Source organism: Rhinolophus sinicus, linkage group LG02 (assembly GCF_036562045.2).
Source record: "Rhinolophus sinicus isolate RSC01 linkage group LG02, ASM3656204v1, whole genome shotgun sequence".
NCBI classification, from domain to species: Eukaryota; Metazoa; Chordata; class Mammalia; order Chiroptera; family Rhinolophidae; genus Rhinolophus; species Rhinolophus sinicus.
This window is the reverse complement of record NC_133752.1, coordinates 155,944,290-157,009,792: the sequence shown is the minus strand read 5'-3', so window position 1 is coordinate 157,009,792 and position 1,065,503 is coordinate 155,944,290. Positions and strand designations below refer to the sequence as shown.

The window sequence follows — 1,065,503 nt, the reverse complement described above, 5'->3', positions numbered from 1 at the left end:
AGAGCGCCACAAAAAGCTAGAACCTCAAGGTCTGCTGCCACCTGTAGGCTCCCTTAAGGTTCAGCCTCTGATAAAGCTTTGTGCGGAATGCAAGTTGGGTGAGGCAGAGTCTCAGGGAGTAAGTAGAGTGGGAAGTGTTGTGGTAACCATATTAATGTATTCTCGTTTGGTGCCAGTGCTGAGCCTGGAGCTACTCAACAAAAGTCTCAGCACACAGAGGCCAGTTGCTGCCTGCCTGGAGCTCGTGGGCTTGATAGTTTTTCAAGAAAACATGCAATGCAGGTGGGATGGCTGCTTGGTGAGAAAGTGCCTCCAGTGTTGGGGAAGTTGGGCTGGGCAGGGTCCCAGGGATTCAGCAGGGTGGAGCAGCGGAGTTTACCAGACCAATCAGATTCAAATTTGGCCTGTGGGGGAGGGCTCAACACAGGAAAGATGGCGTCCCCCTGCCAGCTGCATGGGAGGAGGACCTTCCACAAGGAAAATGGCGCCTGTCCTCCACACTCACCCAAAGCCACACACCTCAGTCTGCTCCCCATATGCCTCTGACGCTCCCTGAATCACCGTCCCTACTCTGGAGACCAGGGTGAGTGCTTGCAAGTGAATTTGTGCAGGGGGCCCGTTCAAAGGACATCTGGGTTTCCTGCAGCCTTCCATCCCACCAGGATGGTCAGTGTTCCCACTGTTTTTCACAGTCAGATGTTGTGGGAACTCCTCTTCCTGGCACCAATACGCCAGGCTGGGGAGCCCGGTGAGGGGCTGGTCTCTTGCTCCTCCAGGGTGAAATTCCTCAGCCCGTATATTCCTCCTGATTCTCAACTACCACAGAGGTTTGGGATCAGCCCTTTTTACCTCTCTGCCCCTTCTACCAGTCTCAATGTGGCTTCTTTTTAACCTTAGTTATAAAACTTCTGTTCAGCTAGACTTCAAGTAGTTCTCCAGGTTGATTGTTCTATAATTTAGTTGTAATTATAATGTGTTCATGCAAGGAAGCAGGCACAGTGCTTATCTACTCTGCCATCTAGGATCTCACAATTGTCCAGATATGTGTTGAGAAATGATCTCTGCCTTCATCATATTCATATCATTGCCTTCTCGTCTGGTTCCATTGCTTCTTACTGATCTATTCTTCTATCCTGCACGGATCTAAATTTCATGTCAGCCTCTAACAGGAAGGGGATTTCCTTGTGTGAAAGCAAAAGTAGTAGTTGCAAAGAGTTATCAGGATTTTTTTTTTTTTTTGATTTGCAATTACTGAAATAAACACATTAAGTGCAATTATATCCATAGGATTAACTATGGACATAATTAATTTGCCAACATGAAGATCAGTGCAATTGATAATAGTATGATTTTCTCTACTCCAGCGAATTGCCGGCAGCTGCTGATTTCCTGATGGCACGTTCTCCATCCTGAGCAGGGTAATGTTTTGTGCAGCAGAGGGGAGTGAGATTGCTCTGACTTTTTGTTGTCCTTGGGGTGGGGACAAGAGTGGGAGAAGAGAGCAGCATGGAGGTTGAAGATTATCCGATGAAAACTTTTGCTTTAGCACAGAATTATTTTTTTTTCATGTAACTTCCCTATATTATAATCAACTACTCTCTGCTCCCCTCCCTTCTTACAATTTGGGGTTTTGCTATATTTCTGTTTCATATCCACTATGTCTGAGCCACATTACTGACTAGCACAAAACCTGTAGCACATAATTATGCATGGGAAATTAATTTTGGCATTCAAGTCCTTGTATAAATTTCTGATAATTTCTAAACAGCCCTTTCTTCTTTCAGTAGGAAATTATAAAATAAATGAGATCATTTCAGTTTTATGACTAATGTGCTTAAATAGTGCTGGGACTGTCTTTGTTTAGCAAGAGGATTTTATTTCAAAGATAAATGTAAGTTTTGGCCACATACAATAGAATGTTTTCATTGATGCATATTTATTTCAAAAGTAAACACAAGAGGTAGCAATATGTAGTAATACCCTAAGGGAACTATTATGTTAAGTTTTTAAGTCAATCACATTTTCATTAAATGCTCTCAATTATTTTATATACTTTATGTTCCATGAAGATAATTAGTATGTATCAATTACAGAGAAATAAGTTGTCCATCCATTGACTACTGGCATTTTACTTTTTACCTCCTCCTTTTGAACTATTGACTTTATATTGAAGAAAACAGTTTTCTAAGTGTTGACTTATTTTCTAACATCATGATATAAATTAGTCTATAATTTTTTTGTTTCTTCAAATAATTTGTATACTTTCAAGGTAATGTAAATAGGAAGAAAGAAAATTGACATAATTTGAAACATTGAGGGATTTTTAAACCATAATTAATTGCACATTATGGGAAAAAAGAAGAAGTATTCAACTTTAATCACTAGTTGAAAGCCTGTCTCTCAAAAACTGTGGAAAAATCTTCCTTGTACGTCTATACAGACAAAAGAATCAATTATTTTTTCATTTTGTGTGTCAGAATCAAACAAACTGCAGAAATTCAGGGCATGGGCTCTGAGCTCATGGGCCTGCCCCCATCTCCTAGTTATAACAGCCATGTTCCTCAATCTCTGTGTCAACTGTCCTCATATGTAAAAAGGTGTAGAAATACTATCACAAACAGTTGTTATTAGGGCATATTCTTATCAGATCATCCTTACCCCAAAACTAAAATAACTTTTAGCTGCTTTATATTTGTTGATGATAGATAAATTTTGAAATTTTAAGCTGGTAGATGGAGCCAATATTCTACTTACTGTATTTTGCCACGTGTAATGCACTCCCATGTATAATGCACATCCACATTTTTGGCCCAAACTTTCAGGGAAAAATATCTTTCATTTTGATATTTTAATTCAAATTTGTATTTGTTTATATTTAGGTACTTGTTTTTTGTATTATAAAGGAATTTTAGCATTTATTTTTTAATATTATGGTACAAGAAATTTTGTGTGGCAAATAATTACAAAACACCAGAGCAGATACAAGGTACAAGAAATTTTGTGTACTGGTAACAAATTTATGGTATTTACGCATCATAGAAGGCCAAGAACTCTGCGTCGTTGCAATTTTGTTGTAAGTTGAACAAAACTGATTATCGTATTCCAGGGTATTATTTTGCATATGGATATTGTTATAGATTTCTAGAGTTACACTTTTAACTCATAAGCATAAATAAAATAATTGAAAGTATTTATATAGATATGGAATTAATACTACCCATGTAAAATGCGCATCCTTATTTTTCCCTCACAAATTTGGGCAAAAAAGGGTGCATTACATACAGCAAAATACAACATTTATTATGCTTAGTTGCTTGAATGATGAACTAAGGTCTCTGGGTTATATATCATGGTTGTCAGTGACTAAGAAAGCTAGTAACTTGGCATCTCATCAAACTATACTTTAAATATTTCTGTAGCATTTATTTAGCAGGAGCTGGGAGAAACTGACTCTGTGTGAATAAAGTAATATGATGACAGCAAATTGGCTTTGGTTTCATTTCTAGTAATATGGCAATGATTTGGAGAAGTCCATCGGCTAAAAACTAAAAAGGTTAAATAAAAAAAGGAAGGATCTGATAAGATGGTATGGAATATCAGGCCAAAACCAAAGTGATGGTGAGAGTACAAAGGTGTAAACGGAATATCAAAGCTCTTTTTTTTCCTGTGAATATTTGCTGAACCTAGTGAATTTGAGCAGCAGTTTCCTCAGCTTAGAAAGGACTGGAGGCCAGAGGACAAATCCCAATGCATTCCAAGGTCGGGAGCCAAATAGGCAGGTATTCCCATTCAGCTGGGGCAGCAAAGGGATACATCGCAGTGTAAGTGCAGCGTCAAAGTAGAACTATCTCACCGTGTGTCTCCTCTGGGGATAGCAAGGCCCTGAGAAGGCCCATAAGCTGTCCCTTCCAGAATTGCAATCCAAATTTACATATATATGTTATTTAAAAAGAGAAATCACTTGAGGTGCTAATTAAGAAAGAAAAAAAAAAAATCTTCCAAACTCTTGAATTAGCTAGGAAGAGGACAAAGATATTTAGGTTTTGATAAATAATATATGTATTATCATTTCTGGAGTAACCACTAAAAGGATAAGTACAGAGTACAGCTGACCCTTGAACAACACAGGGATTGGGGTGCCAACAGTTGTGTACTCGAGAATCCAAGCATAACTGAAAAAAATATATATAAATATTTAAGTTACTGTTGACATTCAATATTATTTTATATTAGTTTCAGGTGTACAGCATAGTGGTTAGACATTTATATAATTTTTGCAGTGATCCCCCCCATTAGTCTAGTACCCACCGGGCATTATACATAGTTGTTGCAACATTACTGATTATATTGTCTATGCTGTACTTTACATCCCTGTGACTATTCAAAACTACCAATTTGTATTTCTTAATCCCTTCACCATTTTCACCCAGCTCTCCAATCCCCCTCTCCTATGGCAACAGTTTGTTCTCTGTATCTATGAGTCTGTTTCTGTTTTGTTTGTTCATTTATTTTGTTAGTTTTCACATAAATGTAAGATCATATGGTATTTGTCTTTCTCAGTCTGACTTATTTCACTTAGCATAATCCCCTAGGTCTATCTGTGTTGTCACAAATGGTAAGATTTCATTCTTTTTTTATGGCTGGGCAATATTCCATTGCATATATCTACCACTTCTTGTGTATCCAATCACCTATTGACAGGCACTTGGTTGCTTCTATATCTTGGCTGTTGTCAATAGTGCTGCAATGAACATAGGGGTACACATATCTTTTCAAATTAGTGTTTGGGATTTCTTTGGATAAATATTCAGAAGTGGATTTCTGAGTCATAAGGTAGTTCTATTTTTAATTTTTTGAGAAACCTCCAAACCATTTTGCACAGTGGCTGCACAAATTTGCAATCACACCAATAGAGCACAGTGTTCCCTTTTCTTTGCATCCTCGCCAACACTTTTTGTTTGTTGATTTATTGATGATAGCCATTCTGACAGATGTGAGGTGATATCTCTTTATGGTTTCAATTTGTACTTCTCTGATGATTAGTGATGTTGAGCATCTTTTACATGTCTATTGGCCATGTGTATGTCCTTTTTGGAGAAATGTCTCTTTAGGTCCTCTGTCCATTTTCTAATTGGATTTTTTATTTTTTTTATTTTTTATTTTTTTTGGTGTTGAGCTGTATGAGTTCTTTATAAATTTTGGATCTTAAACCCTTATCCGATGTATCATTGGTCAATACCTTTTCCCATTCAGTAGGCTGTCTTTTTGTTGTGTTGGTGGTTTCTGTTCCTGTACAAATATTTAATTTAGTCTCATTTATTTAGTTTAATTTAGTCTCGTTTGTTTTTTCTTTCTTTTGTTTCTCTAAGCTGAGGAGGTAGATCAGAGAAAATATTACTAAGAGTGATGTCAGAGAGTCAGAGATTCACCAGGGTGGGATGAGTTGTTTCCACTAGGTTAGATTCTGATTTGGTGCCAGTGCTGAGTCTAGAGCTACTCAGCAAAAGTTTCAGAGCACAAGGAGGCCAGCTGCTGCCTGCCTGGAATCTACAGACCCCTGAGCATTGTTCAAGAAAGAGTGCAATGTGATTGGGGCTGGCTGCTCACTGAGTATGTATGAGTTGGGTAGAGTGGGTCCCAGGGTGTCACTAGAGTAGAGGGAATGTAGCTCACCAGGCCAATTCAGATTCAGAGTTGGATGTGTTGGGGGGAGGGTTCAACACAGAAAAAATGGTGCCTGCCTGTGGCTGCACGGGAGGATTTTACACTAAAAAAATTGCAACTGTCTCTCCAGTTCTTTTTTATGTCCTTAGTTATAGAACGTCTGTTCAGCTAGACTTCAGATGGTTCTCTTGGTTGACTGCTCTATAATTTAGTAGTAATTTTAATGTGGTCACTGGAGGAAGCAAGCACACTGTTTTTCTAATCCACCATTTTGGATCCTCTCCAAGTGTAACTTTTGACTCTATGGTTAGCGCTTCACATCCACAGATGTAAAACCTGCATACAAAGGGCTGACTGCATTTTGTGAAAAAAATGCTCTTGAAACCCATGTTGTTCAATGCTCAACTGAATATAATTTCCAAACTAGTTGAGGAGAAAAAAGAAATTATAAAATGTTTTTTAATCTAAAGGAAGGGAAGAAATGAGTGAAATAAAAACAGAAAAAATGGGACAGGTGAAAATATAATATAGTTTTCAAATTAATATATTAGTGCTTACATTAAGTATAAATGAAATAAATGATGTGATTAAGATATGATTTTCAGACAATAAAAAATTAAAAATCCATCTGTACACTATGAGATAGATCTAAATTTTAAGAATATATAAATGTTGAAAATAAAATAATAGAAATACACATACGCACACATACACCCACATGCATAAATAATAACTAAAATGAAGCCAAAGCAGCTATATTAATAAGAGACAAAATAGACTCTAAGGCAAACATCATTACCAGCAATTAAAAAAAAATCACTTTGTATAGGCCCAAGACAGGGCTCCCCCAAATATCCCACAATGTCATATTGATTATTTTTAATTAAAGTTACTTGACAATCGGCCATTGCCAGAAGGGAACCTTAACTCTCCCTTTTCGCCTTGAATGCAGGAAATAAATCTCCCATATGACAGGTGATATCCCTACACTTGGAAGATACCTCTTTTATTGCTAGAGTTAAACAACTCCGAGCTGAAAATTCTGTATAATCAAATCTTACTGCCTTTCATCTAATTTATTACTTTGTTTGAATTTTTCATTAATGCATACGCAAATCTTGCTTACATAACTTTCTAGTGAGCACTAACTTTTTTTGTGTCCTGTAAATTCTTCACACATTTATTGTTTGTCTAAAAAGTATAAAGGTGCCTGGTTCAATCATTTCTTTGAGCTTCATTTTATGACCTGAACATCATATTGTGATTTTCCTGTGTGCACATATTAAATTGTTTTTCTCCTGTTAATCTAGTCTTTATCAATTTTATTACTATATTACTAGTCCAGCAATAAGAACTAAAGATGGGTAGAGTTGGGGAATTCTAGCCCACCCTGAGAACTTCATGATGGCAAATATTTAACTCACCATGAAGATATAACTTTTAAATTTATATGTGCAATATACGTTTGAATTTATCAATATGAATAATCACATATTCTCAAATATATAAAACATAAATGAGCAAAACTACAAAGAATAGTCAGACATATCAGAGTGGGAGATTTTAGCATACTTGTCTTAGTAATTGATAGAGCTAGACAGAAGAACAAATCAGTGAGGACAAACATTTGAACAGCACAATGAACAACTTGGAAATGATAGACATGAAAAGAACACCACAACTAATATCTTTACCACATGTGGTTTTTTTCAACCACACAAGGAACATTTACAAAAACTGACCATGAACTGGCCTAGAGTCATTAATTTAATCATTTGATTTTAAAGTGCTGAAGTCATACAAGGATACAATTAAGATAAAAATTGATTGTAAAAAGGTGTCACCTGGCAAGCCATTGGGTTCCCTGGCAAGCCAACTCTGAGATACAAATTCTTCTGCAGGAGGTTTATCAGGAAGTACTCTCTGGATCCACACATATGAGGGGAAAGAAAGGAAGCAGAATGGGGCAGAGGGAGAAGTTGTGTGGTATCACAGATATAACAAGGCCTCCATTGACTTCATGGAGAACTTTGAAGCTGTTACATAGTCCTTCAGGATTATCCTAAATTGAGGTGAGGGTCCCTGGATTTTATACCTACATAGACCAGTCATTGGATGTGGGATGTCTGAAGAAATCAGAGTGACTTTGGTACGACAGTACTTTCAGCAGGGGTATCTCTAAGAGAGGGTTATAAGATACGCTGACAATCTTCCCAGCAACTGGGGAAATGTGTATTTCAGTTCTCAGTGGTATTGAACAGCACCTATGGAAGATAACTAAAATCCCAATATGTTTCTAAAGTAATAAATACATGTGTAAATAACCAATTGCTTTGAATACATTTGTTGATTCTGATGAAATTGGGATGAGATTTTGAAGAGCTTATGGGGTATGTGGAGCAGAAAACATAAATGAGGACCTACCCAATGTGTGGTGTCTAATTAAAGATTCATCCCTCAAATAAAGCTGTAACCCAAAAGATGTGTACTGTTAGAATAAAGGTAAACCAGAAATCATTCATGCCACACTTTTTAACTCCTCCCTCAAAGTAAAATTGTTGGTGCTGAGTGTAGCAAGGTGGTGATTAAAGAATCTGAGGCATTGTAACTCTGGAGTCATAATAGATTTAGAGACCAAATTTACATGTGTTTTAAAATAAAATCAGGAGATTTATTATTGAAAGTATTTCCACTGGTAGTGTTTAGATTCCTGGAAGAAGAAAACCTATATCTTTTCTGAAGCAATACACATTCATCCTATCTCTCAAATATAAATGAGTTTTTAAAGAAAAGCAGTTTACAGTGCTTCCATTCATATACTCGTAAAATTGAAAAGAAGAACTGGACTCTATTGTTTAAGGATGCATAGATAGGTAGTAAAACTATAAAGCAAGTAAGGAAATGATGATTACAAATGTCAGGACAGTGATTATAAAGAATGGAAAGAATTTTGATTGAGAAGCCGGCAGGTGGGGGATTCCAGAATGCTGGAAAATGTCTTATCTCTTGACCTACTTGGTAGTTAAATGGGTTTTTGTTATATAATAATTCCTTAAATTATGTATTTATGTTTTATATATTTATATATGTTATAGCTCCAATAAATGGAGATATAAAAATGGAACAGACTAATTTACTTCACTGAGCAAAGTAAAATAGTCCTGAAAACATTTCTAAAATTTCTGTAGTTCTTATTTCTTCAAGTTTAGTTTTGATTTTTTTCCTAGCCTGTTAAGTGCTAGTAAGGAATATGGTTTAGTAGGATATAAGCAGTTCATAGATAATGAAGTAAGTCATTTCTAGTTATTATCACTACACAATGCCTCATTCCATTTTAACATTACAATTAAGACTAAAGTTTAATTATTAGTATATAATTCAAGTTTAATTATAACCCTAAATAATTCTGAAGTTTTAAGATTAGATCATTGAATATTGAGACCTACTGGGAAGTAGAGATGAGTAACAGGTGTGGTGCAGATGATGCTTTAATTTTTGACATGTTTATTTAAGTTTCTTGTAAAACATCCAGATGGAAATGTTCAGTAGGCAGCTGTGGATGCTGATCCAAGACTCAGAAGACACTGTGGGGTCAGAGGTAGATTTGTAAGCCATCTGTTGAGAGGTTATCTGTATCAGTTTATTAAGGGCTGCTATAGCAGGGTACCAAAGATTGGGTGGCTTAAAAAACAGAGATCTATTTTCTCACAGTTCTGCAAGGTAGAAGTTTAAGATCAAAGTGTCCACAGGGTTAGTTCTTGCTGAGAGCTGGGAGGGAGGGAGCTGCTCTAAGCCGCTCTTCTTGGCTTGCAGATGACATCTTCTACCTGTGTCTTCATATCATCTTCCCTGTGTATGTGTCTGTGTTCAAATTCCCTCTTATAAAAACACCAGTCTTATTGAATTAGGGTCTTCCTTAATGATCTCATTTTAATTTAATTACTTCTTTAAAGACCCTTATTTCCAAATATGGTTATATTTCGAGGTATCGGGAGTTAGGAATTCAATATAAAAACACACAATTCAGTCTGTAACACCATCATTTTAAAATGAGGGAGAGTATGAGATGGCCAATGCAGGTGTATTGGAAAAAGAAGGCTCTGGAAAGCATCCATAGTCATAAGAGATGGAAGGGGACAGGCTGATGATAAGATAATTTAAAGAAGGAGGTCATCAATGGAATCAAAAGGGACAGACCATTCCATAAGGGACTGAATAAAGCAAATGAATGTGGTAATGAAGCTGTATGTGGTGACCATTTAGAGAACAGCATTCATAGAGTGAGAGGCTGACAGAAATGGGTTGAGGAGTATGTCTAACTAAGAAGGGGAGATGAGAATGGAGAGACAGCAATAAATGTAAAGAAATAGAAGAAGAAAGCTGGAAGAAAGGAATTGGTATAGTAATCGTGGTGGAACTGCGAAAGACAAATGATAGAGTGATTTTTAAAATTATGGCTTTACATTGAGCACGAAAAACCATTGCAATGATACAAATGCAGAGAAGACACCAACTTAAAGCTATTATCAAGAATATGGCTCACCACAGACTTCTTTATCAAGAGAAAGCCAGTGTTCATATTTATCTGAAAATTGTATCAATGCCACTACCATACCATGCTCAGAATCCTGGCAAAATTTCTTGTTTACTCTGTTACAAAATCACTCTCTTAAAATCTGTTCCAACATTAAAAGTTTCTTCTTCCTACTGAATACAATAAAAAAACATTTGGCAATTTAAATTGGAGGTGGTAATTTACTGAAGAAAATTATTTATTGTTTACATCAAATGCTAAGAATCACTTATGTTTAAATAATTATATCATTTTAAATAATATTTATTCAAAAATGTAATTGTATTTTTATTTCTCTTGATATGAAACTTTCCATATAACAAAAAGCTTTTAATTTTCAGGCACTCAACTTTCCAATATAATCTCACATCATAATGTACAAGAAAGTAGGGAACTTCTTGTTCCACAGTCCAAATAGATACTTGAACATTTTCTGTATTTCTTTCCAGTACAAACGTTATTTAAAAAACAAACTATCTTGTCCATACTGATGCCATTGTTCTTTCCACTGTTGACCTTTCCTCTAACAGCAAATCATTAAGTGTACAGACACTTAAGCCACATCCTTTTAAATCAAGAAGGAAATCTTTGGCTATTGTTCTTTTTGATGGATATGCTTTTAATGTATACAATAGCTATGCAGTATAATCTCAGTATTATTAGGTGGTTTTATCTAATTGATATACTATTATCAAAGAGTTAAAGTGCTTAATTAACTTGTAAAAACACACTACCTTATGAGAAGTTCCAGAAAAAAAAAGTCTACCTCCTAAAAAAATTATTTTCTTTTTAAGAGCCCTATTTAATATTTCCTGAGGTAATAGTTTTAATTCTTTTTAAAATACCTTTCCCTTATGATGATATCAATTGCAGATATTTTGAAACCTTAGAAGGTAAAAGAGAATAACCTGCAGTTAAGTCCTAGGAATGGTTTGAGAAGCGAAGAGGCACTAGCCTCAAACTAATGTAGTTTGTAGCTTTCCTACATAATCATTTCATTATCTGGTTCTCAATTAAAAAAATAAAAAACTCTCATAGACAGTCCACAAATGTAAATACAGTATAATGACATTTTATTGTCATCTTGACTTTTAGTGCCGCTGTAAAACAAATTTCATCTATGATTATAAACATTATAGTGAAAAAGTTCTAAAAAACATCATTAATAGTTTGTGACTAGTTTTCACTACTAAGCAATTCTGAGCTGGTGAAATCAAACATAACTGTTAACACTGCTAGTACAGCATTTCCCCTTACAATAACTGAGGATGAATCTGGACTAAGAGATTCAAATGATGGGAACCTTTGCTTAATCATCAGTATTTTCCCAATTTTAATATAGTGTGTATAACTCCATGCATGCTATTTTATAGTGTGTTAAATCTCTTAATATAAACAACTCAGTACTAAAACTAATTTATTATTGCTATTGTTATTATTAAAATAATCTTTATTTTTGAGTCCAACAAAATTATTCATTAAATAATTTATTTAATATTTATTGACCAGTTGGCATATTATGTCTCTATTCTAGATATTGAGACTCAGCAGTGACCAAAGTACATACAGATCCCTGTCCTAATTAAATTTACATTCTAGTACTAAAGACAGACAATAATTAATGCATTAAACAGATTAAATCAAATGTATGCATTAGTGGTGGTGAAAGCAATGGAGAAAGATAAAACAGAAAAGAGAATAGAGGAAAGGAGGTTTGTAATTGAAAGTTTTCAGGGAAGATGTCCACGTGAATATACTATTTGAGCAAAGACCTAAATGAAGTGAAGGAGTAGTATCTGGGGGAAGAATTAGCAATTGCATAAACATATAAACTAACTCAGAAGAAAGTTAAAAAGCTCTTAATTTATTTTGAAATTAAAATATTAATTTTAATTAATATTAATTTTAATAGTATAAAATATTAATAGTGTCGAAAATTATGTTACCTAATTATCCTTTAGGACATCTATTTAAAACATATGCAAATTATCCATATTTTAAATCTCTTACATGTAAGAGAGGCTTTTATTCATTAAGGCTAAAGTTTAATTATAATCCTAAAAAAGGTTATTTTGGAGGAAAAATAATTATTGCCTGTAGAAGTAGATACAAGCTATTTGCAAAATATGTTATTAAAACTCATGTTTTAATGAGGTGAGGGAGCCATTCTGTGGATATCTAAGGAGGGAGTATTCCAGGGAGCAGATCAGCAAATGCAAAATCTCTGAGGAGTTACTGTGCCTGGTGAGCTCCAGTGGCAGCAGGGAAGCCTCCCAGCCTGGAGCAGAGACAGTCAGAGCAAGCAGGTAGGGGCTGAGATCAGAGCTGGATCGAGTAGGACCTTGTAGGACATGTAAATGTGTTGGTTTTATTTGGGGTGAAATGGGGGCATGGGGTTGAATAGAAAATTCCGTGTTATGAGTCAGTTTGCACAGGACCACTCTGGCTGATGGTTTGAGATTAGACGACAGAGGAAAAGTTTACAAACGGGGAGACTAGCTTAGAAGTCCACTGTGGTAATTTAGGTGAGAGATGATGGTAGACTGAATGAGGAGAACCAGGGTGGTAATAGTAGAGGTGGTGAGGGTTTCACTCTATATTTATTTTAAAGTGAATCAACAGAATTGTTTGATAGAATGGTATGTGGAGGGAGGGGTGCTGAGAGAAAAAGAGAAGGCATAGATGGCTACAAATTTTGGGGTAAGGTAACCTGGACGGATTTGCAGTTAACGATGGAAAAGACATGGGAAAAGCACATCTGTGGAAGGGTGTATCTGGAGAGTTATTGTAGATAGATTAAGTTTGAGTCGCCTATTAGACATTCAAATGGATGTTGCGTATACGCCTGGAGGTCAGGGGAACAGTCCAGGATGGATATATAAACTTTGAAGTCATGAGTGTTTAAATGGTATGTGAATCCATAGAACTTGGGTATAATCACCAAGGGAGTGAAATTCTGGAAGAAGAGAAGAGATTAAAATTTGAGCCTCAAGGCCCTCATATTAAGAGGTCCTGGAGGTGAGCCAGAATCAGTACAGGAGAATAAGCGGGAGCAGCAAATGAAATGGGGAAAAAATTGAAATTGCGAAAGTCAAAGTGTACCAAGAAGGAAGAATTGATTGGCTGTGTAATAAATGATGTTGGCCAATAAAATGAGGGCTGAAAACTGACCATGGGATTCAGAAAAGGAGATCACCGGTGTCCTTGACAAGGGCACATTTTGTTTATAAATGGAATTGAAATTTAACGGGAGTTGAGTAAATTCACGAGAAAATGAGAAGTCAGGACCTGGAGTAAATGAGCATAAGTAACTTTTTTGTGTGTGAAATTTAACCATTAATAAGAGCAGATAAATGGGGGGAAAGCTGAAAGGGAAGTGAGTGCAACAGTTTTTTTAAAATAACAGCTTTATTGAAATATAATTCAGGTACCATGAAATTGTTTTGTTTTGTTATATTTATTTATTTTTAAAATAAGGACATAACAGCATGTCTTTATATTGTTGGGAATAATCCAAAAGTGTAGGGAAACCTTGATGATATGGGCAAGATGAACAAATTACTGGTATAATGTTGTTGGATGGAATCCCATACACAAATGGGAGGGTCAGCTTTAGATGGCAGCAGAGAGAGGTTTCATCGTATTAAGAAAGGAAGCAGAATACAGGGTACAAATACCAACAGATGAGAATCTGTGGAAATGGGAGCTTAAAGAATTTCTCTTTTGTTAGCTTTTATTTCCTCAATAAAATTGGAAGTAAGGTCATTAATCGAGAGGGAGGATGGGAGGAAGGCATTGCATACTGAAGAATAGAGAAAACATGAAATAGAGTGTGAAAGCAAATGGACAAGACAATGATTGCCTGACTATCTAAAGGACCCACTTGGGGTAAGGAATTTAAGAGAGAAAAGTTAGCATGACTGTGTATTTTCACCATGTCATGTTCATCAGCGTGGTATAAGTAGGGAGAAGGAAAATAGTTTAATTTAAGCCATGGCTGAGGTTTTGCCAAGCGAATTTAGAGGGGATGAAGGGAATTGAAGGTTCATGCAAGGAAACAATGATAATGATAAACCATAGCATTTAAGCCATGTGAAAAGGTACTTGAATTGTTGAGAGGAGTGAAGGTAAATGAAAGGTTACTAAGATCAATATATTGCAGATTCCAGGGGGAGCCAACAGAATTTTAGAAGCAGACTACTAAAACAAGTGATCTGGAAAGAGAGAAGTTGGTGTTGAGAATTTAGAATGCTTGAAATTGCATTTGACTTTGTTCATAGTGCATTTTCCACCTAGAATCCTCTGATTCTGCTTGTCCAAGTGCTATTCCTTTTCTTGGTTTAACCCTTAAACTAACCTCTCCATGAAAATCTCCCTGATTTTCCCAGACTGAAAGATATCCCGTCTTCCTTGGAGCTTCCGTAGCATTTCACCTGAACCTTGCTTGTTGAAATTTTCTAACTTGCATGTATCCTTAGTCCCCCCAACAATGTCTAAGTAGCTTTAGTAACTTTGTTTCATTCTCCTCTCCTACATGTCTAAACCCACTGTTGGCACAGAGCAGAATGATAATCTGAAAAATGGGCTCTCCAAGACCAAATCTCCTTCAAGATGAAGTCATATATGATAAAGAAAAGAATGCCATAAATGGTAGTGTTAATGTGAGTCATATGTTTCCTTCTTCACCATACTTTTTTTTCTGTGTTGAAGAAAAGTCCTCAATGTACAGTCCTTATTTGCAAATTATTGAAACAGTGAGAACTGGGTTTTGGAAGTACGATGACATCAGTGAAGTCAGTCTTCAGCGTCTACACCTTGTTTGTTACCTCCTTCTCTGATCTTGGAGTGAGCCCCCTCCTCCAACACTCCTGTATCCATTCTTTGCCTACTTTTCCAATCCCTGCCCCACAGGGAAAACTCAAATGCTTTTACTCATGTGCTCCCTACTCCCACCGAATCTCCTTAGTCTACTTACCGATTCCTTAAGTCACTTTGAAAGGGGACAGAATTCAACAGATTCAAACATCTAAAATGCATTTTCTCATTTAACACATTAGGCCATGCGTTTTTAAATCTGACATCAGTGAAAGTATCAGTACATATGAGCAAGGACCTCGGAGAAGGCAGGCATCATTTATTTCCGTTAGATTAGTCAAGAAATTAGTATATAAAGGGGAAGGAAAGGGTTGTTGGTCCATATACATATACATTTTTCTTTTTCCTGGGATTCTTCTGCTTTTCTGGGTGCTCAATTCTATTCCTGGAGAGAATAAGCTGAGGACTGTTTCAAAGTCTTTTCTTGGTAATGATTGGGGCCAGATATGAAGCAGGTAACATCATGAAAGCTAGGTTGTTGGCCCTTCTATTTTTCAGGCCCACCTGGCGGTACCAGGGATTCCTCTCATTGTCACTCCTCTTTCCCTTGTTTAGCACAGACTAGACCTTGTCCTCTTAGATCTTACCTTGAACTTGTTTCCTCCATATGTAATTCATACATGGTATTTTCTATTTAATTTTATTTTTGTCCTGAAACATTCTTTTCCTGATGTTCTCATTTTCATGTCTTCTCTACCTATTTAAATCTCCAGTTATAAAGTTCATGGTAAAAATGTGTCTCATTGGAGTATTATGTATCCTGTGAATAATAAAGCTGTTACCGTAACCATGATGCACTTATGTGTCTTCATATATCTATTCCTATACCTGTATCTATGTGATACTTATATATCTCTGTAGGGAAATATCTATTAACATATCAATAAATAAAGTGTTCTTTATTGCAAGGTAGCTTAATGTTTAAAATAAATTTATTGTTATGAGAGAGACAATTGCAATATTTTTCTTAATTGAAGTTTATTGGGGTGACAATTGTTAGTAAAGTTACATACGTTTCAGGTACACAATTCTGTAATACATCATCTGTATGTCAGCAGAAAAACAGATACACAAACCAATGGAATATAATTGAGCACCCAGAAATAAACTTACGTAAATATGGACAGATAATTTTAAACAAGGAAACCAAAAACATACAATGGAGAAAAGACAGCCTCTTCAATAAATGGTGTTGGGAGAATTGGAAAGCCACGTGCAAAAGAATGAAACTAGACTGCTATCTGTCACCATGTACCAAAATTAACTCAAAATGGATCAAGAACAATTGCAATATTTAATCACAATATTTGAGTTTCTTGAGGTATTAAGACTTTTGTAATGATGAATAGGGTACAGATAAATGTACATCATCAACATGTTTGGTTTTTAATCTTGAGGCTTTTAGTTCCTGCGTTTGCTGTTTGCACAGGGCGGCAGGAAGGCATGGTCTGGGTTTGGCATGAGCTGGATTTGGTCCAACATGGAATATGTCACATAAATAAAACATTAAATTGAAATGGATTTCATCTTTAGCATGCTATGATATTTATCTTTGTTCTGTCATCACTGTTTACCACACCCATCCCTTGATGACAGACAGTGGTATGACTGGGTATAAAAACTCCAGTTAGAGGGTTCTTTGCAGGTCTCTTTCTCCAGGATGACTTGTCTCCATTTCTAGGTTCCAGATCACTACCATGAAGTTGGTCTTTTTGTACTTGGTTGTGGCACTTTGTATCTTCTGCAAAGGTAAGGGACTAATTTAAAAAGAATCCTTTCAAAGTTGATAGACCCATGTATATATTTGCTTAAATGTTTAGTGTTTTCTACTTCAAACATTTTTCTCCTTGGGAAATCTTTCCTACACCTCAAAAGGAGATAATAATAATAATAATAATAATAATAATAATAATAATAATAAACCCGCTGGATTTTCATCTTATAGGGTGTTTTACAGCTTTAACCATCCTGTAATAAGAATATATATATATATATATATATATATATATATATATATATATATATATAAATATCAGTGAACAGGTTACTCAAGATGCATATAGTGTTATTATTTGTTTCATCATTTTATCACAGTTTATCCTTTGATGACTCTTATCTTGAACATGTAGTCACAATAAGATGAAAGATCCACACTGTTAGTAATTGCTGTTTTCACAAATCATGAAAATATCACCAATTAAAAGACTACTTCATTACCAGAAAAACATTTTGTAGGGAAAATGTTTGTTAAACTAACAACTTTCCTGGATATTTCAGAAAGTAATTTAACTGATTTCTGAAATTAATTGAAAAGACATCATTAATTAAATTTGTTAATTAAAATTGAGCAAAATGAAAAAAATCTTTAGAAACAAATGTATTTTTTTTGTCCGTTAGTTCTGCTTCTGAAAATGGCAGAAAAGCAAAACATTTAAACAAAGGGGAAAGTTCTGCAAAAGGGAGAATATTCATTCTATATCTAATCTTAAAAATCTGTTTTCTAAATTTGGGAGTAAGATACAATTTACTTTTCTATGAGAAGCCAGGATACAAAGGACTACAATTATTTGTTGTAATTAAGAGAAAACATTTCTATTCTTAATCCAACTACCTGGGAAATAATCTGATGGACCATTAAAAAATGATTACTTTAAATAATGGTAACTTTCATGACTTTATACAGCACATTGCTATGTTTTTTGCTTTTGCTTTGCATAAATATAAATATTATTTGTCTCTATTTACATAAATGTATTTCTTAAGTAACAGAGCAAAGAACACATTATTTTCATAGAATTTATTAAGTGATATATCACAATAAGATGTGCTTTAAAAGTAATTGCTAAAGTATGTTAAATTCACCAGGGAACTGGAGAATGTTTCTAAAATAAATTGCTAGAACCCAAAGTAGTTCTGAGAAAAGATTATGAGTATTTCAATAGGATTCCATAAATTGGTGATTTACTGACAAAAGTCAGAAGTTTTACATATTTATTTGTAAGTTTATGGTAGGAAATAAGAAATACACCTGGAAAACTGCTCTTTGCAGAAATTCTAAGTGCCTTAGCTGAAATAAATATTTATTGCTCTTTATCAATGAGGTTTATGTTTCAAACACAGACTCCCTTCATTTTCAGTAGGTGACAGGATACTAAATCTTGAGGACTGGAAATTGAAGAAGGCAGATATTTAGGAGGCAGCCATATTATTAATAGGAAGAAAAATTTGTATTATTTAACCAACTATAACTGTACAGAAGGAAAGAACAATTAAAAAATGTTTCCTGGTTAATGGAAAAAACTTCAGTGATGTAAGTGGTAGATCTGGCGTGAAATAGATATGTACATTCAATTCTTATTTCTTCCCAGGATATTCTATTCTCTCAGTAGAGTAAAAGCTATACACTGGATTTTCTTTTTTATCTACTTCACTGCTTATAAACACATTTAGCAGAAAAAGTTTAGGAAAAATAAAATCAGGTGAAATTTTGATCAAAAAATGTACTTCACATTGACAGCTGTAAAAGGTTTTGATAGTGTGAAAAAGACAAAGTACTGGCTGGTATTAATCTGTGGGGTTTCATTTATTTGGCCATGTGTATTTCCAACAATGAGTTGACATTGAAAACTTTCATTTAAGTATGTTGTGAGGTAAATGCATTACTTAGATCTATATAGATTAAATTTATTAAATAAGAGCTCCAAAGCAGTAACTTAATATTGAAATATCACAATTATTAGATATAAAAAGTAGATTGCTTATACTGAATTTGAAAGAAGAATGAAAACAAGAACATTATTCTCATTGTATTGAAAATATGCTGTAAAGAAGTATAAAATGATCTAATTGTTTTTACTTTTTTACATTTTTTTATAGATGGAGAAGCCCAATTTTATAGACTAAACTCAGGTCAGTATGTTTCAGAAATTAATCTTTACTTTGAGATACGTAATCTTTACTTTGAGAGCCTACTTTTGGAACACAGCTATACTGAGATATAACTGACAGACAATATAGCATAAGTTTAAGGCATACGATGTGATGGATGATTTGATACACATATATATTGAGAAATTATTACCACACTGAGATTAGTTAACACCTCCATCGCCTCACATAATAACTATGTTTTTGAGGTGAGAACAATTTAAAATCTTTTTAGTATATAATACAATATTGTTAATTACAGTCACCATGCTGTACATTAGATCCTCAAAACATATTTATCTTATAACTAAAAGTTTATACTTTTGATGTGTATCTCCTCATTTCCACCACCCCAAGTTCTTGGCAACCACTGTTCTACTCTCTATTTCTATGAATTAGATGTTTTTAGACTCCATATATAAGGGTGATTCTACAGTTTTCTTCCTTCTCTGTCTGACTTATTTCACTTACCACAATGCCCTCAAGGTCCATCTATGGTGTCACAAATGACAGGATATCCTTTTTTATGGTGAATAGTATTCCATTGCATATGTGTATGTGTAGTATAAATTACACTTTCGTTAGCTATTCATCTGTAGATGGGCACTTAGGTTGTTTCCATGTCTTGGTTATTATTTAGTTAATAACCATAAGACGGAGTAGATATTGTCTTATTCTCATTTATTTTGTAGTCCCCACTTAATAGATAAGAAAACTTTATTTCAGAAGTATTAAATAACTTCTCAAAGGACAGCCCAAAGATACAGTCAGTGGCAAGAATACAAATACAGGTCTACATAGTACATGTATAACAAAAATAACAAAAATTTAAGTAAAATGTGTTTTTTCTTCCACCTTGACAAAATATGTTCATGACAACCTGGAAGGCTATGTTCCAGTGCAGGATTTTTAGGTCATTGGAAATCAATGCAAGAACGGGATGGACAGTGTCGCTGCCAATATTCCTCTCCCCCTGTTTTTTCTATTCTTGTCTTTGTCCGACACTGAGTGGGATACTATAGCCTGTGTGTCTCAGCTCCATCTACTTCTGCAAACAGCCATGCTTTGGCCATCTTCCAGGCCTAGGGATTCTCATCCCTGCAATATGGACTAACTTTGGGGAGATGGTCTTGGGAACTAAGTCCATGCTGGCCCTCACAGTGGGCTTTGAGGTTCTGGGCCCTGGAGACTTAGAGTAGGGTGTGTAGTAGGGGAGGGAAGATGGCACAGGCTCTGGGTTGGCATGTTCCCTTGACCCTCTGCCTGCATTCTTTGCCCTCTGAGGAGGGCTATGACCCAAGGAAGGCAAGAGTGAGACTTGTGTGGTTCAGAGTAGGAAGCCCCCTTGCCGAATCAAGGAGAGAAAGAGTCAAAGATTCTGATTGCAAGTCGGGGAGTCCAAATGGGTTTGATTAAAAAAAAAAATCATAGTTTTCCCACTACTAAATACTACCTTATTTCTTTTTGCTTAGCTATCAAACTAAGATATGTCGATATTATGATGCAGGTCTAAAACTACATGACAGTGAAGAAAGACAATGAGAAAGAAAGAGGGTAAAGAAAAGGAAGAATATGTAGTAAAGTAAGGGAAGAAGAGACAAAGAGGAAAAATGCTGTATATGGAGAAGAGTTTATAAGTAACAGTGGTTTGAGGGTTACTTAATAATGTGATAATATAAATTGGCTATAGTTCATTTAAGTACCACTGTGTTTCCCCGAAAATAAGACCTAGCCAGACAATCAGCTCTAATGCGTCTTTTAGAACAAAAATTATTATAAGACCAAGTCTTATTTTACTATAATATAAGAACGGATCTTAATATAATATAATAATATAATATAATATAATATAATATAATACCGGGTCTTATATTAATTTTTGCTCCAAAACAAGCATTAGAGCTGATTGTCCATCTAGGTCTTATTTTCAGGGAAACATGGTATAGTCTTCTTAAAACAAACACTTATAAGTAAATATTATTTCAAAATGTCTTAAATATTGGGGGCCTTTCCCTCAAATTACATAATAGATTAATTCCTATTTTGACTATTTCCCAAATCATATTAATACCTTGTTTCTGTATACTGATTGATTTAGAAAAATATAAATACATTTGCTAGACACATAGACAATAAGAACTCCAAGAGTAGTTGTTGAGGAAATAGAATTAAAAACAAAATCTTCTGTTACATTATAAAACCTCTCCACAAAAGTAGAAGAGAAAGAAAACAGTTTTATTACTGAATAAGTATTAAACCGGGATGTAATATGCATCACAGATGATCTGCTAAGAGATTGCAAAGACAAAAAAATCCTACCCTCTTATATGGCCAAGTCAGATACAGCCCATTACATACATATTTTCAAGATGAACGATAATTAGTCCTCAAGTAAGAGGACTCGATAGCACCATTTGTGATACATAGTCCATCTTAAATTTGCTTGGGAGTTGGAGTAGCCAACTGTGTTTGCTAAAAATGGTCACGAATCCCTTGAGGAAACATTTCTGGGTTGCTTATAGAGCTTTAAAAAAATATTACTAACATTTCAAAGAGATAGTGAAAGAACTCACAAGTTTTCGAAAGTAAATGATCTAAAAAAAGAGGAGAGTCTTTTCTTATTTTCAACAGGGAGAATTAAATCTCGTAATTTTGTTTGTTTTTATTTTTGCATAGTTTTCAAATTTTACTTACAAATCATGCATTTCATTTTTTTTCTAATCGGTGAACAAAGTGCCTGTCTTCCACAACTTTACAGAAATAGTATAGTTATTAAGGCATTATTACTTCTATAGTATTTTAATTTTATTATAAAGATTTAAAAAATATGTAACAGAAGGCATAATATATCTCATGTAATACAGTACATATTACCTTAACAAGAGGTCTTTGTTGATGAATGCATTTGTTACATAAATATTAATTGAGTGTCCTCTGTGGTTCAGGCACTGTTCTAGACATCTGGGATACCTCAGTGAATAAAAGGCAAAAGAAACTTGAATTTTTGAAGCTTCAAATTTAAGCTTCAAAAAAAGTAGACAGTCAATAAACAATAAACATTATAGTAGTAACATGGTGTATTACAAGGTGATTAAATCTACGGAATAAATTAGAGTAATATAATGATAATTGGGAGTGTTGGAATGGCATTGCAATTTCAAATTGTCAGAGTATTCAACATTGAGATGACATTTAAACTAAGACATGTAGAGGTGAATGTTACAACTAATTTATGAGTAAATATTTTCATTTTTTTCTTTGCAGAAATAGAGGAAAATGATTCAGGTATGTTATCTTAACATTATCAGCTATTACTAAGCTGAAGACCATGTGAGTTCAACCCAGCAGAGTATTTTCATGGTGTAAGGTTGGGCACTTAAACTTGGGGCTTTGTAATGGAGAAGGAAGCAGACGGGTGGTTTCTGCCCTGTCCATGTGAAGAAGTTTCTAGCATGCATCAATTACATCTCCACAGCTCTATTCATCTTTCTTAAAGTCTTAGAACTAAGACCAAAAAATATGGGTATAGTGATTAAGTCTATCAGTGGGATATGTTGTTTCAAGTGCTGCCAGGATAACTGGGCTTATGCAAAATAAAATATGCCATTTCGTACTGTGACAATCAAATCACCTATATTGTGCTAGCAATATTGTTTTCAAATGAAATCTGTTACTCACATTAGATGACATACTGTTTGGAAGTTTACCCTTTGGTGACGCAAATGGAAGAAGGAAACCTCATGTTGCTTCACTCTTTGACGATCAAAATGGTTCTCCAGAAAAGGCTGAAGACAAGAGAGAACGCCGAGAGACTGATAGTTTAGAGTTAGATGACAACCCACCAGGTACTTTTGAAGGAAAATGCTTACCTAGGAAACAAATGCTTTTCTTCATTTGGGAGAATCTGATCATCTTTGTTTTATTTGCAGTACATGGCCTTAATAGTAGTAGCGAAGTAGCAATAATCTAAAGCCACTAATTCCAGTGCCAATCAGAAGGATGAATTCTGTCTTTAGAGAGTTTTGGCAAAGAGGTTTATAACAAATCAAATTTCTTCCTGAAAATTTTTATTTGCTCATGTTATCTTTCTACTGAGTAGTACTATTATTGTGATGATCAGTCATTTTTATAACATGTAAATTAATCATTTAAAATGGTTCCTGGACCCAAATTTAGTGCTCATGTTTCTGTCTCCAACCACAATTTGTTTTCTATAACAGGATTTTCTCTTTAAATTACATAGTCAATTTGATGAGTAATATTATAAAGCAGAGTTTCTAAACAGTTTGTGGCCAGCAATTTTGTTTTGTCAGGAAAAAGAAAATAATTTTTTTTAGGTGAGGCATGCTCTCTGGTTCAACACAGGACTCCTAAATGACCCATTCAAGCTTTTACTTTACTGGCCTGGTTACTGAAATCTCTGTATTTCATCTCTCTCTCTCTCCATATATATATGGAGAAAAATAGTGAGAAAAATAACTTCAGTGTTTTATATTAAAATTTAATATTTGAGTCCAGGTGGTAATAAATGAAAAGGAAAAAACAGCTTTGGGTGTAGGGGTACAGTTGAAATATTTTCAGGAAGACAAATTTTCTAATCTGTCTAGTCATCTGTTTCGGAATTGACAAACTCAGTATGACTAATAATTAACACAGATATATTTGCTCTTGTTTTCAACTCTGAGATGTTAATTGTTTGCTCATTTTATACAGAACACAGTGAAATTTTATCTTAAATGGAGATTTTTGTCTTAAATTCTTATGGAATGCTCTCAAACCTCACGGGAAATAGGTTGTCAGACACACCCCTGATTACATTGTGTGGAATTATGTATGTAAAAATATATGGAAGGGAGAAAAAAGATTCATTTGAAACTATAATGTAGGCCTAGTTCAAGAAATGTATATCAATTAATTTCTTGTATAATATGAAGGAACGCAACTTTTCTCTGATAATGATTGTATTTTTTTGCATGGTAGAGGAAACCAATTCAGAAAATGGTCTTGCCGACATTGTTTCTGATGGTACTGAATTTGGTGGCACAGCTTCAAATCAAAATGAAATTGATTGGGATCCAACTGGCCCAAGAGGATTTGATGTGAATGAAGAGCATGGAGTAGTTGGCTCTAACTATGCTGCCAGTAAAACAGGTATTCTAAGTTGTTTCATAGTTTTTGCTTTTGACAGAAAAATCAGTCAATTAGCAAAGCAGGAATTGGTGGTGTTGTTTTTGATCAAAACAGACTTAGTGTTAGAGAAAATCATGGGAAAGATTTTTAAAATGTGTTTGATTCTTAAAGAACCTGTGTTATCGTCAACAGAAAGGAGCAATGTAGACATTTTAATAAAAAGCCAAGTGGATTTAATGCTTTAATGAAGAAGCTTGGAACTGGAAAGAAGAGATCCAGTTTCTATCCCCAGACTTTTCCACTAACTTTCTGCAGACTTTGGAAAAGCCACTTAAAATCTCATGTTCCTAAGTTTTATCACAAGAACAGAAAAAAATTTAGTTGCATGTTTGTCTATGACTTTTGCAATGCTAACTTTATAAGTTGTATTACTCATATTTGAACTAGTTTCCCTGAAAAATAAATGCCAGAAAAGATAGATTTACAAAAGTGTAGATAAGTAACAATTTATATGAAAAATTAATGCCAGTGAAAGAAGTGAGGATCACTAACTTACAGTAAATCTAGGAACTTTTGTGTCAGAGCAATCTATCTTAGAATATGTGAAAATTGGTGGAAACAGTACAGCAAGGAATGTGTTAGTAAATCTGTGGGCTTTGGCTCTCGTGTAAGTGGCTCAGACTCTACTAAAAAATACAAATAATTTCCATCCTTTGTTTATTGCTCCTGATAACAGTTTAATTGTCCATTTGCCTTTTTATTTTGGACTTGGTGTTGAAAAGAAGGATGAATTTGAATTTCATCTTGATAATTCTGGCTCATGTGGAATTTGTATCAGTGGTGTTGGACAAAAAGGCTTTGGTAACAATGAAATAGGGGACCCTGGAAAATCAAATTCTAGCGTTCTAAGTATTACTCTTTAGGTTTGTGCATAAAAAGTAAAGAGTCATAAGTTGTATTTAAATATTCCATGGTGACAATCGTTTTTTATTTCAGCAAATAGTACCAACACTAGGGATGGGGCTGGATTTAGTATTTGTTCCTCTAGAAATTTGGGCTTTGGTTTGGGTCAAAACAGACTGGAAGTCAGTCGAACTGATTGGAGGGAAATGAGCAGCAGAGGATCTGCTGGGCATAAATCCAGAGGTTTCAGATCAGATGCCCATAGCTTAAGTGTTCCAACTAAAACTCATTCCAAAAAAATTTAAAATTGATCAAATTAACTAATTGGCTAACAATACTTTTCTTTAACATACAACAACAAAGTAATTAATTAACAAAGAATGATTTTAACAGCATTTTGATTTTTCCATCAGTTGGAACTGGGTCTTCTGGTTGGGAACTTGGAGCAGAGGAGAGCAATGATGCATTTATTTTGGAGTTTTTGGTTCAAGTTCATTTAGTGACAGTGGCATTAGTAGCAACACGGTTGATAGAAATTGAGTGGTAATTTTTGGAGGATGTACTTCCAATGACCTAGCTATTGATATTTCATGTTTGTGCATAAAAATTTCTGAATCCTAAAATATTTTCAATACACTCTGTGATAATCATTTGATATTCTGCAGGTGATACCAGTTTGAGAAGTTGGGACACATTTGTTGGTGATAGCTCTGGAAATGTGCAATCCGATTTAGGGGCTTCTGATCAACAGGAATTTGGGATTACTGAAACTGGAGAGGATAGAATGACTGACAGTGGATTTGTTGGGGCTGGATTCAAAGATGTTACATCTGATGCCAGTAGCTCAGGTATTCCATTCAGTCTATATTACTGAGAAATACAATTGGGTTTCAAATAGTTAGTATTTTTTTAAATAATATTTTTATTTTTTCTGTTAGTGGAAGGCCTGGGTCTTTTGATTTTGGATTTGAAGGAAAAACATTTGAAAAAAATTCTGAATCATAAAATTTATTAAATATGTTCTGGTGACAAATTTTTAATATTTTGGTAGACGTATGAGTGCAAGAAGTGGGGGTGAACATGCTGGTGATAATTTTAGAAATTCAGGATTTGGTGATTGGACATTTAGCAAAAAGGTATTTGGAGGCAGGGGATTGATGGAATGGGCAGCGATATACCTGTTGGGCCTCAATCCATGAATCTCAGGTCCAATACCCATAACTCAGGCATTCTACTAATTTGGACTCTCAGTGAAATTAAAACGGACTACAAACTTTCATTTTTTAAAGTAACATTTTAATTTTTCCATTAGCGGGAATGACCTGGTTTTCTGACTCTGGAAATGGAGAAACAAAGGGTGAAACTCAATTTAGTGTTGGAGATTCTGGTTCAAATCAATTTGGTGACAATGGTCATAGTGCTATAGACTTTGATGGAAATAGCATAGGTGGTTCTGGAGGCTCGAGTTCCAGTGTTCTAGGTATGGATTGTGCATACAACAATTCTGAATCATGGTATGCATTGAAAGTAATTCTCGTGACCATCATTTTGTATTCAGCATGTGGCTCACGTGCAAGAAATGGGTTTGAATATTTTGATGCTGTCTCTATAGATTCAAGATTCAATTTGGGGTCATCTGATCAACAGGGATTTGGAGTCATTGAAATTGGTGGGAATGGAAAGAGTAGCAGTGGATCCGCTGGATCTAAATACTTGAGTCCTGGATCTGATGTCAGGGGCTCAGGTATCCTAACCTTGACTCTGTTTATAAGAAATCCAAATGAATTTCTTCCTTCTTTATTTTTTTAGTCACATTTTGATTTTTCATTAGGAAAAGAAAAACAGATTTGGTCTTCTGGTTCTGAAAATAGTGGAGGAAGGAAGGGTGCAACTGGACTTGGTGCTGGTACTTTTGGACCAAACGAATTTGGTGAAATGGGCGTTAGTAGTACAGGTACTTGTGATGCTGGAAAGGGTCTTACTGGATCTGATACCCATAGCTTGAGAATTTGAGATTTTTTTCTGATGATGAGAAAGTCAGGATTCTAATATACATTTTGAAATAACAGTGAAAATCATGAACATTATTAATAATGATATAAAAAGCAAGCAAGAATCCTGCAATAATGAAATGTAATTAGATACAATCAGGCACAAGTCATTTGTTGGCAGAGGATGTGGGAACTAGTATATGGCTGTGAATACATTGATGTGGAATCGTTTTTGTTGCCTTTATGCAAAATTGTTTTGGAATTACATAAATTGAAGAGGTGGTTAGGGTAGCAGCTGATTTGTTGGCCTTGAGATTTAGCTTTGTATCCTGGATCAGGTCTTGGTCTTGGTGTCTTAAGGTGTTTTTTTTTTGGAAGGTCCACTTCCTGAGAAGAGTAAATAAGTTTCATTTCATTTTTTTTCTTTTTAAAAATTCTGATACAATTTAATGTTTCTGCTTAATAGAAACATTAGGTTGAATAGTCTTGGAATTTGTGGTACACATTGTTAAAACAATATTTATCATGAACTATTTTGATGCTGCTAGCAATGTTGAGAAGTCTTAGGAAACACTAGATAACCACAGAACTGTGGATAGTAGATCCATTTCTAATGACATGGGTGTTCTGAAAAATATTCAGGATTCATGTTAGTAACTCAGATTTAGAATACTTTTCTTTTAGTGAAGTCTAATTAGTAATACATATGGTGTAGTGTAGTAATGGTTGACCTCAGTCAGGATTGGCTATCAATCAATCTGTTCAAAAAAGGCTTGGTCATACAGAAATAATAATTTTATTTTGGGTTATTCTTAAGTTTTGGACATTAGTTTTGAGGTCAACATTTCAATGGAACTGACAAATTTGAAATCACTCATTACTTATTGTCACTAGTTTTGTTTAAATATTGTTGGCACAAATGGTTTAAGAGACAATGAATTTATGAACACCTGATCTGCTGCCATTAGCTCAGGTATTTAAATTTAGGTTTTGTTCCTGAGAAATGTGATAAGAAGTAATTGCTTCTTTTCTTTCTATTGTGGAGTGGTTACCAATTTGAGATTTTTCTGTTATTTAGATGTCAACACTTGACTGATTTCATTTTTCCAAATCAGATAGACTTTTATTAATTAGTGTTCTTTCTGGTAATGTATCTAATGGCAGTAAATCTAGTGGCTTTGAAATGGCCAGTTCTGGCTCTCTTGACATTAATGTGTCTTGACATTACACATCTTGAGATGAATATCTCCGTTCATCTAGATTAGTGGTTTTCATACTTCCAGTTTTTATGAATCCTTTGTTCTGTTGACATGTGAAATGATATCTAGATTTCCCAAAAGTAAAACAATTTAAAGTGGGTTGAAAATTGGATAAGAGACTTAAAACACTGTCTGTCTATGCAACTCTTATCTCTTTCCCTGAATAAGTTTTAAGGCAATTGATCTGAATAAATTAATTTTGTGTCAGCCCATTTAGTGGCAGGCATTTAGTTTTGTTATTCCAGCAGGTTGTAGACTTGACTATATATATATATATATATATATGGTCTCTTACAGCTTCACATGGTTCTAAAAAGTCTGTTAGCATTGCTGGATTTGGATCCATCAGATCTTAAAACTTTCCCCCCCCCATATTTTACCAAGTAAAATAACACAGAAACAGACTAATTTATTTTGTATTAAAATAGGTGTCACAAGCTCATCTGATTACACTACCTCTGGATCACTCAGCACTCCAGGTAGTTTTATTCATGACTTTCAGTGTTTAAAAAGTTTATATACACTCTGTGTGTGTGTGTGTGTGTGTGTGTGTGTGTGTGTGTGTGTAGCCTAGTAAATCAATAATATCTTATGTGTTTCTCATACTAATTGAACTTCTAAATGCATCTTTTCTTTGAGTACGGAAGTTTTGAGGACTAACCAGATATTTGAAACAATTTCATGAATGAGAGAGATTAAATTATACTTTAAGGCAACCTGAATAAAGCATAGTGTAACTTCTCTTTTATCATTTTAGATGTATTATCTTAAAAATGACTTTATAAATAGTTGAATCTATTTCCGCTCAACCTGAGTAAAGAAAACCTTTGTAAAGAGAAGTGGCCTCAAGATACAAAATAAATGGCATTGTGAAAACTATTTTCAAATTCTATAAGTGTATTCACTTTTGTTACTGTACTTGTTTTAGTTGGCTTGCTTTCAGACCCTGCTGTAAGATAACTTATAAATTTACTTGATTACATAAAAGGGTCAGTGCATTAGAAATAACAATTATGGGAAATTTAAAGTTTGCAGGTATGCAGATTTTTCCCTTTGATCAGGAAAATTAAATTTTCTTCATATGTAAATAACTGAATTATCAGTATTATCTATTATTATTATATATAACAGTAGACTGGTTTAATAAAATCTACATTGGACCTGTCGGGGTAATGGACAATAAAAATAGGCTAGCAAAATTCTATTTTTGAAGTTGAGAAAACAGTCTGTGAGAGATGCAGCATATATTTATAATTGTAAATGACTCCAAGTTAATAAGCTCTTGATGATTTCTGAACACACTATGGCTGATTGTTCCAAGAAAAAATATGAACATCAGAGATAATCAGGAATATGATCTTGGCAAATCACAGCTCTCACAAAATCAAATTATATATTCAGGATAAAGAAACCCATTGATAGCTTTCAATACTAACTTTTAAATTGCCATCCAAATATCTTGTATATTGAAAATCAGTATATGTCTTGAAATTTAAATAATCTATGCATTGTGTTGAATAGAAAAAGGATCCCATATTCCAGAAGCGACTCCAAAGTACTCAGAAACAAATGCAATTATTGGTAAGTAAAAATTATTCTGATTTTTTTCTATATTTTTGTTTCCAAGCTAGCCAGTACCTAATGGGATTTCAACATAACCATGATTCGAAACTAGTTTTAAAAATTTGCCCATGATCTATCTGTTTGATCATTGTATGTTTGAATGATACCACATTTGTACTATTTTTCTCAAAGATACACAAACACCACCTACACATAAATATATATATGTATATACATATGTACATATACGTAGATGTATAGAAAAAATAATATAATTCTTTACAATCATTTGATATAAATGGTAACCTACAAAAAGCAAAGCAATCAAGCAGACCACAACTTCCCTCCATATATCCCTCCCCATGATATGAAAAACTCATAGAAACAATATCTTCCCCAAGGGAAACAAGATGTTTTTATTTACATTTTGTTTAGCAAGACAGCTAACTTTGGGTATTCTCAAGGACTCAGGTACTACTTTTAATGTGTTTTTTTGCGGTATGTGAGCAAGGAAAGTATTGATTTAAAGTGGGGGCTGTGAGAATATAATCTTTCACTGATTTTTTTTTATATTGGTACGTAAACACTTTAAAAATCAGAATTAGACAGTACATTAATTGTTCTGAATAATTATGAATATTCTGCTCTAAATCTTGTAGGTGAAGCTTCTACTTGGGGCAAAGGAGCATATAAAGCTTTCAACAACCGTATCTTTTCCTTTGAGTCTTCATGCACGTACACTTTCTGCCGTCACTGCGTTGAATCTGGAGGAGATTTCAATATTGAGATCAAACGAAACAATGATAGTGAGATTGAAAAAATAATGGTTATAATTGACAGTAATTACATCTCTATTTCTGGTGATACCATTTTAGTTAATGGAGAAAGGTAAATGCTAACGTGTTTTGGATAAATGCTATAGAATTCTTTTAAGTAAATTGAGCCAAAAAAAGAAAAGAAAAAGGTTGAATGGGAAAGCGATGGTACTCTTTTCCTATTCTGATGTGTGTATTGATATTTTAAATAAATTCTTGGCCAGGAGTTTGGTGAATGTATAAAAATTTGATATATGTGGGATCATAAAATGTTATATTATATTTACTTCTACAACAAGGTGAAAAAAAGAGTGGTTCTATTGTTTGACTATTTTGAGTATCTAGATTCGGGGCAACATGTGTATTCAACAAAACTGTTAACAGAATATTTCAATTTTCATTTGTATGTTTAATACTAAATATAAATTTGAGGTTTTACAATGAATTGAAACTTTTATGTCAAGATTTTCAGAAGTAGCAATTAATATTTGGAAGGGATGGCATATCTGAATACTTTCCAGGATAAGAAAATGAGACTCAATACTTAACTTGTGAACATTTCAAATTATTTCATCATTTTTTCTTATACCAAACCGATGTGTGTTTTTTTTTGTTGTTGTTGTCCATTTCTCCAAAGACTCCAGATTTATTCACTGTTCCTTAAAAGTCTTTCCAATATTGAAAAAAAGCCATTGTATTTCTTCTTCTGAAATATGAAAAAGGAAACTTTAATATCTACTATCCAGTATATTTATGATACTAAATATAGAAACATGAATTATCAGAAAAACATGTTATAATAATACTATTGTTACATTTATATGTACTTGTATTTTATACTTTTCAGTGTACAGATACCATACAACAATAAGTTGATTCACATTAAAAAATATGGAGAACATAATGTCCTGAATAGCCGTAGAGGAATCTTGTCTTTAATGTGGGACAAAAATAACAAACTCTCAGTAAGTCCATCTATGATTTTCTTATAATCCTGTGCATTTTGTTCTGTGCTTTCAGTTATAAAAACAATATATTCTAAATATATTGAAAATAAGAGCTAAAGTTTACTGAGATAGCTCTATGTAGTAATTAACGTTCTAAGCCTTATCTTAATATTTCAAATACCTTGAATTACATACTATTATTAATCTTATTTTAAAGATGATGGAATTCAGAAGAGTCAGGCTAATAAAAGTTAAATATCCTGCCCAAAGACACATAGTAAGTTGTGGAATTAGAACCCATTCCAAATTTTAGAGCCAGGTCCTTTAAAAAGTGTCCCTGTAATACATCCCAAAGTAACCAGCTTAGGTAGAACTGAATATGAAGAGGCCCTATTCTTTGGTTTGGGTAAATTTTGTCTTGAGATATTTTCAATATTTTATAAATACATACATTTAAATTTCTTTTAAAGCTCACTCTTCACAAGCAATATCCAACGTGTGGTCTTTGCGGAAATTTCAACAGCACTCCAGGTAAGATTACTATGTATTATGTACAAGAAAGTTGCTTCCCAAACTAAAATTTTAAAGTAATTGCTTATATTTAGATAAATCTAACAACAAACAGTTTACATTTGTCTAAAGAACGAGAAATTATTAATATATATATACATATATATACGTACATATATATGTCATCAAGTCCATATTTAGCTTGAAAATGATGTGTATATGTAATGAATATTTTGAACCAAACATTGCTTTCTTTTTAAGGAGAAGATATCAATGAGCACATTGCCAATAGTAAAATTCCTGATGAATGTCCCAGGGCATTTAGTAAAAGCCATGAAAGTTGTCCAGATGGAGTACAGGTAAGAAATTTATATTTTATCTATCTAGTAGCAAATTTTAGCAATATTCCCCTTGATTTAAATTTAGATAGCCAACGTCTTTTTTAAGCATGCATACCTTCTTAGAATTCTGCAAATGCTTCCTCTCCAATTTCCCTGTGCTCTGTTTCTCAGCTTTAGTCTAGCTGTAGATGCTAAAACAAGTTTTCCTCCTAAAATGGTATGATATTTATTATATGTTACTGTGACAATTCCAATTTCCTTTGCATAGTATTTCAGTTTGTCTATAAACTGAACATGCTTCACCTCTCCATTATTATCTCTTGATGGATACTAACTTGACTCTTATAGTTTAGAAATTCATGTACTGTGAGCCCAACAACTACTTTTTGCTTTCACTCCCTTAACTTTTGACCCAGATAGTCTGTCTGAATTGTCCTCCCTCAGATCTTTTACCTTCTTTTTGAAAAAGTTGCACATAACCTTTTTGACTCCAACACTTAAAAATAGTCATTATTCACTCTGTGAATTTTCCACGCTGTTTAATTTTGTTATATTGAATTTGATAGATTAATTTGATGACTGAATGAATGTTCATATATTCCTATTTCAATCTAGAACAAAATTCTAAAGCTCAAGATATATATGGATAGAACAGACTTTTGTATTATTGACAATAGTTGTTACATTTATAACCACCTTGTCATCTTCTAGTAAAGCAAATTAAACCATGACAGTATATAAAAACACTTGCTATCTTCCTCGTGAAACCCTCCTTGACTTTTGCAGTTAGAATTACTTTCTCTTTACTGTGCTACTGTTTGCCACTCATTGGAACTTATGATAAGATACCATATGTAATAATTTCTCATGGTTTTTTTCATATGTCTTCTGTAAGATTATGAGTTCTGTGATGTTATATCCATTGTGGTAGTTGCTTGCTGAGTGTGAACTTACTTCTTTTTGCTTAAAAATGTTTATTAAATAAATATATAAATTTATGTTAACATCCATGCATACTTCATATGGGCCTACTATGTATAAGGTATTGTATTAAGACCAAATGATACAGAGTTGTATTTCTTATAATCAAGGAGCCTATAATTCAGCAAGAAAGATATACAAAGGATAATGGATGAAAAAACAATCTTTGAAGATTTTATTTTATTTCATTTTATAACTCACTTGAATATTAGCAGCAGTCTTAGATCTTAATTGGTGCAAATTGTGCATTTGTTTGACAACTGAAAATAAACATGTGTAAAATAGAAAACAGCTATGTGATAGTTAAAATACATTGAAATTTGAAGTTTTGGGGGTTCAATAATATGTCTTTACTTCCTTAACCAACATGAGAACAAATATGTTGTTTCCAGAGCAAACTCACATGGCCCCCATCAAGAAAGCACAGAGTCCCTGTGTTTTACTGTCATCTGTTTGCTCATCAAATATAGGCAGACTACCAGTTAAAAGGCCAGTATCTACCGTGTTTCCCCGAAAATAAGACCTAGCTGCTCTAATGTGTCTTTTGGAGCAAAAATTAATGTAAAACCCAGTATTATATTATGTTATACTATACTATACTATACTATACTATACTATACTATACTATACTATACTATACTATACTATACTATACTATATTATAGACCCGGTCTTATATTGTGGTAAAATAAGACTGAGTCTTATATTAATTTCTGCTTCAAAAGACACATTAGAGCTGATTGTCTAGCTATGTCTTAATTTTGGGGAAACTCAGTATTTATCGTGGTATCAATCATTTATCATCCAATCTCTGACATCAATGGATCTCTCCTTTTCTCACCCTTTCCACTTTCTTGAGTTCTAAACTTCATGTCAGCTTTAGAGAAATTTTGGATGAGTTGAGGTACAATTTTTGAAGTCGTTACATAGCAGTCCTAAATGCCAGAGGTAAAGTATTCTTGTAGGAGTAACTGTACCAACTATATATAATACTTCAAAACCCTCCAGTTCAACCAACACCCAACAACTCTCCCTATTAAAGTTGTAGAATACTATGCAAAACAAAACAAAACAACCCCCCCAAAACCTTCTGAATTTATCTTTTCCTAAATGTTCATTTGATTGTCATTTTTCTTATGTTTTAATAAAATCTCATGCTCTATTTTGTAGCACTGTAACAAAATTATTGAAACTTACTTTGAGAAATGTGGAAAGGTTACCACTTTATCCAATGACTACAAAATGATCTGCATTGATGAGTATTGCCAAAATAGAGGCAAAAATTCTACATGTGACACTTATTCCGAATTGTCACGCCTCTGTGCCTCAGATGGCCCCGGCACTTATGAATCCTGGAGAGATGATTCCGATGTGGCTTGTGGTAGGTGTTCCAATTTATTGTAGATTCCAAATCAGGAAGTTTATATACCACTTTAAAGTTGAACTATGTTTCGAAGTAATCTTCTCAGATGATTGTTAGCCCCTTAATAGATGATATAGTTTTCTCTCACATGTACTTTTGAGGACACTGAAGCACACATGGTAAAGAGACTTGCCACAGTTGCAGTGCTTTGTGTTAAGATCTTAATTAGGAACTTAATAGTCTTTACAATGAGTAAAATTCACTGGGAAAAATGAGTAATTTTGTAAAATTCTATAAAAACTCTGTAAAAAAAACTGGAAAGTTATCAAAAGTATATTGATTAGTACCTCTTTGCTTTCAAAAAGATTAATAAAACATAAATATGATCTTCATACAAATATAAATATACTTTCCACTTATGATTGGCTCAATCCGTATAAGTTAAAATACAAATAGAATATCAATTTCAAAGTATGATGAAATTATATTATGTATAATGTACAGTTTCTCCATATTAAATATTGTATCATACAATAATGCATGGTAAAATGGCATAATTTAGTTGTACTGAGGATCTTTAAATACTTATATCTTGAAAATGAGACTCAAAGAATATCATTTGAAAAGTTCTCCATTAGAATATTATGTATTTATCACATTTATTTCCTTCTAATTTCCATGCATACATATTTCTATATTTCTCCAGAAAAACCAAGATGCCCAGAAAAACATATCTACAAAGAATGTGGTCTCTCAAATCCTGCAACTTGTTCTAATGTGGCTCCTTTTCAAGACAGTGAATGTGTGAGTGGCTGCACCTGCCCAGAAGGTAATAATATTTACACAAAAACAACTCAAAATGAAGTGACTCAAGTTTAATGGAGCCTTGTCTGTAATGAGATGTTTAATAAATCCACCTATTCCTAATCCATCCTTCTGGCAAACTGCAGAGAAGGACCAGAGAGACCTTTAATGTTAACATGTTTTTCTATCTCTACAGTACCCAAGGGACGTGGTATTCTGCAGGTCATCCTGGAGTCCTATATTGGGCTCAGTAGGACTGCTCTGTGGCTCAGAACACTTGCCAGCTCTCAAACTTGGAGTAGCTAGTTAAATAGAAATTACCATTTTAAGTTCACGATTGAACTAAGAAGGACTAGTTCAAGAGTGATTTCATAATACACTGCTTGGGAATTTATTGATGTTTATATAGTTCTGAGATTGGTCTTATATAATGATTTTTAGGTTATCTATTGGATGATATTGGAGAGAAAGGGAGATGTGTATTAAAGGCTGAATGTCCATGTGAATCTAATGGAAAAGTCTATCAGTCAGGAGAAGTCCGAGAAGGTCCTTGTGGTTCTCAGTGGTATGTGTGCTTCTTGTTTACATTTTATTGATAGTGAAAAACTACTGATATTTTAATCTAATTGAAAATAATTCCTAAATCCACCCTTAAAATAAACTTTTCACAAATAAAAATCTGCCTCATTGGATTTCCTGTGTTGATATTTTGTCTTTTATTTTCGAGGAATGTTTAGTATGTTTATTATAAATAAGATGTGAGCTTTCTGTGTATCTTTCAAAGATAATGTTTTTCACTAACTGAAATAGTGTTTTGAATAGTAAACCAATTGGTTATTGCAAATACAGAGCAAAGAATAATACTAGAGTATGTTTATAATAATGAAGCAATAATTACGCTAATTACATATTTAATAAAATGAACAATCAGAAACAACCCAACACTTTCAAGTAATTTTTATATGAGGCTTCTTTGGTGATGATGTATTTAATCCAGAGTGGATTTGAATGTGCCAAAAGTTAGTATAGACTATTTCTCTTTTAATTGCATAGTTAGCTTGATTCCTCCTTTTAAGTCAGCAACAATATGCTGACCAGAGAGATTTATCTATTCCTCATTTTGTCTTTTCTCTGAAACTCCAAATTTCTATAAGATTCCACAGGACTTTTCTAGAAACATATGGTGTCCTTCTGGGAAAATAATCTGATCTATTATTTTTACTATAATATTTTCTCTATAAATAGGAAATGTTTTGTTAGTGTGATGATACTATATTAATAATTAAAAATAACAACAGCTATGATTTTTGAATGTTTATACTATTCTGTCCAAGAGAAATATAATGTGAGTCATAAATAGGACCCACATAAATAATTTCACATATTTTTAGTTGAAACATTTTTTAAAAGCAAAAAAAAAGCAGATAGAATTATTAATAGTTTTTATCTTATATTTTGTATATCCAAAATATTATCATGTCAACACAAAATTAGTATAAAGAGTTAAGGAGAGTTTTTACAATTTTTTTCATATTAAGTCTTCAAAGTCTGTATTTTATATTTACAGCCGATCTCAATCTGGACTAGCCACATTTCAAATAATCTATAGCTATATGACTGAACTGTATTGGACAGTGCAGGTCTACAATGTGATGTGTAGCAGGTGTTTTTATACTAACAGTGAAATGTGTTTCATTTAAACAAATTCATGAAATCCAGTTGACAAGTTTTTATGTTTGATGCAGGCAGAAGTTATTATTTTAGTCAATGGAATTCAAGTCTTCTGAAGTACCAAGATATCATTGTCAGTGAGACATTTTCACATAGCTGAGATAGTGGGTGGGGAATGAATAGGATCTAAAACTACTTAACTAAATGTCTTAGCTCAAGTTGTGATTTTTTTTAATGTTGTGATATTTATTCTTACTACTGAGATAACACAATTGATAACCTTTAACATAACCATTTTATTTTAACAGCACATGCCAAGAAGCAAAGTGGTCTTGCACTGAAGCATTATGCCCTGGAAGATGTAAGGTGGAAGGAAGTTCAATTACTACCTTTGATGGTGAAAAATATAACCATCCTGGAAACTGTTACTTTTTGGCCATCCATGTAAGTAATAGCCTAGAACACTTGTGAAAATGGATACAGGCACCACACTATATTTTAAACACTTTGAAACACAATCTTCACCTTCAATTACTATTTAAAACAATAAATAACAAACAGCCCTTCGATTAGTTGTTATATATTTCAGTATACCTTTTGTCACATATTGACAATCAATATTACTTATTCTCCTCACAAATGTGTACTTTAATAAGCAAACAAACAAAGCCCCTTTCATCATGAATAATTTTCTAAATACACTGGGTAATTATTTGTTCTTCTACTTTTCTTTGCATGTGTTCACTAGTGCCTCAAATGCAACTACCTTTCCTATTCCATGAAGTATCTTCATCATTATTCCTTTACATTTATTTTTATATGATACATTATATAATACTATATTATCAGTATGATATAGGTTGACCTTATATTTAAACTCTTTTCATTATTAACATTTTAAATCATTTAAATTTCAATAAAATTTTATTTTGTACCTTGTACCTTTAGCTAGCATGAGAATATATAACTTTATTTAATCTTCCTGGTAAGAAACAAAAATGAGCAAAATCTGTGACTCCTGAAATAAAGAGATATGGGTCAATGTCCAGTAATCAGAGAAATGTAGTTGCTGCTACTGAAAGTCAGTATGCCATCTCTTTTTTTCCCCCTTCTTTTTATGTTCTGCATGTAATCCGTGAGGACAGGAAATGGGCGAAGTGAGAGGGAAATATGCCAAAATACACGGAATATTTGCTTAGTTTAGAGATTCCTAGATCTTAAAATGAGAACTGGAAGTCAATGTTTGACATGACTTATATTACAGTTTCACAAATTAAATACCTCTCACATTGGATTTAAACAGACATGGATTATCCAGAGCATAAACAAGCTATATTGCCTCTAATTCCTATTAGTCTCTACAAAGTAGCACAAATCCCTTGAAGGAGAAGTAAAAAGTAAAGATAAAGAAAAAAATTGGTGTTTATGAAAACCCCCCGATCATAGACTACATAGATATAGCTGATGGAAGATCCTCAGACGATCTGTAAAGCTCTTGGCCAGGCCTAGACTATACCATAGACTTAACTAGGTTTCAATTTTCAGAGCAGACTGATTGTATGCAGGAATTGTGCATATTTAAAATGCAAACATGCATTGTGAATGAATCACATAGTAATAGCATATAATCAATAACATTTTAATAAACATTTAAATGAAATGCATTTTTTTTTTAACAGGATAAAGATTGGTCTGTGAGTGTTGAACTTCGTCCATGTCCAAGTGGTCAGTCAGGAACATGCTTAAATAGTGTTACACTCCTCTTGAATTCGGTAAGTCATCAGCTTCCTAAAGTTTATTCAGAGCACAATCAAATCAATTACTTCACAAATTCAGAGTTTTTGAGGTTGAAGAAGGCAGGCTTTACTGTAAATTAAAAGCACAGATAAGATTGTAGAGAAAATTGATAAAGTTTCTGGAAGAGCTGCATAGTTCCAAGGATCCTTAAATATATCAAAATTACCGTAGATATACAACTAATATGCTAATTACAGATCAATCTTATGTGCTTATAAAATTATTAAACTCTGAAAGCAATTATATTTGTTTAGAATTTTGTGTATTAGAAACCAACATTATAAATGGAAACAGACATAAATGAGTATAGAGAACAACTATCTTGGCCTTTGGCACTTACAAGCTGTGTGACCTTTGGAAATTCAAGTTACCTTCTAGGGTCTTAGTTTCCTCCTCTACAAATTGGGGATAAAGAGTTCTTTACAATCTTCCTTAAAGAGTTAGGATGAAAAACAATGATACGAAGTATGACAAATGCTTTAAAAATGTTCTACATTTTAGATACTTATAAGTTAATCCAATAAAATTAAACAAGTTGTTGTGGAACAGAATCTCAGGTTTATATGTTACACTAAAATGAATTAATTTTGTAAATTAAAATGAATTAACAATGTATCTTAAATTTTAGTCTGTTTCAGTTGACAAATATACTTTCAATAAAGATGGAACAGTCACAAATGACAATATTAGAAATCAAGGTCATTACTATTCAGGTAAGTGTAATAATACTTACATTTAATTTAAAAATAAATGTAAGCGATTCATTTATTCAATTTTTAAAGATGTTAAATATTACTGTTTTTAACAAGTATTAAAGACTAAAAGCATTTTAAGAAATTAAAAACTGTTTATGTTAATTATTGCTAATAATGTTAATAATTATTTTAACAGACAAAATACAGATATTCAAGGCATCTTCCTCATACTTTCAAGTAGAAACATACTTTCACGTAAAAATGCAAATACAAATTGTTCCTGTGATGCAATTATATGTTTCTATGCCACCTAACCAATTCACAGACACCGTAGGTAAGTCCTCCGCATATGCTTTTATTTCCCAGGCTCTAAGGTGACCATTATTTATTGTAATTTTCAATTGTCTCTAGATGACATTAAATCATAAAACATTTTACTTAACTTTATCTTCCATATGGCAGTAAAATAATTCCAGTTTGCTTCTTATAGTAAAGACAGCTTTATTAATTACAAAATCTATTCCCAAATGGTCCTTAAAAATTTAAACATTTTAAGGTTTTTAAATTAAGGCTTTTATGAAGTGAGACTTGATGATATATGTTATATATCACTTTGCTGATATGCATTACTAAGATTTTGATCTGGAGGAGAAAAAATAAAAATATTATAGACATAAATCCTCTGAAAATCATGTTTAAATACAAGTTACATTATAATTTGTCTTTTTACCAACAGATTATGTGGTCATATCTTTCACTGAGGTTTTTCCTATGATAGAAATCTGCTCTTACATGCTGTCATTGATGTTAAATAAAACAATTCTAGCCAAGGCCACAATTACTAATTTAAACCTTTTAAGCTTTTGCAATGTATCTATGCTTGAGAAGGTGACTTATTTACACATAGGTAAAGTATGTAACTCATGAGTCAGTAGGGTCCAGATAAGAAAGGCACATAGCCCTTAACATAATTCAAGTCTCCACACTGGACCTGTGAAAATGTGTAGTCATAAACCTCCTACTTGTAAGCGTACTTCCTGCTACCTTCTCAAAGAAGGTAAAGTTACAGCAACCGACAGGAAAAATACACTATTCATGGCAAATGGAATTTCAGTGTTCTTGGAATTTGACTAAAAGGGGGTATGAATCTGAAGTGTTATTAAATTTTATTTATATGCATAAAGACTAATCAAGGAATGCTTTCGGTAGCTTCTATAGTTTTCATTTGAAGAAAGAACTGAGACGAAGTAAGGACATGAATCCAAATGGTTGAGTAGGTAAGGAGATGTTAAACTTTGTTCTGTGCTCTTATACAGGACTCTGCGGTTCCTATAACAACAGAGCAGAGGATGATTTCATGTCAAGTCAGAATATATTGGAGAAGACGTCTCAGACGTTTGCTGATTCTTGGGAAATGATGTCCTGTCCTAAAGGAAAACCTACCTCATGCATCAGCATAGAACAAGGTAATGCTGATTGAATGCCAAACTCTGTAATTAAATACGTGTTGTTAGGAATTATGTACTTATTCTTGCAATAATATGAGACTATCACATAACCCTGATTTTAATGAGTATTTGCTGTACTGTCCCAATTTCAGAGGAAACAGCAGAGAAACAGTCTGGCTGACTGAGGGTATTCCTAGAAAACATACCTTTCACTGGGGGAGGGTGGATCATCTCAGTTGTCTTTTTCTATACCCACTCTTTCCTTCCTTAAACAGTTTCTCCATAGTTATAGAATAATAGAGTTAGAGGAGGCTTTACAGATTATTTGAGTTGTTATTCTTTCCTATTAATTTAGTCATGGAAGTAATCATTGATTAAAATAGACTGACTCAAAGTGCTGAGCCACTTGATAATAGAGCTATGGCTAGATCTAGGTCTCCCAACCACTGCTATGGTAAATATTAGTTACACCAAACCCCAAACCTAGATCTTAAGAAAATTGTATACTGGTGACAGGAGTGAAGTGGCAGTGGTGTGGTGGCTTCATTTACCCACTTCTCATAACTTAGACAGAAATGTGTATTTTAAATTAAATGGCACATAAATAAATGATCTGGTTCCTTTTTTCCATATATATATAATTTCAGAAAATAGTTAACTGATTTAATACAGAAGTCCAAAGCTAATAAAGACTTTGCCTTTTACTTTAAGGTGTTTCTGATTATATCATGTTATTTTTATATATACTGATAACAAATTCAATTTATTATAGCAAAACACTTCAAAAACATAATTGTTTTAATAAAGATAAAATTCTATTAAAAATTTACACTTTTTCTTTCAATTAAAAAATTATGACATTAATGATACAAATTTTGGTTGCATTAATTTTCTTCCAGAAAATTTTGCTGAAAGTCACTGTGGAATTCTTCTTGATGCAAATGGGCCTTTTGCTTCCTGTCATCCAGTTGTGAACCCTAAACCATATCTTGAGGTACATGAGAATCTAACATTAACAGCTTTTGGGGGAAATACTTTGATAATATCAAAAGAAATGTGTAGATACTAAGAATTTTCAAATAACGGCCATTGTCAGTAGATTAAGGTATGTTTAAATTTAACATTGAATTCCACTGTTTTCTTCAATTGTCAAATATACCAACTCTGATTTTTAAAATTGATATAAAAAAACCCCAAATGAAAAAAATCTTGAATAATTTTCTTTCTGTTTTTTTCTAAGTTACTTGAAAACCCAGTTAATAATTGATTTGCTATTTTGCATATTTTTGAAAACAAATATTTCCAAAAGTTTCAAAGACAATTTGTTTTCAGGGAAGAAGAGTGATTATGAACTCAAGTCATTTACCCAGTTTACCTGTTCTTCTGAATATTTTCATAATGTCATATGAATTTGTTTCTCATTTTAAAGGAATGCAAAAAATACACTTGTACTTGTGAAAACAGTCAAGATTGCCTGTGTACAATTTTAGGCAACTATGTGAAAGCATGTGCTGAGAAGGAAACATACGTAGTGGACTGGAGAGCTGGACGATGTGGTAAGCAGAATGGATGCTTTAGATAACTCTATTTCCTTCTCAATTTTACTATAGTTTGTGTGTGTGTGTGTGTGTGCATGCATGTAGGCACATGTATTTACAAATTTCTACTTGGTTCTTTCAAAGATAATTTTCTGCTTTTGATAGAGAACAGCTTGGTAATTGCCAGAGGTAGTGGGTGGGGATTGGGAGATATGGGTGAAGGGGGTCAAAAGGTTAAAAAAAAAAAGTATTTCCTAGACCTGGGAAAGGGAAAATGAGCTTCAAGCATCAGTATGGCGTTATGGAAGCCAGTAGAACATTAGGCAGCAAGAATTATAAAAATCTTCATCCTCCCTGGCACTGCATTTACACTTTTGAGGATTTATCTTAAGGAAAATAATAATTTAAAAAAATATTAATAATGGATATTTCTGTTCCCCAATTTTATTGATTGGTCAATATCCATGTCCTCTTCTTTTTGTAATAAAATTCTGATATTCCTTTGGGAATCTACCCCATCTTCATTGAAGTAAATCTTGTTGGAACCACCATTAAAGTACCCGTACTCCTGAAGGACTTGGGGTTAGCATGTGATTTGAATAAGACCACTCAGTGACCACCCCCACTCTACTGAATATGTATATTTGGGCAATCCTTGCATTTTTTACTTCTTGATTTATTTTTTATCTCAATTTAATATATTCATATGTAAACAAGAACAGAATATATATGTATTTATATATAAATATGTATCTGTTCAATTATTGTTTGCTGAAATTTAAGTAATGTTCTGACTCCTACTGTATTTTAAATGATAGTCAAATATTAATAACTTACTTTGTAACAAAATAAAAATAAATCAGTAAATTAGAGGATCAGCTATCATATTTCTTAAACTTTATTTTAAAGTATGTATTACACTATTGGAATGAGACTTTAGAAAGTACTTGATTTCCAAAAAGAAAAAAAGAAATACTTTGTAGGAACATATCCCTTGTAGATCATACTTAATACCCCATAGCTTATATCCAGTCAATCAATAAGGTCTGTCAAGTTTACCTCACAAATTTCTCTCAAATCCATTCACGTATCTCCATCTTTACTGCCATCAACCTAGTTTAAGAAATCATCGTTTTTCTTCTCCTGTGTGATTGCAATAGCCTCCTTCAGTATTGATTCCTGGTTCTCTCTACTCCATTTTCTACAGAGTAATCAGTGTAATCTTTAAAGTAAAACCAAATAAAACTAACCTGATCATGTGATACTCTAGTCTAAAACAAGTCAATGGCTTCTCATCACTCTAATGCTAAAGATCAAACTGCCTAAGTGGGCCCTGAAAGGCCTACTGCTAATTCTGTGTCTGGGCTTATAGCTTCTATTCTTTTATTTGCTTTTTGAAAGACCTTTCCTCTCTTTAACTTAGGTTGTTCCCCAGACTTAGAATTCTCTTTCTCTAGACTGCCTTCTTGTTGTCCATCTACTGCTTCCCTTCACTAAGTGCAGGTCCCCAGTTGTGCACACTTAGAATTCCCATCTTGCTCCTTCATAGCATGTAACACGATTGTCCTTCCCCCAGGAATATAAACCACTAGAGAGCAGTGTGTCACCAATCTTGTTTATGGGCTTTATCCCTAGCAGAACGTATGGTGACGTCTCAATATTGACTGAAAAAAAAATGAACAACTACTTTTTTCTTGATTATTTATTACCTCAATTATGAATAATTCACTATAATATCTATAAGCATCAAGTTGAAGTGAAATTGCTATATTTTCTGGATAGATAACATATTTACTATTTTTTGTCCCTATCCTACAGATCATTCTTGTCCAAGTGGCCTAGTTTTCAAGTACAATGTAAAAGCCTGCAATAGTTCTTGCCGCTCATTGTCAGAGAGAGATAGGAGCTGTGATGTAGAAGATGTTCCAGTTGATGGATGCACTTGCCCCGATGAGATGTACCAGGACAATGAAGGAAATTGTGTCCCCAAATCCCAGTGTGACTGCTATATAAATGATGAGGTCTTGAAACCAGGCAAACTCATCGAAATTGATGATAATAAATGGTATGGAGATTACATATATATATATATGTTATGACTTTGAAATCCAGGGACTGTCCCTTTCAGAGAAATAGTCTTTTGCTAGTATGAAGTCTTCTTTAGAGATGTCATATATATATATATATTTTTTTTTTTTAATTTTGTATTTCTTAGTAAGGTTAGATATCGTCCGCTTTAACCTGGAGTATTCACTGCATCATCATGGCTATACTTGATTTATCCTATTCTTATTTGGTTTTAATACCAGTAAAAAAAGTATTCTAGCAGCTCCTACGTGCAAACAATGCAAAGTAATTTCATATTCAGACAATATTTTCTAGTAGTCACTCAATATTCATTGTCAAACAAATGCGTATTAAATGAATGTCTACACTGTGCCAGACCTCGTGCTGAATGCTGAAGTTATGAAGATAGATGAATACTGTTTTGCACTCACAGAGTAAATAGGGTGCTGGTGGCGAGGATTTTGTATACTTGTATACTATAACATGGCACAGAAAAGGCCAGTGTCTACCTGTGGAGATAAGGAAAACTTCTCAGAGGAGACCAGCATTTGAGTTTTCCTAAGGATGAATCTTTTTCCAGAAAAAATTGGGGTGTGAAGAGTGATTTTCAGTAGAGTAAACAGAATGCACTAATGTAGGAAATGCTTGAAAATGTATTGCACAGGTAGGTCATTGTTGCATGGGATTGGGTTGAAAATGTAGGCAGTGGTCAGGCCATGCTCAAGAATTTGAACTTAGTTCCTGGGCAGTAAGGGTTAAAGAATTGTGACTTCATAATGGCTAAGGAGGTTGTGGTTTCTGGCAAAGTAATTTATGGGGCAAAGTCATTTATCCATATGTCTAATTACATAAATAGATATAGCAATTCTTAACAACATAACTGCAAAATGAAGTAGCCATTCCAAAACTCTCTGGATGCACCTTCTATGTTTTCTTTGGTTCCATTAAGCAATCATTTAGCAATGAATGATATTTCTTGGCCATTTAAAAGAAAAGCATAGTAGCAATCCTTTTCCTGCAAAGCACACACAACATTCAGTTAAGGTTTGATAATGATACTTTCTCTGCACATGTTGGAGAATCAGTAGATTACCTTTTAAATACAACAGGCTAGCACCTCCAAATGATGGTTCCCTTCAGCACAGCATTACCCTATTTCAGACCCCTGTGAGCTCTTACTGGCACTACTGTGATTGCTAATGTGGTTGTTCTTTGCCCTGTATCTCTCTGTCTCTGTCTCATGTTTCCTCACTTCCACTAGAGTATCTAACCTAAAGCACTATTCAATTTGTGCCACTTACGTGCTCAAAAACATTAATGATGACAGTTGCCTGAAGAACAAAATCAGACTTGCATGTCACTTAAGGCCATCTGAAATATTGCCCCAACTTACTTTTACCACTTCTCCCTATTACGCATTCTACCTTCAATCCAAACAAGTCATTGGAATATACATTGTTCTTTCCTGCATCACAGCTTTGCATTTTATCAGCAGTACCTATTGAGTCTAACTCATCCATCAATATCCAGGCATATTTTCCACGAAGTTTTCTTTGATGTCTACACAACCTTATTTGTACATTCCTATAATATGTACAAGTCTGTATCTTATGATTCAGTTCATTCTCATGTTCTGGGGCATTATGTCTCATTCATCTAACTACTTGCAATGAAACAGGTGGTTTATGAATGAGGGGTTCAGGTGGCTGTGATGATGTATTAAGATATTGTCACTGAAATGTGATGTTTAAATGTATCATTTTCTTTTATTTCCAGTGTCTGTCGAGATGGGATTCTTCTTTGCCAGACTCCCATTGATTTAACCCAACGTAAGTGTTGAAATCATGATGCAAGTTGAAGATATTCTGCTTTGGTTAAAATAAACAGATCAAGAAGGCCTTGATGAACAATGGCTTTCTTTATCTTACAGAGACTTGTTCTGGAGGGGCTGAATATGTGGACTGCAGTGATCCTAAGGCACAGAGAAGAGTTGACAGTTCATGTAGCACTCGGAACATGCCTAATTTTGATGTAAGTGACATGGCATTAGAGTTTAGCTCTGTAAAAGGGCAGAATAAAATTAAAATGTCAATGAAAAATAATTATAAGATCATATTATTTATTGTGTGTTATTCTGACTTGTTAAATATTAACGCTAAATGTATACTTGGTGTATTTATCTATTATAAATTAATGTTGATAATGTGATGTGTTTGGAGCCGTGCCTCATTGTGTATATTTTATACTTATCTCTGTAGGGAAACTTGCCTTGCAAACGTGGGTGCTACTGTCCAGTAGGAATGGTTCGCAATTCTAAAGGGAACTGTGTCTTTCCTGATGACTGCCCATGCTCTTTTGGTGGACGAGAGTATGAACAAGGAAGTGTCACCTCAGTGGGCTGCAACAAATGGTGCGTAGTAAAGGATTATTATTTATTTTGGATTTAAAAAGTGCACAATCTGCTCTTATTTTTATGAGAAAGAAGAAGTCATATTTTGGGATATTTCCAAAAATAATGGTCAAATGCAGTTAGAAAAAAAATGCTATTTCTTTAAATAGAAAGTTACATAGCATATTATATATGATGAACATCATGAAGTATAACGACGACAACTGCAAAATTTACATCAATAGAAAACATTGTTTTGTGCTTCTTTACAAAAGTAGTATGAGTATATAGATCTTGGAATAGTATAATTACCACACTCTGTCATTGCTTTATTTCAGCATTTGCTTAAAAGGATCTTGGAGCTGTACGCAAAATGAATGTCAAACTACCTGTCACATCTATGGGGAAGGTCATGTTCGAACTTTTGATAGGAAAAGTTACAGCTTTGATGGTCTCTGCCAGTATTCATTTGTTGAGGTAATTACAAGTGTGTTTTATCACAATTTTCCTAAATTTCTTACTTATTATTTATTGTGGATGAACTCTGGCTCTACCATTTTTCAGGTGTGTGACTTGGGCACGTTCCTTAACCTTTCTGTGTCTCAGTTTCCTTATCTATAAAATGGGGATGGCAATTGCCTCTACTCAAAACCAAATTAGGGGAAATATTGGAGCACATGCTAAGTGCTTAATAAAAGTTAGATATTACAATTATTTTAAGAACAGCACAATCAGCAACGATGACAGCATTTTATGAGAGCTTCTTTGCCAAGCAAATTTACATATTTTACTACATTTAATCATTATAATACTAAAAGGCTGATATTATTCCTATGATTCAGATAAAGAAATTGAGGTTTACAGAGGATAAACTACAAAAATTACTAAGTAGACAATACCTTATTCAAACCTGATCTGTCTGATTCCAGAGTTTATGCTTATTACATGCAATTAAGCTGCTTCCTCCATAAGAGGAAGATACATTTGGATTGTTTTGTATGTATGCATTAGTTTTGATTGAATATCAAATTTCCTATAAATCACTGAGGAAAAAAAATCCACTTTTAGCTATTTACAAGTCCTAGATATAACTCTATGAATACAAACATATAATTTAAACACTTACATATCCATGGTGTAATTCTAAACTTGTATAAAAGTAATGGGAAAAGGGCTGAGTCAAAGCAAGTTAACTACCTTGGCCTCAGCCAAATGCAATTAAACCATTATGTTTCAGAAATTTCCCTAATATAGTATATCGTAATTTACTGAGTTTAAGGTATCACTGACTGAGAAATATTTGATACAAATGTTATAACTAAGTTCCATGTCCCTGATATTAATAAACATATTATAACTTTATTTTTAAAGGATTATTGTGGTCGTGAAAATGGCACATTCCGTATTTTAACTGAAAGTGTCCCATGCTGTGAAGATGGGCTCACATGTTCAAGAAAAATAATAGTTACTTTACAGGTATAGTGCTATTTCCCTTTATTTACTGTCTTTTTCAGATTATGAGTGACCAAATAAAACTGATGTAAGCCTATCTTTTCATTTACAGGATCAGAATGTTATCTTGCAAGATGGTAAAGTAACAGCAATCAAAGCTCCAGAAAGTAAGGAATGTGAACTCAGTGGAAATGCATATTCTGTGCATACCGTTGGCCTGTACTTGATTCTGAAATTTTTAGCTGGAATAACCATAATTTGGGACAAAAACACAAGAATGTCTGTTATTTTGGATCCACGCTGGAATGTATGTATATTGCTAATAAGTAATTCAATTGGGAAACAAAATCATTTCTGTTACTGAGAGTTAGAGACATACTTATAGGTGGAAAGTGGGAGAATGGTAGTCTCTGTTGTACAATAAGCGCTCCATATCTATTTAACCTTTGCATGAAATATTAAATGTAATAAAGATGATAGAATCTGGTGAAAAATAAATGCAATAAACCTGAAGTATTCTAGTTTATCCATATTTGGCTGTTTGAGATTATTGCATAATTCAATTTTGAAGTAGTTGGAGTATATATAGAAATAAATGTATTGCTGGGAGCAAATGTTCTAAGAAACTGAGAGTATACTCATATATAATTTGAAGCTAGTGAATATAATTATTTTAATTCTTAAGGCATTTTCTTAGTTAATACTAGATCATCTTATGATATAGGATGTCTTGAATTAAACAGGATCAGAATCTTATCCACAGATTCTTGTTTCCTTCCAAAAATTGAAATTTAAAATAGACTCATGATATATAACTCTGATTATATATAATAATTATTATCTATCATCTACCTATCATCTGTCTCTATGTATATCCCTAGTGCAGCTCACTTTATAAATTTCCCTTTCTGATTCCAACTCTCTCTCTATATCTGCATGTCTACATATCTATATCCACAACTTACTTGTTAATTTCCCTTTCTGATCTGTATAGGGCAAAGTTTGTGGTCTTTGTGGAAATAGCAATGGTGATCTCAAGGATGATTTCACAACAAGATACTCGTCAGTCGCTGCTGGAGCACTGGAATTTGGAAATAGTTGGAAAACAAGTCAAGAATGTTCAAACACAGTAACTCAGACTTTCCCATGCGACTCAAACCCCTACTGTAAGGCCTGGGCTGTGCGGAAATGTGAGATCATCCGGGACAGCACCTTCAGAGACTGCCATAACAAGGTAGCACTACTCTGAAAGCATGGACCTCCACAGGGTTTGCTCCCAGAGACTCATGTGCTGTCCTCTACCTAGGTGGACCCCAGTGCTTACTATGATGCGTGTATCGAGGAAGCCTGCGCATGTGACATGGAAGGGAAGTACCTGGGCTTCTGCACATCTGTGGCTATGTACGCGGAGGCATGCAGCGCTGTTGGAGTCTGTGTCAAGTGGAGAAAACCCGACCTCTGTCGTAAGTGAAATCCATGTATTGTTGTTCGTTAACAACATAATTAGATATAATGACTTTGTTAGATAATCAACCTTCCTCTCATATTTTCTATAAAACACACATTCTTGATCCTCGAAATGTTTTAAAATGTGTTATATGATGGTGGAAAAAAGTATCTATTTAAAAAAATATAGCACCTGGCATAGAACATCAAATTCAATTTCAAAAGTTCTTATGTTCAGAGGGGAAAAAAAAATTGAAGACTGATGGAGAATACTCACTCAGATTCAGAGGAACAATGAACTATTTACCTGTCTTGTTATAGTCATATATCCTTAAACATTTACCTCATATATTACTTTTGATGGAAATCCTCACACATTATCTTGAAAACTTTTATAGAGCCCTATTCAAAATAAACTATACAATAAATGTAAACTGAATCTTGATGTATATAGAAAGTGGTAACTTCAATAGAAATCAGTTAACTCTTTCTTTTAAAGGAAGGTATTATGAAAGAAAATATGACAAATGAGAAACGTCGAGATTGAATCTGCATTGCATTCAGTTCATTATGCACAGCATTATATTATATTGAAACCTTCAGTTGCCTCATTTGGGAACTGTTGTTTACATATTAAAGAAGTCTAATTTTTCCAGAGACTTAGTTTTCTAATTTAAGCTTGAATCTAGGCTATGGCTCTAACTATCTCAAAATAGGAAAATTAATGTTACTTTTCCACCTCAAACCTAAATTAGTGTGAGATGTCAAAGTTAAGTACTGTCTTGATTCTATATGCTTCTCTCTTTTTTTCTGAGCTATTTTAGCTTATAAGGCAATTTGATCAAAGCCAAAGGAAGTTGATAAGATAGAATGATATATTTTTAGGTCTGTTTATTGTTACTATCATTCAAAATCCCTTTTAAAAATGCTTTCAGAAACGAAAGGTGAAAATTGTTATATAATTAATGGAAGTAATTTGATATAATTTAATTATAGCTGTCTACTGTGATTATTACAACGCACCTGGAGAATGCAGCTGGCATTATGAACCTTGTGGTACAGTGACTGCAAAGACATGCAAAGATCGAGTTATTGGCCAGAAATTTTCTGCACTTTTAGAAGGTAAGGCAAATTTTAATAATATCCAAAGGGTAGTGCAAATTATATTGATATTTAAAACTGGAAAATGTTGTCAGTTTCTGCCAATTTGGTGTCTTATATTTTGTAATTTAATGAATAGTTATCTTTATTGTGACATTAATATTTCTGCATCAGACACATTTTTTCTGGACATAAGTTATGTGTTTAATAGGAGATATATATATATAGAGAGAGAGGAAACACAATCCCATTGCTCATTGTCATTCTTAAGGATGTGATATCGTCTTGCTATTATCTACTTTAGTTAACGGAATCATATAAGTAACTTTATAAATATTCTATATAATATAATGCAGTATGATCAATTTCAGTAAATAGAGACAAACTGCAGGTCATTTTTACTCACAGGTTGTTATGCTAAGTGCCCAGACAATGCTCCTTATCTGGATGAGAACACCATGAAATGTGTCAGTTTGTCTGAGTGCAGCTGCTTCTACAATGATGTCATACCAGCAGGGGGAGTGATCCAAGATAACTGTGGAAGAACATGGTACATTCTCTACTACCTTTCCAATAAGCAATTCTGTTTCTTTCATTTTCATTTAAGATATATATATATATATATATATATATATATATATATATATACATATATATATATATATATATATATACACACACACACACACATATATATACACGCATATATATATAGTATACAATTATATACATACATACACATATGTATGTATATAATTTTAACACTGTTATTTTTAAATAAGGCCAGCTTTAGGTTTAGTTTCACATTAGTTAAGATGGTTATTTTGTGTTTTCAGTAAATTTACATATCAACAAATGGTTTGTTAAATCTTATACTTAATAATGCAAAAGACAGAACAGAATTTGTTACTGTAGTTTTAGGTAAAAAGAAAGCTTTAATTCTATAAATGAAAGGTCATGTTTATAGGCTTTCAGACAGTGACATGGAAGCAAAGAGGTGATGTCTATACTAGAGCAGCATGGACATCAGTAACATCATGTTTGAAACTGAAAATGTAAGAACTAACTTTACAGCTTGACTGAAAAGCATTCCTTTAGGTCCCAGGAACACCTCACTGAAATAGATTAGAAATAACAGTACATGAAAAAACAAGCAATTTCAATCAATGTCAGGCTCTTGGGGAAACAATTATTTATTGTTCTCTTATTTGGTTGTGTCTTAATTTTCACTGTTAGAAATTTGTTGTTTTAAATTTGGAAGATGTATGTCATTTGGAGTTAAAATTTTAACCACATTCTTTTTTTTTTTTTAACTTTAATTTTCAGCTATTGCATTGCGGGAGAGTTGGAGTGCAGTGGTGAGTCATTATATTTTACTCTAATTGATTTTGGAAAGGTGAGATAAAGGTTTGGGATCTTTCCTGACCATCAACAGCAGAAGAGTAGGTACTTCATGCTTTAGACTGCCCCTCAGTGAACTGAGCCGATTCCATTACAGTGTATTGTGTTGAATCACTTCAAAACCAAGGCATTTCAAATTGGCAGATGGGGCAGTTCTCCTGCTGCGTGCCTCCACCTATCTGTAGGTTCTGGGAATTAAGGGAATGAGACATCAGTCCAAATGGTTTAATAAAGAGATGGAGTGGAAGGTGAGGATTAATATAGATAGACTTAAATAATTGAAGAATTGCTCATAAGCAACACATATCTCAAAAATAAATCTCAATGGCTCCAAAAGAATATGTGAACTACTCCTTTTTGTATTAGAAATTGTAAAAAGTAAAATAAAAGTGACAGATAACTAATAGATAACTTGTGATTTAAAAGTTTTTGTGATTTTGCATGTTTGTTAATAATAGTATTTATGATTATTTCAGAAATTGCTTCTACGAATGCAACATTTACAGGTAAAATCATCATGTTTTAAATATGTATTATTTCTGATTTCTTTTTGTGAATAATTTTTTTGTAATTTCACATTAATCTGTGCCAGTAAAAGATACTCTGGTAAATCTGCTGATACAAATTTCAAATTAAAATTGACAAGTTAGTGGAAAATATGTCAAAATATTCTTTCATTATAGTTATGTGAATTAAGTTAGGAATATGATTAGAACATATAGTAGGCATTGTATGCTTATTAGGTAAATATCATAACCCAAAGTTAGACATTTTTAGATAATAATTGAAATAAGTGGCATGAAACAGAAGTAAATATAGTCTTCCATGAAGTAAACATTTTAAAATGATCGCACTGGGAGATAATTTGAAAACATAGAAATTAATTTGAAAACATAGAAATACAAAGTTAATCATTTTTCTTAACTCATGTTTTTGCTCTGAGCTCTAAGGGCATTTCAGTTATGTTCATTCCAGAGAGTGCTGGGCAAAATGCAGTTTACTTTAATTTGGGACCTTTAATTTACTGGCAATATAAGTACACTTAGAGTTGCCTTAGTATACTTACATATTTGTGTCTTGTGTGATTCAAGGAGAAGTTTTATTTCCTGTTGGTTAATATTTGGAGATGGTGTCAAATGAGAGATATTACAGTAAATTGGAAGCCTTCCGTTCTGATAATTAAGGTTATGTGATTATCTATAAAATGCTATTTAAATTTTAATTTTTACCAGTCACTTACATATCACATATCAGTGTTCAGAACCTTATTTCTTGGTCCATAAATAGACCTTACAAAGTTCCTATGAAATTTTGGTTAAGGGGTAATAACAGAAAATAATTAGTTATTTTTGGTGGACATGAAATAAATACATAATATTGTTTTGATTTCAATGAAAGATTGCTTTGTCACTTAATCTCTGCACACAATTTCAGAAATTCATATTTAGTTTATAGCAACTGGTTTCTTGAACTAAATTTCCCAGCAAAAATTATTCAAGTATTTTATTTTCATAAATATTGTCTTTCCTAAACAGTTACTACTACAACAGCTACTTCCATATTAAACACCGAAGCAGGTAAATCAATGCTTATTTGTTTTTTTAGCTTCTAAATTTGAAGCAAACTGAATTTGCAATTCAGGTATTTTGACCCTATTTTCAAATGTGTCATTCTCTACTTATTCATCTTCTAAATGCCCAATAGTAAGATCTAGAGCCAATTCTCACTTTGGTGAAGAATGTCTTCCCTATTCAGAGGTTATGTATCCTACAAAGAATATTCCACATGCTACTAATTTGGTGAAAGGGACTGCTGAAGAATATTTTATGTTAAATTCTTTGAAAATAATTTACAATTTCTCTTTTACTAACAACAAGGAATTTTAACATTAATTGAGTGGTTTGTAATTAAATCTGAGGCCAATATAGCACAAAAGTAGTGTATTGAAATGGGCAAACATCTGATAAATTTAACTGTTATATTTAATAATTTATTTGCATTCTAGAGATATCTAAAAATGTCTTTCAATACCATTTTAACATATATTTCCAAATGTTTGTCTCCTCCATTGTTTAGCAATTGCGCTGGTAACCAGCAGCTCAGGTACAGGTAAGCCTTAATCTCAACCACACCTTAATCAAGAGGGCATTAAAAAAAAAAAGAAAGAAAGAAATCCAAAACTTCCTTTTGTAGTACTTTAGCAGTGGCATTTTTAGGGGAAGTTTTATTGCTTGTTTGTTTTTCGCTTTTCTTTTTGTTCTTTTTAAAGAATGTTTTAGAGGAAGATGTTGGGGAAAATATTGTACAAAATAACACATTTTTTGACCTTTTACTTTGTGGTCTATGGATTTTAAAACTTCAATTTCACATTTTAACATCTATTCACTTGTATGATCAAATTTCTCTGAAACATTCATTTCAGTTTGATCCATTTTATATATGACCTTAGATATTCTCAGAAACATAATTTTACCTCTAAACAAAACTTATTTTTCCCATTGTTTTCTTTAATTCAGCAACTTTCATTCCAGAGATTGCAACATCGAGCAGTGAAACAATAGGTAGGTGAATTAAAAAGCCTATAAATTTACAAAGTTTTTAATATGTATTCAAATTGTTTTTTTTGAACTTACATGTATTAGATTTAACATACCCACTCACCTATATGTAGGACTTTTTCTTCCTCCAACTGAACACTATTTCTCTCCTCCTGTTATTTATTGCTTTCTTCTAGTCTTTATATGTGTATTTAAATCTATGATATTTTATGGAGACATAATTGGCATGTAACATTATACTAGTTTCAGGTGTACAACATAATGATTCAGTATTTGTATATATTGAGGAATGATCACCACAGTAAGTCTAGTTAACTTCCTTCAAGTCACAGACCATGGTTTGCCATTCTTGTATTCCCAATTGCACCTTGTCCCAAGCTACATTAGTTACTATTCAATCAATCTTTATAGAATAAAGGGATGACTCCTTTTTCTGTGTCCCAAATTCATACATCAGGTTTTTATTTTGGCACAGAATTTCTGGTGAAGGTTAGACTATTGGTTAGATATTATTTATACTGATAAATCTTACAATTTATACATTTCACTCATTAGAGCTAGTATTCCTCTCTAGAATACAAACTTTTAAATTATAATTTTATATCATGATGTAGAATTATGACTATAATTTTTACTACTTTGTTATTCTTAACATTGTCTGATTTATTTGGTAATTAATATATGCTTATATTCAAAGGGTAAATATATATGTTAAAATATCAGCCATCAGAGGGTGGAATATCATTAAAAATGCCCAAACTTATATGTTTAATTCTTATCAAACTCTTTCTTATGTTGAATATCATTAGCAATGCTAAGCACTACTGGCTCTTTCAATGTAAATCTTGGAAAGACTAACACATTTCAGAAATATTTTTCTCTTTCTATAATTGTAAATTCATTTTCTGAGCCTTAGTGACAATTTCATCCCAATAGTTCTCTTTGTTGTTTCATATGCACTGCAGAATAATTTTTTAGCCACATATTATCTCAGTCATAAGCAGTGGACTGAATTCCTGATTCTCAGCCTGGTTCTGTTTCTATTATGAATAATTTGGTTTAGTTATATAGCTCTCTTTTAGTTAAAATAAAATATTTCATCCAGCTATTAAAAGTTTTGAATCTTTTGATCACTTAAAGAAATAAAATTATTCTTGACTGTTTATTCTATGAATTGTATAGTTATGCATGACTCATAAGCAATTTGGATAAATATTTCAATATGATGATATCTGCATCCTCTATCTCAACAGGCACTCAGACAAAACTAAGAAAATTGGCTTGATTTTTTCCACCTTATACATATGTTTCCTGTTATTACTTTTTTTCCCACAAGCACTCAGTTTTGAACATAACATTCTAGTGATTTTATTTTGTCAACAGTTTGGATAGTAGCAAGCAAGTTTTCATAGATTACCTAAAGAGCTTTTGTGAGCAACTGATGAAGTTTTAGATGAAAATGTTTAATTCACTTTAAAACATTATAAAAATATCATCAATGATCTCCATCATAGTATTTAAAACATTATAAATCTAATGTAATTGAATTACAGGGAAGATTACTTAGGTGATTTTTTTCCTGAATTAATTAGGTATTATTTATGACTTAATGCTTAGCATTACTAATTCTTAATGCTTTATTTAATTTCACTGAAATTCCAGTAGTTATTTCATGCTCTATAAGTATAATGTTAATAATTTACTAAAATGTTATATTAGTACTGTACTGTAAGTTGTAGCTAATAATGACTTTTAATGAGGATTTAGTCATTATATCATTCTAGTCATTATATCAAGTAGTTTTCACTCAATATCTTATTAAATCTCAACAATGCCCTGATTAAGTACTATTTTCTCCATAATCTCCAATCCCTCATCATTTTATAGGAGAGGAGAAGCAAAGAGCTTTAATAATTTTTCCAGGATAACCAAAATCAGAAGAAAAGAAACTTTCTGGTATTATGTAGAGAGAAATTAGGGTTATTTTTATTTTCCTTATTGTCCACGAATGCCAGAAATTATAGCTAGAGATTATAATTATTAAGGCTGCCTCAATATTAGTCTAAAATCAGGAGGCAAAAGTAATTTTTAGAAGTCTTTTTATGTTAAAACTGTCCTATTGTACTATAAATTGTATGTGCGTGAAGTAAATGTCATCAAATAATCCGAATACACAGAAAACAGTAATTAATCAAATTATCAAATCAATGATACTTTCCAACATTTATTAACAGTGTACGTGTAGCTTATCTTATTGCTGGAATCAATTAATAAGTGCTTATTTCCCAGATGAACTGAGGCATACAAAATTTTGTTCATTAACTAAATTTCAATTTTAAAATAATGATTAATGGTAAGACTTGGTTTAATTCTTAGCTACTCATCCACTTTCCACTCCTTCTTTTCTGAGGCTATGCCCATTATCATACATAATAGGTGGAAATTAGCAATTATTCTAACAATAATTGATTTAGTTAACCCCAAAAATCTGTGACTTGGGGTGTTAGGTGTTGGATCATACCACTTGATCATCTATTCAATTAATTAGATAATCATAAATTATCTACTTGAACTTGTGCTATGGATTCCTGGACAGGTACAAAATATTCAGAATAAAATGAGACATTTCTGAATTTTAACAACCATGAGAGATAACATGCCCATTTACTTCTGACTGAGGAATTATAGTAGTTTACATAAAGTGAGAAGGGCAATCAGAAGAATCTCCTGAATTAATACCAATTTTATGGATTTTGATTTTTTTTCAGAAATAAGTTATTTTACAAAATCTATAAACTTTGCAGTACCAAATTTATTGCTTGTTAGAGAAAATGTTATGGATACTTCTTAAGCTTATCTTTTAGACATTTATATTACGTAAAATGGAATTCATTGAAGGAAAATGGCAAAATAATTTTTTATAAAAATTAAAATGCTTCTTAGAAGATCAGAAAACAGTGGTGGCTGGAAAATTAATTGCAAGATTTCATTTTAATTAAGTTTATCATGAGATGAAAAATAAATGAAGTTAAAATAATAAAATAAATTATTTTATTAAGTTTATCATGAGATAAAAATAAACTGACACTGTCACTTTGAAAATTTTAGGATAGATTACTATCTCTCAATGCACAGAGCTATCAATATTTTGGTAAAGGCAGCTCTTCCTGTTACCATTTATGTCTGGCAACAAGGCCGCTGATACATAGTAATTCACAATATCAAGTATGTTCGCATATATGTTCATTTTCAAGTAACGGGAACACCAATTGAAATTGTAATGGTTATGGATATCAAAACTAATGAGAACAATGATGCTTTATCTATTAGTTTTGGTAATTAAATCATGAAGAAAAGTTGATTCTCATATGTTTCTGTTAGTAATGGCTTATCCCAAATTTTATTGCTGTGTCAAGAATTTCAGACTTATGTCTTCTGAAGTTCATTTGTGCTAAAGGGAGCTATGATATAGTAGCCTGACTAGTATGTACTCAATCTATGGCAAGTTTAGATAACTCTCATGGCCCTCATAGAAGATAGGTCCTTGAACTCCATTTTGGAGCATGTTGCCACCTCAATTACAAGGAAAGTTCTATAAATGTGTTTTCTCATTCATGTGCTAAAAATATTTGCAATCTGTTCTCTCCCATCTATGGTGTGCTACTGTGTTTATCTTAACTCCATGTTGATCAGAGCACATTCAGATGTGGCAATTCTGGAGAAGATTTTATTCTACTTCATATGACAATGTTGCTTTTAATTAAATGTAGTTGTTTTCAAATTGAAAGAGCTCAAATGAGCTCTTTTGAGGAATCCCTTGGAGGTTAAATTTGTACTCGTAAGTGGAATGTGAACTAAAATCTTTCATAGTATCAGGGTCAATCCTGCTACATCATTACAATCTTGATAATCTTTGTGTACCATGACGTAACAGTCTTTCTATGCTATCCTTGCATCCAGATCAGCAAGAAATTTTAATTCAAATGTTCAATTATTGTGTTCATTAATGAAAAAAGATATCAAGATCTGAATTGCTGTTGCTGGAGTCTGCTTGATACTGATCTGAAAATTCTTCTCAACTAAAGCTTGGCATTAATTTTGAGAATTCTCCCATAAACCTCTCAAAGTACTTAACATTTTGTGAAGTAATTAGGGGAGACATGATATTTTATTATTTATTTGATATATTCTAGAATTTCTAGTCTAATTTATAATACTACCATTAATGTGGGAAGTGGGTGATAAAAAAATACTACAAAAGGTGGTGCATTATACATAGAGGCAGCATTACATGAAAAGCTTTGTGTCACTGTTCTACATAGTAGGTGATAAGTCACCAGCTTTGTTGCTGACCAGTGGTGATCTTGAACATATTACTCAACTTTTTCTGAGTCCAATTCTTCAGATGTACAATAGTTATAATGCTTTTATTCATTCATTCATTTGTTCTTTCGTTCATTCATTCATTCTATTGACAAATACTTATCAAGCATCTATTATGTGGTGGGCACTGTAATATCACTAGAGATATAAAGGTGAGTTAAAATAGACATGCTCCCTACATTCATAAAACTAGCCAGAAAGATGGATATCAATCAAGTAATTATAAAACAAACAAAAACTTGCATCAATGACAAGAGCTATGAAATACTTAAAATGGGGGTAGGACATGTGGAGAAAGAATTTGATTAAGTCAAGATGGTCAGGAAAGCCTGAAGAAAAGATGATTGAATTGAGAACTGACCAATGAAGGATTAACTAGACAAAGAGGCAAGAAACCAAGTATAGGGAACTGCAAATAGCAGGTATGAAAAACTAAACAAAGGCCAGTGTGGCTGGGTAGTAAATGAGGATTAAATAGAGAGATTAATGTGAAAGGCTTTTTTTCCTTCTTTTTCAAGTTACAAAATACAGTAAAATTGTAAAGTGACATTATCAGAAAAATAATAGATTTCCAAGAATTTTTAATCAAAATTGAGACTAAAATACAGAAAATAGCTGACTCTTCATTATTTATGAAATCTAGAAATTAATAAAGGCTTGTTTTTAAGTCCACAGACCCCCTCAACAAACATTTAATAAATTCCTACCACATTCCTGGAAATGGGGCAGACACTGGGAATGCAAAGATAAAAATGTGGCCTCTTTCTTCAGGAGTACACTGGTAACTTCAAATTTATCTCCATGAACCTGCTCTATCAAATCATGAAAGAAATCCTAAAAAGTATTTATCTTTCACCCCACCCCAAACCCTTATAAACTCAATGCTACTTTGTAGAAAATTATCGAGGACACAGATAACCAGAAATAGAGTGAAGTCGAAGAAATCACAAACTGCAATATCGGCCTCTGCTTAATGAAAAATTAACTATGTCATTGTTGATATATGTTTATTCCATTTATTCTTTATTTAGTAGAATTGAGCATATATGTGTGTATTTTGCACACACACACATACACACACACATACAAACACATATACCTTAGAAAGTATGTCATAATGTCACTATTTTTTAAATAAATTAAAAATGTATTATTACTGTCAACACCAAGTATATTGCAAACTACTATCTATTGAAAATTAACAAGTGAGCAATCTTTGTAGTTTTTTCCCATGAGGTCAGAAAAATTCACAACATTTCTCTTTTTCTTATCAGGAACAACTCTAAGTCTACCCAGTGAACTTTTTACTACAGGTGAGTATATTAATTCCTGGTTCTTATATGTTTAAAAATAGCTAACAGTATAAATTATTAATAATTTGTGGTTTTTAAGAAAATGTTATATGAGAATTTTACTTGTGGAAAAAAAAACCACACATTTCAAACAAGTTGTCTACTGGGCTTTTCCCACTGGTTTTAAACTTTTTTTAGAAAATTGAATTTAGTTTTTAGCCAGTTTATGTTGATTGGCTGTAATATGGTTTCCAGTTTTATTTTGTTCCTTATTATCAACTATCAGTGTCACATCTACAACAGTACTAAATGATATCAAGCTCAATTTTTTTAAAAAAAAGAATAAAGGATGAGAGAAAACGTTTATCTAGTGATATATTTTGCTTTTTATGTGTTTTTAGGTATAAAAGTAGCAATTAGCTATTTCATGATATTATTTCATCATTACTACTATCAACCCTGAGTGACCGTGTCATTAGGGCATAAGGTTCCATTTATTTGAAAGCAACTTTGTTGAGACAAAAGCACTAAAACTTAGTGTGACCCCACTGAAGCTGCAGAGAACATAATTTTGTTTTAAAAATAAAAATAGCAAGGGCTAAACCAAAATCTTGTAGGAAAGTATAACCAAACTAGCCAAAATAGAGTTCATGTCCACCTGTGTGCAGCAAGTGAATGAGAGCTAACACCAGCTCTTGCAGTGAAGAAAGAGAAGCTATTTTATTGAAATGGTGACACCCAGGAGAATGGGGACATAGTCCTCAGAATTTCAACTCCCTTGTGGCTTCCAGAAAAGGGTTTTATAGAGCAAAAATCATGAATAGTCATGGGTAAGGGGTTTGGGCTCATGGGTCTTGCTGATTGGTCCTTGATTAGTTAAGCAGATAATTTTCATCTTTCATTCAACTGCTTCCCTTTTGGCATCACCTTGCCTGGTTTTACCAAGATTGTAGTGGATGGTCATTCTGCTTTGTAGGCTGAAAAACATCTTAACAATGTGTGTCAATAGGTGAGCATGGTGTGCAAGGGTGGAAGGTATACATCTTGTGACTTACTCATTGCATGGTATTATTATTTCTGCTGTCTTGGTTACTTGTTTTTCCATCAATCTAACAGCTCCTGCCTGGGCTAAACAATTTCTCTCACAGTTAACAGGGTGCTATGTGACTTCCTTCTTGTGGCTGTTAGTTTAAACAATTAATAACTTACAAACCTATTTTGTATAAAGGTATTTTCTGAAGGTATTAATTCTCCAGCTTCAAAAGTAATTTTACAACAATGTTTTAGTAAAGTCTGGGCAGAAATCTCTGGATTCTTTATTTTCTCTGGTAGGAATTGATTGAGCAGTTAAGTCACCCATTGGGACTAAAGTCTAGTACTTGAGATGAGACGTTCCTTTTCTGTTTTTCTCAGGTGTTACAAGAACTCCGCTTGCCATCACCTCCACAGCTGCAAGTGCAGACACAACGGGAGTAATGGGCACCCTGTTCACCAGTCCTTGGCACATATCAGGTAAATTAATTTCAGAACCAAGCACACAGTACTACAGCTGAGCAACTGGTTTCAGGCAATGCTGCTCGGCCCAGTATTTTACAAAATAACGATATTTGATTTAGGTGTAATATCAGACTTAGGTGTTCTTTGTATGTAATGAAAATGTTGAGTCTTTTGTTTTTTCCAGAGGTTGCTTTCTTAAAGGATATCATGCAGTTACAATTCCATGCACCCATTACCGGGAGAGCTGTTGGTGGCCATGCACTTTTTCTTAGCAGGTGTTTGTTTTTATTTTACCCTCATCAGGGACAACGGGAGGATCAGTGAGTACAACTGCAAGTGGAATCACAGGTGACACAGGCCTCAAAAACGGTAAGACAAAGCAATGGGTCAAATGCTATTTCTTCCATAGCTGCTTTTCACGAGTAGTCCTCCATTTCAAGTCAGGAACAACTGAGGACAGCATTAGAAAACTGGGGTCCAGAGTCAGTGCTACGTCACTGGGATGACTTTGGAAAGTTTTTCAATAATTAATCTTTATATATTAATAAAATATTAGTGATACATTTCTATGGTACACTAACATTTCTGAATTTTGCTCCAATATATAACGCAATCTAATCCACATTGGCACTACAGTAGTTAGGTCTCTTTATTCCCTTAAGGAAGGAAGACAATAATCAAAAGTCTCAAAGCTGGCAGAACCAGGATTAGAACATAGACCATTAGCCTTCTGTGCACTAGCTCCACACTTCCCTGATCTGTGCATAAGAGCATACATCCAAACAAAAACAAAAACAAAAAACAGACGAGAATATGCTTGCCCTTGTGTATCACTGATTAAATTTCAACTACTGTTAGTTTCATAAATAAAACATTATTGATATATTTTAAGCATAGGTAATTTTAATTAAAACAAACAAGTCTTAGCTCGCCCCTACTCCTTGTGCAGTCAGTTAATAATTTTAAGTACCGCTTACATTTTCTCCTCTCTGCATCACATTTGTCTCTGCTTTTGCTCCGGTGTTAAACATTTTCCACCTGATCTCCGCAGTTATCCACCTAGCTCACCTTCCCTTACCACAGTGCTGTTCAAAGTGTAGTTCCCAAACCAAAGGCATCAATATCTCCTGAGAACTTTCTAGAATTGCAAATTTGGGGATCCACTCCCGAGAATCAGAAACTCTTAGAGTGGAAACCAGAAGAGTGTATTAGCAAGCCTTTTAGGCAACTGATGCTTATCAAAGTGGAAAACATTTCCACTCCTTCAACACTTCTCTCCAAAATTACACGTTAGTCAATATCGCTGGCCTGAATGGAGTTCCAAAATTCAACTGTCATCATGTCACCCCACTATTTAAAATCCTTCAATTGTCCTGATTGCTTTTAGGATGAATGAAAATTTCTTTATATAACATTAAAAACCATGTCTTTAGAATATGCATGGGACTTCTCTTTATGCCTTTATTAATTAATTCATGGTCTGATTTTGTTTTTTCTACATTTATTTTCCCTTAGCAAATTCCTTGATTTAAAATGTATGTCCTATATGCTTTTTGGAATAAGATATAGCTTACATAAAAACAATGTATTAGAAGATATAACCTATCGCAGCACAAATTAATAAACTGGTTAATTCCAAGTGCTGACTGTTTAGTTTATATTTTCTAAAATTTGAATCAGAATTATTTGGTTAATAATGACAAGTCAATCAATTATCTTTTCTGGTTATCAGGTAGTAAGTACAGTGGTGTTAAAGCTGCTGAAGGTTTGGCCCATAAATGAGTGTCATCCAGAACTGTTTGTTACTGGTCCATGACGTGATAAGAACTGAAACAGAGAACAAGCATGTAGAAACAGCAGTTTGACACAATGATTTTATAAATGTTGAATAAAAGCTTATGTTTTGGATGATTTTATTATTTTTAATTTTGTTTCTCTACTTTCATGCCATTGTCTCAAAACATCAATATAACGCAGATTAGAAGTTTTACAATATTGCTCTTTTACCACAGATTGTTTGAGAAGCAAAGATTAGAGTGTAAACTCTGGGGCTAGACTGCCTGGGTTTGGCTGCTGGATCTGCTGCCACCAATTGGGTGACCCAGGGAAAGTCACTTAACAACATCTGTTAAATGGGAATAATAATATTACCTGGAACAGAGGATTTTTATAAGATTAAATGAGTGGATTTATATCTAGGGTATTTTTATAAACTGCTATTTGTGTGTGTGTGTGTGTGTGTGTGTGTGTGTGTGTGTGTGTTGGTTTTTTTTTTTTTTCTTTAGCTGGAACGAATGCCCCTACTCAACTGCCAGTAGTAATTACAGAAGACAGCACACCCAGGGAACCAAGTACAGGACCAACAAGCCCAAGATCAGGTAAGTCAGAATGTATACATACCTTAGCACCTATTAAACAGCACTAAGCATATTACAGGTTGAACTAAAGATTATGATGGTGATATTAGACCATTTTGCTGCAGAAATCGTAGGGCTCATTGAAAGATTTCTTTTATATTGGAAACCTCAATTTTTGTCACATTAGAAAAGATGAGTGATATGTAGAATCCTACAACTCGAGAAGTAATACCCTTTCCTTGCTGTTATGTCAGGGACATCAGAAGTATCAGAGGTCTTTACAACAGCACCTGGGAGCAGGAGCAGCAGTGGAGACCCAACTGCCACAGGCACAACCTTGGGAGGCAGAGCAGGTATGGAAATTGGAATTCTGAAGCACCTTCTTATTGAACTTAGCTAAGTCACCAGGGTTTTCCACTATATTATTAGTTATTAGTAAATGCACATATTCAGGACTTCACAGTCTCTGCATTTATGGGCTTCAGGGCAGTGTTTCTCTAACATCAGCTCAGAGGTGATTTAGAGCAAAGTATGTGATGCTTCAGATTCCAAGACTCCTGCCTTAGAACTTCTGCTGTGAGTCTGGAGTGGGGCTCAGGTCATGGTTTGCAGTATTGTTTACAAATCAAAATTGGCTAGATAAACTTTTAAAATATTATTGATGAGCCCTTTACAGACTGATTGAATCGGAACTTCTGGAGAAAGGGTCCAGGTGTAGGGGGACCAAAATTGTGCACCCCTGAAGCCTTCTTTTGGGATATTGATTTTAAGCTGGTTATTAAGAAACAACTCAGAAAGAAACCTTTGAGCCTCCCCCCTTTCCTGCCCCAAAGATTCAGACAGAAAAACCTGCTCTAGGAAGGGAGCCTTGGCGTAATCACCTTAAGAATCTTCGCCCCAGCATTAGTCAGGAAGACCCAAGCCTGTTAGCTAGATACCCCGTGTGGCCCATCGTTTCTGAGGTGCCCAGCAGGAATTTTCCTGCCATGTCTCTTCTGCTTTTCCTCAGCTACCCATAAATTGCTTCTGAAATCTAATACCCCATCCTCCCCTTTTTTCCTTTGTCCAAAAATGTCTTATATACTCAATGTTGCCTCACTGTCTTTGGAATTTTCGTGCCTTTGCGAATTGCCCATATATGCATGTATTAAAATTTTGATTTTCTCCTGTTAATCTGTCTGTTAATTTGATTATTGGCCCAGCTAGAAGAACTTAGAAGCTGTGAGGAAAAGTATAAATATTTTTTAGCCCCCACAGTTAAAAAAAATAATACTTAAAAAATAATATTTTAATTAAAGGCTTACAGTTGGTTCCAATGGATAGCTTGGACTGAGAACCACTAGGCTAGTATATCTGTATATTTAGGAAGCAATCTAGGTGATTCTTATGATGAATTTTTGAGTGAACTGGAAATGGGTAAGTGTGAACATATATATGAAAAGTATTTTGAAAGCAGGAACAGCATACTCTGTTGTGCTTAACCAAAGATCATGATGTATATTTATTGTGTTTTAAAGGGACTACTGTATCATCAGCTGGTGAAACAACTAGAGCCCCAAACGATGAAGTGACACCATCTGAAGGCAAGTTAGGTGAGTAGAAGATGTCATTCAGAGGCCATGGCTTTGGTCAAAAAGTACAGTCTTTCATCAGAATCCTGGTGATTTTACTCCATAATAATTAATTAAATACTATCCAACAAACGATGTAGAATGGTATAACAATGATTCATATTTTCAAGAAGGTTTTTATTTTTCTGGTTTCTCCAAATCTTCCCCATCAAAAGTACCATAGTACTGGACTGTCGCAATAATTCATATGCTCCCTCAATACTATGTTTACCGGATATAACAGGAATGTCTGCTGAAACTACTGCTGGAACTGATGGTAGCAGCACAGCTAGACCACCTTTCTCTGCTTCCAGCCTAACAGAATTGAGCAAGCAAAGTGCGGGCTCACCTGGGCACTTTGGTGGTACTCCATCATGAGCTCAGCTGAGACCTCAATTTCTTATGAGGAGTTTAAGTGAATTTAGCAATGGCTATGGCTATACTTATAGGAAAAATAAATATGGATAGTGGGAGCATTTTCAACTCAACCATCTATGTAGACTTAGAATTGCCTGCTAAAATACAGAATGCCATTTTAATTGGAATTTCACACAAAGAAGGAATAATTTTTTAGTATAGGTATGGCCCATGCAATAACTGGAACATGGTTTTCGTTGTTTATCTGGAATTCAAATTTAACTGGGTGTTTGTGTTTTTATTTGCTAACTCTGGCAACCCCAATGGGGACTGAGCACCACTGTTCTTTTCAACTAGGAACAACTGGAGGGGAAAATGCAGCCACCACTGGAGCTGTTGGTGAAAATATTTCTGAAGTATCAGGTACTGAAAGAATATAACCAAAATAAATCTAGACAATAGAAATGTGATTTCTTTACTTAAAATTTTGTCAGAGACAAGTTTTCCTGGGGAATTTAATTTTTATGATTTGTGTAATTTCAAAACCAATGATCAGAAATAAATCAATATCTATATTAGTATGTGAATCACATCATGCTGGGTGCTCTGTAGAATACAGAAGCAGAGTAGCATAAGGTATTTCTCTTTGAATTTGATTTTTGAGCAATGGAAATGAATATTTATGTACATTCAAAGGCAAAAACCATGCAAGGCAGAAGAAGATAATCAAAGGCAAGGAAATTTTCAATGACAAGTGTTGAAGTGGGAACTCAAGAGAAAATTCTAGTAATGGAACTGATTAGTTGGTGTTAAAAACAACAGAATTATTCTATTTTGAGAAGAATATGATATAATCAGTGCACTATGACTATATCTGTATGCTTTAATTTGAGCAAAAACTCAAAACATAAGTAAGCTGAGTGAAATTTTAGGGATATATTCAATTTCAGAGGAATAAAGAACAGTCATATTTCAAGTGTTGAGGAAATAGAATTGAAAATCAAATCTTCTTCCACCCAGAGACCCTGTCCACAAAGAAAACACTTTTATTGAATAAGCATCAAACCAAAATGTAACACAAATCACAGACAATTTGCTAAATGATTGTAAAGACAGAAAGAAATCTCACCAAGCAGACACAAACCATTACATATATGTTCTCAAGAAAAATGTTAACTGAGCCCCAATAGGACTTGACAGCATTTAGTAGTTCATCCTAAATTCATCTGGTAATTGGGGTGACCATCTGGTTAGTTAGTTGGTTTCCTACAAAGAAAAAACAAGGTTCTCCTATCTGGATGACAGGAAGAAGTTTTGTAACCAGAGGGAGATAGGAGAAACATTTCCCTTGATATTTACATTTCAAAGAGGTAGCACCAAGGTCCCTGAAAAAGGAATTCTGGGGTCACAATGATGGCAAGAACTTTCAAAGACACAGAGAAAGAACTTAAAATTACTAATTTTCTAAAGTAAATGTTCTAAGAAAAGGAAGAGAGAAGCGTCTTTCCTTATTTTCAACAGAGAGAATTACACCAGTCATTTAAAGTTTTTATTTTTCCTTGTACAAACTATTCCCATAAGATAATCATTTTTATATTTTAATTAGCTAACTTTTTTGTTTCTATTATAAAATTAAGCCATGCTAAGGTATGGCACCACCCCTGGATCTGGAGGTGACAGCACCCCTGTGCAAACAAGCACTGGACCCACAAATCCTTGGAAACTAGACAAGTCTGGACCTGACTTTTCAGTTGTTCCTAACCATACATCTCTCAGCATGGTGTGATCTGGTCTAAGGACCTTAATTTTCATTGATGCTCTTAGATTTGAGTATAATTTAAGGTCAAGTAACCAATGGGGGGAAAAAAAGGAGTCAGAGAAATGGTGACTATATACATTTGAATCTACACATACCTCTTCCTACAAACCATATATATACACTCAGAGCCCACACCTAGTATGTTTAGGAGGGACAGAGAAGACTAAGACTCTAAAGACCATGAAAGTTGGCTCTGAGGCTTATAGTGGAATGAAATTTAGGTCAGGGAGTGCCAGAAGAGAGGGAAGTAGAGAGAGGTGCTTAATAGTGGTAGAACATAGCATCAACTAGGATTCACCCCCAGAAAGAAAGGGCCCCACCTGAAATATATTATACTGAAGAAATCTGAGACCTGGCAAGTCAGAGAACGTGGGGGTGGAGAGTTGCAAGAAAATGGATTGGAAAGTTCATGTAATGAGAACTGGCAGTCTTGGGAAGGCACTTACCCTGTTTCCCCCCAAATAAGACCAAGCTGGACAATCAGCGCTAATGCATCTTTTGGAGCAAAAATTAATATAAGACCCAATCTTATATTTTATTATATAAGACCCAGTCTTATATTATAGTATAATAAGATGGTGTTATATTATATTTTAGTATATAAGACCCAGTCTTATAGTATAATAATACCGGGTCTTATATTAACTTTTGCTCCAAAAGATGCATTAGAGCTGATGGTCCAGCTAGGTCTTATTTTCGAGGAAACACGGTAACTGCTTGTCAAGGAGAAGGAGGGATATTGGAAAATGGAGGAATCCTTGGAGCCTGAATGTCAGTGGAAAAAGAAAATAGTATTTAAAGCTAAGGGTCCCAAGCAAACAGGATCATAATTAAGAATTAGAAGACAAAGGAAAGGTGCCACTTATGAAAGAAACTTCCCTTCATCCTAACAATATAAGAGGAAGCTACTGATCTGCGAAATCTGGTGAGCCACAACGAAAGCCTCTCTCTGCCTCTCACTGCAAAAGATCTCCTGCTATTGCTGTTTCAGGAAAATCCAATGCCAAAACTCATGAAAAAGAAAATACCATTTATTTATACAAAGCTACTCCTTTTTATACATTTTGGAAGTTTCAGCAATAGCAAGCAAATTCTAGAAATGTAGTCATGAAGCAGTGTTATAGACCAGAAAATGTGCATCTACCCTATGCTAGCAGAGCCAAACTACTAAACACTGAGAATTGCAGTGGAGAAATATCGGCTATTTTATTGATGAATGGTGCCATCCAGAAGAACGGGAAGCTAATGCTCAAAAGCCAAAGTTCCTCTATGTCATGTAGGTTACAGATAATATAGGGAAAAATCCCAAGACACTGTGAGTTAGGCACTTGGGATCATGCTGGGAGCTGATTGGTTGGAGGTGAGGTAAGGGTAATGAATTATTTCTTCAGGATTTGAGGACAGTTCTGAGGTTGGTTCTGGTTTCCCTCTGTCAGATCTCATGGGAAAGTACCTGGGGGCCTTTCCACCTTAGGGCTCAGGAGCTGAAACATAACTAAGGTCAAGATGTTATCGTTAGCCTGCCAGAGGTCCAGACCCCTTGACCATTACTTAGGTTCTGGCTACTGTCTTCTGCTGCCTCTGGGGTTTCTGATTACTGGGGAAAAGGCTACATCTTTGAATGGTGTATATATAAAGAGAGAGAGATGGTTTCTAGGCCTAGCAATTAAAACTAAATTTAATCAAAGTCATAAGGACCCTTGGTTTCAGCAGAGGAATACTAAAATATAATAATAACATAAATTTTAAATAAAGAAGCTACTGCAGATATAGATATCAAAATTATAAATAAAAAAAACTCAGGGTAAAAATAGATAAACAATAGGAAGCTGTTAATTGGAAATGATGAAAACCCAAGAGAATGGTTGAAAAGATAAGAAAAATTATCTCAAAAGTAAAGACCAAGCAACAAGGTACCCATCAGAGAATAAATAAGACTGAACATATAGCAAGGGATACGAGGATAAAATAGAGAAGAACCTCACTCCTGCAAAAAATTGCAGACATTTTTTAAAAAGATAAAGTGGATCAGAGTAACAGACAAAAATATCTAACATATATAATATTGCAGTTTCTGGAGAAGAAAAAACAATGAAATATAACTAATATTTAACAATGTAAATCAGTACAAGTTTCTGGCAATTAAAAAAAAGACCTCAATCCATATATATGTTAAAAGATTCTACTGTATATTGGAAGAATTAATCTTGAACAGTTAATTCTATCACTTATTTTAGAAAAATGTTAGACTTGAAATATAAACAAAGAAATTCTCTGTGCTTCAAGGCAAAAAGACAAAGTTATTTAAAAGGGAAAATCAGGTTAGCATCAGATTTGCATTTATAATATAGTGTTTATAAGATACTCAAGGAAGGAAAATATGGAACAAGGGTTTTGTATCCTGCTAAGTGTAAATGAAGTATGAAGTCTACAGGAAAATAGTTTAAAACAGGAAAGAATTCAGGGAATTATGTAACCGTGAGCCCTTCATAATAAAATCACTAGGGGATGAGTGTGGATCAACAAACAAATACTTTAAAAATTAACAAAACGATCATTAACACTTTTTAAAAATGTATTGGGGTGACAATTGTTAGTAAAATTACATAGATTTCAGGTGTACAATTCTGTATTACATCATCTATAAATCCCATTGTGTGTTCACCACCCAGAGTCAGTTCTCCTTCCATCACCGTATATTTGATCCCCCTTACCCTCATTTCCCACCCCCACCCCCCTTACCCTCTGGTAACCACTAAACTATAGTCATTAACACTATTTTTAACTTAACTCTAAAACTAGAACAAATGTTGAAAGAAAGATAGGAAAAAATACATGAATGTTACATATTTGACCAAGTAAAAACATCACATCAATAAATAGGAATAAGAAGGAAGATGAGAAAAACTTATTAAGTAACAGGTAGTAGGCAAACAAAATAAAGCTCATGAAACAAATAACAGAAACTTAAGTTTATTAAAGAATAAACAAAAATAAACATTAAGAAACAAAGTGGTATTTACCTAAATTGAAAAATACAGAACAGGAAGAGGAGAATAAAATAAGAAATTATGCATTAAATGTATTGCTGTTTACAGGGGAGAATCAGTAGATAGATACTAGCTGAAAGAAAATTGGGAGGATGCTACTGGGCTAATATAAAAACATTATTATAAAAATATAACCTTTGAAACTATGAAAAGAGAAGTAAAAAAGCAAAAAACAAAAAGGGAGCAATTTAAGACTTTGCATAGCAAAAGACAAATGACTGAAACTAAAATCCAAAACCACATTAAAATAATTTTTAATAAAAATTTCTATTTTTTAATGAAATTTTGTTTCAAAATTATGAAATCCATTAATATAGTTCATCATACTAATAACTCTAGGAAAAAAAAAAACCCAAACAACTAGTTATCTACATAGAGACTAAAAAGGCATTTGATGAACATTCAGTAACTATTTCTGATGAGGAAAAAAAAAAGCAACCTGCCCAACGAGAGTCCATACTAGTATGTGAACATTGCTGCTAGAACCAATATGCAATTAAGTGAGCGAATCACTTAAATTTTTTAGCCTCAGTTTATCTGCAAATGTGGGCAATGTAATCTATTAAATGGGATTGTGATAAGGATCCAATGAAATAATAAATAAATGCTAAAGCACATTTTTTGAAATGTACAGAGTAATAATTATTATTGATATAGAAAAGTGGACATTTCTGTAATCTTTAGTTGGAAGTTAATTTAAGTCAGAATAGGTTATCTCATAGTTTAAGAAATCCTGTCCATGAGCCCTTTCCATTTTTTTCCTTTATAACAGGTACAACTGGAACATCAGGCAGTACAACTGGTAGAGGTGAAAGTACACCTGGGTCACCCAGCAGTGGGACTACAAGTTCTTCAAATAAGCCAGGTGAGATGAACTAAACACAAACAAATTACAGACTCTGAGTTGGTGTAGAAACTTGTTTATAAATGACTATAAAATAGAATATTTATTTAGTTGAAAGCCTTTCCATCTTGAAAATCAGAGCACTGCAATTCAAAAATGAATCAACTAGGAAGATTGCCATTAAATTATTTGTCTGTTATTCAGTATTTATACATTATTGGGGTGAATCATGATGTCCCAGATAATGATAGTGATCTGACAATTCAGATATTCTCCATTACTAAACAAGAGTAATGTTGCATTTTAAATCTGATATTCTTATATGGCCAATTTAGAAATCACTGGAATATTATTTGATACAACTATTGGGGAGTTAAGTGAAAAAACAACAATGACAATCTAACATTTCATCTTCTGTTTGGTCCTTAATGACGTTTTTGAGTTAGAACTTCTTTTGAGTTACAGACTTTACTCATCCAGTTAGTTACATTTCTTTATCTAAGGTCTGCATTGCTCTACACAAAATCACTTACACAACAAGCAAAAATAAATATAGGCTAAAAACGCTAAATAATTACAAGATACTATGTCAGCTATTTTGCATTTCATTGATTGATAATATTAGATTGGTATAAAAATAATTGCGGTTTAAAAGGTTAAAAACAATGGCAAAAACCACAATTACTTTTGCACTGAACTATTTTCCTGTAATAGACATATTTAAGAGTTCAAAAAATTTTTTTTCTTTCTTGATAATAGCCTCATAATTATTAAAAGGTCATCAGACATCAACAAGGATTTCAAATTTCAAGTTAGAAATTTTCTTTTTCATTGTTTTGCAAAAAAAAACTACCATCATTAGTATTAGAAATTTTTGTAGATTTTTAATATTAGAAATTCTCATGCTTTAAAATATTAACATATATTCTATAAGTAATTTATTGAACAGAAAAGTGATCTAGAACATTGATGAACAGATCTCCCCATTTCTGAGAATAATTTAATAAATAACATTGGCTTCTGAGTTGTCTAAAAATTTAGAAAAGAGTTTGTTTCCTAAAATTTCTACCCATTGGTTTATAAACTTCTTCTTTTCTAGAATTTGCAAGAAGGACATGACCATACCTAACTTATTTAAATCTTACCTGTCAGGGAAATACGTGAACTATGCAATGGGTGTTGCCACCCTCTACTAAACAATGTTTGTGCCTCATAATACTTAACTTCTTTCAAAGTACTAAAGGTATAGACTATAAATAAATAAATAAATAAATAAATAAATAAATAAGATTAGTAAATATTTCTCATGAAATAGGCAAAAATCACGTGCTTGAAAAATATAATTGGTAGAATAAAATAATACTTTTTTATAGCTTGGTTTTTATTGGATATGTTGAGTACAACTTAACTGATAATACAAAGATATGAAGCAGTCATTAACCATCATATGATATCATTTGTGAGTTATCTTAATCTATTTTAGCAAAAATAAAAATGATAATCTGAAAAAAGTGCACTAAGTTTAAAATGGACAAAATGTTTTCACATATATTTACTTGAATCACATAACCACTCTGCGCAAGTGACAGTATATTAGTAATTACTCAAATTGTATATATGAAAAATCAACATGTTTACTCTAGTCACAGGATGAGTATGTTATGGGGCCAGAACAGGGCCTAGATTATTGATTCTTCATCCAGTTATTCTCCATTACTAAACAGGCCATTGACCTGGTATATTGCTGTCAAAACTAAAATGTCTTGGTATCTTCCCTGTTTTAGTTTACAGGTATTTCCAGTGCCTAGCTCAGTGCCTGACTTGAAAAATATCTGGTGAATATTTGGTAAATAACTAAGTAAACGAATAGGAGCTTCTAGTCTGGTAAAGGATCAAGAGGCTTTATTTTATCAATGAGATAAAAATAACAGGACTTGTGAAAGACAACCTTTTTGGAAGGATTGGTGAAATAGGAAGTAGGCTGTTTGCTACTATACCCACATAGTGGAGCTTTGTTGGAAACATTTATGCATCTACACACACACTCACTGTGTAATTCCATGTCTCTACAAATCCAAGGTTTCCATCCTCATCTGGTCCCTTAGTGGAATTCTTGATATTAGGATCTCAGATCAAGAGCATTCCAGGTTATGCTAGATTGTAGCAGAATTAGTCTCACTATGTTAAGTCCAGAGGAGATAGAAGCATTTTATAAAACACGTAAGCATATAGAAGATATTTTTTAAATCATTGAAGTGGATTCCAGAAGACAGGATAGAATAATTGTGACAGAGAACAGGCTGTGGAAGACGTAGGAGCTAAGAATAAAAGGGAAAGCCCAGCATGGGCTTAGAATATCACAGATGATAGGCAAAACCAAAATTTATGCTTTACTCAGTGTCAAAGGATGACAGGATATGAAGTATGGTGGGATAATTGCTTTAAGATTTCAAACATAATACTAATTTAAACTTCTTGAGTAAAATAAAGTTGAGGTTTCAGAGGCAATCAGAACATTAGCTGGTAATTAGCAAACTAGTCTGTAGAAAAATGCAAGTATGACATGGCTGAGAAATTTCCTTAGGTTGAGTTCATGGAGACGTTTCTGGTAGTCAGAGACAAGACAAGCCTAGTGGGAGTAGTTGCATAACCTATAGGAAGTAAGTCAGGTATAGGAATCTTTTGAAGATAATGCAGACGTAAATTTTCACATGAGTATCTCCATTCTTGGCTTCTCTGAAACTCTAGATTCATACTCAGTTATTAACTTGACATTTCCAATTGTATGTCTATGTAACAGACTTAACATGACCTAAGCAGAATTCTTGATTTACTTTTATGCCCACATCTGTTCTCTAGTTTCCACCATATCAATAAATGGTACCATCACTGACTTAGTTTACTCAGGAAAAAATTTTAGAGCTATCCTTGATGCTTCTCTTCTTTTTATTTTGTGCTTCCCACTACAAATGAGGCCTCCTTATGCTATTTCTAAGAAATTTCCTGAACCTGTCCACTGTTCTCAATATCTTTTATCACTTCTCTAGCTGACTGTACTCATGAATTATCTGGATTCCTGAAATCACCTCTTACTTGTATTTCAACTTTGTTATGCACTCTTAACCATATATTTTATTTTCTGCAGAGTGGAAAGAGAGATTTTAATATATATTTAAAAATGTATACAAGTGGACACTTCGGTCAATGTTGCTCAAACACTAGTTGCCATAATCAGAAGTGTCTGGATGTTGATGGTAACCACTTTGAGCACCTCTTGTAATTGCAGAAATCAAATGTGACATGTACTCATCTTTTGTTATCAGTGTATATTGAGTATTACAATTTTGATAGTTTTTTCTTTTCTTAAAATGTGTATACACTTTTTGGCACTATATATATATATATATATATATCCCTTGCATAAAATTATATTCCATTGCATTTAGAAAAATGTCTAATTTCCTTCCCTCATTTTATAATAACTTGTCCAATCCAGTGTATATGTCTTTACCTTCTAATGTCCTTTCACTAACCTACCATGATACATAGGTATTCAACATCTAGTTCTGCTTCTCTAACATATGTAGCTCATTTCATCCTTATAGCTCTTGTAGTGGCTCTTCCCACTGCCAATAATGATATTCCCCAGAGTTTCACATAGCTGTCTACTTCTTGTTGTCAAATCTCAAAATAAATGGCATCCTTTCAGAGAGGATTTTGCTAGCCAGGCAGTCTAACATAAAATCAAGTTGCTCAATAGTACTTCACTTTAAGTTAGTGCTTTGATGCTTTTTTTTTTTTTTTTGGTGAATTGAGTTGGTTGGATAGTAATTTCAGTTATATGTCCACATGTCTCTTACATGTATTAGAATTTTCTATGGGGATAGAGAACTATCTGCCTAATAGCTATATCTTAGAAAAGCTCCTTAAACTTTGTATCCTCTAATTTCTCCTCAATAAAAAGGAACAATAATACTGTATATGTCAAAGTGTTTTGATGGTAAAACGTGGTAATACTTATAGGTAATTTGCTGAGAACTTACATGACATACAAGATATAAAATGATGTTGAATAAATAAGTAAGGAGTTACAATGTAGAAAAAAATGAAAGGTATGAAAAATGATTGTGGCTTCAGGGATGAAGATGTATAAAAGCTATAGTGGAAAAAGAAAGCAACATGAGCGTTTATATTAACCAAGGACCAAGACAGCTTTAAAATAACATTGTATTTTTACAATACATTTCGATAGGCACAAGTGGACAATCAACTGAAGATTCAGAGATGACAATAGTACCATCATCTGGAGTGGTGAGGACAACGGAATCATCAACTGAAAAATCAACAGCAACTGAACCATCTACTGGAGGATTAGGGACAACTGGGTCAGCATCTGGAAGATCACAGACAACAAGCACATCTGCTAGAGGATCAACAATGACTGGGCAATCGGTTGTTGGTGCAGGCACAACGAGGTCATCCTTTGAAAGAACAACACTTGGAGAGTCTGGAAGAACTGGGTCATCCAGTGAAGGGTCAGAAACAACAGTATCACCACCTGCAGGATCAGAGTCCACTGGATCAGCTACTAGACTGCCTGGGGCAACAGTATCACCACCTGAAGAAGCAGGAGCAACTGGACCGTCGACTGGAGAATTAGGGACAACTGGGTCAGCATCTGGAGGATCACAGTCCACAAGCACATCTGCTGGAGGATCAACAATGACTGGACAATCGGTTGTTGGTGCAGGCACAACGAGGTCATCCTTTGAAAGAACAACACTTGGAGAGTCTGGAAGAACTGGGCCATCCAGTGAAGGGTCAGAAGCAACAGTATCACCACCTGCAGGATCAGAGTCGACTGGACCAGCAACTAGACAGCCAGGGGCAACTGGATCATCAACTGAAGAATCAAAAGCAACTGGACCATCGACTGGAGGATTAGGGACAACTGGGTCAGCATCTGGAGGATCACAGTCCACAAGCACATCTGCTGGAGGATCAACAATGACTGGACAATCGGTTGTTGGTGCAGGCACAACGAGGTCATCCTTTGAAAAAACAACAATTGGAGAGTCTGGAAGAACTGGGTCATCCAGTGAAGGGTCAGAAACAACAGTATCACCACCTGTAGGATCAGAGTCCACTGTATCAGCTACTAGACTGCCAGGGGCCACAGTATCACCACCTGAAGAAGCAGGAGCAACTGGACTGTCGACTGGAGAATTAGGGACAACTGGGTCAGCATCTGGAGGATCACAGACCACAAGCACATCTGCTGGAGGATCAACAATGACTGGACAATCGGTTGTTGGTGCAGGCACAACGAGGTCATCCTTTGAAAGAACAACACTTGGAGAGTCTGGAAGAACTGGGCCATCCAGTGAAGGGTCAGAAACAACAGTATCACCACCTGTAGGATCAGAGTCCACTGGATCAGCTACTGGACTGCCAGGGGCCACAGTATCACCACCTGAAGAAGCAGGAGCAACTGGACCGTCGACTGGAGGACTAGGGACAACTGGGTCAGCATCTGGAGGATCACAGACCACAAGCACATCTGCTGGAGGATCAACAATGACTGGACAATCGGTTGTTGGTGCAGGCACAACGAGGTCATCCTTTGAAAGAACAACACTTGGAGAGTCTGGAAGAACTGGGCCATCCAGTGAAGGGTCAGAAGCAACAGTATCACCACCTGCAGGATCAGAGTCGACTGGACCAGCAACTAGACTGCCAGGGGCCACAGTATCACCACCTGAAGAAGCAGGAGCAACTGGACCATCGACTGGAGGATTAGGGACAACTGGGTCAGCATCTGGAGGATCACAGTCCACAAGCCCATCTGCTGGAGGATCAACAATGACTGGACAATCGGTTGTTGCTGCAGGCACAACGAGGTCATCCTTTGAAAGAACAACACTTGGAGAGTCTGGAAGAACTGGGCCATCCAGTGAAGGGTCAGAAACAACAGTATCACCACCTGCAGGATCAGAGTTGACTGGACCAGCAACTAGACTGCCAGGGGCAACTGGATCATCAACTGAAGAATCAAGAGCAACTGGACCATCGACTGGAGGATTAGGGACAACTGGGTCAGCATCCGGAGGATCACAGACCACAAGCACATCTGCTGGGGGATCAACAATGACTGGACAATCGGTTGTTGGTGCAGGCACAACGAGGTCATCCTTTGAAAGAACAACACTTGGAGAGTCTGGAAGAACTGGGCCATCCAGTGAAGGGTCAGAAGCAACAGTATCACCACATGCAGGATCAGAGTCGACTGGACCAGCAACTAGACTGCCAGGGGCCACAGTAACACCACCTGAAGAAGCAGGAACAGCTGGACCGTCGACTGGAGAATTAGGGACAACTGGGTCAGCATCTGGAGGATCACAGACCACAAGCACATCTGCTGGGGGATCAACAATGACTGGACAATCGGTTGTTGGTGCAGGCACAACGAGGTCATCCTTTGAAAGAACAACACTTGGAGAGTCTGGAAGAACTGGGCCATCCAGTGAAGGGTCAGAAGCAACAGTATCACCACCTGCAGGATCAGAGTCCACTGGACCAGCAACTAGACTGCCAGGGGCCACAGTATCACCACCTGAAGAAGCAGGAGCAACTGGACCATCGACTGGAGGATTAGGGACAACTGGGTCAGCATCTGGAGGATCACAGTCCACAAGCACATCTGCTGGAGGATCAACAATGACTGGACAATCGGTTGTTGCTGCAGGCACAACGAGGTCATCCTTTGAAAAAACAACAATTGGAGAGTCTGGAAGAACTGGGTCATCCAGTGAAGGGTCAGAAACAACAGTATCACCACCTGCAGGATCAGAATCGACTGGACCAGCAACTAGACTGCCAGGGGCAACTGGATCATCAACTGAAGAATCAAGAGCAACTGGACCATCGACTGGAGGAGTAGGGACAACTGGGTCAGCATCTGGAGCATCACAGACCACAAGCACATCTGCTGGGGGATCAACAATGACTGGACAATCGGTTGTTGGTGCAGGCACAACGAGGTCATCCTTTGAAAGAACAACACTTGGAGAGTCTGGAAGAACTGGGCCATCCAGTGAAGGGTCAGAAGCAACAGTATCACCACATGCAGGATCAGAGTCGACTGGACCAGCAACTAGACTGCCAGGGGCCACAGTAACACCACCTGAAGAAGCAGGAACAGCTGGACCGTCGACTGGAGAATTAGGGACAACTGGGTCAGCATCTGGAGGATCACAGACCACAAGCACATCTGCTGGAGGATCAACAATGACTGGACAATCGGTTGTTGGTGCAGGCACAACGAGGTCATCCTTTGAAAGAACAACACTTGGAGAGTCTGGAAGAACTGGGCCATCCAGTGAAGGGTCAGAAGCAACAGTATCACCACCTGCAGGATCAGAGTCAACTGGACCAGCAACTAGACTGCCAGGGGCCACAGTATCACCACCTGAAGAAGCAGGAGCAACTGGACCATCGACTGGAGGATTAGGGACAACTGGGTCAGCATCTGGAGCATCACAGACAACAAGCACATCTGCTGGAGGATCAACAATGACTGGACAATCGGTTGTTGGTGCAGGCACAACGAGGTCATCCTTTGAAAAAACAACAATTGGAGAGTCTAGAAGAACTGGGTCATCCAGTGAAGGGTCAGAAACAACAGTATCACCACCTGTAGGATCAGAGTCCACTGGATCAGCTACTAGACTGCCAGGGGCAACAGTATCACCACCTGAAGAAGCAGGAGCAACTGGACTGTCGACTGGAGAATTAGGGACAACTGGGTCAGCATCTGGAGGATCACAGACCACAAGCACATCTGCTGGAGGATCAACAATGACTGGACAATCGGTTGTTGGTGCAGGCACAACGAGGTCATCCTTTGAAAGAACAACACTTGGAGAGTCTGGAAGAACTGGGCCATCCAGTGAAGGGTCAGAAACAACAGTATCACCACCTGCAGGATCAGAGTCGACTGGACCATCAACCAGAATGCCAGGGGCAACTGGATCATCAACTGAAGAATCTAGAGCAACTGGACCATCGACTGGAGGATTAGGGACAACTGGGTCAGCATCCGGAGGATCACAGACCTTAAGCACTTCTGCTGGAGGATCAACAATGACTGGACAATCGGTTGTTGCTGCAGGCACAACGAGTTCATCCTTTGAAAGAACAACACTTGGAGAGTCTGGAAGAACTGGGCCATCCAGTGAAGGGTCAGAAGCAACTGTATCACCACCTGTAGGATCAGAGTTGACTGGACCAGCAACTAGACTGCCAGAGACCACTGGATCATCACCCAGAGCATCAGGAACAAAAGAATCTTTATCTGAAAGATTAGTGACAAGTAGTCCATCATCTGGGGGATCAGTGGAAAGTGGATTATCTACTGGAGGAACTTGGAGAAGTGAATCTTCAACTGCAATAATCCCTGAGGCAGGAAGCACAACTAAGGAGCAAGGAGTTGATATTACCACATCTGAAGGCAAGTCCAGTTACCTGTAAATGGACCTCTCAGTATAGAAAATATTAATTTTGGTCAGATGCCTAGTTTTGAATGGTATAAATTTTTCAGAGTTAGACTGGTTATAACTCACATTGTTGAGTAAAGATGGGTTCTTTGGAACATCATTGTTTTAAATTTATGTCTCATACTTAGTAATTTTGTTTTCATCTCTGCCACCTTTTTTTTGTTTTTTGTTTTTTGTTTTGACCAGGTGGTATTAAAGTGTCAGTAGGAGCAATCACAGAGGGAAGCAGGGGAACCACAAGTGGAACAGCAGCTTCTGGGGCCACCTCTGCTGGGTTCCAAACAGGTAAAACTCATTTGGGTGATCTAGCACAAGCATGACTGAGATCCAAATTATGATGGTGATTTAAGTTAAATTAACCAAGGACCAAATTTTTTGAGAAATGATTAAAATATGTTCTAAGTTCATTATTAACATTTACATTTTAAATTTACTTAAATGGAAGTAAGTTTATTATTTTACTAAAATAAATTATGTAAAAATAATAATCAATTATCCCTTTAACCAGGCACAACTGAAGAACTACATGGAGAAACCACTGAAGCAGGTGAAAGCAAAATCAGATTAACCACACCTGGAAAATCAGGAGAGTGGGAAGGGAAGCTATTAAAGTGGGAAAGGAACCTGTTGGCTCAGATTGTACATTATTGTTTAAGTTTTGGGACTGGTAATACTCACCATAGTGCTTGAGAAAGACATCATTTCTCAGTTTGGAGGTTATCCAATAGAACCTCAGTTTTAGTGACTAAATTGTCCATTATTTAAGGAATAGATTGCTTATAAGTTTTTTCTGGTAAATATTTATGCTACATTTATTCTAACTATTATTACAAACTCTGCTTATATAAATCCATTTTACAAACTAGCCATTAGAAAATAATTGATTTAATAATTTGATTCAGACTAAATTCATAATGATTCTTTATTAATTCAATCAATGGTTATATAAGTGTAAATGAATTCATGTGCTTCATGTTGTGTATTGAACACCATAATTAGTCTATAAATTAATGCTATAGCAACTAGTATATGTGACTATTGGGGCACAGTATGTATTATCTATTTTTTGGGGAAAAGGATTTCCCAAATTCTGGACTTTAGTCTTTAATTACATTGAACCAAACAAGAATTACATATGTGTAAATATTTTACTTGGAAAAAACGCTGTGGTTTTGTTTTCAATTTAATAATTTGTAACTCATAGATGATTCCTTAAAGAGCACTTAACAGTTTCTATCCCAAGAGATCTCTCATACTGACTTTAATTTCTAATATAAACCTCTATGGAAATATCATGCTTCTGTTTTTTAATTAAAAAAATTATATATCATGGCAGTTGAATCACTGAAGTAATTTTTTTAAAATGAAATTTATGAAGTATATTGTTTGATTTAAACATGAATTTAATCTTTCCATTACTAGGCCCTGTTGACATAATTCCACCAGCACTCATTGTAGGTGAGTTAAAATTTTAAAATGACAAAAATATGCTTCTGTATAATGTGGTTTGAAATAATTTCCAAGTTTTCAATTCAGAACTGAAAAATAACTAAAGGACAGTGATATTCTTCCCAAATTATAATATTTAACAATTGAGGTAAATAAAAATGTACATTGATACATACATAATATTTGTGTTTTTTATTTTTAGTGCCACCAACACAGTCTAAAATAACAGGTGAGAAAACATAAGATTATAAAATACACTTAAAAATTGTATAGAATAGCAGAAGTCATAATTTATCAGATTAATACAACATGAACTTCAAGTTAGATTTTGATAGCATAGAGCTTTTGCTTTATTTATTTTTGTGCCTTCTTAAAACAAAGATGTACTGAATCCTTTACAAACATAATGATTAAATTTTACATTGGTTGTATAGAAATGTACAAAATCAATCAAATAAATAAAAATAAATCTAGAAATAGCCCCATCATTTAAAAACAGCAGTACCACATTTCTCAGCATATTAGTGTTGTCACCTATTATTTTCATGAAAAAATTTAGCTTTTATTGCATCCTGATGTTCCTTTTTAAAACCTAAGTGTTTTAAAAATAAGCAAAAAAGTTTGTTCTTTGGAATATCTTACTTTTTCTTAATTGTCCCCTTCTGCATTCTTTTATCATATACATTCAAATATAAAGTCCATGAAGACAGGTACTTTTGTCGTATTTTGTACACTGAAATAAAACTCCTTTCTGGTCTTTCTGTGATGAGGTGTTTGACTTTGATACTTGTCCAACTCACCCATTAGATTCTACCTACTCAGTGTATCACACAGTGCTCTACCAGGGAGCTTAGGGACCTGTTAAAAAAGGCATTTCCAATACAGGTAGAGTTGAAATAATAAGAAAACTATTTATGTGGACACTCAGGAAATGAAGTATTTTATAGGGTTGCTGTGATAAAATAATACAAAATACCTCTGACAGTATTAAGAAAAACTGTTATTTCCTCTTCTATTTCCTTCCTCAGAGGCTACAACTCCCACAGAAGGTGCTGGCACCACTGGAGGTGAATTCAAAATAGGTGAGAAGGAGCAGATTCTGTCTTCTTATTACCAGTAATAGCAATGCTAACAGGATAGCCTAGAAAGAGAAAGAGTTTCTGAAGAGCAGTTATAATTACTTTACTACTAATAATATTTACTTTACTAATATTGCGTTGGTGACAAACAAACTGACAGTTTTGAAATTATGTCCTAAAAAGCTACTAATAACAAAATTCAGAATTGTAGCTGTGATCCAAAGATGGGATGATTTTAATAATTGTTTTGAGAAAATTTTCCATTGAAATACAAATATTATCAACTTTCCAACAAGAAAAGGTAAGAAAACTTCCTATTTCTGAGAAATGGAAGAGAGTTACATAAAACAGGGAAAAATGCCTGCCCTATATAGATTTATGCTTTTCACAAAAGTAATGAGGAAAGAAGTATTTTCCCAAAACACTAAGTTTTAAAAACACTTAAACTATAATTCGGTTTCCATTAAATAGGACACACATTTGTAGAATTAGAATATGAAGTTACAGGAAAGAAGAAAGTGAAGTCAGGAGAAATCACAACGAGTTTCCATGAGAAAGAATGATGCATACAGGTGGTCTACATTGCAGGATATTCTAAAGAAAACTACTACAGTAATAAATATTTGAGCATAAAAAAGTAGGGCACATTATCAAACAAAGGGAAAAAGAATCAGCAACTTGCATAAAAAGAAAATACACTAAGGATTTCTAGAAACCAGGACTATAGAAAACAAATATGCACTGCGATAACCAAAAAACTTTATGTATTTCAGGCACCCCCAGCGTAGCCCCCGGCACAACTGTTGCCCCTGGCAGTTCCAACACAGGTGAGGCCACAGGGTGACACACCATATTCCCCATGTCCCTCCACAAATTAGATGTCTCCTCTGGTATTGCTTTTTCTCTCTCTTTTTTCTCTCCTCCGGAGTATCCCCCTTTCTCTTCCAAGGTCCTTAGATAGTGTCCAATTACCTCTTTCTATCTGCCCTCTGTTTCGCAGGGGCCACCTCTCTCCCAGGAGCAGGTGAAACAACCGGATTTGGAGTCGGCACAGGTGAGCGCGGCTGAGCCCAAACCTGCACTCTGTGATGACTATCGGACACAGTCTCGGGAAGCTATAGGCGCACTATTCAATGTGCGTTGTCCAGAGCAGGTTCAGATGTAACACGGGTGAGCCTGTCCTGCCTTGCCGCCTGCTGCCTCAGCTTACAAGAGCCTTCACTCGACCATGCTGAGGTCAAACTAATGACCGACACCTAGAGATGGGGAGAGAAATTACCCTACTCCCCTCCAGAGAAAGAGACACGATAGCTGGGGGCTCAGTAAAGTGGTTGCAGAAAACAAATGAACAAATAAACTGACAGACAAATACACAAGCAAACAGAGAAGCAAGCCAACCAAGCCAGCAACCAGTGTTACGTGGGGCATGTTGGATGACTTGTTGGGACTAAGTGTCACAGGGTTATAGTTCGCTGGCACCTGACACGTACAGATCCCCATTTAACACACGTGGCGGACAAGCAATGGACCCAGGGGTCACCGCCCCTCTCCTGTTGCAGGTACTACGACCACAGTCCCGGAAAACCTCAGGAACCTGGAAGTTACAGCACAGGTAAGCCTGAAAACGCACGCGAAAACTGGATATTGGCACCTCAGATGATATAGTCTGACAATGGGACAGTGTGCGTTTCCCACAGCCCACTCTGTACTCCTTCCTTTCTTTTCCCTGTCAGAGGCCACGACGTCCACGGGTGGCAGTGGGCCCACCGAAGCTGAACTTCCAGGAGGCAAGCTTTTTCAGTTTGAAGCTTTGGTTTTTGTTTATTCGTTTATCGGTCTATTGATCTCTTGATCTATTGATCTATTGATTGTTTTATCTTACTGCATTTTCCTAACCCCATTAGTGTGGGTGTGTGGCTGTTGTGAACACATGTGCGGGAAGGTGGGCTGAGATCATGGGCCTGCATGTCCTGGAAGCCACCATGCCAGTCACAAACCTGGGTCATCCTGGGAATCAAACGGCCACAGATCCCCATCTGTATTTCCAGATGTCCGGGATCTCTGAGCCACTTGTGGGTCGGCAGGGGCTAGGCCCGACGGCCGGCCAGCCCCTGCCTACCGAGGCCCCCGCTCCTTACATTTTCCGAAGCCCTTTCTAACGCTGACCTATGGGTCATGGGTATCTTTCAGTGCTGGTTTCTAGCTAGCACGGAAGCCACATCAGGGCAGGGATCGCTGAATATCCCGCCGCTTGTACATCCAAAGGCCTAAAAGAATGTTGCACTTAGGAGTAGTTGAGTAATCATCCGTGGGATGAGGAAACGTGTGCTTCTTTTGCACCTGCGCCCACTCGCGTTCGTAAGGTTCCTCCGTCGTTTTACCTGGATCCAGCGGCGGTTCAGAGCCTTTCAAGGCAGGGGGGATCCCGTAGATCAGTTCACCATAGGAGAGGGTTAGAGTCCCACGGTTGTACTTTCAACATGGGGACATCCAAATAGCTCAAGTAATTGCAGAGGCCCGTTGGGAAGGACGAATCCATCATCTGTCCTTTTCCTGCCTTAGGCACCTCCGCCAGCTCCGGTAGTCCACTGCGAGGAAGTGAAACAGGTAAGGGCGCCAAAAGTTTGCCCTCCGCTCTCCGTGGCATCCGTGGAAAAGGGGGCTCCGGTGGCCACAGTGATCAGTAGGCGGGACAGGAAGGAACGTTTTGGAAACTGGGTGATATTTGATTTCCTCATAAGCAGAGACCCTAAGGAAATGTGTTTGGGTCATTTGGGGGACGTATCAAATCATTTGATTTCGAAGAGGGAGCTGAAGCTCTGTCGACGCATTTGTCTCTCTCGTTATTAGGTGCTCCGACTATGCCCCCCAGGACCACCATTCTCTCTGGTAGTTCACGCACAGGTAGGTGAACAAGAAGGCCTCTTCACATGGAACCTCTCACGGCGGTCGGTCGACCGACTGCGATAGAACGCCCACAGAATCCTTTCCATCATATCCCCAATCCTCAGGCCTCACCACTCGTCCCTTTCTTCTTTCAGAGGCCACAACTTCAACAGAAGGCGGAGGCACTCCTGGCACTGGACCCAGACCAGGTGAGAATGAGGACCTCGCCGGCTGGGGCTTAGCGTTAACTGTGACTCTTCCTGGGCTCGCCTGTTGGGGGGTTGGCTTTCCCGCAGAGTGGATCTCCTCGGCTGCCATTTTCCCCTCGATTAACATATATTAGGGGCAAGCTCTCACAAGTGGCTTCTAGCCTCACGGCAGTAACTCTCTAAAGAAGCTGGTGGTGAAGTCGGTACGAGGGCTCTCTCATGTGATGGCATGCGCGTCACTGAGGTCTCAGGGTGAGCTCAGGAAAAGTATACACGCGAGGCGAGACACAGAGACAGCAGTGTGCACTCTAGAGGAGGCCTAGCCTATAGAAAGGTTTTCCTGCTCAGAAGAGCCATAAGGATGTTCAAGGTGTCCCTTGGCGCATTCGCTTGTTTTCCTGGTTTTCCTCCCACCATAGGCACCACTGGACCACAAGGAGGCAGCTCAGCTGGGAGCGGGACAGGTGAGCCTCGGAGAAAGCCACCTGTTTCTCCATCACAGCATGAAGGGAATGTCTGGAGAGGGTGCCCCGTGCTGGGAATGTTACGATTCTTACCGCTTTCTCAAGGAGAGGGGACAAGGGATGGGCAGAGATTCTCACCTCATCGGGAGTAGTGACAGGGCCCTCCGCTCTAACGCAGATACACCTAGAGTGCGTCTTGGGGCAGGTGTTCGGGAGACAAACATTAGTCTCCATGCGGACCTCAGACCCTTTCTGTTTCAGGCACCACCGGCGTAGCCCCCGGCACAACTGTTGCCCCTGGCAGTTCCAACACAGGTGAGGCCACAGGGTGACACACCATATTCCCCATGTCCCTCCACAAATTAGATGTCTCCTCTGGTATTGCTTTTTCTCTCTCTTTTTTCTCTCCTCCGGAGTATCCCCCTTTCTCTTCCAAGGTCCTTAGATAGTGTCCAATTACCTCTTTCTATCTGCCCTCTGTTTCGCAGGGGCCACCTCTCTCCCAGGAGCAGGTGAAACAACCGGATTTGGAGTCGGCACAGGTGAGCGCGGCTGAGCCCAAACCTGCACTCTGTGATGACTATCGGACACAGTCTCGGGAAGCTATAGGCGCACTATTCAATGTGCGTTGTCCAGAGCAGGTTCAGATGTAACACGGTGAGCCTGTCCTTGCCTTGCCGCCTGCTGCCTCAGCTTACAAGAGCCTTCACTCGACCATGCTGAGGTCAAACTAATGACCGACACCTAGAGATGGGGAGAGAAATTACCCTACTCCCTCCAGAGAAAGAGACACGATAGCTGGGGGCTCAGTAAAGTGGTTGCAGAAAACAAATGAACAAATAAACTGACAGACAAATACACAAGCAAACAGAGAAGCAAGCCAACCAAGCCAGCAACCAGTGTTACGTGGGGCATGTTGGATGACTTGTTGGGACTAAGTGTCACAGGGTTATAGTTCGCTGGCACCTGACACGTACAGATCCCCATTTAACACACGTGGCGGACAAGCAATGGACCCAGGGGTCACCGCCCCTCTCCTGTTGCAGGTACTACGACCACAGTCCCCGGAAAACCTCAGGAACCTGGAAGTTACAGCACAGGTAAGCCTGAAAACGCACGCGAAAACTGGATATTGGCACCTCAGATGATATAGTCTGACAATGGGACAGTGTGCGTTTCCCACAGCCCACTCTGTACTCCTTCCTTTCTTTTCCCTGTCAGAGGCCACGACGTCCACGGGCGGCAGTGGGCCCACCGAAGCTGAACTTCCAGGAGGCAAGCTTTTTCAGTTTGAAGCTTTGGTTTTTGTTTATTCGTTTATCGGTCTATTGATCTCTTGATCTATTGATCTATTGATTGTTTTATCTTACTGCATTTTCCTAACCCCATTAGTGTGGGTGTGTGGCTGTTGTGAACACATGTGCGGGAAGGTGGGCTGAGATCATGGGCCTGCATGTCCTGCGGGAAGCCACCATGCCAGTCACAAACCTGGGTCATCCTGGGAATCAAACGGCGTCACAGATCCCCATCTGTATTTCCAGATGTCCGGGATCTCTGAGCCACTTGTGGGTCAGGGCTAGGCCCGACGGCCGGCCAGCCCCTGCCTACCGAGGCCCCCGCTCCTTACATTTTCCCGAAGCCCTTTCTAACGCTGACCTATGGGTCATGGGTATCTTTCAGTGCTGGTTTCTAGCAGCTAGCACGGAAGCCACATCAGGGCAGGGATCGCTGAATATCCCGCCGCTTGTACATCCAAAGGCCTAAAAGAATGTTGCACTTAGGAGTAGTTGAGTAATCATCCGTGGGATGAGGAAACGTGTGCTTCTTTTGCACCTGCGCTCCACTCGCGTCAGAAGGTTCCTCCGTCGTTTTACCTGGATCCAGCGGTTCAGAGCCTTTCAAGGCAGGGGGGATCCCGTAGATCAGTTCACCATAGGAGAGGGTTAGAGTCCCACGGTTGTACTTTCAACATGGGGACATCCAAATAGCTCAAGTAATTGCAGAGGCCCGTTGGGAAGGACGAATCCATCATCTGTCCTTTTCCTGCCTTAGGCACCTCCGCCAGCTCCGGTAGTCCACTGCGAGGAAGTGAAACAGGTAAGGGCGCCAAAAGTTTGCCCTCCGCTCTCCGTGGCATCCGTGGAAAAGGGGGCTCCGGTGGCCACAGTGATCAGTAGGCGGGACAGGAAGGAACGTTTTGGAAACTGGGTGATATTTGATTTCCTCATAAGCAGAGACCCTAAGGAAATGTGTTTGGGTCATTTGGGGGACGTATCAAATCATTTGATTTCGAAGAGGGAGCTGAAGCTCTGTCGACGCATTTGTCTCTCTCGTTATTAGGTGCTCCGACTATGCCCCCAGGACCACCATTCTCTCTGGTAGTTCACGCACAGGTAGGTGAACAAGAAGGCCTCTTCACATGGAACCTCTCACGGCGGTCGACTGCGATAGAACGCCCACAGAATCCTTTCCATCATATCCCCAATCCTCAGGCCTCACCACTCGTCCCTTTCTTCTTTCAGAGGCCACAACTTCAACAGAAGGCGGAGGCACTCCTGGCACTGGACCCAGACCAGGTGAGAATGAGGACCTCGCCGGCTGGGGCTTAGCGTTAACTGTGACTCTTCCTGGGCTCGCCTGTTGGGGGGTTGGCTTTCCCGCAGAGTGGATCTCCTCGGCTGCCATTTTCCCCTCGATTAACATATATTAGGGGCAAGCTCTCACAAGTGGCTTCTAGCCTCACGGCAGTAACTCTCTAAAGAAGCTGGTGGTGAAGTCGGTACGAGGGCTCTCTCATGTGATGGCATGCACGTCACTGAGGTCTCAGGGTGAGCTCAGGAAAAGTATACACGCGAGGCGAGACACAGAGACAGCAGTGTGCACTCTAGAGGAGGCCTAGCCTATAGAAAGGTTTTCCTGCTCAGAAGAGCCATAAGGATGTTCAAGGTGTCCCTTGGCGCATTCGCTTGTTTTCCTGGTTTTCCTCCCACCATAGGCACCACTGGACCACAAGGAGGCAGCTCAGCTGGGAGCGGGACAGGTGAGCCTCGGAGAAAGCCACCTGTTTCTCCATCACAGCATGAAGGGAATGTCTGGAGAGGGTGCCCGTGCTGGGAATGTTACGATTCTTACCGCTTTCTCAAGGAGAGGGACAAGGGATGGGCAGAGATTCTCACCTCATCGGGAGTAGTGACAGGGCCCTCCGCTCTAACGCAGATACACCTAGAGTGCGTCTTGGGGCAGGTGTTCGGGAGACAAACATTAGTCTCCATGCGGACCTCAGACCCTTTCTGTTTCAGGCACCACCGGCGTAGCCCCCGGCACAACTGTTGCCCCTGGCAGTTCCAACACAGGTGAGGCCACAGGGTGACACACCATATTCCCCATGTCCCTCCACAAATTAGATGTCTCCTCTGGTATTGCTTTTCTCTCTCTTTTCTCTCCTCCGAGTATCCCCTTTCTCTTCCAAGGTCCTTAGATAGTGTCCAATTACCTCTTTCTATCTGCCCTCTGTTTCGAGGGGCCACCTCTCTCCCAGGAGCAGGTGAAACAACCGGATTTGGAGTCGGCACAGGTGAGCGCGGCTGAGCCCAAACCTGCACTCTGTGATGACTATCGGACACAGTCTCGGGAAGCTATAGGCGCACTATTCAATGTGCGTTGTCCAGAGCAGGTTCAGATGTAACACGGGTGAGCCCGTCCTTGCCTTGCCGCCCGTTGCCTCAGCTTACAAGAGCCTTCACTCGACCATGCTGAGGTCAAACTAATGACACCTAGAGATGGGGAGAGAAATTACCCTACTCCCTCCAGAGAAAGAGACACGATAGCTGGGGGCTCAGTAAAGTGGTTGCAGAAAACAAATGAACAAATAAACTGACAGACAAATACACAAGCAAACAGAGAAGCAAGCCAACCAAGCCAGCAACCAGTGTTACGTGGGGCATGTTGGATGACTTGTTGGGACTAAGTGTCACAGGGTTATAGTTCGCTGGCACCTGACACGTACAGATCCCCATTTAACACACGTGGCGGACAAGCAATGGACCCAGGGGTCACCGCCTCTCCTGTTGCAGGTACTACGACCACAGTCCCGGAAAACCTCAGGAACCTGGAAGTTACAGCACAGGTAAGCCTGAAACGCACGAAAACTGGATATTGGCACCTCAGATGATATAGTCTGACAATGGGACAGTGTGCGTTTCCCACAGCCCACTCTGTACTCCTTCCTTTCTTTTCCCTGTCAGAGGCCACGACGTCCACGGGCGGCAGTGGGCCCACCGAAGCTGAACTTCCAGGAGGCAAGCTTTTTCAGTTTGAAGCTTTGGTTTTTGTTTATTCGTTTATCGGTCTATTGATCTCTTGATCTATTGATCTATTGATTGTTTTATCTTACTGCATTTTCCTAACCCCATTAGTGTGGGTGTGTGGCTGTTGTGAACACATGTGCGGGAAGGTGGGCTGAGATCATGGGCCTGCATGTCCTGCGGGAAGCCACCATGCCAGTCACAAACCTGGGTCATCCTGGGAATCAAACGGCGTCACAGATCCCCATCTGTATTTCCAGATGTCCGGGATCTCTGAGCCACTTGTGGGTCGGCAGGGGCTAGGCCCGGCGGCCGGCCAGCCCCTGCCTACCGAGGCCCCCCCCCCCGCTCCTTACATTTTCCCGAAGCCCTTTCTAACGCTGACCTATGGGTCATGGGTATCTTTCAGTGCTGGTTTCTAGCCGCTAGCACGGAAGCCACATCAGGGCAGGGATCGCTGAATATCCCGCTCGCTTGTACATCCAAAGGCCTAAAAGAATGTTGCACTTAGGAGTAGTTGAGTAATCATCCGTGGGATGAGGAAACGTGTGCTTCTTTTGCACCTGCGCTCCACTCGCGTTCGTAAGGTTCCTCCGTCGTTTTACCTGGATCCAGCGGCGGTTCAGAGCCTTTCAAGGCAGGGGGGATCCCGTAGATCAGTTCACCATAGGAGAGGGTTAGAGTCCCACGGTTGTACTTTCAACATGGGGACATCCAAATAGCTCAAGTAATTGCAGAGGCCCGTTGGGAAGGACGAATCCATCATCTGTCCTTTTCCTGCCTTAGGCACCTCCGCCAGCTCCGGTAGTCCACTGCGAGGAAGTGAAACAGGTAAGGGCGCCAAAAGTTTGCCCTCCGCTCTCCGTGGCATCCGTGGAAAAGGGGGCTCCGGTGGCCACAGTGATCAGTAGGCGGGACAGGAAGGAACGTTTTGGAAACTGGGTGATATTTGATTTCCTCATAAGCAGAGACCCTAAGGAAATGTGTTTGGGTCATTTGGGGGACGTATCAAATCATTTGATTTCGAAGAGGGAGCTGAAGCTCTGTCGACGCATTTGTCTCTCTCGTTATTAGGTGCTCCGACTATGCCCCCCAGGACCACCATTCTCTCTGGTAGTTCACGCACAGGTAGGTGAACAAGAAGGCCTCTTCACATGGAACCTCTCACGGCGGTCGGTCGACCGACTGCGATAGAACGCCCACAGAATCCTTTCCATCATATCCCCAATCCTCAGGCCTCACCACTCGTCCCTTTCTTCTTTCAGAGGCCACAACTTCAACAGAAGGCGGAGGCACTCCTGGCACTGGACCCAGACCAGGTGAGAATGAGGACCTCGCCGGCTGGGGCTTAGCGTTAACTGTGACTCTTCCTGGGCTCGCCTGTTGGGGGTTGGCTTTCCAAGAGTGGATCTCCTCGGCTGCCATTTTCCCTCGATTAACATATATTTGGGGCAAGCTCTCACAAGTGGCTTCTAGCCTCACGGCAGTAACTCTCTAAAGAAGCTGGTGGTGAAGTCGGCACGAGGGCTCTCTCATGTGATGGCATGCACGTCACTGAGGTCTCAGGGTGAGCTCAGGAAAAGTATACACGCGAGGCGAGACACAGAGACAGCAGTGTGCACTCTAGAGGAGGCCTAGCCTATAGAAAGGTTTTCCTGCTCAGAAGAGCCATAAGGATGTTCAAGGTGTCCCTTGGCGCATTCGCTTGTTTTCCTGGTTTTCCTCCCACCATAGGCACCACTGGACCACAAGGAGGCAGCTCAGCTGGGAGCGGGACAGGTGAGCCTCGGAGAAAGCCACCTGTTTCTCCATCACAGCATGAAGGGAATGTCTGGAGAGGGTGCCCCGTGCTGGGAATGTTACGATTCTTACCGCTTTCTCAAGGAGAGGGGACAAGGGATGGGCAGAGATTCTCACCTCATCGGGAGTAGTGACAGGGCCCTCCGCTCTAACGCAGATACACCTAGAGTGCGTCTTGGGGCAGGTGTTCGGGAGACAAACATTAGTCTCCATGCGGACCTCAGACCCTTTCTGTTTCAGGCACCACCGGCGTAGCCCCCGGCACAACTGTTGCCCCTGGCAGTTCCAACACAGGTGAGGCCACAGGGTGACACACCATATTCCCCATGTCCCTCCACAAATTAGATGTCTCCTCTGGTATTGCTTTTCTCTCTTTTTCTCTCCTCCGAGTATCCCCTTTCTCTTCCAAGGTCCTTAGATAGTGTCCAATTACCTCTTTCTATCTGCCCTCTGTTTCGCAGGGGCCACCTCTCTCCCAGGAGCAGGTGAAACAACCGGATTTGGAGTCGGCACAGGTGAGCGCGGCTGAGCCCAAACCTGCACTCTGTGATGACTATCGGACACAGTCTCGGGAAGCTATAGGCGCACTATTCAATGTGCGTTGTCCAGAGCAGGTTCAGATGTAACACGGGTGAGCCCGTCCTTGCCTTGCCGCCCCGTTGCCTCAGCTTACAAGAGCCTTCACTCGACCATGCTGAGGTCAAACTAATGACCGACACCTAGAGATGGGGAGAGAAATTACCCTACTCCCCTCCAGAGAAAGAGACACGATAGCTGGGGGCTCAGTAAAGTGGTTGCAGAAAACAAATGAACAAATAAACTGACAGACAAATACACAAGCAAACAGAGAAGCAAGCCAACCAAGCCAGCAACCAGTGTTACGTGGGGCATGTTGGATGACTTGTTGGGACTAAGTGTCACAGGGTTATAGTTCGCTGGCACCTGACACGTACAGATCCCCATTTAACACACGTGGCGGACAAGCAATGGACCCAGGGGTCACCGCCCCTCTCCTGTTGCAGGTACTACGACCACAGTCCCCGGAAAACCTCAGGAACCTGGAAGTTACAGCACAGGTAAGCCTGAAAACGCACGCGAAAACTGGATATTGGCACCTCAGATGATATAGTCTGACAATGGGACAGTGTGCGTTTCCCACAGCCCACTCTGTACTCCTTCCTTTCTTTTCCCTGTCAGAGGCCACGACGTCCACGGGCGGCAGTGGGCCCACCGAAGCTGAACTTCCAGGAGGCAAGCTTTTTCAGTTTGAAGCTTTGGTTTTTGTTTATTCGTTTATCGGTCTATTGATCTCTTGATCTATTGATCTATTGATTGTTTTATCTTACTGCATTTTCCTAACCCCATTAGTGTGGGTGTGTGGCTGTTGTGAACACATGTGCGGGAAGGTGGGCTGAGATCATGGGCCTGCATGTCCTGCGGGAAGCCACCATGCCAGTCACAAACCTGGGTCATCCTGGGAATCAAACGGCGTCACAGATCCCCATCTGTATTTCCAGATGTCCGGGATCTCTGAGCCACTTGTGGGTCGGCAGGGGCTAGGCCCGACGGCCGGCCAGCCCCTGCCTGCCGAGGCCCCCCGCTCCTTACATTTTCCCGAAGCCCTTTCTAACGCTGACCTATGGGTCATGGGTATCTTTCAGTGCTGGTTTCTAGCCGCTAGCACGGAAGCCACATCAGGGCAGGGATCGCTGAATATCCCGCTCGCTTGTACATCCAAAGGCCTAAAAGAATGTTGCACTTAGGAGTAGTTGAGTAATCATCCGTGGGATGAGGAAACGTGTGCTTCTTTTGCACCTGCGCTCCACTCGCGTTCGTAAGGTTCCTCCGTCGTTTTACCTGGATCCAGCGGCGGTTCAGAGCCTTTCAAGGCAGGGGGGATCCCGTAGATCAGTTCACCATAGGAGAGGGTTAGAGTCCCACGGTTGTACTTTCAACATGGGGACATCCAAATAGCTCAAGTAATTGCAGAGGCCCGTTGGGAAGGACGAATCCATCATCTGTCCTTTTCCTGCCTTAGGCACCTCCGCCAGCTCCGGTAGTCCACTGCGAGGAAGTGAAACAGGTAAGGGCGCCAAAAGTTTGCCCTCCGCTCTCCGTGGCATCCGTGGAAAAGGGGGCTCCCGTGGCCACAGTGATCAGTAGGCGGGACAGGAAGGAACGTTTTGGAAACTGGGTGATATTTGATTTCCTCATAAGCAGAGACCCTAAGGAAATGTGTTTGGGTCATTTGGGGGACGTATCAAATCATTTGATTTCGAAGAGGGAGCTGAAGCTCTGTCGACGCATTTGTCTCTCTCGTTATTAGGTGCTCCGACTATGCCCCCCAGGACCACCATTCTCTCTGGTAGTTCACGCACAGGTAGGTGAACAAGAAGGCCTCTTCACATGGAACCTCTCACGGCGGTCGGTCGACCGACTGCGATAGAACGCCCACAGAATCCTTTCCATCATATCCCCAATCCTCAGGCCTCACCACTCGTCCCTTTCTTCTTTCAGAGGCCACAACTTCAACAGAAGGCGGAGGCACTCCTGGCACTGGACCCAGACCAGGTGAGAATGAGGACCTCGCCGGCTGGGGCTTAGCGTTAACTGTGACTCTTCCTGGGCTCGCCTGTTGGGGGGTTGGCTTTCCCGCAGAGTGGATCTCCTCGGCTGCCATTTTCCCCTCGATTAACATATATTAGGGGCAAGCTCTCACAAGTGGCTTCTAGCCTCACGGCAGTAACTCTCTAAAGAAGCTGGTGGTGAAGTCGGCACGAGGGCTCTCTCATGTGATGGCATGCGCGTCACTGAGGTCTCAGGGTGAGCTCAGGAAAAGTATACACGCGAGGCGAGACACAGAGACAGCAGTGTGCACTCTAGAGGAGGCCTAGCCTATAGAAAGGTTTTCCTGCTCAGAAGAGCCATAAGGATGTTCAAGGTGTCCCTTGGCGCATTCGCTTGTTTTCCTGGTTTTCCTCCCACCATAGGCACCACTGGACCACAAGGAGGCAGCTCAGCTGGGAGCGGGACAGGTGAGCCTCGGAGAAAGCCACCTGTTTCTCCATCACAGCATGAAGGGAATGTCTGGAGAGGGTGCCCCGTGCTGGGAATGTTACGATTCTTACCGCTTTCTCAAGGAGAGGGGACAAGGGATGGGCAGAGATTCTCACCTCATCGGGAGTAGTGACAGGGCCCTCCGCTCTAACGCAGATACACCTAGAGTGCGTCTTGGGGCAGGTGTTCGGGAGACAAACATTAGTCTCCATGCGGACCTCAGACCCTTTCTGTTTCAGGCACCACCGGCGTAGCCCCCGGCACAACTGTTGCCCCTGGCAGTTCCAACACAGGTGAGGCCACAGGGTGACACACCATATTCCCCATGTCCCTCCACAAATTAGATGTCTCCTCTGGTATTGCTTTTTCTCTCTCTTTTTTCTCTCCTCCGGAGTATCCCCCTTTCTCTTCCAAGGTCCTTAGATAGTGTCCAATTACCTCTTTCTATCTGCCCTCTGTTTCGCAGGGGCCACCTCTCTCCCAGGAGCAGGTGAAACAACCGGATTTGGAGTCGGCACAGGTGAGCGCGGCTGAGCCCAAACCTGCACTCTGTGATGACTATCGGACACAGTCTCGGGAAGCTATAGGCGCACTATTCAATGTGCGTTGTCCAGAGCAGGTTCAGATGTAACACGGGTGAGCCCGTCCTTGCCTTGCCGCCCCGTTGCCTCAGCTTACAAGAGCCTTCACTCGACCATGCTGAGGTCAAACTAATGACCGACACCTAGAGATGGGGAGAGAAATTACCCTATTCCCCTCCAGAGAAAGAGACACGATAGCTGGGGGCTCAGTAAAGTGGTTGCAGAAAACAAATGAACAAATAAACTGACAGACAAATACACAAGCAAACAGAGAAGCAAGCCAACCAAGCCAGCAACCAGTGTTACGTGGGGCATGTTGGATGACTTGTTGGGACTAAGTGTCACAGGGTTATAGTTCGCTGGCACCTGACACGTACAGATCCCCATTTAACACACGTGGCGGACAAGCAATGGACCCAGGGGTCACCGCCCCTCTCCTGTTGCAGGTACTACGACCACAGTCCCCGGAAAACCTCAGGAACCTGGAAGTTACAGCACAGGTAAGCCTGAAAACGCACGCGAAAACTGGATATTGGCACCTCAGATGATATAGTCTGACAATGGGACAGTGTGCGTTTCCCACAGCCCACTCTGTACTCCTTCCTTTCTTTTCCCTGTCAGAGGCCACGACGTCCACGGGCGGCAGTGGGCCCACCAAGCTGAACTTCCAGGAGGCAAGCTTTTTCAGTTTGAAGCTTTGGTTTTTGTTTATTCGTTTATCGGTCTATTGATCTCTTGATCTATTGATCTATTGATTGTTTTATCTTACTGCATTTTCCTAACCCCATTAGTGTGGGTGTGTGGCTGTTGTGAACACATGTGCGGGAAGGTGGGCTGAGATCATGGGCCTGCATGTCCTGCGGGAAGCCACCATGCCAGTCACAAACCTGGGTCATCCTGGGAATCAAACGGCGTCACAGATCCCCATCTGTATTTCCAGATGTCCGGGATCTCTGAGCCACTTGTGGGTCGGCAGGGGCTAGGCCCGACGGCCGGCCAGCCCCTGCCTACCGAGGCCCCCCCGCTCCTTACATTTTCCCGAAGCCCTTTCTAACGCTGACCTATGGGTCATGGGTATCTTTCAGTGCTGGTTTCTAGCCGCTAGCACGGAAGCCACATCAGGGCAGGGATCGCTGAATATCCCGCTCGCTTGTACATCCAAAGGCCTAAAAGAATGTTGCACTTAGGAGTAGTTGAGTAATCATCCGTGGGATGAGGAAACGTGTGCTTCTTTTGCACCTGCGCTCCACTCGCGTTCGTAAGGTTCCTCCGTCGTTTTACCTGGATCCAGCGGCGGTTCAGAGCCTTTCAAGGCAGGGGGGATCCCGTAGATCAGTTCACCATAGGAGAGGGTTAGAGTCCCACGGTTGTACTTTCAACATGGGGACATCCAAATAGCTCAAGTAATTGCAGAGGCCCGTTGGGAAGGACGAATCCATCATCTGTCCTTTTCCTGCCTTAGGCACCTCCGCCAGCTCCGGTAGTCCACTGCGAGGAAGTGAAACAGGTAAGGGCGCCAAAAGTTTGCCCTCCGCTCTCCGTGGCATCCGTGGAAAAGGGGGCTCCGTGGCCACAGTGATCAGTAGGCGGGACAGGAAGGAACGTTTTGGAAACTGGGTGATATTTGATTTCCTCATAAGCAGAGACCCTAAGGAAATGTGTTTGGGTCATTTGGGGACGTATCAAATCATTTGATTTGAAGAGGGAGCTGAAGCTCTGTCGACGCATTTGTCTCTCTCGTTATTAGGTGCTCCGACTATGCCCCCAGGACCACCATTCTCTCTGGTAGTTCACGCACAGGTAGGTGAACAAGAAGGCCTCTTCACATGGAACCTCTCACGGCGGTCGGTCGACCGACTGCGATAGAACGCCCACAGAATCCTTTCCATCATATCCCCAATCCTCAGGCCTCACCACTCGTCCCTTTCTTCTTTCAGAGGCCACAACTTCAACAGAAGGCGGAGGCACTCCTGGCACTGGACCCAGACCAGGTGAGAATGAGGACCTCGCCGGCTGGGGCTTAGCGTTAACTGTGACTCTTCCTGGGCTCGCCTGTTGGGGGGTTGGCTTTCCCGCAGAGTGGATCTCCTCGGCTGCCATTTTCCCCTCGATTAACATATATTAGGGGCAAGCTCTCACAAGTGGCTTCTAGCCTCACGGCAGTAACTCTCTAAAGAAGCTGGTGGTGAAGTCGGTACGAGGGCTCTCTCATGTGATGGCATGCGCGTCACTGAGGTCTCAGGGTGAGCTCAGGAAAAGTATACACGCGAGGCGAGACACAGAGACAGCAGTGTGCACTCTAGAGGAGGCCTAGCCTATAGAAAGGTTTTCCTGCTCAGAAGAGCCATAAGGATGTTCAAGGTGTCCCTTGGCGCATTCGCTTGTTTTCCTGGTTTTCCTCCCACCATAGGCACCACTGGACCACAAGGAGGCAGCTCAGCTGGGAGCGGGACAGGTGAGCCTCGGAGAAAGCCACCTGTTTCTCCATCACAGCATGAAGGGAATGTCTGGAGAGGGTGCCCCGTGCTGGGAATGTTACGATTCTTACCGCTTTCTCAAGGAGAGGGGACAAGGGATGGGCAGAGATTCTCACCTCATCGGGAGTAGTGACAGGGCCCTCCGCTCTAACGCAGATACACCTAGAGTGCGTCTTGGGGCAGGTGTTCGGGAGACAAACATTAGTCTCCATGCGGACCTCAGACCCTTTCTGTTTCAGGCACCACCGGCGTAGCCCCCGGCACAACTGTTGCCCCTGGCAGTTCCAACACAGGTGAGGCCACAGGGTGACACACCATATTCCCCATGTCCCTCCACAAATTAGATGTCTCCTCTGGTATTGCTTTTTCTCTCTCTTTTTTCTCTCCTCCGGAGTATCCCCCTTTCTCTTCCAAGGTCCTTAGATAGTGTCCAATTACCTCTTTCTATCTGCCCTCTGTTTCGAGGGGCCACCTCTCTCAGGAGCAGGTGAAACAACCGGATTTGGAGTCGGCACAGGTGAGCGCGGCTGAGCCCAAACCTGCACTCTGTGATGACTATCGGACACAGTCTCGGGAAGCTATAGGCGCACTATTCAATGTGCGTTGTCCAGAGCAGGTTCAGATGTAACACGGGTGAGCCCGTCCTTGCCTTGCCGCCCCGTTGCCTCAGCTTACAAGAGCCTTCACTCGACCATGCTGAGGTCAAACTAATGACCGACACCTAGAGATGGGGAGAGAAATTACCCTACTCCCCTCCAGAGAAAGAGACACGATAGCTGGGGGCTCAGTAAAGTGGTTGCAGAAAACAAATGAACAAATAAACTGACAGACAAATACACAAGCAAACAGAGAAGCAAGCCAACCAAGCCAGCAACCAGTGTTACGTGGGGCATGTTGGATGACTTGTTGGGACTAAGTGTCACAGGGTTATAGTTCGCTGGCACCTGACACGTACAGATCCCCATTTAACACACGTGGCGGACAAGCAATGGACCCAGGGGTCACCGGCGGTCTCCTGTTGCAGGTACTACGACCACAGTCCCCGGAAAACCTCAGGAACCTGGAAGTTACAGCACAGGTAAGCCTGAAACGCACGCGAAAACTGGATATTGGCACCTCAGATGATATAGTCTGACAATGGGACAGTGTGCGTTTCCCACAGCCCACTCTGTACTCCTTCCTTTCTTTTCCTGTCAGAGGCCACGACGTCCACGGGCGGCAGTGGGCCCACCGAAGCTGAACTTCCAGGAGGCAAGCTTTTTCAGTTTGAAGCTTTGGTTTTTGTTTATTCGTTTATCGGTCTATTGATCTCTTGATCTATTGATCTATTGATTGTTTTATCTTACTGCATTTTCCTAACCCCATTAGTGTGGGTGTGTGGCTGTTGTGAACACATGTGCGGGAAGGTGGGCTGAGATCATGGGCCTGCATGTCCTGCGGGAAGCCACCATGCCAGTCACAAACCTGGGTCATCCTGGGAATCAAACGGCGTCACAGATCCCCATCTGTATTTCCAGATGTCCGGGATCTCTGAGCCACTTGTGGGTCGGCAGGGGCTAGGCCCGACGGCCGGCCAGCCCCTGCCTACCGAGGCCCCCCCGCTCCTTACATTTTCCCGAAGCCCTTTCTAACGCTGACCTATGGGTCATGGGTATCTTTCAGTGCTGGTTTCTAGCCGCTAGCACGGAAGCCACATCAGGGCAGGGATCGCTGAATATCCCGCTCGCTTGTACATCCAAAGGCCTAAAAGAATGTTGCACTTAGGAGTAGTTGAGTAATCATCCGTGGGATGAGGAAACGTGTGCTTCTTTTGCACCTGCGCTCCACTCGCGTTCGTAAGGTTCCTCCGTCGTTTTACCTGGATCCAGCGGCGGTTCAGAGCCTTTCAAGGCAGGGGGGATCCCGTAGATCAGTTCACCATAGGAGAGGGTTAGAGTCCCACGGTTGTACTTTCAACATGGGGACATCCAAATAGCTCAAGTAATTGCAGAGGCCCGTTGGGAAGGACGAATCCATCATCTGTCCTTTTCCTGCCTTAGGCACCTCCGCCAGCTCCGGTAGTCCACTGCGAGGAAGTGAAACAGGTAAGGGCGCCAAAAGTTTGCCCTCCGCTCCGTGGCATCCGTGGAAAAGGGGGCTCCGGTGGCCACAGTGATCAGTAGGCGGGACAGGAAGGAACGTTTTGGAAACTGGGTGATATTTGATTTCCTCATAAGCAGAGACCCTAAGGAAATGTGTTTGGGTCATTTGGGGGACGTATCAAATCATTTGATTTCGAAGAGGGAGCTGAAGCTCTGTCGACGCATTTGTCTCTCGTTATTAGGTGCTCCGACTATGCCCCCCAGGACCACCATTCTCTCTGGTAGTTCACGCACAGGTAGGTGAACAAGAAGGCCTCTTCACATGGAACCTCTCACGGCGGTCGGTCGACCGACTGCGATAGAACGCCCACAGAATCCTTTCCATCATATCCCCAATCCTCAGGCCTCACCACTCGTCCCTTTCTTCTTTCAGAGGCCACAACTTCAACAGAAGGCGGAGGCACTCCTGGCACTGGACCCAGACCAGGTGAGAATGAGGACCTCGCCGGCTGGGGCTTAGCGTTAACTGTGACTCTTCCTGGGCTCGCCTGTTGGGGGGTTGGCTTTCCCGCAGAGTGGATCTCCTCGGCTGCCATTTTCCCCTCGATTAACATATATTAGCGCAGAGCTCTCACAAGTGGCTTCTAGCCTCACGGCAGTAACTCTCTAAAGAAGCTGGTGGTGAAGTCGGCACGAGGGCTCTCTCATGTGATGGCATGCGCGTCACTGAGGTCTCAGGGTGAGCTCAGGAAAAGTATACACGAGGCGAGACACAGAGACAGCAGTGTGCACTCTAGAGGAGGCCTAGCCTATAGAAAGGTTTTCCTGCTCAGAAGAGCCATAAGGATGTTCAAGGTGTCCCTTGGCGCATTCGCTTGTTTTCCTGGTTTTCCTCCCACCATAGGCACCACTGGACCACAAGGAGGCAGCTCAGCTGGGAGCGGGACAGGTGAGCCTCGGAGAAAGCCACCTGTTTCTCCATCACAGCATGAAGGGAATGTCTGGAGAGGGTGCCCCGTGCTGGGAATGTTACGATTCTTACCGCTTTCTCAAGGAGAGGGGACAAGGGATGGGCAGAGATTCTCACCTCATCGGGAGTAGTGACAGGGCCCTCCGCTCTAACGCAGATACACCTAGAGTGCGTCTTGGGGCAGGTGTTCGGGAGACAAACATTAGTCTCCATGCGGACCTCAGACCCTTTCTGTTTCAGGCACCACCGGCGTAGCCCCCGGCACAACTGTTGCCCCTGGCAGTTCCAACACAGGTGAGGCCACAGGGTGACACACCATATTCCCCATGTCCCTCCACAAATTAGATGTCTCCTCTGGTATTGCTTTTTCTCTCTCTTTTTTCTCTCCTCCGGAGTATCCCCCTTTCTCTTCCAAGGTCCTTAGATAGTGTCCAATTACCTCTTTCTATCTGCCCTCTGTTTCGCAGGGGCCACCTCTCTCCCAGGAGCAGGTGAAACAACCGGATTTGGAGTCGGCACAGGTGAGCGCGGCTGAGCCCAAACCTGCACTCTGTGATGACTATCGGACACAGTCTCGGGAAGCTATAGGCGCACTATTCAATGTGCGTTGTCCAGAGCAGGTTCAGATGTAACACGGGTGAGCCCGTCCTTGCCTTGCCGCCCCGTTGCCTCAGCTTACAAGAGCCTTCACTCGACCATGCTGAGGTCAAACTAATGAGCGACAGCTAGAGATGGGGAGAGAAATTACCCTACTCCCCTCCAGAGAAAGAGACACGATAGCTGGGGGCTCAGTAAAGTGGTTGCAGAAAACAAATGAACAAATAAACTGACAGACAAATACACAAGCAAACAGAGAAGCAAGCCAACCAAGCCAGCAACCAGTGTTACGTGGGGCATGTTGGATGACTTGTTGGGACTAAGTGTCACAGGGTTATAGTTCGCTGGCACCTGACACGTACAGATCCCCATTTAACACACGTGGCGGACAAGCAATGGACCCAGGGGTCACCGCCCCTCTCCTGTTGCAGGTACTACGACCACAGTCCCCGGAAAACCTCAGGAACCTGGAAGTTACAGCACAGGTAAGCCTGAAAACGCACGCGAAAACTGGATATTGGCACCTCAGATGATATAGTCTGACAATGGGACAGTGTGCGTTTCCCACAGCCCACTCTGTACTCCTTCCTTTCTTTTCCCTGTCAGAGGCCACGACGTCCACGGGCGGCAGTGGGCCCACCTGAACTTCCAGGAGGCAAGCTTTTTCAGTTTGAAGCTTTGGTTTTTGTTTATTCGTTTATCGGTCTATTGATCTCTTGATCTATTGATCTATTGATTGTTTTATCTTACTGCATTTTCCTAACCCCATTAGTGTGGGTGTGTGGCTGTTGTGAACACATGTGCGGGAAGGTGGGCTGAGATCATGGGCCTGCATGTCCTGCGGGAAGCCACCATGCCAGTCACAAACCTGGGTCATCCTGGGAATCAAACGGCGTCACAGATCCCCATCTGTATTTCCAGATGTCCGGGATCTCTGAGCCACTTGTGGGTCGGCAGGGGCTAGGCCCGACGGCCGGCCAGCCCCTGCCTACCGAGGCCCCCCCGCTCCTTACATTTTCCCGAAGCCCTTTCTAACGCTGACCTATGGGTCATGGGTATCTTTCAGTGCTGGTTTCTAGCCGCTAGCACGGAAGCCACATCAGGGCAGGGATCGCTGAATATCCCGCTCGCTTGTACATCCAAAGGCCTAAAAGAATGTTGCACTTAGGAGTAGTTGAGTAATCATCCGTGGGATGAGGAAACGTGTGCTTCTTTTGCACCTGCGCTCCACTCGCGTTCGTAAGGTTCCTCCGTCGTTTTACCTGGATCCAGCGGCGGTTCAGAGCCTTTCAAGGCAGGGGGATCCCGTAGATCAGTTCACCATAGGAGAGGGTTAGAGTCCCACGGTTGTACTTTCAACATGGGGACATCCAAATAGCTCAAGTAATTGCAGAGGCCCGTTGGGAAGGACGAATCCATCATCTGTCCTTTTCCTGCCTTAGGCACCTCCGCCAGCTCCGGTAGTCCACTGCGAGGAAGTGAAACAGGTAAGGGCGCCAAAAGTTTGCCCTCCGCTCTCCGTGGCATCCGTGGAAAAGGGGGCTCCGGTGGCCACAGTGATCAGTAGGCGGGACAGGAAGGAACGTTTTGGAAACTGGGTGATATTTGATTTCCTCATAAGCAGAGACCCTAAGGAAATGTGTTTGGGTCATTTGGGGGACGTATCAAATCATTTGATTTCGAAGAGGGAGCTGAAGCTCTGTCGACGCATTTGTCTCTCTCGTTATTAGGTGCTCCGACTATGCCCCCCAGGACCACCATTCTCTCTGGTAGTTCACGCACAGGTAGGTGAACAAGAAGGCCTCTTCACATGGAACCTCTCACGGCGGTCGGTCGACCGACTGCGATAGAACGCCCACAGAATCCTTTCCATCATATCCCCAATCCTCAGGCCTCACCACTCGTCCCTTTCTTCTTTCAGAGGCCACAACTTCAACAGAAGGCGGAGGCACTCCTGGCACTGGACCCAGACCAGGTGAGAATGAGGACCTCGCCGGCTGGGGCTTAGCGTTAACTGTGACTCTTCCTGGGCTCGCCTGTTGGGGGTTGGCTTTCCCAGAGTGGATCTCCTCGGCTGCCATTTTCCCTCGATTAACATATATTAGGGCAAGCTCTCACAAGTGGCTTCTAGCCTCACGGCAGTAACTCTCTAAAGAAGCTGGTGGTGAAGTCGCACGAGGGCTCTCTCATGTGATGGCATGCACGTCACTGAGGTCTCAGGGTGAGCTCAGGAAAAGTATACACGAGGCGAGACACAGAGACAGCAGTGTGCACTCTAGAGGAGGCCTAGCCTATAGAAAGGTTTTCCTGCTCAGAAGAGCCATAAGGATGTTCAAGGTGTCCCTTGGCGCATTCGCTTGTTTTCCTGGTTTTCCTCCCACCATAGGCACCACTGGACCACAAGGAGGCAGCTCAGCTGGGAGCGGGACAGGTGAGCCTCGGAGAAAGCCACCTGTTTCTCCATCACAGCATGAAGGGAATGTCTGGAGAGGGTGCCCCGTGCTGGGAATGTTACGATTCTTACCGCTTTCTCAAGGAGAGGGGACAAGGGATGGGCAGAGATTCTCACCTCATCGGGAGTAGTGACAGGGCCCTCCGCTCTAACGCAGATACACCTAGAGTGCGTCTTGGGGCAGGTGTTCGGGAGACAAACATTAGTCTCCATGCGGACCTCAGACCCTTTCTGTTTCAGGCACCACCGGCGTAGCCCCCGGCACAACTGTTGCCCCTGGCAGTTCCAACACAGGTGAGGCCACAGGGTGACACACCATATTCCCCATGTCCCTCCACAAATTAGATGTCTCCTCTGGTATTGCTTTTTCTCTCTCTTTTTTCTCTCCTCCGGAGTATCCCCCTTTCTCTTCCAAGGTCCTTAGATAGTGTCCAATTACCTCTTTCTATCTGCCCTCTGTTTCGCAGGGGCCACCTCTCTCCCAGGAGCAGGTGAAACAACCGGATTTGGAGTCGGCACAGGTGAGCGCGGCTGAGCCCAAACCTGCACTCTGTGATGACTATCGGACACAGTCTCGGGAAGCTATAGGCGCACTATTCAATGTGCGTTGTCCAGAGCAGGTTCAGATGTAACACGGGTGAGCCCGTCCTTGCCTTGCCGCCCCGTTGCCTCAGCTTACAAGAGCCTTCACTCGACCATGCTGAGGTCAAACTAATGACCGACACCTAGAGATGGGGAGAGAAATTACCCTACTCCCCTCCAGAGAAAGAGACACGATAGCTGGGGGCTCAGTAAAGTGGTTGCAGAAAACAAATGAACAAATAAACTGACAGACAAATACACAAGCAAACAGAGAAGCAAGCCAACCAAGCCAGCAACCAGTGTTACGTGGGGCATGTTGGATGACTTGTTGGGACTAAGTGTCACAGGGTTATAGTTCGCTGGCACCTGACACGTACAGATCCCCATTTAACACACGTGGCGGACAAGCAATGGACCCAGGGGTCACCGCCCCTCTCCTGTTGCAGGTACTACGACCACAGTGCCCGGAAAACCTCAGGAACCTGGAAGTTACAGCACAGGTAAGCCTGAAACGCACGCGAAAACTGGATATTGGCACCTCAGATGATATAGTCTGACAATGGGACAGTGTGCGTTTCCCACAGCCCACTCTGTACTCCTTCCTTTCTTTTCCCTGTCAGAGGCCACGACGTCCACGGGCGGCAGTGGGCCCACCGAAGCTGAACTTCCAGGAGGCAAGCTTTTTCAGTTTGAAGCTTTGGTTTTTGTTTATTCGTTTATCGGTCTATTGATCTCTTGATCTATTGATCTATTGATTGTTTTATCTTACTGCATTTTCCTAACCCCATTAGTGTGGGTGTGTGGCTGTTGTGAACACATGTGCGGGAAGGTGGGCTGAGATCATGGGCCTGCATGTCCTGCGGGAAGCCACCATGCCAGTCACAAACCTGGGTCATCCTGTGAATCAAACGGCATCACAGATCCCCATCTGTATTTCCAGATGTCCGGGATCTCTGAGCCACTTGTGGGTCGGCAGGGGCTAGGCCCGACGGCCGGCCAGCCCCTGCCTACCGAGGCCCCCCCGCTCCTTACATTTTCCCGAAGCCCTTTCTAACGCTGACTTATGGGTCATGGGTATCTTTCAGTGCTGGTTTCTAGCCGCTAGCACGGAAGCCACATCAGGGCAGGGATCGCTGAATATCCCGCTCGCTTGTACATCCAAAGGCCTAAAAGAATGTTGCACTTAGGAGTAGTTGAGTAATCATCCGTGGGATGAGGAAACGTGTGCTTCTTTTGCACCTGCGCTCCACTCGCGTTCGTAAGGTTCCTCCGTCGTTTTACCTGGATCCAGCGGCGGTTCAGAGCCTTTCAAGGCAGGGGGGATCCCGTAGATCAGTTCACCATAGGAGAGGGTTAGAGTCCCACGGTTGTACTTTCAACATGGGGACATCCAAATAGCTCAAGTAATTGCAGAGGCCCGTTGGGAAGGACGAATCCATCATCTGTCCTTTTCCTGCCTTAGGCACCTCCACCAGCTCCGGTAGTCCACTGCGAGGAAGTGAAACAGGTAAGGGCGCCAAAAGTTTGCCCTCCGCTCTCCGTGGCATCCGTGGAAAAGGGGGCTCCGGTGGCCACAGTGATCAGTAGGCGGGACAGGAAGGAACGTTTTGGAAACTGGGTGATATTTGATTTCCTCATAAGCAGAGACCCTAAGGAAATGTGTTTGGGTCATTTGGGGGACGTATCAAATCATTTGATTTCGAAGAGGGAGCTGAAGCTCTGTCGACGCATTTGTCTCTCTCGTTATTAGGTGCTCCGACTATGCCCCCCAGGACCACCATTCTCTCTGGTAGTTCACGCACAGGTAGGTGAACAAGAAGGCCTCTTCACATGGAACCTCTCACGGCGGTCGGTCGACCGACTGCGATAGAACGCCCACAGAATCCTTTCCATCATATCCCCAATCCTCAGGCCTCACCACTCGTCCCTTTCTTCTTTCAGAGGCCACAACTTCAACAGAAGGCGGAGGCACTCCTGGCACTGGACCCAGACCAGGTGAGAATGAGGATCTAAACCTATGGGGATTGGTAGTAGTTTTAGTTTCATGTAGTCCCCTGTTGGAAGTGTGATTTGTATGTTTGTTTGTTTATGTTATTCACTTTTTTAATATTTAAATTTTAGCCATGGGGTTTAGATACCAGTGTGAAGACTTACAATATTACTTTGTTAGAAAGTTTTGATCGTTTTTCTGGTATGATTGTTTTCCTTTGAAGGCATATGCATTACTAAAATATCATGTTGAAATTAAATCTTCTTATATATGGGAGGATTAAGCAATGTGAATTCTGAAAAATGCCTATTCTATTCGTAGATTTCCTTTGTCAACATTATGAGACTATAGTCTGTATTTTTCTTGGCACATCTAAAATTTCTTCTAGTTATATTCTCACTTGATACTCCACTTCATTTCTAGTAGGCCAAGCTACTACGATTGTGACTTTTGAAACTGTGTGTAACCCACCTTTTTTTTTCTGTTTTATATGAATGTAATGTCTTTAGATGATTCCTTACATTGGTCATTACTGTTATTACTTTCCTAATGATGTGGGTCATAGACAATCCATGTTATTGTTACTCAACAGAAATTATTGAAAATGTCCTTTGATGTAACAAATATATGCTTGGAGTCCTTCTAGTAGCATGTCTTCAAGAGACATATATTTGTCACCCTTAAGATCTTAGACTGTTTTGTTTTTCAGGTAACTGAGGCATCTCCTTTCATCAGTTTTGCTCCTGGACATTTTAAACCAAGGCAGTCAAGAAGGAGTCTTAAGGAGAAGTGCAATACCTTTTCTATGGTCCTTGAATATTTTCTCATCATCTCTATCCTATTGTTCTTTGTACTAGGAGCCACAACGCTTATGGAAGAACGTGGAACAACAAGAGTTGGAATAATCACAGGTGAGCTCTGTTAAGGCACTAATTGTACTTTCTAATAACGTCCCAATAAAAATTAAGTATATAAAAACTCTTTGAATTTTTCATATTTAGATTATTTGGCAAAACTTTAGCAGATGTGCAATATTTGACTTCAATAAATTTAAGTCAGAGAATTCAACTTTTCCTTCTTCTGCTGTGCTCTCAGGAGCCTTTCTCAAGGCATCATGGGTCCCAATCTCTGATAGTTCTGGGTAATCGGTGTGCTAATCTATTTCCCTTAAGTAAATCCTAAAAAAGTGACTCAATAGTGGTAGACTTTCTTTCAAATTTGCTGAGGATATAAGGTGTTTTATGGGATATCTATGGATGGATTCTTGAGATTTGGAAGTCGAGAAAAATAAATTTACTTCATGAGACACTTTGTTTGTTTGTTTAAAAGAGTTCATGCTCATTTCTTGATGGGCAAAAAGTGGACCAGTCATTCTTATTTCAGGCACAAATGAAGACATCTCTGGCAAAACACTGGAACCTGGAAGTGCCAACACAGGTATGGAATTCTGTTTGTGTCCCCTCAAGAGTTATAGCCCATGGGAGCCTTCCTTTGTACCCTCCAGACCCCCAGTCTTTACTCCTTTTGTTTTTCTTCCCTCAGAAGCCATGACTTCTACAGGAGGTAGTGGGACAACCCAAGAAGGACTGCCACAAGGTGAGCGTTTTTTGTCTGAAGCCTAGGGCTCTCTTCATTTGTCTATTTGGTTTGCTGCAGTGAACAAATGACTGGGCAGTAGTTTGAGGAGGGACTTGCATTTTCTCTGTGGCCATATTGTATGATATCAACCTGATCATTATTCTGGTTGGGAATTACAAGACCTCAGATGTCTCAGCCAGGTTGTCTTCAGTATTCTCGCTTACAGAGGTATTCTTTTTTTGGGTAATGCTTTACGCAAAATAATAATAGTAATAATTGTTATTATAACAGTAATTATTAACAATAATTATTAATATATTAATTATTATTATTACTGTAACAATAACAATAATAATAACATGTATGTATACTGTGTACATCTAAGCCCCCATAACATCCAATCCTTCTTACCCCACTTAGTTCACCTAATAGCTTACCACTTTCTGTCATCTTTCTCATTTACTTATATGTAATGTTTATTTTTTTATCTCCTCTCTCTAGAAAGCTTCATGAAGGCAACTAATTATGAAAATGCTCTAAGTTATATCAAAGGGCATTATAAAGATTAAAACTATGCTTTATTCTCTCCTTTAGGTACCTCTGGCACACCAGGTGGATCTGTCCCTGGAACTGAAGCAGGTAAGGGATATTTAACACGTTGCGTACGGCGGGGTTTAAATCCCTCGTGAAGATTCTCGTGATCCGTACACAACGTGTTAAAGCCTTGATTTCCTCTGACTACATAGTGAAAGGGAAACCCAGTAGCAATACATCCATTCCAGGTTGACCTGGGAAATGAAATGCTATGAAATTGTACATTTTCCATTTTCTTCAGAGGTAGAGTATCTTCAGGAAAGGGCTTCCTGTGATTTAGGGCCACACTGATGCTTCCAAGATGAACTGGGGAGGAAATGCTCTGTTGCACCATTTACTCTGAAGTATCCAGGTAGTATTCTCAGCAGGAATGAGAAGTGAAATGAGAGCACAGAAGAGAGGACTGCACTAATGACAGGGATTTGTCAGTCATTCATACTGAAGCTGAATAATATTGATTGTCAACTATAATTTTATATACATATATATATATATATATATATATATATATATATATATATATATATATTTACAGGATGTGAAGTACAGCATGGGGAATAGAGTCAATGGAATTGTAATAGTTATATACGATGTCAGAGGGGTAGTAGATTAGGGGAGGGGAGTTATCACTTTTGAGGGGTATAAATGTCTAACTATTACATTGTTTTGTACTCCTAAAACTAATAAAATAAAAAGTCATTCACTTACAAATGAGATTTGAAACTGTGGATGCTGGTGAGTACATTTAGAGTGAACACATAGAATGAGAAGAGAGGACAAAGTAATTAAAACATGAATCCTTAGGCTTTAAAGGGTAAAGAAACCTCAAAAGAGAAAGAGTTTGGGCTCAATGATTGCCAGTATGGATTAAGTCAAATACATAAGACAGAGTGTTAGAGTAATGGCATGTAGCTCAGGAGATGGGACTGGTTCTAAATTTGGGGATTCAGAATCTCAAATTAAATAGAACCAATCAGAATTCTCAGGGGACATTTTTCAGAGGGCCTAGCCTTATAGTTATAAAATTTTAAAATTGTAAATACTGTCTTGATATAATTAATTATAATTTTCAGATTCGTAATCCTTTTCATTTTTTTTAAACTTCAGGAGTCACCAATATCATTCCAGGGAGCCAATATACTGGAAGTAAAACAGGTAAGCATGGGGAAATTAAAAAAAAAAAAAAAGTGAGGATAGGGAAAGCACCTATCTCCATCCTGCTAATTCTGGAAAAGAAGGATCCCAGAAGACCGGAGTTTACCACAGGGAATAAAATAGACCAAGAAAAAAATATGTTTATATTTCACCTTCTGGGGCAAGGAATTTTATAGAAGGAATACATTTCTTCGTAGAAACACATGAGTTTTTCCTAAATCATGATCTCCATCCAATACAAAAGACATTGCTGCACATAACACTTTCTTTCTTCTCTCTCCCATCCCTGGTATGACTGGGACAGTCTCTGGTACTACATCGTTACCTGAAGGTTTCAAAACAGTTGAGTCAAATAGCGAAAGGAATTCTTTAAGAATCTCTAGGGACAAGATTGTATGCTGCCAATCTTTTGTAAATAGTTTCATGTTTACACACTGTAAGCTTCACCATTTTTCCTCAATTGCTACTACAGAAAGCACATTTTTTGAAAAAGGTGTTGAAACCACTGAAGCAGGAATTTTACCCGGTGAGTTTTGCCGGATTTTGTATTGTCAGTGAGTTTTCCATTTGAGTTTGCAGATTGTGAATAAAAATGAGGATGGCTGGAAAGTGGTTGCTTTTAATTTAATAACAGATCATAAGGCCAACCTACATTAGCATCCTGGTTTTTCCTGACGAATATACCATACATGTAATTATCTAGATACAGTTTTTTTCTTGAAACTTTACTCTGTTTTTTTTTTTGGTCTGGCAATACCACAGTATTAGAAAGAGTCACCAGTAGTAAAGAAAGTAACTGGAGATCACTACAATAGATGAAAGAAAAATTGTTGACTAAGGCTTTTATAAAGATTCCTAATCCTTGATCACAAGTTTAGATGCAGTTTTTTTGTTTGTTTGTTTGTTTTCTGGTTTCCTTCTGTTGTTCCATTAGAGAACCAGAGATACAAGTCACTTGAAGAAAATCATGTGAATATAAGTTAAACATTGTCTAATTTAGTAATCGGATTCTAGATTGTTCTAGATTTAGAGAAATAAGATCTATGAGGCAATTGTGATTTCCTCCCACCATGTTTTCTTTGAACATGCAGTCATTAGAAAGTGCATTGAAAAATATGCCAGGTTTAACATTTGGTGCAAGAAAAATTGTTAAACTGTTTTGTATTGCTTCCAAGAAACAGGAACACATGCCAATACTACACTCTTCTTAGGGTGAGAAAGGCTTTGTGAGGCTCATCCTTACCTCTTATTACAGGTATCACTGGAATAGCCTCTGGCACAACCGTTATTCCTGCGAATGCCAACACAGGCAAGTAAATACTTAATAATTGGCTCTAAGTAATTAAGCCTAGGAAAATAAGAGCCCTTCTCTGAAACTGACTGTCTATTGTAGCATCAACACAGCAGTCTTGACCTCATTCTTGTTTGCCTTTCTTAGGGGCCACCACTGGAGTTGGAATGCAAACAAGTAAGTACCAGTGGTTCAAATATGTTGCGTTCTCATTAATGAGAGCCTCAATGTAGGGGACTGTTGAAGGTAAAGATGAAGGCCCAGGAACAAGGGTAGAATGTCATTAGGAATGTACATTTCCAGCCACCTAAGGTTGACTTCTTGCTCTGAGTTTCTGTGTAAGTTCATAAAGGTGAACAAGAGCACCCAGGAAACATTTCTCCTATAAGACGTAAATCCATGAAACCTCATCTGTTCAAGGAGGTGATTTTTGTAATTCACAAAGGTGCTTTACGGGCTAGCTGCAGCATGGCCCAGACTTTCATCAGATTTACTTTCTCCTCTTGCTGTTGATCTTTGAAAATAGTGATAGGAGATGTGTCTGATATGAAATATTCTTCATTTGCTTTTGTAGGTACCTCTGTAATATCAAGTGGAATTACTGGTTTCCCAGAAAGTTCCAGCCCAGGTAATGGAAATTACTGGCTCAGATGAAGTTTACATGCTAAATATTCTTCTCCTCTTTAACACTCAAGAATTTCAGATAACCAATATTTATCTCTATGAATGACTATCCAACTTGAACTGTAAAAGAAAAGTTGCACCAGATGAACTTAAAGAGTCAAGGAAGAATTTATTTAAGAATATTACAATAGTGGTCAAGACTCTTGCACCAGGGCTGAGATTTTGAACTCAACACTGCTGAAACAAAAGACAGGAGGGTGTTTAAGTATTGGGGTGAACTAGTGGAAAAATACTGGAGTGTGTTAGGGGAGAGGTTGGTTTCTGTGATTAGGCCATCTATGTTTGCTAATTGGTGCATAGAGAATGAAGTTAGGCTCCTACCTCACAGAGACAGGGAGATAGGGGTGCTGTTATTCTTGATGATTATATTTCAAAGGGGTGACTCCCAGGTCTCTGAGAAAGACATTGCTGACTTGTGAAACTGGCCAGATGCTGGGGAAAGGTTTACATCTCAAAGAGGCAGAGAAAGAATTTACAATTACAAATTTTATAAAGTAAAGACTCTAAGAAAAGGAGTATAGGGATCTATAATCAGGAAGAAACATGTTTAAATTTTAATCAGGCTGAGGGGAACATTAAGCCCATCTTGATCAACACAGATATTTTCTCATTTTCTCTCACTCTGTCCCCCCACAACTAATACAGGAGAATAAAAAAACCTCAAGTTATAGGACGTAAAAGAGTTAATTGGGAAAAAAGTTATTGTCATTTAGAGAAGTGGAGCCGTAAGTAAGAAATTTACTAGGGTCATAGGAAAATATTTAATTTACTTCTGGGAGCAAGTTGCTGCTAAGATAGGGACCTCTTATATTTCAATGACAGGAGCATGAACTAGCCTTAGTAGATGCATTAGTACACTCCAGGTGCTTTGAATACACTCCACTTTCCATGAGGAGATGTCTTAGGGCATGCTCTTTTGTGACCAGAAGAAGTTCATTGCTCTTCCCCTCCTCATTTTAGGTACCTTCAAGGAAGCATCTGAAACCACCATTGCTCCTGGAATTTCTACCATGGGTAAGTCAAATAATAATAAATGAACTTTGCTTGATGGCATCTCAGAAGACAGGATAGTTTATCAGAAATTAAACTCTAGCTTCTCCAGTCCCCTGTGCTCACCACTTTTAATCCTCCCTTGGTCACAGCTTTCACATGAGTCAAGGAAACCTCTGGAACTGGAATGCAAACATATGAATGCTGGCAACACAAACTCTTTGATGATCAGTGTACCTGTGATTATATACAAGGAGTTTAGTTTGGGGGAGAGAGAGATTGGGAAAGAAACAAGAGAGAGAAGCAAGGAAGATTAAGCTTAATTTCCTTTTGGAACACAAATTTGAATTTCAACTAGGGATATTCTTTTTTCCTAGGGTGTTTTTTTTGGGGTTAAGCTTTCACCAAACTCCTCTTCTGAAGACTTAGTTACAAACCTCTTAGTTTGAAATCTCTGAGTATGAGGTTATGAAATTACGAAATTTGCTATTCCTGAAATTTTTTTATATTTCCTTTTTGCCTCAGTGTCAAATGGAATAAAAACAAGCCCGATAGTGTCCTTCTCAGGTAAAATAAATGACCCAAATGTACTGGAATGAATTGTCTTTTCCGCACAAAGTTATCCCTGAGCATGAATTTGTGTGATCATTTTGCCCTCATAACACAGAGACTTGATATGCATACATGTTATTCTAATAAAATGACAATACCATCCTTTTATTTCCCCTCAGCAATTACTGTAGTAACAACAGGAGATCAAGAAATTGAAAATAAAACAGGTCAGTATGGGAAAAGTCCTAATTTCTTTGTTACTTATTCAATACAATAAGGTATTTCTTTAATACCTTATATGTGTTATACTCTGTAGCAGACACTAATAGCAAAAAAAATCAATGAAATATTGCCCTTGCCATTTTATTACTTTGTACGTGTGTGTGTGTGTGTGTGTGTGAGTTGGGGGAGATTATTATGGGCACAGATACTATTAGGTTGGAGCAAAAGTAATTGCGGTTTAAAGGTTGAAAATAACTGCAAAAACCTCAATTGCTTTTGCACCAACCTAATATCTTTACAATGTGTTTAAAGTTAACCCATAAACACGTACAACAATTATGGTCCCAGAAGTGCAGTGACAGGAGTGTTAAATTCTACCTATTAATTGCTGGTATTGAGTGATGGCATCAGAAAGGATAAAGTTTAACATTGGCTGGGGTGAGAAGGAAATTCTACCAAAGAGCTCTTGAAAGACAGAAACATGAGACAGCATGAGTGGACTCAGAAATCAACTAGATATTGGTAATGATTGTACGAGTTTCAGGGAAGAAATGAGATTGGAAAGGCAAGTAGATAAGAGTTCATAAAGAACCTTATTTACAAACTTAGGAATTTATCCTTATACTAAATAGGATCCCCTTAAGGATTTTATTAAGAAAGTGATATGATCATATAGGTGTTTCAGGGAAATTATTTTGATAGCTATGTGGAGATTAGGATATTTTTCTTTATGGCTCCTCTTACAAATATCTTCAGTGAACTCTTGGAATTCTGGTCAGGGAATTCTGCCTAATAGATCATTTCTCTTTCCTATCACTACTTTCTGCTCATCTGCTAAACATTCATGATTGGGGATTAGCCTCACATCCCTCTGTAAAGAGAGACATTTTATCCCCAAAAACTCCCACTTTTTTTTTAACGATAATCTTTTTTCTTTTTTAATTTTATTGGGGAATATTGGGGAACAGTGTGTTTCTCCAGGGCCCATCAGCTCCAAGTTGTTGTCCTTCAATCTAGTTGTGGAGGGTGCAGCTCAGCTCCAAGTCCAGTCGCCGTTTTCAATATTTAGTTGCAGGGGTGCAACCTACCATCCCATGCGGGAATTGAACCAGCAACCTTGTTGAGAGCTCGCACTCTAACCAACTGAGCCATCGGCGGCCCCAAACTCCCACTTTTTAAATTTATTTTTCTGTACCTATTATTTGTCAGTGTCCCTTTCCCTAAACATGCAGAAATTTTAAGTTCCTCTCAAATATTCTGTTGCTTCTAGGCCAGCTGTTTGCTTGGTAGATAGAATAAAAATATTAATTTGATTTTTAGCAGTTTGAAAATATAGTTTAAAATTTATTGGTAAATTATTGGGTTGACCAAAATATGTGATGTATGAAGTCTCCAAAAAGCATTTGGTGGGGGTGGAGATAGAGCAAGATTGAAATATTTCAAGAAGATAAAAAGGGGATAAAAGTTTTTAAAGGATTAAAACTAGGTAACTAAAACTACTTATATTTTTCTTAGATCTGAATTATCGTCTTCCTTCTTTGATTATGTATTTTGTTGCCCTATTCATCAGAATTGTCTTTCAAATTTTTTTTTTTTAGTAAGAGAAGTTTACCTTAATATTTCCTCATTTCTCTTTAGATTCTTGTATTCCCCTCCCATTAAAATTCAAGATCCGATTGGAACACTCTCTAACGGTGGAATTTCAAATGCCATAAGAAACAGAGAGGGAAAATAGATGGGAATATGTCTGTTTGTAAGACTAGCAATGTAGCCAATTATTTTCAGTAATTAGGTAACTATATTTACCTCCAAACTCTTCCAATAACTTTAGAGGCTAATCTGAGCTGTCTGTTTTTATACAGGATGTCCAGCGTCTCTTCCACCACCTCCAGGTAAGAATATCTGCACTTGAAAATCAATCATTCTGCGTTAATGGCTCTTGTAAGTCAAACTTCAGAGGTCATGCCAATAAAAGTCCCTAGCTATGAATATATTATATAATAGGAAAACTTAAAGTGGATACATTTAGCTTTTATTCACCAAATAAATAGAGAAGGGTAGTCTGTTTTCTCCCACAAAAAGTAATAAAGCCAAATCAAACAAATACATGTTGTTAGTCAAATTAGAGTTTACCTACAAAATAAAGTGTTTTATGTAATTATATGATATCTTGATCATAATATTGTCACTTGATAGTATTTTTTTTGAACTGGATAATTTCAGCTTTCTTGAAGACTGAATTGTAGTAAGAAAAATAAAGTTAACTAACATTCAGTAATTTTAGAATTCCTATTATTCTCAAGCCAATGTGATGTACTTTGTAAAAAGTGGCAAAGGTTAAAAAAAACATTCTCTGATCTTAGGATATAGGGGAAGAAGGAATATTATTTAAAAATATAGGCAATTTTCATATAAGGCTGAAAATAAATTTCACAGTAAAAAATGCGCAACATGTGTTACATAGAGTGCATGTTATGTGTCACATATATTTACATACAGTGTGTACTTTGGAGGAATCCTCATGTATTTTACAACAGAATTGGAATTTGAGAATAATATGTAGAGTAGTCCAAGGTATATAAATGAGAAAAGTGAGACAAATTTGGGAATATAGATTGGATACACATTATGGCAGACCTCAGAAGCTAATGCCAAAATAAGGTATTTATTTTACAAGGCCGAAAGGGGACATCTACAGTTTTCAATCAAAGTAATGATGAGAAAAAAATTAGGCTTTGGGAAAATTATTCTAACTGCACAATAGAAATTTGATTGAATCAGGAAGAGGTCTGAGCGTAACCCCTGCAAAAGCCAGACTATGCTATATCAAGGATAATAAATTTCTGGGGTAGTATTGTACCAAGGTGAACCAGGAAAGGAAGGGATTAATGTGAAGATGAAAATAGTGGATTTTGCAGATTATATGCCAAGTGATGGAAAGGAAAGAATCACAATGATTTCTAAGTTTTAAGCTTTAATCATTGAAAGAATAGTTTGGTCCTTAATAGGAGGCAGCCAGTTTAGATAGGAAACTGGTTTTAGGGGCAAGATGATAGCAATCTGCTTTGTGCACACTGAGTTTCAGGTTCATATAGATCTGCTGCTCTGCTATTTATTAAGCTGAGGGTGACCTGGGTCCATAGCTCACATGAGATGTTTGGACTGGGACTAGAAGTTTGAGAGTCATCTACTTGATATACAGTGGACACTGTGGAGATAAGAGGAAAGTAGCAGGGGAAAGACTAGAGACAAAACGAGAGGAAGAACAAGAGCTAATAACAAAGAGAGACACTAAGAGTGTTGAATCTGAAGGAAGGAGAACAATCTCAGGAAGATCAGAGTTACAAATGTCAGCTATTGTAGGGAACCTGAAAAACTGAGAAGGCCCTTGAGACTGGTAATTATCAAGTCTTGGTGACTTGTAGGATTATAGAGACAGAAGTCAGACTGTAAATCAGAAAGTAAAACAACACTCATAAGATTTATTGACCACTGGCAGGAGATATTAAGAATTCTCCTCTGCTGGGTCTTGTAAAAATAGAATACATACATACATACATATATGTATTCTATTATATATATGCTTGTTAGGGACAGTTTGCTCAAAGTAGGAGTATACATTTTATTTTTCCTGTAAGACACCATATGATCCTCCTTAATTCTGTGTCTCTGAAATCCTAGTGCCAATTACAATATTGGCTACTCAGTGGTTGTCTACAAATAACAGAAGGTTATAGTTTATGAAATTTAATTAGCATTTATCATTTCATGTTAACAGTTTGCCATGGTCCACTGGGAGAAGAGAAATCTGTAAGTATATGTTTTTTCCTTTACTTTAATCCAAATTTTCTGTCATACCTGTATTTGAATAGAATTCTAACTTGGTTTATATCTGTAGCCTGGAGACATATGGACCGCCAATTGCCACAGATGTACCTGTACTGATGCAAATGCTGTAGACTGTAAACTCAAAGAGTGCCCTTCTCTACCCACATGCAAAGCTGGAGAGAAGCTTATAAAGTTCAAAGCTAATGATACGTGCTGTGAAATTGGATACTGTGGTGTGTATTCATAGTTCATTATTTGCATTGAATAGAAAAATTGTTTCCTTATTCGTATAGTCAAGAGATATTTATTGAGTTGCTAATATGCGTCAAAGACTATGCTAGATAGATGTGATAAATAAAACAGAATCGGCACTTGCTCTCTTAAACTTTATTATCTTTGGAGTGAGAGAAACCCAGAATTAACAGTTATGAATATAATCAGTAAATTAAAGGGAGATGATGGTATTATGGGAAGCTCATTATAATTGACTGTTAAATAGAATCCCATTTATAATTTCTGTTTTGTAAATGAAAAAAGAATTATATTTATTTTAGGGTAAAATAATGTATGTATTTTTCAGAGCCAAGAACATGTTTATTTAACAACACCAACTATGAGGTAAGGTTTTCTCTACTTTACAATATTATTATTAATGTAATTATGAATAAATGCAAGCTTTTTCAGCTTTTAATATGAAAAAAATCTTAAGTTCTGGTAGAGCAGAATCTGTTCATTTTTTCCTATATTCATTTCAAAAGGAATGTCAAATATAACACTCAGCATAACTTGCTCCAAAGGGAGAAAATATACTTGGTTGCTAACCAGTTAGCAATGGAGTTTCTGAATAATATTTCCCATGGGTCTCACCAGATGGAGAAGACACACTTTGTAACATTCAAATCAATGATCAGAGTTAAACTGTAATTATGCCCAGAAAGATTAGACGACCAAACTGTCAGAGATCAAATAAGAAAACCCAAAAGACTAGAACCACATTATGTGACTATATCAACAGAATATATTCAGGGGTGGATTTTGACAACTGATTTGGCATTTTGGAATAAGCATCAGGAATTAAAAAAAACAACAAAAACGATCATTCTCAAATTGATATTAATACATTTGAACTGGTGATACTAAATATTAAATAAACTAAAATAAAATATATGTGGTGTGTTAGGAAATATATAGAAGCAAATCCTGTGAGAGGTTTAATTTTATAATTCATTTATCACACTCAAATTTCTATCTGGGCATCTTAACTTTTAGTTTCCAAAAGTGACCTGGCTTGAGAATCTATGACAGTTTTTAAACATCAAATATGTTTAAAGAACAAAGGAAAAGTTTTATCTCTAATCATTTATATGCAAAATAGTTGAAATAATAAAATCTCAGTTTAGTGGAAAGTTCATTTTGTAATTTGAGGCCCTGAAATAAATACAATTTCCCAAACTAATGTTTGAATTTTGAACATAAATTAATTATCAAGCCATCCAGAGGGCTTTAAAGTATAGAAACCCAAACAAAAATAGAAGTAAGATGTCTTATCGGACTTGTCATTTGCAACAAACTTATTTTGTGCCTTTTTTTTTCATTTATATTTATTGTTTGTTTTCCCTCATACTTAGAGTGTAACAAATTGGTGAATTGACTACTCACCATAAAATAACCTGCCTTGAAAATACTTGAAAACTATAATAGAGTAACTATAGGTGAATCTTACTTTGAGAATCTTGACACATTCTGTGTTCTCAATGAGGAACTTTGATTTATTCATGGAAGTAAAAGGCTTTCAATCCACCTTTTTAAAAATATTAACCTAAAGACTGACAGTGCCTCCAGAAATTCACTAAACATCATGAATTTGAAAAATTTGTACACGTTTTACTGTCAACCTCAAAAAGAAATTAAGGTGAATAACTATTTTGTTCCCTCCCCTTTCCTACCTCCCAGATTGGTGCTTCATTTAGTGATTCCAATAATCCATGCATCTCCTACTCCTGCCAAAACACTGGTTTCGTTGCAGTAGTCCAAGATTGCCCAAAGCAGACCTGGTGCTCAGAAGTAAGTCATCTTCTTAAGCAATAAACAAGATTAACTTCTCATGTTCAGTACAAACACAACCTGTCTTCTTTCACGTTTGAAAAAGTTTATATCTGGCCAATAGACATAAATTTCTTGTAGATTTCATTCCAGGTATCTTATCTACCTTTTATTGTCAAGTATATTTTTTTATATCAAAGAGATATTTGCAGGCTCTATAAAACTTAATCTATTGCTATTATAGAAGAAATAAGTTACTCTAGAAAGCGTTTTGCTATTTTCAAACAAATGAAAAATCCTACTTGTTTTTTTTAAGGCTCGTGGACTCACAATTAATAATTTTCTATAAAAATAGAAAATTTTCATATAATCACACATGTTTTTATATTCAGGTCTTTTTTTGTGACATAGTCTTTATTTTTATCCCTCCCAAATATGGGGAGAGTTTTGTATTCAAGAATGCTTAAGTTTAAATTATTTAAGGAAGGTTTAAGGTTAACTAATTTTTCTTTCTGAAAGTATAATTGATAATATGGTTTAATGCTTTATTTTAGAACTCCAATATTGGATAACAACATTTATTGAGTTTTTATTGAGTTTTTGAGACATTATATGTTTAAGATTGCAATAATGTACAAGGTAAACATTCCTGCCTGTGAAAAACAATGTCTAGTAGTAACATCATTATTAAAATATTTTTCAATTAAAATAAGTAAGGAGTAATTTTTTTTATTCCTTTGCATTTTATTTTAAAGAAAAAATTAGTTTAAATATTGTTTTTCCCTTTTGACCCACTGTTGAAAAAGTTAATGTTAAATACTCAGTCTCATTTTTATTACTACTCTCTCCCATCCGTGCTTATTGATCTGAGATCAGCATACTCATCTGTTCCATTTCCCCCCTTTGTGATGCTAAGTAATGTTTTACTAATTATAGAAATTACAGAAGATTTTCAGTCTTTTTTTCTTCTTTTCTCACCCATATAGAAAGACAGAGTCTACGATTCAAACAAATGTTGCTATACATGTAAGTAAAATCAAGCTCCACATGTATAGGAAATACCAAGTGTTAAAAAAAATTTAGTGTTTCTTTAAACCAAATGGCAGATCACTAACAAAAAGTCTCCTGTGTCTTTGACACAACAGATATTATAACCTATATGCATAAACTAATAATTGTTATTTGTATAGAATGTATTACATAATTACTTGTTCATGTTGGTTGTAACATTCTTCCTGGTAAAAACCAGTGGTGCTTACAAGGGAGAAAATTTGATTTTCATGAAAGAAAATTTAGCTTGCTCTCCTAACATCAGCAGGTTATGTTGTAAATTAGTATATTAAATCGTAAGGATGATCAACAATGAGAAAATAGATATCAAAGACAACCATGACACTCCATCTTCCCTTCCCTCCCCACTTTTCTTTACTACTTCTTTCTCCCTTGTTCCCTTCCCCCTTTCCTTCTTTCCCCTTCTCCTTCTTCTAAGATAGTGATACAGCAATGAAAATAAGATAACATTTATTGAGTATTAAACAGGTACCTTGTGCTGGGTGCTGAGATAGTTAATCCCTTCAATAACATCATCAAGTAGTTATTATTGTTCTCTATTTTATGGTTAAGAAAACAGACTTAGCAGTTGTTAACGTTAAACTACTTTTCTGACTCTCTTATCCATTCTGTTTTAGGTAATACTAATTGCAGATCTTCACTTGTGAATGTGACTGTAAAGTACAATGGTTGCAAGAAAAAAGTTGAGATGGCAAGATGCATAGGGGAATGCAAAAAGACCATCAAGTGAGTTGTTCTTTGAATGTGTGCTGTGAGTTAATTTTGGAACATTGTAGAGGAATTTAAGCTTCTAGAACATTACATGGAAAGTTGTTACATGATATTTAGTGATATCTAAAATAAACATTTTTCAAAAATAATGAATTATTTTGAAGTAGTTTTCTAGATATATCAAACATAACACATTTATGGCAAATGTGTTTATTTTCATAGTGATTACAGAGAGAACTTAAGCAAATACTCTTGCTTAAAAGTATGTTTTTAGACTACCACTTGCATTTTAGATATAACATGTATTACATGTTTTCCTTTATATATACTTTCATATATAGACTAATATATGAAAAATAATAACAGTATTAAGTTGTACATTTAAGTCTGTTTTATTTTTGTACCATAATTAATATGCAATTATAAATCTCCATTTTGAATTTCTTTTCTTCTGTTTTGTTTTGTGGTCTTACATATCACTTATCACTGGTCCACATCACAAATTTATAGTAAGGGAGAAATGGAATGCAAGTTGTAGGGAAATAATGAATTGGTTGGGAGGCTTTCTAAATCACCTAGATGATTAGAAGTTGAGCATTGATGTCACTTTATTTCAAAAAATATTTACTACTGATTTTTTTTTTTTTTAGGTACAATTATGATATCTTTCAACTGGAAAATTCATGCCTTTGCTGCCAAGATGAAAAGTACGAATTCAGAGAAATTGTTCTTGACTGTCCTGATGGTAGTACACTACTTTACAGATACAGGCACATCACAGTGTGTTCTTGCTTAGACAAGTGCCAGCACTCTATGAGCGCAAATGAGGCGTAATGTTAACATTACCTTACCAACAGGCAGATATTTATTTTATAAGTGAACAAAAATAAAATCACTAAATTGCAAGAGTAACTAAACATTTGTATCTCACTCAACAGTGAGTTTTCATTATGAGGCATTTTGTTCTTTTGTTGACTGGCTCTGAAAAATAAATACAATTTTGCAAGCAATTAGTGAGCACGTGTTTATTTTATAGCAATAAGAATTCTGCAAGTCAAGGAGAAACTGAGTCATATCATGGCTCTCCCGTATACTTTTATTGTACTCTTCATCTCATGAGGTCATTATCCTGTTCCCTTCCCTTCACTGTTAAAGTTATTGAAAATATAGTCTTTGTTCTCTTTCCATACGTCTCCATGCCCGTTGCCTTGCTCCTTTCATTCTACTACAACTCCCTCTGCTTAGAACACCAGCAGCCCCCTTATACATTTTCTGTAGGGTCTGATATCATTTCTACTCTTCCTTTCTTGACAATTTTTCTTGGTGTTTCTGTGGCATCATTCTTAATTATTATAACAGTCCTATGTTTTGTGAACATCTTCACTTTTGCAAGTCCTTTAAATCTTAGTTCTCCAAAGTTGCACACTGTCCCTCTTCTCATTTTATTCAGGCTCCTTAGATTATTTCATCAACACAGGTAGATGTTTTTATGCACTGAGAATTTCCAATCTATATCTCCAGTCCCAACCTCTTCTCTGAATTACAGACACATTGATACAACCCTGAATTTACTTTTCTAACTTAATGTTCTATAGGTATACCACAAACTCAGCAAGACCAAAACTAAACTAAATGTCATCTGCCTAACCCACTCCTCTACTTGTATTTTGTATACCTATTGAGGTATTACTAGTTAGCTAAAAGGATAAGTTGAGGTTCATTAACATCGTGACTGTCACCTTCTACAACTGTGCAGTCTACCACTTTACTACCTCACACACATATCCTTCTTCCTATATATGTATTTTCAAATGTGCCTTGTACAACCCTATTTATATTTGTAAACCACGTACAGTTATTACCACTCTTATTGCCTTCCCAAACCCAATTTATCATAACTCATTAATGTACTACTCACCTTTCTATGTTACTTGAACTATTGGCAAATTTAACCACTTGAAACACTGTATGTCCAATGATGGAGGAAGAAAATTGATATGTCAGTGTATTGGTAACTGTCAACAAAAGGTGAATAATAACTGAATACAGATGGATATTACAGGTTTGACTTCTACAGTTGGTCCCAAGGCCTTTGACTTTCTTCCATATTGGTCACTGTTTCCAAGTTTTTCTTTTTAGTCCATATCAAAGTTTTTTTTTAGTTGGAAAAATTTTGAGGGGTTTGAGCCCTTGAAAATCCAAATGGATGAGGTTGTAGGAGTTTTTCATTATATTTTACCTTAGGGAATGATAAAACACAGAGTTAAAAATGTACCTACTTCTCAATTTTATTGTGTGGCAGTAACTCTATTTTCCTTTGATAGTCAGAATTGATCAACCTAGACAATATAATGGCGGCATTTTCTGCTTAGAAAGCCTGCTGTAGAATCACAAAAGACACAAAATGGCTAGCATGGACCTTTAGCAAATGGGGAAGAATATAAATGTTGACTTCTGGTTCAGCTAGTACGTCACATGCTGTAATCATCACACCAACCTCACAAGTACGATCCTTCAGCTGGTGTCAGAGTAGAGTTCTCAGTAAGCCAGTCTTTAAGGTCTATCATCTATGAATAATAAGGCAAGATAAAAGACATTGATGCTGTATGTACCTATTGCCTTTCTTTTTTAATTTTGAAACAAATTTCTTGGTTGGAAGATGTGCTGTGCAACATTTCATGGTAGTGAATAAAATATCCAATAAACTCATGCATAGCAGTACTTTCTGAGGCATATTAGACACAAAATGAAATCAATAATTGGTTATATCAAGGAAAACAAGGGCTGTTTTCTCCACATCAGAAAAGGATCAAAGTTGTCCACTTGTCATCAAATAGCTGACTGGCACTCCACAATGATGCCAAAAAGATGATCAGTTTATTGTTGGCATTATGGAATTCATATGGGTTTCATTGTAGGAAATTTAGGTTTTTGATTCCATGTATGACTTCCATCCCTGACATAATTGCTACCTTGTTCATTGGTGGAAGAGATCATAGAAGAAGATGTGTCTGTCAGTTGACCCATAAGCTTGACCCAGGGAATTAGAGGTTCCTTACCCTTCCCCTATTTTTGGAATGTGTATTCTGCTTGCCTACGCAGAACTAAATACTAGTCTAAGGACACAGACTTGAGATTGTAAGGTGTTGAGACCATCTGAATGGGATACATGACAACCCACTTAAGAACTCTATATAAACTTTTAAGATTCTGGTGGGTGGGTGAGAAAATCTACTCATCTTGTGGCTGCCCAAAAAAGCCTTGTAAGTAAATTGCTTATTAAAATCTGCCACTTACCAGACTGGAGTGGTTTGCCACTTTCATTGGTCTCTCCTTACCCTCTGTGTATAGGGGCCAATTTACAAACCGATAGTCATTTAGCAACTACTGGACAGTATTAGAAGATGACTTACTGACAACCACAAACTACAACAATCACTGTTAGCACATACTGTTTATTACCTGATTCTCCCATGAAAACTCCTGGTGAGGAAACTCTGGTAAGCAACCTCTTAGTTACATTCAGACCTGGATCTATCCTGGGTGACCCAAATGATTTCTTTAAACCTTCTTTGTGTCATCCTCCAATTTTGCTCCCTTTGAGTTCTTTGGGCTAGGCCGATTGGCAAGTTTCATCTCCTATGCAGGAGTACTCTGTTAAGATTTTAAAATGAGGTTATTTTATTTAATGTGCAGAAACCAACACAGAGAGTCAAGGAAAATGAAGAAACAGACATATGTTTCAAACAAAAGAACAAGATAAAGCTCCAGAAAAATATCTTAATGAAATGGAGATACGTGATTTACCAGATAAAACGTTTAAAATACCAGTCATAAGGATGCTTACTGAGGTCAGGACAGCAATGCATGAACAAAGTGAGAATTTCAACAAAGAGACAGAAAATGTAAGAAAGGATCAAACAGAAATAATAGAGCTGAAGAATATAATAACTGAACTAAAAAATTCAAAAGGTGTTCAGCATCAGAGTAGATCAAGCAGAAGAAAAACATCAGCAAACTTGAAGATAGGAGAGTAGAATTCATCCAATCAGAGAAGCAAAAAGAAAAAAAAGAATGAAAAAGAGTAACGATAGCTTAAGGGACTTACAGAGCAACATCTAAAAGACCAATGTACACATTATAGGGGTACCAGAAGGAGAAGAGAGAGGGAAAGGGGCAGAAAGTATATTCAAAGAAATAATGACTGAAATCTTCCCTAATGTGAGGAAAGAAACAGACATCAAGATCCAGGAAGCCCAGGGATTTCCAAACAAGAGGAATTCAAAGAGACTTCTACCAAGACACATTATAATTAAATTGTCAAAATTTAAGACAAGAGAATCTTAAAAGCAGCAAGGGAAAAGCAACTTATTTTTCTCTCTCCCCGTCTTGGTCTTAGATTCTGCTATTTGCTAACAAATTTCTCCTCTTCTATCCATTGTCTGCTTTGATTTCCAAACACATTTGGGCTCAGTTAGGTATTTTTTGTTAAACTAGTATGTAGCTTGGGCAACACTGCCCCCAAGAATATTTCTAAGAATGTTCTAAGCAAGAGCTCTCCTGTTAGAGAATGTTCAGGAATTTCTTTGCTGTTATATATTATTTATAGACATTGAAAGAGTTGTTCACCCATCTTCCTTGATTTGCGTGGGCCCAGGAGTCTTATGACAAAGAACATGAACCTGCCATGAGGGCTTCAGTTATGAACAGACCTAACTTTCCATGTAGGTTAAAATGATGTTCAATTATATTAGAGATTGAGCTTTTAATGATGCCAGAATCCTCACAAAGCATCAGACACTATTTATTATGAGGCTTATAAGAGAGCTACATGCTTTAGGAACAATGAGAATGGAATATGAGCTGCCTTTATCTGCCTTTATACTTTTATCCAGGATTGTCCTGGTGGTATGTGTGAAATAGCCCTTTCTCTTTGGATGGGAATAGAGGTCAGGTAAGGAGACAATGTTCTCATGTCTCCAAATTTGTATTCTTTTGAGTGAATTCAGTGGACTTAATACCAATTCTGTGGTCAATTAGGATATGACTGTTCAGGAAAGAAAAAAGTAAATGGAAATACTGCTGGTATATTTATGTAGCTGTTCCCCAAAGTTTTACATTGTGCCTGTATATCCACCTGATTCTAATAATAAAATGAGTATTTATTTAGATTCTAATAATAAAATGAGTATTTCACACATTTCTATAATTGAAAAGTACCAAAAGATATCATTAAATTGCCATTAATATCTCACAATACATTTTGCTGAGAGTTCACCTGTTGCATTTTGCTTCTCAAATCATGTCCAGTTGTATAATCCAATATGGTATACCAGCAAGTGCTGTGTAATAAACATCATATTGATACAATCAGTAACTATTTACTGAACAGCTGCTATTCTAGGCCCTGGAAATACAAAAATTTATAAGCATATAAGATTTCTTATATAGAGTTTACATTCTAGTTGAGTGAGAGTATAACAGGAAATAAATATTATCAGGAGCTATGAGGAAAACGAAATAGATTGTTAGGACAGAGAATGAGAGCATGGTGAAGAAGCTACTTAACACTGTGTTCTTTGTGTATCAATTAGGATAGGATAGGATATGCTGTAATAACAAATTAACTCCAAAACTGTGGTGCCTTATAACAACAGAAGTTTCTTTCTAACTTATGCAAAGTCCACTATGGGTTTGTAAATCCTCCAAGACAGCAATCTTTCATGTAGTGACTCAGCAATTTAAGACACTTTAACCTTGTGGTTTACCTTCTCAACATGAGACTCTCCAGTTGTGATGGAAAGGGAAGAAAGGAGATCAGAATACTGAGCAGGGCTTTCTACTGACTCAACCTAGAAATGACATATTTTACTTTTGTTTATGGTCCACTAACCAGAACTTGTCAAATGTTCTTACCATGGTGCAATAGACTTTGGAAGTATAAACTTCCATGAGTCCAGCAAAGAGAGGTGTGCACTAGTGATATTTACCCCACACAGGAAATTCTCTCTGAGACTTGAATAACAAGAAAAAGCCAACTATTTGAAGATATGTGGGAGAAACATTTCAGGCAGAATAAATAGGTAGAGCTAAGGTCCTAAAGTAGGGACAGATAGACCAGTGCACTGAGGGAGGAGTGGTATGAGATTATGTCAAAGAGGAAGTCAAGGGCTGATCATATAGGGCACAAAGAGCAAGTATTTGGTTTTATTATTAAAAAGATAAGAAATCTTTGAAGGTGTTTAGAAAAAGGAATGACATATTTTGGTTTATACTTTTAAAGCTATTGACTGATCTATAGACAATTGCTTGCATGAAGACAGAAGTGGAAGCATGGAAATATTGCAAGTATTCACATGAGAAATAGTAGTGATTTAGCTTTGAGTGGTGTGGTAGATTGCAAAATGGCCACACATTTCTAGTACCATCCCTTTACGCACAATCTTTGCCTTTCTTCTCATCAAAAAGTGGATTCTATTTCTCCAGCCCTTGAATCTGGGTTTGGCCTGGTATTTACTTCTGGTACCCCTATGATACAAAGGTTAGTTTGCTTGCTGTTGTCCCAAAGGACCCTTAAACTCACATTTTTTGGATTCTTTTTCTGTTCTAATTGGGAGTTTTCTTCTACCCTATCTTCTAAAGCATTGATTCAGTCTTCTGCTTCATCTAATCTACTGTTGATTCCGTCTGATGTGTTCCTCATTTCAGTTATTGTATTCTTTATTTCTGACTGGTTCTTTTTATGTTTTCTATCTCCATTTTTATGTTTCCTATCTCTTTTTTAAAGTTCTCCCTGAGATCATTGAAAATCCTTATAACGAGTGTTTGGAACTCTGTGCCTGGTTGATTGCTTGTCTCCATTCAGTTTAGTTCCTTATCTGGAGCATTGCTCTGTTCTTTTATTTGGGAAATGTTTCTTTGTTTCCTCATTTTGGCTGCCTCTCTGTGTTTTGTTTTGTTTTTTTGTTTTTTTCTATGTAGAACTGCTGTGTCTCCCAGTCTTAGAGAGTGGCCTTATGTAGTAGGTGACCTGTGGGACCCAGTGGGGCAGTTTTCCTGATCACGAGAGCTGGGTGCTCCAGGTGTGTCCCTTGTGTGAGTTGTGTGTGCCCTCCTGTTGTAGTTGAGACTTATTGCTGTTTGCACATCAATGAGACGGATTGACCCTCAGGCTGATTGGTTGTGAGGAGTGCCTGTGATTACAGTGAAAAAGCTGTTGTGTAGGGGCTGACCCTATAGAGCAGTGTTCACTGTAGCAGGGCTCTGGTGCCTCCCCAGTCTGCCTTTTGGGTGTGTCATCCTTGGAGGTGGCCAGGTGATGAAGCTGGCCACTTGGTCTGCCAGCCCGGGGCCTTCTGGGAGGTGACCTGCTGCAAGCCAAGTTCAGCTGCAGTCTATGCCTTGCCCAGGGGCAGCTGGCATAAGCTACAAAGCAATCCAGAAATGGCTGCCACCTGCACTGTGTTTGGAGATGCCTTGAGAGGACAAGCTGCAAGCCTAAGTCAGCTGTCGCTAGTGCTGGGCTTAGGGCTACTCCACCAGAGGTATGGGATGTGCTGAAGCCAGATGCTGCTCATTTAGGTTTTAGGAACCTTTGAGAGATTTTAGGAAGGTCTGCAGCATGAGCCAAGGCAGGCCGTTTATAACGGGAAAGCCACTGGAAGCAGCGTGGGTGTGCCCAAAAGTTGGGTGGGGCGTGGTCTCAGGGAATCAGGGTGGGGCAGATGAAAGGTGATAGCCAGTTTGATGGAGACTCAGATTGGCTTCTGCTTGCTTCTGCACGCAGGGAGGGGGAGGGCTCAACAAAGAAACAATGGCTTCCACCAGCGTCTTCATTAAGAAGAAAGCTGCTTCTCCAGTTCTCACCCTGAAGCTAGACAATCCAGTTCCTCCCCATGTGTCCCTGAGGCCTTCTGAGCTGCTGCCCCAGTGCTGGAGCTCAGAGGGAGTGAATCCATCAGCAAGTAAGTCTGTGCATGGGCCTTTTAAGAGTTGCGCCTGGGAGTCCAGCCACCCTCCTTCTCACTCAGCTACAATCTTCACTGGTTTCCACAGTCAGAAATTATGGGGACTTCTCTCCCCAGCACTGAAACCCTGGGCTGGGGAGGGGCTGGGACCCCTCACTCCTTGGGAGGGGGGACCTCCACAGCTGAGATATTCCTCCCGAGTTTTAATGGTCATACACAGATGTGGGACCAGCCCGTTCTGTGACTCTGCCTCTCCTACCAGTCTTGAGGTGGCTACTTCTGTATGTCCGTAGTTACAGGGCTTCAGTTCAGCTAAACTTCAGGCAATTCTCAATAATCAAAAGTAACTGTTAATTAATAGTGATGTAGTTGTCATTTTATTTTATTTATTTATTTATTTATTTATTTATTTATTTATTTATTTATTTTGGTCTTAAGTCCCTCTAAGATTCCTTGCAATACTTGTTTGGTGGTGATGAACTCCCTTAGCTTTTTCTTGTCTGGGAAGCTCTTTATCTGTCTTTTGAATCTAAATGATAGATTTGCTGACTAATCTTGGTTGTAGATCCTTGCTTTTCATCACTTTGAATATTTTCTACCAATCCTTTCTGGGTCACATTATTGTACCTGTTTTGGTAGATATTCTCAATATTAGAAATATTTATATCTCGTCAATTCCTCCTTCACCAAAAAGTTGAAGAGAAATGAGCCTTGTGACATTATCTAAGCTCAAACAATTCCTTTGTAATAGCCAGTAGTCTATTTCTTCTAACATTCATAATACTTTGGAAATTAATGTCCTATTACAGAACCAGATAATCATGTAAATAGCATAGGGAAGGGGCATAGAGCTATTTTTATAAAAGAAAGAACTAGGGGGTTGGATTTCAAGCCTGCTACCTACGTGCTACCAGACACAGACATTAATCAATCACACAGAACAGACCATCTAAAGCTGGGGTGTCCAAACATTTTTCAACGTTTTTTACCAAGGACCATATGTGGTAAAATACACAAACAGCCGGGCCACTCACTCCAGGTGAAGTAGTATTGCCTCACCTGGTTTATTTAAGTAAACTAAATATATTTTTGGAATTTGCTGCAGGCCAATTAACAATGGATTGTGGACCGCAGTTGGCCCGAGGGCAGCAGTTTTGACACCCCTGATCTAAAGCCTACTGAGCAAAGAGATTCCACTGTAATGGCTATTCCTGTAATTAAACCTATTACAAACTAGCCACAGGCTGTACCTTACAAAAGTAAAAGATAAACCTGTCCTATTCTTCTTGTACCTTGTAGAAGTTCTTCGTTCCTTCTTTTCCCCATACTAAGAAATTTCCCATGGAAATAAGAAATACTTATACTAAACCCTACCTGGATGAGTGACAAGGGTCTCTCTTCCAGTAATGATTAGAGACCACTGCTCTATCTGTGGGGTGGCCTTTTCTTACTCTCTACTGAACAAACTGACTTTCATTTTAAACTCTATATTGGCTCATGGCTCACGTTTGAATTCTTTCCTATGAGAAGCCAAGAACTTTCTTGGCCCAGGACTTGATTCCCTACTATGGGGGATTTGCCTCACCTGCATCATAAGAAAGTGGTTAAGTCTTTGATTTAGTCATACTAAATTACTAGTTTTGTCGGTCAATATGGTCAAATAATTATAATTCAATATAGTTCCAGATGATATTGAAACCTATACCTGTATATTGGAGATACTTCTTGCTCTGTTACTTTAGACATTTTTTTGGAGAGAAGCCTAAATTACTGTTGTGTACATGAAGGCTTTAGTAAATAATTCTTTAATTTTATTTCCATCGTCTTTCAATAAAATTACTTACAAGAACTTGTAAGAAAATGATAAACAACATGTTGGTGTTCGGATAGGTTCCTGATAGATGTGGGAGAAGGAGAGGAAGGGATAGAGCCAAATTTCGATTCCAGGAGTATTCAACTATAAGTCAGGGAGTACTATGGGATATACTGAGAATCTGACAGTGAGAGAATCCAGTTAGGAGCCAGTTGCAATTCAGAAAGCCAAGATCACTGCTCCACTCATCCATAATCTTTAAAAAGGCATAATCAGGCTCTGGTGTCATATTGTGATTTACAATAAGAAATGTACATTTGGTTTTGGACTCCTTTCCTGGCACGGAGCTCTGAAAACCCTTGGAATTTCTTAAGTGCTGAGGACAAAAAAAGGTGTCTTTTATTATGTTAATGAGGTAAGTTGGAAAACATGGAAGGATGGGGGCTGGTTACTAAGAGAACCAATCTTGTGATTAGTGGGTTGGAACTTTCAGTCTCGTCACCACCCCACCCCCCAACCTCCAGGGAGGAGAAGGGATTAGAGATTGAGTTCAGTTACAAATGGTCAATTATTTACTTAATCCTGACTATGTAATGAAGCCTCCATAAAAATTTAAAAGGACAGAGTTCAGAGAGCTTCTGGATTGGTGAACATGTCGATGTGGAGATTTGGGAAGAGTGGCAGGCTTAAAAGAGCATGAAAGCTTCATGACCCTTCCCTCTTACCTTGTCCTATGCATCTCTTCCATCTGGCTGTTCCTGAATTATATCCTTTTATAATAAACTGGTGATCTAATAAGTAAAATGTTTTTCTGAGTTCTGTGAGTTGCTGTAGCAAATTAATTGAACTCGAGAAGGTGGTGGGAACCTCCAATCTATAGCTGGTAGGTCAGAATCACAGGTGATAACCTGGAGTTGCGATTGGCAGGAGGGTAGGGGGGTAGTCTTGTGGGACTGAGCCATTAACCTGTCAGATCTGAGCCTATCTTTAGGCAGGAAGCTTGAGAACTGAGTTAAATTGTTGGACACCCAACAGGTGTCTGAGAATCGCTTGGTGGTATGGGGAAAAATCCTCCACATATTGTAATTGCTGACTAGAACCTTAGGTGTAGAGACAACTCTGGAACCAAATAACCAAAATAAAAAGAGAAAAAAGGACAGAAGGGAAGCAGAGAAAAAATATGCCAGAGCTCATATTTGAGCTACTCAGCTATTTCACCAAAAGGAAAGAATAAAATTTATGGCTCTGATCATCTTACATAAAGTTATATAGGACTAGGTCTGGACTATGAGAAGATTTTTTCACCAGATTATTAGAGTTCTTTTTAATTGTTTAAAAAATAAATTCATGTGAAAAATGTAAATATTATGAAAGAAATTATGGACAAAAACTGTGCTTGTTTAAATAAGTTATTTTGATGTTTAATAGGAATATTTGCATCTCAGGAAAGGAGATGAATATGTGTTCTATTCATGCCTTATCACAATTACTATTTATTCTTTTATTCGTTTATTCAGTAAATTTTATCTGAGTATCTACTACATGCCTTGCCCTGTAAATATCCCATGAACATATTGTTGCATTCATGGATGGTTACAAGATGTAATTGTAAAAGAAATAAAAAGTAAAACTTACTTTCTATAGTAAGGAACAGGAAGCCTCTCAGAGCAGATCAGGTTAGAGATGAGACCTGAAATATGAGAAAATGCTAAGAATGGCAAGAAGAGCATTATGGGCAGAAGAAACAACATAAGAGAAGCTTGGCACCCTAAAAGAAAAAAAGAAAAAAAAGAAAATAGCTTGTGTTGCATAATTTATTGAGGCAGAGTGTCTTGGGTTGAGACCAGAGAGTAGGCAGGTGCCAAATGTGTATGGCCTTACAGATCAAGGTATGGCTTTTGTAGTGTATTCTAATTATAATTTTATTTATTTGAACTTGGATCATGTGGAACATTTATTTCAATCTTCAAATAGAGAATTGGATAAAAAAGGGCAACATCTAAAGGCTAAACCTAGAATTTATATAGTATGTGTCCATAAGGAAAAAAATCATGGCCGATACAGCCTTTGGTTTACAGACACGTGTTTTTCATATTGTTAATAAAGTGTTCGTTAATTGAGATTGCAACTGAATTATGGTTACTATAGATAAATATGCAAATTGCAAATTTATCCAAATACATTTACGTCTTCTCTAAACTCCCAATTTGCATTCATTCATCTTGAAGTCAGTAATGCATCTGATGAGTTGGTCATAATTCAACCAGGCACGATTAATATGGACTCATCATGATCTCGGCCATGGAGAAATGTGGAATAAGGGCAGTGGGACATAAAGCCTGCCATCTTCTCCCTGAGGAAAGTTATTATATGTTGTATTTGTATGAGTTATTTTATTTTGTGACTTGGGCCAATTACGATACAAATACACTGACAAGATTGTTAATTTCTTATGCTGAAGATGGGACTAAGAATTCATTTTCTATGTTAGGGATTAATTTGGCAGGGAGAAAATATTTGCATAATAAAAAAGCATTAAAATAATCAAAGCTCAGAAACATTATGCTAAGGAGGCTGGATTTCAAGGGCTAAGTGAACATAATAATAACCTAGTCTCGTTCACAAGTACATATCAAAATTAACCAGTGTTAATTGTAAAAACCATGCCAAAGACTTTGTATTTCCTTTGTTATACTTTTTTAACCTTAAAAAAATAACAACCTAGACTCTACTGTAAAGTAGTATCCAAGTCCATCCAGATCTAAACCATGAGTGATTAGTAATCAAATTCAATGATGTGGACAATCAAAACATGACAGAAGGAATTCATTCATTTGTAGGAATAATACAACCGTTATTACTCCCAGTGCTTTTATTTAAACTTATGTAGCTTCAATCTCCAGATAGAGACATTTAAAAGAATTAAGACCAAGCCTAGGCAAATGGGTCCTTCCATTACGACATTCAGTTTAATAAAAGGACAGAAGACTAGCAAATGTGCATTGGAAGGACTTTAGAATCTATTTTATCTATTGCCTAGACAAGCTAAAGAATTCTCTAGAGCTAGAGTGTTGCATGTTAATTTATTTCACACATTGACCCAGCAACTAATATATGCAGTATTACTGAAACCTTTGTCTATTGCCATAGCAGGGTTAAGAGGAATTCCCCTGTGGTTTGCACCTTGAGAACTCTTTCAACATTCTCTGAAATATTTGATGTGTATTTCTGCAGAGGTCTTCTCTCTTGTTACTAGAAACTTATTTTGTTTAATTAAAAACTAACAAAACAGAGACACTCATAGCAAATTAGCAATCACCAGTGGTAATTTATAATACAGGGTCAAACTTAGCTACAATGGTCGTATAGAAAGAAAATACTTTTCTGAACACGTTTGGCATTTTAATGAGTGGAATTAGTAGGTAATTCTCATAAACCACAAGCAAATAATTGAAGAATCAGTGTAAGGTATGCAAATAACTTCCCTCTCTATGTTATCTTTCACACATTCTATTTTTCTTTTTAGTGCTAATTCATTTATTGACCTACTTCTTTTGGTACATAGCCTTCATGAAGAGTTACTTGATGCTAAATATTCTTCTATAGTCACAGTATGTGAAGGGTTAGACCAACATTTTCTTCTTTAGGCTTTGTCTACCTATTTTCTAGTTACCCTAAATATTTAACCATTCTTTGTTCTAAATAATTGTAGCAAAATGCTTACGTTTTCTTAAACATACTCTTTTATGTTATCTGCTGTATCATTGTTTATTTTTTTCTTTCCTACTTTGTGTGTGAAATACCAACTCACCTACCATTTGCCTGCCTGTTCACAAGCCCTTCTCATGAGAATGCACAACTTCTGGAAATGAAAAGTCCTGTATCCTTAAAGACCGTGCTCCATCTGGGTATAGATGACTGCACCAGGATTGGTTACTGATACAAACCTAGGGCCAATCAGATTCTCTGTCCCAGGAATTTAGATTTGGAATATTGAAGGGCTGTGCAAAACAACCACAGGCTGTGCAAAAACAAATATAAAGAAGGACAAAACAGTGGTGGTCATGGGAATGGAAAATAATATAAAAGTGAGTATAATTGGCACGGACAAGCAGGTCACATGAGAACTGAAATAATGGCAAAGCAGAAACTAAGAGTCTGAAGAAAAGTAAAAAGATTGGAAAGAAGTGTAATTGAGAAACCTATTACTCTAGACAAAGAGTAAGAGAGAACAAATATATAAATGTTCCATTCTTAAGAGGCCAAGCTGTTTTTTTCTGCAGAGAGAGAGATTGATTCTCTTCCATATTTTTTTACTGAATTCCTTTTCAACTTGAGCTAGCTGGACTAGGTTTCTGTCCAGTTTCTTAACCAAAAATTGTTTTCTTTTTTTTAAAATTATTTTTTTGTGTGGTAAGAACACACACTTCTACATTTCTAACACATTTTTAAGTGTACAATACAGTATTTTTGACTATAGACACAATATTGTACAGCTGATATCTACAACTTATTCACCTTGCTTAATTAAAACTTTATGCCCATTGGTTAGTTTTGATGAGAACACAATCTGTCTACATTTACCTCAATTCTACTATTCTGGCTCCACACCATCTCTCTCCGCAAATGCCTGTCTTTTCCTTTCCTTCCCCAGTTGAATGGCCCCTCTAGGCTAAGATGCCTCATATCTTTCTTTGACATGCTTCATACATGCTTCTTTCACACCTAGAAAACTTTGCTGGATGTCTGTCTTCCCCATGTTAGATGGCAAGCTTCTTAAGAGTTGGATTCTAAATTTTTGAGATTATATTCCAGGCACCTAGTACTGTGTCGAGTAAGTAATTGGATGCTTAATAAATGTTTATGGGATAAATTAGTAAAAAAGTGAATGGTTGAGTAAAAAAAAAAAAATAATAATAATGATAAAATAAAATAAATCTTGATTGCATATTTTCTTAGAGCTATCTTATCATCATTCTCTTTTTTCCTTCTTGATGTTCTAGACTCTACCAGTGGTATCGAAATTCTAATCCACAAATAGGTACTTGCTTGGTTGCCTAATAATAAGACTGGCAAAAATTCAAAATTTTAGTGGGACTGATGTAGGGGCTGCCCATTTGTATTTTTAAGCACGACTGAGAACTCATGGTTTCAGATAATATGCCCTCAGACTTATTCTATAAGAAAACTACTTTTTCCAAAATTAGTGAACGTCAAATGGCCAAATCCCACAAATACTTTCTAGTTCTTACTCTGCCAGTGCTACTTTGAGCAATTGCCTTTGTTCCCTCTGTCCATTTAAGGCTGGCCTCGTTCCAGTGGGTTTAGAGGCAGCTCTCCTTTCAAACTCATCCTAACTTTCTGAATATGTCTTAGTCTTGATCTTTGCCTTTTCTTCTTAATTTTCAAATAGATGTGACTCAAAGTCTAAATACCAGTGCAACAAAGCAAAGGGAAATGGGAAAAAAAAGACACCACAAAATACCTTGAGAGATACCATGTTTCAGTTTCAGGTTGTAGAAGGGGAGACTACATGGTGGTATGGCAGCGAGACTGGTGTCATGTTGACCTTGTAGAGCCTTCTGTTTCATTGTTTCTCATAGACTCAAAATTTGGATGTATCTCCTGTAGTAATCTACTCCAACCTTCTAGTTTAAAAATAAGGAAACTCAGCCCTGAGAGGACAGATGACTTGTCCAAAGTTATATAGTTAGTTGGCAGCAGATCCAGTCCTATAACGTAAGTCATTGGTACTACAATCAAGTGCTCTTCCCAGGAAACAGATACAACTTCTTTCCTCATTTTATATTTTTCTTGTTTTTTTTCCTGATTATACAAATAACATATGAATATGATAATTTTGGAAAGCTGCTTGGCAGTAACTAAAGCTGAACATCTGCAACCCCAAGACCCAGATTTTCCACTTCTAGGTATATACCCAACACAAATGTGCATATATGTAGAACAAAAATGTTCATAATAGCACTCATTTTAATAGCCCCCAAATGGAAACTACTCAAATGTAGTTTAATGTATAAACATTAAAATGAATAAATAAACAATATATAGTCACAAACTGGAATACTGCATAAAGCAAAGAGAATGAAAAACAAAACAAAACATCTTGCAGCTACATACAGTAATATAGACAAGTTATACACAAAATAATATTAAGATAAATCAGCCAGACACAAAAGAGTATATACTTAATAATCCTTTTTTTGTTCTCTCTCTCTGTGTGGATGTTGTACCAGGGTTAATTTTATGTAGACAAATACAGGACTGTAACATGTCCTACTTATAAACCCGGTTAAATAAAATATACTTTATTTCTTTAAAAATTATTTATTTATTTCAGTTACAGTTGACATTCAATATTATTTTATATTAGTTTTAAGTGTACAGCATGGTGGTCAAACATTTATATAATTTACAAGGTCAGACAATTAATTTAATGAAGTCATCCTGGAAAAAGTGCCACATACCTCATTGCTGAATATCACTATGGTCACCTTTGAAGTACTACCCTTGGGAAGCTATGCACAGACACCAGCGCCTAGTCCACCCTTCAGAGCAGTTTTGGAACTCTTTCACTGGAATGGCCATCAGAGCTGTCATTGTATTACCCTTGATGTCCTGAATGTCATCAAAATGTCTTCCTTTCAATAAAGGAAATCTTTACCTTCAGGTAAAGAAAGAAGTCATTGGGGGCCAGATCAAATGAGTAGGGAAGGTGTTCCATCCAATACAGTTATTTTTTACTGGCTAAAAACTCCCTTACAGACAGTGCCATGCCAGCTGATGCATTGTCATGATGCCAGAGCCATGAATTGTTGGCGAAAAGTTCAGGTCGTCTAACTTTTTCACGCAGACTTTTCAGCACTTCCAAATAGTAAATTTGGTTTAACTGTTTGTCCAATTGGTACAAATTCATAATGAATAATCCCTCTGATATAAAAAAGGTTAGCAACATTGTTGCAACAAGTTCATGAACTAATTGTCAGACTTCCTGGGCAGTGATCCATCCCGATTAGTCTAGTACCCACCTGGCACTATACATAGTTGTTGCAACATTACTGACTATGTACTCTATGCTGTACTTTTCATCCCCATGACTATTTTGTAAATACCCATTTTTATTTCTTAATCACCTCATCTTTTCAACTCAGTCCCCGACTGCCCTCCCCACTGGCAACCATTGGTTTGTTTAAGGTATTTATGAGTCTCTTTCTGTTTTGTTTGTTCGTTTATATTGTTCTTTAGATTCCACATGTAAGTGAGATCATATGGTATTTGACTTCCTGTTTGACTTATTTCACTTAGCATAATATCCTCTAGGTCCATCCACATTATCACAAATGGTGAGATTTCATTCTTTTTTATGGCTGAGTAATACTCCATTGTGTATATGTGCCATTTCTTCTTTATCCAATCGTCTATTGATGGACACTTGGGTTGCTTCCATTATCTTGGCTTTGTGAATAGTGTTGCAGTGAACATAGGGGTGCATATATCTTTTCGAATTAGTGTTTTGAATTTCTTCAGATAAATATGTGTGGAATTGCTGGGTCATAAAATAGTTCTATTTAAAAAATTTTAAGGAACCTCCATACCATTTTCCATAGTCACTGCACCAATTTGCAATCATAGCAACAGTGCACAAGGGTTCCCTTTTCTCCACATCCTCGCCAGCACTTGTTTGTTAACTTATTGATGATGGCCATTCTGGGAGGTGTGAGGTGAAATCTCTTTGTGGTTTTAATTTGCATTTCTCTGATGATTAGTGATGTTAAGTGTCTTTTCATATGTCTGTTGGCCATGTGTATGTCCTCTTTGGAGAAATGTCTATTCCGGTCCTCTGACCATTTTTTAATTGGATTGCTTAGGGATATTGCTATTAAGTTGTATGAGTTCTTTATAAATTTTGGATCTTAACCCAGTATCAGATGTATCATTGGCGAATATCTTCTAACATTTAGTAGGCTGTCTTTTTGTTTTATTGGTGGTTTCCTTTGCTATGTAGAAACGTTTTTAGTTTAATATAGTATCATTTCTTTATTTTTCCTTTTGTGTCCCTTGCCCAAGGAGACAGATCATAAAAAAATATTACTAAGAGTAATGTCAGAGGATTTACTGCCTATGTTTTATTCTAGGGGTTTTATGGTTTCGGGTCTTACATTTAAATCTTTAATCCATCTTGAGTTTATTCTTGTATGCTGTGTAAGAAGCATCACTTCTGGTATGGAAATTTCTGTCAAATGAAAACATTACAGTGTGTCCCCATCCACTTTATTCCCTGGATCTGGCACCATGTGACTCCTGGCTCTTCTCCAAAGTCAGAATGATTCAGGAAATCGAGGCAGCCATGGCAGCGCAACTAAAGACACTCAGAAAGAGGACTTCTAGAACTGCTTCAGAAAGCGGCAAGAACTATGGGATAAGTGTGTTCCAAAAAAGGGGGAGTATTTTGAGGGTGATTAATGATAATGTGTCTTACTGTAAAAATTTTTTATTTAAACATTCACCGTATATTTTGATCACACATTGTATATTAGTTTCAGATGTACACAATAGTTATTCAACATTTATAAACCTAAAGAATTGATTCTTTGACTTTTTATCAGAATTTTATAGTTATCTTCACAGAAATTTTGTATATACATTTTGTTAGATTTATATAAATATTTCATTTGAAGGGGTCTAATATAAATGACATTGTGTTTTTAATTTCAAATTCCAGTTGTTCGTTGCTGCTATGTAAGCAAGCTACTGACGTTTGCATATTAACCATGTATCCTGCAGCCTCACTATAATTGTTTATTAGTTTCAGGAGGGTTTTTATAGTTGTTGATTCTGTTGGGTTTTCTACATAGAAAATCATGTCATTTGCACACAAACACAGTTTTATTTCTCCCTTCCCAATCTTTATATTTTTACTGCCATGTGTATATATATATATATATATATATATATATATATATATATATATATATATTTTTTTTTTTTTTTTTTTGTCTTATTGCATTAGGTAGAACTTCCAGTATGATGTTGAAAAGGAGTGGTGAGAGGGGACATCTTGCCTTTGTTTTTTTGTCCATCTTAATGGGAGAGCTTTGAGTTTCTCATCATTAAGTATGATGTTAGCTGTAGATGTTTTTGTAGATTTTTAAAATTCAATTAAAGAGAAAAATGTATTATTAAAACTGTCAACTATTAGATTATATTAAAAGTAGTTTAAAAAATATCACTCACTTAAAATATTCAAAAGATGATCAGATTTAAGCTATGATTTCTTAATACAAAAATTTTGGTTTCAAAATTCTATGAATTAAGAAATTTTATCTTTAGCAAGAGGTAAAAGAATCCACTTTAGTGCTCTGAACTGTTTCCTTACTATTATTGGGTAAGGTATGCAGTATCCCACAAGGGAAATCTGCACATTCTCTCTTAGGATCCAAGAAATAGTTCCAGGTTCTGCCTCTAGCCTCTGTGAATGTTATTGCTTGGATTTTCAGGTTTTCCTAATTGCTCTGTACCCTCTACATAACCACTTCAGATTCAGGCCAAGGATGCAATTTTAATTTTACTCTTACAATTCCTGTGTAAGACCATCCTTAGTTTCACCTTCTGTGGCCCGTGTCTCCACCTCTGACAATCACCCCAGCATAGGTCCTCAGAACTCCAGTAATAGTCCAGAAATTTAGGTTACAGCTTATTGATGATAAGAGATGCAGGATGGGAATATTTTGGATTATTAATACTAAATAAATGTTTTATTTATGGATCTGTCCTTTCTCAGAAATCTTTTTCATATCTTAGTAATGGAAGCATGAATCATACATCAGGGGCAATGCTGTGATCATTTACATATATTGGACCTATCAAAGCCTTTTCAAGACTTTACTCAGCTGAGTTCTTAACGCGATAGATTCTAAATATACAGTATGATTTTTGGCTAATGGAATAGAAATAATCAACTGTTGAGCAACTTATTCTCATTAATCAAATTTCATGAGAGTAGCAGTCTCAACATAAACAATCTTCATAAGAAACCATAATACAACCACTGTTTGGAGAGGATAGTATCAAAAAAAAGTATCTTGAAACAGTATTTTCTACCATAAAGTACCCCTGCCAGTGCAACTGTGAAACTTGCAACATTTAGGCAAGTTTTTGTCTCTGAAAAGTACCTGCTTTCTCTACTTACCAATTTCTGCCTCTTATTCCTTTCCTATATGCTATGTGATCTGTTTTCTGTTGCCAGCCCCTCCCTGTGGATATATCAATACTGTTATATACGCTGAAGTCAGGCTTTAAATACATGTCTTCATTGGGACTTGGTTGCTCAGGAAACTTATTAACTATGCATGTTCCTGAGATCTCATAGGTAAGGTTGTTTTGGATAGTTTGTTATGTGCTGATGTTATTAGATTTTAGAAGTTTGTGCTCTGAGGAACCTCACTGATTCTATCAACAAATACCGACTGAGTGCCCACTGCATTGGAGATATTGTTCTGAGTGTTGGTGAAATAGCATTCAATTAAAAAAAAAAAAGTCGGTGGCCTCAGGGAACTTATATTGGAGGAAGGTACTTTAATTAAGCAAGCAAATATTATAATTTAATATTAAGTTGTGATACCTTATTTTCCCAAAAATAAGACATAGCCAGACAATCAGCTCAATGCGTCTTTTGGAGCAAAAATTAATATAAGACCTGGTCTTATGTTATATTATATAAGACCCGGTCTTATATTATAGTAAAATAAGACTGGGTCTTATATTAATTCTTGCTCCAAAAGACACATTAGAGCTGATTGTCCAGCTAGGTCTTATTTTCGGGGAAACACGGTATGAGCAATAATGAAAAAGCATGAGATCGATAGAGTTGGGAAGGGGTGAGGAAGGGCTTTTTTAAATTGGGCTTTCAAGAAAGGTTCTCATAGAAACTGATTATTGAACCTAGACATGAAAAGAATAAGAAAACACGCTTTATCTCAGGAAAAAGTATCCAAGCAATGAAAACCTGAGTTCAAAGACAATGAGTTGAGAATATAGTTGATGTTTTCCAAAGTGGTGAGAGTAGCTAGATGAGTGAGTGAGAGGTAAATAGAAGCTAATTAGAACATATAGGTCTTTGACAGCTATGGGGAGATTGGATTTTTTTTCTAGGTGTGATAAAAAAATAAAACTCCTGGTTGAGAGCAGGAGACTGACATGACTAAATTTAAATTTTAAAAGGATTACTAGTAATCCTTATAGTGTGGATTATAGTGTGAGGACTACAATAGAGAAAGTAAGGTGGTCTTCCATTTGAACTTTGCAGTGAATCAGGTAAAAGGTGGTGTTAGCTGGGGCTGTGGCAGTGCCAGTGGAAGTGAGAAGGTGAGATGTGGCAAGGATGGGACAGAAAAGACATAATGAAGGTTTGGTCCTAAATTATTGGGTGATACCCATTTTCTGAGATGGGAAAATACTGGGAGAGGAAGAGTTTGGGGAGAAGAGTTTTGCATATACTAACTTTAAGATGCCTATTTAACAACGAAGTGAAGATGCCATAAAAAGAGTTGGGTATCTGAGCCTGAAGTTCAGGGGATGGTTTCTATATGAAATGCACATTAGGGAGTCATTTGTGAACTATAGATAATTTTGGACCATGGCACTGGACAAAATCACCTATGGACTGAGTCTAGCTTGAGACATTTTGAGGTTGGACTCCTGGGACACTCCAAAGCAGAGAAAAACAACGCAGAAGTGGCTTGTGAAGGAGGAGGAAACCCTGAGTCTCTACCATGTGTCTTTACACCTGGCACCTTGAATGTCTCTGCTAATCTAATCACTGTAATGAGACTTGATCAGTATTTCTCTAAATATCACTGCATTAGGAACCAATATTTATGCCAATATTTAATCCAATATTGGTAATGCAAAAAAAAAATATTTGAGATACCAATTTGCCCATCTCACTGTTCAAGAATTACTTAAATCTAAATTCCAAAAAAAAAAAATAAAAAAGGAAAAATTACTGAAAAAAACCTCTTGTTATATATTAAATATGCACAACCCTCACTCAGTTGGGAGTAAACATAACAAATTACAGCTATTCCAAATAAGACTTATGAATTTATGAATGATGAGGGGTTCACTCACGGACACACAGTAACGGGCATTTAGCATAAATACATATGTGCCTGCCACAGCTGATATTGTATAATTGAGTACTGTATACTGATAATCTAGGAGCAACTTAAACAGAATGATGAGAAAGTCTAAAGCTGACTCAGATTATTCAAAAAGTGCATAGCTCAATTGTGGATAACCGTAATTTTATTTGACTTTTTGTTTTCTCTTTAAAATTCTTTTACCTTTGTTTAGTCTCTGGAATTTCCAACAGTTAACAGGTTTGGTTTATGGAGTTATGATTATAAGAAAACATTTAGAATACAGCAAAAGCTGAAAGAAACTTTAAAAGATTAAATATGCACTAAATATTGAAGCTAATTATTTCTTAAAATGTATAATTTGGTCTAATCCCCTTGAAGAGATCAAAAAATAACTTTAATTCAGTCCATTAGAGAAAACTGATTTTTTTATAGAAGGAAGGTTTTGAGAAAGGAATTAATTAGTCATAAGGGTCATTAAATCTCATAAAATGAACAAAGGATTCTATAGGAAATTATATAAATATTCATAAAAATATTACTTTTACTGACAACATGTCATTTGCTTTATTAAAATCACCTAATTTGAGGAAAGTATCCCCAGAGAAATATGAGAACACAGGGTAGTAGGAATATTAAATATGATAAAAATTTTAATACCTTCATCCTCTTTTATTTTCCTTGTTTTTCTTTTGGTAGCAATTACGTTTAATGAGTTTCTTTAAAACTTGGAAATTATTGTAATGTGTCCTATCATAGTCTTTGGTGTGATGGCTTATTGGTAATCACCAATTATTACACTTCTCGCTGATGGAAGAAGGGTATGCTGTCTAGAAAATAGCTTGCAGAGTATAGGATGGCACATTAAGATCCATGAATTCTACTTGCAAGACATTCAAAAAATTGTAAAGCAAACTATATAAAACTAGGTTTGGTCAGTTCACTCTGGATGGTTTTAGATGGGTATTTTGGTTTTTAGTCATGTAACCTCAAACTAAGTTCAGTCATGTAACTTCAAACTAGGTGTAGAAATTATGTATAACAGAGTTGGACAGGTAATACAACTCTTTCTGAATTAAACAATAGATCGTTTAAAAATCACCGCAGCTATGTGAACATATATTTTTCCATTATGAATCTGTTTCTCCAGAAAAATTTTCAGGTTCAACATATTCTAGAAATCAGCATTAAGGATGTAACAAAGTTTTTAAAATTGCATGAAGAAAGAAAAAAAAAACAACTTTCTTCTGAAAACTTTAACTCGCACTCTAATTTCTATTATCCTAGATTGAACTCTCTGCCATTATATTATTTCTTCTTTTGGAAACAAAATTTCAGACATTAGAATATCATTAGAATTAATCTTCTTTGTTAAAAGATGTATTACTGTAGAGGACCAAAAATCTGGTTTACACATATGGCTCCAAAGCAGGAATATCTATCCTTAATATGTTGGCAATTTTCATCAGGCTCAAATTGTGCTAACCTTTTGAGTTACAGCCAATTAATTTTTCACCTTATTTTTTTTCAAATTTCATATTATTTCCAGTGGTCTCTGTCTTAGTCAGTTAGGAGCACTATAATACAATATCGTGGACTGGGTGGCTTAAACAACAGGCATATATTTCTCATAGTTCACAACCATATCATACAATCACTCCTGAGGACAAGAAGTCTGATATCAAGATGCCAACAGATTTCTTGTCTAGTGAAGATACTTCCTGATTTGTAGACAGCTACCTAGTTGCCATATCTTCATATGGTGGAGAGACAGAGACCGCTAGGGATTTTCCCTGCTTATAAAGGTATTAATCTCATCATGGAGGCTCCATCCTCATGATGTCATCTAAACCTAATGATTTCCCACAGGCCCCACCTCCAAATATCATCACATTGGCAGAGCTTCAATATATGAACTTTGGGGAGACATTCAGTTCATAGCAGTCTCTTTTTAAGCACTCAAACCAATTATAATGCCAATAATAACAACTTTCATTTGTGTAACACTTGCTCTGAACCAAGCACTGTTCTCAGGATATTATACATATTAGCTCACATAATCCTCACAACTCTGTGCAGTGAGTACTATTATTGCCTCTATTTCACAGATGGGAAAACTGAAATAAAGTGATATTAATTAGGTTCCTTAATGTCAGTCAGCTGAGAAGTGGCAGAATTGAGATTTAAAATGTCTGATTTCAGAGCCTACTCTCTTTACCAGCGTGCTACATAAATTATGATTTCTTTACTTTTTTTTAGCTTATTGGCAACTTAAAAAAAATAGTGTAGTACATAAAAGTAAGCAAAGACATTTGTAGTTCTTGCTTAATAACTAATCATTTGTTCTAGTGACTCTCAAACCTATAACTCCTTCAACAACCAGGAGTCTCCTGCAACCATCAGTGGATGTGTTTCAAGGTCCTACACAGTTGCCAATTTGATTAGTGCTGAGCTGTGATAACATGCTGGTGTCTGTAAAGCGTACCCAAGGACTTGCATTTAAGAAACATGCTTATTGTAGAAAATCGGAGAATTAAGAAAGCTTGGGTATCAGTTTAGGGGCAGACTGGGTAGGCCAAATTTTTATAAATTTGGGGGTATTTTTTAATAGTAGCAATATGTGACTTAATTCAGCAATTTTTTCAAATCAAAGTTTATTGGGGTGACAATGGTTAGTAAAATTACAGAGGTTTCAGGTACACAATTCTGTAATACATCATCTATATATCACATTGTTTGTTCACCACCCAGCAATTTTTTAACTTTGAAATTCAATTAGGGACTTTTTATTATGAATTAAGTATAGTTTTATATAATTATGAGTTTCTCTAGATAATCTGACAGTATATTAGTAGAAACAATTCTATTCAAATTGCTTATATCAAAACATGAAATAAAGCATGTATTTATATCTCTTTTATGTCCTGTTTTTATTTCAAAACCATTTTGATTATTCAGCTATGGGTATATTAGAGAAATCCCTAAGAAGATGTTTTATACTATTAATTTTCAACTGCCTCTAATAGTGTTCTTTGCTGGTCTTCAAAGAGCTATTCAACAGAATGTTATTACATTAAAGCAAGTGGCAGGCATCAACAACCATATCATACAGATAATCACTCCTGAGGCATAGACATGTAATGGTCTGCCTGAAATTACCAAGCAAATTAGTTTCAGAGCTAGACTGCTGATCTAATCTGTTATCAGTGTCATAATCTTATTTTAAAAAGTTTAAGTTCTTTTGAAATAATAATAACATCATAAAAATCTGTGACGGCATGCGAATCGAGTACATATAACCTGGTGTTTATGAAATTCTTAGGCTGAAAGGGACCTTAGGGAAAAATCTTGTCAAATTTTCTAGTAATTTACAGGTAAGGATAGATCAAGTGATTTACCCAAAGCAACACAATTTTCCCATGATAGAAAAAGTACTACAATTTCCTTTTGTTTTCATTCTACAGTTATTGAAATGATACTATATGCCAATTTTCTCCTGTATGGCAGGTATTCAAAGATGAATAGTGTACTAGGATTGATAGTAGGGGTGAAGATGGATGTAAAAGCATAATTGTAATATGGCATGATTACTTCTATGAGAGTAGAGACTCTACTGCCATCCCTGATACTGCCTTGTCCCCATACCACTGCCTCTTCAAATTCCAAGTCAGGGAAACAAATGTACTTGTTTTTAAAGCACTTAATTTTTGCTTAGAAATTATACTCATAATTATACTTCCAAATTAAAATCTGGAAAAGTCACAGTTGTAATTGGCAAAGTGCTTTGTCAAATTTGTCACATGTTATCTTTCTAGAAAGATTATTCATTAATTATATATATATGCATTAAATGTTATTAAAGTTTATTAAAGTTAAATTGTGGCATATTTATTCCTTTTGAGTATTTATGTCTGAGTTTTGTGTCCTTAGAAAATAATCACAAACATGACCCTATTTCCCCTGAAGCTTACAATTTGTTATCACTAAACTATAGATGTGCATACCAGCCAGAAAAGGAAACACTGAATAGATGAGAAAGTCCAATAATTAATTTAAATGATTCATTTTAATATGAAGCTTTGGGAATGCTTATGTATTTCGTAGTTGGGGAAGATCAGCAGGAAAATTATGAAATGGAAAAATCATCAAATTCATCTCTAGGATGCCTGGTTGAATTTTGTCAGCAGTGAGAATTGGTGTAATCAAAACACTCTTTTAATCCAAAAAAAGGTATACAAATTTGATCAAGTGCCTTAAATAGTACAAACATCCCGTCTACAAATTACATTTCCCTGAATTGTCTGATACTAAAGATTTTTATATCTGCATATTCCCTTAGTATACACTATCCTTTTAAAATTCAAACTAAATTCATACTTCTAAGGGCAAAATAACAGCTTAGAATCTCTTATAATCCCACACTATTTAACACAATTGTTTCCTTTTGAGTGGATTATTACCATTTCTTAATATCTGATCATCTGCCCCATCATAAGCATACCAAAAATAATTTCTTTTCCACAAATATCAAAGTTATAAAATTAGTTTTGTCAAAAAAATCTCTAATATGAATGGAATAGTTCTCAGAGATGACTACCTACCATTGGTTTTCTGAATAGCCTTAGGCATGTCACTAAGCCTCTCCGTGGTTAAGGCTTTTCTCTCTTTTTGAACACATCTATTAGGTATGATAAGATATAAGGGCTAAAAAAAAAAGAAGTCATTTCTAAGAGAGAAAGGCGTTACCTTGAGGAGAATTTTCTTAACATCAAGATGTGACTAAGGAAGTATGATAGAATTTAGAATAAGAAGAAAACTAGTGGAGAAAGTGGAGCCAGAGTGATGAAAGGAAATCAGCAAGCCACGCAGGATGCAAGTTTTTGACTGTTGTTTGTTATTATAATTCCTCTTTGTCAATATTGTCTCGACCTTAACATTTCCAGGTGGCCATATGTGCCTAAACTCCCTTTTTATACCAACAGATGGTATTATACACAAAATGATGTTAAACTCTCAAAAGGCAAGTCTAAAAAGCAAATGTTTTGATTAAGAGGATCGATGTGATTAAAAAAAAAAAAAAAAATTCCAAGCAGTTTTTTTCATAGAAAGGACTATTTACTGTTATCAGGATTTATATTTAATATTTAATTTGTTAAGGTTAAAAATAAAATAGTCTAATATACCTTTTGCCTTGAAATTCTGCTTACAAATCCCTTAATGTGAATATTTTCCTTCAATTTTTCCTGGATTAGTGTTTGATTAACTTAAATTGAACAAAATAAATTCCCTTAAGCAAGCAGTCTTATTTACTAATTTAATTTTGTTAAATTTCCTGGAGGATTTGACACTGCTTTTATAAATACCAACACATTTGAACTACAACACATTGCTGAAAGAAACTAGCAAGCATTGCTGAAAAATATTAAAGAATATCTAAATAAATGAAGATATAGTTCATATTCATGAATCAGAAGACAATATTATAAAGATAGCGATTCTCCTCACATTGATTTATAAACATAGTGTAATGCCTATTAAATTCCAACTGACTCTTTTTGCTAAAATTTACAAGCCCATCCTAAAATTTGTATGGAATAGCAAAAAATTCCTGAAATGGAGCAAAAATGGAGCAAATTAGCTTCCAAAGTCTCAACCTCCTAATACCATCACAATGAATGTTAGGATTTCAACATATGAATTTTAGGAAACACAAACTTTCAGATCATAGGAAATATATTAAGTGAAAAAAGCAGTAACTTAGAAGTATATATACTTTGCATTTATACTTTTATAAAATTATTTTAAGAGTGTATACATGTTTATACAAAACACTAACAGATTATACATCAAGAGACTACCAATGGTTATGTGTATCAATTGAACTGTAGTTGTACTTATTTTTAGTTTTCCATTCTCTAGCTTCTGTAACTAGTATGCATTGTTTTCATAATGCAAATATAAAATAAAAGGTATCATTTTAAAGGGGAAAGTTTAGCTTTCCCCAAAACCTAAAAAAATACACTTCCATTTATATAATCTTGGTCTGAATGGGATTACCTAGTCACTCCTAACTGCCAAGGATCATGGGAATGTAGTTATATCTGCCCTAAATAAAGCAGGGGTTTAGATAGTAAATAAGGAGCTTGGGGAGAGTGTACATTGGGTAGTCAAATGGCAGTGTCCACTATAGATGCAATGTATTCTGAACTTTCTACTTAAAAAGTTAAATATGTCTCAGCTGTTGCTGCTTTAAAGACTGATTTGTAAATAGGTGTATATACCTAATGACTATACATTAGTTTGTGCATAAATAAAGACAGAGTCATGATGTAGCCCTAGGTTCTAATCTCATTTCTATACATCTCATTTACTATTCTGAAAATGTGGAAATAATACCTTTTTTTTTTGTGATGCTTAAAAGGAATAGGCTATGACGTGTGACCTATATAAAGAGAGACAAATCAAGGCTTGGTCTTACTAACAAGGGCTTATGGTTTAGCCATTGATAGGGAACTTATTCTAATTCCCTCTATATTGTATTTGAGTTCCCGAGGTGGTAAACTCACACCTTTTAAGGAAATGATTCTATTTCTAGAGATATCTGACTATTGGAATGTTCTTTCCTTTACTGATTGAAATCTGCCTTCTATTTTATAGCCAAGGCCATAAAGGCTACAAAGGTAGATGATTTCCTGGAATTTAAATACACTGTATGCTAAATAGATACTTTTCTATTCATAGAGTTAGATGTGGGGTTGTTATTATTTCAACATAATTTATGTTTGTTTCAAAAGAAAAACATTTCCTGATACGTTTTCCATTGCTGTAATATTTCTCTTTAATGTTTGTTACTGGTATGGCTCCAGCAAATAGCTGCCTTCATAAATTAACTTTGATATAACATAACTAATGAATATGAATGTGTCCAGTTTTTCCATTTCCTTTCAGGGCAAGTACATCTGGTACTCAGAAGCACTTCTGCAATCTCACACAAAGAGGGTTAGTTGATAAAGCTTCTTGAATATCCCAAGTGCCAATGAAAGCAACTTGGCTTCCTCTGAATACTCTATTTCATGCCCCAAATACTGTGTGAGTGTCTAAAACTGCACATGTCTTTCTGATATTGTTTTGCTTCCCTGATATCCAGGCCAATATCAAAGGCATTCCTCTATCTTCTTGGTGCATTAGCTGGATCCCAGGGTATCTTCCAAACTTGTTGTTTTCATGAGACTGAAAGTCAATAGGCCCATCTGCCCCACCGGAAGTGGCTTTGCCATCTGGCTTTTGGAAGTTAGGTCACGTCTTACTGGTTCAAAGTGAGTTGGTAGTAAATCTTATATTGCAGTACAAAACACAATCATGAAAAGACTGCCTTTGAAAGGTAGGAAGACACATTTTTGGAGTAATCTTCAGCTCATTTTACCAACATACGCCAACCAGGAAATCATCAGTCTATTACCATTTATGGAAAACCTATTACATACCAGATGTTTTATATTCATTATCTTTAATACTCACAAGAACCACATGTAAGTTTTATTTCTCCACTTAACAGATGTGTTCCTAGAATTAGAGAGATCAATTGAGATGCCTACATATGTGCAGCCCAGCAGAAGTGCATCTTAGATCCAAACCTGCATTGGTAGCATAGCTTCCACACACATTTGCTTTTCATGACCTAACATCACCTTGCTGTGTTATTCTTTCCATTTCTATGCCATTCACTTATACCATGGTTAAAGGAAATTAATAGGGTATTTTGTTATTTTTATTTATTATTTTTAAGGCTTTTCCCACAGAAATAATAAACAAGCTTTGAATTCGATCAAAGCAAAACAAAACAGTATTTTCAATCTAATATGTTCCAAAGCCAGAAAGGAACAGAGAGGCCTTGAAAGATTTCTCAAGTTTTCTTTTAGTACATGTTAGTCATTTTGACTTTCAACTCTTTCACAATTGCAAAGATTTGTTCACTTACTTGAAAACACATGTTTTAAGCCAACTCATCAGTACTCATTCCAGCAAAATGGAAACTTAAATAGCATGCAAATGTGATGTAAAAGGAAAAATTATTATCTGGTTAAAATTGTTTGATCATTTTAAAAGATAAGACTCGGTCAGAAAAGAAAGAAGTTTAAGAATTAAGACTGATGTGCCTTTATCACCGCTAGGGAATGAAGAGTTCCAGAAGGTAACTGTTCTTTGGTTTAAAATCATAATCTATACATTTTTGTAGACAGCAAACTCAATGTACATTTAAATTTGACTCTCTCATCTTTATTGTTGATTGAACCAGACCTCCTTGGAGGACAGTAGCAAGATAATTTTCTTTTAATTTCCAGTATCAATTATCCAGTTGAAAATGCCAAGTGAATGTTTTAAAACTCTTAAAATATTAATTTCAGAAGTTATTTTCTGTGGCAAATAGTGTACACACAAAAAATATTGTTGTCTATGTGGACTCTAGAACAAAAAACTTTCTATTCCCTTTCAAGTCATTCTAGTGTTAAGATATAGAAATTGCATTTGCTTTCAGAGTAATTGAGATATTAATTTTCATAGAAGATATATAAATATATCTAATATAATAAAATGGCATGAATTGAAGCAATAAAAATAAACTTCAGAAATCATGAATTTCATGCAGTTATTTTCTTTTTCCTGGAACATTCTTACTTGTCAAAATGAACAGACTTCTAAGAATGGAATCTGAAAATTTTCACTTTTCATAAAACTTTTTCAAAATGACATCCTTTCTTTATGGAAGTTCCTAGGTCACCCAATCTATGGGAACAGACTTAAGTTCTATTGGTCCCTGTCAGTCCAGAGTGGACAATTGCTCAGATTTAAGATTCTTGATGCAAAAATAATCAGAAACCAGCATCTACTGATGGAAAAATCCAACTCACTTGACTACTGATACTCGTAGATTCTTAGAAAAAAGCAGGTTGGAGGTCAAACCTGGAAGATAGGATAGATATTACAGTTTGGTATAGAGCTGGGGACTTCAGAAGGAAAGTAAATATGATACTAGAAGCTCCCAATTAGTGGGTTGAGAGAGAGAAACCAAGTGTTAAAGCCACAGGATATGATTCCAATAGACATGTTTCGTCTTGTTTTATTTTTTTATCTATCCTCCCTAGATGATATTCTCAATTATTATGGACTAAAATAACAGTTACCCTAGTCACTCCTGAATTTATATTTGAAGTTCCGATCTTCCTTCTGAGCAGCAATCTCACAAACTGCCCACATGGTTATCTCCACAAGAATGTCTCAAATTTATATTCTCCAAAACAGAAGTCTTGCATTTCCCCTCAACTTACTTTTCTCCTCTGTTCTTTTTCATTTCCATCCTTGGCAACATCCCTTTCCTGCCAATTGCTTATGTCTAAATATCTTCCCTTTTCTTCACTCACCTGGTTGAATCCTATTGATTTTATTTCCAAAAGATTTCTTAAATATACTCATTTCCCTGAAAGCCCACTGCCATCACAAAGGAGACGATATTATCACCTATGATCTGAATCACAGTATTAAGCTTCTTTCTCATTTTCTTACTTTCATTCCTGTCCTCTTATAATACATTGCTAGCCAGCAGTGCGTAAACTTGAAATACAAATTACATCATGTTATTCTCTTACTTAAAGTTTCCCAGTGTTTTTTCATTGAGTTCAGAATGAAATACAAAGCCCTTTCAGAGCCGTAAAGACCCTATCTAGGCTTACCTTCATTTTTCACTACTCTTCCCACCCTCCCATGCACATCTAAAATTCTCTATGTACTCAATGTTCCAAGCTCTGTACTATCTCATGCTTTTACACAGGCCATCCCCTATGTCTAGAATGTACTTTTCCCAAATTTCTACATGACCAACTCATTCTCTTTCTTCAATTTCAGTGCTACATCCTCAGGAGGTTTTCCCTGACCACCTTTCATAATGTAGGTTCTCATCTGATAGTCCACTGGACCTTTACTTCCTTCAAAACTATTATTACAATTTGCAACATTTAATTTGTCTGTTTTCTTTTTTCTCCCCTGTCACCCTGACTATAATGTAAGCTCCAGATCTTCCTTGTCTACCAAAGTATCTCAACAATTTATTAAATGAAGTAATTGATCCATGGTCAAAAAGCCTAGTTTGTTTGTACAATTGAGCCATTTGAGAAGATGCACCAAGAGAGGCTTCTCTGGTTAAGGAAAGCTTTCAAGGAGTTCTAAGTTGACAACATTCAGGAACAAAAGTTCTTTCAGGATTCCTTGTCGCTTTGCCTTGCCTCAAAGGAGTCTGTTGCATTTTTTTATATTAATTAATCTTACTGTGATTTCACCTGCTAGTTGTTTAAAAAAAGGAGTTAAACCATTGAACATTGAAGAACTATAGAGGTCAGAGAAACCTTATGCTAGATGGAGCAAATTCTCTTGGATCCTCATTAGAGGGTTTCTTGGTTAAGCTGGCCTATTATCTTCAAGGGGGCTTGGAATTGGGACCAAAGAGAAGAACTGGTGGCAAAATAGGCTGCCTTCAGATGGCAGCAGAGTTGTTTCTTCTTTCATGGCTACCTATTAACTTTGCCCCCATTTAAAAATATTAAAATATGTTTGTTTTCCAGATATATTTAAAGCATTAATGGATTCTCCCACTTGACATTTATGTTTGTTTATTTCAAGCACTGCCAATTTGTAGAATCAATGGGAAAATTGCACTGCATAAAGGGATATCTTCAGAAAAGAAAAAACTCAAAGTTGCAAATTTATTGAATTATTAATAGAAATTATAGGCTTTCCTTTTCTAGAAAATTACTTTTTCTCTAAGAATCTTATGATAAACATAGAATATATATAAGATGAATATTATGATATAGACATTTTATATTTGAGGATGAATTAATTCACTTAACAATTTAACTAAAAAAAATAAAGAAAGTTAGGTGTTGTTGCATCGAAGAGATCAAGGGGTGCTCTCTCATTAGTAATGCACTAATACTTGAGTACTTTTATAAATCATTGTGATCGTTTTGCCCCCCTGTTAGAACTGAACGACTTAGGGTGATGTTGAAGCCTTTAACATCCTGAACTGAATTAACTTTACCAACAGTAGCTACAATAATTTTCCTCTTCATTATCTACTCTAGTCACAGAAAACTCACCATTGCCCAAGCACTTTGTTCATGTCAGTGCTTTTGCTCATTCTAGTCCCAGTTCTGAGAATAATTCATCAGCTCTTTCTACCTGACAAGTCCAACTTACTTTTCAAGATCGAACTCAAATGTAACTCCTTTGGAAAGCTTTTCTTCCTTTACTCTCCTTCAGGCAAAAAGACACATATATATTAAATGAAATGAGAATTCATTTAATCATTCATCTAGTAAATAATTATTATTCAGTTAGCCATTCACTATACTGAGTGCCATGAAATATAATGGTTGTGTCACTGCTTGCTGTCAGAGATTCTAGCAGAGTAGGGAGACGTTATATAAACGATTAATAGTATGGTGAAAGCTATGAAGACATATAGGAAAATATGTCTTTTACATTAACAGAGGCTTTCCTGGGGAATGAATCTAACAATAAGCAGAAGTTAGCTAGACAAATAGATAAGCATTCCAGGAACAGGAAAGAGCATGTGCAAAACCCCTCAGTTAGATGATATACATTACTTTAAGCAACCACTAGAAGTCCAGTGTGTTAGAGCAGCGAGATTGAGGGGAAGAACAACATTCAGGTGAGGTAAATAAGCAAAGTGTGGGTTTTGAAGGTTCCTTAAAGCCTTATTAGGAATACTGGACTTCCCCTCACAGTGAGGAGAAATCATCAAAAGCTTTTAAGAATAATAATAAAATAATCAGATGTATTTTTGATCTAACATTCTAATTGCAAAATGGAGAATGGATGGAGGAAAACACAATGTGTTTGGGAAAGTGTAGGCAGGTTATTGTAATAGTCAAGGCAAGAGATTTTGGTAGATTCGACTAGGGCTGCAACTGTGGGGAAGGAGAGAAGTAGAGTGATTTGAGTATTATGTAAGAGGTAAAATGGACAGGACTTGGTAATTGAATGTGAGGAGTGGTAGAGAAGAAGAGATCAAGGGGGCTTTAACGTTACTAGATAGAGTAGCTGGATAGACGGTAGTGCTATTACAGGGGTGAATAGATTTTTATATTACCAATAATTAGACTTACATCGAAATGCGATTTTTTAATGTTGTCAAGAAATATACAAGAGTGAATGTAATGATACTTTAAATCTAGAACATGGAATTTCTAAAATTCATATTAAAAGAATTTCTGGGATTCCAAAGAAATGAGTTGTAAAATGTTTTTCTTATGACAACGAATGGCCATATTGGACTGGGACATCTGCACTAAAAATGCTTCCAGCCGCTATCAAACTCTGAAAGGAAGTATTTGTGGTTCCCTTTATTTTCCTGTTCCTAGTAAGGTTTACACCCTTCTGCACTTTGCATGCATAATACCATAAAAATTAAAAATAGAATCACCAATTAGAGATTCTAATTGAACATTTTTGTAACATTTTCCTTTGCCTTAATCAACTTTCTAAAGTGTGAGCTATTTTTAGCACCAGTTAAACTTGTACCTTTGGATCCAATTGTAATTCTCTTCACATCGCAGACGATCTTTCTGCAGTGTTCTTTTAGAAATCAATCAATGCTTTCAGGAGAGAAAGTGATGCTGTGGAGGATGAGAACTAGGTCATGGCAAGCCTTCTTTCTCACATAATGCTGAATTCTCTTACTTCCAGGTGCAGAGACAGGGTTAGATTATTGCCATTTATTTAGAGAACACAAGAGGATCCATTTGAGCTGACAAAAAAAAAAAAGCTTACCTCGATAAGGTTATTTCAGACTGACTGCATTATTGTTTTTATTTCCAGAATTTTAACTTCCTCACCAACCAAATTAACTCTCAGTAAAATGGCTGTATAAAAAATTCCTAGTATTAAAAATGGTAAGAAGTTTCTAACGTAGCCTCCTCGCACTCACACTTCCTACTTAGAATCCTCAGAAAACTCAAATAAGACTAGCACTCAATCTACTGCCTAACAGTTCATCTACTTCCGGGAACTTTAGAAATTTCCTTTAATTTTAATTTTGATGAGATTTGGATTGAGGAAAATATAGTGGTTTGTCATTTTTAAGGCAAAGAAAGCAAAATCTTTCATCCTCCCCCAACTGTCTAGTATCTTTTCATTAGTGGTTCAGGTTCAGTATCAGCTAGGAAAAAAAAATCATTAATTTGCTATGTTCATCTTGATTTTCAAGTGGCCAGAGGGCTGTTCATTCAACCTTTTCTCCCTACCCCCATCATTCAAGTAAAGTGGGGTAAGTTAGATTACAATAGATAGGAGTCCTAAGGAATCCAGGAGGATATTTTAATTGTGTATATTACATTCACTCCTGTTAGAAAACCAGGCACGGATGCAGAAGAATATATCCACCTCATAAAAAAGCATGAGAAAGAAATATTTGGGGATTGTTATAAAATTTAGAGCTATTTCTCCTATTTTTTCACACAGTTGTAATTTCCTATTCATTCCCTTACTACCCACCTATGCACTAAAATGAATGGTCATTATTGCCTTATATGCTTTTCAAGTGCCTCTGAAGGGCACTAAAAATTACAGCAAAAAAAAAAATTAATTATTGAATGAATTCTTAAGAAACAACATACCGGGGGGGGGGGGGGGGAATGGTCTCAAAATTTAAGAAAAAGAAAAATGATTTGATTTTTTCCAAAGCAAATAAATGTAAAAATAGAAGATTTGACTATCCTGAGATAAAGAAGAAAATGTAATGTTGGATTGGAATGTGAGTAGATAAGTAGTCAATTTCTGATTCTGTGCACTATACACGTCTTCCTTTTTCAAGGCACAGAAGATAGATAATAAAAGTACTTTATGGTCTACAGGAAAGAAGTTGAAATTTGGGAAAGGAGAGTAAGAACGTACCCATGTGGACATCTGGGAAAGTTATCTTGCCTTTGCCCCTCTCAAGGCCAAGGTCTGAGTTGATCTTGGTAGAAACCCTTAAGTAGGTTTGAGAATTAGAGAGCAAGGGTGTCCGGTGCCCTACATTTTGTCTGGATCATTAGGAGAGGGAAGTTAATGCAGAGCACTCCAGTCATAATGAAATAAAAATGGACAAAAGGAAGTTCTAGGAACAGAGAGATTATTACCCTTTTCATCTTGCTCTTTGTGGGCCCAGGGCCATGTGCATGGACATCTGAATGACTTCCATGTTCACTGAAAATAATACAGAGAAAGGCTGGGAAAGTATAGGCTACACTGAATATGCCTTGGAGCTGGAATGAGGAATAGATGAACTGAGCTATCTTGTCCTGGCAATTGGGGAGCATGGCAGTACCATGGAAATCAGCAGTAGATAGATGGCAGAGGGGAAGACTGTTGGTCATTAATGGCCAATATGAATAATATATCCTGGTGAAGCATAACTAGGTAGGAGAATGGCCATGAATAGATGTCAGCTTTTCTTTGAAGGTTTAATCATATGTAGATACTTTCTCCAATGAGGAGTAGGGAAAAGAAAGAGGAGCAAATATTCTTGAATTAACAGAATTAAAATTTTGTTTAAGTGCAATACAGACTGAGTTTAATGAGAACTGGCAAGATGAAGATTTCCGTCTTCAGTAGAAACAGAATGGAGGCTTGGAGGCTAAGTTTAGTTCAGTTAACGAAAAATCAAAAGAAAGTTCAATTTCTGCACATCTAAGCTTTGTGATTCTGAAAATTCCCTAGATGCAATAGACATATGACATTGGACATGCAGCTTACCTTTTGAGAAAGTGTTATTAAAATACTCCAAGGGATGATGTTTTAATCCAAAAATGATCCATATATTCTGTTTCTGGCACCCAGTGGGTCTCTGCAGCTTTGGCCTCATTTTTTCTTGAAAAGTGCAATAGAAAAAGACCCTCAATATGGGATTTCTGAGAAAATGATGCAGCACTCAGAAAACAAGCATTACTCTGAACAGCAATGAAAAAACAGACTCTGGGAAATTATTATAAGACAAAATGTGGCATCCTGCATACTATAAAGGAACACACACTCACAATGAAATAAGTTGACTCCAGGAGATGAAATAATGCATACAAAAATGAAGAGCGACTGCAAAACAAACAAAAACAAAACCTGAAAAACAAACTATCATCAATGAATTAAAATATATTTTGCAAGGAGCTAAGGTACCAAATTGACCCTTGGGAGAAGGGAAGGACAGCTGCTGAGGATCAACTTGAATAGCACTCATTGAATACAAAGGAAAGAACAGGAACTGAAATACCAAGCTAGCAAGGAGGTGATAGACTTAGAGGGTGGAGACCAGAAAACCAATTAAAGAATCAAGGTTATTCTTAAGGAAAATATCAACATATCTGCAATAGAAGTGGTCGCTAACAGCAAAATTGAAGATACAAATTCTGATATCCGTTCTTCGCATTTCCTTCCCATCCAACAAAAGAGATCAAATGATTTTATAAGTACCTAATTCCCTTTAGGTATTTGATTCCTTTATGCTTATGATACTAGAGTGTAGAGTGGTGCTTGTTTCCTGAAACATTATCCTGAAAATAGCACATGCAACACCATTTGAAGGAAGTGATTACAGTCAATGGATTATCATGGATGGAAATCTGAGACTGGATATCTGATCAAGTTTGGGATTAAAGATGGTGAGGAAACAGTTACCATTGGATAGTGGGGACACTGGTAGGTAACACATGGTCTGTAGAGATAAAGCTGTTCCTGAAATGATCACTTTTGTTCTGGGTTGAAGTGTTTTGCTAAAAGCAAGGCTTGGTGAATAAAGTGACTTGAATAGACATAATAAGTATACTAAAAGATCATGAATTTTAAACTTTAAAGAGTAAATTTTATGTTATATAAATTATATCTTAATAAAGTTATTAAGAAATAAAAATTCGTGCAAAATTTGAAACAGGAAATATAATTTTTATATTATTAACAAAATCCATTTAATAGATGTCATGGTGTATCTTTAGGAAATAATTGTAGAGTTTGGAAAGTTATTAAGTGATACAGTTATAAAATATGAAAAAAATAGCTTTTTATGGAATTTGTTTTTTGGGGGGGAGGCTTTACTCAAGATGCATGCATTTCATTGGACAGTGACAACCTAGAACAGATAAAGAATTTATTGCTAATGATATGCAGCAAAAACAACAGAAGTAGAGTAAAAAATGAAATGAATGGTTTTGTGAAGTGGATAATAAGGCCTCTGTGAAAGGTCATCCTAGACCATGGTGACAATGATGGAGAATATTGATTAGTTTTTGTGACATTTGATCTTCTTGCATCTGTTTCCTATTGGCTATAATTCCTTCAACACATAGCATGACTTTTTTCCCTCTCAGTTCCTCCAAATGCTACAAAAGAAAAAAAAAGTGTTTGTTTTTAACCTCTTGACAATTAGGTATTAATGTAATGAAAGAAACTGGGATCTTGCTGCCAGAAAATTAAAATTACTAAGAGTTTTCAGTAAATCACAGTGAGAGAAATTCTAATAAGTTGTGATAATTGCTATTTATTACAGAGTAGCAGAGTCACCAAACTGGAAACAAATTCTATGTATCAACAAATTGTGTAGCATTTATCAGTACCACTCAGAAGCATAGCCTTAACCATACCTTCTGAACTATTTTATAATTTGCTGAGGAAAAAACAAATAAAAGTTTGCGATAGGGCATGTGGTGTGTGCTGAGTATTAAATATGGTTGATTTAAAGTACTGGGTTTGAAATTTTAAAAGAAATTGTGAAGTAGACTGTTAATTTCAGAGCGAAGATGTTAGGGTTGAAAAGTCCACATGTTTTAGACTTAAAAATTAAATGACCCAAGCTCTCCAACTTTAAGCCCAAGAATGGAGCATTACAACCTGTGAAATAGTTTGAGAGCTACACTATAATAAACAGTGTAGTTTATATTTACTAGAATATTCTTACTGAAGCAGCTCGTTAGCTGGTAGGGAGATTTTTTTTTTTTTCCCTGTTTCATTAGCCTGATTCCAATATCTGAGAAACAGAATCTCCATTGTCTCCTAAGATCAGGCATTTGGCATTTCTTTTCCTTTACAAAGCAAGATCAGCAACTGCACTATTTGACTACAGATTGGTAAATTGCTATTATTATACTTGTGACATCTGTAATGTTCTGTAAAGCAACTGATTTAATGAAATCACAAATGTGAGAACTTAAAAAAAAATAGCATGAATAAGACATATGCATGTCTGCATCAGCTTCTCTCCCCAGACAGTGCAGTGCTTACTCAAGAGGCTCAGGAACAAAATGTTCATGGTGGTGAGGGTGACATTTATGTACAGGCTTCCCCTCCCCAAAGCTAATCGGGCTCATAGTACTGTTAGATGTCCCACTTGCCAAAACAGAGACTAACGCTGCACATGATGTTATGGTACATACACCCCAGTGGTACCAGGAAACCTCTGAGGCGGGTTGATTACTTTGAACCACATAATAGTGATCTGTTCTCCCTGGAACAGACACTTACTCATGGACTTACTGAATATCTCATTCACAATTTCAGGATTTCTCAGAAAGTTGTTTCTCACCAATGAACTTGTTTTCTAGGGGGAAAAGTGGGACAATGTACTGAAGCCTGAAGAATTTCCTTGTTGTTCTATGTCTCTTGTTACCCCAGAAAAGATATCCTTACAGAATAATGAAATAGCATATTGAAGACTCAGTTACAGCACTTTCAGAAAGACAGTACCTTGGGAGGTTAAGAGGCTATCTTGGAGAATGCATTATAAGATTTTAAGGAGTGATTCATACCTTAATTGACCTTAATTGTAAGGAGCACCATTATTTTAAGTACTATTAAGAAGGAAATAAAAAAATATCAAGTGAACTATGACACTACAATCATTGTAGGAAGCAGACTAATGTCAGAGACACAAAAAAAACAAAATAAAAAATTAATGGAAGAAATATAATAAATGATACTTTTTTTTTTCTATAGCTATAATGTAGAAGTGGAGAAACTTTTATGGAAATGAAAGAGATGCTCTAACCTACAATATCAATGTCACCTTCAAAAAAATCCCTGCCATTAAAAAAAACCAAAAACTATTCTGACAATTTATTTATGTGCACTTGTCAAAATTTTATTTCAAGGTTGTTCAAGCAAAGGGAATTAGGCAGACCAATTCAAGAGTTTATCTCTTGCTAGTGACATTTATAGAAAAAAGAGTGGTAAATAATCAAGAAAAGGCTTTCTGATTAGTGATCACTAGATTTCTGACTGACAGGCAGCTGACAGTTTAATGTTGGTGGGTGACTGGTTTTCCAGGATAGATCTTTGGTGTATTCAAGTTCATTAGGCAAGTATGCAATGTTGCCTAAGCAACTTTACCAGAAATTACCTTTTTTTTTTTTTCCTCCCAGTAGGAGGCTGTATTTCCTGCCAGAAATACATGCCAGGCCAGGTTTGGGGCAATATTTCCTTCTAGTTATTGAAGGGAGAATTGCTACCACAAGGGACATAGCATTAGTTGAAATTAGGGTCTTCTTTCAACAAGCAAAACAAAACAAAACAAAATAAAGCAACATTAAATGGGGTGGGAGTAGAATAACTGTGTTTTCCAGTGATTTGTCTAATTACTAAAAGGAAATAGAGCTAGTGTTTCATAATTTTAACAAAAAAGAATGTCTGGAGTCAAGCGATCTTTTGAATTGCCTCCTATCCTGGCCTATCTGGTGGTAAAAGTTCATAGGAAATTATATTGATCAAATGATGATTCAGGCAAGACTATGAATGGGCCAGACACCTCAGAATAAAGACTTGGATTAAACTACTGACCAAACAAATGAACTATCAAACAAAACAAACAGATAAAACTAACCAAGTTAAAAGCATGAGGATGTGACATTGGTCTCATGACAACTTGTAGAAATGACTACTTAGAGAAAAAAATAATTTATTTCTGTCTATTTTATGTATATATCTATATCTTAATTAATGTTTTCCTTTTCTTTTACTTTCATGTATAGGATGCATCATTGATATTCAATTTCTAATTGAATTTATAGTTTTATACATATGAGAACAATGTAAGCTGCTTTAGTAAGAGAGTTCAAAATAGAATGTTTTAAGATAAAAGTTTTATTTCTCTTTTATATATTAGCCTGGGTTGGGGTCTAGGACTAGACTGTATTTTGAGCCATTGCCAAGGATCACAGCTCCTTTCATTGTCTACTCTCCCTTTCCTAAAATGCTGTCCCTGTCCGCCATGCCCCAAATAGCTCAACCATGCATCCATTCTTCAGCCTGGAGGAAAGAGAAATTTAAAAAAAAAGGGGTGGGGGGTCAAGATGTTTAAGATGGAATTTTGGCTGACCAGACAAGGAATGAGTATCACCCAAAGATGAATGTGGTGATTGATGAGACTTTGATTCTCTCCTCTTGAGGGGAGGGTGAACGCATTTATATTTGTATGGCAATGGGAATTTTGGGTTGCCATTGTTGTTGTTGGAAGTTTAAATATAGGGAAAAATGTGTGTTTAAATATTGCTTATAAAAAAGATTGGATTTGATGGGTATAGTAAAATGGTACTCACATTCATTCCAACATCCTCCTAAGGTGGCTTCCTATACCGCAGATGTTGGAAAGTACAAAGTCTATTTTTAAAACTCCTTTGAAGCTGAGGCCAAGGATGAGAATTTTGTTCTAGTAGATAGAACTGCCTGTGATATGGCAGTCAGAAGTCTCTCTGTTTGTTTGGGTGTTCTTTTGGGCTGGCACTATTGTATACTTATTGTTGTTTTCTCAACCACCATTCCAACCACAGCCTTTTAGAATAGAGGTTGATGTTACTTTCTCAGTAAAGAGAGAATAGATGTTACATTTCATGGAATAAGAGGTCACATACAACTCTGTCAAAACTACTCAGCTCTGCTGTTGTAGTGAGAACAGCCTTAGAGAAAATGTAAACACGGGAGTCTGGCTGTGTTTGCTGACTGGAGTTGGCCTGGGGAACACAGTTTGCCCAGCTCTTTCCTAGAGTGTGGTGTAGAGAGTCAGATGCAAGTACAACTGGTGGTCCAACAGAGCATTGTATTCTGTAGTCATTGACTTCATGGGTGTCAGGAGGTTGTTGTGGCGATGCTGGCTTCTTATTTTTTGGATCACAGCTGTTCTTTGGGTCACAGTTTCAGAGATGACCTCCCTGTCTCTCCATTTTCCTAATTGTGGTAAAGACTGTAGCTCCATGGTGGGTTGACTGACTGGTATTAATCTGGAAGTCAGCCCTGAAGCCCAGGCTACAGTCTGATTTTCTACTCCTTCAGTGATTTTTGTTAAGAACCCAATTTCGTACATTTTATTTTATTTTATTTTATTTTTTTAAAAAGAGTTTGCTAATTGTGTTATTCAAAGTGAGTTGTCATTCATATTTCATGTAACGTTTTACTAAGAAAAAAATTTATTATACTAGAAGAGGAAAATTATAGCAAGATTATATCATTGATCCAGAAATGTAATGTCAGGTAGTTCAAGGGAACATAGTATATACCACCTGTATATTTGGAAAAGCAGACCAAAGAGGAACAAGTACACAGTAAACAGAAAAGTAACATACTGTCAAATTAGCTGTGACTTGTGAGAATGACTATAAAAGTTTAGGAGGGGTTATGCAGTAAACAAAGGAAGAAGTCATAAGGAAATTGTCTTTGTAGGATTGTACATAAAAGCAGTTGTACTTAAACGGTATATTTAGACATTTGTTAAGTACTATCGGCCTAATTGGCCAATATGTCCATGTTCCCTTTCTTGTCCTGTATCATCTTCACTGCTATAGGTAGAAGGCAACTGGTTAGATAGTCAACTATCTGTCCTATCAAATGCTTTTTGCTTTTCATTTCTATTTTGTCTAATATTAATTTTACTATACTTGTTTTACTTAGTACAGCTTTTGATTCTTTATCTTTTCATATTGTTTTATTGTAAATATAACTTGTATAGATAACATATAGCTAGATTTTGTCAATGTTTCTTTATCTAATCTCAGAATTCTTTTGGGTAATTCAACTCATTCACATTTATCATAATTATTGATGTGTTTGGACTTACTCTTACTGTATGTTTTCTAGTTAGCATAATTATTGTTTGTTTCTTTTTTCCTCAGTTACTTTTTCTTTTGACTTTCTGCCTCTTTTTTGGACATATCAAGTTTTCTTTGCTTTTGTTCTTCTAGCTAGCTCTTCCTTAAAAATTTTACATTGCATATGTAGATTTATATTTTACTACCAATGATTATGGGCATACCTCAGAGATATTGCAGGTTCAGTTCTAGACCACTGCAATACAGCAAGTATTACAATAAAGTGTGTCATATAAATATTTTGGTTTCCTAGTGCATATAAAAATTATATTTGTACTATACTACAGTCTATTAATTGTGCGATAGTATTATGTCTAGAAAATGTATGTAACTTAATTAAAAATTACTTTATGGCTAGAAATGCTAACCGTTATCTGAGCCTTTAACTAGTTATAATCTTTTTGCTAGTGGAGGGTCTTACCTTCAGTTTGTAAAAAAATGCAACATCTGTAAAGCGCAATAAAACGAGGTATGCCTGTATAGAAAATGAACATTTTAAAACTTCCCTATATGAGACCAAGACTTTATCACATTTTCACTCCCCTCTTTCCTCTTATTCTCTCCCATGTCCACATTATCTGGGATTTTAGTTCCAGATTGTTAATTTTAAAATATTTTATTGTGCATTAAAAATTATAGACTTAACCTAAAATTTTTTCACTGATTTCTTTGCTTCCTTTCTGCTTTTCAGAATCTCTGTCTTCCTTTTCCTTAGATGCATAATGTTTCTTCTGGATACACTCTGAAGGAATTTTCTGAGTCTTTGTAAGCCTGAAATATATTTCGCCCCTCTTGTTTGAATGAGTTTGACTAAATTGTTCTTCAGTCCTTTCTTTGTGATAAAGGAGAAAATAAAAAGGAATAAACATTGCTAAAGGAGTCATTTACAATAGAGGCAGGAGACTTAAGGAAATGGGGCCCCTACACATCTTATGCCTCAGTTCTTAGAGCTGCTATTAAGTTGCTAACTCTGTTGTTAAACGCTGCTCAAGGCCTAGCCATAAACATCCTGATGCTATAAATATCCTGGAACCCAATTTCCTACATTTTAAACCATTGTCTTCTTAAAATATAACTAGAGTGTGTTCTTTCTTCTGCAACTGACAACAGTCTGATCCCAGCTTATCTCTATATATCATTCAGAAACCATAACTCCCAATAGACCACATGCCAGGAAAGAAGACCGAACGCTCAATGCATTCTGGGATTTTTGGTTGCCTAAAGAAGTGCTTTTTTTCTTTTTTCTTTTCCTGAGTAGAAAGCAGGAATAATGCTGTGAACTGTGCATGTTGGTAATTAGTCTGAAACCTTGGCCAAGAAAATTATGAGATCTGACCTTGGACTCAAAAAAACCACAGTAGATTATGATTTTAGGTATCACAGATTGAGCCCAGGAAGCTTTCTTTCCATTTGAACAGAAAAGCTGCCAGCAACCAAGTGGACAATTAATGGTACAAGAGGTATTCTCCTTTGTCTTTCCTCAAATGCTAGGCCTAGATTGGTGGTTGTCTGTTCCTAATTAGTAAAAAGAAAATAATTCAAAGATATGTTAAAAGTGCTGATCATTAAGAGGTAGGTATAGTTGTGAACATTTCTTTCCATTAGAAATGAAACATTAGAAATTGTTAGAAGTCATAGAATGAAGCGGATATTAAATAATAGAAACCTAGAAGTGAGAAGTAAAGGGAAGATGCAAAAGGAGATGGCAGAAGTAAAAACAGTCTGGATAGAAATAGTAGGAGAAATCACAAAACAAAACTCACTATTGAAGAAGAAGAGAACATAATAAATTTTTAAAATATCAAATCAGTGATATGGTGGAAGAACTTCAGTATTTCTTCATAATGCAGAGTAAGCACAGTTAAACATTAAGGAAAAAATTACCTCTAGGGAGGAGAGGAAAAAAAGGAGAGCTAAGCTAAGAAATATATGCATTCTAAAAAAACTGGATATAATAAGAAATTACTTCACTGAAACTTTTTCTGAGCTAGAGAAGAATCTGCATTTGTTGGGCTGAGTGTGCTCACCAAATTCCAGGCAACAGTAATGGGGGAAAAAAAAAAAAGGTCCATTAAAATTTACATCTTAAAAGCAAAAAATAAATAGGAAAGCAGCCTTAACCACTGTGTCACAGAAAAGAACCAACATGATGGAAGCTGGTATAGGTCTGGTTATGGCCTAACTAGTAAGCAGTGGCTGAATAGGTGATATCAGAACTGTATATATTTTCATCTTGGTGTGAATTCAGCGAAAGACATTTTGACATTTTTAAGTTTTCAAGGTCTCAGAACATACATTGCTAAGCGTATACTCTTACCAAGAAAACTACTTGATAAAGTGTTCCCAACAAACGAGGGATAAATTAAAATCAAGATTTAGTGGTGTAATCGAAATTAAATATAGAGATTTAAGTATAACTACTTCTTTATATAAAATTATAAAATTAAATGCAAAACCAAAAGCTATTATTTTCTTTTACTTAGGTTGAATTTATGTACAATGAAGTGCACACATTACAAACTTACAGCTTGATGTAAATATGTATACATCTGTGAAACCACCAATCAAATCAAGGTATAGAATACTATCAGCACTCCCAGCAGCTCTCTCATGCGCCCACACATTCAGTAGTGACCCTGCAAAGTGTCCAAATATCTCACATTTATCTTTAGTTTTGCTGTTTTTGATCTTTGTGTCAATATTGTATTTGGAATACTAATTCATGATGTTGGAAAAAGTAGTAATTTGTTCTTTTAAATTTCTGTATAATATGCCATTAAATGAATATATCACAAGTTAATTAGTTTGATACTATTGATAGGCATCTGAGATGTTTCTAGGTTTTGGTTACTAAATTTTGGCTGATAAAGTTGTTTTGGACATTCTTATGTATGCTTCTTGGTAGATATAAGTATTTATTTTTGTTGGCTATATACTAGCAAATGGAATTGCTACATCATAGGGTAGCAATCAACTTTTGTAGGTATTGTCAAACTGTTTTCTAAGTGGTTGACTCCTCTTTGATGGTTTGTTTCATGTGTCAACTTGGCTAAGCTATCATATCCAGTTTTCAATCAAATACCAATTTAGGTGTTGCTGTGAATATATTTTGTGGATGTGGTTTACATCTATATCAGTTTACGTTAAGTAAAGGAGATTACTCTCCACAATCTGGGCGGGCCTCATCCATTTAGCTGAAAGGCCTTACAAGCAAAACTGAAGAAGCTTACTAGAGTAAGAAGAAAGTCTGCCTGTCCACTGCAGCCTCAGCTCCTCCCTGAATGTTTGTGGCTATGTGTAATGCAAATAGCTTCTTCCAACATGTCACTTCACTGTTCACTCTCTTATAGTAGTTTTTAATGACAGAAGTTTTTATTTTAATGAAAAAAATTACTCATATTTTCTCTTTTGGTTGATGTTTTATGTTCTATTTACAAATCTTTGTGTACTTCAGGTCATGGAATTATTTACCTATGTTTTCTTCTAAATTTTATTTGTGTGTGTTTCACAATGAAGTCTATGAATTAATTATTGTGTATGATATAACACTGAAGTAAATACTTGCTTTTTCATATGGATATCCACTTGATCCAGTACCATTTACTAAAAAAAAAAAAATCTTTTCCCTAATGAATGTCAGTGACATTTTTGTCATAATTAGATTGTGTATGTATATGTCTACTTTCTGTCCTTGTGCAACACCAGATTGTCCTAATTACTATAACTTTATAATGAGTCATGAGATCCAGAATTATAAGTCCTCTACCCATATTCTTCAAAATTGTCTTCTGTATTTTTAAGCTTCTTTTGTATTTTATATCAAATTCAGAATCAATTTGTCAACTTCCACATAGACACCTACAGAAACCTGCTGAGAATTCAATTGCAATAGCACTAGATCTAGAACTCAATTTAGGAAGACTTGACATTATCTATACAATTACAAATACAACAACAACGGTGATTCTCTTGATAGACTTATAACTGAAATGGTTACAATGGCTTATAGAAAATAAGGACTAATTTTAGTGTATCTTTGGAAGTCACTGAGTTTTGTTAGTTTAGAAAGATATCTTGGGCTCTTGAAAATGAAAAACAGTAAATTCTATCATAGAGAACATATTAAATATGGCAGTGAAAATGTTGCTTGTTATACTTTTTTATTTTTTTCTTCAAAAGAATCTGGGATTAGTAGCATTCTAGATAATTGTACTGATTTATGGGCTGGTAATACTAGCAAATGCTTACATAAAGCTTTCTGCTCTAACTCTAGTTTCATATGTCTAAATTTCTGCTATAGTTGCTGAACTTCCCACAGTGATATTTATGGAAGTTAAGTACAATTTACAACAAAATAAATAATGTCAAATTTCCTCTTTACTGAGAAGATAAGAAGATATTAAAATATCATGTATAATGACACAAACAAGGTTTGTAAGCAAATATCTTAGCCACTGGCAATGATGATTAGTGGAAGAAGCAATATGCTTTATTAGAAAAATAATTACACTTTCATTAACTCCCTGATCAAAATAAAATAATATTACAGATTATTTATCTCAACCTGACTCCAACTCCCATTCTGCATTGGAAAGATCGCTGATGGAGATTTGGAAAATATTACTTTCAAGTTGGAGAATATTACTTTCTAACTTTTCATGTCCATATACATCTAATTTGACTACCTATCATCTACCTATTGGTCATTTCCAATTGCACGGTGATACTTACAATCTTGCACACGGCATGTAAACAGAACCAGCTTCTAAGATTGCTGTTGAGTAGGCAGAGATTTATCTTCACACCCTCCTTTGTTACCTTTTCCTCCTTCCCCGCTTCATTACCACCTCCCATACCTTCAGAGGCTTGCATACTTCTGCTGTCAGTCTACTTGTCACTGCTTCTTAGATATTGCTAGTAGTTTCTAATATCCATGTTTGTCTCTGCTTCCCGCTGACACTGCTACATTACATTTCCCAGCCCTTTTCACAGGGGCAGCAATGAGACTGGGTTTGACAATGTGAAACATGTACAAGCCTAGCCCCTAAATCTCCTTCAAGATCTCCCTTCTCTTGCACTTCCCTTCTCTGTTAGCCAGATACAAAGCATTCAGCAGAAGCCTCGGAGGCCCTAGGTGACAGATACATTTAATAAAAGGAGCCTGGGTTCCTGAAGAACTATGTGGGACAAGACAATCCCCTTTCCCCTGGTTCCACCCACCCAACATCCACATTGAACCTGGATGGGAGTCAAAAGGAATTAATTATTGTGTTAATTCATGGTATTTGGGATTTGTTTGTAATAGATGTTAGAGTATTTTGACAAACGTAATTCCCTCATTCTGGATCATTTATCCCATCTCCGTCCTTTTAGGACAGGAGTCGGGAAACTACAGACTGTTCATTGGTCAAACCCAGACATGGCCTGTGTTTGTACAGCCTGCAGTCTAAAAATGTATTTAAAATTTTTTTAAAGGGTTTACTTTAAAAGAAAAAAGAGGAAGGGAAGAAGGGAGAGGAGGAAGAAGAAGAGGAGGAGGAGGCTAGAAAGAGGAGACACAATATGACAGAGATAGCATGTGGCATGAAAACCAAAAACATTTACCATCTGCTCTTTGACAGAAAAAGTTTGCCAACCTCTGCTCCAGAATATTGACAGTCCCAAATCCTTTGTTAAAGCCTCAGTGTGGCAGGACTGTCTATCATAACAGCACCAATACCGTGTGGATGCCAAGAATGCTGGCTCTCCATGCTGCCACAGCTTTCGGCATCCACGTATCCAAACAGTGCAGTGCTCTCTGGGGCGATGCAAGCTCGGCATGGGGGTGGACACCCTAACGCCACTCCGAACCTCACTTCTCCACCTAGGCCCCCAGCGCAGCTCTCTTTGTGCTCAGAGTCTCACAGCTGCCCTTTAAGTGGGCGACAAGCTTTGGTCGTAACTCTCCATGGGCAGAAAACCAATCTAAAATACCTGTGAAAGGAAAAATCCTCACTATCCCTCTCATAATTTTCATGTTCTAATTTATATCCCAAACTTCTTTTCTCTGTCAGAGTAACCCTTGTCCCACATAATCTCTCATGGACATAAAGGCAAGGATGTAAACTAAGTGATATCTGTTATATATGTAGGCAGTGTGTATCTGAGTGTGTGTGGGGGGGGGTGGGGGATGTATGTAAGGTATTGTCTATACTAGCAAGCAGCTGGTTAAAAATATCCTTTTATACTTGCATTTATATAAGGTTGACCATGTAATAAAAATACTTAATATTTCAAGTGGCCAGGTATTGCATTTTAGAAGTATGAGTTTCCTGCCCCTGAAATTATAAAAACTTGGTCATTACTTAGTCAAATATGTTTAAGAACATTTTGAAAAGTAAAAACTAAGGACAGGGAGCAAATACCATGGTTCTCTTGGCTGAAAAGAATCATGTGCACCTCATTAGATGGTGGGAGGCATAGTCTTAGTATCTAAAGTATAGGGATAAATTTTATAATGGCAATATCTAACCTAACCTATCCTACCAAACAGTAATAAATCTGGCAACTGAACTATCATATAACATAAAAGACTATTTACCATCAATAAAGAACTTTAAAATCTCTTGGAATTCAAACTAATGTTGGACTAAATCATAGTGTCATTAAAATAAATTTAAAGGTAAAAAAATATATACATTGCACAAAGAAATGGCTGATTGCCCAAGCCATTCCAGACTTCATGACACCTGCTGACCATGCATTTATTTGGTCTTTGTAATGCGTTTTTGAAAAACAAAGCTTCTCCCAGATATGCAATCATATCTAAGCAATCATTGGACTTTCAATGAGGTTATGTTGGGAAAGTTTCCAAGAAGAATTAAGTTTTAATCCTGGATTTCAGAGAACATGCAAAACAGACCAAGTGTTATTATGATCTACAGATATTTTAAGATCACATACCAGGACTAGAATAAATCATCTATTTCTCCAAAGTAAATGGACCACCAAATGCGATGATCAACTCTCTCTTCCATGTCTGAGAGAACTATGGCAGAGCCAAGGAGACTTTGCGCATGGAAGAACACATGGATAAAAGAAATCTTCTTGCCAAGCTCCCTCCACTGACTTCCAGGGAATTAGCAATGACAGGTTTCCTGATATCAGTCCATCTCCCCCACCAGCCTTCTTATCCATTTTAATTCCCTGATGGATTGACTGGACAAACAAATCCACACTATGTTGGAATAAAGAAAACAAGTATTTTATGTGCCTTTAACAAATTTAATAACATTGGCTTTTTGGCAAAGTTTGCCTTCTCAGGGAATAGTATGTCAAAACCTTTTGTAAAGCCCTACAACAATTCTTATTAGCTCAAAGACATTTTAAAAAGAATGTTTAAAGAGAAAATTTGGCATAAACTGTCAGGTTTTAATGTTGATTTAAACTGGAAGCAGCATGGCATACAAGGTTTCTCTCTGTTTCTGGGGATAGTCGTGATGTTTCTTAGCAGGTATGAGTCAGGACTTACAGGAGGCATTTTTTTATTTGCTCTCATAGGAAAAACTATGTTTTGGGTAGAAAACATATTTTAACCTACTTAAACATATTTTAATCATTTCAAGAGTGACTGGCCAATTTAAACTTTAGAGAAGTAAGGATGAACTTCTAAAAAGATTGGTATCAAAGACTACACCCTGGACAGGGCTAATGTTCTAAAGTCGCACAGTCAAGATCTAAAGTCAGCCATATGGCTTCTATAGGAGGGCAGTTTGCCTGAATGAGCAGGTCTGTACTCTTGGAAGGACACACCATGAGTAGTTTACAGACCATTCCCATCTTTGTCTGTCACAGAGAAAAAAAAAAAAAGAAAAAGAAAAGGGAGAAATTTTCTTCTGGCATTTTTACCCCTGGTTTTCCCAATCACTTTTTTTTTTCTTCCCTTCAACAACAGAGTGCCTTGAAAAGAGATCTCTCTAGGAAGACTATAGTGTGTTCTCCCACTCAAGACCTTCCTTTATCTTGAAGTTCTGTAGCTTTGGGTCTCATATAATTCTGATTTGATCTTAAAACAATATTCCCTAAAATAAAGGTTAACTTCTTTTTTCTCCATAATAGGTTATATTACCTATACATTTTTAGAACTATGTTATAAAAGCTCATTTATCATTATTTGATGTTGCATTTTATTTTCCCCTGTATTAATTCATAATTTATTTGAATAACTGATGGTTTCTCACAAAACTAAGTATAGAACTTTGACCTTGTAATGTCTATTTCTTTCCTCGATAAAAAATTTGTATAAAAATTGCACATATTTAGTTCACATTTTGATGAGTTTTGACTTATGCATGATACCATCACCACAACAAACGTATCCATCAACTCCCAAAATTTTCTTGTATTCGTGTGTGTGTGTGTGTGTGTGTGTGTGTGTGTGTGTGTGTAGGTGGGGGGTGATTTGTGTATAGTAAGAACAGTTAACATGATATTTATCCTCAACATATTTAAAGTACACAATACTATACTGTTAATTATAGGCACTATGCTTCACAGCAGACAGATTTCTAAAACTTATTCATCTTTCATAAGTGAAATATTATACCCATTGAGCAACAACTGCCCATTTCTCCCTCCCCTTGTCTATTTTCTTATATTCTCAATACTACCATACCTTGGCAATATGGCTGCAAAAAACGACGCAGTAGAAAAGTCATTTAAAAACAATAAACTTGATAAAATGTTAATTAAATGCAATTTTATATGTTTACATACAATTTATTTTTGTATTTTACTGTAAAAGAGCAATGCATCATTTTTTAGGAAGGTCTGTGAAAATACAAAGCTGTATTTTACTTATGCCTGAAAGAAGACACAAAAAACCTAGAATATTATGTTTCACATTTTTAAATAAAAATAACTTAAACTGCCTGCACTACAGATAAGAATATTATAGAATGCTCCATGAAGTCTGAGATACTTCATAATCTTTGAATGAAATTATTTGAATCAAGCTAAGTATGGACTATTGGATGATTTTTCAACAAAGAGAATTTGACAATTAAGACCGGAATCAACAACAAAGGCCATTAATCATCCTGCTTGCTAGAGGTAATTTCACAACCTTGTGATGTTTCTGAGATGATGGAAGGCCAGGCAGATCAGAAAGCTGATGTGGCTGTTAAAAGTTCAAGAATGTTTTTGTCCAAGCAAAAATAACATGTATCATGTAGACAGGAAGAGGAGACTAAATTTACTTTCCCAGTAGTTGCTTGAAGGTAGCTATTTTTTCCCCCAGACTTCAGATATTTTGAGATACCTAAGATCTTACGTTTATAAAGCAATATACAAAAATGTAATAACCATACCTACCAAAAAAACTTCTGTTACCTTAAAAGAAAGTGCCTGATATGTTGTAGGAAATGCATTCTCACTCTACCCACTTCAAAATAACATTCATAAAAACAGGGTCAATGAGAAACTTCCTGGGAGGTCATACTAAATTTCAGGGGCAGAAATACCATGAAATAAATATAATTAAGAAATTTCAAATGCAAGTCAGAATTAAAACAATGGGGCTCTGTGACAAATAGCACACTTATGTTTCCTGTAAGTACATGAAATTAGACCTTTATCGTACTTTCTACTGATAGATGGGGAGAAAGGAAAAAATATATTTAAATAAAATGTTCCCAGTAAACCTCTCTTAGAAAAGAGATTTTGCCTGAAAAAGGAAAAAAGGGGCGGGGGGGGCGGGGGGGGGAAGAAAGGGACTGTTTGAGAATGAATGAATAAAAAGAAAAGGAAAGAGGAAAACAAAGAAAATAAATCATTTTCTGAGGAGTTACTATCTATGTTTTAGGTGCTGTGATAGGTGTTTTTACATGTCACCTGATCTAATCTTTCAAGTAATTTTCTAGATAAATTTAATCACCCCATTTATATAGATAAAGAAACTGAGACCCATGAAAAATTAACTAAAGTAAACTAAAGCCAGGATTCAAATCATTTGGACAGTTAAGCTCATTCATTTTCTACACTCTCATGAGTCATCCTTTGAAAGTCATAAAAATGTATCTTCTCACACTTAAATGACTAATCCTTACTCAGTGAAGTGGATCTAAGTCCTAGAGATGCTCATTCTCTATTCAAAGGTTGAATCTCCAAAGGGGCTCTGGTGTTTTGGCTCCAGACCATGTATAGGGTGTTTTAACTGGAATCTGCAATGTGGAAATCAGGGGAGGCAATCCAAGGAGCCTTCCATGTTCCTCAAATAGATTGTCCTCATGGAAAAGTCAGGGATAGCTGCTGTTTTCTGACTTAAGGGTAATAATGAATAATGATCTTCCTTTAAGATACGGAACAGTGTAGCTTCTTAGAGGGAAGAGTATCATTGTGGAGAAATACTCTCCTTTATAATTAACCTCTGGATTCCTGGACCAGATATAACTGGCTTTGCACCCCAGGATTTCAATCATGTTCTCTCTCTCTCTCTCTCTCTCTCTCTCTCTCTCTCTCTCTCTCTCTCTCTCTCTCTCCCTCTCTCTCTCTCTCTCGTTGATTTTGTTCCCTATGCCACTTGTACTGCCTCATAAACTCCACTCCTAGTCTTTAACCAGACTTTCTTCTTGTTTCATGTTCTTTTATCTGAGGTCCTATTGATTCCTGCTATATCTTTTGTCTCCCATCATCCATTCCACCTTATGCCCTGTTGTGTCTTCTGGTTTGGGTTACACTGCCCACCTCCAAAAATTACTTTTAAGTGAGAGTTCAGGATCCTATGTGATTCCTTCTTTCTTTCTGCATTTGTGCTAAATCTCTGGGGGTCTCTCAAGTTAGGACAATGCAGACAGTATGAACCTCATTCCTGTGCTGGAATATATTGACTTAACCATTCTCTTCCATACTCTTATCCCCTCTCCTGCCACTATTGTGAGTTCATTCTCAAGTGGGCCTTCAATGTCACCCAGCATCTCCACCATGTTTTCTTAGAACGTACATTTACTTTTCCACTGTCATAGATGACTATTATATATGTTCATCTGTCTCCTCCCACCACCAGTACCTCCTTTTCCTTTTGAATCTAAACTGCTGGTCTTTCTTCCTTCACACAAAATAGAAGAAACTTGATGGGGTAAATTCTACATGCTCATAACATCATCCCTACAAACCTACTGGTAAATTTTCCTTTCCCCCATCACTATGGATGAAATATGAACCATCCTATCTAAGGTCAATTCCTCCATTTGGGTACGGGGTCACAACTTTCCATGCCAATTTAAATACATCAATTCAGCCACTATCGCCTCTTTATGGCATCATCATTTCCCCTTTTTATTGGATCTTTCCCAACATTATATCTATATGCTATAATATCTCTAACCTATGCCTCTCTTGCTGTTGTTCCATTTCCTGATCCTGTTTCCAGTAAAATATTTTTGAAAATGTTGTCTGTATTTGCTGTCTCTGTGCCTCTCTTTTAATCTTTTTCTGAACCCATGCCAATCAAGCTTCTAATTCACGGAAATTGCTTTAGTCAGAGTCTCCAATGACCAGTTCATTGCCAAGTACAATGGTCAATTCTCTGTTCTCATCTAATATTTAATAGAGTTGAGCATTTCGTCATTCTAACTTTCTTTACTTGACTTTTGGAATCTCTCTTTCTCTCTCTCTCTCTCTGTCTCTCTCTCTCTTTCTCTCCCCACCCCCATCCCCACCCACACCTTCTCTCTCAGTACCCTTCTTCTTATTAGCTACTCTCTCACAATCTCCTTTGCTGGTTCCTACTCATCTCTCCTAACTCAGTACTCATTATTCAGACATCTTTTATCACTCCCTAGGTGATCTCAACCAGACTCTTGGCTTTCAACATGTTGTCAGTTTCAAATTTATACCTCCAATCCACGTGTCCCTGCTGAACTTCAGACTCATTTACCCAATTGTCTACTTGACATTTCTGCTTGAATGTCTAATACATCTCAAGCTTAATATATCCAAACCAAATACCAAATTCCCACACCCCTGCCTCAACACACCCCTCCTGCAGGCCACCCATCTCAGTAAATGGCAATTTTATTACTCCCTTGCTCAGTGCAAAACATTACCATTTCCTTTCTCTTCCACCATATTCAATATTTTAACTAATCGTACTTGATCTATGTTCAAAATATATCTAGAATCTCACTACTTCTCATCAACTCTACCATTATCACCACTGTCTAAGCTACTGTGATGTTGTTTGCATTACAGCAACTACTCTTTCTACATCCTCACTTGTTTCAGAATTTAGTTTATTTATTATACAGTGGCTAGAACAACTTTTTCAAAATGTAAGGTCGGGTCTTATTACATTCCTGACCAATACCATCTAATGACTGCCCAACTCCCTCAGAGTAACAGCCAATGAACTTGTAATGGCTATGAAGCCCTCCTTTCTCTTCCCAGCCTTTCAACCTTATCTACTTCCACATCTCCATCACTGTTTATTCTTCTTCAGCCATACCCCCTTTTGTTGCTATTCTGAGACAAAGTAGTTTCAGGAGTTTTTCTCATGGAGTTTCTTCCACTTGGAATGCTCTTCTCCTGACAGTCTCATGGCTCCCTTTCTCACTTTTGTCATTTTATTGCACTCATGTCACTTCCATCAGAATAGCCTTCCTGAACCAGTGTTAAGAAGCATCCATACCTCACAAGTGTCCCCACCACTCCCTGCTTTATCATATTATTGTTTCTTCATTTGTTTTGTTTATTTTTCATTATTAGCTGTCTCCTCTCCCTGGACTGTAAACTCCACGAGGGCAAGAAGTTTATCTTGTTCTTTGATATGTCTCTTGTACCTAGAATAATATTTGTCTTCAAGTAAACTTCAATAAATATTGTTGAAAAATTAATGGGCATCATAACAACATTCACTAATCTAACGTGTTTGGTGAGGATGTATTTTCTTAGAATGAACAATAGGCTATAAATATTAAGGATTTCAAGCAAAAGAAAAACAATCTGAGAAGTCCAGTTAATTTGCTCAGGTTGTGATGAAATAAAACCTTGTTTATTTACCTAGGAATCAAAAGAAATTTAGTGAATTTTACACTCGTTATTCTGTTCTGTGAGGAATACTGTTGTCTCTTTAGACATAGCTGGAGTTGTCTGTGGTCTACTATTATCTACTGTGGGCTAGGCCTAGGCTCTGGAGACAGACTAGCCCATTAAATAGAGCAGCTATCAGGTATAGGTCCAACAAAGAGAACATCACATGGGACAAAAGTCAATAGGTAGATAGTCTAGGCAAGCAAGTCTTGTAGGGATAGAAGTATTAAAATAAAGTATTAGGCTATCTTGATACATGGATGGGGCATAGACTGTGCAATTCAGGGATCCATTTATTAATCAGGAGTCCTTTCAGTATAAATGACAGAAAACCCAACTCAAAGTATCCATCTCACAAAAGAGAATATATTCTTAGGTTGGTTGAAAAGTAATTGTGGTTTAAAAGGTTAAGAAAAATTCATGTACTAAGAAGTCTGAAAGCACTGACATTTTCGTCACAGCTAGTCTCAGGGGCTTAAATCAGGATATTAGTACGCTGTCTTGCTCTCATCTCTTGAATAGGCTCACTCTCCATGGTAGGTCAGATGGCTTGCAACAGCCCCACTTTATATCCCACCAGCCTATCACAACCCCAACAAGGAAGGTTTTTTTTTCTTTTTTTTTTTCTTTCTGGCAGCTCCAGAAAAAATGTTCCAGGGAAAATTCTTCTTGGCCTGGTGTGAGTCTTGTACTTATTCCTGAACCAGTCACGACATCCAGGAAGATGATGGAACTTCAGCCAGGCCTGGGTCATATTCCCTTCTCTGTGCTTCATAGGGAGTGATCAGAGTCACATGACCACATAGAATGGGTTTCCTAAAGGAAAGAGAAATTCTATTACAGAATAAGAGGGAGGGAAAGAAGCATAAGTAGAAATAATACATGTCTACTGCATAGGCAATAAAAATTAAGAAAGTCATGTGTTTGACCTGAAGGGACCTTTTCAATGTGTGAAAAAAAAAATGAATTCTTTATGTGTGCCAAGATTGCCCAGAGATGGTAAAGATACCAGTGGAGAAATGACAAGATGCCATTTCAATACTGATTTCTCCTGAGCATCTATATCAGTAAAAAGCAATGATTGAATAACATCAAATTAAAAGATGAAAGTATCTATCACCTTATTTTCTACTTCTACAGGAGTGGCAGGTGAAAATGTGCTTCCTCAAAATGGAATATTAATTTAAAACTAGTTAACCTTAAGATTTAACAGAAATGTCACAGTTATGATTCCTCAGTAAAGTTACTCCAAATATAAACTATTAAATTGCTTAAAAATGAAAATAAAGCACAAATACTTTTTATTATTAAAAATTTCTATTTACCTATGGCCTAATTTTAAAGTTATAATTATAGAATTATCTGCATATATTTCGTATATATATGAATATAATTCATTATAGTTACATTATCTTTGACTTTTTATTTTTGACTTTTTGTATTTGACTATTTCTTTTATATTATGATTAGTTTTGGATGTACAAAACAAAGTAATAGACATTTATACACCTCACAAAGTGATAACCCCTCTCTCCCAATCTACTACCCCTCTGACATCTTATATAGCTGTTACAGTTCCACTGACTCTATTCCTTATGCTGTACTTCACATCTTGTGACTATATATATATATATATATATATATATATATATATATATATTTGACATTCATTATTATTCAGCTTCAGCTTCAGGTGTAGAGTACAGTGATCAGGCATCCACATCATCCCTGAAGTGGTCTCCCGAATAAGACAAGTGTCCATCAAATACCCTACAAAATCTTTACAATATTATTGATTATATTTCCCAAACTGTCTTTGTATCCCCATGGCAATTTTGTGGTTATTGATTGTGCTTTCTAATCCCCTCACCTTCTCCCTCATCCCCACCCCCCTCCCATCTAACAACCCTCAGTTTTTTCTCTATATTTCTTAGATTGTTTCTGAGTAGTTTCTTCATTTATTCTATTATTTAGATTTCACATATAAGTGAGATCATATGGTATTTGTCTTTCTCCGTCTGACTTATTTCACTTAGCATAATGTTCTCTAGGTCCATCCATATCATTGCAAATGGTACGATTTCATTCTTCTCTATGGCCGAGTAATATTCCATTGTAAAAATATATGACAGTTTCTTAATCCAGTCATCTACTGTTGGGCATTTTGGTTGTTTCCATCTGTTAGCTATTGTGAATAGCACTGCAATAAACATAGGGGTGCATAAATTTTTTCAAATTAGTATTTTGAATTTCACTGGATAGATACTTAGAGTGGAATTGCTGGGTCATACGTAGTTCCATTTTCAGTTTTTTGAGATACCTCCATACTTAGTTCCATAGTAGCTGCACCAGTTTCAATCCCACCAGCAGTGCACGAGGGATCCTTTTTCTCCACATCCTCGCCAGCACTTGTTTGTTGATTTATTGATGATAGCCATTCTGACTGGGGTGAGGTGGTATCACTGTGGTTTTTATTTGCATTTCTCTAATGATTAGTGAGGTTGAGCATTTTTTCATATGTCTGTTTGCCATCTGTAGGTCTTTAGAAAAATGTTTCTTCATGTCCTCTGCCCATTTTTCAATTGGGTTTGTTTTTTGGGTGTAGAGTTGAATGAGTTTTTTTTTAATAAATTTTGGATATTAACCCCTTATTAGATGTATCGTTGACAAATATCTTCTCCCATTCAGAGGGATGCCTTTTTGTTTTATTGATGGTTTCCTTTGCTGTGTAAAAACGTTTTAGTTTGATGTAATCCCGTATGTTTTCCTCTTACTTCCCTTGCCTGAGGAGATATATCAGTAAAAATATTACTAAGGGTAATGTCTGCAAATTTTCTTCTAGGAGTTTTATGATTTCAGATCTTACATTTAAGTCTTTAATCCATTTTGAATTTATTCTTGTATATGGTGTAAGGAGGTGGTCCAGCTTCATTCTTTTTGCATGTGTCTGTCCAGGTTTCCCAGCACCATTTATTGAATAGACTGTCTTTAACCCAATGTAAATTCTTGCTTCCATTGTCATAGATTAAATGAACACATAGGCATGTATTTATATCTGGGCTCTCTATTCTGTTGCATTGATCTATGTGTCTGTTTTTATGCCAGAACAAAGCTGTTTTGATGACTATAGCCTTGTACTATGAGTTGATGTCAGGTATTGTGATACTTCCTATTTGACTATTTCTACTTCTATTTTTGCATATTGCCTTTTACAGTTAATTAAGAGATGTTTCTCTTTCAGTGTAGGAAGTAAATACATCTTTAGAGACAATATTTAAACATCAGATTTGGAGTTATTGGCTGATCATGTATGCTTTCCATTGAATTACAGCTTCTACCTAACAGAAGTAAAAACAAACAAACAAACAAACAAACAAACAAAAACTATACTGGGCACAGCATTAATTATCTATGGTTTGGTCCTGGAAGCGAAAGTGAATTTCTCTGAGTAATGAGGAACTTCTGACAAGAAACATTAATAAAAAAGTATTACTGACCATGAATTCTTATACTTTGTGAATCATTTTGCTAATGTCTGACTCTTTCAAGAACTTAATATCCCTAAATTCTGCAGCTTTCCGTGTCACTCTTCTCTTTAAAACCGAAATAACCGTAGTTTATATTTCCCTCTCTTGCTTGATTTATGGGAGGTAGTGTCTTTTAACAAGTTTCTCTCTCCAAATATTTCTTGGTAACTTTCAGAAACATTTTCTTGTTCCATGAATGCTTCCTGTATGTCACTTGGTGTCTTCAGTTCAAGCTGCTTCTCTGGGCTTCGATATGGATCACTGCTTGCCAGGTCAATATTTCTCCTCTAGGATATTGGAGCTCTCTTAAGTGTGAGACCTAGTCCATCCAATAATTCCTTACAGTTTAGTGTTAAAATTTTACTCAGAGGCCAGAAGACAGAAAAAGTTACAATGTAGACTGGGGAAGAAGGGCATGGAAATCCCACCAGCCTCCCCTTTTACTGGATAGTACACATAACAGTTTCTAGAATCCACATGCAGTGAGGAATCTGCCATCATTCTCCTAATCCCCAGAGTTGCCACTCAGTTGCAGGGACAGATTTCCCTTCCGTGATCCCCTTCCTTTCAATTAGGATCTCCTTACTCAGCGTCCAGACATAAAAAATGCAAGAGATACTATGCAGAGTGTTTTGTGCTTCAACATACAGAAATTCTCCTTTCCAGAATAGGATTGACTTTACATTTGCATATATAAAAGGTCCCTTTAAATAATTTCCCAGTCCAAACTCAATCACACTTAAACATATATGACCCACACACAATCTTCCTGAAAAGATCAATTCTACTTCCATCTCAAAAGCAACATGCAAAGTAGAAGATTGTCCCGACAGCACTAAGCAGAGAAGTCAGCAAATATATTTTCAGGTAATTAATCATATTTTCGAAATAAAAGTACAAATCTTAGTCACTCTGGGGATTCAAGAAAGTGGAATGTACTGTCTTATTTTCGTGAATACACCTTTGTTAGTCTCTAAGAATGAACTTGACTTTCAAATATGCAAATATATGCAAATATATCAAGTATGCAAATGTGAATTTAGGGAGTAAATGACTGTCCAATTGAATCCCCAATCCATTCTGTGAGCCATTTCCAAAATCGCCACTGTTTCGAAGTTTCTGGAGCAGAAAGTGAATAACCAGAGTCTGTGTTGTCAAACTGTCAGTATAGTTTGTAATAGCTCCACATTGATATAATTGTGAAAAATGTGAAAATGGTAAGAGTTTGAATATCCACGTTAAGTTGGAAGAACAGTGCAGGCAAAACGTAATGTCAGAAGATGGCGCTATTCTCCAAGAGAGAAGGTATTCTTTTGTCAATCAGGTTTCTGCAATCTGACTAGTAGGTAACAGGCAACAGGTAGAAAGACAGCTGATGTTTGGATGATAACTGTGAGATTGAAAAATCTTCATGTCTAATCAGAATGGTGGTTTTATTAGGAAATATAGTAATATACTCTTTTATTCAATGCACATTTATTGAGTACTTACTATTTGTAATGTTCTGAACTGTGGAGGATATAAAGAAACCATGCCTGCAAAAAACTAACAGTTTATCAATATTACATACACTCATGCATGCACACAGGACTGTTAAATAAGCCAACATGAAATAATACAAAAACAAAAAAGGTAGAAAATGAGTAGGCAGTTCAGAGGACAGCCATTCTAGGCAGAGAATAAAGATTGAATTGGGAATAGCAATAGGAATAATTTGTCTAGAAAAATAGGGTGCATGTAAATGAAAGTTGGAATATAAGATTGGGAAGTTAGTTAACTGAACTTTGGAGGCGTTTGTGTACCACAGAAATATGCTTTAAATTGTTTCATAATAATGAAGTTCTACTCAAAGCTTTTAAGGCAGGCAGTGATATGATCAGAGTTTTGGAAGTCAGTCTATCTGGTGATGTGGAGAAGGTCAAGTTAGGCTAGAGGAAGAAAATGAAAAGTCTGGAAAAAAGTTGACATACAGCCATCTGATTCTTGAAATTTGCCAAACAGATATTATTAATGTATTTCACATAAGGAAAATAGTTTGACCTTTAAGAGTCTACATTTAGTGTTGATCCAGGCTTATGAAAGTTATTAAGGTAAAATTATTCCAGTTGTTTCTCAATGTTTACTAAACTAAAGTGTCTTCCTGGGATTTCTTGTATTTGCAAATAGATTCACAATACTGTAATGAATGCTTAGAAATGGGAGAAAGAGAAGTCTTCCTTTTACCCCTCGTGTCATACACATGTTTAGTAACTGTGTAGAACAGAGTCTCTGTAACATTACCCTAAAAGCAGAGCAGCTGAAGTTGGGCTGCTGAAGAGAATGGAAGACGTGTTCACAAAGGGTTCTTGGGAACATATTTGCTATTATTTCTTTTCTTTCTAAACCTTTTTCACGTTGAACATTTTAACTGATCTAGCCTTTAGAGAGTTAAGAGAGTGTCAGGAAGATGGAATTGAAAGATTCCTTGGGATAATTCTTGCAAGAAAAAAAAATGTTGGGGCTGAAGGAGGATTTTTATTACACTGTATCTGGTAAAATATGTTGTTAGAATTCATGCTAACAATAGTTGAAGATAACGTTCATCCTGATCCCACAATGAATCTGCTTCATTCATCGCCTCATTTATCTACTCAAGGTTTATGAGTAGCAAACACACAATAGTACCATACTAAAGTATGGGGAAACTGTCAAGGACTCCCGTTGGGGGCGCAATTAGCTGTACAACAGCTAAAGGAGCATGAAATAGCACGGTGTTCTCGGGAGTAGGAAATGTGAGGGGATGAAACTGATTAGGAGGCAGAGACCCGACAGATCACAAGGCCTTGCATAAATCGTTAAAACATTTAGAATTTACCCTGTAGCAAGTGTGATTCTTTCAGACGGCCATTTAATATACTCAAAACCTGAAATATATAAACAACACATTTACAAATGAAATCCGTTCTGGTAGGCATTCCTTTTGATCCTTTTCTGAATTTTTATGACTCACTCAATATTGACTCCACAAAGAAACATAGTTGCTAGATCTAGAGCTATCTGCTCTGCCAGATTAGGGGTAGCCCATTTGAGCCCTAAATGTAAAGCTGGGCAAATTGAAGGACTTGGTAGTAGAGCACATTTTGTGGTCAAAGCAGCAACATCTGGGAGTGAAATTTAGGTAGTAAAACATGCAATGGGAGAAGAGATAAGAATGCTTTACTTAATTTGCTTAAACGAACGAGTTAATTCATGTTAAGTGCTTAGAACAGAATTTGGCACATAGCACTCAACAAATGTAAGCTATTAACATTAATATTATTTACTTTTTAAAAAGATAATTAGAGTAGAAAGAAATAAGGAAAATTATAAACCTGGAATAGCGTTATTCACTTTTTAACTCTGCGTGAAGATATCTCAGCTGAGACATTCAACAAACACTTATCAGCACATCCTCTGTGCCAGGAATTAATGTCAGCTCTGGGGACACAGCAGGGATCAAAGGAGACAAAAAGCCTTGCTTTATGGAGGTTACACTCTGGGAGTTTGGCGTAGGCTTCAGAGTCTGGAGCCAGGGTCATATAATCAACCTCCAAATCTGTGAGTACTGCAATGGCTCTTCCCACCACTTCCTGCAAAGCCTGCCGAGAGGGTTCTGGTGAGGGACAAGATGATGGTCAGAGGGATGGCACCAACCCAATGGCTATCACCTGTGTGCAGGACTCACTAGTCTTCTGGCTGTTGTTTCTGTCTCTCCTGGCCCAGAGCTGACCCCAACTGCCTCACACCACTTTTCCCTGTGTGGAGAGGTGGGCTGTTCAGGGTATTTCTTTTGTGTAAGTGTAGGTGATTCCTTTTGTGTAGGCATGCTTGTTCCTGCTGCATGGTGGGTACCAGTGTAGCGTAATGCAATTTTGTACTGAATACTAACCAATTTTGAGATCAATTATAACTTAGAAGCTTTTGAAGCATATTTTTCAAAGCAGCCTAACCTAATGTATCATTGCCAATCTGATACTTCCCAGGAAAGAAAAAAAAAATCTCCCTTTTCTTTTGTTTAAACTATACACTAAATACGGGATTAGATGATGCCAATAGACTGAAGAGTTTCCTACGCTAAAAATATCTTTATTATTGTTTTACAGAGGGTGCCAACACAGAGGGTGTACACACATTTTAAGCAAGGAAAAAACTGTATTAAAATTGTAATGCAATGAATGATGCCAGCATTCATTTGATTAACGCCATCTCTTGAGTGAACATCATACTACACATTGCTACGGTAATTCAATTAAACTTCGAAAAGTAACACATAGGGAACATCTCTTAAATGTGTACGCTTTTTTGGCACCCCCGGTATTTTTTTTCTCTGTAAAAATAAAACCTTTGAAAACTTCGAACAATTTCACACAAACATCTGTGAAAATTGTTAAACTGATTCTACTTAGCAATGATTCTTTTAATTGTTCTATATGATGTCAAAAACGTACTCAACACTGTTTGCTGTATAGAGCCATTCAGTGCGTACTTCATCAGTCCAAGCACCTAAAATAATTATTTTTGGTGTCCTTTTATTTCTTCACCCACAGAAGTATGGGTTCAATTATATTATTGATTCTGAAGCAGTTCTTCAACCAGGAGGTATACTCAGGCTTTTAGGACTGAAGCATGGTGTTTGAAATGGTGTGAATCATTTCAAACAATGTCTTTTACACACACACACACACACACACACACACACACACACACACACACGACTGTCTTCTTCTAATAATGGAATTAGGCTGGATTAAGACATCCAGTAAATGAATAGAAAATTCAGGACATTGGTTTGTGAGAATTTTGAATGAAAAGTGTTATTTACTTAGAAAATGGATTTTCTAAGTGTAAATTAACCTACATTATGCTCTTTTTAGGGGATTAGAATATATAGATGCTAAATCAGGAGAATTAGTTGTGTGTGTGTATCCCTTTCATCAAAATTTTTAATAAAATATCTAAAGATATTGTTAAGAAATATCCCCAGATCAATGTATATTGAATGACAATACAGATAGGAGAATTTTAAAAACATTTTCTAGTAAGATACTTAAGGGACCTTCTATTTAACACTGTATCAAACACATAGGGCCACAGCTATCTTGCCAAAGCTACTAATCAAATAAAACTGGAAGAAAATGGTAATATAATTAATTATACAATCAAGATTCCACAGAAGTGTTCAATAGCTCAATAGTCCAAAACACTGAAAATAATGTTATATTTAGGTAGATTAAAGTTTTGCATTTGAATAAAAACAAACAATATTTTATTAAAAAATAAAGTATAGGGTAGGAGGTATCTGGCTTTATAGAAGTTAATATTAAGTAAAAAGGGAGTTTTAACTGACTAGAGATTCATATAAATATCTCATGACTATTAAAGTATTGTATAGAGTGAAAAAGGCAAAATAATTTTAAGTTTCAGTGGTCAGGATACATCTGGGGTATTATGTTTAGTATGTGATATAATATTTTAATAGAAGCATCTGCAAACAATGATATCTCCAAAGGAATTAAAGTGATATAGTAAAGGTATGGAAACCATCTCCTGTGAGAAAGCATTGAAGGACCTAGAAATGTTCTAGATTGTTGAAGAATATGCAAGAGAAATGTCAGTTGTACTTAAATATATAGAACAACATTAGGTAGAAGAGAAATTGGATTTATTCTATATCAGTCAAGAAGACAAGTCTAGAATCATTAAGTGAAAATTATTAATCGGTATTTGACTCAATATAAAAATTTGTATTCATTAGAATTGTAATGGAAGAAATCTTAAGATGAAAAAGTCCCTTCTCACTAGAAATTTCCAACTAGAAATTAGATGACCACGTTCAAAACAGTTAAAGGAAGTATTCATATACTGTGTAGAAATTGAAGTCTTGTACTAGTTGGACTTTTATGGACTTTCCAAATGCAGTTAAATTTTCTAAAATAGTTCAACTGAAATTTTAGTTTTTGTGTTTTGATATATGGTTCTCTGGATAGTCTCCTTTATTTTTTAAATGTTTTTATTTATTTATAATTGAGTTTTATTAAAAACCAAGCCCAAAGACACTATAAATGCAAAGTGGACACCAGTATACTTTGCAAATCTTTCAAAGAAAGCAAAGTGAATTTTTTTTTTTTCTTTTAGCTTGGCATAACCAAACAAGCTTACATTGAAATTATATAAAGATAAGTCATTTCCAAATAAAACAACCAGTTTTTCTTTAACTAACACACACAACATGCTTTATTTCCAGTTATACATATGTAAAAGATTTTTATCTTTGCTTGGAAACTTTCCCTTTCTTTTTTTCTTTTACTTTTTGAACCTATATGTGCCCACCCCCTTTTCTCCCTTATTCTTAGAGGAAAAAAAAAAATCAAAATTACAACCCTAATTTCGTGCATAGATCTGTTTCCTGGGGCCATTTTATGGCCTACCCCCTATGTCTGATCCTGTACATCTCTTCTTGGATTCACTTAGAGATATGCTGGGGTCAGATAACTCAGGGTCTTTCAGGCTATGGGGAAAACTTTGTTCTTTCTTTCTGAGAGTTGGAAAGTTATTAGGAATCTTTTGAGCCTAGGGATGACATGATCTATTTACATAGTAAAATTATCATTCTTTCTCCTGTTGAGTGGCAAAATGAAAACAGAGGGCCAAGAAGTGGTAGGAAGCTGGGGTAGTTATCAAGCCAGAACTACTGTAGCTTGGGCTAGAGTGGTAGTTAAGAAGGGTTGGTACGAAACACTAAGGTTTAGGGTATACTGTATTCTAAAATACAAAGGGTGCCAAAAGAATGTAAACACATTTTAAGAAAGGATAAAGTTGTATTAAAATGGTAATATATACCGATATACTTAATGGACTCAATACATAACTCAATAATATTCAATATATAACAAAAGATGAATACAAGTCAATTTTGAGTTGGGGCTCAAAATGGTTACCATCAGTATAATTTTAATACAGTTTTTTCCTTTCTTAAAATGTGTATGCATTTTTTTTTTGCCACCCTCGGTATACTTCTCATAAAGCTTATAACTGGTATGAGAGCATCTTTTGCTACCTAAAGACTGGGATTTGGTGTCTGAAATTATTATGGCCTTTCTCATTTGGTGATTAGTAACACAAAGGAAAAGTTTAAAGGGCACAGTATTGTACTAGAGAGCCTTTTGCAACAGGGCTGAGAACAGTTGTTAGTCATCAGGTTAGCTTTGCTTTGCCTCTTTTTCTTAAGAAAAGAGAAAAATGCGCTCTTTAGCACTAAGAAAGTTACAGAAGTGTATAAAGTTATAAAGTTATAAAGTGTATAAAGTTATAAAGGTTTTTATGTGTGTTAATGCAGTCATTTTTGTCTTCATTTTCCCTAGTGCATACACACAAAGAATCATCTGCATTTGTCCCACTGTTGGGTAAGTAGACGTCTGACTTGGGAGATGCATGCATTTTCTGAAAATGTAAGCACTTTAGCACATAAATGTAAAAGCATTAATAAAACAGGACTACCTTAGATGTTACATATAACTAGTTGGCAGCAAGTTAATACACCTTTACTCTTAGGTTGTGGTAAATTTTGAGGTTTGGAATTCTCCAACCTAATAAGTAAGTGTATGGTATACAATTTTTTGGTCTAAAGTCCTCAGTAGAGTTGAGAATTAATGTTCTTCAAGCACCTGTTTTGTCCAAATATCCTAATCTCCTATTTAGGATGGTTAGTTGGATGGATGACAAGGAGAATGGGTGAGTCTATTAAATCAGCATTGTTCTTCTGTCCCATCATAACCAATGGCTACATGGAAACTTGGAGTTTGCCTAGAGTAACCCATTCATACCGACAATTAGACAGTTTTGTGTTTTGTTTTGTTTTTCACCTTTGGAGAGGTTAATGGATATTTATCTTGTGTTCTTATAGTTTGGGAAACAGTGAAAAATTTACGTAACTGGGATTTTTAGAATAAAATGAAAAATTATTTGGCTACTATTGGGAATAGTTATAAATAATAGAAAAGTTTGTGAGTGTGCTTACTTACTAGATTGAATGCTCTTTTTTTTCTTTTTGTTTAAGCAGCAAAATTTCACTTGGCGTTGCTCCTAGAATGTAAGGGAAATTTAGAAGCAGTTACAGTTGCCCTCCTTTTCACTTTTGTTGAGATTGAGGCCTGAGGCTTGATAGAATATACATTTGTACTAATCTATCTTGTAAGTGGGGACATCCTGTTTATAAGCATAATGTACATGTTATGTTGATTTGATTCTTTACATAAACGATGACAGCACAACAAACGAGGTAAGTCAGCACAACAAACAAGGAAAGAAAAAGCAATTGTTGACTTGCTGAACTTGAGTAAGCTGTAGGGAAGCACTGAAAAGTAATTAAGAGAATGGTGGAATTGGAGTCCAAATATCTGGAGTTGAACCAAAAACCTGACACTCATTAGATTTATGACCCTGGGCAAGCTATTTGCTTTCTCTGAGTTTCAGTCTCCTCATTTGTGAAAAAATGAGGAAAGCAATGCCCATCTTAAAGATTTGTGATGAAATCCTGCCTCAAAAGGAATCTGGCATGTAGAGGCTGCTCCAAAAAAAACCAGTTGAATCTGAGAACTCATTGTTACTTTATGCCAAGTTGCTTGGCTTCTCCTATATTTTATTATGTTTGAAAGGTCTGTCTTAACTATTTAACAATAATGCCTGAAAGTAATTCCAAGACAAGGTTAAAAGGAAAAATAATGAATGAGCTATCGATTTATTTTTTTCTATCTTCTTTTCCTGGAAGGCTCTTCTAAAGATTTGTATGATATATATCTTGTTTTACTCTTTTGGAGGTTGCCTACACATTTAAAATTGTCTTTCAACCACTTTTAGTTAACTTTCAATGTTTAAAGCTCCTGACTTCCGCTACTTTTGTTGGTCTTATTTGACGCTTCTGATCCAGGTAGCTTCTGTTGCTTACCTTTTATAACAGTTTTTTTCCCCAGCTTTAAAAAATGTAGTACCCAGATATATTTTTGAGGCGCATAGAATATTTAATTGATTTTTCAAAATAAGTGGAATACTATGATTAAAAACAAATAAAATAATAAAATTGATGATGCCTTTTAAAATTATAGTTATATTTTTTTTTCACCTTTTTTTTTTTAAATTAGTTTCAGGTGCACAAGACAAAGCAAAACTTAGACGTTTATCATTTATATCCCTCACACTGTGTGAACCCCCCTCCCCCCATCCACTATCCCTCTGTACGTTCCCAAAACCTCTCACCTTCCCCTTATCCCCACCCCCCCGCCCCTCTAGCAACCCTCTGTTTTTCCTCCATGTTTCCAAAACTGTTTCTGATTAGTTCATTCACTTATTCTTTTCTTTAGATTCCGCATATAAGTGAGATCATATGGTATTTGTCTTTCTCTTTCTGACTTATTTCACTTAACATAATGTTCTCTAGGTCCATCCATGTTGTTGCAAATGGTAAGATTTCTTTCTTCTTTATGGCTGCGTAATACTCCATTGTATGCTGGTGCACTGTTGGTGGGAATGCAGATTGGTGCAGCCACTATGGAAAACAGTTTGGAGATATCTCAAAAATCTGAAAATGGAACTACCTTATGATCCAGCAATCCCACTCCTAGGTATCTATCCGGAGAAATCCAAAACTCCAATTCAAAAATCTTTATGCACTCCTATGTTTATAGTTATATTTTGATACTTACAATTTGTAGAGTTTCTAGCATTCTACCTCTAAGGTGATGTTGGAAGAGGTCACCAGAAAGACATGACAGCCAATTGACCCTGGAGTTGGACCCAGACAATTGGACGTGTCTCACCCCTGCCTTTGTCCTGGAAGGTACTGTCAGCCCACTGTGCCCACAGTAAGAGTCAGTTTTAAGAACACATCCTTGAGAGAGTAATGTGTTGAGACCATCGGGACTCAATACATGGCTGAACCCAGTTAAGGCCTTTATATAAACTGAAGCTAATGGCAAGTACAGATGAGATTTACTCATCCTGTGGCAGCCCAAGACAAGCCTTGCGTGCACATTCCCTTGCTTATTAAAACTGCCACCTATCATTCTGGAGTGATCTGCATCTTTCTTCGGTCTCTCCTTGCTGTCCTTGTATGGGGGGAGGCAGTTATAGATTTCACCCAGGAAACTGTCTTAAGTTTCCTCCTGCACTCTTCCTCTTTTCTGGTAAAACCATTTATCCAATTTTTTTACAAAGTGGAAGCTTGTTGTAAAGTAGCAGGTGATGTGAGGTTGCAGACCAACAGCTGATGTACCCAATCCCTCTACCTCTCCCCTCCTGCCTGGAAATCTCTGTTTTAATCTTGATTTCCCTTTTCTTGATTTCTTTCTATTAATGTATTTTTTGACTACCAGATGTGCATCTTTGTAATTCACCCTCCCCCCTTAGAATGATACATAAGAGGTATACTTTAGGAGAACTGCATTTCTAAAATTATATTTCTCTTGTCCTTGCAAATAAACAGAAAAGTGAGCGTGACTTCCGGAAAACAACAACAACAAGATATGGATCTGTGATAGCTCAGTGTCAAGATGAGGTGCTTTTATTTGCATTCTAGTTAAGATCAAGACTAACAATTTTAAGTCTTAAGACTTATAAAGTATTTCTTATGCTATGACTTTTTATACCTGCTACCTTATAGTTATTAGCACTAAGTATCTTCAGCAAATCTCCAGTGTTGTGTGTTCACTTAGCAAAGAAAAGAAGTGAGAGGACAAAGTTATAAATATACTTCTTGATCCACGGTGATTAAGTCATAGCAAAAGAAATGAGTGGGCTGGCAGACAAAAACATGGGGCATAATAAAGGACAAAAGAATGACCTAGAGTCATCCCAGGAAAGTATTTCTGGAATGAGACCACTAGATTATTCTGTGCGTGTCTCTAACCTAGCTCCTCAATATTTCACCACTTCAGGAACAATGTCCTAATGGGATTATAATCTTTTAAACATTCATTAATGTTACAAAATATAAGCAAAAGTCCTCTGTTGGACCCCTCTTCACTCCCAATAACTGGTTTTCCTGAGGAAAACACTTTTAACTCTACTGATTACTTTTTCCTGCATCTATCCCCACAACCATAAGTTGTATGTTTATTCTACAAATTACCTATTGTCTACATGTGATTTTCAAAACATCTAAAGATGAAGATTAAACTCTCCTAAGTTTCCTCTGGCATGCTTCCCTTCTTCTTATAAAACCATTTATCCAAAATTTTTACAAAGTGAATGCTTGTATTCTGTGATGCCATTTTCTTAACTGAATAACTTTTTTTTTTCTCCTGGAATGAATATTTGTTACACATTTATATGATCCATTATAGTTATAGTGTATATCTTTATGTTGTATTTACATGACACCTTTTTTGGAAGGGCGTTCCTTCTGGGACCCTCAGTTGCCTCACTGCAAGCAGGACTTAATACTACCTTAGCTTTCTGCACAGCTAGCTTCATTATCCATCTTTTGTACTGAACCTAGAAATTCTCTATATTTCTCTCCAGTGTTTGATTCCTTGTTTCCTGTATGCCACATCTTATCCTAGATCGCCACAGGGATGTCACTACTTCTAGGATCAACAGACGGAAATCTCAAATTTACAATGCCATTTCTAATTTGAATGCCATGCCACAGGTTATTCTTTGCCTTGTCCCCATTCCATAGTTGTGTGTCCTTCTTTCACACTACTAGCCCTAACTCCCAACAATATTACCTAATGTTTGCATTTTCTCAGTCCTACAATACCTGTAGTATAAAGTCAGACTTGATACAGTTATGAAACATATACTTACTAAAACATCTTTAAAACTTGATTTCTTTTTTTTCTTTCTAGATTGTGGATATGTAAAGTATTCTTTTTCAAAACTACTTGGGAATGGTCACTAGTTAAGAGGGGACTTGGGGAGATGGGTAAAAAACATGAAAGAGATTAAGAAGTATAAATTGCCAGTTATAAAAATAGTCATAGGGATCTAAAGTACAGCACAGGGAATATAGTCAATAATATTTTAATAACTATATATAGTACCACATAGGTACCAGACTTATTGGGGTGATCACTTCATAAATATATAAATGCCTAATCACTATGTCGTATATTTGAAACTTATATAATATTGTATGTCAATTGTAATTGAAAAATACAATTATTTAAAAAGAAAGGGAGTTCTGAACCATGCTACAATCTAGATGAAACTTGAAGACATTATGCTTAGGGAAATGAGCCAAATAGTATATGATTCTACTTACATAAGGTGCCTAGATTAGTCAAACTCATAGAGACAGAAAAAGTGGTGGTTGCCAGGAGCTGGGGGGAGGAGAGGAATGGGGAGTTTCTGTTTAATGGATATAAAGTTTCTGTTTTGTAAAATGAAAAGATTTCTGGAAATGGATGGTGGTGATGGTCGCACAAGAATGTGAATATTATTTACTACCACTGAACTGTGTACTTAAAAAAAAAAAGGTTATTGTGCTACTTTCGGCAGCACATAAAAAAATGTTTAAGACGTTAAATTTTATGTTGTGTGTATTTTACCAAAATAAATAATTTTTAAAAAGAGAGAAATTGAAACTGTTTTAGAAAATACATGGCAAAGCCTCCATATGCACTGTCCTAGCAAGACAAATCTCAGTCTGCAGATTTACATTCTGAAAATATACATTTCTTTGTAGCAAAGCAATATTGTTTTATTTTCATAGAAAACCATCTTTCTCTGAATAAGTTAGTATGTTTCAAGACATTGTTTCCATGAATATATAAGAGAAATACATTAGAGTTAATATCTCTGGACTCAATCTTGTGATCCTGCTGCTTAATCTGGTCATTTTATGGTTTAATTGAGTATCTTTTCAGCTCTTTCCTTCCCAAAAGTAAAGCTTATGCTCACTATAAGTTAGGGAAATTTAGTGTATGTAGGGGAGTGAAAGTTTGATCACAGACGCAAAAATTATGTGGACATTTCAATTATTTGAAGTAATTAGTAAATCACCATTCCTAGTAAATAAAACATCAGGGTGTTTAATATAAAAGTGTCAGAAAGCCTTTCTTACATGGACTGTCTGCATCAGTGGAGTGCTAACCAAATCTCTTGAGCCCACCAGCAGCCCAAGGAGCAAAACTCAGCAGCCTGCTCTGGAGAGTCCAGATGGACAGCTCTACAGGACAGTACATCCAGAGGGAGCTGTCAGTCTGTGACTGTGTGAGTGCTCACCCACAGTGTTCATTGATTATGTTACTGCCTGTCATGGATATTAAGGAAAAAACAGTAGACAAAGTAGACACGTGTCATAATTGTTGTTGATTTATTCTAAAATATTTGCAGAGCACGAACCATGTGTCGTGCACTGTTCTAGCCCAGGAGAGACAGCAGTGAATAAGGCAGACCAGGTCCTTCCTCATGTAGCATGCATTCTATAGGAAGAGAAATAAGATATACAAGTGAACAATGGAATGCCAAATATTATTTACTACAGTAAAGTGCTATGAAGGGAAAACCATGGCGTGATATGATCGAGAATCTGAGTTAGGGGATGTACCTTCAGAGTGTTGTCGCAGAAGTCGTCCCTGAGAGATGACATTGGAGATTAGACTTGGGAACTCACTCATAGAAAGCCAATTATATGAAGAACCAGGACAAGAAAGAGCCTTTCAGGAAAAAAGAAACAGTGACTGAGTTTGGCACATTTGAGGAACAGAGTCAATGCCAGTGTGGTTGGAACATTTTAAGCAAAGAACTGAGTGGTTTGAGATGAAGTCAAAGAGATAGGGAGGGGAGCCAGGTCATTTGTAATGGAAAAAAGAGTTGGACTTTCAAACTGTAAAAAGTGTTAGAAAGTATTTAATGGGAAAGTGATCTAAACTGATTCCTACTTCTAAATGATCACTCTGGATGATTTAGCAAATAGGATGAAATGGAAGGAGGGAGACGCATTAGAAGGTTATTGCATAAGGCTTAGAAAAAGATCATGGTAACTCTGATCAGAGTGGTGGCACTGTGGTACATTAGAATATAATCTGGATAATGCTTAATAGGCATTATTATGGGTTAGATAGGTGAGGGAGAAGAAAGAAAGAATGGCAGACAACTTGCAGATTTGGGGCTTGAACGTCTAATCGAACATTAGGAAAATAATCCAAACTAATTGGCATTTCATGTTGCAGAAATAGTTGCTGATGCACTTTAGTGTGATCTCAAAAGGAAAAAGGAGGCATGAAAAAGAGTTAAAACGATACTTCTAGGAAGTTTCCATTTTCTTTTGTTGCACTTGGTCAAAATTTATGGTTTAATTTTACAGTGTTGTCATAGTCAGCAGGGATTCAGTTGATGGCCTCAGAGCAGTTGCTCCTGCTGCCACATGCGGCAGCCTGTGTACCTCTGCCCAGTCTTATCATGAAGTCTTCTCTGAGAAGTGACATTTAAGATGAGGCTTGAAAAATCATAGCAATTCAATCATATGAAGAGCCAGGAGAAGAGCCTTTACAAAAAAGGAACAGCAACTGACTTTGGCACATTTGAGGTACAGAATCAAGGCCTGGGGGGCTGCAACATACTAAGTAAAGAGCTGAGTGGACTGAGAGGAGGTCAGAGAGGTAGGGAGAGCCAGATTGTTGTAATGAAAATGAGTTGGAAGTTCAAACTGCAATGTGGGGTGTTAGAGAATTTAAAATAGGGCAGGACTTAAATGGGAGGGGACTCTCAGAGTGGTAGAATCCTAGCTCCAACAACCCCACATTTCCCACCAATTCTGTTTACTTCTACCAAACATTCTTTACAAGAAATTGTGAAACACATGAAAAACTCCAGCCTCTCAAAACGTTTTCAAGCCTACAGTCCAAATGAACTACCGCAGTCCCTTTTTCTTTTTCTAACTGGCCTGACCTATATGTCCTAGTTCTTTGAGTTCATACTAGAAATCTGTTAGTCAACAAAGGGATTCTTGGCATCATAAGAACTACCTACTTAACCAAGAGTGACTAATAAGATTGTAAACAGCAACAGCAACAGCAATATAGAAAAAAAATTCAGACGTTCGGGTGAACTGGGAAAGTAGGGTAAGCAGCTTCTCTCTCTCTCTCTCTCTCTCTCTCTCTCTCTCTCTATATATATATATATATATATATATATATATATATATATATATATATATATATGTTTTAGACATATGTTTTATATATATATATTAACTCCCCCACCCCCAGCCCCAATCCCCAGGTAGAAAACAAGTTGGAGAAGAGTCCAGGCTTGAGCCAGTTTTATCTCAATATCAATGGTACAAATTTTGGGGGGAAAAAGAATTATATTCAGATGAAGATTAAAGGAAATTTCCTTTTAAGTAGAGTTTCTCATTTGATCATCGGATGGTGGCTAAATGCTCATATTTAGTATCAGTAGGTAATGCTTTCCTCTTAAGCTTTGCTTAGTACTTTGCGTATGTGTTGAGATTCTTGTGCTATGTGTTCCTCATATCATTAATGAATACTCAAAGGAAGGGCACCAGAGCTGATGAAATGGCATTCATGACCTCATTTTCTTCAGTAACAAGCAATAGTTTAAAGCACAAATTTAAATTTTACATATTCTATACTTGTCTAGATGGATTTATAATTTTCTGTAATTTTATCACCAAATTGCCATATTTCTCACAATTAACCTTCAAGTTAAGAGCTCATTAAGATAAAAGTGATAGAGATATTCTTTCTATAGTGAGCATCCGTTAATGTGATCCTAAAAAAATATGTGCTTTCCATTTAAAATATAAGCAAACTAAACATTGCATTTCTTAACTATAAAACTATGTCTCTGCTATTCCTTACCCCTTATCTAGTTGATTTCTGTCCGTGTTTAAAGCTCAGATTCATGTCACCTGTTCTGAAGATTTCTCAGATAATATGTAACAGTGCTAGAGGGAAGTAACTTATTTTTGGTTCTTACCAGGATTTCCAATCAACCAAATAAAGCACTAGCCCTCAAAGTAGTTTTTATTTACAATGAAGAAATATACCAGCAAATGTTTATAATAAAATATTAAAGTATCATACCAATTTTACCTGTAAAGGCCCTACAATTGGACCATGCCTCATTTATTTGAGGAATAGTGAAGGAGCCAATGCTGTTCTGATCTATTTTTTATTCTCTTTATGCTTAAGTTTTAATCCAAATCAAATTATCTCAATTCTTGAGCATGCCTTGCTATTTTACTTTATGTATCGTTCCCATTTTTTTTCCAACTAGGAATGTTATCTTAAATTCTTGATACTGACAATTCTTCCTTTGAGTCCACCTAAACATCATTTTGATTTCCTTTTCCTCTCCCAGATATATAAAGAATCTGTATTCATAACGTTTCTTTGTAACTTGTGCCAAGGTAATTATTGCAGTTTGGGACATTTTGAGTTTGATGTGATTTTGAATTATCCAAGTAGAAAAATTTACTAGAGAAATGGATTTATGTGTCTGCAGTGCATAATAGAGCCAAGGTTGGAGATAGAAAAGCTATCTTAGAAGAGAAAGTTGGAACCAGAAGAATGTATAAAATTACACGAGAAAAGTTAAAGTGATAAGAGAGTCAAGAACCAGATATACAATTCTTCATAGAATTAAGGGGGGGGGGAGAGAGAGAATTTGGGGAAGGACATGTGAGGGCCACAGTGGTAAATTTTTAATTCTCAGGGTCTTGTACTGTGATTAGAAGAAAATGCAGGGTCAGAGACATAAACCATAATAACTGAAAAGAAGAGAGGAGAAGAGTGCAGAAGAAAATAATATTTTTGTTTGTAATTGAAATTAGTTAACCTTCGAATGGACTATCCAAGAAAGTTCAAGGAAAATTTGTAGTTACAAAAGCGTAATAAACTAATAATATCAAACAATAATTTGCCAATTTCTAGGTGGATTTCTTTCCAACTGTTATGTCTCCTAAATTTTCATACTTTCTATAATGAGCATGTATGATTTATTACATTGTGTTGGGTTACCCAGGAAACAGATTCTGGGATGAAAGTTTGTGTTAGAAAATTTATTAGGGAAAATATCCATTATTAGACAAATTTTCCTTGTTGCTCTTGAGCATAGTTATAATAGCAATTTAAAACAAAACAAAACAAAAACAAAACCTTGTCTGCTAATTCTAATATCTGCCTTTACTCTTAAACATTAGTAACATTTACCTGTATTTTTTGTTTGTTTGTTTTTGTATTTTTGGTTTATTTTTTAGGAAGGTAGCAGGAGGAGTAATTTTAGATTATATCCTGTCTAGTAATTTTAGATTATATCCTGGACAATTGTGATGGTACATTGTAAAGATTTTGGATTCTATTTTGTTTTTTGAAGAGTATTAATGTGTTTCATTTGTTTGTTTAGAAGGCAGTTAAGTTGGCTGCTCTCAAGCTCAAACTCTGTTTTCCCTTTGGTAATCAATAGTTAAAAATCTATGCTAAGTTATTGTACTAGTTTCCTATGGCTGCGGTAATAAATTATCGCAACAAAACAAACAAAAATTGTCTTCTCACATAAGTCAGCAATGTTTTAAAACAATAAAAATGTATTCTCTCACACTTCTGGAGTCCACAAGGTTCAAATCAGTATTATTGGGTCAAATCAAGGTGTCAGCATTACTGCCCTACCTCCAGAGTCTCTAGGTAGAACCCAGTGTTCCTTGCTTCTTCCAGATTCTGGTGTCTGTGGGGACTCCTTGACATGTTGCCACATTACTTCAGTTTTGAAGGCCAGCATCCTCAAACCTCTCTCTGCTCTGTGTTCATATCACCTTCTACTCTGTGTATAGTAAAATCTCACTCCGGCTCCCTCTTATAAGAATACATAGAATTGCATGTGGGACCCAGATAAATAATCCTGGATAATCTTTCCATTTTAAGATTCGTAATCACATCTGCAAAGACTTTGCCATATAAGGTAACATTCACCCGTTCCAGAGGGTAAGCGTACTCAGCCTACCACAGTTCTTTTAGCCTTATCTAGTCTGCTTAGAATGTATGCTGTGTATATGTTGCTCAGGAGTCAATTTAAGACTTGAATAGAGTTTATGTTCTAAATTTCTGGATCTCTCCTTTCCAGGATTTCTCTGTCTCCTTTTCTTTCTTCTGTCATTGTCCAGTACTCTGTACTCTGGTTATTAAAGCCAGAAATACACACACACACACACACACACACACACACACACACACACACACACTTAGATTTATCCATCCTGTTGGGAACTTACTGAGACCTTTCTTTAAGATCAAAGCTGTGTAAAATGGGTAACTCATACACTGTCATTTCCTTTTTCCATGCATAAACACTTCTTCTCCAGTGCTCTTAAGTAGTTTTCTTCACCTTGCCAAAGCTTATAGTTTGTATCTATAAGGTGATTGGTTGGACAGTAGCTATTTCTATATTACCAGAAGCTAAACTTGCATCTTCTTTTAGTACGTGGAACATTACCAAAAATGCAATTTTATATTATAAACAAAGCCTCAATGAAAGGTTGAAATCCTTTTAGAGTAGTTTTCTGAGAACAAAAATATTAAACTAAAAATTTCGAACAAACAGATAAATAGAAAAACCTGAAGTGACTAGAAATTAAACAATTTACTTAAAAATTATATTTGGATCAAAAAAGAAAAAAAGACACTAGAATATATATGAACTGAATGACAATGAAGATAAGATATATCAAAACTTGTCAAATACACTAAAGCACTACTTTGAGAAAATACTATCACCTTAAAAAAGGAGAAAAGCTTGGGGGTGGCCAGTTAGCTCAGCTGGATTAGAGCACGGTGCTAATAACAGCAAGGTTGCTGGTTTGGTCCCCGCATGGGCCACTGGGAGCTGCGCCCTCCTTAAAGAGAGAGAGAGAGAGAGAGAGAGAGAGAGAGAGAGAGAGAGAGAGAGAAAGGCTGAAAAATCAATGACATATACTTTCATCTCAAGAATAGAGGAAAAGAACACCAAATCAAAACTAAGTAAAGTAAGAGGAAGGAAACAATAGAGATAAGAGCAGAAATCAATAAAATACAAAACAAAGATACATTAGAGAAAAATAATAAAGCCAAAATTGATATTTTAAATGACTAATACAATTTCTAAATACTGGAAAACTGACAAGGGAAAAAGCTCACAATTTATCAATATTGGGAATGGAAATTGGATTGTAAATACAGATCTAATAAATATTAAACACATAAGAAGGGGATAATGTGTTTAGGCCAATAAATTTAGAGGAAATGGAGAAAGTCTTCTGTTCCTCTCCCTTTGCTTCTTTCAGTTGCTTTGGGGTTAGGACATATATTGAGGTAGATGGACTTGTATAAATACACTGATGCTGTATTCTTGGCAACTAATTGTATATTGTATAACTCTGTCCCTCATTTTATAGTATAGGAAACTAATGCTTAAAGTCCTGTTCCTATCCTCTCAGCTAGTTACTTGTCTAGAGTAGAACAAAGGTCTAATGTCTCGTCCTATGTCTACTTCCGATGCTGAAGGTATCCATCATTTCAAAGACATACTGAGGAAAATGGAATTTTCTGTATCTATAATGGAAGTTAGAAAAGAGAAAGGACATCTTAATTAAGGTTGACAGTGACAGTTCATAATAATATCTGACTGCCGACTCTCCATGAAAAACAGAGACAGAAGCTACAATTTTACAACTGAATTAAGTATCAGCCCCTCCCTCTGAGTTCCATGATTTGAAAGAATTTGGAGGACATATTGACTATAAACTAAGGAGTAGTAACATACCTTTTGTTATATTTCGTATGAATTCCTATTATGCAAATTGGGCGATATTAAAGAGAAATAGTGGACTCTATTGTGAGACAATGGAATCTGTGTGAAGATATACTTGCAATATTAGCATGTAGTTTTCTGTGAATCTGCCCTTTTGTGCACAACAGTCACTAACAAAACTAAAGGCATTCTAATGCTATTTTAATCTCCAAGAAGATTGCAGTGGCTCTGGGTTAGTAGCAAGCTGCTGCTGTTTACCGTATTTCCAGAATTTAGTATTTGAAAACTTTTCTTTCTGCCTTGTGGTACTGGTGTGTGTGTGTGTGTGTGTGTGTGTGTGTGTGTGCACATGCACATTGTCTGTGTTCCCAATTGGCCATGTAAAAGCCAGGTCAGTGGGTTGATTTGCTCTCTGAGATGCTGCAGGCTGAGTTTACCATGACTTCCTTCAAACTGGTGGGCAGAGCCTCCGATGTCTTTCTGCTGTGTTGAATTTAGCTTGAAATTTCAATTGGAAAAATCCCCTTTTTCCTTACTTTCCCCCTTTGCTCTATCAGGCTATGTTAGCAACTGTTCTCTTGAGAAGCTTTGAAGTGAAGAAATTGTGGGTGGAGCAGAAGAGAAAGAAAGAAATACACGCTGTGGAAAGCTATACTGTTACAGTAGTTTCCTTTCCTCTCACAGAAATATAATCACTGATTGGAGGAAATTTGAATGTCTCAAGAATGAGGGCCAATGCAGGCTGAAATAGGCCCAAGGGAAGCTTAGCAATGTAATGCCTAATAAATTGTGCTCGAGCCTCTTTGAATGATTAGGGAATCAGAGCCACTCTGGACACAAGGCAAACTTTTCCTACTGTTTCATTTGAAGTTTTGCAAATAAGTTCTACATCAGGCTGTCAGATAAGGGGGACTCAGACGAATGTTTCTACAGTTCTCTTCTTCTGCACGTTAGGGACAATATGTACCAGAGGCAATCTGCCTGGCTGGCTACACATTTCTATCAGCTTTCTTCATACCTCAACACTAGCCCAAATTACTCTGATCCCAATCTGATGAGGCAGATCCCAAACTTACAAGCAAACTGTGTCTCAGCTACTGATTGTGCCCTGCTTCATTGCTAGTTAAAATGGCATGCTTTCATTTATTTTTATAGATGCTGGACTATGAGTACACCATTGGGCATTCCTGAAAACTTCAAAAGACTGGGTGGTTTAGGGAAGCGAAAGAGCAAGAACTCTGCTCAAAGAGATATCAGAAAAAGTTATTGTTCATTGTGGTGGAAAAAAATAATGAATGAGTAGTCCTAAGATCTGGGTTCTAGACTGAGCTTGGCCCCTAACTAGATACATGACCTTGGGCATATTATAATGTCTGATTCTCTCCTTCTTCGTATAATGGGTAGAACTCAATGATTTCTAAAGTTCTTCAAACCCTCACATTTTATAAGCCATATATTCACAATAAGTATGTATTGGATGCCTTGTATATACCAAGCATCACATACACAATTATGCTTTCAAAGAAGTGCATTTCCTTTGCCAGTTCAATTTCCTCAATTGTGAAATGGGGCTAATAATGACTCTGTTCCTTAAGTAAGAACAAATGGGATTGTAGCCTAAAGAGATTTGGAAAATGTAAAATGCAGCAGATGCTTTTGATACATTCATATATGAGGTTTGACACTTAAGTTCGCGAACTTGTTGCAATGATGTTGCAAAGCCTTTTTTGATATCATAGGGATTATTCATTATGAATTTGTACCAATTGGACGATACAGTTAACCAAATTTACTATTGGGAAGTGCTGTGCTGAAAAGGCTCCTGAAAAAGTTAGATGACCTGAACTTTTCGCCAACAATTCCTGGCTCTTGTATCACAACAATGCACCAGCTCACAGGGCACTGTCTATGAAGGAGTTTTTAGCCAGTAAACAAATAACTGCATGGGAACACCTTCTCTACTCACCTGATCTGGCCCCCAATGACTTCTTTCTTTACCTGGAAATAAATGAAATATTGAAATGAAGACATTTTGATGACATTTAGGACATCAAGAATAATATGATGACATCTCTGATGGCCATTCCAGAAAAAAGAGTTCCACAATTGCTTTGAAGTGTGGACTAAGCACTGGCATTTGTGCATAGCTTCCCAAGGGTCGTACTTCAAAGGTGACCGTAGTGATATTCAGCAATGAGGTAGCACTTTTTCTAGGATGAGTTCATGAACTTAATTGTCAGACCTCATATGTATATTCCAGGAACAGATATGCAGGTTTTTCTCTCTGAGATAATAACTAGCAACCTGGAGCAAACTGTTTTATCTGAGGTGGCTGACGACCAGATAGAAATTATCCTAACACTATTTCCAAGTTGTGTGTGTGTGTGTGTGTGTGTGTGTGTGTGTGTATATGTGCTCAGACATACAGAGCTATAATTATATCAATAAATACACAAAGTAACATTGAAGAATAAAGAATATGCTCCATGAGAGCTTGTCTATCTCATTCATCTCTATATTTACAACAGTAATATTTGTTGACTGGATGAATGGATGAATGAATAAAGGAATGAAAGAATGAGGATAGCAGATATTTCTTTAGTATTCTTTTCACTTTATTTCAACTCCTGTGCTAACCTCAATGTTCGTTTTCTTTCTGTGATACTCCACCTTCTCTGCACTGCTTAAATCTAGAAGAGGGTCTACTGGAGTTCATTGTGACTCAAAACAGTATGCTTAGGAATAAAAAAATGTTAATGCTGATAATACACATTCCGTATTACAATATTTTACTATCTTAATTGCTGCCTGAGTCCCTCTTTAACAAGTTCAGTGTATGATTCTTGTTTAGTTCCCTAGAATCCAACACAGGGTGTGGCACAGAATAAGTCTCAGTAAATGCACTAGATAACGGATGATTTGTCCAATTCGATGGAACAATTGGTGTGGGTGCCTGTTGTGGGTGCCTTGAGGTGAAAGACTAGGAGGCATATTGTGTAGAAACATGACTGACGGGGCTTAGAAACTTCCATTACATTTTTTTGATTATTCCCATTTAGTGTAAAGAGGGTTCCCAGCATCAGAATCATCTATTAATCATTGTTAATCACCCCTCGGGCTTCTTTCCCACTTTCAAATACATTAATTTGTTTTCTAAAGTTTTATGAAGAGAACATTTTACGAAGAGTCTGGCCTAATAGTAATAATAATCATAAGCACTAAGTTGAAGGCCTACAATGATTTAGCATTAATATCAATGTCATCTCCTCTAATAGCTGTCTAGTGACCCAAGTCTATCATAAGCTCTTTGAGTATGGGAATTGTGTCTTACGCTCAGAGTTAGTTAAGATGACTCCTTAATTTAGGTGGATGAAGACATTGGCTGGGGGCTGGCCCGGTGGCTCAGGCGGTTAGAGCTCCGTGCTCCTAACTCCAAAGGCTGCCAGTTCAATTCCCACATGGGCCAGTGGGCTCTCAACCACAAGGTTGCCAGTTCAATTCCTCGAGTCCCTCAAGGGATGGTGGGCTGTGCCCCCTGCAACTAGCAACGACAACTGGACCTGGAGCTGAGTTGCGCCCTCCACAACTAAGACTGGAAGGACAACTTGAAGCTGAACAGAACCTCCTCCACAACTAAGGTTGAAAGGACAACAACTTGACTTGGAAAAAAGTCCTGGAAGCAATAAATAAATAAAAGTCCTGGAAGTTCCCCCAATAAAGTCCTGTTCCCCTTCCCCAATAAAAATTAAGACATTGGCTGTTTTTCAGGTGGGAAGCAGCCTGTGAGGTAGAAGATTATTTTCTTATGTGGCACTAAATCAACACATCTCCCTATCCTTAACTTTACTTGTGATCTTTCTATCATTTCCTCCCATTTAAGAAGTCCGTTGAATTCCATAGCTTCCTAATTCCACCGGGACAAATGTCAGAGATGGAAAAGGGGCACAAAGTTGTTTTGCCCTCCTCCTCTTGCACCTAAAAGACAGGCTTCGGATCACCTAGGTTTGGGTTAGCTTATACGTGCATGCTCTGCAGCCTAGGGGTTTGACTGTAAAAGGAATAATGGACGAATATTAGTAGAAAGGGAAATGGCTGATTATTAGTCAGTCTGGTGGTGAGTATTTTAAGAGTTTTGCCACCAAACTGCCCAAGGAAAGTCCTCTGTGCAGTTTGGTCTTAGTTTCCTTCTTTTACTCTTTCTTGAGCGGTTATTATGCAGCGCTTCCCCATTTGAAACTGTTCCTACTCTGGAATAATTGGGAGTCACTTTGCACTATAGAACAAGCAGTTTAACCTTTTCTCCATACGAAAAACTTCCATGTTACATTTAGGCAAAAATGGATATTCGAAACAAAGAAAACCCTCACGTCTTTCTTTTTCCTTGTTATTTTTTTCATATAAGTATATATATTTTTCTATTTTGCTCCATTCTTAACCAAAGTTCGTGCTTCTCCATTGAGGCACTGCCCGTGATATTTTTGCCTGTCAAATCTCAGAACAGATGGTCCCTTTTGGGAAGCTCTGGAAAGTGTTCTGTGTCTGGTTATGCCTGACCCCTCCTCCCCTCTTGGGGGGTCTCAGATGACAAGTGATCAAACCAGTTTCCCTCCTCTTAGGGGTCCTTGATCCAGTAGCAGCAGGTTTTGGTTCCAGGCATTGCAGAGACCCTTTGCAGCTAGGTTTAGCAGCTACCCCAGTCCGCAGCCAGCCCTGGTCCTGGGGTGAGAGTGACATCTGGCCTGTCCAATCAGAGACGCAGAATTTTCTCCGGTGCCCGCCTCACTTTTTCCCCGGCGCCAATAATCGCTCTAAAAGGCCCGGCTTCTGCTGTCAAGTAGCTCCGGTGGGCTCGGCCGAGGCAAGGAGGGGCGCTGGCTGGGGAGATGCGCTCCCAGGTGTTTGTAGCGGAAGTGGGAAACCTGTAGGTGATGGTCCAGCTGTGCCACGCCGGGGAGAGCAGGAGCAGGGAACAGGTAGGAGGCAGGACTTTTCCTTATGTGCAGATAGGATAAAGAATGCGTATTTTCACGCTGTTGCCTCCCTTCCCCTTCCCCCAGCCCTGCCCCGCCCTCATCACCCCCAAATCTCATGTGGTGGCCTCAGCTCTAGTCATGAAGTACGGCAGGAAGGATTGGGTGCAGGGCGTCTAGCTGCTGGGAAGGAGTGCGAGATGCGGGAGCCCGGGGTCACGGGCGAGGCAGGGCAGCAGTGGAGAGGGGACCGAGCCCCCATCTGTGCCTCGTCAACTTTCCTCTCAGGCTTCGTCTGCCTCCGCCGTCTGCCACCGCCGGTGTCGCGTCCGAGGGGTGCCATGTCGACCCGGCAGGGAAGGGTCTGGGGGAGCAGACGTGTCAGCAGCCGGGAACCCGAGGGTCTTCCTAGATGGAGAAGAGCTTGTCCTCTTCCCCACGCCCGTCCGCACCTACTCACTCGTTCTCCCTCTCCTACCTTGGGTCTGGACTCTAGCACAACCCGGGGGGGGGGGGGGGGGACACAAACTGGGAATAATTGCACTGCGGGGAAGAAGGGACTTGCTTGTTCCCTGGCCTCTGGGTTAAGAGCTTGTTCCCTTCGGGAGTGGGGGGTGGGGAAAAATCCTGCAACTCTAGGGGTATGTTCGGATTAATTACGTCTCTATTGAGAACACATGGGCCCTTCTCTCCTCTGCGGCAGATTGAGAAGGGGAGTCAGCGAAGGCTTTGCCTCTTCTCTCCTAGCCTGGTGTTGTCTCCTGGGAACCACCTTCTCTCCTAGTTTCTAAAATGTGGGTTTATTCTCGAGGATTCCCAGAGTCAAGTAATTGCCTGGATTGCCCGGATGGGCTCGCCCGGCTGCGAGGTAGCCTTCGTGGTTGACCGCATCTGGGAAGTAGTTGTTGGCCCAGTGCCGGTTCTTGCCGGAGTCAGATTGTTGGAAGCAGTAGGCAGAAGAACTGCAGAGAAATTAGACGCTGCATCACTCTCCCGGACTGATGACACCCTGCTTTGAAAATTACTGAAAAATTGGGGTGATGCGAAAGAGGGAGGGTGGAGAGCTGCAACCGTTTCTCATTTATTCATGCCAAATTCAGCATGGACATTTGTATGTGTGCTTGTGTGTGCACATCTCCAAGGTGGAGCTATATATAGCTCTTGCACACCCAAGCCCTGTTTGCCTGCAGCTGAGCAGGCTGCCTTGGCCTTCTGAAGCAATCTGGAAGCACTGAGTGGGAGGGACAAAAGGGAATCAAATTCTCCATTGGGTGAAAAGCCAGAGAAATGCGCTCAGATTGAGGAAACCCTGCATGAAATAATGTTTCTGTAATGCACATCAAGATCAATATTCCCAAATATTATTTTGAATACATTCTTAGTGCAATTTGCTATTCATCTATTTTCCCGCATTTTACAGCTTCACAGTGTACACGTGAACCTTACCAGACTGAAATGTAACACACATATCAAATAAATATATATCACATCTGGGAGAGTTTACTAAACTCATCCGAGCATATGGTTTACTTATGCCTGTATTTTGATTATATGGTAGTAAATTTGTTTGGGTGGTAACTTATTACTAGCAGCATTTGGAGACCTGGGGGGAAAGGATCCACCCACTTTACAGGATGTATTAATAGAACTAATGGACCTTTACAATCTTTGAGAGTAGTTTTGATATATTTCTTTGTACAAATTTTACTTGTGGACCTGATACTTAAACTTGTGCTGATGTTTCTGATTATATCTATTTGTGATACCTGGGCCCTCTTTTACACATGTATGTGCATTTATTTTTCCCATTGCCTGTAATTATTTCATCCTGATGATAACCTTTCTATTTTCTTAGATTTAGAAGACACCAAGTAATTTGCTTAAAGTCTTCCAAAAATCCACTATTTCAAACATAATCTTCTAACAACCTACTGTAAATTATATTGCATAGCACGTTCACCTCAAATAGAATAGTTTAGCTTCCCACATTTTTTGGTCCAATTAACAAAATTTGGTCAGTATTGCTATCAGTTATAATATAGGCCAATATGTCCCATGTTTGTATTTTTTTTTTTTTTTTGGTATACTGTTCATTTTTTCTTCCCTTCTGATCTGCCATTTTCTATATTGTCCCTCTCCTCTTTGAAATTAGTATTTATTGATACCACAATGATCTGATGTCATAATTTTTCTCTTTCTCTAACCCTCTTTTCTTTGTGTCTCTCTTATCTCTTCTTCCTGCTTTTAAGTTTCCAATAAATGCCCCAAATTGATGACAATTTATTTTTTTGGAAATAAAATTCTCCTTCTGCATTTCCATTCTTAATCTCTTCTCCATTAGCCGTTCCAAAATACTGTCCTAGTGGCTAAAAGCACAGGTTTTGGAAGGAAGCCTACATGTATAAATATTTATATACATTATGCAGATAAGTGAATGTCAATAAGTCAACTGGGGATTATAATAGCACTTACCTCAGTTTTTTTTAGGATTAAAATTTTTTAGTATTAAATGAGATAATGCATATAACACATTTAAAGTAGGGCTTAGCCCATAGTCATTACTCATAAATAATAGCTATTAGTACTAGAAGTACTGTTTACAGTAATGATAATGTACATAGTGAAATAGTGAAATCTACTTTTTGCTTTCCCACTATCAATCATCACCACCCTTAAACTGGCTTTTAGCATAAGATACCATAGTTTTTCTAGCTTTCTGGTTTGTGATTAGTTTTTTTGTTTTGTTTTTAGACTTCCTTTCCCCTGCCTCCAAGTATCCACCATCTATTCAGTAACTGATTTATTCATTTTTATTCTCAACTCTAATTTATGTCTTTCTGTTTTCCCCAATATCAGTTTCATTTGTCATTGCATGCCTGGATTAGTGCAGTAGGCAATTTACCAAAATTTTCAGTGTATAAGTCTCTCTGCTTGAATCTAAGATGCAACATATTATTGGTATTACGTATTTTTAATTTTCATTATTGGTTCTACTCTGCTTTGAAACTTTTACTGTGCCCAGTATTTTAAAGTGCACAAATGTTGGAACAAGAACAGGTGGGCTCAAATCCTGAGATTAGAAAATGTAACAGGAGGAGGATGGAACATTGTTTCCCTATGGTTATATGAATGATCTAGTGTGTAAAATTTCATTCAAAAGTATATTCATTTAATAGTACCTTTAAAGTAACATTTTTGTGATTGTAAGGAAATACAAAATCATTCAGGAAAAACTGGAAATAAAAGAAAACTCTATGAAGCAAGATCCATTTATAACCTCCCAGTTGTATTATTATAAATATATATTGGTATTTTAAATTTACAAATTTACAATTAGAGTGAATATTCATTTTTTTATTTAGCCCTTTTCCCGACTTAACATCATAACATAAACATTCACTTATTTTATTTAGTATTCCTACTAACCGTTTTTTATGGCTACCAAATATTCTTTTATAGAGTCTTTAGATTATTTTTCACACTTAAGAAAATGAATGTAAGTATACATTAATTTTCCATTTCTGACTGTTTCCTTACAATAACTTCTTGATCAGACATTACCTGATCAAACATATAAATATTTCTAGACTCCTATTGCTTACCAAATTGCCCTAGAAAAAAAGTTTATACAGAATTGGTACTTAGTATAAACCAATATGGCAATATTCTTATTAACATTTAGTATTGTGTTTACAAAATTGTGACTATTTTGATAGTAGAAGTTGAGTATACCATTATTCTTTTAAGTTGTGTTCTATAATTTTTGGATGAGTTGAGAAATGTTTTCACGTTTATTGGCTCTTTGTATTTCTTAGTTTTGTATTTTACTTGATTATTTCTTTTTTGGGGTATTCCTGTTTTCTTTGTTTAACAAAAAATCTATGGTATACTGTGAAAATTTTCCTCACCGTGTTTTTTGCCTTTTATATTTTGGGACATACAGATATTTGTAACTTCATTGTAGTTTAACCTGTGTATCTGTTTGCAGCAGTAGCTCTTTGCTACCTGATAAATAATTGAATATAAGAACACACATTTGAGGGTACTATTGCTGAACTTCTTGCCTTCTTTGAAGTGGGATTTGGCTTATGTATATCATGTATATATCCCTGTGAAATGGCTCCTGGGGACATATGAAATGCACTCTCAGTCTATTAAGATACTATTATTATTTATGTGGCTCTCCCATGAAATGAATAGTACCTTAATTCTTTCTGAGCTACTACTGTCCATTTCAAAAGTGCCATGGGGCAGAACATACTATGAGGATATTAATGACCAGGTTACTCAGCCAGAGCAGGGCACATTGTTTGCACAATTATCTGAATGACTCAGGCACTAAATCTGCTTTTGCCAGGATTATCCAGATGGTCCTTAATTCACTGAATAATTGCTCACCTCTGTACTTGATTTTGATGATGTAGACTTGACCATATCATTGCTTTCCCTGCACTGTTTTATTTGTTACTATTCTCTAAATGGTTAGGGTTTATCGCATTATAGTTTTTTTTTGTGAGAGGCAGTTTCCCTGGTCCTTAAGAGCACACACGTTAGGGTTATACACAGCTTTGCATGAAACCCAGCTTGGTCAGTTACAGTCTCTGTGATTTTGTGCAAGTTGCTTAATCATTATAAGTCTTTGTTTTCTGTGTAGGAAATGAGGGTATTCGGAGTTCAGAGTCCCTCTTTTCTTGTAGTCTTTTTCTTTTTGTTTTTTAAACTTATTTTCGATAAATAACCAAAGTTATCTTTCTAAAACCAATCTCAGGTATCTCCTCTGCTGAAAATCTTTTGATTTTTTTTTTCTATAATAAGATGGTTGAAGTCTTTTGCATTGCACCTAAAGTCCTTTATTAAATGGTCCCTATTTACTTCGTTAAATCTCTTTTCTTATTATTCCAGTCTGTTCCATCTCCTGTCTTCCACAGTGCCAATTGCACTGAACTGTTTGCATTTCCCCTAATGCACCATGGTTTTTCTCAAACTCTACTCTTTCCCCAGATTCTGTTTTCTGCTAGAAATAACCTGTATCCTTGTTTGCCCTGTAATTGATCTGCTAACCTCTTCAAAGATCTGGTCAGCTGCTACTTTCTCTAGGAGATGTCTCTAAACTTCTAGGCTGAGTTTTGAGCTCTTATTCAGTGCTTCCATTAACAATCTGTAGACACCTCAGCGAGCACTTACTATATTATAGTGTAACTGATTCTTTACTTGTGTGTTATCCTTATTATAAGCCCTTGAGGACATATCCTACTGGCCATGCCTTATTCATCTTTGTGTCTAGAGTTTCCCCCGAAATAAAACCTAACGGGAAAATAAGCCCTAGCTGATTTTTCAGGATGACATTCCCTGAACATAAGCCCTAATGCGTTTGGAGCAAACCTTAATATAAGACCCAGTCTTATTTTCGGGGAAACATGGTAGTTAATACTCAATAAGTATTTTATGAAGATATTCATACAAGGGTCAAAGCTGAACTCATTTAAATATTTCAACAAATTAAGCATTCTATCTATACTTTGTAAATCAATAAATACAAACTAGAAGCTATGTCAATCTTCACAGTTTTTCATGAATTGACTTCTTGGTTTTGTTGATTTATACAACAAAAATAGATGAAAGAAAGTCCTTTAATAAGCAATTTTGTAATGAAAAGCCATACTTAGGACTTTGGCTACGTGGTCTGAAAATTAAGTTCACGAACTTATTGCAACAGTATTGCTACCTTTTTTGATATCAGAGGTATTAATTCATTATGAATTTGTACCAATTGGGCAAACAATTTACTATTTGGAAGTGCTGAAAAGGCTGCCTGAAAAAGTTAGACGATCTGAACTTTTTGCCAACAATTTAAGGCTTTTGCATCACGACAATGCAACAGCTCACAAGGCACTGTCTGTGAGGGAATTTTTAGCCAGTAAACAAATAACTGTATTGGAACATCCTCCCTACTCACCTGATCTGGCCCCCAATGACTTATTTCTTTACCTGAAGATAAAGGGAATATTCAAAGGAAGACATTTTGATGACATTCAGGACATCAAGGATAATCTGACGACTGCTCTGATGGCCATTCCAGAAAAAGAGTTCCAAAATTGCATTGAAAGGTGGACTAGATGCTGGTGTCCATGCATAGCTTCTCAAGGGGAGTACTTCAAAGGTGACCATAGTGATATTCAGCAATGAGGCATGTAGCACTTTTTCTAGGATGAGTTCGCAAACTTAATTGTCAGACGTTGTATGTTACTGCATCTCTTGTTAAGATGTACTTAAGTTTAAAACTGCTTGTTCTTTTGTTGTTTTCGGTTTTATATACCACATATCAGTGAAATTATATGGTTCTCGACTTTTTCTGTCTGACTTATTTTGCCTAGCATAGTAATCTCAAGATCCATCTATATTGTCTCAAATGGCACTATTTCATCTTTTCTTTGGCAGAATAGTATTCCATTATGTATATACTACATTTTCTTTATCCAGTCATCTATGGAAAGACACTTTGGTTTCCATGTCAAACAAATAAACAAAAACTCATAGACACAATAGTTTAGTGGTTACCAGAGGGTAAGGGGAGATGGGGGTAGTAGATGAGGGTAAAAGGGATCAAATATATGGTTATGGAAATAAAAAAAAAAAGATTAAAATTGCTGAGTCATAGGTTCTTGTTTAGTTGAAATTGCTAGTTTCTCCAAAGTGGTTGAGCTAATTTCCAGTTCAGCCTGCAGTGTATGAGGTTTCAACTTGCTCCATAGCTTTATCAACACTTGGTGTTAATAGTCTTTTTAATTTAAAGCATTCTAGTGAGTGGGAATGTGTAGAGGTGGATATCTAGTTATGATTTTAATATGCATTTCCTTCATTAATAAGAAATTGAAGTTTTTTATGTAAGTGTTTTGGCCATTCGAATGGATGTTCTGAAGTATCTGTTCAAAAGTTTTATCCATTTTACTAGTGAGTTATATGTCTTATTGATGCATAGGATGTTCCTTATATTTTGAATTTGAGCCCTTAGAAAATATTTGCAAATATCTTCTCCCACTCTTTGATTTGCCTTAACACTCCTTAATGTTATCTTTTATCATCAAATGTTATCAATTTTAAGTATTCCATAGTTAGATTTTTGTATCTTATTTAATTCAACAATCATTTATTATAAGGCAAGGCGCTGTTTTTCTATATTGTGTTCTAGGCATTATATTGTTTTATGTTTCACTTGAAATTGATTTTTATGTGAGGTTTGAGTCATGTTTTCTTATTTATATGAATATAAACTTTATCTAGAGCCATTTATTAAAAAGACTATCCTTTCCCCATGGTTTGGCAATGCTGCCTTTGTCAAAAATCAGGTATTCATGTATGGGTAGATCTGTTTTTGGACTTTATGCTGTTTAACAGGTTTATTTGTCTATCATTGAGACCATGCACACAGTCTTAATTACTGACATATTAAAATAGGTCTTAATGTTTACTACAGTATGCCCTCTGACTTGATTACCCTTTAAGTTTGTCTTGACTATTATTGGCTCTTTGCCTTTCAATATAAATTTTAAAGACAGCTCATTAATTTCTATGAAATTCTTGTTGGAATTTGATTAAGAAGGAATTGAATTGGCAAATCAATTTGAGATAATTGACATGTTTAAAAAATTGAGTCTATTTATGATCGCCTATATATCACTTTCTTTAGGTCTTTAAAAATTTCTCTAAATGATGTTTAAAACTTTTAGTGTGAAATCCTTGCACATCTTTTGTTAGATTTACTCTTAGGTGTCTGATTTTTTTTTATATATACTATTGTAAGTACTGTAATTGTAAATTTTCAGTTTCTAACTCTGTTGATAGTAAATAATTGATTTTTGTATGTCGTTTATTTATAATCTTGTAAAACTCACCAATATTATCAATATTAATAATTTATCTGTTGATTCTTTTTAACTTTATAGATATTCAGTTGTATCATTTGAGAATAATGTTTATTTCTTCTTATCTACTTCTTATAACTGTTTGAAATCTTGTCTTATTGCACTGACTGGGCTCTCTAGGCCAATGTTGCATAGAAGTTATAATAATTGACATCTTTGTCTCATTCCTCACCTTATAAGAAAATTTCTCAAAATTTCACCGTTAACTGTTTTATTTTTATAGATACTCTATACCAGGTTAAGAAAGTTTCCTCCTATTTTTGTTTAAGATTTTTAAATTTACAATAATTTTAAATTTATTGAGATGAACATATGATTTTTCTCTTATATGAAGTTAATGCAAAGAATTATATTGATTGATTTTCAATATTAAACCAGAACTCCTGGAATAAATTAACAAGTTCATGATGTATATGTTACCTATTATGTATATTACTGGATTAGGTTTGATAATGTTTTATTTAGGATTTGTTTGCTCTTTTTAAAAAATGTTTTATGTCAGGTTTTGGTGTCAAATTTACATTGGATGAACTCATGAGAGTCAGAATATATTCCCTCTTTTTATTCTAGTAAGAGTCTGTGTATGATCTATATGACTTCTTTCTTAAATATATTGTAAGATCTACTAGAGAAGCTATTTGGCCCTAGAACTTATTTTTTCTGTGACAAAATTTTAAATTAGAGATTTAATTACTTTTATTCATATTTTGTAATTATTATTTCATTTATTTTTGATAAGTTGCATTTTTGTAGGAATTTGTCCATCTAAATTGTTAGATATATTTGACACTGTTTTTCAAAATAATCTCATATTATTTTATTAATAGCGGCTATATCTTTAATGACTCTTTTCATTCATTTAAATCAATCCACAGAACTGACTACTGTTGACATCATGTATATATATTCAAATAGTTTTCTGCATAGAAATAGTTTTCAATATATCATTATTACTATCATTAAAATTTTATCATACTACATGTAATGTTTTGTCACTTTTATGTTATTTTTTGTTTTTATCTTTGGCAATTCTTATTTCCACACGTTATAGTGCTAACACATTATTTTTTTAGCATTTGCATAATATTGCTTTGCATGGAACATAATTTATATCCCATGATTGTATCTTTGGGTTATTTCCATGTTTTTAAAAAAAGAATGCCATAAGGACATTATTCTACATGTACTTTTGTACATTCCTAGGAATATTTCTCTAAAGTGTATTTCTAGAGTGAAATTGCTAGCAAAAAGGTACATCTTTTACAGATTATCAGTATTTCCAAATTGTCCTTCAAAGAGACTGCAATAATTTATAATTCTAGTAACATAAGGATGTTTGATTTTTGCATATTATTCTCAGTACTGAGTATTATCACTGGTTCAAACGTGTTTAGATGATTTTATCTTTCCAAATCAAACTATTAGTAAATAAAATAAATGAAGCATAGTTGCATACTGATGACATAATAAAATTTAAAATTAGTTATTTCTCTATAGACTGTTTTGTTGTTTAATATATAAAATTGAATTTTTATTGGGATTGTAAAACATTTCAGTTAAAATGGAATCTAAGTTTTTTATAAAATTCAAGTGATAAAAAATTGCCCCCTTTCATTGTTATTGTAGTGCCATAGACTTTCAATATAATATATGGTTATATTTTCTCATGTAGGAAAGAGTATAATACTAGATGTTAATACACATATATTTAAATATGTATTTTGTCACTTAGTAGACGTGTATTCTTGGGGGAAATTTACTCAACTTCTATTACTCTGAGTGGCTTCATTTTCAAACGTGGGGAAAATTGTTGTAATGGTATGTTTGCTGTATTGTCTGGCATGTGATTATTTTCCAGGTTTGATTTAGTTGATTAGGCTAGTCAGGCACGTACCTCTTCTCTCTCACTTACCTACTTACTGTAGTGTAATATAATACCGCGTCTTATATTAATATAGTATAATACTGGGTCTTATATTAATTTTTGCTACAAAAGACGCATTAGAGCTGATTGTCTGCCTAGGTCTTATTTTCGGGGAAATGGTATGAATACTACATATAATAAATAAAGGAAAGAAAGAAGTGTTATTTGCATTATTTCAATTTCTGGCCAGAGTCTACTTTGTAGATTATGCACGGGAGACAGGTTCTTGTTTGTATCTGGAAACTGGAGAAGTGGTAGCTCTAAGTGAGTCATACTGTGCTTTCCCGAAAATAAGACCTAGCCCAACAATCAGCTCTAATGTGTTTTTTGGAGCAAAAATTAATATAAGACCCGATCTTATTTTACTGTAAGACCAGATTAATATATAATATAATATAATATAATATAATATAATATAATATAATATAATATAATATAATATAATATAATATAATATAATATAACATAATATATACACAATACAATATAATACAAATTAATATACCAGGTTTTATATTAATTTTTGCTCCAAAAGATGCATTAGAGCTGATTATCCGGCTAGGTCTTATTTTCGGGGAAACACAGTAGGTGGGGAGAAAGGGAGAAAGACTGAGAGACAAGGAGGAGAGAAAGAGGGATGTTATATACAGAACCACAGATCTGTTGTGTGGTAGGCATTGTGTTGGGCCTGGAGAGATAGTAATGAATAAGCCAGACTCTTATCTGCCTTCAGGAGATAAGTGGGAAAAATAGAGAAAAAGAACACAAAACTGTAATGAATGCTGTAACGCAAGGAGAGTCAACGTGTTAGGTGAATGTTCTATACCAACGACGTTTAGGAGAGTATGATTGGTTCAAATTACTGAAAGAAATCTAAAATATGATAGAATATAAGTTATGAAGTAGCAAGACATGTGGCTGAGGAGGAACAAATAGTAGATCAAGAAAGATCTTTTAAAGTGTTAAAGACTTTGTGTTTTACTCTGGGAAAAAAGGTTCCAAGTAAGGCAGTGATTTGATAAGATATCCTAAAATAGTATTTGAGGATTTAATGAAATAAAATTTCAAAAATGTTAAGAAAATTAACTCTAAAATAGAAACAACATATCTAGATAATTCTTGATAAGAAGTCTCGCTACAAAATTGGCAAGCATCTACTCTCCAAAATAGCACTTTTAGTAAGGTCTAGTAGTATTTCACATTTGGCTTCATATTACTATTAGTATGTTATGAAAACTTCCTTTGAGTAATTAAGCAGAGAAAATTTAAAAAATGTACTGAGTCATACATTTTCATCTTAATCTTTCCCACAGCTTCTTTGAGAACTAGATTTCTGCTAAGACATGCATCTTTTTAAAAGCCATAGAAGTTTGCAGATGTCCTGGATTTTGGATTTCATCCTTAGCCATGTCTGAGAACGCCACTATGCTTATTTTTATATACACATATGGTTTCCTGTTTGCATACAATCATATTTGTTATAGGAGTATATAAAGCAGTCATTTAAAATATGACTAAATCACTCAAAAAAGAAGTCCAGTAGTGCTGTGATATTAGAGATAATTGAAATAGAAGATTTTCATAAAATATTCTTCCTTGAAACTTCCTATGTTTGATCACCAGACTGAGAATTTTTTCTTATTCATTTTTACTGTGGTCAAGTTACTAGTTATGAAGAGGAAAAAATTGTCATTATCACTAACCTAACTGATTTTATTAGTCATAGTAAAATGTGCTCAAAGAATCACTTCTTGGCATGTGAGAAGCTTATACTTGCAATAAAAATTCCTATATTTTTGGTACTCTGCTGAAATTATATATTGGAAACTTTCAGTGAGTAACTGATATGTAACGAGTGGCATAATTTGTTTCCTCACTTTTGGTCTCTTTTTAGTACCATCATTTTTTAGGGAAATATCACACTGAGCTATATTGACAATAGCGGTCATTTTTAGAATGTCCAAAATCATTTGAACTTTTCAAAGCTAATTGCTTTTTGTTTGATTCATTAGAGAATTAAAATTTGTCAGACTTTCCCCAAGAATGATTCCCCAAGAGGATTTTGTTTCATCCAGGGTGTATTTTCCTTCACGATTGCTTGCAATGTCCTTTGACTTGATACTGCTATATGAATCTTGATTCATTATTTCTGCTTCATTGTTTTCATGGAACTTTTGCTCAGCTTACTTATGTTTATCTTTTCATCTGTCCTACACCTGTGCTTGTTTGAAATGGGCAAGTGCTGTGGATGATGGATACTAATGGGAAATTACTTCATCTGCACCAGGTCATAGTTTGATTCCGTATTTCTTTAATAGTGGACTTTAGACAGAATTCTGAGCAAAAATAACATCTGGTTTTGTAAAAGTCTGATGCTTTAATAAGACAAAGTTGTTTTACTTGTGTTTGCATTGTGTATCTGGCAAGCATTTCTCAAGGTTACTCCATGACACCTCATTTAAGAAGCTACTAGCCTGACTTTTCCCTCTCTTGTTTATGTCCCTTACAATCTTCTACCATAGCCCCTTCATTAGCCGTACTTACATCTATGTCTGCCTTTCTTTACTGTTGTGTCATTTTTAAAATCTTCAGTGCCTAAAAAAGTGCCTCACACTTAGGTATACTCAACACTCCATATAAATTTTTCAATAAACACAATGTTTTGGAAATATTCTTTTGTACTAATACTCCATATTCTGAGGATGCCAGAAGGAAATCATCAGCTTATTAGCACATATACATATTACTTTCTTCATATTGGTAGGTACAATTATATCAATACAGTTCTATAACGGATACACTGTAGGGCATTGGTTCTCTGACCTTATAATTCAAAGGGATTACCTGAAATTGTTAAAAATGAGAATTTCTGACCTCCATCACTACAGATTCTGGGTCAGTAGATCTGGAAGATGATTCAGGAATCTGCATTTCTAGCAGCATTTCTGGAGCTTCTCAGACTACATTTGAGAAAGAAAAAATTTAGTCAACTTGGCTGAAACACAGGCTTATATTCCCATAATATATACATATGAACACACACACACACACACACACACACACACACACACACACACCTGCTCAGACTGAGACTGAAGGATTGCTTTTCAATACATCAAGAATCATCATGATGCCAGTCATAATATCTATTTATCACTCTGTTTACTGCTTTCCTCCCCTTCCTCTTTCATTTCTATTATCTTTTTTGTTTGCTATCATAAAACAACTTTATAAACATCAGTAGACAATTAGGACATCCCTTTCTTTCATGTTAAATACTAACCTATTTCAGTACATAAAATGATCTAATCTTTGGTTATTCTGTTTTACTTGGCCATACATATATTGTGATGACTAATCCTGGGAGACTAATTTGTCTCCAAATACAGGTGTTTTATTGATGGAGGAGGAGGGAAATGTGAAGAGGGAACAGTATTTTGGAGTCTTCAGTTTCCTGGGTGACCTTTAGAGAGATGGTTTCTGGGTTGCTAAGAACATTAAAATATAGTTTATGTAGCCTCTCAAATTCTCAAGGTCATTGGGAAAAGTGAATAATTTATTTACAAATTCAGAGCAAAGATCATTTGCTCTAATTCTTATATAAATATTAACAAGATGGATACATTGTTTTATATTAACTACTCCAGTGCCGTTTTATTCCTGGGCTCTTTTCACCAAGGTAAATTGTATTATGTACTAGAATTTTGAGTCTAATTTGAAGTTACATTTTTCTTCTATTTTTTTGTTTTTATATTTGAGTAATTATGGTATATTATTCATGGCTATGCTTGTATTTTTTGGAAGTCTAAATTGTATCATTAAGATTTTCTATTAACATCACATCAACTGTTATCTGACAATGTACTGAAATTTTCCCACTGAATATTTTCTGATCTGTGGTGGTAGATATGAGTGGATATGAGCAAAACGACTGCTAGTCAATTAAAATATTTCTGAGAATCAACTGAGAAACAATGTTATGGATGTTACCACAGATAGTGTTTATTCATATTGCCTTCTATTTTTACAAGTACTGTAAAATGAAGGACTTTCTTTTGGGTTCTTGCTCATATGTAGGTATTGAGACAATCTTGCTGGGCACAGCAGTTACTTTATCTTTTTAGATTTCTTAATGTAATTCATACGTGGCCTAGTTATTTTTGTTTTTGAATTTTAAATTCATCCTTCCTGCATAACTTTTCTGTAATATATTCTGGAAGATGACACTAATATTTATGTTACTAAAAATATCATTGTAAAGTGCAATGCCTTCATTAAATTTGACTTCACTTCACCTTGTCTTTATCTCTACTACTATCCTTTAAACCTATCAGAGAGAAGGATCTCGTCTCTTTCCTTATTCCAGTTCCACTACTTGGATTCCAGATCTCAGTTTTCAACAGCATGAAATAAAATTTGCTCTTACACACATATGCTTCCTCCCCATAAAGTCCAATCTTATCTTCTCAACTCCCAATTTTGCCCTACCTTCAAACTTTTAAGTTACGTGTGGTTTTTTTTTTTTTTTTTTTTACAACATTTCTAGCTACTTTTTAAATTTTACTTCTTTTCTCTTTCTTTTTCCAGAATTACTAGCCTGTAGTTTCAAAATTATGTCATAAGCTATAGCAACATTCTCCCATCTTTCCAATTTATCATAATGGAAGAGGAAAGACCAAGTTTTCTTTCTCTTCTTGGGTTCAGAATCGCATCCTCCCACCTTTATGGGCCCTCACTATATCCATTATCACCTTTCTTGGATCTTCAAACTTGATCATTCTACTGGCTTCCTGATATCAGCATTTAAACATGCTTAGTTATTTTTCCTCTTAAAAACAATGCAGAGAAAATTAAACAAAAATTTTCCTCTAACTCTTGCCCCCTACAAACTACTGCAGTCATTTCTCCCTTTTCTCTTTCATAGCCAAAGTTTTTTGAACGCTTATCTAGGTTTAATCGACCATTCTTTACCTTCAATTCACTCTAAACCTCTAAAACCTGGTTTTTATACCAGACATTTCAGTAAAATTGTACTTTACATAGTCACCAAAATACCCCTTAAGTTCCTAAGTCCGATGGGTACCTTTCAAATATTTCCTTACTTGACATTTCAACAGAAATTAACTCTATTGAATTTTCCTTTTTGGAAAGGTCTTTTGATAGTTTTGATTTATTGTTAAGCAAATATTCATTTCTCTTCCATTCCCACTGTTGACAGAGCGTAGTGCCATACCAATTGATGTTATGCTTGGTCATATGACTTGCTTTGCCCAACATAATAGTAGAGGATGTGGACTAAGCAGAGATTTCACATCTGCAGTTTGGCTTCGTTCTTATGCACTGTCATCTGCCATGAGAAGCACATATTTTGGGATCAATGTAAAGCTTAGAGCCAAGCTTAGAGCCAATGTAAAGCTTAGAGCCAAACCCAATCAATCCTGCAGCCTAAAGCAGGATTGTAAAGTGCAATGCCATCATTAAATTTGACTTCACCTCACCTTGTGGTGGACCCACTGGGGGGGGGGAAAGAAAAAAAAAAGGTTACTATAATTCTGGGATATTTGTTTTACAATATCATTAGGCAATAGCTGATTGATGTAACTCAAGTCCCTGGGATTTCATGAAATCACCTTCTGGTTTTTCTTTTAAGTCTCAGAAACTTTCGTAATTTTTTCTTTTACCTTTCTTTTAAGCATCAAAGTTCCTGAGGCTTCTGCAATAAACCCATAACCTCAATTTAAATACACTTACTGTCATATCTTTTTCCCAGTTATAGTTTTGATTTATATATATATATACATACATACACATGCACACACACACTGATACCTTCTAAGTGGTTAATTTCAATTTCACCTATAGATCAGATCCATTTTATTAAAGATGCACTGGACATCTCCACTTGGTGGTTTCACAAGCACACTAAACTCCATTTTCTGAACACAGTGCTTCTGTTCTACAATCCATTTTATTCTCAACCACAAGGGGAAACTGAATCTAAGATAGTTCTGTACTAATAACATCATCACAGATATTAGTATAAAGATTATAATTTATCACATTTTTGCTTTATGCCTGTACAAGCATTATCTGACTTAATTGTCACTACAACTCAGTCGGTTATATGTTATTACTACTCTGCAGATGAGGGACATGAATCCAAGTGAAGTTAAATAACCTAAGATCAACAGATAGTAAGGGACTGAACCAGATCACATTCAAATCTGTCTGACCCCAATGGCCACAACTATGGACCTACTTTTAAAATTTTATGGTCTACTTATTTAAAATCTAAATTTAAGGACCAAACTCTTCAATTATCTTTTCAAGAGGTCATGCTTCATATACATGTTATCCATCCAGCAATAACTATCACTACTCCCTAAAAAGGAACTGCCTCGCTATCTTCCAAACCACTGCATTATTGCATTAGTGCCTTTGTTCATACTACTTATTGTGACTAATGGTGACCTGTCTCCACATTTATCCAGCTTCTCCCTTCTTTGATGCACTTCATTTAAAGCTTAAGGCTTCTATAATAGATTCTCAGATTAGTTCCAATCATACTGGTTAATTTCTTAAACTCATAATATATTTTTTTCCTATTCAGATCAACTAAAATTCATTGCAAATTACCTGCAAGGCACTGATCTTAATTGTATGGAAACTTTCACACTATATATGAATAAAATCTACTCTATAAGAATTTTCAATTTAGTTGGATTATGCAAGTAAACTATTACTAAAATGTAATTCTTCTATATTATTTCATGGTTTCGTATTCCAATTTTTTAAGTCGTCTCTTGACCACAAACACTGTGTTGTCAGCCTAATTTGTGTTCATTTCAACACCAAGTACATTTCATTGAAGAGCTGTTAAATAAACTGAGTCTTTTATTTTTAACCCCATATCACTGTTTTTTCTTTTACCACTCTCTCAAAAATAACACTATTGTGATAGGAGGAGAACTGACTCTGAATGATGAGCACAGAATGTGATATATAGATGATGTGTTATAGAAATGCACACTTGAAACCTATGTAATTTTACTAACAATTGTCACCCTGATAAATTTAGTTTAAAAATATCACATATGGTAAGGGTGGTGGGGAGTGGGAGATGAGGGTAAGGGGGATCAAATATATGGTGATAGAAGGAGAACTGACTCTGGGTGGTGAACACACAATGGGATTTATAGATGATGTAATACAGAATTGTACACCTGAAATCTATGTAATTTTACTAACAATTGTCACCCCAATAAATTTAAAAAATAAATTAAAAAAAATATCACTATGGAGACATATCACCCAGAGAAATATTTCTCTCCCTCAATTCATGGACTCATATAATACATGGAAGTAATTGATTTATTATTGAGCAGAAATTTAAATGAACTTGAAGTTAAAGAAAAAATCGACGCTGCAGTCTCAAGGAGCTTATTTATAAAAGGCTTTATCATATTTATATGATACCAAATTAAAGTATGTAAAAAGAAAGGTAGACTAGACTTACTCATTGATTTCTCTTTATGCTAATAATCTCTTGACTATTTGACATATTTTATGGGTGTATTTTTCTGTTTATGAAATGACATAACACATGTAAATTGTTACATGTAGTTTCTCACAGAGGAAGCAGTTGATAATAGAAATGATGGGAAGTCATGCTGCAGATATTATGTTTTTAAGGTCCTGTTATGTTTTTAAAAAGTGTCATGAGGCATAGGAGAAGAAAGTCAGTATTCATAGAGAATACTGAAAATCTCTCTATGTACGTAATAAATGAAAAAGTAAATAAAATCTCCAACCAAAAACACTTGTACTTTGTTACCCTGAGAACCATTGGAAAGTAAACTTGTTTTTTCCACATATAGTGCTTTGGTTTAATTTATTATTAAATGGCAGAGTCATACTGTTTTTTTCCCTGGTATTTTCAAATTATACTCTGCTCTATTTCTCACTGCTAAGAGAAACAAGATGAGGTTAAGTGACCTCCCCGGGTAGTAATTGAGATTCTTGTGATCATTCCAAAGATCTCTTTCTCCTTGACTACCTAAGTGGTAAGAGATTGGAATGATTAATTTTACACTCATTCTACTGTTAGCATTGGGGTGCTAGCTAAAACAATTTCAGGCTTGACCACATGTGAATACAAATATGTAAGGTCAATATAAAAGTTTTAAAATTATCAGTTGTTTTTCTTTTTTGATTAACCATATGATAGGTCTTCTTTAATCACAATGATAATTGGGAGTTGACTTAAACATCTTTTCTGTTTGAAAATTCTCCACAGATAGACATACTAAAGATCTTTAGAATTTCAAGAACCAGATGTTCATTTTAAGCATTGGTGAACCCAGGACGTTCATGAAATTTAGGCAATTCATGAAAAAATGGGACAGAATTTCTGGAGTCATACTATGGAGTATTTCTGGAATTAATGGGTTGGAGTGTAACAAATGTAAATTCTTAAACAGAGGATCACATATTACGGAATTATAGCACTCCTCTCCATTTCAGACATGACTAAAATGTTTATCATTAATAAACTTATGTTATTCATCTTTATTAGAAAGTGAAAAGACACAATAGCATCTAATTGCTAATCCTTTATCATTGGAATGCTCTTATCTCTTGTATCATCTCCAAAATAGATGTTGTGGACAATATTATATATTGTTTTAAGAAATGACACCTTGAATTAGCTTTTCTGCAGACTATCATTTATTCAACTCTGAACTGTTTATATTGTAAGATGTAAGAGTTGTCAAGAATTCTATTTAGTATGACTTCTTTTATAAATAGGCATATTTAAGCATTCATCGTAAAGTAACCAAAGTTTAAGATTTTATTTCAGTGAACTAAAAGTGAGTGTATTATGTTAACATTTTGCTGCTTGTGCAACTTTTGGATTTTATACTACACAGCTCCTGGGGGATTCTGATTTTTTTTCAGGATCTACTGAAAAAGAATGTGACTTTGATATTAAACTCTGTGTTGTGTATGCGATCCACTCACTTAAAATGGACTGCAAGTGTTTCATTTCTTACAAAAAGGTAAATATTAATCCTTTCAGATCAGAACCTCATCAAGTCCTCATGGTTAATTTGCAGCTGATTGAAAAAAAAATTCCTCTGCTTGAAAATTATTTTGTAAGCATTTTTATGAAAAAAGGAAAAATGGATGCAGAAAGAAATCAGATGAGACTATGTAACACTATGTATTACAAACCAAATTTTATTTGCTTTAGATATCCTCTAAGCCTGTGATTCTAAAGCATGAATATGCATTAAGTAGCACTGGAATAGCTCGGCAAAATGATGCTCTCAAAGATTCTGATTCAGTATCTGGAGGGAGTCCTCATAATTTTCATCTTAACAAGCTCCCAGGAGATGATGCTGCTGCCTTTTCGAGAACCACCCTTTGGGTATTACTGCCCTAAGTAACTTTGGTACCAGTTCTTCTTTAACTGGTAATAATTACCTTCAGAAAATAATAACCACAACAAAAGTATTAACTAATGGAAGAAAACTGAACAGCTTAGTTATTGTGTAAGGTGATGCTGAATTAGCAGGATTCTTTGCCTTGATTTAACATTACTGACAGATTTTTCCTTACTACCGAAAATGACACAAGGAAGCTTCCAGGGCCTAATTTGATTACCCTCGTGTTAGAGAAAACAGTGACAGTCCTGTTGCTTTTAAGAATTTAATCTGGTCAGGTTTCAAGTTTTTATTACAGCAAAATCTGCGTGGAGCAAGTGGCACAGCCCTGATGCTTTCTCATTAATGGGATTTCGAGTCGTCTGTAGTCTAGCAGTTAGAAGATGTGTTTGTGAATGTCTTATAAATTGCCGTGACAAATAACTAGTAAATGTACCCTTGAGATTAAGAATTAAATTCCACAAATATTTCTAATATTTTTAAAATCAGGATGATAGAGTACCTCACAACCTTAGCTACATATTAAAACTATTTGGGTAACTTTAGCAGTACTACTGTCTGGGTCCCCAAATTCAGATTTAATTGGACCCAGTCTTGACATCGGGAAACACGGAGAGGAGAATGATTGAGAAGGGAAGTGTAGACAGGCAGCCAACTACTATTTCTTCTTAGCTACTTTCCCTATGTTGGACACTACATGAGATTGTTTATAAATATTGTTCCTAAACCTTAAATTAACTCACAAGGTAACTATTAATTTAAATGCTGTTTTCTTTTTTTTAATCTAAAGGAAGAGACTTGAATAAAGGGATAAAATATATCACACATCAGAAGGCTTTTTAGTATATGGGGGACTGATCATTAGAACCCAGGTCAGGTGATTCCAATGTCCAGCCTTCCCTATTTCCTTGCAGATACTAGATGTTTTCTTTCTTTTTATCCCTTGCTCTCCTCCTCCCTCTTCTCCCTCCTCCTCCTCCTCTTCCTCTTCTTCCTCGTCCTCCTTCTCCCTCTTCTGTTCTCTCTCTCTGTCTTTTCTTTTATCCTCCAAATCTAAATACCTTGGAATAAGAGATAAGCTCTAGCAAATGTTGAAAGACTGCTGCACCATATGAGGGGCAATATATCTATTAATATTCTATAGAATACAAGCTCAATACACATAGTGAGTAAAAGCAATGCTTATAGTGTCTTGCTGTTGCATATAAGCAAATACAAATGTCTGGAGATAAAAACACCACCTGCATTTCCCAAGAATGTCTGGAACTCATAGACTTAACTCTGTAGTGAAAAGGGCACTGGAAGATTGGTAGATGGTCTAAATTCAGAATTAGGCAACTCTTATTGCTGTAATTATAATTGAAAATTGTGCTCTCTCCTCCTGGTTATAGGGACAATAAAATCAATAAATGATATTCATGGGACTAAAATAAATAATAGATTTATTTAATAAACTAATCTAAAATAGATATGGAACTACTTTTCATATAAAGAACAATGTAGAACAATATCTGTCGTATAGTATGGTTATTATATTTTTTGTATACATTTGCTTTCCAACTTAAAAAAGTATATTTTTTAAGTTCTGGAGCGAACTCTTACTTTAACTTCAGCTAGTCATGTAAATTAACATTTAAAATGAGAGAATTCCTGCTTATCAAGTTGGGGTCAGCATTAGCAAACATAAAATCATCTATAAATGTACTTTACTTCTGTATCAAGTCAATTCTGTTGTTTTCTTTAAGGAGCAGTATCACTTCATGAAGAAAATAGTTTCACAGCTCTATATAAAAATATGGTTTTGTTTTTCTTGCATTGATTTAAATTGAAATTTTAGCATCACAGACACCATTGGATAAAATCACTCCTAGCACGATGTACCCAGTAAATTGTAGTAATCTCTTTTAATATTATTCAAGCAAAATAGGGGTCTCTTGCAAAGTAACCATGCCTATAATTTCTTGTAGAATTAGGTTTGTTATATTCAGGTCTATATTATTCGTTTTTTAATCAGCTTTAAAGCTACTCAGTAAAATAGTATTTCCTTGTTAATGCATTCTATATTTTATCTTTCAAGAAGAAATAGGCTACATTTTTAATTAACTGACATAAATGTAGTAGATTAAGTTTTAATATTTTCTGAGTATTTTATTTATGCTTTCTTGTTGGGCTTGCATAATGTGTTTCTTTTATCTCATATGATGGATATCTTTTTCTTAGAGCAATATGTGTTCTCATTCGAAACTAATAACATGCTAACTAGTTTTAAGTATACTCGTGAGAGTTATGAAAGTTTTATAATGCCTTGAGGTAGAAAGCTTCCAGTCAATGCTGAGTTGGCTTCAGTAAATTCAGTCATGTCTGTAGAGCTCATTGGTTTGTTTTTGTCCCAGTGGGCAAAAAAACAGGCCTGTAAAGACAATGGCGGGAGCAGTGTAAATACTCATGTGGCATTGTAAGGCCAATATTATTATTTCCTGTTTACAGATGAAGAAATTGAGGACAAGTGAGGTTACATATTTATAGTCATAAATTGTAGGCTGGGATTTGAACTCAGATCTGACAGAGTTGGCACCTATTCTTCAAAGTTTTCCCTGGTTCTACTGTTACCTTTATTTGCACAGACTGCTTTGTGCATTTCTGTGCCCTGGTTTTCCATCTGATGAAAATTTGGGATTCTTTCCATCAAAGCATGTTTTCCAACAGTTGATAGATAGCCTCACTGAATTTTATTTCCCTTCACCTAAGATGGTGTGAGGTATTCAGTCTTTTAAGAGAGGCTATTTGAGATCAACACTGTCTGATTGCCTGCATATTATTACAGTGCAACACTTTTCAAACACTAAACAATTAAAGTTAATTGTATAGTTATTTGTTCCTTGAGGATAGAAGTGTTGCTCATTCAGTTTGAAATAATGTGCTCATGATGGAAAAGTTCACAGTTGCTGATTCATCACATGGAATAATGCATATTTATGGATATTCTTTTATAACACTGGAGCATGCTAAATAAATCAGTAATATGTAAACACAATGAAAATATAAAATAATAGTCACTTTGCTTTAAATTAAAGGATAGTTATATTTTCAGAGTACAGTATTTAGGGAAACTTTATGTATAGGCCTAATCATCTAGTCACCATAAAATTCTTTTAGCCCTAGAATTTGCTATATAATTTTTAAGCTTTTATATAAGCAACTTCTACCATGTTTCCCTGAAAATAAGACTTAGCCAGACCATCAGCTCGAGTGCCTTTTAGAGCAAAAATTAATGTAAGACCGGGTCTTATACGCACTAGAGCGTAAAAGACGCACTAGAGCTGATGGTCAGGCTAGGTCTTATTTTTGGAGAAACACAGTAAATAGCAGTTCTTCTTAACCTGGTCATCAGGCATATAAAATGCAGTTAATAAATACAGCAGCTGAAAGAAAGGAAGCAATAGCTTTTATTGAAAAGAGCATTCATTCAACTTTGTGTCGGGACCAGACCTTGACTATATATTTCATGTAAAATTGTGGAACTTGCCTTATCTCATAGTATTTTGAGATCAGTAAAATAAATGCTTCTCATGTGCTAAATGTACTATTGCATGGTTCAGAGGAAGTACATAATACACTTGCTACATAACTGCAGGAGCTATTAGACAACAGAACAAATATTTATTAAGTACTTATCATGTGTCAATATGATGCTCAAGTTAAAAGAGTAGAATATTCTTAAAAGGTGTTTTGCTGGTCTTAACACTTTGACATTCAACAATGGGGTTTTCTTCTTAGACAAGTTTACTCACAGATCTACTATATTTATATATATATTTACATATATATTTTTTTTCTTTTTTTTTTTTTTTACTCAGATTTATTTCTAACGTATGTTAGAGTCAAAAAGGTAAGTTTAGAAGAGCATATGTATTAGCAGTAATTTGGTCTCTTAAGTTCTAGCTTTTTCGATGACTTTCAAAGATTTAGTTCTGAGTATGCTCGTTGAATTGCAAAATACTATGGATGGATCTCAGTTAAAGTAATAGTTACCCATCTTAAAGTTGTGTGTTTGTGTGTGTGTGTGTGTGTGTGCATGTGCTCACACAAGAGTAGAGCAGTATAAAAACATGATAGGACATACATTCAAATGGTATTTAGTTGGCGTGACTATTTGTTTTGTGTTTTTGAAAACTAAATTTCATTTGCAATGCAAAGCAATATTATTGCCAGACAATTGAGTCCTGTTAGAAATCCCTTTGAAAAATTAACTGTAACCCAGTTTTTGTATAGCTCAACATTTTTTGAAAATAATCTTTTGAGATTATTGAAGCTGAAGTCCAGCTATGATTGTGTAAAATATAAAGCAAAGACAATATATTTTTGCTCTTTGAAAGATAGTTAACTTTATTTTTTGATAGTCTCTCTCTTTCCAAACCGACGTCTCATAGTTAATCTAGATATCTTCATTTATCAGAGTTATGTTTCAGTCAGTGATGCTCATATAAAAGGCACAATACTCTGTATCTCAGTTCTCCTTCACAACAATATTGAATGCTCAGCTTTTTACCTTTCTTAGCACATTCCCTGCGTCAAAACGTCAATAAAATAAGCTACATGGATGACACCCTTAAAAACACTCAGTACCATCTCCTATTTTCTCTATTATGTTTGATCTTCCAAGTTGTAACATGATTTATTTTATATAAAGAACTCTAAAAAATCATATTATTGTTTATTGCTAAAGAAAAATGCCAGTTTGACTTTGATACTCAAAAAATTTAATTTTGTATGTTATTGTCAAGAGATGCTGTTTGCTGAATTGGGGCATATTGAATGAATCTGAGCTGTGGGGAACAACAGACTTCTCCATTAACTAACAAGCACTTCATGGTGGAGCTACACAGGGTACAAAGAAGTACAGTTCAACATTTCTTCTCTTCTAAATCTGGAATTCAACAGAGCTCTAAATATGCAGTTTTTGTGACTCATTTGGCAACAAAACCTGATCTTGAACTGAATTGATTTAGTAGCAAAACCTTTTCTGAACTGATTTGAGGCTACTTATACTTTATTTGTTCTATCTGGTGTGAATAATCACTATTTTTGCTGAAAAAATACTGATGTCTTTGATGACATGTTGCTACTCCAGACAGGTATGTACCCTTCCAAAACTTAAAAAAAAAGAAAAAAATGTATATATCTAATCCAAAGCATATTTTGCTCCTTGGGCTTTGGGAAAGGGATTGTAGGCCTCTATTAGGTGTTGTCCTTGCCCTCAAGTAACTAGGAGTTTATTGAGGTGGGTGATAGGAATGCTGCCCTCAAACAGGTAGTCAACAAATAGTTACTTAAAGTTTGCCGGTTGCAAGATACTCATATACACACATACATACATATATTTATAGCTAAGAATTAATTATGTAGAATTCTCTCCATGTATAATTCTATGTATAGTATAATACATAATATAAATTCTATATACAATATAAAACTATGTTTTATGTATAATGTATATAATGTTAAATTTGGAGTACTGTGTAGAAAAAAAGTAGTATTAGAATATTAAGTATAGTAACAGGAAAGTTTTCAGAGAGTATTAGAACTCTTAAGCAACTTTGAATTTATTTCTTAATAAAATAAAGCAAAACTGCAGTTAATAAGGAAACTTCTGTATGTACACTGAAAAGCAAATAAGGTCGTAAAATTTTGAACTTTCTAGCTAGTGTGTGTGTGTGTGTGTGTGTGTGTGTGTGTGTGTATTTTCTCCATGTAATAGAAATTTGTTCTGAGGGGATATCAGTGTAACAAGTTTAGAGCACAGAGCCAGATAGAATTTAGTTGGCTTTCACTTCTGCTTTCACTAAGTAAGACTTGGGGTAAGTCACTTAAAACCTCTAAGCCTGATTTATTATCTGTAAAATATTAATAAGAAAAGCAGCTACCATATATAGAGTTGTTAGAGAATTATATTAGGTAATGTGTTGGAGGAGGCCTGGCACATAGGAAACACACAGTAAATGCTACTTATTAGAAAGCTGTTCTCATCTAGACCCAGTGGATAAAGATATTCTTAAGGTATAGAATTCTACATAATTGATCCTTAGCTATTCAAGAGAGTTATTTTCATTGCACATTAGATTTCCTTTTGTTAGGATAAACTGTTCCATCATCCTTTAATTTAGATTTCGTATCTAATAACTAAAGCAGCTATCTGGTGAAAAAGCCTACTATCGTGTTTCCCCGAAAAATAAGACCTAGCCAGACAATCAGCTCTAATGCGTCTTTTGGAGCAAAAATTAATATAAGATCCGGTCTTATTTTACTATAAGACTGGCTCTTTATAATATGATATGATATGATGTGATATGATATGATATGATGTAATACCGGGTCTTATATTAATTTTTGCTCCAAAAGACGTATTAGAGCTGATTGTCCAGCTAGGTCTTATTTTCGGGGAAACACGGTGTAGGCCTTTACGTTTATTACTGGAAGTCTCTTGGCTTACATAAGACTTCTAGATTTAACTTCTAGAATTTTTTTCCAGGAAGCAGAGGAAATTGGAACTGCTAAAGGTTTTTATCTTATGAAATGCTTGATGTATTATTTATGGAATTACTCCTGGGGACTCCAAGTTTAATAGCTACGTCATTCACTATACTCATATGGTGATCATAACCTTTTGCCTTATAAGAATCTCACTAAAATATACAACAGGTGTCAAACCTGGGGAGAAATATGGCAATGGGTGATATTCACAACTAGCATCTCTGGCATATTTCTGCTAGATACAGAGATGGATGATAAAATAATGGATGTACTACTAATGTAGCCAAGAATTTCCAAGTGTGTTAAAACTCAGCTGAAAAGGAAGTGGAAGAGATGCCAGTAGTGTCTCATTATGACTTTCATGGACCCTCACTCGCCACTTGCAACTTTGAAAAATAATTATAAACTATATTTGATGACTGTCTTCGTGTAATGATGAATACGATTCAGGCTGAATATAATCCAGAAAGGACATACCCCACAGAATGGAATGGTGGGTAGACTTTTTTTTTTTTAAGCTAAAAGCTAGAGAATGAAATTATTAAAATCATCTTCTGTTCTACTTTAATTTTCATCAGCTTTCTGCTAGTTTACTTTAAGAAGTAACGTTTGGTTGAATTCAGGCCTGCTTTTGTTTACAAAATGAACCAGAGCCAGGAAATCCTGGCCTGGCTCATTTGCACATCCACTGCCTTGGTCTCCTTCCCTTAAAATAAAAATTCAGAGTTTGTGATTTATTGTTGATTTACTTTGTTCAAATGATTTCGATAGCTAAAATTTATCTTCCACTTCTTCCTTGAGGTTTTCACCAAAAGTATCCAATCGTTGTCTACTATACAAGGCAGGAATAACCTTCCCCCGACAAATGCAAAACAGGTTCCTTAACTCCCCAGGAGGTTTCAGATGCCAACAAAAGAAATTAAGAATAAAAATCCACAGATGGGAGAAAAGAAAGGCAGGATCTACAAATCAATAACTTTTGAAACCAAACTTGCCATTTAGAATATTATGACAGCAAAGCAAGGTGGTCAGCAAAGCAAGGTGTTAATGACAGGACTCTTTGAGTCTTTATAAGCCATCCTTCTTTGCCAATCAGGTAAACCAATAGTTCTCAAATCTGGCAGAGCATCAGAATTATCTTGGAAGCCCCATTCCCAAATCTCCTCCTATAGAAATTCTGATTTGAAAAGTTTAGTGTGAAATCTGTATGTTCACAAAATACCCCCAAATGGTTCTGGAGGCCTACCAGGCTTTGAAGCATTGGTATAGCCTATATGTTTGTTTATTGTCACCCTTCCCAGACAATCTCATCTCTTCCTTTGTTTGAATTCCCTACTCCAAAACTGAAAAGTCTCTTCTTATTCTGGGTTGTGACTGGTGTGTTGCTCACCAGTGTGGCTGGGCTTTTGTATTGCCTTATGGCTAAATTGTTGACTGTGGGCCGTGCCTTGGGTGAGGCTGCCTTTCTCAGTCCAGGATAGTTTTCCACAGAAGAGTAAAGCTATAACCTCACCACAGCTGGGGAGCATGTGCATTGACCAGTAAAGTAGATCTGGGTGGGGGTACTGACAACATGTACTACAGCCATGCTTTCAGTTAAGATTAATTTTGGCTGCAAGAAAGAGAAAGCATGCTGAAAGTTGTATAAACAAAGTAAAGGCTTTATCTTTTCCATGAATCATGAAGTCCAGAGACAGGCAGTTTAGACCTGTGCACCAACTTCAGGCTATCCTTAATTACTTTTGCTCATTCTCCCTTCCTGCCTTAGCATCCTAAGTGTGTGGTTTCATTCTCATATTCAAAATGGCTGTAAAACTTTTGGGCATATGACCACATTCCAGGCAAGAATAAGGGGAGGAGCAGAAGACCAAAGGGACAAGCCAACCAGAACAGTCAGCCCTGTAAGACCTGTTAGAGAGCTTCCTGGTAGTAGCCCAGCTACTTCTATGAATATCTCATCAGTTAGACCTAGAACACACATTCACCCCTAGCTGTAAGGACTTGTTAGGAATTTCAGCTTTCTACCTTCTATAGGAAAGGGGGTCATTTGAGAAGGGGGATTTGGGATGATTCTAAACACCCATAGTGTTTGCCAAACCAAACAATTTTACAATTGAGGTAAATGTCTCTTAATTAACTCTTAGGAAATTTAGAGATTTACTTCTAGAATTATGGCATGCTTAGAAAATAACAGAGAAAAAAGTACATATAAAATTATGCAATAGACCTAAGTTGTACTCAGAAGAAAATTATTTTACAGAGAAATGACTGAAAGTGACTGAATTGAAGTAAGCAAAAATTAGACAAAGTGTAACAAAATATACTATAGAATATAAAAAAGAAAAAAATCACCAAAAGCAAAAGATGACTTTTAAAAATTAAAAAAAAATGTCATTGTTAATGTAATATTTGTTTTTTGACAAGGTCAATAAAATAGACCAACCCTTGGTAAGACTTACAGGAAAACAAGGGAGAAAGGCACGATATTATGTTAGGCGCGATGGAAGGGATAAGACAATATATCTTGGGTGTTTCTGCCCCTTAAGAAAAAAAAAATACTACGTATGACAATTCTATGGTAAGAATAGGCAAAAATGTGGATGAAGTGCAAGTTTTTAGCAAAAACAAACAACTAAAATTGATTCAATAGATAATAGAAAACCATAGGGAAAGTGGGTAAAACAGTAATTTAGTTTCAAAACAACATCAGTCAAATGGGAACGCAACTGACAATTAAACCAAATATCCTCAACACAATTTGAAAACAAATTTTAAAATAAAAAAATGTGTATCCTCTAGATTAGATATTTTGCTGGAAGAGATTTTTTTCCTGGGGGCAGAATGAGAGATTATATAAAGACTTATATGACTGCATATGTAATGTAGCACTATTTATTAGCACTGCTTATTATAGAGAATTATGGAAAATTATTTTAAAATGTTCAACTATAGAGGATTATGGTTTATGCACCCAGTAAAATATATTAGACTGAACTGTATGACAGTGTTGCTATTGTCCATTTCTAATCTACAAAAACAGTGATTTCATATGCTCCAAACTAATAAATATACATAAATACCTATTGTATTTACATACCCCAATATTTTAACTGTGATTATCTCTGAGTGAGGGGATTATTAGTGATTTTGTCTAGTTAATTCTAATAAGTGGTCAAAATGAGCTCATAGCATGATTTTTAATATTCCACTAAACAAATGTACTCTTGGGGAACAGGCATTTAGTTTTGGTAATCTTTATATTTTTGATGCAGAGGGAGCATGGCAAATATTTGTTGAATCAATGATTGAAAAAGTATTTACACTATAAAACAGAAAATTTTAAATTGCAAATGAGGAGAGCTAGGGAAATTGCTCATTGAATTATTTGCCTCATGACGTGGAAGGGTTAAAGCAATTTTAAGCCTATCATGCTTAATTTAGGCAATTTTTCCTCAATGTATTAAGTATATGTAGTATCTGATAAGATGCTATCATGAGATGTTATGTCATCTTTATTTATCTTTGAAAATATCTATTTACATTTCATAAATATAACGTGATATAGTAAATAATGAAAACAGCAATGATAAATGAAGATATACAATCTCAAGAGAAAAATATCTGCCCAGAGTTCAGAATAGAAGGGTAACATATAAATATTACGGTACCATATAACATCAAATCCATCATAGTGTTATATAAGATTGCATCAGATACATTTTACTGCTTCATTATCCAAATTCTCAAATTTTGAAAATAGAGTCCTGGAAGATGTCACATAGTTTTGTAGACCAGGCTCACAGTATGCCTGGAAAACTGCATTTCAGCTTTTAGTTATTTTCTTCTCTAGTGTAAAGAGGGGCACAAGAAAACACTGACTGTGATAGTCTTTAATGCAAAAAAAGATTGCAATCCAAGTTTGCTTAGAAATCCTATCAGAGTCTCTATTCAGGAAATGGCAAAGAAAATCACTGACGTGTTAACGATTTGCCTATAAGTTTTTTTTGTCCAAATGTTTGAATACACTACAAGTTAATTCCATAAAAAATCCTTTGTTTCCAGTGATTTCACTGATGTAAGGCTCATAATCTAGTTGCATTCTTTGGTAGTCCTCTTCAATATCAAAATGCTAATTTTTGCCTACATAATATTAATAAAGGAAGCAGGCAGTTTGTATCATTCTTTGCCCTTGCTCATAGAGTTGGTATATATTTTAATTTAATTTGATACAAAAATTAAAACTGCTTTGTCATTTTTACTAGCAAATGTATTCTTCTAATCATGGATATGGCAACCTGTAGAGAGAGTAGAAGCCATAGCCTACATTCTGTTTATAAAAGAGATGTAGTGCCTGGGTATGAATTTGGGCTTTGAGTAGAGACAAGTAGATCAGGAGAGGGTGTTTATCAATATTGTAAGCAGATGCATTTGGTCATAATATTTTGTGGCTGATGTCATACTTGATTTGCACTTTTGAGAAACAAAATAAAGTGTTATTGAAATACAATGTTGCCTGATAACCAAACAAAGAGCTTATAAACCCAAATGGGGCTATTTATTTTGTGGTGTTTTTTTGTTTTGTTTTGTTTTGTTTTTTTTTTGTCGTAAGAAAATACCTCAAAAATGAAGGCTGAAATATACATTCAAAACTTGGATTCCTTATATACTATAAAAATTAGATTGCTTTTTCCACTAGTAATTGAAATACACTTAGTGACAAAATTTGGCAGCAAAACATAAGGCTTGTATTTTCCTATTATGCTATCATTTTCAAAAGTGTTCAGGTAAGGAAATCTTTTTGCTAAGAGGAAAAAGTCCAAGAGATTTTTAAATTTTTTTTCTCACCATGAGACAAAAAAACCCCAAAAAGCATCATGAGGGAGTTAGATTGACTGTAAGAAAGTCTCAGTAGTATTTTTCAACATTGAATTAGGAAGAGATTCTATATTTTCAATTTAATAAAAACTAAATAACATTTAAATGTTTTATATTTAATAAGAATACATTTTATTTTCATTTGCAACAACCAGGATGGACCTCGAAGGTATTATATTAAATGAAATAAGCCAGATTGAGAAAGACAAATACCATATGATCTCATTTATATGTGGAATCTAAAGAACAGAATAAATGAACAAACAAAACAGAAATAGACTCGTAGATAGAGAACAAACTGGTGGTTGCTAGGTGGAACAGGGGTTGGGGGGGTGGGTGAGAAAGGTGAAGAAATTAGGAAGTACAAATTGGTAGTTACAAAATACTCACAGGGATTTGAAATACATTATGGAGAATATAGTCAATAATATTGAAAAAACTATGTAGTGTCAGATGGGTACTAGACTTATCGGGGGATCACTTCATAAATTATATAAATGCCTAACCACTAAGCTATACACCTGAAACTAATATAAAATAATATTGAATGTCAACAATAATTAAAAAATACAGTCCCGGGATGTAAAGTACAGCACAGGGAATATCATCAATGGTATTGTAATAGCTATGTACGGTGTCTGATGGGTAGTAGATTGGGGGTTATCACTTTGTGAGGGGTGTAAATGTCTAATCACTATGTTGTTTTGTACACCTGAAACTTAAAAAAAAAGAAAGAAATTAAGTCTCTGTCACAGAAAAGGAACATCAGGCTAATTAAAAACTATTAAATGTTTTATATATATATATATATATATATATATGCACATATACACATATATATATGCACACACATATGTATGTATGTATATATACATACATATACAGATATACAGAGAGTGGCAAAAAATGTATACACATTACAAGAAAGGATAAAACTATTAAAATTGTAATACTCAATATATACTGATAACAAAAGATGAATACAAATCACATTTGAATTCTGCAATTGCAAGAGTTGCTCAGGGTGGTTATCGTCAGCCACCAGACCCTTCTGTTTATGGCGAACTACTGCTTAAGCATAGATAACATCTCTTAAAATGTGTATACATTTTTTTTGGCACCCCTCGTATATATACAACATTTTCTTCTTTGTCCTGCCTTTTTGCATTTACCCTTAGTGCCATACCACTCCATTTAATTTGGGAACTTGGTACCTGAAAGACAGAATACAGTCTCTCGATTGATCTCTGTGTTTGTCAAGAACACCGATGACTGATTTGATCGCAGCTCCAGCAGTTAAAGGGGTATTCATTTCCTTATCAAGTAGCCTGAAAACACTTCTTTAAAATGAATGCTTCTTTTATATTTGGTGATTGTTTCAGTGCACACCAGGGTCCCTGTTGCCTGGGCTTTCCCTACAACCCTCATTTTGACATTTCCATTAATCTGTAAAAAATTAGTGTTGACTGATTAACATCTCACTTTAAGAGCTCTGCTAAAAGCCATGTTCATGAATCAAAGTCAGTGTGTACCACTGGTAATTAACTTGACAAAATTCAGCTTTCCTGGCTAATCATCTTTTGGCTGCTTTATGCAATGGCTGTCAATTCAGGTCTACAAAACAATTGGAGTCCACTAAAAGGGAGGAAGAGGCATAAGAACTAGTGATTAAGCCACATTCCCTAGCTGGGAACCAATGCTAATTAAAATTCTGAAGTATCATGAGGAAACAGAAACATTAAAAGATGTTGACTTGGGAGTCACATTTATAATTATATGAAAGCAACCTAAATAAAATCAGTATGATGGTAGGGGTTAAATGGTGCGATTCAATGTAATAAATACCCTAGTAGCTGATAAGTGTGAAAGTTTTTGAGTAAGACGCTGAAAAGGCAGTAGCTCATCTGTGGCACCACAGGACATTGTAGTTAAAAATGCTGCCTCTGCGGTGACTCATGTTCACATACTGGCATTATGCTAATTGTGTGATTTTGGAAGAACTCAACTTTATTCTGCCCATATTTTCTCATTAGGAAAATAGAAAAGAAATAATTTTATATACCTTATATATTTATTTTAAGGGATAAAGTAAATGACCTTAACCAATTACATGGCATTTATTACATGCTAAGTAACTTTAACATATTATAATTCCGATTATTGATATTGCAATTTATCACTAAGGGAAAAGTCAAGTACACAATTGTTATAATCTAGTAATGTAACAAGCATGCTAAGAAATATATAAATGAACTGGTCTTAGGATTTAGAAATGGAAAACCAACACCTAGGTTGGGATACCTTGAAGGAGGAGACGTTGATTTTGAAGATGTTCTTTAAGTAGGTAGGTGTAATTTATCGACGAAGGTGAAGATATCTATTTTAGTTAAAGATTATGAGCAAAATTATGCAGCAGGGAAAGCATGATGTGTAATTGAGGAACAATAAAGCAATCATCTTCCTAAAGCATAAAATTTTGTAATAGAGTAAAAAATTATACGACAAAGAAAGGTTGGATAAATATTGTGGATTGACTATATTTAAGTCATCTATAGACTGTTGGAAGTTTCAAAGGATATTTTTTTTCACTTTTTGCTGGTAAAAATACAACTTCAGAGAGTCCAAAAGAACCCAAACAGATTCGACCTTCCTACAAAAATTTCAGTTAATCTCTAATATTTAAAACCATATGTAAGCTTTTTAGAGATTAAAACTGGTAGCTTTTATGGAAGTCTGTTTAGTGCTAATTTTTAGAAATAACAAGGTTCTTAAAACTGTATAACAAGATGCTTAAAAAATGTACATTTTATCCATACAGAGAAAGGAAAGTTTAGAATCTTTCTAGTATTATTTAAAACCTCTTTTTGGCTAAGGCAATGAGTCTCAATCCCACAGAAGAATCACCTATGGAGTTAGTCAATTTACCAGTTTCGGACTAACCCTAGAAGGTTCTGATTCCATTTGCTTAGAATGCAGCTGAACACATCAATAATTTTCAAAGGCTCAAGGGAATTTTTGTAGTGAGAAGAAAGAGCAGCCACTTCTTTCCCTTTCTCTACTCTGAAATCATTGAAACAGGAATAACAAAAAACATAAACCATGTTTTTGACAAAACTAGGAATATCTGTACTGTTGAATCACAATTTAATGAGTCATTGTTAAATGCATTAAATATCAATCCAGGGTTCAGGAAAATACTGACAGAGGACATATTCAGTTACATGTCTCAGACACAGCCAGCTAAACACAATCATTGTTCAAACCATTGGAGTATGCTAAGGCAGTGGAAAAGTGTTTGAACCATTTATATAAGTTTTGAAAACATGCAAAACAATGCTATAAAGTTTTTGAGATGACATAATGTGCAGCAGTACAGTTGAAATGTTTAATAATGATAAAAAAATAAATTCAGGATATTTCTATACATTGGGGTAAGGTTGTCAGATTTAGCAAATAAAAATACATTCAAATTGTGTATCACATGAGATATATTAAAAATTGAGTCATTCTTTATCTGAAATTCAAATTTAAGAAAGGAGTCCTGAATTATATATGGCATCCCCACTCTGGAGGCGGTCTAGAGAAGTAAACACAGTCTCCAATCATATCTTCAATGTTTGATTTCCTTAAGAAATAATCTGAAGCAAATATATTCAAATGCTAGAATTTGACAGACTTTGCTGTTTAGTACAGTGATATCCATTTTATAACCATTTTTACTATTATAAAAATAATTAAAATAAATATCATGAATGAACAGACCTTGTTGGTAGTAACAACACAAAAAGAGAAGCTATCTTGACATAAACCCATCAATACATGTCCAAGATCCAGATAAAGAAAACATATTGCACTATTGAGGGTTAGAAAAGAAGTTATGCATAGATAGAAAGGCATGCTATATTTTGTTCTTGGATGGGAAGACTTATAATGTAAAGAAATCTGTACTTCCTATGTTAATCAATATAAGTAATGAATTCCCTGAAAAAAGAAAAAAACTCAATGTAAATTTTTGTGAAGTAGACAACATAATGGATTCTAAACTTCATAAGGATAAACTAATTTGTAAGAACTGCCAGATAAATCTGAGAATGGTGAATAATAAAGGGGACACACCAAACTTATGATAAAATATATAATATTATAAATCTATGGTTATTAAAATACGTGTTATGTAAAAATTTCACAATTACATTTGAGCTAAAGTTGTGTCCTGTTGAACACCCTGGATACCCATAGAAGTAAAACTGTGGCAATCATTGTATAATGTGGATTTACCCATAATATACTATTGTGTCTTTGCTATCTTTCAAATCTTTCTTATTTGCCCCAGTTCAGTACTCCATCACCATTCATGTGAAAATTCTAATAGCGCTCTAACTGCTCTTGATACTTGCAGTATTTTCTTCAAGTCTTGCCTCCCACCTTGGTCAAAATGATCTGTCACAAACACACATAATTAACTTAGTTAACTTCCTTGTATAAATTAATTCTTTGCCTCCTTATTGCCCTGCCTTCCTCTTCAGTCCTGTGTAGTATTTAAATAACCGAAAGCTCCCCATTCCCTTCTACACCACAGACCAGTCCAGTTCCCATTGCCTAGAATTTTCTTTCAACTTACTTCACCTGGCCAGTTTTTATTAATCCTAAAAAATTAACTTAGCTAACACGTCTGCTCCCATCCAGTGGGATGGGCTAAATGTACCCACTCTGGGCATCTCCCTATAAGTGTCTGCTTCACAGCTATGAGTGAATCTTGCAATTTTAAAATTATATACCCATCTTTCACTATGCAGTGCGTTCTTCGAGACAAAATTTCACTTATCTTTAGCACTTATTTCCCAGCATATTGTATCTATAATGAGTAGTTAATAAACATTGAAGTGACTTGTTGAATGTCAATTGAATTCCTTTCAGTAAAATATAACACACATGCCTAGATAATTGATATCTTTCAAGTTAGATAGACAAACAGATAAACAAACTCACTAAAATTCTTGGAATAGGAAGGAGGATGGCAGTATTTCTAGTTTTGTTGGCTATATCCACTCATCTATTTGTTTACTTTAAATCAGCTTCAGTAATTATGATTTTTTTTTACTTCAACTAAACTTATAAATAAATAAAATAAATCATAATCTGTATTTCCTCATTTTTCCAAATGTGGTTCCAAGAAACCCCTAAGAAAAAGTTCTCACATTTTTATAGTGTACCTGCTTTTCTTCCTATATATATTCTCTATAAGTATCACATAGTTTACCACAAAACGATGTGAGAATGATGAACTGAAACAATGGATTTAATTAGAATTAATCTGATCTTTTAGCTTTAATTAAAGGTTCTTGAGCAATCCCCTTAATCAGAGACTGAATTCAGTCCCTTTAGTGTATTAAAATTTTATTTTAAATGATATCTATTGATCACCTAATTGTACTAGATATTATAAATATCAACTGAATACTTGAAACAATATACACATTGCATATAATTTTTATTTCACAGATGAGGAAATGTGACACTGAGTGATGAAGTGAATTGTTCAATATAGAAAATTGTAAATGCCAAATCTCAGAGAAACAAAGAATAGACAAATTCATTTTACTTCAGACTCATTTTCCTTGATTCCAAGTATGATTCTGTTTTCACTTATGTTTGTGGTAGATGCTTATAAATAACTATTGGATGATTTAATTTTAATGAAAAAATGTTTGAAAATTCTAGAAATGAATTTGTAATACTGTTATTACTAATTAAATAAATTGAATTTCTGTTTTTTTAATATGCTTTGAGAAGCATACTTTGTTTTCATTTTTCCCTATTTATTCTAGAGGAAAAATAATCTAGGTTTCTAACCTGTCCCAGAGTTTTATGTATACTCTCAAGAAATGAAACAAAACTGCTTCTGCTTATAACAGGGCTTTCTCTCAAGTTAGACAAACTGGCCCAGTAATATCACATTACAGTGGGAGTTTGGCCTAAAATGTTAAGCTGTAACCCGTGTAACCTAGCCACAACTGGAGGGAGCCAATAATGTTCCCCTACTGTTTGATGACAAAAAAGCACTCAGGGAAGTTTCATTTATCCTGTTTTTCACTGTGCAGCAAGGTGACTGCCAAGTTAAGTTTTACAATAGCTTAAATGGGCTAAAACTAAAAACATTTAATAAAGTGGTCTTTTTACCTTAGTAGCTCTATCAGTCAATAGCTGGATGCAGAGTTTGCACAAAGAATGAAAGAGGGAAATGCTTTGTCTTTGTTGCATAAACTTCTATTAAAATTAACTTGCATTTGATTACTTAATATTTCAGAAATGACAAAATTTTCAAGAGAGTGAAATTTGTCTTTGCTGCTTTTCAACTCTTCTGTCATTTCTGTGTCTCATCCTCTTTCATGTCCTTTGCCTTCTATCCCTAGAGATCTTGCAGGCTTTGCTACTAGTTTTCTTATAAGGCTCCCTGACCTTGAAGAATGTCTGATAAGATTTATGCTTTCCTAAAAAAAAGAAGAATTATGCTTTCCTTGAATATTTACTTTTTAATATAGTGCTCTGATAATTTTCTTCATCAACTATTTACTGAATGTTTACTACTATGTGCTGGGGACTGGGTTAAGCATTAGCATTAAGTAGAGGATATGCAGCTAATATTGTTGCATGAGAAAATGACACAATAATTAATAAGTCCCAATCCCTACTCTAGAACAGATTATCATTTAGTAAGGAAGATAGATTAGCCAATAATTCACTTCTGTTACCATATAGTAGATTATGGGTCAAATACCTGAATATGATGTTATGGAAATGTGGAGAGCAGAACAAGTTACTCTGCATACTGAGGGCAGGAAGAGGGGAGGTTTCATTGAAGAAGACATATTTGAGCATTGTTGTAAAGTATATTTTTGTAGGGAGTGAATGGCACAGACAGTTGAGGCATGTGCGCACAAAGTGATGGGGCTGAAAAGGGACCCAACATGTCCTGAGTCATTCTGTTCACTTGGCAGGAACACAGGGCTTGGGCTGAGTGTCAAGAGGTAAGCTTGGACAATGACACTTGCTCTAGATTTTCAAGAGCTTTCTTTGAGACACTAATGAGTTTGAATTGTTATCTTGTGGCCAATGGGGACAAAACAATATCTAAAAAAAGTAATTGGAAGGAGTGACAGAGAGACAGGGAAATTGGGATAGTTAAGGATATCAGCTCTGCCTCTTACTAGCTATGTTATCGAATTACCCTTTTTGTGCATCGGTTTTGTCTATAAAATGGTTTTAATGCATTTGATTGGTATAAAGATTGAATGGGGTGATAGAAACTTAGTATTTAGAATACATGTTTGGAAAAAAAAATAAAAGAACACGACAGATGGATGCATGAATGGAGTGAGAGTGGACAATATACATCAAATTCAGGAGGTTTCTGGGGTGGAATAGCCTGTGTCTCATAACTGGTTATTTTTGATGAGAAAAGTAGAGAAAGAAGTGAAGTTGGCTCTTCAGGTTTCTGGCTTGGGAAATGGGTATGGTAACACGAACCCCATCAAGAGGCCTGAGGTGAATTCCTGTTAAATTTTTGTACAAAATCTTTTGAAGAAAACTCTAGTATATTCCATTTCTGTTAGAATACATAGTACTGGAATTAGGAATAGAGGTACCGGTTGGGAGACATAGACTTGGGAGTCAAAGGAGTAAAAGACGTTTCTTAAAGACACTCAGGATGAATGTGTGGAGCAAGAGGTGGAAAGAATCCCTGGGGTACCCCAGCTTTAAAGGGTGGACAGAGGACGAATTTCTGATAGATTCACAGATACATGGGAAGGGAGATAATTTGGGTGCAAGGCCTCTTTCATGGAGGCATGTGACACGTATGCAATGTTGTATATTTGAAAATAAAATCACATTTTTAGAGAACAATTGAGGGGATATCATCTTCCAATTACAACCATGGCTATGATTTTTTGTGTTTATTTTTAGCAGTTTGTTTCCTAAGTAAATTTTTCTTTACATATTTGTGATTGGATAATAATTAATAACCTGCTTCACTCACTTAACATTTAGTATGATCCGTATTGTCACCTAATCTTCATAATCACCATGTTTAGCAGTTGTAAGCTAGTCCACAGAATTGTAACATATTTTTTTAACTATTTCTCTTTTGGGAGATATAATACAATTTTATTTATTTCTTTATTTTGTTCTGGAAAATATCTCCAGACCTTACACTGCTTTCTGAATATCTCATTTTTTTCTTAGGTAGTCCTACTTATGAGACTGGACACTGATCACAAAACATCTATTCAACAGGATTGTTATTAATATTTACTTTTATAATCAACTAACGTATTTAACTTTCTGATAATTATTATTCATAGAACTTAATTAACCTTAGCATCTTCAATCCCTTCATTATTACAATCATTTTCAATCCACATATGGGTAATGGAAACAAATGCTTTTTAAAAATGGACAAATGTTAGCCAGTCTTACTATTACCATTGACACTTTATTGTTAAAATATTTTAAAGTATTAAAAATGTTACAAATAATCTCGGATAGTCCAACATTTATTAAAGAGTTTAGTTCTTTATTCATTATTAATTGAAGAATTAACTATATTAGTCATTAATGTACATGAATATAGACCAAATATGTTATACATAATTGAGGAAATTAATTTGATAACAGGTTAATATAGAAATCCACTCTGTCTCTATCATTTATGTTTCAGTTGAAATAAATCCCATTTCCTTTTGTCTCACTAGGTGCATTTTTTATTTTTACAAATGAATTGTCACTCACTACATTTGTACCTCAGTTTTTCAAATCTGTTGAATTTTGTACATGTTATAATAATATTTTGGGAGATATAATACAATTTTCGTCAGGCTCCTTACTGAAGGTCTTTTAAATTGTTTTATTTACTCATCTAAAAATAATCATAGAATGATAACCATGTGCCAGGCATTTTGCTCACTTAAACTTGTCTGCTTTTTAAAACCTTTTCACTGTCAACTTTAGTATTGAGGTTGAGTAGGAGGTAGAAAGAAAGAAAGCTCAACAAAATGCTTTGCTGTTGGAAGACTTTGAAAATATTTTCATGTGAATTATTTTGGTTGCTTCTGTAGTTTTAAGATAATTGGTGTTTTTACTGATTTTTGTAACCCATCTATATTATCATAGTGAGAAATTTAGTGACAGTAAGAAAAAATGTTAAAATCCATTGTTTTGGTTTTAGAAATATGTACCCGACAATATGTCCCCTTGCAGGCTTTGTAGGACTTGGAATTGATAAATTAAATTCATTTAATATTTGAAAGTTTTGTGGGTTAGTTTGATTTCAGTAGAGCTGAAATTCTGTACAAAATAATTCTGTACATGACTTTTCAATAAAACCTATACATAAAACAGTAGATTCCCATGGCACATGAATGAGAAACTAGCTATTTTATAAAATGTGTTAGAGAGATGTTTTTATTTATGTTCCATTTTCTGTTTCACTTTGAAAATTCTATTTGTTTTCAGGTAGTTATTACCATTCATTTTTCTTTAATCTGTGATTTTACTTGATAAACAAAAGAACAGAAACAATACAGTGAAGTACCTGCCACAGTCAGGCACGCTACTGAATTCAAGAACTTTTTAAAGCATTCAGAAAAACCACTTTCCTTAGGAATTTATATTCTGGTTAAGGAAAGAGACCATATTTTTTTTTCACAGAAGGAATAATTTACTAATTCAACAAATGTTTACTGAGCATTTTCAACAACTGAGTTAGGGATACAGCTATAAAGAAGACTATCTCTACTCCACAGATTTAACATTTCATTTGAGGAGTTGGGAGTGTGGTAGCATCAAACATTAAGTTCAGACAATGATGAATTGTAATATAAAGCAGAGAAGGGATAGAGAGTGATTGTGTGTGTGCGTGTGAGTGTGTGTGTGTGTGTTTTGGTAATTATTTTCGAAAATGTGATCAGAGAAGGTCTTGTTGCAGAATTAAGCCACAAAAAGATGTGGGGGGAGAATTAAGTGGAGAAAGAAAAATAAAAGTGCAAGTTTCCAGGAGGCTGGTGAGCAAGGGCATAGCGATAAATCCCAGGCAGAAATGAAGATGCAGGGTGGGGATGTGCAGAGTCATACACAATGCTTTTTTTTTTTTTCTTCTAAGTATGGGAATGTTAAACTCATTATTTGGGTTTTAAGCAATGCTGTGACCTGTTATGATTTGCATTTTTAAATTTTAGTTTGGCTGCTGTATGAATAATGGATTGCAGAGGGCAAAAGAAGACGTAGAGCCCAGTGAGGAGGTTATTGCTATAAAATAATAGTGTGCATAACAATACAAAGGAGTTGTAAGAAAAATAAGTCATACTTAATTGGACTTGATTACAGAAATGTTCCTTAATGGGAAGCTAAGGAACAAAGAAGGGCAAAATCATTACAGGCAATGGAAAACTGTTAGAATTTGCATTACCTTTTTCTAGGCAATGAGTATTCCAAGTTGAGTGAAATAGAGTATTCATGAAGGAGAATATTAAACAATAAAGCTGAGTAAACAAGAGACCCAGATTATAAAAAGCATAAAATATAAATCGAGGGGTTTGTAATCTGTCCTGTAGGCAATGGCAGTTAACTGCAGATATTTGAAGAGAATTACGGAATATACAATTTGGTGTTTTAGACCTGTTGACCTGAAGTGGTTTGAGGCACATAGACTGGGCTCAAAAGGACCTCCTGGGAAGTAAAGTAAAAGGTGGGATATGAGATGAGCATCTGGGCAGAGGCCATGTTTAGTGTTAATGGTTAGGTGAGAGATACTGGAAAAGAAAGACTTTGTGTGATCAGTTGAAAGAGAAGAAAGAATCAATGCTTTTACAATAAACAATAGTTTAAAAATTATAGGTATAATATGTATTTTTAATCTATATTTTCTTGGCAAATCAAAATGTATTAGATCTGAAAACAGATAGCACCACTTGGGTTTTTATAAATGATCTTACATCAGAGCATACTTTGACATTAATAAATTATATCTGTTTAATTCTTTCAGTTATAGGAATGATTAACTTGGTGTTCTGATGTAGTTCTGCCATCTAAAGAGTACCATAACTTTATTTTCTCTTTAGAATTACATTCCTTTTGTAGAACAGGTCGGGGACTGAGTTATATCACAGATATACAGAGCTGTCCCTTTTTCAAGATTTAAGGTACATCATCATAAATTTATATTCATTGACTTCACACAGTGGACCAGGTATTTTAGCAAAGTAGATATAAAGTATATTTAAAGTAGACAACATATATCTCCTTGTCCACTTTTCAGTTTAACCCACCGCAACTCAGTGATATTTTTGACTGAAAAATATGTTTATTTTGACGATCATGCTTAGTCCTCTACATGTTTTTACAGATATTGTGAAGTATGTTAATTCTACTTGAGAGTTCTTTCAAATGAAGGAAATAAGGCTTCTTTGGGAAGCTAGGAGCCAGAATGTAAGTTCAGTTTAGTAAGTTTTTTTATTTATTAATAACGCGGTAGGTATGAGGTCCTGAGTGGATCTGAGCTCCTGATGAAAATGGATAACTATGTAAGAGCACTAGTAATAGTTATACACAGCAGTTTATTAAATTCTCCCAACAATCCTGGGAACAAGGTTTTAATAATGATCATCCCATTTTTCATGGATAATAAAAATGAGGTTCTGAGAGGTTAACTAACATGACCAAAGTCATGGGATGGCAGAACCACAGTTATAATGCAGGTATTTATGACCTCAAGTGCCATAAAGTGCTCCTAAGTATTATATTTTAATAGCAATTAAAAGATATACTGGCTAATGCAAATGATCATTAAAAAGGATTTTTCCTGAACTTTGATCAAGTCATGCAAAATGTTTATTGTTCCTTCTTAGCATGCTACCACCGTTGTAGATTTGCTGTAGAATTTAATTCATGCTTTAGAATGATAGTAGCATAGAATGTCGATTTAAAGGAAAAAAATTGAGACAGAAATGTTTATTTGATTGTTACATGATATAGGTCATGGTCTGAAATAAGTTCATCAATTAGTATAGTAGTATAAAGAGTGAAAAGAAATAGTATAAATAATATTTAGCAAGTGCCTAATATGGGCCAAGAGACTGGGGTATAATCACTCCATGAGAGTGATTGCCCTCATGGAGTTTACATTTCCCAAAACATAGGCATATGTCAGGTGGTAATGGGTGCTGTGAAGAGCATCAGTAAAGCTGGCTTAGGGGGAGAGGGAGTCAAGTGAAGGAGGGGCATTGGGTTCTGGGACGTTGGGACAGGATTTTCACTATTTTATATATGTGGTTAGGCAAGTCTTGAATCTGTCTCAAGAGGGAAGGAGTGATACTATATTTTGTCAAACGCTCCTACTGGTTCCTATAAAATGAGAACTGTGGATTGACCATGAATTTGGTGGTGTGGAAGTCACTGGGGACTTGGCTAGAGCTACGGCATGCATTGGTAAGAATCTGAGGCTGACTGACCTGGGTTCAAGAGAATGGGAGAAAAGGCAGTGGACACAGTGTTAACAGTTCTTTTGAGTTTTGCTGTAAAGGAAAACAGAAAAATGGGACAGTAGTTGGATGGAGATGTGGATCAAGGGAGGTTTGTTGTCATTTTTAAGATGGAATTTTTTGAAAAATCAGGTTTGCATGATGAAAAGGATCATCCAATAGGAAAAAATCAAGGAGGCGGGAGAGAGGGGAAGAAATATGCTGGAATATTGCCTTTAAGTAGCTAAAAAGGTGTGGATGGGTTCTAAATGTATAATGAGAGATTAGCTCTAGGTAGAAATAGGGCAGCTCATGCATATAAATAGAAGGAAAGATATAACATATGGATACAGATGAAATTAAGTTGGCAGATGTGGTACTGGCAATATTTAGACGTTCTCTTTTGCTTGCATCTGTTTATCTGTCTGTTTGTTTTTTTCCCTAAAGAAATAGAGCACATAGACATTAGATGAGAATCAGGAAAAGAGAAAAGCTAGTGAGGGAATGGAAATGTGAGAACTCAAGAGAAGACAGCTTGGTGAAAGAGGATTACAAAGAAAAAAATGTTTATCGGTGGATGTGTTTGAGGTCCTGTGAGTCACTCAAGAAGAGAGGATATACAATCCTTAGCTCAGTCAGGAGATGAAGGCTAGAAACAGATATGGGTTCTACTGGAAAAGACACAGTAATTTAAATAATGATGCAAAAAATATGGCAAAGAAGTAGCAAAGTGAGGAGAGTATGCCAACGTCATAATAAAAAACAACAACATTATTTGTTTAGGTAAGAAAAGAAATATCAGCAAAGGAGAAAGAAAACAATAGGATAAAGAAAAGTAGGATAAAATAGCAAAGAAAACTAATATAAAATAGCAATAGCGGTAACTAGGTGAACATTTACACGAGTGTTCAGTTGTTAAGTGAGTTGTAATAGGATGAAGACTAAAAAAAGACCATTACATTTTGAAAACTAGGAGGTTATTAATTATCTAAGGGGGAATTGTTTCTGAAGAATGGTTGGTCTGACGGTACAATACAGTTGGCTGAAATTTCAAGATATTTGGCCATGATGGTGAAGGGAAACATCATGCGAAGTTAGTAGCTTTAAAGTGAGCTGGAGTTAAGGGAAGTTTTATATTTTAATAAAAGTTTGCTAAGTACACTCTGTGCCAGATACTATTCTAGGTGGCCTTGAACAAAATGGACGTTGTGAACAAAACAGACAAAAATCTCAGTCCTCAAATATGTTTGTTGCGTTCTAGTTTAGGTTGTTTCTTTTAACCTGGGAAGCCTTGAGAAGTTTTAAATTTTCAAAAGAGTCAAAGTTGAGAGAGAAATACAAGGGATGGCACTCAGGTATGGCAGCGCTAAGGGAAATTCACAACGTGCATTAAGGTCATTTGATATCACAAGAGGAAGCCATGATAAAATGCAAAGCAGGCAATCTTGATTTGCAGTTCTTGGCATTTACATGAACAAGAGTTTTGTATAGAAATGCTATGGTTCAGCCAAAACAACAATATAATAGTTTTCAGAAGACTGTTATATTGCTCATTTAACTAGCTATGTGAACAAAAGAAAGAGCCGTGTCAAACCACAGCTTCTTCATGTGTAAATCAGTGCTATCTGTTTAATTGCAAAGCATTGCTATGTTGGTCAAATGAGATTATATGTTCTCTAAAGAGCCTAATAAATCAAAGCTTTTATTGACAGTGCGCATGTGTGAAGTCTCGTGACCCATATTTTGCGGTTCTTAAATTAACATCCAATTTTTTAAATAATCATTATTTATTATTATTTATCTGAGTCTGATTGAAGTGAAGCCTCATTTTTTTGATATTTTAATACTTGATATTTGTAAAATATTGTATTTATAAAATTCTCGAGTACATTTATATAAGCAAGCTAATAAAATAAATTTAGAATACATAATGCCTTTTGACAACTGTGCACTAACACAAGAAAAACATTATTATGCCCTGTGTGATCACATGTTTATAATAGATGAGCCTGGGCTTACAATGACTGCTTTGTTTGATGTTTATTAGCCCATGCCTTGGTGCAATTGAACTTGTCCTAAATTCACTGTTTCAGAGCTACAGTGTGTGTATCACATTCATTGTCCTATGACTAATACTCTTGCTTGAGTCAAGGGGCTATAACCTTCGGATTTCTAAGGTTCTTTCCTTATAGGGTCTAGAAACTCTTTTTAAAATATTGAAATATGTAATGACATTAACATGTTTCAAATCGTGGAAACTTTATCCTTACCTGATACAATTTTGAAAAATGTCTGTTATCTGTATAGGGTTGGACGTGTCCCACATTCTCCCCCTGGGGGCTAGTATTAATGAATGTGATCCAAGTGTGGATTTTAATTTGTGATTATTTTACTTAGTTCCAAATAAGGCAATCCCGTGGTACATTAAATTGTTTATAATTCTAATTTCTATTACTGGATGTGTCCTGTAATTTTGAAGATTATTACTTAATGTTTTAAATGATGTCACAAAAGTTAAAGACAAACATTTAAAGTGTAATATTTTAAGCTCTAGAATACTTTAGAGTCTTTATTTACATATATAACACCTGATTTATAAAAACAATAATGCGGTGTTTCCCCTTATTCTCTTCTATATTACTAAATAAAACCAATCAGTAATTAAGGTACTAAGGTAAAAAAGGATATCTTATTCAATCCATTTATTTTTATAATTAAAACTGAACTTCAGAAATATTCGATGACTGCCCAAGCTCTATGCTTGGAATGTAGAGCCTAGAATCTCTACACCACTACTCTACATGTTATTGCCCTATTGGTTTTCATAATTTAATATCCCCAAATGGGGGTGGTAGTTATGGTCAAGATAGAGTGGGATTTTCCCAACCCTGCAAAAGCTGTTTTTTCCCTTGCAGGGGGCCACAAACCATGTGACTACCCCGAAGCGCTAATGATTCTGACCAGTTCCTGTTAAAGAGAGTGTAGAGAAGAAAACCTTACTCTCCCTCCAAACTTAGCTCCTTCCTTTTCATCATTTTTACCTTCAACATTGGTTGCTTTCTTAACTTTCTGAATATACTGCTATAAAAAAGGTGGAAAGTACTAAAGAAAATTATAATTACCCTTATCACCATAACTCAAAATAACCTCTCTAAATACTCTGCTGTCTATTCTATCATTTTTGTTATTTATAATGAATATTTTAGAAAAATGAGACCATATATTTTATATTGTTTTGTAACCTGCTTTGTATAAACTTGACAGTATACTTGGAGCAACATTACACATTCTTCAAGATTTTGATTTCTAACTGCACTATCATATTCTAACACAAGGATGCATTATAACTTATTTAATTCATCTCATCTCCTACTATTATAAATGTATATTGTTTTTGGTTTTTGTTATTATAAAATAACCATATTGCCAAATTACCTTCAGGAAGTATCAGTTGATATCCCAACTAGTATGAGAATCCTCTTTCTTGTATGTTTCAAAGTACTAGATACTATATATCTATATATCTATATACATATATAGATATATATAGTATGTTATATATATAATGTGTATATATACAATATATATAATGTGTATTTTATACACATTTATCATATATGTGTATATCTATGCATATACACATATATGACAAATTATACAAACTTAAATATATTAAATGTATCGTATAAGAAATAATGGTGTCTCATTTTTGTTTTGATTTACATAATTATATATTTGTAAAAAATATTTTCATAGATCACTGGCTGTCTATATACTTTTGAATATGCATTGCCCATTTTTTCCTTTGAGCAATACTTTGTAACAGTTGTTTGTGTTTTAATGATATTTTCTCTTTGTCTATCATTTATGTTGCAGTTTTTTTCCAGGTTGTCAATATGTTTATAGTTTTTTCTTAATCTACATTTTTATATTGTTTTTATTTTGAAATGGTATAATTATCACATGTGATGTTCAATTTGTTTCTGTACTTCTCGTCTATTAAGAAGAACTCTATATCTATTTTAGTACCATTTTTTAATATTGTTGCTTTGTAATATGTTCTCATACTTGTAATACAACATTTTTATAAATTCTGTAAGTTTTTTAAATTGCTTGGTTATTGTTATTATTTATTTATTCTTCCAGGAAAAAAATATTTTCTTGTTTCTTATTTATTTGTTCTTCTAATAATATCTAACTGGGGAAAGAGAAGTAACAGCAGTCTGTATGTTGATGGGAATGAACAATGGGTGCTGAAAAAAATTGTTGATAGGAGAAGAAAAGGAGAGACTTCTCAGTGATGTAATTAGGCTAGACAGATGGGATCTTATGTACAAGTGGAAGTTTTGGATTTGTAGAATAATAACACTTACATGGTGCATGCTCAGTAAGGATGGAGATGGGGGACGTCATGTTCACAGTTTAAGGAGAGAAAGTATGAAATAGTAATCTAGGAGAGTGAGAGCTGAATGTTCTAGTTTAATAGCCCTTTTCAAGGTACTGTTCATGAATATAACGTGAAAGAAACCATTCTGTCTCATTGTATGGTACGATCTATTTTTCCAGCCACATTTAGATAGACAGGTGCAGGTACAGAATAGGTAAAATTGATTTTAACTAGGATTGGGTTTGGTAAAGAACAGAATGAAGCAAAAAAGGTGCAAGAGAGTTGGAGTTTTACATGGTGGAGTGATTTTAGTGATGTATCATGAAATTTATGACAAGTAAGGAAAGTAGTGAGGACATGAGTTAGGGATGAGAGATAGAAAACAGCTGGTAATCCATGGATCGTAGGTCCTTGTTAGGTAGGAGAGTTGTTGGAGTCGAGGTACTGAGAGGCAGTGATCTGGGATGAATAGAGAGGGTAATCAGGAAGTGTGATGCTGGAAATTGAAATTATGGAGGGGTTGTCCTTACTGATTTGACCAGAGGAGCTGAGGTTACGTAGCTGACAAGATCACTGAATGAGAGGAAGTCAAGGAACCCGGAGGCCAGTGTGTTGAAGGGGTCATGTGTATTGATATCGAAACCACCAAAAACTGAGATGAGATTAGTGTTGGAAATTGTGACAGTGGGCAAATATGAGAAATGAACAGATGACTGTACCGGGAAGAGTTACAGACTAGTGCAATCTAATATAATGAGATGCAAAGCTGAGGATTATTGAGGAGGGCCTTTGCAACTAGATTTTCCCTATGCCTAGAATGCCTTTCATACAGACCTCCCAATAGTTTGTTCCTTTTCATTGCTAGGTCTTTGTTTAAATATCACCACCTTCAAGAGACTTTGCCCTTTCATTCAACCAAAAGTAGTCCCTCAAGTCATACTCTATTTTGTATTTTACTTGTTTTATATTTTAATAGCATTTATAACTAACTGAAACTGTCTTGATTATTTACTTGATTTTATACACTGGTTCTCAAAATATAAATATTTTGAAAACAGTAATTTTGCTTTTCTATTTTTGTGGCTGATTTCCCAGACTTATGATTACTGGTACACAGTAGACAGCCAATAAACAACCAACAATTAGTATTGTTGAATAAATGAATGAATGTTGATACAGTTAAATATTCTTTCCCACTTTGCTGTTATGCCTTCCAGAATCCAAATATACTTTTTAAAGCAATCTTTCAACTCAGAGCATTCATTCTTCTTACAAGAATTCCTATTTACAACCCTCTCCTCAAGAAAGGTGAATTAGAAACAGAAGTAGGGTAAAGTTATAAAGGTAAGGTTCTGTTTGCCTTGTGATAGGTAAATTATTAAAGTTATGGCTCAAAGATATTGTCACTTCTTATTTCAAGAAATTCTCATGAATGGAATAATGAACTTGAAGTATAGTTATCTCCTGATTTATTGGTTTCAACTGTCACTATTATACACACTGTTATACCTAGCCAATAGTCAGTTATTAGCACAGATTAGCACCCTACAACTATAAACTTGGTGTTCCCCTCAGTATGATTGTACCCTTTGCTCACTTTTTTGGAACAGACTCAAAATGAATTGAAAATTTTATTAGTCAGGAAAAAAAAAAGAAAAGAAAACAATTCATCTATCTTTGTTTTTTTCTTTATATAACAAAATCAAATATCTTTATATTCTTGTTCTAAATACAAATTTTTAGAGATAAATTTATGATCTTATGTTTTGGGAATAGGTAGCAATCTTAGGTAATTAATTAGCATGCTGTGTGTGTGTGTGTGTGTGTGTGTGTGTGTATACATATATACCCACACATACAGCATGGTATAGTAGAATGAGCCCTTGGTAGCGTCAATGATTAATTAAGGTAACAAATGTAAATTTGTTTAACAATCTTCTTCCTTTAACAGACCAGATATGTGTTATTCATCTTCTTACACAGAATAAAATTATCCACCTTAATGGGATTCCTAAGGCAAGAACTTTTTTCCACATTGTAAAAGGTTATTATGTAGCATGATTCTAATTGTTGTTGCCCTATTTTTATAAAGTGTCATTCTGTAATCACATTAGTGATTTAATGTTTATAATCATTTCCATTTTGAAACCTCTGGTATTATGAATATTTTACACAGTAGTTGATTTAGTTTATAGAATCAGAATATTTCATATTCAAAACAGAGTGTTCTTTTGGTGTTTTAAGAATTTTATAGGCAACTTAAAGACAAATCTGCTACCATATTAATTTCTGCTTCTATTTATTGAGCACCTACCAGGTGAAAGGTCCTTATTAGTGATCTTGTGCTGCCATAACAAAATGTCATAAACTGGGTAGCTTAAACAGCAGACATTTATTTTGTTACAATTCTGGAGGCTGGAAGTCCAAGATCAAGTTTGGGATCTGGTGAGGGCTCTTTTCCTACCTTGCAAATCACCACTTTCTCACTGTGTCCTCACGTGGTTGAGAGGGAAGAGAGCAAGCTCGCAGGTATCTCTTCTCATAAGGGCACTAATCCAGTCATGAGGGCCTCACCCTCATAACCTCACCGAAACCAAGCTACCTCCCAAAGGCCTCATCTCCAAATGTCATCAAGTTGGGGATTAGAGCTTCAACATCTGAATTTGGGGGAGACACAATTAAGTCCATAGCGGGCCCTGAGCTAAGAAATACACACAACTTTTTGAGACAAAAATCAGACTATAATTGCAAGAGGTTACCATCATTTAGATTTCCTGTCAGAAAGTAGCCCTTTATAATTACTTCAAAATTGTGGTTTATATAGATTATGAAACATATATAGACACTACTTTGTAAGATTTTGCATCCAAACTATGAGATCTGGTTCTTTTTTGTTTTATAAAAAAATTATTATATGTACAAAACTAGACAGAGAAGTATAATGAGCCCCTATGCATGCACAACCCAGTTTCAATAGTTATCAACTCAAGGCAAATCTGTTTTTTTCTATACCCCACCCATTCGTGCATGCCTTGCATCAGATCTGCTATCAACCATTTCCTCTAAGGTCTGTGATTCCTTTAGTATTTCAATTTCAAGACTTCAATTTTTGTGTTAGGGGATCTTATTGCTACTGGGTTGATTGTTGTTTTTTGGTTTGTTGTTTCAGTTCACAGAATAGGAAAACTATGTTTTGTTTGGATTTTGAACATCAAATACATTGTAAGTTCTTACTACTTTTACAATTGAAATTCAAGAACTCAGAATTTTTAGTTAATGTCTTCTATCTTATATCTGTATCTCCATTCTCTCCTGCCAAGAACTCCTGTGTCAGAAAAATCAGGGGTGATAAAATTATATTATCATAAAAATTACGTATTTATTTCATCCAACATTATACACACAGCAGTCTACAAAAGCAGCACTACCACCAACATTATTATTACTGATGGCAGGTAATTTATTTTCTTTGTAGTTCTGTTTGCTCATAGAATAGCCCACTAAGAATCTTCAGTTAAATGGCTGTGTATTGTGTATTTAAAAACACTTTAAAAAAATTATGGTAAGAACATGAGATCTACCTTTCTAACAACTTTTATGTGCATAATACGGTATTGTTAACTCTAGGGACAATGCCATACAGCAGATCTCTAGAACTTACTCATCTTGAATAATTGAGACAATATGCCTGTTGACTAGTAACTCCTCATTTGGAGTAGGCCCACTCATTGTGGTTATGCACCTTTGAGTTCACTCGTTTCATTTTATCTTTAAGTTTTGAATCTCCTTGCTTAATTACTTTTTATAATTACCTGAAATGTTTATATGGTTCAATGTCAAAAATAACAAAAAAAACTGTGTTTTAAAAAATCTAGTTTGTAGTTCAATGCCCTGCACTCTATTTTTTAATCCCCTTATTTATTGAAGGAAAAAAGTTTATACTTGTATTACTTGTTTTTAAAGATATGTGTACATATATCTTTTAGGTGATGAATTAAATTGTAGCATATTTGACTACATATGTGAAGAGGAGCTGTTTAAATGATTTCCTCTCTCTCACAGGTGACTTGGTCACTGTATATGGATGTCCTCCACCCCCAATTTTTTTTTTCTTTAAAGTCTGATAAATTTTAGGATATATTTTAATGTGGGGTGGGTTATTTTCTGAGATATGCAGTGTGACCTTCAAGATATAGTTTCAAATCTTTTTTCCTTTTTCAGGAGACATTTTTGAATTGTAGTTTTGATATTGATTGTATTTTTTTTAATAAAGATATAAATGAGTTACAGTTAAATATTCAATTAACAATCATTAACATAGGGTTTACCACATCGACTCAGTTCTTGGCAATACAAGCAGAATCTTACTAGTTCAAATAAGAGATATTATACACAGTATTTCCTCTTTGATCTCGATCAGTCAAATTAAACAGGTTTGTGAGAAATGCGCATTATAAACTTCAGAGAAGATTGCATGTAGCATTCTTCTTCAGAGAAGAATATATGTAGCATTTCACAAATGTATTTGACAAGTAACCTTTTTTTGCAAATAAACACAGTAACATCTTAAGTGAAATACAATTTGGATGATATTGACTTAGTTTGTTTATTATGGACCTGTCAACAGATAAATCTAAACATGGTTAATTTGTAATATTTCCTATATGTACCAATTCTTAGAAAAGTATACTCTATAAATTAGTGTCATAACACTTTTATTTATGCAACACTTAATTTTCTCATAAAATACTAGAAGGTATCTTTTAAAAGTATCTTTGAGTCAGGAAATTGTGATAATACAAGATTTGTTCTTTTCTCGATACTCACTGGAGTACTTCTATTCTTCAATTTGCAGTTTTCCTTTTGTCCCCCCTGCAAAGTTTTAGTAAACTATTTCTAAAATATATGATTCAGTCAATTTTGATTACTGGCTCTCCACTTGGCATTGAACATGTGGCATTAGAACATATTTTGTGCTTTATGCTATTTCTTGTATGGATGAGCTTAAAATACTCTGAACATTAGGCATTTTTAAAAAAACAACTCCTATAGCGGTTGTTTATATGAGTATTCATTTTGTACTCATTTTATTATTATTGTTTTAAATGTAACATTTCTTTCCTTAGCTGGAATGTATTTTTTTTTCTTTTTTCCTTTTTTCTGTTCATTTAGACTTGGGGAACTCGTTGGGTTTTTTTTAGTGAATAATCATTGAAGTGCTAGAATTCCAGAGAAATAAGCATGTTGTTTGGAATAGGTTAAATTTCTAACTTAATCAAACTTTCAAATTAACACTAGTATTCTGATTTAAGCTGAACAGCAATTCACAACAACTGATTGCTTTGTGTTTTTTGTTAACATCAGTGTCAATACATATTGACCAACACAGACATGATAAGGTCTTCCTACTCCAGACTGTATGCTTCCCCCCCCCCCCCCTTAACTCACAATCAAGCTCAAATGTATTAACCTTTGGGTTACTGCAACTAAGCATTTATTTAATTTAAAATAGACTTTATTTTCTTTGAGATTTGCAATGCTGAGTACATACATCATAAATTTCACTTCTGTAAATACAAAAAGGTCACTTCTCACTTAGCCATTTATAACTTGCAAAGAAAAGGAAATTGGCTTAAACTACCACAAGAGAGACTTAGGGCAAAACCTTGACATTTTATGAAATGCATGCATCAGTGATGGACTTCTAAGTATACGCTAACTTTGTTGGTAATAATCAAGATAAGAGAACAAAGAATTGGTCCATGGGCCACAGTAGAGGGCATCACCTTAGAGGACAGATTAGAATTTAAAATGATCTTGAAAATTTAGAGAAATGATTAGAAATGATCCAAAAAAATGTCTACTTAAGTAGGAAAATTATCTGCGAAATTTGAGATAGTAATCTATATAATCACAAAAACTGAGCATGAATTTAAAATAAAACAAAATAAAGCAAAAAACGTAAGCCTTATATAATCTACAAGGGTAAATATTCCAGTGCATATAATAGTGAGATGAGGAATGTACTTATGTATACCGTGTTTCCCCGAAAATGAGGCCTAGCTGGACAATCAGCTCTAATGTGTCTTTTGGAGCAAAAATTAATATAAGACCAAGTCTTATTTTACTACAAGACCCGGTCTTATATAAGGAAGGGAAGGGAAGGAAGGAAGGAAGGAAGGAAGGAAGGAAGGAAGGAAGGAAGGAAGGAAGGGAAGGAAGGGAAGGAAGGAAGGGAAGGAAGGAAGGAAGGGAAGGAAGGAAGGAAGGAAGGGAAGGGAAGGGAAGGGAAGGGAAGGGAAGGGAAGGGAAGGGAAGGGAAGGGAAGACCGGGTCTTATATTAATTTTTGCTCCAAAATACTCATTAGAGCTGATTGTCCAGCTAGGTCTTATTTTCGGGGAAATAGGGTAGGAGCTGAGTCTGAATCCTCGCTTTGGCAAAGCCTTCCCTGTCAGAGGAATTTAAATAGAGATCTTAAGGTTTAGTAGAATTTAAGTAAATTTGATGCAGGGGAGAGGGTGCTGCAGCTGAGGATATTCTAAGATGGCTAGGCTCTTGAGAAAGACTTTCTTGGCTCTTAGAAGATTTACATGTCAAAGGGGTAGAGAAAGAAGTTACAATTGCAAGTTTTCTAAGTAAATGCTCTAAGAAAAGAGATGTCAGGGGCCTAGGGTCAGGAAGATACCTGTCTAAAGTTTAATCAAGCTGAGGGGAACTTGAAGGCTGTCTTGGTCAGAAGGAAGAACAAGCATACAGGTAGAAGCATCTCAGAAGTGTTCCTTATATTCTCTTTCTTCATGAAATGATGCACTCCAGGCATTGTTTAATTTCTTTCTTTTTTTTTTTTTTTTTGAACCATGGGTTATTTAGCAGCATATTGCTTAATTTCCCAACATTTAAGGATTTTATAGTTATCTTTTTGTTAATTTCCATTGAGATTAGTTAAACTCTATTTGATTTGTATGTCTTGCTTAAGAACACTATTTACAAATGTTTTTTAAGCATTTGAATCAAATGTGTATTTGCAATAATTGCGTATAGTGCTTCCTATTACCTATTTTAGGTCATTATATAATATAACACACATATAACAAAGGTATTCTATTAATATATATGATAATATATATTACATATATTAGGATTTGAAGTCAATTGATCCTGCTGACAAGACTTGATAATGGATTGGATATGGGGGAGATTACAATAAATAAAAGAATCAAGAATACCTCTAGATTATTGTTTTACGGCTTGAGTTACAGTGTGAATGGCGATGATATTTTCTGAGGAGAAGATTCCGAAAGAAATTGTGTGGAAGAATATGTCAATTTGGCATGCCAAGTTTAGATGCTTATTTAATATCTAACTGGTGACGTCAATTTGGTAGTAGGCTACAAGAGTCTGGAGCTCAGGGGATATGGATATATAGACTAGAGAGTCATATAAATGGTACTTAGAAGCATGGATTTAATTACCCGGAAGGTTTAAATAGTGTTTATACGAAGAGTCCTAAAGCATCCCAACTTCATAGATAGAACAGAGGGGTAAGAATCAGCAAAGGAGAGAAAGCAGTGGTTAGCAAAGTGACAGAAAAACTGTAAGTATTTGGCTAATAGTTATGGAAAAAATGGTCTCAAGATGGAATTAAGTGGTTAACTTTGTTAAATGGTTCTAAGAGGGTAAATTACATGAGAAAAGAAAAGTGACTATCGATTTTGATAACTGGGGATCCTTAGTAACTTTCACAAGAACAGTTAAGGAAATCCTATGTAAATTTTATCATATTTTTTTGCCAATAGAAGGTTTTAAAACTTCTATTGATCATGAAACAATGAAGGAGTCCACACATTTATCAATCTCCTACTATATATGAGTCACTAGGGATCTAATGATGAAAATCTATGGTTTATGCCTTGATGAAGCTCATAGACTTGAAGGGAGTCAATCATGCAAAAACAAATTAAAATACAATTTTACAAACCCTGTGCAAAAGACATATCCAGTGCTATGGAAGATGGAGATGAACATTGTCAGTTTAGCTAGGGGAAGCTTTCAGAGAAGAAACATTCCTACAGGCTGAGACTTGAGAACTGCCTGGCAGTTTTCTGGGGAGCCACGGGATGGAACAACATTCCAAAGGCACTGAAGAGCAGGGTAAAAGGCTCAAAGGCAGGACATTTAATGAGATATTTCGAGACCTGTAACATTACCCTGGGAGATATTTACAAATGTGTGTGATGGGGGAGGTGGGGTGTGTCAATGATTGTAGAGTACTGCTAGCATTTAGTAGGAGGGGCAGGGATACTAAATTCCTTTAATCTTTGAGTGGATTCCCCTGCTGAGCTTATTCAGTACACCCCAATAGAGTGTTTCTAAACAGAGAAACACTGTGGTAGAGTAGGATATGTGGGGCAGAATATGAGGAGTTGGAGAGTAGGGATGAAATTCAATGTGACAAATCTTTTGGAAGTGGAATCTAATTTGGTTACTGATCAGATGGGTCTGAGGTCAGGCAAGGTGGGACTGCCACATTTTAGACATGAGTCACTGGTTGGGTAGTAATACAGAGATATAGGGACAGAAGCAGAAGTCAGCAGATGAGAAATGCTGAGCTTCTTTTGGAACAGGCTAAGGGGTGTATGGGAAATACTCAAGTATGATGTTCAGTAGATAATTGAATATAGGAATGTGGATTTCAGAAGAGAGATTGAAAATGGAAATAGAACTGAGAATCATATGTTAATAGTAATGAAAACCCAGAGTATATAACATTTCTCAGGGAAAGTTAGCCAAACAAAAAGAAAAAAAGAAGTTGATCAAGATTAAAAATTTAAGAATTATATATTCTTTATTCAAATTATTTTGACACACAAAACATGTCCATGTTTTATACAGTTGTTTTAAGGAAAGCAAGATTAACAATTCAGAAACTATACATTTTTAATATACTCAGTAAGATTATTTGGAAATTTGCAATTTATTTTATATAATATCTACTCTGCTAATTACTAGGGGTCAAATAATACTATGGTATACAATATTTATTCTTCAATTATTCCTTAATAATAAAATTATCTTGTTTTTAGTGTCCATTCTACTTATGTTACTTAAATACTCCTTGGAAAGTTATGAAACTGAGATAATTTTTCATCCCTTTTCTAATTTTGTTCCCTTTTTTTGTAAGTAAAAATAACTTTTAAACTGTGTTTCTTTTTTTTAATTAAAGTTTATTGGAGTGACAATTGTTAGTAAAGTTACATAGATTTCAAGTGTACAATTCTGTAATACGTTATGCATATATCACACTATGTGTTCACCACCCAGAGTCAGTTCTCTTTCCATCACCATATATTTGATCCCCTTTACCCTCATCTATCACGCCCCACACACACCCTCTAGTAACCACTGAAGTATTGCTGTGTCTATGCGTTTTTGTTTCTTCTAAAATGTTTTTCTTAATGAATTGAATTTCCTAACCCAATAAAGTATAAGGATCATTAATATTTCTTTCATTTTTGTATTCATGTTCCTAAGAAGGAAAAAATCTTAATGTAAGAAATAATTTCTTTATAATATCTTAATTCATCGGCTTATACTTCTATGAACTGTTCACAATAATTTTAAAATAAATTTTCTTTCCAGTACAAATGGAGATTGGCTTTACAAACTTAACTTCACATTATCATATTTTGTTATCTTTTAAACCCCTTTGTGACACTTGTGTAACAGTTCGTAATTTAAAACTCATTTATAGTTGCCATGTTATTTAATTCTTATCACAACTCTGTGACAGGGTATTAGTAATGCAGTTTTATGGAAAAGAACATTTCAAATTAGGAGTCAATGTCACTTAGCTAGTAAGGACAGAAGGTCCTCAGGTCACCTCCTCCTCCACCTCTATGTCCAGAATTCTTTAACCATACCTGAGCTATTTCGAAATGATATATATTTGTTAAAACATTTCCTTGTAGTGCTCTTACAAATTCCTTGTGAGCACATACTAAGTTACAAAATCATATCCTTTATAGAAAATGGCTAGGGCATGACTGATTCCATTCCCTGCCCCCATTTTTTTTTTTTTTTTTTTTTTTAACTGGCACAAGGGTCTCCTATGAGATTGAAACAAGTACTACATTTTGGGGGGTTATAACAAAGAAAGGTTATTTTCATCTCTAACAGTTCCTGGCTGATCACAGTGTTCCATGGCACAGAAAGGCCTGAATAATTTCTTTAAAGAAAGCACTGAAGCCCAGAATTAGCATTCTTTCTGGCTGAACTGCAATTGCACACAGGTTGACCTCTCATTTTTGCAGCAGTATTTTCGTTAGGTCCGTTGAAAGGCTGCTCCCTTCATTCCAATGCACAATGAGAAACGTAGACAAGGAAGTGGAATTTCAGCAAGAAATTATGTCTCTAGTACCTGTTGTCTACATTTTTTTACATTTGAAGTAATTGAAACCTTCAGTTTTGTGCAGTCAAGGACTATTTATTTTGATGTTATGATACAGAAACATCTGGTATTTGCACATAACTATTCAAGCTCTGGTAGTGTTCCCCACGCACTGTGCTGCGATGGTCAGTGTGAGCCACTCTTTCAAAAGTAGGATCAGCGAAAGGTGAGAGGGTATAGGTGTCCTCTAGTTTCATTATTGTAAATTATAAAGTCACATGTACTGTAGTGCATCTGCATGGAAGTATGAATAGTTTATTATTGTTATTTTCATTTGTGGATTCACAATGCTTTCTAAAAAAACAAACCTTAAAATTAAAATAAGTGGAATAATTCAATTCCATCAAGATGAAATTAAGTAGTTATAAAGAATATCTTTATTCTAAAGCACATGAACAATTTGATTATTATGAATAAGGGGTGAAAATTAGTATTATTTAAATTGAACCTCCTAGTAAATATGATTTTAATACTGACTGTCACAATCAATTGCAATTCTTTCGGCAACAGCAGCAGAATATAAAGTGCATCTCACATTTGCCCATAGCCAACAAGTAAGATTCCACTTATAAAGGAGGAAAAGCCATAAAATTGTAGATTTAGAGTTTAATGATATTTATCTTATGAAGTGAACTGTAGTTATTCTACAATTAATCAATTTAAGATGAAACAAGTAGCAACTGTGAGGGCTTGTTTAAGTAGATATAGTATAGAAAATGCTTTCTTTATTTAAATTTTAATAATTTGTTTATAATGATTTTTTGCATAAATTTGATGTTTGGAATATTACATTAAAACATTACTTATCTTGATCATTGATTTTTAGAGGGCTCCCTTTAAATTTTATACCTGAGGTAAGTGCCTTATTGTTTTCACCATGGTCCTGGACGGTGTTTAGATATTTTTAAGGCAATAATAAATTGTAATAATTGTACATATACCTCTAAGTTTCATCCTTTCACCGATTATCTTAACTAGTTGTCTGTAAGTATCTCTTTGACACAGTATTACAGGGCAGGGGCGGCGGGGGGGGCAGGAAGAGGCAGAACTGCACGTAGGGGAGAAGACTCCAGGCTTCAGAACTATACTGCAGTGAAATGAAGAGAGTTCTGCTAGATTGTTTTGCATTCTGGTACTTTTTAGAGATCATGAAACTGAATCTATAATCCTATCAAGTTTGGAGAAACCCTGTAGCTTTAGTTATGCCAAGCTTTGTGTTTCAACAGATATTGCGAAATCCTTCTTCTTTATAAAGCAATCAAATTACTTTATCACCTCAAAGGATGCCACTGTTACCTGGAGAGGGGATCTCTTGTGGATTAAATCGGCGATCTTTATAACCCCAGTTATTTTGGAGAGGCAGATTCACCAAGTCAGACATCAGAAAAGTGAATCTCAGGCCCAGTGTTTCATTCAGAAAATTGTCAGAGGAAGTAATTAAGATTCCTTTGAACCTTTTCTAAAGAGCCATTTAGGTGTGACATTATCTGGAACTAGAAATAAAGTAGTGATAGAAGAATTAAGTTTGTACTAAAACATATATAAAAATAAAATCAGAAATTTTCTATCTCAAAATTTTGCTTAATTACTGCCATTAGATGTTATTAACTATCGTGGTTCCCCGAAAATAAGACTGGGTCTTATATTAATTTTTGTTCCAAAAGACACATTAGGGCTTATGTTCAGGGGATGTCATCCTGAAAAATCATGCTAGGGCTTATTTTCTACTTAGGTCTTATTTTTGGGGAAACATTGTGTATGAGTGTGAGAGTGTGTGTGTGTGTGTGTGTGTGTGTGTGTGTGTGTATGTGTGTATTCATAACTTTGGATACTGAAGACATGAAAATAATTTTTAAAGGGTGTATTTATAGCATCTACCAATTTGTATATCAAGGTTCAAAGTGGAATTTTGAGAATAGATACCACCATAAGGAGTACAAAAAGCTTAAGAGATTGCATATAATCAACAAAAATATAATTACGAGAATTTCTAAAATGTATGTATAAAAGAGGATGATCGGAGACTGTGTAAGAGGTTGAGACTGGCCTGAGCTGATTAATAGTTTTTCTGTTACCTGAGATATATTGTATAATCTAAAGCACATGATGTATAGAAAAATGAAATATGAAGCAGTTAAATTCCAGTGACAGTGAAATAAGCAGAAGCTGATGGATTATGAAACTAATGATGTGGAAACTTCCTTATTGGAGTTTCAATTTTAATTAATTGTTTTCCAATCCCGTGAGTTGAATCTTGCTTTACTTATCAAGTCAGAAGCCTCAGTGCATTTTCATTTGTTCATAAACTATTTGGTGCACATACTAACGATGCCTTCTCTAAGGGAAAACCGAAAAAGAAATCCAATAGAGTCTCACGAAACTCTTAGACAGGTGTGCTATTCCAGTACGAAATAACATTAGAAATAAATCTCATTGTCCTATAGCTTTTTAAAAAATCAAGGCCTGTGAAAGCTTGTTGACTTACTCAGGAACACAGATAGAACATAGAAAGATTTGGGCTAACACCGCTTCTTATAGATTATAAATCAGATTTTTTCCCTCTTTACCAGACTGTCTCTCTATAGTCTTTTCTTGAATGGTCAATATGCACATTTTTTTAACATGGGCTTTAGAATAATTTGCTAAAGAGCTTAAATTTCAACTAACCTAAAGTCAGTGTGTAGTGTTACTTATTTTATAATTTTATTCTTATAAATATTCTGCTAGATGTGGAAAATCAATATATTTAAAAGGCAGTTCAGAAATAGGAAATCTAAGATGTGGGAAATTCAATGTATTTAAGAGACAGTTCAGAAATAGGAAATCTAAGAATATTTAATCTATGTTGCCTAGAAAGCCCTTAATTCAGGTTTAATTAATGATAATGTTAAAAAGTGAGAAAGATTTGTATCACTGTTTTTGTGAGTAACTGAGCTGCAGAGTTAACAAGCAGGATGGGCAACTACTGACTATGTTGCTTGTATGGTACTTTCTAGGAGAATTGCCAATTGTAAAATAAAACTTGGCTTAGAGTGGGTGGTGTACTTTTAACATAGGTAACTAAAAAATAAAATAATCTATTATTATGTAATACCACCAATTATTTAATCATACCAATTTTATTAAGATTTTATTGTTGCAAAAACCATTTAAATGTTTCTTATTCCCTCCCTCTGCCCCAACTGTTATGCCAAAGAAAGGTGTGAGTGTACAGGTGGTCATGGAGGGTGTTTGTTGTTTTTTTCCCTTTGGGAGGGAAAAACAGTGCCAACAAAGCTTTCTGTAGCAATGGGAGAGAAAACAATACAATTCTTTTGGAAAATAAATAAATGTTTCCTTTTTCATCTGAGATCCTTTTCCTTTATTTAGACTATGATGTATGCACTTCATTTATCATCTGAATATGTGATAATGTACACATGGGAACTGGGATAGAATCACATGACAAATGTCAAAGAAGGAGTACAACCCAAGTCTCAAGGGCTCCTGACTCTAGCTTTCTGAGGAAGTCATGCTTATACTTTTATATGTTAAAGTAAGTTTGCCTGAGGAGAAACCTGGATAGCCAGAAGCTGGAATATTAATTTTGGCTTCCCTCTAACTTTTCACATAAACTTATTTCTTATACTTATGTTTTATCTGCAAAATAGTATAATGTAGATGTTATGTAGAACTGTGAATTATTTGACTGATTCTGAATAGAGCTGTTTCTAAACTGCATTCAAGTATCCTAGTCTTAAAGATAAATTTATTTTATGATTATTGTATAAGCAAAAAGTATTGAGAATATGTTTTTTCCTTGATTGAAATAATCACATTATTTTGTCTCCATTACATATACTCCATTGCATTCACTTTATGATAGATGAATTTCATGGTTAAATGCCTGAAATGGGAATTTTATTGTAATGTGAGGAGTGTGAAGTGAGAGAATAGATAAGTAAAATCTATTCTGGAATTAAACTTAGGGAAATAACAAATAGAAGGGAGGTGTGCAATATTTGTTGAAATGTTATATATTTTGAAGATTTACTTCATACCTGTAGTGATTTTATCACGTTTTCTATCACCTAATAATCCAGTAGTCTGAGTTACATAGTTAGGCTCACCAAAAGGGATGTGAGTATCATTCTGTGCCTTCATAAGCTCAACAGTAATATTGTTGGGAAACCATTTAATGTATCTGAACAGGCCAATCAGATGTTAAAAGGTATGACATAGGATTATGTATGTGGAATCAGTGTGCAAGAGAAAGTGGAGCGAGGAGTTAGAAAGTTGGAAGAAAGTTATTGTGATTAAGCTATAAAAAGAGGAGTTTCATTAGAATGGGGCAGTGAGACTAAAAAGGGTGTAGACACCATTGAAACTGCCATTTTACATGAATTTACTTTCCTAGAGAAGTGGAAATGAAGTACACTAATGTTTCAAGCTTAGATGTGTAGGGAAGAAGGCCCTAGTAGCCACCATATGCCGTTTTCACATATTGTCTCATCTAATTGTAACAGAAAAACAGTCTGCAGAATAGGAAGAAATTGTGAATGATATTAAAGAAGAGAGACACAATGAGTTTTATACACAGAAGACCTCTAGCAGCATTTGTAAATTCAAGAACTGAGTATCAGTAATTCTTTAACTAAAGAGAAAGATCTGGAAATGATCACTGAAACTTTTAAAGTATGTGAAAGAACCCATTCAGAGAGAAAGGTAAGAAAATCATGGTCAGAACTTGGGTAATGACTGCTTCTCTTATTGGATGACAGGAAAAACGCAAGTCAGTGAAAAGGACAAAAAAGCCAACAGACAGCTAGCAGAATGTCCAAAGTACAAGTGCTGTATCATACAAGCCAGAGAAAGAGAGCCGCAAAAAGAAAAAAGAAAAAAAGGACAATACCAATATATGCTGTAAATAGAATGAGGCGAAAGATTAAAAATAAACTTTTATTTTTGAAATTAGAAAATAATTAGTGATACAAACATTTCAGAAAGCAGGAACAAATCTATAAGATTTTGAGAAAATCTTACTTTGTGAAGAAAGTCAACAATTCAGAGACCAAGCCAGGATACAGAAGATCTAACCCCAAACAATGATTTTGGGAGGAGGGTCTTAGTGAAAATGAAATTTGGGGAACTTCTGGGAGCTCCACTCTAGAAAACCGCTAAGCTGAGTCATTCAAACTGTTCTTCTATTTAGAGAATATCGATTTAGTAGATTTAGAAAAAAAAATTAGTCTAGGTTTACTCTGGAAGAGATTGAGAGGTAAAACAGAAACAAAGCAGAAAAACAGATATTAGTAACCTTTATGGGATGAGAAATTTTGGGTAATATCACTCACTAAGATTCAAAAAAGGCAAATGAACCATTATGATCAGTGAGAAAGAGAGTTCTGACACGATATATGAGGGTTGTGGGTTTAATAGATAAAATGATGTCTTGCTGCAGGAAAGAAACAGTGTCTTGTTGGTCATTGTAGCCCTGACACTCAGCAAAGTGCCTAGCATAATATACATTCTGTACATAAACCAGGAGTTTAGTGACAGATTGAAAGTATGGAGAATCATTAAAGAATTTTGAACAGGGGAGTGAAATGACTAGGGTAACATTTTTGAAAGGTCAGTGGCTGCAATAAGGGTAAAAGATTTGATCTGGGAATGAGTGTAAACAGCCAGGCTATTGCAGAAACATAGATGAAAGCTGTGGAAGACATGATTGTGAATGTTTAAATGAAGATAAAGAGAAGTGGATAGATTTGAACTGAAGAATCAGTAGAACTTGGTTATTGGAAATGTGAGGTGAGAGTGAGGCAGGGCCGAATAGTGCTCCGAATTCTGGCTTGAGCAGTAGTATGAAAGATGTTGCCAAGAACTGAGCCAGGAATCCTAAAAAGAGGCTGAATTTGGGGACAGGCAATGGTATGATAATGAGTTCAGTTTTAGGTTTGTTACATTTGATATCTCTATGGACTATCCTAGCAGAGAAGATCAGTGAGCTGTTGGATTTATGCCTGGATCTCAGAGAAGAGTCTAGATTTGGTTATTAAAACCATGGAAGTAAATAAAATTGCCCATCGAAAATATACAAGAGAGGACATAAAATCCAAGCTAGATCTCTGAGGAATGTCTACACTAAAGGATGGGTAAAGGAGCTCCTGAAGTAAACCGAGAGTGTGGTGTTGCTGAGTGCAGAATGCTTTTCCAAATAGAAGGGATGATAAACCTGCATGAAGGTCAGGTAAGATCAGAACTAAAAGTATATGTGTCTTTTGAATTACTTGTAAGTAGGCGATTGACCTTGGTGGGAGAACTTTCAGGTCAGGGAAGGAGGAATGGGCTGGACATGAGCTCTTAGCGTCAGTAAATGTGGTAGGAAAGGAGACAAGGTTGAGGGAGAGTGATCTAAGACTGAAACAGAAAGCAAGAGTTCAAGCTGCTCTTTTCAGTAGGGTACTGGATGATAAAACAGGCCTAGAATTTTCTATGTGTTTTCCTATATTGTATCCCCCAGCCTTTCTCCCGAAGTGATTCCTGTTATGTGGAGTGACTTAAAAGTAGGTAAGGGGCAGGGTCCAAAACACTAACTGTGTTTTTTCGGTTTACTCTGTTATTCAAAGTTGTGGATAAGAAAGAGAAGTATTGCTGTGAGTCACTTACTGTTCTTTCAGTTTTCTAAACGTAGACAAATCTGTTTTGGCATGGTCTTTCATTCATTCCATTGTTTCCTCACTTTCCTTATCTTATTGTTATTCAAAACAGGCCAGAATATTTTATCTTTGCTCCATGTAAGATATACTTTTAATGTTCTAAAAGTACTCCTGTTATGGAATTTTGAATTATACAGTTTTACCCAAATTAATTATGTAGTTTATGACAACTTAAAAGTGCCAAAATGTATTATACTGTTATGCTTTAAATGATTTATCTTCCTTAAGAGTTATGTGTATTTATAATCCAAGAGTGATATTAAACATATCTAACAACAAACAAGTCCTATATCTGTATCTTTATCTTTAATTTAGCTTTATTTATGTCTGTCTATCCATCAATGTGTATGTATTTGCACAAGCTTTCAGTAATTGATCTTGTATAGGCAAGTGCACATAAACACATTACCTCAGTTGATATATGGTCCTTCTAAAGACTAATACAATGTGGCTACCATATCTCTTGACTCTGATATTAATGCTTGTATAAAATAACACCTTCAATAAATTTTAACTCCATGAAAATCAATACCTGGATTAAAGAAAACTAAATTCTAGACTTGTTGTATGAAACAAACTGCTGATGATACATTCTGTGTAATCCTATAGCCAATTCCCTTTCTCCTTGACTGGTTTGTCATTTTCCATTTGAGAAAATTACAGTATGGTTAAGTGCATTTAATTTTTATTTTTATGTTCATCCTCTGCAACAGTGAGAATTCAGACATTTTTCTATCTTTTCAAATACTCAAAAGCTACATTTATCTTTTAAAATATAAAGATATATAAACCTACCGTGTTTCCCCCAAAATAAGACCTAGCCAGACAATCAGCTCTAATGCGTCTTTTGGAGCAAAAATTAATATAAGACCTGGTATTTATATTATATTATATTACATTACATTATATTGCATTATATTATTATATCATATTATATAAGACCTGATCTTATATTATAGTAAAATAAGACCAGGTCTTATATTAATTTTTGCTCCAAAAGACGCATTAGAGCTGATTGTCTGGCTAGGTCTGGTATTTTTGGGGAAACACGGAAGGAAGTGATTTTATTATAGAATAATATTGGTATAGCATAATGTTGGTATAACATAATATTGACTTTTGTATGTTAACATTGTGCTGTTGTGAACAGTAAGAAACTACAGAGATTTTAAAGACCAAAAGCAAAATGAAAATAGAGCCAAAAAGGTGTTAGCTTTACGATAATCCTCAGCATTCTTCACTTAAAATAAAAAACAGTTTTTCTGACCCCTGCTTTGTGCATGTTGCTGTTCTAAGTACATTGTGGCAAATGTTAGACATGATCCCTGTTCTTAAGCAAATTGCTCACAAAAGATAGAACACAATTCCAAACCAATGTACCAGAAAACATTAGCTTATGTGATTTAAATTTTATACATAAATGTAAGAAGCATATATTTATTTAGTATAGAACACAGGACTTCAGATACGGTCTGATCAAATATAGTCTTCATTACACTAATTTTTATCAGCATACTTAGCATCTCTCTTCTCTAAAATTCCTAATTATGTGGTTACTGATGAAATTTTACTATACAGTCCCTTTTTACCTCTTTCATTACAGTATTGACGCACACCAACATTATTAATTCAGACTTCTAGATTTTTGTTTTTTTCCTTGCTTGCTGTTAAAGTTGTGATTTTTCAATTTTATATGAATGTAATTTGAAACCAGTAGTTGATACTGGTTTGCTGAAAGAAGGGAGATTCTAATAAGCAAAAATATGGAATTACAAACCAAGAAAATTGTAAAGAAAGATAATCACTTGACGGAAATGGGTGGGATGAATTGATCAGTAAGAGAGATGAGGCCAAAACAAATTAGACAGGAGAATTTCTTTAAAAATTAGGATAAAAAAGTGAGAATTGTTGATGGAAGGAGCCTCTTCACATTTGAAAGCGTTGTTTGGAAGTTTCCCAAATAATATGACTATGTGGATGGAATGGCACTAATGATTACAGTGTCAGGAGAACTTCGAAGAATAGAATTCATTTTTGGACAATTAAAGAAAGAAGTGGGTCTGTCAGTAGTTCTTCTCATGGATGAAGAACATTTGCAGTTTCACAAGACAACATGTAGCTCGGTAATGATTATGAAAATGAATTTGAGCTGATAATAATCTCCTCCCATGGAGAAGAAAACTAACGGTGATTGTCAACTTTTGTCCAAATTTTAAAAAACAAATTCAAGGTGATAAAGTCTGTACTTCAAAAAGGTACTTCATCCCTTCCACCGAGTCTAATTCCATGAACTCTTATAGAAATCAATTTACTTTTCTTTTTTTATTTTATTGGGGTGACAATTGTTAGTAAAATTACATAGATTTCAGGTATACAATTCTGTATTACATCATCTATAAATCCCATTGTGTGTTCACCACCCAGAGTCAATTCTCCTTCCATCACCATATATTTGATCCCCCTTACCCTCTGGTAACCACTAAACTATTGTCTGTGTCTATGAGTTTCTGTTTCTCATTTGTTTGTCTTGTTCTTTTGTTGTTTTTGGTTTATATACCACATATCAGTGAAATCATATTGTTCTCTGCTTTTTCTGTCTGACTTATTTTGCTTAGCATTATACCTTTAAGATCCATCCAAGTTGTCACAAATGTTACTGTATCATCTTTTCTTAACACCAAATAGTATTCCATTGTGTATATATACCACAACTTCTTTATCCATTCATCAATCGAGGGACATTTTGGTTGTTTCCACGTCTTGGCCACTGTAAACAAAGCTGCAATGAACATTGGAGCACATGTGTCTTTATGTACAAAAGTTTTCAGATTTTTTGGGTAGATCCCCAGGAGAGGGATTGCTGGGTCATATGGTAATTCTGTTCGTAATTTTTTGAGGAACCTCCACACTGCCTTCCATAAAGGCTGCACCAGTCTGCATTCCCACCAACAGTGTATGAGTGCTCCTTTTTCTCCACAGCCTCTCCAACACTTGTTACTATTTGTCTTGTTGATGATAGCCATTCTGACTGGGGTGAGGTGATATCTCATTGTGGTTTTTATTTGCATTTCTCTGATAATAGAAATCAATTTACTTTTATTATGGTAAAATAATTTAAATCATATTTATATTTTCCTACTTTTAACTTTTTAAACCTTTCTTTTAGTTTTTTTGAATCAAAGGTTTACTAAAATTTTTGAGAAAGAAATTAAAATAAGTCTTACAAAGTATTTATTTCTAATGTTTAGTGAAGAATCTTTATTTTTCTTTATTTACTGTAAGGAGAAAAGATTTGTTTTTATAACTTTACATGCTGTATTTGAAGAAGAGCTAACTTACGTTCAAATTAAAATTCAATGAAATGGATTTTTAAAAATATAATGAATGTTTCTTTAGATAAGTTTCCTTTTGAGGATCTGAATTTGGGGGATATTTTAGATATGAAGTATAACTAACTGGAAGTTTGGATAATTTATCCTTAGCTGTATAATTCTTTTCTCCATAAGATTTTTCAATTCAAAATAAGATCTTTGCTTACATTTCTCTAAGAGTGATATCCTATTAATGGGTAACATATATAATTATATTATGGATAGGCCATGGTTCATTTTTATTTTTGTACTGTATAGCACTATTTATTTTTATACTTCTACGTTTTTATTTTGTACTGTTTACTATTTTTGTACTATTTATTTCATTTGAAGAGTCTTTTCTCCCAATTCCAGGTAAAACATGAACATGATATAAGTCTAGATATCATCATTCAGAAACTTAAGAGTGAAAATGCTTAAACCCATGAATTTTATGAAAGACTACAGAAAGAGTTACATAATATTTTGTTAGTTGTAGGCACCAGCAAGTTTTTACAACCTAAGGTTGAGGTTAAACACGAAGAACTAACACAATGGCTACTTGAAATGGTACAAAATTGTCCTGGGAAGTATGGCCAAATACAAACAAGCAAACAAACAAAAACAAACTTTAGAGGTCAATATGAGGCAAAAGTGTACTGTGAGTAGTATGTTACTGCATCGTTACTTTATGAGTCACTTACATATCTAGACAGATTCTTAATGTTATAAAACAAAAGTTTATTTGATTCGTTCTGTGTAACTTATTAATTATCTATTGTAAAAGCTACAAAAGCAACTATTTAGGGCATTTGCCTCATTCCACATCATGAGATGTAATGTTATTGCAGTCCCTCGCACTGGTATTTCTCCATTATTCTTTTGTTTTATATTTCTATTTGATTGAGTTTGGAGTTTTAAATGTTCTAAGACAGACCAAGAGTTCTTCTGGTTATGTCAATTATTGGATACATAAGATAAAATAAATATAGTAAAATTCATTTAATTAGACACTTAAAATGCGTCTGTTTTATGGTTTGCAAATTATAGCTCAGTAAAGATGCTTAAATAAACAAACAAACAAACAAACAAATAACTAACTAGGACAGGCTTTCACCTGTAGCCACTACTGATTTGTGACTTGGGATTCTTGGGTTTTCTGTGAAATACAGTGGTGTCAACTATTCATACCCCATTTTTATATCTTAAATTGCTCTTTTCCTATTGGACACTTTATCAACTTTGAAATGTCCAATGAGCTTCCATTCTTAAAAACAAACATGAAACAAAACAAAATAAATCTTCATTTGTTCTTCCTTCCTCCTCTTCTGCCTTCTCTTAGGTTTTAGATTTTAAAACGTATTCTGCACACTCTGTTTCCACATCTTTATCCCTCACCCTATCCTGGCCCCCATCCTTCTCTATTGTATTGAGACTGACTTTGCAGAGTTCACTAGTTACTCTTGAAAAGTCAGCTGACGTGATTTCTGCATAGTTCTCATCTTCTGTAATTCTCTGAAGTAGGGTACATTCTGGAGAACTTCTTTTCGTTAACATATTTTTGTGTGTTTCTGGTTTCAGTAGCTGTCATATCCCTTCTCTGATCATGCTTTTACAGTGTCATTTCTCTTTTGGCTCATCTTGTAGGTCCCACCTCTCCTACTCCTGGATTATTATCACTTATGTCCTCTCCTTTTCTTGGCATTAACTCTCACACCTCTATGAAAATGACACCCAAATCCCTAATTCTAGCCTTGACCATGATGTTAAATATATTTCAACATTTTTATTTTTTTATTTTTCTGTCATCTCTTACTGAACCTTAAGAAAAAGGCATCCTCCCTCTTTTTCAGATTCTATCTCCCAATCTTAATTCATATATCCATATCTATACATCTAGTTAATCATGCCAGAATGTTCAGAGTATCTTTAATTTCTATCTCTTTTTTCATTCTCTAGATCCAGTCAGTTACCAAGTCCTGACAATTCTATCTTGCAATTCCTCTCATATATATATATATATATATATATATATATATATATAATATTTCTCTGTTTTCATAGTAAGAAACTCTTTCCATGACTGAAAAGCAGGGAAGGGGCTAATGATACATACATAATCTAGGAACAGAGAATTTTCTCCAGATCTTACTCTTTGTAAAACGCCAGGTGCCCTCCTGGCACAGAGTTGAGCATAATGTAAAAGAACAAGGTCTTTAGAGTCAGGCCAGGACTGGAACTATCACATATAGATGTTGTTCTAAATTATAAAAAGTTTCCTTCTAAAACATACATCCTTTAATTAAAAAAAAAAGTCACAATACTGATTTTGTAAAAAAAAAAAAAGTACTGCCATTTGTGGGAAAGTTTCTGTATAACACAAATCTACACCATCTATACTGTTATATGTAATGTCCAACTGACTCAATAGCATAAATCATTATAAGAAGCCAGATTGTAAAAATTTTTATTCTGATATAAAAATACAATTTGTTTTAACAGCTCACTATAAATATTAAAAATGTTATCTTTGAAAATATTTCATTTGAGGAAATTCTAAAAGAACCAGAGGTAAAGTTGTCCTATTTTCCCAGTGCCTAAGATATAGTCCAGAACCTAATGTTTATACTTGAATGTAGTTGCTATGCTATTTGGACAAAACTATGAGAAGCCTTTTAACAGACTGAAAGAAACTATAATAGCTTCACCATTTCCATGTTATAATCATATTTTATTGGTCTCTTATTTCAGAGTCAGCAAACTACAGGCCATGGGCCATACCCAGCCCATGTACTTTTTCTGTAAATAGTATTTTATAGGACCATAGTAAAAAACATTTATTTATGTATTGTCTAGGCTGCATTCCCACTACAGTGGTAGAGTTGAATAATTGTCACAGAGACCTTATTGTCCAGCAAACACAAAATATTTACTCTCTGGGCCTTTCCAAAAAAGTTTGCTGACCTCTGGCCTTCGTAATCCCTTTTAAAATATTAATTTATTTGAACATCTACTTTGCTCAATTCCACATGTAGAAACAAAAAACAAAGACATTACTAACTGGAGTAAGTGAGTCACAGTTTTCCTTCTAAAATGTTTTTTATGGATGAACAATGAAAACTTAGTTGCAGTATGCTGCCTTAAACATTCATAGTTTTTTAGGCTTCATTAAATACAAAACAAAATAAAGAAAACAAACCAACAAAAAAATCCTTAAGGCAGAACAACCTGCTTTTTTTTTTAACCAGATTTTAATTGGTACTACCTAGAAAATGTTTCCTGTAATAAATAAACTTTTCAACAACTAATCTTTTTCTTTTATTTTTTTGACATTAAAAAGTTATAGTGGGGAAAAAGTCCATTTAATAGTCAGAAGAACCATGTATTTAATAGAATAATGACTGAGTTCTCTGTTAGAAACTATATTTGATTGAAACTCAGGGATTTCTATGAACACCTATTTTGCTCATTAAAGCAAGTAGTTGAAGCCATACCTTTCACATGGGAAAATAATTATGTTTTGCAAGGCTTTTTTTCTTATAATAATGTATGTTAAAAAACTTTGTAAATAATTGTTTCTCAATTAGTATTATCTATTATTTTTATTGTAAAGCTTAAGTTCATTAAGTAAAATATGTCCAATTCACTGTATCCTTCAAAAAGTCTGTGTAACACTCAATTCCCCATCTGTTTGTTTTGAATTATTCAATGATTCCTTCTGTGTTCCTTCTCATTATTTAAAACAAATAAGAATTTAAAATTACTCACCTTTTTCACCTGCTATTTAGAAGAATTCTACCAAGGAGACTTATAATTTTATAGCTAATTATCTGTTGTCATTTGGATGTGTAGCTATATCTAAAGGCATAATTAGTTATGCAGCAAGAAAATACACAGCAAGCTGTAAAATGAATTTCGTTTTTATTGCGATTTCCAGTGTCTATTATGTCAGTGGCCAGAGATTGGACTTTAATTGTAAGTATATCCTCCAAGAAGTTTGCATTTATTTAAGATATTCTTTGTAATGTGTTTTAGAGTCAAGTCATGAAAGTTAAGTTTTCCCATTATTAATTGTGAATCAGTAAAGAAAAACTCTGGGATCCAATATACTTAAAGTTAAATGAAAATGGGAGAAGAAGGGAAATCTCTCTTTAAAGAAAGAAACTGATTATAAAATGTATCATTTCCACTGACAATCACAGTACATGTACCATCAAAGTACGTTTTGGCTAGATTATAGAAGATTTATATAGACAAGCATAGTTCAAAGCAATTCAGTTCTAGTGTCTATGCCTGCCATTATTATGAGGACTCATTTTAGGCTGGAAAATTAGTCTCTGCAGAGTAGGTGTACTTCTGGAACAATCTAAGGAGGTTACAATTTAGTCTGAATTCTTAAGATATTGTGGACCATGTATCTCTTTACTGAAAAGGCCTCAGAGCAAAGTGTGTTCTATACAGTATTTTATATCTTATTCTAGGTCCTACAAAGCTTAAAAGTTACCTACTTGGGAACTACAACTTATCAATACAGGAATATGGAAGAGATGCTCTGCACCACCCACCAAAACAAACTACATTCAAATATACTAGAATTGGAAGTAATTGGAAACCAATTTGGAGTATTTATGCATAATGAGTGCAGCCAAAGACCAAACGAAACAAAAAAACAACATAGTTTGGGGATAATTACAAGAGGGTATCAGGGCTGCAGAAGATGATCACAAGAAGCCACCAATCTCAGAGTTTGTGTAAGATGGTCGTAGGAAAGATGTCACACAGACTTATTGCAAGAACATTTTAACTGGGAAACAAAATAAATAATCTGAATGATTCTGCTTTAAAGTTTAAGGCCATTAGAGATTTGGAATATTTGAGATGAAAGATTTGAAATACCAGCCACAAAATTGTGTAGTTATCAATACTGCGGGAAACTATGATATGGTTTTAAGATATCCAGCATATAAAATAAAATTTGAAAATGTTTTTCATACTTCTTTTTGTCTCATATTTTATAGTGTCTTTTTTTTTTTTTTTTTAGAAAAAAACCCAACAAAACCACAATGTAAATTTCATCTTAAAATTGCATGAATCAAAAGAAGGATTTTAAGGAAAGGTCAAAGCTCTCAATTCAAGTCTCTTGTTTTTGTTTAGAGGTTCGGGGATCACTGAGTAGGAAAGTGTGATATTTCTTGGAATAACTGATCTCACAAAAAGGTGGACTTTTCTTTTTTGAAGAATTTTATGCGAGGATGACAAAAATATTTTCTGTATCAAGATGGTATTACTCATTACTAAATCAGGCTTTGTCTTATACTAGAAAGCAATCACATGCTCATTAGTAAGGATTCCTCTGTTAGCAAGAGCTGTCTCATCCATAAGTGGCAAAAAGTGGGCACCAAACACATGAAAACAAATTAGATGTGAAACGTATTCAAGATCCTTGAAATGTAAGTGAGTAGCAAAAAAAAATAGTAATCTTGGCATATAAGCAATGGCTGTTTTAGACCTCCTAAATCATCTTTGCACAGATAGGTAAAGTACTAGGAACAGGTGACCGACAACAATATCTGGGACAAAAGACCTGAGGTGGGACAAAGGCGTGAAGTCAGACATGGAGAGATGTCATGCAAGCCCTCAGAAGACCCACTAACACTGCACTCTCCCTCTTGTGTGTCTGTCCTGTTGGGCATCTGTGTTGATCATTCGAAATACAAAATTTAAATATTTCTTTAGGCTGGACCATTAAACATGACCCGATCATATGTTGAGTATGTGTCAGAAATCCCGGGGTAGACTTTCCTCTCCTTTTCCTAATGGGTTAATTGGAGACAAGTATTTCTCCCCCATTCTTAGGACCAACTTAAATGTAGTATGAATTTTGTTATTTTGATATCTTATATAGAATAAGAGGAAGGTTGGTCATTGTTATTTTTGCCTTTCATAAATAAGTCATTAAAGTGAAGTACTGGAACAAGAGAATCTAAAAGCCACATTATTAGGTGAATATAGCAGCATAAAAGACTCTAAATTTAATTATCTGCATACACTGTGTTTTCTCAGTTGTACTATATTCTAGTGAAAATGGATCCTTATTGATTTATTTAATGACTAATTACATTTTGGTTTCTACATATGATTTGTGTTCTTTTTCTTTTTTAGAGAAAATAATGCCTATCCCTTAGAGTGGCAATGTGACTGATCAATGTAACTGAGACTTGGAAGTTGAGTACTCTCTTTTCTGTTCTCTCCCTTCTATTATTTTTCATTAGTCATCTTGTAAGATTAAATACTCTTTAAAATATTACTTGGATATAATTTTGCCACACATAAAATGATTTATCCTTGAACTTCAATTTTGTGACAAAACATTTCAACTGATTTATTTTTCAAGTCTGCTGTAATTGACAAAGTATGTCTAATTTTTGAGGAAAAGATCTATAATTCTCCTGCATGAAAATATTAACTAATAAAAACATATCTGGAAAATAATTCTTGTCCCATTCCGTCACATAGTTTTTCTTTTCCTTTATTATATTAAAAAAGGGGGTTCTAAAATGCCAAATCCACCTTTTTAATGGACCCGAGGAAAGCCAATCTTAGCCTCTATCTTATTGAACCAAATGAGCATTCTTTAGTCTTTATCTGATTTGCTCTGGGCAATTTTCCATTCTCTTGCTCACTCAGGGTCCCTCCCACAGATTCTTCTTGTTGGCTTCTGTCATGCCACACTCTCTTGGGTTTCTCTCTCTCTCTCTCTCTCTCTCTCTCTCTCTCTCTCTCTCTTTCTTTCTTTCCCCTTTGCTAGTTCATTTTTCCTCTACTTATTCTTTAAGGGTCTGCATTCTTCAGGGCTCTGTAGATCGCTTCTCTTCTCACTTTCCCAACCTTATACAGTTTAGTCTTTAGCAGTACAGGTTATATAAACTGACTACCTACGTTTAATCATGTACATTAGTTTTTTATCACAGTGTAACAAATTATCATAAACTTTTTTTGCTTAAACAATACTCATTTAGTATCAGACAGTTCTGTAGGTTAGAAGTCTGGGTGCAGTCCAGCTGTGTCCTCTGCTCAGGATCTTAACAGACTGAAATCACAGTGTTTGCTAGGGCTGAGGGCTCATTTGAGGCTAGACACCTTCTTCCAAGCTTACTGGTGTTGGCAGAATTCAATTTCTTGTGGCCATAGGATTGAAGTCCCCATTTTCTTGATGGCTTTTGGCCAGGGGCTATTCTCAGTTCTTAGAGCCTGCCTGTGATTCTCTGCTATGTGGAGAGATCCCCTACATGAGATCTCTCTCACTTCATCAGGAAAGGCCTAATTCCTTTTATAGAGATTAACTGATTAGGTGAGGCTGACAAGGGTCTCTCTTTTAGTTTTGATTAACTCAAAGTCAACTGATTAATAATTAAACCTTGGGAATTATATTCCATCACACTTATAGGTTCTACCCCACACAGGAAGGAAAACTGTACAAAGTGTTTACACCAGAGGTTGGGGATGCTGGAGGCCATCTTAGAATTCTGCCTGTCAAATCCTAGTTCTGCCATTGATTAACTGTGTGAATTTGGGCAAGTTACATAATTTCTCTGTGCTTTGGTTTTCTCAGTTTTAAAGTGGGATAATAAATAGGATAGTCTTTATGGGATTATTGTGAGGAATAATTGGATCGGTACATGTAAAACTTTAGAATAGTGCTTGATACATAGTATGAGCCTGAAAACATTCAGTTGTCATTATTAACCTATTTTTCCCCATAGATACTGCATTCACTCCATGACTTCAGTGTTACTGATATTCCTATAACTTTCAAATTTGTATCTCCAGTAAAGGTCTCTTTTCTGAGCTTCAGACAATTGAAACTTCCTATTTCACATCTCTAGCTGGATATCTAATAATCAACCCAGGTGCAATTTGTCTAAACTTAGACTCATGATTTCATTTGCAAACCTGATTCTCTCTGGTGATTCTTATCACAGTAAGCAGTACCTTCTCTTGAAGTTCCTTACACTTTTTAATTTCCTCTTCCATTCCTATCATTCATTAAAAAAAAAAAAAAATGGGGAAAGGTGTATCTACTATGTATGAAACATTGTCACAGAAGATTTCATAGTCAGTGAAACAGATACGGTCTCTGTCTTCATAGTTAGCAATCAGATGAGAGAGACATATTTTACTTTATCCCCCCCAAACTTATTAAAACAAAACTTGTCTCCATCTCATTTACAAATACTTTGGTCAAAGCCACTGCCTCTCTTTCCGGAAGTAGAGCAATAACCCTTTACTGGGTTGCTACATTTACTCTTCCTCCACTTTCTCTTTCCTTCACCTGAGTTGCATCTTTATGGAGATCTTATTTCCTTACTCCTCTGCATAAATCCTTTCAATGGCCTCTGTAGTGTATGAGATAAAACAAACCTTCTTCATAGCATGCCATGGCCCTGTCTAACTGCTCTAGCTTTCTCAATCCCTGCGTATCCCTTCATTTCTGGGTTTTAGCCTTACGGCCATCTTTTTTCCCCTCAATACTGCCATGTTCCTTTATGCCTCAGTAATTTGCACCTGCCAGTCCTTCTAAAATGGGCACTCTTTCCTTTTCCTACTCTGTCTTTGCTTGATAACACTCAGCTCAAATTTTATTCCTCATGGAAGTCTCTCCCGATCCCTCCAGACTAAATTAGGATCCCCATTCTACTCTAGACTCTTCTTCCTGAAATTTAATATGGTGTATAGTTATATACTGATTTGTGTCATTATTTGATTAACATCTGCCATTATTCTAGGGGAGGGATGTTTGAGACAAAAATCTAAAGGATGGGCTTCAGCTATTTGGAAAGCTAGATTTTACAACTCCTTTGTTCTTGAGGGAATGTGACATAATTTGTATTTTAAATGTAAATGCTTTTCTCAGAATGTGCACTTGTTGGAACAAGCTTCCTAGGTAACTAACTACCCATGTGTCAGTTCAGACCAATCTTACCCTAATAGTATTTGGGAGTGAACACATTTATGATCATGAGGGTTACTGAAGACCTGAACCAAGAATGTGAAAAAGTGTTTTATAAATTATGAAACTCAACACAGAATTTCTGTTGTTGTTATTTTACTTAACATCACTGAAATATAAGTTTATGCAAACACTTGAATTTGATCCATTCGATTGCACCCAAATACTTGATTTCCTCTACTAAATGTTTTAGATCTACCTGTTTTTTTTCCTTAAATTTATGTATGTGTGTGTGTGTATTATGCTCTGTATATATCATATACATATATCATGTACACATATATGGGCTAGACAGACACATATACATAGGATGTATGTATGCTATTTATGGTATATACTTATGATCCTCTAAAATAAATTCCAGTTTAGTGTTCAGCATCATAAAATAGGGCAAGTTCAACAGTGTTGTTATTATAATTTCATTTAAAATGTTAATTTTAAATACAATTCAGTAATGTTGCATAAAATGATATTTGGGATAGAAACCATCAATAGGGCTTTGTAAGCCATAAAAATAAAAGTCAAATCGCTTTAGCTAAAAGTATTTGTTGATTTTATTAATATATATATAAATATGCCAAAACTTTGCTGTGATGGTAAAAGCAACAAATAAAAACTTCTAGTGGATTAAAATGAAACTAATTTATTGTAGAAAAATTTAAAATCATTGCTAAAAGGAAAACGTCTTTATCTTCAAGCTAACTGACTGTAATTTCATAATTATTGACTTGTAGATATCCACTTTGGATCATTTCTGAAGCTGAATTCAGAACAATCTTAAGGTAAACTCTCTACTTGTTGTGTGAGTTTGTATGTGTGTGTGTTTTATAGTTTTAAGGAATAAAAATATGTGGCAATACTGTGTGCAGTAGAATATTCAAGCATATTTCCAGCTACTGTTTTCTGGTCCATGATGAGCTCTCAATGATATTGATTCCATTTTATCTTTAACAATATTTCTCAATTTAAAAAATATTAAAACATTTGATAACCTGGTGACTACTACTTAATATCCTGTCTGAAAATACACATACAAGTAACTCACTGTGCAAAGATACAAAGCAATTAGAGCAAACTTAATATTGAATACTGTAGTACTCAATATGCTGAGTTAACAGAGGCTGGAAAGAGTTATCAAATGTGGGCTGCTGTGACAGGGACATGATGTGGAATTCATAATAATAGCAATAACGATACTATTTACTTCATGTTATGTAATTTGGTTCTCGAACACTTTAGTATATATATGCTTTATGTAGCACAGTCCTTACAATGTTATGAAGCAAAAGTAATTTTATTGTTATTATTATTAATCTCATTTTACACTGAGAAACCTGAGGCTTGTCTAAAGTTATGTAGCTGGTAAGTGGCATAGTTACCAGCTAAAGTCTAACTAAGAAAATGAGAAGGGAGTATTTGGAGATATGAAGACCACTAATAAAAGCATGAAAGATAAAATAGATCTGCACTGTCCTAGAGACAAATTGAAATGCAAAGCATTTGAGGAAATATAATAAAAATTGTATAGCCAGACCAGACCGAGGTTGTAGACATATTTTGGTGGATAACATTAAGTGATTGTTCTAGTTCATCTCCAGTGTCCTGTACCTGCAACCCCCTAAGTTGTCTTTTTACTGTTGTAGTTGAGTACACGAACCCATAATTTGGTCAGCATTATTAGTTTTAAAAAATTAACAATAAAATACTAGAATCAGGAGGGATCATTGAAAGTTTTCTAGTCCAGTCAAGACATGAAATGATGACCTAATGCTGGGAGAAGCAGTGGAAATAGGGAGGTATGCTGTTGCAGAAGACATGAAAGCAAGCAAATGTGACAGTTCTTTATGACAGATTAGGGTAAAGGAATAAAGGAAAAAGAAGAACAGAGATGGCTTTAAATTTACTGCTATAGAAAAAAGGAAAAATTTCAAAAACTTTTGTCAGCGAACAGAATTAATTTGGTTTCTCTATTTTGCATTGGAAATATTGAGGGGGTCCCACATTTGTATATCTTATAGGACATAAAAAGTTAAATGGAAAAAAAAAACGTGGTGAAAATTGGATCCTAATTCCATTAATGCTTTCTATTAAAGACTTTAGAGTGGGTAGTTTACTATGAAATAATTAGTATAAAAATTGAAGCATATGGGGGCTAATATTTTAAACATGATTTTCAGCTGAACATTTTTAAAATAAGATATAGCGGTGTAAGCTTGAATATATGTGAGATGATGTAACCTGTACAATAGTATTGCCTTCAATGCCTAACTAAATTATCAAAGATTTTGTATGTTTGGGATTTGTCTACATATTCCTTTGATTAACAATATAATGTTAAGTTTTCTTAAGTAAATTAAATCAAATTATTTTAAACTCAACTCTGGAAAACATTTATTTTAAATGCTGACAATATCACTTCCCTTATTTTAAGCACTTAAGCATTTTCTTTCATTGGATATTATCATTATCCTGTTAACACTGCTTCAGGTAAAATACATTTAAAAATTAGTTTTATTTCAGAATCAAAATAATCATTCGTTCACAGTGTAATAAACATGTGAATTAAATGATAAACAGGGAGAGAAAGAAAAAAGGGAAGTTCTGCTTAGGCTATGTGGTACTTCATTTGGAGTGATGTCTCTTGGTAATGCTGGCCTACAATACTATATAATATTTTTATAATAGTATAACTGTTTTTCCTCATATTAGAAAAAATGCAGTATGAAAGTAAGTATACCACAGAATTATAAACTGTTTACTTTTTACTAAGTATTTTCACTCAATAAATTCAGTAGCTACATCTAGTGCTAAATTCTGGGCCTACCACAATACTTTTAGATGTGGCTTTTCTTTTCAAGATACTCACAGTCTAGTAAAGAGAAAACAACAACAAAACTTCAAATACATAAACAAATGATTACAGTATAGTATAATCCCTTGATGTGGAAGCAGAAAGAATGGGATTACTTCTTCTGATTGAGTGGCTTGGTTGCTCATAAATATCATCAAGGAAATATAGTGCTTTAGTGTATGAAACTAAAAGAAGATATACTTTCTAAATTTAGATTTGAGTTTAATTATATTATTGAAAATACGGAGGCAGTACAAAGACTGTGATGGTAGGCTTTGGATTCTTAGAATTTGATCCTCAGAGGCAATGATTATTTCTGCATTTGGAGTCTAGAGGAGAATCTTCATATAGTGCTATAAATATACATTCAGTAAGTGGGATTTAAAATGTGAAACATCTTACCTGTGGTCTGCTACTTATTTTTCTTGACATTGGTCCCATCCAGAATGGTACTTATTAAATGCATTAAGAAGCTGAGTGGAAACGCTATCACTTTGGTAACAGTTTTACTTAAAGTCTGAAATTCTTGTATAGGCAATTAAATGTATTGTTTCAGTTTCTTAAAATAGATTTGGGTAGGTTTAAAAAAATATATGGAGAGTTTCTTTTCTGGCAGCAGTTAAATGAAAAACTCTAGAAACATACAGTTCTTTTTAAATGCTTTTCTGCAATGGTAAGAAAGTAAAGAATCCAAAGAAGACAAAAACAAAGTGAAAACAGCAACGCTGAGAGTGAGCAAAGGTAAAACTGGGTAGGGAAGATAAAGCCTGGGGCTAGCCCAACTTGGAAGTCTCTCAGAGAACCAGGATCCTTCAAGACAGTGCTCTGAGAGGAAGGGTCTACAAGAAATAAAGCTACTATCCGGAAGGTACGTGCCTATTTAGACTTTGCCACTGAATGGAGGAACACAGATTTACTCTTAGAAATCAGAACTATTGGACAGCCTCCACTGGGGTTTGGTTAACAGAATTTAAATGTGTGATCCAACAAACTTCATTCAGTAATTAAAGTGGTCCCAGATTCACAGTCACTGAATAAAAGCAAAATAAATTGTTTTCAGGATGAAACCAAATTCGATGTTTCTATGATCAATTTCTAAAGAAATTAGTAAACAATTTAAAAATCACCAAGCATAAAGAATAAAATAGATTTAAGAGAAGGCTGAAAAAAAATGACAGAAGATATAATCTTACAAAGATATATTATATTGGAATGATCAGATTCAGAAAAAAAAATCAGTATGGTTACTACCGTGTTTCCCCGAAAATAAGGCCTAGCCTGACAATCAGCTCTAATGTGTCTTTTGGAGCAAAAATTAATATAAGACCCAGTCTATTAAATTAAATTAAATTAAATTATATTATATTATATTATATATTATATAAGACCCAGTATTATATTATATTATATTATATTATACCCAGTCTTAATAGTAAAATAAGACCGGATCTTATATTAATTTTTGCTCCAAAAGATGCATTAGAGCTGATGGTCTGGCTAGGGTCTTATTTTCAGGGAAACATGGTATTATATTAATTTTCTATTGCTGCCATAACAAATTACCACGTAGTGTCATAAATCACTACAGATTTATCATCTTACAGTTCTACAGGTCAGAAGTCCAGTACAAATGTTACCAGCTTAAAATCAAAGTGGAGGCAGGATGCCTAATTCTGGAGGCTCTGGGGGAAAATTGAATCACTTTCTTGTTCATTTGGGTTGTTGGCAGAATTCATTTCCTTGTGGTTGTAGGACTGAGCTCCTTGTTTTGCTGCTGGCTCTAAATTGAGGGTTTCTCTCAGCTTCCAGATGCTGTCACATGCCTTGGCATTGAGCTTTTTTTTCATTTGTAAAGCCAGAAATGGCAGGTTGAGACCATCGCCCATCGTATTTTGTGACTCCTTCAGTCTAAGTTGGCAGTGTCTCTGTATGCATAAAATTCTCAAGAGCTCTGTGGGTCTTCCATGGTTGTCACAAGGATTCACTCCATTAGACAAGATTTTTAACAATTCCATGGACTTTGCTATATGCTACAGTTTACTCAGGACTTGGCAGCTATCATCAATCAAAAGTAATTTGTTTAGCACTAAATATGAGCTCACTATTCTGCTTGGCACTTTCAGGAACACTGGGAAAAGTGTTATAGCCCTATTACATTTTCAGTGTTGTTAAAGGCTATTTATTATAGCAAATTTTGGCAGGCTCTCCTTGTTGTTACTTCCTTTGCACAATTGCATTCTTTTGAATGTTTAATAACTTGAGTTCCTCATCAATTATATTAGAATGAATTATAGATAGATATTAAAAGCTGTTGCTTTGTTTTTCAAGCATGACTAATGTAAGAAAATCTCATGACTCTTGCATTTCATCAAAACAAGAATTCCTTATTCAATCAAAGGAAACCTAAGAAGGCACAAGGGATTTAGTGTCTTAGATTCAATGAAGAATAAAATAAAATGACTGTGAACTTTTAATAAAGCAAACATAAGCTTTATTTTTCCCCAGAATTGCACAATGGCATTCGTCTGAAGTTTAAGAAAACATTTTACTAATTATTAGTGAATAGTAACTTACTAAGTTTTACTAGATGTGTAATTTTATCTGAAAAATACATAAAGTCTTGTGACATCTTTTTTGTAGAGGATAGAATATTAGTGTCAAACGCAATTGGTTTGAATTACTCTCTGTGACTTTTTAGGCCAGGTATATATAGTATTTTCTCTGAGCCTTCATCTCACCATAAAAAACAAAACAAAACAAAACAAAACACTGGAATTCAAATGCAGTCATATCTCTTTTACTTTTTTTTTTTTCCCATGAAACTTGACATGCCATATTAGCAGGAAGTTCGATGCCTCTCTCTTAAGGTCCTCTGCAACCCCACTCCCCTTGCCCAAGTTTCTCAAAGGATTACTCCACCTAATGTAATCTGCCCTGCATCCAAATCCCAACACAGCGGAAACTGGAAAGCCCATCCGTTGCTTTGTGTCACTACATATGGAGCTGCTGTGGAAAACTGGCTCCCCATCACATTCCAGCTGGTGATTTTGCATACTTGTGGGCTTCATGGTCTCATCTGTCATCTGGAAGCAGCTCAGCCACTGTTTCTATGATGTCCACCATCACATAATGGCCATGACAGAAAAGGCCGCAGGTCTCAGGCTTTCCTTAGGAACCTCCAAACCGTGGTTCTGAGCGTGAGTTAATCCCCATGTTCTCCCTTACCTCACGGTGACCCTTTTTGAGACTACTGATATCTTTTCCTGCCAACAGCCTCAAACAGGAACAGAAATTCTTCAAGGAGGTTCCACTATCATGAAATCACAAAAGGATCCTTCTCAAACCCCAAGTAACCTCTTGGAAAATTTACTCAATGACCTGCTCTTTGGGGGACTGAGCCATAACTTAGCAAGTTATAAAAGATCCGATTATTGCCTTTCCCCAGGGAAATAGGTACCTAAAAGCTTACTATAGACAAATAAAATAACTCTTTAAAAGTTCTTTCTAGTTGACTTATTAAAGTTCACTAGCGAAGCTGCTTCCTTTTATGTTCTGCTTCATCAGATATGTCACACATCCTGTTGTGAGAATTAATGAGATGACATATGTTAAGCTCCTTTCAGCGCCTACTACATAGTAGACAATATATTTTAATTTCCTCTTTTGTCCTATATTGATTTTTAGTTTAAACCTTTATTGTTACTTTCCTTTTTTACATATATCTCCCAAGTGAGATTATAAAACCTGTCAGGGAAGAAAGTTATGTCTTGTACATCTTTCAAGCTACCACAGATTATTCAGCATAATACCTTATAGATAAATATTAATTGCTATGTAATTATTGATTACATAATACTTTGAGATTGATTTTCACATATGTAGATAATATAAGTTACTTTTAAAATCGTGAATGACTTTTTCCCATCATACTAATGTTACTACTCTTGAGTAGAAGCTTGGCAAGGAAAGGAGATAAAATTGTAATTTATATATTCACATTTTGATTACTGATCATCTATCAGTCAATAACATATAAATAGCTTAGAAATGTTCATGAACACTTGAAATGATAGGTTTCTTTCTCAAAAATGGTGAGACAAGAATACATTTGTATATGTTAGTGAAAAGAACCTAAAGAAACTAAAATTTGAATTCTATTATCGATCTCCAGTGACATCTGTAAGATTACTATAAGCAAACTATTTAATGCTCCTTGTGTGGCAAAAACAGGTAATGGTGAAAAGATCATTGTAACAAATAACGAAAATACGTGTTGATGTGCTGTATAATAGGGGCCCTTTAATTTTTAAAAAATGCACACATTTTGAAAACTGGGAAATAAAACAAATAACATAATTTCACATCTCACAGACCAGCTTTTGTTAACATCTTAAAATATCTTAAAGCCATTATATATGTATAATACATAAATTTTAATATCCTATTTTTCACTTCCTCTTATATTGTGTTTAATTTTGAAACATTCCATGTCACATATTTTTTTTAAAACGTTATTTAATGTTTTATCTTATACATGAGTAATTTGGCCATTTCTCAGGGTTACATAAGTTTTTTGTCTAAAATTCTACTTAAAGATTATTGTATTGGTAACATGTTTGTGATATTAATATTTCCATATTTATGTATATTTCTCTAGAAAATGTACTTTGCACGTTCATGAGATTCTTACTTTGTAATTTTACACTGTTGAAATCTGTTGAAATTTGCTTCTTTAATATTCCTCGATCCATCTAATCTTGAAATATCACCAGAGGCCTATGACTTGTGTAAATCTGTTACTTTGCTGAAGTTCACACTTGAGTGTCACCCACAGCCATTGTTAATAGCATGTACTTCATTAGTCCAGTGAGTTTAGTGTCTGCATGCCCCTCAGTACTCAGTTTGTGTGTCCTCTCCTCTCTGTGGTCCACGTGAAATCTCCCTTTACCGGAGTGTTATAATAAATCCATAGATTTCTTAACATCAAACTATCCTTGCCCCCAAAAGAGTATTCTTTTAATCCACGTGGAACTTGATTTGTTAAAGTTTATTATTTCTCACCTATGACCACATCTATAGTTTTTCTTGTTTGTGCTTTGTTTGTTAGGTTTGGTATCAGAGAGGTAGTTCTAGGTTTATACAATGAAAGTAGTAGCCTAAATCTTATTCCACAGAGTGCAATGCAAACATGGAAAAATTAAAGTTAAATATAACAGTAAGTTGTCATTATATGACCCAGTAGCTAACATTTTCAATGACAGAATCAGTATTCAAACTTATTGCTACAATTATAACAATGAGCTCACACCAACAAGAGAAAATATTTCAGATATAAATACAAAATTCTTCTTTTACACTTGAAAATATAGTTATATAAATATGAGGTGGTAGGGATCTGACTTGACACCAATTCATATGACTTAAATAATTGTAGTTAGGAATACATGTGTTATATTCACCCCAGAGTGTACCAGCTGCTGATGAAGCTAGTATTAGATTATATGGTGCTCATAAAACAAAAAGGGTGGCACTTTTCTCACCATGTCTGAAGTTCTTTCTCAGCTACAAATTCTAGTGTGTGAAAGACTTTTACAGTATGTATGACTCCTGCTGTTAAGGCACACATCCAGTTGGTCTTTGACATTTGTCACATCCAACTAATGCCCTTGGCGGCATCTAAAGGGTAACAGATGAACTTCAGGAGCCAGTGAGTCTTCTCCACAGCTCCCTGAGGTGGGCAACCTTATGGATAGGAAGCCACATTTCCCTCTTATTCTGTGAGCTGTTACCACCTCTATGATACTATCACTTCCTCCTAGCAGGATACCTCTTACAAGACTTTGTCCCTAAGTTAGAGCTTCCAACTATGATCTATGGACTCCCTAAACTAATAAGACACTCACAATTCTCTCTGTACATCACTAAGTCCTGTAGGAAACGAGAGTGGACTCTGCCCTCTTCTCCCTGTCTGTACTTCTTGGCCATCTCACAGCTGTTCAGTTCCCAGGCACTGGTAGCACTGGAAATATCTGGGATTCTGCTGCTTATTAATTTCCAAGCAGAAAAGGGGAGCCAGCAGTTCACATGCTAAATCACTTGCAAATCTCAAGGGAGGGCTTTCTGCCCATCCCTACTCCTACCCCTACCACCACCCAACAGAGGAGGGGAGCAGGGTGAATCTCTTATTTCTCCATAAATTCTTCTCTCTCTGAAGCTTCTTTTAAATTTTCTTCTGTTAAAAGATCCCAGAAAACCAGTTCTGCCTTTTTCCCAACAATGATATAAACTCAAATTTAAGGAAAGCTACTTTGCAGCAATTCAGGGCTGGATTTTTCTTCGTAGCCAGCCTAGAATTGGCTCCACAGAATCCCTGCCTTTCCTTTTAGACACATCTTATAACAGAGGCTTCTCACTGGTCTATGGATGAGGTTAGGAAGAAGCATTTCCCTCACATTTTTTATTTTATATCGTTAAAATAATTTTTATTACTTACTGTAGTTAGAACTAATAACTGTATACCCTTTTAAGTGCTATATTTGACAAATTTAGAATCATTTACACACAACTGATACATGTGATATATATGTAGTTTTATCAACTGGTTCATGTGAAAAGATGATCATTAAAATTTTTTTTGAGGTATAATTGACATACAAAAGATGATCATTTAAAAAAATTGCATCAGTTATCTTTGATTTTGCTTAACCCATGAAATAGTTGTATTACTTCCAGCAATAGTTAATCACCTTGTTGTAGCTATAAATATAGGCAGAATTATTGCTCACCTCAATTATCCTTCATTACATCACAAATAGTCTATTATGGTGTGAAATTTGTACTGTTCAGTTTACTAATGCTCTTTGTGACCAAAGTAAGAATGTTTTCCATAGTAGGCCAATTCAAATACATATAGGGACTTTTTCTTTTGAAACAGGGACGTTGATTCAATTATCATATTAGCTCAGGGATAAATCGGTAGGAACTATGAAATACAAGTCGATTAGTTCTTTAAATATAATCATATAACTATGCTTTGTTAATCTAAAGTCTGTAACAATCATTAACATACATAATCATTTTTAACCTCCACAAAATGACTGTGAAGTAGGTAGCTTTTGCAGAGTATTAGCAGTAGAATGACAAGTTAATACAGATACTACTTTGTTAAGATACATACCCAAGTGGACAATTAAATTTGCAAACTTTCCACTGTGCACTTACATGGTAGAAAGTTCGCAAACTTAATTATCTGACCTCATGTGAGAATTGACTGGAAATAGACTGCGTATGAGAAAATAACCTTCCCACATCTTTCCACTGAGCACTGGTGATGGTTGATGATACATCACTGGGGGGAGAGGGTTATACTGAAGTGACATAGGGATAAAACTCCTGAAGATGGAGCCTGATTGATTCACAAATATTTCAAAGTACTTACTATGTAATCAGCAGTGTTTAGAGTTTTATGGGTGATGCAAAAGAATGTAAAATGTGGTTCTGTCTATCAAAGACCTTATAATCTACATGAGGAGGTGGAATTAACCTGAATAATTACTAGAAAAAAGCTGGTGTTAGGGTGCTGATCATAGGAATTAAGAAAAAGGGGAGGACAGTAGAGATTGGTGTCCTGAGAAAATGATTCCTAGAGAAAATAACATGTGGGCTGAGCTTTGGGGAGAAAGGAGATAGAGCTGGACTCAGCTTTCAGCTCCTCCACTCACTGTTTATATTTTTTGGGCAATATTATTTACCCTCTTTGAATCAGACATGGCTCTTGTGGTAAAACAAGGGGGCAATGCCTACCATACTTCAAAAGTTATTGTGAGTATTAAATATGATGTTTTATATGAAATACTTAGAATGCTTGGCAAAAAAGACATTTGATCACTGTCACTTCTCATTCTCTTTGAGATAGGTAAAATCTGGATATGTGAAAGATAGAAATTAAAAAACATAAGAAGGCAAGGAAAGGAAAATATTGTAAACAAAGCAGTAAAGGAGTAAACAGACTGGGTTTAGAGAACAATGAGGACACAGGCTTATCTGCAGAGTAGTACAAACAATATATTCTTAATTTTTGAAGATTTTCTCTACATTAATTTCTGTCTTGATTTATAATTAATTGTCATATTTCTTATTTAACTACAAGATCTTGACTGTTTTTGTTAGGATTTTTTTTTTTTTTTTTCATTCTCCATAAACCTTGGTAAAGTTCCTTGCACATAGAAACTTAGGAAAGGTTATTCATTTGTGTATTCATTAAGCAAATATTTATTTACCACCTACTGGGTGAATAAATTCAGGTTGGATAGAAAACATGAAACCATATCATGAAGCATATTGGACTCAGATGTGAAATTTTGAAATTCATGGGATAGAAAATAATGTCTTGTCTTTCTCTTCCACTCTACCTGTAGCCTCATTCTCTACCATTCTTTAAATAGAATAAGCCAAGCTGTGTCATTCCTGAGTGCTTTTTTTATGTGGCTTCCTCTTCCTGAAATAAGTCCCCTGTCCCCCATGTTATCCATCTGGAAAATATCTACTTTTGTTCTAACTCTCAATTGAATGAAACTTTTCCTGACCTTTTTCTCCATATCCTCAGGGAGATTATACTAGTCGATGCTTTCTGCTTCCTCTGAATCAGGTGCTTATTTTTGTCATTGCACCTATAATGCATTATTGCTTCTGTTTGTTCACATCTCTCCCTATTAGATTAGAAATGTAGATAGTAGATGGGGGCGGAATAAGGAACATTCTCGTGGATAAATTTAGATCATTTCTCTTATATACATCTAGTGTTCCACATGTTAGGATTTTACCTAGATGTATGTAAAATGCGAAAACATTCAAGATCTTGACAAAATAAGGAATTTAGTTTAACAGTTCTATCATTGCACAATGAGAAAACCAACTGAGATAAATATGCTCTTTAAGCAACACTTTTCATGAATATTTTTTAGCTATGCCTGTAAGAGACAGCAACATTATTTTTGAGTTGCTCAAGTGCTGTGAGAGTAATGCCCCAGTGACAGCATAAACAAAATACAAAGGCCAGTTTGTTTTTATATCTAAATAGGGGATTGTTGGTGAAGAGTTGTGCCAGCCAGTACAGAGTGGAATAGTGTTTTATTCCTCTCAAGATAGATGGATTGCTGAATGGCCTGAGTTCCTGCTGTTTTATGGCCTGCTCCTTGAATTGAAAATGAATAACTGTTCTTTTTTCCATGAATGGATGGTGAGAAAATATATCATTTAAATAACACTGAACTCATAATGTTGTCATTAAAAATGTGTCCACCTAGTATTTTACTCACATGGTATAGTGCCAAAAATATTATATGTCTTACTTATTAAATATTAATTTTTTTAGTAACTCATATCATTATTAAAGCAGGGAATGGACAAAAATATGTTACACTTTTAAAATGTTTTTCCTTCAAACAAAGTGAATTAAGTTTTACATCATTAATAAAGCTATTATTCAAAGCTTTTTGCTGGTAGATAATTTAATAAATTCAACAAATGTCTCCTTAGTGCCATGGTGAAAAGTTTCTATAAGAGATAGAAATAAAAAGAAAGCACAGTCCCAGCAATCAAGGAGCTCTTGCCAAATACAGAAAAATTATAACATGTATAGAGGGTTATAACACAGGAGAAATGCAGGCCAGTTATAGTGATTACAAGAACAGCTAAGGGAAAGTACTTCCTGTGAAGATCGATGATTGGAGAAGGCTTCACAAAATGATGGAACTTGCAAAATAAGTCTCCCTATTGAGGAGAGAAGAATTAGAAGAGAGGAATTGAGTTGAATCATGGAGATCCTTCAATGCCAAGAGAGAATTTGATTTTTGTTCTGTAGATATAAAGCAGTTGTGGTGGTTAATTTTATGTGTCAAATTGGTTAGGCTATGGCACCCAGTTATTTCATCAACCACTAATCTAGATGTTACTCTAAAGGTATTTTGTAGATGTGGTTAGAATCTACAATCAGTTCACTTTAATGCAGATTATTCTCGGTAATGTAAGAGGGCCCCATCCATCACTTGGATGGATGGAAGAGAAAACACAGAAGTTTCACAGAGAAAAAGAAATTGTGCCTTAAATCCACAGTGTCAATTTCTGCTGAACTTCCAGAATTCTGCCCTAGGGATGTCTTACTTGCCAGCCCCACACCGACATGCATATAAGCCAGTTCCTTAAAATAAATCTCTTTAAATACACACACACACACACACACACACACACGCACACAAGGTGACAAAAAATGTAAACACATTTTAAGAAAAGAAAACTACTAAAATTGCAATACTCAATATATACTGATAACAAAAGATGAGTACAAGTCACGTTTGACTTCTGCAATTACAAGAGGTGCTCAAAGTGGTTAAGCAGCATCCAGACACTTCTGATTATGGTGAACTACTGCTTGAGCAACGTTGACCAGTGTCCACTTGTATACATTTTTTTTTGGCACCCCCAGTATGTATATGCATGTGTGTGTGTGTGTATAAATATGTATATTCTATATATTACACATATTTTGTTAGCTATATATTACATATATTTTTGTTATATATTAACATTGTACATATGCATGCTATATATTATACATATAGTTTCTATATAATATATATACACACACGCTTATCATTGATATACATTCTGTTGGTTCTATAGTTTTTTTCTAGAGCTCCCTATCAAAATCAAGACACATTAAAATTTTTAAACAGTACTACATTATTATTTTTCTGGCAGATATTTTCTGGCAGTCATAATTTTAAGCTTTTATTGATCACCAATTTGTGCCAGGTTTATGCTACATGATATGGAGTAAACCGGCGCATAAAACACAGTGCCAGTTTTAGTGATTTTTCCGCAATAATAGCTAACAGTTTTTATCACTCCTGAGTGGCAGGCAACATACTAAGGTTTTCCAAATTCTTTTACTTAACCAATCAATGCAATATTGTTATGAGATATATATTATTAAGGTTGATATTTTTTCTTTCTAATTTGACAGATGAGTAAACTGAATTTGTAGCTAATAAATAAATGTCTGCTTTAAGAACAAACCCCAGGCTACAGTATATGAAATGTTATGTATTTAAGTACAAAAATGCACATCTTCTCATAATGTAAAACAATTTGACTGTGACCAATGACCAGTTAGGAGAATAAAGCCATACTTTTAATTATCTATTGAAGAAAGAATAAATAGCCATGTTTGTTATAGAAAAGAGTTTCTAAGCAGAAAAGATTTCATGGGTTGTAGAAGGAAGCTGATGGTTTAAAATAGTAAAAAAATAGAGAAGGAGCTTAGATTCTGATTACCACATCTAAGAAAAATTAAAACAGTCATGGTATTTTCAAAACCTCAGTCAGTCAACTTCCACCAGATCTTAAAAAAATTTCTCAAACTCTTAAAATAGTGCTATTCAAATTATACTTCTAAGACTCTCAGTATCAGCCTGACTCAGGAGCTTGTTCGAAATTCAGTTTGGAACCTTCACCCCAAGTCTTACATATCAGAATATTTTGGAGTAGGGCCCAGGAATACATGTTTTAAAGTCAATTTCCAATTGCTTCATGTCATGTAGAGTTTGAAGAGCACTGCATTAGAGCATTAGGGTCTAGCAAAGAAGAGTCTCGTGATGCTGAGGTGTACTTGTCCCGGAATGCAGAATGAAGAAACCAAGCTGGAATTAACTAGAGTTAATAATGCTTGATGGATGTTCTATCATAGGCTGAGATGTAAGGTGGGGATTTGGGACAAAAATAAGTTCCGGAGGGACATTATTTAAGTGGGGTTATGGCAAAGATAAAATTTTCTCACTTAAGTGAAGAGCAGTTTGAACACAAAGGCAGAACAGGTTACACAATGTAAGTGAAAGAGGCCAGGGGATATGTGTCAAAGTTCAAAGCAGAATTAAAGAGATTAGAGCAGGTATGGTAAACCAAGGTGGCAAAAATCCTGGGACAAAAGAAAAGCCACTTTAGAGAGAAACTAAAGATGTAAGAATCCATAGCCAAAGGTTTGAAGTTGAGTATAAACTAAAGTTGAGTGTAAACTACTTATTTGGAAGCAGGCAACCCAGGTCTATCAGGCCCACCCTGTCACAATTGCCCATTCTCCATTCTAAAGAATCAGGGGCTGGTAATTGCTAATACTATCACAGATTGTGCCACTGATTCTTTCATCTATAAATTCAAAAATATTTTTGCATCCCCTATGTGCCAAATACAGTGATAAGTAACAGAGATGCAAAAGTAAGTGAGGCAAATGTAATCTCTGCTATCAGGAGAGTCTGACATTATACAAGTATTTAATTACTATTACCATACTTTTCTACTCAGAAAAAGTACAGGTATTGTGAGAATGAATCACTAGATACTTAACCTACCCTGCGAGGAAGAAGGGTAGGAAGATAATTAGGGACTTTTCCCAGAGAAAGTAAATTTTAAGCTGTAGCCTCAAGGATGAGATGAAGTTAAGAAAAGAGCTGGGGGAAAGGCGTTCTAGGTCACGGGAGCAACCTGTGTAGTGTGTTTACATTAGGAGAGAACAGGAGGGTGGCCAGGCTGCTTGGAATGTAGTGAATGAGGACAGAATAGCACAAGATGGTACAGACCTGCTATACTCTGTGGAAGACAAAGAATAACATCTTAATTGCAGTAGGAAAACACTGGACAATTTCAAGCCAGTAAAATAATGATATCTGTATTAAGAATAATATATCCTTGTAGGTGTTATGATAGGGTATTTTGTATGGATTACAAAGGAAAAATTTTCGGAGGCATTAGAATAGTTTAAGCAAGGGATGCTGATGACCTGGATTAGGTTAATTGAGGAAAGAAAGAAGTGGGCAGATTCAATAGATATTTACCAAGTATTAACAAATGGGCTAGTGGCCACAGAGGAAGAAGAAGATATAAAATATGACATCTGGGTTTCTGGTATGAGCAGATGAGTAGAGACTGATACCATTAACTAGAATAGGGAAGATAAAAGGAACAACATTTTGGGAGAAAAGTCAAATGTTGAATGGGGACTGCCTGAGTTGGAGATGTTTATGTTGACCCTGAGCAAGAAGATACCTACTAAGAAGGGCTCTTGGTGGCCTACTGGGCTCAAATTTACAAACAGAGCCTAGCAGCCTTTGCTAAATAAGCAGTCCCTCACACAAGCTGTGCTTCAGGGAAAAGCCTGCACTGATCTGCCTGCTGCCCACACTGAACTGCCTGCATGCATTGTGTTTCTGCTGTTTGAGCCAACCCTTGTAAAGGAATTCCTGGAATTCTATTTCAACCAGTAGGACTGAGACTTTCCCTGTTCAACCAGAGCTGAGCAGCTAAATCTCCATTAGCATCTTCATTCACCAATCAGAGCAGCTCCACTCCAACCAATCAGGGCTGCATTTTTTGGACCAAACAAACTATGAAGATTTGGAGTCGTCATTTGCTTGAGGACAGAATGATCAGAGACCAGGGGCAGGGACTTCTCTGTATATAAGCCAGTACCATTCTATTTCAGAGAGTGCACTCTCCCTTTCTGCTGAAGACTGAAGATTGTGCTTCCTGAGCTGGAACTGAAACACTGACGATACCTGGCTGGAGCAGTGCAGAGCTGTCTAATGAGAGGGGCTTTGCCCAAGGGCTGCCTCACCCAAGGGCTGCCTCACAGACATGCTGTTCCATAGCCGTGCTATCTTATAATTGAGCTGTTCCATAGCTATGGTGTTCCACAGTCATTCTGTATCACAGCTGAGCTATTTGCTCTGAATAACATTTCCTTCTTTGCTGCACCCCAAATTGGAGATTTCTGATGGTGTTAAATTGGCACCAATGACCATCAGTTGACACCTGTTAATTATCCAAGTGTAAATATAATGCATATGAGGGGATTGATGGGTCTGGAGCTCAGAAAAGACATTTTGTTTGAAGACGTAAGTTTGGATTTATTATACATGATAGGTCAAGTTATTATAGTGGATAAAAATACCTAAGAAGAGAGAATGAAAAGAGATTTCATATTGTTCAATCTACAAAGGATGATAATGAAAATGTTTCACTGGTAAATGGGACTAAAAAGAATGGATGGAGGAAGAAAGGGCAAAGGAAATGAGTTTGTGTACAAGAAACCAGTTGGAGAGATGTCCAGCTAAGGAGTCAGTAAATGTGCGACAGGGAGCCAAGGGGTTAAAGAAATGAGGTGAATGGGACGTAAGGATTCACTTCCTCAGTCAGTCAATTATTTGTGTCCACATCCACTGACTTTTTTTTCAAGCCATACACTTCGGTGTCATTTTTAATATCTCTCTAAACCACCAAATAAAACTTGCATCTTTAAATGATAGCATCTTTAAAGTACTGGTAGAAAAAGAAAAAAAAAATCTATCAATCTAGAATTCTATACATAATGAAAATTTCTCTGAAAAACAATGACAAAATTTCTCTCAAAAACAACAACAACTAAATTACAAAAAATACATTGTTTTCTTCAGTTAAACAAAAGGTAAACAAATTCATTGCCATAGATCTGCTCTATAAGCAAAGGAAGTTCTTCAGGAAGAGGGAAAATAATACCAGGTGGTATTCCCTGAACTATGGAATTCCCTGGTACTATGGAATATGGAGGCCCAGGGAATTAAAGCCCATATTCCATCCATACTACTTTTGAGTCAGAAGCTGAAAACAATATAAGCATAAACCCAAGTGTCACTCTAACTTATTTTCTAACTTTTTATATGTTTATAAATGAATTACAGTAATTAAATTAATGTATAAGCCTCTTCGGTTATTGGAGCATTACTGAAAGAAAACAGGGCATTGGGAGATTGGGTGTTAGAATGATTAGATTTGATAAGTCATATAAAGTACTTAGGAAAATGCCTGGCACAAATAAATCTCAATTTAGTAAGCCATAATTATTCGATTATATATATATATATATATATATATATATATATATATATGACTTATAATTAAATATATTATTTTATGTTTTTTGTCCAATGGATGTTTGTAGGCACAATGAAATGTATTATTGAGTAGTTAATAACGTACACATAATAAAATATATTACTTTTTAGAATTTTCACTGATGTTACCAACCTGTTTCACCATGCCAGAGTTTGAAAGAGGTCATATTATGTTTAATACTTACATTAAATTACTGCAATTCCCTAATAAGAAGTGTTCTTTTTTCTGTTTAGCATTCAGGAGTTAGTGAAAAATTTAAATAAAAATCAGTAAACATGTTAATAATATGTTTTATCATTTTTGGGCAGATAGTAACAAATGGCATTCCTAGTGGGAGATAGTATTTTCTAAGTCATTAAGACCTGACAAAACAAAAGGACTCTGGACATCTGGTTCAATTTATAAATCAATTAATCAATAAGAATTTACTATAAACTTTATGTAAGTTCTGTGCTAGATGCATATGATCCAGCAGCATAAAGCATGGTGTTAGCTTGCAGGAAGTTGATGCTGTAATAGTAACTAACAACTTTTAACACCTGCTATATTGAGGCGCTATTCCAGATAACTTCTTTTTATGTTTTTTCATTTAATCAATCCTCACAGTGTTTCTACAATATAAGCATGATTATTGTTATCGATATTTTCGTTGACAAGTAAGGATATTGAGATTTGAGGAGCTAACGTAACTTGGCTATGCACAAGTAGAGAGTAAGTGCAAAACCAACACTACACCCCAAGGTATAAGAAATGAACACCTAGCTTCAACCATTAAATACACTGCCTGTCTCTCTTTACAACTCAGTGGGAAGGCAAGGAAGATATATTTGAAAAAGTGAACAACACAAGTTAGGAGAAAAAAATACTCTTTAGTTTTTGTTTGTTTGTTTGTTTCAATAATATTCTCTACTGTTAAGCAATATTTGTGAAATTATTAAATTATAAAAAATAGTAATCCTCTTCAGCAACTAAGCAATCCTCTTCAGTTCTGATGATGGAAAGTAACGGCTTAATCACTAAGAGTACAGAAATAGAGCACATCCTGGAAACCAGAAGTTAGAAAGGTTAAAGGCCATCAAAGAGTTTTCAACATCTTGGCAGTTACCTCCACATCAGATTTGTGCACATCAGCCTTGAACTACCAGAAATTTAGGAACAAGCTAAGAAAATTCTCAAAGGGCTGAAGAAAATCTCTCTGGACAAAGCAAAGTGAAAACAACAAGCTGGAATTATTAGAGTTAATAACAGTTAACTAGTGTTCTGTCTTAGGCTGAACCTAAGTGAGAATCTAAGACAACAGAGAATTCAAGTAGGTCAGGGCACAGGTAGGGTTGTGGAGATAATAAAGTGTCCCCACTTAAGAGTAAATGAGTTTGGACACAAAGTCAGAGCAGATTGTCTAGCTGGGTCATAGGTCAAAATCTACTGAGCTGTACACATTTGACAATGTAAGGAGGCCAAATCCTGGGACACACAGGTAGTGTGGATTTTTAGAAAGAAACTTAATATGCAAGTATCCTTAGCCCAAAGATCTAAAGTTGAAAATGAACTATTTATTCAAAGGCAGGCAGCTCAGTTTTATGTGATCAGCTCTCACAGTGAGTGATAATTCAAACATAAAGAGTCAGATCCTACAAGATCATACAATCACACACTGTACCATTGATTAATTCATCTATGCATTCCGCAAATATTTGATACCCACTATGTGGCAATCACAGTGATCTACACCAGACCTATAATAAATGAAAGGCAATTAAAACAAATGTGGTCTTTGCTGTAGGGAAAATTACATTATAGGGAAAGAGTCAGGCAGTAAATAAATAATTACAAAAGTGTGTTTTTAATTACAGTTTTAATCAGCTATAAAGGAAAGGTGCTGAGTATTGTGAGAATGAATTACGGAAGGAACTACTACCCTGGTTTGCAAAGTGGAAGAGACAGCCTGAAAGATGAGTAAGTTAGCCATGTAAAATTTGGAGAAAAAAAATCATTCCTGACAGAGGGAGAATAATGTTTTAAAATTAGCAAGAAACAGGAAGGTAGCCAGAGTGTCTGGAATGTAGTGAAGGAGGGAGACCGAGAACACGATGAAGCTGGAAGATTGGTGAGGAGCCACGAAGACATTACATGCTGTGTTGAAGATTTTGAATATCATCTTAATTGTAGTGGCAGAACATGGAGCATTTTTATGCCAGTAAATAATATGATGACATCTAAATTTTTATAAGATCACTCTTTGGTGATCTCATGGAGTATTTGGTACAGATTAACCAGCAGCAGAGTGGATATGGGGAGCACACCTATAAGGCTATTTCAATAGTCTAAGCAAGAGATGATAAATTGAACTTGGTTATTGACAATGAAAATAGAAAAAAAGTACATCAATTCAGTATATAATTATGATAGGCTTTAGGTATGAGCGAATGATGTAGGGTGGTATCATTTACCAGACTAGGAATCACTGTAGAAACCAGATTTGGGAAAAACATTGAGAATTCAGTTATCTCAAAGTGAGGTATAACCAAGTGGAGATATAAAGTTGATGTGTCTGGACTTCAGAAAAGATAACTTGCCTAGAGACAAAGTCTGAGTTCATCAGCATGTGCGTGATCTTTCAAATGTAAAAGTTAATATCTCAGTTTCTGAAATGAGCAAAAGAGTGGTAGTGGTGCCATTTCTTAGCAATAAAGTAGAAAAGGGAAAAACAAATTTGGAGAAAGGAAGTTGACTTCGGTGAGCTGCCTGAGTTTAAGATGCTTATGAGATATGTAAGTATAAACATCAAGTATAAGAGTGGACTGATGGGTCTGGAGTCCAGAAAAGAAATTTTGGCTGGAGATTTAAGTTTGAAATAATTATCTTTCAAGTTACATGAGTGAATGAGATAAAATTTATATCACTTAATTATTAATAATGACTATTTAACAACAGTCTTGCAAAATTCCTGAAAATTAAAATAGTCTCTAACAAGCTGGTATGGGATGGCTTCAACAGACCAATGATTCTGAGACTTTGTGGACAAAGGTTGTTAAATTTGCAGCTCCAAGAGTGATTTTCACTAATAGCTCATGTCAATGAATGTTTGTAAAAGACTCAAGTCAATGTCAGTTGGATTGGAAGAAAGACAGGTATTCTTTGCATTCAGACCTGCACGCCCCAAGCCATTTTTTCTTTCCTGACTCCATTCCATAAAACTGTTTTTCTTTGTATCATTCATTCAGATTATTTTTCAAACATAATTATTACTCGGTCATATACTATGTTTCCCCAAAAATAAGACCTAGCCAGACAATCAGCTCTAATGTGTCTTTTGGAGCAAAAATTAATATAAGATCCGGTATTATATTATATTACATTATATTATATTATATTTAATACATAAGACCTGGTCTTATATTACAGTAAAATAAGACTGGGTCTTATGTTAATTTTTGCTCCAAAAGATGCATTAGAGCTGATTGTCCGGCTAGGTCTTATTTTCTGGGAAACACAGTACAAGCCAAGAGTTTTGTGTCTTACAATTTTGTACCAAAAAGAGAGTCTAGACCATGTTATCCTTATAAATTAGAACTTTTAATCTCTACTTTAAATCAATTATCAATTTTAAATTTAAATCCTTATGTAGTTCAGTAAAATATCACTTTGTTCAGTAAGCTCCACACAGCTATTGTGTACAACTAAACTATTCTATTTTCAAGATACTTTTTTCCCCTTCTTCCGCCTCCCCCCATCCCCACTCTGGTTCAAGCCAGTGTTTCTCAGTCTAGTTGTGCAGGACACAGCTCCCTGGCCCGTGCTGGTATTATAAGCCTTGTGCTCATCTCTTCCAGGAAATTACAGTTGCTGGTTCAAAGATAAAACATCTTATGAAGAAGCATAGTTGATTGTTGTATGCAATAGCTCCAGAAAAACAAAAATTTTACAAAAGAACTTACTGGTGAATTAATATCCTGCTATGGAACCTCATTTTTTTGACATAAAAATAAAATGTGTTTCAAAGTATTCATATCAAAAAGAATTTATACAAAATTGCCTTATTAAATTGAAACAAAACAGTTACATTTTATATCTTAAACTTAGGGTTAAATAAAAATGGGAAAAGTGTGAATACAAAACTTTTGTCAAAACTTGCTTTTGAAATGGTTCTGTATCTAGAGAATTCTATGGTTTTAAATGGTTGTGTTAAAAATCAGGTGAAATTAATCTAGGACGTTAGCAGTCAGGACAGTGGCTATGTCTGGGCGACGTAGAGTATGGAAGGGAGAACACAGGGCCTCTAGCTAGCAGTAATGTATTGTTTGTTGATCTGAGTGAGGGTGACAGAGCTGTGTCAGTTTGTACAAATTCAACAAGTTGTACACTTATATGTTCACTAATGTGAAATATAGTGGACTTCCATAAAAGTTTGAAAATGTTTTATACATATGTTCGCTCATCCACATATATGCACACAATATATACTTGTGCACTGTAATCATGATGTGGTTATTTTAAAAATATATATATTTAGAAGTTTTTACTTAAGTAGCTATTTAGTGATAATGAGACTAAAATCTATATGAAGTCCATAAAAGAAGTCCGTATATTTAATGTGTTAAATATTAATCAATGTGTTAGATATTAATCAAATATTACAGTAGCATTTATTTTGTTGTTGGCATTTATTTATTCATTCATGAATTAATACAATAAATCCTTTTTTTCACCCCAATAAACCTTTTTAAAGGAGTTATTTATGGGTTAAGTCATTCTTTGCAAAAGCTCAAAAATTCTAAAAGACCTGAGTGTACACAGACTTGTTTAATAGAAAAAAATGAGACTAATGAGGTAGGTCTAATTATCTTGAGCTAGAAATAAATTTAAACCAAACTACTCTTCAATACTTAAGTTTTGTACTAGAGGAGAGAAGCAGCATATAATTGTTAAAGCTCTTTCCTAATGTGTATCTAGAGAGGAAGATTGGTGTGTACCCAGAGCTGTTTCGGTGAATTTCATGGGGTAAAACTGAACTGGTTGGTAATGTCTCTTGACTTAAAGTTTAATACGCCTTCCTCCAAGAGCATTTAGTCACGTAAAAAGAAAAACTGCCTTTCTTAGAATAACTAAAAGTAAATATGGGATTTAAATCCCTCAGAAATAGGGATTATTATAATTATTTGGGAGTTGTTTTACTTTCATGGACTTAAAAGACTTTAAATTATTTTCTTCAATTATGCCTGTAACTGTGGCAGGATTCTTAGTAGCTTTCTTTTACATGGAGATTAAACTACAATTGGGTCATTTTAATGAAAACTGAGAAATCATTTGGGTATGCTGATATCTGTAAGTTAACTGAAATACTAAGAAAATGTTAGGTATTTTAATGGAACTAGGAACACTTGAGTGTTACACGGACAATGTCCAATTCCTCAAACTTTTGAAACATGTTAGGATACCTATTCCCTATAGTTATTTTCTTCTTTTTCTTTAACTGAATTTGTTTTTTAATGACTGATGAGATCTTTTAAGTGGAATTGGATGTTATTAGAAATATATATATTTTTTCTGGTTTTCATCATGGAAAATGAAATAGAAACTGTAGAAGAAAGAATCCACCTATAAAACCCTGTGAGCGCTCTTTGTTATATATTTTTGTTTGTTTGTTTGTTTGTTTGTTTGTTTGTTTTTTTAAATATTCCTAGCTTTCAAAATATATTATTAATACTTCAAATATTTAGATAGTATAAGAAGCAGAAAAAGATGTGTGCCCACCACCAGCTTAATTAATAAAAGTATATACAAATAAAGTCCCCTATGTACGCCACTCCATTTCTACCTTCCTTCCTGTCCCCAGAAGTAATTACAATCCAGAATTTGGTGTTTATATGCTTCTCAGAACTTATTTTCATTTATCTGTATATATTTCTAGACATACAATATTATCATACTGTTTTCCTGGTTTTAAAATGTGATATAATTGAAATTTGTGATATATGGCTTCTGCATTTTAATTTATTCATTTCTTAGCGAGTTTTAAAAATATTGTTAAAGTATGATATAGTGTAATAAACATGGTATTTTGTCATTTGAAACTTAAATTCTGTCTTATTCTTTATATCTATGTGCCCTTGAGAAGGTTACTTAAACTATTTCTGCCTATTTTCTTTCCTACAGAATGGAATAATATCTTCTTTATAAATTAGTTCAGACATAATACTATATTGTGCCTTTGGAGATGCATAATATATAAACTTTATATGTTTGAAACAATAATGAATTTTTCCACATTCTAATATATTTTTCTCTAATTTTTAAAACTAGTAAATGATTACCAGCTGTACTTTTAATACAAAACTGATAATTTGTTGGTCTTCTTGGGACATAAAAAAGCAAAGAGATGAAGATAAAATATTTCATTATGACTGTGGTTTTGTGAGCTGGGTCAGCATCTTGATGTCCTGAAAGGGGTCTGAAATGCGAGCTCAGAAAATCTGGATTTGACTGTTCATTGGTCTTTTATGACTTGGCCAAATTGCTTAACTTTAAGTGGGACTTTTCGTTGATAGATGGAAACAAGTGCTCCTTACCTCACAAGGGCTTTGTGATGAGCAAATGAAATCAGCTTATTAAAATACTAAGCATTGTTCCAGCCTTATAGTATATGTTTAATACATATTAGCAATTAGCATACTTCCCTTTTGTAATCAATTTATTAACGATGTCAAGATGTTAAGTTGACATGAGGCTTTTATGTATATTTTCTTATATACATCTCAGGGTTTCATCCTCCACATTCTTTTCATTGCACACTTTTAACCTCGAGTTATTTCTTTGACTTCCACAGCTTAAACAATTCCGGTCACTCCCCAACCCATTTAGTGAACTATAGCCTCATTATCCAGGTGTCTACTAGAAATTCTGTAAGTGTCCAATTCTTTAACTCTTCATTTTGCTTCTTAGGTTACCCCTCCTTGACTATGTTTAACATTATAATCTCATTATATCACTATCTTCTCATATCAGAAGTTATTTATGTATTTATTTATTTATGTATTTATTTATTTTATTTATTTATTTATTTATTAGATAGGAGTGAGGGGGGAGGAGGACACTGATTTACCCAGGTCACAACCATAAAAGTCTTTCATGATTCTCCCTAATCTCATAATCCTACTTAGTCCTACCAATTAGGATGTTTAAATAGCTCTAGAATATTTTTCTTATCTCCATACTCCTATGTCTGCCTTGTTTAGGCCCTTATCACTTCTGGTAGACTACAAATGGTATTCTGTTAAAAGTATTCTTTACCTCTGGTAACTGCATATAATCTGTCTTCCCGCCACAAAAATCTAATCATGTTATTCTCTTGGTGAAAGCTTTAAATATCTTTTTTTCTCTGCAGAATAGCTTCAAACTCCTTAACAGTGTTGAAAATGTTCTATATAATCAGGATTTTAACAGAGTTTAAGAAAAAGGAGCCCTGTATAAATCATATTTTATATAATTTTGCCTTATCATTTGACAAAACGTCTGTTGTATCCAAAATTCTCGTGATATAGCTACTTCAGTTTCTTAAGCATATCGTGCGATGTCCTGCCTCCCTACAAATGCACATGTTGTTCTCTTCACTGGAAATGACATTCCCTTCATGCCTTTTCTTCCAAGACTAGGCTTTGTGAGGAAAGCAATTAATGTTTCTAAAGTCCTTTTTCAGAAACTGTTAAGTGACATAAATATATTGCAATATTTGAATTCCTTAATAACTCTATGATATGGATAAAAATCCCCATTTTAAAGATGAGGAAATTGAGGTAGGATTTAAACTCATCTGGTTGACTACGTAGACTGCATTTTTAACTATTGTGCTCTAAGTTATTTATTTAATTCTCACAGAAATCTAAAAAGGTAGATATTTAACTTGATTTCTATATAATAAAACTGATGCTTATGGAGTATGAGTGTCATGTTCAAAGTCCTGTAAATTCATCAAATCCTGAATTTAATCTCAAATTTGTCAAACATTAAAGACTTTGTTAGTTCCACCCAGCTTCTTTAAATATCATCCCCTCCATGAATCATTTCCTAATGCCCTGTGGACATTTGGTAATGCCAATATTTCTTCTGCTGCTATGCCTCATATAGTGGAATAAATATAAGAAGAATTAACACTTACCTAAAAGTTAATTAGCATACAGACACAGTTCTGTGTGCTTTGGTGATTATCTCATTTATATATCTAACGCGTATCATAGTGATTATATTAATCACTCTACGTCTATGTGTTTTTGCCTGTTTTCCTCACTAAAGAATGAACACCTTATAATTAGCCACTGACCTGTAACTATTTATTTTTATAGCATGTGGAATAATTCCTTTTATATAGAAGGTTCATAATGAATATTTTAAAATTACATGAATGTGTTATGATTAGGGGAAGATTATGATATTGATAGAACAGAGTGAAAAAAAGTAGAAAGACTGTCTTAAATCTCAGAGAACAAATGCAGTCTGCTTCCACATCCCTTGGACTCAGGAATGTGGAAACTTTGGTAGGCTGAATTATTTTCCTAACTCTAAATGGCACCATATCTTCTTGTACTGGATATAAATTATGCATTATTCCGAATGACAGTAGTCAAGCAGGGTAGTTATACATCTTATTAAATATCACAAATTTTGCAGACTAAATATGCTTTGATGTATTCACAAATTTTGATTCATTTTATTGACTTTATTGTACATTAGAGTTCACTTCATATTTTATGTATATTGTAAATTCAAAATATTAGGAAACCTTTCTCTGCAAAGAGATCAAATTTATCTAAAATAGCCATGTCTGTTTTCCATCCATTTGAAAAGATCAAGATCTTTTAAGTGTGTTTCTGAGGCATAGCCAGACTTCTGAAAAGTGGAAATTGTTCTTTATTACAGCTGTGGGCTTTGTTTTATCTGTGAGTACAATTGACTGCTTTCCCCCACTTTTTCATTTCAGGTTTTTTGCTGCACCCCACCTCACTCCCCTTCTGATTTCTTTGGCATTTACCATCTCCATAGCTTTTCTCCTGCTATACCCTTTTCTTCTTTGCTGGCTTCTAATATTGTTCCATTCTAGGTTGATGAGGTGTTTGTGTGTTTCTCATATCTCTCCCCACCTTTGAGACAATTGAATCTGAAAATTCACCAAGTAGATGCAAACTTGCTATCTTCATTTTCAACATAGGTCTTGGATGTTTGTATGCTAGAAAAGATACTGACCTTCTTTTCACTCACTGCAGGAGAATTGGACTAAGCCAATGACCTTCCTCTACAGTGGTGATGCACCATTGAATTGTGTCACTTCTATAACTGTTAGATGGGAAACTTCAGTTATACCCACAGTTATTCCCTACTCTAACCCAAGCCATGAACTTGAAGTTTTCACTCAGGTCTTAACAAATGGTCTTATCATAGAAATATGATACTTGTGTGCTTGCATTTTATTATACCTGTGTGTATATAAAGAGAGGCTTTGAAAAGACATGGCTTAAATTTCCAACGCTTACACTTATAATTATTTGAGGTTATGTCAGCAGTTTAGATCTTCTAAAAGATTGTAGTCTGTATCCTCATATCTAATAACTTAAATACCAAAGTTTTCAATTTTCTACTATTTTTAAATGAGATGTTATCTTCACACAAAATTGCTTTTGTAGATGATTAAATTGATAAAACTCTTGGCAGGATATTAATCCCTAGCTATAACTGTAATTTTCTGTAATTTTTAAAATGTTTTGAGGTCTTCCAATCTTTGGTTTAAAGAATAAATAATATTACTGAGATAAATATCATAAAATAAGGTCTACTATGTAGATTACTTGAAGTTTATTAGGTTAGAGGCAATATAGATATACAAATGTACAAATAGAATCTTCCTGGGGCAGAACAAAATATTGTGGAATATGGAATATACTAGTTGTTGGACGGTTAACTTCTCATACTGTTATTTAGAATATTTTAGCATAATCTTTATCAGTTAGATGCTATTATCTTCTCTATGGCCTAACAAGGGTTATGCTCTTACAAATACACTTGGAAGAAAGATGTATCTCCCTGAACATCCCTGGATTCCATCTCTATTGCTATCAGCACCCCTTCTATGCTTGCAGGCTGATACCAATTGTTATTGATTTACTGATTGAAAATCACTGTGATCATGCTTCCATGAAGGGTGAATTGCTCCCCACACTGTAACTGTTAGATGGGAAACTTCAGTTATACCCACAGTTATTCCCTACTCTAGCCCAAGCCATGAACTTGAAGGTTTCACTCAGGTTTTAACAAATGGTCTTATCATAGAAATATGATAATTGTGTGCTTGCATGTTATTATACCTGTGTGTATATAAAGAGAGGCTTTGGAAAGACATGGCATAAGCTTCTAAATGATCTTAATAACATCATAATCTGTCCTCTTTCGGTAGAAAACTAAAGCTGAATTAGTTTTTACATTGAAGATAATTTGGGAAATAGAAAAATATTTCTTGTCTATATACGCATTTGCTATTTTATACGGGTCTCCCACTACCGTATTTTTGCAAATGCTATTATAACATTTAAAAATGCTACCTGCATTTTCCCATGATGAATATTACCATAATGAAATGCACTTTTTTTTTTTTTTAAAGACTGCTTTTCTGAGGCAGTGAAAAAAGACTAATAGAAACCATGGTGTGTTCTTAGAAACTTCGATTCTAAAAGAAAGGCTTCTCAGAACTACTGATACACCTAGAGTAAGATGCTTACAGTCCAAAATAGGTAATGGTGATGAACACATGTACCCATAGTGATTTTTAAGAAAGAAACCTCTTCCATGTTAATTGAAATGAAAAAAAAAATGATTTTTAAATTAAAGTTTTCTAGGGAGTATTATTCAAACAAGCCCAGGTAAACAGCTATGATTTATAGCCATACATCACTTTTTCTGTTGTTTTTTTTCTTCTTAATTTTCTGTTTAGTCTTATTAATTTTCCAGAACTGGTAGGAAAAAATTAACTCTGTAGCTCTCACTTATAATGTAAAATATTCAGCCTAAACCTGCAGAAAGTATGTCTTTTTGGGAAAAAACAAACAAACAAACAAACAAAAAACAGATCCTATAGCATTTCTGCAGAAAAGAATCCAGTTTAAACATTCTGCAGCATGCAAATGTCATCTCGTCTATGTGAGTGTTTTACTGGAGTGGATGTTGCAGGCCGGGAGGCTTCTGCCTGTGATTTTGGTTGTAATTTTATTTGTGGAAATAAACCAATCACGGAGCTCCAATTGTCTTAGCAATGAGGTGATCAATAGCCCATTACTGGATAAAACAGCGACTACAGGAAGTGCATTGAAGATTTTAATGCATGAATTATGCATGCAGTGCTCATTCTTTAGTCTCCGAACAGAATGACAGGGTTTGTGAAGTCGCCTCAGATAGTTTTTTGCATTAAGTGACTGCAGTGAAATGCTTAATATTTTCAGGCATAGAAGCAGCATTGACTCGGTCCTGCCAAATTTGGAAGATGTAAATCCCCCAGCTCGTAGCACAGAATGCTTTATTTGCAAGTACTGCTATGTAGACAGCCAGTTTTACTGTCATCTAACCTGCTCTCCTCAGAAGGTTGGCTGAAGGATGGGAGCGGCTGTGCCTGCCTCTGAGGTCACAGCTTGAAGTCCTTTTAACTTGCTTTCTGCTGCAGCAGAGAGGCGTATTGTGGTATAACTGTGGCGGCATTTATTCAGATGGACAATTTGTAATAAATATTATACCCAGAACGACAGATAAGTCAGCACATGAGGTAAGTCTGAGGTTTTTCTCCAGGTTAGATGATTGTAAACAATAATCTGCTGAGATAGGATAACGGTGATGCAGTGTTAGTAGGGTTGACTCAGACCTCAGCATTTCAATGCAGTGTCAGTGTTCGCAATTGTTATGTTAATGGAAGCTGACTTTATTTTATATTTTTGACAGTATTGTGCCATGAGGTATTTTATTTTGCATGCAAAAGCTTTTCAAGAATGTACCAGAGCTCTGATGTGTGTGTGTCTTGGATAGATAGAATCTAGCAAATTTGGGAGGAGCAGCACTGGGAGTGAGCTGAATCAATACAAAAATTACCTCCTTGTGGAGAAGTTTTAGCAGAGCTGTGGTATATCTTTGGCTCAGATTATTTCCTATTGTCAACATTTTCAAAACATGGTAAAGGATGCTGGTAAATACCAAAAATGCTCAATCCTCCCAGAAGTAGACGAAAGCGCTGAGGTACTCAAGCTCAAATACTGTGTTGCATGCAAATTGAACAGATGGAATTAAAATAATTTAGACTAGCATGTCCTTGAAAGAAGACCTTTTTGTCAGAAACAAAACAGTTTAACTTCTACCTGTAGTTTTTTGTTTTTTTCCCCCATCTAGAATGCCTTGCTCCAAAAAGAATGGATAGTTGGCATATTTTGAAATTTACCAAAAAAGAAAGTTTTATTTCTTTTGTAGTGGTTTAAAAAATTAGACTTATACAATTATACAACCTACTATATAAAAGCCAAATAAAATTTACAAAAACTGCAAAACTGGAAAATATAGTTTTTTACTATCGCCAGTTCTTGTGAATTAAACCTGCTTGCTTAACTATCATGGCAAATGATTAATAAATATGCAAATAGTGTGTAGTATGATATGAATTCCTTAACATCACTTTATGGTGAGAAAATAGCATAAACAAATGTTAAGGAACTCTAGATATAGTTAAATTCTTTAAGAATGTTTTTCAACAGTGTATTTACACTATTAGTGTGTGTGTGTGTATATATATATATATATATAAAAGCACATAGTAATATATATATCCATAGGTATATGTATATATATACATTATAATTTATCATTTATAAAACATATGTAGTATCATGTGTATGTATATCTACTTCCTCAGGTATGTTAATGATATTATTTTTAAAAATATGTTTGCTAAATAATCTATCAAGACCCAGTAACAGATAAGGCCAAGTACGCTTTGTAAAACAGGCATCATTTATTTTTTAAAAAAGAAAGAAAAATAGAGGAATAAAAATAAGAAGACAGGAAAGCTATGTTTCAAGCATTTTACAGTGCATTTCAATTCTGCTATGCTGTTACTCTGTTACTTGGGTTTCCTGTCAACTGCCTGGTGGTGTAGTGGCACAAAACTCACAGCATTGTACAATGTGTTTAAAATCTTCCAAGCGGATCTTATTTAGGTAAAGGCAGAAACTCACACGTGGAGTGTTTCCTTAGGGAGGGGAGTAAAGGCAGGAGGAGTAAATGCCTATCCGTCTTGGAGGTCTCCTGATGCTGAGTCATATTGTTCAGTTCAGCTCAAACGCCTCGTGGCCGAGGTGGCCCATGAAGAGCTAGTAAAATGAAATCTAAAGGAAAACAAGAAAGAATGGAAGGGGCAGAAACTTAAAGATATTTATTACCTAATGACACATACTGAATTCTGAGTGATGAGTATAATGACAGTGCTACTTGTTGGACCTGGCAGAGGTGACAGTAGGAGGAGAAAAGCCCCTATGCTGGGTGACAAGCTCATAGCTGTGAAATTGATGAGTTAACATAGGAAGATTGTGTAAACAAAGGGGTCCATGTAACACTGCACATGTACTTATCTAAATCTCTCTGTCATTGTCTAGTCTCAATGGAAGCCATTAATCTCATTGAAAATACTTTATGGTCAGATAAAGAATACTTCCTGGAATATGTGAAGGAAATCTGAAATGAAATGTGCTCCATTCCCAACTCCCAAAGCAGTTATAATTAATCTTTATAGGTATCAGTTCAGAGAAACTACCAAGAAATTAATGAGACTATTTGAATATCAACCACAATATATGAGGTGAAACATGAAAATGAGTTTAGATTGTGAGTATGGCAAAGTATAATCATATTAGATGCAGTTATAAAGGAGACTACAGATGTAAAAAAAGATATAATAAAAGGAAAGAGGAGATATGGAACAAGAAGTAGTGAATCATCAAATATAAGCACATTTGAAGGAAAAATATACTTAAATCTTAGTTGATGTGTGTTACTAATACCTCTTAAAATCAATTTATAAGAATCCTGAAATATTCAGTAATATAAGGTTTTTTAATTTACTTAAAATGAATTTTAAGCATTATATAGAGTGAGAAATAAGTTGAGAAGAATATTTTAAAATGGTAAACTATCAATTTTCTTATGTGGAATAAATACTTATACTAATAAGGGATGTTTGCACACATATCATAATAAACCTACATAGGAAACTATAGCTATATATATCTCTGTATGATCTATATTCAACATTAACTATAAGCTAGAATTGTGCGTAAGTTATGAATCACTTATATAAGATTAAGAGAGTGACAGAATTTTAAAAGAGATAGTATGCCCATTTCCAAACTTGAAACAAATACAAATTGATTAAGTATGAACTCATATTTATATAACAAGTAAATCCCCGTAGGATTTTTTAGTACAGAGCCCTGATGAGTTATAAACTTTGTCAAGTTCCCAGTAATCTTCAAGTATGAATTTATAACAAAGAGTGATACCAAGAGATTTCATCTTCTTTTCTCTGCCATTAGAGAAAATGATAAAACTAGTGCTTCCTTAAAATATTTCCTCTAAGAAATTAGTTTATGAATAATTTTCTTTTTATATATTGTCTTAGGAGTTGACTCCAAGGGATGTTCACTTTAATATAGCTTCATGCATATTTCAGCAATTTATTTCTTCTGATTATAAATATACATTTCACCCCATTTTTTTTTGTTTGTTTCCCAGTCAGTTTCCTTTCATAAGACAACTCAGTGTAATGAGGAACATTTATTAGAGATCATTTTGTGTGCTTTTGCTAGGTACTCCATCTCTGTAGATTCAAAAAAAGATGAAGGGCTGTGTTTTCAATAGAACAAATAATTCAGATACAGGAAAAAATATTACAGTGTACTGTCAGCTAAAATATTTGCTCAAAAGTTTTAGTGTCATAGGGAAAATGAAGAACCATACTCAAAATTTTAAAATGGAGCCCAGGAAAAGAATATGTATAAGGGGATGGAGGTAAAAGTTAGTAATACATATTTTAATGTCAGGACTGAAATAGAGGGAATGGATAGATAGCATTAAGAATAAACAAGGTGGAAACAGGTTATTAAGACATTGACTACCAGAATAACATGTTTATACTTGATTTTATAGTTATTGGGCCCTCATAGACATTATTTAATCTCTCTATAGGCATTTAATGTTAAAGGACTTTCTGACCCTAGAATCATGAATCCTCAACATTTATTTTTAATGGTTGTTAATCCTAAATTAAATATTGTATTAACTATGTCTGTTATTTTCTGTATTCTAGAGAGAGGGAGTGCCCCTCTTAGGGTTAGCTAATTACTGGATTTAATAAACAACTCGCCCTTCAATGCATTTTTCAAATACAAAGTGACCAGTCAGAGCCCTCATCTTCCACCACCATCTTTATAACTTTGGGCCACTTTCCTCTTGCTCTGTTGACCCCAGGGACAAGTACCAGAGAACCAGAGAAGGACCCCATGTGCCAGAGATCCCTGAAATTAAACTAGCCAACTCTAAATCTTCTTTTACTTTGCCTCCTTCCTACAAAAACCACAATAAAGGCTCTTGCTTACAGTTCCCTTCCCCCGGGCCTCCTGACCAACCTTCATGATTCCATGTAACTCCACCCCCACCTCCAACCTTCATGGCATGGCATGCTCCTTCCTCTTGGGAATCTGTATTATAAGCTATCTTTTCAAGGGCAGTCATCTGCAGATCTATTGGCTTTACCTTAACTAAATAGTAATAAAACCTACTTTAAGACAAAATGAGAAAACTTATTTAACAACAATTAACACTAATAGAAATATTACCACTACTTAAAATAAATCAGTCAGATCTCTTTTATTTTTTTAAAAATCATTACCCTTGTATTAAACGGCTATATTATTTTGAATTTATGGGTAATTCTGAGTGAACAGCCTATGAACGTAGCTTCACTCTGTTCTAAGTTGTGGTTGATAGAGTGTGGGTGTATCCTCTAGAAATATGAATGGACAATTAGAAGTTTTTAATCTTATATCAAGCTACATAGGTCTATCGAAAGTTTCAAATATTTTCCTGAAACTGCTTTAATTTATAGTGTGTCATATATGCTACCTGAAACCAAACATCTACCTTGTCAAGCAACTAAATCAATGTCGAGGAAAAATGCTACCTTTATGTTACTTAAATATCAAATTCCAAAAATGTAATTACCAAATGCTACTGTTGTTTACCTAATGTCTTTGATACTCTGTAGGCAGCTAGAACACGCTTTCTAATTAAAAAATATTTCTGCCACATTAAGCCTAAAAAATTTAATGGAACTGTCTTGAGAATGTGGTGTCCAAGAAAAGATTGCTGCTAATCAGTGAGTGCAAAACTTTAGAACAATGAACCAAACACAGTTAACCAGAAGATTAACAAGAATTCGGCCACACGGAAGTAGTGGTCCAAAGAATATATACGAAAATACATGAGTGGTAGCTTTCAGTGGTGTACTCTGTTACTTCAAAACACCATCACTGAAAGAAGTTGAGAAGTATAAATGACTTTCAGAAGTAGGATAATTCAAATATTAAATGCATGTTTAAGGTGTATAACTATTAACTTCCCTTTCTAACTCCAAGGTTAGATCATTATAAGTTATTATTACAATCACAATAGCCCTTTAAGAGGTAAGCTTTGATAAAAAAAATCCAAATTGAAAATTGGAGATGATTTAGATTGGGAATAGGTTAGAAATAATACTAGTCATGCTAGCAGATGGAAGGACAGCGAGGTAGGTGGCTGGGAGGGAGTCTGGAGGCAGAGCTGTGCCAGAAAGAACATAGGAATTTAAACAGATGGAAGATAATATATTAGTTGGCAAGAAGAGAAGCTTGGTGACAAACAGGAGAATCTATTGAGGAACTAGGTGAGTAGGAAGGCAAGAGGTGAATTAAATGGACTGATGATGAACCAAATAGGTCAGTATGAGGGTACCCAAGTTCAAGAACAATTAGGCGAAAATAATAGTACATAACTACAATTTTTTCCTTTACTTGAACCGGGAAAATGACTTTTATCATAATTTTTTAAAAAGTGCTTTGAAATACAGATAAGCAGCATTTTTTTACAGAGGGAAATTTTAGGAGAAAATTGAGAGATGCTTACCAATGAGGAAATGTATTCTGTAAAATTATTATAACTATAAATTTGATTTTGTTTTCTAGTCTTGTTTCATCTAATTTGAGCTCTGGCCCTGGTTTGGTTAATATATGAGTAATTGGCTGGAAAATAACACTGAGAAGTAATAAAAGTAGAAAGTAAGAACTTTAACCCCTACTAAACAGAAAGTTTGTCAGACTATGGAAAATCTGAATATAACCTTATCTTTAGAAAAAATTCTTGTGTTGTCTTTGTTAAAAGTGTAGTAGCAATGTCTCAACGATTACAAGTCATTTGGTTGCTCTTTTGTCTTCAGACTTACCTACCATTAAATCACTATAGTCTTCAACAATTGGTCGTGCTTACAAACAATAATATTATGTAATGTATTAAGCAGTTTTTAAGTGACAGTTATCATTATAGATTAATATAAAAGTGCCATGCACAGTAATATTTGTTGGAGAGGCTTGATTTAATATGGCTAATCTGATTGACCTTCAGAGAGATACATGTGTTCTAAGTGGAACAGACACTTCCATTATCCACTTACTGTGTTTCCCCGAAAATAAGACCTAGCCGGACCATCAGCTCTAATGCATCTTTTGGAGCAAAGATTAATATATATCCGGTCTTATTTTAATATAGTGTAAGACTTAGTATAATATAATATAATATAATATAATGTAATGTAATATAATATAATAATGGGTCTTACATAATATAACATAATATAAAATAATGTAATATGATATAATATAATTAATATAATATAATACCAGGTCTTAAATTAAGTTTTGCTCCAAAAGATGCATTAGAGCTGATGATCTGGTTAGGTCTTATTTTCAGGAAATACGGTATAAAAATTTACAATTAACACCACTCCTTCTTTTTGTTCTCCCATATAACCTATAAGCTTATTTTTCTGATACTGTCAACTATATTTCTCAAGCAAATCTATTGCTATCTATTTTACTAGCCAGGCCCTAATGCCAACATGCCTGAAACTTGGATGTTTTTAGCAAATACGATCATTTCTGAAATATCTGACTTCCAATTAATCTCACACACAGAAGCAAAGATCATTTATCAAGGGTTGCCTGGGCTATATGACTATTCTTTTCAAGTGATGCTCTTAGTTGCCACTATAATCCCTAGAATTAAACTGTTGAACACAAGGCTAGTAGCAGTATCTTCCCAAATTCTAAGTGTCCATTTTTAAAATGCATTTGCAGGAGTAATTCTCTTGAGCTGAGAAACCATATTTTAAAAAATCCTACACGCATGTCAGCGATTACACCAGACTTTGGGGATATAAGGATAAATAAAACATGAACCTTTCCATCAGAGTTTGTATTCTAGTGGAATAAGCAGATTATTTTATACATATATATATATATATATATATATATATATATATATATATATATCAGATACTATGGTACAATTTAACACATGAAATGTAATGTATACATGTAACAGATATGTATGTCACCCTCCGTATCTCGATGTCAGGGAACACACTAATTTATTAAATCAGCAAATGTTTATTAAGCTCCTTCTATGTACAATGACTATGCAAAGAGAAGGATATTCTGTGTTTCCATAGAAAAAATGGTCTAATGAAGAAGAGAGAGGAACAAACATAAAGTTCAGTGGATAATGTTAGCTTTTGTAAAGGTGTAAACCAGATACACTAATGCGTGTAAATTGGGCTCTAGCCAAAATTAGGGGAAGCCATCAAAGGTAACTTCCAAGATGAGTCAATCAAAGGATACATAGAGCAGTTTAAAAATATCTGTATAGTGCTTAAATGCATTATCTCATTTAATTCTCTTTAGAAGACTATGAGATCCACACTTTAAAGATGGGAGAAATCATCAGGAGGTTACACTATTACTGAAACTCTAGGGTCAAGGTTAGGAGATTAATGTTTCTGTATCCCCATAATTTCGCTAAATTTTCTTGGCACTTTACAGGAACGTTCAAATGTCAACGCATGTATATATTCAGTGATATTTTGGATCCCTATATTCATAGGCTTGTTCATTTATTTTTTAATCTTAACTAAAATGGACATAATAAAGCCAGTACAAAGTTGCAAATAAATTTTGATGAGATATTTTTAATTGGAAGAAAGTCAGATATACATTGGGGAAAATCTAGTAAACATAATCTAAGTTTAAAAAAGGTCACTTTGCTCAAGCATGGGAAATTTGACTGATGGATAAGGAACAAAATGCATTTGAGAAAATACATACATTTTACAAGATGTCCAATACATGTACCCAGCTTAACTATTACTGAGTACATTGATGAATAACAGGTTTTCAATACATTAATATTAATTAGTTATTATTGGTGTCTCTGAAATATGAATTATTGATAAAAATATTCTTAAAATTCTTTTCACTAGGGAGATGTTTTAAGACAACCTCCCGCCCCGTTTTTTCTTTTTGACTCTTTCAGGAGAAAGAGTGATACTAACCAGAGAAGTCTATATATGACTGAAGAATAGAAAGGACATCACATCTGTTTTGTTCATCACTGCATTCCTTGATACAGTGCCATGAATATAACAGATGTTCAATAAATATGTTTAATGAATGATATCACAGATCAATGTTATCAAATTTTATTAATTCTAAGACACTATTTTTGTCACACCATCAGACAGTGTTTGGGGAGAAAGTTAATTATATTAAATGTATATAACAAGTGTAGTATGAATCCTGTAATAGTAGGGTTGGTTTTGTTTGTTTGTTTGTTTGTTTGTTTTCCAATGGCAAAAAACTCTCATGCTAACATAAGCAGAGGGAGGATTTATTGGAAGGATATACTGGTAGTATCATGTAACTTGAAGACTGCACAAGCAAATGTTGGAAAGGATGAGGATGGATTGTAGCTGGACCTAAAATACACCTATAATGGAAGATGTGAATGTCATGTCAACAATTTCAGTTTCTCCATGAGTGTGGGCTTGAATCTCAATGAAGACCAACTGGCTTAGGGAACATGATTTAGATACCTTTTGTCTCAAAGCACCCTCTATCTTACCTCCGCCAGTGAGTACATTTTGTGATAGTTTTTACAAAGAGTATGTTGTAAATGGCAAGTTCAAGTGGTTGGAATGAGCATACAGTTTTTGTTGATACATTGATTAGAAAATGCATGTAAAAACTTTTGGTGATTTAAAAATTGAACACATATCCTGCCCAGAAAAAGTACTGTGGATATTTTAATGAAAGAAAGATTATGTCTAATGTAGAATTTAAGTTATATAAGTAATGAAAATAATTAAAATATTTTAAATTATTTTAAGTAACATTCAACATGTTTTTAGACTTAATGGGAGCAATTATTGTTCTGCTAATGCCCAAATCCCCAGCATTTTGCACATTGCCTGATATATTGTAAATAGTTGGAAAATATTTGTCATTAATGTAACCATAATAGGGTCTTTCTTACTCATGTAACATTTATAATCCATAATAGTTTTAGTCAAATGACTACAATGAATCAATAGGAATGTTAAGAAAGTATTAAAAAGCAGTGAATATGTTACATACTGTGACCTACTCATAGCTAAAGGACAAATTATATAAAACAAAGTGCTAGAAATAAATGACCTGCAAGATAAACAGAGATCTGGGTTAAAAAATGTGTTTGATTGAGTTTGTGTCATGTTGTTAAAGATGGCTTGAAATAGTAGAATGTTTCTTTGGAAGTTATTGAAGATGTTAAATACTTGAGGAATTCTGGAAAGGAGTAGGATTAAGCAGAAATAATAAAGATATTGAGAAAAGTGGTTATTTATGCCAGAATACTTAGCTAGAAGAAAAAGAACATGGCCAAATTTTTATATAGATATATTTGGATGAGATCTTTGCAAGAAAACATGGATATTGTTTTTTTTTAATAAATTACATATTTTAATCATTTTTATAGGAAGAAAATTCTTTGGCACAGTGATTGTTTTGAAGTTATTAAATGCAAGAAGACTCACAAATGTTGTTTTCTATGTTTTTTCCTCCAGTCAAGTGTAGCCGTTACCTATGGAAATAATGCCTTTTGGTGAAGATTTCCTTTCACCAAATAGATGCTTCATGCAATAATGAAGAAAATATTTTTGGTAATCCAAGAGTGAGATTATTTAGAATTTGTCTCTCAAGTCCCTCATCAATAATAAAATGAAATCTTAGAGTTGGAGGGGGTCATATAAAATTTTTTAAATTTTTACATGTGAAAACTGAGTTTATGATGAATGACACTATCTAAGGATTTAAATACCTATCTACATATAGAAAAAAAAGTTTCAAAACATAAATGGTTAAGAATTCAATAATAACGTAAAAATTGCAGTATTTTTTTCTTAATTGTAGAATTCTTGATTCAGCTTTAATGTTCTTTTAGTAATTAACTTTTTATTTATGGGAAAATATTCTTTAGTGAATTGCTTTCACATCTCTAAATTATCTTTTTTGAGAAACATTCTTAAGAAAACAGAGAAATCTGCAATGAAAGAAAATCATTCCTCTGTGATTCAAAACATGTAGCATTCTTATTATAGTTCTTAACTTCAGAAATATAATGTTGGAAGAAATCATTCATGAACATTGATTAGGAAATGAGCAGCTGTAAAGACATGCTCGGCATCAATATAAACTTACTTTTTTAGCTAGTCATGGGTCAATTGATGTGCTGAAAATAAATGCTTTGGTTACATTATTAAAAACAAATTTTAGTGGCTTATAATTTAGGAAGAAATAAGAGTAAATGTGTTAAAGTTGAAATGGAGATTGTATGAATATCCATTTTTCATACAGAAGATTTATTAAGGTTAAATTAGTCCAGCAAAGCATAGCTATGAAATAGATATTAAATGCAGAAAAACTATAACATTCATATTGCCTACCAATTGGAGAAAATAAGAATGAAGAACACAAATTTAATTTAATTCCTTGTAAATGTTATAATGTGTTTCACAGCAACACATTTTTATTGATAGAATAGAGCAATATTTAAGGGGAGAAATGGATACACCAATGTTTATTCATTTTTTACTTTGTGCTAAGCAGTGTGTTTGTATATTTATTTAAATGCCATCACTGGAGTAACAAAAATATTTAAAAATGAGTTAATAAAACACAATATTTTAGTTTTGTTTAGAAAATGATTTTTTGTCTTACATGTGATTAGATAGTTACAAATAATTTAGTATTTAATCTTTATAAACCATTATATAATTGCATATGAGACAAATTACAAAGAAATATAGCTCCCTATTTATTTATTATTTTGTTAAGACTGGAATGATTATGTTTAGGCTATCAACAAATATCAAAAATATATAAGTAGGATGGAAATTAAGTATTTTACATAAGCAATAAAAGTGATTATACACAGATTGAGTTAATTGAGGAAACTGAATGATGTAATGACTTTTAAACCTGATCTAAAATTAATTCAACAAACAAATTTATGGAAAATGTTCAGTTTACAGTGATAGAAGAAACTGCCTTAGTAATGGCACTGCAGTGGTAGTTAGGGAAACAGTAAACTCATATGGACAATTGATATGAAAAGGACAGAACAAATCTACCTGTTTAAAAGAAAAAAATGGTGGCAGGAATGGGGGGTGAGGGTATTTGAAAATTCAAAGGCTTCCATGAAGTCTCCTGCAGACTTAAGTTCACATTTTCTTCTTCCTATTCATTATCAATCCATAAAGCACTTTTTTTTTTCATTTTTAATATCTGTAGCAAAGTAATTCAAATTAGCGAAAGCTTTTTCTTTTTCTCTCTCTTTTTTTTTTTAACTGATTTTTCTAAGGAAAAAGAAAACTAAATTCATTAGTGGTTACTCCTTTCAAATTGTGTAACTTTCAAACATGGTGTGACCTATTTATGCCAATTAAACATGTGGACTGCAAATTTTTTGAATTTTATTAGTTTTAAAGATCTTTAGGGGAAAGTTTAAAAACAGTGAGTTTATAATGTTGATAGCAATTAGAATTATATCTTACTTGTAACACCACAGGCATATTCCTCAACAGGGAGCTGTAGAGTTACAGCATTAGGGAGTGTGCATTGTTCCCCTAGAGTTTCTGAACTCTACACATATTTTGTCATAGGAACAATAAGCTTTGCACTTAGATAGAATGGATTCTTGGGACTGTAATTTGGCATGAGAATTAATATAATAATTTGTATATGAAAATGCATCTGATATTCTTTAACAATTTTATTTTAAATTATTTGTTCCCGAATGATATTTCTGTAAAGTCAAAATTCCTCTTAGTGTTCAATTGGGAAAAAATAATTTTATTAAAATTATCACTTTTATACTTTTATTAGATATGAACTATAAGTTGTCTTTCCTCCTCCTCCCCCCCACCCCCCGCACTGCATTGGCAGCTAGGAAAATTATAGCTACTTTTTTGTTCAAGTAGTAGTTTGTATATTAGGCTAGATTACTTGAGTCCCTTCATGCTGGGATCTCATTTTTTTATTATTATTATTACTGTTAAAACTTTACTGACTACGTAAGCTCTCACAAATTCTTTTGGAAGCATTAATGCATATATAATGAGCAATTAAATACATGAATAACTTATGAGTTAGCATTACCTTCACCTGTTTTGATTCAGTCAAGAGATTTACATAGTATTTTGGAATTTCTGAGAAACACTAATCTGACTATATCCAGTTTTCTCTTACAGAGATACAGATGTAATAAACTGAAGAAAGGATATTTCAAAGGTGCTTTCTGATTAAGTTATTATTATTATTTCCAAGGCCTTTCAGGGATGTGTATCATATGTCTGGAGCTGGAAAGGGTACTTAATCTTAGGTCTTTCAAAGATGAAACTCCTACTGAAATTGTGCTGTATTGAATTATATATCATGGCTTTGTAGTACAAAGAGAATCTAGAGCATTAGCTCTTTTACTGAAAAAAAAAGGTAGTAGGGATGGGGTAAAAAGGAGGAAAATCATTTATTTCTCCATGAGTTGCCTTTTCAGACAAAATAATCAAATATAAGTCTGTACTGTGATATAATTTGTGATACATACATATTACTAAGCAAGAAGTAATGAAATATCAAAACAAAATATCCCTGTACAGTTAGAATGATCAGCAAATATTAGTGTGGTAATATACCATCAAGCTACTAGACTAAGAACCAGTAAATCTGAATTTATTTTCTTGATATTTTAGACAAATGGCTTTATCCTTCTAAGATTCAGGTTGCTCATTTTTAAAATTAATAATATCTGGCCTCACCAATTCTCAAACTGCTTGTGAAGTACAAATAAAATGTTCATGTAACAGTTAATAACTTTCACACCTCTAAAAGGAAAAGTATAAAGACCAAAAGAGTAAACTTACCATTAACACCAACATTAAAAGCTGTACTCTTGATTAAGGATTATTTTATGCCATTAATATATATGTAAGGTAAATTATTCAGGGAAAGTAAAACATGAACAAATACAAAAATTACATTAATGATTGACCCCAAAATAAACATTATAGAGTGGAAATCATAATCAATCTTTGAACCATTTCCTACAAAACTGACGCACAATTACGTCTCAGTCCATTCTGTTAATCTACCCTCGGGTTCTGCAAGTACCAGTAATAATGTTTGGTTGGGATTTACCAGAATTAACTAGTGTTGGACATTATGCTAGGCTCTCTGATTTATTTTATCTGAAGAATTTCGATTAGGGAGACTGGGTGTCCATGAAGTATGGAATGCTAACAACACTTTCTTAGATACCTTTGTATAATGGCTAATACCTGAAAGTGATCTGTAATATTGAAATAAAGGTTTTCAAACAATTTCTTAGCCATGCCATATAAACCAAAGCAAGTTAAACTCTGATTGGTAAGCACTTATCTACTTTATTTCCTGTAAGATACAGAGTAATAACCTAGGGGAAATATATATGAATCCAGTAAAGAGTCAGTCAATCTACCAATCAACTTATTAGAGAATAACATTAAAGTACTAAATTTGTTAATCTTACATCTTTAGCAATGAAAGGGATGCTGTTAATTTCTGTTTAAATTATAATACGTTGTGTTTTATACAAAAGTATCCAATAACTTGCTCATTTTCTTCTGAACTCCATTACAATGGACATGCGTTGCAAAACTATCTATATTGTTCCTTACGAAATCTACTCATAATAAATCTAACTTTGTTCATTTTTTTATTTTTCTAAAGAATATCAGTTTGAAGTCGTTTAGCTTGAAGTTTCTAAGGACTTGGCCAGAATTATCTTTTGTTTCTCTTGATTTTTAAGACTGAATCGATTTGATAGTTTTCAACTGTTACATGAGGTGCATCTTGCAGGGCTACGAAGAAGGAATATGGTAAAAGGAGTAGTCACTGAAAACTCTGCTCCTTTACGTGTCATAAAACAAAATGGAATTGTTAAAGCCTCCAATATATTCCTTGATCTTTTTTTTACATTTAAGAGAAAGCTTTCAGAAGATACAGACACAGTCTGAATCCATTATTGTTTCTATTTTAGGACCTAATCAAAATTATCCAAAGTGATGATATTAAAATAATATGAGGTAGTCTTGAGTAAGTTGCATGTCTAGATGAATAAGTGTAGATAGCCTTAGTATTCTTCAACTGTCTGAGATTATAGTTTGTGCAGATATACACCAATTGATTTGAGAGTATTTGAGAGTATTTTTTAATTATTAATGAGATGTGGATGAGGCTGTTTACTCATTTTTGCATTACTACTGCACTGAAGTTAAACCAGTTCTAAATCATCCAGTCTCCATTTTATTCCTTACCATTCTGAGGTTTAAAATGCCCCTTTGTTTGGTTTAAGGATGATAAAATGAACTCAGTTAATAGTTTTGTTCATCAAATTGTCTTTAGCAAGGACATCTCAATCATTCATTTAGACATCAGTCATCCAGATCACTTTCAGACTTCAGGACATAAAATGGAAATATCCCTGCTGAGATTCTGGTTGGGATTGCATTTACCAGGCAGTGAATCCTCAATTAGCTACATAAAATCTTTTCCAGAACCTTTGAGGAGACTTGGAATAGTGGTGGAAATGGGGACTCCTTAGATCAAGCTCTTAGTCAAAGACATTGACAGAGTTCCCTGTGCCTGTAATATCAAAAAATACTTTAGTAAATATACACCTTAGAAGTAGGGATGACTTTATGTCTTTATTTGCATATATTCTTTACATTTTTCTCTTTCCTTATAATTCTCCTTGCTTTGTCCACTGCTTTGAGAATAAAAGCTTTAGCTCAAATTATATATATATATATATATATATATATATATATATATATATATATATATATATATGTATGTGTGTTATATATAATATATGTGTGTGTTTATGTATACATATATTTAGGTATACGTAATTACATAAAAGTGTATATGAATGCATCTGAATGTATGTATGATTCAGCACGGATATATATGTGCTTTAAATCATATTTCACAAAGGAGTAGATACTTCCCGTGAAATATAAAGTCAAAAAGGAAGTTACATAAACAGTTTGGGAGCCCACTAGGACATTTAACTTTCAACCATTTACTTCTTAGGCTCTCGAGTTAGTCCTGCTACAGAACTACAAACTCATTTTTGTTAAATCAAACTTTAATTTGCACAATCATTATACATCTTATTCTCTCATAATAATTCCTCATCTATTTATAAGTTTGGTATGAAAAGTATTGTTATTACCATTTTATATAATCAAATTCAGGCTTATTTATTTATTTATTTAAGGAGGGCGCAGCTCACAGTGGCCCATGTGGGAAATTGAAATGGAAACCTTGGTGTTATCAGCACCACGCTCTAACCAAATGAGCTAACCGGCCACCCCTTATTACCATTTTATAGATGAGGTAACACATTCAGAGAAGTTTGCTTCATAAATGTCAGGGTAGGCAGAATTACTTATTTTTAATCTAGGTCAGCTCTTTCTAGGACCATTGCTCTTTCTGGTATATGATGTAATTGTGGCTTGGTTTTTAAGCTTTTTACTAAGTTTCTTAGATTTCATTTTCTTTATGCAAAAATATTTGTTAATATTTTATAAATCACGTGTCTTTTTTGGCATCATATATTTTCAATTCTACATGGCACATTCCCCCCATTTTAATGTTATTGGAATTAAGATACCAGAATAATTAATGTCACAGTGACATTTTTATAAAATCTGAAATTAAATGGATAACACAAATGGTGTAATAGAACTGACAGGGCACTTTTTTGTTCATTCATTCCCTATGCTTAGGAAACTTATATTTTTATATCTTTGAATTCCAACCTGAAAAAAATTTCTCTGCTTTTATAAAGAACTTTATATAAAGATTCAAATACTATTTCATTATTTCCATACTTACAATTCCCCCAAACCACTGGCAAATCTTCCTTTATTAATTTTCATAACCTTCTATTAGGTTGGTGCAAAAGTTACTATGGTTTAAAAGGTTAAAAATAATTGCAAAAACTGCAGTTACTTTTTCACCAACCTCATAAATTGATTTTTTTTGAAGTCACTCAGTTTCCTCTTGAGAAGATAATCCTCATTGTACAGTTTCCTTTTCTGAGAAAATTTGTTCTAATATCTATTAGTTTTACAATGCTCTCACTAGTTGCTGAAGTTTCTTAATAACAGCTTGATTTATTATAGTATCTTTTCTCCATCGTGTTAATATAAACATTACCCTATCTTCAAACTAACCTGTAATTCATGATATCTCCCCAGTACTTTTAAACTTAAGGTGGAAGAACATGTGTAAAACAACTGTGTTTTAGAATTTCTTGCTGAACTTTACTGTCTTTACCTTAACTTGTTCAGGTGTTGTTACCAGGAGTGGCAGGACTTGAGCAAAGTGAAAATAGAGGTTGAAAAAGCTTAAACTAGGTACAGCCGTGTGCCTCTTAACAATGGGGATATTTTTTGATAATGTGTCCTTAAGTGATTTTGTTGCTGTGAGAATATTATAGAGTGTACTTACAAAAACTGAGATGGTATAGCTACCTTACTGCTCTAAACTGTATGTGCTGCACTTTTGTACGACTCATAGAGCACAGTAGGTTTGTTTACACCAGTATCACCACAAAAACATGAGTGATGACGTTACAACAGCTACAGCTTCACTAGATAATAGGAATTTTTCTGCTCCATTATAATCTTATGGAACCACCATGGTGTATGTGGTCCATATACACCACTGAAGCGTCATTACACAGCACATGATTGTAAATAGCATTCCAATGATTAAGTTGATTGAAACTCAAATAATGACTTTATTTGGGTTGGGAAATTAAAGTGTAGAACAAGGAACTGAGGCTGAATCCTTGTTTAAAGGACCTGAACTCATGGTAAAGGTTAGTGAAAAACTCAGTGGAGGGCTCAGTGCAAGGCACTTTGTAATAGACCTATGACACTATGACATCAAAACTGTTTTCAATAAATAATGAAATAGAAGCCACATATTTTATTGCCTTGGTCTGGTTTCATTTATTCATTCAGCATTTATTTATTGAATGTCCACTATATGAGATAATATGCTAGACATTGGAGCCTCAATGATAAACAGTAGTATATAGTCTTTTTGCTATAGAGCTTGTCAGCTTGTTACAAATTCTAAGAGGGAATTTGCAGAAGTATAGAATTTTCTGATGGAGTAAGAGTGTGACAGCTAATTTGATAAAAATAGAGACGCTTGCTGGAAATGTGATTTATTTGTGAATCTGAAGGGTAAAGATTTATCTAAACCAGAGCATGAGGGAATAGTTAGGAGTTATCCTCAGCCCATTTACTCATATTTCTAGATTTAAAAATTTGGTCTTATTTTTTGAAGAAATGAATTGCCATAAGAATACATGTCAATAGACCTGAATCAGATATTAGCAGGATAAATAATGAAACAAAATACTACCATGCAAACCTCTAACCGTTTAAAACATGAGGATTTGAGGAGCCAAAGCACAATGAGCAAGTTTTTGGCTTCCATTATAATTTATGTTTCTGCATCTTAAGTCATGTGCTATGACAACACATTAAGAGGATTTCTAACTCATAATTGAGGGCCAGGTAATATTTTCTAAAACAACTGATTTCAGAATTAAGAACTGAGTGATGATTAAGAACTAATTAGAAGGGCAGATGGTGGAAGGAGGAGAAGTAGAGGGAAGGAGGGAGGTAAGATTAGTCATTAAGGAGGAACTTGAGAGTCCAGAAACAGGAGGCTGGGGAGTCTTGCAGTTCAATTTCCATGGAGTGGTAGGTAGAAATGCGCGGCCGTTGCAACAGGTCACTGGAAAGGTACACAGGAAAAGACAATGAGAAGCCATTGTATTGTGTTAAGTAGAGAAGTGACTTGATTGGATTTTTGCATTTAAGAACGATCACTCTGACTGCAGTTTTGAAAACATTTTTTGAGTGAGGCATGGCTGAGAAGCAGGATGAATACTAGCAGGTATTATAGTAAACTTGATGAGAGACAGTAATGGCCTAGACTAGTGATTTTTAAACCTTTTTCCTTAAACACCTCCAATAGAGTTTTATAAACTTATATATCCTTTCATATACTTATGAATTGACATACAGAGTCATCATAAGTTAAATAGTTGCAAAAGATGTAATTTTCAGCATATGATAAATTTTGACATTTTAAAATAAATCTGTTGTGTCACTCTTAAATATATCTCTTAGATTATGAATAATATTGAGATTCCATGCTCATCATTATCAATTTAATTTGAAATAGTTGATGGAGAACTTTAAAAAAAAGTGATGTGGTTCTCTTTTTGTTCTGAATTAATATTTCCATTACCATGGACATCCATCCTGTTATTACATGTTTTATGCTTGAAAGTATTTAATTACCCTATTATATTTTAGTTATAAAATATATTTAATAATAAATTAAATATAATTTAATTTTTTAAATTTCTTATAACTGTAAGGCTTAGGGTTAGTTTTTTTTATAGAATGAGTTGTTAATATATATATATTTTATATGTACAATTCACCAAAACGATGTAGCTGTATTTCAAATTGTGAAAAGTGGTTAGTGATTAAATGTACAACTTTATTGGTAATTCATTGCTGAACGTGACAGATGGTCTTCTTTGTTTTAATTCCCCTATCTTTGGAACAATGTTACGTATTGCCAAAAAGAGACTGGATTTAGTATTAATTCTGTTTTGACTTTTGTCTTTTATAGATGTGAACTAAGAGATGAATAGTTGAGTTATAACAATGTCATTCAATTACTTGAACTCCTTCTGATCGATCATATGTAAAAAAAAATCTCATGGCAATCTATTATTAAACTTATTTTTAATAATCTATTAATTTTGTGGAAAGCAAAGAATCAGAAATTACCTTATTTACAAAATAATTTTTTGCCGTTCACTTTCTCAACAGTAGCATCAGTAGTTGTCAACATTTATATCAATTGTCTTTTTCGTTGATTCCTCCAGAAAGTTCACAGGTTGGGTCAATGCACATAAAATTCTGGATGGATAAGACATATGTTTTTATTTTGTAAATAAGAGGAAGTTAAATAGGAAAGGGATGGTTGGGAAGTAGAATCTGCACCTCTGTCATAGATGTATCTTCAGTTGTTTCCTAACTAAATTTCTTTCTGGGTACACCTTTGAGAGAATTTTTGCACTCTCAGGAGTATGTATACACCACTTGGTGAAGACCATTAAGCTAGAGTAAGGCATAATAATGATCATGGAAAAAAAAAATAGAAATACATTAGAAATAAATAGAGATATAAGGTGAAACATTCAATAAATTTTGGTAGTTTATTAGATTGGGAATGTGTATAAAAGTTTTAGAATTAGAGAAGAGTGGAGTGCATTTTAAATATTTCTTTAAAGAGTGGGAAAGAGTTGACTAGATAAACATGGAACAATTTAGCTGATAATTGGAGATAATAAGTTTACAGGGCACTGACCTGCAACACTGTGCAATTTTCTCTGCAGTCATCAGCTACCAGAGGGAAAGTGCAGAGAAGACATGAGAGTGAGAATTTTATATGCTCTTTTCAGGAAGTTAGTTTTGAGGGATATGGGGTGAATGTGAATTATTAAAAATGGAGGTGGCAAGTTCTTTTCTTTTAATACTGTGGAGATTTATGCCACCAGGAGTACCCCACAGAAAAGAGAACAGGAGGTCATCCCCTGACAGAGAAGAGGAGAGTGAGGCCCCAGGTGCGTCCTGCCATATGGGAACAGGATTGTGCATAAAAATCACAATAATCGTTTTATTTACTGAGTGAAGCTTTTAACCTCACAAGAGGCACTTTTCCTCCATTCGCTCCTTTCTTCTTTACAAAATAGGCATTTGGTGCTATGAGATATTCTTTTCTTGTGTTTACAGACTACATAACTGAGACTCAGAGAACTGAACTAACTTGCTGAGAAATGGTCAAGTCCAAATTAGAAGCCAAGTTTGTGCTCCTTACATTACAGCAATAACTTATCAAAGGATCTGATCATTTTTGATGATTCTGCATTCATTCACTTAATGATTTACTGAGCACCACTGAGCACTAGGCCTAGACATTGGGGAAACAGTGGGAACAAGACACAATGCCTGGTCATGGACTTTTCTTTCAGGAAAAGGAAGCAGACAATAGACAGATAGGAAGAGTAGATAGATGCAAAGAAGGAAATGAACAGGGCGCTGAAGTAAGAGAATAAATGGATGTGAGGAAGGTCTCTCAGGAACAGGAAATGCAAATGTTAAGGTGGAAATAAGGTAAATATGTTGAAGCAGCGGCAAGAAGGACATTGTAGCTGGAGCAGCGTGGGTAGGAGGAGGGTGATAAAAGCTGAGGTAGAGCTGGGCAGTGCCTGTATCATATATGGTCTTAGACATCATGATAAGGATTTTGGATGTTATTGATTTTTCTTAAGCCATTGGAAGGTTTTAAACTAAAGGGTGATGTGTTCAATTTTGTTTTAAAAGATTGCTGTACAGAGAACGAAATGTGGACAAGCAATGTGAGTGGAACCATGAAGAGCTATTAGAAGGCTATGGGGATTATCCAGAATAGAGATTATTATGATACTTGAAATACAGAGGTGGTAGTAAGGATGGAGGGAGTGGCTGGATTTCAATGTGTTTTGGAGGTAGTGTGGACAGGACTTCGTGAAAGATTAGGTGTGGAAGGTGAGGATAAGAAACAAATCAAGGATAAATTCTTGGTGTCCAGCTTCAGCAACATGTTAACAAACATCCCTGAAACCTGAGTAGGTTAGTGCCATAAAGGTTTATTTCTTACTCACTTTGCAGTCTAATACACGTGTATCCCACCTTTTATTCCATCTACAGCACATGACCTCTAGGTACCCCCTGTAGAACAAGAAAAGGCTAGAGGATTGGATGAGATTTCTTTTTTCTTTTTCTTTATCCTTTATTTATTGAAATATTAGGTTGGTGCAAAAGTAATTGTGGTTTAAAAGGTTAAAAATAATTGCAAAAACCGCAGTTACATTTGCACCAACCTAATAAATTCACATACCATACAATTCACTCATTTAAAGTGTATAATTTACTGATTTTTAGTATTTTCACAGAGCAGTGCAATCTTCACTACAACATAATTTTTAGAACATTTTCATTGCCTTAAATAGAATTCTGTGTTTATTAGCTTCATTCTGCTTCCATCCCCTACCCTTCTCCTTAAGCAATAATCTACTCTCTATCTCCATGAATTTGATTATTCTGGACATTTCCTATTAATTAAATCATACAATATGTGATATTTTGTTACTCATATCTTTCACTTAACATAATGTTTTAAAAGTTCACTCATGTTGTTACCATGTATCATTACTTCATTCCTTTTTGTTGTTGTTGAATATTTTCCACTGTGTTAATATACCAAATATCTATATCCATTCATTGGTTCATGGGTGTTTGACTTATTTCCGCTTTTTGGCTATTATGAATAATGGCACTATAAATATTTGTGTACAACTATTTGTGTTCATGTATGTTTTCATTTCTGTTGTGTTAGTTGGGATTGGAATTTTTTATTTATATAGTAACCCTATTCTTAATATTTGAGCTACTGCCAAACTGTTTTCCAAAGTAACGGCACCATTTTACATTCCCTCGAGCAATGTATGAAAGTTTCAATTTCTCCACATCCCCCACAAAACTTGTTCTTGCCTGTCTTTTTTATTAGAGCCATCACACAATGCATGTGAAATGATAGCACGTTGTGATTTTGATTTGTATTTCAAAAATGATTAATGATTTGAGTGTCTTTCCATGGGATTACTGTCCATTTGTTTATTTTCTTTGGAGAAACAGCACTTTAAATCTTTTGCCTATTTATTTAATGAGCTAATTGTTTTTTTTAAGTTTTGAGTTCTAAGAGTTCTTTGTAGATTCTGGGTACAAGTTCCTTTTTAGAAATGTGTCTTACAAATACTTTCTGCTAAGTACATCAAAGAATGGTGTACTTTGATGTACAAAAGTTTTTAATTCTGATAAAGCCCAATTATTCTATTTTTTTTTTTTTTTGGTGTAGTATCTTAAGAGACCATTGCCTAATTCAAGGTCACAAGATTTACTCCTATATTTTCTTCCAAGAATTTTTTTTGTTTTAGCTCTTACATTTAGTTTTATGATTCATTTTGAGTACGTTTTTTTTTGTGTGGTGTGAGATAGGAATCCAAATTTATTCTTTTGTATTTGAATATCTAGTTGATAATCCAATACCATTTACCAATTGAATTGTCTTCATACTCTTTTCAAAATCAAGTGACCATGAAGTTAAGGGTTTATTTTTGTATTCTGAATTTTATTCTGTTGATCTATATGTCAATCATTATACCTGTATACCAGTACTAACTAGTCTTAATTATTGTTACTTTAAAGTAAATTTGAAATTTGGAACTGTGAATACTCCAACTTTCAGCTTCTTTTTACTATTCTTTTGACTGTTGCTGGTCTGTTGGATTTTCACTTAATTTTAAGATTGGTTTGTAGGAGTCTGCACAGAAAAATCCAGGTGGGATTTTGAAAGGCACTCTAATATTTTTGGACTTTTTGGAAAGATATTGAGTCTTCTGATCCATCCATAAACACAGATGGCTTTCCATTAATTTAGGTCTTCTTTGGTTTCTTAAATGTTTTATAGTTTTTAATGTAAAATTCTTGCACTTTTATTAAATTTATTGCTAAGTATGTTATTCTTGATACTATTTTAAATGTAATTGTTTTCTTAATTCATTTTTAATTATGTATCATAACTGTATAGAAATATGATTTTTGTATGTTGATCTTGTGTCCTGCAATCATGCTGAACTCATATTAGTTCTAATGTTTTTTTCTTTTTTAGTGGATTCCTTATATATTTACTATATATAAGATCATGTCATTGGCAAGTAGATACAGTTTTACTTTTTTCTTTGTCTAGATCCTTAAGTAAAATGTTCAGTATAAGAGGTGACAGTGAAGTTCCTTGTTTTGTTCCTGATCCTAGAGAAAAAACAGTCTTTCATCATTAACATGATGTTAGTGAATTATTCATAGATATCCTTTGTCAAGTTAAAACATTTTTTTATCCATAGTTTACTGGGCATTTTTATTGTAAAAGGAGTTAGATTTTATCATATGTTTTTTCTGTGTTTATCAGATATTTATCTGAGATGATAATATGGTTTGTTCTTTATTCTATTAATATGCTATATTAAATTCATTTTTGGTTTTTAAACCAACCTTGCAGTTCTGGGAAATATCCCACTTGGTTATGATATTTTTATGTATTGCTAGTGTTTTGTTGATAAAAACATCTATGAGTCACATTTATCTTTCTCTCTCTGTGTCTCATAATTTTTTCCTTTGGTAACCGGACATTTTAGATTCTGGATACTGATCTTTTGCCACCTGAAGGTTGTTGTCTTTGGTGTTTTCGGTCATTTGTGTATTTTTTAGTGACTTGACTGAAATAATTCTGTTAAATTTATTTCTGTGCAGAATGTGCTTTAAGGCCCAAGTCTAGTGGTTGTTTACATCACATCTGACCCAATCTCAAATGCCAAAATTTGGACACATGACCCAAACCTAGCTGCAGAAAAGGCTGAGCATTATAGAGAAGAACAGTGTTAGTTGGTGCAAACTGGCCAATTTTTTCCTGAGCAAATCTCTTTCTGGCACTACTTAGCCAAACACAATCAATAATAATCAACGTTCACTACAAGACTTTTTAACTTCTTCCCATATTGATGCTGGGTCAGTAAGCAAGTGATCTTCTTTTCAGGATTCTGTAAGAAGCACCTTTATCAAACATTGCCACTGCTTAACATGAATCAAGGTCTTTCTAGAATCCAGTGTTAGGTTCCTTAGTGCCCATACTGACTGTTGTACTCTCGGCTTCTATTTTGGATTTGTTTTGAAGTTGCAGTAGTGTTCCTCTTTGGGATATTAATTTCTTTATTAATCAGGTATGCTAAGGTATGCTCTGTTTATAAATAACCCAAATATGTGTTTCAACCTAAAAGGCTTATTTCATCGTATCACATCTGTGGCTTTGCCGTTTGGAATGTGTGGTCTCCAAGGACACTGTATTAGGGAAAGTGATGGCTGGAGAATTTAAGGGCCAGGCTTAGAAAAATGGGTTATGCCATTTCTGTCCACATTTCTTTGGCTAGAACTAATCATAAGGTCCCAACCTTACAAATGCAGAAGAGAAGAGCACACGCATAATGCTTGCAGTCTCTGCCACTTATTAAAATAGTTTATGATCTTAAAACTAATATGAACCAACTATTTACCAAAGCCTCCCTTTAATGCCTTGGCATGGTCAAACACATTACTGGCTTTCTAATCCATTCATTAATTAATGCTTTTATTCAACAAATATTTTATTTAGCCCATATGATATGTTTAGAACAGTAGAAGCCCTTAGAAAGCAAAGATAAATACATGTTGGAGATAGACATATAAATAATCAGAAGGTACGGTAATATGTATATTATTATTCAAAATGATAGTGGGATACAGGAGAGACAGTGTTTAACTCTGCCTTGGTCAGAGAAGTTCCAATTTTAGTTCTCAGAGTCAAAGGAAGTGACACAGGAATGTTGTCTCAAATAAGAAATATGTCTTTGCTAGACAGAGAAAGGACAATGGCCTTTCAGATTGAAAATAATTATGGCCTAGTCAGATTTTAAAACAATAAATCAAGTTAAATTTTAGTTATTCCTGAATGGATCTTGGCTGTTTAGCTATAAAGTACTTATTAGCAACTTCATTTATTTAATTATAACTACCCTATAAACTTCAATGAATTTCCCCAGTCACCTTGATTAGAGCATATAAAAATCTATGTGTTTACAAAAGATAGTAGAGACTCAGTATTTAAAATCAGCATACTTAGAACTTTTCTTCTAATTTATGTTTCTTATTCTTTGCTTTGTTGCCTATTTAATAATATAAAATGGACTGATGAAGCTTTGTTTCTGTACAGAGAGAAAAAATTGAGCTTTCTGAATTGGGCTTTCTGAATTTATTTATTATTTATTTACTTGATATAATTTATGTTTTGGCATTTTATGTTTGCTTTCTTATGGATGGAAACACCATTGAGTGACATCTGAGCTTTGGACACTGCTTATGGGACTTGCTATAATTGGTGGCTTTGCCTTTTTAAAAACTACTGGAAACATTATTTCCTTTGGGAATTTGAAAACTTCAGTAACCAAAAGTCACACCTTTTATTTTGTGCAACTGGTTTATTATTCCACCCCTGCATTGCTTATTCTTTCTTAGTTATTATAACATTATAATAAATCATGGACCTGCTGAACTAAAGGCCCCACCTAGTCCTTTTTCTAAATTATCTTGACTACTCTTGGTCATTTGCTGGTCAACATAAGTTTTAAAATCATATTACTACATTTCCTACAGAACACTATTGGTGTTTTGACTGGAATTATATTGAATTTATAGGTTAATTTGGGGAAAATTGAAATCTTTAATATATTGAGTTTTCCGATCCATGGGCATTTAGCAATATCTCTTCATTTTTTTAGCTCTTCTTCAAAATCTGTTAATAAAGTTTTGCAATTTTCTCCAGAAAGGTTATATACCACTTTTGTGAAAATTTTCCTAAATGTTTCATAGTTTTGTTGCTAATATAAATATTATTTTAACAGCAGTTTAACTATTTGCTACTTGTTTATGGGAGAGCAAGTGATTTTTTATAATAGATCCTATATGAGAGAATTGTTGTACCATTAGTTATAATTTGTAGTATGTGTTTTTAACATTTTCTATGTATAGTCATATTGCCTGTACATAGTGACAATTTTCTTTCCTCCTTTCTAGTCCTATTCTCTTTCATTTATTTTTCTGATCTTAGACACAAGACTCAAGTATAATGTTGCATAGAAGAAGTAGAAGCAGACATCCTAACTTATTCTTGATTTTTAAAAAAATTATGTTAACTTGCACACATCTCTCTCTTTGATCACACTTGAAGGTAAAAGTCATTGTCTATCTCAAGGTAAAATTATTTTGTTTTTACTCTACTGATGGTTTTTATCACAAATATTTTATTTTTAATTTTGAATATGAATGTTATTCTAAGACCTTGGAAAACATGAAATAGCCACGTGTTAAATATTGCTAACATTAATTAGTAAAAAAGCAGAACTTATTGCTTAAGGCTTTCCAAATTACAATGCATACTGTAAATTTCCTAGGAAATAAATATCAGTATGCATCAATTTTACTAGCTTGTTTTTCTAGATATAACGTGTGAGAGAAAAACAAAATAAAAGAAGCATATTTTTCTAGTGATATGTTCACTGACTTGAAATTAAATGTTTTAAAGAAAAGTTTTGAAGAAAAAAATGCCCAATACTTTTGAAAATAAACCAGAAAGGAAGTTACATTTTTTTTTATTAGTTTCAGGTGTACAAAACAATGTAATAGTTAGACATTTGCACCGCTCACAAAGTGATAACCCCCGTCTCCCAATCTACAACTCCTTAGGCAAGGGAAGTAAAATAAAAAATAAAAATATGGGATTACATCAAACTAAAAAGTTTATTACAGCAAAGAAAACTATCAATAAAACAAAAAGGCATCCTAATGAGTGGGAGAAGATATTTGTCAAGGATACATCTGATAAGGGGTTAATATCCAAAATTTATAAAGAACTCATTCAACTCAACACCAAAAAAAAACCAAACAACCCAATTAAAAAACGGGCAGAGGATATGAAGCGATATTTTTCTAAAGAGGACATACAGATGGCCAACAGACGTATAAAAAAATGCTCAGCCTTACTAATCCTTAGAGAAATGCAAACAAAGTTACATTTAAACTTTATAGAATCTCATGGAAAAATTAATCAACTAGCACTGAATGATATCTACTTCGTAGAAGCATGTATCTTCTTTACTAGAAATGTATCTAAACTATTAATATGGCCACCTTTATCTTCAATGATTTTTTAGGATGTTATTGGCAAGAATACAATATAATGCTCTAGTAAGGGTAATGTAATTAAATTATCACAGAAATAAGAATTTCCAATTAGAGTTATTAAAATATTTTAATAAGTCAGTTTCTATACTAAAACATTTTCATATGTGTGTGTGTTTGTGTGTGTGTGTGTGTGTGTGTGTATTTCAGTTATTACCTTTTCTTTTTCTCACCTAGAACAACAATCAGAGATTTTTCTACTTCTTCAAGACCGAAGCATACTTATATGTCTGTAGGACACTTAAAAGAACTCTGATAGAAGAGCTTTATGATGGTATTATTTTAATGAGTTTAACACATTTTATAATGCAACTGACAAATCCAGTATGTTTGCTTCTGTGCATTATTTTTCTCTAAAATTTAGCCTAGATAAACTTGAACTAGTTGTCTATATAAAATGTTTTAAAATCTAAACATTCAAGTGTGACTTTGTTTTCTATTGCAATTAATCACTTGGTTTTTATTTGCTCTAAGAACTGAATTTCACCAAAATAATTGTGAATGTGAACTTTCTATTTTTGTAAACTTATCAGAACTACTTGGCATATTTCCCCTTCAATAGCCCTCAGTGTCTGCCAGTGTGCCACTATAGGTAGCCTAACATTTAAGTTTAATTCTCCTACGTTGTGCTCAGTGAAGGTCAGGGATATTTAGTCAGTATTTTTCACATAAATGTTTAAAGTTAATACCTTGAATTTCCTTGCAATAGTTACTGTACATTTAGTAACTTTAAATTAACACACAAAATGGTATGTTCAGTTAGACTAATGAATAATTAACAAATTCACCCATATCATCTTATACTAATTTTTAAAAATTTATTAATTTTAATAGATCATTTGTTTTCAGTCTCATATTTCTTTTTGTGAAAGAGTCAAATTTAGAAATGTAAACATATAAAAAATGCACCTTTTCAAAGGAAGAGATTATCTTAGTCTCTATAAGGTTGACATGCTTAATGCACTATCTGTTAATGAGTTTTTTGTTCACACTATTTAGATTCCTATGAGATGTTTTAGATTATTTTTTTCTCTATCTAAAATTAATAATATTATGAAAATGAAATCAACATGACTGGGAATCTGAAGGGCAGTGAGGTCAGATCTCTCAGCCTTGCTTTATTCAGAGATTGATTAATATCTAAGCTGTGCCTTGGAGTTGGCTTTTGTGCAGGAACTAAATCAATGTCATGGTTTTTCAAGTTCAAATTTTGAAGCATTATGATGACCTTAATTACATATATTAAACCTTTTATTAAATATTATACACAGCATATTTTGCCCTTTCCTTATAGAACATTAATCAGTATCTTTTTTGGAAGAGCTATCAGCTAAGTAGTATTTTATTTACTATTTCTCCAAAAGATTTTCGTATATTCCTCCTACAATAGAGAAAAAAATTTCATTTCTCTGGTATATGTTTCCTAGAATCCTTTAACTTAATCAAAAATTCTGAGAAAGTAACAAAGATTTTTTTCTGCTACTCAAAGAGATACACACACAAAGAAATAAATTTAACAATTTTATGGGGCATCGAGAGTGGTGTTTTTCTCCTCCCTCCATTCTCTCTGTGTTATGGAAAAAGAGTCAAATGGCATAGATTAGAAACAGGAGGAAGAAAGTCAGGAAAGAAGCAAGAAGTTTAGAAGTGAGAAAAGGACTAGTGCTAGCCCCACAAAATAGTCAGACATATGTGTCAGAAAGCAAGGAGGGAAATTGAGACACTAACTGAAGAATAGAAAAAGAAAATCCTTTCAGCCTTGTTCTTGATTTCCTATGAATGGCAGAAAAATGCAGTCTTCTGTAATGAGCAAGGATAGGAGGATCATAGAGAGAACATACATGTTTCATTACAATCAATCCTACATATATTGTGACTTTTACCTTGAGTGCAACTTTACTTTGTAGTTTGGTCACCTGTTGGGCATTTATAGGTTTGTAACAAAAAAGAAAATATATAATTAACTTTTTAGAAGCAAGAAATTCTTAGTGTTAATTGTATGCTATATGAAAATCAATAACATGAAATAAGCTGTAATAATACTTGTGTTCCAGGGAGTTTGCTGTTGATTTCCCTAAGAAATACAGATAGTGTAATACAGTAGTGTCCTTAGGAGCAAATTTACTTGAGGTAATAAATATTCATGAATAAAGTACACATGAAATAAAAAGATAAGACAGGACAGCAATAAAGAAAAGGCAAATAATTTAGCTGATATGAATACATACTAAGAGTGTATTCATTCATTCAACAAGTATTAGTTGAGTAGCAATAAATCTAGAATCAACTAGATTTTAAATGTCAAAAGGTCATTGTAAGTTCTATGATTTAGAAGTCTTTTATGAAGAGGCTTCCCTTTTGCTGAGTTTTTATGGTTAGGTAGGTGTAAAGAGGAAGTAGGAGAGCATTCTTTTCTGAGTAAGTGGATGTGAACACATTTACTGAGTAATGCAAAGTCATTGAGTTTTCAAGGCACAGTGGTAGTAAATTGCTTTGGCTAGAATGCAGGGTGCAAGTAAATTTTTGTTTAAATGATGTAAAAGTGAAAGTTCTGAAATAGATTGTAATCACTTGCCAAGATATTTGCAATTGATGCTATGGGCAAAAAAGGCTTTACTCTATAGCAAGTAAATAACATAGTGAAAGACTGTGCAGCATTTAAGACAGAGAACCCAACTACAGCTGACTGAAGAAGGAAGGGGTTTGTCTGGTGTATATTATTAAAATTTTCAGAGGTAAATACAGCTCTAGGAATATCCTGAGGGCACAGGTGGTTTATCCTTCTCTGTTTTCATTCTCTGTCTCCATATGGTAATTTCCTTCAGTTTTAGGGTCACTTTGTCCTAAGTCCAGTAGAAAAGAGAGAGGAATTTGTTAACTCCTGAATAAAGTTATTGTATTTTATGCTTGAAACTTATTCAGTCAACAAACTCATTTATGAGCCAATCATTGTGGCTAAAAGGATGGAATTATACTGATTTACTGGGGGTGGGTGGATCTCAAGTCTACTCTTAAACCATGCCTGCTATAAATTAAGTAATTCAATAAATCAATATTATGAGTGATTGGGAATAGAACCTATGCACCACCCTCCACATTCACATAAATGAGAACTGAGGAAGAGTTGTTTGCCAGAGTAAATTTTTTGTATGACAGAAGGAGAAAGAGAGAGAGAGAGAATGCAATGTGGATTAGTTTTGGTGCCAAAATCAACCCAAAGTTTATTCCATAGTGTTGTATGATAGTGGTGTGTAGAATGGACTGCAAGAAAAAAAAAAAAAAACAGGAACCAGAAAGAGCAAATGCTGTTGCTGTAAATTCTGTGAATTCAAGCTGTATAAATTAGACTGGAAAGAGTGATAGCAGTGAGCAAAATTTTCAAGGGTGACTTGGTAGAACTTGGTGATTGATTAGCTGTTGGTGATTGTGATGGTGGTAGTGGTGGTGGTGGTGATGATGATGATGATGATGAGCTTTGTGATTTATTAGCTACTCCAATAGTTTGTATTTTCATAGTTATATAAGTCTTAGAGTTACACTATGGCCCAGAGATTTCCAAACTTTTTCAAATCACTGCACCTTTAAATCTCAGTCATTTTTGCCTGGCACTGCTATGCCAAAATACCTAAGGGATCAATTCATAATAATAAGTATTTACATCTGAGAAATAATGTGGTTGAGTATCACTCCAAAAAATTAAAACAGCCCATGGGACTTCTATTTTATGACCCATGGCTATAGTCATTGGCACTTCTTAATAGTAGTCAGGAAATCAAAAATAGGTAACATAGGTGTTTCACAGCTACAAGTTCAATAACATTGTGTATAAAAGACCACGGTATTCACTCATGCAGCTCTTGAATAAGTAATTAGTATATGCCATTTTGTCCAAATATTTCCTAGCTTGAGTTCTGGTTAATGTAGTGTGATTAAAAAGTAAAATTTGATATAACTAATTTTACATATCAGGCATTTGTTGTTGGAGAATAAATTGACTTACTTTCTGTATATCCAGTCTAGACCATTTTCTAAACCCCTTTGCAAAGTGTGATTTGTTTTTAGATATATGAAGTGATTCTTTATGTAACTTATAAGTAACTGTAAATGTTCAGAGAAGAGAGTTTTTTGGGGAAAGGGAGAAATAAAGGATAGGAGGATGAAGCCTCATAAGAATGGGCAGCAGGTGGTGAAGAAAAGGGGCACAGGGGACAGGAAAGATACATAGAAGTGGAGCAAGAATAACCTACAATAAACTTGGGTCACTTCTCAGTTTTTCAAGAGTTAATCTTGATTATAACTGGGTCAGGCAACAAAGGGACCAAATAAGTATCAAGAAAATTGGCACATAGAATGATGTATACAGGACAAGTGTAACTAACAAGCATTTTGAAATACATTAAAATCTGTTAGTGATTCATTCTGATTATTTAGACACGTGAGTTAAGTAAGCCTCATCAGTATATTTGTACCTTTTCTTATTTTGATTCAAAGACTGTTACATACAAGAAGAAACATGTCATTAACAACAATAAAAGTAGACAATTCTTAAGCTGTGAAGAGTGAAAATAAATGGTACAATATCCAGCTGATTTTTGATTTCTGATTCACTGTCCCAGAGGGTTCTCTACAGACTGTCTGGAATGTGCAACACAGAAAACTGAGTGATATAAACATTCTTATAGATCTTCTCCTCTCTGTAGGAACTAGTTGTTTCTGTAGAAACTAGTCTTTTCAAAGGAAACAGTGGGAACTAGTCTCCTTAAAGGAAGCAATCTTGTCTGAATCTCTTTCTCCTATTGCTCACACTTTAGGGTCTGTGTCACCTTTAATTGTATGTTATAGCTCAAAATAGTATTCATCTTCAATAAGCCCATGTGGTATAGACAGCTTTCTAAAGGTAATATAAATATCAACATACATGTACACATAATCTCCTTTGAAATACTTTGAATTTAATATATTCCATGTTTAATATAAGTAAAATAGTTTACAGTAAAATAAACACATTTAAAAACTATTTCTTCATTTCTTACTTGTTTTTAACATATGAAGCATTGATTTTTCAATTTAGGTGCTTTATAGTTGTATTATTTGTACTTTACCTTTGACTCATTATAGTAACTCTATGTATAAATTTGTATATTTAAGATACGCCTGAGGATTACCTTTCCATTCATTCCAGAGAATGACTGATCTAATGAGGACAATTTTTTTTTTAAGTTAAATATATTTTTAGAATCAGTTGCTATTCCTGTCTTGAAAAAATAACAATGATATAGTTGTAGTGTTGGTTCTTTATCACTTTAAATTCTTGACAAATAAAAGTGTTCCTGAAATCATATAACTGTGACTGAAAAAATGCATATATATTCTTCCAAACATCAACTATAATTTCATATATATATATACACATGGTCACTGGATGTGGAGTACAGCAAGGGGAATAGAGTCAATGGAATTGTAACAGCTATATGTGGTGTCAGAGGGGTAGTAGATTGGGAGAAGGGTTATTACTTTTTGAGGAGTGTAAATCTCTATTACATTGTTTTGTACACCTGAAACAAACAAACAAATATATTAATAAATAAAAATAAAAGGACATATGATAAAAAAGAAAAAAAGCATAGGCGTCATTGTACTCCAAATTGATCGAGAGAATTCTAGTGATTATAGAGTTGATATTCCTTTTCTCACTTTGTAGCTGCCTTTTAGCCTGATTCACATTGTTTATTCACAAGATGAACAAGATGTTTTGAAGCATTCACCACAGATGCAAGTGATTGATATAAAATAGACACTCTGGCTTTAAGGGTGTTGTTAAGAAATATAGTTTGAAGATGAAATCCCCTACAGAGCTGTCTTCCATCCCATAAAATAAAATAAAAAAGTATAGTGGTAGCATGTTTTGATTCAAAAAATAGAAAAATAATCTGTTAAAGCTGTATCCAGGGGGAATTTGTTATAGGTTCACTTAAATAGCTTCATTTTGAAAATAATTTTGATTTATTTATGTTGCACCAGAATTTCCAGGAATCATGTTTTTGATTTATTTTATTTATTTTATTTTTTATTTGTGTAAGGATAAAATTGTAAGCATATAATGATTTTTTGTCAAAATAATCACTTTTAATAGAAATATACATAAACAAAAATAAAGCCATCTTGATTTTTGCTTTAGTAATAATTTTCTGACTGTTAAAGTGAAATTTTCATCAAAGAAAAATTTGGATGTACAGAAAATATAAAGATAGAGATCATTCACAATGCCACCACACAAAATTAACCATATTTTGGTGTTAGTCCTCCATATTGTATTTCTTTGAAATACTTAGTCCATGTTAGCAGCTAGGGGTTTTTGAAGGCTTTTGTTTTGTTTTGTTTTGTTTTTTCCTCCCCGAAGTTCTCTGCCTTTTAGCATATGATTAGTATAATTCCTTTATAGTGTTGTAATTTCTTATGTCACTTGATGTATTTCGAAAATCTTTTTTTTCACTGCCTATACTTTCTCTTTTTTCTCCTTTATTGTCTTCTGTTTGACTGAGTCTTTTTTTATGCCATGTATTTTTGAGCTCTTACTCTACAATATTTAGTCCTGTTTTTTCACATAATATTATAGTATAAGCTTTCCCTGACTCTGATTCTTATTCTGATCCATATGAAGCATTTGGACACAAAATTTTAAAATCTTCCTAATATTTCATCATTGCTCTTATAATACAAATTGAAGTAACTCAAATTATTTTATTACACTAGATTTCTCTGTGGGGAATCATTGTATCAAAATATCTGAACTCTTTTAAAACCCTTAGTACATATTACTAAATTATTTTTTTCAAAAGATTGTCCTAGTTACTATTTCTTGTAGCAATATAGGAAAATCCAATCATTGTATCCATACCAACATTGAGTATTATTAATTTTAACACTGTGCAAATTTGGTCAAATAAAATAGACTATTTTTAAAATTTGGCATTTTGAATTCATTTATTAGTCATTAATATTGTTTTTTTTAGGTAAGTATCTAATCATGTCCTTCATCAATTTATCTACTGTGATCCTAATATTTTTTTACATCTATTGCTGTGCCCCTATAGCTGTGTCTGTCATCTTTTTGGCTTTTAAGTTTCATAAACTTTTTGTGTTCATAAATTTTTAATGTTCATAAATTTTAGTATATGCAATTCAAAAATTATTTTTGTTTTTTTCTATTCAGGGATTGGTATATTTTCTTTTTCTATAAGTTTTTGTTCTTTAAGTGGGTTTTATTTTTATATTTCAACCTTTAATTTATCTGAGTTAATGTTGATGTATGAAGTGAAATTAGAATACTTACTGACTGTTCCAACTAGCTATCTAGTTGCCTCAGTGTAATTTATTCAATCATATTTCATGTTTTTATTTATCTATTGGCACTTTCACAACTGGAGAGTGTAAGCAGTATAAATGTAAGCTAGGATTCAAATCTCAGTTCCACTAGCACCACCATCTTGGGCAAATTGCTTAATCTAAGTGTCTCAGTTTTGTCATCTCTAAAATGAACGCAAAAGAAGAACCTAAATCACAGGGTTATTGTGAGAGGTAAATGACATAATATAATCAAAGGTGTTCAGGAAATGTTACCTATTAATGAATTTGTTTGTTCTCAGAAGAGCATCACACTGTATTTATGGAGTTTTATATTATGATTTTCTATCTGCTGGGATTTTTTTCTTTATTAGCCTTGGGTAACAATTTGGCACAATATTTAAACACATGGACTCTAGAGCTGGACTGCCTTTGTGTGAATCCCAACATCCAAATTAATTAACTGTGTGACCTTAGGTAAATTACTTTACATCTTTGTCTTTTAATTTATCTATCTGTAAAATTCAGATATTTATAGCTTTTACCTCAGAGATTTACTGTGACAATTAAATGAGAATTAAATATGTTTAAAGTGGTTAGTGGTATGATGGCAGTGTTAGCTATTATTTGTTTCAAAATGTTCTTAATGTCCTTTCGTCTTCTTTTAGTCTCTAAAATTGAGACTTAGTCTGTCAAGTTCAAAGAGATCCCCTTTGTTTTTGATTGAAAGTACATTATTTTGGAAAATATTAATAATGGAGTGTTCTTATCAGGGAAATACTATATTTCCTCAAATTTTTAATGCTTTTTTAGATATATTAATAAATATTTATAGTTTTTTTTATTTTTTACACTTTTAGAAGTATTACTTGGTAATTAAATGTTTATTAATATTATAAATTGGGGGTTATTTTTCTTATTCTAAGTTATGAGTACACAAGAAGACCACTGTTTGTTTTATATTTACCTTCTGCTTAACCACTTTCTTGAATTCTCTTAATTCTAGTATTTCATTTAAATTTATTTTCTTTGTTATTCTGGTGTATGATCACACTATGAAAATAATAGTTTTGCTTCCTTTTACCTAATTGAAATCTGATTTTTACTTCACATTGAACTATATTTGCTTAAGCTTTCAGAATAGAGCTAAATTCATTGAACAAATATTCAATGGATATTTTCCACATTTCAAATATTGTGGAAAGCACCTGGCATAAACCAGCAAACAGCACAGCCATGGGCCCTGTCTTAACAGAATTTTAAATCTAATCCCATGATCTTAACATGCTATCAGTCTGTCAAGTGCTGTGTGTGGGTTTACATTATTTAGGGAAGATGTTATATAGTTTCTGCTAGATAATCAAAAGAGTGTATGACCATAAAAAGCTAAGACCATTAATCCTAATCCATAGCAATAAATTGTATCTTTATTTATATCCTGATTAACTTTACTTTGTGATAATTTAAATATTCTTGTTTTCTATTATAACCATATTAAATGTTAAAGCAACTGTGATAATGCTAATTTTCCTTATATGTATATATTTTTAAAATTATCCACATTTTAAATATCAGTTACTAATTTGACATAGTAATATGGTAAAGTAACCTGCACACTTAAAAAAGATTCTTTACACATACATTCATTTAAATGAACAAAATATATACTTTTGAGTGTTAAAAGGCAATATTGAAGATATAATTCAAGTGTGTAATCATGGATTTGTCCCCTAAGTTTCCTAAGAAACATAGGAATAAATTGGGATATAATTGGGATATGTCAAATGTGCAATTGTAATTTGTGGTTGTAGACTCTAAATTAGGATTTAAAATAATGCCATTAACAAATGAAAAGCAAACAAATAGACTAGTGTATGTTTTCTTTTGCCAGCAATTATTCTGTTCCGGTTTCTGTTGTTGAAATGAGGAAAAGAGAGAAAGTATTTCCTCAAACAAAAATTGGCTGATGGGCATGGAGACAGCAGGACTTTCTCCGAGTTTGGGAGAGAAACAACAGGGGGACTTTATCAGTTCGGTTAAGAGAGTAATCTAGCAACTCCAAGGGTTGCTTCTCCAAATACAAAACAAGATTCAGCAATGTGAGAGATGCAGCCAAGGGAAGACATCACCACATTCCTTGATTTAGCATCCAGGGATACACACAGGAGGGGCACTCGGGTGGGCAAAGAACCAACCTCACTTCCTCAACTGCCTTAGTTCACTCCACAACATCATGCCAGTCATGATATCATGGGGCCAGTCATTCCCTTGACACTATTTTGATTGGAGTTGTAAAAAATTAAAGCATTGACAAATTCCTTCTCCACTTATTATCTGTAAGGATTCAACCTGTTATCTTGGGAAATTCACTCCTATCTGTCCACTTAGTGTATTTATAGTAGGAGGAAGATTCTTTAAAGGGTTGGTGAGAAGTAGCTAGGCCTGTAATTAGAAATCACTGCCTCTCATTAACTGGATTTTAGACCATACTGTGAAGAGGAAAAGACAAAGATACTGCATGTTATGAATGGTTTAAGACAAAATGAAATTACTAGGATAGTTAAACATGTGGTACAGTTAGAATGTCACTGAAGAAAAGGAAAAAGGCAATTTGTAAGTCATTACTTGTCTTTGCAGTCTCTTCAGTTTATCCCTTCAGGTGTTGTGCAAATATTAGGTAATTATGTTTTCTTTTTTTTCTTTTTTAGGTCAATGAAATAATTTTAACTCTCAAGGCATTTTGTTAATTTATACATTCAAGGATTTTTAAAAAGGTTGATTAAGCATTTCCTGTATAATAGGCATTATAGTAGCTTTCCCTTTTGAAGCATATGGACCAATGGAGACGTTAGGCACCGATAATTTATAATCATAAAGTACAATACTTGTCATGGAGGAACGGTTACCACGAAAGTGCAACAGGCAAACCTAATTTCAGTTGGGGCCCATATAAAGCCTGTCTATAGAAAGTATATTTAGGTTGTAACTTGAGAAATGGGTAAGTTAGATAGATGAACCATATGTGATAGGCAAGCAGGAACTAGATTAGGCAGAAACCTATGGCCCATGTTGATGAATTTATTGTTATTATTGTTATTTTTTTAATTTAGTGGGCCGTAACCAAAAGAGGAGGACCATGGTCATATTTCCAATATTAAAAACACTCTAGTTTCAGTTTGGGAATAAAAACATGTTCTGGAGATGGATAGTGGTGAGGTTTACACAACAGTGTTAATGTAGTTAATGCCACTTAACTGTACACTTAAAAATGGTTAAGATGGTAAATATTATGTTGTGTATGTTTTGCCACAATAAAAACAATCAAACTTCTGAGTGTATTTCCTCACGTGGAAAATGGAGATAATCATATTATCTACCTCAGTGTGTCACAGTATTTACAGAGATAATTCGCATAAAAGTTTTGACAGACATCCTGGCAGAGTTGAACTAAAAAAAAAAAAAAAAAAGAAGGAAAGAAAGAAAGAAAATGAGCCCTATGCTGTGGATGAAGATGTTAGGAGCCAGGTACTGTCATTTATTATCACCAGCAAATTGTTTCACTGCTCTCAACCTCATTTTCTTAATTTGTTAATTGGGTTAATACAAGTTACTTAAAGATTATTGTGAAAATGAAAGATACATGTAAAATACCTGCCCATTATTTGAAACTTAGTAGGTGTTCAACAAATTAGTAATTTCTTCTACTGGACTGTTACCCATGGAATATTAATTACTAAAACTATACATAAATTATCAATAAAATCAAATATAAATATATTAGTGGTAAATTTTGATAATAAAAAAGATACTGGACTACTTTTAAGGTTATATATGAGCCAAGTATGAATATTAGCTTCTCCTGCAACCTTCTATTTCACTTTATTTCTCCCTATCCCTTTATCCTTATTATTTTTTAATATACTTTGTTGTTTAGAACAGTTTTAGGTTTACAGCAAAACTGAGCAGAAAGTACAGAGGATTCCCTGCCTTAATACATTTATAGCCTCTCCCCAAAATAACACCCCCCACCAGAATGGTACATTTGTTACAATAAATGAACCTACAGTGACACATCATTATCACCTACAGTCCATGGTTTACATTAGGTTTCCTCTTGGTGGTGTACATTCTATGGATTTGGGCAATGACATGCATTGGCTATTATAGTATCATACAGAATAGTTTTACTTTCCTAAAAATTCTCTGTGCTCTGTCTATTCATCCCTCCACCCTCAACCCTTGGAAACCACTGATATTTGTAGCATCTCCACAGTTTTGTTTTATCCAGGATGTAATATAGTTGGAAACATACAGTCTATAGCCTTTTAGATTGGCTTCTTTCATCTAGTAATATACATTTAAGTTTTTCCTCATCTTTTTTTTTTTTTTCACTACTTCATTTTTTTTAGAACAGTATTAAGTTTACAACAAAATTGAGAGGGAAGTAGAAAGATTCCCCATGTAAGGTCTGCCTCCACACATGAATAGCCTCCTTCATTATAAATACCACTCATTAGAATGGTACATTTTTTTTAAAACCAAAGATGACCTACATTGACACATCATAATTCCCCAAAATCCATAGTTTACCTTTGGTTTACTCTTGGTGTTGTATATTCTATCGGTTTCGATAAATATAAATAACTACAAATTCTCCTTCCCAGAAATTCAAGACCCATTAATCAACACAAATGGAACTCAAAAATAAAAAGGAGGATGAATAAACAACAACACAATGGAATTGAAAGCATAATATATCTATTGATAGAAAAAAATTAGTTATTGAGATGCTAAAAATATTAAGCAGGAATATTCTGGTTATTATTGTTCAATATTTCAGGTACAGTTCAAATATAAATAATGAATGGTCATTTAGATAATTCAAGTAAAATATTGCTTTTTGCCTAAAATTTTCTGGTTAATTGCAAAACCTTCCTTTTTAACTTCAGTAAAGAGATAATTATATTATTCTGCATATTCATGTAAGGAGTTTAAATTTCAAGCTAAATAAAAATTACTTAAAATGTCAATAATAATTTAAGCCTTGGGGGCAGAAATATAGACATATTGAATAAGACTAAAAGTTTTTTTAATAGCTGTAATAAACCTTAGGAGAGAATAAATGTTAAGAAAGTACAAATGTTTACATTCTAAAGAGTGTGAGCTTCTAAGATCTTTATTCTAAGAAACCGAAATTGCAGTAGTGATATTTCTAAAAATCTTTGAAACACCAAGAAGCAATTAAAAAAAAACACAAAAAACTGTTTCACTTCAGTAAGAACTTTTGAACAAAAGCCAAAAGTATTTCTTCTAAACTCATAAAGAATGTAAATAATTCTGGCAAGAGAACAAAGAGTCAGAACTCCTGCCAGTAGATTCATCTGTTACTGCTTTCTTCCCTTATTGTACTGTTCAGTTATCGAGAGGGCCATAATGAGGAAAGAAATATTTCAGGTTTATATTCTGCTCTTTCTTTTGTCTTCCTTTCATTTCTCTATTGCATAAAACAAATTGACTAAGTGGTCCTGCCTGTTACTGGGCTCCAAATACTACCTCTATGTAGATTACTTTCAAACACCTCTTCCCAACTCCTATCTTGCCTCCAAATATTGCTCTCATTTATTCAAATGTCTACTTGGTATCTCCTCTTGGATGTCTAATGGGAAACTAAAATCTTAACATATTCAAAATTAAGTTCTTGGTCAACTCACTTTCTTACCAAAACCCTACCTCCCCTTTGCCGAATGGCAGCATCTTCCATTACAGTTTGCAAACCAAGAGGTAAGAGCACATCACTGAACTCCTTCCTTTCCTTCATCTCCTACCCTGTTTCCCCAAAAATAAGACCTAAAGCCGGACAATCAGCTTTAATGCATCTTCTGCAGCAAAAATTAATGTAAGACTGGGTCTTACATAACACCCGGTGTTATAGTAAAATAAGACCTAGTATATTATATTTTATTATATCATATATCATATATCATATCATATCATATCACATCATATCATACCCGGTCTTATACTAAAATAAGACCGGGTCTTATATTAATTTTTGCTCCAAAAGACGCATTAGAGCTGATTGTTTGGCTAGGTTTTATTTTCAGGAAAACACTGTATTTCCAACCAGTGTGTATTTCTCACAGGTGCATATCTCCCTACCTTGAAGCTGAGGACCATATGTCTTGGGTCTCTTGAATCTCTAGTACGTAGCACAGTATACCTGATAGATACTATGATCTATTCTGGAAATGAAGCATTGAAAAGGAGCCTGAATAACAGTGTTCATCAACCAAAGCACTTAGGATTAAATATTATGATATTTTCTTACAGAACAATTCAGCAATGGAAACTCACTCACTGCCTGTAGAAGAAACCAAAAGTACAATGCATGGCAATTAATGTCCCATAACTTGACTACACTTTTCTCTCCACTTATCTTTCTCAAGTGCTCCCATGAGTGCATACCCAGGCCATATTAAACTCTTAGGGTTCTCTGCATTGACCTTTACTCTCCTACTTTATGCTTTCCCTCTTACCATTTCTTCTCGCATACGTGGATCTGCTTATAAAATGTGGACTAGTGATTTGCTTTTAGCAATTGCTCAATAAATTTATTTAACAAATGTTAATTGAGTATCTTTACTATGTAAGGCATGATGTTAGGCAATATGGGATATAGAAAAAGGAATGAGACAATATGCTGTTCAGGAGCTTATAATCTAGAAAGTCCCTCACTGAATATATATTTTTGATTTACCAATACTGATGGCTGCTGCTACAAAATGTCTTGACTTGGTACATACTTCATAAATATGTATGGCATAATGAATAAATAATTAAAAATTACCATCCGTCTTTATATGATTATTTTATTTGATACTCTTCAAAGAAAATGAAACATTTTTTCGTCTTTGAAAAGCATGCAATAAAACCCTATGTCAGGTTAAATTGAACAAACATTCAGTGATATCCTGTTATACGTGTTTCAAAAATAAATAACTTGGATTCTTTTAATTGAATTTTATTAAAGTGCATCTAAAAATTTCATTTTTTTTTTTTGCTGTTTCCAGCAACAAGGGCCTAAATTATTTGAATAGAAATCACTCATTAGTTTAAATACTGATACAATGGTTTATAGTCATTGTATTGATATTATAGGTCATTGTAGCAGTACAATGATTCAGTCTTCCCTGCTGTTTAGAAAATAGAATGTCAGGGGTTACATCCTGCTCTCTATCAGGAGCAATGTACCTTTTGTATGATGTCTCTTTTAAACTGAACAGCAGCTAATAGAAGTTACAAGATCATGAGCCGCCTCCTACCCTCCTAGGTGGGTCTCCTATCAGGAGACAGTGAGAAATTCTATGTACCTTTAGATTTTAGATTGGCAAGGTAGAATAAATACCTGCTCTTTTACATGTAGGACATAGAGATACTGTGCAGGGAGGAGCAGCTGCTAACATCCTGGGCCATTAGGGAGAATGGCTTACATAGAGCCTCAGAAAGCAAATTGGCGGTAGCAGTGATGCCTTTTTATTAGACATGGCCACCTCCAGAGAGGAATAAAGTCACACCAAGGGGAGATTATGGCCCGGAAGTCTTTAAAACTCCCAGTGTAAATTGTTGAGAGTTTCAGTGTGGTACTGTTTCTTCCCAGGTTTTGCCCTTTTGTGTGTGGTGGGGAGGGGAAAAAAGGAGTGGAGGGAAAGAAGTTTGAAAGCTCTGTCTTGCTGGCATGGAAATTTTTTTCTGTTGTCAAAGACTTACTATCCTGCTTTGGATTTTTAGGTATGATTCACAGGGAAGGTATCACAGAGCACATTTCTTTGTAGTAGTCCAGCTATCTCAGATCACCTTGAACTCAGTTGGGCAACAAGAGAAGTTAAAAGCCTATTCAGTCATGTCATTATAGTCCAACAAGAGCGTCTCATTGAAAAGTAGGAAACTTTCCAGATATTATTTAAAACAATATATCAAAATGCCTTGTTCATTATGATTTGGTAAAGTAAATCAGATGTAGACATAGATTATATTTGATTCTCATTTTGACCAAATGCCACAACAAAGTACAGTGCAGACATAATTTTAAGAGGTAGGTTATTAAATGTTGCATGTCTTCTGATTTTGTGAGTGCAGTGGCTAAAGATGTGGCCTATTTAATTCAGAACACATTTTTGCATGTTTTCTGTGAGTGGTGGAAATTTCCCAACCTTTACTTAACACACTTACCATAATGTTTCTTGAACTTTAGTATTTCTACAAATTACCTGGAAAGCTTGATTAAAATGTAGACACTTGTGTTAATCCGCCAGAGACTCTAATTATTCTTGCGAGATGCTTGGAAATCTCTTAACAAGCACAACCAAATACTCTTAATGTAGGTGGCCCCTAGACTATATGTTGGGAATTGATTTAACATTTTGAAAAGTATGTTAATAATTGAATACACAAAATACATTTTCTTGTGATCTAGAGCAAGATCAGATTGTAAGTACTACATATCATTTTTTTAATTAAACAATAAAAATATAGTATTTATTCTGTCTGGAATAGAAGGATTCAAACCCTGGCTCTGTTAGTAGCTGTGTGTCTTTGGGCAATCCATATGAACCTTATAACTCAGTTTATCTGTTTATAAAAGTCTCACAGAGATTTGGCAAGATCAGATGATATAACATATAGATTAGTAATAAAAAAAAGCACATTTGCATGTTATTGCCTCTTTATTATTCCCATGTATCTGAAGTTGCCTGGTTACCCTCAGTCCTCCCACTCATCACCTGGTTTCATTCTTTTCCTTTCATCCTTATCCTCCATGTAAATCATTGCTATCAGGTATTATCAGTTTTACTCCCCATTAACCTTCCCCAACTCCTACTACAACTTACCTGCACTTTTCATTGAATAGTCCTCTAGTATGTTGAGCAGAAATTCTTTGCCAAATCTAACAGTAGATTCTGGTCATGTAAAGTGGTTTAAAATATGACTTTACCCTTGGATAATAAACTTGTTCTTATTAATATTCTGATGGGAAAGAAGTTGAGTAGAAGCCTACAAATAGATGTTTGCTTTTAAATATTACATGATAAAACAGCCCCTCCCTTGTTCAATGAGTAGATCAGTAATCTTTGGAATTGCAAATAATCGAGAAATTATATTGCCTGATTTGCTAATTATTGCTATCTCCATTTTCCATTAACATCTTAGTTTTGTAATTTCAAGCAAAGAGTTGTGTAGGATTGGCATCTTGTCAGTTCCATGGGGGAAGTAGTTTGGAATCAGCAGGGCTTTTCTGCATTTTCTTAACTTTCAAGAGGTATTTAACTAAATATATGCACATTCCTAAATTATGAGACAAAATATACGTAGGACTTTCTATTTCATCTATGACCTAAAAGTGATGGTTTCCTAAAACTATCCCAACGAATAAACATGACCACATCAATTATAGTCTTGTGTGACATCATGTGTTTTAATTAGCCTGTGAAAAACAAGTGCTATAAATATCACAAATAGGGTTCCATTATTTTTAAGTTCCTCTGCATGCATTACACATTTTAAAAATAAATGAGTAATTTAATCATAAATCCAATTATCTAAAACTGTGAGCAGTCAGTTCTGTGAAATGCGGGCTGTGCTCTCAGCACTCAATTAATATCCACATCTTCAAAAGCATGCAGATTTTTTTTTCCCAAGAGCAGCCTCCATGTCATATTTCACATTCTGATGTTATATTTACTGAAGTGTTTTGAAGCTCTTTTTATGTATACTTTACACACAATCAAGTGGCAGTTTCTTTGGGGAGCAAAGGTAGTTGCATCTGAAGACCGTTATGCTCTACTTGCTAGTTGGGCGGTGTATGACTATTCTGGAAAAGAAAGACACTGCTTCTAATCATAGAAAAGATGTATTTTCCTTGGGTGTGTACTATTAATTATTCTTTGGCTTAGAACAGCACATTCTTCAATAATTTTTACTGAATATATTTGATTATAGCAGTAAGCTATTAAAACATTGTTATTGAGTGCAGAAAAACTGTTAAGCTGAGACAATAATAATTTGATTATAGAGATTAAATAAATCAGTATGAAGCTAGGGAATAAGACCATCTAGAGTATCCATTTATTCACCTAGAAGGAGTTGCGTCACCTATATTTAAATTATGTTTAATCTGAAAATTAACTGCAAAGATAATTATTGTTATGGAAGTATTTAATGCATAGTACATATTGTACACCCTTTCTAAAGGGTTAGTGTTTTTTTTTAAATTCAAACCAATTTTATTTCTGGAAAATTTTATTTATTCCACCTTAATGTTTTGACATTTATTTATGTACATGTATCAAAGGACTTTTACTTACACACATACAGATGCATGTACCCATACATATGCATGATGCAGGCTTCACAGAAATTGTCTGAAGAAGGAACTTGGATTTCCATGTACAGACTGGGTGACTGACACCTCAGGAAGATTAAGTGACTTGTGCAGCAGAGGCAGATTTCAGAGTGAGTCTGAGGATAAAATGTCCCCTGGCTTTATAAGGCAGCGTAGGAGACATTGGTGTCTTTTCACCTAGACTAATCTGTGCTCAACTCCAACAAGCTTCCTCTATTTCCTAGAAATAGAGCTATATAGCAAATGTCCTTCAGAACCAGAGCAGAGTGATGAGCACCATAAGTACATTGTAGGTTAAATTTTCATTTTAACTGGGCTTTTCGTGAGCTATGTTGAGAATAGATCAGGATAGATTCCTGATGTGCTCCAAAATCATTTTTTCCTTCTAAAACAGAAATGTGGCCATTGGCTAATATATAAATATAAATATAAATATAAATATAAATATAAATATAAATATAAATATAAATGCACGAGAGAGAGAGAGAGAGAGAGAAAGAGAGCCAAAAAATGTGTACACATTTTCAGAAAGGAAGAAAAACTATTATAATTGTAATACTCAATATATACCTATAACAAAAGACGAATACAAGTCATGTTTGACTTCTGCACTTACAAGAGGTGCTCAAAGTGGTTACCGTCAGCATAATTTTAATACAGTTTTTTCCTTTCTTAAAATGTGTATATATTTTTTACAGCCTTTTTTTTGTGTGTGTGTATATACATATGTATGCATATACTACTAGTATATATTACATATGTATATCATGTATAATCAGTATTTCTAGGATCTTATTCTTTATCAATGTAAATGATTGTATAACCTTCAGTTCAATGAAATAATGAAACATTAGTTTTGTTAGTCTTGATGGAACACCCTGTCATTCTATAGCAGTGCAAAATACTTTATGAATAATTGTTAGTGGCTAAATGCTTGCTAAAATATTCTTGAAGTTATTTTGAATATCTGGACTGTCCTATGGCAGAACAGAAAGGAAGAGCTAGAGAATGTCTTTCCAGTGGAAAGAAAAAAAAAAAAAGCAAAGATAGATATGGATCTAATTTCTCAAAGGAGAACCCTAATATTGTCCACAATCAAGAGAGAGAGGCACGAGAAAAGAAAAGCATGGAAAGAAGGAGAACGAAGGAAGAGGTTGCATCACACAATGTTGTCTTATTATACTTTTGTTGTTCTTGTTATTTTAATGCACGAGTATGAGATTCAATAAAGGATAGTGAAGAAACACAGTTGAATTCTCTTGGAAATAAATGTAGTGCCATTGCACACTAGGGACACACCAGTCACTAGGCACCTAGAGAGCTGTGGTGAGTTGGGGATGCAGTGTCTGCAGTTGCTGGTGTAAGCCCGAGGCTGAGAGAGTGAGAAGCCACAGACAGGGCTCTGAAGGCTAGTGAGTTCAGGGAGCTGGCAGCACAGCAGTCTCGGGAATGGGTATGTATCCCTGGGTCCTGTGTCTGTTCATTCTGTTATTTTGGTTTTTGAGAAGAAAAATGTCTGTTCCTATTATCGACATTGTTTGTTTTCTTCCTCTGCCACTTCATTTGGTCCAGCGCTTTCAGGCCCATGGGAGCTGGGGAGCTAGCTGTGAATTACTGAATGGTATGTTCTCAAGGAAGAAATGGGAAGAGCAGTTTCTTCTGCATTAGCAGGAATGGGCTCAGCCTTGCTGCCTCTCTTTTCTATTGCACTGCTGAGGGGATACGATCTGGGAGTCACAAGTGATGGGATCACTAGTGACACAATAGAACAAATCACTAGCAGAAAACAAATGTGTACAAGATGTGAAAGATGCTTTTATACTCGAACAGCAAGAAACCCATTACATGAAATAAATTACATGTTGCCAGGGTGATGACTCACTGTCCTAATGAAATAGGCAATATTTTGGAGTGAAGGAAAGGTTGTGTGATATGACACAGACAGGCTCAAAAGAAAGAAAAACATTTTCTTCTTACTAGAGTATGCATATTCATATCGAAATACAGGGGCTGCAAAGACCACTCAACCAAGTACATATTAAAAATGCTTTAAAATATTGCTACTTAGAATAACCTCTTCTAGAATGTTTATAAGCAGCAATAATCTCTAACAAAGACCAAAGTCCAAGAGGCATTTCTTATTACTTATTGTCACCATTCTATGCTTATTATAAGGAATTAGGGTTAAATTTCAATTTGTTTATGGCAAGTGATTGGGAATACAGTTATGCAATGGTTCTTCACTAATACAGTTATGGAATGGTCTTTCGTTCCTTCATTTATTCAATAAATATACATCCAGTGATTTCTATGTGCCAAGTTTAGACAACGATGAATAAGAGATATGCCCCTGGTCTGATGGGCCTATGTCCTAGTAGAATAATATGTTACTATTTATTGAATAGTAAACATTTCACTTGTACAATTATGCAACTCTGACAATAGTCTTATGAAATAGGCATTCTTTCCCTATTTTGTACATGAGGAAAATTAGAGTCAGTGATTGAGTAACTTGCCCAAAGTTGCAAGCTAAAGAACAGTTGAGCCAAAGTTCGGACAAGATCTGAATGATTTCCCCTGATCTCTTCTTTTTTTCTTTTTTTGAAATTTATTGGGAGACACTGGTTAATATAATTATATAGGTTTTTAAGCATACAATTCTATAATACATCATCTATATATTTCATTGTGTGTTCACCACCCAAAGTCAAATCTCCTTCTGTCACCATATAATTGGCCTCCTTTACCCTCTTGTACCTTCCTGTCTTCCCCCTTACCTTCTGGTAACTACAAAACTGTTGTCTGAGTTTTTGGTTGGTTGTTTGTCTTGTTTGTTTGTTACTTTCAATTTTATATCCCACATATGAGTGAACTCATACGGTCTTGACTTTTCTGTGTGACTTATTTCACTTAGCATGATAATCTCAAGATCCATCCATGTTGTCACAAATAGCAGTATTTCACCTTTACTTATGGATGATCTCTTTTGACTATGCCTTGACACTCATTTCCATATACTGTTATTTGTAAAGGAAATGATAAATACCATCCTTTACCTAGGAAATTCTTCTGTATTTTATTTTTAATTTCCTGAAATCACTTGCTCTTTGTGGATGCAGCTAATCTTCCTTTAGACCTGCCCTCCTTCTTTCCCAGACAGCCTGTGAAGATATTATGATAAAAAAGCCAAAAGCTCACTCATATAACTCATCAAAATTAAAAATCTGAAGGATACTCTTACAGTAATTATTCTTTATTTTTACCTGATTCTTTTTGTCTCTGGTCAATGATGCTTCCTCTATACTCAATACCAAAGCTATAGCGACATCCCTTGCTTATAAAGTTGAATGTATTTATTATTTAGAATTATTTAGAGTTCTCAAAGTATAACAATTTATTAATTGGTAAATTAGAGCTATTTAAAATCTAATAATTACTGCCACTTTAAATTTCACATCCTTTATAATCTGCAAAATGTTTGCAAATATATTATCTCAGTTAATGTTTACAAAAATATATTTTTTAACACAACAGTTTTGGAATAGTTTGTATATTTTTTTCTATCTTCTTCCTCATTAAAGGAACACAACACATTCTAATTTATGTGCATAACTCAATGAAAGGAATCAGGAAATAACAGTTCAAAAAAATGCTCAAATATACATTTTTGAAAGAAACTTTAGAATATATAAGCTAGTGTACATGTTTCAATAATTTTCATTTAGGTCTATGTTTAGATACTAATGAAACTACATCATCAAAATAAAAAGTTGAAATCCTTCCATATATCATTTGATTTCCTTGCCTCCTGAATTTTTTTTTATTCTTCACTTTTATTTACCTGTTTATCTCTGATAAGTCCCATTTAATAAAAGAAATTAAATTAAAATTTAAAAGTACAGACTTAATGCAATTTATAGATGTATAGTACTCACCTTCTCACAAGGACCAAGAGAAAGAAGTTGGTCATAAATTAATCCTGGCATTTAAAAATTATCCGTTGAATATTTTTCCTCTTGCAAAGATATTTTAAATATATACTGTTGCTAATTTGACCCATTTCCACTCCATTTTCTCTAAGACTCCAACTCAACTTTCCCCCAAAATAAATGATTGTTCACTGCCAAATGATCTATACACTAAAAGGGAAAAATATGTTTATTCTGGCCCATGTACCACTAAATATATTTACCAGTCTCTGCAAATGCTAGGAGTCTGGCAAATTGGGATAGGGAGTGAAGTGTGGGGGTAAATATGGTCTTAAAATCCATCACAATTAAATAAGTAGGATCCCACATTTTTCTTTAACATGTCACTACAGTACCAGCAATCAGTACCATTTTATTTTTGCATTATATATCATGTTTAAATATATATTGAACATTATAGCATTAGGTATTTTCCTTTCAAATTGCTTTCAGGCTCTATCTTAATTTTTATCTTATATCCAACTCTGTTATGAGATTTCCCTATTATATATTTTTTGAAAACATGAATTAATGTATTTTCAAATTGACACCCCCATTATGTCTTAATTGACGAAATCTCTTTCTAAGGCCCATGTTTCCCTCAATGAGTTCTAGTAAGCAGAAGTTGGATTCTGAAGCCACCAAATAACTTAAGTCTAGGTGTGCAATACCTCCACTATAATGCCCTGCCTACCATAGTCAGATCCATTCTCATCATGATGTATTTCACAATGTTTTTAATTAAAATGATTAGCGCATTTTCAAATTTAATAGTATGTAAATCCAAACAGCTATCTCATTGAACTAACTTGCGTTTACTTGTGTTCCTACTGATCTGTGAACTTCTTAAGAATAACAAAACTATGTTTTTGCTCCTTTCTTTATATGTGTGTTCAGAGAGATGGGTTTACCATGCAAATGATGGTGCTTAAGTTGAGGGGCCCCAGGGTTACTTGAGGCTATTCCAAGACCCTGGGTGAAACCTCACAATGTAATGTGGTCACAAATATTTGCGAAATCCATAAAAGCAAGCTATTCTAATTATTTCTACATAGTTTTGTAGATTAGTTTGTATGAGTAATTTTGTCTTCATATCTTTAAAGATGATTCTCCAACTTTCAGTGACTTGGTCCCATGAATCCTAGATTTGCCCTTAGTGACATAGAAGGAGCAATTATTTACTTTTTGTTGGATGAATAAATGAAAAAAGTAAAGAGGAATGACTATTACTAATCAATATATATTAACACTTAAAAATTAAAATTTCTAGAAAAGTTTTCCCCAGGCCACAAACAGGTACCGCTAATATATCATAAGGTCTGAGTTTACAAAGCTCTTATACAAATATATATCTAATTAAATTGACTAGCCCTTCAGATAAATTTAATTTTCTATTGAAATGATTGATATTGAAATGTTTACAACTGTGTTATTTGTAGAAAAGATATTAATATTAATATACTTAATTGGTAAAGAGTTAAAAACTGAAAATACAAATTGATTGACTTTCTCATGGTCATACAGTGTCAATACTAGGAGGTAGATGAAGTCTTGATACCGAATTATACAACATGGGGTTTACAAATATTTTAAATAAACCAAAACATTCTACAAGCAAGGAATATAATGTAAAATAGAATTGATAACATTGTTGACCCCAAGTGATGAACATATTTTCTTCCTTCCCTTCCCTTCCCTTCCCTTCCCTTCCCTTCCCTTCCCTTCCCTTCCCTTCCCTTCCCTTCCCTTCCTCTTTTCCTTCCCTCCCTTTCTCCTCCCCTCCCTTCCCTTTCCTTTCTTTCCCTTTGTTTTTTTTCTTTGCTTAATGCAGGTGTTTAATATTATCCACTGCCATAAAACTAAAGCTTCTCTTGAAAATTGAACCTAACCTCTGCTGAATACAAGATGAAAATGTGGCTGCTGGTTAGTCACCTTGTTATAATATCTTTTACAACCTGTCTGTCAGGTAAGAAATATCCTTTGTATAATCTCCATAAATTATGTCAATAAAATGAATATGTGTGTTCACATCATTAAATCTGCTGTAGAAAGTTAGAATTAATATTTTCTTTTGACACAGTGTCAGACAAGCAAATTAATATATACTAAGGTTGACCCATTTTTTTTTTTTTCACTTTCAGTTAAAATTTCACAATATTTAGTTAATCTTATAGTGGTATGCTGGTAAATGTTTAAAATTTGGATCTTTGGGAGGGAAAAAAAATCCTTGCCTTGTACCATCTGTCAATTCCTGTGGAGTATGTATTCCTATCATGGCCTATTTCAACTTGAAATCATTTGATGTGGTTTGGAAAAGATATTTAACAGCTCACCATTATATAGTATTTTCACTATGTAGATATAATAGATTTAAATAACCTCATTAGCATAAATAAAAGTAAAGTGTAGTAAAATGATGCAAAAATACTTGGTTTTAAGCTTTTATCATCTTTGTTATTTATTTATGTATTAATTTATGTATTTGTAATTAATATAATTTAATTTTTATTAGTGACTGGTCAGTTTTATAAAAACAATTATAACATAATCTACAATATTTGCAGGCTTGTTAAGAATAACAAAGCAGTTTTAAGTATGTTATAGTTTTAGGATATACAAATACTATATTTCTATTTTTCAAAGACAAGTATGAAAGATTCATCAATATTTCCTACAAGGAGAGGTACATCATATTTTTATCTGAGGCAGCATGCTTTCTAACAATCAATTTTTCTAGTATCTTTATCTGAATTTCTTCAACTCAGTGAGTACTTGTTGAGTTGCTATGAATTCAAGACGTGGATGGATTTCATCCTATCATTTATCAGTCACCACTGATTAATTTAATGATGAACCTGATGGACATCACATTATATTTCATGTTGATTATTAAAGAAATTTTTAAAATGTTATTTTTAGGGAGTAATTTTCATTATAATGACTTAAGAATCTAGAAGACATATTAATTTCATCAGTACTTAAGAATTTTAATGACATTGATATAATCACAGAAATTACACATACACATATAATTGTTCATACGTATGTTATGCATATATATGCATGTATTATACAAATATAATAAAAGAAATTTTTGTGGTAGGGTTTTGTGGCTGTCTTATTTTTATGAATAAAGTAAAAGAGAAATAATCTTATTAGTGCTGATAATGCATATTAATTCTGTTGACCATAAATTTTAGTTCTACAAATATAAAATGCAAAGACAAGAAGTATCTGCAAAGATATGATGATACATTAACCTTAATAGTTAAGGCCAGTAATCACATTTCATTAACTAGTATCTCATTATTAGAGTAATGTTTGAAATTACAACTCAAAGAGCTGCTTTGGGAGTAAATTTTTTCTTTTCTTTCATTTTTAGAGTTTACATGGCACAGAAGGTATGGTCATGGAGGTAAGTTGATGAAAAGGTACATTTTTCAAACAACTTTCCTCAAATGAATCATGTGTCATCTCTGCTTTAAGCTACTAACTCCATAAACTTAAAGGCAAATAGTTAATGTTAGATCACTTGGAGATATTGTAAGATGGTTTATCTGGATGGTGACATGTTTATTGTCAAAATGAATGAATGGATATACCACAAACAAATATCCTATTAGAGGTTTATTTGTAGCAGATGGGAGATACTCAGTGTGACCTGTACTTTTTCTGCATGCTTTGTGACAATCCTATGCCTCTAAATTTTGAAACAATATTTTGAATATTGTTAAAACATAACTTATTTTTAAAGGCGTCCTGCTTTACTGCCAGAGAGAACTAAAGGTAATGACCTTCGAATCTCAAGGTTCAGTTTAACTAGAAATCCAAAGATGTTGCAAAATGTATTGTTTATTATTACTGACTATAATTAGCAATCCTGCTAGTTTAGACTCTTCTTCAACCACTGAACAGTTCTTGCCAGAAATGGAAGCATTATGGTATAGTGGATTTGCATATTCAACCTGGTATTCACGAGCTGTGTAATCGTGTGCAAATTATTCAACTTTTATGAACCTCAACTTTCCAATATGTAAAAATCACAGGACTGTTGCGAGGACTTAAAACTGAAAAAAGAGTGTGACAATAACTTTTAGCACAGTGACTACATAATAGGCACTCAATGAATATGGTAAAACTGGTAACTTATGAAAGCCACTGCTTAGTGGTAGGAAAATGGATACTCAGGAAGAATCACTGAGCAACCAGTGCTACAACTTGCATGATGAAGCAATAATATTGATACCAGAATGGGTCAGTAGAACTTCCATTTGTAGGTGGCTATGAGAATTAAGTGAAAGGAAAGTCTTAGCCTGAATTCCACCAAAGTTATTTTTGTTTCCACCTTGTGAGTTAGGAATCACTACATGGATGCTATATAAAGATCAGTGAGATATCTTCCCTGACTTCAAGAACCTTACCATATAATAGGGAATAAGTTAAGCAAGCAGGTAACAAATTTATAAGAAAAATAAACACGTACTTTAAAAGAATACCTTTGGGGAATTAAGGGCTATTCAATGATGGAGGTAGTAGGTAAGGGAATTTTGTGAGTATTTCAAATGTTAAAAATGGAGCTAATTCTTAGAGGAAGTGGCACAAATAAAAGTACATAGGTGGGGAAATATGGACTGTGTTAGGTCAGTATTTCAAAGAGCACTGCAGTATTTAGCAAGAATTACATTAAAAGGGACTTCACTGTCAAATAAATTTGGGGAAGATTAGTTCGTTAAAGTTTAACACTTTATTATTAATTTTGGATAATAAGTATTTATACTACTTATATAATAAGTATGATACATGTATTAGTTTTCTAGGATTGCTGTAATTATAATAAAGTACCACAAACCAAGTGGCTTAGAGCAACAGAAAATTGTCTCAAGCATTGGAGGCCATAAGTCTGAAACCAAGGTGTTACCAAGGCCATGTTCCCGCCAAAGCCTGAGTGGAAGGCTCCTTTTTTGCCTTTTCCAGCTTCTGCTTCCCCCAGACATTCTTTGGCTTGTGGCAGCATCAATAGGCAGATTGGATAGGCGTGGGGAGAGACCCAGACAATTATGCAAAACACGGTGTCTAGAGGCTTCAGGAGTGGCCCATGGGTTAAGGAAATGGTTACTGTCAAGAAACGTGATAGGCTCTTCTTGGGCAGGTAAAGCCATGCAAAGGAAAATTTAGTGGACTTAACCTTTCTGCTAACCTGACCCTAATCTTTGTTCTAATAATTGATTGCTGCATATTCTTGAGACCAACTCTTTACATTTTAGTTGTGGTAAATGACTGCAATTTACCTATTACCCCTGATCCTAAAGGACTAGGGCACTGGAATATTCAAAGCCCAAGCCCTAACTGTCCTTGTTGGATTATCAGTGGGGAAGAGTTGGCTAACTGTCTGGAAGAAGTGTGCTTTGAAACAATTCAAATATTGTCTCATTTAGAGAGTTTGTTGTATTTCAAGAGAGCCTGTAACACACTCTCTACCCTGTAACCACTGTAGCATTGTAAATTTTGTAAACATTTCAATATTAAACTATTTGGGTTTTGCTTTTTTCTAATAGATTTTTTTTCCTGAGACTCTTCTTACAATAAATACACTTATGTGAAATTAGGTTTGATAACAAATTGAGATGGCATATTACAGAAAGAGAAATAAAACTTGTTTCAAAATGGACAGAAAATGAATAAAAAATAACTCTTAAGCACAAATCATAATTATCCTTCCAATTTCCAGAAATAACATAGAATAGCAAGCTGACAGTGGACCATCTCTACATAGTGAGAGATGAAGTGATCCCATTTTAGATCATACAAATAAATGAATTTGCATTAAAAGCACATCAAAAGAAAGAGTGGTTTTAGGTGTTGTCTTCAATTAGCTTGAGCAGTCACGTGTAATTTTCTTCTCCTTTTTAGAAGAATCTATCCAACTAAGAAAATGAGCATATATTTTAAAAATAACCTTTTTTTAAACATAATACCTATATGTTTTCTGTTTTTATTTCTTGTGTCCTTTAACCCGTAATAACCCTAAAGCATCATAATTTGTCATCTAATTTTCCCATGATTCTAGAAAAAAAGAAATAGATGACTTAAGTTTTTGTTGGTGGAGAGTATAATCCTTGCATTAATGGATCCTTTGCTGAGCCTTGTGTTATATTCTCCCCGGAAGTGATTTTCCCTTGAGCTAACAGAGTGATGACCCCAGATACTGTTCAAGGGGGTTATAAAGTTTACATTAAGAGGTTCACGCTGAGTATGCCAATGCAATGCAAAAGATTGTTTTGAGTAATTCATCTTTCAAGGGCCCAAACGTGTTCTCTAAGTTAAATGTATAGAGTAATTGCTAAACCACCTAATAGAATACGTTATTTTTTTCAGGCTTGAGCATTTTTAGAAAAACAAAGGACATATATTTAAAAATAATACTCACAAGAAACACTAATGTGACGTGAACTAAGTGTCTTTTTCTGCTTTTTGATCTTGAAAATGGGCAAAGGGAAATATCTTAAATGTAATATTTTTCTCAACGTGAAAAATAAATTCAATATTATGTTGGAAATTAGGTTAATATTTATATCACCTATATGTTTCATTGTCTGTTCCTATAAAGGGCAGATGGAAGTGGAGTATTAGGAAATATATATATATATATATATATATATATATATATATATATATTATGAAAAGCACTTGTCATTAAGAAGAACAATAGCATTAATTACTGACTATAAACTAGGTACACTACTGTCTTATATACATTGTCTCAACATAATGATCATAATACTCTAATGAGGTAGATTTTATTATTATCCCCATTTAATTAAGGGTGATTTTGAGGTTTGGAGAGATTAAATACGTTTTCCAAAGGTACTGCTAAACACTCTAAGGCAGATTTAAATGACATAATGAAACTGCTTGTTAAGGGAAGCTGGAACAAAGCTCTTATCCTCAAGGTTGATGTTAGAGAAGACAAAATGCCTGTGTGACATTTGCCTTAAATTCTCTCTTAAAATTCAGTGAGAGAAGTGACCCATAGCTTTGGTCTAGCAGAGACATTACAATGTTCCCATGTACGAATATGTCTTCTTTCTAGTCTTACACATAGGCATTAATTCTTTTGGGGCGTATGGCTCTTAGCTGTGTTCTGTAAACACTGCTACGCTGATGACGTGGAATAATTCTCTTCTCCTGATGTGAGGTGTCACTCTTCCCATCCAAAGAGAATACACCTGTCAGGAACAAGCACTTCTCAACTTGCTATTTTTGTGATAGATTTTAAACCAATTGGCCAGTTTCCATATTCATGTAACTAGTTTATTGATTATTCTAGTTGTTTTTATGTACCAGTACTGGTCACATGGTTAGAACACAACAAAACAAGAAAAACAAGAACTGACCCAGGAAAGGGACTAATTTCCCCAGAGCATTTAGAAATTCATTCATTCTGTTTTTCAAAAATTGTTAAGCACCTATTTTGTTCTAGATTGCTAGATAGCTGGCTAGGAGAGTGGTATACATGCATTATGGACATAGCCACCTGTCTCCAAGCATTTGCAATCAAGTGGAAGGAAAATTATATAAAAAATCACAGCAAGTATGTTAAGTGCCATAATCTAGATAGGGAGTTATGAGAACACAAATGAGAACCAACTGAAGCTAGAAGGGGTGAGAAGTGGCTACCTGAAGGAACTAACTCTATGGCTAAGTCATAAACTATGTGCAAATTTTGATAAGAGAAAAGTGAGGTGGTAGTAATTCTAGAAAGAGAAAAAGCATATGTAAAAGCTCAGAGACATGAAAAGCTCAGAGACTTGTTTGAGGAGCTAAGTAGTTAAGCATGGCAATACAGGGTACTTTTGGAGAAATGATGAGAGATGGGCAGAAAATAATTTTGAATAAAGAACCTAAATGTTTTCCTTAGGATTATAGAGGCAGAAATCTTTTGTTTGAATGAAAATGGAGATTCTGACTTTTTTTCCCCTAAAAACCTGTTTTAATGTATTCAATTTTTTGACTTGTGAAACAGCACAATATAAAATATATGTATGTGTTTTATAGTTTCTGAGGAAGATAAAGGATTTGGACCAATTTTTGAAGAGCAACCAATTAATACCATTTATCCAGAGGAATCACCGGAAGGAAAAGTTTCATTGAACTGCAGGGCACGAGCCAGCCCTTTCCCAGTTTACAAGTAATGTACCTCACTTTTCATTTCAGAATGGAGTGTTGACCTCAAGATTACAGATCAGCCTCTATGACCCTGTACCCATAGAGAAAGCTAAAATATAACGCTTTCTACAAAATCCAGAAACATTAACAAAAATATTGGCTTCTAAGTTATTCTTTAAAAAGTGTTTAATGTCTAAATAGATAGAAATTTTCTTAAATATATGTAAATAATCTACTTACCATTTCCTGCACAGATAATACCAGTGCCATTTGGCATCATCCATTTAAAAATTGTCTAACGGAGACCATGCTAGTAACCATTTATGAAATCCATGTGTATTTGAGGATAAAATGTTCTTGTATGTATTAGCGTGGGTAACTCACACCTACAGATGATGGATAATATTTTTATATTAACTACATTTAAAGAGCTTGCATAGATAATTCCAAGAAGCACTAGTTTTTTCAGTAGTCTCAAATCTATATTCTAGACAACACAGAAAATTTCTTAAATGTCTCTACCTATTGGAAAATCTATATAAACATATCTGTTTCTGTTTTTCTGGGGCACCTATTTATGCTATCAAATATAGCCTTCTAAAAAGCTACAATGGATTTTCCTGCTTCAAATTGTTCAGAAAAGTATGCCAATAGTTTCTAGTATGATGCAAAGAACAAAATTCCAAAATTAACTAAATACCAATGGATTTGATTTCACTTGTGAAATGGTTCCATGAAGACAAAACAAGTGATTGATGGGGAAATTGGGACTCTAGTGTATTAATGTCACCTGACTTAATTGAACCTTATCATTCAACATGGTTGGTTTTAATAGTAGACTTTTTTCCTGAATAGAAAAATAGCTTTCTATTGTTATAAAAAGTTGTTATTAAAGAGAATCCCCCCATTTAATTCTAATTAAACTCATTTTTCTCTTGCCTCTGGCTATAATTATATAATTATTCTTAAAATAAAATATGAATTTAGATATAAAATTACTATTCCTTTGAAATTATTTTTATTGTTTCAATTTCATGCATGGAAATGCAATATAAGTAGATATTTTATAAATTATAAATAACACATTTGTTCTGAATATGTTTTATGGGGCTAGACTTATTTCTACCCTTAAGCCATACATAATGGGAGTTTATGTACATAGTCATGGACATGGAATAGTATAACTAATAGGGACTGCAGAGGAGGTTGTAATCCAAGCACATAGTTTTACAGGAGAGGAAGTTAAATCCTGAATAATAACTTCCTCCAGAGCTAGTAAATCAGAGATTTAGGACTTATACATAGGTTTTATGACTCTCAAAGAAACATAATTTTTTCAGTATGTCTCTATCTAGATAGGTTGATAGCATCGCAAAAGCTATTTCGGTGATCTTACTCCGTGACACTCTGTCTTTGACATTCATACACGGACCCTTAGCACATCAGTCTCCCTGCTGGACTGGAGGTGACGAAACAGAAGAGGTCACAGACCTTATTCTAGAAACATATGCTGTCCTTGCCACAACCTACTACTACCACCCCACAGGAGAGTAAGAAGCAAAGCTTTATATAACTGAAATTTTATACAGATTGATTAGCAAGTCCTTAAGTGTTCTTACCAAAATTAAAAAGAAAAGAAAAGAAAAGAAAAGAAGTAGCAAAGCTTTGCTTGGCAAATACATTGCCAGCTCCCTCCCACAGGTTTCACCAGTACTGAAGTCCCCACGACAAGTGTGGCCTGACTTTCCACATATTAATATAGATAATTGGAGGAAAGAAGTAGATGTTTAATTCTGTTATGAAGGCTGTCTGCAACTCACCACAAAAGAAGGAAAAAGATAGCTTACGATGCAGTTTGTCTGATGGAACAGAACACTTGAAGTTTTAAAATTTTATTTAATATTCAGAGCAAGCCATACTAACCTTGGTAATCATTCAACTGTCATTCACATAGTAGTTTTATTTATTTTATTATATTGCATGTTCTGTGATAATCTGTTATTCATGACAACAACCTGAAAGTTACGTTAGGGAACTTGACCTTCCCCGTGTCAGCGTGGAGGCTTCCATTACCTTGCCTTGTCTCCCCAGATAACAAGGACCCCAATAAAAATTACATTTAAATCTGTGTGAAAGGGACCGTGTTTCCCCGAAAATAAGACCTAGCCAGACCATCAGCTCTAATGCGTCTCTTGGAGCAAACATTAATGTAAGACCCAGTCTTATTTTAATATAAGGCCGGGTATAATATAATATAATATAATATAATATAATATAATATAATATAATATAATGACGGATCTTATATTAATGTTTGCTCCAAAAGACACATTAGAGCTGATGGTCCAGCTAGGTCTTATTTTCGGGGAAACAAGGAATTACAACAATGGTGGATGTTCCTGAAAATAAAATAGACCAGAGACCTTACCCAAACACAGCAACACTTAGTCATTATATTACATCAAAGGCAAAATCATATCCACAGGGAGGAAGTTAAGCCAATAAACAAAAATTTGGAGTCAGCATTATGGGCATAAATTAATTACTATAACAATTGGAACTTCCCAAGAAGGAAACCCATTCATTGCCTTGGCAAGTGCTAAACAACTAACTTGCCATTGGATGATTCAGGCAGGGACAATATTACCATCCACTGTGGGGATGCGAGGATTTCACTGTGTTGAAATTTGGTAGCTTTTCAAGATGCAAGACACAGTTTTCCTTGTTTGCTTTAAAGTACCATGTTTCTCCAAAAATAAGACCAAACCAGAAAATAAGCCCTAAGGTGGCATGATTTTTCAGAATGATATCCACTGAACATAAGCCCTAATGAGTCTTTTGGGGCAAACCTTAATATGAAACCCGGTCTTATTTTCGGGGAAACACGGTACCTCCTACATTGTAAAAAGTAAAACTGAAAATGTTTCAGTAATTTGATTTATTAAAAGATATTCTAGGGGCGGCCGGATAGCTCAATTGATTAGAGCATGATTTCTGAATAACAGGGTTGCCAGTTCAATTCCCACATGGGCCAGGGAGCTGCACCCTCCACAACTAGATTGAAGACAACAAGCTGCTGCTGAGCCTCCAGAGGGATGGCTGGATGGTTCAGTTGGTTAGAGTGCGAGCTCTTAACAACAAGGTTACTGGTTCAATTCCTGCATGGGATGGTGGGCTGTGCCCTCTGCAACTAAAATTGAAAACAGCATCTGGACTTGGAGCTGAGCTGCGACCTCCACAACTAGATTGAAGGACAACGAAAAAAAATATTCTAAAATCATCAGACCTTTATGGCAAAATTTTGACCCTAATCAGAAATGTGCCAGCCTGTAAGCAATGCAACCACGGCCCACTATTTGGCCATGGCTCTTACCTTTTAACATTGTGGAAGACATGGAACCTTAAGGATAAACCCTGATACAGAATGATTATAAAAGTATGCAGGCGGTCAGCTTAATTGAAAAGTGTTTTCCACATGCATTCTTCTCATCATCTCACCCAGAAAGTTGGGTTCCTGTTTCTAGTCAATTTATTTATAACACAATCCCCATAATTATATCTGCAATATTTGTGGCTTGGAAACCAAGACCCAGTTGACTTTTATCATTTTCCAATTGTGTGATCGACCTCTAGTGGTCAAAATGTGACATTTACTTGAGTAAACTGATTCCAATTAGTTTTATTGAAAAATTACTTTGATATTAAAATCAAATATTGGTACAGTAGTTTATATTTTATTTCTGTTAGAGCAATGCTTTTAATATTTTATGTACCGTATCTGTGTATCCGTGCATCTAACTAGCGCTTAGATATTATTTATAATCCATGCATATTTGCTCAGAAACCAATTTATGTAGAAAATTCAGTAAAACATTTGTCCTTGTGGATGCTTCATGAAAAAAGAAGGAATATTTCATGCACTTGAGCATTTACCTTTCTGTGCCTGAGTTAAATTGTAAATCGTGAGCCCAGAGATACAGAATTATAGGGTGTGAAGAAATACCACACTGAGTCATCTATTTAATCGTCTGAATTCACAAGGAGCTGTTCCCATATTATTTTAGAATGATGTTAGCCCAGTACACTGTTTACAGGCTTTGTGACCTTTGATATGACATTTATTTCTGTTTCTCATAGATGGAGAATGAATAATGGGGATATTGATCTGACAAGTGATCGGTACAGTATGGTAGGAGGAAACCTTGTTATCAACAACCCTGACAAACAGAAAGATGCTGGAGTATACTACTGTTTAGCATCAAATAATTATGGGATGGTCAGAAGCACTGAAGCAACCCTCAGCTTTGGATGTAAGTGATGGTAACGTTAAAAAGCACAAGTGTATTTAGGTGAAGTAAAGCTTACATGTTATCCTGAGAGTTCAGCAAAAAGAGAAATGAAGAAAAGAAAGTGAGAGAAAGTGGGTGTTATATTAGTGAGACTGAATTGAGTGGAGAAGAAGAAATTTCAGGAGAGTAAAGCGTCATGAGGGGTATTATAAATTCACTTGAAATAGTGAAAGATAGCATTGGAAGATCAATTAAGGCCATTTTGTGAGAGATCTTGAATAAGTTTCTAAAAATTAGCATCAGTGGACATGCATTCTCAGTGGGGGTGATGTCACCCCCAAAGGAGTGAAAAATTGGTTCTGGGTTGGGGCAGAAACCATCTTAGATATTACAACATAATGGTTTGTAGCTCTCCAAAACTCTGTCCTACCTGATAAAATCTCATTCCTTTGTATGTATAGTCTCTTGTTAGGAATAAATTATATTATAATTTAATTAAAGTATTTCTATTAAGTATATTCATAAATAAAATATTCTCCTTTTGAGGGCAATAATGAAACATATTTTGAGAAACACTGTGCTAAACTAAAAATCAGAGGTTGTTCCAAAAAAAATTGTGCGTTGGAAGAGGGGTTGGACTAGATATTCTCTAGTATGTGATTTTATGTCAGCATTTAAATCTTTTGCAAAAGGGATTATAGGTTGAAAATGATGTTTTAAGAGGACCCACGTGGTAGTGATTACTAGGAGGTAGAGATATAGTCAGGTAGAGCAGTGAAATTAAATTGGTGTGATGACAGTGGGACTGTAAATAATAAACAATCCTTGAAGAAATAATTGACAAATTAAATTGAACTGAAAAAAAAGAAGACCTTAACTAAATATATTTTTTAAGAAAAGTTTAGTCTAAGGCCAGAAACATTCTGCTCTCTTTAAAAATGGGATGGAGCAAGTAAAATTCAATTTCAAGGTTGGGAGGAAGCATTTAAATGGTTGCTTCACATGCAGAAACTATGATAACATTAAGTTATACATGCTGAAATGTCAACAAAGTATTAGAGGATAGGGATGGTATTCAAGTCAGGCATCAAGACTAGAAATGTAGATTTGAAGGAGTCTCGGGAAAACGGTAATCATTAAGGTGATGATTTTTCAGAGAAATAAAAGTTAGATTTTATAATTTGAGTACTGATGACAGATAAGGATAAGAGATGACACAGGACTGAAACAGAATGAACACCAGTAAAACAAAGGAAAAATCAAATAGTAGAGTGTCAAGAAACCACACAAAATGTGAGTTCCACATACATGGAAAAGAGTAAAGGAAATCTGAATTGAGGAAAACCCAGAATTTGAAAAGGACCAAGAGATTGGTGCCTTTCTTGTTCCTCAACTTGGAACCTGCCTTTCATCCTTATTCCTTCTGCACATTGGAATTCTCCCTTGGGAAGGGAAATATACCTTTCAAATGAGTTCATTTCTCTAAGTTATTCCTCTTTATTTACTTTCTTTGGTAGCTCCCTGGTACGTCTGTGCCCCTTGTATTTCCAGATACCCTTACTGAAATTCTTCCTAAATTTGAAGCAAACGTTCAGGGTATCTGTAATCTTCAGCATTGTCAGAACAGTGATGTAGATAGCTACCCATATCTATAGGTTTAGGTTCCCCACAGAGCTCCTCTGTAGTGAATGTAAATCAAGCCTGTAACAATGGGGAATTGACTTTGATAGGTTTCTCCAAACCAACTGAGAAGTGTCATATCAAAAAGTGAATTAGTAGCTGAAGGGTAAACTTCAATGACTGTGTCTTTCTATTGACCAGACAATGAATGTTTCCTTCTTGCTTTCATAATTAGATCTTGATCCTTTCCCACCTGAGGAACGTCCTGAGGTCAGAGTGAAAGAAGGAAAAGGAATGGTACTTCTCTGTGATCCTCCATACCATTTTCCAGGTAACTTCAGTTCCTCTGTGACTGTAAGCATCTATGCAATGAAATGGGCAAGTTTTTATTTTCTGAACAATAATGGTACATTTATAATTAAATTAGTCTCTATATTTGCATAACCTTGTATCACTTACTAGTGGTTATAGATGCTGTCTTCTTTGGCTCTTTCTTCACTTGGCCCTAATTCCAAAGATCTATGATTAATTCATTTTATAAACAGTATACATGTAGGATTATATCCCCATTAAAATTCCTGTTTTACTAGAAAAAATATGATAGATTTTCTACAAATTATTCCTGAAATAGAATGATACTGAGAAGTGATATATAATCCATCATTTTATTAACAATTTAACATCTGTAATATACTGTGAACTGTAATTAAACACAAGAAAGGGATGAAGACATAATAAATATTAATTTCTTTTGGAACACTTATCTGCAAGAATAATCATCCAATTTAGAAAGGGGCTAATATTAAGTGTCATCTATTACACGATTCAACTTTGAATACGTTTTCAGTAATTTGATAAGGCTAAAATAAAAAACTGCCAAAAGGCTTTGTAAAAGATGAACACTTCATATATTTTCACCAATTTTCACTTGTTTTATTTATCAGATATCTCTTGAAATAATATATAAATACTACTTTTCACTTCTTGTATTTCTAATATTATGCCATAAGTTTGACTTTAAATATTCCCATAGAGAATTAATCATAACAGACTGTTATAAATAATTTTGTGTAGGCTATCTTAATTTGGCATATATTTTTATTACAATAATATATAAATTCTGATTGTTTATATATCAAATATTGGTAACTGTCTTTATAATAACAATAATAAAGACTATTAATTGATAAATATAGAAGGAACATATGGGTTCAAAATGTTGCAATAATAATTCAATGAGAGAATAGTCCTTATCTTTGAAAAACTGCCAAAACTGTGGGAAGAAAAGAATCCCCTCATCTCCATAGTATTTTCCACAAAGTAAATCATCATAAATAGCCAATGACGGCATTTGGCCATATTCGTCACTGGATGGGATTCAATCACTCAACAAATCTCTTGTGAGCATTTGCTATGCATCAGGCACTGTTTATGCCACAGGAATACCTCAGTGGGCAAAATAAGAAAAGCTACCTGCTTTCAGAGACTTTCTACTGGGAGAGAAAGACATAGACAAGATAAATTGTGAAAGGATATAATGTGCCAGATATTGATAGATAAGCTCTAGGGAAAAAAAGGTGCGGAGGATGGGGAGAGGAACTGTGAGGCGATGGTTGAATTTTTAATAAAGGATATCACTGAGAAAGTAACTGCGAATAAAGGTCTGAAGGAAATGAAGAAGCTAACAATGCATACATAAGAAGGAAGCATATGCCAGGCATATGTCCAGCAAGAAAAGCCTGAAGCAGGCCTGTGGAGGAAGGCCAAGTAAACCAGGGTCGCTGAAATAGAGTGGATACAGTAGAAAGTAGGAAGAAGTGAAATCAGGGACACACTACCCTTTTGCTTTAGGCAGCTCAAGATGATTGGTATAGCTGCCAAAAGGAGAGTGAAAGAGAACTGACTGTGGGGTGGCCGGTTAGCTCAGTTGGTTAGAGTGTGTTGTTACTAACACCAAGGTTGCCGGTTCCATCCCCACCTGGACCACTGTGAGCTGTGCCCTCTTTAAAAAAAGCAAACAAAACAAAACAACAACAACAACAACAACAACAAAAGGAGAAAGGAGAACTGACTGTGAAAATCTAAAAGAATTGCTTGGAAATAATAATCCCGGGTAATCCACTGAGTCCCTGTGAGAAGTGGATCAGACTTTAGCTCTTGCTTGCCAAAATAAAAGCCTATTCTTCAGTTGGAGAGGCAGGGCAGCTGCCACACCAATCTGCACCAATCTTGGAGAAGTTTTTGTCGTGGTGGGGTGAAGGGAGAGGTGAGAAAGTCATTTCTGCCTCCCTATTGCTTCATGTCCTTGGATAAGTCAATTAACCTACTAGCTGAACCTCAGTGTTCTTGTTTCAAAATGGCAATAGCAATTCCAACCTTTGTTTTAATGAGAAATGATAGCTTCTAACATATTGCAATTATTATTTTGTCTGAGTGAATGACTTATTAGTAGGCTAAATTTTGTTAGATACATTTACATTTATTAAGGGCAAAGACCACATCTGGCTCGTTTAGCAGCACATAGAAGGTACTTGATTACTTGATCTATATTAAATAAGTAAACTGGAGAATCCTCATTGGGCATTAAATCAGCCAGACCAATTGCTGTAGAGTGCAAGGCTGATGTTCATACAAACATCAGCACAATAATTTCTCTGACCTAACTTTTGTCCCTTAAAAGTTCAAATATTAAAACATCTCATTCCTCTTCCCACGTCTCTTATGAGTAGGACATAAAAAGTCTTACATTTTAGAGAAATTGAGTAATAGAGTGATTAAAAGCCTCACCAAAGTCATTGTTAGCCTAGAATTAAAAATGCAGGTCTCCATATTCACATACCTATGGAGTACCCAGACTGTTCTGAATGCATTTTGTATGTGGTATCTTGAAACATTGTATGGTTAAGAAAAAAATTCTCTATAAGGAAATCTACACTTTCCTTGACTTTTTTGGAATTTAATTGTAACGAAAAATCAAGGCAAAAATATTGAGTTTCTTATCAAATGAGAATAGAAAAAAATAAAAAAATTCACAATCAGCCAAATTTATAGCATGTTTAAAATTTACTATAAATATCATTTTGGATCAAAGATTATATGGCATTATTTCTTACCCAATTCCAAGAACCCAATTTAGCAATTTAAGCAGCCCCCTAAGTTTCTTTCTATCTTGATTCTTCTGTGGTTTTACGTGATCCTAAATCAGCATAAGGATAACAATTAAACAAATAGAATTCTTCAGATAAATGTCTAGAAAGATATATGTTAACAATGATAACTCTAAGTTGAAGAATTATGGTGGTTTAATATTATTTCTCTTAGCTTTATTTGTATCTTCTAATTTTTGACAATAAAAATATACTGTTTGCATAATAAAAAGTTAATATTAAATATCTAAATAATATAATTTTCATTTACTTTCCTGGTATTGTATATTTCTGGAGAAAATTACATATCTAACCTAAATGGATTCCTCTGGATTATTATTTCCAAGCAATTTTTTTAGATTTTCATAGTTCTCTTTCATGCTCCCTTTGGCAGTTTTACCAGTCACCTTGAGCTCCCTAAAGCAAAAGGGTAGCGTGTCGTAATTTTCACTTTTAAAAGATCTTGACCTTCTGCCATCTTATATCCTATCTAACTTGATGAAAGAGATCTCCTCTTCTGATCTTCCTAGAGGCAGTTGTCTTCACATGGTCATGATGTTTTAAACGGAATCAACGTTTTGTGACTGAGAAACACGCACCGTGCTTGGTTCCATCTTGTGCATTACTGTTGTGATGACTATTGGGGAGTCATTCCTCAAAGCAGAAAGGGGAGATATGAATAGAAAATTATGAAAAGCAACAAATTAATGAGGAAATTTGACTTTGGACACATCATCCAGTGTAGTCAGCCAAAGGAATTTCCTGTAGTTAAGAGTTACCATATGATATAGTTCCTAATATTTAAAAAAAGCAGTAACATGCATTTCTCTGTTTCTGTGGTTTTTCTCTTTTTAACGTGGCCAGAACAGGTTATATAAACTCCTTCCTAAATCTATAATTTAATATAGGAGTACAAAAACGAAAAAGATATAAAGCCACTGTGTGGTTAGTTATGTTGATTTTATTTTTTTTAAATGCAGCAGGGAAAATGGGTCATGAGCTTTGAATGATCAGACCTGGATTCAAACCCCCCAGTTCTACTTAACAGTCATGAAATTCTAAGCAAGTCATTTAACCTGAATTTTATTTAGTCCATCAGAGGAATATTAGTAGTCCATAAAATAATTGAGAGAGAGATAGATATAATTGCTTAGCACTCAAAATATGCTTATATTCACTCAAAATATAATAGCTTTTAGAAAATTTGCACTGTTTGCCTTGGCCTACTTCCAACATTTACTCTATAAAAGTCTAGATTAGATTATGTGTTAGCTTATTACTTACTTGCATTTTGAGAAGAGCTTAATATTTAGTAGACAATATTTTCTTCTAGATGATCTTAGTTACCGCTGGCTTTTAAATGAATTTCCTGTATTTATCACAATGGATAAACGAAGATTTGTGTCTCAGACAAACGGCAATCTCTACATTGCGAATGTTGAGTCATCGGACAAAGGCAATTATTCCTGCTTTGTATCTAGTCCTTCCATTACAAAGAGTGTATTCAGCAAATTTATCCCTCTCATTCCACTACCTGAGCGTAAGTATTTTATTTTTTACAAAATGATCTGGCAAGGTCATCTGCTTATGGCATATTTATGATAATAAAAAGAAATAGCCTGTGGTGAGACTAGCTGGTTGCTCAGTCAGGGCAAAAAGAGGATACACATTTTGAAAATATTGGTCCTTCCTTAACCTTTACAATTGACATCGTAAGAATGCCCTAAGAGATGGTATAGTTCCTGTTGCTGGCCATTAGTTCAGAGAATGCAAAGGGAACTGATTCATTAGCCAAATACCACTATATTAATTACAAGAGGAATCTCTGGTGTTTGCTTATTTTCATGGCCATGGCCAGGTCTTAGTACATGAAGGAGAGCAAAAGATTAGATGAAAAATTATATTATTACAGAATTAAGGGGAAAAAAAGACAGTTGGGTTGTTTTGACATTTTAAGGGATTATTTACATAAAGCACACCAGAATTAGCTTTCTACTATAAGTAATTAACATAAGTATTACTACTGTGGCACCTATGCAATGACGATGACATACTTGACTGTCCTTTTCCCAGGTTCTAATTCCCTTTTTTAATGTACCACCTCCTGAGAAAATCAGATCACAGTATATTTGCTTACTTCACATTATTTTTAATGCAGACATGCTGCTACACTCATATCACTGAGTTCAAGCTTCTGAAAAAACACTGGTTTCACTGTTGACAGATTTAGGTTTGTTTCCTAGCTCTACTCTTAAGTAGGGTATGATAATGGGGAAAAAGCCATCATATCACTATGAGCCATGTTTATTACTCTTTTCAAGATAGCAGTCACATGGTTGGTACCGTGTTTCCCCCAAAATAAGACCTAACCGGAAAATAAGCCCTCGCATGATTTTTCAGGATGACATCCCCTGAACATAAGCCCTAATGCGTCTTTTGCAGCAACCCTTAATATAAGACCCGGTCTTATTTTTGGGGAAACACACTACTTAGTTGATTTCTTTAGACTTTTTGGCTCTTTTCTCTCTTCCCAATCTTGATAGTGTCAATGTAAGAAATGTCCAAACCTGTAGAGAATTTTTATCAGTTTATTTGTGCCAAACTGATGACATATGTTAGGGAATAAAATGTCAAATTATCCAGAGGGTAACAGTTTTGCAGTTTCATTTTATGTATTTGAAATTAAGAAGGGAACATAAGGAAGATTACATGAAGGTGGGAGAAAGCAAGGCGAGGATTGGATTATAGGATCATTCAAGAAATATATGTGCTTTCTTAAGGGTGGTTATTACCTCTCACAACTCAAAGGTATGTTAACCTATTTTCACAAGGACAATGGACTAGGCTTGCTTAAAAACCTCTCACTAAAGAAGTTATAGGCAAGATGTGACTACCCACCATGACCTGCCCAGTTAGGAATTTATGATCAGATCAGATCACCTGTGAGGTTCCTTTCCGTAGAACCCCTTTCTTTACTTCCATGGTAGATGCTCTCACCCACTCCTTCACAGAGTTAAAAGAAGCCACGATGTAAATACGTCCTTAGTGTTCTTTCTTACTTTTTCCCAGAAATTCAGCACTTCTATTTATTTCTTACTTTCTAATTTGTTGGAAGAAGTGTTTCTCTTCCTGTTTAAGGTAATTCCTCCAGTGTTCTGGTCCATATTCCATGGGATTCATTTAGGAACTTCAGTATATCACTTACTTCTTTTCTTTTCTGAATTTTCAAACTCCTCCATTCTTTTCCCTCTGTGTATTCTGTTGTAGTCAATGCAAACAACTTTGAGTTTTCAAAACAACTTCCTGTTTGCTAAATCCAAAGGAAGCTTCTTAGTCCTGATTCTGTATGAACTTTGATACTGTTTAGCTCGTCTGCCTCTCCTGAACTCTCCCTTCTTTGCCTGTTTTACTTGACTCCTCCCTCTTTCTCTTCATCTCACAGATGCTTCTATGACAAATTCTATGCACTATCCTTCACCAGATCTTTTTCTTTCTTATATTTCTCTCTAATGTTTTTTTTTCCCTATATTTCTCACCTATTTATGCCTTTTCAACAGCAGCCATATGCAGATGGCTTCGAATTCACATTTCCCAAACTCACTGTGTTTATTCTTTAATTCTAAATACCTCCTGGATTATTCACACAGAAGGTTCTCAGGATATTAAACTCAAAATGTTCCAAACACACCTGTGATCTTCCCTCTAACCCTCTTTTGGTGTTATTCATCTCCTTTAACAGTACTGTCCAGGTAGCATTTTAAATCGACTCCTTTCCTCCCCTCATCTTCAGGACAGTTCTCAATTACCGTGTTTCCCCGAAAATAAGACCTAGCCGGACAATCAGCTCTAATGCGTCTTTTGGAGCAAAAATTAATATAAGACCCGGTCTTATTTACTATAATATAAGACTGGGTATAATATAATATAATATAATATAATATAATATAATATAATATAATATAATATAATATAATATAATATAATACCGGGTCTTATATTCATTTTTGCTCCAAAAGACGCATTAGAGCTGATTGTCTGGGTAGGTCTTATTTTTGGGGAAACATGGTAGTATGTAAGCACTTGGAAAGATTAAGGAAAATGTGGAGCCTAGAGATACTGATTCAGCAGGCCAGCAATATACAGGTTCAATGAGCACCTCAGGTGATTCTGAAGAATTGGAACTTTGGTCTACACCTTGAGAAAACATTGATCCAAGGGGCAGTTTTGCTGATTCTGCCTGTAAAACACAACGTGGATCTGTTCTTTCCTTCTGTTCTCACTGTGGCTGTACCCTAATTCAGGCCCCCTTCTGTTTCTTTTTAATTTAAGAAACAACCTCCCTTAGATTTAAGACTCTCTTCTATATATCTCTTCTCCATGCTCCATCCTTTAAAACTACCAACAAGTTCTTCCACCTAAACCAAGGGTAAGATTCACATTGCTTCTCTTACCAAAACCCATTGGTAGTAACCCACTGAGGAAATTAGTTTCAAAATATTTAGTATCACAATTTCAAACCTTCTAGATTGTAGGTTCAAGCTCATCTTCAACAGCATATACTTCAACATCATTTGAATTTATCAACTTACATTTATTGGGGTGACAATGGTTAGTAAAATTACATAGGTTTCAAGTGTACAATTCTGTAATACATCATCTGTATATCACATTGTGTGCTCACCACCTGGAGTCAGGTCTCCTTCCATCACCATATATTTGATCCCCTTTACTCTTTCCTAACAAGCCCTTATCCGTTTACCCTCTGGGAACTACTAAATTATTGTCTGTGTCTATGAGTTTTTGTTTCTTTCTTTGTTTTGTTCCTTTCTTGCTTTCAGTTTCATATCCCACATATGAGTGAGGTCATATGGTTCTTGACTTTTTCTGTCTGACTTATTTCACTTAGCATAATAATATTAAGATCCATCCATGTTGTTGCAAATGGCAGTATTTCATCTAATGGTAGAGTAGTATTCCATTGTGTATATATACCACATCCTTGTCCAATCATTTATCAAAGGACACTGGTTTTTTCCATGTCTTAGCCACCATAGCTAATGATGCAATGAACATTGGACTACTTTCAAATTTTATTTCCTGCACACTCCTGAAAGTTTGTCATAATATGCTATTTCTTCACTGGACTAGGTCTAGTTTAAATCCCACCTTGCATGAAATTTCTACAGCCCCTACATACTTCCAGTAATCGTTCTTGGCTGCTAACTTTTTAGATCATTTGTTCTTATTTTGGTTTGTATTTCAGGTTGTTGTGTATCTCTTTGTCTCTTTAGCATTATATGGTGTAAAGTACACACTCCTGTGTGATGCTAAACAATGTATTTTCCTTTCTGAGCCTCTTTCTTTCCCGATAAGGGAATAATACGTCTTTCAGGACTGATATGTTAAATAATGAAATAAAGTACCTATATTGATGAACAGCGATGTCTGAATAGACATTTTTCTTTTTTACCTCTTTTTAACTTATTTCCCTTTTACCTTCATCACCATGGACACTTCTTTCTCCTGTTCTCTTTTTTTTCTTGCCTGATTCATTCTTTTCTCCCCTCTTCCTTCTTCCCTTTTCCCTCATTTAGTTTCTTCTTTCCCTTTCTTCCTAAGCCCCATGTAGCACCTGGTGCAATATTTTACACATATATTTGATGCTCCCTAAAGATTTCTTGATTTTTTTTCTTTTTAGTGAATTGAATTAGATTGATTTACAGAGCTGACAGAATGAGCCAATATGATTGAAAATGCTTGATAAAATTTGTACTATATACATACTATGCATAAACAAATAAATCTATGCATTGTGACATAATCAGGTATTTTTCAAGACCTGTACAGAGAGAAGCCATCTATACTGAATCAATTCTAATCCTATATATAAAAAAACAAATCACAATGTCAAAAAAAAAGACACTATTCTGCTTATTAATTCATTGATGTTTTTGTTTTTCTTAATATTAGGAACTACAAAACCATATCCTGCTGATATTGTAGTTCAGTTCAAGGACATATATGCATTGATGGGCCAAAATGTGACTTTAGAGTGTTTTGCACTTGGCAAGTAAGTAGAAGTATATTTTTCATTAACATATATAGAAATACATTAATTTTTGTGTACTGAAATACATTTATTTTGTGTACGGAAATAAACGATGTAAATGTTTAGCTATAAACATAAACATAAAATTGCCTTGTAAGCATTGTAGACACTTAGCTCTTACATCTCCTGTTTAAAGTCCTGTTCCTGATATCCGGTGGCGGAAAGTCCTGGAACCAATGCCAAGCACTGCCGAGATCAGCACCTCTGGAGCTGTCCTCAAGATCTTCAATATTCAGCTAGAAGATGAAGGCACATATGAATGTGAGGCTGAGAACATTAGAGGAAAGGATAAACACCAGGCAAGAATTTATGTTCAAGGTAGATACATTTTTTAACACTTTCTATAAATATCTTATTTACAGCCATTTCCATACTTGAAAAACTAGTAGATAGTGACTAATAGTTTAACAACAGTGATATATATTATGTTATGCAAAAAGATGAACTATTTGTCTCATGTCTAATTAAGTCATACATATGAGTTATAGATGTTATGAACTCATACCATCAGTTATAGTAACAACACCAATGGATTGATTGTAATGTTCTTCATAATTATCAGCAAATACAGTTAATGTAGTTTGTTGACGCCCTTCGTCATTCTCTTTTTGCAGTACCTTTTTATTTGTAGAAGAATCTATGTGTTATGACTTGGTCTAAACCACTGGTTTGCATTAGTCTGCCTCAGAATCACCTGGAGGGCTTGTTCAAACAAGATTGCAGATTCCTGCCTTCAGAGTTTGTGAGTTAAAACGTCTCAAGCACTGGGGCTCAAGCATTTGTTCCTAGGAGATGCTACTCGTCCAGAAACCACACTTTGAGAACTACTGGTCTAAGGAAACATTTTTCTTGGCACAAGTGTTTGATTCTCACACACGGAGATGAGCTTATATTTGGGCGGATAGAATGTTTTTCAGGCAACACTTGGAATTTTGCAGGCTGAAATCATCTCTGTAATATTCCACAATGTGAAACATGCAGGTCATAGCTGAATTAATGTCTAAGGCTTCAATAAGGTCATTCATTTAAAGGACAAGCTTATAGAGAGTATCTACTCAGAGGCAGACACTGTTAGGAGCAAGGATAGGTAGATAAAGGAAATAGTCTATCACCTTGAGGAATTCATACTATATTTATAAATCCCCCAAATGTATACAATTACACACAAATAGCCACATGCCTAACACACATAATTATAAAGAAAATTGTGAGGATGCAATCTGGAAATTTACATAAGATATCAATAAAGCTATGGTGAGGGTTACCTTAGCCACACCAAGAAGACGGGTGATAGGAAAAACTAGAGTTGATGTCTAAGCAAAATTGGAATACCGGAATGGGGAAGGGCACTGTGGCAGAGTGGAGACCGGACCCCAGGCCTCTGTCTATATAAGGATGAAGTACTAAGTGCCTCCAATGACCCAGCACATGCAGCCTCACCACCACCATCCCAAGGAGTCCAGCACCATTAGACTCATCTAACCTTTACCCTGTTTATTTAATCTGCCTGGAGAAGCCTTGGACCCCAAGGGCACCTCTTGGCCTGCACTTTGATACCCACACAACTCTGTACATGTCCTATTCAATATCCAACCCCAACTTCTGAAATCCTGTGCTTTCTACAATACATAGTCCACTGTCATCAGAATCCCCTATATTCCCAACTTCTACTCAACTTCTATTCTGAACATTCCATTATCCTCTGACTCTAACTGAAATGTGGCTTTCCCTTAAAGACACTGCTTCGCCTGTAGCCCTCTCAAGCAGTAGCTTTTCTATACTATCTTCCTTTTCTTTTCCTTTGCCTGAACTCAGGAACTTAAATATGACTTGAGATAAACACTACTATGTGAGTTAATCCGTTTAAAATTATTTATCACTAAATTTAAGTGAACCATTAGTGTTACCTGGCAATTACACTACATTTCTCCAGGTCAACTTACTCTCCCACTCTCAGATGGCCATTTCATGCCTTCACAATTCCCTTCAAACCTATAACACCTCCCCCACCAACTTAACTCTCAGGTGAGAACTTGCCTTTCTATTTTACAGAGAAAATGGAAGTAATTGAATTAGAACTTCCCCAATCTCCCTTCCTACATCTACCTAATACCTGGATCTCTACCCATATCTCTTATTACTATACATGCAGTTTCTATCTGAGGCCAATAACTGCACTTGTGTACTAGATTCTACTCCTCTTACTCATTTAAGGATATTGTCCCAGCAGTCCGCCTCCCTGCAACGTAAGCGTTTTTTTTTCTTCACTGGATCTTTCCTATCTGTGTATAGTGGTTCTTATTTCTTCCTTCTTTAAAATCTGCTTTTGAACTCTGCCTACTGCTCCATTTCTCTTCTTCTTGTCTCTTAAAAAAAGTAATAAAAATCTTGACAGATTTGTCTATACTCTAAAAATGTCTTCACTTTTTTTCTCTCTTAAATGCACTCCAATTTAATTGTCATCCCCACTTCTGCACTGAAATCTTTGTTGTCATGATCACCGATGACTTCCATGTTGCTAAAGCTGATGGTCAATTCTCAGTTGTCTCTTACCTGATCTAACAGCAGCAGTGGCCACAGTTGATTGCTCCCTCTTTCATGGTTCACTTTCTGTATTTGGTACCTGGAACTCACCTTTTGTTAATGTCCTCATACACCACTCTCATGATACTCCTAACTACATACTGTTCTAATATTGGAGCAATCAGGGTTTGGGCTCTGAACCTCTTTTCTATTTCAGACACTTCCTTTATTATATCCTTCATGATTATGACTTTAAATACGCTCCACACCCTGAAAATTCTAACCCAGACATTTCCCCTACACTCCAGACTTGTATATCTAATACCCCAACAAAATCAAGTATACATAGGTGGCCTCCTGAGGGGAGAAAAATTCTGGTTGGATCTCTTACATTTTTTAAATAAAGCTGCCATTCTCTATCTGGTTTCTAGAGCTTACATATTAGTTGTTTTTTTTTCAACACATTAAGAAAACTATTCTCCAGGTTCTCAGAAGAGTTCTGAACTGTCTAATATCTAATTCCTCAAAAGAAACAAGCTGACACAACACATATTTATAGGACGTAATTTAAGGGAACTGTTATTTCTTTTTTATTAATGAGGCTTGCTAAGTTTATCGTTTGGTCTAATTAAACAGCCAGAGTGTTACATAATTAAATCATGTGCAGACTGTGTCAAGCTGATTCAATTATTTATTTTTCTTATTGTATTTTTTTTAACGTGACATCTCTGTGTCACCTGTGTGAGGCGAAGGCAGGAGTGGTGCTGATGTTCCTGTTTTATGTATTGTCAAGGTTGTACACAAAATAAAATCTCTATCAATTAACATAGCATAGTTATCAATATTTATTTTAAAAATTATCACTATATGTTACAGACACAATGTAATAAGTTAAAATAATATATTGAATTATATGTTTTATAAAAATACATATGTATACATACATGTAATGTGGATGGGATTCGGTGACATCATAACAATGTTTTATGCTCATTGTTATTTATCTACATTAAACTCTTTCTATAAGATATGTTTGTTAATTTGATCATAAAATACATATAATTAAAGTTACTTTCAAAGAAAATTACATATTACCATCTACTTAGGATTCTCTCCTACCTCCTTCATTATATATTTATTTATTTACCTATATCTATTTGGACTACTTAACTTAAATAATCAAAAAAAGATTACCAAATTGTTTATTTGCTTACTATCTAGAAATATTATTTTCTTTTCGGAAATCACTAACATTTTTTTTAAGCTCTCAGTAGATAAGATCAACTGACGAAGCTGAGAACAATTTCACTCAAGCATAGATTTCACCAATCATAGCTACTGTACATAGTTTCTAATATATCAAGTGTATTTAAGTGACCAAGTCATTTTTCTAGTCCTGTAACAGATGTTACAGTGGCTACTAGCCAAAGTTACATCAAAAGAAAGATAGTGTAATAGTATATACCTGAAAGAGTGGAAAAAAATTAAATCTTTATACCAAAAGGGAAGAGATAGTATAATCAGTTAAGACATAATTCTTTGAAATCTTGTCAATTTGAAAGATTTATGTTACAAGAAAAATATAAATTATTTTACTGTTATTGCACGTTAGCTTTTTAACATACCATGGTTCACAAATAAACAAATAATTATGAATTAAATTATAATTACCTCATACTATAATAATGTAGAATAATATTAACCTGCAGACCTATGGAAATACAGTTGCAATGGCTCTAACATTGATTTTATGGTACACACAAGAGCTGATGTAAAGAAGGTCAACTGAATATAATATCCGTACTCAAGATTATGATGAACATTGAGAATATCATTTGACATTTACAATGTTCTTTTCTTTTTAGCATTTCCTGAATGGGTAGAACATATCAATGACACAGAGGTGGATATAGGTAGTGATCTCTATTGGCCTTGTATTGCCACAGGGAAGCCCATTCCTACGATCCGGTGGCTGAAAAATGGATATTCGGTATGTACGTTCATGTGCTTTGCAGTTCTTGAGTCCATGTTCAGGCAACATTTCTGAGTGATCCTAGGATGAATTTAGCAGGAGATTCTATAGAGTAAGCGTACCTGGGCCCTGAAATTAAAAAAAAAAAAAGTTTCCTAAAAAAAGCAAACAGAAAAGTGAACATAAAATGTCTTCTTTCAGCTTAAACAACTTTCTGCAATCTTATATCTACCTTCTCTCTCTCTCACTCTCTCTCTCCTTATTTTTTCCTTTGTTCTACTTTTTGACCCTCTTGTTACTCTTCCATCTCCAATACCTGATATTGTCCTTTTTTTTTTGCCACTGTTTTCCTGACCCCACAGAAACAGAGGTAAGAGCCAAGGTCCTACCTTTAGCCCTGGGGACAAGTAGCAGCAGTGGGGTCTTTCTCTACCTTCCCACTGTAATCTCCTAGCTGGGCCAAGAGGGAAAATGGTGGACTCTCAGCTCTAGGATGAATAGAACAAGAGCCACTGGGCTCGGTAAGTGGGTTTTACTTCCCCATGCCATGAAATTCCCACTCTATTTGGCTTAGTTAACAGTGGGGGTAATATAATGTATCTAAATGGAATGACAACCAAGCTCATACATAAATGAAACGATATCTGTTAAAGTTTATTGAGGAAATGTGTTTTCCTTTGTGTTCTTTTCAGTATCATAAAGGGGAATTGAGACTATATGACGTGACTTTTGAAAATGCTGGCATGTACCAGTGCATAGCTGAAAACACATATGGAGCCATTTATGCAAACGCAGAATTGAAGATCTTGGGTCAGTATCATTTCTGGTTTCTGTTATCATGCAGCAAGAAAGCAACACATTAATAAATGATCATAGGGTATCTACAGATCATATTTGATTTCACATTATTTTCTGGAATTGCTAAAATTAAAAACTTTTAAAATGTGGTTTGGAATAGAATATCATTGTATTTTTTTCCTTTCATTAAGGAACAGTAAACAAATTTGAGGCAGCATTGTGGATAATAGTTTATTTTATTTTTAAATGGAAAAGCAAACTTTACACATGCCATTTTTTATAAATCTTGTCCCCTTCGACAGCTGGTAAACTAAACATTGCCCCAAATCACGTAGTGACAGTTGATGCTTTCACAATGCTCATGACTCACCTAAGAGGAGAAGTTTTTAGTCCCTAGATTTCATGCTCTACAATTGCTGTGTAAAACCTTCAGGGCATTTCTTAAATATCTTACCCGACCCTGACTTCTACTTTTATATTGACTTCTTCTCCATGAAAATCAAAACTGTTTGAAATACAATATTTCAACTTCCCACCCCTCACTGGAAACTACTTAAATCTTTACTATACTTGCTCTTTCATCTCTTTATCCAGAGGAAGAAGTATATCTTTTCCTGTCCAAAAGTCATCCCTTTACCTCTGCCCTATATTCATTCCTTTTTATTTACCCTGATATTCTATTCTTGCTACTCCAAAAGGAAATGCTTTAAAACATTGCTATCACTACAAATGTAGTGACACTAAAATAATATGAAAGGAAAGTAGATAAATTGTGAGAAAGTATTAACGAAAACTATCTTTAAAAAAATTGAGGCCTTGTTAACTTTAATTTTCCCTGCCTCTTATAATGTTGGAAATCATATCCCATTTCTTTTCTCTTAAAATCAAAATTCCTTGGTATATATTTAATGTAGTTTATTTGGATATCAAGCAAATGTCCAGGCTTAAGCTTCATACCATAATACTTGCTATAAAGGGCAAGATAGTCATTTTGACTGTTAGAGAAAATATAAGGTGTGTTCAAAATTTTTTCCAAATTCAAACTTTCTATTTTCTGTTCAAATTCCTTGTTTATCATCAGACATTCCAAAATGCGTGATGCTGAAAATTCAGCAGCTCAGACTGAAAAGTCTCTATGTTCAAACTTAAAATCATTCAATCATTTAATGGCAATTAATGTAGAAATTAAGCAAACCATTTTGGCATTTTCAGCCTGAAAGTAGTGTTCCTGATCATCTTTATATTAATCTCAATCTATTTTTGTGTATTACCTTTAGAAACAGTGCTTCTCGCTCTCCTTTTCTTAGTTGTCTAGTTAATTCATTTATTCATCCACCAAACATTTATTGAGTACTTACTATACACCAGATACTGTTCTTTTGATAAGCCCAGTAAAGAACAAAAAGGACAGAAAAATGCATGTCCTCTTCTTAGTTGGCATGAAAAATGTCCCCTATTCCTTCCTACTTCTAAAATATATAGGAACATAGCCTAGATTCTCTATCACTAGAAATTCAAATATTAGATGAGTATGAAGTCATGTAAATGAACTTACCAAAACAACTATTTCATTAAAAATGAAGAAAAAAGTCTCATTTTATAGATGAATTTTGACTTTTTAAATATAATCCTGTTAAATTTTATATTTTACAAACAATACATCACCCACAGTATTTACTGAGACTGTTGTACAAAATAGGAGACACTGAGTTTGGTGTACAACACAGGTTGGTTATTTATTTATTGTCAGTTATCAAAACTCAGAGTAAAGGAACAATGAAATAAACTAAATCTTTGCTGTAAACAGATGTTCCTCAGAGCAAAAACAGTAGCTACACTTGGGAGCTTGTTAGAAGTGCCTTGTCTCAGAGGCACTCCAGACCTACTAAATCAACATTTTTATCAAGGTCTTCAAATAATTTTAACACCCAGACAAAAATTGAGAATCTTCGGACCAGATGATGACAAGACCTGGATAAAGACATGCTTAAACCTAAAAAAAGACTCCAGAAAGGACACAGTTAGAGATGAATATGTGGAAATAAAGGAATGGAATCCCTATAGAGTTTGTTAATAGACAAGGAGCTTGAGAAATGAGCTAGATGTGGAGACCCCAAAGAGAGTTAAGGCATGCCATCAGTGGAGTAACATTTTATGAGACTCTATATCCTGTTTTCATAGTTGTTTTTTTTCTGTACTTTAGGTAAGAATAAGCTACAGGTAGATCATGCACTCCTCAATTAATTGGATCCATCATTACCATAGCTGTTTGTAGGTAGGCCCAGAAGGCAGGATTCTGTTTATTTTGGCATCTCATAGTGTCTGCACACAGTTGGTGCTCAATAAATGTTTGTATAATGAAGAAGAAATCATATTGTTTAATGAAAAAGCTTGCAAATCACAAGGAACTAGATTTAAATGTGAATCCCATCTGATATTTAACACTGCCTGTGACACCTTCGGCAAATTATATAAACTTAATAGATATCAACTCTTTCATTTGTAAACTAGGGACAGTTCATTGAAAGTGTGGTTGAGAGTACTGGTTATGACCATATGTCAGTATTAATAATGATGCTCAATTTCCTCTAGCCTTTTACTTCCTTTGTGCAATTTAGTCAAAACAATTGAATTAGATGTTACCTTCAAGATAAATATGTATATAGCATTTGATTGTAACCGAAACTTAAAATAATTAATCCAGTTATTACCAAGAATTGTACATTTAAAATTGGTGGATTTTATGGTAAGTAAAATATACCTCAATAAAGTTATTAAATAAAATAAAAAGGTATTCATATTAGATTTGGAATGTCTGTTGGTCATAGCTGATAATACTTGGCAAAATTAAACTTTTATGTTGATTGGTAATCAAAAGGGAATAAAATATGTATAGAATATATATATATTTTTTCTTTTTTAGCAAAAGAGAAAAATAATATTTCATTTCCTTTTAGCTTTGGCTCCAACTTTTGAAATGAATCCTATGAAGAAGAAGATCCTGGCTGCTAAAGGAGGCAGGGTTATAATTGAATGCAAACCTAAAGCTGCACCTAAACCAAAGTTTTCATGGAGTAAAGGGACAGAGTGGCTGGTCAATGGCAGCAGGTCAGTTCAGAAACAGGAAATCCAATTGGAATTCACTGTTTGGGAAACTTTATTTTATAGAGTTGTTTTCTTACTAATAATGTACATGTTGTTCATTCCAAATTTTCTCCACAGAAGATACTATATAGTTTCAAGATGAACAGAAATACTTACCCATCACTCTCAGTATCTATCATAATAAGTATTTAATTTTTAGGTTTCTATAATTTATAAGTAATTTAGAAAATTAAAGCTCAGAGAATTTTGGTAAATTGCCCAAAGCCACAGGAATCATGAATACTGAGAAATAAAATAGGATCGTTCTCTTTAACTTATTTTTCCCCTAACAAGGTCATCTATATCTAGTGACATTTAACTTAATTTTATGCAATTAGCCTATTAAATATTTTAGTAAGAAAATGAAAAGATGACTTCAAAGTACAAATTACCTCTTCCCATCTTCTAGAGTGAACAGGAACTTCTCACGTTCCTATAGGTCATCTACCGATGACCTATACACTAAAACATCTACTGATGTTTTCTTGGCTTTGAGGCAGAGCAAAAAGCATGTGGCTTGCATAGATTGTTTATATAAAAGCCACACTGAATGCTTTCTGTATATTTCTTAGAAGTTTTGGTTATATTGAGTACTAAAGTGTGGACAGGAAGTGAGGATGGGAAGTAGGAGGAATGGGATGTGAAGGTGGGGAAGCAGGAAATATTCCAGGCTGTGAGAACAGCATGTACAAAGGACCCTAGGCAGAGGATAGGATTCCTAAGGAATGCAGGAACTGAAATCAATGTTTGTATTTCTTTGTAGCCGTGGAAATGACAGTCTATCGTCACTTCAAAGTCTCAGTTGAAGTCTTGAGGTCACATTTCTGCGAGACCGGGGCTCAGTTCTTTCAAGACTGTGACTGGTTCAAGCTGACTGTCACATAAACTTTAAAGTCATTTTATGATGGCATATGGAAGACCACGTGGTCCAGTTAAACTTAATGTCACTCAATCATTCAAAAAATGGTTGATTGAATACTTACTCAGTGACAGTATCTCACTACTTAATGAGTTCCTGGCACACAGAGATTTTTTTTTTTCCTAATAAATGAAATGAATGAGTTAACGGATATATTTCCAGTTGGAGACATGGCCCCATAAAAGCAGATACAAATTCCTGACATAAGGATGTTATCAGCTAATGGAGCAATAGATAAACTAGTAAAACTGAAGTATGTCAGATGATATAGGTTATTAGGAATAAGAACCAGGGAAGAAGGATAGGATGGGGAACACCAAGACAGTGGTGTGTGTGAGTGCACGTGAGCATGCATGCATGCAATACTAACTGGATTATCAGTCAAAACGTTACTGAACGTGCCACTGTGCAAAAACCTGAAGGATGTGAGGAACAAATTGTGAAATTGTTCCGGCCCTAAAGAGTAATCAAAGGACTATGGTTTTTACTATGCGTGAGATGGAAAGTCACTGGAGGGGTTAGAGCTGTGGAGTGACATCACTGAGCAGAAGTGTGACATGATATGACTTATGTCACTTACATCTTCATGTCTGGTTGGCATGAGGAAAAGAGACTATGAGAAGGCAAGGGTAAAAGCATTAGGCTGGTTAGAAATTACTGCAATAGTCCAAGAAAAAGGTGGCTTTCTAAAACTTGTAAATGCTGAGGAAACTTAGTATAAACAAAGGCTACAATGCTTTGTCTTAAAAAATCTTACTGTCAACTAATTTGTGTAAAAGGTACTATTCAAAAGATATTAATGTTGTTAACTGAGACAAAGAATAATAAAGTATTTTATTAAGTTAATTTTATGAATTTTTTTTTCATTTCAATAGAACACTGATTTGGGAAGATGGCAGCTTGGAAATCAATAACATTACAAGGAATGATGGTGGTATCTATACATGCTTTGCAGAAAATAATAGAGGGAAGGCTAATAGCACTGGGACTCTTGTTATCACAGGTAAAAAAGCATTTGATTAAATTTGTTTTGTTTTTTAGTTTGACATTGTTGAATTTCTATTGTACTATAAGAAATGTGATTCTGTGCTAAGTTTCTAAGGCAGTGCACATATTGATGTTTCCATTTCAAAAGTCTTCTGGGCACATCTCTTGATTAAATATTTCCTGGAATTTGAATTTGAAAACATCTTATTACACTGCACAGAGAAATCAACATATATTGATTTTTATTCTTTTTATGTACCAGGTAATATGGTATCTCATGTTCTTGAATTGTGCTTTACTCCTTTATTTAAAAATGTACAGATCCCACGCGAATTATATTGGCCCCAATTAATGCTGATATTACTGTCGGAGAAAATGCCACCATGCAATGTGCTGCTTCCTTTGATCCTGCCCTGGATCTCACATTTGTTTGGTCATTCAATGGCTATGTGATCGATTTTAACAAAGAGAACATACATTACCAGCGGAATTTTATGGTATGTGTTTAAAGTTTCATCTTACTAACATCCCCAGTGACCCCTACGCGTCTGCACTGCAACTTCTGTTAGTATAATCATATACATGAGACCGAAAGACAAAAAGTGCTTTTCATGAGTCTCTTTATATTAATTATAGTACTCCTGAACCTTTCTAAAAAATGGCCAGCCCTAAGGATTTGGGTAGAGATATTAATAAATAAATATTTTTTGTGCTTTAGTTCCATTTTCCCCTTAATTAGAATATAATTTTTATATTGACATACTATACCCCAGTATATCTGTACTCTTCAGTTCTAGTGCCTTCACATTAACTTTAAATGAAGTAAGAGCGTAGAACTTCCCCTTCATTAGAATGATTAAGACATTTGTTTTATCCTTTGAGGGTAATAAATAGAAAACACACACACACATGCACATGCGCGCGCATGCACAGAGGGTGCCAAAAAATGTATACACATTTTAAGAAAGGAAAAAACTGTATTAAAATTGTAATACTCAATATATACCGACAACAAAAGATGAAATCAAGTCACAATTGATTTCTGCAGTTGCAAGAGGTGCTCAAAGTGGTTACCATCAGAGTAGTTTTAGTACAGTTTTTTTTCTTTCTTAAAATGTGTATACCTTTTTTGGCACCCTCTGTATATGTATATTATATATATGGAGGTTTGGAAAACAAGTCCATGTGATTTGAAAAGGGTTAAATGACTGTGTTTTATTTTAAGAATAGAATATTCTTAACAAGTCTTATAATTAACCATAGTGATGTGTTTGTGTAGAAATAAAGAAAATAGAGGAAAAGACTAGGAAGTAATGCAAGAATAGCAACTTGCCTAGAAACACCGTGGTGCATTAATAGGGCTGTCTAGTTTACAGTGTATTTAAAAGGCAAATTGAGTACTGCTCATTACAGTTTTCTTTACAAGTATGACTGTTTAGGAACATAAAGCCCTACATAGAATATATGCTTAGTTAAGAAAACTTTAATTTTAGAACTCAATTATGAATATGGCAGTAAAAGTTTGAATTTGAGTTAATTCTGAGTGATATATTTAAAGTTTTTAAAGTCCTATGAAATCTAGAGATTGGTATGTACACATTATAATAATATCCTGTTTTCAAATAGTCTAACTCTTTCAAAAAAATCCTTCTAGAATTTCCACTTTAAAAATCCAAAACAAGCTTTTAAGTCAGATTGTGTAAGACTGATTTTAACTAGATGGAGACATTTCTTCTTAAATTTTTATTAGATGATTCATAGAATAACTATTGTTGCAGCATCAACGTTTATGCCTTCCATATGTTAAGTGTAATTCCATTTGCTTTCTTTTTAATCTAACAGATTTAGCTATAACTGTCAATTTATAGTAAACCCACCGATTATCTTTCAGTTTCTGAACTAAACTTACTTTAAAAAATAACAACTGGGAATTGGCAGGAAACTATTTTAACATTAATCCACATGATATTTTTTTCCTTGTGTATCTGAAACTATTTTGATATGCTTAATCATAACTATGCCCAACACTAGTAAAATTGATACTATGTTTAATAATTTCTTCACATTGTGTTTTGTTTTGCAAGAAAAGCAAATAGCACTCAGTTTTTACTTATTTTAAGAAAAGATGAAGTGAGACAGTAATCTTATTTTTAAAAATAAACTTCAATTTGCTCAGTTCCTTGGTGTTACAAATGGAATTCCAAAAATATGACAACCGTAGTTTATATAAGTAGTTAATAGCTGCAGTGAAGTTTAAGTAAATAGATTTTGGGGTATAAATTGCCCTAAATGAAGCTGAAACTTCGTATGTGAAGCTTCTTTATGTTCTTTAAAATAATAGTTATGTTGTGTTGGTTGATGTAAATAAACATTTCAAAAAAAGAAATTAAGAAAGAAAGGGAGAGAGGGAGAAAGAGAAAAGAGAATGCTAGGATACTAGAATTACTAGAATACTAATTAATTAAGATACAAATAGTAAATTAGATCATAAAAATGTAAAATATTTTGACCATCACTTACTGTACTTTCTCCCTTTGGACAGATAGACACAGATGTTCATGTATTTGCCCTTCAGCTAATTCAGAGCAGATTCCTAACTTCAGGCCCATTGTCTGGACTTACCAACTTAGGTTTCAGCTCAGTTCACCAAATAATGATCTATGAGTGGTAGAAAATATACTCATTGGCTAAACATGAAACTTAATTGACCAAAAATATCAATTGCACATCTTTGGCACCTTGTAGATGGACAGATGGATTCAATTCTCTAAACACCAAAAGAGAAAAAGAAGATAAGAATATTTATTTTAAAATAGGTTATTAAACTTAATTCCATCTTTTGAACCTAAGAAACCTATAAAGCTTTCCCTCGAGTCTTCCTTCTCTTTTAAGGCAGACTTCAAAGTCAGACTTCAGTGCTAAACGTATGACACAGAATTTGAGTAAAATCACCGTATGTGTTTGATCCACCTTTTGGAGGATAGTCCTAATAGTAATTGCTTCTGGGCTCTTGCTACCTAAAGCTTAGTGAGTGAAAACATAATGTGGATAGCAGGTATTGAGGACAGCAAATTCAAAGGAAGGAACATTGCTGGCTGCATGTTCCTTATCTGTTATTCAAGTTGCATAGGAAAATATGTCAGTATATACTTTTTTGGATTACGTAAATAATATTTGATATTTAATTCTGGCAACATTTCAAGAATCGAATATCATTTGTTCATTTAAAAATATTGTACTGAGCACATACCACAAGTCAGGAAAGGTTATAGACATTAGGGTGGATAAAGCACTGGATAAGACAAACACAGGCACTGATCCAAAATAAATCAGAGGCGCTCCATGAGTTTAAAGTTTCAGATATAAATGTTTTGGTAGCTATCACAATGATAAAACTGATGTCATTATCACCATTATAATTTAATAATTTTAATTGCTAAAATTAATATCAGATGCTCTAATAAATGAGAGAATATAGAATTTAAAATGTAAACTTTTTATTTCAAGAGCCTGTTTTTATTTCCCAATTTAGTTTTAATAAGAAATTTTATTCAGTAATCAGGTATGCTTCAATTTTAGCTTGCTATTCTTGAGTTTGACCACCCTGTGGCAACCTTGCATAAGGTTTTAAATTTCACAATGTGGAATATGGTTTATGAAATTAAACAAACACATTTTCTTATATACTTATGTCTAAGATTGTGATTATAAGTGATTTTAAATTTTTTATAAATTCTTAAAAGAAATGCACATCTTCAAAAATGTATCGTTACTGTTTACCTGATAATTATATAAATATAATTGGGAACCATATAAAGAATAGCCACCTAACTTTTGACATCTCTTTGAGTCATTTTCTGTCTGTTTTGAATTCACAAATACCATATGAAATGTTTGGAGGCTGTGCTACAACCAGACCTGGACTCTAGGCTCCATTTTTTTCACTTCTTATTCATTCCATGACTCTGAGTCTGTTATTAAATTTCTCTAAGCCTCAAATTTCCCCTTCTGAACAAAATGAATAATAATTCACTTACTTCATTCAGGTTACTTCATTGGGTTTGGGAAACTATTACTTCATAGCATTTTTGTGAGGATTCAATAAGAGCATGCCTAGAAGTTCTTGGCACAAGATCTGGCAGATTATAAGTGATTATTATTAATATTCGTTATAATAGAGTAATTATTCCCCACTGAAAGTTCCAAAAGCTTTTGCCAGATAGTGGTTTTGTTTTTTTTTACAGATCTCATTTTTCATAATTTAATTTTTGCACTGCCTGCTGTACTGGATACTGCTCTGAAATTAAAAGTCTCTGTATTTACTTGCTAAGGGCAATGGAGAGGTTATAAACAGTCAACAGTTATTGAGTCCTTACTGTTTGACCAGCATTGGTTTAACTGTTTTTTCATGTATTTCTCAGTTTATCTTCATAGTACTCCTCTAGGGAACACATATTATTGTTATGTTTCTCTATTTTTGAAGTGAGGAAAATAAGGATTAGAAAGGTTTAGTAACTTGCCCAAAGGTACTTGCAACTTGCTCATTGCAGAGGGAAGAGTTGAAAGCAGGTGGTCTGACTGCCGCTTCCCCCGTGCTCTTTAGCACTTCCATTTGTAATCTGTTGGTTAATGTGCATGTCTGTATCTATTTCGGTAACTCCCTCCCATTTTTTGAACCATTACAAGACGGTACTGTTCAGCTCAGAATTTCTCCTAGAATCTTGTTTAATGAGCCTTTTATGTTCACTCCAAGTTACTTTATTTTTCCTATAGTATTAGCTACCTTTGCAATACATTGTAAATCAAGTCTATAGAGTCTCAGGCAGTCTAACTACAAAGCTCTAGGCGATTATTAATGATCCCCTTTAGCTAGGTAGGTATATGTGTGTGTTTGCAAGTATGTGGACATGCATTTGTTCTGACTCTATTGACACCATTCATAACAAAAGAAGACAGATTTCTTACCCTAAGGATAGTTTTCTTTTTTAAAAGAAAATATTAATTATACTGAACATGTCACAAAAATATGTTAACTATGAGGCACATGTATTCCATACTACAGCCTGTTATGAACTTGAACGGAAATTTTGTTTATGCAAGACATGCAAAGAGAGATAGAGAAATAATAATAAAACAGAAGTCATTTTGTTTTCAATCTCACTGTTTGTCTGCTCACTGTTGAATGAGAAGGTGAAGATTGTCCAGAGTTATTGAGGCAACTTTTTGGAGGAGGAAAGGTGGGTTGGTTAATAATCCTGACCAAGGCAAAGGTCAAATTAGAGCTGAAGAAAGCAGAACAGGGGACCAGCAGGCACAGTGATGATAGAAGCCCTAGAGTAGTGGTTTTAAATAGCGATCCATTTTTCTTCCTAGGAAACGTGTGAGGAGACGTTTTTGTTTGTCACAACTGCAGGGTGGTTGGAGGAGGGCTGTGTATTATGGGCATCAGTTTAGCACAGGTGCTGCTAAACATCCTCTAATGCTCAGGATATTGCCCCACAAGAGAGAATTATCTGGTCCAAATTGTCAAAAGTGCCAAGATTGAGAAACACTCCTCTCGAGGCAGATAAAAAAGAGATTTAGGAATAAATGGACTGACCAGTGAATGGTTTTAAGCATGATGTGTTAGAAACAAAGAGAAGTTATATTATTCTGAGCAGATGAAAGTGCTGAAGACTAAACAAACAAACAAACAAAGGATTAAACATTTTCCAAAATAGTATGCGTAGAGGATAGGTTTCATGTGTTTTGTGAATTTCAGTGTCGTAGATTTTGATGAGCAGTGGAAGAAACAGAGAAATATGTAAAATATACCTATTCCCCTGGCATAATACTGGGACTCACACAAAACTCCCACAGGCATTCTACTTCTGGCTAAATTTTTTCTCTGCCCTTATCAGTAATTAATTGGAAAAGAGGTAGAGAATTCTGTCATACCTCTCTGTTTGCATGTCTATTTGAACATATGACTTTTTCGGCCTCCCTTTCACTGCCCTAATAACCTTTAGTTATACTTAACTATTGTTTTTTATTTGCTCTTTACATCAATAAACAAGGAGGTAGGTGTCGATATTTACTTGATGTGTCTATACTTGGGTTAGCTTCTGTAGATCATCACACTTCTCGTGTAAAGACCATGTGAGCAGAAGTTACTCTCTAGTACAGCGTCCCATAGTCTAGTTCTTAGTAAGCATTTGTTCATGAAAATGCTAAGTAAATGTCACTAAGACATAGCAGAAAGTTGTTCTTCAGAGATGTATTAGCTTGGAGGAATCTCTAAAGTGCTTCAAAAATTAAAGACCCATTTGTTTTACATAGAACTTGCATTCTCCTTGCCTAGCAGTAATTATTCTGGCTCCTTATGCTTGCAAAATGCAGTAAGTAGTTAAAAAAAGAGGGGAAATTAGCATGTAAACTTTGGTGTCTTAAGAATTTTAATGTTTTACATTGTGGACTTTCATGTTTTATTTCTGAAATAACACTAACAATGTACTTACTATTTCATCATTATCTGTGCTATTCCCCCCCCCAAAAAAAAAAAAAAAAAACTACCTAATTTTTTCAGTTTGGTTTTAAGAACAGAACACTATCTAAAGATCTGGATTTTTGTTCTGGTTTGAAAAGTTATGTGAGTTTGGGCAAAACAGTTACTCTGTCTGAGCCTCAGGCTTCTTATCTGTTACATGAGGAAGTTGGGCTACATCAGAAGTTTTGAAAAACAACAACAAAAAGTTGTTAGCAGCAGACTCCTTCTTGCCAAGAAAATTTAAATCAGACTCCCAAAAATAAAAACAACAAAGGTCAGGTTGTCTTGATTGAAGAAATTGAGTGCGTATGCATGTGCATGTGTAGGAGGCTATAATACATCGCCAAAAGCCCTAACCACACAGCCTCTCACAAAACAAAAAGCAAACAAACAAGAAAATACCTGATCCTTTCCTTTTATCAAGTGGTCCATGAAGATCTTTAGAACCCTGAGGCTAATGGGGACCAATCTGAGAACCATATGAATTAAATGATATTCAAGTTTTCTTTCAACTCTAAAAACATATGTTCTAAATCCAAAGCTTTGATGTTTTTGTCCATGATTCAAAATGCTTACCAAAGACCTCAAGAAAATTTTCTTCTTTTTGAGTTTTAATTTAAAGTGAGTCAGTTTATCAAAATTGGACCCTTGAACCATCAAAACAGTCAAATTTAGGGATGTTCAACATTTCCATTGGTTCTATAAATACTGGATGTGGTCTTAATAATTATTCTCGACCACTTCCCTAATTTATTTAAGTTTTTATATTTCCAATAACATTTCATTTTCATAAGTTTTTAAGTCATATATATATTTAATTTTTTACATTACATCCTAATGCTGATGCGTTACTTAAAATAACACTAACTTGGATATTAGATAATATTAGGAAGTTAGTGTCAATTATGTGTGAATATGGTTATGTGATTATGTAAGAGAATGACCTTACTTACAGATTCAGTATTATGTTTTGGGGAATGGAGTATGATGACATCAGTGATTTTTATTAAAAGATTCAACAATAGACAGATAAGGAAAAGGAAAGAAAGAACTAGCTATCTAGATAATTAGATAAAGCAAATATGGCAGGAAGTTTCCAGTTATTGAATCTAATTGGTTGGTATCCAGGTGGTCATTGTAATATTATTTCTATATTCTTATGTTTGAACATTTAAATAGGTTAAACATTAAAAAATTAAATAAAAATAATACCATACAGTATTCTTCCTGCTATGAGAAAGTAACCACTTTTACCTACCAAACTATGAACTTAAATCCTATTGTTTGATCTGTAAAGCATTACTTTGGAAATAGCTTGACCTTGTAAAACCAGGACTGCATATTAACTATTAAGCATTCTACCACTAGCTTAACTCAAAATCTCAAATTCCTTCTCTCCAAAATGGAAATATTAATAGCATCTCCCTAAGTATTATGAAAATCAAATAAGAAAATGTATGTAAAGTAGCTAGCACATTGACAGATATCTAAAAGGCATTTAATTAGATCAGGTATTAACAGAAGTTTCATAGTAGTGACAACCATGGCAGTTGCAATAGTAGAAGTAGTAGCAGTTTTAGCAGTATTTGTAGCAGCTTGAACATCCAACATTTCTGGCTCCACATAAGGTAGAACCCTTTGATGCCTCCCCTGAGTGTCAGTCATTTTACTTCATGGGAAATTAGGACAGTAGTCCTCGAATTGCTCTTTGGCAACTCCCTTCTTGAAAACTGGGATGGGCATTGGATGTTTCCAATCTGTAGGCAATTGTTTCGTTTTCCATGTTTGTTGACATATTCATGGTAGGATTTTAACAAATTAAGTGTGTGTGTCTTGAAATCATTCTACTGGTATCCCATCTATCTCTGGTAAGTTATTTATTTCAATAATTTTGGGTAGGGTTCTTTGGAAAACACAATAATGCCGGGAAAAAAATAGAAGGAGGCAGGAAAAGAGGAAAACCAAATATGGGATGGATTGACTCCAGAAAAGAAGCCCATAGGCTTGAGCCTATAGGAACTGAGCAGATTGTTGAGGACAGGACAGTGTGAACACCACCCATTCATAGAGTCACCGGGGATCAGAGCTGACTCAATGACACATAACACACTGACATTAGTAGCAGCAGTAGTAGTAGCCTATTAATCGCAACAGTACTGGTAGTAGTGTTATAGTTTTAGTGTATTGCTCCCTCATCTGTAAAATACAGTTAAAAATAGTTAAAAACATTGCACAAGGCTGTTGGTAAGAGCAAGTGAGTTTATACATGTAAAGTATTTATAACTGTTCCTGGCACCTAAAAACACTTCACTAAATATTTGCTGTTAGTTGTGTTAGTGATGGTGATGTTAAAGTTTGCTATTGCATATAATGCATTTACTACACTTATTTCTTCTTTAACCTAATAAACCAAAAGTAAAAAAGAAAATAAAAATTCGTTTTTGTGGATATAACATGTCATACATATATAATAATTTTTTGCTTATAAGTTTCTAGAGTATTCTCTTTAAAGGATATACTTTCCTCCAACCTCCTGTATCTGTGTCTTCATTCTGAACTTCAACAGAACAAGAGATGTTTCTGCTGATATATTGCTATCATGAGCTCTATGCTTTATCTAGACCTTGTATGTACCATATTTGTACTGTATTGCTTTGTTCATTATGATTATTTCAATTTGTTACTACAACTTAGTTATTCAGAGTCATTTATACTGCAGGAATGATTTTTCAGAGTTAGTTCATGGTGGAGGGGGAAGGAAGAAATGGGTATTTATATTTGGGAAGTCTTTTGATTTAAACTTGGGAAATTTCTAAGTGGTAAACCACATATACACTTTGGAACATCCCTGAGCTGTGCTATCACAATTTCCAGTATGTGATTCAACTCTCCTCATCTGAAGGGAAGTATTTTGTAATTCAGCCAAGCTGTGGTTTTTAGTGAAAATATAGAGAGCATTCGTATCTAATTTGTGGCCAGAATGTGCTGAGGTCCATGATCTTTACTTGCTTTGTAAGCTTTCTGTCGACCACGGAGAACCTCAGCTTCTCCTGAGGTATAAAAAGTGCTGGTACCATTTATAAAAACTTCAGGAAAGCTTTTATACATATAAAACTATATTGGAAGTGATATAGTATATTTTTCCTTTGCTTTCCTTCTGAAGCATTTCAATGCCACACCTTCACCAAATATAGAGCAAATGAGAATAAATGTTCAAGTCACTTATTATTGCTTCATACAAGTAGGCCTATCATTATCCACCTAAGTCCTCATGTTTAAAAAGAAGCTGACTTTTAAAATGAGTTTAGCATTAAACTTTTGAAATAGTTTAAGAGTTTTGAGAGAGTTCACTCTGAAGATTAAGTATAAATTCAATAAAATATTTTGACATAAAATAGTTTGTGTTTTTCATTACATGTGAAAAATGTAAAAAGAATGACCCATTATTACTCTCAGAATAAAACAAGTAAACAGCAATATGTCTCAAACTGAGAGTTTTGGGGGAAAAAGGATAGTGATTTCATTAACAAAAAGAGAATTTTAGGACTATAGCATACAAAAAAGAAATGTGCAAAGGGCAATTACAATGTCACAACTTGTTTATTTTTATATTATTTTTATTCCCTCAATTTTTTAATTTTAATATTGCATAAAAACATTTTAAATTTCTGAAGTGTTTTTTTATTCCAATCTGATCACATAGCTCATTGAAACAGTAGGAGTTTAGCAATAGGATTATCTTTCATTTAGACACATGAAGCAACCAACATAGTGAGTTCACATAATGAAAGCACATAATATAACTAAGTGCTTTTTATGTTTATGCAAACATAATTCTTTCACAGATATAGCTATTATAATAATTTGAAAATATTTTACTTAATATCTTTCCAATAATGAGTATCTAATATCAAAGTGCAGTGCTGTTAAGGATGTCAAAGTACATTAAAGCAATCTGTTTTACAAATATATATAGTGTTTAAATTATTTGATTTTACCGTAATTATTTTATATTTTTTCCACCAGAGAATTACTCAGCAATACGTGCCAATTCGCCTTGATGATAGCTCAAGAAAAATTCTTTTATTATTACCTTTCCTATAATACAATTTTACTCTCTTTTCTTCAACTATTTTTGTAAAAAAGAGTTATAACTAATAAAATAACGTTTCTTTACCTCCTCTCTTAGAATGCTGTTTAGCATGGTATGAGGAGTTAGGCCAAGTACAAAGTTGGGCACAGTCCCCATGATCATCTTCACTTCTGAAACCAACTACACGTTCCAGGGGTTGCCAAAACCACCCTCAGTTTTGATTTGCTGGAAGGCACTCACAGAACTCCCTGAAAGCTATTATACTCATGGTTATATATATATATATATATTTTTGTAGGAAAAGCATACAAATTAAAATCAGTCTAGGGAAGAAGTGCGTAGGGCAGAGTCCAGGAGAAGTAGCAAACACAGAGCTTCCATTGTTCTCTCCCCGTGGAGTCAAGATGCATTACAGCTTTGGTGTGTAGCGATACTCACAGAGTATTGCCAACCAGGGAAGCTCACCTGAGCTTTGGTGTTCAGAAATATTGTTGGGGCTTACTTACATAGGCGTAATTATTGATTACCCAAATGGTTAATCTCAGTCTCGAGGTTGACTAATACCACATGACTCAAAGCCCCTACCTTGAGTCCCAGTGTTGGTCTTTCTGCCTTGGCCAGACCCTGCTGTAAAACCATACAGGTATGGCTAACTCCTACCTGAAATCACATTATTAGATTGACCATTATGTCGCAAGATATCCAGGCAAAAGAAAAACATATGGATTACCTTTCAGAAGCTGAAGACAAAGAGCAGGCTTCTCTTGGGGCAAGGCCAAATTCTTTACAAAATATATGGGTTAAAAAAACGGGTTTCCATTTTCTTATATGTTAACTGCATTCTTCTCTCTATAAATTTGCACACTATTCCTAAAACATTTATATTTCCTCATGAAATTAGTGTATAAATAATTTGGAATATATTATTAATGGATAGTTGATATCAATTCAGCTCTTTTAACATATAACATTGTCATGATCTTACCTGAAAAAAATCATATGACATTGCTTTAGGTAATGGGTATTTATTAATTCATTTATGCAATATTTATTTGTTGACTTCCTCCTGTATGTCAGATATTACAATAAATTATTTGTGTGTAATAAGTAAGAGTTAGTCCCTCCATCAAGATATTACAGTTTAGTAGAAGAAAAACACCACTAAACAATATTAGTAGAAATAGTTATAATGAAAATGTATAAAGGGCAACCCCTAACTCAGACTTTGGATTCCAGAGAAGAAAGGGGCATCTAAACTGTGACTTGAAGTTAGCCGAGTGATAGAAGTGGGAGACGTAGGAATCCGGACAATGCAAGAAGTATGTACAAAGGTGTGCAGGAAAGAGAACAGATGATAAAATGTAAGTTGTTCACTGTGGCTAGTGCAAAGGAGATAGGTGAGAGGTTAATCAGAGAAGGCAGCAAGAGTACATACTTTATCCTAACACCAAAATAAGTCATTATGTGCTTATGAAATGCTGTGATTGTCATGGGCTATGTGAACTCACTAACATAATTCTGCTTGTAGCTGTAAATAAGTTAACATAAACTATGTTAAGAGCAAATGCAAGAATTCTTGATAAGCAAGTTGAGTAGTTTATTCAAACAATATATCTTTAGTGTTATGCTAAGGGCACTGTGCTGGTTCCTGGGTATCCAGCACATACAACTGTACACATATATACCACAGGGATACAGGCTGAATGAAACAGGCATATTTCCTTCTCCATTAAACTTACAGCCCTCCTGGGAGACAGACTTCACACATATAATTGTACAGATATTTCATTGCAATTTAGATATGTAACACTGTATTTCCCCGAAAATAGGACCTAACTAGAAAATAAGCACTAGTATGATTTTTTAGGATGATATCCCCTGAACATAAGCCCCAATGCATCTTTTGTAGCAAAAATTGATAGAAGATCCAGTCTTATTTTCGGGGAAACATGGTATGACATAAGATAAAAGGTGCTAGGACAAAATATAACAACAGAAAATGGAAAGACTTCCTCGAGGAAATGACTTGAACTGGTATTGGGGGGGAGAGGGTAAGTGTTTAGGTGACTGTGTTAAAGGAGTGGGGTCTAGGGGGGATCACATTTCAGGAGAGGAAACACCATGGAGAACCAGAGATCAGAGAGAACAAGATGCATTTAAGGTTCTAAAAATGGAATGTAGTTTTGGAGAGCAGAATGTAGGTGAAATGGTGGCACTAGGTGAGCTGGAATATTGGATAGAATCTGCAGAATAGGGTGAGGTGGGCCTTTATAACACTTGTGGCTTTTATTCCAGGAAGGATAAAGTTTTGAAGCATTTAGTTTGTTTTTACAGAGAGGTGTGGTTTGATCATATTTGCGTTTTTAAATGGTCACTCTGTTTGCCAAGTAGAGAAAAGAATAGAGTGGGACAAGGGTGGAGGTCGTGACCAAATAAGAGAGAGTAGTTCAATGAGAGATGTTGGTAGCTTGGACAATGGCAGAGGCAGTAGTGATGAAAAGGAATGGATAAATTCAGTATTTGTGATTGAATTATAAGGAAGTTGAAGAGAATGGGTAGAGAATGTCCTCAAAGTGTCTGGAAAGTGTATTGTCCTAAATGACTAGAAAGCTTGAGTGTTTTGGAAAGGTCAAAGGTAAACTAGAAGTCAAGTAAAATGAGCCGAAGAAAAAGGAACCAGATTAAAATGGATTGAAGGGTAAGAGGTAAAGAAATGGAAAAAATTGAAAGCAGAAAGTAAGGTTTTGGAAATAGGAATTGTCAGCATCCAAGCAACCATCAGAGAATTAAGCAGCTTAATATAAGGAGAGAAGAATAATGGTTTCCAGGGGATAGAAGAGAACAGAGAAAAGTCAGAGATGGGAGTGGAAGTGGGTACCGGCAAGAAGGCAGGACACTGGGAAAGGTGAACATCACTGAGAAATGCAATCAATAGGACTTTATAGAATAGTACTGTGTCATGGATGATAATTTTTAGTCTTGATTTGCCCTACCTCGTGGGATACAACCAGTTCCATCACCTTCAATTCTTCAGCAAACCCACTTTAATAGGGTTTACATTGTGTTAGTAGGTTTTATGGCAAAATAGAGAAAATGCTGCATTTGTAGCCTGGGGCTCCTTGGGTTGGCAAATAAATCAGTGACCTAGAGAACAGAAGGAAAGAACTGCCCTATCCCAGAAATTTTCAAGAAGCTTGGAAACAGGGTTATTAGCTAATCTAGATCTTAAGGGACAAGAAGACCCCACTGACAATAAATTCCATAACTTCAAGCTGTGTTTCTACTAAGATTGGCTAATATTAAGGAACAGGGTGTGCAGCCACTGACCTTTTCTTTATATAGAGATAGTAGTATTCTATTATAACCAACTGAATTACTCTTCTCAAGATTATAACTAGCTGTTATTCTTAGCCTTATGAATCAAACAAAGATTTAAACCCAAACACTTTCCAAGATCAACAGGAAATTTAATATGTGAAGGGGCCACTAGCAGAACCTATGGTAAAGCAAAGCATTCATTCCACATAGTCATTAAAAGAACAAAATTAAAAAATTTACAGATCTATCATATCACATAAACAATACCCTCTTCTATTAAGTAAAATATTAACCTAACCATTAATTATTCATTATTTAATATATCTGGATATGTATGATTGTAATAGTAAATCAGTATTTTTGGTACTCAGGGAAATATTTTGTAGCTAATGAGCTTGGACTTGGGCATGCTCCCATTACCAAGCAAGCTGAGTGACCTTAGTTAAATTACTTGGCTAATCTAAATTTCACTTTCATCTTTAATAAAATGGACATAATAGGAACTATCTCATAGGACTGTTGTCAGAAGAAAATTGAATGAGATAATCTATATACATGCATAGCCCAGGTCCTGTTATAGACTAGCCATTAAATAAATACTAGCTACTTTTAGAAATTACAATGAGATGGTGCGTTGTTATTCACAAGCAGAATTCCCTCAAGTCTCCTTCAAAAATATATGTATTGAACATTCTCTGACCACGGGGAATAGAGCAGCGGACAAAACAAAAATCCTGGCCCACGTGGAGCTTATATTTTGGCAAAAAAAAGAATACGTAAGTAGAATTATCCCTTTTGACGGTTTCTGCAAACTTTTAGTGTCTTTGTAAACTGAACTGTGACACATCTTGAAATTAATCAATTAGACTGGCTTTGCCACACCAAATTAATAATTCTTCCTAGTCATATAGGAGGAATGATCCTCCCTGGCATTCAGCACTGAGATGTTCAGACCTTAACATTTCTCTTTAAAAGATACCAAGGAGATAGTTTTATCCATTGGTTGCTCTCAGTATGGCCCTCTGATAATAGGAATAATAAAATGTTAAGATATTCGGACTAAAAAGGATCTTAAGTAATTCACTCATTTTAGTTTCCGCTTGAGATACCGAAACCCAGAGTTTAAGTAACCTGAACAAAAACATATGGTTAGCATATCTACAACAGATGCCTTCACAGTGTTCTTTTTTTGTTTTAGGGGGAAAATGTACCTCTTGTATCCTAAGTGCCATATAGTTGGTGAAAAATGTACTGATATGAATGACTGCTGTTTTTGCTCACAGCTGGATGCCAATGGGGAGCTGCTCATCCGAAATGCCCAGCTGAAGCATGCTGGCAGATACACGTGCACTGCTCAGACAATTGTGGACAATTCCTCAGCTTCAGCCGACCTTGTTGTACGAGGTAAGAGTTTTAACATGCTAATATTACAAAGATTAACATACTGGACTTGCATCAATATCTATAATCTTCTGGTAATTCTGGCACAAATATGGAATCCCCATGTCACTTTGGGAAAATGCTGAAAAGCCTTTTATATCTTATATCGTTAGTGTCTTGATCCTTGGAACAGCTTCTCACCCAGGCCTAAGAATGATTTATGCCAGACAAGTAGTAAACAACACTGATTTTGTTTGTTTTAGTAACTACATGTCTTCTAGAAACTTATACCACACACCTCCTACTAAATGTCTATGATTGTAAACTTAGTACTTACCAGAAGTTTTCAGTTCCTGCTCATGCTTTTTGTTCGTTGAGTACAGTGTCGTTTTCCTTTTAATTTTTATGGAAAAAAAAATACGGTGCTCAAGTGTTATATATTTATTTCTATCATCTTAGAACCAAAAGTTAATTTATACTGTTTCATGTTTCTGTTTGTTCGTGGTTTTCAGACAAGTGTTTTTGTTTTTATAAGTAATTGAGCGCGTGCTGGGATACACACTTATTGAAAATACAGCCCCTTTGCTACTGTCCTCTACTGTATAGATGTGAGGCCAACTCAGAACTTGCCATGCCTTTTTAAAAATTATTCATTGACTCTTCACTCACTCCATACAGAATGAAGACCATCCCTTTTAGCTAAGCACCCAAGAAGCTCCATGGGTTGACCTCAGCCTTTAGCTCTAATTCTCACCATTCCGTGTCACCAACTAGTCCACAGAAATCTCTAGCATTTCTATCTCTGTTCCTTTGTTCACTGCATTCCTTCCAAATCATGTTCTGATCTTTTGTTGCTCAAATCTTATCTATCCTTCAGAGTTTGATACAAGTATTGCCAAATTCATGAGTCCTTTCCTGATGCCCCAAATATGAGCGCCTGTCTTCTAAACTTGCAAAACAAGTACTACTGTCTCCGCTGTTTTTATACCAATCTGTGTACATGAGTTATCTTCTCTATTAAGTTGTGTGATTCACATATGTATTTAATTAATATGAAGTGAGCTCCAGAATTCCATTGCATAATTTCATAGAGCTCTTTTTTCTCTCTGTGTCTCAATGTCAGGTTAAAACTTCTATTTTTTCATGTCTCACCTACTAGAAATCTTTATTGATCATTATTTCATAGCACATTTCAGTCAATTTTTGCACACTCAAATAAGACAATATCTGTGGTTTGTTTGTCATAATAGCCCTTCCAGATCCAGATCAATATAATTTCACTTGTCTCATGCACCTCCTGCATTTCCCTCTAGAGCAATAGTAATATGGAATCCCCATGTCACTTTGGGAAAATGCTGAAAAGCCTTTTATTTCTGTTGAATATATTCTTCAATAGAGTGATACGTCTAGCTGAAGTTTCCTTATCCAAATGAACTTAGGCATTCATTCCACACACCACTTATTGAATATTAATAAAACTCCAAGGCTAAAATATGCTAAATCAAAGAGAGTTCACTTAGGTTTAGTATTCCCATTAAGAATATTTTGTTATCTGGGACATCTATTTTCTTTGTGAGTTATCAGGGAGAGAGACCAGTTTACTATTTTTTCTACTCAGAACACTTAGCTGTTAGTTATTTCCCACAATAGTCTAGGTATATATTTAATTCCAATTGTTTGCATAACAAATAAATTAGCATTAATGTTACAATAGGGTTATGTTGGAATGTGTATGCATCAGTGTCTTCATATAGTAATTATATTATAGTAAACTCCCAGTATTCAGAAGGAAACCGAAGTTTTACAGGTATAATGGAAGAGTAATAGTGATATTATCAGCACATACATAGATAATTAATAATCACCCTAATGTATATTTTACACATCCTAATATGTATCATTTATTCAATAAAATAAAGCTATGGCAAATATTATGTGAAAATCTAAAGTTGTGGTGTTTTTTTTCTTTCTCTAAAGCATTTAGTCCCAAGAAAAATACCTTAAAGCAATGAAACTTGGCAAGTGCACTCAGTGGAAATGTGATACAGGATTTTAAGTCCCTGTATTATGGCAGCATGTAATAAAACTATACAGGTAGATGACAAGTATTGCTTAGCATTTTTAAAGTCAGCAGAATCATAAATCATTTTGCAAACTTTATTTCCAATAATATAAAAGGTATTTATTTTATATCAGAGACACTGCAATTAAAATAGTCAAATAGATTTCTGCATAATTTGTGTCAACAGTATACATAAAGTAGACCTTAAAATATGTTTTATATATTTAAATCATGGGGTCTAAAATTAAATAGTTTATTTCTTATAATAATTTCTTAAAATAATATAAGACATACCATGCCTTAAGGGATATTATTATTGGTCAATTTATCCACTTAATTATGTATTTTTTTTATCTAGTCCAGGAAATTATAACCTGGAGTCCATGGACAGCTTCAAGACGTCCATGGACCTTTTGAAATTGCATAGAAAATTCCATGTGTATGTGCATTTTCCTAGGAAGAGTAGTTGTAATTTTCATCAGATTTTCCTAGCTAGCAATGGCCCAGAAGGCCACAATCATCTTGTAACATCAATTTAAAATAATATTGTATCAGTGAAAGATGTCATTTCAGAATCAACCTTTTAAAATAGATGTATGGATAATATAGCCAAAGGAATTTAAAATTCAAGCAACTATGAATTGCTTACTATTTAAAAGATTGTTATTGTTTAAAACTATTCTTAGTTAAAAAAAAAAAAAGGAAAAGAACCAGCTATGAGACTTCAAATGTTTTTATACTTCTTATGTAAAAATCCAAATTGAGAGGATGATACATATTTCTTTTTTTGTTGTTGTTATTGTAATGAATGTGTTTTACTTCTTAGGTCCCATAAAAGTGTATTTCAGGGTGCTATGCTACATCAAGTAAATTTTAATGCACGTGAACGGCCCTGTGTGAATGTTCTTTAGCAACAGATATTTCTGGAGGGCTTAAAGATCTTCAGCTGAAAATAAGAGTCATTTAGAGAGAAAGGTTTTTCAGTATTTATTCAGCAGTACTTGTGGGAACATTTGTGCAACTTGCCAAATCTAAATTCTCTTTCATGAGTGCACTTTTGGACAACATTCAAAAATGGATCATAAAATTAGGCCACAAAAGCAAGAAATTAGGCTTTGACCTTCAGATTTAACTTCTTCCCATGGCATTTCTGCTAGAAGATAAATATCCTGGCAGTGCTGCAGGGTGTTAGGGAGACCTTCCTGACACCTGGCTGAACATGGTTGCCACTAAAATTACCAAAATAGAAATTACAATCATAACTATATTTTTCAGATCCTCTTATGTTTTACATCTTATATGTTATAGTAAATAAAATTTCGTGATTCAAGACTGAAATTTAATAACAACAGCAACAAAAAATAATTTATCTTAAACATTTCCTTCAGTCTGATCTTCAACCCTAATATATGCTACATAAACTTTGAAAAACAGCATAACTGAAGTTAAAGAGGATGGCATAAAATTTGTTTAAATTATTCTATCCTCAATAAAATTTGTACTTTTTTGTTGTTATTTTAGAAGCTTATACTGTTTTATGTGGAGTTGTATTAAATGTGAACTGTGTATGTGTGTGTGTGTTAATCTTTCCACTTTATTTCTAACGCCAAAATACAGTTGTAGAATGAAAATGGATATAAGTTAGATGTCATCTATTTTTTTATGTAATTCACTGAAGTTTTTATTCCTTGGCCTGCAAATGACATGGTTGCCACATTCTTTTTAAGGAGATCATTTTGGTTGGTGACTAACCCACTGTTAAATCCTGTACTAGATAAATTAAGGTAACATAGCTAAATAAGTAACCTGATGGATGTTGTCAATATACTTTTTAGTCTGAATAATACTGCTATATTTTAAACCATCATCATAATGGTTGGCTAACTGTCTTTTCTACAGAAAATGCTCCTAGGTATTTATTACTACCAGCTATTCTGTATTAGCAGAGTTAATATCCAGAGTTTACCTCTCGTCACTGTCTAGACAAAAATATTTTTGAATCATTTACTTGGAGATGTTGTTCCAAATTAATTAGTACTCTTTCTTTAAAAAATAAGAAATAGATAAACATTTTCTTTGTCTAAGAAAAGAAGGTTCCAATGATCCTGTTATTGGCAAATCATGCTTTAATTTCATCTTTTATTCCTTCCAACTTCCTCACTGTAGCTATAGAAAAAAAAATCGCTGCATTTATGTTCACATTTGAATATGCAATTTAAAATCTAGAATTAATCTTAGAAGTCCCCGAACGAATTTTCACCCCTTTAATTTACAAAATTTGGACTCTGAGAGGAACAGATTTGCCCTTTAATACGCATCTACTTCATGACAATTATCTTGGAACCCAATCCAGTTTTCTTATTATACTAGGGTTCTGTAAGACAGTATGAATAAATAAAGTCTATATTTAATTTCTAAAACTTCTATAACTAATACTTTAAAACTTTAATACTCTAAAACTTTCTACAGTTAATTTGGGATAGTCTAGAAAGATTACTAAATCTGTTTTAGAATTGCTGCCACAAAGTAGCAAAAGTTACTGATTATAGCTTCTGCTCTTTTCCCTGTTCCTTCCCATTATCTGGCATATACTAATAAATGATACTTAAATTTTAAAACATTATAAGAAAAAGAAAGCTAAATGCATTCATTTTAAAAGGTTAAATTATTAACTCTTACGTTATTTACAGCTGTATTTGTGTGGCTAGCTCAAGGACCTTGGATATTAGTGAAAACAAAAATGTAGAGTCTGTCATCATATTAAAAGTTTGTGAAACGCTTGGTGCTAAATCAGGATTTAGATTTCTGTGGTTATCTGGCATAAATATTCACATTGTGTTTAACCATTCCTGCATGTATTGAAGTTATTATTAATTAGGCAAGTGTAGATTTATATTCAAAATTATTTTAAGGCATGGCATGTCTGAATTAATTCAAAAAGAGTTTTAAATTAATCAGTTTAATCACTATAAAATTAGGAAGAACAAGCAAACGGGTTTCGTGTAGTATACACATTAAATTAGATAGGCATACAAGTACACATACCTAACCAAGCCCCCAACTCTCTCTCTCTCTCTCTCTCTGAGATCCAGAAAACAGATACATGTATAGGCAGAAATATGTGTCCGGATCACCCTAGTCAAATCAAAGAGAATTGTTGAGGTAGTTTTTCAAGTATTTGGGTCAGAAAAATACACATTTACCTCAGATACTTGGATAATTGCCTCTTCTTTCCACTTGCTTTGGCCAAGAAAGTTTGCCACAGAGACAGACTGCAGATTCCATCTCACCAGCCTTGCAAGACTGAGGCAGGAAAATGGCCCTTGCTGCCCACACTGGCTAGAACAATGACTGGCTGGGCACCATTCTGAGGCATCCTGACCCTACAAAACCACAGCAATACATCGATTGATAGTGAAGCCTGCCCAGAAATTTAGCGTTCTCCTTTCCACTGAGAATCAATAAATTCAATAACTGCTAGAGGCCAGTTCTCCATAACTGTTACATGGTAAAGCTGAAATATATATCTGTTTATAATAAATCCAGAGGTTAGAAAGTAACTTGATTGTTTCAAAGTTAAAATTTATTAGTGGTTTTATTTTTAAAAAACTTTACTAAAAATAACAGATTTCATAATTTGTACTGAAGTTATAAAGTACATCAGTGATTTTTTTTTTCTCAATGGAAAAAAGAAAGTCTTTTATTTTATTATTTTTTAAATTATTTTTTCAGTTACAGTTGACGTTCAAATTATTTTATATTAGTTTCAGGTGTACAGCATAGCAGTTTGACATTTATATAGTAATGCAGTTATCCCCCTAAATAATCTATACATAGTTGTTGCAACATTATTGACTATATTCTCCATGCTGTACTTTACATCCCCATGACTATTTTGTAACTATCAATTTGTATTTCTTAATCCCTTCACCTTTTTCACCCACAGCCCCAACCCCCTTCCCCTCTGACAACCATTACTTTGTTCTCTGTATCTGAGTCTGTTTCTGTTTTGTTTGTTCATTTATTTTGTGCTTTAGATTCCACATATAAGTGAGATCATATGGTATTCGTCTTTCCCAGTCTGACTTATCTCACTTAGCATAATACCCTCTAGATCCGTCCATGTTATCGTAAATGGTAAGATATCATCCTTTTTATGGCCGAGTAATATTCCACTGTATATATGTACTACATTTTCTTTATTCAGTCATCTATTGATGGGCATTTGGGTTACTTCCATATCTTGGCTTTTGTAAATAATGTCACAATGAACATAAGGGTACATATATCTTTTCGAATTAGTGTTTTGAATTCTTTGTGTAAATACCATGTTTCCCCCGAAAATAAGACCTCGCCGGACCATCAGCTCTAATGTGTCTTTTGGAGCAAAAACTAATATAAGACCTGGTATTATGCTATATCATATCATATCATATCATATCATATCATATCATATCATATCATATCATATCATATATCATATCATATCATATATCATATAAAGATACGGTCTTATATTGCATTAAAATAAAACCAGGTCTTATATTAATTTTTGTTCTAAAAGGCGCATTAGAGTTGATGGCCTGGCTAGGTCTTATTTTCGGGGAAACACGTACTCAGAAGTGGAATTGCTGGGTCATAAGGTAGTTCTATTTTTAATGTTTTGAGGCACCTCCAAACCATTTTCCACAGTGGCTGCACCAATTTGCAGTCCTACCAATAGTAGTGCACCAGTAATTTGTAGCTGTATTTCTCAATGTAAGTTCAATGCAAATTGATGTAAATTCAACGGAATTTTCAATATACAACAAACTATGTAATTCATTTGTAATGAGTCACACTATCATAATCTTTAAGATGAGTCTTGAAAATGATCTAGGTTAACACTTCATTTTATAAATTCAAAAATTAAAACAGCGCTTTGATGGTTATGAACTGGTAGATGACACTATGAAATGATCTAGGTTAATACTTCATTTTATAAATTCAAAAATTAAAAGAATGCTTTAATGGTTATGAACTGGTAGACGACACTATAAACCATGCACCGATATAAATTTAGATCACTTTTCTTTTTCCTCACCGGAGTACAGGGAGAGAAGTTCCCTTAGAGCATTTCTTGTTCTCTTCTTCAATTAATTGTTCCTGACTCTCTTTGTCTTATAGTGAAATGGATCAGCTTTTGGCAAACTGGAATTTATTTGTTGCCACATAGTTGGTCTGTATCAATGGCTCCATTGAAAAATAATCAGCCAACTTGCTGCTCTTCATTCTGATTCCAGAAGATAAAATAGGAAAGCTTTACAGCACTCAATAAGCACACCATACTTTTACATATTCCATTTCAGTGCTCTACTACAGACTGTATATACATCAGTGTATGTTTACCAGACAGTGATAGCAAATTAAGCTAACAATTATGCCAATTATGTCAAATTACAAGAGCAGTACAGATATTCAGTGATATCCAAAAGCCTTTATAAGTATGAAAAAATGGCAATTAGTTCATATTTTTAAAATAATTTCTATTTATGTTGGCAAAATATTATGTTTGCAAGTCTAGTTTTTATACTATGAAATGCCATATAAATATAAAATAAAAAATAACTGTATTTACTGTATAACATATGTAAAATATTATAATTATATAGTCTATAGTATAATGAAATACATATTATATAGTATGTATTTATTATATTATGTAGGATATTTAATATTTATTTAAGGCTTATTATTTACCAGGCACTATTTTAAGAGACAGATACCATTATTATCCCCATTTTACACATGAGGAAATTGAGTCGCAAAGAGGCTAAGGTCATACGACTACTAAAGAGCAGAGCGAGACTTGAATCCAAGCAGTCTGACTTCAGATATAGCACCCAGTTTATTGCTATAATCTAATATAGCCAAAGACTAATTCAGATAAATTTAATCAGATAAAATAATCAATATGTAAAAATTAAAATGTAGGCTTTTTTAGAATAAAGGTTTATTCTATAGAAATTACTGCTGCAGATTTTTCAATTTTATTTTTGCCCATGATATATGTATGGCTAGCCTAATACCGTGTTTCCCAGAAAATAAGACCGGGTCTTATATTAATTTTTGCTGCAAAAGGTGCATTAAGGCTTATGTTCAGGGAATGTCATCCTGAAAAGTCATGCTAGGGCTTATTTTCCGGTTAGGTCTTATTTTTGGGGAAACATAGTAACAAAGGGAAACTATGATAATTTAAAATATATTGTTTACAGCTAGTCAGTGTCGTGCAATTATAACTAAAGTAGCAAAAACAGTAAATAAATTATGGTAGATGGTTTTAAAGCTTGGTTTTATAGTGTATTCTTTGGCCTTAAAAATGATTCACTAAAAAAAATGTATAAATGTGTTAGATTATAATATATATGTCTATAGGACTTTCAAATATATTTGATCATGTTGCTCTAACAAAATTTCTGTGAGATTATAGTACAAGGAATGGTAATTACATTTTGTAGGCAAAGGTAGTTTAAAAAAGAAAAATAAAATGATTAAAAAAAAGAAACAAGTATTTCTCAGTTCTCACATTATAAAGTCAGAACGTGGCCAAATAACAGTGCTCCAAATTCACTTCATAACTTACTTTTCTTCACTACTCCTTAATGTTCAACTTCCACAAATACAAAAATTAGATCATGGAATTTTTATTGTACAACTCTTTCATTGTTTGTGTTTGGTTTATTTTATCCAATTAATTAGATTGTCCACTCAAAACACTCTGAAGCATTGATAATTCAAAGTCAAGTTAGAGATAAGAGTAGAATTTTAAGTTATTTACAATTAGAATCTCTTATTCTATTTATTTTTTTAAAAAAGCAAAAATACCTTCGCTTCATTACTGAAATAATAACGAACAAAAGACTTAATGTTATAAAATCTCTTTTAAGCACAACAATTTTCTTATGTATGTTTTTTGTGGAGTCTACCATTTAAAGTCTCAGGAATGTTCAATATTTTCCTCATGGTACCTTTTGCAGACTGGCTTCCTGCCACCACATCTCCCTGCCACCCGCCCAGCCCCTGGGAATTTGATTAGGTCATATTTTTTTGTTTTTTTATTTTAATCCTAAGCAAATGAGAATGAAGGAAACTCAGAAAAAGCTTTTATTCTCTAAATCTATGGCTAATTTAAGAAGTTTCAAAGAGGAGGTCTTAGTCCTTTTGAATTTCTATCACATAGCTCCGCAAACTATCATTACTGGGATTCATTAAATATATCAAAGAGAAAGGAAGAAATGTTAAAAGAAGTTTTACAACTGACTAGAAATCTTGCTTGGTATCCTACGTATCCAGCAGTTTCAGTTTGTATTCTCCCAACTTCCTCCTTGAAGGTGGCTATAGGATCCTGTGTGACAGCACACCCCATGCGTTATCTAAATTTGTCTTAGGGCATCTCATTCCATCAGCTCAGCAAGGAGTTCTCAATCTTTTCTCTGCCACAGCATTTTTTTCATTATAATGTTTAACTGCAAAATATATTCATAAGTGAATGCAGATTCTCACATTTTTTGAAAAAGTAAAACTATCTTAATTCCTAATTGCCCGTTGCTAACCATCAGTAATGGTCACTCTGTGAACACCAGACAAGGAGAGGAAGTTGGCTGTGGTTCATGTACATTTCCCAGGGCACTGCTGGAGCACCAACCCCATTATTTGAAAGTACACTGGGGGGCAAGTGATTGAGAGTTAGCATATTGCAAGGGAACCTTGAATCCACTTCATTTTTATAAAAGAAAAATGTATAAATTTATGATCTTTCATTATTAGTAGCAAATAACTTGTGACACACTGGAGTGTAGTGATACCTTGTGTGTCACTGAGTAGTCTGGGGTCTGTCATACTGAAGAACACGTTTCTGACCATCACCTCCTGTCGGACTTCGTGGCTCTCAACAACTAGCCGCTGGAACCCCTCTGCACATTCCTGAGAATTTCTCCAGGAGCAAGGGACTGTTACTGACAGGAATACGTCAGATTGCCTGATGTCTGTGGTGATCTGACAATAGCAGTCCTAAAAACAACTTGGAGGACCACTATCTGATATGTTCCTACATAGACTGATCGATACTATAATTCAAAAAATGGCCTCCACTGTGGAGCAGTTTAGGGAGGCTCCTTGTGTGACTGTTCATAGCCCCCTCACCAGATTTAAACCCTCAAGTTGCAGATCATCGAACTCTGATAATATAGTAAAAACTACCAAAACTTCATTTAACGGGTGGGGGGAGGGACAGGGAAGGAGCTGAAAGAATATATCTAAATTAGTAATTTTGTGACCATTTATCATAAGGACTAAATTTTAAACAAGCTGTTCACAAAGATAAGTTACTATTTCTCCTATTTCAATGACTATCACCAGGGAGACACTAGTGGTTATAAAGTGGTCTAATTCTAATCTTCAAACTATCTTTAGTAATGGGTAGGTAAAGAGGTGGACAATTGTCTTATTAATTGCACGATTTTCTGTAATAATATAGTTATACTAATATATGCATACAGTCATTAAAAGGCCTGCATGGTGCAATGGAAAAGGTATGGCTTTTGGGATCAGACAAACATTGATTAGAAACTCACTTTGCCTATGGAATAACTGGTGGTCTTAGGCTCGTCAGTTAATCACTATAAGCCTCAGATTCCATACTTGTGAAAGAGAATAATAATAGTTGCAGTTCACACATTGCCAATGGTGACTTTTTATAAATATGTTTCTTTACTTCCTTTCCCTTTGCTATTAATATATAGACATAAGAAAATAAATACAGTGTTACTGAAGACATAGCTCCTAAGGACATCTAGCCCCAACCACTGATTATGTTTTTACAATCATTGTTTAAATTCATCCTCAGTATTTTTTTTTCTTAGTTAGAAGCCTTCAAGGTATAAGCATATGTTTTAGTAGGTAGACTTGTACTATGTGAAGTGAAGTTACAAAAGGTCTAGGAAGTTTGGTTATTTGGGGGGGTGGGGAGAGGCTCCAGTACACCTCTTGTTCTTTAGAAAGTCAGTCACTGGGTCCTAGGTAGAGAGGTTTGGACCAAAGCTTGTCATTTCAGCCTTTTCTCTTTTAGACTCTGTTCTTCATGGTCTAGGAGATGTTTTTTTCTTTGTTTGTTATTTCAATTTATCCATCAAGGAAACATGGCAAATCCCCAAAGTACATGGCTTCCTGCCCCTATCCGGGCATCTGCACTCTCCCTTCAGCCTTGATCTTTCCTCTTGCAGGTAAAAACAGAAAAGATGGAGAGAAAAACATGGTGGATCCTTTTCTCCCCGTCTGTGCAAGCCTGCCTCCAACCTGGTGATCGTTGACACTCACCATTTGTGTGAAAGCTTTTTTTTTTTTTTTTAACATATCATACTAGATTTTACAAATTAACTCAGTCTTGTAGCTTTTGCAGTATTTTTCCCCAATCTAGATTTTAGAGGATTCATTCCCTTTTGAACTTCTAAATATACTTTGAACAGAAAGATAGTTAAAAATATAATTATAGAGCTTCACTAATATCTGAACTAACCCCCTGAATCATATAATGGCCAAGTAGAATTTTCCATGTCCTGTTTTTCTTTGAAATTATGTATCTCAGAAATTAGCTCCTTATTTGAAAAAAAAAAAATTACGAAGAACTGGTGAATTATAATACAGGAATATTGCCATTGAATGGACTGTTTGATTTACCCAAGCAGGTAATGAATAATGTTGTCAAATTCACTAATGAGGTGTCTTAATTAGGATATAAGCTAAGGAGCATTACTCCAGTGGCCTTTTGTATTCTGGTGCCATATATATTATTTGGCAGGAAGCGATGAAAAGCAGCAGTAAACAACTGAAGACTGTCCATAGCTCTGTAGGCTTTTTGGAACAATTCCTGAGATTGGGAAGTGAAAATGGACAGCATGTGGAGAAAATTGTCATTTCAATAGCAAGATTTAAGTGAAGATGACTAAACTATTAATAGCATGCACGCATATTTAATTTTATTAACTTCTATCGTGAGCCTTCTTACATGTTTTCTTTTTGAAGAAGGTTGATAACTTTTATCAGAAAGATTTGGCAGAAGTAAAGGCTTAACATTAAGCACATTTAATTCTTTCTGGAATTGATTAAATTTCATTGTTTGAAAATGCTTTCATTTTTTCCCCCTTTGGTCAAAGAGACATGCCCCAAATTCTTATTTCTTCACAAGAAATAATTTTGTTCTTCTTAAATGGGTTTATGTGTAGATGTGGGATATTATATGGATTTCTCATTTAGTAGCTATAGCAACCTCATCTGTGGTTGGAAGAACTCTTAGGAAAGTTAAGGGCTGTAGATATGACATATATTCCATATGATAGGAATAGTTTTCTTTTTAAAATAATTTATTAGTTACCTTAAAAGAATAAATAAATATCTCTGGCTCAAGATGTTACTTATTTTCAACTTTTTAACGTTTTTCTAGTCTCAATTATGGTCACAGAAGGAATTATTTTAAAATTTAGACTAGAATTCCAGATCAATTGTCATTTTAATATGTTATTTAAAATTAATTTGAGAATCTTGTGTATTTGTAAACATTACCATGGAGACATGTGCATGAATCATCATTGTGGGCATCTTCTTACATAGTGCATAATTAGAAGTATACCACCAACGACCAGATAGATACATAGCTTTGGAAAGAAAGAATAAAAATTAGAAAGTGAACCACGTGATGAGCCTGACTGGTGACAAGGAAGGGAGAATATCCTATCTTAGATAAACTGCATTGATAGCAACTAAAATTATACAGATTCATTTGCCAACCTTTAGCCTCATTTTCACTTCTGCTTGGAATCAAAGTTTACTTTAATCAGTGTTAGAGATTAAAAAACTACCATACTCCTATTAAATGGTAGAGTAGAGATATTTAATATTCAGCTTCATCTTAGTGCAGCCTTAAACATCAACAAGACCACCTAACTTTGATTTGTGTTTTATAACCTTATAATTCAGCCATTGTCTTAATCATTTCCAGAGCAAGAAGGGGCCTGTAGTAATAAAGGGACTTTATTTGACATGTTTTGGAAAAGAAGAAGCCATTTTCCCTAATATACTAATATTCTTTCAGCATTGTTATTTTAAGATTATTTTATTTTAAAATAGGGAGGATAATTTGTTCTGAAAAGATTTTTGTTTTCTTAACATTCAAACGTTTCATTAAATTTTGTTATTTTAGTAAAAATAAACAATGAACCACAGTATATTTGTATGTGGTGCTTTTCTTTTAATTATGTGTGGACTGCGAAATTGCATGTGGAAAGAGAATGACAACACCAGGATGTCCTTCAGGCTTAACATCAGGGTTTATACTAATGTCTGTGCTATGTGGGGTGAAGTCCTAATAGGACTAGTAGATTTTTGTGTTCAATTCCAACTCTAGTTTTTTTTTTGTTTGTCTGTTTGTTTGTTTTTTCAGAAATCTAGTTGGTGTCTAAGAGGGAGAAAGTACATTAGGGCTATACTGCCTATGGATTGGTACCAACTCCAGTGATACCTGGGGGCTAGTCACAGCTACTATACATCCTCTTTAATTCTGGAGGACCCACCCAAGTTCAAATCTTCTATCCCATTTGGTTTATCAGAAAAATGAGTCTTTATTTTTGATTGACATAATATGGTCAGCGAATTTATATTGTGTGCATAATCATTTTTAATTTCTTTTTTCTGGCTACTTTTGTTCAAATATCTAAATTCTCCTCTATTGAATGTTATTACATTCCTGAAAGAGGAAATGAAAGAATTAATAAATAATTGTATTTCTGCTCATTTTCCTTCTAATTACATTTGAATGAGAAGTGAGTGGAAATCACATCTGTATTTGTTCATACATACATGTTGTTTACTTTTTTTCTAAAAATATTAGTAAAATTAAAGAAAGATAAAGAAATAACTTATGGTGATAAAGAAAGACGATATGAATTTCAATATGACTGGAAATTCATATTGAATATTAATTTTTAAATAGATGATGTTATCTCAGCTGTTCTTAAATTACTTTTTTTTTTTGCTATAGTTATTGAAAAGTTGATCTCCTGGCAAATTGATTGGGTTCAAATCCTCACTTCACCATTTACTTCTGGGTGAACAGTCATTTGATCTATCCATATGTCTGTTTCCTCATCTGTAAAATAGGGAAAATAATAGTGCCTACATCATGGGGTTACTGGTAAGAAATATAAAATATTTAGCAGTGAGTCTGATATAATGAAGACTAAGTAAAACGTATTATTTATATTAAAATACACAATGTAAATTTCCTTTTTGATTCACTAATATTTTATATCATGGAAATTTTGTGTTGTTATGAATTCACATTTTAAAAAATACAGTTTAAAAAATACAGACAAATACAAGGGTACAAACAATGTAAACTTCTCAGTGTTCAGGTGGTTCTTCGGAGTCATTGGTAGGCAGACACATTTGGACTGTGCAATCTGAATTTCAAATGGGCTTTTCCTCATTTTGGGTGGGTTGTGCCAGGAAACCCATTCTCTTCTCCTGACTCTGCACACTGCCACAGACTAGCTGTATGATTCTGGCAATAACCCTTCTGGACTTCAGCATCCGATGTGATATATATAGATATTGGGTTAAGTGAACTCTAAAATGTGTGTAAGCTATGTTGCGTATTGAAATGTTTTCATTATTGGTGTGTAGTCAATGATTTAATACTGAAAGCATTGAGAATGTAGAGAAATTTAGGGAAACAGAATATAGATGTGGCAAGTGAGATTCTCCATTGAACCACAGATGATAGAGGACCATTCTGGCTATTTCCACAATCCTTCATTAGGTAAAAACATGACTGAAATTAGCTTCAGTAATTATAGATTCCTTTTGTTTGACTTTGAAGAACCTTCAATGAAGAAACTAACAAAAACAAGGACCTTGATAGACCACTAAGTATTTCTCTTAGGTGAGATTTTATGGAGCATTCACAATCGGTAACCTCTGAGAGAACTGAAAGCCGGAGGGAAAGAATACAATGGGTGAAAAACAAGAATGGTGAGAGAGAGGGAAATGCAAATAGAAAAGGAGAACAGTCCATAGTGGCCGCTTCTACCTGAAGAAGGACGGAAAGGTTAGCTCCAAGAAAGGCAGCGATCAAACACTGATTTTGAGTCGGAAGAGAAGATGCAAAGAATCAGCACTGAAGTTTATACCATTAATTTAATAACAGAGGAATTTGGTCAGTGGGATAGGCCTAACCATTTTAGTGATGTTTACTCATCTGTCAGCATTTGGAAGAGTCAGGAAAGGAAAATACCAGCACTCTGTTATGGCTGCGATGTATGAGCTTAATAAAATGCATTTCAGAAACTCCAGAGGTTATGGTGACAACAAATGGTATAGATAAACCTGTGTTCATAAAAACTAAAAGCAAAGAGCCTGCATTAAATAACTCTTTATCCCTGCCCCACATCTCTTTTTCTCCTCTATTTCTTTCTTTCCAATTCCCTAAATATTTAATGGTAGTGAGAAGAACTGATAAAAAGCCTTTGCCAGGACTAATCAGAAAAATTAAAGTTTCTTTCTTTCCACCACCATTATGGATCTTTAATAATAAAATCTAAAGAAAGAAAAAAAATAATAAAATGAAAGATGAAACAACTTTATCATATGATGTATTTAGGCATTTAAAATTTAAGTCAAATTCCAAAGGTTTTTCCCATCTGAATATATTTCTCTTTAATTTAAATTTGGCATAAACTGTATTCTTAGGAATCATAAGCTATCTGACTGAGGACCACCTAAGAACCTGGAAAGAGATATCAGTAGGGTAATAATGAAATAAACTGTGTGTATCAGTCCATTTGCTTGCATGTTTCCTGACTTCAATTCTCTCCTTAAAGATTTCTTGAGAGTGTTGTTGGCACAGTGATGAGAAGAGGGACGGGGGGGGGGGGGGGAGACAGCGAGAGAGAGGGAGAGAAGGAGAGAAAGAGAGGGGGAGAGGGGGAGAAGGGGAGAGGAAGAGGAAGAGGAAGAGGAAGAGGAAGAGGAAGAAGAAGAAGAAGAAGAAGAAGAAGAAGAAGAAGAAGAAGAAGAAGAAGAAAGAAAGGAGTTCTTAGAGTCAGAAGTATGTATTGCTTTTATTTCATTGAAAGAATCAGATAGGTAGGTAGTTCCTAAACACCTTCCTTTGAGCTGAGGAACAAGTACCTGCATCATTTTATATTTACCACAACACTTTTCTCTTTATTCTGACCAGAAAAACTGAACAAGTGATGTAAAAACCTTTCTTCTGGGAGACAGTGCAGAGATGGTCTTGGGTTGAACTTACAGGCTATCCAAGTTTGTCTCTATAGCACCACTCCTATTATTGCTAACAGATAAAGTTTAGTGAGGACATTCTATGGACTAGGTCTTGCACTACATTCTTTATGTTAAATGTGCTATTTCAATTCTAACAACAATTCTATATGGACAAGTTTTATTACTCCTATTTTGCAGATGAGAAGATGAATGCTTAGTAAATATAAGAAACTTGCCCAAGATAAATCAGGACACAGAATTTAACGTCAAACCTATTTTAATATAAAATCTTTGCTTTTTAATAATACATTTTCTCTCAGACATTTTCTGGGAGCTATTGATGGTCAATTACTAGATGGATAAGACTACTTCACATGAGGAGAATCAAGTAATATTGCCACACCACGCTTTTGAGGATATAAACCAACCCCTTTGTATTTGTTCTCTCAAAACCTCCTTATGATACAGTATTTCAAGGGAAGTGGGAGATTGGACATTGGATTATGGATGTCCGTTATGCTTATAGAACTGTCTGACGATCAGCTGTGACAAAATCGTTTATATATTCACCAAATATTTAGTAAGGCCAGATTTACATTAGAGAAAAAAATGGACAAATGTAATTACAATGTTGGTATTTAATGAATGAATAACTGAATAAACATTCATATAATATCCCAACAAATACACTAATAATGTGCAACTTTAATATGACCTATAAAAGTATTATTAATTCGCCACTGCAAGAACTTCATCAAATAGCAGGGAAATAATTTAAACTTTAATTGTTGTCTACTAACCTGTAGTAATTTTGTCTTAAATTCCTTTTAACATTTTCTGTATGCCATATGCTCTGAAAAAGTGTTTGAATGCTCTGAGAAACAGTTTGAATGCATGACTTTATCTTCTTTTTAAATATTTCTGTTTTTCATCTATAATTTTTAATTTTAATACTCTAAAATAGTCTACTCAGTTATTGACTTGAGATGATGCTTCATGTGAAATAATGAGTTGCTTGATTCTGATCCAGAATATTCACTGTATTTCAGTGTGGTTTCTACACATGAAAAATGCAACATGTTCTTTCTGAATATGAAATGTCTTTATGATTTGTGTGTCTTTTAATTTATTTTGGATGGTGTATTGTTACTTTTCATAATTATCAAGAAGTATAAATTTACTATTTACAGATTATACATTTACAACAGTTTACCTTTATTATATTTATATGTTATATATTTTCAAATAATAAAATTTACTACTATCAATAGGATGTGTCTTGTATTATTTTATGTTATTACTAATGCATTTGTGTTGATCTACATACACGTTTTCATCCTTGAGACCAACCACTAGGAAATTGGTGAAGGTTTGCGGTGTTGTCTAGACATTTGCCAAAACTGAAGCCCATATGGAGAAAAAACTCCATGTAGGCTAAGCATCTGATCTGATATATAAATAGGAAGATATTTATTTTTGCTAAAAGGTAAAATCATATGTCTTATTTAGTACTCTAGTCAATATGAAAATATAAAGGTTCCACTTTACCAAAGTTCTTGATTATTATATTCAATATTCTTAATTCTGTTGGGGATGGTCTCGTTTCCTGTGCAAAGAAAACAAATGCCATTTTCTGAAATGTGTATTTCAGGACTCTCATAACAGGCAGCTTCCTTTAGCATTTTAAGTAATGGATTCCACTGTACCACTTAAAGGACATTTTTCTCATTTTAAAAAACAAATTGTGAGGGAAAGAATAAGCACATTATATACCATTATCATGGCATTTACTACTTTATAGTATAGCTGTTTGTTTGCTGGTTCATTTCACCCTTTTCAAGACAAATTGCTACTCAAAACTCAAAAGTTACGTCTCACTTATCTTTTCATCTCTACCACCAGCACAGCGCTCTCATTTAGGAGGATAAATGAATAATGTTTGTACTATGTTATGCATCATCTATAAAAATCTATGTTTAACATTGTTTTATGTTCTGCAGTAATAATTCTTCTGTCCTAAGATACTTCGTTATGTAAACTGATGATTTCAGAGCAATCCTGGTATATCTCTGAATTTATAATTGTTTTCTACATTTTATAAAACAGGAAATATTTCTTTTAATATTATTTATTCCTGTTACTATAGCTAACATGAAATATACTACCCAAAATTATACCTAACATCATTCTCAGAAATGTCTACTCCAAGTAAAATATAACATTAGGGTTATACAAAAAGTGTTTGTTCCATTTTGGGGATGCAGACTGAAATATTGAACTGTTCTCATTTCTGGACTGAATTGTGCCATTGTCTCTGATTCATGCATGGAGCAAACACTCATTAAATATCACTATACTACAATCTGTATTAGGTTCCATTGGTGGTGCCAAGTGCATTTAAGAGTCAAACAGTATAATATGTATACTGAATAATAATGCCTTGTTTTAAATGACAATATTTATCTCCTTTCTTAAAAAGAGACATGATATTCTTTATTGAAAATCATAAATACAATTATCACTTCTTATAGGTTATATTTAAAAGGAATGTGGCAACACTGTTTATATTGTTTAAATGTCCTTTAGATTAATTTCAACAAAGACATGTTTGTATTTAAATGTGAGCTTAATTCACTAATTGGGATTCATTACCCAATTTTTTGTTCCAGGTCCTCCGGGCCCTCCAGGTGGTCTGCGAATAGAAGACATCAGAGCCACATCTGTGTCACTTACTTGGAGCCGTGGTTCAGACAATCATAGTCCTATATCTAAATACACTATCCAGACCAAGACTATTCTTTCAGATGACTGGAAAGATGCGAAGACTGGTGAGTTTTATTTATCTGAGTAATCTGTACATATTTTTAAGTTAATTATTTTATCAAACACAAAATCCTGGATGTTTTAGGAATTTTATCATCTACACGGAAATGCTTTTTTATTAAACAGAAATTTTTTTTGTAAGTATCCCAGTGCTTTGGAAGTGAAGAAAACCACAAGGAACTTAAACATTTTAAAGTTAGTAGGAAAGAAGAAGCAGTTGTATTGGGAAGTCTCTCTCTCTCTCTCTCTCTCTCTCTCTCTTGCAAATGGCATCTATAGCTTATTATTTATGACCCATTTTTTAACTATATAGATGCTGTATAGTTCTGCATTTTTAAAAAGCCATATTGATCATAAATATTAACTTAAGCATCCAAATTTTATTACTATAATCCTTTACTTTTTGAGGATGATCTTGCCTGGTTCTAATTTCTTCAAAACATATTTCTAAAGAAGTTTTGGATATCAACTTTAGTTTCTTATATTAAGATTTCCTAAAAATTGATCATGAAAAAATAAATGATACTAAGTGGGTACTTACCCTTGTCTGTAACTATTACCATTGCCATTTCTCATGTCTAGCCTAAAATATCACACATCAGTTTATTTTGTCCTGCAACATCAAAGAAGATAGAAGATCCTTTTGAGAAAACAATATATTTATGTTTGTCATTTTTGACAATATTTTAAAACAAACTTGTTGTCAGAATTTCTTTCAGATACATTAAAAAAAAAAAGAAAGAAAACTGTAGAAATATGGACTCAATTTTGCCAGAGGGAAGAAAAAGACAAAAGTGGTGAAAAAAATGTCTCTCCCTTTCAAAAATTGAAGAAATGGAATTAGTACCAATGCATTCCAAACCTGCTCTCATTTTACCTTTATCTTAATGTAGTGGAATTTATTTGTATTGCTCACTAAGAGGTTTGAATATAGATGTACTTTTCTTTAATGATTTCTTCACATCATGGGAAACGAACCAAATATAAACTTGAAATCTGTTACATGGGTTTAGGATATATTTTTGTATTAAGTGATCCTCCACATAAGAGTAGAACGTACAAATGAATTAGAAATGGAACACTTTTATTACATTATGCTAGTGAGTATAAGTATTATCTATAAATATATAGTCATGCACCATATAACAATGGTTTGATCAATAATGGACCACATATAGAACAGTGGACAGGAGTACCATTTTATATAGAGTGTTTGTGATATTAGTATAGCTACCCCAACTTTCTCATGGTTCCTGTTTGCATGTTATATCTTTTCTAACTGTCAACCTATTTGTATCTTGGAGTCTTCAGTATGTTTTCTGTTATAGTTGGATCTTGTTTTTATCCAGTTAGACAATCGCTGCCTTCTGATTGGATTCTTTAATCCATTAACATTTAATGTTGTTATTGATATATTTGGATTTATATATGTTTTCTAAATGTTTCACTTCTTTGTATTCTTCTAATCCTTCTTTACTGCTTTGTTTTGCATTAACTGAGTTTTTATAGTGTAAAATTTTAATTTTAATGATATTGACTATACATGATAGATGATAGATAGATAGATAGATAGATAGATAGATAGATAGATAGATAGATCGATAGATAGATTTACTTACTCTAGGGCTTACCAGCTACAACTGAACCTATCAGAATAGACTTCATAGTTTTACTAACTTAATTTTAGTGAGATATAGAAATGTTACTCCTACATAGCTCTATTCCATTTTATCCTCTTTATGTGCTATATATTATTTATATATATCACATCTACATATGTTACAAACCCGATGATCTTCTGATAAAACTATAGCATTGTATAATTTTAATGTCTTTCAAAGCAGCAAAGAAAAGAAAGGAAAGCAAGTATGTATGTATAGAATTTGTTATATTAACCTTTTTATTTAAAAATTCTGGTCCTTCTCATTTGTTCCTGTGGGTTTGAGTTACTATCTGATATTTCCTTATTCTAACATAGCTTTGCTTCTTGCCCCTTTAAGTTATTGTCAAATATATTACATTTCTGTATACTATAGTATCAACAACACAATTTTATTGATTTTCACACAATTAATTTTATTTTAGCACAATAAACACATATAGGTGTTTTTATATATATATATGAGTATATAGGTATATATTTATAAATATGTCTATATCGATAGGTAGATAGATACATAGATAGATATCTATAGTTTCCTACAATGGCTTTAAAATCAGATAAGAGAAGAAATACAGATTTATACTGCCTTTTATAATCACATAGTTACATTTAGCAGTGCTCCTTATTTGGAGAGTGTTTTTCCAGATTACTCTCTGGGGTCAACTGCTTTCAGCTGAAGAACTTCCTTTAGTATTTCTTATAAGGTAGGTCTGCCAGCAACCAGTTCTCTCAGTTTTTGCTTATCTGGGAATGTCTTTATTTCCCCTTCAGGTTTAAAAGAGAGTTTTATTGGATACAATTTCTTCATTGACAGTTTTTTTTTCTTTCCTTCAGCACTTTAAATATGTCATCTTAGATGCCCTTTATCGGGTTGAGGAAGTTCTTTTTTATTCTCAGTTCACTGAAAGTTGTTTCTAAGTCCCTTTATATTTACCAATACATGTACTATTTCTGGGTTCTCCATTCATTTCTATAGAACTGAATTTCTATCTAGTATACTTTCCCTGAGCAAAGAACTTCTTTTAACATCTCTGATTATTAAAGTTGCTGAAGTCAAAGACTCAGCCTTTGCAAATTAAAAAAAAAATGTCTTTCCTTTCATATTGAAGTCATATTTTTTGGATATAAATTCTAAGTTACTTTTTATTGTGATCACTTTAAAAACATTGTGCCTTTGTCTTTTTGCCTGCATTGTGTCTGATGAGAAGGCAACTGTTGTTTTTACTTCATATCCCTGTATTGAGTGTTGCCATTTCCTCTATCTACTTTCAAGATTTCTCTTAATATTCACTTTTCAACTGGATGGGAATGTATTTATCATGATAGGAATCTTGGATCTTTGAGTTGATATCTTCCTTCAACTTTGGAAATTCTCAGTCGTTTTTCCAGATATTTCCTCTCTCTCTCTCTCTCTCTCTGTCTCTCTCCCCCTTCCTCCTTCCACCCGTCCCCTCTTGATCTCTATTGACATGTATGTTAGATTGTTTGATGTGTTCCATAGATTGTGGGTGTATGTTTGTGGGATAATGTCTAATGAATTTTCTTCATTTTCATAGATCCTTTCCTCTGCTATGTTCAGTCAGCTGAAAATCTCATTAAAATAATTTTGATCATATATATATATATATATATATATATATTTATTTATAGGATTTTTTTTTCTAGCATTTGGCTCCTTTTAATATTGTTCACATAATGTTCCAAGGAAAGTTTTTATTTGTTTGTACATGTTGTGCATCTTTCCAACTCGATATTTTATGTATATAGAACAACTATTAAGTTGTTCTAAAGTCCCTGCCTGATCATTCAATATCTGTGTCACCTTTAAATCAACCGCTATAGATTTTTTCCTTTTTCTTGATAATGGATCACATTTCTTTGTTTTCTCATGTGACTGATAATTTTTTATTGATTTTCAAACATTATGTGTAATAGAACAGTAGAGGCTGAAGTATATATTATTTATGCCCAGGAAAATATGTGTCATTCTTTCAGGTGCTGAGTCAACCTAATCTTTGAGATAATCTGATCTTTGCTGTTAAATTCAGATAAATGCAGGATTTAAGCGATTTGAGTATAGGATCAGAACTTACGCTCATATCTGAGTGTCTGATGGTTTTCCAGTCTTGCCATCAGACTTCAACTGGCTCTTCTAGCTTGGACCTCAGGGAGGGTTCTTTTAGATCCCCTGCTTCTGTCTAGACAGCTGTTTTGTGATAATCAGTCTAAAGCCCACAGTGCCTGAGGGTTTTCTCAGTTCTCGATCCTCCCCTCAGGCCTCAGCAGACCCAAAGTACCTGCACCTCATAGAGGAGGCAGATTTGTCTCAGCTCTCCTGCCACTTAACCAGCCAGTGATGGCCACTTACTCATATTCAGTGTAAGGCCCAGGATGCATGTGGAGTCTTAGTTTTCATGTTCTGCTTTTAAACTTAAGCAGATATGAGGTGTCTCAACCTTAGAGGGATGTCTCTCTTGGCTTTCTTGTCTTGCCCCCAAATTTTCCTGAATATACTTGGTGAAGGCCTACAAAAAACAATTGGTGGATGAGTACAGACTCTTCTCCTTGATTTGTGGGCTCCCAGGGACTCAAAACAGCCATGCCAGCCTGCACTTTGTCTTTAAATATCTGTAAATAGTTAAACGGTTTTCTCTTATGAACACCTATGACTACTTCCTCCTCTCCGCATTACTCTACCAATGATGACTTTAGTTCATTAGATTTCTTCACAAACTCAGCTCTCTGATGGGATCTGGAAATTGATTTTTTTTTGTGTGTGTGTAGATTTTCTTGTGTGTTCTTTTTGTTAGTTGTATAAGGAAAGTTCTTTTATGACAATATCCTAAGTGGATGTGAAAAATACTTTTTACAACAAATGCATAAATAAAAGTCATATGTTTTTTGTTTATAGTGGTGTCCACTAAAAAGGAAAGTACAAGATTAAACTCAGTTTTATGTAGGTAATTATTTAAGGTGTTCAATAAATATTTTTCAAAGATATTAATTTACAGCAGTTCAAGGGTGGAATTTAGATCAATGAGATGAAAGAACAGACCGTATACCTTTAAAACAATCTACAGTGAGTATTACTTCTGTCAGACTTTTTAAGTGATAGACCTCTGAAATCTGATGCCATTTCCAAGGTACTACAAGAAGTTCAGGTCAAATTTAGAATGCTGTGTTTGATTCTATACTGCTGCTTTAAGAGAAAAAAAGAATATTGTTGGTGATTTTGTGTGTGTGTGTGTGTGTGCGTGTAAGCAGGATGTTGGCCAGAATATAAAGAATCCTGGAAACCATGCTATGGGGAACAATTGAGAGAACTTGGAATATGTTTTCTATAAAAGAGAAGAAAAATGTCTTTATATTTAAAGTCCTGCATATAGAAGACTAGAATTGACTGTTACAAATCTGCAGTTAGCATCTTTACAATTAATGTTTTTCTGATCTTTAGATTATTTCTTTAGAATAGGCATTTGTAAATTAAATTATTGAATGTAAATAGGCTTAAACCCATAACTATATTACCAAATTACTCTGTAGAAAGTTAGAATGGGTTTTTATTCCCACCACCAGTATATGAGTATCTATTCTACCATATCTTTACTCAGAATTTAGTACTTTCTCTTTAAATCTTTGACAAATTCATCTGTTTAAAAAAAAACACAAAACTAACAAACAAAAAAACACTGGGGTCATTGTGGGAGATTTATTCTTTAGAATTTACTATTTTTTGCCTTTTTGTTGCTTAATTTTTTTGTTGTTGTTATTTCAAATATGAATTTATCGGTTTTTAAGAATCTACATTCAAATTTTCCTTCGAGAAGGATCAATGAATCATACCATCTGGGATGCCAGAGCACAATTTGCTTCTCTTTTGCTGCAAGGTTCTTTGTCACATCTATGGCTTCCTCCTGAGTCCTGCCAGGCAATTTGATCTATGGGTTGGGTCTAGAGCCTCTAACATAACACTGAGTAGTTGTGTCAGCACCAGTGAGAAGCCTTTAAATGCCCATTTCCATTCTCAAACACAGACCTGCTTTTCTCGTTAGAAACTCTGAGAGGGTAATTCTTTCTGGGTAGTTTCAAATGTTTGGGTTTTGAATTGGATCCTAAAGGTTCCGATTGTATTGATACCCTAAGGAAATGCCAGGACTCACTTTGGCAACTTCCAAGAACCTAGAACAGGTGGGATTACATTGCCTGGATTTATTCTTGAGACAATCTGTTTTTCAGTCCTGAGGTCATTCTGGCTGTTTTTGAAGCTCCTCAATTAACTCGTTCGTGTGGCCTGGGCACCACAGCATGGTTGCCAGGCAACCAAAACGCTGTGAATTATTGGCCTTAAGATACCCTTGAAGCTTGTTTCTCTTTTCTTCTAAAGAATAGCCAGCAACTTTTTATACTGAGCCTTATGGACTCAAGGTGTTTGCAAATAGATCTGTGGATTACTGTGCATGCCTAGTTACTAAAATAAAACATTTTTAAGGAAGTCTTTTGATCTGAGAATTAAAGTAAGGATTTGCTTAAAATTTACATTCAGAAGTAGAACCAAAACTTAAATAACCTACCAGGTTAATGCACACCATTTTAGTTTTCATAGAGAGAAACCTCTGATACGCATTATCCAGTTAAGATCTGATGTTTTAATACTGAGATTATCTGTAAAAAGTGGTCTGACTCCAAACTAACCCAGTAAAAAAACACGAATTTGAGAGCCCATTCCTGATTCCCAGTGTTGCTTCTGTGGTCCAAGTTACTCTCCTCTCTTTCTGACTCCAGGAATAGCAAACAGGTTGCTACCACACTTTTTCCTTTGGACTCCCCCAACTCCTAAAAATCACAAACTCTCAAATAGTCCCATTAGCGTCTGCCTGGAAACCTCTGTATTATTTTCCCAGGGCTACCATAACAAATTCCCGCAAACTTGGTGGCTAAAAACAACAGAAAGGTACTCTCTAACAGTTCTGGAGGGCAGAAGTCCAATATGAAGGTGTGGACAGGGCTGCGCCTTCTCCAAGGGCCCTAGGGAAGACCCCATTTCTGGCTTCTTCCAGTGGCTCCAAATGCTCCTTGGCTTGTGGGTACATCACTTTAGTTTCTTCCTGTGGTCTCATTGTATCCTCCTCGGCTATGTGTGTCTGTCCTCTGTATTTCTCTTATAAGGACACTTGTGATTAGATTCGGGCCCACGTATATTATCCAGGATGATCCAAGATTCTTAACTTAATTCCAGTCTTAAGAGCGTCCACAAGACCCTTTTTTTCACATAAGGTCACAGCCACAGGTTCTGGTGATTTGAACACAGACATTGAAAAGTATCTGGAAAGGAAGAAAGGCTACCACACTACCCAATGTAATAATAGCCAGTTCTATTTTCCCTTTTTCTCCTTGAAGAGCGCTTCACAGGCCAAAAATTCACCTTCCCTCTTCCAATTACCTAAAAGAAGTCCCTATGTATGTGAACTAAGACAAAGAAATTCTGATTTGGTGTGAGGGAGTGTGGAGGAGAAAGAAGAAAAAAAGCAGAATCAAAACAGAGGGAAAGGTAAAGGCAAACTTTTAATCAGAAAGTAAGAAATATATGTCAAATATATAGAACAAGTCCATAACAAAATTAGAGAATAGGTGGCAAAATTAATGTCCAGGAAAGTTAAAATCATAGCAGGGTCAGGCATGGGATAGTCTGAGCCATCCAGAAATTTATCCAAAAGCAGAAACTGGACACTAGGATCCTTAGCATTTGCTAGGGAGATGGGTACAACATCATAAAAAGCTACATGTTCATGGCATGCATTGCCAGATTAAAATACCCTACCTCATAAGGTAATGAGTCATAGAGAAGCCTAAAGGAACACATTTTCCATATAAGTGGTATATAGGTATTTACATGTATATATGTAGGTTAATTATTAAAATCACAAGTGGAAATATTTTAAGAGAGTGTAAAATAATGTATAGTCCTTCCCTGGTTGTATGTTTTATCATATCTCACTTAAATAAGCAATTTCAGATCATACCCTCCCATAATTTATAATCTTCCCATTAGTATCTAGTATCTAGCAGCATGAATTCTGAGAAGTACTTAATAAATCTTAATGAATTATAACATTTATTATCACTGCCCCAAACGATTTGGGTATAAATCTACAAAATCAGTTAAAAAGGGGTATAAACTTATAAGTGCCCTACTAATAAATCATGCACTCCCCATACACTACATCAGTGGCATTCCATAAAATTTTTAACTGCCACAGTTATATCCTTGCCTCAGGAAATCTTTTTGAATTGCACCTTGAGAATACAGCTCCTTGCTCTTTAAGGTGTAGTCCATGGATGAGCAGTACAGACATGACCTGGGAGCTCGTCAGTCTCCCCACCCTAGACTTATGACATAGATGGTTCAGATGTATATCACTCTCTCTAGTGTCTTATATATTAATGACCTCTCCTCTTACTCCCTGGAACTTAACATTGTGTCATTCTTCATCTTTGTTTTTATTTCAACTCAGTGGTATCTGTGCCATTTTCTCAAAATAGTAAAATGAAAGTGGGATATTAGAAAAGTGATGTGACTTAAGTAATGTTGTCTATTCAATGTTCATTTTATTTAGATCCCCCAATTATTGAAGGAAACATGGAGGCGGCCAAAGCAGTGGATTTAATCCCATGGATGGAATATGAGTTTCGTGTGGTAGCAACCAATACATTGGGTATAGGAGAGCCCAGTATACCATCAAACAAAATTAAAACAGATGGTGCCGGTACGTGGAAGAAACTTTTTAAATTTTAGAAGGCTTATAAATACAGTGGCAATTTAATATGTAGTTGAATGTATTTGGAAATAAATAATGGTCTAAGGTAAGTGATTCATCTGAGCACTGTGTATATATGTATTTCACACAGGTGTGTGTATTTTATGTCAAGACAGTCAAAAATCAAAAAAGGTAAAATGAAGTTGAAGAATATTTTTACATAGTTAATGTAGGGGGAAAAGTAAATAGAAACCACTGCATAATCCAGTAGAGACCGCTTAAATGAAGTTGATATTTAGAATATAAACTTTAATGTAAATTGTGAATCTAACCAGATAGACTCTTGATTAAGCAGGTTCTATGATTTAGAAGGTTCACAATTTTGCGTGTCTCTTAAAGGTATTTATAACCGAAAGGCCAGGTGGATGGAAGGTATGGGCTGGGAGGGGAGGGTGAGCAAGGGGTGGAGAGACTATGATGAGGGCTTCTCAGATCTATACTACTTGAGGAATCATAGCATCTCTGAGAAATAGCTGTAATGTGTCCTTTTAATATTCGGTATCACTCTAAATATGCTCTTTTATCACAGCTCAACGTTGGCTGTTCTTCCAATTTAGGTTCACTTTTTTTAAAATGCTAAATACCAGCTCCATTTAAATAGCCTTCAGTACAAGAAGTACTCCACTCTATTTTCTTTCCCCCTGCATTACTAGGTATAAATATTGTTCTAATTCTAATAATAGCTCTGTTTTATTATTCCCTGTCTATGAAAAAGAAAATATTTTGTAGGCTTTCTGAGTTCATTTATTTTTACTATGCCTTGCCAAACTTCAGTGCTTTATTTGGTGAGAAGATTTTAAATGGATGATAGACTGCCATTAAAATTCTTCTGTGATATCTTAATATCCCTTATCCACGTTTCTGGCTACCTCGATTCTTTGGCCTAACTTCTAAATATAATTATGAATGCTAATGTATTTTTTAGAGCCAAGTTATTCACATGACTGCCATCAATAATCTATGTCTTAAACTTTCATGTAATTTACCAGATAGAAATGATGATTCTGTAATAAAGGGGGAAAAAATACTAAAATGCTGATTGGCACGGAGACACATTTCAGTTAATTTTCATAATATTTTGAAGTAGTTATTACTATCCAGTGTCCGTCAATGGGCAGGAATCAGAGACACTAGTTTACCTAAATTAATATAACTACTTGCTAGATTCAGAATTCATATGCTGATCTGTCTGACACTTCTACTCAATCATTGAGCTTCTCTCTTAAAGGAGGTTCCTCAGGCAGGAGTCATAAAAACACAACTTTTTGCACGTGCCAATACTAGTGGTATAGCAAAAAAGTTTAGAGTTCATCCTTAACTATTAAATTAGATGACTTAGATACGATTTTTTTTGTTTTAGTACACCCACCTGTGAAATAAACACAATTGTTCCTTTTTCTCTACCTCACAGAAACCTCATTAAGATATGGAGGTAACATAAATTGATGTTTTGTAGGATATATGTACTACATAGCCAGGATTCTTGTATTTGGTTTTTATTGTTATTCGCTAGTGCCTCCCATGTTTGCAATAGAGGCTTCTCTGTGGTAGACAAAACACAGTTGCCCATTCTGGAAAAACGAAAATGAAAAGGAACTGGGGCCTGATCAGATTGGAGGTTTAAAATCACAATTTCATGCCGAGAGATCGTGCACTTGATTTAACGAGTATTCATTTTCATAATAAAATTACCAAAAAAAATTAAATAATGAAGTTGGTTTGTGTAAACTTATTTTATTAGGTTGGTACAAAAGTAATTGCTGCTTTTGCAATTAGTTTTAACCTTTTAAACCTCACTACTTTTGCACCAACCTAATAGTTAAACTTTGTAACATACTTATCTCAAATATAGACCTTTTTTTAATCTCACTGAGCTTGATTAATTTTTCATGTTCTCTTGATTAATAAAATATGAACTAAGTCTTACCTGAACACATGTTTGAAGTACAAAACTATTCACGGGAAAGGAGGATACTTTCTCTGGCATTGATAATAGATGTAGACCTTCCCCTCTCCTCCTTAGGAATTTTGTGGCAAACAATATCTTTATTACGTATCTCAGGAAACGATTGCTTTAATATGCATAAGCTGATCATCTGGACAGAATTATCTTAGATTTTGTTTTATCTCAAAGTAGAAGTAATTAAATCAAATATGTTTTTAAGAACAGCAACACAAATATCTCAGAGAGAGATTCAATTTGATTCTTTTGTATCTCAATTTATGAATATAATTTTATATTTAATATCATATTTAGAAAACAAGGATACTTTGATGTACCAGTAGTTTGTATGTTGGTATGTAATTGAAGATTTTTCAACCTCAGTGACTTCTTATTCTTAGAAAGACTGGGAAAAACTTGTTTCGTAGTGATATCAAACCTAAAATTTTGGCAAGGTTGCTACTTAGAACCAACCAGTTTGGGGTATTACCTTCTTTAAGCATCACCTCTTACATTAGGTTTGCTCAAATGCTATTTTTTAAGGAATTAATTCTCTCTCTAGTGGGCTTGGAAAATAACTTCCTTTAAAAGTCTTCAGAGCCAAACAAACAAATAAACCTATGAAGTGATGACAATCGTAGTCATCTTCGATTGTCAATGCAAGATACAGCTCTCTAGTGACCTAATGACACGATTTATTCCTCTCAATTGTGAAAAAATAAACCCTATAACTTGTAACACATTTGTTAATCTTTCATAAGAAAATATTTTAGAACCTTTTATGGCTACCATCATTTATGCACTTGTTAAATATTATCAGATACAGTGCTGAGCTCTCTACTTTAATGGCTCCACTTAATTCCCACAATAACTTTATCAAATTGGTATTATTATTCCTAATATTACAGACAAGTAAGTTAAGACTACACACAGCGAGTGTGAATCAGGGCTGGCACTCAAATCCAGGGCTTTCTAATTCTTAAAGCATTGCTCCTAAACCACTTTCTGGGAGGGCGGTGTCCACTATTGAAGCATCAGGACACTCATCCTTCAGTAGAATCCTGGTGCCATCATTTAATAGGTACATTAGTAGCTATTAGGGGTACTTTACTTAACTCTCTCATCCCTAAATGGATATTATCTTATGAGATTATTTTTTATGCTTAAAAACAAGCAATAATAGTAGTAGTGTCTAGTACATAATATTTGCTGACTAAAATGTATTTATTATGCGATTAGTGCTCATTTTAAACTGTAATAGGCTTATAAGAAATTATTGTCTACTCTGTAATTAATCACCTCATTTGACAATCAATTTCTATTTTTTTATAAGCATAATAGAGGATCATATAATTTCATATCATTTTAAGGGAATAATTTGTAGTATATCTAATATACTATTTTCAACTGTTTCTCTTTAGTTGATTGTCCTCCATCCTGGTATTAAAAAATTGAATATGCATAAAATTGGACATTTACATGTTTCATCCTTATAAGAAAATAAAAATACTTTCTAAAACAGAGGTATGTTTGTCTTGTCATGTGCCCTTATAGCGGCTCTCTAAGAGATGCCAACATATGCCATGTAGGATAAAGGCTGGTTCCCATTTGATGGAAAGGTTGCTCCTGCCTCATTATACTGATTGAAAGACATTACATTATCTAGTGAAGCACATGCCCTTATCTGTCCAATTACTTAATGTTAATATCTCAGCGCACAGTTGGGTATAGTCTTCGGATTCAGACAAGTGCATTATAAAATGGATGGTCCCAAATGAAGAATTAGAAGATATATTTGTAATTTATTATAACGCATTTAATTTTGACTGTAAGAAAGAGATAACAAAAGCTTCCTTCAAAGTAATGTGTCATTGTAAGACATATCCCCATAGCTAATAGAGCTGCAGCGGCAGTTGGTGAGTTGATATTCTAAAATGGTGCAGTGAGGTTTGTTTTGATGATTTTGGCATTTATTTACCGGATTAACCTAAGCAGGAAAATAGAAAAAATAACAACACCAGAATCAATACTTTCATACTATTAGGTTGGTACAAAAGTAATTGCAGTTTTTGCAATGATTTTTAACCTTTTAAACCTCAGTAACTTTTGCACCAACCTAATATGCATACAGCTTTAATTTCATGTCTAATGAAGCTATTCTGCTGTTTCACTTATTTTTATATTTAATGTTTTAAATATGTTTGATAAAGGATGGGAATGGTGATAAAAACATATTTTGTAGCTAGTAAGATATTATATTAAAGTTAGTTACTGTCATTAGTAATAAAATAGAATAAAGAAGTAGACTATACATTTTTAAGCCATCAGGAGGCCTGAGTTACAGCTGCAGCTTCTCTATGTGATCAGTGTGACCTGATAATTTCTTTTGGGACTCATTTGCCTTTCCGGTAAAAAGACAATAACGCTACTTCCCCACATAAAATTGACCCTTGAACAACATGGGAGTAAAAGGCAGTGGCCCCTGCAGTCAAAAATCTGCGTGTAATTTTTGACTTCCCTAAAACGTCACTACTACTGTTAACTGGAAATCTTAGTGATAACATAAACAATTGATTAATACATATTTTGCATGTAATATGTATTATATATTATACTCTTAAATAAAGTAAGTTAGAAAGAAGAAAACGTTATTAAGAAAATAAGGTAGAGAAAACACATGTACAGTCCTGTATTGTATTTATTGATACCATAAATTTATATTGTCTGTTTACAAAATGAAAAAATTATGCGTATAAATATACCTGCACAGTTCAAACCCATGTAGTTCAAGGGTCAACTGTACTTATTTCAAACTGCTGATTTGAGTATCCAATTAGGTATGGTATATAAAAATCATTTCTAAGTTCTAGATTAGTCTTTTATTAAGCTGGGCTTCATTCATTCGTTCAGCAAACTTTAACAAATTGGGTATATTTAACATTGAATTTCTATTAGTTGCATATATTTAATTTCTGCAAATTACAGACAGCACCTTCAGGACTGGAATCTGATTTTATGCATAGTATTATCTTTAATGCTTAACACAGCACAGTATTTATAACTGGTGCTCAAAATTACTTGTAGAAGGCAAAAGGATGAACAAAAGGGTAAGATGATGATACTGGCAATTAGAAATTAATAGAAGACCATGGCAAGAGAAGCAGTGATCAAAAAGACAATGGTGTTTGCATGTCATGATTTAGAAGAATTCATTCCAAAATATAATTTGTTTTGTTTGAAAACAAGGTTAACACATGCGTTAGATGCTTTTGCTTTTAGTACACCAAGAGAGATAAAGTAGGAAATGTTAATTCTACTTATTTTAAGCAATCTATAATTGATTTGAGTTCTTCATAATAATTTTACTGTGCATTATGATTATTTCAGTATGTAGCATTCTTTTCCATCCATGTAAACATTTCCCCAGATGACTTGTTTTTAGATTATCATTCCATTAAGCAGTTAACAAATCTACTATGCTCCACCCATTTAAATTTCCTGTTTGACAACAAAGCATAGATAAATAAACCTACAATATCAGCCTGATGAGATCCTGAGACATTAAGATTATTGTGAACTATGTTGGACTCTATCTTTTTTACCTACTATGGAAAGAACTGACTGATGTTAACATGGTAGATGAATTTGGAGTGTTAGCAGTCTGCTCCACCATTAGACCAGGAGATCATAAGAGTTAAAAAGAACTACTCTCATTTGAATATACAATATTATATAGTTCATTTGATTTTTATTAACAGCTCTTCAGAAAGGATGTATATATACTTAAAGAGAGAATAAAAGCAGATGAAAGACTTTAATCCCTTTGGTTTTCTAGACTCTAGAGCATTATTATATAACAACTTTGAATCTTTTACTATTGTTTTAAAAAAACAATGAAATTTTGATGCAAATTAAAGTGAAAAGTTGCATTCATGGTAACTATTTCTTTAAAAATCAATATGCAAGTTAAAGCAATAATTAACAAGAACTAAGTAGTGAATATATTTTGAATCAATGCCTATCTTTATTGATTCACAGAGGGTGCCAAAAAATGTATATATACACATTTTAAGAAAGGAAAAACTGTATTAAAATTATAATCATATATGCCAATAACAAAAGATAAATACAAGTCATGTGTATACATTTTTTGGCACCCCAGGCACACCCCACAATTTTCATAATTTAGGATTTGTCATAAGCTAATCTATATACATTGTTAAATAAAACAGCAAAGCCCAAAGAGATACAGTAGCCCCCTTCTCTGTGATGAATAAATTCCAAGACCCACCATAAGGTGACTGAAACCACAAATAGCACCAATCCCTACTTATACTTGTTTTTGTTTTTTCCTGTGCGTACATGCCTATGATAAATTTTAACTTATAAATTAGGCACAGTAACAGATGGACAACAATAACTAATAATAAAATGGGATAATTATAACAATATGGTGTAATAAAAGTTGTGAATATAGTCTCTCTCTCTCAATATATCTTATTGTCCTGTCCTCACCGTTCTTGTGATAATGTGAGATGAGAAAATGCCTGCATGATGAGATGAAGTGAGGTGAATGACGTAGGCATTGTGTCATAGCTTTCGGCTACCACTGACCTTCCGAGGATGCTAACAAGCACTGTGGCTTCTCTGTGGCCTATCTGAATTGTCAGCATTACTGCTCTGGCACTTTGGGGTCCTTTTAAGTCAAATAAGCGTTACTTGAACACAAATTCTGCCATCCCCCCACAGTCAGTCTGATAACTGAGAAAGCTACTAAGTGACTAACAGGTGGGTAGTGTATATGCATACATCCGCTGGACAAAAAGGATGATTCACAGCTAAGCAGGACAGCATGAGATTTTATCATGCTACTCAGAACAGAGTAAAATTTAAAATGTATAAATTGTTTGTTTCTGAAATTTTTCATGTCATATTTTCTCACTGACTGTGGGTAAACCTAACTGAAATTGAGTGAAGTGAATGGATAATGGGGAGCTGTTGTACTTTAATGCAAATTATGTAAGCATTCAAATCTAAAAGTAAAACTGGTAGTATTAGTTTCTTTGTATAGAAAAGCAAAACAGTCATGGCACTGGATTGATTTTTTTCAAAATATTTTTTAGATCTATGACTGAAATACAGAAGCAATCTTATACATATTAGGTTGGTGCAAAAGTAATTGCGGTTTTTGCACTTATTTTTAACCTTTTAAACCACAATTACTTTTGCAACAACCCAATCACATTAGGAAATCACTATTAGACTGAAATCATGGCCAATGGACAAGTTAAAACCCCCTCACTATTTTTAACCTTCCACAGTAAAATGGTAAACAATGTTTATTCATGATTAATTCCATAATTCTGTATTTATCCCAAATATCCGTTTAAATTCTTTTAGTGATTTATTGTTAAAAGAAAGTCTAGTTTGTTCACTGTTCAATGCCCTGGAGCCTAAAGTTAAACAAGCCTCTTTGTGCTTGGGGTGATTTACTTGCCTGAAAGGAATCAGTCTTTGGCCAAGACCTCCTGTTCCTGCAGGGCTAAAAGCAAATACAGAGCTCTTCGCTGCTCTCTTCTCAGATTCATGTCTGATACATAGGTTATGTGTCAGTTCTACCTGTGAAAAAAATGTCCCTTAGCTGCTAAGACTACAACTGAGCATTCAAAGCTAAATGGAGGAAATTAAGTCAATAATTAATCCAAGAAAGACATAAAAACGCTCTATTGAGCGATACAGTTACCTTTATGTCTGTGCTTTAGCTTGTCTTACTTAAAGCATCATGAGCTCAATGAGTAATTTCTGAAGAGAAAATCCATCTTGAATTAGTTATTTGAAGCATGCTAAAAAGAGCTTAAAATAAACATTATAAAATGGAAAAATATTCATTCGAATGTAAATACACTCCATTGTTTAGCGCTGTTCTAAATAAAAAGGTTAATTTTAGTTATAATGAAAAAGATCACAGGGAAATGATTTGGAAAATAATACTTGTCCTGGTGAAGGCACTATTTTGTTCAACAAATTTCAGTATAATAAATTATTCTAGTTATTTTTTAAAATTTTTGCCTGTGACCACTGTAGTTACATGTAGAGTTAAACACAAAATTTGATTTAGTCATTGGCTATAAGACAGTATACTCCTTGTTTCTCTATAGCCTGGAGAGTTTTTAACTTCAGAATATGAGTTATGGGATACAAAGAGTTTCCAGGAATTATTTTACTATCCCAGTCTCCAATATGTATTTATCCAAAGTGCTACAAGTAAATTATCTTTTAACATCCTTGTGAACAAATTTCATTTCTAATACTCATATAGTGACAGTTAAAATAGTAAAAGAAAATCTCTCCAACTTCAGATTAATTTCATTAGAAAAGGAAATCATCATATAATTTTATAGATGTAAAGAAAAGCATGAATTGTGTTTGTTTCTGTGCAATTAATGTATATACTTCACCAAAGAATTTACATGGCTAATATTAGAAGAAGTTTTGAGGTATCTATCTTCAAGTCAAAATTATTTGTAAGCAATTCACTAAATGGACACCTCGCTTTGAGAGCCCTGAGGAAGCTGTGACTATTTCCTATTTATAAGTAATTTGGAGACTCAAGGGAGAACTGCTGTTTCATCTTTTCTTTAAAATGTTAACAGATCTGGGAATGCTATCTCAGACTGGAGCCACAGCATTTGTGTGGGAAAATGTATGTCCTCTGTAAAAACGCAGACTTCATCCATGTAGATGTGTAGCTGGTCTCCAAGTACCTCAAGTGCAGGGCAAACTATGTTTATTATCTGTACAACTCCTGTTAGATGGAAATCTAGTAAAATACAGTGTACAATAAGATACAGTATGCAAATCCAGTAAGAGACAGCACCTACCATGAAGGACTTTCAAGAAGAAAGAATAACTTGGAAGAAAAATACAGAAGAAGCCATTAGACTTGGCAGTTAGAAGCAATTTTGTGATTTTTTTAGAGAGTAATTTCAGTAATAAGAAAAAGTTAAAACATATTATGGGTTGTTAAAAAGTGACTAAAAAGCGAAGTACAAAACGCAGTCACGTATCAGTTCTTTGCAGTTCAGTGACAGGAAAGAGTGTGATGGCTTGGAGATGAAGAGGAAAACAGTATCACAGGATGACTTTTAAGGATGGAGAGACTGCAAAATGCAGGGTCTCTATAGTAAACAGACTGAAAACTGAAGGATAGATATAAGCGATGGGATTAGGGGAGAGTTGGAGTCACTGATGGGGCCAGAAAAGATTTAAGAACTGGAAGTGGGAACGCAAGGGACAATAATAGATTTCCAATATTTCCAGATTTGGGGGGGAAACATTGTTAATGCACATGCACCATTTCTTAGCAGTCATTTGTAGATTGAAGCATAAAACTAAGAGAACAGTTAGTTGCAATAGAAGGGCATAGGGTTCAAAAGTAAGAGCTGTGATATATTTCCAAAAAAGTATATCTAATCTTTCAAAATCATATTAAATGAAAGGATATAGGGGAAAAAAAAGATGGGGGAGGCAAATTTGCTTTGCTACCCTTTGCTGAAGAAAACTGGCACATTTCCTATGGCACTGAATCAATTGTTATCTTGGCAGTAAAACAGATTATTGCAGCTACTGTGAGCCATTGTTATAATTGAGTGGCTTTCATGTGCAGTTTGTCTTTTGCAGTGAAAGAAAAAAAAATATGTGGTTTCTGTAGTGAATTAGAACTTTAATGCCAGAAGAAATTATATAGCCTCTATATTTTGTTTTATTTATTTATTTGTTTGCTTGTTTATTTCAGCACCTAATGTGGCTCCTTCAGATGTGGGAGGTGGGGGAGGAAGCAACAGAGAGCTGACCATAACATGGGCGGTGAGTCTTAACAAATTACATATGTTATAGGCTGCTATATCTATACTTAATCTCAAACCTATGTTGTTTTTTGAACTAAAATAAAATAAAAAAAGACAATGCCCAAAGCACAGCAAGAATAAATTACTGAAATAATTTTTGTTCTTAAATGCATGTCAGATTTTACCTGGCTTACTACGACTTAACACGCAAAAATTGATCCTTGATGCCAAGGGATCTGTTGGCCTAAAAAATTAAACAAATATTCAATTGTCTGATTCCAGAGATATGTTGAACTCATGGTGGGCTGGTAATCCAAATGTAATTTATTACTTTTTTTCTGATATTCAAAACTCCAAAGATTCGGTTAAAAAGCTTTTATATTAACACCTGTTTTTTAATTGGAGCTTGTTTCTCAGTTGAGACTTGCTTTGATCACTAAGTGTTCATGATAAGTCAGTCTTAGAAGTCACCCAAGAAAGTGGTTGCTGATATATACAAAGCAGTTTATTAAAATTGTATGACCCAAACGGGAGTTCCACATCAGAGACTATAATGTCTGGAAAACAATGCATCTTAGCTGGATTTTTTGAAGTGAGAGATACTGGTGTTGGAGAAGGCTGTGATAGTACAAACTTGTCTGAATTAAACATCTGATGTTTATCTAGGTAACATGTCTTATATAGAGCCATGTATTTATATGATATTTTTAGTATTTAATAACTACAGATAGTCAAAGAATACAACTTAGGCACTAAAGAATTTTGAGGGCTGCAGGAAAGATGACAGGTTTTATTCCTTACATAAATCAAATTGATTTATATAAAAGTTGATATTTAGCAAAAATCAATTTTTTGTTGTGTGGTCATATTTTATACTAGGCATTTAAATCACATTTTTAAGTAAGTTTTTTTTAAAAAATGCTTTTTCATAGGCTTGATTTTCTTAAACTCTGTGGAAATCAACTTTGGGATAAGATAGGAGATTGTCAGAAAATTCTGAATGGGAAATCCAGTTCTAAAAATGTGAAATAAAGTCTCTGGGACTGGGGCTGGAGAATCATTAATTTTTGAAAGCTCCATAGCCAATTCTGATACACTTTGAATTGCGAAAACCAAGTAGAGAATTAGCAATAAGAAAAAATGTTTATTGTGGAAACGTTAGTCTATATCCTCTAATCCGAAATAACATTTTGTACATCCTGTGATCGTGCGTCAGGATATCTATAGTTAATCCCTGAACAACATGGGTTTGAACTGCCCAGGTCCACTTATACATTCATTTTTTCCAATAAATACAGCAAATGTATTTTCTCTTATTATTTTCTTAATAACATTTTCTCTTCCATAGCTTACTTTATTGTAAGAATACAGTATATAATACATATAAGATACAAAATGTGTTAATTGACAGTTTATGTTTTTGCTAAGGCTTCAGTCATTAGCAGTCTATTCGGAGTTAAGTTTTGGGGGAGGCAAAAGTTATATACAGATTTTAGACTGTGCAAAGGGGTTGGTACCTCTTACCCCCAAGTTGTTTGAGAGTCAATTGTATACTCTACAACCAAGTATAACTGCTTTATCTTGTGCACTTTATACATTTTTATATATTCCTATTTAACATAAGTATATTCAAGCAACTGTGTTATATTCACTTCAAGATTTTCCTCAAGACACTTGAACTTGCAATTTCTGGTGAAAAAATAAATATACAATTTGCACATTTACCTTATTGGCTAAATATGACTAAATGATTAGTATTTACTACAAAGAGCTTTAAGTCAGTGTTTATAGATAATGACTTGTGAGGGCTAATGCAGACATCTTTATTGGACAATTGACATATGTAATAATAAGAAACTCAGAAAAAATAATGTGAAACAGAACACTTGCTTCAATATTAGAGTCAGACTAGATCCCAAAGCCAGCTTCCTACAGGCGAGAGCAACGTTAGCCCTTTTTCTTTTTCTTTCTCTCTTTTTTCCTCTGACCAGTTTCTATTGTTTGATTATGATACAGATATCTTAGAGTCTTGTACAACTCTCTTATCGTGCCTCTCAACTCTAAAATTCATGTATTCATTCACTGAATAAATATTACTTGTGGCCTTGTTCTAGGTACAAAAGCTAAAGAAGTAATCAAAACTAACAAACACTTCGTCCTCGTGAAACTTATGTGCTAGTAGTTGAGAGAGACAATAAATTAGATAAGTAAGTTATATAGGGTATATCATGACAGTGTTACAGAGAAAAAATAAAGCCGGGAGATGGGATATGGAATATTATGGAGAGAGTCTGGAAATGGCCAATCTGGGGCCAGGGAAAACATCAAGTAGGTGATTTTCTTTTTTCCTCAAGAAAGTGAGGGAGAGAGCCTTCTCACATATGAGAGAGCATCTAGTTAGAAGGTAGAAGGGACTGAAAGTACAAAGGCCCAGAGCAAGAGCCCCAAAGGGATGTTCCAGGAATAGCTAACTTGGTAAGTGAAGTCATCCCATGTTTGAGCATGTTTTGCCCTGGAATTTTCAGTCAGCACTAACTTACAAACTAAGAGTATATTTTTACAAAGAATGTGCTCCTGTGTATATCATTATCATTAGTATTATTTGCATTGAATTTTGCCTGCTGTTAAATGTGTTGCTTAAACCTATTTAATATTTGGATTTCTATTTAGCCTTTGTCAAGAGAATACCACTACGGCAACAATTTTGGTTACATAGTGGCATTTAAGCCATTTGATGGGGAAGAATGGAAAAAAGTTACAGTTACTAATCCAGATATTGGTCGATATGTCCATAAAGATGAGTCCATGCGCCCTTCCACTGCATTTCAAGTGAAAGTTAAGGCCTTCAACAACAAAGGAGATGGACCTTACAGCCTCGTAGCAGTCATTAATTCAGCACAAGACGGTGGGTAAAAAAAAAGGGGGAGGAAAAACCCAGTTCTCTCTCTGGTAGGCATTTCATTTACTGTCTTTCAGGACTTACTTTATAAGATCTTTTTATAATACGACGCATTTAGTAAATGAGTATTATTTTGAGCCAAATTAAAATGTCAGTATCTCCATCTAAATGATAAGAATGTTGCCCAAAACTTTTTCATCCTTTAGTTCATGTCCATGGTAGTTAGGATAGCTCCTCTAAAATAATTGGTTTGGACCCCTGTTCCTGGTCCCTTGGTTACAATTTTGCAGTCAGAAATTCTTCATACTTGATTGACACTTCAGTCTGTCTGTGCATTCATAAAATTTACTACTTAGAAATTCCTTAGCATAGTTTTTTAATTCCCCTTTTTAAAAAACCCTAACTTGTGTAATTGTAGCATTTATGTAACTTTTTGTCATTATGATAGAGTGCTGGAATTTTATTAAAAGGAATCTAGGCATAATTTTATGAAAAAGGATTTAGAAAGCCAGTTGAAATTTTTTTTCTTGGAAAGGGAAAATTTTCGAAGGAGATGTAGGTGAAAAAAAATACAGATACTGGCTCTAATTGTTTTTCTAGAAACTTTAACTGAACTGAGCATGCCCCTAGAAGGCTTTATACATCTATGCTAAATAATATATAGTTTTAAACTAAACATATTGGCATTGATTTTTATGATTTCCTACTTACGCAACTATGCTTTTTATTTATTTTCCTATTAAAAGCATAAGACCTTCTTATATTTCTGTACTTATTTACACTATTTGTATAATTAATGGCTAGAAACAGAGGTTTCCTTGCCTTCTGACAACACATTTGTCCTTGGCCAAGATTCTCTTTGCACATGTGTGAGAAGCACAAATGGTAGAGTTCGAAAACTTAAAACTATGTGAGATATTCTGATATCTTAGAGGAAAAGGACTCTATTAATTTACTCAATTAGCATTATGTTTACTCCAAAATAAACATTTAGCTATCCCTTAAAACTCACATGCACTCTTCAATCATAGAGTTATTAGCTTGTTCTGATTCAACAGAAATATAATGGCTTAATGTTAATAGTTTGAACAACATGAGTGCATCTCACAGAGAAAATAAAAGTATGAAGTATTTTACAAGTTATTTTCTCACCCAATATCATTTTTTTAACTGCTTTATTTGAGGCTGAAGTAATCAGGCAGATAGCCATGCTTGTCATCTCTTTAGTCATGGCTATCTGAATTAAATTACATTTCTGTCCTAAATGTTTCACAAATCTCATAAAACCTGCATGTGCCAAAACTTGTATAAGTGTTCATCTTTTTTTTTGAATGCTAAAAAATTATTCATAGTGCTACATGTTTACCTTGATTTGAACCATGTTCATGTGTAGGGCATTTTTGATGTAAAAGAGGATTATAGTTTCTTAATAAAACACAATAAAAATTGATCACTCTTACTTAAAGATTTCCTTAGTTTCTTTGTGTAGTTTTCATAAGGGATGTAAATTACTTTTTTTCCCACTGAACACAGGCCATTTTGATACATATTTGACTTGATGCCCAGTTAAAAGATTAGACTTATATAAAAGCTTTCTTGAGCCCAAGAAGCCGTAGATGTCACAACTTGTTTCAAGGGATCTTAAAAAAAATCTTAGCTTAAACATAAAGAAAGCAGGCCCGATTGCTATGTGTCTTTAGCTCATATCAACAGAAAGTATGAGAAAATGGAAAATTCATTTAATGAATAATGTTCTATTATAAACATCAAATTTCCTATTTTTGATAATGTAGAGTTGATAAGCTAAATGTAATGAATTTTAATCTGTAGCCACAGGTTTTCTTAGGCTGATTATTTGAGAGAAATTTAAAAAAAAAAAGTGTTGTTTTGTCCATAAAGCTTTCCATGTTTTATAAAAGTATGTGTGCACATACATATGTATGTGGGTCTATATTAACATTCATGTATATGAATATACGTGTACATTTATCATCAATGACCAATAAAAGCAAGTAATATTACAAAAGTAGAGGAAGATGTAATTCAGTGATTGAACTTATTTTATTTTGGAAATATTAAAACTATTTGAAAATATTAAAACATAATTTTAATTCATTCATACACAAATGGTGCTATTTGAATTTTATATTATAGTCATTTTATGTATGAATTTAATGTTTTAATCACATTTCAGCTCCCAGTGAAGCCCCAACAGAAGTAGGTGTAAAAGTCTTATCATCATCTGAGGTATCTGTTCATTGGAAGCATGTTGTAGAAAAAATAGTGGAAAGCTATCAGGTGAGTTCAATTTTTATCAAACTGAATACATTTATTGATAAATATATCAGTAGTAGTTTTCAAATATATTACATCTTTCAGTGTTCTATGTTCCTTTGATTTATGTGGCAGCTAACACTCTATTCTCTGTGTTGGGCCTTTATAAGCTATTTCTTAAGAGTAAAGCAGAGGTTCCTAACTGGCTTATGTGGCCAACATGTAGAGTCTTATGTGTTGACAAATAAATTGGTCAAAGTAAAAACTAAGGTAATAGCATCTTTGGTTAAGCAATATCTTTTGAGACAAATGTGCTCATAGAGGTGAATTTTTTAAGTTTTTTGGAAAGCAGTTTGGCAATTTATAAGAGGATCCTTAAAATGTTCACACATAATGCAAAATACAGATGATGTATTATAGAATTGTATTATCGTTTTGTTGACCATTGTCACCCCAATAAATTTGAAATAAATACATAGATAAAGTTCATCCTCTTTGGCTCAGTAGTTCTACTTCTAAAAGTCCCTACAAAAGAAACAATTATAAATATACAAATATGTGTCTCATGACATTACCTATGAAGACATAAAATTGGCAACACTCAAAATGTCCCAAGGAAAACTTCCCTTGAGTTAAGTCTTAAAAGACCAGTAAGAATTAGTTATAAGGAAAGGGGACGACTTGTCTCAGTTAAAGGGAGTACTACTTGGAAAATTGAAGCTAGAATGATAATTGAAGTTTTTAATATAATGCTAACAAAATTTAGATTTGACTGTGTAGGAAAAATGAAGTCATGCATATTTTTAATCACAAAGAGTGAAAATTAAGAGAAATTGACATCAACCCACCTTTGCAGATGAGCGAATGGATACCAAAGAAAGTAAATGACTTGCTTCATTTAGCACTAATGAAAAGTATCAGATCAGTGTCTAAAACTCAGATTATCTGATTCAAAGTTCAAGGCTTTATGGCAAACCACAGATTATTATTGCTTTTTTTCATTTTACTCAGTGAGTACTATTCTGAAACTATGGGCAGTGAGCTGCCCACCCAGTCAGCTTGCCCTCTCAAGTCTTGTGCTCCTCTTCTTCTTCTGTCCATGGAATATTTGTCCCATGAAGGCAAGATTTTGTCTGCTTTGCTCTTAGTGACAAAACAGTATTGGGTACGTAGACTAAAAAGATATTTGCTGGGTGCTGATAGAGATACTGAAGTATGATAAAATAAAGTGTTATAATCTGTCTTTCTCAAAGGCACGTTTCTGAGATGTAACTACAAAGCCAACCGATGTTTCTAAGTTTTAAATATGAAACCTGACAGGAAAAATGTTATTTGGTACTATTGATTGTGATTTGGGTAGATCTCTAAGTATGTTTATACAATCTTTGCAAGGGTTCAGCTGAAGTTTAGGCATCGACTAAGAAGACCCAATATTCATAATTTATTAAACCAACAATTACATTTACAGCTATTACAAAAGAAATGGGAAAGAGGGAGAAATTCACTAGATGTTACAAACCCTCATAATAAAAAAGTCCAAAGGTATCTTGGGAGAAAATATTTGGAGCTTAAAAGCCATATTTTGGACCATAGGACTTTTTTTTCTTTTATATGATTATTCATTCCTAAGTAAGAAAAAATAGAAAAAAAAATATTATTTAATGTGTAACCCACTCATTGAATCAAAGTGATAACTGTGTATTTTACTTTGTTAAAAACATGCTAGATAATTATATATTGTCTTTGCCTAAGAATTATACATTGACTATTTTATAACTTTCAAGAGGCAGAGTACAAAGGAAATATGAGGTGGGAAGCCATGCATTGGCATCAATGAATTCAGACAATTCTCAGAATATGAGTTTTTTGACTGGGAAGTAAACATCAATTAGGATTCTCAATTAAATTGTTAGCAAAAAATAATCTTTAGTAGTTAAGATTTTCACAAATGAGAATTTCAAAGGAAAAGTGTGTGTCATCGAGGAATTTATTTTCACAGGTTTCTGACTTTTTGCAACTTCACATTAAGTAGAAAATTATGAGCATTGTGGCTGAGAAGACATAGTTTGATACCTTACCTCTATTACTGAGAAATTTGGTAGAAATTTTATTTGAACTTTCTGAACCTTAGTTTCCTCACTTGTAAAGCTGGTAGAGTAATCACTGACTCATAGGACTACTGTGTTGAAGAAATGAAATAAAAGTGATTGATGCTTTTCCCTGTTCGGTGTCGTTGGACATTTGAAGACAATGATGATGATAATAGTGATGATGAAGAAGATTATGATGGTATCAATGATGATGAAAATGATAACATTTGTTGAGCCCTTACTATGCTAAACACTTGATTAAGCTCATTGTATTGAATCCACACAATATTAGGGTATCCGTGTTTTAAAGATGAAGAACTTGAGGTTTAGAACCATTTGAGTAATATAATAATTGTCATAACCAGATTTGAACTTAGATCTTGCCTCTCCAGAGAATAGTTGATTCAAATCCTGAAAGTAAATCACCAAATTATTGTTTCCATTATTTTTTTTCTTAAAAATGTTTGTTTTTCAACAGAAACTTGAATACCAAAGAAACAAACATTAAAGTTTAAAAGAGATAATTTATAACATTTTTATTCTCCTGTAAGAAAATTCCCCTATATGGGACAAAAACTTGTCTGACTATAATGTGGTTATTTTTTTTCTATTTTAAAATGTGATAGAAAAAGCCAATGGTTTAACAAGACAGATGATGGAGAAAATGAATACCCCACTGCACTTCCTATGAAAATTTATTATGGGTTTAAGTTATAAAGAAACAGAGAAAAAAAGCAGCACATTAAAAATAATAATAATAGTAATAAATAAATAAAAGCTGGAGAAGCCCAAATCCTTTGTGATTGACACCACCTCAACATTAATTTCCTGACATTTCAAGTGAGAACTTAGACAATTGGATTTAAAAAACAAAAACCTTCTCACGATGCAATATAAGAATGATGTATTATAGCATTGTACACTTGAAATCTAAATAATTTTTAATCAATGCCACTTGAATAAATTTTATAAAAATTTAAAAAATCAAATAGGCAGTGCAACTGAAAAAATTAAAAAAAAGAATCTTCCCTGTGGTTTTAAAGTATATCTCAGTAGAATTTTTAAGTTTTACTAATTATTTTCTCTCATACCTAGTTAAAGAGCTCCACACTTCTAATCTTAATACTCAGTAAGTTTTCCTGCAGCGTAGCTGAACTAGAAGAATGTAAGAAGTCCTTTCTATCATAGACATGTTAGAACTTTGGGCTCCTGCCCAGGAATCCATAAAAGACTTAGTTTGCTTACCCATCAAGTAAAACATTCACTTGATTTAATGAAAACCAGCAAAATATGCTATTAGGAATAACAAATACAAAATCTCAGCAGCTGAATCAAAGATCAGTTCAGATGATCGATTTCACAATCGTCTTAAAGTATTACCAATCATAAGAAGTCTACTCAAATGTTTTTAAAGGTATATTATCATGGTGAGCATAAACTAATATTTAGAAAGTGATTCATTTTCTTATTTTGGAGAAGACATCTACTGTGTTTCCCCAAAAATAAGACTTAGCCGGACATTTAGCTCTAATGCGTGTTTTGGAGCAAAAATTAATGTAAGACCCGGTCTTATTTTACTATAAGACCGGGTTTTATAATATAACATAACATAACATGACATGACATGACATGACATGACATGACATGACATGACATAATATAATATAATATAATATAATATAATATAATATAATATAATATAATATAATACCGGGTCTTATACAATATAAAAGACCAAGTCTTATATGAATTTTTACTCCAAAAGATGCATTAGAGCTGATTGTCCAGCTAGATCTTATTTTCGGGTAAACGGTGTCTTTGTTTGGATCTCCCCAAAGCATACAGGTGTGAGAAAATACAGTTTTGTTCCTATTGCTGTTGTTTGTTCAGTTTAGTTTAAATATGATCCCAGGGAACAGATATAAGGAAAAATCAGAGTGAACAGGAAAGGCAGAAACTCCCAAAGAAGATGTTTTATCTTGTTCGAAACCACTGTGGGCAACTGGTACTTTATCCCTTGGGATCTTTGAGGAGCTTTAGAAGTGTGGTTCAGAATTGCCCTGCCTGGGATGAAAGGGTAAGCTTTCATCCACTCCTGTTCCCCATTGGTTATGGGTGTCCCCATGGGCATCACCTTCTCCTCCCACTTCCATGGGCATCACCTTCCCCTCCCACTTCCATGGGCATCACCTTCCCCTCCCACTTCCATGAGCAACATCAAGTATGACCCAACACAGGGAGACATTAGCAACCCTAGCTGCTGTGAAATGCTAACTGGTACTACTTATGGGAAGCTAGTTGAAGACTGCATAGAATTGATTGGTTCCTGCACCGGTAGCTGGAATAAAAGGGAACTTTGAATAGCCCAAGAGGTGTAAGAATACAGATTTTAAATAATTTATATTACCTATTGCTATTCCTAGCCTATATAATGTACTGATACTTGAATTAGTCTGGGATCTGGATAATATAAAATTATTGTATAATATCTTTTTAGCATTTGAGGTTTTTTTTGTGTTAGCCTTATTTTTTTTTTCATTTAAATAATCATAGTTAGATATTTACCTAAAGACTGTATTAAATCCTTAACAACAGAATATTCACTTGTCACAAGATATGTTTTTCAGAAAATTCAGAATTGAAAGGAGAGTACTTTGAAATCTAATACAAAAGTTTACTGAAATAAAAATAATAAAATGGAGCAAGCCTAATTTTCAAAAGTGCTAAACATCTCCAAACACTTCCATAGTTGTAACATCTATTTTTCTTTTCTTTTCTTTTTTTTTATTTATTTAACTCTAAACTTCTTTGGACAAAGTGAGATTAAAGTGCTGTTTTTCTTACAGAGTTCTTATATTTCCCTGGGAAGGGATATAGCTATTATGTTTGTATAAAAGTGGCATTATTGTGGTCCATAAGTTTATGGAAAGTATAGTTATTCTTAATTAAAAATATGGGTTAACGCTTTTTCTGAAGCTTTTCCTTTTGGCTTCTGAATACTTTTATAAGAACCAAATTTTCTTGAAACAAAATTACACACTTTGATCTCCCTGTCAAAGATATTAGTAATTTTATGTTAACCTAAGCATTTTGATTTTTTCCTTTATTTTTTGAGTAAGATCTATGAAGGCAAATAACATGTTTGCTTGGTTCTTGTCTGCATTCTGAGCATGTAACATACTAACTGGTACAAAGTGGATACCCGATAATTATTTGTTCAATGAATGAATACCATACATCAAATGCATCTTATATGCACAGTGTTTAAAAATACACAATGAACACCTGTCCTCAGAGTTTATAATCTACTATTAGCAGAGAAAGACAAGTAATGAGGCTATTCCATAATTGTTTAATAAGCACTGTGAGAAATTAACACTAGACAGAGGATGCTGTGGAGATTTTAGAAATATGTAAGGAAAGAGTTAAAATTATAAAATGCCACAGCAATAACTAGAAATAAATACATTATATTTTGTTGCTCTAGTATATAAAAACGAATTTATGGTCTACTATCCATAAAGTGAGACCTTCTTTTTTTATTTATTTTCTTTTCCTTTTTTTTCTCTGGTAGCGATAATCTATTTCCACTAATTCCTGGAGGTTCTCTTTTGATCTCCATAGTGATTAATCAAAAGCAGTACATTTATTCTGCTCCATGACTGCAGGTTGCACCCTTCACTTCATGCAGTTTTCTCAGTTTTCTCAAGCAATTAATGTTGGTGCTTCACCACAGTGGGAAATTCAATGAGAGGATCAAGGTGCAATAGCTCAAACTTATCATCTGTCTGGAAATTAACTCTAAGTACATGGCCAGTGGCTAGTTCAGATAAAAAGGACCATGCCATATTTTGCATATATCATCCACTATTTATTTTAGGATTCTTTGGAAACATTAAGTCATATGTAAACATGTTTTAAGTTAAGGAGAGACTGATTATTCAACAAAATCATTTTGTATAAGATGTTTTCATTTGTAAATGTTTAATGTACTATGAAAATGTCACACAACTCTCATTTTCTAAAATAAGGAAACCCAGGACTAGTTGGCATACTCAATAAACTGCTCCCTAGTTACTTGGTGAAGCATAGATAAGTCACTGCTTTAATTTCTTGTGAATTTAAATGGAGACTCTGTGACAAAGTCAGATGAATAAAGTCATTGGTCATTTAGGACATAGGTGCAAAGTAAATTAATGAGAACGTGTTCTTTCCTTTTGTATTGTCAAAATGCATCGTGGAATTGTGAGTGAGATGGTAGAAACATTTTATCACTATAATTCCCCATTTTAGTGCATAGTGTTTTTTAGAAATGGCTTTTATTAAATTAATCTAGTTTAGAAGCTTCTCCTCTTAAACTGGATAGAAAAGTTTTTATAATAGAATGAAAATTTTAAAATGTGGTATACATTCAGTCAACAACTATGCATTTAAAAATGCATGCACCCTATGGATTTCAGTTTTGATCACTAGAAAACAGAATGAATACAACCATTCTAGTTTTGTTGAGAAGATAATGTATTTGGATGATCCTAATAAAGTGTCTGGCATTTTATCAGACTTTAAATGTTTATTTTATTTCTCTTTAATCAACTAGTACAAAAGGCCTTACATATCACCTAGTTCGAATGTCTGTTAAAGTGTAGGCCATCTCCGCCTCAGGTGAATTAGTGTCTGCCTGAGCACTTCCAGCACCAGGAAACTCATGCTTTCTCTAGGAGGGCCCCATCCTTAGAAAGTCTTTTCTCTGCTAACTGAGTTCTGCCTTTGGAGCCACCTGGTGCAATTCTATTTCCTTGGCTCTGAGACCATCCTTCTGGTTAGATGACGAAATGGCAAAGAGATTCTATCAAAACCATGAGGATATATCATTATCAGAAAAAATGAGCACTAATAAACAAAATAAAAATATTGTGAAGAAAACCAAAAAGCAATTAATAACTAGTCTTTGTTCTGAAATGTGCTCATTCTACACATAAACCTTACTTTGTTACCAAGTGAATTTGAGCCATCCAGTTCCATTTTATCATGGTTTCATATGTGTCTTATGAAAAGTTCATAAAACTTTTCAAAAGTAAATAAAAAGTTCAGGATTATATAAATGTTAGACGCTATTTGTAAGGCACTTTGGTTAATTATGAAATTAAATCCATTTTTATTTTATGGAGAGGACATTTAAAAATCTATAAAATGCCAGTATACTTATAAACAATTATTTCCTTTTACTTCCACCTTAGATATAATTAGATGTTTGACCAATGAAACAGCCTTACTTGAAGAATAAAAATTACAATTCCTAGATTTTACTTTAAGAGACAAGGAAGTCTGTCATTGCTAAAAGTAGTCATTTATAATCACTATATGGATAGAATTTTTTATTTATTTTAAAGATAAATAATTTCTACAACTAATCAAGTTATTAAGTATAATATTTCCTTGATATCTAGCCTTGATATAGTTTCTAAGTAAATAATATACACATGTTTCTGAAGTGAGATAGCAGAAAGTTATCACACTGTATGTTCCTAGGCCACATGATGAAGAATTTTGCCAAGCAAGATTGTACGTACTCCTGTCAAACTGCTTTATCAATGGCTCATAACAAATTTGAAATAATGTAAATAGCAATAAAGCAGGAAAACGATACAAATTGTGGCAAATACTTCAAGACAGCAGTTCTATATTTCGAAGGTAAATCTTATGAAAGGGTTTTTGGTTTTCCTTTCTCTTTGTCAGTGTTAAGACTATTTCAGGCAATCGTGCAGGCCTTTGATTTGCCTTTGACAGCTTTAATCATATCTGCATTGTACACTTTGTGATAGTCTAAGACTGATAGAAGTATAAGTAACATTAAGACATATTTGAGAATATAATGCTCAGTCAATATCATTGGTGACAAAGTCAGTTAAAAAGAACTTTTCACAACTGAAATGTCTGAGTCATAACAAAATATTACCCAACTTGAATGTTTGCAGATTCGGTACTGGTCCGTCCATGACAAAGAAGCTGCTGCACACAGAGTTCAGGTCAACAGCCAAGAGTACTCGGCCAAGCTCGAGAACCTTCTGCCGGACACCCAGTACTTTGTGGAAGTCAGGGCCTGCAATAGCGCAGGCTGTGGACCTCCCAGTGAGATGACTGAGACCTTCACCAAGAAAGCACGTGAGTCTCAACATTTGCATTTTAAACACTGTCAAAAACTACCAATAGATTCTATCATGATGAAGGTACATTTGAGAAAAATTTACTACCTAGCGGTCTTAGCACATTTGGTTTTCAGTTCTTTCCAACACAATCACACAATTAAAAAAAAAAAAGAAAAACATTGTTAGTTAATGTAGATGATGAAAAAATGTGGAATGCCTTTCTACATTTAATGTTCTCTTTTAGCAATGAAAGTACAGAATCTCCTTTTGTAAAGACTCCCCTCAAAATTTTGCACCATTACATAATTAATCTGTATTCATTTTGTTATTATTTTACTTTCTTTTCATAGAAATGCATTGACAGCATGATAGAATTAAAATTATGCTTACTTTTTTATGCTTTGATTTACAAACTTTCATCACTGCACAACGCAAATGCAAGTTAACTGCTGTAGCACTACGTTTACCCTCTATCACCACATGTTCTTTGTTCATATAATAAGACCACCCACCCTGCTCAGATTTATGGTCATCCTCATCTATCTGCCTTTACTTTGAGATCTCTTTCTTGAATCAAGTTGAATATATAAAAAAGGAAAATTTATATACAGGACTCGAGGGAGTTTTACAATAGTTTGAAGACATGATTACCATTAGGGCTTAAAGATGTATGTAAATTCATTTGGAGAAAAAGAAACTTCTAACAGAACATGGTGGTAAGAGGCAGACTTTGGTATCCTACATGGGGTCAGATCCGTTTCTGCCACTTATGAAATGTGTGACAACAGACAAATTACCTCACATCTTTAAATCTCAGTTTTCTAATTTGTGAAAGGCTTCATTCCTTTGTTATTTCTTCCATTTATTCATTCATTGAAAGTATGCTAAGTGCCCAGCATTGCTCCAGGTGTTGAGGATACAGAAGGTCAGACCCACATCCTCTTCTCACAAGGTTTACAAACTAATGGAAGGAGAGAGAAAATAAATAAAATAAAAACAAATAAATATGATATTATCAGATGATAGGGCAATAAAGTGAATAAACAGATGCTAAAATGGAAAGTGACTTGGTCAAGAGCCAAATTCCAATTGAGTGGTCAAGAATGGCCTCTTTGAGAAGATGCCATTTGAGCTAGGATATGAGTAATAAGAAGGACCCACTATCAGATGACTGGGGCTGGAGGTGGAGAAAGATTGTTGCAGGCAAAGAAAATAACTAGTGAAAAGCTTTTAGGTGGCAAGAGTTTGATATGCTTTAAGTATAGAAAATCCATTGGGGCCAGAACATAGGTTCTGAGGTGAGGAGGTGAAGTGTGCTGGCATCAGAGTATGAAGGCCCTTATAAATCATAGTTTGAGTTCTTCCTAAGTATGATAAGAAGCCATCAGAAGATTTTAGGGAAGAGAGATTTATCTAATTTATGTTTTGAAAAAAATCACTCTGGCTTCTAGATGGACAATGGATAATGATGGGTAAGAGTGTAAGCAGAATAGCCAATTAGGAAGCTATTTTAGTAGTTGGGGAAAGAAATGGCAGTGGTTAGAATTCAGTCATAATAGAAGTGAAAAATTCTTTGCAAGCAGAATTGTGAACTTGCTGATATTCGGATGTTGGCAATGAATGGGATGAAAAACAATGCTAGTTATTTTTGTGTTTTTTGGGTTTTTTTTGAGAAATTGGGTGTTTGGTTGTGAAAGACTCACAGACAAGCATATTTGGGGGTACATAGCAAATGTCCCATCAACATTTTATTATATTGGAAAAGCCTTTCAGAGATTCAAGTAGAGATAGGCAGTCGCACACATGTGTCTAGAGGTTAAGAGAAAGACTAGACCTTGAGATAGAGTTGTGAATACTTAAAGCTATAGGCCCAGATTTAAGATTTAGGTCAGATTCACTGAGGATAGAAGGGGGCTCAGGATTAGATCTTAAGTTGTTCCAACATGTAAAAATTGAGCAGAGAACATGGAGCCAGTAAAGCATGGCAATGAGAGATAGCAGCCAGAGAGGTTAGAAGGCAGACCCAGATGTTAAAAGATCATGAATTTAAGAAAAGAATGAGCTTCAAGAAGGAATTAGGAGGCCAATTCTGTGAAGGACTGAAAAGATGTTAAATTTGAAAAAATTTTAAAAAGTGACATTAGATTTGACCTTGATAGCAGCAATTTCAAAAGACGTGCAAAAAGAAACCCAAGTGAGAAGATAATACAAGTTAGTTACATTACCTACCTCACAAGGCCGTGGATATATGTACCCATGGATATAAAGTGTTTAGCATAGTGTCTGGCATATAGTAAAGCACTCATCAAAATTAGCTGTTGTTGTCACATTATTACCATCCCGGATGCAATGCAGCTTGCGGAACTGAAGTTAGATATGATGATTGTCAATCCTGTACTATTACTTTTCACAGCTCCGAGCCAGCCACCAAGGATCATCAGCTCCATAAGGTCTGGTTCACGTTACATAATTACCTGGGATCACGTGGTCGCACTATCAAATGAATCTACTGTGACAGGATATAAGGTAGATAAACGGTTACTAGATTACTCCTTACCCAAGTCTCACTCTTATAAAGAGTAATTGATGTTTGGACTCCGCTGTTTTGAAAAACCCATTCAGCTTTCTTATTCTAACTGTGTAGCAGACTCAGGTGACACAGTGCCATGATACATTTTTAACTGAGAAATGATCTTCAGTGAAGTCTAGGAAAATGCTACATCAAGTAAGCAAGATAGAATAGCTTCTTTAAAGTATAGAGGTGTTAGAATAACCAGCACCTAAAGAACAGAGACAGAATCCATTGTTGTTTGACAGTGATTAAAATAGTGTCACCCAGCACACAGTGAACTTTTTCATGTATTGAGTTGCTTTCTATAAATGAACAAAAATGAAAAAAAAATCATTTCTGTATGTTCTCTATATCACACCCTATCATATTTTTCATCGTATACTGAATTTTAGGAATAATATAAAAAAATCAAGTTGTGAGGCAAGTTTTTAGACTACACCAATATATTGAAAGAGCCCTCATTTTGTACTATTTATTAAAGTAAAACAAAACATTTTTCCCTGTTTTAGTTCATCTCAAATAAATAAAATTCAGATGCATAAGGCACATCCTCTTGGATCACCCTAAAATAATAGGTGAAATTGATTTCTGTGTATTAAAAATAATATTAATTTTACAGCAAGTATTACACATAGCTATCTAGGATTTATTTTATTAATAAAAATGAGAATATTCTTGTTTTAGTTTTAGGACATTGGCTCATTATTACCAATTTATTAAGTATACGTATTTTGGGACTTTTTAAGGTACTCTATAGACCTGATGGCCAGCATGATGGCAAACTGTATTCAACCCATAAGCACTCCATAGAAGTTCCAATCCCCAGGGATGGACAGTATGTTGTAGAGGTTCGTGCACACAGTGAGGGAGGAGATGGAGTGGTGTCTCAAGTCAAAATTTCAGGTAAGCCAGTCATTTATGACACATTTCAATTAAGTACTTGTAAGTTCTAGACCATATGGAATATCAGTAAAGGTAGAACTGATATTCATACCAATATCAGTGTTTTGCTAAATAGATTTGAAATGTCAAGGATGCCCTGAAACTTAATATTTCTTCCCTTATGAGTCACAAAAGTAAATTTGCAACAAACCACATACTTATTGATTATTATCTGGATGTCAAAGCATAATGAAAATACCATAATGCATTAAAATGGCACATAATACTAGACCATTAGGTAATATTATCCAAACTTCTTGTATATCAAAAGGAAATTCAATTGATATTCTTCTAGCCCCCTTTTCCTTGTAATTCACATATTAATATAGTAATAAAATAGAAAGATAGTAAATGATGTCTCCTTTACCATCACCGTTTCTTTATCTCAGCAGCTCTGTTCTTTCTCTGAAAACTCTGTTTCTCACAGCATTGGTTAATTCAAAACAAATATTTGAGGCAGTGATTTCTTCCCTGTTTTGAATTTGTTGAACTATATCATTGATTTAAGTTTTCTTTTTTCTCACCCTGTATGCATGAAATAGTTAAATTATAAAGAATTAAATTTTATGTTAATTTGAAAATTTTATGAGAGACTTCTGAATATTAGAAGATGCTAAATCAACAATGGGAATAACTGATTTGGGAAATAAAAAATGGTGAGTTACACCTAATTCATGAATATTTCTAAATGTTAAACTAATAAAATATCATTAAAACAATGCCGTGGTTTTTAGTCTGACCATAACTGCATAAAGAAACTATAGAATTAAAATTAGGAAATGTTAGATATTTGGTGAATAGTACCATTATACATTTTTTAAATTTAATACATTATACATTTTTTAAATTTAAAAAATGTATATTATACATTTTTTAAATTTAAATGTGAATAGTACATTATACATTTTTTAAATTTAAATGTGGATTTATTTGCAAATTGTTTAAATTATTTATAGTGAGGAAAGCATATAAATACAAATGGAAATTTTAGGCTGTCTCATAAATTTAAATTATTCACATTGAAACCTTTTTAGGTTAGATATTATTATGTTGTTTTAGAAATTTGGAAAATACAAAAGTCTAGAAGAAAAAAATAATCAGTTATATTCCAAATAGTTAAATTAACTACTATTAATGTTCAGTAGAATTTACTTCTAGTACTCTATATGCATATATAATTTCATGTTTTAGTTTCTATTAAATATATCATGTTATATCGTATTTTTATCAATTATGTTACATGAAAATTCCCCAATCATGTCATTAAAACTTTTTAAGTTTCATTTAAAATTATACATAATATTCTCTCAAACAAATGTACAAAGTTTATCTACCCATTTCATTTTTTCTTATCATAATACTATTTTGAATACATTTCTATAAATTAATCTTTCTGCAAGTTAAATTCAAATGAGATGAAGTGTTTTACTTTTATGTTGCCAAATGTCTTTTAAAATATTTATCAATTTATGTTCCTATCATCATTTTATATGAGTGTGTTTCCCACAGCACCACTGTAATATTAGTCTCTTTTTTACTCATTACTAATTTGAAAGGAGAAAATGGCATCTGTTTAGAGTTGAAGCATTTTCTAAATTCTGTACTTTGATAACACGCCATCAACATTTTCATACTTAGCAGAGCTGTTTTACAAAAGGAAATCAGAAGGAAATATGGACCCAAAAGACCTGGGTAAATTATTTTTGAACTCTGATCTTTCCTGTCTAGAAGCCAGCCATAGCAGACTGTTGTCCTCTTCATTTCCTTACCCCTTAGTTATTCCTAATGTGAAGGAGAATCTAGTTTATGGGATTTAAATGACAGAAGTTTACAGCTAGAGATGCTTTAGCAATTACAATATCATCGTTATAGTTATAACTAGTGGTGTGCTGATAAATGTTAAGCAACTGACTCCCCATGGATGGGAGGAATCCCTGGATTGTAGTGTTTGCAAATTTCTGTGGTGTGAATATTTTCATCATGTTAGATTTCAAGTTTCCACATGATGTCCCTAAATGTGGAACTGGGAAGAGATACTTGTATTCAGTAGTATACATTATGTAGTATCATCACCATACAGATGCAATAGGAGGAACCTCAAAAGCATTGATGACATTAAATGTGGTAAAATAATTAAGTGATGAGTCTGAGTATTTACTATCTTTATTGGAAACTTTTTAATTTAACTAATAAGTTTATATATATATATATATAAATTTTAATAACAGTGTTTTAAACAAGTCACTCATAAATGTTTTAAAAAATTAACAATTGTCTCTCGGGAGGTGGTATGGACCAGCTACAGCACGCCATGGTTATTAACTGACATCTTGTTGTAGAGCCCATGTGTAGAAGACACAGAGTATGCTTCTTTAAAAAACCTCAAACATACTCAGAATAGTTTCTTCTTTTCTTTTTTTTTTTTTTTTTGCCAACTGAAGGACAATATTCTTATTAATGCAGAATGTGTTATTTATCTCTTAGTCTGACCATACTGTAGAAAGAAACTGAAGAATTAACATTAGGAAGTGTCAGATGTTTGGTAAATAGTACCATAAAAATCAGAATTTTATGATTTAAGTTGGGATTTATTTGCAAATTATTTAAATTATGTGTAATGAGGAAAGCATGTAAATGCATAATGGAAATTTTAGGCTTTCTGAGATATTTAAAAGACCTCAAATATTTTCCTTTGTTTCAGTTTTCATATCTAAAATATGTAGCCAGGAATCTAAGACATTGCTATGGTAACGTTTATATGCATTATGCCATCCATCCATTCATTCATTCATTCGTTCAACAAATATCCATTAATTGCCTACAATACATTAGGCACAGTTCGCATACTTATAATGTGTTGCCATTTATATATTTTCACATCTCTCCAAGCCCACATCACAACCATCCCCTCTGGCCCTATTGCAATTCTAAAATTTTTCTGGGGCTTGCAATTTTGGCTTCCTATACTCCATTCTCTATGCAGCAGCCAGAGGGATCTTTTGAAACATAATTCAAGTCATATTAACTTTCCTCTTAGTTATCCTGTAGAATAAAATCTAAATTCTTTACCATGGCCTATATAATCTGGTCCTGTCAAAGTCGCTCACCTCAAGTAAGTGATTTCTCCCTTGCTCCATTAACCTTCTTTCTGTTGAACATACCAACATTATCCCTTCCTTGAAGCATCTGTACTTGTTCTTGCTGCTGCCTGGAAGTCTCTGTACCTTGGCATGGCAGGTTCATTCTTGTTTTTTTGTTTCTGCTCAGATGTCACCTCCTCAGGGAAGATTTATATGGCAATCAATGTAAGATAGCCCCCTATTCTGATTTTTTATTATATCATATCACTGGTTTTTTTCTTCATGATGTTTATGACTATTTAAAACTATCTTATTTATTAATTTATACTGTTGATTGTCCATCTTCATTGTTACTTGAATGTAAGTTCCATGGCAGCAAACTCTTTTCTGCCTTGTTCAGCCTTTGAATCACCAGCACCTAGGGTACATGCCCGCCACAGAAAAAGGTTTTAACAAATAATTGTTTAATAAAGTCATGATTCCTGTATAGAATAATGTTTAGTTAAGAGAATAATTTGGGCCACTTAAACTATAGTTTAGATGTCTCGAATGTTGATACACTTCCCTTTCGGCACAGGATTTGAATTATGCCATGGGCTAATGACAAGGTTGATTCTTACAAAGATTAAAACTTTGTGTTAGAGGTATTCTAAAAAATTTTTTAGACATAGTCACCTGTAACTCCACTTCTCTCTGACCTGAACACTGTTATCTGCTGTCTTAATAAATTATCCCACATTTGTAGTTTTTAGTTCACATCATGGCAAATGTAACACTGCAAATGTTTCATTACAAGCATACTATCTCTAATAAGTTTAAGATTGTTTTTTTAAGACTCTTTTGTTCTTATTTATATTTGTGAGCTAAATTAAGAATAATATGAAGGTAGTCACAATATTTTGAATAAAAAATTAATAAGCTAACTTGACTTATTATATATTATGCATTTTAGAATATAGATTAACAAGTAATCTTGGTCATAAATAAATATTCATAGAGAAATATATATTTCATTATGTATGTTCGAATATACATATCTTGAGCTTTTATTTTTCTTTTTAGTTTAAACAGATTACAGATATCTCAGTCAAATTAAGGAAGATTTTTAAGGACATTTTAGAGTCTGGATTTCTTAAGAGCAAAAAATAGTCATTTGAAACCTTTAAGGTAGCAGTAATGTAATCAGATATTTGCTCTTGAAAAATCATGTTGGTGATTGTGGAAAATATATATGTAGGGGAGTAAGATGTAAGGAGATGAATTACAAGGTTATTATCATAGACTGATTAAAGATGATGATGGTCTGGCCTGGAAAGAGGGCAGTGGTGAAATCTCGGGTAGGTCTACAAGAATAAGGCATCTTTTCCATTTGATTTAAAGTTGTTATATATTCATTTTGTTGACTTTATGCCTTCTAATAAATCTGTAATTTATCCTGATGTTACCACAGATGATGCAATCTAAACATTTAACCTACTATTTTTGGGAACTCAAGCTATTAAGTTAAACTATATACCCAAAGCCACTGACTTAAACACTGATGAAAAACACATTTTTTTTTACACTGTCCTGTTCTGTCAAGTGGCAGAAGAGGAAGGCCTAGGAAACCATGTTTTAGGTGAAGCCTTCAGATATTTAGCTCCATTACTCATGTGTTCCCCTCTCCAGTGCCTAAGAAGTACAGTATAAAAGAAACAAGAGGATAGTTGGGATGTTTAGATTTAATTCATACATTATTAGAATAAAATGTGATATTAACATAATCAATTTTGCAAATAGATCCTCTGTAAGAATTTTTACAAACCAATATTGGTTTTTGGAGCTTCTAATCTTGTATAATAGCCTATGTATATACGGAGAGGATAATAATATACATATCACTCTTAGGTTTACTTTATCCCGCCTTCTTTAGTGACAGGATGCTATATAATTCAGTGATTCCCATATCTGCAACTTTGTAAGTATCATTTATCATTTGGGAAAAAGACATTGCCATGAATAAATTAAATACTAACCTGAATATTTGAAATGGTGTATTATATGACAGTTGAATGCCATTCTCATAAGAACATCATCATAATTTTTAAAATTCATCTTGTGACAATGGCACAAAAATTATCACTAAGGAAAGGCTAGCTCTCCAACCATTTTGAAATAAACAGACATTTTGTTTTCCTTTACTATATGTTGTGTGAAATTGATTTGAGAGTTTAAGTGGATGAATCCATCCTATATATTTCTAGGCTGAAAAATAGCTTACATTTAAAATTACCTCTAACATATCTATTCCTTTCATTAACCTTGAATCATGACTATCCACTCAAATCATTTTCCAATATATGGCTGTACTTAATACTCTTAGTTTTGTAATAAGCATGAAAACAGAGAAGAAATATCTAATAAAAGTAATATTTTGTACATCTCTAAATTTGACTCACTGCCCTGATCATTGTTAATGTAATTCTATGAATGACCCATGTTTACTCCAGGAGTTGAGCTTACAGGGAATTCCCAGTCTTATTTATCTTTTAGAAGCTTTGAGCGCTAGTTCTAGAAGCAGATTTTACCACTTCAGGCCATAGATAACATCTTTGCATCTAAACTAACCGGGGTTTTCCTAACTCTTCCTCAAGGTTTCCTTTCAGCTACAAGTAAGTTCATACAACTGTCCCAACATATTATTTTGTGTTCATTTATTTAGACTCAGACATAATTTGGTTGGAAAATTCCTCAGTGGAATACATTATTATAAGAATAGAAAGGGAAATTAAAGATAATCTTCCCAGATTCACTTACTACCAAAATAGTTTCGGTTTATGAAATATAGTCAGTCTCTGGAGCTATACTTTAGTATTATAATGTGCAAATAGTTTTTATCCTCTGTTAGCTAAAACTTACTCTTTAAAAAATTACATATTTTCATAATACTTTTGCTCTCCATAAAATTGATTCTTTCAATAAACATCTACTAAACACCTACAAAACGGCAGGCTTTCTGCTAGTTTATCGGTTACGATAATTGGCAAGCACTTCTGAAGCTTGGATTCTAGTGGATATCAGGAGAATATAGAACTAGCACCAAATAATAAAAATGAATTTATATGCAGGTTTATTAAGGCTTATAAGAAAAAAAAGATCAGTGGCTAACAGAGAGAATAAAAACAGTAGAACTTACTTGAATAGGGTGATCAGGTCAACCTCTCTACTTAGGTGATGCTTAGCCTGAAATCTAAAGGAAAGGAACTAGCCATATCACAAGAGGGGTAAGAGTCCTAGGTACAGGGGGAATGGCAGAAAAGAACTTGTCCTGCTCAAGAAGCTGAAAGGAGGCCAGTGCGCTTGGTGTGCAGTGGTGTGATATGAGTTGAAGAGATGAAAAGAGCAAAAGCCATGAGCGGCCTGGCCTGGATTATATCTCAGACTCATATCATTCTGCTCTCATTCTAACGCTCTCCCTCACCCCATCTTTAAAGGCTTTTGTGAGAAGTTTGTACTCTATTCTGCGTTCAATTGCAAAACACAGATGTGCTTTCAAGAGATGAGTGATGCAATCTGATTTAAGATCATGTTTTCTGTAGTGTAGAAAATACATTGAAATGGAACAAAAAGGGGAGTCAGTAGAGCTGGTGAGAAGTGAGCAGGTCTGAAACCCAATCAGAACAGGCAGATTTCTCTTTCAGAAAGAATCAATTTATAGGATAATTTAAGTTTCTTATTTCTCTGAGCCACAAAACAAATTACAAGATCTCTTCCAGGATAAATTATTAAAGGATGTATATGGAGACATTATATACATCCCAGATGGGAAAATGAACATTTTAGAATGTTTCTTATAAAACTTTTTAGGTAGAAAAACATAAGAGTTAGTAATAAAAATATGGGGAAAACAGATTCATAAACTTCCTGGAGGAAAATGTCTCCATCGTCATATTTGGCTCCTTCCCAAGCATTGGAACCCCCTGTAGGAAATTTATGGCTTGTGTTCTCTGAACCACAGTTCAAACACTGTCTGTAATGGGGAGGAATTCACCATTGTGCAAGAGCCCTTAGACTTATTAATACCTTTCCTTAAGATCACAGATCTCTGGTCAATTCTATAATGATTGAACTAGTTTTCAATTAACTCAAGCTCACAGGATCAACCCATAGATTGCTATAAAGTGTCTTCTCTCTTCTATCAGTGAAAGATGATGTGTCTTTTAGGAAAGATGAAACATCTCTAGATATTTTAATCAAGTATTGAATTAAATTCTTAAAAGAAAACCTTTTTATAAGAGCTATGAGAGTGAACGATTTCTGCTTTTGAGAAAAGCAAAAAAGATGTCATTGAAAGGAACCACGACTGGTGGTCCATCTCCCTACAGCATTAAAGTGGGGGACCCTAGGAGAACCCTCAAGGGCCGTGGCACCGCCTTACCTTTGACACCCACTGAGGCCCATGGTCCTGCCCACCACTGCCAGACCAGTGGTGGCTTCTGCTTTTCTGTGACCTTCCAGTTCTCCCACTAGTTCCTCTCAGTGACAAGAGAGTCTAGGAAATGCAGTTTTCACAGTTTTACCCCAGAGATAGAAAGGAGAGAATAGAAAGCGAGAGGAATGATGCTGAAATTCCAAAAGAAAATACAGCACATTTTCTCCAAAAATAAGTAGGTTTACATGATAACCATCAAAACTAACAAGAACCCAGCTAAACATGGATATTTTAGGAGATGTTAAATGAAATGAAAGAAAGAAAATAAATGGCTTTAACCTCTAAATTTATTTCATGATATAGAAATTCACATTATTAGAAACACCATTAAAATTATAGGACAAGACACCTGTAGGTATTGAAACTGTATTATGAAAAAATGAAAATACTAAAACAGAGATTTACCCAACATATAGAAAATAATAATATCACTTGATCACCAACACTCACATATAACAATGTGGCTACAGTTTTTAGTTCCTCCCCATATTTTCTTTTTCAATATTATGATAACATCATAACAGACATCATTGTATGTAGATCTTTTTCCTGAATTTCCAATTTTATTTTTCTTAGAAAAGATTCCTAGAAGTGGAAATACTAGGCAGGACCTTTCAAAGATTTCACAAATACTTGACAATTGCCAAGTTGCTATCCAAACAGCAATACCCACATTTTATCATTGAACAGTTTTTTTAAATAGCATTTTGCTATTCAAAAATAAATAAACGAATAAATGAATAAATGAATAAATAAAATAAACTTTGTTAATTAAAGCGCAGCAGGAAAAGCCTGCTCTGATAAATAACTGGAAAAGAGAATCAATGAAATGAGGGAACCATCTATGCAGTCATCTGAAAGGAAAAGTATTCCTATTAGAACCCTATGAAAGCCTTGCACTAGAAGTATGTTTAGATGTTCAAGAAACAGCCAGGAGATGAGTGTGACAAGGGCAGAGCAAGCCCTGGGGAGAGTGGACACAATGAGGCTGGAGAGGTAGATGGCATATGAATTATGACAAGGTTTACAGATCCTCCTGTTTAAAGACTTTGGATTTCACTCTAAATGTGATGAGAGGCCATTGAAGCATTTTAAGAAAAGAAGTGACATGATCAGGTTTATATTTTACAAGTCTCTTTCTAGCTATTCTTTGGAAGGAAGTAGAAATTTCATGAATGGTACAAAAAAATCTGTGAATCTCTGGGAATGGGAGCACAGTAGGAAGCCAGAAGGTAATAGTGCAAGCAAGGCATGAAGTCTATGTTGCCTAGTGTGGTCACAGTGGAAGTAAGTAGTTTTAGTCAGAATTTTTTTGGAAGAAGATTCGACAGTGTTTTGTAATGATTTGATAAGGAGTATGAAAGATGATTTGGCATAACTCTAAGAATTTAGATTGACCAACAGAATCATCTAGTTAAATAGTCAACATAAATACTTACTTTTAACAGAATCATCTACTTAAAATAGGTGATTGGAGAAAATAAGTTGGGAGTTTAAATTCTGACATGCTCAGCTATGCTATGTCCATCCAGGTGACAGCCAAGTGGAGATGGATTTTTAAAAAGAAGAAAAAGAAAAGAGTCATCTAGTAAAGTGAGAAACCAGCTGAGGTCAGATAAGAAACTTGTCAGAGAACCAGTTAGCATAATTATATAACTATCTGCAACCCATGCCAGCCAGGATACAGAAATGGAGACAGCAGATGGTTGTTGGTGTTGCCTAAAGCTGGCAAATTACATGGTTAATATAATAGGAGATCAAGGGAAACAAGGGTTCATTACGTCTAATTAAAGAACAATTTAAATAGCTGACCAGAGAATTTGTGTCTATTAGAATATTTTCTGCTGTCAGTAACAAATCCTCAACTCAAAATTGTTTCAGAGATAGGTGGCCTTTAGGACTTAGTGAAATCAGTGTCTCAAAAATTCAATCAAGGACCACTTTTTACCCCCTTTGTGTACTTGAGAGTCCTCAGAACTGGCTTTATTCTTAGGCTTATCATCTCCATGCGGACCCGATACTAAGGAAGAAGGGTGTCAGTGTCTTTTGAAGTTCTATTTTAAAATGAAGGACCTTTCCCAGAAGCCCCTCAAGAAATCTTTCCCATACTGTCCAGAACTGTGCCACAAATCTACCCCTAAACTAGTTAAATGGCATTTCCATGGTTGCTCACAGTGATCAAGATTTACTGCTGATCTATGGATGGGAAAATCTTCGTTGAGAAGTGAACATCTGAAAAAAAAAAAAAAAAAGATAGAGAGTGTGTTTGCAAGGAAGCAGAGAGAAAAATATTTCTGCTTAGTATTCAAAGTTAAATAATGAGGTAAATAAACATGAATATAGGAAAAGGAAAAAGAAGAAACTAGGTCAAAGTGCAACTTCATAAATATGCAGAAAAAGAGGCAGGAAAAGTTACAGGAAGGATACAAAGTCAGCTTCAAAAGCCGAAAATGTAGGCAGGATTTTTTTTTTTTCCAGTAACAAGAGATAGTCATCAATATGGATCCTGATATCAAAACAAGGATTTATGACATTGAACAAGTTATCAGGGGTTATATCAGTAACCCTGATCCAAAGTCAATAAATACAGGTTTATCCCTAAAATGAATATATTTGGTACTATCACTGTTAAATATTTAAGTAGGAAATAGGAATATTTAAGGAACAGTTTAAGTTATTACTGCCACAAGAAAATTACGAAAGTTTTGCTTTGTTTTATATTTTAGATTAGATATTCCACAGTACTCAAATCTATGAGACAATCCCTTCCCCTCAAAACCTGCATTTGGTAGTCTTTACTAAACTGAGAAAGTTATAGTAGGAGGGTAGCATATAGAAAGAATATTGCTGATGGAACTAAAATTAGAACCTAACATGAGAAAGGACTCTCATATTTAGTAAGTGCTTTGGAAAAGGGGGTTGTAAATAAAGAAATTTATCATTTTTGAAGAATGTAATTATATTGAAAAAGTTTCAGAAAATGAACAGATGGTCCTAAGAGAAATACCTTGATTCAAAGATGGGCTTTATTTTTCTGAATTCTAGCTATCAGTAAAATTCCAGTTTTACTGTATAGTAATCTGTTATTTTCACCTTGATTACATAGTACCAAGCTTTGTAGAATATCGTTATACAGTTTCAACAAATTTTGTAATGGGTCATAATATTTTGCATCAATAAATTGATCATGAGAAAATGAATAATATTGTGCAATGTCATATATTATATGTATAATTTTAATTATTCAGCAAGCTCAATTTTGCATTTTTATGAATGTTGGTATATTAGTGGCATAAAAATTACATTAATATTTCTGTTTTGTACACTCAAATGGATTTTAAATATTCTTTGATCCTAGGAAGGACTATTAGAATAGGTGAACCTCCCCTCAAAGCATAAGATATTACCTTATATTCTCTCCTGAAATAAGAACAACAAATAAGTGAATTAAAATAATTATATTATCTTTAATTGATATGTACATCAACCATAAAAGCACCATTTCAAAATTAATTTTCCTTGGAAACATTATAGGCTACATTGAAATTTATAACCCTCTCAGGAAAATATAAAGACAATTAATTGTCTGTGCTGAGAGAGTTGGGTTTTACATTTTCTCCCCTGAGGTTTGACACTTACTCACTATAACATAAATTTGAAACCCTTTAGAAAAGAAAATGATTTTGTAATTGTTCAAAGTAAAACCATGGTAATTCCTCACAAATAGATCTGGAAACCTTTAATGCTATAATAAGAGGGAATATAAAACACTTAAACTGGAAAGTGATATATCAACATATTAAAATGGTCCATTTGATACTACATTAGGGACCAGCATTAGTGATTTATGAAAGAATGTTTAGGTCTCAAAATACTTCCCATAGTTGGGTAAGGCTAGAAGCCAGGCCCCTTGGTAGATTATTCACAGTATGAGAGCAATGCAGTGAAGCAAACGACATTCCAGAGGCACTTTTTATAGACACCGTCTGCAAAACGAGCCAGACCAAGAGAAAATTAATCATTTAGGACATATTCCAAGAGCGTGAATTTCTCCAGCCAGTTGTCTTTCTTCTATAACCTACCATTCCTGGCCCTATATAATTTACTTTCATCTCTAAAGCAAATCACCAGCCTTGGTCATATGGCCATAGGAAGCAGGGAAAGAGAAGGGAGGTAGGTTGCAGAGAATTTAGGAAGAGTCAAGGGTAATGTAGATTACAGAGGGCTAGCCCAACAAGACCCTTAGCCCACAGGAGATGCCTCCAAGTCCAGATATTCCTGGAAGTTGTTAATTATTATGTTTGGATATCAGCTTCTAGGTAGATGACCCTACCAATGCCCTGGCCTCTTAATTCCTTTTTCCTGATGATCTTTTCCTCTGCCCTGCCTCAGCCACCCACCCATGATCACAATCTAGATAGAGGTTCACAGACTTGAATGTGAATTAGAACTTTAGGGATCCCTGAAACTTAAATGAGGGAAAAAAATTACATTTTAATTTTTACTACTTTCTAACTGAATAGATTACTCCTTCAAATATAAATGTAAGCAACAAATCACCATCACCAATTATAATCACAGATGTTCTCATATACTATTTCAGCATTGTAATATTGCTTCTTCAAAAATATGTTTATTGGAACTGATCTTAGTTCTTATTATTTAATGTGCTGATAAGCTCACAATTTTAGTGTGTTAGTTAATATATATCTGCTTAATTGATATTGTTACAAATGTTTTTCAGTATAGTTGGTTTCTTTTAATTCTATATATTGTATTTATGCAAAAGCATTATTTTCAGTGTTCTTGAAGATTCACTGACTGCCAAGGCATCTGTGACACACAAAGAGATTAAGAATCGTTTCAAATATTGATATTACTAATAACTGAAAAAAATTTAAAAATTTGTTTTAAGCATTCTATTTTCTTACTAGTAATTCTTACTAGTGATTCTTATCAACTTATTTCTTCAAATATCCTCCCAGCTCCAATAGTTCTTACACCCCCTCCCCACCCAGTCCTACTATTGATCCTGTCTTACTGGTTTTCCGTTATCCTTCGAAATTTCCACATGTGTCTTTATTTTTATTTATATGCCTTGGTTACTTAGCATAAGTATAGTTTGTTATTTACGTGTAAAATGGGAATAACAGTATTTACCATTTTAGTGAGTAATGAATGATGAATAAGTTATTACCTCCTATTATTGTGAGTAGTAAATTATGGATAAGTTCTTACTATTATTGTAATTAATGAATAAATTAAAACCTATTTCCATGTACCTTAAACCTTTGCCACCCAATTCCAAATGATTGTGAGATGACAATATTCTTAACCTTTTTTCTATTGTTTCCTTAAGCGTTTTTATACACTTTTTTTCCTAGCAGCAGCTGCCACTCATGAAATTTTAATAGCACAGATATAGTACATATCTGTTTATGTTCTGTAGCCCTTTAGAAATACAAAAACCATTGTAGTATCTCAAATTTTTTCACCCCATAAGAGCCAATTTTCACTCCATGGGGACCATATAGCCCCTGTGGAGAATGCATGCTCGATGGATATACCCCTTCCATCCATTCCCAGGAGATAAAATAAGTTTTATGAGTTGATCAATACAAAAACTTCAGTGAGCTGTGTTTTGAGAAGACATTGTTTTGCACCTTCATAAGATTATTTTTTATTAAGTTATATTTTGGTGCTTTGTTATTATTGGCTTATACTAAGGAACATTATAAAAAAAAGGAACTAAACCAAAAAACAACTACACAAAATCTATTATCAAATTATTCCATGATTGCTGAGGATATGTTTTGCTGTACTACACAGTATCCTCCTTTTAAGGAACTATGATTGAAAATTCTCTTAGATAACGAAGGCTGAACCTAGAGAAGTGAACACCATAGGCCACGATAATAAATAAATAAATAGTTAAATAAAATAATTTAACATTTAATATTAAATAATATTCTTGAAATTCCTGTACACTACTGAATGGAGAGGATGAGATATTATTAGAGAAAGGACATGAAGGAAGACCACTCTATCTAAATTCTAGAAAAAGTCATCTCTTCACACTACCATACTGATACACACACACATACTCAAAAAAGGAAAATAAATACAGTTAAATAAATCCATTTTCCTCTGTAGGCAGCTTAGATATTACGTAGTGGAGCATATTTAATAGGAACCTCACTTACCCTCATACATACTCCAGCAGGTTATCATTATCTTCTTTCAATATAGTACTCTCCTTTAAAAGAACTCAGGGTGGTGGTAAGAAGAAAAACAACCCCTCTAATAAATATGTTTTTCTAATTTTTGAATTTCTAGTATTGTGTTAGTATTCATTATGGATTGTTATTTCAGGTACCTGACTACCTGAACTATACCTTAACCTGCATCCATTCTCTGGTCTCAGGACCAGAAGTACAAGGTGTGGTCAAACAATAAGGTAAATGTTTAAATTAGAAAATATATATATATTACAGTAAAAGACACATTGCCATTACTCCACTTCAAAATACTCCTCCTCACTTCAAACGCTTATCCCGTCATTCTTGCCACTTTCAGAAGCAGTTCTGGAAGTCCTCTTTTTTGAGTGTCTTTAGTTGCGCTGTGGTGGCTGCCTCAATGTCCTGAATCATTTTCACTTTGGGAAAGAGCCAGAGTCGCATGGTGCCAGATCTGGTGAATAAAGTGGATGAGGACACACCGTAATGTTTTTATTTGACAGAAATTGCCATACCAGAAGTCATGTGTGACATGGGGCATTGCATGATGGAGGATGATTTACAGCACACTTTAAACACACCTTCTCTCAACCGTAGCTCACACCCAACTGACTGCACCGAACAAGTTGAAATTTGTCACACACTGTTACCAAGGTTCCATGCACCACTTCCCGTATTGAAGATTGCTGTCTTTCCACTGGATGACACTCGGCATTAGCATTCACCATATTTTGTGATCACAACACACACATCACTTCTGATACGGCAATTTCTGACAAATAAAAACATTACAGTGTGTCCTCATCCACCTTATTCATTGGATATGGCACCATGCAACTTCTGGCTCTTCCCCAAAGTCAAAATGACCATGAAAGGTAAACATTTTAAATTGATTCAGGACATCAAAGCAGCCACGATAGCATAACTAAAGACACTCACAAAAGAGGACTTCAGAACTGCTTCAGAAAGTGGCAAGAACAATGGAATAAGCGTGTTCAAAGTGAGGCGGGGGGGGATTTTGAGGGGAATTAATGGCAATGTGTCTTTTACTATTATATATGTATGTGTATATATACATATTTTTTTAATTTAAACATTCATTGCATTTTTTCATCACACCTTGTAGATGTGATTTTCTTAAGCATGTTACTTGTTTTTATCTTTTGGATAACGAAATTAATGATTGATCTATTTCTCTATCTGTATTGCCTAGCCAAAGCTCAGAACCATATTTCCAAAGTATATAGAGCATTGTATATTTTAATTAAAAATATGTAAATATAGGGAAAGTGCTTTTTAAATGTCCCTGAATAACATAGACACTTACCAAATATTAGTAATACTAGTACTAGCATTAGTTGATGTTGATTTTGCTATTTTGGTATCATTATCTCTTAGCTTTGTCTCAATTTTCCTATGCTTATTTTCCTTCCTCTCAATTTCTTATTTTTTTCCTTTCTCATAATTTATGTATCTTTGTAAACTATTTCAAAGTCTTTTTAGAATGAGATAGCATATAACTCTTTACTTATATAAGTAAATATTTCTATTTTATTCTCTAGAGTATTTGATATATGTAATCAAATACTTTGCTAGAGAGAGAGAGAAAGAGAGAGAGAGAGAGGGAGAGAGAGAGAGAGAGAGATCATCTATTGACCCTCAAGAAATATAAGACACCCGGATCAGATTTCTAATATATGCTTTATGATTAAAATATGAGCTAAAAAGAATTCCTAAAATATATAAAGTCATAAAGAATGTTTTCTAAAATATGAGAGCCAATAAAATCTGAAGAGAAAGTGTTAAAAATAAATAAAAACTTGACACAATTAAAAATTGCTTATATATTTACTATAATAATTTTCATGGCAAATGGAGAGCTGTCATATGTGATTCTAAGGTTACAAAGAGATTGTAATCCAAGGAGAAACCTAAAACATAAAGCAAACCAATTTAATAGAGAAAGATTGGAAGTAGAAAATACTGGATGCTTTTTATTATTGTGCAATTATTTGAAATTATATCATATTTTAAGTCTCTTTACTATTCTTTCTGGAAGAAGATTTATTTTACTAAAATTTAAAATTAATACATTGAATAATAAATTGTGCTAGGAATTACAGCAATAATACTGGGAGAAAAATAAAACATATGTCACAAACAATAGTAAATTCATTATTATAAGTATTTCACAGGGCACATTTGATTGTAGCATTTCTCTATAAATTAAGTAGTAGTTTCTGTCAGTGCCTACTATTCTACATTATGTATTTTCCTGTAACGTGGGATGGTGAGGCAAACTTAGCTAGACAAAAGTTGGAAAATCACAGTGAGAATATGACGAGAGGCAGTTTATAAAAGGAAAATTCATCTGATTCAAAATTGAAATATTTAAAGCACCAATTATATAGTTAAACTAGTATCTGAATATGTTCTTTTAAAGGAATAGCCTTATATATCTTGTCCAAGATTGTATTCTGAACATAATCTTGGTTTAAAATAGGACACAATCACAAAAGGAAGCAAGAAAGATGGTAAATCTCACAGCTTCATTAGCAGAACTCTCATAAAGAAAATAAATAGTGAAGGTTTAGTATGCCGCTAATTACTTTTGGTGCATTCTATTTTTTTTCTCTGTGTTATAAAATCAACCTATGGCTAATAAACAAAGTCATTCTCAGAATACAGAATATTAGTGGAAGACCTTGTTTGTTCACATTTATGAATTGAGCACTTTAGTGAATACTGGTTATATGGAATTATTGCTTAATATTGAGCCTACGGAAACGTGGAAAATTTATAGGGAAATTAATTCCTTATACTACTTTTCCTCAGGAATGGTATTTTGGGGACATGCATAGAGAAAGAGAGATCATGGGTAGATCTACGACGGAAGGGAAAAATCCACATCAGGACCTGGTAATGCAATAAAAAAGGGTTTTAACCATTATTTCAACTTAGTCAATAAACATGTACCGAGCACCAAACATGTGTTAGGTAAGTCTCGGACCCTAAAAGTTTGAAGATAAACAAAAACATGGTCTCTATTCTTAAGCAGCCCTAAACTCACTGGAGAGTAAGACAAGTGAAATAAAATTTGCAGTAAATGTATTAAGTGTTGTAGCAGCAAGCATTGAGGAGGAAGCAATTAAATCCATTCATAATTGTTTCAGAGGATTATACTTTTGATGAATCTTGTAAGATCGACAAGAATTTTCTAGGCATAAAAGGGGGTAGAAGGGCATTCCTGTATGAGGAAACGAACATTAACTCTGAGAATATATACAAATGACATCTCATTCAGTGACTCTGGAATGCAGAATTCAAAAAGGAGGATAAGGAAGATATAGTTGAGTAGGTTATATACAGACTGTAAAAAGGTGGCAGATTGAATTTGTGTGTGTTTTATTTTTTTGCTTTATTTTTACTTTTTCTTGTGTTTAAATAAGAAGTGATGAGGTCCTGAATTACCAAAGCACAGGCAGTAGAAAAAGGGGAACAGAGTGATCCTAGAGTCGTATTCAAGATCAAATCAATTATACTTGGTGAGCAAGTTGGTATATTGCAGATGAGGGAGAAAAAGCATTTTGAAAATTACTCCATATTTTCTGTTATAAATAATTAAGTGCAAAGCAACATCATTAACTTAGTAATTCAGGAGCATGGCACATTTTATAAGACTAATGATAGGACCAGGAGTGTAGAGGAAAAGAGAAGTGGTTGTGTGACAAACTACAACCTAGAAAAACCAGGTAAGGTAAACAAGAGGTAGGACAGTCCAGGTAAGGCATACTATGTCAAAAATGAATCACTGGTCTCAAACTTCTTTGTGGATTTTATAATATTTCTCTCAACATCTATGTTATTACAAACACATTAGTATATCATCAATCAGTATCTAAATTCTCTCTGGATAAAATACACTATCAAGGGACACAAAGACATAAGACACAAGTCTTGAGGAGAGAAAAGGAAATGAGTCCACAAATTTTATAATGAAATGACTGGAAGACTGGCGCTACTGGTAGAAAAACAAATATTGAAAGAAGAATTTCAATTTCCATTCACTGTTTGGAAATTTGATTTGTTCAATATAAACAAAATGGTTTCTTAAAAATTTCTCAGAATTCCTGGTAGTTAGCAAGGAATAACTACTCTGTTGATTTTTTTAAATAAACTCCTTGCCAACGTGATGAAAGCCAATCTTATTCCAGTTTTTTGAACCCAAAAAGAATTTGAAAATAACTTAAAATATCAGGAGTTAGCACCATGAAAATATGACTAAGAATGAGCTCTCTGGAAAAAAAAGACATTCTGAAAGATATATAAACAGAACCAAGGAAATTCTGTGCAGATACTATCTAAAGTGATTGGAATTATTTTATGTCTTCTGAATGAGAGGCTGAACAAGCAAAAACTCTAGAAATCCTTTGGAAAAATCAGTGTTGAATTCCAGTCAGTAACTCCTTACTCACTTCAGACTGTTGTTAAAACAGCTGAGAAATAGTTTCTCCTGTGGAAGTACAAAGATAAGACATTTAGTTGGTTATGATCCTCTTAAAAGTTGTAGAGATTCAATTAATTCAGATAGTTTCTTATAAGAACTTCATGTGCATGTGGAAACACAGAGAGGCACCGATTAATCTTTGTTGATAGATGGATGACACTGAATCCTGCAGTAAGCCCTGAGGTCTGACAAACAAATGAGTTCGAGATCGTAGTAGGAAGGAAAATCTTAACTACCAAAATATTAACTACCTCAAACAGGTGAGTCACTCATTTGTTATAGCCCCAAAGCAAAGATGAATCAAAAAAGATCAAATGGGACTTTTGCCCTGGTTGGTTTTACCCTGGGAAAGCTTCCAAGGAAGTTGGGGTTCTGAGTCACCACGTGAAAACAGTGGGGGGCTAGGATCCTTGGCTGCTGTGGCTATGGAAGTGTTTAGATACCTGTTATAATTTCCAACTCTCGACTAATTACATTAAGGAAGGTTGAATCACTGTTTTCTGTAGTCATAGTAAGAGATATTTATGAAGCATCTGTGGATTGGAGAAAATACCACTGAGCTTAAAATCAAGTTTGAGTTTAATACCCAATTCTGCCTTGTACTTCGGTGAGAAAATCTGAGCCTTAGGCCCCTCATTTGTAAATGAGGATACATACTTCAACTGTGTAAGAATTAAGCAAAATATGTTGTCAAGTTCCCTGGACAGAGTAGGCACTTAATAAATGATAAAAATAAAAACAATTAATTAAACAGGTATTTGTTGATGACATGGTATGGGCCAGACTGCCCAGAAAGCTTATGAGTAAATAAAGTAATTTTAAAGAAATCTTTTTAGTATTCTCATACCATCACTATATGTACGAGGTCTGACAGTTAAGTTCATGAACTCATCCTAGAAAAAGTGCTACATACTTCATTGTTGAAAATCACTATGGTCACATTCAAAGTACTCCCCCTGGGAAGCTATGCACTGATGCCGGTGGCTAGTTCACCCTTCAAAACAATTTTGGGACTCTTTTTCTGGAATGGCCATCAGAGCTGTTATCTTATTACCCTTGATGTCCTGAATGTCATCAAAATGTCTTCCTTTCAATATTTTCTTTATCTTTGGGTAAAGAAAGAAGTCTTTGGGGGCCCAGATCAGGTGAGAAGGGAGGGTGTTCCAATACAGTTATTTGTTTACTGGCTAAAAACTCCCTCACAGACAGTGCTGTGTGAGCTGGTGTATTATCATGATGCAAGAGCCACGAATTGTTGGCGAAAAGTTCAGGTCGTCTAACTTTTTCATGCAGCCTTTTCATCACTTGCAAATAGTAAACTTGGTTAACTGTTTGTCCAGTTGGTACAAATTTATAATGAATAATCCCTCTGATATTTAAAAAAAAGGTTAGCAACATTGTTGCAACAAAAGTTTGCAAACATAATTGTCAGACCTCGTATATTTAAATTTTGGTGTTTCCTCATAGTTAGGTGAAGATTTCATTTATAAAAAGAAGCAGAGGTGAAGTTTAAATTGAAGTTAGTCTGCATCTACACTTTGCTGAAACCAGGCGTGAAATGAAAATCACCCCTAGGTAGGCCAGCCACTTGAATGACTCCTGCTACTTAGAGTCCCACAAGGGGCCACGTGAACTGGATCCACCTTCCACTTAGAGGCTCACAACACGAATTGACAGAGGCTTTTCTGTGTCATCCCCATAGCTCTCATCTTTTTGAAAGGCCTGCTGTTCTAAGGATATTTAAAAGGCGATAGACCTGTCCTTTCTGATAACTGGGAAATCATTTCTCCCACAAAGATTGGTACTAGAGATAGGCATTCAAATATTTGTCTCCTAAAAATGTGTGACTTTTCCTATCATTTTAGGGATGCCTATACAAAATAGGGCCTCTATGAATGGTCATAATGTTCAGCCACATGATAGGGTAGGCCTTTTAGGTTCCATTGTCTCACCTAGAAACAAACATTGTACCCCACCATGAGCTTAAGTATTAAAATCAGAAAAAAAGAGCATTTACTCAAATGTACGTAAAAGAATAACTGAGAACTCAGTGGGCTTTGTGGGAAGACGTATCTGCTTGCTTCCCTTAGTTTGAATTTCTTTTGATTAGATATAATTAGTTTAAGGAAAACTGACTGTTACGACCACTTGGTTTTACTCTTTACCGTCAGTACTCCCAAACACCAGCTGGTTTCCCCAAAGCATAAAGAGGCAAAACTATAAAATAAGCCAGTGTGTTAGTGTAGGAGGCAGGGGAAGTGCAGAGAACAGTTCTTCCTTTCTAAGGAAACCTAATCGGCCGTGTACCTGTACCTCCTGAAAAATGTCTAGAAAATTTTGTCACAGACTAGCTCAACTGGTCCCTCAATCCAAACACTAAAGAGGAGCCATTTGCCTTAGCATGAGACACACACAAACTCTGGCTCTACTTCCTGTCCTTTTGCCTCAAAATCTGATTGGGGAAGGCAAAGTATGGGCAATGGAGGGAACAATTTAATACTTGTTTGCATGAATATGGCAAAATAGAATGGGCATCTGAAGTCCCCAGTTTCTGTAACTTTAATCTACATTGAGAGAAACTGATCCAGGTGGTAGTTTGATGTATTCCACACAGCTGAGGCTACACATGTCAAGAATGTTCTGTCAAACTTCTATTTCCAAAGCCAAATGCAAAAATGATCTAATAAGCTGGTTCTGGTTGTTTGTGAATTAATAACAAATAAAGAACTGGATGTTTATTTGTTAAAGATTTTGTATAAGCTGAGGAAAAAAATAAACCCATTAAATCCATTTTTTGTAGTTGTACATTTTATAGAATAGGACCCATATACTGAGGTCTGGGTCTCTATCTTTTCCCAGATCCAGCGTATTCTCACTAAATAGTCACTAATGTTTTTTAATGAACATACTAAATTTCATATTTCAAACTCACAATTATTGGATGGCGTTTACTATGCATTTAAGACATTTTTTTTTTTACTTAATTCTCATGAAAATCCTGCTATGTAAGTATTACGCTGCCCATTTTACAGATAAGGAAATGGAGGCTCTGAGAGGTGAATACCTTGTGAGAGGTCACCACTCAACTGAGGGCAACAGAATTCAAACAGAATTCTTTCTAACCTCAAATCTCATGTTCTTGTGAAATAACACCTTGCATTTCTAAAGAAGTAAGTAAGCCAGTTTCAAAAGTCCTCATAATTATAGTCTCATCTTGCCCTTAAATAATGTCAAATTTAGGTTATTTGAGCATAGGCAGTTAAAAGTTACTTTTACATCCCCAAGCAAATAATTTTTCTTTACTCTATTGGAAATGCTTGCTCCTTTCTCAAAGAGGAATGCATCCTGGCAAGCTAGCATTTCCTAACAGAGAAAAGGCCAGAGTCAACAGTAAGGAACAAATACAACTGCTAGGATAAGCTGCCAGCAAACCACATACTACTGCCAGAAAAAATTTTTTTTTGCCTGTCATATGGGTTTATAATTGCCAAACAAGTAGGAGCTGCAAGATTAGTGGGTTTCACCAGATTGAAAAACCCATCAAAGCCACTATCATTTATATGATCAAACTTTTAATATATATTTATAAAGTAATATCAAATGTGATTATCATAAAAAGGGGAACTATAACAAATATGTTTGCAAATTTTATGGCTCAACACTTGATATTCTTAAATACATTATGGTTTGCTTAGAATTACATAGACTCATGGTCATAGTAGAAACCTAAGGACTTATAACATTGAACCCTATCATTTTACAGAAGGAAAATCCACATCCGTGACTAGTAAAATAGCCAAACATCACACCAGCCTCAGAGCCACATCTTGAGTCCAAATATTCTCTTTTGCCCAAAGTTATACAACTAGTTATTGACAGAACTGGAAGTAGGTCTTAAGCTGTCTTATTTCTTCTCCACATAGCTTACCATTTTGCTACCTCAAAGAGGCATAGGAGATAAAATAAAAATAAAATACACAAGTTGGTACACGTAGACACTATAATAAAAGAGATGTCCAAATGCAAAAAAATATCAAATGTAGAAGTCTGCTCTACCTCAAGGATCAAATCTATTGCATTTTCTGATTTCTCTCTGATTTTTTTCCCCAGAAACTCTTAAAACCAACTGGGGTAAACATCCATTATTTCACTTTGTCAAAGGAAGGTAGTAAATGCTTATAATAATTGATTTAAAATTGATTTAGTAATTGTCTCAGCATTTTTCCCAAGAGACATATTTGAAGCAAAACCAACTAACTTTCTAAAAAGAAAAATACCTCTTTTATTTTTTAATAAGCATTAGACAATTTATAAAAGTAGCAGTTTTGATGTGTGGCCTAAAGGAAATTTTAACATTAGCCTCACTGAATTACAGGACTTTTATTACAAATTCTATACCAGTTTCCAGGAAAGTAAAACTCTTCTAATTTACAAGTTTGTATGTTTTGTACCTTGACTCTACTCTGTGCTTTCAGTGTTGATAACATGTAGACAGGATGAAAAATGAGGTAGGAATCTGGGAAGAAAATCATACAGGAGAAAATGTACAAGGAAGAAGAGACAAAGACAGTATAGAAATTCCAGAAGTGAATTAACCAATAAAAATTCTAAGATTGTTTTGTCTCAGACATTTTGTAAAATCCCAGTATCTAAGATAAATGTTTATATATATATTGCCTCTCAATGACTTCACATTTTTTCAGTGTTAAGCCCTGCACCAAAATTGGAGTGCATGATTTTTTTCAAAATTATCATTGTCATAAAATTCATTCATTCATTGTGTTTCAGTGTCTCAAAGAAAGAAACAGAATTCCCAACTAGTTAGGCTAACTCCAAAAACAAAGCTCTTAACCACTACTTTACCATTTTTTCAGACTAAATTCTTGATTATTGAATTCATAAAATGACAAACACCCAATAGTCCTTCCTCTATAAATAAATAAGATCAGAAAGACTGACCTTATATAGACCCAGCTATAGTAGTTTACTAAATTTTTTAGCTTGTTTTTTTTATGTAATCATCATCACTGCTGAAGTTCCAGATCTTAGAGTAAATATAAACATACATATTTGGGTACTCCAACAAGAAAAGTTAGTTTCTAGTCTTACAAATTCTAAAGCTGCACCTATCATGAGTAGCTCTCAATGATTACTCATAAAAATGGCTCTTGTACTCAGACTAATTTGCAGGAATATTCTTCAAGTCTCCAGGAGCTAAATAGATCAGTTGCTTTTCTTATCTTGATTAACCTCAAGCAATTGAGGAAAATAGGTAAAAGTTGAGGAAAGCAAGTTAGAGAGGCTGTGAATAATTGAGATGAGTAATTGCACAAAACACTTTCCTAATTGCAACAAAATTACCACAAAGCACAATACTGTGGACAGAACAGTATTCTCGTGTGAAGTGCTCCTTGAGAAAAAGTTTACTATGGTCAACACATTTGGAAGATAAGGATTCTTCCATGTTGCTTTTGGTGACTCTCAATGTTCATCTGCACTTTTTAGTTAAATGTACTCTCGGTTTTCTCAGAATCCCTCTTTTGCTTCTGGATCCACACAGCCCTTTCATTGTGGAAAGTACTAGTAGAAAGTACCTGAGGACAGAATGAAAGCTGACATGTTCTTAAGTGCCCTGTGCCTCCTTGGCCACAGAAATTAGTTTAGGAATTTCTGTTCCAAGCTAGTTCATTCATAGAAATCCATTAATTCAGCCATAGTAATTGTTCTGGGGGTGGGTTGTGACCCCAACTTTGCAAATCAGAATCTTTCCTTGAAAGTTTTGTCACTGGAGTTGGGGAAAAAGAAGGTATCATTTCTTTGATACTGAGAATATATGGTAGTGAGCTTGATGCTGTTGTCTATTTGGAGAGGTCAGTCTGATAATGTGAACCAATATACAAAGGAAGAAGAGATGAAAGTCAGAAACAGAGAAGACACGGGTGTTCATTACCTGACTCTAGTTATCCCAAAGCCACACAACATTGGCACTTTCTTCAGTTAGTTTTCTGTTACTTACAAGCAAAGATCCCAACTACCATACCACAGAGGAGATAACACGAGCTAGACTACTACAGAAACATTCAGTATGCACAGTGTTGGTAGGTGAAAGGACATTCCAAGAATGTTTGTGATCTAAAAAGACATAATGTGTGATTGGGGAACAGAAAGTAGATGTGTATATCTCAAATGTAAGTTGTGTACGGGGGACACCTGCTTTATGTATTGTTTTGCTTGGCTGTTTATCCAACTACATTTAAAATACTACATTTCAAAGAATACAAGAGATAGTATGAATTGCTATCAAAAGTAGTGTGAATTGCTACATTTACAGTAGTTTCTACTAGTAATACATTTACTGACGTGATCTACCAAAAGCACCTGTTTCCAAACTGTGATAAGCAGAGTCTCACAAGTTGCATGCAATGACGGGCTTAGGGGAGTAGTGGTGCTAGCATGAACAGAGAAGAGGCACAAATCTGGTTGGTGGTCTCCTGCCCCAGACCCATCTTTGAATAAAGCATCCCCTCTCCCTCCTCATTCAGCAATGGGCTTCCACATATGATTGTTTCTGAAGAAAGATTGTGCTACTAATATATACATAAGAACCATAGGTGGACATCTCAATTCTCACAATAAAGCGATGAGATATATGATTATCTTTGTCTCATCGTTGAAGGAACTAAGCCATAAAAAGGTTAAAGAACGTGATCCAGATTACCTGCGAATAAAAGGCGGAGGCAGGATTTGGACTTTACCCTCTTTGCCTGGCCCCAAGCCCCATGATGCTATTCCCAGTACGTCTTTCCACTCTTGCTAATAGGACAGTGGCCTACTTACTGACCCTTATATTTGCCTATTATTCTTAAAGCCTAAATAATCAAAGACCAAACACACACCTATAGTCTGACAGATAGCAATACTTCCTGTAATTGACTGGATGCAGCAAAGGAAACATACTCCAGAGCAGTTGTGGAGCATCACTCAAGTGGGAAGGAAAAGCATCTCATGTAAGGTTTGAGTTCCTGCTGATGAATTCAGAGGAGGGTCTAAGGCAAGAAGCAATCCATTCTGTTTCTGACATGGGGATAGGAGAAGCAGGGATAAACTAGTCTTGGGGCCCATCGGGAAGGGAGAGTATAAAATGTAAAAATCATATTAAAGATTCCACGGCAGGTCACAGTGGTTTCCTTTGTCTTCTTCCATAAGCCCTCTTGTCCCACCCTTTTGCTTTCTCTCCCACCTTGAGCTCTATAATCAGAAAAGGCTCAGTGCTTATAGATGGAAGAATTATTCATATGATAGCATCCTAAGTCAAGTACTCACTATATGCTGGGTTTCGTATTAGTCAACACAGCTGAAAATATGATTTGGATATATTCCCTGTCCTGAAGTTATTCACAATCTGGAGATATTGTTTTGAACACAAAAAGTGACACGATGAGGAGAAAATTCTAAATATTATGGTACCATCGGTAATAGCCAAGAAGTAGGAATCTGGATTGGACCATGGTGTCCAAATTAAAGCATCAGAAAAGAGATTTGCATTAAATACTGACTAGAGCAGTTCTCTACTTATCATAAAACATGCAGAGATTGGGAAGCACTGCTTAACTTTTAAATGAAATTTCTCTTCTCAATATGTAACTCCCTAGAGCTGGAATCCTTCCTGAAGGAAGTAAGTGTGGGAAGCTTAGTATAAAAAAAATTCAAGAAAATCCAGTGGAAGAGATACAGTACTCTAAATTGGCCTTATATTCTGACAGGGAAAAATGATTCCCCAGATTGATGATTATGTTTGACATTCAGTAGATAAGTAAAGACATTCAGTGAAAAGTAAAATATAGGTTTACTACATACCATATAAGTACTGAAATTATGTTTGATAGCAGGATGATGATATACATTTTGTTAGATATAAAACCTAGATATATTGAAAATCCCTCAAGAATATAGGGATACCACATTTAAAATGACTTTAAATAGGAATTCAGTCAGGTCTCTAATTTGTGCTTGGAAGGTGGAAGAGAATAGAAGATGAAGACCACAATTACATAAGCTTGAGCCATTAGAGAAATTAAATATAACACACATGAACATGAAGAGTTTATTTAAAATAAATCAAATATCCTGATGTTGAAGCCACAAATTATAAAATTGTCTTTGGTTTTCATACTAACACCAAAACTTCAAAATGGCATCCACATTGACTAAACTTTCCACAGCCACAGTTTGCACTGAGCCAACCCACATATTCAGACAAGTATATGAACATGTACCCATTGCTGATGCAATTTGTGGTCAAGGGACAGAGCCCCATGGAGACCCTGCAGTCATTCTCAGGACAAAGGGCTTCAAAACAGATCAATTAAATCAGGTAAACACTGAAAACGAATGTGTTTATGTAATTGAGGTTTATTATTGGTCATCTTATTGGACTAAAGTAACGAATGGGCTGTGGCATATTTTTAAAATATCTATGTGAAAAAAATAGAAAGAAAAATACTACAACAATGCAAAGACTGGCATAGCTTGGATGCTGCACTTCCCCATAGGTCATTTATTTTCCTTCTGTGTCTTTGCCTTGACACTTTAAGTGCAGGGTGCAGTGTCCTTATGCATTTCTACAACTGGTCCCTTTCCAAAGCTGTCTGCACAAAGTGGCAAGAGGTACAGAGAGTGTGGTCTTTGGAGCCAGACCAATCTAAGATCTTGTCCTGGCTTGGTCCTCACCTCTGGCCTTGAACAAGTCATTTCACCTGAGTTACATAATATAAAATCAGGGTAATAAGACCTACCATCATAGGTCATTGTATTTGTGTCAAAACAGATATTAAGGGCCAGTGTCATGTCTGTCATGGCGGTAAGCCAGTAAATAGGAGTTATCTAGTCATTATTGGCATTATCATTGTATTGATAATGTTTTTATGGCATCTGCATTAATGAGGCTATAAGCAGCAACTTGAGGACAGTGGGTATTGTCCTTTCTGTTCTGCCCTCACTTTTTGATCCTTGCTGTCCTGCTTATTCCTAAAAAAAACACTTTATCTGTATATGACAATGCTTTCTAGCTTGTTTTCCCTGCAGGACTGAATGCTGCTAATAAGGCAGTAGTGAAACACAAGCATACAGACAGACACAATCATCTTCTACCTGTAGGAATGTGCTTTTAATGACCAGAGATTCAGGAGAAAGGCCCCAAATCTTCCTGAATATAAGAGGAGTGTTCCAATGAAAGGGGTGTTTGAGGCCACTGTTAACATGGTATTAAATAGATAATAATGATTTCATGTTTTCAATAAACTTCCAAAACTTGACACTGATCTGTTATATTTGCAAGCTGTTAACTATATTTTTTAACCTGTCACTCATTCCAGCAGTGTGTTCATTGAAGACAAGCCGGTGAGGTGTGGAGAGTGGCAAGGAAGAAGATGCCTTCTTTGTCCTTCTTTTCAGCACTTTCTTAAGAATTTCAGTGTGGGCAGGACCTTCACCCGTAACTTGCTTGGCCACTGGAAGAGCCCTAAGAGCCAATAATTATTAGCCCAAGATATATCCGTCCATAGCATAGTGTTTGGTTTTTAATTCATAGCATATATCAGGGCAATTGTTCAAACTTTGATAAAAATTTGAATAGATGACTTACTGTTAAAAAGTATATTCATCAAATCATTGTGTATAAGCACCTACATGTCTTAAAACCATTGGGATCTGAAATTATGCAAAATCTATCCAGTTATACCTATGATATCATTATCCCAGATAGCATTATTAGTGTTTTTACTGTATCTCTTTATCTTATTTAATAGCTTACATACACACACACACACACACACACACACACACACACGAGTGTCTGTGTATATGTATAATATTACATATATAATATATATTTTTTATATCTATTTCTTGACTTAACACCTTCTAGTAGGAATTTGAGACTGATGGATCATAGGGAAACCATAAATATTTTTGATTTTATAATCTTAAATGATTTATATGAACATGTAAACAGGCCATATGCTCTCACACAAAATCCTCCATCAGAAATTTCTGTTTTTCTTCAATGACCTAAGAACAGAGAAAATGTTTTTCGTTTGTTTGTTTTTTTTCTTTAAAGAACCACTTGATTTTCAGGCCTACATAATCTCTGGCTTTCCCCCAAATAGGGTAAATGAGAAATAGTGACTGTTATCAGTGAAATATGCACAATTTTGGTTTACTTTGTAGGTACATCTACCCTATTACCAAGTCTTCTCGGCTTACTGCTGCCTGCCTGTGGCATCCTTGTCTACTTGGAATTCTGAATGTGGTGTGACCGCTGCTGTTCCCGACCCGGCTCAAAGGACACCCTTCATCCCTGTGATGACTACAATCCTTCCAATTCCTGCGGCTCCATCCTAAGCCAAATAAATTATACTTTAACAAACTATCCAACTGATTTACAACACATGTATGACTGAGGCATTCAGGAACCCCGCCATCCAAAAGAATAAACTTTTAAATGGATATAAAATGATTTTTAACTCGTTCCAATATGCCTTATAAACCACTTAACCTGATTCTGTGACAGTTGCATGATTTAATCCAATGGGACAAGTTACAGTGTTCAATTCTTTAGGCTGTAGAGTGAAAGTAAAATCACCATACACAGGTGCTTTAAATTTAATAACAAGTTGTAAAATATAATAGAGGTTGAAATGTTGATCGTATGTGGTAAATGTAAGAGTACTATCCTCTTGTACTATCCTCTCTGTTCTGGGTCCTGCATATTTTTGAACGGCCCCTATCATTCATGACATTTTGAGTTTTCTTAAGAAAAAATAGAGTATAACTGAAACATTCTGACACAAATTTCATTACCAAATCATTTTATTGAATAACTTGAAAAATCTTGAATATTAAAAACCAAATTCTAGAACTTATTATCAGTATTCTTATTTTGGAAGTTATTAAGTTTCTAAATATTTGATTTTCAAAATCAGTAATACTTTTAATTTTTTAATAGTAAAGTTAACATACCATATGAAGTTTTGTTTTTTTTTTTACTTTTGTATTCTACTCTGAAATTATTTTATCCTTTTCTTATCATCAGTTTCAAACCTCAGAAGTCACAGCTCTTATCTAGAGTATTATCACATTGCTGTATTTATTCAAACGTTGAATGACGAATTTTGAAAAGTAGAGTGCTTCCATTTTTTAATCAAGATGTGATAGTCTTTATACACCTAGGAATCAATGACAGTTAAATGAAAATCTGAATTACCTAATATCTAGTATCTTGTTTTTTGTGCTTCATTTCTAAGTAAGACCTTTCTTTATTGAAGAAAGGTTTCAGAGATCACCTGTAGGTTGGGAAAAAAACTACAGTGTTCCTTGTTTTTTAATATTGAGTTTTAAACTCATTTCCCACTTCAATGCAATACCGAAAACCGGCTAAAAATACCAAATCAATAGGTTGCTAATGGTACTTTGGAGAGTATGCAAAACTGGAAAGCCAGGAGGAGACAAATAACGTATCCATCCATTGATGTCTCCCAAGTGTTGGCGGTTTAGGTTTTTATAAGTTGTGAAAAGGAAGATGCACATGTCTTCATTCTCCATGGTGTGCATGGAAATGTATTTGAGTGTGGATGTGAAAGAAATCGAGTAATGAGGATTAGCTGGCTCATGAAATAGTGCAATGTCTGATGCATCAAGAGGTATAATCCTATTTTATTAGCACAACCTTGCGAGCTAATTAGAGATAGAGTTTATCTTTTTAGAAAGGATACCTTATAGGTTCATAAAAAAAATATTTACAGGCAAAACAGATCTATTACTACTTTATCCCCCTTTCTTTAATTTGTATAATTTTTGTACTATATATCTATGTGTAAATGTTTAGAGCTTTCATTATGAAAATATCAATAAATATTTCATTAGTTAACATTTAACTCTTTGTTATAAAGTGAAACTTTTTAAAAATAAGTGAAATGGATGAAATCCCAGTAGAAATATGTCAGCAGTCTTAAGAGCATTACCAAATTTCATAAAATGTTTAATTATTTGAAAAACAAAATCTCTTCATAGATTATGGAAATGAATACTCTGTAAGCCTTCTGTACAAATCTTTGTTTTCATTATAACACTTTGGGGTTTTCCTTTTGCAATGTGACCCATGTTGGGCATTTTTATATAATCGACAACACCTAAATCTTTTGCCAAATGCATGCTTGCCTTTTATTTTCTAATGTATGGTAATAAAAAGCAAAGCTGATTAGATTTTGCATGAAATGGTTCTGAAAGGTAAGAAGAAAACAGACTTTGGTGGTTATTTGTTTAATTTTCAATTTGTGACAGGAATTAGGTAGATTAAAATCTCTCATACATACACCGATAACTCAAGCTTTTCATTTCCTCATACAACTGTACAAATTTGACTGGGACCATCAGTTTTAAACTGTTGTCAATCTAACTAATGTATCATCTGCTTTAAGACGCAAGATTCTTAATTAAACTTTATATAGATATAGACACATCTGTTGTTTCTTTGTATTTCAGGAAAGGTGATAGTAGTTTTATTTGATACTGATAAATATTGAATTGATATTTTTAGTTATTTTTTATCATTTTTTCAATGGAGTAGTATAGGACTGTGCTTTGTCCTTTTTATGAATGAAAACAAATTATAAAGAAATAAATGTCTTACTGTTATCCAAGAAATAACAACTGTCCTTTCAATTTACCTAAAGTTGAAAATTGATTTTTAGAAGGTTTTCATTGTAAGTTAAATAGCACAGAATAAATATTACTTGTTAAACAATAGTTTAATGGTTGAAGGATTCTACACAAAGTATACACACAGACAAAAAGACACACACGTGAGCTTGCAAGCACACATATTCACAGGCATTATTACATTGAAATAAGACCTGGTAGGTAACTTCGATTCATGGAGATGTCAGTGAATATCACTCAGTCTAATGCTAGACACTAGAGCAAGCTACTAGCTGCTGAATAAATGGACTGACCCTGAATGAGCTGATACTGTAATAAAAGAATTTCCATAAAAACATGACTCTACACAGGAGTGTGATACAATTAAAGCCTTCTTTGAATCTTGAGCCAGACTAAACCCCAAATTCTGAATTGCAGGGCTTCCTGTGTTTTGCCTTGCAATCTTCTTTCTCCTGAATTCTCATTGTGATTCCACATTGGCATTCTGACCTCTCTTCCTGTTTCATGAAGTTTGCTTTCCACCCTGGACTCTGATTTTCCCTTTTGGACCTTGCCTCCATTTCTTGACCCTAAGTATTAGATTACTTCTATTCTAATATTTTGCTTTTGGTATTTGACCTTGGATTGACCCCAGCTCTAATTCCCCAGGCTTTGGGAGATCAAAGCTTCTTTCTGTGAGAGATTTTTCCATGTAAGGGGTACTCAAACCTAGCTGCCCATCACAATAACCTGGATAATTTGAAAAGTAAAATAGATTCCCTGGACTCCACTCCAAACTTACCAAATCAGAATCTGGAAAATGAGGCACAGGAATCTGTATCTTTTTAGGTTGTACAGGAGTGTCTGACAGGGAGCCAGATTTGAGAAACACAGATTTTCATGATTACTCCAAGTTAGATTAACTGATATTTTTAACTGAATCAACAATATCAACATCATGTATACATAATTTAAATCTCTCAAGAAAAACAAAGCCATTCTCTTAGCTTGTCTAAACTGTTAATTTTCTCATAACTAATTTGCTCATGCTTTCTTATATTTTGGTCCTATATCTTAATTATCAAAATGCTATACACTTTTTGTCTATTAAAAATATCCTCTAAAGTGTTTGTATCTAAAATCCAAGCAGCAGACTGAAATGTACTTCAGAAGATTTCTTCTCTAAAGGAATGTGGATTTCCTTTATTTTTTAATTTTTTCTTCATGTGACTTGGAAAGTTAATTAAATTTTAATACTTAATTTCCTGAGTCTGTAATCTTCTGGAGGTTGCTAATAAAAAGATTGATGAAAGGTGCCCCTCCCAACTTCAACATTTTTTTTTTCCAGAATGGAAACATGGTGGTTTTGAATGGACTGACTTTAAAATTAGTTGATGGGAGGCCAAGATTAGATTTCTCCATTGTTTATCATATTTTAAAAACAGGTTTCACTTTTTAGATACTAGTAATAAGTCTGACACTTGGAATAACATATTCCAGTACCTATGATGCCATTACTATCTTGCTCTAGGATTCAGTCCGTCTCATCCTAAGGTAAAACTGGAGGAACATGGCTTTATCTATCATATCCTCTCAGTCAGGCTTCTTTGCTCTGAGGCTAGCAGCTTGAAAGCAAGGCCCCAATACCTACCTTCTTGTGTTAGTTTCCTAGTGCTGCCACAACTAATGACCAGGAACTGAGTGCCTTCAAACAACAGAAATATCTCTCTCGCGCGCGCAGTTCTGGAAGTTGGAAGTCTAAAATCAAGGTGTCGGCAAGGTAAGTTCCTGGTAGAGACGCAGAGACAATGTTCTGTGCCTCTCTCCCACTCCCGTGGTTGAAGGCAGACCTTGGCCATCCTTGGCTTGCAACTGCATCTCTCCAGTCTCTGTTTCTTTTGTCATGTGGCCTTCACCCTGTGCTTCTTTGTGTTCAAATTTCTCTTTTTAGAAGGACAGCCAGTGTGACCTCATCTTAACCTGATTACGTCTGCAAAGACCCTATTCCCAAGTAAGGTCACATTTACAGATTCCAGGTGGATATAAGTCTTGGGAGAATACTGTATAGTTCTCTTTTCCTCTTTTTAAAACCTGTATATGCTCCAATCATACTAATGAGGATATGATTGAAATGGTTCTCTAAGCATGCTTTCAGAAAGCATTTATGTTGATAACATGAAATAATATGGGTGAATCGCAAATGCATTTTGCTAAATGAAAAGAAGCCAGATTTAAAAGGCTGTGTTATTCTAGTTATATCACATTCTGGAAAAAGCAAAACTCTAGAGAAAGAGAACAAGTCAATAGTTGCCAAACAATAAGAGTAGTGTGAAGATTTGACTACAAAGGACAACATGAAGGAACTCTTGGGGGTGGTGGAACTGGTGACAATGACTCAAATCTACACATTTGTCAAAACTCGTAAAACGGTACAACAAAAGATGAGTTTTACTATATGTACATTTTTCTAACTTTTTACAAATACAGTTATGCAAAGATCATGGATCTTGGACAGACCTGTGATCATATTCTAACTTTATCTGTTATAACCTGTGAGACATTGGACAAGTAATGTGATGTTTGGAAGATTAAGGTTTCCATAAAATGAGAATAACATTACTCATTCAGAATTTTTTTGCACGTGACTCAAATAAGCTTAAGAAAAGAAAGAAGAAATTTATTGGGTGAAATAATGGGTTCTACAAGGTAGACTAGATACTTAAGTAATGTTCTCAGGGAACTGTCTCATCATGTGTTGATCCCGCTTCTCTCTGTGCACATGTTTCATTGTCAAGCTGGTTTCTTGTGGTAGGGATCATGAATGCTAACAGTTCAAAGCCTACATCCTACTGGACAGTGGTCAAAAAATAATAGAGATCCTTTCTGACCTGGTACATATACCAAATCTCATTGAAGACCCAGATTATCTCCAGACATTTGCATTTTATTTAGCCATCTTGGGTATCCTGGCTACTCTTCTGGATAATTGGGAGGTGGCAAATGCACTGTGATAGAAATTTCCACCAGGACCACATGGAGTGGAGAAAGGATGATTCCCCTAAAAGAAGTATAAGGTGTTATTAACAGAAAAAGGGTGTTGGACTGGCAAAAACATTCCTCACTCTACTTGTTCTTAAAATTCTGAGAATTGAAAAAAGATGATTGAATTAAAATGCCTGACTTGCAGTATACTCTCAACCAATCTTAAACTTTCCCTCCCACCATTACTTTTCAATGGACATATGCAATATAACATTTACTTCTAAAACTCTTAGATCAGGCGCTTGCATAGCTATCTGTTTATACCTCGCTCAGCTTAGCATGCAGAGTCAACTCAAAGTTAGTTCTTCCTCAATCAGGTAGAGCTGATTTACTAGTTGAACTGAATGTAATATCAGAATGTAAACGAATCAGAAAAAAGGCCTATTGGCACTGAAACATTTCTTTTACTACATTTTAAATGTATACCATTTCTGATATGAGGGCTGAGAAATCATTGAGACAATGAGAAATCATTGTCAAGCACTTCTGTCTATACTTTTTTCATCATTTCTGAGGAAGAATGATGTGCACATCTAGATAGAGTACAAATTTCTAAGTGACTTCACAACTTCAAAACTTGCAAAACCTGCTCCACATAAACAATCATTCTAATTAATCAATGGGAAAGGCATGTCATATCGAAGTGTTGAAAACACCATCTTAAGCGAACTGTATTAGTTACTTATTGCCACAATAATGTCGCAGAAACACAACCGCAAAACCTCAGTGGCATAGAACAATAAACATTAATTGCTGACACATCTGGGTCAGCAGTGGATCAGATACGTGGCTTTACTAATAGGAACTGGGCTTTCTCACATGCCTGAGAGCAGCTAAATATCAGTTGTTAGAGTTCACTTTTAGTTGGGGCTTTTAGAGCAACTTGTTTCTGCTCCACTTTTCTCTCATCTTTCAGCAGGCTAGTTCTGGCATGTTCTCATGACAATGGCACAGGTGCAAGGAAACAAGTGGAAACATGCATGTACTTTTTCAAGACTTTGCTTGCCTCAGATCTGCTAATATCCTATTGACACCAAGTCACATCTAGACCCAGAACTAAGGGGCAGGGCAGGTCGCCCACATGTGTGGGTGGGCATGTTAAAGTCACAAGCAAATTTTGATCTAAAAGAGTGTTGAAAAATTGGAGCCAAATGATGTAATCTACGACAGATTCTTACTAAATTTTATTACATCGAAGAGGTCATCAATTTTGCCATTAAGAAAGAAAAAAAGTACTCCAAATTAAACTACAACACAGCATTTGCTTGTCATGAAGAACTTTTATATTTATTGAAATAGCCATTTATTTGTACAAATATTTTTATGACTTGATGTGCATAGACAAAAAAGAAACTACCAGAAAGTAAATTGTGTAATATAGTCCTAAAAATTCTTCACATTCGGAGTATGACTCTTCTAAATTATGTTTAAACTATGAACCGTTGATATTTGTATTTTACCACAAAATATCATCCTTTGGTGGTATTGGTATATGCACCACTTTTTAAAATAATGCTCCACTAATTATTCCAAGTACTTTCTCAATCTTATCAGACATTAACAGATTAACAGAAAGTTATGTCCACTTAAAAAATACGTCTGCAAATTCTTTTATAGTCCTCCCTTCAAGAAGTGCAAGCTATTTCTCTTCCCCTTGTGGTTGTGCTGAATTTAGCGACTCACTTCTAGTGACTAGAATAAAGCAGAAGTGACTGTGCAGGACTTTGGAAACTAGGTCATAAAAAGCAAATGTGGTTTCCATCTTGGTTTTTATCTCTCTCTCTCTTTCTCTCTCTCTCTCTCTGTTTCCCTCTCTCAATCTCTCTGTCTCTCTCTCTTGGATGAATTGCTCTGAGAGAAGCCAAATGCCATGTTTGAAAGCATTCAAGCAGCCCTGTGGCGATATCCCCATGGTAAGGAACTGAGGCCCCTTGCCAAAAGCCATGTGAGTAAGCCCTTTTGCAAGCATATCCCCCAGGCCCAGTCAAGCCCTCAGATCACCACTGCAGGCTTCGCTAACAGCTTAACTGTAGTCTTATGAAAGACCTTGAGACAGAAACACCCAACTGAAATGCTTCCAGATTCATGACCTTCAGAAACTGTTTGATAACAAATATTTGTTGTTTTAAGCCACTAAGTTTTGCTCGTAATTTGTTACACAATAATAGATAACTACAATAGTACCCCATTATCCATGGTTTTGCATTCTACAGTTTTAGTTACCTGTGGTCAGCTGTGGTCAACAATTATTAAATGGAAAATTCTAGAAATAAATAATTCATAAGTTTTAAATTGTGTGCTGTTCTGAGTACGGTGATGAAATTTTGTGCTGACTTGTTCCACTCCACCCAGGACGTGACTCATACCTTTGTCCAGCGTATCCATGCTATAGACGTTACCTGCTCTTTAGTCACTTAGTAGCCATCTTGATTATAAGATCAACTGCTGTGGTATCACAATGTTTGTGTTCAAGTAAGTAACCCTTATTTTAATTAATAATCACCCCAGAGCATAAGAGTAGTGATGCTGGCAATTCAGATATGCCAGAGAAGCTGCAAAGCGCTTCCTTTAAAAGGTGAGTAACGTACAATAGGATATTTTGAGAGAGACCACATTCACATAATTTTTATGACAGTTTATTATTATATTTGTTCTATTTTATTATTAGTTATTGTTGTTAATCTTTTACTATGCCTAATTTATAAATTAAATTTTATTATAGATCTATAGCTATAGGAAAAAAAAAACATATATAGGGTTTGGTACTATCCAAGTTTCAAGCATCCACTGGGGATCTTGGAATGTATCACCTGCAGATCAGGGGGAATTAGTGTATACAGTTAGTATAAAGCAAAGGCTCTTAAATGACTTCCTGACAAGAATTCTAAGAAAATGAAGTTGTCCCATCTGGTCAACAGGAATAACAAATGTATCCTTATATGTCCAGATGCTCTGTTTCCATGAATTTCTGTATATAATACATTTTTGGTCTCAATATTGAATCATAAGACATTTAAAAAAAACAATTAAATGTGACATGTGTTATCCTCAAAATACTTCCAACGTAACTGAAATAATGACAATATAAATAACTGTGGCCAAGGTCACATATGTGCAGGCAATGATAACTGAGTCATAGTTATTTCCTGACTGAGAGCAATTGAAAGATTACATTGATTGTAAGATGCATCCCATTTTCAAAGATGTTAACATGTAAAAAAATTGGTTTTACCAGAAATTATAAAATATGGCATTTAATACCTCTCATGGGCACTTAAAGTTTCCAGACCAAATTTGGGTTAAAGATGGTGAGAGTTATGTTTAGGTTAGGATGTTAAATGGTATTTGTTTAGTTCACTGAGGAAGCAAGACTCCAGCTTAGCTGGCTAGAATCCCAATGGTGAGCTCATATGAGCATGGCTGCCAAAGGAAATAGTTTCTACCTTTATATTTATCATAAAGATAACAGTTGAAAGTGTTCCATGAGGCTGAACTCTGTGTCTTTTCATGCTCCTAGTGTGGCACAAGGCTTTGTATGTAATAAGGATTCAGTACATACATATTGAATGGATTATTGAATGAAAAATAAGTTTTTGGTATTTTAGCACATTTTTCTGTAACTACTTTTTGTACTGTTTGATTGAGAAATGTGCTTATTCTACATATTTTAATATGATGAATGATCTCTAGTAAGAGAGAACAATAAGCTTTTGACAGTGTTGTGTTTACCAGTCTAAGTTTGTGAAAACATCTGGGTGGGGAATAGATTCAATGAAGGGTTGTCACTGAAGAGGAAGAAATTTATCTACACTTGTGCTCTCAGGAAATAGCCAGGACATCCTTCTCTGAGTATTGTTTCTGTAACACTTTTTTTCTAAATGTTTGCACCTTAGGAGCATAGGATCAGATTGATCTGATCAATAATACTCTACAATTTGTGGCACACACTAACTCACTGCCTAGGTACAATGTCTCTTACTATTATCATTGATTCATTTATGTATTTATTTATACATTTGATTATGTTTCTCTCCGTTGAACTAAAATTCCACATTCTGCCGTGCCTTCGTTGTCATATATGCAATATTTGTCCTTCAGTTCTTTGTTTTATTTACCCTTATGTTATTCTATGAAGAATAAGTAGTATCATTATATTTGGTTTGTATTTAGATAAATTATTCTTTGATGCATATTTTATTTGATTTCCCAGCTCTTTCAATGAATGTTATTTTTTTCGTTTTTTGTTTTTCTCATCTATCTGTGTTGCTCTATGCAGGTCTAGTGTATTCCCTGTCTACTTTTGTTACATTTCATTTCTTCACTCTCATTCTGTTTTGAAATTTCCATACTACACACAATTTTATAGCAAACATCCTTTTACATGCTTCTTTATGAACTTTTGTGAGAATATTCCTGGGGCATATATATTCAGTAATGAAAGTTTACTAAGTGATAGTATGTATGCATAACATGTTTTACTCATACATGTTTAATCAACAAGGTATTCTTCTTGGAATTGGGCTACAACAATGGGCAAAACAAAGTCACCCAAACTTGAAAAGGTCACTCCAATTTTCACTTCCAGCACCTGAGGGCTTCCGTTTCCTTCTATGAAAGTGATGTTATGTGGACACAATGTTTAATCAATCTGGTTATGTATGAAGTGTTTTAATTTACATTTCACTGATTACAAAATGTACATCTCTTTGAATGATTACTGTTTGTATTTTCCTCTTTTATGAATTTCTTGTTTATATCAAAACATTTTAATATTCTATAGAAACCTTGAAGATATGCATACCCTGTGGGCAAGCAATTTCACTCCTGGTTATATAGGATAGAAAATTGTGGGTACCAAGTATCAGAGTGTTTATGTTAGCATTGTTTCCATAGATCAAATTTGAAATTAATGTAAATGCTCATCAATAGTATCTTAGACAAATATACTGTTTTTTTTAAATAATGGAATATTATAGAGTCATTAATATGAACATCCTACTGCTACACAAAACAAGAATGAATCTCACAAGCATATGTTGAATGAAAAAACTAGGCATAAAAGAGTACATGCTATAAGGTTCTTTTTTTAAAGTTCAATGTTCAAAAGTTCAAAATTAATCTATTTCATTAGAATCAGGCTATTGGTTACCTTTAGGAAGATGGGTGAAGTTAGTGACTATAAAAACACTTCAAGGGTGATAGTTTTTCCTGATCTGGGTGGTAATTGGTCTGTGTGAAATTTCATTAAGCTGTACATTTTTCAACATGCTTCAATAAATAGATTAGAAAATTCAATAAACTATTAGTGCATAAGTCTGCATTTCTAATTATTTCTTAAAGTACATTTTTTACGCTAGGAAGTGTGACCATTTGTCATGCATGTCTCCCACAAAGGACTTATAAAACTTATTATTATTGATCAATGAGAAAGACCAATGATTGAAAAAGAAATTATAATCAAATATCATAAATCCTATGATACATAGGGAGAATTCAAGATGCTATCAGACATCTATACCCGAATAAGACAAGTGTCTATTGGATATCCTACAAAATCTTTACAACATTATTGATTATATTCCCCAAATTGTTTTTCATATCCCCACGACAATCTTGTGGTTACCAGTTTATGCTTTCTAATCCCCTCACATTTTTCTTCAACCCCACCCCTCCCTCCCAACTAACAACAATCAGTTTTTCCTCTATATCTCTGAGACTATTTCTGCTCAGTTTGCTCTGACCAGTGCAGTGTACACCTGAAGCTAAAGGTGAATAATAATGAATGTCAACTATAATATATGTATAGTCACAGGATATGCAGTACAGCATAGGGAATATAGTTAATGGAATTGTAATAGCTGTATACGATGTCAGAGGAGTAGTAGATTGGGGGAGGGAGGTTATCACTTTGTAAGGGGTATAAATGTCTAACTATCACATTGTTTTGTACACCTGAAACTTAAAAAAAAAATTGCTATTGGAGTAGAGTGGGCTTGGCAGTAGCAGTCCAGGAATAAAGGAAAGCTTCTTAGATGGAATATACCTGGGGGGAAAAAAACAACAGACTGAATATGACATAGAGAACAATAAGAAAATGTATCTGGGAAAGAGAAAGGCACTGTGAAGGGATCAAGTTGAGAGAGTCTGGGTGAGATTTACAAGTTGAAAGGACAGTGTGGCTGGAGTTCAGAACCAGGGCTGTGTAGAGGCTCCTCAAAAAACTAAGAGTAGAATTACCATATGACATAACAATCCCTCTCCTGAGTATCTACCAAAAAAATCCGAAAACATTTATCTGTAAGGATATATGTACTCTGATGTTCATTGAAGCTTTATTTATGGTGACTAAGACATGGTAAAAACCAAAGTGTGCTTCGATAGATGATTGGATAAAGAAGAGGTCACACACACACACACACACACACACACACACACAATAGAATACTATTCTGCCATAAGAATAGATGAAATAGTACCATTTGTGACAACGTGGATGGATCTTGAGATTATTATGCTAAGTGAAATCAGTCAGACAGAAAAAGTAGAGAACCATATGATTTCACTGATATGAGGGATATAAAACTGAAAACAGCAAAAGAACAAGAGAATCAAGGCTGAAGTGAAAACGTGGATCATGAGGGCCTTGTGACCCTGTTAACAAAACTCTGCTGTATCTTATCTACTGTAGGGCAAATAAATGGTGAAATAATAAGGTTTGCCTTTCAGGCCTCATTCAGACTCCAACATAGAGAGTAGCTTGGAAATGAGCAGTATTAGAGTGAGGGAAACCAATCAAAGAGGGGACAGTAGCAATAATTCAGGTGAGAAAGGATGGTGGCCTGAAATCTTCTTGTGGTAGAGTAAAATAAAGTGGACAGACTTTAGAAATACCTAAAAGGCCAAAATAACTCATGATTTGATGGACATGATAAGTAGAAGAAATGAGAAAAGTTGAGTATCTTTTATTGATTTCAGGTTTAGTGGTTTTTTTTGTTTGTTTGTTTGTTTGTTTTTCCTTAGAAATTAACCAACACTTTCAAATGCTTTCAGGAATGGTTTTGAGTGCTTTTAACTATTTACACTAAGTTTTTATAATTACAGCATGTATACTGTGCTTATACTGTTCACAGCCATGACTACAAAAAAAAATAATGGAATATCTTGAGGAGGACAGCTTAATGTATTATACTCTCTTGAAATAAAGTAAAAGTCTGAAATATCTTCATGAGACTAAAAAGATTTAGGTAAGCAGAAATAAATCAGATTGTTCCAAAGTTTCTGTAAATTTTTTGTAGTTTATAAATGATGAAATTTCAGATCCCTTCTGAAAACACGGTAATACAGATAATTTAAAATAGATAAATTAACACACACCCCCCTCACTTAATCTGCTGTGCTCAGAAACATTGACTGATTGACTGACTACTCATATTTGCCATTTCTACAGCCAAATATTGGGAAGATAACTGCTGGTACTGTGTGATTTGAGAATTGCCAAAAGGACCATCTGGCTGACGGATTATAGGTTTCTAAATTATTACCTCTTTTGGCTTTATGTTTCTTAAACTTGAGGAAAGCACAGCTGTAACCAAACAAATCAACCAAACTATGGTAAGCTATTGATGTTGACTAAAATTATTTATTATTAAAATGTTACTTAAATATATATAACATAAAATTAGTAATAAACTTATAACTCATACCAAAGCAAATTTAAAAATTAGACAAAGCTATAAGGTTAATACTGAAATTAATAGTTGATATAATATGATCATTGATGGTGTTTTGCCAAAATTAATTTGCTGCTCACAACCTGTACCAGATGACTGAATTATCCCACTATTTCTCAATTCTAATCAGTATAAAACCTTTGGCAAGCAGTGCTGACATTTGGACATCATTTAGTGCAAACTCATCATTTACCATTAAATGTATGTCTGCTTATTTCTTGTTAGCCTGAGGCAATAAAATAGGGCTATTAGCCACCAATAAAAAAGTAAACACAAACTCCAAGAGTTACAACTGTAAGAAATATTAAGCTATCCAGCGGTCATTCAGAGGATCCAAAACATACTTATACATTATTTTTTTTAAGATATCATCCAAAGATAATCATCAAATGATTAAAATTTTGAAATTCTCCTTGAGAGCTCTCAGAATTTGTGAGAAGCCATTTCTTTGACCAGAACCAACTTGTGTAAAAGTGGATTAAGACTTGATAGGCAAGAGTTAAAATGCACATATTATCTGTGAAAAGTGGCACCCCGTATCTTTTTGTACCCTAACTCAAAGTAATTTGATAGGACAAGGGAGTGCCTTGAAGACAAGGGAAGACAATCCTCTTTGATTGGAGTTAAAGGGTTAGGAAATGAAGCATTTGTACATAAAGCGTTTCTAGTGATGATACAAAACTTTTGTAAGATACTAGAACGCACTAGCTAACAGATTCCAGTGTCTGTCATACAGGAAAAATAAGGTAATTAAAAATGGTCTGAGGAAGAATGTACAGCTTAATTTGAATACTTAAAAATGTTTTGTTTCTGACATTAGTAAATATATAGATGCAGTTATATTATTCTATTTAATTCAGCCATGCCTGTGTAGCATTATAATACTCAGGAAAGTAAATAGGCAGATTTCCAAAATAAACAGTTTCAACCCCCAGAGAGATTATTTACACTGCTAACTGAGGCAAACAAGCTTTCAGAAAAGATTTATGGTTGGCAATTTGGGCATAGGAAATACTATGGATTGTGTATATTTATGACTTTTCTCTGATTTGAGTAGAAACACCTGTTTTAAAAATAATTCTATATGGACAGACAGATTGTATACTTTAGAAATGGTTAACCTGGTATGAAATGGAATAGTCTAAGAAGCAATCCAGTTGGGAGAAGATTTTACCATTTGAAAAATCTTGGAAAATGCAGCACCTCTTTGAAAAAAAAAATTTTACTAGGCGTCTTAAACCACAGATCTGAGTCTCAGACCTAGCAATACTGAGCTAGCTACATAGTTCCTATGGGTTTAAGTTTTGTTCACTATAATAGGAAGGAGTTTGCTCAAATAATCACTGAATAAACCTCTTTATATCATTAAATTCTGTTGCTAAAGACATTTCCTCCAATCTGTACGCTTGACCTCTGCAATATTAATATTAAACAAAAAGAGAAATAGGTGATCGCTCCCTTTAGTTATCTAATTGGATCTCACATATGTCACATAAAGAGTATTTCCAATAGTGCACTATTGGTTAGACTGCAAATCGGTGCAGTCCCTATGGAAACACATGGAAGTTCCTCAAAACTTTAAAATTTAAGAACTACCTATGATCTAGCAATTTTACTTGTGGGTATTTATCTGAAAAAAAATATTGAAAACACTAATTCAAAAAAAATATGCATCCTTATGTACACTGCAGCATTATTTACAATAGCCAAGATATGGAAGCAACTGAAGTGTCCATCAACAATTAGATAAAGAACATGTGGTACATATATGCAATGGAATATTACTCAGCCATAAAAAGAATGAAATCTTGCCATCTACAACATGAGTGGACTTAGAGGGTCTTATGCTAAATAAAATACAGACAGAGAAACACAAATACCACATGATTTCACTTGTATGTGGAATCTAAAAAACAAAATAAACGAACAAGCAAAACAGAAACAGACTCATCGATACCGAGAACAAACTGATGGTTGCCAGATGGGAAGTAGGCTAGGGGCTCGGTGAAGAGAGTAAGAAGTAGAAATTGGTAGTTGCAAATAGTCTCATGGGGATGTAAAGTACAGCATAGGGAATATAGTTAGTAATATTATAATAACTATGTATGGTGCCAGGTAGTTTACTAGACTTACAAGGGGAATCAATTTGTAAGTTATATAAACGTCTAACTACTATGTTGTACACCTGAAACTAATATAATATCGAGTGTCAACTGTAATAGAAACCGTTTTTAAAAAAGGAGTATTTCCATATCGTCCTAAATATGAGCTTGGTCCTAAAAGTCTGGGTAGTAAATCTTAACTGACAAACTACGTCTGTACTTCAGTTGCAAAAAGAAAGAAAAACAAACCATATTTTTATAATAATGTTCTCATTATCTCAAACTTTGGGGGGAAAAAAAATCATTCCCGTCTTTCCTATGGCCACCCTCAGGAAAAGAACCTATCCTTAGGACTTTACAGTAAATTTATTTATTTTTTGTTTATTTAGTATAATCAAGCACTTTTTAGCCGGAGAAATGGTGCCTCAAGACTACTACAGAATTATACAAAATCTTGGTCCATTAATGATCAAATAAAGAATGTAGTCTTTCTGAGTTCCTAAAATATTTTCATACTAAGAATCTGTTTTGCTTTTTTTGTTTGTTTGTTTTATTTTTCTTCTTTCTTCCTCCCCGTTTACTATTTTTGTTTTGCTTTGTTTTGTTTTTTACTTCTAATTAATATAACAATGTTTTTCCTAGTGATGACTCTTCAAGGCAAGCAAAACCAAGTTGGTTAGATCTTTTCTTTCCATGACATATTATGTTGTCTGGCATTCAGAAAAGCTCAATTTGGGTGGCCATTCTAGAGAGGTATAATATGCTATGTGGGTGGGCCAAAATCAAAGAGTTGCCTCAGACTTCTGTCCCCAGAATAGCCACAGGAAGTTCTTTGATCTCTGGATTGTCCCATCAGCCTCTATCTACTGCAATAGGCTTTTCTTTGGGTTGGGGTCCTTAACAGCTGATCCTTTTCTGCTCTGTTTTTTAGAATCTACTACAGAAAATGCCATATTTTCAATCATTCCTTAGGTTGCTTTTATTTACCTGAGTCTTCTAATAACACTTCTAAAGAACCCAGGGTTCTAGAAAGTTTCTATGGGGTTTTTATAATTCCAAATATGTTATTTAAATATGCAGCCACTAAAAAAAAAGAAGAAAGAAAGAAAGAAAAATAAACTTAAGCCACAGAAAATCTGGCAATTGCTATTTAGAAAAGAAAATGTAAAAGATGGAAGGTTGTACTATTCTGGCTTTGAAAAAGTTGACCCATAAAATCAGGGGAAGTTGGGAAGGTGAGTAATGGAAAGTATCTGATTTTCATGAGCTGAAGAGCACCCTACGACACACTTGAATGTTATAATTCAGACCCTTTTAAAGCTATCAAAATATTTTTTCATTAATCATTTAAAAAGTATACCATATTTGGCTTGATTTGATTAGATTTTTAATTATTATCTATGGGAAGTTGATTCAAAAGGTTATAATAGATGTGAAGATAAATATAGACTTATTTGAACTTTCAAAGTGAGTTTCTGAATGAATATAAAATTCAATGTAAACACTGGTTTAAATAATACATAATGTATTCCCTCTCCTGTGAAAGTCTAGAGGTTGACAGATGAGGGCTGGCTTGGTAATTTTTGTTCTACAGTCTTCAGGAACTTGAACCTCTTCTGGTTCATTAGTCTACTATTCTTAAGGTGTGGCCCTTGACTTCAAGGTCCAGGAGCATTCCAAGCAGTAGAATGGATCATAAGGTAAAGAAGAAGAAGCCACGGGCATGTTCCCGCTGTTTTTAATGAAAATTCCTGAAACCTACCAGACAATGAAATTTCATCTTTTTCCTAGCGAAGCTGGTAAATGTAGTCTTTTCTCCTTAGAGATCCATGTACCCTAAAATGAAGTTCCAAGGCAAGAGAGTGTCTTCTTGTTTTTTTTTATCATATCTTTTAATGTTACCTTACCTAAGCTCAAAGTTGGCCTGTATATAATCTTTGTTGGGCCTTCATTGTTTAACATTTTTAACAAATCATCTATTGAATTCATGTAAAATATTGGATGTATGGCTTTTTTTTTGAAAATATGAAAGATTTGTCAACCATGGAACACATGTCTACATAGAAACTATCAATGGAAGAAATGTCCAAACCTGTAGAGAATTTTAATGAGTTTATTTGAACCATACTGATAATTGCCAAGAAGCAAAATCTCAATGAATTAAGCAAATGCTCTGGAGAATGGCAGTTTTGCAGTTGATTTTATTACACATTAGAACCAAAGAAGGAAACCTAAGGAGGATGGCATAAAATTCACTGGTTGTAGATTAAGGGGGTGGGAGAAAGCAAAGCAGGGAAATCTCTGGGATTGGATAAAAAGTAAAATGGAGAGACATATACTTCTTTTACATTGGTGGGTACAGGACAGTTCATAATTAACATTTACAGCACACAGTGGTTGTATTTGGGGAACAAGATAAAAATGAGGGGTTCTGCAGTCTGTGCTCTGGTAAAGTGAGTTGTGCCCTGAGGGATCCAGAAAAAGGGATTCCTCTGACTTTCCAAGGGTATGTTATCTTAGACGCAAAAAAGGCTCACTTAAGGTAAAGACTGACCTTTGTCAAGGAAACCACAGTCCAAAGATGTGACTATCCTCCATGACCCGCTTTTAGTTAGGGATTTTTAAGTTCAGACCATCTTACGTGGTTAATTTTGGTCTCTGAGTTTGTAGAGTCCACCATGCTGGCCTTGTTAGGTTTAGTATGTGACCCTCTTTTCATCCACAAGACAATTAGCTGAAGTTGAAATCAGCTTTCCTTTCTAAAGATCAGCATTCTGTAAGTCGTGAGCTTGCCATAGTCTCAACTATTACCCCGATTGCTGGCCCTTAGAGGCATTGGTTGATACTCATTCTGTTTTACACACTTTCCCCAGAGCAATGACAATCATTAATTTATACTTACACTTAAGGAAGGCCACTAGGTGAGGTTCTTGACTTACTATCAGCAACTTTAAACACTGAAGCTGGTGAAAATTTAGTTTTTTAACATAACAAAAAAGGCTTAATCTTAACTTTTACTATGAGATACTTAGATTGCTTTCAAAAATGTATTACATATAATCTTCTATGTGCATATATATATATATATATATATTCTTTATATATACTGTCATCACACACACACACACACAGTATTTACCTCATATGGTGTGTCATTAAATCCAATTAGATAACCCACCTAAAGCATGGAGAAGAGTGTCTAAAACACATAGTAAATGCTATATGAAGGTAAATCTGAATGATCAGGTCTCAGAAATTATAAAAACTATGACATCGCTAGATATCTATGAAAAAAATAGTCATTTAATAATTTCCTAACTGTGTATTTTTTCATAATTTAACATCTCTGAAATGGAGTCTCACAATCACAGTTGGACAAACACATTTTTAAAATAGATGACCTGTCTGAGCATATGAGAACTTGGTCATGATATCACTGTTGTCTTCACTACAGTAATGAGTGTAGTTGGCACCACATATATTTGATTTAACTACATTTAAAATATCTTGATTATACTATGAATTGATATTTATTTTAAAATTATTGTGTATGCAAAAAGACATGAAATCAGCAACAGTGCACAAATGTTATTTTAATGAAATTAATATTCATCATTGAAGAAATGATTGCAAGCACCAACATTTGCTGAATGGGTATCAGCTGGTTAGAAGAAAATATATGAGACTAAAAAGTGCTCCATCAATTACGCTCTTTATAGTCCAGAGATTCAAGAACAATGAAAACTCTGAGTCAAAAGGGATTCACAAAATGAAGAGGATTTAAGAATAGCTTAGTCAATTTGCATCACTTAAATAAATTTTTTTGTGCAAGAGTGAAATATGACAGAGATATTTATAGGTACATCTAGAGGAGCTCATTTACTAAATATAAAAAATTCTAAGTGAAAAGAAAACATCAGTGTAATTAAGTGGGTATCAACAGAGTAACATTAATATAAATGCTTTTCCCCAGTTATGGAGAGAACTGTTTATTCTTAAGCAGAAGAAATTAAATTAACTAAACTCTAATATCTAGGGCCTTGACATTTTGCATAGTAAGCAAGAGATATTTTAAACTAATCCATGAGATTGGTTGGTGGAATGCCATTATTAGCCCAGGTCCTGGGTTGCTGAAGGGAAAAGTTTGTCCTAAGAAAATGTTGTTCCCCATGGTACCCTAAATTTAGTTGATGTAGGTACCATTTTAATTCCCCAAAATAGAAGAGTTAAGTCAATACATCTGAAAATGAATTTCCAATATATCCAATGCATATTTTTGGAAGCTTTACAAAATGCCTCATGAATAAATTTAAAGGAAGTGTTTTTGCATTTACTCTGAATTGTAACTTACATGATTCTTTGTCATTTGATTGACCCTATACATTAAATCTATGGCTGATACTTCAAAGACTAAAATTTGAAAATTATTCCAGACCCTTGTTAATCCTGAGACCAGAGAACTGTCTACTCTGACAGCAATCACTTGAAAGTCAACTTTAACTTCTACTCAAAATAAGTAACCTTTTTTATTCCAAATTCTTAAACTAGTTTAAATCACTGGATAATACATAACATATCTTGCTTTTTTTTTTTTTTGAAATGGCAATTTTCAAAAAGTGACCTAGAGAAATAAAGAGAGAGAACACATTTTAGAGAAGCATCTCTAAAAAAAAAAAAAAACTTTCTTCAGGGACAAATTAGTTCTAGACCAGTACTATATTTTAGAGCATTTTGACATGATGGAAATGTTGTATATATGCTCTGTCCAGAATGGTACCCATTAGCTTCTGAAATGTGGCCATTGCAAGGAGAAATTGAATTTAAGTTCTATTTCACTTTAATAAATTTAAATTTAAATAGCCTCATATGACTGACTAGTGGCTACTATGTTAAACATCACAACTCTAGGCTATAGACTAGACCTGTTTCAGTAGCCAAACAGCCACTAATTATTTGGTAATCATAAGAAAGGGAAAACAATGAAACTAATGGAAGCCACTCAGCTCCTCTGGAATGAGTAAAGAAGCTGACTAAGTGATCCCAAAATGGACAAACCAGTTGGGCTTATATGTCTTGCCTCTGGATATTTTTGGTGTCAAACATTCTGCTAATGAATAACCCAGTCTCACTATTTAATGTGATAAACTACTGGTCCCCAAAGTGATTATATTCACTTCTCACTTTCTCAAGCAAGATAATATGCTAATCACCATAGACAGAGGTGTTTGTTTATAAGGTTACCACCACTGACATGGTAAACAGACATGCCTAGTCAGGAGTCTGGCTTGGAGATGGGTTTCCCAGAGTTACTCTCAGATATTTGCTTACTATCATGCAATTTTTGTTAACATAAAATAGAAAACACTTTTATAATTTGTACTTTATTATCCATAAATATAGCAACTTATGTATATTTATTTGATTATACAATTTGCATGTTTAAAAAATATCCAAGTCATTTAGCATAAAAAATAGTTTAAAAAAAAAACAAACTATTCCCCACCTAGAAAATAATCTCTGTTAAATTAAAGTGACCTCAATTCCAGACATTTCTGTATATATATATATATATATATATATATATATATATATATGAGAGAGACAAAAACATTAAAATGGAACTCTACTTGCTTTATTATTTTTGAAATTCATACATGCCATTTTTATTTAAAAGAAAAAAGCTGAACTGAAACTAAATGAATTGTCAAAGTTTTGGTAATTGTTTCTCTATCAAAAAAGATAACATGACCTGAAATATCTTTCTAAACTAAATTCTGAAGGGTCATGACATCTTAAAGGTCTTACATCATTTTTTAAACTAAATATCTAAGTTGCAGGCAGTAGTAACTGACTACCTAATATAAAGATGTGGGAGTGAACATTCAAATATATCTTCCTACAACCTACCTCGTATGTGTCCACATAGATAAACATTTGTTATTTATGGTTTTTGTTTGTTTGGCATTGTGTTTTTGCCCTTTATTACAGTATAAAGGTTTATATATTTACACTGTCTTCTGTGACTATTTTGATTCCTAGTAAGTCTCTCAAACTTTATATGGCCAACACCCAGCTCTCCAGGAACTGAAAACGTGCTCCCCCTACAGTCTTGTCCATCTTCGTTATGGATAATTCTAGTCTCCAGTTGCTCAGTCCATGAAACTCTCTTACCCCACACCTGGACCATAAAAATCCTGCGGCCTTTATGTTCTAAACATATGCAGAACATGCCCATCTTCTATCACCTCCACTACCACCGCTCTGGTGCAAGTCATCATCCATCTCACCTGAATCTTTGCCACAGCCTCCAAACTGGTTTTGCCTTGCGTTGCCCTTGTACCCCTCAGTCACTTCTCAACACAGCAGTTAGAATGATTCTTGTATAAAAACAGTGCAGCTATGCCAACCCTTTGAGGGAAAGCCTTCAAAGTCTTAACGATGGCCTACGAGGCCCAGCACAATCTTGTCCTATTATTCGTTTCACCCCGTCTTCTACTACTTCACTCCAGCCACGCTGGCCTTCTCCCATATGCTGGGCATGCTCCTGCCTCATGGCTTTTATGCTTGAAGTTTCTTCGGAATCACTGTTCTTCAAGGTCTCTGCATGGTTTACTTCCTCACATCAAGCGGGCGTTACTTAGATGCCTTCTTCTCAGGTTGTCCTTTCCTGACTACCCTATTAAATTACAACCCTCCCTCCAATCTTTTTTCCCTGGTTTATTTTTCTCTATAGCACTTAACACCGTCTAACATATTATGCACTATACTCCTTTATTTTGTTCATTGTCTGCTTTCCCCTCCCCCATTGGAGTGTAAACCTGAAAAAAAAAAATGAGTGAATCATTTCTAATGATTTCTCTGTTTTTGTCTGCGGTTATTTTATATCATTTCTGTTTATATAAATTCACTGATAAACCCTATAATCATAGCTTCTATGTTCCTGAGCTCTTTATTGTGAATTGTTTTTTTTTTCTCTGATTAGATTTTGTATTTGTGTTCTATTGCTGTGTAACAAATTACCTAAAACTTAGTTTCTGAACACACACCCATTTATTAATTCAGAGTTCTGTGGGTCAGAAGCCTGAGTGGGTTCTGTGCTCAGGGTATATCTCAGGCTGAAATAAAGGTGTTGGACAGGCTGAATTCTCATCTGGAGGCTATGAGAAAAAAAATCTGTTTCCAAGCCATTCTAACTGTTGACAGAATTCATACGTACATAAGACTTAGGCCCGTTTGCCCGCTGACTGTCAGCCGAGGGCTGCTTGTATAAAGTACAGGTTGCTTGCCTTCTTTGCCACATTGCCCCTCCATCTTTAAATCAGCAATGGTGCACCCAATTCTTCTCACGATACAAATCTCTTTGTATCCTGTGACCAGTTTGAGAAAATCCTGCTTTTAAAGGTTCCTGTGATTAGATCTGGCCCACCTGGATAATCTCTCTATGTTAAGATCAATTGATTTGGAACATTCATTATGTCTGCAAAAGCTCTTCACAGCAGTACCTACATTGGCATTTATTTGAATAACTGGGAACAGGTGAGTATATAGATGAGGCTGGGAATCTTAGGGAGCCATCTTAGAATTTGTCCTACCATAGGTTTCTATAAATAAGATTCTTTTCTTCTCTTGAGAAGAGGTTGGGAGATCTGTGTTCCTGAATTGCTGCAAGCTTGGAAAACTTGTCTCCTAACTGGGTAAACAATTATTGATTTACATTTTTTCTACCGGAAACTTGTAGAGCTTGCCCTTCTATTTCCTGCTTTTAGGTATTGTACTGCTCTTTTTCCTACCCGTTTCCTAATCATCTTCTGATTTGCTGGATTGAATCTTTCAGTCATTGGGTTTTCTTTCAAGAATGGGTAATGGGGACCATATTTCCTAAGTTTTTAACATGTTTGAAAAACACTCGCTTGTAAAATGGAAAAATGGCCGTACATAATATTCTTTCCTTCAAGACTTGGTAAGCATGATCTGTTATATTCCAATACTGACTACTGCTGGAGGATGTTAGAGACCATTCTGGTCTCTCCTTTATGTTGTTCACCAACTTTTTCCACTTTCATGCATGAAAAAAATCTTTATCTTTGAGGTTCAATGATTTAGACATAACCCATCTTGGTATTTTCATTTTTATATGAATTTTTAAGAAATAATTGAGCTCTTTAATCAAAAAAATTTTTTCTACCATATCTTTAATTACATTTTATTTTAGAGTTTTCTACTTCAAAAGAAGCAATTGTGCTTCAGGAATATAGTTGTCTTTTCTTCTTTTCAGGGCCTCAAGCTTTTTCTTAGGTCACTAATTGGATTTTTCCTTTCTGTATTTTCTTTCTTTCCTCATATTCAGAATAATGCCCTAGACTAGAGACTAGTGAGCCCTAGTGATAGTTTGGTGTCTCTGCTGGTATGCAGCAATGGTAAGCATGGACTTCTGGACTTAGTGTTTTTCATTAGTTTTCCTTCAGCCTGCGCACTTGCACTCTCAGTCCACTTCTCTTCAAGTTGTAAAGTATAAGGTAAACTTCTCAGAATTTTCCAGTTTTCTGATACCACATTTGGAAGTGGCAGTGGGTCTATGTTTAGGAACTGTACTAAGACATAGGAGAACATTTTGTTTCTTTTCTTTCTAATACATGTTGAAAAATGATATCAGACTGTACCCTTTTCTTGTTTGGCTTCTGCTGGTGAGATTTTTTTTTCAAGTTTTTATGTTTAGTTTGCTTTTTATTATATTTTTATCTTTTTATTGTGTATAAAGCATGAAGAACAATCAAAATATAATTAATTATACAACTCATTGAGTTATTACAATGTGAATAATTTTTCCAAGGAAGAGATGATTTTTAGTAACCAGAAGTACTCCTCCTTGTTGTAAGTGCTATCCTTTGCTTCTTCCTAAGAATAGCCAGTGTCCTGACTCATAGCACAACAATTGACCCTTGCCTGCTTTTAAACATTGTATGAGTAAAATAATAGGATATGTAAATGTCTCTGCTTTTTTCAGACAACATAACAGTTGTGAAATTTATCTGTTTGCTGCATATAGGTATAGTTTATTTATTTTACTCTATCTAGTAATCTGTATTTTGAGTATTCCACAATTTAGCCATTTTTCTTCTATTTATGCACAATGAGATTGTTTCAGCTTCTGCCTACCATAAATAAAACAGCTGTGGACATTATTGGATGTGGCCCTCAGCATACTATTTCACAAAATTTTGTTTGTGGAAACTCATTTTAATTAGGAATGGAATGAGTCATATGATGTGTATATGCTCAACTTCATAGACAATGCCAAATGGTTTTCCAATGTGGTTTTACCAATTTACACTTCTATCCACAATGTATGACAATTGCTATAGCTCTACATACTTGCCGATACTTAGAATTGTCAGTCTTTATTTCTAGCCAACTAGTGGATATGTAGTGAACCCATTTTCAAGTTTACGTTTTATTTTCCTGATTACCAATGAGGTTGGACATCGTTATAATTTATCTGTTGTCAACTTGGCATCACGACCAAGATATTTTCTGCATCACCGAGGAGAAAGCAGAGATTACATTTCCAAGAACTTTCTGTTTGTTTGAAGTCTGATGGTGAGAAGCAATTCTAAGGGAAGGACATGAAAGGTCATATTCTCCAGAGGACAAGGTAGCCACAAAAACAGGAAGATGAGATTCTCAGCAGCATCTTTTTGGGCTTTTGAGCACCACTTGCTTTACTAACATAGACTGAGAGATGGTGGGAACTTCTCTGAGCTTTACTCCTCTGCTCTTTAAATGTTTGTAGAATCTTCTAAATCACTGGACCAAAATGCCTCACATCTGAAATACATGATGTTGCTTCTATTTTCCTATTCAGAGCCTTGATGGTATCGATGCCCTTTCACATATGTATTGGCCCTTGAGATTCTTTTGGGAAGTACTTGTTGAAGTCTCTTGCCTTTTTTCCCATGCTGGGTTGTCTTTTTCTTACTGATTGATAGGACTCTTTTACATCATTCGGGGGTTCAGTTATATATGATGTAAATGCTTCTTCCACTTTGTGACTGTTTTTTCACTCTCTCAAATGGTGTTTTTGTTTTTTTGTTTTGTTTTAATAAAAACTACTTAATTTTGAAGTGGTAAGTTTAACAAATTATAATTAATGTATTTATGTTTTGTTTTAAAAAAAATTATTTCCTTACCAATAGTCTTGAAATACTCTGTTATCTTTTTTTTCACATTTATGTCTAAAATCTATCTAGAAATATATATATATATATATATATATATATATATATATATATATATATATATTTGTATGTATATATTATTTTTTTCAACAAGGCATGGGGAAGAGGTCATTTTGTCCCCATATAGCTGTCTGATTCACTCAATTCTTTTTATCAAATAGACCATTCTTCTCTTTCTCTGAAGTACTAACTTTTCACAAATCAATTTTCTATATCTATGTGGGTCTCTTTCTGGGTTGTTCTGTTGTTTTGGTCTATATGTCTATTTTTCAGGCAACTCCATATTCACTTTATTATTTACCTTTATAATAAGCCTTAATTTCCATTAAAGTAAGCCTTCCTACCTTTCTCCTTCTCCTTCTCCTCCTCCTTCTTCTTCTTTAAGATTGTCTTAACTATTCTTGGTCTTTTTCATATCCATATACATTTTAGAATAAGATTGTCAACTTCCATTTTGAAAAATCATGTTTCTATTTGTTTTATTTGTTCTGTTTTAGTTTGATTTAGTTTCTTTTGGGGAGGGTATGGTGTTAAATTTGTACTCACTGCCACCAGAGCTCTCTAATGCACAAATATAACCCCACCCTTCCAATATTAATTCCTAAAGTCATCCTCGAGATAAAAACAAAAAATATTTAGACTGTTAGGCTATTATACAAGACCCTGCATTAACTTGTTATTGCCACAATATTGGCCACACTCACCCAACATATGACATTTTGAACACTTATTATAGGCCACGAACAGAGCTTGAGAACTACAAATCGAACTCATCTATTTCCTTTAGATAATCTGATTACCACGCTTTTTCCAGAAGTCTTTCTTGAGCCCCTCAAACAGGGCTAAGGACTCTCTTTTCTGAGCAATAAGCAGTTGTACAAAACTCTATACATACTACCTGTATAATAATCTGGAGCCTTAAAATTATTTAGGCATTATTCCCATCTCTTTATTAAGAGGACAGAGATAGAATTTAATCATCTTAAATAACTAGCACTTAGGACAAATGCCTCAAATTTAGAAATTATATATAACATATGTATGTACATATTGAGAGAGAGAGAGAGAGAGATTTGGCATTTCAGTCTGATCTGAATTAGATATTGGTTTTTGGGTTTGTAACTATCAAAAAGGTAACATATTTAAGTAGTCGTGATCATCACATAACTGATCAAAAAAGTCCACATAAACCAAATAAACAGAGCAAATCACCAACGTTAGTCGTCTGCGTATGTCATCTTCTGTATTGATCTCTCGTGAAGCTAAGAATGAGTTAAAAAAACAAAAACAAAAACATAATGGTCATGCAAAATTATTTCAGAACAAATAAAAAGGACCAGTATCCTAAAGATTCATTAGAATAGTACTGTTTACTAAACCAAATGAAAATTTTAGGAAATTGACATCTTACTCTAAAAAATAAGATCCTTACCCAGGAGCAGAAATCATTCTGAAAGCAAGTATAAAAGCAAAGGTCACAGATTAGAGAGTATAGACATGATAGATGTAAATGGGGTGGAGGAAAATTTTAAAACAAAACAAATTTACTAAAACACTAAATAACAATAAAAGTCAGTAGCTGGAAGACAGAGCTGAGAAATTCCCCCAGGTGGCAGAAGAAATATACAGATGAAAGTAGTAAGCTATAACATTAGCAAGAGATAATGGTGAGTGAACTCATATTTATTATAGTTATTCTTGAAGAACCTGCCAGAGCTATTAGAAAAGAATCCAAAATATCTCCTGCAAAATTTCTAAAAACAGTCTTTCTTCAAGAAGGAATAATATAATTTGTCCAAAGGAAAAACAAACCAAGAAACAAACAAAAAAACAATTATCTTGAGACACATGTTTGAAAGTAAAAAAAATGTGTGGCAATTAAGCTTTACCATAAAAAATTGCAACCAGTATTTTTATTAAAGCATTAGAATAGAGAAGAATAGACTCATGTAGCATACACCAGAGGTCCATGGAGAAAAATAGGAGACTGTGGACCTAACTAAATTCAGATAACAGGATCCTGAACTGGGGCAATTTACTAATATGTGTGTAACCTGTTTCCCCGAAAATAAGACCTAGCAGGACAATCAGCTCTAATGTGTCTTTTGGAGCAAAATTAATATAAGACCTAGTATTATATTATATTGTATTATATTGCATTACATTACATTACATTACATTATATTATAAAGACCCAGTCTTACATTATAGTAAAATAAGACCAGGTCTTATATTAACTTCTGCTCCAAAAGACGCATTAGAGCTGATTGTCTGGCTAGGTCTTATTTTCGGGGAAACACGGTATCAAACATAGCTTTTCAAAACTCTGCTCTACTTTTGATCTTATACCTATAAAACTTTATATGCTCCATTACTTATAAAAAAGCCATTTTCTGAACATGTTTAAAAAAGTATTTTAAATACCCCAGATATGGTTTGGCAGAATTAAGGAAATGGAAGCATCCCAATATAAGCAAAATAAAGAATAAGAATAGAAAATGGAAAATCATTTTAGAAGTTACAGAAATGTTATAGAATGTTTGTGTGTATCTTTAACAAAATATAATTTTAAACTGTATTCTGATAATTGCAAAGGAGATTTGCTAAGAATTAGCTTCATAATTTCTTTAAGAAATTAATTATTGGCAGTTGGTATAAGAGTTTAAGTAAATATGTTGTAGAAAATAATTAAAGGGTAAAGTAGCTGTTCTGCAAGTAGCATAGAGCCCAACACAAACAGAACAGAAGGTTGTATCTAGCTTTATCCACCAGATTACAGTAATATGTCCCTTTTAATCTATTGAATGACATAAGTACACTTTATTATGTTTTAAAGGTAAGTCACATCAGTTCACAAGCCATATATCTTTAGAAATTTATCTTGGACCAAAAAAAAAAAAAAAAAGGAAGATGGATATTGTAAGAGAACAACATGATCTTACCACCCAACAGAACAATTACAAAAGGGGGTGGGGGGTGGGAGATGAGGGTAAGGGGGATCAAATACATGGTGATGGAAGGAGAACTGACTCTGAGTGGTGAACACACAATGGGATTTATAGATTATGTAATACAGAATTGTACACCTGAAATCTATGTAATTTTACTAACAATTGTCACCCCAATAAATTAAAAAAAAAAAGAACAATTACAATCATTTTGTTATAATCCCATCCAAAATTTTTCATATAGTATTCCACTGGCTTCTAATCATTGTGGGACTCTTTACAATCAATACTGAGTACTCTTGCATACAACAACATAGTCTTTATAATTATTTTAAAAGTTACATGATATTTCATTGAATAAATGTGTCATAATTTTCTCATCCATTTTTCTTCATTTTAATTTTTTTTTTTATTAAATTTATTGGGGTGACAATAAATTTACCCTCTGGCAACCACCAATCCATTGTCTGTGTCTATGAGTTTCTGTTTCTCATTTGTTTGTCTTGTTCTTTTGTTGCTTTTGGTTTATATACCACGTATCAGTGAAATCACATGGTTCTCTGCTTTTTCTGTCTGACTTATTTTGCTCAGCATTACACTCTCAAGATCCATCCATGTTGTCACAAATGTTCCTATATCATCTTTTCTTACCGCCGAATAGTATTCCATTGTGTATATATACCACAACTTCTTCATCCATTCATCTATTGAAGGACATTTTGGTTTTTTCCATGTCTTGGCCACCGTAAACAAAGCTGCAATGAACATATGACCCAGCAATCCTTCATTTTAATTTTTAAGCTGCTTTTTATTTTTGGTAACGGTAGAAAACAAACTATATACATCATTTTTATTTCATTTATTATTTCTTAAAATGGTTTTCATGAATATTACTACACTATCAAAATGTATTGTTTATGAGTCTTGATCTATACTGCCCAACTATACTAAAGTGTGGTTTTGCCAATATGCGTGTGTGAGAGTACCAGCTTTGTTCCACATTTATTATCACTTACTAAATTTTAAGTTTTTTTCTAATTTAAAATATAATGTTTCATTATTTTAAAAGTATCTTTGAAAACTAACAAAATTGAAAATTTTTCAAATGTTTATTGGTTATATTAACTACCCAAATTTGGAAGCGAGGAGTAGAATGCAACAAATAACACAACCTAAAATGTAGCATTGACTTAGTGAAGGCGGAGGCGACCTAGATATGGGAGTTTGGAAATCTGGTAACTCTGGTTAAGAAACAGCAAAGCCTTTGTTCAGAATATTGCCTCTGTACTTTGGAAGGCAGATCGTGTGCCAGCCAAGACTGTAGCCTTAGGCAAATAAGTGGGAAAAAGCAGAATGTTGTGTGCTGGCAGCTTATTGATACTTCCAGTAAATAATTCTATCAAAAAAATCCCTGCAGTAAATTCATGTTAAAGTGAACTAGCTTTCAAGCAGAGACAAAAGGTAATACAGTTTGTTAACTAAGATATACTGACTGTGGTCGACAGTGTAAATTAACAGAATCCAGGAATATGAAATCTTGTTACATAAAAAAGTTAACTACACCTGTGTGCAAATGGAAGCTATTAGACACTGGTACCCTACCCTACACACTTTGTGAGATTGCAGATAAAACCCATATTAGGGTGGTTGTCTTACTACTATCATCCATGATTTCAGAATTGGTGGGGTATGGGAGAGAGAGGAGAAGACAGAAACTAAAATACCATGCTCTATGTCTAAATCAGAGGTTCAGCAGTGGTTACTCCTATCTTAATCAGTTCAGGCTCCTATAACAAAATATTGTAGACTGGGAAGATTATGAAAAACAGAGATGTGTTTCTCACAGTTCTGGAGGATGAAAGTCCATGACCAGTGTGCCAGCATGGTCAAGTTCTGGCGAGAGCCCTTTTTCTGTTTACAGATTGCCAACTTCTCATTGTATATTTACATGACAAGAGCCAAGAAAGGAAGAGAGCGATCTCTCATGACTCTTAAGTGCACTAATACTACTCATAAGGGCACTAATACCCTCATGACCTAATTTCATCCTAATTTTTTCTCAAAAGCCCCATGCCTAACACCATCACATCGAACAGTAGGGTTTCAACATATGAGCTTTGGGGGAACACAAACATTTAGTGTATAACATGTCCCCCAAAATGCTTGCCCCTCCCTCCTAATTCATGTCCTTCTCTCATGTAGATACAGTCATTCCATCCCAACAACTCCAAAGTCTTAACTCATTCCAATATCAACGCTAAAGTTTAAGTCCAAAGTCTCATTTTAATTTCCTCTAAATCAGGTATGGGTGAGACTGAAGGTGCTATTCATCCTGAGGCAAAATTCCTCTCCAGCTGTGGCCCCGTGAAACTAAATGTTATGTTCTTCCAAATTCCAATGGTGAAACAGGCATAGAGTAGATATTCTCATTCCAAAAAGGAGAAACAGGAAAGAAGAAAAGGGTGACAGGTCCCAAGCAAGTGCAAAACATAGCGGAGCAAACCACATTAGACCCTAAGGCTCAAGAGTGGTCCTCTTTGGCTTGATGTTCTGCCTTCTGGGTCCATGAGGTGGTGGTTCTGCCCCAGCATATCTGTACCCCCAGGGCTATGCCACATGGTCCCACACTCAAGGCTTTCAGCAGAGGCCATCTGACTTTTTGAAAGCAAGGTGATTTCCACATTTGAGACCAAGGAAGTGGCCTTAATGGTCTCAGAATCGCCTTCAGGGTCATTCTTTCCTTGTTTTACAGATAATACAAGTTCAGAGCCAAATAACAATATGACCCTGCTCTATAAAATACAACAAGTCCAACATCCTTACTTCATGCCTTCCTCTTCAGTTCAAACTGTCAGTTTCCTGCTGAGGTGGTTGATTGAGTTCCTGATTCACATATATACTAATCTTTTCCAAGCGATGTTTGGCCTTTCCAATTCTCTTCTGAACAGGATTTCCTACTTTTTGCAATAGGGATAGGCTGAGAATTTTCCAAATCTTTCCATTCTACTTTCTTTTCGCTTAACAATCTCATCTTCAAGTCCTTTCTCTCTTCTTCTGTTTTACTATAAGCAGTCAGAAGTCAAGCTGCACATTCAACACTTTGCTTAGAAATTTTCTCAGCTAAATATCCAATTTCATCACTCACAAGTGCTACCTTCCACACAAGACTAGAACACAAACACAATTGGCCAAGTCCTTTGCCACTTTATAACAAGGATCGCCTTTCCTTTAGTTTCCAATAGCATGCCCCTCGTTTCCATCTGCAGTCTCATTAAAATTGCCTTTACCGTCCATATTTCTGCCAACATTCTGTTCGGGATTACTTAGGAATTCTCTAAGATGGAGACTCTCTCTGCAGCTCTCCTCTTATCTTTCTGAACTCTCACCAGAATTGCTTTTGAAGGTTGCCATGCAGGTTTCTTCTAGCACACACTTCAAAACTCTTCCAGGCTCTCCTCATTACCCAGGTCCAAAGCTGCTTCCACATATTTAAGTATTTGTTACAGCAGCATCCCCACTTTTTGGTACCAATTTCTGTGCCTTTCATGACTTAAACAAAGGCACAAATCACTCTTGTGAGGGTTTCAACCTCACGGCCTCATCTAATCTTAACTACCTCCCACAGACTCCACCTCCTAAAACCATCACATTGTGGGGTAGGGTTTCAACAAATAAATCTGAGAGGGACACAAACATTCAATTCATCACACCCCCACATGGCACTGGCCAGAATGAATTCTAAATTCTTTTGAATAACATACAATATGCTACCTTGTCTTTGCCTACCTTGTCAGTTTCATCCATCGGTGCCATCTCTGCATTTCCCACTATTCTACAGAAGCACAAGACACCCTTTATTCCCCAGTGTGTCTCACTTTAATGAAAGTCCATTTATTTTTAGGGGTAGCTCACTGTGACTGTCACTCCCTTTCTTCTTTTGCCCTGATTAAACTTCTACTCATCTTGGCATCCATCGTAGTATCTCTCACGGTGCCATAAATAGACAAAACAAATTTTGTAAGATTTAATTGAAACAAATCATCAGAGAAATGTACAATCTTCTAGTGATTCATAATAGCAAAGGGAGTATCTTTGCCCAAGTGAAACGGCTTCACAATCTTTTTCCTATTAAGTTAGGACTAAATATACATTTTTATTTTGGTAATTTCTATCCAGCCATGGAAAGAATAAGGAGAATAAGGGAAAATTCTCTCTCTCTCTCTCTCTCTCTCTCTCTCTCTCTCTCTCTCTCACACACACACACACACACACACTCACACACACAAATAATACTTTATATTCATTATTATATGAAACATGTTAACTGAACATAAACAACATGCCCCAAATTCCACTACCAACAAATGATTTAAAAATCACTTGAAATAAAATCTGATACATAACTGGCGTAGTGTTCCTTGCCCATGCATCCTTTTTTTATTATTTTCCCGTATTTTTGTTATTTTAAGGTATTTTCAGGAGAGCATGTGAGAACTTCAGAAAGGTTCTTTTCCTCAGGGTAGGCAGGAAATGTTCTTGTAAGCAAATAAATGGCACAGCATAAAAGGCTCAGAATTACAGATTTTACCCCACTGCTGATACACATCTATGCCCTGTCTTTAAGTGGCATTGTCCCTCTTACAGAATAGCAGCCAAATGTGATCATATTTACAAAAGCAGCAGGCTGAAGAGCATGTGGAATGTTAAACAAATAATAAACAAAAATGTAAATGAAACTGGGCACTCTGCCTACAAAACAGAATCTGTGTGCAAACAACACATATGCATGCCAAATTTTAGACCCATTGAAAGGCCATTCAACTGTGTTTCTCTCTAAGCATACAGCTGGAGAAAATAAGTGAATTTTCCATCAATATATGGTGGGAAGGTGCAAGGTTCAAAGATCGTGAATCTACTCTAGAAAAGCCTGAACAAAAGGATGAAAAGTCAACCAAGCCTCATTCCTAATTTGACAGGCTGACATTTCAACATAGGAATAGCTACTACCATCACCCACAGCAAGTCCAGGAATCATATCATAGCTGAGCTCCATATTTTATAGTTTTTTTTGGTTCATCAAAGACTGTGTGTGTGTGTGTGTGTGTGTGTGTGTGTGTGTGTGTGTGTGTCATTATGAGAGACCGCAAAGGCTAGAAATGGTATTAAATGACATGTATCTTATTTCTGATTATGTGATTAGACAAAACACTTTCTTCTGGTCCCATTTTTAAAATAAAGTTAATCATTTCACAAAGTCATAAATAATACACTCTAAATATCAGGTGCTATTATAGTTAGAGTTAACAAGGAAGAGGAAGTACATTCCAGACAGAATAATGCTCACTAAGATTGCAATTCCTAAATGTGGCTCTACGAAAAATAGCCAGGCCACAAGTAGTACACCTCTGTGGCTGGTTAGCAAACTGCAAATCTTACCAATGCTTCCTGCAACTATTCAAAATAGCCATCTCATCCTTTGATTTTGATGGCTTCTCCAACTTATTTCTTCACAGGTACCTAATGCCTGGCTATAACTTATATCTGAAAATTAGGAAATACAATTGTCAAACTGATCTGAGGTCCCATGACCTCAGTGTCTCTCCATTCTAATCCATCATGTCAAAATTTCTCACATACAGTTTTCACGTACCTGCTGAAAATTCTACAACAATTTACTATCAGAAGCTCACTAGTCTAGGTCCATTCACTACCAGAATTTCAAAATCTTTTATTATCTACCTCCACTCAAATAAATCTAAATTTATTTTCCATTAAATTCTCATCAGGGTCATTCTTTCCATTGCTGGAGAACATTCTCAATCACACCCACTTGTCGAAGGCTCAGTCTCTTTCTCCTGAAATTCCTTTCTTCTCTTCCCGAGTCTTCACTCTTTGCCCACTCATCAAGGACAAGTGGTCTTGAAGTCTCTACCAACTTCTGCAGCCTGTTTACTCTTATGAGTTCATTTAACCCTTCCAATTGCATTATACCACTTAACATTTGATTATATCTTGTCACATATGTTTTACATTTTAAGATGGCCCAATTAGATTGAAATTGGGCACAGGGAATTTTGCTTTTTCCATACATAGCAGATGCCTTAAAATGCAACCTGACTGATGTATTAACTGACTGGGAGTGAATCTGAAAACTGATTCAGAGGTCTGAAAATACAACAAAGTCACTCCTGTGTCACATTCACCTTCACAGACTTGCCCATTATCTCCCTTGATAAAAGCCTATTCAATTTACCTCACAAATTACAGTGAATATCAATGAAGATAAAGACACTTTTCTTGAATCAAATTTGTAGTCTTAAGCCACCACTTATAAAGGAAAGATTGCTTCTTTAGCATAAAAAGTTATCTCTTTTGAGTTTCATGACAGGATGTGTAATAAGTTTCCTCCGGGGGTTAAGATATGATTTATACATAGGAGTGATCCATAGAGGTTGGTCTAACATCAGAAATGTGACTTTCAGAAATCAAAACAATCCATCTGTTTCAGTATAAACAATGTGGTATGTGCATGGTAAACATTACTTGTATTTAGTATTTAGATTTTGCAAGGACTGAAAAAAAGTTATACCAAACTTAGAAAGGGTGTGAACATAGAATGTAACACTCATGGAAAGGTCTGTATCTTGACAATATTTCTGATCAAAATCTGTTTCTGTAGATGTAATACTATTCCCCTTATTGTGCACATTGTGATAAGCTGCTGCATTTTAAAATATTACTTAGTTACTGAAATATGAAACATGCAAATTCCAATGATTATTTAAAATTTATATTGAATATGTATTTAAAAATAAAGCAGTCACATCTATGCTTTTCAGTTAATGAAAAATATATGTTGCTTCAAAATTTCATGTCATTTAGACTTTTGGAAGTAGATATGGCTAGATCAGTTCTTAGAGAAATGAGCATGATTGAAGGGACTATGTTTATTATTAATATTTGAGTGTGCTATTAATATATTAAGTAAAATAACACTGTGCTTCATAAAAATGAATCCATTCTGTGAATAAGCAGAATACTATTTACTGACAATATTCACCTCCTTTTTCAAAAACAACGTTAGGCCTGGTTTGTATGGGGATATTTAGGGGGGAGATGAAGCATAGAGGCCTCAGACACTGAAAGGAGTGTTATACTGTTCCTTCTAGCAGTTTCCAGTTTTACGGCTCTAATTTGATCTATTTTAAAAGGCTGGGGCATAGTGTCAGACTAAAAAGATTTATTATATAACTGAAATATTGCATGCCTTTATGCCTTTAAACTTGGGGAATTCCTTTCTGAGATAAAATAATCTGAGCAGACCTTTGGAAGAGTACAACAGCTATGATGAGAGCACATGACATGGGAAGGATTTAGAAGCGAAGCTGAAAGTGTTGGGTGAGGGACAGGACCGGGTGGAAGGATGGAGGGAGGAGGAGCCCAGAAGTTGCTTTCTCCCAGCAGCAACCCATTTCCTGGCAAAAAGCTACACTGGGGAAGGAAGAAACTTAATCAAGTCCTGGAATAAATAGAACAGTGAGCAGGCTACTGGATTAGAGTTTCCTCAGTTATTGCCTTCTACAAAGAACTTTTGTTACCATTAGAGAAACTAAAGCACGTTTGTATCCATCAACTTCCATTACTGAAACTTCCCTGCATTATATCTATTGACTATATATTTACAGATTAAATATGATGGGGGAAAATATCAGTAAGTGGTTGCAAAGTTTAAATAACAGCAGCAGTGTGATATAAGGTAACACTAATTTGATCTGATCCACCTGTCCATGCCAAGAAGCCCAAAGTAATTACCATTTTACAATCACTGCACCTGGATTCTGTATTAAATTTCAGCTGAACTTTTATATAAATTTCACTTTAATACCAAAACCATGAAATGAAGTCACCCTGAATGCACTATGTGGACTTGGACAAGTTAGATGCTTTGATATGATAGTTACAGTTATATATTATCAAAAGAAGTTTAGAGAGATTATATTTCCATGTTTATTCTCCTGCTAGTCATATAAAATTTGAATGTTCACATAATTTTCCCAAAGGAAACTTCAATTTCTCTGCATGGCATGATGATAGTCATGACATCACTTTAAAAATAATGGTAGTTGTACCTGAGATTTATGCATTTGGGTGAGCCATATGATATATGTGACATTAATTGAGCTGGATGAAATCCAAAAGCAGTCAAATACTCATCTTTCCATCGCTGCACAAAAGTTTTGAATTCTGACCTGCCAGAAACATTATTTATTAGGACATAAGATGCTTCACGCTCTGAAATGCTCAAAAGTCTTGTCAGCACTTTCTGCTTAAATCTTTCAATGTTCCTTTCAACTTTTCCTCTTTCCCTTTACCTTGTTTCTCTGTGTGCCTCTCTTTCTCTTACACACACACACACACACACACATCTTATTATACGTCTTGTCTTGGTTTGCAATGCATTTGCTTTTATAAATTTGAATGTTCATGGAATTTGGGGACTTTTGATTATGTTTATATTTTATTGATTTGTTTTTTAAAAAGTTTGAATAAATAAGCTTCCCATCAATACTTTGTCTTTTCACAGGGCCTAGTTTTCATCTCTCAATTTCTTTTAACTCTAAGGGTAAAAGAAAATACAATATAGCCAGTCCCTATTACGAGACAGCCACTGTCTTAGGTACTTTTATATACTTATTTCATATAATCCCATGACTACTCCATATGATTAATTTATTTTATCCCTATCTCTGTTCAAACACCACCCTGTTCAGGAAAGCCTTCAGTTATCAACCTATCCAAATAGCAACTACTCCTATAATTTCAGTCCCCTTTTCCTAAGTTATTTTTCATCTTAGCACTTACCACCTGACCCAGTATATAAATTTTCTTTAATTATTTTGTTTCCCCTGCTATAGCATAAGCATCCTGAGAGTAACCATTTTTTCTGTTTTTATTTCTAGCTGTGTGACACATCATAGATACAAATAAATATCTGTAGAATGAATGATTAGATAAGTGATTGACCTGAGGGTAAGGAGCAGACTGTTGTCATAACATCCGGGCTCAGCTCCTCAGAGAGACAATATAAGGTAGATGTTAGGCATATAGCTTTGGAGTCAGATTGCTTGGGTTGGAATCCCAGCTTTACCATTCATTACCGAAGTGACCTTGGACAAGTTACCTAACTGCTGTGAATTACAGGTTCCTCATCTGAAAGATGGTGATAATAATAGCAACCACCTCATAGGATTGTGTTAGGGTTGAATTAATGAATACCATGTGCTTAGAAAAGTGCCTGGCATTCCATGTTAAATGCTGTCATTAACCTCTCAGCTCACAGATGAACTGAGGTTGAAGGAAGTTATACAACACATTAGGTGGGGAAAATAGGGTTTCAAACAGAGCTTCTTCTGATGCCACAGATTATTTTCTTAATACATGATTTATTTCTCAAAACTGTATTTTTCTCCTCCTCTTCTTCTTTCTTTATAATCTTAATAACACTATTATTAAAAATAATAATGGGATGTTGAGGTATTATATGCATGTGAACATTGTAGGTTATAAATAAAATGCACATTTCTCTTTAAAGAAATCATCTAGGGAAAGATAAATAGGGTATAGAAAAATATACTTAGATATTTAAAAGGACTAACAACTCAATCTCATTTTCCTCTAAAATCTTTTGAATACTGAATTTTTTACCTACAGAGATAGCTTTGCATTGCTTATTTAAAAACCACTTCACTATGAAATGTCATGTTGTAAGAGTACCACAGACCTGGATCCTTTTAATGTGTTAATAAGGCCCGTTAGCTGATTTTTCTCATTTTGTCTTTGTTCTTTCATATGATGAAGGAGTTTTATCTTTGTAGCATCTCCCTTTTATTCTATCATAATAGTCATTTCTCTGATATCCTATAGTAGTTGTTGACACATATTTGTCCTCTTTTGTTCAGAGAATCCTTTCTTCATAAAGAAATTACTGGTCAAGTCCAGTATAGAAAATATCTAAGTGGAGTCACTCTGACTGAAATAAGATTGCAGAGTATTATTTTAGTTTGCAGGGTATTGCAGTCTGGCTTACTCAGGCCTTCTTTCCCTCCTCTCAGGAGTCCTCTAAAACACATAGAAGACTGCAGGGTAAGATTTCCACTTCAAAAGAAATAGTATGAAGACTGGTTCCTCTTATTATAGAATAAATTCTACTTAGAGGAGATTTAAAAATGAAAAATAGCATTTAAACTGACAGTTTTAGAAGTGTCAGAGAAGCTCAAATCAGAATTAATTTTCCTTTGTTTCCCCTTCTCACTCTAAGCTTGATTTATTATTGCCCTTTTGCCTTTTTAAAAACCACTCAGTGATTTCTAATGTATTCTAATTATTAAAGCCTTATCTCAAAACTCATCACTGTCTTCTCAGTTACCGTTCATATGTAACCGGAAATATGGCTGACTTATCAACCTGGCTTGATTCTCTCTATATATTCATCTCTTTCCCTCCACCCCACCCCAGCCTAAGTTTCAAGCACAAGCCTGGAGCCAGGCTGTGAAAGAATCTTTGCCCTGAGGAGATATGCAAGCTGAAGGCAAGATTTGTTCTGGTCTTAAGACATCAAAGAAGTTAGTAGAGGGGTTCTGCCACCCATGGCCTAGCGTGCGCCCGTGCACAGGTACACACACAAGAAACAGTTGGACAGCTACTTCCCTGGACAAAAAAAGGGGAGGACATATAGGTGGAGTGAACCCCAGTGCCCGGGCCTCACTCTGGCCTTTGAGAAACTAAGCTGGACTCTGTAATACTCAACTGGCCTTTGAAAAAGTGAACCCCAGGCCAGGATTGTCCACCCATGCCCCACACTAGGTACTGCATGACACAGCTTCCTCAGATCAGGAGCAGTTTGCAGCTTACAAAATATATACATGCGAGATTGCAGTTAGGAACACTTCCCCTGATGAGGAGGGCATGAAAACCTCTTAGAGGTTGCTTCAAATAATGACTAAACATCCACATTTTTTTTTTCTTTCAGTTTGAGAGGTTGGGAGTTATTTAAAACAAGTGAAAATATTACTATGATTATTATTGCACACAGTCTGAGGTCTAAAATGCATCTGCTATAATTTAAAAGTATTGCTTTTAATTTAGAATTTTTTTCTGATAACTTCTCACTGTACAAAAAGTATGTTATGTCTTTGGGTATATAATTGTGTTTTTGTTTTTTTTTTAAATCCCAAGTTGGGATATTATCTTGATGTGTTTGCCTAATAGTATTTCCAAGGAGAACAGAGAGTCATCAAAGACTGATACTAAGTAAATGGTGATGGGATTGATTTGGCCCTGACAGTACATCATATATAAGTGACTTTTTAAATTGCCTTTAGTAAACAGAGTCTCTTAAATATTTCCAATTTCCAACCTGACATTTGGTTTATAGTATTAATTTGTTAGCAAATACCTTTTTAAAGAGCAAAATGCTAAAGCTTATATAAAACAGTACAGCTACAATCATACGATGAATCATTACAAGTTATATTTAAGTTTTGTTGTTTTTACAAAGCTGAGATTCAAACAACACAGAATACACTGTTCAGCATTGATAGCAACAAGTTTAATTTTGTAAAATAGAAATGAAAGAAGACAAACACAATGGAATATCTGCATATCTTTTCAGAGGTATTTAATTTTCTTTCTAAGCATATCTCATGCTCTAATAAAGGGCATAATCTTCTACATAGCCCCTTTAGATAGAGACTTAATAACATATTTATTGATGAGGGGTTGGGGGACAATTAATAATGGGGATAATTCAACTTAATAAATATTATGTATAGTTTGTGTTAAAAATAATTAAACTAGCTGCGATCACTAGTTTAGTGGGCATTTGTAACTACAAAGCTCATTAAGTGACTGGTAACTACAGTGCAGTCTCACACAGATCACCCTTTGATTTCCATTAGAGCTGATTAATATCTCTTTTTTTTACAAATCCAGCTCCATTTGCTGCTTGGCTTCTCTTCAGGTCCTTCTGCTGCCACCTCATCCATCATAAGTCCTGGGTTGTCAGCTGTGACAGGCATTTCCCAAAGGGTTGTAATATGGCACACCACATGCAATTTCCTTCTCTAGGTTTTTGAGGGATGTCTGTTTCATCCCTCTTTAGAGTTGCTATATACTAACTCTACTTTATTAGCTATTATCTCAATAACATATATTATTATTAAAATAAAATGGTGCCTAACATATTTTGAATACTCAATATGCTAGGCAACATGTTAATCATCTTAGGATCCCTAGTATATCCCTATTATATAGATGTTGAAACTGAGAAAGATAAGGAAATTTTCCCATGGCTAATATTAGCTAATCAGTGTCAAAGGTGGGATTCAAATCTAGATCTAATTCTAAAGCTAGTCTTTTACATATTGACAATAGGTTGCCTCTATTTAATCAACCTGCATTATTGTGTTAGTTCATGATTTGTTTAACAAACATTGAGTACCTATAGTAAGTTGTTCAACTATAACAATGTATGGAACAGAGTGTTGGCCTCTTGGGTCTTTCCACATGGTGAAAGAGAGAAAGGTAAAACAAATTAGTTAATTAATTGTTAAATGAGTAGGAAGGAAAACAACAATGCAATTATTCTTGGGAAACCTAAGGAAACTTATCAAATGAGGGTGATATTGGAATTGATTTTCGAAGCATGAATAGATTTGGGGATATAAAAAAGCATGTTGACTTTTGAGAATAATGTCAAGACCAGAGCAGAAAAGTGGAAAAGCTTGAGCGATAGACAAAATCATATTTTGTTTAGCATTCTAATAAGAATGAATTTTATTCTAAATGTAAATATAGTATAAATATGGGAGTATTATAATGCAGATAATTTTCAAAAGGTTTAACTTTTATAAAGATTACTATAGATAAAGTAGGACAGATAGTATTAAGCCTTCTCAAAGACTAGCTGAATTCCGGATCCCAATTTTAGTAATCCTCTTTTCTTCTAGAAAAGAAATACCAGTTATTTTTGGAATAGTTATAATTTGAAAACTGGTATTTGTTTTTTCTCTGATCACATTTCTTTCTTTAGAGTTTGGTAGAAAGTTTAAAGAAATTGAAGAAGCAATGAACTTCTGAATTGAAAAGTAATATTCACAAGCAAATTCTAAGTACTGGGGTTGTAATTAGAAACACTGGCTTTGAATTTAGCTTCCACTAATTTGGACTTTTTTATTCTTCTAAAAATGGGAATATTTTTTTCTACCTGTCTCAGGAATAATTTGAACTTCAAATTATGATATCTGCAAAAGTGCTTTGCGAATTATACAAATATCATAGAAGGTGTGAGTTAGAGCTTACAGTGTGTGTAGATGTTTGAGATGGCCTTATCTTTGTTTGCCTCTGTTGGACAACTTTAAAGATTTACTGTGGTATCCTGCGTGGTACTTGTGACACCTTAACACTGATCAGAATAAATCTACTCTTGTGAGTGTCATGAACTAGAAAATATCTCCCTTAGTAATGGCAGAATCATTTCCTGAAATAAGAAAGATAAGTAGAGTTTGGCAAAAGAAGTTCTGACAGCTTTTTACCCCCACATGTATAGCTGTAAGTCTCAATAGTCAGAAAAGACCCTAAGTTGATATTGGGACCTCAATTTGATACAAAAGATTTTCCAATATAAAGCTTTGCCTTCAGAATTCTCTTCTTTTTTAAACATGTCAGAGCAGAGTATAGCCACATGAATTTATAATGGATAGGGAAATTACTATAGCATTTCAATTTATTTGAAGCTATTAGTTGCATCCTCTGTATTAATGAGTAGTTTGTGCTCCCCCCAATCATATATTAAAATCCTAACACCCTATGTGACTATATTTGGAGAAAGTGTCTTTAAAAAGGTAATTAAGGTTAAATTAGGTCATAGGGATGGGACCCTAATCTGGTAGGACTGGTATCATTATAATAAGAGAAAGAGACACCTGAGTTGCAGAGGAGCTTCTCTCTCTCTCCTTCTCTCCCTCTCTCCCTCTCTCCCTCTCTCCCTCCGCCCCTCCACCCCGCACCCCTTCTCTCCATGTGCCAGGAGGAAAGACCATGTGAGGACACAGCAAGAAGCCGGCTGTTTTTGTACCCAGAAATTCATATCCCAATCTTCCCACACAAAAAACTATTTTCTCCCCAGTTGCATACCAATTTACTTGTTACTGCAAAGGAATAACACTCTTCTTTGCTTTCACCTGCTATTCCTAGAATATCTTTACTAACATATTTATTCAGCCAAATACAAATCATCCTTTAAAACTTAGCGCATATGTCTGTGCCTTCAGTAAACTTCTCTTCATCTGTCTGTCTGGCTTGACTATACACGGTGCTTCCAATATACTTAAAGTATACCTCTATCAAAGACGGATTATGTTTTGCTGTAAATTTGAATTGTCTTCTCTTCTCTGTGACTATTGGGTAAGCTCTCTAAGGATTCACATCTCAGCATTCAGCACTGTTCTAGTCTTTGAGTAGGTGTTCAGGAAATGATTTTTTTGATCCACTTAGTGGGTTACAAGAAAAAACTATAGGAATTAAAGTCAAAAGGAAATTAAGAAAACAAACCATGAAAGGGAAAAAGGGGCAGGTAGCTTCAGTTAGAATAGCTTAAGCACAAAAGCACTAATTGTTGAAAATTAGAAGAAACAATGGAAATTTGAATATGTAAATGTGATACAGTACCATGCAGAAAATAGGTAATCGTACATAAAACTCTATATGGATGCAAAATATATAAAAGTTTGTGCCACCAGTCACATGGTAAAAGGTGAATATGTATTGCCTTAAAAAATGAATGGTGAATGCATATTTATCAGGTAACTGGAGGAAAATGGAAGGAAAGAACAGTAAAGAAGTTAGAAAATACTGAGGATAAATTGAGGAGTGAATGGGTAGAGCAATAATGATAAAATGTTGCTGATACTTCATCTGATGAATTTCCAAATGATGACTCCCAATGTTAGATTCCTTAGACGTTATAAGCCTGGTATCCAGCTCCTCTGAGTAATTACCTGTTTTATTCATCTTTAATAATAATGATGACTTGCACAGTTGAATGGATTTCTATTTTGTAAAGGGTTTTCATACCATAACCTCATTTAATTGTACAATATTATGTGAAACTTTCCAGGTAGTCATTGCATCCATTTTATAAAGGAGGGAGCAGAGGATAGACTAAACCACTTGCGAATGGTACTTTCCAGTTCATGTTGGAGCCAGAGTGGATCCTTAGATTATGGCAGCCAGCCACTTACTTGGCAGATAAAGAAGAACCGCAAGTATATGCCTGAACTTGCTCCAAGTTAAAGAGGTGGTAGCCAGGTCTACCCATCTCATATCTTCCAATCAAGTGCATTTCAAATTCATCCAAATTGTTTTTATCATTGTCTATATCATATGCTTTTAAAATGTCAGAATGTTTAATTTATCCTTTTGCTGCATTTTTAGATTGATAATATACCTGTATTAAAATACTGCACCTCATAACCTGTCTCAGGGCAGTTTTACCTGCACAAACCCTGACTAATACGGTTTTGTGAAGATTGCCCATCAAAGAGAGGTGATCCTTTTATTTTTTGATTCCTTAGCTGAGCCAAGATGATGGCAAATAATTTATATATAAAATATGTAATTTGTCATTCTTACTGATATAAGCTCAATTTTGAGGCCCTTCTCTGTGGCTGGCAGTATCTGCCTTATTAAGAAGGAGGTATAAAGGAAGAAATCAACATGCTTATTGGGTTTTATACATATTCATACCCCAACCAACACCAACCCCATCCAACCACTCACAAAAATCTATGACTAGAATTCCTTCTGCTTATTAGTTATCACTATTTTCTTTTTAAATACCCGAAGAAATCCCTTGCTGACTATTTAAAGTACCCAGAACATACACCTACATCTATCAGAAAAGATAATTCCACATCTAACACCGTATTTTATTAAAAGACTTATTTTAGGAGTATCACATTCAGAAATATCTACAAACAATGGAAACAATGCACTTCAAATTTGAGAGGAAATGTAGATTTCATTGAAAATGGGAAAACAAGAAAAAATATCTTAAACCTACCTTAAAGGGCTTTTGTGAAGGTTAATGAACTAATGTTTATAAAACATGATGAGCATCTGTTTTGTTTAGTACATAGCAAGCAAAATATTTTAATAATAGCATCACATATTCTCATATTACAAAGATGTAAAATTATAGGTTTTAGTTTGCAATGAAAATGCGCTGCTCAATTTGAAGAGTTCTCAATTATTCCTCCTCCACTTAGGGTCACCCTTCCAGGCGCCCAGCTCAATTCACACAGCATGCTGTTAGAACTAGAAGGAATAGAGCAGAAGTCTCTGCTTCTGCTTTGCTTGCTTTTGTCTTAGACCCAATAATCTCTAAACATTTTAAAGGAAACAAATCATTTTAATGTTTCGCCACTTTCCTGTAGCATTAAAGCAAGAATGTTTGCAAATGTTAACACTATGACTCCTGTGAAAATGAATTATATGTATTAAACTTGACTTGTTTGGCTTCTACAAATAAATTTCTGTTTGCACAGTATGAAGATGTGACTGTACCACAGAAATTTATCACATCACATAACTAGAATCACCATAAAGTTTCAGCCAGGATTTCACTAATCAAAGCCTTGCCACAGTGAGATGCAGAATTAAAATGATTTCTAAGTAAAATATAGTTTGACTCAAATAATCTAAGAGAAAATTGTAGAGAGCAGATAGAAGAAAAGAAAGAAGAGAGAAGGAAGAGGGGGCTAAAGAAAGAATGGTAATATTCACTGCCTTCTTGATATACATCCTCCCTTATAAGACCTTTTTTTCTCATAAATAAGGCAACTTATGAAGTGTAAAGACCATATTTTAACCTAGTCTTATCCCTTCCTTCAAGGAACCACCTTTTCTTTCTCCATATATTCCTGGTGGGACTGTCAATTATGAGGCTCCACCCATTCCTAGAGATACAGGTAAGATTTTTTGGCCAGCAGTCTGTATCAGGATACAGTGATTAGTAAAGAAGCGGGCATGCGATCTAGGCTAATCAGAGTCTTTCTAAAAAATAATAGAGAGGATCTCAGCTCCCTTTGGACTATAAGATATATGAGTACAAATTGGAGGCCAGTATCCGTCTTTTAGTCCGCACTGAAAGAGTCTGCATGAGATTTAAGCCCACTAACAAATCAGGTAATATTGTTCACATCCCTGCTTATAATTCTGCTTGGACTTTTCAGTTACATGAGTCAGTATCTTTTCTTCTCTATTCTTTTTTTTTCTTCTTTTTTTTTTTTTTTAGGTTGAGTTTCTTATAACCCAAAAGATTTGATCAATACATTCTTTTCATGAATTTTTCTCAATCCCTCAAAAATCTAATTTTACAGATGAGAGACTTAAAAGGCTAACTAAATTATCCAAGTTTACATCTAGAAAGTGTCACAGCTAGATTCAAATTCACATAACCCATTTGGGATTTCCTTGAACATAATGTTAATGCCATTAAAAGGCTGGACTTTGTGGGCCTGGCATTCATGAGAATCACACTTTTTCTCCTTTTTCTTTGATTTTCATTTTATTTTATTCTATTATTTATTTTAATTAACATTTTAATATTTTTTATTCTAGTGTACATTTCATATAAGTTCATGTAGTTCAGTTTGTCCCCTGTCAGTTGGATAAACTCACTTCAGCAAATGAGAACAATGTTGCATATATAATTTGATAATTTAGAATTATTTGCACTGATGAAGAAAGTAAAACAATGACTAATGATTCTCAAATTATATTACTGAAATCATGCAATTTTTGTATACCAAACACATTTCTGCAATTTTTTTCTAAGATGTTTTGGGGATGTGTTGAAGGAGAATTGCTAGGCAGCAAAAGATTTTCATGAGCTCATGTGCTCCTTCCTTCTGTCACGAAATCCAGCTTATTCATTCTCCACTCTACCCATGAAGGCTCTATTCCAATGTCACGGTTACTAAATCTTTGCATACATAAATCACAAACTTCCTCTTTTCTAGCTCTCTCTTTTTCTTCTTTCTTGGTCCTACTGTTTCTATTCACTGCTACCAAACTTATATGGAATTTAATCTTCTGCCTGCCTACTAGCCCTGCCATATGTGAAAACATTTTACTAATTAGAGCCTTCTACTCTGCTCAACCATGGGTGTGAAAATATTATGACATGATCCATAGCCTTAAAAAGCAATATGCTGGGAAGAAAGACATGTTAGTAAATTCTACAGAGATGCCATTAGTCTTGTGGCATGGCTATATAAAACTTACAAAGGGAGCCCAGTGATAGGAGTAAATAACACAAGTAAATCCAAGTGAGAATGTTAGATCTCAGTCATCCAGGACAGACAAGGGCTGTAGGAATACAACTGGAGAGGCAGTAGTTGTGTCAAACAGGATGTCAGACAGATGAAACAACAGGGACAGAGACATGAGGCATGAAGGAAGTTAGCTTGGGTCACGAAGTCATTTTTGGAATGCTTACCCTGATTATAATAAATCCTTTATCAGAATCTCCATCCTTTGAAACTTCTCATCTATGTGTCTATAACTACGCACTCTTGATTATGGTCCATTAGACCAGAGTGCTTCCTTATTCATGTTGAATGAATAAGCATCCCTTGTATGAGAACTTAGAATTTGGCTTAAAGAGAAAGAAGAAGATATAAAGAGAGATGTCAAGCTATTGGATCCATACTTTGTGAGTTTTTATAATGTGCCTGCTAGGTGAAAGAAAGAAGCAATGAAAGCCAATAAAGCCAAGAAGAGAACACTGGATCAGACTGGAACAGAGAGTCCAGACCCATTCATTCATACATCAAAATTTATTACAGAATTATAATGTGAGAAGCATGTGAAGATTCAGAGAGCAAAAACATAAGAAAATAAAAAATACAGGTCCTGCTCTCCTGAAACTAACAGCCTAATGCTAATGATAGACAATAACAAACAAAACATCAGATAGTGATTAAGACTACTGCGCAATAAATCAAGGGGATGTGGTAAAGCATATCTTGGGAACTAATATGGATTGGGGATTCAGAGACCATCTCTAAAGAACGTAACATTTAAACTAAGATCTTAGTGACAGGAAAAGCTAGTGAAGATAGGGGGAGGAATTTTCCAAGCTGAGAGTATAGGAGGGAGTAAATTTAGTGTGTTAATTTACAGAAAGAAGGTCAGTGATTGCAGCTTAGTGAAGTCAAGAATAGTAAGAGGTGAGGTGGAAAACAAACAGGGACCAGATAAAGTGAGAGAACTTTATGCCAGATAAAGGATTTGGAATTTAATTTTAAATTCAATCATAAGCCATTAAAGTATAGTATGTAGACCAGTGATAGTCTGATTTGTGTTGAGAAATAACTTTAACTTGCACAGTGGATTTTTACAAGTAAAGAGGGAAGCAAGGGAACCAGGTCACAGATAGCATGAAATAGCTCAAGTTAAAGGACATGAAAGCTCTTACCACCAGGCTGGTAATAATGTAGATGTAAGAAATAGGATATTTGGAGGTAGAGAAAAGGATTGCTAATAGATTAGACATAGAAGGTGATGTAAAAAGAGAAGCAAGAATGATTCCTAAGTTTTTTGGTTTAAGCACCAAAGTGGATGAAGATGCTGTTTTCTGAGATGGGTATGACTATGAGAAAAACAAGTTCAGGGTTGAGTGGGATGAATTACGAGTTCTGTTTTGAGTATCCTGAACTTAAGATGCCTCTTGGACATCCAGGTACATATGTTAAGTGTGCAGTTAGATATTTCAGTCTGCAGTCCAGGAAAGCAGTCTGGGGTAAAGATATAAATTCGGTAGTAACAATCAAGTAGATAGCATTTAAAGTCTGAGCTGGAGGATACTACGTAGCCAAAAGCATAGAAGAAAAAGATCTGCCAGTTAGAGAGTAGGACAAGGAGAAAAGTAAAAAAAAAAACAACAACAACAACAACAACAAAAAACACCTGAGAAAGAGTGCCAGTGGTAGAAGAAAAATGCTAGAGTGTGATATTTCAGAAGCCAAAAGAAAACATAGTATCAAGAAAGAGGGAGTATTTACTTATGTTGAATAGTTTGGGAAGTTGAGTAAGATGAGGACACAAGTATAATCCTGGGTTTGGAATTGTAGAAGACTTTGTTACATCGACAGTATCAGTATCAGGATAGTGACAGAGATAGAAACCCTACTGAATGAAGTTACAGAGAGACTAGAAAACGATTTAGTGGAGGAATAAATTGGCACAACTCTTTCAAAATTCTATTGTTAAGAAGGCTGGAAATAGGCTGGAGGAGCTGAAGGAGTAGATTCCTACAATATGACTGTGCACTGATGAGAATGAACCAGCTGATGATGCAGGAGCCAGAGCAAACCATTGTAGGACTGAGGTCCTTGAGACAGTGTTAGGCGATGAGACCAGGCACTGAGTGAACGAGTGCCATTTCATTGAGTGAGATTACAGCAGAAGAAGTATGGGGTGCTGGTTTCAATAACAGAAAAGTGGTAGATTTAGGGAAATAAAGGTGTGGGAGTTCCTGCCTAATGCGATTTTTCCCCTTGAGGGCATTAGCTATGAGTAAGAAAGAAAGGTGGAGTGTTGAAGCTTGAAGAAAGAAAGGCAGTTTGAAATACTTGTTGTAGAGAATAGATCAGAAAATATTCTAGAATAGTATGTAGGATTCCTGACCAAAGTTAAGTCCTCACTTGAGATTTGTGATCATGAATGTAAGGTGAGACCAGTTGGTTCCATTGTGTTTTTGTCCAGCAATATTTATTTGCTCAAGCAGTGATAGGGGAAGAGCTGAGATTTATCAGAGTTGGAGCAGGAATTGAAGAAAGGAGAGCAATGTATAATAGTTTAGTAATTTTTCAAGATAGTAATTTTAGCTATTGGCCATACACTCTAAGCTGTATAACTATAGCAATGAGAATTAGAGGATTACGGTTGATATAGAAAAAATAGCAATAAAGTTAAGAATTAAAAGTCTCAACGAGGGCAAACAATACTGGAGTAGAACTAGAATAAGTAAGCTAAATGTGTAGGAGGTGGTGATTAGAGTCTGAAGATTGAAAAAGAAATTCTCACAGTGTTTGAGTTTTTGTTGGTTATAAATGTCAAAGATAAGACCATGGGTGTTGGTGAGTGAGGAGAAAGAAAGAAAGAAAGAAAGAAAGAAAGAAAGAAAGAAAGGAAGGAAGGAAGGAAGGAAGGAAGGAAGGAAGGAAGGAAGGAAGGAAGGAAGGAAGGAAGGAAGGAAGGAAGGAAGGAAGGAAGGAAGGAAGGAAGGAAGGAAGGAAGGAAGGAAGGAAAAGAAAAAGTGAGCCTAAAGCGTTAAGAAGCCAAAGTTTAGCTAAATCATGTCAGCAGACATTGAGTCACAAGAAATGTCCCTGAGTAAATGTAGTAAACAAAGAGAGCAACTATTAAAGTCATCATGAATGAAAGGGGCGTGGCCTAGAGGTTGGCAGATTAAACTCAGAAGGAGGGGTGGCAGTTAAATTCTGTTGGCATAAACTTCAAAGAACCTAGTGTATTTGAATGAGAAGGATAGAGACGGTTTAGAAGCAGCATAGGCGAACAAGAGAGACACACACCTTTCCGTTTTCTGAGCCCAGAGGTATGGGAAAGGAAAACAAACACAGAAAAGCTCTCCACTCCAGAGCTTTGCCGGAAGTGCAGCGTCAATGGGAGATGGCAAGATTTCATTTAGGACAAGAAAGGAGGAGGGATATTCAGAAGTTACTGAAAAGGGCGATGGGGAATCTTCTACACATTCCAAAGGGCACAGTGAAAGAGATTCGAAGGGCAGAGATTGGTGACAGATGGGTTACATTACCTTCTGCAGCATTAGATTGCAATCCACTTAAGGAAAAATAAATAAATAAATAAATAAATAAATATATACATTAAAGATCCAGCCCACCTACATAGCATACACATATGTAGCTGAAAGCAGTTTCACAAAACACTTCCTTACTTAGTATGTGTGATGCACTCTGAGTAGTAATCGTCATTGATGTACAAAGAAAATGCTATTTTGAACCTATTATATCACTTTTATCAGTGATTAAACACTTGTAAGCTACTCAAAGTTTGAAAAAATTGGATTGATGCCTGCTTTTATCTCATGTGTCAGAGGTTTCCCGGTTGTTTTCTCAAGTGGCCTATTCAGTTAGTCTGTATCTCCTTTCTTTTTCAATTTGCTTTGTTATGCATATAACCTGTAATTAGCCTGGTTATCTGTCTAGTTATCATTGCTCACCTCTTGCCTAAAATGGGGCCAGGAGCTCATCTGTCTTGTCTGTCTTTGTCTTTTCACCACTAGCAGGGTACCTAGTGCTTAACACACTCTAAACAGTGAATGAATAAATTCTTGAGAATACCACTTTTCCATGTTCCAGATTAGAAAATACCTAAATTGTCTCTAGCACTAGGTTTTAGACTTCAGCTATGCTCACTAAATAAATATCCTCTAGAGGGTGCCTAAGAAGTTTTTGTGTTTTTGTGTTTGTTTTTATCCTTTTGTTTAATGTATATGTCAAACAGTAAAAGAACAAAACCCTGCTAGGTATTCTAGATTTGTCTCTCCAGATTCACTCTCTTCCTCTCTTTGCCCTGTTCTGTGACCCTTTGTTGATTGCCTCTTCCTCCAGCTTCCAATGGGTCTGGCCAACAGGAGATCCAGAGAAGGCAAGAGGCCTGGCTCTAGGGAACAAGGGTTGCATTGGCTGTGCTCCTCCCTGGAAAACTTCTTCAGGTCTCTGTGACTGCTCTTTCCCTCTGCTCCTGAAGGCCTAGAGGTGTTAACAGTCCTTTCTCGCCATCTCCCCATCCCCTGCCAGGGTCCCTTCTTTCATTCATTTAACTCTACCCACATCTTCCTAAATAGTTGCTTCATTAAACTTCCCCCAGTCAACTCATTTAAATGGACCATGTGATTCCTGCCTGGATCTTTATTAAAACAAATGTATACATATATATATATATATATATATATATATATATATATATATATATATGTATGTATGTATGTATATGTATATGTATATGTATATGTATATGTATATGTATATATATATATATATATATATATATATGGCCAAAAATGTATACACATTTTTAAGAAAGGAAAAAACTATTACAATTTTAATACTCAATATATGTGATAACAAAAGATGAATACAAGTCACGTTTGACTTCTGCAATTACAAGAGGTGCTCAAAGTGGTTACCATTAGCATCCAGACACTTCTGATTACAGCGAACTACTGCTTGACCAAAGTTGACCAAAGTGTCCACTTATATACATTTTTGGCACCCCTAGTACACACACACACACACACACACACACACACACACTAGGTCTGACAGTTAAGTTCGAGAACTCATCCTAGAAAAGTGCTTCATACCTCAGTGCTGAATATCACTATGGTCACTTTTGAAGTACTCCCCTTGGAAAGCTGTGCACTGATGCCAGCGCCTAGTCCACCCTTCAAAGCAATTTTGGAACTCTTTTTCTGGAATGACCCGTCAGAGTTGTCGTCAGATTACCCTTGATGTCCGGAATGTCATCAATATGTCTTCCTTTCAATAGTTCCTTTATCCTCAGGTAAAGAAAGAAGTCATTGGGGGCCAGAGCAGGTGAGTAGGGAGGGTGTTGCAATACAGTTATTTGTTTACTGGCTAAAAACTGCCTCACAGACAGTGCTGTGTGAGCTGGTGCATTGTCGTGATGCAAGAGTCATGAATTGTTGGCGAAAAGTTCAGGTTGTTTTTATCTTTTTCACACAGGCTTTTCAGCACTTTGGTTACCTGTTGGTCCAGTTGGTACAAATTCATAATTAATAATCCTCTGATATCAAAAAAAAGGTAGCAACGTCGTTGCAACAAGTTCGCGAACTTACTTCTCAGATCTTTGTGTCTGTGTGTGTATAATTTATATTTATAGCATGATGTATTAAAAGTATAAGAAGCACTTTCTAGAGTCAGTCTGGTTCAATTTCTCCAAATAACAAATCTCCACTTTCCCCCTATTATTATCTCAACATCATACACTGCTTTCTGCAACCTCCAATTTTGGAGCCTTTCGAGGGTTATGTGGTGTTCATCAATTTGCTTTTCATTGGCATTTGTATCAATTTTCTCCTCTCTGGCAACAATTCCATCCTCTTTTAAATTCTAAAAATGTGTTGACATCTGTATATCACCATTTCACCACACCATTCTCCCAGTACCATACGTTTTTACATTTTTATTATTTTATCCTAACTTCAGTAAAGTCTTTTATGGGAAAAGAAAAGAGATAAAAATATATATTGATTATGTGATCCTCGACTGGATTCCCAAGGTCTATGTTTTAGTGTCTATACTTTACATACAAAAATATCATAGCACTTGAGATCATTGTTAGGAATCACAGGTTCTTTGGCATTCCCCCTTCTCTTGATGGATGACTGTAGGAAAGCTGCTTTATGTTTTAAATCTCTGTTTCCTCGTGTGTAAATAGTCATTCTCATCTCTTAAGGATGTCATGACAATTAAACTGTATAATGTATGTAACATACTTAGCATAGTGCTTGATAGAATAATAGGTACTTAATATGTGCAGGCATGCTAGTGGCTTTGCACAGCTTCGTACTGTATCTTTTACCAAATTAATTGCTATTTACTTTATGTTATTTCAATTACTGTATATTAAAATATTTAGTTTTCTGGTTAATGCAGCTGACAATTTAAAATACAAACCTAACTTTGATCAAAATCTCAAGTAGCATATAGAACTTTGATCAAAATCTCAAGTGGCATATAGAATTAATTTTTGTTGAGCAAAATGCTTCTTTCTTTCCAGTTTGTAGGCCAAAAAGAGAAAATATAGAAAGATAATATAAGAGTATATGAAAAATACTATGAGCAGATGATTTGAGATCACACATGAGAGAGTATACCAAATAATCTATCAGTGGTTCTCAAATTTTAATACGCAATTGTTCAATTTACAGTATGCTTAAAAAATAATATATTTTCCTGGAATCAATTCCAATAGATTATGATTCAGTAGGTCTGTTTTGGGACTCAGGGATGCATATATTTAATTGACACCCAATTTGGGCAGCAGGTGGCTGGTACACTATATTCTGAGACACACCAAGCTTCCAAGGGCAAGACATAAAAATTGAACACAAAACTCTGCTAGCTTTTTATTCTATGAAGATACACAACATGTGCTTCCAGTTGTGAATGAGAAAACACAGTCCCATCATATAAATAAAGATATATGAAAGGTATCTGTAAAATAAAGATATGTGAAACAAACACATAGCAGCCCAAAATAAACTGACCACAACTGTTTATAACAACTCTCAGAAATAACATCACAACGTCATAAAATCATTTGGCAAATTTGAATCATTAAAAAGAAACAACTGATAAGTATGGCAAACAGTTCCAACTTCCATTTTGTGCCAGTAACTGATCTAAAACCTTACATGAGTTAATCTTCACAATGACTCTGAATGGTAGGTGCTTCTCATAGTCGAAAGATGAGAAAACTGAGGCATAGTAGTTATATAATTAGCTTGAGGACACACAACTCGTTAAGTGGCAAATGTAAGCAATCTATTTCCATAGACATGGTCTCAATTTTTAGAAGTAGCTTACTGAAAGGTATAAGCTAAATGGACTCTAACTTTAGTATTTATTTTTGGTCATTATATAATTTCAAGTATTTTGCTAAAACTAAGGCTTCCTTTAAGTTTCTTGTTTTCAGCTTTTTTCCCCCCTAACTTTTCAAATTAGCCTGTTGGAGTTAGTGATGAATACCAAAACACAAGATGAATACAGATTAGCCGTGGGGATGAGTAATGTTTGGCTGCTTACATAAATATTATAGCAAATCAAACCCATGATATCCTAAGCACTTTTTAAGATGAATGAGCTGCTCTGTTCTGACAAATTAGACTAGTCTTCCATGATGCTACTTCATGGTAGGGAAAAACACCATCAGAATCTGTATTGTTAGGCTATATAATGCTAAACAGTCAGTTGACTGTATTCTGTTTAGCACTCAACTTTACTTTTAAGTAGGAGGAAACATAATTCTTATTTTCTGAAGATGTTTTTCTCTACTATGATGTACCAAAATAGTCACCAAAGCAATATTTGCACTGGTCATTTTTGGTTTTGAAAGAACATAATTGCTATCTGAGTGTTTCCAGAATGTATAGATAACATGAATTTTTTTTTTCCCCACTACCCAACTTTCCCAAAGATTGTTGTTGCTTTTCAATTAAACAAATCTATTCATTCTGGCCTTTGTTTCATTTCCTCATAAGGTATCAATGACTTGACTGCTTTCCTAGCTCACTTAAAATGTGTTGATATTGTTAACTTCTCACTTAGTATTCTTAATGCTAAACATGAATTATTTCCTTGCAACTCTCAAAGTCGATCACTGTATTTTATACATGGCCCCATACTTGGTTCTTTGTTTCTGCCTCTAGATCCAGTGGCTCCAGTTTGTATATGTTCATAATGTCAATTGCCATTTAAGTACCAATGGCTACAAAATAATGACTACCTATATAATTTTTCATTGTGTTACACTTTTGCATCCTAAATAATTGGTGGGACACACAGTTGCTTTTTTATGCAATCATTTAGCTATTTTTTCCCCTTTTTTTTATTAGTTTCAGTTATACAAAACAATGTACTAGACATTGACACCCCTCAGAGTGATAACCCCCTTCCCCCAATCTATTACCCCTATGACATTGTATACAGCTGTTACAATGCCATTGACACTATTCCCTATGCTGCACTTCACATCATATATATATATATATATATATATATATATATATATATATATATATACACATACACACACACATATATATATATATATATATATATATATATATATATATATATATATATATATATAATTATAGTTGACATTCAATATTATTCAGATGCAGCTTCAAGGGTATAGCACAGTCGTCAGGCATCTGTCTATGAAGTGGTCTCCCTAATAACACAAGTGCCCGTCTGACACCCTACAAAATCCTTACATTATTGATTATATTCCCCAAACTGTCTTTCATATCCCCATGGCAATACTGTGGCTACTAATTTGTACATTTTTTTATTGTGATGTTTGCTTTATCGCAGTGGTATGAAACTGCATCTGCACTATTTCATTTTTTTTAAATATAAGTTTATTGGGGCGACAATTGTTAGTCAAGTTGCATAGATTTCAGGTGTACAATTCTGTAATACATTATCTATATCTCACATTGTGTGTTCATCACCCAGAATCTGTTCTCTTTCCATCACCATATATTAGACCCCGTTTACCTTCTTCTAGAGCCCCCATCCCCGTTACCCTATGGTAACCCCTGAACTATTGTCTATGTCTATGAGTTTTTGTTCCTTCATTTGTTTGTCTTATATTTTTGTTGTTTTCAGTTTTATATACAAAACATCAGTGAAATCATATGGTTCTCTACTTTTTCTGTCTGACTTATTTCTCTTAGCATTATAATTTCAAGATCCATCCATGTTATCATAAATGGTACTATTTCATCTTTTCTTACCACTGAATACTATTCAATTGTGTATATATATCACAACTTCTTTATCCATTCATCTATCGAAAGACATTTCGGTTGTTTCCATTTCTTGGCCACCATAAATAAAGCTGCAATGAACATTGGAGCACACTCATCTTTATGGATAAATGTTTTCAGATTTTTTGGGTAGATACCCAGGAGAGCGATTGCTGGGTCATATGGTAATTCTATTCGTAATTTTTTGAGGAACCTTTGCACTGCCTTCCACAGTGGCTGCACCAATCTGCATTCCTACTAATAGTGTATGAGGGTTCCTTTTTCTCCACAGCCTCTCCAACACTTGTTACTATTTGTCTTGTTGTTGATAGCCATTCTTCCTGGGGTGAGGTTATATATCATTATGGTTTTTATTTGCATTTCTCTGATGGTTAGTGATGTTGAGCATTTTTTCATATGTCTATGTGCCATTTGTATGTCCTCTTTGTAGAAATGTCTCTTCAGGTCCCCCGCCCATTTTTCAATTGGGTTGTTTGTTTTTTTGTTGTTGAGTTGTATTAGTTCCTTGTATATTTTGGATATTAGCCACTTATCAGAGGCACTGATTCCAAAAATCTTCTCCCATTCAGTTGATTGCCTCTTTATTTTGTTGATGGTTTCTTTTGCTGTGCAGACGCTTTTAAGTTTGGTATAGTCCCATTCATTTATTTTAGCTTTTACTTCCCTTGCCTTTGGAGTCAAATTCATAAAATGCTCTTTGAACCCAAGGTCTATAAGTTTAGTACCTATGTTCTCTTCTATGCAGTTTATTGTTTGAGGTCTTATGCTTAGGTCTTTGATCCATTTTGAATTAATTTTGGTACATAGTGAGAGATAGCAGTCCAGTTTCATTCTTTTGCACATGGCTTTCCAATTCTGCCAGCACCATTTATTGAAGAGGCTGTCTTTTCTCCACTGCATGTTTTTGCCTTCTTTGTCAAAAATTTTCTGTCCATACTTATGTGGGTTTATTTCTGGATTCTCAATTCTATTCCATTTGTTTGTGTGTCTGTTTTTCTGCCAATACCATGCTGTTTTGATTATTGTTGCCCTGTAGTACAAGCTAAAGTCAGGGAGTGTGATACCTCAAGCACTGTTCTTTTTTCTTAGGATTGCTTTGGCTATTTGGGGTCTTTTCTGGTTCCATACAAATCTGATGATTTTTGTTCTATTTCTTTTAAAAAATGCCATTGGGATTTTGATGGGGATTGCATTAAATCTGTATATTGCTTTAGGTAGTACAGCCATTTTAACTATGTTGATTCTTCCAATCCATGAGCACGGAATATCATTCCATTTCTTTGTGTCTTCTTCAATTTCTCTTTAAAATGTCTTATAGCTTTCAGCATACAGGTCTTTCACATCCTTGGTTAAGTTTATCCCTAGGTATTTTATTCTTTATGTTGCAATTGCAGAAGGAATTTATTATTTTTTTTTATTTCTTTTTCTGAGATTTCATTGTTAGTACATAGGAATGCAATGGACTTTTGTACGTTAATTTAGTAGCCTGCAACTTTACTGTGTTCGTTTATTGTTTCTAATAGCTTTTTGGTGGAGTCTTTAGGGTTTTCTATATATAGCATCATGTCATCCGCAAAGAGCGACAGTTTGCCTTTTATTTCTTTCTCTTGCCTGATTGCTCTGGTGAGGACTTCCAACATTGTGTTGAAAAGCACAGGTGATAGGGGACAGCTCTGTCGTGTTCCTGAACGTAAAGCAAAGGGCTCCAGTTTTTCGCCATTAATTGTGATACTAGCTGAGGGCTTGTCATATATGGCCTTTATTATGTTAAGGTATTTTCCTTCTATACCTATTTTACTAAGTGTTTTAATCATAAATGGATGTTGTATCTTGTCAAATGCTTTTTCTGCATCAATTGATATAATCATATGATTTTTGTCCATTATTTTGTTTATGTGATGTGTCACATTGATGGATTTGTGTGTGTTGAACCATCCTTGTGCCCCTGGGATGAATCCCACTTGGTCGTGATGAATAATCTTTTTAATGCATTGTTGCATTTGATTTGCTAGAATTTTGTTTAGGATTTTTGCATCTGTATGCATCAGACATATTGGTGTGTAGTTTTCTTTTTTGTGTTATCTTTACCAGGTTTTGCTATCAGGGTAATGTTGGCATCATAAAATGAGTTAAAGAGTATTGTCTCTTCTTCAATTTTTTTGGAAGAGTTTGCGCAGGATCGGTATTAGATCCTCTTTGAAGGTTTGGTAGAATTCACTAGTGAAGCCATCTGATCCTGGACTTTTGCTTTTGGGAAGGTTTGGGATAACTGATTCAATTTCCTTACTAGTGTAGGTCTATTTAGATTTTCCAATTCTTTGTGATTCAGCCTAGGAAGGCTATATGTTTCTAAGAACTTGTCCATTTTTTCTAGGTTATTGAATTTGGTGACATGTAGTCCTTCATAATATTCTTGGATGATCCTTTGTATTTCTGTGGTGTCCGTCATAACTTCCCCTCTTTCATTTCTGATTTTGTTTATTAGTGTCTTCTCTCTTTTTATCTTAGTGAGTCTAGCCAAGGGTTTGTCAATTTTATTAATCTTTTCAAGGAACCAGCTCTTTGTCAAAATAATTTTTTCTATTGTCTTTTTGTCCTCCATTTCATTTAGTTCTGCTCTATTTTTATTCTTTCCTTTCTTCTGCTGATCTTGGGTTTCATTTGTTCTTTTTCTAGTTCTTTAAGGTGTAACGTGAGGTTATTTATCTGGAATTTTTCTTGTTTCTTGAGATAGGCCTGTAATGATATAAATTTCCCTCTTAAAACTGCTTTGACTGCATCCTCCAAATTTTGGGAGGTTTGTTTTAATTCTCATTTGATTCTATGTATCTTTTGATCTCTCCTCTTATTTCTTCTTTGACCCAGTCGCTCCTTAAAAGTATGCTATTTAATCTCCACATATTTGTGATTTTTCCTTCTTTCTTTTTGCAGTTGATATCCAATTTTAAAACCTTGGGATCAGAGAATATGCTTGGTATGATTTCAATCTTCTTAAATTTGCTGAGGCTAGTTTTCTGGTCTATCCTTGAGAATATATGGTCTATCCTTGAGAATGTTCCATGTACATTAGAAAAAAAAATGTATAGTCTGATGTTCTAGGATGAAGTGCTCTGTAAATATCAATCATGTCCATTTTATCCAATGCGTCATTTAGGGCTGCTATTTCTTTATTTTCTGTTTGGATGATCTATCCATAGCTGTTAATGATGTATCTAGGTCCCCTGGTATAATTATGTTTTGGTCAATTTCTCCCTTTAGTTCTGTTGGTAGTTGCTTGGTATATTTCTGTGCTCCCTGACTGGGGGCATAAATATTGATGACTATTATGTCTTCTTGTTGTATAGTCCCTTTATCATTATGAAATGTTCATCTTTGTCTCTTGTTGTCTTTTTTATCCTGTAGTCTGTTTCATCTGATATCAGTATAGATACACCTGATTTTCTCTGGATAACATTTGCTTGGTGTGTCAATTTCCACTCCTTTTCTTTGAGACTATGTTTGTCCTTGTAGCTGAGATGTGTCTCTTGGAGACAGCATATGGTTGGGTTTAGTTTTTTGATCCAATTTGCTACTCTGTGCCTTTTTATTGATGAGTTTACAGTCCATTTACATTTAGGGTGATTATTGATATGTGAGGATTTCCTGTCATTCTATCTTTAGTTTTCTGGTAAGGCTGTATCTCCATTGTTTGTTTGACTTTTTGTTGTTGTCTATTATTTATGTGTGTGGTATTCTATGATTTTTCCCTTTGTTTCTTTTTTTATTATGTTTTATATTTCAGTTCTGGATTTTTTTTGCGAGGTTACCATTAAGTTTATGTAAAAGAAAGTTTGATATTTAGAGTATTCCATTTTCTTCAGCATGCTTACTTTCTCCATTCCCATATTCTAGTTCAGGCCTTTACTCTCCCCCCTTTTATGTTTTGGTTGTCACAAATTATCCCTATTTATGGTGGTCAAATAGCCTCCTTCAGTGTTTCTTGCAGTGCAGGTCTTGTGTTAGAAAATTCCCTCAGCTTCTGTATGTCTGTAAAGGTCTTTATTCGTCTTTCATATGTAAAGGATATCTTTTCTAGATATGTTATTCTTGGCTCATAATTTTTCTCTTTCAATAGTTTGAATATTTGATTCCAGTCCCTCCTGGCTTGTAGAGTTTCTGCTGAAAAATCTGCTGATATTCTAATGGGCTTTCCTTTGTAGGTTACCATCTTCTTTTCCCTGGCTGCCTTGAGGATTCTTTCTTTGTTGTCAATTTTAGACAGCTTCAATACAATGTGCTTTGGAGAAGGCCTGTTGGGGTTGAGGTAATTAGGTGTTCTCTTTGCTTCTTGGATTTGAGAATCCAGTTCTTTCCACAAGTTTGGGAAGTTCTCGTTGACTACTTGTTTGAATATGCTCTCTGTTCCCTTCTCTCTTTCTTCTCTTTCTGTTATGCCCTTTATTCTTATATTGCTCTTTCTGATGGAGTCAGAAAGTCCTTGTAGAGTTCTCTCATTTCTTTGAAGTCTCAAGTCTCTTTCTGCTTCCATCTGTGTCATTTCCAGATTTCTGTCTTTGATGTCACTGATTCTTTCCTCCAGCTGGTCAATTTTACTACCTAAGCTGGCTATTTCATTCTTCATTTCTTTTACTGAGTTCTTAATCTCCAGAAATTCTATTTGGTTCTTTTTTAAAATTGCAATCTCTTTGGTAAAATGTTCATTTTGTTCTTTGATTGTGTTTCTGAGTTCATTAAACTGCCTGCGTTTTCTTGCATCTCATTGAGTTTTTTAAGAACTGCAATTCTCTTTCATTTATGTCACATATTTCCATGTCTTTAAATTCGTTTTCTGGAGACTTTTCTTTTTTTTTTTCTGAGCTGTCTTGTTACCTTGGTTATTCATAGATATTAATGATTTATTATTTCTCTTCCTAGACATCTACAGTAGTGGGTTCTGCAACAGGTTGATAGGAAGAGGTCTTTCTTTTATTTTCCCGTAGGTATTGGTAAAATGCTTTATTTTCTCTCCAACTGCAGCCTTTTATTCTCACTCACACTGTAGTGTTATATTTTCTCTGCACTATTCTGGCTTCTCACACAATGAGGGTATTCCCTGGAAGGCGGGCTTCTCCTCTGTGAAAAGTTCACCAGGGTCATAGAGCGCCACCTCCATGAGGGGATATGGAGAGCTTCTGCAGTTCCAAAAATCTTCCTGCACCAGATTCAGAGCCCATGCATTTCAGCAGGTCTGTTTACTCCTGCTGAGATCCACCTAGATAGGTGGGGACACGGGGCAGGGTGGGTTGTGAGAGGTGGCCCAGAGCAATGGTGGCGATCACCACCACAGCCAATCCTTCTTCCACAGTTCCTTCCCCTTCACTGGAACTAGTTGGGCTGTGAGTCCATGTCTGCAGACCGCAGTTCTCAGAACTGCAAATATTCTATTGTTTTATCTGACACTGCTACTGTTCTGCTTCTAGCACTGGGTAGGTGGGGGCAGGGCGAGCTCTGGGAGGGTAGGGAGAGGGCAGCCACACTCAGTGCCTAAGGCTTCTGTTCTCTGCTGGGCAGTGAGGGCTTAACCACCATTTTCAGCCTTCTTCCCTTAGTCTTTGCTCTGAGGTCTCTGCCATGATCATTGGGTTCAGCCATGTTATATGCTGTCCCCTCAGCTCTGTGGGCCATAAGTGGAGCCCTAGTAGTTGGAGTTCTCTCTCCCACAGATGCGGTAGTTCTGGAATGCAGTGAGCTCAGAGCACCAAGCTAGTCTGTGTCCTGCGCCCGCACGACCCCATCTCCACGCTTCTCCCTTCCCTCTTCTCCTGCTCACGCAGTTTGGCCACCTTTGGATGATTTCACTAGTGTGCCTCTTAGTCTTGCCTGTCTGATGCACAGAGAGTCCTTTGTGGAGTTATAGTTGTTCAATCTGTTGTAAATTTCAGGGGAGATTTCAAGAGGCTCAACTCACGCTGCCATTTTTATGACTAATTTGTACTTTCTAATCCCTTTACCTTCTTCCCCATCCTGACCTCCCTCCTATTTAGCAATCGTCCATGTTTTCTCTATAACTCTGAGACTATTTCTGTTTACCTTGCTCATTTACAAGGTCTGAAAACTAAGTTTGTGAACTTGCCACCTTGTGCTTACATTGGCAGCACTGTACACACAGCTCAGTAAGGTTTCATAACTTTGGTATATCAGTCTCTCATAGCTGTGTTTGTGTCGACATGTGGTGGTGTCTTGCTGAGTGGCATTCATTATTGTTGTGTGTTTTTGTGAGCTGTCAGAAGAATGTCTGAGCTTGAATTAGAGCAACAAACAAACATTAAATTTCTTGTTAAACTTGACAAGGGTGGAAGTGAAATCAGGGACTTGTCAGTCCAACTTTATGCAGATAATGCCATGAAGAAAACAGCAGTGTACAAATGGATTAAATGTTTTTCTGAGGGGAGAGAACACTTCACTGATAAAGAAGAAAGGTTAGGGCGACCAGTAATGAGCAGAACTGATGAAATATTGCAAAAATTTGTTGAATTGTGCATCAAAATCATTGACTAACTATGAGAAACATAACAACCAAGTAAACATCAATAGAGAAACAGTTAGGAAAATCTTAACTGAAATCTTGGCATGAGAAAGGTGTGTGCAAAAATGGTCCTGAAGGAGCTCACCGATGAACAAAAGCAAAGGAGAGTTGAAGTTTGCCAAGACCTTTTGGAGAGGCAAGATGATGTTTTGGACCATCTTATCCCTGGTGATGAAACAATGGAAGTCAGTCAATTCTCTAAGACCAAAAAAGTTCTGTCAATCCAAATCAAGAGTCAAAACGATGTTGCTAACCTTTTTTGATATCAGAGTGATTATTCATTATGAATTTGCACTAATTGGACAAACAGTTAACCACATTTATTATTTGGAAGTGCTGAAAAGCCTATGTGGTAAAGGTGAAAACCACCTGGACTTTTCACCAAAAATTTATGTCTCTTGCATCACGACAATGAACCAGCTCACATGGCATTGTCTGTGAGGGAGTTTTTAGACAGTGAACAAATGACTGTATTGGAATACCCTCCCTACTCACCTGATCTGGCCCCCAATGACTTCTTTCTTTACCTTAAGATAAAGGAAATCTTGAAAGGAAAACATTTTGATGACATTCAGTACATCAAGAGTAGTACAACGACAGCTCTGATGGTCATTCCAGAAAAAGAGTTCCAAATTGTTTTGAAGGGTGGACTAGGCACTTCCATCAGTGCATAGTTTCCCAAGGGGAGTACTTCAAAGGTGACTGTAGGGATATTCAGCAATGAGATATGTAGCACTTTTTCTAGGATGAGTTCTCAGACCTCACATTCTGTTCTTTAGCTAAGTTTTTTACAGGCTCATATAGGATGTCAGCTTGTAGGGACAAGAAGGACAACTGACGTGCCTTCCACTCATACATCCTCTTGAAGTTTCCCTTCTATGCCATGTTATTTTCTGATAATTTCAACTCATATAGTTCTCTTTATCCTTAGATCTCCTATAGTATTTCATTTTTAGCCATTGTGCTTTTGCTATTTGTTTGAAATCTGATCATTGTCCTTACCCAATTATATTGTAAATACATGGGGAGCAGAGATTATATCCTCTACCATTATATCCCCTCAAGTGCCCTTCACTGGGCACTGGGTAGGTACTCATTAAATACTCATTGAAAGCTTTTAAATCATATTGGTGGGATTTCCCCCATACTTTGAATTTAACTCAAACATCACTTAATACATATTTTTTCTTAGTAAAAAAATTACAAACTAAGACTTTTTAATCTGGTTACTGGCCTTTAATTATACTAACTGCCACTATTAAGTTGCATTACTGATCCAAAGAAAATACTGACTGTTAGTTATTTTCTGACTCGTGATTGATGAAATGGTATTGAGTAACATTAGGTCATATTCTTTGTCAGAATGTGACTTGGTATTTGGCAGCTACACCATCAATTAACAATACTGCTGATAACTTCTATTTTATATAGCAAGTAATTTGCTTTTCCATATGAGCTGGGAGAAGGAGAGAAGGAAATGATGGTTGCTTATTGCCACATATCATCTGTAGTAAGAACAATAGATTTTTAAAAATATTCTTTAAAACTTAAAAAAAAATCTCTTATAATCTTTATGAGGTTAAGTATACATGTAAGCACACACACATGGCCATCTTGTTAGCATTTCTGATCTACCATTAAGTGCTAATTTACTTTTATTGCCCACTTTTAATCTAGATGTTTGATCCTTCATTTCTGACCTAAATGTTTGGATTAGAGTCAAATAATCCATGTGTCCCTACCAAGGTCCTAGAAGCATTCACCTTGCCAAACCCAATAGTTGCCAACTTAGCTTATTTCCCCCCTTTCATGAAATGCATACCATGGAAGCAATTTCTCACTTCAGTGCTTTCACACCACGTTCTAAAACATAAGGAAAATTATTGATTTAATGTCTTATGTGTCAAACAATGTGGTTGGCATTTCTCATGAATTTATAAATGAGAAAAAATAATCCCTGAATAATTTAGACCAAAATAATACATAGTTCATCAGGTGCCAATCAGGTTTTTAATCTTCAATTATTTTTGCTCCCAAGTCCAGTTTCCAACTATTGCTCTACTACTCACACACATACAATCTTTGTTCTATATAATTCTGGAATAATAATTGATATTGATATTCTAGGTCACACATTAAATAATATATTTTATGAGTATGCACTAGTACAAGGGCATACTCTGAAATGTTGACTGACTAATATTACTTTGGTGTAGAAGTAACTTAAAAAGTCTAAGATGGAAAAACTATTTTTAATGTTCTAAGTAATTTATAATTCACATGCAATCATTAAGAAGAATCATCTAGTTCAGAATCAGATTATCAAAATCATCAGCATTAGTGGCATAAGCTCAGGTTCCCTTTTCCTTTTAATAAGAATTTTAGACATTTTCCATTTATCCAACCTCTCTTTCATATTTACCAAGAATATCAGTTGGTGTGGGAAAATATAAATTTAATACAGATTTCTAAAGTATAGAAAGAATGCATCCCAAGCTCCACAAACAACAAACATATGTATTGAAGTAGGCAGAAAGACCAAAGAGCTTTTTTGATGAAAACTGAAGCACTTTGGGTAAGTAGTAAACTCCAATAGTTTTTATCTAAGGAGTCACTATGTTAAAAATGTCTAAACTAACTGATAATAAAATAAAGAATTAATGGCTCAAAGTCAGATTTACAGATTCTAAGATGCTATAATTGATTTAATGCTTTCTATATACAATGTAACATATTTAAGTGATAAAATTAGGAATTATTCCCATTAACCTTCACTTCTTAGTGCACAGTAGCCAGTTAATAAATATTGACCAACCATTCTAAAACCCACCCCTATGAGCATCCCCCCCACCATACCTATAGACTCATGTGCATTTTTATTGATAATCCAGGCATATATCCAAAGCATGGTGAGGTATATTCAGGTATACATGAATTTACAGTCTTATAAGTATAGTCCTTAAAGAGTAACGAATATAAAGTGCAATGGAAACAAAGACATACCATGTGATTTTAGGGGGGCGAAGGGCATTTTTTTTTCTGAATTACATCTGTGTTCAAATTCTAAATTAAAGTTGTTCTAAACAGTTAGTTGTGAATGAGTGACAGTGGAAAAAATCACACCCAAACAATAAATTTAAGAATGATGTGGATACTTTTTCTGCATTTATTTCTAAGTAAGCCCTTCATACAAGTATAGCTATCTGTTGCTTAATAACTTTTATTTCTTTCTAAAAATTCTCCTGCTAGGTGAAAAAAATATTATATGAAAGAAAAATTTCCATTAATTCTAGTGTGTAAAATAATTAACCATTCCATCCCATCCAAGATACAAACAGTTTTTATAGATAGAATAATATATCAAATAAATGAAAACAAGTTTATGTAAGTTGTAAAAAATTAAAAGTAAATATGTTCATTTTGTACATAAAAAGTAAGGTAATAAAGGTTTATTGTATTCACACACACAGAAAAAAAGAAACCTTGATAGTGGGTTAAAGTTGGTGAAATTAGTGGAAGAAGGGTACAAAGGAGTCATTCTTTTAAAGATGGCGGAAATGAATGCAAGTGATTGACTTCTGGGCAGTTCTTCAATATGAGAGTCACATGTGCTTGATGATAACCATACGCTAAACATGAATGCCTTTTGAAGCACATGGAAATAGCATGCAGTTAAACAGACTGAAAAGTTTAGAGGATGCTATCTCTTCATCTCCCTTACTGGTGTGCATTTGCAAAGCAAAGCATTTTAGGTTCGTCCAAATATGACATACAATCTAAATTTGTTCCAAATGACTGTTTTTGACCAGAAACTTTGTTTCACGTTAAATGGTGAACATAACATATTATAACATATTTAGTGTGTTCGATTAAAAAAGTATATATAAAATAATTATCTGAAAAGCACTATAATTTTTCCTGATTTTGCATGATTAGGCAAAAAAAGGGGGGGGGGAGAAACTGAACAGCCTTTATGTGGAAGAAGTCCACATAATTACACTAAATAAAAGGAAACATACAACGATCAAGATGAGAGATGATAGGTCTTCAGTCAGGCTGGCAACTACGGTAATGTTGGGAAATGGCCTATTAAGAATATATTTTTATGTTGTTCTCAGCAGGATTTCTGGAGAAATTGAAATGGGGTATGAGAGAGCAAAATAATAATAATAATAACAACAACAACAATAATAATAATAACTATACCATTCTTAGCCTGAGCAACTGGAAGGATGAAATTGAAGATTGGAAGTAGAGCAGTTTTAGGTGAGAAAACAAGGAACTCATTTCTGATAGGAGTTTGAAATATCCATTAGATAGATATCCAGCTGGAGATGTTGGAGATTGAGGGGGAGGTTTAGCCCGGGGTATAAATTTGCTAGTCTGTAGCATGTAGATGATATTTAAGGTTATGAGTTCGAGGCCTGGGGCACTCTAACAATGAAGTCAGGGAGAAGAGAAGGAACCAACAGAAGAGATTGAGAAGAAATGACTAGCATGGTAGAAAGAACCTGTGGTTAATGCATGGTGCTGGGAGGAGAGACAGAGAGAGAGAGAGAGAGAGAGAGAGAGAGAGAGAGAGAGAAAGTAATCTCTGTCAAATGCTTATAAATCAAGAAAGGTGATGAAGGAGTATTGATCTTTGGATTTATCAACATGAAAGTCACTGATAACCTATATAGAACAATTCCTATGGAGAAGAATAATGTCTTCTTAATTTTTATTTGTGGTAGGTTCAAATTATTATTCTGGAGTATAATGAGTTAAGCTAATTTATTTAAATTGAATAGGAAATATCTTTATTTAAAATACCTGAGATGCCAATTTTTACTGCTTTAATACTAATATTCAAATATTAATCATTTTCCCTATTTCAATTAATCATCTTTCATCTCCTGTATACCTTGTTAACTTTTTAACAAACAAAATTAAATGAGGTATATCATATCTTATCCTTAAAAGCTTTATAAAAGAATGAGATATTTCATGATGATAAACAGTATAGCATGAGACAGGGCTTGGTTCAAATTCTAACCTCAACCTTTTATAAGATTTCATATTATGCATTCAATAGAAGAGTGTAAATACTATTAATTAATGTGATCTGATGGTAAATTTCTTCATCTGGAATAAGTGAGAAAGACCTATCTTAAAATATTTAGCACAGTGTTGGTATCTAATAATTGGAAGATGTTAATATTATAACTTCCCTAAAGCTCTTTAGTCTAACACCTCATTCCAATATACAATAATTTTAAAAATAATAAAACTCCACTAAAAATATAATTCAAATTTTTCACAAATTCACATTAGCATGCTGAAAACAACCTAGTTATAGAAGCATTTAAATATGTTAGATCATGAATTTACTAAAATGGTTTACCTAGCTCTTTGTCATAATTAATGCTTTACAAATTTAAAGTTATTTGTATTTAATTTTACTTCAAAAATTATAAAAGGTTATTTGGTAAAAAAAAAACAAAAATGAAAACTCCTATTTATAGGGCTAGCCTTCTCATTACATAATTTCTCTAATTAGATCCAAACACACATTCGTCTGCAATTTTTTGTGTTCTAGTATTCTATATCGAAGAGACACTTGAAATTCTGTTTTCTGCTGTGTGATATATCATGGACATTGTTGATTTGTTTTAAGAAACACTATTACCTCCTTTTTAAAAATATTTTTGCAATTATTTTAATTTTGTAATTATTTTTCTAAGCTGTGTGGCTGACAAAAATATAATCAAATTAATTTGTTAAATGTCAGTGGGTTATATAAAGATTTGAATATAGAAATCTTCTAATAGGAACAGTGAGGAAAGTGGCAGTCCTGATATAATTATATAATGCTTTAGAACATTTTCCGTAAAAGGCCTATAGATAGTAAAAATTTTAGGCCTTGGAGGCCAGACAGTCTCTGTTGCCATTGGAGTGTGAAATTAGCCATAGAAGATACATGAACAAATGAACTTTTTTCTAATAAAATTATATTTATAAAATTGGTGGCAGGTCAGATTTGCCCTTAGGCCAGTACTTGCCAACCCTTCTCTAGAGAACAAGATTTTCAGCTTTGCTATGACATTCACATTTGATTGTACTATTTTAGTGACACACACTCTTTTAACACTAATAGGTTCAGAACTGGAAGAAGAACACAGAAGTTTATTCAAACTTATCCTCAAAGTGCATGCTGTAGCATACCTCATGAGTATGAAAGTATCTTATTAAAAGTTATTTTGAATTCTTCAGAAACCAAACTAATTTGGATAAGATTCAAGAAATATTTGCATATAAAGAATTCCGTAGAGAGAGATATTTAAATCTTCACTTCACTATGAACAAGATAAGTGTAGATTTAAATCCTTATAAATTATATCTTTTATTTTAAATGTTAATAAAAAATACCTATGAGATTTTTCAATTCAAGAGTTGTGTAGGGAGGAAAGGTGACATGCAGAATTTTGAAATTGCTGAGTTATGACTTCTTTAGGGATGTTTATGAGGTTGATTAAAACCATAATTTTAAAATGGATAAAATTAATCACTATCTGTTAAAAATAAATTATCCTACCAAAATTTAAGAATTAATGACTCCCTTTAAAAAGTAAAGGGAATGAGATGACCCAAATCCTGCCTACATATCCCTGTTATTTGAAAGTGTATGGGAAACCAATTTCTCTTCTAAACCTTTGCTTATAAATTTCCTTCCTTCATTCAACAAATATTTGTAGAGCTTCTACTACATGCCAGATATGGTTTTAGATATCAGAGTTACAACAATGAACAAAACTAGTCAGAAAGGTCTATCTTCATGGAGGCTGTTATAGAATGAGTTAAATTAGAAAATGTATGTCTTACGAAAAAAACACACTGTATTTTAAAGGTTAAGAGTCTCACGGGCCAGAAAAAAATTGCTGTTAAATAGAAAACTATGTGTCTTATTTACTTCCTAACTGAAGTAGCATTTCTACCGAAAGAGTCTAAGAATTGCTGGTAGGAAAATTGCAGGAAACTCATTTCTGAATTAAGCCCAACGATCCAGCTTCTTGTTCTGGCTGAAATTTTCTATTCTATTGAGTTGACTTAATTTTTCTACATAACACTAACATTAGAGAGAGACCTGGATGCTTCTGGTCTTTCAAGCCTAAGGAAGAGTTTTCAAAAATATTTTAGTGAGGGGGAAAAAAGGTTTTAATAGTCTAGTTGTCGTTTATGTAAAATAGGCTTCATGAAAAAATAGGGTTCATGGATATTATAAAGTGTAATTAAAAATATAGGTTTTATAGTATCATCTCAACTTTGAGAAAATATTTAAGAAACAAAAAGGCAATAATTCTGGTGCCATGCTTTTCAAAACTAAAGAGAAGAAAAACTAGTTTAAATGTAGAAAAAAAAGCGTTAATCCTAAAATTAGTTGACCAAGATTCAAATTCTAGCTTGTGACTTTGGACAATTCATTTTAAGATCTGAGACTCTGTTTTTTAATCTGTGTACAATAGTGATAATAATACCTGTCCTTCCTTGTGGAATTGATGTGAGAGATCAAAGACGTAATGAATGTGAATGTGTTTTGTAAACACTAAAGTCCTATTTAAATTAGAAGAATCATTGTTCTTAATCTATAAAATAGTGTTGTGATGAAAGCAGTTTTATTCATTTTAAGAGTCATATATTAAATGTATTTGTTCCTTAAGCTTTTTTCACTTGCTTATTTCTTATTTCTAATGTGACTCCTGTCTAGACAGAGAAAAAAATAATAGTAAAATGACGTCAAATTAATGTTTGTCTTTCAGACATATTTATTGATATTTAATTCCCTTTTCTATTTTGCTTTTAAGAAGACATGTGGGACACTTTCCCCTGACTTTTAGGAAGATATTTTGAGCCTATGTCAAGATCCTTTATGATGCTTGGCTTAGCTTGAAGGTGAGCAATTGCATTCTCGTGGAATGATATTTAAGCTTCATTTCAAAATCCTAATTCCAAGAATTAAAGTTAACACTCTGGGAATCCTCCACTATGCTATTTTTTTCTCCTCATTTTTCCTTTATTGTGTTTATAGCTCACTTCCTCTTTATACTTCACACTTCGCTTTTCTATCCTGTTAATAATGTTAGATCAACACAAAGAGATTTTTTTAATTCTTAATAATGTAATTGTTCAAAATTAATTAATTAAACAGATTTCCTAGATCATATGAGAATCAATCATTTATGACAGAAAGCCACTAAACAAAAATCCCAGTGTAGCTAAAAAGTTTCCTGTGGACACTTGAGGAGTCTTTGACAAACTACAATTTAAGCAAATTGGCCATTGACCTGAAATTTCACTTAAATGAAATTTACTTTAGTGGCTAATAACAATGGTAGTTTCAATATTCAATTGCTCAAAACTTTGTTTTTGTTAACAATTTAATGTCTTGTAAAAATATAAGATTGGTAAATTAGCTGAGGAAAGCCATTAAATTTTTATTGTCTATTTTCTGTGTCTTAAAAAAAAAAAAATCACAGGTCTTTATTTTTCTGGAATGTGTTGTTAACTCAACAAAATTGCAAGGTAGAAAAAGTTAATCTTCAGAGAAGCCCTAACTCTCCTATTGAACCTCAGCCCCTACTGTGGTGTCTGTTCCTTTTTGTTCAGAAAATCCAACTTGGTAGGCCAACCTGAGTTTGAATCCTGGCTCTACAGCAACCCACTGAGTAATTTTGTCCATCTGTAAAATGGGATTACTAATAAAGCTTACCTCTTACATTTGCCATAAGGATTAAGTGATTTAGTAAATGTAAACACGTAGGAAAAGTCTGACACAAGGCAAATGTTATTGTCACAGTAAGTGCTAATATTTTGCGCCTTCAAATTCATGCAACCCGAACTTGTTCTTCATGACTTTCTAGCTGGCCTGCCCTCCCCAGAAGCAGCCATTCTCTACTCTCCTGACTTCCCTGCCCTCAGTTTTATTCTGCCAGAGTTTTGATAGATAATAGCTAACATGATAAAGTGGATGATAATGATGGAAGACAATAGCTAACATGATAACATGGATGATAATGATGGGAGAAAGCCAATTTGGAAAGAAGGGGGCTGTGGAGCTCAAGAAAGGTGGGTTCAAATCCCAGAGTGCCACTTAATAAGCTGTAGGATTTGATGTCAACTACTTAACTGCTTTCCGCTACAGCGTCTTCATCTGAAAAATTAAGATAGTAATAGAGTGGTTATCACCTATTAAGAATCCTATGGACCTGTCACAGAAGTTGAACTACTCTGAGGGACATAACACATTTATTATAAGAATCAGAACTTGTATGACTGTGGGACCTGGCTAAGCAGTCTAAATGTGTTGCTCCCGTATGTAAAGCTGTGCCTGAAGTCAGCAAGGGCCAACAGCGAGGAAGGGGAGGTGAACACAAATTGAGGGGAGCAAGAACAAACTGTGAAGATAAGCTGGAGTTTATGGGGACACATTGGGTCCTGCTTCTTTCTGTCACTGGCACTTGTGTCCACATCTCACTGCCTATAAGCATCCAGTTGTAAAGATATTGGTGACATGTGGAAAAGCTGACACTGCCATGGAAATTGGCCCAGAATTAGAAGAGGCTGCAGGAGAATCCAGTGGGAGCTGCAGGAGCTGTTGATTCATGCCAACAAGGTAAGCTAGAAGATCCAGGACACCAGGCGTGAGCCATAGCAGCATCTGACCCTACACCAAACTTCCCAGCAGAAATACAGCTGCTGCATCACTTCTGCCTTCCAAATCTTGCACAAATTATACTCATGGCCTATCCTAACCCAGAAGCATGCAGGAAAGGGAATTCTCAAAACATCAATCCAGCTTAGCTAAATTGACCCACAGCAAACACCACACAGATGGAATGATGCCAAAACCTTATACCTTCTGTTTTAGATGTGCATAAAATATATCTTCTTTATGTTCTGTAACAGATGTCTTCCTGCTTCTGAGCCTGAGTCCTATAGTGCTGAAAGGAGAAAAGACATAAACTTATCAATGAAAAGGATCTTCCTTTGACTTAAACTGTCTTTTTTGGATAAAGACAATCTCTTTCAGGTAAATGCTTAGTGTTTAAGAGTTTCTTCACCAACCCATCCCTACCCAGGACTTGTTCTCTCTACCCCTCCTTCTAGCTAAGATGGCATCTCTATATGGAATTGAGTTAAAAGATCATGGTAAGATAGAGTGTAGGCCTCACATCCATCTATACCCATGGTATCTGTTGGTACCTGCCATGGAAGTCTGTGGAACTGAGGCCTAATTTTAGCATAGTTACGTCCTGACAGGATGACCAACTCATTCTGGTTTTCCTGGGGCTGTCCCAGTTTTAAAAATGAAAGTGCCATGTTCTGGGGCCACCTCAGTCTCATGCATACCCAACTGGTTTGTCACCCTGGGGTTTGATGTTCCTCACCCTTCTGACTCTGTTCTTGCTACGCTTAAATATGCAAAACTGAGATCATATGGATTATCAGGTGGGCCTTTTAGGCTGTTGGCAGGAATGAATTCCTGTGGGACTGCTAGACTGCGGTCAGTTTCTTGCCGGCTATTGGACAGAATCCACCCTCAGATCCTTGACCTGTGAGTCTCCCCAATATGGCAGCTTGCTTTATCAAAGCCAGAGACGGTCTGCTAGAAAAGCAGAAATCACAGTCTTATGTAACCTAATCATATAAGTGACAACACGTCACCTTTGCCACATTCTGTTGCTTAAAAACAATTTGCCAGACCAGCCAACAATCAAGAGAAGAGCATGAATACACACTCCTCCAATGCCTTCTTTCTCCTACATCATCACATTCTCCATCTCTAATGGATCACAATAATCAACATGCAAACGTGCTTTAGATTATCTAATGTTGAAGCAAACCTATGGATCCACATATCCTTCTAGTTACCACCTGATTTATCGTTTTAAATGTTACGGTTAGCACTTTTCACATTTTAAGAAATCTTAGCCTATTCTAATACAATACATTCTTCTTTGCTTTTTATTCTAAGATCTTTGCTGTTTTATTTTTTATATGTAGCATAGCTATGTTTTATTTTTACAGTACTTTCACACTTAGAACATTATATATTGCATGAGATAGAGATCATGATATTTTTCTATATTGCTGTCAAATTGACCCAGAAATATATAATAAAAAAGACAACCCTTTCACACTGTACAGTAGTGAAACCTTGTCATAAATCATGTGGCCATACACAGAAGGTGCCAAAAAATGTATACACATTTTAAGAAAGGAAAACTGTATTAAAATTGTAATACTTGATATATATCGATAACAAAAGATGAATACAAGTCACATTTGACTTCTGCAATTATAAGAGGTGCTCAAAGTGGTTCCCATCAGCGTCCAGACACTTCTGATTACAGTGAACTACTGCTTGAGCAACATTGACCAAAATTTGCACTTGTGTAAATTTTTTTGACACCCCCAGTATGTGTAGGTTGATTAGATTCATTTTTTATTGTGAAGTCTAAATAAAACTATGGATAAAAATTAAACTTATAAAGGATTCTTGTATCATCAAAGAGGTTATACTTCTCCACAGCAAGGAATGTAAAATCCAGTAAGTCTCACTAATCAATACGTTGACACATGATAGACAGAGCTTCATACGTACAAACACACACAGATATCTAGACATCTATATTCTCTTAATCATAAGTTAACCTTTGCTATTTTGTTAGACAAATAGTGTTCTCTTGTTGCTTCTGTATTTAACACGTCTTTAACTTAATGAAATTAACCTTTTGTTTGTTTGTTTTTTACTTCTTAGTCATTTGCATTTCTTTCCTATAAATTCTCCCTGCTCATTTCTCTGTTAACATTTTAATATTTTTTCTTAGAGCTATCACCTGTATGTTTATTACTCATTTTTGCTTCTATTTTATTGTTAATATCCAGAAGTTTTAAATGGAACATAGCCAAATCTACTGATATTTTCATCTATTTTCTTCAGATTAATTTCCAGAAATTAGAATTTAATTATTTCATGCATGTGGAACATATCTGTGCAAATGAAGATTGGTCAAAATTGAAATATTTTGTTTCCAAATATGTGGGTGATTTTCCTAATATCATTTACTGAATCATCCACTTCTTTCCCAATTTTTGTGCTCAATACTGAGACTAGGTAACTTAAGAAGTCTTGGGTCAGGGTTAATGCCTGTAGTGTGTGTGAAAGCCTATTCTCTACCCGGCCAATCCCCTCCTTTTCACTCTCCCCCCAAAAGCCTCCAGGTTCTGCCCTGGGTTTTGGAAGCTTGGGGTATCTCCATAGCCTAGAGGGGTATTTTGTGTGTCTGTGTTCTGTCTTTCCCTTTCAGCTTCTCTTAATGTTTTACATATGTCTTTAATTTAGCTATACTACCCCATGGTAGAAAAAATTAACCGAAAAATATAATTTATATAATCTTTGAGCACGGATACAAGTATGCATACACAAACATGTTCTACCCTTTGCTATTTAGGAGCTCTCTCTGGCTATGAAAATAGAACTAACAAATATCTACAAAAACAATCCTGTTACTGCAAATGTTCAGCAGTCTTAGTAGAAGAGAAAGCCAGGTAGAGGGGTGATTTGCTTTTCCTGCTTTTAATTAAAGTATGGATTAAATCAATCAATTTAATATATAAATATCTCTGTAGTCATTATGTGAACCTACTAAAAGTAAGCAAAATTAATGAACTCATCTTCAGGAAATTTGCTTTGGTGTTATATGCAGGTATGCAAACTGAATTAGAACTACTATGAAAAAATTAAAAGTGAAGTTGTTAAATGAATATGCATAAAGTAAGACCTGACTATAGTTTTTCCTTCCCTTTCCATTTTGTATCTCTCTCTGTCTCTCTCTGTCTCTGTCTCTGTCTCTCTCTCTCTGTCTTTCTCTCTCTCATTTTTTTAGGCCTTATAAACAGAATTGAATAAATCATAATCCTCAGTTCATGATACACCATCATCATTAATCTGTGCAATTCATTTTCTTGATCTTTTTTTTTTCCTTTTATTCCCACTCCTCACTACCATTTCCTTCCTTTCATAGTTACTTACTCTAATACATTTAATATGTGTCCTTGGATATGTATGTATCCTTAAAAAATGTGCATTATTGTTTTATGAATATAACTGCTTTTAATTTATGAAAACAGTATTCTGCTACAAACATGCTTGTGGTTATTTTTAACTCAATATTGTGGCTTTGAGCTCAGCTGTGTGCTATATGTGTATGTAGATCATTGTTTTTGACTACTACATAGTCCGTAGGCTATTTCAACCACACTTTTTCATCTCTTCTCCTATAGATGAACTCCTAGGCTTCCCATAATTCCCTGGTCCCCAGACAAAACTGTGGCAAAGTTCCAGAATCAACCTGTGGAAGAGGCTCCCAGGAGAGGGTTGCTGGGTCATAGGGTCGCACATTCTTGACGTCACTAAGTGCTGCCAGATTGTTCTCCAGATTTGTTGGCTTCTATTTCTTAAGTATTTTGACAAGATTCACATTAATGTTGGTATTGCACCAACATTTAGGGGCTGGTTGAATTATATAACTATGTGCAAAGTCAAAAAGAAATCTAATGTTTCAGATACTTCTACATGCAACTCTCTTTTAGATTATTTAACTGAAAAAATAACAGCATTTTTGAGAAATGGTACATGCACTATTTGGTTTTATCCATATTTATAAATGTGGGTCAGATTTTAGGAAAACATTTTGAATAAAATTATATTTCAATTGAAAAGGGATGATGGTTGTATAATATAACTTATAGGATAACCAAAAATTTTATAACCATTATATACATTTTACACTTACAAATACCTTAACATAAATTAGGCCTGCCCAGAGAAAATAACAAGAGCAGCTATTTGTTAAATATGGCCTATGTGTTAGAGAAATAAACACTATTTTATTATTCTTATGTATTTATTATTCTATACAGCACAATCACTGTATAGTATTCATTATTTTGCTCATTTTACAGGTAAAGAAATTAATATTGAGAAAGTTTAATTATTTCCCACAAGATTGCACAGCCATTATATAAAGGAGTGAGGATTCAATTCAAGGACTAAATTAACTCCAAGTCTTAATCTTCACTATGTACTTCAGAAAAAGATGGTAGAATGGACAGCATAAGGACAGTTTGGCTTGGTGCTGAAGAGCAGAGTCTTTGAAGCTAGATGTCCAAGTATGAATCCCAGTGTTGCCACTGACATACTCTGAAACCTTGAGCAAGTCACTCAACCTCTCTATTCCTTAGTTTCCTTCCCTGGAAACCAAAGATGATGACAATAATAATAATGCCTGCCTCCTAGAGTTGTTTGGACCTGTAAAGGATAAAATGCACTTAAAGTTTAGGGCAGTTTCTGGAGCATAGTAAGTAGTCAGGTAATTACTATCTTTTCTTTTTCGAAAGAAGACTGCATTTTTGTTTGGATATTCATTTTTTTTTCTGTCAGAATCCTGTTTACCAAGGGGAAGCTGATCTCATCCACAGGTCTAGGTGCCGGTCCTGGTCAATCTGAATCAATCAGCATAACTCCGTGACTCTTGCTAGTGACTGATTCTAGAATGCTCTAATGTGCAACTGTGGCCAGTGAGACTCAAGTAGATTTGTCTGTGTGTGTGTTGGGTGGGTGGTTGGTTCTGGGTCTTTGCTTGCTTTTCTGGGAAAAACTACTGCATGACCTCTTGACATGTATGAGGAAGTACAGAAACACTGAAAGTTAGTGGCACCCCACCTCCACCCCGACCCCGCCTTCAGCCACGAGGGGAACAAGACTTAGAAACAGCAACGGCCATAAAGGGACAGAACCTGAGTCACTCAGCACATTCTGGAGCCACTAGAGAACCAAAGCCTACTCTAGCTCTAGACTCCAAACTATTGTTTAAGCCAGCATGAGTTGAATTTTTGGTGCAGCGGGTTACTAAGTGAAAGTTGTAATCATGTGTCTATAAACAGACCATGAATAAATACGGTCAATTTTCCTACCGCTGAGATTTTAGTGATTAGGAAAATGAATTACTTTATTCTTTAATAGTTTCTTGAGGAAGAATTCAGATAACAGAGGAAAACTAGGTTAAGTTGGTATGGTAAATACTAAAAAAACTTTCCTAGGAAAATTTGAATATATGAGAAAAATTCTTGGAAATAGAATTACACAGGAAGGCTTTGTGAAAGAAGTTGAAAAGAAGATGTAAAAGATATGCAAATATGGTAAAAAAAAAAAAAAAGAAGAAGAAAGAAAGGAACTGAATCAGAAAGAGTTGGGGGAAGACAGTTAACCCAAAGGGCTTATAATTTGGATGGTGATTATGGATCTGACTGAAGTTAGTAACATGGAGCTAGGAGGTGGGCAAGAAGTGTATGAATAAAATTAATCAGCCTCCCTATTACAATCAGAAATTTGGTGTGCAGTTGTGGGATAGCTCTGCAAATGAATACTGTAATCATAACCTTAACTATAAACCAAAATTGCACATAATTTAAACTATCATGTTTATTTAACATTTACCAAACATTTACCAAACACTGCATTGTGCATACAAAGTTTCATAAAAAAACACACACACAAAAAAAACAGTTCTTCATAAAATGGTGCAATTTTAGCATAGCATATATCAAATAAAGGTAAATGATATCACAAAGCTGGTGAACAAGATTTGCAACATAGATGACAGATTGTTCTGGTGGTTTCAATAATCTGGATGGAAGAATCCAGAAGGAGGAAAGTGATTTCCCTGGTTCATGTTCAAAGTTGCATTAAATGGCACACTCTTTTCTCTAAGCATGTAACAAGGCATACATATCTATTTAATGGATGAGGTGGGACACACACAAAAAGCAATGACTTTTATTTCTTCTCTTCTCAAAACAATACAGTGATGACTGATAGTCTCTGTTTTAAGGTCCTTTTACAAAGAATAATGTATGCTCTTCTTTCCTCAACTTTCAAAGATAGAAGATCACAAACAGAATTTAACAATGTTATATAGGCTGTTAAAATTAATGTTCTTAATATATAAAGGACCCATATATCAATTACAAAACAACAAATATTATTATAGACAAATGTAAAGGATAAATTCTGTGAAGAAATATGTATGGTCAATAATCATTAAAAATATTCAATTGCACTGGTTAAAAAAAAGTGCAAATTAAAATAACTTTTTTTTTTCTTTCATCTTTTGGATGGATGGTATTCAGTGTTGTGAGACATATATACTCAAACACTGCTCTCTATGTGTAATTTGATAAAATATTTCTGGAGTGCTATATTGAGGGCCAATACTTACATAATACAAACTATGCTTCAAAGTTCTATATTACATTTATTAACTTGATCTCACAACAACCCAATGAGTTAGGTGTAATTCTGATTTTCATTTTACAGATGATAAGAAACTAAGTCAGGAAAAACTTAACTACATTGGTCAGAATGACACAACCAGTTGGTGGCAACAATGAGATTTGCTTTACCTTAATAAAGATAGGATACCTTGAATTTGGGAGCTTAGATATTAAATTTGTCACATATTATACTTTAGTATATGATCACTTTGTCTAGAATTATAAGTGGTTATTAAAGCGTTCCAAACATACTATAGATATTTTATTCTTTAAAGATTTCTGGGAGGTAGGAGGATAAAGATGTCAATTATTTCATTTTGCAGGTGAGATTATACTAAGATTAAATAACTCATGCCCAAACCCATGGTGTGGTAGAATAAATAATGGCAGAAACATCTCTTTGCTTCTTAGACCTTGTAGTAGTCAACACAGTTTTCATGTGGAATTTCTAATACCTCTTATTTTTAAAATATATATTATCATGCAATATATTAGTAATGAATATTAACTGTTTATGGATTTCCTTTGAGTTGTGCAAAATGGGCAAACAAGTGGCTTCAGAAACCCAAAAGAGAATTATTGATGGTAAATCTGATTAGTGATTTTTTTTCTAGTTTCTCACCCCATTATAATAAGTAGTAAAAATAAAACAAAGAAACAAAAAGTATTGACAAAGTAATTTGTTGATTTTCATTAAGCAACATGCTTATTTAATGAATTTATCATATGTCAACATTTTGTGGAAATCTCTCGAATTTTGGAGAAACATCTAGAATATATTAAATCACAGAAAATCTTTATTGAATGACTAACCACGAAATAAGGTTTCAACCAAAATATATAGTGATTGAATTATTAAACCAGGATTTAAGGAATTAAGACAATTGGTTTATTATATAGAAAGCTCCCAGCTATTTGAGACCAGTTATGTGGGACAAAATGATCTAAAAATGTAACTGCATTAGTATTACACAGACCAATTAATAAAATCAATATTCTCATTCACATAAATTTCTCAAAGACCTCTAATAAATATGGCCCTAGAATTTTTCTCCTTAGAGAAAGGAAAACAAAACATGGTAGCCTTTAAGCAGTGGAATTCTGATAGACACAATTATAGCTTCCAATCACATATCAGGTTTGATAGTGCATTTTACCTAAAATAACACCATAGTAGATATGAAAAGAAAAAAAATTACTAAAGCGATTACAGTGTAATGTAGAATGAGAGGTTTTGTTTGTTTGTTTGTTTTTGTTTTTAATTAAAGTTTATTGGGGTGACAATGGTTAGTAAAGTTACATAGGTTTCAGGTGTACAATTCTGTAAAACATCATCTAAATATCACATTGTGTGTTCACCACCCAGAGTCAGTTCTCCTTCCATCCCCATATATTTGATCCCTTTTACCTTCATCTACTTCCCCTTTTCCCCCTTACCCTCTCTGGTAACCACTAAATTATTGTCTGTCTATGAGTTTTTGTTTATTTGTTTGTCTTGTTCCTTTGTTGCTTTCGGTTTTATATCCCATATATCAGTGAAATCATATGGTTCTCGACTTTTTCTGTGTGACTTATTTTGCTTAGCATAATAATTTCAAGTTCCATCCATGTTGTCTCCAATGGCACTGTTTCGTCTTTTCTTATGGCATAATACCATGTTTCCCCCAAAATAACACTGGGTCTTATGTTAATTTTTGCTCGAAAAGACGCATTAGGGCATATTTTCAGGGATGTTTTATTTTTCCATGTACAACAATCATGTACAACATTTATTCAAATACAGTCATGTCATCTTCTTCTGGAACATTGTCATCATGTACTAAATGCATCCATCTGGCTGACGATCTTAACCGGGGCTTATTTTGGGGGTAGATCTTATTTTCAGGGAAACACGGTAGTATTCCATTGTGTTCTTTGATGAGGCAGACCTGGGTTTAGTCCCAGATTTTGCCACTTTCTTTTTGTATACACTTGGGCCAATTGTGGGAATAATAATAGTATATACCCCAAATAGGCATTGGGAAAACAGAATAAGATTGTGCATGTAGCGTGTACTGTGGGTCTTGCCACAGAATAAATACTTATTAAATATTAGCTCTTATAATTGTTTCTGATATCCTCTCTCTTTGTCATGGTCTATGACCCACAAAGATATAGTACAAAATCAAGATTAATTAAAGACAAGATTTAATATATTTCCCTGTAAAAACCATATCTCACAACAGTCTTCTCTTAAGTAGGATAATAACGTTACCATAAGTAATGTCTCAGTAACTTTAGAAATCAGTCCATAATTGAATTGAAAGTTGCCACAATTTTTAATTTAAGATCTCATTTTAATTTAGCTTTCTTCCAATTCTTCATTCTGCTCTATCTGATAATTCATTCTCAAAGAGACTGCACAATTATTATAAATCACTTACTGTGTTTTGGTATACATAATAATTGTGTTCATATCATTTTGTTAATCTTAAAAATGGCATTCTGTACTGTCATGATGCCCCTTCTAACTCTTACTTTTGCCAGATAGCTGTAAAGCAAGATAATAGCAAGTAACTTCTAATGGATTACATGTTAATAGACAGGAATCATAACAACTGATATTGCTCTATGTTCTCTGGGTTTGATCAATTCTGTATTTTCCAAAGAGCAAAATGCCTATCCAAAAGTGTCTCTTCTCTAGCATAATATGTTATCAACCTATCTTGTAAAAATAGCTTCCTTGTTCTTTATGAGCTTTCAAATAACAACTTTTATTATTTTTATCAAGTTTGGAATTTTAAAATAGTGTCAAGTTCACCTTGGTATCTCATATTTTCTGAACACATTTATTTATTCTACTAAGTGCATTTCTGATCCTAGATTAGGATGCAAAAAATATAAAGAGAAGAACAAAAATGAATGTTAACCTCAATAATACAAATAAATGTATTCAACTGTGTTTTGACCTGAAGTCACTGGGTATTTCTACCCAGTAATCTTACAGAGTTACAGCTCAAATTCAGGGTACCTTGGGGAATTGCATATGATTATAGACCATAATAGCAATTCATGATAAATGACCAGAAAATCAGGGAAAAGAAAATATAAATAACGAAATTTCAAGTTCTTATAATAGAAGATTTAAAAACCATGGTTTTGTTAAAAGTACCAAATTATGCTATATAAACATATATGAATTAAAGAAGTGATTTAAGTGTTTTTTTAAAAAATTTCGCCCAATATTACAATTTCCCTAATATATAGAATAATCTTTTATAATATGGGAAGGAAAATCATACTATTTAGCTCAATTGATGTCAGAGACTTATTACTCCGCAATGTCTTTATATGGGAAGAGTCCATGAAGTTCACTTAGGTGAGCCCATTTTCCTCAGTGTTCAACTCTTATAATGTTTTTCTCCTGATACTTAACTCTTTCGGAAGTGTTCAAGTTCGCATTTTCTCATGTAAAAGATTTTGTGGTTTTATGATTTATGACCTTATGATTCTCAATCAAGTGCATGAGACGACAAAAAAATCACAAGTGAGTTGGTTTGAAGTATTATCTATGCATAGAGTGGGGAAAAAATTATTTCTCTCTTCTTTGTCACCTCTCCATTCATCACTTCTTAGTCTTGGAATATAGTATTTCAGTATTAGGTCTTTTAGCATTTGATTAACAATCAGTAACTCTTAGGTTCTCTATTCTTTGTTGGAAGTAGGGATGACTCAGAGCTGGGTTGGAACCCTGCCTCTTCTCACTGGAAACACTCATTGGCATATCTCAGTTTCACTACTGCTCTAGGAATTGACCCAAAGACTATAGCAAGTTAATTCTTTATCTGTGTTCATGAATATATGATTCCTGGCAGTGGATTGAAGCAAAACCAAGTTTCTAAGATGAAAACCCCTAACCAAACACTGATTACTTTAAAATATTTTGAGTTCAGCCACGGTCCTTGACTTGGGGATAAATTAAGTATATTTATTGTCTTTCCATTGTCTCTCAGTTGGCAAAGCATATTTTCATGTCCAGTCTGAAAGAAAGGGTGTTAGAAAGGTGACAGGCATGGTCTTGGCCACAACCAGCAGGACAGCTAGAGATTGGCTTCGTCCAGCAAGAAGGAAGACAGTGGCTTGCCTTTCAGCTCTTCCCCCAATGTTGCTATCAAGCCTACAACTTTCACTGACCAGGAATTCTTAATAGATAATTATGATCAGTGAATACACAAGGATATGCCCAAACTAATGATGCAAGGTGCTAATTTTTCTCATTTACCAAAAGATATTTGAGTGTAACTGGATCTGTTTTGCTGAACTATTTGTGCATATTTTAAACTTATTCCAAGTGCTTTCTTTGCTTACCTAATTACTTCAACCTAATTAGGCTCTATGTTACTACCTCATCTAAGCTTTCCCGAGATATTACAATTTTCCTAATGCATAAAATAATATTTTATAGTATGGGAAGTGAAATCATACTATTTAGCATATTATTTAGCTCAATTGATGTCACAGGTTTATTATGCTGCAATGTCTTTATATGGGAAGAGTCCGTGAGGTTCACTTAGGTATGTCCACTTTCCTTAGTGTTCAACTCTTACAATGTTTTTCTCCTGGAACTTAACTCTATTGGAAGTGCTCAAGCTTGCATTTTCTCATGTAAAAGATTTTCGTAAGCTCCCTTTTGGCCTACTTCATTACTTGGCTTCACTTTACATGTTCTCATTTTTGAACTTGTTATTCTCTGTGGACAAGGTTTTTGACATCCATCTTCTCTTTAACAGTAAAAAATGTTATACATCCTGGAATTACTCATACCATAATCTACTCACGTTCCTTCCTTTTGCTACAGGAATTGCATGGGTAAACCAAAGACATTATATAACCATTGTTGTAATTTTTTTTCTTTTCAAGTAACTGCAAGTCTCATTTTCCTAATATCTCAATGGAACATATTTAGATTTCATCTCTTCTCTCTCTTTTTTAAAACTTTCTCACTGCCTTCGTGTTTATTGTGAAATAAATGTCAAGCCCTAGCTATAAAGTCACAGCTATAAGTCATAGTTTTTTTTCTATAAAAAAAAAAAGATGGAATAGATCTCTCCAGCCCAGATTATTTGAATACATTCTGTAACATTCTCTTTTTTAAGGTCTATGAAATTCACTAGAATATGTTCATGCTGTTAATGTTAAATGATTTCTTATTTATTCGGGGATTTATTATTTGTTTATTTACTTGGTAAAAGGCCATAAGGAAGGTGGAAATTTAGAGCATTGTGGCAAATGTGACTTTATCATCTATGTACACATTATGTATAAAAATATGGAATATAGCATCTTATTTTGAAACAAGTTTAAAAGCATATCAAATATCTGGTAAGCCACTCCAGGATCCCTACTGCTGTTGAACTACTCTAGTAAAATACCATCTTTCAAACAGAAAGAAGGCTCAGACGGTTCTTATTAGCCTCTATTATTAGCCTTTGCTAATTCTTCCCTTAGCTCCAAGGATTTAAAGGGCAAAGTCTGGAGCCTTTTCCATGTGTTTCAACTGATAGGTTTTGGTACTATACAAAAGCACACAGCTTTCTGGGAACAACACTCAGCTGACAGTGAGGAATTATCAATGATTAATTTAGGAAGTCCATCCTAAGCATGTGGAAGTAGCTGTCGGATAATGGCAGGAAGTGCTGTGCATCCAGGTGATGGGTTTGCTTTGCATACCTAAGTTTCAGAAGATGGTGATGGAAGCTGGGGAAGGAGGGCTTGAAGGCATCTCTTACAGCATATTTTCAGTAAGGCCAGACATGCTACACACTTTGAAGAGTCAGACTGGGGGAGGAAGCAGTTTGGAACAAAAGTGTATATTCAGGGTAAGTAGAGGAAAGCAGCTATTAAGATTTTGTTTCTGTTATTTCACTGCTTTCTTTCATAATTCTTCCCTTTAACTCTCCTTTCCAGGTGCCCAAATGATCACATCCCCCTCCCCAGCGGTCAATTCCTGTGGAAGTAGAGATGGATGATGTGGCGATTGGACCTGGTGTCAGAATCCCAGAATCACACCATAGGAGGCCTTGTATGGCGGTTCAAGTTCTCCCTGAGAGAGGTTTCATAAGTCGAGCTCCTCCTGGGTTTCCCCCCAATTTGCTGCCACTCATCATCCCGCCTCCCTACACTCACCTGATTTCTGGATCGTGATTTGAGAAGCCTGGTTCTGTAGATACCTCAGTGATTTTCCTAAGGCCGTAGACACTGAGCTGGTGATTTTGTAATTGGCTGATTCAAAAGAACAGAAGTACGTCTATTTCAAATACATTTATTGAAGATAGATGTATTCGCGGGGCGATGAGGATTCAACGGAAAACCTCATGGACACAAATCCTGCTCTCCTGGAGCTTGTATTTAGGTGGTTTTAAAAGTTATTTCTCTATATCCGTGCTGAACCCGTTATCAGCTCGGCTGGAAGACGGCTTGAAGTCCACTGTGCAGGCAAAGTGGAGCACAGTTTTCCTAAGAGCTACTGTAAGCTGGCGTCAGCTCTCGGCGGATAAAATTGAAAGAATATAAGTTGCAGGGCAGCGAAGGAGTTGGGGTGGGGGTGGGGGCGAGTTATCACTTGAGGTGGCGTCTATTAGCGTCAATACGGTGGAGTCAGGGGACCTAGCTGTAGCCTGAAAACTTCAAGCCAAGCAAACTCTGAGATTACAAACCCTCACCCTCCTCCTCCTCCCCGCGGAGCAGCCAGGGCCTCAACGGGAGCGCTGTCCTAGGGGTACGTGGGGGAGACAAGGGGCTCGACTCCGCCTTCCATCCCCTTCCCCTCATCCAGGCCATGGGCTTTGCCCTGGAGCGCTTCGCCGAAGCCGTAGACCCGGATTTCGAGTGCAAGCTGTGCGGCCAGGTGCTGGAGGAGCCCCTGTGCACGCCGTGCGGGCACGTCTTCTGCGCCAGCTGCCTGCTGCCCTGGGCGGCGCGGCGGCGCCGGTGCCCGCTGCAGTGCCAGCCCCTGGAGCCCAGCGAGCTGTACCGAGTGCTTCCTCTGCGCAGCCTCATCCGCAAACTGCGCGTCCAGTGTGACTACCGCGCCCGCGGCTGTGGCCTCTCGGTCCGGCTGCACAAGCTGCAGGCGCACGTCGAGCGTTGCGACTTCGATCCTGCTCGCTGCTGCCTCCGGGGCTGCATCTCCCAGCTGGGCGGCCGCGGTGGCCGAGACGTGCCCGCGCGGGGGGGCTGCGGAACGGCGCCCGGGGCCGTCCCGGGCGGGGGCGCGCGCGGGGGGCTGCCGGGCAGCTGCTGCGGGAGCGGGTGTGGACCCGGGCCTCGAGTCCTCTCCTGGAGGCGGCGCGAGAAGGCGCTGCGGGCGCAGCTCTGGGCGCTGCAAGGCGAGGTGCAGCTCACGGCCCGCAGGTACCAGGAGAAGTTCACGCAGTACATGGCTCACGTCCGAAACTTCGCCAGGGACCTGGGCGGCGGCCACGGCCTGGTAAGCGCAGAGGGATAGGGCACCAGGGAATGAACGATTGGGGTGGAAAGAGGAACGGTTCTTTCTGGTACTTGACGATTCCTGTGGAAGGTGATACTCTTCCTTATTATGCAGTAGGAAGCATTCACCCTTCTTTATCATATTTTACTATTATCTTTCCAATGTATTAGTATTGCAATTAACAAGGGTTGTCCCCTCTCCAGTTGTATTAGGACTGGAAAGAGTTAAGCAATTTCAATTCCAACTTTTTCGTAAAGAAGGAGGAATTAGGAAAACTCATTTTCCCACTCAGACCCTTGCTCCCTGTCTTTCAGTCTCCTCTCCTCTCCTTTCTGCCTGCTTTTTGCACCTTTGGCTTGTTCCTGAAGCCAAAGAAAGCAAGCCAGGGAGCAGGGACCTCTCGGATCCTGCTTCCCCTCTCCCGCTGCACCAGCATCCCCTTGGCCTTGTCAACCCCACACCTTTGGCTCTGACTGACTTAGTTTCCCTGCCAAACTCCCCATGTCATCCACCTTGTACTCAGTACAGGAGTTATCAGGGATATGAGGAACTAGGATAATCTCGAGTTGAGAGACTAAGAGATGGGATTTCACAGGCCTGCAGAGTTCTTTTCCTCACCCTGACTTTCCCTAAAGAATCCTTCCCTGCCTTTGGGTTTCATTATCGGTGGTGGTGGTGGTGGTGGTGGTGGGTGTGAGATAGAGGGAGAGATAGAGGGAGAGATAGAGGGAGAGAGAGAGATATTTGGGGAACCCAGTCTGAGAGTACCCACATCCATCTGCGGTCAGAGGAGCCCCTGGGCAGCGGCTGTTTCCCTTCTTTGTCAAAGCTGCTGGCCCAGAGCTGAGCTCGTGGACTGCCCGCTTTCAGACCGAATAAACAAGCCTCTTTGCAGCACCCCGTGTGAAGAGGCTTGTTTATAAAGCTGTTACTTCTCTTCTGGAGGACTTCTGCACAGTGTTTGACATTGTTGGTCGCTGCCATGGTGAACAGCGATTTAGCAGAACTTGCACTCCATTCAAGGAGCTGTTTTCATTCTTCAGCCTCCTGGGGAGGAGCAACCAGGATGATTCCCATTTGGAACTGCCTCCAACTCAGGCATGGAGCTGAGAAGCTTCTGTCCTTGAACCTTAATAATAATAATAATAATAATAATAATAATAATTGAAATGTAAGGGACTACAATGTTTCTGATAAACGGAAGCACATTGTTTATTAAAAGACTGGATGGTATCTGTGATTGTTTTTCTATCCTATTTATATCCAGTTAAATTTACAAAATGAGAAGAGCCCGAGAGAAGCACAGAAATATACTCCGTGTTACCAATTCAGGTTTCAGGTCTTAGGGAAGCATTGGTTGATGGAAGCACCAACAGCTAGAATTATATGACAGAGAAGTCCATACAACAAGTCAAGCTATGGTTCTAGGCAGTGAGGAAAAACTGCCCATAATTTGCAGACTTAATTATTAGAAGGCTTCCCCGTGCTCCTGAGAAATGTTTTCCCACTACCAGTAGGGGCTGCTGTGTGCACTGCCTGGGAAAAAAAACTCCTAGGAAAAGGTGGTGATGATGGTAGTAGTGGTAATGATGCTTATGGAATTTTACCATTCAGAAGTAATTACCAAATATATAATTTCCTAGGATAGTTGATAATATCCATAGCCATATATAAAACTTGTCTAGTCTGGCACTCTTTCATATTATTTTAAAATTGGTCTTTACTAATGAGCAGGTTGTAGTTATGATTCTGATTTAACTCTTATTTGGCCATCAGGAGAGAAACACAACTTTACTTAGCACAAATCCTCTGTTTTGTAAACTCTTCAGGAGTTATGCAAAACCAAATAAGGACACTGTTTAAAATTAGGATTGCTATAATCTGTCAGCTCCTGCATTACAATAGCCATTTAAGTATTATGGTTGAAAGAAATGTATAAATAGCTCATTAAGACTTTCCAAAGTGAAATTGTATATAAAATAATCCACAGATCCTTTAGCAATTCATTTTACTCCTCTGTAATACAGGGAAAGAATAAGGATACCTGTAGGATTAAACCAGAAATCTGTTTTAAATTATAGTGAAGTCAGAATTAGATGATAATTGCATTGGGATAAAAGCTGCATGTGTAAAAATGCAAAGCCATTTAGTTGAAAATGTTTATTTTTCTCACACTATTGTTTCCTTCAAATACATACTTTGAAAATAAATTTAGAAAGAAATTAACCTTCTCTCAAATTCAACTGTCCTTAATTTTAAGGTTTTCCTCTTTTCAAATGTTAATTTATTTACAGTAAAAGGAAGCTTTATTGTACTATTTTTTTCTTTTATATTTTTTGTCTAGTTACTTATTTTATTCCTTTTCTTCTAGGATGGAGAATATAAGCCATTCACCATAGTGTTAGAAAGAGAAAATGACACTTTGGGATTCAATATTATAGGAGGTCGACCAAATCAGGTAACCTACCTTATTAATGCAGAACTCACTCTTTGCTTATAAAATAATAGAAAACTTAGCTTTCATATGTGGATTCTGAGTAAGGAAACAAGTAGTTTAATCTTTAAAATCATGATTGTGATCAAATATCAGATTCCTTAATGCAATATTCCTTAATCCAGTAAATACCTATATATATATTCTTTTGAGAAAAACAAAACAACAACTAACAATCTTGTTTCTCTTTGCTTTCAAATAAAGAGAGTACATTTTTATCTACATTGTATAGCCCCGTTGGCAAATTTCTTAAGTAAGCCTATTTCACAATAATATGTATAGGCAATTTCTACTTGATAATGTTAGGTAATTATATTGCCTGCTGGTACCTCCTATTTATTATGTTAAATTGGTCAGTTTTCAAATGCTTACACAGACCAGAAAGTATATAATGTATGTTGAATGAATGAATGAATGAATGAACAGTTAAAATAAGTTTAAATATAGGATATTGTTTTCACAATTACATGGGACATGCCATATTACAAGATGATACCTAGTTGATTTTGGTTTCATTATATCCCCAAATCAAATCCTTTGTTAACTGAATGAATAACATTTTCTACATTGATGACAATTGTTTCCAAAACACATGGGTTATAAACTTATACCATACATTGTAGTTGCAAAGTTCTTTTACATCCTTTAAATACTACATTAGTTGAATTTTCACTATAACTAAAAAAAGGTGGTAGCTTTTTAAAAAATCATGTTCTTTAATTTTTCCCAATAAACCGTCATGACATTTTTTGCATCCTGTATTGCAGATGTTGCCCAAGGAAACTGTCTTAGAGTTGTTGGCCATATGCTCTGGTTAGGTCGGGATGGCAGTGACATATTTCCTCTTTGTGCTTAGTATTTCCAAAACCTAGCAACTAATGACTGCTGTATTTCTGTTTCTAGAACAGTCCCCTTTATTATGAAAAGATAGACATATTTTCATCATATCATTTTTGTTTCTTTTTTCCCCTAAGGAATATCATTATAAATGCTAGTTAGGTATCTGACATTTAGATGACTTTGGCTGTTTTTAAGAGCCTCTTAAAGTTCATGTTAAGGAAAGCTAATTAAGAAGAAATAATTTTATTATATGACATTGAAAATTATATGCTGTATTATTATAGGAGGATGGGCATTTTCCCTAAATAAGTTTTGCAAGATAATGGGTTTCCTTGAACTGGTTAAAATGTCCTATTTGTACCATATCGTCTCTATGTTTGAGGTTTAATCATTAGGCTCATTGCACCTGGAAATGTGTAACGATTAGCCTTGAATGGGTTCTGTTACAGTTTAGAGTTGGATCTTTTGGGATTTCACACTTGAGCAAGCTCCCAGTCTTCCTTGTGAATAGCAACAGTCAGAGCTATATTTCAAAATCTGTCAAATCATGAGGTTAAATTATATTTTCAAAACTATGACCCCATCTCAGACCAATTATATAGTGAGGCTGGATATGCTTTTTGTTTTCTTTCATTTATAACCCATTTTAATTGCAGCATCTCTTTAGAAGCGAGATGTTTTATAAATCATACTTAGGAGCCAGTTGTTATCACCTTGTACGTGCACTCTCCCCATAGCTTCTTATGTATACTCAAAAATGTGAGGTAAATAGATAATCTTGTCAAAAATGCTGAACTCATTCATTAAAGCTGCCATCTTGATTAATGACTGCTTGGTGTCAAGTGACTTAAAATTCAGTGTCAAATCCCCAGCTAAGAAAGAAAGTTGCACGTTTAGAGAGGATTGGCAGGCAATGTTATATTTACTAGATTGTCCTTTATCAAGCTTAAAATTTTGTTTTCATCTTCTTACTGTTAATTGTTATATTTTTAATTGGATAATCAGGAAGAAACATCGACAGAAGGAATTTATGTCTCAAAAATTTTGGAAAATGGACCTGCTGACAAAGCACATGGCCTGGAAATTCATGACAAAATCATTGAGGTAAGACAATAATAAAACACAAACATGATCCATGGAAGAAATATTTGGATATCTTAAATTTCCAAACTTACCGCTTTACCGTGGTGTGGTACTTATTAGAGTGTATATCTAACTAGGGAATATAGTATATATCTCACCTACATCAATTATTAGATATTGGGATGAAATAACAAATCACCTGAAGTTTCCAAGTGTGGTAATGAATTATCTCTGTTTTAATAAATTGTCTCTCTCCATAAACTATGAAGGTACTTATGCGATAATTAAGAGATTAAATTTTTTATAACATTTCAAAAATATGATAAATCTCTGTTGAAGGACACCATTGATGAGGAACTACCATCTTTAAACTTGTGATTAGTGTGCTACATGTAGAGATTGAAATAATTTATACAATGTCTTTTACCATTTCTTAGTTTAATATGGTTATCTAGTTCATGTCTTTTTTTAGGTGAAAAAAAGGAAGCAGCATTTTTTTTTTTTTCCTATTGCAAAAACGTGGTGGGAACTCTTCATTTTTTCTAGTGTACATTGTAGCTATATTGTTGTAATTGGGGTGGGCAAAGGAAATACAAGTTAGTGAAATTTGGGCTATGATAATGGAATTTTGTGTCACTGCCATTCATCAACTCAGTGCTTTTGAATTTTTAACTTGTTATGGTAGTGTTATTTAGTGTTCTAAAATGATTAGGTTACTTTTGTCAATGACATCATTTCCAATGTATTAGTAAAGGCATAAATAGAAATTTGGAAGGTGAATTTGATTCCACTATTCTTTTTGAAAAATTCTGTTTATTCTAGATTATATAATCACTAGTGATATCTTTCTACATGTTTATATAAACTATCTTGATGCAGACTGGTTTTCTTTTTTTTAAATTAAAGTTTATTGGGGTAACAATTATTAGCAAAATTACATAGGTAAATGAGGGTAAAGGAGATCAGACTCGTTTTCTTTATTAAACTTTAAATAACATTTTAGATCTTCATTCATTACTCGTATATTTAAAAAGTTAAATTTTGAATAATTTCACCTAGGATAGGGGTAAACAATATAGAAGAGCTGATAGTTTTCTGTTTTGTAAAAAGAACTCTTAACATTTAGAAAGTCATTGACTAGGTACTTTGGGAAAGAGAGAAGAATTGCCTTTGCCTTTTTGGCTGAAAAACTGTGGTTTATATTTAAAGAGGTCTCTTGTGTCAAGATTTCTCCTTCCATTTGTATACCCAAGAAAGTACAGATCTACTTTCACTGATACTATCCAGTTGGTCGTGACACTTTGCCTAGTGGAAATATTTTTATGCTGCAGTTTCTAAAGTTTGAATTTTTCTATTTCTACTCATGTTTGTGCAGTGTGATTTAAAGGGCAACATATTTTTTTTTAAATATTACTTTCTGCTTTATCTCTAAAGCATTTTGGTTTTTCCAGTTAAATGGAAAACGGATGCCTACATTTGATACTGTTATAAGGGCTGATAGAACTGAATACATATATTCAATTAGCGCAAATACATGTACACACAATAGAAATACATACTGGGGATTTAAAATTTAATTTATTCTAGCTGGGTACAATATTATGTATACTTCATTGATGTTGCATTAAAAAGAGGAAGAATAATATTTATATTGTAATATAGCACTTTTATTAAAAATTTATTGGTTTTGATAATGTAAAGAAGTAATTTTATAAAAACTGGTGGATAAATCAAGTGCATCTAGACATCTATCTAATACTGTTACTAATATATGTCAAAATAACCTTATTTAAGTCATGTGAGATAGAGATCAAAGAGATGAACCATGGAAATGTAAATCATAATTTATAACTAGCTGCAGTATTATTAGTTCACTCTGACGTGCATATACAAGTATTAGCAGTTAATGAAAAGAGCTTGAAATTTGCCTCAATGATAGAAATTTATCAATGTATCTTTTATGCCAGGGTATACTGGTAATATGCATATTTTTCTTATAGTTCTGTAATAGAGTCATGTGACCACATTTGCAGTTAAGAAATGAGTTAGATGACTTGCATGTTTCTGGAATGTTACCTGTTAAATAGCAAGAAATATTTTGTAAGGAAGATTATTAGAAATAAATCTCTCGTGTTTAGCTGTTCAGTGATGTCATCAGCTCTTTAAAGCAAATAAATATTTGTGTGATTTTACTTAATATATATATTCAAACAAGTGGCATGCTTATTCTTGTGCATGTATATGTGTGAAAGAGCCCTGTGTACCAATTAAGGTTAGCAATATTTGATGCTTGTCAGTTATTTTTGTTCATCTGCCATTATGGTACCATACAACTTTACACATTTTATAATAATGGGAAACTGATAAGAAACATAGTGATTAATTTAAAATGTACAGAGACAGAAAAACAGATTTTAAAATAAGGTAACTTCTTTTCCATTTTTTGTGCTCAATGATTTGTTTACTGAATGAATTTGATGGATTTTTTTTCCGTTTTTGAATTTCAAATGGCCATTCTGATTTAAACCTGGTGCAACAAATAAATTTGTTAGCAGTATAAAGTGCTCCAATAGTTCATATATTATGAAACTACCCATATGACCTACTGACACATTACTAAGCGCTTGAAATTCAAGTGATATGTCACTGAAATAAGAAATAGAAACTGTTAGACAATTTATTTTTATTGTAGTCAAGACATGCTAAAAATATTTTGACAAATTAATTGCTTAAAACACACATTACAACAGGTTTATGTATTGTTCTTGTAAAATAAAAAACAAAAACATTTCTTAAATCATTCAGTTGAAGGAGAAAGTAGGTTAAAGGTTTGGTTTTATTAATCAAAGAGATTTTACTAATTCTAATAATAACATTAGATATGACAAATTTGCTAAAGTTTAACAAAAGCTAACAGCTTCCAATATTTTTTTTTAAATATTCTGCATTCCACTCAAGCTGATAATGTAAATTCAAGGAGCATAAAAGAAAAAAGTCACAGTCATGAGGTAAATCTATGTCATATTTTTCACATAATACAAAGCAGATTCATTTTTGGAGTCAGTTTCCATGAGCAACCACACTTACCAGTTTCTAGCTGTTTACCCATGTACATTTATTAAAATATTTATGTGTGTAGATTCAGAAAAGAAATCAGCTGTGATATTTGAGTTACATCAGGTGTCACCGGAGATTGAAAAGGCAGAGGATATTGTCAAAGGCATTTTGAAACATCACAGAAGTTCATAGACCAAAAGTTCACCAGAGTGTACATCCAAATAAAAGCATCCTTTGCATGCTGTTTTTCACCTTTCAAGACTCAAAGGAACTACAGAAGATCCTTGATGCTATCCGAGGCTAGGCACAGTTCCTAAGAGGACAATACCATTACTGTGGTTATCCCATTAGGATGCCTGGTCAGTATGTGGGAGGGAGTTGAGAATCAAAGTTCACTGCTGCTGTCAGGCACTGTTCTTCTATTATTATTTCTGTGCTGTTGATAGCAGGTCATAAACTCATAACCCTAGAGTGGAAAAGTGAATAGAGGGTGGATAGTTATTCATACTTTGTTCACAGTTTCTTCTCCCCACCCCTCCCCCCAGCTCCTAGCCAGTGCTGTGTGACAGGAAAGTCAACCCTTCTCTCAGCTTCTGGACACTGGGGAGTGGGGGTGGAGGTCTGTGAAGTCTATGAGAAGAACAATTTGGAGCAGAAAGCAGACTTTTCATTAGTGTGCATATTAAAATCTGTTTATTTACTTTGAAATTATGCTACATGATGAAATGTAGCATACAAGACATTTTCATTTACTTTAGAAACAGTGCCCACGTTGAACAATGTTAGTGTAGCACTTTCTAGAAAGTGCTGAGTTTAGTACTAGTAAAAAGAACTTTACAAATGCAATGTCGCAACAAGAACTCCGCTATTGCAGACTGCCAACTACATTTTCTTTTTTTCTGTAATGTTAGACCTTCTGTATTTTCTGTCACTGCTCTCTGCACTGCTAAAGTAAAAATCGTTGGTGGTTATAATCTCTATTTGCCTAAGGCTCTGCACAATTTGGTTACAGCTGTTAACGCAGGAAATTTAAATGCAGGTCGGAGCTGAACATTTAGGAATGCTGTCGAAGCAGATCTACAATGTGCTATCTCTGTATGTGCCGGATGGCACAGTGTACCTTACTGCTTCATCAGCCATGCTAATTCATGTAAGCATAAGAAGCATTTGCATGTTTTGTAGGTCAACTTGTAATTCGGGTGGACAATTCGTTTTGGATTTTTTTGACAAAGTGCTGTTTAATTCGATCATATCACTCAACTCTTCAATAAAATATCATCGTCCGTCCACATTTTTGAAGTGTGTTTTAACTGTTCAAATAACATTGATTGATTGTCTGAAAGAATTAAGAAAGAACTAAAAGCATTCGTGTTAGTGCAAGTAAAGAATTACATTGTAATGAGATTTGCAATCATGATTCAATGTTACGAAAATTGAATGTAATTTTAACATTATGATATAGCTATCATTTAGTAATTGTATATTTTTATGTATCCTAAAAAGTACTGTGGTGCAGTGGGAAGAGCATGCGTACTGAAATCAAGGACATTTGGCTAGAATTCCTGTCCCTACTCTTAAAACTTGTGTGGCCTTGAGCAAGCCAGCTGTGCCTCAGTTTCTGTGCCATTCATAATTACTGTGTACACAAAGTGTGGGGCACAGGGCAGGTTCTTGGAACCCCTCGGGATGTGTCTCAGTCAGTTTATGCAAGTAGTTTGTTCTCCAGAGCACAGAGACAATAGCAGGGTGGGTATTTTCCTTTGCTTTCGGTGATTCCCACTTCCATAAACACCACAGTTTGGATGAGTAAATGTAGGAAGTTTTAACTTGCACAGATTCATATATTCATATGGGCACTCGTGCAAAAAAAGGGCTGTGGGGAAAAAACGTTGTAATTATACACTCATTATTTAATTCAGTTATTCAACAAGTATTTACTAGTGGACTATATGTGCCAGATGGCGGACTCTGTGTTATGGAAATAGAGATCAAATAAGATCCATTCTCTGCCCTCAAGTAGCTCATAGCATAGAGGTCTGTTTCCTGCCTATACAAGGCAAAGCAGGCTTTTGTGTAAAGCTGTTTCTTTAATTGTTCCAAACATAAAAGGGCATCACCATTTGTCTGGTGGAATGATACTATAAGTTTGATCCAGTTTCCCTGTTCTACCAGGAGTAGTTCAATTAATTCTGAGAAATCATGGCAAGGGTTGGTAAAATAGTAGAACCTGTGTACGTAAGATAGCGCCATGGTTTTGGGAAGGAGCACATGCTTTGAAATTGGGTCTTGGCCTTGCATCTGTACTGGGTTATTTTGGAAAGATTTCTTATTTTCAATTTCTTCCCTGTAACTATGAGGGCAAGAATAGCTAGTTCCTCGATCTTCTATCTAAGATGATCAGAGTGTTTGCCACTCCACTGGGTTTCCATTATTAATAAATATAATTTTATTTTAGCTTACCAAAGAGGCTGAAAAGTTCTTTACACCATTTACCTTGAGTGTGTTAACCACTGTTTTATCTTTTTTAAATTTGTGAAGATATGATCTTGAACTTGAGTTTGATCTTTTTTTTTTTTTTGAATGCTAATCTTCTGAGAAAGGAAACAGAGTTACCACATCTGATTTTGCAGTTTACACACTGTGTAATTGCATGTACTGTCTGCATGTAGTCTTCCTGTCAGAAGATTCAGCTGGGGTTCCTATTCTCCTCATTATTCTGTGCTGCAAAATCTCATCAGAGAGCCTATAAATTTATTATTTTTTTCAATTTATGTGACTTTTTCTATTAAGGCATAATTGGCACGCAACATTATATTAGTTTCAGGTGTGTACCACATAATGATTTGATATTTGTATATATTGTGGAATGATCACTACAAAAAGTCTAGTTGACATTGTCATCATACATCATTACAGAATTTTTGGTCTTGTGATGAGAACTTTAAGATCTATTCTCTTAGCAACTTTCAAATACAAAATAGAGTAGTATTAACTGGAGTCGCCATGTTGTACATTATATCCCCTGACTTATTTTATATTGGACGTTTGTACCTTTTGACTTCCTTCGCCCATTTGGCCCAGTCCCCACTACCCCGCCTCTGGCAACCACCAATCTTTTCTCTGTATGTAGGAGTTGGTTTTTATTTGTTTTCTAGATTCTACACGCAAGTGGATAATAATGTATTTTCTTTTTTGTCAGGCTTATTTCACTTAACATAATGCCCTCAGGGTCCATCCATGCTATTGCAAATGGCAAGATTTCATTCATTTTTTATGGCTGAGTAATATTCCCCTGTGTATATATACACCATATTTTCTTTATTCATCTGACAGTGGACATTTAGGTTGTTTCCATATCTTGACTATTATAAATAATGTGCCATGGGAGTTTATATATCTTTTCGAGTTAGGGTTTTCATTTTCTTCAGATAAATACGCAGAGGTGGAATTGCTGGATCATATGGAAGTTTTATTTTTAATTTTTTGAGGAGCCACCCTACTGATCTCCTTAGTGACTGCATCAATTTATATTCCCACCAACAGTGCACAAGGCTTTCCTTTTATCCACACCCTCTCCAATATTTGTAATCTCTTGTCTTTTTTAATAATAGCCTTTCTAACACGTGTGAAGTGATATCTCATTGTGGTTTCAATATTCATTTATCTGGTAATTAGTGATTTTGAGCTTCTTTACATATACCTGTTACAGGCCATCTGTATGGCTTCTTTGGCAAAATGTCTATGCAGATCCTCTGCCCATTTTTTAATAGGATTGGGAGTTTGTTTTTGCTATTGAGTTGTATGAATTATTTACATATTTTGAGTATTAGCCCCTTATCAGGTAACCGGTTTGAAAATATTTTTTTTAATTTTAGTTTTTGTTTTATTAATGATTTGGTTTGCTGGGCAGAAGCTTTTAGTTTAATGCAGTACCACTTGTTTGTTTTTGCTTTTGTCGCCTTTGCTTTTCGTGTCAAATTCAAAAAATCTTTGCCAAGACCTATGTCAGGGAGCTTACAGCCTATGTTTTCTTCTAGGAGTTTTACTAGTTCTTTATTAGTTTCTTCTAGGTCTTACATTCAGGTCTTTAGTCCATTTTGAGTTGATTTTTGTGAGTGGTGTATGATAGGGGTCCAGTTTCATTCTTCTGCGTGTGGCTGTCCAATTTTCCCACCACCATTTATTGAAGAGACTGTCTTTTCCACATTGTGTATTCTTGGTTTCTTTGTTGTAAATTAACTGACCATATATTCATGAGTGGGTTGATTTGTGGGCTTTCTATTGTGTTTCATTGATCAATGTGTCTGTTTTTATGCCAATACCAAACTGTTTTGATTACTATGACTTTGTAATATAGTTTGAAATAAGGGATTGTGGTGTTTCCAGCTTTGTTCCTCTTTCTCAACATTGCTTTGGCTAGTTGGGGTCTTTTGTGTTTCCATTCAAATTGTATGAATATTTTTTTCTATTTCTGCAAACAATGTCACTGGAACTTCTATAGAGATTGCATTGAATTTGTAGATTGATTTGGGTAGTTTGAACCTTTTAACAATATTAACTCTTTTGATCCATGAGCATGAAACATCTTACTATTTATCTGTGTCTTCTTCGATTTATTTTATCAATGTCCTTTAGTTTTTAGTCTACAGGTCTTTCACCTGTTTTGTTTTGTTTTGATGCATTTATATATGGAATTGTTTTCTTATTCTAACAGTTCTTTTGGTGGAGCCTTTAGAGATCATATATATATATATGATCATGTTATCTGTAGATAGTGACAGTTTTTACATGTACTTCTTTCCCAATTTTGATGTCTTTTACTTCTTTTTCTTGCCCAATTGCTCTGGCTGGGGCTTTCAATACTATGTTGAATAAAAGTGGCGACAGTGGGCGTCTTATGCTTTTTCCTGATCTTAGAGGAAAAGCTTTAAGATTTTAACTATTGAATATGATTTCAGCTGTGGGTTTGCATGTGTGGCCTTTATTATGTTGAGGTACATTCTCTCTATACCCACTTTGTTGAAAGTTTTTAGCATAAATGGATGTTGAATTTTGTCAAATGCTTTTTCTGCAACTATTGAAATGATCATATGATTTTGTCCTTCACTTTGTTAATTGATTGATTTGTCAGTGTTGAACCATTGTTGTACCCCTGGAATAAATACCAGTTGGCTATGGTTCACGATCCTTTTAATGTATTTTTGAATTCAATTTGCTAATATTTTGTTGAGGATTTTTACATCTGTGTTTATAAGGGGTATCAGCCTGTTATTTTCTTTTCTTCTGGTGTCTTTGTCTGGTTTTAGTATCAGGGTAATGCTGACCTCATAAAATGAATTTGGAAATGTTTCCTCATCTTCTGTTTTCTGGAATAATTTGAGTAGGATCGATATTAATTCTTTGAATATTTGGTAGAATTCATCAGTGAAGCCATCTGGTATTGGACTTTTTCTTTGCTGAGAATCTCCTTATTCATAATTGATCTGTTCAGACTTTCTGTTTCTCCATGTTTAAGTCTTGGAATGTTGTATGTTTCTAGGCATTTATTCATTTCTTTTAGGTCATCCAATTTAATTTATTGGCGTATACTGTTTGTAGTTGTCACTTGTAATCCTTTGTATTTCTGTGCTAGCCGCTGTAATGTCTTCCTTTCATTTCTGTTTATTTGAACTCTCTCTCTCTCTCTCTCTCTCTCTCTCTCTCTCTCAAGCTAGCTAAGGGTTTGTCAATTTTGTTTGTATGTTCATAGAAACAGCTCTTGGTTTCATTGGTCTTTTCCATTGTTTTTGGTCTATATTTCATTAATATGTGCTCTGATCTTTATTAAAAATTTCCTTCCTTGCACTAACTTTGGGCTTCATTTTTTCTTCTTTTTCTAGTTTCTTGAAGTGCAAAGGTAGATTGTTTAAGATTTTTCTTGTTTCTTGAGAAAGGCATCTATCACAATGAATGGAAACTTTAGAACTTTTGCTGCATCTCGTATGTTTTAGTAGGTTGTATTTCCGTTTTCATTTGTCTCAAGATATTTTTTTTATTTCTCTTTTGATTTCTTCATTAACCCATTGGTTGTTGAGTAGCATGTAGTTTAACTCTACATATGTGTGAATTTCCATGTTATTTATTTGGTTTTTTAATTGATTTCTAGCTTCCATACCACTGTGGTCTGAAATGATGCTTGATATGACCTTAATCTTCTTGAATCTGTTAGGACTGGTTTTTGGCCTAACATAAGTTGTATCCTAGAGAATGTTCCATGTGCACTTGAGAAGAATGTGGACTCTGTTTCTTTTGGATGCAGTGTTCTGCATTTATATATACCTGTTAAGTCCATCTAGTCTAATATGTTGTTTAAGGTTCTGTACTGATTTTCTGTCTGAATGATTTATCCATGGTTGTAAGTCGAGTATTATGTCACCTACTATTATTGTATTGCTGTCTATTTTCTCTCTTAAATCTGGTTAATATTTGCTTTATATATTTAGATACTAAGTTTATTTCATCTGATATAAGTATAGCTACTCCATCTTTCTTTTGGTTTCAATTTCCATGGAATATCTTTTTCCATCCCTTCACTTTCAGTGTTTGTGGCCTTATGTCTGAAGTGAGTCTTTTGTAGGCAGTATATAGATTAGTCTCTGTGTGTGTGTGTGTGTGTGTGTGTGTTTAAATCTGTTTAGCCTTTTGAGTAGAGAATTTAGTCCTTTTAAATTTAAAGTAATTATTTATAGGTATGCGCTTATTTGCAATTTATTAATTGTTTCTGTCTGTTTTGTAGCTTATCTGTTCCTTTTTCTTTTGCTCTCTTCTGCTGTGGTTTGATGACTTTCTTCAGTGGTATCTTAGATTCCCTTCACATTATCTTTTGTGTATCTACTATAGGTTTTGCTTTGTGGTTACCATGAGGCTTACATATAACACCTTATGTTTATAACAATCTATTTTAATTTTATAACAACTTAAATTTGAACACATTCTAAAGCTCTACATTTTTACTCTCACCACCCTACGTTTTGTTTTTGATGTCACGTTTTACATCTTATCCTTTTTATCTTGTAACTAATTGTACTTTCAGTTTTTACTACATTTGTCTTTTAACATTCACACTAGCTTTTTAAGTGATTAATCTACCTTTACTATATGTTTACCTTATCAGTGAGATTTATATTGCTGTATGTTTTCTTGTTACTAATTGGCACCCTTTCTTTTCAGCTTAAAAAAGTCCCTTTAACATTTCTTGTATCCCTGGGTTAGTGGTGATGAACTCTTTTAGCTTTTGCTTATCTGGAAAAGTCTATCTCTCCTTCAAGCCTGAATGACAACTTTGCCATGTAGAATATTCTTGGTTGAAAGTTCTTTTTTCCCAAGCTCTTTGAGTATATCATGCTATTCCCTTCTGTACTGTAGTTTCTGGTGAAAAATCTGCCTGTGGTTTTATCGGGGTTCCCTTATATTTAACAAGTCGTTTCCTGTCTCTGCTTTTAAGATTCTCTCCTTGTCTTTAATTGTTGCCTTTGCAATTAGAATGTGTCTTAGTGTAGGTCTCTTTAGGATCATCTATTTTTGAACTTTGTGGGCTTCCTAGATCTGGATGACTATTCTTTCTCCAGGTTAGGGAAGTTTTCAACTGTTATTTCTTCAGGTAAACATTCTGCCTCTTCTTCTTTCTCTTCTCCCTTTGCGACTCCTATAATGCAAGTGTTATTCCAGTTGATGTTGTCCCATCAGTCTTGTAAGCTAGCTTCACTTTTTTTTTTTTTTCCTTTTGCTACTCTGATTTGGTGAGTTCTTCTGATCTCTTCAAGTTCATTGATTCTTTCTTATGCTTCATCTAATATGATGTTGAACCCCACTATTGTATTTTTTTCAGATTTTTCAGTTCAGTTATTGTATTCCTCAGTTTGTTATCTTATATTTTCTGTCTTTGTTGAAGTTTTTACCATGTTCACACATTCTTCTTCTGAGTTTGGTAAGCATCTTTATGACCATTCGTTAGAACTCTTTATCAGGTAAATTACTTATCTCTGTTTCATTACTTTTTTTTCATGAGGTTTTTACTTGTTTCTTTATTTGTAACATAGTCTTTTATTTCTTTAGTTTTCCTGACCCTCTGTGTTGGTTTCTATTCATTAGATGAAAAGCCACTTTTCCCAGTTATGATGGGTTGGCTTAGTATAGGAGATGAACCTTATCATTCAACCCTGCCCTAGCTCCTAGTTGTATCTCAAACACTTGTGACTGTCCAAATAGCCTATTTTATATTTAATAACTCCCAGTATTTGAAGGTGTGTCAAAACCTGTCTGTATCCCAAGGTGGGGGGAGAGATATTTTAATCAGAACCTAGATTCAGGCATATTGGAAGCCAGATCATCATGTAGCAGCTTTGAGAGTTTGCAAATATGCTGTCCTGTGGGACAGCAAGTGTAATCACTGCTGAGCACCAGAGCAACGAGATCTAGAGGTCTTCCCTGGGTGACAATTGTGAAAATCAGTGTATGTGTTTCTTTCTGGGAGATACTGGCAAGCTATCGTATGGCCGAGGGACAGCACAAAGATGGTACTCCCCTGTCCTAAGAGCTCTTCCATAGCCTCTGGATGTGTTTCAAACCTGAAGTCTGCCCCTAGGGCCAAAGCCCTAGGACAAGGAAACAGGCTTCTTTCACAGAAAGGCTGGAGATGTGTTTCAGTCTGCTCTCTGTGCAGTGCCCTTGTGTGTGAGGAGAGGCAGGGGAGTAGCTTGCCAAGAACTATCTCTTGGATTATTACAGTCCCATGGGACCCAGGAGCAGAAGCCCACCTGGCCTCCAGAACCAAGTGATCAAGGGACATACGCTGCATAGCAGTTACAGAAACCAAGTCACGAGATGTAAAATCAGGGCACCAGATGTGTGTAAAAACTCCCCTCCAGGAGATACTGGCACTTTGGAGTGTGGAAGAGGACGAGTGAGAAGATGACACCCACTGTCTGGAGTGAAGCAGAGGAGGGGTGCAAAGATGGCAACCTCTAGAAGAAAAAAAGGGGGGGAAATGTGTATGTATATATACACATATATATGTGTATATGTGTATGTATATATGTGTATGTATATATGTACACATTTATATGTATGTATATATATACATATATGTGTGTATATATATGTATGTGTATACACACACACACACACACACACACACACACATACATATATACTGTGTTTCCCTGAAAATAAGACCTAGCCAGATAATCAGCTCTAATGCGTCTTTTGGAGCAAAAATTAATATAAGACCCAGTATTATATTATATTATATTATATTATATTATATTATATTATATTATATTTTATATTACATTGCATTATGTTATAAAGACCCTTATATTTTACTTATAGTAAAATAAGACCGGGTCTTATATTAATTTTTGCTCCAAAAGACACGTTAGAGCTGATTGTCCAGCTAGGTCTTATTTTCAGGGAAACACAGTGTTTGTGTGTGTGTGTGTGTGTGTGTGTGTGTGTGTGTGTCTGTGTCTGTGTGTCTGTGTGTATAGAAAAGAAAGAAAACAGATAAAAATAAAAAAAGAAAGAGAGAAATACGGTGCCCACTGGCTTCAGTAAGGCAGAGGAAGAGCAGAGAAAATCATACTTGCCTGCTGGAACATAAAGATAGCACTGCGAACGGGAAGAAAAAAAAAGATGGTGCCTGCCAGCTTTAGCGAAGCAGAGCAGGAAGATGGCACCCATCCACCTTCCTCCCTAGCCCTTTCCTCCCTGGTCCCTCCCCCTCAGACTAATACTTTAAAATTAGCAAATATGTCTCTTTCACATAAAGTCTAGGCACTATTCAAAGGGCTGCTTCTGTGCTAGGCTGTGGGGTGTGCGAGTCTGCACACCAGCCCTTTAAGAGACATTTCTCAGTTTGCCACAGTCCTACAGGTGTCAGGAGGGTGAGCTACTTCAGTCTTCAAAGCCAAAAATTTTGGGTCTAGTCTCTCAGTTGCCCAAGCAGGAGTACAAATCCTTTGCTGCTCTGGGAGAAGCTCCGGGTTTTGATTTCTCTCCCAATGATGGCTCACCTCACCAGGGTGGGATTTCTGGCAAGAATGTGTTTCAGCTTTTCCTACCCACTTCGATGTGCTTCCCCTTTCATTTGCCTGATGTGAAAGGGTTTTTATTTATTTGTTTGTTTTGTTTTTTAAGAGGAAATCATTCCATATGTAGCTATAGATTTGCTGTGTCTGTAGGAAAAGGTGAAGTTAAGATCTTCCTACATTGACATCTTGAAGTGGAACCTTCCTGTAACAGAATTGAGATTTACTTTAAAATGAAACTCAGAGTTGATTTTAGGTAAAATTTCAAAGTAAGCAGTATCTTTTACTCTCCTTTTTACCGTCAATCATCATAGCCATCTGGCATCTTCTTTCTCACATTTTTTATTTTTTTTATTTTTCGGCAGCATTTGTCTTTAGGAAAAAATATCTTTAAAGTCACTTATACCAATAGATATTTGAATAATAAAAGTTTGTCTCAACCTGGGAATCTGAACTTTAACTGGGGATGATGCCTTAATGATTCTCAAGCTTTTATCATTTTCACCATGACTAACACAGTACTGTCTTGAGTAAACTTTTCTTTTGCCCAGTTTCTCACATTTGCAACTCGACTTGCCTACCCTCTGTCAATGTTGTCATTTTTTTTTTCTTCTTCTTTGGTTAAGGTCCTCCATTAGCATTCCACTGTCAGTAGAGGAAATTTATTAGTGAAGCAAAAATGGACCTTCAAAACCTTTATTCTCTCTCTCTTTTCTTTTTTCTAGTTTCCCCATCAGACCCTCTACTACAGTAATGGAAAACTCCCCTTTTCTTATCTTCATTCTTCTCTACCTTTGCTTTTTACCTGGTATTCTTGCCCTACCCCCACCCACACATCTGTTCTCTAACTGGCAGGTTCCCGAGTAGCTTCAAAAATCCTCCACTCCCTGAGAGCCCTTCAAACCCACCAAGGGGGGGATTATTCTCTTCTGTATTCCCAGTTGATCTTTGTACTGCTCACTTTCATAGCACTTTTCCTATGCTATGCTGTGTATTTGTTCTTTGGTGTTCTCCTACAAATGTATAGGTTTCTTAAAGGGGTTTAGAATTTTATTGAACTTAATAAGCCCTCCTCACCCTTCCTGCTCTTAGCATGGTGCTAGGCAAACTGCAAGCATTCTGTTAATTTTCTTTGACTGATGGAATAAGTGAATGGATAGATCTTGAGCTCAAAATTTTAGGCATTATGATCTAGATACAAGGGTTTTTCAGGTGCCAGGTGGGCAGTCACTGAAGGCTATCCCTATTACGTCCTGTTCCTATTCTTTGCATCATTATCACAAGGTCATTAAGAAGTTGAAAGACTTAACTATTTAAGTTTCAAAATCTCTAAGATCTAGCAATAATAGATTGAAGCAATTGCATTTCTCTGGAGTGTTTCTTCTAACCTGTAAATAAGAAAGAACCCAAGTCTACAGCACAATGTTTCCAATACTGTTTATGCAAATTCTTGAATTGGATCTGAAGACATGTGTGTTCCCCTTCATCCTGATGCATATTTTTCATTATTGAACTTGAACACTGGTAAAGCAGACTGAATTCATATGCTTGCCTGCAAAGCAGATTTGTAGAAAATGTCACTGGATGGAACATGGAATTGAACAAAACATGATTAACCACAGAGGAACTGAAAAGATGAAAAATGTTTTCAATGTTTCCAGTTTCCAAGCCTTGTAAATGGTTTGGTGAAAAGACAGAGTTAGAACCTTCCTAGAGCACTGAGGAGTGGCCATGGAGACTCTTTGAAGTTCTCATCATGAGGATTGCTTGGAATAATTAACAGTAGCCCCAGCTGTGAGGCCTTCTGAGGAAATTTAAGGAATAACTCACTAAACTTTTTGCTTGGAACTTTTTAAGGCAAGTTTAAGAAGTTCATGTTTTCGTGGGATACATGCTGTTGTATATCTAGTAGATTCTAGTGTTTCTAAAGAGATGAAGAAAAAATTCTCCAACATTTTTTAAAATGTTCTTCCCACTCCCTTGAGAAAGCATCACAAAGTGGAAAAGGGCAGCCGAAAAGTGGGTGGATTTGGTGTCTGATATTCTTCATTCTATGAATTATTGTAACCGTATCACAGTTCAGTGGCTCTATGGACAATACCTTTAATCAGTTTCCCTCCTCTTTTAAAAAGAGTTAATAGTGTTCTTAAGAAGAAGCTTATCACTCCTTTTATAATCAGCATCTTGGATAATTCATTATTATCTCCAAATTAAAAATAATGCCCCAAAGAATAGACATTATTCATTATATGTTTTAAAATATTTTAAACAGTTCTATATTACTGTGTTTCCCCAAAAATAAGACCAGGTCTTATATGAACTTTTGCTCCAAAAGACACATTAGGGCTTATGTTCAGGGGATGTCATCCTGAAAAATCACGCTAGGGCTTATTTTCCGGTTATGTCTTATTTTCAGGGAAACACGGTACCGTAAAAGGTATGAGAATAAACCTTCAACTCATAAGGTTAGATGAGCAATTGACTGTGCTGTTTACTTTATGGGGAAATAATTATTTTTTATAATATAGATTAGGAAAAATTTAGCACTGAATAGCTAGAAAAATATATAGTATTAAAATAAACTTTAAGGTATTTTTTATGTAAAGCAATTTGATATTTTACCCATATAATGTATCACAGTGAAGTAACAGGAAGCAATACATTTACCTTATAAATTCATAGTTAGAAAAGAAATCATTAGTTGATAATGTTAATCATATAAAAGATAATCTGTTTTCTGAGTTTGGCGTTTTGTTGTTGTTGTTCCACAAGTAAGTGATACCACACAGTATTTATCTTTGTTTGGCTTATTTTGTGTAGCATAATGCTCTCACAGTTTCATCCATGTTGTCTCACATGGCAGGATTTCTTTCTTTCTCACAGCTGAATAATATTCCTGTGTGTGTGTGTGTGTGTGTGTGTGTGTGTGTGTATGTGTGTGTGTATATCTTTATATCTATGTCTTTATCTATATCTAGCTATCTAGATAGATATAGATATATAGATAGATACAGATATATCACATTTTCTTTATCCATTCATTCATTGATGGACACTTATATTGTTTCCATATCTTGGCTATTGTGAATAGTGTGGAAATGAGCATGGGAGTACACATATCTCTTTGATATCCTGTTTGCATTTCCATTGGGTATATACCCAGAAGTAGGATTATTGGATCATATGGTAATTTTATTTTTAGTTTTTTTGAGGAACTTCCATATTATTTTTTGTAGTGGCTGCACCAATTTACACTCCTTCCAAAAGTATACAAGGATTTCTTTATCTCCACTTCCTCACCTACATTTGTTACTTCTGTTTGATAATAGCCATTCTAACAGGTGTGAAGTGATATTTCATTGTGGTTTTGATTTACATTTCCCTGATGATTAATAATATTGTGTACTTTTTCATGTACCTGTTGGCTATTTGAATGTCTTCTTTGGAAAAAAAAAAATGTCTCTTTAGTTCCTCTGCCCATTTCTTAATCATATTGTTTGCTTTTTATTTGTCATTGAGTTGTATAAGTTCTTTGTATATTTTGGTGTTAACCTCTTTTCATATATATCATTTGTAAATACGTTCTCTAATTCCATAGGTTGTCTTTTCATTTTTTGATGGTTTCCTTTGCCAAGCAGAAGCTCTTTAGTTTGATGTAGTCCCACCTGCTTATTTTTGGTTTTGTTGCCTTTGCATTTGCTGTAAAGTCCAAAAAATCATTGCCAAGAATAATGTCAAGGAGCATACCTCCTATTTTTTTTAAACTTGGAATTTTGTGGATTTAGGTCTTACATTCAAATATTTAACCATGTTTGAACTGATTTTTGTGAGTGGTATGTGATAGGGAACCAGTTTCATTCTTTTGCATGTGACGCTCCTGTTTTCCCAGCACCATATATTGAAGAGAGCATCTTTGCCCCATTGTATATTCTTGGTTCCTTTGTCATAAATTCATAGACCACATATGCATGTGTGGGTTTATTTCTGAGCTCTTCATTCTGTTCCATTGATTTATTTATCTGTTTTTATTCCTATACCATACTGTTTTGATTACTATAGCTTTATAATATCATTTGAAATCAAAGTGTGATGCCTCTAGCTTAGCTCTTCTTTCTCAACATTGCTTTGGCTATTGAAAGGTCTTTGCTGGTTACATGCAAATTTTAGGATTGATTTTTCTATTTCTGTCAAAAATGCCATTGGAATTTTGAGAGGAAATGAATCAAATCTCTAGATAGTTTTATGTAGTATGGACATTTTAACAATATAAATTCTTCCAAGTCATAATCTCAGAATATCCTTTCATTTATTTGTGTCTTCATCCATTTCTTTTATCAGTGTACATACATTTCACCTCCTTCATTAAATTTATTCCTAGGTATTTTATTCTTTTTGATGCAATTGTAAATAGGATTGTTTTCTTAATTTCTCTTTGTGATAGTTTTTGTATAGAAATGCAACTGATATTGTATAGTGATTTGGGGTTGAGGGAGATGTTGATAGAAAGATACAAAGTTTCATCTACAAATTGAATAAAGTCTGAGGATCTAAAGTGAACCATAATGACTATAGTTGATAACACTGCATTAGATCATTGAAATTTGCTAAGACAGTAGAACTTAAATTTCCCCACCAGTTAAATAAATAAATAAGTTGATGGATGTGTTAATTAAGTAGATTGTGAGAATCTTTTCACAATGTGTACATGTATCGAATCACCACAGTGTACACTTTAAGTATCTTACTATTTTATTGGTCAGTTATACTTCCAAAAAGCTGAAAAAAACATGATTACTCTTCACAGTGAAATTTACTGCGCACAGGACTTAGTAAGTAAATAAACATACATTTAAATGACAATAAGCTTTTGTTGCTGGAGCTAGAAAGACCTGTTAGTGGTTGCACATATATCAAGTCTTTTAGAATCAAGATAGGAAGATAGGTGTACAATAAAAACCTAAAATGAAAGAACACATGATGGAAGACTGGCACAGAGATACTCCCAAAAAGACTTCCCTGGTATTATGGTGGCCTGGAGCTTGAAGAATAAAATGGTACTTGAAAGGGCCTTTCAAGGAGATATGAGAAATGGATTAGGAGGGAAGAGAGGATGGAGGAAGGGCTTTCCATATTTAGGACGAATGCCATGAGCCAAGTGAAAAGGCAGGACTGACTGTCTTGCTTGGCAGCAGTTTTGGCTGATTATCATAATGAAAAAATAATAGCAAATATATATTGATTACAAAAGCCAAACACTCTTTAGGTGCTCTGTAGGTATTAACTTATTTTATCTCCATGAAAACTATCAGGTTGGTATTATAGCTACCAGTAGTATCCCCAATTCACAGATGAGAAAACTGAGACAGAGTGAAAGTCAATTTGCCAAGGTCACAGAGTAAGAGTTCATAGGTCTGTGCCCTTAACTATCATCTGATACTGTCTTTTATTAAGAGTTATATATAGGTGATTCAAGGTAGATAATGTAGGAGAAGTCAGTTGAAGTCAAATACTGATTAAATTAATGGAGGACATCTTAGGTTTGGCTAAGGAGTTAGGTTTTTATAGTATAGGCAGTGAGGAGTCAGTGATCATTTTTGAACAGGGGAATGATATAGATAAAGCAATGATTAAAAGATTAACTTAAAAAATAACCTTCACTGGGATATATAAATGGATTGAAAAGTGAGGGCACTGGAGACAGGCAGACTAGTTGGGTGAGTACCACAGCTGTCCAAGTATGTGGTAATGAGGACCTGTAGCAAATACAGTAGAAAACTGCCAGAATGCAGTGACACACCTGCTACCTTATTTATCATACTTATCTTGATTATTTCCCCTTGTCTTCACTTTCATACAATATGCTAATCTTAAACCCAAAATGGTGCTTTATGCTTATGTTTTTTACAGAAGTCACAAATCATAAGCATCTAGTGCAATGAATGGTCATAAAGTGAAGTCACCCACGTAGCCAGCATCTAGATCAAGAGACAGATCATTACAAGCACCCAGGAGTCTCCTGCTTCCCCCTATTCCATCATTACCTTCCTCCGAGTTTTGCCTATTTTTAAATTTTGTATAAATAGACTCACACAATAAGTATTCTTTAGAATATGGCTTCTTTCGAACATTATACTGGTGAAATTCACGGATGTTGTATCTAACTGTAGTTTGTTCATTTTCATAACTGTGTGACTATACCATAATGTAGTTATCAATTTTACCATCAGTGGCATTACTAATTCTAGATTAATACAATAACAGTGTGTTGAACATTCTTGTTTGCATCTTTTAGTGAATATATGCATGCATTTCTCTCTCTCTCTTACACACACACACACACACACTCCTAGGAGTACATTTGTAAATTGCAGAATCATAGGATATGTACATGTTCAGCTTTAGCGATAACTGCCAAACAGATTAACTAAAATAGTTGTAGCAGTTTACATTCTTACCAGTAGTGTCAGAGTTCCAATTACTCCACATACTTTCAAAGACCTAGTACTGTGTATCTTTTAAAATTTAAGCCATCTAGTAAATGGTGTACACACAATTCCTTGATGTCTAATGAAGTCAAACAAGTTTATATGTTGATTGGCTATTTCAATATCCTTTTTTGTAAAGTACCTGTTCACCCTGCGGTGAATGCAGAAATTCTACCTTTTTCTGCACCTCCAATACCTAGCACACTGCCTGGCACACAGTGGCATCCAGTTGTTTTATGAATGAATTAACACATGCAAGATTATAAGGATACAGCAAAGTTAGCATTGCTATTAAAAGTCCACACTTGACATATGTGAGGTGTGCAATAATAATATACTAGTGAATGAAAAAAGCTTTCCTAAGTTTCTTTTAAATATATAGCTATCACAAAGCAATTATACCCTTCCTATCTTACCCAGTTTTTTCTAGAAGAAGAAGTAATTTTATGTGTCTTTTGATATTATCACAGTTGATCATCTTGGCATGCAATTTCTAATGTTACTGTTTTTGTAGGGCCAGTCTTATGTTGTATATATCCCTTCACAATTCTTTGTTACATTGTCAAAAAGATTAATGTGATCTCTAAACAAATACATTTGGCTTAGATACACTGTGTTACAAATCCTTTAACCTTACTCAATGTGTGGGTGTTATTTTTTCAGAAGCATAATTCTTTCCAACAGATAAGAATGATCAAAGAAAAATTCTTTGTTGTTTTTTTTTTCTTACCTGAGCTTTCACTTAGAGGAGATTTCTTTTTATAACCCAGAACTTTGTAATGCATATCTCCTGTTTGAAAGGTATAATTTTTCTTTGGTCCACATTAGAGCTCCAGTCATGTCAGGCCTTACTGGTTCAGACTTACATCATTGAGGCACATTTAGTCAGCCCTAAGTTAAAAGGAGTTTCCCAGGCATACACTTGGTTAGAGCTGAAAGAACTGATTGGCTAAAAATTGTTATGTAAGTAAACAATTGAAAAATTATTTTTATATAAAATTAAAAAGAAATGCTGAACACTCTAGCAATATTTTATATAACTAAAGATTTTATAATGTGGATTCATGAATCATCAAATAAATCATTGGACTGTATTTCATACATACACGTCTGATACAGTGAGAACTCACAACATATACCTCAATATGTAATATAAATTATGTGCCAAATGTCTGTTTACTTTCATCAGAATAATGACAATGATGATTTTAAAGGCTAATAATAGCTCTAACTTTTATGGAATCCTTATTGTGTATAAACACTATGCCAAAAACGACATGTAACAAATATATCGGTACAATTAAAGGATATTGGTGAATAACAACTTAAACTTGAGAAGGTTCAATTTTATCATAATCAACATTTTTTATGCCCAAGAAGAAAATAGGGGTCGGTTTATTTGGAGGAGGAATAACCATAAACTGACATGTAATGGAGACCTGTGGAGTTGATGGTTCCAACAACACTTGAAGCCAGGAAGTGAAGTTCAAGTTGATCATATTATAGTATGAACCAAGTTTACTGCTCCTGAAAAATCAAGGAAATACAGTGATTATTGTCATTTCTTATAGTATTTAGAGTTTCTAATAACTTTCATTATTAAAAGATTCTAAGGCCCTTAGGGTAGGTTATAGTTAGTTTCATTCTTCGCTCTGACTGTTCTGTTTTTTGCAAGTTTTAAGCTTTATCTACATTAATCTGGCATCCACTCTTTCCTCTATCCCCAGGACCTGACTGTTAAATCCCAGGATTCATAACAGACTAGAAATGTCTGAACTGTTAAAATAGAGGTCTTTAAATGTAAGCTTTACAATAAAGACTTGACTATTTGGTTGAAGGGAAATTTTTAAATCCAATTCCAGGAATAACTTAAAGAGGATAGTTTCTGCTTTGAGAGTATGATTCCCAAAGTTTAATATTTCTGACATCTTTCCATATGAACTTTTAAACTAAAGAAATCTCCATCTTTATCTATGTAGTCTCATCACTCTTTTTCTAAGAGATTTGTATTGTACATGTCAGCAATATTTGTTTGCATCATTTTACAGGTTTAGTTTCTGATCTTTGTCATTTTTTAAATCAGTAGCAGCTGATGAAATGTTACCTTTTAGAATGATCACAACCTAATATGTTTGTTTATCATCTTTTGCCAAATTCAGGTTAATTCTTGACATGGAGGTGGCTTTGTAATCTAAAAAACTAAGAAGGATATATGAATTTTTTAAATAAAAGCCTGAACCTCAGATCTGTAGGAAACCTGCTCTTTAGTCTTTTTTCTCCCTTTGAAATGAATTCATTAGTAAGATGCTTATTGTTTATAATTTCAGTAAGAGGTCATATTAAGAAAAGAAAATGAGGGTGGTTATTTTTACAAATATTTTTTGTTGTTTTTTGTGGGTTTTGTTGTTAGAAAAATATTTTCCAGAATGTTTATATGCACAAGATGAATTCTTGACCTTCATTTTTTCATACTCTAGGGGCTTAAAAATGTGTAGGTTAAGTTCCATGAGGTTAAGAAACTGTGTAAACTTTGCGAACTTCTATAAATATACATATTTGTGCATGCATGCATGCATGTGTATGTATGTGTGTATGTGTGTTTCTTCTCTCTTTGCCAAGTCAGAAAGTAATGCGTCAGCACTTTGATTTATTATAAGGATAATTTTTTATTCTTATTTTGGAAAGAGTTCCTGGGATACAAATGTGTGGCTGTTAATGACCCAAGAGAAGTGGTTTATTTTAAGCGAAAATGAGCTAAAAAAAAAAAAAAAATCAAGTTACTTCATTAGGTATCTAAGAGGTCAGTTGGATGCAGATAAAGACATCTTAAAATCAGACGTTGCTTTTTTTTTTATCACCAAGCACAATATTAGTGGCAAATTTTCTATTGAAAGTGTTCAGGAAACAATATAAGCATTAATTGTTGCACATTATTTATTATTGGTATCTTTTGGAATGGAAGGGTTAAAATAAATATACTTAAAATCTTACATTTTTTTAAAATGCAACAAAAGTATCACATTTTGTGTCTTACAACATTGTTTAAAATGCAACAAAACTATAATATTTTGTGTCAGAAATTCATGGAGATTTTTAAAATGTGAAAATATAAGAAATGTTTTAAATTATTTTATTGTGTACAGTTGAAAAATGAAACCATCGTGTCAAAAAGTCAGTTAAAACTGCTTTTTCTTTTGGGGGACTGTTCTTGGAAATTCTGAAAGCCAAGTATAAATGAACTTAACACAGTGCTCAAAATATAAGCTCTGGCTCACCATGTTCTTTGTGTAGTTCCTGGGATCAATTCGTACATATGGATTTTGCAGAAGGTTTAAACTCTCAGAATTACTCAAACCATTTCTAAGATGTTCTTTTTGTGTGTGTTTTCCAAAAGATGCTAAAGTCCAAAAATAGTTAACTTATTTCCAATTCTTAAATATTGAAATATATTTCTGCTAATTATAGCATTTTTCTCTGCCAAGCTGTTACTCAAGTACAATCTGTAAAATACTTTTAGTTTCATGGATAACACAATGCCAGAGGATACAGATAATCCTTAAAATTTTAAAAATCAAAATCCCATATTTTCTTGCTTTAGCAAACACAGCTGACCCTTGAACAACATGGGTTTGAACTGTGTGGGTCCACTTATACGCGGATTTTTTTTCCCAATAAGTTTTGTAAATATATTTTCCTTATTAGTTTCTTAATGATGTTTTCTCTAGCTTACTTTATCATAAGCATACAGTATGTGATATATATAACATATATATAACACATATATATATAATATGTGTTAACTGTTTTTATTATGTGCAAGGCTTCCATTCAACAGTGAGCTATTAGTAGTTAAATTTGGGGGAGTATGGATTTTCTGAGATCAGCACCCCTAACCCCAGCATTGTTCAAGGGTCAAATGTATATAATTGGATATAAGTTATGTTGTTGTCAATAGTCCCAACTGCCAGACTTGTCACACCAGGGTACTTTACAAATAGTCACCTTATTGAAATAATTGTTAGTGTCCATTTATTTCTTGAAGTGAAAAAAAAAAAATCATAGGGTGTGGAAAGATTCCTCGATTGCAGATTGCGAGTTTAATTTCAGGAGCCAACTGCATCCTGGGATTGTTCTTAGAAGACAGATTCAGATTGTATTGCTTTGGTTTCTTTTAGGAGAAAATCTGTGGTACAATATAAAAGAGGGTTCTTATCTCTTTTGTATTTGCCTAATTTTTTTTTTCTGATGGTACTTATAGAAAACTGTTTGGATAGGTCTGTTTTCCCTAGTCATTCCTATATTGTTGAAGAAGCGCTTCTCTGATGTGCATATGTAATATGATTTGCATGCGAAGTGCTAATCACTGACACAGATATATAATCTTCACCAGAAAACTGTTATCCTAAAACTGCAACCCTAACAAACTCAAAAGAAATACAGGAAAAAGGCCACCTGTAGATGCTTTCCCCTGATTTAATAATTGGATGGTTTAGGCAGCGGGCACAGAAGCCTGGATGTGTGAAAATGCAATTGAATTTGATGAGCAGTTTGAAGATCAATTTAGGCAGAGTAAAAGCCACTTACTTCAGCCAAAATTGAAATGAAAACATAGTTTCAGGATTATAGTTTTTAATGAGACCAGAAGCCCATAACAGTGACATTAATTATTCATTCACCTGTAGATGTTTTTCTGTCAGGATCTCTCTTTTTATTAGTCCTTTTATAAACCAGTTTCCTTTGTATATGACTAAAATAGGTATATATGCCTTACATCTACCTTAAAGGAAACTTCATTTGCATTTTTTTCTATTTTTTAGCACATTACTGTACCCTAAAATAGAATAATCCTTCAACTGGGCACTGTGCCAGTCAGCCTAATTTGACATTAATTTGATCTTTCCTTATACTAGTGTATGTTCCAAAATCTCTCTGGGCTACAACAAAATTACATAGTTATTATGGGAACATAAACTCCCATATAGATATTTAAGCATTTGTTTTGCCTAGCCCAAAATATTGCTACCATGTAGACTTATTATGACATTGATGCAATGATATTTTGTTTGTCCTGTTTTTAGAGTTTTTCTTTGTTTTGTTGTTCCATTAACTAGTAGTTGTCCAAGAAGGTTGTTGTTTAGGTAGGTGGATTTTTTTTCATACTATTCTTATTTATTTTATATCATCCCAACCAGAGCACCTATGTCCTTTAACTATGGAAAAATTGACACCTCAGTGTCATTTTTGTTGTGTTTTATATAAGAATAGTTGTCTGAAATCAATACTTTTTCTGTGACAGAGTGTTTATTCTCTAATCCTCTTTTTAAAAAAATATTCATTTTCTCATTCATTAAATAAATATTTACCGAGCTTCTCCTATAAGCAGCTACTGTGGTAGGTACTAGTTTCACTGCACCTAAGGAACTGTAATTATGGTAAAATGGTAGAAACAGAAATTAAACAAATAGATAACTAAACATTATAGCAAACGTGTGAAAGAAACTTTTTTGATGTTGTATGAAAAAATAATGGGACTGAGGTGAAGATGGTTTTTAATTTGGTGGATTACGGAAGTCTTAGTTGAGGAGTGATATTTAAGCACAACTTGAAATATGAATAGGTGTTAGGCAAAGATTTGAGGACAGAGTTTTTTAAACATACAGATGAGTATGGCAAAAGCCTTGAGGTGGGAAAAATCTCAGTGTATTGTAGGAATTGAAAGAAAGCTGGGTAGAAGAATGGCTCTCAGCGAGGGGTAGAGCATTTTGAAGAGGCTAATTCAGGTACTGTCTCACCAGCAGGGTAACCATGCATCTGGTTTGCCCTGGGCAGCCTTGTTGATCTGGCAAAATGATTGAAAATGTCCCACTATCAAAAGTGCTCCCATTTGTGTTAAATTATATGGATACCCTAATTATAAATCGGTTTTTTTTAATCCTAAGAAAAATAGAAACCCATTAAAATACTTAAGCAGTGAAATGACAACATCAAATTAGCATTTTTAAGAAAGCTATTCTGGCTGCAAAATTGTGTGTAGTCTTGAGGAATCTAGATGGAGATGGGGAAACCAGTTAGTCAGCCAGTAGTTCGGATGCCAGATGGCAGTGGTTTGGGTTAGGGGTTTGGCGGTGGAGACAAAGACATTTTATGGACTCCACATATATTTCAAGGGCAAACTCAGGACAGTTGTAAACAACAGGCGTCTCCATTGGTCTAGCCATAATAACACTACCTTTCTTCATTTCAGTAAACATTCACAAAGACATACAATACTCATATTAAAATTACATTTTAAGTGACTTCTTAATAACAGATAAGGGTATGTATTTTGTCAGCATCCTGTCCCCTGATTAACCTGTAGCAAGTTTTTGGAAAGCACTCTTGTCAATAGTTAATCTAGGAAAATATAGAGTATTGGTTTGGAGCCCAGACTCTGGAGTCAAGGGGCCTGGATTGAAATTTAAGCATTACAACCTGGTGATTATATCACGGGAGAGTCACTACCTTCTCTGGACCCTCATCTCTGAAATGAGCATAAAAACAGTCCTTACCTCATAAAATCCTTATTAAGATTAAATGAGTTAATATTTGTAACAAGTTTGACAAAGTTCCTGGCACATAGTAATCCCTGTATAAATTTTGTTAAATAATTAAAAATGAGTTACTGTGTGATTTACAGTGCAGTTTGATCAGAGGGTTAGTGGGATAATTCTTGATCAAATTATCTTATATAACCTTGGTTATATATATTATCTATTTGTAATTAAGTTCCTTAAACTTAAATAATAAATGATCATCTCATCTTGAACTTGACTAGACTTCTGGCTGGAATAAATAGGGAAAACATTAAAGAAATGGTTACATTTTTAAGAGTGTTTATAGGCTTAATGTTTATAGGTTTAATTTATTCAGGCTATTTAGAGTATGGTTTTCTAGCTCAGCCTAAAATTAGATCTATATTTATAGAATGTCAGAATTGAAAGTCATTATAGATAACGTTGTTAAAAAAACATCCTTTTGTGATAGAAATGTAGAAATCAGGGCTTAGAAAAATTAAGTGGCTTGCCTGTTTGAGAGAAAAAGGTGTGTACAAAGCTTTATATGTTCAAGGAAGAGTTTTATAGTTAGTAATCTAACAGTCTCACTTTCTAGATAGTTCTCAGTACTTTAAAAAGCTATGAGTTGTGTTTGTGAAATTAAGAGATTCGTAGGATATGTACGTGTTTTTCTAGGATGAAAAAACAGCCATCAACCACAGCTAGTTGGAAATATAGTAGACTGGATATGGAGACTGATGGCCTGCTTCCCTGACCAAAATATTTCCTTTAACACCTATTACTTGGCTTGAATTTCCACCATTATGATGTATTTTGAGCCTTGAGGATTTCTTAGTGTTAAGGAATCCCTTAGTAAAATGAAAATTGTGTATTGGCAGTCTCAATCTAAGACTGTTTTATCTAAGGACTTGTAGGATGAGTTTCTAAAATTATCGTATAGAAATCACTATGTAAGATTCTTGAGGAAGTTGTTAAAAATGCGGATTCCAGAGCCCAACCCAGACCTACTCCTGAAATAATCTCCAAGCTATAGATTCCTCAGATCTTTTACTATCCTTTATATAGCTGTCTTGAGAAGCCCTAGATCTGCAACATAAGCTCCTCAAATTAGACTTCTGTATGCTGAAGCTTGAGAACCACTCATGACAGTGATTAATTCATGAAAATTAGTAGAAGGGTACCTATAAAGGTGTAAGGGACTAACATTGGCTGCTTGATGGTACTGTTGGAACACTTTTTGAATATCATATTTATTATCACCAGGGGTATGTAGAAAGTTTGTAATAAGCAAAACCTATACAGTGTACAATCTATTTCCACTCTTAAAATAGTAAAGCAAGTTACATCAGTTAAGTTTTTTTTTGCATTCTGGCTGATAGTTCAAAGGCTATCTGGCTGATTGTCTTTGGAGACTCAACAGATTGTCTGCCATGCTGATATTAATAATAGGAATACTAGTATATTAAGGAATTTTTATTACAGATACTTAATATATTCATTTGAAGTATAACTTGCAAATTTTCCACCTTAAGCAAAGACTATTTAGAATTCTCATTGTCTTTGAGCCTAATTTTATTTTTTTCCAGCATTCTTCCCGTGGTTGTCTAATACAATGCTTTGAGTTTACAGCTTCTTTAAATAAGTCTCATAAACATTCTAAGACTCTATTTTTTTCCCCTCTCTCATTGAATTTAACAGCATGCTCTCCTAAATTTCATGTTGTTGTGAGGATTTAAGTAGATAATTTACATGAAAGCATTTTGTAATTGTAAAATACTGTACAAATGTGAACTACTATTACTGGTTAAAGACTGGAGAATTCCTATTACTCCTTCAATCTTTTCTCTTTCTCAGGACTGTGGTCTCAATTATACTGGTTAACAAAAGTATCAGGGTAATGCTGGCCTCACAAAATGAGTTTGGAACTGTTCCCTCCTCTTCTGTTTTTTGGAAGAGTTTGAAAAGGATTGGTATTAATTCTTCTTTGAATGTTTGGTAGAATTCATCAGTGAAACCATCTGGTGCTGGACTTTTGTTTGTTGAGAGGGTTTTGATTACTGATTCAGTCTCCTTGCTAGTAATCAGTCTGTTCAGATTTTCTGTGTCTTCATGACTCATTCTGGGTAAGTTGTATGTTTCTGGGAATTTATCCATTTCTTCTAGGTTGTCAGATTTGTTGGTGTGACAAATTCAATTCTTTTAAATAAAATTCATCTCTGGTATTCATTGTTAAGATCTATTCCCATGGACCAAATCCAGCTTAATTAGGTACAACTAATAATTATTAAGCATCTAGTATATGCAAAGTATTATTCTGGATATTATAGGAGAATTATGAGAAGTTAAAATGTAGTTCTTGATACCATTGTAGACATTTTCTAAAAGAGGAAATAAGAAATACAAACAACCATAATGCAAAATACTATATAATCAGTGCCAGTAATGAGATAAAAAGAGCTGGGGGGTGGGTGGAGTTTTTACAGGAAAAAGTAAAAAATGCTGTTTAAAGGACTCACGGATGATTCCATATGGACCTTGAAAGATGAGTAGGATTTCAGAAGCTTGTATCAGAGAGAGTATGACTTAAATATAGGGTAGAGATCATTTCTTGAGTACATTTCACCTGCAAAATTTTGAGATTTGAAAACAGGAAAAGCTTAGAGTATGTTTTTCATTTATAATTTTTAATTGTAGAAAACATCCTTTTGTGATAGAAATGTAGAAATCAGGGCTTAGAAAAATTAAGTGGCTTGCCTGTTTGAGAGAAAAAGGTGTGTACAAAGCTTTATATGTTCAAGGAAGAGTTTTATAGTTAGTAATCTAACAGTCTCACTTTCTAGATAGTTCTCAGTACTTTAAAAAGCTATGAGTTGTGTTTGTGAAATTAAGAGATTCGTGGGATATGTACGTGTTTTTCTAGGATGAAAAAACAGCCATCAACCACAGCTAGTTGGAAATATAGTAGACTGGATATGGAGACTGATGGCCTGCTTCCCTGACCAAAATATTTCCTTTAACACCTATTACTTGGCTTGAATTTCCACCATTATGATGTATTTTGAGCCTTGAGGATTTCTTAGTGTTAAGGAATCCCTTAGTAAAATGAAAATTGTGTATTGGCAGTCTCAATCTAAGACTGTTTTATCTAAGGACTTGTAGGATGAGTTTCTAAAATTATCGTATAGAAATCACTATGTAAGATTCTTGAGGAAGTTGTTAAAAATGCGGATTCCAGAGCCCAACCCAGACCTACTCCTGAAATAATCTCCAAGCTATAGATTCCTCAGATCTTTTACTATCCTTTATATAGCTGTCTTGAGAAGCCCTAGATCTGCAACATAAGCTCCTCAAATTAGACTTCTGTATGCTGAAGCTTGAGAACCACTCATGACAGTGATTAATTCATGAAAATTAGTAGAAGGGTACCTATAAAGGTGTAAGGGACTAACATTGGCTGCTGATGGTACTGTTGGAACACTTTTTGAATATCATATTTATTATCACCAGGGGTATGTAGAAAGTTTGTAATAAGCAAAACCTATACAGTGTACAATCTATTTCCACTCTTAAAATAGTAAAGCAAGTTACATCAGTTAAGTTTTTTTTTGCATTCTGGCTGATAGTTCAAAGGCTATCTGGCTGATTGTCTTTGGAGACTCAACAGATTGTCTGCCATGCTGATATTAATAATAGGAATACTAGTATATTAAGGAATTTTTATTACAGATACTTAATATATTCATTTGAAGTATAACTTGCAAATTTTCCACCTTAAGCAAAGACTATTTAGAATTCTCATTGTCTTTGAGCCTAATTTTATTTTTTTCCACCATTCTTCCCGTGGTTGTCTAATACAATGCTTTGAGTTTACAGCTTCTTTAAATAAGTCTCATAAACATTCTAAGACTCTATTTTTTTCCCCTCTCTCATTGAATTTAACAGCATGCTCTCCTAAATTTCATGTTGTTGTGAGGATTTAAGTAGATAATTTACATGAAAGCATTTTGTAATTGTAAAATACTGTACAAATGTGAACTACTATTACTGGTTAAAGACTGGAGAATTCCTATTACTCCTTCAATCTTTTCTCTTTCTCAGGACTGTGGTCTCAATTATACTGGTTAACAAAAGTATCAGGGTAATGCTGGCCTCACAAAATGAGTTTGGAACTGTTCCCTCCTCTTCTGTTTTTTGGAAGAGTTTGAAAAGGATTGGTATTAATTCTTCTTTGAATGTTTGGTAGAATTCATCAGTGAAACCATCTGGTGCTGGACTTTTGTTTGTTGAGAGGGTTTTGATTACTGATTCAGTCTCCTTGCTAGTAATCAGTCTGTTCAGATTTTCTGTGTCTTCATGACTCATTCTGGGTAAGTTGTATGTTTCTGGGAATTTATCCATTTCTTCTAGGTTGTCAGATTTGTTGGTGTTACAAATTCAATTCTTTTAAATAAAATTCATCTCTGGTATTCATTGTTAAGATCTATTCCCATGGACCAAATCCAGCTTAATTAGGTACAACTAATAATTATTAAGCATCTAGTATATGCAAAGTATTATTCTGGATATTATAGGAGAATTATGAGAAGTTAAAATGTAGTTCTTGATACCATTGTAGACATTTTCTAAAAGAGGAAATAAGAAATACAAACAACCATAATGCAAAATACTATATAATCAGTGCCAATAATGAGATAAAAAGAGCTGGGGGGTGGGTGGAGTTTTTACAGGAAAAAGTAAAAAATGCTGTTTAAAGGACTCACGGATGATTCCATATGGACCTTGAAAGATGAGTAGGATTTCAGAAGCTTGTATCAGAGAGAGTATGACTTAAATATAGGGTAGAGATCATTTCTTGAGTACATTTCACCTGCAAAATTTTGAGATTTGAAAACAGGAAAAGCTTAGAGTATGTTTTTCATTTATAATTTTTAATTGTAGAAAACATACATTTCACTAGATCTGAAAGCATCCTTGTTCAAAACATTACATTTATGTTCTACCTTCCATTGAATTTTTCTATAGAAGGCAATAATTGAGTAATTATTCTGGGACAGTTGATCTCATCTGTTCTATTTATAATTCATCTCAGGGAACAGAAACAGATATTTGTCATCTGTTCTTTTCTTCAGGAAATAGGGGATCATCAAGCATTTTTTTTAAGTCACTGAGTCAACGTGTTAAGTTTAAATTAATGTCCTTTTATTATTCTTAACAAGAAGTCACTTGCCTTATTACTATTTAGTAAATACCTTGCATAGAATTGCCCTACTCATCTAGAAATCCTTATTTATCTCTTGAGGAAATCAACTCCCCAACATCATAACCTTCCCCAAACAAATAGACTAATTTCAGTATCTTCCCTTTGTGACCAATGATCCTTTCATTTTCCTTTCTCATATACCTGAGCAACACCTATAGTTGTGGAGCTAGTTTAAGTCGTAGGTGAAGCAAAAGTGTTACTCAAAGCTGGCATGGTGTTCCAACTTTCAGTTCAGGCTCCTGACATAGAGGTCTTTGATCTAAATCAGAGCAATTCAGCTCATCATTTTCTCTCTTTAAGTCAATACAGAGGCCAAACAGCCTGTCAGGCAGGGCTGGCTTCATGGACTTGCACTTGTGCAGTCACACTTAGAAATGCCCTGTGTCATGCGGGAGACCCTGTGGGGTCTCTGGTCCCGCTCCCCCCATAAGAACGCAGGATATGGTGAGGCCAAAAAGGAACACCCATGGAGCCATAAGTAGGGGAGTCATACCACTATATTCTCTCTGGTGGCACTATACTCTCACTGGAGGCTGGATCCACACTGTTCACAAACTGCCATCCTAATTGCAATTCGCGCTTGCCAGCCCAACCGCCATCTTGCTAGCCCCCATTTTTTCTCTCTTCTCTGCTAGCATAGCCACAGCAGTTATATTAGTGGCCAATGGCTCACTGGTTACAGCTGACGGCCAACTAGCCACAGCTGATGGCCATCCAATCACATTGATGGCCATTTACTACCTGAGCCAGCACCTGTCTATGTGAGGCCGAGAGCCTGGAAACTACTTTCTGGGGCTCTGCCCCCACACCCTGTCCTTGTTTTAATGCTCAGTAGTCACCATCTCGAGATTCTTAGTAATTTTTGAACAAGGAGCCCCCCACTATCTTGCTGTACTGGATCTTGCTCTAAGACTTTTATCCTTTGCTATAGAGGCCTCTCAAAACAGGATCAAAGTACCAAACAAGTGCTGTCATTTTTTTTTAAACACGAAAAGATTAGCAGAGTTTTGGAGAGCCAATCAGTCGGAGTGCCACATTTTCACTAGCACATTCTACTGAAAAGAAAACTGGTTACATTTCAAATAGTCAAGGAAGATACAGGGATGTTTGATTGAGTGCTTGATTTTAAATCAGTTCAGCAAGTACTTCTGACAGCCTGAAGGAACTATGCTCTGTGTAACACCATGGCCATTTTCTCAGCCCTCCCTCAGTGTCCCTCTTGTTTTTGTTTGTTTGTTTGTTTGTTTCTCTTCAATGATGCACGCCCACACCATCCATCTGCTAGGCATTCTTAGTGTGGGCTGCCAATAAGATAGACAATGCTGCATATTGAGCCTGTTTTCCCAGACCTGTTCCTCGTGTCCCCAAGACACTTCTAAATCCCATCCGTAACTTCAGTGAAGAAATAATGAAGGGAGACACCACATTATTCACACAAACTTCCCACAGAGCACAGCCTTTCCAGTCCAGGTGGAAGAGGACTTGGGCAAGTCAGAGAACAAACAGCTGACACACTGTGAAAATGAATTCATTCCCCAAACTGAAATTTTGGTAGGGGCGATTTTTAAAAAGCAACTGCCCTATCTTCCCGCAATTCAGTTTGCATCTCAGGCATAATGAACTATTGAACGGACTACATCAATTTAAAACATCTGACTTTTGTCTGAATTGTAGGGATAATTAAAGTAAAAGCCTATTTTCCTTTTGTGTGTTGCATGAATCCGTAAAACTCTCCTTGCTCATTGCTTCATTTGATTTCCTTTTGAATGGACACCTTTCCCCTTAGACAGGGGAGGATAGGAGAAAGCAGATAGGGCACATAAAGGAAAGTACATATTAAGAGAATTTAAAAATGTCAAAGGCTGAAAATCAGGAATACTATTTTAGAGCAGGCCTAATTACTGATTTTGAAAATGTTACAGGTGAAAAAGTTCATTCCGTAGTATAAATCGATAGTTATAGGTATGACGCTCACTTCTGATGTGTGTCTTCTATTCAGGTGCATTTGTTTAAGAATATTTTCCAAGTGCTAGAAAACCATACAATCATAGGCTTGGAAGAACTGACACACCCTCTCTATGGAGTATTATATTATTCCAGTAGTATTAATTGGAAGCAGACTGTGACTCCTAAAGGAGGACTCTCAAATAATTCAGTGTTACCTGCTAAAATGAAATAACATAAAATAAATTTACTTTTGTTATTAACTGCAGCTCATTTCCAACAAATATGTATCAGTTATAAAGGTTGAAATATGTTCAAATAGTTTCCATCCACTGCTCCTACATATTTTAATTTAATTCTGCCCCTTTATGGAAAGTTCAAATATTTGGCTAAAAGTGAATAAACCTTAAATTAACTGCAGAAAATATTTCTCAAATCTTAAGCAGGTATCTAAGAATAACAATATTATTTTGATGGATGAAATAAATGCTGCTTCACTCAGCATACATTTACAGAGACTTGTTTGTATGCAAGGATACAGTCATTCTCTTGCAGGAGTCGAGGCCATCAGAGTGTTGTTATAGCGCTGTGTTCTAAATGCTAAGATGGAAGCTGAGAGAGGATATAAACATGTTCTAGCTGGAGATGGTGGCAATAAACCAAGAGGAGAGATATGAAAATTCCTGGAAGCTCTGACCTCTGACTCGCATTTCAGTAATTAAGTACATGTTCAATCAAGGTTAGAGGTGGGGAGTGGCGAGGAGAAGAAAACTGGGTAGTCTCAAACCTCAGATCATATTTATTTTAAATATTGTCTTTTTGTAGATATTTTGCTATTAAGATAGAGATCAAGCAAAAGGAATAATCTAATGATATGCACTAGAAACTTGGCATTCTTTGCAGTGGGAGTAAGCATAACTTGTTTGCTAATCAGTTGTAGCCTTGGCAATGTCCTTGATAATCTAAATTTCAAATGGCATAAATGCTTAAAAGAAATTGGATTATATGTTAGGTGAGGTGTGAAAGCTGCTAACTGGCAAACCTGAACTTGCCTTGAGGAGAGGCAAAGTTTACTGCTAGACAAGACACTGAGTACTGCTTCACAACTGTAGTAGTCAAGAAGTGACCTTGGCATGACATTAAGCAATTAGCTGGAGGTTTTTGCTGTTTTTGCAGAAAATGGAATCTTTTTCTTGAAATGAATATTTTATAGCTGTATCATGCTTTCCAAAAATTTTATTGAGAATTCTATATATTTCAGCACATTTTTGGATAGTGCAACTTGCTACTAATATAACCTACAATATTGATTTGGAAAATGAGATTCTTCTGTGTCAATTTGACCTAGAGGCCTTGTCTAACTCTGCTGTCAAAGGGAGGATAAACCAGTGTGAGTGCTTTCCATAAAGGCTGCAAGTGTAAAGGATCCTAGGGGACAGGACTTGTTGGGAGGGGTGTGCTGAGTGGAGGAGTATAATAAAGGAGAGCCTAGAAGCCAAGTTGCAAGAGTGCACAAGGATTTCTATCTGATTTTTTTTTTTCCCTATGTGAAATCTATGTTAGTCTCCTAGAGCTGCCATAATAAAGTACTGCAGACTGGGTGGCTTATTTATACAACAGAAATTTATTTTCTCACAGTTCTGGAGGCTAGAAGTCCACTATGAAGATGTTGGTAGGGTTGGTTTTTTCTGAGGGTCTCCTCTTGACTTGTAAATGACCATCATTACTTTCTGTCTTCACATGGTCTTCTGTGTGTGTTTGTGCCCTGGTTGCCTCTTCTTAGGACACTCCCTCAAACTGAATAAGGGCCCACCCTAATGAACTCATGTAACCTCATTTATCTCTTTAAAGACCCTATCTCCAAATATATTCACATTCTGAGACTCAAGCCTTCAGCATATGAATTTGAAGGGAACACAGTGCATCCCATAGCAGAATCTTTAATGCTTAGAGGAAGTATCTGACATACAGTAGCACTAAATAAATTTTTCTGAATAAATGTTTCAAAGAATCAGAGAGAAGCTGATGTCCAATGCTGATTTGAATTGTGTGTGCAAATAGACTATGGCAGGAAATACATGGTATCTTGGTCAGTTCTGTAGTCCTTAAAGGTAAGAAAATGGAATGAGGAGGAGGGCATGGAAGAATAGCCTAGGAAGTTAAAAAAAAAAAAATGTCGAGCAGAAGTCCAGAAGGTCGATTCATAATAGTGATGTCTCAGTCTTGACACTAGTTAAATTTGAGTGTTTTTGGTCATTGCAACCATATTTGGAAGGGAAATAAAATACAGAGAAAATATCTGTTTACCCACAGGGTCTATCTTTCTACATACTAGGCCTGGAACCGAGTTATGGCTAAGACAATGTTGAATATTTCCACACTTTTTTTTTCCTTGTGGGTACACTAGAAGACTACATCCCCCCATTTCCCTGTCATATAGGTGGACTACATGACTGAGTTCTAGCCAAAGAAATACAAAGGAAGTAATACTACTTCTAGACCTGGTCATGCAATTGTTTTCTCTCTCTCTCTCTCTCTCTCTCTCTCTCTCTCTCTCTCTCTCTCTCTCTCTCTCTCTCTCTCTCTCTCTCTCTCTCTCTCTTTCTCTCTCTCTCTCTCTCTCTCTCTCTCTCTCTCTCTCTCTCTCTCTCTCTCTCTCATTCAACCAATCACACAGGAGAAACAAAGATGAATAACATACACCACTTCCTCTCTAGAATTTAACCCTGTAGTCATAATATATAGTACATTAATGGTGCTCTATTTGTTTCTAAAAAAGTATAATTATTTTGTATTCCACATAGCAAATTTCAAATCAAAGTTTTTTTTTTTACAGTGAAAGTAAATATTAACTATAGAATATACTGATTCTGGGAGTTGTTGAACAAGTAAGTATAGTAGTGGTCAGTTTGGTCAGTGAGCCAAAGTACCAATGAAGCCTTTATTCATTTACTGCAACGAGGCAAATAAGAGATACCCGTGCCCTACAGTCCCATTTTTTCCCCATGGAATGGCACTGGGTAAGGGTCAAATGGGTACAGTGAAGATTGTGGGATTGCCTCATTGCGGAGGAGCCCAAATAAGACTCTCACCTCTTTATAGAAGGGTGGGTCCAGGGCACAGAGTGGGGGAAGGGCTAGGAGTGAAAAGGTACTGAGTCAAAGTAAAGTGCCTTAGCCAAGGCCCTCCAGTAAGGAGGCCTCTGATAGAGGTATCTGAGCTAAAAATACAGATTTTCACATGGCTGGCCCGGGAGGTGATGAGAGGGGGACTGAGTCCTTCAGTGAAGCTCTCTCCAGAAAACTGTTCTAATTCTGATGTGGTGAAGACAGTTTCCCCAATATGAGGCAAAGCTTTGCAACTGCCTGTGGTTGGACCTGAAAGAGCACACATAGGATTTGGGCTTAGAGCTGGGCTTTTTAGGAGCTTGCTATGGGCAAGACATTGTGGCGTTCAATTGCCTTCAAAGCACATGAGTTTGGGCTATTATTGACCCCACATTACAGGTAGGTAAACTGATGTTCAGAAAGATTAAGGTACTTGCCCAGTATTATGCCACTGAATCTGTCAGTCAAAGTGTTTCAGGTTATAGTTCATCTATTGACATGTTCATAACATTATATTTTGATACAGTCTTTAAAGTATATTGCATTAAATATTAATGCCAAGATTATTGGGTCAGCTATTCGCTGGGGTGTAGTCATGAGTGGAACTCTTCCTATGCATGGACACTTGATTAAATTACAGGTCCAGATGGTTTTAATGAGGAGGTGATGAAGAAATAGTACTTGTAGTGGGGCAAAGAACAAAGAAAAGAACAATCAAAAGAATTTCTGTTCCTGGAAGCACAGAATTGTAGATCTCTTATGGTCATAGAGATCATCCCAATTTTAATACTACAGGTGAAGAGAATTTGTTTCATAGAGCCATATATTTAATAGTAGAGATGGGACAAGAAATCAGAATTTCTGAGTTTTAGTACAATTCTTGTTTTACTGTATAACAGCAGCTGCAATAGCAGGGGCTATTATTTTTCCAATTTCACAGGTGAAAAAGCTAAAACTTTGAGACTAGAAACTCAACCAGAGTTTAAACCCAAGCAGACCAATTCCAGCTCTCACGGTTTTAACCACTACACAATATGTCAGTATTGCCCCTGTATTATTGGAATAATGGAGACCATGTTTTCTTGAGTATAAATCAGGATACCTGGTCTGAAGAATGACAATTTAATACATAGAAAAATAGGGACAAGTTTTACTTTTTCATGTGATCCTTGTAATTATACAGTCCTCCCTTTCCTAGTGTGTAAAAAGTTGTGCTATTATTTTGAGGAAAAATAATATACATTGCATGTATTTATTTTTTATCAAAGAATAGTACATTAATTACTCTTTGAACTTATACTGTCAGTCTGATGAATTTTTATTACCACAATTCTCAGAAGTATTTACCATTTAAAATTTTAAAGCTAAATAAAAATTGCCGTGATTTCAGTCTATAAATAGGAAAAACATCTTAATGCTTTAAGTCAGGGGTGTTCAAACTTTTTTTAACATTTACCAAGGGCCATATGTGGTAAAATACACAAACAGCCGAGCCACTCACTCTAGGTGAAGTACATATTGCCTCACCTGGTTTATTTAAGTAAACTAAATATATTTTTGGAATTTGCTGCGGGCCAATATAAAAATGGATTGTGGCCGCAGTTTGGACACCCCTGCTTTAAGCTGTGGGTAGTTGCATTTAATGTAATAAATTGAGAGGAAGAAAGCTAAAAACAAAGCTTAAAAACAGTGACATAAAGTATTTTGGGGTTCAGATTTGGGGCTATAATTCATTTTATATCAAATTGTGATTATTTTTCTGACACTATACATTACCTTTAAATAAAACTTTTAATTGTGGAAAATTATTATAAGAACTACTTGATGTTCAAATGCTTTTGTAATACTTTTGCAAATTAGCTAAAAGAACAGCAAATGATACAACACACACAAACACACACACACACACACACACACAAACTTGTTGTAATGTCTCTGTCTCTTCTTTCTGGATCAACATGGATAACTCCTTGTTGTAGGTTATTATGAGACAACTGAGTATAGGTGGGGGGACTAGAAATGTCCCCTTTACATCCCAGTCAGCAATCAGTGCAAACCCTCGCCATTCCTGTTATCGATTTTACTGTATCCATTGTGTCAGCTTGTTTGCCTGTTAAATGTAACAACTATTAAGGGGGCTTAGGATCTGACATCTCAGAATTGCATTTGTGTCATGCCTTCTCCTACCTTACAGGGCTATCGCCGAGCCAGGTACCTATGGGGCAGGTGACCCTTGTCAACAGCATACTCCTGCTTCCACTCTGGACCCTCTTTGTCTGGTCCTTTGACGTCTCCAGGCATTCTTGCTGGTCCTCAGCTCACCTGCTCTGGGTCTGTTTCTCTGAGGACCTGGTTGCACACTGCCTTAAAATGCTTGAGCTGATCATTTGGTGTTATGGTCCTTAACATTGAAGACCTTGAAATTTTCTTAAAAACTCTGTGTGTTGTATGCTGTTATAGGTGCATTATAAAATGAAGACTTCCCTGTGGCCCACTCACTCCCTCACTTGCTTCATGGCTTTTCTCAGATATTCTGATCTTGGTGAGCACTGGCCTGATCACCTCTTTGATTGTATCTCTCTATCCCTGGCACTTCCTGCCTCGCTAATCTACTGTTTCTCCCCATAGGAACAGCACCTTCTGTTGTGCTGCGTAATGTACTTAGCTGTTTATTTGTTTATTTTTTGTCTGTTCCCAGCAGATCAAAAGTTCCTTGAGGGCATGTTGTTTTGTTTCAATGTTTTTGTCCACTGTTAATAATTCTAGAGCCCAGATCAGGAATTCATACCTAGTAACTGTTAAATAAATTTTGTTGAAGTTACATTATGGGAGACACATGATTTTCATTATATTACAAAAAGGACCCATGACCTTAAACAAAATAAAGTTTAACTCTGGCTTAAGGTGTTCAATCATGAAGTAAAGCATAAAATCCTGATTTTAAATGTTGCCTCAATGTATAAAATAGTACAGATCATAAAAAATTTGTCTGGGGCTCAAATATTGGTCACAAGATTCCAGTTTGCAACCTATAGTGTAAGGTATATTACTCAACCCAGACATACTGGTATTTTTGTGTTGAGGTTGGAAAAGTTCTTAAGAGCCAAAGAAAATACCAAATCATTAGTGGCCGAATACTATAGTATGCATTGTGACTACTGAAGGAAGCTCTTTGCCCTCCCTCACCCCATCCTCTCAGCCCCTCACTCCTTTGTGGTGAAATCATCTGCCTTTCAAATCATACCATTTAAGCTCTAAAGGCCTATCTATTGCATTCTTTCTTGTGTCAAACAAACCAACCTTTTCTTTACCATTTTCTATTTGCTTTTCTGTACACAAGTAGTTTGTCTGCTTGTATCATGCAGGTGTAAAGTATCTCAAATCATAGAAAGACATATGCATCTTGAGTAGATAACTTTTCTCTGTCCAAATTTGTACATTCAAAACCTGTCAACAATCCACATGTTTAGAATGATAATTATTATTTATACTAATGTCAGAATGTCTTTCACAGAGGGTAAATAAAATAAGCAGAATGGTGGATTAAAAAGAGACTTGTGAGAAGTCTAGAGTATAAGAACTTTGTTCAGTCAAGTGGTGATTATAAGTAACTCTGATTTAGCCTGAGGTTTGTGCAATGGTTCTCAGATCAAAGAGCTAGAATTCCTAGTGATTTTGAAAAACCCCATTGCATCTCCTTGTTTTGTTAGGACCAATATGGAATTTGCAAATGGCCTATCCAGCTGTAAATTGGGATATCAAAGGTATTAGTGTCTATAGTATAAACATGTATATGAGATATATGCTGTGTGGTGTTTAACAAACTATATCCTAAGTCTCTTCTATGCAAAATATGGTAATGAGAAACAAAATGACCAGGAGTAGAGATGGAAGGGAATAACAAAAATCACATCTTAAACAAACAAACCAAACAATAATTGTCTTAAGCAAGCAAACAAAAATTTACACACACACACACACACACACGTAACAGATGTATATCACATCACATATACATCACAAGAGTTGATTCTGTGTGTCATCATACATTAAAAATATAATAGCTTTTAAAGATATTTACTAGTACTATTCAGATGACTGATTAAACTATTAAAGAAAAGGTCTTTGATATTGTTGATGATATAAATAAAATGATACAAGGAAAAACAGTTATCTAGATAGAATACGGAGCCAGAAAAACTGAACTCTATATCTACTTGTTACCAAAAGTTATGATCAACCCTCTTTAGAATCTGCCAGAGCCCAGCGAAGATGTTTTCAAATGTTTCTCCAATCAGAGGAACAGTGGTAGCTATTCATCAGTATATCACCATTTATGTCATCATAATTATCTTAAAGCATAGAAAGGAAATTCACAAGGGTTTCTTTAGGTTGAAGGTTAATTTTAATTAAGTTTTGGGGCAGAAGTCAGACTTACTGACTACAGAATAATTTTTGTACTACTCTGAGAATTTGTGACTATTCAAGAAAGTTCATAACAGCATTAGTATCATATGAATAGTCTGGTTAACTTGGATATAATAGGTAAAACAGAAAAAAAAAAAACCCTGAGTCTAGTCTTAGATTTTGAAAGGCCTTTTGCCAGGAAAGGAGAATGTGCAGGGGGTTAGCTTGTTAATTAGAGGGGGGAATCCCAAGATAATTTTATCTTCCTAAATAAAAAGGCTACTTTTGTTCAGAATGTGTCACACTCAAGGGGCTGTGATGCTCTTATATTCATGAATTAGACAATATCATTGACAAATAATATCATTGAGAAGTAAAAGCATGAGTTTTCTTAATCTGTGAAAGTCAATATATAAAATGAAGCATGGTGATTTTCTTAACATCTTTGCGTTTATATGTAAAGCAGATGAATTCTTTCCAGGGAGATAATTTCATAGAGTTTAAAAATTAGACAGAAGTGCATTATGCTGGAGTATCAGTCTGGATGGGTTTTAACACTCTAATTTTTAAAGAGGTCTGAACAATTCAGTATGACATTCTTCTCCTTTCCAATAAAATAAGACCCCACCTCCCTGAATTAGAAGTAAACCCATTACCTCAGTCAAATCCTGCATTATGCAGTACTTTATAATTCCCCCCACATTAACTCATCTAATGTTTATCTTGATAAACTGAGACACGTAATGTGTATTACAGGGTTTCCCCTAAAATAAGACCTAGCCGGACCATCAGCTCTAATGCGTCTTTTGGAGCAAAAATTAATATAAGACACAGCCTTATTTTAATATAATATAAGACAGGGTATAATATAATATAATATAATATAATATAATATAATATAATATAATATAATATAATGTAATACCCGGTCTTATTTTAATATAAGACTTGGTCTAATATATAATATAATATAATGTAATATAATACCGGGTCTTACATTAATTTTTGCTCCAAAAGATGCATTAGAGCTGATGGTCCGGCTAGGTCTTATTTTCAGGGAAACACGGTATTGTGCCTCTTGAACTCATTGGAAAACCATCCAAAGTGGGAACTTGAAGATTACCACAAATTTGTTCGATGAAAGAATGACAAGTTCACTATTACAAATGAAGCATGGAGTACCAAACAGGGTTCCTCCAAGTTTCATAACCAAAAAAATGTCAGATTCAAGATCAGGACCAGAATTTCTGGTGCTTTGTTATTTCTGTTATTTCTATTTTCTTATTTCAGAGGAGATATTCTTTTCAAGTTAGTGGAGGAGCCTGTTAAGAATGTCCACTACATTATATCGCTAGAACTAGGCTCCCTCTGTCAGACTGTGTGGCCTTTTCCTTGTCTTATTCCCCATCTGCTATATCAAAGCTCAGGAATAGATGCAGTTCTGGTTTCTACTTTCATCTAGTTTCACATTGTTCTTTAAAAGAACTCCATGACCACTAACACCACTGCTCTATTGGAATTTTCATTTGTAACCCTTCTTATGCAGACTTCAGAAGACTTAGAAGCCAGAGCTGGAGGCCTGAGCGATTTCCCATTTTATGAATAACCTTTTTTTCCTCAGGGTCCTAAGTGAGGTTAATGACATTCTCTGCATTTCTCACTAGGAAGATACATCTTTTCTTAGGCTGGAAGCTCAGGCATGATTGAACTTGACATTTTTAAAAGGTATAACAATTTTGGTTCTGCGTAAAGTTGGGGACTTGGTGATTTTCACCAAGTTTCTACAAATGGTTTTTGGTAGAAATAGTTTGTTTTTGTTGTTATGTCGGGGTCCCCCATAACTCAACAGTAGTTGATTTTCAAGACCTCTCTATCTATCATTCCTGGAGGCCAGAAGTCACAAACCTGATAATATTTTTTTAACAGAGTGAGCAATGCTCCTGGGAATTGCACTGTGTCAGCTTAAAGTGAGAACCCCCTGTGTGAAGTTGACCAGGTAGAGTACATATGCTCTTCCAGTCTGGGTAAGGGATAGTATGTCCTGTGTACAAGTATGGTATTTTGTGTCATGTTGTAAGGAGACACTTATATGCCTATGATTTTATCAATTACAGATTTTTACCCCTGCCTGCCTTCTCAAATCCTCTCTCATAACTGCACTGTAGCCAGGCTGTAGAACTATAGTTAATATTAATTAGTCTGAAGGAAGCATAATTAGGAGGGTACATCTTCTGCTAAAATATAAAATTGAAATCTTACAGTACATTCCAAAGGAATTATTTGTGATTTGTGGGTTACCACTTTGACTTCTGTTTCCCTCCCTTGGCATGTAGCCAAAAAAAAGTATCATTAGTGATAAATGTAGGCTGTTATGAATAAGGATGGCATGTTATAATAATAGAGTGGAATAAATAATGTCCTATTCTGCTGTTTTTGGAAATGGTAGATTCCAAGTAAAGTATTTGATCTATATCAGTGGACTTGTAAACTCCTCATTTTTTTTCAAAGTGATTGGTTATTTACATGGTGTTTTTGATAATTTTAGACATGTTCAGAAAAGTAGATTTCTGTCTTTCATTTTTAACTCTTGTACCTGGTTTTATTTGTAATAATCACATACATGGTAGTTCTTTATTTTTACCCACAACTGAAATGTTTGCTTTGATTTTAGCCACCCTAAAAAAATAACAATATAGTCTTTTTTTTTTTTTTTTGCATGAGCTGTCTAATTCTTCCAGGGTCAGATTAATTTAATTTCTGTCACCTCTCCATTGTTTAATGGAGTGTGTAGGTGCATGTGTATGTGTGTGTGTGTTTTAATAAAGAGATTTCAAGGAGATATAAAACAGAAATCCATTCATGATATAGAACAGAATCCATTAGTTGCACAGTTATCTTAAATGAAAAACACCGATTAGGGCTGAGCAGATACGAAGAGTTAGGAGTCAATTTGGACTTGATAAGCCCTTGAGCAACTATACTGCTTCATTATCATTAATGGATTTTGTAAATTTCTCAATTGCTTTTTTCAGGGTTATTATTAGGGAAAAATATATGGATGCTGAAATTACATTTGTGTCATCAGCTTTAAAAACCCATTTGTTGGCATTTACATTGCCTCATTTCCCACTGATATTATTTGTTGCAGAAAGAGTTAGACTTGCTCTATTCTGACCTAAATATAATAGGAAAAAAAACCCTGCAAGATAAGGTGACTAACGTGCCAATTTATTTAATTTGGTACCCCTGATGTCAGAGTGATGGTGGCATACAAATAGGATCCCTAGAGGTATGATTTTTCCAGAGTGATGGTGTTTCCCAATCATATGCTGTAAGGTATGGAATATTTTGTTAGACTTTGTAAGAATTTACTTTGCTGTTTAAAAATGTTATTAAATTAAATTTTTACTTGCTGGTATATGACAGACAAGCCTGAAGCTATGATTAGTATAGTGGTCCCACCGCAAGCTTTGCTACATGAAAATGAGCAATTCTATTTGTCAGTTATGGTCGCTAGACTCGATCTTGAATTACGGTCAGTTCTAGTACCAAACATTTATGATTCCATGAAAGCAAACTGAAAAGTCTTAGCATTGAAGTTATTCTGAAACAGGCAGCATAACTATAGAAATGTTTTCAAAATACTGTGGTACCATTTATAACTGAGTTAAAGAAGTTTATTAAACGTAAAAAACTGAAATTATAATTGTTTTAGTAAGTGAATTATTTAAAGACGTATTTATATTATTTATTTATTAACCTAGACATGGACATTTTGATTGTTTCTAAAAGTCTATTTTTAGGAAATTCAAAGGTTATGGAATGCCATCTGTGGCAGCAAGCCCACTTAGATCACAAATCTATTAAGGAACTGCATATTAAGAAGCATGTGTTCAATTGCAAATTTCTAGGTTTTGATGAAGTGCTGTCTTCATATACTATTGCTGAATATTTACTTTTCATAACAAGGCATATATAAATCAATGCCCAAGTAGCCTAACCTGCCCCTTCTGCATAGGATGATAGAGTACATTATTGCACACTCCTTGACACTATGCCCTGAATGTATAGTGTGAAAAAGACCCCTATACTAAATTCCTATATATCATTCCTGAATATATAAGGGGGTGTGCAACATTTGTGCTATCAAGGCCTAGAATTTAACAGCATATTGTACAGTTTACTTAGCTTCTAGATAAAGGCACTCGTCTCCTATCCTTACATGATTGGCACATGAGGCAATGAATAGCAAAGAAATATATTTTCAGATCTAGCAGAGAACCTCTCTCTGATTGGATTGCATTATAAAGCAATGTCGACTCTATTAGGAGTATCCATTTTAGTAAATTTACTAGTACTTCTTCATTAGTAGAATCCTCATGTAGCCAAATAAGGGGCACTGTAGGAAAGCATTTACTTGATCATGTATCTTTACGTTTTCCTTTTAAAACTCCAAAATTACAGAGCTGTCTATAATTTTATAAAAAAAAATTAAACAAATATTTTAATATTATTTGTTTAATTATATTAATATATGATATAATATGATCATATTAGTATCACACTTTTATAATTAGGATGACTAATACCGTCACTGTATTTCACAAAATTATTTTGGCAAATAGTGAGACCTATAATTTTCTTTACATTCAAATAATGTATAAAGACAGTAACCTCTCGAAATTCATACAGTTGGGAGTCTCATATAAAATTATAAATATGAGCACCAGGATGAAGACAGAAACTCAAAATCTTTGGTCAGAAAAACCATCATAGAAAAGTTCAAGGATACGTTTCAGAGCTTCCTAACAGAAAATTCCAAGTCCTAGGGAATGGGTGGATACCTTTTATGGAGAGAGACTTTTGCAATGGCACTGTGGAAGAAGTCCTGTGAAAAATATTACATTTCATTTCATATGGCAAATGAAGGCATGAAGGCATCTTATAAGAAAGAGAGTTTGTTTAATGGTGGTGTCTGGATCTCTGGGATGAGGAGTCAGAGTCACATGTAAGTACCTAGGGAGCCTTTGTGGTTCACCTTTACATGCATTTGTGTCACGTATGAGATGGAATAATGCCATTCACAAAAACCCAAATGGACAATATTTTCTTTTCTAGGTTGCTCTTTAGTTGTTATATAAACGTGTCCTTTAAAAGTTGATTGAATCAAAACTGTATTTTCTAGCTCATTGAATCTCCTGAAATTGGAGATGGTTATTTAACCCTATGACAGATGGAGACAGCCTGTCTCAGCCTTCAAAGATGAAATGTGAAAGAGCACAAGAGAGTAAATATGAGACTAATTGAAGTGGACCGACTGAGAGACTGAGGAAGGATGCATTCCTGGCACTCCCCAGACCCCAGCTTTGAAGCCAGCCATCAGTCTGTGTAAATGACCCCACTAACCTATACTGGAAGCGGTTAGAAGGTTACCTAAACACACCATCCTTTATAAGTCTATTAGAAACACCTTTCAGGGTATTAGTATCCCTAAATATGTCTGGCCTGTCTTCTCAATTATAAAGTAAGAACTAAGGCATACTGGATTTAAAATGATCACTATCATTTTATGTTGTTCAGATACAAATTTTTAGTGTAGTAAAATCAAATATTAACTCTTTGACTTGATAACAAAGTTGATATTTCAAGCTACCTTCTCACCTGACAAATTAAGGTGCCATTTTGTTCCATTTGTAACAATATTCATCTCCTGGGAAAATAAGAAAAAGGCCAAATAATGAAGTAAAGTTGAGAACAATGTGGTTTCAAAGTCCAGCTTTATAAATTACAGCTTTTCATAAAATATTAATGAAGAAGAAAAACAATTATGTTAATCAAGGCCACAAATTCAAAATGTATACAAGGGTCAGGAAAATTCCACACAGGGAATAAGTATTTGTGCACTGTGCATATGAATGGTGAGGATTGTGGAAAATTAAACACACATGTTACTTTACAAGCATGTGGGCCCAGAAGTGCTATCAAGAAAGGTAGATATCTAAATTTGCATGCAAAATACATCAATTTTTAAATATTGGTTCAAAAAGTTTTAAACTTTCTGTGGGCCAAACCACTTATACATTGGTTTCAAGGGCCATTTGGCCCAAAGGTCACCAGTTTGCAACCTCTGATGAAATGTATAAATATGCACAAAATCAAAGCTTTGGGTACAGTAAACACTGCACAAATATTTGCTTAATCAAATAGAACATAGGCATCAGAGTTACAGAATTTCATTTCCAATTGTATAACATTCATTTTCTCATTTTTCAATTTTCAAGTCAAATTAAACCTATATTAGATATATTCAGCTATGTAAGTTAATAACTTAGCCATTTCAGGAATCAGCATTTATCCTAGAGAAAATAAACTCGAAATTAATTTGAAATGTTTTTTTCACAATCCAGTTAACTCACATTTATTGAGTATCCAGATTGAAAGACATTGAAAGAGGTCATTAAAATACAATTCCTAACCAAAATAGTTTGCAACCCAGGGGATGAGAAAGACTAGCTTTAATATAGTGCAGATAAAAGCAAATGTACAAATGTCACGAGAGAGAGAAAATATGATCTCCTTTGTGCCTCCATAGTACAAAGGAAGGAAAGATTGATTCTTTGCAGAGATCAAAGATCAAGGAACGCATCCTGAAGGAAGTGGCATTTCAGATGTGTCTGAGAGAGTGAGACATTGCAGAATCAGGGAGGAGGACGGGAGTATCCAAATTCTTGGGTTGAGCAATGGTAAATGGTCTGGCATGGCTAAAGCACAGCGGGACCAGAGTGGAGGTGAGATAGGTGGCTAACTCGGGACAGGTTTACAGAGAGCTCTGAGTAACATAATGTCATGGTTAAGGATTTTATTCTGCAGAAAGAAGAGATTTATCTAAGGATTTTTAATAGGGACAGTCTCTGTTTTAGAAGCTAATGCTAGTGAATTGTAAAACATGGATTAGAGATACAGGAAAAGAGACTGAAAACAGATCAGTTAGGAAGCTATTTCAATAGTGTAGGCGACAGATAATGGGGACTTGAGCTGGTGTGGGGGCAGTAGGACTTCAGAGACGATGGATTTGAGTGTCATACTATATTACAGTCCAGGGATTGTGTTTTTTTTCTTGCCAACACAGTGAGTGAAATAATTTGACCTAGATCTTAGTTTTGTTCTTGTCATTCTGTTTGCTCACTACTCTCCTTGAAATTCAGCATAACAAACAGACTAAGAAAGAAATGATAAAACAATGGGTATTTGGATTTTTGTACACAATCAAAAACAGTTTCTATTTTCAGCTTCTGGGTGTATTTTCTTTTATAAATGAGATTTGTTGAGGAGAGGGGGACAAAAGATGGAAAATGTCTTCTTCTGTTTTTATTATATACACTAAAGGTGAAGGACTAACATTTCAAATGTATACACAAGTAAAAATTAAACTAAATGATAACAGAGACTACAGAAAACAAAGACAGAAAGGATTAGAACTCCCCAAACTAACTTGCATCATTGGAAAAATGAAGCATGAAAATGAAAACACAATTGGTAATATCATTTAATCATCACACCTTCTTGGACATGGTGACCCCTTGTAGACGCTTCTTAGAAAAAATAGAAATCAATAGCTTTTCATTTGAACAAGGTGTACAATCCAGAGATAACTGATGAAATGAAAGAATTATTCATACTTCAAAAAGAAATCTATTCCTTGTTTTTGTTTTCCTTCTGAAATGAAAGTATAAAACATCTGGTAAAATTAAGATCACGAAAGATAGATATGTTTAGAGCAAATATCTTTATGGATCATATTCTCATTTGGCCATGTTAATTGCTACAGGTGTTCAAGTAAATGTCTCAACTAAATTGTTTCAGACTTTTATTACTATTACTAGCATGTGTTGCTTTGTAATGTGTGGTAAAATAATTTCATTTAATGCTTCAGGGCACAAAACTGTCACCTGTTCTGTTTCCCAATTTTGAAATAGTGTTAATGACATAGGGAAATTAGATGCTTTCCTTATCTACTATGTTCAAATCATGCATCAGAACTTAACCAAGCACCCTGTAGATAAATGGCGCCACGTGTGCTATTTGGGTTATAAAGGTGACAGGAACATTGAGTAAGCCATTTTCAAGAATTTTGATTTTTCATGTGTTTGTTTGTTTGAAGCTTTGGAAAGTCAAGTTAGCCTCTCTTATAGCTTTATGTTTTCTGCTGATTCACTGGGAAGCAGGTGTACTGGAGAAATTATTAGGTTGGTGCAAAAGTAATTGAGGTTTTTGCAATTATTTTGAACCTTTTAAACCACCATTACTTTTGCACCAACCTAATAAAAGAGTGAAAAGAAAAAGTTATGTAACTTAGGATTTCGAAGACTATAAAGACATTTGTAGAAAAGACAAATATTAAAAACAAAGAACAACCATGAAGAGTGTCGTGCAGGAGACCCTGCTCGCTGCGCCATTTGTTGTGGGGGGCGTCCGGCCGGGTCTCTGCTCCTGCTCCTCACATAAGAACGCAGGACATGGTGAGGCCAAAAAGGAACACCCATGGAGCCATAAGTAGGGGAGTCATATCACTATATTCTCGCTGGCGGCATCTGCCTCTCTGCAATCCGTTCTTGCTAGCTCAGCCACCAACTTCTTGCTAGCCCCCATTTTTTGCTAGCGTAGCCACAGCAGTTATATTAGTGGCCAATGGCTCACTGGTTACAGCTGATGGCCAACTAGCCACAGCTGAATGGCCATGCAATCACAGTTGATGGCCATTTACTACCTGAGCCAGCTCCTTTCTATGTGAGGCCAAGAGCCTGGAAACTGCTCTTTGGGGCTCTGTCCCCACAAAGAGAATGGAGCTTACAAGTTTTCATAGCAAAAGGTATTTTATAGTGTTTTAAACCTCAACATACCCATTATGGAAATCATTTTTTTCCTTTTAAAGAATTCTAATGTGTATATTTGGGAAAAGACACATACTTCACACTTGAGCATTGTCATGCAGGGTGTCGTGCGGGGTCTCAGCTCCCGCTCCCCACATAGGAATGCAGGATATGGCGAGGGCAAAAAGGAACACCCACGGAGCCATAGATAGGGGAGTCATACCACTATATGCTTGCTGGCAGCTGGGTTGGAGACACAGGAAGCAGAAGCCACACTATCCGCAATCTGCCATCTGCTTCTTTCTGCCAACCAACCTCACTTGCTAACTGCAATCTGCCTCTCTACAATCTGCAAACCACAGTCTGCTGCTTGCTAGCTCAGCCACCATCTTCTTGGTAGCCCCCATTTTGCTGCTAGCGTAGCCATGGCAGTTGTATTACTGGCCAATGGCTCACTGGTTACAGCTGATGGCAAACTAGCCACAGCTGATGGCCATCCAATCACAGTTGATGGCCATCCAATCATAGCTGATGGCCATTTACTACCTGAGCCAGCACCTTTCCACGTGAGGTTGAGAGCCTAGAAACTGCTCTCCTGGCTCTGTCCCCACAAGCATGATGGACAGATCACTGAAGCCAGCAGCAGTTTATATTGTTGAAGATGTGGCAAATTTTATTACTCATTTCACATTCTCTCCTGCTCACTGCTTTGCATATTTGTGGTTGTAAGTATTGCCATTATAATTGAATTTCAATTAATTGTACGCATCTGACACATTTCTAGCTGATGGTTGCCAGAAGTATTTTTGTGGATGATCATTCCTAAATATTTGTTTCTTGTTATTCCCATCAACAACATAATTGAGATGAGATTCTCACATGTGTGTCCAAGGACCACAGGAGGCCCTGTCTCAGAATATAAGGGATCGAATAACTGTAGTTTGTCAGCACCATGCTAAAAAGTAAAAGCTAAACCCTAAATTTTGGAGGTGCATTAACTGGAAGTAGTTGAAGAGCCAACTACTTCACATGTTGCTTGTAGCTGCTTTAGGCTGCCAGGTGGATGTAATTATAATGAAGCGCGTGAAAACATCAACAAAAGGACAAACTGGCTGTCGGCTATTTATTTGCTGATTTAATTCTGTATAGATGACGCAGTCTTAGAAATGGACGATATTCGATGTCTGTGCCCTACTCTTCCTCCCCAGTGCTTTTAACTTTTCCCTGGATATTACACAGAGAGATGCTATCAAGGGTAGAGATCTATAGCTGACATCTGCTCTGGTTGGTTGTGATGACCTGTTTTTCTTCATAACACTTCTGACACCAGTGTGTATGTGTGTGTTTGCCTCACACCAACCACTTGTCCAACTCTCTGAACACCAACTAGGTGCTGCACAATTCAAATCAGTTCTGACCCTCACTGCCACTTGGAGTTAATGCAGACCTCCCAGGTTAAAGGCTCAGTCCCACAAGACTGCCCCCATTTCAGATGCCAGTGGCAAGTCCAGGCCACCCGTACTTCTGAGTGACCAACTATAAAGTCTTGGGGGAATTCCCACAATCCCCTCCTCGGATTCAATAATTCACTAGAATGGCTCACAGAACTCGGGAAAGTGCTTTATTTACTATTACTGGTTTATAGTATAGGACATAATTCAGGAACAGCCAAATGGAAGAGATGGATTTGGCAAGGTATGGGGCTGCAGGGCAGGAGCAGAGCTTCCATGCCTTCTTTGGACATGTCATCCTCTCAGCACCCCGATATGTTCACCAACCTGGAAGTTCCCTGAAGCCCATGGAGGTTTAATTGCATAGATATGATTGACCATGTCCACCATCAGACACAAAGGCCTATATAAATTGGTTAACCAGTGCACACAATTGCCTAAGGTCTAATCTCTATAGCATACTCCAAATTCCTTATTATTCCCATTACTTATGCTTTTTGCTCATACTCTGATTGATACACTTATCAAATATAAAAACTTCATTTTGCAATATAAATACATGTATTTGTATTCTAAACTCTTTGCCAAAAGTCTTTTTGGGGAGGAAGTAGGTAATAATCAACATAAACTAAATACAAAAGGACACACACACGCACACACACGCATGCACACGCACACACACCAATAGAGAGAGAGAGAGAGAGAGAGAGAGAGAGAGAGAGACGTTTCCCCTCCAGAACTGATATTCAGCATGATCAGCTATACCTGAGGACATCTTAGAATCAAGGGAATATGTATGCGAGCACATGACTCTCCCAACAGTGGGTGAATCAGGACAGCTGTTTGAAGCTCTTTGGCTTGGGGAAACTGAGCATCTGGGCAACTGGGAATGTTTTCCCAGATGCAAGGGATCAACAGTCAGTTATTTTGCAGCTCTTGTTATAAACAGAAATGAAGTTTACATAGATTATAAATTACTTCTTTGACAAAATGCTCTATAATATTATAACCTAAAGGAATTATCCAGTTTCCCAAAGTCAGATTGCTAGTGCATGCTCTGAGGTGGGAATGTAGGTATTAGCAGGTCACTGTAGATGCTGTTCAGTATTGTAATGGGCTCAAAAAGGAGGGGCTTATCAGTTTATATAAAGCATATCTTTAATCAAATCAATTTTGGTCGTGTGTGTGTATGTGTCCATAAAAACAAGCACAAAAGGGTCCCTTATCTTAAGAGTTCTTATTAATTTTGTGCTACAGTTTAGAAAACAAGAGTACTTTGTGCTGGTCCTGAATAGTTTCAGAGCTACTCTGTCAAACGTTTCCATCAGAAATCATATAAATTATGTAGACAGTTGTGCAATTAATGACACATTCTTAGCATCACATCCAGTATTTAACATTGAGAGATATACACATTAACCTAAGTTGTTGAAATTCATTTTGTAGATGTTCAAATCATGACATGATTAATTATATAACCCTTTCTGTGTGTTAGCATTCGCATTTGAAATTCCTTCCCGCCCCCAAGAAGTTTCCTTTAGTTTTAGCCTATCAGTCAACTGTTTTGGAAAATGACCTAGAAATCCATATGACATCTTCTTTTCAACTGGGTTCAAGGCATTCTTAAGATTTTTATTATTTAAATTTTTTTTCATATGATATCTTACATTCAATGGGGTTCTCAAATCTTTAAAATTATTATTATTTTTGAAAAATTCTTTGCTGCATCTCTAATATGGCTCGTACTTTTTGTTTTCTTACTTCATCTAAAAAGTCTGTTAGATAAAACCTCTGCTGCAAAACAGTAATTTCCACAAAATATCCTTGAGGATGGAGAACAGTTGTCACCTGCTGTTGGTCTTTCTGCTATGGGATAAATGTACTCGGCAAATTTGCTGTGCTGTGCTCATCGCCCTCAGTGTAGCCCTTGTCTGGGGTAAATAGGATTGGCAGAAGCATCTCCTTCTTAATAGATTCCTGACTCCTAATTTCCACATAATTGCAATATGTGTTCTAAATGTTTTTGTCTTATCAGATTCTAAATAAGATTCCTTTCACTATTTATTTATTTATTTACTTATTTTTTGCTGTTCATTCTTTTTCTTTTGTTACTTTACTTCTGCCTCATCTATTTTGAGTCAAAAACGTTTTGAGTGTAGAGGGAAGAAGAGTTTCCCCCTCTATCCTTCCATCTCTTTACCTCACCAACAGAATGTTCTCGCTACCTCCAGCAGATTGCATAGAATAAAAAGCATAGAAAAATATAGAGATGTAGTCAAAGTCAGATTTTTATAAGTAATATTTTCAAATTTAACCATTTGAACAGATATTACTCCTTAGATTTCTTTTAAATTTTAACATCTGGATCAGCTTCATTTATTGTTCTGGTACTACACTGAATAATTACAGATTTAAAAATTAACAAGTGCAGTTTTTGGTAAAACAAGGAAAAATATAGATCTTCAAATGTTTGGAGTTTATGATCACGTCTCATGAGTTGTGTCAGAACAATGATAAAGTCACCATTTTAAAAGTAAAAAATATCATTCAAACAAGTTATCCGGCAACATATGAGTATGAGCAAATTAAAAAATGGTTTGATTTAATTCACATTTAAAGCTAAATAGATTTATTGAAGTCAATTTGTATTTACAGCTGTGATCAAAGTAAAGTTATCAGAAAATAACTTCTATTTTAGGGATGGTTTTTCTTACTGTATTTTGCAGAGTTAGTACTTTTTTGTTTCTATAGGGGATAGTGTTGCCTCCTATTTAATTCACAACATAGACTATATCCCTATTTATAATACATTAGATACTCATATAATACAGGATTTCCCATTTACTAAATATATCTCTATTATAACAAAAAAGAAAGTACCTAATGTTTCTGTTTTGTAACCTTAGCTAAAATATTCACTCAAACATCACCATTCCCTTCTCATATTCTCTATATAACCTTTTAACATTTCTCTATCTAGTTTTAGATGATCTCAGCCAAACCCAAGGCTGGAGGAGCTTTAATGGCTCTTAATATTTTATGTGGGATCTGACCTCTAACCTGAACTCCGCTTGCTTTCCCAGCATTTCCATTTGGACATCTAATAGGCCTCAACCAAATCTCAAAGCAAACTTTTGATTTCCAACTCCTGACCCCTAAGCCATCTCAGTAAATGCCAATTCTGTTCTAGTTGTTGAGGTCAAACGCTTGGAGTCACCTTTGTCTCCTTTTCCCACACTCTACGTGACATTCTGTCTCACCATCCACACTAAGCCTTGGTATCGCTCTCCTAGACTATCGCATTAGCGTTCTAACTAGTCTCCCTCCTTTCTTTTCTGTCTCACTGCATTGTACTCTCCATACTGTAGCCAGTGATCGACACTCTTGATGTTGGAGGATTATGATACTCCTCTGCTTAAAGTCCTTCATGGAGTCCCATTTCACTCAGTAAAAACCAAAGTTCTGTCCATGGCTATAGCCCTACATGACCCCCCCACTTTTGCCTCTCTGACTTCATCTTCTACTCTTGTCACCTTTGCTTGTTCTGTCCTTACCAAACCAACAGTCTTCCTGTTCCTTCAGCAGGTCAGATCCACTCCCATCTCTGAGCTCTGCTGGTCCCTCCCCTGGGAGGCCTTTCCCCTAGACATGCCCTTGACTTGACCCTCACTTCATATTGGTCTAGGATCAAATGTCACCTTATCAGAGAAGTCTTCCTGGGTCATCCCAGATAAAACAGCATCGCTATTTCTCACCTCAGGCACTTTCTATCTCACGGGGTATATTATTACATTTCAAAGCATCCTCACCATCTTACATATTTATCAGTTTATGACACCTCCCCACGTTAAACAAGATGGTTTCTGAGCACAGGAACTTTGCCTGTTTTGTTCATTGCTGTCTCCAGGACCCAAAAGAGTGCTGCCCCCCATTAAGTGTTTAACAAAAATGTGTTTAATTAATGAATGACCAAATTCATTATTTTGTCAACAAACCCATATTGACTATTGCCTGGCACTATTTCAATTGCTAGGGAATCAAATAGGAATAAAATATGGGCTCTGCCTTCAAGTGGGAGAGCTAGACATGCAAAAATTATTTATAATGTGATGTGACTACTACTAATTAGAAACTTATAAAAAATTCTGTACACACTGAAATATTTATGAATGACATGATAGGATATCTAGGATTAGTTTCAAAATGTTATGGAGGGCAGGGTGTGATTTATATGGAACAATGGAACAATGTGTTCACAATTGTTAAAGCTGGGTAATGGGTACATAGGGATTCATTACACTATTCTCTCTACTTTTAAAAATATTTGACATTTTCCATAACAAAAAATTTTGTTTTTAAGTACTAGAGCAATATAGTGGATAAAACAGTAATTTGTCCTATGGGGACAGGGAGTCTTTATAGGAAAATGGTATTTAGTCTGCCTCTTACAGGAGATGAGGCAAGAACTCATTAAAATGGTGAGTTGAGAGGGAGCTGCCACCCCCTGCCCTCATCTGCACTGCAAAAGGAAAGAAGAATGCAAGGACTTGATATTTTAAGTGTGGTTTAAATCACACAAGATAATGGAGTGATTTAGAGGGGTCGCGTGGAGGAGGGAAATTATCAAGGACCTTGTTTGCAACATGAAGAGATATGGAATTATTCTATAGGGAGTCAAAGCTGAAATTTTAATACTTCTAATTTTAGAGCAGCGACTCTGATAGCATGCACATTGAACAGTGATTGGTAGCCAGGGGGCATTTTACTAACTGCACAAAGATTTATCTACTAGAATATCTTCTTGACAAACGCTTTGTGGGTGTCGTTTGCCTGCTTCATTTCAATACTTGATACGAGCTCTGTCTGCAGAGGAATTTTTTTAAATAACTGTTTTGTCATATGTACATGCCAAAACGTTTAAAGAATTGTACAATTGACAGTTCATTTCAAAATTCACTATCTAGATTGAAAAGTTGTGATTGCATGGTACTTAAGTTTTTGCAAAGAAATTATGCTGTGTGGATACATGTACATATCTACATCTGATCCTCTGGAGGAAATTCTTTCTATTTTTCATGGTATTGGGTTCTTTTATTTTCAAAGGAAGTTTTCCTTCAAAATGTTCGGAGCATGTCGTATTGCTACACTTTATGATGTTATGACTAGATCTAAGCTTCTCAGTTTGTTTGTGTGTGGTTGGCTGGAGGGGCAGATCAGGAAACCAGATGCGGCATTCTGATGAGGTCAGCCTCAAGGACTTAGAATCACAAGCAACTTCATGATGACACTTGTTTCTATTCTCATTTCCTTTACCCTGTGTAAACCTTCTCATTCAGTGGGAGTTGAACAGCAGCAAGTTTCATTTCAACCCTTTTATTCTTCATGCCTTAGGAAGGAAGCAGTGCTATGATACCATCACATTTGAAATACAGTGAAGATAATGACCTCTAAATTGCTTAAGAACCTAAAAAGAATTTGCTTTGCATAGAGAGCCTACATATTTTCCCCTCTTTTCTCTGTAACATAAGTAGATAATTCTATACTGAGTCTTCAGCTAGGATATTTTTGTTCACTTTGTTTTTAGTCCTTCAGGAATTAATATGACCTTTATCCCTTTCTTCCCATTTTTTTTTATTTTTTATTTAACAAACATATCAAAATCTAATATATGCCATGTTCTGTGCAAAGTTCTATGAGTAATAGAATGCTGGTGAAGTCCTAGCCTCAAAGAATTTAAAATTTAGTAAAAGGATGAATAGGTCCCCAAATAATTATGGTCCAAGGTAGATTATGATTAAGTAAGAATATTTTGGAGTACATAGGAATGATATATCACATCTGGTCGAGAGTTTTAGAAAGATGATGCTAATCATGCTGTGTGGGACCTTAGCTTCTAAGTGTGGTATGCGAGCATTCTGTGAGAACTTTGCGAGATATGCAAATTTTCGGGCCCGAGCTAGACTCACTGGATCAATCACAATCTTTGGAAGTGCTGCTTTGCTATCTGTGTTTTAACAAGTTGATTTTTGTGCATGTTAGTACATGCCACTGACCATTGCAGCTACTTGATAGAAGTAGATTGTTGATGTTATTTTTGATGGGGGTTGAGGATTGTTTTTAAATATTTCGCATAATGAGCAAAAGTCCTCCTGTGTGGTGGAGTACACAGAGCACTGCCATTTGTCTCACTTTTGCCTTGAGTTTGGCTTTCTTTATGACCAACTTGGAAAATATAGGATCAATCTGTAACATACTGATTGTTACATGTGTCTTGGCATATAGTAGGTTTGGATAGGAGGAAGTAAATGGACATAACATTTTTTTTTTAAAAAAAGCATCCACTCATCATCTATGCTTTTTAAAAAATATATAGTTAAAAAAATATTTTCTAAAGATTTTTAAAAGGCAAACACAATAGCCTTTGTTCTTAATATCACCAATTTAAAATACTGGTACTTAAACTTGTTTTTAAAAGATCTAGGCTCACACTAAAATTTGAGAATATTCAGGTTTATATTAAGATGATAGGACATTTGTACAGGCATTTCAGCTACAGAAATCACTGACATTAGGCCATGTGCCCGGAGAGTTTATAGATGTGAAATTTACTCGAGTGTTGTTTTAGGCAGTCAGGGTGAAACAGGAAATGACCTGCACGCAGCAGGCTGCAATGAATGGAAATGATGCTAGTTCTTGCAGGTTTACTTCACCAATTTGTGATGCTATTTAAAGTGATGTTGGCCAAAGGGTTTGCAACTGTATTGGTTTTGGGTTTTTTGTCTTGCTTTAGCAAAGAATTTGTGAAAATTAGGAGTCATTTTAGTGAATACTTTTAGAGTTAGGTGAGTCAAAACCCAAAGTGCTGGATACAATTTGTAGGTCGTGCATTATCAAGGTTTTCTGTAAGGGAATCAAAACCTTTTTGGCTGAGATTTCATCATTTTGCATATGCACTATAGGTTTTACAATTTGCACATGATATGCTAAAAATAGGGACATAATGCAAATGATAAGAAAAGTAACATTTAAATTGCTTGAACAGAGAAAATTTACTTAACACTCAATAGCTAAATCCAGTAAGTTAGTGTACAATAGACAGTAATAGCTGAGATTTTTATCCTCCTGCTCAGGAAATGCAGTGTGAAATTGTGATTTTAGAATGGCAGTAATTAATCATTATGGTAGACTGTCAAAAAAGAGTTCAGGTCACTTATGTTAATGATTGCAGTATGCAGTTTTTGACATCACTGTGAGCCCCAACGTATTTCATATATAACAATTAACTAACAATGCGAACATCTGGAAAGCATTCTGCCTGAATTATTGAAAAAAGTGGTATACATGCATATATATTATAAAATACTAAAAATTATAAAATATATATTTTAATAACGTGTTTTATAAAATATGTATGCCATTGGAAGATACCTTCGTGTAAATAATTGCATTATAAAACAGCCTTTTATCTGAAACACAGGTAATTTACTTAGCATAAGATAATTTTCCCCCCAACAATTTATATTATGTCACCAGTAAACACAGCCTGATTACATAGCAGTATTTGCTTGGTAATAACCAGAAAGCATTTAGTTGCCATGGTTATGTGAACCATGCATGCATTATACTTAGGCAGATTAGTGGACATTTCCAGTTCTCCAATATTTGTTTTAAATTGCTTTGAAGTAAAAACGTCTTGGTTATTACCAAACAAAAATGACCGTGTAATCTAGGTTATACACACTCGCATGCATATGCACACACACACTCACACACACACATGCAGAATCAATTCTGAAAAAGAATAATTCTGAAGAATGATAATTATTTTATAAGTTTCAATGCCTGAACATGCCGATAGGTGCTGCAAAATGTGTTCGACTACAAAAAGTACAATTACATTGTTAGTATGGTGGATACTAGACGTATTTCATGAGGAAGTACTTTGTCACCGATTAGGAAACATTTCTGTGTTGAGTTGGACTTATAAAGATTGTATATAACATGTCAAAATAAGTTGTTTGGCGAAAAATAAATGTGTACATGGGAACTGTCACACCCGTTGATCGCCCCTGGTAGTATGGGAGAATACTACTCTAAACCCTGTGGTCCGGCCTTATTCCTGAATTGAGGGGATTCGAGTGAAGAAGGGACCTGAGCTTTGAGGCTGGAGGGAAGTCAGTAGTAGGGTGACAGGAACATAATCATCTTTCTCTGACCACACCATCCCCTTGGTAATTCAGGCTGCTTTCAGCCTTAATTATTTAAGAAGCATAGCAATGGATCACCACTATCCACGAGTGCTGTGCAGATGACTTGCCTAAAATAGTAACCAGCCGTCCTTTCCTCTTAAGACTTCTCACTTTTTGACATGTACTGTTGATTTATTCTGCACAGAGCTAAGAATAGCACAAGATGATAGGGAAGTACAGAGGAAGCAGAGATCACTCAGAGACGGTGTCTGGATTTGGTAACTGAAGCCTGTCTTTATTGATAGGAAAGCTGTGTGTGTTTGTGTGTGTGTGTTTAAACTACCCCCATAAAGTTTTATGGGAAATCAATCAAATTTCTCCACAATTTATCCCAGCAAGCATAGTTGTGAGACACAAATCTCATTTAAGGATAATTTTATTTAGACTGATCCTTTATAAAATTCCTATATACGATATATATGATGATGGAGACAATGGGTAAGATGACTTGTGTACTTTACTTATTTGCTCTTTACTCCGGTGTTCAGACAGATTATTATAGATATATTATAAAATAGCCTTTTAGCCATCCCAGACCCACAAAGCATTTTTTGTAATGGTTTTTACTAGTTCATTCCATATTCCAGCAAAGATGAGCAATTGCTTTTCACTGACACAGTTGCATGGATAGGAAAGAGAGTTGTTACTAGTGTATACTCGGCCATTTGCTTTCCTCCAAAAAAAAATTTTTTTTAGGAATACTGGAAGTCTCTGTTTGAAATCCTGTACTTAGAAAACACTAAGAAATTTCTTGATTATTCCACCATCATCTTGTTTTCTTTTCGTATAAATGCTCTGTGATAAATCACGCAGGATCCCATCTTCCCTTACCTGAGCTATTTGTACATTTCTTATGTGGTCAAATTACAGTATAGATCAATAGCTCCTTAAACAAATTGTAAAATTTAGGAATCAAAGTACTCATAAATATGTTACATTTAAAATAAGCATTGCAGTACAACTATTTTGGGAATTGTGCAATATCTTATAAAGTTATCCATACTGTGTGGCCAGTAATTCCATTCCTAGATATTTACTAGAAAGAAATGAAAACATAAATATATGTATATGCTCTTTTCATAATATCAGAAATCTTAAAGTAACTCAAATGCCCACCAGCAAGTGAATGAATAAACAAATTTTGGTATGTCAAAACAATGAAATGCTACTCAACAATAAAATAGAATGAGCCACTAGTACAGGCAAATCATAAGCACTATCCAGAGTGAAAGAAGGTAGACACAGAAGTTTCGTTTATATGGAACACTGAAGCAAAACAAATCTTTAATAACAGAAAGAGATCAGTGATTGCCTGGGCTGGGAAAAAGGTAGGAAGGATTTACTACAAAGGAACATGAAAGAACTTTTTGGGGTGCTGGAAGTGTTTCAGATCTTGATTTTGGGGGTTGTTACAGGTGTGTATATTTTTAACAGACTCATCAAACTACGTATATACTTAATATGGGTGTATTGTTCTCGTATGTAAATTTTACTTCAACAAAGTTAGTTTTGAAAGAAAAAAGGAACGAATGTGTAAGAGCAAATGAATATATCACGAAAGTCATATTTCAATATAAAATTGCAGGAAATAACACCCCTAAAAGAACGAGATTTGAATTTCTTTTGAATTAAAATCATATTGAGTTGAGATAAAACTTGAATTAAAGAAGTCAGCGTTTTCTTCTACACTGCCAGAAAGATCAGAAGCAGCAAAAGTTTATTATTTAGCATAGTGCAGACATTCTTCTAAGTACTTTATAAGCCTGTTATTATTTAATCCTCCCCAAAATTCCATGAGGTACGTGGTAAAAAATAAACATTATGGAGACTGAGTAAAGTATTCAAAGTCACATGGCTAATAAGTGGCAGAGCTAGGATTTGAATCAGATTGACTCAAAACTATAAATGCTTTACAGTTATACTCAACGAAATCATGTTGAATCAGCTTCTTATTATGGAAATACCAATATTTAGGATTGTTCAAATAAAATAAATGTAAAAACATGTTGCAAACTAGAGAGTAAACCATTGTACCCATGAACATTTATTCAATACATATTTGACTACCTGCTATGTTCCAGAAATTGTGCTGTGTCCTGGGAATCTGAGAGAATCCCTGCCCTTATGAATTTAAAGATGTAGGTAGTAAAACAAAGAAATTGAAATAATATGCAAAGAAGGAGGCACAGTGCTATAAGACCATCTTGCATAGGCAACCATCTCCTTGCAAGTGGTGATATCTAAGTGAGAGCTGATGTATTAATAAGAGTTTGCTCCCTGGGTGTGGGAAGTGGGATGGAGTAATCGTCCCAGAAGAGATTTATGACAAGGTCTAGAGGAGAGAGAGTTCATGAAACAGGTTTAGTGGAGCTAGAGTGTAGAGTGCAAAGTTAGGGAGAAGGTTGAAATGACCAGGAGGGGCCAAATCATTCAGATCCTTCAGGTAGAGCATCCATGATTCGTCATCCAAACCAGAATACTTGAGAGAGAAAGGGACTCTATTAACAATTATGCCAAGACAACGTATCTAAATTGGGGCTGTTTGTGACCAGCGGTTTACTCTACAAGCCTTAACAGGAAGTTTGGGTTTTTTAAGAGTAGTAAGAGTAATTGGAGAGTTTTACGTAGGGAAATAAAATGATTAAATTCTACTTTGTGTCATGTCTATAAATATGCGTTAGGGAGGGAGTTGAAGGGACTCCTGTAGTACATTTTAACTTCCAGAAGTATATGTATGATGCCTTTTAAATTATAGTTACTCAAGAAATAGGTAAGAAAAAACAAAACAAAACACTGATTTATTTTAATGCATTGACAGAAAGAAGTGTAAAGATAATTTTGAAAATAAAATTATTTTATTGTATTATTTTCCTAGTCGTGTAAAAAATGGTTTTAGGCAAATATTTTAAATAAAATAAAATAGTCTGAAAAATAATAGAGAAAAGAATTTTGCAAAATGACATTTTAAAATAGATAAAGATTTATTTCTTTAGCCCTTTCTAAGGTCTGCTACCCCAGAGTCAAATTTTGATAACGCTGCGTAATATGAAGGAAAATATTTAAGATTACTTCTTTTTTTCCTGATATTTATTTATTTATTTATTTATTCATTATTTTTTCTATTACAGTTGACATTCAATATTATATTAGTTTCAGGTGTGCAGCATAGTGGTTAGACATTTATATACTTTATAGATCAATCCCCCTGATAAGTCTAGTATCCACCTGGCACTATACATGCTTATTACAATGTTATTGACTTGTGAACTGGTTTGTTCAGAATATCTGAGAATAACCTTTGAAATTGTTTTTATATTTGAGTGATGAAAAAGAGTCAAATGTATTTTCTATGAAAAATACTGAAAGCAATTAAATTTGCATTTACAAGTGAGATCTTCCAGGCAGCCATTTTTCCCCCCTTTGGCCAATGCTTTGGATAATATTTTTAGAAAGATTTACTTGTCAAGTTTTGTTTTGAGTTATATTAGAGTAGGAACAGTGGTATTCCATACACTCTACTTTCTTGCAGAAGGCTGGTATAATTTCCAGAATCACAGCAGTTATGCATGTGTCTGTCCATTTTGGTATAATTTATATCAAAAATTTAGTCTTGATTCCCTTTTAAACAAAGGCTATAAGAAGTGCCACATTCTGGGTGGTCTCTGATTAAATAAACTAATGCTATTTAATAGCTAGTGTTAGTGAATGGAAGTGTCATAGTATATTTTATTCTGAAAATAAGATAAACTCAAGCCTTAAAGAAATCCAACTTGTAGCAGATCCAACTTACCACTCCATCTGTACATGAGTTCACGTAAAATTGTTTCCTTGTTATATAATACAATTATGTAGCCAGTGTTATCTTATGTATTCTTAGTACAGATTTTTTTTTTATATTAAAAATTACTATCTACTACATTATCAACAAATAGGAAGGGGAATTCAAGTATATTAGTTCCATCAAAATTTAATTGAGGGTCTGTTATATACTATAAGACTATTATATTAAAAAAGAAATACAAAGAATCTTACATAAACTTGTGTACAGTTGAAGTCAGAACTTGGAGCTTCTACAGTCTGCACTGCCTTTGTTTCACTTAGAGAGAAACTTTAGTATTTTCCACTTGAAATACTTGTAATGACAGAAAATAAGGCACAACTAACCCTAGAGTTCTGCTGATTTACTATAAAGTAACCCCTTGCAGTCAAGATAATTTTTTAATTTTTCTAAACTCCAAAATAGAGTTATTTTTAATTATAAAAGCAACAGTTTTCCATTAATTCAGTAAAACTGATGACCCAGAAAGATTCACTACCTTTATTTTGTTGCTTCATGAATTCCACCTCATATCCTAATTTGAAAAGGTAAAGAATTCTCTATCCTGTAGATTCAACAAGGATGTACAAAATGTCTACAGGGTCCGAAATTCCCTAACATTCCTCATGCTAATTTGTATAGATTTTAATCACAAACTAACTTTAGTTAGATTTTTAAAAAATAATGTGTATAGTATACTTGTGAAGAATGTAAATTGCAGTGCTTAGAGAGAAAGGGGTGCAGCTTTCTTTAGAAAACACCTAAGGGCAAATGGGCAAATCCCATTCTATGTGAGTGTTCCGTGAAAATCTAGTAACTTCTGATGAATGAATTATGCTACATCAGAAGTCACGGGCTTCATCAAGATTTAGGAATTCAAGGAATCAGATCCTATTCTACAACAGCAGTCAAAGTAGTTTCATTTTCTTTTTATTGTTTTGGAATCTTCTAAATTTGAGCAAAGTTAACAGTTTATAACGAAGTGTAATGTGAGAAAGAGAAACACTCTGTACTAGCAGAGTCTTTGGCTCCTCATTGAAATCTGGACACTTAACCTGTGATTGCAGAATCTTCTCCCATCTTCATCTTCTCATTGTCTCATCCCATGATTCCATTAGCCCTCCTTCCAACCTCCTAGATGCTTGGTCCAGTTCCCTAAAGACTGTCTTCTCCAACATCAGGACTTCTGGAACTCTTTTTTCTACTTTCCAATGGCACTGATGTAACAACTGCTACATCTCTGCCTGCTGAAGGATTATCCCCACACTCCTTCCTATGGCAGAGCCTTGAGCTAAGCAATTGCCTGTTGTGTACATAAAACCAACTTACAGGTCCTTGTTTGATGTGCTAGTTAGTATACATTTGGTTTTTGTGAGAAGACTCTGTTGAGTGTCTTTTTGAAATGTAATGCCTTTGGACATTGGTGTACAAAATAAGTAAGACAAGGTTTGTGATCTTTAGGAATTTTTAAGTGAGTTAGAGAGATGGATAAAAACAAACAAGAAGCAAACGATTCCAACATATTGTAACATGTACAATTCTTATAAAAATATGTATGTAATAGCATTACCATGGTCTAAAAAGTGCTAGCTAGAACTCATTGAAATAGAAAGTAGAATGGTGGTTGCCAAGTGCTGGAGAGATGGGGAGATGATGGCCAAAGGGTGCAAACTCCCAGCTATAAAATGAATAAGTTTTGGGGATATAATGCACAGCGTGATGACTGTAATTAATAATACTATATTTTATATACTTGAAAGTTGTTAAAAGAATAGATCTTGAATGTTATCAACACACACTCACACACACACACACACACACAATTTTAATTATGTGAGAGGATGGAGGTATTCACTAACCTAATGTGGTAGTCATTTTGCTATATATACATGTATCAAATCATTACATTGTACACCTAAACTTACATATGTTATATGTCAATAATACCTCAATAAATGTGGAAAACAAATAAGAAATGCTGGCTAGAAGACACTAGAGATACAACTTTCCTTGAGGAAGTGGCATTTGAGATGGTTCTTGAAGATTGCTTTCGATTCTGAAAGGATGAAATTGCTGCCGGTTAATAACCAGCACAGAGTAAGACCACAGGAGTAAACACTGGCAGAAGAAACACAAGGGGAAACTGGTTCTTAGACTGGATACTATTTGTTTAGATGACCTAAAGCAAAGTGAATTTGGGGAAAAATGAGCACTAAGAGCAGAGATTAACTTGCATGCCAACTCCATCAGTTGTCGTAACTGTCCAAAGCATTGTGCTGAAGGTCTTCCAACTTCTTACAGACCCCGTGAAAGGGAGGGTCCCAATAATTATCCATATCTGTCCTGGGTTTGAGACTTGGGAAGAATGGCATTTATTCTACGGATGTTTAATCCCCGTTTTAGAGTGAAGTTACCACCCTTAGACAAACCATTCCTGACATGTGCTAGATAATTCAGTAATTATATCTCATTTTAGATTGATTCTATGTGAAACTGGTACCAGAAAAATGTAGATCATTAATTAAGACATCTGCAATTTTAGAATTAAATTGAAGGGAAATCCTAAAGATTAGTAAATAAACTGAGTTGCTATTTTAGCCTGATGTTTGCATCAGGAATAAAAAGCACAATATACATATTAACATTCTAAGCCACATAGTGTATACTATTTAGTTAAAACATGCACAGTATTAGAAGATAATCTCGTGTTTCCAATTATAAACCACAAGGGACGGTGGTCATTTGTGTCAACTGGATAAAGGAAATCATGAAAGGGGCTTATTTATTCACTTTAATTATTCCTCAAAATTATTACTTAATCTTATAGTGACTCCCAAAGGCAAGATGTGTGTATGTCTGTGTGTATGTTTACACACATATGTATATCAATAAGACATATAAAGTGAATTATTCAGCCATACTAATTTTAAGTGTGTTTTGGGGGGAATATACTAATATAGCCACCTTTATTTAATTATATCTAATATTCATTTAAAGAAAATGAAAATAGAGCCCATCAACCATGTAAATGCAAAATGCTGATGGGGATGAAAAATTAGCAATCATGTTAATATTTGTGCCTATATTAGATTTTGAAAAGGCTTACTAGTTTAAATGATATAATAAAAATATTTACCATATCTAATCCCATATCTTAAAATGCAGGAAGGAGATTCCTCCCTTCTCCCTGTGTTGGTAATATATGTATTAGTAATTAATATCTGTATTAGTAATTATCAGTCCATACATGTGCTTTTACATGTGTGATCAAGGACTACCCCTGATGGCAAGTCAAACTATAGCCAAAGAAATGAACTGCCAGTATAACCCACACCTTTGACCTAGCATCCTAATCCTTTGAATTCTTAGAACTATTTGAAAATACAGAACTATAGTTAAGAATATGTACATACTCACAAGTATCCTAATTTAGGGAAAGGGAAAAATTTTAAATTCTATCATTTCCCTGCTATGTAATTATTCAAGGCTGTAAGTATACTGAATACATTGTTTTTATATGATAATAAAACAATGAAAGGAATTTATTGTTAGGACTAATAATATCTAATTGCAAAGATCCAGTGACTGTGGCTTTATGCAAGTAAACCTCAAATGGAGGTTTCAGAGATGACTGTGTTAATTGGTTTTAAGATTGGATTAAGTATCATAGCAATAGGAATTATAACCAAACTTTTATTAGTGATAGCTCTTGAAAATGTGCTTATTGCCACTAAAATATATTCTTTTCACAATTTTCTTAGTATCTACATAGTGGTTTGTAGTGGTTCAAAAAATCCATTAGAGGGCAATATAATATTGTTCTGAAGCTGACAAAAGGTACTTGTGAAGGGACACGGAATTACCCTGCCTCTTTGGGAATTTTGAATATGGGCTTCCTAATAAGAAAATAAATTATTTAGTCTTGGTCTTCCTTTATTAGTGTTTTATTTTTTGTGAAACAAAAACCCTCAGTTGAATTCTAAAGCTTTTTTTAAAAAAAAAAAAATTACAATTTTAAAGAAATTATTCTAAGTTTAGATTTCTATCTTACATTTGTGTTTTTAATTTTGTAGATACAAATAGCACAGGTAAGTGTCCTCAAGTTTCATTTTAAATATCTTTTTTTCCCCCACAATGTAATGTAAAAATTCCTTTCAAATAGATAAATAACATTTCTCAAATTAAAAAATAAAATAGAGAATTTGTATGAAGAAAACCTGGGCTTCTTTTACAGTTGATTAATTACATTAAGGACATATGTTTTACATATATATTTAATAAATAAAGGAAAGGCAAAATTTGTACTCAATCATCAACCCAAATTGTATTTCAAAATTGAGAATAAGTCTTAATTCCTGTGATCAAGTAGTTCATACAATTTAATATATCCTTATGCTATACTTTATTTAAATATAATTTACAGTGAATATGTCAATAATATGGTTTTACTTTAACAAATGGTTATATGTGACTTGACAGAGCAGCAGGAACCTACCTCAAATCCTGTCTTAAATCCTGTGGATTAAAGTATGTTGCACCAAAATAAATTGAACATTTAAAGAAAAAAACTAAGCACTAAAGAACTATATTAGGACTTCTGTTTTCTTCAAAAACTATAATGGGTAATTCTGGATTCTTCTTAGCATAGGGTTAGCTGCTCCCTGGGCCAAAGATGAGCATCTGAATGACACAGGCAACTCCTTCTTATAAAGGCAGATGACGGTCTGAACTCAAGAGAAAGGGGATGGTAATTAACTAATCAATTAAACTTACATTTTTGGGAACTAGACTAATTCCCCTCAGACTTTCAGCCATATCCATGTACCTCTTGTACTATTGTTTACTTCATTGGTCCAGCTTTTAAAATTTAAATCATTGTGTTGTAAAGGGTACCATGACCATAAATTGAAATCCAAAGTGATGTGCCATAAATACCAGGGAACAATAAAAAAAATAGAAAGAAAATATTTTAAATAAAAAATGAAATTAAACAATAAAAAATAAACTGTGATGGATCTACTATCTACATAAAAATGCGTAGAAAATAAATTATTCAGTGCAAAACTTTGTTATTATCAGTTCATAGTAAGGGCATTTGTTTTGGTCCAATGTTGCTTAGTTTATGATATAAGATGAGATTTTTAAATCAGTTAAAATAATTCTTTCTTTTTTTTCCTTTGTGTTGATGTTAACTGGAGCTTAGAATTTCATTTCACATTGTACCTAGTTGAATATTATGAGCCAGATCACAACTAACATTTTTAATTATGGTCCTTTGAGCAGTGGAAAGCAGGTATGAAGCAGAATGCTGGACCTCAGGCTACTATTTGACTCAGGTCATGTACTCACCTCAGGAAAAAAATGTTAAGAGACTTTGAAACTATACAATCTTCCACTCTATCCATGTTCCTGCACTCTTTGCAAACACTAGTTCTGTGCCCAAAGTGTTCTTGAGAAGCCCCTGAATGGGAAGGGGCTGTGGCTGACCATGCACTCCTTTGTGCTCTGCGTCATCCATAGCCCAGTAAGTCATAAAAATCTTCATGTCACCATCATCTTGCCATGTGTGTATTAGCCACAATGAAGGCTACTAGCCTGAGATCCGAGGAGAGAAAAGTTCCCTCCAGCCACTTCAGAAATCTCACAGAAGGACAGATATTCATCCTTGTACAATAAAAAATTATTTTGTTAGCATAGGTGTTCCACATTTGGGAAACACTGAAACAGTGAATGTGGAGACTAGAAAGTTATAAGTCAGAAAAGAATGGCACGAAGACCAATGCTAAGGAGAATGGAATTCTAGATAGTATCTTTCTAGATCCAGTCCACTCATCACCTTAGACTGATCTGATCTTTTTTATCAGGGTTACCTGGGTAAATATGCAGAAATGTGCATGTTTATTTGGAAAAGAAAAGCTTCTTGTTTAAAAATAATGCAATGTTTCCTGGGAATGCATCCGTATCTTGTATCATTCATAAATGATGCTATCTTTTAATAGAACTACATCAGTTAGTAGTTTAAGGTAGTTTTTAATATGATACCATAAAGCCGAGTGCTCTTTCCAATGTATTCATAAATTTTGAATTACCTATTATTAATGCCAGAATTCCATTAGTTTGTCTCTCCATCTGTCCATTCATAGAGTTAGACAAGTAGCCTACCATTTCAGTGAATCAAATCATTGTTTGCTGATGTAACTTCAGCTCATTTGCCAAATAAGCTGTTACTTTAAAATAATTCAGTGCTGGTCTATGAACTCTTTGAAACAAGCCTGTCCAGCATATGGCTGTCATCTTATCTGGATAATGTAAAAGCTACTTATGACTTTCAGCATATAATGAAGCAGAAATATAGCCTTGGTGGGATTTGGGTAGGGATGGCAAATACTTGGCACATATAATTCATTTGCACCCTCTGGTACGTATGGCAGGCATTGCTAATTGATCATTTCCCAATGAGCCTGATCAGAACCCATCACTAGACAGCCATTAACAACCAATTGGATCAGGCATGATGCTTGACACCTTGATGCCATTCTTGTATTTGGAGAAAGAAAAAGGCAAAGATAAGGATATAGGACACAAGAAAGACGAAGAAATATTAGGGTTTCCTTGTGGATCAGAAATTAGAAATGTCTTTTCTATGTGCTGCTGATAAAAATTGGAGTTGAAGTAAAGGGAAGGAAAAGAAATGGATGAGAAAGTTATTGTAGTGCTGTCACCATAGGAAAAAATCCTTCACAAAGTAACCAGTTACCACGACTGCCATTGTTACCATGGTGACCTGCAGGAAAGTAAAGACCCCTACTCTTGACTACTTTGGCTTCATGAAATCAAATTCAGCAAATATTTGTTAAGTGATATTATGCATACTATGCAATAGTAGGTTCCTACTATTCTATGTTCTATGGTAGGTGCAAAAGAAGAATTCTTTCAAATTGAACCCCTATTATGTGCTAGATACCATGCCAAGTCATTAACATATGTTATTTTCATAAAATCCCCAAAGTAATCCCACGTAATGTGCTAACTTTAGAGATGAGTTGATTCTGGGGCAGTTAAGCCAGTTGCCAAAAGTCAAACAGTTACTGAGCAAGGCCAGATCTTGCACAAAAATTCGTAATCTGTTCACATTATGTTGCCTCACATGGCCAACAAGATGATTGCACTTGTCTTTATATATATACTGAAAGAGCAAAAGAGCAGAGATGTTCTTGACTCCTGATCATATACGCTATTTCCTTTGGACAAACCATACAGGCACCAAAGAATAAAAGTAACAGAGATATAGATCGAGATATATATCGAGGACTATATCTATATATATAATCAGTTACCAATTCTTGACTACCTATTCTGGTCTCATTACTTATACTAGTAAATTATTTCCATTATGAAAAACTTTGCCTTTTTTCCCCCTCAAAAGCAGTTGCCTATTAAACTTTATTGCAAATATAGTTTTAGGAACTTAAAGATAGCCAACAAATAAGATTGTAATTTCCATGTAAACATATCATTCTTTTCCAACATAGTGTAAAGAATTTTGGAGTCAGACAAATGAAATCTCCATGTTTTTTAGCAATGTTAATATTATTCAAATGGAGCCACCCTTCTTTTTAAAAGACTGGGATTTAAAAAAAAAAAAAATCAAACTAAATTGATGGAATGAGTGTAAGAGGAACATGATAAATGAATCACTGAAGGGTAAAAAGATGGAAAACTGCATGATTGAAACTAAGGCATCCCTCTTGTACCTTGCCTTATAAGTTATCAACTGGATAATACAGTTCTGTATAGTAAACCTTAGTCATTAATTTTTCACTCAAAAGGAATCATTTGCTTCACCTAGCTGCTTGCCTTGAGCTTGGAGACTGCAAACAAGGATATTGGGGTTTAGCCTAGAGCAACGTAAAAAGAAATGGAATAAAATCTTCTCCAGGTCTCTGTGTAGCTAGTGGCCTACAGCAGAGTTGGAGTTATAACGGTTCTAAAGCTAAGACCAGTATTGCTCATGTCCATGAAAATGGAAAGCAACTATAAAAATGATTGACACGTTCTATAAAGTAGACTTTCACTGTCAGTCATCTAAATATGATTCATTAATCATACTATCAGCATTTGACAGCTGACTGACAGTAACAAATTCTCCCCAGAGAGAGCTGCGTAGAAACTTAAGAGCAGCTTATTAATGTTCATACTATTTAAGCCGGATGTTATGCATCGTACAGGAAGCAGAGAGCTTCTTGCAGCCCAACATAATTGATTCCAGCACAACTTTTATTACCAGAGTGTGCATTACACAGCTTCTGATGCATCCCCAATTACAGAGGACTAATTGGTTTTATGAAAATCTTTATTACAAGAGAAGGAAAAAAAGATGGAAAACACCGCTGATCTAAATTAAACAAATGATTCAAATCGACTCTCTAAAAAATGTGTTTTCAATTTAGTTCAGCACTTTGAGAGCTTTAATATTAAGGCATAAACATTATGTCAGACCAGTGGCAGTTTCTCTATGTTGCATCACTATGTGCCAGAGTTCAGAGCCTCATGTGCTCAGGAACCAGTTGGTCTTTGGGTCACATTCTTGTTTCCGAAGGATTCCAAAGAAAGATGCAAAATCAAACTTAAAGTACAAAATAGGAAGGTTAAGGGTGTAATAATAAAGAGTTGTTTTGCATAGGTCCACTGGTTGTCCTTGGGAAAGACACCAGTCAATATTAGCTTTTGAAGTATGATAAGCGTTCTGCTACACACACACACACACACACACACACACACACACACACACACACACAAAACATTGCTCTAAAATATCTAGAAAGTTAATTAAATACCCCACAAAGGATGAGAAACCCCTTTCGCCTCCTTCCTGCCCTCCTCTCCTTCTGGAGTTTTTGAGTAACTTCTAATGGAACACTGTGTAGAGTGGGAAGAGTCAGGTATCACACACACCTGAATTTGAATTCAGGTTTCAAGTTTTGCTCATTTCAAAGCTATGGGCGAGTCCGTTATTCATCTTTAAAGTAGTTTAAAATAGTGATAATTATTATACTCCCCCATCCCCAAGATTCTTATAAATCAAATAAGCTCATAGATAACAAGAGTGCCTACTGCTCAGTTAGCATTGCTATTATCCAGGTTAATTTTTGGAACAAATGTTTGTGTGCACATTTGTGTTTTTAGAATTAGATTTTCAGTGCATATAACTTGGCCATAATTTAAGCAATTTATAGAAATTTAGACTCGATAAATTTTGTCATTGGAAGGTATGGTAGGAGATAATCTAAACCTCTAATTTAATTGTAAGGAGAACTAACACCAAAACACTTAAATGGCTTGCCTAATAAACGGTTTATTTCTTCAATTTTTTAAAGGAATTGTGTCCTAGAGTTTTTGACTTTCTCAAAATTGCTGCTTGTTTTCAATGAAGATACAAGGTTAGAATCTTTTCATTTGCTTTCATCTTGCCATCATTACAATTTAAGAAGTCATTGTTCTATACTAATTAACCTCATAATAAATCTACTCACTCTTGTAGTAATTATTTCTTGATATTTTATATCCTAATGGGATAAAATAGAGATACATGTAATTGAAAGAAATTATGCAGATTTCATGCAAAACTCATTCATTCCTTTATTCGTTTGTTCAGTGAGTCAGAAATCTTAAAATATTTGTATGTGTATCGTAATGACAGTATAAAAACTCAATATATGCAGTGGGGAAGTAATATTTTGAACTAGAAGCACTCTATCCTAAACTGTATTTCATATCAATCTTTAGATTTAGTGACAATTTTGTATTTGAAAATGAGACAATATAGATGATATAGTAAAATTGATCATTAAAACAATTGATCTTGTTCATTGTTACAGGTTGAAATTATTATTATTTTAGAAATCTTAAATATAAAGTCTTTATAGCATGTAGTTTTCCAGGACTAAAATAATTCTATTTTGCTTTTAGAATTTGCTTTTGTATAATTTTTTCTCTTGTATTTTATATTATTTATACCTCATGGTAAAAGGTATGTTCTCATCTCATCAGATTAAAATAATATAGCTATTTGTTCATGAATGATTATACTTAGAGGTTTTTTTAAACTGATTTAATAAACCTCTTCCCCCATCAAGCAATAAGTAGAGGCAGGATACATTAAATATCTTCCAAATTTATTATTTTATGAATATCTAATTTCATTATACTTAGCTACTTTCCTTCAGGTATAAAAATATGGGTCAAGCCCTATTTTCATGGCCTCATTAAATCACAACTGCAGGTAGCTTGTTTAAATATCCATGGTATTGTTTTAAATGTATCTTTCACATAAATGTGTTTTATTTAAAAATCACTCTTTCTTGTGTGTTTGCATAATTGTTTTTTCAAAAACTCAGTTTTGTTTTTTTTGTTGTTGTTGTTTTTATTTTTAGCATATTCTATTCTACACATTTTGCGTCTTACCAATTAAAATGCTAGCCTTTTGGCCCTAACTTCCTTTTCCTTGTTCCCAGCAAGCGTCTGTTTTTCCACATTCTTGTGTAGTTTAACTCAAAATGCCAATCAGTGATGATTGATCACATTTTCAGACAACAGCCTGGACCCCGATTCTGCACTCCACATGCATTTGCCATTTTGATTAATGAACATAAATCAGGGGTGACAATTCGCATTTGCAAGTGGATGGAAAGAATTATTAGAAATGCAGCATGTTGGTAAGCTAAAGCTTTCCTTCTTTCTATTACAATTGCACTGAAAACAAATACATGCCCCTCAGAGAACCTTGTGGTTATCATTAGGGAATATCTGAAATATGGAAATAAAACACATGCTGCCCAGGCCTGTTTTCATTATTTTGATCTCAGAAAAGATCTTTATATTTCAATATGGTATAAGCACCAAGTGATCTGGAAACATCATTTTTACATCTACATGAACCTCTATTATGTTTTAGTCTCAAAAAGACAACTTCTTTAGCTACCAAATAATGAGCTCATGATTTTTTGGTATGAAAAAAAGTGGCAAGTAGACACTTAAATGTGTTTTCTCAATTTACATAAACAATCAAAATCAAGGATGTTTAAAGGTCCACTCAATGAATTGTTTGCTTCTTTTTTCCCCCTGTACCAGTATTAACTTTAGGAACACAAAATTCATAATGAGTAACCTCTTTTAAAGCCAAAGTGCTAATATTTATGGTGAATAAGCCTAAAATTATCTGTTAAATATACTTTGTTTCTCCGACTATGAAATTTTCTGACCTAATTGGAATTTGCAGATGTGGATCTTCACATAAAATATTCCTAAGTGGCATCCATATAAAATGTAATTCATAGACCATATGTATTGATTCCAAGAGTGACCTGCTTGACATATTAATTTTAAAGCATCGTAACTATAATGGCCCATTCATTGTATTAAATGAGTATTAAATCTTTACAACTACTTAAAACTGTTTTAAAAGGTCATGGATCTAATTGCCCCAGAAATATATACCTACACTAGCAGTTATTCCCATATTCACAAAAGCAAAAGCACTACAATGTTCAATAAGTTTTGTAACCCACTCTTCTGGTTTAAAAAAAAAAAAAAAATGAATGTGGTTTTAAAGCACATGTACCAGTACAACCAGAAAAAATATTGCAAACTTCATCACCATTTGGAAAGTTGTAAAAGTATCGGCCAGACATGGATTAATTTTCTATATTTTTATCATAACATATTTACTTAGAAAATACTGTCTTTCTCCTTTGTGGCAATCAAATTGTCCCTTGAAGGTATCTGGAGTGGACATAGGAAGAGTTGGGTCCATTGTTACTCATGTGAAAGAACAGCAATATAGGTGCTGTTGAGTGTTAATCTGAATTTTCAGAAGTTACATTAAAGTCCTACTAATGAAATCACATAGAAGGAAATTAACTTCTGCAACCAATGAGCATTGTATAATGTTGAGAGTTCCCAAACACCCATTTTCTTGGTATCTTGCTTAAATTTGCCTGGGCCTCATTTAGTAGTCTTTTCATGTTAAATTAAGCACTAACAGGCATGGGAAATAAACAAAGTGCTGAGTGTCCATTTGAATTAATTTTATTCATGCAAAAATATATATTTTAATGAGACAATGTTTAAAATACTGCAGATAGAAATAACAAAGGGATTCAGTTTCTGCTTTCAAAGCCTTCTTACTCTACAGAGGGAAATATTCATATAAGGAAAATAGGTTGTAATCCAGTTTGATAGGTATAATAATGGAAATATGCAGAAGACAGAGTTTAACAAGTGGAAGAATGATCACACTTGATTGGGGGATGGGCGGTGTCATGAAAGACATTATAACTAAACCCTGAAAATGCAGTTCCCCTGACATATAAAGAAGGAAGGGGTATTTGAAAAGAAGAAAGTTAATTCAGAACAGAGAAGAATGAAATAGTGTGGCATAGTAATAAACTACAGGTAGTTTAAATGCAAATTAAACATAGGGCATAAAGCAGAGATGGGAGAAATGAAAAAGGATGGAGTGAGTAAGGATCTTCAGATTAGATATTATTCTGAAAGTGATACAAGAATGAATACATGAGGTATTTCACTGAAGAAAAAGTACATTTAACCAGAAGTAGTCATTTTAGGAATTTTTGAAATACCTAAAAATAAAGACTGAATATAAAGTCATACTTTTAATTGATAAAATATTTTGTCAGTTCCATCAGCAAAAACTATGATTGATTTAAAGATATGTCTTATTGTAGTAGAAACCCACCAAATGCATGCAATTTATCATTAAATTTACATTCACTGCAGCAGATGCCAAAGAACTAGTTCAGCAATTATGCCTTAATGTCATCCCATTATCATTTATCATTTTTCTCAATGCATCAAGACCTAAAGTGTAAATCCATGAAGGCAAGCTTGGTCAGCAACCATAGAAATATGGGGTTCATATTCCTTTTCCTTTCCTTTGTTATAAAATGGGTCTTGCCTTCTTATACGTAGGGCATGACATTTAAAGTTATGTTCATATAACCTTTTAAGTGAGTACATTTTTTTTTTTTCATTTTGAACTGGGATAACTACATCACCAGTAAGTGGTAGAATAAATTGTAACCATATGTCAAAAAGTAGGTTATCCTAATGAGTATGGGTAAAGCTGATATTTTCCTTTAGGAAATATTGGTTTTGTTTTATCATAGAACAGTAATATATATTTTTAATAACTGGTCTGTATATTGTGTAGTTAAAATTATTGACTTTTTAAGGCCTTTAATGTCAAACATTATTTAAAATAATCAATCTTTTAAAAATTAAATCGACAGGCTATCAAGGTGCAATTTGAATTGAAATATGTAGACTTGATATCACTAAATGGAAAACATTTGAAGTGCTGAGCTTGTTTCTGTGTTAGCTAAGACCTTTTAATTGAAACTAGAAAGAAAGAAAGATTGCCGTGTGTCAGTAAAAGGTCTGAAGTAGAATAAATACTTTGAAGCAAATATTGTACCATAGGTTTTCAGGGACACTGAAGGTCTTTCGGGGACACTGAAGGGTCACTGGAGGTGATCCTTCAACCACCACCTGAAGTCCATCTGATATCCACAGCATCTCTGCCTGTTGGCTCCCTAGACCTCATTGAAGCACGTGACTCAATGGTGGAGCACAGACCCCTCAAGGCAGTCTGCTGCTTCTTTAGAAGGCTCCATGAGAAAATGCTCCCTTCTTTATACCCAGTCTGTCTCCCTGTAACCAGAATTTCCTGGCCTGAATCCTGTCTACTGGGGCCATACAACATGAGTCCTTTAAATATCTGAAGACAGCTAATGATGATTTCCTTCCCTTTTGACTAGATTGCTCGACTGATTAGCCACCAGAGAAGGGTGGTAGACAAAAATATTCTGAATTCAGCCAAATATTTGCAAAGTCGCTCAATGAATTCTTATAGACAGAAAATGCTGGCTGGCAGTACAATTAAGTTAGAACCAGAGGCTAATTAATGGGTCACTGTCAACTTGGAGAGCTGAAGTATCCATGTAGCTTGGATGCCATGTGGATCTGTGCTTTAGACTAAGGTGCTCTACGTTTGAATTCATGACCAATCGGAGGATCTTGATTGGCATAGGATCAAATTGACATTAGAGGCAACTCTGAGAGAGAAGGGGTACAAGTGCTTGATGACTGACAATTGTACTAGAGAATTGTGTGGCTCATTTCATTTTATTCAATTCTCTGATAAAAGTTCACGTTTCGGATAGGCCTTTTCTGATCACCTCAAACGAATTAGCATTCTCCTTGTATAAATCTCTACCTGCTTTATTTTCTTCATAGTACTTATCATCACTTGGTTTGTTGTATATTTATCAGTTTACTGGAAACATCATGCTCCACTGGAATGTAAGACCCGACATTGTTTTCTTAGTTTTCATTGCCAAAAGTTCAAACATTCAGTTCTTTCCCATTTTAAATGGTCTAATGGCGAAGTTAGGGGCATGAGCTTTACAGTAAATTGAACAATAAACTTAGAAACAGTAAGCTCATGGAGTGACATGGTAGGGAGGCAGGAAATAGACTCACTCTGATACACATTCTTACCCACTACGTGCTAGGGTCTGTGCTAGGTGTTTCATGTTATTTTTTTTTATCTTATCTAAAATTTCATGAGTGTGTGTTGTAGACATTAAAAAGAAAACAGAATCTGAGGGATTATTGTATTACATAGAAGGCTAGAGATATATAGTAAGTGAAGGAGATAGGATTTAAAATCAGATATGGTTGACCACAAGAGTAGCAGAGAGTTTTTTATCATCTGACCATAAGGGTCATCATGATATGTGTAAAGGGGGTTTTGCTGAAAGAAAAATGAAGCATAATTGAACCTAAGGAAATCATCTAGAGAAAAAGTAAGGCTGGATGTGAAGAATGAAGGTGATTCAGAGGGATGAAATTCAGAGTTAGGTAAAGGTTACAGGCACGGGAAGCTCCAGATTTATATATTTCTGTCTTGGTGGATATGGTTGACTAGCAACAATTTAACAGCTATTAAGAGGAAGGGTGAATGGTGTGATAAGCCTGGAGTATTTTCAGTGGGGATGATTATCAACCCCAAAGGGGTGAAATTGGTTCTTGAAGGGCAAAAAAAGATCTTGCATTGGCTTGTGGCCCTCCAAAGGACTATGGTATACAAACAGATATAACAGTATATCTGTGGTATTAAGATTTCATGGGGAAGGGGGAGGATGATAATGAAAAGAGAGAGAGAGAGGAGAGAGAGAGAGAGAAACACAGACCTAATACAACAGAGTAAAAGAGTAAAAACCATAAGAAAAAAATAATTTATACAAAGGAAAATTCAAGGACACTGTTCTATGGTGTTTTAAGAACTCTTTTTAATATATTGTAGTTGCTGAAGGAGGACACTCTGTCCTCAGATAGACCCGCAGTTTGTTTTATGTTTAATACATGCCATAGACTCTTCTAAATGTTTCCCATGTATTCAATGACTAAAGCCTTCAATAAATTTATGAGAGGTTATTTGAATAAAATTTGCTTAAAGTCACACAGCCCTTAATGTTAAGGCCAGCATCACTACGCATGAGCTTTATTTTCCTTTTGGAAAATTGGGCTAACACAAGAATAACACCTGTTTTGTAGGTCGCTGTGAGAATTACATGGGATAATGCATATAATTATCATGCATGTAAAGCAGGTAGCACGGTGCCAGGCAGGAATGTTAGTTACTCTTACCACCCACCTGTGGTTGGTACCCTACATTTGTCTGGATAACAAGAGTCAGCAGCATTTGCTATTCTGAAGGATCCATTTCCGCTTTCGTTAATAATAATGCATCAATATTGTTAATGTGATACGTGTACCACATTCATGTAAGATGATAATTGTGGAAACTGGGTGTGAGTATATGGGGTCTCCCTGTACTTTATTCACAACTTGTCTCTAGACCTAAATCTATTCTTATTTTTGAAAAGATTCATTTCTAGCAGTGAGTTGAGTATTTTCTTTTAACTTGCAATTAACTGGATTTCATAAATCCAGCTGAACAATGACAATGTCAGAAAATCCCAATAATGAGAGCGCACAGAAATTTTAAACATTCCATAGATAAGCCAGCAGATGGCAGAGTACCCAAGCATCTGAACTGGGGCGTAAAACCCTGCTTCCCTTAAAATGAAGCCTTTTCTTTTTCATGGAGTTTTGGTTAATTAATGATACCAAAAACATAAAGTCCCGTTGCCTCTAAATACAGGGTTATCACTGAAAATAAAACGAGCATGAGTGTGGAGTGGATACTTTAGCTCAGAGGCACTGTAGTGGTGAATTCCCACTGAGGGAAGAGGCAGCTTTGATTCTGAGCTTTGTGGATTCAGGTGCTTATTCACTGTCCACATATAGGGTCCACAAAGAGATGGTGAGTCTTCTTGTCCCAGTTGCTTCTTCACCTTATGCTCACTGTGGTGATTTCTCACCTGGTTCAGGTGGGTGGCTAGTCAACTCAGTAGACAAGAATAGTTGGACCCATCAGTGATCGCTGGCTATGACTACACTAATCTAGACTTACTGCTGGAACTGAAGTGTGACATCCAGCTGAAATAAGGTTGGGCAATGCCTCTTGTTACAACAGCTGAGGATACTCTGCTGCCCTTTGGTATGTAGGAAAAGCCATGTTTGATAGAGGAAATCAATTTTTCTTTGGTAGATTAGTGACCACGGACAGACTTCACACACAGAGTTTCCATATGGATAAAGATGATTTTTTTTTTCTTATGTCTGGGAGAGAAGAAGATAATTTATGTGAGCAAGTGAAAGGTAATGTAGAATAAAAGGGATATTAGTTAGACATTTTAGTCCTCAGCAAAGAATTTAAGGCTAATGGCCTCCATCTGATCCAAAAGCCAATTATGCTAATGGTACTCTTAGATGTAAAAGCTGGGCCCATAAGTCAGCACAGACCTTTGGCACTTAATATGTTTGCCTGGACACTTGCGTGATTCTTTTCTCCCATTCCCTGGCTGTATTCAAAGTTAAAATCATTTTTACCCTTTGATATACGCATTCCCTGTAAGGTAATAGGACCGAATGGGGTGGAGGCTCTTTATAAGGCCACAATTGGATATGTCCTCCAAGCTGCGTCTTATCGTATATTCAAAAGTTATGGAAGAAAAAAATAGACACGAGATGCAGTGAAAAGAAGAGTAACCATCTTTCTATCCAGGATATTGTTTTTCACCAAATGCAGAAGACTTTTCAATTTCTTTTGCACAGAAGCTTAATCGTTGAGATGGGTTAATGTACAGGCATTGGTTAATCGTAGCAGTCTGTTAAACGGAGAGGTTTATTGACTTTACAAAAGCTTAGTTTGTGTAACGATTACATTGAAAAAGCACAACTCAATAGAGTGCAATAGAAAGCAGTATTTTTCCTTCTACTCTCCCTAAAACTCTGCTAGTCAGGCCAGTTATTTCCATGAAATGTCAAAGCAGTCCCATAGCTTCAGTCACTTCTAATTTCAAAAATGGTCTCTTAATAATCAAAACTACCTACTTCACTCAAAGTTAAACCTCCTCCAGTAGTTCCTTTAAAACTTTTACTTAGCTAGAAATGAGGGAGCAGTGGGAAAATGCTGCAGCACACCAGCTCTCACCTAAGAAATTCTATCCCAAACCATCCCATTTCTTAGCTCTAATTTCTAAATATCTTCAAAGTACAGATTGAATTAAATGTTTCACTATTTGTTTTCGGACCTCATTTTTTCAAGCCCGGCCCGGTGATGTAGTAGTCATTCAGATTGTGGGGACCTCAACCTTTGTGTCTTTAGCCAAAAATATAAAGAGAAGAGGTCCTATTTAAATACCATCTCATATTGGCAGCTCTGGAGGATTTAAGGGATATTAAAAATAAGGCAGTATAGTGTGAAAATAGCAAGGTGCTAGGAATCTTGTTGAGGGAATCTCAAAGTGCTGTGGGAATTCAGAGCCACATGTGAGTCTTTGGTTTGCAGTGGTTTTCAAGTGTTTGATCTGATAAAGTTTGAGATCCACTTCTCTTGTCACGCCTTAAGCAAATCAAACGTTCTTGACATACGTCATCTTATTTATAAAATAAGAATGTTGAACTAGAGGGACTTGTAAGGTTCCTTTCAACTCAAAGTGATTTAAGAATGACAGATCAAACAATAATAAAGGAAATAAAATTTTCAGAATATCTTAGCTTTGATTGTATGCATACAAGGCAGGCAATTATTAAAACCTAAAAAGCTAAAACACCTTGGAACAATTTATGAACCTAAACGAGAAGCAGCCTATCTTCATTGTATAAAAAATGATGGCTGTGGTAGTAAACGATAAGGGCTAATTCCCAGTAATAGGTAGGGACAACAATCATTGAATTCATTAGTTTCCATTTGGGTTTCTCTAAAGAACACTGTGTGTGTGTGTGTGTGTGTGTGTGTGTGTGTGTGTGTGTGTGTGCATTTTTTACTTAAGTTTCTATGTCCTCAGTTGAAAATATTAACATAACCTGGGTTTAGTCTGTGGGAAATGTGAATTTTTAAAACTGAAAATGTGGAAATCAAATGTATTACCATTTACATGTGCACACGGATGCTTTTGATGGAGGAAAAAGAGATTTGTTGAATCAAAGTAATAGAGTTTAGGATAATTATAATAGTATTGAGAGACTATAATGATTAATTAAAAGGGCACCGGCAAACACATACAAAGATTTTTTTTTTTAATTTGAAGACTTTTTTCTCTATCATTCTGAAGGACTATCCTATTTAGCAGAAAATAGCAACGTAACATCTGACAGGTTCGAAGGAGTTGAAAGCTCAGAAGATCTCCTTTCTCCTTTATTGGTAATTTTTGTGTGTAATGAGAGCTCACAGCAAACTTCAGCAGCCATGGGAGAACTGCCCTCCCCCGCCCAACCTCTGAGAGGCTCTCTCTTTTTCTTTCAAAAAGTGTCCCCACCTAATCCCTGACTGGGTCTGCATGATAAACAGGGCACACATTCTAAGGTCTGTGAGGTAGTTAATGCACAATGGTGGTTCTACAATCCCATTTCGTTAGATAAAGGCAGGCCCTGTTTAAATAACATTGCTGGTCCTCTCATTGCTCTTACAGGCACAGGCAGCTTCTGACCCGTACATGCATGTGCCAACACCAACCAGGCACATTCAATGTTTGGCCATTCACTAGAAGTCTTCGTATTGGGCAGTTGTTCCCAGAGACCCTCGGGGCAGTGAGAGAGCACTATGAGAGCACTTTTTCCTAGCAGTAGTTTAGGATTTCACCGTGTAAATGAGTTTGATAATGATGAGACACCCCATACACACAAAATAATGAGCATTTACATTTTAAATATATGACATAGTGTTCCATATTGGTCATTTACTACTTTTACCTTCTTTTAGTAGTCTTTATGTTATCTAGGTTTGGAAATAATGTGGGTTTTGTTTTTTTGATCAATTTTCCTTATTTAGATATAAAACCATATCCAATGTAGCTTCTCAGTCTAGGTAGCTTCTAGAGGACCCCAGGCAGCAGCATATGTAAAAGTTGTGATATGCAGAAATAGATCATTGTATTCAAACATTATTTGAATCATCTAATAATAATATATTATTAAATATGTATGTATATATGTGTATATATGTATGTGTTTATATATGTATGTATGTATGTATGTATATTTGCATGTTATGCTAGAGGCATAACCCAAAGCAGATGCCTTTGTTTATGAGGTCAGATTCCTAATTTGTAAAATGAAGTAGTTAAACTGATGAGCTCTAAGCTTTTTCTCAGCTCAACGTTGTATCAATTCTTGATGTCTAAAAGAAACTTGCCCTTATTATAAGTATCATTACCCCAAATTAACTTTTAGTCATTACATTGAAACTATTCCTTCCTACATGGAATAAAGAAAGGAAATTAAATGTATTTGCAAAGATCCAAATGCCATTTGTCTATGCGGTCTAATGCAAAAATAACTTGAAAAACTGAAAACTGCAAAGGAAGTCTGAGTTAAAGGGAATCTCATCTTCTTTAAGGACCTTCTTCTCAGAATGTGTTTTAGAATGAGGCACTTCACCATCTGACGCAAGAAAAGAAAGAGAAAGAAACCAAATAATATCATAGCAAACTCTAACAGGACCTCTCCTTTATAAATTAACTTCCTGTTCTTTGGACTTCCTTTTCCAACAGAAGCCTTCCTGGTTAGCATACAAGACCCCCAGTGGATCTGGGTAGAAAATTACAAATATCTCTGAGAGCTTTGGGTAAAGTTTATCCCTTATGTAGCACTGACATTTCTACAAATCCCCTCTAAATATTATGAGAGAACGAAGTGGCTTTTTATTTGGAATGCTAGTTGTGACTTAGGACTATTGGTGAAGCCCCTTTGTTTGGGCTTTATTGAAGCATGTCAACAGCTGTCAACAAAAATACTTGTTCTGCCTGCTGCGACGTGATGTATTGATATGTATACAACAATATGTTATAAATTGAAATAAAATATGCATTTTTTCATAATTTATCAGCATTATGATGGCACAAAAAAGGGAGTCTTATGAATAATACAGAGCTCTTCAGCGGGCATTATGTACCGTAGATAATAAACACAGCCTCTCCCCTGGACTGCCAGGAGAGTTGTAAAGCAGAATGCATTAGTTCAGCTCTGTGATAATAAATCATTTTAGTATGTCAGTAGGCTCTGGCTAACTTTTACTCCTGAGGTCTGAAAGAATAGTGTGCCATACGGCCCTGGATGGTTTCTGAAGTGTTTAGACTGGCTCTGATTCTCCTGGGTAATGTTTTGAGTGAGCGATATGGTTAGATAACAAGTGGCAGTATTTCTCAGGTATCGATATTGTGATGCCTCCTGTTGTTTTATTGCCTGGAGTGGCTGATTTTATCCTAATTGGAACTGTGGTTCTTCTTTGTGTCTCTATTTGCAAGATGGTGCAGTCTTTCTTTAAAAAATAAAACTTGTTCCATAATACAGTGCAACTGTTCTAAGTGATATCACCCTGCCTCTCAGTTATCTTTGCATGGATAAGAAATCGATAAGTCCTTACTGTTCTTATTTATCCTCTTAAAAAATATAGATACCCTTATAGGAACTCATTTTCTTAGATCTTTAATAACCATTAGTTCATCATTACTACCTGTGTTTTGAAAGATGACAACCCAGCTTAGGTGGTAGCAAATCTCTACTGATTGTATGTGATTTAAAGAATCATGTTTACATAAACTTGATTTGCATCTCTGAGACTTCTGTATGTATTAATTTCTGCTAGAATAACAACAGCAAGGGTGATGTTTGACATATATGTAGAAAAAGACCCAATTCAAAATCATTCTTTTGGCTGTGAATATACATCTATTAAAAAAGAAGAAAAAGAAAAGCGTATTACAGTTTTCTCTTATGATACCAAAGATCTGAAAAATTTTATAAGAAACACCAGATGGAAATTAACAGCTGTTCTGAAGGAGGTGAGACGAGACATATTATTTCAATATATCATTATTTTCTTATGTTACAACTATATAAACTAATTCTGAAAAGTACTTTAGCTCTTTTTAAAGCATAAGATTGCTTACCAAGGTTCTGTTGTCTTGATCTAAGTATCCACACATTAAGTTCATGCTGATCTCCGAACAGTTAAGAAAACTGTGATTTGATGCATCCACACAGTACCACTTACTGCAGTGTAATAGTACGGTTGATAACGGAAGCCACATTTCAAACATTCAAATTAATTAGAGTCATAAAATTATAATAATAGTGTGTTCTAATCCACTGGTATCTAAACCAGTGTGGGAGGGACTGAGCTTTTCATACAAAAGATCCTGAACTAGTCCTGAAGTATGTTTGAATTGAAACAGGTGGAAAATAGCAGTTTAGGCCCACTTCTCCTTCATGTCCCTGAAATGCATAAATGCAGGGACTATTAGCAGTGGCACACCAGCTGAGCTGCATAAAGATGGCCAATTTCTAAGGAAACCAGAATTTATGTAATACAGGGCCTTTTAGAACACATCAACTCGACTTCATTTGGAAGCCAATATGTAACTGGTACAGCTCGCAAGGCACGGCATGGCTCTCTCGCATTTCAAATGGCTTGTGTGGCCTCTGTTCTGCTCCAGCAGGCCCTCAAAGCTGGCTCACACAGAAGAGACTGCTGCAGTCCAATATGGGGATTAGAAAGGCATGGGACACTAGGGTGACAGCAATTTTGAAGACAGATGACTTCTATCGGTCTCCAGATTGGAGATAGTGAAGAAAATACCTGTGCAAAGTCTTTTCTATCCACTTCCGTCTTCCTTGTGTTTTGTGAGTGTACCCTAGAAAAGAAAGCAGAATTCTGACTGCATAATGGAAGCTGGATTTCCACTGATTGTTATGATAGAGCTGGAAATTTTGACACCAAATAAGGGCTACTTATTTGTGAAAAGCTACTGTGCTGCATAGGAAATGCTGATGATGGCCTTTCCTTTGGGTTCATGTGTAGCTGGAGATTTATTTGATGTTTGAGATCCATTGTGCTTTGGAATAGAATCCTCTTAGCATCCCTACCATAAGCTCAGATGAAAGATGATTTAAGTGCTGTTGGTGGCTAACATGCATAGCTTTTACTTATGGGAGATATTTTTTTTTAAATAAAAATATTTCAAAGCAAAATATCAAATATGCTTTAATAGGGAATTTTGTATATCACTGAAGTAAGGCTTTTCTTAAAATGCTTTTATTCAAAGACATCTTTTGTTTGAAATTCTGAACTGGTTGCTCTGTGTCATCACACTTTAAAAATAAAAGTAAATAGGTCACTGATTTTTACATTTTCTATAAAATTGTTTTTGTCATTTTATTTAGGAAAGTGTAAAAGAAGCAGAAAGTATATATATATATATATATATATATATATATATATATATATATATATATATTTTAAATCACCCTTAGGGGAAAAAAAAGCAAAACATGCATATTTACACATATTTGCTTCTATGGCACATGCACAATTGACATATATACAAGCACTTTAACTTGGGGGAAAGGTCTAGAAAATATAAAATCCAGTATTGATATTACTTAATGAACTTTCATAAAATAAAATTCTGAAATAGATCATAATTAAATCTATGAGGGGTAATTTCATATAGTCACTGTAATAATTTTACATGTTTACCCAGGAAAATAGAGATTGAAAATCTTTCAAAGAAAAAATAATCTGTCATTCTTCACAGTTTTATCAGGAATTCATTACTTCTCTTGGGTCTAGTCAGGATACCTCTTCTCTTACTTTCAGATTTTTTCACCTTTATTTCTAAACACTTATAATTTTCTAATTCTAAATAATTTGATTCACTTCTTTAAGTATGTTTTGAATTCTGTGTTTATCTCTCTCTACATTGGACAAAGCATAAATTTCAATGAGAGAATAAAAGACTTTTTTTTTGCAATGGGATATATTTTGCATTAAACTTTATTTTACTTGATTATTAGGGTCATTATGGACATTAAACATATTAACTAATTTCTGAGATATTGGTGATCAGCAACAATGTGGTTTGTTCTAATAGAAAATGCTTCTAAAGTGTAAGGTTTAAGTGAAAGAAACCCAGGAAATCATACCCTTCCCTCACCTTTGCTTAGGTGAAGGGCTTGTGAACATTGCAGAATTTCTTGGATGCAGGTGGAACTAAGCCTAACCCTCAATTTTCTCATTCACTTGCTGTGTAAATTTGGAGATATTATTTAAGCTCTCTGAATCTCAGTTTCATCTTCTGTAAATTGAGAATAATGGTTCTCAGAGTTTCTGTAAGATTTGAAAGTGCTCAATAAATATTATTTTCTTTATTTGTTCTATAGTGTAAAATATAATATAATTCATCCTGATTCTGCCAAAGCCAAAAGTAAGGCCTAACTACATAAGCAGATGCCCAATACACTGTAATCATGTAATGTATGTAGTTATCGAGTGAGATCAGAACTATCTGAATCTTGGTTTGTATGAACAAGGGCTTTTGCTATTACTTTGAATAGAATTAGTGCTTCAAACCCAAATGGCCCAGAATTTCACCTTTTAAGTATACACGATAGCAAGAAGGAGATATACAACTCTGTGTACACCATGAGGAAGGTCTTTCGCAGAGTAGGCAGATACTGCAATTACTGCTTCTCCATGGGAAAACTCTCCACCCCATGATATCAAACCTGATACATTGGGTGCAACCTCTGCAAGAGTCTTCATCACAAAAACTTTGAGCACCAAACATGGGAGGAAGCCAGAATCGGGGCAGTTAAAAGTCTGCATTGCATTGGAGAAACAGGCCAAAGAAGCTCTATATCCTCCTAAGTGGTGTTTCGCAATATTTAGCATGCATGAAGTAATTAGCCAGCGGGCAGACAAGAAAAAATTAAAGCATAAGTGTTGAGGGTTACAGAAAAACGTAGGTCAGGTATAATGATTCTTAGACAAGGAAGAGATGCGAGTTGTGATAACAAAGGGACAAGAGAAAAATGGGCAGATCAACAGATTTAAGGAACCAGCTACAGAGAGTAGTTAATTCCCACTACAATGCTCAAAAAAAAAAATTAAAAAAAATATATTACCAAAGGGGCAAAAAACTTGCTCCAGAGCTTGGCCTTGCTAGGGATCATATATGCAAACCACTAGTCCCATGTTTCAGTTCCACATGAGTTCAGGAAGTGCAGCCTGCGAATAGCAAATGCACAGAGGTCAGGGAAGGAAGCGGTAATATCCTTCCTATCATATATCCCTATCATTGGGATATTTTTCTTTATTTGTTTGTTACATCTCAGGATGCCTTATGATTGTGTTTCTTTCTTTTTGCTATTACTTTGAATATAATTAGTGCTTCAAACCCAAATGGCCCAGAATTTCACCTTTTAATTATACATGATAGCACCTTGGACATCACTGGAAGCATGAGACTTCTTTTCAGTTGTTAAAACGACTTTCTAAGTATGATGCCAACCTGTTACCTTTATCCTTAAGGAATCTGGAGGAGAATATGGCACATCATGTATATTTTAATAGGGTTCAGCAACTACTGGAAGTATGTCCCAAAGAGTTCTACATCAGGCCAGTATGAGCAGTTTTATTTAGGCTCTGTATTTCACAAGATCAGGTAAGGGTTATAATAAACAACCTCCAAATCTCTGTGACTTCCCCCAGTAAATGTTTATTTCTTGCTCATGAAAAGTCCCACGTGAATGTTCCTGGGCAGGCAGCTTTCCTGGGTAGTCCTTTTCTGAGATAGGCTCAGAACTCTGGGTCCTTGCATTTTGTGGCTTCACTGCCATCCTGGAGTCCCTTGCTTCCAGCTGCTCAATCCATGTGGAGTAGAGGTGAGTGGGAGGTGGGAGTGGCGGTGGAAAATGGAAGTTCCCTCTGACTGTTTTATGGCCAGGCCTGAAAAAAGCATTCATGACTTTCATCCACATTCCGTTAGCCAGAAGTTAGTCATGGGGTCTCACCTAGATACAAACTGCAGTCTTCCTGGCGCTGTATCAGAAAATACACTAGTTGGGGCACCAGTATTTTGTACGTGCCATAGCCTCTGTAAAGTTTAACCACCTCCACTCATGCAACTGGGCTGTTGTTCTTTCCCCATTCCCATCTCCTACATTTTCTACAAAAGGGAACCCTTGTGTACAGACAGCCTTCTGTCTGTGCTTCTCCTCTAAAGTCAAGAGCTATGACCTGGCAAGTCTGTGAAGCCAGTGGCTGCTCCCCACTCTCTGTGCTACTATTTACAATAAATGTCATGGCAAGGTGTCAGCATTTGGGGGGATTTCCTTACAATCTTTAACTGTTCCACTCCTCTTTTGAGAAAGTAAACTCACCATTAATGCATGTCCCGAGTATGTTGTACTCCAAGTAGTGGCAGAAATAACTCATTCTGGCAAAAGGAAATCACCCTGGAAATTACCAGAGGATGTGACATGGATTATTTACTGTAATGGCTGAAGGTGTTTTCAGTAAAATGCAGTGTGTGCTGTGTTCCCTGATCCCATTTGTCCTCTTAAAATTAATTTCTGTAGTGTTTCACAGTTACCTGTTTAATTATTCATTCTGGATGTCATGGAGAATGATACAGTACTGCAAAATAAAGCCAATAAAACAAGTTTCTAATGCTAAATATCGAAGCTGGAAAATATGACCATTACAAATAAGCAAGGATCTGTCTTCCTTTTTCATAAGTATTCTACAAAAGACATGCCATACAATAAATAATAGTGTTGGTTGGATTAATTTGAAGATGTTTGCATAAATATGCTTACAGTTTTATATTTTTTTCCACTATAGTTTTTTTGTATCAAAGAATGTGTGTTTTCTGGGCAAAACAGTTACCTTAGTCTTTCATGTCATTGAAACTTCCACTTCTCCTTTCGGTGTAGGGTTATGGAGAGGAATGAGCTTTTAGAATCAGATCTGAGTATAAGTCCTGACTTTTATACACTTGGTATGCAAGTTACTTACCATCGCTCAGCCGTTTCCCATTTATAAATTATATTTCACAAAGTTATTGTGTGTATTTACTAAATGATGTTAAACATACCTGAATTTAGCATACGGAATTGCCTCTTAAAAAAGGATTAATTTCTACTAATAATTTTATATGAATTATAAATAGCAAAATTTATTTCAAAGGGTAAAAATATAAATAAGAATAGGGTGAGAATTGTTATGACTTTATGAAGATTATTAAATGACATAAATAAATTAATTCATTTTCATTTTAAATATTTAACATTTAAAATTATTATATTGGAAATATTATGATATCAAATAGGGTTACTTTGAAATTAACTTTCTTTATTAAATTAAAGATCAAAATTTGATTAACTTAAATATTATCTCCTTTCAAACCTGAGCTCAAGGAATCACACTTCTCTAGGGGCAATACTCTGAAGTGAAGGCAGAGCTCTTGTATATTAAAAACAGGATGACAAAAACAATTTTTTAAAAATCTAGAAACCTCACTAATCATTAGAGAAATACAAATAAAAACCACAATGAGATACCACCTCACACCTGTCAGAATGGCTATCATCAATAAATCAACAAACAACAAGAGCTGGGGAGGATGTGGAGAAAAGGGAACCCTTGTGTACTATTGGTGGGATTGCAGATTGGTGCAGCCACTTTGGAAATCAGTATGGAGGTGTCTCAAAGAACTGGAAATGCAACTACCTTATGACCCAGCAATTCCACTCTTAGGTATCTATCCAGAGAAATCCAAAACGTTAATTCAAAAAAATGTATGCACCCCTACCATGTTACCCAGAAAATAAGACCTAGCCGGACCATCAGCTCTAATGCGTCTTTTGGAGCAAAAATTAATATAAGACCTGGTCTTATTTTGCTATAATATAAGACCCGGTCTTATCTAACATAATATATTATAAGACCGGGTCTTATATTAACTTTTGCTCCAAAAGACACATTAGAGCTGATGGTCCGGCCAGGTCTTATTTTCGGGGAAACACGGTATGTTTATTGCAGCACTATTTATAATAGCCGAGACATGGAAACAACCAAAATGCCCATCGGTAGATGACTGAATTAAGAAATCATGGTAAATTTGTACAATGGAGTATTACTTGGCCATAAAGAAAAATGAAATCTTACCATTTGCAACGATGTGGATGGACCTAGAGAACATTATGCTAAGTGAAATAGGTCAGAGAAAGGCAAATACCATATGATCTCACTTATATGTGGAATATAAAGAATAGAATAAACAAACTAATCAGAAACAGTTTCAGAGATATAGAGAAAAAAACTGAGGGTTGCTAGATGGCAGGGGGCTGGGGATGAGGGAGAAGGTGAGGGGATTAGAAAGCACAAATTAGTAACCACAAGATTGCCACTGGGATATGAAAGACAGTTTGGGGAAAATAATCAATAATGTTGTAAAGATTTTGTATGGTATCCGATGGACACATGTCTTGTTAAGGAGACCACTTCATGGATGGTGTAGATGCCTGACCACTGCAGTGTACACCTGAAGGTGAAGCTGAATAATAATGAATGTCAATTATAATTATATATATATAGTTATAGCATGTGGAATACAGCATAGGGAATAGAGTCAGTGGAATTGTAACAGCTATATATGATGTCAGAGGGGTAGTAGATTGGGAGAGGGGGTTATCACTTTGTGAGGGATATAAATGTCTAACTAGTATATTGTTTTGTACACCTGAAATTAATAAAAGAAAAATAAAATCTATTACATGACCTGGAAGATAAACTTAAAGAGGTCTCTTAGAGCAAAAAGAGAAATAGACCAGCTCAGGAGGTGAAATATCTTTAACATAAATTTTAAAAGGAAATAAATGAGAAAATGGAAGGGAGGGGATGATCAAAGAAATCATAGAAGAAATTTTCTACAGCAGTATAGAGACATTAATTTTTTCAAAGAGCCTAAAGTCTTCTAGAAAGGAAATAGTATTTATCAAAAAGGTGTAAAAATCATAGTGGCATCTGATTTCTCATTTGTAACACTGCAAAGACAATCAAGGAATTCTTTCAAATTTTGAGGGGGTAATAATTTTCAGAGTAGAATTCCATACCCAATCAAACTTCTTAAACTGTGAGGTCAAAATAAAGACAATTGCAGAAATGCAGGGACTCCAAAAGTTTACTTTCCACTCACCATTTTGAGGAAGTTACTTCAAAGTGTACTCTAGCCAGTCATGAAAACCAAGAAGGACGAAAACTTAAGATATAAGAAACATTGGAATCAATCCAACAAAAAAAATCCCCATATTGTCATCCATAAATCAAAAATAGTCCCCAAGTCAAACAGAAAGCATGAAGCAGAGGGTGACAGTTAAAATTGATTCAATTCAAAGATAAAATGACTAAGAAGCTATTGACTGTAGAGACTTTTTTTGTTGTTTGTTTTTTTAACTTAACTAAAGAATGGCACTTAAGAAAGCCAGAAAAAGCAAAATAAAAAGTAAACAGAAATGTACGACCCTTACACACTTCAAAATCAAAACCTAAAACTCTAAAAGAAAGGCATGGCCCACAATAAGTAAAAAACAAAAATATACCATGGTTTTGAACAGGGATAGAATCTAAGAAAAAATTTTTTTTTATCATAATGTTTGAATGTTTGAATTTTAAATAGCATAGAGGTAAGAATATTGGACAAAAATAAAAATAAAAATGAGAAGGAAAAAATAAAATCTTAAACCCAGGATGTATCATCCCAGTGGCTCTGGCCTTACACTCCACTCCAGCTTCACTGTTGTGAAGTCCATAATAATGCTTTTGATTATTGTGCCATTTGGCCAGCTAATGTACAAACTAAAGCCTGTTCTGTGAAACTTATGTTTTCATACCCTTAAAATTTGGGGCCGACAATAAACTAGTTATGGCTGGCCTAAAAGGTGCTAGGGCATTGGAAAAAAAAAATGGTTTGTTAAAATATAGGCTATTTCCCACCAAGTGGGAATACCTAGTATCCTTGGTGGGACACAGAAAATACTCCTTTTCAGTTGGGAGGAGAGAATCCTTTCTTCCCCCCACTTTTTTTTCTCAAGCTACCCGCAGTGGAAAACTGTGTGTAACTTGTGCCCTAAGCCACGTTCATAGGATACCCAAATAGTCATTTAGTTGGAGTAAAATAATACAAAATGTTGACCAAACTGTTAGGTTAAAAAGGAAAATGTGATATTAAATTATAGTCAATCTTTAGGAGATGTAGGAATCCAGAATGGGACAACTTCTAAGCAAACTGCAGAATTGCCCCCTTTAGATTTAATGCTTGAGATGGTGACATCTTTGCAGCCCCCTAAAGTAGGTTAGTTATTGTTTTTCACCATCCCTTTCAGAGTCCATTGCTAGTCTGAACTTCTAAAGAAACCAATACATATTTTCCAGTTCCAATGTATTTTTAAACTTTAATTATATTTATATTATAGAAATAAGGAAGGAAATTAAAATTCTCAAAAATCCCACCCCAGAGAAAAATACTATTAACAGTTATAAGTATTCAAGTATAATTTTAAGAATTGAATTTCAACGTTGTTCCCTGTGACAATTCAGAGCTTGAAAATTTTTTTGTTGAATTCATAAACTCTACTATTTGCATCTTATATAGTCTTTTCTTGTTTTCTTTGCTAAGAATGTGCTATTCTGGTTGGGTACTCCTGAGCTAATAAATATGAAGATTTAACAATGTCGTAGCTGCATTGCCACTCAAGTTGCCTTTATGTTTTAATTTTGTATTTGCATATACTTCGTATCCCATGATACTACTGTATACATTTTTAAGCTTAGTTGTATTTGTTGCCTTATGATTTTTTAAATGAAGATACGTTTTTTGTTGTAGATTTCTTTACAAATTACCTGATAAAAATTGAATGAGAAATGGTATGTAATGGAGCTAAAGTATAAATTAGAATAAGGTTAAAAGGCATTAAAATGAGCCAAACCTGTGGAAGAGACTAGTACTTGCGTTGTCTCCCAGAAAGGAACATAGCTTGTCAGAGTACAATTAAGATTTGAATTTCTGTTATGTATCAGTTAAAACGATAGAATTTGGGAGAACATATTTCTTTTTCTTTGAGAAGGCAATCTATCCTCCTCTGTCCTTTGAATGGTTTAGTGGAACTCTTAAGAGTTATCCCTCATTCCTGTTAGAGCTCTGCCGGTGTGCTGTGAGATCCTGCATCACCCCCCACCCCCACCTCACCCCACCCTTTGACCTTGTTTTCTCATTCCTGTTGTTCTGCCACACTTTTTTCTGACAATGTCTAAATAGCACCTTCTCTGAGGCTCGTGCCAGACATTCCATGCATCCTTCAATAAAAGCAATAAACAGGAGTGACCCTGGGTTCTTGCAGGAATTCTTCATTCTATATAACATTTTAAGGCAAATGACTTTTAAAAATAGATAAGCAGAGCTAGCCGTCTTCTCTAGCTGCTTTAACCGCTAAATATAATTAATCAAAAACTTTTTGTGAAATGACATTGTACTTGGTTTTACAGAAAGTTAAAAAAAAAGAGCGAGAGAGATTGAAATTTTCTGCAATTAAATAGCCTTCATCTGAACACATTTCTCAAGCCCCCTCTTGGGCGTCAGATTTTTCTCCTCTTCTGTAATCTGTTAAATCATCAAGATTTGTTGAATCTCAGAATGTTCCTGTTGGACACATATTTAATTTGTGAGGTTATTTTAATTATTGGTTTTGATCTTCAGATCCAAATTGATTCCCGATATTTTCTTTCCCAGAATTCATTTATTTTATAATCCTCAGGTTTTTGAGGCTTAGATGGTATCCTTATAATCTTTCTTAATAGCAAATTATGCTTCGTTATTCAGTGGCAGAATTGCTGTATCCTTTTATTAATTGGTTCTTAAAGAGCATAACTTTCAAAGTACATTTTCAGGTAATAAAATTATTTAATCTTATAAGAAACAACTGTAAATAATCCTACTGTGCTTTTACATTTTCAAGCTGAGTTCATTTTTAAAGCATATTTCACAGTATATTTGTGTTTCATGATAACAGACTCAGCAAATTCAGCCACTAAAAGCCATTTAAGTATATTTATATATTGAGATCTTGTATAATTTATAGTTTTCATCTCCATAAAGCAAGAATATTTTATAGATAATACTATTTTATGATGCTTTCATGAGCAAAAGTATCTTTTAAAAAAGGGTGCATGTCACCATACCCTATTAAAAATGAACTTAATGCATGTATTTTATTTAATCTTTGTATCTATCTTGACCTCTGAATAACCTCTACCAGTATTATTCCAAGATAAAGTATATTTATTAATTTATATATTTATTTGCATCATATTTTATATATTATATATTATTATATCACCTTTATTACATTTCTAATAAATATATTCTGAAAAGGAAAATACCGTGTGACAGTAGCAATGCTGCATTGCTTTTGCATAGCTCTTTTAACTACTGTTTTAATATATATTTTTCTTTTCTTAAAAACTTTTGAATTATGTAGCTTTATAACCTTTACATTCATTTTAAGAAACTGAGATACTATAGCAATAAATGGAATGCTGACATCACGAAGCCTAACAAATTCGGTACCAGTATTAACATACAGTTTTCTTGAATCATAGTTTTATAATGTTTCAAGTACAGATGGTCAATAGTGAACATTCAAATAACTTTAACAATCTCATTTGAAGCGTGTGTGTGTGTGTGTGTGTGTGTGTGTGTGTGTGTATTTTTATGTGAAAAAGTTCAATAAGCTTCCTGGCACACCCAGAAATGCCCCCAATTAAAATCGAACATGTATTAGAAATATTTCATAATATGTAGGTTTTATTTTTTCCCTTGTGATCATTAGCTCTTCTTTGAGAAATGGCCTCTACTAAAGATATTCATTTGGCCCCAGGATATGTGTACATTAAGGAAATAAAAACCTCAAGAGCTATCCCTTCCCTATTATATCTGTAAGGTATTTGTCAAATATCCCCAGGGCCTTTCACATACTGGTCAGCTGTACACAGAGATTATTATGAAAACTTCATATAGTTTTGCAGTATAACTTTGTGATCCGTCAGAGCTATTATATCTTCTAAGACTTCCTTGTGCTTTATTGAAAGCTTCAGGGAAAATAAATATGTCTTTCTAGACCCAGAACCTGAAATGACAGTGGACTCAAGAGATCAAGGTTATCAAAACAAGAGTTCTGTGTTATGGCTTCTGTTTATCTGCAAGAAAGCTGCCAAGGTGAAAGAGGTTGTTGTTATTTTTAAAGTATTGAATTATCTAGAAGAGGAATTTCTTATCAATATAGATTATTTTTGTTTCCAATTCTAAATGTTGACCTTATTTTTGATATCATCTCTGTCCTTTGACAGTTATTAGCTTACAGATGATTGCTAGAAAAATAACGCCCAAATTTGTACACACAGGAGGTTATTGGGGATGTTTGGCTGTTTGTTTTCAAAGGGATTTTTTTTAAAAAAAAAGAGGTTCAAAAGATGAGAAAGGAAACATGGACAGGCATCATACCCAACAGAGATTATACTGTCTTGCCTTCCAGGTACCCACTTTCAGGATTTCTAGTGTTTCGTATCTGACATATTAATTTTTCTCACATCTTCAGTATTTGAGGAGTTCCCTTTGTCTTCTGCATTACAGAGCAATAACTGTATCTGTGCCATGATGACGACTGGTGTGTCTATTTTAGATATGATAAAAGGGAAATCTGACCATATACAGACTTCATGATTTTTCATTTCATTCTTATAGAAAAGTGAAATCATGTTACTGGGGCTCTATGCCTACACGATTCAGAAGCTTAAATATATCACTAATTCAAAACCTTTTTACAGTTACTCATCCTATATATCATAACCCAAATAAAAGATAATGCTAAATATGAGTATAATAGCTGTGTTATAAGTGATGATTAGCAAAATTCTTTTTTTTTTTCACTACAGCAAAGCAAGAGACACAAGGTAAAATAGCGGTTAGCAGAATTTAGGTATTAGGACTCCCAAATTTAGAAGTCCCAAAATGTGGGTGGAAAGAACTCAGGATTTGTTTTGGAGCCTCACAATCCTAGGTTTCAAATCAAGCCTTGATAATTATTAGCCATGTCATCTCAGGGAAGTTATTTAACCTCCTCCAAACTCACATGGCTCATCTAGTATCCTACTACTAATTTTCAAATTCGTTGGCATCATATTTGAGATAATGTATTTAAAATGTCCAGCACAAGATAATAGCATGAAGGAAGCATGAAGTAATAAGGTATCTGCTCAATAATTTTAGTGTTTTTTCTTTCTCCTCTCTTTTTGATTATAAAACTTATAGTTTCACATGATGTATGTGTTTGTATATGTGTATCTGTGTATGCATAAATATGTGGTCATGTATGTGTATATGCATATACTTGTGTGTATATATTTGTGTATGCTTTTATGTGACTGTTTTCATGTGTACATATGGATATTCATGTATATAATGTATCTTATTCAGAATATTTTGACTGACCTGAAGCATATTTCTTTGAGGTTTCTTGTTTAATCTTAAAAATCCGTGTACATTTTGTATTTCTTATATATTTTAATACTAAAATAATATCTTCACACTCACCATGTTTTAAAGTAAAATGATTTACTGCAAAAGATACTCAATATTGATTTTGTGGTTTCTTGTGCCTTTTGTTCACCAGTGTATATCCAAGGGAAGTGAAACATACCGTAGTTTTCAAAGCACAACATTAAATGACATTTTAACATTTTGAGGATGATTTGTGTGTACAGGTTTTTGGTTTGTTTGTTTGTTTGTTTTTTATTTTGTTTTGTTTTGTTTTTTAGATGTAAGAATACTATTGAGAGCTATGTGATCTCTACATACCTCTTATAGTCAATTAAATTTTCCGGTAGGTAGTAAGTTTTTATAGGATCAGGTTCATAATCCCAAAAGGAATTAAATCTGTTTCATTCCTGACAACTTTTGCACAAAGTGTTTGGGAAAAGTTCCTTTACAAAGTTAAAAGTTTTCTATATATTCGGTGAGATATCACAGCCTTGCAGAAATAGTTTCTGTCTACAATTTTTTATAACCCTAGTTTATCAATTGTTCCTTTTGCCCTCGTACCCCCACCCATAATGTATGGCATCGGGTGTAGCGAATTCGAGTGAACCATCGTGTGGAAAGTCACATGTTTAGAATTTTAGTCCTGGCCTAATTTAATTATGGGGCCTGGCTTATTTATGTGGATCAGTACATTATGTATATAATTTTGTGAATTGAAAATTTAAAAGCTACAAGTATTTATTTCACAACACTGGCCTTGGTACTTGTAGTCAAAAAACCATGAATCACATGATTTGAGGAATTATCCACTGGGAGCACAGGAACTCAGGGCACTATAAAGCCAGTCTTTAGGGAGACTTCCATGACAGTTACAATTATTGCTCTAAGTCTTCTATTTTCATAATGTTATTGATGCTGGCCAGTAAATCAGTAAAACCACCAGTCAGATCATGCCCTTGGCAAAATATGATGTGGCATAATTACAAAGGAGATTTTTGGAAAGAACTCCCCCAATTCCTTTGTGCTAAGTGCCTAAGGGGGTTTTCCTGCTGGCCTGTGATTTGATTCCACTCATGCATGGATCTCATGCCTCTGGGCTTCCTAGAAGTTCTCTTTATCCATGAACTATATTCTGAAATGTTTACATTTTTACATAAGACAAAGGCTACATCCATCCAGTTATAAAAATGCTACTTACAAATAAATATAGTGAAGAACCCTTCTATTTCTCTGGAAACCTCATATTCCATTAGGGCTCAACAAGATTTGATCTAGTTAATCACTCAAGATGTTATTTTTTTATTTAAATATTAGAGTAACCATGTCTAATTTGTCATTATCCTGCTTCTTGAAAACAATGCTAATACTGATACTATTTCACCATTTGATTCAGAAGATTATTGCAGAACTGTGACACGCATCTAGGGTACCTCATTTTAACCAAAGGCAGGTTTCATTAAAGGATGTGCCTTTGCTTTTCCAGATCAGCTCTTAGCAAACTGGGAGTTCTGAATAAATTAGGTGGCAACTTCTTCATTGTCCCTCAATGGAGCAGTGACTGGAGGACTGAGAAGGCTATATTGTCCCAGACATGCAAGTGCCTGGCTTCGAATTTACTCATCAGCTTTTAAAATTAATTTGGTTCTCCTTTTGGTAGGACACAAACTCTGCACTCAAAATTCTTAGGCTCCAAGCAAGGACATATAAAGACATTATTAGAGTTATATACAGTAGAGCAGTTTTCCCTTAAAAGATCAAAACACATTTCACTAAAATGTCTATCTTAAGAAGTTTTTGAGTAGAGAAGATGAGGAAAGGCATTTAAGTGGCATAGTCCTGAAGCCTAAAAGAGTACGTTATGTACATATGTTTGAGTTTACAGTGTTTCCAAATATGTGATATGCTTTAATCTTCCACCAGTCTTACATGATAAATATTACATCAACAGAAATTAAATGACTTACATAAAGTCACCCAGATAATAAGTGCCAGTACTAGAGTTTGAATTCATTCATTCTTTCATTTACTCAAAAATATTTGCTGAATATTAAAAAATAATACAAATAAACCTTGATTTGTTCCCTGTGTCAATGAGTCTGTTTCTGTTTTGTATGATCGTTTATTTTGTTCTTCAGATTCCACATATGAGTATAAGTGAGATCACAATTGGCAGTTAAAAAATAGTCATGGGGATGTAAAGTACAGCATAGAGGATGTAATCAGTAATGTCGCAACAACTATGTATAGTGGCAGGTGGGTACTAGACTAGGCGGGGATCACTGCATAATTGTATAACTATCTAGCCACTATGTGGTACACCTGAAAGTAAAATAATATGGAATGTCAATTGTAACTGGAAAAAAACAAACAAATAATTTTTTAAAAAGAAAAATAAACCTTGACTAAGTGCTTACCTGAAAACAGTGTTTATCACACTTTTTTTAATATAATCACTCCATCTAACAATACTTTGTAGACTTTTTTTTAACCTAATTGCTCTCTCCCTAGGAAATTTTAATATACCTCAGATATACTATATTATCTGTTTAATACCGTGGCTCTTTAGAGGTCCACAAACCATTGTACTCATAATAGCTATGATTTTTTTTTTTACTCCCTTCCCGAGAATCATGTTTTGCCCCCTTGAAAGTACATCCACCCCATTGAAAATTAATGCTTTAGAGACATTCTGCTAAATGCTAATGGTATAAAAATAAATAAGATATGGTCTTTTCCCTTAGTCATTTTGATGACTAATTAATGGATGAGAAGTACAAGCAAACTAATTTCAGTACAGAGTAGTGAGTTCAACAATATGAGAATGTACAAGGTATACGAATAGCACAGAGGAGGATGTTTTCAACTTTGGCCTGGAGCACTTAGAAGAGACTTGATGAACTCCCTTCATGGTAAAGGCTTGCAGTATAAGGATGTGACTACCAGGTAGAAAAAAGGAAAACATTGCACAGGCAAGACCCACATATTCAAAGGCAAAGAGGGGAAACAACATGGCCAGTTTTGGGTTCTGCAAAGAAACTTGAGGAGAGAAGAGTGCTGGAGATGTGTCAGAACCATGTCATAAACTGGAAGCCTAAATTTTGTTGTGAAAACAGTGGAGAGAAAGCATGATCAGTTTTGTGTCTTACAAAGATCACTCCGGTATTTCACTTTCTGTTCAAGGTGGATAAGGAAAGCCAGCAAGTTTCTCCCTTCTCTCTCCTGCTAAAATCATAAAGAAATCACATAGACCACATCATTGTAAATCTGGAAGAATGCCACCAGTAAACCAGAAAGGGTGAGAAAATTTGGGAAGACTTGGGAAGATAAATGAACTAAAGCACTTGGACAGTGCCTGATATACAAGGTGTGATCACAAAATACCATGCATGTTTAAATTAAAAACAAACAAACAAACAAACCAAAAAAACACACAACTTGTTACAGTAAAAGATGCATGGACATTAATCCCCCTCAAAGTACTCCCCCTTGCTTCAAACATACTTATTCCATCGTTCTTGCCACTTTCTGAAGCAGTTCTGGAAGTCCTCTTTTCTGCATGTCTTTAGTTGGGCTGTTGTGACTGCGTCGATGTCCTGAATTATTTTGACTTTGGTGAAAAGCCAGAAGTTACACGGTGCCAGATCCAGTAAATAAGGTGGATGAGGACACACATAATGTTTTTATTTGACAGAAATTGCCAAATACCAGAAGTGATGTGTGACACAGAGCATTGTCATGATGGAGAGTGATTGTCATGATGGAGGGCACACTTTAAAACACATCTTCTCTCAACCATAGCTCACACCCAACTGACTGCACTGAACAAGTTGAAACTTATCACATGCTATTACTAACATTTGACGTGCCACTTCCCATATTGAAGATCCCTCCCTTTCCATTGCATGGCCCTGGGCAGCAGCATTCACCGTATCTTGAGATCACAATGGAAAGGCTCCGTGTCACACACATCTCCTGAAATAAAACATTATGGTGTGTCCTCATCCACCTTATTCACCAGATCTGCCACCGTGCAACTCTGGCTCTTCCCCAAAGTCAAAATGATTCAGGACATTGAGGCAGCCATGACAGTGCAACTAAAGACACTCAGAAAGAGGACTTCCAGAACTGCTTCAGAAAGTGGCAAGAATGATGGAATAACTATGTTTGAAGCAAGGGGGAGTATTTTGAGAGGGATTAATGGCACTGTGTCTTTTACTGTAATATTTTTTTAATTTAAACGTTCACCGTATTGTTTGATCACAGCTCATACAATAAGCACTATTATTATTAGCTATTATTTAGTGGGTACAGCTAAGAGGCTAATAGCTAAACCTGATGAAATTCTTAACCTGAGGCAGGGATGTTGTACGCGGGTGGAGGGATTTTTAAAATAATGTTTCTTTGTATTGTACTACACATTCCATAAACTCATATATATTGTCCGTCATAGCACAGTCCTTCCACAACAGCCTTTGCATAATTTCTTAGAAATTCACTCTTGGTTACATATGAAAATATCTTTGGTTATTTTGTAAGCACAAGCTATCGACAGGTTATGGTGTGTCAAGCATTGGGATAATTGTTTTATAGACAATTATCCATACAGCATTTCTATGAGCTTATTGCTGTTGTTATGCCCACTTCATAGATGGGAGAGAAAAAAAACTAAGGCAGGTTAAGTAGTTTTCTCACGTACCTAAAGTTAATTGGTTAAATTTGACATCATGACTCCACACCCCATCTCTTAAACATCTGCACTTTTCCTTTGTATATCATTATTTTCAGATAGCATTATTTTCTTAGTCCTGTTTTGGCTGCGATAACAAAATACCATAGATTGGGTGGCTTATAAACAACAGACATTTATTTCTCACAGCTCTGGAGAGTAGGCTGTCCAAGATGAAGGCACCAGGAGATTTGATGTCTGGTGAGAGATTGCCTCCCTAGATGGCCATCTTTTGTTGTAACCTCATATGACAGAAGGGGCACAGGAGCTCTCTCTCAGGCCCCTTTTATAAAGGCACTAATCCCATTCATGAGAACTCTGCCATCATGAGCTAATCACCACTGAAAGGACCCAGCTCCTAATACCATCACCTGGGGAGTTAGGATTCCAACATGTGAATATTGAGGGGACACCATCAGACTGTAGCAATCCTTCTGAATTGTTTAAAAAATTTTTCTATTTTACATTGATAGTATTTTAATTCTTTATTAAGATTATTATTTCAGTTTATCTATCCTTAAGCTAAAATTAGACTATTCCTGGCCCATGTGTAATGTATATATTTTCAAGGAATGGAAAATGTAAGGCATTAATATTTACTGTCTGACTACTGTGTACCAGACCCTGTGTTGCACCCCTTCTTTCTGTCTCTCATTTCAGTCTTGCCTTGATTTATGATGTAGAATTAGAATACTCAAATATCAGATGAGAAACCTGAGATTTGAAGATTGTAGTCCTCTCTTTTTGTATGCCACAGTATTTTATGCACAAAAGAAAAATGCTTACCTTTAACACTCACAGTTCAAAAGAATGAATCATTTGTGAATTAGATTATGTCAGACGCAGGAAATCTCAGGAAGCAATAGCAAAGATGAAATCCTGAGGCAATCTTAAAGTCCAAACTAAGAACTAGAAATGAATCCCATGTTGTCAACTCGATTATCTTTATAAATGGGAGAAAGAGGTATATACAATGTCCAATAGCAATTTATCTGAAAATGTATTCATATGTGATTTTAAAGCTTTTGTGTGGGTGTTTATGGTCTCAAAAGAGCATGTACTTTTATTTGAATATTTAAGTTACAGATATTCTAGAAATTATTTTCAAAGAAGAGAGTTTACTCAGTGAAATTAGATTCATTTTCTCTTCCTTTTTTATACTTCGCACAAGATTCTAGGGATAAAGAACACTATTCATTATTTTCTTCCTAAAAATGCTGTTATACTGACTCTGATTTATCACACTCATGAGTATGTTTATAATGAAGTATTTCAACATATTTTATGTTTACATTTCAATTTAGAAAAAAAGTTTATATTCCTTTTAAAAACTATACCAAAAAATAAATTCTGGATGGATTAAAGATCTACATTAAAATGCAATATTCCTCTTAAATACAATACTACTATAAAAGTACTGGAAGAAAATATAGGATATGATGTTTTATATACTTTGAGTAGGGAAGGCATCCTTAAGTACCATAAGAAACACAATTTAACACTTGAAATGAGAAAAAGGTACTATAAGCAAAACTAAAGTTAAAAATATGACTGAAAAAATTATTTGCATCATAAGCAACAGATAAGTTAATGATCTTAATATGCAAAGAGCTGATATAAATAAACAAGTGGAAGTTAAACAATCCCATAGAAACATGATCCAAGTCTAGGGTCAAGTAATAGTGAATAACAGTGAATATATTTGTTAAAAAAAATATGTCTCATATTAATGATCCAATAAATGCAAATTATCAGTTATCAAAATGACAAGAATGACAATGTCCTACAAAAGTAAGACAGAAAATGTAAGCTCTACCTTTTTACTGTCTGAGAGACTATGAGGGACTGTGTGTGTGTGTGTGTGTGTGTGTGTGTGTTTGAAGTCTTATTAAAATTTGAATATCATAAATGAATTACCTATGGATTAAAAATAATACAGTGATGGGCTTTACATGTTAACAATATCTAGAATTTTTTAAAGTTCATGTCACACTCTTAACCTCATCCTCCTTTTCCTCACCTTGTGACTTGCGGTATTAAAGAGTTCTATTCAGTTGCTCTTAACCCTTCCAGACTTGCAAAGAGGATTTAGCCTGGATCATAGCTACATTTGCAATCGCCATCCTCAGGACCTAAGTACATTATAACTGCATTGATGGTTCCATTATCACAGCTTGACCATGCCAGGCTTTATATGGTTGCTAAGTAATCAGTGTCAATTGTTGCTCTTGAGGGTGAAGGACAAAATATTTCTTAACATAAAAGGAAAGCTTTATGAAAAAGCAAAGTCTACCTTTCCCCACAGTATCCTATTTCTAAAACACTACCATGTTTTAATATTTTATTCATGAGACAAATTCTTTCAAATATTCTGTCACTTTTTTTAGTAACTTTACCTTGGAAACCATTTACATTTAGGGCAAGTGGTTATAACAAACATGAAAGCATTTTTTGCATGTTCACAAAGTTCATATAGGATTATGGGGAATATACAGATCTAATGTTGAATCTCATGAGCATATGCCTATTCTACTCATTTCCTGTCATCTGGAATGTAAATTAGGCTTTCTGCTAATAATGTATTTCCTTCAGCTCACATAACAACGATTAAAATATCTTTTTCATACATCTGCAAAATTTCTTACTGCACTGAATCATCAAAAATAGATAAAAGCATTGAACAGTTTGAATATCCTTGTCCACAGTTAAGGATGCTATATGATTTTGCTCCAAAACTAACACTCCAGTACCACATCATTGTATAGCTTAATTTGGTTTCAGTAAATCTTTTAAAAATCATATCAGTCAACAGATATGTATGCTGAGTCAGAAGTACGATGCTACAGGCAGGAAGAGATTTAAAAATAAAAGGCAAAACTCTTAGATATGGGGAAATTATACCCTTGCCTATGAAAAGTAATAAGCAGCACACAAGACATTATAGTTATTCAGAATGGGAGACAGGGAAGTGTGGAAGTGTGTGCTAGAATTTTCGGGATATATGAATACCTCTTTGGCGTCAGTAAGTTCAGATGGGCCTGAATATCTGTAATTTTAAAGGTCCACAAGGTGATTTTGATAAGCATCTTGGGTTGAAAACTGCTTCATTCAAGCACATGAAGACTGAAATATTAGGTAACATTATGAAGGAACTGGAAAAACACATTAAACCTTTAGTACTCAGTGAGTTGACTTCCTAATTTACTGCCTAGTTTTATAAAATACAAGATATCTAATAAAAATGTCAAAATCCAGTGATCCTCAGGAAGAGTATGCAACCAATATTCAGATTTCAGAATATGGGTGAATCATCTCCTGATTTGTTTTACTTGTTATATGGGATATTAATGACCTCTAAAAACAGAAATAAGTTTATATCAGGTATAAAAGTATTCTCAAAAGGTATAGAGTGAATTTTAAAATATATTAGAAAAATGATTATTTTCAAGGAATAGTTAGCTTTCTAAAAACTTGTTACAATTTATTTTAAACATGGTACATATACAAATATTTTATTTGCAAGAAAAAAAAACTGGCAGTTTTATGTTTAAGGAAGACATTCACTGCCATTGATTTGGCCTCGTGCTTTTTATAGCTATCAGCCACCTGAGTGAGAAGAAATCTAGGGTTGTACCTGATACGAAATCAGATTTCCCTCAATCACAATTAGGTTTTTTCTACCATGTCAAAATGCTAAAACCTTAAATACTATTACTTTAAATACATTTGTACTGTGTGTTCAGTTTTGTTCACTGTCTTTGTGAGCATGATATTTCATTTTTTGTTTTTAACTTTTTCTGAGTATTTTTGTATCTATGGGCAGTCTTCCTTCTAGGCCAAATGCTTTTGTGGAAACACACACACACACACACACACACATTTTACATTTCTCTGTAGCAAAAAAGAACTTCCAGAATCATTCTACTGAGCTTAGAGTTTGGCAAAGTTTGGGTTTATTAACAAATCCAGGTCTTGTAGCATCTTCCTCTGCATGCCTATAAGCACTTCACCTGCAGGTACATACTCTGCTCCTGAGGCCAGGCAAGTGGCCTCCTCTTCTTCTTCCTCTAAATTCTGGTCCTGGGCACTTTTATTCACTCCTATAGCCCTTAGAGACTCGTGACGCTAATGTCCATCATTGCCAAATCAAACGTGTTTTCTTAGTGTTAGACCCCAAAATTCTGGCTGTCCACCAGGCATCTCCAGCTGGATGACCTATCGGCAAAATAAACACAGGGTACTAAAAATGAAACTTACTGCTTTATTTCAGTACCTTTTCTTCCTCCACAGTTATCCGTCCAGTTGAACCAGACCACCATTCACACTCACCTCCAAATCGGAAATATAAAAACCATCCTATTGATTAAGGATCCCAGTCCTTAAATGCCTGTTGTATACCCTACCTACATGTTCAGTACTAACTCCTAAACTTGTCTGAAATCTGTCTTTTCCTCATCATTCCCACTGTGATACTACCTTAGTTCACCCCATCAGAAGCCTCTTTATTACAAAAGACTCAAAATTCTCCTTCCCATCTCCAGTTTTCCACCCGTCTGATCTGTTCTTGCCAGAATGATCATTATGAAATGCAAATATGCTTGTGTGATTCCCTTGCTTGTGTTAAACGGTCCTTGTTGCATTAGGTAATGTTCAAACGAGTGAATTGGTCTTGTTCACAGGCCCTTCTTATCTCTAGCAGTCTCACTTTTGGCAAAGCCGTGTGAGTTCTTGACTCTGCCTGTACTATTGCTCATTCTGTTCCCATGCTGAAAAGGATGCTTCTTTATGACTCTCCATTTTTATCCTTATTTATTAGGAAAAAATTCCTTTGAGGCTACTCACTGCTTCTTGTCCCAGAAATCACCATCTATTCTTCATAGTTGAAGATCTCAGGATCAGGAAAATTACAATACAGCATAAGTACAATTTAAGGATGCAGAATATGCTGTAGTAACATAGTCAAGGAAGTGATTATTCCTTGAGCAGTGACGGGCTTTCACTGAAAAAGTTACATTTTAATTGAGTCTTAAATGTTGAGTGGGAATATTCTGTGTAGAAAGAAGGAAGAAGGCATTCCATCTATGAACAGGGATTTAGACATCATAAAGAATGTGGGATATTTGGGGAAGATTGGAGAGTTTGTGTGGCTGAAAAGCTGTGTTTTGTAAAGGTTTAGTTTGTTGGTTAGTTGGTCTTTGTCTTACTTTGCTTACTTTTATTTTTGAGCAATATTTTTTGTTTATATTTTCCCCATTCAGATTCTCTTAATATTGAGACAGCCAAACTCTTCACTGTGTTTTTCATTTGTTTGTTTTTTTCACATTTTATCTAAGTTTGCTGTGGTACTGGCGTAGCCTAAATCTTCTGAAAAGTAATAAAATACTTCTTGGGAGATTTTAGAGTTTACATATCCATGAAAAATAATTGAAAACTAACTTTAAGTCATTAAGAGTGGCAGCTTATGCAGGCAGAGGTCATGTGGGAGACATTATGACTCTGAGTGATCTTGTTTGCGTGGTAGAAAGTGGTTTACACCAAACCAAAGCTGTATTCCTGAGAATTCAGGAGAATTCATCTACACGCACTTTTTCATTCCTTTCTGAACTCTTCTCTGTTATATTATCCATATTTTCAATCTAAAAGCATATGAAGCCAGACCTACATAAAACAAGTGAGCGTATATTTCATTGTGAAGTGACATTTTATGAACTCTGTGTGTCCTTGTTCTCATGCATGCCTACTTCATAACAATGAAACCTCTTCTGCCGACCAGCACATCAAATTCAGTTTAGTTTATTCTTTCTACTGTCATGATCATGATAGTGAAAATGCCAAATGACATTTGATTTTCTTCCGCTCTTGTTTATTACATTGATCCACACCACTGGCATTTGACCTTTGAATTAAATGAAGATGTATATGAAAGTTATGAGAGCAAATGAACGTTATAGCCCCTTTGTTTGAAGTAAAATGTAAACAATGAAATACATACAAACATAAAGATTTCAATGGTATTTGTTATCATTATCATTTGATTTTTAACTTTGGTTAATAAATAATTCTTGTCCTTTATTTAATAAATTATAGATGAAGTTGTGATGTGAATAAGTCTGTAACACTGAGAAAATTTGGGATCCTATGGTGATAGGATTTATAATAGTGTTATGCAGGGGCTGGAAAATAAAGAAATTATCCTAGTACCATATAAAGGACTATTTAGGTAGAGTGTCCTTATACTAAGTTATTTATATTGCATTGCAAGTTGTTTTTCTTTTGTTGCCATTCTTGCTTTTTGGATTAGAGAGGTAGAAAAGTCCTGGTCTGAACTTAAATTTGCAACCCAACATAAATCAAAGCTCCATTCTCCAGTCTGAAAACTTCTGCCCCCAGCTTCACTCCCAGTAACCCTGTGACTGTAATCTTTTCCGAATGAACCTTGAATCTGGTCTAGACAGCATGTGACTTATGAAGTGAGGTAGGGTGAGGTGTCCAGAGAGCGAGGCAAATCTTTCAGAAAGGAGTCTCAAAATCAGGTGTTTTGTTTTTCTTGGAACCCTAAAATATGTAGAATGTAACCCAATTTCCTTTTTCACAGGAAAGCTATTTACTCAGATCGGAATGCTTTTTCTTCCTTCCAATATTCATGTCTAGTGGTCATAATCCATTATTACATTGTTTCTGTTTTTCCTTTATTGATCCCTCTGGTTTAGAGGACAAGTCAATATAAGTATGCAATCTTGGTTAAGAGTGAAGTGTACTCATATATTAAAATCAAGATAAGGTAGCGATGAATAAGAGAGTCTGCCTTTTCTTTCTGAATAGTTCAAACAGTGCTTTTGTCGTATTTATAGTAGTCGCCATGAGGAAATAATCTAGAAACATTTCTAATAAGTTCTGAGGTTGGTATGATCACTAGAGGAAAAAATAAAAAACATAAATTGTAGTCGAAGACAGTGAATGTCCTACAAGGATAGACTCTACCTAAATAAAATTTGTTTTAACTTATGAAAGTAATACTAATGTCAGTTTCAGGAGTATTCTAACTACATGGCATCAATGAAAGTGACTGAGTCCCAAGAACACCTATATTTGTATGGCTCATAAGATCTCTAATACTCTACCTTTATTTAAGCTTTTAGTACTTTTAAACAAATAAATCCAGTTAGTCCTATAAAAGAGATTGAAGTCTTAACTCCACATGGCATTCAGGAATCAAGGTTTGGTAGAGTTTTTCTTTTGAGAATTAAAAGCAAAGCAAAGCAGAACAAACAACAAACCTCTGAGATTTATACATATTGTCTCTACTTGGCCAATAAAATATTTCTCTAGTATTTTCAGTGTGACGTTTTTGGACACCTGTACACAGGGTCTGGGCTAGTGCTTCTCCACTCTTCTCCAAACCCACACACTAGGAGAACTAAACTGACTCACTATCTGAGTGATTTTCAGCCATATTTCCCATTTTCAACCACTGGTGTATCTCAATCTGGGAAAAGATAGTAGCAGGTGGTGCAAGATGTTTACGCAGGTTTGTGGGTTGAAAAACTCGACAGGTATTTTGATGTTCCCCACAGAGGCAAGTACAGTGTAGCCCTTCACCCTTCTTGTTACCCTGTACCTTATAACAGTAAGTGGTTTATTCAATTAAAGTATTTTCCATTAAATTACTTATTTAATAAATATTTATTGAATGTTGCATTACAAAAAAATTTAAAAATTTAATGTAGCTGCAAGAAAACTGTTGTTTAGATGGCTTATTATTACCTAGATTTAGGTCCTGGGAAATTTTCAAAAGACAATCAAAGTGAGCAGGTGTTTAGTGTATTTTCCCTAATTGTTTTTCCTATACATTATTTATGTAATTACCTATATATACTTCTATATACTACCTTTCAACTATGACCACTCAATCAAAATTGATTTCCATACTATAGTAAACATTAAAAGTCAAAATTGAATCAGCATAGAATGACTATTTTTATGATTAGGAAGGATACAATTTCATTGTGAAAACTTGGAAAAACAAAGAAGGAAATAAAAATTGCCCATGATCCTAGCACCCAAAGAAAAATAAAAGTTAACATTTTTTTTAATTAAGTTTTATTGGGGGTGACAATGGTTAGTAAAGTTACATAGGTTTCAAATGTACAATTCTGTAATACATCTATATATCACATTGTGTGTTCACCACCAAGAGTCAGTTCTCCCTCCATCACCATACATTTGATCCCTTTTACCCTCATCTACCACCCTCCTTACCCCATTACCCTCTGGTAAACTATTGTCTGTGTCCATGAGTTTTTGTTTCTTTGTTTGTCTTATTCCTTTGTTGCTTTCAGTTTATATACCACATATCAGTGCAATCATAAGGTTCTTGATTTTTTTCTGTCTGACTTATTTTGCATAACATAATAATCTCAAGATCCATCCATGTTGTTGCAAATGGCACTATTTTATCTTTTCTTATGGCAGAATAGTATTCCATTGTGTATATATATCACATCTTCTTTATCCATTCATCTGTCGAAGGACACTTTGGTTGTTTCCATGTCTTGGCCACTGTAAATAAAGCTGCAATGAACATCAGAGTACATATAGCTTTACAGATAAATGTATTCAGATTTTGTTGGTAAATACCCAGGAGAGGGTTTGCCGGGTCATATGGTAATTCTATTCTTCATTTTTTGAGGAACCTCCACACTGCCTTCCACAGTGGCTACACCAATCTGCATTGAAAGATGCTCCACATCACTAATCATCAGAGAAATGCAAAAAGTTAACATGTTGATATCCTCACGGAGCTGCTGTATGTGCTGGGTCACATATTAAGTCAGTGTGCTCAGATGCAGGGGCTCATTAGCCACATAACCCTGCAGTGTTTCTCAATCTTCCAGTTAGTATCCCCACCAGCCGAGAGCATTTGTATCAAGCTTTACTTTCTGTAGTTTGTATAATGACAACAGCAGATGTATTGGTTATGCTTTCTCAAACTCTGTACACCTAGATTCTGATGATTTCTTCCATCTCCTTTTCTCCCACTTCAATCTGAGAATTACAAGTACAATCATATAAACAAAACAAACACAGAAAGACAGGAAACCTCTGATTAGGAAGCCTCTTATTGTTCTGACTCTGTCACTTAAAATTGTGTGATTCTGGGTAGATCCTTACCTTTTTGAAATTTATGTCAGAGATGTTAATAGCATTTAATAATTTGTAAAGTGGCTGATGAGAATTAAAATGGAAAATGCATGTAAAGTGTATTGCAGTGTTTCTTCGAAAATATTAAGTAACTTCTTTATGCCAGGACCTGGTTTGCACCCTATCATTTATGTTATGTAATTAACTCCTCAGAACAACTATGACCTAGAACAAGCATATGAAATTTTACACGTAACTTGAATGCCACGGGCCTCATCATTCTATGAGTGCAAATGAGATCTCAGTCACATTAATGCCTAAATTAGGACACTTCCCCAACAGCCCCCATTCACCTCAGCCTCCTTTCAAAAATCTTCCTAGTTCTTCTAAGAGTCTGCAGAGGGATATTGGAAGGTTTATTTGTGTTCTGCTGCTCCAGTTAATCCTTATGCCCTCTGTGGAAACCTACATACCCTTGCAGCAGAGGCTATAATAACAAACGCAGAATGCCACCGCTGCCAGGTAGATAGGCTTGCAGAGACGAGAGAGAGAAAAGACGGCCCACAGAGCGATGAGTGGTGTCGCCTAGGGCCTGGTTCTCTGCATTTGTGGCCACAGCCTCAGCCTCAAATGCCTACGGTCGCTCCCTCATCATTCTGCACAGACCACTTGCTCCAGAGCAGCTCATCACAAGACACTACCCCTCCTCAATGCTCACATCTGTTGTCTTTCCCCAGCACCTTGGCACAAGCCTCTTTCTTCCTTCCACCCAACGGCAAAGCCCACTAGCATACAGACCCTCTCATGATTAACCACCTCATCTAGTCCACAGTCAGCTAGAGTTGAAATTCTTGTTTTGTTGTGTTTGTTTTTTTTTCTCTTAGATAAAATATTGCAGTTCATTCAGAGAAGGAAACTGAGGTGGAAAGTAATTATTAAATATGTATAAAGGTAAAAACAATTTATTCTTCTCACCGGCAACCCTGTGATTCATTTGCAGAAGTACATAGTCTGCCCCCTGCTTTTTAATCTCACGGTCGCCCCACCCTTTTCTGCAAAAAGAGCCGCTCCATCTCTGATGCTTGTCGCAGGTTGGCCCCTGCTGTTGCTTCCCAGCAGCCGGCAGCTGTGCAGCATGGCTTTAGACTGTGCTTCCGCACGTCCTGAGGCATTCATTCTGCCTCCTGGGCTTGCAGCCGCCCTGCTCTAGCCTGTTGTACAGCTGCCGTATGGGTGCCTGCTGTTAGCCATCTCAGCGCAGTCCCACCTGGGGGCTGAGGTAGAGAGAACACAACTTCAGCACTAGGGCCTTGGCGGTGGACCAGGTACCCACCGGAGGTCTTGCCATACCACTTCACACCTTCCTGTGACTCAAAAGGGATTCTGAGGCGACTGTGGGATGCCCAGACCTGTGTGAATGCTACCAGTCTCCTTCGATGTGTCACTGGAGCAAAATCAGATACAGTGTTGACACGACATTGTCATTTCATCTGCCATAATGTGTGCTGACTAAATAGTTCTATTTTTTCATCCCATCTGTCAACAAATATTGGGATTTCTTGCTGCTGAGAACTCAGTTAGGGCTATCAGTTTTATATCTTAAATATTCAGGAAAAGCTTTTAGCTGTTATCCGGGATGTTGTCGGAATAGAAGGCATCAGGCAAAAACGCTATTCATGTCGCCTTGAGCTGTGTCTCCTTATCACTCCGTGCTTTGCTTGCAGTGACCAATAACTGGGCACCTGGTCAGAAGGGAGCAATGCTTATTTCCAGCTGACCTCAGGCTGTCCTGCAATCAGAGACAAGCAGATGTCAACAGGGAGATAGTTCACTCACTATAGTTTTTAAAGAATGGACAAGTGAAAATTTCATTAAGTAGGAAGTGACAACACAAAGGAAAAATCTCATCTCTCCCTTTGAATGACAATCTTTGAATTAAAATTCATTAGACTATGTGAATGAAGTTCATTAGAATAAATAATCCTATTACTATAGAAGTGTTAAGAAGAGATCATACCAAAGAAATTAATAAGGGTTATCTTTAGATGATTCAATTATATGCAATTTTTTATTTTCTTCTTGTCGCTTACATTTTCTAGCATTTCTACAATAAAAATATATCACTTCTATAATAAAAAAAATGTATATGAAAACTTTACAATTTTAAATAATCATACCCTCCAAACATTTAAGTACCAAAAAAATCCTCTTTGCTTTGCCATGGGAGTTTCTAAAATTTTTCTCACATACTAGAAAATCCAATATGAACTAAATAAAATAAACAAAAGCGTCTCCAATATACCTTTTAAAAATAAAGTATCTGCTGTTTATGTCACAAATGCTGGACTATGCAGATAAGCAATACATTACCCTTCAGTGTTTATCTATCTACTCTCTTACTAAATTACATCGGTCAACAGAAAGCCATGTGCCTGGACCACACCACCTCAATAGCTCAGAAACACCTTCACTGAGGTAGGATTTAGTGGTACTTTCTCTGGATCTAACCTGAGAATAATTTTCACATTATCTCTGGGTCCAATTTTAATAGTGTAGTTCAAAATATTGTCTGGACACCTGGTCCTTTACATGCAGACTTACATAGAACTCTTTTGTGACGTTATTCCTAGGAAACAGTTTGTTTCTATAGCGAGATTTTGTGTAAAATGAAAACCACCTAATCCAAATCTCCCCTGTCTTAGTTCCTAGAAATCCAAATCAGATGCGCTATTCACTTAGTAATGTGTATATTCGCCTAACTGGTGGCATCTACTGCTTTGTTCTATTTGCCTATTTGCTTGCTTTGGTTGGTTTTTTTTAGATGGAATCGAATGTGTTTTAATCACTGTATTTTAAATAAGATTGTCTCATATTTTCTTAGAAGATAACTATATGACAAGACATTTGATCACATATATAAGTGGGTCATATTACCCTTTATTTAGTTTCTTTGAACAGCGATGATCTCATCACCAAAAATATCTTAATCATAATTTTATAATTTGATTAATTGTAGTGGGATTTCTGGTTGAAAAGCTATAATTTTATTTTCCTGTGAGTAGATATGGTTATAAATCAATGGAACTGTCTCTTTATCCTACGAGAGTATATGAATTTATATATTTAAAACTGGTTGCTCATGACACACCTCATGGGCTGGCCCACCAATGCTGCCATTTACCAAAAATCTTTATAACTAGACTTTAAGGATTACCTATTAGGCAATGTTAAACTCATACTAGAAATGTACTCCAAAATGTATAACCGAAGCTCATTTTATATGATAAATGCTTTTATTGAGCATAGTGTAAAATGAATTTTGGAAATTTTGACAATTCTATTAGAGTCATTAGAAACATCCTTATTTTAAGGAATCCCGAGTCTGATCATTTTCTTTTTCTTTTTTTGTTATTTGGGGGGGAAAGGGTTATTTTTTTATATCCTGAAAATAGTTATCTACTGCATTGCAAGGATAATGAAAAACATGGCAAAGGGCAAGTAAGGCCAATCTGGCAAAGACATGTGTTCCACATTCTGCTCTGTCTGACTGGAGATGAAGGTGGCTAGATTAGTAGTTGCATTTCTTTTGTTTAAGACTTTCTGAATCTTATAAAAATATTTCATTTCTTTTAAGCCCAGCAGGATAAAGCACTCTACTTTACCCCCAATGTTTGCATCTCAGTTGCAGCTTCAAATTGACAGGAGTACTATACTGGGACATACAGTAGAGTGTCAATCTTCTGGGGATAGAGTATGCCTTAAAGGAAACATCTAAATAAAATAATCCCTCGTTGTTACTGGAATGAAGAATCAAAGTCAATTTTCAAAAATATAAATATTTTAGCTTAGTATATGAAAATACCGACCCCATTCTTGAAATTTACATAAGACCTTTAGTTGCGTTTGATGGATATCTAAAAAAGTATGTGATAAAAGAACAAAAAAATAGAATAAAGTCTAAAAGTAATGAAGCTATTGAAATTGAATGCTCCTAAGGTAAACAGAAGATGAAAAAGTAATATTTTTTGCTAGATGAAGAGATAGGTCTTTTTATTGTGTTGTTCAGGCAAATAAAAGGAAGCAATAATCATAACCGAGTTATAGAATAAAAAGTAAGATAAATTTTCATATAAATTGAAATGATAACATACTTTAAAATCAGTCATAAAATTATTTGTTGTCCAAGAAGTATGTCACTAATACAGTAACAAACGCTAGAGTTTAGACATGTACCTTTCTCTTTCCTAATAATGCGTTACAAAATGTCTAAACATTATCTGCACATTTTCATAGTGATACACATTAGTTTCATTTTATTAATAAATCTAGCTATAAAAGTTTCTCATAAAGGTGCGATTTACTTTAATTTTCTAAAATTTTAAAGATAATACACTAAATGAAAAGTTATCTTGAGTTAGTATAACATATTATTAATCTCAAACAGAACGTATGTAATAAAAACATTGTCCAAAACTTTAGCTGTATTCCTCTGAAAAAATAAATAAATAACTGCTTAGATTTATTTATTTTGCATTTTAGGTATTTAGCTATTTTAGACATTCATTTTCTTGTAATTGAACTTCCATGTTATTTATTTGAGACTATACTTTCAGTAATGTATGAAAAAGGATATTTTGTTATAGTCAATGTTTTTAATATGTCATAATACACCATAGCATAGAAAGATTGTTTGAATAAAAGTTGTGTCTCAATAAAAGTCATCCAGTTTTTCCTTTTTTCATTCCTCTGAATTGGATTTTGCAAACACCAGTAAGTTTCTAAATATTTCTTTAACCATCATACTATTTATAGCTCACTTCAAAGATATATTTACAAAAGCATATATCAGTGCAAATTTATATGTAAAATAATTTTTGAAAATGAGGCCATATTTTAAAGTCAGGAAAGCGGCTACTGTTTTAATCAGTAGTTGTGTAGCTTGTTGACTACTGAAACAATTAGATACTCTAGTGCTTTCTGTGAAACATTATGAAAGAGGAGAAATTTTACAGATTACATTTTCATTGAGAAACATTCTACCCATTAACCACATTTTTTGTCTTGTGACTTTGGAAAGATACTATTATTTTTCCACTGTAGCTATAGATGACTATAATCCAAATATCAGTTTTCATGGATACATTCATCAAGAATAACTGGTTTAAAGGAACTTTATGGTAAATATTCCTATAAATCCAAATAATTACTTTCCAGACCTGTGCTTTCCAACATAGTAACCGCTAGCCACAGATGGCTATTTGTCTAATTAAAATAGAACTCTGAATTGAGATTTGCTGGATTTTCAGGACTTAGTATAAAAATACCTTAATTTTTATGTTGATTACATGTTGATATGAGAATAGCAGGGGTTAAATAAAGTGTTTTATTAGAATTAACTCCACTTTTTCCCCTTTACTTTTTTAATGTAGAAACCAGAAAATTTAACATTTGAAATTATATTTGTGGCTGTCATCTGTTGTCATATGATTTCTATTGGACAGTGTTGGTCTAGATATCTCCAGTGTATTTATTGTGTTTCCCCCAAAATAAGACCTAGCTGGACCATCAGTTCTAATGCGTCTTTTGGAGTAAAAATTAATATAAGACCCAGTATTATTATATTATATTATATTATATTATATTATATTATATTATATTATATTATATTATATTATTATATTATATTATACCCGGTCTTATGTTATAGTAAAATAAGACCGGGTCTTACATTACTTTTTGCTCCAAAAGATGCATTAGAGCTGATGGTCTGGCTAGGTCTTATTTTCAGGGAAACACAGTATTTTATAAACTAACATAGTAGAGCACATATCTTTCTTTAAAGTGAGGACTAGTTGTGGAGGTATTTAAGTGTACTTTATTAACATTTGTGAAATAGTAGTTCAAGTATTATAGCATGATCATTATTTGTATTTTTTTCTACTGTGTAGTAATCTTAAAAATAAATATTCCAATTCTTGGAGTTTTATTTATATGCCATATTATTATGTGATAATTCAGTGGCATTTGGATTTATACTTTAAAATATTAGAAAACCTTATGTTAGAAATTAACATTTCTGTGAGAGTTGTTTGTACCAATATGTTTAGCATAATGTAGTTTGGAGATTTTTCTGAAAATAGAATGAACCAAAATTAGTTTGTATGCATCAGTGATTACAATATCTTCGTGCATATTATTTTAACAGAATTCTCAGAAACAGTAAATCAATTTAAAAAACTCATAACAATGAGTCTTTGAGGAAATGAGATGGGTTCTACTAGGGAGGAGGAGACCAGGACTCAGTTACTCATCTCAATAAACTCATGTCAACAGGGATAAAGTTGATTGCTGTAGGAAGCCAGAAAGATAAGAGGCCCCTTCTAGAGAAATCAGCTACATTTAGCTGATGAGCAATACTCGACGCCCAGAATTTAGAGTTTCTGACAAAGATCATTTGCTAGAGAGTCTAACTATCGATCTGCCTCAGTGAATTGTTATTTTTGTAGTTTAGATATTGTGAATACAAAAAGTCGAAGTGATCCCAAAAGAGACATTTTAGCAAATGTTTTCATTCCTAATAAGGAATATGGACTGTGATAAGAAATAAGCAGGTTTAAAGTGCATGTGTCTTAGATAAATTGAATACAATAAATACAGAGGGTGTGAAAAAAATGTATACACATTTTAAAAAAGGAAAAATCTGTATTAATTGTAAATAATCAATATATACCGGTAACAAAAGATGAATACGAGTCACATTTGACTTCTGCAATTACAAGAGGTGCTCAAAGTGGTTACCATCAGCACCCAGACACTTCTGATTATGGCGAACTTACTGCTTGAGCAACGTTGACCAAAATGTTTACTTGTATACATTTTTTTGGCACCCCCGGTACATTATCAAATAATTTGAAAAAACTTTCTAAGACGATTCCATTTGGAATGTTTTTGACTTTTTACTCTCACGGATAAGTGTTCTTCTATTGGAGTGACTTTCAAAGTTTTTGGACCATGACCAGTAGTAACACATTTACATTACAACATTCACACACATTTACCTAACCATATTTATCATTATTCCAGCTGATGGATTTCGATATTTTCTGTCTAGGTTATTCAATTTCATTTTCTGGTTATGATCTATAAATTGACCTCACAGCTTTTAATTTAAAATCCTCCTCAATTTGGAAAAAACACACACACACACACACACACAAACAGGTTCTATGTCGATGTCAGGTGATAGGAGTCACGAGGTCAAGCTTGAAGAATGAACAGCAAAGGATTAAAATGCTGTAGAAGGTTTGGGATCAACATACCCCATCCACAGCAAAGGCAAGGGGAGCAGAAGGCTCCAAGCACCAAGTACCTGTGATTCAGATCAAGTGTAATTCTGATGTAGTTATCTTCTGCCCAGCACATTTTTTTCTCTGAAACCAAAACAACCAAATAAGGCAATATACCTCTCCTCTTAGAGTTGAAAAATGAGGATGCAAAGAATTTCTCACAAATGCATACTGTAGTTGAAATTTTTAAAGAAAGAGAATAAAACATCATTTGCTAAAATGAATGACATTATATAACATACAACTTAGGACATTCAGGTACAAATAAAGTACATGGACAAATTAAATTTTTAATTAAGTTCTGAATATAAGCAGGAAAATGAAAACAAACATGACTGAATGGTGTATTTTTGGTCCTGAGTGTCTGAATTGAATTATTTCTCACCCTATCTTTTCAATCAATTTCTCTCCAAGGGAATATGGTCGTTTATAATTTCTATTTCTCTTGAAAGTACAGTCCCACTCTATTTTCACTTCCCTCACTATCTTTCTATTAAGGAGTAGACTTTTTTCTAATTTTAGTTCATATTCTACTTTACTAAATTGGAGTGGTAGGTCCAGCATTGCTCTTGCATTGTTCAGGGCATTTTTTAATTGCTCTCTGTTCCTTTCTTTTCTTCAGCTGGTAGTGATTGGCAGAAAGCTGCACACATTCTCCTGCGCGCTTGTCCCTTAACGGACTTTTCTTTTGCAGTCAATCTGTGGTGCTGAAGCACAGGCCCCTCTCTGCACTTTTGATGTTACTTCTTTGCTAAATCTTTTCCCTCTGTACCTGAGACACCTGAATTGTAGCACATTTGTTGAAATTTAAAGGGCAACTCTTATCACTGTTAGAGTGTGCTACTTGATTTTTGCAGCTTTAATTTTGAGGGAGTGGTTGTAGCTGTGAACATCAATCAAACTGAGAGGCCTGTTCATTTTGAATAAAACCTTTGTGCAGCTTGTGAAGGAGAGAGGTAAACAGTGAAAAGCGTGTGAGTCCTCAGCACATCCCTGAACTAGTGGATAAGGCCAGGCAGGGGCTTAAGGTTGTAATGGCCACTAGCTTGTTTTGCCCCTGTTGGTACAGAGCTCAAAATCACTTCAGTAACTACTATCTTTAAAAATGATACAGTGTATAACTAGGATATAAAATGGTGTCAAACTGCTCTATGTTGGTATATGTGTGTGTGTGAATATACAATATGAATATACACATGGATGCCTAAGGATGAGATCCCTTACATATTTACTTCTCTATACATAGTTATGCATTCCGATATATTTGTTTAAGCTTACTGAAATAATCAAAATGCATTTTATTTCTTGTCTGTGCTGAGACATGGTTTCATGATAATAACAAAACTACACTAAATGAGTCAAATTTGAAAAAAAAAAATTGGGTAACTATAATTATGAATCCAAACGGCATTTACTCTCAGAGGACAGGAAGAGGGTTGATCTGCGTTAACTATTCATTTAAAAAGAACAGTAGAAAATAAATCTAAAAGCAAAATCTAATTTCCAATTATGAATAAAGGTAGTTGTTTTTAATCTTTTGTCCAAATCATTAGTATTGTACAAAATGCAAAGATTATTATGTGTCTCTTGACATTTGATGGTGGTATACTAGCTGAAATGTGTTCAGAAAAAAAATATGTTTAATATATATAGCATTTAAAAATATAGACTACAGATTTGGGAAGTTTGTTACAAAACAGCTCAACTTTGTTTAAAAAGTTAGTTGTCAAAACTTTGTTTATACATGCCTAGATCTCCTTTAAAAAAGATGTGTCCAAGTTGTTTCTAAGAGCCCACTGGCTTAGAGAATGGTGCCGCTTGCGCTGATAGACTTACTATTTCCGCACAGCAATAATCTGTCCAGGGCAAAGTAAAATGTATCTGGAGACTCCAAGCAGACACATCTGGTGAGTCTTATGAGACGCAGGAATACAGAAGATCATCACGAGGAGCATTTAGAAAGAGCCAAGTAGATTTGATTTTGTGACTGGGAGTGAGGCTTTTCTGATTTGTTACCTTATTTAGCTGGAAGGTGAAGACTTGAGTATTATGAACAATGCACCCGGGAGTAAATTTGGAAACAGTAAAACAGAATGGAACCAACTTGGTAAACTTGAGATGATGGTCTTTCTTTTAGATATCAGACTTGCTCCTCACCTCCATTTCAACTTTAAAGGTCTTCATCTTTATGGAATCATACTGCATGTTTTTGATACCATCCTCTGCTAGTTATTTTGTAGTACTACTTGATGTTTATTCATTTGGGAGACATCAGAAATGGGAACCTCCCTTGAATCAATCCTAGTTGCCTATATTTTGTAACTCATTCTCCCAAAATAAGTGGGACTATATTTAATAGAGGAATGTGTTTTCAATCTGTTCCACTATAGCTAAAGTCAACTTTAATACCCACACATTCTATGCTAATGTTTTACATATGCTAATACACTAAGTTTTCCCCCCACATTAATGCTTTTAAAAAGGTAAGTTTAGCAAAGAACATATATTTTTCAGAGCATGTGTTTAAAAATCCTATGATCGCTAGTGAAATTTTCTTCTGCTTAGTTAATTCAGCCATCTTAGTCACTTGTAATCAAATTCCTAATCTTGTTTTTAAAAGTCAGTTCAGCATACTGTTCATGACAATAAATATATCTCTTGTCATTTTCGATGTGACTGTGTATAGTAATGTAGTGTTAATGTGCATTTTTTTTCTTTAATATAATCATAGAATAATGCTAAAATAATGACTACTAAGAACAGGCAAAATAAGATTTTTAATTGCTGATTAAATTCCTTTTCTATTTTCTGTAAGTAAATGCTGTTTCATCTGGCATTGCTTATACATATTCAACCCCATTACACATATGAAGAAATATAACATATAAAATCATTATGCAAGGAAAATAGTAGATTAAACTATCACTCAAGGAAAGTATCACACTGTTTACTCCAGTTGCTCAGATCTGACGCCTAAAGATGAATCCACACTCCTCCCCTGTAATCTTTTATAGCTGATACTCTCTTGATAGCAACTGGCCAGTCTCTGCCTAAAGGCCAAATTTTGATTAATTTTAGAATTATGGCATACAGAGATACAATGTGGTTTTTTTTTAGATTTATCAGGAAATAAGCTGGACCATTTAAAAATTCTTTGTTATGTGATTTTCAGTAACTGGGTAATTTAGGGTTATTAGGTATTGTTTAAAGAGCTATTTTCCTTTCATGCTTTAAGTTAGCATAATGAGTATTACTCAGGATGACAAAATACAAAGAATTATCTGATAAAATCTGAATAAGTTGAACCATTGATAACCCAGTAGTTGCAGAACTCAAGAGTTATCATTGATCAAAGTCCCCCATTATAAGAAAAACAGTTATCTTGACATTCCAGGTGTTACTAAGATGCCGTTCCAGTTTTAAGGTTTTCCAGTCATTGAGCCTTACAGACCTGAGTGTGACACAAGCCTTGAGGACTCAACTTCACCGCTTTGTACTTCAGTCTCCTCATCTGTAAAATGGAGATATTAAAATCAGATTAAATCATATAAAATTGCAAGTCTGTAGTTCAAATATGATTTTAAAAATAAGGAAAACAATTTCTATGGTGTATCCTAATAGTAACTATTTCATAAGTTTGATGAGAGAATTAAAAGAGCTAATGCATGAAAGCTCTTAGCACAATGTCAAATATGTTAGAGTAAACTTTCATACATTTTAGTTACTAGTTTTATTATTAGAATCAAAACTGCCACGGATGATTTGGTCAATCTGTGAGTGAAAGAAATATATTCAAAGTAATACCATCCAACAGCCCAAAGTAATTTATAATAAATTAAATTTTTTGCTTATATTTCTCAGAGTCAGAATAATTAAAGGTTTACCTTTATGGAAAGGGAATGTTTTTTCATAGTGTGCACCCACATGACTTGGTATGCATTCAGTGCAAGGATCTTTCAAAAAATTACCTCCCAACATATTTTTGATACTGCATTTATCTCATATCATCAAAGGATTTTCAGTATCCAGCTTTAAATTATACCATATTCTGTGATTTTAATATAGCTATTTTCTTCTATTATCATTGAGATTAAAAAAACAACAACTGAGAATTACTAAGGTGAATTAAAACTCAAAACACCTGAAAAATGAATAGGCTTTGGGAAAGGCCAATTAACATTGCAAATTGCAAATTACCCCAACTGATTTGAGAAATATAGCCAATGTGATGAACCACTAAGAACCACTCAGAGTGAATATAAAGGATATTTAGATGTTGAGAACTTGAATTTGATGATTGTGGAAAGCAGAGAAGCAGCAGGTATGTTTGGACCATATTTCATTTATTTTGCTTCACGAAGACCCATCTCATGGTTTTAGAATGTTAAATATTTTTAACTATTTCCTATACTTTAGTAGATTATCTGGCCATTTACAGATGAGCATGCCTATAAACAAATATATCAATAATCGTATAAATCCAAAAACAATTACACCCTCCAATTGTTTGTGGACTTAAAGGGCTAAAAGTATAGGATCTAAGTTAGAAACAGGAGTAAGAGCTTGAAAGAGAAACCAAAATGGAATCCAAGCACTTAAGAAGGGATTGGCATTGGCATTTCTTAAATATAAAAGGAAGGAAAAAGAGATCTGTGGGTATATAAGTAAGTTTGTAGATCCGGTTATAAAAAATTGGCATTTGGCGATTTCAATTTTCACAGTAAAATATGAGGTAGGACAATTAGCTAAGAGTGAGTCAAAGAGTTAGTGTAAGAGAGGAGAGAGAATAATACATGCAATAGTCATGTCAGCTATTGAGAAGTGAGTTTAATTGAGAACCATGGAAGAATGGCTGAGTAGTATAAGAGCCCATTTGAGATCTAAGATCATAATGCTAAAGTAAAAACAGTATGCTGGTTTGTATAATGTTTTTCCAGCTACATTCAACTACTCAGGAAGGAACATTAAGAAAACAGGTTATGTTCATCTGGAATTTGAGTTTTGCAAGAAGAGTACAATGGAGGAGAAGAGAAATAATATAGTTGAGGCTATGATTATCATCATGTACTTTTGTTTGTAAGTTGCAGAAGAAGTGAAGACCAAGGAAGGTGAGAAGGGATGAAAGCTCAATGGGTCCAATGCCCCGGAGACCATAATGTTATAAGGAGAGTACTATTTGAATAAGGAAAAGGATACGAAAGTGTGATCCCAGAGCAGAGTATTTCATTTCATATTTGGAGATGGTGCAGATTCTGATGATGAAGTCTCAGCTGTGATCAGGAAAAAAAGGACTTGAGATGCTGTGAAAGATGGAATCATCTGAGATAAAGAGGTCAGCAACCCGAGGGTCCATTAAATTGGAAGGATCATTCCAATTAATGAGAAAGTTATCAAGATGAGCTAGAGTTTATATGACAGGGAAGACAAGACCCAGAGCTCAAATGATTTGTGAATCAAGGGAAATGACCATGAAATGAGTAACAATAGCTCCAAAGAGGCAGTGAAGGCAGAATAGCAGTTTTTACAACAGACAGGTAAAGAAATGGTCTAAAATTGAAAATGTGCAGGGGCAGGGTGTGCTGTGGGGAAAAGGAATCAAGAAGTTTACCTTCTAGCTTTGAAGAACATGAAATACTACTAATAATTTATCATAATAAGCTAATAGTAATATAATAATTGCAGCAGCAGCAGCAATGATGAAATAGCTATTGAGTGTTTACTGTGAGACAAGATACTGTTTCAAGTGCTTTACAGTGATTTTCCCATCACAGTAATCCTTTGAGAAGTAAGAACTATTAACGATATTTCCATTTTAATAAATTGTGACAACAAAAATTTTAGTAGTTTTGCCGAAGTCACATAGCCGGTAAGTGATACAGCTAGAGTTCAAATCCTGGCAGAACTTCAAAGCCTGTACTTCTAAATCACTACATGGCTGCCTTAGTCCTTAACTGGGAATTGAGAGAATCACTTTTTGTTTTAAATAATTTTTTTTTAATTTCTCAATTACAGGTGACATACAATACTATATTAGTTTCAGTTATACAACATAGTGATTAGGCATTTATTACAACTTATGAAGTGATCACCCTGATGAATCTAGTACCCATCTGACACCATACATAGTTATTACAATATTATTGACTACGTGCCCTATGCTGTACTTTACATCCCCATGACTATTTTATAACTACCAATTTGTACTTCTTCACTTTTTACCCGTCCCCAAACCCCCTCCCATCTGGCAACCATTAAAATATTCTCTTCATCGATGAGTTTGTTTCGTTTGTTTGTTTTGTTTTTAAAATTCCACAAATCAGTGAAATCATATGATATTTGTCTTTCTCTGTCTAAATTATTTCACTTAGCATAATACCCTCTAGGTCCATCCATGTTGTTGCAGATGACAAGAAAACTACATTAGAGGGTATCAACAGTAGATTAAATGAAGCAGAGGATTGATTCATGATTTGGAAGATAAGGTAGCAAAAAAACACCCAATTAGAGCAGCAAAAAGAATCCCCCCCCAAAAAAAAAATGAGGATAGTTTAAGGGGCCTCTGAGACAATGTCAGATGTGCCAACAGTCACATCATAGTTGTACAGGAGAAGAGAGAGAGCAAGAGTTTGAGAACCTATTTGAAAAAATAATGACAGAAAATTCTGCTAACCTGGTGAAGAAAATAAACATGCAAGCCCAGAAAACACAGAGTCCAAAACAAGATGAACCCAAAGAGGCCCACACTAAGACACATCATAATTAAAATGCCAAATGTTAAAAACAAAGAGAGAATCTTAAAAACAGCAAGAGAAAAACAGTTAGTTACCTACAAGGGAGCCCATTAGACTGTCAGCTGATTTCTCAACAGAAACTGCAGGACAGAAGGGATTGGCACAAAATATTCAAAGTGATGAAAAGCTAGGACCTACAGCCGAGATTACTCTACACAGAAAAGCTATCAGTTAGAATCCAAGCATAGATAAAGAACTTCTCAGACTAAGAAAAGCTAAAGGAGTCCATCACCACCAAACCAGTATTACAAGAAATGTTTAAGAAGGAAAAAATAAATAAATAAATAAATAATACAATAATAAAATAGCAAAAACTACATATCTATCAATAATTACTTTAAAGGTAAATGGATTAAATGCTTCAATCAAAAGACATAGAATGGCTGAATGAATAAGAAAACAACACCCTACCTGTGTGTCTACAAGAGATTCACTTCAGATCGAAAGACACATAATCTGAAAGCAAAGAGATGGAAAAAGATATTTCATGAAAATGGAAACAGAAAAACAAGAAGTTGGGGTAGTGATACTTATACCAGACGAAATAGACTTTAAAATAAAGGCTATAACAAGAGACAAAGAAGAACCCAGTAATTCCACTTCTGGGTGGAAGTGGAATTTATCCTAAGAAACCCAAGACAGAAACTCATAGACACAGACAATAGTTTAGTGGTTACCAGAGGGTAAGGGAGGTAGGGGGTGGGAGATGAGGGTAAGGGGGATCAAATATATGGTGATGGAAGGAGAATTGACTCTGGGTGGTGAACACACAATGGGATTTATAGATGATGCAATACAGAATTGTACACCTGAAATCTATGTAATTTTACTAACAATTGTCACCCCAATAAATTAAAAAAAAAAAGAAACCCAAGGCACTAATTAGAAAGATATATGCATCCATATGTTCATTGCAGCATTATTTACAATAGCCAAGATACGGACGCAACTTGGGTATCCATCAATGGATGAATGGATAAAGAAGAGGTGGTGCATATATATTAATACAATGGAATATTACTCAGCCGTGAAAAAGAGAGAATCACTTCTGTAAGAGAATGTGTTAACTGGATTTCAGGTTGTTCTGGGACTATTTGGGATCAGTGGGCTAAGGCTCTGAGGTAGGAAAGATGGTCTCAGGGATCCATGCTGCAGGATGGAGAGGCAATAGAGGCTTCTCTAAACCCTTGTTTCTTGGCTGCCACATACTCCCACACAGCAGGCTGTCACTGCCCCCTCACTACTGCCACCCCATCTTGAACCTAGTAGGAGCCCATCTGGACCTCTGCTTTGCCAGATAAAAGAACAGACTGTTCTGTGACGGGGGAGAGTGCTGCTCTCAGTGGTCCAGATCTTGGGCCCTATCCTAGTCTTCCTTCATTCCATTCCTCCATGGCAAATCACTAGTATTAGTATGGCTTGTGATTTGACAAAATAAATATAAAATATAAAATATAAATATAAATAATATAAATACTAGGGTTGCCAAAAAATATACACCTTTTAAGAGATGTTATCTATGTATTACTTTTTGAAGTTGAATTAAATTGCATAGTAATGTGTAGTATGACGTTTGCTCAAAGGATGGCATTAATCTATGAATGCTGGCGTCATTCACTGTATTGCAATTTTAATGCAGTTTTTTCCTTTCTTAAAATGTATGCATTTTGGGGCACCCTCTGTATACTATCTTGTTATTCTTTATGCCAAAAGTCTTCCCCTAGAAAAATCTCTGCTGTTCACATTGACTATTGAGCTTTCACTGTTTCCAGGTCCTATTAAAGAGTACATATTTGTGAAGAAATTTGTGAAGGAAAGAACTTCATGATTTATGTGGTCTATCATTTTTTGCTTTGCTTTTATCTGAGTATCAGGATTCCCAAAGAATCTTTGTTAGCTCAACCAGGATATGCTATTCATGCATAGTTATCTTTGTATGAAGCACAAACAGACTGAGAATTTGGACAATTAATTATTCCACAACCCTTGCCCAAAGAGAAATTTTCCTCTTTCTAATTCCAATGGGCTTTCAAGTTGCCAACAGGGACATCTATGCCTAGCTAAGTATCTGTTGGTAGTTTTTTGTTACTGTTTTTACCTACGTACACCTCTTGGGCAAAGCCCATTCTTTTCTCTGGAAAACTCAGTTAAACCTTTGACTCTTAATTAGCATTTGAATCTCTGTTCTTCTATAACAGGGGTGTCCAAACTTTTTTCAACGTTTTTTACCAAGGGCCATATGCGGTAAAATACACAAACAGCCAGGCCACTTACTCGAGGTGAAGTACGTATTGCCTCACCTGGTTTATTTAAGTAAACTAAATATATTTTTGGAATTTTCTGTGGGCCAATTAACAATGGATTGCAGGCCGCAGTTGGCCCGCGGGGCCACAGTTGGCCCGCGGGGCCGCAGTTTGGACACCCCTGTTCTATAACTGTCACCTCACCAGTCCCAATCATCAGAATGGAATTTTTCACAGGCCCTGTGCCTGCACCCTTTTCATTATTCTCAGATCCTTTTGGTATTTTTATTTTATTTGTTTGTTTGCTTGCTTTGTTTGCTCTTAAATGTTAAGAATTTGTCTGTGGTAACACACTAAATTTAATAAAGCTTTGGAAGTACTCAGTGGAAAGTTTTATAAAGGAAAGAAATAGAGGTAGAAAGAAAGGAGCCAAATTGATGACTGTTGTTCTAAATGCAGATGGCACTGATTAGTTTGCCGAGATCCTTCTGAAAAACAAGCTCAGCACCATCCCCTTCTTATCTCAGAATCAGCCTTCCTGCCAGAAGTGATGGCTGGAACAATGCAGATGGCTCTCAAGTGGGAGCTTCTCTCAGAACCCAGTCCTTATCATGGCTTTGACTGGCAAAGGCTGTCATTCATGCTGTCACTCACAGTGGGTACACAATGGATCATGTCTGCCTTGCACATCATAGATAACTAGACTAACTGGGGCTGGATTTAATTCCTTGGTTAAAGAAGAAGAGAAAAGATAAATCATTGATTACAGAATATCTGATTTTCCTTTAATTCACTTGTCACTGAAACTGTAACCTTGTGTTCTAGATCAGTTAAATTTGTCAGCATCCCTAATAGAAACTGCCATTTAATAAGATTTTTTTTCAAACTACCATATACTTAAAAGTTCATATATGTGACTCGTTCAACCTTGTGTCTGTGTGACAATCTTTTCTTTGAGAAACAGGAACGGTGGTTTTGATATGTTTTAGAATTTTTATCCTAACATTGTAAACTAAAATGAGCATTAACGATCTTGATAGAGCATTCTTGAAAAATAAATGGTTGAGAGGTAAAAATGAAAATATGAAGATATTAAATATAACCATATTTTGTATGAAAGTCTACTGTTTATACAATACTCTGACTGGTGACAGCCCAGAATTCATTTACACATCTAAAGTAGCTTTGTGTATCGACAAAGAGTGTTCGAGACAGAACCATCATAATAATCACTATACCTATTCACCACCATTTTATGTTATGTATGTCACAAATGTTGTGCTCCTTATAATGTATTAAAATAATCTGATGAAAGGAGCAATAATTCTTAGCTAAGTTAATTATTGAGTTTTGAAAAGCTAACTAATGATTTCTGACCTGATTTTTTTTTTGCTGCTGAAGGAAGGTATTGAAGATTTTAAGATATGCAAACACTCCATATACAATAAAACATAATTATAATGTTTGCCCAGGATATTAATTATTTCACTGGGTTACAACACTGAGAATGCAGAGGCTGATATTACTCTCTATTTTTTTTTTCCCAATGATGGGAAAATAGCCACAATGTTCAGAAAAACACAGGGAGTAATGTGTCCAATATGCATACTTAAGAATTTTAATGGAGCAGAAAACTATGAATGTGACTCTTTATATCCTAACCACACCAGTGAGTAGTTACCTGGGTATCTAATTCTTAGTCATATTTTTATATTCTTATAGTCACTTATCCAGAGAAATTTAACTAAAAAGGGGCAGTGCATGGTTTATTAAAATATTAACTGAAATAAGAGTTCCTTTCAGAAATACCATTTCACCCTATATAACAGTTACTTTTAGGATAAGGCATATAAAAAAAGTTCTTTTATAAAGAATGATAGCTCTTTCTAAGGTTTATACATCTGCATGCAAATTAAGGAGGTATTACTCCTCACTTAACAATTCTCATTCAAAAATATTTATAGCATGCCTATGCCAAGATAAAAATCTGTTGTCCTTACTATTCAACAAATATGGCCAATAATATGCCAAATTATACAAAGCACCCCTTAGAATAATATACATATCAAATAGAGGCAGGTTCATATGGCATGTGAAGAATAGAGTGGAGAAAGAAAGACGAGCTGATAGATTGAAGCTTTGGGAAATGAGAACAATGCACTGCTCTTATAGTGACCATTATAGGTCACTGGCCAGCTCAGGGTTTGGTTACTTTTGAGTCCGATGTTCCTAGTACTCCTTTCTCTCTCTCTCTCTCTCTCTCTCTCTCTCTCTCTCTCTCTCTCTATATATATATATATATATATATATATATATATATATGAAAATCTGACTGGGAGAATTTCAGAATGTGTAAGTTTGTGCTCATTCTTTTCAGTACTCAAAGTAGACGCCCTCCAGGTCAGAGCTGTGTCCCTCAAAGAAGGACAATATCACCACACATAGGCAAGGTTACTGGACTACCTAATGCCAAATAGTATGGAGTCTCCAACTTTGCCCTGCCTCAGCTCTCAACAGTGACTTGTGTATTTAGGTCCTGGCACATAGCTTTCAGAACTCCAAGGCTGGACAAGCTAGAAGAGCAATGAGGTCTTGCTCCTGAATTTTGATTTTATGTGTATATAGATTCTTCAGAGGAAACTCAAAGGAGTTTCATAGCCTGTCCAGGTGTCATAAAATAATTATCATCATCTCAGTTTTTATAGTCTCTGCTCTTTGTCTGAACCATGCCTTTGGTCTCATGAAGACTTATCAGACAATCTTGATCCCAGGATTCAGTTTTCTTGGTCACCTGCCAGAATAAGAATGAAATCATTCCTTGGAAGCTAATAGAGTTAAATTGTCTTTGACCCAGTGCTATCCTGGAATAGACCAACTAAGACTATAAAGCATGCTGGGCTACCAACATAGATGACTTCATAGAGGCCTCAAGATTTATTCTTTTCCTATGCTCTGTCTTTTTAGTTACTTGCTAAGATGGCCTTAATGACTATTTCAAAATTAGAAAATAAATGAAGATTTTCTATAACTTTGTTCTCTTAGAGAATGTATCAGATCTACATATATAAGTATAGTATATAATTTGGTTATTTAGAAAGGATCAATTGATATTTGTTCTGATATATATTATATTTTTTAATTAAATTTATTGGGGTGACATTGGTTAGTAAAATTGTATAGGTTTGAAGTACATTCTACAATACACCATCTATGTGTATTTCGTTTCAACATTCCACTTCAATAGTAAAATATAACCTAGTAGTAGAGTGAATTAATTTATTCATTCATCTAGTATTTATTCAGTGCCAACTATCCCATTTCTCATGAATCTCAAAATTAGTAAGGTCTGAAAGGAATGTATGAAGATTAACATTATGAACTTATTTTAACAGAATGTAACAATTAATGTAAAACTCTTAATGGCCTTAGTTTTCCCTTTTGAATAAGATTTGAGGGATTCTTTATAAAGTTTATGCAGTAAATGCACCATGGGTCACAACAGATCAGTCACTTTGGTTTGATTTGGGTTTGGTTATATAGCCTATGTGGGCATAGCCCTGCATTGGGAAACAGAGGAAATCATTCAAATCTATGGTTAGATTAATGGCTGTATTAACCAGGTTGGCCAGTTCCAGTACCCACAATGTTTATTGGCAATGGAAATGTGGCACTCTCTTTAGCACTATACCTGTTCTTCTTGGTCACAGCAGGAACTGAGTCAGTTTTCATTCACTTTATATCTTAGCAACTTAGAACAGCCAACACATTATCTCACACAGTTTCTTAGGGCCAGGAATCTGGGAGCTGTTTAGCTGGGTAATTCTTGTTCAGTGTCTCATATGAGGTTGCAGTCAAGATGCAGGCCAAGGCCTCAGTCATCTGAAGGCTAGATTGGGGATGGAGAATCTGCTGTCTAGCTCACTCATATGGCTCTTGGCAGAAGACTGCAGTTCCTTCCTGGCTGTTGGTTTGAGGCCTCAGTTCCTTGCCATGTGGGCCTCTCCATAGGTCTACTCACCACCCGGAAACTGGCTTCTCAGAGTAAATGATCTGAGAGAGTGAGTGAACAATTAAGATAGCTACAATGCTTTTATAAACTCATCTCAAAAGTAATATACCATCACTTCTGCCGTATTCTATTACCCTGTTTCCCTGAAAGTAAGACCTAGCCAAACAGTCAGCTCTAATACGTCTTTTGGAGCACAAATTAATACAAGATTATAAAATACAGTATAATATAAGACCCGGTCTTATAGTAATTATTGCTCCAAAAGCGCATTAGAGCTGATTTTCTGGCTAGGTCTTTTTTTCGGGGAATCATGATATTAATACAGACAACCCTGGTGCCATGTGGGATGGCATTACACAGAAGGACAGATACCAGCAAGCAGGGGTCATTGGGAACTATATCGGAAGCTGCGATCAAAAACCACTGATCCAATTAGACTTCCCTTTGAAGCACTGATTCTCAAAAGAGGATGGAAAGGTATAGAGTTGAAAAGGCATGTTCAATGTTATAATATGCTTTTATATTTTGAAGTGAGAAAACAGTGTTTATTGAATATGGACTACAAAAAAATTAAATCTAACCATCATTTCTTTGCTTATGGGGATGTACAAGTGCATGCATATTAATGATTCTTTCAGGGAAAAGTCAAACTCACAGTCTTGCTGTGTGTGTGTGATTTTTTTTTTCTTGCAGGAGTTTGATATTTTTTAATGCTGAAACTACTTTAAAATAAAATTAGAGACTTGTGGTGAAAATATAGGCTAATTATTAGACCCATTATCTCAATGAGATCAGGCCACACGTATCATAATTCTTTGATTAACAAAGGTTTTTTTTTCAGGTTTAAGAAAAAAATAGTTAATACGTTTGAATCAATTCATGTAAAGATATTGAGAATTTCTGTCAGCCGTATGGTATATAGATCTAAAAATAATATTTAATTATTTCAGTCCTAAAACATAGCAAATACTGTAAAATAGTGTACTGCTACTCATTATTAGCACAAGTATTTTATATTTAATTTCTTCTTGCCAAAGCAGCTTTTCCCTGAGTTAGAATCTGTACCAGAGATCAAGGAAGCTGATCACATCATTCTGAAGTAACAGCAGGCAAAGTTCAATGAGGCTTTTTATCTTAAATTATATTTTCAACTTGACCTCATTAAATTCTTTTCCTTCTGTTTGTCATTGCTAGACTTAACTATTTTTCATCTTTCCTCATGGCCCTTTTACCATTTAAAAATTGTCCTTTAGAAATAACTCTGGCATGGAGAGTTCATTATCTCTGTTAGTGACAACATATTGAATGCCCTAATGCACTGATTTCATTGTGCTTCATGACCTTCATTTATAAAAATTCAGGTAGATTTCCTAGTTGCTGATTATTTTTTAGAAAATCATTAAATGTCAAAAACTATTTCTTGTTTCTTCATGCTTATTTTCAAATTTAGTTTTAAACTATCTTTAGGAGAGAAGTTGCTGTAGTCTGACATATGAGAAAAAAAGAAAAATCCCACTTGTCTGCCTAGATTTTATTTTTTAGAGTGGAGAAGCAAATAGGAAATGGGAAAAATTTTTTTCTCTAGCAAATGACCTAAATTTCTATTGCAGTGAAGCTGATCTTTTTTTCAAATATAACACCTATTTCTGTGAATTTTTTCATAGTTACTCTATTTTTCATCTACATAGTTTGTATGCAATGTGGATGTAAATATATACTTTAAGTATATCACATAAGTATCAATATGGGTATAATTTTTACTTGAAAATAAAGTAACTTATTCTGAATAAAGTACAGCTTTCCAAGCATCCTTAAAAAAGGTGGTGACTACATTACCGAAATGTAGTCAGATAAGCCAATGTTATTAGACACAACTATTGGAAAGACTACAGCAACTCACGATGAATTTAAAAAGGGGGGGGGGGCATTAAACTGAAGAATCCCAACAATCAAGTGGAAGCATTTCAGGCTCTTTAGGCATCACTGCTGGAATAAATATGTTGTCCCACTCAGCTTTTATGAAAGGCCATTACATTTTTACCAAGTTTAATCTGCTCAGTTTTGTATTTAAAGGATGGGAGTCACATTAAAATAAAAATTTCATTTGGGTTATTATCTCCCCAGCTGTCTGTACAGATCATGGGGCTGGCCAGAAAATAGTCTCATTATGTGTTTTGAGCAGTTACTCAGTGATTGATGCTGCTTTAATGCACAGCACACACGCGTTCCTTTTGTTACTGAATATTAGACAAATTAGTACTTACAAATTCATGACCCACCCTCCCCCTCCCAGTCAGTTCTCTCTCTCTCTTTCTCTCTCTCTCTCTCTCTCTCTCTCTCTCAATTCCCTATCAGCCCCCATACTTTCTGCTGGGCACCAGACTTGAAGAGAGTTAATATTGCTAATAACCTTCAGCGAAAATAAACTGAGGCATTATGAGGAGTTTGACAAAGGAAGTGGCAGAAAGCAGACATGGGTCCTTCTAGTCAAACAATATATAATGAAGTTCTAGTTATCATCCAGTGCAGTGATGACAAATGAATGTTTGTTTGTTTGTTCTGTCACAGTCCCAAATTAGTTTTCCCTCCCCTGCTTCATGTGAGGATTCATTTATCTTCTCAATTGCTTTAAATGAACTTTTGTCAGGATAGGGAGAGATGAGTCATAATTTCTTTTCTTTTCTTTTTTTTTTTTTAAAATTTAGACAGTTTCTTTATCCATGAAGCAAAATATGAGAATGGATATACTTTTCTTCTTTTGCCCAAAATGTTTGTATTGGAATTATTTCTGAAATTTTTTAAAAGGCAGTCCAGATATTAAAACTAAAATGTGGATTCCTGAGCATGAACAATGGTTTCCAATCGGATTATGTGTCATATATACAGAGTGCCAAAGAAATTATACACATTTTAAGGAAAAAACTATTAAAATTGTAATACTCAATATATACCAATATCAAAAGATGAATACAAGTCACGTTTGACTTCTGCAATTACAAGAGGTGCTAAAAGTGGTTACCATCAGCATCCAGACACTTCTGATTACGGCAAACTACTGCTTGAGAAACATTGACCAAAGTGTCCACTCGTATACATTTTTTTGGGCAGCCCTGGTATGTGTTTTGTTGTGAAAAGGTATGCCAGTGATTACCAAATGTTTAGAGTTTTAAAAATACATCATTACATGTATATTACTGGAAGAAAATATTCTGAGCTCAACGTTACTGTTTTCTTATTGAATTGAAAATGGAGAATTTCCAATGGTACAGATGAGGAAACTAAAGCACCGTAAAGTTAGGTAACTTGCCCAGAGTTACTTAATTTAGGTCAATTTTGAACCTGTCTCCTGAAAAAGTGCTGTATAAATTATATTTGGATTATAAATGAAAATGAATTTGTTTTGTTTTCAGTTCTACAATATTAGCTATCCTTGAAGCTTCCTTTATGTAGTTTTTTATAATGCTCTAAATTTTAGTTTCTCATACAATAAATACTGACATATATCATTATATTTATTTTATAAATATTTTGATATAGTTCACCTAATCTAAAGCTTGATGAGGTCCTAAATAATTTTTTTTAAATATACAATTTAAGTTGTGTAACAAACTGCAGCTAGTTATAGAACATTTGTGTCCGCCTAAAAGAAACCCCACATCATTTCCCTCCAGTATCCTCCTTCTAACCTACTTTCTGTCTCGGTACATTTGCTTGTTCTGGACATTTCATATAAATGGAATCATGAAACTCATACAAGTAGGTGATTGTGTATGTTTTCCTTCAGTTGGCATAATACTTACAAGGTTCGTCCATTTTCTTACACATATTAATACTTCATTTTTAAGTTGCCAACTAGTATTCCATTGTGTATATATATCACATGTTTATCTATCTATCAATTGATGAACATTTGAATTGTCCTTTCAATTTGGCTATTATGTATTATGCTATAGTGAATATTTGTGTACAAGTTTCTGTGTGGACATTTGATTTCATTTTTCTTGTGTGTATAGCTTAGAGTGGAATTTCTGGGTCATGTGATAATTCTATATTTAACCTTTTGAGCAACTGCTAGCCTGTGTTCCATAGCAGCTGCACAGTTTTACATTCTCACCAGCAATGTACAAGTATTCCAGTTTCTTCACCTCCTTGCCAACACTTATTGTGTATCTTTTGATTATAGCCATCCTAGTGGGTGTGGAGTGGTATCTCATTGTGGTTTTGATTTGCATTTCCCTAATGACTAATAATGCTGAGCATTTTTTTCTTGTGCTCATTTGCCATTTGTATATCTTCTTTGGAGAAATGTCTATTCAAATCCTTAGCTTACTTTTAAATTAGGTTATATGTCTTTTTTATTGTTGAGAAGTAAGAGTTTTTTATATATTTTGGATATGTCTCTTATCAGATATATGCTTTGCAAATATTTTCTCTCATCCTATGATTATCTTTCATTTTCTTGATCATATTGCTTGCAGCACAGAAGTTTTTAATTTTCATGTAGCCCAATTATATTCTCTTGCTTGTGCTTTAAGTGTCATATTTGAGAAACTATTGCCTAACTCAAGGTTACAAAGTAATACTCCTATGTTTTCTTTAGCATATATACAATACAATACAATACAATACAATACAATACAATACAATACTCCTATGTTTTCTTTAGCATATATACAATACAATGCAATACAATATATACAATATGTAATATATTGTATTGTAATATATATAATATATTGTAACATATTATATATGTTTTAATGTAATTGTAATATGTACATTACATATAAGTAATATATTGTATTATAATATATATAATATATTGTAACATATATATATGTAATGTACGTATATATATATAAATTAAATTGTATCGGAAATACCCTATTAAGGGCACCTTGTGATATAGGCCTAATACTTTTTAGTTTTGTCAATTTAAAACACAAGTATCTGTGAGTAACTGTTATATATTCAGGATATATAAGCCAGATGCTTTCCTAGAATCTGATAGTAAGTTCTGCATTAAAGGAATTTTGCCTAATAAAGAATAACAGACATAACACAAATAACTAAAACGTAAGGTAAAATGTGACAAGGAGTGCTTGAGAGGAAGTGAGTACTTGGGACTTCAGGGAAGAAAGAGTACCTGTGGTTGTGGGAAGTGATAGTCATGCTTGATTTGAATCTTGGAATAAAAATCAAAGTAAAGTTTTGGCAGACTTTCCCTGCTTTGCTAAAGGTCAGAGACATCACTGATTAATCCCACTTGCGTTGCAGTTTCTGGAATGGACAGTATTGCTGACCTTGGCTGTTCTATGTCATAGAGCAGCAGCTCTTAAAGCGCTGTTGGCAGAGCACTGAAAGTCCCTGAGACCTTTACCAGTGGTCTGCGAGGTCAAAACAATTTACCTAAGAATATTCAGACATTATTTTCTTTTCCATTGTATTGACATTGTGCTGATTATGCGGAAGCAATAGTGGGTAAAATTTCTGTGTATTAACATGAGTCCAGGCAGTGGCACCAAACTGTGCCAGTAGTCATTATGTTTGTACTACCACAGACCCCCAGAAAAAACTTGAAAATAAATAAATACATAAATAAATACATAAATAAATAAAATGCCAGCTTCTCTTAAGAACATCCTTGCTGAAGTAGTAAGATCATTAATTTTATTAGATCTTGACCATTGATCTCATGTCTTTAGTAGTCTTTGTGATGAAATGGGAAATCCACATAAAACACTCTGCTGTATGCCTAGAATACCAGGTGTGTTCTCATAACTTACTGATATAATTACTGCTAGTTCCTATGAGTATGGGTAACTGAAGCAATTCCAGAATTTAGTGCCAGCAAATCTGTAATTGCTGTGCCCAGTAATGTGCCTAAACAAGGTGGCACAGAATGTAACAATGTTCATAATTAATTTTGATGAATGCCTGTACGAAAACTGGACAAGAAGTCTGTAAAGTGCTCAAAACAGGGTAAATAAAAACACATACTCTTAAGGGTTCAAAATAACCTTAATGTTTACAAAATCTTACAAATTTGATAAACTTAATTAGAAAAAAGTGCTACACAATGACAAAAATGGTAGGACTCTGGAACAAATACAAATACATTTTAGTTTAAATTGAGTAGAAGTGCCTGGTCTCTGCCTTAATAAGCATCCCCCAAAAGGAGATTCAGATAAAACATAGTTTCCTCAAAGTATATAGGAAACAGTAATAACTTTCTGAACTATGTATATAATAATAGTAGCTTAGAAGTTTATATGCATTTTTAATACATTCCCTGGTCATATTAATTATATTGTTATTATAACTATGTTATGAATGTTATTATATCTACTTTATTATAAATGCTGAATTGAAGAATTGAAACCAGCCTGGAACTGGGTCTGAATTTGTCTGACCCAGAAGCAAGTTTCCTGTCAGAGTAGAAACTGCAGTGATCCCATCCTACCCTTATCTGCAACACACCTGGAAGGGATGTATGTATCATAACCGTACTGCAACTGGGAAGTAGCAAAGCTTTATTTTGATTCTAGGCAGGATTCAACATAGAGCAAAAGCCTGAGCTGAAGGAGGTAAAATAGGTGCATTTCTTCTGAAGTTTTGGGTCATGGACAAGATTTTGGTTATCAGAAACACATTAAGTTTTTAACAACAAAAGAAATTAGTTGAATATATGATTTGGGTTCTGGATTGAAATCTAGGATGGAGATATAGATTTGAGTCCTTACCTTATAGGTGATAATCTTTCTAAGATGGGACATTATATCAGAAATTCTGGAGAGGGATTGTTATCAATATCATTATAACAAAACAGGTGATATACGCTATGTTAGCTAGCAGCCTTGTAGGTAAAACAGCTCTTCCTGTAAAGAAGCTGAAAGTGAATGGGAGATTCAGATATATAAATAGATGGAAAAAATAAGAGGAGAATAAGGCAAAAGTCAATAATTTGGAGAACATCTAGTTTTTATTTTACTTTTCCCAGCTTTATTGAGATATAATTGGCATAAAACATTGTGTAAGTTTAAAGTGTGCAAAGAGTTGACTTGATACATTTGATATGCCTAATTTACAGCCAGTGGTCATCCAATATTAAACAGGTGGACTGAAGTAGAGGAAGTCTTTTAAATTTTTTTCTAAGGAATAGAGATGAAGAAAGAAAGCTGGGAAAGAAATGATACGAAAGTTAAGGAGGATACTTATTTTTACAAGGTGGAAGTGGCCATTGTATCTGATTACACCTAGTGGTCAAATTAAGTTCTGAAAACAGTACACTGGAGTTAGCAAATGAAAGCTACCTGGTGTTTGCAAAAGTCTTTTCCCATTTGGTTGGTTGCCTCTTTATTTTAACGATGGTTTCTTGTGCTATTCAGAAGCGTTTTAGTTTTATATAGTCCCATTCATTTATTTTAGGTTTTATTTCCTTTGCCTTTGAGGTCAAATTCATAAAATCCTCTTTGAACCCAAGGTCTATAAGTTTAGTATCTATGTTTTCTTCTATGCAGTTTATTGTTTCAGGTCTTATGTTTAGGTCTTTGATCCATTTTGAGTTAATTTCGGTACATGGTGACAGATAGCAGTCTAGTATCATTCTTTTGCATATGGCTTTCCAATTCTCACAGCACCATTTATTGAAGAGGCTGTCTTTTCTCCATTGTTTGTTTTTGGCTCCTTTGTTGAAAATTATCTGTCCATATTTATGTGAGTTAGCTTCTGGGCTTTCAATTCTATTCCTCAACACCTCTGATAAGGGACTAATATCCAAAATATATAAGGAACTCATACAACTCAACAACATAAAAACAAACATTCCAATTAAAAAATGGGCAGAGAACCTAAATAGACATTTCTCCAAAGAGGGCATACAGATAGCCAATAGACATATGAAAAGATGCTCAAGATCACTAATCATCAGAGAAACGCAAATAAAAAACACAATGAGATATCACCTCACACCAGTTAGAATGGCTATCATCAAAAATATAAATAAAAACAAGTGTTGGAGAGGCTGTGGGGAAAAAGGAACCCTCATACCCTGTTGGTGGGAATGCAGACTGGTGCAACCGCTGTGGAAGGCAGTGTGGAGGTTCCTCAAAAAATGAAGAATAGAATGACCATATGACCCAGCAATCCCTCTCTTGGGTATCCACCCCAAAAAATCTGAAAGCATTTATCCATAAAGATATATGTGCTCCAATGTTCACTGCAGCTTTATTTACGGTAGCCAAGACATGGAAACAACCAAAGTGTCCTTCATTGGATAAAGAAGATGTGGTATATATACACAATGGAATACTACTCTGCCATAAGAAAAGATGAAATAGTGCCATTTGCGACAACATGGATGGATCTTGAGATCTTTATGCTAAGTGAAATAAGTCAGAGAGAAAAACTCAAGAACCATATGATTTCACTGATATGTGGGATATAAACTGAAAGCAGCAAAGGAATAAGACAAACGACATAGACTCATAGACACAGACAATAGTTTAGTGGTTACCAGAGGGTAAGGAGGGCGGAGGGTGGTAGATGAGGATAAATGGGGTGAAATATATGGTGATGGAAGGAGAACTGACTCTGGGTGGTAAACACACATTGTGATATATAGATGATGTATTACAGAATTGTACACTTGAAACCTATATAATTTTACTAACCACTTTCACCCCAATAAATTTTAATTTAAAAGTTTTTAAAAAGAGAGACAGCTACCTGCTGAACTCAGAATTAGCAGATTAAATGGAAGAATAGGCTAGCTTGTATAGGTTTGAGGATACAAAGACAATGAGCACAGGCCACTTTTAAATAGCATGGCTGTGAAAAGAAAGAGAATGGGGGAGAATGTCATCCTGTGAAAGGATAGACTGTCAAGAAAGTGCTTTTGTTGATTTAGACAGGACAGATTTAAGCATGTCAGAAGCTAATGGTAAGAGCCAGTGGCAAGGGAGTGGTGGGTGATTTATTTGGGTGACTGGCAGTTCCTTTTCTATTCAGGATAAAAGACCTTGAGCTCCTTTTATTTATCATGGCATTTCTGACCCTGATAAACTTATTGTCATTTCTTCCACTTTATGTCTTGCAGAAATTTTGTTACATGGTTTAAAGTAAAACAAAATAAATAAACTATATGGGAACAAAATAAACAATTCTAGAAGCTTATTAAGATAATTCTCTGATTAGCAGGAAATCAGCTAACTTATTAACCCAAACTTTTTCTACACTTTTCCTTTTATATGAATGATAAAGTACGTGGATGTGGGTGATTAGGAATTTAATTTAAAGCCTACTTCAGGGGCAGAACAGGCAATCAGTAAGCATTTGTTATGTGGTTGCTCTCCCAAAGATATGATGCTATGCGCTAGAGCTGATACGAAGAATTATAGCACATGGTCTTTATTGTAATGAAGGTTGCAATCTGTGGATATAAAACTGCAAATGTGAAAAGATAGCTCAAGGTGTGACAATATAAATGATAAACATCAAAATGAGTGATACAGATTAAATGCAATAGGAATTTAGAAAAGATGGATAACACTGAATTAGAGTGTTCAGAGATAACTCCTTGGATAAGATGGGCTCAAGCAAATTCTTAGGTTGGGTAGATGTGGAGACAAAGAGAGAAGCATTTCAGCTGGAATGGGAGTAGTATTTTCTCATGGATTAAGGATTACTATTAGTTGGCGATATATTAGATGCTTCAAATATGCATACTCATAACTAATCTAATGATTAGTGAAGGTGAGGAATAGGATTTGTTTCAGGTGACTGAATGCACCACAGATTGATGGGTTATTGGTTTGGTTAGCACAATAGTTAGCCAAAAAAAGCTCTCTTGTGTTTCTCTCTCTCTCTCTCTCTCTCTCTCTCTCTCTCTCTCTCTCTCTCAGTTTGTTTATTTTCTGTTCTCCCAGCACCTGAATTTTCTGCCCATGTTTGGGGACTTCCCCTCATATGAGCATTGCTAGGAGGCAGACCTTACTTCTTGCTCTAGAACTTAGAAAGTCTAGATACTTGTTTTCCCAGGCCCCTCGCCACAAAAGGTGGGGCACATCCCCAGTTCCCTTATACTAACAGACAGGTTTGGCCAAGTAGGAGACTTGTTTGGGACTAGGAATCAGGAACTACTAATGAGGCATCCATTCTGGCAGTGGAGGTGGCCACATCCATTTGCTGCAGTAGCAATGGTGGTGTACCCACAGTTGACACCAAGAAGTATTGGTGACAGGGAGTGTCAAGCTGTGGCATGCAGTGGTGAGTGTTGGAGTTAGCAATGTCCTCCCTGGAACAGTTCCATGGCGTGATTTGGAGATGGCTTAGACTGCCTAGCCTCTCTTCTTTCAGGTCCATTTTCTGATCAAGTTTCTCTTGCCTCTCCAACCATTCTGCAAGCAATCCAATAAGTCTTCCAAAAATTCCTTTTCTGTTTTAACTGATTGGAGTTGTTTTTGTTGCTTGAAACTGAAAATTATAAAAAGTTCGAGAGTTTAGGGTGAGATTACAAAGGCTTGTAGTGTCAGCCTAAGGAGTTTGAGCTCTAATCTACAGGAAAGATCTCAATCTTGAAGAGTTTCAAACAGTAGGATGGCATTACCTAAGTGTTTCATTAACCCAAAATGTTTAAGTGATGAGTAATGTCAGTGTTATGTAGGATGAATAGTTTGAGAGAGAAAGACTATATCTAGAAAGATAATATAGGAAAGATGGGTGAGATTAACAACGAAATTGGTTTGCAGGGAAAGAGGTTAGACAGTTGAGTTTGAGTAAATGCAACAAGTATATTATTAGGCAATAACAATATGGGCCTGGACATAGATTAGAGAGTCAAAACTTTAATAATAATGCATCTCTCTGTGAGGGATGGGTACTGTTCTAAGCAAAGGGATTATTGCTCTGAGGAATTATAGAGCATCGGTCCTCTATATAATATGTCTTAATGTGCCTGCAGGCTAACACATGGACCGCACACAGGGACAGCAGTTCATTGGAAGGTGATTCTGTTTTCAGCCTCACTTCACTTTCAGTAAGCATCTGGGGGAAGGAGGCAAGTGTCCATTGAGGAAGATCCAAAGATCATTGAATAAGCCCCTTCCTCTGCAGTTCCCCACTCCACTCCAAATGTACTTTACTTAGGAGTCTCTTTTTTTAGAAAGTGAAGACACAACAACAAAAAAGACAGAAACAAACTCAGGCTACACTTAGAAAGAAAAGGAGGACAAGAATTGTTCAAGAAGTATCAGGATTGTCAGTACTCTTGGCAGCTGAATTCGATCTCCCTGTTTTCATATCTAGAGGCCTACCCAGAAGTGAGGCAGGGTATTATAAATAGCATTAAACATCAAGCTTAGATAAAGCTATTCCTTTATTTTATACCTAAAATCATTGCACTACTGAATAAGAACTTGACCTTCTTTCAATTAGGATATTAAAGCATAATACTGCTCACAAAATACCCTCTTCCATAGTACTCATGCAAAAAAAAAGTTTGAAAATGCAACTTTCTGGTTCTTCCAGAACAAAGACAAGTGATACCATAACGTGAGAAAGAGTTCAAGATGAATTCCCCCATTACTATAATGTAGTACATTGAAAACAAGATACATTCCATGTTAGTAGATGCAAAGCACAGAGAGTTGTGGGAAAAAAGCAGCATACCATTTAGTCAAGAGTCTTGTTTTGCCACTGATTGTTTCCTTTGAAGATTTTCTTGCCCTCTCTCCACCTCAGTTTGCTTATCTCTTAAGTGAAGAGATCACTGAAGGCCCTTGTGGAAAGGATTGAGAATTGAAACTATGGTTCAGGAAAATAAAATTGGCTACCAGAGGGAATGAACAGATGATGCTGCAAGATGAATTTGCAGCCTTTATAGCAGAAGTTGAGAACAGTTGCTACTTTCCTTAAAGGTCATTGCTCATATTCCAACAGGAATGTGGTGGTGATGGCACGTTGAGAACCTGTTGTCTTTGTCTAGGGCGGGCCCTATCCTATTCTAGCAGTTATCTGTTTACCTTTTAATATAATTAGGCAGACCAAATTGGTATTTAGTCTTGTTCTGACAACAGCAAATTAGGCTTAACTCTTTAATTACAATGAGAAGGAAATCACCTTTCTGATATCCTTCAATTAGCTCAAGCAGCTGTTAAGTTATAATTAAAATTTCACATGGATCATTTGAGTTCTTGGAATGTTTCCATTTAATAACAAAACATTTGCATATATGCATTCAGTTTTCAACAACCTTTTCAAATCTGTCAATGGTAAACCAAGAACATTGATACAGTATTAAACAAAATCTTTGTAGTCTTGTAAGCAGACAGCTGGGTCCCACAAAATGAAAAATGAAAACAGAAGAAGGTGGTCAAAAAGTTATTCACGCCTCCAAGTTTTCTGGAGCTCATTCAGAGAATTAAACTTTTGCTTTATTCATAGTTATTCAAGAGAGGGAGGGGAACAAACAAGGAGAGAGTGGTTATTTGGTGTTTAACAAACAAATACCTGCATTATATGTCTCCCATTATTCAATAGAACAACAATCACCCCACTATGTCTTTACAAATGGATGATTGCCTCCATAGATTTTCAAAAATGTAAATATGAGAGAAAAAAGTGCATGTGAAAATGCAAATATTCTCTTTCCTTTATTTTTTACTTTATTCTGATGTTTCAATGAATTAAACTAGTCTCTTTGAGTTGCTCTGGCCAATATCTGTCTGATATAGCCATGAATTCAACTATGTATATAACACCAAGATGGAAGAACAAAAACATATATTAAGCACACTTATGCTTTAGTTTAATTAAAAGTATTTGAAACACTAAATGTTGGCTAAATTAAACTGAATCCAATTAAAGCATCCTAGGAATATTTTTTATTATGTTTAGAAATTTTAATTTATGACAAGTGAGTGGCAGAAAACGGATTAAAAGGACTTAAAACTGTTTTTCTTCCTTTTCTTAGATACAATTTATATCTTCTATTCTTTAACATTGGTAGGAGGAAGTGATAAAAATTGCGTAGGTTAATAACCATGTTGGGAGGTGATAGCTTTTAGAATCTATAACCAAGGCCCTAAGCTATTTTTAACAAGCCAGGATTGTGTTCATGCTTACTCATTGATAGCCTATACTGACACATAGAATTCTGTATTGGCTAAGAACTTAATAATGTCCTCCCAACTATCAATCTATAATGTATATTATCGAGTATCAACCACCAAGATAATTGTTTCCCTGGGAATTAAAGAACACATGTAGAGAAAGGAGAGAGATGAAAGAGCAATGTCTGATATCATAATTATACCAGTGTGCACACATTTTGGGGCTACCAGCTGTTATCAGCACATTTTCCATCTGCCTTTACTAATTTTATAATGACCTTTTAGAACTGATTTCATCTGGCAGAGAGTTGGCTCTGACACCTTCACTGAGACAATTTTATCTTTGAACAACTAAAGGAAAGAATGAGTAACAAGTGGCATTCTATTCAGGAAAAATGTTCCAAACTGATATCTCATTATTCTTTCATTGGAAAATCTCACTGTTGAGTGATTTTAAGATTTATTTCAAGTGCATAGGTTTACCAATCTACACATCCTTAGGGAATTAGCAGGTTTTAGTTCAGCATTCTTTGGAAAATGTTTGTTTAAAGGGTTTTTATATTTTATGCAAATCAAAAACAGAATCCTGAAAAGGTAGTTTCCTTTATTCTGACTCCCAAATCTGGAAAGAATTACATTAACTTCTCTCTCTCTCTCTCTCTCTCTCTCTCTCTCTCTCTCTCTCACACACACACACACACACACACACACACACACAAACACACCATACATGAAGACTGTACCCTACAATAATATAACATGCTTAGAACACTTACTGTGTACTCTAGTTCACTCACTGTGAATAAACTACTTTATTCATCCCAACAACCCAACAAGCTAGTATATATTACTATACACATCATATATAAAAGAAAACCAAAGCCATAAAATGTTGAATAAATCGTGCCTGTAGGTGGCTGAGCCAGAACTTAAATCTATGTGTGTCTTATTCTAATGACCATTCTCTTAACCAGTATGGTGTTATATTCATTTATTCATAAATTGGACAACTTAGCGTCTACTCAGTCTCAGACTTTTCTAGAAGTGAGGAATGCAAAGGTGATTAAAATGGACATGGACCTTATCCTCATGGTGTCAACAATATGTAAATAGGTTTCTTCTTATAAATTGACTGTTGGACAGCGAATAACTTCTGCACATTCATAGGTGTTCGCTCTAAGCATATGCTGTATGTGGTGTTTTCTGATGCCGCGGAGGCCTGCAGCAATTCTGGGCACGTTGTTAATTCTGTAGGCATTACATTGAGTCCAGTCTCTGGTGGCCATGTGAGCTTTGGCTGGCTGTTCGGGGGATAATAAGAGCTACACATCCACAGAATGTTTCAGAACCTTGACTTTAGACACAGGATCAGTTTCTGAGTTGCTCTTGGAACTTTTCCTCAGTGTTCTAACAACCTGCATCCCACCTAGCCACCCTCTAGAGGAGAACTTCCCTCTGAATTTCCTGTTAAGTAAGGAACAGGCTACATGAAACCCAAGAAGAAAAGTTTGATGTCTTTCACTCCTATCAAGAAAAAGGATGCTACCCCCATAATGGCTCACGCCATGGGAACCATCAGGAGCGAGGAAGGGAAGATGTGAAACACAGGGGATAACTAGCAGGTTTGAAACAGTCATTCTGAACAATGTGCATTTTCTGATTTATGGTAATGCCTCTGAGGGGCTTTTTCCCTTAGTAGGATCCAATATTAAAAACATGAGTGTGGAAAATAGCACAAAATAGGCAAAAAAAAAAAAAAAAAAAATACAGCCTCAAAATTATAGCCATTTATATAACATCTGTATGCCAGCCGCCACCCCCATCTAATTATATATGCTGAATAGAAGAATTATACTCAGGGTTTCCAGAACTCACATGCAATTTCTTGGCATGGGAACAGACCTCTATGTTCCAATGTTTAACAAGTAACTTTCCCAATCATTCTTATGAATAACAGCATTAATATTATTCTGCCTTTTATTGAGATTTCATCATGTGCCAGATACTATCCCAGATAATTCTCATACACTTCATCCTATACCTACTCACTTCCCTCCATTGTACAAAAGAGGAAACTGAAGCTGAGAAAGGCTGATTGACTTGCTCCATGTCACCCAGCTAGGAAGTGGCAGAGACAAGGCAGAATTTGGGTCTGTCTGATTTCAAAGTTGCTTACCTTAAACTCATCTGAATCATAAGAAGGCTGCCCCACCTTAGCTGCTATAGGTCAAGCATATGTGGATCTTGCTTATATTTAAGGAGCTTCAATGCGTCTTATTTTTTTCTTGGACTCTGAGGCACAGATCTATGGGTATTTTGTGTAGATATTTTCATCTTCCAGTTGCTTGAAGGATTTTGATGCTAATTTACAAATTGTGAGCGTATGTCAAAGCTAGGTTATAATTTTGTCTGTTAGATATAGCCACTCAGTAATGAATTGTTCCCCCCTCCTCTGGGTTCCATTATTTAATATTTCTAAAATAACTAAGACTTTAATTTTTTTAATGTATTTAAATTATTTAATTTAATAATTAAGGTTCTGAAATTGATTTGTCTAAGCATGTTTAGATTAATGACCTAACTGGCAGTAACTTAATGATACTAGGTAGGACTTCTTCTATTCCTATAATTGTTAGTATTTATATTTTATTGCTAACTGGATGACTTTCACAAGTCCTTTAATATCTCTGAGCTCTATATTTCTCATACATAATAATGTTCCTTCTGCTTTCTTCAAAGGCATTTTCAATCACTACATCTCTAAAATTTTTTTTTTTTTTAATTCTTTGGAGGAAAGTCTTGGTTAATTGCATTATGGTTGAGAATAGTTTGCAGAAATTTATTAAATAGCTACTTTAGGTTAGAAATGGGACACTTCTGTATTCACATTACTCTGTTAATATATTTACTGCTTTGTTCACCTTTTAATAATGTTTTAGTTCTCTCTTCTAAAGGGCAATATGATATAGGCAATTCTCGTTTGGGGTTAAAAACCAAACCTTTATCAGGCTAGGACCTTTGTAAGGTAAGACTAACAGTTAAAATACAATGAGCAAGGTACCTCGATTGTGCTGTTGGCTTCTTCTAGGAGTGTTGTGTGACAATATTTTTAATGGCTTTTGTAATCATTTCTAAGAAGTAGCAGTGGGTTTTGTTCTTCAGAGGAACACTTGAAGATTTCCATAGGGGATAATCAACACGTGCACGCCTGCTGGTCCTTTCTCGTTCTGCGGCCTTTTGGAGTTTATTGTGAGCATCGCTCAGTATGACACTTATACAGGGGACAATATTTGGTTCATACTTATTGTTGTGTGCGTTTGTTTCTTCCTGAGATGATTGACTCCAGGAACATAGAAACTATGTCTTATACTTTTTTTATATTCCCCCGCAATACCTAGCGTAGAGCTGAACATTATCGTAATGGTATAATAAATATTTACAGGATTGGATAGATTTATGTTCGAAATGTTGATTTACTTTGCTTAAAGCAAGAAATATCTGTAAATAATACAGTTATTCGCATGACCCTGTATATTTCATATAGGTGCTAAATCATACATTTAAAATATGTTTTAGGCAATGTTTAGATACAGTTTTCCATTCTTTGTGGTACATTAGCTGTCAGCTGGGGAACCTTGTAAAAAAACCTTATGTAGAAGTCTGGACCTCACTCTCAGAGATTCAGTTTAGCATATTGGGGGGGTAAGTCACTAGCATCATTACCTTTAAAAACACCACAAGTGATACTAAGGTGCGGCCAAACTTGAAAACCTCTAGTTTAGGTTGATCACAACCAATTCTACAGAAATTGTCAAAGGACATTACATAGAGAGTTATATATCTTATTTGGTTAAAATTAATGAATAATTGACTTGCTTTTCATACATTTTTCAAAAGTTGAGTAGACTAAGCATAATTGTCACATTAGTAGACTACTTGAAAGAGGCTTGATTAAAAATTACCTATGTGACTTTACTAACAATTGTCACCCCAGTAAACTTTTTTAATTAACAAAATTTTTTAATTAAAAAAATACCCTTGTGCATGTTAGAGACCACAAAACATGGGGAGAGCATGCAAAAGTCGGCACTTGAAATGTCTAATGTCCATTGTCAATTATGTCCTTTATGTTGCACAAGGTCTTCTGCCAAACTCCAGGGTTAGAAAATTAAAACAACAAAACAAACAAGCAAAAAATCTACTGTTCCACAGAATTATTTATATACATAAAAATATGTATATAAGTATAGCATATCTACACATATGTATATATAATATATACAGACACACATATTTATATATCAATGACTTTCAAGTATCTGATACATTTTTTTTTCTTTGACTAACATATAGAGTATCTTATTTGATGTGGATACTTTCCTCTTCCAGTTTCATTGAAAATCTGCATGTTAGTTTACAGATTTGCATGCTAGTACACAGTTTATAATTTTGTCTTTTAGGAATAATGACTCAGTAGAGAAAAAGTACATAGTAAAAGTATATAAATCATCAACTAATTATAGAATTAACTTTCAGTAACCTCTTTTTGAAGTTTAAATGTTATTCCATTTAATTTGAATGGAGTCATTGGAAATACTAATAAAATATATTTGTAAGGTTTCCTTCTAAAATAACATTGCGAGACAGCAAACTCTCTGTTCAAACTCTGCTTTTCGTTTTCACTCAAAACATGCAAAAGAAGAAGCTTGTCTGTGTATTGATATTGAGCTTGCTTGGTATGAGTTATGGATGTTTTAGCAATAAAATTTGGCTTTCTGGAACAAATGGATGTTCAAACCTGATTTTATTAGTATGGTTGAACATTGTGGAACTAAAACAAGGAAATTCCTGCATATTGCCACAATTTGAGGCCGTATGGATCATAAACTTTTCTATTTATATTTCACTGGTGGACATAAACGGCGTTATCTCAGCAGGAAAAAAAGGAGAAGCAAGGAATACACAACTTAAGTTTAGAAACTGTACATCTTGTTACTGAATGTCAGATAAAGGTGAAGCTTTTAAATAGGAGGCCCCTTGATTTAGTACCTTTAATGTGCAGAGGAAGGGATGTACAAGGTACATCATTAGTGTGACAGGGTGAAAGGGGCAACACGTTTTTTCTGTTACTCTGGGAAGAGGATGAATCTGGCACAGCTCTGATGTCAGAACCTCCATCACCTTTCTCGCAGATGATGTAGATTTTAATTGTACTCAGGGCTGACTCGCATCGCACCAGCTCCTACGTGACACTGAGATAGATGAAGCCATTTGTTGGCATTATCAGAGCCAGCTGTGTGCTTGGCTGCAGCTACAGTAGGCATTTGATCTCATGCATAATCCTCTCATTGAGAAAGGATCACAAGCATCTGAACCATATGGCAAATAATTTTATTATGATCAAAAAAGGACTCTTGAAGCTAGTTAAACACAAGAGTCCTTGAAATTCAGTCAGAAGAAGTTGTATTTTCATGTCGCACTATCAGCCTAAGTTAATTGTTAGTGTTGCTACAATCTAGTAGAACCAAGACTCCCCCACCCCTGCAAAGTGAGTATAAACTTCACATTACTTTATGTCGCCTGCAATATTTTTCACTTCTCAATTTTGGAGAATTTACTGGGATCTATATTAGAGAAAGGAATCTGAATTTCTAAGACTGAAGCTGGCTTCTGATTTTAAAATAATAATAATAATTACAATAATAATAATAAAAACCTGTCCAAGCACAAGAACCCAGACCAGATGAGACAAGCTTGAATTTATGACCTCAGTGCTGTTCTCCTAAAAGGCACATAAGCCAGACACTATTTTTTTTTTTCTTTAGGGGAAGGATAGTCTTAAAATAAAGAAAGGAAATCTATTCTTTCACAGGGTAGCCTAATGATCCCGTAAATTTAGCATACATCTTCAAAGAGAAGACGCAAGCCTGTCTTTTCCACATGGTGGGATTTCCTGCACACTGTCAAGGAGATGCATGGGTCTCCATAGTAAAGGCATGCAATCCGCTGCCCTCTGTCCAGGGAAGTGATGGGAAGCAGCTGTTACAAGACAAGACGGGCCTGGTTACGAGGAATTGTGTGAGGCTGTGGCAAGTAGCTTAGTTGCAGTATCAAACCAGAATTGCTTCCAGCTACCATATCCCTCTGTTAATTGTGACTTTTATTAATCACAAAGGATGTTTCAAAGCTCCAGTTCAAATGTTACAAGGCTATAAAACGGCAAGTTGCCTAATCTTACTTCGTATATGATGTGTATGTTCTGTTTTTTTTTATTATGATTTTTCTTTCCAGAGGAAAGTATATAAGATTTGGACCTTAGGGCACCTGTTAGTGCTGTAAAGGCATTATCATCAACTTCCACACCACAGTCTGATAACATAAAGTATCACAGGGTCCAAATGGTAACAGCTGCTTTATCTAGAGACTAGTCTTTTATTTGGTATTTTATTGACAAATAATAAAGCTAGTAATTGGACTGGGACAGGAGTATAGCCACCTAATTTAAAGGAACCTTAATTTTCTACTACTAAATGCCTGAAGCAGCTTTTTGTTCTTATCACCCCCACATGACTAAATCAGAGTATCAGCCTGAACTGTTAAAATGGTTTAAAATGTGTATTTTTTCTCTTCATTATTTAAGAGCATGTTTGATAAAAAAAAATACTTACTATGAAATATGACAGTGATTCCTTAGAAAAACAAACAACAAAGCACCATGGAATCCTGACTATAAAGCCAGGATATATGTTTTCAGGAAGTTTTCCTAAGTTGCTGTCCTCAGCTGAGGGGTGTGGAGCAGAGCTGTGTACACTGGTAGCAAGGGCCAGTAGAAAAGCAAGACAACCTTCCAGTGACTGCCACATGCCGGCTTCCCACATCAGCAAAGTGCTAAAGATGTGCATCTCCTCATCCTTTCAACGTCTTCATCAACTTGGCAATTAAAAAGAGAAAAGAAACAAAAAGAAAAAAAAATGATTTCATCAGGCCCTTAGTCTATTTAACTACTATTGGAATAGATGTTATTAGCTCAGTATTGCATTTCTTTTCCATCTTTGCAGGCCTTATCATGATGCAAGGAAGATCGTGGATATTTGATTGCTCTAGGACAAAGGAAAGGCATTCAGGGCCTTATAGTTTCACCTAAGTGATCTTTGTTAGTATGGAACATTCAGTATATTGCCCGATTAAGTGACGTATATGATTTTTGTCTGGGATAATTCTGATGCTTTTTAAATGATTTGGTGTTTTCCCATCAGAAACAATTTGCACACTGTTGAACGATTATTATCCACTATATGCTTTCTGAAAGTTTTTGCTAAGTGGCGGGACCTGTTTTTGGCACCATATCAAACTTCACTGGCACTGAAGGTTGTAAATAAATAAAGGATAAAGAGGGGTGACAGGGCCTGAGCGCTTGGGGCATGACAGATTATCTTGTGATGTATTGCAATTAGATATGTGTCAGTGTCACTGCATTTATTCAACTAGTAAGAGTGCATAACTCTTTGAAGGTAGATTTATTAAGAACTTTACTCATGTCTTTTCAAAATTTAGGATGGATTTTTGAGCATTTCTAACAGCTTTCTAAATCATCTACCCCGTACATTTTTTTTATTTTTTTTTAGTATGGAAACTTAAAAATATCTTTACTAAATTACTTATATTTTTGGTTGTATATTTTATTTGTACTCAAGGCAGTTGCTGGACGACAGGTCACCTTGTCACCAGCTGGTCAACAGACCAAATGGGCCTTTGGGAAGAGAGAATATAGGATGTGGTGCAGGAATCATAGGTGCTGACCAATGGCAAATAGTAAACATCCTAATGAAGAATGGTTATTTACATGAGAAATTTTGTACACTTGCATTCCAATTAAGCATTAGCTTATTCTTTTTACAAAAGAGATGCCAGAGTGGAGAAAAATATAAATTCTCAATGTTCGGAAGCATTTTTAAACAGGACCCTGTTTCTAAATCATACAAGTGAAATTTTTCTAGGTCCCTATGATGAATTACATAAAATAGCAATGACCCACATGCCTAAACCCTAAAATTGTGAGAGCAGTTAAATCTCATCAGAATTTTACAGTGCATTAATTACATCTTGTCTCTGTTTCACATATTTTTTTTGCTTGAAACCACATGTTTTTCTTCTAGAGCTCAGTGATATGAGAAATAATAGAGGATATTGGGAACGGCTAAAAAGAAAAATTGCTATACTTAAATGTGAGTGAAGCCCATGTTGATTTACTGTTATAAACCCAAAGTTTCTAGCAAACTATTTTTCCAGCTCATCCTAGATCATATTAAATCAGGTCATTGAGAACCTACTGTCCACATGAGCACATACATCACTTCTGCTATTACAATATATATATTTTTAATTGCATGTTCTATTTAAATCGATTTTTCTAAAATAATCTGCATGGTTGCAAGACTCCCAACCTCTCTGGCCAGAGTGCACCTCACCTTAGATCAGGGGTGTCCAAACTGCGGCCCGCAGGCCAACTGTGGCCCGCAATCCATTTTTAATTGGCCCGCAGCAAATTCCAAAAATATATTTAGTTTACTTAAATAAACCAGGTGAGGCAATACGTACTTCACCTTGAGTGAGTGGCCCGGCTGTTTGTGTATTTTACCGCATATGGCCCTTGGTGAAAAACGTTGAAAAAAGTTTGGACACCCCTGCCTTAGATGAATTCAAGTCTTAATTTGGTGAGACCCTCTTCAATAATCTATCATTGTAAGATAAATTATTTTAATGCCCTCTGAATGTTTGTTTTTTAGCAAAAGGGGATGTATTGTGGGGTAGACAGCAAGTAGCTACAAAAGCAGGAAGAACCCAGAATTCTCAACATTATAAAAAATTTCCCTTCTGCCTTTGGAGTCCAAATCAATCTCTCCAGGGGTCTGAATAAACAAACGTGCTTGTCACTGTGGGACAACTTCTACATTCTTCAGATAAGGACTCTGCTCAGTTTGGGGTCAAATTATACTAGTAGCAAAACGGATCAGAGCAAACAAGGTTTTCGAGGATTCACTCACTCTTGTAAAAGCTGATTATAATTGATGAACGACCAGCTTGCTAGACCCTGACAGGCTGGTTGCCTGGCCTTTGCTCTCTGCCAGTTCAAGCCTTACAAGTGTGAAATAGCCAATTACTGCAATACCTATTGAAAGTAATAGGCCAATGAGCAAATTGCTACTGTGGGAGACCGTGGCAGTGTAGATGGAAGGAGGCCAAGATAAAGTTCTGCTCTGTGCAGCTGCTCCCACCGCAGACGGCTAATACTATTGGATGACCAAGAGATGAGAGCAGGGTATTTTCCCATTCAAACTGCAAGTGTCCTGCCTTGTATTGACTTAAAGTTTATGATGCATGATACCATCTTGTTACTCAGGTCCTAATTTGCAGAAATAAATCCTCCTTTTAAAAGGTAGTTAAATAGGTAATAAGGATAGTCACGGCCATAGATTTTGTGCAAAAGCATTAAACACAATTTTTGCAGGGAATGAAAAGTCATATAGTGTGCAGAGTGTTAATACTTGCCAGCCATTTGCTATTGACAGAACAATTTATCTTGATAAAGGACAGTGAAAAATTCCAATCTATTCACTGACATCACATTATCAGCAGTAATATATGACTGCATCTAAATATAAGGTTGAGATCTGATACAGTTGAGAAGTTCCTGGTAATTTTCCTGTAAATATATTGTGTACAGGACAATGAACAAATGACACATTTACCATGTAATTGGATAACCTATTTTTATGTGAAATTTTAAGTTTTGCTGTGTTTAATGGAATATGCCATAATGTTTCCGTTTGGAGGGATAGTTCTCTTGGAATATACCATAATGTTTCCATAGTAAGACTTTAGCAATAAAATGTTTTGTTTTGTTTCTTACTGAGTCTGACAGAGAACAAAGGATAGAAAAAGAAAGGTACATTCTAAAAATCTGCACAGGACAACAGGTCCTCTCTGTATTTACTACCATAAGAATGTTACCTTAATATTTACTATGAATTTTAAATTATAATGCAATTTTTTAAATTGTATATATATATATATATATATATATATATATATATACACACACACCTATATATGTATGTTTGTGTATATATATATATATATATATATATATATATTATGATGTTAGTTAATTGTGAATTGCTTTTGAAGTTCAGGCTCTTTGAAAATTGCTCTAGCACAAGTCTGAATTATCTGAAATGTGCCTGAGTAGGTCAGAATGCAGTAAGTTCAAGGTGGGGTGACGTTGGGCATGAAAGGTGTTAGGAAATATGATTTAGACCTATGCAGAGCTATTGGAGCTCCATTTCTCCCTAGGTTAGATGCATGCAAGTTCAGCTCAGTGAGACTACAGCCAGCACAAATGTAGACACACACAAACTTCTCTGTGTTCTGATGTGCTGCACCTTTGCCCCCACATCCCAAGTACGTATACTTATATGAGTCTTATATAAGGAAGAATCAAGTCCTTCACTGACTAATATCTGAATTGTGAATTATTTGAAAAAGTCATAATGTTTGCTAGCAAGCCTGTGTAAATGTTCACAATGTCTCATCAGCGCGTTTTCCTTCTTTCTATTTATCTTTTGTGAACGCTTTCACAAAAGAAATGAGAATTTGCTGTTACTGACATAAAATAGCTTGGGAGTAAAATGTGTGTTCCATTTTGGATAATAACTATGGAAAACTCAAAATAGTTTACTATTTTCAATATGTGAACCTGCCTATTCTCAAGAGGATGTTAGGAACCTACAAACTAAATCAAATCATAATATAAAATCTCTTATCTAGTTATTAAAAACAAATAAAAACAAGGGGAAAAAAATCCCAGAGCACGTCCAGGAGGCAGAAGGAATGATTGCTACCAGGCCCTTGAGAAAAATGATTTCCCAGAATTGACACTGAGTTTGACCATCTGGTTTTGAGCTTGCTAAGACAACAGTAGAAATCTGTATACACCATAGTTTTGGGGGGAAATAAGGTGTCCTCTATTTCTAATAGTGTCTTAGAATAGTCTAATATTCAATTTAAGTACTTAAGTTACCCCCTGAACTAATAAGCAAGACACTCAGTTTTCCTCTTTCTCTCTCTCCTCTTTAAAAAGTCCAAAAGCCCAATCCTGCTTTCAAAACCAAGGTTGAAGAGAGCACGGAAGAATCTCATGTGTCCTCACAATTTGACTGCCTTTACTTCTGTATACCACAAAGTGTCGCTGTTGAAAACAGGAACTGCACAGCTTGTTGTCTCACTGTCCACAGCTCTGGTTGTGACCCAGATCCCTGTGCAGTACACAGGGGTTTCCCTGGGAAAGATAGTCCCACTGCAGCCAGCATTTCCAGCATTTTCTACTTTGGAGTTTATGCTTCCATTTCCCCCAAGCAAACCCACAGTGCTGGGAGACTAGGTAAGAAGGGCCTTCAAACTCATGCTACATGAGAGAACTAGAATATCGGACTTGCCTCAGTGAGTAGTGCGAGGCTGAGTAGTTGGTGGTATTTAATGAATCACACACACACACACACACACACACACACACACACACATTGAGAACAGAGACTGTTAGTTATTATTATTCAAATAACTCAATGCATGGCCATCTTGAAGTTGAGCACAGAGCCCTCCAGCCTTCTGCCTTTACTTACATTTGGCATCTCTCTTGTTTGCAGATTTCAGTTGGTATTCTCTCTATCCATTCAAAAGAGTCCAATAATATTAGTCCTTAAAAAGACAGTTGTCTTTATTTTTTCCCATCCAGGTGTTTCTTTCTGTATTTTTCATCTTCTCCCTAGAGACTAGCAGTATAGGTGAGGACAAGGGGCTACTCTTGTCAAGAATATAACGCCCCCACTGTACTTTTTTGAAGGTGTCTTATTGGGTTGTGGAAGCCTACTAGTTTTATATTTATATAACTGTGAGATATTATTCAGTATTTAATTGCAGAACCAATCTCTAAGGTAACTTTCCATTTTTACCTTAAAGAAAACCAGCCAACCACTTTAAGTGTCAACTTCTCTTTCTAAAAAGTACTGCCCACATTGTATTCACTTCCTGTTATGAGAAAATTTTCTGCAAAAATAATTTTCTTGTAGTTAAACTTAATTATTAATTTTCATATAGAAAGGGTATTGAGTAATCTAATGAGTATCTTTATTATGACCTATGAAATAAACATTGTAAAGGAGGGGAAATAATGTTTCTAGATACTGCACGTATATACACTTCGTCATTTTATCTTCACAACTCTCAAGCGAAGTATTATTATCATGGTATTTCAGGTTAGGAATCCATGTTCAAATAATTTATGGCACAAACCCAGAAATCACCTGGCTAAAATAGCTTATACATATAAACCAATTCCAAACACAGGTCACTGCACAATTTTAATAAATGGATTTCATATGAAGTGTATTAACTGAAATCGTTTATAAATTTGTAGATTCTTATGGATTTTTCATTCAAAAAATTATATTGCCTGCAAATAACAAGATTTTTGTGTCTCCCTTTCTAAATTCTTTTACGTCGTATATTGTTGTTTATTTTTTTAATTGTATTAGCAAGAGTTTAGTGCAGTGTTAAATGTATTACAATTACAAAAAGAATGACAAGCACCCCTGTTTTCTTGATTTTAAAGAAATAACCCCATCTTTCTTTCTACTGTTCTATATTTTTCCCTTTTTTTTCTAATCCAGTATTGCCAACAGTTTGTCTATTTTGTTAGTCTTTTACAGAATTTTATTAAATACTTCTAATTTTCTTTGTTCCTATTTCAGTAATTCCTACTCTTATTTTTATTTTTTTCTTAATTCTACTTCTTTTGGGTTTACTCGGTGTTTTCCTTAATTTATAAGTTAAATACTTCACTTATTAATTTTCCTTTTTTACTGCCCTCCATATGTGCCTTTCAGACTATGCATTTCCTTTTATCTATTGGATAATGTGTCCCACAAATTTAACATAATTGTTATTGCTAGGACATATAAATGTTTATAATATTTTTACAATTATTTCTTCATATAAATTTTTAAAAGTATATTTTTTCTGTGTCACATTTATAGATTGTGCTCTCACCTATTCAAATTTATTGCATTTTTGTCAAGAAACATGTATTGATTCATCTATATTTATTGATAGTTCCTTAATCATGTAATATACTTATAATCATTTACATTTTTCAGTGTGTAATGTAAAGAGTGTAATATATGATTACATATATTCTATACTTTGTGGGCACAGGTTTATTCTTTTTCTCACTCGTGAATGTGAGCATAAATATCTGTGTGTGTATGCTATCCATATATTCATATAGATGCATGTATACATTCACTCACAATTATACATACATTCACATACATACATGTGGTACATCAAGCGTCTTAATTGTATAATTCTACTTTGTAATATCTACACTACTGTTTTGTCTGTTAATTACTGTTTATCAGTTTCTTAGATGGTATGATAAAATCTTACAGTATGATTCTGGATTTATCAATTCTTTCTTGTAATTCTCTTAAATGTTTCCTTTATGTCCTATGAGGAAATATGGTTAAGTGCCTATATGATCAATATGGTTACCTTTTCCTCTTGCGCTGATTTTATTTATAAGTAAAATTAATTATTTTTTAATAACCTTTTACTTTAAAGTCTATTTTGTTTGCAGTAAATATTGTTATCACTTATCTTTTAATATTTTTTACTGATATCCCTTTATCATTTCCTTTTCAGTCAAACTTCTTATGTCATTAAGTCTTTTAGTGTATATATTTTAAACAACATATATCTGGATTTTTATTTATTTTATTTCATTTCTTATTTATTAGTCCTTTTTAATTTTTAATTTTTTATTTTTCAATTACAGCTGACATTCAAAATTATATTAGTCTCACGTGTACTTTATAGTGGTTAAACATTTATATAACCTACAAACTGATCACTGCAGTAAGTCTAGCACCATATATACTTGTTGTGGTGCAATAAGTCTGGCACCATATATATTTATCACAATATTTCACTCAGACCCACAATCCTCCTCCCATCTGACAACCATCAGTTTGTCCTCTATATCTATGAGTTTGTTTCTGTTTTGTTTGTTCATTTATTTTATTTTTAAATTCCACGTATGAAATCATATGGTAATTGTCTTTCTCTGTCTGATTTATTTCACTTAGCATAATACCCTTTAGGTCCATTCATATTGCCACAAATGGTAAGATTTCATGCTTTTTATGGCCAAGTAATATTCTGTTGTGTATGTATGCTACATCTTCTAAGTGTTTATCAATATTTATTTATTTTAAATCTAATTTCAAAATTCTTGTCTTTACATATTTACACCATTTTAAAATAAAGTATAAATGTAAACCAAATGTCCACAGTACTGGTCTCAATGCTTTTAAATATACTAACTCATTGACTATAGCAATCCTATGAGCTAAATAATATTATTATCCGTCTTTTATAAGAGAGGAAATTAAGACTCAGAGAGATTAAGCAACTTGATTATGATCACACAGCTAATTAATGGCAGAGGCTCCCAGACTCATATTCTTATCTACTAAGCATTGAACTAAGGAATGGGACAAGCAAAGGGACAACTAGGGTAAGGAGTTACAAATCCACGGAACAGAGACCTTCCCTGAGTTTTGCTGGAACAGAGTTTCTTTTACTCATATTGTTCATGTATTTGTTGAATATTCATTAAAAGTCAACCTATATTCTTGCCACAGTCTTGATTCTTCTTAGGAACCTGCCTCGCACAGTATGCTTAGTCTTATACAGAGGAGAGTAGTGGGACCATAAATTACTTGGCAGAGTTCACAAAGGGAGTAATTGCAGTTTCTCTGCTTTTCAAAGGTGTGCTTTTTCCATGATACTATTTGGCAGCATTGTGGAAGCCTGGGTCAATTGATGGAGGAATTTAGGTATAAAAACACTGTTCTTTTTTTTATATACAGATGGTATTTTTCTATAACTATTCTTTTAACTTGTATCTCCACTCATAGATTTATATCACTCGCACATTAAGAAAGGACACACACTAAATACTATAAAAAAGTATTCAGTTCATTTGCTAACAAATGCATTTACATTGACATAGAATGAAACCCATCTTGTTTTGTGAGTTGCTGTTTTATAAACAAACAAAAAAAGTAATTTATAACCTTTTCCTCATATCTCTCCTCCTTGGAGTTTTCCCCCAGAAAGAAAGTCAATATATACATACAATAAATATAAGTGCAGCACAAGTGAATTCCATTTTAATGTTGTGATTTTGTAATGCATTGAGTGTAATATATGGAGTTTCAACTATGACTACTTGGACCCCGATGATGCCTTCAGGTCCTCAGATGTGTGAGGCCAATGAAGCAGTCCCTTCTGTGCCTTTCTGCTCTTTAAAACACCAAATGAGGACTTTTGGCACCTACTTTGGAAATTTGGAGCACACTATTTCTTCAGTTTTTGCCATGTAGATGCTCCAGAAATTTACCTCCCTTCTGCCAAGGAAATAACTCCAGCAAAGCTGTTCTGTGTAAGCACTCTGGGGGAAAGGCAGAAAAAAAGGATCTGAAAAGCAATGTGATTTGTTGAGTATTTTAAAGTAGTTAGTTGGTAGAAATAAGCACTTTTGTATTTTTATGGTTAAAGCACCAACTTAAACAAAATATTTATGACTGTGAGGAGTGTATTCATAAGCACCAAGTCACATTGAGTTTTCATGAATAGCAAAAATACATATTTCAGAAAACTTTGGAGCCCAAAGAATCTGAATGAACTCCTTCTCAAGATCAGCTCCAATAATCCCTGCTCTGTAAAGCTTTCTCTCTTCACATGGATTAATCACTCTTTTGTCAGTATTGGCTATCACTTTGTACATACTTATAATATGATGTCATTATAGGTAAAGATCTCCTCATCAATTTTAATTTTTACCTAGAATATATATTAGGATCCTTTGAGCTGATTTAGTCTAGCTCAACTCACAGATGACTGATACTTGATTGTTACTTGATTTTTCTGAAGGGTATTGGAGATATGTGGAAAAGCCTCTTCATAGAGTGGAGTTCTCAATTTCTGGTCCACAAAGTACCTCCTGAGAGGGTCCAATAATCAAAGTTGTGTGGTGTTGCAGGAAACAGAATTTTAAGTTGTTAATGTCAGTTTCAGAGTGGGGGCTGTTTTAAGAGATATTTCTTCCAGGCTGTGGAAAGACATGGCAAGTATTACTATGCCACTTACACCAGAGTAGGCAACCCCATTAATCCCAGTAGTAACCTCCTCCTGGCAGTGTTGTCTTCCCCTTCACAAGGCCAGATTTAACACTGCCAAAAACTTTCTTTGGAGACTTCCTATGTTTTGACTCAGTATGCATGGAATTAATACTGTCTTCAATAGTGCTGGATAATTTCGAGTTGTTAAAATAATTACTTTTCTAACTGTATAAAATTAGTCTTGGAGGGGCTCATGTGCCCTACGCTCTTAGAGTGAGCTACTTCTGAAGGCAGCTCAACCTAGCTACCAACAGCTCAACCTGTTGACTCATTTCTTGGCTTCAGATGCTTCTGATTAGCACTTAAAAGACTGTAGAGTATAAGGCAAAGAGGGCAGGAACTGCTGAAATTGCCAAATATGGATTAGAACCATGTATCTCCTATTTAATCACCTGTGTGCCCTGAGTGAAACTCAATTCCTCATCTGGAAAAGGGAAATAATGATACTAGAAGTAATAGTAATGCTTAACTCTAAGGGGTTTAAGAAGATTAAAGGTGATGTATACTAAGCATCTAAAATCCTGCCTGGAAAGTGGAGGCCTACCCATTACACAACATCCACTTGATTTAATTAGAAAAAGCATCATTTTGCAGCCTACATTCATCAATTCATTCATTCATTCAATGAACAGCACCTATTTGATGCCAGACAAGATTTATAACACTGATCCTACAGTGTTTAAAAATTAAAAGTACATTCGAGTGGGAGGAGACAGACCATGAACAAAATGATATTCCATAATAGAAAATGAGAAATGCTATGGAAAAAAAATAAAACAAGCATGAGAGGATGGGAGTTTTGAACATGGGTTGTACATTTAAAAAAGGAGATAAGGTAAACAAAAATGTGACATTTGAGCCAAGGAATAAAGGAGGCCAGGGACCCACCCAGCCATGCAGGTATCTGGGGAAAGGATCTTCCATGCAGAGGAAAAGCCAATACAAAGCTATGTGTGCATAGACTGGGCATATTTGAAGGCTGATGTTCTAGAACAGAGTGAACAGAGAAAGTTTTTAAAAAGGTGAGGTCACAGAAGTCCCAGGGACCAAATTACAATGGGCTTTATAAACCATTGTCAGAACTTTATCTCAACTAGAGTAAAAGCCATTGGAGGTTTTGTTCAATCTTGTTTTATATCTGCTTTACCTTTTGTCTCTCTGGTTGCTCTTTTGAGAATGGACTGTAGAAAAACCAAAGTGGAAACAGGAGAAGATTTAGGAAACTATCACAATAATCTAGGTGGGAAATTATGAAGGGGCAGTGAATGGAGGTGCTGAGAAATGTTCAGATACTGGATATGTTTGTGAGACAGAACGGACAGGATTTTTGATGGATCGGATATTGCACATGAGAGAGGAAAAAGTCAAGGATATCTACAAAGTTTTTGAGCTGAGCAGATGGAGCTTCCATTTAAAGAGCAAGGATGGTGCGTATTATTTCTTCTTCATGTGCACTAACGGTAATTTTTTTCTCTGTATGGTAATCAGCAAATATTGATGACTGATTGACTGGTTTTGTATGGCTTGTCAGTGACACTCATTAAACTTGTCATATAGTTGTCTGTGATGGTTGAGATAATTCCACATTTGTTGCCATAGGTGGTTCTGGTTGGATTGTTAAATATCTCTGGAGATATTTAAAATTATATGAAAATTGTAAAGGGAAACTGTTTGTTTATACTAAGAATTTTGACTCCTTTTAAAATTCTCAGGTCTAAAATTCAGTGTACTTAAAGGGTCCATGATTTAATATAAATACTATAAATGAGAAAATACACTCCTAACTGAAGGAACATGTAATTACAACCAGTAAATCCAAATGAATGTTTAAAAGACTAAAAACACATCTTGTTTTATTAGAGAAGCTTTTTTAAAGGCATTCTCTAGGCTTTTAAATGAAATCAAATGAAGCCCTAATTTTGAATAAAAGGTGGTGTTTACCTGTAAACAAGTACACCTATACCTCTATAACAATCCAGAGTTCATAAATGAAAGGGAATTTAGAAAGTATCTAGTTTTACCTCTTAATTTTCCATCTGAAGTACTATGATAAAGAGTCAAGGTGAATTGGTCAAGTTCCCATGGCTAATTAATGGATAATGAAGATTTAAACCCAATCTACTTGTTCCTGGCCCAGTGGTCTGCATTACCTTGTTTATGTTTTTACTTTAATTAGTCTTTTTTAATTTTCAGGGAATTTAGAGTACAATCCTCTCAATCTCCCAATGGTGTAGACATAATTTTAGAAAGAAAGTGATTTGAATGCCAAGTGAGATACTTAATCATCTCCATAATGTCATGTAGGCCCCAGTCTTCAGACACTATCCCTGGTATGGACTATGACCTGTATAATCTCAACTACCCAGCCCTCCTTTTCTACTGCGTTTTGTGCTGGCTGCTCAGAGGTCAGACAACAGCTGACCATCCACCTGGAGGTGCGATCAGACATCTCCATTTCTGGGTTCTTCTGGATTTTGTCACATTTTGCAAAATGCTGAATGTAATCATCACAATTCCCATTACACTCAGAAATAATTCAGTCTCAAGCATTTTGGAATTTTAGTAGCATCCTGTGTTTGATAATGTTGAAAATGACTTATTCTTCAAATAAGATAAATAAATTGCTAAAAGTCAATAATTCAACACTTGATATGTCAGCTGTAAAGAAAGGATTGTAAATCTCAGTTAGTTGCCTGAGATTAAAACCCTTTTTATAGTTGAGGACAGTGATACTTTTTAATAATATTAATTTACAGTGGACAAACTATGGATTTTTAACACTGGTATCCCGCCATTTATTAGACTTTAAGAGCAAGGGTAATTAAGTATTACTGCCCAGATGACTTGCTGTGGTGTTATTTATAGCCATGATGAGTATTAAAAACTTAACTTTTTATGTTCAAATTAATATTTTTGCTTCATTAGATGCAGACTGGAATATTTGCATTGATGATTTCCCTATACAATTTCATTTCCCAAGTTGGTTGAGTTGCTGGTTTGTTGTTGTTTTATTTTGTTTTGCTCCCCACCCCTAGACAACCCATCTGACCTTCTAAGTAGAGAGAAGGAACCATAGGGTATTTTCTGAAAGAACTGTGCCTTTGGCTCTCTAAGTAAAATAGAAATTTGCCTGGTAGCCTGGTGATTGTAAAGACCTTCAGCCAAAAAAAAAAAAAAGAAGAAGAAGAAGAAAAAAAAAAATGGATAAGAAAGAAAAAGAAAAAGAGAAAAGATAAGCTTTTTTGATATTTCCAAACTGGGGCTCAGATCATACATACCCTTCTAATTGGGCTAAGTAACATGCCATTATCCCATTGATATTGACATACTCTTATATGTCAATATTGACATACTCTTATAGCCTTATATAGTAAGGCTTATATAGTAAGTTGTTTGATAAGAATAATGTAGCGATGGCCTGCAGGAGGTGAAATTTATGAGCCCCTGTAGTGCAAGCAATTTCAGAAGTGAGTAAAACCAAATAACTAACGCAAACAGCTTGGCAATAGTATTTATTGTCATTAATTTTAAAACAAAAAAGAAGATACTGTACAGTCTTATTCTTTTCTAATACTAAGCATACGTAATAGATGCAGGAAGAAAATAAAATTCCATCATGAACAACAGAACAAACTTTGCAAGTTCCACGCTGTAGCTACAATTATGGTGTCTCCCCACTATTAGTCCATAACTGGATGTGTAATTTCAAATGTCCTAGGACTGTTGGAACTTCCACCCTTTCAAAATGTCCAAAGACTCGGTTTCTTATTAAAATTCTATACCTATATGCTTCATATTTCTTGTGCCTCCACCTGTTATAACACCCTCACTCTTGATAGAAACTTATGTGGATAATGTCTGGAAGCAAAGCATCCCCCTTGAAAAGGTTCAGGATGGAGACACTCTGTCAATACGTGACAGGTATAAATTTTTTAATGTATGAGCAGTATATGAAAATACAAATCACCATAGGAGACAGCCTAAAGCAGACTGAAAAGCTGTCATAAGCAATTTTCAAAAAGCATGAGTTATTTGGTTCCCTTCCAGAGGGAACAACTCCACAGGCATAAATTTATGAATGGTACTTGACAATCTTAACAAATCCTGTTCTCTCCAAGTTTACTGTATGGCCAACATGTAATGTGGACTTTCTGCTAACCTACATTCTGAGACTAAAGGAGAATTGACATGATAACTGGGAAAAGCTTCAGCCACCTTACTTACTGAAGCACATGCCGAGGAACAGAGTAAACAACCTCACAGTATGGGACACTTTGAAGCAATTTATTTATCAACATATTATTTGTGGACCCTCCTTATTTACATCAATTCACTGAGCATCACGATATGAGGGGAAATGGAGTCTTTGAAATGGACCCCAACCCCATCACTATTTTTTAATGCTGTAACATTGTAAGATTTTTTTCCTTTTCTTTTTGGCCCTGGGTTCATTGAAAAATCTTTACTAACTAAATAGCCTTCTCCCCGGTGTAAGGAGGCTGACTTTAGCAAAGGAGTGCGTGATTGGCAAGTCGGTTCTAATTGAATGAGTGTCAAGGTCAAAAACCAACAAGTGATGAAGATGAGGAAGCCCTGGAGTGATGTTTGTTTCAAATCATATTATATCTTTTTTAGTAGCACAGGGCTTTAGGGAGAATATATAAAAGTGAAAAGGCAAGAAAGTATAGCTTTATGCTATAGATGTTATAGCCACTAAAATGGAGAAACCTTATTTTGTGAAACCTTATTTTGTAGTTCTTAATAAACTTAGGCCCCATGAAATGTACTGATATCAGAATTCTTGAGAATTCAACATGTGGGGATGGAATAAATCATGAATATGTCCCGAAGGATTTGCTTTGATGGAAGAGTAAAATAAAGGTTTGGGTTATTGTAATTCAGGACCTCCCATAGCTTCTGCTGATGTTTCCCCTAGGACAATGGTTCGCAAACTACTTTGATCATGACCAGTGAAAGAAGAGATCATTCACTATGACTCAGTATATACACAATTACACATACACAGAACTTAAATAAATATTATTCAAAAGAGACCTACTCCTATCTTCTTTCTCACACTTTGATTTCTGTTTTATTCTATTTTAATATTTCATTTAAAAGGCTGATTACATCACACTAACTTGATGACAGCTTACCAGTGGTTCACAAGAAAAAAGAAACACTATTTGAAGTAATTCACTGAAATCCTCTTTATTCCCCAAATATGCTGTGCATGTTTCTCTCATTGGACCTACGTTCATTGGACTATTATTCTTTCCAAAATGCCCTCCCTTTACCTAAATCCCAATCATCCTTGAAGTTACTCAGAAAGAGAACTATCACCTATTGAATCCTATTATAAGTAGTTATAAGCCTAATAGTATATGGTCAGAGGATCCAAGAACACTGGAACCTTACCCTTCACCAGCCATTTCTTTCACCAAGGTTCCTAATTGAACTACACGTGCAATATAGCTGCAAAAGAATATTTTATTTTTAACATCAAACCACAAGGTGAGGTATCCCATATCATGCTGAAAAATCCCCAAAGCATACTATTACCACATGCTATGTGCACTTTCTCAAAATTCATCCATTCATTCCGAGAGATTTGGGGTGCCTGTAATGTCCCAGACATTATGTGTTTACTGTGATAGTGGTCTCACTATCACCAGTACCTGTGTAGTGAAAGGATTCTCTTTCACTAAACCTTTCAGCGATTCTCTTTGGTTCCTTCATTGAGTGTGTATCCCAATTGATAGGATTTACCATGTAGTGAGTATTTGGAAATAGTATTTTCTCCTCTTTTTAAATCATGTTAGATTCCTGTATACAACACATAACACAAAAAAAAAATTTATGTAACAACATTGTCATTTTTCAACACTATAATTGGTCTGAGGCTAATAATTATTTGTTGGGTAAATACATGGACTATTAGATTTATGTAAAAGGCTTCCTTTGTTGTCATGACTGTTCATAACTGCTGTGTAACCCAATTAGTGGTAGCAAGTGCATATTTAGAAAACTAAACACTAGGATTCCTACTCCTATTTTTTTTATTTTTTTAAGTAGGGTTTCAAGGTTTACGAACTCAGGAAAGAGCTTGGAACTCACCTAGTATTGGAAATGGTAGATTTTCTGGTTGTGTATAGCTGTGTAACTTGATGTTTATCACAGAATAAAAATGGTAACTGTTCTGGTTATCCATCCATCACTGCATAAGTTCTCCAAACTTTGTGGCTTAACACAACAACCATTTTATTATATCTCATGATTTTGTGGGCAAAGTATTCAGGGGCGAGAGAGAGAGAGAGAGAGAGAGAGAGAGAGAGAGAGAGAGAGAGAGAGAGACTGTATCCAAACAAGAAGCCAGTCTTTTTATACCACTATTTTGGGAGTGGCACAGCATCATCTCTGTCATATTTTATTCAGTAGAAGCAAATTAATCAGTCCAGCCCACACCAGAGTGGAGGTAAACTATGTTCCACCTCTTGAAGAGAGGAGTATCAAAGAATTTTTGTAACTAATTTCTGGCCATAAATTTATTCACATTGCTCCAACAAGCAAAATATACCCACCTCTCTCAAGGCCCACAAAGTCTCATCTATTACAGATAGCATCAGCTATAAATCTAGAATCTTATTATCTAAATCAGGTATAGGTATGGCGGAACCTCCTGTGCTATAGATCCTTAAATACAGCTTCTTGAGTACAGTTCCTCTTAATATGTAGATCTGTTGAACTAAAGAGGCAAGTTTTCTGCTCCCCCCACACCCAAAATGCAATGATGTCACAATGCTGCAAAATACAGTGCAAGTACAAGATAACTGATCTGCACATTCCTGTTCCAAAAATGAGGGAAATGAGAGATACAATGGAGTCACTGGCCCATCACAATTCTGAGGGTCCTTGATTAGGACTCAAGGTCTGGGAGTGATTCTTCACAGGTCTCAGCTCCACTTTTAGGCTGAGTCACCCTTCATTTTTCCATGAAAGTTAGCACATGTTTGCATCTGAATAGCTTTGTCTGCTTCCAGCAAGTAGAACTTTGGAAGTCCAAAATCCATATTACATTTTGTGCTTTCTCAGTTCCTTTCAGTCTAAGCTGACAATGTGTCCTCATATATAATTATTTTAAAACTTTGTGAGTCTTTTGTGAATCTTACTAGCATTGACTCCATTAGACAAAGGCTACACTCAAAAATATCTTTGCGGTCAACCCTTCTTTCCTTTGGGATTCAGCTGTGAACATGGAGGAACAACACCCTTAATCTTTCTAGAAGATTTATTGTTGGTTGGAAGATTGGGTACACCCCTAATCTCTTCAGAGGTCTTTTGTTTGGCTGAATAGTATACTGAAGCACCATGTTAGATCTTCCTGAGATCTTAACAAAAGATCTCAAAGGTATATGCTTTGCTTTATCTTTGGACCAGGTTTTCTTGGCAGTACCCTGGATTTCATCTTTTCTCAGAAGCCATTTCTTAATTTTTATCATTATGTGGTATATAGAAATTGTAGGAAATTTAAAATGATCAATTGCCACTCTTGTTTAACAGTTCTTTCTTTACTTCATCTTTATTCTCTTGCATTTTACTATAAGCAGCAAGAAGAAACCAGAAAGCAACTTCAACACTTTGCTTGGAAATGCATTTAACTAAGTCACCCAATTTAATTGGCTGTTCACTTATTTCCAGGTAACAGTGTTGGGAAAATTTACTGCCACTCCATAACAAGGATCTCCTTTCCTCTAATTTCCAATAACATTGACCTCACTTTCCTGCAAATCCTCCCCTACAGTCCTATCAAAGATCATGAGACAGTTTCTTCCAAGCCCTTTAGGCTCTTAGTAGCACTTTCCTAAAAGCCCATGCCTGGTTTTAATGCTATTCACTCATTTGAGGTATGTTGTTTTGTTTTGTTTTGTTTTGGCAGCACTCCATTTCCAGGTACCAAAATCTGTATTAGTTTTCTATTGTGTAACAACTTACCCAAAATCTTAGCAATTAAAAACAACAAACATTTATTACCTCACAATCTTTATGTGTCAGAAATTCAGAAATACCATAGCTGGCTGTTTCCTGACCCAAAGTCTCTTATGAGATTACTGCCATGGAGTTGGCTGGGGCTGCAGTCTCATCAGAAAGCTGTTCTGGGGAAGACCTACTTCCCAGCTCACATTTGTGATTAAACTAAACACCTCTTTACATCCATGGCATTTTCCATTGTCCATTTACATGTTATCCTTTAACTAGAAGATCAAAGACATAGTTTAAGAATATTATAAAACAAATCAAGTGAGTGCACAATGAGAAAATCAGATATTTGAGAATGACTTTTAGGATCAGTCTTACTAGCTGTTATATTTTATGATGAAACATACTAATTAAAAATCACTACAGTATAATATAAATCAAAAATTCCCAAATAGGGTTTTTTTCTGATAATTAGTTTTTATTCTCTTGCTCACGTGATACAGTTTTAAAGTGGCATATGTAGTTGGTGGGTATATACATTTAACTAGTAAGCAATAAAAGCTTGTTTTAAAGTACTCCTTTTTGCAAGTTCTACCTTTAAATCACCCTCATATTTGATTTTGTTCATGGAAAGACATTCTGTTAAAATAAAACACTAATAAAATATTGGAATTACTTCATTACCCTCCCTCTTCCTTCACCTTAGATAGAGTTTGATTTCCAAGGGTGTGTTTAGCTTCTTACTCTATTATATTAGGTTGCTACAAAAGTAATTGCCGTTTTTGCAAGTTTTAACCTTTTTAACCGCAATTACTTTTGCACCAACCTAGTACCTCCATCCTATTTTCAATCCAAAAATAGGCAGAACAAAGGATTCTTTCTTTGTCCCGTGCTTGTAAATGACTAGCAAAACAAATATATCTTTTGAAAGCAATTTCTACAGTTACAACAAGCTGGAATCAAAATGTCCAATCAGTAATAAGCCAACACTTATTAACTTGCACTAGATTATTTTCATTTGGCAGATAAAATAACCAGTTTTCCACTCTTAATTAGAGTTTGCTCTAATAGGATTGACAAGTCAAGCTGGGGGTGGGGGAAGATTTGAATGCTACATTTAATGGCTTTTAACATTCAGTATTTTTTTCAATACATTCAATTTTGAGAAAGTTCCACAGAAACTTGAAGAATCCACTTTTTTTTCCCCAGGTTACTCTTTCTCTTAAATATCAAAAGAAATTGTGGACTTTTAGAAATTGTGCTATTGTACAATATATTGGTTTCTGTGTCCTTATAGAACTTAGACTATTGTTAGAAATGGCAGTTTATTCTCTAAGCCACTTATATTCCTTTTTTATTCTCTATACAAGAATATAAGTCATTTTACCCCTTGGGACTGTATCTTGTGGTAAAAGACACACAAAATTGCCGCTTATAGAAAAAAAGAGGTAATATGATTTAAAAAAAAAAGCTGGCTTTAGAGCTACAAGTACTCAAGTTCAAATTCTGACTCAGCTGCCTACTAGCTGGGTGGCCTTGAGCATGTTATTAACCTTTTCTGGGCTTCTGAGTTGATGTAAAGAGTGGAGATATAAATACATAATGCTTCTAACAAAGTACCTGGTACATGAGATATACTCTGTACATCTTGGTTGTTATTACTATTACTACTCTGTTCTGAATGTGACAGTACATTTTAAAATCCACCCACATTGGCAGATCCCATGTCCTCCCAGTCCTGGTCCCCCAGGTCAGAAGTCTGGCTGGAACTGAGAAAGACTAGGTTAAGCAGTCATGAGACTACAGTTTTAAATTAGGTTCAATGGAATTTTTAATAATAGCAGGTGACCAGGAAACTATGGGATTTGCTGAAGGTGTCGTTTTAGGATGGACAGTGGCACAAATGGTTTTTGAAGTCAATGATTGGAGAACAATAACTGTTTCAAACTTGGGAAGGAAGTGCAGGGAGCAAAATAAGAAAGAAAGGACCTCAGTGTTGTCCCCTTTTCTAAGAAAACCATAGGCCACCACTTAAAGAAATGAACAGATCAGGTCATAACTAAAAGATTCATGATGATGTATGTAGCTGTTCTAATTTGAATCAAAATTTGTAATGACTTACAATTGTCATAAGCTATAACTTCTGTGTAAATTCTATTTAGTAAATTTTTTGTGCTTTGGTCAAATATCAAATATTATACTACTTTAATTTATATTGAAATTGAAGTATAGTCAGTTTCCCAGGGGGAATAAATCCAAATATATATTTTTATTCCCATTTCTTTCATACCTGATATAAATGAATTATAAAAGTATTTATTCCAGAAATTACAACAGTGCCTGGCATAGTAGGTGCTCAGTAAGTATTTTTTGATTAAATAAAAGTTGACAATTAATTTGAGGATCTTCCCTTTGTGTACTAATTCTAATGTTTTGTTATTAGATTAAATTCAAAGAAACTATTTTCATTTCATCTGCATAAATGTATCCATAATGCATTCTCAGCTGTGAAACAAGCAAAGACAACACATTTTAGTACTTTTATTCATATGTATTATCTTCAAAGGATTTGAGTCATCAGGTTTTAGGAAAAAGTAGAAAACTAGAAAGGCCTAAAACTAAAGTGTTTATTATAGGTAATAGAATATACTATTCAGGAATACTATTTTATCTGATCCATTTAAATTAATCAGTTGCTTTTATTACACAAATAATACACATCAATTGTCAAAAGCAAAAACGATGAAGATATATAAAAAGAAGAAATTTGAAAATTATCTATAGCTATTTAAAAAATTACCATTAACATTTTATATGCATATATAAACACATAGGCTCATATAAGAATAATTAAAGAATGTTAAAATTCAAATGGTAAATCGTAGCCCTTTATCCTGTTTCTTATTTCTTATGCCTATTTTGCCAACTTGTGTTAGTTGTCTTCCTGGTTTTTTTTTCAATGCCACACACTTAAATTTTTACAGATATATGGGTTTTAAAATTATTCTAATCCATAGTGATATATGATATTGGTGTCAAGAAAAGAGAAAGAAAAAGCAATAATTTCCCCCTTGTATTCCTTTCTTAATTGTTTCATGGGCCTTTCAGTTTTAGGGTAAAATTAAATTACTCCTATTTGGGTAGATGTCCTACTCCCTCAGCCTTGTAATGAAGGCTCCATACATCCTGCAAAGGTCATGGCAGAAAGACAGAGGTGGAACAGAGGAGCGAATGCCCTGGACCTCTGTGCCAGCTCCATGTGTAAAATGGTGTCCTCTTTTGAACTTGGGGTACTGTGCAACTTTTCTAGAGAGACAGTGAAGCAGCCTTCAGTTTTGAAGCAGTTATCAGATAACTCAGGCTCTGGTTGCAAGACTCTGAGGGAAATACACAAATATATTCTCTTTGTTTCTATATCTACTGAATCTGCAATTTTCTAGTAGCTATTTTCTCCCTGTTGTGTATTTAACTTAAATCTGACAGAAACTATGGATGAATTTTATAATAGTCTAATATCAGCACAATTTTAGTGGGTAGTCAGGGAATGATATAGGAAACATGTAATTGGCCTCCATGTGAAATAGTCGACTAATACTCTTCTGATGGGGCTTCAGATTCATCTAAATCTGAATAATTTGTGTTAAGTGATTTGCGTCACATTCAAGGCACCATCAAGGGTGCATTTTGGGCAGAAGGCAGACTTTAGAAATTAGGACCTCATGGGTTATTTTTTTCTTTCTGTTTGAAAATACACTGCATATGTTCTGTTTTGTTCTGGGACTGTCACACAGCCCTAAAATGTTTACTGCTTTCACCAGAGGGAGGAAGAGGGGGTGAGTGAGTAAATGTAGCCAGGGAACGATAACTCCATAAAGCTGCCCCAGTGCAGCATTTTACCCTTTTTTACAGTAAAATCTAAACTAACCCTCACTGAAAAATAATTTCATTAAGACCTAACCTATAAAAGTGCCTTTAGGAACAGATGTTGCTTTACAAATAGTGTAAAACCATCTTTTCATAAAAATGTCTAAGAAGCTAAAATAGTTCTGGAGACGTATAGCCTACTTAGCCAAAATTAGGCCTCCCCCCACCCCGATTTACCTGCATCTATATCTTTTGCATTTTTGAAGTAGATCTAAACCTGAATGTAATTAAGCTTTTTTATTGTATTCTTGAGATTCTGCATTGTATAATAGAAATGACTTTCACATTTATTTAGGATCTAAACATTTAAAAAAATTCTCCCTAATGACTTAAATGTGTACATTTGAAAGACGTAGCTAACTATAGTGTGATTTGTGTGTAGCAAAGAATCGACTTACTAGCAATCCAGATTTTTTGTGTGTAAATGTTAAAAGCTTGTCCTTATAATTACTTTGATCTACTTGCCAGGTAAGTTTGAAATATCCATGAAGCAACAAACTGTCACCAACTTGACACTTTGCATGCCTGTAGTCAAACAAATAAATATACCATTTCCCTTATTCAGGAAACATTTCATAAAAGTCTACTGAGACTACAAGCTATTAGAAATTGAAAGTTTCTCTCCAGTAGCTCATGGTAATAACATCAATTTGTCCAACCTATAATAAACATGTTTCAGTTGTTTCTTTAACTTGCCCTTATATTGTGTTGTGTGTAAAATTCAATAGTTTTATTATGAATGTGTAACTTATAAAATGTTCTCTTTATGTGCCTTCACTATCCATTAGTTCTCAAGTCAGAAACCTCAGAATCTATCTCTGTTTCTTTTTCTCAGTCTCATCAGAAAACTGTTCTGGGAAAGGTAATTTGTGTTCAGTGATTTATAACACGTTTGAGGCATCATCAAGGGTGCGTTTTGGGCAGAGGGCAGACTTTAGAAACTAGGACCTCATAGATTCTTTTATTTTTCTTTCTCAAGCTTCACTGAGACAGATTGTTGCCTTCTTAGAGCTTCTTGAATATATCCCCTTTGACATTGCCACTTTCCACTGCTATGCATGTTCTTCTCATGCTTTGTCTAGCTTATTATAATAACCTCCTTCTGGCTTACTCAGTCCGATATCTTCAGTATTGCCAGAATTTCTTCTTTCCAGAATAACCTAAGCATACTACATTCCTTGATACCAACTACAGTACGTGCAAGATGAAGTCCAGAGTCCACAGAGTATCATAGAAAGACTTTACAGTCTCTCCAATCTTCATCTTAAATCTAATCTCCTAAAGTTCTCCCCATCTATGCTTTAGCCAGAAACAATTCACTCTCTTCATTTTGTGAACCCTTAAATTCCTCAGGGCGCTTGCACATTCTGTATCCTTTGTGTATAGGGCCTCTTTCTCCTTTCTCTCTCATATAAAAAATCGTATCCATCCCTTGAGGTCCGCATACAAATCTTTTGCCCAATGGGTGGGCCTCTCCCTTACTACAATCCTAACTTCTTCCCACTCCTCTCATTCCAGCGGCAAGAAAAGATTTGCATTTATTGAGCACTAACAGTCTCTCAAAAATCAGAATCACCAAAGATTTTACTTATCATGATTTTACTTATCATTGTATAAGAAAATCAAAGAAAAGCCCTTTGAGGGCAGGGTCAGTGTCTTATATACACATATTATTTATTGTTGCCCAAATCGAAACCACAATGAGATATCACATCTGTTAGAATGGCTATAAAAAATAAAAATAAAAAGACAAGAGATAACAAGTGCTAGTGAAGATGTAGAGAAAAGGAACCCTTATGCATTGTTGCTGGAGCTATAAACTGGACCAGACACGATGGAAAACAGTATGAAGGTTGTCTGTCAACAGATGAATGAATTAGAAATGTGTGTATGTGTGTGTGTATGAGTGTGTGTGTGTGTGTGTGTGTGTGTAATATTATTCAGCATTAAAACATAAGGAATCTGTCATTTTTAGTGGCATGCATGAACCTGGAGGACATTATGCTAAGTGAAATTAGCCAGTCAAAGACAAGTACTACGTGGTATCCCTTATAGGTGGAATCTTAAAAAGCAAACAAACAAACTATAAGATGAACTGATACAAACAGAAAGTATAAAAGTGATTGCCAGGGGCTGGGTGTTGGGTAAATAGGGAGAGGGTGATAAAAGGCTACAAATTTTCCATTATAAGGTGAATTAGATTTGATGATCTAATTTATAACATGGTGACTATAGTTGAAAACACTGTATTATATAATGGAAATTTGCTAAGAGATCAGAACTTAAATGATCTCACCAAAAAATGGAGGAGGGGAGTATATGTGAGGTGATGTGTTAAACAACTCAATGGGGATATATCAACATATATACATATATGAAATCATCACATTGTATCCTTTCAATAGCTTATAATTTTATTTGTTAGTTATACTTCAATAAAGCTGGGAGGGAAAAAGTTAAGATGTGTGAGTATCTGATCTTTCATGTCTTCTCCTAGCTACCTATCATCCACTGAGAAATCTTCATTCTAACCTGATTTCCAGTTGACAGTTCAGGCAAGTCACTGTTGAGAATACCCTCATTCAATGTGATAGGCCATTTCAGGTTTAGCTCTCTTTCATTTACTTCTGATCCTCTTCAAGGAATTCTCTTAAATTACATTGTCTAGTTTCAGATTTTCTTCCACTCTTTACCCTCTACCACATCCCAGGTTAAGCTTTTGAAACTCAAATGTCAAGAATTTTCTGTAAATTGTTTTTTCAACTTCCTGATCTACTGTATCCTTCTTAGAATAAAAAAGGAGGGGCGGGGGCGGTTGGCAAAGTTCATTGCAAAGTAGGGGCAACAAAGAGGCACAAGGAGTTGGGGTATGCAGAGACTCAACAGTGATATCTCATAATAGCCTACACCACAAAGAAAACGATGCATGCAAAGACCTGGAGGTAAAAGTCTCATGCACAGATCAGAAACCTAAAAAGTATTCAGTCTGGCCAGAGCTTAGAGAAAATGCATCTGAAGTGACCAAGAATAAGACTAGGAATGTAAGTAATGACCTTTGGCTCATGCTATATATAAGATGATTAAACTATATCTTGAAGGCAATGGAGAAGCACTAAAGGGTTTAAAGAAAGGAAGTGACCTGACAAGATTCATGTTTTATAAGGATTTATTTGACTGACTTATAGTCTAGATAGGGCAATGAGACTGGATGCAAGGATACAGAGTCTATAGTTATAATAAGGAAAGATCATGGTAGTGTGGACTAAAATAGTAGGCACAAGAAATTAGGAGTTTAGCAACAGGAGAGATTTTAATTAGATAGGAACAATAGCAGTTGGTGATTGACTAAATGTCAGGAGCGAGGCAAGGTGAGGTGGGGTTTCATCTTTGTTACAGATGGGATGTCAAATGATACCCCTGTTTCTAGCATGGACAATTGGGTGAATTATGTTACCAATTTTTAAATATAGAAAACAGCAGTTGGTTTAGAGAAATGATAAGAGCAAGGAGAAAGAATTTAATAAAGTCAGTCATATTGAACATGTTAAATTTGGTGTTTCTTTTGGTTATTCCAATAGGAATCCCAATAGATATGTCCAATAGACCATTGACTATATAGGTCTGGAGCCTGGGGTGGAAATCTGCAGAGATATAGAATTTGTCTGTTACGAGCATGTACAAAGGTAAAGTTGAATCTCCTGTGATTCAACTTTACTTTTGTAATTTAAATTCAGAATCGCAAAAAGTTTGCCAAAGTTCTGGTTTATTTAAACTTCTGTGTTATTTTAAATCTTTAAACTGTAGTGATCCTAATAGTTAATTTTGTCAAAACTTATTAGTCCAAAATGATTGGAACTGTGACATTATCATTACTTGTTTGAGTTTACTTGATACATCTCTACACAAGAAAAAAGTGTTAAATGTCACATATATATGTATATATATGTATATATGTGTGTATATACACACACACACACATACAAGATGCCAAAAAAAATGTATACACACCTTAAGAAAGAAAAAACTGTACTGAAATTGTAATACACAATATATATCAATAAGAAAAGATGAATACAAGTCATGTTTGACTTCTGCAATTACAAAAGGTGCACAAAGTGGTTACCATCAGTGTAGTTTTAACACAGATTTTTCCTTTCTTAAAATGAGTATACATTTTCTGGCACCCTCTGCTTGTTTCCCTGAAAATAAGACCTAGGTGGACAATCAGCTCTAATGCATCTTTTGGAGCAAAAATTAATATAAGACCCAGTCTTATTTTACTATAAGACTGGGTCTTATAACATAATATAATATAATGTAATGTAATGTAATGTAATGTAACGTAACGTAACGTAACATAACGTAATGTAACGTAACGTAACGTAACATAACATAACATAATATAATATAATATAATAATAATCCTGGGTCTTATATTAATTTTTGCTCCAAAAGACGCATTAGAGCTGATTGTCTGGTTAGGTCTTATTTTCAGGGAAACACAGTATGTGTGTATGCATGTATAAATGCATAAATTAAATACATATATTTAATTTAAGATGAAGTAAAATTAATTTTATTTTAGGTCCCTCTCCTTACGATAATAGAGTGTCCTAAAACTAGGATTGGGATTGGGCATCTCTGTCCTAAAATACTATCTGGAGATTTGGATAGGAACTTGAACATGAGTTGCTATTACATATGAAGAATGTAATCTTTAATATTCATTTCTTTAATAAAGCATTGAATGGATGCAAAATTCAGTCCAACTTACATTCCCTTGGAATCATGATACATTGTGCAGAAAGACTAAAATACAAGTATTGGTTTAGCCTAATTAATTGGATAAGCCTAATAACTATTCCTGTAAGAATACTAAATATTTAGTAAGAATACAAAGTATTCTTTAGTAAGAATACTAAAACTCTTGAATTCCAGAATGTTCTTTAAGAGCAAAGTTGTAGTTAGCAAAAAGAAAAGAAAATGAGGAAATGAAGCAGTTGAAAACTAAAAAAAGAAAAAAAAATCAGAGCCTACTTATGGACTGCAGGGTGGCTCCCTTTAATCTTGACCCAGATATTATGATGTCCTCAATTTGTTGTTTTGGTATGAAATTATTGTTTACACTCATCCAGGACAACTCATGTTATTCACACCAGCTTATAAACCTTTCATTTCCAATCTGCTGAGTATGAAGCCAAAAGTCAGGACGAGATCTGTCAACTAGAAAAATCACCTTTAAAAATGTTTTATTTAGAAAGACCATTTTAAATTGAAAATTGTGTGTGTTTGTGTGTGTGTGTGTGTGTGTGTACAAAAAAATTAAGAAAAAAAAATGCAACCCAACTTTATCTTCATAGTGTGAATATTGCAAAAACAAGAAATGCTACAACCTTTAGGTGTTCAAGAAGTGCCTGATTTGTGAGCATCGTTCCTCCTAATGAGTTGTGTGTTGTGATGCAGAACTTATATTCCCTGTGGACCCTGTGCTTTCAGAACTATTAATTTATATTTTATGAATTAACAGTGCCTTTGTTAATCGTACATAGTCCGGGCCTTGGCAAAGTCCTTATACACTTGGGGAAAATACTGAGCTAAAATATCTCGTGTCATTTTAGGTTAGTACTTTGGGTAACAGAATAGACTCATCCAGCAAGAAAACCCTTCTATTCTTTATAAGAAAGCTTCTAAGTTCTGTGATTTAACATGAGCCTGTAGTAAGGAGAGCGCTATTTGATGCCGAGTTCTGAGCAAAGGATTCTTTGTGGGAAGGTCTGTCAAACAGCATAGTAACCATGGCAACCCTGGCTGGATAACCCATTTGGGAAAATACTTGTAGGACCTAACACTCTATCATCTGTCATTCAATAATTCCATGTTCATAATAACTAGGAAATCAATGACTCTCCTCTGAGACAGTTTGTGGAAAGGGCAGGCTTGCTATTGGCAGCACACAGCTTACATTTGCGTCTTTTTGTTGTGGTTCCTGTGCCAGGTTAGGAGTGTGAGAAAGAACTTGTTTGTTTGGACTGGCACAAAGATTAAAGGCAGGTTCAGTTTTGCAATCTAATTACAACTGTAGTGTTTACATGTACAGAAGAGAAAGAACCAAATGGCATATTAATAAAGCATTTGCTAGACTGTTAGGAAGTAAGGTTCACCTAATATTAACATTTCACATTTTAAAATTCTGCAAGAAGAGATGAGTCCAAGTTGTCACGTGACTGGCATGAACAAATTTGGTAATGTAAAAGGCATTTTTCTTATCTTAGGTTTCTAATTAAACTCCTTATCATTGTTGAGGCTGTGTTACCTGGATGTTGGTACAGAATATAAAATGATCATAGAAAAGTAATTAAAATTCTTAAACATGCAGTCCGTTGACTTTACATACAATTAGTTTTTAAAGTATGAGGTTTGATAATAAGGCAAGTTAGCTGAGTAGAGAAATATACACTTAATAATTACCTTGACAGTATTTATCAACTGGAAAAAATGCCAAGAATAATTTCAGTAAATGAATATTATAAACAAGAAAGCATGATGAACTGAGACCACGAAGTGACTAGAAGAGAAAAATTAAGCATTTTGTATTCTATAAAGAAAGGCATATTTTACCCTCATGGCAACATTTGGAAGATACCGATTCATACATTATGAAAAGCTCATTGTTTTTAATTTAGAAGTGTTTTGAAACATGAAGAGAAAGATGTTTGTAAATTGCTTTTCTTTCATCACAACAGGTTTTTCTTTTAAGCAGCGACCAATGAAGTACAATCATGTAGGGAAGCTGTGTTTCTGTAAGTCTGTCAGAGTGGATGTGTGGGAGCTAATTAAAACATTATCTTTTTCAACATAAAGATGAAGTCTTCTAAAGAGAAAATGGTATTTTATCCAAAGGAGGAGTAGTTCTCTAAAAAGTCACGCTGAATATGAACATATAAAATGGAAAGATTATATGGCCCCTCTTAATCTAAAACCTGAGGTTTACTGAAGACTTTTAAAGTCAAAATTTTATACATTTCTTCCAATAAACAATATGATATTCTTGTTGAATTTTCAAAGATATGGTTGAGCAAATTTACTGTTTGTTTCTCTCTTTTTCTTCTTTCTCCCTTCTCTCTCTCTCTCTCTCTCTCTCTCTCTCTCTCTCTCTCTCCCCCCCCCACAACCCCACCCCGCCACCCTGCCCCTTCCTCTCTCCATCTTTATCTTCTTATTACTTTGAGTGCTGAAAGATATTCATTTCTATTATTAATGCTTGTTTGAATGAAAAATGAAAACTTCTGGTAGCTTTCATTTTAAAAACTTCGGCAAATGTTCCAAGCTACTTGGGTACATAGTGGAATCCGAGTGGTATCAAAGGGAAAACTGTTTCTATTGTGGAATGAATTTTGGCTCCAAATAGTTTTACTTTTAAAAGAGAGAGTTGATTATATTTTTAAATGTAACAACTGAGCTAAGAAATATAATAAAAGTTGAAGATGACAATTTTTATAAATACCTTTATGTAAAGGTATTTACCATACTTTTGTTTTAGAAAACAAATTTTAAATACCTCTTAGTTGTTAAAAAGGGTAAAATCTATGTTATTTTGTTATTCCATTATTCATTTCTGCAGTACATATATTTATTGAATCTTTATCAGGTCCCCAGACCCTCAGGGGAGTGCATAAGTTATAAAAAGAAAAGACCTCTTTCTTTAAGTACTTCTCAGTCCATTGGGGAAAAAAGATAGTAAACAAGAGGGATTCAGTGGGCTCATTGAGAAGAACTATTTCCCCTATCATTCTTAGTAGCATTTATTCCTTTTATTGTAAAGTTTACGAATATGAGGTTGTTCCTGACCATATTTTTTGGCATTTCATTTATTTACTACTTTATAATCAAGGATTCAGAAATACCAACATGTGAAAAGTTTCTCTGTATTCTCAACAAGATTCAGATATTGAAAAAGATATGTTTCAATATTCTCAATGAAACTCAGAAATAACTAGTATTAGAATATGTATTAATTTTGTAGGATTCACAAAATACCACACACTGAGTGATTTAAAACAATAGAAATTTGTCGCCTCACAGTCTTGGTCAGAAGTCCAAAATCAGGGTCTCAGCTGAGTCATGTTCTTATTGAAGCCACCAGCGAACGAGCCTTCCTAGTAACCCCAGATATTCCTTATCTTGTAGCAGCATAACGGACTCCAATCTCTGTCTCTGCCTTCACATATCATTCTCTCTATATCCTCACATAGCCTTCTTCCTATAAGGACACTGGTGACATTGGATTAGAGGCTCACCCTATTCCTGGATAAACTGATCTTAACATTTTCAATGATCCTAGTTCTAAGTAAGGTCACATTCTGTGGTACTGAGGCTAAGACTTCAACATAGCTTTCTTTTTTTTTTTTTTTTTTGGCAGCAAGGATGGGGGGCAGAGAGACACAATTCAACCCATAACAGTATATAAATTTCCATTTCAACTTTTTACCTTTTTGAGAAAAAAAAACTGTAAAAATATGAACAATGGCACATATGTTTTCTCCTAGAAAGATTTCTAACACTTTTTTTCGTTTTGTTAGGCATGGTTATGTGCAGCCTTTGTCAGTATTCTTGGTTTATACCATAAGCATAAAAATTTCCTAAAAACCTTCTATATTCTCATAGGCTGGAAAAATATGCGTGCATGCGCGCGTGCGCGCACACACACACACAATTGCAGAGATTAAGATGGTTATTCTAAAATTTTTGCATTATAATTCAGTCTTTAAGTACATACCACTGCTTGGAATTCTTTATCATAGGCAGTTCTATAATTAATATAGCTACACCTATACCATTTTACTATTGAGCCTTCTGATATTGTCTTGGCCTAGCCTGAAGTAAAACATACTGTACTAAAATATTATGTCATACTCGTTTTTTAAGTGATGCAGTCCTTTCTTTAGTGTTTGGAGTATCAGAAAGTATATTCTGTTTGATACCCTAGCTAGAAAGAAGAATGCTGCAGTGAGATATGAAGGAGGACTGATTTCATTTGGAATCCTGTTCTGGTTGATGGCTCTGACTATTGAATCTGCCTTGATCTTAGTTCCCTTATCTTTAAAAATGAAAGGGCTGTTGCCATGATTAAATGACATAACATGAGATAGTGCCTCTTTCATTGTTGGGAACATAGGGCTACCTGGGAAGGGCTGGTCATATCCAATTGGGAATTTTCAGTAAGTAGAACCTAGGCTTTCACAAGCTAATGCCTAGAATGTGAGAATACACAAAACCAGTGTTATCACCAGATGTACGTACAGCTATTCTGTTTGCAGTTCTAGTCCTGCTTTCTAGTCCTATTTCTGGCAACTTCCTATTTAAGATAGGAAAATTGAAGAGGAAGTAGGAAGACAGTAGTCCCATGTGCCACATTAGAGATATACTATCTCCACTGGTGTTTCTCTGTTTTTGGTCATGGGTTAGCTCAGAGAAACTTGTACCTGTCAGTGAGAAATAGCATTGATCAGACTGAGTTCTCTCATTGGGTGAAAGACAAAAAATCAATTGATTCAGGATTCCTTGTTTATGGGGCATTCATTGATAAAAGCACAGACAATGCATCTTGGGTTTGACTATTTAGGATGCTAAAGAATTTGGAGGATAAGCAAATTCTGGCTTACTTTATCCTACTGGGTTATTGCTTCACTGAGTGCTGCTTCTTAATTGAAGCAAGAATGCTATTTCAAGTAAAAGACGTCAAAAGACATTTCATTTAAGCCTAGTTAATTCTTTACAAGGTCCTATAGGTAAACAAAATAGATCAGCTATGCCCTTCTCTTTTCACCTTCCTCTCCTATTAATTTCAGTTCTTAATGTGATCAGCAGCTTTTTCTCATAGATTGTTATAGCTAAGAAGAACTCTGCTTATTAACAGAAAGAGACAAAGACATTGAGAAGGAAGGATAAAAAAGAGAAGGCCAAGAGACTAAGATCTCAAGCTAGTCTAATGTCTGCTATGCATGTCTATATGATCTTAGGTAAGACAAGTTATCTCTTTGGAGTGGTTTCCTTAGGTATAAAATACGTACTTTGCATTATATACAGCTTTAATTAATATTTTAAAGGTTATGATCCCCTTATGGCAAAGTCTCATAATTCCTATGGATTTCTTTCCACCATATCTGGATATATAAATACAATTTTACACATAATGTAACAGTCTCAAATGCACTTGAACCACGTGTGCAGGCATACATGGCATCCATTTTCAAGGTCACTTCACGGCCCAAATGAATGCTTCACCTCCAGTCATTATGTGTATTTTATTTCTGCTGGAAAGATAGCAGGAAGGAGAAAATGATGATGAAAAAAAAAAAAAAAAATGAGCAAAGGGCATGAGCCAGCAGTGATTTAAGGGAGGTTCCTGGGAGCTGCCACATGACATTTCACTTACATCTCATTGGTCAGAAACTTGGCTACACTTGAGAAATGGATTTTGGGTAATCATGTACCAAGTTAAAAATTGGGAGTTCTTTTACTTTGAAAGAAAGAATAGTCATATTATGTGACAACTAGCCATCTCCGCTATAGAGACAGAGATGCATAGATACAAAGTAAATTGAAAAAAAAAAAAAAAAAAAGAGGGTCAATATTACTCCAGGGAAAACAAGATTTTGTATAAGAAACAAAATATAATCAGAATATATCACATGACTCAGCGGTGAATTGTATATACATAGTTATGATGACATAATAATTGAATATTGATTTAAACAAAAATTGTGATGCAATAATTAATCTTAAAAAGTTGGAAGGGAAATAAAGAGCTAAATTCTCATTATCCATTGTACAACATCAAAAAAAAAAAAAAATATATATATATATATATATATATATATATATATATATATATAGAGAGAGAGAGAGAGAGAGAGAGAGAGACTTAAAATCTAGAAGTAAGAGTAAAGAAGGTAAGCATTGATCACATTTCCACAAAAGTAATTAAAACTATGGCAACTACCATGATGGAAAAATAACAGAACACTACAAAGATGTCTAGCAGACAAATAATCTCATTTTAGCCTTAGGAGTGGTGTCCTAGAAGAAGTGACATTGTAAGATGGGTAGGCATTTATGATACAAAAAAAAAGTGTTATTCATTCAGAGGAACCAGCATAGCCAAAGGTCCTGAGGTGGTAGGGATCAGGGCAGTGCACACATGAAGAATTGAACAAAGGCTAATGACTGAAGGAATTGCAGCAAGAACTGAGGTTGGAAAAGCACAGATCTAATCATGCTGGGCTTTGCAAATAGTATTATGGATTTAAGTATTTAGCCTTAAGACACCAGGAATTCACTGAAGGTTTGAAATGTGTTGTGATCCACTGTGCCTTTTAAAATCTACACCTCTAGTCTAGATGAACTACAAAAAACTTGTTGTGGGAGGTGTTGGAGGGGTCAGGACATATGTAATGGGACCAGTTTTATACAATTAAGATTAAAGACAATGGTAGTTTCACTATGGTTATATGCAATAAAGAAAAAAATGTAGACTTGTGAATGAAACTGAGATATTTAGAAGCAAAAGTCAGTGGGACTTTTTTTTAATAACTTTGTAAAATTCAGTTACTAATTTGGAACTTTGCTGTTTCTTTCTAGAGTCTAGCAGTATATACTGCCCATATAAATAAAAGTTGAATGAATAAACACTTTAGCCTTTGTGTAGGAAAATTTTCACACCATCAAATTTATAAAAGCTAACAGACTTTGTTGTAAGGCATCCAACATTTTTGGTGAAATTTTGACTTTGGGAAAATATTGTAGTGATGTATAGAAACATATTTCTTCTGTATTTAAAGGAAGAAATTTGGTTACCTTATGGTAGATAAAAGATAATTATTTGAAAATGAGGAATTGTGTCCAGAAGGCATGCTTTACCGTAGCAACCTTAACATTGAGTTATAGTATGTCTTGCAGTTTTACAAAGAGTAATTTATCATAGATGGAATGTGCTGAATCTGTCACATTAGACTATCCACTTATTTAGTTAGATAATCAAGATCTTGACTCTTGAAGTAGAATTATTCTAAGTTTTGTCTATTTTCAAGCTTGAAAGTATAATATGTATATACTTTACATTCATTTTAATTTTAAATAAATTGAAACTGAGTAAGTCTAGCTAGCACACACAGGCCCTAGAAGCAAAGCCATATATCAGTTTTCTTTCCTGACTTTACAACTGTGTGATTGATGGAGACCCAAATATTTCTTCTGAGATTAACAAACATTTCTTTCTTAAACTAAGTGATTAAAATTTGAGAATTTACACAAAGTATAAGTTGAAGAACAGGACTTGGGTTAAAATGTGAGCAAATATGCTAAATTTATTTTCATAGTTGTCCCTGTTTTCTCCACATACTTGTATATCTACTGTAGTTTAAAGTCTGGTAACTGAGTTTTTATTTTATATCATTTTCTTCCATTGTTAAGTAAGAGAATCTTTTTTCTTCTTTCTGAAGACTAAACTGGTGAAAGAGGGACTTTCTTACTTATTAAAAACATTTGGCCTTTTATTTTTCTCAACGTGCATTTTTATATACAGCTAGAAATTCAGACAGATTTAGCCACAGGAGATGGCTGCAAAGCCTGGAATGAATTTTTTTCTTCACTGGGTACATGTTCTAATTTTGTGCAAGTTGATCTGTAAGTGTGAGTTGGATTAGGTCTGTTCTTTTGTATTGCAGCAGGGTGCTCTAGCTGAGTCCAAATCTATGTAAGCCTTTCCCAAAACACTACCATAATACCCTTACTTAAAAACATCGTGTGCCTTGATGTTTAAACACTTTAAGCATCTGTCTTAGTCCATTTCATCTGCTGTAATAGGATAGTATAAACTGCGTGGCTTATAAACAACAGAAATTTATTTCTCGCAGTTCTGGAAGCTGGGAAGTCCACGATCAAGGCACTGGCAGATTCAGTATCTGTTGAGTCCGCTTCCTGATTCGCAGACAGCCTTCTTCTCACTGTTGTCCTTGCGTGGCAGAAGGGAGTGAGGGAGCTTTGTGGCGTCTCTTTTATGAGGACATGAATCCCATTCGTGAGAGCTCTGCTGTCATGACCTAATCACCTCCCCATTACCAACTTCCAACACACTGGGTTTTGGTTTCAACATATGAATTGGCGGGGGAGTGGGGGGCGGATACAAACATTCAATCTATAGCAGCATTGAAAAAATATGCTCTTAAAGAAACTAGAATTTGACTTCCTGGATGAACTCAAATTTTGTTATGTCTGATGTCTTATTTTGTTGTTTAATAAAACAACTAATGATGTAACCTCTATGTATCACTTCCAGAGAGGGAATATTGAGATAAATGCTATAGCTTGACCAAGGATGATTTCTAGACATTCTTACTTGGAAAATAAAATACCATATTTCTTCAATTCTAAAGAAACATATTTCTAAATATTTTCACGTTTTTACAAAAGTTAAAAAAAAGCTTGCGATTTATATATGCCTTTAATGTTGTAGTATTTTCTTTTCTTTCCATGCCCAACTCCAAAAGCTGATATTAAATTGATGGTTGTTTTATAGGCAATGCCATATTTGGTAAGAGGAAATTTGGTTTGTACCATTGTCAACACACCAATTAGCATCACCTACTTTCAGGGAGAACAACTGGCAAAACTATTGACAAGGCTAATGGTTTAAGAGATTTATGTATGATGTTCTATTTTAATTTGGCTACTATTTTAGTTTCACACATCTCATTCAATCATCCATTAGTACTTATTGAGTCTCTATTGTGTGCCAGGCAGTATTCAAGATGCCAGAAAGGTGGATTTGATGCCTGTCCTCCAAGAAGTCACGATCCAGCAGGCAAAATACAAAGTCAGAATTCCCATAATAGCAGTAATTACAAAGTGGTGTGGATGTACAGAAAAGGAGGCACGGGGTTCTGCTTCAGAAAGAAGGGAAAAGCTCACAGTTGGAGTCAAGTTTGAATTCTCAGATAGATTAATGGTATTCAAGGTAGAAGAAATAACATCACCCAAGGTACACAGGAAAAAGGTACATGACAATGTTGGAAAATGGCAAAACTACACAGTGTCCTATGGGGGAGTAGAGGAAGTTGAAGGTTAAACCTATAAGGAACATTATATGAGTCTCAAGATTTATTCACACTTTCATATATATATATATATGTGTGTGTGCATATATATGCATATATATGTATATATATGCATATATATGCACACATATATATATATATATATACATGTAAATATATATGTAAATATATATATGACAACTTAGTCCAGCATGTTAACTCCCTTGTACTCATATACCACAAACAATCCCAATTCATTAATTTCCTAATATTCATCCCTACAACAGATAATAATCAGTCTTTATCTTATATATGCAGCATACAACTTGCATAATTATAGATTTGTATATTTTTATTTAAAAATACTAAACATTGGGAGACATCATCAAAATGGCAATGTGAGGTGAGCCTCTGTAAAGCTCCCCCGGAATTTACAACTAATTGAACAACAATAACTCCACAAAGGACTCTCTGCACAGCAGAAAGGCAAGACGAAGAGGTCCGTTACTGAATTCCTCTAAAGGTGGACGAATCGCGCGAGCGGGGGAGGAGGGAAGAGAGAAGTGCAGAGATGGAGCCGTGCAAGCGCAGGGCGCAGACCTAGCTCAGTGCTCTGAGTTCGCTGCATCCCAGAACTACCGCAGCTGCGGGAGAGGGAAGAACTTGGACTGCTAGGGCTCCACTTATGGCCCACAGGGCTGAGGAGGCAGCATATAACATGGCTGAACCCAACGCTCAAGGCAGAGACCTCGGAGAAGGGACTGAGGGAAGAAGGCTGAAAACTGTGGTTTAAGCCCTCACTGCCGAGCAGAGAACGGAAGCCTTAGGCACTGAGACTAGCCGCCCACTCCCTACCCTCCTAGAGCTCGCCCCTGCCACCACATGCCCGGTGCTAGAAGCGGAACAGTAGCAGTATCAGATCAAAAGAACAGAATATTTGCTGTTCTGAGAACTGTGGACCACAGACACAGATTCGCAGCCCAACTGGTTCCAGCGAGGGGGAGGGAGCTGTTGGAGGCAGGACCGGCTGTGGTGGTGGTCACCACCATTGCTCTGGGCCACCTCTCACAACTCACCCCGCCCCTGGCCCCAGCTATTTGGGTGGATCCCTGCAAGAGTAAACAGAACTGCTGAAAGATATGGGCTCTGAATCTGGTGCTGGAAGAGCTTTGGAACTTCAAAAGCTCTCTGCATACCCACACGGACACTGCGTCCTGTGACCCAGGCAAACTATTAACAGAGGAGAAGCCCATCTCCCAGGGAATCCACCATTGTGTGAGAAGCTGGAATAGTGCAGAGAAAACATAGCACTACCATGTGAGAGAGAAAAAACAAAGACTGCAGTCAGAGAGAAAATAAAACATTCTACCAACAAGTACTGGAAAACAAAAGAAAGACCTCTTCCTATCAACCTGTTGCAGAAGCCACTCCTGTAGATGTCTAGGAAGATAAATAATAAATAAGTAATTGCCATGAATAACCAAGGCAACAAGCAGCTCAGAAAGAAAGTGAAAAGTCTCCAGAAAAGGAACTTATAGATATGGAAATGTGTGACTTAAATGACAGAGAATTCAAGATTGCAGTTCTGAAAAAACTCAACGAGATGCAAGAAAACACAGAAAGGCAGTTTAATGAACTCAGAAACACAATCAAAGAACAACATGAGCATTTTACAAAAGAGATTGAAATTTTAAAAAAGAACCAAATAGAATTTCTGGAGATTAAGAACTCAATAGAAGAAATTAAGAATGAAATAACCAGCTTAGGTAGTAGAGTTGACCAGATGGAGGAAAGAATCAGTGACATCGAAGATAGAAACCTGGAAATTACACAGATGGAAGAAGAAAGAGACTTGAGACTTAAAAGAAATGAAAGAACTCTACAAGAACTTTCTGACTCCATCAGAAAGAGCAATATAAGAATAATGGGCATACCAGAAGGAGAAGAAAGAGAGAAGGGAACAGAGAATATATTCAAACAAATTGTCGATGAGAACTTCCCAAACTTGTGGACAGAACTGGATCCTCGAATCCAAGAAGCAAATAGAACACCTAATTACCTCAATCCCAACAGGCCTTCTCCAAGGCACATTGTATCGAAGCTGTCTAAAATCAATGACAAAAAAAGAATCCTCAAGGCAGCCAGGGAAAAGAAGACGGTAACCTACAAAGGAAAGCCCATTAGATAATCATCAGATGTTTCAGCAGAAACTCTACAAGTCAGGAGGGAGTGGAACAAAATATTCAAAATATTGAAAGAGATAAATTATGAGCCAAGAATAATATATCCAGCAAAGATATCCTTTAGATATGAAGGAGGAATAAAGACCTTTCCAGACATAGAGAAGCTGAGGGAATTTTCTAATACACGACCTGCACTACAATAAATACTAAAAGAGGCTATTCGACCACCATCAACAGGAACAATTTGTGGCAACCAAAACATAAAAAGGGGGAGAATAAAGGCTGGAACTGGAATATAGGAATGGAGAAAGTAAACATGCTGAAGAAAATGGAATACTCTAAATATCAAACTTTCTTTTACATAAACTTAAGGGTAACCACTCAACAAAAATCCAGAACTGAAATATATACTGTAATAAAAGAAGAAACAGAGGGAAACATCATAGAATACCACCACACAGAAATAATAGACAACAACAAAAAGGCAAACAAACAATGGAGACACAGCCTTACCAGAGAACTAAAGATAGACTCACAGGAAATCCTCACATATCAATAATCACCATAAATGTAAATGGACTGAACTCACTAATAAAAAGGCACAGAGTAGCAGATTGTATCAAAAAACTAAACCCAACCATATGCTGTCTCCAAGAGACGCATCTCAGCTACAAGGACAAGCATAGACTCAAAGTGAAAGGGTGGAAATTGACTACAAGCAAATGGTATCCAGAGAAAATCAGGTGTAGCCATAATGATATCAGATGAAACAGACTTCAGGGTGAAAAAGATAACAAGAAACAAAGATGGACATTTCATAATGGTAAAGGGGACTATACAACAAGAAGACATAATAGTCATCAATATTTATGCCCCCAATCAGGGACCACCGAAATATACCAAGCAACTACTAACAGAACTAAAGGGAGAAATTGACCAAAACACAATTATACTAGGGGACTTAAATACATCATTGACAGCTATGGATAGATCATCCAAACAGAAAATAAATAATGAAATAGCAGCCCTAAATGACACATTAGATGAAATGGACATAATTGACATTTATAGAGCACTTCATCCTAAAACATCAGACTATACATTCTTTTCTAGTGTACATGGAACATTCTCAAGGATAGACCATATATTGGGACATAAAATCAGCCTCAGCAAATTTAAGAAGATTGAAATCATACCAAGCATATTCTCTGATCACAAGGCTTTGAAATTGGATATCAACTGCAAAAAGAAAGCAGGAAAAAACACAAATACATGGAGATTAAACAACATACTTTTAAAGAAGGACTGGGTCAAAGAAGAAGTTAGAGGAGAGATCAAAAGATACATAGAAACAAATGACAATGAAAATACATCCTACCAAAATTTTTGGGATGCAGTGAAAGCAGTTTTAAGAGGGAAATTTATCTCATTACAGGCCTATCTCAAGAAACAAGAAAACTCCCAAATAAATAACCTCATGTTACACCTTAAAGAACTAGAAAAGAAGGACAAGTAAAACCCAAGGTCAGCAGAAGAAAGGAAATAACAAAAATCAGAGCAGAACTAAATGAAATAGAGAACAAAAAGACAATAGAAAAAATTAATGTGACAAAGAGCTGGTTCTTTGAAAAGATTAACAAAATTGACAAACCCTTGGCTAGACTCACTAAGATAAAAAGAGAGAAGACACTAATTAACAAAATCAGAAATGAAAAAGGGGAAGTTATCACGGACACCACAGAAATACAAAGGATCATCCAAGAATACTATGAAGGACTATATGCCACCAAATTCAACAACCTAGAAGAAATGGACAAGTTCTTAGAAACATATAGCCTTCCAAGGCTGAACCATGAAGAACTGGAAAATCTAAACAGACCGATCACCAGTAACGAAATTGAATCAGTCATCCAAAAGCAAAAGTCCAGGACCAGATGGCTTCACTAGTGAATTCTACCAAACCTTCAAAGAGGATCTAATACCAATCCTGCTCAAACTCTTCCAAAAAATTGAAGAAGAGACAGTACTCCCTAACTCATTTTATGAGGCCAACATTACCCTGATACCAAAACCTGGTAAGGACAACACAAAAAAAGAAAACTACAGACCAATATCTCTGATGAATACTGATGCAAAAATCCTAAACAAAATTCTAGCAAATTGAATACAACAATGCATTAAAAAGATTTTTCATTATGACCAAGTGGGGTTCATCCCCGTGGCACAAGGATGGTTCAACATCTGCAAATTCAACAATGTGATACATGACATAAACAAAGTAAAGGACAAAGATGATATGATTATATCAATTGATGCAGAAAAAGCATTTGACAAGATACAGCATCCATTTATAATTAAAACACTTAATAAAATAGGTATAGAAGGAAAATACCTTAATATAATAAAGGCCATATATGACAAGCCCTCAGCTAATCTCATAATTAATGGTGAAAAACTGAAGCCCTTTGCTCTTCGTTCAGGAACACGACAGGGATGTCCCCTATCACCTCTGCTTTTCAACATAGTGTTGGAAGTCCTTGCCAGAACAATCAGGCAAGAGAAAGAAATAAAAAGCATCCAAATTGGGAATGAAGAAGTTAAATTATCACTCTTTGCAGATGACGTGTTGCTATATATAGAAAACCCTAAGAACTCCACCAAAAAGCTATTAGAAACAATCAACGAATACAGTAAAGTTGCTGGCTACAAAATCAATGTACAAAAGTCCATTGCATTCGTATATACTAACAATGAAATCTCAGAAAAAGAAATACAAAAAACAATTCCTTTTGCAATTGCAGCAAAAAGAATAAAATACCTAGGAATAAACTTCACCAAGGATGTGAAGGATCTATATGCTGAATACTATAAGACATTTTTGAAAGAAGTTGAAGAAGACACAAAGAAATGGAAAGACATTCCGTGTTCATGGATTGAAAGAATCAACATAGTTAAAATGGCCATATTACCCAAAGCAATACACAGATTTAATGCAATCCCCATCAAACTCCCAATGGCATTTTTTAAAGAAATAGAACAAAAAAGCATCAGATTTGTTTGGAACCACGAAAGACCCCGAATAGCCAAAGCAATCTTAAGGAAAAAAGAACAATACTGGAGGTATCACATTGCCTGACTTTAGATTGTACTACAGGGCTGCAGTAATCAAAACAGCATGGTATTGGCAGAAAAACAGACACATAGACCAATGGAATAGAATTGAGAACCCAGAAATAAAACCACATAAATATGGAGAGATGATTTTTGACAAAGAAGCTAAAAACATACAATGGAGGAAAGACAGCCTCTTCAATAAATGGTGCTGGGAGAATTGGATAGCCACATGCAAAAGAATGAAACTGGACTGCTATCTGTCACCATGTACCAAAATTAATTCAAAATGGATTAAAGACTTAAGCATAAGACCTGACACAATAAACTACATAGAAGAAAACTTAGGTACTAAACTTATGGACCTTGGGTTCAAAGAGCATTTCATGAATTTGACTCCAAAGGCAATGGAAGTAAAAGCTAAAATAAACGAATGGGACTATATGAAAATTAAAAACTTCTGCACAGCAAAAGAAACCATCGACAAAAAAAAGAGGAAACCAACTGAATGGAAGAAGATTTTTGCAAACAGTGCCTTTGATAAGGGGCTAATATCCAAAATATGCTAGGAACTCGTGAAACTCAACAACAACAAAACAACCCAATTGAAAAATGGGCAGAGGACCTGAAGAGACATTTCTCCAAAGAGGACATACAAATGGCAAATAGACTTATGAAAAAAATGCTCAACATCACTAATCATCAGAGAAATGCAAATCAAAACCACAATGAGATATCACCTCACCCCAGTCAGAATGGCTGTCGGCAACAAGACAAATAGTAACAAGTGTTGGAGAGGCTGTGGAAAAAAAGGAACCCTCATACACTGTTGGTGGGAATGCACACTGGTGCAGCCACTATGGAAAACAGTGTGGAGTTTCCTCAAAAAATTAGGAATAGAATTACCATATGACCCAGCAATCCCTCTTGTGGTTATCTACCAAAAAAATCTGAAAACATTTATACATAAAGATACGTGTGCTCCAATGTTCATTCCAGCTTTGTTTACATTGGCCAAGACATGGAAACAACCATAATGTCCTTCTATAGATGAATGAATAAAGAAGTTGTGGTATATATACACAATGGAATACTACTCGGCGGTAAGAAAAGATGATATAGGAACATTTGTGACAACATGGATGGATCTTGAGAGTGTAATGCTGAGCGGAATAAGTCAGACAGAAAAAGCAGAGAACCATGTGATTTCACTGATATGTGGTATATAAACCAAAAACAACAAAAGAACAAGACAAACAAATGAGAAACAAAAACTCATAGACACAGACAATAGTTTAGTGGTTACCAGAGGGTAAGGGGGGAGCGGGGTGGGAGATGAGGGTAAAGGGGGGTCAAATATATGGTGATGGAAGGAGAACTGACTCTGGGTGGTGAACACACAATGGGATTTATAGATGATGTAATACAGAATTGTACACCTGAAATCTATGTAATTTTACTAACAATTGTCACCCCCAATAAATTTTTTTTAAAAATACTGAACATTGAAGGACAAAGAATTTATGCAGTTCTAATAGGGTTATTTTTTCCTGCTTCTATGAGCATCCTTCTGCAGCAGATTATCATTTATTTGAATTTATAACTGACATTGACAAACAACAGAAATACATGATGTTTGCATGTATTCACTTTTCTTAAATAGCAACTGCTTTAAAATCTAAATTGAAAAAGTTGAAAACATTGCTTGCATTCTATGGAACATTAATTGAAAGTAGAATGTCATAGTAAATGAATCATTGGTGTCATTTCTGCTGGTACATTATCTGGAAAGAATAACTGGGAGAACGATACTGTAATATACATTTTCAAACTAACAAAGGCATTCTAGCTTGCATCAAAACAAGGAAATAATCATAGTTACTACATATAGATACCAAGTTTAAAAACTGCCCTTAAGGAATTTCATTCCTAGTTAAAAAAGAAAAAAAAATCCCTGACTTGTTAAAAATTGTGCGATCATACTTCATGCAAATCCCAAAGCAAGCTGCATCTCTATAAATAGTCATGACTTTGTCCTATTTTAAGTGGTTAAACTGGAGATTGTATGAGATTCACTACATTTTGCCTGTGGCTACTTTTCTACCATGAAATTTCAGAGTTGGCTGTTATGTAAAACAAAGCAATTTCACTGCAACCCTCCTTGGCGGACAGCTCTGATATATGAAGGAAGCATTGATCTATCACTGCTTCCCTGAGTGGCTACAGCAGCAACCAAGGGAAAGGGTTTGGCTGGAGAAGAATAGTTGGGGGAACAGTGCAGGGTAGAGGTGTCAGTGGTAGGGTGACTGCTGTCTTAGATCAGCATCCAGCTGACGACCCACAGTCTATGAACCAGTCAAATGTGACAAATCTCCCCTTGCAATTTGATGGGATGCCCTGCTTGGCTTCTTGTAGCCAGAAGAAAAGCAGATTTCAGATTAAGGCTGTGTAACTCCATTCAGAGATAAAGCAGGATTTTCTATGCTAATTTGTATTATTTTCCATGGAAAATGAGACTAAAAGAGGAAACCTCTGTTAAATAGGCTTAAGCAATAACCCTGAATTAGGAGCCTTCCTTTTCTCCTTGTCTTCTTGTCTCTGATGCCAGTTTCATTCTGGTGTTTTGATAGTATGATTTTTTAAAAAGTATGATGGCTTCTGTGAGAGTCACCATAAAACTGTGGTTGGACTGTGAAGTATTCACTGCCAAGCTAGTGGTTCTGTAATCCTGTTAAGTACCTGTACAATAGTGTAACAGCTGGTGCGGGCTGCAGTCGGTATGTTAGTGTGCTATGTTGGGACTTGGGATCCAGACAGACGATGTGCCGGGTCAGCTTAGAGCAGACCTAAGCACCCCTCAGACAGCTGGCCCAGTAACTATACACTAGCCAATCTTGGGAGAGAAACTCGTGGAATAACATGAATTTTCTTCTCTAGCAGACGGTAAGGTAACCGAAGCCAGGTTGATTGTGCTGCCTTGGGAGTTTTAACTAATGATCTTCTGGAAAGCAGGTGCATTGGCAGGGATTTTAAGCTTCTGAAAACCCAACTAGTATTATAGAGTAAACCTTTGCTGCTGTGAGGGTTTTATAGGAGTGGGGTGCATTAGTGTTAGATCATTACAGAGCATTCTGCTGACTACTGTAGAATTAATGGCACTTTTATGACTCGCGGTTAATGACTGTCAAGAAATAAGAGTTTATATCTGTTCAAATTGCAATGTTAAATCAAACTAGCCAGCTGTCAGATGCATCCGGAACATGAGGAATCCTTTTTGGTGGTATTTGATGTTTCTCTTATATCCATCCTGTTATTAGATCATTACTTGGAACCTCAATTGTTTTGCATATGCTTGATACAAGTTTTATCATGACAAAAGCGAAGAAGCTGTCATTTATAAGAGGCAATTCCCATGTCCCTGTGGAAACTTAGTCTTCTTCAGTAATGAAGTACTTGAAATTATTGCTATTTGTTGAGTACCTGATTTTTTAATGTTATTATTTTTTTAAAATTTAACCTCAAGAAATTGTAGCCTTACTTCCTACATCACTCAAGGCAAGGACTTCTGATGTAAGCTCATTCAACTATTCTCCCTTCTCACACTTTTAAATTGTCCATGTCTTTACTTATCTTTGTCTCCTGTGTAAGAAAAAAATCTTCCTCCAATCAGTATCTATTACTTTTACTCTGCCTCTCATCCTATGCAATCTTAGCTCCTCTACATTTGTGTTCCATCTCTCTTCAGCATCTTCAATCTCTTCTTTCTTAGATCCATTACTATTTTTTTCTTTTTTTGAATTTATTTTTTAATTACAGTAGACATACAATATTGTATTAGTTTCAGGTGTACAACATAGACATTTATATACCTTATGAAGTGATTAGCCTCATATCCAGCTGGCACCATATATAGTTGTATAGCCACTATGGAAAACAGTATGGAGGTTTTTAAAAAATTGAACATAGAACTACCATATGACCCAGCAATTCCACTTCTGGGTATTTATTTGAAGAAATCCAAAACACGAATTCAAAAAGATATATGCACTCCTATGCTCACTGCAGCATTATTTACACTATTCAAAATATGGAAGCAACCTAAGTATCCATCAGTAGATGAATGGATAAAGATGTGGTACTTATATACAATGGAATATTAGATTCATTACTATTTTAAAATAAGCAAATAAACAAATCTTCCCTTGATCCTGCTATACCCAACAGTATCACTTTAACTCCCTCTTCTTTCCATTATAAACGTCTTGAAAGAATAGTCTTCATCTGCTGTCAACACTTCATCCCTTTCCCCATTTCCTGTTCAACTCTGTGTAGGCCACTCTGCCTTACTTTAAGCAGCTCTCTCAAAACTGACTGATGTATCCCAATCAATAAATCTACAATTCCTCATGCTGCTCCCCTGCCCAGGATTCTCAGCCACACTTCACCCTACTGACAAGCCCCTTATTTTTGAAACTGTATTTCTGTGGATTCTTAATTCCCTGACTCTTGTCTTTTGGATTTCCTTACCTAGGGATAGATAGGCAGAGGTACAGGTCTTGGATCCCTTCTTTATATATATATATTTTTTTTCCTCTGAATTCCCAACCCACTACCTCAATTCCAAATACATATTGGTGACCTTCACATTCATATCATTATCTTTGTCTTCTCTAATCAAAATTTCAACTCCATAAAGGACATCTTTAATCTGAGAAGTACCTCAATGTCATCAAACCCACCTCCAATCTGTTTACATAGCAGCTCTTCATCCCGACTTTCTTATTTCTATTAATGGCAGAGCCTTTAACCCAGATACTTAAAAATGTGCTCGTTGTTGATTTCTTCCTATACCTTGTCAGTGACTTGGCGAGACTACTTGTTTCTACGTATCTCTTTATCATTTCTCTCATTTATTCTGTACACCCCTTCTTTCCATTTCCATTTTTCAAGACCACTCACACACTATTCTATTGTAAAAGCTTTATTTTTTAAATTATTAATACTGTTATTAGATTCCTGTTTGTTTTTTCCAGTTCAGGACTCTTGAGAAATTAAAGTAATGACTTAAATGTTGGCACTCCCTCATACAAAATCTTCAGTAGCTCTTCACTACCCATTGCAGAAAGAAAAATACAGACCATCAAGACTCTTCATCTAATAGTCAAATTCATCTCTCCTGAGGGGGTTCCACACTACTTCACCCAGGAGGCTAAATGAGTTGCCATACCCTTAATGTTTCCATGCTGTCTTAAGTAATCACCTTTTCGTCACTATTTATTCCACAAAAAATTATTCTTCAATTCCTCCATCACTGCCTGTTATATCTATCCTACCCTATATTTTACTGAGTAGTCAAAAATTACTAACAATGAAATGCATATACATGTGTCATATATTTATAAGTAGATGATACATAAAATAGATCTTTCAGCCAGCTAATATTCCACAGTGATCAGTATATTATTTCTCTACTGAGAATTCTGTTTTAATGATTCATTTATTTAATTATTTAAGGTTAGCAGAGTACCCATGTGTATCAATAAATACTTGTTGAATGAATAAATGAATTTAACTGATTGTTTTTAATTAGAGTCGCTTAGCTTATTACCTTTGTATTTCTTGGAGCTGACAGATTCATCAATTTTGCTTTTATTTGTAGTTTTAGTCTGATGGATTTTCACCATTTTATATGTTACACCTATGGAAATAGTTAAATAGGTTTATCTTTAAAGCAAAAAAAAGAAGAATTAATACAAATATAACTTATTTTTATATTACTAATTAATATTAAAATTTTATTGTGTATGTGCCATTACATGACGGAATAATAAAATATCTTCTCCAATGAACTGTGTGTCACAGGTACCTAGCAGATTGGCACTTTAGTGAACTTTTGATAGTTACCATTATTCTAATACATTTCCATTAATAAAATTCATTAGAAATCATTATAGTGTCCAAAATTTTATAAATATGTACACACACATAAATATACACATACACATAAAATATACATGTACATCTCATTCTCTGTGTATGTGTGTGTGTGCACACAAGATGGAAATTTCTTTTGTCAATATGACATGTATCCAAAACATTTACAAAATTATCAATCCAGCTCCTATCCTCTGGTATCTTCCTTCCATTTATATATGCTTATTGTGGTTTTCCTAAATTACTACATTACAATTTTCTTTGTTCAACAACTCCTCTTTGTTGGTTAAAAATTGGCAGCATATGGTCAACTCTGTTTTGTTGTTGTTGTGTTGCACTCCTCAGCATTAATTTAAGTTAGAAAATATTTTGAGATTCATTCTACTAGAACCTGTAAATTTTTCCCAAAATTTACCGAATCTGTGTAATTTGATGCTTCTGATGTTTTGCATATAATATTGTAGTATTTAGCAGACTTCTAATATGAGTTCCAGACTCCTGAGTCTCTCCCCAAATCAGAAGTTTCACTTTACCTTGCCATTGGACTCCTACCCCTCCCCCATACAGTAGTTAAAAAATTGATATTTAAATCTTTAGCTGTTAAAACTTTGAACAAGTTAGTAATTGTAACCTCTCCAAATCATCCCCAAAGTTGTAAGACTCTTGGGAGTTGGGGTAGGAAAAGATGGTCTAATATGGGGAACAGTTATTTTGTAAAGCTTATCAATAATGCCACGAGGCAGAAGCTATTAACTTTGTTTCACAAATGGGAAACTAAGGCTCACGAAGTTAAGCCTGTGTTGTAGTTCCAATTGTAAAGGTGGGATTTAAACTCATGACTTGTTGATTGTGCAGCCCATGTTGTTCCATTATTCTCTCTGTGTTGAGAAGTTCCTCATGCTGTGGAAATTCCTATTCTCTAAAACCTTTCCAACCTATGTCTGGTTTCCTTCAGGCCCACTCTCCGTTATTTAGAAATAATTCATCACTTGATTAGGAATCAGCTTAACCTACTTATGCTATGTTTGTTTGCTACAGAGTTGCTGTCTTAACCCAATTAAGATGCAAAGTCCTTCAGAGCATCAGTCTTTCTGAGATGAGCAAGGTTTTTCTTCAAAGCATCATTAGCTCCATATGATCACACCATGCATATGCTTAGTTTGCTTCTATAAACCTGTCCTTATGTTGGATTTATTCTTCATTCTTTCTGAAGACATATTGCTTATCTTTATGGTTAACCATAAAGATAAGCAATATGTCTGCTGAAAATCTGGATGGCTTATAGGGAAACTTGAGAATTTTTATACTGCTATTTCTGAATATTCTTTCAATCATGCTAGGTCATGCTGCTATATTTCTTTACACAAAATTGCTGAATGAAGAGGTCCCTGGTAGCCATCATGGCCTGTTATTGAGTCGTGATGAATTGAACTTTTCATGCTAACTTATTTGTTTAAATACGTAAACTCAAAAATTTTGTTTTTGAGTCTTAGTCATGCTAGGCTATGCTGGGGCAACCAACAGTTGTCAAATCCTTAGTGGTTCAATGAAGAAAAGGTGTATTTCTACCTCCCACAGAGTTTGATACAGTCCTGGAAGCTCATCTGAATGACTTCCTCCAAATAGTGAGGCAGAGATCTAGGCTATTTTCAGCATGTGACTCCGCTGCATGGGTGTCTTTTGTTTGCAGGCATATAGTGGATACATTTGGTCCTTCCCCATTGCATTTAATCATTAGACTTCTGTATCTATTTCAACTCAACTAAGAAATGTGCTTACACATGGCTGGATTAAAAACACCAACAATTTTAAGAATTCCAACCTGAAACCACAATTCCAAGATATACTCTCCATTACCCCTCCTCTGATACCATAGGTTTTATGACCTCAATTACCCTAAGTGCCTTATCACTACTACATGCTGCTCCTTGTGAAACAGATTTCAAATAGCAAGCAACTAAGCTCCAGAGAGGTTGAACTTGGTGTCTAGAGATACTGAAAATCAAAGAAGAGCCTTATCTTTTAGAAGAGCAAGTGGATTTATACTTTCACTTGATCAATCATGGTACATTATGGAAAATCCTCTCATTAACACGGAATCCAATAAGCAGTCACTTAATTCCCTTTGCCTGGCACCAATACCTGGAATGTGGGCCACTCACTGTCCCACTAGAGGATGGTGGGCTCTTCGTGCTTAACCATATCTGATCTCAGATGCTGAATCCCAGCTTTGCCACAGGTCTGGTAAGATTTTACTCATCAGGACAGCCCATAGGTAGGACATGTCTGGTGAACTGCAAAAGGAAACAATGACTCTGATTCAGGCATAGCCCTACCACAAATTCTACATTCATGGGCTGCAGGACTAAAGACACTGTGCTGTGTGAAATGGGTCCACTCACCTTACTTCTTCACTTGACAAGGCAGAGTCTTAGAATTAATCCCATCTGGATTTAAATCTCAGTTTAGCCACTTACTAGCTGTGTGACTTTGATCAAATTGCCAGTATTCTGAGTCTAGTTTTTATGTGAAAAATAACCACATATGTCTCACAAAATTTTTGTGAGACTTAAAACACTTTTGATATAATAGGCGCTTTGTAAATGTTAGTTACCTCTTTAAATTAGTAACAAAGACCCAATGATCTTTATAATCATATAAGTAACCATATTTGAAATTCTAGTGATGGGAGGTTTCAAGAGAGTGTCAGGTTAAAACCTTACATCTACATTTGGAAGAGGGAAAGGGATGCACACATCTGAAATTTCTGTGGATTGTTTGAAAATGCAAAACCAAAGGCCTCATCCCAGATTTGCTAACCCAGAAGCCCTGGAGATAAAGCTTGTGCTATGTCACTTGAAAAAGCTTCACAAATGAGTCAGACGCACACCCCTAATTAAGTACCATGCTCTAGAGGCCTTCACATAGTATGGTAAATAGAAGGTACTCAGGAAACATTTGTGGAATTCAGAGGGCCCAAGTCTTAGAGCAGTTCCTACCTCCCAAAACCGTGTAGCTCTTTTCTGTTACTTCCTGACTGCCAGTCACTCTGACATCAACCATTGTTTATCTTAGAGGAATCTAACCCCTCCCAGAGGAAAATTCATGTTTCAAAGTATCTATCTGGCCATTTGCAAAAAATGCAGACAGGACAATAATATAGCTGCCTGCTTTTCTGGATATGTTCACAATAATAAAAATTAGACACTTCAATGAGATGTTATTGCAGGCCGTGATATTGTTAGCGAATATTTATTAAGCACCTACAGGGAGCAGGTCTAGGTAAACACGTGTTCACAAAATCCCTGTGTGGTAGGTACTATGAAAAACCCTCTTTCTTTATTTATTTCTTTTTTTTTTTTTTTTTAGTATTTTCTTTTTAAACTTTTATTTATTTAAGTGTGTTTTTCCAGGATCCATCAGCTTCAAGTCAAGTAGTTGTTCAATCTAATTGTGTAAGGCTCAGCTCACAGTGGCCCATGTGGGGATCAAACCAGCAACCTTGGTGTTAAGAGCATCGTGCTCTAACCAACTGAGCTAAGTGGCTGCCCCAATCCCTATTTCATAGTGAGGAAACGGAGGCATCTAAAGGGTGTGTAACTTGTTTAAGTTCATACAGACAGTTTTTAGAGTGTGGTTCAAAGACATTTCTAGACAACTTCAAAGTCTAAAATGAATAGGTGCTCATTCTGGTAATAGTAGTGTCATAGGCCAGAATTGGTATGCACTCAAACATTCTATATTATCAGTTTCACAGAATTGATGTACTAATATATTGGTTAGTAATGCTAATGTTTTAATCAGCATATTAGGGCCATTCTCATGATAAAACAAAAGTGGCAATGGGGTGGGGGAGTTCTGAAGATGCGAGGACCACAACAGATAAGTAATTTTCTAGGGTCCTGAAGGTGGAGAAAACTTCAGACTTGAACACCCTATTAAAATAGCTCATCTCGTTGCTTGCTATCCCGTTACCTGCCTTATTTTTCTTCATTTATATTTGGTTCTGTATATGCACATATATAAGCAGGTAGGGAATAAAAGAGGTATTCCAGGCTCTAGAATACCCAAGAAGGATGACCCATTTAGTCTCTAATGTATCACCCTGCATTAATTCCCTACATAAACCCTATTATTGCCTGGATATTTTACGTAATGATCACCTGTTTATAATCATTACCTGCTTCCTTTCACTATAAAATTTGCTCCATGAGATCTGGAACCTTTGTATAGCTTGAATATCATTATAGTGTCTTAATACGTGTGCACAGTCCAAGAATGAAAGAGAGAGAGAGAGAGAGAGAGAGAGAGAGAGAGAGAGAGAGAGAGAGAGAAGCAGAGAGAGAATAATAGATAGGTAGGAGAGGTAGGTTAGGGGCCAGGGAACTGAAGGTAAAAGGGTTTGTAATTGTGCTTATAGGCAGAGAGAAGCAAGAACCCAACAGTTGGCTCCTTATATATTGTTATAAACTCCGAATGCTCATGGGAGAATGAAGGACCCAGCGGAGCAAAGACAATAGCCTGAACCTAGGAGAGTGGTCTGAGAAGGAAGAAAAGAGACATTGACTAGTTGAAATGAATAGCGCTTGGTCGTTAGGTGTAGGGAGAGGGAGGAGCCAAGGTTGTTGCTCAGACCTCAGATTTCAGCACCGCGGGAAAGTCAGTCCATTCTTTCATGTGGAACACATTTGGAGCAACAGTTTTGGGGGAAGAGGATTATGACTTAGCTCTTTTTTTTGGTAAGCTTATTTTTATTGAAAATTAGTTTTGATAAGTTGAATTGAATGTACTGTAGATTGTGCTAACAGCCCGTATGTTACTGTAGTAGTCAGTGAATAAGCGGGTCTGAAGTTTAAGAGAGAAATTAAGTCTGGAGATTCAAATTTGGGAGTCATCAGCAAATCTATCTTCATTTTTCTCAAACCCTCCAAATTTATTTGTCATAAGTAATGGTTGATGATTATTCCTTAATATAGAGCTATAACTGCTCTATTATCAATGTATATCTCCCCTATTATAATAAATGTTAAGGAGAAAAATATTCTACAGTTATTGGTACATATTCAGTGTGGCAGTACCCCATCACCAGTGGAATGGAATAAGGTTATGAAATTGCTTAGATTTATTCAATCTATTTTATTCAGCCATGCTTGAGGATATAACTTGGAATCCGAGAGTTAATTTTAGGCTATACTCTGGTCCTTGGGGAAATTCTCACATCTCAGTGTGCTACAAGCATCATCAGAATGATTCTTCTAGCCATCGAGGAATTTGTTATGATAACTATCTCCCAGTGGCAGGTAGTATAAAATACTGGTAAAGCAGTGGTTCCAGACTACTTGGGTTTGAGTCCTGGCTCCCCCATTTCCCACTAATGTGACCCATTAACTACCCATGTCAAGAGAAAATATTAATAGTACCCACCTCAAAAGGTTAATATGTGGATTAAATGAAATTAATAATTTCTAGTACTAGAACAATGACTGATATTAAAAAAATATTAAAACATGTTTGCTCTTAATTTCAAAAATGTTTAGGAATTATCACCATGCTCTCCTCATGGTAATGGTCAGGAAATACTGGTTGAATGAAAGTATTTACTAGACCACTTTTGTAGTACTGAAAATGGTGATGGTAGTGTTCTGGGGAAACCCTATATACTATCTATAATGTTGCTAAACAGTGTGATGTTACCAAAACATGATCCTTTTGAAAGTACATGGTCAGTTAGCCTATTAATGATGAAATCAAGAAAGCAAATATTATACAGGGTTATTACTCTGAATGTATTACATTACATTCTTTACACAAAAGTAACGTGTGTGTGTGTGTGTGTCACATTTACACAATGAGTACTCCCTATGCCACTATTTCTGTTATACAAAGGAATGGGAAACAAACAGCCTTTTAGAAGTTGTTGAATGACCTACATACACGTAAGTGTACAATAGCAAACCAGATGGACAGAAATATGACTAAAGTTTCATTGAAGTAAATTTCAAATAATAGAGATTGATTATGACAGAAAAATTAGAAATAGATCACCTAGAAATCTAAAAGAGATATCGTTATTATCATTATTATACTATTCGTATGATTACTACTGGCCAGTACACAAGTAAATGATAAAATACATGTGATCATACCTTAGTCATTTGTGTACCTGTCAGAAATTTTTATTTCATAGACTCTCAAATTTATGTTTACATAATTGAACTAAATTAAACATGCCTGATATGTATGGTTTCTCAGTCCTTTGACAGTATTCTTGAAGAAGCCCTAATGGGGAAAAATGTCAGCTGATAATTAGATATACACACATATTTATGTCACAGACCAGAATCAGGTCTGCTCTCATCTCCCAGTCACATTCATTTATTCGGTGTGCTTTTATTGAAGACATACAATGTGAAAGACACCGTGCTAGCTCTGAGTTTTAAGAAGTCAAATGTCAATTGACCAACTCATCCTAGTTTGCCAGAAATGTATATTACTGCTGCCTCATATTTCTTATAGTTCAATAAGGGGGGTAAAATATGTATATAAAAATGATGCAAAGTAGAACTGATGGGTGTCTTTAGATAGGCATGGAGAAAATGCCTGCAAATTCAGAAGTTAAAGAGATCACTACTTCAGCTTCATGAGTCCAGGGAGGAGAGAGCATTTAAACTGGACCACAAAATGCCAACAAATTGATTTGTGGGAGTTTCTGGTGAAAAGGCAGGTTGAGGTAAAATCTGGGACAAAGGTAGGAGGATGGGGAGCTGTTACAGTTGTTGAGCTTTTCTGGAGCCTGAAAAAGGAAGTATGCACTCGAGTAACCAGTTTGCTCAGGACTGGGGTTGTTCCCAGGATATGGAACTTCAAGTACTAAAGCTAGGAAGGTCCCAAGCAAACCTGATGAGTTGGTTATTGCTAGTGTGCACTCCGGTACAATGCCTAATGACTGGTTATCAAAGATATTAGCTAATTGAAGGTATTTAGCTGTGACATGTAAAAACATTTCAATAGTTTGATAAGTAAAGTTTACATTTTTAACCAAAATCCCTTCCCTTATTTTAGGCTAGATTTACCTTTTTTAGAATTATTCTCTCTCTCTCTCTCTCTCTCTCTCTCTCTCTCTCTCTCTCTCTCTCTCTGTTTCAGCACTTTCAAGTGCTATCCTCCATACCTCAGTCATCAGGATTGGGTAAAGGCATATTGATGTAGCTCTAGCTTCCTCTGCAAGAGAGTTAGCTCAGCAAATTAGCTATTGAATGCAACCACAGAATTTGTAATTGGAGAACTGAGTTCAGATCTCTTTACTCGGTTTGACCTTGAGCAAGTCACTATCTCTCTGAGCCTCAGATTCTTTATCTTATGATTGAATAGAAGATATTAGACTTTAGAAAATGTTAGACAATGAAGTGTCTACTCAAAAGTGCCCAGGTACCCTCTAAAATGGATGCAAGATTGGGACTCGGACCGAAATTTGTAAAGTCGGTGTCAAGGTGGGTGTTAAGCCTAGTTGGAAGGTCCACATATGACTGTAGCAAGGACACAGATTGGATAATAGAGAGGCGTTACCTACTAAACCTCCATACCAGCAGAGGGAAAAGAATATCAGAGTCATTGCAAAGGCAATAGAGAAGATGATCATCCACAATTTATGGCAGCTGTCACAGACTCCAGGGGTTGGAGATCCAAGAGATATATTTGGATTTTCCATCCCTCTCCTCATAGGGACTGCAACTATGTACTGTCTTGAACTCCAGGGATGGGATATAGGCATAGCCTCTTTGTAAATTAAGTTTTAAAATGTCTTCTTATAAATGTAACAAAAATACAAAGAATACATAAAACATAGGTCAGTTAAATGAATTATGATGTGACTAGCTAGTAAAACTGCTACCCAGATGAGGGGTTAGAATTTTGTTAGCCACACTGAGACTTTCTGGTCCTATGGTAATCACAGCCATCTATCTCTCCCGAAGGAGTAGCCGTTATCTTAATGATTTTGGTAATCATTTTCTTTCTTCTATTTACAATTCTATCACCCAAATTATGTGCATATCTACAAAATATAGTTTAGTAATTCCTGTTTTTAAATGTTGCTGAAGTCTCTTTTAACCTATATATTTCTCTTTTAACCTATATAGTTTAGTAATTCCTGTTTTTAAGTGTTGCTGAAGTATCTTTTAACCTATAGACTTCCTCCCCGTATCTATCATTAATCTCTCGCCTCTCGTCCAGAAACTGGAATATGGATCTATCTATGTTGACTTGCTCACATAGTCTGAATTTGGCTGATTGCATTTTCATGGTGTAGTTTAATATGCTCCCCTATCCTCTGCATTTCCCTGTAATTTGCTTACTTTTGGAAAGGCTCTTTAAAAGGTGGTGTCATTTTCCTCTATCAGGTGGTACATAATGTCCAGGTGTGTGTGTGTGTGTGTGTGTGTGTGTGTGTGTGTGTGTGATGTGAACAACCATTAATTGTCAGTACCTAGATTCATTAATTAATTAAGGATTGCTGACATGGGCATGTTCTATCATATCTCCTTCATTTTTTGGCTAGAATACTTCAATAAAGAGAAACTCTCCCTCATCTACTCTTTAGTGACTCAGTAGTACAGTTTATGTAGGAAAAACAAGATAAATGCTGGATTCCTTTCTTTCATTTGTCTCTCACTTAGCCCTCTTAGATGTCAGTCTAGATCTTAATGAACATGGGTCCTATTTTGAATGCCACTGCATTTGGGGGGAGTCAACTACCCCAAAGGCAATTAAAATAAATAACTATATCTTGAAATACATACCTAACATACATTTTTAAACTTTGGTGAATTTTTTCCCAAGGATATTTGGAAAGATAGACACCTATTCTCTGCTTATTTTTAATCCATTTAATCCCAATTATAATTAGCACTTAAAAGAGATACTATGGAATCCTTTGTATTTTTAAAACTGTTCAGATTAATTCATTTTCCTATCTACTTCAAACTTTATATTCTAATACAAAATTGTGCAGTTTAGTCATTAAAACACTTAACCCTCATCTTCTAATGAAATTTAGAGAACTTTGGAATTCTGAGTTAGCCTTTTTCAGATCACCCTTCAATTCTATAAGATGAGCCCATTAGTAGCAGAAGATAGAATCTTCCAGGACCTATGGGCCAAGGGCAGCATTTGATAAATGATTAACAAAACTGCCCTTGTTTCCTGAAATAGAAACAGAAGAACAGGGGTGGGTGGGGACTAATAATGAATAAAGAAAACAGCCAGGAGAAATCCCTGAAAGAATAACTTTAATTTGAAATTGTTTATTTTACTGGAATGTTTATTCTTTACTTTCTGATGACTAAGAAAGCATTTTTTAAAGCTATGATTGTTTATTTTTTCTCTAAAAACTGACTATAAAATATCATGAGAAGAAAGTTCCAATAAGCAAAACTAGCTTTAATGTTAAGTTTCCTGCTTAGATTTCAAAACTTATTGCATAAAGAAGTTTTATTAGTGGAGGAAGCACTTTCACTGATAGATGAGTGAACCATCCTTGCCTTATTGCATTCTAATTCTTTGATCTGACTTTATAATGTACAGAATTTAAATACCTGAAAATCACTAATTCTTGCACAGCTCAGCAATACAGAATCCTTCAAAGAAATAGTCAATGCATACTGTGAGGATGTGAACTCTAACATAAGAATACTTCATGGGAAGCGGTGTAAAGACTCAGAGAAAATTACAAATTTTAAAAGCACCAAACATATATATTTTACAACAGCATCTAGAGAGACTGCTTCTGTTTGACTTTCATAAAGTCCCCCTCAAATACCTCCTTGAAAACATTCTTTCCATAAAGGAGTCAAAATAATTAATATCTACTACAAGTGGTTTCTAATTTACAGGAAGTCCTGGTGAACTTTGTTCACATGCATTGTTGCCAATTATGGCACCACTTTCATGCAGGTCTCTCAGCTTGGCTTTCCTCCAGGCTGTTAGGTGAAATTAGGCCCAGAAAATCGGATTATTGCATCCCAAGGGAAACGACTGATAAGCAGCAAATGATTGCTCATCTCCTTGCTACTTGCTGGTGTTGAGGTGTTGCTAGTTGCAAAGCCAATTTGTTAACAATTAGTACTCATTAGAATCATTTCCTGTTATCGATTCTAAACATTTGACAAAGCACTTTTAGGAAATTGGGCCCCCAAAAGTAGCTATATGTAAGTGTTGAGCAATTAAAAATCCCCAAGATTCAATGTGATTCCTACCCATAGTCATCAGTTTCCAAGTAATTATTTTTGCTTTGGAACCCACCTGCTATCCTGTCCAGTTTAAAGATGTGCTGGAACAAGGACATACTTCTTAATTAGCAGAGGTTGCGGATAAGTCAGTAAAGGAACAAAAGGAATTTTCTTTCATTATCTGCTTTAGCTGTTTGTAGTATATCTTTAAGGGACAAAAATCGCCAGCTTCCAATACAACATAGGTATTTGTGAGAGTGTGAAATTAAATACATTACTTCTGTTAGCTAAACATCTAAGCTTAGTTTTTAAATCTGTGTTCACCTTTGTACATTATGAACTCTAAATATAGAAACATAAATGGAGTCATTGTGCATTACATTAGAATTTAAATATTGCCAATGTCAGCTTTCTGAAATGTTATATATGACTTTAATAAAATTAGCATAAATACTATATGCATTTGAAATTTTTCTCAGAAAAAGCATTGTATTTACCTAATTTTTAAATATCAACCTGCATGCATTATCGTGCCACAAATTTATATTCAAAAGACATGCCCTTATTATCTAATTAAAATATTTATTATCTGTACAATTATCATCTATTCATAACTCCTTAAATGTTCTTTATTTAGACTAAGAAAATATGCCTTATTTCCTCTCTAGGAAGTAATGGTCTTTACATGTGAACTATTCAGTTATTTTTTCTTTTTTTTAGGATCAGATATAAAACTCTGAATGACACCCCCAATTTTTTGTTCCTTTCCCACATCACTCCCCAAATTTTCCTTTGTTTCTGTATTTATTTTATAAATATAAAGAATTGCTCCTATTCATCTTCCCTATACTTAATAATGCTGAAAATATTTCTTCTTTTAATTGTTGCAAAACATGGAGATGTGAACTAAATATATTTCTGTTTGTGAATCTCTCATTCCCATAGTAAAAGCTTATATCAATGGCGAAATTAAGTGTATGTTCTTTTTTTGAAATGCCCTATGCTCAACCCCTTTATCCTTAATAAACAGAGATGGTATTGACACAAGTGAATTTTGTTTAACCACACTACATTTGCTTCTTAATTAGTGAATATTCATCTGTCATCAGCAGCAGCTATGACACCCCTCCCTGCTAACATGTTCTGTCATAAATAATCAATGAGGTACTATTAATATTCATGAGCTGGAATCTGTGTAGTCATGTGCACTGATGCAGAGACAGGGGGAGTGTTGCCATGAACTGACTGGAAACTCTGTGTGTGTATCCGTGAGTGCAGGATACTTAGGGAAAGCGAAGAAGAGCGTGCTGCTACGCACCACCCTGGCGTGTGCTTCCAGCTAACAGCGGTTTGTCTGTTTCTGGACTGAAGTGACTGATGAAAAACAGTAGTCAAGTCTGGAGGGTGATTCCCTTTCAGTTCACTTGCCTTTCAGTTCTGGGGAATTTAGAAGATTTGCTCTCTCTCTCTGCTTCTTAGAATGGGCTGCAATTTGTGCACTTTTCAGAAAAGAGAGGAACACTACAAACTGCTGTATGAAGTTTCCCAGGTGAGTGCAGGGTCTCTGATACCTAAGCAGCTAAACAGCCAGCCAGGCTTTGTGTTTGTCTGAAAGAGGGTAAATGAATTGTGGCTAGCTTTATGTTTTCTTTCAGTAGATTTTAGAATTGAGGGAAGACTTGCTGGTGGGGGGCTTTTTATTTTGGTTTTGGGTGGCAGTTTTCAGCTTCCCTGCCACTCCCCCTTCAGATGACTTCCTGTGGGATTCTTTTTAACATTTTTTTTTTTTGTATCTACTGCCAAGATGTCAGTCAAGTAAAAGGAGTAACACTGAGATCCATGTCTGTCATATTTTGAGACACCTTTCATTTTGGAATAGTGTTGACATTTGAGAAATCAAATGTATCGTTGTCTGCATAAATATTAGGATTTAATAGGTCTGTGATCTCAGCTATTTTGAATAGACAGGAAAAGTTTCTTGCCAAATCTTGTTAGCCAGAGGAATTATTTGATTAATTAGGAATTTTTGCTTTGGATTAAGAGGAAGACACAGCATGTTTGTATTATGAGAAAAACAAAACAAAACAAAAAACCATGATGTGTCTTGGCTTAAACAGGAGATAAAGGAATTTTCTTATCACTTGTTCTTGGATACTTCTTATGATTTTTTTTGTCTGTTTAGTACTAGAAATTAATGTCAAGAGCTTGTTATACTATCTATGTGTCCTAGGAAAAAGTATGTACATTCACGTCTCTTTAGAGTATATCTGTGGGCTTTTCTGAATACAAATAAGAAAACTATATCTCTAGCCTTCATAGTTTTCATAGCATCTTATTAATACACAATTTTATTTGGGCAGGTTTTTCTGGGGTTGTATGCTCAAGTCCAAATTTCTTGTTTGTCAAAACAAAGTTTATTTCTCCATTCTTTCAGTTTGTCCAGATGTGACACACTACGACTTTTGTGTTTAGATAATATTGCTGATGAAAGACAATGTTTGGGATGTTGGTGGTTTGTGGGCACAGCGGCAGCCAAGTGCCACTGCCTACTGCTTCCCTCAGATTTCCCCCAAACGTGATTCATTTCACAGTGGGCTAATTACAAAGTGGATTTGCTACACATGAAACAGCCTCCTCAGTTGCAATGTTAATGCACATTTTCATGGTAATGTGATCAGAGGCTCATTAGCCAGTTTCCAAAATGATCCTCTGCATTAATTAAATATAAAATGACTCCTTTATCACCATAGAGAGGAAAAAGAAGATTAACATTGTTAATTATACCAGGGGCAATACCTTTTGATTCATTTTTTACAACAAACTTGCAAGGATAGGCTACAATAATATCCATTTCATAGATAAGCTCTCACCCACTTTGACTCATGAAAACAGTCTCTAGGTGGAACACTTTCCTTTAGTTTGGTTTGTTGGAGTTGGAGTTCTAGTATTGCTTTTCTTTGGGTGGTAGACGAGCAGGGGAGTGGATTCATCAATCCATTTTTCCCCTGAATTACTAAATTGATATAAAAGTATAATATGGAGGAAGTGGTAGGTGACCTCCTCCCCGATTATGCCCAGGTTAAGCTGTTTATATTCTACTAAGAAATCAAGCAGGATTACTGCATCCAGAAAGGACCCCTGTATTTGTTAAGGAGCAGAAGTCTTTGTTGTGGATTTTTTTAAATGCTTGCCTGTGAGTTTTGGTTTTAAGTGCTTCCTAAATCTTGAGAAAATAGATAAGCCACACTCTTTATTGCCTCTACCTATACTCCTCCATATATTTATTTTATTTTCTCTACTCCTGAGTTGCAGTGCTTATGATCTTTAATAAAGAGAGTGAAACATGAAATATTAGCTTCCATTTAACTGGCTTTTATTAGATAAGTTAAAAACCCCAGCTAAAAGGTCTTGCATGTAATTTCCAAGGGGAGCGAGCCCTCCTACAGTTTGTCCTCAGCTTTGCGTTCTATTTTACTGAGTTAATGGAATAGATAAGATATCAAAGGAAACCGGTGATCGGCTCATATAATACACTGGAACCCCGTGTGGTGCTGCAAACTAGTTTCTATTTTTATTTGGAGGAGAAGCAGCTCAGAGCACACATGAAAGTGAGCATGTTCTTAACCAGGTGTTCACGGGGACACACAGCTGCCCCCATTTGAGAAGATACTATTTACAAAAGTGACTTGAGATTGGAAGCCTGAATATTTCTAGCTGGTATTAGAAGGTATCAGCTGGCACAAACACTAACACCTGACTGTCCAAATCATATGGATTCATAAAGGTGTCCTTCTCTGACCACTTGCCCTTTCATTTGTTTTGCTACCATTTTTTAACAGCTAAGGCAAACTAAACTTTACCAGGGGATGGGATGATTTAAGATGAGCAGTGAATAATAAATGCGTAATCAAGAGTAAAATGTTCATTTCTCTGTAATAGCGTCATGATAATATTGAAGTTTTCCACATTGTCTTTCTAGATTTAGCAGTCTGGTAATATAGACCAAGTAGAATACAGCTTCAAGTTTATCACTGCAGTAAACAAAAGCAAAACATGCTCACTTTGGAGTATGGTGGAACAATCAGAATAACGTGCTTAAGTGTGAAATGAGGTCAAGTTTCTATTTTGTTGCTATTTTTGGCTCTTGTAGAGGAGCCAAGGCTTTCATTTGACAGAAGAGAGGAAATGCCACCTCAAGAAAATGATTTTCAGCTGGAGTTAGGCCAATCAGGCCCCAGTATGAACACAGATGCAAGAACCTAGGGTTTAAGTAGCTCCAGCAACCTTCACACCAAACAGTATTCATACGACTTTATGCATCTATTTTATATGTGCCAGGGACACAATTGTTATCTGGAGTGATTTATTTTAGTCAAAGTAGGTTATTTATTAACCTCTTAAGAATTAATAAATGGGTAATTTGAACAATGCCCTTCTGTGGACACGAACTGAATTGCCTGTTTCGTATGAATCTGATTAAATAGTCAACTGTATTAAGAGAGCTACAGTAGCTTGCTTGGCATTTCTGACCTAATAACAGATTTATGTCTGTGAGATTGTATGGTAATACTGTGTTTCCCCGAAAATAAAACCTAGCCGGACAATCAGCTCTAATGTATCTTTTGGAACAAAAATTAATATAAGACCCGGTCTAATATAATATAATATAATATAATATAATATAATATAATATAATACCGGGTCTTATATTAATTTTTGCTCCAAAAGACACGTTACAGCTGATTGGCTATGTCTTATTTTCAGGGAAACACTGTACCTAAATCTTTTGACTTCCTACTTTGATTTTTCATGCATAAATCAAGTGTAACTTTTTGATTGATTAAATAATGGAAATTATCAATGGGGCATTCATTGATGTTGAATAATATGTTCAAAATGTAGGCAAATATTTAAAAGTTCGTACTGTTAGCATAAAACTGTTGATAAGATTTCATTAAAATCCCATAATGTGATATGCAAGATTCATCTCTTACCCACTTGCCAAACTAGAGAAAAGAAATAGCCTCAGTCTCAGGAAAACCAGAAGTAGAATAGTGCTAGCTCTCTAGGCAGTGTCACCTTGTAATCACCTATGCAACCACTGTCCTCTTGTAAGTGGACATGGTTGCACAGAGTTGGTTTATTCATTTGATAGCTCAAAGGTCTCCCCACAGCATGCTCCCATGAATTAGTAACAGAAACTGGACCGAAAGTAACAATAATCACAGTGTTGACAGCACCTAGCAGTGAGCACTTAATTTATTCTAGGCACTGGGCTAAGCACTTTTTCCCTAAGCATCACCTTACTTAATCCTCACAAAAAACCAATGAGGAGTTACAGGATAACATCCCAAAATTTTAAAATATGTTAAAGGCTCCATTATTCTATGAGTTTCTTGAATCTCTTGTAATCCCCCTTCTCTCGTTACTGTCCCCTATCCCTTAGAAATGTATTTTGTCACATATTACGTAAACCCAACTCATAATGTCTTAACCTCTTTCCGCATATGTCATACTTTCCCTGCATTCCTTAGTGCTAGTGAAAGGCTCACCATCCTTCTTGCTATCAATAAAACACAGAAACACTGAATATGAATGGACACTTCTGTCTTCTTCTGGCTATTGTACTACTACTGCGCATTCCCCAGCATCAATTCTTGCCTTTCCTACAAGCACAATTTCTTTGATTAACTCTGATATCATGGTAAGAACTTCCCCACTTAGAATTTGCCAGTGTCCCAATCCACCCTGATTGCTGTTGCTGGAATAATATTTCTAGAAGGCACCCAATGGCTCCTAGTTGCTATAAAATGAAGTAAAACTTCTTGTTCCAATGTATCCAAGGACCTCCTGAGCTGGTCCTAGGTTCATTCCCAGCATTCTCCTTCACAAGCCTTCTCCTAGTGTAGTTTCTAATCCCTCCAGATCTGTCTTTTTGCTTTTCTCTTTAAGTTGGCTTCCCAACTTGGACCCTTGTAACTTAATTCTTTTCCTTCAGCCTCTGTAGAATACTCTGTATATCTACCTCCACCACTGTTTATTTCCTTCCATCACTAGCTATACAAATCTTGCTACTTTGGCTAAAATGTCTCCTTGGGCAGAGAGCTTTAGGCTTACTATTGATTTAAAAACAATTGATCTCTCCCACCTTAGAACTTTCATAGCATTTTGCGTGCAGTTTTCAGAGTTCCTTTTTCATTTTTATCTGTCTGGTATTATAGTTAATGGTATGTGACTGAACTGTGAGCTCCATGAAGGCAGGTCAATGCTAGCTTGTCCTTTCCCCCCCCACCATGCAGGCAGACACGATGTCTTATACATCCACAGTCTCTTTAGAGTACCCCACCCACAGCTCTGGTGACACACCATATCACTCTGCCTTCTCTACCCATACCTAACGGCTCATTAAACCAGGGGCAGTCACCTAGTGCATAAAGTTGAGGGTTCAATTAGATGTTTTTTAGCCTCAGAAATTCATATTGGGAAACAAGCCATTAGTGATGGGATTAGGATGCAGAGGGATGCAAAGAGAGATGAAGTTTGAAGTAGATGGGGGAACTTGGGGTTCTGTGGTCCACCAGATCTAGGAGGATCATATCTACTAAAAGAATCAGAGACACTTGACAAATAAGGACCTGGGTCATGAGGCAGACAAGCATAAAGGAAAAATAAGAGATCTTCAGAGTGACCTTATTGGTTCCTGGTTCCATTACATTCCTATAATAAATCCCCACTTATTGGAATTTGCTTGAATGATGTGTATATTCCCTACAATCAGAAGAACAAATCGGAGGACACATCACAATGTCTTGCTTTTGTCAACTACCTAGCAGGTGCTTAAACTCTAGACATGCAGTTCAGTGCAATAAACTTTCAGTAAGCGGCAGTTGCCCGGTATGTGTCAAGTCCTGATCTTTGCCAAAGGGACTGCAAAGACAAATGTGACAGTCTTTGCTTTTGAAAATGCACACTCTGGTAATAGAAGAGATATACATCCACAGAGAATTTTCACATAATGTGTAAGTGAAGCATTGAATCAGCAGAGATGTTCACAGACCTCTAAGCAGTGAAAAGGTGCTCGCCATCATGGGGGTTTGGGGAGTGGGGAAGAAAAGGGAGAGGAAAACACACAGATGTAATGGTAAAGAAGTCCATGGAAGTGGCAAACAGGTGATCGGTGTGAATGGACTTGGAGTATGGGGACGATAGGGATACGTGTTCCTAAAACCTAAAGCAGGAGGCAGCCTCCCAGGACATGGCCTGAGATGTGGACAAGACTGGACCCTGTAGAGTCTCCCATGTCCTAATTGTTTGTTGCTTTGTTTGTTTGTTCTTAAAGAGGGAGCGATCACTCTGATAATAGTTAAGAGTATGGACTTGGTTATTGTGTGTGCCAGTGGGTGTGGCAATTGGACTTGAGTTGGAGATGGTGTACTACAGCAAGCCTGCAACGAGGGAGACTAGTTGGAGGCTGTTACAATAGGCAAATTAGTGGTAGAAAGAATGTAAATGGGTAAATGAAGTGAAACCTATAAGGAAGTAAATTCAGTATAGGTTTGTGAGGTGGAAGGTGTAGTGAAATTTACAGCGAAGAAATAAGAGAAGGGAAGTGAGTTCTGAGAAGAGGAGAGAAGGCTGTTAATTTCACATATGGACTAGCCAAGCAATGTCCAGCAGGGTGAACATGTAAAACAAAAACTTGGCGCATGTATATATATGCTGGATAAGATCACCCAGAAAGATATAAAAAGTGAGGAGGAAAACTGAAAAGTTAGGAGAGTTGTGAGCCAAGTATACAATATTGAGAAGCAGGCAAAGATGAAAGATGAAGGAAGAAAAGGAGAAAAGGGGAAATTGTTATAGAGCGAGAAGGAGAATGAGCTGTGGGAGAAGCCAAGAAGAGAGAGTTTAAAAAAAGGAGTGGCCAAACATGGTCAAACACATTAGAGTGCATAATAAGTTAAGAACTACTGTGTCTTTGGATTACAGACAAATTGATGTGCTACCCAGGTCCCTCTCCAGCTGCTGATAGAGCTGACAGTGACAAACTTCAACTGTTAGCCCCTTCAGGGACGATCTCAGATGCAGGAAGCACCCTCACACAAGGTTCTTCCCCTCCCAGGAGGCCCACATCCAATGACAGATTGAGGCAAGTGTATAATGAATGTTCTCTTTGCCTGAATAAGGACACTGAAAGGCAATTCCAGCTCTAGAGCTTTCTGCAACTATTGTTGGGCCGGCATGACAGTTTGGTTCTCCTTCTGCCCAATCCTGCTTCCTAATTCTCCTTTCTACAAAAGAAACACTCCTCAGCAAACACCTTGCACACTGAACTCTATCTCAGAGGTTAGCTGCCTGGAGAACCTAACCTGCACAGAGGCCAGTGGTCACTATTACAGAGCATTTCAGTACAAACACGGACACAATCTAGAAAGTGGAGGAATCAAAGGAGAGATCACTGCACTTTCAAAAAGTTTCTCTGAGATATGACAGATTATCAAAAATGGAGTCACTGCTTTTCTTAGTTCTTTTTGGGGGGAATGCAAAATTATTTAAAATTGTGAATTTAAAAAATAAAAGTCATCTTTATTTTTACTTTGAAAAGTAAGGTAGTTGATTTCACATCTTGAGCCATGGTGTTAAGATAGTGGTGATAATACAGTGATTAAAATAATAAAACGTACATTTAGCTAGAATTTCCCTTATCTAAGACTTTTGAAGAAAAACTTAAATGCTAGAGTGTTTTGATATACAAAAGGTCTTTTGTAAAAATAAATAGTTTAATGATTGCAATGTAATTTATAGTTTTTAATAAGTGCCTTTTTCTATTAAAAGGATCAGAATGTCACATATTTTATTGAAATGTAAACATTTAATTTACTCTTATTTTACCACTTATTGAATTGATCTAGACCTAGGAGAAGGTCAACCATTTTAACTGTGTATCTGTTTAGATGAAATACTGTAGGAAACATTTTCATTGGTTCCATATTACACATAAGGGGACATGTTGCTGACAACTTAGTTGATAGATATGCTGAGAAATTTGATGCTTCAATTTATCTGAATTTGCTGGTTAAGCAGGCTAATCTGATTAGAAAATTATTTAATTTCAATTTTTGAAAAATTTTCTAACATACATGATCTTACTTACATAATTACTTAACATATGCACATTTATTATTCATTGCCAATCATGTTAAATAGTAATACATGAGCCTCATATCTTCAACAGTGATTTCTGAACAAGAGGAACTATTTCTGAATAGTTGATAAGTGAAAAATTCTTCCACAACATCCAATCACCATCTAGTACGTTCATTTTATATAAGTAGATTTTTATATACTGAATTTTCACTGGTCAGTTAATAGGTATCCAATCTTATTAAATGATTAAGAAAGGCACAAAAATTAAATCACTACCCTGTTTCCCCGAAAATAAGACCTAGCTGGACAACCAGCTCTAATGTGTCTTTTGAAGCAAAAATTAATATAAGACATGGTATATATTATATTATATTATTATATTATATCATATCATATCATATCATATCATATCATATCATATCATATCATATCATATCATATATCATATACCCGGTCTTACATTACTGGAAAATAAGACCAGGTCTTATATTAATTTTTGCTGCAAAAGACGCATTAGAGCTGGTTATCAGGCTAGGTCTTATTTTCGGGGAAACATGGTAGATACTCAAGTAGAGGCCCCTGGATTGTGGTTCTAGGAAGGATCCCTGCCCTTGAAACATTTATAATCTATGGGGATGGGTGAACAAGGTACCCAGAACAGGCTCTGCTTCAATCATTTAGTCTTTTGCAGACACTGTTTTCTCCCATTATCCATCCTAAGGCATACACTATAAGAATTTTAGGTGTTACTCTTAATAAATGTCGTCTTTTTTTGACGCATGAGGATTTAGGTGCCACTGGGTGGTAATTTTGTCTTCAAATTTAGAATTCAAGATAATTCAAGTGCAGCTGTGTTTTTCAGATCTAACTGCAATATTTCCAAAGTCATCAATACAGCCTGTCCCATCTCCATCTCCCTTCCAGCTGTATTCATTTCTTCTTTCTTAATTCTATCACTCTCAATGTGGAATAACAGCTTTAAAAGGGTTATTATGAAGAATTCATTGTTTCCTTCAACAAAAAGCTTAAAAGGTAGCAGCCCCATATTCTCCTGTGTTTCAACATATAACATCTAATTGCTAATTTGTGCCATTCTGTAACAAGCTGTAAATCTTGCTTTATGGTTGTTTGGGTCCTGGCGAAGTATGTTCTCCCTTACCCCCTTCCCCCACCAACCGTTTCTGTTTTATGTAGCTTTTTAGAAATACTATAGGAATTGTTTTTTTCTTTTTTTCAGAAACTTGCTCTCATCTCAGTGGAAATTAGATTTTTCTGAACTAACCTCTCACTCCCAAGCCTCTTGAGGGTCTGTTTTAGGTACCTTTATTATTATTTTTTAAAGACTCTTTCAAGGCTATGTGAACAAAGAGAATTTCTAAAATACTTAGTATGGTTTAAAAAATAATGAATCCACAGATAAACAACCACTGTTGTAATCAGTGCTAGTAATGTTTTCTTCTAATTAAATCATGGTAGAATTCAGATATGAATATTTTTTAAAATAAAAGAAAGTTTGAGAAAGAGTAGTTCTCACTGAATAACAATAAATAATTACTCTGTACCTGCTTTTTGCTCCATAGTGTGTTAGAGAGCAACAGAGCATACAAAAGAAGCATAAGCTAAGAAACCAGTCTTCAAGGTATATTATCATAAAACAATGAAAGGACAGATGTGCAAATGTATGACCCTAATGCAGTGGACATTACAGAGAAAGGGCAGTTCTGTATGAGTAAGGATAGTCTAAGGGTCTTGTAGAACATCTTAATAATGGTTCTCATTTGGAATGCCTATGAGGAAAGGTTCATATTTTAGTTTAGCATAATCATTGTATGTCCATTTAGTTCAAGGTAATATGTTGGGTATCCAGGATGTATTGTGAAAGAAAAGTCATAGAAAGATGACTAATGGGACTTATTTGAAGGGAAATAAGAAGGAGAGCCTAACTATGGGACAGCCTAATGTGGATGAAAATAGTTGAATGTCTTGATCTCCATGCAAAAATGAATGGACTTGGTGCCATCATCACTACAGGGTGCTATACACTCAAAAGGTGCAATCAAATGGAGTCTTTGAAGTCAATTCAAATAATAGAATATGTGTAAATGTTGTTCACTTGATACTTTATTTAAAAGAGAATAGATGTGCTGAGTTGACTCACAATAGATAGATCTTGCCATGCACATCTTAGGTATGCTCTATATTTCCTTAGTGATGATGGAGGAATATTTTCCTGTGAGTCCCCAAATGATGTAGATGATGTTGGATCTGCCAGCAGTTTCTGGGTGTAGGCCAGGATCCTGTCTCGTGAGACCGAAGAATGGAAACACGGACCCAGGAGAGGCAAAGAGTTTCAAAAAGAGGATAATTTATTGACAACAGAGTCAGAGCTCCCGAGCGGGAGGGGGTCCCAAATGGGGGTGTCCCTGTGACTAAAGCAAAAGCTCTACTTTTATACCTTCCTTTGCCTGCTTGGGGAAGGAGAGCTGTTTGAAGAAGGGAACTGTTTGAAGAAAGGAACTGGCGCCTTCTAATGAAATTCGTCTAACAGGTTTGTTCTGCTTGCCCATCCTGAAGGAATTAGTAAAGTAACCCACTCTTATCCATCTGATCTGCTCCATTTGTCAGGCCAAAAGGAATTTTATGATTAACCTCAAGGCCTTGTTACATTATGTCCTGCAGCGAAGGAATGATTTCAAAACATGGAGTTTTAGGATATGGCTGTCTTTTCTTTATTCCACCAGGGATCCCCCTGTCTACCTATGGACATGCTAGCTAACCTGTATCAGTGACACTTATTTATAATGTTTGAAGTTGGTTTTGCCTGTGTAATGGTGAACCTCAGTGTTAAGACAACATGGAAAACAGCGAAAACATTTTGCTCACTTGGCACATGGGGTATTACTGTCTGACGAGTGCGTGCTAAATACCAAGCATTATGAGTATATATCATGTTTCCCTGAATAAGACCTAGCCAGACAATCAGCTCTAATGCATCTTTTGGAGCAAACATTAATATAAGACCCAGTCTTATTTTACTATAATATAAGACTGGGCCTTTAATATAATGTAATACAATATAATATAATATAGTACTGGATCTTATATTAATTTTTGCTCCAAACAAACGCATTAGAGCTGACTGTCCAGCTAGGTCTTATTTTCAGGGAAACAGGGTGGGAGAGGCGCTATGCATAGAGGAAAGAACAGATACTTTGGAATCAAGCAATAGCACCACTTATTTCCTCTATGACTGAGTTAGTTACTTGACTTCATTTAGCCTTTAATTGATTAATATCACCCTTGAAGTGTTTTGTTGAGGATTAAATAATATATAAAGGGCATAAAACATTACAGGATTAATAAATGTAACTTTTGATTGTATGGTCTCGTTTCAGTCTAACAAGTAACGCTGGGAGATAAGTAATATTGCCCCAGTTTACAGATGAGAAAACTGAGGCACAGAGTAATCAAGTGACGAATTCATATTGTCAGCAAGTAGAACATTTAGAATTCAAACCAGTATCTGCCTAATGCCACAGTTCATGCTTATTTTATTATAAATATCAAATATCCCTCTCCCTTTGAGCTTTCCATATTTATCTGCTTTACTGATCCATAAATACTAAGTACCTGGCACATAGAAGTCTCTCTATAAATATGTGATAAAGGAAGAAGGAAAGAAAGAAAACAATAGATGCTATTTAAATTCTTCCTTGGAAGGGTCTGCAGAGATGTCCTTTTTGGCATAAAGAAAAGAAACAGGTCCTCTCCACTATCTCTTTACTCATATGTTTTAAAAGCTTAAATCAAATTATCTTACCTATGAGAGCCCACCAGTATGGAAAAGTGACTTGTCACTCTCAGTTTTGAGAGCTTGAAAGCCTTTCTCCACTTTTTCATAAATCCATGCCTGGCATCTTTCACTATCTGCTCTTTTCTTATGCTCTCCTAACAATCCAAATTTTAGGCACACTATACTATTATTTTTTATTTGAAAACAAGGTGATTTTCCCCATATCTTTGCCTTTCAACTCAATGTCCCTTTTGCTTACTGTGCTTTTTCCACCTCCATATGTGTAAAAACACCAATCCCTTATGACTCAGTTCAAGATTTGCCATCTGGGAAGTCCTCTCTGAACCTGACCGCATCAGTCACTCTTCCCAGTGCTTCCCAGTATTCAATGGTGCTTCACAATCTGAAGTATAGTCAGACGTTTCCGTGTTTGCATTTAGTGTTTCCTCATCTTCGCAGTTTTGCCATATCATACAGTGCCTGGCTCAGAACAGGTATTTAATACAGATCAAGTCAAGGAATAGGATTGGGGGTATAGCTATAATGGCCTTGATAAAATAAATCTTTATTATTCTCTCCAGTATTCCCTGAGTTGTCTTTGAGAACGAGATAATTCAAGAAACTGAACATCCTATATTTTCTTCATTTTAAAGGTGCCATCTATTTGAAGATACTCTTAATTGTAAGGCTGATCATCAAATTTGAGAATATCGAGGGTTGGCAAGCTACCACCTTTAACATGCATATTGATTGCAAGCTGCATCCTAATTTTAGAAACAAGAAAATATTGGGGAGAACTTATTTCTTAGAGTTGAGGAAAAATAGGCCATTGCTTTTCTTAAAAAACAAAACAAAAACCACTATTGACCTTTCCTTCACACCTACTACATTCTTAGTCCCTGACCCCTTCTCCAAAATTGAGGATTTTATTACCCAGATGGGCATGAATTATCAGATCTTTATCTCAAAATCTCCAGTCATGATAGGTAATGATAGAATTTTCATTCCTCAACTGTCAAACTGGCCAATAAACCTAGCTGTATTTTTTTCTTTTTATTATTATTATTATTAGTTTCAGGTGTACAAAACAACATAATGATTAGACATTTGCACACCTCACAAAGTGATAACCCCAACAAGACCATGTCCCATCTGACACAGTACATAGCTATTACAATACCATTGACTCTATTTTCTGTGTTGTACTTTACATCCTCTAATATATATATTAATTATAGTTGACATTCAATATTATTTTATATTAGTTTATTAGTTTCAGGTGCACAGCTGGTTCTCTCTCTCTCTCTCTCTCTCTCTCTCTCTCTCTCTCTCTTTCTTTCTTTCTCTCTAGAATTTCCTCACTGTTCTTGAACTCACTAGTTGTAGCCCTCCTCAAAGTTAGGGTCAGGTATCATCACCTTTCCCAGGATATCTTCCCTGAGTTTCTGAACTTGAGAAGACCCCCTCTTTTCTTTTTCCAAGGTACCCAGGTACCTCTGTCCATAACACATACCAATAGTATCATTTCTCAGTTTACTTGCTTAAGATTTCCACTGGTCTCTGAATCTCTGCAGAGCAAAAACCCTGTCTTCAGTCTAACCCAGTACTCATATACGTGTTTCTTGAGTAAAGAATGAATGACTAAATGCTAAATGAATTCTGTATGCAAAGCAGTATGATGAAAGTGACATAAAAGCAGAACAAGAAGGGACCTCTTTCCTCAAGGTGTTTACTTTCCAGCAAGGTTCAGTAAATCATTTGTTCACAAATAACTACAGTGCAAGGGGTGATATTAGTTCTATGAGAGAGAGAGAGAAAGGAACAAAGTTTCATGAGATTTGCTGTAGTATACACAAAAGTTAAAATGAACTATCTAAAATAGAATATATTATATATGCATTGCATAAAGGAAAATTGTGCCCGATTTATGCATTAAATGCATCGATTATTGATTTAGTAACTAGTTATGTTTCTTCATTTGATGCCTTCTATGCTGTAAAATTGAATTAGCTATTTTGTATAAAAATGCCTTAATACATAACCTTTTTGTTTTAGATGATTTATATCCATTGTTGAAATAGTAAATATGGCTACCTTATTAAACTATTCATTTTATATATGCTCCTCCTTAATATAAAAAGAGTTTTAAATAATGACTATAAAATATACTGGAAAAATGAATTTTTTCTAGTGATGATGCTGCCATTGAGTTTCATAATTACTTTAGCACTAAGATGACAATTTCTCCAAGTGCAAATATCCCAATTAACATCATATAAAAATAAAAGTAGCCTTTAAAACTTTAAGTTCTAACTAAAACCTAGTCCAATTAAATAATATATTGAAAGTATATTTTCCAATAATTTAAAACCATATTTGTTATTATTTATTATTGGAAAAGCTAGGATATTCTTTGAACCATGAAGAATACGAGTGAATATAATCCCCCTCATATACCCAATATCAGTGAAGGTTTTCAGGAAACTGTCCAACTCAGTGGACAATAGATAACTTGAGATAGAAAACTCAAAGCGGGTAGAAGTTAAGTTTTTAAATTTAAAAAAGTTATTCTTAAACCAGGATTTCCCATTCCCATGAAAATTATTTCTGAATTATGACCTAAATGCCCAACAAATTCCATTAAAGGCTAGAATCATATCCAGATTCTAGGGTCATCTAATAGGGAGGATATTTTACCTGTCTTGCTTATGGTGGACATTTTAAGAACTATATATAAGGCTGGTTTCTCTACCTGAGGGTAAATTAGTCAACCCCCAAGAATTGGTAAATATTAAGTAATAATTTTTAAACTTTTTCAGAATTGCACCAAATTATATTTAGGGTAGTTCGTAGAATTGAGAGGAAGACAGTGACAATATTCCATTCAATATAGTAACATTTTAATGGATATGAAATTTAGAGTTAAAAGTCTTAGAAAATATCTCCTCCTGAATTGGCACAGACTTAGATGGTTTAATTTAGTGTTTTCCATGTCTACCTTCTGAAATGTCATCAATACCAGTGACCTCAGCAAGTGTATAACATTTGCAGATTCATTTGTGTGATGTTCATTCGCACAGCAGATATTCACAGATATATTGAGGTGGAGTCGGTGAGGTTTGTGGGGTCTATTTGGATACTATTTTTAAATGTTGTTAAAGCTAAGTTAAATACAATTTATAAAGATGTAGCCTTATAAATCTTTTATACTATAATTCTAGTCTCCTGAAAGCAAAGTAACTAGGTCCTAGATGTCAGGAAAATGAAATTGTGGTTTCATAACTGATTAAATACGACAGTGATAAAAGTATGTAAAGCAAATAGTATACATAAATAACCTCCCCAACAATTTCTGTGTGAGATCCCATTCACGAAGTGATATTGATGGATTATTATTTTCTGGATGAATGTTTGACACTTTGTCAACTACTGTGACTGATGAACATGACATGTTGACGTCATTGAGCACACCCAGTAACAATATTATCAGTGTGCTAAAGTCCACTCCCCCATGCTTTCCTCCTCTTCCTCCCACCTGGTTCTCACCTTCCACAACCACCAGAAAATTATTTTAAAATTGGCCTCTCACTTTGAAGTTTGCTTTGATAGCTTTGAAGTATGCACAGCTTTCCGGCCAGTATTATCCATGTTTCGTAGATCACAGAGAATCCTGAGGGAGGGAAAAACACTTATTAATTTAAGATGTAGAATCATCTGTTGATATTTTTCAAATAGGTGTAGTTTCATTTTTTCATATCCTATAATAAAATATTGCTTTTAGAAGGTACATAAGACACAAATGGCTAACAGTATCTTAGGGAAATATCTATTTAAATTTTATTAATAATAAAGCATTCATACATGGGAACTAATAGGTGATCATACCATAACTAATGTGGGCCTTAAATCCCTCCAAAAGGAAACTGTAGGCTGAGCAAATGGTACCTTAGCCACTGAATGTGTTAATACACTTTGAGTAGTTGATGGATTGCATTGGGTTATAGAGGCCCACTACTTAAGCCATTAAATGTAATATGTTTAAATGCTTTTGAAGAGTTATGTAAAAAACACCGTTTTTGTCCATGTCAGTTCTAACAAAGTAATAGTATATTATTTACCAATTGTGACTCTGAATGTCTATAGTTATTTCATTTAGATAAATAAATTTATCTAAATTATCTTAATTTGCTGCAAATAAAAATGAATAGCTCTTTGAATATATATATATATATATATATTAAAATATACAGAGGGTGCGAAAAAAATGTATACCTATTTTAAAAAAGGAAAAAAAATATTGAAATTGTAATACACAATATATGCCGATCACGAAAGACTAATACAAGTCATGTTTTTTGGCACTCCCGTAATAGCCACAGCCCTGGAAGCAGGCTCTGAGAAAGATTTTGTATGTGAGATGCCTGGGGTGTTGTGGCAGGAACAACACCGGCATGGAAGTGAAGGTAGTAGGACTGAGCAGAGGAAAAAGCAGAGCTGAGATGCAATCTCAACAGAGACCTCGGCTGATGGCAGGAAGAACTGTGAAGCTAGAATGGTCCTTCAGAACTCTTCCCAAGGGAGGCAAAGCAGCCAAGCCTTCAGACCCCTGCGTTGCCTGATCTAGGATGCACTGGCCCGTGAGGACAGCATTAGCTTTACACAAGGCAATTCCCTTTGGCTGAGCACAGGTCCCGGAGCAGGACAGAGCTGTGAGATGCTGTGCCCAGTGCCCCTAGGGGCAGGGAGAGCTAGTGCCTCCGTCCTGAAGGGAGATCTCAGTGCTCAGCAAGTATCCACTGTGTGCATCAATTCATCTTGTAAGATGGGGGCATAATTTCTAGGCGATAATAAAATTCCCCTTCTAAAGGAATTTTAATCACTTACACGACAAGGTTAAGGTTAACGTCTGCTCCTCTTTATCCACTTTGTTGCTAGATTAAATCATTTTCTGGAATTAAGAGTGTCAATGGAGCATATTTTGAGAATGTGACTTTGAAAGTCTGACCTGGGGAGGTGTGATAGATTGTGTCTGGAGATTGATTTTGCTGAGTGCTAATCCCAAATCATTTAGCTACGTACTTTCACTTACTAAATATTACCCAGGCCATATTGTTGAACTCTGCACTGCCACGGTCACCTCATCAGGATGTTTTCTGTCCTGTGACTAGGAGCTTCAAATGTAGTCATCCATCTTCTTGTCCCATTACATTTTGTGTGACTGATGTTCGGCACCCATTAAAATTGATGGGAAAGAACAAAGAGAAGAAAAATGTGCCCTTCAATTGATTACTTCTCTGAAAGAGCAAATGAGAATTCTCTACTACCAACAAGAGATTTAGATTGGCGGGTTTTCCCCCATTTAGTGAGTGCTTTAATTAGCCAGGTTTACTAAACAGAGCCTCCTGTTTATAAGTGCATGCTTTAAAATGCAACCTCCTCCTGAAATGTTTGATCTTTATAAGAAAAATTTAATGGCTGTAGCATTGTTTATAGTCAGGAGTAATTTTGGTGAATTCTCAGTACTAGAACCAATTAAATCAGATGCCTTCCATGTCAGATTTTTGTTTCCTTCTGACAAGCTAACATAATGGCTCATTTTATGTCCTGTGATGGCCTATAATTAAATTGACCATTATTGTAAACCGAAGCCAAAACTATAGTGATGTTGGAAGGCCCAATCTTTCTAGGTTTTTCTTGGATCTATTGAATGTTATCTTTGTGCTCAACAAATTACAGAACAGCAAGATATTTCTGCACTGCTCACAAAACATTTGTTTAATTACAATATTTAATGTGTCCGGGGAAATTCTGCCCAGTGGCAGTTACCAGGCTTTGGCCTCTGTACTTCATTTCTCCTCATATTCTATATTCAGTTAGAAGGAACAGAGTGGACCTGTTTCTTAAGAGACAGGAGAGATTTACATTTTTTTAAATAAAATTTACAAATGACATAAGTTTGACCAAATCATATGAAATAAATTGTTTTGGAGTTCCGTTGAGAAAAAGCTGACTGCCCCAAGGATCTATGGGATAATTTTTTTAGGAAAACATTGGTGCTTGAGAAAGACAGGAAAGTAGGAAACATTCTTCCATATTGACCTTGGTCACAGGATGGCAGGAGCTATTCTGAGACTTTGACCACAGGAATATATCTGTGAACAGCTGTCACATGGATGGGGCATAGCTGGTCTACATTTTCAGCAATATTAATGACCATGTGCTATACAAATGCTTGGACTCACTGTGGGTTAAACAGAACTAACCTGACTGCAGTCAGGCTCTCACCTATGCAAAACTATGATCTCAACTAACACTATGCAATAGATGGAAATATTGATGGAAATATTCAATACCTGTGTTATTTAATACAGTAGTCATTAGCCACATGAGGTTATTGAAATTTAACTTCATTAAAATTAATAAAATAAGAAATCTGTGTATTGGTTAAAATGTGACTAGACTAACTAAAGAACTGAATTTCTTAGTTTATTAATTTTAGTTCCGTTAAATTTCAATAACCCCATGTGGTTAGTGGCTACTGTATTGCATAGCAGAGGTCTAGAAATCCTTAAGGAATCATATCCAGTGCTACAGACTTAAGGTCTTAAAACTTTTAAAATTTACAGTTCAATTCTTATCCTGTCCTAGTAGCATTTTTTAAATCTCTTTGTGGATTTTTTTTTTCCACAAGGGATACTTTGTTTAAATATGTAATGCTTCTTTAAAAACTGACACAGAATATAAGTTCAAAAAACAAACATAAAAAATACGAATCACATGGAATTACCTACCAAGAGGAGTCTTATAAACGAGATCACTAAAAGAACCCCCTTACATAACAGTTTACTGAACATTCTTGGCACTAAAATTTCACAGGAAAAAACAGTCTCACCATTTCATAATTTACAGATGGTGAAACCTGATTCATTGTGCTTTAGCAGTGGGAGTAAAGAATAAATTTGTTTTAATCCACATACAAGAGTGTTGCAGTTCTAGCTCTCAAAAAAGTGGCCTCAACTGGAGCATTCTGAGAAAAACAGTTCCCCTTTCAACTGTAACAGCAAAAGTAAAAAACCTAATTCAATGACAATATTAATAACAGTATAGTAATTAGGGAAGCAGTTTGTACCAAACCTCCTTTCACACTCTACCCTAATCTTAAGATTCTGCCCATAAATCTTGTCTGAGAAATAGTTTTGAAGTGCTGTTTCCTAAAAGCCCTTATGCTGTTTCCTCAAAGCCCTTATTAGTCCATTTTGGCTCTAATAATACTTTCTATTTATGTGAGTATTATTTTATATATACTCAGTATTTACCCCAAGATACGTGCAATTCAGACTCACCCTTCAATAACAAACCCTTCTCAATAATAAACCCGTTTGCTGTTTTTCCCTGGTAGGGGTATCACAAGCCTGTCATTAACTTCAGATCCTAATTTGTGCATCATCTTCTACTCATCTGTGTCCCTTATCCTGTTCTTCCAACCACCACATCCAAGTTGTCAAATTCTGGGATGTCTTCTCTACAGTGTTTCTTTCACTCCTACCCTTCCTTTTCTTTACTACCAATCTTCTGAGATTATTGAACCTACATTTTCTCTTCTCTCCTAACTAATCTTTTTGCTTTTGGTCCCTAAATGTCAAACCATCTTCTAGTCTGCTGCCAGTACATTGTTCTTCTAGCTTCTTTGCTCAAAGCTCTTTACTGACAGATTTCCCATCATGCGTAAGACAAAGTCCAGTCGTACAAGTTACACCTATCTCAGAGAGGACCACTGAATCCTGAAAGCCTTCCATAATCACCTCAATTAGAACCAGTTTATCTCTTTCCTATATTAATTGACTGCATTTCTTTTCAGGATAACTCTAACATGTATAAAGGAATTAATGGTAGTTTGTTACTTCAGAGACTGCAAACCATTTTCAATGCCCTATCTCATGTTTAAGTTTTCCATCAATTCTGTGATCTAAGTAGGACAGGCAGGATTGTTTTCTTATTTTGTAAAGAAGGAAACCAGCAGAGGTTAGAGAGGTGAGATAATAACCCAAGGTTACATAGCCAGTAAGTGACCCAATTTCTGGACTCTTTACACATTAATAAGACAAAAGTTTCAATAGAAATGATAATATCCCTGGTACCTTAAATACTACCTGGAGTATAATAAGTGTTAAAAAATAAATGTTGATTGATTGAATGAATAAATGAATAAATGAGTGAATTAATTAATTAAGGCACATTGTGGAGGGCCTTTTGAATATCCTGACTGGTGTTTATTTAAACTGGATTAACTAGACAATGAGCAGTCACAGAATCATGTGAGCCAGAGGGGTGCAGGTAAATTTGAGAGGACAATTAGGAAACGATACGCACATGAGGAGATACAAGCTTCATATAGTGTATCAGAGAAAACCAAGATAAAAAGGGGAGAGAGAGAGATAACTTTAAAGATAAAGGTAAGAAGTATAACTTCTGACACTAAGTGGCTGTGGGGGCCAAAGGAGAAAGCAAAGTGAAACGTCCAGCTTTGGTGTGTGTCCCAGAGTGGTGCCCATATCAGAAAGCGAGAAGCCTAGAGGACAAGTTGTTTTCCTTAAATGCAGATGTGCTTTTATCTGTGCTAAGCCCTTTCATATCTAATTCAACTAGATATTGTCTCATACTCTTCACTGGATTCATCTAATTATTCACATGTGAAAATGTTGTTTTCTCTACTGTTTCTTTATTGTTCCCATGGCTCCTAGCCCACTGCTAGGCAGAGGTAGGCCGACCAAGAACTGTAGAAACTGATTAACTTGAATATGCTATAAACACTATGCTATTGAATAATGCTGTATCATTTATGAAAGTTTAACCAAGGCACAAGTTGTATAACCAAAAATATGATTTTTCAGAAAAATAGCTGATCTCAAAAGCACTGGCTGCATTTTTCCCAAATGCATTTTGATACTGATACTTTTTCGAGTGGAATAGAAGTAAAATGAACAGCACAAACTAACTCTTTTCCACAGAGGAAAAGTTGCTTGAATTTTAAAGATGATTTTTTTTTTCCAAATTTCCTAGAGAATACTAAAATAAACATTTAAACTTCCTCAAGCTTTATAACATAGAAACTTTTAAGTCGTGAAGAATAATCTCCTTCCAGACTCGTTTTTTAGCTATAGTAGAATGAAATGGCTGGATTATTGTACCCATCTGAGTTGTATAGTTATAACTACAATTTCTAAGAAATGAGGAACTTTTCCATCCATGCTATTTTTATTGTACCAATATCAGAAACATGGCATTTATTTTAAATTAAGTTAAAATAATTTAATTTGCAAGTTGAAAGTGTAGCTGTTGTAAATAATTGGAAAAGATTAGCGACTTTTTGGTGATATGAGTAGCAAATGAACCCAGTGGTGGATCATGACCAGTTCAATTCAACACATATTTTAAGTGCATTCTAGGTGCAAGGCTACTGGTACAGTGGCCCTCTGAGTAAGACAGGACATGACCAGAGGTTTCACATCTTTAGGAAAAGTCATAATGAGACAAAATACAACTGATGACCAGGAAAAGGAGAGGGAATTGTAACTAACAGAGCCATACAAAAAATCTTATGATGCACTTGAGATTCAAACTGTTCCTGGAACATCAGACAACCAGATAGGGGTGCAACATTCTAGTAAAGACAGTGAAAGTGAAGGTTCAGAATTTGGAGACTAAATTCTAGTGTGCTAGTCTGGTGTAGGTGAAACATAGGAGACTCGGGACAAGTTGAGACCAAAGTGACCAAAAAGGAAGACAGGAGCAGGTCACAGGAAATTTTGTGTACCACACCAAGGAGAGCGAGATTTTTTTCTTATGGGGTTAGAAGCCTTCAGATGTTTTTTGTTTCTTGAGAATGGGGTAGGTAGATCGGATCTACATTTGCCTAAAATGAGGGGAAATTACCATTAGCAAGGTAGGTGTGGTTTCCACACTCATTTTTAAGAGAACAATTTTTTTTTAATATGAAATAAAGAGCTTCGATATATAAAACAGTTGCCTGGTTGCGTCTGGGGAGCTTCAGAGGGTAGACTGAGCCCTGTGGTCCCTGAGGCTCCTACAGGTGGATCTATGAGGGAGGTAAGTGAGGGAGACCGGAGGTTAGCAAGAAAGTCAAGAGACATGAGAACAGGAGCCGGGACTGGCTTGCAGAGGGTGGCTGTGAGAGGGAACCAGCTAGACTCTAGCTTGATCTCTACAAGCACTCACAGCCACAACATAGCTTTCGGAATGAGGCCATATTTGAGTCAGATCTTTAAGTCCGCCTTTTAAGGCTCTGCTCCAAGTCTTCCTCAAGCCCTATTCCTCTGCTTCAGCCTTCTGCATTATTCTCAAGCTTCCTTTCTGTTTTGTTCCTTTCGCCGCATTTCTCTCTTTGAACTTCAACACACATCCAGCTCTGTCTTTGGATCCTATGTCAGAGCTGGGATTCCAGACAATGGCAAGCTGGTCTTTCAATTTTCTCCTTCCTCTGAGTCTCTGTCCCATATTCTTCAACACCTATCAGGATACTCACTAATCCATGGGTGTCCAAACTTTTTTCAACATTTTTCACCAAGGGCCATATGCGGTAAAATACACAAACAGCCGGGCCACTCACTGGAGGTGAAGTACGTATTGCCCCACCTGGTTTATTTAAGTAAACTAAATATATTTTTGGAATTTGCTGCGGGCCAATTAACAATGGATTGCAGACTGCAGTTGGCCCGCGGGCCGCAGTTTTGACACCCTTGAGCTAGAGCATCATGATTTGATGACTAGTTCCAATGGAGGGAGTTTAGGGACAGTAAAAAGGCAGCACATTTTCTGATGTATCAGATTGGAGCATTTGGGAAGAGGGCAGTGGCACAACGATAGGAAATACAGGAGACAGAAGAACTAACAGGTCTTTAAGGATAGATGATAAACTAGGTGTGGCCCCTGAATTCAAAAGGTTTATAGAACAGTGGGTGTCAAAAGGTCAGACAAATATTGGCAGCTTCACTCAGAGATTTGAACGTGTAACTATCTGCCCAAAATCATGTTGGCACAATCCAGGTTTAAGTAAGGAAACTCCATACGCCTCTTTTTGGCCAACACAGTAGTGCATCTTGGGGAAATATAAATGTACATTCAGAAATTGGAATCATGCCTTTGTCTAGAATCTGGGCCATATTTTAGCCTTCCTACACACTGCAACCTTTCAATTAGCCATTGCCAGACTTAAGGGTAGAAACATGTAGCTGGTACTGAGTCTTCATTTTGTCAATGGCGAAATCAGAAGCCAGGGCTAAAGAGATGCAATGTTTTTAATAGCTTTTATGAACAGACTTAGGCACCCCAAGATTCTGTTATTTCAGGAAGCTGTTATGAACAACAAGGCTCTAAATTGTGGATGCTTACTAGATACTATAAATCACTTTGCCTTGCAATAAACATCAATTAAATGCACTCCACGTGCCACAGTGCATGGAACAGATCAATCCTGTAGATAGTGCAGCCCTGTGTTACCTACTTGATTCGGGGGTGTAGAAAAAGAATACCCATTAAATTAACATTAGCTTAAGAAAAATGAAAACTTCTGGAATAATTACAGTTTTACCATTTTGACTGAAGGCAGAAAAATGACCTTTGTTCCAAGAGATGTGACTTGAACAATGCCATTCTGCATGAAATTGAGAAATTGCCAACTTCCCCAACCTGACGGGTAGTGTGCGTGAGATCTTAGTTCTGCTTCATTAGGCTCTCGTGAATGGGTGGTAAATTTTCCCTATTTATGCATTTGCTGTCAGGAGATCATAAACATAGCCTGCCTAGCACATGTTTTTACTGCTGCCTTTTTATTTATATCTTGGTTGCAGATTTGACAAAGAGTTTATTCCTGAAATGAGTGTTTTTTCCCCCCAAATATTTAGAAATAAGTAAAAGTATACAATTGCTACTTTGTATAATGTTGCACATTAAATATGCAGTCTTTCAAGGTTGTAATTTTTCAATTTGAGTGAAAATAAGCTTGAAACCAGTATTTAACCAGTATTTAACTGGTTTCAAACTTTCTAGTATATAAGTTTTAACATGCTGGGAATGAAGCTTAATAAGAGAGGCGTTTTTTAACTGAAACTTTTTTAAATACAATTTAAACAAAGGAAGTCTAGAGAAAGCGAATTGTTCACAGATGAATTCGGTGGGAATTTATGTTTTGAAAAAACATTAAAGCAAGCTGTCCAAACTAGTGTTCTTAGAGCCTTCCTGAATCCATTTTTGAAATATTCAAATGCATCTTAGAAATTGTATTATAGTTTGCAAGTAACATGTTACTGATAATTGTGTAAAAGTACTTTAATGTCCACAAACTGTTTGTGAAAGAGAGAGAGGGAAGGACGTGTTATCCTATAACTGTACTGTTACTCGCTTGCATTCTGCTGTGCTTTCTTGTGTGGGAAAGAATAGAGTGATATGCTGCTATGAAATGCACATATAACCCTAGTTGAATAGGTTCATGGAGACATATCCGTTCTGTCATGACTGTTCACCATCCTATTGCTGGACTGAGGTATAACAATGTGGATGGCAAGGGTTCATTGGAGTTCCGGATTTTTCAGGTTGATCTCTTCTCTAGAGGGAATCTCTACAACTTCTGTGGCTGTCCTTCTCAGCCACAACTGTGTAGTCTCTTTTACCCTGGATGATGCTCTACAGAGGATCGTGTGTGATGAAGTGGGCACTTTCCCTGTGCCTTAACCTTTGGAGAGACCCCAGTCACTTGAGTAGGGCTGTACGGAGATAGCTTAGCCATCCAATCAAAAGACAGGCACCAAAGCAACAACAACAGCAACCACTGAGATACATAGGCACAACTTCCCCAGAAAGATGAGGAAAAAAGTCTCTCTGGCACCCACAGCTCCCAGTGTTATTTGCAAGTGGCAGCTTACCTTTCCAAACATTTAATGTAGATGTATATTAGCTAGGTTTTATGCATATAGAAATATTGGGGGATGAGACTGAAATGGTTCTTCCCTTATTTCCTTACCTTTAAAGATTCAATCGCACCTTCAAGACCCAGTTTAAATGCCACCTGCTTCATGATGTCTTCTTAGAGCCCTAAATAAAATAAATAGATTCCCCTCCAGAAACCTGTATATAGGCTGGGCCTCACTTATTGAACATTTAGCAGGCACTTTGTATTTTAATTGAGTGCATGTCTCTCTGTCCTCTAGAGCAGGACCTACCTCTTTCATATTTGCTTCATTCCACCACTTCACCTCAAATCCCATAGAAGAGTGCTTTGCACATAGTAGATGTTCAGTAAAATGTCATTCATGTTCACATTCAATATTAATCTGACACTGTGCTCCCAAGGATTAGACTTTGATAATAACACTGATTACATTCAGTCTTATATGCCTATGCAGCGTGTGTCGTTTTCTGCCAACCAGTCTCGGTAGTCCTCTAAACCTGATTATCAGATCTATTCAAGATTAACTACAAGTAAATTAACTTCTATACTGAAAGGTCCTTGAGGGAAATATTACTTCATATATCATTTTTGAATCCCACAGAGTTGCTCAGTACAGGGCTTTTAATAAAATAGTTAGTCAGTGTTTGTGGAACTAAATTGTTAAGTCAGAAATACCTATAAAACTCATATGGAGTCTTCCCGACTGCTGAGCATGCATTTCTTATGTATATTTCTCATATCTCATAGAAAGTTAATGTACCAGGAAGACTTCATTAAGTTTGCATTATGCTTGAACTCTAAAAAGGTATTGACATGGTTTAGAAGTCATTGATCATTAGTCACAAGATGCTGCTAATCTTTCTACCCGAGTGAAATAAATGAAGCTATCCAGGTAAAAAATTGGTCATCACTTAGTCATTCCTTCAGAAGTATTCTTAGACTATATTTAAGGATATGCATACAATGACCCCTGCATGGATTCCAAGATCTTTTCTTGCCAACCTGTGAGAAAAAGGCAGAAATATTGATTTTCAAGCTTTGCCAAATCAAGTAAAAAATTAGTGATGGAGGTGAGAGAGGATTGTTTCTTTGCAAAAGAGAGAATATATCACCAAAAATTGATGAACACAATTATTTGTCAGTGATTTTGTCATTTTTTTAGGAATATAGTCTTATAAGAAAACAAGAATTATAATAATTCAACAGTGATATTAGCAAGAGCAATTGGCTGGTGTGAAGGGACTTGTCTGTCCACTGACAGACCCCAAGTTTCCTCAAGACTAAGATAGGGCCATGTACTCTGAGATCACTTCAAGCATTAATAGGCATAGCCTATGATCCCTTGCCACCGCACTGCCAAACATGTATTCTTAAGGAATATCTAACTATATCATCCCCTTGCTCAAAAATCTTTAGTAGCTCCCAATTGTCTATAAAATTACAAAACCAGATATGATTTAATTGAGTTATAATATTTCTCTTAAGCCATATTGCTCCATTCTCACAAATATACAAATGCCAAACTGGGCAACTGGCTGACTTCTGACTTCATTTTGCACTTTGCCCATTCCATATTCTCTTCTGGAAGCATTTTGTTCCACTTCAGGGATGCCTCCTCAGCCCTGAATCCTTTCCTGAGTTCCTCAATTATACTTCCTCAATGTCCACACACTCCTAGTTTATAATGAAGCTCTTGACACTCTGACTTATATTAGAGTTAATTAAAATTTGGGGAGTTATGCTTATATTATAATCTCCTTGAAAGAAGGAGCCCTGTCTCCAAAGGATCCAAAAAGGAGCCTTGGATCCTTTGTTCCTTCCACAATATCTAACACAATGCCTTATTCACTGTGAATATAAACCACAGAAACTTTAAATAAACAAATGAGAACCCACAGCAACTTGGAGGGCACAGTACACACAACAGATGTATAGAACCATAGAATTAGAATATTATATGGTGATCACCACACTTATATCCAACATGTGATTTCCTTGATAAATCAGGTAGTAGGATGCACTGTGATATGTTCAAGTTAAAACAGAAAGGGTAGGTTATTCACACCCAGTTGGCCTTAAAGTAAATGTTTCTTTCCTATTCATGTCAATTTGATCATCAGAAAGCACTGGACTTAGACAAAGTCTCTGATGGGATAGAGGACAGTATAGTTTCCCTCCAGTAGTTAAAGAGCTTGTGTCATTTATCAATAGATTACCCATTTACATCTAACAGGAGGCTTCAACCTGGCCAAACATAAAGGGGATTCTGGTAGCTCAGCTAACCCAGAGAAGGCATCATGGCTTTCTGGCACAAGAGGATGACCAGGGCTCTCATGGCTCACAAAGTGAATCTATTTGAAGGCTGGATTTGCATCTCCAAAGACACTATGGAAATAAAACTCAGTTACTTCCAGAAGTGGCTGCTTTGTCCTCCACACTCCATAATACCAACTATGTCCAACTAGAATAATCAAGCAGTCATATACCAGCATAGTCTTGAATGAACACAGGAGCAAAACACATCAACAGATGATACAACTGGCTCTCTTCAGAAATCCAGCTGAATGCCAAGAGAATTATTAGCCCAGTTCTGGGCTTCCACCGCACTAGCTCCCAGAAAAAGTAGAATGTGGCTGTCGTATGTCAGTCAGTTCTGTGGAACAGAAGAGCTCATGTGCAACTGAACAGAATGGCCAGCTGTGCCTACTCACCATTTCTATTGTGATGTCATTCAATGGAATCACTCACTCATTCAACAGTGCCCGGGAACATGCCAGTCTAGCCATGGTATTAGAATATTTAGAAAATTATAAACAATTAATATGCATTTTGAAATTATATTTCTTATGGTTTTCTCCTTAAGCTTATTTTGGTATATATCATTACTTTTTCCTCTTCTGAATTAAAGGCATATTTTGCTATAGAGTTTATATATGCGAATTTGTAACTAAAAACAGCCAAGTACTACCTTACATATTTTTCTCTTTCACTCATCTGGTGAATTCACTCTTAGACAAAGTAAAGACAGAATGTGATAATGAAAATATTGTGTGATAATTGGAGCCTGTTTAGAACCATTTAGGTTGCATTTCATTGTTAAATAAGTGAAGGAATGTGATAGTGTCTCTTACTTCTTATCCACTAAGGTAGTGAGTGAGGGTGAATGAACAATTATCATACCCTCAGATTATACTTCTTTCTCTTTAAAGGCATGAAACTTACCTCTAAACATCTACTTACATTGTTTGTACTCTGCTGTAGGGGGAGGAGGGACCTTATATTGGGTCAATGTAGGAGAGACAGATATGTTTAAATTATAGACATGATTTAAGACATCCAAACACATCAGTAAACAACCACAGAGATTTTACTTCTGACTCATCACACATCTGATAACTATAGTTCTTTTCCTTTTTTTCTAATTTTTTTTCTAAACCAAGAAACGTAAGAAAATCCATGTGTTTCTAAAAAATTGGTTGACCAAGGAGAAGCTATGAAGAGACATTATGTTAGCAAAATTAGAAATGGAAAGTTTCTGTATTGAAGAAGATAACAAATATCCTCGTTTGCTTATAGTTATGTTAATATAATAACATCATGTATAGACTGTTTTTGTGTTCTGGCAGTTGTTCCTCCTTAACATAGCCTGTGTTCTTCTCCTTCTTTGTTTATCCCACTGCCAAAATCTTTTTTTATATCTGGACAGTTACGGCACTAATGGGTCTCTCTCCCTGCCTCCAGTTCATTTTGACATTGGGGATGAAAAAGAGAAGAATGTGGAAGTGTTTACCTGAGACTACTTTAATTTCCCACCAACTGTTAATTTATAGAATCTCATAAGTATATTTATATAAATAAGTATATTTATATACTTAAATATAGCTTAAGTTATAATGCCACAGTGTTTTCAGAAAATATATGTATGATAGCTTTTAGTGGATTTTTTTTCTCTCAAATCGCCTTGGTTTCAATGCCATTGTCAGTTCATTATCAGTGTTATCGTTTGTTTCATTGTCCAGCACAAATGTCTGATAAAATCCTTAATTATTAAGCATCTGATTATACTATCCAAACTGCTTTAATTACAGCACATTTTGTGCCTTGTTTTATTACATTTCATGCCAGAATGAACCTAGCCAGGATCTTTAATAAGACCATATTAAATCCAGGCTAGAGGTTAAAACTCATGAGGCAACCTTGATTCTCTGCCTATTGTGTAGGGAATCTCATCAGAAAAGCCCCAAACTTCATTAAAGACCATTGGATGTGGGCCCTCCTATATTGCCATTTACTTTAAGGGCTATCACTCAGGGGCAATTATTGGTATGCCCCTCATGATCCCTGTTATATTAAGGCAATTTCTACACCTAGGTTAGGCGTTAATACCGCCATTATCTCCAACACAAATCCCCTGACAGTTAGAAAAGCAGGAGAAATTACAGACGGATTAATCTCTAGTGCCCGTCCAAAAAGAAAACCATCCCCCAGAGGACAGAGAAGGCTATGTTGAACTCAGTTAAGCTGTGTTACAGGTAATGAAAAAGAGCCCCCTGTGCCTGCCTCTGTCTGAGACGTCAGATGACCCTTTCTCAACTTGTCAATATCCCTTTTGGGCTTTCCTGCTCTCCACCCCTACACGGCTTCTCTGAGTCTTATGGCATTTTGAAATTATTATGTTCGTGCTTAAAAAGAAAGAGAGAGGAAAACAACGAAGCTTTTCCATGTGGGAAGGCTGGACAAAGTAATCCATTTCATACAAAAAGAAGAAAAAAAAGAGCCAGGTGTCTTCACAAACGCTTCACACATTTCCAGTGTGTTTTTCCAGATGCCTTTGTGGGTCTCACACCATGAACCACGCTGAGAAAAACAGATCACAGAATGAGGACAAAGATTCTCACTCTGCACAAAGGCGTGGTAAGACAAGAGAATGCAGCGACTTGGCAGGTCATTCCTAGTGCACGCTGCCTGGCCTGATAAGGATACCTTTGACAGGCTGATGCTGCTGTTGACGCACCTCTGTGCCTGCCGATTCGCTGGGGTTTGGGAAAGGAATGATAAGGAACACAATGAATAACTCACAAAGCTCCTTTGATGAATGCAGTCATTTGCATTGCAGCGCCAAATAGCTTCGCTCCTGATGGGACAGTGGCATACCTACACCACAAATATCCTATCCTTCAAGGACATACAAGGGCAACAGTGGATGGGGTGAGCATTTGGTGGGTGGGAAGTTTTAATTCACTAATTGTCTAATGGTATGGAAAACAGTGACCCAGAATAGAATTTGTTTTTATGTTATTGGCCTCAAAAACTAATGAGGGTGTTTTAGTTTTCAAGGAAAATATTTGTATATCCTTTCATAAACCATGATAGTTGAAATTAATATCCAATGGGTCCTTTATATAAAGATTTGAATGGATGATTCACAGTTGAACTGTTTGCCTCAGTGCTACAGAAATGCTCTTTCACCTCACTTGATTCCTGTCCTACTCAATAAGACAAAATGGAAGGAAGTGTTGAGTGTATGAGGTTGAATGTGAGGGACTTTCTGGGTTCTAAACTCTTCCGGAGGAAGTAATTGGATATATTTGTCACTATGATGTGGTTTAGCTATTTGCCCAGAACACAGCAGGGATTTGCAGGTTGAACTTATCCACTCTTATCTTACCACAAACCAGAAATATAAAGCTGTGACCCAGAGCCAGCCACAAGCTGTAGCTTCACCCTGAGTTTTGATCTACTGCTGGTGATAACTGGTGACTCCCAACTCATAATGCAGAAAGCCCCAAGGTACTCAGTACTTTCTGGCCAAGTAAAAGCTAATATAAAGTGAAAAATCACTTATTTCACAAATCACTCCTAATTCATGTGGTACATTCCCGTTTTATGTTGGTAAACTATTATGTTGGTGCAAAAGTAATTGCGGTTTTTGCAATTATTTGTAACCTTTTAAACCGCAGTTACTTTTGCACCAACCTAATAGTTGCTATTCTTACTAAAAGGTTCTCTGCCCCTTTAAATTACTTAAGTAGTTGATACCTTCAGTAATCTTTGATATTATAACATTCAATCAACAAACATATATTAAATATCTATGTACTAGCCATTGCATTTCATTGATGGAATAATAGAAATAAAATTCCTCCTGTAATGGAGGAGGAAAGAGCATATTTGCAACCTAATGTGAAGGATGCTATAATTGAAGTAGTATCATGAAAGCACAGAGAAGAAAGGAACAATTTGAGAATATGCAGCTGATCCCTAGAAATGTGGAAATTGAAAATGAGTCTGCGAAACTGTAGAAAGACTTCCCAACTTAATTCTCTATCCCTTGGATAGAGTGATTGGATCATAGAAAATACTTGGAAAAATCTTCCATGGACTTTTGTGGGCATTAGAAGGAAACTTTCTCATCCATAGAAATGAGGGGATATTTTCCCTTAATACACTCCAAGATATAGTTCCCTTTTGTACATGAGATAAATACGAACTAACTTATATCAAAGATAGATATTCTTGACTAAACTTTAAAAGAGAAACCACCACAGGGCTAAAATATCTATTTCCTTTTCTAAAAAACTACCTTGTTTGCTCATTCCTATTTATCCTACTTCAAGTATATATTCTTAAATAATAGCCACACTTTTCCCAAGTAATTCTTTTCGTGCTTCTTCCTTTCAAGTTGTAGGAATTATGATTTGTTTTTAACTTTCTGGGTCTCCACCCCCCAAATATTAACATATACTTATTAGAATGTAACCTTTGCATAAACGCATTGCATACAAACTAAATGTACTCCGTAATTTCTTCCTTTCAACTATAGTGACTAGAAATCATCAGAATCAGTTCTATCACAGACAACCTAGTAAACCTCTTTTTGTTCCCTTTTGTTTTTTGTGGGTTTTTTTTTAAATTTCTGTTACTCAGATCAGTTGTCCTTGCTCCTAGTCGTCGCCATCCTTTCCTCAGTTACTTTGTGGTACGTACTCATTTTTGTACAGTTTTCCTGAGTGTTACAACAATGTGATACTAGGAGACGACGTGTTTCTTTTCAGAATTGGGGGAAGCCTTTAGAAAACTGACTTTTCTTCCAAGCATTTTAGTAACATCACTTTGCCTAAATAGCCTGCTAAAATTAATGTCTTTGAAAAAAGACATGCTGAAAATAGTTGAGAAGTTACAAAAGGAAAACTATAATTAGTGAGACAACTAGATAACTTGGATATTAACCAAATGTATAAAATCAAAGAATATCAACTTACCTTGGTGCTAGTTGGCTTACTCTATGTGCATCTTACTCTGTATGTACATAATTATTTTCTAAATTCCAACTCAGCTATAAGTGGAAATAAACATAGTTAAACAGTGGTGTATATCATTGTGTTCCCTCTACAAACTAGACTCTCTGCCATAGCTTTTGAAAAATTTCTCCCTAAATTTGGATATTTTGTTTGTTTTTCTTACAAATTCATCAGTCCAGATCCATTTCTTGCTGCTATTAGTGTGACTGCTAATTTGGGTGTGACACAGATTAGAAAATCAGATAAAAAGCTTATTAAACTGGTGTATAAAATAACAGTAGATAGATTTGGAGTTAGATCTTATAGAGTCCCCTTTGTGCAAAACCCTGTCATTGGGCACTCCCAGTGGGTTTTGCGCAAAAGGGACTCTATAAGAGTGTTAGAGCATATTTAATTTGACTACTTAAAAGATCAATCTTATTTCTTGGTCTCTACTGAGCCTTAGGTAGATGAATTTGCAAGAAAACTTCCAAATTCCTTTTAGATTTTTGACTACAATTGAGATATCTACCTAGAACTGTTCACCAAGTAACATAATTAAATAAATCACATTATTTTTGATAAATGTGTAATAGAGGGGATAAGAAAGGTCAAAGTTATTTTGATAAAGATCCTCTGCAGAAGAGAAAAAAATTAACTTGGGACTGGATACTCTCTTCTATGGGCTAGAGACCTTCCTCCATATGTTTCAGGGACTCGAGCTCCTTCCATCTTTTGTCTTTCATGCCCTGTGGCTTCAGAATCCTTTGCTTCCAGCCAGCAGAAAGGGAGAAATAGGAGAGCAGAAAATCCCACCCACTTCTTAAAAGTCCTGACCAGGAATGATGGATTCTCCTCTTACTTGTTGACTAGAGCAAGCCAAGTGACCACAGCTGGACACAGTGGGGGAGTCAGAAATATAGCCCCTGGCTTAGCAGCACCTCCAGCCACTACCCCACACTGGGACAGCATGACTTTATGGTAGATAACTAGCCACCTCAGCCATAGGTAATAAACAACTTAGAAGTCTGAAAAATGAGAGAAAATGCACAAATAGACAAGAATACACACATACACAGGTAAAATCATCTAGTTGCACTAATATGCAAATTACCTACTTAACACTCCTCGTCAAGTTAATAATGCACTCTGAGTATATTTTTCAGTAATGTTGGTGATTTGAAATGACCCCTTTCCCAATAGGAAAATTATACCTGCAGAGCTACAATGACAAAGAAACTTTCTTAAGTGAAAAAGTGCATCCATGCAGCAACCTGCATTAAAAAATTCAAATGTTGTTTAAATATGCACATGGCCGAAGAGTAAGAGTAATTTTTTAAACCAGTGCGATGTTCTTTTTCTTCTCACTCTTGCTGAAGTTATTTAAATATATTTTATTGGTTTATTTGGTTTCACTATTTACTATTTATTTTTTTCTATTGTCACATCTAACAAGTGATGTCAAGGAAAAATGTCAAAACTCAGTCAATTTCCAGACTAAATTATTTTTGATGCCATGTCTGAAAATATACTAGGATAGTTGAATTGAGCTTTAAAAAAGGATTTATTCTTTACTTTGTCAGAGAGGAGGATTTCTCTACTGGCTTGTCTTTTGAATCATTGCCTCATAGACAGTAGGTATTTAATCAATATTTGATGAATTTAAATAGGCCTTTTGATGATGTCAGTGATGATGATTGTGATGATTTTTATGCAGAAACTCAGAGATAGTTGAATGGATTAATGAATGCTGGTTTAAATTGTATTAGCTCTTATGATGAACTGTATCATCATAATCATTATTATTACAGAGTGAGGATTATAAATCATTGATAAAAAATATGCTGGGAATATAATTCATTTAAAATACAATATGCTGCTTGTATTAAAATTTCTTTCTAGAAGTCAATTTACTTTTCTAAGAATATATTTTAATACTTAAGATCCCTTTGAGCATAATTAATTGTATTTCTAATAAACAATATCATTGATAGGTGACAAATGATAGCATCAATAAGTCAGTTCAAGTAATAAAAAGTACATACATTTAAAAACTATTAGTCTGTAATGCATATTAAAAATACCTAATTCAATTTGAGGTATTTCATATCACATATGTAGCACTATTTGTTTATCAACTGTGACAAAAAAACGATAGATACACTTTCATGGATATATATTTTTGCTAGAGCATATTTTACTTCCTCTGGAATTATAAAAGGTAGTTCACTTTCCGTGAAAGCATTTTTTAAAAAAATATTCTAGCTGCCATTTATTTAGTAGAGCTAAGGATTATTGAATTTTTACTGAGTACCAGGTGTCACTCTCAGATTTTTAAGCATACTAACACATTTGGTTTTCCTAGTGACATGTGAGATGGCAATATTATTATTTCCATTTTCACAGTGAGGAAGCTGAAGCATAGAATGTGTTAGATAACTTGCCCATGTCATCACACTCCTCACTAGTGGAATAGGACTTGAACCCAGGAAATCAAACACCAGAGGCCTTGCTCTGAGCCATACTAAAGCTGCCTCTCTACTAAGAACAAAACAAACAAAATATTTGTTTTTAAGATAATTTGTACATAATAGTGTTTGCAATGTATCCAAGTAAGTATATTATTGAGCAACCAATAATCGAATAGAATGCATATGTAGTTCATTACTACATATATAAGACAGAAATTATAGTACCTTTATCTTGATTTAAAAAAATAGTTTTTGATCTTTCAAGGCTCATTGAACAATTAATGCATAAAGGAAGGGAGGAAAGTTGAGTGTTATTTTAATCAGTCTTATAAGTTAACTAATATCGTAGTTATTTGTTGTTGTTTTTTGTATTTTTTTAAGTAAAGCATCCTAGAAAAGACAAAATATGTTCAATTGAACCATATGAAATTTCCATTTTTGTAAGTCAAAAACAGTCACAGGTTGGCAATTCCATATAATTCACATGATTACCAACCAAATACCACAAATATTTATTAAAGACTGGGTCAGAAATGATGATACGAAAGATGCAGGCGTTCAAAAGAAGTCCTAGTCATGGGGGCTTACAATGTGAATGTAGGAACAAGATGTACATACCTATAAATGCAAATGATACCACTCAGACGCTCTTACAGAGTGCAATTGTGTCCAGATGCCAGGCTCCCAGCGCTTTCTCTGTAAAATCAACACAGGTACAAGGGCAGGAATGAGCTCCAGGGTTCAGAAAGTGCCCTGCAACTTCCCAGTACCTGCCAACACCCTGTGGAGGCCTTATTTCGGTAACTTCTGCCTGCGGGCCCCGTGGAAACTGCTCATGCTCTGAGTCTTTGACCCCGATTTAGGCTTGCACTCCTGCTAATGTCTGTAGTTATGCATGTACCCTCTCTAGGCCAGGCACAGGTGACCTGCCCCAATCCTTAACCACTGCCCCCACCCCAGCAGCTGGCCTTTGTCTCCATTTCCTGTATGCTGTGGAGCTCTCCCCGTATCCTGGCTGATACCTTGATAGGACTCAACCTACTAAGTGCTGACTTAGAAATATTCTAGCATAAACTATTTCAAACTAGTTAGTATTGTAATTTTAAAGAGAGAGAGACAGACCCTTTGAGAATCAGACTGTTTAGAGAAAGCTTCACTGACATGGCTAAGCCTTGAATGGAGAGTTGGACAACTGGTAGGATGTGTATGAATGGAGAAGTAAAAGGATATTCAGGCTGTGGAAAGAGTGGAGTGAAAGAACAACACAGAGGGGCCCACAGCCTGCGGAGGGGGTAAGGAGTCATCCAAACAGAGTGAAGACGTCGTGTAGTGGGAGACAGAAGGGAAAGGTGAATTAACATAGTCTGTGTCACATTTTCAGTGTTGAGCTGAGGGCCTGACTTCACAGCCAGTAACTGCCACCATGTACTGAGTATTTCCTATGTGCCACGTACTTGTCATATGACATCTTTAATTTTAGCAAATTAGAGAACTCAATTGTCAGTTATTCGGATCAGAAGCTGAGATCCCGAGAGGATAAGTACCTTATTAAGGGCTAATTTTTAAATATTTTCAGTTAATCACTTTTAAAGTAATTACTATGTAACAGGCTCAGATCTAAGTGCTTAACAAAACTTAACTCACTGAAACTGCACAACAACCCGATGAGACAAGTACTATTATTATTATTGTAATCTTGTATTAGAGCTAAAAGAGGGAACCCAGGGTGACCTAATTTGCTCAAAGTCTCACAGTTTATAAATGCTGGAGCCAGGATTCAAACACAGGAAGCCTTGCTTCAGGGCTGGCATTCTTCTGTGCTCTGCTAATAGTTGTAAAACCAGGAGAGGTCCTGCAAGGCACTAAAGGTTTTGAGCAGTATGATTAGATATCCAAAGTGGCATGTAAGTATTAGTCACTGCATGGGAGGTCAGGTGGAAGATTATGGCTATCGTTTTAAACTGAGATGACTAAGAACTGGAATGGGCAATGTTGGTGATGGCAGAAAGAAAAAAAAAGTGAGAAATATTGTGAAAGAAGAATAAAGCAGAGATGGAAACTAATTAGATATGAAAGTTAAGTGTGAAGGAGTAAAATATGATCCTGAGGATGTAAATGTGACTAGCAAGAACAGTGGTACAACTCTCTGAAAGAGGAAAAACTTTAAGAAACACTTTGAGACAGATTTTGTGCCCCAACTGAAAAATGCAAGTAGAAATATCCAGTAAAGTACTAGAGATAGATACCTGAGGTTCCCATTTTATATTGGATGTACTAATATTGCATTCAATGGCATGTTTCTAAATCTGTTTCCCCTACCTACCTAGAAGTCACTTCTAAGCCCTCATCCCTGGACCTAGTAACATAGTAGATGCTCAATAAATAGAATGGAATGAATAAGAATTATCCGGATAATAATGATAGCTGTGGTCTTGAGTCTCTAAAGAAAATAGTAGAGAAAGGAGAACCAGATGTCAGCTTTCTCTTTCTTTCTTCTAGAGATTATGGTCTCAGCTCTATCTTTTCCTAACAGATTTAAGACTTGCAACCTGTGATAATTACAGAGTAAAATAAATCTTCAGATGTATAACAAAATATTACCTTAGAATTATCTTAATGGTTTAGTAGTTGGAATCAATATGTCTATTACTTTCATGTCTTTAATTATGTTTATCTAGAATACTTGATTATGAGGCTGTAAGTGGTGTGGAGGAGAAAATTCTTTGCAGCTCTAAGTGGTATTGTAGGAAACTCTCAAAAGAATACTCTTGTACTGAAAGTGACTTTTCTTTCTTGATTATAAATAGCAATGCATTTTGACTGTGTGATCTTCTGAATCCAAACCACCCAGAAAAGCAGACTGATGGCGTATTAACCATTAAAAATTTATTTATTTATTTATTTATTTATTTATTTATTTATTTACATACATCATGTCATGAAAACTGTGATTCTTCTCTTATGCTTATAATGTTTGGAATATGTTAGAAACCTGGAATTCCTCTGTGGTGTCTTGAATAGAATACTTACAGAGCATTTTCTACTATTCCCTTTGTTCTCTTCTCCCTGTTTTTCTTCTGTTATGTTGGCTGTATCATTCATTTGATAGGTGCTATTTGGTATTTTAAGCTGTACTTTCACGCATAGAGCATTTCAGCTCCTTGAGGATATCAAGTTTCTAAGGATTGTCCTCAGTACCCGCAACCCTCCATATATACCACAGCCATGTCCAAATGCCATTAACAGTTGACAGACTTTTGAGATCCCAAAGTGCCTTGAAAATGGTCTTTTAGTATCCTCTATAAGTCTGATATTCTCCTATGATTATTATGACTGTGAAAGCCTTGTACATGAAGAAAGAAACAAGATATTAAAATGAAAATTACCTGTAGAATTGTGGTTGTAAAACAAGGTCAGTCTCCAAGGGTTGCTCCAATACAATTTCTATGCCTAATATCATTCTCTTTACTAGCTTGCCATTAACTTTGTAATAGCTGTTGTTCTCTGCAAAATCGACTGAAACCACTCATTTTCATAGTACATATGCATTGCTAAAGAACCAGCATAGTAAACCAGTGGTAGAATCACAATTAGAAATTAAAATTAGGAGGTTCTATCTCATTTTTATTCTAAGTTGCTAGATGAGACCCAAAATGAACTGATATGTAAGCACCATCCATTATAAAAACTGAATTAGGGGACCACTCACATCTGAAATAGATGACCTTTTTTATTTAACTATTGCTTTACCCATTTAGTCCTCTTCAAATGGTTTGTTTTCCCTTGGCAGAAAGACTTATACTGCTTTCCCTTCAGTCTGTTCCTCTCCCAAAAACACACTGAAACTTTTGGTCTACTCTGAGAGCTTTGTTTGCTTTGCTTAGAAAAAAGCTCCTCTTATCCAGGTGTTTCACCCTTGCAGGAAGGTGGCACCTTGTTGACAGTTCTGAAAGTAAGGGAAAATTGACAAATCTGAGCACCTAATATCCTCAGACTACCTGTTAATGATTGTGGTTCCCATGCCTGCCTTGCAGCCTCAATCCCTAATTAAGCATCTGTGGTAGCTGGAAAGCTGGACTCTTAATTGGGAAACTGGAGATGCGAGGTAGTTTGCAATTTCTTTCTGCCAGACATTTATATGTCAGGCCAAGCTTTATCCCCTAGTCCTCACGCTTGCATTTGTGTTTTGTTATTCTGCAGGCTCCCACATTGCACAGTGAGAAGGTTATTTAGCAAACATCTGAATATACAAAAGTCATTTTGCATGAGGAACTTTTAGCTCCATAAATAACCTCCTACCGAACCGGGACCCATGACAAATTTAGTCCTAATGGCACCTTATTCTCACCCTTCCTCCACACCTCCCATTAAGATATATTGTCTAGGACACACGCAGGAGATCTGTTTGCAGCTATCTTTTACATAGAACTGATTGTTTAATTGCAGATTAAAGATTAATGCAAGTATAATGATTCCACGAGGACACTTCAGACAAAAGCATCCTGCATCAGGCTGCCTGCCTCCATTTTTCAATTTGACCATAAATTTGGCTGGGAATTAAATAGTAAGTAGCCGTGATTGCAACTCTGGTCTCTGAAGGCACTCACGGGAATGAAAATAAATGAACAGGCTCTCACACAAAGCATGTTTCATTATGGTCATTAGTGGACAGATTCTCAGCAGTATTGAAGGTGAAATTGTCTAGAAGAGATGTTGGCACATGTCTGTTAAGAATAGCTGAAAAGGATGGTGAAAAGTATGGAAGTGCTCTTGGTTGGGGAAGGATTGAGCCATACTTTCCGAATTTTAGTTCCTTTTGTTTATTACTAGGCTTTAAAAGGTTTTGGGCATCAGCAATGGGTTACTTATGCTACACAGCCACATAATTGTAAGCTTAGTTTGTATAGGTTCAGAATTGGTATGATGTAGAATATAATGTAAATGATGGTTATTTGGCAAATACACCGACTCTGAATAAAATAGCCAAATAAAAATATTAGAGATAAATGTGACATCAGGAAAAGACCACAAGGGTCACCATATATGTGGTAATGATTTTGATGGGAAAATGCTTATCTTTGAATGTCTCTTGTGTTTTTCAAGAGAGTTTTTCTTTTAACCTTTGACTTTCTGACATATTGGCCATCCATTGTGAGAATTATATTTATGTCATCACTTTATTCTCATGCTTATCAGTGAGCAAATTAACCTACATGACTATAAATAAGAGGACAAACCTGGCTGCTCTATTTTATTTTTTATCACTGGTTTTATATCCCCAAATAACATATTTTATCCCATAGTTACTTTGAATGATACAACCCCATTAAATGTGTTAATTTAAAGATCCCTAACATACACTAGTTTGAGTTATGCTGTTATTTGAGAAGCTGGTTCTTACTCTTGACAAAAGAATAAAAGGCCAGAGACTAATCCTACTATGATTTGGTAATATGTTTTAAAACATTCTTACCTGTTGGTAATTTACATGAAACCAAGACATAAATTAAAGTCTGAGGAGGCACAAACTTCCCTCACGTTCTCCCTGCTCTTGCAGAAGTCCTGTTACACAAAGGGACAGATACAATTGTGATAACAACAATGACCCAGTAATGATTGGGGAGAAACAAAATTAAAATAATGTATCATTACAGTGAGTTTGGTCCCTTAAATAAGACACACACACACACACACACACACACACACACACACACACACCTACTGTTCATGATATCCAGGGAACTCTCCTGGGAAAAATTGAAGGAGCTATGCTAAAGCTTGATAAACCTTTTGTTAAAACCATGTTGCCTCAGAAACACACATCCAATGCTAAGGCTTAACCATCTGTAGAGATGTTCCAAGTCAGAATTCTAAGGGAAAAATAATCGTGGTTTTGGTTTCTAATCACTTCAGGAAATAAGGACCAAAACAATTCCTATCTCCCTACCCAAAATAAAAGCAAGTAGTTATGGTAAAAAAAAAAAGTTAGTTTTGTTTTTGTTATGAAATCCATTCAAATACTCAACATCACAATGGACGTGAAGAATTAAGAATAGAAATAATGACTTTTACCAATGACATATTATTGAGATAAAGTTGGGGACACTGGCAGATAAAAAGATGTGATCACATCCTAACTGGAATATGGGTATGTTTTCAGTTGAAACACAGAAGGAAAAGATGACTTCCTCTGGAGAATGTGGCAGTACTGATTTGTCAGGAAACTAAAGTAGATGACACAGTATTTTTTCTTGTTCTTCTTTTTTTTTTTTTTCACAGTTCAAGAGATCAGTGAACATAGTTATGATAATATTATGATAATATCTATCTATCCATTTTTACTCAGTTCCATTATTACTTCAAAATTCTTCTATAGCTGAGAGAATGATTAACTTCTCATGTGCATGGGATTATTTTATGAAAAAAGTTAACCAGCTGCTCACCATTTTCACTGGCGAGTGAACACTAAGAAATAGTTTCAATTCAAGTATGCGGTCTCTAAGTTGCATGAGAATCATGATCACCGACATCATTCTCTGTCCAAAGCTTCCTACACATGCGTTCCTGCTACCTGCAGAGGAAAGCACTTCTTCTCTGGAAAGGTAGTTTAATGCAAGAAAGGCTTCACCCAAAAACTTCCAGAACCCATTTTTCTAGAGCTCTTCGTAGAAATAGACATGTCCCTTTGTTGAAGATTTCAATAGCAATTTTACGTTGAAGAAAATGAGAGCCCAGAGAGTGTAAGAAATAAGAGAATTGATTAACATATGCACATATTAAAAACACATTTTTCACCATTAAAACCACTCATTAGGTCCACCTCACTGTTTTATCAACTCTGAATAACTTTTCTGTTAAGTATGAATAAACATGACTGCTCCATACTTTCTAAAACTAGATTAAATGACAATCATAGTTTAATTTCAATGAACCAAAAAAGCTCATCTCATGTGACCATTTCATTCTTAGCATATTTTAAGTTTGTATGTTTCGTGTTCATCCTACATTGCTGCAGAATTTTTCTTCTATAAATTAAATATTGCTGACGTAACCAAAATTATGCCCTTGAACTTCTAGTTCAAGGGCATAATTTTGGTTACGTCAGCAATTCCTTCTCTCAGTCACAATAGCCATCTCTTTTACCAGCCACCTGTTGAGAGAGCAGCTGGCCTGTTTATTGGCTGAGTGGCTTTGGTGTCCTTCTGAGGTAAGGCTAGTTTATCAATCTCATTCTAGATTTGCTCCTGTTCACAACACATGAGGCTGACATTAGTCGACTGCTAAGTTACAAGATGGTTGGGATATTTCAGTCAAGTTAAATTGAGATTTGGAATTCTTAGAATTTACTCCTGGCCCTTTGTTTTATGTCTACCTATTGTACTAAGAATATAGATTTTCAGTGGAGTAACATGTTGCTGAGATTTTGGTCTTTTGCACCTAGATTGAACCTCAAAACATAACATGTTATGAAGATACAAAGTTGTTAATAAGTAGGTTTTATTTTATATCCCAGATGCCCTGTGAGAAGGTTTCCTACTATGCATGCTACCTCTGTACACATTACTGGAATGAAGGTAACAAATAAAAACAACATTGCTATTTGTCACCTAATGTCAAGCTCAGCCGCCAAATTAGAAATTTTTATATAAACATTTTATGGTTTCTTAACTCTTTCACTGGAAGATAGTCTTTCCAGATAATCAACACAGAGCAAGATAGAGGAGGAGAAATAGAAAAAGATGCTGCTCAACTCAAATGGGAACTCTAGGTAGGTAGTGATGATATTCTGTAGAATGGGGGACCAATAAAATTTCAACAGAAGACAGAATGGAGAAGATAGATTTCAACACATGACTGAGTAATTATTTTGTTTGATAGACTGAGAAGCCTCATGGTGTCAGGCAAATAAAATATAAAAACCAAAATGAAATCGTAAATTACAGAAACCATATTTTTATACTTATTTACCTCACTAGTATTTATTACATTACCCTCCTGAGATGAGCCATTTACTACTGGGGTGTGTGGATGATAAGGATCAATTTACCAGGTTAAGAAGAATGGGTTGGTTATAATAATACATAATATATAATATCTATCAATATATAATATATTAATTATAAATATAATGTATTTATATTTATAGATGGCTTTTTAGTTTTATCATTCTTTTGGCTATAAGTAACAAAATACCCCACCAAAGGTGGGTTAAATTTAGGAGTTCATATTCATTTTGATCACATCAGAACATTCTACGAATAACTGTTCCCTGCCTAGAGCAGTGGGTCAATGATGTCCAGGCACTGGGTTACCTTCCCTGTCTTTCTCTTAGTCTTCTCTTCATTCTCACGAATGGCTACCATAGCTCTAAGCATCGTATTCTCCCAAAACCAAAGCTAAGTTGGGAAGACAGAGCAGGAGTTTTTCCTTGCTGTTTCTTTCTTTCACCAAAATGAAAAATTCCAGAAATACCTCAGTATTGTGATTCCCCAAGAAATAGTTTAGACTAGTATAGGATTTTTACGACGATCTCTTATCTACTAAGGAATATGTAAAAGAATTATCTGAAATATTTTGCCTCTATCATGGGAGCTGGGGTCTACTAAAAGGAGGAAGAGAATGGTATTGGATAGGCAACCAATGCAATAATATCTGTCACCAGGTAAGATTCAGACTCAAGTAATAATCATTAAGTACCTACAGTGCCAGGATCCAGACTAGCTGCTGTCACGTGTGTTGAGTTGCTTATTTCTCATAGCAATCTTGTGAGATTGGTAGTATTTTCCATTTTACAGATGAAGAAACTGAGGATCAGAGGTTAGAGAGTTATCAGAATTAACTAAGTAGGAGAGATGAGATTTAAGTCCCTCTTATTAGCCAAAGCCAGCATGTTTTCTACTATATCTCAGCTGAGTCTCAGAGTGGAAAATTTTAATGATAGGTACAGAAGGAAAAAAAAAAAAAAACGTAGCCAGAATAAAATAGGGTAGTACACCTGATAAGTAGTAAGAGGGAAACAGGGACAGCATAAGTAAATTGGCCTTCTGACAGTGAGGTTGCTTATAGGGGTGGGGGAAATTATGCAATTATTTCTATTTATATAAACAGAAAAATAACTAACTTTTTGAGAAGCATTCATGAAAGGGAATTTTTCAGGTGATATAATTTATGTAGCATCTAAAGGATGGCCTGTATTTCAGCTCAGCTTTTAAATATTCTAAACATTTTATATTTTGTCCTCTTAGATAATAGGTATCCTCCATAAACAAGGATTATGATTTTTCTTTATAAGTTTCCCTTTTTAAGGTGATCCAAAAAGTAGCAGTATATTTTCGTTCTCTCAATAAGCTTACACAAGAATTCAAAGAGAATAATCTCAAAAAGAGTGAAAAATAATACATGGCTCTTTTGAGATTGTTTTAGATTCTTATGGTACCTTAGGACTTCTGGAAAGCAGCATCCTAAATGTCTTTTTTTTTTTTTTAAGAACTTGGGAAGGAGAAAGGAGAGGGTGGCTGGAATTTCCCCCCACCCACATCTAGAGAGTTTCAGAGCAGTGTGTAAAATTGATTTATAACATGCTGTTCCTTTGTAAAAGCATCAAGAATATTAAAATACTCCTATTATCTATGCTTAGCCTCAAGCTTCCTTTAATGATCCTCTCAGATCTTGCAAGAACTCAGACTAAATCAGACTAAATCGACTCTGTGAGTTCAAATGGTAGTAACACAGTGACAATTAATGGTTCTTGTCAGGATCCCTAAATTATGGCACTTAACTGTGAGTCTTTCTTCTCTCTCTTGAAAGATCTTGGCAGCTTCTTAAAGCATCTAATTTTTTGCTCTGATATGCCCTCTCAAAATAAAACAAATAAGCAACCAATGAAGTAGAAATTTTGTGACTTACCGTGCTCCCCCCAAAATAAGACCTAGCCGGACAATCAGCTCTAATGCGTCTTTTGGAGCAAAAATTAATGTTTAAGACCTGGTCTTATTTTACTATAAGACCGAGTCTTATATAATAATATAATATAATATAATATGCCACGTCTTATATTAATTTTTGCTCCAAAAGACACATTAGAGCTGATTGTCTGGCTAGGTCTTATTTTCAGGGAAAAATGGTAATTCAGTCTAGTAGTACATACATTGTATTTACATGAATAGAGCCCTCTTCATCTGTCATTTGAACTTATATAATTTTCATCTAAAATTGTTGTGCTTATTTTTTATCTCAGTTAAATTTTGTTCTGCATCCCACTCTGAAAACATACATTCTATAAGTAGCTAAATATATAAAAATACCTTAGGAGTTTGTGTAAGATCCTGCTCTTCCTGTTAGACCCATCAAAAAAGTTAAACAACTTATTTTTAAAAGATAGAGAATAATGACCTGTATTATTATAGAGAACTTATTAGGTCCTATAGCAAAACTGAGGGAGTATTATTCTATAAGTGGCTTTTTTTTTTTTTTTTTTTTTTGGCCCGTCCATAACGTGAAATTGAGACGAGATATTTGGAAATACTCAAATAATACTAAGAGATCAAAGGAAATCCATGTGAATTTTTTTAACTTAAACCTACCTTAGTCATAATTGCAGGACTGAACAGGTCATTTATGTGCTGGGTTATTCCCACTACAGCTAACTGGTGCCTTTTCTTATTTTAGTACAGTAATTAGGAGTTTTAATGCAAAACCTGACCCTTGGGGAACTTGATATGTGACCTGAGACAAGTCACTTAAAATCACTGTATTTGTTTCTCAACTACCCAAAAAACTACAGTAGGAGAATTATTTCACCACAAGGAGCCTTTTTACCAATTACATGCTGAATGTGCACAAGAAAAATATTTACCACTTGATGACTAGTAACTACTACATAAATGTGAACTATTAGAATTGTTGTTGCCCATATTTTCATTTCACCATTTATAATCCTGACCAAACCAAGGAATCCAAAATTGTACCATGTAGATCTCTATTACCCAGGTTTGAGACAAATAACCGTGTGACTTTGGGCTGCTCAATCCTTATGATTCTGTTTCTTTAACTCTAAGGTGAAGTTTTTGGTCCAAATATTCTCTGTGGGCACATTGACGCTTTACTCTGAAGTCATCACAGGACAACAAACACCAGAGAAAAGCATGCAGGAGGTCAAGTGTGCCTACACACCAGTCCACCCAATGACTTTGTGTGTTCTTTCAGATTGTAACCTCCTTCCAACCATCCAAGACTGATTAGACTGACTCCTACCTTGCTTCCCAAGTGTGGCACCCTAATCATTTTTCTCATGCCTCAAAACTTGCCCCTTCTCTCCAGTCCCAACCTCCTCCTAGAAAAATGTACTTGCCCTGGATCCAGGTTTCTTAATATCTAAATATTGACACTAGTTGACCTGATTAATTCAACTATGGTAAAGTACAATGAATGCGGATATATTACTGTTCCCAGACAAGACATGTGTTGCTTTTTTTTAAATTGGGGTAAGGGATGAGACATCAAGGAAAGTGAGGCGTTTCAGGCTCCATGGCCGAAGAGGCTATTAAGGGAACAGGAAGTGCAACACTTGAGCTTCAGCTTGTATTTGGTGCAAGCCAAAATCAGACAGTCTGCACCCCTTACTTGTCCTGAGATGACTAGATCCTAGAGATAGACCATTCCTGTGGGTTAATTCTGGTACGGAAATGACACAGCAGGAAATTCCCAACGTGCCATGGTTTCCTGAAGGTGTTACTATTCTTACTATCACCTGTTTCCTATGTTACTATTTGTGTTTGTTTTGCAATAGAATTAGAGGCAAGGAAGTTTAGTAATTCCTATATCTGCCTGTGCTACAACATAATCTCAAAACAGAATTTAGCCAGAAATACACTTAAAGGTATGCTATTAAATTATTTTAAAATTTAACACTTAATGAGATGAACTAAGACAAAAACCTGTTAAGAGAGAAGAGAACTGAAAAGTGACAATAACTTTTCAGTATTTTTATGTGAAAAATTACAGCCAATAGTTTCTAGTTCTATATAAGACAGAACAATGGAATATCCTGGACCTATGTTATAATATAGTTCTATTTAAAAACAAACCATTATTTCAACATTTGTGGCCAAAAGTTTTCATGGATAGCCTAGATGACCACTTGACATAGAAGCTGTAAAAGACATTCAAATATTGAGGCGAAGTTAGATAGAATGATTTGCAAGGCCCTTCTAACACTGAAAAATAATTTGGTAAGACTCCTATTCCATTAAACCCACTGTTTGAAATACTTCTTTAATTGAGTTGGGAATAGAAAAACCAGGAAACTATATAACTTAGTGGATAAAAATCTTAGATTTGGTGTCAACTCTACTGGGGTTCAAATCCCATTGCTTACAAATCTTTATTATGCAACATAAACAGAAATACGTAACCTTTTGCCATCTGAAATATGTATCTCTTTTGCCATCTGAAAAGTAGGGGTAGCAAAAATTTCCTACCTAAGAGAGTTATTGCAAAAGTTGAATTAAACGTGATGGGATCGAGTGCATCATGTTCAACACAGAATCAGAGCTCTGTGAATGAATATGCCTTCACTGCTTGTGTGGACTGTCTACCTGGAGATTGCAAGAGAAATGGCAATAGCACGACAACAACCGGGGTAATACGGGTGATGACAGGGCAGGAGGAGGCAGATTGAACACGATAGGAAAGTAGAGAATGAAAATAAGGAAAAGAAACCAAAGTAAGAAAAGTGGAGAAACCTGTTTTAGAAGGACAACTAAGGGTCCAAGTCCAGTTCATACAGTGGCCAGTATGTGTCCAGTTACTGTGAGTTCATCTATCGCTCCTCTGCCCTGTGCACACTTTTCCAGTCTCTTTTCTTCCCTGCTGTCTTAAATGCACAGAACGTTTTCATCTCTGGGCCTTTGCAATGGCTGTTTCTCTCCTTGGGTTCCTTCAGATACACATATGAGCATTCCTTTATCTCTTAATTAAATCTTTGTTCAAATGTCTGGTAACTTCTCAGCGAGACCTACACTGACCACAAAAGGAAAAATTACAACTCCCCTCCTCTACTCTCAATCTTCCTCACAAAGCTGTATTTTCTCCATAACACTCAACAAATAATTGTCTTTCCATAGCACTTAAATAGATGAAGATTTCTTATATTTATTGTCCATTTGCTCACTAAAATATAAGCTCTATGAGGTCAGGAATTCTGTCTCACTTGTTCACTTATATTACCTCAGTGCCTAAAACTGTCTGGCACATGGCTGCTGTTCAGCAATCTTTTTTTTTTTTTTTAATTCATGAATGAAAATTGAAAGAAGAAAAGGATAAAGAAACTAATCTCAGACTCAGGAAAATTATTTTCTAATTTTTCATTTTAATTAGTATCCCCAGCACTTTGACAGGAGTATAATATTACACACTAAAAAGGTCTCAATATCTAATTATATTTTAAATTATACTCGTTAGCTTTGAGTTTTAACATTATTTGCTTTCTATGCTGCTGTAACCAACTCTAAATAAGCCTAGAACTTGAAATACTGTAAGCAGGGAAACTTAATTATATGTATTTAAATGTTTACTATTGTGAACTCCACAAATATGCTGGTTTCCAAAAATTAGCTAATTATGCAAAATATCTATTTACATGTTTGGTGATATACCAAAAATATTCTTTAATTCATAAGGCTTGTCTCTTGACATGCAGTAGAAATATCTAAAGCCGTGATATCTAGCAATTAAAATTATAGTGGAAGCAACTAGTGTAGATGAAGCATAGATTTTGTCACACTTGATCACATTTTCCTTTGTCATGCTCAACTACCCTAATGAGGGAAGATGGAAAATGTCTTCTAGCTAAGAGGTGAGTGTTTTCTCAAACTGGAGTTCTAAAGTTGAGAAAGTAGTTCCTTGTTGGGTAAACATAGTAATTGACTTTTATAGCCTTTTAGAAAATACATATGTATGCATGCTTCTTAAATCTAGAGAGAAATGCATTATATATCAATGAATGAATGAATAAGTTATGAGTCTGCTATGTTACTTTTCATCAGCATCTAAAATAACTGTATGCAGTCATGTCAAGATTTCCAAATAGGTAAGTACTATTTCCAGAACAAATTTGCAAGGTATTGTTGTTAATCTGGTGATATGTCACACCCTTTTAGACCTGTTAAAGAACATTCTGTCATCCCTTCCACATTTCTTTATTCAGCATCCTAAATTCTGTCCCAAGGCAGCAAAGCTGTAACGTGTTCAGATAATCAACATGGAGCAGAGCATTTCTAGGAAGAGCATATGGAATTGCAAACAATTTTTTAATTTATATTAACAATGTTTAGGCTATTATGTATTAGAGAACCATATATAGGCTTACTTGGGGAGGATATGGAAAATTTAAGTAAGTTTAGAGGAAATTATGAATTGAATAAAAAATAGAAAATAAGATTGAAAAGAAAAAATTAATAAAACAGTATTTTTTTAAATAATTGAGCAGGAGGTCATCTGGAATTAGGGATCCTTGTCCTCTCCATCCTTGTCATATGGCCATCACCCACAAAGTATGATTTTACCACTTTAATGATACTAATAGCTCAGAGAATCTGACATAGAGGAGGTAATGGAAAAGTGACAGCTTCTGGATCTCTACCTAAGGACACCATGGTAGAAGAAGCCTGACAATCACCCTTAACTTTTCCTGACTGGCAGAAAAAACTAATTACAGTCCTATTAAGTAATATTTCTTGCTATTTTTTTCACATATATTCAGGCCACTTTTTCCCGTTAAAATATGACTATAATTATAAAATGAAAAAAATACATGAAACAGTAATTTCTGTTCTTCAACTTCTATGTTATACAGTATTTTAACTCCCTTATAATAAACCCAGATCTCTGTTAGACCCAGCATTATTTAATCTTAGTGAACTAAAATGTCATTAAAAGGTAACATATGACTTATTTATTTTAAAACAGGAAGTTTATACCTCTAAATCACGGGGATATAATGTATACCACAGGAATACAATCAATAGTATCATAACTTTGTATGGAGACAAAAGGTTCCTAGACTTATTGTTATGACCATATTATAAGGTATATAAATGTTGAACCACTATAGTGTATTCCTGAAACTGACATAATATTGTATGTCACCTATGCTTTAATAAAAAAATTTTAAAAATCACACAAAATATGAGGCCCAAAACAGGAATTCTCAACTGGGTGTGATCTCACTCTTGAGGGAACTTTTGGGAATGTCCAGAGATATTTTTGGTTGTCACAATTAGTGGTGGTGGTGTGTATGACTGTGTAGAGGATACTACTAGCATCAAACGGGTAGAGGCCAGGGATGCTGCTAAATATTCTCAATGCCCATGATAGTCCCCCACAACGAAGAATTATCCAGCCGAAAATGCAGATAGTGCCACTGTCGAGAAAGCCTAGCCTTAAGGATATTGTGCTATGCAGCAATTCAGTCACTTAGGAAATCATTTCCACCAGCTGCTCCTCTCTGTACATCCTGTATTATAGTAATTGTGGGGGTAATGGAGCAATAGATGTGACTAGAACTTACCTCCATGTTTGGAATCCCAGCAATTTACATACAGTGTTCAATTTAAGCAATGAGAGCAAGTCAACTCACCATTCTTGAAACTAAATTTATGTTATTTTATTTATTTTAAAAGACTGAGACTTCATAGATTTTGAATATTTTACTGAGGTTTTCAATTATTCCTCTTCAACACAAAACTCTGTGAAGCTGTCATGTGATAAGTCTAGGATATTAGTAAAAAATTAATAGTGATATCAATTATCCATAATTCTCAGCTTTCAAAAAGGTACCAAATTGAATATTTCACAAGGACTAAGTTTAATCAATAGTTCTCTGCCCTGGTTTCTAGTTAACTCAAATACACTTATGAGAACTTCAGAATCAATAATAGATACTTTTTATTATCTTCTTTGATAAGCAGTTTTGCTGAGAATATAATATTTAGATTTAAATTAACAACATTTATTTTATCCTGTACAGTGATTAATTAATCCAGGCAACAGGTCAAGAACAAAAGAGAGATGTCTCATGATGCGATAATAAGAATGCTGAGAGCTAGTCAAGGCTTTTAATCCCAGTTTTACCACTTATTGTGTGACCTTGGTAAAAATCAGTTAAACCAATATTTACCTCTTAAGATGTGGATAAAATTTAAGTCTCCTGTGAACAGTGAGATAAATGTTCATGAAGCAATTAATTTATAAATCACTAAGCAGATTTCAAGTATCAAGCATTAGCTCCCCTTATCTGTAATGACTTCACATGTACTTGAAACATTTTATGAACTAACGTTTCCAGAGCTTAAGTGATTTTCCAAGTCTACATTGGTAACAAATGGTCTAGAGCGAGGATTCATGTCCTCTGACCACTAATTTAGTATTCTTTTTTGTGTATAACATTTTACTTCTTCAAATTTCTATCATCCAAAACATCTCACAAACATGCTTTCTCAACATGTCCAAACATGCCATAGTAATCACTCACTGATAAATATTGGATAGAGAACCCTTTTGAATGCCATGTACATAACAAAACATCATAAATCATTTCCATATTTTTTTGGTTGAATTCCTACTCTATCTCACATACTGGTTACTTTTTCCATGTTTTCTCACTACTTTGTCTTAACAACTTTTGGAAATCAACATTATTATCCCCAACACATAGAAGAGGAAATCAAAGTTCAAAAAGTGATCCGTCTGAAGTCTCACAGCTGCTAAGGGACGAGCTTGGAATCAAGCCCAGGGCTACACATTCATACATTTTTCCCTTTGCCTTTGTGCATATAATGGTACAGTAATATATTTTCATGTACTATTTAAATATCTTAGACCCTCAAAACAGTTCTTTCTCTGTGTCCACAGTTCTTCCCTGTCTTTGTCGTATCATGTGCAGCATTGAACTTAAAGAAGAGCTAAATGTGGCTCGAGCTCATCTCCCTCTCTCTGTGTCTCTCGCTCTCTTGCCCTCTTTCTATGCTCAATCATCCCTTCTCATAAGAAGTTTTAAAGAAAACTAAAGAAAATAACTTGAACACAATTAAGATGAAGAATAAATTTAAATATGGCCCTCTTTACATTCCAAGGGGAAAAAAAAATTAAACCACCTCGGTAGCATCATTTCTTGAGTTCACCTGAGTCCCCAGAGTCTCCTGCTTTCACGATTGTCCCATTTCTAAGATCCTCTACTTGGAACTTCTGCTACGCAAATCTCTCTACACATTTCAAAATATTGCCACCATCTGTCTACTGGGAGGATCTTGCCTCTCAAAATCCGTCTTCTCAGCCCCAGCAATACATACCCTCAGGTCTGACATATTAAAATAATCTAACGGTTCCAACAGGATAGAGCAGAGTAGGTTTTTGTACTGTGAGTCACAGAATATTTCAGGGCAGGCATGGACACTGCCAGGTTTCCCTACAGAATTAGCAGCACAGCTGCCACTTTACTTTTCTGAGTATCCAGTGGGCAACTATTAAATCTCTCTCTCTCTCTCTCTCTCTCTCTCTCTCTCTCATATATTCCACATGCCTATGTTATCCGAATATCATGTGACTTCTCAGAGAAAGTTATCTAAATTGTTAGTTTGCTTCAATCAGTAGGTGAAGAATTCTGTGGAAAATCAGGATAAATAAAGTAACCATGAATGCTGCCTTTCACTGTCCCAACAAACTTCTTTTCCCTTTGCCTTCATAGATAATTGTAGTGGGACATCAGGAGAGCCTGTGTCAAGAGTTGTTAACTGGGCACAACTCTAAAAAGAAAAGACTATCTTGTGCAATTCTTAAACAACTCTCTTTAACACTTTTGTTCTCATTGGAAATGCATGTTATGTTATAAATTGGTTAAGCCCTGAAGATGTCGTCATGTATTTGACAAGAGCTACTTTTGATCACATGATGTTTATTAATGGTGGCCTTCGGGAAACTTGCAAAATTTTACCACTGTATTTTATTCTCTTTTTTGTCTGATTCCTAGCCCTTTATTAATGCTCAGTATAGACTGAATAAAAATGTTTTCACTTGACATAATTTTAATAACCTAATTCATATCTGTTTCTTTCATACATATTCATATGAAGACCACATAACCCCCAGAAAAATGGAACTTAGGCTATGAATTGATTAGTGTATCAAACAGTTGTATCAGATGCATACAAAAATGTGTGTTCTCCATGATCTTAAAAGATTTTTTAAGCTAAAGATTTATGTATTCAGTAAACTGTAACTTCTACATATTACTATAACAAAATCTTAAAAATATAAAACAGTAATGGCAAACTGATTGTTAAATTTCTCATATTTAAACTTCTTTAAAATATAGGAAAACCTATCATCTAAAATTAATTTATTAACTCCTTTATATGCAAAACTCTTGGAATTTAAATCTTGCTTGCAAGGAGAAAGAAATCTGAGATCATATGAAAAGCATGTGACAACCTCCCATTGGAGAGTTTCTCTCACAAAAATTAATGAAAGCATTATAAGAACAAAAATAAGCTATGCTTGGCATGGATTCTGGAAGAGCGAGAAGGTGGTGTGTGTGTGTGTGTGTGTGTGTGTGTGTGTGTGTGTGTGTGTGTATGTGTGTGGTGTACACACATGTGGCACATCTGGCACTCAGAGTAAAAACTGTCACAAGGAAGAAGGTTTTTAAAGTTGGCTGTGTGGTTTGAGTATTTTACCAGATTGCAGGTGCTGGAAATAGCTTGAGTATCACTCTGCCATTTTAAAGAAAATGAAGGGAACGGACTGTTTAGTGCTGAGTCTTCACTGTTCACATTAAGATAGAGTTACCTAAAGTTTTCTAAAGTATGAGATCTTTGTGGTTGAAGAAAAGTCAGACTTCATTTAGCATCCTACTCGTTTGTCCTTTTGGATTATCCTTTACACCTTTGAAATGTCCAAATCACTCTGGGATAGCTATTTGTCAGCTGCTACTGTGAGATGACATTTCAAACAAATGAAAGATATAGAAAACATCCTCTCTAAATAAACAAAATCAACCTTAGCTCAAAAGCTGGTATGGAAATGCTTGTTTTCCGTCCCGCTCTTCTGTGCATATGGCATTCTGGAAATTACAAATTCTGTTTTACAGAACTACAATATTTATTACCAGAGGAAAATAGATTATTAATTACAGCCAAAGGCTGCTGTGATTAAATATACAATTAATTAGCTATGCTAAGCTCATCCATCCCAGAGTTCCTAATATTTTCAGCCCGATGATTCTTCTAGTACTTTTAATTAAAATTGTTTTAAAAAGCCACAAGTTAGCTGCATGTGTACTTAAAGTGAAGTTATCTCTTCAGTGTTTCACTGGTTTCCGTATGCCATGTAATTAATCTTTAGTGATTAAATGTACATAAAATCATCAGAGATGCAAGGTAATTTGTGCAGACATGGAACAATGAAGAGCTTTTACTGGGCCTTGGCAGGATGGTTTTATCTGCTGAAAATTGTTTCAAAAGCGTACAGATGGTAATTGTTTAAAGGAACTAAATTTATAAAAATTTGCCCCTCTTCCACTCATCCAAACAAAGTGAAATAAAATTAACGATATTAGTACAGAGAAATGTCTGTGGCAAATTAAATTTAAGAGTATGATGACTCCATCTGCAGAGTTGCACACACTCTGTTTCTCTCTTATTTGCTTCCCGAAGGAGATATAGAGACATGAACACAGTTTTCAAAAAGTGTCCCAAATACTGTTGTGAAATTTTGCATGCATTGCATTCAGATAGGCCTTGAGTTGGTTACAAATCTCCATACAGTCCAGCTGTTGTTTTGGAAAAGTTCTTTTTGTTTGAGCCACTCATTCTGACTGTGTCCGCTAAGGTAAGAGAGAACCCAGGTAGTCTTATCCCCTTAAGAACTTTATCCATCTTATCTCAGCAGAAACAATATTAGGTCACACCCGAGCAAGGCTGGGCCTTGAACTGGGAATTTTAAGGTAAAAGTTCAATAACAGATTGACCCATCTTTGAGTCACCTCCTAGTTTGAACTTTACCTGATGCACTTAAAGAAAATAAAGGTGGGAGTGGGGGTTGTCTTTTTACCAACAGTTTAAGTAACTTCAGGGATTATATAAGGAAAAGTGGTTATTCCTGCTTGTGCATACTTTTTTTTGAGTGATTTATTTATTTATTTATTTATTAAGTTTATTGGGGTGACAATTGTTAGTAAAGTTACATAGATTTCAGGTGTACAATTCTGTAATACATCATCTATATATCAAATTGTTTGTTCACCACCCAGAGTCAGTTCTCTTTCCATCACCATATATTTGATCCCCTTTACCCTCATGTACCACTCCCCTCCCCCTTTCCCCTCTGGTAGCCACTAAACTATTGTCTGCTTATGCATACTTTAAAACTTTTTCAATTATAGTTGACAGATAATATTATATTGGTTTCAGGTGTACACATAGTGGTTAGAAACTTATATAACTTAGGAAGTGAACACCCCAATAAGTCTAGTACCCATCTGACACTATACATAGTTATTACAATATTATTGGTTATATTTCCTATGCTGTACTTTATATCCCCATGACCGTTTTTTAAAACTGGCAATTTGTATATCTTAGTCCCTTCCCCCTTTTCTCCCCATCCCTCCAACCCCCTCCCATCTGACAACCATCAAAATGCTCTCTGTATCTATGAGTTTGTTTCTGTTTTGTTTGTTCATTTATTTTGTTCTTTAGATTCCACATATAAGTGAGACCATATGGTATTTGTCTTTCTCTGTCTGACTTATTTCACTTAGCATACTACCCTAGGTCTATCCATGTTGTGGTAAATGGTAAGATTTAATTCTTTTTTATGGCTTAGTAATATTCCATTCGTATATATTCCATATATACCACTTCTTTATCCATTCATCTGTTGATGGACATTTGGGTTGCTTCCATATCTTGACTATTGTAAATAATGCTGTATTGAATATAGGGGTGTATATGTCTTTTCAAATTCGTGTTTTGGATTTCTTCAGAGTATTTCTTCAGATAAATACCCCAAAATGGGATACTTTTTAAGTAGATTTTTAGAACTGAGGAGGCTGTTGGATAAATCTTGTGTAACTTATTCATTTTACAGGAACATTTTTTTCACTTTTAAATTGGAATTTTATTGTCCAGGGGACACAAGTTAAGATAATTATCCATACTCATAATGCCTGCGGTGGAGTCACTACTTAATTATAATCTTATGGACAATAAAAGGAAATAGAAGAATGCATTTCCCACCAATCCTCTGTGTCATTTTTAGAGCTTCTATGCTGAAACTCCTATTGATGTTTAAAAAGAATTAATAAGAATTTATAGAAAAATCTTGGGTTTTATTTTTCACTCAGTAGTTGTGTGATCTTGAGCAAGCTGTTAAGCTGTTAAGGTTTAGTTAAGTTCTTTAGCTACAGAATGAGTAATAGAATAATGTTTGCACCTGCACTAGCAGATAGAACTGAGGAGAGTAAGTGGCATACAGTAAACACTCAACAAATTTTTATTATTGTTATGTTTATTATCCATTTCAAAGTGTACTTAGAGACAATCAAGTCAATGAAATCCCTGGGGCAAATTCCAACTATTCTAAATAAAGTATCTATAGCTATTTTAAATGTAATTATTTCATCTTTTGACTTAGGTAGCAATCTATTTTTTAATAAATATAGAACAAAGTATTTCTTTTCAAAACCTATGAATTTGAGGAAGTTGGGAGTATGATGTTAACAAAGTGTCCTTCAATAGATGATTAGATAAAGAAGATGTGGTATATATACACAATGGAATACTATTCTGCCATAAGAAAAGATGAAATAGGACCATTTGTGACAACATGGATGGATCATGAGATTATAATGCTAAGCGAAATAAGTCAGACAGAAAAAGCCGAGAACCATATGATTTCATTGATAGGTGGTATATAAAACTGAAAACAACAAAAGATCAAGACAAATGAAGAAACAAAAACTTATAGACACAGACAATAGTTTAGTGGTTACCAGAGGGGGGGAGGGAGGGGTGGTAGATGAGTGTAAACGGGATCAAATATATGGTGATGAAAGGAAAAAAAAAAAAAAAAACAAGGTTATGGACACAAATTCAGGTAGTTTTACTTACAGATGTAAAAAGTTGTGAATTTCCCTGGGAGCTTGACCTTTTTATTGTAGTTTCATGCCTGACCTCAACAAGTGTCAGAATGAATTCAAATGGCAGGATTGATTGTTGAAAATTATTTACACTCCCTGCTTCTAATAGGGTGATAGCTGTTTGCTCAGATTTTGTTCTGTCCTTTCAAACTGGTATGAAATACCTTTCATCTTCTAGGCATTAGATTAGAGATGTTGGTATTGAAAGAGAAAGTTATATATGATGCAAATTCTACTTTCTTGTGTTAATTCCCATGTGCTACAACTCCTATACAAGTATATTCACTTGGGTAAAATATCTTTCTAAGTTTACATCCCACACAAAGCCATAAATGATTCCGGTGGAGGATCCTAGAAAGTATAAAAGTGTTTGTATGTGTGTGAGTGTGTATTTTGTATGTGTATTTGAGAGAGAGAGAGAGACAGAGACAGAGAGAGAGAGAGAGAGAGAGAGAGAGAGAGAGAGAGAGAACAGAGGGAGGGAGAGAGAAAAGGAGGGAAAAAGAGGGAGAGAGTGTGCGTGTTCATGGTGAGACAATTATTCACTTGGCTATGTGGGTACTAACCAGAAAGGCAGAGTTTCAGAACATTGGAATAAGTAGTTTTTGATTTCTAAAATAATCACTGAAAATATAAGTCTACAGGGGATGGGCAACATTTACTTAAAATGCCTTTATACTTTATACTTAAAATTCAACTGCTACAGCTTATATTTCTGCACAGTATGGATTTAATTATTTGAAATAGAAGCTAAGGTTAGGCTGTTGTAGAGTCTGCCAGTCTGATAGGTCCCATTGAAATACATATGAGAGAAAGGATCAAAATACCATTTTACACCTCTCTTCATCCTCCTCCAATTGGACCAGCTATGCTGTCTCTGCCTTAACCCCGGCATGGATCATTTTTTTCCCAGTAACTTCCTAAATGGTTTTCTTTCTTCCATTCTGTTCTCACCACAGCCTCAAAGATATCTTCCCAAAACACAAATGAAATCATGCTACTTTTCAGATGAAAGTTGTTATTTGAAACAAATACCTTACCATGGCCCATTGAGAACAGTAGGACCTGGGTCAAAGCCTCCTTTCCAGCCTCTTAACCCTAAACTTACCCAAATCCCTCCATACTCAGTCACACCAGATCTCTCACTGGTTCTCAGACTTGCTTTTTCAACATGTACCCTGGGATTCCTTTCCTTTCTCCCATCTTTACAACTTATGAATCTCTTCATCTTTTAAGATCTACCTGAAATGTCACATTCTGGAATCATATTGCAATACTCACAGGCATAGTTAACCCGTTGTGCTCCCACATAACTCTGTTAATACCTTTATTTCAGCTCTTTATGAGTTTACTTACAATTATAGATGTATATACTGATTTTCCCTAGCAGATCCTGAGAGCAGGTTTCTTCCCTCGTTCAGCCTATTATACTTTCTGATTCTCAGACATACATACACACACCCGCCCCAGTTTTCAGTTGGGGATAAAATACTTACCTCATTTGATTGTTCTTGAGTGTGATTGAGATAATATACGCCAAGTGCCTTGCTCAGCTCCAGGTACTTGTGAAAGCTCACTCAGTGCTAACTTGGGTATTGTTGTCATTGTCACTGCCAAGACTGTAAGCATAGGTATGAACTTGTGTCCGCATGGAATTGTCTAGTCTCTGTCACTAAGAGTTCCTCCAGAAGTAATGGAGGGCTGGAAAGAAACATGGATCAACATTGTTAGCTGCCTCTGTTAGCTGCCTTATTTACTTGACCCAATCCACAAGTCTGTGAGTGGGTGTTATCATCTCCTTTTCCTGATGAAGCAACTGAGGCTAAGAGAGTTTAAATAACTTAGTTGCACACATAATATTAAGAACTATGTTTAGATCCCAGTTCTAGATGATTCTCACATCCTTGTTCTTTTGTACTACAACACTGAATGATGGGTATGGCTTTCAAGCAGAGCCCCTGATGCCTTTGCGTGACACTCAAATCATGTACACAACATATTTAATTAAAAGTAATAATATAGGTAACTGGGTTACAAAATGGAGCGGGGTGGTGAAAGGAACAAAATTTGCATGTAAACACAGATAACTTTAATGACAAATCCAATCATATTTATTTCAATGTGGCTCTTAATAGAGAAATATATGAAAATGTATTTAACACATATTTATGGTCAAGCATGTGCCAAACGTTTTGGGGCCTTAAACTACAGCACTCAACAAAACAGTATCTTATCATTTAATGTTTTTTGCACAGAAGTATTTAAATAGTGAAGCATGAGATCCCTCTTATACCTGGGGTAAAACGAGTCTCTGGTAACGACGTCATCAGCGTCTTTGATGTTGTTATGACATACCCCGTTACAAATAATTCACTCTCTCACAGTCTCTTATTAGTAACTATGTGAAACACTTTTATTCCATTTAACAGGTAGTTATACTTAGCAATTTTTTGGCAGTATGCTTGTGTGGCTAAGACCCAAGGTTATCTTCTTGATATCCATATATGCTCTCATAACAAAAATGGGACCAAGAGATCTTGTCCAGGGACTAAGAACACATTTCCTCTTGTTCAGTGGATACGAATGATGAATAGCTCTGTCCAAGTCCTCAGTTACAGATGCTGTTTATAGTAATTTTTAAAAGAAAATCTGGATCATTTAATTACAATGAAGTTTCTTCCAAATGAAACAATTTGAGTTCTTTTTAACAGCATTTGCCCTACATATGCCTTATGTCTTTACACCTTTACGCCTGTTGCAGAAAATTTTATGTCTCTCGGAGAATTTCTCATTAAGTTTAACATACTTGGATCTGATACGTCAAAACTCAGTTGATAGGTTTATTAGTAATCAGCTACATCAACTTAGTATTATCTTAGGAAGTAAAAGGTCAGTAAGTAGTTGTTATCCTACCATTTCATCAGTGGACTCTCTTCCAAAGATTTCAAGTCATTATTCACTACTTATAGAGTCACTTGAGATACAAACAGTCTTTTTATAGTAATGAAAGAACTCCCACAATTAGCCAGAAGGCAGCCATCTATCTTTTCTTTTTTTTTTAATTGCCATCTATCTTTTTAAATAGCTCAGCTTGGAGAACAGAATTGCAGGTGATATTCAGTGGATGAATTGTTATGACAATGATAAAGTTGGTGATACCAATCTGTTTTTTGCTGTAGGGATGTGTGTGTGTGTGTGTGTGTGTGTGTGTGTGTGTGTGTGTGTGCACAATTAAAAAGACATCAGTGCAGAGTAGAAATTTGTTTCTCTAGAGATATGCAAAGACAGAAACAAACTCTGAGGATGCTCTGTATTCATCAATTCCTTATAATAACTCTACATGGTTACAGTACAAATTCATTCTTAGCTGATAACAAATATAACAACATTTTGAAACATTTTATTTTGACATAATTTAAGACATCAAAAAGTTTCAAGAATAGTATAAAGAATTTTCAAATATTATTCATCTAGATTCCCCAAATTTTAACATTAACACTTTACATTTGCTTTGATTGGTATTCATATTTCTCTCTCTCTCAGTAGATCATCAAGATTAACACACCAGTAATGGACAAATCCATATTACTTACTTTCTCAAAAGATAGACTGAAAAAGGCACACAACCACTTCTAGGCACTCCTGCCAAAAATATATAACCGGAACCTAATCAAGAGGAAACACTAGACAAATGCAAACTGAGGGATATTCTACAAAATAAATTACACATCAAATATCTAACTACTTTGAGTTTGCTGTATGATCTCAGTACAAGTTATATTTTAGTTATCCCTTAAAAATCTGTGACTTTTGCTAAATCTGAGAAACTAGAAATTGTATTTTTGATGCTACTACTTTTGATAGTAAACTTAATTTGCAAAGATGACAACTTTCAGCTTTTATCATATTAATATTTTTGTTGTTGTTATTGTTTAAAGCCAAGGAGTTTTATGTCTAGTTGTGTTAAGCACAGTTCCAGAAGGAAGTGGAAGTCACACTCAAAGGAATTAATTGAAGAACGTTTAATGATGGAACAACGGAGCAGAGTTAAGAGAAAGAACAGAGGGTATAGCAATGGAAGGAGAAGTCCTTGCTATCCATAGACCAGAAGGGGACAGATGAGAGAGGGGTGTGAATAGAACCTACCAAGAGCTGGCATCCCCAAAGCAAGGTGGGGAGGGGCTTGGTAAAGGCACAAAATATTAGCTCTCTTATCATTGGCTGAACCAAACAAAATACATAAAGCAGGGAGTCTACAGTGGTCAGTGTCCCAGGGTACAGAGGCGGGTGGAGAAGAGTGGACCGTGGATCTGGGGGACAAACCAAGAACCACCAGTTCATGTGCCAAAGAGAAGAAACTTCCATTTCTTTTATTAAGTTGAGGGAAAATAAATGTATTTATAAAAAGGTAAATGAAACTATGTTGTGTAATTTTAATTTATTTCCCTCAGTGAAGATCAAAACATCATAAGATGTTCATTAATAAAAGAAATAATTTATATAAATAAACACTTTTCAGATTTGTAAAATCACAAATGGGAAAGCTTAGACAAGAAGTGTAGCAATGGGAAGGAGGAAAGAAACAGAAAAGACAGAAGAAGGGATACAAAAAATAAGACAAAGAAAAGATAAAAAGGGAAAAAAGCAATTATGAAAAATGCATCTCCAAGGTTTCCTATAATCAAAATTATGTATTGGTTCAAGAACACTTTTGATAAATTCACAAATAATGGATCTATAACAGCTTAAGAAAAGTTGAAGATGTCTTGCTTGCCTTTGGGAACTCCCCAAATCAAAGTGTCCTATGGAGGAGATCAGGAAGCAACATACTGTCCTACTGTAGTGACCTCTGTGTCACAATCAGTTAACTAAATGTAATAATAAGCTATCTAAATATCTCATTGGGTTACTGAGAGTCTTAAATACATTACTGTCGCATATACAAGCATTTTTAATATATTTGATTCTTTAAGTTGCAAATGTGTATTATGTCACACATGGTTTTAATAAGGGCAAATCCCACAGTGTCATAAGTTAGAGGTTAGGCAACTGTCTTTATTAGGAAAACATAGGAGACAGCCACACAGAGAGTCCGTGCAGGAGGTCTGGAACTATAGGAAATGCAGTGAGTCTGTGTTCCAGTGGAGGGATCCCATCCCACTGTTGCTTTTTCTTCTTATGGAAACATCGGCAGTAAGGAAACAGACTACAGGAGGGAGGTTCAGGCTGTCTGGGTTAGAAGTCAGTTATTTCCATTTGTCTGGAAAAGCCAGCTGGGGACTCTGGAATTCAAGGAAAGCTGCAACACTCCCACACACCAGGAAAATGAAGCTGCCAGTCCCTTATAATCTAGACAAGACAGAAGGAGCCCCAGGATCATTTTTTGATAAGTCTGCTCATTATATCACATGTGATAATTACCACATTTTATTCCAAAAATCTAATAGCACTGTCAAAAGCAGAACACTGGACTAGACACACTATTGGTTTCATGCAATCTAACATTTTCTAACATTTCTTATGTTCTTATCTTCTAAAATTGCATAATGATCACAAGCCTACCAATGATGGTTTTGTTCATTAAAAATATTTTAAAAGGTCAAAATTAATTTTAATCAATCTTGAATGAAGTTTTTCTTCATATAATTTTATACAATCCCTATTCTGTGAGTTCTTTTTGTCTTTAAATATTCTAGCACTGTATTATGCTCAATTTATGTAACAGATGTCCACATAGAATCATACATACTAAAGTTTAGAGAGAAGATGTGCTTAAATTCCTTAAAATTAATTTAAAGATTATATATGACAAGTTTTTTAATGAATACAGGGATCAGATTATTTTAAATTACTTTTATATGAAACATTTTAGCAGCAGTTTAAATAGTTTCCTCCTTTTACAAAATATTGCTAGATCGTGTTTTTACACCTCCCTAATTATCAAATAGAAAATTTGATCAGCATTCACATTGGGACTTGAATCAAAATTGATTCCACAGTTTTTTGTGAGGGTGGGAGAGCTTGTAAACTGTCATGTCCAACCAGAATTACAACACTCAGGTGTGAGAATGTAAAGTAAAACATGCTGTCTATAGTCAATAACACTGTTTTATATAATTGAAACTTGCTAAGATCAGAACTCACTAAAAAAAAAAAAAAAAAGTATATATGTGAGGTGATGAAAGTGTTAAGTAATTAGATAATGGCAGTCATATATATATATATATATATATATATATATATATATACACACACACCTGGGGTGCCAAACTCATGTATACACATTTTAAAAGATATTAACACTTTGGTCAGCGTTGCTCAAGCAGTAGTTCACCATAATCAGAAGTGTCTGGACACCAATGTTAACCCCTTTGAGCATGTCTTGTAACTGCAGAAGTCAAACTTGACTTGTATTCATCTTTTGTTATCAGTATATATTGAGTATTAGAATTTTAATAGTTTTTTCCTTTTTCAAAATGTGTATACATTTTTTGCCACCCTCTGTATATATCAAATCACCATGACATACATTTTACAGAACTCACAATTTTATTTGTCACCTATACCTCAATAAAGCTGAAAATAAATGAATGAATGAGTAAATGCTCGTCAATAAATAAATGCAATTTGGAAATATTCAAAAATATCCAAGTGCTTTCTACTTATTCTCAACGTGAAATTAGGGTATCAATTATACATAATCCTCAGTATTCTATACTTCTATAGAGTATTTTTACATGTACTCTCCCACGAAAGGCATAAATGCTTAAAAGCCCATATTTTTCATAAAAAGCACAGAGGCTTGGAAATCTTCATCAGTCCCAAACTATTGACTGTAGAAATGGCAACTCACCAGGGTGACTCAGTTATTCATGCACTTGTTTGCACTTCAAAAGGGAAAAAAATGCCTGTTTGTTTTCTGATATTCAAGAAAATTTTGCATGTGGCTGGATTTGGAGGAATAATCAAAGTCGAACAGCTCATATCCAAGCTGAGGCCACCAGCCACTCTGGGGACGTTGTTGACAAGTGGCCCAGATTTTGCAATTTATCCAAAAGGGTGGATTGTTCATTAAACAGAAGCTTCATCAAACATTGCCTGTGATATGGTTTACATATGAAAGCTATATTCTTTACTTAACATTCACAAGTTGCTTATGGATTAATTAGCCCATCTGCCACAACAAATGTATTCACACTTCTTTTGCATTGATTGCTCAAAAGTGCCTACTTTTTTCCTATTCACTTATCTGTATTGATATAATGGCAAATAATAATTTTTTAGAAATAGGACATTTACTTTGTCATATTTGTAAAAAATGTGTGAGTTGATAAGTGTGGGGGTGAGAGAAAGACCTCAGAAAATGGTTTCCCATGATCAGTTTTTCTTTTAGTCACCAATCATCTGTTTATTTGTTAATTTATCTGAATGTCTTACAACTGCTTCAAGTTTGACAGTTTGACATGATTAAGACTATTCTTTATTTTTTTTTATTTTTCTTTTTTTATATATTTTTTACTTAAGTATAGTTGTATGTAATATTATATTAGTTTCAGGTGTACAATGCAGTGACTCAACATTTATATGCCTTACAATGTGATCACACCACTAAGTCTTTCCGCTTGTTTCCAATCCCAATGTTGGGTTTTTTTAAGAGAATAATCATATGTCTCTGTTTATCTTAAAACTCCTGTCTCTTCCTTCCCTCATTTATATTGCCAATTCTGATAACCTCTTCATGCACAATGTGTGGTTTCTCATTTATCTCAAATCAGGTGGCTTAGTCACCATCACAAAGTCCAGTCGTCCCACTCTGGGACTGCTTTTAGCTTCTTACCAGATATCAATCACATGAGTCTTTTTAGGTACTCTTGTTGCTCAATAGCAGTAAAACCAAATCAGTTTTGGCCACAGTTATCACAGTGCCAGACATTATTGTAATAGAGGGAATTATATACTTCTCATATTTATTATGACACTCAAAACTTTCACCCATTCCATTGAACAACCACTTGAGAAAAAGTCTCTTTCTCTATAACATGCTGAAATCTAATTCCCAGCCTTCTTGAAATCCTTCTGTATATAAACTTCAAACTGAAACCCCGTAATACTTGGGTATTTCCTTTTTAATCTTTAAATTATCTTTCATCTCTTCTCACCAGTTTAGCTCCCGACCCTCTTCATCCAGTTTTCCTCCTAAAAGTCACCTTTCCCGTGCACTTCTAGTAAAAGAGCCCCTCTCCTTTCCCAGGGCAGCTAGAGGAATTTGGACCTACCACCCTTCACTACCTATATTAAATGGGACACCTTTAATAGAGGGTTTCTCCATCTCCAGTCTCATTTCACAAAACACATAAAAGTTATATGTCTCCCATACAAAACCAAATTTAAGATTAAGACAGAATGAGTGGGTGGGGGAGGAAGGAAGAGAGGGGTGGAAGCAAGGGAAGGAAGGAGGGAGAGAATATGATGGTGTGGGGACAGAGCCCCAGAAAGCAGTTTGCAGGCTCTCGGCCTCACATAGAAAGGTGCTGGCTCAGGTAGTAAATGACCATCAACTGTGATTGGATGGCCATCAGCTGTGGCTAGTTGCCCGTCAGCTGTAACCAGTGAGCCATTGGCCACGAATATAACTGCCATGGCTACGCTAGCAGAAAAATGGGGGCTAGCAAGAAGATGGTGGCTCAGCTAGCAAGCGTGGATTGGAGTTAGCACGGCGGATTGCAGCTAGCAAGGGGAGTCGGTCAGTTGACAGAAAAGCGGACAGCAGGTCGCACGTCATGTGAATCCAGCCTCCAGTGAGGCTATAGTGGTGTGACTCCCCTACCTATGGCTCCGTGGGTGTTCCTTTTTGGCCTCACCATGTCCTGCGTTCTTATGTGGGGAGCAGGAGCAGAGATCCCGCAGGCCACCCTGCACGACAAATGACTCAGCGAGCAGGGTCTCCTGCACGACAGATGGATAAGAAATATAATGGTAAAGAGATGGCACAGTGAAATATCAAATACCTTGTTGTTGGTTTAGGATCTCACCACTTGGAAAAAATGAAGTTTTGCTATTAATTTATATATTAATTTACTACAAAATTTTTCTATAGGATTAAAAGTTTAGATATTCCTTCCATGTTATTCTTCTCCCTAGCTGTAACTGATGATAACTGAGCAAAGCCACTGCCAGAAATATCCCAATTAAACAATTCTTTTTTTCTATTGTGAAAGGCATAATTTATAAAATGGTGACCTTTTGGTAGGCTAACAGTATGTTGATGAACTTCAAGTGAAGTAAGAGAAAAAAAAAAGAGAGTTTTGTATTACCAGTGCTTACATTTTCTAAGGAATCACGTGAGGCAGTTGAGCCTTTAAAGGTCATAGACTTCTTTACTTTGAGAGACATTAAATAGCTTATGAAAATAGAGGTCAGCAGCATGATAACTGGAAGAAAAGAGCATTCCCCAGTGAGAAAGTAAGATATTTGAGATTACATTGACTGTCCTTTTTTAAGATTGTATTTGATTGTCCTTAAAGCCAAAAATGAAATTTGCATATAAGTGCCATAATTATAAATGAATGAATGTACAGGTCTTAGAATCAATTGCTATTGATCTTGCTGTATGAACACTATATTGTCTGCATATACTAACCATTACAGTAAGAACTGATGATTTCATAGCTTAAAATTCTCGTTAGTAATTTTTATGTTTATGCAGAATTTTTTATACTTTTCTGGATTTTTCCACTCACACAAAAAAGAAAAAAATCTTATCTCACAGGAACATAATCATTATCACTAAGGAGCTCACTTTTTAAAAATGATTCTTGCTTTGAAGATCATTAAAACAAGAAACAAAGGAATACTGAGACTAGATTAACATGTAGGCAAGGTACACAGCCACCTTGAGGAAGAATGGAATAACGGCATTTGTCCACTACTTCATGGCTCACAATTTATGCATTAGTAGGATTTAATGTGTGACTGGGAGGAACCCTGGCCACAAGTTATTGTTCCCTTTATCCTCAGATATTGCTTGAAATTTCTTTTAAAAGGGCAACGTCTTCTTTCATTCTGCCACTGTTAGGGGTTACTCTAAATGCAAAGCTTATAAGAAAAGGTACCATATTGATATAGTTTCAGTAGGTTTTAAATAGTTGATAAAATGATCGCAAGTTCTTTTCAAAGAGAGAAGGGGATGATACTTTGCAAGAGCAGATATTCACTAAATAGAGGAAACACCATGAAGGGGGAAGCCTGGGGACAAAGAGGCAATTCTTCTGTACCACTGGCAGAGCCACCTTATCTACCACTGGCTCAGTATTCACAACCCTGGGATTTATAAATACTGACCACAATACGAAGCATAGAGGATGACATCATTAAACATGGGAGGTTAGATTTTAGTTTGTGCTTTAACATTCCGGAACTTCTCTTATCATCTGCTGACTACATGTCCTCAGGGGAGACAGCAGTGGCCCCAGCACAGAGTGCCTGTCATCTGATAGTAGCATGAGGAACGTATGATTGTGTTCATAGGTGACCCGTGTTTACTTACTCCCATGTGCTCAAAGTCATCAAGACATTCCAAGTTTGTGCCAGCGAAAAATTGCTGATATTTTTCAAGTTTAGTCCATGGAGAAAAGAATCAGAGAGTGAATGCACAGACTAGTGAGTGTGTGTGCACGGGTAGTTACTCAAATCTCTAACTAAAGTTTCTTACTAGTGATCCAAGAACAGTACTGGGACATATTTTGCTGGTGAGGAGACTTAATTGCTCCATCTTGGAAGGCACATTAACTCTTTCAGGGTCCATTGAGTAAATTAACTCCTCCAGGTCATTAAGCCTGTCTCTACATGACATGATGATTTTTACCTGGCATTGTATCATTTACCCCAAAACACTCCACACTTGCTCTGAGCACACACATATTCTTTGTCTACTCAGGGAGAGAGAATGTGCTCATTTGAATGTTAGCAACTGCTCGATGATTGCAACTCAGTGACTCCCTTTGCTTCTTCACAGGGATCTCTAAGGATTCGCTTGTGCATAGCAGTTATCAGAGACTCCCCAATAGGCAGGTGTCTTAGTTATCTAGAGATGGTATAATTTCAGGAGTTTTGAGTACAGTATTGTGCTTTCAAGCATCTTCTCATATATACAAAAGCCAAAATTATTGATTCAATTGGGGTGGGAGTTGTGAAGCTATTTTAGGATTCCATGGTCCTTTATTAAAACACAACTCTCACTAAGAAGCTGTGTTATCACGACCCATTTTAGGGAAGTAAATTGACAACTATTTGAGAGCAGCCTGTACTGCTCCTTAAGAGGGTGTTCAGAAAAGTGTGTAGGTGTTTGGAGTGCCCCAAAGTTAGGGTAAATGCCACTGATTGGCCTTGCTGAGAAGCAGTGATGAGAGGCAAATTTCTTTGTTATGTCCAGTGCTACCTTGGAGAGTTATCAACTGGTATAAATTAAAACAGGTGAGGATCCAAAGGGATGCGGTATTTTCACTCAGAGGTGTTTTAGAGAAGTGCTCCTTTCGTGTGCATATCATATAAATCAGGTTGGATCTTGTTAAAATGCCAGTTCTGATTTGGGAGGTCTGGAGTAGGACCAGGTTCTCTACATTTCTAATAATCTCTTAGGTGATGCATCTGCTATTGGTCCACAGACCACACTTCGAATAGAAAGGATTTGGGATAAAATGTAAATGATCATGGATAAAACATGGTTTTTGATAAGAAGATGATGAATATGAAAGAAGTATGACAATATCCTAAAAAAAAAAAAAATACATTTCAGGCCAGGAAGACTTTGATAAAATATTTAAAATCCCACCAAGAGATTGATCATAAAAAAAAGATACACTTAACATTTCTACTTATCTGCAGATTTTAGTGAACATTTTCTGAGGCCAAAGTGTTATTTAAATTTTTAAATCTTTACTAATAATTCTGATGGTATACTTCCTAAAGATGCCTGAAGTCATTGTTTTCCTTCAGAAAACAATGGGTGAAGAGTTCAGTAAATGTCAATGTCTGATTAAATATTCCTTTACAAAATTCATATCAGAGTTGGTTTAAACCTCCCTTTCCCACCTTTTATTAATCTATCATGACAGCCTCTCTGTTCTTTCCTCTGAGATGAGCAATGTCCTTCCATCTTCACAGGTCAATGGGAAGGATCTCTCAAAGGCCACCCATGAAGAGGCAGTGGAAGCTTTCCGAAATGCCAAGGAGCCCATTGTGGTTCAGGTGCTAAGGCGGACGCCTCTCAGTAAACCAGTCTATGGCATGACCCCAGATGTGCAACTCATGAATGCCAGCACTCAGACGGACATCACCTTCGAGCACATCATGGCCCTGGCCAAACTTCGGCCACCTACCCCTCCAGTGCCAGACATCTGTCCATTTCTGCTCTCAGACAGGTACTTTTCTGTCATTTCTCCCTCAGCCCTGTTTGTTTCCATTCATCATTTAAAGTAGGTGCTGGAAAGAATCAGTCACACTAGCAAGTTGACAATTATGGAGACAGGTGCTCAGTTCTGTTTGGAAAATGTCTCCAATGTGTCTACATCCAATTAGTTCTCAGCTGTCCCTGCTTGCGACTGTCCCTGACCCTCACAGTTGCATTACCTCAAGAATCAGACTTTCTGAGATGCAGTGAAACATTCTGTCTCTGATTAGTTCATCTTTGTATTTCCAGTAATCAAAAGCCTCATGCTACTTGAGCGCTGGTCAGGAAAATCGCTTTTCTCACCAAAGCTGCCAAAAACCTTATTAAGACTGACACAGAAGTGGCATGTTGGCACTATATTCTCCTCTGTGGGTCTCCTCAGTCTCTCACTCTTTTGCTTTTCTCTTCTTTAAAGGAGAAGCTAGGAAATTAATCTAATTGAAGTGCAATTCTCCAAAGAAAGCAATTATCCAGTATATTGAGATGTAAACAAAAGGCCCTGGCTGTCAGAGGATAAGTATAGAACTATGAAATAAGGAACTATTAAAGGAATATTTCTTCCCAATTTTTTTTCACCTAATTTAAAGGCAGTTAGAGATATTTTATTCAAATAGTCCTACTTGTATAGTCTTGGGAGTATGTTTTGACCCATATATTTTGTTCTATAAACTTTTAAGCAAATATTCAAACATTATTAAGAGTTTGATTTATAAAAGCAACAGTCTCTTCAGATTACATTTTCATTGTCTACTGTACTCCATTCTCCATTTTGTAAAACGCAGGTCTAATCATGCCACTTCCCTGCCCTTTAGTGGTTTTTGTAAGCCTATTTCAGGATACTTTAGAATCATCTGGGAACTTGGAAAAGAACCATCAGTTAATTGCCTGAATCCCACCTCAGGCCGATTCAATAGAAATTTTTCAGAGTGAGATCTAGTCATCAGAATTTTTCAGAAATCTCTCTAGAAAATTTTAATGTGCCACCATGCTTTGGAAAACACTCCTTGAAAACCTCAAATTCCAGGAGGGCAGAGGCTCTGTTTGTCTTGCTCATGACTCTATTCATTCATCCTTACTTATTACATATCCCCTTATGTCAGACACTGAGATTCAGTGCTGGGCATAAAACTGGGAACCAGAATAAACTCACCACTTCCTGGAGCTTATATGCTAGAGGGAAATATGAACAATACACAAGATAAACAAATATCTATGTAATATCCATTAGTACAGCCTGACCCAGAGTAACCACACAATAAATAATCTTTTGATTGAAAAATTATAGCCAATATTTATTAGCTCACTTAATATGTTTTAGGGAATACTTCAAGTATTTTACATTCCTTAACTCATTTAGTCCTCACAACAATCTTTGGAGGGAGTGTATTATATTACCATACACACGCCACACATAGTAAATAACTTGGCCAAAAACACATAGCAAAGAAGTGAGAGGGCCAGACTTCTGAGCAAAAATGTGAACCCAAGTGCCCACGCCTCTGACCAGTATTCTGTGTCACTCCTTGCAGATCTTAGCAACCTCTTCTAGCAAATGCCCTAGGGCTACAGTAGGTATATCCCCACCAAGTGCTCTCACAGCTTCTATATTTTCCGCTTTATTATCACACTACATTAAAATTCCCACTTTGCTGCCTTACCCAAATAATAGGGCAAGGATTGTATTTTGTGCACCAACGTATTTCCAGCACTTGACATAGGGCCTGGCACCTGGTAGACATGCAATAAATGTTTATTGAATGAATGAATAGTTCCTCCCGGAATGGCTTCCTTCTTATTGACAGAAAGATGAGAGAAACACATCAGATGCCCCATACAGCAAGCTTTGACATTTTGCCAGCCCAAGTGGGCTTTGCAGGGCCAGTCCAGATTTAAGCAAGGAGGGTTTACCTGTTAGACCGGCAAGCAAGGTGCCGCATGTACTGTTTTTGTTATTTGGACTCACATTGCTTCACCCTGTACGGAGCCAATAGTAGTGAGAAGAGGCTGGTAGAATATTTACACTGACTGTTTGAGGGCACAAGGCTAGGTCTCTCTCATCTTTCAGTTAGTGTAAGGGAACTAATGTATGTTACTAACTCCAACTTTCAAGAACGTCCACACTGGCAGAGCTTAGCGGTTTCCCCTGCAATGCACTTGATTCACTGCACTTCAGTTTTTTTCATTGACTTTTAGAGCTAGAGATGACCTCATGCCCTACGCTGTTGAACTATGCTTAACCTTTACATGATGTAGTGTGTAGTATCTATCATAGCATATAGTAATTTGAAAGCAATTCTATCAATTATTTAAAACATTGCCCAAAAGTTAAAGGATATATAAAAGTCATATACAAAACCCTGGATTCCCCTCATTTTGAAACACCTGTGGCTTATAGAAGTTTCCAGTAAGTGATCACCATGAATGCTCTTTAAGATTTATACTCGTGCCTTTCATCAAGGAAGGGAAAATGTGGGTTAGGAGAGAGAATGAGAAAGGAGGTCTTAAGGAATGGGGGCAATGTGAGTACGTTTCACAATCTGAAAAATATGTGCTTTTGAAAATAGATTTCAAAAACCAGTTTGGGGCTGTGTATTATGAAATTGGTAGTACTTTGTTATAAAATATTCCTCTTTGGGTAGACTCTAATCTCAAATGCCACATACCCATATATGGAGCTAGTCACGTTTGGTGGAATGGCAGCAGACCAGAGAGTATCAATAAAAGCACCGTGGCCTGTCAAAGATTTCACATCAGGCTTCATAGAATGTAGCTCTGACCATGGGCCCTTATCTTTGAATTCTCTCAGAAAATCAAATTGATGGACGTCGTGCAGGTGGAGAAAGAAAAGCAATTGCTCATTTTGAGTGGTAGTTCATTTAAAGGCTAGATCAACTATAGGTCTTATTGCAAAGCAGAAAAAACTACAGTGAAATTCTAAAATCACTTTTAATCTCGAAAGCAACCCTTTTGATCCATTCCTATCATATTGCTACATTCCCCATAGCTGCCATTCTCTTCACCCGGTGGAGCATGAATTTTATGAGGACAATGAGTATCTTTCCAGCTTGCCTGCTGATGCAGACAGAACAGAGGACTTTGAATATGAGGTAAGATCATTTTCACACCACTTCACATTTCTTCACAAAGTTATGGTTGAGGGGTTTTGCATAACAAAGACAAAATTAATTTATTACTGTGGGAAATATTTTGTCTAGTATATATCTGAAATAAGATCCTTTAAATATTTGTTTTAGCTATTTGGCTCTAGTATTTTAAGTATATTGGAAAACATTTTTGTAATATAAACTTCAAATTAATTTGCTCACGCTGTTGCTTTTTATAAATAATATTATGGCAGCTATATTTTTTTTTCTTCTTTCTGTAACATAAGAGAATTTCCAAGTAGAGTTTGGAAAAGAAATTGTATTTAAAACCAAGATGGTGCTTACTATTTTCATTCATTGTATATTTTAGTTGGAATTGATAAACTAAATTTTGTTATATGTTATATTCCTTCCCTTCACAAATTCAATATTCTTTTTATTTAGGATTCAAGTATGTACTCTCAAGAGCAGTTTTAATGACTTTCTAGAAAGAGAGATGGCCTCAAGCCCTTTGTTGTTAAATTATGTTTAGCCTTCACAAGGTATATGTTAGAGTATCTGTACTGATATATAGCAATTTCAAAAGCCCGCCTATTAATTATTTAAGAGCTTTCACAAAAGTTAAAAGATCTATCCTAATATTTCCTCTGCTTCTGCAGTCTGTAAATCTTTGAAAGGTTTCAGACTACTCTGACATTTGGAAATAAAATAGATTGAAGAGGTAAAGAAGCTTTGGTAAACAGGCAGAGAACCCATGATTATCTGCCCTTTTAATGCTTTAGATGATGTCATACAAGTTCAGCCAAATGTTGTTTTCCATTTTACAACCAGGAAATCCTGAAATCTCTTCCCTTAGGAGAATCTGAAATCAAATAAGGCTGATTCAGTGAAGCTCACCTAAAGCAAATAGATGTTTATTTGAAACCTTCTCCCTGCAAAAGTCATTGCTAGGGATTACAGAAATCATTATTGCTTTTCAGCCAGAATTTGGAAGGATGTGGAATGATACTTAATATCTGAGTAGAAGGTTTTGTCATTGTTATTGTTCATGTTAATTTTTATCCTCTCGTCTCCATTAAGTTGATTAAAAAGTTTTATTTTATAAATCCACTCAAGTACTGGTATGTACTGAAATACCCATTAAGTTTTGTCTACTCATGCAAAATAAATTACAAAATTGAGTCACTTACCCAAATAATTCAAGATTAAATGATGTTTTCCTTTCAGTTAATGAATACTTTGGGTTTGGGGACTGAAATTACCTTCAGCTTTTCATTTAGCTTGTGCCTTAAAACTTTATTAAAGTAAATCTGTGTGCTGGGGGAGGGCATGGAAGAGAGACTCACTTAGCGTAAGCAGGTTAATAGTAAAAAAAAAAACTTTCAGTTCATTAACATATCATTGAATATGACATTCCAGACAGGTTTCCTTACCTTTCTATAGGACTACTGTAACTGAACTACGACGTTTTTGACCAATACGAATCACTGATACATGCCAGCATCAGTGTGATGACTGACAGGGGTAAATGCTCAGACAAGTCTTCTGTAGCCTGTAATCTCAACTAATCACAACATCATAGTCATTAATTTGCTGTCAGTTGTGATTCTATAGCCAAAGGCACCTTTCTGAGTGATTGAAATAAAGAATGTTCCTGTAAAATTTAAATAAGAAAGAAGTTACTGTGACAAGCCGCAATCATGCGAGAGGATACATTTGAGAACATGAGGCATAGTTCAAGGTCAGGGTATAGACTTGAGGGAATACCCCAAGGATAATTGACCAAGTTTAGGGGAGAATAATGATTCTACCCAGTTCTCCCTAGTTCGTGACATTAACGTGGCAGAGGTGCACACACCATCCATCATGGTGGCCTCAGGTTAGACTGTAAAATCTAGTCAGTCCACTGCTATCACCAGGGCTGATTGTGGCCACCACATAAGTGGGAGAGATTTAGAAATGCTAATCTCATCTGGATGTTCTCTTGTACTTAGAAGCAGACTGGTCAAGTGTTTCTGTGACCAGCAGGATGACCCCAGCTCCTCCAGGAGCTCTGTCATAGCCCAGTAGCTCTGGGGATGCAGTGGATGAAAACCTTCATGGAGGACCCGTTTCGTGCCACTTAAAAAATATTATAGGAAACTGGCCAAAGAGAGGACTTTATCTCAGAAAGAGATACTCATTCTCTCTCAACCTAAATATGTATACACACCAGCAGGTAGTTGGGGAAGTAGAAAGAAGACTCCATTTCATCTGCTTTCATTCATTTGTATCATAAAGCACTTGTTTCATGAGCACTTAAAGATGCCAAATTCTCATCTAAGTTTGGGACGCATGAAGCCCCTGCCCTAGTCCAGCTTAACCTTTAGGGGAGAGAAATGGACAACAAACAAGTAAGTAATGATGTAGTATATTAAATGGTGATCCATGTGTGCTTATGGAGAAAAACAAGCCTGGGTAATGTAGAAAGAAATGCGTGGTGTTGGGATGGGGTGTTATGATCTTATACAAGGTGGTCAGGGCAGACCTCTCTCCTAAGACTGCCAAAGGAAGTAAGAGAGCTAGCCATGTGGATATCTGAGGGAGGAGCTTTCCAGATACAGGGAAGGGAAACACAAAGGACCTGAAGCAGGAGCATGCCTGGTGCGTTCAAAGAACAGCAGAAGCCAGTGTGCCCTGGAAACAACGGCAAGCGGGGAGATGGTAGGAGATGAACTTAGAGTGAGGAGGGGCATAGCTTGAGTAACCTTTGGCTTTTACTATGAAATGCAAAGTTGCTGGTGAAGAAAGAGCAGGGCCATGTTCTGAAGCCCTAGCAAGATCCCTCTGGCTGCTGGCATGAGATTGACAGTGAGGAAGCAAAGGCTACAACAGAGCAGTCAGGTGACAGGCAGCTGTGGACTGGACCTGGATGGTGATGGAGGAAGTGCTAAGACAGTCTGGAAGGATACCCTCCACCCCGGTCCAGAGGGCTCTGCCTAAATGTCTGTGTTTCCATTACTTGCCTCATAGCTTGAATATAGTTTATGCTATAGTGGTTTTACTTCTTCTGACTTTTTAAAGGCAAAATATCATAGGCCAGAGTGAAACACAGCTTCTGACATCCACTGAAACTAGCATAGCAAATCCACTCTTTAAATGACAGAAAGTGTAGAGAACTGCATTTCTGAACTTGCTAAAGTGCAAGCTATGCAACTACCTAAACCTTTTTATAAAGGCCTACTTACTGTTGACTCAGTGAACCAAAGCTGATTTGTCTATCTTGTGAATGTATATTTAGGGACTTTTAGTACGTAGATTATTGACCCAATAGACCAAAACAGATCTGACTACCCTGTAAATACATATTTCAGGACTTTTTAACATGCAGATTATTGCATTGATTGACTGTAACAGCTCCCATCAGAGCTATGATAGGCAGCAAATGCTTCTTTGGAGATATTATGGTCAATGTGTCAATGTTATGGTGACTGTGGTGTGTTAGGGACCCCTATAAAATTTTAATGACACCCATATCTCACCATGGCCTATCACCACTTTGCCTAAGAAAATTATTTGACTAGGTTTAAAATTCTCCCACTGTGCCTCAGAAAAGTCTCAGAGGAACAGTCTGCATTAAAAGATGCACAGCTTGAAATTTGTTCTCTTTAAAAAATGATGGCACTTGTTCTGCAATTAAAAATGATGAAGGATTTTAATTTTATTTTTGAGAGAAAAAATAAAAATGTTTTTGATTGTAAACAATGCACTTATCATAAGAGTCAGGGTGCTCCGTCTACTGAAATACCACTGAGGATAAGCATCTCCTCTTCTTTATTTTCAACTTTGTTCCTTTTTTTTTTTTTTTTCCTAGAGCCAGCTAAAGGTTGAAATAAATCATAAATAGCCCTTAGCAAGTCAGAGGCAGATCTCAAATCCAACCTCTACCAGAAATAATTTAATGGGAAAAGCTTCGAGAAATATAACATTCTTTCACCCAACTCCTAATAAAGATATGTTTGCTACTGCCTGAGTGCAAGGAAGATGTTGAATTTTCTGCAGCATTTGCTGTTAACTCTCAAACGTCAGTGCTGATAGAGTCGGACAACTAACTAATCAGTGCAACATTTTGACAGCATGAAACATCACGTTATCCAAGACAAGTAAATAATGTAACCAACATTTCTGATCCTACAGATTTCCATCACTTGAAAATGCTATTTGAAATCATTTTTACTGCTTCCCCCTAAGATCAGGCTGAAGAAACATATCCAACAGTTTGAATAAAGTACACTTAGAGTTCCCCTTAGGTGTGTATTGTCAACACAATGAAAAGGAACTGAGCAGTTTGCTTGAAGAGGTATTAAAGGTGGAAAGGAGAACCTTCTGTACGTATCAAATTTCTGTGTACATGTTAACCAAAAACCAAACTTGGGCCAATGTCTATAAATAGGAAAGAACATTTAGCATATTAACGAGTTCTTCACAATTTTTATGCAAAGCATAAGTAAACCCTTATGCTATGCCGAGAAGTATCGTTTTGCAAAATTTATTTCCTAGAGCTGGATCCCTTAGAATAGATGCAGAGTGTTTATGAGAATTTAAATATATAATCTCTCTCTTACTTAGTTAAAGAAAAGAGAAGTATGAATCAAGAAGATGTTCATTCAGAACTTAGCAAGAGGATAAACATTAACTAAATTTCAGTCATATCATTTGAGCAGCTTCATGATTTGCGAAGCCGGCTTTGGGTAAAATCTTCCAGCAACACGTGTGAGAGAGCTCTGTAGCTCCTTTCTAGGTTGTGAGGGCAGAGGCCTTATCTGCCTTGTTCGTCATTGCATCACATCCCCTGTTTCAAAATAGGGGCTAAATATTTGATGAACAAATAAATGAATTCTTGCCGTCTCCATGGACCAACTTCTGGGCAGTGCAGTCAGTGCCTTTCCTCCTTTTTATACAAAAGAATTAGAAAGGAACCTGGGACTGCCATGCAGTTACAACAGATTCTTCTCTCCCTTTGTAATAGGTATTTGTTCTTTATGTCAGGGATCCTACTCTTAGTACCATCTTTGTTTCAGTTAAGCACTTCCAAGGAAAGGGCCAAAATAGGGCGGAATATGGAGAGATAAGTAATGAACTAGAATTTAAATGGTCTCCATGAAAACTCATCTTTACCGATTACCATTTAATAAAATCATAGATTCTCATACTTGGTATGAAGTTGACACATTGTCTAATCCACCCTTGTACTCTTTGTATCTGTAACTTCTTCACCAAGGGGTCACTCAGCAAGTTTGTGATACCCTACAATGGACAGGAAACTGAGCGCCTCCCCAAGGAGTCAGTTCTGACTCTGGCAATCTCTGGGTATTTAGAGAGGGAAATGGATCAAAGAATTTGAAAACAAGTGATGGAAGGAATATGTTTTGGTTTGACACATAACTCATAAAGAGACTACATATTATCCTTATGTTGCAGTGGGTAGTAGAGAAAGAGAAAAATAGTGTGTACAGTATGAAAGTATAGAATCTTTAGCCTTTTTTCATTCAGTGGATGCTTTCTTTATATTTCACCAGTCCCTTTTCTTCCACTTGCTAGTCACATTTTAGAATTATTAATGAAATATCCAAATGATTTTATGCCACTTACTACTGGAGCAATAAAATCATCCTTCTTTTAAAAAAAAATCACCTTCATATGTTTTATTCTTTTGGAAAATTTATTGAATTGAAAACTGATCTAGATGAAGTGTGAAAATATTTTTATTACTTGACCGTTTAAGATAAAATGGTGTTTGGTCAGTTTGGAGTTGGTTCATTGCAATATCTGTTAATGATACCACCATTTTCTCTATTATGTCAAATTAAAATCTTAATCATGGAGGCCAAACCAGTCAGTTGTCATATATTTGGGCTTATATTTCCAGACCCTCTGGGGCATGCTCCTCCTTCATACCGCCACTGCCTCCTCCCCTGCCTAGAATGTTACTCTATTTCTAGATCACCTCAGGACAGTCAGTCCCTAGTCTCTACAGTCCATCCTATTCACCTCTCCTCAAGGGCACTCTCATAGGATCTTTCCCTGTTCATCATCTCCTATGATTTGAGCCCTTCAATTAACTCGAACATTCTCTGCCTGGCATTGAAAATCCTTTGTACTCAGTCACCACCCTGCTTTTCCAGACAACTTGAGGTCAAACTCCACAGTTCAGCAACACTCAAAGAAGGCGTGTGTTTTCCTTCTTCTGTGACGTTACTTATGGGCCTCTCTGCTCCCGAATACCTTTCTCATATCGCTTTCCCACCACTGAACTCCCATACTACATTCTATAAATATATATATATATATATATATATATATACACAAATATATGTACTATATATAAAATTATATATATACAAATATATATGTATATATACACACACATATACATATAGAGAGAGATATAGATATAGATATATATCATTATGCCCTGGGTTATAGTAATTTATACACTTATCTTTTTCTTCTAAATCATTTGTCTTTCTTACCAGAAGTGACTACTTCTAATTATCTCTCATCAGGAGAGCCTAGCACAGGCCTGGGCAGACAGTGGGAACTCAGCATCATTTGCAGAATGACTGAATAAATTATTGATTGGTGCTGCTACTGTTCTTATTTTATGAGTGTCCTGAAAACAAGCACAAAGGGTTAAATAGGGGGAAAGTAGGGACTAAAGCTAATAGAGAATAGAAATTTGAAATAAAGTGTGAAAAATCTTTGTTTTCTTTTTTCTCAAAATAATTTAACATCCTAGTAATTAGAGTAAATGGATTTAAGCCTACAGTTTTGCCAGATTGTAAAAGAAGACTATTTGGATTTTTTTGTTACTTTTCTAACAAGAAAAATATAAATGTTTTACTCCAAACGTATCAGCTGGAGAAGCTTGTAAATAGACTTGCTAACTGACATAGATGAAGAATGACTGGTGTTCTGTTCATGTTAGGATAACCATACATCCTGGTTTGACCTAAACCGTCTCCATGTATGGCCAACGTTTCGCTTCCATGATGAATAGCACTCTCTTTCACTTTCAGAAATGTCCTAGTTGTTCAATACATTATATGGTTGTCCTAGTTTTTATACTTGTTGAACGTTTCTGAGATTTTGGGATCATATTTTATATAATCCTAATATTCTAAGCAATGACTCAGTATTTCTTACTTTGAATACCCCTGTTTATTAAATTGAACTTAGTGGTGACTTTCTATTTTTAAAAAGCTCTCCTTAGAAAATGACTAGAAAAATAAAATACCACAAAGTTGGAAATAGTCATCAGTTATTGTGATCCTTTTAGATTTCTTATTGAAGGAAATGAGATTAGTATTGCTGTTAATTTGTTCATGTAATTTCATAAAACAAACATGAGGCAAATCTATCATTCCCCTCACTGATTATCACAACACTAACCCTTATTTCCTAAGAAAACAATGAAAAGCAAATTTAACCTTCCAAGTTGGTTATTAAACAATGTAACCATGGGCACATTTACTTTACGAGGAATCTAGATATAAAGAGATTCCTTACACTGTGTACATGAGTTTTATCAAAATGCTGACATTCAATTTTTATTTGAAGACACTCGTGATACACATTCAGATGATTACAATGCATTACTGAAAGGTGTTTGTGAAAGGTTGTATTTAAGGTGAACATTTGCATTTCAAATCATGTTTTCCCAATGACTTCTATTCTGCTTTCAAAGAACTGTTTTCATAAGGGCAAAGAAAGGAGAGCTGGCTTTTTCAATACAAAGCAAATCACAGTTAAGGATTCCAAATGTCCCTTCCAGAGGCAATATAATCTGGTGGGAGGAACCCAAACAAGGAGTCTGCCCTAAGTCTAGCCCTATGTCTTGAAGGGGCCATTTACCTCTTGAGTAACAGCAACCTCACGTGAGCTTCGTGGAGATACCATTGTTAGTTTGGTATCTAAGTTAAGTAAAGTGAGACAAGTGCATAGTCAAATCCTTTAAAATTTTACAAATATTTTAACATTTCAAACATATCAACCCACATTTTACAGGTTTTTTTTAATAAAGAGAGCACACACAGTCATATGACCACACATTAGTCTCTGTCTACTACCATATTATACCAAGTAACACACCTCTCTGTATTATCTCTGACTTTAATTTTAGTATTTAGACCAAGTTAATTTGTATGTATTTGCCACTTAGAAATGCCTCCGGCTTTATTCTCCTTTCTCAAGATTACTTTGGCTATTTGGGGTCTTTTATGATTCCATATACAAATTTTAGGATTTTTTTTTCTATTTCTGTGAAAAATACCATTAGAATTTTGAAAGAGATTCTATTAAATCTATATATGGCTTTGGATAGTATGAACATTGTGTCATAACAATATCAATTCTTCTGGTCAATGAACACAGGATACCTTTCCATTTATTTGTGTCTCTTTCAATTTCTTTCATCACAGTCTTAAAGTTTTCAGTGCACAGATATTTCACCTCCTTAGTTAAATGTTAAATTTACTTCAAAATGTTTTATTGTTTTTTATGCTATTGTGAATGGGATTATTTTTTTTAATTTCTTTTTCAACTATTTTGTTGTTAGTGTATAGAAGCTCAACTGATTACTGTATATTGATTTTGTATCCTGCAATTCTGCTGCATTTGTTTATTAATTCAGTTGTTCACTGGGATCATTAGGATTTTCTGCATATAAGATCATGCAAACTGAAACAATTTTACTTCTTCCTTTCTGATTAGGTTGCCTTTTATTTCTTCTTTATGTCTAATTGCTATGGCAATAGGAGTGGTGAGAGGGGGCACCCTTGTCTTGTTTTTTATCTTAGGGGGAAAGCTTTCAACCTTTCACCATTGAGTATGTTAGGTGTGGGCTTGTCATATATGGCCTTTATTATGTTAAGGAACATTCCATGTATACCTAATTTGCTGAGAGTTTTTAACCATGAAATCATGTTGAATTTTTGTCTAATACTTTTTCTGCATCTATTGAGATGATCATATGATTTTTATCTTTCATTTTTAAAATGTGGTGTATAACATTTATTGACTTGAATATATTGAACCATCCTTGCATTCCATGGATAAATCCCACTTGATCATGCTGTATGATTCTTTTAATGTGCTGTTAAATTCAGTTTGCTAATATTTGTTGAAAATGTTTGCACCTATATTCATCTAGGATATTGGCCTGTAGTTTTCTTGTTTTCCAGTGTCTTTATCTACTTTTGGTATCAGGGTAATTCTAGCCTAATAATGTGAGTTTGGAAGTGTTCACTCTTAGATTTTTTGGAAGAATTTGACGATTGGCATCAATTCTTTAAACTTTTGGTACAATTTACCAGTAAAACCATCTGGTCCTTGGCTTTTCTTTGTTGGAAGGTTTTTTATTACTAATACAATATTCTACTCATTATTCGTGTGTTCAGATTTTCATATCTTCAAGATTAAGTCTTGGTAGGTTTCATGTTTCCAGGAATTTGTCCATGTCTTCTAAGTTATCCAATTTGTTGGCATGTAGTGGTTCATAGCAGTCTCTTATGATCCTTTGTATTTCTGTGGTCTCAATTATAATGTTTCCTCTTTCATTTCTGATTTTATTTATTTGAGTCTTCTCTTTTTTTCTTAATCTAGCTAAAGGTTTGTCAGGTTTTGTTTATCTTCAAAAAGTCAGTTTTTACCTTCATTGATCATTTCTATTGGTTTTATGGTCTCTATTTCATTTATTTCTGTTATTTCCTTCCTTTTGCTAACTTTGGGTTTACTTCATTATTCTTTTTCTAGTTCCTTGAAATGTAAAAATAGGTTGTTTATTTGAGATATTTCTTTTTACTTAATATAGGCATTTATCACTTTAGCTTCCCACTTAGGACTTCTTTTGCTGTATCCCATATGTTTTGGCATGTTGTACTTCCATTTTTATTTCTTTCAAGCAAGTTTTTTTGATTTCCCATTTGATTTCTTCTTTGACCATTGGTTGTTGAGCAGTGTGTTATTTAATTTCCATATATCAGTGAATTTTCCAATTTTTCTCCTATTATTGATTTATACTTTCATACTATTGTGGTCATAAAAGATATTTAATATGATGTCAATCTTCTCGTTTTGTGAACTAACATGTGATTTATTCTGAAGAATGTTCTGTGTGTTCTTGATAAGAAAGTGTATTCTTCTGCTGTTGGATTGAATGTTCTGTATATGTATGTTAGGTTTCCTGGTCTAAAGTATATTTCAATTCCAATGTTTCTTTATTGATTTTTCAATATTTCTTTATTGATTATCAATTTATTTTTGGTGACCTATCCATTGTTTAAAGTGGGGTATTGAAGTCTTCTATTATTATTGTGTTACTGTTTATCTTTTCATATTTGTTAGTATTTGCTTAATATATTTAGGTGTTCTGATGCTGAGTACATATAAATTTACAATTGCAATATCTTCTTGATAAATTGACCTTTTTATCATGATATAATGACCTTCTTTATTTATTGTTACAACACTTGCCTCATTTTATGTGATGTAAGTATAGCTATCCCTGGTCTCTTTTGGTTTCCACTTACATGAAATATCTTTTTTCATCCTTTCACTTTAAGCCTATGTGTGTCCTTAAAGCTGAAGTGAGTCTCTTGTAGGTAGCATATATAGTTGGGTCTTGTGTTTTCAATCCATCTAGCTACTCTGTACCTTTTGATTAGAGAATTTAATCCATTTACATTTAATTAATGATAGGTAAGGACTTAGTAATGTCATTGTACTAAGTGTGTCCTGGCTGTTTTGTAGTTCCTTTTTTCTTTGTTTCTCATTTGCTCTCTTCCTTTGTAAATTGATGATTCATTAACTTTGTGATGGAGGTGGAAATAAGAATGCAGAGACAAAAATGCTGCATTAACTTAAATAATTGACAATCATAAGACATTATTACAATTAATCACTTAAACAAGCATTGGGTCTTGGTTTCTGGCCTCTGCATCCTCCTCCAGTTGCCTTATTGTATGATTATTATTTGTTCTCATTTTGGGCTCCTGCATAAGTCTCTGAGTTTTCTCAGTGTGGAGGATCTTGTATTATGCATTTTTGTCTTTCAAGTACCAAGCACATAGTAGAATGATAGAAGCAATGACTAAATCTTAAATATACTTGCAGGCTAGCCAATGTAAGCTTTGTTAAGGGGTTTAGAGCTGAATCTCTTTAGACGTTCTCATTTTTTTCATACAGTTGTTTTATTCTTCAAATTAAATATCAGGGAAAATATCATCAAAAATGTTTCAAGTTGAAATAAAAAGTTGTTCTTTATTGTTCTAGTAAATATGACTAAAAGTATTACACATACACACAGAGTCACAGAGTCTCTGACTCTGCCTCTTCATTGGCTAGTAGGGTGTTTAGAATGTGGTAATGAAGCAAATAAATATTTCGGCTCATTTAAACCCAGTGAAAATGTCAAAAGTGTTAATGATATTTACAGATGAAGCAATGGACAGTAGTGTTTTGAAATACAAGAAATAATCTACGCCTATAGTCATCATAAACAGAATAGACTGGGAAAATGCAAAGATGAATGGCACAAAATTGGTAATCACTTTGACTGAACTGAGATATAACACTTACCTACATCATCAGATTTTAAATGACCAGATTCCATCCCTTAGGATAGGACATTTAAGGCAGTATGTGTTTATACTTGGTGTTGATGCAATTTATAGAAGTCACTGTTTTGGAACCCAAGCCTAACTGTGAGTTTGAGTTCTACAGCAGAAATTATTCACCAGCCAAAGTTAAAATTTGACCAGTCTATGATCTCACACTCTTTTGCCTGTGCTTTCATTTCATCCTTTTTACCTTCTTGTAGATACTCCCTTTTCATATTTCTATTTGTTTTACAGTAGCAAAATGTTGAAAGTTAAATATATATATATATTTCTTTATTGTGTGAAATACATTGAAACCAACTGTTTTTTTCACTCTCCTGAGAAGAACAGATTTTAAAGTCACATATTCTACCCCATAGGAAGTGAAAGATTTTATAGGAAGCAGTAACAAAGAAGGCATTTGCCATAGAAACTTGTTTTTAAAAGAAAGTATGTACCTTTAAAACGAGAATTGTAAGAGCTCTTTTCAAATATAAAAGGAATTTTAGTAATCAAGTCATAATAAGCGATATTAGAGGTAGAACTTTAAAATAAAAGCACATTTGAGTAAAAAATAATTACATTGTATATGGACAGAAGAGAATTAAAATTAAGAGAATTTTGACATAGAAATTGAACCATATAAAGGTTATAGAAGCACATTTGATTTACTTGACAAAGAAAACTGAAGCCCAGGAAGGTTAAGGATTTATCTGTCACAGCTAGTTAATAGCAGATGCTAGACAAGAATTTCTTCTTTCTCTTAAAAAAAAACAAAACAAAACAAAATGAAAACATTTTTATGGTTACAAAAGTAATAAATGTTCATTATTTTATTTCCTTATTGAGATTCCCCTTTGACGTGTAATGGAGTATGTGTCCTTCTCTAGAGTGTATAATTGTCAAGAGTATATAATATTTCACCTTCCTCATATGGACAAGCTATAACTAACACATTCTACAAAATATGATCACCTGTGATTTATCCTGTAAAAACGGTCTGCAACTCCTAAATAACCATTAGAAGGATAGTGTATTTCCAAGCGGATGTTTATGAGTAACTAAAGGATCCATGAACAGCTGTTGAGCCTTTTATAGCCAGGAAGTTCATAATCCTTAAAGAACTTTTCCTTTCTTTGGCTTATACATGAATACCTGCCAAATAAAGACAATCGTGAATCCTTTTAAACAAAAGTTTTGAATATGCTTTAAGAACATGTGAGCAACTTAGTTGGGAAATTCAAAAGAAACCTGTAATTCCCTGAGTGAAGACACTACTGACTGTTATTGGTTAAGAAAGGTTTAATCACTTCCAGTATGATATGCGCAGAAATTAATAAAATCTCTCCCTCCAAAATAAAAGTTGGAAAGGACTTCAGACTTTTGTTTCTCTCCTTCAGATAACCCAGATCACAGAGTTCCCATTGCTTACTTTCTTCTGTGTTAACTTGAAGGTCTAAATTTTTCAAATGATGTTCTTTGGCATTTGTCCACCTTAAAAACATTTTTAGAAATTCAATTTGATGCAATAAAACCCACTGCTGGATAAGTAAACAAGTTCACAGACCTAGAGTAGTTTATATAGGTGGCAGCACATGTGAATATTCGATTTGTTTTCTATCTGATACTCATAGAAGGAAATGCATTAACATTATCCCCACTCCAAAACCAGACTGGCCATTTCAGATTCAGGTTCAATTCCTTGTTTGTTAAAAGCAGAGAAAACTATGTGTTCTCTCAGGGACTTCTCTCAGTCATGGAGATATTATTTTTAGAGTAATTTCCTGTCATTTGTCTTAATGGTCTTGAACATATGCATAACTGTATAGTAGCCATAAAACAAAGTGTAGATGTCTATGACATAATAATGCAAGGTGATCCATCCCTGATGGGTATCAGATCAATCACATGGAAATGATTCTAGAAGGTTTTCTGACACCCAAATTTTCTTTATTTTCCAACTATATAAAATAAATTATCTTCATTAAGTCTTCATTTATTGTCCCCTATAAATAACAGACCCATTAGATTGTAAGAAAACACTTCAAAATTCTTGCTCCCAACAAATTAAAAGTTTGATTGTATCACTCTGATTGGAAGAAAAAATATATTTAGGTCTATTTGGAATTAACTTGAAGTGGTCTTAAGTAAAACGCCATTGCTTAGTACTTATACGAACTCTCTGAGCCATGGGCTCTTCATCTGTGCAAAGAGCATAACATTAATAATAAGTATTTCTTAATATTAAGAGATAGAATGTATGAGAATATAATATATAAGAATATATAATACAATGGCTGGGATATATATATATACGGGGGGTACCAAAAAAAATGTATACACATGACTTGTATTCGTGTTTTGTTATTGGTATATATTGAGTATTACAGTTTTAATACAGTTTTTTTCCTTTCTTAAAATGTGTATACATTTTTTTGGAATCCTCTGTGTGTGTGTGTGTGTGTGTGTGTGTGTGTGTGTGTGTGTGTGTGTTTCTTTATTTATATATATTTATATTCCAGTATTTAACCATTGTAAGTCTCAATTTTATCACCTTGAGGAGAAAGGAAAAAATGAACCTTCAGAAGAGAAACTTCATGGCTTATGTATGGTAGGGTCTAAGTACAAGCACTTGAAACATTAATTTTGAGCTGCACACAAGGAAGACTACTCTGAGTGTCACAGCAGGCCCAAGTATACGTCTGTCTTTTATTTGAAAAACAAACAAACAAAAAACCTCAGATGAAGTCTGTTTGGATCTCTGATTTCCATTTCTCTATTGTTCCCTTTCCTGATCATCTTAAAAGAATAGTTTGATTCTCTGCCACTAAAAAATCTCATTCATTTCTCAACCCATTAAAGTGTGATGTGAGGATGAAAATTAACAGGTGAATGACAAAATCCAGGAATATCTTCTACTTTACCATGATTTCAGCAGTATTTGGTACTGTTGGCCAGCTTCATCTTTTTGAAACGCTCTTCTTCCTCTGCCTCCACAATACCTCCCTGCCTTACCTTCTAATCCTATGACAGTTCTACCCAGACTTACTTCAATGTCTTATCTCTAAGTTTGGGGCTACTACAACCTTATCTCTCAGGGATGTGGGGACAGTTAAGCAAGCTGACCTGTGGCTCTTGGTGTTCTGAGCTGGCAGGGAGAATTGAGTTGGAGGAATACAGTGTGCGTTACACTACAACCCTGCTGTGTGTTTCGAACTCCAAGCTCAGAGCCTTGCTGGTTCAGTGTTGCTTTAGAATCAGTCCCTTGGTTCTCATTCTCTCTTGTTTGATCTTGCGGCTTTAATGTGATCCATTGTGCTTTTCATCTTCCTGAGATTTCTGTTTCCAATCCATCAAGGATTCCCTTTCTTATTTTATGGCATCTTTGTGATTTTTTTAATGTATACTTTTCTTATACATTCTAGGGTTTGGAGCCAAGAGAGGAGATGATTATTTATGCTAGCATCAAAGTATGTTAGTTTCTCCCATTAGACTTTTGGCTCCTTCCTTCCAACTTTTCATATCTCTCATATAAGTTATATTTTCAGTATATATCTGTCGAATGATTTTTATTTTTTTTTTGTACTTTAAAAATCGGATAAATGAAGTATTTAGTTTTCTTTTTATACTAGAATAAGAGCAACCCTGGTAGTGGTAGTAGCAGCAATGGAAAATTAAAGACAGGGATAGATCTGAAGCATAGATTTCAGAGGTAAATTTGAAGAACTGGTAATTACATGAGGGAATAGAAGTACTGAATAAGTTTATTGTGGTAATTGTTTCATAATATATACATATATCAAATCATCACATTTTATACTATAACTTTTCCTATATTTCAATAATACCTCAATAAAGCTGGATCAAAATAAGAAAAATAAAATTGTACTCTAAGGTCTCAATCCTTCTGCATATAAACACAGATCATGCTATGCCCAAAATACATGATTAACCATGCAGGCTTTTTACATTTACTTTTCATATTCCATTAAATTTTCTTTTAGACCCAAGTATTTTGGAATGACTTCCACTTCTACTATGCTATGAAGATGTTTTCCTTTCAACTATCCGATAGCCATGGGCACCTAGATAAATTCAGAAATAAGTATTTTTGAGCAATATGATATTTCAGATTCTATGCTGAGCACTGGTAAACCAAAATAAATAAGACACAGTCTTTTATCAAGGAGCTCACAATCTAGATGTGGGAACATAAGTAATTATACTACTGGGAGACACACAAAAATAAAAAAATCAGTGGCCCACAGAAACCAGGGACTAACTCTTTAGGGAGTGGTCAGAGAGGTAATGGCGCCTTAGAAGAATTTCTAACAAGCAGACAATTAAGGCAAGAACAAGTACAAACGTGTGAAGGTGTCCACAAGCACAGCAAGTTCAAGGAACTGCTAATAGTTCAGTCTCCCTGGGGAGTAAGTTTTGAGAAGTGTAGAAAGAGACAGGATGAGTCTAGACAGGGACCAAATAAAGAAATGTCTTTTATGTCATAATGAGCAACTTGGACTTTACACTACAGGCAATGGAAATGCATTCCATGTTAGAAGAGGCGTGATGGTGTCATATTGGTATTCCAAACTGACCCATTTTTGTTAAGAGTGTGGACAAATTTGGAGGAACCAAATCCAAACAAGATAAAAAAAATTATGGACCAATTTTTATAGTTCAGGTGTGAAATGAAAAAGACTTGAACTAAGGTGGTGGGAATGGTATAGATTCAAATAAATAAACTAAGTAGTTGGCTTTTTTAAATAAGCAATAATTATTTAGGAAAAGTGTAATAGTTCTCCTGAGTGAAAAGTGGTTATGGGCCCTACTTTCCTTTTTTTTTTTTTAATTAAAGTTTATTGGGGTGACAATTGTTAGTAAAGTTACATAGATTTCAGGTGTACAATTCTGTATTACATCATCTATAAATCCCATTGTGTGTTCACCACCCAGAGTCAGTTCTCCTTCCATCACCATGTATTTGTTCCCCTTTACCCTCATCTACCAACCCCTCTCCCCTTACCCTCTGGTAACCACTAAACTATTGTCTGTGTCTATGAATTTTTGTTTCTCATTTGTTTGTCTTGTTCATTTGTTGTTTTTGGTTTATATACCACATATCAGTGAAATCATATGGTTCTCTGCTTTTTCTGTCTGACTTATTTCTCGTAGCATTATAATCTCAAGATCCATCCATGTTGTCACAAATGGTCCTATTTCATCTTTTCTTACCATCAAATAGTATTCCATTGTGTATATATACCACAAGTTCTTTATCCATTCATCTATTGAAGGACATTTTGGTTGTTTCCATGTCTTGGCGACCGTAAATAAAGCCACAATGAACATTGGAGCACATGTCTTTATGGATAAATATTTTCAGATTTTTTGGGGTAGATACCCAGAAGAGGGATTGCTGGGTCATATGGTAATTCTATTCGTGATTTTTTGAGGAAGTTCCACACTGCCTTTCATAGCGGCTGCACCAGTCTGCATTCCTACCAACAGTGTATGAGGGTTCCTTTTTCTCCACAGCCTCTCCAACACTTGTTACTATTTGTCTTGTTGATGATAGCCATTCTAACTGGGGTGAGGTGACATCTCATTGTGGTTTTTATTTGCATTTCTTTGATGATTAGTGACGTTGAGAATTTTTTCATATGTCTATTTGCCATTTGTATGTCCTCTTTGGAGAAATGTCTCTTCAGGTCCTCTGACCATTTTTCAATTGGGTTGTTTGTTTTTTTGTTGTTGAGTTTCATGAGTTCCTTGTATATTTTGGATATTAGCCCCTTATCGGAAGCACTGTTTGCAAAAATCTTCTCCCATTCAGTTGGTTGCATCTTTATTTTGTCGATGGTTTCTTTTGATGTGCAGAAGCTTTTAAGTTTGATATAGTCCCATTCATTTATTTTAGCGTTTACTTCCCTTGCCTTTGGAGTCAAATTCATACAGCGCTTTTTGAACCCAAGGTCCACAAGTTTAGTACCTATGTTTTCTTCAATGCTGTTTATTGTTTCAGGTCTTATGCTTAAGTCTTTGATCCATTTTGAATTAATTTTGGTACATGGTGACAGATAGCAGTCCAATTTCATTCTTTTGCATGTGGCTTTCCGATTCTGCCAGCACCATTTATTGAAGAGGCTGTCTTTTCTCCATTGCATGTTTTTTGCTTCTTTGTCAAAAATTATCTGTCCATATTTATGTGGTTTCATTTCTGAGTTCTCAATTCTATTCCATTGGTCTACATGTCTGGTTTTCTGCCAATACCATAGTGTTTTGATTACTGTTCCCCTTGTTGTTGTAGTACAAGCTAAAGTCAGGGAGTGTGATACCTCCAGCATTGTTCTTTTTTAAATCTGTATATTGCTTTGGATAATATGGCCATTTTAACTATGTTGATTCTTCCAATCCATGAGCACAAAATGTCTTTCCATTTCTTTGTGTCTTCACTTTCTTTTAAAAATGTCTTATAGTTTTCAGCATATAGGTCTTTCACATCCTTGGTTAAGTTTATTCCTAGGTATTTTATTCTTTTTGCTGTAATTACAAAAGGAATTGTTTTTTGTATTTCTTTCTCTGAGATTTCATTGTTAGTATATAAGATTGCAATGGACTTTTGTACTTTGATTTTGTAGCTGACAACTTTACTGTATTCGTTGATTGTTTCTAACAGCTTTTTGGTGGAGTCTTTAGGGTTTTGTTTATATAGCATCATGTCATCTGCAAAGAGTGACAATTTAATTTAATTCCGAAATTTGGATGCCTTTTATTTCTTTCTCTTGCCTGATTGCTCTGGCAAGGACTTCCAACACTGTGTTGAAAAGCAGAGGTGATAGGGGACAGCCCTGTCGTGTTCCAGAATGTAGAGCAAAGGGCTCCAGTTTTTCACCATTAATTTTGAGATTAGCTGAGGGTTTGTCATATATGGCCTTTATTATGTTAAGGTATTTTCCTTCTATACCTATTTTATTAAGTGTTTTAATTATAAATGGATGCTGTATCTTGTCAAATGCTTTTTCTGAATCCATTGATATAATTATATGATTTTTGTCCTTTATTTTGTTTATGTGATGTATCACATTGATGGATTTGCAGATGTTGAACCATCCTTGTGCCCCGGGGATGAAGCCCACTTGGTCGTGATGAATAATCTTTTTAATACATTATCACATTCGATTTGCTAAAATTTTGTTTAGGATTTTTGCATCTGTATTCATCAGAGATATTGGTCTGTAGTTTTCTTTTTTTGTGTTGTCCTTACCAGGTTTTGGTATCAGGGTAAAGTTGGCCTCATAAAATGAGTTAGGGAGTACTGTCTTTCTTCAATTTTTTGGAAGAGTTTGAGCAAGATCGGTATTAGATCCTCTTTGAAGGTTTGGTAGAATTCACTAGTGAAGCCATCTGGTCCCGGACTTTTGCTTTTGGGAAGGTTTTGGTTGACTGATTCAATTTTGTTACTGGTGATTGGTCTGTTTAGATTTTCCAGTTCTTCATGGTTCAGCCTAGGAAGGCTATATGTTTACAAGAACTTGTCCATTTCTTCTAGGTTATTGAGTTTGGTGGCATAGAATCCTTCATAGTATTCTTGGATGATCCTTTGTATTTCTGTGGCATCCGTGATAACTTCCCCTTTTTTGTTTCTGATTTTGTTTCTTAGTGTCTTCTCTCTTTTTATCTTAGTGAGCCTAGACAAGGGTTTGTCAATTTTGTTAATCTTTTCAAAGAACCAACTCTTTGTCACATTAATGTTTTCTATTGTCTTTTTGTTGTCTATTTCATCTAGTTCTGCTCTGATTTTTATTGTTTCCTTTCTTCCACTGACCTAGGGTTTCATTTATCATCTTTTTCTAGTTCTTTAAGGTGTAATGTGAGGTTATTTATTTGGGTTTCTTGAGATAGGCCTGTAATGATATAAATTTCCCTTTAAAACTGCTTTTGCTGCATCCCAAGAATTTTGGTAGGATGTATTTTCATTGTCATTTGTTTCTATGTATCTTTTGATCTCTCCTCTAATTTCTTCTTTGACCTGGTCGTTCTTTCAAAGTATGTTGTTTAATCTCCATGTATTTGTGTTTTTTCCTGCTTTCTTTTTGCAGTTGATATCCAATTTCAAAGCCTTGTGATCAGAAAATACGCTTGGTATAATTTCAATATTCTTAAATTTGCTGAGGTTACTTTTATGTCCCAATATATGGTCTATCCTTGAGAATGTTCCATGTACACTAGAAAAAAAATGTATAGTCTGATGTTTTAGGATGAAGTGCTCTATAAATGTCAATTATGTCCATTTCATCTAATGTGTCATTTAGGGCTGCTATTTCGTTATTTATTTTCTGTTTGGATGATCTATCCATAGCTGTCAATGATGTATTTAGGTCCCCTAGTATAATTGTGTTTTGGTCAATTTCTCCCTTTAGTTCTGTTAGTAGTTGCTTGGTATATTTCGGTGCTCCCTGATTGGGGGCATAAATATTGATGACTGTTATGTCTTCTTGCTTGATGACTGTTATGTCTTCTTGCTGTATAGTCCCCTTTACCATTATGAAATGTCCATCTTTGTCTCTTGTTACCTTTTTCACCCTGAAGTCTGTTTCATCTGATATCAGTATAGCTACACCTGATTTTCTCTGGATACCATTTGCTTGGAGTATCAATTTCCATCCTTTTATTTTGAGTCTATGCTTGTCCTTGTAGTTGAGATGCGTCTCTTGGAAACAGCATATGGTTGAGTTTAATTTTTTGATCCAATCTGCTACTCTGTGCCTTTTTATTGGTGAGTTCAGTCCATTTACATTTAGGGTGATTATTGATATGTGAGGATTTCCTATCATTCTATCTTTCATTTTCTGGTAAGGCTGTGTCTCCATTGTTTCTTTGCCTTTTTGTTGTTGCCTATTATTTTTGTGTGGTGGTATTGTATGATGTTTCCCTTTGTTTCTTGTTTTATTACAGTATATATTTCAGTTCTAGACTTTTTTTTAGTGGTTACCCTTAAGTTTATATGAGCCCTATTTTCTTTATATCAACTACTAACCAATGTCATTCTGCCAAACTGAACACTCGGCATGATTTGTCCTCTTTGATAAATGTTCCTGGGAGTCAAGCCTGTCACCTGTCAAAATTGATAAGTGAGATGACAGTAGGGAATGTAGTTTTATTTGTAATGACATAGCTGCCAGCACTTGCAGCCTCTTTACCTCTAGACTGGTCTGTCTCACTCTGAGACTTTGCAATTTTCACCCAGATAGCCCCCAAACACATTGAGACTATGTCTACCCATGTGAGTTATTTATTCCAGAATAGTCTGTGAAAGCAGGAGGAAGATAAAGAGGCTACTTTCATTAGGCTGTTTTCACAATGGAAGAGTTTCAGTAGTTTTAAAAGGGAAAGATGGACTTGACAAATTCTCTTTAGGCATTTAGCAAAATAGGTAGTAAATTCTATAAAATAGTGAAACCCAAGGGATTACCATGAAACGTATTTCTAAAATCCTAAAGTGTTCATTACCTCATGCATTGATGGTATCTGAGGAATTAGGAGCCATTTTTTTGATTAAAGGGACTTAGTTCTGAACAATAGAGTGGCTGGTATTTCTAAATTAAATACACAGGAATGCATTTAAACTTCATCTTTTGCTTTTGTGAAGGAAAGAAATGAAAGTCTCAGAGGACCACCCCAGTGTTGATGAGAAGTCCGCAGTGCAGTTCTGTACAACAATTTTTTCCTTTCTTTCCTCTTTTCAAATGGGACTGTGGTTATCCATGTACATGAACATATTGCTCACAAAATCTAAGAAGGAAAGAGCCGAAATCTAAATATAGCACCAGCAGGAGTTTGGTCTGCCAGTGGTGTGGTCACTAACAAAACTTCCATTCACAGTGGAAAGTTAAAAATTCTTAAAATGAATATTTTCTTTAAATGATATGCTTGCAACAGTTAGGAAAATTTGAATTATGGCAGGGGTCCACTGCTTCTTGTTGCCAGACTATCCTGCCTCACATTGTTGACTTTAGGAAACCATATTTTGAAGATTAAACTGATCTTTTCTTTTTCCCTAGAAAGCAAATAATGATTCTTTGAAACTAAAATGTTCTTTACCTTCCAGCACAGAGCAGTGAATTGCAAGGTTTTCTCTGTCACACATGAGTTTTCAACAATTGTTACAGTACTGGTACTGTTCTAAAGGTCCTGCCTTTCCTCTGTTGCAGATGTTTGCCCAGTTGACAGTTGAAATCTATTTTTCATTGAGATGTTTTAGTCCTTTCTATGATACAGCCTTTCCATTTTCCTGCTGAGATTACTCCAAGACCTAATAGATGCCATCGTTAGAAATCGTTTTATGGTTCTCAAATTGGCTTTTCCTATGTTGCGTTTCATCCAGTTTTTCCCCTCCATTGCCCATTATAGAAGTAATTTGCAGAATTTCTGCATTTTAGCCAGGAGCTTTCAGAGGGAGTGACTACCTGGGGTGCTGCAAACCAGTGACATTACCAATGTGGAAAGGGCAGAGACTTTTAGGGCTAGTGTATATTCCAAATGTGTGTGTGTGTGTGTGTGTGTGTGTGTGTGTGTATTTATGGATTTCCATGTGTACATGAATTACCATATTACATGTATCTTGTCCCTTTTATAAATTCTGGACACTTGTGCTTTCACAGGCCCTTTACCTCACACACATACTTGCCCTGTGTTAGACATTGAGTTAAATTTGGATATGCCCAATGGTATTAGGAGATATAGAACAGCACTTTGGTGCTACAGTAAGTTGTGTGCCTTCTTCTGTTTTCAAAAATGATATCCCTAATATTTAGTGTCAGACACACTTAAAAGTTGTTTTATAGGAGTTCTGTTGGATTTTTGCATTCATTCATGGAATGTTTATTTTTTATATCATGTAAGGTAGTATTGGGATAAAAGAAATATACAATCTCTCCCCTTGGTATTTATCTCTGTTATTCATTTTAAGTGCACAGATAACAGTTACCCAGTTTCCTTAGAAAATGCCTATGTTTACAGTAAGAAAACAGTATTTTTCTGGCTGTGTTCTCCTAGACAATTTTTAGGGTTCTTTAAGTTTCCCCGCAACCCCCAAATCCCTTTCAGAAGCTTTAGAGAACCCTCAGGGTATGTATCACCTATTCTCTCAAAACTGCCTTTCTGCCACCCCATAAAGTCTGACATTTTCCTTCCGTCTGGCTTCAACTGTGATGTTTATGCCTCCTGTTGGAGATGATGTTTTGATGCCCACTCTCTCCCTCTCTCCATTTCTGACTGGCCCAGACGGATCAGCAGCTCACTAGGTACATGCCATGCCATGTTCCCAGAGTTACCGCAGGAAGAAGAACCACCTTTGCCTGTCCTTATGCTTTCAGTGTCATAAAGAGCTCAAATATGTCTTTTACTTTTGCTTGTTCTCTATTGTACCTATAGGACAGGGCATAAGAGTATAATGGCAGGTTTAAAAAGAGTCTGAGTAATATTATGCTACAATGTCAACTTTCCTTCAAACAGAGATGCAATAAACACCTGTCTACTCAACACCTAGTTCTAGAAAAAAACATTACCATGGCATTGCAGTCCTGTGCATTCCTCTCTCTGATCCTGTTTCTTTACCTTCTCCCACAGAAGTAACCACTATCTGAATTTTATTTTTCATTATTTTGTTTATCTTTATAATTTTGTCACATAAGTTTGTAACTCCAAACAATGTGTTCTTTAATTTTACATGTTCTGTACATGGAACCTTCCCAAATATATTCTTCTGAAACCTATATTTTTTATTCAAAATTGTGACCCTATCGTGTTTCCCCAAAAATAAGACCTAGCCGGACCATCAGATCTCATGCGTCTTTTGGAGCAAAAATTAATATAAGACCTGGTCTTATTTTGCTATAAGACCCAGTATAATATAATATAGTATAGTATAATATAATATAATATAATACAATATAATACCAGGTCATAATATAATATAATATAATATAATATAATATAATATAATATAATATAATATAATACCCTGTCTTACATTAATTTTTGCTCCAAAAAAACGAATTAGAGCTGATTGTCTGGCTAGATCTTATTTCCGGGGAAACAGGGTAATTCCTAGTTGATCCAAGTTGTTACGTACAGCTGTAACTCATATTTACTCCTATGTAGGATTAACATTTATGAAATTAGCATAGTTCATATAACCTAACCACTTGGTAGGCATCTGAGTTGTTTCCAAATTTATAATATTACAATGCTGTGATGAATATTCTTTTATGTATAGACTAGTGCATATTAGAGCTCTCTAGGAGAACTCCTGAGCATAGGATATTCACATTTACTAAGCAGTGAGTGCTTGAGTCAGGTCTAACTCCTACCAATAGCGTGGAGGTTCTCCTGGGGCGTCACATCCCCAAAAACACTTGGCATTTTCAGACTTTTCGTTTTCCCCAATTGTTTTGAAATGGTGTTATATCGTGGTTTAAAATCTTCGTTCTCCTGATTGCTAATGAGGTTGAGCATCTTCTGATATGTGCATGGGCCATTCAGTTTTCTTCTTCTGTATAACAAATCTTTTGCTCATTTCTGTATCGATTGTTTTTTTATTGATTTTTTTTAATTCTTTAAATATTGTGAAATCAATTCTTTGTGTTCCAGATGTCTTTTCACAATTTGTGACATGTCTTTTCACTTTTATGGTATCTAATGATAAACAAAAGTTCCTAATTTTAATGCAGTAAAATATGTTAATATGTTTCTTTATGTTTGATGCTTTTTATATCTAGTTTAAAAAATCCCTTTGGCCCAAACAAAAGTAGTTCTTATATTGTATTCTAAATTTTTTTAAATAATTTTATCTTTCACCTTAACCTTTGATTTACACAGAGTATTTTTCATTATAGTCGATATTTGGGACTCAAATTTATTATTTTTTTTTCTCATATGAATAACATAATCTTCTACTCCTACTAACTGAAAGTCCACTTTTTGCCTGGTATGTAATTACAACTCCACTGTAAATCAAGTTTCTGTACATATGTGAGTCTCTTTCTGGTTTCTCCTATCTGTTCCATTGGTCAATTTGTTGAACTGCGTGCCATACTACACCGCCTTTTTAAGTTTTATTATAGCTTTAGAAAAAGGCTTTGTGGCCGGCTAGATAATCCATTTTACTTTATCCTTCTTCACAAATGTCTTCAGTATTCTTTGTCCTTTGTAGTTCATATATTTTTTTTTAATTAACTTTGCAAATTCACAACAATATTATGGGAATTTTTAATCTGTACATCAGTTGGAGAAGAATTAACTAACTCTTTCTGTTATTGATTTTTCCAATTCGTGAACAGGAGCTCTCCTTTTCTCTAGGTCTTTAATGTCTTGCAATAGATTTTATAATTTTCCCTATAAGTTGCTTAAACATCTTTTTATTAACTTCACTCCTAAATTCTTTTTGCTGTTGTATTACATAATAGATAGAGCATAAACTCTTGAATAACAGTTCTTTCATTTTCTCGTTCTGTTATTGAGAAAATCACTTAACCTCTTTGTGCCTTCATTTTTTTCAAAATTTAAGTAGGGGTATTTGTATACTAAACCTTTGGAATTCTTGTGAGGATTAAATGTATTTTAAAGTGGTTAAAACACTGACAAGAACAAATTAAATGTATTGTGATTGTTATTTTGTGACTGCTATTACTATGTTAAGGAGACCCCTTTCATAAAAGGTTAATTCATGCTTGAAAATAATATATTTATTCTGCATTTACTGGGAATTATATATAGCTATACATTAGATCAAGCTTGTTAATCATATTGTTCAGATCATCTATATCCTTAAACTAATATTGCCTGATTTATATACCAACTACCATTATAGGAATAGATTTATCATTTTTGTTTTTTACAATTTGAGGTGCATCCAAGTCCACAGTGTTTATTCCTTCCTTGTCAATTTAACTTTTCTTAAAAGAAATTATGTAGTGACTTTCTATTTCTTGTGATGTTCTTTGTCCTACAATATATTTCACTGGAAAGTATATCTACACCAGCTTTCTCTTAGTGTTTTTTGGCATAGCTTTTGCCAACCTTTTACTTTCAACTTTTCTGAATTATATTTTACATGTTTCTTATAACATCTTGTAACTTCAGGTTACAAGTGTTTCTTGTCACCTTTTGAGTAGTTGGATTGTTGTTCCATTGTGCTAATGGTGGTGGTAATTTGTTTGCATTTCTACTTTGTCATTTTTTGTCTTTTAACTATATCAGTCTACTTACACTTATTATTAATTATTTATTAATTCCGGTATCTTGTGCCATGCTTCATTTGTTTTCTTTTTTCTGTTTCTTTTTTCTCTCCTTTTTCACCTTTTAAGTGAATTGAACATCTATTTTTCTCATTCCATTTCTTTACTCCATTGGATTAGAAGTAATATATACTATTATAGTTTTTCTAGTGTATATCTTAGAAATCTTAATTTGTCAATTTTTATAATTATGCAGAATCTTTACCCTTCTTCTAAACAGGAATACAGGGATTCAAAAACACTTAAACTCCAATCACTCCCTCCTGACATATATGTTACTTTTATAAAAATTAAAAAATTTTCTGACCTTATTTTTATTTAACTCCTTAAGCCATTATACATAGGGTCGTTAGATACATTTTTTTTTTTTTTTTAGGTGTTATATACACTCCAGATTTCTTAGATTTTCCTTGCCTTTCTTTCTTTTTGCATCTCAAAACTTCCATCTGAGTTTATGTTCTGAACTAGAAGTATATCTTTTGGAGTTTCCTTTAGTGAGAGTCTGCTACTGACAAAATATACTTTTTTTTATTTATCTAAAAATATATTTCATCCTTGCTTAAAATAGGTATTTTTTTCCTAGGTATAGAAATCAAGGTCAGCAGATGTTTTGTCTCAGCACAAAAAGATATTATTCCATTATATCTTTACTAATACACAATACAGATGGATTGCACAAGAAAGATATTGATTCCTGAATTAGTGGATTAATGGCTTTTATCAGTTCTGGAATATTCGTAGCCTTCATCTTCATGTTTCTTAACCTCTATTTCCTATTTGTTTGTTTTTATTTCTTTGTCTCTTTGTGTGCACTCTAGGTAATTTTGTTCAATCTATCTTCTAGCTCACTAATTTCTGCTTGATTAATTCTCTCCTCAAGTCTGTCTAATCTGCTGATAAATATATCCATTAAATTTTAATTTCAATTATTACAACTTTCAGCTCTGTAAGTTCTTATTTTTTTATATTGGTTATTTTTATACTCACTCTTTATTCATATTTTCAATAATTTCTCCTATTTTTTTCATTGTTAAATTTCCCTGTACATATTTACAGTGTCTTTGCAAATATGATACTTGTATAATTAATTTTTTCCTGCTGTATCTCACTCATGGTGCATTGTGTCTTTGTATATTTTGTGAAATTTGATTCTAATCTCATTTTAATTCTGACTTTATCTCTGGGACAACTTTGAGGCCTATGTTTCTCCAGCCAGAGAGTGTGAGTTTATTCCTGCCATAACTCCTGGAGATATCACCCTCCTAAGATTACTTTAAGCTTAATTATCAGCTTTAACTGTTTTAGATTTCACCTCCACCCCTCCAGGTAGTACAAAGTGGAGCTGCAAACATCCATGAGGTTTGTATGGGGGCCAGCTTGTTGTTTCATATTCTCAGGTGAGACTTTTGTCCCTTTTACTCAAGGCCAAAATTCACGATATGCTATTTTCTTTGCAGTGCCCTGGGAGAAAGATGTTGTATTTCTTGTTCACTGTTACACTAAGTCAATAGCTCTTGGGGCTTCCATCTTCCTTTCTGTTATCTCCTGTTAGATTCTTCACCCTGGGTGGGCCGTGGGCTTTGTCTCCTGTTGTTCATACCCTATGAAACTGTTGACATTGAGGCTAAGGTTCACTGAAATCAGTAAATGCTCTAAAAGCTGAAAATCTGCTGCCTGATTATTTTTCTCCAAAATTTCACTTTCTCTCATTTACTGTTATTTTGTCATCTCAGTAACACATTAAAAATAATCAAAGAAGTTTATCAGCATCATTAGTTGTTTGCAGCAGGAAGGGTCTTCAAAGTACCTAGCACAACGTTACTGTCAAATATGAAAGTCCTATTCCTTGAATCTTTATTTCTTTAGTATCAGTTTTCTTTTTCACAGGACTCTTAAACCCTCTTTTACAAATAGGTCCTAGCAGGCCATTGTGACCAGTCTTCTAGACAAGTCCAGATGCAACTGGATCTAATGTGAAAACATAGGCCCATAAACTGGGAATGGCCGTGTCTTCCCTAACACATCAGCTTGAGTGTGACATATATTGAAATAGAAATACAGCAACCCATATGTACTTAGAGGGGTGAAGAGCACTCCTGAGTGATGAAACTGTGGTAGAGGTTGGCTTGAAATATATTCATTAATTCAGCAAACAGGCACTGGGCACCACTTACTACTTGCAAGGTCCTACAAAGTTGAACATATTTCCTATACTGTTTGGAAGTTCATAGTTTATTAGATCTTAAATATAGGTAGAATTTTTTTAAGTATAAAAGAAATGTTTATTTAGAATGAGAAATCACAACTAATTACAATTTTTAAAAAGTGAAGAGCACAATGAATGTCACAAACAGAAAAGCAACATATTATTTTTCAAAATGATTTAACAGCCTGCCTTTCCTCTCCGTACCTTTGTTTTTATTTATTGTTTATTAGTTTCAGGTGTACAAAACAATGTAATAGTTAGACATTTATATCCCTCACAAAGTGATAACCCCCCTCCCCCAGTTTACTATCCCTTTGACATTGTATATAGCTGTTACAATTCCATTAACTATATTCCCTGTGCTGTACTCCACATTCCTGTGACTATATATATATACATATATTTAATTATATACTTCATTATATATATTTAATTATTATATATATTTAATTATAGATGACACTCAATATTATTCAGCTTAAGCTTCAGGTGTACAGTGCAGTGATCAGGCATCTACACAGTCCATGAAGTGGTTTCCCTAATAAGACAAGTGCCCATCTGATACCCTACAAAAGAAGAATGAAATCTTACCATTTGCAATGACATGGATGGACCTAGAGAATATTATGCTAAGTGAAATAAGACAGACGGATAAAGACAAATACCATATCATCTCATTTATATGTGGAATCTAAAGAACAGAATAAATGAACAAACAAAACAGAAATAGATTCAGAAATATAAGGGGGAAAAAACCTGATAGTTGCTAGATGGGAATAGTGAGGGTGGGGGAGAAGGTAAAAGGCTTAGAAAGACAAATTAGTAGTTACAATTCACGGGGATATGAAAGGCAGTTTGGGGAATATAATCAATAATGTTGTAAATATAGGTAGAATTTTAATTGGGATGAAAATGAAGTGACATAAATTTTTGTGAAGAGGAAGAAAGTATGCCAGATCTGGAAAATGATTCCTATTCCAGTTTGACCAGGTCATCAAATCTTTCAGCAGAAGAATAGGAGATGTTGGGAAAAATATTGTTTGGGATCAGATTACAGAGTCACTATTAAGAGTTTGGACTTAATTCAGTAATCAGTAGGAACTATTTGGTATTTTTGAGCATGGACTATTGTGTTCAAAGACTTATATTAATATCAAGAAGATTAATCAAGCAGTAATGTTCCAGATGGATTCAAGGGGGAAGAATAGGTAGAGAAGAGATAATGAAGGCCTGGACTAGAGCAGCAACTAAGGGAATAGGAAGGGGAAAAGAGAATAATTTTGTAGGCTATGAGCAATTATTTGTAAAAGGCCAAAGCTGGAGAATACAAGATAACCCTGAAGGCCTAAACCAGGCTGACTGGTATAATAGTAATGTCATTAATCAGATTGGGAAGAAGATTATTAATAGATTCATGATGAGTCCCTGAGTCTGACCTGTTCATCATGTAGCGATTTGGCCCCGGTACAAGCTCACAGAACTTCAGGCACTGGCACTCCATAGCTGTATAGCTTGGCTGCTTTGGGGGCATATAAACAACAGGTTTAGCATGTGTATCTCCTTTAGATACAGATAAAATGTGTTTTTTTTAACTATGCAACATTTTGAAATTACAAACTACCACTTGCTGAGCCTGCATGTTGTTCTTTATTTATTAGTTAAGGCCTCAGAATCTCTATCCCACATTTTCCAAAGACCTTATTCTATTATGTAGTTTTCTCTGCTGCTCGTGGTTTAGGTGAGACATGCCTGTACAGGCCTTTGAACTTCTTACACACAGGGGTTCTCTGGTGTTTGTGTTTAGTTTTTCCTCGCTCCACTGAATTGATCAAATTACATGTTTTTCTTGCTTTTTAATCAGGGTTTTCCAGTAAAAAATATGACCGGGTAGAAGGGAAGAAATAAAGATCTGCAGGCTTCATAATGTACCTAGCATTCATTATTAATTTTTTCAATAATTAATATTTGTATTTTAAAATAATGCTTATTTTTTGGATTTTAAATAAATGTTCACATAAAACATGTTTGGAAATACAAAAATATATTAAAAAGAAAGAACTCATCATTATAAAAACAGCAACCGGATCTAACTAATTATATTTTCTTCCAGGAATTTTTCTTTGAATAGAAGACTTTAAAAAGGGGGGACGAAACTGTATGTTATATAAATTTGTGTTCTGCTTTATTATTCATCATGATGATTTCCATGTTATAAAAGTTCTTCAGTCATAATATTCCATTGTTTAGATAGTCCTTTCTCTATTCAAACACTCTCACATTGTACACATTGAGACCATATGATACTTTGCTATGATAAATTATGTGGTAGTGAACACATGCTGATATACATCAGGTCACTTTTGATGATCCATCTTTTTGTATGTAGTTACCAAATCACACCGCAGAATACATAATGCAACGATTGAAATTAATTTTCAAGTGGCCAAAATGATGAGACTAATTTCATTAACAAACAAATAGAAAAACAAGACTACTCTTCAAAGGCCCAAGAAAAAAGCAGTTCATAAAGTGGTTGGGCAGATAACCATAAAATCATTTTAATAAATGAATATATTAAATAAATGAAAATGTTTAAATCAATCTGATCATGTATTTTATTTAATTGTCTGAACCCAGTCATAAAACACTACTCAAATTTCTTTAAAATGACACAAGTTGGCATCATGATTATGCAAACATACAGTTACGTACCTATGCACCAGTCACTGGGGAAATTATACCATCTAAAATAAAAATCAATATGTATGTGTGAGAGTATATGCATTCTTATGAAAATTTATAAGCTCACAAAAATTTATGCCGTCACTTATTTTGCATGTTTTTAAAGAGATGATAAAATAATATCAGTGGTAAATACTACCATTGTTAATTATGAATCCTATGGGTACAAATTAGGAGCTGTGACCAAACTTAGAAAATATGTGTACATGCAATTATGCCTTTAAGAATGTTATATACATTTTGAGAGACCTGCTCTAGTATTTAAGAATGCACATAAATCCCCCCAATGAACTTTTTCCCTTCAAAGTGTGGGTGTATTTAAAGTGCATATCTGCTTCTTGATTTAAAAAAAAAAAAATACTCATCAAGTATCTTGAGTGTTCTGAAGAAAAGGTAAAAATATTGAGTAAAACACAAAGCTTTAACTTCCACATTTTATAACCTTTTGTTATATTTTGTAATAGATCTATTTTTAAGTTTTAATTTCCTTAATTATATCAGAAATATCTATGAGGTAATGTGAATACATTTAATTATATGGAAGTGCTACTTTACCAAAAAAGAAAAAGAATAGGAAAAAAATAGTTTGGAAACAATTATGATATTTATGAGATCTTGACAGGTTTAAAAGTCTTGTACCTTTTCCTGTTATGATGACCACAGGAAAAACTCCCTAGCCCCCATTATAAAACAGCTTAGAAAAAACTTGCAATAATAGGCCAGTCTCTCATTAGAAAAGCCTATATTTCCTACTCCAATAACCAGCTGATGGAAATGAAGTTCATCTTGTCAACAGGTTTATTTATTTCCCCTTCTTCTTCTGCTTTGTTAATCTCCCTTTATGTTTCCTTAATAACACATTCTGGAAAAGTTCCTGAATGGTTTTCAAATAAAGAGAAGTTCTGAGGGGGATTGACACATTTCTGTTGTGTCAACATAAACTTGGGCGTCTCCCAGTCTGGAACTCAATGTATAATATCTGAAATAGATAAAGGTAGTCTCCTTTTCTCATACATCAGGTCAGGGGATATTCAGGTCTACTACTTAGTTTTAAAACGTGTTATTAGAATTTTGTCGTCAGTACAATAAAGATGCAGTGCATTTCATGTATTACTATAATAGAGTGGCATTAAAAATAATTAGGAAAGCCAGCTCAAAAGGAAGGGATAGAAAAGGAATAATCTAGACGTGTGCTGTCAAATCAATTCTTTGGATACTTTGGGGTCATGGTCAGTGACAAAATGTAGAGCCTACTAAATGTGAAAAAATTCATGAATTCAGAATCAGCCAGTTACCTACAATGCAAAGCTATGTATTTACTAAGAAATTTGTTATCATACACTCTGATACTAATCTGGAGATGTGGAACACCAAGCATCCTTTAATAATTAATCTTGTGGATCAAGTGTCTTACTGACCATCACATGCTAGAATAAAGTACCATGTTTTTGGATGATCATATTAAGGAAGACAATGCTTTGGATTTTCGTGGGAAGAAAATTTAGTTCATTATTTGACCATATTTTCAACCAGTGTCTCAAATATTGGATATAAAAATATAATAATATGAAAGATTTCTTCTTTTAACCCACTTCCAGGAACACAGATTTATTCTATGTAACATTTTACAATGCAGTTTCTATGTGTAAACTTTATAATTAATGTGACTCACTATGAAGAAAACAATGGATTTGCACTATTTTTCACAAAAGAATTCCATTGCATATTAACATATTGACCCAACATGAATCATATTAAATGGAATATTATCTGATAAATTTAGATTAATATCTCCATTCAAGTTCAAAAAGTAGTTTTTGTTAATATGCCCCACATTCTTTCCTTTTATTAACCTTTAGCCCAACTTCACAGTAAATCTACCATCTCTCTAAACTCTGTGCCCTTTGCAGCAGTCTTTCAGCCCTAACCAAAGCTAAATAGACTCTTTCTTCTGTGTATCTTAGACTGTAGCCCTGTCCGTTTATTCTGCCTTCTTTACCACTTGATCCTTACCCATGTATCCTGCCTCGGGATAAGCAGTGTCTCAGCTTCTATGCCAAGTATTTAACAGGACTTCCAATATTCCAAAATGTTGGCTGCCAGTGACATTGTTTCCCATTAGATAAAGTAATGATAACTCTTACCACCACAGCTTGTCACACAAAGTTGATATGTGTAACCTATTTCAGTCCTGGTTTACTAAATTCCCTTGAAGGTGCTCCTGAGAACCATTTTGTGAATGCTTAGATTTGCTGTTATTCCTCTATAGTGTGCACTCTGCCACCTAGAGTAGCTATAGATTATCTATACAGACCCTGATATTTAGGTAAAAGATATTTGCTTTTCTCAAGTAAATGTCTGCCTCTTCAAAATGATGTTTTGTTTTGTTTTTACTTTAAAATAATGTCCCAAACAGTAGATGGTATCTCTTTAGCTGATCTCCTTTACGGAAAACATAGCCAACCCCAAATCATGACCATGAATGTCACCAAGAAATGCAATCATTGAATCAGGGACTACCAGGCACAAAGGCACTCCTTGTCCTTTTCAACTGTTTCCTTTGCAGAGAGCACACAGCTAATCTCAAAGAAACGCTGTTAACACTTTCCTTTGAAAAAGCTATTTTCAGTAATTCAAAGAAAAGACAGTTTACAAATGCCAAGAGTAGATATAGAATAAAGACAGGAGGACCAGGTGAAAAGCAGTGCTATTGAAATCACAATAGATGTTTAAGCCTCTTAGAGAATGGGGAACATTTTTATGTAAAAGTTTGGTGTACTCTTTCTTCTTTTTAAGTTTGCTGTAGACATGAAGTGTTGAAAAAATACTAAGAATTTTCGATTCAAGCCCTTCTCTCCTAGCGTATAGATTCCTCATTCTAATTCAGTTTACAAGACAACAAACGTCAGTTTCTCGATCTTGTTTCTGCCTCCACACATCCTACCTACCAACATGCTTCTATCAGTTTCTCTCATTCTATTCAATGATTTTGCTACCCCAACACGCTCTTCTCCTGGTACCACTCCAAACCACCATCCCAGCAAGATCCAGTAAGATCACTATACTTCTGCTAAAGCCATCTCTCCAAACTGCAAATCAGACTGTATTTCCTTTACAGTGACTCCTCTTTCCTTTTCGCAGAGTCCAAATTTCTTAATATGTTGTGGCCTGCCTTCCATAAGATGGCCTTCATTTACCTCCACAGTTTTATTTTTCCCCGTGTCCCCTCATCTACCCCAGTCTTAAACACTTAGCTTCATACACTTCAACTACTATAGCTCATCTAATTGGACTTGCTGTTTCCTATCTCTGTGTTTTTGCATGGTCAGTGTTCTCTGCTTGGAAATTTGGTGAACACCAAGGTCAATTCCATTATCTCTTCCAAGGCGCTTTTATTCCCCAACCTAGAGCTGACCACTGTCTCATTGGGTTTCCTCCTAGCCCATACATGTGGATTTATTAATGCTTTTTGTGTGTGTAGCAATGACAATGATCTAATAAGAAAAGAGAAACTGATAACACAAGAGAAAGAGAAGGAGTAATTCCATGAGAAAAACTCTTGACAAATTAAAAAGAAGAAGAAGAAATTATAAAGCATGTACAGGAGCCATTGGCATTTGACAGAATTGGGGATTTTTCTTTCATTGTAATAGAGACACAGACTACAAGGTGGTTACAGATGAATTTAGATTGATATTGATAACCTGAGTGGAGAGCACATGCAGTAGTTTCCATTTCATGGCTTCTTTTTCTCCATGAAGCATGGAACAAGACAATCGGCTAAGAGTAAAGAGAGGACACTGTAATAGAGAAAATGGGTGTGAGATACCAGACTCAGAGTGAAAAGTTGAGGTAGTAATTATCTACTAGTGCCCAATGAACTATGAGGTGAGGTCATCTACTGAGAGTGGGAATGTTCTGTTGGAAATTTGAGAAAAGAGATATAACCTGACAAGGGAAGTATAATGTGATTGTCAGGCACACTGATGGCACATTTGAGATTTGTGGTAATGAATTTACAGTGAAAGCAGTCACTGTGCTCAGCATGGTGTGCATTTTCCTCCAGGATCATGCAGCTGCTCAGGTGGGATTACAAGGAAGTGAATAGTTGGGCTTAACCATGGTTGACTTTTGCTGGGTGATACAGTGGAGACAAAGAGCAAGGGAGTTGTGGATTTTTATAAAAGATTGTTATGACTAACTGTGGATTCAAAGCTGGGAAAGGAGAGTGGGGAGGGCACAAGGGAATTATTGACATTGAAAAGTGGAAGGGTCAATAGCTTCAAGGTCTAGTGAGAGAGCAAAAATGCTAGAGTGAGAACACAGGAGTACTTGAGCTGATCAGAGTGGAGTGCTTAAAGTGAATGTTTTCAAAGTAAAGCAACTATGGAAATAACATTTTACGAATAGTCTTTTCTACACATTGTTCATGGCATGTTGAACTATTTTGGATGGAGACTCTCACATGAAGAACTAACATATAAATCACAAAATCTAGTCACAAATGACTGTGGACAATGTCATTAGTAAGCTAACAAATGATCATTTTAATGGTTGTTCAAAACTCACGAGTCAACTGTGAAAAACCCTGGATTTACAGATTCTTACAAACAACCCTCATGATCCTAATATCTAAAAGCAGTTTTCTCAAAAGACATAATAACCAAAATAGAAAAAGCAATAAATAAATAAATAAATAAATCCACATCTGATGTTAACAGCACAGCAGTAATAACAATAATAAAATGTTGTACCTTTTTTTTTTTACACTCACCTTGATTTTAAGTTTTTCATTTCTATTTTTGGTCCAGAAATCATGACATTGATTATTGATTACAGGCATCACGGATCCATTCCCACTCCAATTAACAGTATAAACAAAATTACTATTTCTATTTTTGTGAAGGTGTAAAATACATTCAAAATGGGCAATTTATGACTTCCTAAGGCAATTCGGAGCCCACAGTGAGAAGCAAACAACCTAGGTCTAGAAAATGTGACAGCTTTATTTCCCAAAAAATCCAGAAAGTCTCTAAGATTAGGAACTTGGGGATTAAACACTGTCCTCTTTCACAACAATATCATTGGAAAAGAAAAAGTAGTTGAATAAGGGGTTGAGGTGAGGGATGTTATTAATAGTATAAGGGCATGGCCCTATTGCTTTTGATTTTACCCTAATGTCTCCAGAAATGTGAATTAGTTTCTAGCTGCAGCAACTTGTTATGAATGTTTGGAGTTGGAGTGAGTGGTTTTGAAATGCTGTTGTCATAGTGATTTGGATAGTCCAGGAATTTTGTTATTTGTTTCTTACTATGTATTATACCTGGTTTCCACTTTCCAGAAGATAATTACATTGAATCAGTATTTTCACAGTAGAGTTTTTAGGCTTCTTTTACCTGTGGGGGTTAAAGTTTTCATATGTCCCATTTATTTTATTTTATACTTTTATTACAATGTTTTGTTGAAACATCTAAACATGGTATTTCTCTAGTTACTACTAAACAATACAAAATATAGGGCAATATATATGATTAATATTAAACTTGTATAGTAGTACATATGTTGTCTGATAAATAAAAACCAGGAAAACAAATGAAATAAAAATAAAGGTATGCACACAATAGACCCTCTCCCCTGTGATTGTTAGTTAATATCAATGACCGTCCTGTCTAACCCTGACTATTTAGACTTGAGGCGTTCCGACAGCCTCTGAGTTTCCTACTCAGAGGAAAAACCTTCATGGCATGGACCTCAGAGCTCTTTAGCATTTGGAAACAATTTGTTTTAAAAGCCATGGCAGGCTTCAAGCCTCAGCTCTTCCTCCAACAAGAGAGTCCTATCTAGAAAGCAAGTGTAATTGTTGTTTTTTTACTTTTTAAGTTCCTTGTTCCTCCCCAGACCCAATCATAAACACTATGGAAATTTCTAGCAATGTAGTATAACTGATTTATGTAAAAATCCCATTCTTGTCATTCTAAGATTAAGAGGGTGTTTCACAGCAAGCTTTACTAACTTTAATCTTCTACTCCACCCTCAATCTTCATATAATTAATTTCTTACAGGACTAGATATCATGATTTGATTTTTTTTTTAAAGGGACTTTATACCTGCTCCCAGAACATAGCATGTTAAAGCACATTTAAGCCAAAATTAATGTAGTTTCACCAGGTCTATGAAGTGAAGCTTCCACTCCAGTCACGAATGACTGACGGATGGTGAGCACTGCTATCTGTTCAGGCTTCGCTTTGATTTGTATACGCCCATGAATCGTCTCCGTGGAGAAAATTGTACAAAGGTAGCATTTCACTTTTATGTTTTTCATCAAACAGCTTCTAAGTGACAGACGGAAAGGTATGAATGTTGTTAGGGAAAACATGCTCTATTACCAGGAGGTTGTTTCTTCAGAAGTCAGAGGCTGGTGTGCCCTGTGAAGAGAATGCTAAATTAAACCCGTGCCAGACAATTCCTTTCAGATAATCAGGCTTTACAAAGCCACCTTTGCCTCACACAAACAAAATGGTCTACAGGTAGCTGCATATAAGTTATTTTGTCATAGAATTAAAGGAACTTTGATTCTAAAATGTATGCTTTCTTTGTACCAATATGAAATATGTAGTGTCTGAGGTGTTTTCAACCAAAGAAAGAAAAGCAAGTCCACACTTGGGACTGGTTTGTGAGATCCAGGAAATCTCACTTTAGTCTCCTCAGAGCCTGGATTCCTGCTACCAAAAGTTCTGTCTTTTGAATGAAAGCTTGGTATTTTCAGTCTTTATTAGTATGAACCGAACTTTGGCTGACCCACATTTAAAGTAATTTTAATGATGATCCCATTAAGAAATATTTATCAATTATCTTTATATCTCAAGAGCTACTTGTGAGAAAATGGAAGACCACATCCAATGCCCAACTTTGCAAGAAGATCCAGAAGATGGCAAACCTGAAATAGCAATGGCTACCTAGATAGGCAGACCTTAAGAACTCCAGGAAGCTAAAAGGAAATATGAGTGCTCTGAATGTCTTAAAAAGGGAGATACTGAAATAAAGGTGTTGTAGGTAACTTTGAGACCAGTTTCAGAGTTTTTCTTAGATCCAACGCAATGACAATATAGAAAAGTTATTTTGACCTCAGGATCTTAGCCTCCTTTTCCCTGTGGGTAAATGGTTTTATTTGTGATATTGAAGGCTTACAGGTGGGTTCTGCCCTTTTTATTTTAATAGATTGGTTCCATTTTATTGCAAAATATTTTGATACGCATCTTCTAAACAATCACCAAACTAGGGCACATCACTGAGAAAGCAGAGAAAACACTCACAAAAGAAATGCTCCCCTCTGGAAATACCTTCCCATGTAGAAAATGTCTCCCTGCTATTGGAAGGACGTTGAAAGTCAATGGATTTCAAGTTTGGCTGTGGCTCTTGATTTGCTTGCATTTAAAGGTTTCCATCTCAGTTCTTTATGGAATGTTTAGGTTTTCTTGTAGGCCTCTTAGGAATCGCAAGCTTCTTTACTCCTTAATTGTGTACTTCATTGCTATAATTGAAGCTTTTTTGTTGCTGTAATTCCTTCCTAATGTTACAGTTTTAGTCAAGTATTCTTTCCCTCTGGAGGCATTAATTATTGCCAGTTTTGAAAATGTCCTTGCTTGGTATGTTCTTTTCACTTCCAGTGCCAAATCTTGTCACTTTTTCCTATTATTCTTCTAGGTGAAAAGAATTTTCATCTTTTTTCTTTATTGTTCAGCATATACCATGCCCTTTTTAACCACTGTAATGCAGTTTATAGTATCTTTGCCCATCAGTTAGAAAGTCAGCATTCTTCATAGCTTCATGTATTTCACCAATTTGCACTACATGCCTCAAGAGAGGAGATTTAAATTCTATTTGGTTTGATATTAGCTGTGAAACTATTGGTCAGTAGAGCTTATGCTCTATCCTTGCTTAGGATTTACCTATGGTTTATAGCATGTCATTAAAATAAATGCTTATTATCCAACAACAAAGACTTCACTGAAATACAAAATTGAAAGGGAGAATATACTTCTTCAAATGTAGCAGAGTGTACTGGGAGGTATCCTCTTGTTTGAAGTTAAGTGATTTTTTCTTTATTTAGTCCTGGTACCTATTTCAGATCATAGGCAGTTAATGGATACTTTATTATTATCACACTTCAAAATCTTCTTTCCATTCACACACACACACACACACACACACACACACACACACAATCTACTCCCAATTGAAGAGGAAAGACTACTTAATTACTGTTTTACAAAAAGTTACAAACATTAGGAAAAATTTCAAAATAGAAGCAATCACCCTTCAACCAGCATTTTCCAAGTGCCCACACTCAGTAAATCCCTGTTCTAGGCATTGGAGAAATAGCATAAAGGAAGACAGACAAATCTGCAACTTCCACAGAGCCTGAGTTCTAGAAACTTGACCCAGACTTAACTTTCAATGTAAATTTACTTTGTTCTTTCTCATCTGATTATTTACTAAAAGGCTTTATATTCTCCATCCAATAGGAACAAGTTCTCCATGATGAGAGTACCAATTTGTGTTTTAGTCCTTGGAATTATGCAATTTATCCTAAAGTCATGTGCTTCTGAGAGTAGTACAAGTCTATTTCATTATATAAAAAATGAAATACACTGAAATTTATTATTATTTTACTGAACATAAATCAGGAAATAGATTCAATATACATTACCTAAGGACTGACATTTCAAGCCCCTTAGCCATGTGTTTCAGGAAATGTGTTCTGTTGTTCATTTACTGCTACATTTTGAATCATTGCCTCTGCCCATATGAAGGTTGATGTCTCTCCTTTCAGCCTGGATGAACCCATTTCATCCCAAGGGCCAGAGCTTCTGCCAAGTAATAGAAAACTTTGACCTGAGCCACACAACACAAGCTTATTATTATATTGTATAGAATTCAAAAGAATGGTGCACAGTCTATAGTCTTTTTTATTTGAACTTTACTTTGTTTTATTAAAATACAAATAAAAGCACAGTAACTCAATATTTTTATGAACATTTTTCTGCCTATTTTGACATTCTCAAATATTTTATTGATTCCACCTTATTGATTTATGAATATTTTATTTATACTTTATTGTGTGACTTCTAAGTAGTTTTAAGTTTATGATTTGATGCAAAAAAAATTCACATTTCCAACTTTACAGTGACATTTAAAACACTGAGATAAAAATGCAGAAATACATGTTGAAGGTAAATTTTGATGATTTGGGTAACATCTTAATTTCAAATGTTGGGCAATAATTACGAAAACTTCCCAAGGTAACCCAGAGTATCAGTGAGTTCTCCATTCTGCTGTGGGATTTCTCTCTGAGATAAATGTCGTTCGGTGTGTGTTTTTCTCTCAGGAGGTCGAGCTGTGCCGTGTTAGCAGTCAAGAGAAGCTGGGCCTGACAGTCTGTTACCGAACGGATGATGAAGAAGACACCGGCATTTATGTCAGCGAGGTAAGAAATGCCACGGAGGGGAGCTGAAGGGAGAGAGACTGTGAGGAATGGAGTGAAATGACTCTCAATGAGAAAATCCTTGGGAGGCTTGAATGTGAAGAATTGGCCATGTTCCAATACTTGTCACTTTCAATTAGGAAAGTAAATTATGTTGCCCAAGTAATGTAATTATTATCAGCTTGTTTACTGTGGATGCTTTCACCACAGAATCCCAGTAAGGAAAAAAGCAAAAATAGTAACATTGTGTAAATCTGAACAAATTCCCATAAGTATACAGGAAGTCGAGTAAAGTTTCTGATCAACAAACATTTGTCTTTCCATCCCACTGTCTTTTATCAGTTCTGTTAACAATAGCATTAACTAATTCTTTTAAATCTAATTTTCACAATAATCACATATTTTACTCTGCTGACAGGATTTATAATTTGAATATTCAAGAAATGCATCTATTTGTGTGTTTTATTCAACCCCATAATTACTTCCAAAAAAATGAGGTACTTAAATGTAAAACACACTTAGTATTAATTACTTTGAAAAAATGTGAAGCAAAATTTATTATTATAACTCCCAAAAAAGTCATTTTACGACAGGTAGTAAGGTATGATTTTTAAAAATTATATATACATATGATTAAAAATTACATGTAGATGTAAACTTATGTATATGTGTATGTATACATGTATATATATTAACTATTCCATATGTGCATGTATAAATATATGTATATGTGCGAAAACATATATATGTGTATGTATATATGTATATGTATGTGCAGAATTTAGAGAAACTAGATACTAATTGCTGTTCCATGCTGCGTTTTCCTGGCCGTGATCTTGAAAACATTACCTAACTTACTGAGCTTCAGCTTCCTCAACTAGAAATTTAGTATAATAATGTTTATTTCATTGTTTTCAAGAGGTGTTTAGAATATGGAAAAGATTGTAATTAACACATTTGGAAAACTACACATCTCTAGAAATATAAAGGTTATTCTTTATCACTTTACCAAAGAATTCAGTGACTGGCTTTTGCAAAGGAAAATTCTCCAGAGAATATTTGATTTATGTAACCATTTTAAGTGTACCACTGTGATAATCCCTCCAATTATAGTGAGGAAGTATAAAGAAACACCTGCAGAATTGTCTTTTGTAATATGTACACAGGTATAACTGTAGAAGTTTAATATTAGTTTGATTACAGTTCTGAAGACAAAGTTTCAGAATGGCTTCTAAATAAAACACAGTTAATTAATCATCCCTCACTTCCATCTAGTAAGTCTCTATTTATTATTTGAATACGTCGGCTTTAGAACTTTGTTTTTCAGGGATAGTAAAGAAGCCACAGGAACGGAACATATGTTTTTGGAAGAAATGTTTTCTTTATACCTATTAGATGTAATTATAGTGTCTTTTGTTCTTGATTGATAACTTAAGACTCATTTATTGGGTACTACCACCTAATAAACAAGTAATATCTAACATCTGGAGACGATGGGTAAACCTTATAGAATATTTGAAATACGTTACTTGAAAAAAAAAAAAACTTTGATGGAATAAGTTCAAATAAGTGGTTTGTTGCCATCATGTGAAATGTGATAGATATAATTACCCCCAGTGAACTATAAGTCATCACGCCATTTGGCCCATTAAAATGTTGATAAACTTTTAATAAAGTCTTAAATATCTTTTATAGTTAACATAGTTCACCATGTATATATATATATATATATATATATATATATATATATATATGTATGTATATGTGTATATATATACATATATATGTGTATATATGCATAGTAGTGTCTAGTAATAATCTACATGGGTAAGATAATTTTTTCATTTCTTGAGCAACATAGATTATAAATCTCTTTATAAATTAATGTGCTCATGATGCAGAAATCCCTTTAATAAGTATCGACTTACAGTATAACTGTCAGCTTTTCTAAGACGATTAAGGTAGGATTTAAAAATCCCACTAATAGAAAGTAAATTTCCTGGGTCCAGAGAATCCTAAGTATTAGCATCAGCTGAAGGTCATGTCAGCTGAAGATTATCTGATAGTTGTGAATGGATGTAAGAAAAGAAGAAAAGATAAAAGGAAAAGAGGAAGAAATAGAGGGAAAAACAATTTTCAAATCAAGTTCTTCACTAGTCTTCTTTAATTACATTATTATTCTAAAAGAGTCTGTTTACATTTTTAAAATCAGTGGTTTGACAGAAAAATTTAACATGCACTTTATAAATCAATAGATAATTTTGAACCAGATATTTAAAAATATTTTTTAAAACATTTTTAAGTTCCTGTGGGGGAGCACTGCATGTCCAGTTGAAGATGGTATATCCTCTTCATTACAGGTAGATCCAAATAGCATTGCTGCCAAAGATGGTCGAATTCGAGAAGGGGATCGTATTTTGCAGGTATGTGATGTAGTTATTTCCTTTAGTTTCCTACTCTCTAACAGTCTTAATTTGATTTTGTTTCTTGTAAAATATTAGAGAAAAGAATGTCTTTGCTTTGGATGGTTACATTGAAAAAATAAAAAGGTATTATTTAAACCTTTTATAGGTAAGCACGGTGCCTTTTATCAAGAATTATTAGCTAATAATTAGTGATTAAGACATCATCTCTGGACTCATATAACTCGACTTCAACTTCTAGCTCCACATTTCCTTGGGTACATTACTTAACCTCTCATTATTTAACCTTTTAGCCTGTTTCCTCATCTTAAAAAATGATAACAAAACATATTGTTGCAAAGGTTAAATGTGATTATGCATGTGATATTCTTATCATAGTGTATGGTAGGTAATAAACATTAATTGCTATTATTACTAGCAGCAGCAACAGCAACAGTTATTGCTGCCTTTTCTAGAATAAATTAGGTGATGAATCTCAGTGTTCCATATATGAAAGTCTAGAAGTCTGGAGACATTTTAACTATTTATTAATGTGTTGCTGGTGACAGGTATAGCAACTATGCTCTCTTCTCCACATGGAAATGTGAAAACATAGAGACTGATTAAATTTCAGTTTAATGAGAGAGATGGTAAGCAGACCATGGTGGGGGTGGGGGATACAGAACTAGAAAGAGATCTGGGCCAAATCAGGAATAATTTTGAGAGTCAAAGTTTCTGTCCCAAACCTCTCTTGACCCACTCTATCTCTTCTGAGTCCTTTCCCATGAAGAATGTCGACAGAAAGACATATTGCTCCTCATCTTTTGTGTACAGATTAACCCAAAATAAGAACACAGGCCCTTGAGAGGTGAGATCCACTGCAAATTCAACTGCAAAACAGGGAAGAAGACTCAAAAGACAAATTGAGGATGGTACAATCTGTTAAAAAATTCTGCAAAATTTTTGTCATTGTGACAGATCTATAGTTCCCATTTCTTCTTACTAGATATGGACCCCTGAAGGATGTTTCTTTGAATTCAACACATTTGTATTCAACATTCTGCCTAGAACCAGGGCTTCAAAAGTAGACAAGATGTCATCCCAGTATTTGGGGTACTCCCTGTGTAATTGGAAAGACGGCTGCATACACAGATGCTTACAAATACAGTTGGCATTGTCATGATAAAGGTGTACCTGTGCCACCATGGGCATGTCAGAGGGTTATCCTGCCCAGCCTTCTACTGTCCTTCTTGCCTTTCTTCAGGGTGACACTCTCCGAATCATACCAATTCTTCGTACTATTTCCTTTCTTTAGCTAGAGGACAAAGAACTCCATTTTCATCAAGGACCTTCTACTGAGACTTCAACTAGGAAAGAATAAAAGTATGAATTAGTGGTCATTCATGGTCCCACTAGTTTTCAGAAAACTTCCAGAATATATAATTTCTATTTCAGTGAGCTCCCTAAGTGGTGAACTGTAGTTAACAAAACAGACTGTGTCTATCATTGGATACGTCAGGGGAAGGAAAGTGAATCAGGAAACCAAGGCTTAGTCTTGTTTACTCCTGTATTTTCAATGTCTAACTTACACACATGTGAATAAATGAATGAAACAAAGGTACGCAGTGGAAGGAGTGATATAGCATAGATGAATAAAATATGCAGTAAAACTGTATTTGTATAGCTTTAATAAGAAATAAAGGTACCATTTTAATATATCATCTAGATAATGAAACCTTCAAAATATTTGATTTTTTTATTTAAAAATGATTTTAAATGTATTGTTCATTTGGTTAACATCTCCAATTAAGTACACTGAAAAAAAGTAACATTGTTTTAATGCTCAGGGTCATGTTATACCCAGCAATCATTAAAAATACTATAATAGAAGAATAAAATTCTCAGTGACTAAAAGGTCTGAAAGATTTTGTTCCTTGATATGAAATGACCCTACTTGGCTACATTTTCTGATATGTAAGGTCTATATTTTATCATTTTTCTCTTGCTGTTTCCAGCTGTCACTTTGTCCTCTCACTATCTATTCATCATACCCTTTACCTTCTGCACCCTCACTGGCTCCCTTCCTAGTTTTCAGCTAACCACTTTTCCATAGACTAGATACACAAATACAGTTATTAAAATTGCATCTATTAGTTCTGTGGCTAAAGTTGGACAGAAATAAATACATGTGTTTCCAGGTATGTATGCTATATGTTTTGATACTTTCTTATTCTTGGCTATATTATGGGCTGATAAAGTTTTCAAATAAAGTATTTGGTGGATAATAAGGCATTTCTTAATGGAGTTGGTTCATTGAAGAAACAACAGTCAAATTGATAAAGTGCTATTGTCTGCCTGATTACTTTATATTCAATGACAAATGTGTCACACTTAATGAATAAATACATGATACATTAAAAAGCCTAGAATTCAATTCTGTCTGCACATACAGGAAACAAAGCGTCTTAAGGGTGATAGTGAAATTATATTAAATAAAACTGTGACAAAATTGTACCCATAGACAAATAGCTCCCATATGGCTGATGAGGAGATTATGGGATACCCTGTAATGAAGAATTAATGACTCCTTTCCCAGGGAGATGGGAGTGGGAGAAAGAGAGGATTTACTTCTTATCCTAGAAGTTTCCTGGCTGGCTTTTATTTAAATGAATCTCTTCAGAGCAATTGTGATTTTAATTTCCTGTTCTTAAGGACCTAAGCAGAGGACTTCTATGGTCCTGCCCTCATTGTGTAGCTAAAATTTTCCAAATGAACTAAACCATGAGCCTCTTAGATGACCTCACCACCCTATGACACCACCCACAGAGAGAGATTCACATGAGATTGACATAGGGTAGGGATTATGCAGCAGGAAAACGATGAACCAACCTTCTGAGAACATATTCGTGCTATCATTTTTTTTTTCTCTCCAAGTACATGATGGTTCTACTGGCTGTGCCATTGCCACAAATTTGTGATATCAGGAATTAATATGGGGAAGCCTTCTCACAAAATTGCAGCACTGAATAAAGACTAGGCATTTCTGAGCCAGAGAGGAAGGATTGAATGCCACATGTGATCAGCTTTCCACAGGAGAGAGTGCTATATTCTCATTTTCTCCTGGGGATAGTAAGCATATAATATTCTGTGTAAACAGCTTAATCTCATATTGGCCAAAATAATCAGTTGTATTCTTAAGGATTACTCCCTGACAAAACCCTGCAAAAACTCAAACAGTGGAAAAAATAAGACTCCTAATGAGCTCTCTTTCTTTCTCTGCCCTACACATAAATTGGTCATCAACATTTCTTCCTTCTCTTACTGTTTTCTTCCCTTTGGATAGCTATTTTCCCATCTCTATGTCTCTATACTTCATTCACTGTGTTTCTCTCCATGCTAAAAGATAAACACATTTGAAATGAATCCTTCCTCTTTTGCCTAAGATTCTTGTGTTTTCAAATAAGAAATTCTATAGGTGGTTGGACACCAAGAATTTTAGTTACCCACCTACTGCTGATGCACTAATACGGGATATCTAAAAATTGGTATATTCAAGCAAAACAACTATATTAAACTATCTCTAGGATTTTAACATTTTACACACACACACACACACACACACACACAGACACAAACACACACATACTCATATGCATATCCTGGATATTGGGCCTAAAGTGAGGTTTGATTTATCTTTGTAATTGCCACAAATCTCTTTGAAGCCAAGGTAATATCTATTTTGAAACTAATATTTGCTTATGGCCATCCACAGAGAATGAGAGAGGTATATTACCTAGCAAAGTTTTTCCTCATTTATAACAAGAGTTACATGTTGCCTCCTCCTGGTTCCTTTTCCCTCTCTTTTTTTAAAAAGGAAGTCTTCCATTAAATTGTGGTGACATAACTACTCATCTGTCTCCTCCCCATGTTTCTGGGCCCTGCGCCTTTATGTCTGCTGGTGTTTTCAGGCACAGGACACCACTTTCCCACAAGCAAACCTGTAGCTATAAACTATCATTGAGGAATAAGAGAAAATGAAGGCTGAAAACCCTGTCTGATTCTATTCCTCAAATCTTTTCATTCCTTGAGAAACATCTTTGCTGTAACCCATGGCTGCATTTCTTGCCCCAAGATCAGCTTGGGTATCAAACACATGTCATGAGTGCAATAGGATCTACCAACCAATTGACTAAGTAGCCTTTGTTTGGAAAAAGGAACAATAAATCACATTTTAATGCCAGATCTCTGTAGAAAATTTATTTCATTGCACATATGACTCTGAATGTAAAAGTGTTTCTAGAACATATAATCTGTCCCCCCAAAACATGAACTTATTGCCAGGGCTGGAGACCTGGGTCATTATGAGTTCACAGAGGAGAGAGGTGAATACAAACTATAACAGGACTGAAAATGAAACACAAACATATTGTTTCTTGATGGCTCTCTAAGAGTTAAAAGTATATATGAGATAGATAGCTTTTAAAATAGGACCATGTTTACTACGATGGATTTGATTGTTGTGCATAAATTTTAATATATTTGCTTTATTTAGAAGAAAATAGTTTTTCCTTTACAGAAGATTAAGATATAAATGATGATAATTATAATAATAATAATAGCATCGACAGTAACATGTGCCAACCTTGAGCACTTTATATCTTGCACTTATTTAAGCCCTTCACATATGTTAGCTCATTTAATCCTTATAGCAACCCTCTTAAAAAGGCACTATTATCTGCACTTTAATATAGGGAACATAATAGTAATGTTAAACTAACATGAATGAAAAGAATTTAGATTAATGGAAAGTGAAGGTTAGATGAAGAATTTGACAATATGTATATACTTGAGTAGTGACCAGAAAAAAAAAGTAGGGAAGATTTTATTTTAAATAAGAAAGATGAAGACAAGCTGTGTGGGATCATCCAACTCTATCCCCTTACAATCAAATGTGCCTATAGTGGAAGGACAGTGATTAGGTCCATGACTGATAGATAAATCGATGCACTGCAGATACACTACTAAGAATGACTATGAAATGGACATAGCCCTCAAAGCACAAAGAAAGTAAAAATTTTCAAATCATTATTTTCAGACTACACTTAATTGGGGTGGGAGAGGTGTATAGACTCCATCACTGCCAATTTATCTTTATTTGAGGGAAAAAAGGTCTTGGATTCAGTACAAAATTAGCTTTTCAGATATATATTTACATATATATACATCTATGTGCCTTTCTAAGAGGGTTGTTATAAGAATTAAATGAGTTAACATATGTAAAGGGCTTAAATAAGCTCAAGATATACATATGTACATATATATATATATATATATATATATGTGTGTGTGTGTGTGTGTGTGTATACATATTTACAAACATTCAGATATATATTTATAAATCATGTGTGTGTGTGTATATATATATATATATATATATATATATATATATATATATATATATATATATGATTTCCAGTCATGAGTCTCCACTTCGGAATCATAGCTTCTATTTTCCAATTTAATAAATTTTATTTGTGAATTGCAAAAAAGGAAATGCACTTGAAACTTACAAAAGCTGCATTTCCCGTCTACATATACAAGTGAAAAACTAAGCTGATACTCATTTGATCAGAGAAAGAAAATGTGCCGAGGTTGTGTGATTACTGCCCCCCACCCGCCAACCCCCTCCCATTGCTTGTTATTGTCTGCTCTGTTTGTGCTCAGTATATATGATAGGAGTCTAGGAATATGGATCATTTATTGTGCTCAAATTTGAGATTTCCTAGGCTTGGTTTTGGTAATTATGTCTGTCATCATATATCAGCCAGAATGCCAGAGACCCACAAGGAAAAAACCTCAGTAGTCTACTTCATGCTTTTAAACAGAAATCCTTAGTGAAAGATGTTAGATTAATTATTGAAAAAATGGTCAGTGCAGCCACAGTTTAATTTATTGAAATAATTAATACTTAGTTTACATAGAATTACTTGACCTCTTCAATTGAAATTTATTTTCATATATTTTGATTGTGTATTATGGATCAAAAATCTCATTGTCTCTATGGATTTGAGCAATCAATAAAATAAAATAAATTTAAAATACCCAAAGAAAAAGTTGGGGTAACTAGGATCTAAATACATTTGAATATGAAAATGTAGTTTAAAATACAAACTTTAGAAACCTTATTTGCTCTCTATAGAACTTAGAAAAAAAGGAAAAACGCTGTATTTTGAATGCCACTGGAGTCTTTTCTTTTTTTAACCAAAAATTTACTCAAGCTTGGTTTCTTTTACTAAGCATTCTTACAAAAAGCTAATTTTACTCTGAGTAATTTTTAAAATATTTTTTTCAGTACACTTAAGAGATGAGCCTTAAGATGTTCCATTAGTTTTGTTGTTTTAGGGTAAGGATAAATCTTAGAAAGGAATTGGAGTATTGATGAGGATGTTACTGATGATTCCTTCTTTGGGTTAGTTAAGCACTGAAAGATATTCTGAGAGTGATTTGGGACAACTGAGTCAGACCCACACACAGATATGAAATGATTAAATAAAAATGCAATCAATAGTGGCCTGGGAGCGTTGTCTGGTGAGAGATAATACTACAGCTCTCTAATTGGCTCGCAGCAAGCATGCAGGATGACGGATTTCAGTTGTGGTATTGCCACACTGCTTCCCCCAGCACTATTATCTCAGAGTGACACTTCCATTACTCTGAGCGGAGAAAGATGAACGTCACCTGTCAGGGGCTGGTTAATTGTGTTGCTAGATGTATGTTGCCAGGGCGCAGGTTGGACATTTATGAACATAACTGCTTCCTCTGATGTCCGCCATCCTTCAGGGATCGATATGGCTCTTACAGTAAGCGCGTAATTGAGTGAAGGCACTTACCACAGAGGGGCTGAAGATGAGCCCATTGTGTGAGCTTCATTGTCCATACATTTACCATAAATGAGCTGATATTTGCCATTTATTGTGTGCAGCATTGTGGAAATGGAAACTAATGTGCCACTTTCATTTGTTTTCTAGATAAATGGGGAAGATGTCCAGAATCGAGAAGAAGCAGTGGCATTGCTCTCTAGCGATGAATGCAAAAGAATCGTGCTGCTTGTAGCAAGGCCAGAGATTCAGGTCAGAACAGAGATCAGAAGTCTTGAGACCGATCTTTATATTCATTATCTGCTATTCTGTAGCAGTTCAGTGCCATGGATATTGGTAAAACCAAGTATACAAAATATAATTGAGTTATCTTTCCTAAGTTACCAACCTGATCAAAACAATTATAAGTTAAAGACTCCCTTATATTGCTCCACACAATGGCAGCTAAACATTTTCTTTATAAAAGGAAAAACACACCAAATTGAATCATTATTCTCTCCTTCTTTTACCAGTTATTTAAATGAATGCAAACTGGAAAATGGTTGACTTTACATGATTTTTAATTCTGTGTGGATCCTTGCTTCAGGTTTCCATCTAAAAATACTTAATTGACATTTTAAGGTATCTTGAAAGAATCTCTAATGAGAGACACATTAGCATACCTAGCTATCAACTTAAATCTTTTTAGAATAACTTTAACAAATAAAGTGCCTTACATAGCATGGTGTGGTTCCATGTATGGTAAATGAATTTTTTCCAAATTTAGTGTGACAAAAAAATCTATCCAGCCAAAAACAAACTGATAGCTTCTAAAGGAATTTTTTTTTATATCTTTACAGAGGGAGATATCATGAAAGTAAAGGAGAGGTAATGGTGGAAGAAAAGTACCATTGGTACTTCCTTTTATATCCTTTTTATACCCCACCACAATGCAGAAAGGACATTACATTGTCACCATTCTATCCATCTGTCAGTAGTTTGAGTGAAGTTGGTTATATCACCATTTGTCTCCTAGGTTATTGATCTGATATCTTTCAGACTCAGTAACTACATACTATCTATAAATTACATTGAGTAAGTGTATTTCAGTGTCAGATCCGAATCCTGACTTGAATATAGTGGTTATAAAAGATCACCCTTTCCGCATATATTTCCTTTATGCCCTTGACCATTCTAAATGGTTCCTATAAAGCCTGCCATAGCCCAGGGCAGAGTAAAGTTACACACCTGAGGTCTTAGGAATGGGGAAGGGAACATTTATAACTGGCTTCACTTCCTATTTGGGAGTGAATTTTTAAAATGCATATGAATTGCACTAATTACCTGGATATTTCACAAACCAGTTAATCTCACTGATCCCATTTTTGAAAAAGAACAGAATAATGAGGCTAAATACATATTAGTGAAACTCATGGTAAATTGAAGACAACTTAGTAGTTGTAGAAAAGGTATTTCAACGTTATAATTTGGTCTCCCTGCCCTTTCCAGGTAACTGCTAGAGAACCTCATTAATTTAAAATTAAAGCATTTCCTTGCCACATAGCAGCTATAATAGGCTGTGGAAAGAATAGAAATTAATGACTTCAGACCAGATCCTGTTGTTAATCTTAGATAGACTACATATGCTTGGTAGAACCAGTGGCATTTTTGAATACCTGTCCTGACCCAAAATATCAATGTTAGAAGGTGAATTTTCAAACAAGGCTTCCTTTCCACAGTTGATAAAAGATGATCGTCTGACTCTGTAGGAGTCCCATCTGTCAAAATCAGAATCTGCATTAGCCCCTTGATACTGAAGCCCCTTAGCCTTCATCACACTGGAAAAGAGCTAATTACCTTTAGAAAATCAGATTTCTAGAAAAATAAAGAAAATGCATTTGAAAGCCATACTTTAAAAATATAATTTGAACAGTACATGCTATCAAGTGGCATTAAAAAGGGAAAGAAAAAAAATTAACTTGTCTTTATATCACCTATATTTATTTCATAAATTTCAATATACCCCATTATTGCTTTTTTTTTTTTTTTTTTGCATGTATATATTTTTCAGGGATAATGTGGAAGGTTTTTGTGTGCTTTTTCTAGCCTTTTTTTTTTTTAATGCTTCCAATACTGCCTACATTCTTGGAAATGATCTACAGAGTTGCTGGGGGCAGTATTGTGCAACTGTGCAATATTTATAAATAACTCATTTCTTTCATTCCCTGTCAACTTTCTTTCATTTTCTGCCCATTTTCTTCCTCAGACCATTAACGATATTGCTATTCTCTCCTCTTCCCCTTGGGACATGGGGGCAGAGAGGGCTCTCATAAGAACTTGTCGCCACTACTTTGGAGACAGTGCAGGTCGTTTCTTTCTCTGAAATGCTAGTGTATGATCCAATATTGTGCAGACAGATCCCCCTGTGTCATAATGACAGTCCTCCCTTTCCGGCATCTCAGCTCAGGGAAAACTTCTGTTTCTGCACTAGACTCAGACTGCCATGAATGTACTTCTAGGTGGAAAGGGACAGGAAAAGGAAGTGAGCCAGAAGAAGCTCTCTTTCCTGATTGTGCTGTGTATATCTCCAGCAGAGGAAAACCTAATCAAAACAGACATACACTAAATACAGATGGTAACTCAGGGATCCAAGGGGATAGTTAATAAGAAAAGACTTACAGAGAACCATTAATTTCTACCCCATGGTCCCTTTATTTTCCCCACCTCTTCATTTAAATTTCAAAAGACTTTGTTCCATCATTCATTCTATCAGTGTCAGCAAATATTTTGTTTTGACCTGATTTAAGAAAAAATTTTTGGTGTGTTTACAAAAAGTGATCATTTCTAGCTTTAAGTAGTTTCTTTTGGAGTCAAGCATTTGCAGCTTCATGAAACTTAAAGGGATTAAAGAATGTAAAATTTGGACAATTATAAACTGGACTGAATTTAAATTTTTAGTCAGCTTCATTTTCATAGTTCATCTGCATATCAAAGTCAGTGGGGTAGAACTTGATCAAGTTATTAAGGCTACGTTAGGATAAATGAGGATGAATAAATATGTCCCTGATTTTGGCCCCAGTGAAATTTGAGGTGATTTTAGTTCTAGATAGCCTTTAATTAATATCAAGAAACCTATGATAGCCTTCATATTAATGAATATGATAAACATATTCTAATGCCTCTTCTGATGCAGTTTAATGTCCTTCTTCCAAATTTAGAATTCACTTTTAAAGAAAAGGTTATTTTGCCCATTTATTTAGTGGTGAAAACACCTCAAACTATTGTCAATTTTGGCTCACTAGAAAGCTGCTGTTTCTTTGTAACAGAGTGAAGCAGAGATTTGACAATAATTCAGTTAATTTAATCATCATAGACAGATAATTTATGTAATCCAGCACCACAATCAACTTTGAGAAAAAATTATCTGTATTGGCTGTCAACATTCATCATATTAGCAAGGTAACCCCTAGTTTCCCACTTCACTTTGTATTGACAACTCAAGGGGATTTGTTCGGTTTAATTTGTGTAAGACTTGCACAAGAATACTTGCATTCAGCACCCACAAACAAAACTCTGCATGCTCCACATCACTCCACCACCCTTAAATGTAACTTTTCAGATATTTTTCCTTGGAATTGGGCCTGGAAAATGAATCAAAAGAGACAATGGGTAGCATCACTTTTTTGTTTTTTTGAGAATAACTTAGATTTTTTTTTTCTGATACCATAAATGATGTCTGTATTTGTAGCAAACAGCCATCTTGTTAACTTGGAAGCCATTTGCCTAAAACTGAAAAAGCAATGTGGGGGGAGGGGCACTTTGTGGGTAGTCATGTTGATGGTGGTTATTAAAGGAAAAAGCCCAATCGTCTCATGGCCCTATTAGTACCACTGTATTTCTTTAACATGAGGACTGTTGGAGGTAATGAGCGTGACAGCTGTGGATTATACAGTATGCTTTTCATACATTTTGAAAGACGGTAATGTTGTATGCTGTGAGATCTACTTGGTTGTAAGAGAAAATCTGTAGCTCTGTTTCAGGAAAGGATAAAAGGCATAAGAGTCCTTTTTTTTTTTTTTTTTTTGTCACCTTTTCTTCCTTCTGAGAGGTGAACTATCAGAGACTGGTATTCTAAAGAGAATCATTATGATAAAAGGAACTGGTCAGGCATCGCCATTTAAGTTTCCCTTATTTTAGCATGAGTTCTCACTAACCTAATATAATATACTAATGTATTTTTTTGCAGCTGGATGAAGGCTGGCTGGAAGATGAAAGGAATGAATTCTTAGAGGAGTTAAACTTGGAAATGTTGGAAGAACAGCATAATGAAGCAATGCAACACACTGCCAATGAGGTGGAGCAGGTAGGGCCAACAATTTGAACTACATCATTTGAAATGTTGCTAGTTCTTTTTTTAGTGTATGACAATAAATGGAGTAAAAAACAAAATCAAAGAGTTTGATCAAACATCCATATAAAGGTAATTTTTAAGAGCAAATGATCGTATCAAATGAAGCAGAAAGACTAAATACAATTTTTTTCTATTCAAAATATTTCTAGTTTGGGAAGCTTATAGACCACCATCAATAGAGTACAGTATTCAAATGCTGGCCCAGATACTGTTCAACCTAATTCAGAAATTTAATAGTAAAAATGCACATTGCTTCCCAGTATGCCAGCTGTAGCCAAACTATATCTCATGAGGTAACCCTTCCCCCTAAACTGTAGTTTTATACTTTGAAATTAATATATGTATTTGAATATTTAGGCAACTAAATGAAGATGATAACATGATGTAAGCCTTCAGTCTTATTTGTGTTTTTGGTATTATGATTACACCTTTATACTATTATATAGGAGCAGTTCTGCTTGAAATTATTGACATCATTTTGCCTTAGGGTCACATATTCATTCAACAAAAAAATTTTGAGCTCCTAATATGTTCTAAGCACCACACTCGATTCTGAGAATACAAAGAAAAATGAGCAAAGTTCCTACCCTTAATTAATTGATAACTAGTAAAAGAGCACAGTGTGGTTTGTGTCAAATCAAGTCCTCATTTTTGTTGTTGTTGTTTTCCTACTAGATAAAAACAAGACCAATACATCATAGATTTTTTATTTCAGATTCATGACATTCATCTGCCTGATATAATTTTATTAACACTTCTGCTGTCAGTTTACTGATTTGTTTAATTATAATTCTATTCTCAACATTAATTCTTAACATACCCTAAAAGATAATAAAAAAAAATAAATTTTTTAAAAACCTGACAGGTTTAGGAACATGAAACACAAACATCCTATCACTTTACCAAGCTGAATGATAAAATATATTGACATTCTAACATCCCATAACAGAGATGTATGTGTGTGTATGTGCACATGTCCATATATTAAATAAATCATTAGATTGCAAATTATAGTGTCAACATAGCCATGTGTGCAATATACTCTGTGCTGATCAAGGATGCTCATTGGCCACTTCATAAACAGTAGTTCATGCTCAAAAATGATGCTGCTACTGTAGTGATGGCTTTTCAATGTAGGACAGATTGAAATTTTTATGTATGACTTCAACACTGGCCACAAATAAAGATATTTTCGGGTGGCAGCTGCTGGTTACAAGCAAGAAAGTCCTTGCTGCAGGCTTTTTCTCTCTTAGATACAAAATGTGACCTGATACAGAATTGACAGGAGGATGTTGGAATAAAGAAAGAAGAGAGAAATCCTGTCCAGGTGAAGTGATATGGTGTCAAATGTTGCCTACTCATCAGACATAATACAAATGCTAGGTGTTTTGAGGTAACACTAGATGTCCCTGAGGTTAGATTTTCATTGTGTGGAAATTTTTCTTCACCATGAGACTGAAAAATGATGAGAAGTACAGAAACCTTTAAATGTCCTTTGCCCTTATAAACAATAATACTACATTAGCAATGTCTTGGTGGAAACATTGCCTGTCACTAGAATAATTCTGTAGGGAAATGATAAATGATAGCGTACCATTACATTAGAAACCAGGAATTCTAAGTTGGAGAACAGAAAAATTCTTTTTATTTTCACATTTGTTCCTAAACCAGAGACAAAAGAAAAGGAAATTTAATTAAAAACGAATATCCATATTTAAAAACTAAAATTAATAACTATATGAAAGTTTCACTTTACATACTACCCTTGGTCCTATGGCTGCTGTTAGCACATTGTGTAATATCTCCCATAGCATAATTTGTCTGTGTTATTTGTACTGCATGTAAAATTTTTAAAAAGATAGTAGCCTTCTTGTATTTTTTCAGCTTATCATTGGATAAGAGAAAAACATAAATTAAATAATGTGGCATATAAATGTAAATAATATTGTATAGAAACTCAAATGTCCAATATCAATAATATCCTCTAGAGGTCTTATGGCACAAAGTGCAGATGTCACCACATTTGATATTACTTATTTATAACATTATGTCTTTTATCAATAAGACATTATAAATCAATCTGAGTATGTTTTCAACATATGAGGAAGAATATTTTAGAGCAAGATTGAGAATTCTAGAATAACACAATACGTAGCCATGTTCTCCCCTTTCCAGTTTTTGTTGCATTTTGTTCTGTCATTACTTATGTGGGAAAAAATAACAATTATCTGAGGAGACCCTTTGAAACCTGTTCCAGCATACTTTTTATCACCCATCCTGTCCTTCTTTAATACTGATAGGTTTAATTATATTTAATTATATCATTACACGTGCTAAAGAAAAAAATTTAGATATAAGGAAAATATAGCCTAGAAACTGCCATGTAGACTACTATACTAGGAGTGGGGGAAGAAAAAGTAACTTTACCCTATTCACAGACAAAGAACTAGATATGCATTTCCTTAGGGCTGTGATAGTTAATCATTCTGCATGAAAGCCAAAAATTGCCAGGGAGTGAAGTTTCATATATATATTTACATATATATGTCAAAATCTATTTTTGATGTTATGTCTATGTCTGGTAATAAGTGCCGCTCATATTTTATTGGAAACTGCTGTTTACTCTCAGTAGAATAAAACTCACCTTTGAAAGAAATTATGGGTTAAGAGTAGAAAAATCTTTTTTAAGTACCTTATGAATCCTAAGCCATGTTGCTTTTGAGCCATGTGATTTGGAGATGCACTGAGTTCAAAGTGTATGTATGCAGGAGTATGGCATCCTGGACATACAAGAAATCTTGATGCTGGGAGATGGCACTGGCCTTCTAGACTCTCTGTCACTAATAAGCTAAATTCATCTGAGATTAAATGTCCTCATCTATAGATAGAAGGTCCTAGGCTCCAATACTACCCTATTCCTGAACTTTTCCTCTGAACTTTAAGAACGTTAAGAAAAACAGTAAGAGGATGATGTAGCTTCTGAACTCCACTTCTGAACTCTTATTGCTAAAGACCATTTAGACATTCTTCTCATCTTTTTGTGTCTCATCAACTCAGAAACTCATGAAGTCACCTCACTTATACACCTTCACACCCCAGTCTCCCAAGTACGAGAAAGCCTTAAGAATCACCTATTTAAATGTGCCCTGTTTTATTTATCCCCAAGTGAGTATCATAGCAGTTTTTCTTTATTTCATTGCAAGTTTTCCTTTATTTCATTGCATAAAAATCTACCTCGAGCTAATTGCCTTTTTTTCTAACATTGTTATGGATACTAAAATTAGAGCAGCTTTCTCGGAACTGCACTTTTGCCAAGAAGCACTGTTCTTCCAGCATGTTTTTCAACAACTGGTGTTTTCTTTCTTCCCTCAACGTTATTTTCTTAGCCAAAAAAACAAGAAGAAGAAGAAGGCACAACAGACACAGCCACATCCTCATCCAACAACCATGAGAAGGACAGTGGAGTGGGGCGCACAGATGAAAGCTTGCGGAACGATGAGAGCTCAGAGCAGGAGAATGCAGCAGAGGATCCCAACAGCACATCTTTGAAGAGCAAGAGAGAGCTGGGGCAGAGCCAAGACACTCTAGGGAGCGTGGAACTTCCATGCAATGAGAGCTTCATATCCGGTGAATATATTGACTCAGACTGCACTGGAAACCAAGATGAGGAGTGTGAACAATTCCGGCAGCTCTTGGAGCTCAAATGCAAGATTCGAAACCATGGAGAGTATGACCTGTATTACTCGAGCAGCACAATAGAATGCAATCAAGGGGAACAAGAGGGAGTGGAGCATGAGCTACAGTTGCTTAATGAAGAGCTGAGAAACATTGAACTTGAGTGTCAGAATATCATGCAGGCTCACAGGCTCCAGAAAGTGACAGACCAGTATGGAGATATCTGGGCATTGCATGATGGAGGATTCAGAAACTATAACACCAGCATTGATATGCAAAGGGGAAAGCTAGATGACATCATTGAACACCCAGAAAAGTCAGACAAGGACAGTTCTAGTGCTTACAACACAGCTGAAAGCTGCAGAAGCACACCTCTCACTGTGGATCGTTCCCCTGACAGTTCCCTTCCAAGAATGATCAACCTCACCAATAAGAAAAACCTGAGAAGCACAATTGCAGCCAATCAGTCCTCTTCTGGACAGAGCAGTAAAGAATCGATCTCCCCCAAAGCCAAAGCCACTGAACAAGGTTGTGGCATTGAAGGCAAGGAGAAGATTTCAGAAAGCAACAAGCTTTCTGATCAAGAAAAGACAGGCAGCGAACACATCCCTTACCTCTCTCCTTACCACAGCTCCTCATATAGATATTCAAACATCCCAGCACATGCCCGACATTATCAAAGCTACATGCAGTTAATTCAACAGAAATCTGCAGTAGAATATGCTCAGAGTCAGCTCAGTTTGGTGAATATGTGCAAGGAGTCTCAGAAGTGTTCAGAGCCCAAGATGGAATGGAAGGTGAAAATTAGGAGCGATGGGACTCGGTACATAACAAAGAGACCAGTGCGAGACAGGATTCTGAAGGAACGTGCCTTAAAGATCAAGGAGGAACGGAGTGGCATGACGACAGATGATGACACCATGAGCGAGATGAAAATGGGGCGCTACTGGAGCAAAGAGGAGAGAAAGCAACACCTGGTTCGGGCCAAAGAGCAGCGTCGGCGCCGAGAGTTCATGATGCGGAGCCGATTGGAGTGTCTCAAGGAGAGTCCTCAGAGCAGCAGCGAGGGCAAGAAGGAGATCAATATCATTGAACTGAGTCACAAAAAGATGATGAAAAAAAGAAACAAGAAAATTTTGGACAACTGGATGACAATCCAAGAACTGATGACCCATGGGGCTAAGTCTCCTGATGGCACACGAGTTCATAATGCCTTTTTGTCAGTCACCACTGTATGACGGAATGAATGGGATGCAACTGATTTTAAGAGGGTGCTACCAGTTTGGGTAGAGTATGATTGCCTCGTTCAATGTGGCGTTTTTATATATATTTTCTGACTCTTTATAGTTTAAATTTTTTGTAAGCAAAAATACCTGGTAATTTTTCATTTGTTTTTCATATACTGGTACCTTCTTTTCGCTGAGATCTTTCTTTAACTTGTGATATATTCATATTACTCATTTATATATAAAAACAAACAAAACGAAAGAAAACAAACAAAAAAAAACTCGAGCAAAGATACTGAGGAGCCAATTAATTTCCTATTTTAATGTATCTATTGTAAGTTAAGATCTGGATTTATTTCTCTAGTTTGCTTATTTTCTACTTTGATAACAACTCAATGCCAAAACATTTCTATACCTGCTTCTTGGCATAATGCGTAGTAATTCAAACCTGTTAATAAATCATCCGCTACATCTTGTCTTATACATAAAACCACCTCTTTTTAACATCCCATTGTACATTTAACACATAAATGGCCGTTGTCTTTGTCTCAGTAAAGTGTAGGTGGACAATCTTCCTGTGATATGTAGTGGCATTGGTCATGTAGCTAGATAATTGTGGTAATTGTGACAATAAAAGAGAAATAAATTATTGATTATCCTTAAGAAAAGTTATCGAGGAGTGTTTTATTTTCATTGTCCACTGTGGTTATCAGATATAAATTAGTTATATATGTATACTATTTAGAAAACTCCCAATTGTGGATTATAACGTGTAAATTTTCTATCACTTTTTTTCATAAAATCGTCTTGAAATACTTCCCATAGATCATGGTGTCACATATTCTTACCAGAATTAAATTAGTTAACGTGTATAGAGCATCTTACAGATGCTAACTAAAATTCAATAAACATGGGTTCATGCTCCCTTGCCTGTCACTCATTTAAGGAAAAGCCAGGAAAAATTTAGGGGAAGACATGGAGAGAGAGGATCAGTGAAGTATCTGAGATTATTTATAATGACACTATATGAAAAGTCAGCTCAAACTGCCATAACAAAATACCATACACTGTGCGGCATAAACAACAGCAATTTATTTCTCACAGCTCTTGAGGCTGGGAAATCCAATATCAAGGTGCTGGCCAATTCACCTCCCTGGTAAGGACTCTCTTCTTGTTTTGTAGATGGCCACCTTCTCACTGTGCCCTACATGGTATAGAGAGAAAGCATTCTGGTGTCTCTTTTTATAAGAGCACTGATGTCATCATCAGGGACCCACCCTTTGATTTCATTTAGATTACCACCCATCTCTAACAACTATCACATTGGGGCGTTAGAACTTCAACATATGAATTTGGGGACACATTCAGTTCATAGCACTATGTACATTTATTTATTTGATCATTTGGAAATAAATTTTTGGGAACCATCTTTTTAATCATTTTCAGCATAGTCAACTATAAATGCCTTTTATGCCCATTTATTAAAAAGTGAAATTGTTAGATTATCTGAAAGGTTTTTTTTTTCTCTTTAATCTAGCTTTTCATCATGTAAACATATAAACCATATTATGTCAATCATGATGCCTTCAGAGTGAGGTCCACCCTGTACACGCAAACATGACTTGGATCAAATTTTTATTAAACCCAGGAGCTTGTTTAACATAATGGAGCTAAAACATCTGAATATTTTTGAAGCTACTTTCCTGTTTAAAAACCTGCCATTGCTCCTTAATTAGATCTTGAGTTCGACTCGGACCTCAGCCTTATATTCAAGGCCCTCTATTAACTTGCCCACATTGCCTACTGGCCCTTTTTAGATCTTCTTTGAGTTATTCCTGGCTTCAAAACAGCCTGCCCATTTCCACTGAAGTTATGCTATTCTACTGTCTGAGATTTCTGTGCCAAATACTACGCCTCCCTTAGAGCATAATCAGATATATATTTTCTCTTTAGAGCCTGTTTTGATGACACCAGATTTTCTCAGCATTTTGGCATACATACACTATGATTGCACCTGCAGTACTGTTTTACCTTGGAAATTCTATTCTTTTGTTATCACATATATAGAACTTATCATCCTCTTGTGTAGATTTTTAAGTTCATGGAGTTGGGCCCTTTTGTCCCCCTCTGTCTTTGTAAACCTCTGGTAGAATGATATTTGAATAATAATGAATGCCGGTTGAGTTAAATTATTTTATTCATTTGTCTCTCTCCTCTACATATTGGTCCTTTTGTTACTGTTTCTTTTCTCTTCTACCCTGTAAGTTCTTACCTTTTGAAGGGCTAATACATAGATGGAAAGAAATGAATCTTACTCACATATAATGAAAAGCTGGGCTCAAAAATTTTAAGATAGTGATAGTAATAGCAACCTAAAGCAATTGAAAATTTCATCACTTCTAACTTCAGCCATTATTAATCAATGAGATTACTCTGAGTGCACTGAGAGTTAATTTTTGATTAAACGTTTTTAAATAAGAATGCCTGTCTATCTTAAGAGCTCATTTCTTTCCTGACCTAAAGCCTGTGGTCATTGTTGATCCTCTTGACACAACTAGGTTTAAATATTCATTGAATTCATATTGCTCCAATAGATAAATGTGATTTGGAATCAACGTGTAGATTTTTCCTGAAGAAACATGTACACATCTCACAGAATGCTGTGTTTCCAAAGTTACCAGTTTAATTTTATTTTTATTAAAGCCGAGTGTGCTTGCTAATTTTTTTTTTAAATGTAATGTTGGTGTTTTTCATGTCTGTGTTTATATAGTTCTACAAGTTGAGAAATGTCTTTTTCAAAAATCAGTGAAAATCTGAAGTGCTATGCTTTATCTTTCTACATAACATATCTTTGTGCTAAACATGTTTTTCAGTAAATGAAAAATAAATCTGTTGCTCAGCAAAGAAAAATGATTGGTTATATGTGGGATATTTTATTTCAGTTCAGAAGAAATATGTGAGTGTAAAGAGGAAAAATATTTTCCTTGAGTTTACCTTTGAAATTCCATATTTATTATTGCTTTTTATATTCAAGATGTGACAGAAATCAGTGTTAGGCTCTATATGTGAACTACCTACAGGGTTCAAAAATAATGTATGTTCAGTGGACATTTATTCACTGCATGCCATGAGAAGGGTATTGCTGCCATCTTATTTTGTGCTGACTGTACCTTTACAAACACATAACGTGTGCTGAGGGAGGACTCCTCCTACATAGCCTTTCCATAGCTGCCTACTAACTCAATCTGTGTCTTGGTGTGTCTAAATCTTCCACATAAACATAGTCTTTTTTTCCCCTCCAATGAGCTTATGCTCCCTGCTTCAAAATCCTTGTTTTGTTATGGTGCCACTGTTCACCGGCTCTTTCATGCTTATCACCTGAGTCTTCTCAAAATTTTCTTTTAGCTGGTCAGTCACAAAGCAGTGTTAATTTTCTTCTAAATGTGTCAGATTATCTTTATTAATCTTAAATCACCTTTTGGCTAGATTATTACTGTCTGGTGCCCAATTACTTCAATGGATCTGTACTGGTCTTTCTGTACACCCTATCCAGTTTATCCTACTTATGGTGACAATACCTGGCCTCCTATCACTTTCCTCAGTGTGCTAAGGTATCTTCAGGAGTCCTTTCCTGAGCAATGTGATAACACTTGAGTGTCCGAGACCATTATCCGTGGACTTCCATAATTGAAACTCAATGTGTTTTGCCATCTGATTCATACCTCTCTCTAGGAGAGATTTCCAACTCAGACCTCAAAAAAACTGTTCCTTTGGTAAATAAATCATTTGATGTTCCTTCAAACTAATATTTTAATTAAAATTCAATTTTTTCTATTAATACTCTATTATTAGTTTTCATTATTTTTCTACTTCTATTACTAAGCATTAATATAATTGATACAATATAACTAATATGACATAATTATTAAAATTTATATTAACTTTTAATTAATGAAATTGAACATTGTAATAGGTTCACTAATTCGCTTCTGGGGGAAAAAAAAAACAGGAAAAACATTTTCCCAGCAGATTATTTCATACTTATCTGAAGTTTTTGTTCTCCCTTCAGTTTTCTATTATTGTTTTCTAAAATATACCTCTTTGGAGGTATATTAAAGGACTTAAAATTTAGATAAAACAAATCATTTGCTCCTGTAAATATGCATGATATGGTTTCAGAATTTTAGTGACTTGTGATGACAGGAAGCCACTGACAAAAACAATTGACCAAGATAGTCATCTATTGAGGATCCCTTTGAAATGTTTTGTTCTTTTGTTGTTTGCTGTTTCCACTCAAGTGTGCTGCCCTTTACAGCTAGAGCAAGACCAGGTTACCCTGCAGCAGTTTGGTAAGACGTCTCCTTGTCGAACTGAGCAAATGGGCACCATACAGCAGATTATTAGGGGGATGTTTTGTGCTACTCCAGTACCCCACTAGCTTCTGCTTTAGTCAGACAGGACTGCAGTTTTTCAAATATGACTTTCTCATTTCCAACACCACTCTTTGTGGTATATTGCATGTTAGATTAAACCCTTCTCCTTTCTCTTTGTCCATCCCTCCATCAATGTTTATTTCATGTCTTCCCATCTCTCCAGGAGATTGTCCCTAACTCTTGCTAAGAGTGGCTCTTATTTCTGAATAGATGGTATCGTTTTAACACTCGCTTGGCTTTCCACCCAATAGTGTCTAGTGTTTTCCTCTGTAATGTGTCTGTCAAAAGTATAGTGTGTTGCATAGCTAGGAACCATTGCCACATATGTCCTTCTGGCATGTCTTCTGTTTTACCAAGCAACACATGCTCAGGATTTTGGGTGCTGTGCATTTGTCACAAATCCCAGTCAACAGTGTTGTGTTGCAATAAGCTTTGCTCCTGGGCTCATAGGCCATCTATAAACTAGGGTACTGCTTGTTATTCATTATCCTACTACATGTTTTAACTTACCAATATCCACTACTTATTTACTGCCTCCCAGCTCTGCCACTTGCTAGGTTTGTATTCTTCAGCAAATTACTTAAGCTTGCTGCTGCTCAGTACAGTAGAGATAATTATAGACTTCTTCATAAATTGGGAGTTAAATAGGTTAATACATATAAAGAAGATAGGTGAGTGCTGGCACAGAGTTGGTGGGCATTCAATAGATAATAGCTAATATTTTTACTTATGAACAGATTGTGGCTAATATAATTTTAGTAATCTGTCACAAATTCCACAACTACTAAACAATAGGTTCTAGATTCAAACTCATGATGGTCTGCCGCACCACTCCCTCAAAAATTTCTCTTCTTTCCACTACCTACGGTCTCCGCATTAATTAAGAATGGACATAAGAGTTAATAGCAATGTGTTCACTTAAGCTCTATCAGTTCTGCTCAACACAGAAGTCCAGACACTGAAACCATTTTCTGTGTGTCATCAAATGTGCTCATTATACTTTACCAGTCAACCAATTTTTTGAATTGCGTGTTACCTATGGTGGTAGGTTTTGTTTTTGATCAGTCAATGAGCTTATGATTATTTCTCTAAAGCTAACCAGTACATCATTACATTCTGCCTAAAATTTATTATTACCCCTCACCATTGTGCTGCCTGCCAGTCCATAACCAAAAATGTAATATTGTTGAATATCCATCTGAGGAACTGTCACAGATCCTTAGAGCCTGGTGCTTTAATAAGAAATATAGTCAATGCTAGATATTCTGTCTTCAAATTTAATAAACCGAGACATTTATTGAACTTCACATCTCTTGTAGTGATAAGAATAGATTAGATGGGGTGCAATTTCCCAACATATCTTGGAATATTTGTGAGGCACTCTAGGAAGCAAAGCTTACTCAAATGTTTCAGGAAACCAGCCCTATACTGATGTTCTCATTATGGGAAGGTCAGTGAGTATAGCATAGATTTCTATTTGTGTCCATTTAATTTAGCCTATCTTCATTTTTGAAACAGAAAGCTCATCAGAATTAATCAGAAGGAGGACACAAGAAAATAGAAATGATACAAAACAGTCAAGAGAAGGAAATGTATTTAAGAACCTATATCATTCACTGTCTTAAATGCTTTACTTGTGTCATTAATAACCTTCTTATGTTGGGGAGGTGAAATATGAGCACATGAAAAGAAATCTAACTGTATAAGCAGTGAGTGCAGAGTGATGGAGCCAAGTAAGGAGCACAGGAGAGTTAAAAGGAGGTCTTCCTATGGGTTGTCACCATCTTTGGGAAGCCTTCCCTGGTCTTACAACCTGGAATAATGGCTCACCCATAAGACAAGTTCTCATCAATTATGTGATCTTGAGCAAGTTACATCCATTATTTGAGCTTCCATTTTTCTCATCTGTGAAATGAGAATATTGGAACAAATGATCCTCACCACTCATTTTATTTCTAACATTCCGAAAATTGGCAATAAATAATGAAATATTTTATTGCAAATTCCCTTTTGTTGTAGCTGTACCACAATTCATTCTGGAGCTATCCTACATAAGTTAACCATCTCCAATAAAGCAAATAAGGGTATTTTCCAAAGGAAAAATAAGAAAGCAATCCATTGGTATAAAACAATGCCTATCCCCTCCTATCATATTCGCCAACTGACACATCACATACTTTATTTCTAGAAGCCATTTTTCATGATTGTTACCGTACTCTGAAAGACTGCATGTGCATTCTACACTCTCAGAACATCAGAGTTGTGCTCTGGAAGAGAGACCTGGATCTTCTGACACTTGCATAGTTATAGAGAATATGAGAAGGGGAAGAGATCATGTACCATTTGGATAACTCTGTTTTGCAATCTTGATTACCAGTCTGCTGGCCTGAGAAAACTTGTTGCTAGGCTATTTGAGGGAGAGCCCCTGTGTCCAGCAGACACATTGACTAATTTATCCATCTAATGTATGACTGAAATTTAAATTACGAGAAGGGCAGGAGAGTTAGGCAGGAGTTAGGTCAGAAAGCGTTTCATATGCAAAGAAGTGGAGGAGTTAAAGTGAGCAAATTTATGTTTTTGAAAGACCTGTTTATTAGCAATTTAGACCTACTATTGGGTAGAGAAATATTTGGAGTTAGGCTGTTATTCCAGTGATCCAGAAGAGAGAAGAGCTTGAACAAGGAGCTAGTGAGTGCAGAGAGAGAATTTCACCCATATTAAGGACTAGGGTTGCACGTTTAGCAAACAAAAATACAGTATACCCCATTAAATGTAAATTTCAGAAAAACTGAATAATTTTTTTCAATGTAAGTACATATGGGGGGGCATACTTATATTAAAAACTGATTATAATTTATTTTATCTGACAATCCTATTAGGGAAGTAGATAGCTAGGTTTTGGGAACTGACTGGATATTGAATGGGAGAGAAGTAGAGAGAGGAAGAAGTTGAGGAAATTGTTCAGATTTCTGGTTGGTTGAATGATAGTTCCATTCAGCATAACAGGCTTAGCATGAGAATGATGTTCTGGAAGGAAAGGTAAACAAGTTAGCCATGGGCATGTTGATGTTAAGGTACCAACAGGAGAATCATATAATGGGCAATTACAAATAGAGATATGGAGTTCAAATAGCAGACAGGGATCGGAGGAATACATATTGGGGCACCAATAGTACCATCCACTGGTTTCCTGTCTTCACCCAGGCCCCTCCATGGCCGCAATGGCCTGGTTACCCAGAGAGGAGCAGTCAACAGGAAACGTTTGAGTGTAAGAAGGTGAGGCGTGTATCAAATTGCTTTCTTCCTCCTGGGCACTTCCCTGCTTATACGGGGCAGTTGGTTTGCCCGTGTCACATCTCTGCCTTGTTAAGAGTGGAAGACAAGAGCATCCCATTCACGGGTCCTCCCGGCATCTCTAGGGTCACCTTTAAGTCTAGAGAATGAGTTTTAGAAACATTCCCAGAAGCATGTAGGAAAGCACCTTGTAACCAAACAAATAAATATCTCTTCAGCAAACCATATGATTAGTGAAACTCTAGCCCATGAAAGTTTAGGTTAGATTTTGCAACCCAATTATTTATGAAAACAAATTTGTTTTTCAGAGTTTTTTGCATTTTAAAATTTCAGCTGAAGGATTATGAACTTTATTTACATCAGTGAAGCGAAACTAAACAACTCCTTTTTTCTTAATATTTCATATTAGTCCACAAAGAGTTTCTTTTTTCCTTTTGAAAGGGAATAGTATTCTGTTGTAGTGATGCACCATAAATGTGCTTATCTATCACACATTTATATTTATTTTTTATTATTGCTAATCTCTAACTATCACAATCAATGCCTTAATTAATAATAACCTTATAAATACATCATTTCATGCATGAGTAAGTATATCTGAGATAAGTTTCTGGAAGTGGAATTGCAAGGTCAAAGGGTATGTACATTTGTGATTTTGATAGTTACTATCAGAAATACTACCCTCCATGATTTCAACTCCTACCAGCAGAGTCTGAAAGGACCTATTCTCCCTATTTTCTTGCTGTGACATTTTAGGCCTGTTTGCCTCCTAGTACATTCCCCTTCACCTACTCTGCAGATCTCCATGGACTGTATGTCCCAAGCTCCCATGTCAGCTGGACTCAGTCGATGGAGAATGGAGGACAGGAGGCAGGGAACGCCATAGCTTTTTCCCCCTTTCAGGGGAATATCTAGGTTTTTTGGAGCCTGTGGCTTAAATATTCAGAGGTTCTAAAAAAAAAAAAATGTTTTATTTATGAACTCAAAATTAGGCACAAAAGTAAATATTTATTTATGTGAAACACAAAAATATGAAAATAAATATATTCCCAATTCATCTCTTTAGTCAGAGCCCAAACTGTCCATGTCCATTCTAGCACCACCCGACATAAGGGGAAATGTGAAAGGAAGAAAGCCTGAGTGAAAACAAGCAGCAGCCTTAACTGATCACAGTCACAATATCTTAATTTTACAAGTTTTACAAAAACATGTGACTGTGTGAACACATTGACCGAGCCCTTGCCAGGACCTTAGAAAGCAAAGAAGGGTGCTGTAGTTCAACCTTCGTTGACTCAACCGTCATTCTGCTTCTGGCTCTTCCCTCTTCACTTCAGGCAGCATCTCTGGCAGAAGCTGAATCTTTTCCATGGCTCCAGCTCCCACCAGACAGGCCAACCACAGTTCCAGATTCCAAGTCACCCTGGCCCCTGAACTCCTATAACACGTGCCCAGGACCATTCCTGGCTTCACACTATTTCTAATTTATGGGTTGTCTCATTCTCAGCTTTTTCATCCCCCTTAATGGATACCCTTTATTAAACTCTCTGTCTTATTTAAAGCAATTTTTGTTCCCTGCTGTAACTCTAATCAATACTGTTCTTGGTAATAGATATGGTACCAATAAAGAGATCTTCAAGTAAGATTCTAGAATAGAGTTACCCTACTGTTCGTGTGTGAACACATTTGTGACCTCTTTGAAGATAAAAAAGAGACCTTAGTAATGTGGGCAGCCAATATATCGCCTGTAGTTACTTAGGATTAATTACCTGTTGAAATCATTATTTTTTTTTTAAGGAAACCAAATAGTCACTAAGTTGTTACACTTGTGTCATAAGAAAATATGATTACAAAGAATGTAGAGTAAGGTAACTCCTTCTGACGGCACAAGGGCGTTTATAAGGGGGAAAGCATTAGGGAAAAAAAGGCCTGTTTTTAATAGAGACCCATCTATGGGCTATCAGAAATGACCACTGGCAATCTTATAGTGCATCTAGACTGGACAAACTAAGCTTTCAGAATGCCTAAAGCATCATATTTTCTTTCTAAGTAGTTTTTTCATTATTATTTACTAATGATCTATTTTTTAAACTTTTGTATCAAAGTAAAACATACATAGAAAACTATAAACTATCACAAAATGGACACACCTGTATAACTAGCATCCAGGTCATGAAATAGATATTACCCTAAATATTAACTCCCTTCATTTACCACTGTAAACAATATCCAGGCTTCTAACGCTACAGATTAATTTTGCCTATTTTTGAAGTTTGTATAAATGGGATCCTCCCATATATATTCTTTGGGTCAGGCTTATTTTATTTAATATTTTGTTTGTGAGGTTGATCCATGATTTTATGTGTATTGTACTTTGTTCATTTTTATCACTGTGCAGTATTCTGTTGTGAGATTACCATAATTTTTATATCCATTCTATAGTTGACGAACATTTAGGTTGTTTCCAATTAATAATTGTTACAAATAATACTATAAACATTTTTGTATACATGGTACACACATTTCTATTAAGCATATACATAGAGGTTGAGTTACTGAGTCTTAGATTTTTGCATGAGTTCAACTTTAGAAATATGAAACAAGTGATTATTAAAATTTATATTTCTACTAGCAGTGTTTAAGAGTTCTTAGTGTTCAACATCATTACCAATACTGGATTTTTTTTAAATTCTGGGAAGAATTTATTTTATTACAGTACTAATTATTCATGCCAGCTCAAAGCATCCAAAGATTATAAGAAATACCCATTTTTCATAAGCATGCAACCTAATGTAGTGCTTAATAATTTAGTAGAATGTTCTTTATTACAATATAGTAGAATGTTCTTTATTGTTCTTTCCCTGTTTAAATTTTTTTCCAGCTTTATTGAGATATAATCGGCCTATAACATCGTGTAAGTTTAAAGTACACAACGTGATGATTCAATACATGTTTATATCACAAAATGATCACCACATAAGGTTAATTAACATCCCCGTCCCCTCACATAATTACCATTGCTGTGTGTGGTGAGAACATTAAGGTCTACTCTCTTAGTAAATTTCAAATATACATTACAGGACTATTAAGTATACTCATCTAATGTACATTAGATCCCCAGAACTTATTAATCTTATAGCTGGAAGTTTATACCATTTGACCAGCATGTCCCTATTTTCCCTATTCCTCAGCCCTTGGCAACCACTATTCTACTCTCTGTTGCTATGAGTTTGGCTTTTTTTAATTCCACATATAAGTGAGATTGTGTACTATTTGTCTTTCTCTGGCTGGCTTATTTCATTTTGCATAATGCCCTGAAGGTCCATCCATGTTAATGCAAATGGAAGGATTTCCTTTTTTTTATGGAAAAAATATTCCTCTGTGTGTGTGTGTGTGTGTGTGTGTGTGTGTACAAATTTCATGCATTCTTGATCCATTCATCTGTCAAAGTATACTTAGGTTGTTTCCATGTCTTGGCTATTGTAAATAATACTGCAATGAACATAGTGGTAAAGATATCTCTTCAAGAAACTTATTTCATTTCCTTTGGATATGTACCCAAAAGTGGGATTCCTGGATCATGTGGTAGTTCTATTTTTAATCATTTAAGAAACTTCCATACTGTTTCTCACAGTGTCTGTACCAATTTGCAATCCCACCAACAGTGCACTACAGTTCCTTTTTCTCTACATCCTTGCCAGCACTTGTTATTTCTTGTATTTTTGATAATAGCCATTCTAATCTGTGTGAGGTGAAATCTTATTGTGGTTTTGATCTGCAGCTCCCTGGTGATTAGTGATGTTGATCACCTTTGCATGTACTTGTTGATCATTTGTAAGTTTTTTTTGGAAAAATGTTGATTCGACTTCTTGGCAAATTTTTAAATTGTATTATTTGGTTTTGTCTTGTTTTGTTTTTGTCTTTTTGTTTTGTTTTGTTTTTGCTATTGAGTTGTAGTAGTTCTTTTTCATAGGTCATCTCCTGGTATCCTGAATATCCACAACTCTAACTATACCTAATAAGATCAGAGAGTGGACATCTAACTCAAGCATATCCAAACATGAGGCCATCCATCTGCCTAAGAAGTGACATAGAATATAAGCATTGTCCAAACAAGAATACTAATCAAGTGGATCAATCAATTTTGCTAGAAATTTGAACTGAAGCTTTGGGGAGCTCATCAGTTACTTACTAGCTGATGATAAAGCCAACAGATACTCATATAGGAAGAGAAAGCATCTCTGTAAAGGTGAAAAACTAGAGTAGGGATTCATGCATTCTGAAGATAGGACAACCTTATGAGTGACTACCTAGTTTCTGTCTCCATAAAGTTTGACTCTTGTAGTTCATGTTTTTTTAAGTGATGAGAGGTAATAAAGTTTCTTCTGGTTTAGAAGAGGGTTGACCATATGACTGAAATTCCTATATCCCTTATCTCCATGTGTATGTTCATAATAGGCCACCATTATTGTAGTAACCTGAAGAAGTTTTCATTTACTGCAACCAGAAGAACCCATCAAAAAACAATGTCCTTCTAAATCTCCTTCTGTGCATGTGTGTGATTATATTTTTACAAAATCATAATATGATACAAACTGTCCGGATTGTTTGATTTACCAATATATTTTTTAATATCTATAACAATAAATGTGTATATGCAGCATTTTCAGTGTTTAGAGTATACATTATATGGATGAACCATAACTTCATTAATACACTAATTGCCTTTTTCCCTCTCTCTTATCATTTGCTGCTGGTGTAATAAATAATGATGTAATAAACACATTTGTTCATACATCTATATATATACTAATTTGATTTTATTTCCTTTGATTAAATAACTAGGAGTAAGCCTGGTTGATTAAAAAATATGACCATCTATAAGACATTTAAATCATATTCTTAAAATGCCCTCCAGAAAGTTATTAACAATGGCATCCTCAACAACAATGCATGAGAATGTCCAATTGTATGAAACAAATATTTGCTTTAAGATCTCACTGTCTCTGAGGAGTATCCTCAGTTGTAGTGACTACATACACCAAGGGAGGCCTATTATTGAGGGAGCAATTTGGAGGTGAAGGGTCTATTGAACATGAACACATGCTAAGTGGATGGCCAAATTTTCCATAATTTGGTAAATGGAAACTTGCTGGAGATAGTGCTTTCTACACTCATTTTAGGAAAAATAATTTACACTACCTGGAGGGGTAACCAGATTTATGGGTTTTGCTTTCCTATATAGTTCAAAAGTTCTGGCAAATATTTACTTACCTTCCAAGATATTTTCTATATAGTGGGAGACAAAACTGAGGCATTTAAGGATATTTCAGTTTTGTGAATAGGTATAGGTATAGGTATATATCTATATCTACATGAAAAGTACCTATTTGTATAAGCAGTATATGTGTATGAAAGGAATAGTGCATATTTGATTGTTTTAAGAGGCAGTATGATATGATAGAAAGAATGCTAAACTAGTAATCAAACTACTAGACCCAGCTCTCTATGAACTTTATGAACTTGAGCAAGTTCCTTAATCTTTAAGAGTCAATAAAATAAAAAAATAAGCAATAAGATACTTTCTTACTTTTAAGTTGTAAGAAATTAATCAGGCAATGCATATAAGGTGGTTAGATTAGAACTATGAATTTCTTGATAGGATTCAAAGAGTTTCGACAATTTAATTTGTGATCTGTGAAAATTATGATGTAAGAAGTTGTCATTCTAGGTGACCTGACAAAAGTGGTATGTGATGGCTGCCAATGAGCAAGAAGACTCTGGATCAACTCTGTGGTCCCACCATGGCTTTGGCATTACCCAGGCATTGCTGCAAGCCCATGACTTCTCAGTGAGAATCATGCCAAGAAAGCTACAGGCATCCTCGATTCTACTGTTTGAATTTAGTCCTGAAAATATTAAAAAGCATGTAAATAGAAGATCTATTTATCTTCTTTCCTAATGAGGAGTCATTCACACACTGGGCATTAAATTTTTATGCGAAAAGACAAAAAGGTTGACACCATATTTATGATGGCTGGACCTTCTTTGGCAGTAACTGTAGGGGAAAAAATAAAGTAGGAAGTTGAGCAGTCAACAAGCTCATGAAATTCAGTAGAGATCAAAACAGTCCCTTTTGACACTTTAAAGACTTTCTTTCTTATTTTCTGAGGTTATTTAACCTTGCTGCCAGTCTCAACTGTGCATAAATATTTTTGTGGCTTTGAAATCACCATCTTCATGGCATATAGATAGATGCTATACAATGGGCAATATGAAGTGTATAAATATTCATATCAGTCAGGATGCTGTCACACTTTTGACAGGCAGGATCTCCAAAATTAAAATATAAAAAGGATAATTCCATTTCCCTTCCCCTTTGTCTCTGACTTCATACTTAAATGAATAGTGAGAATAAAGAAATGGCCCCTGAAATTCATATCAAAGTTCAGGTGTAAGAAATTAAAACTAGAGACCAGTTCAACCCCAACAGTTTAATTTACTTCTCTTAGGATCTTTAATACCAAACTTATCAGTTCTCTCTGGTAGGCATTAACTTGTTAAATGAGTCTTAATTATACATAAGCAGATGGAGATTTGAATTAAAATTACCTTACACTCGAGTGGCTTTAGTTCATTATAACATATCTTCCTCTTAATCATTTAGTCAGTCTCATCATCTTTCATATAGAAAGTTATTAAAATATTCCAATTTCCATATTTCTTCAGATACAGCTACTATTAAATGGCAAGTAATGCACATTAGTAGGTGACTTATACTACCAAGAATTGGTGAATTATTCATGTCAGGAACAATTTTTGTGCTTTTCTGTCATCTGTAACATTTTCTTTTAAATACTTTATATTTACTTGATATGTGAAACCTTACCTCATTTAATTTTAAGTACCAATTTTAATTCCATTTCATTTTCAGAGGGATGATCAAAAGGGACACGGTCAACTTTATTCCATACTTTGGTTCATCAGAGTCTAGAAAGTGGAGGTATAGGATCATGTTTCTTGAAAACTGTCATAAAATTGATCAAGACGAAGTACTCCTTAGTCACATCAGCCCTCAAAAAGACCTCTGCCTTCCAATGTAATGTACCCATGAAAAGAACCTGATGCTTAAAATTAGCTTTGAGAAATATTAAGAGACATAACTCAGTAGTAATTTTACCCCTGGAAATTAGTATTTCTTGACTTAACAACCAAACCCAAGATCTGTTCTTCTTCAAAGTTGCTAACAATGTTGAGGCAAGCCTCCACCCAGATAGTGTCCTAAGGCCAACAACCCCAGTGCACAATAAGGCTAACTTAGGGAAAGTATTAGCATATCCGTCTTCCTGAAAGTGAGAAATTTACAGCTATTCCCATAGGAATCCTCTTGAGAAAATTTCAAAGCCCAACACTGTCAGGCCTTCTTTCAGAAGTAGAATTCCCCTGAGGCTGTTATTTTACCCAAGTAGTCAATCAGTATCCAATAATGTTCCGTCCCACATGCGTCACTGGATTTATAGGAGGCAGTGACAGTTGCAGCAGAATCAAAGGAGACAGCTGACATGAGTGGAAGATCCTTAGTCTTGGCTGAGTCATCAAGATAAAATTTCAGTCAGTCTTGTCAAGTGTTGTCATATTTTATTTATAAAATAAAGTGGAATATTATCCCTTACGTTTGACAAAACTCAATATTCAGCACAACTTTTTCTGCACTTCTTAGCCTGTGTGAGGGAAGACAAATGAGGAATCTCAAACCCACATGTAATTAGAAAAGTAAACTGGGTCTCAGTTACACAGGGACTTGTAATAGCCTCCAATGGAAATTTAGGAATATTGTACAAAATAACAGTGATTCTGAGAGAGTAGCGTTTTAATGAAACAAACAAACAAACAAAAAACCTTTCTCCAACAAGCAGGCAAGAGTTATGTCCATTTTTAATTGCAGCATATTAGCAGTTTGGCATCACAGCTTTCATGTTTCTATAGGAAAGTAAAGTAAAAAGTATAATCAGATTTACACCTTGAAAGCAAATATTAAGTATATAAGATGTGGTAGAAACATTAATTCCATTCTTCTTTGTTGTTTTGTTGAACAGAGCACCCACTTATAAATATATATACACATATATGTTCCTTTTGCCAGTCCTCAGGGAAATAGAGTTGTTTTCCAAACAGGCTTGTTCTTTTTTTTCTTTTTGTATTTGTTTATCTCATTTGCTGTCACATATCACTGAGTTACTTGAGAAACAAATATATAAATGTAATGTGCTGTCAGAAGCTATTTAAATTGATCAGTAATCTTTAGAGGCTTTGACAACTGTCCAGCCAGGACAGCTCCCTGCCGAGGGCGGTATATTTAAACGTGGTCACTTCTCCACTTAAAACCCATGCACTGTTTGGGAATCCTCCAGCCAGCTCACACTGTAGACTCTAACTAATTAAGTTTTCTGCTTGCTGCTATTGAAAGCTTCAGTCAGGTATAATTAAAACTGAGCCAATGACAGCAGTGGCATTTGTCAGAATCATCCAGTGGTTCAAATACCAGTTCTGACAGAAATGTCAAACTGATAGCACTCCCATCTTCCCAGTGCATGCAAGGGAAAAGCAGAGAGGACTTTTATTATAAATGCTTGGCTGATAACCTTTTTGAATCCCAGAACACCAAATGCTTCACATGAAATTTCATTATCATAGAAGAGAATGCAGCTATAGATGCTCCTTTCTCATGAAGTAAAGCTCAGTCTAATTTGATGGTCTTTACTTCTGTTAGGTCTTTCAGAGAAGTTTAAAATAAACAAACAGAATATAACAGATAGTCATGTGGAAAGGAATATTCTAGCTGCAGAAGCATCAATCTCCTAAGTGAAAATTTTCGCAGACTTGAAACTCTTGTTATCAATCAAATTTCTAGATACATTATTAGATTGGAGCTTTATCTTTTGTTTCAGTAATAAAAGATCACCCAAAACTAGTGAAGGCACCGTCCTGAAAGAGCAGAAGCCACCAACCCCTAGCACAGACCATTACTGACCAATTTTATGATCTATTACCTAACGTAGTTTCTGATGAGAGTCAGCATATGTTTGGTAAGTTTAAGCGTGAACGAATGAATCAATGAATGAATATCACACACATTCTTAAGAATACAATTTCTAAATCACAAAATAAAAGTCATAAGAAGAAGATAACTTTGTGATTATTTATTGTTAGAGATGAGAAAGATGAGAGATGGAAAGAAGTGATTTGTTTTTCTTCTCTTTCTACATGAGTGCAGGTGTTGAAGATTGGATCTTCAATAGGTAATAAATTTAAAACACTTTCATCAGCCTTATGCCTCACCTCAAATTTTCTATGTGCACAAGCTAAACAGTAGCAAATATGAAATGGTTAAGTTGAAACGCTTGAACTGTTGCATCATAAAGAAAGATTTAATATGGTACACAGAGAATGTCATGACTGCATATTTTTGTCCCCTTTGTGATATATTTTTAGTTATATCTCAAAAGTATTGTGTTCTATGAAAAAGATTTTTAAATGACCACCTTTGTGTATGCATGTAAAACTGTAGAGGTAGGAACAGAGGTTAGAAAAGGCTGCAATGGCACAGAACTACAATCCAGATAAAAAGTCAAATAGCTCCCGATATGCCTGGCACATGGGAGGTACTCAATAACTACTTGTTGACTCATGAGAAAGAACAAATAATAACATGAAAGAACAAATTATTCAAAACAGAGCTCAGTAAGCCTGTCAAGAATAGAAGGTGAGGTCCTAGGTCATAGATGGAAACAGGTGGCAACTAAATCACTCTCCATGTGATAAAAAAAGAGAAAATGTGGAATGGAGAGAGAGAAATTTTGAGAACTTACAACATTTTAACTCCATTTGCCCATTTTATGTTTATATGTATTATTACATATTTTTTAATACCAAATGACATTGTTTTCGAACATTTCTGCTGACGAACATTTTGTTTTACGAATGCTGTAAACCCAGAAGTAAATGCTTTGGTTTTCGAGCACGCCTTGGAAGTCAAACATGTCACATGGCTTCTGCTGAGTGCAAGATCCTGAGGCCTAGCTGTTGGCTGTTGAGTCCTGAGCATCTGCGCAACACGGAGGTGATATTTGGGCTTATTTGGCAACTGCGTACAATCAATCAGTGCTCGTCTCATCTCAGGAGCACTCTGCCAATCACCCCTTGCTGTGAGAAATGGATAAAAGCTGCAAAGCCAAGAGGATCATTAACAGAACAACAATAAATGTAAAGAAGGAAATTATTTCCAAACATGAAAGTGGTGTTCATGTATGTGATCTGGTAACGCAATTTGGTATTGCCAAATCTACAATTTGTGCCATCTTAAAAAATAAAGAAGCCATCAAAGGAGCCAATGTTGCAAGTGTTAAAACACTTACAAGACAAAGAACACAGACAATTGAAGAAGTGGAAAAATTGCTTTTCATATGGATAAATGAAAAATAGTTGGCCGGTGACAGCATTTCTGAGAGCATAATTTGTGAAAAAGCTTTACATTTGCATGTTGACCTCATCAAAAACACCCCTGGAACAAGTGCTGAGAGTGATATTTTCAAGGCAAGTAGAGGGTGGTTTGAAAAGTTGAAGAGGAGACGTGGCAGACACAATGTGGTGAGACATGGTGAAGCTGCCAGTGCCAACAAAGAAGACGCCGACCAATTTGTTTTGGAATTTAAAGATTATGTAGAGGCAGAGGGTTTCCTTCCCCAACAAGCTTTCAACTGTGATGAGACAGGCCTCTTTTGGGAGAAACTGCCAAAGAGGACCTACATAACAAAGGAGGAGAAACCATTGCCAGGACACAAGCCCATGAAAGACAGGCTAACCCTTTTATTTTGTGGTGATGCAAGTGGGGATTTTAAGTTGAAGCATTTGCTAATCTACCATTCTGAGAAGCCCGGGGTATTTAAGAAAAACAATGTCATAAAAAGCAAATTGCATGTGATGTGGAGGGCAAACAGCAAAATTTGTGTAACCAGGCCGTTTTTTATTGAATGGGTTCATGAAGTGTTCAGGCCAAGTGTGAAAAAATATCTCCAAGATAAAAATCTTCCAATGAAGTACCTGCTTGCTATGGATAATGCTCCAGCTCACCCCCCAGGCTTGGAGGACGAGTTGATGGAAGAGTTCATTTTTATCAATGTAAAGATTTTGCCTCCCAACGCAACTCCTCTCATCAAGCCCATGGACCATAGGTCATATATAATTTTAAGAAGTTTACACCAAAGCACTGTTCCAAAGGTGCTTTGAGGTGACCTCAGACACAGAGCTAACCCTCAGAGAATTCTGGAAGAATCATTTCAATATCTTACATTGCTTACATCTCATAGACAAAGCATGGAGGGATGTGTCTCACAGAACAATGAAGTCAGCATGGAAGAAATTGTGGCCAGACGCTGTCCCTGAACATGTATTTGAGGATGTTGAAGAGGATGCTCCTATTGTTGAGGATATTGTGTCTCTGGGAACGTCCATGGGCTTGGACGTGAGTAGTGATGATGTGAAGGAGTTAGTGGAGGACCAGAAGACTGAACTCAAAACATTTTAAAGAAGAACTTCAAAACATTGTGATGGAGTAGCAACAGGCGGCAACTGAGGAATTGTCTTTGGAGGAGGAGGGAAGACAAATTGTTTCCACTGCACTGATCAAAGGAATGTGTGCAAAATGGGTTGAAGTGCAAATTTGTGTTGAAAAATATCAACCTGATAAAGCTGCTGTAAGTCATGCCACTAACACTTTCAATGATAATGCTATGTCTCACTTTAGACAAATTTTAAAACACCAGAAAAAGCAAATGTCAATTGAAAAATTTTTAGTGTGGAAAAGATCCAGTGAGTCTAAACCAGATGTCAGTGGTGTAAAAAAATCAAGGGAAGGAATGGCAGGAGAGGAGTCACCTACAGTGATTATGGAAGAGGGCTACAGAACACCTGCACAACAGTCACCTATTGTGATTATTGAAGGGGACCCCCCCATCCAAACTATGTCTATCATCATTGCAGGTGAGAAAAAATTACATTTTCATTTTTATCATCTACAATACTGTTTTTACATTGTGTTTATTTATTATTGCTTTTACAGTACAGTATGTTGTGTTTATTGCTTTCATTGTGTATCATTTTATGGATCTATGGTATCATTAGATAGTAAAATTCATGCTAAATTGCTGTTTTAAGGGTTGATTTTGAAAGTCTGGAATAGATTAATCCATTTTGTATTACTTTCTATGGGAAACCATGCCTCGGTTTTCAAACGTTTCAGAACTTAAATGGTCTTCCGGAACGGATTATGTTTGAAAACCGAGGTATGACTGTATATGGAATAATGCAAATATATATATATATATATATATGGTCTGGCTTCTTTCACTCAGCATAATTATTTTAAAATTATCTATTTCATGTTTGTCTATTAATAGTTCATTAATTTGAATTGCTGAGTGGTATCTCTTTGTGTGCATATAGCACAAAGTATCCATTTACCGTAATGGACACTTGGGTTGTTTCCAGTTTGAAACTTATACAAATAAAACTGCTCTGAAAATTTGTGTACAAGCATTTATATGGGCACATGCTTTCACTTTTCTAAGTAGCTAGGAATGGTATGGTTGATTAATATTGTAGGCTTAGCTTAACTTTCTGAGAAACTGTCAGACTTTTCCAAAGTGATTATGCCATTTTACACTCTCACCAGCACGGTATGAGAGAGTTTGAATCCCTCCATATCCTTGCCAACCTTGGTATGGTCAACGGGTTTAATTTTTGCCATCCCTATAGGTTTTTAGTGAGATATAAGTGTGGTTTTAACAGTCACTCCTCTAATGATTAATGATGTTAAGCTTCTTTTTATGTTCTTATTTTCTGTTTGTATATGTTCTTTGGTGAAAATCCTGTTCAAATATTTTACCCATTATTTATTGGATTATTTGTTTCCTACCATTAATTTTTGAGTGTTTCTCCTCCCAGCACTATGAACTGCAAAGATCCTCAAGACATTAAGCTGCTGTAATCATAGTGCTCACTTCATTTGCATCGCATCTCTCAGGGATCACACTTTCATTGCCTTAATGTCCAGTGTCTGCAAAACTTTTGTTTTATTTATTTTCTCCAGTTTCTTGTTGTTGTTTCAGGCAGGAGGGTAAATCTGGTGTCTGTTACTCCATATTGACTGGAAGCAGAAGTCCATATCTGATTTGCCCTAATTAATGCTTTTTATTTTCCTGAACATAAAAATTGTCAACATTTTGATGAAAACATTTATTGTGTTCTGGCTTGCATCATTTCTATTAATGATCTCTCATCTCTCAGCCTTATTGTTGCTACTTAAAATGTATTACAAGGTATAATAACATTTTTCTCTGAGTCTTTTTAACATTTTTTTCTCAGTCTTTGGTACTCAGCAGTATTATTATGATGTGTCTCTATGTAGGTCTCCGTATTTGTTCTACTTTGGGATCATAGCACTTCATGAACCTGTTGCTTAATGTTTTTCTTTCATTTGGAAAATTTTATGAAATTAATCCTTCAAATATTTCTTTTCTTCCGATTATCCATTTATATTCTCTCTCTGTCTTTTCCTCCCTCCCCCCTTCTTCCCTCTTTCTCTCTCCCTCTTCCTTCTGTAATTCCAATTACACACCTGTTAGACTTTTTCTTGGCATCTCATATGCCTCTAATGCTCTTTCTTGAACTTTCTAATCTATTGTCTCTCTTTGTTTTAGTTTTCTTCTGATCAGTATTTCACTTAAATAATTTTCTCTCTAGCTGACTCTAGTCTACAGTTAAACACACCCACTGATCTCTTAATTTGGGGTATTTATTTGTCAGTTGATTTTTCCATTTGAGTTTGGGGAGGGCGTATTTCTGCTGTCTTCTGAAATTCTTCATCTTGTCATATAAATTCTGGAACTTATATTAATCACACTCATTTTAAGTCTCACTCCTCCAATATCTGTATTTCCTGTTGAACTGTTTCTATTTTTTTTCTCTTGGATTCTGGCCAGTTTATACCACTTTTACTTTGTTATTTTTTTATTTTGGGTCACACGTTTTTTGGGTGTGGAAAACTACAAAATGACTTGAGGCTCCTCTGTATGATGTTATATCCTCCAAAGAACGTGTACTTTAGCTCCTTGAAAAAAGTTAGTTTGGGGGAAATTTACCTTAATACAGTCATGGATTGAGTTGATTCAAAGCTGAGTCCTTATTTCCATTTCACTTGTATGCATTTCTTTAATTAATTCCATTTATTCTCAAAATCTAAGAAGGGGCTTCAGATCCTGGGAAGCTAAAAAGAATGACAAATGCCTACCTAGTGTATTATTTAAAAAGTGTGACACTTTCAAAATTGTGCAACCCCACAAGCACCTACTTCCCTGTTTCACTCATTTCTAGTATGTGCCTGGCCTTAGTAGGCACTGGAGCTTGTGACCCGTAAAGGTCAGCCCTTGAATAAATGAATATTGACCTAGTGTCACAGGGCACTCTAGGAAAGCATGTATTCTACCAAGTCTTAAATACAGGTCTAGTTCAATGTATAAAAAGCTAATTTGATCTGTTCAGAAATACCAATGATTATCCTGATGACCTGAGACATTCATCATGTGTGACTCTGGATTTTATGCCAAAGAAATGATAAAAGAGCTCCTTGTCATTTTTATTTTCCTAACTGTGAACCTCAAGTGATATAGTTAAAACAGACAAAATGCACATTTTTTTTTCTGGAGCATAAATAGTTAAAAGTTAACAATAGAATCTAGAGCCATAGATATTATTCTTTTGGGGGGAGTTATAGACTCCTTTTTGGAACTAAGGAGAGCTATGGCCTCTCCCTCCAAAAGAAAATGTGCAATACACATTTATATTAAACATTATATATACCATTTCAGAGAGCTTACAGCCCAACTGAAGCTCATGAGTAAACCCAGAATTAAGAATTCCTGCTCCAGAACAAAGGACATTTGTTCTTTATCTTTAAGAATGAATTAAAGTTACAACATTTTAGTTTCATGAAATGCTTTCTTATTTAACACTTTTCAATTATGTGCATCACAGAACTCATATCCCATATTTTGCCTTTTATTTTATCAGAGAATTGACAATCACTAATCAAAGAAGGCAAAAAAAAAAAAAAAAAATTGAACCTTTAGATTTAAAAAGGTAATAATATATAATAATAAGAAACACCAAATCTATAAGCACTTGCACTGAAGGAGGGACACCTATCTTCCAGCAAATAAATTACAGAGAAGAATGGGAGAGTCAGAGGCAAACCCCCTTGACCACAGTAGCAAACTATGAGCATAAGGTTGTGTCTTGCTCACAGACACTTCTTGTTAGGTCCACATAGTAATTTCAAACATTTAAATTAGCTGTACACACTTAGAAATTGGGGGATTTCAAGTAAAATTTTTTTCTGTCTCTTCTTGAAAAGTCAGGAGATAATAGATACATTTGGTCCATACTTTCATGTAGCAACTATTAATAAGGGCTGAGTGTCCACTACCTGTTTCGCCAGTTTACTACAATCCCCACAAGTACCTACTTTCCTGTTTCACTCATTTCTAGTATGTGACTGGCCTTAGTAGGCACTGGAGTTTGTGGCCCATAATGGTCAGCCCTTAAATAAATGAATGTTGACCTAGGGTCACAGAACAGTCTCTACTGAGCAAGCCTGTTTTCCCCATTTCCTTCCAGCCTCAAAAATTATACCTATCTTCTTGATGGGAGATTCCAAACTCATCCCATTCTCTCTGAATTCATCTCCACTCAATTTTTTCCAGATAACTTCCAGCTGACCTCCCACCATGTTCTTCCAAAGACCAAAGCTTCCTAAAAGAGTGAAGGAGAAAGGACTCTCCCTGGCATTGCTCACCTCACAGCTGACAATCTCTGTGGTACTCCCATTTCTCTGCACCGCTTTCTCTTGCCTTGTTTTGTTTTTTGTTTTCAAATGTTGACCTTCATTAGAACGGCTGGTACACTTTATTGGGAAATTCAGTTCTGAAAGCTATGTCTGAAAGGACTGTATTTCTTAGTGAAAATGTCTGAGATATCACAGATAGTATTTGTAGCAGAGCTGGGTCAAAATTAACATATTACAAGAGCTTGTGTCAGACTGAGTTGCAAACTTTCCACAAGAAAGGGTAGGCCGAAAGGTCATACTCATCAGTTCATACCACAGAAAATTGCAGAGTCCTAAAAGATGAGTTCTTCTTTCTGTAAAAAACAGTCACTGATCTTTCTATAAAAAACAGCCACCACCCCTCTCCTACCCACACACAGGACTCACATACACACCTCTCACCCCACAGTCCATAGCTAGTTTCTCTCCCATCCATTTCTGTGAATTTGATTTCCTTGAGTCAGTTCCTATGTGTTACATTGTTCTACTTTGTTTGTTTGCTTGTTCTGACGGAAATGCTTATTTAAATCATTACCAAGCCACTAGCCCAGACCTCTGCTATGACTGCAGTTAATAACACAGATTTCTCGCTTGCAATGCATCCTGTGTGATCGGTGCCTGTGGCATGAAACTTCTTCAAATCCTCATCCCATTATGTAAATGCCACAGAAAAAGAGCTTCCCTAGTTCAGCCACTGAAGCACAGGTTGTGCAGGTTGCATATCCCAGCCCACAGCCCTATGGTACGGTTGCTGGAGTATCATGGGACACAGGTGGCTGCAGAGATCGATGCTCAGTGGATCGTTTGCTCAACTAGAAGGCTGAGCCTGACTTGGCCACTCAGTCAGCATGATGTCAAAATGACAGGTTATTTTCTGTTACTTGTCCTCTGGTATTGGCTTTATTAATCCTCAGGTGGGTGAATGGAAGATACCTCATTTTACCACAGATGCTGTTGCACTAATCCTCCCAGGTGAGAGTTCAGAGTCTCTAAAAGCCAAACTGTCCTCAGAGAACAGAAGATGAGAACTTAAAATACCTGGCCACGGGCCTGGGCTTTTTTTTTTCACTACTGGCTCCAGCATTGCCACCAGAGAGCCTATCAGAGTCTTTAGTTAGAAAACGGCTGACTAGAAGGTGCAACAACTAGAAAACATTTCAATCTTCCGGGATCTCAGAGTGTCTCAGAGCTTCCTGTCACCAGACATAATATTTGCTTAGGCTACCAAAGAGAGACATTTGATTTTGCAAATGCTATCTTTTTCAGTGAGGTCCTGCCCTTTGTCCCTAACCATCATCAACTCATATTACATTTTCTCCCTCTGTCTCTCTTTCTCTCTCTCTATCTCTCTCCCTCCCTCCCTCTTCCCCTCTCCTTCTCCCTCTACCTCTCTCTTTCTTTTCCTTCTTCCTTTTCTCCCTCCCTCCTTACAAAGCATGCTGTCTTTCAATTAACATAGCGATGACCTATTGTTACCCGTTACCATGCTAATCCTGAGCTGGTGTGAAATTACTTTATAATAAACACTATGGAGTTCTGACTTTCAATTAATTTTTCACATGCTGTGCTAAATCAGATTAACTCTACCCCCACCACCACCACTTTTGACCACAGACCTAATTCTTTCCTTATAATGAAACGGGGGATTAATTTACATGAAGCATATCTGTACACATTTGCAAATAAATGTAAAGATAGACATTATGCCATATTTGCATTGTGCACAGTGTTGGGTCTAAGGCAGTCTCTCTAAGATGATTAATTTTTTGTGTTCACTGGTGTGGGGAAAGATATTTCCAGTTGTTGTTTCTCTGTTAAATTCTAACTAAATGCCGCCACAAAGAATAAGCAAAGAAATGCTCCCATATGCCACAATGCTGAGAGAGTGGTGCCTTCTCCCGTAAATCGTACAATACCACATTAGGAGAAGCTGAAAGGAAATGTAAACACTCTGAAATGGAAACAATAATCATTAATACTAAATTGATTGGTGCTCTCCCTGGATGTGCGCACTGACATTCATCTTGAATGAATGAGGGGTGGGTAGCTTTTTAAATGACCATTAAATTGAAGGAATTTGATGACAATTTCAAGCAAATGATGGCTTGTGCTTTTTAAAACTAATATAGCCCCAGCACTAAATTATATTTTTGGTGAAATCATTATTTTCATCTCTGAAACTCATTATTAGAATGAAGTGGTGGAAGATGAATGTAGGCACACACTAAATGAACAAACTTGTGTTAAAAAAATTAATCATACCACCCAGATGCTGGGTTGTATTTTTTCTTCTGTCAGTCTCTAGTGTATTTCATTCAGCTTCTTTTATTACTAGAAAATATTGATAGAAAAATTTCCCCAACACATATTTTCTTTTTGACACCAAATGAGAAAAACTGCCAAAAGGACTAAAGGTATGGCACATATAAAAGATAAATGTGTACTTATCAAATCCTTTAAACCAATCTTTTGTTAACAATAGAAAAAATAAAACCTTGTTTACTGTTGCAATAATGAAAATACTTACCATTGAATTATTTTAAGACAGGCTGAGCAAATTATAGTTGGCAAATACTGGAAATGTATTTAGTCATTCATTTAACAGGTATTTATTTGATGCCTGTTCTGTGCTAGTCTCTACTTTAAGTACAACTGATAGATAAGACCATGAACAAATTCTCCTGCCCTCATAGAGATTCCCATCTGAGAGGAGTCAAACTTGAAATTATAGAGTCCATCACTATCATCATGATCACTTTGAACTCTTAGTATATGCTCACAACTATGCCAAATGCTTTCTTACTCTATATTTCAATCCTTGTGTTTAATCTTTTCCCTCTAGGTTATTATTATACATATTTTATAGATGAATAACTAAAGCTTAGAAGTTAAGTAATTTGTCCTAACCCCACAGATACAAAGTAACAGAGCTACAATTCAAAATTAAGTGTTCTGGACTAAAAATCCTGTGCTATACTGCCTCTGATATTCATTGTCTCAAAAGCACGTATCATCACGTTGTACTTGTCCAGATTTTATTTTTTACACTACGGTGGGTAAAAATGCGAGCAGAAGGTACAATCCCTCCCCTAAGGAGAATTCCAGTCTATGGAAAGAAAATTACACATTTATGAAATCACTCTTCTTAAAATGTCTTTCAGGCAAGTAAGTTTATAGTACATAGATATATGACTATACTGTGCATGTTGATGGGGGACAGGGGCAGGATTATTTGGGGACATTTATCTCTGTTTGAATAGCATTTTCAACTTCTTCAACTTTACTCATTGTAGAACGCATCATTAATTTAATAGAAGCTTTTAGAGAAAAATTGAAATAGTATGACATTAAATGTGGCCATGCTACACAATGTGTCCTATTTCAGTTCCACGGAATTGTGAAAAGCTTGATTCTTAGAGTTGAAGATGTACAGCAGAGTAAGAATAATCTATTCATTGAAGGCTTCAAGACTTCAATTTGAAAGTAGTACAGTTTAAAAGAGAATCTTCTGGGTCATTCTGGTAATCAAGATATTATGAAATTCCGTTATTTACAAACTGGTGGTTGCCAGATGGGAGGGGGTTAGGAGGCTGGGTGAAAAAGGTGAAGGGATTAAGAAGTATAAATTGATAGTTACAAAATAGTCAGGGGATGTCAAGTACAACATAAGGAATATAGTCAATAATATTGTAATAACTATGTATGGTGTCAGGTAGGTATTAGACTTATCAGTGAGAATCACTTGATAAATTATATAAATGCTAACCATTTTGCTATATACCTGAAACTAATATAATATTGAATGTCAACTGTAATTGAAAACTAAAAATTAAAAAGATAACATAAAACAAATAAAGCCACGGAACTAAATGGTAAAAAAAAATATTATTTGTATTTTCCTAGATATTTTATATAAGTTTTCAAATCTGTTATCATAAATGCAATCAAAACATTTTATTTTAAAGATTTTATTGGGGAAGGAGAACACTGGGTATTTCCAGGACTTTATTGGGGAACATTGTGTTTTTTCCCAGGACCCATCAGCTCCAAGTCAAGTTGTTTTCCTTCAATCTAGTTGTGGAGGGCGCAGCTCAGCTCCATGTCCAGTCGCCATTTTCAATCTTTAGTTGCAGGAGGTGCAGCCCACCATCCCATAGAGGGAATTGAACTGACAACTTTGTTACTAAGAGCACACACTCTAACCAACTGAGCCATTCATCTACCCTTGGCAGCTCACAGCACCTCAGCTCAAATTGTTGTCTTCAATCTAGTTGCGAGGGGCACAGCTCACTGGCCCATGTGGGAATTGAACCAGCAACCCTGTTGCTCAGAGCTCACGTTCTAACCAACTGAGCCATCCAGCCTCCCCAAAACATCTTTATAATTCATTTAATCCTGACATCTGCAGTTATTTCTAATTTCTATTTTTTTCTATTTTTGTTTTTTTCTATTTTCACTTTATTAGATTCAGTAGTATTTTATCTTTCTTATTGTTTTTCTGTTTATCTTCTTTATGGTTCTTCAAAGAACCATTTTATTAAAACAGCCAATTCTTACATTTGTTTCCCAATGCTAGCGTTCTTTTTTTATTAATTCATTTATTTTTGCTTTTATGTTTATTAATTATTCTACTTGCTCTACATAAGTATATTTTTCTTCTTTTGATAACTTCTTGAGTTGAATGATAATTTTTAATTTTTCCTCTTTAAATACTGTAAATTTTCATCCTAGGCTGTATATCATGATTGTTTTCCTAGATATTCTGTATTTTAAGCAGTTTTGAGTTCCTCCTTTACCTGAAAAACATTTTTATCTAGAAAATATATTTTATTTATTTTTAAATAATTTTCTTATTTTTCACTTATAGTTGATGTATAATACTATATTAGTTTCAGGTATACAGCATAGTGATTAAACATTTATATAACTTACAAACTGATCACCCTGGTAAATCTAGTACCTATCTGACACCATATAGTTATTACAATATTACTGACTATATGCCTTATGCCTCATGCTATAGTTTATATATCCATTACTATTGTGTAACTACCAATTTGTACTTCTTAATCCCTTCCCCTTTTGCACCCATTCCCCCAACCCCTCCCCCTTCTGGCAACAATCAAAGTATCTCTTTTCCTCTGGTACACCTATGATGTTGGTATGCAAATATTGGTATGCTTAACGTTGTCCCAGAGGCCCCTTAAACTATCCTCATTTTGGGGGGGCAAGGTGGGGGGATTCAGTTTTTTGTGGGGTTTTTTCTGCTATTTTGATTGGGTGTTATCTTCTACCCTATCTTCCAAATTGCTGATTCAAACCTCTGCTTCATCTAATCTACTGTTGATTCCCTCTAATGTATCATTTATTGCAGTTATTGTAGTCTTCACTTCTGACTGGTTCTTTTTCTTGTGTTATATATCCATTTTTATGTTTCCTATCTCTTTGTTGAAGTGATTCCTGAGATCATTGAGCATCCTTATAATCAGTGTGGGGATAGAGTCCCAGAGAGCAATTTCCAGGCTCTCAGTCTCACATGGAAAGGTGCTGGCTTGGGCCATCAGCTGTGACTAGTTGGCTATCAGCTGTAACCAGTTAGCCATTAGCCACTAACACAACTTCCATGACTGAGCTAGCAAGGGGGGATTGCAGTTAGCAAGGGGTTGGTTGGTTGGCAGAGAAGCACGGATTACAGAGAAGCACAGATTGCAGAGAAGCACGGATTGCAGCTAGCAAGTGGGTTGGTTCGCAAAGAAGTGGACAGCAGATTGCGGATCGTGTGGCTCCTGCTTCCTGTGTCTCCAACCCAGCCACCAGCGAGAATATAGTGGTATGACTCCCCTATCGATGGCTATGTTGGTATTCCTTTTTGGCCTCACCATATCCTGCGTTCTTGTGTTGTTGGGGTAGTTTTTTCCTGCGAACACAGCCTTGCGAGCTTTCCGTCCCCCTCCTTCCTCCGATATCTTATCTGAGCAGTTTTCCTACGAGCACAGCAGTTAGAGGCTTTCCCATCAAAACAGTGTCCAGCGATCACAGCTGTTAGGGACGGACCTTCCCGGCACCCCGGCCAGATTTAACCAATCCCTACCGCCACAATAGCAATGGCGCGAATCCCTCCCAAACCCGGAGGCCTAACCCTGTAAAACAAAGTGCCCGACCCCAGTAAGTGCTCAGTCTTTGGAAATAATCCTGCTGAGCCCACCGGCGTAATAAAGCTGTGGTCTCCCTGATCTCTGCGTGCCACATGAGTTTCTCGTCCTCGCCGCTTTCCGCAACAGTGTGGGGAGCAGGGCTAGAGTGCTGCATGACAACCCGTGTTTTGAACTCTGTGTCTGATAAATTGCTTGTCTCAGTTTTCTTGAGTTCTTTTTCTGGAGCTTTGTTCTGTTCTTTCATTTTGGGACATATCTCTTTGTCTCCCATTTTGACTGCCTCCCTGTGTTTGTCTCTATGTATTAGGTAGAACTGTTATGTCTCTCTGTCTTAACAGAATGGCTTTACATAGAAGGTTGTCGCGTCCCGCATGACGAGGGTTGTGGGGAGCAAGGAGGGCAGCGCAGGGTTAAGAAAAGACAGTCGCCATGAATAGAGTTTAAGTGGGGCCAAGGGACCTGCAGCCTCAGGGACTGGGCTGGGCCTACGCAGTAGCTTTTATTAGTTAGGTGGGAAGTAAAGGAGATAAAGCTTGTCAATCTCAAGATCTGTGAATCCCATACATCATAATAGGAAACTGATTCAAGCCAATCACCCTTGCCTGTAGGCAGCAGAACCGTAAGTCTCAGGATGTATGTACTTCCCCAGGGGACAAACCCTTTATGCAGATGAATAGATGGAGAGCCCACCATTGAATCTCTTCCCTTGCAGGTTGTGGGAAGGAATGCAGCCTCAGAGGCAGAGGCTTTCCTTAGCCTGGGGAAGGTGTGGGGCTGTGCCCACCTCTATGAACCCCGTGGGTTCTCCTGTTGGTCCCCACTTTACTGTGCCTGGCTTGAGTTGTCTCCCTCGTGGGGAATCTTACTTGTCATTGGCTCACCAGCCATCTTTTTGGGGCCAAAGAGGGAGACATAAGGTGCAAGCACAAAGGTGAAGCAAAGTCCCTGAAAGGATCTGTCTCACAGACTTTCCTTTCTTTAGGGGCAGGTACAAGGAGACAGATGGGTAGGCTGCTGCTTGGCAACAGGTGTCCTGTGGGATCCAGTGGCACAGTTTTCTTGGTCACCTGAGCCAGGTGCTCCAGGTGTATCCCTTTTGCGTGTTCTGTTTGCTCTCTTGTTGTAGTTGAGCCTTGGTTACTGTTTGCACATCAGTAGGAGGGATTGATCCTCAGACTGATTGGTTTCAAGGCCTGGCTGTCTGTAACTGCATTGGAGGAGCTGTTGTGCAGGGGCTAACCCTACAAAGCAAGATTTGTTTTATTTAGCAGGGTTCTGATGTTTGCCCAGTCTGCCCATTGGGTGTGTCATCTGTAGAGGTGGCCTAGTAGTGTGCCAGCATGGTCCAAAGCTGTCCACTGGGAATGCTGGTCCCACAGCATCCTCGGAGGGGCCTTGTCACAGGCTAAGCTCAGCCTCTGCCATTGGCCTTTCAGGGGCCACCTGCAATGAGCCACAAAGCAATCTGCAGATGGCCACCATCCATGCTGGGTTTGGAGGTGCCTGGGAGAGGCTAAGCTGAAAACTGAGGGTGACAGCCACTGGTGCCAGGCATTGGGCTGCTTATCAAGAGGTGTGGGACATGCCAAGGCCAGGTGCTGCTAGTTTGGGGTTGTGAAACCCTGAGAGAATTTAGGAAAGTCTGCAGCATGATACAAGACAGACCACTGATCATTCATCTGGAAAAGCCACTGGAAACGGCTTGGGTGGGCCTACAAATTGCGTGAAGTGAGTTTTCAGGGAATCACCAGGGCAGGGCAGATGGTATTAGCCCGGTTGATGGAGACTTAGATATGGTGGCCACTTGATTCTGCACACTGGAATAGGACAGGGCTCAACAAAGAAACAACACTTCTACCAGCACTTCTGTCTGGGAGAAAACTGCCCCTTCAGCCCTCACCCTAAAGTGAGACAATTCATTTCCTCTCTATATGACCCTGGCACCTTTTCGAGCTGCTGCCCTAGTGCTGCAGCTCACAGTACATGAGTCTGTCAGCAAGTAAGTCCATGTGTAGGACCTTTCAAAGGAACACCTGAGACTCCAGCTGCTCTTCATCTCAGTCAGCCACAATTTCCACTGGTTTTCACATCCAGAAGTGGCAGGGACTTCTCTCCCTGCCACTGGAATGCTGGGCTAGGGACCTTAGTGTGGGGCTGGGACTCCTCGTTCCTCAGTTAGATGTTCCTCCACAGCTGAGATATCCCTCCCAATTTTTAACTGCCACATGTGGGTGTGGGATCAGCCCTTTCCACATCTCCTCCCCTCCTACCAATCTCGTCGTGGCTTGTTCTATATACCGTGTTTCCCCGAAAATAAGACCTACCCCGAAAATAAGACCCAGTTAAGATCGTCAGCCAGACAGATGCATTTAGTATGTTATGACAATGTTCCAGAAGATGACATGACTGTATTTGAATAAATGTAGATTTTTGTACATGAAAAAATAACACATCCCCTGAAAATATGCCCTAATGCATCTTTTGAAGCAAAAATTAATATAACACCCGGTCTTATTTTGGGGGAAACATGGTATATTTAGTTATAGGACTTCTTTAATCTAGATTTCAGTCAATTCTCAAGGATGATCTATAATTTAGTTGTAATTTGGATGTTGTCGTAAAAGGATGCAAACACAGTGTTTACTTACTCTGCCATCTTTAGACTGGAAAGTCTAAAATTTTTTGGAATAATGCTTTCCAAATGATTCAGTTTCTTCTCTGTGGACTTATAATTGCAGTATTCATTTCCACTTTTAATAGAATGCAGTTCAGAATGTTGTCTAATATTTGATCAGAAGGTACTTGAAATAAAATGTACATGCTGTTTGTGTAGTATAAAATTGGATGAGTATCAATTTAAATAAGTTTAGTTATCATTCAGATTATCTATGCCCTAGTTATCCTTTGAGCTTTTTATCTGAAAATAACTGAGAACATTACATAAGATCTTCTAATGCTATCATATTTCTGTTAATTCTTTTTCTTATAGTTGCTGTAGTTTTTGCTTTTAAATATAAATGATATGTTATTCAGGATGCAAATATTCAAGAAAGTTGTGGCTTCAGCAATAAAACTGACCCTCTGGTCTCATTTAATAAACCAATTTCCTGGGATATTTAATGAGATATTGTGTGTAATAGAAAAAGACTTGGGACAACCTGAAGGTCCATCAATAAGAGATTAATTAAATAATTTAAATACATCCATGCAACCTAAATGTATACTCACTGAAACTAATGAGAAAACCCTACATGAACTAATACATATTAATATCAAAAGTCTATTTCTAAGTGAATAAAGCAAGGTGCAGAATAATGTGTAGAGTATGTTATCCTATGTTACCAGGTCCATGGAAACCAGGGTACCAAAGTGGTAAGAACTCCAGTTCTAACATTGGTCTGTTTGAATGAATCCTGCTCCAACTTCTACTAGTTGAGTGACCTTAGCAAGGTAACTAACATCACTGTACCTTCATTTGTAAAGTGGAAACAAGAATCGAGTAGTTATCTCCTAAATTTTTGGAAAAGATTAAATGAATTAGTGCAAGAAAAATACCTAAAATACTTCCTAGCAGCATGTGCTCAATAAATGTTAATATTTAAAATGAAAAAGCAAAAAAAAAAAAAAAAAAAACAAAAGGAAAGAATTCTCACATACGTAAGTATGTATATTTATATACACATAATGTATAGTTTCAAGGTATAGTGGATTGATAGTAAAAGCATCTCTGATCCTTTACCCCTCCCTGAACCCATAGGTCATTTTGCAGCTCCTCCCATTAAGAAGTAGAATCTATTTCTTCACCCTTTGAATCTGGCCTGGCCTTAAATATTAGAATGTGACAGAAGTGGCAGTTTGTCAGTTTGGAATGCAGGCCTACCATAAGGCCTTTTGTGTCTCTGCTCTCTTTATCTCAGACCCCTGCCATTGCCCCCATGAGAACAAACCTGGATTAACCTGCTGAATAAGAGTCTACCTGGAAGTTTTAGTCTAGTCATCCTACTTGTCCGAGCCAAGGTCATCATAGGCCTTGGTCTGTGTAGAATTTTAAGATAATCTTGTGATAATAAAGGGGTGTGTTATGAGGGAAAGACTCCTCACAGCTTTCATTCCCATCACAACTGTATAGAAGGTTCCTGAAAGATACACTGAAGAGGACTAGATTGAGAGTTTGTATCACTCCTTGGATGTGCTATCATACTGATAGTACAATTTTCACATAAGGAGAAAAAAATAAAAAAGGAAGGAAGAACACATTAGCTTCAATTATTTTAATTTATTGATCTGATGCAATTTTATACATGGCCTAAAACTTCTTATTTTGATGTGTTAAAACTAGACTCTAATATTTATTTTTCAATAAGAGGATTGAGTTGTTGTTACATAGAAGAGTAAGATGATTACTCTGAACTGTTTAGAGTATAAAATATGGTCTTTATTTTCAAGGAACAATGATAGAACCATGAATTGAATGGATAACCATAAAACCAGTGTTATATTTAAAGTCTCTTTTATTACAGTTTCTTGAATATTTGTCATTTGTAATCTACAGTTCTAAGTTCTTTTTTCAGCTTTATTGAAATATAATTGATAAATAAAATTGTAATATAGTCAAAGTATATAATGTGATGATTTGATATATGAGAGGATTCCACAATCCAGTAACCAATACCTAATCCATCACCTCACAGATTTTTTTTCTTTTTTTTGAGAATACTTAAGTTCTACTATCTTAGCAAATTTCAATTATACAATACAGTGATATCAACTGTAGTCAGCATGTTATACCTTACATCCTCACACATTAGTCACCATATAACTGAAAGTTTGTACCCTTTAACCAACCTCTCCCCATTTCTCCACCACCCCTGAATAGGATGGCAACCATCCTACTCTATGAGTATGAACTCTATGAGTTCAACTTACATAAATACTGTAACTTGTGAGCAAAATGCCAGTTAACTAAAAACCAATGGAAAAAAGAAATCACAGAGTATCTAAGAGTTAGTATAACATTTAAAAACTAAAAGTAATGTGGTCATTGCCGATAAATATCGACTGAGCTTCTTTTAAATGTAATAAACTATATTACTCCCCTGAAAGAGATTAATAATCAAACATGACTACCCAAAATAGCCTTTTTTAGCATTTTCTATACGCCAGATAAATAATGCACAAAATAATAGATGTAAATGTTAAAAAAAAAAAAAATCCTTTGCTCAGTTTGGAGGAAGAGGGATAGGCTGGGTGCAGAAAAGTAAGGTAGAATTAGACAGGCAAAGAGATGAGAGTGGGGTATTACAGGCTGAAAGGACAATGTGAAACAAAGGCCTCAGGTAGGTATAAATGTGTGTGTGCGCATGTGTGTACACACATATATGTGTGTGCATGTTATAAAAATCCATGTGTGTGTTTTTCCATGCTACTTACATGCATACATGTACATAAATATATTTATATGTGCTTCTATTAATGGTAAGTCATTTAATTCACCCAACAATCTACTAGACTTAGCTCCTTGATACCTGAAACCCCATACTTGTCAGGAACTGACATGAGACATACATATTGCATGTTCAATAAATATTCATTGCATAAATGAAAGAATGAATTAATGGACACTGTAGAATAGGTATGAAAAACCTGAGGCTCAACATGTGGCTCTCCCTAATTAAGGAATTAGTAAAATGTATTTCTGACAGTGTTTTCCTCTCTACTTCCTTTTTTCTCAAAGTCATTCATGGACCAACAGCACCATGGCCTGAGAGCTGAGAGATGCAGAATTTCAGTTCCCACCCCAAACCTACTGATTCATAATCCACATTGTAACCAGGTCCACAGGTGATTTTATGCACATTACAGTTGGAGAAGCACAGCACTATTTTGCACTGCATCCTGGAAGAATACAAGGATGAATTGAAGAAATCTGAAGGTTTGCAAAAGAGAGAAATGAAGAAAAAATGTGGAGACGTAGGTGTGAAGCACTGTGAGGAAGGCCATGAATTCAAAGCTAAGTAGTTAATCTTATAAACCAATGTTTCCAAAGTAGAGTGTCTTGACCCCAAAAGATGCACTAGGCAATCAAACAACGAGGATGTGGGAAGAAATTTTAGAACTCATCACTGTTTAATTTTATTTTTTTTAATTTTATTTTATTAAATTTATTGGGGTGACAATTGTTAGTAAAATTACATAGATTTCAGGTGTACAATTCTGTATTACATCATCTATAAATCCCATTGTGTGTTCATCACCCAGAGTCAGTTCTCCTTCCATCACCATGTATTCGATCCCCCTTACCCTCATCCCCGCCCCGTTTTTATCTAAAAATATGAAAGGGATTTGACTTTACTAATATTTAATGTTCAAAGAGACTGCTGCACTCTCAGCTGGTCTTACAATTCAGATACATCACCGGGAAAACCACAATTCAAGCGGCCAACACTGCTGTATTTATACACTGAATACTGAAACATAGACGGTCTTTACTTAGGAAAGCACTTGTATTAAGTATGTTGTTTTAATTAACATAACTTTTACCAAGTGCACAAGTGGTTTTCAGTGATTCCTGAGCATTAACATGTGCAGGTACAAATGCACATGAGCACACATGTAAACACACATACACACAGTGGATAGAGGAGTAAAAATGCAGTAGAAGTGAACAAGAGAATGGCAGAGCTAATCCTTCTCTTAATATCTGATAAAAGCTCTTAGCCATATTACAAGGGAAAAACAATGACAATCTCACCATATCTGACAGAAGGCAGCCAACAAATGAAAAAGATGACTGCTTTTCAAAGGAGACTTATGTTTTGAAATCGGCATGTTGAAAATGGATGTCTGGAAATATTTCTGTGGATTGTGTTTTTGTCAACAGTAATAACGTAAGTATGTCTTCTATAAAAACTTGCATATCTGCATACTTAAAACTCTTGGAAACAAATTTCTAACTTTAAAAAAGAAATTTCTAAATACAATTACTGAGTTTAAACCACTGTAAAAATTCAACAGCTTCTGTTTAGTTTGCAAAAACAACTGATTGACATAAGGGAAGATGAAAATTTATGAGCTGGTTTTAATAAAATCATTGGCTTCACTGTTGGTTGGGATTGAATAATGAGTATTGTGATTTAGTAAGTGTAGCCTGTCTTGAACTTCTTCAGCATAGATGTATGTATTCTTGTGAAGTATCTTTCTCAAATATGACATAATACCAAGTACTTAAATAAACTGAATTTAGAAATGATCAGAACATAAATAAACCAAACACTTGAAAACTAATAAAACATATTCAAATACATGGTTCTCTCCAAATATAAGTTATGAGGACTAAGAAGTTTTATGTCACTAATAAATTTTAAATTATCATGTTTAAATATTAACGTTCTTGACATAAAAATTAATTTTTACCTTTGTATATATTTTACAATGTTTGGTATTATACATTACAGTGTGTCACCTTTGTTAGGTACGGCCAGAGGAATGAGTCATGGGAGACCAAAATTGGTCTATTAGAATTTATTTGGCGTGTTTGAGCTGCAGGAGATCAGGCTAGAAAAGACCATAACCTCCCCAAGCAAAAAGGGGTATGGAGTTTTATAGGAGGGGGTAAACAAGGCTGTTTCCCCTTCAATGCTTCAGGGGGGTTGTTGCATTGTCTCTTGCAACAAAGGGTTTTGGGGCATGACCAAGCCCTTCGTTCCATGTCCTGGCCCCCAGACCACCGTCTGGACCACTCAGGCCCTCTGATCATAAGTCCCTAGGAGATAAACAGAAGCCAGCAGGTACAAAGTGCAGAGCAAGACAAGATGGCTTATAGGATAAGATGATTTCTACATTCCAGGCAGCTTCTCCAGGCCTAAGGCAAATACAAGCCCGGCAGGTACAAGGTACAAAGCAAAACAAGATGGCTTTTAAGATAAGAAGGTTCCTGTTCCTAGCCTAAATATGGCCTAACAAATTCCCCCTCTGAGTTTGGTAACTATTCTTAGGAAAAGGGGTGGTGTTCAGTCTTCTGTAACTGCTTCCTGCTGAGCGGGGTTGTTCATCAGGGTCCCTAATTAGTTTTTGGTGAGGGGACTGTAGCGGTGCTCTTGTAAGAGCATGGTGAGAGCTATTTGCCTGCTGTTCACTTCAGCTATGGTTTTCTGTATAAAGTTAATGAGCAGATGGAGCAAGAAGGGGCCAAAAAGTAAGAGGAGAAATAAGGTGATTAAGGGGTCTATCAGTGGGAGTAACCAAGAGAGGCTCAGGAGCCAGGAGGTCAAGGAATTAGTCACCGCTTGACTGTTGTATTTGTGCAACGAATCAAACTGTTCATAAATCTTTCTGATACTGGTTTCAACTTGTCCTGAATTATTAATATAGGTATAGCAGGTCTTGTTAATCACCTCACAGACCTTGGTCTGCTAGGAGGTAGTCTAGAGGAAGGTGGTTGTTGAAGACAACATTGGCTAGTGAATCTAACTAATGACCTGGAGAGTCCTGCCAGGGCATCTGCTGTTTCCCAGGAAGTGTCTTCTATGGACTGAGTGAGCTGCCTTAGAGTGTGTTCATGACAGGCAAAACCTCCCCAAGGGGCAGCGGCTGCTATCACTGCAGCCACCCCACTACCACGAGTCTGAAGCCCCCCTTCTGTCTATGTGGAGGTGGGCTCTGGGTGGGGTTTAGAATGGTAAGGCCCTGTGGGGCCAAGGTGCCTAAGGTACAGTCTTCCCCCTGTAGGGAATTATCAATGTGGGAGTGGTCTATGGCCTCAAGGGGCTCCTGCTGGGTAGCGAGCTAGTTGTTAGAGGTCCTACATGGCCACATCAGGCTTGTGGGGTGGGGATGAGTGTTATTGGTAGAGTTATATTAACTAAGGAGGATATAGGATGGAGGGAAGATACACAATTTGAAATGACCTAGGTTGGCAAGCTTAGATGTGTAGGGGGAAGCCAGAGGTGGGTTAAAGCTGGGTAAGTTCCCCTGAAGGGATTTGCCCAGTTTCCATGTGTGTGGACAGAGTCTCAGAGATCAGTTTCCAGGCTGTCGGCCTCACATGGAAAGGTGCTGGCTCGGGTAGTAGATGGCCATCAGTTGTGACTAGTTAACCATCAGCTGTTACCGGTTAGCCATTAGCCAGTAATATAACTCCCACGGCTACTTTTGCAAGGGGGTTGGTTGATTGGTTGACAGAGAATCGGATGGCGGATTGCGGATCTGGTGGCTCTTGCTTCCTGTGTCTCCAACCTAGCCACCAGAGAGAATATAGTGGTATGGCTCCCCTATCTATGGCTCCGTGGGTGTTCCTTTTTGGCCTCACCATATCCTGCATTCTTATGTGGACAATGGGAGCTGAGACCCTGCATAACACCAAGGTCTGCAGCCGGTCGAGTTGGCTCGGTCCAAGGTTGTAATAGTCTCAGGACAACAATGGGTGTTATTAGGGGTGCAAGGTTGACTGAAGATAGGTTGGCAGAGGAGGTGAGACCAATTGAGAGGCTTTAGGATGTCGCCAGTTGTTAAGTCAGCTGAGCTGCCCTGGATTAAAGCACCAAGGGCTGAAAGAGGTCGACGTTGCATATGGGTATTATTAAAGCAGGAGTACAGCCTAGGGATGTGTTACAGGTGGGAGAGGTTTTGGAGAGGTTGAAAGTCCTATGTTGTAAAGGAGTTAGTTGGAAGCAGAGGGGTGAGTTACATTGCCAACGAACCCTCAAGGAAAAGGGGGGCCTCTCATCTTGGAGGGAGGAGTTCAGCGCTTGGATTAGAGAGCGGTTAGTAATTGGATAAGCCTTAATATGGGTATTGTATCTAGATGGTGTCTCGGGGTTGGTATGGCAGATCCAGCATCTACTGTGTTTCCCCGAAAATAAGACTGGGTGTGGGGACAGAGCCCCAGAAAGTAGTTTCCAGGCTCTCGGCCTCACATAGAAAGGTGCTGGCTCAGGTAGTAAATGGCCATCAACTGTGATTGCATGGCCATCAGCTGTGGCTAGTTGGCCGTCAGCTGTAACCAGTGAGCCATTGGCCACTAATATAACTGCTGTGGCTACACTAGCAGAAAAAATGGGGGCTAGCAAGAAAATGATGGCTGAGCGAGCAGGAGCAGATTGCAGAGAGGCGGATGCCGCCAGAGAGAATATAGTGGTATGACTCCCCTATTCCTTTTTGGCCTCACCATGTCCTATGTTCTTGTGCAGGGAGCAGGACCAGAGACCCCGCAGGCCTCCCCGCACTACACTGGGTCTTATATTAATTTTTGCTCCAAAAGATGCTTTAGGGCTATGTTCAGGGGATGTCATCCTAAAAAATCATGCTAGGGCTTATTTTCTGGTTAGGTCTTGTTTTCATGGAAACATAGTAGTTAAATTTTCACCTGCAACTAAAATGTGAGAGGCGTTAATTAAGGAATTGTCTTCCCAATTCCTGTGTCCAGGGGAGGGGAGAAAGCAGAGAAAGGTGAGGTAAAGTAGTAAACCTAGGGAAGATAAAGGAGGGTGATGGTACATTTTGAAAGGCTGGAATAAAGAGTTTGGAGATTATAAAGAGAGTTCCAAGTAGTCCTGAAGCTCAGTTGGTGTATAGTCCATAAAATCCCCCTGTAACAGTTTGTCAAAGGCCAATTCCCAGATCAGTTTTTCTACCTGGGTATCGGTTAAGTCCCTTAAACTATCTGGGGGCATTTGAGTCAGACCCTCTAAGATGATATCGTAAACTTGTCCAGCACATACCTGTGAGGTCTTATTACTCATGTGGTCTGTTGCTTACGTATTGTCACCTTTGTGTCCCCTGTCCGAGTGCAAGTATAATTATCTGGTGGGGTGTTTAGCTGGGGTCCCTCTGGCTGGTCCAGCTTCTATTGTTTTTGTTGTTCTATGTCTGGGATTGTGGCTCTGTGGCCCTTTTAAGAATAGATAGGTGAATCCAAGAAGGTATCTGTGGGGACAGAGCCATGAGTGCAGTTTCCAGGCTCTCGGCCTCACATGGAAAGGTGCTGGCTCAGGTAGTAAATGGCCATCAACTGTGATTGGATGGCCATCAGCTGTGGCTAGTTGGCCATCAGCTGTAACTAGTGAACCATTGACAACTAATATAACTGCCGTGGCTATGCTAACAAAAAATGGGGGCTAGCAAGAAGATGGTGGCTGAGCCTGCAAGCAGCTCAGTGAGGGTTGAGAATTGTGTGGCTCCTGTTTCCTGTTTCTCCAACCCAGCCGCCAGCGAGAATATACTAGTATGACTCCCCTATCTATGACTCCATGGGTGTTCCTTTTTGGCCTCACCATATCCTGTGTTCTTATGTGGGAAGCAGGAGCACAGACCCCACAGGCCGCCCCGCACAACAGTATCCCTAATAGTTTGGCTGCCATGGTGGTCGTTAGGATGACTTGATCAGGTCCTTCTCATTTGGAATGGAGGGGGCAAACTTGGTCTGGGAGAGGCCTTCAAGAGGATCCAGTCTCCTGGTTCTAGAGGAGTTGACAGAATTTCAATTCCAACCGGAGGTTTGGGGAGGAAGATATCAGATGGTAGCAGAGGAGATGCCGGGTGAGAGAAAGTGTAGGGAGATAATCACCAAGGAGAGGTAAAGAGGAAGGTGTATGTTTCCAAGGAGGAAAGGGCAACCATACATGAGTTCAAATGGGCTGAGGAAAGTTGGAGCACAGGGGGCAGCATGGAGGTGGGAAAGGGCCATAAGGAGGAGGGAAATCCAGTCCTGATGGAGTTCTAAGGACAGCTTAATTAATTGAGTTTTGAGGGTAAGGTGAGCCCTTTCTACCTTTCCAGAAGATTGGGGACAATACAGGATGTGTAGTCACCATTGAATACCAAGATAGGTGGCAACTTGTTGGGTGATATGGGAAATAAAACTAGGACCACTGTGGCTCTGGATGGTTGAAGGGAGGCCAAAATGGGGGATAATGTGGTAGAGAAGAGCATGTGCGACCATGGAGGATTTTTCAGACATGGCGGGGAAGTCTTCTAACCATCCAGAGAAAGTATCCAGGAAGGTGAGGAGATAGCAGTGTTGGTGGATGCATCGCATATGAATGAAATCAATTTGCCAGTCTTGGCCAGGCATGTGGCCATGGGCCTGAAGGGGCGGGAAGGATGGGGGAGGCTGAATGGCCGCCTGGGTGTTGGAGAGGCGGCAAATGGAGCAAGCCTGAGTGACGTGGGCTAAAAGGGAAGAAAGACATGTGTGAATGATAAAGGGACATAAGAAAGTGAATAGGGGTCTATGTCCAATGTGAAGAGAGTTGTGGAAAGCCATAAGGATGTCTAAAGCCTGGCTATCGGGCAGGATTAGTTTGCTGATGGAGGTAAGTCATGGGCCCTCCCGAATGGCTCCCTGCCTGGTAAGGGAAGTAATTTCATCTGGAGTGTATGTGGGCTGAAGGTTAGGGATGGCAAGGAGTTGGGTGACAGGCTTTCGAGAGCCGAGGAGGGTGGCCCAGCGTGCTTCCCTATCAGCCTTGTTGTTACCAATGGCAACAAGGTCAGAGCCCCTTTGGTGGCCCCTGCAGTGCATAACAGAAACACAAGAAGGGAGTTGAAGAGGCTCAATAAGCTTGAGGATTAAGGGGCCATGGGCTACAGGAGAATTTTGGGAGGTAAGGAAGCCGCGTTCTGCCCAGATTGCAGGATGGGAATGGATAATATGAAAGGCATATTTGGAGTCTGTATAAATGTTAACAGAGCATCCTTTGGCTAGGGTTAGGGCACGGGTAAGGGCAATAAGTTCAGCCTTCTGAGCAGAAGTTTTGGAAGGGAGAGGGGAAGAGTCTATGAGTTTATAGGCAAAGGTAATGGCATAGCCTGAATAACATTCTATGTTACGAATGTAACTGGACCCGTCAACAAACTAGGTGTGGTCAGGATCAGGAGAGGGGTTGTCAGAAAGGTCAGGGTGAAGAAGTTGGGAAGATTCGAGTTCCTCAATGCAGGAATGAGACACAGAGGTGGAAGTAGGAAGAAGTGTGGAGGGATTGAGGGCAGGGGACTGGAGTAGAGTAACATGGGGAGAGGTCAGAAGAAGTTGATAATGAGTAAGGCGAGAAGCGCTAAGAAGTGAAGGGACCTTATTATTAAGAAGATTAAGGACCGAGTAAGGTGAGAAAACATTGATAGGTGGAGAGTAAGGAAGTTTGACAGCCTAAAGTGAGGGAGGCAGAGGCAACAAGGGCATGGAGTCAGGGAGGCCAGCCCTGGGCAGTGGGGTCTAATTGTTTGGATAGGTAAGTGATGATTTTGAGATCGGGGCCTGACTTCTGACCCAAGAGGCCTAGCACGAGCCCCCAAGATTCACGGGTGTATAGGAAGAAAGGCTTAGTCAGGTCAGGTAAAGCAAGGGCTGGGGTAGAAATAAGAGCTGTCTGGAGTCGAGAAAAAGTAGAAGTGGTCTCTGAAGTAAGCAGGAGAGGTTCCTGGAGGGGACCAGTGGCAGCCTGGTAAAGGGGTTTGGCAATGAGGCCAAAATTTGGGATCCAAATGTGAAAATATCCAAACAAGCCAAGGAAAGAGAGAAGATCATATTTAGTGGAGGAGAAGGAGATTGAATGAATGAGCATTCTGTGTTGTGTAGTGATTTTCCAGCGACCTGGGGAAATGCGGAATCCTAGGTAGGTGACAGTTGGGGTGGAGAATTGGGCCTTATGGTGGGAGACATGATAACCTACGGAAGCCAGATAATTAAGGAGCAGGCGGGTATGGGAAGTGGAGATATTAGGTGCAGGGCTACAAAGGCGGAGATCATCAACATATTGGAGAATCATAGAACCAGGAAGGGAAAGGGAAGTTAGGTCTTGACCTAAGGCCTGGCCAAAAAGATGGGGGCTATCCCTACAGCCCTAAGGGAGGACTGTTGAGGTTAATTGTTGAGAAAAGTTGGTATCAGGATCAGTCCAGGTAAAGGCAAACAGGCCCTGGGAATCGGGGTGTAGAGGAATAGAAAGAAAGCATCCTTAAGGGAAGGACAGGAGGTATGAGGGATAAAAGGGTATATGGATTGGGAACTATAGGGTGGAGGGGAAAAACCGCCTCATTTATAATTTGAAGGTCTTGAACGAAGCGGTCTGTCCCGTCCAGCTTCTTGACTGGGAGAATGGGAGTATTGTAAGGGGAAGAAGAGGGGCGGAGAATCTTCACCTGGAGGAACTTAGAAATTAGAGGTTTGAGTCCAAGGAGGCCTTGTTGAGGAATAGGATATTGAGCTTTAGTGGGAAAGTGAGTGGGATCGCTGAGATAATAAGTGGGTGGTGAGTGGCGATAATGGGTTAGGAGGCATCCTATATTGAGGAGTCAATGTCAGGTGGGTTAGAAGGGGAAGAAGGGGTGGGTTCTGCAGGTGATTCTCCTAGCAAACCGAGAAAAGTGGTAGCAGAAAAATGAGTATATAGAGTAATGGTGGAATGAAATTTTGAGAGGATGTCCCTCCCTAAAACAGTAGTGGGATGAGGACTAGGAAGGAATGAGTAAAAGGGTATCCATCCAGGGAACATAAAAGGTGTGGGGTAGCCATGGGGTGAGAAGGTATCCCATGGGTCCTCACAATGGAGACGAGAGAGGGAGAGAGCTTGCCCGAAAATTCAGGGAGTGCCGAGTAAGTAGCCCCTGTGTCCAGAAGGAAAGAAATGGCCTTACCAGCAACTTGGAGGTTTACCCATGGAGATCCCATGTGTATGGTGGAGGTGGAAGCATGGATGGGACGGGGCCCCTTCAATCATTATGGGTGCCGCGGATCCCCAGGAGGGAAAGATTATTCTGATCTGCTGGTGCCGTGGCAGGCATAGTATTTGGCTCGGGCCAGGAAGCGGATGTTCCTGAGCCTTAAGGGGCTCAAGGACAATCCAATTTCCAGTGGCCACCACGGCCTCCTAGGGGTGGCCAGGCTTAGCAGGAGGCCTTGGGTTAGGGCAAGAGCGGCTCCAGTGTCCCGGGAGGCCACATTTAAAGCAGGCACTTGGTAATTAGGCTGCGCAGAGGATTGGGGTCCCAGTTCTTTCCTTTGGGGCAGGCCCGGCCTAACTTACGGCCTGGGAAACTGCTGCGGCAACCATCTGGAAGGCCTGGGTATGGGCCTGTCTACTCTCCTCGTCTGGATTATTGAAGACCTTAAAGGCCGGTGCTAAAAGATCTGTTTGGGAGGGGGGGGTGAGGACCCTTCTCTAATTTCTGAAGCTTCCTGCGAATATCAGGGGCCCACCGGGAGACGAAATGCGTGGCTAAGGCAGCTCTGCCATCCAGGAACTCAGGGTTAATATTAGTGTAGGTTAGTAGGGCCTCTGAAAGGTGGGAGAGAAAAACAGCTGGGTTCTCATGGTCATCCTGGTAGATTTCCATAACTTTTTTCATAATTGACAGCTTTCTGAATGGCTGCCTTCATGTCTTGAAGGAGACAATTAACCATGTGGTCTCTCTTTAAGCGGTTGGGATTGGGCTGGGGGTGAGTCTGGTAATTCCAGTTAGGATTCTGGGTAGGAACAACCATCTCCCCAGGGGGATGGGTGTTATTATTTTGGCAATGCATAGAGTCTGCTATTTCCCTAGCTTTTTGAATGATACAATCCTTTTCATCCGAGTTAGTACACGTGGAGAGAATAATATAGGTGTCCCGCCAAGTAAGGTCATAGCTAAGGGTGAGGTATTTGAACTCTTTAGTAAAACAGCAGGGATCAGTAGAAAAGGAGCCTAGTTTAGATTCAATCTGACTCAGGTCTGTCATCGAAAAAGCGACATGGACCCTAACAGAGCCCTCAGCACCTGCCATTTCCCTGAGAGGCATCTGTGTGGCTGGGGGCACGTAAGGCTGTCCAGATCAGGTATGAGAAGGGGAAGAAAGGTCGGGAGCTGGCGGGGAAGTAGTGAAGGAAGCAGGAGTATCTGGTGTTGAGGAAGAAGAGGAAGAGTCAGGTGGTGATGCGGAGGCAGCGGGTTGATATGGTGGGGGGGGGTTTGAACTAGTGGAGGTCGGGGAGGAGAAGAAAAATCAGGGGGTCGAAAGGATCTGGATCAGGACTAGGGGGTGATGACTCTGGAGCAGAGGGAGAAGAGGCTGAAACTAAACCCAAGAGGTGTGATTCACCCTTAGGTGGGAAATGGGACAAGTCCAGTCGCAGCTCAAAGCAAGCCAGGAAGTAAGGGACCTCACTCCACTTACCCTGCCGGTACCTTGTCTAAATCTTGGAGAATATCAAGGTCAAGAGTTCCAGTGGGTGGCCAGGATTTGCCATTATCCAGTTTATATTGTGGCCAGGCCACAGTTGAAAAGGAAATAAGGCACTTAGCCTTCAAAATGGGATAAAGTCCTCTCTTAATGCGGCCCAAAAGGATTCCCAAAGGGGCGTCCCTGGAGTAAGAGGAGGACCTGGAGCCCATAGTAATGAAGAAGGAGAATAAGGGGAAGAAAGGAGGTAAAGTCTAGACACTCTTAATCACCCGGAGGGTAAGGGAAAGTGGCAGGGCCTCCCGCTGTCCTCAGGTCCAGTGGAGGGGAAGGGTGCAGACCAGGGCAGGCATCCCTGCCGATGACTGACCCACAGGCCTGGCCCCAGGACACGATCAGGCCTAGCGCTAGGTCTTGTTTCGGATGGCAAGTCTGACCAAGTCAGAGGGTAGAAGAGGGAAGACTTACCTAAGTCATTCGCCGAAGGGTAGACAAAGGTGGCTCCCACATGGGCCACCAAATTGCGAGGCACGGCTGGAAGAATGAGTCCCGGGAGAACAAAATTGGTCTATTAGAATTTATTTGGCTTGTTTGAGCTGCAGGAGGTCAGGCTAGAAAAAACCTCCCCGAGCAAAAAGGGGTATGGAGTTTTACAGGAGGGAGTAAATGAGGCTGTTTCCCCTTCAATGCTTCAGGGGGCTTCCGTTGCATTGTCTCTCACAACAAAGGGTTTTGGGGCATGACCAAGCCCTTTGGTGCCACGTCCTGGCCCCCAGGCTGCCGTCTGGACCACCCAGGCCTGCTGATCATAAGACCCTAGGAGACAAACAGAAGCCAGCAGGTACAAAGTGCAGAGCAAGACAAGATGGCTTATAGGATAAGATGATTTCTACATTCCAGGCAGCTTCTCCAGGCCTAAGGCAAATACAAGCCTGCAGGTACAAGGTACAAAGCAAGACAAGATGGCATTTAAGATAAGAAGGTTTCTGCTCCTGGCTTAAATATGGCCTAACAACCCTATTTCATCAAATATAAGTTGCACTTTATTAAAATAGGTTACATAATTATATGTTCCACTAAGAAAGATAAGAACATTATCATTATAAGATGCCATTCATTGTAAGAAGCATCGAGATTTTAGAGATGTTAAAATCTTACAGGGTTGGGCAGAAGTGCATCTAGAGTAATTATGAGTAAATTTGGCAGCTATTAAGAACAATGAAACAAAAACAATGGTGGTCTTAATAATACAGGAGTGTTTCTCTCTTACAAAAGCCAGGAAATGTGCAGTCCAGGCACATAGAGTGCCCCTTCTTCCTGAATGCACCAATCTCTTTACTGCTTTGCAGCCTCCTCCCAGTCATCCCTATTCCTTTTGTCCATGGAACCCTTCCCTCACCTATTCTGGATTAATTTCTTCTCAACCATCATGTATCAGATTAAATATCATTCTTCAATGACGTCTACCCTGACTCAACAATCCAAGATAGATCCTCCTTACTGTTACCTCCTGTGTTCTTTTCCCTGCTGGCTGGCATCACAATTTGTCACTATCCTTGTGTGTGTGTGTGTGTGTGTGTGTGCGCGTGTGTGTGCGCGCACGCGTCTGTGCCCCTCGCTTGCCCTAGAAGGACTGTGAATGTTTGTTTCACTCTCATGTACCCACTGTCCATCACGGCGCCTGGCAGGAAGTACGTGCATGATGAACAATTGCTGAAGAGTTATATAGCTCACAGTCATTGAGCCCTGACTCTGTGCCAGTCTTCTAAGCTTTACATCTTCAGTTAATGCTCAAACTCTACTAGGTAGTTATTATTAACCTTATTTTACAGATGACAAAAACCAAGGAAGAGAGGTGAGATTACAACCCAAGTTCAGTTCACACCTCAAATATTCTTTGCACATTTATTGAACACCTACTGTTTTAGGCACTTAGCCTGCATCAGTGAACAAAACAAACAAAAACGCCTACCTTCGAGAATCTTACCATCTTGAGGACAGTAAATGACAAGCCAGGACTTGGAGATGGCAGAGACTCGAGCCTGAGGGCTTAATCCCTGCTCCACACTCCTCTCCTCCTTCCATACCTTCTGAATGAATGTTGTGGAGAGGCTACAATAGACCTGGCATTTAGGAAACCCCACTTACCTAACTTTAGGTTATTTGCATATTCCACTTTCAATTTGTTTGTTCTTAAATTTCTCCTGTTTTCTCAAAATTGGAATGAAAAGCTCATTGTGATCTCCCACAGAACCTTATTCTACTTTGCATCTGCTAAGCACACAGTGCCACCAAAATACACATGTATTGAGTAAGTGAGTGAGTGAGTGAGTGAGTGAGTGAGTGAGTGAGTGAGTGAACAAACAAGGAGCAATAAATCATTCTCTGTGCATTAACCCCTAACTGTTAGTATGAAAGCTTCTCTTATTTTTTGGTTTGATTTTTAGGCAATAGACTCAGTACTCAGCTCACTAAGACCATGTCTTAACAAATACATGAATATTTAGAGTGATAATCGGTGCAGTTTTCACCCCTGCAGGGAAGACAAGAGCATTATGGAAAGTCTCAGGAGAGGATAGAGGCATTAATCTGCAGCTGTATTTGACAACAGGAAGCAGGTGATGGGGAGTGGGAGGAAGGGGGAAACCAGAGAACAGAGTGAGAGGGAAAAGAGGGAGGGAAACAAAATGAAGGCACCAGTGTGAGTGAACACAAGTACGTGTAACATTATATTGTGATCTTTTTAGAAAAGAAATAAATGGTTACAGAATATATTTCTCACCTCCCTCTTTTTCTTGTTCTTTCCTCATTAACAGACTTAATTATTTACATTTAATTTCTTGCTGGTTTAATGTTTAATTTTATGTCTAATGAAGTGTTACCACTTGAATAAGTAATATTTAATATTTATTAGTAAGGATTCAAACAGCATACGCCATTCACTTGCTTGAAATAATATCCATGTTTTTCATATTATGAAGAAGAGAAACATTACTTAAAAGAATCTTCACACCTTGACCAAATTCCCATCATACTCAATATACCTGATTATCACCTCATTCTAAAAAAAAAATGTCCAGGCTAATGTGTCAGATAATTTGAAAGGTAGGGAAAGGGAAAGGTGAGGAAAAGTGATCTTTCATCCCAGGAATTTCTTCAAGCCACATAATTTCATCCTCTCATTTCCAGGAGCTTAACCTGCACGGTAGCATGATATAGCAGTCATACTAAATCAGCATTTTCACTCTTACTTCGCTTCTGCTTTTTCTCAATGGTGTTAACTGTGAAATGGACTAATCTGCTATCAATCCTAGAAAAATGGAACTGCTTTGTGCACTGATAAAATTCCTGTTGTTCCTGACGTTACTCCCTGATTTTGAACATTCATTGGTATATAGCATGCATGTCATAACAACATATTAGTTACCATTCGTTAAAAGCAAGGCCCTAGAATACTGTTTGTATTTGCATAATTCTAAAGCAGAGTTTTAGAACACTATTCTAGTGAATTCCTCCACCCTTGGTTACATACAGGTATTCAGGTCATACCTACTTCCATCCTTAGACACTAAAAAGAATTGTAACACCAAATCTCAATCAGGACTGTAAATCTCAATAACAAAAAGGTGAAATTCACTCTTTTATGCTGTACACCATTCCCTATTCTTAAGGGAACAGTGGAAAATCTGGGAGAAGGTTGAAGATAGAGGAATCTTGCATCAATATCAACTACTTAGCAGCCCTCAGAACCCACAAAGGTGATTCTGAATCTCTAGACCCTTTCTTGAATACAAAAAACTTACCAAACAAAAACAGCCAGGGCAATCCTGGCTTTTCCATAGTCCCATACTTTATAAGATGCCATTACAGAATGTGCGTAGCTTTGATTACATGGCAAGTAAATGTGTGTAACAATCTTCCTCAAAGGGAGATCAAGCCCTGTTTCCTGAACAAGCAGCCTTCAAATAATAGGAAGAAAGCCCACAGCGTTAAATATTTCAGAATAAAACCTGTAACCTTCACAGAGACTTTTATTCCAGCTATGTTCACATTCATTATAATGACTCTGGAGAACAGCACTGACTCATTTTAGCTGATGACTACATAACTATTCATTTATACTTAATGAGTTTATTCCACCAGGTATATGATGAACTCTAAACAAATAGTGTCATTGAATCACACATGTCAATAAATTTGAGTACTAAACTGATTCTACCTAGCAAAGGTAATGATAAGCTAGGAGGAAAGAGAGCTGTGTCTAATTAATGAAAATGCCCTTTCTATTCTCTAATGGTTGAAACATTAACTTGAAAATGGCTTTCCCTGCATTAATTTACAGACAAGCACTCTTTAATGGGAAAACAATTCAAATTTATGTGCAATTGAACTACAATTATTTGATTAACTTTATTAAATTCTTGTTGATTCTACAGTCTGGATGAAGAGTATCATTTTTTACAAGTTTCATATATTGTAGTTTTAAGTTTTTCTACCTTGGGTGACAATTGATCCTGAAAATGTCCTTAAGAACCTGCTTTTGTGCCTCCCGGACAGAACCACAGTGTCTGGAATTCATTTCATTTGTTTCTTTCCATAATGATCTTATTTTTATATTCAAGAAGCACTTGAATAAATTTAGTAGCAGAATTCACATGATTCTTTGCTGTTTTGTTTGTAATTGAAACTATGGGAAATATTTGAATGAAAGAAACCCCATTAAAATTAATACAATCATTTATTTATGCTTAGGTTTAACTAGGTAGTACTGACAATTCTAATATTCTCTGCTGTATTTTCATGTAGTATGAAAGGCGTATATCAAAACAAGAAAGGAAAAGGTTCCAAATCAATAACCTAAACTAAAAAAGAACAAATTTAACCCAAAGCCAGCAGGAAAAAGGAAATAATAAAGGTAAGAGGAAACACAATAAAAACTAAAAATAAAGAAATGAAACCAAAAATGTGTTTTTTTTTTAAAGAGCAATAAAATTAATTAATCTCTACCAGGAATAAAAAAAGAATACATAAATTACCAATATCAGGAATTAAAGAGGATATAACTTTACAAATGTTACAATATAAAAGGATAATTATGAATAGCTCTATGTTCATAAGTTCAACAATTTAGATGAAATGGATGAATTTCTCTAAGACACCAACTATCAAAACTTACTTGAATTTTGGTCACTTGAATAGTCCTAAATCTATTAAAGCAAATAATTTTGTAGTTAAAAACCTTCCAACAAAGAAAACTCCACACCCAGATGATTTTACTAGAAAATTCTATCAAACATTTAAAGAACAATAGGAATTGTAGACAACTTTTCTCAGAAAACAGAAAAGAAGGGAACACTAACTAATCTTGTGAGTCCAGCATTACCTTGATACCAAAATTAGACAAAAATATTATAAGTAAATAACATTAGCCATCAGTATTCCTCAGGAAAATAAGCAAAAATATTTTAACAAAATGTTATCAAAATTTTATCAGCCAATATGTAAAAAGGATATTACATTATAACAGAGTAAGGTTTATGCTAGAAATGCAAGCCTGGTTCAACATTCAAAAATTAATTTAATTCAGGATATTAAAGTTTAAAGAAGAAAACCCACATGATCACCTCAATATATACAGTAAGAACATTTCACAAAAATTCAACATTCATTCATGACCAAAAAATAAAATAAAATGCTCTTAGCAAGCTCTGAATAGTAGGAATCTTCCGTATCCTAGTAAAGAGCTGCTATATAAATCTATATCTAATATGATATTTAATGGTGAAAGCCTAAATCCTTTCCCTCTAAGATTGGGACAAGTCAAAAATATCCATTCTTATCACTGCTATGCAATACCATATTGGAAGTGCTAGTTAGTACAATAAAGAAAAAGAAAATTAAATAAATTAAATAAATAAATAAAACCAACTTAATTGCAGATGTCATGATTGTCTATGTAGAAAAATCCAAAGAATCTACAAACGTCTTCTAGAATTAATGTGAGTTTAGAAGGTTGCAGGCAAGATCAATATCAAAAAATCAGTTGTACCTCTCTATACTAGTATATAGTATAAACAACTGAAAATTGAAATTATAAAATAGTCCTCCTTAAAATAGCACCAAAAAATAAATTACAAAGATTTTAGTCTGGCAAAATATATTCAGGTTCTATCTGCTGAAAACCACAAAATAGGATTGGAAGACTAATATAGTTAAGATGTCAATTCTCTCAAAACTATTCTGTATATTCAATACAATCCCATTCAAATTTCCAACATGTTGTTTGTTGTTATTGATAAACTAATCAAAAAATTTTATCAAAATGCAAAGAACCTTAGAATAGACAGAATAATTGTGAAAGTCATAGGACTTACACTACCTGATAACAAGACTTACTCTAAAGCTACAGTAGTCAAGGTAGCATGGTATTGATGAAAGGATATACACATAGATCAATGGAACAAAATAGAGTCTAGAAATAGATTTATACAAATATGCTCAAGTGATGTTTGACAAATATGTAAAGGTAACTAAAATCGCTAAGAGGAGAGTCTTTTAAACAAGTGATATTAGAACAACGTGATATCATATGCAAAAAAGAGGAAATGCAAAATGCTATAGCAAGTTTGCAAGTTGATAGGTTTTTATAAAGTTTGACTTTCACTTACCATATGACCCAGAAATTCCACTCCTAAATATTTACCCAAGGAAAAACCATGGTCAGACAAAAACTTATATGCAAATGTTTATAACAGCCCTATTTGCAATAATTAAACTGGAAACAACCCCCAAATCCTTCAATTGGCGAATGGATAAGTGAAGTATTCAACAATAGTAAGGAATGAACTGATGATATAACAACATGGAAGAATCTCAAATGCCACATGCATGATGAAAAAAGACTCGAAAGTCTGCCTACTGTATGTTTCCAGTTGGACTAAAACGGCATAACTATATGGACAAAGGACCAATCAGGTGTTGTCAGAGTTTAGGATTGGGGAGAGGTGTTGACTGCCCAGAGGCAAGACAAGGAAATTTTTGTAGGTGAGATTGTAGTAGTAGTCACATGACTCAATGCATTTGTCAAAACTCATAGAATCGTAGTATATCAAAAAGAGTGAATTGTACTGTATGCAAATTAAAAATAAAACCAATCCATAGAGATCTAGATTAACTGAATTTCATCTTATATTTCCTTGCCTAATTTGCCCCTAAATTAAAACTCTTAACTAATAATAATCCTTCACAATCAGTGGAAACACCTAGCTTCCAATCTTTGATAATCATTATCTCTCTAATTTGACTTATCTTTTTCTTTTATTCTCTATCATCACCTTCCCACTTCCAATTACCAAGTTCTGCCAATTTTTCCTATGTAACAACTTTCACATTCACTTTCTCTTTCCCATTTGCTTAGCCACCATGTCTTCCCCATTTCATCAATCACTGTATCTTACTAGTTTGCTTGCCTAAAGCAAGCCTTTTGACTTTCCGTAATATTGTCTTAAGCATCATTTTCTTTTCTCAGAAATTGTCAGTGGTTTCCCATTTTCTAGTATATCTGTTCCCAATGCTTCAAAATTAGTGACTATTCTTCGTGCCTTAAAATCTCCTTTCATGCCAAACTAATACTAATAAAAATAGTATCTACGGTTTATAGTTTATTTTATTCTATACACCATGCTAAATTATCTTTTATTGTTTCTATATAATTCTGACAATTCTATGTAATTTATCCCCATTTTACAAATAAGAAAACTGAGGCTCAAAGAAGTAATTAAGTTTCCTAAGAGCAGACATCAAGTAAATGGCTAAACTGGAATTCAAACCCAGTTTCTCTGACTCCAGGTCCTATACTTTTAACTTCTAAATTATTTAGTCCTTCAAATTTTACTTCATTTGATCCTCTACTACATGTGTTATCAAATCATTTCTTCTCCTATTTTCTTCTTCCCAGTTGACTTTTACCAAATTCTTCTAAAAGAGTTCCTGATTACCCATACCACCATTTAATTGCCCTCAAAAGATGTTTTAAAGATGTATTTTCTTGCCACAAATCATACATTGTTCCACAATTGCTCTCTAAGATATTTCACTGGTATGTGTTTCATTTTTCTCCCACCGCACAATCTTATTCATTCACAAGAGAAAGTAACACAGATTTAATGAGTACCTATTATATGCCTAGCAATAAGCAGGATGGTTCACTGCTTCAAGGAGTTCACAGCAAATTTCTTAAGGGCAGAAATTATGCCTTTTCCCTTTTCTATCCCCCTTCTCCCAGCCTCCCCCAGAAACTACTATGCTGTATTCCATATGCTTTCAGGATAGAAAGGTGAATGAACTGGTTTGCCTTGGTCACAAATGCGCAACATCTGAAAGCCAGAAATGACTATCAGAGCCCTGTGAAATTTTATGTTGAAAAACTGCTAATGATGCCATCAGGCCCAGTGTCCTTCAGGGGAGAAAATGAGCTCTTGAGGCAAACATGTAGAAGCTGCAAACCATTTGTAATCAGAAAGTGAAGTATGCAACAAGGGAATCTTGCCAAGCTCAGGGACTCAGTGGCTTTAATGAAGGCGTGATATTACCAGTAGAAATCAAACTTGCCTACCAGCTGGATTATCTCATCTTCACAATGAGCTTTGCTGGCTGATAACCACAGGATCCTGAGAAATTAAGCAGACCCACAAATTACCTGCATAACATTCTGGCTAGATGTTAGAAAGTTGAATTAATTGCCTGAAAATAAATGAATGGGGTAGGGCCAAGAATCGTCTCATTAGTATTCAGCAACACGGCTGTCTTAGAAAAGGAGAGAAGGCAGGGGAGGAGGGCGAAACAAAGGGACGTAGGTAGGGGAGCAGAACTGGGAAGAATAATGAGGGAAACGGTTATTTGACAAGTGCATTATGGGAACCTTTTTTTTTTTTTTTCAATTAGTTACAGAATTTCCTGGTCTAGCCCAGTTCACAATGTCTAGGTGAACTCCAACCATGCTTCGTGATGGAGCAGACGCTCTGGGGAGTCCAGCAATTAATAAAAATGCGTAATACAAATCGATTAAGTACATGGATACTTTCCCTTTATTTCCAAATGAGAGTTAGCATCATTCAGGTGTTTTCCTTTGGCAAACAAAAAAAAGGGGGTGAGGGGAGGTAAATGGAGAGAAACAGTGCCCAACAGGTGCACCACTCAAACATTTGTCTCAGTGGCTTTATTCCAGCGAACTACAGCTAACGCATGAATCTGCCAGGTATGATTACACTTTCTCTTACAGCATAATTTCTTCGATTAATAATTCTGTTCAGTCTTAAAAACCACGACGCAAAGCCATGTCTTGTGATGCTACGATGCACAGTGAGTTTCTCCAAAACATACTATTAGTATATTGTTAGAGGGTGCTGTTCCTGGGTAAAAGGGCAGCCCCTTGGGAAAAAGCCCTCAAAGCTCATGACATGGAGGGGATGTTGAAGTTGCCTTGGTGACCAGACGGTGAGATGGATAAGCAGCTCCCTCCCTACAAGAGTCAGTTCACCAATAACTTATCAACTATTTCTTCCTGAAAACCTATGGAACCCTCTGTTTGATCTTTGCATTACAATCACTTGCTGAAGTCAGTTTCTTTTCCTTTTCTTCTTTTTTTTAAAGGATTACTGACATCCTTTCAACTTTCAAAGCTTTTCTGCACTGATTTTATCTCAACTCTTCAAGATGTACCCCAAAGCTTGAAAGTAGAACTGCTACAATTGGGTTTCGTTCACTTGTGGACTGCCTCCTTTAGTTGTCAGGGGCGGTATTTCTTTTTATGATGTGCACGCTTTGAGTAAGGTCTAGCTAAAATGCTTTTCTTCATTCTGAGTGCTGAGAACATATATGCCTGTTCTCAGACCTGCATTTAGACCTGCATTTCTCTTTCCATTTCAAGGAAGATTTCATCTAATTATCCTCACCACAGCTTTTAGGCCATAAATCACCTTAAGATTATGTAAAAAGTAAATTTCCCACTATTTTTATGTTTCCTCTAAATCCCTTTGTCTTTCAAACATCAAATTGTGTCTTATTTTGCTCAAACTTTTTTTTTTACACACCTGAAATATAGCTATACACTGGCAGTTATCTTAAAAAGCACAAATATTCTCTCTTACCTATGATTTATCTTGGGCGAGGATGTCTGCTTTTTATTATATATAGCAAAAATATTTTTAACCTCGCTTCAAAAAGCAAAGGCGATTTTGAAGTGAGAAATAGTCATCACCAAGTATTAACTGAGAACGTTTTGGACACTTGCCTATATACTCTGAGATATGGAATTACAAAAAAGAACTAGAAATCCAACTTAGGTTATGGATGTTTTCTTCTTTTATTTATTTCAAAGAAGTTGGACCCAAATGGTTATGCCTGGGATTCATAAGTTACCACATATTTTTTTCCAAGTTACAATCTCTCCTGGCTCTATGCACATTTCAGTTGTCTCAGGTTCAACTTAAAAATTCTCATTTTAGGAGGAGTCTGTCTGTCAGCCCCAGGACACGAATCAAGTTTTCATGTCTACCTTTGATTTTTCATATTATTTTGGACTTGCTGAATTCCTTTATCAGTTAGAATGCTTTGGGCTATAAGTGTAAGAAAATTCATCCTAAACCAACTTAAAGAATAAAGAGCTTTTATTAACTAAAGAAACTGAAAAAGGCCAGAGTTAGAGTTGCCTTTAGGCTTGATTTGAGCAGATTTGAGCAGATTTGAGCTTATTTTCTCTGTGTCTTCTTTATCCCTATCCTGTGTGTCCACTTCAACCTCAGAATGCAATACAGTATCCTCATGTCAGAGGTTGGCCAACTATGGCCCACGGGCCAAATACAACCTATCATGTGTTTTTATAAAAAAAAGTTCTATTGGAACACAGTGGCTTTTGTTCATTTACATATTGTCTATGACTGTTTTCACACTACAAGGGCGGAGTTGAATAGTTGCAACAGAGACTACATAGCCCACAAAGCCTAAAATATATACCATCTTCCCCTTAACAAAAAAAGTTTACCTTTCTACTCTTTTTGTGGCTCTTAATTGAGAGCTAAGAAACTTCTTCCCCACAACTGTCAGCAAACTTCTTGGCATTTCTTTAGATCCCATGGTCATAACTAAACCAATTCTGTAGCCAAAATAATGCCAAACTCTGGTTGGCTTAAGCCTACCATGGCCAGAGCATGGGGTGGCCTGTAGATTATTCACATCAATGGTCTACATGGGAAAGGTCCACAGTAGTAGATATGATTGCTGTATTATTAGGATAGAGTAAGGAGACAATGTACATGGTGTTATGGGTTTAATTGTGCCCCTCCAAAGTTTAAAGGTTGGAACTCTATCCCCCGGTACCTCAGAACGTGACTGTATTTGGAGCCATGGTCTTTACAGAGGTAATCATGTTAACACAAGGTCATTAGGGTGGACCTTAATCCAATATAACTGACATTCTTATTAAATGGAGTAAGTTGGAGACAGACTCACCCAGAGGGATAAAATCATGTGAAGATGAAGGAAAATACTGGGGTGATGCCTCTAGAAGTCAAGGAATGCCAAAGATTACCAGCAAACCACCAGAAGCATGGGGAGAGTCATAGAACAGACTCGCTCTGACAGCTCTCAGAAGGCGCAGACCCTGCTGACACCTTCGTCTTGTACTTCTAGCCTACGAGATGAAAAATTACTGTTATGTCAGCCACTCAGTTTGTGGCACTTTGTTATAACAGCCCCAGGAAATAAATGCACATGAGAAGACAATATTATGCCCACTACCATGCCATGCATTTCCCTATCTGGAGAGTGATCTGAAATACCAGAAGGAACAAAATGTCTCTTGAATCTATATGTGAAAGACTTTCAAGGTTACCACAGCCTGATGATACCATGCTAGAAAAGAGAACTTGTTAAGGAGGAAAAGAATGCAGCTTGGGACAGACCAACACAGAGACAAATAAAGAATACAACATCTGGATAAAATTAAATGGTCTGAGAATACTGCCTGCTTGGTGATCCCTTTAATTGCCTCCCTTAACCTTTGGGCATTGTTTGATTTTTTAACCTATCCTTTGTTACAGGGTCTAAAGCCACCAATCATACATCTGTGTGGATTTAAAAGCACTCTCTTTTAAAAAATAAACATCCTGAGAGGGTTTCTATCCATCACTACTTACAGCGTTGGCATTGAAAAAGGAGGATTTGTGGTTTGGAAATGAAAATGTGCTAAAGTCAAGAAGGAAACCAAATATTATTTCTGTATTCCAGTCTTAAGAGGAATTAAAAATACCAAGCCATTAATTCTGTAGTTCTAAAATTTAATCATTCAATCACTCAGTTAACAATTATTTATGGCATTCCTATAACCATATTAAATGCCAAGAAAACAAGAAAAAACAAAACAGACATAGCATCTGTGCTCACAGCTTAGAGTTTAGTGAGAGAGAAAGGTATAGAAAACTATAGCGTGGCAAGTGCTAGGATAGAGAAGTTTAAGATTCCATGGGTACACAGAAGAGGGACTAGAGTGAGCCAGGGGCAGTTTCCTAGAATAAGTATTATATAGTCAAGCTGAGACTTGACAAATAATTAGGAAATACTCAAGCCAACAAGAAGAGTATGGTGGAACATAGGGGAGGTCATGGGTACTGGTAAAAGCCATCTTAAAAATTCTAGGTTAAAAAAAAAAAGAAAATTCTAGGTTTTACCCAGAAGAAAATAGAATGCCAGGAGAAGTAATATAATCAGATATGCAATTTAGAAAGATGATTGGCTACTCAGAGAAGTAAGGACATCCTGCTAGGTTTAGCTTTGTTCTAACAAGGACTTATTTCTGAGTCAAGTAAAAGGTATATGCCCTTATGGATGGAGCTTTATCCCTTAGTGAAATCAGGTTAAAACTGTCAAATAAAAAATTACCCAAAGGTTTACCCTCCTAAATAGTCAAGTTACTGTGTATTTTAAGTGAGCCATTTAAGTGCATTTAAGTGTGGGAAAGTGTTGAAAATGAGTTTTCTTCATGAATGGGAACACCGTGACACAACCTCTAGGCAAAATAATTTAAACTTGTCAGTGATGATCATTTTTTTAAATAAAGCTACTTAGCACATAATTTTAGAAGTAGCACTACATGCAGAAGGTATAGGTACTAAACCACCAGGATGGTTTCTAAATGTACTGAGGTAATCAATTACATTGGTAGCCGCCAGTGAACCTCACACCCATGTATATAGTCTCCTCCTCTTTAATTTGAGAGAAACGTAATGGTGTGCTTTAACCAAGAGCATGTTGCAAATGTGTTGCTGTGCAAGTTATGGGCCTGAGAGCCTATGTGTCTGCAATCGTGGAAGCCTTGAGCCACCTCTTAAGATAACAAGCTACTCTGCTTAAGAAATCATGGTGGATAGACCACGTAAAGAGGCCTTGTGGAGAGCAACTCCTGAGAATACAGGAAGAGAAAGTCTCTGCTGTTCCAACATCCTAGCTAAGTCTAATTCCAGATGATTCACAACTGAATGCAGCCGTACAAATGATCACTGGAAGAACCACCCAACTGAGCCCAGTATAGAGTGCAGAATTTTCACAAATAAAATGGTTGTTGTTAGAAGCCACAAAATTTTGGTTTATAGTAATATATAACTGAAGCACTTACCATCAGCCTTTTAAAAGCAGAAATTATTATTATCATCATCATCATCATCATTATTTAGGCCAACGCCTTTATGTCAGGGAAGAAAACAGAAACGGAGAGGTTAAATGATTTGTTCTGGGTTTCACAGCATCTTCCGCTTCAACACACAGCCTCTCACAAAGCCCTAGTCTCAGTTTGCTAGTGTAAATGTAATGAGAGGAAAAGAATGGAAGAGGAAAATGGGAAAGGTATGGAATAAGAGAGGCAATTCTAAATCTAATAAACCGAGGACACTAGACGCAAAGTCTGGCATCTGGCCTTGGGGTAAATGAAGTGCTCTCTGCTCTCTTATTGCATTGTATTGTGTAGGGTGTGTGTGTGTGCGTACTCATAGGACCAAAAAACCTGGGAACTCTTTAGTACAGTAAATGAGTATTAAGGACTGAAAGTCATTTCAACTAACTGTGTATCACTCTTATTACCTCATTTCACATTGTGTATTTCTGAGAAAATATTTCTCAACTCTTACAAGAACTGATCAGTTTAGTCAGTTGACATCAATAGGCACCCAGTTGACTCCCAACCAGGTTGCACAAAGAAATAATACTTCAAGATTCTCAAGTGGACTATTTTTCCCAGATGAGGCTTTACTCAAGATGCCTAATGGGTCCCTCAGGTTCTTTTACACTGGCCCAGAACTCGTGCCTTCTGAGGCATTTTATAAATAAGTAAGAAACCCTATTCTCAAAAGATTCTAGGCGGAAGCACTTTAATAAAGCAGACGTAATTTTTCAATCTCACCTTTTGTAACTGAGTATGAATGAGCTATTCTTCATGTTCTTGTAGCTTGACAGGAACAAGAAAGTGTACCAAATCATTAATTCTCTAATTTGCCCACATAACATAAAACCAGCTGGCTTTTAATATTTAATTAAATTAGTGTGCTCCCCGACTGAGTTCTAATATTCCAATTTCAATTTTCAGCACAAAGCTAATATAAAACGAAAGAAACACTGAGTGATGAGGAAAGGGAAACTGTGACCTTGGTAAGATAATGTGAAGGCGTCTACAGATGAAAAGAATTCTTTTTTTTTTCCTGAAGCAATATAAGATGTCCGAAGTTAACATCCTGACTAAAAAATATTGCATTCTCTTTTAAGAAGTATCTTCATGTGCTAAAAATATACGCATATTTGAGGACAGTTTCTTTTTTCACTAATTAATTTCTTCATCCACTCGTTCATTTTTCATGTTATGTTGAATGCCACGTGTTGTACTGGGAGCTCAAGTATGAAGATGAAATGCATTGTCCCTAATCCCAGAGGAGCTCATCATCCTACTTCTTGCTAGGGACTTTGTCACCAAGTGTGTATTTGACATCTTGGACAAACTTAACCTTTGAGCTTCAGACCATTGTCTATAGAATGACTACATTAACAACACTTAGCTCACACGATTCCTGTGAGAATTAAATGAGATCATGTCTTGTGAACGAGCTTAGTACATTGGAAAGTGGCAATCACATGGCAAGTTGGTATCATGAGACATTTTGTGTAGGTTTTTTTGTTGCTGTTTGTGTGCAATTGTATTTATGGGAGGCAATAGGGAAAGGATCCTGCTATGATTGATTATTTTCTAATGGATCACTTTTCACTGACACACTGTAAAATGCGCTTAAGCCTGGCCACAAAAAATTTAGTCTCAGGGCCCTTTATCTGCCATTCTCCTTATGAAGTATTTCCTACCTTGAGTAGCAGATTCAATGTTCAGGGCCTATTTGTTTGTTTCTTTTTTAATTGGATTGGATTATGCTAAACTTAGGCTAAAGGATTTTCTTAGTTTTTCATGGTGATTTTATGCTTGTGTGTGTTTATTATAGCTGAAGAGTTCTTGTTTCTCTTTTCTGTTTCTCTATTTGTTTGTTTGTTTTTCTCCATTATACTAAATTGGCCTGATTTTCTTACATTAAATTGGGCTGATTTTCTTACTTGTTGGGAGCCTTATAGGACACTGTGATACAAAGCTAGCTGGTGCAAGTGATTGGTGAAGATGCCTGAAAAATGTTCAGCGAGGAAGTGGGAAGGCAGGCTGTGGATCTCATGGTATGGTGTGTCTGGCCCCAGGAGGCTGTTGTGGAGTGGGTCTAGACCAGAATTCAGAGTCAAGGCCAATAGATATATGTTGAAGTGAAGTGTGGGCCACAGTTTGCACTTTTTGAGCCTTAGGTGCATAATTTTACACGGTACCCAAACATCTACTTTTTTTTTTTTAATTTATTGGGTGACATTGGTTAGTAAAATTATATAGGTTTCAAGTGTGCAATTCTGTAATACATCATCTATATATTGCATTGTGTGTTCATCACCCAGAGTCATTTCTCCTTCCATCACTATATATTTGACCCCCTTTTCCTTCTTCTACCATCCCTCTTCTCTCCCTTACCCTCTGGTAACCACTAAACTGTTGTCTGTGTCTATGAGTTTTTGTTTGTCTTGTCCCTTTGTTGCTTTCAGCTTTATATCCCACATATGAGTGAAATCATATGGTTCTTGACTTTTTCTGTCTGACTTATTTTGCTTAGCATGATCTCAAGATCCATCCACATTGTTACAAATGGCAGTATTTCATCTTTTCTTATGGCTGAGTAATAATTCTATTATTGGACTATTGTATATATGAAATCCACCTTTTCTTTATCAAAGGACATTATGGTTATTTTTATATCTTAGCCACCATAAATAATGCTGCAATGAACATACATCTACTTTTTTCCTGACTGTTCTCTTTGGCTTATGGTATGACGATTCATTTACTCAGTTGCCCAGACAAGATTTAAGAGGCATCTTGATTCCTCCACTGTGGCACCCCTCTTACCCCATGGGTAAACTTCATGTTTTACCTCAGAAACCACTTGTGTTCTGTTTCCTCCTTTTCATTCTACTGTCAGTACCTCAGGCTTGGCCTTCATACATCACAATTACACTATTTCAACAATATTTTACAGACCTGTCTACCGATAGCATAATACCTGTAGGATAATGTGCAACTTCTTTGAAGGAATTTAGCTCTTCTTATTGAATCCCCCACCTGTCTTTCTCACTTACCTTCTACCAACCACAACCCCCTATTCCTGGTGCTAAATTGAGAAGCTACACTGCATAGTTTATTAATCCCCAAATACACCTTGTGCATTTGCTCGTGTCTCTGCTTGGAATGTCGATTTCATTCCATTCTTTGGAATTTCACTCATTCCACCTAGCAAATTCCCACTTATTTCTCGAAAATGAATTTAAATGCTGCTACTTCTGTATAGCTTTCTATGTCCCTCCAAGACAAAATCAATTGTTCCTGACTCTTTGTCCCTGTGTCACACATACACCATGTTTTTTTTTTGAAATTTATGATCAGTCTTTTCAATTAAATGGTAATGTATGGGGGAGTAAGAATATTCTTTCAAAAATTTTTCTATACCTAATTTCTAGAAAAGAGGCCTATAACCTAGTTCATATAGATGTTCAAGAAGTGCTTAAATTGAATTGTTGAACTGCTTATCTTTTTAAATATCAGCAGGTAGCCCCAGTCATGACTTGAATCTGCCATTCCTGAACCATATAGTATTATGATTTATTTTTCAAAAAAACAGTGTTATTTTTCAAATTATAGAGGTGATATTAACTCACTGTAAAAATTTTGATAATACAGAAAAAAATGTAAAAATGAAAATAAAAATCACATAATAAACCCCCTATCAAGGATAGTTAACATTACTAAGTTGATGAATTCCCTTCCAGTATACTTATGCATACAAATTTTATGCTAATTTTATAATGTCACCTTTATCATCATTTAGGATAGCAAATTTACTCTCCTTGAAATGACAATGCATGTGTCAGTATTAGCTGTCAATTTATTTTAGCTCCACAGGTCTTAAAATCAGTGTAAATCTTCAGGTTCTATGTACTGAGAGACTGAATCACAGATGCTATCCTGAAGGGAAGCTTGTCTCTATATACATTATTTTATATGAATTTGAGATAGTACTATATAAATAAATTGTAACTTTTTTTTAACTTTATATTATACCATCAACCTTTCCCCATTCTATTAAGTATTCTTCCCACCGTGACCTTTAATGTTATGTGTTATGGGCTGAATTATGCCCCCCCCAAAAAAAAATCATATGTTGAAGTCCTAACCCCCAGTACCTCAGAATGTGACTGCATTTAGAGATAACTACCCCTTTGGGGGCCCTAAGTTAAAATGAGGCCGAAAGAACGGCCTCTAATCCAATCTGAATGATATCTTTAGAAGAGGAGATTTGAACACAAACAGAGACACCAGACATATGCACAGACATATGACCAGATGAAAAGCCAGCAAGAGGGGGGGCCCCGCAAGCCAAGGAGAGAGGCCCCAGAAGAACTCAAACCTGCCAATACCTTGATTTTGGACTTCTAGCCTCCAAAACTGTGAAAAATACATTATTTAAGCCACCCAGTCTGTGGTATTTAGTTATGGCAGTCTTAGCAAACTAATACACTGTATGATATGATATTTCATGATATTGCTTTACATAATTTATTTAAACACTCACCTACTGTTAGATGCCAATTTCTCTTCAATCGAAACAGTGGTGTTGTGATGCACATCTTTATAAAAGATGCCTTATCAGATTAACTGACTATTTTCTTAGAAAAGCTTTAAAATATTTTCCAATACAAAAATAACAAATTCATTCAGAAAAGTTTAGAAAATAGAACAAAAAGAGAAAAAGTAATATAATGCTATTATTCAAATACAAATGTGGTTAGTTAATGTATTTTCTTCTAGTCCTTTCTTCCCCCTTATTTAGGTGCTTTAAAATAAGGCTGTAAGTGCTAGAAGGGGAACAGTAGCAGTGTCAGATCAAAAGAACAGAATATTTGTAATTCTGAGAACTGTGGTCCGCAGACACAGATTTGCAGGCCAACTATTTCTGGCAAAGGGGAGGGAGCTGTGGAAGCAGGACTGGCTGTGGTGGTGATCCCTGACATTGCTCTAGGCCACCTCTCACAACCCACCCTGCCTCTGTCCCCACCTATCTAGACGGATCCCTGCAGGAGTAAACAGAATTGCTGAAACACCCAGACTCTGCATCTGGTGCACGAAGGCCTTAGGAACTACAAAATCTCTCTGCATCCCCACACAGATGTGGCGCCCTATGACCCAGGTGAACTGTTAACAGAGGAGAAGCACGCCTTCCAGGGAATCCCCCCATTACATGAGAAGCTGGAATAGTGCAGAAAAACATAACAATACAGTGTGAGAGAGAGAGAAAGGCTGCAGTCAGAGAGAAAATAAAACATTCTACCAACACGTACTGGAAAACAAAAGAAAGACCTCTTCCTATCACCTGTTGCAGAAGCCACTCCTGTAGATGTCTAAGAAGAGAAACAATAAATCATTAATTGCCATGAATAACCAATGCAACAAGACAGCTCAGACAGAAAGTGAAATGTCTCTGGAAAATGACCTTGAAGCTATGGAAATATGTGACTTAAATGACAGAGAATTCAAGATTGCAATTCTGAAAAAACTCAATGAGATGCAAGAAAACACAGAAAGGCAGTTTAATGAATGCAGAAACAAAATCTAAGAACAACATGAACATTTCACCAAAGAGATTGAAATTTTAAAAAAGAACCAAATAGAATTACTGGAGATTAAGAACTCAATAAAAGAAATGAAGAATGAAATAGCCAGCTTAGGTAGTAGAGTTGACCAGATGGAGGAAAGAATCAGTGACATCTAAGATAGAAACCTGGAAATGACACGGATGGAAGAAGAAAGAGACTTGAGACTTAAAAGAAATGAAAGAACTCTACAAGAACTTTCTGACTCCATCAGAAAGAGCAATATAAGAATAATGGGCATACCAGAAGGAGAAGAAAGAGAGAAGGGAACAGAGAGTATATTCAAACAAATAGTCGATGAGAACTTCCCAAACTTGTGGAAAGAACTGGATCCTCAAATCCAAGAAGCAAATAGAACACCTAATTACCTCAACCCCAACAGGCCTTCTCCAAGGCACATTGTATTGAAGCTGTCAAAAATCAATGACAAAGAAAGAATCCTCAAGGCAGCCAGGGAAAAGAAGACGGTAACCTACAAAGGAAAGCCCATTAGATTATCATCAGATTTTTCAGCAGAAACTCTACAAGCCAGGAGGGAGTGGAACCAAATATTCAAACTATTGAAAGAGAGAAATTATGAGCCAAGAATAATATACCCAGCAAAGATATCCTTTAGATATGAAGGAGGAATAAAGACCTTTCCAGACATACAGAAGCTGAGGGAATTTTCTAATACATGACCTGCACTACAAGAAATACTAAAGGAGGCTATTCGACCACCATCAACAGGAACAATTTGTGGCAACCAAAACATACAAAGGCGGAGAGCAAAGGCCTGAACCGGAATATGGGAATGGAGAAAGTAAGCGTGCTGAAGAAAATGGAATACTCTAAATATCAAACTTTCTTTTACATAAACTTAAGGGTAACCACTCAAAAAAAAATCCAGAACTGAAATATATACTGTAATAAAAGAAGAAACAGAGGGAAACATCATAGAATACCACCACACAGAAATAATAGACAACAACAAAAAGGCAAAGAAACAATGGAGACACAGTCTTACCAGAAAACTAAAGATAGAATGATAGGAAATCCTCACATATCAATAATCACCCTAAATGTAAATGGACTGAACTCACCAATAAAAAGGCACAGAGTAGCAGATTGGATCAAAAAACTAAACCCAACCATATGCTGTCTCCAAGAGACACATCTCAGCTACAAGGACAAAGATAGACTCAAAATAAAAGGATGGAAATTGACACTCCAAGCAAATGGTATCCAGAGAAAATCAGGTATAGCCATAATGATATCAGATGAAACAGACTTCAGGGTGAAAAAGATAACGAGAGACAAAGATGGACATTTCATAATGGTAAAGGGGACTATACAACAAGAATACATAACAGTCTTCAGTATTTAAGCCCCCAGTCAGGGAGCACCGAAATACAGCAAGCAACTACTAACAGAACTAAAGGGAGAAATTGACCAAAACACAATTATACTACGGGACCTAAATACATTATTGACAGCTATGGATAGATCATCCAAATAGAAAATAAATAAGAAATAACAGTCCTAAATGACACATTAGATGAAATGGACATAATTGACATTTATAGAGCTCTTCATCTTAAAACATCAGACTATATATTTTTTTCTAGTGTACACGGAACATTCTTAAGGATAGACCATATATTGGGACATAAAACTACCCTCAGCAAATTTAAGAAGATTGAAATCATGCCAAGCATATTCTCTGATCACAAAGCTTTGAAATTGGATATCAACTGCAAAAAGAAAGAAGGAAAAACCACAAATATATGGAAATTAAACAACATACTTTTAAAGAACGACCGAGTCAAAGACGAAATTAGAGGAGGGATCAAAAGATGCATAGAAACAAATGAGAATGAAAATACATCCTACCAAAATTTTGGGGATGTAGCAAAAACAGTTTTAAGAGGGCAATTTATATCATTACAGGCCTATCTCAAGAAACAAGAAAAATCCCAAATAAATAACCTCACATTACACCTTAAAGAACTAGAAAAAGAAGAACAAATGAAATCCAAGGTCAGCAGAAGAAAGGAAATAATAAAAATCAGAGCAGAACTAAATGAAATAGAGAACAAAAAGACAATAGAAAACATTAATGTCACAAAGAGCTGGTTCTTTGAAAAGATTAACAAAATTGACAAACCCTTGGCTAGGCTCACTTAGATAAAAAGAGAGAAGACACTAATAAACAAAATCAGAAATGAAAGAGGGGAAGTTATCACAGATGCCACAGAAATACAAAGGATCATCCAAGTAAACTATGAAGGACTATATGCCACCAAATTCAATAACCTAGAAGAAATGGACAAGTTCTTAGAAACATATAGCCTTCCTAGGCTAAACCATAAAGAACTGGAAAATCTAAACAGACCGATCACCAGTAACGAAATTGAATCAGTCATCCAAAACCTTCCCAAAAGCAAAAGTCCGGGACCATATGCTTCACTAGTGAATTCTACCAAACCTTCAAAGAGGATCTAATACCAATCCTACTCAAACGCTTCCACAAAATTGAAGAAGAAGCCATACTCCCAAACTTATTTTATGTGGCCAACATTACCCTGATACCAAAACCTGGTAAGGACAACACAAAAAAAGAAAACTACAGACCAATATCTATGATGAATACAGATGCAAAAATCCTAAACAAAATTCTAGCACATCGTATGCAACAATGCATTGAAAAGATTATTCATCACGATCAAGTGGGGTTCATCCCAGGGGCACAAGGATGGTTCAACTTACACAAATCCATCAATGTGATACATCACATAAACAAAATAAAGGACAAAAATCATATGATTATATCAATTGATGCAGAAAAAGCATTTGACAAGATACAACATCCATTTATGATTATGACACTTAATAAAATAGGTATAGAAGGAAAATACCTTAACATAATAAAGGCCATATATGACAAACCCTCAGCTAATCTTATAATTAACTGTGGAAAACTGAAGCCCTTTGCTCTACGTTCAGGAACACGACAGGGCTGTCCCCTATCACCTCTGCTTTTCAACATAGTGTTGGAAGTCCTTGCCAGAGCAATCAGGCAAGAGAAAGAAATAAAAGGCATCCAAATTGGGAATGAAGAAGTTAAATTGTCACTCTTTGCAGATGACATGATGCTATATATAGAAAACCCTAAAGACTCCACCAAAAAGCTATTAGAAACAATCAACGAATACAGTAAAGTTGTGGGCTACAAAATCAACATACAAAAAGTCCATTGCATTCCTATATACTAACAATGAAATCTCAGAAAAAGAAATAAAAACAAACAATTTCTTTCGCAATTGCAGCAAAAAGAATAAAATACCTAGGAATAAACTTAACCAAGGATGTGAGAGACCTATATGCTGAAAACTATAAGACATTTTTAAAAGAAAGTGAAGAAGACACAAAGAAATGAAAAGACATTTTGTGCTCATGGATTGGAAGAATCAACATAGTTAAAATGGCCATAATACCCAAAGCAATATACAGATTTAATGCAATCCCCATCAAAATCCCAATGGCATTTTTTAAAGAGATAGAACAAAAAATCATTAGATTTGTTTGGAACCACAAAAGGCAAAGGAAGTAAAAGCTACAATAAATGAGTGGGACTCTATCAAACTTAAAAGCTTCAGCACAGCAAAAGAAACCATCAAGAAAATAAAGAGGCAACCAACTGAATGGGAGAAGATTTTTGCAAACAGTGCCTCCGATAAGGGGCTAATATCCAAAATATACAAGGAACTCATGCAACTCAACAACAAAGAAACAACCTAATTGAAAAATGGGCCGAGGACCTGAAGAGACATTTCTCCAAAGAGGACAAACAAATGGCAAATAGACATATGAAAAAATGCTCACATCACTAATCATCAGAGAAATGCAAATAAAAACCACAATGAGATATCACCTCACCCCAGTTAGAATGGCTATCATCAACAAGAATAGTAACAAGTGTTGGAGAGGCTGTGGAGAAAAAGGAGCCCTCATACAGTATTAGTGGGAATGCAGATTGGTGCAGCTGCTATGGAAGGCAGTGTGGAGGTTCCTCAAAAAATTAAGAATAGAATTACCATATGACCCAGCAATCTGTCTCCTGGGTATCTACCCAAAAAATCTGAAAACATTTATATATAAAGACATGTGTGCTCCAATGTTCATTGCAGCTTGATTTACGGTAGCCAAGACATGGAAACAACCAAAATGTCCTTCGATAGATGAATGGATAAAGTAGTTGTTGTATATATACAGAATGGAATACTATTTGGTGGTGAGAAAAGATGATATAGGAACATTTGTGACAACATGGATGGATCTTGAGATTATAATGCTAAGCGAAATAAGTCAGATAGAAAAAGCAGAGAACCGTATGATTTCACTAATATGTGGTATATAAACCTAAAACAACAAAAGAACAAGATAAACAAATGAGAGAAAAAAAACTCATACACAGACAATAGTTTAGTGGTTACCAGAGGGTAAGGGGGGCAGCTGATGGTAGATGAGGGCAAAGGGGATCAAATATATGGTGATGGAAGGAGAACTGACTCTGGGTGGTGAACATACAACGGGATTTATAGATGATGTAACACAGAATTGTTCACCTGAAATCTATGTAACTTTACTAACAATTGTCACCACAATAAACTTTAATTTAATAAAATACATATGGCTGTAATACAAGTGTTGGAGAGGATGTAGAGAAAAGGGGACCCTCATACACTGCTGCTGCTGGGAATGTAAACGAGTGCAACCTCTACGAAAAACCGTATGGAGTTTCCTCAAAAAATTAAGAATAAAGCTACCATATGACCTAGCAATCTCTGTCCTGGGTATTCACGTGGTTAATTTGAAAACATTTTTTATAAAAATATACATATCCTTATGTTCACTGTAGCATTACTCACAACGCCCAAGTCATGGAAACAACTTAAGTGTCCTTCAACGGATTATTAGATAAAGAAGATGTGGTGTATATACACAATGAAATACTACTCAGCCATTAAAAAAAAAGAGATAAAATACTTTCATTTGCAAAAACGTCGATGGATCGTGAGAGTATCATGCTGAGCAAAATAAGTCAGATGGAAAAGGACAATAACCATATGATTTCAGTCACATGTGGGATATAAAACAGAAAACAACAAACTCTCAGACATAGACAACAGTATGGTGGCTACCAGAGGGGAAAAAACATGGAAGAGTGAAGAGAACAAAGCAGGTCAAATATATGGTGACTAAAGGAGACTAGACTTTGGGTGGTAAGCACATAATGCCATATACAGAAGCTGTATTATAGAATTGTACACCTGAAATGTACATGTTATTAACAAATAAATAATAAAATATTGTTGTAATAATATTTATGATTTTTTGTTTTGCTCTTTAATTTAATGTAACATTATAAGCATTATTTCACAGTTTCATACTCTTAATAAGTATTTTAATGGCTCCATAATAGCTGGGTTTATTAAGAAAAGAAATAGTGAGGCTTCCCTGACTATTGTATCTTGTTTTTGGATTTTGTAATAGTTAGAGTACAGAATAAGTTGCTGGAAAGAAGGAAGGAAGGAAGGAAGGAAGGAAGGAAGGAAGGAAGGAAGGAAGGAAGGAAGGAAGGAAGGAAGGAAGGAAAGGGAAAGGAAAGAAGGGAAGGGTTAAAAAAAAGAAAAAAAGGAAAAGCATAATAAGACAACACAGCAGCTTAACCCAGATGGAAGTTTACTTCTCTATCACACAACAATCCACAAGCACACAGGGATCCAAGACTGGTAGTATGGCTCTGCCTTCCATTACATGGTTTGTACTTGTATGACCTAGATTCTTACTCTAGCTCTCATTATAGCCCAGCCAGCAAGAAGTGAGGAGAAAACCAAGAGAGTACCCTCACAATCCTTTTGCCAAAACTCAGGAGTGGTACACATTACTTCTACCATATACTATTGGTCTTTAGGTAGTCTTGTGGACACACCAGCAACAATAGAAACTGGACACTATATTTCCTTTAAGAATAAAAGAATAGATGGAAACAAATGACATTTATTAAATGCATATTGTGTGCTCAGGACTTTCAGTAGTTACTTCATTTAATATTCTTTTACTAGATATTATCATCAACATGGTACCTGCAGGTCACTGAGACTCCAGACAGATTAAATAACCTGACCAAGGTCACAGCCCCTCTGTTATCCAGGCAGAATATCAATCCAAGTCTGTGGGACTCCAAAAGTACAGCTCTTCCTGCTGATTATTACCCTTACTTATTAATCTTTAAAATTACAATTTAAAAAACACATACAGGGTTTCCTTCTAAGACTTCTGAATTTTTTTAAATAATTCTTGTTACAATTAATAATTTCTGTTATGCCTCCAAACATGAATTTAGTAGACAATATTGTTAGGTGGTCTTAGAATAAGTTTGGTTTCTAGATATATGAGAATACTTAAATAACCAGTATTTATAATCATTCAATTTGTTCCCATGTAATGTATGACAGTTAGTGTTTTTTAAATGTTGTAGATATTGGAAAATAGACCTTTTTGTGACAATATGAAGGGGAAAAAATGCTCCCCCCATACTGTTAGCATAATAATTGTGATAATATTGTTTTTCTAGGGGCAAGGTCAAAGTCATAATCACAGGAATCCTACCCTTTCTTCATATGATGAGAAAATAAATAGAAACATGGCAAAATGTACTTGCCTTTTAGGAAAACTAATGAGGCAGTCAGCTGCACTGCTCTCTGCTGGGGAGATGGAACTGAAATAACAGCACCCAGTTTCACCGGCACTTACAGAACTGATGCCTTCCTTCACTTTTGACACCAGACTTTGAAGGACACAAGATGGGCCTGTTATGCAGGGTCTGAGCTCCCACTCCCCACATAAGAACGCAGCATATGGTGAGGCCAAAAAGGAACAACAACAGAGCCATGAATAGGCGGTTCATACCTCTATATTCTTGATGGCGGCTGGTCGAGACACAAAAGCACACATCTGCCTGTACCCCAACGAAGGTCTTCCTGCACCCCAGTTTTGCTGGTGGCCGGGTGAGATACAGAAAGTAGGATTCACACGATCCGCAATCCGCCATCGCTTGCTAACCGTACTTGCTGGCCGCGATCCACAGTCCGTTTCTCTGCCAACCAACTAACCCCCCCCATACCACCACAGCCACAACAGTTATATTAGTGGCTAATGGCTAACTGGTTACAGCTGATGGCCAACTAGTCACAGCTGATGGCCATCTACTGCCCAAGCCAGCACCTTGCCACGTGAGGTCGAGAACCTGGAAACTGCTCTCTGGGACTCTGTCCCCACAGGGCCAAAAAGGAGAAACATCTTACTTCATGCCACAGTGGAGTTTCCCCAAAAAGCAGTGGGGTTTCCCAACTGGGAGACATGAAAGAAGCCAGAGAAGGTGGCATATGGTATACTCTCTTTTTGGAGAGCCAAAGCCATAAAAAAAGCCTTCCCTTATATAGTTGAAGAGTATGACTAAATTAGATTAGATTAAAGCCTCTTCCTTCTATACACTGTATTGCTTTTTTGAGCTGCCACAGCTTAAGAAAATAACTGTACGTTTCTGTTATAGAAAGTTTAGTCTGGGAAAGACTGTCATAACAGCAGGTACTCAAAGAAAGGATTGTAGCTGATCTCCAATCATCTTTTCAGGACTACAGTAGGCAGAGGAGGCTAGAGATCAACCCCCTCAAACTCACCTTACGTCCCCACCCCTCCACCACCGCTCAAGGTAAGCAGGGAACTTCCTTCAGGTTAGCAAGAAAACCTTTTCACACCAGCTGTATATGTGTATGGTAAAGTCAATGTGGGGACAGAGCCAGGAGTGCAGTTTCCAAGCTCTCGGCCTCACATAGAAAGGTGCTGGTTCAGGTAGTAAATGGCCATCAACTGTGATTGGATGGCCATCAGTTATGGCTAGTTGGCCGTCGGCTGTAACCAGTGAGCCATTGGCCACTGATATAACTGCCGTGACTTCGCTAGCAGAAAATGGGGGCTAGCAAGAAGATGGTGGCTAAGCTAGTAAGCAGCTGAGTGTGGATTGTGGGTCGTGTGGCTCCTGCTTCCTGTGTCTCCAACCCAGCTGCTAGCGAGAATACCGTGGTATGACTCCCCTTTCTATGGCTCCGTGGGTGTTCCTTTTTGGCCTCACCACATTCTGCGTTCTTATGTGGGGAGCAGGAGCAGAGACCCCGCAGGCCGCCCCTCCCGACAGTCAACTAAAAGTAATGGACATGTGAGCCAAATGTTGAGGATTTACAATCCTGTTGCCTCTCAGTAAGAGTGGCAATGGTTAATTGAATGGAATACACAATCATTAAGTAATATGTGTATTTTCTTGGTAATATTCAACATTAGCTTCTAAAAGGCTTCTACTCATTATGTTTTATTACCTGGTTTGTTAAGCATCTATTATAAAGTGCTGTTAAATTACAATGAATTAGCTTTCCTCCTACAGAAGTGTCACCTGAACGTACTTAGCTGGCTCATCAGTGCCACAAACGTGTAATTATTTATTGTATTAAGCAGTTTTGTTGCCTTTTACACATTACAAAGTGCTTTTTCATCAATTTTACTTGAAAAAAAATGTTAAATTATTGTCAAGCGTCACGTTATTGGCTATGGTTGTATGCTCACACAAATTCCAAAGTTCTTAACAGTTTTTTGGCCCTCTGACACTGCTTAGAAGGTTACCTTTGATCTATAGATCAAACACCAGAGTGAGAATCTTATTAAAGCTACGGAATTTCTCCCAAGAAAATGAGCATGAACAGAAAATGTTACATAAAGCTTCAGGACTTTCATGGATCTCTAGAAAGCTATTCTGTGGGTGTCCAGGTTAAGAAATTCTGAGTTACAGGGTTCTTGATAAATTCTGTAAAACAATCAATTTTCTAATACTCTACACTTGACTTTTTTGGGTTTTTATACAGTGAAGAAGCAGAGGACAGATGTCTGTCATCATAATGGCAGGGAAGACAAAGATCTTCTCACTCTGGACTTTGTTGGTTAAAAAAATAATGTTCCATTCCCTTAATTTTTCCATATCAACGAAGGATACATTGTCCGGCACCTTTTGCCAGTTGAATTTTACATGAAAAGGAAAATTACTTCAGTGATTTTTTAGCTATGTCAAGTCCTAAGAAAGTGAGAAAGTATGTCCCAGTCTAAATTATTGAGTGTTTACTTTTGTGCTAGACATTGTGCCAAGTGCCTTCCATGCATCATTGCATTTAATTCTTACTATAAGCATATGAGAAAGCTACTGGGTTTTATCTCCATGTTACTCATAAGGAAGTTGAGAGAAGCATAGTAACTTGGCTGAGGTCACACTCTTGACAAATGATGGGGCTGGGACTCAATTTTTCTTTATCAATCTGACAGTCAAGTAAAAAGCATCAGAAACAGGTGTCTTTTATCTGAAGTTCTGTAAAGGAGGAACAGTTTTATTTGATTTCAAAGAAACAAATGACCTAAATCAATTTGCCCCTGCCCTTGATTTTGTGCAAATTTATTTATAATGCATTGTGAAGGGAGAGGAGATAGTCCTCAATTCAGAAAAATTTAAAGTCTTAAATCAAGCATGTAACATGCAATCCCATTTGTCCAGAAAAAAGGCAAAAGGCAGAACAGTAAATCTTTTCCATAGCAAAATTATCACAAGGTTAACGTGGAATCTTCCACGCTTGACTTTTCCCCTTTGAATGGAAACTGCAAATCACTGGGTTATCATGTGGTATAAGCAGTGAGTCCATTCATCTCTTTTGCTCTTCATTTGCCTTGGATCTGATTTGACTTTGTGATAATGCATGGCTCTGATCACCCTGTGCCCTCCTTGATATAGAGTCTCCAGAGAAAGCTACAAACTGACAGAGAAAGAAGACTGGTGGCTCAATCCTAAAAGGGTCTGAGGGTGAGGAATGGCAATGTTTGGAAACACCCAAGAGAACTTTCAAGATATAAGCCAGCAGTAAAATACGAGTAGTAGTGAATAGTAAAGCAGAAACTGAAAATGAATTATTATAGCCACTCCAATTCAGTGTATAGTTTTCCCCCCAAAGATATCTGCTGAGCATATAAATATGCATCTAAATGTGCACCGCAATGGTTAATCAAGTTAAAAATTCAAGGTTAGGGTTTCTACAGGAGAGGCTGAGATCCAGAACTGTTGAATTACTTGAAATCTCACTGAAAATTAGTGTTGGTCAGACTTGGTTTAATATCTGTCCTCTATACTTTGTTCCTTCTCTAAGTATACTCTAGACCAGGGGTTGGCAAATTTTTTTCTTAAAAAGTCGTATAGTAAATATCTTAGGTTTTGCAGGTAATTCTGTCTCTGTAGCAAATTCTGGACTCTGCGACTATGGAGTGAAAGCAGGCATAGATGGTAATAATGAATGGGCATGTGTTTCAATGAGAAAAAACAGACAGCTGGCTGGATTTGACCGGCAGATGGTAATTTACCAACCCCTGCTTTAGACTACAAATTTTATCCCTGCCATTTATTAATTATAGGCTTTGATTTAGTTGTTTAGTCTCTCTCAACTTCAGTTTCTTCCCCTAATGAAACACACTGTTTTCCCAACAGTAGAAACAATTTTTCTCAGATAAGTTTATGGAAAGTGGTTTTCATAGAATGTGGTTTGGGGAATACCACTCTTCAGAGTTTATAAAATCATTTACAAATATGGTGTATGTGCATAGTTTGTTAAATAGCTATTATGTGTTAGACACTATATTAAATATTGTACATATGTTGTCAAATTGAATTCTCCTAACTCAGTCCACATTGTAGATAATAGGTGATTCAGAGACATTAGAGAGCTGGCCAAAGCCACGTAGCTCACTACTGGTAGAACTGTAAGCAGTCGCTTGCTTATAGAAGCTTCACTCATGTCACTACAGTAGGTTGTCTTTCCACTGTCTCTATTTATTGTATTGTGTTGTATGTTATTGTATTTTATCTTATTTTACTTTATTTATGTTGTGGAAAGAACACTTAATATACGATCTACGCTCTTAACAAATTTCTAACCATATAACGTATTATTGTTGACTATTGGCACAACGTTGCCCAGCAGATCTCTAGAGCTTCGTCATTTTGCTTAACTGAGACTTTATACCTGTTAGTTAGTAACTCCCCATTTGCCCCTCCGCCCAGCCCTGGTGAACCACCATTCCGTTTTCCTTCTATGAATTTCACTATTTGAGACACCTCCTATAAGTGGAGTCATGCAATACTTGTCTTTATGTGACTGTCTTAGTTCACTTAGTCTATTGTCTCTTGATAAGGTCATGCTGGTGATCTTGAAAAGTCATGAAGGTAGGAAGTGTCGTTTACATGGAATGCAGGTCATTTTTTGTGGTGGACAGCTATCTGCCCAGATTCAAACATTTCTTGGGCCATGTCCTACTAGTAGGTAAAGTGACAGTACTAAAGTTTAGGGTTAGGGTACTCTCCTGTTCCATTTCTGCTGCATTTTTTTACTTTGAGGTCCGATGACTGGTAAGAGGAATATGGTCTTTTTGCCTTTTCAGGGGAAAGTAAAGGTTATCTCCTCTTTGATCTCTCAAAGGCAGCCTGGTACAGGCTACAATCAACCTTGCATATGCAAGTTTTCCACATCTGTGGATTCAACCAACTATGGATCAAAAGCATTTGTTAAGTTTCTTTATTGCTGCTGTGTGCTATGTAGTTAGGCCTACAATGGTTGTGTCTGTACTGAACATGGACAGACTGTTTTCTTGTCATTATTCCCTAAACAATATAGTACAATGAGTATTTACATAGCATTTATATTGTGTTAAGTATTATAAGTAATCTGGAGATGATTCAAGTATACGTGAGAATGTGCATAGGCTATATGCAAATACTGCGCCATTTTATATATGGGACTTGAGCATTTATGGATTTTGGTATCCACGGGGGGATCCTGGAATGAATTCCCCGCAGATACTGAGGGATAACTATATTTATCAAATACAGACTAAGCAGCGTATGACTACTCAGCTCTGAGAATTAAGGCTAATTAACACTTTGTTGCTTTCTTTTTCTTTAACTCTTGACCTAGTGGATAAACTTCAGACTCACTTTTTCTTATAATGCAATGATAAGATGCCATCCTCAAGTTGTAGATGTATAGTAAACACAAACACAAGGAGAGAGATGTACAAAGCTCATATATAGCATGAAACCTAAATTGTATTCTATAATACAGTTTTTATCAAAGCTCTGCCTTAAGGGCATTGGGAAGTTCTCTCAGATTAATAAAATCAATATTTATTTTACCATTTGACCACAATCTTTGTGCATGAGATCCATTGTCAGGGAATGCCAGTGAGGAAGAAAGAAGAAGAGTAGTAGCCTGAAGACTCATGTAAGCCTTTTATATTTAAAACAAACAATAAAAACAAAACAAAGAAACAAACAAAAAACCCTTCACCTCAACCTTGCATCAAGCAATTCTAATGGGTTCTAGTTTCTCCATCTCTTTTTCATATGATTTAGTCACTGGCTTCTACCCTCATATTCCCCTGAAACTTTCCCCTGAAACCATGAAAGTTTACCAATGGCTTTAACTCAACTCCAATGGCCCCTTTTTAACTCTTAACCCACTTGATCTTTCTAGGTGATCGTTTTTTAGAATCCCTCTCCTCCTTTTGATTACCTGGGAGCACTTTCCTTGTTCTCTTATTTCATGAGTCCACACTCAAATGCGTACAGGGGCCGAGCCCATGCTATAAACGAGTGAAGTGGTCTCTTATGTTATACTCTTTCACCACAGATACATTTTACACATATATGAAACATGTAAGAATATCTGCATCTCCTGCAACTAACATGGTCTTGATCATTGTTCTTAAAACTCATGGCCCACATGTCCTCTCTTTCATTTTTCCATTTTGATGGAAACATGGACACAAGAAATGTTTCACTTTCCTCTTATCTATACTGTAAGACAAGCAGCTATCACCTAGGTAATAAATAACCCCAGACACTTGGTTCCAGGTCAGTGGATTACGGTTGAGACTGTTGTAAACCAGAGCCCACTACCTTACCTAAAGAGGAGGTTTGTATTCATCTCCAGGTTATTGTTCCCAAGACTTCTTATTTGCAGTGGATGCTAGAAACCCAGATTTTACATAAATCTCTGAATTTTTAAATGTTGACAACACTGTAGGTGAAACTCAATACCTGCAAGTGCGAGGGCTGGGTTGCTAGTTTGCCATTTTTATGGTCAGAACTACATTGCTTTTTCACTGACTCTTTTTCCAGCAATTTATCTTCTGGTTCCTTCTTGAGCTGCATTCTCATTCCAAATGCCTTCCTTGAGAAAGTCCATCTCCTCTGCCACCCCATACATAACACTTTGTTGCAGCTTTATTCTCACACAGTCTATTCCTCCTTGTGTAATAGTCATTTATGAAGTTGCCCTAACTGCCTGATATGCTAGTAAATATATTATGGGTAGTGACTCATTCTTATTTGTATGTGCACTCTACATGGCAGCTAGATCCATTGCTTTGCCCATGAAAGCTTTGTTGTAAATATACCTTGATTCATTAATATTTAGATTCTGAATTTCTATAAAGAATGTTTTTAAAAAGTGGCTTTTCTCCACTATGGAAAACAGTTTGGAGGTATCTCAAAAACCTGAAAATGGAACTACCTTATGATCCAGCAATCCCTCTCCTAGGTATCTATCCGGAGAAATCCAAAACTCCAATTCAAAAATCTTTATGCACTCCTATGCTTATTGCAGCACTATACACAATAGCCAAGACCTGGAAACAACCGAAATGCCCATCAGTAGATGACTGGATTAAGAAACTGGTACATTTATACAATGGAGTATTACGCAGCCATAAAGAAGAAAGAAATCTTACCATTTGCAACAACATGGATGGACCTAGAGAACATTATGTTAAGTGAAATAAGTCAGAAAGAGAAAGACAAATACCATATGATCTCACTTATATGCGGAATCTAAAGAAAAGAATAAGTGAATGAACTAATCAGAGACAGCTTTGGAAACATGGAGGAAAAACAGAGGGTTGCTAGAGGGGCGGGGGGATGGGGATAAGGGGAAGGTGAGAGGTTTTGAAAAATAGTCGGTAACCACAAGATGGTCATGGGGGTTTGAAAATTAATTTGGGGAACGTACAGAGGGATAGTGGATGGGGGGAGGGGGGTTCACACAGTGTGAGGGATATAAATGATAAACGTCTAGGTTTTGCTTTGTCTTGTGCACCTGAAACTAATAAAATAAAATAAAAATAAAAAATAAAAAAAGTGGCTTCTATGTTGGATGGTCCCAGGATTATGCAGGCATCCCACTCTGTATATCTCTATTTGTATAAGACAATGGTTCCTCACTAAAATTCCTGCAAAATCCATACAGTATCAGAAGAAACTTTGTTTCCCAGGACAGTAGTTTTGCTAAAGGCAAAAGTATTTTGTGAAAAAATTAAAATGGGCCTTAGTGGTCAAATAAGTTTGAGGAATTTTGGGTTAAACAATGTTTAACGCATTTCTTTATTGCAGCACTTCTCAGTTTTTATTGTGCTAAAATGTACTGTAACTATCCAAAGGAGTAATAAAGGGCTTTTCAATTTTTTTTTTTTAACTCTGGAACCACTTTGTGAGGATCATTATTAAGATCTCATGGGACTGGAACACAGTTTGGCTTAGAGTTTAAATGCTTGTGATGTGAAGTCTTCTATGATCTGTCCCCATCTATGTTTTCAGTGTTTCCTACAAAACAATTTTTCCTTCTATTCCTGAACGCACATTACTGTTTCCCAAACATGTGCCTTCCTACTTCAGCACATTTTCTCTCAAAGTTTCCATGGCCTGAAATATGATCTAATCTTCACTAAACCTAGTTAAATGTTACCTATCCTTCAAAACCCACTTTAATACATACTTTTCTAAGAACTCATCAAAAGCCGCTCCTATCTTTGTTGCCCTCTTTTCCCACTAAGCACAGCTACACTAATTGTCTTTTTCTATAAGCCTTTGATAGCATACAGTAGTTTATGTTAACTCTGTATTTTATATTTGCATGTATCTACTCTTTCCCTTTTTAGATTATTATCTTTTAAGGGCTCTTTTTACTCAGTGCTTTCTTCATAGAGGAAACTCAATCAGTGATTTTCATGATATAAAATAAAATACAGTAATCGCCCTTATCTATGGGGGATACATTCCAAGACACCCAGTGGATGCCTGAAACCACATTTCATATCGAACCCTATATGTACTATGCTTACCCCTATTCATACATACCTCTAATAAAGTTTAATTTATAAATTAGGCACAATAAAAGATTAACAATAACTAATAATAAAATAGGACAATTATAATAACATACTAATTATGTAACTGTGTGTGTGTGTGTCTGTGTGTGTGTGTGTCTCAAAATATCTGAGTATTGTGCTTACCCTTCTTGTGATAACATGAGATTCTACGACGCCTATGTGATGAGATGGAGTGAGATGAGTGATGTAGGCATAATGACATATTGTCAGGCTGCTATAAGTGTGGCTTGAACACAAGTCCTGAGATACTGTGACAGTGGATCTGATAACTGAGATGGCTAGTAAGTAACTATTCAGAAGGGAGTGTCTATAGTGTGGATACATTGGACAAAGGGATGATTCACATCCGTAGCAGGATGTGACCCTCGAGATTTCACCGCGCTACTCAGAACAGCATGCAAGTTCAAACTTATGAGGGGTGGGGTGGATAACTATAAAAATAATTTGGTAACCTAAAATGCATGTGACTACAAGTTCTGAGACAGAAAGGGAAGGAAGGGACTGCTGGTGTACCTGAAGTTTTAGTATAGCACAATTTTCCCAGCAATCTTGTGCACAAGAGAGCTTTTTGTCTCCTGTGGAAACAGTAAACCTGAAATTAAGACTTTCAAAACAACAAGGATAAAGAAAGAAACTCCTAGAAGGGGAAAGAAAAACACCGTAAAGGGCAGGAAGCACTCTCTTGGGAAGAAAATGTGTGTCCAGACATCTTAATCGCAGCCTCGGTAATTTTTGAGAAGTCAAAGACTATAATACAGGGTAGAATCACACGATTAACTCTCACTGCATGCAGTCTGCTTCTTTGAAGGACTTAGTATATGTTGTTCTAAATAAAGTCAAAGCTGAGTGACTGCTTTCTGGGGTTTTGAAAAGGCCGGACAAAGAATGTTTAAAAGAGCTCTCACACTTAGAAAAATACTCCCTCTACCTGCAAGATTTGGGGGTCTCTGCAAAATGAAACACTTGGGAACCATGACTGAGGAATAATAATGGAAGAGGACAAAGTACGAATCATTAAGACCCTCTATAAGGGAAACATCCAGAGGGGGATCCCTGGGGCACGGATGGGAGAAGGCTCCAGGAGAGCGGTACCCTAGGAACAAATGGAAGACTGTCTGGAGCCAAACATCTTAAGTGAGGCCCTTATTGTTTTTCTCATGGCTGTTATATCCTGGGAAAAGAAGGTTATACTACAATGTAGCACTTTATTTCCCAATAAAGTAAATGTGGCAGAATCCTGAAATTTATTTTGTTTACAGTTTGATTTCCCGGCCTGTTAATTTCTTAGAAAGAAGAAAGGAATTTGAAAGTGAGAAATATTTACTTATGTGGGAATAAATATGCATGAAAATGCTAAACAAAAGTGCAAAACCAGTATTTATGCCTATTTGCATGACTTTTAAAGCAATATGAATCAAGAAAGCTCTAACATTATCATTTTGACTATTATGGGACAGAGAATAAAGTAGTATATACATTTAAAATTTATTCTATGTATGAATAGATGCACATTATGTGAATAAATTTCTTTATGAATTAATTGATTATATTTTTCTTGCAAACCTAATAAAAAGTTTGAAATCATCAAAATTAAGAGATCAAGCTAATGCATAACAAAGTGAAACATTCTAATCTGTGTATGTAAATGAGGTAACAGCAACACATTCAACATCTGTTAAACTCACAGTATATAATATTCATTGTTGGAGGTTTGAAATACAAGCATGACTATTATGAAAGGGAATATACCTGCCTGAGAGATCCCTATGTGACATTTTTCATTTCATATTTACACTCAGCTATATGTGTAAATAGGCAGGTATTTTAATATCTCTACCAAATGAAAAAGTATATTGCACTAGTTTGAGTTTTGATGCACTTGGTTTATATATGTAGTTTAATTTTGAAGAAGAAAATGATGGAGAGCCTGGAGATTATCAAAGTTATACCTAGAGAAATGAGCAATTATCACCTTAGCCACCTTCCCCGTTGGACAGACATCCATCTGGAAATGCATCCATTTTTATATTAACAGAAAACACACCATTGCCTGATAAATAGTTACGTATTGTAAAATGTAGATTATCTCTAACAAAAAAAAGGCATTGCCTTTCAAAGTCTGGGAATGTTATCTTTTGATTTTGTCACAAATGATCTTCATTTAATTGTTCCATTTTATTTATCTTGTTTTTGCCTATTTGATTGCTTTCTTCTGGTGCCTTATAAATTGGAACCACTATTAGCAACATCACTAATTTCCCCTAAAGATCATCTGAGCTTTCAAGCTGAAACACTGCACTTAGTTTTATTTTTCATAAAATCAAAATGGTTTTAGATGGCTAATTTTTATCATCTTTAATTCAAGCCTCAAAGGTAGACAATTTTTTTTTTTTTTTTACAAATAAGTGATTGCCTGGACTGAAACATTTAACTGCAATATTTCAAAGGGAAGATAATGCTGAAATAGTGTTGGTTATAATAATTAAACCCTTTGTTCAATCAAAAATGGACTCTTAGCTACAGGCCACTAAACTTCATGAGGTATATAACAAATCATGTTTCAATTTATTGAACACAGATTTTTTCCCTTCCCTGTGTTTAGTATTTGTCATTGGGATACATAAATAGAGAAGTAAATTCTGAATAAATTAAGCAAAGCAATAATTTTTGGCAGCTCTGATAAATCATATATATATACATATACATATATATATGTATATATATGCGTGCAATGTGATTACATGAAATGAGAGGGCGATCACACAAAAGGCAGATAAATTGCTCTAAGACCAGAAAGGGTTTGATCTGCTGACCATCTCTGTTTTCTTTCTCACTCAGGCAAAAGTATTAACTGTTTAACTAGAAAACTTTTGCCTAATATTTCAAATAAACTTTAGAATATTACCAGTGTTAGGTGTTATTCAATTATTAGGATTAAACACATGATAACAAATATTCAAAAGAGATAACTGAAAACTAAATGTGTAGCACATATTTCATTGAGAGAGAGTTTTCCCTGGCTGAAGTGGACAGAAAATAATATGATGTAAAGGAAGATACAGTGGGGACAGAAAGCTATGGCTACTTTGTAGAGGTGTAAGGATGAGGTATGTAATCTATAAACAGTGGAAGCTGCCTTTGTCAGATTGGGCTGTTATAACCAAGTACCACAGATGGGATGGCGTAAGAACAACAGAAATTTATTCCTCACAGTTTGGGAAGCTGGGAGTCTGAGATCAGGGTGCCAGCATGGTTGGATTGGTGAGGACCCTCTTTTTCTGTCTTATTGTATCCTTACGTGGCAGAGAGCCAGAGAAGAAGCAAGCTCTTTCAAACTCTTACTCAGGCACTAATCCCATTTATGAGGGCTTCACTCTTACGCCCTCATCTAATCATAATTACCTCTCAAGGGCTCCCTTTCCTAATACCATCACATTCAACATATAAATTGGTGGAGGGGAACAAAATATTTAGTACATAGCTGGCCACTGTGGATTTTGTATAAGGACTTGTGTGATGTAGGTAGCATTTTCTAAAGAGTGATCTGGCAACTGTTGTCAGGAGAGACCGTACAGATAAGAACCATTTAATAGGGCTTTCTTCAAATTAGTTTCTTAAGACTGCTGCAATAAATTTCCACAAACTTGGTGAATTAAAACATTTATTCTCTTACAGTTCTGGAGGTAAGAAGTTCAAAATCAGCTTTATTTGGACAAATTCATGGGCCAGCAGAGCTGTACTCCCTTGGGAGGCTCTAGGGGAAAGGTGATTACTTGTCTCTACCAGCTTTTGGTGGCTACCAGCATTCCTGAGATCTTGGTTGCATTACAGAGGCTCCACCTCCATAGTCACACTGTCTTCTCTCCTTCTGTATGAATTCTCCCTCTGCCTCTCTGTTTTAAGGACTCTTACAATTACACTCAGTCTACCAAGATAATTTCACCATCTCAAGATCCTTAACCCAATTACATCTGCAAAGTCTCTTGATAATATTCACAGGTTTCAGTGATTAGGGCCTGCCTATGTTTGGGAGCCATTATTCAGCCTACCATATAGTATATTACTTCCTGTAGCTCCCATTGTGTTTAGATAAACACATGGAAGAAAATCAACCAAAGCACCATTAGCACAAACCTGTATTCAAAAATGCCAGGCATGAGAAGACTCTAAAAGGAATATTCTTACTTAGGGAAGGAGGATGTAATTTTGTATAGGAGAAGGGTCAACTACACTTTGGGAAAAATGGTTCTTGGAAGAGGGAGGATTGGTCCTGTGGATTAGCAGCCATTGTTTGCACAGTGTGGCCTCTACTCAGGCAGGTGGGAATGAACAGTCAGGGGTTAAGCTCATAGGCAAGATCAACTTGCAGATGGAACAACTGCAGGTAAAGAGGTTAAGTGCGAGGGCCACAATGAAAAAATTTTGTGTTTTCCATAGCTCTTACAAAAAATTAGCATGGACAAAAAATTAAGCTGTATTTGTTCATAGACTTACAATTGTAGGTCTAGGGAATGGAAGGACTTCCCCTGCTAATCAGGAAGTCTCTGTGTAAGTCTGAATCTTTGCTCTCTGAACCTTTTTTCATATTGCTCTGAGGAGAAAGAAAGAAACCCAGAAAAGTCAGATATTTATACTTTAGAAAAGGCAAAGACCTTTCTGTGCAAGAAAATAATAGATCTAGAAAAGCAGAAAATAAAAGAAAGAGTTAGGGCAGATTGAAGAACAAATGAGAGAAATGAGGAAAGATAATTTTTAATAATTGTTCTTGTTATTAAGAATGTAATTTTTATTTACTCCTTTTCTAACGACTTCAGAAAATATATAGATTGCCAAGACTAGATGCAAATTTCTTACAGAGCAACTTCCCATTGATTATCTGTCCTTACACACTAAAATCTGTGGAATAATGTGTTCTAAATTCCAGCAACTCTTCTCCTAAATATTTTTTATGTGATATATTTGAGGTTATAATATTCCTCATTGGGCAGGTGTTTTCCAATTATAGTCTTATTATTATTATTTTACATGTAGAAACTTGGTAGTGTTTGTGTATAAAATCATTTGGGGCACTTCACCACGTCTTAATGACTACATCAGAACAACCAAGCAAGGATCTTAATAATTACTTGTCAAATAGTCATAATTAGAGCCGAGAAGAAATGAAGCAAAAGACCAAATGATAAATTTGTTAATGTAAATAGACAAACTAAGATTTCATCTGTTCTTGGAAATCCTATCTGTCCTAAATTCAAAGGATGTTAGTGAATAATACTGGGGGGTGCCAAAAAAAATGTATACAAATGGACACTTTGGTCAGCGTTGCTCAAGCAGTAGTTTGGCATAATCAAAATTGTCTGGACGCTGATGGTAACCACTTTGAGCACCTCTTGTAATTGCAGAAGTCAAATGTGACTTGTATTCATCTTTTGTTATCGGTATATATTGAGTATTACAATTTTAATACAGTTTTCCTTTCTTAAAATTTGTATACATTTTTTTGGCACCCTCTGTATATTCTAATCACATCCTAAACAATCTCTTTCATTCTCTCTAAATCATCACACAAAATAGTGTGCATGGAGTAAAGATAATCAGACTCTACCTCGGTTTGAAGGGAAAGTCCACTCTGGGAAGCAACTGGATCATGGGGATCTTCAACTGTATGTGACAACATCTATTATCCTCTTGGATTGTTCTAGAGATTTGTTCACAGACTTTGATAATCATCATCCTGGTTGGAGCTTACAAAATCCCCAGAAGTTAGAATAGCCACCGCATCCTGGTTGGTAAAGAAACAGTGCTCAGAAAAGTGATGTCATTTTTGTTAATTTGCAGAGCAAATTCTAGAACCCAGTGTCCTTCTACTGGCCCTACACCACTTCATCACTAACTCTCTAAAAAATTTGTGTTGTCTTTTTGGACTGGCTAATGGTTTATACTTACAAAGTCCTAAGGGCATACATCAATTTCACAATCCTTATAATCATTAATCATTCTGAGAAGTTCATTTGAAAATTGGTATCTGAATACAAAGGCAGTGCTAGTCAGAAGTAAATTCTAGGTTTGCAAGCTGCAGAAATCCAGTCTCATTCCCCATGCAGAAGACCCCTTTGCTATCTAGTTTGATTTTCCATGCAACTCAAGTTCACATTCTTATCACTCACATTTTGAATCCAAACAACCCAAGAAAAACGTTCAAGCAGCCTTTTCCAATGATTAGTGATAATAGCCTGTTCATATGCCACAAAAACCATGTAGCAGATTGTTCTAAATTTATTAAATATTTTTAAGAAAATGGCAATTTGATATGTATATATATTTAAGAAAAATCATTATTTAATAACACTGCATTTTTGGCATTATGCTATGTTCTCAATAACATTTTTTTTGGTCATTTTCAAATTAAAATATTGAACTTTCCCAATTAAACTGCGGATGTGAAAATAACTCTATGTGTAAGTAGCAAATAATGAAGAGTAGGTGACAGCTTTAACATGAGGCAGACATTCATAATCACTATTGACCTCCCACTTACACACACACACACCACACATAATCTCTGCTTCATTCCCTACTCTATTTATTGGGCAATATATTTTCTGCATCGATTATTATATACTAATGAGCTGTGTAATATCCTTTCCAGATTTTGTTATAGGTATTTTATAAAAATGAATATATTCAATTATATAAAAAAATTAAGTCCTTGCCTATTGCTGTTTATTTTAATTGTAAGTAATTAAGAATACTCAACTTGGCATTCTTTGTTTTGCATGTAAGCTATATGTGGAATCTGATTTCCATTGATAACTGTGCATTACTTTTGCATTATAGGTAGGCTAGGATGTGAATTTCTGAGGTTATGTTGCACACATTCCATTCACAGCACATTGATAAGCATTTGCCATCTTCAGATTTACATTTGGAGAAAAAAAGTTTTATTCATTTATTTACCTACTCCACATTTATTGCTTGCCTACTATGTACCAGGTATTGTTTTAGGCCCTAATGATACATCAGAGGGGGAAAAAGAGAGATAAATATTCCTACTGTGATGAAGTATCCTTTCTAATGGAGGAAGACAGACAACCAATAAACAAACAAGTAAAAGGTAGATTATGTCAGATGGTGATACATACGGAAGAGGAAACTAAGGCACAGAAAGAGCTGGAGAGTTCCAAGGATAGATGAGCTGTTCCAATTTTAAATAAGTTGGTGGCCTTTCTGAGATGAAGTCCTTTCTGCATAGACCCTTGGAAGATGAGGAAGCAAGCCATATACATATATTGGGAACAGTGGAGGCAGAGGAAACAATAAGAACAAAGGCCGTGAGACTAACCCAGAAGCAGTCTGCCGGGAGTAGAGTGAACAAAGGGAAGAGTAATCAGAGATAAGGGCAGAGAGGCAATGGTGAAAATTACATAGTGTCTTGTAGGCTACTCAAAGGACTTTGGTTTTTACTGTTAGTGAAATGCAAATGCATGATTTGGCTTACATTCATTTAAAATGTAACGTAAATTCGGTGATGTGCTGGACAGCTAGCTGTCTTCTGCATGGTGATTCAGTGATCCAGGCTGCCTCTATTTGTGACTTTATTATTTCAATGCTCAGCTGACAAATTCCCTGACAAGGGGAAAGTGAACTGGAAGGTCCACAGGAGACTTTTGCTTCTACTCCAACTCCATTGCCAAGAACTAGTCAGAAGCCCCAGGAAATGTCCTCCCAGGAGGGAAGGAAAACTGATTTCAAAGAGCAGTAGTAACATCTACTACTGTGGGCAAATGTAGGAGCAGCAAAACCAGGTAAGAGAATATTTCAATTATCCTGGAAAGGAGATGAGAACTGTTTGAACCATGTTGATAGCAGGAGTCAGATTCTGGATATATTTTGAAGGTAAGAACAATAGAATATACTGATGGATTAAATGGGGTATTTTAGAGAAGAGATAAATTGGAAAAACGGAGTTGCTATTTACTGGTTAGAGAAGACTTCAGAAGTAATATGTTCAAGGGGGAATTGCAAGAGTTGGATTTGAAACACTAAATTTTTAGTTGGACCTTCAAATTGGGATATTAAGTCGACAATTGGGTATGTTTCTGGAGCTGAGGAGAGACATAAATTTAGTAATCATCAACATAGTGATAGTATTTATAGCCATGTGACACAAGAGCGATACCTAAAGAGTGGGTGTAGATAGAGAAAAGGTCCAATGACTGAGCCCTGGGGCACTCCAATATTTCTACGTATGTCAAATGAGTAAGACACACAAAGGAGCGTGAGAAGGAGCCGCTGTGCATTAGGAGAAACATTAGCAGTGTGTCCACCAGTTATGTTACCGGAGAGCAGGCCCTCCTTGGCGCGGTGTCCAGGTTCTTGGCGTCTCAAGCAAAGAATTGAACGAGATACCGAGGTAAAGTAGTGAAAAAGCAGTTTATTAGAAGAAAAAGTATACTTCCAAGAAATAGAAGCAGACCTGAGCAGTAGAGAATGACTCAAGGGCCTTATTAGAAGAGAAAGTACACTCCGAAGAGTTTGGAGTGGGCTGAGCAAAAGAAGAGGCTCAAGAGGCCCAAGGGGCTCAAGGCTCAAGGTGGCATTATTAGGAGAAAAAGTCCACTTCAAAGGGTTTGGAGTGGGCCCTGAGCAAAGGCAAGGCTCAGGAGGCGCTGATTGGCGGGCACTTGGAGTTTTTATCCTTTTTTTCTCTAGAATGGACTGCTCCTTTCCAGGAATGGGACCACTTGATTGACACCTGTGATTGACAAGGGGCTATTACCTCATCTTTTTTAACTGCGCATGTTCCTTCCCAGAATTCAGTCTGTTATAATGATATTAATGAACTTCCTGGCATATGTATGCTATTATAATGATGGTATAATGAGGCCCAGGTGAAATGAAGGTCATTGTGGCCTTTATTGCACAGGTGTGAGTAGCCAGTTTAATCTAGTTAAGTGTTTTGTACCCATTTGTTTGCTCATAGGGATAGATAATTATAGTGAAAATGGGAAGTTTTGGGGGGAGAGGGGAGGTCTTTTGGGTGGTTGCATTCTGTGGGTTGTGCAGGAATGTAGAGACCCGATGTCTATCTCTAACTGCCTGCCTTGTTTTCCCCTTGCAAGACATGATCCCCATAGAATCTCTATGGGAAGCTCAGGGACAGAAGGTCTTTTCTTCTGTATCTGCTTCCTGCTGGGCAGGGGCATAGAGCTGTCCCTACCTATTGGGGGATTCACGGAACTCTTGCCCTATCTAATCCTAGATGAGAGGAAGGGAGCTTGAGATCCACCTGGAAGACCGAGATCTGCTTGGTAGGCCGTGTTGGTTTCTTTGGTTGGGACTGGTAATCTCTCTGGAGTATCATCTGTATCCCCAAGGCCCCTGAATGAGGAAAAATCAATTTGGGTTAAACAGAGTTAAAAGTGTTGGCCCAAGAAGCAGGACCCAAAGCCATCGATGCAAGATGACTGTGTGATAGAAATTCTGTTTAGCTTGTGGAGCCTGTGGTCTTCCCCTCTGGTTAATCTAGTTATTCAGGTGGCAGCATTCACCCAGGAGCTGGGCCTGGAATGGCCTTGAGGAGGGGGCGGGGGACTTCCTATGATTCAGGCTAGGAAAAAGCTGATTTGAAAGGTGATTAAGATCAGGAACTAGGGAGCTAAGAAACTGGGGGAAAGGAAACTTAAGGAAAGGAATTCTTAAAATCCCTATAGGAAAGAAAACTTAAAAGTTTTTCGGGGGTGGGGGGGGAGGTGGCTACTCACTTGGCCCGTATCAGTTAGTGATTGTGAATACCAGCAATAATAAATAGTGGGGCAAAAAAATGGCTATTTTGAAGAAAGAGTGAGTAAAGTAAATGAAGACCATAGCATTCATAACAGGAACTATGTGACAAAGGTATTGCAGGGAAAGTTATCCACACTGTGAAATCCTGCTAATTGACCAAGTTAGATAAAGACTAATAATTTGTCACTGGATTTAGCAGCATGGAGGTCATTGCTAACTTTTACAAGAGCCATTTTGTGGAATGATGAAGATGAATGCCTACTGGAGTTTTTCAGGAGCAGAAAAACGGGGTGGTAGTTGGAGTGGGATGTGGGAGAAATTCTGATGGCTGTATGCTGGTGAGAATGACGCAACAGAGTGAGTACAGAGGACTACACAGGAGAGGCAGGGGGAAATCCCAGTGGTGATGTCTTGAGTGGATTAGAAGGAATAGGATCTGATACATTGGTTAGAGGATTCATCTTTCATCTCTGAGAGGAGCATAGTAGTTTTATCTGTTGAAGTGGAAAGAAGTCAAAGTGTCTGGGGACAAGTGCAGGTACCGTGTTTCCCCAAAAATAAGACCTACACAGACTACCATCTCTAACGCATCTTTTGGAGCAAAAATTAATATAAGACCCGGTCTTACATTATATTGTATTATATTGTATTGTATTGTATTGTATTGTATTGTATTGTATTGTATTGCATTGCATTGTATTATATTACCTGGTCTTATTTTACTATAATATAAGACCAGGTCTTATATTAATTTTTGCCCCAAAAGATGCGTTAGAGCTGATGATCTGGCTAGGTCTTATATTCGGGGAAACATGGTAGGTGGAAAGGTGTGCTGGTGGGAATATGAGGGACATAAGGAACATCCTTCTGATTGTTTCTATTTTCTCAGTGAAATGGGAATCAAAGTTTTCAACTAGAATTAGAATGAAGGAGGTTTGAGGAGAAGGAAGACAGGAACTTGTCATCGAGAGTGTAAATGAGTGCATGGACTATGGCATAGACTATAATTTCCAGGCTGCTCTGAGGGACTATTGAAGGTCATGAACTTAAAGTTAGACCAGTCAGCATGTGTGTCTGTTTTTCTCAAGATACGATCAGCTGAACAGGCACAGGCCAGGTGTGAAAGTTGGGTCTTAAAAAGTCTCATTTTCATTGATTATGATTCTGCCATTTAGTATTCTTGATTATTTTAAGTGTCTACTTTCCCACAGATCCTCTTGAGATTAGTGAATCACTTGTAGATTCTGCCACCCGCATTCTAGTCTACATTTACTTGTTCTCACTCCTTTGGTTCCAAACCCATTAGCTATAGCTTGTTCCCACTTAGCACCTACTTCCTTTGCCAAGAGTTTATCATATTCCTACTTGATCACTGAAGCACAAGGTTCCAAGTTTCCTCATGTGCAAACTCAGCAGCCCCTGGTCGTTTCCCATTTCTATGCCCCTCCCACTCTCTTCCTGTTAAACCTTGTCTGCAGCCCCCAGTCTGGAACATACCCTGATTCAGGAAGTTCAAAATATGAATTTGAGCCGAGGGTTAGTACAGAATTGTTCTCTGAAGAAATAAAAATGAATTGAATACCATCATGAAGGAAAGAAGCTAGAGGTTTCAGGATCCCATCTTACCACATCTGCCTTTCTGCTTTATCCAGAAGCCATTTCAGAGACTGTTTGGACTGTGAGTGACATGGGGTAACAGAATGCATCACAGAGTCTGTGCTTTTTACCTCGAATTGGACCAATTCCTTCACAGTCCAGATGGTTAATGCTCTTGTGAAGACCTAGTCAGCATGTTGCTTTTACCATCCTGAGTAACTTGATCCTGGGGAAATTTGAGAAATTGTTGTCTAAACAAATAGAAGGTCAGATTATTTGGTTAAAAAAAAGAAAGTCTCTCCCTACAGAAACATTTGGGCAGGTTTCAATTTAAGCAAAAAGCATTTCATTCACTTCATTGTAATGGTCTCTGTTGAATAAGCATGAAAAATGGTTTTCATTAGTCCTTCTTCCGCATTATACCTGACAAGCAGGAGAAAACATGATTTTTTCCTGTACTTAACAAATATTCTGTAGTGATATGAAGCAGCAGGAAAAATGCAAAAGGAATAGTAATTTTGCAAAATAAAAAGGCTTGGGCTAAAACAGATCATTTATTCTCAGGAAGGAGCAAGAATATGTTAGCACATGATAAAAATAAACTGAGGAAATTTCTAATACTGGAGATTATGATTAAAGATTTATAATCGGTCTGAAAATGAGGTGGGAAGAATGCTTCATTTTCATTATTTGTTTCAACCTTATTTATTTTCTCACACCCCATTCATTTAGCAGGGGACCCCCAACAGTCTCTCCATAGGTAGAACTTTCTGCCTTGTGCCCTGGCTAATGTTTGCTGCCACACAAATAGCTCATTTCCGAAACCATTTTGCTTGCTGGGTCTAGGATTTTCACGCTAATGTGATTTTTTTTTTTCTTTTTTATGCTCTGAGATTAATTGTACTTGTGGAATATCTAGTTTTCAAATGTAAATGCCTTTGACATTTTATTTTAATTCCAATTTGGATGGTAATTTAAGGGTTTAATTAACAATAAAGATGAATCAACCTATAAAATGAATACATAAACAGGGAGCAGCAATTTACAAAAATGAAAGAAATTTTTTCTAAATCATCCTCTATAGTTTCTTCTTGGTGTGGGAAATTGTATGTGTTTCTGTACTTCATCACACAATTAAGAGTAAAAAAGACCCAGCTTGAAAGGTTGCCTATTCAAATGACATTTTAGACCGTCAGTGATTCTGAATACCAGCAATAATAAATAGTGGGGATGTGGGGGAAGGCTATTTTGAAGAAAAAATGAGTAAAGCAAATGAAGCCCATAGCAAATCATAACAGACTAGATATATTAGGATTTAGCTTTTGGTTAAAATTATTAAATTAGCCTTTCTTAAGAGTCGTAGCTACCCTGAGATGTAGTCCTGTCCTGAGGTTTGTAGTCCTACCTATAAAGCAAATTTCAGAAGGTATCTTCTGCTTAAGATAACAGAAGAATGTAGCCTGTTAAGCATGAAATGTAGAGCTCCGTTCTTTTCTTCCTGCATCTAAGATAACATCACTCACAACCACAAGATGTCTTACCAATCTCTCTTTTTGTTCAAGACCACCTGGTCATAGTCACATAGACCTAGACAGGATGCCACCAGGAGCTGAATAAATCAGATTGCTGAAGCTTGCATAAGAACTGACCAATCAACACAGCCTATGACCCTGAAACCCTTACTCATGATTACGCATGATTTTTGCTCTATAAAACCCCTTGCCTATAAACCACGGAGGAGTTCAAGACTTTCCAACACCAACTGCCTGTTCCCCATTGTGTGCGCTATACAATAAACGCCACTTTCTCTCACTGCACTCCAGTGTCAGTGTAATTGGCTATGGGCAGCGCTGGGTGGACGAACATTTTGCTCAGTTACACAAATAAGCAGTAAAAGTCTAAAAGGAATACCTCCCTTAAGTTTGCATAGGCAAAAACGAGTAACTCGGTACAGTATAACACAAAATTTGTATTGAATTCTAACTACTGTGTTTCCCCAAAAATAAGATCAGGTCTTATATGAAGGTTTGCTCCAAAATACACATTAGGACTATGTTCAGGGGATGTCATCCTGACAAATCATGTTAGGGCTTATTTTCTGGTTAGGTCTTATTTTCGAGAAACACGGTAGGAACCCAGGAATGTGCTAAATACTTTACTTGTCTTTCTCAGTTATCCTCACACAACTCTATGAGACCGATCCTATTATTATTCCTAGTTTACAGATGAAGAGACTGACCTCAGAGAGGTGAAGTATCTTGCACACGATCACACAGCTAGTATGTGGCCTGGGCAGGATTTCTACTCAAGTCAGTCTGACTCCAGACTTTTTTTATACAAAGATCATTTCCTAAAATGTATTTTTTCTTTATAAAAATCCTCTTAAAATGTATAGAATTGTATTAAGTCTGATAATGAAACCGCATACCCAATTAAAAGTCAGATATAGATTGGCACGATTTGAAAAGAATTTTCCTGAGGTTGCAGTATCACTCCTAAACTTATTGATACCACTTGTACCTCTTAGAAACTCACAGGAAAGTGGCAGAGGCAGTTACTAGCCTACTTCAAAGGCTGCAATTTTCTTCCTAAAAAAAGCTGGAGCATCTATTCTGGGAGTCAATCGGAGTGAGTGCATGTCACTGTGGGAACATGAATTCTCTAACTCGGTGGAGATGATGTGGTAGAATGTATACCCTTCAGTTGTTCTGGTAACAGGCAGCTGGAGTAATACCGGGGGTACAAAAAAAAAAGGTATACACATGACTTGTAGCATCTTTTGTTATCAGTATAGATTGAGTATTACAATTTTAATACCGTTTTTTCCACTCTTAAAATGTGTATACATTTTTTGGCACCCTCTGTGTTTTCAACTAACACAAGTCAAATTGCAGTTTTCTTTATGCAAACTGACATGTCAACAAAAGACTCAGTCTTTTTTCCTTAGGAAAGTAGGAAATAAAGAGGAGTTTTTAGAGAAATGTGGACCATAAACAGGGAAAGCGAAATAGATAATAAGTTATAACGTATTCATAAGTTCTTATAATATTATAGCACTTGACAGTTTATGCAGTGCTTTCAGATAAAATTCATTTATTTTGATAATGATCCCTGGAGTTGGGTGGGGCAGATAGTACCATGCTCATTTAACACAAGAGACAGAGGCTTAAGAAGGTCAAGTTGCTAGTGTAAAGTTACATGGATTTTAAGTGATAATATTGGGCTCTAACTCAGGTCTTTTGATTCTGTCAAGATAATATTGATAAAATGTTTATTATCTGGAGGCATTTTTGAACAATTATTTCATTAAACAGAAAATTCTCCTGGGGTTTTTCCTGAAGATTAATGCTTCTCACTGCATAACTACCCAATGCCACAACATCTCACAGCATGAAATTCCAGCGAAGGACATTATCATCACCTCATCTCCAGGATCACAACGAATATCAATTAGTGCCTGTACGGTTTCCTCTGTGTCAGACATTTTCAAATATTAGGTTCTTCACTCATCACAAAAACCCTAATGAGGTAGGTATCATTATTCCCTTCCCTCACTGAAGAGGCTAGAAGAAGTAACTATGCTAACAATGCTATTATGTAACAAAATCAGTCAGGCTACTCTGTCGTTAAAAACAAAAAATAAAGACAAACAATGAAACTTCCGAGGGTTTTAACTGCAAAGGTTCAGTTTTTACTTAGCCTCAGGTCTGGTGTGGCTCTACTCCCTGCCCTGCGTATTCCGGGATCCAACCCGCTAAAGCTGCCCTCGCGGGAACTTGTTTTTACGGCAGAGGCTGGGATGGACCACGTGGTTCTGCTCAGAAGCTCATGTCCTTTCCTCTGACCTAAGCCACCTGAGCAAGTCTGATATCCACAGGGTGGGGATGTATAATCCCCCCATGGAGAAGGACCACAGAGAGGCCGCACATAGTTTGTACACTGTCACACTTCACCAAAGTCAGTAATCTGGGTCACAAATATTTGTTTCTTCCTTTACTGGAGTCAACTCTAAAGTTTTATCTTAACATGATATCAGACTAAACGTCTAGGATTCTGTGATAGTCATTATATCAGATCTGGCTGCTATGGTAGGTTGAGACCAATCAATCAATAAAGAAAATTAAATAAGTCTGTGTCACACACACACACACACACACACACACACACACACACAGACCAGTGGTGTGTGGAAGGAGCTTGTATCTCCTTAAGAGAGTCAGTGGTTAAATTTTCAGGAATTTTCCCAGTGTCACATAGGTAGCTTAAAATTGGCCCTTGTTGGAGTATTTATACCACAGAAATGAGCAAATGCTACAACTTGGGGCTTTTTGCCCTAGAGAGACAGTTATTACATATTTACCAGGATATGTAAATACTGCACTCTAGGCATGTATTGGTGGCATAGGAACAGGATAATGACAATAAATTCTCCTGTTGGAAAGAAGACAGATGGAAAGCTCACAGCAGCCGTTGACCCAGAGAATTCTGGAATGCTATTGGGCACTTGTTGCAATAGCCCCCTACCCTAAAGGTGGGGGACATCCTCTATTGACTCTGTTTTTGTTCTCTAGAAGTAGCTCCCCAGGCTACTGTTCTCCATGTTGTCAGTGACCTTGGCTCTGGCCTCAGGGAGATCCTTTGTTTTCCTTTTCCTCCTTGGCTACATCTAAAAAACACCTTAGAAACTGCCCACCTTGGAGGTTGTGAGCTATCGCAGCCTGCTTCTTGCCCACAGAAGACTGGCTCTATATCTATTTAATTCTAGTCAATTCTGTGTGCCAGTAGCCACACCTCCAGTTCTTTGTTAGATATGCTAATAATCTTTATTGCTAATAATTTTAGTTTATCAGGCTCCTGTGGGATCCCTGATAGCCTGATAAGTCTCTTTACTCTGAGCCATGTTTTCCATTTGAAAGGATTTCCTGGACACCAGCTGAATTGATTCAGAGATTTCAACAAAGGGGATGGCAGCCACACCCTCCATTTGGTTTTTGCCAAGAATTTGGGTCTCAGTCAATTTTTGTAGCTCAAAGCTTTTCTCAGTTTTATCATTTGAGATTTTTAACACTACAAGTTCCAGAATCTCTGGACGTTCTCCAATCCTTTTTCTTTCTTCTTGCAAATCAGTCAGTTCTATTCCTGAGCTTATCTTTTTCTTCGTTAATGTTGCCAGGTACAACCAATAGTGACCAATTTATGCTACAAACATCTATGTTTCCCACTTCACCTAAAGCCACAATTTGATTAAATACATTATCTGCTTTCCAAGTTACTGGGCAACAGTTTCGCTAAATGTTTCACTACTGCATTCAATGGCTTCCCACCTACAATAACAGTTTATTTTCCACCCTATACCCGGATCCACAAGAATATACATAATTTTGTAACAACAGGAACTCCACTTCAAGGAGAATTTTCTGTATCATTCTCAATAAGCTAGTTTGATGGTAAGTATATCCCAAAGCCTTCGGGGATTACACTAACAAAATTAATTAAAGTTTTTTTTTCTCACTTGTGTTAGTGTTGGCTGCACGGGTATTGTGGCTCTGCTCCACATTCCCTGCATTCAGGGATTGGAGCTGAAGGAGTAGCCTTTATCTGGGACATTGTTGGTCTCACAGCAGAGGAAAAAGAGCATGTGTGGCTGACCATGAAATGGATCTTAAAGCTCTGTCACTTCTGTTCACATTCCACTGACCAAGAGAGTAATGCAGGTGACAGGATTTAGGTATCCCCCATAGGGAGGGCCCACAGCGGAGAACCTGTGGGGAGCAAATATTTTGTAATAAAAAATAATACAATAATAAAAAAAATAATACTTCTGTGGTAGTAGAGTCTGTCTGACTCCAAAGCCTATGTTCTTAACTAGTATATTATAATATGCTATTGCCTCTCCAAAATATGGCTTAGCTTCATTTTGTTATTAGATTAGTGACAAAAGTTCCAAGAACGCTTGGTGACCCAGAGCAAGTACTATTATGCTTTAATTGCTAGAGTTTTCTAAGTGACACAAAGGCAGCAACAGTCAAAGCTACCAGTCATACTGAACTTTTCTCTAACTAGATTGAGACAAAATTCATTTCGAACAAAAAGATTTAAGGGAAGGGGTTTGCCTGCAGTAAAATAAGGCATATTTTTGTACCATCTTCAGAGTGACAAAAAAGTTAAGTCATAAAAATTATGTTCTTAACTGATGTTTTTCATCTTGAGAGATTACTTGTAATTACTTATCATTACCTATGATTTAAAGCAGTTAGAGAAATACTTTATCCCTCTTATTTTGTAAGTTAGAAAATGAAACCAGGTCTGCCATTTATGTTGGCATAATAAAGTAGGAGTTTAAAGCAATTATGGATAACTCAAAAAAATACTACATACATATTCTATATATACATATATTTCTTTGAATATATAATATATTTAATATATGAAAGTACATACATAATAAATATATTATATTTATATATCTTTATTAATGTATTATATATTTTATGTTATACTTTATTTCTATTTTATTTATTTAATATATTTTATATCAATAGATTATATATTTCCTATTATATGTATACATTATTAATACAGTATATATTATTTTAATTATATATATTTAAAGCCATTACACAGATAATTCAAATAAACCATATATATGTTTCTTTGAATGTACTTATTCTTTGAAAAAACATATATATATATAGCTTTTTTGATATCATCTTGATTTAGCTGGAATAAATTCAGCCTTAAAATCTTGACCATCAAAGTGTCTTTTAGAAGAAAGAAGTGTGGACTGTGTGCTGGAACAGTGTTTTTATTGAAGCCTTGGTTTTAGAGCCATAGCACCTCAAATTCCTATCCCTGTTTTCAATATATCTAAGGTCTCTAGTGTAATGTGGGACACGCAGAGGCAACAGGCAACCGAGAGTTGTAGTATGAAGATTAGAGTTAAGTGGGCAGCAGGTTTGGTTAATGATTATGAGAATGCCATTTGACATTTTTCTGTAGCTATCAGAACCAGGGTTATGAAGGAATGACAGTCACATTTAGGCGCTGGAGGCTGAGTATCCCCCCAAAATGGTCTTTGACCAATTTGTTGAAGCCTGTGAGATAAAGACTGGGAAAGAAGTTGTTATTTAGAGTGGTGGGAGTACTGATGTCATAGAAACAACATCGACCTACTTGACTATATAAAATCACCGGGTTAGCAGTTCTCCTTTGCTCCCCTGATATCCAGTCTGCAGTTTCTATTGACTTCCTGCCTTTCCCTGCTGCCTTGTTTGTACTGATCCCCCTGGAAAAGCAGCTTAGTCTCAAGGGCAATTAGACAGACATTTTATTTATTGACCTTTAATAATGGCTTTAGTCTTATCTAAAACAATTTCTAAACCATAATTAACTAATTACTAATATATTTCCTACAAATGGGCAATAGATATTTGGACCTGATATTCTCAATAGGCTCCTTAAGTCCCACGCTTAGTACATTTAGATCATAGATTGCAATAGCTGACTAATCAGAAACAAGAGACATGTGGGAACAGCTAGAAGTTTTGAAGATTATTCCTCAGAAAATATCTCCTCCCTCTTAAAAGTTGCCCCTTAGAGTCTTTTTAAGTGGGCTAAATTGGGCTGTATGGTCAATTAGTTTAATTCAGGGGACCATGTTTTATATGCTTCCTAGATTAGCAATTCACAATGAATGAACATTTCTGATTTTTTATTGGCTTCTAGATAGGCTATTTCTAAAGTAAAGTAGAAATATGAGGTAATTACCCAAAAACTTAAAACACTAGCCTTCTCAGACATATTTTGATAAAAACACTAAAAGCATTAGCATAACAAGTAACTGAAAATTTTAATCAAGAATAAGTTCATTATGTGGAAACATTAAACACATTGGCCTCACAAATTCTTGGCCTTGTGATTTCCAAATATGTTCCAAATATACTTCCAAATATTATTTCCACATCCTTCCCATGGGACTCCTCATTAAAATCACTTATTCTGCCATCTCCAAAGAGGAATGTCCTTTTCTGATCATCAGTTCTCATCATCACCTCTTCCTTTCATTCCCAAACCCTTCGCCCTTCCCTTTTCTCTGAGTCCATTATATACCCCAGTATCCACCTTGGCTCCTATGATCATTTCTTCCTGTTTAACTTCAAAACAACTCAAAATGCTCTCCCTCCTTTCACCAAAAGGACAGTGCAACGTGAGTGTAGACCAGACAACTGTGGACCAAGTTGTGTGGAGAGTGGCAGCATAAGTAGTTGTAAATGAGCCCAAGCTCGTACCACTCGCCACAAAACAGCCAGTATGTCAAGTGACAAGGTGTTGGGGCAAGGAAAGCGACTTCATTTGGAAAGCCCTCATGCTGAGAAGATTGTGAACTAGTGTCAAGATCCCTTAGAAAAATAGAACCAATTATATATATATATATATATATATATATATATATATATATCCATCCACATATATATAAACACATGCATATGGAGAGAAAAAGATACTTATTAAAAGGAATTGGCTTGCACAATTATGAAAGCTGAGCAGTTCCAAAATCTGACATTGGCAAGCTAGAGACCCAAGAGAGTAGATATAGTCCAGTCTGAATCTAAAGGACTGAGAACCAGCAGAGCCAGTGATGTAAATTCCAGTATGAAAACCAGCATGTTCAAGATGCAAGAATAGTCTGTTTCAGTCTGTGTCCAAAGACCACAAGAGACCAATGTTCCAGCTCCAACAGTCAAGCAAGTGGAATACCCTTTTACCCAGCCATTTTATTCTATTCAGTCTTCAACTGATTGGATGAGGCCCACCCACATTAAGGAGGGCCATCTGCTTTACTCAGTCTACAACTCAAATGTTCATCGCAACCAGAAACAGCCTCACAGACACACTCAGAGTAATGTTTGGCCACTTTGTGGCCCAGTCAAGTTGACACATAAAATTAACTATCACAGCATCATTGCAGCATTTATTTAAAACTTAGAAAATTCCAGAAGAATTCTGAACTCAGACCCACTGTATGGAAATTATAGATGATGTATTATATATGTAGTTTATGTGAAAAGAGGATAAAGGATCTTTTGAATAGGATTAGATTCATATCTACCCTCCAAAAAATGTTTGTGTTCTACATTAAACATACTAAAGAATAAATGAACATGTTTTCAGGTAAAATAATGCAAATAATATTTGTATACTTTTAATTTTTTTATGATTCTTCACTTTATTTTTAATTATCATTTTATTTTTTTAAGTGTTGTTGACTTTTACTATTATATTAGTTTCAGGTGTACAACATAATGGTTAGACATTTATATAACTTATGAAGTGGTTCGCCCCAGTAAAGTTTAGTACCCACCTGGCTTTAACAGAATTCTTTTCCAATTAACCCACCAAATGGGTGTCCCAGATGATATCAGTTAAGAGTAATTCTACTGTATCAGACCATAAACTTGTCAAGGAAATGAGACACATGAATGTCAGAGCTGTTTATGAGGACAGCTTTATTTTGCCTAAAGGCATCTTTTTTCCCTGTGCCTCTTACCTATATGTCAATTCTTGCTATTTGGTGTTTTAAAGGTCACTCAGAACCTCAAAATATCCATCATGGCCATTTCCAGCCTTGGGTAATGTCAATCATCAGATCACCCCTCTCTGACTATTGATTGCTGAGCATTGTTAGAAAAAGTCATACAATGATGCCAGCTGGCATTACAACCAATCCATGTTATCTAACATCTGCTGGCCTATCAAGACTGCTGGGCAATCATTTATCTCTAGTTGACTCTAACTTCATGCAAATTTTATTATACATCTTTCCTCCTTTTCCACTCTTATAAAATCCTCCAATCTGTGTGTCTCCTTTCACTCTCAGTGAATGGGAGTTTTGCCTTCCACTTGAGAAAATAAAAACCATATAATAAAATTTGCCTCCACTTCCCCCAGTTCAACCACAACATATAACATCGCTCCTTCTCTCTTCCTTTCCTCTTCCCTCAGGATTTCTTCCCTCTCGCTTGGCAATCTTTCATTTCTGCAATAAAACAGCACGAAGGGCTCAGTTCTGCATTTTCCCCTATGTTGTCATTTGACTACTGGGTATCCTCAGCTAGATTTTCAGCTTATGCTTTAAACTCAGCACCTTTAAATTCTTTAAGATTCCTTCCAATTGTATAAAATGTTGTGCGTCCATTAAATTATCTGGATGATTGTCTTTATTCTTTAATTCATTTATTCAGGTCAAAATAGGTGAAAGCGTTTTTTATCCACACCCCCATCCCTGGCACTAAAATTTCATAATACTTTTATGGTGTAGCGTCTAATACCCTATCAAATTTTTCCTCCAGAATTTAGTACTATGATGCACTCCCTTTGGCCATCTCAATTATGAGCTTATTCTTATTTTACAGTGAACTTGCACTTGTCTGCTTCTTCAAATGACAAGCTAAATGAAAGATCCTTGCCAGTAGAGTTCTAAAATGAGAACTTGAAGTTGCCAAAATACTCTGAGAGATTCTCCCTTCACTTGAACAGGATCTAAGTCCAACCATCCCAGGCTCCCAGAAGGCCATACCTGCCAGCTGTTACCGAGTGCTTCCAGGTGGGTATCTCAGCTAATGGACAGTGCTGTTGGAGAAATTGGAGTCCAATTACAATGACTCACGGCAAAGGCAATTTACCTTTCTTTCAGGAATGGAAGGACAAAGTGCCAGATGCAGCAGGTTGCATGTTTCTGCTCATAAAATATATAATTTGTCAAAATTATTTTTCTCTAAACATTTTAATGGAAATCCTTGGCAGAGCTATACACCAACGATTTCCATATTAATTCAGTACTCACTCAGTTGTTAATTTTATCCCCAAATTCTGCATCGCTCAGGTAGTTCTGTTATTCTTTTTAGGAATCACATAACTAGACCATTTTCCAAGGAAAAGGATATCTGTTATTTTAAAAGTGTTCTGTGTCTCTGTTTGGATGGCCCATGCTGAAATTAGTTATCACAGTCTGGATGGACCATGTAGCAACTTTTAATGACTTCTTGCATGGAGAATTATGTAGACTCAGAATAATTGAAGAGAAACATTACAAAACAAAGGGAAAGGGGAAGGAGAGTTTTCAAGTAAGTTCAGAAATCTCTTCTGTCAGATTTACTTTATTAAGAGTGATTTCCAGACTTTAAAAATCTTAGAATATCACTTATTTTACTGATTTTCTTTCAATGTTTAAAGTTTTTTCCCCAAATAAATTTTTTTTTTTTTTACCTCACCCCTTAATGGCAGGAGCTATTTTGCTACCAAATTGCTAAAAGAAAGGAAGAAGAAATATGCTTCAGGAGAAAAAGAAATCACCTTCCATTGTAATAATAGACAAGAAATGCAGGTGCTTGGGCTCTGAAGTCTGTTTGTGCAACATTACATGTCATATTAAAATTCATCTCACATTGCAAGTTTGTTTCTACTGAACACTGCTTGGCTTGGCTTGATCTGATATGTTATCAGTCACATTTTAAGTAGCAGTCCTCATACCTTTAAGAATGTGATAATATGTCCTACTGAGCCATCAAACTAATTTTGTGTTTTGTTTAACCCTTCAAAACATTGTTGCCAGAAGGGTCAGGAGCCCAGATGAATCCATTTTGTTTCCTAAGCAAGACCTGGCTGCCCAGCTCTCATATGCAAAGTCTTTTGTGCTTTTCTTGTCAAAGGTAAGCTATTCAAATTTCACAGCCTTAACAGTTTCCCTTCCCCTTTTTTCTCTTTGCCCTGAAGATATTCTCAGAGGGTTTTTACTCAATGCCATGTGATGCTGAAGTTGTTCAGGAGCAATATGATAATTGCACGAGAGCTACAGTTAAGGCCTAATGAACATTATGTTTATGAAGAATGTAGCTCTGATTTCTAAAAGCACTTTGGTAAATTATACAAATTAAATATTCATTACTTTGTACTTCATTAGTTCACATTTGGCACACTTCTTCTTCATTATAATAGCCTGGAGTAAAAGCTTTTAGGTTTTTTTTTGTTGTTGTTAATACATTTTATTCTGTTATTTTTCAGAAACTCTTTACTTACAATATTAGAGCAAGGATGTATTTTTTCCAAGAGGGCTATAATATTCAGAGTTTTTTTTTTAAAAAAATACTACATATTTTATTTCACACAAAGAAAGTGAATATGTGTTTGTTTCCGGTTCTTATTTCGATAGTCAGCATCAAAATAGGTAAACTTTTAACTTTGAGTTTTACTCAGTTTACTTACTCTTCTTATTCCTATAAAAAATTTCTATTTCATTGGGGAGAAACCTCATTATTAAGTTAAATGTACTGCAGAGTTATAAAGAATGTTTATTGTCTATGTTGGAATAACTTTACAATGATTTATTAGTCATTGGGCTCTGAGAAGTTAAAAATCCTTTAAATAGTAAGGTTGTTTGTCTGAGATAGGTGATAAATAGACAAGCTTCCTTGGCACGTGGAAATTAAAATAGAAAAAGAATTATGATTGGAGCTACTCTTTTCCACTTCTAAATACCATAGTCAGCTAAAACGTATTCTTCCATCAATGTATTCAGCAAATGTGTGTGTGTGAAATACTAAAAATAAGTAACTCCTCCTAAGAGTCTATCGATCCAATGTCTGTTGCAGGCAGTCATACCGTTACAGTTAAATGACTAAAAATAGGTAACTTAAAAAAGTTATTGTAATCAAATTCAATGTCTTCAGATTTAGAGATCTTCACATTTTTTTCATTTAAGATTTCCACAAATGGCAATTGATGATGGGTTTTTATGACCAGAGAAAGAAGTAAATTCTGAGAACATGTTTTAAAAGATTACAGATAAAGTGGTCTGCCTGAACTGAAATAAAATGATATTTAAATTTAGGGAGCACCAGACTAGGAGACAGAAGACTTAGATTTGACTTCTGGATGCATCATATGGTCTTGTAGTCTTCATAAAATCCTTAAATCTCTTTAAATATCAGTAATCTAATCTGGTAAATTGGAATAAAAATACTTGCTTTGCCCACTCCTATGGGTCATGGTGAATATACAGCAAGATTATGAAACATTAAAAAAAACAAAAACATTAAAACATAAAATATTCGATGGGTTAATATTAAAAATCCAAATCATGAGCTCCATAACTGCCATACAGTAAGAGAGCAACAATAAAATATCAACTCCATTTTAAAGCATGCAAACTGAAAAGAGAATTGGGGTCCAGGCAATTAATGAGATGCTATCTCCTCCTGGGTGTTAACTGTATCATATTCTATCAGCAAGCTTCAGCAAGATGGTCATTACATCTTATAAGTGACAGCTTATTCATTATTCTTTTGCTTCTAGTATTTATTTTAACTGACTTCTTTTTCCTTTGGGGAATTTAAAGAGAATAATAGGGTTATTAAAAATAAGTTTTCAGCAGGAACTTGAAAAAAAAGACAATTGGAGTCTTTGTAGGTATTAAATCTACCCATTTTGAAACTGAAAGAATCCAGAGGTCATGACGTGAGGAAGGAGCAATGTAATGACTCAAGACACTTAGCAAAACAGAAAACAGAACACAGACTAGGAAAAAGGTGTTAGCCTATTGTTTTGCTTTTGCATGGTAAGTTGGAAAAGAAGCTCTTGAAAACAACTGAGAAATAAGAAAGGTAAGAGGAAAGACACTACTACAGAAAACTGTGTAAAGATTTGATTGGGATAGCATACTTGTATTTTGCATGTATCAAAGAACAAATTGCTAAAAGAGTCTTAGAAACCAGAAAAGCAATCTACGCAGAGATTCTAACATGTCATAGAGAAACAACACCTGAATTTGTCAACTAGATTCGTTTGAAAAGCGAATAATTGGAAGGAGTCAAAGATAATGGGGGAAAATGCAAGTTAAAGTAATAGGATGGATAGGTAGTTTCCTACAGGATAAGAGTAAAAGTCTAGGATAAATATTAAGAACAGCACAGAGTTAAGTAATAATGCCTATTCCTGTTCTCTATGTGCCTATGTTCATTCCTGACATTAAAACTTACTTAATATTCACTTTATTCAATGAGCCTCTTCAGAAAAATCACAGAACCATGATGGCAAGATATTTCAAGTAGTTTATTCAACCACACACTCCTTAAACCTTCCAACAGTATTCCAGCCAACAACATGCCTGGCTTACACGTAACCACCTCCGGGACTGAGATATTCACTACTTCCTGAAGCAACATATGCCACATTTGGTGAACTTACTATGCTATAAAAAGCCTTCCTTATATTAAGCTGGAATCGGTCTCCTCTAACTTTCTCTCACTGGGCTTATTCTGCCCTCTTAGAGTCACACAGCCTGACGCCTGCCCCTTCTGCTCAGTTCTTCATTCCTTACTTTCTCATACTAGTGTGTTAAACAATTATTTACACAAACATTATAGACTGTGCTATTATAAATTCATCTCCCCTTTTATCCTTTAGTGGTAACAGAGACCCACCACCCCTATCACCACCAAGCTCCGTGTTTTGACATTACCATAGGTCCAAGGTTCTGTGACAAACCCACATCTCTTCAATTTCCCAGGAAGAAGGAAACTTACATTTGATGAACCCTGTGATGTACCAACGATACGACATAGATTATGTCGTTCAATCCTCTCAGAAGCCCTACAAAACAGGTGCTGTTATAAGACCCTTCTAAACAGATAAAGTCATCAGTTTTATCCTTTTACACTTGGAGACTGGTTTTCTGGGTGTACCCTTGAATTCCCTACTACATAGTTTTTTTTAGTGTTTATATTTTTTTATTATTTTTAACATTTGCTCTTCTAGAAGTACTTTCCAATTCTTTTTTGAATGAGGCAAGATATAAATAAAATAAATGGTATTTTAAATTGCCATTTCACAGATGGGGCACTGAAGCTCAAAGAGGTTGAATAACTTGACCAAAAGATGATCAGACTCTGGAAAATGGATTCTCAGTAACTGAACTCTTGAGAATCTGATTTATAAACCCAAAGTCTCATTTACTACTTTTAATGGAAGGATAACTGATGCCCACTGTTGCACGAAAGCACTTGAAGACCAAGTTACAAATCAAAGCACATATGAGAAGATGGCTTAGATACTGGGGAAAAAAAGAGCCTGTGATGCCAAAATGATATTTACATGAACAGAAAATAGCTTGACTGTTAATCTTCTTTGTTTAGAGATAAATTCAAGACAGGGAGTTAAAAAAAAAATGCTCTTTACAATTACACCAGGTCTCTTAGACATTTTTGAAGCAAGACTATTCAGGTTTTTATTTTTCAAATTTTTTTTCTCAATGTTACCAACTAATTATCTACATTTTCAGGTATAAGTCTTCCTCATATTGTAATTTCAAAACTTATCTTAAAATGAATATGCTTTAAATATGTGGGGTTTTTCATTTATTTAGGGAGAATGTGTTGCTAATATTTAAAAATACCACAAAGATACCACAACTATTTAGGTAGAATATTTTTGGTTTCTATTTCATGGACATTTTGTGACCTCATTCCTAAACAATAGAGATATGCTTTGTCTAAGCCATGGAGGCTTAGCCTCATTCTGTGAAAGGAGTGAGATAGTTCTCTTGAAGAAAATGGATGAAAACTATGTGATGGAGAAAAACCTGGGACCAGGGGAAACAGAACCCTAGAATCCAGGGCTGGAGGACATTTTCAAAGTGACCAGGTTCAGGGGAATTAAATAGGCCACAGTCATAAGGCCACAGGTTGGAGCCGAGAAGGAGCTGATCTGTGGGACTCCTAATATTAAAAAGGCCAGGGTTGATGAACTCTAGGTGCACTGATTTCTCTCCTAGAACTGTAAATTTTCATGTTCTGCTGTGTAATCCTATTGTGGAATCTTCAAGTCTCCTGGGAAATTTTGTTAAAATGTCATTTCTTGGTGTTTGGTGAATTTAAGGGAGACGAAAACTTGGGGTTCCCTAGGAAGAAAGAAGAGGATTATGAAAATCCAGAAGCAACTAACAGTATTGGCTTCAGAAACTGAATCACAGGAACAACTGGGGGAAAAAGCAGCATTCCTCTAGATGGTATCTATAAATATTGTTCTAAATTTAAAGTTTTGACAGTCTTCATTGAATTTTTCAAATTATGATCATAATAAGCCACGCTCCCAAATGGATATGTTATCAGCTATGTAAGATCAGGAACACACAGTTTCAGAAAAAGAGATAACTATAGCAATTTGTTATGCTTACATTGATAAAACAATACAACTAATAGAAAATATACTCCTCCTCTTGTTTCATAATTGTGCAAATGAATAATAAATGAGCATAAAAGTGAATTTATAATCATTTAAAATTCAATATAAAACTAGGGTTACATATTTTGAGATTTTATTTTATTTATTTATTTATATTTTTAACTAAGGCATCTTTTATATTTGAGAGTCAGGTTTTTCAGTCTCTCAAAAAATCAATTAAAAATTCATATTTCTAAAATATGATTTACTGAAACTGATTTGAAATTTTTGAAAAGTCTTCTGCTATTAGACTTAAGGAATACATAATAACTTATATTAGCTTATGTTACTCTTAACCTATAGAAAGTAGGAAATTAAAATTTTAAGTAAGCTCAGTTCAATTACATTTCAAAAGCTGATTAGTGCTTTCAACTCTTTTATCTGTCTTGGTCCTGCATATAAATACATGTTATTAAAAGTGTTATGGTCTTGGAGTTAAAATTCTGAGATGAATCAGATTTCTAAGGCTATGAACGCAAATGTACAAATAATGTCAATTTAATTTTCTATAAGTGCACTTACTTTCAATCTTAAACCTCCATTCTACCTGATAGTAACTTAATCTTTGTCAATTCAGAATAAAAAAAAATAATAATTCAGAATTTCTCAGTCAAGTTGCACTTTTTCTGACTCAGCTTTTATTCTTTTGTGTGAAATAAATTTGTATTTTCTCTGTACACAACCCCTATAGTTGTGTACAAGTTTTGAAAAGGCTCATACAATGAGTCTTACATATACTCATGCCGCTCGCTCCTCTAACTGTCCTTGTGCCTGGATCGTCTCCAGATTTTAGAATCTGGAGGACATCCAATTTCTCATCCAGTTTGTAATCACAGACTGCAGGCACACTTGCTGCTACATTGTTCTCCCAAGAAATGTAATGCTACTTTTGGTCTGCCAGATCTTTCTCAGATACTGCTATATCCCTCTGTGTGTCACGGGAAGTATTCAGATGCTCTCCAAACCCCTCTGGGACCAAGGGAAACACTGAGAAATCGCCACCCGTCTTTGACCAGCTACATGCTCTATGACTTAGGTTAGGCCTTTCTTAGTGTCACTCCATACAATAGAAGCAATGGATTCTTGATCTTCCTCTACCAAGACCTGTTCAGGAAGGTACTTACAGTAGGCTAAGAAGTACCAGCTCTCAGGGCATTACGTACTGTTCTTCAATAACCATAAATTAATTTGTTGAATACTTGAGATTCCCTTGGCAAAAGTCCAGGTGAATAGTTAATTTTCTTGTACCTAGGAAAACACGAAGCACCTTCTTAGATATTCACTGACATATAAAATCCCTCTTGCTCAAGACTTGCAGCATAGTTCCTCCCTGTGGAATTTTTATCTTCTTCGGGGTAGGGCATGAAAACTTCATGCACTTCTCTCAAATACAAGTTTATGGAAAAACACTCTTGGCCATAAGCTCTTCAGGGCCACGGATTTTGAGATAAAAAAAGAATAGCATTTGGGTTCTTTCCATGTCTTGGTTATTGTGAATAGTGCTGCAATAAACATAGGGGTATATATATTTTTTCGAATTAGCGTTTTGGATTTCTTTGGATAGATACTGAGGAGTGGAATTGCTGGGTCACAAGGTAGTTCCATTTTTAATTTTTTGAGGTGTCTCCATACTGTTTTCCATAGTGGTTGCACCAATCTGCAATCCCACCAACAGTGCACAAGGGTTCCCTTTTCTCCACATTCTAACCAGCACTTGTTGTTTATTGATTTATTGATGAAAGCCATTCTGACTGGGGTTAGGTGGTATCTCATTGTGGTTTTTATTTGAATTTCTCTAATGATTAGTGATGTTGAGCATTTTTTCATATTTCTGTTCAACAGACAATTGGATAAAAAACTGTGGTACATTTATACAATGGAGTATTACTTGGCCATAAAGAAGACGGAAATCTTACCATTTGCAATAACATGGATGGACCTAGAGAATATTATGTAAGTGAAATAAGTCAGATGGAGAAAGACAAATACCATATGACCTCACTTATATGTGGAATCTAAAGAACAAACAAACAAAACAGAAATAGACTCAGAGATATAGGGAAAAAATAACTGATGGTTGCTAGATGGAGGGGGCTGAGATGGGGGAGAAAGTAAAGGGATTAGAAAGTACAAGTTAGTAGTCACAATATAGCCATGGGGATATGAAATACACTTTGGGGAATATAATCAATAATGTTGAAAAATTACGTAGGGTGCCAGATGGGTACTGGACTTATCAGGAGGATCACTTCATAGGCTGTGTAAAGACCTGACCAATATGCTACACTTGAAGCTGAAGTAGAATAATATTGAATGTCAAGTATAAATATAGTCACGGGATGTGGAGTACAACATAGGGAATATAGTCAATGGAATTTTAACAACTATATTTGATGTCAGGGGGTAGTGATTGGGAGGGTCATCACTTTGCGAGGGGTGTAAATGTCTAACTGTTACATTGTTTTGTACACCTGAAACTAAAAAATAAAAAGATAACAATCAAAAAAAGGAATAGCACTGTAATCATTTCATAATTTATATGTATATCAAATCATCACATTGTACACTTTAAATATATACAATTATATTTATCAATTATTTGTCAATAAAGTTGGGAGAGGGAAAGGAAAGGCCTTGAGACTCAAAAAATTTATTTGTCAAACTTTTGTCTCTGCCATGAATTTCAAAAATTATTAGATTATTCAAGAATTTATTAGACAGGCCAGAAGAGATTGGCATAAAATATTTGAAGTGATGAAAAGCAAGGACCTACCACCAAGACTACTCTATCCAGCAAAGCTATCATTTAGAATCAATAGATAAAGAGCTTTCCAGACAAGAAAAAGCTAAAGGAGTTCATCACCATCAAACCAGTATTACCAAAAATGTTACAGGGACTTCTTTAAGAAAAAGAAGAAACATAAGTAAAAAAAGAATAATAAAATGGGAATAACTACATTATTTTAAATGAAAATGGAGTCAATGCTTCAATCAAAAGACATAGGGGGGCTGAATGGATAAGAAAACTAAACCCTTATATATGCTGCCTACAAGAGACTCACTTTAGATTGAAAGACACACACAGACTGAAAGTAAAGGGATGGAAGAGGTATTTCATGCAAATGGAAACAAATAAACAAAAACGTGGGATAGCAATACTTATGCCAGACAAAATGGACTTTAAAACAGAGGCCATAAGGACCTCTCTTTAAAACAAGAGACAAAGAAGGACCCGGCAATTCCACTTCTGGGTATTTATCAAAATAAAAAAAACTAAAAACACTAATTCAGAAAGACATATACATCCCTATGTTCAGTACAGCATCATCTACAACAGCCAAGATATGGAAGCAACCTAACTGTCCATTGATAGATGAATGGATAAAGAGGAAGTGATACATATACTTGTATACCATGGAAGACTATTCAGCATAAAAAAATGAAATCTTGTCATGTGCAATAACATAGATGGACCTAGGGGTTATTATGCTAAGTGAAATAAGTCAGATAGAGGAAGACAAATAGCATATGATTTCACTTATATGTGGAAACTGAAAAATAAAACAAACAAACAAAACAAACTCATAGATACAGAGAGCATTTTGATGGTTGCCAGATGGAAGGGGAGTTGGGGGGAATGGGTGAAAAAGGAGAAGAGATTAAGATGTGCAAATTGCCAGTTATAAAAATAGCCATGGGAATGTAAAGTACAGCATGGGAAATATAGCCAATAATATTGTAATAACTATGTATGGTGTCAGATGGATACTAGACTTATTAGGGTGATCACTTCATAAGTTATATAAATGTCTAATCACTATGTTGTACACCTGAAACTAATATAATATTGTATGTCAACTGTAATTGAAAAATAAAAAATATTTAAAAATAATTTATTAGAAGTTCATTTGAAAAGACTCTAGAAATTAAAAGACTATAATTTATATAATTAAGCATTTAAATCTAACCAATTTTTATCATAGAACTCTTAGCTTAGTAACCAGCAATTATATAGATAATTTCCTCTGAATTAGAAATAATTTCAACTTAAATATAACATAGTGCTTACTTGATTGGAGAAAGCGTTCTCTTGTTTAAAAATAAATTTGTCTGTTTTTGAACTCTGTCAGCATAAACTCTTTACCAGTATTTAGAAAAAATTTTTTTCATGCCAGTTTTAACTGTGGAAAACAGTTTTATAACACAGCTTTAAATATACTCTTTGGAATCCAATTTTTAGGCAATGTTCTTACAATTTTCAATTCTCACATAAACTTGCACCTTCATTTGGTAGTGTGTTAATTCTAGTATTTTTGTATCACTTATACTTTTACTTCTTTAAAAGATTGGCTTTATTTTATTTCAGCCAAACTAACCTACATAGGGAAGGAGTGCGCCTAGTTTTTCCTATTTATTTAGATTGGGAGTCAAGATTTCTGTCCTATAATATAAAAATGACTTTCCTAGTCACTTTCCAGGATGCTGATCTTAGTCATTCTTTAACAGTAATAACTCTAGATTTACACTTTTCAGTGTTCTTCATACAAATACTCTCCTCCCTGCAAAAAACAAAACATGCAATTTTGATACACAGAGCGTGCCAAAAAAAAGTATACACATTTTAAGAAAGGAAAAAACTATATTAAAATTGTAATAATATATACTGATAACAGAAGATGAATACAAGTCACGTGTATATATTTTTGGCACCCCTGGTACGTCCAAAAAGAGAACAAGTTTCAGTTGTTCATTGGTCCAAGATGTCTTTTATAACTGTCCCTATACCTTTCTGTATTCTTTAGCTTCAACAAAAAATGTAATCGCACAAACTGCAACCCATGTTTTTAGAAGCCATGTGCCTTAAAATTAATAAGGAATTTTAGAGGAAATTCAGTAAGAACACCCTCACCCTTAATTTTAAGCCCTTGCCACTCGTAAGTATGTTCTAGTGGTTTCATGTGTATTAATTTTGTTTTCTTCTTTAAATTGTGAATGTTCCTGTAGAACCTCTCAATTTTTAATTTTCATGTTTCTCCTAACATCCTGATTAAAAAATACTTGGCTTCTAGCCTCAATTCCACATGCAACTAGTTGTGTGACCTTCAGCAAGTTGCTCAATGTGGAACTTCGCGTCCTCATTTGAAAATCAGAGACATTGCAAACGATCTCCCTTAGAGCTCCTTTCATATGTAAGATTTAAGAACCTTATAATCTACATTTCCCTTTAGTTCTCAAATTTGATATTGATTTTCCCACAAGATTCCTATTACATATGTTGTGACCTTTCCTATAACATCAAGCACACTCTCTCCCCTACAGTGACTACAGAGTACATGGGAAGATATGATAAACATCTGCTGTTTTAAGGTGAATACGTTCTAGAATGCTGATTAAAAATTTTGAAAGAATCAAACGTAATGTCAGCTTTGTGTATTCATAAATGTTGCATTAAATCAAGGCACAAAGTTATGAGAGAAGAGGTATTCATTGATTAGATTGTTTGCCTACAGCAAGTTAGTGTTGAGATACATACATACTGTTTTGTCTTAATGTTGCAACATATTGCTATAACATGCATATTACCTCTCTCTCCCGCCATGCCTCTGAGCAATCGTAGATGAAATAGTATGTAATCCATGAGTCTCTTCCTCTCTCCAATATGATCCTTTTGAAACCAGTGCAAGACAGACCTGTTTCTGTGTGACTTTTAAGTTCCATTTCAACAGTCCTGCTTGAAAATCTAGTTACTATGGTGATATGTACCATGGCAAACAATCTCCTTCTCAACAACTAAAGTTATTCCTTATTCTGTAAAAGTGGTATCTTTAGCTTAATGGTTCAGCAAAAGGCTGACAGATCTATGGTCTTATGTCTGTTGGAGAGGTTTGTAATAAGTAGTTACAAACCTCTGGAATCTGAGAAGACTGAACAGACACTGTCTAAATTCAGCAGGGTCAATCTTATAGGACATTTCCTGGACAGACTGAAGACTGTATAAACTGGAAAACGCTGAATCAGCATGCCAACATGGGATTCTTTTTTTGAGTCAGTGCAAAGAGAAACAAACAGACTACCCCCTCAGTCTTTCAAAAGAAAAGAAAACTGACCTTCAGGGAGTAGACACCTCTTCCCCAGTGGGATTCTCCACTTAAGAGCCCCATCTCAGCCCAGCGCTCACCCAGCTGGACCAGCCTCTTGGAGCTGTGGTTCTAGCTCTCATACTCTCAAAAGATGAGATGGAAGAAGAGCAAGCTTCCTATCACTGCAAATAAGTGATCTTTTTGGCAGTTTAGTATGCATCTCTGAGTGCATTTCCCTTAAATACATGTTATGTTACGTAAGGATTGGATTAAAGTAGCAACATGGGTCATGGAATACAATTGTGGTTGACTTATTGGATTAATACCCTCTTTGTCTTATTTATATGACAAACTACATCCACAGTTCTGAACAATTGCCTGAAATGGAATTTCAAAAAACAAATTTGTTATATTAGATAACTATAAGCTGCTACATTATGAACACCTCAAATGACAGAAACTCTTCCTTCATCTTCATTTACATCCAGCATTCTGCACATGTGTGACCAACATAATGACAATTATATGGTGTGTTTTGGGGTGCATAAGATAAGTGGATAAGGTATAAGTAAAGATAATCCAAAAGTCTTTGGATATGGGTAACATTTTCACATACGTTCCATATATTTATCACAGCTCACCTTTAGCTGTTTTTAGGAGAGATTTTTCTAAAGCCAATATAAAATTACTGATCAAACTCTCCCGTGAAGGTGCCAACAAGTAAGAAAAACCAGAAAGCTATGGGTTTATAAAATGAGCCAATAAAAATTACAATTATAATCACAGACTGTGAATTACCAGGGTCAGGGTCTGTAAATAAGAACATCTGATGACATAAGCATTAACATCTTAAATTAGTATACACTCTGAGATAACTACACAGCTTGAAGCAAAATGCAGGCTGTGGGGAATTCTCTAATGTGCACTCTTGGAGATAAGGGCTGAATCAGCAAATATTTTTATCATTAGATGATATTCCTTTTCTTGGAGACTATGATTTTAATTGTGATTTCTAATTACTAATCAAAATGCTATGAACAACAACAAAAATCTCTTAATTATATGGCTCTTTTTACTTTGATAAAAGATTTAGTTCTTCATTTTGTGTTTTCTCCCCCAAGATTGACTACAAAGCCTCAGTCCACCATGAGAACATATTTATTTGAAACCCTTTCTAGGTTGCTAAATTGTAAATAACTCCAGGTCAAAATGCTGAGAAACATGTTACCAAAACTCAGTCACTTTTTCCCAGCTCACCTACAGATAATCACAGTTTCTTTGAAACCAACTTGGAAAAAAGTTTTTTTCTGAAAATAAAACTCACGAGTTGTATAGTTTTCAATTGAATTATTTTGTAAATCATATTAAAACAGGTTTCCAAAAATCCAATTGATTTGGTTTCTATCCTTAGCTTCTCAAGAAGCCCACAAACCTAATTTGTTTCCTTTTTCTCTCTGCTGCACCATCCTGTTGTCCCCCTTCCTCCAGATTCATAACTATAAGTGCTTTTAAATGTTCTGCCCTATAGCTCAGCAATCCACAGTTTCCCCCTGACATCTCAACAATTCCCTACCTCGTCAACTGTAATGTTATGAAGGTGACTCCCCAAATGAGCATTCTGATCTCACATTCTCTGCTAATTCCAGACCTGCCATGTAGAAATCTTTATTAAAATAACACAGCTGAACAATATATGTATGTCAGTTTCTCTCTTCTTTTCCCCACATAATCTCCTCTTAACATCACTTTGCATTATCAATACCTATTTTAGGTGCTACAGCCCCAAATCTCAGAAGCATTGTTCTGACCTTGACCTCCACATCAAATAAGTTCCATCTGTAGGTTATGTCTGCAGTTGCTTCCTCCCTGATTGTCCCCGGCCCAGCTGTCTTAGTTAAAATTCTCATTACTTTCCATGTACACCGTGACTAGAGCCACTTAACTGCTCACTGAAGTCCTTGTTCCAATTAGCTAAGCCAGCACCCCCTAAAGTGACTCAGGTACGTAATATATAACATCATATAAAGAGTTTAATTTTTAAGTCATTCCCCCTGTTGCAAGTTTGTGTGTGTGTGTGTGTGTGTGTGTGTGTGTAAGTGTGTACATCTCTAGTTATATTATTGGAGTATTTAAAGTTTTCATGTCATTTGAACTCTCATACACTGCTGGTGGGAATATAAAATGGTACAATCCTTTTGTACAAGTGTTTGTCAGTGTTTTATAAAGTTAAAGATATAGCCATTCCATTCCTGGGTATTTATCCGAGAGAAATGATTTAAGTTATTTTGATCATCACCCTAATGCGTTAACCATTTTTTTGAACCAGTATTTTTCAACATAGGACAATGATGCTCCAGTGTGCTTCTGTGGTTTCGCAGCTTTTTAAATGAAGCATTTTAAAGTGCTTAGGAGAAACAGGACTTCTCAGAGAATGGTATATTTGGGGGAAAACAGGTCACATCCTCTCTGATTACATTAAAGAAACAGGCAGGAATATGGTGCCAACTTCATTATTTCTCCCCAAAGAAATTGAACTTGTCTTCCATTTTATTAGAGTACTTTATATGTGTGAGTTTACTCAGCAATTCATTGATGTGACCAATTGCATTTACAGTAGACAAAACTAATGAATACAGGGAAGAGGTGACAGCTGGGAAGTAGCAAATAGGACTTCTTAGTCATTAAACCTGTATAGACTGTGTCAAGCTCCTTTCTCTGATTACCTCAGAGCACTTCCCAACCATCATCCATTAAATCTGTCTGACATTGATGCAAGATAAGAATGGCTGCATCACCACCTCCTTTTTGGAGTAAAAAAAAAAAAAAAAATACCTGTGCCAGAATAAAAAGAAGACACTTGTTTACCAAATGAGCTAAGAGCAGGAAACAGCACAGAGCATTGTTTCAAGACCATGGCCTCTGAAACTCAGATGTCTAACAGTGGCTTCAATTAGGTGACTTCAATTAGGCTAATTACCTGGGAAACAGGGAAGGCAGTTAGCTAAATATTTACCAAACATCACATTTTTTTTCAGTTATCATATATAACACTGTATCTTTCTTTGTAGCCCCAAATATGTGACATATGGTAGGCACTCCATTTATTTTTTGTTGTATTTTGAGCAGTTATATTGAAGCATGCATCGCATATCATAAAATTCACCCATTTAAAATACACAGAATAATTTTTAGTAAATTTATATAGTGACACAACTATCATTGCATTTCAGAGTTGGAACATTTCTATCATCCCCAAAAGTTCCATTATATCTGTTTCTAGTCAATTATTATTCTCTCCCCTTGTCCCAGGCAACACAGATAGGTATTTTTGTCATTATAGCTTTGCATTTTCTAAAAATTTCACATAAATTGAATTGTGCATATAGTATTTTGTGTCTGGATTTTTTTCAGTTAGTATGTTTTTTAGGTTTATCAATGTTTTCACATGTACTAGCTTTTTGTATGTAATAAGTAGTATTTGATTGTATGACTATACCACATTTTCTTTACCCCTTCACCAGGTGATGACACTGAATTATTTCCATTGTTTGCCTATTATGAATACAGTTCCTATGAACATTTACATTATAAGTCTCATGGACGTGTGTTTTTATTTCTCTGGGATAGATAGCTGGGAATGAAATTATTAGGTCAAATGATAATTATATGTTTAACATATTATGAAACTGCCAAGGTGTTTTCCAAAGCAATTGTATTATTGTGCATTACCACAAGCAATGTATGAGGGTTCTGTTTCTACACATTTTCTCCAACACTTAGTATTTTCAATCTTTTTTATTATAGTCATTTTAGTGAACGTGTAGTTATATCTCCTTATGTGTATGTTTTATTGGTAGCTTTACGGAGGTATAGTTACAATACAATAAACTGAACAAGTTTAAAATGTATAATTTAAGTTTTGACAATATATACAACTATGAAATAATCACCACAATCAAAATAATGAAGATATTCCATCATCAAGAAAAGTTTCATTTTTCCCCTTGGTAATACCTCCATCCTGCATTGAGGTTCCTACTCCATGCCCAGAAAACCACTGTTCTACTTTCTGTTACTGAGAATTATAATAGTTACGTTGTTTAGAATTTTATATAAAAAAATTAAATCACACAATGCTATTCCCAAATCCTCAGAAAGTCTTCTGCTTACATGTCTCCTAAAAATGTTTTGTTTGTTCTTTTCCAATGAAGTGAATGAAGAACTAAGTCTTATATTTGACATAATGCCATAATGGAGAAAGAAGACATAGAGGAAAACTAACATTCAGTGGAGGCAGATAACCAAAGCCAAACTAATCATGAGACTATGTTCTTTCTGCCCCAGTAATCTTGGAAAAAAACATGAAAATTTGTATACAAAAAGCTAAAGAAGTCTAGTTGAAATACGAGCTGCACATAGATCTCTCTACTAGGCAACATCTCCTTATTTTCACCAAATAGAAGAGTTTATTTCTACTACCAGCGTGAAAAGCAACCATAATCATTAATTTCCCCACAGTTCTACTTCTCTACAGTCCTAATGTACATTATTTCCTCCTGATTTTCAGACGCTGCCTTCTACGAACTAACGTTTATCATAACATGTATATCTAACAGATGGTGGTTTGTTCCTTCCCTTCTCTGCATTCACACTGTGCACTGCATAAACATTGAATACAGTAAACATTTCAGCTGTTCAAAATTATTCTAAAATGTATGGCAGAGTTAGCTCAATTTAGAAAAGACAGCACAGATGTATCCATGCAACAAAAGAAATATTAAAATAAAAATACCAATTAACAGGGCTGAAGTTAGCAACACCACCTCATGTTTTGTTTTTTGCACCTCCCTTCACTTTCATATTAATAGGAAAACCAAGCATATTGGAAATATAATAGTGTTGTTAACCATGTTGGTTGTCATGAGAGGCCGAGCCTTGGTTAATCCCAATGACTTCTCCAAATAATTTTAAATGACATATTTTAAGAAAGAAAGTTAAGTACTTTAATAGAGTACTTAACATATCAGAATAAGCAACTCTGGGCATGGAATTGTACAGGATTTTCCAAGGAAAGCTTCATGAAAAAGGTGACATTTGAGTTGCATCATGAAGGAAGAGTAAGTTTGCCAGACAAAAAAGAAGGGGAATGACATTCTAGGCAGAGAAAACACTGCATTGAAAAACTCAAAAAAACACACAAAAGAACTAAGTGTCTTCTCTGTACAGTGAAAAGTTCACAAATTCTGTAACGTGGAGAGGTTAAAAGGGCAAGTTGTTGAAGGACCTATTCAAAAGATGACAGTCCTATTAAATCTTTTTTAAAAAGTTTGTTCAGTCAATAATGTGCTAAAAATATTTTAAAAACAGACAAAAATAAACACTGTGGACATTGTATTTTCAATCTGGAAGTTCCTCCAACCACAATCTAATTGCCCACCAGAGATAAATTGTTCCAGGACCCAGGAAAACCCCGACATTCAGTAGTTCCCTCTCTCAACAGTCCTTTGTATAGACAGTTTGCCTGGTCTGATGACCCAGTCTCCATGCTGATCTCCAGCCAGAGACTTCAGGTATATCCCATCTGATTCTATTAACCATTATCTCTGAAAAGAGCTGTATACTTTCCTCTTCCACCCCCACCCCCACCCCCACCCCCATCCCCACCCCCAACACACACACACACGCACGCACGCACGCACGCACGCACGCACGCACGCACACAGGCGCGCAGGCGCATCCAGGCTCCCTGGGGCTATATAGCAGTTACCTGCTGAGTCTCTACTTCTTGCAGCCTTTCTCATCAGAGACTGTGATCAGGCAATTAGCAATGAAAAATCCAAGGACCTTTTCAAAGAAGGGAAAAATGTAATGAGAGTTATCAATTTTTTCTTATTAAATATAAAAGCAATAATCATTTAAAAGTTGGAGTTCAAAAAAAGTCAGAGTGAAACTTGAGAAAATTTTCTCAAGTGATAGGCCTGAGTAGCAAGTTTTCACACATTAATTGAGGGCATAAGAACACACTCAAACACAATAAGAATAGCAAACTTTCAGATTTTTTCAAAATTAAATATTTGCTTCATTCTGTCTTTTCCATGTGCCCCCTCCCCAACCATCTATGTGAATTTCATTAACCAAAATAACATGAGAAGCTGAGGAAAAGAGACAGAAGGAAGAGTGTACTGTAAGATAACAAACATGAGTACTGATTATTGGACTGCAATGCAAAATGATATGAAAATTTAAATCCCTATAGCATGAACTTAGAGAGAGTTGCATAATAACAAGAAGTCATTTATTATTAGCTTTTCTACACCTATAGATAAATGAAGCCAAGAAAATCTCCATTTTTCCAGCTGCAAATTTTCTGACTATGGTATAATATTATGCTATTGAGTTGAAGAGTGTTGTCCGCTCTAACTACTAGTGTTGAATATAACATGAGTAATCAGCATGAAACAGTATTCTTAGACCCCTCGCTGTAATCAGCATGTCATTGTTACAATATTATGGTACCCAAATAAAGTAGAGTCTCCTCATTCTTAATTTTTGAATAACTGTTTAAGGAATAAATTACAATAATTTCCAAACACATGAGGGACAGCTTTGTAAGATTGCATCTTTCTCCTAAAATTGATAAGAAATTCACTAATGAGTCCATTAGACAGAGTCCATTAAAGGTGACAGGACAAAGATCTGTTGGAGACTTCATCAAGCAGAGACAATATGCCGGATTAATTCAGTGTCCACACAGCTTCCCTGTACACAGGCGGGAAATGAGGTTTGAGTGACAACTTTATTTAGCGAGTCAAAGACTGTTAAAAATTTTATGAAATGGTGCAACTCACATGCAAAAAAGAACAGAGTTTGATTAGGAGAGTTTGATTTGATACTGTGAAAAACGTGAGTAACTCTCATTAGATACCAGTTAATAAAAGGCATGAAATATAAATTAGCTGCAAGCTTCATCTTCATGAAGTTGACTTTGTGTTTGCAACAGTAACCTTATCACTATACATTTATTAATAGGGATCTCATTTATTGTCCTGTCTCCTTTTATACTCAATTCATTTGAAATCATAATGGTTCCTATTAGTTAGGCTTCATTTAAAACTATTATTGATTGTTTAGACATCCATAATTAGAAATTTATTTGAGACTGCAATTCTTTTTTTTTAATTCAAGTTTATTGGGGTGACAATGGTTAGTAAAGTTACATGGGTTTCAGATATACAATTCTGTAATACATCATCTATATATCACATTTTGAGTTTACCACCCAGTCAGTTCTCCTTCCATCACCATATATTTGATCCCCTTTACCCTCATCTACCAGCCCCTTCTCCCCTTATCCTCTGGTAACCACTAAACTATTGTCTGTGTCTATGAGTTTTTGTTTCTCATTTGTTTGTCTTGTTCTTTTATTGTTTTTGGTTCATATACCACATATCAATGAAATCATACGGTTCTCTGCTTTTTCTGTCTGAGTTATTTAGCTTAGCATTATAATCTCAAGATCCATTCATGTTGTCACAAATAGTCCTATTTCATCTTTTCTTACTGCCGAATAGTATTCTATTGTGTATATATACCACAACTTCTTTATCCATTCATCTATCGAAGGACATTTTGGTTGTTTCCATGTCTTGGACACAGTAAATAAAGCTGCAAGGAACATTATAGCACATGTGTCTTTATGGATAAATGTTTTCAGATTTTTGGGGTAGATACCCAGGAGAGGGATTGCTGGGTCATGTGGTAATTCTATTCGTAATTTTTGGAGGAACCTCCACACTGCCTTCCATAGTGGTTGCACCAATCTGCATTCCCACTAATAGTGTACGAGGGTTCTTTTTTCTCCACAGCCTCTCCAACATTTGTTACTATTTGTCCTGTTGATGATAGCCATTCTGACTGGGGTGAGGTGATATCTCATTGTGGTTTTTATTTGCATTTCTCTGATGATTAGTGATGTTGAGCATTTTTTCATGTGTATTTACCATTTGTATGTCTTCTTTGGAGAAATGTCTCTTCAGATCCTCCGCCCATTTTTCAATTAGGTTGTTTGTTTCTTTGTTGTTGAGTTGCATGAGTTCCTTGTATATTTTGGATATTAGCCCCTTATCAGAGGCACTGTTTACAAAAATCTCCCATTCAGTTGGTTGCCTCGTTATTTTGTCGAAGGTTTCTTTTGCTGTGCAGAAGCTTTTAAGTTTCATATAGTCCCATTCATTTATTTTAGCTTTTACTTCCCTTGCCTTTAGAGTCAAATTCATGAAATGCTCTTTGAACCCAAGGTCCATAAGTTTAGTACCTATGTTTTCTTCTATGCAGTTTATTATTTCAGGTCTTATGTTTAAGTCTTTGATCCATTTTGAATTAATGTTGGCATATGGTGAGAGATAGCAGTCCAGTTTCATTCTTTTGCACATGGCTTTCCAATTCTCCCAGCACCATTTATTGAAGAGGCTGTCTTTTCTCCGTTGTATGTTTTCTGCTTCTTTGTCAAAAATTATCTGTCCATATTCATGTGGTTTTATTTCTGAGTTCTCAATTCTATTCCATTGGTCTATGTGTCTGTTTTTCTGCTAATACCATGCTGTTTTGATTATTGCTGCCCTGTAGTACAAGCTAAAGTCAGGGAGTGTGATACCTCCAGTCTTGTTCTTTTTTCTTAAGATTGCTTTGGCTATTCAGGGTCTTTTGTGGTTCCAAACAAATCTGATGATTTTTTGTTCTATTTCTTTAAAAAATGTTATTGGGATTTTGATGGGGATTGCATTAAATCTGTATATTGCTTTGGGTAATATAGTCATTTTAACTATGTTGATTCTTCCAATCCATGAGCACGGAATGTCTTTCCAGTTCTTTGTGTCTTCAATTTCTTTTTAAAATTTCTTACAGTTTTCAGCATATAGGTCTTACACATCTTAGGTATTTTATTCGTTTTGCTGCAATTGCAAAAGGAATTGCTTTTTGTATTTCTTTTTCTGAGATTTCATTGTTAGTATATAGAAATGCAATGGACTTTTGGACATTGATTTTGTAGCCGGCAACTTTACTGTATTCATTGATTGTTTCTAATAGCTTTTTGGTGGAGTCTTCAGGGTTTTCTATATATAGCATCATGTCATCTGCAAAGAGTGATAATTTAACTTCTTCATTCCCAATTTGGATGCCTTTTATTTCTTTCTCTTGCCTGATTGCTCTGGCAAGGACTTCCAACACTATGTTGAAAAGCAGAGGTGATAGGGGACAGCCCTGTCATGTTCCTGAACATAGAGCAAAGGGCTTCAGTTTTTCACCATTAATTATGAGATTAGCTGAGTTTTTGTCATCTATGACCTTTATTATGTTAAGGTATTTTCCTTCTATACCTATTTTATTAAGTGTCATAATCATAAATGGATGTTGTATCTTGTCAAATGCTTTTTCTGCATCAATTGATATAATCATATATTTTTGTCCTTTATTTTGTTTTTGTGATGTATCATATTAATGGATTTGCATATGTTGATCCATCCTTGTGCCCCGGGGATGAACCCCACTTGGTCATGATGAATAATCTTTTTAATGCATTGTTGCATTCAATTTGCTAGAATTTTGTTTAGGATTTTTGTATCTGTGTTCATCAGAGATATTGGTCTGTAGTTTTCTTTTTTTGCGTTGTCCTTACCAGGTTTTGGTATCAGGTAATGTTGGCCTCATAAAATGAGTAGGGGAGTATTGTCTCTTCTTCAATTTTTTAGAAGAGTTTGAGCAAGATCGGTATTAGATCCTCTTTGATGGTTTGGTAGAATTCACTACTGAAGCCATCTGGTCCCAGACTTTTGCTTTTGTGAAGGTTTTGGATAACCGATTCAATTTCGTTACTGGTGATTGGTCTGTTGAGGTTTTCCAGTTCTTCATGGTTCAGCCTAGGAAGGCTACATGTTTCTAAGAATTTGTCCATTTCTTCTAGGTTATTGAATTTGGTGGCATATAGTCCTTCATAGTTTACTTGGATGATACTTTGTATTTCTGTGGCATCCATTATAACTTCCCTTTTTTCATTTCTGATTTTGTTTATTAGTGTCTTCTCTCATTTTATCTTAGTGAGCCTAGACAAAGGTTTGTCACTTTTGTTAATCTTTTCAGAGAACCAGCTCTTTGTCACATTAATTTTTTTTCCATTGTCTTTTTGTTCTCTATTTCATTTAGTTCTGCTCCGATTTTTGTTATTTCCTTTCTTCTGCTGACCTTGGGTTTCATTTGTTCTTCTTTTTCTAGTTCTTTAAGGTGTAACGTGAGGTTATTTAATTGGAATTTTTCTTTTTTCGTGAGATAGGCTGGTAATGATAAAAATTGCTCTCTTAAAACTGCTATCGCTACATCCCAAAAATTTTGGTAGGATGTATTTTCATTGTCATTTGTTTCTATGTATCTTTTGATCTCTCCTCTAGTTTCTTCTCTGACCCAACATAAAAGTATGTTGTTTAATCTCCATGTATTTGTGTTTTTTTCCTGCTTTCTTTTTGCAGTTGATATCCAATTTCAAAGCCTTGTGATCAGAGAATATGCTTGTTATGATTTCAATCTCCTTAAATTTGCTGAGGTTACTTTTATGTCCCAATATATGGTCTATCCTTGAGAATGTTCCATGTACACTAGAAAAGGATGTACAGTCTGAAGCTTTAGGATGAAGTGCTCTATAAATGTCAATTATGTCCATTTCACCTAATGTGTCATTTAGGGCTATTTCCAATTTATTTTGCATGATCTATACATAGCTGTCAATGATGTATTTAGGTCCCCTAGTATAATTGTGTTTTGGTCAATTTCTCCCTTTAGTTCTGTTAGTAGTTGCTTGGTATATTTTGGTGCTCCCTGATTGGGGGCATAAATATTGATGATTGTTATGTCTTCTTGTTGTATTGTCCACTTTACCATTATGAAATGTCCATCTTTGTCTCTTGTTACCTTTTTCACCCTGAAGTCTGTTTCATCTGATATCATTATGGCTACACCTGATTTTCTCTGGATACCATTTGCTTGGAGTGTCAATTTCCACCCTTTCACTTTGAGTCTATGCTTGTCCTAGTAGCTGAGATCTGTCTCTTGGAGACAGCATATGGTTGGGTTTAGTTTTTTCATCCAATCTGTTACTCTGTGCCTTTTTATTGGTGAGTTCAGTCCATTTACATTTAGGGTGATTTTGATATGTGAGGATTTCCTATCATTCTGTCTTTAGTTTTCTTGTAAGACTGTGTCTCCATTGTTTCTTTGTCTTTTTGTTGTTGTCTATTATTTCTATGTGGTGGTATTCTATGATTTTGCCTTCTGTTTCTTCTTTAATTACAGTATATGTTTCTGTTTTGGATGTTTTTTTGAGCGGTTACCCTTAAGTTTATGTAAAAGAAAGTTTGATATTTAGAGTATTCCATTTTCTTCAGCATACTTACTTTCTCCATTCCCATGTTCCAGTTCAGGCCTTTACTTTCCCCCTTTTTATGTTGTGGTTGCCACAAATTGTTCCTGTTGATGGTGGTCAAATAGCCTCCTTTTTAGTATTTGTTGTAGTACAGGTCATGTATTAGAAAATTCCGTCAGCTTCTGTATGTCTGGAAAAGTCTTTATTCCTCCTTCACATCTAAAGGATATCTTTGCTGGTATATTATTCTTGGCTCATAATTTCTCTCTTTCAATAGTTTGACTATTTTGTTCCACTCCCTCCTGGCTTGCAGAGTTTCTGCTGAAAAATCTGATGATAATCTAATGGTCTTTCACTTGTAGGTTACAGTCTTGTTTTCCCTGGCTGCCTTGAGGATTCTTTCTTTGTCATTGATTTTTGACAGCTTCAATACAATGTGCCTTGGAGAAGGCATGTTGGGGTTGAGGTAATTAGGTGTTCTATTTGCTTCTTGGATTTAAGGATCCAGTTCTGTCCACAAGTTTGGGAAGTTCTCATTGACAATTTGTTTGAATATGCTCTCTGTTCCCTTTTCCCTTTCTTCTCCTTCTGGTATGCCCTTATTCTTATATTGCTCTTTCTGATGGAGTCAGAAAGTTCTTGTAGAGTTCTTTCATTTCTTTTAAGTCTCAAGTCTCTTTCTTCTCCCATCCGTGTCATTTCCAGGTTTCTCTCTTCGGTGTCACTGATTCTTTCCTCCATCTGGTCTACTCTACTACCTAAGCTGGCTATTTCATTCTTCATTTCTTCTATTCAGTTCTTAATCTCCAGAAATTCTATTTGGTTCTTTTTTAAAATTTCAATCTCTTTCGTAAAATGTTCATGTTGTTCTTTGATTGTGTTTCTGAGTTCATTAAACTGCCTTTCTGTGTGTTCTTGCATCTCATTGAGTTTTTTCAGAACTGCAATCTTGAATGTTCTGTCATTTAGGTCACATATTTCCATATCTTTAAGATCCTTTTCTGGAGACTTTTCACTTTCTTTCTGAGCTGTCGTGTCGCCTTGGTTATTCATGGCAATTGATGATTTATTATTTCTCTTCCTAGACATCAACAGGAGTGGGTCCTGCAACAGGTTGATAGGAAGAGGTCTTTCTTTTGTTTTCCAGTATGTGTTGGTAGAATGTTTTATTTTCCTTCTGACTGCAGCCTTTCTTCCTCACACTGTAGTGTTATGTTTTCTCTGTACCATTCCAGCTTCTCACACAGTGGGGGTATTCCCTGGAAGGTGGGCTTTTCTTCTGTTAACAGTTTGCTGAGGTCATAGGGCACCACATTTGTGTGGGTATGTGGAGAGCTTTGGAAGTTCCAAAGCTCTTCCTGCACCAGATTCAGAGCCCATATGTTTCAGCAGTTCTGTTTATTCCTGCAGGGATTCACCCAGATAGGTGGGGCCAGGGGCAGGGTGACTTGTGAGAGGTGGCCCAGAGCAATGGCGGTGACCACCACCACAGCCGGCCCTGCTTCCACAGCTCCCTCCCCTTTGCCGGAATTAGTCGGGCTGTGAATCTGTGTCTGCGGTCCACAGGTCTCAGAAGAGCAAATATCCTGTTCTTTTGATGACACTGCTACTGTTCCGCTTCTAGCACCGGGCAGGTGGGGGCGGGGCGAGCTCTGGGAGGCTTGGGAGCGGGCGGCTAATCTCAGTGCCTAAGTCTTCCGTTCTCTGATTGGCAGTGAGGGCTTAAACCACCATTTTCAGCCTTCTTCCCTCAGTCTTTGCTCTGAGGTCTCTGCTGTGAGCGTTGGGTTCAGCCATGTTATATGCTGTCCCCTCAGTTCTGTGGGCTATAAACAGAGCCCTAGCAGTCCGAGTTCTTCCCTCTTCCACATCTGCGGTAGTTCTGGGATGCAGCGCGCTTGGAGCACTGAGCTTGGTCTGGGTCCGGCGCCCATGTGGCTCTGTCTCTACACTTCTCCCTTCCTTCCTCCCCTGCTGGTGCGATTTGCCCACCTTTAGGTAAACTCAGTAGTGAGCCTCTTCGTCTTGCCTGTCTGCCGTGCAGGGAGTCCTTTTTTTGAGTTATAGTTGTTTGATTTGTTGTAAATTCCAGGGGAGATTTCCAGAGGCTCAACTCATGTTGCCATTTTGATTGAAACTGCAATTCTTGGTGCTCAGAGATTTTGCTTCACTCAAGAACAAATTTTTATATTAAGAAAATAAGCCTCATCTATACAGACATACAAAGAAAGGGTTACTGATACTTGGGCAACTCAGGAGATTAAATTTTAAAATTTTAAAGGGTTATTGGAAATATCCCATATGAAAAGGCATGGAGCCATATGGTCTAAAACCCATTGGAAATAATAATGTACAGGTACAAATTTTATAGTTAAAAATACAAAACTTATATTATGTATTCTTTTATTATTATTATAAAAGAAAGTAAATTTTTAAAAAGAATATGGAGGCAAAGCCTAATTTTATTAAAGAAAGCCCTTCTATTGTAATCATGACAACAAATCTCAACATTTAAGAATCATAAACACAAAGCATTTACTAAATGTTTTACTTTTTTCATATAAATTTTATTGGGGAATATTGGGGAGCAGTGTGTTCCTCCAGGGCCCATCATCTCCAAGTCATTGTCCTTCAATCCAGTTGTGGAGGGCACAGCTCAGCTCCAAGCCCAGGAGCCATTTTCAATCTTTCATTGCAGGGGATGCAGCACACCATCCCATGTGGGATTTGAACAGGTACCTTGTTGTTAAGAGCTAATGCTCTAAACAACTGAGCCATCCGGCCACCCCTTCGAAGCTCAGTGGCAGTTCATCGTCTTCGATCTAGTTATGGAGGGTGCAGCTCACTGGCCGATGTGTGAATCTAACTGGCAATCGTGCTGTTCAGAGCTCATGCACTGACCAACTGAGCCATCCAGGCGCCCCTTACATTTCTTAATGTCTTACCAATATATAAGTTCATCAGATATTTGTGTATGTTTAAGCATGTTTTGACAAAATAATTGTCCTTCTATAACCATTTCTAAACTGTTAATATGTTAACTAAAATAACACTATTTATAAAAAAAGATGTGACTGGAAAATTTAGTGTATGTTGATTTCTATTATTTTAAAACAAGGGACAGTGTTCATGTTAGGTTCATTTGGGTGTATTTTAAGTTCTTTGACCATGGGCAACCCATGCATGTAACATACCAGTATGTTTCAGGATATAAGCCCAAGATACATAGGTCTGGGAATCAAATGATATCATTTTCACAGTAGTACCCCAATCACTGAGCCCCAACCCCCTCACCCCCACTTCACCTATTTAACCATCAGGAAGTTTACATCAGGCCAGTTATCTGATGAATGTCACAGTCCAGATGTGTTCAATTGTTTCCTGTGATATCATTTTACTGGTTCCCCTGACCCCTATATTCTCTGTATATAGGTAGTGAATTCAAGTTGAATGTGTTTGGCAAGAATATTTTCTAAGGAATGCAGTGTACGTCATATTACATCACATCAGGAGGCCCATGATGTTTGGGTTTTCCACTAGTAGTACAAAAGTTTGATCACGGAGTTAAGGTGGTGACAGTTGGATCTCTCTATTAATCAAGATAAGTTTTTTCCCTTTGTGATTAGCAAGCCATCTATAGCCCAATGCTTTGGCATCATGTAAAATCTTTTATCTAATGGTTGAGCACCAAGTGATAATGCTTGCTTGAATCAAATATTTTTTTAGAGGTTAAACAGGATTTTTAAAATGATATCATTTCTTCTGCATTTTATTTGGCATTCCACTGTAAAGTTCATGAGAGAACCTCAACTGGCGCTATTTGCTTACCCGGACCTTTCGTCCAGGCAGACAGGTAGGATAAATGCTTAATTCTTTCCTTTTAATTACCAACTTCCAAAGTAAGGAGTTGATTTAATAGTACTTGCCAATGGTGACAAATGAGGGTTTAGTCTTCTGTTTTTTTGTTGTTGCTAGTATCAATATAGACTCATTAATTTTCATATATTCAAGGACTTTCAGTTAATTACATTATTTATGATGTTCAAATTTGATCAGCTGGAGTCCTTTCAAATTAGCTCCCATATCATTTTGATAGGACTTCTTTGATTACTTTCTTACTTTCTGGCACAAAATATGAAAACAGAAATTTTTCCAATAATTTTTTTAGTATGGAATTTTTTTAGTATGTGTTTAGAAACCACAGTTTGGACACCAACAGTTTCATTGCTCCTGAGGTATCAGTAATTCTTGGCTTTCTCAACGGACAGAGCTAGAAAATATACATATATTTTACTATCATGTGTGCATATTGATGTTTTCCCATTCAAATTTAACATTTCGGATAGCTTACTTAATTTTTTTAATTATATTTTTCTATGTCTTTTCTCTTATACTTAAAATTTTGTTTCCTACAAACCTTAATATTTTATTCTTGCTCTACCCTACAACATTAACAAAAATAGTTTCAAAATAATTTTACCAATATTATTAGTACTAAGAATAAAACTACTAGCAGAAGTTTAATATTTTTCACAGTTTTCTTTCTTCCTTAGAATATATACCAACCAGTAAATGTATGCAGAGCTCTAATGTCATTTGAAACAATTTTTTTCTCTGTGTGGTTGTTTCCAATTTGGCATAGAGTTGGGTTCCTTTGTGTTGCTTTGTATTTACTTTGAAGCTTTGCTGCATGGTGCTCCGTTAGGGACACAAACCAGTTTGCTCAACCACATCCCTAGGAATCCACTCGTACATTTGTGTTGCTTCTAATCTTTTGTTATTATCAACAATTTGCCTTTAACTCAAATATCACAACACACCAAAGATATTATTATCTCTATTTTAATATTATGCAAATGAGGTTCAGGGAAAGTGAGTAATTTGCCCAAGTTTATATAGTTGTCTGTAGCCTACTTCTTGCTGTTATGTCTAACTACAGTGCCTCATAGGTATCCCCATCACTACAGTCATTGACTGTGTTCTAGGCCCCATTCTTTCCAGGTATCTTTGTGAAAATGAACAAACAAATGAACAAAAGAAAAAAAAAAAAAGCAAGTCTCCCACATGCCCGTTTGGATCCAAATGGATACATGGCGAGGGCCTGGGCAGGTGGGGTATTATCTAATACCTACAGCCAGAAGAACTAGCTGAACATCTGCTTCTACCTCATCACATCCTAACACATAAGATAATTTGCTACACACCCAACATTTGCTTAACCAAAATGCCATATCTAACTACCAGAGAAAAGGAGTGTAATGCACAAGTCCTCTGCGAGAACAGATGATGATCGTATTTGCTTTGATGTAAGTATACAGAGTTACATTGAAACAATATAGTTTTATTAAAAATGTCCCCCTATTGAACAGTGTGAGACCCACTAAATAAAATATCTGATTTGAGTCTCAGTACAGTATATGAAAAGACAGGACACGATTGAGAATTGGCTAGTGAAGCCCTAATGCATTTTCTGACCATGGACTGTTCTCACATGCCAGAAATTAGCCACAACTTTGAAATGGTCACTAAGATATCATTGTTTCAAAAATAGCAGCAAAAGCCCACCTCACTCTATGGGAATGATTCCCTTTCCTGAATGGATGCACTTCCAATGGCTTAGTGGAAGCATTCTGCAAGCCCTTTCCACTGATGCATTGGGTGTAGAAATAAGGGTTATGAGCTGATTGTTCCTCCACATATAGAAAAAAAAGAAAAAGAAACACCTCTTAGTTTGAATTTATATTTAATTTTCATCAAGCTCACATTGTCCTAGAAGATATGTGTATTACAAAGTTTCACCCTTGGGACCCATCAGGATAATCCATCTCTTTTTCCCGCCTCTAAAGCTAGAATTGGCAGTATTCTCCTTATTCCATGAACTACTTTTAAATGACATGCAGGAGAAGAAAGATGCTGTAGTTAAATATATAAAAATAAATTTTCTTGGCTTACTTGGATAGCAAACAAATATCTATGAGTAATGCCCCTATATCACCAGCTAGCAGGGCACTTAATAAAACCCAAACAACTGTCACACACAGGTTATAAGGTCATTTCTCACATATAAGATAAACTAGAAATCTATCCAAAGGATAGAATCAGGGAGAATGTTATGAAGTTTGCTGGAAAATAAAAAATGAGTTTCACATGCTATTTCATTTCCCAAGGGCACTTTGATAAGCATACACACATATTGTCAATGCATACTGGGACCCCAGTGCATGTGGGGGACACGGAAACAAGCAAGTTCAAAACCATAAATGTCATTTAGTAACAAATTAAATATTTGCCACAGGTGACAGGGAAACAAATAAGTAAAATAAAGCTGTATGTTTTGTGGCTGCCAACAATGTGGAGAAAGACAGAAATGTAAAATATGAAGACACTGCCCTTCCGGAAGGTAATGATAAGGTTTATATTTATAACCTTTTCATTTAAAATAGTCATAGAGTCCTGTACCTGTCAATGTTTGTTGAATACATGAATGAAAATAAATGTTGTAGGAAAGTGAGTTTCTATGGATTGTGGAGAAGACATGGGAATTCGTGGACATGGTTTCAGAACGGTTTAAGCAGCAACCAGATTTCCAAATGAACTCTCAAATTGAAGAAACCATTTGTTTTTAACCCTTCCTGATACTGTGCACACCTGACCAACAGAGAAATCCCAACCTACTGGTGGTTAAACTTCAGTGTGCATTAAGATTCAGCTGGGGTGTTTGAGATTGAGCTGGGTGTTTGTTCAAAATGTAGATTCTGATTCAGGCCCAGGAATTCACATCAAATGTCCCAGGTGATTCTGAGACAAAGTATTCCAGAGACAGTATTTTGAGAAACACTGCTGTGTACCAAGTGGCAGGCCTGGGGGAGGTTTTATTTTCCTCTCTTCTTTCATCTGTGGGTTTTCATTGATAGCAGTTTATTTTTGTTTGTTTTTTAATTAAAAACTTTTTTTTAACTAAGTCTTCACCACACACTGTCCCAAAACCATAGCCAAATTTAGTCTTCTTATAGGAAAATATTATTTCTTAAGCTCAGAATTCATATTTGGAATATGTTTCAAATTAGAATCATTCCCACAAAACCCACCATTTAAATAGAGACAATTAGTGAATCAAGAATGTCAATTCTGTAGTAATTACTAACTAGAATTTGTAGGGTAGGGAAGGCAGAGAGTGAAGAATAGGAAGATGCATTAAGATTTTGTTCAGATAGAGAAAAACACTGTAAAGAGGCTGGAAATTTTAAATTTTATGTTAAAGTTATAAAGAAAATAAAATGTAAAAAAGTATTTTTCTTTGTATTAAAAACAAATTAAAAGTAATTAAAATACATATTAGGGTTACCAGATAAAACACAGGGTGGTCAGTTAATTTACGACCCAACAAATTTTTTTAGTGTAAATATCAAATTTACCCGGACATTTTTGTATGGTTGCTGTTGTTAAAACTGGTAACTCTAATACTTACTATGTAAACATAGTATTAAGAGTTACTGTTCTGGGTGCTATAGTGTGAAGAGCACAGGCTATATATCTTTTGTATCTTTGAGTGGATCATTGACATAATTGAGGTCTGACTTCCACTTAAAGGATAACTTGCAAGATATTTCCTGTGACCTGGGAACTGCCATTTATATGAAACATCTGAGAAGTTTCCCCAAAGACTATTTCAGTCGATCAATATGACAATTTCTAAAAGCAAGTTCCTTTTAATACCCCACAAACCTTTTTAATGAAAGATTGTAGAGGTCAGTTCAGTGTACATAACTACATTAATTTTCTAAATGTATACAGTATAAGTATTTAATAACAATGTAGTATAGAACAGTCTTTCTCCTCTTTCCCATAGAAAACTCATTTGTGCCTTGCTTCTTTAAACATTCTTAAGTTCTGAGTATTTTTAGTGTGTCTCTGGTTTTCTCAAAGCATTCTATTTACGTTTTTACAAGACCTTTTTTTGATTCAGCACTACTGACTTTTGGAGCCAGATAATTCTTTGTTGTTGGGAGCCATCCTATGTATTATAGGATGTTTAGCAGCATCTCTGGCCTCTACCCACTAAATAGCAGAAGCACTCCCTGAGTATGACAACAAAAAATGTTCCCATACATTGCCAACTGTCCCTAGAGGGCAAAATCATCCCAGTTGAAAATCACTGGTCTACATGGATAGGTTGTAATTTCTTTCTCTTTCTTTCTTTCTTTCTTTCTTTCTTTCTTTCTTTCTTTCTTTCTTTCTTTCTTTCTTTCTTTCTTTCTTTCTTTCTTTCTCTCTCTCTCTCTCTCTCTCTCTCTCTCTCTCTCTCTCTCTCTCTCTCTCTCTCTCTCTCTCTTTCTCCTTTCAAAACTGGGAAAGGATAGCAATTTAACTTAAAATGAAATAAGAAATTCCTTTTAGAACTTCAATTTTAAAAAAACAGGCACAGTCATTTAATTATACTCAAAATGTGTTGGGGGGAAAAATCCATGAATGATATTGTAATAGATTGATAAGTTAAGAAAAAAATAAACTACATACCTATTAAATGATGAAATTTTCTGAACTAAAATATATAAAAACTAGTTTAAAACAGTATTGGGTGTTTATCAGTGTAATAAAAGTGAAAATACTGCAAAAATACATCTTGCTAATATGTAAAAGGGTATATAGGTATAATTTAGTATGTAGTAGAAGTTCTCTTATCTGAGGCAATTGGGATAGTGGTTAGTGTGTTCATCAAAAAGTTCAAGTTCAAATTATTCATAAGTATCTTAAATACTTTAGTTTAACTTAAAAACATGTAAACGGACAGTGATTCAGGATTCTTTTGATATAGAATTACCTCTTTCTTTTTTAATATTAGTGCGTTATGAATCCCACATTCACTTTCTTGCAGAAACCACACCTATAATGCATCTAAAATGATTTCCAGGGTATTTTTCTTTAAATAAGAGAGAATTTATTTCAAATATGTGGGCAAAAATCCTTCTTAGTCTTTATAATATCTTTCAATATGCTGCAATTATCTATCACACTCTAAATTTAAAAGCATTTTTCACTTAGCCATTAATCTTTATTCTGTTTTTCTGCAGCATTCAATTTAGCTTTTATAGAAATATCTCTCTTTCCACACGCGTATTTCACCATTTTAAATAATATAATATTGAACAATAATTAGGTACTACAAATAAATCTCAAATGGCATGAAAGAATGCGGGAAGAGCATAGCTGACTGTAAGAATATAACAAATAATACTTTTTTAAAAACTGCATAATCTATCAATTTTTTTCTTTATGGATTGTGCTTTTGGTGTCATATCTATAAAAACTTTGTCTAACCCAAAGTCACAAAGCTTTTATTTTAGAGTATCTTCTAGATGTTTAATAGTTTTAGTTTTTAATGCTTAAATCTACTATCCATTTTGAGTTAGTTTTTTTTCTGTAGTGCAGAGAGGATTGGCTAAAATCTTTTTGCTATTCAAAATACACTTGGAGCATGAAAATACAAACAGGGAGAAAATACAAGCATTTGCCTTTTGCATTTCCACTTAATTTTAAAATCAGTTTGTCAAGTTCTACACAGAAAAAACAAACAAACGAGATTTTGACTGGAATTGCATTGATTCTTATACATCAATTTGAGAAGAATTGACAGCTCTAATATACTGAGTCTTCCAAACAGTAAATGCCAATTTATTTAGATCTCTTATTTACATTAATAATATTTTATAGCTTTCTTCATAAAGGCCTTACAAACATTTTGTTTTATTCATAGGTATTTGATATTTTTATATTATTATAAGAAGTAATTTTTAAATTCTTTTCTTCTTTTGTGTATTTCTATAATTTTTTACATATTAATTTTGCCCTTTTCTTCTAATGTTGTGAATTATACTGCTTTTTTATGCTAAACTGAACTTGCATTTTTTTAATAAATCCAACTTGGTCATGACGTACTTTTCATATACATCTAGTTTCTATGTGACTATATGTTGCTAGAATTTTTACATCTATGTTTATGAATAAAATTAGCCTGTAATTTCCTTTAATATAATATTTTTATCAGGTGTTAATATCAAGAACATTCTAGTCTATGAAATGATTGAAGATTGTTTCTTCTTTTAGTCTCTGGAAGAGTTTGTATAAGATTTGTGTTATTTCTTCTTTAATACTTATTGAAATTAGTCATTGAAACCATCTAGCCAGAACCAAATCTTAAATTAGTGTAAGTCTCTTTTAATTTTCTATTTTCCCTTGTGCTACTTTTGGTAAATTGTATTTTTTTAGAAATTTGTCTATTTCATCTAAATTTTCTAATTTATTGTTCATAATATGCAATTAGAATATTGATTATTTCTGTGGCATCTGTAGTAATAACATTTTTTATTCCTGTCTGATTATTTTCTCCATTGTTATTATATTTACTTAATCAGTGTAGCAGAGTGTTATAAATTTGATTAATTTCTTAAAAGAATTAACTTTGAGCTTCATTCATCCTCTCTGTTGTATGTGTTATCTAATCTAATAATTCCTAATTTTATTTTTTTTCCTTTCTTCCACTTTCTTTGATGTCTTTCCTTAATTTCTTGTTATAAATTCTTAGCTCATTAAATTTTATTCTTTTTCCTTTTCTATATTTTGGGCTATGCTTTTCCCTTTATGAAGTTTTAATATGTGTATTTTCTTTTTCATTTAGTTCAAAATATTTCCAAATTTCCATTCTGATTTTTCTTTAACTCATGGGTTATATATAATTGTATTTCTTAATTTACAAAAATATGGAGTTTTTACATTTTTACTTTTGTTATTTGTTCCTAATTTAATATCATTGTGGTGAGAGAACATACTCTATATGATATTAAGCTCTGTGTATAGATTATGTTCTGTGTATACTTACTTTATTTTTTTTACATTTACTTTAAAAGAATCTGAAATCTTCACATTTTGTGAACATTGTTCTATGTATGTCAAGATTTCTAATAATCTTATTCAGGTATTTACTATCCTTGCTAATTTTCCATCTGAATGTTCCATCATTTAATTAGAGAAGTTACCTACATATTTACTATTTTCATTACTTTTTATTCCTTCTAACACTCCAATCCTCCATCTAAAGTTATTTTTTTCCGCCTAAAGAATACTTTGTGTTACTTTTTTCAGTAATCTGTATATCTGCTGTCAAATAATTGCTCTGTTTTTATTTGATTGAAAAATATCTTTGTCTTCTTTCTTAGAAGGTTTTTCTTGTTTGATTGCTTTTTAGTTTTGTTGGTTGGTTGGTCAGTTGACTGACTGGTTTTTGGTTTGAGGGGAGGGCGTTGTATATAGAATTCTTTCAAAACATGTAAACATCACTTCCTTATTTTCTGCTTTCCACTGGTTTTGCTGAATGACAATTATTAATCTAAATGTTGCTCCACTAAAGGCAACCTGCTGTTTTGTTTTGTGCTGCTTAACTGCTTTTAAGATTTTTGTATTTGTCAGTTTAGAGAAAATTGACATTATCTTTTAAAATACCGCTTCTGTCTAATTGCTTCTCTCCTCTCCTCTCCTGCTTTTCTCCTCTAATTACATGTACATTAGACCTTACCACTCTCTTCTCTATGTTTTTTAATCTTTTCTTCTGTATTTTCATTCCTCTTATTTTTCATTACATTTTTGTTGAAATTCTTCTGACTTATCTCCTGTTCAATAAATCTCAATTATATCTAATGTGCTGTTATTCTCATCTTTGTGCTCTTAATTTTGGTTATTATACTTTATGGTATTAGAATTGACACCTAATTTTCTCCCCCATGGTTTCTAATGCTCTGACAAAATACTCAGTTGCGTATTATTTCAATTTTAGGCATATTTTTTTAAAAGTCTGTGTCCAATAACTTCATCCTCCAATATCTAAAGTTCCCACTTATCTGTCTTTAATGTTTCTATTTCTACTGTGATCATTCATGTTATATTATCACCTGTGTGCCTGATTTTTTTAATTATATGCCAGACATGGTTTGCAAAATTGTTTGTAAAATTAACTTGAGTCTAACAATTCTGTTACCGTTCTCTAGAGATCATTTGTGTTGTTTCTATCAACTATTTGGGGACCCTGGCAATCTTGGACCATTTATTAGTTCAAAAGTAAAAAAGATTTGCAGGAAATCCAGTCCTTTGCAGGGCTATTTACTAGAGTTGGTCCTTACTTCTAGAATGTAACCCATTAGGGGTACGAGCCCCAAGCTAGAAATTTTCACCAGGGTCATTGTGCCCTTTTTCCAGCCCTGAATACAGTTTTCTATTTCCTTTCAAGACTAGTAAGAGTAGCAGTCAGCTCCTTATTTCTTTTGTCTAGAACCAACAAACGATCCTCTTCCAAATAAAACAGCCCTGAGCAGGAAACTTACTTCCTCAGCTCTCAGTTCTCCCAGGTGCTAGCCTGATTTAACTCTACTCTCTTGAAAACTGTCTGTCTTTGTGGATAACATCATTGTTGCTCTTTACAGCTTCTGAGCCTGGCAGAGAGTGGGGGCCAGCTTTCCTCCTTGGCATGTGAGCAGAAAGCATCACTGTAACATCAGTGACAGTAGAAACTTAAAATGAGGCAGCTTCCTCAATTTTTCTTAACCTGTGAACAACCATGTTTTTTTTTTTTTTTCCCTTGTCTTCAGGAAAAGAATCCCCTAGATTATTTCATAACACTATTTATGGAAGTGGAAGCCAACTTGTCTGCAGTTTATGTCTTTTAATTCCCTTTGTTACAACAGTTAAGCTTTCAGAATGACTAATAAAGTTGACCCACCAATCCTATTTCTTGGGGGAAAATGATATGATTTATAATATGCATTGTAGCATTATTTACATGGCAGGAAAATCTATTGAGATATGAATGTGAGCTTAATTCTCAAAGGACTTAAAAACAATAAAATGTTTTTCTCTTCCCTCCTCCACATAAAGGACATCCATGCCCTTGTATTATAAGTTTTGGGCTCTGCTTGGGGTAATGTTTCAGGGGGCTTAACAAGTTCTTGTTCTTTTTATTTCAGAAGCTGCCGTAAAGTAAGCCCCACAGAGGCCTTGGTTTGAGAGGGAGGTCTGGGTTTATAAAGAAGGAAATTAAGATTGACAGGATGGGAATGGAAGCTGGAACCATGACAGAAGACTGAAAGGACAGGTTTGGTTTTGGTTGTTCTGTATGGGCAAACTGTGTATATTATGATTGAGTACAGTTCTCCAGAAGTAGCTGAGACCTTGAGGGAAGCAGAAAGATGCTGCTTACATATCAGAGCTGCCACCAAGAGCAGAGCTTCTATGGACAGATATCATTGCTGTCATTTGGAACAGCCATAAATGCAAGACAGTGAGCACTCACCCTCCACTTTGGATTGTAATGAAAAACAAGGAACAAAAATGAGCTGAGGATAAGGAGCCCTTCTCCAATTTTCTTGAGCTGTGTTAGCCCCAGGTTTCTGGTAAAACCAATGA

At 35.4% G+C, this 1,065,503-nt stretch overlaps 6 protein-coding genes and 7 long non-coding RNA genes across 19 annotated transcripts; all 13 read left to right on the top strand.

The window, feature by feature from the left end:
• Positions 1–24,023: 24,023 nt before the first annotated feature.
• On the top strand, positions 24,024–25,921 carry LOC141570118 (uncharacterized). Its single transcript, XR_012494016.1, has 2 exons — positions 24,024–24,190; positions 25,738–25,921. It is a non-coding gene; the product is annotated as an uncharacterized LOC141570118 (long non-coding RNA).
• Positions 25,922–26,952: 1,031 nt separating this feature from the next.
• On the top strand, positions 26,953–29,905 carry LOC141570119 (uncharacterized). Its single transcript, XR_012494017.1, has 3 exons — positions 26,953–27,026; positions 28,751–28,801; positions 29,844–29,905. It is a non-coding gene; the product is annotated as an uncharacterized LOC141570119 (long non-coding RNA).
• A 108-nt stretch (positions 29,906–30,013) lies between these two features.
• Positions 30,014–55,220, top strand: LOC109449604 (mucin-19). The gene is made up of 30 exons (XM_074324901.1): positions 30,014–30,035; positions 30,545–30,773; positions 31,548–31,665; positions 32,118–32,178; positions 32,419–32,516; positions 34,650–34,860; positions 35,549–35,671; positions 36,088–36,211; positions 37,626–37,761; positions 38,997–39,089; positions 39,743–39,827; positions 40,006–40,143; positions 41,126–41,275; positions 42,157–42,251; positions 42,687–42,813; positions 44,614–44,860; positions 46,639–46,691; positions 46,793–46,893; positions 47,121–47,272; positions 47,590–47,728; positions 48,623–48,727; positions 48,816–49,010; positions 49,698–49,937; positions 50,010–50,166; positions 51,146–51,271; positions 51,659–51,800; positions 52,577–52,608; positions 53,128–53,157; positions 54,187–54,228; positions 55,168–55,220. Exons 1-30 carry the CDS (start codon positions 30,014–30,016, stop codon positions 55,218–55,220), a joined length of 3,624 nt encoding a protein of 1,207 aa, XP_074181002.1.
• A 7,074-nt stretch (positions 55,221–62,294) lies between these two features.
• Positions 62,295–64,742, top strand: LOC141570115 (uncharacterized). Its single transcript, XR_012494013.1, has 3 exons — positions 62,295–62,396; positions 62,685–62,750; positions 64,667–64,742. It is a non-coding gene; the product is annotated as an uncharacterized LOC141570115 (long non-coding RNA).
• A 21,072-nt stretch (positions 64,743–85,814) lies between these two features.
• Positions 85,815–88,400, top strand: LOC141570024 (uncharacterized). Its single transcript, XM_074324900.1, has 9 exons — positions 85,815–85,953; positions 86,064–86,108; positions 86,352–86,405; positions 86,543–86,596; positions 87,016–87,060; positions 87,322–87,375; positions 87,549–87,602; positions 88,107–88,160; positions 88,282–88,400. Exons 1-9 carry the CDS (start codon positions 85,815–85,817, stop codon positions 88,398–88,400), a joined length of 618 nt encoding a protein of 205 aa, XP_074181001.1.
• A 1,027-nt stretch (positions 88,401–89,427) lies between these two features.
• LOC141570116 (uncharacterized) lies at positions 89,428–90,414 on the top strand. The gene is made up of 4 exons (XR_012494014.1): positions 89,428–89,453; positions 89,583–89,636; positions 90,056–90,100; positions 90,360–90,414. It is a non-coding gene; the product is annotated as an uncharacterized LOC141570116 (long non-coding RNA).
• Positions 90,415–90,464: 50 nt separating this feature from the next.
• Positions 90,465–97,785, top strand: LOC141570023 (uncharacterized). Its single transcript, XM_074324898.1, has 21 exons — positions 90,465–90,476; positions 90,581–90,741; positions 91,134–91,186; positions 91,305–91,358; positions 92,151–92,195; positions 92,439–92,492; positions 92,630–92,683; positions 93,099–93,143; positions 93,405–93,458; positions 93,626–93,679; positions 94,187–94,240; positions 94,362–94,415; positions 95,203–95,247; positions 95,491–95,544; positions 95,682–95,735; positions 96,155–96,199; positions 96,461–96,514; positions 96,688–96,741; positions 97,249–97,302; positions 97,424–97,476; positions 97,594–97,785. The coding sequence occupies exons 1-21, from the start codon at positions 90,465–90,467 to the stop codon at positions 97,783–97,785; spliced, it is 1,299 nt and encodes a 432-aa protein (XP_074180999.1).
• Positions 97,786–98,576: 791 nt separating this feature from the next.
• On the top strand, positions 98,577–99,573 carry LOC141570117 (uncharacterized). The gene is made up of 4 exons (XR_012494015.1): positions 98,577–98,602; positions 98,740–98,793; positions 99,213–99,257; positions 99,519–99,573. It is a non-coding gene; the product is annotated as an uncharacterized LOC141570117 (long non-coding RNA).
• A 4,794-nt stretch (positions 99,574–104,367) lies between these two features.
• Positions 104,368–105,674, top strand: LOC141570114 (uncharacterized). Its single transcript, XR_012494012.1, has 5 exons — positions 104,368–104,414; positions 104,658–104,711; positions 104,849–104,902; positions 105,314–105,358; positions 105,620–105,674. It is a non-coding gene; the product is annotated as an uncharacterized LOC141570114 (long non-coding RNA).
• A 6,974-nt stretch (positions 105,675–112,648) lies between these two features.
• On the top strand, positions 112,649–123,642 carry LOC141570113 (apomucin-like). Its single transcript, XM_074325833.1, has 13 exons — positions 112,649–112,746; positions 113,144–113,197; positions 114,214–114,267; positions 114,769–114,810; positions 114,975–115,022; positions 116,880–116,909; positions 118,796–118,827; positions 118,916–119,078; positions 119,426–119,463; positions 120,799–120,909; positions 121,875–121,914; positions 122,577–122,685; positions 123,321–123,642. Exons 1-13 carry the CDS (start codon positions 112,737–112,739, stop codon positions 123,502–123,504), a joined length of 915 nt encoding a protein of 304 aa, XP_074181934.1. The 5' UTR covers positions 112,649–112,736; the 3' UTR covers positions 123,505–123,642.
• An 83,305-nt stretch (positions 123,643–206,947) lies between these two features.
• Positions 206,948–496,707, top strand: CNTN1 (contactin 1). 6 transcript variants are annotated; one of them, XM_019756344.2, is made up of 25 exons: positions 206,950–207,110; positions 284,949–284,996; positions 364,354–364,488; positions 365,905–365,937; positions 370,578–370,710; positions 374,826–374,998; positions 376,833–376,928; positions 381,077–381,283; positions 385,714–385,813; positions 385,989–386,170; positions 390,241–390,365; positions 391,040–391,157; positions 394,103–394,253; positions 396,084–396,211; positions 396,517–396,692; positions 411,416–411,536; positions 430,557–430,715; positions 438,988–439,137; positions 448,926–448,996; positions 451,648–451,882; positions 454,071–454,174; positions 462,216–462,402; positions 464,800–464,912; positions 465,705–465,861; positions 494,422–496,707. In XM_019756344.2, the coding sequence occupies exons 3-25, from the start codon at positions 364,428–364,430 to the stop codon at positions 494,496–494,498; spliced, it is 3,057 nt and encodes a 1,018-aa protein (XP_019611903.1). In that variant the 5' UTR covers positions 206,950–207,110; positions 284,949–284,996; positions 364,354–364,427; the 3' UTR covers positions 494,499–496,707. The 6 variants fall into 6 exon arrangements, with proteins under 6 accessions (XP_019611905.1, XP_019611903.1, XP_074181932.1 ...); XM_074325831.1 differs by lacking the exon at positions 284,949–284,996; XM_019756345.2 differs by lacking the exons at positions 206,950–207,110; positions 284,949–284,996 and adding an exon at positions 313,396–313,844.
• Positions 496,708–498,850: 2,143 nt separating this feature from the next.
• Positions 498,851–579,898, top strand: LOC141570112 (uncharacterized). Its single transcript, XR_012494011.1, has 5 exons — positions 498,851–507,176; positions 507,380–507,543; positions 565,045–565,132; positions 566,101–567,269; positions 579,524–579,898. It is a non-coding gene; the product is annotated as an uncharacterized LOC141570112 (long non-coding RNA).
• A 466-nt stretch (positions 579,899–580,364) lies between these two features.
• Positions 580,365–926,945, top strand: PDZRN4 (PDZ domain containing ring finger 4). Of its 2 annotated transcripts, XM_019756349.2 has the most exons (10): positions 580,365–581,045; positions 583,417–583,503; positions 585,385–585,483; positions 863,945–864,201; positions 867,235–867,337; positions 907,607–907,705; positions 910,063–910,125; positions 917,133–917,234; positions 921,208–921,324; positions 924,759–926,945. In XM_019756349.2, exons 1-10 carry the CDS (start codon positions 580,395–580,397, stop codon positions 926,283–926,285), a joined length of 3,105 nt encoding a protein of 1,034 aa, XP_019611908.2. In that variant the 5' UTR covers positions 580,365–580,394; the 3' UTR covers positions 926,286–926,945. The 2 variants fall into 2 exon arrangements, with proteins under 2 accessions (XP_019611908.2, XP_019611909.2); XM_019756350.2 differs by lacking the exons at positions 580,365–581,045; positions 583,417–583,503; positions 585,385–585,483 and adding an exon at positions 795,176–795,481.
• Positions 926,946–1,065,503: the final 138,558 nt, after the last annotated feature.

What these genes read in the sequence shown, in the direction of transcription:
- LOC141570023 (XM_074324898.1), top strand. An exon ending in CCCTGGCAGTTCCAACACAG is followed by an intron (nt 93,459 to 93,625) that starts GTGAGGCCACAG and finishes TCTGTTTCGCAG; the next exon opens with GGGCCACCTCTCTCCCAGGA. An exon ending in CGGATTTGGAGTCGGCACAG is followed by an intron (nt 96,742 to 97,248) that starts GTGAGCGCGGCT and finishes CTCCTGTTGCAG; the next exon opens with GTACTACGACCACAGTCCCC.
- PDZRN4 (XM_019756349.2), top strand. Translation starts at nt 580,395, where the DNA reads ATGGGCTTTGCCCTGGAGCGCTTCGCCGAAGCCGTAGACCCGGATTTC. An exon ending in TGGGCGGCGGCCACGGCCTG is followed by an intron (nt 581,046 to 583,416) that starts GTAAGCGCAGAG and finishes CTTTTCTTCTAG; the next exon opens with GATGGAGAATATAAGCCATT. An exon ending in CCATTTCTGCTCTCAGACAG is followed by an intron (nt 864,202 to 867,234) that starts GTACTTTTCTGT and finishes CATTCCCCATAG; the next exon opens with CTGCCATTCTCTTCACCCGG.
- LOC109449604 (XM_074324901.1), top strand. Translation starts at nt 30,014, where the DNA reads ATGATCTATCTGTTTGATCATT. An exon ending in ACAAAAATAACAAACTCTCA is followed by an intron (nt 31,666 to 32,117) that starts GTAAGTCCATCT and finishes TTTCTTTTAAAG; the next exon opens with CTCACTCTTCACAAGCAATA. An exon ending in GAAATTGATGATAATAAATG is followed by an intron (nt 44,861 to 46,638) that starts GTATGGAGATTA and finishes TTTTATTTCCAG; the next exon opens with TGTCTGTCGAGATGGGATTC.
- CNTN1 (XM_074325831.1), top strand. Translation starts at nt 364,428, where the DNA reads ATGAAAATGTGGCTGCTGGTTAGTCACCTTGTTATAATATCTTTTACA. An exon ending in AAATAGTGGAAAGCTATCAG is followed by an intron (nt 454,175 to 462,215) that starts GTGAGTTCAATT and finishes GAATGTTTGCAG; the next exon opens with ATTCGGTACTGGTCCGTCCA. An exon ending in GACCTTCACCAAGAAAGCAC is followed by an intron (nt 462,403 to 464,799) that starts GTGAGTCTCAAC and finishes TACTTTTCACAG; the next exon opens with CTCCGAGCCAGCCACCAAGG.
- LOC141570024 (XM_074324900.1), top strand. Translation starts at nt 85,815, where the DNA reads ATGAGGAAACGTGTGCTTCTTTTGCACCTGCGCCCACTCGCGTTCGTA. An exon ending in TGGCACTGGACCCAGACCAG is followed by an intron (nt 86,597 to 87,015) that starts GTGAGAATGAGG and finishes CTCCCACCATAG; the next exon opens with GCACCACTGGACCACAAGGA. An exon ending in CGGATTTGGAGTCGGCACAG is followed by an intron (nt 87,603 to 88,106) that starts GTGAGCGCGGCT and finishes CTCCTGTTGCAG; the next exon opens with GTACTACGACCACAGTCCCC.
- LOC141570113 (XM_074325833.1), top strand. An exon ending in CCCAGAAAGTTCCAGCCCAG is followed by an intron (nt 113,198 to 114,213) that starts GTAATGGAAATT and finishes TCCTCATTTTAG; the next exon opens with GTACCTTCAAGGAAGCATCT. An exon ending in GAATGCAAAAAGACCATCAA is followed by an intron (nt 122,686 to 123,320) that starts GTGAGTTGTTCT and finishes TTTTTTTTTTAG; the next exon opens with GTACAATTATGATATCTTTC.